This window comes from Vulpes lagopus, chromosome 1 (assembly GCF_018345385.1).
Source record: "Vulpes lagopus strain Blue_001 chromosome 1, ASM1834538v1, whole genome shotgun sequence".
Classification (NCBI taxonomy): domain Eukaryota; kingdom Metazoa; phylum Chordata; class Mammalia; order Carnivora; family Canidae; genus Vulpes; species Vulpes lagopus.
Window position 1 is genome coordinate 160,962,090 of NC_054824.1, and position 1,037,533 is coordinate 161,999,622.

Below are 1,037,533 nucleotides of genomic sequence, written 5' to 3' on the forward strand. Positions count from 1 at the left end.
TTTGTCTTTGATTTACTATTACTTTGTCCAAATTCTTCTGGGTTACTTCTCAGACATACTCATAATTCTCAGTTTGGTTTTATCTCATCTTCTCTTCTTTTGTTCCTTCTGTTTTTCTTTTGTACAGGCCATAACTTCATGCTTTCTTACTGAGGGTGTCAAACAGATTTCTAAACAAAAGTCACTTTCAGAGATAAGTAAATCTTCTGAATCTTCTGGATTATGTTCTTTTCCCCCTTTTCTACATTATTTTGTATATCTTTCTTGGGCAAGAAGACGGCTTGGGTATCTGATGTGGATTAGAGTCCCAAGGATTTTGGGCAGGTGGAATGCTAGGAGGCAGAGCTGGCCAACTGTTGTGGGTAGGAAGCAAAGGGGACCTCACATCTAAGAGCCTTGCCAAGGAGCCTTGAAAAGAAAATAATAATCTGAAACATGAAATCTTTGGGGGAAGATGAACTCAAGAACTGGATCTTTTTCAAGGATTTTCAAGCAAGATTGACCTTAGCTAGTAGGTTCTAGAGACAGAGCCAGGGATGTTAACTTGAGGAAATAAGACCATTAACATGTGAGAGCTTTTCATAGTGGTAGATTTGGAGGGAATTAAGACCTTAGGTCAGTTTGGATAGTTTTCCCCTTCTTTATTTTCCCATTTAAATCCAGTAGAGCCATCATATATCCAGGCAGGAAATATTAATTTCCTTTGGTTCCATTCTCAGACCTCTAACTAGAAGCCAAATTGATATGTCCATGTTCATAGTAATTCCCAGTGTTTTTTTTTTTTTAATATGACTCTGCTATACTGTACAGGACATTGCAGTACAAATGTCACTGCCTGAGATATAGGAACTAGCTGGTTCTCTGACAAACCAAACCAATGGAATTTGTGATCTATCATCAGCTCTGCAAGCATTGTGACAGCACTCTACCTATAGACCTTGTTTGTAAGGACAAATCTGCCATGACACAATAAACTATTATCTACTTTCCATCCCAACCTCATTCTCCCCCACCAAATTTTGGAAGCTGGAGATCCATATAGAAACATGATAGATTCCAACAAGATCATAACTAGAAAGCAAGATATGACCCCACAAAAAAGGCAGCTGCTCAGTCTGCAGCTTTCTGACCCTGAACCCTGGCTTTCTGAGTCAGCAAGCTGACAGTGGGGGAAGGATAGGCAGACTCGCTATCTTCTTTCAGATGGGTGGATCTGCTCTGTATAATGATGCAGAGCATAAATGGGCCATCAATTGTTATTCTGAATCCAGTTTCATCAGCCTCATAAGTTGGGGTAATTCCTCCTGGCAATAAAAGGAGGGTGGGCCCCACACAAACTGGTGATGGTAGGACCACATGTGTGTTCTTGTTACATCCCCAGCCCTCCCAAAGAGCAGGATTTTAGTAACTTCTACCTACTGAATGACTGAACCTAGAAAATATGTGGTCATTTAGAAAGGTAGACCCTGTGCAGCTTTGAGACCCAGAAGACAAGACCTACCAGCACATCAGAACCTTGGTGGAACATTTCTCCTCTGCAATAATGAAATTTCACAGAAGAGTACCTGTTCCAGAGGAACATTTTATGCTTCCAGACCACAGCTTAAACTTTATCTCAAAAGAACTTGGTTGTAACATATATTCACTTAAAACTTAAGCAGAAGAAAGAAAAACTAGTTTAAGGACAGCATCTTGAGGTTTCACAGGGCTTGCTACCCTTTTTTAAAAATATTTATTTATTTATTTATTTATTTTGCTTTCTACCTTTAGAAAAGAAATCCTCACACAGCTGTGATAAGAGTAGATGAAGATTATTTTATTACAAAATAATTACAAAGACTGTTGAGTGCCTTCATTTAACTAAGTTGAATGTAAAAGTCAATTTGTACTTTTTTTTATAAATAATACTTATTTAGAATTAGCCTTCATGATTGTAGCTTATATTTCAGGTACCTTAAAGAGGTCACTGGACTCTATAAAGTTGCCTTTAAACATGAATCTTTATAATACTAAATGATCTTTTTTCTTCCCCTTTTATTATAATATTCCTATTTGGAATAAACATTACTGGAAAAATTTCAGAATAAATTGTGCATTCATTTATGTCATAAATTACAATGACAAATTACTATTAAAACAGTTTAATACTTTAAAAAAACAAAAAAAAACTTGTCTTTCTTTATGATCTGCATTGGTATGAATTTTACCATTTTTCTTCATCTTTTTATGTTTCAGGCAGCAGTTGGGAGAGGCTGAGTCAGGGACCGCTAGCCAAATACCATTTAAAACTGGAAATGCCTCATTGATTTTTATTGTGATTGCATCAGCCTGTTCTCATTCCTCTAGCCTTTGAACACAGGATTTTCCAGGGCACAATTTTTGGTTGGTTGCTCAGTCTGCAATCTCTTTCAGGGGATTAATCTACTCTTACACCTTCATATCTGGTACCTGATGAATCTCAAACCACTCTTTGTAGTCCTGTTTTCTCATCTAAATTGTGGTCCTTTATTTGCTGATTAAAAGGCATTTCTACTTATCTACCCCACAAAATTCTCGTGTCCTTGATAGATGTTCTTCTACCTTAATTATTAAAATTGTTAAACTAGTAGAGCCCAAAGTTAATTGGGACAGGAAATAAACACTTTGTGCAATGGTCATTTGGTTAAACTGGAGGAGGCATAACCCCATTTTCACTCTTTTGCTTCTTGGAGAGGAGAAAGTGTACCATATATTCATCAAAGGTTTAGAGCATTTACTCCATCCTGTAGGGCCACACCCCACCTTCACACCTCAGTATAGCATGGCCCCCTAGCTGGCAGTGTAACTGGGTTTTTAACAGTCATATGACTATTCTATAAGATTTGTACCAACTGCTTCTGGGTGACTGAATGCAAGACAAGACCTGTAAATTGAATGGGTGTCAAACTATTGATTCACAGAGTTCATTTGTCTGAAATAATGTTGTCTGGAAAATTCATATCATGTAGGGTTTTTTAAGTTTCAAGAAACAGAATACACACTGAATCATAGTTCTTGAAGTTTTTCCCCCAAGAAAGATCTCTCTTTTGCATTACCTTCAGGGTTCACCTAAATGGAGCTGAATGCCACAGAAGTCCATTTAGAGTGAGAGCTACCATACCGGACAGACCTTTCTGTAAACATAGTTGGATTTTTTTTTTTTCCTTCTCTTCAGGCAAGTGATCATAAGGAAGTACCCATGAGGCCACAGAAGAGGAATGCAGGAAATGTGACAGGAAAATCAGAAAAGGCACGCTGGGAGTGTGAGCCCACTGCATGTATAACTTCCTTAGTCTTGTTTACATTGTTTCCATTTGATGATGATGTGCTGATGCTTGACTTTACTACTAGTTAGATAATTGTTAAGTTCATAATGAATACCAGGTATCTCAGGGGCATGCACTCATTGTCCACTAGGGATCAGTAGCAAGCCACAGGCTGTTACAGAAAATACATACATATGTATTATGTGTGTGTGTATGTATAGTACATTTTATATAGTATACTACATAATTTTATTCTATTTATTTAAAAGATTTTAGAGATTTGGGCAGCCCCAGTGGCGCAGCGGTTTAGCGCCGCCTGCAGCCCAGGGCCTGATCCTGGGGACCCGGGATCAAGTCCCACGTCGGGCTCCCTGCATGGAGCCTGCTTCTCTCTCTGCCTCTCTCTCGCTCGCTCTGTGTCTCTCATGAGTAAATGAAATAAAATCTTAAAAAATAAAATAAAAAATAAAAAATTTTAGAGATTTTATTTATTTGAGAGAGAGAGAGAGAGAGAAAGAGGAGGGGGGTGGAAGGGGCAGAGAGAGAGGGAGAAGCAGATTTCCTGCTGAAAAGGGACCCTGACATGGGGCTCGATCCCAGGACTCTGGGATCATGATCTGAGCTTAAGGCAGATGCTTAACTGATGGAGCCATCCAGATACCCCTAATTTTAAATAAGAGATCATAGCTTTGTTTTGTGTCAAAGTCCTGCTGTGATTCTTCTAACAGACCTTGGCATGTTATCTATATAACATTATAATCAATCACACTTTGGGCATCAGTGGCTCAGAACTACTTGCACTTTGGCCTGGATAAGTTGGGATATCCTCTCTAAAATGAAGATCAGAAAAAAATAAAATAAAATAAAATAAAATAAAATAAAATAAAATAAAATAAAATGAAGATCAGTTTGCTACTCTCTCTATTACTAAGAAAGAGACACAATAAAGTTTATCCTTGAACAATTTGAACTATACTGGTCTACTTATACATGGATTTTTTTCCAGTAAATACAGTACAATACTGTAAACATATTTTCTCTTCCTTATAATTTTTTTAATATTTTCTTTTCTCTAGCTTACTTTATGGTAAGAATACCACATATAATAGATATAACATACAAGATATATGTCAATAGACTGTTTATGCTATTGGTAAGGCTTCCAGTAAACAATAGGCTAGTTTGAGTTTTAAGGGAGTCGAAAATTATACAGACTTGAGACCGTGTGTAAGGGTTGGTGCCCCTAATCCTCCTGTTGTTCAAGAATCAATTTTCCTTTGTGAGCCTTCTTGCATTGTGGAGTTAACATCTATCACATGAGTATGCTACTCTAACCCATTTTCAGATGAAAACAAAAGGTTATCAGCTTTGAGAGGGACTCAGAGAAGGAAGTGTCTCTAGCTGATCATTTAAGATTCCTGAGCAGTATTAAAATTGTTAAAAGTCAGCACAGAAGGCTCTATACTGTATAATATGAACAACATAACATTGTAGAAAAGGCAAAACTATTGAGACATTAAAATTTTCAGTGCTTGCTTGGGCAGCACATATACTAAAATTGGAACGATACAGAGAAGATTAGCATGGCCCCTGCGCAAGGATGACACGCAAATTCGTGAAGCGTTCCATATTTTTGTTTATTTGTGAAACAAGGAAATAAAGGCTTACTTCTCTTAAAAAAATTTTTTTTCAGTGGCTGTCAGTAATTTAGGGAGGAGGAAAGATGGAAGATTGAATAGTGGAGCAAAGGGGATTTTTATGGTGGTGAAAACTATTCTGTATGATACTGTAATATTGGATACATGACATCGTGCATTTTTCAAAATGTAAAACACAAAGGATAAACCCTAAAGGAAACCATGGACTTTAATAGTATATCAATATTGGTTCATAAATTGTAACAATGCATCCCCATAATGCAAGACATTAGTAATAGAAGAAACTATGTGGGGTGGGGAGAGGGAGTATTTGGAACCCTTTTATTTTCCATACAATTTTTCTGTAAACTTAAAACTGCTCTAAAAATAAGTATATTAGTAAAAAAACAGGTACTAACTTTTACTAAGAGTACAATCTAAATCAATATTGCAGGGACGCCTGGGTGGCTCAGCGGTTGAGCATCTGCCTTCAGCTCAGGGCCTAATCCCAGGTCCGGGGATCGAGTCCTGCATGGGGCTCCCTGTGGGGAGCCTGCTTCCCCCCTCTGCCTATGTCTCTGCTTCTCTCTCTGTGTCTCTCATGAATAAATAAATAAAACCTTTTAAAAAAATAAATCAATATTGCAGAAGAAAATATTTCATTAATTAAGAGTATGTTTCACTCTACCCATATTTTAATAGGCCTCCACTTTTGTGTAGAATAACATGACATTTTTTCCTCTTCATTGGGGCCGACCAGAACAAGATGAGAGCTATGTTAGCTTTCGAGGGCTTCTTTACAATGGTTCTGTTTTTTATTAAATTCCTTTGTTTCACTAGTCTTCCAGTAAAAAAATAAGTTAAGAATTCTCAGTAAAAGGAAACACATGCATCTAATTTTGTTCCCTGCAGAAATTCCACTAAAACTTAGTAAAAGAAAGAAAGAAAGGAAGGAAGGGAAGAAAAAGCAAGCAAGCAAGCAAGCAAGCAAGAAAGAAATGAAAGCCAGAAACTGACAAGCTATAAAACAGGAAAATATACAACATCAATGACATTTCATAGGCTATGAAGCAGATAGGTTGCTGGTTAGCAAGGGGAGTCCAGAAAAAGTAGGCTCTTAACCTAATAGGGGAAAACCCAAGAAGTAAACTGATTTGCATCACAGAAATGCTTAAAGTACCAGGGATTGTCAGGATCAGGTACCTCTGAAAATGGAAATAAAAGTTGGGACAATGTTTAAAAAAAAAAAAAATTCATTGAAAGTTAATGAAGGATTGGATAGCTAAATCTTGTTTCTTACTCCAAGCTGCTGATTGATTATCTACTCCCTGCACCTACCATAGACTAGAGACTTCTTTGGGGAGGGTAAAGCCAAGAGTGTCTGGTCTGAGGGTCATCAGTCACAGTGGAATGTGGAGTACCATATCAGACATGCGGGAATGTGAGTGTAACTGAATGCTGAGTCCCCACATTGGGTGGAGAGATTACTTAAAAATAGAATCTTTTTTTAAAAAAAAGAATTTGGAGAAACCTGGGTGGCTCAGATGGTTAAGCATCTACCTTTGCCTCAGGTCATGATCCCAGGTCGAGCTCTGAATTGGGCTCCCTGCTCAACAGGGAGTCTGCTTCTCCCTCTCCCTCTGCTGTTCCTCCTGCTTGTGCTCTTCCTCTCTCTGTCAAATAAATAAATAAAATCTAAAAAAATAAAATAAAATAAATTTAAAAGGAGTCTGTTTATTGGTGTGCCTCTTTCTCTTTTTCCATCTTTACTCATTTGTTTCTTAAATTCACAGATGAGGGACACCTGGGTAGCTCAGTGGTTGAGCATCTACCTTTGGTTCAGGGTGTGATCCTGGGGTCCCTGGATCGAGTCCCACATTGGGCTTCCCACAGGAAGCCTGCTTATCCTTTTGCCTATGTGTCTTGCCTCTCTCTCTATGTCTCTCATGAATAAATAAATAAGAATATTTGAAAAAAAATCCACAGATGAGTGAAATCATATAGTATTTGTCTTTCTCTGACTGACTTATTTTACTTAGCATAATACACTTTTTCCATCCATAAACTTAGAGCTTTTAATTAGTTCTTATTGGGATCCCTGGGTGGCACAGCGGTTTGGCGCCTGCCTTTGGCCCAGGGCGCGATCCTGGAGACCCAGGATCGAATCCCGCATCGGGCTCCCGGTGCATGGAGCCTGCTTCTCCCTCTGCCTGTGTCTCTGCCTCTCTCTCTCTCTCTCTCTGTGACTATCATAAATAAATAATAATAAAAAAATTTTTAAAAAAAATTAGTTCTTATTGTCCTATTCTTAAGTATGAGCAAATAATTGAGTAACAGAAAGCTGAAGAAAACCTATAGAACAGGATAAAACCCCAAAGGAATAAATACAAGGAAGAACATTTGAGGAAATAGTAATGAGGCAGGGAGAAAACAATCTTAAATACAAGATATTACATTCATGAAACAAGATGTTACATAAAAACAATATTCAGATTATAAAAATTATTCTTTGGAATTTATTTATTTATTTTTTTTTAAATTTAGAAATTTATTCTGTTTAATCCACAAGCTTTATATAGCTTTAGTTTAAAAAAACAAAAACAAAAAAACAAAAACAGTGAAAACAAGACACTATTTCAAAGTCTGGGCCCTTCCAGCCTTGCAAATACGAGAGCTCTGAAAGTTGTATATACCAATCGGAAGAACAAGACAAAATTATGAATGGAGCCATGACATTTCATAAAACAAACTTTTATATAACTGAAGGATCCTTCCTGGGACTAGTTAATTGCCTTTACAAAAAAACACAACAGAATCGAATGAATTCCAGTGTTCCAAATCAACTTGTTACACATCAATATAAACCCACAGTGTCCTGGCAAACAACATGCTTTCATTTTCCATCTCGTCCTAGAGCTCGAATCCTGATTCATTTCAGCAGAGACTCCACAGGCAACAGGAAAGATTGTGGCATTAAAATATTCATTTATACTTTGTGGTAGTTCAACAGTGGTCTTATTTCTGGGCAAGCTTGCAAACCATACAAGGTTGGAAGCATCATAACTTAAATGGGTGCTAAGACTCAAATGAGAAAAAAATAAAGAAAAAAAAATGACAAGAAAGGAAAACCTCTGGGAATAGCCAAGGCCTTTAAAGAAACCATAAAAATGCCAACAATATTGAAACCCCCTTTTTTAAAAAGAGGATTTTTTTTTGGCTTAAAATATTTCACTCTAAATGAATTTATGTCAGCTGTCAATGAAAGAATGTCACTAACACACTGTGGACACCTTTTGCAATGTAAATCCATGCCCCCCCCCCTTTTTTTTACATGGTGAACTTCAACCTAGCAATTATTACAACAAATGTTATAGTCTAAAGCTCAAACACATTTTAGCAATTTTGAAATTGAATTGCGTACAAATCAAATAAAATGTACATCGTGACACACATTCCCGCCTAAGACTGTGGGGACACTTGAGCCTTCCGCATCGACCTCAGTGCCTTTTCACGCAGGTGCTTCTCTAAGTCGTCGAGGTTGTCTTCAGGCTCACTCTCCGTCTCTTTCTTAGGCTCGGGCTCTGCCTCCGGTTCCTCCTGTGCTGATGTGGTCGTGGGGGCCGCAGGGGCCGTGGGAGTGACAGCTGCTGCAGCGGCTGCTGCCATGGCCTTTTCCTTCTTGTGTTTTTTGTGCTTCTTGTGCTTCTTATCCTTTTTGTGTTTCTTGTCCTTCTTTTTCTTCTTTTTCTTTCCACCTCCTTCTGGGTCTGAGTTCCTTGCCAGAGATGGTCTCGGTGTTGGGCTTTTAGCCTTTTTGACCGGTACCGCTGGTGACCAGTTGGTAGAGGGGGACTGAGACTGGACAGGGGATTGAGGTGCTGGGGTTTTTTTAGCTGCTGGCTCAGGAGATCCTGAGACAGATAGAGAGGATGAAACCCTCCTTACAGACTGAGGGCTTGGTGAGGCAGCCTTTTTTGTCTTTTTGGGTTCCGGAGTCCTGGAGACTCTCCTAATGGGCCTAGTACTTGGAGAAGGGGACTGCCTTCTTTGGGGTGATGATGATGCTCCTCTTCGAACAGGTGGAGGACTTGAGGAGGTCTGAGGAGCTCGAGGCCGTGGTGAGGGCGAATGCCTTTTGTTTGGTTGTGGTGACCGGGGCTCCCGGGTAGACCGGCTCGGGGAAGACCCTTTCCTATGCTTTGATGATAATGAAGGTGAACGTCTCTTGGTGACTGGGGAGCTTCTTTGTTTGGGAGGTGGAGAATGGGAGACCCGACGCTTTGGTGGTGGAGATGGTGATGCCCTTCATTTAGGAGGAGGAGGGGGAGAAGCCGTTCTTCTCTTTGGAGGTGGAGAAGGAGAGTATCTCCTCTGTATCGGAGGAGAGTATCTTCTTGGGGACGGTGAGCGCCGGCGGGGGGAGGAGAAGGAGTTCTTGGTCGTGGTGGTGGCGTGGGGACCTGCGCCTACGAGGAGGGGGGCAGGAGAAGGGGAACGTCGCCTTCTGGTGGGTGGTGGGGAAGGACTCCTCCTCCGTCTACCACGAGGTGAAGTCTCTTTCTGGCGCTTTCCAGGTGATGGAGAGGCACTCCGGGGAGGGGGATGTCTCCGCCGCCTGCCTACCTCACCATTCTTCACATGGGACCTCTTGGGTCGCTCATCTTCTGAGGAAGAAGAGGAGCCAGAATCAGATGAAGACTGCCGGGTCTGTCGTCTGTATTGACGTCTCTGCTGCACATTTACCACCTTTATCTTCTTCCGATTCAGATAACTCTACTTTTCTAGGCTTAGGTGCTGGTGAAGGGGACTCTCTTTTCTCAGTACCTTTATGTTTTGTCACTTTACCTGAAGTTCTCCCTGGAGAGACAGAAACACGACTTTTTCTTGTACGATTTGCCTGCTGGGGTGTTGGGGAATGACGAGTTTTTGGCGGTGGAGTTGCTGGAGGTGATGGCCTATGCCTTCGCCTCGGAGGACTTGCTGAAGGAGATAACCTACGAGTTTTTCGAGGGGGACTGGATGTCCTCTTAGGAGGCTTCTTTGGCGGTGACCAGGAACGAGATGAAGAGGATGATGAGCTACTTCCAGACAAGGATGCTGATGGACGTCGTCTTCGTCTCACTGGAGATCTACTCCTTCTATGCCTGGGTGGAGGGGGCATTCGTCTTGGTGGGGCTCTTCTGCGAGGAGATGGCCTCCTTCTCGGGCTTGGCCTCCTTCTAGGGGAGTATGATCTTGATCGGGATCTATGACGCGGTCTAGGTCGAGTATGAGAAGGAGAGCGAGACCGTGTCCGGGATCTTGATTTGGAACGTGACCGAGATCTTGGTCGGGTCTTCTCCTTCTCCTTTTCCTTTTTGGAATTTTTCTCCGGAGAAGGTTCTTTAGGCTCTGGTACAGGTTCGGGTTTGGGAACTTTCAGGATGTCACTAGTAGAAGTGGCCTCTTGTACTGAAGGTTCTTTTACTTTCACTGATGGTTCTGGGAGCTCTGGAGTTTTTTCCTTCTTTTCTGGAGCAGGGGAAGGACTCCGGCTCTTGGTTCTGTGACGGGGAGATCGAGAATGACTGCGCTTTCTCTCTCTCCTGACAGGGGAAGATCGTCTTCTAGGGGAAGGAGATCTGGATTTGCGTCTTCTTGGGCTTGGAGACCTCTCCCTTTTTTCTCTGCTGCTTTCTTTTTCTTCCTTATCCCTCTTATCCTTGTCTTCATCTTGCTTTTTCATAGATGCCAACTTTTCTTGTTCAATCTGTCTTTGTTTTATTTCTTCTTTCTTCAGTTCTAGAAAAGCAGAAGGGATTCCAGCGATGTTTTCTTGTGCACTTAAGAGCAGGGGCCACAGTTCTCCCATAAATTCTCTAGCATTTTTTCCATTCAAAAACCCAGTCAGGTTGATTTGCATCATTTTGGAGTCTGTATTCTTCACTTCCAGCTGGTTGAATATAAACTCAATCACAACATCATCTTCAAACCCAAGGATTTCCGTTACTCGTTTTGTTATCCAAGGCTTTATAACCTCCAAATTTACTTTGCTCATGTCCACCTTTTTTTTCTAGGCATTCTGCAAATTTCAGCTGCTTGAGTAGCTTCTTCTGTTTGTTGCTGAACCGATTATCCTGTTCTGCACTTGTTCCGTGGAAGAATCCCGCATCCATCTTGCTGCCTCGCTCGGAGATCACTTCCTATCCCCTATTCTTTGGAATTTAAATTATGGTAGCATAAATGAAAAACTCAACAGAAGAGTTGGAATTTCCAGTTGAGGAATCTTCCAGAGATAGAATCAAAAACTAAGAGCTAGGAAATCAGAGAAAAGAAAGAAAAGACATCCAGACAAGTTCAAGAGGTCCAACATCTGAATAATAGGAGATCCAGACAGAGAGAAGTAAGAAAATGACTGGGAAGTCATTAACAAGTTAAGTTACAAAAATTTCCCAGGACTGAAGCTCATGAGTTTTTAGATTGAAAGATCTCACTGTGTATACCACCAGGGATGAAAAAAGATCCACAACCAGACAGATTACTATGAAATTGCAGAACACTAGAGATGAAGAGAAGATCCTACAAACTTCTGAAAAGGAAAAAAGAGGCCTCATACAAAGAATCAAGAATCAGATGTCTCTTGACTCCTTGGTAGCAATACTAGAAAGCAGAAAGCAATAGTGAAATTGGCCTCAAAATTCTGAAGGAAAATTAATTCCAAGCTAGAGTTCCATATTCAGTCTGCATGTAGAGGGAAAGAAGACATTTTCAGAACTGCAATATCTCAAAAAACTTTCTTTCCAAATATCCTTTCTCATGAAGTTACTGAACATTGTGTTGTATCAAAACATGAGATCTGTCCTAGAAGAAAAGAGAAAGGAACCTCCAGCATGTTTGCTGAGGAAGATTCTAGAATGATAGCTATGTCACAAGTCAAAGTTGGAGTAGGTCAGAGGTCCTGGGACAGAAATATTTAGGAAGATAAAATTGATAGACTATATTAAAAAATTTATGCAACCGGCAGAGAGTTTGATTGAATTAGGAATTAGAAAATTGAGCAAACACGCACATGAAAAAATTATTAACTCCAGGGAAAACAAAATATTTGAGGGGGAAAAAATGACCATAGTATATTATATTCTTCTGTTCTGAAAGCATCATTGAAATGGCTTGAAAGCATAAAGTTGAAATCAAAATGGCTGCACTAATGCTTTAGAAAAGCTCTATTTTAAATTAAGTAACCTTTTCTCTCTCTTCTGCAAACCTCCTTTCCTCCTTTCTTAGCCTTTTGTTTTAGGAACCTGGTCCTACCCTAAAGATATGACTTACAAGGCTGGCAGCACATACACAATGCCTGACAAAATTGGCTAGATCTTGTATTTCCCTGTGAAATCCTCAGCCCCCTTCCTCCCAGTGAGCTTGCAGTTTTGAAGGCCTTACCCTGCTGCAGCCTCCTTTGCCTGGCAAAGCAATAAAAAGATTATTCCTCTTTATCCCAATCTGGTTTTTTAAATTTTTTATTTAGATTTTAGTTAGTTAACACATAGTGCAATATTGGTTTCAGGATTAGAATTCAATGATTCATCACTTACATACAATACCCAGTTCTTTTTTTTTTTTTTAAGGTCTTATTTATTTATTCAAGAAAGATAGAGAGAGAGAGAGAGAGAGGGGCAGAGACATAGGCAGAGGGAGAAGCAGGCTACCTGTGGGGAGCCCAATGCAGGACTCGATCCCAGGACCCCAGGATCACGACCTGAGCCAAAGGTAGATGCTCAACCACTGAGGCACCCAGGTGCTCCCCCAACACCATTTGTTGAAGAGACTTTTTCTCAGTGGGTGTCCTTTCCTGCTTTGTTGAAGATTAGTTGACCATATAATTATGGGTCCAGGGCAGCCGCGGTGGCCCAGTGGTTTGGCGCCGCCTGCAGCCTGGGGAATGATCCTGGAGACCTGGGATTGAGTCCCGGTCGGGCTCCCTGCATGGAGCCTGTTTCTCCCTCTGTCTGTGTCTCTGCCTCTCTCTGTCTGTGTGCCTATGAGTAAATAAATAAAATCTTTAAAAAAAAATTATGGGTACAATTCTGGGTTCTCTATTCTGTCCTATTGATCTATGTGTCTGTTTTTGTGCCAGTGCCATACTGTCTTGATGACTACAGCTTTGTAATATAGCTTGAAATCTGGAATTGTAATGCCTTCAGTTTTATTTTTCTTTGGAAAAGAAAAATAGGACTTCTTTGGCTATTTGGGGTCTTTTGTGGTTCCACACACATTTTCGATGTTTATTCTAGCTCTGTGAAAAATGCTGGTGGTATTGTGTTAGGGATTGCATTAAATGTGTAGGTTGCTTTGGGTAGTATAGATATTTTAACAACTTTTTTCTTTCAATCTATGAGCATGGAATGTTTTTCCATTTCTTTGAGTTCTCTTCATTTTCTCTAAGTGTTCTATAATTTTCAAAGTATGGATCTTTTACCTCTTTGGTTAGGTTTACTCCTAGGTGTCTTACTGTTTTTGCTGCAAACGCAAATGGGATTGATTCATTGAATTCTTTTTCTGCCACTTCGTTTTGGTGTATAGAAATGCAACAGATTTCTGTACATTGATTTCTATATCCTGTGACTTTGCTGAATTCACATATTAGTTCTAGCAATTTCTTGTAGAGTTTTTTGGGTTTTCTACATAGAGTATCATGTTGTCTGCAAATAATGAAAGTTTGACTTATTCCTTGCTGATTTGGATGCCTTTTATTTCTTCTTACTGTCTAATTGCTGAAGCTAAGACTTCCAGTACTATGTTAAATAATACCAAGAGTGGACATTCTTGTCTTGTTTTTGACTATAAAGGAAAAACCCTCAGTTTTTCTACCAGGATATTGAGGATGGCATTAGCTATGGGTCTTTCATATATGGCCTTTATGATTTTGAGGTAGTTCCATCTATCCCTACTTTGTTGAGAGTTTTTTTTTTTTTTATCAAGAATGGATAGTCTATTTTGTCAAATGCTTCTATTGAGAGGATCATATGGTTCTTATGCTTTCTTGTATTAATATGGTGTATTATATTGACTGATTTGTGAATATTGAACCACCCCTGCAGCCCAGGAATAAATCCCACTTGATTGTGCTGAATAATTCTTTTAATGTACTGTTGGATTTAATTTGCTAGTATTTTTTTTTAGAATTTTTGCATTAATGTTAATCAGGGATTACTGACCTGTAAGTCTCCTTTTTTAAGGGTCTTTGTCTGGTTTTGGAATCAAGGTATTGCTGGCCTTGTGGAATGAGTTTGGAAGTTTTCCTTCCATTTCTATTTTATTGCAAACTCTGCCTTTGTGATATATTTTTGTTCTGAATCACAGAGGTTGGTTTTCAACAACAGATAAACTATATATACAAACTATAATACAAACACCAAATATTTATATAATTACTATATTGTAATGATGAGGAATGGAAACTGATTGTATATGTGTGTGTGTTTAATTGTGGTGGGGTGAGGAAAGCCAGTAGAGAATACTACCACTAAATAGAGTGTGGTGTAGCAATATAAGCATGTTAGAGTACAGAGGTACATGGGATCCTGGAGACCTGGGATCGAATCCCACATCAGGCTCCCGGTGCATGGAGCCTGCTTCTCCCTCTGCCTGTGTCTCTGCCTCTCTCTCTCTCTCTCTCTCTCTCTGTGTGTGACTATCATAAATAAATAAAAAATTTAAAAAAACACAAAAAACAGAGGTACATGGGAAGAAAGTCATCTAGAGTTGAAAGTAATTGTCTTTGATACCAGGGGAATAATGGGTAAAAGAACCAGGACTGCTTTTTGTTTTAATTTATCTTATTAAAGTTGTTCACTTTTTAAAAAATGAAGACAAAAGTTAATTAATAATCATAGTATTTCAGGGATGCCTGGGTGCTTCGGCGGTTTGGCGCCTGCCTTCAGCCTAGGGCATGATCCTGGATAACCGGAATTGAGTCCCACATCAGACTCCCTGCATGGAGCCTGCTTCTCTCTCTCTCTGCCTCTCTCTCTGCCTGTGTCTCTGCCTCTCTCTCTGTATCTCTCATGAATAAATAAATAAAATCTTTTAAAAAATCATAGTATTTCAGAGACATTATTTAGGACACTGCAATAGTTATTATTTTTTACCATGTCTCATACGTGGTGAGTACTCTCCATTGTTTTTTGAATTGAATCTTTAGAAATGTGTCAGCAATTGTAACAAGTCATTACTGACCTGTAAGATTCTAGAGATCATGGATTATTTCTCTCTCTCTCTCTTTTTTAAGACTTTATTTATTTATTCATGAGAGACACGCAGAGAGAGATGCAGAGACATATGCAGAGGGAGAAGTAGGCTCCATGCAGGAACCCCAATTTGGGGACTCTGAGCCAAAGGCAGATGCTCAACCCTAGCCACCTAGCATCCCCCCCTGGATTGTTTCTCATTTATCTTTATAGTTTCTTCAGAGCATAGTGTAGCATCATTTGCATTTTACTTGTATTAATGTGTAGATTTTGCATATTTAAGTCTCACAAAGAACTAAGTCAAATTCCTTTATATTCTTGGTTAACTATAAATGATATTGAATATTTAACTTCACAAATAAGCTCTGCCTCTCAGTCAAGAAATCAGTGAACAAAAATTTTTTGAGTGCTTATTATAGGCAAGACAGATCACACAGTTCTTTATTAATTAAATTATATTCTCTATGAAAAGAATCTGAGAGATTTGCCAAGGTCACCCAGAGAAACAGGCAGTACCACCTAGTCTAAATCAGATCATTTGCCAAATTTTTGTGATAAATACTCTCAGAGAAGGTGTGAAGAAAAAGTCAGAAGGGTTTATCCCACTTGAGACTAACAGGCAGTGTAATTGGTTCTTGACTAAAGTGTTGATGGATAAAAGACAAAAACTGGTATGTAAATTCAGCTTTCACTTTGTTGAAAGGAGATTAAAAATAGAAAGGAATTCTATTTAGGTTTAAACAGTGAAGGTTGAGATATAATAAGAACTTTTGTAAAGGAATGCACTTGAATTCTTTTTTCCTACTAAAGTGCCCAAATTATGAAGCTGCCAGAATAAGCATCTTGTCTGCTTGTATTTCTGGTGTCCTGATTAATCACATGGTCATCCTAAATCAGCAGTTTTTAATCTATAAATTCACTGCCCCAGAGAGTTCATATGAGCTTATCTAGACACTATTTAAAGGACCAGAGATCAAGGAACAAAGGAGGCTCTTTACAGGCGGTATGTGAGTACTTTCCTAATCCTTTGGTACTTGGTTATTTCTAACTAAGTAGATATGGTGTATTTGTCAAACAAACCTCTTCGAACAGTTTCTTCTATTTGTTCCCTCTCATAAATGAAATTTATGTTTTATACCTCCAGTAGGGGGCAGTTATTTTAAGTAGAACAATTCTACTATTTCTATTTGCTGCATTAATAGTTGCCTCTTGAATGAAATCTTATCTTGGACATCTTAGATTTAAAACAAAAAAAACCCCATAAAGTACACAAAAACCTCAGAAGAGCACTCCAGGATTTCAGGAACTATAAATACAATTCAGAAACTTTTATTTTTTTATTTTTATCAGAAAACTTTTAAAAAAAAGAATGGATTCTAGGAAACAGCAAGTGCAAGAAACCTGTATTAATAATTACTATTCAAAAATCTGCCATTCAGAAGATAACTTAAAAGGACTTTTCTATTAGCTTCCTTAATTTTAAATTGATTTCCAGAGACATATTTTCCAGGTAAAATCAAAGAAAGCAATCTGCATTTTTAGCATTAAGTGTTAGAAGATATAACTCAATATTAACTTCACTGTTCTATACTTCTAAAAATGCTGTTCTATCTATATTATGAAGTAGATAATGCAGACATTATTAACATTTATAGATTAAGGACACTGAGACCTGAGAATTTAAATGACAGGGCTAAGACCTCACAAGTACATCGTGAAAGGCAGGACCAGAATTCTTGTTCCATTCCTTTATTCTTTACTGTTTATCAGTAAACATTGTATCTTTGATTAATTATGAGCATTCCTACTTGATAGTTCTGTATATGAAGACAAAACAAAAAATCTTAATGGATTTGTTCAAGGTCATTCTGTAAGAAAAATGAACAGCTAAGAAAAATATATGAGCACTGACTTGAAATCCTTTGCTCAAATCACTTGACCACAATAAATGTGAGTGAAAGCTAAAGAGCTATACAGAACACATTGTTATTATTGTTCTTAAGGTTTGTCCCAGATAAAAGGTTTCCATTAACGTCCATCTCTTCTTGGCAAACACTGTAGCCTTTGGATAACTATTTGTCTCCTCTAGTAATATTAGAAACAAAAGAGAAAAAAATTTTCAGTAAATAGTGGAAATAAGACAAACCTTTATGATCAACAGAAGTCAGAAAGATTATTTTACAACTCAAATATAAGATTATGTCCATCATACGGTTAAGGTTTATAACAGGCATAAATTATTGTGTGGCCAAATAATTAAGATAATATTACATTCACATTTTGATAATCTGACTTTTACTTTTATTTATTTTAAAATATTTTATGTATTTGAAAGAGACAGCATAGAGGGAGAGTGAGAAGGAGAAGCAGACTCTCCATTGAGCAGGGAGCCCAAGGCAGGACTCGAGCCCAGGACCCAACATCATCACCTGAGCTGAAGGCAGATGCTTAACCAACTGAGCCACCCAGGTGCCCCTTAATCTGACTTTTACAACTTAATTTTAAGTCAAAGAAACCACTACACACCTGTTGAATGATTGCTTTTGTGTTCTTAGAGTTTTGTTTTTTTTTTTAATTGGATACTGTAGTGGAAATTGGTCATTATTTGGGCCACCTGAACTGCTTCTCTATATTTAGAGAATTCCTCACCTTGTAAATCTTGTTAACATGCAAAGATGTCCCCCAAAATGGAAGTGGAAGATGTCAGATACTCACTTTCTTTGCCTCCCTTGCAGATTAAGGTGCATGTGACATAGGATTTTTAATCAGACATCTGTGCTGGACCTTCGATTTAGCTGAAGATATATGCTGTTTCTATCTTTCTGTCACGTCTCTCTTCTAGTGTCAGGACAGTTACTGTTAAGCAACAGTTTCTTTTTTTTTCTTTTTTTTAATAAATTAATTTTTATTGGTGTTCAATTTACCAACATACAGAAAAACACCCAGTGCTCATCCCGTCAAGTGTCCCCCTCAGTGCCCGTCATCCATTCCCCCCCACCCCCCACCCTCCTCCCCTTCCACCACCCCTAGTTCGTTTCCCAGAGTTAGGAGTCTTTATGTTCTGTCTCCCTTCCTGATATTTCCCACACATTTCTTCTCCCTTCCCTTATATTCCCTTTCACTATTATTTATATTCCCCAAATGAACGAGAACATACACTGTTTGTCCTCCAATTGTAAGCAACAGTTTCTAATGCAGAATTGGCCAAGGGGCATCAAGTGCTTGCTATCTGTGGCACCAGCTCTAGGATGACCGACCAGCTTACCACAGTTTACCTAGCACTTTTTCAGTTTTAGCTTGGAAAACTCTGAATCCCTGCAAACCTTTCAGTCCCAGGAAAACCTGGATGGTTGGTTACTCTAGCCAGCTTCCTCATTAGATCAGTTCTATGGGAAGTTTATCTTTGTTATTTAGCTTCAAGCCCAGTTAGTTAGTGCTTCCAGCAATTCTGTGAGCCACCCAAAATCTTAAAAAAAAAAAAATCTGTGGAAGTATATAACCCAATATACTTTTAATCAACTATTGTTCTGCTTAAATCAGCAAGAGTTGGTCTCTGTTCCTGCTACAAAGAATCTTAACAAAAACAGACACTTTTGTGTGGAAGTAGTTTGGAGACCTGTGTTTCACAGGGACCCTATGTATCATATTGGTTGATTCAATTCCTAGGGTTACTACAAACTATCTGATGTTACCGAGGCCTTTAAATATTTTGAAAGGTGTAACAAAAGCATCAATAATAAGTATTCTCATGTTTTTGAAAACCTGAGGTATTTCTCATGGTTGAGACTGCTGTGAACCATTTTCTCCTGGTGATGAGATAAACATTGACAGAATGTAAAATCACTTAGAAGTACCGTTGCTGATAGAAAATCTTTGAATTTCCTCAGCTCATCCCCTCCTATATCCCCCAAATTTATGAATATTTATTTCTCCAGGTGAAAAAATTTTAAAGTAAAAAAAAGTAGAAGGAAGTGGTGATTTTAAAAGAGCCACTCAAGTAACTATTCACCTTTGGAGCATATGTAAAGCTGTCTGTTGTCTCTCCTGATCGTTAGGCCATCCCTCTTGAACATATACGCCTCTCATTCAGCTTTCCCTTTGTGACATCCTCACATGCCTGTGCTTGGATTTTTTTTTTTTTTTTTTTTTTTTTGTCCTTTGGAGAGAAAAACCTCAGTGAGGATACTTCTGTTTATCAAATGGCTATTAAAATGTTGTTCCATAAATCACACCTCTTTATTAAAAAAAATAGAAAATAGAAGACAAACAGAAAGAAGCCTCCATAATTTTGCTACTGCTAACATTTTGGTATTCTTTTTATGTAAGCATTCATGTCTATAGCTATAGAATTTTTTTATTTATTTATTTATTTATTTTTTAAATTTTTTTTTTTAATTTATTTTTGATAGTCACACACAGAGAGAGAGGCAGAGACACAGGCAGAGGGAGAAGCAGGCTCCATGCACCGGGAGCCCGATGTGGGATTCGATCCCGGGTCTCCAGGATCGCGCCCTGGGCCAAAGGCAGGCGCCAAACCGCTGCACCACCCAGGGATCCCTAGAATTTTTTTAAAAGATTGTATTTATTTACTTATTTACCTAGAGAGAGTGAGCAGGGGTGGGGGGGGAGTGGGGGGAGAGTGGCAGAGGAAGAAGGAGAGAATCTCAAGCTGATTCCCATGGGGCACACAGCCCAACATGGGGCTCCATCCCACAAGCCTACGATCCCACGATTCTGAGATCATGACCTGAGCCAAAATCAAGAGTCAAAAGCTTAACTGGCTAAGCCACTCAAGCACTCCTATAGCTATAGAATTTTTAAAATTTAGGGTCAGGTCAAACTGGGGCCCCTGGGTGGCTCAGTCAGTTAAGCATCTGCCTTTGGCTCAGGTCATTGTGTCGGGGTCCTGGCCTTGAGCCCCACATTGGGCTTCCTGTTCAGCAGGGTGTCTGCCTCTCTCTCTGCCTCTGCCCTTCCTCCCCCCACAGCTTGTGCTCTCACTCTCTTTCAAATAAATAAAATCTTTAAAAATAAATAAATAAATATGGGGTCAAACTATATACATTATTTCAAAAACTTTTTCATTTTTAGTATTGTGAATTTCCTTCCATGTATATGCATGTAGGTATTTTAAATGATTGCACACTTTACAATGCATAGAAGTAGCATAACATGTCATCAGTGAACTCTTGGACATTTTTAGCTTTTAGCAACAATACTATTTAAAATTATATATTGTATCCTTGAAGGTTTTCCTGATTATTTCCCCAAAATAAATATTAGAAGTAGAATTTTTGCATCAGAAGCTGTGCCTGTTTTGAGATTTTTTTTTCTTATATTTTGCCAAAGTACTTCCCAGAAAAGTTATGCCTTTTATGCTCCCATTAGTCATTGTGAGATTCCCCCCCTTAATAGCACCGAGTATTATCTTTCTTTTTAATCCTTATAAATGATAAACGAAGATATCTCTCATTGTTTTACTGGTTATTAGTGAGGCTAAATATTTTAATATATTTTTTGGCTTTGCATTCTCTCTTGAATTACTTGTTCCTATAAAAAAAGTGCCCATTTTCTTCAATATGGATTAACCACTTAGTTCTGAAGTACAAAAAGTAAGCTCAAATTCTGAAAATAATTATTAACCCCTCCAAAATGGTCATTTCTTACTTTGTCAACATCACCTAGCTATTTAGTTTAGCTTTGTTTTAGCTGTTTAGTTTTTACAAATTACTTCCTCCCTGAAATCGGTTTCTAATTGATTTTCACTCCTTAATTCCCTTCTCAAGAAGTCCTTAGATTTTCACAGTTTATTTCTCTTGTCCCATGAAGTACCATATTAATATTGTACAATATTTATATTTATTATAAATACAGATGCTTAAGAATTTATATCTTGTATAGAAAGAAATTGAGCAGGTAGTACCAAAATACACTTAATAACAATTGTTTTCTCTTTAGGTTAAAAATATTGACTCCCTTTTGAAAATAAAAAAGTACACTTGTATCTTCTTCCTTTTGAGGAATATATTAAATAAGTTTGAGGAACATATTAAACTATTAAATAAAATAGTTTCCGCGTTGGTATTTATCTCAGGGTGGGAGTTTAGAGGAAGTATAATCGTATCTCTGTAGCAGTATTTGCTGTGTATTTCCCAACTACTTTGCTGCTGTTTGCTGGCTCTCATGTATGTTATTACCTCAAAATCCATCATCACCCACTTCTAAAGTCTACCTGCTCGACTTTGGTGGAGGCTGTTAATATCAGTCACACCAGAAAGAGGAGAGTGGGTGGAAAACTCTCCAGGGGATCTTGGTTGGCTTCTATATCTTAGCTTTATTTTTAACTCTCTGCAATTAATGTTGATGACATTAGGCATTTGCTTAATCGCAGTGCATTCACTCACCCTTTCTTTGGCTCCTTCCTCTCACACCTTAGAGCCTTCTCCCAAGCTACACCCTATGCTTAGAGTGACCATATGCTCTCTTTTTCTAGAGTCCCAATTTCAAATATTTTGTCATATTGCCAAATCAGATGTCAGACCATATGCTTCATATTTTCTTTGGGGAAATATCTTCACTTACCTATGCTTCAGTTCCTTAAATTCTGCTCATCAAGATTTCTATTGGTTTTGCAAAAGCAGTTTATGAAAAATGTTATTAATCCAAAATGCAGCTCAGATGTCTTCTCTTATGGGAAGCATTCCTTCATAGCCATCTTTCCGCCGATGTTCATAAGTGCTCCCAGAGCTTTCTATGCTTCCCTCCACAGAGCATAACCCAAACCACAGATTCCCTCACCCTCTCATTAGAATCATCATCCTTCGCATATTCGGGAAAAGTGAAGGATGAGAAGGGTTGCTCTACTTCTAATATGGATTCACCCACCTGTAATCTGCTGCACAGGAAGGCATTCCCTGTCCAGTCAAAGAACACCCTTCATTTTTCTGCTGCTAAAGGTTTGGATCATAGACGCTAGTCCACAGTCTCTTTCTCCTTCCTGATAGCCTATAGATCTGAGTATTCTCCAGCAGCACATTTCCTCATCCTGGTTGTTTCAGTCTAGAATAATACCATGGGGAAGGGGAGTTTTCCACTCTAAGTCTAGTTGTGCAGCCTAGAGTCTAGAAAGAGATTTTGTGTTCTAAGGACCTAGGGGACAATCATCAGATCATACACATATATACACATTGATTTCACAAGGACAAGCATCAATTTTCAGAACAGTACCAATAAAGAAGAAAAGAACCATTGTCTTAATTTTTTTTAAGAGATTTTATTTATTTATTCATGAGAGACAGAGAGAGAGAGGCAGAGACATAGGCAGAGGGAGAAGCTGGCTCCTCGAGGGGAGCTTGATTCGTGAGACTTGATCCCAGGACTCTGGGACCATGCCCTGAGCAGAAGACAGACGCTCAACCACTGAGCCACCCAGGCATTCCCCCTTGTCCTAATTTTTCTATATAACACAACCCTTGTATATAATGGTGATAGAAATTTACATTATAATGCAGAAGAGCATTAGTTCTTATATTCATCTTTCTTTTCTCTCCTCCTTTTAAATAGGGAGCTCCTGGCCAAAGAGAAATGGACCCTCTGCTGAATCTAATTTCCTCCTAATGGACGAGAATCTGATATAAGCTGTGGCCCGTCTTTGCAGAAAAACATACAGCTGGCCAATGCGTGAATAATTTTACATAGTTTCAGGGCATCCGTGGGCCTGTCTAAAATATTTCCTCATCTCAGGGTAAGAATTCTTGTCATATTTACACGCGTACTAGGCACTGGAGAAGCAGACATTAATGAAAGAATCACACAGACAGATGTAAATTACCACTATAATTTTACATACATAACACGTTAGTTATCATAGGCAGAGAGGTCCCAGTGGGCTTCTCTGGTGAAGTGATGATGGAGGTAAAGTCAAACAGAAGGGTGGAGAGAGTCCATATAGAGGAAACAGTGTGGACAGAAGCCCTGAGCTTCTGGGAGGCATAGGCATATTTAGGTAATGGAAAGGCCAGTGTGGCTAAAGGACAGAGAATAAGGGAGAGAAATAATGAAAGGAAGACTGGAGAGAGAAGCCAGTTATGAAGGGCCTTGTCGATCAGTTAGGGAACTTGGAGCATTGGAAACTGTTCATGGCAGAAGGGTGATAACTGGTTCTAGTTTTGAATCAGAACTCTGGCTATCATGTGGAGAATGGATCAGAGTAAAGCAAGAATGGATAGGGAGAGATCAGTTCAGACTCTATGACTCTAGTCCAAGTACGAGAGGATGGTAACTTGAAGTAGAGAGATGACTGTGGAGGAAAAGAGAAGTGGCTGGGTTCAAGGACTAGCCTGAAGTGAAATGAATAAAACTGAGATATGAGTTGGAAATGGGAGAACAGTTGAGAGAGAGGAAACTGTTATGAAGAGCATCTGGGTTTAGGGCTTCTAGGATAAAATTAAATGGAGGTGCCATTCAGAGATCATACATGCTAATAGGGGATCAAATTTTGGTGGAGGAAGATACTGAATTCATTTTGCACCTATTGAAATTGAGAAACCATTATCTTTTCACTTGCAGTATGTATCTGTCTAGGCTGATATAGCAAAACACCACAGAGAGGGTGATCGAAGCAACAAATACTTTCTCACAATTCTGGAGGCTGGGAGTCCAACATCGAAGTGCTAGCGGGGCCAGTTTCTGGTGAGACCTCTTTTTCTGGCTTTCAGATGGTCACCTTCTCACTGTCTTTACTAGCCTTTTTCTGCTGTGCAGAGAGAGAGAGAGTGTGCATGCGCTGATGTCTCTTTCTCTTCTTAATAGGACGTCAAGTCTATTGGATTAAGGCCTCACACTCATGATCTCATTTAATCCTAGTTACCTTCTTAAAAGCCCTATCTTCAAATTTAGTCACTTTGAGAGTCAGCATTTCAACATAAGAATTTAGGGGGACAGGGACCCTTGGGTGGCTCAGTGGTTTAGCGCCTGCCTTCAGCCAGGGGTGTGATCCTGGAGACCGGGATTGAGTCCCACATCAGGCTCCCTGCGTGGAGCCTGCTTCTCCCTCTGCCGGCGTCTCTGCCTCTCTCTCTCTCTCTCTCTCTCTCTCTCTGTGTGTGTGTGTGTGTGTGTGTGTGTGTCTCTCATTAATAAATAAATAAATCTTTAAAAAAAATAAGAATTTGGGGGGACAATTCAGCCCATAACAAAGTGTATTTATTACATAGTAGATAAAATCAGTCTTTCTTTCTTTCTTTCTTTCTTTCTTTCTTTCTTTCTTTCTTTCTTTCTTTCTAAAAGATTTTATTTATTTATTTATGAGAGACACACAGAGAGAGGCAGAGACATAGGCAGAGGGAGAAACAGGTTCCCAGTAAGGACTCTGATGTGGGACTTAATCCCAGGACTCCAAGATCGTGAACTCAGTCAAAGGCAGACGTTCAATCACTGGAACCACCTAGGTGCCCCAAATCATGGACTTTCAAATAAAACAAAACTGAGTTTAAAAGTCTGACTCCCACACCCCAAAAAGTCCATCATTAGGTGTATGGATAAATAAATAGTGATATATCCATACAATGGATTATTACTGAGCAATGAAAAGAAATGAAGTATTGAGACACACAACATGGATGAATTGCAAAGTAATTATGTCAAATGAAAGAAGCCAGACTAAAAAGTGAATGTGTGATTTTATTTAAATAAAATTCTAGAAAATGGAAACTAGTTGATAGTGACAGAAAGCAAATCAATGGTTGCCTGAGGCAGGCATAGACAGGGAGAGACAGCAGGGAGGAATAACAAAGGGGCTTGAGAAAGCTTGGGTGATGGACCCGAGTTCATTATTTTGATTGTGGCAATAGTTTCACAGGTGTATACATCAAGAGGCCTAAAATTGTATGTTTTATTTTTATTATTTTTAAAGATTTTATTTATTTATTCATGAGAGACACACAAAGGGTGGCAGAGACATAGGCAGAGGGAAGAAGCTCTCTGTGGGGAGCCTGATGCAGGATTCAATCCCAGGACCCCCGGGGATCATGACCTGAGCCAAAGGCAGACACTCAACCACTAAGCCACCCAGGCATCCCAGCATGTGGCTTTCAATTCAGGTGAGTGGATATCTGGCCCAGGTCTCTGATGATGCTCTGGATGTCTTTAGAGGAGCTTTTTGGGGGACTAATTGAGCTTCTGTGACTCTCAGTGGGACTGCCTTTTGCCCCACCTTTCTGGTCCCTCATTTGCTATTCTGAAACCAAAGATGAAGATAGATGGTTTGAGGTTTCTTGGCCCTTAGCAAATGAGGAATAAGATTTACCACTTGATTGCACTGAATGGAGTCTGTGTAGTTTACAATTGAAAAGTCTCTTTTCATTTGTTTAATAAGCATTTACTGAGTACCAGCTAAATGCAAGATGTTGTAGACATATTTACTGAGCAACTTCCCTACACCTTGAGAATGAGCCTTGTGACTTACTTTGGCCAACACAATGTGGTAGAGGTGACCTTGTGCCCAGTTCTCAGCCTAGGCCTCGAGAGACCTTGCATGCTTCCACTTTCACTTTTATAACCTTGATGGTCCATGTAGCTAATCCCAGGCTAGTCTGCTGGAAGATGAGAAACATATGGCTTCATCACCCCCACTTCCCCAGTTGAGTATTTGATGTAAACACATGAATGAGTCCAATGGGACCAGAAGAACTTGCCATGTAGGACTAGCCCCAATTGCTGACCCTACCATGAGTTAAATAAATGGCTATTTTAAGTGTTAAAACCATACACACATTTGGTTCTTATTCTTATTAATGCCTAAGTGACTTGGGCAAAGTATTTAACCTGTCTGTGACTCAGTTTCCTCATTTTAAAAATGAGATGGGCACCTGGCTGGCTCAGTCAGAGGAACAGGCAGCTCTTGATCTTGGGGTTGTGAGTTTGAGTCCCACATTGGATATAGATTACTGAAAGATAAACATTTTTTTTTAATCTCAAAAATAAATAAGAGTATAAAAATATCTGGCACATAGGGTTGCTGTTAGTATTAAATGAGATAGTGTTTGTAAAGTGCCTTACACAGTGCTGGACACCCAGTTATGTGTTCAGAATATAGCAGCAGTGATTATTTTTCAAGTCAGGACCCATATCTTTCTTATTCATCTTTGTTGCCCCACAACGAGCCCAGGGTCTTCTTCATAAAAGGCACTCAGTAAATGTGACTATTTGGGAACTGTGGCAAACTCAGTGAATATTCTGACTAGAATCTTCTTGAAGATAATGCTATATATTTACCTAAAAGGCAGTAAGAAATCATCATCTCTATTGTTGTGAGTGCAAAGCCAACAACAAATCTTTGTTATCTTCTTTTCCTTGAAACCTGATCCTGGTATGGGAATTCTCTTATCTTCTTGACCCTATCAGCAGCATTTGATACCAGCTGATAATTCTTTTCTCCTTGAAACACTATCTTCCTTTGTCTCCCTGTACACCACACTTACTTGATTTCCCTTCTATTTCACAAGCCACTCCTCTGAGTTTCCTTGGAGAGTTCATCCTCTTAGCCTCCAATTGTTGAACTGCTCTAGGTCTCTAGGCTTGGTTCTTTTATTTTCTCTATCTTCATTCCCTCTGTCAGTGAACTCTTTTTCCTGGTTCTGTTCTTTTTACGTGTATTTATTTATTTATTTTTAGTCATCTCTATGCCCTATGTGGGGCTTGAATTCATGAACCCGAGATCAAGAGTTGTATGCTCTTCCAACTGAGCCAGCCAGGCACCCTTCATTCTCATAGTTTTAAGTATCATCTCTATATACTAGCAATCCCAAATTTCTGTGGTTATTGAACTCTAATTTCATAAATATAACTTTCTATATATAAATTGCCTTTATGGCACTGCATTTGGTTATTTAATACGCATCTGAAACTTGATGCAACCAAAACTTAATTTCTGGTTCTGTTCCCTTCTACCTCAAACTTATTCCTGAAATTTTCCCTATGTCAGAATATAAGAGTGCCATCTTTCTAGTTTCCTCTACTGTTAGAAGAACCTAAAATCCAGAGTACAATTCTCCTGGAATATTTCTCAATGTTCTGTTTCAGATGACATGGAGCAGCCAGGGGGGAGGGTGGGAGATTAGTCATGACAGTATAATTCTTAAAAGTTGTCAATCCCAACTTGAGGCCATCTGTGATCTCCTGCCTCCTGCAGCAAAATTCTCCTGTCCTTCATTGCTTTTCCTTCTCTTCCTTCTAGGTGATAGGAAAGATATTCTGATAAATTGATTAGTTTTAAGGTGATATTTTTTCAACAAGTTTTGTGTCCCTAAAAATCTCCTTCTCTATTAGTGGGTCTTGTGTCTGATAACAAGCTACTTTTCCTTGCTGAATTATTCCAACATAATGTATATATTTAATAGAAACCTTCAATGTGTTTAATTGAAACAGTAAACATTAGCTACCATAGCATGACCAGTGGAATATATTGTTGGGCAAGATTGTCTTTTGGTACCTGTCAAAAATATCATACTTGGCCATCTACTTACACTCAAATTCCCTCTGTTCCTGGAGTCAAAATTCCTTCTGTCCCCCAGTCAAAGAATATCATTTTAGCATTTTTTAAATCTTCTTTTCTTCATATGAGTTTCCTGTGCAGGGAGAAGAGTATTCCCCTCCCGCTTTTTAAAAAGATTTTGTTTATTTATTTGAGAGAAAGAGAGCACAAGCAGGGGAAACGGCAAAGGGGCAGGAGAGGGAGAGAAAGAATCTCTCAAGCAGACTCCATGCTGAGTGCATAGCCCAACATGGGACTTGATCTCACAACCTGAGTGGAAACCAAGAGTTGGTCGCTCAATTGACTGAGCCACCCAGGTGCCACCAGAAGAATATTCCTGAATGAAATGTAGTGTCTTTCCTTTTTCATAAGTTTATGCAGAGTCTGGAGGAGTACATTTCCATCGGATGGCTCATATGGCATAAAGTTTCTTTTTTTTTTTTTAATATTTTATTTATTTACTCATGAGAGAGAGAGAGAGAGAGGCAGAGACATCAGAAGAGGGAGAAGCAGGCTCCATGCAGGGAGCCCGATGCGGGACTTGATCCTGGGACTCCAGGATCACGCCCTGGGCCGAAGGCAGGTGCTAAACCACTAAGCCACCCAGGCTGCCCCTGGCATAAAGTTTCAAAATTATTTTCACATCCACATTCTTACTTAATTCCTTTACTGTCTTTATTCTACTACTATTCTATCCTAATTCTATTACTACTGTTACTATTGTACTCTTACCACCACTGCCTTTCATCTCTGAAATGAACTGGTACTACACCCTTACAAATTGGTTTATTGTATAACTTCCTAATAGATTCTCTGACTCCATATTCTTTGCTCAAATTCAGCATGCATTCCACTATTTAAATAAAACCCTGATTTATCAAACTTGGACTAATTGTTTTTTCTTTAATCCTTCTGCCCTTTGTTCTTGTCTGGGGCTTTACCATTTTTGAAGTGTTTTCATATTTATTATATCACTTAATTCTTATAATAGCCTTCTAAAGTATTATTAATCTTCCTTTAACAGATGAGGAAGCAACATATACCAAGAGGAACTATCAGCTAAGAAAATCACATGGGTAATATATTTCAGATTTGTGATTCACACCCAGATCTTTGGATTCTAACCCGAGTATTTTTGAAAATAGACATGCCTCTATTCCTCTGCCTGGCCTCCTTCTTAACTGCACGTGATCCTTAGCCCCATCTGTACAAAGGGCCTGTTTCTATGTTCGTACCACATAACTTCATACTCCCTAGCAATAGCGGTGTAGATATTTGACTCAAACAGTGTCGTTCTAATTCTCCATTCCAGGGCATTGGAAATGGATCACAGAAACTCTGATAAATTGTTGGGAACTAGTGCTAGGAGGTACAGTGTGGGTTTTTTTCCTTGTATGTGCATATCTTGGTGTTTATTTCTTGGGGGCCCCAAATTGAGAGAGAGAGAAAAGAAGTAGGCAGTGAAAAATAGAAATGAAGGCAAGATTAATCTTGGCTCTTAACTTTCCAGTTCCTGGTTCCACATGTTTGTGGGGGCCCAGATAAACTTCCTGCCCATTCTTGAATCTGTGAGAAATTCTTTTTAAATAGATCCTACTTCATCTAAACTTTATCAAGTGGATTTTTGGTCTTATTGTCAATGATATCTAAAGCATGTTATTCTTTCCATTCCTTTTTTCTTCCTTACCGCCCATGTTTTTGCTCATGCCACTCCTTCTGCCTGGAATGCTTTCTTATTCAATTCTCTCCCTTTCAAAATTCTGCCATCCTTCAAGTCCCAGTTCAAACACCATGTCTTCTCTAATGCCTTCTTTGTTCATTCTACTTGGAATGAACAATCACTCTGTATAACTATAGCATTCACTTGGTATCAACAATATAACACATCACAAACTGTTTTGTAGAATTCTTTGTGTGCATATCTTATCTGGCCTATTGTTGAAAAAACCTCTTGAGGATAGAAAACAGAATATTCATTTTAACTGCCCTCCCTTCCCCCCCCCACTGAGCCAACACAAGATAGTTGTTCAATTAATTGTGACGGAATGAATGAATATACATACAAAGATCTTGACCCATTCTGTTCTGAAAGGGACTGAGGCCTGAGGCACATCTGGATATCAGAACTGGAGCCATGTATGATATATATGCAACGATTCTCACATAGTCAGTACCAATGGGTTTCCCTGCTGGTTTAGCTACACTATCATTGGAATAAGAAAATAAAACTGAACTAACAGCTATTTGAACTGTTGGTACCCCAGGACAGAACAGAGGTGAGGTGGGCCAAAACATTGAAGTTAATTGCCTCCTAAATGCAAAGGGAAAAATTTAGCTCAGGATTTCCTAAACTGTATTCAGTTCTGAGATAAGGAATAATAACTATTTAGTATAGAACTCAGAGCTGTAGAGTGGAAATATTGATGATGACAATAACATCGAGTTCTGAATTTATTTAGTATTTGTAATTCTTGTGCACAGGAACAATAGTGTCACCAAATGTGATCGGCAATTATAGTTAAGAAGATAATATTTTACTTCTATATTTATATGTTTTATATGTGGACATACATATTATTATGGTGAAATTATTATATTATATTTATTATTATTATATTTTAACAATATTTTCATATTTTATTTATTTATCCATGAGAGACAGAGAAAGAGGCAGAGACATAGGCAGAGGGAGAAGCAGGCTCCTTGCAGGGAGCCTGACGTGGGACTGGATCCCTGAACCTGAGATCATGCCCTGAGCTGCGGCTGACACTCAACTGATGAGCCATCCAGGTGTCCCACTTTATAATTATTTTAATTTTTTATTAAAATACATTTTAAACATTGTGTGATTTGTATTGTGAGCTCTCTCTCATAGCTTATGCCCTCAACACCCTCATCCTTTTCTCTGTTGGTACTTGCTTGGCAAAACTCCTGGTATAATACAACTTCCCACCTACTCAGACTTACCAACTGGAGAAAAAAAAATTATCATGCTGACTGGACTCACTTTAAAATTGTGACTTCAAGTTTCAAGTGGGTTCTCGATGTTGTCCAGCCATTCTTTACATTTCCCTAGTCATTTGACTCACCAGCTTTTCCAGATGATGCCATTCATTCCTCTACAGCCTCTCCCTCTCTTTTCCATTTTAGTTGATGATTTCACTTTTCATTTCACTGAGTGAAAGAAGCCGTCAGAAGAGAAACTTTCACAACTTCTCATCACTAATCCTATCCTTCCCCCTCTATTATGAAGGCTGAATTGTTTCTATTGCTGTGTGAATCCAACCCCTACTTCTGTGCTCTGAGTCCTATCCCCTTTTGCCCATTCAAGAACTTCACTTCTAAAATTATCTTATCTCTTTTCTGTATCAGTTTTCCTCTTTTTGTGAGATCATCAACACTAACATAGAGGTATATTTAACAGCCCTCCTGGGTGGCTCGGTTGATTAAACATCAACTTTTGATCTCAGCTTAGGTCTTCATCTCAGGGTTGTGAGTTCATGCCCCACATTGGGCTCCAGGTGGGGGTGGAGCCTAAATAATAATAATAAAAAGAGAAATATACTTAATATCTCTAGTTTAATAAAAGAAACCTTCTCTTGACCTCTCATCCTTCTTTAGACACTGCCCCGTTTCTTTAATCCTCTTTATAGAATTAAACTGGAAAGAAAATTTTATAAATGTGCTGTTCTTATGTAGTCATCTTTCAGTTCTGAATTCACTGCAATAAGGCTTTATGTTCTCATGATTCCACTGTAAATACTCTCATCAAGTCTACCACTGCCCTCCATATCGCTAACTTCAATGCTGAGTTCTTAGTGTTCATGATGCTTCACCTCTTAGTAATATTCAACATAGTTGATCTTTTCAGAATACATGCTATGTTGGCCTCCAAGAAACTTCCTTCTCCTGGTCTTCCCCCTATCTCTTTGGCTCCTTCTTCATAGTCTACTTTGTTGGTTCCTCCTCATTGTTTTGACAAGTAAATGTCAAAGCTGGGGTTTCCTAGGGCTCAGTTTTCCTTTATTTGTCCTTACTCCCTGTGAGATCTCAGCCAGTTTTATGACTTTGCAAACCATATACATATACTCTTTCCCTTTCCTTTCCTTTCCTTTCCTTTCCTTTCCTTTCCTTTCCTTTCCTTTCCCTTCCCTTCCCTTCCCTTCCTTGAAATCTTGAAAAATAGTAAAATCATGAAAATCAAGGAAAGAGTAAGAAATTGTTCTGGAATGAAAAAGACTAAAGAAACATAATTCTGAACAGAATTTTTTTTTTTTAAGATTTGTTATTTATTTTAGAGAGAGAGAGAGCATGAGCAGGTGGGGCAAAGGGAGAGGGAGAGAGAATCTCAAGCAGACTCAGCACTGAGCCTGGAGCCCAATGAGAGGCTTGATCTCATGACCCTAAAATCACCACCTGAGTCAAAACCAAAAGTCAGCACTTAACCAACTGCATTAGCCAAGTACCCCTGAATCCTCTTGATATAAGAGGTCACTAGGATTAGATGGTGGTAATATGACAGCCTTAATTTCTGGATTTCAATAGTTTTATTGTGGTTAAGCAGGAAAATGTCCCTATTTGTGGGAAGAATACTCTAAAGTATTATGAAGTGATAGGATATGAGGCAGCATTCTCACTAGGTCATTATTGAGTCAACATTGACTCAAGTGACCAAGCAAAGAAGTTGTTTATGCTGTACTTGGAACTTTCCTGTAAGTTTGAGGTTATTCCCCGCCCCCCTTTTTTTAATGATAGTCACAGAGAGAGAGAGAGAGAGAGAGAGAGAAGCAGAGACACAGGCAGAGGGAGAAGCAAGCTCCATGCACAGGGAGCCCGACGTGGGATTCGATCCCGGGTCTCCAGGATCGCGCCCTGGGCCAAAGGCAGGCGCTAAACCACTGTGCCACCCAGGGATCCCCCCCCCCACTTTTTAAAATAAAACTATATGTTGATGAATCTTTGAGACTCATCTCTCTATCTAGCTAATACCCAAGATCATATACCTAATTTTAATGTTAAAATCTTCACTTGGATGGTGAATTGTTTTCAAACTTAAAATGTAAAGCTGAACTTTAGATTATATACAGTCCTCCAACTCCATTTGTTCCTTCCTCAGTGTTACCACCATTTACCTAATTGCTGGAGTCAAACTCTTCATATGATACCTGATTCCTCTTCAACTCTCAGGTCATCAGCAAATCATATTGGTTCTATCTCCAAAATACATCCAGCATCCAATCACCTCTTCCTACCTCTCCCTATATACCTCTATTTCAAACTACCATCACCTTTTATCTGGTCTTCTAAACCAGTTTCCTAAATGGTCTCTATGTTTCTACTCTTGTTCCTCTATAGCCAGTTCTCAACTCTAGAGCCAGGTTGATCTTTTTATTTTTTTATTTTAAAAATATTTTATTTATTTATTCATGGGAGACTCAAAGAGAGAGAGAGAGGCAGAGACATAGGCAGAGGGAGATGCAGCATCCCAGTAGACCCCTGATGTGGGTCTCAATCCCTGGACCCAAGTATCACACCCTGAGCCAAAGGCAGACACTCAACTGCTGAGCTACCCAGGCGTCCCCAGTTGATCTTTTAAAGTATAAAACCAATCATGTCACTCCTCTATTTAAAATGGTTTCTATCAACAAGGAATGAAATCTAAGTTGTACACACTGTGGGTCATGGTCTACAAAGGCATTCTATCATATTGGCCACTGGCTGGCTCTTCCCACTCCCCCAATCTCATCTCCTACCACTTTTCTTTCAATCACTAGCCCCAATCATATTGGCTTCTCTGCTGCTCTTAGAGCATACCAAGGACTCTCCCACCTCAAGCCATTTGTACTAACTGACCCTCACATCATAGATTTTCTAACAATTTCCCACAGAGGCCTCTCCTGCCTGCTTTATCTAAAATGGAACTTCCTATTGCTTATTTATTTATTTATTTATTTATTTATTTATTATGTTTTATTTATTTAAATTTTTATTTTGATTGCAGTTAGTTAACATACAGTGTTATACTAGTATCAGGGGTACAATATAGTGATTCAACATGCTTTTATTTTTCCTCATTGCATTTATCAGCACTGGACATTATATTATACTGCCTATTTATTTTTTAACTACTGGTGTTTTCTACAAGTATCTACAAGTTATTCTGAACTTTTTCTATCATGTTTATTGCTGTATCTCAGCACCAAGAGCAGTGTATTCTACCTAAGAAGTACTCAATAAATATTTGTTCAGAATGAATGGGAATATTTACTATTAAAATGACCAAATGAAGATGATGCAGAAAGCTTTAGTCAAGAAGGAAGGGGAAGGCTTTGAAGTAATATCCCTCAAAGGCAGAGTGTTGGGGGTAGGTAAAGGTCATATATTATTCTGATTAGAGAAAAAAGTAACAAGGGAATCATGCCAGGGACACAAATCTATTATGTGCCTATACTTTTCCTTTTCTTCCTTCTATTTATCCACTTAGAAGGAAAGTTTTTGGATAAGAGAAAGTTAAAATATGTAGAAATGTTATTCATTAGCAAGCTATGTAACATAGTCAGTCATTGAAATTATTCCACAAACTGAAAAACTATACATATATATAAATAAAAAAAATACTGAAAGTATTCATCGTGGAATGATGAAGGAGTTCAAATAAACTATTGATAAAGTTACTGCTTAGAGATAAAAATATTAACTTTTACTTTGCATGTAAGTGACTATGATTTTTAAAAATCATTTGATATTCCTATTATTTTAATGAAGGATGTCATTTCTGTTAAAGCATAATTTATTGGAGAGCTGCTAATTCTGTCTTAAAGATGTCTCTGAAAAGTCTGGCTATTTGCAATCTGAAGCTGTGACAAATGTAACAGGAAGTTGCATAAAAAATTTTGAAAAAAGCACTCTAATGCAATAGGTGTGATTTTTCGGAGTGAAGCACCAGATCACCCAGAAGAAATTTCAAAACAAATTTCCACTGGTTAGATGGTTCTTAAAAACCACAAGAGTCAGGCAGTGGAAAGTAAGACTGCATTTGTGCATTTGTGAAGTGGTATTCTTTAGATATAAGAATGTTTTACATCCTATGCCCCTCTCACCTAAGGTAGGGCAGGGGAGGATGCTGGCCCTTTTACCCCTGGCCTAGTGAGTACAGATTCTTAAAGGATTATTCAGAAAACTATGGTGGGAAATTTGGGGTATAAAAGACTGATATCTGATTCCTCCCACCACCCCTGGAAAATCTCGAGGGCCAGAAAGTGATGGCTTGGCAGGCTCTTTGTTATTGAAGAAGATATGCTCCGTTGCATTGGGCCCAGTAAACTCTCTTGGAATTTGTTAGGACAAATGATGCATAAAGCTTCCCATAGACCACATGTGGGCCACACAGGGGAGAACGAGCCAGTCTAAAGAGATCTTTTTGACTCCTACTCAAGAGGACTATCTGATATGTCAATTGGGGCTCTAACAGAAAGAACTGTATGGTGTGGATATCCAAAAAATCTGCAGCTAAGGGAGGAGTAGCCCCAAGAGGAATAGAATATATGTCCTGTGTCAGACATTGTTGGAGGAGTTGAGCTTGATTGACCAACCATGAGTCTCTGAGGAATGGTTCCCATAAGACAAAGAATCAATTTTAAACATTTGACAATCCCAGCAAGTATAAAGTCATCTCAATGTAGTATCAGCCAAGTAAGACCTTTCTGCTCCCTTTTCCCTAGCCCCTCTCTGAACTGCAGCCCAGGGATTCCATCACAGTAACCACTGAGTAGAGAAGAAAGTAAATAGGAAAGAGAAACAGCTGACCACATTCCTTTTCATCTAAGACTTTCCTTTCTAAATGTCAAATTGAGGCTGAATTTTGTGATTTAAAGTAATTGTAAGATAAGGGAACAGAAAAGTCATAGACTTGCTGGGATTTTTATGTTGGTCTCAGGGAAAAACTCACCCTCTGAATTCATGTCAAGAGAACAGTTATGTTTTGACTATATCTCACAAGTCACACTAGCTCAATGTAACAAATACATAGATTTTTCCACTGTACGGTTAGTGGAAACCTTTCAGAATTTGCAGGTACAGTCTTAGGAGGAAATACTCATTGCAAGCCCAAATCTATAAAATAAAAATTTTATAATTTCAGTATTAGTTTCATTCACCAATCACTATAGTGAATTCTGAAATAAATGAATGTGGAAAAAAGCTCTATGGAAGAAATAAATATAAAATTTGAATGAAAAAACTCAGTCTTCCTAAAGTAGGGGAAAATGCAGTATACTTTCAGTAAGATTAGCAAACTGAAATGTGTTTAAAATGCACCTTTTAGCAGTACATGGCTGGCTCAGTTGGTAGAGCATGAGACTGTTGGTCTTGGGGTCATAAGTTTGAGCCTCACATTGTGTGTAGAGACTACTCAAAGAAGTATTAAAATATACCTTTTAGCCATGGTTAAGAGGAAGAATTACCAAAAATATCATCCAAACTTTCTGTAACAGCTATCCTTCTAAATATGATAGATCCAAATAAATAGTATCAAGTTTAAAAGAATTACATTACTATGAAATGACTTTGTTTTAAAGGAATTACATTATTATGAATTGGTTTTATTTATTTATTTATTTATTTATTTATTTATTTATTTAAGAAAGAGAGAGAGCACACACATTTTGGGGAGAGGGGCAGAGGGAGAGAGAGAGAGAGAGAATCCCAAGCAGGCTCCATGCTCAATGTGGAGCCCTATGTGGGGCTGGATCTCATGACCCTGAGAGCATGACATAAGCTGAAATCAAGAGTTGGATGCTTAACCAACTGAGCCACCCAGGCACCCCATTATGAAACTATTTTAATTATTCTAAAATCATGAGAATCAATTAAGGAGTATGAATTTAAAATAAGGTTTAGGGGTAAGAGTGCTAGTTAGAATTAGGTCTAGCTATAGTGAGTAAAACCAAAAATAATAAATAACAATGCATTACACATACAAGGCTTAGTTTTCAATAAAAGAAGTTTTAGAAGTTAGCATTTCAGGTGGTTTGGAACTTCTACAAAGTCATAAGGGGCCTAAATCCTTCCAGCCTATCCTTCACCATTCCCATGGTGTGCTCTGCTAGATTCAACCATATCTATGTTCTAGGTAAACAGGAGGGAAGAAAGAAGAGCCCATTCCTTCTCTTTGAAGAAAATGTCTCAGTTACTTCTCTTTGTCAGACTATAGCTGTAAGGGAGATCAGGAATTGCAGTTTTTTTTTTTTTTTTTTTTAGCTATGCACATTCTAATTTTGAATAAGTTTGGGTTTTTGTTACTCAGGTGGAAAGAGAAAATAGACGTAGTAGCAAGCAGTTAGGAGCCACTGGCATAGAAACTTAAATATATTTCTTCTAATAACATAGCTAGGGAAAGCCTTCATTACTAACAAATTAGAATTACTGATAAAGATCCTTACTTGTACTGTAGATATGATTTTCTTTAAATGCTTGCTTTCTCTTGAAGAGAACATTTTTTGTCACTTGCAACCAAAGAAAGACTACAATCAATTAGTAGGAAACTCAGTAACTTATTATATTATTTAAGCTTTCTATTTCATTGAGAATAGATGCACCTCAGTAATTTCTTTTTTTTTTTTTTTAAAGATTTTATTTATTTTTTCATGAGAGACACAGAGACAGGTAGAGACATAGGCAGAGGGAGAGTCAGGCTCTTTTCTGGGAGCCCGATGCAGGACTCGATCCTAGGACCCCAGGATCATGCCCTGAGCCAAAGGCAGTTACTCAACCACCGAGCCACCGGAGCGTCTCCATCTCAGTAATTTCTGAAACGAATTTGTTGATGTGTTCATTCATCGTATTACTCATAGAATAAACATTTAGTGAATGTCTACACACTAGGGGAAAAAAAGACATGATTTTTGTCTTCAAAGATTTAAAATCTAGTGAAGGTAGTTATGAAAAATTTAAAATGTATGAAAGTGTTACAAGTGCTGTAAAGTGTAAAAGTAAGAAAGTATGTACCAGGTGTAGTGGGACCACAGAAGAGAAAGATATGAATTTCATAAAAGAGATTCAAAGTTATGTATCCAAAGTAAGGCAGAAAACGATGGTGGTATTAAATTAAAAATTGTTATGCAATTTAAGATATACCAAAAAGTGTAGAAAGTAAATAGTTGACATCCATTTATAAACTATCTTACTGGGGCAGCCCCGGTGGCTTAGTGGTTTAGCGCCGCCTTCAGCCCAGGGCATGATCCTGGAGACCCAGGATCAAGTCCCACATCAGGCTCCCTGCATGGAGCCTGCTTCTCCCTCTGCCTGAGTCTCTGCCTCTCTCTCTCTCTCTCTCTGTCTCTAATAAATAAATAAGATCTTTAAAAATAAGTAAATAAACTGTCTTACCTAATGAGCTAAGATATTAAGGGTATAATCACAGGACATAATTTTTGTTAAAAATAATCTGAAAGCCTAGGTTTTGGTATAAAATTTGAAATTATTAGAATTGTTGTATATAGGTATAAACATTATAAACTAATGATCTTCCACAAGAAGTTGTTATTAAATCAAAGAAGTAAAGAGTAGTAAGAGTCTTTCTGAAATGGGAGAAGTGTTAGGGATCTTTCAAAATATTCTAAAGCAGCAGTGTTTTTCATTTACTAATTCTCCTTTATTTTTAGGTTGGGTAGACTCCAAAAGAAGTTAGACATAAACCTTTTTTTTTCTTCTTCAAATTTTCAGCTTATTTTGTATGTGGCAAAGGGAAAAGGGACTCAAAATGTCTTGGGAGTAGGGGTGGGAGGTGGTGGAGAGGGCGTGGGTTTCCCTTGACTCAGAAGAGGAAAGTGGCAATTTTCCTTCCTTTACTGTGAAAGTATTTGTAATTTTTGAAGTTGTTTCTCTGCAAAACATATATATTTAAGGAATATTTCTGATACATCCGAAATCTAAATTCTAGGCCTATGGCAAGTACTTCAAGGGAACTTGGGGTCACTGTCAAGGCTATGTCTGTGTGGCTGGTGTAATATATGCATCAGGGAACAAGAACTCTGCTAAAATTGGTGACACAACATTAGCACAGAGGTAGGCTCCCTCTTTGACTAGATAGCTTCTTCCCATTGTTAAAACATGAGTTCCTGGGGCACCTGGGTGGCTCAGTGGTTGAGCATCTGCTTTCTGCTCAGGTTGTGATCCCGGGGTCCTGGGATCGAGTCCCACATTAGGCTCCCCATAGGGAGCCTGCTTCTCCCTCTGCCTATGTCTTTGCCTTTCTCTGTGTGTCTCTCATGAATAAATAAATAAAATTTTGTTTAAAAAAACAAAAAAACCCATGAGCTCTTTTTCAATAGTTTCTTTACATTGTTAAAAATGTGTAACTTTAAAACCATTTCTTACATTGTTAAGAAAAAATAATGAAATCTAGAATGTTGCATAATAATCTAAAATTTTGAAAAAGATATATGTTGCCAATGTCAATATTTTGAAAGCAAGGTAGGGGAAATTCCCATGTTTTATTTTTTATTTATTTATTTATTTTTAAAAAAGATTTTATTTATTTATCCATGAGAGACACAGGTGGAAGGAGAAGCAGGCTCCATGCAGGGAGCCCGATGTGGGACTTGATCCCAGGTCTCCAGGATCACACGTGGGCCAAAGGCAGCGCTAAACCGCTGAGCCACCCAGGCTGCCCCAATTCCCATTATTTAGAAAAGGAAAATAGAAAAACAGAGCATGAAGGGGAGCTGATGCCAGGTACATACTGATATCCAATAGGAGTGGAGAACGTGCTATGAGACTGGAAGACTAAAAAAACAGTGACTATTGATTTGTGCAACAACATGATGAATCTTGAAATAAGTGTACCAGGTGAAAGAAGCAACACAAAACAATACATAGTATGTGATTCCATTTATAGAAAACTCTAGAAAAATGTAAACTAATTTATAGTGACAACAGATCAGTGGTTATGTGAGGATGGGAGAGGGTGTAGGAGAGAGAAATTACAGGGAGGTACAAGAAAACTGTTTTGAGTAGTGGATATGTTCATTATTTTGACTGTTGTGATGATTTCATAGATGTATACATATCTCAAAACTTGTCAAATTGAATACATTAAATATGTGCAGAAATGGTCAGATACATTCAAAAGAATGTATCTTTTTCACTTTTCACACCATACACAAAAATAAACTCAATATGGATTAAAGACCTAAATGTGAGACCTGAAACCATAAAAATCCTAGAAGAGAACACAGGCAGTAATGTCTCTGACATCAGCCATAGCAATGTTTTTCTAGATATGTATCTTTAGGCAAGGGAAACAAAAGCAAAAATGGACTAGTGGGACTTCATCAAGCTTCTGCACATTGAAGGAAATGATCAACAAAATAAAAAAACAAAACTAAAAGGCAACCTACTGAATGGAGAACATATTTGCGAATGAGATATCCAATAAAGGGTTAGTATCCAAAACCTATAAAGAACTTACACCACTCGTGACCCCAAAATTAAATAATCCAATTTCAAAGTAGGTTGAAGACATGAAGAGATATTTCTCCAAAGATGACATCCATATGGCCAACAGATACATGAAAAGATGTTCAAAATCACTCATTATCAGGGAAATACAAATCGAAACTATGATGAGATATCACCTCACAGCTTCAGAATGGCTAAAATCGACAACAGTTGCTGGAGAGGGTGCAGAGAAAGAGGAACCCTCTTGCACTGGTGGGAATGCAAACTGATGCAGTCACTCTGTAGAAAACAGTGTGGAGTTTCTTCAAAAAGTTAAAATATAGAGCTACCTGCAATCCAGCAATTGCACTACTAGGTATTTACCCAAGGATACAAAAATACAGATTTAAAGGGTACATGCACCCTAATGTTTACAGCAGCATTATCAACAATAGTCAAACTGTGGAGAGAGTCCAAATGTACATTAACTGATGAATGGATAAAGAAGATGTGGCATATTTATATACAATGGAATATTACTAGGCCACAAAAGAAGAATAAAATCTTGCAATTTGCAATGACGTGGATGGAGCTAGAGAGTATTATGCTAACTGAAATAAGTCATTCAGAGAAAGACATATATCATATGATTTCACTTATATGTGGAATTTAAGAAATAAACAAATGAGCAAAGGAAAAAAAGAGAGAAAGGCAAACCATGATTCTTAACTATAGAGAGCACACTGATGGTCACCAGAGGGGAGATGGGTAGAGGGATCAGAGAAAGAGGTGATGGGGATTAAGGAGAACACTAGTAGTGATTAGCACTGGGTGATGTATGGAATTGTTAAATCATTATATTGTATACCTGAAACTGATATAACACTATATATTAACTATATTGGAAATAAATAAATAAATAAATAATAAATAAATAAATAAATAAATAAAATGTAGTCTATTATATGACGTTTATATACCTCATGAAGCTGTTAAAAAGAAACAAAACATCCAAGCAAGTTAAAGACATCTTTCTTCCCATATTTGTTATGTAATTTATTTGTTTGAAGGCATTTGGTGGTCTGCCGTGTAGAGTTTACCACATTGTGGATTTTATTGATTGCAAAAAAAAAAAAAAAGATTCCTATCTTTTAGAACTGTGTAATGAAGTATTTATGGGTGAAATCTACATAGGTGAAATCAAGCTGAGTGATTGGCATCTGAAGACTCATGCCATTCTCTCTAGTTTTATATGCTTTAACATTTTTGTAATAAAAAGTTAAAAGAAGCCCTGGGTCCCCTGAATCTCTTAGGGTTCGAACATAGAAGTCAGAATTTTTAAATAAAGTCTTCGGGTAATTTTGTTATATATTAAAGAGAATCACTGCCCTAGACCAAAGAAAAAGGTTCTGATGGTGAGATGGGTGTTGGATACTTGTCACAAGGTATGGGAAAAACAGTTTTTTGGCATATGTCCTTTCTATTTCTTATCAAATTACAAAAGTTGTATGTTAGCTATCCTTTTTCAGAGAGACAGTTATGGCTTTGCCTACCTCTTCCACTGCTGAGGAGATTTTCTGATCCCTATATATATACACTGATTTTGTTCTTATTCAATCTTAAAAGTGTGATTTTAATATAGGTTTGCTTTATCATATAGGCTTAGTATGATTTGCATGAATTACTCTGAATTTCAGCCCTACATAAAACTGAAATATAAAAGTTTGTCTTCTGTATATCTAATCTCCTCTATGATACCTTTGCTCTCTCAGGCTCCTGGTGTCTTTCTCACTAGTAGAAAATCACTAAAAAACTATAAATGATAAATTCATTTATATAGGATTGATGGTTAGAGTCATGGAGTCCTCTTCTCAGGTAAAGTAGATTTAATGAGGGCACAGGATTTAAGTTAAAGTTGAAAAAAAGAAAGTGTTATGGCACCTGGCTCAGGTGGTCTCGTGTCTGCCTTTGGTTTAGGTCATGATCCCAGGGTCCTGGGATCAAGCCCCACATTGGGCTCCTTCATCATTCAGCTGGGAGCCTGCCTCTCTTTCTCTTTGTCTGTTGTGTGCTCTCTCTCTCTTTCTTTGTCAAATAAATAAATAAAATCTTAAAAAAAATAGTGTAGTGATGGATTCTCAGGCATCAAGTAACCTAGTGAGGGATAGAATTTTGGGAGATGGTTCCTTTCAAGACCCTTTACAAATTGACCAAGTAGATTGTTACCTATTCATCTCATTGAGAATATTATCCTTAGAAGAATCAGATAATGTCTTTTCTTTTGTAATGTGCATGGAAAACTTAATTTTGGCTGCAAGCAATAAAAAGCCAAATTTGAACATTTTTATTTATTTTTTAAAGATTTTATTTATTTATTCATGAGAGACACACAGAGAGACAGAGAGAGAGAGAGAGATGCAGAGACACAGGCAGAGGGAGAAGCAGGGTCCATGCAGGGAGCCAGATGTGGGACTTGATCCCAGGACTCCAGGATCATGCCCTGGGCTGAAGGCAGGTGCTAAACCACTGAGCCACCCAGGGATCCCAAATCTGAACGTTTTTATTTTTTATTTTTTGAACGTTTTTAAATAGTCAATAAAATTTATTAGCTCAGGGAACTTACTAAATCAGGAGGAAGGGGTAGGCTTCAACCTGAGATTGAGCTTTTCAATTATGCGTCAGCTTTATCCTCAGGCTGGCTTCCGTCAACTGTAGCAAAGTGGCCATAGTAACTGTGGGACTTATGTCCAATCATCATACCAGCCAGAGTAAGAGACAGAGTACTTTCCTTCTGCTAATAAATATGAGATCTGGCCTTCCTTATGATTGAACCAATTTAGATCTGTCCTTGAACACTGACAGAGTTAGGTAGAGACCAGATTAGGCTGGTTATGGACATCAGTTAGGGCTTAGACCTGGGATTGGAACTGGGCCTTTTCCCATTCAAATCATTAGCTGCCTCACAATTGCAGAGAGGTAAAAATGCATGCGGGGGTGGAGGGGTCAACCAATAATGCCCATTAGAAAAGAAATACGTTTCACCCCCATTAAATATTGTGATTTAAACTCTTCCATTTTGTTCAGTGTGTAATTTGTTTCCTATTTTTGATATCATGAAATTTTAAATTGGGAGTTGCAGACTTACGTGAAGGAAACAGGGTAAGGTAAAACAGGGAATACAGAAACTTTGAGAAAGAAAAGAATTCATGTCCTGTAGCCAGCCTGTAGTCACCATGTGAAAGTGGAGGTCCACTGTTAAAAAATCTTCCACTTAAAAAAAAAAAAAGAAATCTTTCACTTTTTAAAGTTTTTTTAAATTTGTTCTTTTGAGAGAGAGCACACGCAAGCTAGAGCAGGAGACAGGGTCAGAGGGGAGGGAGAAGCAGACTCTGCTGGGCAGAGAGCCTGACATCTGGGGGCTTGATCTCAGGACACTGGGATTGACCTGAGTTGAAGGCAGACACTCAATTGATTGAGCCACCCAAGCACCCCCTTTCACTTTTTAGAGAAGCTGGAATGCATGTGAAATCTTCTGGCTTTTAATTTTTAACTTTGGCCAATTTGTTTAAGCACCATGCAGGCCAAGCAAAACATGTTTGTGGGTCAGATCTGGACCTAGGCCATCAGTTTTCTGTCGCATTATGAGCCATGCTAGCATAGTTTATACTCTTCTCCAAAGTGAGAGCTTTTAGTCTTTTCAAGGATTAGGGCTGCTAGCATATGCTTATTGCAAGGGGAGTCATTGTGGGTAGAGAATTGAGCAGCACACATTATGGGGACAATGTTTTGTTATTAACTCTTTGGTATGTATTTAGAATTGTTTTCCTAGGGATAAGGATAAGTTTGTACAGAATCACCTTCACTGTCTCTATCTAGGTTCTCTTGTGACTCATCTCTTATCTAGGTTCTCTTGTGACATCTCTTATCTAAGTTCTATTGTGAGGAGCAGTTCAGTTTTACTCAATGACCCCTGGTGATTAGAGGTGTAACATGGCCATGGGACGGGGTTTGCTTTTTTTGTCAAAAAAGCTTCTCTCCAGTTAGAAGACATCAGAAGATAGAAACTTAACGTCTTTTTCATCTGTTGATTTCCTCATGGTTCCCAGTGTAACTTTACTCACACTGCAGTAGAGGCTCAGTACTTACTTATCAACTTATTTATTATTAGGCACTTGTTGGCATAATTTTTAAATAGATACAGATGATTTGAGTTATTCCAACCCTAATTTTATTAAATATCAAAATTCAGGCCCAGAACTAGGCCGACTCTTGGAATACAAAGGTTAGAGGACCTTCTGGGAAGCAGCCCAGAAGATAAGGGAAACAACAAATAGTTGCAACACTCTTGGTATGTCCCAGCATCTCTAGACATTTAAATCGGGAAAAAGAGAGAGAGGGGGGAGCCCATTGGACAAATTTTGTATTTTTCAGGGTAGTTTTGGGATCTAGTTGGGGAAATCAGGGCTGAGGAATTGAAGTGGGGTAGAAGGGAGAATTCTAAACTAAAGAATTCATTCTAGAGCTTAAATCTTTGGCCATACACAACTCTTGCTGCACTATATTCACTTATTCCTACAATTACATTTTCGGAGTACTTGGGATGAGTCAGGCATTGTGGAAGACATAAAAAATGAATGAACCAGGTTCTCAAGTATTCCCCAGAGGAATAAAATATTGCACAGATTTATTTACCTAGATAAGGTTGAATATATTCGGTGCCACAAACCAACAGAAACCGAAAGCTATGGAAATTAGGACAGTTTACAGTTCATTTCTGGCTGCAGGATCTACAAAGGAGGATACGGACAGTTCAAGGATCAGTATACAATATTTGTAAAGGAGAAAGAGTTGGTTTGCCTTATCTCCACTAGTGTGTACCCCCAAATTTATTGCCCCAAGGGCAGAATGAGGACACGTCTTCCTCATACAAACACACAGCAGGTGTTTTCCCTCTTCAACCTCCCGAGTCCCACAGAACCAACTAGCAAGGGAGCGACGGACACGCAGACACCTTGAAAGAGGCAGAGAGGAGAGTAACTGGCGAGAAAAGTTAGTGTTCTTTAAGGTGACTTCCTTGAGGATTACTGGGCGTGAACAGTGAAGTTGACGAGCAGAAACACAATCGCCCCAAATTTAGGATTATCTAAGACCTCGCCGACCCCGCTGGGCGGGCCGCCGGCTCCCCCGCCCCGCGCCGGGCTCGGGGACGCCCCGCAAGCGCGCCCGAACCCGCCGGCTCCACAGGCGCAGGTCCCCCTCAGGGAGGTTCTGAGGGACCGCGACCGCCTCCCGCCCTTTCCCGGGTCCCGACTCTGAGAACCCGGCCCCCGTCCCCCGTCCCCTCCCCTCTCCCCTCCCCCAGCGCCCCTCCCGTCTCCCCTCTCCCCTCCCCCAGCGCCCCTCCCCCAGCGCCCAGCCCGGCCGCGGCCAGGCACGGACGTGTACGCGCGTGCGCGCCGCCCCGGGGGCAGAGAAGGCGCCTCCGCCCTCAGGAGCGCGCACGCCGCGCCGAGGGGCCCGGACGCGCGCGCTCCCGGCCCGCCTCCTCCTCGGCCCGCCCCCTCCCTCGCCTCTTCCTGCCGGGCGGGCCTCCCCTCCTCCCCCTTCTCCACTCCCTCCGCCTTGCTCCCTCCGCCCTCCTAGGGCTCCGGCGGCCGCGGAGTGAACGGGACGGGCCCGGCCGCAGAGCGCGGGGCGGCGGCTGGGACGCGGGCGCCCGGCGGAGTTGTTCCGGCCCTGTCGGCGGAGACGTGAGGAGGTGAGGCGAGGGCGGCCTCCGAGGGGCCGGCGGGCGGCCGGGCGGCGGGGCGCCGCGGGCCGGGCCGGGGGTGTTGGCGTCGGAGCTGAGCCGGGGGAGGGTCGCGTGGGGGCCGGGCCGAGGACACGCTGCGAGAGGACCACGGGGAGGAGGGCACGGGGCTGGCGGGACCGTCGGTCGCTTCCTGGCCCCCACGGCGCTGCCTGCCGGTCGCTCTTCCTGGCCCGGGCGGAGTCGGGACGCCCCTCACCTGGGGGCGGGGCGGGGACTTGGGCGCTCGCCCCCCGCCGAGCCCTCCTGACGTGCCGCCGCCTCGCCGCCCTGCCTCGCTGGCCGCCCGGCTCGCGGGCTCCGCAAGCCGCCCTGTGTCCGGGGGGGCGTGTGGTGAGGGTGGTGTTTTTTTTTTTTTTTTTTAAATCCACACTCAGGCTTCTGTTCGTGACCGCGTCTCGCCCTCGCGCTCCCCCTGCCTCCGCCCGGCACTTTGCTCCGCTCCTGCTGTGGATGCTTGTGGTTTTTGCAGTTTGGGATGGGCTGCGTCCTGGGCAGATCTCTACCTGCAAGGAACGCCCCGCTTCGGAGTTGACCGCCTGGCCCCGGGAATCCTCTGTCCAGGTGTGGGTGCTCGGTGTCCTCGTAACTGAGTCAAAGTTTCTGAGACTGGACTAGTACTTTGCACCGGTCGGCAACGGTGCAGGGCTGGGCAGTGCGTCAGCATGTGGAAAGGGGCCACTGGCCAGCAGAAGGTGGCTGGCTGCTAGGGCACTGGACTGACAGGGCTTGCTTCGGATCCCGGGGCGATGTGTCCACGTACTTGTGAATTCCCCTTGTACCTCTCAAGATTATCTTAGAAAACTTGCCAAATGCAGGTGGTCACTTGCAGAGTTGAAGGTTTCCTACGAGTGAGGAGAAAGAAACCCCAGCCTCGTTACACTAATTAATGGTAAGGAGAACTTTGGTGTCCTTGAGAGATTTCGGCGCTGACTGGAAAATGGATTTCAAGGCCTGCATCTTTGGTCCTGGAAGGTTTAGGGATTTTTTTTTTTTCAATATTTTCTTGTTCTTTTTTTTTTTTTTTTTTTTTAAGATTTTATTTATTCACGAGACACACACACACAGAGAGAGAGAGAGAGAGAGAGTCAGAGACACAACACAGGCAGAGGGAGAAGCAGGCTCCATGCAGGGAGCCTGACGTGGGACTCGATCTCCAGTCTCCAGGATCACGCCCTGAGCTGAAGGCAGCGCCAAACCACTGAGCCACCCCGGCTGCCCCAAATTTTCTTGTTCTTGATGTGGGGTAGGTAGTTGGGAGTTTTAAAAACACAATTTCATGAAAACGCTCTGACTTTTCTTACAGTAGTGTTTATATTTAGCTTCTGTACTTTTGTAGAATATCCAATGCTGTGATGTCAGAAAGTACAAAGATGAAGTTTGCTTGTGGTCAAATTGGAAGTGGATTTTTTTGTCCATGGAAAATATTGGTCCACAAGCTGCTAGAGCTGGAGAACTGGCCTATGATTCATTATCTTCATTAAAAAAAAAAAAAAAAAAAAGTCCCATAGGAAACTGACAGTGAACTTGCAAAGGAGAAAGACCAGATGGATTTCATCTATTTGTGTTTAAATGCTCACCTGCTAGATGAGTTAGTTGAGGCTATTGAGTTAGACTGTTGTCTATATTAAATCAGTTCAAAATGTGCTTTGATATTATGTATTAGTGAGTCGCCTGGGGAGAAGTGAATGTAGTTGGGCAGTGCTCATATGTGAACACATTATATAGCCTACATTGTATACTAGAAAGCTGGAAACAAAGGAGTAGATCCAGGTACTATTGGGACATGTGGTGAACACATCACCCAGCATGAAAAGGTGTGACAATACATGTATGAAGTTTTGTTTTTAGTTTTTGTTCTGTTTTGGCCTGTGTTTTTTGATAGGAACTTTTATACATTACAGTTTTGATATCCTGAGAATTTTTGTTCCTTTGCTAATGTTTCATGATTCAGATGATTTTCTTTTCATTCTAGTAGTTATGCTGTTTTTCTTTGAATGACAGAATTTTATAAGACATATGAAACAAAAGTTTTCATGTTTACTCACCAATGTAAAATTTGTGACTTCTAAAAAGTTGTAATTAAAATTTTTCTTTGCTTTAACCCAGATTTCAGCTTGTTCAATTACTGTATATTTACTTGAACTCAGATGATACAACATTAAAGCTGAAAGTCGTTTTATCCATTCTTAATGGAGTAGTTAAAAGAAGGAATTTTGTTGTGCTAAGAAAAAATATTGTGAGTGGGAGATAGCCAAGCTTCAAGAGATGAACTTTGAAGAGAGTAGTAGCTAAGTAGCAAAAATTTCTTGCATTGAAGGTGTAGAACTGGGTCTGCATTCCATCCTACCATTGTCTTGAAGAGGGATGTAGGGATGATTATGGTGGAAAGAGAATATTTAGAGAATAAAGTAGATACTGTAGTCTATAGGTATTTGTCTCAAGTTTTATTTTATTTTATTTTATTTTTTTTTTAATTTTTTTTTTATTTATTTATGATAGTCACAGAGAGAAAGAGAGGCAGAGACACAGGCAGAGGGAGAAGCAGGCTCCATGCACCGGGAGCCCGACGTGGGACTCGATCCCGGGTCTCCAGGATCGTGCCCTGGGCCAAAGACAGGCGCTAAACCGCTGCGCCACCCAGGGATCCCTTGTCTCAAGTTTTAATGAGTTGGTGCGTGTATGTAGCTCTTGCCTTGTATAAATGGCTCAGCCACTGGGTCTCAGGATGACCAGGAGCACAAGGCTATTCTAGCCTCTGGTACTGCAAAGATAGCTCAGGAGATAGACTTATGTGCGTTTGCCACCACTAACAGTAGAAGCAGAAAAAGTACAGACTTGAGCCTGAGTTATAGTATAAAACCTACTCACATTTTAGAGGAGAGGTTTAATATTGTAAATATAGAATAAGGCATTGCTTGACTTGACTTGTGTCTTTTCAGAGTGGTAAATAATTTTCACTTTATGGTTAGTATTTGAAATTGGGAAAAGTATGTGAACTTCAGTGGACCCCTAATAAGGAAGAGTTAATGGAATTTCGTAGAACTTGTATGTATCTTTACATTTATCTTTTCATATTTCATTTATTTTCCGTCTTGCACTCATTCAACAGGTAGGATGCCAAAATTGACTATAGTAAGTTTGTGCTCATGCTGACTCCTTTTTGTCTTTTTTTTTTTTTTTTTCGGTGCTTTTGGGTGTAATTTTGGGGGATTTTCCTTGGAAACTTATAGGCATATACTTAGTTGATTTGGAGTTAGACTTGGGCTACGATTATTAGTGTACTTGAAATTCTGAGCCTTCTTGTTTTCTAAATAGCTTTAAAAATAGAAAACTTAAGTCTTTATAAACACTCAAGAAAAATCTGGTTACAGACTGTGTTGTTGTGATAGACATAGAGCAGCCAAAAATATATTTAAGGAAACTTCCCCTCTCCTTACCCAGTTTAGTAAGCTTAAATAAGATGAAAAGGTCCCCCCCCCCCCCCAAAAGCCTGATTTTCCCAGAATATCAAATCTAACAACTCTTGGCTGTGCTGTTTTTTCCCTTGCTTATTCTAAATTCAACAAGTGCATGTCTCTATTATAGAAACTTAATTCTAATAGGGATGAAAGCTTGTGCTGGAGAAATTGGCTGGGAAACATCAAATATGGAAATTTACTTTTTTATAGCACTGGTTTTCTCTGTACCTGAATTCTTAGTGGAGTGGGGACATGGGCACAAATATCCCAATACTTGGGTTTTTTTTTCATATTATACATTTCCTCTTCCTCGCCCCTATCCCCATCCCTTTGCTAAATTAGCCACTGCTACTAGTAGGAGTGTGTTATGTCCTTCAGGTGTGTGGAGCTGAACTAAGTCTGAGAACCTTAGCCCTTTTCTGATACTCCCTAAGCCAAATTCCCACTCTGTAAATGGCCTTCTGGTGATATTATTAGGCATCTGTGTAGCTCTCATTTTTGAAGAGAAGTAGATTTTGGTGGCAAAGAAATTACATATGTAACCAAGAATAATTTATTTATTTTATTGCATTGTGTAGGACACATGGAAGAGACTAGGAGATTGTTGAGCTGAATATTTATTAAACTGTTTTGACAGTGACACATTGTATGTCTTGACTCAATCTCCCCCCTCCCCTCACACTCATGTGACTGCATACAAGGTTGAAAAAAAAGAAGTTTGGCAAAATGATACTTATCTTTTTAGGACCTTGCTAGAACTGGCTCATCATACTGGCTTGCAGAAGCAGTGTGCCTTTCTTTTCCCACATAGCTCCATGTTCAGTGACATCATGCTGGTAGCTTGAAGTTGGCCATGGCCTGAGAGTATTTATACCAGGAAAATCAGCAAATGGTGCAGGTTAGGACTTTTTTCTCCCCTTTATATAGCCAGTTGAACATTTTCAGCACACTGCTGCCTACAACACACATTGATATTATCTATTCCGCTTCATTAAAAAAAAAAATGCTGAGTTTTGACCCCTAAATTGATTTTATAACCAGCTAATGATAGATAGCAGCCTATAGTTAAAAACTGGTTTTGTCCACCCTCTTCACTCTGCAGATGAATGTTATACAGAGCAGAGTTGAGGTTCAAGCTGATATAGATAGTTATTAGCAAAGCCAGGTCTCCAGAATCCTAGTAATCTGGAGTTTTTTTCTAGTGTCTTCTCTCCTGACCCAAAGCCATTCATGTAGCTCAGTTGATGTACTTAATATGTGCCAGACATTGTATTAAGCAGTTTGAACAGAGGTGAATAAGGCATGGACTTTGCCCATAAGGTCTTTATATAGGGATTGAATATGGAAACCAAGACACTCTAAAGGCAGAAAGTAACTCGTGGTAAAGAAATAAAGATAAGGCACTCAGAGTTTAGAGGCAGGAGAGAGCAATTACTTTTAGTTGTAAGGATAAGGGAAGAGAGGACACTTAAACTATGCTTTGAAGAATAGATAGGGTTTGCACATATGGAAATAGGACAAATAGTATGTAAAAAAAAGGCCTTTGTGAGCCAAGAGCCAGGGTAATCAGAGAGAAAGGGCTAAGCGAGAGAGTCAGCACTGGATGGTGAAGAGCCTTGAATGCCACTTTTCCTTTCTGCTCAGTTTATCTTTCATTTTTTTGACTCTGGCGTCATCTCGTACTTCTTAACATTAAAGAAGCTTTGTATGCTGTGTTCTTGATTAGAATATGACCCAGAGGGCACATGAGTATCCTTAGAGTAAAAGCTGAAGGAAAAAATTATTACTGTTAGGGAAGTAACCTCGAGTTTACCAATCCTAAAACTGTAGGAAAGTAAGGGAAAATATATATATATTTTTTGTAAGGAGATACCATTATTTTTTGTTTTACTAAATAGTGTCACTTTGGCTGTAGTAGAGGAGGAAGCAGTTTTGAAAGTATTTTCAAAGTGCCTTCTAAAATGTGATTTCTGAATGACTGGATCTTAATTTTTAGAGGCAGATCTGGTTCAGGCAGAAAGGCAGTCTTTACAGATTGGCTAAGCCGACTATCTACCAGAATTTAGGGCAGCAAGGCAAGGGTATATTACTACCACAGCCAGATGTGAGGGATTGATGGATTTTTTTTTTTTTTTTTTTACTCCAAGTTCCTTGAATTTTGGCATTTATGTATTTGACAGTCTGTGTGACTGAGGATGTTTTGAAGTCCTGGACAGAGCTTGCCTTGTTCCATAGGTGAATTAGGTGGCTAGAAATGATGGTAAGTGACAGTAAGGTGTGTCTGTTAATCAAATTGGCTGGTGGTAGTTCTCAAGGTTTTCTGTTCTGATAATTTCACAACTACTGTTTCTGATTAAAATGGTGCACAGTTTGAAGAAGCTTTACTTCTTTTTGACCTCCTAGTTCTGTAAAGGTAAAAAGCCCTTTTAGAGTGTTGCCCAGGTAACAGCACATACAGAGACTGTTAGAAGCGTGTGGAAAATTTTGGTAATCTTGGTGATGAAGTCGCTACAGTAAATAACTGCTTGTTGGTAAAAGCTGGGCTACTTCTGGATGGTTGACAAAGAATTTTTGGGATGAGCTTTTGTTCCAAAATAAATATGAATTGTGTTGTTGCCATACTGTTTTTCTCTCTTCTTTAAGCTTCTGATACATAAAGTTTGTCATCCTATCATTTTAGGTTTTGGCAGTTTCATATGAACTGTTCCACAGGATAGCATGCCCCAAATAGTATGATAAGAGTTCAGATGCAGCATGCTTCAGATACCTCACACCAGTTGAATGGAGTAGCTAATCATGTCAGCACAGGGTGTTGGTTTTTTGTTTGTTTTTTTTTTTAAAGACGTGTTAGGTTTCCCAAATAGAGTTTATTAAAATCCTTCCAAATTTGCTATGATCTTTTTTTTTTTGTGGTACAGACTGTGGTATTGTATTGATGTCTTTAAGTTGTGTATTTTCTTCAGATATACCCGTACACAGAAATGTGTATTATGTATGTTTATGCATGCATACCACCCACTAGTTGCTGACATTTGTGGTGAAAATAGAGTCTGCTTGGTAAATGATTAAAAACAAGTAGACTCTTTGAATGCTATCATGTCAAATAGTGACAGATAATGAAAGTAATGTAAATCCCCAAAGGGAATTTTTTTTTTTTTTGGTACACCAAATTTCTAGGAAAGGAGCACATTTAAAAGGGCAACTCTAGGATACATTCACGTACCAGTGAAGGATTTTGAACTTCTCTCCGGTATATACACACACCCATATTCTGCATTCATTATCAGCAGTAAGCAAAATTATAGGACTTCAAAATTTGACTTCCACTACAGGAGGATGCAAATAACAAATACTATTTTTAGAAAAAATAGAAACCTGTGGTTTTCACTTTTGCAGGTTTAAGAGAACACTAGTTTTTTTTATTTTTTTAAGAGTTTTATTTATTTATTCATGAGAGACACACAGAGAGAGAGAGAGAGGGGCAGAGACCTAGGCAGAGGGAGAAGCAGGCTCCATGTAGGGAGCCCGATGTGGGACTTGATCCCAGGAATCCCTGAGCTGAAGGCAGATGCTCAACCACTAAGCCACCCAGGCGTCTCAGAACACTAGTTTTTGATAAATCATATAGAATATTTATCCCATGCTTCAAGATCTATACGTCATTTTGAGGCCCTTTGCTAAGAGCATTGTACAAATGCAAATGGTTCTTAAAGTGGTTATCAGGAATTTCCTTGAGTAGTCTATTTGCGGTAATTTATCCTGTATAAATTGAATAGATTGTATTTTAGTTTAGTAAAAAGTCAGCGACTGAAGGGAGCCTATATAATATACTGGCAGACAGTAAATTTTCTTAGGTTGTTTTATTGTAGTTTTGTTACTTTAGCATCTGAGGCCATCGGACCTCATTCATTTATTCCACAAAGCTCTTCCCTCATGAACTGTGTTCGTTCATTTTAAATCTTTGTCTCATATTTGCCCTACTGTTAAGGATCATGGTTGGACTAATGTTTTGATTTGCCTTTGTCCTAGTCTTTGTGGAAAAATGAGTTACTGCCTATCAAGTTGGTATCAAATTGTAATTCAGTTAATGTCTTCTTTCCTCCATCCATTTTTCCCTCAATATTCTAGAATACTATTATTATTCATATCCTAGGACCTATACTAATGAATCTATAAAATTTTTATGCATGAGCTAGGTAGCTTAATTTTTCACAAATGAGTCTAGGCCTTTAAGTTTTTTTTTTTTTTTAATTCTGAAACGCATTTTGTATTTCCTGTCAACATTGTCAATAGTTTCAATAGGTGAAACAGGTTTCTCCTGCTATAGTTGTTTTCACAGACAGTAAAATAGCAATCTCTACCATTTGTAGATATCAGATAACGTTTTTAAAAGGCAGTTTAATAATAGGTTAGAGAGGGATCCCTGGGTGGCGCAGAGGTTTAGCGCCTGCCTTTGGCCCAGGGCGCGATCCTGGAGACCCGGGATCGGATCCCACGTTGGGCTCCCGGTGCATGGAGCCTGCTTCTCCCTCTGCCTATGTCTCTGCCTCTCTCTCTCTCTCTGTGTGACTATCATAAAAAAATAAAAAAATAAAAAAAAATAGGTTAGAGAAACCAGTTTGTTTAGCTTTTAATATGATAGTTGCCATTTTGCATATAAATTTCATTGCTTGCATGCTAATCATAGTGGAACTTTATTATATTCAACTGAAGCGAATTTACTTTCTAAAATAGAGGGCTTTAATAATTTTTGTACTTTGGTGAATTTCATTTGGAAGAGGAAAATAGTAGATTTAAAAAATTTTGGTTGGGCTGGGGGATGGGGATGGACAAAAATAGTATGCTGCAAATAACCAAAAACATTTTTTGGTTTTGCAGAAGACAAGGTAGGTTGAACACAGGACCTTAATTCTTGATAGAGGGCTGCTGTGAAATTCAGAGAGAAAAAGTGATTTACTAAAGGAGTAATTTCTTTTTTGCATAATAATAATAATAATAATAATAATGAATCAACATTGAGTATTTAGTGCATTGTCTAGTTAATCTTGACAATAACTATATGGGGTAGGAATTATTATAGTATCGTTTTCAGTTTGTGAAGGAGGAAATGGCTTGGAGAAGGTCAGTGGCTTGCTGAAAATCATCCAACTCTTAAGAGGTCTCCTTTCCTCCTCAATCTGCTTCAGAGTGACTCTCAACTACTATTCTCTATTGATGATTCTTTAACTGGGGTGATGATACTTGTCTTCTATTTCATAGAGTGGTTATGGGAATTAAGAAAAGGTTTACAAAAGAACACCTGTAAATGTGCCTGGTGTTTTTGTTTTACTGGATAATTTTTGAGGAGCAAAGAAATATTAGAAATAGGTAAACACCTATATTACTTTGTAATTACTAAAATAAATTGAACCATAAAATAAGTTGAACAGATATTTGAAAGACTATTTGCATAGTAGAAAACTTATTTTGTGTGGGTCCAGAGGGTCAGCAAGTGAAAGAGGAAGGAAGAAATGTAGGGGTGCATTGACTAACAAGTGGATTGGATGATCTCTAGCAAACTGAAGTCTTTCTGAAATGAGGGGGAGTATATATTATAATATGAGATAATTTCTAAGACCCTTGCAACATCAGGAATCTATGAGTCCTGTAATGGGTGACTCTTCTTCTATCCTGATCAGCTGGATACAGCCAAGATAATTTTTAGTTTAGCTTGGATCATCAACAGTCACTATTCTTTAAATGTCAATTTTTTGCACTTAGGTTGAACAGAAAAGTATGTAGTTGCCTGGGAAAAATGTGGTGAGGCCACATCCCAGAAAGGGGAGAGCATGGAAGACAAGGAGCAGGAGGGAGGACAGAACTCCGAGGAGGGGCTGGGCTGTGGCTCCTCTGAAGAGCCATTACACAATGACAATGCGTGGGATGCACCCGGGAAGGAGCGGCAGGAGCGTGCAGGGGTGCGGATGGACTCGGAGTCCCTAGACGAGGAGGACAGCTGAGCCCTGGCGGCCAGGCCCACCTGTCATGCGTGGATGCCCCAGGCCTGCCCTGGCCTCCACCTGCCACCTGCGGAGCAGAGACCTGTTGGGGAAACGCCATGCTGTCCCTTTGTATCTGTCCCCTGGGTTGTTTTTCTGCCTAACTTCTGTGATTTCCAACCGACATGAAATGACTATACAGGGGTTTTTTTAATGAAAGTAAAAAAAAAAAAAAATAATTTTTTTTTTTTTTTTTTTTTTTTTTTTAGAAACAACTAGTGTATTGATCTGGGGGGAGAAAGGGGATGCAGATGGGAAATGGGGAGGCCAGGGACTTTAGTGTTTGCCAAAACCACGGACACACACCCTCTACCTCTTCTCACCTTCCTCTTCCACAGCCTGCTCCCACCCTGTCTACTACCCTCCCTCTCCATTCTGCCCTACACCCACTTGACCTTGACTTCCAGTGACCGAGCAGAGCCCAGGCTTCCAGCTTCCAGGTGAGGCAGCCTCAAAGAATCTCTCTTCCCCCCTCTCCCACCTCATTCCCATCTTTTGTCTAAATAAAATACAGAAAAAGCAAGCATAGCTGGTACCTGGAAGGACTAATCACCCCGTTGCTGAGGGCAGGGGTGGGGTGGGGGTGGGGCAGGCAGAGGAGCCTCAGCCAGGTGTAGTAGAACGGGGGCGGGAGGGGGGGTGAGGGTGGGGGCTGGCCCAACGCCCCCCTCAGAGGCTGGCTGGGAGGACTCCAGAGCTGCCTCTCAGGCACCATGTTCACTGGGTCCCCAGGGTGGGGGTGGCAGGCGGGAGCAGCAGAGAAGCAGAAACTAGGTTCTGTAGGAGCATCCCTTTCCCTTGGCTTCTGGAGGAAGCCTTCTTTGGTTTCAAGGCAGATGTGGAGTTTCCCAAAAGCAGGGGAGATTGACATAGATGCTTTTTTTTTTTTTTTTTTTTTTGCTTGTGTTTTTCCTTCAGTATAAAACCACTGTAGAAAATAACTTCTCTTAGAAAAAAAACAAAACATAGAAGAAAAGAACCAAAGGGGTATTTTCTTTGGCTTCAAGCCCCTCCCATGAGGTGCTGGGCCTGTGTGGGCAGGGTGGGCATGAGGCAGAGAGGAGGCAGGCAGGCTCTACCCTCACCCAGCCTGGCAGGTCCCAGATCCCATGATGCTGCAGTTCTGGGGGCTCTGGGTCCTGGGGCTGGAGCTGCCCAGGAGGTAGAAGCGGGTGACCAGGCTGTCCCCGAAGCTGCCCCCCCCCACTGCCCCCCACACTGCGGTAGCTGCGGGTGACTGTGACACTGGAGGCGCAAGAGCCAGAGGAGATGGATCTGTCCACCTGGGCTCCTGAGCTGCTGGCTGAAGCCTTGTCTGGAGCTTCCCCCTACCCTAAGATAAAAATATGTTTTTCAGGGTGCAGTGAGTAAAAGAGTTTAATAGTATGTTGTCACATGCTTGTACTTAATAGTTTTCATATGATTGTCCCTTAAATTTAGATGTCCTGAGTGTATATTTGCAGAAGAAAGTTGATATCATTATGGCTATGAAAGGTTGTTTTTATTTTTATTTATTTATTTTATTTATTTTTTATTTTTATTTATGATAGTCACACACACACACACACACAGAGAGGCAGAGACATAGGCAGAGAGAGAAGCAGGCTCCTTGCACCAGGAGCCTGACGTGGGATTCGATCCTGGGTCTCCAGGATCGTGCCCTGGGCCAAAGGCAGGCGCTAAACCACTGCGCCACCCAGGGATCCCGAAAGGTTGTTTTTAATTGGAAGGAGTGTTATGACTTTATTGCTATAAATTCAGTTTCATTCTCTGACATTGCTTTATTTAGCAAGCATTTATAAGGCAGAGTATGGGTTCTGTGCTCAAAAAGCACAAGTAAGGGACTCTTAAGGAGCTGACAGTCATATTGGAGAAACATAAATACAGTAGAGTTTAACAAGGATGGGGCAGGATAGAATGTGTTTTATAGGAAAGCGTTAGAGGGTTATGTGACCTGGTCTGGGGCTTCAGGTAAGGCTGCCTAAAATATCGGAGTTGAGTTGAAAGAAGGCAACAGAGACATTTTAACTAGAGGAATGATAATCTAAAATTGTAACTCTTATATGTAGACCCAGTGTAAGCAGCTCCTCATCTCTCAGAATCATGGTAAAATCCCCAAAGTAGATGTCATTTTTTATAAGTAATTCTTTATAAATAAAGCTTTTTAGCTCTCATTGATAACTTATTTTTATTTTAAATATGATGCTTGTGGTTTCTAAGATAGCGAATTAGGAATGATTTAGAAGAGGCAAGATGCTGTCATAAACATACATACTGGTAACAGGACAGTGAGATTGCTGAGATGATAGTAGTGAAGAATAGGAAAAACTATATATAAAAAAACCCCCAGATCTAAAAACTAGAGACAACATAAGGAAAACAGCCTTACATAACCTAATTAGCTTTAAGGTAGCAGTTATATTACTAATAATGAAAATTTGTCAGATTCTTTTTTACCAAGAAAAAGTTAAGTACATGGTCTATGTAGAACATTTATGAAGGCATTAAAGTATTTATATTAGAATTTTTTTTTTAATATGGAATACGGTAGAGTGTTGAACAATGTGGTTTTGAGCTGCACAGGTCCATTTATCTGTAAATTTTTTGGGGGGGTAAATACAGTATGGTACAGTAAGTGTATTTTCTCTTATGATTTTCTTAATCACATTTTGTTTTCTCTAGCTTGCTTTATTGTACGAATACAGTATATAATACATATTTCATGTATGTGTTAATTTGATTGATTATATCATCAATAAGGCTTCCAGTCAACAAAAGGCTTTTTTTCATTTTAACAGCTTTTATTTAAAATTGTCAGTTGTTTCTTCCTTATTATTATTATTATTATTTTAAACAATCAGCTATTAATAGGTAAGTTTTTGGGGACTCACAAATCATCATGATTTCGATATTTTCCTGTGATAGTATTTTATCTTGATATGTGTATCTCTTGGAAAAAATAAAGTTTGTGCCATATTTATTATTAAATTTTTTTGTAATGTCTTTTATACTTAAATGGTATGTTTTGATTTTAAAAAATAAAAGCATTGTTAATCCTCCTTCCCTTACCCTGTACCCTTGCTGCACCTTGACGAATACTTGGATATGAGTATCTCTAATCAGTCCTGTTCCTGTCTTCTTGTCATTCAGATTTCAGCTCTTTTTTCATTTTCTCTAAGCCTTTCCCAAACCACTCAATCTAAAGTGGTCCCCTAATCTAGTCTTGTTTTGCCACATTGCTCTATGTAATTGAATTCAAAATACTTATCTCTGTCATAGAAATTTCCTTCCTTCCTTCCTTCCTTCCTTCCTTCCTTCCTTCCGTCCGTCTTTCTTTCCTTATTTACTCCTTTCTAAGCATCCCATAGTAGCCTGTAAGCTTTTTGAGGGCAAGGACTTCACTGTTTTTTCAAAAAAAGATATATTTATTTTGGGCGATGGGGGGGGGGGGGTGGCGATAGGTGGTGGGGGGAGGCAGAGAGAGAATCCTGAAGTAGATTCCATACTGAGGGCAGAACTCAATGTAGACTTCAGTCTTAAAACCCTGAGATCAAAAAAAAAAAAAAACAAACCCTGAGATCAGGACCTGAGCCAAAATCAAGTCTTGGCTGCTCAGCTGTCTGAGCCACCCAGACGCCCCCCTCTTTTTTTCCCCCACTTTTGGTATCTCTAGAGCTTTGAATAAAGCACTCAATAAAATTTTGTTGATTGCAGAATGAAGCAGATATTCTTGGCCTAACTAGCTTTAAGACTTTATTGAAAGTTATTTCACTTCATTTTGCCTTGGTTTCTTCCTTTGCAAAATGGGTGGGGTAATGGAGAGGAAAGAGATTTAATTAGGTTATCTCAAAAATCCTTGCCATTTAAAGGCCTGCTGTTAGCTTGTTGTGAGCTTTGAGTTCTGTTCTAATGGCATTGATGAATTTATGCTGACTTCCTTAATTACTTTCTTCCTCTGTCTTCTGTTGAAGTCAGTGGTGCATATTTATATTTGCAAGATTACCGACAGCATTAGAGAATCAACTGATTGCAGAATCAGGTTTCTTGTTGTATCTGGATTATTAAAGACAGTAGATCAACAACATGATTTCTGTTTCCATAATCAAATTAATCAAAATAAATTTCTTTGACATATCCAAGTACTAGGTTGAACTGAAATGGTATTTAAATAACAGGAAATTTGAGTCAACTTCTTAGTTATTTTTAACAATGAGTTATTTAAATGAAACTCGAGATAATATATGTATATAAAATGAGAGTATATAAAAATATAATTTCTGGAAGATGATGAGGATTGAAGAAATAAACTATAGCTTTTCATTTGGTCCATGTGATTAGAATTTTAGACGGCACTTTCATTTTTCACTTGGAAAAGCTTTATTATTGTAAAGACCAACATTTTTAAAATAGGTAAAGGAAATGAGCAGATTGTTGATAGCAGAGGAAATATAAGTAGTAGAAGAATGTTAGATCTTACTAGTAACCAAAGAAAGGCATATTAGAGGAAAATGAAATACTATTTTATACCTATTTCAGTTTTTTTTTGAAAATATTAATAACATAAGGCTGGTTAGATTTTAGTAAAGCGGGCATATCAAATATTGCTAGTAGTTTGTAATTTGGCAGTATGTATTTAGAGTTGTTAAACTGCTCATAACCTTTTGTTTTGTTTTAACCTTTTACTAAACTTTCAATTTAGTAAGTTCATTTCTGAGAATATTCTAAAGAAATAACTACAGAGGGATGCCTGGGTGGCTCAGGGATTTAGCACCTGCCTTCAGCCCAGGGCATGATCCTGGAGTCCCAGGATGAGTCCCACATTGGGCTCCTTGCATGGAGCCTGCTTCTCCCTCTGCCTACGTCTCTGCCTCTCTCTCTCTCTCTGTGTCTCTCATGAATAAATAAATAAATAAATCTTAAAAAAAAAAAAAGGAAATGATACACAGGTGTATGTACTAGCAAAAGGAAATGCTTATACATTTAAGGAAGGGTGAATATAACATTTAAAGTATGTAAGAAAAAGAAGAATGCACTAAAATGCTAATTGTGCTAGCGTGATAGGATTGTGGATTTTTTTTTTCTAAATTTAAGTAACTTCTATAATGAAAAAGGTATAAATAAAGTCAGGTTTTGCTAGCTGTGATAATTTTGTTAGTATAACTAGGGTTGCCAGATTTAGTAAGTAAAAATACACATGATGTTTGGGACATATTTATACTAAAAACTATTGTTCATCTGAAATTTAAATTGTGTGTCCTGTATTTTATCTGACAACCCTAATTGTAACATATTTTGGTGATAGTTGAATGTTATGGAGAAATGTTGGGACGCTGTGCTTCCCAAATAATTCTAAGTATTATTTTTAATTCAGGTAACTTTTTTTTTTTTTTTTAACTAGGATTAGTTAGCTGGGAGAACTACTCTTACAAGTTAGTTTTATTTCAGGACTAGCTTTTGGGTGATACTTGAAGGAAATATACTTCAATATTTGGCAAGAATAATTTAAAAATCTTATTATTGAACAAAAATATGGTAATATTGGATGTTACCATTTTACCTTAGGTAGAATGAATTTGGAGACAAGTTAGGCTGGAGTCAGGAGGGCAAGTTACAAAACTATTACAATAAGCCAGGTAAGGGAACTAGGGTGGAAGTAATGAAATTGGAGAGGAATAAACAGATTTAAGAAGTTCTTATGAGGTAAAATCAATAGGACTTCGTGATATATTAGATTTAGGGGTGAGAGAAGGAATTCTTGGGTCTCTTTATCAAGAGGGATTAAAGGAAGAATATAGTTTGGGGGAAAGAAAATACTAGTTTAAGATTTGATGTCTAGAAAATGAATATTGTAAGTGTCTGTAGGCAATTTGACATATGGTTATAAACTTGAGAGATGTTTGGGTTTGAAGCGTGCTAATTGAGACTAAGTAGACTAGAAGAGGCCCAGATTAGAATTGTAAGGAACTCTCTTTTAGAGATGGAAGAGAAAATTATTAAAAAAGAAATTGTTTCTAAAAACTTAACATATTTATGTATTTTTTCTTCTGTTTGTATTTATTTCTTTTTAAAAATATATTTTTTAAATTTTTATTTATTTATGATAGTCACACACACACACACACACACACACAGAGGCAGAGAGACATAGGCAGAGAGAGAAGCCGACTCCATGCACTGGGAGCCCGACGTGGGATTCAATCCCGGGTCTCCAGGATCGTGCCCTGGGCCAAAGGCAGGCGCTAAACTGCTGCGCCACCCAGGGATCCCCTGTTTGTATTTATTTCTGTTTATTTTGCTTTACTACATCTTTCCTCTATTAGATTACAAACCTCATTAGTCAGAATCATGTCTCTTTTGTTCACCTCTGTATGTACTTGGTACATAGCATGCACTCAGTAAATATTTGTTGAAGGTATAATTATCATTTTGTGTATTTTTGTATTCCTTTTGTTCCTTATTACAATCTTTTAATTGTAGGCATTCATTTTGGGAATCTTTGTTCTATTGTACAATGATTCTCTTTACATTTTTTTAAAAAGATTTTATTTATTTGAGAGAGTGAGTGAGAGAGCACCAGTGGGGGATCAGAAGAGGGAGAGGGAGAAACAGACTCCCTGATGAGCAGGGAGCCTGACATGAGGCTGGATCCCAGGTCTCTGGAGCATGACCTGAACTGAAGGCAGACGCTTAACTGGTTGAGCCACCCAGGTGCGTCTCAATTCTCTTTAAATCAGTTTCATATAGATATGTTTTTAACTTTTCATTATGGAAAATTTCAAATTTATGAGGAAGAGTAAGTAGCTTACTTAATATCCACATAACCATCAACATTTAGCAGTTTTTATGTTTGTCATCTTCATCTCTTCTTCTGGTATAGCACTGCAAATTATAGAAATTGATTTATCTTACCCCTAAATATTTATTTATTTAATTATTTGGAGGTGGGTGGGGCAGAGGAGAGAAAGAATCTTAAGCAGGCTCCATGCCCAGCACAGAGCCTGACACAGGGCTTGATCTCACACCCCTGAGATCATGACCTGAGCTGAAATCAAGAGTTGGGTGCCTCGCTGACTTAGCCACCCATGCACTCCTATCTGTAAACATGTAAATGCATCTTTAAAAAATAAGAACATTTTCTTATATAACCATAATCACATTCTCATATTATCACATCTAACGGTTTCTTAGTATTGTGAAAAACCTAGCCCATATCAAAGTTTTGCTACTTGTACCTGAAATGTCTGTATTAGTTTACTAGGGCTGCTATAACTACATAACAGACTGCATGGCTTCAACAACCGAAATTTATTTTCTCACAGTTCTAGCAACTGGAAGTCCAAGGTCAGGGTGTTGACAGATTTATTTCTCCTGAGAACTCTTTCCTTGTCTTATCGATGGCCACCTTCTCTCTGTGTCCTCCCATGGTCTTTCATCTGTGTATACATCCCTGGGGTCTCTGTCTTCCTTTAAAGACTCCAGTCGGATTGGATTAGTGCCCACCCTGATGGCCTCAATTTAACTTAATCACCCCTTTGAAGGCCCTATCTCCAAATACAGTCACATTCTGAGGTATCAGAGGTTAGGGCTTGAAGATATGAATACAGGGGGAGGGGGCTGTTGCAGTTCATCCTGCAGTGTCTTTTATTGCTTGTTTGTTCAAATCAAGAATTATACAGTTGCAGTTAGTAACACATCTTCCCACTTTTTCCTTTTGCTTCTCATGACTGTTCAGACACCTAGCCAGTTGTCCTGTAAAATGTTCCACAGTTTGAATTTTTCTGGCTTATTTCACTGTTTTTCTTTTTCTTTTTCTTTTTCTTTTTCTTTTTCTTTTTCTTTTTCTTTTTCTTTTTCTTTCTTTTTCTTTTTCTTTTTCTTTTTCTTTTTCTTTTCTTTTTTGTATTTCCTAAAGCTAAAAGCTAGATTTGAAGGTTTGTTTAAATTAAAATCTTTTGGACACCAGTATTTATAGTTGCTGCTGTGTAGATCATAATGTATGATATCTAGAGGCACATGTCTGATTATTGTAGTTTTAGTGATGAGATTGATTACTGGATAAAGTAGTGACAGAATCTAGTTTTGTATAAAGTGCGTTTTTTTACCTTATTACCAATGAGTTATTTGTGGTATAATATTTTGACTCTAGATATCATATAATTTTTTTCTTTTTTAAAGTAGGCTCCATGCCCGATATGGAGCTTGAACTCATGACCCTGAGATCAGGAATTGCACCCTCCATCCACTGAGCCAGCGAGGCTCCCCTACTCTATAGTCTTGATAAATGTATTTAAGGTAATGTGGGTTGTCTGAATGGTACCAGTGGTGTTATGCATACTGAACATCTGTCATTTTTTTTTTCTTTTCAGCATTTGAACTCCTTTCTTGTATTTGACATATTCCCCCAATTTATGAGTCAGAGCCACCTTTTCACTAAAAGCTAAAAATGTTAGATGCTTTATTTCCAGCCCCTTTTTCATCTAGGACATGGATATATCCCTAGGTTCCATTAGTCAAGTACACCTATGTTCAAAATTAGAGGACCTCTTAGGGCTCATAGACTCCATTGAAATGTGATTTTAAAGAGGAGGAATCTGTTAGTCCTCTCTGCCTTCCTTCTGTGTTTGATGCTAGCGTCTGCAAAATGTGGAGAGATCTGGAGTTGCCTTGCGATCTTTTTAAATCTAACTTCAGAGTCTACTGGTTAAGGACTATTTAGTAAATATCCCACTTGAGATGGAGAAAATTGTATGCACCTTGCTTTGATAATGACAGAAGTAAAGTACTTTGGAGGGTAATTTTAAATTTTATTTCTTTTAGCTTTTACTTAAAATGATTTTTCTATTTCAAGAAATTTAAGATTATATCTTCCAATAATTATTTCTTGAAGTTTTCTGCTTTTATTTTAAAGTCTTGGGTGGTATATTGTAATACATTTTTTCCCATACTTTGATAAACATACACATAAAAAAAGATACGAGCTTATATTTTGAATATCTTTCTGTGACAATTTTGTGGTATCATACCACGAAACTGAACTGTTTCCTTATTGTTAGATGTTTATATTGCTTCCCCCCTTTCCTTCCTCCACTTGAATACAGTGTTAATATGTGTGCCTTTGTAATTATATTTTCACATACTATTGGATCTTTATATGGGGCAGTTTTCTCTGGATGAATCACTGGATTATTATGTACACTTTAAAATTTGGTTTAAAATAATTTAAAAAATGATAGTTAAATGTTGACTTCTAGCCATTTTTGAACACTAATGTTCGAACTCACTTGGTAGAGATGGAAGATGATTTAATGAACAGTGGAAGATGTTTATCAATTAGACTATTGTTAAGTTAGAAACTTCCACGGAAATTCTCAGCATACTTGAGTTTCAGGTAGAAGATGAAGATGCAGGGGTGAAGAATTGATTGAGAACAAGCAAGGGGAGGGACAAAGGAGAGGGAGAGGATGTCAAGCAGACTCTGCTTAGCTCAGGTCATGACTTGGGGCTTCATTCCACGATCCTGAGATCATGACCTGAGTTGAAATGAAAAGTTGGCTGCTCAACCGACTGAGCCACCCAGGTGCCCCACAAAGACTGCTAATCTCACAAAATAAAAGCTAATCCTTACTTTTTCATTTTGATGAAAAATGAAGTGGGATTAATTTCTGAGAGATTTGATAATATTTTGGTAAGCAGTTATATAGTTTTAAATTGCTTTCTAGTGAGAAATATAATTATAGTGAGTGTTTTGATTTAAAAATAATGCACATGATGAAAATTTAAATAGTTCAGAATGTCTGTATCTTCCGCACAGACCCCTGTTCCCATTTCATCCCAGCCTGTAAAAGAACTAGTCAGCTCAGTTATTCAGAGGCTGATTTTACAATTTGTTGTTATGATGTACTTTTATTCTCCATTTTATCTGACCATTTTACTGTTCTAGTATGTACATATAAAGGGAAAGGGAAGAGAGAATGATCATATCTGGCAGATGATAGGTTAATTAAAAATTGATTAAAGCAGGGAATCGTGAAAAACCTAACATGTATGTACCTTAAACCTGTTAACTTGAAATCTGTATGTACCTTTCCAAGCTTTTGATGTAGGACTGAGGCCTTCTGGCATTCTGTATCTTAGTTTTTCTTGCACACACCTCATCTATAATGGTTTGTTTTATTTTATTTATATTAATTTTATTGTGATGTCTTATTTTAGGTTTTTTTAATGCACTTAGAATAAAACCGTACATCATTAACATGTGCTACAAATCTACATCATCTATCCCTTTGGCAGTTTCTAAGAAATCTTTCTTTGGTTTTCTGTGATCAAATTATGCTGGCTTTTCAATTTCCTTTTTTTTTTTTTTTTTTTTTTTAAGATTTTACTTTTAATTAATCTCTATGCCCACCCAGTATGGGGCTTGAACTCACAACCTGAGATCGAGAGTCCCATGCTCTACCCACTCAGTCAGCCAGGCACCCCTGACTTCAATTACTGAAACTTAGGGTCTTTTCAGATGCTGTTCCCATAACCTGGAATGATCTTTTCTCCAAATCTGTGGATGGAGAATCTTATCTCAAATGCCTGGACTCAGAGAAGCATCCTTGATATCCCTTAACATTCCAGTCTAAAGTAGGATAACCACCCCCTATGAATATCACCTTGTTCTGTTTCATTCTACTTGCCACACTTAAGATGTATTTATGCTTTTTTAAAAAATTTTCTGCCATCTTTACAAAATTGAAGGCTGCATGGAGACAAGGTCCATATCTGTGAGGTTTACCATGCCTGTGCTTAGAGCAGTGTCTGGCATATAATAAGCTTAAATATTTGTAGACCTGATTAATGAAATGTTTATTAATTGCATGAAATGTGTCAGACATTGTAGGGGCATTAATTAATAAAATACCACTTAGTTATGTTATAGGTAGCCTGTAGTATATTTTTAAGTGGAAATGTGTACATCTAAGTATGCATCATTCAGTAAAATATAGGACATTTAAATTTTTGAGATGATAATATTAGAACATGCAAATTTTATACTAAAATACATAAAACCCTTTTTAGAATGTAGGAGAAAGTGTTGTTTATCCCTTTAAAAATAGTTATTCATCCATTTTTCATTGACACTATCTTGAGAACTCTGATCATCTTATGGAAAGCTTTGGAAAGCTAGGAAGGTCATAGGCACTATTACTAATAATTGTAGTGCTTTTTTTCCCCCCCAAAAGTAATTAAGGTTTTCATGAGTCTGCATAGAGTAGAAGAGATACTTGTCCTCTGGAGAAACAAATAGGTTTGAAGTATAGAACTAGAAGTAGAGCATAGGTAATTAAAACTAAACTAATATACTGTGATTCTGATTTGTTATGTCTTAAGATCTCTTGCCCTTAATAAGATGTGCTAAGATAAACAGAATGGCAGGCATCATATGTAAAAGTTTTCCATTTTAATCACAGTTTTGTTTTTGCATGACCAGAAATTCTCTGATTTGAAAGGGCATGCTATATATAAAGAACCGTGTGCAGTTAAGGTTTTGCTTTGCCTTATTGTTAAATCTATGGAATGTGGTTTCCTTACTATGGGTGAGTGAATTAGCTTTTCAAATCCCATTATAGTTGTAAAGTGGATATGGATTTGATACTTGTATGGGTTACTTAATGTAACTAAAACATTAAAAAATCCTTTTTGTTGAAATGACCTTGCTAGAGAGAAATTTTTGTTCTTTGAAATGAGTAAGTTTAACCCATCAATCCATCCATCCATTTATTTAATAAGTACGATATTGTCAGATGCAGTATTAATGTACCGGACACTTTCCTGGGAGCTGGAAATACAAAGATGAATAAAGGATATTTGCTGACTGACTGGAACTAGTTGTAATTGATGATACAGATATGTAAATAATTATGTGGTATGATAAATGCTAGAGTAAGAATATAAATTAATTTAAAATTTTGTAGAAGCACTGTAGAGCAGTGATTGACTCTTTTTGGAAGAGTTGGAGAAAGTTTCTAGGTTGTAAATCCAGACAAATCCAACTGTTGGAATTTTACACTCTGAAATTTGTTTAAAATAGGGCTTTTTAAACTACCTGTACAGAACCCCCAAGACAGAGGAGAGTAAGAGTACCCCTTGGAAGTTCAGGATACACTTCAGGGTAGCTTGAAAATTTCTTAAATTCTCTGTTTTATCTTAAGAATTCATAGGAGTGTTGCATTTCTTTGCATACTGATTATATAAATATAGAAATATTTTAATTACTACCAGAAAAGAAAAAAATATTCACTGCTGTTCTATTAATTTTGAAATACTGAAATGAATGAAGAGAGCTGACACTACATGCCAGATTTAGCTTTCACCTTCATTTTCCTAGTGGTATCCTCAGCATGTCTCAGTTTATGCCTGGGGATACATGTATACTGGTTTGAGAAAAAACAGATTAGTCAATCAGATCATGGAACATTGCATTCTTTTTCCTTTTTTCCCACATTCCTGTTGTTCTTTCTCCTTGATTTTTACACTTGGCTTTGTGACTGCTTGGTATGCCATGATCAGCTTGCTTACTGCCCTGCTAGTTTTTATCAGCCAGCGAACAGAGAGCAATACTAGAAGCTGTTTGGGGCATAACCAGGGAAGTTTCTGGAATAATGGTGAAAATCTGAGTCGGAAGCATTCAGTACACAGGAAATGATTGGATTTGGCTCATTAAAGTAAGTCAAGGTCTAGGAAGGCTCCTTTATGATTAAAGGGAAGATGGGCCAGACTAATAAGGCTTGGGATTAGAACATGGGAGTAGGTACATTGGTAGAGTCCAATTTCTGAGCAGCAACAAAAAGGCTGGTGGTGTTAACTTAGTTTTTTCCAAAGTGGTCAGATCAAATGGTCTGAAAATTTCATATATTGAAGTAAATCATGCTCAGAAATTGGTTATCTCTGAAGCCTTAGAGTTAAACATAAAGGTATGTTACTGGCTTATTTTGCAAGTAATAGCTATCTCTGGTTCACTTGATGTTTTAAGTATGTTTCACTAATGACAGCTGCTTGATCTCAAACCTGTACAGCACAGGTTTCTCTAACTGTATTGCGCATGCCAGTTGGAGGTTCAGGAGGGCCTAGTGGAATCACTTCTGCATCTCTTCAGGTTCTTAGAAAATTGAGAACAGAAACATGGTGCCAAATGTGGGACAAAATGAAGTATTGTGCTTTATTACTGGTAAAGGTAGATGGGAAAATGTAGTAAGGATTCCACTCTTCCTAGCAAGAAGTGAAACCCCCCCACATAGAAGTAGAAGAACAGAAGAATCTGTTTTCTTTTCAATGCAGTGAGTCTTGACACCTGCCATAGCCACAATCCCTTCAGATGATAACTTTGGGCGGGGAACTAGGCAGGCATGTTTTAAACCATTTACCTTGGTCTCCCCCCACCCCCCAACTCCGCTTGTCCTATGGGCAGTCATTGTAGGAGACAGACCATTGCAAAGTGATATTGATTTGGTTGCTTTACCCCTGGACTCCATATTTAACTGGATGTATCAGCTAGAACAAACTATCTAATCTTCTGAAAATTTTTTGAATGTATCCCTTCATTTGTAAGGTGGGAATGCAGTTCAGTCAGTGATTGTTGTGACTATAAACACAAAGATAACTAGAATGCCCAACACTGTTTGGTTCATAGTAAGTATTTAGTAAATAATAGCAATAAAATGATAAATGTTATTTGTGAGTTAATAGTATTCTCAACAAACTAGACCTTGTTTAAATCTTTAAAAATAATAGCTGCCCCTTTAAACACATAGTATGTAATACTTATTACATTCTTAAGTTGTACCGTTAATAGAAAACATGTATCCTTTCAAATTAATACTGCTTCTTTAATCATTTCCTGAAAACAGAAGGCTATCATTGTTTTTATGCTGATATGCTCTTATATTACAGACTTGACCATATGAATATTACTCATACTACCGGGTATAGGTTTTATTGTCAGAGTGAAATCTCAATAATATTCTCTATGTCTGGGGGAAGGGAGCATATGGTCAACTGTGTATTATTAAATACTTATTTCTCAAGTGCCTTAAGTGTCACTTGAAGTAGCTTTAATTTATTTGAGCCAACATGTTAATATTTTGAAAAAGATGTGTTATATTTATATTAGTGTATAGCAAAAAGCATTGACTTGCCTTAAAGTTTATATATGAATGCTTTGCATATAATTATTGTTTAGTATATATTTGTTGACTGGTCCCTTGGTATACATTCATTTACTCAGATACATTAAGGGGGATTCTAAAGTACTTTGTTAAGATTTGAATATGTGTAGCAGGATAAATAGTACCTTTTTATATAGAATGAAAAGGTTAAAGCATAGGTTTAATTGTATATAGTTTGTTTGATGCTAGAAATTATAACAAAGTCTGGGATTCCTGGTACTAATTTGTATTGTTCTTTGGGGAAATAATTCTGGAGCTTTGCTTGAACCAGTTACTATTTATTGATTTGATTTTAAAAATATACTTGTGGAAAGCCTTTTAAGACATGGTTTTTTTTTTTTTTTTTTAAATTTTTTTATTATTTATTTATGATAGTCATACAGAGAGAGAGAGAGGCAGAGACACAGGCAGAGGGAGAAGCAGGCTCCATGCACCGGGAGCCCGACGTGGGATTCGATCCCGGGTCTCCAGGATCGCGCCCTGGGCCAAAGGCAGGCGCCAAACCGCTGCGCCACCCAGGGATCCCTTAAGACATGGTTTTACTGAGTTTTCTAAGTTGTTTGCATGAGGCCTGCCCCTTCCTCCCTTCTTCCCTCCTTTCTTTCCTCTTTCTCTGTCACTAGTTAAGACGTTTTATTAAAAATTTTTTTTTGCAGAAGTTACTCTGCATTATGAAGTATACTCATACAAAATTTGCACTTTGAAAGGTAGAAAATACCTCATAGTCGAACAGAGCTGAAAGACAGTTAGTAGTTCCTGTGGGGGATTTTGATGTATTACTGGTTGGAAACCAGAAAGTGAGGAAATAGGAACTATAAGTTAGTAGGTAGGCCTTGTACTACAGTTAATTGAAGATATTTTCTTAGAACCCAGCGTTTGTCCATTGTGATGCTCTTGGATATCCCACTGCCTTGCCCTTTGTCCACTACTTTTCTTATTTTTAGGGCAATGTGTTTAAGTACATCTCCTTGTGACCTGGGATTTGGGATACTGTTGTACTTTTGTGAAGCAAGAAGGATAATGAGAATGTTTTTCTCCCAAAGTACAATGCATAGTTACTAGGTAGCTATATCTAAAACAGATTAGAATTTATTTCAGATTGCAATACCTGAGTTTTATTTCAGGGTATGTCAAGTATGAGTTTCATTTCCGTGTTTCTCCAACTGTTTATTTTCTTCATTCTCTCGATAGGACGCATTGAAATATGTTCTTGGCTTATAAAAATTTGACATATTTTTATAAAACTATGAAAAATTGGAAAAGGCTTCATCTTTTCATTTTAAACTTTTATATTCTAATGGTTTGTCATAATATCAGGTGTTATTAAAGTGTGCTGAGACTATTATGAAAGGCTGTTAATAATTTAGCATGTTAGGTACAAATTACTTAAATGACACACACAAAGTCACAGAATTTTAAGGGGCTGAGAAGGGCTGTGACTAGTGGGAAGAAAATTATTCGCTAATAATTGAAAAAAAGTGAAGTTCAGATGAAGAGTTAACTATTCTGGTTTCTGTGCTAATTTTCTTGGAAATAATTTTCCATTTGTAGAATTTGGTCTAAAAGTGGTAATTTTAATATAAAATATTTATGTTTTAAACTGAATTCCTTTGCTCAGAAGTAGGAGAGACTTTCTGCCTCATTTTTTGTCTTTAGGGAGAAAATACAACAAGTAACATTTAGCTGTGTGTTACAAAGATAAGCTGGAGAATTTAAGTGGCAAAAAGAAAACCCTTAACTTCTCAATTTGTGTTTGGATGTTAGTTTACAATTGTTAAATTTCCAAGTGTAAACTTTGGGAATGAAGAAGGGATTGCTTGTAGTGTTTACTATGTTTATGGCAATATATTTACTATTTGGGCTTATTTATACCAATTAGAAACAGTTTTTTATTTTGTATTTATAACCTATGTAATGTTACTTATGGTAGAAATACTTCATTATTTTACTATTATCTCAGCTGTAACCTGATTAAAAGAAAATACCTTTGGTTAAACTGAATTTCTTTCTTTCATTCTTTTTTTTTTTTTAAGATTTTATTTATTTATTCATGAGAGACACAGGGGGAGAGAGGCAGAGATCCAGGCAGAGGGAGAGCAGGCTCCTGGCACGGACCCAGATGCAGGACTCGATCCTAGGACCCCAGGGATCCTGAGCCAAAAGCAGATGCTCAACCACTGAGCTATCCAGGCATCCCCATATGAACCATATTTTAAACCATTATACACGTGGAAGAATTAGTTCTAGACAGGGCAGTTGAGCTTAGATCTGAAGAATGGTAGAAATTCAATAAACAAAGATGTGAGGGGTAAAGAGTACATTCTAAGCACTCTATTGGGTGTGAATACAAAACTATGGCATATACTAATGTTGGTAACAAAACAGAAGATTTTGAATTCCTGACACATCACCAAGAATATATATACTCTCAGTTCTTTTCCCCTGTTCAGCTCTAAGGAATTGAAAACTGGACTAACAACCTCTAGACAGGTGATATGAAAGACTTTGAGATGTCTTACCAGGGCTATCTGAGCTGACTTTCTAAGTTTGTCTTTTGGGTATAGGCTACCTTTTCTTTTAAACTCAGCATTTTAAAAAGTCCTTAGAATGCAAACTAAAAATCCAAGGAGTAATAGTTGCAGAACTTTTAAAAATCTTGGGTTTTATTTTTGTTATCTTTGAGGAATTGTATGAGAAAGGAAAGTATATAGCACAGTGCCTGCTACATGATAAGCTTAATAAGTGGTAGTAAGTGTGTGTGTGTGTGTGTGTGTGTGTGTGTGTGTGTGTGGTGGTGGTGGTGGTGGTGGTGGTGGTGATTACTGTCTGGGTGGACTGCCATACTAGTTTTGTGACCTTGGATAAGTCATTTAGTGTTCTGTTGTTTCTTCATTTGTAAAAAATGGATTATTATTAGTTCTGCCTTATATTGGGAGGGCTAATGAGATGGAATGTAAAGTGCATAGTACAAAATAAGCACTCAATGTTAGATAACACTTGATGTTAGATATTGTATGCATTTTCTCGTGAGAGGTGTTATTCCAGAGTGGGAAAAGCAGGATCTTTGGAGTCTTGACTTGGTTTTGAGTTTTGCCTCAGCTGTTTATTAACACTGACCTTGGGGAGATTACTTAACTTGTTTTCATATCTATAAAATGAGGATAATAGCTACCTTGTAGACTTTTCAGATGTATGATAAATACATAGATACTCAGTAAATGGTAATTATTATTGGCATGATCCCTGTAATTCAGGTCAATACTATTTTCTTGGCAATGTGATCCAGCTGACTAGATTTTTTCCTTGACACTGATGGCTGCCTGAATTGAGAACTTTGTCTATAATCAAGTCAATTATGCTTTTTCTATAAAATAAAACTTAATAGTAACAGTTTAGTATTTATTTATTTATAATATTTTCATATGAAATGCAAATTAATGTATATTAGAGTATACTTTTTTTTGTGTTTTCTTATTTATTTTTGTAGAACAAAGGCAAAAGCAACATACATTTGGGCTTGCAACAAAGAGATGCTATTCTCACTTCCCCTGGATGCTTTCTATCCTGTGTATCCTGGGAAAGAGAAATCCTGCTTATGTGGGGTTGTTTCTAGGATATAGAGGCTTTATAGAGAAGTGACAGTCATCTGCATTTGGGGTAGGCAATGTAGAATTTGTCTTGTCTAGAAAACAGAGAACTCCTAATAAAAAGTGTCAGGTGACTCTTGTCACGTTCTTTGTTGTGTGAACAAAGCTGTCAGTGGGATCAGGCAGCTTGGCTTCTGGGCTAGGTCTGCAAAGGCACGAGCAGTTTCCCATGAGAGGATCCAATAGTTAGAATTTACAGAGCACCAGTGACTAACATGAAAACACCAGATGATCACCCCCTCTGAACCAAAACTACAGCAGGCAGTCACAAGTTTGCAGAAGTACAGACTGTTTGTGGAGAATGTTATCAAAGGATCTGCATATCCATTCAGATGTCAATCTCATGGCTAATTAGGACAACAAAAAATGTATCTGTGTGTCCCTCCCCCCTTTATTTTTTTGAGAAAAGAAATCTTTTCATACAGAAACTGCAGCCTAATAATAGATTCTTGGTAGACAAAAAACTTCTGGTGAGTAACAGTGATTTTACATAGATTTTCCATATCTTTTTGGAAGGTTTTGCATATAAATGTCAGGCATACTATTTTTTTGAGATATAATCCACATACCATAAAATTCACCACTTTAGAGTTGGGTGGTTTTTAGTATGTTCACAAGCTGTATGCTACTAATTCTAGGTAGAGCATACATTTTAAAGATCTATCTTTTACCATATTTAGATGAACTTAACCTCTAATTTTCTTTTCTGCGTTAAGGGAGCCCTATTTTGTCTTTGGCTTATCTCTGACTTTAAGTTTGTGTGTGTGTGTGTTTATTTGAGAGAGAGAGTGAGTCTGAGAAAGAGCGCAGGCAGGGGTTTGGGGTAGAGGGAGAAGCAGACACCATGCTGATCAGGGATCTCAATGCAGGACTCAATCCCAGACCCTGGGATCATGACCTGAGCCAAAGGTAGGCACTTAACCCACTGAGCCACCCAGGCACCCCTTTGTTACATTGTTTGAAGTTCTGCTATAGTCTCACTTTAGAGTGGTTTGTTGAGTATCTGGGTTTTTCACATTAGTCATTGGTGCTCAGTAAATTTTAACAGCTGGATCTTCTCCTTTTTTTAATGAAGTTTATTTATTTATTTAAATAGTCTCCACACCCACTGTGGGGCTTCAGTTCACAACCCTGAGACCCAAGAGTGGCATGCTTTTCTAACTGAGCCAGTGAGGCGCCCCAGCTGGGTCTTCTCTTGAAGGAAAAACTATTTTACCAGTTTTAGGAAGTCCTCAAACACTTTTCTGCATTAATTTCATTTTTATTGTATTTCAGAATAAGAGAAGATAGAAAATAACATTTTGGATGACTTTACAATAAGGCTGAATGACAGTCATTTTTTGACAGTGGAACATTTGTTGGATAACTTATTCAGTCCTTCCTCTTGCATGATTAATTAAATTTTAATATAAAAGTTATTTTTTTGTAGATCAACTAAAGACGATTTTCCTTAGCAACTCATGATACTGTCATGCAAGCATTTTATAAACTGTTGTAGTTCTCTTAAATAATTACCTTCATTCTTAGGGAAGCTTTATATTTCCATCTGAAAGATATGTACAGGGCATTATAATTTTCCAATACATTTACTTTCCTTGTTATTGAAAATATGTTTGTTTTTATATACAAGTAGATAGAGATCAGTGGTAGTTATAGAATTTAGCTCTACTTTGTTATATGTCTTAATAGTAGGTTCTCTGAAAAACAATTTAAGTGTTATATTCTACTTTACTGCATTTGATTCAAACTAAAATGCAGTTCTCATTAACCGCAAAGCATGGCTCTTAAGGTTCTTTAGCTTCTAGTGAAGTCAAAACCTTTCTCCTTCCCTCCCACCCTCTCTATGTTCCTTTCCCCTTTATCTGACACCTGCAATCTTTTATAGGTCTCCTATCTATATGCCACACTGTTCAAAGGGAAGACAGCCTCTCTTTCCTCTCCACTGCATTCTCTTGTGGGTTTAATCTGATGAGATAGTTTAGTTCTTATATTCTTTCCTTTACTGTTCTTAGGAAAATGCCGTGTTAATTGGCTTAAGATTTAGTGCTCCTCTTTGAACAGTGTTATATTAAAAGGTATTAAGTTAATTGGCTTGGAGTTCACTTAGAGACACGCCCCCTCTACTCCTCCTGCATCCTTAACCCTGCCTCCAGAGGCTAGCATGTGGGGCTACCGTACAACTCGGGGGAGAGAGTAGAAGCTAGAAAACTAATATGGTTGTTGGTCATTTGTTTTTTTACGTCCTTTATTTCATTTTCAATTGGGGTATTCATCTTTTTGCCCCCTAACTGGTTGTTATATATTTAGGATAGTACCATTTTGTCATGTTTCAAACTTTTGCCTTCAAATGTTGTTCATATTGATATGCAGAAGTCATAAATTTTTATGAAGTTTATCAGACTTTTTCATTATGATTTCTTCTTTTGCAATATGCTTATTTCTTCCCTACCCTGATATCAGAAAGATTCATAGTTTTTTTCCTAGTCATTTAACACAGAATCAAGATATTTTTGACATTTGTTTGGAGTGTGATTTCTGGTAGGTATTACATTTAATTTTTCCCTAATAGTCGGTTGTCCCAACATATTTTATTGAATAATCCCTCCTTTTCCTAATATTTTGAATGGACTTGTCCTTTCACAAATGCTTTGTAACATGCCACTTTTATCATATACCAAAATCTTATGCTGGTAGACTCTTGAATTTTCTGTTCTGTTTCTTTAATTTGCCTGTGATTTTTTATGCCATTCTTACATAATTTTGATTCACCTATCTTCTCCCTGATAATATACCTTCTTTTCCTTCCTCCTACATTTTCTTGATAGTTTTCCCACATGTTTTCTTCCAGATGTTGATACTACTTTATACGTATTTACTGACTGTGTAAAGGTGAAGTTTTTTTTACGGTATTAGCATATTCAATCCTCATAACAAGCCAATGATGTTGGTGTTATATATCACAATTTTACAGATGAAAAAATTGAGATATAGATGGGTTTCATATTTAGGTTAAGTTCACATTAAGCTAAGAAACTAGTATTCAAACCCAGGCAGTCCTACTGTAGAGCTCATGCCTTTAACCACTATCCTAATGATTGGACAGTGTGTGAAGTTTCACAAGAACTTTTTTTTTCTTTTAAGCAATCTCTGTCCCTAGTGTGGGACTTGAACTCATGACACTGAGATCAAGAGTTGCATGCTCTACTGACTGAGCCAGCCAGGCACACCCACAAGAACTTTTTTAAAAAAATTTTGATAGAATTAGATTGAACCTATAAATCAACTGGCATCTTTATAATATGTAGTTACATAATGTTCTGTTTTCTGAATTCTTCTATCCTGGAAAATTATGTATATTTCTGTTTATTGGAGTTTTTAAGTACTTCAGTAGAATTTATTAGTATTTTAAATAAGTTCCTTCTATATAAGAAGTTTATTCTTATTTTATTGGCTATTTGGGTTCCTCTCACCCTCTTTTTGGTATAATGAGGTACTGCTGCCCTAAAATAAAGCTATTGAATCACTGTTTAAAATGTAAAAATGAGAATACTACATATCAAAATATTTCTGGTTTTGTTTCTGAATACCTTTATATCTGGAAGGCTTGCTTAAAATAGAAACAATACTGATTATTTCCTATTTCCATAGAGATTATATTTCAGAAAATGTTCAAAAAAATCTCTAATAGTAATCTGTGGGTCTCCCCCTCACCCACATAAATAGAAGTGTATCCTATTTATAGGTAACCAGGAAAATGTGGACACTCTAGGTAACAGTTAAATATTCCTTTTAGGATGAGAGAAATCCTGTAGCTGGTTGAAATTCTCTGCAGGGATTCAGGGTCTCTGGGTAGGGAGGCCAGTCACTTTCTTACTTTATTGTTGGCCTGGAAGCTTTTAGATGGGATCCCACACTTGTCCATGGTAGTGGTGAAGATAGGCATTTTACTTGATGTGCAGTACTACCAAGGAGATCTGACTTTTTCCCTCTGGGGCTGATGATGTTACCATAGTAGGGCAAGAAATAATCCTTGCCCTGTGGATATGATTTACTACATTTGACATAAGAAAGGCAGACAGTGTCCTTATGTAAAGCACGAAACTATCAAATGTGTGAAAGTTGAGAAACATTTTTAGTAATAATGACTAGCACTGTGTACTTAATGTGTCTTAAGAACTGTTATTTTTCTAATCTCTCTTACTAGTTTTAACAGTTTTTTAGTTGGTGCTTTCAGATTATGACAGCTTATACAATAATACTAATATAAAGGTATTCTGGAACAAACCAGAAATATTTTGATATGTAGCATTCTCATTTTTACATTTTAAACAGTGTGATTGTAGCTTTGATGTCTTTATTTTTCTGAGTAGTCTTTTTAATTCATTCAGTACATATTTATTTAGTATTTGCCATGTGTCAGACATTCTTTTAGGTGCTGGGGAAGCAGCAATGGATGGATCATATGTTCTAGTCAAGATTGGGGAATGTTTGTCAGTAAATGAGCAAATGGGATCCCCTCTATTTGATATAAACTGTGATTGATGTTTAGTTTTTTTTTTTAATTTTTATTTATTTATGATAGTCACACAGAGAGAGAGAGAGGAAGAGACACAGGCAGAGGGAGAAGCAAGCAGAGGGAGAGGCAGAGACACAGGCAGAGGGAGAAATCCCGACGTGGGATTTGATCCCGGGTCTCCAGGATCGTGCCCTGGGCCAAAGGCAGGCCCAAACTGCTGCGCCACCCAGGGATTCCGATGTTTAGTTTTATTGTATTTTTACCAGACAATCTCTAACTCTAAAAATTGTCTTTTTCTTTTTTTTTTTGTGGGGTCTAGATATACTCTGTTTTGGAAATGAACCTTTATGTTTGGCAAAAAAAGATAGTTCAGTATTTTTGTGTGTATCTGTTAATGAACCATATCAGTTAAACTCCACATCTGTATCCTTATTTCTTAGGCACTTGATCTGTTAACAGTTAAGTTGTCTTCTGCTTGAGTTGTGTATCTGTCAGTCTTTCATTATATTTTAAAGAGTTTATGCTTTATGATTTGATATTATACTATTTGGTATATAGAGGCTTTCAACTAAGATTTTCAGTGTGGCTTGTACTATTAATATAAAAAGAGCTTGTTTGTCCTATTTAATGCTTTTGGCCTAAATTATACTCTGATTTTGAATCTGTCTCAGTATTCTTTTATTTTAATTTGCTGATATGATTTATACTTTTCTTTAAATGTACTTTTGTTTTAGGTATGTCTTTTAGAAGAATATATTAGATTGAACCACATGAAATTATCATTTCTACAGGTCAGAAAAGGTCACGACTTGGCGATTTTATAGTCGAACCATGTCATTTTTTTTTGTGGTCATCATATTTTGAATCCATATTAGAATCTTAATAGGCAGATGATACAGACACCAATAACAATAGCATTCATTAAGTACTTCTATGTCTTGTTCTAAGCGCATTACTTATGATAACTCATATTTACAGTAATTCTGTGAGGTGGGTGCAGTTATCCTCCCTATTTTATATCTGAAAAAAAAATTAAGACTTTGAGAGATTAAGTTATTTGCCCAAGGTCGTAAAACTAGTTAGGGTTATAATTCAAAATTAGTCATTCTTAGTGGCTGGCTTGGGATCAACACTGACCAGGTTGGCTTTGGCACCTATTAAATAGAACTCTGAATGAGCATTGAATTGATAGTAACTGTTCTTTTCTCCCTGGTAGTAATGGTGATGGTGGTGAATAAATCTGTAAGAATAGGCTTCAGTTAATTTTAAAGCTTCAGCCTTTCAGTAGGATTATACATTTCAGGGACTGATTCTAGGAATTTGACTTGTTGGTTCTATACAGCTCCCTGGGAAAAGTGCTGAGATTATCACTTACCTGGCACCTGGAGGGCAGGCATGCACTAGACACAGCTTTCTTTCTTTCTTTTTTATTTTTTTTTTTATGTAGGCCCATTGCCCAGTGTGGAGCCCAGTGAAGGGCTTGAACTCACAACTGTGAGATAAAGACCTGAGACACCCAGATGCCCCTAGACACAGTTTCTTGAATAGTTAGGAATGGCTAGAAAGTTACAAAAACAGTAAGCAAAGTGAGGAGACAAAAAATTAGAGGTTGCTGGAGGGAGGGAGGATTAGGGAATGGCTGCAAGTGAGTACAGAGTTTCTTTTTGGGGTGATAAAAATGTTTTGAAATTAGACTGTGGTGATGGCTTTACAACCTTGTGAATATAGTAAAACCCACTGAATTGTTTTTAAAAAGAAAAAAAGGGCAATGTGAGTTTTTTGGCAATTGCTGCAATACTTTGGTGGGGATTGAGGGCCAGAGGTGCTTGCTCCTCTTATGGGGAGGATGTGTCCAACTTATAACTTTATTTTATTTTTTAAAATAGGCTTTATTTTTTAGACCAGTTTTAGATTCATAGGAAAATTGAGCAGAAGGCACAAATTTTTATGTATATCCTCTGCCTCCAAACATACATAGCCTCCTCCTTATCAACATTCCTCAAAGGGTAGTACAGTTGTTAAAATTGATGAATCTGCATTGCCATGTGATTACTATTCATAGTTTACATTAGGGTCCACTCTGGTATTATATATCTTATGAATTTGGACAGATATATATTGATATGTATCAACCATTTTAGTATCATAGAGTATTTTCACTGCCCGAAAAGTCCTCTTTGGTCTGCCTTTTCATTTTCCCCTCTGCAGCCCTTGGCACCTATTGATCTTTTTACTGTCTACATAATTTTTCCTTTTCTAGAATGTTACATAGTTGGAATCCTCCAATGTAGCTTTTTAAAACTGGCTTCTTTTACTTAGTGTGCATTTAAATTTCTTTCATGTCTTTTCATGACATGATAGCATATTTCTTTTTAGCTCTTAATAATATTCCATGAGGATGTACCACAGTTTATCCATTCACCTACTGGAGGACATCTTTGCTGCTTCCAGGGTTTGGTAATTATCAGTAAGGCTGGTCTAACATCCATGGGTGGGTTTCTGTGTGTACATGAGGCTTCAGCTCTTTTTGGTAAATACCAAGGAGCTCAGTTGCTGGATTGTATGGTGAGAGTATGTTTCATTATGTAAGAAACCACCAAAATCTTTTCCATAGTGACGGTCCCATTTTTCATTCCCTCCAGTAATGAATGAGAATTCCTGTTGCTTTACATTCTTGTCAGCATCTTGGTCTTGTCAGGGTTCTGAATTTTAGCCCCTCTGATAGGTGTGTGGAGGTATTTCATTGTTTTTAAATTTGCATTTCCCTGATGACATTTGTGGAACTTTGTTTTTCATATATTTATTTGCCGCATGTGTATCTTTTTTGATGAGGTGTCTGTTAAGTTCTTTGTACATTTTAAAAATCAGGTTATTTTCTTATTGTTGAGTTTTGAGAATAACTGTATATTTTGGAAAACTGTCTGTTGTCAGATACAGCTTCTTCAAATATTTTTTCCCGGTCTGTGGCTTGTCTTTTCATTCTCTTGGCAGTATCTTTTGTAGAGTGGAAATTTTTAATTTTAATGAAGTCCAGTTTATCAGTTTCTTGAATGGGTCATGCTTTGGTGTTGTATCTAAAAAGTTATCACCAATCTGTAGGCCATCTAGATTTGCTCCTATGTTATCTTCTATAAGTTACATAGCTTTGATTTTACATTGAAGTCTGTGATCTATTTTGAGTTAGTTTTTGTGAAGTTTTGTAAGGTCGATGTCTAGATACATTTTATTTGGACATGGATGTCCAGTGTTTCTGTACCATTTGTTAAAAAGACTGTCTTTTCTCCATTGTATTGCTTTTGCTCTTTTGTCAAAGATTGCTTGACTGTATATGTGTGAGTCTGTTTCTGGGCTATTTTGTTCCATTGATCTGTTTATCTGTTCTTTAGCCAATAGCATACTATTTTGAATATTGTATTTTTATAGTAAGCCAGATAGCGTCAGTGCTCAAATTTTGTTCTTCAGTATTAAAATGGTTATTCTGAGTCTTTTGCCCCTCTGTATAAACTTTAGAATTAGTTCGTTGATATTCACAGAGCAATTTCTGGGATTTGAATTGGGATTGCATTGGATCTGTAGATCAAGTTGGGAAGAACTGGCATCTTAGCAATATTGAATCTTCCTATAAATGAACATGAACATGGACTATCTTTCCATTTCTTTAGTTCTTCTTTGGTATTTTTCTTCAGAGTTTCCTCATTTTTCCTCATATACGTCTTGTACATAACTTTTTAGATTTATATTAAGTATATACTTCTTTGAGTGTTATTATAAATGTTATTTTGTTTTTAATTTCAAATTTCACTTGTTCATTGCTGGTAGATAGGAAAGCAGTTGATTTTTATATGTTAACACTGTAGCCTGCAACTTTGCTGTAATTGCTTACTACTTCTAGTAGTTTTTTTGTCATTTCTTTCATTTTCTACATAGACAATCATGTCATCTGTGAACATATTCTTTATTAAGTTTGAGGATGTTTCCTTCATTCTAGTATAATGAAAGTTTTTATCATGAATGGGTGTTGAATTTTATGAAATGCTTTTCTCCATCTATTTATATAATCATGTGATTTTTCTTTTGTACCTATTGATGTGATAGATTCCATTAATTGATTTTTGAATGTTAAACCGGTTTTACATACCTATTTTTAACTGTTGCCTAGAGGACACCTCCAGACTGCCTGGTCTGGTGGCCAGTGGGGCTTTGCTTGTAGTTTCACAAGACCAGCCTGAATCTAGGGGCTGATTAAGATCCCTCCTTCCCCAGTTTGAGATACAGGTCTTAGGCACAACAATTGGGACCTATTAGAAATAAAATAGGCTGCTTGGACAACCACAAAGTTTTAAGAGACGACCAAGAACTACAGTTTGGTTGAATGATAAGGTTCATTCCCTATATAGAACACTCCTTCAATAATGGAAGAGGTGGCAGTTTTATCTAATACATAGGAATAAACACAGAGAGCCAAACAAAATGAGGAAAAAGAAGACTATGAAAAAAAAAGATGACTATGTTCCAGATGAAAGAACAAAATAAAACCTCAGAAAAAAATGTTAATGAAAGAGATAAGTAATTTAAATGATAGTGTTCAAAGTAAGGATCATAAAGATGCTCACTAAACTTGGGAAAGATGTATAAAAACAGTAAGAACTTAAAAAAGGAGTAAGAAGATTTAAAGAAGTACCAAGAAGTCACAGAGATGAAGAATATAATAATTGCTCTGAAAAATATAATAGAGGGACTCAACAGCAGAGTAGATGAAGCAGGAGAAAGGACCAGTAAACTCAGATTTAGGGCAGTGCAACTCATTTAATCAGAGCAGCAAAATGAAAAAAGAATGAAAAAAAGTGAAGCTGACTTAAGGGACCTATGAGACAACATCCAGTGGACTAACATTCATATTGTAGTGGTCCCAGAAAGAGAAGAGAGAAAGGGCAGAAAACTTATTTGAAGAAATGGGGGCTGAAAACTTTACTAATCTTCTTTGGGGATTAAAAATGAATTTTAATAAATCTCTTAAAAATTTTTTTGTTTTTAAAAAGATTTTATCTATCTATCTATCTATCTATCTATCTATCTATCTATCTATCTATTTATTTATGAGAGAGAGAGAGAGAGAGAGAGACGCAGAGACACAGGCAGAGGGAGAAGCAGGCTCCATGCCAGGAGCCTGACGTGGGACTTGATCCCGGGACTCCAGGATCGCACCCTGGGCCAAAGGCAGGCACTAAACCACTGAGCCACCCAGGGATCCCCAAATTTTAATGAGTAGGTGAGTTTACAAATATCAAATCTGTGAATAGTAAGGATCAACCATATCTTTAACTCTGAAGGTTAGAAATTTAATATACATAAATATTCTATTTTTGTCTTTTTTCTTAGGGTTTTTGTTAATATTCTATTACTTTGACCCAAGTTATTATTTTTTTCAGTGTCTGCAGTCAGGTTTTTCTGGAACTTTTTACATTTGCTTTATATTTTATGACTATATCAACAGTAGTTATTTAGACTTAGTACTGTCTAATTGATTTTATTCACTTTATTCTCTGTAGACTAACTTCCCTCTTTAAGTTTTTCTTTGTCTTTAAATTTTGATTCTTTTATTAACCTGAAAATATATATTTGGGTAATTATTTTCATGAGGAGTATATATTAGTGATCTCTTTTCTGAGTTTTTGTCCAGTCGAGAAGGACAAGGTTGTGTGTGTGTGTGTGTGTGTGTGTGTGTGTATGTATGGGGTTCTTGGGTTTTGATCTTTCTGTTTTACTCTGTGAAAGTGTAGGGATTGCTTAATTATAATTTGTCTTTTAGTTTTCCAGAGGAAGAGTTAAGTCTGAGATTAACTGTCCTCCCTGGCCTTTCTTGAATCGAATCTTTTTGGATGTGAAGTTTTCTTCTTGTTCATTTTTATAGTTGAAGGTGTCTGCTAGCCCAGAATTGGTTATGGCAAAATATAGGGCTTGAGATATATTATTATTATTTAAAGATCTTATTTACTCATTTACTTGAGAGAGTGAGAGAGCGAGAGCAAGAATGAGCAGGGGAGGAGCAGAAGAGACAGATTCCATCCACACAGAGCACGGGGCCCTATGACCTAGAGATTGACTTGAGCCAAAATCAAGTCGGATGCTTAGCTGACTGAGCCACCCAGGTGTCTTGAATTTGAGATGTGTTATAAGAGATGGCTGTGGATCCAACTAAATCTTTAAATAAGTTGAAGGTAGGTAATACTGCTAAAGCCCCTGTAATAACTGAGCCAAGGTTCATAGTCTCATAGAAAAGAACAGTAAATGATAATCATTAATATGTATTCACCTTTTTTTTGAAGTGCCAGGCTGTATGATCAGTGCTTTTACATACATAATATTATTTTAATTTTTCCCAACAACTCTTAGGTAGATTATTATTTCTACTGTTTTAAAGTTGATGACATTGAAGTTTAGAAAGATTTACTTACCTACGGTCATAAAGTTTGTAAATGGTGGAGGCAGGATTAAACCCAATTGTGTGTGTGCCTGACTCTAGTGGTTGAGAGCTTAACAGTTAGGCTTTAATGGCCCCCACTGTCAATAGTTTTTAGAGCTTGAACTTTTGTAAGTGTAGTCCCAAACTCAGATACTATCACATCTCACCACGGTGGATAGTGGGAGATGTGTTTAGATCCCTCTTGGTGAAACAGTCCCTCAATACTCCACTTAATTTTTTTTCTTTTTCTTTTTCTTTTTTAGAGAAGGGGGAGGAGCAGAGGGTGAGGGAAAGAGAGAATCCTAAGCAGGCTTAGGATCCATGCCCGGCGTGGTTCTTACAGCCCTGAGATCATGACCGGAGCCAAAATCAAAAGTTGGATGCTCAACTAACTGAACCATCCAGGTGCCCCTCCACTTAATGCACTTTGAAAAACCACTGGGTTTGTTCACTTCTTAATTTGGGTTATTCACAAATAAACCCTCTGATGCACATCGATAACCCTTCTCATTGCCATACTGCTTTATTACCTGTTTCTTAAATGTAACATAATACTGCTGATATATTGCTTTTAAAATATCTGTTTTGGTCTATGTTGATATTCTTGGAGTTCTGGGAATGTGGTTGGCATCTTTTCCTGGAGAGCAGAGAATCTCATTTTATATGAATAAATTTTCATTGTTTGCCATAATCCCTGTCACTTAATAATTGTTAGTTAAAAGAATACTATATGTAAGTTAAATTAGATAAGGAGATTCCATAACATACGTCCTTCAGAATGGGCATATATAAAATGGTTCAACATTTTATATCACAATCAGGTAGGAACTTTTTTCACAACACAGATTCTTATTATGACTAGTCCTTTTTCCCTTTTCTATCCATGATATTTGGGATTCTTTTGCCTATCCTTGAGAACCACTGTTCTAAGGTGTTGAGTATAGTTGGAGACTATAAAATGAATAATTCTTGATAAATAAATGCTACTTTTCTTTGATATTTAGATGTTTGCACTGTAATGATTAAAATGTCTAAATCCATAGTATATATGGTTTAGATCTTGTTTATAATACTTTTGTTTGTAAGACCTTTTAAGAGTTTCATGAAGTAATAAACACATTATTGTCTAGTCCATTATGGAGTTTTTTTTTTTTTTTTCAAAGATTTTATTTATTTGACAGAAAGCACAAACAAGGGGAGTGGCAGGCAGAGGGAGAGGGAGAAGCTCAGCAGGGAGCATGATGCAGGAATCCATCCTAGGACCCTGGGATCATGAACTGAGCTTAAGGCAGATGCTTAACCAACTGAGCCACCCAGGTGCCCCTGGAGTTATTTTCTGTACTAAGCCAGTCCTGCAGTGACTTTGTAGATGTGATACTACTTTTGTCTTTTAGAGTAGAAGAGACGGAAAATAAATAATCCCTAGATTCAAGGACTTAATGAGAGCAAATTCAAAATAGGTGAATTTTAATTTTTTGAAATCTGATAGAGTATTTTGATTTTTTATTAAGATGATTTGTTTAGGTTACATGAAAATCTTTACAAAATGAAAATATTTGTAAAACTCAAAAAGGAAATAATGAGGTTTTTTTTGATTAGCCACAGGATGCATTGTTCTGTACTCGGAATTAATGGCATATGAACATCTCAGGTACCTATTTTAGTTTGTTTTTATTAAGAATTTGAGGTTTTTGGCAAGTAAGAGTAAGAAGAGAAAATCAAACTAAAATAGGTACTTGAGATGTTTTTATATAAGCTCTTATGTAGGTGGTAGCTAAAAATCTGGTATTCCTAGAATGTGAAACACATATATCACACCTTATTCTTTGGCACATTAGCAGAATAAGCTGGCATAAATAACAGTTTCTTTTCTTGATGAGAAAATTTTATGCCTTTTTGCACTTAGTCCATTAGGTTTTTATTTTTAGTTACTTGAATGTGAATTTAAAAAAACCCAAACATTTATCTGTACATGAGCTAAATGAGTGGCTCTGAAAAACTTGTTTTTGATCATACCCCTGTAGGCTAATATTTTACTAGAGCTGATTTAATCAGCTAGGGAAATTGTTGAAACTGCTTCCAGGGGTAATACAAATTATGTTTTGAAGGATTCAAATTGTGTATATTAAGTTTATACTGCCTTAGCATTTAGAGATTTAAATTTTCTATGCTCTTAAAAATTTTTTTTTGTTTACTTGACCTTTCTGGGGTTGAGATAGTGTTTGTTTCTTGCTGTGTTTGTTTTCTGATCATATTGATCCTTAATATTTCTATTACTATTCCTTCTAATTATGCCACAATGCTATTTGGTACATAAAATTTCAGCCACATTTTCTTGTCCCTGTTGATGATATTTTGCAATTGTATGAATGGCCTTTATAGAATAAAGCACAATGCCTTTTATCTTGTGAAAAGATAGAAAGTCTTTTTGGGTTGCCCCCATTCTGTTCTACTCATCCAAATCTGAGGTCATTGTGGCTGTTGCTTTGCATGCCATTTTTCCTTAACTCTGAAGGACGGCCTCACTTTGGTCATTCATTTTTACTTTAATCTGCTCTTGTCATTGTGGAAGTTTATAGGAACTGTTGTTCAGTTGTGGTGTGTACTTTATTTCATCATATATTTATTTGGATGCCATATAATTTGCTAGATGCTAAAGGAGAAATACAGGTTTTGTTTTAATTTTTTTTAAACTTTCTGTTTTTTATTTTTTTCTTCTATTTATTGCTATTACTTTATTTTTTCTTCTATTTTGGCAAATTTTGAGCATAAAAATAGATATTTCAAGCATACAAAATCAAAGTGAATGATATAAATATTCCTAGAGCTTTTTACCAACTTCAGTAGTTATCAAATGATGACTGGTTTCCTCTGTGCCCACCCATGTATAATGAAGCAAATCTCAGACATCATCATCATCATCATATTATTTTTGTTATTTTGACATCATATTATTTAACTTGTAAATATTTCACTATGTATTGCCAAAAGACAAGGACTCTCTCATAATAATACCACAGTTTTCACACTCTCAAAAATATCACAATAATTGCTTAATATGGTTGATTTGTCATTGTTCTTGTTTTCTTCGCATAAATGGGAAGTTTGGTGAGGAGGTCTCTAACATTTTAGTGTACTGTCTTTTAAAAGTTACCTCATTATTTCATAAACCTGTCGAAGTTCTATGTAATGTCAAGTGTATATGCTGGTTATTTACCCAATGAAAGGAACTGTTAATGCTATTATATTCTCATCTTTTAGAGTCAAAGTTCTGATCAGGCTCTGGGGTACTAGATGGCTTCTTGAGTTTTAGGAACTTTGTTTTAGGAATTCAGTCATGGATAGTCATTCATTCATTTATTCAGCAGATATTTATCTGTCTGCCATAAGCCAGGCATTCTTCTAGGTGCTTGGGTTATGTCAGTGATTAAAACAATTAGCTTTGCCTTGGAAGAAACTATATTCTAGTGGGAGAATCAGACAATAAATAGTAAATGTAATACAAAATAAATTAGATTGTATGTTAGAAAATTTTCTAAGTGTTCTGGGAAACAGTAAATCAGGATACAGGGGGATTGGAAATTGGTGATGTGGAAGCAGTATTAGATAAGCAATAAGGGTAGCTCTTTCAGGAGGATGAGATTTGAACAAAGATGTGAACAAAGAAGTAAACATGTTAGCAGACATCTGGGAGAAGAGTGTTCTGTTTTGCAACAGCCAGAGCAAGTGTGCCAGAGTTGTTTGAGAGAAAGCAGAAAGCAAGGAGGTTGTTTTAGGTGGAATTGAGTCTATCGGGGAGAAGACTTTAGAAGGTAAGTCACAAAGGTAAGGTAAAATCGGATAGGGGAAGTAGTGAGGAAGAGTGTTTGTAGTACAGGCATTAATGGCTTTGAAGGTCACTTGGCTTTTATTATGAGGAAGATGGGGGAGCTATTGGAGAGTTTTGATCAAAGGATTGGCAGGAACTAAATAAATTAAAAGGATCATTCTGGCTGCTGTTGAAAATAGACCATAGGGGAGCAAATAAGCAGAGAGAGTGGAGAAAGTAGAGAGAGTGGAGAGAGAGGAGAGAGTTAGTTTGAGGAAGGAGAAAAAGAGGACAAGAGGAGAAAGCATGACTGATATTTTTGGCCAGAGTAACTGGAAGGATTGAGTTGAGATGAGAAAATTTGCTGGAAGGTAGTGTGGAGTGAGGGGTAGGTTGGTAGGGAAGAGGTTGGAAGTATGATTTTTTAATATGTTGAGTTTGAAATGTCTCTTAGATATCCAGTTGAGGAAGAATACTTTGTAACTATGCTTGTCAAATAATAAATGTTCCATATGAGCAACAACAGTGAATGCTTGTTAAAAAATTAACTGGATTCTGTATGAGTGGTATTAGAGGAGAGGGCTCTAATAGTCCTATCTCTGCTCTCAGTATCCAGCAAGTCTGTTGTGGCTTATGACAAATACCAAGATGGATATCAACATGCAAATTCAGCAACATGAGTAACTGTCAAATACTGGATTTCTGATGGCTAGTATTTTATCACACTTTCTTATTTAAAACATCAGAAAGCGTTTAAAAATATCCTTTAGTAGGTGCGATATTCAGTAGAAATGATAATGGGATCATTGAGTAATTTGTTCTTCTAATTACATAAAGTAAGCTTTGGATTTTGTTGCCTTGTGAGAATAAAGTAGAAAAATCTAGTACTAGAACAATTTCTACTTTGAATTATTTTCCCAATGAACAGTGACACAGTTTATAGTTTCAACTTAGCAAGACCACTTTCCTTTTGCTTTTGTAGACACATGACATTATATAATATCATAGAAACTACTTATGAAATTTTAGGTACATGTCATAATATTTCCTAAACATTGATTTCCTCAGATTATTTTGTGCCTTTGTATTTGCTTTTGTTTAAAAGCACAATTTGGAAGTCTTGTTTTTAGGATTTCAAAACTTTTTTTAAATATTATTTAGCTTTCCTCATAAGTATCCTGCTGAATCATTTTACTGTAAAGATTAGAGAGTAGTCTGAAGTATAGTATCTTTTTGTTATAAATTCTACCAAATCAGTGGCGCCTGGGTAGCTCAGTTGGTTAAGTATCTGACTTTGGCTTAGATCATGATCTCAGGGTCCTGGGATCAAGCTCTGGTTGCTTTGGGCTCCCTTCAGCAGGGAATCTGCTTGTCTCTCTCCCTTTGCCCCTCCCCTGGCTTCTGTTCATATTCTCTCTCTCTCTCTCTCTCTCTCTCTCTCTTTCTCTCTCTCTTTCTCAAATAAATAAATACATACATACATACATAAATACACCAATCAGTCAATCTACCAAATCAAGGAAGAATGCCATATTTTGAAACCTAGTTAAGTTAAGGGATTTTCAAGAACTCTCATTCTTTTATATGGCTCACTAATTCTGCAGAACTAGGCAGAGAGAAATGCATAATACATACAAGCATGTATATCCTATGTCAAGAAGCTTTTGGATTTTATGTATTTAACTTTCTTCTGATGGGTTAAAAGTTATTAAGTCAGTCATATCTCACAATCAGTGTTATGCTAAACCCAGAGGGTTCTGTGCTTCAAAGATAGTAGTCCGATCTTTGCTTGTAGACGTAATAGGAAAAGAAAAACAATGAAAAGAAATCATTTGACTTCTTTTCTTGGATTGTGTTGGTGCAGTGATTGAGGTGCCACTCACTGCTGATCTTTTGCAGATTGAATAGTTGAAGAAGGTAATTGAAAAATCTTAGTCTCTTTAGGAACCATGTCTGGTTGTGAAGTTCATGAAGTTTTGGGTGCTACCTTGAGTCTCTCTATGCTAGACCCAACAAATTGGTAATTACCATTTCCTTTGTTAAATTAGTGCCAATTATGTGGAGATACATAGTAAACATGAATTTACTCCTTTTCCTTTTAAATTCTGCTTGGTGTTATATTTTGGTATACTTTCATAGAGTGTGTTATATGAGAGACAATTGGTTGGAATAAAAATGTTTGTAATAATGTAATAATTAGCAGTCCTTGGAAAGGTAATATGCTAGCAAATAGATTTCTCAACTGAGGATTTCTAGATTCTACTTCTGGCTATGTAACTTGTTAGAGAAATTATTTAATTTCTTTGTGCCATAGCTCTTAAGAAAAAAATCTATATTTCTTCTTTACATATTCAGAAGATAAGTGATGTGTAGAAGCTTTAGAGCTTAGAGATCTTGGAGATCAACTAGTCCAATATTTTTCAGATAAAGAAATCAGTGTGTTCATAGAAGTAGAGATGCCTTTCTTATGGACACACTGGGCCAGAAAGAAATGTGGTAGATGCTCTATGCGGCATCATGCAACATACTAAGTGTTAGATGGTGACCCAAAGATCACCAAACTTTGGTTTTATTATACCAACGGGGGCTGTAACTATAAAGTAGACACTTTAGTGATGGTCTTTTTCATTATGTGATGGATTTTTTTCCTCCTTGACCATATGCCTATCTGCTGGGCACAAAGCTCACTGTTGGTCTTAAGCCAAGTTCATGGAACTGTGAATTGTATAGCCATCAGACTTTGATTTTCCAGGCAGTAAGTGACTATAATATAATGTATATAGTTTTATCAACCTTATTCTTGAATATATTGCATATATAATTATGGCAGTAAAACTAAGAGAAAGATCTAGAGTTAAAGTAATCTTCATTGAAAAGTTTGAGAATATTTTCAGAATATTTTTCATTTATGTTATTGCTTAGATATTGCTGATTAGGGTTTTCTAAACTACAATGTAATTCATTGGTCAAAGTTTTAATAAATTGAGTATGTCTGGAATTGAATATTAGTATTAGAAGGTTGGCGTATTGGAGTATATTTTAATTCAGTGGAATATGAAAATTATAGAAATCACTAGAATTTTTAGGTAATAGTTGAAGAACCATATCAATATCTCCTTGAGAGATTTGTTAGTTGCAGTGTTAGCTACTTCTGATTTTTATTTAATCTAAAGATATCATAATAATACTGAAGACATTTGAAGTTTATTTATTTATTTTTAAGTAATCTCTACACCCAATGTGGGGCTTGAACTCACAACCCTGAGATTGAGTCCTTTGCTCTCTTCTAAGTTAGCCAGGTGCCCCTACTGAAGACATTTAAAAATACGTCACTGAATTAGTCAGCCATTGCTATGGTAATGCTATATAATAATGCTGAAATGTTCGACGGCTTACAACAACATTTAGGTTTTTAACTCATGGTTTTGTGGGTCTGTGAGAGAAACTCTACTTGCTTCTGTGGATTGGATTCAGGTTATTCTCATGAGTCGCATTTTGGGTCTCTTGGCTTCCTGGACCACCATCTTTTTATGGTAGATGGCAGAAGCTCAAGAGACCAAGCCAAGTTTTGTTTTGGGATTCCTTTTTTTTTTTTTTTAAATTTATTTATTTTATTTATTTATTTATGATAGTCACACACAGAGAGAGAGAGAGAGGCAGAGACATAGGCAGAGGAAGAAGCAGGCTCCATACACAGGGAGCCCGACGTGGGATTCGATCCCGGGTCTCCAGGATCGCGCCCTGGGCCAAAGGCAGGCGCTAAACCGCTGCACCACCCAGAGATCCCTGTTTTGGGATTCCATTGACCAAAGCAAAGTACATGGCTAAACCCCAAATTATTTGGGCAGGGAAATATTTTGTTCCACTTACTCTAATGGTGTTACAAAATCACATGATAAGGGGCCTAAATGTAACAATTCTGTAATAGAAAAGAAAATTGGTAACAATAATCTGATCCACAACAGTCACCTATAAATATTACCATCTTAATACAGGTTTTTGTTTATTCATAGCAAGTGTTAATTCAACATAAAAGTACTATTCAATAATTGTGAGACAAGCAATATTTACATATTCCTTTTCTATTCTGTCATTACAGTTTCAGAATTTTTATTTTTAATTGACGTATAGTTGACATATAATAGTTTTAGATATACAACATAGTGATTCAACAATTATATACATTCTGAAATGCTCACCACAAGAAGTGTAGTTACCATGTGTCACCATACAGACTTACAATATTATTGACTATATTCCCTCTGCTGTACTTTTCATCCCCATGACTTTTTATTTTAATTTATTTTTTAAGATTTATTTATTTGAGAAAGAGAGACACACACAGAGAGAGAGAAAGACTGCACACAAAGGAGACAGAGGCAGAGGGGAAGGGAGAGGAAGAGAGAATCTTGAGCAGACTCCATGCTAGCACAGAACCCATAATGGGTCTAGATCCCATGACCCTGAGGTTGTGACCTGAGCCAGAACCAAAGGTCAGATGCTTAACTGTCTGAGCCACCCAGGTGCCCCATGACTTCCTTATAACTGGAAATTTATACCTCTTAAACTCCCTTCACCTATTTTATCTATCTTCTCCACCTGCCTCCCTTCTGGCCACCGCTAGTGTTCTATATTTTGAGTCTCTCCTCGTTTGTTCATTTGCTTTGTTTTTTTTTTTTTTTTTTTAGATTCCACACATAAGTGAAATCACATGGTATTTGTCCTTCTCTGTCTGATTTACTTCACTTAGCATAATATCCTCAGAGTCTATCCATGTTGTTAACAAATGACAAGATCTCTTTCTTTTCAATAGCTAAATAACATTCCATTGTGTGTGTGTGTGTGTGTGTGTGTGTGTGTGTGTGTATATATATATATATCTCCCACATCTTCTTTATCTAGTCATCTACTGATGGACACTTAGGTTGCTTCCATATCTTGGCTATTGTAAATAATATTGTAAATAATGCTGCAGTAAATACAGGGGTGCATATATCTTTTTGAATAGTATTTTCGTTTTCCATGGGTAAATACCCAGAAGTAGAATTACTAGATCTTAATGGTACTTCTAATTTTAGTTTTTTGAGGAATCTCTGTGCTGTTTTCCACAGTGCCTTCACCAATTTCCAATCCCACCAGTAGTGCGTGAGAGTTTCCTTTTCTCTGCATTTTTGCTAACACTTGTTATGTTTTTTTTTTTTTGGATACTAGCCCTTCTGACTCGTGTGAGGTGGTATCTCATGGTGTTTTTCATTTACATTTCCCTGATGATGAGTGATTTTGAGCATCTTTTCATGTGTCTGTTGGCCATCTGTGTGTCTTATTTGGAAAAAATGTCTTTTCAGGTACTCTGCCCATTTTTTATTGGATTTGTTTTTGTTTGTTTTTGGTGTTGAATTAATATGAGTTTTATATATTTTGGATATTAACCCCATATCAGATATATCATCTGCAAATATCCTCTTTCATTCAGTAGGTTGCCTTTTTTCTTTTCTTTTCTGTCCCTCCTTCCCTTCCTTCCTTCTTGCCTTTTCATTTTGTTGATGGTTTCCTTTGCTGTGCAAAAGCTTTTTAGTTTGATGTAATCCCAATTGTTTATTTTTGTTCTTGTTCCCCTGGCCTGAGGAGTCCTATCCAGAAAAATATGTAAAGAGACTACTGCTTATGTTTTCTTTGAGGAGTTTATTGTTTCAGATTTCACATTTAGTCTTTAATCCATTTTGAGTTTATTTTTCTGTATGGTATAAGAAAGTGGTCTAGTTTCATCCTTTTGTAGGTGGCTGTCCAGTTTTCTCAACACCACTTATTGAAGAGATTGTCTTTTCACCGTTGTTTATTCTTGCCTCTTTTGTTGTAGATTGAGCATATAAACATGGATTTTTTTTTTAATCTGGGCTCTCAATTCTATTCTGTTGATCTATGTCTTTTTGTCTTATTACTCTACTGTTTTGATGACTGTAGCTGTGTAGTATAATTTAAAATCTGGCATTGTGATACTTCCAACTTTGTTGTTCTTTCTCAGATTGCTTTGGGTATTTGGGATCTTTTGAGGTTCCACACGAATTTTAGGATAACAGTAATCTCATTTACCACAGTCACTTATACATTTTACTATCCTAATAAATTAAAAAAAATAATTTTTCCATATTTTGCATTCTATTTTTATGACATAGGAATATTATATAGCAACAATCATAGTGTGCCTACCTTTAAAAATTCCTCTTTTTCCTGTGATGACTTCTTATTTTGGTTATAAAGCATTCTATTCCCTTTTAAGCCATCCTTTGTAGGTACCCCTTCTATTACCTTTTCTTCCCCCCCCTGTAATTATTTCAAGTAAGTCATTTGCTTTCTTTTTTTTCTTTCTTCACATTCAGTATTCTGTTTATGTGGGAAACTGTCAAATTTTTAGATACTGTCATCTTTCTTCATCTAGATTTTTGTTCTCATACCTAGTATATGAAAACCTAGTAAAATATATCTTATGAGGGGCCTGGTTGGCACTTTTGGAAGCATAGGTGACTCTTGATCTTAGGGTTGTGATTTTGAGCCACATGTTGGATGTAGAGATTACTTAAAAACAAAATTAAAAAAAAAGTATATATATTTATATATGTCTTGTATGTCTTTTTGCTAGCATGTAATTATAGTAGGACTTAGGAGGTTTCATGTGGCAGAAACTCAATTTAAACTAGCTTATGCAAAAAGCATTTATTGGAAGGGATATTTCATAGAATCAAAAGAACAGTGGATACCAAGACTGAGGATGGGAACAAATGGAGTTACATCTCAGGATTCTCTCAAACAGCATGATAGGGGCTCGACTAAGACTCTCTTGCTTGTCTGTATTTAGAATTTACTTTTCTCTTTCACTGTATATTGGCCTCCTTCATATGGGGAAAAATATGGCCACCAACAATTCCTAGTTTATATCTTAAAGTTTCTGCTGTAAGAGAGACAACTCTCATGATGAAGTCTCTGGTCATCTGGTCATCAAGAATCTTAGGAATTGCGTTAATTGGTCTAATTAGTTTGGATTCAGTGTCTATCTTTGGATCTGTTTGGCCATGGTATTGAGATTTCTATAAAGACTAAGAGGTATGAACAGAGGGAAGGCTTATTCTCAGAAAAAAAGTTTCGAGATTATTGCCAAAGTAGGTATCCACTAAAGTAATATAAATTAGGAAGGCCCTTTGTGCCCTTTTCAGGGATGGGGACATACTTGCATACGTATAATCATGTTGGTGTGGCTCTTGCCTGAGAACTGGAATAGTGAATGGAGTGTTCAGTAAGAAGAGACTATGGTAGTCCCCCCCAGTCCTGCCCAGACTGGCTCAGTTTTTCAAAGCACAGAGGCCTTATCGTTGGTAAATGTTGTTCCAAATTATTCAGGTCCATTTTCTTATTGTAAATTAAGAGTATTTTCTGTTTCTACTATTGTAATGAGTCTACTATAGTTGTTTGAATTCTTATGCCTAATAGTCGTTGCAGCCTGTCTTGTCCAATTTTGACTCACACTCATATTTTCAGTGTTCTATTTTAGTTCAAGAGACACTTGAAAATGAATAGGTACAAACACATAATCTAAAAGCAAGAAGCTGGCTAACCACATTTGGCACAAAAAGAAATTGGACCATGTGCACCACGATTTTATACTTTTGAATGTGTTCAGTTATTTTGGGAAGAATATAGCTTCCAGTTAGACTTTGCTTAATGTTGTTACACTGTTTCTAGTATATGTGAAAATTGTAGTTTTAGGCATCCAAGTGAGGTGTTAATTTAAGATATATTGCTCATTTGACAAAAATGATGTGACATTGAAGTAAGAATTAAAAGTCATTTCACTTGATAAAATTGGCAGAACTGCTATAGGTGTGGGGGATAAGTGTGTTTGAGTGGTTCAATTCAATTGAAAATATTTATAGAGCTCCTTTGGGTTCAGAGAAGGGGGAAAGGGGAAAAATAGAAAAAACATTCATCTAGATTTTCTGTAGTACTGATAAATTTTCTGCCGCTTCTCTTACACCTTTAAAATGCCTAAAGAATAAAAATGTGTATGCCTTGTTTTGTTTTGTTTTTGTACCTGAAGAGACAAACTTTTTATGTCAGATTTTACTTTCTAATTTTTGGATTATAATAGCATAGCCTTTTAACTAAATGCTTGTAAAAGTAGTTTTGCTTTCAATCACTGCTCTTCACATGTTGAGTTGAAATGGATGTGTTAGTCTTGAGGTCACAGAACAGTGAACTCTTTATTATTTAAAAGACCCCTGTAGGAGTGTTTGGGCTGCTCAGTTAAGTGTCTGACTTCAGCTGGGTCATGGTCACAGGGTCCTGGGATCAAGTCCCACATCAGGGTCCCTGCTCAATGGAGTGTCTGCTTCTCCTTCTCTCTCTGCCCCTCCCTCTGCTTGTGCTCCCTGTCTTATTCTTTCTGTCAAATAAATAAAATCTTAAAAAAAAAGACTCTGTAAATTTTCCAACTGTTGTTTCTGTTTCTTTTGATCAGAAATAATAGCAGATCTGCAGCAGAGAAAGTAACATTTTGTTTAGCATACTGTTGCATAGTAGTAGACTTAGCAAATTATATTTTGAATTGACTTGTTGAAATGGAATTCTTCAACACATCACATGGAATGAGAATCTTAAGTGACTTTAGAACTCATTCAGTCCAACTTCCTATCTGATGCAGGAGTCTGTTCTGCTACATCCAAGTTAATTGACTTGTTTATTAAACAGATATTTATTGAGCCCATGCAATCTGTGGGCACTATGCTGGGGATGTGTTGGTGAGTAAAATAAAAATAGACATATTCCCCTGACTTTGTGCATAGTTAAGCTTGTAGTTGAGTGCTCAGTCAGTTGGTCAGTCTCAGCAAGTTGGGGAGAATTAACATGTTAACAACATTGAGTATCTATTTATTTAGATCTTTTAAAACTTCTTTCATCAGTCTTTTATAGGTTTCTTACTTATAGATCCTATACATGTTTTATTAGATTTATACCTAAGTATTTCATCTTTTTGTGCAATGATAGATGGTACTTTTTTTTTTTTTAAACTTCAGGTTCCAATTGTTCATTATTTGTATGTAGGGAAGAAACTGATGTTTGTACATTGGCCTTGTATTCTGTGACCTTTGTATACTTGCTTATTCTAGGAGTCATGAGTCTTGTATACCTGGAGTGTAATTCTTTTTATGTATCGTTGAATATGATTTTATAATATTCTGTCTTTAATTTTATTGTAATCTGGTTTTGGTCTTAAGGTAATGCTGGCCTCATAAAATGAGTTACAAAATGTTTCCTTTTTCATTTTCTGGAAGAGATTGTAGAGAATTTATATTAGTCTTTAAATGTTTGGAGAATTCACTGGTGAATCTATCTGTGTCTGATGCTTTCTTTTTTAGAAGGTTATTAATTATTGTTAAGTTTCTTGAAAATTATAGGGCTATTCAGGATATCTAATTTTCCTGGTGTGAATTTTTTTTAAAAATTTGATACTTTGTTCATCCGAGTCACCAAATTTATGGGCCTTAAATTGTTTGTAGTATTCCTTTGTTACCCTTTCAATGTCCATAGGATTGGTAGTGATGTTTGCTCTTTTATTTTTATATTGGCAATTTGTGTCTTCTCTTTTTCTTGTTTAGCCTGGCCAGCAGTTTTTCAATTTTGTTGATCTTTCCTAAGACCATCTTTTGGTTTTGATTTTTAAAATTTTTCTGTATTTTCCTGTTTTAATTTCATTGATGCCTGTTATATTTTTTTTTAATTATTTTTCATCATTTGCTCTTTTTCTAGTTTCCTAAGGTTCCTAAAGAAGCTTATGTTATATATTTTAGATATCTTTTCTTTTCTAGTATAGCATTTGGTACAATTTTTTTTAAGATTTTATTTATTTATTCATTCGTGAGAGAGAAAGGCAGAGACATAAGCAGAGGGAGAAGCAGGCTCCCTGTGGAGAGCCCGATGTGAGACTTGATCTCAGGATCCTGGGATCACGACCTGAGCCAAAAGTGAGCCACTGAGCCACCCAGGTGCCTTGAAACAAATTTCTAAGTACTGTTTTCATTGTATCCCGCAACTTTTGACAAGTTGTATTTACATTTTCATTTAGTTCAAAATATTTTTAAATTTCTCTTGAGTCGTCGTCTTTGATTAGATGTATGTTGTTTAATTTCTAAAACCTGGGAATTCTCCAGCTATCTTCCTGTTACTGATTTCTGATTTAATTCCATTAGAGTTGAGAGCATATTAAATGATTTTTATTTTTTTAAACTTGTCAAGGTGTGTTTTATGGCCCAGAATATGGTCTCTCTTGGTGAATGTTCCCTGTGAGCCTGAAAGAAAATGTATTCTTCTGTTGTTAGATGGAATATTTTATAAGTGTCAGTTAGATCAAGTTGACTGGTAGTGCTCCGCAGGTTGTTTATATCCTTGCTAATATTCTGCCTGCTTGATATGTCAATCTCACATAATACTCTTCTTTATCTCCTAGTTTTGAAGTCTGCTTTTTGTAAAATCAGTATAGCTATCCAACATTTTCTCTTCTTTTTTTTTTGAATGTTAGACATTTATTATTATTAAGCACCAATTTAATATACACAAATTTCAAGTTACTGTTCTTCAACCCACTCTCCCACCCCACACCCAAATTCCACACTTAGCCTCCAGCAGTTTGTCAAAATGATCATTTAAGTGTTCCTACCAGTTCATGGCTCTAACAGCTTCCTCTTCAGGTAAGATCTGACTTGCTGCCTTTCTCTAGATTGCCTGTCTCTCCCGATTTTGGGATGGCAGTTTGTCTCCTGAACTCAGTTCTCTGATGGATCCAAGAGAAGCTACTGATACTTAGTTTGTCCAAACTTTTCTTGTAAGGAAAGAGTGATGACTTCCAAGCTTTTTAGCTGAAACCAGAAGTTGGGATTATTTGTCTTTTTTATTATTGAGTTGTAAGAGTTCCTCATGCAATCTGGACTCAAGATTCTTTTCAGATATATGATTTGAAAGTATTTCCTCCTCTTGTCGTTTTTAGTTTTACTTTCTTCATGTAATCATTTTCAACACGAACATTTTAAATTTCAGTACAGTCCAATTTATCTATTTTGTTCTTTTGCCAGTGTGCTTTTGGTGTTGTTTCAGAAATCATTGCTTAACCCAAGGACATAAAAATTTACTCTTGTTTTCTTCTAAGAGTTTTATAGTTTTAGCTTTTACATTTAGGTCTGTGGTCCATTTTGAATTAAGTTTTGTGTATGGTGTGAGGTAAAGGTTCAACTCCATTCTTTTGCATGTGAATATCTAATTGTCCTAGCACCATTTGTTGAAGGCTGTACTTTCCCTACTTAAATCTTATTTCCTGCCTGTTGAAATATTTTAAAGTGTCGGCTTTGCACAAAATTCTCAGATTTTTGTGTTTGTGTGCAGATTTAGTAAGCATCTGCATTGAAATTCAAAGAAATGTTCAATAAGATAGCATTAGACAAACTTCTGAAAGTATCCCTGAGGCCCTTAGAGGCAGGATTTGATGCTAGTAATGAGAGCTGTCTTAATTCTGGTAAACTGATAGTTTACTTGTTAGCCTAGCAGAATATCTAACATTCTCTTGGGCTAAAGAAAACCTCTTAAAAATGGACATCTTGGGATGCCTGGGTGGCTCAGCAGTTGAGCATCTGCCTTTGGCTCAGGGTGTGATCCCAGGATCGAGTCCTGCATTGGGCTCCCTGCAAGGAGCCTGCTTCTAACCCTCTGCCTATGTCTTTGCCTCTCTCTGTGTCTCTCATGAATAAATAAATAAATCTTAAAAAAAAAAGGACCTCTTATTTGAATGGAGGAATTATTAGTATTCATTAACATGCCGATTTAGAGTTAATGGCCAGGTTAACTATCACTTGCCTAAGAAGAATGTCTTGGGGAAGACATAACTTGATGGAGGGAGGAGAGGCATAGAGAAGGTTCTGTGTGCATTGTGACAGATACCAATCCTTGGAGTCTAGGAATAGGTGAGGAAACTAAATGAGATGGTATAATGTCGTGGCTCAGAGCATGTACTTTGAAATCAGAATACCTGTTTTGAATCCTGGTTCTGTGTTTGTTATTTGTGAGAAATTTAGCCTGATTAATGCTTTTAACAATAATTTGTTCAACACCTTTATTGAATATCTACTCTGTACTAGGTATTACACTGGGCACTTGATATTCCCATGTAAACAGAGAGTTGGAATTAGAGTGGGGGTTTATTTAGACAGGCTTAGCATCAGGGGTGGCCTTAGGCTTCCCTGTCTTCCTTGACATATCTCATCTTTTTGCTCTCACCCATGCTCATTGTGATCTATCGATCAAGGCCTCCTTTCTCATAAGCCTTTTCTCTTACCTGGGCTTTTTGTATTTGCTCTTTCTTCTAATTGAAGTTCTTTTCCCTGGTTCTTTCTATGGCTTACTCACTCTTAGTAAGCCCAAATGTCAACTGGGTCCATATTGCCTCCTACTTTCTCATTACCTTTTATAGTATATATTCCAGTGTGGGATCCTGATTTATTTTTTCTATGTTATTTCTCTCTTCCATAAGAATGTTAGTTCTAGGAAGACTGGGAGTATATTAGTCTCATTTATCATTTTAGTCTCCAGTCCCATTATAGTTTCTAAAACGTAGTAGATACTCATTAAATATTTGTTGGACGGATGAATGAAAGCTGATACTTGTAGGAATCAGCCATATGAAAGTAGGAAGCAAGTGCTAAGACCCTAAGATGAGAAAGAACTTCCTGTAATTAAAGAACTGTAATGGTAAAGTGACAGAGGCACTTTATTTGGCTTTGTAAATCCTGGCAAGTAGTTTGGATTTAGTTTGAATTTTAGTGACAAGATTTTAGAATGGAGCTTTAATGTAATCTAATTTATTTTCCGAAAGATTTCTTTGGCAGCTCTGTGAAAAGGGATTAGGGAAAGAGAAAACTGGAGTAGTAGGAGATGGATTAGGAGACTTTTTTAGTGGATGAGAACACTGCCTGGATTAGGTTGGTAAAAATGGCCATGAAGAAATGAGAATGATACAGGATTTATTTTGAAGGTGGGGCTAACATGACTTGCTGATATGAGGAATGAAGAAATAGAGTTAAATTAATAAGAATGATACTCAGATTTCTTGTTTGAGCAACTTGGTAGAAAGTGGTGTTATTTACTGAAATGGAAGATCTGAATAAGGAACAAGTTTGGAGGAGGCATTAGGAATTCCATTTGGGTCATGTTTAAGGTACTAATTAGAATTCCACATGGAAACATAAAGCAGAAAGTTGGATTCCAAATAAGAAATGTAGAGGACGTTTGGGTTGGGATAGAAAATCATCTATATTCTAACAGTCTCTAAAAGATTTCTTTGGAAATCTTTCTTTGGAAAACTTCTATTTAGGAGACTTTTAGAATATAGATGGTATTTAAATACATGGTGATGAGAGATATTACTTAGTGTGTGTGGCAAGGAGTCAGAAAAAGGCTCAGGACTTGAATTTGGGGGAATTTCTAACATTTAGATGTTAAGTCTAGGAGTGGCAGCTTGGGCTTGCAGAAGGATTGGCCACAGAAAGAACACTGGAATGTGTAGCATCTTGGCAATCTAAGATTCATGGGACAGCCTGGAAGGGTAAAGACATGGCCTCTAATACATAATACATTTTTGGAAACATTACCTGCAAAATAAAAAACCTTTGGAGGACTTGAAGGATTTAAAAGTTAAAAGGAAGGATATTCATATGTCAAACAGAATTAAATGATGGCTAACTAATTACACAATCCTAGAACAAATAATTATTCTTTGTTTTGATATTATTGAAAATTTTGAGTTTTGATAAAGATGGAAGTAATTAATTTTTTAAAGTGTAACCTGAAGCTTAGAGTAAAGCGTTCTTTTGGCCAAGAATAATGGTGTTAGTGTCACCTAAAGGCAAAATGAGATATTGCAGCTATATTTATATGAGGCAAAGAACAGGGTAACCTAACAAATGAAGAACAGAGTAACCTAACTGAAATGAGAAAAAACAATTCTGGGGGTAAAGTGTGGATCAGCAGACTTAGAGTCCTGTGTTATTTAGCTCCAGTTTACTTGTCTTACCCCTCTATCACGTTAACCTTTGGTCACTGAACAGATTGTTTAATACATGGTTCTTTGGTTCTTTTTTGTCTTTTACATTTCAGCTCAAATATTTCCGAGTCCTTTCCTATCACCTTGAGTTAAAAGTTGTCCCTATACTTTTTACAGCGATTCTTTGTCATAGTAACTTATCTTCTTCATAGCCTTTAGAGTGATTCAGAATCGCCTTATTTGCTTACTTGCTTGTTTTCTTACTAGTATAAGCTCTGGCAGAGCAGACACTTTGTCTGCCTTATTCACTCATATGACCCCAGTGCTGGGTACTATGTTATATAGTATACAAGTTCAGTTAAAATTAGTTCTGTGAATATTTAAACTTCTGGAAGTGATAGACAATGTTGAGTTTCTGTGCTGTACAGATCTATCCAGAAAACAGAATTACACTATATTTGATGGCAAAAACATTGTTTGCCTCATGAATGCAATGTGAAAGCCTTGGCCTTTTCCCCCTTCCTTGTACTGATAAGTGATAATGTGTCTGGAAAAGAAAAGATACATGGCTTAGGGTGTTGAATTCTTTATTAATCGGTCAACCTCAGTGGCACAGATGAGATATTTTAAGGTACAATACCTGGTCTTGAGATAAGTGTTTGGAAACATTTTGATTTAATTATAAAGTAATTTCAGTGAATATTTGTGTGAGTGAATTTGGTTTCTAGTATCATCCTTAATTCTATATATAAAACAAAAATATTATTTCTAGGAGAAATACAGAGTCAAACTGTAGTAAATCTGTTTCGTTGTGACATGGGAGGGTCTGTATTGTTTTTCAGCAAATAATATAGTTCTCTTAGTCTGGAAACACAGGGTGAAGAGAGTACATTTCCATTATGTGGCCCAGTCCAAGAAGGTAGCCTCTCTAGTTTTGAGATAATTACCTAGCCAGCAGAATTCTTCACATGAACCATTTTTAAAGGCTAAGTATTGATCAGGTACTTAATAGTTCATGTTTTTGTTCATAACATATGTATATTTTAAATCCCTGTGGTTTTTGACTAGGTGGATGTGGAAAGAGAAGTCTGTAGAATTGAAATGGAGGTCAGAGCTTCATTACAGAAGGTTAGTGGGTCATCGGATTCTGTGGCTACACTGAACAGTGAAGAATTTGTTTTGGTTTCTCAGCATGCAGATGATACTTCTGCAAAAGATGATGAAAAACCTGAACTGAAGGTATTTCTTTCCACTTTTTTTTCCCTTTTCCCTCCTTCCCTTCCTTCCTTCCTTCCTTCCTTCCTTCCTTCCTTTCTACAAATGGTACTATTTTAAATTATTGTTTTTTAGTCATGAGGTAAGACTGATCTCAAGAGATGTGTAAAATACAAAGGTTTTTCTCAATACCTACCTTGAATAGCATCAGTGTTTGATTTTTTGTATAGGCTAATTATTTGGTTTCTGTATTTTTAAAGTTTGCTTTTGGTTATTTATATTTTATTTCAGAATTTTAGAAAGAAGGAATAGAAGGGAAAATAGGAAAGGGTAATTGGGGAATTAGACTTAAATTTACATAAGACTTAACCATTACCTGGATATTTTTGTCTCTCTTACTGTTGAGTTTTTAAAGTTAATTATATAAAAGTTATGTTTGTTTTTACTTCAGAAATAACTTTATGGTTTTTATGTTTTAAGTCAACTAGCAACACTCTAGCATGTGATTTAACAGTTGACTTGTCTGAATATTTTTTAGGCATATGTCTTATATTTTTAGCAGTTATATTTTTACTCAAACAAAAATGATCCTTTTTCATTTTTGTTGTCTTTCCTAACTCAAAGGTAAAGAATTAAACAAGCCCAGGTATACATGCTTGAGAATTGCATAACCACCTTCTGAAAGCAGGAATAGAGAAACTAGTTGAAAGTACTATATATTGTTTATAACTTCTATTTTGTATTAACTATGGCATCAAAAGTATATATCAATCTAATAAAATTTTATAGGGATCCCTGGGTGGCGCAGCGGTTTGGCGCCTGCCTTTGGCCCAGGGCGCGATCCTGGAGACCCGGGATCGAATCCCACGTCGGGCTCCCGGTGCATGGAGCCTGCTTCTCCCTCTGCCTGTGTCTCTGCCTCTCTCTCTCTCTCTCTGTGACTATCATAAATAAATAAAAATTAAAAAAAAATTTTTATAAAAATTACGTTATTAAATACGCATTTACATTATGTTGAGGATATATAGTTTTATAAGTATATTAAATCAATCAATGGTTTTATTTAAATTTAAGTATATCTGTATTTAAATGACTATTTAAATTTATTTAAATACCTGGATTTTAGTATTAATGTGTTTAAAACATTTATTAGGCTTTGTGTTTCACCTGCTTTTGAGAGAAGGATGAGTCAACTTAAATGTTAGGAAATTTCCAATACTCCTCTTGGCAGCAAGCAAGCAGGATTTATAAAGAAATCACAAATATATTATGCTATGATAACAAGAAATATGACTTTTTAAATAGTAGAGTAAGCACTCTATTTAAACTTAACTGTTCTTCCCTGTAAAACACATAAATTTAAGGTTACTTGGTTTTTAGAATGTGTTCTTAAGGAAAAAAAGAAAAGGAAAGGAAGGAAAAATCTCTGTAAATTAGATCTTGGATCAGATATAGTTAGGTGCAACTGTATAAGTTCTTGGTATTTAGTAATTTATGTTTAAATTTAAAATTTAGCTTGTTTTAATATCTTCTAGAAATAAAATATTTTCATTAAGCCCCAGAACCATAGTATGATTGAAACAGAATTGTCTTGCTTTCCCTATAGGTAGTTTCTAATGGTGATGAACAATTGGAGAAAGCCATGGAAGAGATTCTGAGAGATTCTGAGAAAGGGCAAAGCAGTCGTCTTGTTGATTGTCGAAGTTCCAGTGAGATTTCAGACCATTCATTTGGAGATGTTTCAGCCAGTCAAACAAATAAGCCATCCCTTCAATTAATTTTGGATCCCTCAAATACAGGTACTATATCAAGCTCTTAAACACTGTAAGAGAAATGGGATAAAGTGATCATGAAAATTTTAAGATGAAAATTTAGAAGACCTTTTCATTTTGTTTTCTAAGATCAGGGCTACCAGCCACCAGGTTTTTGGTTCTAGTCAACAGTTTCCATTTTGGTTTTTACATTTTTCTACATGTGAAATCAATGTCAGTGTTATTTGAGAACAGGGACTATATCTGGGTCTTTATTTTACTCTTAGCACTTGGCACATAGTAGGCACTTAGGAAATACTTACTGAATAATTGAATAAATTCTTGTGTATCCGGAAATAGTGTAATGGACGCTATGTTTGATGTGATATACCTTTTTACTTAGTTTGGCTACAGTTATTTTAGATTATCGTTTGTGAAAATTCTAAGTAAAAAAGCATATCAATTCCATCAGTGTATTAAGTAATAAATACATTTGTGATTGAATGGGATTTATAGTAGAAATACCAGCTTATAATGCAAAATCGTTTTGAGTATAAAAAAAAGCCAAACCAAACCAAAGCCAACTCCTACTTAAGCTGAGTTAAACACTAGGGATGTTGTTTGATCTGGGCTCTGATAGTGTTTTTTGTAAACTACTCAGCTTTGATCTTCTCCATGTCACCTTTCAAAGTGGCTTCCTTTATGGTCATAAAGTAGCAGCAAAAATTGGTAACTAGAGCCTGGTGATTTGTTCATGGCTGGTGGCAGAGTGGAAAGGCTCTCTTTTTTTACCTATTGAACAAAAGTTGCAAGTTTCCCTACATTGAACCATTTTCTAGTAGCCAAGGTAATCACCTGAATTGATAGTAACTGATGGTTACATTCAAACCCTGAAATCACACTGACAGACAATATGGAATTATCCTGATTGACTCAGAGCCAATGATCCGTTTCTGAATGTTGCTATACGGTAAATATAGATTAGGCCAAAGTGCTACACAATACTATAATACTTACTCCAAATAAGCCTATAAGAAGGAAATATTGGAGAATATCTTTATGATTGGGTAGGAACAGCCACATCATTTTAAAAAAGATAGTTATATCTGTTTTAAAAATATATTTATTTATTTATTTTAGAAAGAGTGCATGCATGGTGTGGGGAGGGGCAGAGTGGGAGAGAGAATCTCAGGCAGTCTCCCTGCTAAATGAGCAGTCTGACTTGGGGCTCTATCACATGACCCTGAGATCATGACCTGAGCTGAAACCAAGAGTCAGATGTTCAATTGACTAAGCTACCTGGATACCCTGCTAGTTATATTTTAATACATAAAAACTTAAATCTTCTTAATGAGAATGGTACCATAATAAATGGATTTCTTGGCTTTGATTTGCATTTTAATTAAATTTTTAGACAACCACATTTTAACATTAAAAAACCCATTCATATATCATACTCATGGGATTTCCTCCAAATGGACCATTAGTGATAGGCACCAAAAATTTCAATTTTTTGTTTTTATTTTTATTTTTTTTTACTCTGTCCCACTGACACATTCTCAGCTACTCTATGTAATAAATATGGCTTACTGATAGACTAGGAGAAGATATTTGTAATGTGTTCGGTCCTCAGTAAAATGCCCTGGTTTGGTAACTCACTATAAATACTTATAGTCTCAATATATAGTCGTGCAGCTAGAATTAAGTTCAGGGGAACTTAAGCTAAACAGTTATGTATATATATTTTAAGTAAAAATACAAGATTAGCAACAACCTTAATAAGTATTAATTTTTGTTCTTGATTAAGAGACTGTGAGAGATTGTATTACTCATTGTGCTTTATCTTTTGAATTTCTTAAATCTCTTCTCCTTCCAAGAAGCCCAAAGCACACTGATAGCACACTTATATAATTATTTTAATAATTATATAATTAATGTATTATTTGAAAGAAGGAAATACCTTTTATATTCTAATGTAGCTCTGATGGGTTGTTGGAATAAATTATTCTTTTAAAATGGCTTGTAGTTTTTATTTTCAATAGTAAAACATCTGAATATTCTTGTCCTTCTCAAAATTCATTTTGAAATCCTAACCCAGAAGGTGGTAGGGCATTTGGGAAGTAGTTAGGTCATGAAGGTGCAACCCTCATGATTGGGAGTAGTGCCATTATAGAAGAGACCTCAGAAAGCTACCTTGTGCCTTCCACCTCTGAGGATATAGTGAAAAAGTGCTGTTTATGATCTAGAGAGTGGGCTCCTACCAGATGCCAAATCTGCCAGTCCCTCGATCTTGGCCTTTCAAGCATCCAGAACTGTGAGAAGTAAATGTCTGCTGTTTATAAACTGCCCAGTCTGTGGTATTTTGTTACAGTAGCCTTAACAGACTAAGACAAGATGTTTCAGCTGCCATTTCCTAGTTGCAGTCAACACAGTTTTGCTTAACAGAATTATTGTGGCTGGTTTAAAATGACACATTTAATGACAAGGGACTGTCTGGAAATTATCTAGATTTAAATGGCCTAGAATAAACATCTAAGGTATGTTGTTTTTCATTATAAAACTAGACAGATGAAAGCTTTTGTTTAAACATCATGATAACTTGTTCAATTTGTCATTTAATGATCTTATATCTTGGCTACTTGGAGCAACTCTAACAGGGAATCTTTGCTAGTTTATTGTAGTATACTAAAATATTGGATACAAAGGTGAGTCTTCTTTTTTATACTCTTTGTTACTCTTTCTGCTGAGGAAAGGGTGATGGAGTTAAAGAAGTATGAGTTGAAGAGGACTGAATTTATATTTAGGTGGAAATGAATTATTTACATTGGTGTGTAATTTTACCAGGTCTCAAACTGTTGCCTGGGTAAAAATATTTTGCTATTTGCCTACTTACCTCAAGATCTCCATTAGTCATAATTGGATAGTTACCAGTGAGTTTTGTCTACAAGAAGAATGCAGTTATAATACGTTTAGTTGTGGTTGGGATAGGTTCTGGGTGATGCCCAGGATGATGTGCGTTTCCCATGATAGGTTGCTGAAAGGATATCTAGTCCTAAAAATATTTCATTTATTTAGTGATTAATTAATTTGATATAAGCAGTCTGTCCTTTTAGACACTATTAGTAAATGCTGTAAACAAAAAGAGGATAGAACAGTTCCTTCGCTTGAAGAGCTGATACTCTGTATAATTAAATGCAGAATGAGAACTACATTGTTCTTTTAATTCATCCTATTGTAGACCATTCATAGAGGTTAAGACATAATATTTGACGTTCAGACCTGGGTTTGAACCCAAGCACTATCTATGGCTCTGTGACTTTGGCCAGGTTATTTAACTTCTCTAATGCTTAGTTTCCTCATCTGTAAAATAGGGATAAAATAGAATCTGTTGTATAGGGATGATGGAGGATTAAATAAGATCATTCATTTTAAGTATTTTTGTAAAATGCCTCACAAAGTACCAAATAAAATACCATGATTATCCTCCTCTTCCTCATTATCATCATCCTCATCCTTGATAGTATTGGAATGTTGAACCTGAAGATAAAATCACATAAACTTTTGTGTCCAAGCCCAATAATTATATATACATCTTAAAATGGGTGTTGGGCAGGGTGTAGGCTCTTCATCTCCATTGAAGCACTTAGGTGTAGATCCTCCAAGGTTTCTGTGGAGCAATGTCCTTCTGAAAAGCATTTAGATAGTTTTTTTTTCTTTTAGCACTTTAAATATGTTATTCTACAGTCATCTTGTTTTCATAGTTTCTGTGGAGAAATATCCATTTCTTTGAACATTCATTGTTTCCCTGTTTGTAACATGCTGGTTTTTTCTGTATACTTTAATTATCTTTTCAGATTATATCTTTCTGATTCTTTCTTTTTTGATACCTTTCAGATTATCTTTCTGATTATATGGGTTTGGTTTTACTTGAGTTTATTTTTATTGGAGTTGACTGAGATTCTTGAATCTGTAAATTTATATCTTTCACCAAATTTGGGAAGTTTTCAGCCATTGTGTCTTAGAAATATATGTATATTTTTCTGTATCAGTCACTTTCTCTTCTCTTCCTAGGGCTCAGACAACAAAAATGTTAGATATTTTCATTCTTCCACAATTCTTGAGACTCTCTCCATTGTTTTGAAAGTTTTACCTCTTTGTTCTTCAGGTTTAGTAATTTCTGTTGACCTGTGTTCAAGTTCACTGACTCTTTACTCTCCATTCTTTTGAGGTACTCTGCTGAATTTTTATTTTTTTAAATTTTTATTCTATTATTTATTTATTTATTTATTTTCTCTGCTGAATTTTTAATATTAGATATTTTATTTTTCTGTTTTCTTACCTTGGTTCTTTTTACATTTTCTGTTTCTCTGCCAAGGATTTCAATATTTTTATTCATTTCAGGTGAATTCACCTTTATATTATGGAGCATGGTTATAATACATTATACAATTTTACAATTTTTAAAAAAATTGTAAATATATTTACAATTTTAAAGTTCTGGAAAATTTTTGCACTGCATATTCTTGGGATTGGTATCTGTTGATTCTTCTTTCACTTGAGAGTTGGTTCCCTTTTTCTATTTTTTGTTTGTTGAGTAAGTGGATTATCTTCCAGACTTTCTAAATCTTATGTTTTGGAGTTCTTTTTCCAGTTAAAATCCTTTGAAGAACATTGATTTTATTTTATTTTAGCAGGCAGTCTACCTGGTGATGTCCAGACTGCAAGTTTTATTTTCCTTCTGGTTCCAAAGTCACTTCAGTTCCCAAAACTTTTGCTGTGGGAAAAGTTTGTTACACACATAATACAGCATTGGTGGTGAGCCTGAAACTTGTATTAGTTCATACACAAAATTAGGGATTACTTTCTTCTCCTCAACTTTCCGTGGGATTTCTCTCATGCTCTCTGGGTTCCTGGGGCTCATTTTCCTCCTTCTTCTAAGTAGAAAGATAGATTTCTCTTTTAGAGTTTTTGTTTTGTTGTGCTGTCTAGCAGTCCTGCATGCCTGGAGTCTACTTTAAGGCAAAGTAATAAGAGAAAAGAGAAAAAAAATAGTGATTTTTTCCGTTTTTAGAAATTTTTCCAAAGTTTCCATTTTTGAATCATAGTAGTGAACCTGTTTGCTTGGTAGTTCTAGACATTTGGATAGATTTTTTCCTTTAAGTTTTAGATGTCTATGCTCCCCCATCCCTTTTCCTCATTGATTGCAATGCAGCTCCATAACTGCAGCTGGCCTTATGGTAGAACTGGGAGAGAAAAGAGAGAGAGGAAACAAAACCAAAAACAAGTTATAATCCCCCAAACACTCTGTGGTTTGCAGACACTCCTTTTTCTGGTTTTTTTTTTTTTCTTTCACAGTTTTGTTGTTCTTTGCACAGTTCTGCAACTGGGACTGGCTTTAGGTCAAATCTGAGGATAAAAGATTGTGGGGGGGGGGAGGGAAACAACACTGTATAGGTAGTTCTTCAAGTTTTGACTCGTCTCTTTAATGTTAATTGTTGTTTACTTTTTAAAAATTTTTGTGTACTTTTTATATTCTGTTCAGTGTTTTTAGTTAAGAGAGATAAGCTATAGCAGACTTAGTACTTCAGCTTGACTGATTCTGCCAGTTTTTGCTGTATTTTGAAGCTCCGGTATTAGGGGGCATAACTAAGTTTTCTATGGTGATTTGACCCTTTTATTATTGTGAAATGTCTCTTTCTCCTTTTTTAGTATTTCTTATTTTGAAGTCTAATATTTCTGGTATTCATGTAACTGCTCTAGTTTTCTTTAGTGTTTGCATGATATGTCTACTATTTTAAAAAAATTATTTGTAGTCTATTTAGGTCTTCAAAGTGTGTTTCTGTAGATAGCATACAGTTGAGCTTTTCTTTTTTTATTCAATCTGATGAACTTTTAATTGGTGTGTTTAGACCAGGGGTCATCAAATTACTTCTCATGGGCCAAACCCTACCCATTACTTGTTTTCAGTATGGTTTGGAGGGTAAGAATTAGTTTTACATCTTTAAAGGGTTGAAAACAAGTCAAAGGAGAATAATATTTTGTGCACATGAAATTTATATGAAATTCAAATTCAAAGTGTCCATAAATTAAATTTTGAGTTTTGTTAAAAAAAGTTGTGGGAGGCCATTTCTCTTTTTATATAAATACCTGCATAATATCCAATCTTTTTTTCTTGGTTCACAAAGCCTAAAATATTTATTAATATGATCCTTTATAGAAAAAGCTGGTGACCAGTGTCTTTGACCATTTACATTTAGTATAATTTTTTACAAGTTTGGATATAAGTGTACCTGCTTTCTTACTGTTCATTTACTCTTTGTCTCTTTTGTTTTTTGTGTCTTTCCCCACTTTTCCTGCCTTACTTTGGATTGAATATTTTTTAATATTACAGTTTATACCCATTACTGGTATATTACTGTATTATAATTGTATACAGTCATATCTAAAATGTATAATGTTTTAGTTCTTGCTCTGAGTCTTTTTTTTTTAAGATTTTATTTATTTATTCATGAGAGACACACAGAGAGAGGCAGAGATATAAACAGAGGGAGAAGCGGGTTCCCTGCTGGGTGTCTGATGTAGGACTCCATCCCAGGACCCCAGGATCATGCCCTGAGCCGAAGGTAGATGCTCAACCACTGAGCCACCCAGGCGACCCTGTGACCCAAGTCTTTAACAAGTCTGTGTTTTAATAATAATATACCACTTCATGTATACTTTGAGGATCTTTCTTTTATTTTATTGCAGACTTTATGCTTCTGTTGTCATTTATTTTGCTTTTACATGTTACAAATTCTACACAATACTAGTTTTTCACTATAAAAAATCTGTTGTATTTTAAAGAAATGAAAAGCGAGGAGAAAGTCTTACCCTTGTAATTAGAACTTCTGGTACTCTTCAGTTTTCCTCTAGTATCGTTTTCCTTCATCCCAAGGAACTTTTTTTACGTTCTTCTTTTCTTCTGCAATTTAGAATCTGCTGTTATAGCCACCTAAGGAGTATTTGATTTCACATCTTGCATTTTTTAACTCTAGAATTTCTTTGGGTCCTCTTTCATTTTTTTCTTTGTTTTATTAGATACTTTTCTTTAAATTCTCAATATTTATGATAGTTATTTTGAAAGTTTTGTCTGCTTCTTTTGTCATTTGTCTTTTGGGATCAATTTCTGTACTGTTTTTCTATTTGGGATGTACAGAGTTGCACAAATCTGTGAGTTGCATAGAGTAGTGAAATATTTTTTCAAAAGCCTTTTTGTCTCTTTTATCTGTTATTTTTTTGGTAAGACTCCAACTACATATAAGTAAGACCACTTGAACTACTTAATCTGTCATGCTCATAAGCTACTGAAACATGGTTTAATCATAGGATCTTGCAGATAACTGTTGTGTAAGTGCTTGCTAAGTTAACAAAAAATGCATATAATAATAAGTCTAAGCATGTTAGCTTTCAGCCTTAACATGGATTTTATTTATCCCTTTTGAAATATAGCATGCTGAACTAATTCAAAGGGGGAAAAACATGTTCCAGTGTTTGAAGAACATGGTAGATGAAGTAATTCATTTTGAATGGCTTTAGTTTTTTTGTTTTTGTTTTTTAAAGATTTCTATTTATTTATTTGAGAGAGAGAGAGAGGGAGAGAGGGAGAAGCAGACTCCCCACTGAGCAGAGAGCTGGATGTGGGACTCCATCCCAGGACCCTGAGATCATGACCTGAATGGAAGGCCGATGCTTAACTGACTGAGCCACCCAGGTGCCCTGGGCTTTAGTTTCTTAGTAGAAGAAAGTAGGTGGTGAGGTTGCATGTTATAGTATAGTGTTTGGGAGCTAGGAATGACTTGTGAATTATTTACTGATATTCTGTAAGTGGAATCCTGGTAATGAGGATTTGAGCCTGGTCCAAGGATCTAGTTTGGGTGAGACAGGCGTGTTTTATTTTGTGCAGTATGGATATGGGTAGTGGGAAGAGGCTAGCTCAATGTGGATTTCAGGTGGGGATGGAGAGAGTTGGCAAAAGGAGAGTTTAATAGTATCTGATATATGCAGAAAGATACTCTAACCACAGTTGGACCTTTGCTGTTTTAGAATTAAAGTGAACAAGTTTGTTTGTTTGTTTGTTTATTTATTTATTTATTTATTTATGTATTTAATATTTTTAAAGAAACTCAGTAACAAGGAGAGGAGAATTGGAGGAACCAATCAAAGGACCATAGGAAGCAATCATAGGATCTCTGAAATACTTACATAGTTCATAGAAGTCAGCAAGCCAGAAAGGAGCCAAAAAAGGGTTTGCTTTTGTTGTTATTGGTTTGAGATGTTATATCTTAACATTGTTTACTTTCTCTTGAGAAATTAGGCTCCTTAATAAATTTGGTGCTATGCAGGTTCTTTATAGCCAAGGCAAACTTTAACTTATTTTGGTTTGTTTGTTTATTTATTTATTTATTTATTTATTTATTTATTCGATATCAATTTTTATTTTTTATTTTTTATAATAAATTTTTTTATTAGTGTGCAATTTGCTAACATACAGAATAACACACAGTGCTCATCCAGTCAAGTGGCCCCCTCAGTGCCCGCCACCCAGTCACCCCCACCCCCCGCCCTCCTCCCTTTCCACCACTCCTAGTTCGTTTCCCAGAGTTAGGAATCTTCCATGTTCTGTCTCCCTTTCTGATATTTCCTACCCATTTCTTCTCCCTTCCCCTCTATTCCCTTCCACTATTATTTATATTCCCCAAATGAGACCGTATAATGTTTGTCCTCTGATTGACTTATTTCACTCAGCATAATACCCTCCAGTTCCATCCACGTTGAAGCAAATGGTGGGTATTTGTCATTTCTAATGGCTGAGTAATACTCCATTGTATACATAAACCACATCTTCTTTACCATTCATCTTTCGATGGACACCGAGGCTCCTTCCACAGTAGTTTTATTTAATCTTCATTATTTTTAGGCTGCTTCACCCTGCCTTTAGTGTAGTTTTTTTCTTTCTATTCTACATTGTTTGTACTCTGTATCTTTGATTCTTTAAAATAAAAACTTAAAATTTTTTCTTTTCCTTTAAAGAAGTCATAGCTAAGTAGGATAATACTTTGAGAGGCTTTGAGAGTACAGAATTCCAGAACTCTGAATTAAGATGTAGCATAACATCAAAAGAATTGAAAACACAGACCTAAATTTTGTTTGCAGTTTTTCATTTGTTTTTGGGCAGTAGGTGAAATAATACTGTGACATTTTCCATTAGCTTTTGAGTGGGTGTGTGTGTTTTTCTTCAGAAATTTCTACACCCAGACCATCTTCTCCAAGTGGATTACCTGAGGAAGATAGTGTTTTATTTAACAAACTGACCTACTTAGGATGTATGAAGGTTTCTTCCCCACGTAATGAAGTGGAGGCTTTACGGGCAATGGCAACTATGAAATCTTCCAGTCATCACCCCTTTCCTGTTACGCTGTATGTACCTAATGTTCCAGAAGGTTCTGTGAGGTAAGCTCTAATCTTTTTTTTATTTCCCCTAGACATTTATGAAAATTTTTTGCATGTTGGTGATGATGTTATATCATAAATCAGGCACAGGACTTACTGTGAATTCACTTTTACTCTCTAGACATGAAAAGTAAACATGTTTAGGTTTAGACCGTGTTGTTTATCTATTAGAGGCTTTTACAGAATTATGCTTAGAATATTATAAATGGAAATAGAACTTTAAGCGTACCTATAATTTGTGTTTCTTTGTTCAGAAGGAACATAAAAACCTGCCTCCCCCTTGTTATATAACTGTGGTTCAAAAAAAACTAGAGCGAGTCAAAGATATACGTTTTAACATCAGACAGGGAAGAAGCAAAATGGCTTTTTCTCTTATGCTTAATTAGGAATAATATTGACTGTCATCTGGACCTTGAGTTTCTTTGAATCAGATCATGTTCTCCTACTCTCAGTGGCCTCTAGTCACACTTGTGATTATATTAAAAAATTCTTACTATGTCTGGCCAGTGATAAACTACTGCCTTGACCTGATTTTTTACCCTTCTCTTTTCTCTTGATCTCCTCTCTCACTATGACATTTCAGTCTTAGTAGCTTCTTTGTACTTTCTCAAACACCATCATTATTCCTACCTCAGGACCTTTGCATATTCTTTCTTTTGCCTGAACAAATTTTCCTTGGTTTCGCAGTGGCTTTGTTATTTCTTTACAGTTTCACCTCAAACATTTTATCAAAAGAAACCTTTTTTGATCGGATCATATAACTGTTTTTCTTTTCCCTGTTATTGGGCCTTTTTTTTCTTCACAGCACTTTCTTTGACTTGGTGTTATATATTTATTTGCTTATTGGTTTATTGTCTGCCTTCTTCACTAGAATATAAGCTCCATGGGAGCAGAGTATTTGTATTTTTCTGTGCTGTAGCTTCAGTGTTGAGAGTAGTATCTGGTCCATAGCAGGTTTTCAGTAAGTGCTTGCTGAATGAACAAATAAAATGAACCAAGTCTTAGAAATTAGGTTAAATGTATCCTGAACCTATAAAATTCCCTGAAGCCCAATTTAGTCTTTTTTCAAACTCTGAAATGCCTATTCTCTAAGGTTAGAATGTGAAAAAAATGTTAGTTTAGTTCTGAGTACTAAAATAATAGCTATATAAACCTATAAGTTTTGGTAAAAATGCTTTGAATTTTTCAGTAAAGGGTTTTATAGATATAGTATTTGTGTGATATTTCTTACAAAATGTCAAGACGCCTTTTAAAGTTACCTTTTTAGTGTCAAAGTGCCAAACACACCTTGACAAAGACTTAGTGTTTTTATTTGCTTCTCTATTTCTACTGGGTACCTCTTAGTTTCATAGAGAGATCCTGATGTGGTCTTGAGATTTTAGGTCAATCTAGGGTTTAGGATTTACATAGGGAAAGTCAGAGAAATATATGCTCTGAAATTCCACAGACTCCTTTTACTTCTTAAAACTCTGTTATTAAGTTCAACTTTGGAACCACTCTGACCGTTTTTGCTTTTGGGTAAGAGAGGTCTTGGTCGAACAGTGGCCTAGGTCTTAGGTAAACTTACAGGTGCTGTTGTAAATAGAAATGAACTCTCCAGGGATAGTATTTGCTATTCTGTACTAGCATTCCTTTTGCCGTAGTAGAAAAAGGGTAGCAATTTGGGATGGGTGACAAAGCTTTTACCAGGCGATCTATATACTTTGCTTTGGGACTAAATTAATTGCATCATAGGAGATACAAAAATTAAGTAATTGTTAAAAGAAGAACTTGTGTGTGTGTATAAATATGTATATATGTATATGCATTATACATATTCATATGTACACAAATTTAGCACAGTATGATTATTTTTTTATGTTCTCCAGTTAAGATTGAATTCTGTTTTTTTTTCGACTGCCGTATCAGTATGATTATTTTAATACATTCTTATAACTAGTTTATTTTTGTGATTTTTAAGATAATTATGTTTATATGTCATTAGTATAGTAAAACTGTTTTTGTTCTTTGATAGTTAATATTTTATCTTATTTTTCATCACTGTTCTGTAGAATTATAGACCAATCCAACAATGTGGAGTTAGCTTCTTTTCCGATCTATAAGGTGTTATTCTGTGCACGTGGACATGATGGGACAACAGAGAGCAATTGCTTTGCATTTACAGAGAGTTCCCATGGTTCAGAAGAATTTCAGATACATGTTTTCTCCTGTGAAATTAAAGAGGCTGTAAGTATAATATACTATAGCAATTTGCTATCAAGATGAACTAGGGTAATATTTTTGAACCCTAGTCTCACTGTCCTGTAAATTAGTATGTATCATCATATCTTCTATTACATAAATTTGGAAATTTCTAAAGAGAAAGTTAATATTTTGTAATGGCATAGAACTAAATGTGGAAAGCTAAGTCTGGTAACTGTGTATTAAAGTGGTATCATAGGTAGGACAGTCTCAGCTTAACAGATGTAACAGAAAAATCCTCCTGGATGAGCTCTCCTCCTCACCTACCATGGTGGTACTTGCTCAGGCTTAGAAGGGCTGCTTTTGTTATTTTAACCAAGTTGATTGGTCCATGTGACTTTTAAAAAAGCATCTATAACAAAACATGTTTTTCTGCTGGACTGATCGCTACGTATTGCTTTCATTTAGATGTTGAACTAAGATTGTTTCATACATCTCTGTGGTTTTCACTGATTATTTGTTATGTTCATTCACTTGGAGGATGACTTTTGCTTTATGGAACTGGCCTAATTAAAAATACAGATCTCACCTATAACAGAGGTATCAACTTGTAATTCTTTGAAAATGCTCGTTAAGTTCCTCTTAGTAATTATTAACTGGTGGTTTATTCTGAGACTGGAGAAGTAGTTCAGAATACATGGAGAAATTGTCAGTTACATGGAGAAATTGCCTTCTTCTCTGTAGTTGTTGGATTCTCTCCAAATTAAAAATAGGTTGCACTTAAAAAAAAAAAATCCCAGTATAATTAGGGCACCTGGCTAGCTCAGTCCATAGAGTGTACAGCTCTTGATCTCTGGGTTGTAGGTTTAAGCCCATGGTGGGTGTAGAAACTAAATAAATACAAAAACTTAAAAAAATCCAATATAGTTAACATGCAGCATCATATTAGTTTCAAGTGTAATTAGGTTGTACTTTTAGAACGTTAGTGCTTACAAACATTTTAAAGGCATTAATAAATATCTGGGGTGGGCAAATCTCAGGGCTTTTTGCTTTTGGAAATATAAATTTGTCATTAGGAAATGCTAAAAGCAGCTATCTTATTTTCTGTTTACCATGAAACATAAATAAACCGTTGTATTATTAGGACTTCTAAGAGTTTATTTCTGGCCACAACATGGGAACTCACAGAAATATGTATTTCTGTGTGTTTGATACTAAGCATGAGGGATATGTCAGTTCTTATGCCCTGGTGACTTACTTTATTTATACTAAAATGAACATGGATGGACACATAATTTAGATTGTAGCCATAGGAGCGAGGACCAGTGCCTGTATAAGAAGTTCAGGTTTGTTTTTGTTTTTTAAAAATACTTGTGAATCTATTTCATACCAACATTTCCATATTTATGTATATACTGTCTGCCTGGTCAAAGGTGTGATGGGAGAGTGAATGAGTATAAGTGCCTGGCACTAGGAGACAGTGAATATAAATATGTTGAAAGAATATGTGTGTGTTTGTGAATGAAGGGGTCCATTTCTGATCCTTACAACTTCACTACAGAAGTGAGAAAGCAGAGGGTAGAGTCCTGGCATTTCATGTTGGCAGTATTTAACACACTTGTGGTTTGTGGGTAATTGGTGCTTAACAACAAGGAAATGAAGTTTGAAGACTTGAAGAACCTGCTGCTTGGAGAGGTAGAAACGCTGCTGCAGAAGGAAATTGAAAGGGACCTGGCTTGCAAGCATTTTTCATAATTGCGATGGTATGAAACTCTCTTTTTGAATTATAGCATTCTCTTATTTACGGGTGGGGTAACTGCATATCATTTTTGAGAGCTGTAACAGTGGGTAAGCAGTGAACAAAGCTGCGGGAGAATTCTTAGCCTGACCATTTCGGATATGGTATTAAATAGTATTAATTGTATTTCTAGAGATATGGTATTAAATAGTATTAATTGTATTTCTAGAGAGGATATTTGGTACATTGCAGGTTATGAGAAAGTGATGTCCATGTATTATTTAATTTTCTTTTTCTTAGAGTACATTTTAAAAAATGTTCCAGGGATCCCTGGGTGGCGCAGCGGTTTGGCGCCTGCCTTTGGCTCAGGGCGCGATCCTGGAGACTCGGGATCGAATCCCACATCGGGCTCCCGGTGCGTGGAGCCTGCTTCTCCCTCTGCCTGTGTCTCTGCCTCTCTCTCTCTCTCTCTCTCTCTCTCTCTGTGACTATCATAAATAAATAAAAATTAAAAAAAAAATGTTCCATTATGGGGTATTGGTGGCAAAATTCATTATTTGAAGGAGAAATACATGACATTTGTCATTAAACTTTATTATGAGAGACATTTCTAAATGAAAATATAATACAGTATAAATGCCAGGCACATTTATAATGCTAAACATTTCCTTGACATTCATAAAATCTCCATGATATAGATAATATTTATTTTGATTAGTGATCTCCTCTGCCTGGGGCAGTTCTAGTTTATGTATATTGTCCAGGTATATTATTAGTAGCACTCCTTCTTATTCTCAGAAGGGTTCTGGTTTGGCTGATAAATTGTATGGTTACCCTTTGTTTATCCCAAAGCTAAGAGAATAGACAATAGAGCGTTTCAAAAGGAAGTCTCTGAATACCCATATAATTTTCAGTAATAATTTTCCTGTTGCTTAAATATTATAAAAAGCAAATGTGGATTTTGTTTTCATTATGTTTTATAAAGGTATTTATCGTTCATATAGTTTACATTCCAGCCACCTTTGGTTTTTACCCATGACTTATACAGAAGATATCCAACACCTTCCTCTTTCCCCTCAAAAAATAATTACTCCTTTTAATTACTCTGAAGTCTTTATTTTTTTTTAATTAATTTATTTATTTATGATAGTCACAGAGAGAGAGAGAGAGGCAGAGACACAGGCAGAGGGATAAGCAGGCTCCATGCACCGGGAGCCCGATGTGGGATTCGATCCCGGGTCTCCAGGATCGCACCCTGGGCCAAAGGCAGGCGCCAAACCGCTGCGCCACCCAGGGATCCCTGAAGTCTTTAATAGCATTTACTGGTTGTCTTGTTATCTGGTTCCTAGGTTTCTTGTTTTGTGGTGAAGGTACAACTTTAGTCCTTAGTTTTTGGGTCCCTCTTGATGGACACAAACAATTGGCAAAGATAGTTCAGGAAAGTGACAGACATTCTTAATTGCCTAAATACTTATTATGCAGCAATGTCACTAACTTATTTTTTTCCCATTTTTTGCAGAGTCCCTGGATGAGATCTGAAGAAGTTTGTCAGTTAAAAGCAAGAAGATATCTTGTCTTCTCAAGCAGGAGTAGCGGCATGGCTGCCATAACCAACTATCACTGTGATTCTCTTATTTTACCATAAAATCCCAAAAGCAGCATGCACCAGTAGTGTTAGGGGGAAGCCAGTGAAGATCATAGCTCTGTGGAACCTGTGGCATAAGGCTTTAGGTATTTCCACAATACATTTGACTTGGTAGATCCTGGAGATTCATCTGTAGGACTCTGTTGGGTGTGGATCTTGATTACCTATGGCAAGAGTTAGGGAATCCAACCTGAGGTATCTTGATGCCAATTATTTTGTTCAGGGAAAGTGATGTACTGTGTTTCTGCTGAAGAATTGCAGACAAAACAAAATATCAGAAAGCATAGTGAAAAAAGCCAGTGAGAATCATACCATTGTTGCATCTTTATGGATACATTGTACAAAACTGTAAAGATATTTTTAAAAGGCTTAGTTGACTCTGTTTTAGAATTTATTAATTCACTGTAACCAGTTTCCTCAAAACAGAGTTGATGTTTGTTGTTTGTATGTTTTAACATGATCTCAGGGTCTTAGCCTTGAGCCTTGTGTGGAGCTCTGCACTCAACAGGGAGTCTGCTTGAGTTTTTCTTGCTCTACACCCCCCTTCCCCCATGGTCTCTCTCAAATAAATAAATCTTAAAAAAAAAGTTTCTTGTATGATATGCCTCTTTTTTTTTTTTTTAAGCTCCTTTCATTGAGTAATATTTGAATAATTTGCTAAAAAATTAACACCTCTTTTCAGGGTGCCTTTTATAGAATTTTTCTATATTTCTTGGGCGAACGTTTTCTTAACATATGGTATTTTTAAAAGAGTCAGTTATCTTTCACCAATATTAATGAAAAGGCCTTATCTTGGAAAAATCGGCTATGTCATTTAAATAAATACCTTTTTGCTTAATGGCATTGTTTTGGAGTATTTACATGTAATATGTATTTGAGAATGTGGGAAATACTGAAAGAAGAAAGAGAAGTTACCCAAAATTCCACTAGAGTTAAGATTTTGGTATATGTCCTTTCCATATGTCTCCATGTGCTCTCCCACACCCTGCCTTCAGAATCAACAACCCTAACAGTTACTTCTGTGTTTAACTAGTACTTTCTATAGATATAGCTTTCTGGGGAAAAATTATACCATGTTATTGGCCAGTGAAGCTTCTCCTTTTGCAAAAACTTATGCCTATTCTAGATTATTTGTGTGTGTGTATGTGTATGTTTAATAGTGTGGCATGTATAGAAATGTTTACTATGGTGTATATTTTGAATATTCTTTTCATTGTGTAATTGGTTACCCAATTTGTTTCAATAACTATAGACATTGCTGATCATTGTTCCTGAAGATACTGTACCTTACCAATCCTTGGATCACCATTCCAGCTATTCTTAAACTCTAGAATTCACAAATGATTTTAACCTTGTTGGAAGTAGCAACTTGTAGGACATGGTCAGGATTAAATGCAGTTTGATTGCTATTAATAAACTGTTGTGTCCTACCTCCAAAAAGAGAAAAGTGTAATCTGATTTTCCCCCTAACATTCTCTACTACTCTGGCTCAGCCCCATATACTTAAAAACCTTTTTAAAGAGAAATTCTTGAGCCTCGCCATCTACTTTAGAATTTATCAAGTTCTTTGACTTTTTTGGTGTGGTCTGGTGTGACAGACTTGCTGATAACTCTGACAAAAAAAATGAAATAGTTAGAAGAAGATATGGGAGAGGAGAAAAAAATAAATATGGTTGAGGTTTATTTCCCTATATTTACATATAATATTTTCTTAAATGAGCTGAAGGCCAATGTCTAAAATGTAAACAATAGACTTCACATTTTATTTGAGGTTAGGAAGTGGGGAGTACTCAACTAAAAGTAGTTTAAAGTTCCTATTTAAATAAACTTAACCTTGAGTCATACTCTTCAGTGACTTGTTTTTAGTTTGTTCTTTGCTTCTGTTTTCTTCTCTGACACTTAAATTACTGAGCTAAATCATATAAATATCCATCCGAGGCTATATTTCTGCTTTTGGCCTACATAATGATTCCTTCTTTACCCACCTGAAGCACATTCAACTCACATGTGCTAGAATATAAGCAGTGTATCCCTAGCACCTAGAATGATTTTAAATATACTGAGGGCACTCAGAAAATATTTATTGAATGAATGTGTGAATTCATCATCTTAATTGTGTAAGATTTGAGGCTTGCAGTTCTTTTTTTTTTGAAGTTTATTTTTTATTTTATTTATTTTATTTTTATTTTTTTAAAGATTTATTTACTTATTCAGAGAGAGCGAGAGAGAGGCAGAGACACAGGCAGAGGGAGAAGCAGGCTCCATGCAGGGAGCCCTATGTGGGACTTGATCCCGGGTCTCCAGGATCACACCCCGGGCTGCAGGCGGCGCTAAACTGCTTTGCCACCAGGGCTACCCGAGGCTTGCAGTTCTTATTTATATCAGTCCTTTGTTGCTTTTGTCATTTTTACTCATTTATGTAAAATTATAATTAGGTAACACATTAGAATATTTAAAAAATTTTACAAGCACTGTGGTACAAATGATACTACTACTGGACGTGAATTTCAGGCTGGCAGGCAGCAGTCTTACACAGTTAAAAGTATAAGTCAGCTAAAGATAAATTGGCAATGGAAAGGTGGTTTAGAGTAATCATTGATTAATAGATGTAATTGTGGCTGTTGGAAGTTTGAGGACCACTTATTTTTGAATGCAATGGACTGTATAGGAGAAAAAGAATATTTGGAAATGAGAAAAGACCCTATGCTCTAAGAAATTCTCTTGATGAAACTGGTCATTTCAGTCAGATAATAAAATATTTGTCTTCAACTAAAATAATTTGATGAGTAATTTGAATTCACATTATCTAAAGGGAAGGATTTGTTCATATTTAGAGAAGTCTTTTGTAATCTCCCAATGTGAGGTTATGACATTTGTTAAACTCTTATTTCATCTTGGTTTCATTGTTTAACCCATGGGTGGCATGAGAAATTTGGAAGTTCTTTTATGCTTCGAGCTTAGAATTTTGAGATGGTGTGATACTGCTTTTAGTACTTCTTTAGAGTACTTCTCCTCTTTAGGGAAAGAGTATACCATTGATATATATATACATATATATTTTAAATATTTTTATATATTTAAGTCACCAGGGTGGCTTAACACTAATAAATCGGTCATTTCTATTTTATTGAAGCTGGGAATCCTGCAGGGAATCCTGCAACCATTTACCACAGCAACATTAAATAACAACACTCCAATCTCTTTAAACCATGTTACCATATTAGCTTATTGCTAAAACTATTTTTTTTTTTATTATTCTGTGCCTCTCTAGCCTTCTGAAGCTGAGGAAAGTGAAAAGAGAAACTGAGGACTTAGGCTAACACCTTGTTTGTTTGTGTCTTTTGGGAAGTTTTAGATGCCAGCACCATTCTGATAGTAATCTTAGGATTCATTCATTGCAATATGGTATATTTGAAGGCCTAGACATCTATAAATAAATATAGCTTTTTTGTGAACTTCAATTAGTTAAACATCTTTATTGACATGTTTAAATGCTAGAGTTGAAAGAAGGAAACTGTATATAAAATGTTACATATTGTGTATAATAAATAAACAAATACATAAATATAAGCTTATATAAAGGCCAACAATATATATGAAATGCCATTATATGTGTAAACATAAATATATAAATGTATGCTTAGTCTATATTTGCCAAAGTAAATTGTGACCATAGAAGGTTAGGGTCAATAATTAGGAGAGAGAGAATCAAAATGCAGTTAAAACCTTTGCCTAATGGTATTTCCATTTTTATTCTTTTAGGTAAGCAGAATTTTATATAGTTTCTGTACAGCATTCAAACGTTCTTCCAGGCAAGTGTCTGATGTTAAAGACTCAGTTATTCCTACCCCTGACAGTGACGTGTTTACCTTCAGTGTCTCCTTGGAGGTAAAAGAAGATGATGGAAAAGGAAACTTTAGGTGAGGTTATTTGTGAATAATAAAAATTGGTATTATGCTGAACTATAATATTGGTTAATATAACACTTCCAGAAGCTATACAATGTTGGTATACAGCTTTAAAATGGTAAAGAAATAGTTGGCAGATGAATGAATATATTTCATTATTCTCATGCTTTCAGATATTTTGTGTAAATGATTTTCTTAGTATTACTAGAATAATATAGGAAAATGTAAAATAATAAAAACAGAAAAGGTAGAGTTTTGTCATTCACAATCATTTTTAATATTTGATTTTTTCCTTTGTTTATTTCTTTTCTTTTTTTGACGATTTTTACGCATTTATTCATGAGAGATACAGAAAGAGGCAGAGACACAGGCAGAGGGAGGAGCAGGCTCCATGCAGGGAGCCTGAGTGGGACCCCATTCTGGAACTCCATGGTCATGCCCTGAGCCGAGGGCAGATTATCAACTGCTGAGCCACCCAGGCGTCCCAAGTTTATTTATCATTTTTTAAGATTTTATTTATTCATGAGAGAAGGAGAGAGAGACAGGCTGCCTCTGGGGAGCCTGATGTGGGACTTGATCCCAGGACTCTGGGATCATGCCCTGAGCCAAAGGCAGATGCTTAACCACTTAGCCACCCAGGCATCCCCCTTTGTTTATTTCTAAGGGGTATTTTTATATACTTGTATATACATAATTTTTTCTTTTAACTTTAATATATAAGAACTTTTCCATTAAAATGTTCTTAATCAAAATCATTTTTTAAAAGATTTTATTTATTTATAGAGATGCAGAGAGAGAGAGAGAGAGGCAGAGACACAGGCAGAGGGAGAAGCAGGCTCCACGCAGAGAGCCTGACATGAGACTCAATCCAGGGTCTCCAGGATCACGCCCTTGGCTGCAGGTGGCGCTAAACCGCTGCACCACCAGGGCTGCCCTCAAAATCATTTTTAATTACAAATAGCATGTTGGGTGGTTTGATCATCATTTAATCATTTTCCTCTTATATATTTAGAATGTTTTTCTTTGTTCACAAATAGATTATAGGGCACAGTTATGCTCTTTAATGATCACTTATGGCCTTTAATTCTAGCAGTAACTGTTAGATATATATTTTGTCCAGGTTTTTTTTTGTGTGTGTGGATATAGACGTTGGGTCTTAGATAAGTTCTTCAAGGTATTTTTTCTTTTCAGATAAGACAACCTATATTTTAGACATTTATTGTCTTAACGAATTCTTAAGAATAGTCAATCTGGCCTAGGCTAGAATTGAAATTGTCCCTGATCCATATCTCTTTGTCCATCTTTTATTTATGCTTACTTGAGTATGTTACAGTTATCTTAAACAGTAGATGTTTAAAAGTCAGCTCTGAAAACTTTGTTTTGCCTTGAGTTTCAACATGTTAACATCTCTTAAGACCATACAACCTGCTAAATCAGAAGTGAGTCTTACAAAGTAACTAAATAAGTGACATTCTTAAATTTGTTAAATTTAAAATCTAAAATTGAAATTATATCATTTAAAGATTCTTGGTTTTAACCTTTGTTAGAGATAAAGTATAAGGCTCCTATAAATCCAATTTAAAAATTAATGACTGATTTGCTGACTATAAAATTTGTAGTAAGCTGCTCTGGCAAGATGACAGTTTAGAGCATCTTAAGAATAAGGATGTTGTCTCCTTTGAACTTCAGAGTAGATTCTAACCTTGGAGTAGATTATTTCATTGTGTTATTGTACTAATAATTTCTGTTGTTTTTGCATATTTCAGTCCTGTGCCTAAGGATAGAGATAAATTTTATTTCAAATTAAAACAAGGAATAGAGAAGAAGGTTGTGATTACAGTGCAGCAACTTTCTAACAAAGAATTAGCTATTGAAAGGTAAGCAGCTTGCTCCTACATGCTACCAAAAACTCATATTGACATTGCTATTGTGTTTCAAGAGCTATGCTATTGAATCTCTGTGTATTAATCACTGTGGCTTTTCACCATACTTGTTTCTCCATTTAAAAATGAAAATGAGAATCATAATGCTCTATCCACTTTAAATAAGTTAGATATAACTGGTTCATGAAAAAATCTCAATTGATAGGGAAATAAATATGAATCCCCCCCGCAGTAATAACTGCTTCACCCCTGTTTAGTTATGTCCCTTATTCTTTTGCTGTCCCTTATTCATGTGTAGGACAAATACCTTAAATTCTCAATCATCTTTGATCATTAAAAAGTACATTTAGTTACTGGGATCTCAGGGGCTTAAAATAGATACATATCTTTTAAATATATAAGCACACATACACATATATGCACATACATGTGTGTGCATTTATGTATTTATGGTAATATTTGGTCATATAAAACCAAAAATCTTGTAGGACAAAAGATACTGAAAACAAAGAATAACAAATGATAATTCTAGAAAAAGTATTTGTGCTGTAAATGATAGATGAAAGGTTAATAACTATAATATACATAAATTTCTTAACAATTTGCAGAAAAAAAGAGGAAAACAACCAAGAGTATGAATCGACAAATACAGGAAATCTCTTTACATGGCTAACAAACATATATGTGTAAAGATGTCCTGATTCACGAATAGACAGGGAAATATAATTAAGGTAGCAGTAAAATATCAGAGTAGCAAAAATAACACGTAGATGTTATTTTTAGGGATTTGGGGAAATGGTTAAAGTGTGTGTACATCCTTTTTGAAAAATAATCTGGCAACATCTATAAAATTTAAAAATCCACCTGTAATTGGTTGTATCAGTCCCATTCAGGGCAGTCTGTCCTGTTGAAAATAAAAGTACCACTGTGTAGGAACATGTTTTTAAGGTTATTTATTACAGCCCTTTTTATGGTGGCAAAAAGCCAGAAATAAAAACAAATGACTATTCACTTGGCTTTAAGAAGTGGGAGCAATTGGTGATAATCATAAGAGAAAGAAAAGCCTCTTCATGAAGACTGCTGTAGACTATGACCACTACATCCCCCCTCGGCCCCACCAATTCTGTAGACTAGGATTAAGGTGGGGGCCAGTTGAGGTGCTGGCTGATGGCATCATGGCTACCTCTGTCCCTTATAAGTCTAGGAGAAGGTTTCTGGCCTCCAATTATCTCTTTAGAATGTTCCTTAGAATGTCAGAAATTTAGCTTTGCTTTGTTTCTGTCCTTGGGTTATTCAGATAACAGGAAAAATTCTGCTATATAATTCTGTCCTATAGTTGTCATCTTTTTTTCTTTCCTAGTGGTATAAAAATAATTGAATCATAAAATTCATGAAAAACAACTGAAAATTAAAAGTGTTTTTGATTTTTGAATATATTATTATAAAATAATGATGAGAATTTTTGTTTTTGTTAGCAGTAGGTATAGCAATGTTTGAATCTTTTTATTTGGAAGTTTACAGTTTCATACTTAAGAATTCGTACAGAGAACACCTGTGTACTCTATTTAGAATCCCCTTTTGGGAACATTTTACCCCACTTGCTTTGCACCCACTTCCTCAGTCTCTCAATCTTTCTCTACCTACCTACTTAATTACCTGCATACACTCACATAATTGTTTTTCTGAGCAATTCGATTAAGTTACATACACCATGGCCTTTTATTCCTATATATTTTCTTAAGAAATGTGTATTTCTGGATGAGTCTGGATGGCTTAGTTAAGTTCTGCCTTTGGCTCAGGTCATGAATCTGGGGTCTTGGGATCCAGCCCTGTGTTGTCCTCCCTGCTCAGTGGGGAGTCTGCTTTCCCTCTCCCTCTGCCGCTCCCCCTGCTCATGCATGCATTTGCACATGCACATTTTCTCTCTCTCTCAGATAAATAAAATCTAAAATAAAAATGGGTATTTTCAAAAAATGAGAGTAGGGATATATCTTATATAACCACATTATATGTAGCAACTTCTGTAAATTTAGCATTCATGTGATACTTTTTGTCTAACCTACCATTTGTCTCTAATTTTGTCTGTTAACTCAGTAGCATCTTTTTCCTCTCCATGTCAGGATTCCGACCAGGGTCAGATATTGCATTTAGTTGACATATGTCTTTGGCTTTCTTTAATCTGGGAACATTTCCACAGCCTTTCTATGTCTCTTATGACATGAACATTTTTGAAGAATACACCTATTTTTTCTCTTTTTAATATAGCATTGCTAATTTCGGGTTTATCTAATACTATTTGATTAGATCAGGTTATTTATTGCTGCATAGGTGATGTTTCCTTTACAGTGCATCACATTTGGAGGTACCTGATATCCATCTGTCCCTCACTGGTGATGTTAATTTTGATTGCCTAAATTTGATTGTCAAAATGTCTGATTTTTTCACTGTAATTCCTTTTTTTTCCCCCTCCTTTGCAACTGGTAAGCAGTTTATGGGGGAGATACATGCAAATATCTTGTTTCTCATCAAAATTTTCTTCTTGAGTTAACATTCATTCATAATTCTTATTCTTGTCTGATCCAATCTTTACTATGAGGAATACAAAATTACAGTTTTCTATCTCCTCTGTTTTCTCTAGACTTGGCAGTTAGCCTTTGGCATTCTGAGGTAAATCAAAGATTTCCCTTCTCTTTTGCTTATTGATCTACTTATTATTGGTATAGACTCCTGAATTTTTCTTCTTCCCACTACAATAATTTATAGTTCACTACAGAAATTAATTATTTCAGTGTCCAAACTGTCCAGAATTTGCCTTGGGAGTCCCTTCACACCCTATGTCCTTAAGAACTCTCTTTCTGACACAACAAAAGGCAGCTTATCATTAAATAAGTCTGTAAGGTAACACAGGCAAAGAAGTATTAGGTGTTGAGTAATTTAACTCTTAATCATCATCATTGAAAAATTTTGGGAGTTTTATGATTAAATGGTATATTACGTCTCTATTGCAGAGGCTTGTGCTATGCTTGTATATGGGGTAATCCTTCCTTTTCCCAATGAGAAGTTCCAAGTTTGGTCAACTTGAAACCTTGATGAATGTGGGTAAAATAGTTGAATGCACTTAAAATATTTTCTTCATTAGTTTAAAGATTTACACTAAATCTAAATATATCATTCTAAATATATCACACAAAATAACTTAGAAATGGGGCTTTTGCCCCCTCTTATATTCAGAAGCCAACTTCATTCAGACTCAGTAGTCTTCAACATCAGTATCTTCATCATTATTCTTCTTTCTGAGTAACTTTAAGGCATTTTTCCAAGGCACATTATCTCAACTTCTGCTTAAGCTATCTGAGATAAAGTACTTTTTTGACCCAGTATATGTTGCTGTCATTAGAAATTTTACCTAATGCCAGAGTATGACAAAAGTAGTTAGTAAAGAAATACGTTGTGTACACTTTGTGTTTAGATTCGTAGAAAGTCTATTCTGAAAACTAGAGGAAGTGAGATTGTTAAAATCCATCTAAGCATTACAGATGCTTGTAATTTCCAGTAGGTTGATGGAGATGAGAAGAGGAAGGGTTCTAGGGCAGAGTGTATGTAGTGGTCAAATTTTAACTAAATCCTTACTTGAAACATTGAGTCTTCTGGATGTTTGAGAGTGAATAACATGTTAGAAGTAGAGAGTTAAACAACTTTTAAGTATTGTTAGTGTACAGGAATGATTGTGTTTTGGGAATGGAATTAAACCTGATGTCAAACCTGATGGATGTCTTGTGAGTATGCTAACTATTCACTGGGTTCACTGGGAGACAGAGACGGGAGTAGGGAAGGAGATGAGGAGAGACGGGTTCTGTGCCCGCGAGTCTGTAGACTAAAGTTCTGTCTGTGAATTTTAGTTCATATTGCTGTGTGTCACAGGATAGACAAGTCCTAATGCCCAAAGTGTATTAAAAGTAGAGGAGGTAAAATAATCCCTTTACAAATGCCCTTTTGTTAGTTTTTAGGAAGGACTGTTCTGGGAGTGTCTGTTAATTCACCACTTAGAGCTAGCTGTAGTCCTTTACTTAGTCATTAAAATGGTAGAGGGAGCGAGCAGAGGAGTGAAGGGAAGGGCTTTTTGCTAGTATCTCTACAACTAGAAGACAGTTTTAAGTTAAAACCATAGGTCTATGTGTGCGTTTTTATGAAGTACCTGTGTTTATTGTGGATGAAGTTCATTATTTTGTAACACCTAAGCTTTTTGGTTGTCCTGAGGTGACAACAGCTAGCGAATTAACCAATTTAGAAGTTTCTTTTTGTTACCATCAATAGGAAAGAAGCATCGTGGACATGGAATTGTTAAGCTGTCTCTGAGAAATGTCAGGACTTACTGGGTTGGCAGCAAAGGTGCAGAAGGAAGTATAGAGGGAGAGATGTATGCTGATGTGTTTATATTTACATTTTAATGATAAGTGTTAATGTGTGTGTGTGTCTCTGGCTGAACTATAGTAGTACATTAAGTGATTCAGTAGGAACATACCTCCTTGCTAATATTTGAATAGTACAGATTGGATAATGAATTCTTTTAGAAGCGTTTTACGTTGCATACTCTGTTACTTTATATTTCAATTTTAATTGAACATTAAGGGATTGCAGTATTTTAATTGCAACTCAGCCAGTATCTTTATCTAGAGACCTGTTGCCATTTTTTTCTTTTATGATATTTTTGTTGCCAAGAAAGGCAGGATTACATTTTTTTTTTCTTTCAGATGGAGATGTTGTAGTATTATTGGTTATCAAAATACTCATAGTTTGGGGACTTTGAAATGGTAAATATTCATGGTGTGTAAAAAAAGCATGGTACATAACTGTACAATCTTAAGTCCATTAAAATGCTCACTTGTATAGATACACACATGGGACCTAGAAGTTAAACTGTAAATTGCTTGTGATTATAGATGACTTGGTTCTTTGCTTTTTGTGTTTTTCAGTTTCCTTTTTTGCACATGTTAACTTTAAAAAAAATTTGGAAACCTAAAAAAAACAAAATGTGCTTAAGCCACAGGTGTCTATTTGTATGACAGTAGGATTATTTTTTAAAAAATTCATTCCATACATAACCACTTACTATATTGCTTTTATTTTAATATAATTAATCGTGATAACTGCTTAACAAATCTGGGTTCATATATCCAGCAGTAATTATTAAACCCGTGCTAAGTTTCTTTGCTTTTTTTTTTTTTTGTAAAACATATTTTGTCTGATGACCTCTATTAGTATCCAAACTAAAATTGACTGAGATTGTTTCAGGCTAATGATTCTTCCCAAACATACTTCCTTCGACATAACAGACAGAATTCCCTGCGATAATGGGAAATTTTGTAAATACTTGGATTTGTCTTCTTTGGGAAAAAAGAAGCTTGCCTTTTATTAGATTATGTGTGATATTTAAGGTGTTTAAATCACAAAATGTAAATGGTAGAATTTAAGGTAATCCACCAGGTGGCAGACTTGTCAAGAGAATTCTATTTTTTTTTTTTTTTTTTAAAGATTTTATTTATTTATTCATGAGAGACACACAGAAAGAGAGGCAGAGACATAGGCAAAGGGAGAAGCAGGCTCCATGCAGGGAGCCCAATGTGCGACTTGATCCCGGGACTATAGGATCACATCCTGAGCCAACAGCAGACACTCAACTGCTGAGCCACCCAGGTGTCCCAAGAGAATTCTTAACGCCTGACTCACATTGCTACTGACAGTTCATAATAGACATTGGTGTGAAAAAACTAAATTACATAATTTTGGCTTATCTTTAGAAAGAGAAAATGACTTACCATTTTCAAAAGTAGCTTTTAATTATGTAAAATTTCCAACATTTACAAAAATAGCAAATAATATATTGAACCTCAGTGTACCCACCACCCACCCCAAATGCTAATTTTCAGTGTTTGGGCTTTTTTCAAAAAATATTTTTATTCTGAAAGAATCCATTTCTCTGTGTATTCATAGTTTCAAGCCTTCTTCCTATGTAGTTACTTAACAACTTATACTGAGATTTTGTCTCGACTTCTGTGAAGGCAAATACTATGTCATCTCAGAACCTCTAATATCTACCACATTACTAGCAACACAGAATTTTGTGGTTATCTACTTAATCCTTACTTAGCACTTCCTCTGCGCTGGACATGGTTCTAGAAGTGTAGTTTCTATTATCTTCATTGTACACTTGAAGAAACCGAAGCACAGAGAGATTCAATAACTTGCCCAGGTCATACAATTAATATTTCAACTGAGTCCATCTGGTATTAGAATACATATTCTTTCTCTCTACTGCCTCTTTAAAAATTTGTTGAAAAATGAATAAAAGATATATAAAAATTTTATAGAGTATTGACCAGACTCATTATAATAGGACACTGCACCTGGTAGTATCCTACCTTGTTTAGAGAATATGTGAAGACTACTTTCATATCTTGAAAATTTCTAATAGTCCTTTACTTTTATGCTAGACTTCACATATTGAGTTTTATTTAGGAACTGGACAGAAAAAATAGTAATAGTCATTTATTGAGCACTTACTGTGTGATGTCCATAGTACAGTTGTCATAGCAACACGTGAGGAAGGCTTTATAATTATTTCCCCATTTTTGCAGATCATGAAGCAAGGCTAATAAGGAGGTTAAGTAACCTGGGTCACTTGGCTGGATTTTGGTAGAGCCAGGCTTTAAACCAATGCCATCTGGTTCCTGAGTGTGTGTATTCTTTAAGACTGTACCCAACTAAATCCTGATTGTACACTGTTTAAAATTAATCATGCCAGTTAGGAGATAAATGAGTCAGTATTCTTTGTCATATTTCAAGCAGAATGTGAAGGTGAGAACATAGATGTTGGGGTGTCCATATGATTACTCAGTGACTTCAGACTCAGGCGTAACCATGTCCTGGGAGAAAAGTTGAATGATTTATAGAAGAGAAGACCAACAATAACAGCTGAAGGGAGGGAGCAAGATTGTTGTCATCTGAGATGTGCGAGAAGAGCAAGACCTAAATCTAATTTATGGCAAACCCCCAGTTAAAATGTTAAAGTGTCCAAATTCGATCAGGTCATGCTCTTCTGGTGTTTTCCAGAGCAGAAGTGGCAATCATTTCTGTGCCTGACCAGCTGACATTTCTGTGGTGTTTGGTATCATCACACATAGAAATATTGCAAAAAAATTTCTTGTAAACTACTGAATTGATACGGATTTTTAAAGGTTTGTATACTGTTTAAAATATACTGTTACCAGTACTATTAAATCACATCCACTTCAGTGCTTTGGAAAGATTGTTGGTTGTCCTTCATACTGGAGAAGTAAGGGAAAAGTTTTACAGTTTTCATTGTATAAATTTTCTGAGTAGTTGATTTTTGCCAAGTAATACTCTTATTTTGTAATAAAATGATTCAGGACAATAATACAATATGTACTTTAAAAAACAAGATTTTATTTATTCACGAGAGACAGAGAGAGAGAGAGAGGCAGAGACACAGACAGAGGGAGAAGCAGGCACCACATAGGGAGCCTGATGTGGGACTCCATCCCTTGACTGGGGCTCATGCCCTGAGCCAAAGGCAGATGCTCAACTGCTGAGCCACCCACGCATCCCTAATACAATATATACTTAGAAAATGGGTGTTTGTAAAATTCCCTATCAAGAAGTGGTGTTTAGTGGTAATTTCAGGCCTTGTGGAAGGTTAGTTGAGAAGAGATTTTTGGCTTCAGGGTTTATATCTGTCAAACCTGTCAAATTACTGTTTTCCCAGGGATCTGCCCTGATGCTTGCTGTGTGAGTCAGAATGAAATATTGATATAGCAAGCAGAGTACAATGATTACATTTGTTATAAACATATAACTCTGTTGTATTGAGTAACATGGGCCACATTGTGAGAAAGGATTTCTATGAGTCACTTTGATCCTAATTTTGGGGAATAGAACTATTATACTTTAAAAAAAATACATAACGCATCATTAACAGAAGGTAGTTTGATCATTTGTGGAGTGATTCAGAGACGTGCTTGTTTTGATAGTATATTTTGCTCCACTTCTTAATTTGTGCTTGCTGGCTTGCAGCAAAAACCATTTAATGAGAAATTGAAGTGTTAAGTGCCATACTTCATAGCATGAGTGATTGATAGGTACCTTTCCTTGTGTTATTTTCTTGAGGAAAAGATTTCCAAGCTGAGTACTGAAAAAAAAAATCAGCTGGGGCTCTTTTCTTCTCTCAGAACAATTTTCTAATATGATTTGATATTACTAGAGTAGGGGAATTGTAGAACTTCAGCTGTTTATTATTTTGGGGCTAATTTGGTGTTTGACCATTCTGAAGGTCCTTTGCTGGATTTACCTAGCATTTATTTTTACCTTCACTCTAGCAAGCTATTGTTTTATTTAGAAAGAAGCTCAAGTCACTGACTTCAGGTTGCCTAGATGGTAGTTTGGTTTTTATCTTTCATTCTTTTATGGAAATTAGTATATCTTTGAAATCAGCTTTAGATAGTCTAATAATTTTTCTTAAAGGACATCATTCTTCTCCATCCTGAAATGAGAATAAATTAGGGTGGTGACCCAGAGTCTCCATAATATTTTGTTTTGCTTTATTTTATATTATTTGTGTATAAATGTGTGTGTGTGTGTGTATATATACACACACACACACACATATATATATATATATATAATATATATGTTTTTGACCGAGCGCAAGTGAGCTTAAATGGGGTGGGGAAGGGGAAGAGAGAGAGTGAGAATCCCAAGCAGGCCCCCATGCCCAGTGTGGAGCTCAGTGTGGGGCTGGATCTCACTACCCCAAGATCATCATCTGAGCCAAAATGAAGAGCCAGATGCCCAACCAACTGAGCCACCTAGGTGCCCCTCCATAATGTTTTTTTTTTTTAAAGTTTATTCAATACTTCTGATATCGTGTTTATTTTCATATTCCTCTTATTTTCTGTGGGAAGGTCGAGGCTTTTTTTTTAAAATTTTTATTTATTTATGATAGTCACACAGAAAGAGAGAGAGAGGCAGAGACACAGGCAGAGGGAGAAGCAGGCTCCATGCAGGGAGCCCTACGTGGGACTCGATCCCGGGTCTCCAGTACCACACCCTGGGCCGAAGGCAGCGCTAAACCACTGAGCCACCTGGGCTGCCCTCACAGAACAGTTTTTAAAACATTATGGAGGGGGGATCCCTGGGTGGCGCAGCAGTTTGGCGCCTGCCTTTGGCCCAGGGCGCGATCCTGGAGACCTGGGATCGAATCCCACGTCGGGCTCCCGGTGCATGGAGCCTGCTTCTCCCTCTGCCTGTGTCTCTGCCTCTCTCTCTCTCTCTTATGAATAAATAAATAAAAAAAAAAACTGTTCTGTGAACTTAGTCTGTCCTCTTTGAGTTTGTTTTCTTTTTCCTTTCAGATCTTTGAGTTTTCTTTTAAGGCAGTAGAAAGATAACTTTCTTATTCCTTAGGAAAGCAGAGTATACAAAAAACCTTTCATTGTTCTCTGATAGTTATTTCAAGTGACAGTTGGTAAAGAATTATTGGCATTATCAGGTGAATAATTGGAAGCTTCTATCTCTTAGCCTTTTGTGGACAGAATTTTCATTATTTTCCATTGTTGGCACCTGGTCGAGCGGAGTTGCAATATAGAAGTATGAATATAATGCTATTTTTCAGGATCATATTTTAAGAAATACTTTTAAAAATATTGGTAATGAAAAAAAAATATTGGTAATGAAAGCATTGTTTTCTGTAACATGTTTTTATGAGTTGACATATTCTAGATATTTTAGAGCTCATCTTTAAATGAACTTTTAAATTTGAGACAATTATGGATTCACAGGAAGTTTAGTTATAGTACAGAGAGGCTCTATATATGCTTCCTCCAGTGGTAACATCATATGTGATTATAGTACAATATGCAAACTAGAAAATTTACATTGGTACTATCTGTAGACCTCAATTGGAGGGAGCTCGTTTTGAAATCCTTTGGTAAATCATACTATACTTACATAATAATTTCTAAATTATTTTTCTAGTGGTGAGAGATTTTTACTTAGCTTTATTTAACTTAAGGTGGCCAACCGAGGTAGTAATGAACAGAAGGACTACCAGGTCCTAGCTGAGGAGAGTTTCAGGTTGTTCAAATATGGAGGGTATTTTTTTAGTTGAAATATATATGACATACAACATTGTGTAAATTTAGGGTGTACAATATATTGATTAGACATATATATTGTAATATGATTATCCTTGTAGCAATAGGTGTAAGCACCTCTATCATATCACATGATTATTTTCCATAAGATTTCATCTCTTAGCAAGTTTGATTATAATACAATAATACAGTATTGTTTTCTATACTCACTGTATTGCATATCAAATCTCTAGGATTTATTTACTACCAGTTGCAAGTTTGTGTCCTTAAACAGCATCTTTCCTATTCTTCCCCTTCTCAACCCCTGGTAACCATCATTTTACTCCCTGCTTTCATGAATTTAGCTCTTTTAGATTCTACAGTATTGGTCTTTCTTTGCCTCATTTATATCACTTAACAGTGTCCTCAGGTCCATCCCTGTTGTCACAAATGGCAGGATTTCTTTTTTCTCATGGCTGTATAATATTCCATTGTATCCATATACCACATCATCTTTTTCCAGCCATCCATTGACCAGCATTTAGATTGTTTCCGTATCTTGGCTATTGTGATAATGTTGCAGTAAACATGGGAGTGCATATATCTCTTTGATATCCTATTTTCATTTCCTTAGGTGTTTCCCCAGAAATGGGATTTTTTAGATAATATGGTAGATCTATTTTTAAGTTTTTGAGGGGCATCTGTATTTTTCCATAGTGCGTAAACCAATTTACATTTTCAACTTAAAATGGAAAGTAACTTATTGGTTTAAGAAATTTTGGGTTCTAACATGGCTATTAAGTAATTAGGAGAAGTGATATTTTGACTATATCCTATGCCAGTTATCAACTTATTGCCTCTTGGTTCCAGTCAGCTCTCTTACCTGATTTACACTAGTGGAGCTTTTCTTTTTCTTTTTCTTTTTCTTTTTTTTAATTTTTAATTTTACCATTTCATTTATTGGTGTTCAATTTGCCAACATACAGAATAACACCCAGTGCTCATCCCGTCAAGCGCCCCCCTCAGTGCCCGTCACCCATTCATCCCCACCCCCCGCCCTCCTCCCCTTCCACCACCCCTAGTTCGTTTCCCAGAGTTAGGAGTCTTTATGTTCTGTCTCCCTTTCTGATATTTCCCACACATTTATTCTCCCTTCCCCTATATTCCCTTTCACTATTATTTATATTCCCCAAATGAATGAGAACATATAATGTTTGTCCTCCAATTGACTTATTTCACTCAGCATAATACCCTCCAGTTCCATCCACGTTGATAGAAATGACAAATACCCACCGTTTGCTTCAACGTGGATAGTGGAGCTTTTCTTTTTTGTATTTTTTCTTTGCAGCAAGTGCAATATTAAATCTAGCCAGTAGAGGATGGTAGAGAGACACTGCAGGAGGAAGGGTCTTTGTGCTTGTGGTCTCCTGTGCTTGTTTCTTGCTCTAAGATTCTGGGACAACTGGCAGTACTGTGCTCTAGCTATGAAGCCAGTGTACACACTCTCTCCTCGAGCTCAAAATCCTGTTTCTGGCTCAGCAAGATGTTCATGTGGACCTCCAGGCACAAGAGACTGTGGGCCTCAGGCCTCACACCCTTCTGCCGGTGAGCTGGCTTCAGGGGCTGTGATTTCCTCTGTTCACTTGCCTGTCAGGCATGGCTACCCGCACCTTGGTTGTTTCCTGCTTGCTTCTGGTCCAGCTTTGCCTGGGCAGTCCAGCAAACTTTGCCCTCCACTGTACTATATTCATACCCTCTCTGGTAAAGTTAGAATACCAGCTTTAGGGAGAGGATCTTCTTTCCAGGGTTGGTCTGGTTTCTTGGCGTACTCTCCCTCGGTTTTAGGGTATTCTTCAAAATTCTCTTTATAGTTATTCTCCTATTATAGTTAGTAATTCCTAATGGTAAACTTTCCCTGTTCAGATTTTGTGTTTTCTCTCCTAATTGGATCTCGACTAATTGAAGTACTTGATGAAATAAGCCCATAGATGGAGATTCAAAAGCATTTCTGGGGGGTGGGGACTGGGGGAAAAAAAAGGTTATTTAAAATTTTTTTTTTTAAGGAGAGGGAGTGGCAGAGATAGAGAATCTCAAGCAGTTTCCACACTTAGTGATGTAGGCTTGATCTCACAACAGTGAGATCATGACCTGAAATCAAGAGTTGGGAACTTAAATGACTGAGCCACCCAGATGCCCCTGGCTACTTTAGATAGCTTTTTTTTTTTTTAAAGCTGTTGTAATAGTGATAATGGTAAAGAAAAAACTATTTAATGATTTTTGCCATATGTCCATTTCCATCCCAGAAGTCCTGTAAAATACCTTTTTAGTTAAAGTTTTTGGTGGTAGTGTTGGGGAGGAAGCTAAAGTATGTTATTTTACCTTGCTAAGAAATACAACTAGTTAAGAGGCAATGTGAGGATTTGAATCCAGGGTGTCTTGCTATCCCTAAAGCCTTTTTCATTTGACTCTTTTGTATGACTTATTTTGGTGGGAAGGTGCAAGGAGAGGTATTAATTATCTGTTGATGTAATTATTTTATGTCACTAGTAAGCATTGCTAAAATTCTAATGTTTTATTCTTTTTTATAATGGCAGTTTAGTTTTATTTTTAACCTCTTTGGTTCATTTGAAGAGAAGAGGAGGAAGAACTACATAAAATGTTTTTATTTAGTAAGATATTAGGAAATTAACAAAAGTGCTCGCTTCGGCAGCACATATACTAAAAATTGGAACGATACAGAGAAGATTAGCATGGCCCCTGCGCAAGGATGACACGCAAATTCGTGAAGCGTTCCATATTTAAAAAAAAAAAAAAAAAAAAAAAAGAAATTAACAAAAGTTAAATTATATGTGAAATTTTTTATTTGTGCTTTAATATTAATTGGATTTTTTCTATTTTAACTATGTTTTAATAAATTTACTTGTCCTTTTAATTCTCATGATTTTTCTTCTTTCTTCTTTTTAAAGAGGGAGAGAATGAGAGAGATGAAGGGAGAGGGGCAAAGGGAAAGGGAGAGAGAATCTTAAGCAGGCTCCATGCCCAGCACAGAACCCAACATGGATCTTTATTTCACAACCCTGAGATCATGACCTGATCTGAAATCAAGAGTCAGATGCTTAACTACTGAACCACCCAGATGCCCCTCTCCTGTGATTTAAAAAAATTTTTTTTCTTTTTAATTACTTTATTTTCACATTTGTTTTTATTTAAATTCGATTTGCCAACATATAACACCCAGTGCTCATCCTATCAAGTGCCCTCCTCAGTGCCCATCATCCAGTTACCCCATCCCTCCACCCACCTCCGCTTCTGCAACCCTTTGTTTCCCAGAGTTAGGAGTCTCTTAGGATTTATCTCCCTCTCTAATTTTTCCCACTCAGTTCCTTTCCTTTCCCTTATAATCCCTTTCACTCTTTCTTATATATCATGCATGAGTGAAACCATATGATGATTGTCCTTTTCCGATTGACTTATTTCACTCAGTTCCATCCATGTCGAAGCAAGTGGTGGGTATTCCATCTCTTCTGATGGCTGAGTAATATTCCATTGTGTATTTATACCACATCTTCTTTATGCATTCATCTATTGAAGGACATCATGGCTCCTTCGACAGTTTGGCTATTGTGGGCATTGCTGCTATGAACACTGGAGTGTAGATGTCCCGGCGTTTCACTACATCAGTATCCTTGGGGTAAATACCCAGTACTGCAATTGCTGGGTTGTAGGGTAGCTCTATTTTTAACTTCTTGAGGAACCTCCACACTGTTTTCCAGAGTGGCTGTACCAGTTTGCATTGCCACCAACAGTACAAGAGGGTACTCCCTTTCCCACATCCTCTCCAACATTTGTTGTTCCCTGTCTTGTTAATTTTCGCCATTCTCACTGGTGTGAGGTGGTATCTTTGTGGTTTTGATTTGTAGTTCCCTGATGGCAAGTGATGCGGAGCATTTTCTCATGTGCTTGTTGGCCATGTGTATGTCTTTGCTGAAATTTTTGTTTATGTCTTCATTTCATGATTGGATTTTTTTTTGTTTCTTGTGTGTTGAATTTGATATGGTTTTTATAGATCTTGGATATTAGCCCTTTATCTGGTAGGTCATTTGCAAATATCTTCTCTCATTCTGTAAGATGTCTTTTAGTTTTGTTGACTGTGCTGTGCAGAAGCTTTTTATCTGAAGTCCCAATAGTCATTTTTGCTTTTGTTTCCCTTGCCTTCATAGATGTATCTTGCAAGAAGTTACTGTGGCCAAGTTAAAAAAGGTTGTCGCCTGTGTTCTTTTCTAGGATTTTGATGAATTCTTGTCTCACATTTAGATCTTTCATTCATTTTGAGTTTATCTTTGTGTCTGGTGTAAGACAGTGGTCTAGTTTCATTCTTCTGTACGTGGCTGTCCAATTTTCCCAGCACCATTTATTGAAGAGACTGTCCTTTTTCCAGTGGATAGATAGTCTTTCCTGCTTTGTTGTTTCCAATATTAGTTGACCATGGAGTTGAGTGTCCATTTCTGGGTTCTCTGTTCTGTTCCATTTATCTGTCAGGTCTCTTTTTGTGCCAGTACCATACTGTCTTGACAATCACAGCTTTGTAATACAGATTGAAATCTGGCATTGTGAGGTCCCCAGCATTGGTTTTCTTTTTCAACATTCCTCTGGTTATTCAGGGTCTTTTCTGATTCCATACAAATCTTAAGATTACTTGTTCCAACTCTAAGAAGAAAGTCCATGGTATTTTGATAGGGATTGCACTGAACATGTAAATTGCCCTGGGTAGCATAGACATTTTCACAATATTTATTCTTCCAATGTTTTTCCACTTCTTTGTGTCTTCCTCAATTTCTTTCAGAAGTGTTCTGTAGTTTTTAAGGTTAGATGCTCTGCCTCTTTGGTTAGGTTTATTCCTAGGTATCTTATGCTTTTGGGTGCAATTGTAAATGGAATTGACTCCTTCATTTCTCTTTCTTCAGTCTCATTGTTAGTGTATAGAAATGCCACTGATTTCTGGGCATTGATTTTGTATCCTGCCACATTGCCGGATTGCTGTATGAGTTCTGGCAATCTTGGGGTGGAGTCTTTTGGGTTTTCTAAGTTTTCCTATGACATGGTATCATCTGTGAAGAGGGAGAGTTTGACTTCTTTGCCAGTTTGAATGCCTTTTATTTCTTTTTGTTGTTTGATTGATGAGGCTAGGGCTTTGCCTGTGTTGAATAACAGTGGTGAGAATGGACATCCCTGTCGTGTTCCTGATCTTAGGGGAAAGGCTCTCAGTTATCCCTATTGAGAGTGGTATCTGCTGTGGGCTTTTCATAGATGATTTTTAAGATACTGAGGAATGTTCCCTCTATTTCTACACTGAACAGTTTTGATCAGGAATGGATGCTGTATTTTGCAACTGCTTTCTTTGCATCAATTGGGAGGATCATATGGTTCTTTTTAATAAAGCTTTTTTCTTTTTAATAAGGCTGGCTAATGGTTTATCTTATTAATTCTTTCAAAGAACCAACTCCTGGTTTTGTTGATCTGTTCTAAATTTCTTCTGGTCTCTATTTCATTGAGTTCTGCTTGAATCTTTATTATCTCTCTTCTTCTGCTTGGTGTAGGTTTTACTTGCTGTACTTTCTCCAGTTCCTTTAGTTGTGAGGTTAGCTTGTGTATTTTGAGTTTTTTCCAGTTTTTTGAGGGAGGCTTTTATTGCGATGTTTCCCTCTTAGGACTGCTTTTGTTGTATCCTAAAGATACAACAATGGTTGCATCTTTATTTTCAGTAGTTTCCATGAATCTTTTTAATTCTTCTGTAATTTCCTGGTTGACCCATTCATCTTTTAGTAGGATGCTCTTTAACCTCCACGTGTTTGAGTTTCTTCCAAATTTCTTCTTGTGATTGAGTTCTAATTTCAAAGCCTTGTGGTCTGAAAATATGCAGGGAACAATCCCAATCTTTTGTATAGGTTGAAACCTGATTTATGACCCAGTATGTGGTCTGTTCTGGAGAAAGTTCCATGTGCATTTGAGAAGAATGTGTATTTAGTTGTATTCGGATGGAAAGTTCTGTACATATCTGTGAAATCTGTTTGGTCCAGTGTATCATTTAAGTACCTTGTTTCTTTGGCGATATTCTGCTTAGAAGATCTGTCATTTGCTGAAAGTGCTGTGTTGAAGTCTTCTACTATTAGTGTATTATTATCTAATTATCTCTTCACTTTGGTTATTAACTGATTGATATACTTGGCGGCTCTCACATTAGGAGCATAAATATTCATGATTATTAGGTCTTCTTTTTGGATAGGCCCTTTAAGTATGATATAGTGTCCCTCTTCATCTCTTACTACAGTCTTTGGTATAAACTCTAATTTATCTGATATGAGGATTGCTACCCCAGCTTTCTTTTGAGAACCATTTGAATGATAAATGGTTCTCCACCCCTTCATTTTCAGGCTGGAGGTGTCCTTAGGTCTAAAATGAGTCTTTTGTAGACAGCATATAGATGGGTCTTGCTTGAGGGGGTGAGTCTTCTCTATCTCATGGATCTGAATGCCTGTTTCCTTCCCCAGATTTGGGAAGTTCTCAGCTATGAATTGTTCAAATATACTTTGTGATCCTTTCTCTCAGCCTCTTCTGGAATCCCAATTAGATGTATATTCTTCCTTCTCAAGCTATCATTTATTTCCCTAAGCCTTTCCTCATGGGCTCTTACTTGTTTTTCTCTTTTTTCCTCAGACTGCTTCCTTTCAATCAACTTGTCTTCTGTGTCACTCACTCTGTCTTCCACCTCATTTAACCCTAGCAATTAGAGCACCCAATTTGGATTGGTGCTCATTTAATCTAGTTTTAATTTCAGCCTGATTAGATTTCAGTACTGCAGTAACAGTCTCTAGAGTCCTTTATGCTTTTTTCCAGAGCCACCAGTAAGTAGCTTTATAATTGTACTTTTGAATTGAATTTCTGACATTGTATTTCAATCCAAATTCTGTAACTCTGTGGCAGAGTATTGTTTCCAGTTCTTTTTTTTTTTGTGGTGAATTCTTCCTTCTAGTCATTTTGTCCAGTGCAGAGTGGCTGTATGAGTGGGCTGAGTCAAAAATATCAACCACGAACTGAATAAAATACACCCTAGATGATTCTGAAGAGATCAGAGACCAGAAAATAACAGAAAAAGAAAAACAGAACAAAATAAAACAAAGGACCACTAAAGTGAAAAATAAATTTTAAAACAAAGTAGTAAAAATTAAAAGCCAAAAACCAAGAAGACCTATACTCCTATAAAGACCTAACATTGACCACAAAAACATAAACAAGATAAAAGGCGGACAGAATGGAAAGGAAGAGAGAATATAATCTCACAGAATGAACCAACACAGTGTTCCACTTGGTTCTGGGTGTTTATTGCTCGTGTGTTAGAAGGTACTAACTTCCACCATTGTAAAACAAAGTGAGGCAGGAAAAACAAAAAAACAAATACCCATATCTCATGTATCTACCAAAATTAAATTGAATATGTTGAAGGGAATCCAGAAGTGAAAAATATATCCAAGATATGTAATTGTAGAAATATGAAACTCAAAAAGGAAAAACTTGTTAGAAGTAAAAACTTTTTCTCTCTGTAACATTCCAGCTGTTCTCTTTTTAAATCTCAGGGTGAATTTGTAGGCGTTCAGGATGTTTTGAAAGTTATTTGGTAAGTTTGTGGGACCAGATGAGTTTAGGACCCCTACTTTTCTGCCATCCTGCCACCTCCCTCTCCTGTGATTTTTTTCTAATTGTTATTCACATGTTTTCTTTAAGGTTCATGTATTTTGGTGAGTTACTTTATTATTCCACTATACTACAGAAGGTTGTTACTCTTTTGTTAACTGATCAAAGCTTTATATAGATTAAGTCTTTTAAAAGGAATTGAACTCCTGAGGAATCTATAGTATTTTACACACGGATGACATTGTTTAATATTAAAGTTCTCTTTACTTAGAATGTAAATATCAAGATAGGGCTCTGCAGAAGAGAGTTAACACAGTAGAGCTAAAACTGCTATTCTAAAGGTCTGCTGGTAAGGTTGGTTCTTGAATGGCATCTGGAAACTTGGATTTTGGGAGTGCTTCTCACCATTCCTAGAAATGTAAGTGGCTCACAATGCCTAAACTCTTTGAAGAAACAGCATGATTTATGCTGAACACTTTTCTTCTGGAATCTGGGCTCTCTTATGTCCTAGGCAAAGGATGCCTGTGTGACCAGTCCCCAGTCAAAACCTTGGACACTGAATCTCTGACTTTTCCTGGCAAACAACTTTTCACACATGTCACAATTCATTGCTGGAGAAATTAAATGTGTCATCAGTTACTCCACAGGGGGCGGACTCTGCACTTTACCTGTTCGTCTTTTCCTTTTGCTGGTTTTGCTTTGTATCTGTTCACTGTAATAAATCATAGACAGAAGTACAACTATATGCTGAGTCCTGCGAGTCCTCCTAGCAAATCTTTGAACCTGAAGTGGTCTTAGAGACTCCAACACAAGAGCATTTTGTTGTGACTCATTTTTCATGTAGGAATCACATTTAAAATCACCATTTTCTTCCTTGGGGGTGTATTTGTAGTTTTTGTTGATTATAGAAAATGAGCATTCGCCTAATTGAAGGTTTATTAATGAGGATATAGGTCAACTATTTTGGACCTTTACGGAGCAGTAACATTTGTGAGATGAGGTTATGAGCTGATGCATAGTAAATATATTTTTGGGTTTACAATTCTGCAAACTCATTAACCAAGAGTGTCTTTGGATACTCAGAAGTAGTTATATTTCCTTCACGCCCTTCAAATAAAAACTCTACACTCATATTCTCTTCCCATTCCAACCCCCCCTCCCCCATCAATAACAGGAAAAGGATGCCAATATTCCTCTGGTAGTACTGCCCTTTCCTTGACTTGTACACCTTTGTTGTTCTAAACTGTAGTAAAGCAGAGTATTCCAGAGCTCTGCATGCTCTTGCCAAGATCCTTCTTCCTACCCTCAATCTTCAGCCTCACTGAAATCTATTTGTTTTGCCTGTTTCTTTTGGGCCTTCTAAGAAGTCCAAGGCTCCTGGGTTTTCCATCAATACTCAAATGCTGATCCCCTGTATATCCTGTCTTCTGACTCTCATCTTCCACCTTTACCCAGCTTTTGGAACATTCCATTCTATACTCTGGAACTCATAGTCTGTCACAGCACAGTTTCTTTCATCCCCAAACTGATTTCTGAATGTTCCCTTCACTTTACACAAACTGGGCTTTCACCCAAGTCTACTCCTTTCTTTAAAGCCTTTTCATGTGATGACTGTTTTTTCTCCTCCAGCCCCTTGTACCTTTGGCCTGGAGATGTATGAGTTTCCTTCTTGCATGTCTTTGCTCCTTCCAGACTGTTTCCTCTTCCCTCCTTGAAAACTCACAGCTTCGAATTTAATGCTCTCAGAGTTTCCCATCTGCTAGCCTCTCTTATTGCAATTATCTGCACATCCTTGGGATTCCCATCATTCTTTGAAGATTTTAGCCTCTGGCTCACTGTCATTCTCTGATTTTTAGGCTTATCCTAATTTATGGCAGTGTCAGTATCTATGTAGATGATTTTTCTAATAACCTAGCTTCTTAGTTTATTGACCTCTTCTTGTCCACAGATCTTTTCCTCTTCCCCAACCACCTATTTCCACAACCATACTTGAATTTGACTGTGAGTTCATGACTGAACTCCCTTCATAATCTCAGTGTCATGTATCCCACTGTCTGATCATTACCTCTTATCTCTCTAATTCATTCTCATTTTCTCAATTCCACTAATTCTTTGATCTGAGACTAATTCTGTGGTCCTATCCTGTTTTACTGTCCCTCATCACCACTCACTTCATGTTTTTACTCTATTAGTTGTCTCTGTCCCAATTAGATTCCATTATCTATCTTTATAAATTATTCCTTTATATACTCCACAATCCCCTTGTTCTCTTTTCCATTTTCCTACTCGCTTGGCATATTCCCATCTCTAGTTAGTTCCAGCTTTCTGCTCCTTTGCACCAACACCTATTATAACTAAATGTAGCTGGGGAAATAACAGGCATATAGTCATGCTAATTGACTTCACTTGAGGTTTGTGACCATAACTTCAGTTGTACCTTTATGTTGCTAGCATCCCTATTATTTTACTAGACAAGCTATTTCATCTTTTACCTAGGCTATTTCATACCTTCTCTTCAAATATCCATCATGTCTTCTACCATGTTTGCTCTCAACCAGTGATCTCTTATTTAAGATGATAGAAAAAATAATAGAACCTAAATATGACCATCAACTTGTCTACCAATTTATCTCATCTATACAGTCTTTTCTCTTATTACTCTGGATGAAGTGCCCATGCTTTTGGCCAACTTTCTACTTGCATAGTATATTTTATTCGATTTTTCCTTCCTGACATTAGTTTAACAGTCTTTCCTCTACCACACTTACTCCTTAGTTACCTCACCCAGTCTTTTTAAATATATGACTTTAAATATATCTATAAATGAATGACTTCCACATTTTTAATCTCAAATCTGAGGTCTCTTCTGAGTCCCAATTTTATACACACACCGCCTCCAAATCTACATTTGGCATTTGTTTCCTTGCTTGTTTATAGCAGCTTTATTCATAATTACCCAAAGTTGGAAGCAGCCAAGATGACTTTTAATATGTGAGTGAATAAACAAACTAAGGTACATGCAGTCAATGGAATAATCACTAAAAAGAAATGGGCTTTCAAGCCAGGGAAAGGAGGAACTTAAATGTATATTGCTGTGAAAGAAGTCCATCTGAAAAGGCTACTATGATTCCAAATGTATGACATTCTAGAAAAGGCAAAGCTATGGAGACTGTAAAAAGATTAGTGGTCAAGGGTTGGAGGGGAGAGAGTGTTAAATAGATGCAACATGAAGATTTTAGAAGAGTGAAACTATTTTGATGACCCTGTAATGGTGGATTTAGGCAGTCACTATATATTTGTCAAAACCTGTACACTGTACAACACTAAAAGTGAATCCTGTTGTAAAGTAAGGGTTTTGGGTGATAACAATTAAGTTAGTGAAGGTTAAACAAGTATATCACTGTAGTGCAGGATGTTGACGGTAGAGGAAGGGTTTGGGGCAGTATTTCAGAACCCTGTACTTTATGCTCAATTTTTCTGAAAGCCTAAAACCACTTCAAAAAAATCTATTAATTAAAATAAAACTATGTGCTATATAACTAAATATTTAAAGCAGCAGAAGTAACTTCTTGGCAAACCTGAAGTACAGAATCTAGACATTCCCATCTGTACTCAAGGCATCAGGCAACACTGAGAATGGGTAGGGCGGAACACAACAATCACTGGGAGGCAAATCAACATAGCTGTGGGGTCTCTACCATTTATTCTCTATTAAGATATGACCTATCGAAAGGGAATGATGTTTGTGTGATCAAATCAGGTTGCTTCTCCTTCCCCATTGCAATTAATCTTTTCATCATCATCTTAATTCTCTTAGCACACTCAGGGCATAACATATTATTTTCTAGGTCTGGGGATGAAAAAGTACAGGTGAGTAACAGGAAGAGAAGGATCATCCTTTTGGGAGTGTCAGGTACTCAGGTCTGACCTGTATGGAACTGCAGGCGAACTTAACCTTTTGTGTCTGCCAAGACAGGTCTGTCATGGACCATACACCACCTGACACCAAAAGCTTGCAGCAGCAAGGTCTCAACAGAAGCAGGAATAGAACATGAACTCACAGACCTGAACTGACTGGCTCTTGCAGCATTTCTTGACCATCCTGCCAACATGCCTTCCTTTGCTGAAGTAATCACTTCAACTCTATTAATCTCTTCCTGTCTTTCACTCTTACAGCTTTCCTAAATCCTTGCTCTCTTAGCCACCATCTTGCATTTCCTCTAATATGACTGCAATTTAGCCTCTGGTGATGTTTTAGGAATATTGTTTATTTCAGAGTAAGCATATTTCTGGAGCCTCAGGTAAACCTTTATTTTCTGGCCACCAGTACTCAAATTGTTGACACCAGTTCCACAGAGTGTCCCAAGCCACTTTATTAACTGGAGGCAAACTGGTTGGGAAAGGAAGGATTGTGGTATTACAACTATGTTTTGGACAAGACTTGAATTATTCATTTATTTAAGGATAATGAACTTTATCATTTGTCCCAGGCATCTTCTGACTGACTTCTGAAGTTGAAGAAATATTTGGTTCCATTTGATGTTCTTCATTAGGTTCCTCATTAACTGGAACCAAGTGGAAACTACATTTTCTTCCTCTAATGCTTCCTCAGAGAAATTCTTACTGTTTTCATAATTTGAGTACGATATTTCTAGGAACCCTCTGAGGAGGACAAAGCCAGCAGTGTAATGTATTAGGATGTCTGTTGCTTACTCCTTTTCACATCTTCATTTGGCATTTCAAAGTTATGGTGTCCACCCTTTATTCCCCTTTTTTTGTAAAAAAAACAAAACAAAACAAAGTTATGGTGTCCAAAACTCAAATTTGATTCCCAACCCTGTTCCAAACCTGTTCCTTCTATAGCCTCCCTCAGTCTTAGCAGTTTGTAACTTGACCCTTCCATTTACTCAGGGCGAGTAACTTAGAGTCAGATCTTTCATTCTGTACACTTTATTCTTAGTAAATCTTATCAGTTCTACTTTTAACTATATAAGGAAAGATAAAACTCTAGACAAAAGGGTTAAAAAAATGTATCAATACACATGGAAGAAAATTTAGATGAAATAAAGAGTAATTAGAAGGAAAAAAAGTAAATGAAATTATAGCTGAGAAAAAGAATCAGGAACTCCAGATGGAATCACTATTATTCTTATATTGTTAAAAAGTGCTCAAGTTGTTTATGCTTTACATTTCCTCATATAGTTGATTTTAGGATTTTTTGCTGATGTTTTATCTTTACCTACATTCGATTAACCTTTGTGTGGGAGAAAATGAGCCCTTGTGAATCAGCAGTGGCTGTGGGGGAAAATATTATTTTTCTTTATGCTTTTTGATGTTTTTAAATTGTGTTTACAAGTATATTCAATTATAAAAATTCTTGGCTTTTAATTATTTTGATATATATTTGGTATATGCAAAAGCCCAAATAATGTATCATTATCCCCAAATTTCCTATATTATTCCTATTGAGTGGTAAAACAAAATGATTACTAAATGTTTTTAGCAGTGATTAAACGCAGTGTTAGATTTTGAAATTTCTTGGTTTGATTATCCTAATCCTTTTTAATATTCTATTTTTATCTGACTATAAGTTCTTCTTTTGTATTTGAACAGAGTTAGTGGAAGTATTCATATTTGAATATGGTTCTGCATTTCAAATTTTGATCCATTATAATGTGGGAGTTAATGGGAACATTATTTCCCCAGGATGGTATGCTTGGATGTTGTGTGTTCTTGAAGTTTACTGGTTGATAATTTTAAAAAGGAAGAAAAAAAAAGGTCTTAAAAATACTGCCTTTTCTTTTATAGCCTCTTTGCAGATTAAATTCTCTGTACTGGTAGCAGATCTAAGCATCTATTTAAAATATTTTTTTTTTAAAAAGATTTTATTTATTTATTTATTTATTTATTTATTTATTTATTTATTTGAGAGAGAGCCTGCGCATGTGTGAAAGTGTGAGTGGGGACAGGGGAGGGCAGAGGGAGAGGAAAGAGAATCTCAAGCAGATTCTGTACTGAGCATGGAGCCAGTATCCCAGGGCTTGATCCCACAATCCTGAGATCACAACCTGAGCCGAAATCGAGTCAGGCACTAACCGCCTGAGCCAACCAGCTGCCTCCTAAGCATCTATTTTATTTTTTTCCCTAGTAATTACTCCTAATACCCCAGATAATCTTAGAGAAAAAAGTAAAAATTTCCTACTTGAAGAACAGAAAGAAAAGAACAACCAGTTTTTTAAACCTTATTTGCTGGTAAGTATAAAACCTAACGGAGAGACTTCTTCCTGTGATTAATGTCACTGAAGCTAGCAAGGCTTTTAAGTTCACCAACTATGGAGTCCTTCATCTGGATTTAAATCCTGGCTCTGCGGTGATTTGGCCAAGTTATTTAATTTCTCTGTGCTTCGGTTTCTAATTTGTAAATTGTTAATAATACCTTTTAAGAATTTTTGGAGGGGGCAGCCCGGGTGGGTCAGTGGTTTAGCCCAGGTGTGATCCTGGCGACTCAGGATTGAGTCCTATGTCAGGCTCCCTGCATGGAGTCTACTTCTGCCTGTGTCTGTGCCTCTCTCTCCCTCTCTGTCTCTCATGAATAAATAAATAAAATGTTTAAAAAATTTTTTTTCAGAGGAAAAAAATTTAGACAATACCTGTAAAGTACTTGGATTAGTCCCTGACTCAGAATAAATGCTTAATAAATGCTTGCTGTTATTACTATTGGTAGTATTATCACTAGTACCTCAATCACCAGTACAACAATTACTGAGTTGGTTTTGAATGATAAGTGGAAATCAGAGTAGCCTGCACAATCAGAGTAGACCGCTACTGTGAGAAGGCAAACACCTTGGCCAGATTTTTTAGCACTTATGTACATGCAAGTGGTCTTTGCTTTGCAGTTATGATAATGCACAAATTTATATTACTTTGGTTTAGTTAAATAACACCAGTCCTGCAGGCCACATGGTTCAAATTTTTGTTATCATGGTATATTAGTTTTGAGTAATTGCAGAAAGTAAAGACTCTGCTATTAACTCTTCAGTCCATAGTCTTTATATATAAGTACAAGATCAGGGACTAGTCACGTCACTACTTTGAAATTGTTTTGATAATGGTAATAGTGTATCTCTTACTTTGTTTACTACCAGACAACAAAGTGTGTTGTTGTATTACATCCTTATCTCTCAGTGATAATAAACCTGTGTAACATTTCACAAAAATGGGTAATCTAAAGAGTTGGCCAAGAAAGATAAAAGTGAAACAAAGAAATGAAAAGTGATAATGCTAAAAGTGAAATTGCATGTGATCTTAGATTTGGAAATGATGACAGCAGAATGAAGATAGGAAGAGACCTAAGCCCTGCATGAAACTATGGTGTGAACCATTCTGAAAAAGTCTGGTGAATATAAAGAGCACAGTAAAGTCACTCTATCATCTTTAAGTTTCAGTAGGAATAGAGAGCTGCTTAGGGTTGAAATGGAGCATTTACTTCTACTTTGGATTAAAGACTGTGATAAGAAAGAAAATTCTAGTGAGTTTTGCAAGCAATTAAGCCAAAATTTTGAAGTTAGTTCCCACATTGAAAGGCAGTGGTAATTGCAAGACTGGAGATCATGAGGTTTCTTTAGCTGAGTTTTGGAAGAAATATACAAGCATGCAATTGAAAACATTCATGTGGGAAGCCTGGGTGGCTCAGTCAGCATCTGACTTTTGATTTTGGCTTAGGTCATGATCTCAGGATTCTGGGATTGAGACCTGTGTTGGGCTCTGCATTCATTAGAGAGTCTGCTTGAGGATTCTCTCTCTCCCTCTTCCCTTGTCCCTCCACACTGCTCACACATGTGCATGCTCACTCTCTTTCTCAAATCTTAAAAAAATGCAGCATGACAGGAAGCAACAATAAACAGTATGCATGTGGCATGCATGGCAGAACTTTTACTGTACCATACAAATAACTTTTCAGGATTTGAATAGGACATAAGTGGAATTATAAAGATGTAGGACCATGGGAATGTTGACATTGCCACTGTACAGTGGAATCTAGATAGGCACTAGAGGAACATAGTGAGGATTAATTTAGCAGCATAAGTAAGGAAAGTGGTTGTGATGAAAAGGATGATGTCCTGGAGGAAGTTATGCCGGCAAAAACTTCACATTAAAGGAACCCTCAGAAATATTTCATAATGTTTCATGATGGACGGAAAGCATTTTATCCTTAGCACAAAGGATAAAATATTGGAAGCAGATTCAAACTGAGAAAGGAATATGAGTGTTTACCAAGGCACAGAAAAAAATGCTTACTCTGCATTGTAAATTATATGAAAAGAAAGCAAGCTCTATTCAATCTTGTTTCTGAAGAAATAAAGCACTTTTATGTTTCTGAGTGATTTATTTATTTATTAGATTTTATTTATTTATTCATGAGAGAGAATGAGAGAGGCAGAGACACAGGCAAAGGGAGAAGCAGGCTCCCTGCAGGGAGCCTGGTGCCAGGACTCAGGATCATGCCCTGAGGCAAAGGCAGCCGCTCAACCACTGAGTCACCCAGACATCCCCTGAATGCTTTAAATTACAAAGTACTAAATAAATAATAGTGTACTTTGTCCCCCTCCATTTCCTTGTATACTTACAACTGACAGCAAAGAGTTTTTAAAGTTTTGACAAAAATAAAGGTTGCAGAACAATTAAAAATTTCCCCATTGATCCTAACATCACTTTGCCCAGTTTCTCTTGTGTGGTTAATTGTAATGGTTCTCCATACTGCGCATAGTGAGGAATGCCTGTGTATCTGTCTTGATCCCTTTAGCGAGTGAAAAACCCAACATTTCTCATCTGGGGAACTTTTCCAACTATCTTTTAACTTCTTCAGTATGAGATTGAGTGGGATTCCAATTTTTATAAAATTCATCTTTTAGTCTGAAAAAATATGATTGACATAGCTTTTTTTGGTATTTCCGTTTACCTCCTCTGACATACTGTCACTTTTGCATTTTTAACAACAAAAATTCAGTTAGGAGACAGTGTTCCTTAACTGACATTGGTAGGTGCTTGCCCCCTTTCGTTTTCCTTTCTTCCTTTTTATCCATAGTCTTCATGGAGGTAGATAGGATTCTGACCATTTGATGGACGGAAAGCAAAAGCAAAACATTTAAGTTGACTGTTACAGAACATTAATGTGGTTTTCTCACTCTTCCATCACTTAAGTGTAAAGCAATGCTAGATTTGCTAAGTTCTGGTGTTTGTGTGGATGCTAACTTGGTGTTAAAAACTGTTTCAAGTTCTATTTTGGGTAAAAACTCAGAGGTATTATGGAAGGTTAAACTTTCTCTTCTTAATAATAGTGGCAATTGTCAGAGCTCCTGGGCAGCTTAGTTGGTTAAACATCTGCCTTTGCCTTAGGTCATGATCCCAGGAGCCCTGTGTGGAGCTTCCTGCTCAGCCGGGAGACTGCTGCTTCTTCTCCCTCTGTGCTCTTTCTCTCTCTAAAATAAATAAAATCTTAAAAAAATAATAGTGGCAATTGTAATAATTTATAATTGGGAACTACTTTCTAGTTTACAGTGTACTTTCACCCTGTGGGTTTTCATTTCAGCTTACATGAACATAGCGAACTTGTAAGCAGATAGCATTTGTATTTCAGAAATGTAGAAAGTGAGATATTGCAGTATAACTTGCCCTGGATCACATGGAGAATTCGTAATCTTTCCTGATAGGCTACGGAGGTGACAGAGTATAATGTGTAAAAGACCTGCAGTTTTGGATCATGGACATGGGCTTGAATCCCAGTCTTTTAACTTAATAGCTGTGTTGTTTGGGACAAATCACTTCTACCAAAATGAAAACTAGTTGCATTTTGCATACACAGGTTGTTTTGAAGTGTAAATGCAGCAAAGTACTAATGTCTGACTTAAGGTATTTAATAAACAGTATATACCATAATTAATGTAATAATGTTAATATATCTCATTCTCGGGAGATTTGATTTCAAATTTTAGGTCAGCTATGTACTATATTATAAATAATATCGGTTATGTCTCTTTTATGCTTTATTAACATTCTGTTTGTATAGTGATCGTAGAACTTACCGTATCAGGTTGTAATTCCCTGTTTACTTGTATTTTTCTCCCTCTATAGACTGTGAGCTGCTTGAGAAAACAGGTGTGATGACAGTTTTCTACATTATTTATAGAGTTAACAAGAAAAGGTTGAATGCTTTGACCTCCCCAATGAAATACTTAATATTCGCGCTAGGTGGTTGTGGTACTAATAATATCTAATTACTGACACATTATTCCGAATAAACCTTGCTTGTCTGTGTAGGAAACCTGATGTGCTTTAATGAAATATAATTTTGAAAATGACTAATACAGCTTGATAGAAAAAACTGCAATTTTCGTGTTGGAAGAACTCCTTAGAGTTTGGGTATTACACCTTTCCTGTTTTCTAGAAGAGGAAGCAGAAGCTCAAGGGGTTGGGTGCTTCCTCTAAGGTCATACTACCGGTTGGTGTCAGGATTTAAAAAAAAGTTTTTATTTTATTTATTTTAGAAGGAGAAAAAGGGCCGGGGAGGGGGGGGGGGCGGGTGGAAGAAGATGGGGAGGGAGAGGGACAAGCAGATGCTGCACTGAGCATGTAGCCTGACTTGGCTTACAATCTTGAGATCATGACCTGAGCTGAAATCAAGAGCTGGACACTTAACTGACTGAGCCACCCAGGTGCCCCAGTGGCAGGATATTTTATTTATAATCCAGGAAAAGAGCAGCATATCAAAGATCATCAAAATAAGTGAGAGCGTTGCCATTTAAGGAAAACCTAAACCTCTAAAGGTTCTTTATTGCAGTAGAGTTTAACATGGGAATATTAGGAAAATATAAAATTGTATCAATTTTATCATTTACCTGCAAATGATTGGCAAACAAAATGATAAAAAACTTTGTTTTCAAAAAGAGCAAAAAGAAATGTAGGGAGGTTGCATACTAAATTGTTAACATTGGTTAACATTGATTCCTAAGGGGGCTGATGTTAGAAGAAGGGTAAATTATGTTTTCTTTATACATTTTGGTATCCGTTAACTTTTTTTTTTTTTTTGGTATCCGTTAACTTTTAAAGTGAATACATAATAGTTTTGTAACTTAAAAGCTCTCTATATAATATAGAAAATTGTTTAAAAAAAAACATGAGAGATACAAACCAAAACAAAGCATATAGGGAATGTGAGAGATGTCTTCTGTCCCTATTACCTTTTTAGTTGGGGGCAGGGGGGACCAAATTTCATATCTAAAAAAAGAATTCACTTCTTTATCCTTGCCTAGCAAGTATTTAAGGCAGTGGTAAAAGAAATAGTACAGTAAGTTGCTTAATTAACATTTAATTTGTAGTGTTTATTACAGGAGTTCATAGTGAGATTATAGCAGTGTAATTATACTAAAATTGTGGATATTAGGGTATTATTTCCTTCATAGTACATTATTACATTTTGTTAGGTAGTACAGTGATGGGTTTGGAAAGTTATCTTCAGAGCTCAGTGACTTTTTATCTTTGTCATGTACTTGATTGTTTTTGGATGCCAAAAAAGAGCCTTGAGCAAGGTATCCTCAAGTACTAACAGGAAGCATGTATTGTTTTATCACTTACTAGACTCATATTGGGATAGACTTAATTTGTTCACAGAAAAACAAGATGTGCTACTAGAAAAGTGAACTTTTGGAAAATAACAAGGATCAGATTGAGTAATGACATGTTAGGTGCCGGTATTTTGAAATTTAGAAAATCTTAACATATTTAATTTATTTACATTCTCTACTCCTGAGTGAAATGTTCTATAGCATATTTTATATGTTGGAAAACTACAATAAAAACACTAGTAAGTGTGAATGTGCGTTGTTGGCAGAGGGATACTGAAGGCAGATCACATTGCTTCTAGAGTTATAAGATCTATTTAATAGACAAAAGGATTAGAATAAATTGTTGAATTTCTCTGGACTCTACTTTCTTACTAAAAAGCAGAATTAATGATAACCTAACAAATATAAAAATGTTGGAATTAGCTGACTTTTATAGCTTGTAAAAATCCTTGACAAATAAAGTAGTAGCAGTATTGATGGGATTCCTAAAGCTTCTCTAGAATCAGGAAACACAGAAAAAGAAAATAGTTAATTGTATATTGTATGTTGGATAATATCTTCACTAGTATAACGGCATATTTAGTAACGAGTTTCATAAAACGTTTTTTCAAACTTAAGGTATAATAAATATTAGCAGGCTATTCAGTGAAAATGACTATTGAAGACCAGGGTAATTCTTTCTGTTAATTTGACTTGATACAGATTGAGCACAGTCTTTTAAAAATCTTTTTTTATTTAATTGGGGTAGTTGATTTTGACTTCTATGTTTGAAATAACTCCAAGGCAAATAAAGTCTCATTTCTACTAGAAACCAGTTCATGTCTCACTACTGTATTTTGTTTCAGTCAATAACTTGTGGCCATTTTTATTATAGTTTCTGATCACTGGTAATTTCTTACATGCAGAAATAAAGATCTGGGAATTTAGATAACTTTATCTATGTGATTTTATTATGTATCTTAATGAATTTTTTTTAATGGTGTTTCTTTTAAAAAACTAAAGCTATTTGTAAGTACAGAGCTCAGACTGTATAGTTATTATAAAAAGGCTTTTTGCTCACTGGGCTTCTATATATTCTTGATACCTTATTTGTCCTTTTTTTCCCCCCCAATATTTTCAGATGTTTTGGAATGTTATTAAGCCCAGGTCGAAACGTGAAGAACAGTGACATGCATTTACTGGATATGGTAATGATAATCTTAAACACATTAACCAAGTATAGATGATAGTTAATTTATATTTTAGAAGTATTTTCTATTTTAAAGTTTTGTAATATTGTCAGAGTTTCTAACTTTCAACTGTATGGTAGTAATAATTTTGGAAACTCAAAATTACTTATAAGAGAGATTTAGGAAACTTTCCACCAAAATGTCATAAACAAACTGTAAGCAAATAAAAGGATACTGTTACGACAATGTCCATCCATTCATCTGTTTGGGTTCTTAGAAAGATACCTTTTCTTTGAGCTAAAATAACAAGTACATGATTATAACAGGCATATCCAGAGTGACTATGGTGCCTTTCATTTATTTTAATGCACTGTTATTAATTTGAGTACTGTGATGAATGCTTTTGTTTTTTTGAAAGCATTTCCCTTTGTGAATTTATCCTCGTTTATTACCTGTCCTTCAAAGTATATTTACTGTAGGAGTGGTAATTATTTAAGGAATTTTCTTGAAGGTTGATATATATTTGAGAGTTGATATTTGATGTAAAAATAGCTGACTATCCTAACTTTTAAACAGAACTACCTTCTGTATTGCACTTAATGAATATATTACTTGGTGATTTAGAAATATATTCTGGTTATTACAAGGTTATTTTTTTGTAATCATCAAAAATCATATTTGTTATTACTGCCTAATTAACCTTAGTTCTGCCCTCTAGAGCAAGATGTTATGTTCTTCTGACTCATTTGAATACATGAACACTTTTAAAACAAATTTCACTTTCTTAGACTTTATTCTGACAAACTGAAAACACTACAATTATACTTAATTTCAGAATTGTGAGACTTCTATTTATCTTGGATAACTTTAAAGTGATGCTGACTTTTTTTCCCTTTGAATATTTTCTAATATGCTACATGAATTGAGACTTTTTATAAATTTATAAACTTAATATAAGATCTACGTGAGAGAGAAAGTCATATTTATAAGTGAAAATATTTTTTTAGGCAGATAGATTACTTATATATTATATAGTATTTAAACAAATTATAAATAAAATTGTTTTTTAGGGGGATACAAATAACAGAGACTCAGTTTTCTTCCAGTAGCGAGAATATTTTTGGTGAAGATACTTGTACTGTATGAGTAAGGAAATGAGAATTTTTGATCCACAGCTATTGATGCTTTTGGTGAGGAAAAATTTTCCTCTGCCTTTCAAGGTTCTTTTGTCTGGTCTAAGAATTAAATTGACAAGAGACTGATTAGTAGGAGAAAACAATTTAATTACATATGTATGGGGGCTCCATAAGAATATGAGGCTTACAGACAGTCAGACAATGAGGCTTATTTGCCATTTTGAGCTACCCACCCCAGAAGGGGTAGAAGTTGGAGACTTCAAGGGGAAGGAAGACAATTCATAGGAAGATGAAAAACAATGTTTGCTAGACCACTCAGAAACAATGGGATATAGGAATTTAAAGAAACAGACTCTGCTAATTTCCTCCCTGACTATGTCACCTACTTTATTTTATACTGTAGTTATCTATGGCGACTATAAGGGGGAGGTCAAAGGTTTTTTCTGACCTTTTGTTTTTTTTAAAAGTAATCAGCCTGAAAATAACCCGCATGCCTAACAGATATATTTTTGGTGGCAAATTTTGCTCCCCTATAGTACCTAGGAAGAGTCTAATAGCAAGGTACCAAGAAGAGCTGAAAACTAAGTAGAACCAGGTTTCTTGGAACTGGAATACATTTTAAAAGTCCTAGAAGTGCCTCAGAAAGTTTGTAGATCTTTACAATTAACCATTTATTGACACTAGACTGGTAGCTGGACTCACAATTACCAGTACATTTACATTATAATCCAGTAAGCTTGTAATCTGGATGTGTAAAAAGGCAGAAATAAAATTTTCATGAAACAGTTCTTATCCCTTACATGAGTGAGGAACTCTGCTATTTTTTCTTCTACTTGATTAACAAGTCTGACCATAATCCACTAAATTGATTTTATGATCCACAAATGGGTCACAGACTGCTGATTGGAAAGCATTAGCCTGTCACCTCTCGAGGGTCAGGATCATTTTGTTTTGTTTTCCTTGCTGGATACTTATAGGCATACACCATGGCTTATAATAGGTTCCTATTTGCTTAATGAATGGGTGGGTTAGCATGAACTTATATTTTTTACTTTTTTGTGTATGTTATGTCTTTTCAGTACCATGTGTTTGCTTCACCCTACCATCTGCCTACTTGACTTTATAGCTTATGCTTGCTCATGACTTGACAGTAGTTCATCTGTGGCTTACTATGTGATTCTCTGGCCTTTGTCTTATGGCTTTTTTGCCTATTTTCCCATTGCAAACTGCCATATTCTGTCTGTATTTCCTAGTTTATTTTCCTAAGAGGAGGGCATTTAGCGGTTCCACCCTGGCATAGTTTGGGTAGAGATTTTTGTTGTCCAGATGTCCCTTCACTGCCATTCCTGATTTTGTTAGCCCTACTTGTGGTGCGGGAGATGGGTCAGGAAGGACTTTTTAGCAGATAATTGAAGAAGTATCTTTTTTTCTTTTAAAGATTTATTTACTTATTGAGAGAGCAAAACTAGAGTGAGCAGAGGGAGGAGCAGAGGGAGAGAAATCCTCAGGCAAGCTCCCCTCTGGGTGTGGAGCCTGACTCGGGGCTTGATTTCACAACCCCAAGATCATGACCTGAGCTGAAACCGAGTGTCAGACACTCAACTGACTGAGCCACCCAGGCACCCCAAGAAGTATCTTTATTAGAGGCTGGGAGTAAGTCAGAGTGTGTGATGGAAATGTCTAGTTCAATAACAAAAATGCCATATTTAATGAGGAGAAACTTTTATTGGGGGCTTTTGATGTATAAGATAGATCACTGTGGTAGTGTATTGTGAGAACTACAAAGACAAAACTATGTTGAGTTAGGCTATTTTGGTTAATAAGGAACAAAGTTCTGTTTAGAACACCTTAGACACAGAAGAGTTTGTTGATCTTCATGAAATTGTATCTAAACCTGCAAAGTGGTCTCTGCTATCTAGACTTTTCAGTCTGTCTCACCTCCCTCCATGGGCTTACCTTTTCTTTGAGCCTCTTTTTAGGGTGGGCTCTTGCTTTTTCTACTGCTGCCCCAGCTCCCAGGCAGGCTCTGATGCTCTGCCTCCCTCTCTTTCTGTACCTTCTTCCCCTTCTCTGCTTCTTAACTTTCTCTTTCTCTCACCTTTTCCTACCTTGGCCTCCTCTTACCCCCCCCCCCCCTTCCATTCCCTTCGCTCTCTCTCTCTCCTCCTTTATCTTCTCTCCTTCCCTGCCTCCCAGTATCTGCTTTTGTGTTTGGACTGCATGATAATTTTTTTTTAAAGATTTTATTTATTCATGAGAGACCCAGGGACAGAGAGAGAGAGAGAGAGAGAGAGGCAGGCAGACACAGGCAGAGGGAGAAGCAGGCTCCATGCACCGGGAGCCTGACGTGAGACTCGAACCCGGGTCTCCAGGATCAGGCCCTGGGCTGAAGGAGGTGCTAAACCGCTGACCCACCCGGGCTGCCCCTGCACGATCATTATTAATGAATTTGTTGTTGTTGTTGTTTTCTCCATTTCTCTCACCACTTAGCAGTTTCTTAATACTCTGCTCTTCTTTATGTATTCTTTCCTACTTTATAATTTCTGTTATCTTATCACTTCATTTGATATGTGGCTTGTCAGGGCCTGATCTCTGAATAAAACTTTCAGCTCTACTGCTAACTGCCCAATTCCCTTGGCATTTGTCAATGGAAAGAAATTTTTTGATTGGACTAGTTCATCTTTTTAGACTCAAGCACAGCTCAAGCTCTTTCCAGAAATTGATTGGTTTTTCTGGGGTCAGATGCCCATACTTGTTCTGAATGGGAATTAAATGAGAAAATAGAGAGGAAAGGCATAGGGAGAGAGAGAGAGAGAAAGGGGTGGGGAGAGAGAGATGGAGACAGAGAGTGAAAATGAATGAATATATGTATGTGTTCAAGTTGCTGAGTGAGTTTTCTTTACATGGCCTTGAGTATACTTCATCTCTAGAACGCAGGGTTCCTAAACTCAAGCCGACAGTTCATTTGGCTAAATACCACCAATATACTAGGAAAATTTGCATTGTAATTACCAAATGACTGAAATAATTTTATAAGGTTTCAGAGAAGCATGTCTGTGGGGGTAAAACTGTAAAAAAGTTTTTGTTTCATCTGTTCCTTTCAGCACTCTCTCTTCATAATATGAGGAAATGGGTACAGAAAATGTAAAGTACCATAGTAAATACTCCTGCACATGCATATACTTGTATGCTGTGTGCTGTTTTCCTGTGGGAACACCTCTAACACCCCCCCTTCCCTCGCCCCATGCTCATACATACACACAGCTGTATGTGATCCTGCGTTCAGTATAAGAACTGCTGGCTGCTTCAGTGAGAGTCAGGAGTGTGCTGATGGATGTCTTAAAGAGTGGAGGAGATGAAGAAGGGCAGAAGGATGGAAGGGAAAGAGGGAGCTAGTGAAAGGGAGATAAGTTAATCAACTTGGGTGTTGATTACAAACCTTAGTCTCCTTACTGATCGTAAGAAAGTGTACATTATCTGATATAGATAATAGAAAAGTATGAACTTTGAGAGGCATTGTGATAAAGTAAATTAATACTTTAAAAATATATTATAAATTAGAACATTGGAAGAAAAATACTGCTTTTCCTTTGAGTAGCTATTAATTAAAATCTCTTCAATGAGATATATACATAGCTTTAATAGAAATTGGATATCCTTGTAGGTGTAGGTATATGAAATTTTGACAAGCAACCTAAGATAAAGCTAAATGTAACTTCAGACCAATATTATGTTTTAGTGAGCCAGCATATAAAGGTATACCCCCTTTTTTCCAAGAGGTATGTGCCTCTAAATAGAAACTCTGAGGAAAGCTCAAGGAGAATTTAACATTGAAAGAAATGCTTTTGTAGGGTGACAGAAATTTTACCAAAAAATGAATCCCATTTGATTGTAAATCCAAATTTTAATAAATTAGATTACTTATAATAAGATATAATTTAAAATGGTGATTTTCTTGGTGTGTATATTCTCAGTGATTTCTGTTTGAACTTTTACAGGAATCCATGGGAAAGAGCTATGATGGGAGAGCTTATGTTATTACTGGCATGTGGAACCCCAATGCACCAATATTTCTGGCACTTAATGAAGAAACCCCAAAAGGTAAATTTTCTCACAGTGTTCATTATTATTTGCTTTAAATTTTATATTATGGTCAGTGTTGTTTGGTTGTGTTTTTAAAAATTCTGGTGCTTATTTAAAATGAAGTTGTTCTTATTTATATTTTGAAGTTTTTTTTTTTTTAATACTTTATGCATCAATGGGGAAAACCTGCACCATTCAAAAGAATCCTCCCCAAAGACATGTGAATTAGTTTTATTAGACTATATAGAAAGTATTTGGGGAAAAAAAAAAAAAAAAAAAAAAAAAAAGAAAGTATTTGGGGTTTGTGTTTCATATGTTATTAAAGAGTTACTTTATTTTAGGACAATAATGGAAGACAGTATGAAAGAAATGGTGAAATCAAGTTCTGGAATTTTGCATATCTTTGATAACTATGCTAACTCTTTTTTCCTTATTATAGATTACTTATATTTTTCACTTTTAAATTTTTTATTCCAGTCTTTTGATCTTTGGGTTCTTAGTATGTATATTTAGGATTTCATTTGTGGCAAACACTTTTTTCCTAGTTGTTTACCTTTTCATTTTGTTTGACGTATCTAGTGCTGAACTTAAACTAAACTCATAGCTTAGGAGTTTAGTGCATTTGTCATTCTCCCATTTTGTTTATTTTTGTTCCTACTTTATCCAGATATCTGCCAATTGTGTGTGTTTTTTACCCCTTTGCCATCTGTCCTTAAACTAAAATTTAAATTTTTACCTCATGAGTTATAGCTAAAGTTATGTTATACTAAATATTTGCTGTGATTCCACCAATAATTTATATTGAGAAAATAATGGATCAATTGGCTTAATCTTTCATCTTATATTAGTTACTTTATACCCACAGTGGATTTTTGGAAATCATTAAGGAAAGGAGCATTAGTGAATATTGATATGGAAATATATTAATGAAGAGCATTAAATGATAATTATTCTCAACTTTCCTCAACAAGAGTATTTTACCAGCTCCATAAATTGCACGTGTTTGATCACACGTTAAGCTGTTTCACAATGAGGGCTAAAAAGAGAGAAAAATAATGATGATTACATAACCTTTCATATTTTAGGAATAAATAATTTTTATACCCACAGTTTGTAAATTCTGGAGACAGGCTTATAAAGACCAGCCTATAACTTCTGTCTTACAATCATTCGGAAAGTAAACATGAAAATGAGAAAAATGAGCCAGTTGATAATTTTGAAAGATTAAAATATAGGAACTTCAAATAGTAAGTTATAAAAGCAGTTTTTATCTGTTTTTAATGTAACACATAGTTCAGTTTAATTTTGTTTTTTAAATACATATTTGGTCTTCTATTTTTTAAGATTTTATTTATTTATTTGAGAGAAGAAAGAGAGGGCAACTCCGCATCTTGTGTGCACATGCATGTGCATGCTTTCTCAAATAAGTCTCAAATAAGTCTTAAAATTTCGTATCCAAAAGATAAGTTATTTTAAATTAAAATTATTTCATATGCCTTGGGATGTCTGGGTAGCTCAGCAGTTGAGCGTCTCCCTTTGGCCCAGGGTGTGATCCTGGAATCCTGGGATCAAGTCCCACATCAGGCTCCCTACATGGAGCCTGCTTCTCTCTCTGCCTATGTCTCTGCCTCTCTCTCTCTCTCTCTCTTTCTGTGTCTCTCATGAATAAATAAATAAAATCTTAAAAAAAATTATTTCATATGCCACAAAAAACACCTGATTTCTAAAATTTCCAAATGGTAGCTTTAAGATTATAAATTACTCAGAGGATTCATGAATCAGTTTGATTTTTTATAGAAGTTGAAGCTCTGGAGATGAAATGTCTTGGATCTTTTCACTATACCACCAAGTAGTGTATTCTATTTATGTGTTGTATTATTGTTTCTTACACTTTTAAGTATTCCCCTTGGTCTTATGGGGTAAGTACAGTGTCTATAGAATCCTTATTTCTCTTAAATTGGCAGATGGTATTTATTTAATAAGAGTGTGATAATTTGGGCAGCCCAGGTGGCTCAGCAGTTTAGTGCCATCTTCAGCCCAGGGCGTGATCCTGGAGACCCGGGATCGAGTCCCATCGAGCAGGCTCCCTGCATGGAGCCTGCTTTTCCCTCTTCCTATGTCTTTGCCTCTCTCTCTATCTCTATGTGTCTCCCATGAATAAATAAATAAAATCTAAAAAAAAAAAAAAAAGAATGTGATAATTTTTTTGTTGAAATTGATATTAATAGAATGTTATATAATGTTTTTTAAAAACCCTGTTGAAGGTTTCTTCTAGTGATCAGCTTGATTATTTGAACTTTAAGAACTAAAAATGCTAGACAAAATACATTTAAAAAGTACTTCAAAAAAAAAAAAAAAAGAGTACTTCAAAAATAACAAAGAAATGACAATATGGATTAACCAAACCACAGATTGAAACGTCCAGTGAGGGGTGCTCAGCTGGCTCAGTTGGTAGAGCATGAGACTCTTATTCTCAGGGTTGAATGTTTAAGGCCAATGTTGGGCATGGAGCTACCAAAAAAAAAAATGAATGAATGAATGGATTCCTGATGAATCCTAAGAAGGATAAATAAAATAAAACCCAAATTTCAACCTATCATAGTGAAAAGACACTAGCCTAAAAGATTCTAGAAGGAAGGCTGTGGCCAACTAAACATTTTAAATAATAACTGAAATTTTGCCTCATAAAACTATACTATTGTCTAAAACTACTTGCCAGGACTCTGATAAAGATATGTAACTGTACTGAACTATTTTATCAGAGCCTTAGTGATTTTCCTCAACATACAATGAGAGGACAATGAGGATACTGACAGATCTCCAGGGTCTTCTTTTAAATCAAACAACATTGAAATATTCATTTAAATAACATTTTCCTGTACAAACTTAACATAGTAAAGGTTGAACATCTTTTCTAATTTGACAGTCCTTTTCCATGCAACTCATCAAAGTGAATAATTTCTTATATCTTTTTTTATAAGATGAAAGGGCAAATGTTTGTGAATTTCTAGAGGTTTTCTGGGAAATTTGAAAGGGTAGTATAAAAGACATTCTGGACATTTTGCCTTACTTTTTATATTAAGGACCTGATTTGGGGAAGGAAAAAGTAAGGTAGTCAGAGGAGTTTTTTTTTTTTTTTTTAGATTTTATTTATTCATTCATGAGAGATAGAGAGGAAGAGACATAGGCAAAGGGAGAGGGAGAAGCAGGCTTCCCTCAGGCAGCCTTATGTGGGACCAGATCCCTGAACTCCAGGATCATGACCTGAGCTGAAAGCAGAGCCCAACCATTGAGCCATCCAGGTGTCCCTGTCAGGAGATTTTGACAATTGATTTAGATAGAGTCATGAGTATTGAGAAACAACTTGAAAAATGTGGTTACCTATTTAATCAAAGTGACCATACAACATTTAAAATTATACATAGAAGGTAAGTTGATTGAAAAGAACCTTAATTTTTTCATAAGTGGGAAATCTTTGCTTTCCTGAATAATCAGATATTAATAAAGCCAGCATAACATATGGAAAATTTCTACTGCAGATAAACGAGTATACATGACTGTGGCAGTGGATATGGTAGTCACAGAGGTGGTGGAGCCTGTGCGCTTTCTCCTGGAAACAGTAGTACGTGTGTATCCTGCAAATGAGCGATTTTGGTATTTCAGTAGAAAGACTTTCACAGAGACTTTCTTCATGAGATTGAAACAGGTAGGACCTTTTGTTCTTTGCATATAATAACCCATATATATATATTTTTTCCTATTCCTTTTTTAATACCAAGATAATTTCTTAAGTAGTGATAAAGAGTGATAAAATTCCTCAAATAATCAAGTGATAGAGTCAACCAATAGAAAATTTGAAAAATCTACACTAGGTTATGGAAATAAAAAAATCCCAGCTAGTGTAATAATTATGTACTTTTCTCAGTAAAAATTTGTACTGTGTGCCTGTGAACTATCCATATACTTAATACAAATATTGATTTTATATATAAAACAACATCCTCTTACATACAGTTATTTAAAACCAAAAAGACAGGGTACAGAAATAGCATATCTTTATAAAGTTATAATAAAACAATTTCCAAGTAATACCTGGGATTGTCATAGTTATTTCTACCAAAATATGTGAGTGTATTGTGTGACTCAGTAAGATTATAAAATTATTTTAGTACTAAATTAACAAAAGTAGGGTTTCTGTGACATCCCTATATTAGACAATTATAGTAGGTAAAATACATAATTTTTGTTTTGTAGTGAGGGAAGAATATAACAGTGAAAAATAATTAGAATCCTAATAGTATCAGTTTTGTGAAAAGAAGATAGAATTTCTAGTTGAATAATGGATATCCTTTATATACTATTTAGTCCTGCCATTTCCCAAATTTAATAATGCTTGCTGGTTCATAGATTATAATATTTGAAATGTGATATGGTGAAAGCAAGTATCAGGACAGTGAAAAAAATAAAGAAGCCACTTACCCACTTTCATATTAAAAAAAAAAACTTATGGTTCAGTTAGGCTTCATGTACTACATACTTTGCAGTTTTTGTGTTTTTTGTCTTCAGAAAATTGTCAGAGTGGTGGTTTGACACTTTTATTACTATTTTTTTGTAGCATATTCTACTGAAGATTATATGAACAGTATTCAAAATATTTGCCTCCAGAGTATCTTTTCATATTTTATTATGGAATATTTTCCTCCCTCCCTCCCTTCTTTTCTTTGCTTTTTTGGTAGCTTAATTGTTCTATCAAAGAATTCCCTTGTCATTTTGAGCCAAAGGATTATTCAGCTATGTAAGAGTAAATAAAGGATCTATATAGAAAGTGGTCATCATTCTTCCCAGTGACTATTAATAAATCGTGATATGAATTCTTCCTCCTTGAGGCCTGATAAAAAATAAGCTTTTTCTTGTGTGTGTGTGTATGTGTGTGTATGTATATATATACATGTACATGTAAATATGTATGTACACACACATATATGACTAGATAAATAAGAGTGCTAAGATTTATATATTCATATACATTTCAAGAATATATAAGATTTTTTAGAAAAGATTTATTTCTTAGAGACGCACAGAGAGAGGTATTGAGAGAGAGAGAGAGGGGCAGAGACACAAGCAGAGGGAGAAGCAGGCTCCATTCAGGGAGCCTGACATGAGACTCGATCCCAGGTCTCCAGGATCAAGCCCTGGGCTGAAGGCGGTGCTAAACGCTGAGCCACCCGGGCTGCCCTATATATTAGATTTCCTCCCCAGGCTCTGCCTCAGATAAGCAGTCATCTGTCCTTATAGATTAGGATAGTCTTTTCTAGAGTTTCATCTAACTGAAATTGTACAGTATGTGCTCTTGTGTAAGACTTTTCATATAACAGTGTTTTTGAGATTCATCCATGTTGTGTGTGTCAGTAATTTATTCCTTTTTATTGTGATACAGTAAACCTTTATAAGGATATACCACAAGTTGGTTACCCGTTTATCCCTTGGGGATTTGAATCGTTTGCAGTTTTTGGCTAGTATAGTTAAAGCTGCTATGTATGTATCTCCGTGTGGACATAGATTTTTATTTATCATGGGTAGATAACTAGAAGTGTAATTGTTGTGTCATATGGTAAGTGTATGCTTCATAAGAAACAACCAAACTGTTTTCTAAAGTGCTTGATCATTTTAATTTCCCTCTGGCAATGTATGTGTGTTCCAGTTTCTCCTCAACCTTGCCAACACTTAGTATTATCATTCTTTTAAATTTTAGGTATTTTTGTGGATATGTAGATGTAACTCATTGCAGTATTAATTTGCATTTCATATAATGGTTTTGAGCTTCTTTAGCTTATTGTTCATTTATATATCTTCATTATAAAATCATTTTTTTGCTCATATTTTATTGAGTTACAAGAATTCTTTATATATTCTGAATATGTCTTTTGTCAGATACACTTGTTCCAAATATTCCATCCTCCAACAATGGCTTGTCTCTTTTTTTCTTAACAATGCCTTTTGAAGAGCTGAAGCTTTTAGTTTTGATGGCTATATGTATTTGTGCTTTTTGTGTCACGTTGAGGAAATCTTGCCTTAAGGTTGTGAGGATGCTCTCTCTTATGGTTTCTCCTAGAGTTTTAGAGTTTAAGCCTATGACTCATTTTAGTTCATTTTTATGTATGGCATGAAATAAAGCTTGAGATCCTCTTCTGACATCTTTTTCACATAGATATCCAAGTTGTTCTGTCATCTTTTGGTGAAAAGACTGCCATTTATCTACTGAATTAGCTGTTAACCTTTGTCCAAAATAATTTGACCATTGATTTGTAAGTCTGTTTCCTGGACTCTATATCCTATTCCGTTGATCGTTAGGTTTGTTTTTATACCAATGCCAAACAGTCTTGACCATTATAGCTTTTTAGATAATTTTAAAGTCTGATGTAAGATTTCTAATATTTTTCAAAGTTGTTTTGTCTGTTTCACTTTTTTTGTATTTGTATCTCAATCTTAGCAGTAGTTTGTCAATTTGTAGAAAAATACTCTGATTTTGATTGGGATTGCCTTATATCTGTATATCACTTTGGAAACTTGCTATCTTAACATTATCGAGCCTTTCCCATATGTACAAAACCCACAGCTGATGTCATCCTTTAATGGGGAAAAACTGAGAGCCTTTCCCCTAAGGTCAGGAACAAGACAAGGATGTCCACTCTCACTGCTTTTATTCAACATAGTATTGGAGGTCCTAGACACAGAAATCAGACAACAAAAAGAAATCAAAGGCATCTAAATCGGTAAGGAAGAAGTAAAATTTTCACTATTTGCAGATGACGTGATACTCTGTATAGAAAACATGAGAGACTCCACCAAAACACCGGTAAAACTGATAAATAGATTTGGTAAAGTCACAGGTACAAAATCAATGTACAGAAATCCCTTGCATTTCTATACACCATAATGAAGCAGCAGAAAGAAAAATTAAGAGAACAGTCCCATTGCACCAAAAAATAATAATTTGTCTTGTAGTAAATCTAACCAAAGAGGTGAAAGACGTGTACCTACAAACTGTAAACCACTGATGAAAGAAGTTAAAGATGACACAAAGAAAAGGAAAGATATTCCATGCTCATGGATTGGAAGAACAAATATTAAAATGTCTGTACTACCCAAAGCAATCTACATATTTAAAGCAATCCTTATCAAAATACCACCAGCATTTTTTCACAGAACTAGAACAAACAATCCTAAAATTTGTATAGAATCACAAAAGACCCCAAAGAGCTAAAGCAAAAAAAGAGGCAAGGGAAGCAAAAGCAAAAATAAACTATTGGGACTGCATCAAAATAAAAGCTTCTGCACAGCAAAGAAACAGTCAATGAAACTAAAAGGCAACCTATGAAATGAAAGAAAATATTTGCAAAGACATATCTGGTAAAAGGTTAGTATTCAAAATACATGAAGAACTGATATAACTCACCCAAAAAAACAATCCAATTAAAAAATGTACAGGAGATACGAACATTTTTCCAAAGAAGACATGCAGATGGTTAACATAACACATAAATGATGCTCATCATTACTTATAATCAGTGAAATGCAAATCCATACTTCAATGAGGTATCAACTCACACCCGTCAGAATGGCTAAAATTAACAACACAAGAAATAGCAGGTGTTGACAAGGATGTGGAGAAGGAACTCTGTTACACTGTTAGTGGGAATTCAAACTGGTGCAGCCACTGTGGAAAACAGTATTGAGGTTCTTCAGAAGGTTAAAAATCGATCCCTATGATCCAGGAATCACACTACTGTGTATTTATCCAAAGCATACGAAAACACTAATTCAAGAGGATACATGCACCCCTATGTTTTTAGCAGCATGATTTCCAGTAGTCAAGATATGGAAGCAGCCCAAGTGTCCATCAATTAAGGAATGGATGAAGAAGAGGTGGTATATATACAGTGGAATATTATTAAGCCATAAAATAGAATGAAAGCTTGCCTTTTGCAACAACATGGATGAAGCCAGAGAGTGTAATGCTACGTGAAATAAGTCAAAGACAAATACCATATGATTTCACTCATATGTGGAATTTAAGAAACAAATGAACAAAGAGGAAAAGAGACAAGCCAAGAAACAGACTCTTAACTTTAGAGGGAAAACTGATGGTTTCCAGAAGGGAGATAGGTGAGGGGATGGGGTAGGTGTTGGGGATTAAGGAGTATAGTTGTCATAATGAGCACCGGGTGATTAAAAATAAAAACTTAAAAAAAAAAACCAATATCAAGTCTTACAATCAGTGGACATGGCATATCACAAGGTATATAGCTTTTCTTTAATCCTCTCAAAAGCCCCTTTTAGTATATGGGCTTTATTTATATTTTGTTACGTTCATCTCCAAGTATTTAATATTTTTATGTGACTGAAAGATATGTTTTGTAAAATTTAAATTTTTGATTGTTCATTGCTAGAAAAGAACATTGTGCTTTTTGTATATTGACCTTGTTTCCTTCAACCTTGCTAAAAGTTCACTTATTAGTTTTTATAAGTCCCTGTTTTTCATGTACAGTAATGTAATTAATGTATAAAAACAGTTTATATCTTTCCCCATGAACTTTGCCTTCTTTAGGACAAGCCCCATTTATCCTAATACCATGATGGTATTCTTTTTATATATGTTATGATAATATTCTTTTTATATATAAACTAGATTTGAATTAGTGATATTTTGTTAATGATTTTTATGTCTATTTTCATGAGGAATATTGGTCTATAGTTCTCTTATAATGTCTTTGTCAGATTTTAGTATTAGTGTAATGTTCTCACAAAATGAGTTGGAATTTGTATCTTCTATTTGCTTGAAGAATTTAAGATCATTACTATTTTTTCCTTAATTGTTGGGTGGAATTCGCCAGTGGAACCATATAGGCCTATAGTTTAGTTTGTGGGAAGGCTTTTAGTTATCAACTTAATTTCTTTAGTAGATACTGTGTTATCCTGCTTATTATTTTTATTTCTTCTTGAGTCATTGTTGGTGATTTGTATCTTTCAAGAAGTTTTCAGTTTAATCAAGGATATTTATTGCTTAAAACATTGTCTTTTTCTTTTTAATGTCTTTAGGATTTATTTGCTTTTGTTTCTGATATAGGCAATTTATCTGCTTTTATTTTTGATATTGGTAATTTATATATTCTCTTTCCTTTTTAAATTAGCCTAGCTGAAGGTTTGTTAATTTTATTGATATTCTTTTAAAAAATCAAATTTCAGTTGTTTTCCCTATTGTTTTTCTGTTTTCTGCTTACTCCTTTTGTTTTCTTTATTCCCCCCCCCCCCCCCCCCCCCTGCTTTGGATTTAACTTGTTTTTCTTTTTCTGGTTTCTTCATGTGAAGATTAGATCACTGATTAAAAAAGTTTTTTTCTGATGCCTTTTCATTTTTAAGGTTATAACTTTTCCTGTAACAACTGCTTTAGCTGTACCTGTAAGACTTGATGTTTTGTGTGTTCATTTGATTTGAAATATTTTCTACATCCTGTATTTTTCTTTAATGATGTATGAGTTGTTTAGAAGTATATTGTTTAAATTTCCAAATATTTGTAATTTTTCCAGCTACTGATTTCTAATTTTGTTTTATTTTGATCGGAGAATATAGTCTGTGTCATTTCAGCCCTTTTAAGTTGTTTAAATTACTTTGTGTCTTAATAAATGGTCCATCTTGGTAAATGTTCCAAGAGTGCTTGTAAGGAATGTATATTCTGCAGTTGTTGAGTGGAATATTCTGTAAATGTCAGTTATGTTAAGTACTGTGAAAGGGTTTTTCTGTCATGTCTACTCAGTTCTCCATTTATTCAAGGAGATCTCTCCATTCCTGTTGGAAATAACAACTTCTGTGACTATTATAAGTGATAGTGATGATAGCAACTATATTATTACATGCTGTACACTGTTCTAAGCATTTTCAAAGGATTAGTATATGTAATTTCAGTACAGCCATTGATGTGTAGATGCCATTATTATCCTCAATTTTCAGATAAGCATAGGCACAGGAAGGTTATTAGTGGGTAGATCAGGAATTAAACCTAAGAAGTTGGCCCTAAAACTTATCCTTGTGAAATATGCTAGGGCATAACACTAAAATTGGGATTTTTTTTTTCTGTGAAAATTTTTCTGTATGAATCCTGGTCATTTTTGTTATATTTCACTTCAACTTGTCTTCTTTATTTGCATCATCTATGACTGTTGACATCATTAGATACATTAGCGTTATATGTGAAGAACTTAGAAATAAGATCTAGGGACTCATAATATTTGAAACATTGGCAGTGCATTTTACTGCCTCCAAGAAAACAGGCTCTTAGCAGCTGAAATGCATGATGTGTAATGCTGATCTGGGAAGAGCACACTACTTATATGGAATCATTTGAAACTGCTTGCCCAAAAGATGTATGCTGAAAAACCTTTCTAGTAGTAATGAACATCTAGTATTTTATTATTTGATACTGATTCCACTGGTTTAAAGCTTTGTTAGTTGTTAAAATGCCAGTATCCCCAGAAAATAGACCTTAATAACTTTTACCAGTCTTATTGTCCTTATTATTGATGAGTTTAATAAGACTCTTTCCTTTGGCTAGATTTTATTAGAGGAAGATTAAGAAATCTAGAGGGCATTCCTGCTTGATGTGAAGTGTTAGTAAATTGAGGAGAGAGGATCAAAGGCCAGTATAGTTTATTTTATAGTTTTTCTGAGATGCCATTACCCATTTTAGAAATGATTTTCAGTGCTTAGTTTAGTTTATTAAACATTTACTTAGTGCTACAATGTGATATGCATTATGCTAGGAGTTGGGGCTACATGAATGAGTAATATATGTTCTGTCTTTAAGGAGTTAGAATGTAGTGGTAAAAATATTATGCCATTGGGAAATACATGCAACTGTAGAAGTATATGCAAAGTGCAGAAGGCATGTTCGCTAATCACACATTGGATTGAATTTAGTCTTCCTGGGGCTGTATCTCAATTTACCATTTCCTAGATGTTTAACCTTAGGCAAGATACTCTATATCTCTGAAGTGTGAAGTTTTATTATACTACCTCATAGAACTGTTAAAAGAAAACTTTGTTTCCTTTACTATGATTCACACCACTTCGCTTCTAACAGCAGATGGGTGGGTGTTTTCCCATATCAATCAATTGTTCAACTTGGTGGATACTAACTAGATGTCCTAAAATTTAGTTATGGCACTACCTGGAGTTAGCACAGACCCCACAGGGTAAGGGTTCAGTCCTGTAAGACTGAGCCCCCCTACCTACAACTTTATTTTTTATTTTTTTAAATAATAAATTTATTTTTTATTGGTGCTGAATTTGCCAACATACAGATTAACACCCAGTGCTCATCCCGTCAAATGCCCCCTTCAGTGCCCGTCACCCATTCACCCCCACCCCCCACCCTCCTCCCCTTCCACCACCCCTAGTTCGTTTCCCAGAGTTAGGAGTCTCCCATGTTCTGTCTCCCTTTCTGATATTTCCTACCCATTTTTTCTCCCTTCCCTTCTATTCCCTTTCACTATTATTTATATTCCCCAAATGAATGAGAACATGTAATGTTTGTCCTTTTCCGATTGACTTATTTCACTCAGCATAATACCCTCCAGTTCCATCCACGTTGAAGCAAATGGTGGCTATTTGCCATTTCTAATGGCTGAGTAATATTCCATTGTATACATAAACCACATCTTCTTTACCATTCATCTTTCGATGGACACCAAGGCTCCTTCCACAGTTTGGCTATTGTGGACATTGCTGTTAGAAACATTGGGGTGCAGGTGTCCCAGCGTTTCATTGCATCTGTCTCTTTGGGGTAAATCCCCAACAGTGCAATTGCTGGGTAGTAGGGCAGGTCTATTTTTAACTCTTTGAGGAACCTCCACACCGTTTTCCAGAGTGGCTGCACATTCCCACCAACAGTGCAGGAGGGTTCCCTTTTCTCTGCATCCTCTCCAACATTTGTGGTTTCCTGCCTTGTTAATTTTCCCCGTTCTCACTGGTGTGAGGTGGTATCTCATTGTGGTTTTGATTTGTATTTCCCTGATGGCAAGTGATGCAGAGCATTTTCTCATGTGCATGTTGGCCATGTCTATGTCTTCCTCTGTGAGACTTCTGTTCATGTCTTTTGCCCATTTCATGATTGGATTGTTTGTTTCTTTGGTGTTGAGTTTAATAAGTTCTTTATAGATCTTGGAAACTAGCCCTTTATCTGATACGTCATTTGCAAATATCTTCTCCCATTCTGTAGGTTGTCTTTTAGTTTTGTTGACTGTATCCTTTGCTATGCAAAAGCTTCTTATCTTGATGAAGTCCCAACAGTTCATTTTTGCTTTTGTTTCTTTTGCCTTTGTGGATGTATCTTGCAAGAAGTTACTGTGGCTGAGTTCAAAAAGGGTGTTGCTTGTGTTCTCCTCTCGGATTTTGATGGAATCTTGTCTCACATTTAGATCTTTCATCCATTTTGAGTTTATCTTTGTGTATGGTGAAAGAGACTGGTCTAGTTTCATTCTTCTGCATGTGGATGTCCAATTTTCCCAGCACCATTTATTGAAGAGACTGTCTTTCTTCCAATGGGTAGTCTTTCCTCCTTTATTGAATATTAGTTGACCATAAAGTTGAGGGTCCACTTCTGGGTTCTCTATTCTGTTCCACTGATCTATGTGTCTGTTTTTGTGCCAGTACCACACTGTCTTGATGACCACAGCTTTGTAGTACAACCTGAAATCTGGCATTGTGATGCCCCCAGCTATGGTTTTCTTTTTTAAAATTCCCCTGGCTATTCAGGATCTTTTCTGATTCCACACAAATCTTAAAATAATTTGTTCTAACTCTCTGAAGAAAGTCCATGGTATTTTGATAGGGATTGCATTAAACGCGTAAATTGCCCTGAGTAACATTGACATTTTCACAATATTAATTCTGCCAATCCATGAGCATGGAATATTTTTCCATCTCTTTGTGTCTTCCTTAATTTCTTTCAGAAGTGTTCTATAATTTTTAGGGTATAGATCCTTGACCTCTTTGGTTAGGTTTATTCCTAGGTATCTTATGCTTTTGGGTGCAATTGTAAATGGGATTGACTCCTTAATTTCTCTTTCTTCAGTCTCATTGTTAGTGTATAGAAATGCCACTGACTTCTGGGCATTGATTTTGTATCCTGCCACACTGACAAATTGCTGTATGAGTTCTAGCAATCTTGGGGTGAAGGCTTTTGGGTTTTCTATGTAGAGTATCATGTCATCGGCAAAGAGGGAGAGTTTGACTTCTTCTTTGCCAATTTGAATGCCTTTCATGTCTTTTTGTTGTCTGATTGCTGAGGCGAGGACTTCCAGTACTATGTTGAATAGCAGTGGTGAGAGTGGACATCCCTGTCTTGTTCCTGATCTTAGGGGAAAGGCTCCCAGGGCTTCCCCATTGAGAATGATATTTGCTGTGGGCTTTTCGTAGATGGCTTTTAAGATGTTGAGGAATGTTCCCTCTATCCCAGCACTCTGAAGAGTTTTGATCAGGAATGGATGCTGTATTTTGTCAAATGCTTTCTCTGCATCTAATGAGGATCATATGGTTCTTGGTTTTTGTCTTGCTGATATGATGAATCACATTGATTGTTTTACGAGTGTTGAACCAGCCTTGTGTCTTGGGGATAAATCCTACTTGGTCATGGTGAATAATTTTCTTAATGTGTTGTTGGATCCTATCGGCTAGTATCTTGTTGAGAATTTTTGCATCCATGTTCATCAGGGATATTGGTCTATAATTCTCCTTTTTGATGGGGTCTTTGTCTGGTTTTGGAATTAAGGTGATGCTGGCCTCATAGAACGAATTTGGAAGTACTCCATCTCTTTCTATCTTTCCAAACAGCTTTAATAGAATAGGTATGGTTTCTTCTTTAAGCGTTTGATAGAATTCCCCTGGGAAGCCATCTGGCCCTGGGCTTTTGTGTCTTGGGAGGTTTTTTGATGACTGCTTCAGTTTCCTCCCTGGTTATTGGCCTGTTCAGGTTTTCTATTTCTTCCTGTTCCAGTTTTGGTAGTTTGTGACTTTCCAGAAATGCGTCCATTTCTTCTAGATTGCCTATTTATTGGCGTATAGCTGTTCATAATATGTTTTTAAAATCGTTTGTATTTCCTTGGTGTTGGTAGTCATCTCTCCTTTCTCATTCATGATTTTATTAATTTGAGTCTTCTCTCACTTCTTTTTAATAAGGCTGGCTAATGGTTTGTCTATCTTATTAATTCTTTCAAAGATCCAACTCCTGGTTTTGTTGATCTGTTCCACAGTTTATCTGGTCTCAATTTCATTGAGTTCTGCTCGAATCTTTATTAACTCTTCTTCTGCTGGGTGTAGGATCTATTTGCTGTTTTTTCTCTAGCTCCTTTAGGTGTAAGGTTAGCTTTTGTATTTGAGTTCTTTCCAGTTTTTGGATGGATGCTTGTATTGCGATCTATTTCCCCCTCAGGACTGCTTTTGCTGCGTCCCAAAGGTTTTGAACAGTTGTTTCTTCATTCTCATTAGTTTCCATGAATATTTTTAATTCTTCCTTAATTTCCTGGTTGACCCTTTCATGTTTTAGCAGGATGGTCCTAAACCCCTACATGTTTGAAGTCCTTCCAAACTTCTTGTTGTGATTTAGTTCTAATTTCAAGGCATTGTGGTCTGAGAATATGCAGGGGACGATCCCAATCTTTTGCTATCGGTTCAGACCCGATTTGTGACCCAGTATGTGGTCTATTCTGGAGAAAGTTCAATGTGCACTTGAGAAGAATGTGTATTCAGTTGAGTTTGGATGTAAAGTTCTATAGATATCTGTGAAATCCATCTGGTCCAGTGTATCATTTAAAGCTCTCGTTTCTTTGGAGATGTTGTGTTTAGAAGACCTATCGAGTGTAGAAAGCACTAGATTGAAGTCACCAAGTATAAGTGTATTATTATCTAAGTATGTCTTAACTTTGGTTATTAATTGATATATTTGGCAGCTCTCACATTCGGGGCATATATATTGAGGATTGTTAAGTCCTCTTGTTGGATAGATCCTTTAAGTATGATATAGTGCCCCTCTTCATCTCTCACTACAGTCTTCAGGGTAAATTTTAGTTTATCTGATATTATGATGGTACCCCTGCTTTTTTTTGAGGACCATTTGAATGGTAAATGGTTCTCCAACCTTTTATTTTCAGGCTGTAGGTGTCCTTCTGTCTAAAATGAGTCTCTTGTAGACAGCAAATAGATGGGTCCTGCTTTTTTATCCAGTCTGACACCCTGCGCCTTTTGATGGGGTCATTAAGCCCGTTCACGTTCAGAGTTACTATTGAAAGATATGAGTTTAGGGTCATCATGATATCTATTCAGTCCTTGTTTTTGTGGATTGTTCCACTGGACTTCTTCTGAAAGGGGAATTATAAGAGTCCCCCTTAAAATTTCTTGCAGAGCTGGTTTGGAGGTCACATATTCTTTCAGCTCCTGCCTGTCTTGGAAGCTCTTCATCTCTCCTTCCATTCTGAATGAGAGCCTTGCTGGATAAAGTATTCTTGGTTGCATGTTTTTCTCATTTAGGACCCTGAATATATCCTGCCAGCCGTTTCTGGCCTGCCAGGTCTCTGTGGAGAGGTCTGCTGTTACCCTAATACTCCTCCCCATAAAAGTCAGGGATTTCTTGTCTCTTGCTGCTTTAAGGATCTTCTCTTTATCTTTGGAATTTGCAAGCTTAACTATTAAATGTCGAGGTGCTGAACGGTTTTTATTGATTTTATTGATTGACTCTATTTCCTGGATCTGAATGCCTGTTTCCCTTCCCAGATTAGGAAAGTTTTCAGCTATGATTTGTTCAAATACGTATTCTGGACCTCTGTCCCTTTCGGCGCCCTCGGGAACCCCAATTAAACGTAGGTTTTTCTTCTTCAGGCTGTCATTTATTTCCCTTAATCTATTCTCATGGTCTTTTAATTGTTTGTCTCTTTTTTCCTCAGTTTCCCTCTTTCCCATCAACCTGTCTTCTATGTCACTCACTCGTTCTTCTACCTTGTTAACCCTCATCATTAGGACTTCTAGTTGGATTGTATTTCATTCAATTGATTTTTAATTTCTGCCTGATTAGATCTAAATTCTGCAGTCATGAAGTCTCTTGAGTCCTTTTTGCTTTTTTCTAGAGCCACCAGTAGCTTTATAATAGTGCTTCTGAATTGGCTTTCTGACATTGAATTGTAATCCAGATTTTGTAACTGTGGGAGAGGGGACTGTTTATGATTCTTTCTTTTGAGGTGAGGTTTTCCTTCTAGTAATTTTGCTCAGTGCAGAGTGGCCAAAAACAAGTTGTATTGGGAAAAGGAGAAAAAGAGAGGAGAGAAGGAAGGAAAGAAAAGAGAAAAAGAAGAAAAAAAGGAAGAAAAAAGAAAAAAAAAGAGAAGAAAAAGAGAAATAAAAAGAAAGAAAGGAAAGAGAAGGGTGGGGGAAGAAAACAGAAATCAAAAAGCAAAAAAACCATGGGGGAGTATCTTTCGATTCTGTATAGTTTAAGTCCCTTGACTTCCCCTGGAACTTGTCCTTCTAGCTGGTCTTTTGGGGGAGGGGCCTGTTGTGCTGATTTTCAGGTGTTAGCACTTGGGGGAGCTGCTCTGCCCCCTGCCTGGTGCAGGGCTCAGTGGGGGTGGTTTACCCCGTGAGGCCCCAGGAGGAACAACCACAGTGGCAGAGGCCAGCTCTGGAGCCCTGGATTCAGCTCCCGCAGTAACTATGGTCTGCAGGGGCCTGGATGCTCCGGGGGCGGGGCCACTGATCTGCTCAGCTTGCGGCAGGACCGTCCTTGCTGTCCTGGGCCCTCCTGGTCCTTGCCTGTCCTGGGGGGAGGTTGGATGCTGGGCTGTGTCCCCAGCGCCCTGTGCTCCCGGGCCTGCACTGTTGGATTCACGTTCCCGGCCGGGCAGCACCCCCTCCGCGGAGCCTCCTCCGGAGCCCCTCCGGAGCCCCTCCCGGCCACGCAGCCCCCTCCGCAGAGCCCCCGCCCGAGCCCCTCCGAGCTGCTCCCGGGTCCCGCCATGCGCGCTGCAGCCCTTTAGGGAGCTCGGCGCACTCTCCCCCAGGGCGCAGGTGTCTGTTAGTGTCCCAGGGAGTCTGAGGGCATCCCTGTCCCTCCTGGGGTCCTGCTCTAACTCCCTGCATGCCCCTTTCCGCCCGGGAAGATTGGTGAAGCTCCTGCTTCTCCGTGAGGGTGCTTTCCTGTCCTGGGGGCACTCGCCCCCGCCTTAGCCCGGCTCCTCGCGGGGCCCCTCCCCCTTGGATGCCTTTTGTTTCTTTAACCCCCCCCCCCCCCCCCCCGCCATCTTCCTACCTTGATAGAAGCGTGAACTCTTCTCACTGTAGCATTCCAGCTGTTCTCTCTTTAAATCTCAGGCTGAATTTGTAGATTTTCAGGATGATTTGAAGGTTATCTGCGTCATTTGGTGGGGACAGGTGACTTGGGGACCCTACTCTTCTGCCATCTTGCCCCTCCTCCCCTACTTCCAACTTTAGACACCAGTTGTAAGTCCAGTTTGACCCATTTGATGTTGACTAAGTGGCTATAAATTGGAGGTTCCCACAGTTGTCCTCAAATTTGATAATTTGCCAGAATAGGTCACAGAACTCAAGGAAAAAGTTTACTTGCATTATTATTTTATTATAAAAGAATATAACTCAGGAACAGCCAGATGGAAGAGATGCATAGGACAAAATATGGGGGAAAGATGTCAATTGTGGAGTTTGCACGCCCTCTCCAGGCATACCACCCTCCTAGCACCTTGAAGTGTTCACCAATCAAGAAGCTTTCTGAATCTCTTTATTAATGGATTTTAATGGAGTCTCCATTACTCAGGCACAATTGATGAAATCAGTGACCATTAGTGATTAAGTCACTGATCAGCTGCTTTCTCCTCCTTGGAGGTTGAGGAGTGGGTCTGAAAGTTGCGACCCTCTAATCATACTGTTGATCACATTCAGTCCTTTCCTCCCTCTAATCTATAGGGGCTTTCCAAAAGTCATCTCAGTAACATAAACGGCAGTGTAGCTGAAAGAGGCATGTTAGGAATGACAAAAGATGCTCCTTTTATCTTAATTGCTCTGGAGGTATTACAGAAACTGGGGACAAAAACCAAATATTAAAAAAAAAATGCTTATTAGTTTCAAAGGTAGAATTTAGTGATTCATCAGTATCATATAACACCCAGTGCTCATTATATCAAGTGCTCTCCTTAATGTCATCCCCCAATTATCCCTTCCTCCTAACCCCACCTCCCCGTCAGCAGCTCTGTTTTTTAGAGTTCAGTGTCTCTTATGGTTTACCTCCCTCTCAATTTTCATCTTATTTTATTTTTCCTTTTCTTCCCCTATTTTCATCTGTTTTGTTTCTTAAATTCCACATATTAGTAAAATCATATATTTGCCTTTCTCTGACTTATTTTGCTTAGCATAATGCCCTCTAGTTCCATCCATGTCATTGCGAATTACAAGATTGTGTTCTTTTTGATGGCTAAGTAATATTCCATTGTGTGCATTTTCTTTATCCATTCATCTGTTGATGGACATCTGGGCTCTTTACATATAACCAAACCAAAATATAACAAAAGATATTTCTTTCACTTTTATACCCGTGGAGCATTTTCAGGAACTAAGATGAAGACCAAAAATATATGTATTATTATATCACAGTATCATAATTGTTATGATGAATAGATAAGAATTCATGTAAATTCTTTTAGGACAGTGCTTGTTATCTGGCAAATACTCAGTAAATATTACCTATTGTTATTATTATTAATGCTAATTGACTACTTGTTTTCTTCCATCTAGTCTGTATTCTCTTTAGAAAGAGTCCTTTCAGCCTAAAGTAAGTGAATCAACCAGTAAATGAATAACTGTGGTAAGACAGGTCAGGCTTTTGAAGTATGACAGAGCAGAAAATGCCATTTCATTTGGAGAAAATAGTTGAGTAAATTAATAGAACTGATGCAAGGTGGTATGCTTAAGATATTTACAAAAATTAAATATTGCTGAAGCGTCAGTAGACATGGTAGATAATTATTCTGGATAGTTAGTCATTACCATACTTAGAAATTTAGAGACTTTCCTCAGTTTGGGAGGATTTTAAAAGCTCTGAATGACTAGATTTGTAATAGAGAAAGCTCTCTCTGACAGCAGTGAAAAGGATGTTGATACTGGAGGCAGTAGATACGAAGTAAGTAGGCTATGATGGCCTAAAGGTAGGCAGTGGCAGTGGGGATTGTAGGACAGAGGAATTAGAGAGGCATTAACAGAGTAAAGACATTAAGATTTGGTGTTTGATTTGATGTGAAGTTGAGGGAAAACAAGGAGGCTAAGATGACTATTTTTTTTTTTAAAGATTTTGTTTGTTTATTTATTAAAAGAAAGGGACTGTGTAAGCATGTATGTGAGTTGGGGAAGGGAGAGAGAATCTCAAGCAGATTCTTTTTTTTTTTTTTTTAAGATTTTATTTATTTATTTATGAGAGACAGAGAGAGAGAGAGAGAGAGAGAGAGAAAAACAGAGGCATAGGCAGAGGGAGAAGCAGGCTCCATGCAGGGAGCCCGATGTGGGACTCGATCCCCAGGACTCCAGCATCACGCCCTGAGCTGGAAGGCAGTAACCGCTGATCCACCCAGTCATCCCTCTCAAGCAGATTCTGTGCTGAGATTGTGACCTGAGCCAAAATTGGGTTGGATGCTTAAGGGACTGAGTCACCTAGGTTGCCCCAGGCTAGGATTACTTCTAAGTGACTGGGTGGTTGTTGATCCTCTTGATTGACATAGAATTCCAGGGAGAAAAGTTATGAGACTCTTGAGAAAAGCCAATGGAATTTCATATATGCTGCCTGAATTTAATGTTCTTGTGGGCTCTCAGGTTAGTAGGCAGGTGGATATTTGTATTCTAACCTTTGGAAGTAAAGATTTTAAAGTGGTTAATACTTGCGAATTGTGAATAGGAGTAGATGAAATCACCCAGATACCAAGTGTTGAATGAAGAGTAGAGTGCTTGAGAGATAGACATTTCATAGACTGGGAGGTGATTGAGCCGAGTAAATCTAGAAGGATTAGCCCAGAAACAGGGATGAAATCACAAGAGCATGAGGCCAAGAAAGGCAAGGAATAAAATTGTTTCTAGAAGGAGAGAATGACTATAGCATCAGTTACTACAGGGAGGTTAACTAGGGAGTTGATGGGTAATAAAAGACAATGGTCTTAGACTATAGACTTGGACAGTTCCAGAGGAATAGTGGGACAGAAGTCTGACTGCTGTTGACTGAGGGTTGAATAGGAGACAAAAATGTCGTCATAACCCTCGTGTAACTTGGGACAAAAGATATGCTAGGTACAGATCCTTTGAACAATATGGAGGTTCAGGATGCTTACCCCTCATGCAGTGAAATTCCATGGTTAACTTTAGGCTTCCTCAGAACTTAACAGCCTATTGCTGCTGACTGGAAGCTTTACTGATGGCAAAATTTCATTCTTTTTGATGGCTGAGTAGTATTTCATTGTATGTGTGTATGTGTATATATATATATATTAAATTGTATATATGTAAAATTATTATAATATATACCACATTTTCTTTATTCCAGGACCCCAAGATCATGTCCTAAGCTGAAGTCAGACACTTAACTGATTGAGCCACCTAGGTGCCCCTAAAATTAGAGTTTTGAGAAAATTCATTCTATTTTTCCTGGATTTGGAAGGTATATCTAGTGATACCGCTGAATGAGTACTTCATCAAAATATGGAGTGCTGAACATCTATTATTGCCAACATTTAGAAGAATGACAGTAGATAAGTTTTAAGACAAACTAGTATCTTTTGCCAGAAATGGTATAGTTAAGCAATTATGTACAGACTTGCAACTAGTAGGTAAAAAAGTCCTAGAGATTTAATGCACAGCATACTGATTATAATCAACAATATTATATTATAAACTTTAAAGTTGCTAAGAGACTAGATCTTTTGTTCTTGCCACAAAAAAAGAAATGATAATTATAGTGTCAGGATAGAGATGTTAGCTAATGCTAGAATGGTAATTATATATTAATATAAAATGTATCATATCACATTATATATGCATATTACACAATAGTGCATGTCAATTATATCTCAATTAAAAAAGAAATTATGTTTATCACCTGATATTTCTCTTCTTTTTCTTTTCTTTCTTTACTTTTCTTTTCTTTTTCTTTTTTTTTTCTTTCTTTCTTTCTTTTTTTTTTTTTTTTAAACATATGGGAGGACTTCCAAAACAGCAGAAAGCAAAATTAGAATTTTGGAACATTCTGTTGCTACAGATTCTATGTGCTTATCATGTTAATTCAAAATGATTTTTTAAAGTACCCCAAAATAGAAGTTATATTGGAGATACTCATAACTTGTTAAAAAACAAAGTTCAGCAGCATAAATTTGAAGATCAAATTTAATGCAGTCCCTATTAAAATCAAAATACCACCAGCATTTTTCACAGAACTAGAATAAACCTAAGACTTCTGTAGAACCACAAAAGACCCCAAATAGCCAAAGCAATCTTGAAAAAGAAAAGCAAAGGTCGAGGCATCACAATTGCAGATTTCAAGTTATATTACAAAGCTGTAGTCATCAAGACAGTATGGTACTGGCACAAAAACAGACACATAGATCACTGGAACAGAATAGAGAGCTCAGAAATGGACCCACAAATATATAATCAACTAATCTTTGACAAAGCAGGAAGAATATCCAATGGGAAAAGGCTGTCTCTTCAACAAATGGTACTAGGAAAACTGGACAGCAACATGCACAAGAATGAAACTGAACCGCTTTCTTACACTGTACACACAAATTAATTCAAAATGGATTAAAGACCTAAATGTGAGACTGGAAACCATCAAAATCCTAGAAGAGAAAATAGGCAGTAATGTCTTTGACATTAGCTTTAGCATCTTACTAGAATAGTCTCCTGAGGCAAGGGAAACAAAAGTGATCATGAACTATTGGGACTACATCAAATAAAAAGCTTCTGTACAGCAAAGAAAACAACAAAAAGGCAACCTATGGAATGGGAGAAGATATTTGCAAATGACATATCTGATAAAGGGTTAGTATCCAAAATATGTAAAATTTACTAAACACCTGAAAAACAAATAATCTAGTTAGGAGATGGGCAGAAAACATAAATAGACATTATTCCAAAGAAGACATCCATATGGTCAACAGGCACATGAAAAGATGGTCAACATCACCCATCATCAGGGAAATAGAAATCAAAACCACAACGACATATCACCTCACATGTCAGAATGGCTAAAAAATACACAGGAAACAACAGGTGTTGGTAAGGATGCAGAGAAAGGGAAACCCTCTTACACTGTGGGAATGCAAACTGGTACAGCCACTGTGGGAAACAGTATACAGGTTCCTCAGAAAGTTAAAATAAAAACACCCTATGATCCAGCAGTTGCACTACTAGGTATTTATCCAAGGGATACAAAAATATGATTTGAAGAGACACATGCACTCTTATCTTTATAATGGCATTATGAACAATAGCCAAATTACAGAAAGAATGTAAAGGTTCATTGACCTATGAATGGATAAAGAAGGTGTAGAGAGAGAGAAGGAGTGTGTGTGTATGTGTATCTGTTGGTCTATCTAATTGGGTTGAATGGGGGATGGTTATTAAGGAGGGCACTTGTGATGAGCACTGGGTGTTATATGTAAGTGATGACTCACTAAATTCTACACCTGGAACTAATATTATACTCTATGTTCACTAATGGGAATTTAAATAGAAACTCGAAAAAAATTTGCTTTATTAAATGATTCATGAATTGGGCAACAATCCATCTAGCAAGTAGAGGGGATCTCCAAGGACTTGTACAACATGGAAGGTTTTTATAGGAAGGAGGTGGAGCAAGAAAGTTTTTCGCAAAAGAAAAGGATTGTTCCAGGCAAGGTCACTTTCCCTTAGGAGGATAAGCAGGGGGTCTTGTCATACAGATTAGCATAACTGTATAGTGACATCATCTCTTGCCACTCTAATTAATTACTTAAGAAATAATTTAATGAACTATTATTTGTTCCTTTTTCTTTTAGTGAAAATTATGTTACACATCTAATAATCCATATACTTAATGGCAGGATTCTTAGGATAAGAAACTGACTGGAGTACAACCTTTATAGTAGTGTTTTTGTTTTGTTTTGTTTTGTTTTATAGTTTTATAAAGTCATAGAATAATTTTATATTCTGCTGTTAGTATTTAGCCTCAAGAACTGTAAGACACTGGAAACATGTAGGTGCTACCACTTATTTTCAGACCTGCTCTGGATTGTCCTGTAAAGTGTATTTTATCATGAGAATACATCAAAAGAAATAAAGCTCTTTAATAAAGCTGTTTTGTCTTCTGGTTACTGGAATGAGAATAGTTGGTTTATTATAGGTCTTCATGGAAAACTTGAATTATTAGTTGAGTAGAAAGAATTGATTTTGAAAAACTAGCATTTGAAAATCATAAACCAGAAAGCAGAGCACCCTTAATTACATATATTCTTTTGCAATGTATTTAAAAATATGTCATTTGTTAAGCAAAGCAAGATGGCAAGCACAGTAACTTGAGATTTTCCTTAAGTATTAGCCTTCTCCTTTTTTTTATTTTGTGATGTTGAAAGCACTACCAAGTAGCTAATGAGTGAAGAATAACTCTTATTTAAAGATTTGTGTTCTTTTAGTGCATTGAAAATTTAAGATAAAAACAAAAGACTTATCACCATCTAAAGGGCAATGTGACAGAGCTACTTGGATGTGATGGAAGTAGTAGCATAATTGATATTTATTAATAAAATTTTGCTTATTTCATAAATACACTGTCTTTAGGTACAGGTATTGTTTTTGTATTTAAGACTGTGGTATTCCTTGTAAAATACTACTTGTTCATCATTTTGAAATGAAATTATTTCCTGTGAACAGACATAACTGCTTTTGTTTCCAATAATGCCATATAACTTTCTTAGCTACGTTGCTCTTGATAAAAATGTTTTCTACTTTGTGCTGGTGCCAAAATGTAGTAAAAATTGGTAACAGCAAAGTTATTCTAGGATAAAAAAGGGAAAGCATATGGAGACAAGAGCTTGGAAAATGCAACATTTACTTCAGTGAACTCAGTGATCTTTTATTTCATAATTAGGCATCTATGAGGAAGAGAGAGTTTTAGGAAGAAAATAGGAGCAGATTTGATTAGATGAAGTTATTGTAGAATAGAGTTCCATTTGCCAGAGGTCAATTGAGTCAGCACAGTGAAAACATGCAGGGGGTGGTTCTTGAATTCTTGCTTATTTTGGGGAAGTGAGTGATAAACTAGAAAGAACAATTTGAGGCAATAATGGATAAAAAACAATGTTACGAAGAAAGAAATGCTTATATAATACTCATTTTAAAGATAATTTTAAGAAATGTTACTTACATTAGATTAGTTTAGGAAATCCGAAACATTTTGAGGCCAGCACAGCATATTTTAATGCAAATTGACATTTCTGGAGATAGGAAGCATATGTTGTAGAATTAGTAAGGTTTGAATAATTTAAATAAGTTATATTAACATATCTGATTGCCATGTTGAACAGATTTTCTGAAGAAATGTTGCTGCTTATTATGGAGATTTAAAAACTCTAATAATAATAAAAATTAAGTTGTATTTAGTTATTAGAGTATCTGGCCTAAAAGGACATACTGAATTTTACATTTGATTGAAAAGAAATCACTTACTACTATATAGATATGCAGTGTATATCATATATTTTGAATAATGCATGACAAAAGTGTTTTGAATTTGTATAAGAAATAAGTATGTCAGATGATGTTTGCTTTCAATAGATAATTTTAAAAATCCTGATGTCCCTTTATAAGCCTTGGTTTCCTTATTATAAAATAAGAATGTAGGTTAATACTATTACTGAAGTTTTTTTTCCTTCTCTAAAGTTCTGTCACATTTGAATTAGCTACATAGAAGATTTTTACCACAAATAATTCTATGACTATTATAGTTAATTCAGGGTTAATTTATGGTATCTGTGGTAGTGGTTATAGTGAGGATAAAATATTTAAAATATAATCCGTATTTCCAAAGGATCTCTGTGTCACCTTCTGTTAATAAGGAAATTTATAAAAATCATTTTACAAAGAAGGATATGATAAATATTGAATGAAAATAATATATAGAATACTGTGGGGTTTAACAAAGGGACCATGGCATATAATGACACAAAGAGGTACTTAAAAGAAGTCCCTTTGAGGAAATAGGTGAGTCGTTTTTAATAAGCATAGCAGAATTTGAAAACTAAATGTATTTTAGCCTATAAGATAATGTCTGTTATTAAAAAACAAAATTCAGGCCAGTAGATTTGAAGACCTAATTGGCTTTATTAAATGATTCATGAGTTGGGCAGCATTCCATCTAGGAAGTAGAGGAGAGCTTCACTAAGTTAAGAGGAGAATTTTAATTTATTTTTTAAGATTGATTTATTTTTAGAGAGAGAGTGCATGCATGTGAGGGGAGGAGGGGCAGAAGGAGAGGGAGAGAAAGAATCTCAAGCCGACTCCATGCTGAGCATGGAGCCTGATCTTGATCCCACAACCCATGAGATCATGGCTTGAGCTGAAATCATGAGTTGGATACTCAACTGAATAAGCGATTCAGGTGCCTTGAGAAAGATTTTAATTTTTCAAAAAATGTATTTTATTAATTTTTTTTTTTTTTTGAGAAAGGTCTTTAAAAGCAGAGGGCATAAAGAATAAGAAAGGCATAGCATTCTTTAGTCAAGATTGCCCTTGTAAGGGAAGGAGAAGATGCTTATCAGTAAATTTCCTAGTGTTAACCAGGAAACTCCATGTTCATTGGTTAACCTTTACATTCCTAGGGGATTGAAATTGCACTTAGATGATAAGTCTTGGTTGGCCTGAGTGGTGCCATTTTGGGCCTGTGGGTTTTCTTTTCTTTTTTTTTTTTTTTTTATTTTTATTTTTATTTTTTTTTGGGTTTTCTTTTTAACAATTATCCCCTTTTGATCAGACTCTCAGCTTAACAGAAATGTGATAAAAATTAAAGCCTTAGTGCCACTCTTAGTGACCAACCTCGAGCTCTAGCAGTTTTTGTTATTCTTTTGTGTGGTATCTGTAGGTCCTGACTTTTTTGTTTTATCTCTGGGATATTCCCAGGTCATGGCTTCAGGTTCATGTTCTTTAAGTTGGTCATTTTCTTTGTTCTTTAGATGTTCCAGTTTTAGGGAGATCATTTCCCTGGTGGTTAGCAGCTGTGAGTTTGCATTTAAAGCTTTTGAGAGAAATGCAACCAGGGAGATTATTTTCACTACTGTAAGTAGAATAAATCCCATTATATGAAGTGCACTGTAGAGATATGATCACCCAGACCCAAACCAATCAAAATCAAATAAGTCAGGGACCCTGTGGAAGGAGTCACCTTTTTAAGCCAATTGGCTTATTTTTATGTGATTGCATTTCAGCTTCTCAGAAAGTGTTAATCCAAGCATAGCAGGAGTTGTTGGACACTGCACAGACACCTCCTTGTTTAGCTGCAAGACAATCAAGAGCTATTCTGTCGGGCAGCCTGGGTGGCTTATTGGTTTAGTGCCGCCTTCGGCCCAGGGTGTGATCCTGGAGGCCTGGGATCGAGTCCCACATTGGGCTCCCTGCATGGAGCCTGCTTCTCCCTCTGCCTGTCACTCTGCCTCTCTCTCTCTCTCTCTGTCTCTCATGGATAAATAAGTAAAATCTTAAAAAAAAAAAAAAAAAAGCTGTCAAGGACAATTTTGTCTAGAGTCTAAGGATCTTTTTTTTGTGGGGGGCTGTTATTTGCTCTAGCAATAGATTTTGTAATAATTTGAAGAATTAAGGAGAAGTTCTTGATCAAAGCCTCATTTACATTTATCTCTAACCAGGAAAATAGGGACTGCCAAAAAGAGTGAATCCTGAATTGAGAAAGCCTCTTGGTAGGTTTTTTTTTTTAACTCAATAATGTGAATTTCGACCAATGAGATGTCTTATTTTGCTTGTGAAAAGTTAGGGACACAATTAGATTTCCCTTAGTCTGAAATAAAAGAGACCCCCCCCCCCCTCCTCACCCTTAGCAGTGGCCTGGGAGATACAGATGAGGGTGCCATCCTTCTAGGTCAATGCCAGAGGAAAGGAAAGGAAAAGGGAAAAAGGATTTTATGTTAAAAGTATAAATTCTTGATCTGCCATTTTGGGTGGAGACAGTCTATCCTGTTTTTCTGCTGCTTTTCTTGCTCATCAGTTTGTTTTTGAAGTCTCTACATATCTTAGTTTGGTAACAGTGTCAGTGATTAGTAGCACTTAATAAGGTTCCTTTTATTGATATGAGGGTTCTCTTCCTATGATGATGTTTCAGAATACCCAGTCACCTAGATCCTGGACTGTGACTGACAAGTTCCTTTGAGTTAGGATCCAGGAAAGCTTCTTTAACCTATAGATGACAAGCTTGAGCATAAAACATTAGAAACTTAACAGTAGTTGTCATACTAGGATGAGATAAGGGATGAGCAGAGGGTTATATATTGATAGAATTTTGAGAAGTTTGCACGATTTTTGTTAAGGCTTCTATGATTTGTCCAGTAAAATGGGTACTTTGATCACTTTAGAGAGTGGAAAGTACACCCCAAATGGGAAACACATTTTTTAACAGATTTTTTTTTCTCCTGCCAGAGCATCAGCCTTGTGGCAAAGAAAGGCTTAAACCCATCCACAAAATACTTATATAATGACAAAAATCTATTGATAACTCATACTGAATGGCAATGTAATGGAGTCCAGTTCAGGTGTTAGAATTTTATACAAGTCTCTGTACCAATATCTATTTATGATTTGAGTCATCTTTTTTTTTTTTTAATTGGAGTTCAATTTGCCAACATATAGCATATCACCCAGGGCTCATCCTGTCAAGTGCCCCCCTCAGTAAATATACTATGGTGAGTGAAAAATGCCAAAATTGCAAATAGTGTTTGTTAGGGAGCCAGACAGAACTAGTGTCCTTCATGGGCTTCCCAAAGCCCTGCTTATTGAATTTATTGAAATCATGACTATTGGCTGTCCATATTAGTTTTTTTTTTTTTTTTAATTTAGAAACAGTCTGTTACCATATCATAAGGATATTAGAATGGGAAAAGTCTGGCAATGAGGCACCATTCTTGCAGGAGCAGAGTAGACTATCTACGTATGCCACAATCTTACAGATAAATCTGCAGAAGGCTTACCATTATTTAACAGTATTTCCCATGTAATTTGTATGTTAAATATGCCTAAATAGTTTAATAAATCTTTAGGAATATTCCAGTTCAAAAAGACTTTTTTAAAAAAAATTTCATTTTGGAAATTTTGTCAAAAATATCAAGAAAGGATTTAAAATGCTTATCTAAATAGGATCACAGATCATTATAAGACTTAATATTTAAAAGGTAAAGAAACTTATGCAACTATCAAAAGAGACCAAAGTCCAAGAAAATGTTTTATTTTTTTAAAAAGATTATTTACTTGAGAGAGCACACATGTATGAGTGGGGGAAGGAGTAGAGGGGGAGGGAGAGGAGAGAAGTAGACTTCTCACTGAGCATGGAGCCCGTGGCAGGGGTCAATCTCACCACCCATGAGACCATGACCTGAGTTGAGACCAAGAGTGAGACACCAACAACTGAGCCACCCACATGCCCTGAAAACTTTGTATTTTTAATAAAACTGAATTTTAATTTTATACCAGCTCAATTTTGGTAATAAAGCTTATTTTTATTTATTTTCAAAATAAAGCTTATTTTTAAAAATAAATGTATTTGAATGTTAGCCAGTTAGACCACATATTAAAATAATTAAAAAAAAATACTTTGTTTTAGTGTGAGAGAGAGTGTGTGTGAGTTGGGGAAGGGGCAGAGAGGGAGAGAGAGGAAGAGAAGGAGACTTCATGCTGAGGCTGGAGCTCCACCTCAGAACCCTGAGCTCATGACCTGAGCCAAAATTAAGAGTCAGATGCTTAACCAATTGAGCCACCCAGGTGCCCCTGCCCAAATTTTTAAACTTTTTTTATCCACAAAACTGTAATTTTTTCCAAATTTGGATTTTGTCTTTTTTTTTTTTTATGATTTTGAATCAGCTTCATTTTAGGAAAACAAATAACTGTTTTTCTTCTTAACAAAAAAATGCATCTCTTATGCGCCTCCCCCCTTTTTTTTTACTGAATACATCTCACTTTCTGGGTATATGATGATGTTTTTCTTACTATTTTTAGTAGTTTAATTAGATATATTAGAATTTTTAACCATTGGAAACTTTGATTTCTAGTGAAAACTAATAAACAACTATGAATGTTTGTCATATCAGCATTTAAAAAATTTGCAAATTTATGAATACATGTTATTTTTTAATTATTTATTTATCTAAAAAAGATTTTATTTATTTATTCACAAGAGACAGAGACAGAGACATGGGCAGAAGGAGAAGCAGGCTCCTGAGCCCGATGAGGGACTGGATACCAGGACCCCGGGATCATGCCCTGAGCCGAAGGCAGACATTCAACCACTGAGCCACCCAGGCATCCCTATGAATATATCTTAAAATTTTGAGAAGCACGTGCCTTTTTAAAAATGAAGCATTAATATATCCAAATTACTTTAGTTTCTCTGTAAGAAGAAGCCAAAAGTAAATAAACTTATATTTAGTGATTTATGTTTTAGTATTTTGTCTTACTTGGGAATGATCTAGATATTTAATGAATTTAACTTAACTCATTATTTAACTTAGCAAAACGTTTTTTAAAGATTTTAAATTCCCAAAAAGATTTGGGGAAACTATTGTTGAGGTGGAAGAACTTCTAATTGGACTAAGAATCAAGTTGTCAGGAGAAAATCAAATTCCTTCCCTCCCTCCCTCCCTCCCTCCCTTCCCCCTTCCCTCCTTACTTTCATTTCATTTTTTTTTTTAAGTTCCAGACAATTTAATATGCAATATTATATTAGTTTCAGGTGTATAGTATATTCAACAATTCTGTGTATTACTCAGTGCTCATCATGATAAGTGTACTCTTAATTCCCTTCACCTCTTTCACCCATCCTCTACCCATCTCCCCTCTGGTAACCATCTGTCTATTCTCTGTAGTTTGCAATCTGTTTTTTGGCTTGTTTCTTAATTTCCACATATGAGTGAAATCATATGGTTTTTGTGTTTTAAAATTCCATGAGTGAAATCATATGGTATTTTTCTGATGGACCTATTTCCCACTTAGTATTATATTCTGCCTTCTACATCCATCCATGTTGTTGCCAATAGCAAGATTTCATTCATTTTTATGGCTAAGCAGTATTGCATTGTATACCACCTCTTCTTTGTCCATTCTTCTATCCATGGATACTCGGGCTGCTTCTATTTGTTAGCTATTGTAAGTAATGCTGTAATAAATATAGGGGTGGGGCAGCCCCGGTGGCTCAGCGGTTTAGCGCCGCCTGCAGCCCAGGGCGTGATCCTGGAGACCCCGGATCGAGTCCCACGTTGGGCTCTCTGTATGATGCCTGCTTCTCCCTCTGCCTGTGTCTCTGCCTCTCTTTCTCTGTCTCTATGAATAAATTAAAAAAAATAAAAAAAATAAATATAGGGGTGCTTATATCTTTCCAAATAGTGTTTTGATATTCTATGGGAAATACCAGGTAGCAGAATTACTGAATCATACGGTAATCCTATTTTTAATTTTTTTGAGGAACTTCCATACTTTTTTTTTCCACAGTGACTATACCAGTTCGCATTCCTGCCAAAGTATACAAGGGCTCCTTTTTCTCCTCATCCTCACCAACACTTGTTATTTCTTGTGCATATGATTCTAGCCATTCTGACAAGTATGAAGTGATATGTCATTGTGGATTTTTTTTTTTTTTTTTTTTTTGTCATTGTGGATTTGATTTGCATTTCCCGGGATATAAGTGATGATGAGCATCTTTTCACATGTCTGTTGGCCATCTGTATGTCTTCTTTGGAGAAATATCTGTTCTTGTCTTCTGCCCACTTTTAATTGGATTATTTATTTTTTGGGTGTTGACTTGTTTTAGTTCTTTATATATTTTGGACACTAGCCCTTTGTCAGATAATGTCATTTGCAGATATATTTTTCCATTTTGTAGATTGCCTTTTAGTTTTGTTCATCATTTCCTTTGCTCTATAGAAGCTTTCTTTTTGATACAGTGCTAATAGTTTATTTTTGCTTTTGTTTCCCTTGCCTTGGGGGGCCTATTTAGAAAATAGCTGCTACTATTGATGTCAGAAAAATTACTGCCTATATTTCCTTTTAGGATTTTTATGGTTTCAGGTCTCACATTTACCTCTTTAATCCATGTTAAATGTATTTTTGTGTATAGTGTAAGAAAGTGGTCCGATTTCCTTCTTTTGCGTGTAACTGGCCAATTTTATTTCTGAGCTGTCTATTCTGTTCCATTGATCTTGTGTCTGTTTTTGTGCCAATGGTATCCTATTTTGATTTCTACAGCTTTGTAGTATATCTTGACATCTGGGATTGTGATACTTTCAGTTTTGTTCTTTTTCAAGATTGCTTTGGCTATTCAGGGTCTTCTGTGGTTCCATACAAATTTTAAGATTATTTGTAAGAAGTGCTATCAGTCTTTTGATAAGGATTGCATTAAATGTGTGGCTTGCTTTGGGTAATATGGACCATTTTAGCAATAATTGTTCTTCTAGCATGGAATATCTGTTTGTGTTGCCTTCAGTTTCTTTCATCTCTCATCAGTGTTTCAGTGTTTTCAGAATACAGACCTTTCACTCTCTTGGTTAAGTTTACTCTTAGGTATTTTATTATTTTTGGTGTCATTGTAAATGGGATTATTTTCTTAGTTTCTCTTTATGCTACTTCATTATTATTGTAAAGAAATGTAGTAGGTTTCTGAATATTTTGTATCCTGTGAGCTTACTGAATTCAATTATAAGTTCTAGTAGCTTTTTGGAGGAGTCTTGAGGATTTTCTACATAGAGTATTATGTCATCTGCAAATAGTGAAAATTTTACTACTTCTTTACCGATTTGGATGCTTTTTATTTCTTTTTGTTGTCTGGTTGCTGTGGCTAGGACTTCCAGTAGTAGGTTGAATAAAAGCAGTGAGAGTGGACATCCTTGTCTTGTTCCTGACCTTAGGGGAAAAGCTCTAATCTTTTTCTCATTGAGATTGATGTTTGCTGTAGGCTTTTTATATATGAGCTTTACTGTATTGAGGTATGTTCCCTCTTAACCTGCTTCATTGAGGGTTTTTATTATGAATTGATGTACTTTTTCACATGCTTTATCTGTATTTGTTGAAATGATAGTTTGGTCTTCATCCTTTCTCTTGTTGATGTGATGTAACATTGATTGATTTGCAAATATTGAACCACCCTTGTATCCTAGGAATAAATTCCACTTGACTGTGGTGAATGATTTTTTTTTTGTATGTATATTGTTGGATTCTATTCACTAATATTTAGGATTTTTGCATGTGTGTTCACCAGAGATACTGTCCTATAGTTTTTTGTTTGTTTGTTTTTTGTATTTTTAGTGTCTTTATCTAGTTTTCGTATCAGGGTAATGCTGGCTTCATATAATGAATTTGAAAGCTTTTCTTTCTTTTCTATTTTTTTGAATAGTTTGAGAAGAATGGGTATTAACTTAAATATGTGGTAGAATTCACCTGTGAAGCCATCTGGTACTGGGCTTTGTTGGGAGTTTTTTGATTACTGATTCAATTTCATTGCTGGTTATTGGTGTGTTCAAATTTTTGATTTCTTCCTGATTCAATTTTGGGAGGTTATATTTTTCTAGGAATTTATACATTTCTTATAGGTTACCCCATTTGTTGGCATGTAATTTTTTATAATATTCTCTTACAATTCTTTGTATTTCTGTAGTGTTGGTTGTTATTTCTCCTTTCATTTCTAATTTTGATCCTGTCTCTCTCTCAATCTCGATCTCTCTCTCTCTCTCTCTTTTTGATGGGTCTGGCTAGAAGTTTATCAATTTTGTTGATCTTTTCAAAGAACCACCTCCTGTTTTCACTGATACGCTTGATTTTTTAAAAATTTAGTTTCTATATTGTTTATTACTGCTTTAATCTTTATACTTTCTTATACTAGGTTTTGGTTTTGTTTGGTCTTCTTTTTCTAGACCCTTTAGGTGTAAGGTTAGGTTGTTTATTTGAAATTTTTCTTGCTTCTTGAATATTGGTATAATCTTCTGTCTTAGAACAGCTTTTGCTACATTCCAAAGATTTTGGACTATTATGTTTTCATTTTCATTTGTCTTTATGTAGTTTTTTCATTTCCTCATTGATTTCTTGTTGAGCCATTTATTGTTTAATAGTATGCTATTTAACCTTTGTGTATTTGTGTTCTTTCCATACCTTTTCATGCAGTTGATTTCCAGTTCTATAGTATTGTGAGTGGAAAAGATGCATGGTAGGACTTCGTTCTTTTTTGGGTTTTTTGGGAAGATTTTATTTATTTATTTGAGAGAGAGTGTGTGTGTGAGCGGGGGGAGGGGCAGAAGGAGAGAGAGAATCTCATGTATACCCCGTGCTGAGCACAGAGTCTCCCTGGGGGCTCAGTCTCACAAACCTAAGATTATGGCCTGAGCCAAAATCAAGAGTGGACACGTAACTGACTGAGCCACACAGGCACTCTTGACTTCCATTTTTAAAAATCTGTTGAGGCTTATTTTGTGGCCTAATATGTGATCTATTCCGGAGAAAGTTCCATGGGCTGTTAAAAAGAATGTGTTTTAAGATGGAATGTTCTGGAATGTTCTGAATATATCTTTTAGATCTATCAGGTCCAGTGTGTCATTCAAGGCCACTGTTGCCTTGTTGATTTTTTGTTTGCATGATCTGTGCACTGATATCAGTGGGCTGTTAAAGTTCCGTACTATTATTGTATTACTGGAGATTACTTCCTTTATGTTTGTTAGCTCCTTTATGTATTTGGGTGCTCCTATGCTCCTATGCATAAATATTTACAGTTGTTTTATCTTCTTATTGGATTGTCCTCTATTACTATGTAGTGTAGTACATAGTCTCTTTGTTTTAAAATCTATGTGTCTAATATAAGTGTTGCTAACCTGACTTTCTTTTGACAGCCATTTGCATAACTGTTTTTCCATCCCTTTACTTTCACTCTACATGGGTCTTTAGGTCTAAAATGAGTCTCTTGTAAGCAGCATATAGATAGGTCATGCTTTTTTATCCATTTTGTCACTTTGTGTCTTTTGATTGGAATATGTAATCTGTTTACATTCAAAGTAATTATTAATAACTATGTACTTATTGCCATATTGATACTTGTTTTATGGTTATTTTTGTAGTTCTTCTCTCTTTTTTCTTGTTCTCTCCTCTCTTGGTTTGCTGCTTTTATTTAGTGATATACTCGGATTCCTTTCTCTTTATTTTTTGCATACTTGTTACCAGTTTTTGATTTATGGTTACCATTAGGGTTATTTATAACATCTGCCTATAGCAATCTGTATTAAGTTTATGGTTACTTAAATTTGAACATATTTTTTGCTCTTCCTCCATGTTTTTGGTATATGGTATCATACTTTACATCCTTTTATTTTGTGAGTCCCTATAGATATACTTAATTTTATTACTTTTGTGCTCCCTACTTTTCTTGTACTTATAGACACTCAAAGAGTTTCCTTTAGCATTTCTTGTAGTGATTGTTTAGTGGTGATGAATTGCTTCAACTTTTGTTTGGGAAGCTCTGTCCTTCTATTCTGAATGATAGTCTAGCTGGATAGAGTTCATGATTCATGATTGCAGGGTTTTTTTTCTTTCAGTATTTAAAATATATCAAATATATCATACCAGGCCCTTCTGGCCTGCAATTTCTGCTGAAAAATTTGTGAAAGCCTTATGAGATTTCCCTTAAGGATGTAAGGGAAACACACACTGCCTTGTTTGTATATATGTATGTATGTATGTAACTGTCTTCAGTTGCTGCTTTTAAAATTCTCTATTTTTTTAAAGACAGCCTCAGCCATCTGAACCAGGGAATTCCAAGGGGGCTGGACAAATCAATAGGATAGCACCTGGCTAGTATTGCTAACATTGTTGCCAAACAAACCTGAATAAACTTGTCACAAGAGAAGCCAGTAACTCAGGAGACAAGGGTTTGGAAAAGAAAAGAGAAAGGGAGAACTATATTTCAAGTTCTGGGAAGGTGGCAGACTCAAGCCTTAAATACCAACATCTACTGGCGAGATGGACACCTAGGGTTTCATTGGAGGAGGTTCAGGGGTGTACATTCAAAAGAGCAGGCAAAGAGTGTGTGATCATGGGTGGGGGCTCCTTATGTGTTCAGCTCAAGATCCTGGGAGGGAAAGGGGACATTTGGGATGTGGTCTTTGAAAGTATTTGATTGCTATCAGGGTGTAGTTGGAATGTTCTGTTCATTACAAAGTATTTTTGTCAGTGCCACCTGAAAGTGTAATAAGAAATAAATATAGTAGTTTATGGTTACAGCATGACTTGTTGAGTAGTCTTGTCTATTTCTGGTTTTAACTGTTTGGGTCTGTGGTTGAACAAGAGGGCTTGCATGTTGACATGAAGTGTAACTTTTATTTTTTTTTATTTTTATTTTTTTAAGTGTAAATTTTAGTTATAAAATTTGTATCTTAGTTTTTCTGGTAGATGGAATAAGTTAAGGTTATTGGTATAGATGACTAATGCTTTCTTTTAATAATTGTGGAGAAGCTACTAAAGATTTGTATTTGTCCTTGGCAAGTCAAGTTTTAAATGGCCTTTCCTTCTTGTCTTTACTTGTTAAGAAAAACCTGCCTGCAATTTGCATTTTAAAGAGATAGGCTAGATAAGAAAGTCTCAGAGATGACTTGGTAGAACACTGAACATTTTCATTTTAAATGCACAGGGAAGGGGATCCCCTGGGTGGCTCAGCGGTTTAGCGCCTGCCTTTGGCCCAGGGTGCGATCCTGGAGTCCCGGGATTGAGTCCCGCATCGGGGTTACGGCATGGAGCCTGTTTCTCCCTCTGCCTGTGTCTCTGCCTCTCTCTCTCTCTGTCTCTGTCTATCATGAATAAATAAATAAAAAAATCTTAAAAAAAAAAAATAAATGCACAGGGGAAAAAAAATAACCATTTTCTAGAAGACTTTCATTTCCTTAAGGTAAGAATTTTTACAATATTTATAAACCTTCTGAGATAAATAGGGGATGTTTTGGGATTGATGAAGGGGATTGGTGGTCTTTGAATTATTTTTAGAATCACAGCTTTGGACCTGTAAAGACTAGTTTTGTAAAGAAAGGACAGCAGTTTCTAATTTCTCACAGAATTTTGTTGCTGCCTAAATGATATCATAGTACTAACAAACCCATATATCTGTGAGAATGTCTTTTTTTCCTTTGGCTACATTTAGCTTAGGAGAAAAGGTCTAAAAAAATCTACCAGGCCCTGGATATCAGCTTTCCAGTTTGACCAAATTTCTGATTATAGTTATTAAATCTTTTAAAAATATCTTGTCAGGTTTTGACTGAGACAAACAGTAAAGATTTTTGGAAGTAATAACCAACCTCATGGACCTCAAGGACCTCAAAGAGGGTGTAAAGGATACAATTTTACAAGAGCTAGGACCATTCCCCAAGATAGCCAAAGAAACAACCACCTGCATGTCCCAAGGCAGGCATAAAGTCCAAGCTGTGTTATTGGGATGTAAAGTGAGATGGGCCAGAAATACATAGTTATTCCTAAGAGTGAAATTAATAACCAGTGGTTCTGGCTTTGAAAAGGATGAGATCATGTGATTTTTTTATTTTCCCTTCTTGACTAGGCCTGGGGGTGATCTGTTAAAAACAATAACAACAAAAATCTTTTGAAGATCCTCCTTTGTGTTAATAAATTTTGTCATAAAGCTCCCTCTTTGACCAAGATGTGGAAGATATCTGAGGAGGGTAGTTTTATTTTAACCTCAGGTAGTTTTATTTTTTATTATTTATTTTTTTAATTAAAAAAAATTTTTTTTATGAGAGAGAGAATGGCAGAGACACAGGCAGAGGCAGAAGGAGGCTCCATGCAGGGAGCCGGATGTGGGACTTGATCCCGGGACTGCAGGATCACGCCCTGGGCCGAAGGCAGGTGCTAAACCGCTGAGCCACCCAGGGATCCCCTAGTTTTATTTTAAAAGGTAATTTTCTTTTTAGAGTGTAAAGGCAGTTCAGACAGAAATTAGTAGACAGTGAGTACTCAGGTAAAAAAAGCAGTAGGAATTATGTCAGTCTTACAGTTTTTTGTCTTAGGTATTGCTTGTATTTTCAATTTTTTATTAGCCTTTTGTAATGAATCTGTGAAGCTAATTTAGAATCTTGAAGCCTTTTAGGAAGCTTCTTCAAACCAATTAAAATAGGCTTCCTGATCTATTTAACCTGAGAACCCTTACTTTTAACTACACCTTTTATTTTTTAAAGATTTTATTTATTTGCGAGAGAGACAGAGATAGTGACAGCACAAGCAAGGAGGAGAGGGAGAAGCAGGCTCCCTGCTCAGGATCCCAGGACCGTGGGATCATGACCTGAGCTGAAGGCAGATGCTTAACTGACTGAGCCACCCAAGCACCTCTCAACTATACTTTTTAAATGAACAGTCTTGTCTAACTGAACATTCCCCATGATGGCCACTGTAAATTCTAGGTTATTTTTAATAAAAATTTTTTTCATCTTGCTAGATACCTACAACCTCTAGGATTATAATTCTTAGACATAAAATAAGCAGATGTGCTTGACTCTTTAGAATGTAAGTATCCCATTAGCTATGTCTTTGGATTTCTCAGAACCAACTAATACCTAAAAGTTGTGTGCTATGGGGCTGGGGATTGTGCATGTTTTACTATTTACCTTGCAGCACAAAAGTTTTCTTGATGTTGTCAGATGACCTAGTGTTAATCTAATCCACCTGTGACCTGATCCTACCACAAGGGTCTTCAAGTGGTAAGTGCTCTAACAGTTGTCAGATACTTGACCTGTACCCACCAATTTTTATGGCTTTTTTGCGTCCAAGATTCCTACTAGCATTAGTGTTTATTTACATAAAACAAGATGGACAAACGTGCTTTAATATATTAGCAGTATCATGTCTTGGCCTCAAGAAGGTCCTGTGCACACCACTGACAATTCTTGTAGAACCTTGCTGAGGATTTCTACCCAGGGGATTGTGGTCTGAAGGATTGGGGGCTTGGTTCTAGGCAGACCTTTCTGCCAGCTCAGTTGTGCTCTGGGCAAAATTGCCATCCGCACTGGGCTCTAGGCAGAACTACTAGCTCTTTTGGGTTCTGTGCATAACCATCCGCCAGCTCAAGCTGACCTGACTGTAAAGGACAGCCAATCAGATCAGGAGCTTGAGTGCAAACAAAAAGGCAACTCTCAGGCCCTCAAAATGACAAGAAACTCAATGAACTCAAAGGGTTTGCCTTGTTTCTCATTGTCTCTGAGTGCTGTCAGAAGTTTACTTGAGATCCCGCCACTGCCACCAAATCTGTTAAATAACAAAATTCAACTAAACATGTTTGAAGATCTAATTTTCTTTATTCAGCAATTCATGAATTGGGCAGTACCCCATCTAACAAGTAGAATGCTCCAAAGAGTTACATAAAATGGAAAATTTTTATAGAATGATGAGGGTAAGAAAGTTATTGTAGAAGAATAACAGGTTGTTACAGGTAGGGCACTGTCTAGGGAGAAATCAGATGTCTTATCATATAGATTACCTTATCTTTCATTTAGGGTAGAGAGGACCCAGGTGGCAGAACACTGGAATGGATTGAAAAATTTCTGACTAACTGGTTAAGGCTACATTTATGGGGATTGTTGGAACCAGAGTTGGATTATGTGTTAAGTACTGGTTTGGAAACTTGGTCTAAGTGACGCTGTTTTGGGCCTGTGATTTTTTTTTTTTTAACACAGTTTAAAAGCACAAAAGGAAAATTCCATTTTGAAGATGCATGTTGATTTAAGTATATTTAAATAAAAAATTAATTAGTTAGTATAGCCAAAAGTAACTATGTGAGGTGGTGGATAGTAACTAAACTTATTGTAGAGTTTATTTCCCAATGTATATGATGTATCAAATCGTTATGTTGTACACCTTAAATTTATATAATGTATGTCAATTATAGCTCAATAAAACTAGAAAAAAACTAAGAGTAAGTAACTGAATAGGAATAACTGTTCTAATTGCAGAAAGATGAAAATTAACAAGGTTGAAGGGATTACTTATGTGTGTGTGGGAAAATAAAAAGCCATGGAAGGCAAATGTTTTACTAACTCAACAGTTTTGTTTAGGATTGGCTTTGTTTTACAAACCTCAGTTGTTGTTTTTTTTTTTTAAGTGATTTTTTTTAAAGATTTATTTTTATTTATTTATGATAGACATAGAGAGCGAGAGCGAGAGAGAGAGAGAGAGGTAGAGGAAGAAGCAGGCTCCATACCAGGAGCCCGACGTGGGACTCGATCCTGGGACTCCAGGATCGCGCCCTGGGCCAAAGGCAGGTGCAAAACCGCTGAGCCACCCAGGGATTCCCCCAAACCTCAGTTGTGTAGAGTCAAATAGAAGCTGCTTGCAGGTGTATTTTTTCCATGTTATTATATATACTGCAGCTTAGTGAGACTATATGATTGTTATATGAGTTGTGATTTTTTTTAAACATAGACATTTTTGTTAAGAACAAGAGTTCTTATAGGCAAATGTTCACAATTTAGCCTTTCATCAGAATCACTTGTGGCTCTTTAAAAAACTCAGGTTCTTGGACCGTATCCTAAAGATTCTGAATAGAGATAAAAGCATTATTGTTCTTTGTATTTGATGATAGTAACCATTGGAAAAAATTAGAGTTTATTTGTGTAAGTATGATGAATCTTTGTAATGTGGTTGAATCAACTACACTCTCATTGAGCACCTGCCATGTATTTATGTGTTTCAAAATACTCTAATTAGTTCTAACATGAACTAGATAATTTATTTTACAAATACAGACAGGTAGATTTTTAGTTATCCAAAAATAAGTGAATATTGGAAACAAAAAGTATATTTTATTTAAAAATTCATTTTGGAACTCAACTGGTGGATATAATGTTTAGGTCTACATGAGATTAATGAGATTATAGTAATAGAGTCAATTATGCTTACATAGTAAACTAAGTCCAGATGAAATATTTTACCACTGTTGTAACACACTTATCCACAATAACAAAGTTCAGTAGTTGTGACTGAGACCACATGGTTTGCGAAGCATAAAATGTTCCTATTTAGCTTTTTATAGAAAAAGTTTGTTGACTTCTGACAAGGAATAACATTGTTTATAAGTAAAAACTATTTTACTTCTTCCTTTCCAATCTGTGTGCCTTTTCTTTCTTTTTCTTGCTTTATTGCACTAGCTAGGACTTCTGTATGATAATGAGTGGGAGTGGTGACAATCTATGCCCTTACTGTGTTCTTAGTGTTAGGAGGAAAGCATTCAGTCTTTTACCATTAAGAGTGACGTTAGTTGTAGGCTTATCATAGATACTGTTATCAGGTTGAGAAAACTCCCTTATATTCCCAGTTTACTGAATGTAAATAAATGAATGCTGAATTTTCTCAAATGCCTTTTTGTATTTATTGATCATATGTCATTCTTCTTTAGTTTGTGAATATGTTGGATTATATTGATTTTCCTTTAAAAGATTTAAAAAATTTATTAATGAGAAACACACACACAGAGAGGCAAAGACATAGGCAGAGGGAGAAGCAGGCTCTCCATGGGGAGCTGGATGTGGGACTCGATCCCAGGACCTGGGGATCATTCCCTGAGCTAGAGGCAGATGCTCAATCACTGAGCCACCCAGGTGTCCCTATATTGATATATTCAATGTTGAAGTATTGTTGTGTTTCCCAGATAAACCTCACTGGTTTTGATATATATTTGTAACTATAAGCTATGTTGCTGGATTTTGTTAATATTTGATTGAGGATTTTCATCTATTTTTTTTATGAGGGATAGTGGTCTGTGATTTTTTTTTTTTTTCTTGTAATACCTTCTTTAGTTTTGGTCTCAGAGAAATGGCCTTGTATAATGAATTGGGAATCCCTTTTTTATATTTCCTTGGAGATTAAAAAAAAAAGATTGATTTATTTGAGAGGGGAAGGGGTAGATAGAAAGGGAAAAAATCTCAAGCAGACTCCCACTGAGTCAGTGGAGTGGGAGCCCGGCATTGGCCGGGCTCGATCTCACGACCTTGACGTCATGACCTGAGCCAAAATCAAGAGTCACTGACTCTCACCCAGGTGCCCCTGAAGATTTTTAAAAAAAATAGCATTGGTGTTGTTATTTCTTTAAATATTTAGTAGTATTTGTCATTGAAATTATATGAACCTGAAGTTTTCATTTCAGAGAGGATTTAACTTACAGATTCAGTTTCTTTAAACAGGTTATGTATTTCTTCCTAGGTAAGTGTGGATATATTTTTTAGCTTTCAGAGTATTGGTCCATTATATTTAAGCTGTCCAATTAATATGCATAGGGATGTTTGCATTATTTTGATATTGTGGGGTCTGTACAAGTGATATACACTATTTTCCTAGTTATCAGTAATTTGTACTTTCTTTCTTGCTTGGTCAGTTTAGCTAGAGGTTTATCATTTTATTGATCTTGGCTAAGAACTACATTTTGGTTTTTATTGATTTGTGCTGTTTATTTCCTTCTTTCTCTTGCTTTGGGTTATTTTGCATTTCCTTTTCTTTAAGGTAGAAAGTTAAATTATGATTTTGGGGTGTTTGGTAATATAAGCACTTATATCTCGAAATCTCTACTCACTGTTTAGATGTTCCACTAATTTTGATTTGTTTTATTTTCATTTTTGTTGAGTTCAGAATATTTTGTAATTTAACATTTCTCTTTGACTTTGATCTATGGATTATTTAGAAATGTTACTTTATTTTTAAGTATTTGGAGATTTTTCAGATATATTTCTCTTACTGATTCCAGTTTAATTGTATAATACAATTAATGGTTTAATTTGTAATACCAAATAGGTATTTTACAATTCAATTTTTAAAACTTTTTTAAAGATTGTGTTATAACCCAGGAAGTAGTTTCTCTTGGAGAAAAGTTCCATGTGCATTTGAAAAGGATGTGTACTCTGCCTTTGTGTTGTGCAGTGGTCGATATATATTAGATTTTATTGTTGATGTTCAATTCTTCTATAACCTTGCTATATTTTTATATACGTTTTTTGTGATTATTGTGAGAAACTGTGAAATCTCCAATTATAAATATGGGTTTGTCCATCTCCTTCCAGTTTTATCAGGTATTTATATTGTCTAGTTGTTAGGTGAATTTACTTATAAGATGCTTTTGTGTTTTCATTGAATTGATTCTTTTAACATTGTTATGACCTTCTTTACTCCTAGTGATGTTTTTTCTTGTCTGGTAGTCTACTTTATCTTATATTGATATAGTCTCTTCAGTTTTCTTTTGATGAGTGTTTTCATGGCATAGCTTCTTCTCCATTTTACTTTAACTTACCTATATTATTATATTTAAAGTTTTTTTTTTAGATAGAATGCAATTCTGTCTTGTTTTTAATATAATTGGACAGTTTTTGTCTTTTAATTGACATGGTTAGGCCATTTATGTTTTTTTTTTTTATTTTTTTTTATTTTTTTTTTATTTTTTTTTTTTCATTTATGTTTAATATAATTATTGATATGTCTGAATTTAGGTCTGTCATTATATTAGTTTTCTGTTTTCATTTCTTTCTTTTTCCTTTCCTTCCAGTTATTTGAACATGCAGTTCGTATTTCACTTTTACTCTATTGCCTTATATAACTTTAGTTGTTGCTTTAGGGATTGAGGTCTCTGTTTCTCGAGTATAGTAGAAACGCAATAAAAATTTGGTTGGCTTACACCATAACTTTTCATGGCTGTTTTCTCTTTTTTAATGCAGTAGACAATTTTTAACTTTTATTATTTGCTAATTGATTTTAAGATGCACCTGAAATTTGATTTGTGGTTCAGAATTAATTCTTGAAAACAGTGAATAATTAGTAGTTATATTTTTATAATTTAAATGGATTATAATATAGGTAGATATTAGAGATAATTTTATCTCCCTTTATGCCTATATTATTCTTGTTTTTTTTTTTAGAGTCTAATGTGCTATAAATGTTGAAATAGTAACAAGTGTTATTAAATATTTGTTTCAGTTACTTTGGTAAATGTCTACAGTATTTAATATACTTTGAATGAATCAACCATGAATTAGTTGATACAGATACTGTGACTCAGCAAAATTAAGTAATTTGTTCAAGGCTAACCGTCTTGTTAGTAGTGAAATTTGAATTCACATCCAGGTCAAGTTGATTCCGAAATTCATATGTTTTAGTATTAGTCATTCATGCTACTGATACTTGTTGAGTACCTACTGTGTGTCAGGTACTATATTATTTCTGATTGAAAATCAGTTAAGTCCTTGCCCTTATGATGCTTACTGTCTTATGACAAGACTGCCATTAAACAAATAAATATAATAATAAATGTGTCATTACATCATGATAATACTGTGAAGGGGAAGGGCAAGGAACGAAAAGTATTAAAACATGAGGAACTTAGCTCAGATATTTTTTAGGAGTGATATTAGAGGTAAAGATATAAGATTGATGGGAGTTAGAAAGGCTATTTTTGGCAGTGAGAAAAGGATGTCCCAGGATCTTGAATTGGAAAAGACCTAAAGATTCCTGGAGCTGAAACAAGGCCAGAGTGATTGGAATGTAGTAACCAAACTATGGGTATGAACTGAAGAGAGACGGGGCTAGGTTATCTAGGGCTTTGTAGGCTATGCTAGTTTAATTGGCAATTGCCTTAATTTTTCCTCTTTAGAAAAGGGCTGTTTAAAATGTAAACAATTTGGGGATCCCTGGGTGGTTCAGCGGCTTGGCGCCTACCTTTGGCCCAGGGCGCAATCCTGGAGTCCTGGGATCGATTCCTGCGTTCGGCTCCCGGCGTGGAGCCTGCTTCTTCTCCCTCCTCCTGTGTCTCTGCCTCTCTCTCTCTCTCTTTCTTTCTATGTCTATCATGAATGAATGAATGAATGAATGAGTAAATAAATAATCTTTAAAAAATGTAAACAATTTATAAAATCTACCTACTTCCATGAATTACTTGATGGATGTAGCTGATATCTCTTTATCCCAATGCAAGGTGTAGTCATTCCTAGAAATCTAGCATTACCTATCTGTCTGCTCTAGAATCTGTGGCGTTTCAGGTTTTTTTGATAAAAAGAAAATGTGTACCAAATGGTTAGTAGGTTTCATTAGTTAAAATAATAATAGAAGAATAATGCATTTTTTTTAAATAATGCATTTTTTTAAAAAAGATTTTTAGTTATTCATGAGACACACACACTCAGAGGCAGAGACATAGGCAGAGGGAGAAGCAGGCCTCCTGTGGGGAACCTGATGTGGGACTCGATCCCAGGACCCCAGGATCACGACCTGAACCAAAGGCAGACTTTCTACCACTGAGCCACCCAGGTGCCCCAAAGAATAATGCATTTAGAATATCATGTAGAAAACAACACACTTAAAAAAGTTTCTTAACTTAGGACATGCAGTAGATCAAACATGACATGCTCTTCTTAATTTCAGCTATTTCTGATGAACCTTGAAAATACTATCTTATAGCATTTCCTTCAAATTTCTAATACTAAATAATATGTTTATATCTTTCTCAGTCTGAGGGAAAAGGTCACGCCAATGCTGGAGATGCAATATATGAGGTAGTAAGTCTTCAGCGACAATCTGAGAAGGAGGAACCAGTCACTCCCACTAGTGGAGGGGGTCCAATGTCACCACAGGAGGATGAAGCAGAAGAGGGTAAGAAGTGGTACTTACTCAGTTCTCTCTCTCTATAGAGCTGCTTTACTTAGAACCCTCAAAGGGGGTGTGTGTATTTTTGTCTGTGTGCATGTATGTCTGTGAGGGGTGTGAGAGAAGAATGATAATTATTCCTAATCTCTCTTACTCTTAGGCTAAATTTTGCTAGATGCAGAAGAGATTTTGGTCCATTGGTTCCTTGGTTATATAGGCTCCAGTGCCACTTATACATTTGTTTAAATTTAACAGCCTCACTTTGCTATTTTACTTCCTGTTTTATTTCAAATATCTTTGAGGTGTTTAATGAAAAGTTTCACCTTCTCTCAAGTGGTTTTAGAATTTTAGTGATAGATCATGCCCCACGTGTCTGCCTTCAGCTCAGGGTGTGATCCCGGAGTCCCAGGATGAAGTCCCACATTGGGCTACCTGCATGGAGCCTGCTTTTCCCTCTCTCTGTGTCTCTGCCTCTCTCTCTCTGTGTCTTGCATGAATAGATAAACAAAATCTTAAAAAAAAAAAAAAGATCATGCCCCACTACTCATTTGATACTATTTAGTTCTGACTTGTTTTTTCTTGTTGTTTTATCATTTTACTACTCAGTTTTTTGAAATAGCGTGATATGTACTCTGTTTACTACATGGATGCCACTGAGAGCTGCTAACCAGCCTCACAAGAGTCACACTTCATTTGGCTCTGTGCTTGGTACTCTTCTTATAGAAGCTAGAACTAAATGGCAGATCTTTGCTTGAAGCCCTTAAATTATCTGCTTATAGGGTATGGCTAATTAAAAATAAATTTCTGAATATATGTCATCTTTGAAAAAAGCATCTTTCTATGAAACCATTCCTTTATTTGGTTGCCATGCAGATAATGGTTATTTTTGGCTAATATTTATTGAGTGTTTATTACATGCTAGGTATGTAAGTGTTTAATACAAAGTTGTGAAGGTATAGTTTTTGTACAATAGAATGCTTTATTTATTTATTTATTTATTTATTTATTTATTTATTTATTTATGAAGATTTTATTTTTAAGTAACTTCTGTACCCAACATGAGGCTTGAACTGGCTACTTCCAAGTTGAGTCCCATGTTCTATTGACTGAAGCAGCCAGGTGCCCAATGTACCCATTTTAATTGTATAGTTCATTTAATTTTGGCAAATGGATACATCTGTATAACCACCACCAGTGCCATAATATAAAATCTATCCCTTACCCGCCACCCCCACCCCAAATTTCCCTTATGCCCCTTCGCAAGAGTCATCCTTTCTTCTTACCTGTGATCTTTGGTAACCACTGATCTGTTTTCTGTCACCATATTTTGCCTTTTCTACAACTTCATATAAAAGGAATCATATAGTACAAGTCTTTTGTATATAGCATCTTTCATGTAGCAAATCTTTTGAGATTTATCTATGTTGTATCAGTAGCTGGTTCCTTTTGTTGCTGGGTATTAATTTACTGTAACGATATGCCACAATTCGTTTATCTCATCACCAGTTAATGGATGTTTGAGCTGTTTGTAGCTATTGGCTATTAGGAATAAAGCTGCTAAAAAAAAAAAAAAAAGGAATAAAGCTGCTGTGGATATTTGAGTACAAGTCTTTGTTGAATATCCGCTTTCATTTTTCTTGGGTAAATCACCTAGGAATGGACTGGCTCGATCTTCTGGTAAGGGCATATTTAACTTTATAAGAAACCATTAAGCTAGTTTTTCAAAGTAGTTGCATTGTTTTTCCATCCTTATCAGTAGCATATGAGTTAGTTGCTCCATATCCTTAACCACATTTGGTATTGTCAGTTCTTAAAATTTTAGCTAGTCTAGTGGGTGTATAGTGTATCTTGTGATATTAATTTGAATTTCCTTAATGACTCATCATGTTCAACTTTTCATATGGTATTTGCCATTTGTATATCTTCTTGGTCAACAGTCTATTCAGTTCTGTTGCCCATTTTTATTTTTATTTTTATTTTTTTGTTTTTTTTTTGTTTTTTTTTTTTGTTGCCCATTTTTAAATTGGGTTGTTTTCTGATTGATTTTTTCAGATTTCATCTCCCTGTATATATAGATAGATAAAAACCCATTATTAGATATGTTTTGCAAATATTTTGTTCCATTCTGTAGTTTGCCTTTTTATTTTTTGAACAATGTCTTTTGGAGAGCAAAAGTTTAAGTCTTCCAAAGTCTTATTTGTCAGGTTTTTTCCTTAATGATTTGTCTGTGATCCATTAAAAAAATTTTTTGGGGGGCCTTAAAAACAAAACAAAACAAAACAAAAAACCCTGTATTATCTCTTATGGTTTCTGAAGGTTAGGAATTAGGGAGTAGTTTGTGTGGGCAGTTCTGGCTAAGAATGTCTTATGAAGAATCAGGTGTTGTCTGGGTATGTACTCATCTTCACTTCACAGAGTGGACCTGAAAGGGGCCCATTCACATAATTACCAAAATGATGCTGTTGGTTGGCAAACAACTTTGTTTCCTCTCCACGTAGGCCATAGGGGCTGCTTGGGTGTCATTGGGGAGAATGGCTAACTGCCTCCAGACAGCAATCCAGGAGACCAAGGTAGAAACTGTAGTGCCTTTTATGTCCTAGCTTTGGAGTCATGCAACATCACTTCCTAGTATTCTCTTGATTACAGAGTTCAGCCCTTACTTTTATTGTGTGATTCTACTATATTCTCTATAACACTCCCAGAAACACTGTTGTAGTCATCTCCTTCCCAGCCAACACAAAGAGGAAAAGACCAGAGATCACATGCAGGATGATTTTGGGCCATACTTAGAGGCACATTCTTTTCTGGTAAACAAAAACCACAACACTGGTTTGGGAATGTAATTGAGCTATGTGCTCAGGAAGAAAAACCAGGTGTGACAAGTATCTACCAGAAAGTAATTTGAACATGAGATTTCAGGTAATGTCTTACAAAAATGCCATTCTCTTTAGAAATGAAAAATATGTGGAACTAGGATTGGGAGAAAACAAAAATAATAGAATGACAGGTGCTACTGAACAGGAATACCTTATATAATTTAGTAAATAAAAATTCCTTCTATCCACTAACTTAAAAGAAGGTTAACTCACATGGATTAAGTATCTGCTTTGTGGCACGTAATGAATTAGATATTTAATAGATCTATTTTATTTAAATAAATATCTATTAGATATAGATCTAATTTATATTTTACATTAGTCCTGAGAAATAAGTAGTATCATCTTTTTAGAATATATGAGGAAATAGACTAAAAAATTTTAGGTAAATCATTTGCGGTCAGAGGGCTAATAATAATATAGAGAATCCAAACCTATGTTAGTCTCACCCTAAAGCCAGTGAATTTTCATGACCTATAAAATCAAGATATTCTTCTTTAAACCACTGAATTGATGTAACTCTACTCTCAATTGCTTAAAAGGTAGTATTTTTAATATTACAGACAGGATATTTTAGATCTTTACATATTTCAGGTCATATTCTAGATCTAACATCAAATACCTTGGGTAGAAGACTATAATGCAACATAATATTAAAATATAACATGAGACTCTTATCTTCCAAACAGCACTGTTTTATGTGAAAGCATTTTTGAAGAGTGATTTCAGCATATAATTCAACTAGTGCATTAAAAAAGACCTTTAGATATAAAATATTTCAATTATATCAGCCTGAAGCCAAACATCCTTCTTTAAAGGACATATTGTAGAAAAACCTGTTGGAAGCCAAAATATTCTCTTCAACAGAAGTCTTTCAGATACACAAGCACACCTTTAATTTATTTTCCACGTATTTTGTCTGACATATTATTCGATGTTATTCAGAGCTTGGAAAGGTATTTTTTGGTTTAGTGGTAATTATTTCAGGGGTGAGGAGATTTGATTTTTTTTTTTTTTACGTTTATTGAAGTATAACATACAGTGTTTTATTAGTTTCAGGTGTACAATATAATGATTCAACATTTCTATACATTTTCATTGTACACCATGATTAGGGTAGTCAGCATCTATCACCAAATAATGCTATTACCATCTTACCGATATTCCCTAACTGACTGAACCACCCAGGTGCCCCTGTTTGCTCTATTTAAGAGTCTTTTTTCCTTTGTCTCTTTTTTTGTTTGCTCATTTGTTTTGTATTTTAGGTTCCACATGTAAGTGAAATCATATGGTATTTGTTTTTCTTGGTCTGACTTTTTTCACTTACCATTATACCTTCTAGGTCCATCCATGTTGTTGCAAATCATCAGGGAAATGCAAATCAAAACCACAATGAGGTACCGTTGTCAGAATGGCTAGAATCAAACCATAAGAAATAACAAGTGTTGGTTAGGATGTGGAGAAAAGGGAACCTTTGTGCAGTGCTGGTGGGAATGCAAACTGGTGCAGCCATTGTGGAAAATAGTATGGCAGTTCCTCAAAAAATTAAAAATAGAATTACCATACGATCCAGGAACTCCGTTATTGTGTATTTGCCTAAAGGAAATAAAAGCACTAATTTGAATAGACATAATGCACCCCTATGTTTATTGCAGCATTACTTTATAAAAGCCAAGCGATGGAACAGCCCAAGTGTCCATGGATAGATGAATGGATGATGAAGAGCTAGTATGTATGTATAGTGGAATATTATCCATAAAAATATGACATCAGACTTCATTTTTCATGTCATTTTCACAGAGTTCTTTTGACACAATTGTGTCCAAATGGCTACTTCAAAATATAAGAAATAGAGGTAGAAGAGATAGATTTGAGAATATTCTGGAGGTAAAATCAAGAGGTTTATAAATTAATTGTATGTCATGAGCAGCGTAAGAGAAGAATAAGAATCATATTTCAGGTTTCTAGGTTAGGTAGCTGGATGATCTTGGTACCAACAAATGAGAAAAGACGAGAAAGAGTGGGTTTTGGAGTAAGGGTAAGATTTATTCTGTTTCATTGATGAGTTTGAATTTGCTGAACATTTAAGTGGGACTATTTTTCAGTTATTAGAAGTAATCTTTAATTGTGAGAGAAGTTTAAAGCTGGACATAAAGGTTTGAGAGACATTGGCATGAGGTAATGAGAATGGCTGAAATTTCCTTGGGGGAAAATGTGGGAGATGCAGGTTAAAAGTAGAAATTAATTGATCACTGACATTTGGAGGGTAGATGAAGGAAGAGAAAGCCCAGCTAGAGGATTGCAGAAAAATGATTAGAACAGTGTGAGGAGAACTAAGTGTAGTAACAGACTCAGGAGTGGAGATGTACAAGGTAGGGGTGATGTGCAGCATGGCTCAGGATGAAAGGACCAAAAACTGTTAATTGGTTTTGGTGAATTTTAGAAGTCACTGAGGGTGATTTTACTGAAGTTGGGAAAGAAAGCCTGTTATAGTGGATTGAGGAGGAGAGAAGAGTGTTCTTAACCTTTCAAAAAAGGTACTGAGAAGAAGAAAGATTAGATTAAAAACATTGGGTTATATTAGGCCAAGAAAGGGGTAAGAAATTTGAGTTCATCTGTAGTTGGAAAGGGAGAGCTAAAATAGTATTTAGCCACTGAATGTGTAACATGCTTCTGTGTCTTTGCAAATGCTATAGTAAACTGAGTAACTGTTTGGAGGCTTTTTCTACTTAAGTCCACCTGAGTAAGCCTTCAACAAAGGCATATTAACCATCAAAAGAAAATAGTAATTTTAGCATACTGGCAGTTTCTATACTTAGAGATGTTTTAAAATATTTCCTATTTTAAACATTTTTTTAGTAGGTTGCTCAGGCAAGTTACATTTAAAAAGTATTCAATGTGGGATGGCTGAGTGAGGAGCTTGGCAAATCCACTTACCGAAAAGCAATGATAAAAGTCAATAAAATTGTCAAAAATCAGTTCAGGATTTGGGAAAGTGACACAAAATATTGAGAAGCATTTATTCAAGAAAAACCACTGAGCTCAGGTAAGAACAGTCTGTATTTTAGTCCTTGAGGATGCTTCCATTCTGCTCATTCCCACCAGTGGCTTATTGTCATGGTGGGTTTATGAAGGTGGAAAGCTGTGAAAACTAGGAACTTTGCAAAAACAGATCCATAAATACTATGAACGAATTGGTGGTTGCCAGAGGGGCGAGAGGTAGGGAATAGGCAACATGGGTGAAAGGGAGTGGAAGAGACAGGCTTCCAGCTGTGGAATAAATAAGTTATGGGAGTGAAAGTTACAGCATGAGGGGGGCACCTGGGTTGCTCAGTGGTTGAACATCTGCCTTGGCTCAGGTTGTGATCCTGGGTTCCTGGGATTGAGTCCTGCATCATATTCCCCATAGGGAGCCAGCTTTCCCTCTGCCTATCTCTGTGTCTCTCATGAATGAATATATATATATTCATTCATGAGAGACACACACACACATATATATATACACACATACAAAATATATATTTTTTTCTTTTTTTTTTATTAAAGAAAGTTATAGCATGAGGAGTGGAGTCAGTGGTACTGTGGTAGCATTGTCTGGTGATAGACCATAGTTGGACTTGTGGCGAGTGCTCCATAGCATATAAAGTTGTCCAATCACTGTCTTGTACACCTGAAACTAATGTAATATTGTGTGTCAGCTATACTTCAGTCAGTGACAGAATAATAGCTTTGTTTTAGCTGCTGGAAGGGGTTTACTTGATTTGGAGCAAATGTAGAAATCCCATATTTCTGGAATGTTGTTGGAAATAGTGATTTTTGTGGCAAAAGGATGGGGAGGCCTTTTTTGTAAATAGCATGTGGTTGTAGTTCTGGTTGGGGAAAGCCACAGATTGGCCAGAATTTAAACAAAATTTAAGGAATAGGTGGGTCTTCATAAGACTGTACATATCACTGGTGGTCTGGAAGACTGTGTATGTGTGCAAAGCTGTGCACATACTCAGGAGAGACTAGAGAGAGCCCTACCTAGTCACATGTCTATGCTGGACCTGAGGCCTTGCATGTGTGTGACTGAGTCATGTTTTTTTTTTTTTTTTTTTTTTTTTTCTGAGTCATGTTTCCAAAGATCTGTCTCCAAAATGGTTTTGCTTTTTTTTTTTCCAATGGTTTTGCTTTTTTTTTTTCTATTCAATGGAGAGCAGCTGTATTCCAAGTGGAGTGAATAGCTAACGACTGATTCTCCAACCAAGCCTTTAGTCTTCTGCTCTCAGCAAGTGTCCACTCCTGGGCTCCAAATCTCAGAAGCCAGAATCTGACCTCTCTCTGACTTTATCATTTCTTGTACTGGATTATTGTCATTGCTCCTCCCTCCTACACTGTTGTCCCTACCTACCCTGGACCGTGTCCCACATACCAGCCATACACATCCTTTTAAAATTTGTCAGATGATTTACTTCTTTCCTTAAAATCTTCTATTGGCTTTTCATTTCACTCAGCCGAAAGTTCTGTTTAGCAAGAATTACAAAGTTGAATGTACTCTGGCTCCCTGATTTTTATCTTTCTGGCCTTATTTCTTACCACTCCCTCCCTCACAGATGCCACACTTATCCTTTTGCTATTCTTCGGACACACCAGGTGAATGCTTGCCTTGGGCTGTAGCGCTTGTAGTTGCCGCTGGCTGGGACTCTTTTTCTTAGATGCCACATGGTTCCCTCCTTTCCCTCATCCTAATTTTTCTTCAGATGCCACCTTCTCATTGAAATCTTGCCTGCTCAGTAAATAGGGTGAATAATAATAAATGAATGAACTAATAATTTAAAAATAAATGTATTAATTATAATACATAAAATAAATGTTTTTCCTTTTTTAATGCTTCAGAATGATTCAGTACTGAGAAGAATAGAAAAACAGAGGCAACACTTTTGGGTTGCATTTGAAAATATGAAAAACATACATAAAATTTTCAATTTCTCATCCTTATGTATATGGTCTAAAGAAGAACAAGTCATCAGATTTCTTTTTCTCTAAAAATTTTTTCACTTCTGTCCTTAATTTTTCACTATTTGAGATGTCACCTCGTCTTTTGAAATTCTATTAGCCGTAACTTATATTTAAAAAGCTACAAAAGTCACAGAGTAGGAAGTAATACTTTTTTTTAAGTAGATCAAGCATTTCATACATTTTCAGTATGCTTTATTATTAGTTCTGTAATTGACATTTCTGTCAACGCAAATATCAAAAGTTAGAGCTGGAGGTGGCATAGAAATGTTTTCCTGCTGGGGGGGAATTGGAGTATTCTTTTATTTAATTATTTTCAATAATTTGCCTGTCAAAGCAAAAGTGGAAGTTCAAGTCACTCTAAATTGTCTTACCTTAACCTGTAATTTAACTAAAAAGAGATTCAGACTTCAAAGGACTAAAATTGCTCTTAATTTCCTGAGAAAGATCTAAAGTAAAATGATTTAGGATATCTTTGCATATTTTTCAACTGCTGTTCAGAAAATGAAGTGTGTTAAAGGGTATTAATTTGAATGCAGAGAAATCTTAGCAGAAAGTTAAATCCATCAATGCAACGTTGAAGGGATTATTTATTTTTTATTTTTTGAAGGGATTATTTAAAAATTACCTTATCACCTTTACATACTCCTATATATTCTGAATTTCTCCTGCCTTTGAAACTTGAGGTGCCCTTGGTATTGCTTCATCTGTATTTGAAATTGGCATTCTGTTTGTTAACCTGAATGAAATTTGTATTTAGTTATTTAAAACATGGATAGTAAGTTACACGAAGGCAAGAGATGGCAAATACAATATGATTTCCTTTAAGACACATGCCCAAGTAATTGTAAAAGACCAGAGTTACAGGAATATTAGGTAAGCTTTATTCCTGGTTGTACTTTTTATGTTCAGTTTAATTGGTGGTATTTGTATTTGTATTGGTTAAAGTGCTATCTAAAAAATAATTTCCCCATGATTTAAGTGATTGTCAGCTTGTTTAACACTACTCCTAACTTATTATAACTAAAGAGCAAAATAGTCTCAAACTCAGTCTGAGGCTTATTTTCTCCTAATTTCTTAATTCATAGTCTAATTAGATAAAAGGCATTACAATGACCTTTTAATATAAAAACTGGTTTGCAGATGAAAATTCTTTATATTCAAATGAAAAGAATATGGGGATTAGAAAAGAAATTAGGGATGGAGATCTTTTTTTTTGTTTTTGTTTTTTTTTTATTTTTTTAAATTTTTTTGAAGATCTTGTTAAAGTCTTGTTTCTTAAGTCTGGGAGGGGGCCTGATCTGCATTTCTAAAAAAAAAATGTCTCCTGCCAGATACCACACTACACTTTCAGTAGCAAGGATTTAATTTGCCTGCTTATATTAATTCATTTAATCCTCATATCATCCCAGAAAGGTCCACATTATTACTATATCCGTCTTGCAGATGAGCATAATATGTTCCAATAAAACCATCTTAGTACATTAGATACTATTTCTTTAGCAATCAGATACTTTATTTATAAAATTTGTGTGTGTGTGTGTGTGTGTGTGTGTGAGAGAGAGAGAGAGAAGAGAGGGAAGAGGGGGAGAGAGGGAGGACAGGACTTTATAATTTTTTATTCTTGGATTTTAAATTATCTTTTTCAACAAAATGATTAAAAACATATTTAATAAGGGAAGGTATTTAAGAGAAAGTGAAGGAAGAGTGTATTAGTTTTCTATTGCTCCATAACAAGTTACCAAACAAGTAGCATCTTAAGACAACACACGTTTGTTGTCTCACATTTTCCCTGGATCAAGAGTCTGGGCATGGCTTAGCTGGGTTCTCCACTCAGGGCCTCAAGAGGCTGCAGTCCAGAATTTCTGTTAGGGCTTCAGTCTCATCTGAGGCTTGGGGTTCTCTTCAAAACTCATGTGATTGTCAGCTGAATTAATTTTCTTGCAGCTGTAGAACTCATGGGGGATGCTTCTTCAAGGCTGACAGGAGAATCAACTCTAAGGGAAGTCCAAGCCCTTGTTTAAGCATTTACCTAATTAGGTCAGGCCCACCTTGATAGTCTTACTTTGATTAATTCCAAGTCAAATTGGTTGGGAACCTTGTATTTGCCGAATCCCTTCACCTTCACCTATAGAACAACCTAGTCATAGCCATCATATGTACACACATACACACACACACACACACACACACACACACACATATTCTGCCTACACTCAAGGGTGGGGGTTTTGCAGGGTGCATACCTCGGGAGGCAAGAATCTTGGTGCCTGTCTTAGAACTGCCTATCATAGAGAACTGTTTACTGAAAATAAAGGAAACCTGTCATTTTTTAAGCATATGTTAAGTAACAGCCACTTTTGCATATACGTTATCTCACTTGTTACCATAATGACTCAAGATAGGTACTATTACTTCTCTCATTTTATAAGTTTACATCTCATTTGTCCTATTGGATTAGGCCATAGGATATAAATATATACAGTTTTAGCTAAGCAGAATATGATCTAAAGCTCTTCCAAAGAGTACATGATGAGTTGCCAAATGAGTAATAAGCACATTGATTGGTGTAGGTTTCGGTGTCTTTTCTCAAGCCATTTCCATTACTTGTGAAACCCTCATCATCTCTGACCATTGAAGGCAGGGTTCAGCTATCAGTTTAAATACCATTTTTTTTTTTTTGGCATTTAGCTCCAATCAGAAATGATCTGTTATTCCTTGAATATAGAATTCCACTACAATTTTGCATATCTATTTTCAATAACATTTGTAATATTCTTTTTTTTCATTTATGATATTCTATGTTAAACTACAGTTATATGTGTCTTCTCTTCCTTACTTGACTGTAAATGCCTTCTGTGACAAGCTTGGATATTTATTCGTACTTGTATCTGTCCTCTGCTGGGCCTATCAAAGATTTCAATACAGTGGGTTACCAGTAAATGGTAGCTTTACTTCACTTTCAAATGATTCAGTCAAAGAAAATTTGAGTGAGTAATGGGATTTGGAAGAGTAGAAAGAAGGAAGCATAGCAATTTAACAGGAAGTATAGTTGCAAGCAGAATCTGCAATGTGCCTGTGAGACTGTGAGAATGAGGTTGGAGAGACAGGTGAATAGGCTTTGGAGGGTCTCACTGAAAACATTGTACAGCATGGACTTTAACTGTATGAAGCCATGCGAACCATTGAGGGATTTTGAGCCAGAGCATGGCATGAGCAGAGATTTGAGTTAGGAAGATTAAATAGGTAGTAAACTGTGTGAAATGCAGGTAGCAGCAGTGAAGAACCTGTGATAATATGTCTAATTTGAGGAGATAAAGCCTGAACAAGGGTGCCGATCCTGGAAATAGAAAATGACTGTGATAATTGAAAGGAAGGGAGATGAATCAGGCCTGTTTTTAATTGCCATATTCACAAGCTCATTGCTGGGTTAGATTGCACTGGAAGAACGCATATTTGTATATTAATTTCATTCATTTCAGAAATATTTGTGTACATACATATTTTTAGCAATATGATTGGTTCCTTGAGGGACTTAAAGTTCCTTTAAGGTTACTTATGTTTTAAGTGGGAATAAGCATTTTAAATCATTGCAGGGATTAAGTAATACTGTGAAACCTCACAGTGTGCGTTGCATTTGACCCAAATGTAATCAAGTGCCAAATGTGTGGCTTAGGTTCTAAGTGTTGTGAGATTAATTAAGATTGTCATTTGGGCTCTTGGTGTTTTCCCCTACAAATAACTATTGGTGTTTCAAAAAACAATTGCAATCTAACCTTTGGTAGTTTGGGTATGATTTGGTCCCATATCAACTGAACTTAAGCATTTAGTATTGATTTCCTCCTCTGTGATTTGTATTTCATTTAAAAACCTAAAATAAAAACAACAACAACAAAAAAACCCCTAAAATATAGGAGCGCCTGGGTGGCTCAGAGGCTGAGTGTCTCCTTTGGCTTGGGTCGTAATCCTGGGATCCTGGGATCAAGTCCCACATCGGGCTCTCCACAGGGAGTCTGCTTCTCTGTCTGCTTTTGTCTCTGCTTCTTTCTGTGTATCTCTCATGAATAAATAAATAAATCTTAAAATACTCAATGTTAAAAAAAGCCAAGTGGTGTTTAATTCATGATTGCAGTCTTTTGAGTCTAATCTTACTTATTCCACCTCAACCATACAGTAATTTTTATGTTTTAAAGTACAGCACCTGGGCAGCCCCGGTGGCACAGCGGTTTAGCGCCGCCTGCAGCCCAGGGTGTGATCCTGGAGACCTTGGATCGAGTCCCACATCAGGCTCTCTGTATGATGCCTGCTTCTCCCTCTGCCTGTGTCTCTGCCTCTCTCTCTCTCTGTCTCTATGAATAAATACAAAATCTAAAAAAAAAAAAAAGTACAGCACCTCTAAAGAATAAAAATCTAGCATTCATTTTTAAAAATTAATTCAGTTTATTTATTTTTTAATAATAAATAGCATTCAATAGAAAGTGAACTATACTCTCACATTTCTAGGTTGGTTGTCTTATACTAAGGAAAAAAATTCTCATGCCATATCAAAGAGTAATTAATCTTTCAGTTTGACAAAAATACATTTTATTTTATTTTATTTTATTTTATTTTATTTTATTTTATTTTATTTTATTTTATTTTATTTTATTTTATTTTATTTTATTTTATTTTATTTTATTTTATTTTATTTTATTTTATTTTATTTTATTTTATTTTATTTTATTTTATTTTATTTTATTTTATTTTATTTTATTTTATTTTATTTTATTTTATTTTATTTTATTTTATTTTATTTTAAATGTTTTATTTTTTTATTTTTTTATTTATGATAGTCACACAGAGAGACAGGCAGAGACACAGGCAGAGGGAGAAGCAGGCTCCATGCACCGGGAGCCCGACGTGGGATTCGATCCCGGGTCTCCAGGATCGCGCCCTGGGCCAAAGGCAGGCGCCAAACCGCTGCGCCACCCAGGGATCCCAAAAATACATTTTAATCATTACCTGCAGCAGTGTTTTTGTGCCTGGAAAGTTTATTGTCTTGTCCTTAACTGGAATCTAGTATTTTTTTTTTAAGTGGTATGATTCTTGCATTTGGCAAATTGAAATATGATTCTAACATATTTAATGTGTATGGGACTATTTCTATTTAAATTGTATAGTACATACTCTAGTCTTGTATATTTATAGTAAATATATCTTCACTTTTCATAAAGTGGATTGTTTTCTTAAAAATGTATTGGGGAAAAAAACAAAAAAAATAAAAATGTATTGGGCATTTGAAAAAAAATCATCTTTAATGTTTTGAAGCAAATAGAAATAAGTGGTTGCTCTTCAAGGGTCCTGGGTTTGATGAACTATGTCCTAATAGCCAAATCCGGCCCACAGTCTGTTTTTGTAATGGCTTCTGAGCTAAGAATGGTTTTCATATTTTTAAAGTGTTGTAATAACAACAAGCCCTCCCCAACCCTAGCCCCCCAACAAAAATAAAGGAAGAAGAGGAAAGAGAAAAACATGAGATAGAGTTGAAAATATTTACTCTTTGGACCTTACAGAAAAGATCAGAGTTGGCCAACTCTGACATTCACAGCACACTAATATGTATGTTTTATGTAATTCTTAAAATTCTATAAAGTGTAGTTATTATTATGATTTCTTTGTGTACATAACTGGGCCATAGTTTAGTTAAAGTTACTTTTTGTTAGTTGCATTCGTTACATAATAAATGCCCTTCCTATTAATGCTCTAAAGTAAACTGTTCTTCTAAAACTTTTTACCATGAGTAGTATGTTATAATAAAGTTTTCATATATTTCTAATGAGAAGTATGTAAGAAATGAAATTAAAGTTTTTTTTGCATTTTGAAATGATCTTAAGTGGAGCAACTCAAAATTCATAATTTGAATTTGTTAGTAATAGAAAATATATTCGAAAAGAAATATGTGAAGTGCCAAAAAAAAAGAAAGAAAACTTTTAGAGTTACTGTTTAATCATATAGGTGTGATGGAAAGCACCTATCTTTTTCATTTGATTATTTAAATGTGCCTTAACAATTTGTTAGTATTTAAGCTACAACTTAATATAACTCTTGGTTGTTTTGGCAGGTCCCACATATGTATTTACTTCAAACTATCATAAATGGATAATCTAATAGAAAAAGTACATCTTAATATCATAAAAATATTTTCTATATTATATAAGCTCTTTTTCAAGGAAGATTTATCTTAAGCATTAATATAGTACAGACTCTTTGGTTAGAAAAATCAGTCTTAAAGACAATATTATGCAGGAGATTTTTAAAATATAAATATATTACATGAAGTTTGAGTTTTAACTTATAGTAAGGATAAGATTATGAATATAGTAAGTGTGAGTTGTGAATTTTTGTATAGCATGCTTTTATTTTTTTTTTAATTTTTTTATTTTTTTGTATAGCATGCTTTTAGAAAAGAGTTTTAAGTGTGTATTTTTAAATGCCCCTATTTGGTTATTAAACTTTTATGGGTTTGGGTTTTCTTGGGGTTTTGGGGGGGGAGAGGAGGGTTTTTTTTTTTTTTTTTCCTTTCATGCTGGAGTCAATTTTGGTTCATTTAGTAGTACTTTGTAGGTATACTATTTACATTAACTGGAACATTACTAATGTAAGAATATAGTATCAAGAATTAAGTGATCATGTCTCTTTTTCTATATATTTTCTTTTTAAAAATAATCATTTCAAAAGTTAGAAAATCAGTTTGAAAAATAGCACTCCTATAATAAGTTATCCGTAGTTCTTCCTTAATTTACTATTTTTATGTTATGCCAAAATGCATGTGGCATAACATGCATTCTGTCTTTCATCATTTTTCTAATATTGGTGTGATAAAAGTTTCACATTTCCCAATCCCCCAATTCTCCTGAATGCCGGTTAATGTGATACTTCTTTGCCTGGGTTCATGTCTCAAACTTGAAAGATGAAGATTCAGATTATTATATAATTTATCATAGAGACATTGTCAAAATACTGCCTTTGTAATTTTCCTGTGAACACTTTCTGTAAACATAGAATAGGATGAAGATTGGATAGGAAAGGCTATTAGAAGATAAGAGGGAGATTGAATTCAATACAATTTTATTATGCAAAATTGTTGGATATAGCACCAAGGCTAGTGCTACACCAAGTTTGGATGAAAATTTGAGCACTTCCATTTATTACTCAGAGTTTCCATTACATACAAAGGTAAGTTTTCATTTGAAATCCCTAAAGTTTAACTGAGATAGGATTTTGCCCTTCTTTGCCCTTGAAACCCCTTTCTCATACTTAATGTAATTCATAGAATAATGGGGAATTCAGGGAAAATCTTTGGTAGCTAAAGTTCTAAGTTAATATAGGATTTCGTTCTTGATACTTCTTTAAGCAAAGTAATTACGTCATGACCTGAGGATTTTAGATTTTGTTTTGTTTTAAAGATTTTATTTATTTGAGAGAAAGAGAGATAGCGAGGAGAGAGCACGAGCAGAGGGGAGAGGGAGAAGCAGACCTGAGCCGAAGGTAGACGCTTAACCAACTGAGCCACTCAAGTGCCCCAGTTTCGTTTTAATGAAATATGTTTCAGATGTCCAAAGATCTCACATATTTACATGCAAAGCAATTATATTCTAAATAAAGTTATACACTGGTACTTTTCTGGAAATTGAAAGGACTAATTTAATCCTATAAATGTCTTTACTGATAGTAGGGCTGATCTTTAAATGATAGATAAGTGAACTTTGTACTTGAAGGGTCACTGCAACTAGCTAAATGCCACACAGTTTTTATAGAAATTTAATTTGATTTTTATTTATCTTTCTACAAGATTTTTGTGTATAATTATATTTTCCTAAGTGACTTAGTAAAGCTTGTGTTTGAAAAGTTTGTCTAGATCCAGTATGCTAAGGGAAAGATAAGAATATTTATTCACAATAGCTGCAGCTTAATATGATAATAGTATTTTAAATGGTAGCCTAATAAAGAAAGGAGAGTAGTTAGAAACTGTCTAGAGCTCTTAAAATATTGTTGACAAATGATGATTTAATGATGATTTAAATGTAAAAAGAAAACCCTAATTGGATTTTCTGAGATAAACTCTCTAGCAAATGTTGATATTTGTCTTTTCAATTTTACTGATTATATGAATCAACTAAAATGGTTTTTGACTGGTTTTTGAAAATGATTTATTTAGTCAAGTTTTTAAAATATTTAAATTTAACAGAAGTACTGGAAAATTGTGTAAAGCCAGTTACCAATTTATGATTTGGGAAGATAAGCAACTTTGTATTAGAGAACAGACACAAAAATACATGGAGTTTCTTTTTCTTTATTATTAAAAAATTGAAATAAATATAAAAATGTACCTTGACTGTCTGCCAATTCTAATTCTCAGGAGAAGTCATTTAATGGTTTAGATATCATTTTCCAAAAGGAATATTTTGTATATCCTGTTTGGCAATTTGCTTTTCTCATTAAACTATCTATTTGAACACTACGTTAAACTAGTTCTTGCACTTCTTAATTGCAGAGTATTCTGTGGCATGGATACAGCATTATTTACTTTTACAGTTCTCTTTTGAATGTTCTGAAAGCAATTTCTATTTTTCGTTTTTGCTATTACAGATATTGTAATACTTGTATATACTTCTTGTATATACTTGTATATACTTGATATACTTCTAAAGCACAAATGCAGATTTCTAGGTATTACTGTGGTATGCACAAACTGGTTTTTGATAGGTGGTGCTAAATTATTCTCTAGAAAGACTGCAAATTTATATGCCTTACAGCAGTGTATCTGAGCACCCTTTCCTTTATACCTTCTCTCAAAGGAGATATTATCAGTGTTTTATTTATTTATTTATTTATTTATTTATTTATTTATTTATTTATTATATATTTATTCATGAGAGACACAGAGAGATTGGCAGAGACATAGGCAGGGGGAGAAGCAGGCTTCCTGTAGGGAGCCCGATGTGGGACTAGATCCTGGATCCCGTGAGCTGAAGGCAGACGCTTAACCTCTAAGCCACCAGGCATCCCTTATCAGTCTTTTAATGTTTGCTGTTTCCATGATATGATAATAGTAATAATAAGAGTTAAGTTTTTTAAACATTTATATATGCCTGAGACTATATAGTATATATATAGTCTATATAGTCTATATATGAGATAATAGTATCAGCATTTTTGGGATGTTCTCTATATTATGAATTGAGCCTTCTCTAGTCTCTGCACTTTTATTCCCGTAAGTAAATAATAGATGATCTGTAGTTATGCAAAGCCTACTTCAGAGTCTTTGTGTCTAGACCTGTGTGTCTACTGAATTCACTTTTGCTGCCAATTTAATGATTAGGATTTAGACTAAAATACTGTAATGACCACCTATCTGAGTGTGATCATCTACATACCCTGGTGATGTTGATACAGCTGCATGTTTTCAATGAATCTTTGAATTAGAAGTGATCCTAGGGTCATCTGCCTGCCCTCTCCTGAAGTAGAATTCCCTTAATACTTGGCAAGTAAACTGGTTTCTGTGAGAACAGATTGGGTCACTGATTCACAGGCAGTTAATTCCATTTTCCATTGAATAATAATGGATGATATGTATGAAAAACTATGTAAATTATATATTTAATTTGCACACCAGCTCCAGAGGGTAGTATTTTATCCATTCTTTTGGTATAGAAAAATTGAAGATAGAGAGGTTAAGCAGTTTGCCCAAGGTCACACAGTTTGTGAATATTTTTCGTGCTAAAATCTTTTCTTTTTCAGGCTAAGGCCTTGCTTCCGTCTCCCTTGTCCTCTCAGGCACTGCCCTGCCCCCCATTATAGGTTGGGGTAGAATATGACAGACTCCTATTGCTTATCAGCCTTGTACTGGGGTTTGGGTTGAAGCCAGAAAGCTGATAGCAGCTGTGACTCCCAAGTGCATGTGTGTAAGCAGGGCGTGAGGAGATAGGTGTCTGCGGAACAGACCTGAGGAGGAAGGTGCTAATTGTTAGGTTCTCTTTATTCAATCCATTACAATCAGGACAATTTTAACAACCTCAGTTCATTAAATATTTAAATTTTGGAGACTTGCAACAAGTTAGGCATTATATATTTGGCCAGAGAATGTACTCAATAAATGTTATTTGAATTTAATTATACTGAACAATCTCATTTGTAGTTCTGGAAACTGAGATCCTGAGACAATGTGTCAGTGTCAGGACCAGAATCTAGGCTCCTGATTACTTTATAATTGCAGCCTGTGAGTAATTAACTCCTTTAGCTGAAGCAAGACTGAGAGCTTATTAACTATTTGTGGAAAAATTATGGAACTAATTCATATGCCATTCCTGTAGCAGTAGTTAGTAAGGAGAGGGCTTAATTTTTCAGTTGGAGAAATTATGGCTCTTGTCACACCAGGGGGATGTGGTGTTCTAATGATTTGAATATGGCATTGGGAGCTGAATGACTCAGATCTTTTATAACTGCAGGAAGAAGGCTGAGCTTTCTGAAAACTTAGTACTGAAAATATCACACTGACTTTAATTTTGGGGCTGGAGTAAATATTTATATGATATGTGTCAGCAGAAGGGCTATACAATATTGTATATTTCCATGATACTATAAATGGAGACCGGCAAATTAGTTAATAAAAATTCTAAGTGGTACCCATTTGAGCATATTAAAATATTTTGAGGGGGTATTTTATTTTTATTTTCATTTTATTTTTCTGAAACAGAGTACATGTGGTGATGGGAGGGGTAAAAGAGAGAGAGAGAGAGAGAATCTTAAGGGGATTCCATGTCCAGCATGGGGCCAGATTTCGGCTCCATCTCATGACTCTGAGATCATAACCTGAGCCAAAATCAGGATCAGGAGTTGAATGCTTAGCTGACTGAGCCACCCAGCTGCCCCTTGAGGAGTATTTTAAAAATACAGAAAGTTTGTTTTTAAAAAAAATCCAGAAATTTGGCTTTAGAAAATTAGAGCTTTAATTTGTCCTTTGTCTTTGTACCTAAACCGCAAATAAATTTTATGTCGGAGAAATACAGGTTTTAGATTTACCACTCTCTTCAGAATTACCTGGCTTTTGTAATCACCTCCATCCCCATAACCATTATTACTGTAGTGCTGATTTTCTTAGACTTGCCTCTACCATTCCCCAGCTTTGCCTGTCCTACTTACCCTCCCTTTCCAGATTCCTTTCTTCTATCCTTCCTACAATTATTTATTTATTTAGGTTTTATTTATTTATTCATGAGAGACACAGAGAGGTAGGGACATAGGCAGAGGGAGAAGCAGGCTCCCTTTGGGGAGCCCAATGTGGGATTTGATCCCATGACCCTGGGATTATGACCTGAGCCAAAGGCAGATCAAGGCAGATCAGCCACCCAGTGCCCCCTTACAATTATATTTAAAGCCTGTTATGTACAAGGCACTATTCTAAATGCTTAGGACAAGTAAATATCTTCAAGGAGTTTGCAGTGTAGAGGTAGAAGGAGGTATGTGTAAAATAAATGCAAGATAGAGGAACAAAGATGTGGAATAGTAGGAGGACCCTAGGCTTGCCTTGTCCCTCAAACAGAGCTATATAAATATCAAATCATTGTAAATACCCAAGAAATCATTCTGAGGACTCACAGGACAAACTACACAACTAGAGAGAGAAGAGGCCACATGATGGAAGGTAGGAGGTGTGGAGATGTGATTTGGGGAAGAAAAGGATCATGGGTGCTGTGGAGGGGAGGAAGCCCTAGTAACAGAGAGAGGCAAGAGAGAGAGAAGAGAGAAAGAGAGAGAGGAGCACACGGGATACCACAAGGAAAACACTTCCCAAAGCCATTGACTGGGAGAAGGAGAGGGCTGACTTTTCTGAGATTTTACAACTAGTGGGGCTCAAAAGCTGAAGTTTTAGAGGTCAGTGGCATGCCTGGTATGGAGCCCTCAGAGTGTTTCAGTGCTCCTGTGGAGGAGGGCAGAGAGCCTGGAAGGAGATGGTGCAATCCTGGGACACATTGGGAGAGATGGTTCCCCCTTCTTGGAGTGCAGCTGCGATAGGTGGCATTGCCTCTCCAGAAATAAAAGAGCTGGGTGCCATTACCCTCCTTGTCCCTTAGCATAGGTGCAGAGATAGCTGCCTAGATCAGATAACCTCAACACTGTCTTTTTGCTGCCCTTTAATGCAAACCACGATACTGTGCTTTGGTGCAACTGCCCTTTTGGGACAAATCTGTACTAGTCCCAGCATGGCAAGCCCCTCCCCAGAAGACCAGCATGGGTCTGCTCCATGGGTCCCTAAAGTTTGGAGTTTTAAAACTCAGCTGGCTTGCCTGGGATAGAACACAGGTACTCTGTGCTGCTGGGGGTGGGAGGCAGATGGCCCTGGATACAAGGTGAAGGCAGGGACGTGAGGGACACCAGGGACACATGAGTGGAGATTGTTCACTCTTCTGGGAAGGTTTCCTGGACAGCAGTGAGGGTATTCTTCCCTCTCTGGAGATAAGGGATGGGGCTATTTCTCTCCCCCACCTCTCAGCATATAATAACTTAAGTGAGCAGCACAGTGTCAACACTGGCAGCCTCAACTGCTCGCACCAACCCCACTCCACTGCACTCTGCACACTTGCCTGAGAACTAGGGCAGTGGATCCCTCTCCTAGAAGATCTGCACAAACCCCTCGTACATCTGCTGACCATAGACTTCTGAAAAGCATCAGCTCCAGTGGAAATAGCATCAGGTCCCTTTTAACAAGCAGAATAGAGCACACTTAGTTGAAACTTGCCATATTCTGACCAAAATCCAGACACTCCCCACTTTAGGCAAGGAGAAAGTCTGCAGAAGAGTGACCTGAGGGAAAGAGCAGCCAACACATAGCAGCAGAGTGCACATAGCGTACACCAGAGACACTTTGTGAACTGCCAGGCCCCTGGATTCCACTCTTCTTTATAAAGCCATTACTCTCAGGAGCAGGAAACATAAGCAGCTTTCCTAACACATAGAAGAAGACAGAGCTCTAAACAAAATGCTAAGATGGAGGAATTCATCCCAAAATAAAGAACAGGGAAATGTTACACCCGTGGATCTAATCAAAACAAATATAAGTAATATGCCTGATCTAGAATTTAGAGCAGCAATTCTAAGAATACCAGCTGGGCTTGAGAAGAGCATAGATGACACCAGAGAGTTCCTTATCACAGAGATGAAAGACCTAAAAACTAGTCAGACCAAAATGAGGATTGTGATAATTGAGATTTGAAACTGACAGGATGTTAATGACCACAAGGATGGAAGAAGTAGAGGAATAAATAAGTGATAGAGAAAATAAAATTATGGAAAATAAGCTGAAAAGAAGAGGGAAAGAAAAATAGATTATTAATATAGACTTAGGGAACTCAGTAACTCCATAAAGCATAATAACATTTGTTTCATAGCAGTGCCAGAAGAAGAAGAGCGGGAAAAGGGGGCAGAAGGTTCATTTGAGGAAATTATAGCTGAAAATTTCCCTAGCCTATGGAAGGAAACAGACATCCAAATCCAGGAGGCACAGAGAACTTCCATTAAAATAAAAAACAGCAAGCCATCATCAAGACATATTGTAGTTAAACTAGCAAAATATAGAGAAAAAGAAAAAAAAAATCCTAAAAGTAGCAAGACAAAAGAAGTCCCTAACTTACAAGGGAAAACAAATAAGCAGCAGAGCTTTCCACAGAAACTTGGCAGGCCAGAAGAATGTGGCATGATATACTCCACATGTTGAATGGGAAGAATATGCAGCCAAGAATACTGTATCCAGCAGAGTTGTCATTCAGAATAGGAGAAAGTGTTTCCCAGACAAAACTAAAGAGGTTCATGACCACTAAGTCAGCCCTGCAATAAATATTAAAGGGAACTCTGAATGGAGAGAAAGACCAAAAGTGACAAAGATTAAAAAGGAATAGAGAAAATCTCCAGAAACAATGCCAAAAAAAAGAAATAAAACGGCACTAAATTCTTATGTATCAATAATGACTCTGAATGTAAATGGACTAAATCCTCTAATCAAAAGACACAGGGTATTGGAATGGATAAAAAAATAAGACCCATCTATATGCTGCCTATGAGAGACTCTTTTTAGACCTAAAGACACCTGCAGATTAAAAGTGAGGGGATGGAGAACCATTTATTGTGTTAGTGGATGTCAGTAGAAAGCCGGAGTAACAATACTTATGTTAGACAAACTAAATTTTTATTTATTATTTATTTTTATTTTAAAAAAGATTTTATTTATTCATGAGAGATAGAGGCAGAGACAGAGAGGGAGAAGCAGGCTGCTCACAGGCAGCCCGATATGGGACTCAATCCCTAGATCTGTGATCATGCCTTGAGCTGAAGGCTGACACTCAACAGTTGAGCCACCCATGTGTCCTGACAAACTTGATTTTTTTTTTTAAATTTTTTTATTTATTTATGATAGTCACACACACACAGAGAGAGAGAGAGAGGCAGAGACACAGGCAGAGGGAGAAGCAGGCTCCATGCGCCGGGAGCCCGATGTGGGATTCGATCCGGGGTCTCCAGGATCGCGTCCTGGGCCAAGGGCAGGCGCCAAACCGCTGCGCCACCCAGGGATCCCACAAACTTGATTTTTAAACCAAAGACTATAATCAGATGAAGAAGGATACTATAACACAATAAAGGGGTCTATTCAACAAGAAGATCTAATAATTATAAATATTTATCCCCTAATTTGGGAGCACTCAAATACATAAAACAATAACAAAGGAACTCATTGATAATAATACAATAATAGTAGGGGACTTTAACACCCTATTTACATCAATGGACAGATAATCCAAGCAGAAAATCAACAAGGAAACAATGGCTTTGAACAACATACTGGACCAGATGGACTTAACAGATGTCTTCAGAACATTTCATCCTATAATACCAGAATACACATTCTTTTTGAGTGCACATGGGGCATTTTCTAGAATAGATCATATACTAGGTTACAGATCAGGCCTCAACAAGTACAAAAAGATTAAGATAATACCATGCATATTTTCTGACAACAGTGCTATGAAACTTGAAGTTAACCAGAAAAAAAAATTTAGGAAGACTACAAGTATATGGATATTAAAGACATCCTACTAAATAATGAATGGGTCAACCTGGGAAATGAAAGAAGAAATTAAACACATGGAAACAAATGAAAATGAAAACACAACAGTCCAAAACCATTGCGATGCAGCAAAAGTAGTCCTAACAGGGAAATAAAGCCCAACAGGCCTGGCCTATTTCAAGAAGCAAGAAAAATCTCAAATATGCAACTTAACCTTACACCTAAAGGAGCTAGAAAAAGAGCAACAAATGAAGCCTAAACCCAGCAGAAGGAAGGAAATAATAAAGATTAGAGTGGAAATAAATGATATAGAAGCTTAAAAAACAAACAAACAAACAAAAACCAAAACCCAGAACAGATCAAAGAATACCTAGAGTTGATTCTTTGAAAGAATTGACACAATTGATAAATCTCTAGCCAGACTTATCAAGAAGAAAAGAGAAAGGGCCCAAATAAATAAAATCATGAATGAGAGAGGAGAGATCACAACCAACACCACATACAAACAATAAGAATATTCTGAAAAATTATATTCCAACAAATTCGGCAATCTGAAAGAAATAAATTCCTAGCAACATATAAACTACCAAAACTGAAATAGAAAGTAATGCAAAATTTGAACAGACTGATAACCAGCAAAGAAGTTGAATCAGGAATCAAAAATCTCCCAACAAAAGTCCAGGACTAGATGGCTTACCAGGGGAATACAACCAAACATTTAAATAAGAGTTAATACTACTATTCTCCCTGAAGTGTTCCAAAGAATAGAAAAGGAAGAAAATCTTCCAAATCTATCCTACAAGGCTAGCATTACCCTGATTCCCAAAACAGACAAAGACCCCTCTAAAAAAGAGAATTACAAGGCCAATATCTGTAAGGAACATGGATGCAAAAATTCTCAACAAAATACTAGCAATTTGAATTCAACAGTACCTTAAAAGAATTGTTCACTATGATCGAGTTGAATTTATTCTTAGGCTACAATGGTGGTTCCATATACACAAATCAGTCAGTGTGACATTAATTAAAGAAAGGATAAGAACCACATGATCCTCTCAATAGTTGCAGAAAAAGCATTTGGCAGAATATAGTATTCATTCTTGGTAAAAACCCTCAACAAAGTAGAGATAGAGGAAACATACTTCAACATCATGAGGACCATATCCTAAAGACCCACAGCTAACATCACCCTCAATGGAGAAGAACTGAGAGCTTTTCCTCTATGGTCAGGAACAGGACAGGGATGTCCACTCTCACCCTTTTTATTTACATAGTACTGAAAATCTTAATCTCAGCAATCAGACAACAGGAAGAAAATAAATAAAATCCAAATCAGCAAGAACAAAATAAAACTTTCACTCTTTGCAGATGACATTATACTATATATAATATTACCCAAAGCAATCTACACATTTAATGCAGTCTTGATCAAAATAGCCCCAGGATTTTTCACAGAGCTAGAACAATCTAAAATTTGTATGGAACCACAAAATACCACGAATACCAAAAGCAATTCTGAAAAAGAAACAACTGGAGGCATCACAGTTGCAGATTTCAAGTTATATTATAAAGCTGTAGTCATCAAGACAATATGATACTGCACAAAAACAGACACATAGATCAGTGGGACAGGAGAGAACCCAGAATTGGATCCACAACTATCTGGTCAAGTAATCTTCAACAAGTAGGAAAGAACATGCAATGGGAAAAAATTTCAACAAATGGTGTTGGGAAAACTAGACAGCGACATGCACAAGAATGAACCTGGACTGCTTTCTTACACCATACACAAAAATAAATTCAAAATGGGTGAAAGACTTAAATGTGAGACCAGAAACCATCAAAATCCTAGAGGAGAAAACAGTAACTTCTTTGACATTGGCCATAGCAGCTTTTTACTAGATATGTCTCTGGAGACAAGGGAAACAAAAGCAGTAATGAACTATTGGGACTACATCAGGATAAAAAGCTTCCATGCAGTGAAAGAAACCATCAAAACTAAAAAGCAACCTACTGAATGGTAGAAGATACTTGCAAATGACATATCTGATAAAGAATCTGTAAAGAACTTATGAAACTCAATATCCATAAAACAAATAATACAGTTAAGAAATGGGCAGAAGACAGTTTTCCAAAGACATACAGGTGGCTTACAGACACTTGAAAAGATGCTCCATATCACTTATTATCAGGAAAATACGAATCAAAACTACATCTGGCTGATTGGCTAAAATAAACAGCAAAAAAACAAGTGTCATTGAGGATGTAGAGAAAAAGGAGCTCTCTTGCACTTCTGGTGAGAATGCAAACTGGTGCAGCCATTGTGGAAAATAGTATATTATGCTAAGTGAAATAAACCACTCAAAGACAAATATAAGATTTCATTCATATGAGGAACTTAAGAAACAAAACAGGTGAACATGGGGAAAAATAGTGAGAGGCAGATCATAAAATGGACTCTTAACTATAGAGAACAAACTCAGGGTTGCTGGAGAGGATTTGGGCGGGGAATGGGTTAAATGGGGAATGGGTATTAAGAAGGGCACTTGTGCTGAGCACTGGTTGTTGTCTGTAAATGATGAATCACAAAATTCTCCTGAAACTAATATTACACTATATGTTAACTAATTGCCATTTAAATAAAAACCTGAAACAATGAATGAATAAATGAATGGGTGAGTGAGTGAATGCAAGATATTAAAGGTACAGACCCTCAGAGAAAGACAAGTTGCATTCCAATAGTTAGAATTTGAATATCTCCTAAAGGCTGTGCACCTACAATCATTCCCAAAGTAAGATTTTTGTTGAGTATTTGTAATGATTATGTTACCCAGTTAAGGGATTAAAACTCTCTAATTTAAGGAATCTTGAGTTTTTCTCTCACTTCTTAAAAAGAGGACGATGTTTTGCATAAGTAGAACAATACATCTTAATCATAGAATGATGCAACAGATTCCTATTCCTTTCACTAGATTTTAGGGCAGAGGAGCAGAAGTATGGATTGTAGTTTGACTTAATGGAGTATCAAACCTTCACATAAGTCACATTTTGTATGCTGACCTTTATCACATTTTTTAAAGGAAAGAAATATATTGTAAGTTATAAGTATATGCATAAAAAGAATAATATATCAGATCCTATGTGGTGTTTTCAACTGAAATAATATAAGCAGAATAGTAATTCTTAACAAATGAGACTACCTTGTTACTCCAGTGGTGTGTGTCCTCAGTTGAGCATTTACTGTGTGCATTGAAAAGTGTCCTTTATGAGAATGGAGTACATATACCAATGATATGTAGGTGGTAGAAAGTTGAGAGCTGTTGATTATAGAAGATACCTATGCTGAGATTTAGGGACCCTCAGTTCAAGCATGCATTCATGGAAGGCTCTTTGACTTTTGCAATACAATTTCATTTTGCCACCCATTCACCATAAGAAGTGTGCCAAGCACAGTACAGACTATGGGTACATTTGGCACTATATAGACTGAAAAATGTAGACAGTTGGTGTTCAGGATATCTCCTCTAAAGAAAAGATTAGTGATTTATTCTTTTAGATTTTTCAAGTGTGATTGCTAGATCAGTTCAGATTATTAGAAGGCTAGCTGTAAATTAAGTTTGTTATTTGGTAGGTTTTATTAAAATTGTAAAAGTTTAATAAACTTTTAGTGGGCACGCACTACTTTGCTAAGTCCTGTGAATACAAAAATAAGACATGACTCATCCTTGAGGAGCTTTTAGTCTAGTTGAAGAAAAAGACCTATGAATAGAAAATCTTAGTAATATGCAATAAATGTGGTAATAAGATGTGAATGGGATATAGGTAAGCTGCCTAAAAGAAACTTTAGTTTGGCCTGAAAATTCAGGGAAGACCTCTTGGAAATTGTGCCTATGAGCTCTGTCTTGATTAAAACACATTATTTAGATAGAAATATTTGGATGCCTGGTAAGAGAGACTTCCCAGACAGAGAAAAATTTTGGGTGATAGAAAACAGCATTGTGTGCAGTAAAATATATTTATTTGTAAGGATGGGAAATGATAGGATATGAAATGAGAATATAGAGGCTGGGTGATGGAGGGCCTTTTAGATCATTCTATTTTTGTATTTTCTGCTTTAGTCAAGGTTTGGTATAAGAGATATTTCTACAGGTATGGTAAAAAAATGTCTTCTTGGACATGATTTATTATGTTATTCAGGGTATTTTGTATAAAGATTTAGGAGATTGCTCACACAAGTTGGGAAAAGATTTCTAAGTGAAATTATTTTTTTGAGCTTTTATCAGTAAGAGTTGTGCATGTGACCCTTCTTTTTTTTTTTTAATATTTATTTGGGAGAGAAGGGGGGAGAGAGAGAGAGAGAGAGAGAGAGAGAGAGAGAGAGAGAGAGAGAGAGAGAAGGAGAACACGCAAGCAGGGGGAGGGGTTGGAAGTCTTTCCTTATGCACTAAGGCAGAGAGGGAGAGGCAGAGAAATCCTCAATTATGCTCCCTGCTGAACGCGGAGCCCATAGCCGGGCTTGGTCCTAGGACACTCTGATCAGGACTTGAGCCAAAATCAAGAGTCAGACACTGAACCAACTGAGCCACCCAGGTGCCCAACCCTTCAGTTTTTTCATTCATGTCTTTGGAGAAGGTTAAAGCTTGGTTTTTCATTAACCTGTTGTATGTTGTTTTTGCTTTAGTGTTCTAATCTAAGGTATCTTCTCTACCCCACTCCAACTTTTGACTTTTCTGTTCCTACTACTGTTGTAGCATGTATTCTGCTCTGTTGTCATGTGTCTATATCCATTTCCTTATGTTCTGCTAGAACATAAATTCCTCAAAGTCAAGGAGCATGTCTATTTCATATTTTTAAGATTGGCCATGTGTTGAGTGCTTAATATTTGAAAGACTCAATAATTGATTAATTCATGTTTGCTTCATTTTACTTGTGCTTCTTTTTAACCTCTGTCTCAAGTATTTTGGGGGGATAAATTGGTAGGGTAGATATAAATAAGATATAATTATACTAGTATGGGCTGTGCATATCTTTTAAATAATCTGTTTCTCAATACATGAAGAGGACATGATATAATAATAGCTACTGTTTATTGAATGTATACTATATGCTAGGTACTTGAGCTTCCCTTCAAATTGACCTTTCTCTGTGCCATTGCACATGTTGTTCCTTGTTTGGAAGATACACTCGTCAGAACTTCTGCGTGTTGCCTTTTTATCATCATTTATTTTTGTTTAAATGTCTCATTTATTTGAGAGTGAGCAAGAAAGAGAGCACAAGCAGGGGGAGTGGGAGAGGGAGAAGGAGAAGGAGGCCCCTCGCTGAGCAGAGAGCCAGCTGTGAGGCTCACTCCCAGGACTCCAGTAATGACCTGAGCCAGAGGCAGACACTTAACCAGCTGAGCCACCCAGGAGCCCCTTCCTCATCATTTAGATCTCAGCTCAAGGCTTAGGTGTTACCTCTTCAGATAGTCTTCCTTGACTGCTTCCAGCTAAAATAGGCCCTTTCTTCTCCCTTAATTTTTTCTGGAAATCTTTCCTTACGCACTAAGGCAGTGTTATTCTTTCTTCCATCTTGTTCCAGTGGTACTTTGAACATACCATTCTAATAATTCTTAAAATACTATATTATAAATATGGTCATTTAAATTCATTTCTCTCACCTTCCAGAGTGTGAGTTCCTAAGGGGCAGATGGTTTTTTTTTTTTTTTTTTTGAGTTCCCATTGCCTAGTATGTGGCAAGTGTTAAGTAAATATTTGTGTAATGAGTGGAAATCTTTTTGAAATGTTAGATTCAGTGAAGAACAACATATTTTTGTTTTTAAAATCTGTTAATGGGAATTAGGATAGGTGATACAAGGGTGAATGAGTGTGTAGAACAGACAACATAGCAAGCTACAGACTGCTATTCGAAGAAAGGGCTATTTGCAAGGTCAGCCCTTGGCTGGTCCTGAAAAAAAGATCTTGAGAGGGTTCCTACCATTCCCTAACTCAGAAGAGTGGTCGTGCCTACACTAATTTGTACTGACAATATGATTTGTGCTGAACACCTACTTTCCTTCTGGATTCTGGAATTTTGGTACATGCTAGGCAGAGGGTACATACATGATTAGCCCCCCAAAATCTCTCTAATGAGATTTCCTAGTAGATAATATTTCACACATTTTGTGACAACTTGTTGTTGGAAGATTTAAGTGTGTTCTCTGTAACTCCACTGGGAGAGGACCCTAGGGAGTTTGCATCTGGTTTCCTCCAGACTTCACCAAATGTGTGTTTTCCCTTTGCCAATTTTGCTTTGTTTCTACTGTAATAAACCATAAGTGTAAATATAGCTATATGCTGAGTTGTTGGAGTCCTCCTATAGAATCATTGAACCTGGGGGTGATCTTGAAGACCTCTGACATAAGATAGATAAATCTTTTGTACTTCTAATTATGGGAGAGATGGCAGGTAAGAAATAGACTAGAAAAATATCAAGAACTAATAATGCCATTTAGATATTTAAAATTGGTTGATTGGGGATCCCTGGGTGGCCCAGCGGTTTGGCGCCTGCCTTTGGCCCAGGGCGCGATCCTGGAGACTCGGGATTGAATCCCACGTCGGGCTCCCGGTGCATGGAGCCTGCTTCTCCCTCTGCCTGTGTATCTGCCTCTCTCTCTCTCTCTCACTGTGTGCCTATCATAAATAAATAAAATAAAAAAATTTAAAAAAAAATAAAATTGGTTGATTGGCCTGGATAGCTACTTTAGATTGAGTGTTCAGCTAAAAATTTCTCTGAGGAGATCACATTTAAACTGAGATATAAGTGACAAAAAGAAGCCAGCCATTGAAAGATGAGAAAAGAGCATTTCAGGAGAGGAAATAGTGCAGAGGCTGGAAGGTAAAAATGTACTTGGTGTGTTTGAAGAATAGAAAAGAGGACAGATGACTGAAGGATAGGGGACAACCAAAAAAGTGGTACAATACAGACATGGACAGGCAGCCAGGGAACATCATGTAAGTTCTTGTAAGCCACAGTGAGGAGTTGTTTTGAAGGCTTTGAAGGGTTTTAAGCTAAGAAGAAGAGACAGATTCAATTCATGGTTTCAAGACACCTCTGCAACTGTGTATGTGGAGAATACACATGTATGTAGAGTAGGGATAGAAGCAGGGAGACCATTGGGAGATTCTTAAGATAGTCTTGACCAAAATGTTGGGGCTTGAGTGAAGGTTGTAATGTGAATGGGGAGAAAAGTAGATAAATTTGAGATACATTTTGGTGGCAAAGTCTGTAGGGTTGAATAATCAAATGTAGTTGGTGAGGGTAAAAGAATAATTTGTAGATTTCAGTTTGAACAACTGCATAGCTAGTGCATTTATGGAGAATCAGGCAAATTCAGGTATGTGAAGAAAATTAAGGGTTATTTTTGAAAGCTTATTAGATATCCAAATGGAAATGTCACATAGGCAGTTGATATATAGATTCTGAAAATAGTGCACCTCTTATTTTATTCATCAAACATCTATTGAGTGCTTACCAGTTGCCAAGTACTTTGATAGGGTGTGGAATACCAAGATGATTAGAACATAGTCTCTTACTTAAGTAAGTTAGTTTAGAAGGGAAAGCAGGCAAGTATTCAGGACATTACAGAGAGACAAGTTAGCACCGTGCAGAGAATGGTTATTAGCAGGTCCACTAAAATGGCATTTATGCTCTAAAATTTTGAGTTTTTCTCAAAAATCCATTATTTTTTGCTACTCTGTTACTTTCACAATTATATGTTTACTGCCTTTGTTGAATTTTAAGTCCTTATGGCAGCCTATATCAAATATTAATCTAAGTCTCTTTTGGCAGTTTCTGCTTTTTCTCCAATTGTGTTTTATATTAGGCAATCTCTTCATCAGTTAAAATGCTTTCTTTAGGAAGGGAATATTTAAAAATCCAAATGCAGAGATGAATCTGATTTCACTGTTACTTCCTTGATTGCTTGGTTTCATGTGACTGCTTTGGCTAGTCTTATGAACGTTTTCCCTTCCTTTCTCCATTTTACTTGTGAATATTTCCCCTTGCAGAGTCATACTCTTGGTTGAAGAGGGTCATCTGCCCAGTTAGAGGACTTTTGAGTGTGTTATGTACCACCCGGTGGGTGTTAGGGAGCTCCCTTTCCATCCACTAGTTAAATTAGAGCTATCCTGATAGGTTTTCTTCTCTTGCTTCTCTTTGTTTCTATCTCCAATGCTTGCTTAGTTTTTTTCCCTCTAATTTCCTCTAATTGTGATTACACAATTACCTATTAATCTTATAAAGCTTGAATTGAATGAACAATTTCCAAATACCCAAAACTGATTTTTAGTCAAACAAAAAACTGAAAAATATTTTTGGAAAATTTTTTCCTTGTTTTTAACAGAAAGCAACTGTTGGAAGGAAAAAGACTGGCTGCCTTTTAAAAAGTCATTCTTTGAATGATAAGTTTTAAAATAATCACTTAGTATAACTATTTACATATCTTTTTTCTTATAATCTGCAGGCACTAAATTCCATCTTTACCACCCATCAATTTATTTTGGAAAAAGTCATTGATAATATATTCAAATAGACACTGCCCAAATTTTTTATTATAAGACTATACTAGCCTCTTCAAACACATCAAATTATATACCTTAAATATCTATAGCTTTTTGTATGTTAGTCATACTTCAATTAGAAACAAAAGAAATGAGCAGAGAATTAAATGCATTTCTAAAACCCAGAAAATACAAAATGTAAGTGAATATCTAAATAAATTCTAAGTCATTAATATCCCAGAAAAATGTAAAATGAAACATGCAAAAAGATATACTGGCCTCATGGTTAAGAAATCAGTTTGTTTAGGGGCACCTGGGTGGCCCAGTGGGTTAAGCATCTGACTCTTGATCTCCACTCAAGTCTTGATCTCAGGGTTATGAGATCTGTGGGCTGTGTTGGGCTCCTTTAAAAAAAAAAAAAAAAAAAGGAAGCAGTTTGTCTAATGTTAGGAGCCTTAGCCTCTGTTTTTCCTCGATGTAACCTAATTTCTTTCCATTCTGATTATCTGTACAACTTTGTGAGGCTTAAAAAACAATGTTACAAAGTGGGGTGAAAAGTAAGGTGTATTGGCTGCCCTGCTTTTCTTGACTATGGTTGACAGATTTCAATGATCAGTGATACATTTTTATTAATCACTTATGCTTAGCAACTATAAGGATTACTAATTAGAAACTTGTAATTAGATTCAGAGGGTCAGTGATTATGATTTAATTGGAAAGAAATCATGCAATTTGTGGTTCCTTCTACCTTGAACCTTCTCTCTTTGAATAAATCACTTTGCTTTTTACAGTGGGAAATGTTATCATATTTCAGAAATTAAGGATAATCTTTTACCTTAATGGTTTACCTTTGTGTATCAGCTTATATACAGAACAAATACATTTTGTCATGTGAGAAATGAGAGATTATATTATATTCAAGGTCACACCAATGTGGCTATAGATTTTGGCTGTCCAAAATGACATTATTTACTACTAAGTAATCAAAATAAATCACGTTTACACTATTCAAGGTTGACATGTGTCATTATATAGACCTGTATCTCTACAGGTTTTGCCAGATGGGTGAGGTTTTGTTTTTTTTCTCCCCCAATAGTTTAGAACAGAGTTTTTAGTAACCTGTGTCACATGTATTATTTTCAGCAAATAGTACTTATTAAAAAGGAAAATTAAAGGGAAAAATCTTTGAAAATCTGCAATAGTCACATTTTATCTGTGATTATTTATCAGCTTTTTATTTTATGAGTACTCCTTCAGTTGAAAAGAAAAATAAGATTTTGTGCTAATTTGTTCCTAGTTTTGTAGTTTATTTTTAACATGTATTTGTAAAAAGAAAAAACATTGTGTGTATGTATGTATAGGTATATATAAAAATGTATATTTTTTCCTTTTATGACGTCTATTGATACTAGTTCTGAAATTTTCCTTTATGACTAGGATGAAAAACATTGCTAATAGAAATGCAGCATTTTTTTCAAAGCAGGGATTGGTCAAAGTTAAGAGAGAGAGCCCTTAAATTATTTTGATTGAAGTGTCATTTGTATTTATTTTGTTTGATCTAAAAATTTACATTTATTGTCTTATTTTGGTATTGCACAGTTGGTCTCTGCTTTCTGCATGTTAGAAATCAGTGAATAATAAAAAATAAACCTAGAATGCCTTTTTAGGTACTTTGAAGTGTTGGGCAGGAAACTGAGGATTCAATAACAATAAAAATAATAAAAAATGATACTTAACATTTGAGTACTACCTGGTAACCAGCACTATGTTAGTTTCACACATGCATTTTCATCTAATTTTTACAATACATGATTAATATTGTTGTTTTCATTTCACCAGTGTTTAAAGAAAGTAGTAGTCCTATAGTATGAGTCTGGTGACATTTGGAATCCTCTGTATGGTCCTGTTCTCTCAAGGAGAGCAATAACTGCGGGAAAATTGAAATTGATAAGGAGAGTGTTCATGGAAAGGAATGAAGTTAGGCATTTTGGAGGGGTCTCTAACAAGACTCCCTAAATTAGAGTCTCTCAGAGACCTCTTGTAAAGTGAACTTTCTAGAGAAAGTTGAAGCTATTAACTATGGATTCACTCAACTCTCTCCCTTAACAAACTTATCCAAAGCCCCATATTCAGTCAAAATATGAGATGTCCTTTTGGCCAGTCACTACCTCCAAACCTGGGCAGTTTCATGTCTTTTTAGGGAATTGACTGATTCCTCATCTTTTTCTTTCCAATGTTTTCTTTTCCAGTTACCTTAAGGGTATGAACATATTCTAAAAATAAAACAGTAACAAATAAATACTTCCATTTATTCACTGTTGAGTGTTACTATGTGCTAAAGGCTACTATATAAAGACACGATATACTCCTAGCCCTCACAGAGCAAGGATCTAAGAAGGGGAAAAAGATATGTAAAACATGAAAGTTATAGATATTAAATGCCTGAATAAATAATGAAAACAGGCATGTGTTTATGGAAGTCTTATAGATATTACTGTTGGTGTCTGTATAGGAGCCAGAATGGAAGAACTGGACAATTTCCTGGGGAGTAGGGCTTGATAAAGAAAGTATAATGCTTGAATTTACCATGCAGTTCTTTTTAGCTATACTACTCTCTTACCTTCCCATATTTCATGAGCTTGGATAAAGAAAAATCTACATTTACTGTCACCACCTCCCACTCAAAACTTGCACTCCACGTTCTACTCCAGTACTATATACATCATAGGAATTCAAATTTGTTGAATGAAAACAACTTTTAATAGTTAATATGCCTGCCTTTTGCCAGGCATAATATATGTTTTTCATATAATAACCTGCTTAATTGCTACAAATACAGTATAAGATACTGATATTATTCCCATTTTACAAATAGCTGAGTCACAGAGAGGTTAAGTAACTTAACCAGGATGACAGCTAGTCAGTGGTGGAACTGGGTTTCAAAAGCAGTCATTTTAGCTCCAGAATCCATTATGAATGACTAAATGGACCTGGCTCCCTTTACCCATGTCTGCACATAGATGCTTAAATACTAAAGGTCACTAATTTTCAAGGCATACATTTTTTTGTAGTTATAATGGATTTTCCTTTTTTCTATATTCTCCTCTCCAGTTATCACTTCAGAAACTTTTAACATTCTATGGCCAAGTAGTAATCTAGGCACCAGGAATATAAAAATAATAGTCCCCACTGCCAAGAAACTCAGAGTCTGATAAGAGAAGATGTAGAGGAAAATAAATGATTGTAATATGGTTGTGATAATTGCAATGATAGAATATGCCCAGAGGGGTAGTACTTAGCCCATTCAGAAAAGGGTAACTCTAACCTGAATTTCAATGGAAAAAATAAGATTTACCCAGGAGAATAGGAATACCAGCCTTCTATCATTTTTTGTCTTTTTTTCCTAATGTAGAATGGGATACAGTTGTTTTCTTAAAACCTTCAGAGTTACCCGTTTACATATTCACATTTTTCAACATGTTGTTCCTTCTCTTCTTTGCTACATTCTATTTCGCTAACTTCCCCACTCTGTTTCTTACTGCACTTTGGACTCCAATGTCTTTTTCTTCTTATTTTTTTCTTAAGTTTATTTCTTCCATGCTACCTAGAAACTCTGTCATATCTAACATAGCAAGAATTTTAATTTATGTTTCTTTAGCCTCCTTTCTTCCTGTTTAGAAGGATGACCAATAAGTATTTAAAACACCCATGGTGAATTGTTTCTGCAGCAAGGAAGATAGATCCTGCTCACTTTTGAGGTCACTGAGATATCAGTTTATTTTTATTCTTCCTGAGTGTCAAGGGGATTATACCCCTGAAACCTCTCCATTAAATCTCTTGAGCCCAATTCAGTGTTTCTCCAGCATGTTGTTTTAAGTGTGCCTGCCTTTTCTATCCTTGGCTCTGGCTTCCAGCATTTACTAGATGTTGGCACTTGGCACAGACTGGTATCTGCTAAATGCCAAGAACAGTCTTCCATGAAAACGTGGAAAAAAAAAAACAAAACAAAACAAAAAAAAAACGTCTACAAGGAAAGGTAGTATATTTGACTCTGGAATCAAACTGAGGTTGAATTTTATCTCTCCATCACCTATTAGCTGGGTAACCTTGAGCAAATTACTTAACCTCTCTGTACCTCAATTTTCTTATTTTGAAAGTGGGCAAATTAGTAGTGACTACCTTAATAGGTTGTTTAGGGGATACAATGAGTTAGTGTCTGTAAAATTGAAGAACATGGGATGCCTAGGTGGCTCAGTGCTTGAGCGTCTGCCTTCAGCTCAGGGCGTGATCCCTGGGTCTGGGATCGAGTCCTGCATTGGGCTCCCTGTGAGGAACCTGTTTCTCCCTCTGCCTATGTCTGCCTCTCTCTGTCTCTCATGAATAAATAAATAAAATATTAAAAAGTAGATAACAAATAAAATTTAAGAATAGTGCTTGGAATAGAGACGAAAAAAGGCAGACATTCAATAAAAGCCTGGGATTCCTGTGTTCTTTGGCCAAGTTTTATTCTTTGACCACATATTTGGCTCCTGAGTTGCTGTGGTTTCTGCCTTAATTGTTCATCAGGGATCTAGTTTTATTCAGTGTGCTTGTTTCCCCCTCTTTATTTTGTGGTTCTCCTCTACTAATCTAGGTGTTTACAATTCTGATTCCTTTTTGTGGTGGAAAATAACTTGGGAGATTGTAAGGGAGACAGTACCTTGTTGTCAGTGATGATTTTATGGCATAATTAGTAGGGGTTTATAATAATAAAATCAGTTCTTGTTTTCTATTAGTGATAGGGATTATTTAAAAGATAAAAAAGTCCTTTCCCCATGCTTATTCTAGTTATGTGTGCTTATTTTAAAAGATAAGAATATTTATAGGAAAGAAACTTAAAAAGTGAAAGTTGTGTTTCCTAAATATTTATTGAATGTCTAATATGTGATGAGATACTGTTAGATGCTAAAATGTAACTGCTCTTAATAGTTTGGTGTATAATGTTACAGCCTGTTTTTAAAGGTCTTTGTAATCATATAAGTAATACTACTTACAGAAATAAAGCTATACTTAAAAATTACTCCTTCGTTTCTTGCTTTTCATCACAAAATAATGTATTTTAGACGGTTTTCATATAGCATATAAAGATCTAGTCAGTTCTTAAGTTACTAGATGATATTCTTTGGAATAGATGTAACTTAGTTAATGCAGCTTTTTTTGTGTGTGTAAGATTTTACTTATTTGAGAGAGAGCGAGCGAGCATTGAGTGGGGTGTGGGACAGAGAGAGAAGCAGATTCCCTACTGAGCAGGGAGCCCAGTGAAGAACTCAATCCCAGGACTCTGGGTCAGGACTTGATCTGAAGGCAGAAGCTTAACTAACTGAGCCACTCACACACCCTTAGGTAATGCAAGTTGTATTGAAGAATTCCTGATAGTTTTCAGTTATTATTACAAGCAGTAATACAATGAAGTCCTTTTACATATATCTTTTTGGCATATGTTTTCCTGGAGAATAAATTTTTAGAAGTGGAGTTGCTGAATCAAATGATGTATTAATTTGGACTCAACATATTTAGAAAGATTACTCTTCTATAAACATCAACTTTCCTACCTGTTTCCCCATATTATTATCAACACTAGGTATAATTATTCTTTATGCTCTCTGCTGTTTTCTGTTGCATTGTTTTAATTTGACAAAAATTATTGAGATAAGACTTTAACATCTTTATTGGCCAGTTATTTTTTATACAACTGTACTATGTTTAGGTCCTTGGGCTATTTTCTGTTGGGTATTTTAGTTTATTGAATATTAAGATCATTTGTCAAATGTTGGAAAAATTTTTTTGTTTTTTTAGTGTATTTTATACCTTCATATAAGCTTTTAATTTTTAGGTAGTCAGATTTCTTAATCTTTCTTATGGCATTTTGGTTTTGTTTCATTCCTTTCCCAGAGAGAATGAGAAGAATCTGAGATTCTCTGTGTCAGCAGTACTTTCTGATTTTTATTATAATCAAGATTAATGATTTGTTTCCTTCTTTTTCCCTTTTCATTGTGTTCTTAGATTTTGGTCTCCATTTTAGCGTATACAATTTCATCAAATACTTTGGAACCTTGGTGTATTATTATTTACTGTGGAGCAAAATAGAATATAAGATGCGACCATCTTGGACCATGCCTAATTGAATCTAATTTATATTATAAGTACTCATACTTGGTACCAGTTTATAAGAAGAGTGATCAGCAGTCCTTTTTGCCTGAAAGATTCTTAAGTTTAACCTTTTTTCGAGTGTTAACTTTTAATAGTGTCCCTTTTCACGCTCAAAAAGTACCTCAGTTTGGATAAAAATTTATAAGGATTATAAGGGATAGTTGTTCACATGGATAGCTTTTAAGAATATTTTGACATTTAAGGCTTAAATTATTTCTGTTTACATTATTCCTCCAATGCTTAGCCATACTTCATTTGCTTTAGCTTTTTAAAAATCTCTCATTTCTATTACTTTCATGTTGAACTTGTTGCAAAATTCACAGAATTGTTAATGTGAGGTATTTCTAGAGCAGTAATGTTAGTGTCTGTCTTCTTGAACTTCATTTTTTTTTTTTTTAATTTTTTTTTTTGAACTTCATTTTTATATCCAGAATAATGTTTACTTTTTTGAACAAAGCATCTGAAATATGTGAAAGCATTTGTCTATGTGTGTGTATATGTTTTGGTTGTACTTTACTAAATGTGTGATAAAATCTTTTTGTGTGAATATGACCAAATCTTTTAACCTGGCCAAATAAACTTTCCTTTATTGTATTGTTTTTTGGTGTTGATGCTATCCAGCAATATGAATTAGTTTATACTTGGATCATTGGCTTTGTAGTATGCTAACTAATACTGTTCTTAATACAGATCCCTGTGGGATTCACTTAATGCCAGTCAGTTCCTATTGTGTTCTAACAACGTTGATAAAACATTGGTCCTTGCTATGAGCCAGACAGATTGTTATCTAGCTTATTTTATCATTCAGATCATACTTCTCCAGACTTTTCTTATATAGTACTGTGTCAAAGTCCTTGTTATGATGTAGATAAATTGTGCCCATTTCCTTTCTCTTCCAGCTCTGTTACCACTTGATTTGTACAGTTTACAGTTACTCATTTTCATCACTGGTTGTAAGCTGTAACTCAACCAATCCTATTCTTTCTAAAACTATTACTTTATATATATTATGGGATATATTATGAAGTTGCCATTTTAAAAGGCCAAATAGTTTAATCTTTCCTTTAGTCAAAAGTATTTGTACTTATGAATATATCTTTAAAACCTTAAAATTAAAAAAAAAAAACCTTAAATTTTTTTCAATATTTTTAGTTTGGTGTTTATATCATTTTATATATATATATATATATACATATATATATTAGCATTATATATTGATATATATCTCACTTGACTTCAGTGCTTATAGGGATCATTAATAAAATACTAATATTTGAGAATATTAATCTGGTGAGTAGAATATCACATAGGAATTTCTAATTGTGTTATCATTGGCTTTAAAATTTTACCCTCTTGGGATAAAGTTATTTATGTATAGGTATTTTCAATTTCATAGTATAGAAATTGTGAATAAGAATTTTCATAAAATGTTTATGCTTTGAGAATATATTTATCTAGGCACTAAAGATAAATTATATTAATGATTTTACTTTTTTTGCAATGGGCATAATATAAACAGAAGTATTGTTTGTTTTATTAGATACATAGTCATGTTTCTTGCTTTATAAGATATAAATGTCAAATATATAATACAGTGTTTGCCATTTTTGTTTTTGTGTTTCTTCTGCAGAGAGTGATAATGAACTCTCAAGTGGAACAGGCGATGTGTCTAAGGATTGTCCTGAGAAGATCCTGTATTCTTGGGGAGAATTGCTAGGAAGATGGTAAACATTTATTTTTCTCATTGAAAATTTTATATTTACATAGTTATTGTTAATTTGTCTTATTAATTAAAATCTATATGTTTATCTTAATATTAGTATTTTAATGTACTTTAAAAACAAAAAAGTTAAAACATAGTTCACAGATATTCTTTATGTTTGGCTGGGTCTTCCATCTAATATGGTTTTACTTAACTTACTTTTGGAAGACACATTTGCTTTATTATTTCATTCAGACATAACATTGCTCAGAGTAGTTAACTCTATGCTTTATTGCCCAAACATGTAAATATCTGTTGTTAAAGGGTTACATTTCTTTTCTCTACTAAGCCTATTACCACAATAAAGGGCTGTAGTGCTTAGAATTATTCATTTCACCACTGACTGATAATAAACTGTAACTCAGTCTGTTTTTTTCTTGTGACTAAAACACTTTACATTTTGGAGTATTTTATCTAGAACTATAAAAAAGGGTACTTTGTTCATATTTACTATATATACTCTGTATTTATTATAGGTAAGTCTTTTAGAGAGGTAATCATGGCTACCATTTGTTAGTAAAATTAAAAAATCTTGTCAAAAAAAAAAGACTGCCATACCAGGATATAGAAACCATACTGTATTATTGACTGTACATATCAAATTACATGCATGCTAGTGGTCTGGGAGAAACTACCAAGTCTGGGCAGAATTTCACACATTTTATACAGTAAGTAAAGTGGAAGAAAGAATAATTAAAACTTTATCTTTTAAAAATAATAAATAAAACTTTATCTTTTTAAGAGACAAATGAATGCTCCTTATTATAATCTCTGGTACACACTCTGAGAGACTCCTGAGTGAATTTAGGAAATATATACTTATAGTTCTGAGAATTGGAAAGCTCATGACTTCTTACTTAGAATCTGGAGAATAGTTTTGTCAGCTTCATGACCAAAGTGTTGAATCTATTATGTTTTCAAGGAGATGCCCTAAGAGTAAGGGAGGGCTAGCTGCTTCCCCTAATTAAACAATGAAACTTTAATCTTATTTATCTCACATATACCACTGTAAAATGAACACATCTCAGAGAGTTTACTTAACTCATTAATTAATGGAAACCAGTAAGATTTTAGAACCAATCAAAATGAGAATTCATTTTAGAGATTTATATTCTTGATAATTCACTTGCATTGTCATGAACAGGATTTTTTTCATTGCTGTGGACAAGAACTTATGCATTGTTATCAATTTTCTACACATCGTCTGTTGAGAGTTGTAAATTTGCCTAGTCAAAGACAAATAAAGGCATACATTTCTGTCATATCATATAATATCTAGAAGCTGATTGACTCATGTACGTGCTGTTCACCTTTCTAAACTTATATGTTTTATGGATTTCATTTAGTGTTATTGCCTCTTTTAAGTGAATAATTTTCATTTTCTATGCCCTGAGTTAAAGTGATTCAACACACTTGTTAAAGGTGATAAGGAAGACTTTATTTAAGGCATAGGTATAGGTATAGGTATCACTGAAATGAGGTCTTTCAGTAGGGGAGAGGGACTGGGCTCAACTCCAAATACAGCAAGGAAAATTACAAATTTATAGCCAAGGAGAGGATGGAGGTCCACAGATGGAAAATTAGAGGAGACATCAGGAGTAAAGGGGTCCTGGCTAAACTGACCTAACAGGATTCTTGCTAAAGGTAGATTAGGTTGATCAGGCATCACCTGAGGATGGTGGAAGATGAGGAACTCAAATATCAAGGATGATCAGATACGGAGGGTGAGGGATCCTGGCTAAACTGACTTTAGTAGGATTCTTGCTAAAATAGAACAATGCAGAGATGAACATGGAAGCTTAAAAATCAGGGCCTATTTGAGAAGAGAGTTCAGGTGAGGCTGAGTAGAGTTTGGTCAAAAAGAATGTTTTTCATTAGTTAATAGAATTTTGGGGCAGCCCCGGTGGCCCAGTGGTTTAGCACTGCCTTCAGCCCAGGGCGTGATCCTGGAGACCTGGGATCGAGTCCCATGTCAGGCTCCTTGCATGGCGCCTGCTTCTCCCGCTGCCTGTGTCTCTGCCTCTCTCTCTCTCTCTCTCTCTCTCTCTCTCTCTCTCTGTCTCTCATGAATAAATAAATTAAAAAAAAAAAAGAATTTTGTAGGACAGTTAGGTGTTGGGAATGGGGAAGGGGTGCTGATCAGAGCAAGAAGATTGTTAAGTCAGAGTCCAGTTGGGAGAACAGAAGCCCTGCCAGCCTTTTCAAATAGAAGGGTATTATTGCAAGAAATTGGTTTCTAGTGTGTTAGCATGCTGAAAGACAGAAAGAGGACATTAAAATAACCCAAGTAGTAGGAAGCAGCAGTATCCTCAGAGGTGGAGAAATAAAATGGAAGAAATATTGTCAGTGAAATATAGGAACTCAGTGGAGATCTCCTGAGGAGCTGATGCAGGGACTTCTGAAGAAGGCTGCCCAGCTGGTTGTTTAGGCTTCTGAGGATACTCAGAGCAGCTAGGGTTTAGAAGGGCCTGGGGAAAAATATCAGAAAAAAAAAAAAGAAAAAAAAAAAAAGAAGAAGAAGAAGGGCCTGTGAAAGGAAGGGTCATTTGGTTAGTTCTTGGATTCTGAAGAGTTACCCAGACCTCTGAGCTGGTGGGGAGACACAATGTGTTTGGTGCTGGTATTTCCTAGAGTACCTGGTGGGTATCAGTAATTATCAGTTGTGGTATAGCTACTACTGGCAAGCAGTCCTTGCTGTTCTACCTTTCGATCGCATGCCATTGTTAACCTAACTTGGAAACTGAGTTTTACAAGGTTATAGGATACAAGGTAGATATGCAAAAATCAATCCTATTTCTATATACCGGCAACGAAAAATTGGAAATAGAAATTTAAAATCATGTAAAAGCACTAGAAAGAGGCATGAAACATTTTGGTAGAAACTGAACAAACTGTTACTAGATCTATACACTCTATACACTGTATCATTTGATATAATGAAAGAAATCAAAGAAGATCTCAGTAAATGGAAAAATAATACCATATTTATAGAATGAAAGTCTCAATATTGTTAAGATTTCCATTCTGCCTGTGGTAGTCTTTGGAATCAATGTAATTTCAATAAACATACTAGTGGAATTGATTGGTAGCAACTGCAAAGCTGATTCTAAAATTCATATAGAAAAGCAAAGTAACTAGAATAGCCAAAACAATTTTAAAAATGAAGAACGAACTTGGGAGACTCATACTACCTGATTTCAGGTACCATAAAGTACCTGATTTCAGCTTACCATCAAGCTACATTATTCAAGACATTATTGATTAAAGGATAGATACATAGATCAAAGGGGCAGAATAGAGAGCCACACAATGTAAATCAACATTTCTCCAGGAAAAACATACAAATGACTAGCCAGCATATGAAAAGATGCTTAACATCATTAGTCATTAGGGGAAGGCAAATCAAACCACAATGAGATACCACTCATTCTTGCAGTTCCTTAAAAGTTTAAATAGAGAGATAAGATATGGCCTAACAATCTCACTCCTGCTAATATGCCCAAGAGAAATGAAAGCATCTGTTTACATAAACGTTTGTACTCAAATGTTCATGATATCATTATTCATAATAACCAAAAAGTGAAACCAATCCAAATGTCCACCAAGTGATGGATAAATAGATATGGTATATACATATGATGAGATATTCAGCAATAAAAATCAAGTACTGGTACATCTATGACATGCATGATCCTTCAGAACATTATGCTATGTGAAAAAAAGCAAATCAGAAAAGAGTAATTGTATGAATTCATTTATGTGAGATATCAAGGATAGGCAAATCTATAGAGACAAAAAGTAGATTAGTGATTGTCCAGAGCTGGAGTGAGGATTTAGGTAAGTGGGGAGTGAATGCTAAGAAGTACAGGGTTTCTTTTTGGGGTAATGCAAATGTTCTAAAATTGGTTGTGCTAGCGGCTATACAAACTGTGTGAATATATTAAAACCATTGAATTAATTAAATGGATGAATCGTATAATGCATTATATCTTGATACAGTTGTATGCAAAAGGAAATACACACATATATGGTCTGTTGATTGTAAATAAAAATTTAATTGAAATTCAATGGAGAAAGGATAATCTTTTTAGCAAATCGTGCTTTAAATTGGATATCTATATGCAAAAATTAAAACAATAAAAACCTTGAGGCACACTTTGCCCTGTAATGAAAATTAGCTCAAAATGAGCCATAGACCTAAGTATAAGAGCTAAAACTATAAGAGCTATAGAAGAAAACATAGGAAATCTTTGTGACCTTTGGTTAGGCAGAGATTTCTTAGATATGATACCAAAGGAATGATGTCTGAAAGAAAAAATTTATAAATTTGACTTCATCAAAACAAAACTTTTGTTCTTCAAAGGACATTCAGAAGAATTGAAAAGCTACACACTGGGAGGAAATATTTGCGAAACATATCTGATAAAAGACTGGTATCCAGACTATAAAAAATTCTCAAAATTCAGTCTTAAAAAGGAAACAAAAAACAACCTCATTTAAAAATAAGCAAAAGTTCTGAACAGCTATTTTACCAAAGAAGATATTTTGGATTACAAATAAACCCATGAAGAAATGCTAAACATTAGTCATTAGGGAAATACCAATTAAATCCACAGTGGGCAGTACTATGCTAGTATACACATATTCAAATGACTGAAATAAAAAAGCAAAAACAACAGCAAAACATCAATAATACCAAGAGCCAGCAAAGATGGCAAAGATACATAGCAACTGCAGCTCTCATGTTTTGCTGGTGGAAATGCAAAATGGTGCAAGTGTTTTGGAAAGTTTGGCATTTTCTTAGAAAGTTGAACACATACTTCTTTTACTACCCAGCAATTCCAATTCCACTCCTATGTATTTATCCAACTGAAATGAAAACCTGTGTACAAAAGTCTACAACATCTTTATTCATAATTACCCCAAACTGGAAACAATCCAGATGCTCTCCAACATGGATCAACTAACTGGTACATACATCCCGTCAATGGAATATCCTGAGCAATTAAAAGAATGAACTACTGATTCATGCAACCACATGATGGATCTCAAATGCATTATGTTAAGTAAAATATATCAGATATGAATCACTTAATACTATACTTACACTTTTTTAAGATTCTAGAAAAGCCAAAACTATCATGATAGAAAATTTATCCGTAGTTTCCAAGAATTGATTGTGGTGGGTGATGTTGACTACAAGAGAGCAGAGGAGAATTTTTGAACTGTCCTATGTTTTGGTTACAGTGATGACCACACACCTGTATGAATTTGTCAAAGCTCACAGAACAAGGTTGAATTTTAAAATCCTAAAAACCCAGAGTATTAATCCTGAGCATTTTAGTTGTTGAAGCACAATGTGCTACTACTACATCAGAAAACAAAAGAAGAAAAAGAGACCAAATGCTTATTTCATATTGTGTAGCACACAGAACACATTAGAACAAGTAATAAATATGAATGAAGGAAGGAAATGGGAAACAAAAAGAAAAACAGGAATGAAATTTATGGCCTATATGTAGAGTAGCTCTTTGAAGTGCATGCTTTTCTTAGGGCAGTGCCTTCATTATCCCTTGTATTCACATTCCGTTCTCTTTACTTTGATTTGTAGTATTTATTGTAGGAATCACTATCTATTCTAACTCTTCAAAGTTATGTCACAAATGCACATGACCTTCTCAAAGTTACTATTGTCTTATAAGCCCTTATCACAGTGCCTGGAATGTAGTGATGCACAACAAATATTTATTGAATGTATTTTTTTTTCAAGATTTTATTTATTCATGAGAGACACAGAGAGTGAGGCAGAGACATAGACAGAGGGAGAAGCAGGCTCCCCATGGGGAGCCTGGTGTGGGACTCGATCCTCGGACTCCAGGATCATGCCCTGAGCCGAAGGCAGACACTGAACCACTGAGCCACCTAGACATCCCTATTGAATATATTTGTGAATGAAAATTCCTGAAGGGACAGATCTCTGTCCCTTCAAGTCTATGAAAATTTTACATAGTTACATTTTGTACTTAATTATTTTTTCTTGTGTAATTTTTTAAATTAAATTGATATACTTGTTAATTATAAGTAGATTCTCTTTTAAAAATATTTTTATTTATTCATGAGAGATGCAGAGAGAGAGAGGCAGAGACATGGGCAGAGGGGGAGCCTGATGCAGGGCTCAATCCTAGGACTCTGTGATCTTGATCTGAGCCAAAGGCAGACACTCAGCCAATGAGCCACCCAGGTGCCCCAGTAGATTCATTTTCATACGACAGTTATGACCGCTTTGTGTCTTGTTCATGTCATGTTATGGTGAGGTTTTTTGACTTAAGCATTTTAAAGGCATCATTCTGGCTCTGAAGTGAAAAACATCATAAGAAAGCAAAGACAGAAGCAGGCAGAATAGTTAGAGGCTATTGTAAATAAACCAAGAGAGAGACGATAATGTCTTATGCCAAGTTAATAGGAAAAAGTGACGTGATCAGATTTCCAATTTAAGACAGAGCTTATAGAATTTGCTTGTGTTTCTTGTGTGGCCTGAGAAAAATAACTGACCAATGTTGCCAAAGTTTTTGGCTTAAACGACTAGGTCTTCCATTTACTTAAATATGAAAGATAAGAGGAAGAAGAACACCTTTGGAGGATTAAATTAAGATTTTGGAGATGTTGAGATGCCTTGTATACATCAAAATAAATGTGTCCTTTAGTCAGTTACATGTAAGATTGAGTTCAAGGTAAAGGTAAGGATGAAAGTAGGAGTTTGGGAGCCATTGGTGTATAGATGATTTTTTTTTTTTTTATAGATGATTTTTAAGGCTGTTAGAATGGGTAAGATTACTTAGGAAGTGAATAGAGAAGTCTTCCAGGGACCAGGCTCTTGTCCGCTCTAGTGTTTGGAGGTTGAAGAGATGAGGATCATGCAAAGAAGTCCAAGAAAATGCAGCCTATGAAGCTAGGAGAAGAAACAAGATAGAAATCAAAGGAATTAAATCTGTCAAGAAGGGAATGATCAGTTGCTGATAGGTCAAGTCAGAGTAAGCCTAAGAATTTTACTTGATCCAGCTTTTCAGATGTCACTGATGACCCTGATGGGAATCTCTCAAGGTAAGAATGAAAGCTTGATTAGACTGTATATAAGATAATCAGCAGGTGTAGAGAACTCTTCAGAGTAGTTTTGCTATAGAAGGATGATAAATAGGGACAAGTTAGGAAATACACGTGGACTGAGCGGTTATTCCAAAAATGAAGATGGTCAACTTAACATGTCATATGTTTTTGGAAATAATCAGGAGAGAAAATTTGATAATGCCAGAGGGAGAGGACTAGTTGCAGGAGAAGTCATTGAATAGGCAATAAGATTTCTTGACTAATGGAGGAGTTGTATTTAGGAGCAGAGATAGTTCATTGTAACAAGAGGAATGGTGGGGCATGGCTACAAATAGCTGACTTAGTCTACTTACTGTGTGCCAGGTAAAGTGCCTGAGCACTTTAGTTGCCTTATTCTAGTTACCACAGCAACCCTCTAAGGTAGGGATTATTATTATCTTTATTGCAGAGATGAGAAACTGAGGTGTAGCTATGTTAGGGAGCTAGTATAAAAATACAAGCAGATAATGGCAGTGAATAACTTGCTCAAGATCCCCAATAGGTAATTTGCTCTAGAGCCAGTGAGTAATTTGCCCACAATCACGCAGTGAGTAAAAGACCATGTCAGGATTTGAATCTAGGTAGTATGGCTCCAGAGCCAGAACTTTTTAAACCAGTGGACAGGTGCCATTTCTGTAATGTGGGCAGGTTAGGTTACTGGATTAGTATTTATTTATTTATCTAAAGATTTTATTTATTTATTTGAGAGAGAGAGATCACAGAGGGAATGGAAGAGGGAGGAACAGACTTGCTGCTGAGCGGGGAGCCCACTGTGGGCCTTGATTCTGGGACCTTGAGATCACAACCTGAGCTGAAGGCAGATGCTTAATAGACTGAACTCCCCCCGGTGCCTTGGATTAGTTTTTATAGAAGTTTTAATGAGAGAGAGAGAGAGAATAAATTAGGAAAATTGATTCCCTTGCCAGCCTTCTAGTATGAATTTAAAGAAAAACCATGAGAATGGCAGGAACATAAATTACTTTGATGACTAAATAAATAGCAAATTGAGAGCTTTGCTGTGTTTATAAAATTCAGGATTTTATAACTTGATATATAACTTATATATATATAACTTGATTGGAACATACGTTTATGAAGCATCATCCTAGGCTCTAGGAGATAAATAAAGACATAGTCCTACCTTTGAGGTTTATAATAAAAAAAGATAGCAATGCATAATCGTAACAGACCACTTTTACAAACTGATATTGTTTCATGTTTCTTTACCATTTTGCTTTTTTTCCCTATAAAATGACAAGTTACTTGATGATTTCATCTAACTGAAAAAAATTCATCTACTCTTTTAGGAACTGTACTAGACTTTGCAGGTTTAAAGATGAATAGGAGGGATGCTTAGGTGGCTCAGCAGTTGAGTGTCTGTCTTCCGCTCAGGGCATGATCCCAGTCCGGGATCGAGTCCCGCATTGGGCTCCGTACAAGGAGCCTGCTTCTCCCTCTGCCTGTGTCTCTGCTTTTCTCTCTGTTTCTCTCATGAATAAATAAATAATATCTTTTAAAAAATAAAGATGAATAGGAGATGATTCCTGCCTCTATGGAATTAGCCATCTTACAGAGGTATATAAATATTTCATCATAATTGTGATGTTATAAATACGCAAAAGTGAGAAAATAATACAGAGTAAAACCTCATTTGCCCACCATCTAACTTCAGTAGTTATCAACACAGTAAAGATGATCCTCAACAAATATTTTAAAGCTAAAAGTGCTATGGTACTTTTTATTATTTAGGAAGAAACTGTAAATAGAGAAACCAGTTGGAGGCATGAGTTGATGAGATCTTACAAACTCATGGGCCTTATAGGCAGAGAAGGTTCCAAATGGGGAAAGGCTTTTGAGGTAGAATTGACAGAGCTTCTGAGCTATAATTCAATGTACATTTTTTTTTAAGAAAAAGAAAACTTGGGATCCCTGGGTGGCGCAGTGGTTTAGCTCCTGCCTTTGGCCCAGGGCGCGATCCTGGAGACCCGGGATCGAATCCCACGTTGGGCTCCCGGTGCATGGAGCCTGCTTCTCCCTCTGCCTGTGTCTCTGCCCCCCCCCCCCCTCTCTCTCTCTGTGTGTGTGTGTGTGTGTGACTATCATAAATAAATAAAAATTTAAAAAAAAGAAAACTTTCTAAATTATATTTTTAGTAGTGGACTTCAAGAAATTTTTTTAAATTTATTTATTTATTTATTTATTTATTTATTTATTTATTTATTTATTTATTTATTTATTTATGATAGTCACACAGAGGCACAGAGGCAGAGATGCTCCATGCACCGGGAGCCCGATGTGGGATTCGATCCCGGGTCTCCAGGATCGCGCCCTGGGCCAAAGGCAGGAGCTAAACCGCTGCGCCACCCAGGGATCCCGACTTCAAGAAATTTATTGAAAGAATCTGAGGAAGCTTTTATTTTTTAAAATTTTATTTGAATTCAATTAATGTATAATGTATTATTAGTTTGAGAGGAGAGTTCAGTGATTCATCAATTGCATGAAACACTCAGTGCTCATTACATCATGTGCCCTCTTTAATGCCCATTGCCCAGTTACTTCATCCCCTCTCATCTTCCCCTCCAGCGACCCTCAATTTATTTCCTATAGTTAAGAGTCTCTTATGGTTTGTCTTCCTCTCTGATTTCATCTTTATTTTTCCCTCCCTTCCCCTATGATCCTCTGTTTTGTTTCTGAAATTTCACATTTGAATGAAATCATGTGATAATTTGTCTTTCTCTGATTGACTTATTTTGCATATCATATTACCCTCTAGTTCCATCCACATTGTTGTAAAATGGTAAGATTTTTTTTTTATAGCTGAGTAATATTTCATTGTATTTGTATACCACATCTTTATCCATTCGTCTGTCGATGGACATCTGGGCTCTTTCCATAGTTTGGCTATTGTGAACATTGCTATAAACATTAGGGTACAGGAGCCCCTTTGGATCACTACGCAAGGAAACTATTTTAAACAACTAATATAACTGATTTTTTGACTTTTACAGAACTTGCTGCATCTTCTACAAATCAAATGTTTTTATTTGGCTCATTATTGCAGTTGTGTCATTGTAATTCATATGTATAAAAAGGGTAAACTTTGTCTAATTGAGAGAAGTTTATATCTGTTATACAAAGATTGTTAAGTTTTAATTGCTCTTGGAATATCTTTTTTATTTTTATTTTTTAAATATTTTATTTATTTATTCATGAGAGACACAGAGACAGAGACATAGGCAGAGGGAGAAGCAGGCTCCCTGCAGGGAGTCCGATGTAGGACTTGATGTGGGCCTTGATCCCGGGACTCCAGGATCACGCCCTGAGCCAAAGGCAGGTGCTTAACCACTGAGCAACCCAGGCATCCCTGGAATATCTTTTAAAACATTAGTGTTCTTTACGTTTAGAAGCTTTCAGTGAGTCTTAGCAATACTAGTTAGGTACTTACATGAAGTTATTTTTGTGATTTATTTAGGTAAAGCACCTGTTGTGTAAAGTACTACAGTTTTGCTTGGGGGACATTTTTCTTTAAAGTGAGGAGACTGTATTCTTAATAAACTTTTAACTAAAATATAGTTGAAAGTATTTTGAACTTACTTTACAACAGGTAGGTCACTATATTGAAATAAAGTGAAACCTTTATAGATAAAATCAGAATTCAGTTAATTAAATATACCATGAGAAAGATGTAAAGGGAAAAAATTTAACACTAATTTGAAATTATCAGAAAGAAATAAAGATAGTAATGGAAAGAAAGCTAAAAACAGTAGTGTAAAAAGAACAGTAGTGGATGTCTGTTATATGAGACTGTACTTAAAGTGTCTTGAAGAAATAATTGCAAGAAAAAAGTGAATGAGCTAGAATTAGGGAAGAGAGCCAGGGGCGGGGAGAGAGGAAGAGAGGAGACATCTGTGATGGGAAGACTTGGAAAATCCTAGCTGGCAAATGGTAGCAAGATTTCTGTCACATGTTAAATATATTTATAATAGTAGTACAGATGACTTGAATATTAAATTATTTAGGGAATTTTAAGGAATTGGGCGGAACTACTTCTGGATACCTGCTTCTGGTTCTGAAATTGTCTGGAAGCTGTTGAGATTTTTGAAAACTGGAAAAACAGAGTGCCGACTCTGAAAACTTAGGTATAAAGGTCAGATTTTGTAAAAGGAAGATTTCCTAACCAGAAAAATTAAGGAACATCTGAGGTAAAAATTAGGTATTGGTTTATTGAATCAAACCATCTTCAAACTTTTCATTCTCTTTTATTAGTATATCAGAAAATTGATACATATTTAGTAGGCACTTTGATGTGTTCTTCATGGCTATACTTTCTAAAGTGGGCAAGTGTGGTCTCTCAGCCTAACCAAGCATCAACAAACTGCTTGGAGAACAAAATGAAATATAAGCTCAGAATCAACCTGAAAGGTTAGAATCACTAAGGAGGAATATTTATAGCTTTCTTCCTTTTCACATTAACATATAATGTTTCATTTTTTTCAACTGAAAAAAAATCTTGCTTTCCCTCCATGCCAGTATGTGCTCTTAATCTTCAGAATGACCTTTAATCTGTCTTTTTTCTTGAAGTTTTTTTTCTTTTTCTTTTTTTTAAAGACTTTATGTGAGAGAGGGGGAGTGAGGGTGCGGGGTGGGTCAGGGAGGGGCAGAGAGAGAGGGAGAAGCGCATTCCCTGCTGAGCAGGGGACCCTGGGATCATGACCTGAGCCGAAGGCAGATGCTTAACCAACTGAGCTACTAGGCATCCCTTTTGAAATTTTTCTTAGTGTAGCTTGTTTAAGTAAGAACTAGGTTTACATATTTAGATATTCTCACTGTTGGGGGAAGGAGAAATCTCTTGTCTTTTAGTTTCAGTTCTAGCTGTTCCTCTTCCTGAGAGAATGTTTTAAAATGGGTCAAGCTGCTTCCCTCACGTTCTCCTGTCTCCCAGCCACCTACTTCTACCTCCCTTCTGTCAAAATTGCCCTAATTCCATCAGTGACCACTCAATGTCATTCAGTGGCTTTTCTTCTCATCTCTTGATTTCTCTGCTGTTTCTGTTAGAAGTGATACTTTCCCTTTGAAATTCTCTCTCAACAGGTTTGGAAATAGAAAAAGTCCTCATATGCTTAGGTAGTTTCAAGAAAGATGCCTCTTTTGAAGGTAACTAGATGAATACATGGCAGCTCTATGATCTTATTAAAATCGGTGAGAATGTTTGCCTTTAAAAAAACGGTTTTTTTTTTTTTTTTTGCTTAGCCTTAGTAGTTGATCATACTAATTTAATTTTATAAATCTGTTCACTCATTTGTCTAAAATATATTGAATGCCTTCTATGTGCTAGGCACTGTTCTAAATACTTGGGGTGCAAGAGTAAAGAAGACAGAGATTCTTGCACTTGTGGAGTTTATATTTATGTATTAGAAAATACCTCCTTACTATATATCTTCTACATGTGTGAATCTTTTTTTTATTTTTTTTTATTTTTTTTTATTTATTTTTTTTTTTTATGATAGAGAGGGAGAGAGAGAGAAAGAGAGGCAGAGACACAGGCAGAGAGATTAGCAGGCTCCATGCACCGGGAGCCCGACGTGGGATTCGATCCCGGGTCTCCAGGATCGCGCCCTGGGCCAAAGGCAGGCGCTAAACCGATGCGCCACCCAGGGATCCCCTACATGTGTGAATCTTTAAATAATTATATATCTCTTGTTTCCAGTGCATGGTTCAGCACATGTAATAACTAGTTGCTTATTTCTAGATCTCTTGATAGCTGCAGTTAATGTTTTATTAAAACAGTGGTCATATGTAGTTATTAATAGGCAGTTTTATCAGAAATATTGAAAGCAATGACTGTATCCATAAATTGCTGTTTCCTTTGGGTCCTCACTGGTCATAGATGTATACTAGTAGTATTTAGCTTACTATCCCTTTGTGCTCCTTATTAAGTACTAGGGTGCTGTATGCAATATAATTACTGTATCATTACCAGGGTAATCAGTAAATTAAAGCTATTAATCATGTAGTATTATGAATGACCTAGTTCTTTTTAAATGTCAGTCTATGAAGATAAATAGAGCCTAGGTTTTTAAATAGGAGAAAATATTTTTTTTTCATAATGCTTGGATAGATAGATAGCTGAGGGTAAGCTAGAAACTGAACGTTGTTTGAGTTGAATCATACTGTGGTAAAATATTCATTAGGGGTGTGTGTATGCATGTGTAGGAAAATATATTCCAAATATAAAATCATATAAATCATTATACAAAATGATCTGAGCCAACATAATATTCAATGAAGCTATTTGCCAGCAGTATTGGAAATATATCATAGAAGGACAAGTGAATGTTAGCAAATTGTTGCGAGGTCCAGGTTGAATAAAATTGGTGGCAGTGGAGATAGAAGCACATGGAATTTGGAAAAGTTGGGAAAAAATACATTAGGTTTGTTGATGGTTTACTATAGGGCAGAGAGTAATGTCAACTCCCAGGTTTCCAATTTGAATAGATTGTGGTGACAATCATTGAGGTGAGGTACCCTGGAGAACAAGGTTTAGGAAAAAAATATGGATTGAGATTTGGACATGTTGATTTTGAAGTGCCTTTGAGCCTCTGGAGCTCCAAAGACATGTGTATGCGTGAGAACGCTCAGAGACAAGAATGCCATAAGAAGTTGATCACTGAGAAAAGTGTAGAGAGAACACTCAGAGCACTTGGGAGGTTCACAGAGGAGAAACAACAGCAGTGGGGTCTGGGAAGGGGAAGGGAGAGGGCTTTGTCAGTGAAGCCAAAGGAAACAAAGTGGTCCATAGTGTGAAAGGATTGAAAAATGACCCTTGAACTTAGTGGCATGGAGAGAGGTCATGTATTACTTCAGTGAAAACTAAGGAGAGATGAAGAAGCCATGTTGAGCTGAGTTGAGGAATGAGTGGGAGAGGAGGAAAGAGAGATAATGACTCTCTAACAACTCTTGAGAAATTTCTTGCAAGGTAGGAGACAGTATGATAGCCAGAGGGTTATGTGAGGTTGAGGAAAGGTTTTTCTTACATGAGAGGTATGTATTGGAGTTTTATTTTTTAAAAGATTATATTTATTTATTCATGAGAGAGACAGAGAGAGAGAGAGAGGCAGGGGGAGAAGCAGGCTCCATGCAGGGAGTACGACTCGATCCCGGATCTGCAGGATCAGGCCCTGGGCTGAAGGCGGCGCTAAACCGCTGAGCCACCCGGGCTACCCTGTATTGGAGTTTTAATAGCTGTGGTAGTAAAAAGCGATAACGTAGTGATCTCTATATAATGTGTAGCATGTGATATATTTAATTACTTTGCTATTCCCTTATATGAGACTTAAAATTCAGAATATTTTGCATTTAATTTCAGAGAAAATGACCTTTATACACTCGTGTTTTTAGTTAACTCAGTTTTTTACCCTAAGAGGATAGAAACTCAGCTACCCTCAAGCCACATGTATTTTTTTCTATTCAAAAGTATAATCAGAACCAAATAAATTGTGAGAAAGATCATTTTATATGACTTATCCTGGCTCTTTTGTGACATAATATTCTTTTACTAATCTTAAACTCAGTTGGCTGGTGAAGAAGAGGCAGTTGGAAAGAGGTTACACGTGTCACATAGCTTGCTCAGGTGTAAGTCTTCTTGAGAATATCTTACCACATTTTGTGAAGCATATTTAGCTTTATTTTTACAAATTAAATTTATACTTTAAAAACATGAAAGAAATTTAAAGAATTGAAATGACTTTTTTGGTGTGTGATTATAAAAGAATTTAAGTTGTAAATTAATTGTAAATTTAAGTTGTATATCATTGTAAATATTTCAAACAGTATAGGAAAATAAAAGAAATTATTTTCCTCTTAATTCTATTGCACACATTTATTGGAGTATATTCTTCTGTATTCTTTTCCTATGCAGGTTGAAATCAGGTTTCAAAATAGTATGTGTTAGAGAAAAAGAGGAGCAAGAGAGGGAAGGAGAAAGAATGAATATGTATTTAAAATAATACTATATATAAAATTTTGAGAGAGGGAGAGAGAATGTATATTTAAAATTATACCATATATGCTGTTTTGAAACTTCCTTTTTTTTACTTACCAGCATAACTTTGTTCCCTAATGTGCAACAGCATCTTAAATCACATAAGATCTCCCTCCTTTTATTTAATTTTACTCCAAGCTAATCAGTATGGGCAGTTCAGATTCTCTAACTCAACAATATAAAAGTTGAGGCTGAAAGAAAGCAGAATAGATAAAAACTTGATGGTTTTTAAAAAATATTAATGGGATGAGTTTACTTGAGCTTTTGAGTTATGGAAAGTACAACAGTTCTTCCAAAATGGCCAGATGATGACTGAATGGGAAAGGAATGGAACATATTTTCAGAAGAACGGTCTGCCAAAACTGAGATCTGGGCTGGAGATGGAAGAGTGTATATAAGCTAGAGAAAGTTGATGAAGTAGATGAGAGGGCAATTTTAGAAAATAGACATATTGATTCTCTGACTTTTAGGGCTAAATCTGGAAACCAAAGCGTGAATGTTGGGTCAAACCAGAGTACATCATCAATGTTTGGAGTCCAGGTGGTAATACCAAGGTCAGCTCTAAGCATATAAAACTGGCTAACAAATACAAGTAGACATAAAATCTGAGCAAAGAGACATAAAAGACAGCTCCCAGGTTCAAGTTAGGCACCAGGAAAATGTTGAGGAATGGAATTTATACTCACAAGACTGGGAACTTGTTAAGTTGTGCAGATTATTGTAGTCGTATACTTACCATGTCATCATTGACTTAATGGCAAAAAATACTTGCCTGTGTTTTATTTCTAAACACCCTTGGAAATGGGTATGGTTAATAAGTCTATGCTATTCTCCTAGAAAAGTGGAGTTGTATATGTTGTATAAGTTTTGAGGGAAAGGTCTAGGTCCTTCTTTTAGGGAGTACTTTGGGTCAGGATGTAGGGGTATAGTCAAGACATGATAAGTCTGTGATCCACTTTCAGCTTCCCATTCCCCTATTCCTTGTCATTCTCATGCCATTAACCAACTTGTCCTATGTTCATGTCAGGGGATTCAGATGGTTCTTTTTATGCCTTGAAATGCTTCCAAGAAATATATAATTAACGCACTCATTATGATGAATAAGTTCATAAGTTCCAGGATATCACCGAGCTACTGATGTATCTCATGCTCTCCTCCCCAGTTTTTCCCTCAACCCAGGCTTACATTTTTATGTAAATTTATTAATGTTCTTTCCATAACAGCAGCAGTTCAGCAGTGGTGAAGGGAGTATGAATGGTTTGTTTTCTTGTTTTCTTAGGCACAGTAACCTTGGTGCACGACCAAAGGGGCTCTCCACTCTAGTGAAGAGTGGAGTCCCTGAAGCACTGAGGGCAGAGGTATGGCAGTTATTAGCAGGTTGCCATGACAACCAGGCAATGCTGGATAGATATCGCCTTCTTATCACAAAGGTAGGAAGCTTTTTTCATATTCTTCTCATTGGACAGCATATTAAATACTGTTTTCATAGCTGCAATAAGTCATAAATGTTTTAAACTTCTTTAAAAACTGTATTGTTGTGCAGTGAATGGTTCTGCCTTTTGTTCTGAGCACTTGTTGGATAGTGTAGAACAGTGACTTCACTTTCATTTTTTTTGTTGTTGAAGTGAAAGATATTTATATTTCAGGTGTTTTCAATTAACCTTATTGTATAAGATTTATATACAGTTATATTTGTATACCATATAATTGTACTCTAGTATAATTTTAAAATCAGATTAACTTAAAATGAAATTAAAAGGCCTTCTGTGCTTATGTAACCATACATGTAAATGATGTAGATAGTTGTTCAGACTCTTATCCTGTCAGGAGCCCCTGGTTCCAATGTAAATACCTGTGCTTATGTCCAAAGAAAGGATTGCAGAGCATATATAAGGGTAATCCTCAGGCCTAGAGTCTCCTCCTAGGTCTTGCCTCTTAATTTTGTAACATACTCTAAATCATGGATTTAAAAATCTCTATTCATAAATGAGATTTTTTGATAACCAAGACTTTGGTCCTCAGGATTTATCAACTTTTCAGAGTCTTTAGCCCCTCTAATTCTTTCTCCTCTTCTTTCTCTCTGTGCCTACTTCCCTTCCACAAATATTTTCTGATTACCTAAATTTACCCACTGCTAAATTCAGATTTTCTTTAAAAAAAGTTTATAATTTTTTATGATTAGTGTTTTCTGCAGTGATCCACTTGTGTGTATCCACATATGTGTGTGTATATATCTAAAGTTCCACTTGTATTTTTAAAATTGCAACACAAAGGATATTGAGTTATACTAGTATTTGCTGTGCCATGGTACTGAGGTCTCAGTATGTTGTTGGGTCCAATGACCACTTGTTCCATGTGATTCAAGAGTGATCTGAGGCAAGAAGGGGCTTGCCACACCTTGGGAAAGAATAACCATGGTGTTCCTACTCATGTATGTACTTTCATAATATTAGAATTTTCTTGCAATTTGCATACTCAATTACATGAGTTTAAAAATTGTGTAGTTTTACCTTTAATACCACAGGGTATATAAGTGATTTAAAGAGATTGTTATCACAGGATGTTATATATCAAGATACTAAACAAACAAACCACAAAACACACTAGTCTGTCCCTTCAAGTAAGAATTAATGTAGTGATAAGGGATGGCAAAGCAACTACTTCTGGACGTAAACTCATGTTATAGAGAAGGACACCTGAAATGTTTGGTAATTTAAACATCACTACGTGATTTTGTCACACCGAAAGCTACATGTGTTATTATAAAACACTTGCATCTTCTTAACTTAAAAACCTGGAATCCAAAATTTCAAATATGTTTAAAACTTGTACAAGTAATTACAGAAAATTTGGGACTGATTGTTAAAAATATAAAAATAAAACACTTTCTGGTTTACTGATAAGAATTCATTTGAATGGGTGCTTGGCTGACTCAGTAGAACATGTGACTCTTGATCTTGGGGTTATGAGCTTGAGCCCCTTATTGGGTGCAGAGATTACTTAAAAAAATAAAATCTTTTTTTTTTTTAAGAAAAAAAATTTCATTTGAGAAAATGATTTCTTAACCAGATTTCAATAAAGTGATTGATGGATGGGACTGAAAAAAAAAAAAAAAGATGCTCCCCTATTTGGGTCTCTGGATTTCTGTAAGTCTTTTTCAGATATTGATAATGATTAAAACCGTGAATCAAGAAAACTGATTTTGAAATAAGTTTCAAATTGTTTCATAATCTGCTAAATGAACATTTAAAATAACTCATATTATATGATCCTGTTTACATGAAATGTTTAGAATAGGCAAATGCATAGAGGCAGAAAGTAAATTAATGGCTGCTGATGGCTGGAGGATAGAATTGGGAGTGACTGCTAACAGATACAGGGTTGCTTTTTGGGGTGATGGAAATGTTCTGGAATTTCATAGTGGTGATGATTATATAATATTGTGGATATACTAAAAAACACTGAATTGTATACTCTAGAATAGTGAATTTTATGTTATGTGAAGTTTATTTCAATAGAAAAATTGCACAAAATAAAATATTTTTAAATGATTCATTCAATATTGAATATTTTTGTGCAGCATAAGTTTTTCATTGTTTTTATCTTATTTATATCCTATGTCTATGCTTTATAGGATCTATTAGTACAGTAGCACTTTTACATAAGAAAAATTAATAAAATAAATATACATGTATTGGAAGTTTATGCCCAGAAAAGTTTTTATTAATGGGAGTATCTGAGAAAAAGTGTCCAGAGACCATAACTCTGGGTGTCAGATCATTTTTTTATGTAAATAACAAACTGTATACTTTTGATGGCTGTTTATAGAATAGCAGCTACTGCTATATCCCTTTCTCTACTAAGAGGCTTCTAAAATTCATACCTTTTAGGATTTCAGACTTTGGGAGAAAAATAAAGAATAGTCTTCACAATGTTATTTATGAACTCCCAACAGTACAGTGTATGTCATATATATGATAAAAGCCTCCCCATATGTACCAAGCACCATGGTAATTTAGAGTATACAATTGCAGGAAGGAATTTAAGATCAAGAGACAGAATGACAAAAAATGTTTTCATTGAATAGAATATTTTCAGACTCTCTTTTACTTTGGGATTTGGCTGTGGTTTACTTTCTGCATGTGAAGACTGGAGGGAGACAAGACCCGTATTATTTTTTTATAGCAGTAGTAAACAGATGCCTGGGCTTTTCCAGTTGTGAGGCTTTGCATCTGCCTTTAGGCATTCCATTCTGGATCACCTACCTTTGTTCTGTAGTTTCTGTTTCCTGCAGTTTCCTAACTTGAGGAGCAAGAGTAATCCCCTCATTTTCTGTACTATAGTTACGGCAAACTTAAAAGCTTGCAGTCGTGTCTCCATCCTCTGCTCTTCTAGCTTTTCCAGCGCTTAAGAACCTAAATTCTTAAGTTAAATCTCTTTTGAAATACTTAGAGCAGGTTCTCTTTCCCTGACTGAACTCTTGTCTGATGTACTTGGCACATGCTTGTCAGCTTGTTGGCACAAGATGGCTGCTCTGCATCTGGTGTTGCATTCAGAAAAGAAGGAAGACAGAGACAGTCAAATTGAACTTTAAGGCATCAGTCCTCCAGATTGTAAGTCTGCACAGAACTTCTGACACCACCTGCAAGTTTAGGGGTCCCCAGAGCCACTCCTATGTCATACTAGCTTATCTACAAACTTGAAGGTCCCTGCAGATACCTTCTAGGAGTATAGCAAAATGTCATATATTTGGTGTGTAGAACCAATGGAAATGTTATATATTTGGTGTGTAGAACCAAAGGAAAGGATATATAGGGCAGAATCTGAGACTGAGAGGGTTTTAGATATGAATCTTGCCATCTTCAGGGACACATTATCCTTCCTGGATCAATGTATAGTAGTACACACTTAGAAAATCGCCAACGCAGGAAGCTCACCAAGCTGTGGATTCCAGAATTTGTATTGGGGTTTCATTACATTGGCATGATTGATTGAATCATCACCCATCTGGTTGAACTCAATGTGTAGCTCTCTTCTCCCCTCCCCTGAAGTTGGGCTGATATCATCTGGATCAACATCTCTAATCACATGGTTTTTTTTTTTGGCTTGGCTAGCCTTCATGCTGAGTCTTCTTTTTAACATAAACTTGTCAAGGCCCACCAGGAGTTGCCTCCTCAGCATAACCTATCGGATATGGTTGAGGTGCCCACCATGAATGAAAAAAAGACATTCCGGTCGTTTGGAACATTCCAGGAGTTCAGAGGTTGTCTCCCATAAGCCTGTACTGAGGCTAGGCCTCTCTTTGGCATATCTGTACCAATTCTGTTGCTTTTTTTTTTTTTTTTAAAGATCCATTTATTTATTTTAGAGAGAGACCACATGCACATGAGCAGGCGTAGGGGCAGAAGGGAATGGAGAAGAAGAATGCACTGAGTGTAGAGCCTGACCTGGAACTAGCTGTCATGACCCATGAGATCAAGACCCATGAGATCACAACCTGAGCCGAAACCAAGAGTCAGATGCTCAACAGATGGAGACACCCAGGTGCCCTGTCTGTTGCCCTTTTAAAGGGCTTTCACTTAAATCTTTAACAACAACTTTTACTAAATCTTTTTGGCCAGAATTCTGTTATGTGGCTAGTATGTTCCTGGAAAGTTGGGAATTTTTTATATTTTTATTTTTAAGATGGGCACATTGCTTCTCTTCTCTACCCACTGAAATATGGGCTTATTAACAAGGATGAAAAGAGAAAGTAAATATTGGGTAGACACCTACCTTTCTCTGCTACAGTTGCCTGTTAATAGAGGCAAAAGTTGAGATCTGTTATGGAATAATTTATTATAAAAATTAAGTTTCATAGTTTATTTTAGAATGGCAAATGTTTAAAAATTGCTGCTAGAGATTGACTAACAATGTAGAATTTAAGAAAATATCATAAATATTTTCACATTCAGTTTATACATTGATGATTACATGATATTTCAATTTCTATTGTTAAAAATTGTGTAGTTTATCAAAAACAACATTTTCATACAAACAGTATAGAAATGTGTGGCTCTGATAATGTTCCTTTATTCAAGCTCTCAAGTTATAACATTTCTGTGAGAGGAAGTACAATAGTATAGTTTCCTTGTCTTCCTTCTAATAAAAGATAATAAAACATGAATGTCAGTATCTTAAAAAACAATTTTGTCCGCTTTCTATGTTTAAGGGCAGAAATTAGATAGCAAGTGCCTGTAGCCAAGAGTGTGTGTATGTACTTTGGTGGTGAATACATATAAGTTTACAAGCTGCTTGGTAGAAAGAACATGAACACCCAGTAAGAAGTGCTTCTAGTATTTGGTACTTGTTGGTCATGGGTCAGCAGTTGGTAGTGTCTTCTTTTGGTCTAGTTAATTTTTCATGTCTTATCAAGGAAATGGCAATATTCCATATCAGTTAACAAAATGGTTCATCTTGAACAAATAGTTACTTTATAAAAACCCTACCGAAGACCTATGATTATGTAGGGAAGGAATGTGAAGTATTTACAGAAAACTTACCTAAGATTTGGCTTTTATGAAAAAGTAGTCTGTTGGGGCGCCTCACTGGCTTAGTTGGTGGAGCATGCAACTCTTGATCTTGGGGTTGTGACTTTGAGCCCCATGATGGGTATACAGGTTGCTTAAAAATAAAATCTTTAAGAAGAAAGAAAGTGAAAGAAAAGAAAGAAAAAGTAGTCTGTTTATCATTTATTCTTTAGTAGTGGTGTAATAGTCCAGAATTAGAAGCAACAAATCACATTCTGAAGCATTCTTTTCAGGTATGGTGGCTTATAGCCAGCAGACTGAATCTAGCTATAACATGCTTTGTGTAACCATTAGTACATCAAAGAATAGTATACGTATGTGATTCAAGCTTGTACTTTCTGTTTGACCATAGACTTCCTATTCATTATTTATTTTCTGTTCTTCACATATTATAATCCCTGAATGGCCCTCAAATGTATTTGATTTTGTGACTCCATTATACTACCACATCAAACATTGCCTCAGATGAGGAGGCTATCCTAGTGTGGTTTTATTGGATAGTATCTGTTTCAGCACTTAGCATTATACTAACACTATCCATGTCGTTGAAAATGCAAGATTTCATTCTTTTTTATGGCTAAATATATATCCCCCCCCATATCTTCTTTCTTTATCTGTTGATGGACACTTCGCCTGCTTCTGTTGTTCAGCTATTGTAAATGATGCTGCAGTAAACATGGGGGTACATGTAACCCTTTGAATTAGTGTTTTTCTATTTTTTGAGTAAATACCCAGTAGTGTGATTCCTGGATCATATAGTAGTTCTATTTTTAACTTTCTGAGGAACCTCCATACTGTTTTACACAGTGGCCACACCAGTATGCATTCCCACCAACAGTGCAAGAGAGTTTCTTTTTCTCCACATCCTCAACAACATCTTTTGTTTCTTGTGTTATTGATTTTAGCTTTTCTGACAGGTGTGAGGTGCTACCTCATTGTAGTTTTGTTTTGCATTTCCCTGATGATAAGTGATGTTGATCATCTTTTCATGTGTCTACCGGCTGTCTGTATGTATTCCTTTGGAGAAATGTCTATTCATGTCTTCTCATTTTTAATTGGATTATTTATTTTTTAGGTGTTGACTTATATCATTTCTTTATACATTTTGGATAGTAACCCTTTATTGGATATGTCATTTGCAAATCTCTTCTCTCATTCTGTAGATTGCCTTTCAGTTTCGTTGATTGTTCCTTGACCTTGCAGAAGCTTTTTATTTTGATATAGTCTCAATATGGTATTTTTGTTTTTATTTTCCTTGCTTCAGGAAACATATCTAGAAAAATGTTGCTATGTTCAATGTCAGAGAAATTACTGCCTGTGTTCTCTTCAAAGATTTTTATGGTTTCAGGTGTCACATTTAGGTCTTTAGTCCATTTCGAGTTTACTTTTGTATATTGTGCTTATTTTGTGAAAGAAAATGGTTCAGTTTCATTCTTTTTCATGTTGCTGTCCAGTTTTCCCTATACCATTTGTTGAAGAGACCATCTTTTTTCCCATTGTGTATTTATTCCTCCTTATTTACCATATACTTGTGCATTTACTTCTGGGTTTTCTTTCTTTTTCGTTAATTTTTTTTTTAAGATTTTATTTATTTATTCATGAGAGACACAGAGAGAAGGCAGAGACATAAGCAGAGGGAGAAGCAGGCTCCTCGCAGGGAGCCCGATGCAGACTCAATCCCAGAACTCTGGGATCATGCTCTGAGCCAAAGGTAGACGCTAAACTGCTAAACCACCCAGGCATCCCACCTCTGGGTTTTCTTTTCTATCCCACTGATCTGTGTCTATTTTTATGTCATACCATACTGTTTTAATTACTACTCCTTTGTAATATTACTTGAAATCTGGAACTGTGATACCTCCAGTTTTGTTTTCTTTTTTAAGATTCCTTTGGCAATTTGAGGTGTACTATGGTTCCATACAAATTTTAGGATTGTTTGTTTCAGTTCTGTGAAAAATGCTATTGGTATTTTGATAGGGATTGCATTAAATGTGTAGCTGACTTTGGGTAGAGTAGACGTTTTAACGGTATTTGTTCTTCTAACCCGGAAATATGGAATGTCTTTTTCTTTTTTTTGCCTCATCTTGAATTTCTTTCATTGGTGTTTTATAATTTTCAGAATTCAGGTTTCTCACCTGCCTGCCATAGTTATATATATATATTTTTTCTTCCCCTAAACTATAAGCCTTACATTGTGTTAAGGCGTGTGTAAAGTTAAGTATGCAGCAGCATCTTTTTCCTAGGAGTCTTATCTAGTTGGAGACAGCTGTAAGCATTGGGTTAATTTGAGCATCAGGTCTTGGTATACTAGCTTCCATTGTTTTCTCCAGAGAGTAGGGTAGGAATCACTAGGAATTACTGGCATAGTTTTGCAATGGCAGTGGGGTGTGTAGATTGAATCACCCTGAATCTTGTAGCTCAAGGCTAGAGAGTAATATTGAATAGAGAAGAGGTTGGGAGTACAGTGTGGAATAATCATACTCTCTGCTCTTGTTTTTATAATGTAATTTACAGAAAATAAAGCTTTATAAATCTTTTTGACTGGTAGGAAATGTAATGGGACCAAAAATTCTAAAAGGATGAAAAGCTTTAGACTAGATTCAACAGAAGATGAACCAGGACAAAGGTTGCAGACTAACTGATAACCATAATCTGATGCCAGAGACAAGCAGGACCAGTCAATAGAGGTGTTAGATCTAAATTATGGAGAGTTATGTTGACTCCACTGCTAGCATCAAAAGGAGTTTTCAGATACAACTTGTCTTTGTAAAAGTGGTAGCTCCTCCTTTGGAGGAAATGTTGGTTCTCACTGTGGAGGGAGACCTTGGGTTCAGATTTCAAGTTCTGCTGCCTACTAGTTTGTAACCTTGGACAAGTTCCTCAACTATCTTCACTCTCGATTCCCTCATTTGTATAATGGTCTTAATCTGTATCTTATGGAATTGTTGGGAGGATTCAGTTAGATAATTCACATAAAGCACTCAGAGCATACCTAATACATACATGGTAAACATTAGGGAATGAGGAAAATTATAAAGCAGTGTATGCTTAAATCAGTGGCACAGAAAAGTACTATGGGAAAAATGGAGATTACTATGGGTTCTTGAGGTCTGTGTAGGTTTCAGGACATCCAACTGAGAAAAGAAGAGAAAAAAGGAAAACAACATGTGTAATACTCTGTTATCTATTTGTGTAACTAATTCATTCTTTAATGATCAAACATTAAGATGTCTTTTATGTGTGACACTATGTTAGGTATTTAGAGGTGTAAAGAGAGTAACACTTATACCTAGCCTTGTAGGAGTTAACAGTCCAATGGGGGGAGGCAGTCAAGAAAGTAGAGATACGATGATAACATGGTAAGTGCCGTGATAAATTATGAGCGAAGAATTAAGGGAGCAGAGTGGAGCAGCCAACTTTGTCTAGGAGCAACAAATAGGAGGATATATTTAGGCTAAGGCAGTGCCAAGGATAAAGACACAGAGTTGTCAAAGGTCCTGCCATGGTTAGGTTGTGGAAAGTGCAGTGTGACTCAAGGGAGATCTAAACTATAAATTCTCAGCAAGGATTGTGTCTGGATATTGCTTACTGCTGTAATCTTAGCATTCAACACTAGGACTTCTCTCTAGCTAATGGTAGAAAACACTTGCTGAGGGAATTACTGGAGTGCATGGGTATTATGGAGTTATGGGCATTATGTCTAGTGCTGTCTTATGTTCTTCCATGTCAGCCTGACCACTTAAGTGTTGTAATTCTCATTTTTACCTTGAGGAAAAAGAGATGTAATCACTAAATAGCAGAATCAATTTTTGATCCCATAAAGTAGAAAACTCTTTAAAAGAGAAATGAAAGGGATAGGGCATTCCTACATTTTGTCTTTTAAAGATCCTTTGGAAGGAAAAACCTCTGTATTTTTCTCATTGTTAATAAAGATAATAAAGGCTAAAGAAACAAAGATAATAAGACAGTAAAAGGCTAAAGAAATAAAAGCAGTACTATCCCTTTTCTTTGCTTTATACTGTTCATTGTGTGGAAATGAAATTTATAATTTGGTTTATTTATTACTCAGTTTATATCGGGAAACATGTATAAACCCTACAAGTGGTAGAAAACATCTAAGCAGTACTTTATAGAATCAGTGCTAGAACAGTTCTAAAACATCTAACTTCTAAGATGTTACATAGTCTATCCTTTTTTAAAAAAATTATTTACTTATTTAAGAGAGAGAGAACACTAGTGGAGTGAGAGAGATGAAGGAGAGGGAGACAGAGAAGCAGACTCCCTGCTCAACTTGTAGCCCAGTGCAGACGATCCCAGAACTCTGAGGTTATGATCTGAGCCGAACAAAGTCAGTTGCTCAACTGACTCAGCCACCCAGGCGCCGCTACACAGACTGACCTAAGGTGGCCTAAGGTTTCAGCCATTGTCTGCTGCTGCATGACTTCTACTAAAGGCTGAGGGCAACAGCACTGTTTTGGGATCGGTGGCAGACTTGTACCACATATTCCTGAAATCTTAAATTCTTTATTGCTTGCAGTTGTTATTTCTTGTTATTCCTATGAAATTAGCATTCTTCATAATTTTGAGGTGATCTGAAAAGACAGTAGAGGATTGTGACCCTATTTCCCCTATGGGATGTCAGACAGAATTTAGAGTACCTGAACTGAGGATTCAATCTTAGTATCTGGCTCTAGGAGCCATTCAGTAATGATTACACTTTCACATATTAGCAACCATTTGACATGGGGGAAGTTTGGTGTGTTTGGGGGCAACTTGAATTTTATGTTGTTTTACAGAACTGTATGGTTACTTTCTTAATTAATTAATTTGTTTGTTTTAGATCATCTGGGGGAGGGGCAGAGAGGGAAAGAGAGGAAGAAAGAATCTTAAGCATACTTCATGCTGAGCGTGGAACCCAATGCAGGGCTCTGTCTCACAACCCTGAGATCATGACCTGAGCTGAAACCAAGAGTCAGATGCCTAACCAGGCACCCCTGTATGTGTAATTTCAGTAATTACATGACATGTCTGGTATAATTGATCCATAAAATCTGCTGATTATTATGGTAAATATTGGATCATGGTTCTGTGCTCTTTTGTAGAAGTGATCTAATTTATAACATTCATATTTTACACTGTTAAAATCAAAACAAGTTTTTTAATTGATTAGCTTTCAGAAATAACATCATCACAAGCCATTTCTACCCACCACTTGAATTCTTGGTTTTTCCAAATGAATCTTTTCTTATATCAATAAACATATATGCTGTATATACTAGATTGATCTAGATTTGAGTCTCACCCCTTCCACATATTAATATATGATCTTGAAAAGTTATTCCAACTTTCTAAGCCTCAGTTTCATCATTTATAAAGCAAGGATAATGGTAATACCTACTGGAATTGTTATAGGAATTAAATATGATGATAATGTGCTTGGCATATAGTAAATATTCAAGATAAGCACTATTTTTACCAATATGATATTACATCATGAACATGATAGCAGTAGTAAGGATATTGGTGTCAGTTTATATTTCTACTTTATCTTTTTCATTATTTTTTAAAAATATTTTATTTATTTATTAATGAGACACAGAGAGAGAGAGAGAGAGAGAGAGAAGCAGAGACACAGGCAGAGAGAAAAGCAGTCTCCATGCAGGGAGCCCGACATGGGACTCCATCCCAGGACTCCAGGATCATGCTCTGAGCTGAAGGCAGATGCCTAACCGCTGAGCCACCCAGGTGTCCCTATATTTATACTTTTTAAAAAAAGTTTTCATTATTTATTCATGAGAGAGAGACACACAGAGGCAGAGACATAGGCAGAGGGAGAAGCAGGCTCCCTGTGGGGAGCCCGATGTGGAACTCGATCCCAGAACACCGAAATCACAACCTGAGCCAAAGGTAGACGCTCAACTGCTGAGCCATTCAGACATCCCATATTTCTTTGTTAATACGTGTGTTAGAGTACTTCCAGCCACATAATTTTCACAAGAGCATGTGATGTGAATAACAGCTGACGAAACTGAGAAGGAACCTTTTTAGAAATATGAAGTGGACTTGTCTTTCATGTTTTTTTCTGGTTGGTGAATGTCATGGAATATTTGAATCCTAAAACTTGACTTTCTAGGGATTATGATTTTATTCATCCAGTAACTCTTTATTGGGCAGCTTTTACAGGCCAGGCTTTCTGTGGTTTCTAGGGCTATGTAGATGAAATGCGTTCATACCCTTGATGAGTGTAGCCTAGGTTAAGATAGGTCTGTGCACAGATAGATTGAGTATATTATGATACAGATTATAATAGGTATCTTAATCAGGTATATGGAATACAAAAGAGATGGTCGCAGCTCAGGTAGGCGAGGGAAAAGTTCACAAGGAAGAAGATGTCTGAAGATAGCCTGAGCAGGATAGAAGAGAGTGCAGTAGAGTTGGCTAATGTAGTGATTCAGCTGCCAGTTAGTGACTTAGCTTAGATTGTGCAAGGAGACTTCACAAGTGAAATCAGTGTGCTGCTGCTTTTCATCACTCCCCACCCCATTGGCTGATTGCATCCACTGTTCATGGGTCAATGCTTGTCCCCTTGTTAAATTGGAAGAATGTAATACAAGTTTATTCTTGTTAGAATAAATATGTGAAGTGAAAACTTAAGAAAATATGTCATATCAAAATGATATATCACAAGAATATTTAATTGGTTACCTAGGGTTGATGTAATAGAATTTTAACAAGTAACATTATAGATATTTGAGTTCTTATTCTATGCTGGTACTGTGCTAAGATGGTAATGCATATTAATTTTTAGAGTCCATGCAATGAAAAAATGCTCTGTATCAGATAGATATAAAACAGTGTAAGCTTGAAAAGTAGAAGTTCAATTTTATAAACTACAGACAGCGTGTGCTCAAACTTCTATCAGAGAGCCAAAAGGGCAGTAGTTGCAAATATTACTTTGGTAGTTGCTGTCAAAATCTCTTTTGGAATATAAATAAAAAACAGCCATGAGACTGGCCTGTTTTAAGATTCTGCAAATTCTCTGCTTTCTTGAGCATTATATGGGCACGTAAGGTTTCACTGTCTTTATTCTTGTCAGGTTATTGGTACTGCTTGGAATAAAGCCTGTCTTCTCTTTATTCTCCAGTGTATTATTGTAACTGATTATTTTAAATAAAACATGTAGGTAAAGAAAATGTTTTATTGTATTTTGGTGGAACGTACTATAATTACTGGACATTCTCAATAGGAAATGTTTAAATTGGTATTTTTATTATGATTGAACAACATTTAAAGAATAATTAAGTCAAGTTATGGTATCAGTTACAGATTTCTTTCATTTGATAAGGTCTCACAACTAAATGAAACTCTGTACATTATTTAGCCAGGTAGTTGTTTGCTTTTTCTTTACTTCGTTTATTTTTTAAAAATTCAGTGCTGTAGGTTAGTCAGATAACACTTAACACTAGATTTCATCAAGAGGCAGGGCACTGCTTAATTACACGGCTGCTCTGTTCTCTGTCATCACCTTGTCTAGTTGTAGGAAATGAGCTTTTTTGATAGAATGGGGTTATTCTAGCGGGGTCTGTATCATTGGTATGTATAAAAGCCACAGACTTTTGTACTGAATGGTACATTACTGATATAGCCATGACATTCACAAAAATTTTTCCAGAAAATGTGTAATTCTTTAACATATACTAACCCCCCAAAATAAGGTGGGCAAGCAGAATAAAGGGTATTCACTGTATTGTAATGTCTTGAGCATGTAGTTACCAGTAGGTCTTTATGAAAGGAAATCAAGAATTATTGAAAAAGAAAAAAAAAAGAATTATTGAGAAAGATTCTTGGGATGCCTGAGTGGCTCAGTGGTTGAGTGTCTGTCTGCCTGCCTTTGGCTCTGGTGGTCATCCTGGGGTCCTGGGATCTAGCCCTGTGTTGGGCTCCCCACGGGGAACCTGCTTCTCCCTCTGCCTATGTCTCTGCCTTTCTGTGTGTCTCTCATGAATAAAATCTTAAAAAAAAAAAAAACTTTAAAAAATGCTTTAAGAAAATGTACATTTTCTCTTTTCTTACATAAAAAGGCAGTGATTTCTTAGTACATAATTATACCTTGCTTATTATTACTTTTTCACAGCATCACTTTTATCATTTTTTTCATCCTCTGAGGTCTTTCATTTTCTGATATCTATATTCACTTCTGCATGTATCAAAACTACAATTAAATGTGAATCTGAGATGCACTGAGAGTCTTTCCCCCCAGCATTGACATTTTTCTGTAAAAGTTTTTAAATTTTCATGTACTTCTTTTCATGTACTTAAGTGATAGTGTTCTGTTTCTAGTAACAGATATTGTTTTTCTTATCCTTTAAACATAGTAAATAGTTTCCAGGTAAATTAAGGAACAGGTAATTTTCTTTTCTTTTTTATTATTTTTTAAAGATTTTATTTATTTATTCATGAGAAACACAGAGAGGAGAGAGAGAGAGAGAGAGAAAGAGAGGCAGAGACACAGGCAGAGAGAAGCAGGCTCCACGCAGGGACCTGGGACTATATCCCAGGTCTCCAGGATCATGCCCTGGGCTGAAGGTGGCGCTAAACCACTGAGCCACCCGGGCTGCCCAAGAATAGGTAATTTTCTAATGTTACCTTTATTTTCATGTCATGGAGTTAGCGAAGGAGTACACTGTTTGAAGGGAAGTGTTTGGATTATTGAGCATAGATCATTTAGTGACATAAAATATGTATTAATAGCTTTAGAATGAAGGATAAGAGGAAAACAGTGATATTTCTCCTAAATCATGCAAATTTTCAAGAGTCTTAGATTATACCATGACTCCTGGATCCCAATTTCATAACTTTTTTTTCCCATAATAACCTTGTTAATCTAATCTGTACATGTTTCTACAGTATAGTTATATTGGGTAATGTGGTATGATGAGTTTTCCCCAGGGTTTTTGTATTGATTTACTTTTTCATTCAGATTTGTTTTCATCTATTTACCATTAATTGGTGCCAAGGTTAAAAAAAAAGTATGAGACAACAGATATGAGTCAGGTACCAAAAACCCACCCTCAGTCCCCCACATTACACATTTCTTGTATTTTGGTAACAACAGTACCATTTTATAGGTTACTGTTTGATTACGTAATGAATCTTTCTCAATATCTTTATCTTTTTCTATCTCATTACAGTTTATATTTGTTTGTCTTTCCATCATTTCTTCCATTCTCTATTATCAGCCTCCTTTTCTTAACTGTCTGTAATGTAGTTCTAAAAAGTGATTTTCATTATTTGGTATTTTATATTTGCTGGATTTCATTTTCCTGTGAATTTCTCAGATTAGGCTGCTTGTTAGTTGCATGGCTTTTAGTTGATTTTTAAACTGACAAGACAGTAGACTGTCTCATCATAGAGAAACTGTCATTTTGTTTCTCCAAACAAAATGTACTTTGTAGGGACACTTGGGTGGCTCAGCGGTTAGGCGTCTGCCTTTGGCTCAGGGCGTGATCCTGGAGTCCTGGAATGGAGTCCTGCATCTGGCTCCCTGCATGGATCCTGCTTCTCCCTCTGCCTATGTTTCTGCCTCTCTATCTCTCTGTGTCTCTCATGGATAAATAAATAAAATCTTTTTAAAAAAATATACTTTGTATTCTCAGAGCCTGGCATCAGCCTTGAATATAAATATTTGTTGAATGACTACATGAATTAAAATCTATAGGTCAGTGCTCCATGATTTAAAAAAGTAGGAGGGGTTAGGTTGGTTATAGTATAATAATTGGAGAATTATATTAGAAGTTAAGCATGTTGGTTTTTGTTTTTTGTTGTTTTGTTTTGTTTATTAGAACACTTCAAATTATAGACCAGAGCTGATTAACTGAAGTCTCATTTTTTCATCACATTTGATGAGTAGCTCTTAGGGACCAGATGCAAGGCTAGTCATTGAAAAGTTGTATTCTTGATTTATTTAGTATTTTCATTATAAGATAAATAATTACCTCTTTTAAGCTTATAGAGTAGATATGTAATTTTAATATGCACACAAAAAGGCCCCCAATTATGACACACTGTGCATCTCCTATTGCAAACTCATATCCTGGTTTCTACTTCCTTTTCCTGTCAGTAGAAAAAAAATAAACAAATAGAAAAGCCAAAGGACCAGTGAGTAAATTAAAGATTATTGTAGGCCTTGGAAAAATTCAGCTTCTTTGAGAAATTTCTTGAGCTTCTTCAAGAAGATACTAGATAAATTCCATGTTGAGGATATTATTGATACTGCAGAGTATTTTCAGATTTTAAAGATTTATTCCATGAACTGGCTTTTGATTTAATTAATATATTCATTCCATAGACTTTTTCAAAATAAGTATTGTAATTAATTCAATACATTGTATTTAAGAATAATTACACCATAACAATTTATTATGATTCTCGTTGTTTTTGTCTCTCTCTTAAATCTTTACTTTTTCTAGATTGACAATTTTACCAGTAATGCTTCTATTAAGAATACAATAAGCTCTACTTTTTCTTTTTTTTATTACAAACACTTCTGTTCCTAATGAATGATGAATAGAGTATATAAAAGTTGCTGAAAACTTTTTTATTGCTGGGTTGGAATATTATGGGTATGCATATTTGAGAGCTTTTCTTCTTACTACTGTCAGAATAATTCAATCACTTCTATCCCTTAAGAGCTGATCTCTGACATGTTTATGAAAGCTACATAATCTTTTAATAGATGACTAATTTTCTGAAGACAGGATTATGAAGCTTTTACCTTGATACTTGCAAAAGTGATATGAAAAGAAGTAATTCCATTTAACTCTTTAAAACTTCAGTTCTTGTTTGAAAAAGTATAATGGCAACTTTTAGTTGAAAACTTAAAATAAAAAAGGAAAGCTTATCGTAATTTTTCTACCCATCTTGTTTATTTGGTACATAGATACTCTGGATAGGTACTCTGGATTGGTACTTCATGCAGATTATTTAACTGAAATCTCTGTAGCTTTCCTATTTTACTTTCTAGGGACTTCAGATCTTTTAAGAGTTTCAAAGCTCACATCTGTGCAGGGATAATTTAGGAATGTTTACAAAATTTCGTTCTCATTTAGTCCTATAGAGCTGATCATGCAGTCCAAAGGAAAATTGATCTTTATTACATTTGATTTAAAATCAAGATTTTCTGAGTAAGAAAACTGTAAGAGAACTAAAATGAAGAACTGAAGGAATTCCCCTAGATAATCTACATACTCCTTTTCCCTGCTGGGGTTGGTGATACATCTCTTGGTATTGACCTACAGTTTTTCCAACTTATTTTTACTTTCCGATTTGAATCGACCCTTTCCGATTTGAACAGAAAATAGATTGAGCTTGATCCTTGGGAAACGATGGTACTTAGTACTATGAGGAGAATCACTATTTGTCCCTGTGGCACAGTGTAGTCTTGCATTAAGTGCTCTGGGACTAATTAATCAGGAAACGACTCTAATTAAAAGGAAACTGCTCATCAGCTGCCTCAGACTATTTTACAGAAGAAACTGTAGACTTGGCTACTTGGTATCCAGCTTCTAGCAACATTCTTTAACTGCTTATGTCCCACTTGAAAGGAGTGAGTTGAAAAATTTCTTGCCAACTTTATTTTGTAGTAGGAAGCTTTGATATTTACTTATTTTAAAGATTTTATTTATTTATACTTGAGAGACACAAGAGAGAGGCAGCGACATAAGCAGAGAGAAAAGCAGACTCCCTGGGGGGAGCCTGATGTGGCACTCCATTCCAGGACCCTGGGATCATGCCCTGAGCTGAAAGCAGACACTTAACCACTGTGCCACTCAGGTATCCCTAAACTTTGATATTTAACTGACTTCTTTTTAGATGTAAATTTACATAATAGCAATAACTTTGGAGTCAGCAAGGTTTTTTAACTTGTATTCTTACTATGTTCTTAAAATCATGGAACAAATGTGCTATTTAGAAATAATCTTAGTTGACGACATTTGGGTATGTATGTAGATAGATACATAAACATGTATGTCATATGAGATCAAAATCAACATAAATAACAACTATTAGTGGATTTATCTAACGTTGGCATTTGTGTAAGCTTAACAGTTTATTTGGTTTAACTGTAGTCTTCTTAAAGAATTAATATATAAAAGAAACTTAATTTCATAAGGGTATATGCATTATGTATATATTCTGTCTTGTTTTCCAGGCTTCTTTGTGTTTGTATGATGATTATTATATGCAGCATATCAGATATCTCTTAATTTATCAAATAGTAATTGATTATGAATACTTTATCATTGTTCTTAATGTTGCTTTTGTTAATTTACTTCCTATCTTTTGATAGTGTTTTAATACATATACAGAAGTTTATTAGTTTCTAAAATAGGCAATTGGTTGGACAAATTAGGAAGATAAGAACTGAAAAGCTTCCCTCAGTAGGAATTGGAATTGTAACTTACTCTTTTTCGTATCCTTCCAAGTCTTGCATCCCGACCTGTTGGTGCATAGTAGATTGTGATTTTTGTATTTTGACTCTTTATTTTTATGAGCATGATTTGAATTCCGGCTCTTTGGGGATCATTTTATTCTTTGCTGTTATTTCAAATCAGTTATAGTTCAGGATACTAAATCTTGTACAAATGATCGCTAACACAACACAATCTAATGTTTACAAACTTGATGGCTATCAAGTTAGCAAACATAAGCCTTATGAACGATGGAGTTATTGCCTTTTAAATATAGATACATTTCTATTGAATTGTCCTTTGTTTAAACATAGGAAGAAAAAAATGTTAACCCAGAAATGCCACTAACCTATGTTATGTGCTGTATCTGGTGAGAGCAAGACAGTATCTTGAACAAAAACAGTATTAAAGCAGATGGCATTGTTTTTACTCAGGTTTTAGATTTCTGGGCTTCTTTTTGGTTTTTGTTGTTTCTTTTTTTTTTTTTTTAAGATTTTATTTATTTATTTGGTAGATATAGAGGTGCACACACACAATCAGGGAGAGAGGCAGAGGGAAAAGCAAACTCCCTGAAAAGCAGAGAGCCCAACTCGGGGCTCAGTCCCAGGACTATGCCTGAGCTGAAGGTAGCCGCTTAACCCACTGAGCCCCCAGGAGCCCCCAGCCTCGGCTTCTTTTTGATTAGGGTTTCCTTTGAACTTGGATATGGGGCAGTCCTGGTGGCGCAGCAGTTTGGCCCCGCCTGCAGCCTGGGGTGTCATCCTGGGGACCGGGGATTGAGTCCCGCATCGGGCTCCCTACGTGGAGCCTGCTTCTCCCTTTGACTGTGTTTCTGCCTCTCTCTCTCTGTGTCTATGAATAAATAAATAAAAATCTTAAAAAAAATGAACTTGGATATGTTGATTTGCATTAGTTTGCATAACTCAGTTACTCAGATGTTTACGTTATTTAATGTATTGTCATATGTTTATTTAATACATTAATTTTGAGAATTGACTTAGAAACATTTATTTTTTTGACTTATCTGTGGATTAGTTTGATTATAAATAAGTATTATAATTAATGTAGAAATCTAAAAGTTTTACTCAGGCCAAGGTCAAATGGAAGACTTATGTCAAAACTAGAAATAGAAACTAGAGTTACGGATAATTTACTTATAATTTTTAACTCTCTTTTTAATGTTTTCCATTGAACTTGTTTGGAGCATAAAAATCATAGAGACTATTTTTTCTTTACATTGTGATAAAATTGCAGGCTTATCAAAGTTTTCATGAATAAACAGTACTTTCAGAGACTAAACTGAGAGACAACTTGCTGGCTTTCCAGAGGTGGCCTTTATTCAGTGCTAAGGTATGATAGCACATGCATAGAATTTGTGCTTGTTGTCTGGGTTGCTCACCAGTGTTGGTACCTACCCTCCTTGGTGTGCACAAGTGGCAGTGAATAAAAATTGTGAATCACCCCAAAATGATGTTGAATTGATCCAAATTAGGCACTTGAATCATGTACTTTTCATAGGTAGCATAATGTTTAGGTTAAGTAGTGTAAGATATTATTTCCACTGATACTAATATTTTGGGTGGGAGGGGGGAGGTAAACATTTTTTTTTGAGGTAAACGTTTAATAACTGCTTTTATCACCAGATTAAGTCATGCAGTTATAGAGTTAGAAATTTCTGAAAGACCATTGTTTTTTTTTTTGAAGCTCATTCTTACCTAAATAATATCTAGTACTTCATTGGGACACTACTGTTCAAAATGTCCTGGCCAAGTAAGTCCCAAACAAAACACTCAACGCAAGGTTGTTTTCAGCTCACTGTTAATGAAGCTGTGTGTGGAATATGAGGCGTCTAAAAGAGAACAGTCGGGGCTGTTGGCAAAGCTCAGAGCTGCCAACTAGACTCCAAAATGGGAGACCAAGTGGTTTTTTTGGGGGCATTTTACTTGAATTATTGCTCAGTTAGAAAACACAATAGATCTTTAAAAGACAAGAAGAATTAATTAACATGATGAGGCTGTTACACTCTTTAGACCGTATGTCATAATCGTGGTTAGTAAATTCTGACAGTCTAACAAAAATAGTCTCCACCATTTGCAAACATGAAGATCACTTAATTTTCCATCAGGCTTTTAATTTTTGCTGGACAGTAATACATAATTAGTGAGCTATAAATGATATAGTTTTATGTTATAAAAATACAAGCTTTGTTCATTTATTATGTTTATAGGCATTCACTCTTTGCAATGATATTGTTAATGGAACTCTTAAGTAGAATGATTTTATTACCATGTAGGAGGAAAGATTTTCTTGGTGCTAAATTCTATCCAGTTTGTACCAAAGTCAGTAGTGTCTTAAGTCATTGGCAATTCTTTAATATAGGAGTCTTCTGATGGCATATTAATACTTTGAGAGAATGCTTACAAAATTAAATAATGACTTTGTTTTTATTCTGGAGTTCAAGATGTTCTCTAAGAAAGCCTATAGCAGTGAAAGCTCCTTTGAAAACAAGAGAGTACTTGCTTCGGCAGCACATATACTAAAATTGGAACGATACAGAGAAGATTAGCATGGCCCCTGAGCAAGGATGACCTGCAGATTCCTGAAGCATTCCATATTTTTGTGGAACATAAGAAACAGTGAAAGGGACTATAAGGGAATGGATGTAAACTGAGGAAAAAATTAGAAAGACAAACCATGAGAGACCTCTAACTGTGGGAAACAAAGGGTTGCAGAAGGGGAGAAGATTGGGGGGATAGGGTAACTGTGTGACCGGCACTAAGGAGGGCACTTGATAGGATGAGCACTGGGTTATACTATATGTTGGCAAATTGAATTTAAATAAAATATTTTAAAAAAGGAAAACAAGAGAAATCCATGTTTATCTTGGTAATTTTAAGAGTTCTCTAAGGATTCCAGTATTGCTTCAGGGGCATCCCAAAGAGTCTTTAAGGGAGGCTTAGTCCAGTAAAAATATGGTAGCAGATCTAAATGTCAACATTATGTCATTTAGATTTTATTAGAGGGTAAACTTAGAATACAGTCTCAAGTGCCAATTCCATACCTCTCTGCAAGTCTTGATTTAACCATCAAAGCAGGGTCAATACTTGATAATTTGTTCTTGGTTTGTTTAAATTCAGGTTTAATTTCACTGTTGACTTTTTTTTTTTGGTCAGAAACATTATCTAGGACAGACCTTAGAATTTAATGTGTATTCAGAACACCTGTGAATCTTGTTAAACTGTAGTTTCTGATTCAGTAGGTCTAAGATAGGGCTTGCAATTCTCATTTCTAACAACTCATCTGTTAATGCCAATACCACTAATAGTCTGTGAAGCACAATTTGGATAGTAGGGGTCTAGGTCCTAAGCCTTAAGCTCTAAAATGTTTCTGAAATATTTTAATGATCATTAGCTCAGTAAATACATGTAATTATTTCTTTTTTTTTAAATTAATTTTTATTGGTGTTCAATTTACCAACATACAGAAAAACACCCAGTGCTCATCCCGTCAAGTGTCCCCCTCAGTGCCCGTCACCCATTCCCCTCCAACACCCGCCCTCCTCCCCTTCCACCACCCCTAGTTCGTTTCCCAGAGTTAGGAGTCTTTTTATGTTCTGTCTCCCTTCCTGATATTTCCCAACATTTCTTTTCCCTTCCTTTATATTCTCTTTCGCTATTATTTATATTCCCCAAATGAATGAGAACATACACTGTTTGTCCTTCTCCGATTGACTTATTTCACTCAGCATAATACCCTCCAGTTCCATCCACGTTGAAGCAAATGGTGGGTATTTGTTGTTTCTAATTGCTGAGTAATATTCCATTGTATACATAAACCACATCTTCTTTATCCATTCATCTTTCGATGGACACCGAGGCTCCTTCCACAGTTTGGCTATTGTGGCCATTGCTGCTAGAAACATCGGGGTGCAGGTGTCCCGACGTTTCATTGCATCTGAATCTTTGGGGTAAATCCCCAACAGTGCAATTGCTGGGTCGTAGGGCAGGTCTATTTTTAACTCTTTGAGGAACCTCCACACAGTTTTCCAGAGTGGCTGCACCAGCTCACATTCCCACCAACAGTGTAAGAGGGTTCCCTTTTCTCCGCATCCTCTCCAACATTTGTGGTTTCCTGCCTTGTTAATTTTCCCCATTCTCACTGGTGTGAGGTGGTATCTCATTGTGGTTTTGATTTGTATTTCCCTGATGGCAAGTGATGCAGAGCATTTTCTCATGTGCATGTTGGCCATCCTGCTAAAAGATGAAAAGGTCAACCAGGAAATTAAGGAAGAATTAAAAAGATTCATGGAAACTAATGAGAATGAAGATACAACCGTTCAAAATCTTTGGGATGCAGCAAAAGCAGTCCTGAGGGGGAAATACACCGCAATACAAGCATCCATTCAAAAACTGGAAAGAACTCAAATTCAAAAGCTCACCTTACACATAAAGGAACTAGAGAAAAAGCAACAAATGGACCCCACCCCCAGCAGAAGAAGACAGTTAATTAAAATTCGAGCAGAACTAAATGAAATCGAGACCAAAAGAACTGTGGAACAGATCAACAGAACCAGGAGTTGGTTCTTTGAAAGAATTAATAAGATAGATAAACCATTAGCCAACCTTATTAAAAAGAAGAGAGAGAAGACTCAAATTAATAAAATCATGAATGAGAAAGGAGAGATCACTACCAACACCAAGGAAATACAAACGATTTTAAAAACATATTATGAACAGCTGTACGCCAATAAATTAGGAAATCTAGAAGAAATGGACGCATTCCTGGAAAGCCACAAACTACCAAAACTGGAGCAGGAAGAAATAGAAAACCTGAACAGGCCAATAACCAGGGAGGAAATTGAAGCAGTCATCAAAAACCTCCCAAGACACAAGAGTCCAGGGCCAGATGGCTTCCCAGGGGAATTCTATCAAACATTTAAAGAAGAAATCATACCTATTCTACTAAAGCTGTTTGGAAAGATAGAAAGAGATGGAATACTTCCAAATTCATTCTATGAGGCCAGCATCACCTTAATTCCGAAACCAGACAAAGATCCCACCAAAAAGGAGAATTACAGACCAATATCCCTGATGAACATGGATGCAAAAATTCTCAACAACATACTAGCCAATAGGATCCAACAACACATTAAGAAAATTATTCACCATGACCAAGTAGGATTTATCCCCAGGAGACAAGGCTGGTTCAACACTCGTAAAACCATCAGTGTGATTCATCATATCAGCAAGAGAAAAACCAAGAACCATATGATACTCTCATTAGATGCAGAGAAAGCATTTGACAAAATACAGCATCCATTCCTGTTCAAAACCCTTCAGAGTGTTGGGATAGAGGGAACTTTCCTCGACATCTTAAAAGCCATTTACGAAAAGCCCACAGCAAATATCATTCTCAATGGGGAAGCACTGGGAGCCTTTCCCCTAAGATCAGGAACAAGACAGGGATGTCCACTCTCACCACTGCTGTTCAACATAGTACTGGAAGTCCTCGCCTCAGCAATCAGACAACAAAAAGACATTAAAGGCATTCAAATTGGCAAAGAAGAAGTCAAACTCTCCCTCTTCGCCGATGACATGTAATTATTTCTGGCTTGTTTTATTTAAGAAAGAAATAGCTAAAAAGTCACAATGTAATTTAATTTAATATTTATATAAAATAGTTTTTAAATTTTTCTACAATCATGGATTAACCTTTACTATAATAGAGAGATCATAACTGAATACTATTATTGTTACGAACAGATACAACAATGTAGTTTTTTGTTTTTTTTAAGAGAGAGAGTAGAGGGGTGTAGGGGTGGGCACAGAGTGAGAGGGAGATAGAATGTTAAGCAGGCACCATGCCTAATGCAAGGCTCAATCTCAAAATCCTGAGATCATGACCTGAACCAAAATTAAGAGTTCAGTGCTTAACTGACTGAGCCACCTACTTGCCCTAAGACATTATAGTTTAATTTTTGTGTGTGGTGTGAGAAAGTGGTCCAGTGTCATTCTTTTGCATGTGGCTGTCCAGTTCTCCCAATACCATTTGTTGAAGAGACTGTCTTTTCTCCATTGGATGTTCTTTCCTGATTTTTCAAATTTAGTTGACCATAGGGTTGAGGGTCCATTTCTGGGTTCTGTATTCTGTCCCGTTGGTCTATGTGTCTGTTTTTGTGCCAGTACCATATTGTCTTGATGGTTACAGCTTTGTAACACAGCTTGAAGTCTGGAATTGTGATGCTTCCAGCTTCGGTTTTCTTTTTCAACACTGCTTTGGCTATTCGGGATCTTTTCTGGTTCCATACAAATTTTAGTATTGTTTGTTCCAGCTCTGTGAAAAATTCTGATGGTATTTTTGAAAGAGATTGTGACAATATAGTTTAAAAACTGAATATCCCTGGGTGGCTCAGTTGGTTAAGTGCCCACTCTTCATTTTGGTTTAGGTCATGATCTCAGGCATGTGAGATCCTGACCCATCCTTTGAGCTCCATGCTGGCCTTGGTGTCTGCTTAACATTCTTTCTCCCTTCCCCCCATCCCCTCTCACCTAGTATACAGATCTATGTACATATTCTCTCTCTCTCTTTCAAAAAAAAGTATATATTTAAAGTAAAATTAGAATATAGTTTCTTACCAAAAGAATACTCTCTAAATAAATATAAAATGAGAATCATGACAGTTGATTAAACATAGTTGCCTTATAAGGTTTAAGTTCTTTCTTCTTAATTTATGCTTTATGTAACATCTAAATGATCTTATGCTTTTACTTGATGGAAAAGAAGGAAGGAAAGTCAGAGATCAAAGAAGTAGATATTTCTTCTGAACAATTTTTCTCTCCAGGGTTTTGGCTGTCTACTTTCAGCCAAAGTTGATTCAGGTTGCTTCTTTAATTCTCAAAATGTATAGAGCCTTTTAGATTTTCCATTTGAGCCTGAAGAATAAGAATTAAATTTTACTTCCATTAATCTTCATTCCCATACTATTTGTCCCATCACATTTAAAACCTTAATATATTTTACTTCCCAGGAAGACAAGTCCTATGCCCCATTCCTTCTGTCAAGTTATATTGAGAGAATTCTTTTGTGAAAGCCAACCACATTAATTTAAAATATTCTATCATGGAGAGAGAGTACCTTAACACCGGGTTTGAGGTTGCTGAAGGGCTAGCTTTTTTATTTTTGAAAATAGGTAAGGATATAGCCAGAAATATATTGTGACAAATAGTCCTCCAAAAAACCTGTCCAGTGCCTTTGCTATGGAAATGAAATGACATATACTAAATACATCAACGGAAAGAGCCACTTTATTTGTATTACTTTTTAGAAGTCACTCCCAGGAAGAAAATGAGTTTAGATATTATTCATGGCATATTTGATCACTAACATAGACATAATTATATGAATCGTGAACATATTACATATTATATTATCTGGATTGTTGATTTAGAAAGCATTGGGTTAAATGTTACTAATTTGTGAGAGCTTTTTATTTTATTTATTTAATTTTATTTATTTTTTGTGATAGTGCTTTTTAAATGGCACTCATTCAGGACATGTTTATTAGTATTATTCTAAATGCTCAAGAGGATTTATAAACTAGCTTATTTTTTATTTCTAATATGCCTTTCATCTCTCACTTTTATTCTCCTTAGTTGTATCTTCAAAATCCAATGTGGATTCAAGTTTTGTTGGGCCTGAAAGCATAATTTTGGGGTAGGAAAGCTCTTTAAGGAAAAAACCTTTTTTTCCCCTGCCAAATTTTGCAAAAGCATATAATGATGTGAACATAATCTAGGGACTTTTCCAGGACAGAATGAAGTTTAAGCTTGACTTTATTTTCCCCCAGTATCACAAACTAAGAAAATACTTTGTATTTTTTTTCCTGCTCAAGTGTAGTCTAGTAACTGGAAAGAGCTGACAGTTTCAACATTTGGATCATTTTAAGGTTGGCTTCTGTTGATTGTCTTTTCCTTTAAATGGGTTACAGTTTCCTGGTACTTGTCACATAATTTTGGAGCTCTATCCTGGAAATTTTGAATATTATGAGAATATTGACTTCTTGTTTAGCAAGTGCTTAACTTGATTTTATTCAGATTATAACTCTGTCTTGCCTGTGGTGGCTAGCAGCCCTGTTCTCAGTTGAGTCCATTCAGCTTGAGCCTGCCAGCCTAGTTTGTCACATGTATGCTTGTGTTAGGGGTTACCCAGAAACTTGGGATATGTTATACACAGAATTTAGGATTTTTACTCTCTGGCTCTTCTTTTCCATTTTTCCTTCCTCACTCTCTGGCAACTGTGATTATACTGGACTGTTAGCCTGGCTTCTCAGTCAAGAAAGACAGCACACGTTCTATAGGAACATCAGCATCACACTGTGACTGTGGCCTGCCCTCAGGTCAAAGATGCAAAAAATGCATACTTATCTCAGGTATTCCCATTCTCCAAGTTTGGATTACATCTCCAAAATATTCCTGCTTTCTTCCTCTCTCCAGAGCCCTTAGTGAGTTGTTTCTTTGTATTTAGTCTGGGTCTGTTAGGGTTTATGCTGTCCTACTAGAAGCACAACTTTCTGTGTCTGTCAACTTTTAGTACTTTTGAAGGGAAGCAAGAGTTATTTGTCTAAAGGCTTATTATCATACTGCTCTGAGAAGGTAGAAATTTAATAATGCCTTTAATGATATATAATGAAATAGCTAATTCTATTCTAATTCTAATAATACTATAATAATAGTATTTATTATTGAATGTGCGAACTCAATTATTGCTATTTATCGATATTACTTACAATTATTTAGGTGCTATTATTGAGGCATAAAGATTTTAAATAACTTGCCCAAAGTTATAGTAAACAAGAGAGTTATCTGGTTTAAGAGCACATACTTTGGATTACTTCTCATAAGAAAAAGAGAGCTTTCTGTGGTTTCTTCCAGTTTGGAGACTTATTGTAAATATGTTTTCTGCTCATTGGGTGACAATTATCTTGTGTCTAGGTTTCCTGTGCCTGATTAATAAGGATCATCAAGGGCAGCCCGGTGGCTTAGCGGTTTAGTGCTGTCTTCAGCCCAGGGTGTGATCTTGGAGACCTGGGATCGAGTCCCACGTCAGGCTCCCCACATGGAGCCTGCTTCTCCCTCTGCCTGTGTCTCTCCCCTGCCCCCCCCCCCGTGTCTCTAATAAATACGTAAAATCTTAAAAAAAAGGGGGGGGGTCATCAAGATTTAAGTAATTTTTAATATTTGAACAACTTCCCAAAAATGTTTTAAAAATAGAAAATAAAATTAGTAATAATAAAAAGTCATTTATATTTCATAGCTGACTTAGTCCATTTGGGCTATTATAACAAAATACCAAAAGTGGGTGGCTTATAAACAACAAAAAATTATTTCTTAACAGTTCTGAGGCTGGGAAGTCTGGGATCATGGCATAAACAGATGCAGTGTCTGGTGAATGCCTACTTCCTGGTTTATAGAGGATGCCTTCTTGCTTTGTCCTCACATAGTGGCAAGGCAGCTTTCTTGGGCTACATTTATAAAGGGCACTATTCACTTCCTAGGAGCTCTATTTCTTAATGCCATCACCTTGCAGGCAAGAATTTCAACATATAAATTTTGGTAAGATGCAAGCATTCAGTTTATAGAAATAGCCCTTCTTAGTTATAAAATTTTTTATATACTTTCTAATTTTATCTTTATGAAAGCCTTTTATAATACCAAGGCCAGTGATAATCCCTTCTCTCCTTTATGTGGAAATAGAAGCCCAAGAGTAGTTACATGAAATAGTCTTACATAGTTCATATATCCATTCTTCTTTGAAGTTTTATTGTAAAAAATAGTGACATTTTTAGCATACTTTATATTTTTTCCCCAAAATGTTTCACAAATATTTTCTTATTTAATGTTCCAACTAATCATCTGGGATAAGCAAGACAATTGGTGTATGACTCTTTTTGTAGATGAGAAATCCAAACATACAAGAATTTATTTGTACAGGATACATAAATGGTAATTATAACATATGAAACTGTACCTAGATCTGTAAAACTAAGTTCTGTGTCCATTCTTCTGTACCAAACTATCTTATTTTGCTTATGGGTAACTATGATAATATAGAATATAAATATATCTCACTAACATTTTTCTATAGTATCTTTAGACTATATCTGAGATCGTAGGATGCACTTAATACTTTATTGAATCAGCAGATAATGAACAAAAAATAAACTTTTTGGTAATATCTTCAAATGTGTTTTGGACTTTTTCTTCTTTATTATCTTCTAGAAAATGTTCTGTGAGTAAAACTGCTTTTTCTCTGTCTCAAATGAACCTGAATAATATTTCCAAAGTGTCTTGCACCTGAACTTTGATTTATGAATCTACTAATGCAAAAATCTAAAAGACCTCTGGGTCAAAGGGGCTACTTGAATGCTAAGTAATATACTTTGGGATGAAAATTCATTAGAAATATTAATATTTGATAATTTTTCTATGTAATCCTCATGGAGGTCTTTTGAAGGTTTCCTTTCTTCCTTCTTTCCCTCCACACTTTTTCCTTTCATCCCTCCTGCTCTCCTTTCTCTTCTTTCTTCCCTTCCTGTAGTATAAAGTATTTTTCTGTAAAAGTCTTATCCTATCTTGTGCCAAGTTTTTTAATCCAGTTTTGGAACAACTTCTCTAGGTAATTTAAGTACATAAGGTAGACTGAGTGTTCACTTTACTTTTGATTTATATGTGACATCTGTTTGAAACTAAACTTTCTCCAGAACCAGAAAAAAATATATTTATTTTGAGATATGTAGGCCAAAGGCAAATGATCTGAGAAGTAAGCACACTTGTTCCTAAAGGAAAAGTCACTTCAGTTTATAAGAAAAGATGTATTTGACCAAAACCAAAGGACTTCAAAAAGAAAGCATAGTATACAGTAGGATATCAAGAAAAAATTTGCTGAATGATGAATGAAGGAAATGTGTGTCTGTTTTTATGGCCTACCTAGAATATAGGATATATCTTTTTTTCCTGACCCACTGTCAAAGGGGGATGTAAAATTGCTTTTGTTCAGTAGTGTTCGCCTCGAACAAGCGTACTTGGTATGAAAAGAATAGCCTTTATGTTGCTTACCTTCATTCCCTTAGGATTACTAGGACAGTGGCAAATAGGTTAGCTTCTGCTGCTTTTCCATTTTCAGCCTGGCATTTAAAATTAGTTAAAATGCAGATTTAACCTTCATTTTTTGCCTCAGGTTCCTGACATTTCTGTATTTCTTTAGTTATTAAATGCTTTTTTGATAATGATAAAAATACACATTATATTAATTTTTAGAAATGTTCTGTCATGTACTTCTCAGACTCTATGGCATCTCAGCCATATTTTAAATAAACAATAACCATATGTCAAAATTGGGCAGTGGTGGTTTTGCTTCCTATGAACGGAACAAAAAGGTACCAGGGAAAGGTGCCAAGTAACTTTAAACTACATTCAGTGTAGTAATCTCCTTTAGATCACACTTTCTGAAGTGTCTTATTGCTACTATGGAATGCAAACATGAATAAATTCCAGTCTGTAATGCATCTTATTGAGTTGTATATAGCATCATTTATAGTATACCTTTATGTTCCAGTTGTGGCCATGATGAACGCCTTATTACCATTATTATTGTTACAGAATTGTAGTATATCATTGTAATAAAAGTTTTGTGGAATTAATATAAGCCAACAGTTGGATTATCATTTAACATTTAGAAAAAAAGAAGATTAAATTGTCCTTCTTGGTCAGTGTAAGCAAATAATAGAGGACTTTCTACTTTCTTTTGTTGTTGTTGCTGCCATTTTAGTTGATAAGGAGCATTGTTAGCACACTGAATATTATTTGAGATGTGTAGGTCATCAGTCACAGCCTTGGGAATCTTTTTGTCATGCTGAGCTTTTTCATTACAATTTGTTATGGCATTTGCCATAAATAGGGTTTGACTGGTATAACCAACAGATACTGTAGTGTGTTATTTTTTATCAGTAGTTTTCTGTTATGTCCACAGTCTTTGTGTTCCAACACACATTAATAATAATATTTTTAATAGGCACCCTTGTGAATGTAAAAAATATCAGGACTCTCAAGAACTTTTAAAAAGCAAGTGTTGTTATCACATGCCTTATTTGGTAAGCATCATATTTTATAAATGAGACAGGTTAAGCCTTTGGGACTGGAGGGATTCAAGTGACTTTCTGTCATCCAGTAAATAGTAGACTAGAACCTTCATCTCTCATTTCCAGTGGCATTTGGCTGAGACATGAAGAATATTTCCAATAATTTTATTCAGAATTCCCCACCAATTTGGATTCTTAGGAATATCTCCCAAAATATAAGGAGCAAGTTAGACATAATAGTTTTTATTCTGATAGATTAAAAACTGAATAATAAAAACAGAACAAAAACAAACACCTCAGTCTGATTATTCTGTTTGTCTTGTATTAATGGTGGGGTTTAGACTAGTGTTTTCCACAGTACAGTGCATCTTCATGTTACTCAATAATTGACGTTGTCTCTTGATTCTTTTCATATTGGTTAAACCTGTTTATGCAGTTAAAATTTACAAATATAGTGACATTTCAGCAATACTGGATAAATGGTTTATTTGAACATTTCCAAAACTTTTCTAATACCCATTTTGTGCACAGACAAAAACCTTAATTGTGATGGTGCTAGGCATTTAGTTTATTAGGAAGCTCAAAGGATTAGACTTATAGTTATAATTAAGTTTCATCTACTTAGAGGGAAGAAACTTTATTGGTAAAATAACATTTATCATCGGAATGATTATTGGTTGACTGGCAGGATTTTACTGTAGGTTACAGTCTATTAGCCATCATCATTCTCATGAAGTTCTGTTAGAAATATTTCCTATTTAATACCTTTGCTCTTGAGCAACACCAATAGTTTATTTTCCCTTGGGGCATACAGCTGTTTCCAGCCTACTCAGAGCCATGTCAGGGCATAAAATCATCTTGACAGAAAGCTTTAAATTATAAATAGTCCCATAATGACATTCAGCTTGGGCGGTACATTTATAAAAGGAGTTATTAGGAAAATGTCATTCCAACCCATTACTGTAACTGGAATCCTTCACATTTCTATAGTTATCTTTTGATTTCCAGATGATATTTGTATATGAAAGCATTTAAGCAATTAGGGCTCTCTAGTTTTGCAAGTATAAAGACATACTAGGGATATTGGATAAATGGTTTCCTAAAATTTCTAAAACTTTACTATCACAAATATTTCTTCATGTGTGCCTTCTCTCTGAGAAGACTGTAGTGGGACTGGAGTATTAAGACAACGCCTTGATGATATTCAAAAGGCATAGCACTGGAATTATTTCCTATATGATAAGAAAAAAGAAAAGAATCTGAGATTGATTTATCTCATTGTTACCTTATAAGCAACTTCAGAATATTGGATATTGAATAGAATTCTGTGAACACTTTTTTTCGTAGAGTAAATGTTGATTTTAAATTATTTGGCCTTAGTGTTCTGAGTTTCAAATACCCAATTCTAGCTTCTCACTATCACATTTAAATCTTATGAGAATCTTTTAACCCAAGGTGTATTTTTTCTTTGAACAAAATTACAGTTTCTCAGAAAAGCTTAACTTTTAAATAACTGTATCTCTCTAAATCATCTTTCTGTTTTATACTGTTGTGTACCAGTTTATTTCAGCTCCTGAGAGCAAGGGTAGGTAAGAGAGTGAATGGGAAAAGCGGAGGATGGTAATATTTGTAATATGAGCCCATGTTGCAGAGCTATGCTTACCAAGCTTTAGCCTGTGTTATGGTCACACCAAAAGCATCTAGATTATTGCTAGTTGAAGCTGGCATTGTTGAGGTGTCAATGTTAAATTGACAGAACACTGAATCTCTGTGAATGTGTGTATATGTGGATGTATGTGTGTGTGTGTGTGTGTGTGTATTCATTTTTCTTTTTTTTTTTTTATGTTCATTTTTCAAGTCCTATCCCCCAACTCTGGAGTTCATAAACATTGTTGCATGGTGTTGCTTAGTGGGCTTCCCAAAACCACCAAACTGATTGCTGATTCCCACTTCAGTCTTCTAATTTAAGTTTTTAATCACATTTTCTTCTTTGATCCCAAATCCTTTTCAGCAGAGGTATTTTCTTACCAGGCTTCTGCCAGTTTAGCAACATTTATTCCTCTTTTAGACATGTCTTGAAAACAGCATAATAAGTTTATTCTTTCTTTTCTCAATTTCTGTCTCTTAAAAGTGGTTTCTGTCAAAGGCTCAGTGTTCTGAGTTGTTCCAATGCTACCTAATCACTTTAGCCACTTAGCTTTGAAACTGCCTGGTGAAAAACAAAGTTGTACTGGCAGATGTAGGTCAACTTGTTTGATTTCCCATTTTCCTCATTCCCCCATAACATGACCCAAGGATTATGAGAGAGTATAATATTTTTAGCTTTCCTTTGAAAAGCTTTATATTCTCGGTGAATTTAAGCTACACTAATTTCTGTTATTTTAAGAGTATCCTGCTGTTTATTTTAAATAAGGCTCTAGTTTTATGAAGTAACCTTTTGTTTTGATATTTAGCAGGAGAGGAAAACAAATCAGTCAATTTGCTTTACTTAGCATATATCATACCTTGTATCATGTGTCAGGCACTATGCTTACCACATAGGATAACAGTGATGATAGATATTTTCAGAGAAGCTTATAACCTAGTAAAGAAGATACTTAAATATACTCAACCGTTTGTTGGTTGGTGAATTAAATTGCTAAGTAAATTATTTTTAGGCCCCTGCAACAGACTCTTAATGATCTTGTGCTTAATACATTTTTGGTCTCAGGGCTAGAAGGTTTTCATTCATTCATTTCTGTTGATTTTTCCTCTTCCATCATATTTTTAATGTGATTTGGAGTAAGTCATATAATATGTTTGTAATATCAGTAATATCTGCTTATAAAGCATTAAGAGATCTTTGGGGAGAAAGTGCTGGCTCGACAGAAATATCATCCTTTCAACAAACACGAACTGAATATCTATGATTGAAGCATTGTGTGTTAGGCTCCATGAGCGATACAAAGATAAATGGAACAATTATCTCCGTCTAGGAGCTGACAATGCAATGTACGGAGTGGTGATAGGGTGTGGGGGAAGTTTGTGGAGTAAAGGAAAGGGTAATAATCAAGACATTCCATTAGTGCTTTCACGTAAAACCAAAGGTATGTTTAAATGAGCATCTTATGGTAATTATATTCTTCTTACAGCTCTTTTCCATCTGTTCATATGATTTGTAATTGGGTATTTTCCATAAGCTTAGTGGGCACTCTAGACCAAAAAACTGTTCATTTCTTATCAACCTAGTTATATAGTTTTCTTTAGCTTTGTCTCTCTTTCACTTGCATTGCCAGGGTACTTAATCATTATTATTAAAAGACATCTTTTGAATATCAGCTATATGTGTCAGAGTTTTCAACTTTGAATAATATATCACACAATTTCATGGTGAAGAAAAGTCCTTAACAATCTCCTTCACTGGTATGTACTGTAAATATAATTTTAGTGTTACCTAAATGTGTGGTGATGTAAAATTAGATATAAACTCTGTATGCTTTTAGTTCTTGAGATCATAATCTAATAAAAGCAATAAAAATATACATTTATGATATTAATAACAATACAGTATGGTATTAATTGAATGTTATGAATTAGGTTATTTTCCTGAAACTAAATTGCTGCTCACAGTGTGACTGTGATCCTGAGAGCTACGATTTTTTTTTTTTTTTTTTAGTTTGGCATGCTTATGGGGCCATGTGCTTTCAGATGACTCAGTTTTCCCAGCACACTTTTCCAACCCACTCGGAAAACATTTGTATGGTATGGTGTTAGGTGATGTCACCTTTCCTTGATGCATTATTTACATATTAGATCTCTTTATGTATTATTTTCCTAGCCTGCAATAAATTAAGAACTAATTGGCTCCAAGACAGTGGTAAATGCTTCAGCAAATGTTGGCACCAATATTGCATAACAGTACTTTGTTTTGAGATAGCAGTCAGATTATCAGAATCTGCTTCTAGTAAAACTTTTAGATTATGGTGGAAATAAAATTGAAAATTAAAAAAATTACAGAATATTCATGGACCACCTAGGATATACTCTTGAAGATTCCTTGGACCCCAGTTTGAGAAATATTATAAAATGTATATACTATATACAGACACATGGACCCTGTATATATATGTAGCATAAACAAGTAGAATTTCAACAACTGTTATAAAATTAATCATGTAGGCATTATGTAGATATAAATTACTACAGTGTTAAATATAATGATCAAATTAACTTGAATAATTTTCTTTTGAAGGTACAATCTAAGCACTTAATACAACTATGTGAAGTTAAGTTTCTGTTTTTGAGTGCCTTTATTCCTTTTTTGATAAAAAAAAATTCAGAAAAATAAGATTTTGTTGGATGATACTAATAAGCACAGATTAAGAATAAAGCAAGGCATTGTAGATCATTTATCTAAAGGACAAAACTATTTATTTTAGTAAGAGACAACAGAATTATAATGGGCTCAGGATCAAAATAGTAGTGGTTATCTCTAGTCATCTTCTTTATTGAGTAAGGCAGGTGGGGGAAGAGTTTGTGGTTTTCTAAATACCCTCTTTCTGCAGAAGTTTCAGATTTTGCAGTCTAGATAACAGGAGGCTTTTTATACCAACGAACACTACAGCTCTCCCTTTCTGTATCTTAGGGGAATAAGGGCTCACTTTCTCACTGAGTCCAAACTGAACTTCTCAAGATGTCACTACCAACTCACAAGATAAACCACAGCCACTTTTAAAATAAGCCAATTATTTTTTCGGGGACAAATATACTAAAAAAAAGAGTACAAATAAAGCAGAGGAGTATGGGGAAACATACACAGGGGTCTGTTCCCTGTCAGTTCTGTTCAGTGCATAAATACTGGAGTGCTTTGTTAGCACCATTTGTTACTGCATTTGTCTCACCTGAATCTTGATTATTAGTTATTAGAAAGGAACACATGAAACTATGAAAATAAAGACTTAGCCTTCATCATCTAATGCAAAACATATAAATCTAAAATTTTAATTTCTTCATCTGGCTGACTCTGGGAAACAATTTATCTTACTTCCTGGTTTAAATCCTTTTAAGGCCTTACCACTGCTCATAGAACCTTCATGAACTTTCTCCTGATAGTCTTATTATATCCCTTCATTGTACTTTATAGTCCAGTGATGTTGACCTATTTTAGTTCATTCTCTACCAGACTGTGACTTCTACAAGAAAAGGTCCCAGAACTTCAATAATAGGTAGCATGCAATAGATCTTCAGAAAAATTGGAATTTAGGTGAACTCTAATTGGATGAGTCTGGGCAAAGTACTTTGGCAGTTAGGGTTAGGAGGAAATCTTTTCAACCTTTAGTGTATTCTGGGGCATAACAGTGAAGATTAGAGAGAAGAAGCACATTAGAAGACCAGAAAATACAGATTTTGCCCGAACTCTGAATAGTTTAGTTCAATGTGCATTTATTGAGTAACCAACATTTCCTGCTACTCATGAAGTTTGGTAACTTGTATGGTTATCAGAGACACATTGTTGATTATGGATAGAATGGTGAAGGATATGAGGAATATAAAAATATTTCCACTGTTAGGCTGAAATTTTGTTTTTTTGTTTTTTAATTTCGACATTAGATATAATTTGTAAAGACAAGAGTATGAGTATTTCAAGTTTTCTTTTGAGAACTGAGTCATAGATGTTGCGTTTCAAGCCAAGTAAAGGTTTGATTATTTTACACTTCATGGCTTTTTAAAATTCTAGTTGCTATAACAACTTTGATATTTCTTTATTATTTTTAGCACTTCAGTTGCCATAACAATAAGATATCTTAAAAAAATAGCAATTTTCTTTTATAAGGGAAAAATCTCTTTCAATTAAAAATGAATTTGAATCAACATTTCTTTCCTATAATGTGAACCTATTATTTCAACAGTAATTGTCTATTCTGTTTTTGTATAATTTTGGCAGACCTCTTCAGGAGATGTTTTAAGGTTCAATTTTTCCCTCTCTGTTTTTACTATACAAAAATTAAAAGAGGTGGCTATACTGAAAACCCTTTCTGTGATATAGTGTTAATATTTGATGGGATATCATTCATGTAAAAATCTTACTAAACAATTTAGTTTCCAGATTTGTTTCATAAAATAAGAAAGGAACATGATTGATGAGTAGCTCTTACATGGAAGATATAAGAAAGCCTGGAATTTCCTTTTCTCTTGTGTTATTTTTAAGTGTATTTATCATGTCTATTACCATACTCAGTTACCCCTTCACTTATCCAGAAATAACTGACAACGCAGGCCTGAGCAATGGCATTTTATTTGTAGAATAGTATTTCTTTTACTCTTCGAGAAAAAAATTCTTGTAAGCTTAATTTCTGATACTTAAGCCTTTAGAAAATTAAGGATAACAAATTAGAAGAGGAAGGAGGAGTACTGCTCTATTTGCTATGCAGATAGGGTCAGAAAATATGGGAGTTCCATTCTTTTCTAGGTGCCTGATCACTTGTGGAAATTAAATCTGTCTCTCTCTATATAAAACCTATATATCTATACCTATATATACATGTATATGCAATCTAGTAGCTACAAAGTTGTGATTGCATCATAAGATTGTTTTCTCATTGATGTTAACTGTGATGATCCCAGCCTACCAGGCAAAATTTAATTATGTTCAGAGTTCTCAGTTTAGGAAGGCAGAGGAGTGGATGATACATCCTATACAGATTTTTTTAAAAGATTTTATTTATTCATAAGAGATAGAGAGAGAGGCAGAGACATAGGTAGAGGGAGAAACAGGCTCCATGCAGGGAGCCCGATGGGGGACTCAATCCTGGGATTCCAGGATCATGCCTTGAGCCTAAGGCAGATGCTTAACCACTGAGCCACACAGGCATCCCTCCTATAAAGATTTAAATGTAAAATTTCATAAAGCAAAACAAAATTTTAAAAATTTAAAAAGAGAAACCCTCATTATCTGGGAATTTCAGCATCCATGAAACTGAAGGTTTTACAGACTAAACTTTGGTAATTTTTACATTACTGTGTTGCTAATCATATAAATTTCCTAAGATGCATGGTTAGGTGCAGATAATGTTTTTTTTCTTTTATTTTTTTTCAGATACTGTATTTATTTTGAGTGTACTTTTTAAAGGAAATTTTGAGGGAGATGGCAATTCAGTAGAAAAGTGGAAGAGTTGTTATTAATTTCTTAATCTCATCAGATTATTTGTGAGTGTAGTTTCTTGAGAAATAGTTAAAAAGTCTGTTGATAGTAAAGAATATGCTTACTGTCTGAGCTTTGAATGAATGTGGTGTGCTTTTTATGGTTCATCTGTAATTTCTAGTTAAATAACCAACTTTCTAAGCTAGGAGTTATGTCCATTTTACATATGGAAACTGAGACACATGGGAAGAATGACATACCCACAGTGTCACAGTTAACGAGGGCTGCAGCCAGCATGCCCCCCCAAATCTGGCTCATGCTAGAGCCCATGTTTGCATCTTCAAGTCATAGTTTTATCCAGTCTTCACATTTAGTAAATATTTATTAAATATAATAGCCTACCTTGGGGAAAATGTAAAGAAAGATCATATTATGCATGGTTTTATTTTATTCTACATACTATTTTTGACCTATTAATTTGATTTTAATTATATATTTTGAGGGTTTCCTCCACTAAGAGTTAAACATACATGTAAATTAGTATTATTCTTTCTGTTTTTTCCTTTGTGACTGACTAAAGATAATGAAATTTCTCAAAGGGTTTCCTTTCTTGGCCAGTTGTCTTAGATTCCAGCTAGCTAGGGCAGTCTCAGAGTGTTGTATAACTGGCATTTAAGAAGTCTTTTCTCACCCAGTGTCTCACTTGCATCTGGGCTGTTGTGTCTGTGAGTACAAACACTGAACCATGAGTCAGGTATACTGGTTGAGAGAGTGTGAAAGTAGGCATAGGATAGATGGACTTATTCTGTCCAATATGATCTATTCCTTTAGACATTATAATAACTCTCCTTCTTGATGGGACATTGCTTTGGAGGATTCTTGTATTTTTCTTTTTAAACATCAATATATAGGATTTCCTGGCAACACCTTAAAATTCACTCAAGTCATTTAGGGCTCTAATTTGGTGCTTTTACAAAGAAATGGAGCACTTAAAACATGCAAGTACAGTCATAGCTTTATTATTCTTTGTGGCTGTAATTTACATGTAAGTGAAATGCACAGATCTTAAATGTCACATTTTGATGAGTTCTGATATATATGCATGCATGTTACAGATATCAAGATACACAATGTTTCCATCATCCTAAACATTTCCTAATACCTCTTGCTGGTCAGGACGCACACACAAACACATCCACACCCTGCACGAGGCAGTTTCTTTCATCAGAAATTAGTTTCACCTATTCCAGAATCCTATGGACATAACCACAGTTTGTTTATCTGTTTCCCCGATGATGGAAAAATGGGTTGTTTTTAGTTTTGGGGCATTAAAAGTAAAGCTGGTGTGTACATTTTTATAAGTTTTTTGTGGATATATGTTTTCATTTTGATTGGTTGGAACTGGTGAGTCATAGCGTAGGTTTGTTTAATATTTTATAAGAAACTCCCAAAATTTAAAAGTTTTAAAAGGAGCCCTTTTGCACTGTTGATGGGAATGCAAACTGGTGCAGCCACTGTGGAAAGTAGTATGGAGGTTCCTCAAGAAATTAAAAATAGAACTACCCTGTCATCCTGAAGTTGCATTACTGGGTATTTATGCAAAGAATAAAAAAACACGAATTCGAAAGGATACATGCCACCCTATGTATATAGCAGCATTGTTTAACCAAATTATGGAAGCAGCTCAATTGTCAAGAATGAAATCTTCCCATTTGCAACAACATGGATGAAGCTAGAGAGTATAATGCTTAGTGAAACAAGTCAGAGAAAGACAAATACCATATGATTTCACTTGTGTGGAATTTAAGGGAAAAAAAAGGAAAAAAAAAGAGGGAGAGAGACAAATCAAGAAACAGACTCTAAATTATAGAAAACAAACTGATAGTTACCATAGGGGAAGGAAGTGGGGAGTGGGTTAAATAGGTGATAGGGATTAAGGAATGCAGTTGCCATGAGGAGTGTCAAGTGATGATGTATGGAATTGTTGAATCACTATATTGTATGCTTGAAACTAATAGAACTGTGGGAAAAAAATAATTTAAAAGAAGTTGAGCTATTTACATCACCACTAGCAATTGATAAGAGTTTGAATTGTTGTGCATTCTTACCAATATTTAGTAATCACTGTGTTTTAATTTTAGCCATTCTGGTAGTATATAGTGATACCTCATTGTGATTTTACTTTGTCTTTTCTTGATGACCATTGATCTGAACACTTTTTCATTTTCCTGATGGCCATTTGTGTATCTTCTTTTGTGAAGTATCTGTGATAGCATTTCCCCATTTTTAACTGGGTTCTTTGTATTTTTACTAACAAATTGTAGAAGTCAGTTATACATTTTAGATACAGATTTTTTGTTAGGTGTATGTTTTGCTAATATTGTCTCCTAGCCTTTTGATTTACTGATTTTCTTAATATCTTTTGAAAAGCAGATTTTTGATTTTAGGTATAATTTATTACATTTTACTTCTATAATTACTGCTTTCTGTATCTTAAGAAATCTTTATCTACTTACATGTCATGAAGATATTCTCCTTCTAGGATGTTTTCTTCTAGAAGCTATGTATTTGTAATTTTAATTTTTATGTTTAGATCTATGATTTATCTCAAATGTATTTTTGTGTATAGAATGAGGAGGAGGTCTAAGTTCATTTTTCCCCAGATTTTTCTAGTAACATTTACTGAAAAAATTCTCTTTTCCTCTTGACTTGCTCTAGAGTTTTTTAAAATTCAATTGGTAAGTGTGGGTTTATTTTTGGACTCTGTTCTTTTTAGTGACTTATTTGTTTATCCTTCTGCCAGTCTTGATTACTGTGGTTTTATAGTAAATCTTGAAATCAGGTTGTACAGTTCTCCAACTTTTAAAAAATCGTTTTCCCACATTATTTTAGCTACTATATAGGTCCTTTTTTGTTTATGTACAAATTTTAGAATTAACTATTTAGTTCTACAAGTAGCAATAAATCCATAGATGAATTTGAGAAAAATTAACATTCTTAATAGTATTGAGTCTTCTAATCCATAAAGGTGGTATATCTCTCCCATATACTTAGGACCTTTTAATTTTGTAGTTTTCAGGGTAGAGGGCTTACACATCTTCTGTTAAATTTATTGTTATTTTCTGCTTTTTAAGGCTACTGTAAATGGCTTATTGTTTTATTTTTTTTTTAATTTTTCTTTTTTATTTATTTATTTATTTATGATAGTCACAGAGAGAGAGAGAGGCAGAGACACAGGCGGAGGGAGAAGCAGGCTCCATGCACCGGGAGCCTGATATGGGATTCGATCCCGGGTCTCCAGGATCGCGCCCTGGGCCAAAGGCAGGCGCCAAACCGCTGCGCCACCCAGGGATCCCGGCTTATTGTTTTAAAATATCATTTACTATAGTTTGTTGCAAGTATATAGAAATTCAGTGATTTTTGTGTATTGACCTTGTATTTGGACAAGATTTACTCATTAGTTCTAATGGCCTTTGGGGTAGATTTTTGAAGTATTTCTTTCTTTTCTTTTCTTCTTTTTTTTTTTTTTTTAAAGATTTTATTTATTTATTCATGAGGGACACAAAGAGTGAAAGGCAGAGACATAGGCAGAGGGAGAAGCAGGCTCCATGCAGGGAGCCCGATGTGGGACTGGATCCCGGGACCTCAGGATCACATCCTGAGCTGAAGACAGATGCTCAACCGCCGAGCCACCCAGGCGTCCCTAAAGTATTTCTTATGTATGCAATCATCTTCCTATTCTTGTCTGACTTAGCTATTTCTTTTTCTTGCCTATTGCACTGTCTGGGACCTCAGTACAAATTGCATGGGAGTGGTAAGAGCAGACATCTTTGTCTTGTTTTCGGTCTTAAAAAGAAAGCGTTTACTCTTTCACCATTAGATATTGTACTAGCTATATATTTTTCCGTGGAGCTTTTTTAATCAGGTTGAGGAATTTTTCTTCTGTAGTGCCACTCACTTAACACTTGTTAAATATTTGTACGTGTTAATAACTTGTCATAATGAAATAAAGTTAATAATATAAACTTGTTATCTGTTCTTGAGAGATCACTAAAGTTAATATAAACTTGTTATCTGTTCTTGAGAGATCACTAAGTCAGTGGATTGTAATATGTGCTACCTCAGATGGTTTATTCTTTTTAGCATTTAGACCAAGTTGCTTTGATGTAACATTTAAAATATATTGATATTGCATTTTGTAGCATTTGTCATTCTTAAAATAAGTAAATAATCATTATCTACTGCTAGATAGGATTTTTCAAAGCACTAGTCAAATACTCATATTGAATTGGGTTTAGGTAAAAGTATAGATGAATAATTTTGCCCTTAATTTGAATTTAGTAGAAGGATAATTATTCTTCCTCTGCAATATGGTCATATACTTTATAAGTTTTTTGTGAAGCTTGTATGTCATTTAAGGGGCTTTCAGGGAACTTTGGGTATTCTGAGTTTCACAGAAACTGGTTATTAGTGTTTTCCGGTCTTCTTATAGACTCAAGTTATTTTTATGTGCTTTATATTAAACACTTGTTTAGCTCCAATTTTATGCCCAACAGTGTAGAGTAGGCACTTAAGATATAATGAGAAGCAAAACAGTTATTGTTCCCCTCATGGGGCTTACAGTCTAGTTAAGAAGACAAAATTGAATGAAATAGATTATTATAAACTATGATAAGTATGGAATATGGTCTAATCTAGGAATTCAAGGAAGGTGTCTGTGAGGAAGTGATATTTGAACTAACTCTGAAGGTTCCATCTGAATTAACTAAAAAAGTGTGATGTCCTGAGGCAGTAGATAACATAGCAACTATGTGTGGGACAGGGGATGGGTAGAATAGGGGGACGTAGAGCCGGTTTAGCTAATCCTAAACAATATAGGAAAGAAGTAAGATTGGATAAATATGTGGAGAACAAATTTTATAGGACCTGTTAAGACTTTATCCTAAGGGCAGTGTGAAACCACTGAAATATTTTAAAGGGGGAGTGATACCATCTGGCTTGCATTTTGGAAAGAATATTCCGTCTTTGTGCATAATGCATTGTGAAGCGAGGCCACAGGCAACTCAGGAAGACCACACTGGAAGCCACTGCATCAACCCACACACAAGATAATGCTAGCTCATGGAGAGTAGTGACAATGGAGATGGAGAAAAGTTAATAGATGGGAGGAGTACTTGAAGAAATAGATACATTCGGAATGCATACACCTTATTTATACTTTTTAAAATGTTTAAAAAAAACCCTTTTCTTTATTCTGTATTTGTTTATTTTTTGCTATATTACATTGGTTGTGTGGTTCTCCTTGATAATCATTACCTACTGTTTCTCTTATTTACCACTGACTCATGTCCTTCTCTTACTTTGTTTGCTGTTTAGGCCCTGAAATGCTTAGATGTTTAATAATGAAATACTAATACATATAAAAGAATACATGAAACACACTTAAGGTATAAATAAATCAAATACCTATGATGTGTCATCTCATAAAGCTATAGTTTTAGCTGTTAGAAGTAATTCTGAAGTATCTCAAATAATAATTCCTCTTCGATATTTCCGGACCAGCGTTCATCAGTTGAAAGGAAAGGGAGGTTGTTGATAATGATTCTAATAAGAATGTCAGTAATAAAATACCTAATGACCCCTAACATGAAGAGAATTATGTCTAATTTAAAAACAAATAATGCTTTATGTTATGTGCTTTGTAAATATATGATATTAATGCTTTTTTTGTTATTTGCACTTTACATTATAAATTAGTTCCTATTATAATCAGATTAGAAAAAAGAATGGAAAGGGAGAAAAGTTAGGGGCCAATAGAACTAGTCAATCTCTAAAAAAAAAAAGAAAAAGAAAAGAAAGAATTGTCTTGTTAGAACCATTGAAGTTTTTTTGCAATTTGGTAGAAGGAAAGTAGGAAGCTTAGTGCATCAGAGGCTCTACTTGAACTCTCTCTTATCATGTATCTTTGGAAGCATGTACAGTTATGGATTAGAGTATTCATGGACTCAAATCCCTGTCAGTTATAGTTTTTGGAAATAAATGTGTCAAACTAAAGCAATCTAGTACTTGAATTTCCCTATGAGGTTTTGTTTTGTTTTGTTTTGTTTTGCCATTTCCCTGATTTTGGAAATACTACATTCAAAGCTATTTTAAAAATATGTGAAGTCTTGGGGCATCTTGGTGGTTTAGTCAGTTAAGCATCTGCCTTTGTCTCAGGTCATGATCCTGGGGGCCCTGAGATGTAGCCCAGCTCAGCAGGGAGTCTGCATCTCCTTCTCCTTCTCCCCACCCCACCTTCTGCTCATGCTCTTTCTCAAATAAATAAATAAAAATCTTTAAAAAAAGAAAAGAGTAGATCTTTAAAAAATACGTAAAGTCTATCTTTGTAAATGGTTTATTTGTATTTTGGTGACACGGATAACTTTAATAATTGATAATGTTTTATTTTTCGATGCTTTTATAGCAAAGTTTAGTATTTAACTTTAATATGGAATATGGGATCTATCTACATTCATGAATATTTATCAAGTGTAATTTTTATTTTCGATATTTATTATAAAGGAGAATGTTAGTTAAATCCAATCTTGTTTGATTTTAATGCTTTTAGGTATCCCTAAAAGTCAAAATACTTCCCTGTAAAATAGGATCCTCTGGCCTTTTGTATTACATTCAAATATTTACTTTTAAACCTCAACATAGTACTCATTCTACGATTGTTATTCTAACTTGTTTCATAAATTATTCTGGGAGTGAGAAATGCACTATATGTCACCTAAACCTCTGAAGATTTTTAACAACAATGTGGCTTTCCTGTAAGGCAGTTCAACATGGAGGAAAGAATAGGGTTTTCTATTCTTTAAAAATTATTTTAAACAAAACTGATGAACATAGGGGAAGGGAAAGAAAGATAAAATAAGATGAAATCAGAGAGGGAGACAAACCATAAGAGACTCTTAACAGAGGAAAAAAAAATCTCATAGGGAAATTCAAATACTAGATTGCTTTAGTTTGACACATTTATTTCCAATAACAAGGGTGCTGGAGGGAAAGTGGGTGGGGGGATGGGGTAACTGGGTGATGGGCATAAGGAGGGCATGTGATGTAATGAATACTGGGTGTTTTATGCAAGTGATGAATCACTAAATACTATCCCTGAAAATAATAATACACTGTATGTTAACTAACTTGAATTTAAATAAAACCAAAAAAAAAAAAATCCAAGGTAATTCTTCTTAGACATTTTCTTAGTGGCAGCCACCAGTGGAAAGGAGAGGGAAGGAGGGGTTCATCAGTATGGTGTTAGGAGTGACAGTTTTGAACCTGTTTCAATGCTAGTTTCAGGACTCTAGTAGGCAAGTTATACTTACCTTTTCTAGTACCCACCTTCTTCCTTTGGAAAATGATAATGATGGGTACCTATTCCATAAAAATCTAGGATTTTTATAGAAAGAAAGTATATAAAGCACATAGCATAATGTTTGGCACACAAAATGTGCTCAACAGATGTTATCTTCCATTTTCATCTTAATTTTCCTTATTTAATTCTGAAATAATTTGTAAATTAGTTCTAAGTCACTTTAAGGGAAAGTGCTGACCCCTTAAGAAATAGGCTTAAAATAGAAAATGTTTGTCTGTAGTTAAGTCAACATAAATGGAAATGTTTTTAACCTCCATCAGGTAAAAGAGCTTAATTTGCTTTCTTCTAACTTGGGTATGGGTGGCTCAATCACCAAATGACAGAATTCTTAGATTCTGAGTGTTTTTCATATGAGGATAAAAAAAATTGTTAAAATTCATATGGGATAAATGGTCCTTCTACTTATTTCTAAAGCCTACTTTTCAGAGTTCACATTTGACGGTAAATATTTCCCCAAATAGATTTTGGCATAGAGGTGTTAGTTCCAGTGCTTTTTTATACAGTTAAATACATCAAATTCAGCAGTTTGGTGTGGGTGTGGCAGGGATTGGAGAAATTATTAAATGACAACTTCTATTAACCAAAATATAACTATATTTTAGAGAGTAAAAATAGTAGCTATATTACTTAAGTTCATGAAGACTTAGCTGAATTTTTAATAATTAATAAGTTTTTTTCTGCCAGTGAGCATTAGATTTCTGCTGACTTTTTAGTGTCATAGTACCTCATGGTAGTTTCTCTACAGGGTTTAAAGGTATATCCCAGTGCTTTTTTTTTTTTTTTTTTCTGTCCTGTCCATAGGAAATAATCTTTACAAATGCTGTAAGGAGGCTGCCTCTAGAGATTCACACGTACCATTAATATGTTATAAGGATCGGTCAGTTGCATTGTCTTCTCTTGTCAATCTTGATCGGAGCTTGCCGAGTAAGTCTGTAAGCCTGCATGTGCCTGGCAACTGTTACCTAGTGACAGTTTCAGCTGCAGTAGCCATTGGCTGTGCTGTTGATTGGGGCAGGAGGACCGAGTCACCTTTCTGATGGTGAGTTCTTCTGCATCAGCTCAGGATGAGGAGGAGGAGCAGGGCTCCGGCTCAGGTGGAGGCAGTGATACTGAGAGATTGTGAAGAATATACCGACAGCATCCTGGTAACTGCATCACAGTAAATCAGACTTCTGAATCAAGCAGCCCAGCCTAGCAGCTGATAAGAGTGAATGTAGGTGAGAAGATTGCCTTATTCCTGTTAAGAAGAGAACTATTTTGTGATAAGTGAAACTAGGAATGTACAAGGAGGAATATCCTGTGGCTATTATAAAAGAAGAAAGACTTCCCTGAATGACTTGGTGGTGCACGAGAAAATAACTTTCAGAAGAATGCTTTCTGTTAAGCTACTGCTTTTTTCCTGAAGGAAATGTTTTTATTTCTAATGCATGTTATTTTTTCAAGAGGTATGACAACAAAGACAGACAAGAAACTCTGAAATACCTGTACTTTCAAAAAGATTTTTGACAAATGTTAACCTGATACCAGAATGACCTTGGAAGCCTTTTGGATGGATTCTATCCTGCAAGCCTTTCAGTATTTCAAAGTCTAGGATTTAAACTCATCTTGATGCTTTAGAGGTATAAAATAAGACCATCTTAAAACCTACCTAATGGCCCCTGTATTAATTGAGCTCTTGCTCAAAATAGAATACAGAAATACAAGAGGCATTTTCTTAACATATGGCTGCTATGTAACTGCAGATATAACAAACAAGGTAATTTTCCACTTTCAGAAGATTTAGTCAAAGTAATCATCGAATGTGTTAATCCTCTGATGAAAATAGAAGAGATATAGAAACATAGACGAAGCCTAGTGGAAATACCTAAGTAATGAATAATGGCAGTATTTCTAGTCAAAAAGCTCAGAGTTTATAAGAAAGTTTCTGTTGTCTAAATTTCATATTTACGTATATATGTGGGTTATAGATATGGTTGCGAAGGTGAGCAATAACTTTGAGCTATGTATTTTATGATCGTGTTCCATTATAAGGAAGGTGGCATATCAGATAATGGAAGTTATTTTCAGTTTTTGATGTTGAGATTAGTTACTTATTTTCCCTTTGAAAAGGAAAAAGTATAAATTACATTATTGGTGGTAGCACTAGTAATTGTAATGGACTAAAACTGTTTTCATATGAATGCTTAAAAATTGCATGCATAATCAAAACTTTAAAGTTTATCATATTTTGTCAGGTGTTAACCCATTGTATATTACCTTCCCTATTGGAAATACTTTTGTTTCCTCATGAGAGTTATACGGCAATCTGGAGTCTGTTACCTCTGTTCTGCTCCTTTGTGCCCAAGTACAGCTGAGTCTTTTAGAATTAACCTTTGTGTGTATGTGTGTCGGTGGTGGGAAGGAGTTAGCTTTTTTGAGAAATGAGAGAGAATTAGATCATGAAGTTGATCTACCAGCATCAAACCCTGAATGGAGCCCAAAGACACTCTTTGCTGCAATGAACTTTTTCTTAGATTTGCAACTAGATCTTAGATCTTAATTATTTAAATTGTAAAATATGAATCCACTTCTCATGATAGATGAAGCAGGAAACCTGAGACAATTTAAGACTTTTCCTTTTCTCATTCTTTTTAGTTGATCCCTAACAAACAACCTTTCTGAAGAGACCAAACAGCCCACAAAGGGTTTTCTTCCCTTGGCAATTGATTTTCTTTTCTTTTTCCAGATTTAATTTTTTATAGTACAAGGTGATCCATTTTCTCTAGAAGTGCCTGTGTCTTCAGAAAGTTTGAGAGCACTGGAGGAAGCTAATCAGTGACCTTTCTTCACCTCCTTTCTAGCTTACTTCCCTTTCTTCCCCCCTAAAGTTGAGATGTGTCACTGCTGCACTGAGCTGATGAAGAGGCTTGAGTACTCTCTTGGAGGCTTGGCTGTGACAGAAGCACTGCCACTGTCTACTGAAGCTGATCCCAAGACACTCTTGTGCAGAGTTTAACACATGCTGGACAGGGCACCTGCTTGCTGGAGCCAAGGCTACACGTTCCCTTAATTCCAAGCCATGAATGAATCCAGGTGGACTGAATGGAGCATCCTGAACGTGAGCAGCGGCATTGAGAATGTGTCTGAACGTCACTCCTGCCCACTTGGATTTGGCTACTACGGTGCAGTGGATGTGTGCATCTTTGAGACCGTTGTTATTGTCTTGTTGACATTTCTAATCATTGCTGGGAATTTAACAGTCATCTTTGTCTTTCACTGTGCTCCACTCTTGCACCATTATACTACCAGCTATTTTATTCAGACAATGGCATATGCTGATCTTTTCGTTGGAGTTAGCTGCTTGGTTCCTACTCTCTCACTTCTTCACTACTCCACAGGTATCCATGAGTCATTGACTTGCCAGGTTTTTGGATATATCATCTCAGTTCTAAAAAGTGTTTCTATGGCATGTCTTGCTTGTATAAGTGTGGATCGCTATCTTGCAATAACCAAGCCTCTTTCCTACAATCAACTGGTCACCCCTTGTCGCCTGAGAATTTGCATTATTTTAATCTGGATCTACTCTTGCCTCATTTTCTTGCCATCCTTTTTCGGCTGGGGGAAACCAGGGTACCATGGTGACATTTTTGAATGGTGTGCCATGTCTTGGCTCACCAGTGCCTATTTTACTGGTTTTATTGTTTGTTTACTTTATGCTCCTGCTGCCTTTGTTGTCTGCTTCACTTACTTCCACATTTTCAAAATTTGCCGGCAGCACACCAAAGAGATAAATGACCGGAGGGCCCGATTTCCTAGCCACGAGGTGGATGCCTCTGGAGAGACTGGACACAGCCCTGACCGTCGCTACGCCATGGTTTTGTTTCGGATAACCAGTGTGTTTTACATGCTGTGGCTCCCTTATATAATTTACTTTCTTCTAGAAAGCTCCCGGGTCTTGGACAATCCAACACTGTCTTTCTTAACAACCTGGCTTGCTATCAGTAATAGTTTTTGTAACTGTGTAATCTATAGCCTTTCCAACAGCGTTTTTCGGCTAGGCCTCCGAAGACTATCTGAGACAATGTGTACATCTTGTATGTGTGTGAAGGATCAGGAAGCACGAGACCCCAAACCTAGGAAACGGGCTAATTCCTGCTCCATTTGAAGAGAACTGTATAGTAAATGAAATGTAATCTGATAGGGGTTTTGGATTGTATTCTTGATTTATCTGGAGATTTGCCACTAGAGAAATATTTACTTAAATAGTTGACTGTGAGATAAAGGGACTAAAGGTTTCTTTTTTTTTTTTTTTTTCCCCTCTTTTTTCCACAGTGGTGGTGGCGGGGAAACTAGAGAAAAGAATGTGTAGAGGGTGATCTCATGAGATAATTATAGTGTATGAGTATAAATGTACAGTAATAGCAAAGTAAGCACTGAGGATGAAAAAAAGTATTGGAAAAAGTATCTCCGATCTTCCACAGGACATGAGCAAAGCCCCTTGGCATCTCTGTCTTCTTTGGCTGAGCTCTCTCCTCTGTCTTTGCCTCTCATTCTGTCTGTCTCTGTCTCTCTCACTCTTTGTGAAAATTACTTAAATAAATTGCCCTTTATGGGAAAATGCTGCATATTATATATGTGGCAAATACAATTTTTTGCATCAAAGTATACTTTTAGACATAATAATTTGCAATCCATAAGTGGTTTCTCCATGAAGGATGCATAGTAAGCATTGTATTTTATTACCTGCCACATAACCCTTTTGTTTTTATAAAATCCACAGTGCAAAATTTCTGCTATAAACAAAAAGAAATAGTATTTTTTTTCCTTCTGGGTAAAATTGTGCTTAACCTCCTTCCCCCTTTCTGACAGCCTATTTTTTTTTTCTCTCTTTTTTTGGATCTGCATCCAAAAGTACCTTAATCCAAAAGTGTCTTAGCTAATGAAAGAATCTACTATATAAAGCAATCATAATGTTATCTGTTCCTTCCAACAAAGCAATCTATAGCTTGTTTGAGATATTGTGTTAAATATTTTTAATAGCTTTTGTAAACATTTTTATCTGGTTCTTTTTTAATTAGTTATGTGCCCAAAGTCGTATCTTTTTTTTTTTTTCTGTAATAAGGTTTTGTTTTTCTTTAAGAAAACCCACAAATAATTCTAGTGCAGCATAGAATATTCACCCAGAAGTGAGATATTGATTGCTCTTCGGGTCATGCCTTTTTTTCTCCCTTAGGAGTAAATACTAACCTTTTTGTGTTACGTCTGTGAAGCTTAGTGTTGTGTCCACCAATCATTTGTATGATATGCATTTGCATAGACTATATTTTTTACAACAAAGAAAATGTAAATTATATTATGTGATCTGTGCCTAATGTTTTCTTAGCACAATATATAGATCAATGTTGCTTAAGTCATCAACATTGGAAAAAATATACAGGAACTTCTTTGAAGAGAAAAATACTTTTGTGTAGTTGTTATTTAGATATTTATATTAGACCAAGCTGCATTCTTAGTACTGCTGAGAATACAATATACTTAATTATCAAGTACAGGTAAGAGCTGTCAGTATTTTCTTTTGTAATCTGTTTTCATACGCAAAGATTAAATTAACTTATTTTTTAGTGTGCTACTTGGAATTGTATAATAAATTGTCAGGGGTTTAGATATAGCAAAGTGGCATTTGGGGAATTAGTAGTAAAGCAGGTGTGAGTGATAAAACATACAAATCTTACTTTTTTACTATAAGTTTCCTGCCTGACAGATATTTTAAAGTTTATATCGAACTACTGAGTATTTTTCTTCTCAGCATTTTGATTTCTTTGTTTTAAGAAATGCATTTAATGAAATGTGCCTATGACTTCAAATTGGAAGCCAGCTGTGTTTGCACACTAGTAGTTTGACTTCAGAGGTCCTTTAAGAGAAATGTCATCACTTTATTGAGGTTGTTCTGAACCCATGTATATTTTTAAACATGTAAGAAAGGTTTAAAATAAAGAATAAAATAGTATTCTATATATCAAAATCAGACTTTGTTTCAGTTTAATTAAACACTCACTTAGAACAAGAGTTTGCTTGTTTGGAAATAAAAATTTAATTGTTTGACATTCCTGTGGTTTAGGTAATATATATTAATTCTTGCTCTGTGTTTGCCAGTAACATTTGGATAAGTTGAAATGAGCCTTTAAATTTAGACCAGTTCAAGGAAAACAAAATTCAAGAAAGCATAATACTACTAACTTTTCAGCTGTCACAAATAGAATCTTCAACATTGTGTGCATTATTTGGGAATCACATTTTTATTTCTTTAGTTTAATGTGTAAATATAATTAGAAGGGACTCAGTAGATATTCTGTAGAGGAAACCTGATGCTGTGTTTATTGCATTTTTCTCTTCTGGCTTTTCCTCATGATAATTAATAATAATTATGTGTCAAGTTTTAATACTGTGTTGTTTTATATATATTATAACATTTAATCCTCACTACAGCCCTTTCAGATAGGTACTGTTGTTATTCTTGTCCTAAAGATGAGGAAACTAAAGAAGGGTGATTAATGCAAGGTCACTCAGTCAGTAGCAGAGGTTCATTCACACTCAGGTGGGTTGGAGCCACTCTGCTCTACTGCTTTTTTTTTTCCTCAAAAGCTTTCAGATCTTTGTACCTCTGTCTGTACCTTATCCTTACAAAATTTCTCTGAGTTTTTTTTTTTCCTTGCCTAAATCTTTTGCTTTAGTCCTTTCCATATCTTGTGATATCTTTTTCCTTGATCTTACAAATTGCTTTTATTAAAACATCATTCTAGTAAGCCCAAACTTGCCACTTTAGTCTATAATCAAAATGAAACCTTAGGGTATAGCATTTCCTTGACATTGTCTTTATTCACTTTTTAAAAATTTTTGTTGAAGTTTCATCAGATCTCTGTATATTTCCTATTGAAAAACAATTTTTGATGAAGGAGAACAAAGAAGGGAGCCTTAATGTAGCCTACAAGTTTTAGGTTTAGATTTTTCATTTATTATGTTTTACATGCAACTTGAAGGCAAGCCACTTCACTTCCTTTTGACATATTTTGATATATGTTTATGTAGTATGATAATACTTATTTTGAAACTACTCTTCTTTTAGATTAATGTATTTTAAGAATAGAAAGCATAAGCATTATTCTCATCATTATATTGCATTCAATGGTAATTATCCAATTTGATTATAAGTGACAGCCAAACAATAATGCTGTAGTCTATTACTGAAGGTTCTCTTACCTGTGGAGACGTTTCTAAAGTTATGTTGGAAGGAAGTCTTTATTTTTTTTGTTTTTTGTTTTTTGTTTTTTGTTTTTTCTTTTTTTAATTTTTTTTTTATTTTATTTTTTTTAGATTAATTTTTATTGGTGTTCAATTTACCAACATACAGAAAAACACCCAGTGCTCATCCCGTCAAGTGTCCACCTCAGTGCCCGTCACCCATTCCCCTCCAACACCCGCCCTCCTCCCCTTCCACCACCCCTAGTTCATTTCCCCAAGTTAGGAGTCTTTATGTTCTGTCTCCCTTCCTGATATTTCCCAACATTTCTTTTCCCTTCCTTTATATTCCCTTTCACTATTATTCATATTCCCCAAATGAATGAGAACATACACTGTTTTTCCTTCTCCGATTGACTTATTTCACTCAGCATAATACCCTCCAGTTCCATCCACGTTGAAGCAAATGGTGGGTATTTGTCATTTCTAATTGCTGAGTAATATTCCATTGTATACATAAACCACATCTTCTTTATCCATTCATCTTTCGATGGACACCGAGGCGGAAGGAAGTCTTTATAACCCACAAGTGTATGATATCTGGACTGAAATCCTGTCTTCCTGTTTGGCCCTAGTTAATATACCAAGTCCTCAGTTTTCTCATCAAAAAAACCCAGACACTTGTACCTTCCTGTTAGGCTGGATTTGAGGACTAAACAGGATAATGTAGGCTATGTGCTCAGCATGGCTCCTGGCACATGGAAAACATTCAGAATATGGTAGGTCCTGTTTCACTATGGCTGCCATATTTATTGCCATCATAATTTAAAGATCACTAATTCCAATTTAAGAAAATTACATTTTATAATGCGCTTAATCCATGGGGTTTAAGAGTTTCCTAAAATAGCATTTTTTCAGATCTGTTTAAACTCAGATTTGGCTTAAACTCAGATATTTTTAAATATAGAAGACGTCAATAATTTCTGAAAGCACATTTTCCAGGAATAATTATTCATGAAGACATTTGAGATTAAGGATAAACTAGCAAGCAGTTAGGATAATTCTGAGATGAATTTACCTCCTTACCTGATTGTATTAAAATATGCTTAAACATTTTTCTTTTGTCAGGTTGGCAGTAGTAGGAAGGATTGTTGAGGAATGTTTTGCCATTTTTCTTTACATTTTAGTTTTATTCATTTACTGAATGGAATTTAAGGTATTTTGTTATATCCATGTTACCTGGAAGAAACAAATATTTACCAGCAGGTTCATTGTACATATAGCACTGATTTATGAGTTTAGAAATAAATGAAGTTGTTGCCTTAAAGGACTTTCCTCTGTCTTTCTCCCAGGAAGTTAATCATTAGATAGGAAAAAGATATAATTGTGTGATAAAGGAGGTTAAGATGTGGGGAATTTGCTAGTATAATGTGTTCATGTAAGGCATCACAATGCATAGGAGCTTATGTTACTGAGTTGATGTGATATTCTGGTGTGTAGATTCCAACAGTTGCTTTTCTCCATGAACAAAACTTTATTTTTGGATTAAGAAGAATATGTAGAAAGTGGCATACTCTACAACAAAATATATAGACATTGAGGAAAGTGAAATGACTAGAAAAGAAAAAAATGAAACAGATTCTCTTTTCAGTTTTTCTTGTGAGTTTCATTCAGTGCTAGTTTTGGTCTGTAAAATAGTCATAACTTTAATAGTATAAATATTTGTCTTTTAAAATATTAAAAGTGATGTAATCAAGTCTTTTCTAAATATTCTGTTTAATTTTTTTTGGTGAACATTTACTTCTTTTATAATCAGAAAAATAAATTTGGTTTATTAAAAAGAACACTGAAGGTACCTGGGTGGCTTAGTTGGTTAAGCATCTGCCTTGTACCCAGGTCATGACTCCGGGGTCCTGGAATTGAGCCCCAGGTCCGACTCCCTGATCAGTGGGGAGTCTGCTTCTCTCTCTCCATCTGACCCTCCCACTACTCATGCTCTCTTTTTTGCTCTCTCTCAAATAAATAAATAAAAATCTTTAAAAAGACTGCTGGGAAAAAATGCTATTTAAAAAAATATTTTGAGGGGTATCTATGGTTAAGTGTTGGAGTCTTGATACTGGCTCAGGTCTTAAGATTGAGCCCCACATCAAGCTCTGCACTCAGCATGGAGTCTGCTTGAGATTCTTCCTCTCCCTTTCCTTCTGTCCATTCTCCTTCTTGCATGTGTACGCTCTCTCTCTCAAATAAATAAATCTTTAAAAAAATATTTTGACATTTCACAAAACAGTTTTTGTTGATTCTGCAAGTAACATTATCCAGTTAGGTTTCAATACTATTTTTTTTGAAGAGAGTCTATATTGTTTTCTCAACAGTTTCATACATCATCCAGTGCTCACCACAAGTACATTCTTTAATCTCCATTATGTATTTAACCCAGTCCCCTTGCCCTCTTCTCTGTAACCATCAATTCTCTGTAATTAAGAGTCTGTTTCTTTTTTTTTTTTTTTTAAGAGTCTGTTTCTTGATTTGTCTCTCTCATTTTCCCCCTTTGCACATTTGTTTTGTTTCTTAAATTCTACATATGAGTGAGATCATGTGGTATTTGTCTTTCTCTCATTTTGCTTAGCATCATACTCTTTAGCTTCATTCATGTCATTGCAAATGGGAAGATTTCATTCTTTTTATGGCTGTATAATATTCCATTGTTTATGTATATATCACATCTTCTTTATCCATTCATCAGTCAATGGACACTTGGGCTGCTTCTATATCTTAGCTATTGTAAATAATGCTGCTATAAACATAGGAAGTGCATATATCACTTTGAATTCATGTTTTTGCATTCTTTGGGTAAATACTCAGTCATGCTATTGCTGAATCATAAGATAGTTCTATTTTTAACTTTTTGAGGAGCCTTCATATTATTTTCCACAGTGGCTATACCAGTTCTCATTCTCACCAATCGTTCAAGGTTTCTTTTTCTCCACGTCCTTGACAACACCTGTTGTTTCTTGTGTTGTTGATTTTAGCCATTCTGACAGGTGTGAGCTGATATCTCATTGTAGTTTTGATTTGCATTTCCTCAGTGGTAAGTGATGGTGAGCATCTCCTTATGTGTCTGTTGGCCATCTGGATTTCTTCTTTGGAGAATATCTGTTCATGTCATCTGCCCATTTTTATTATTTGTTTTTTGGGTGTTGTATCAGTTCTTTACATATTTTGGATACTAACTCTTTATCATATTATCATTTGCAAATATCTTCTATTCCAGGTTGTCTTTTAGTTTTGTTGATTGTTTTGTTTGCCGTGTAGAAGCTGTGTAGAAGCTTTTTATTTTGATGTAGTTCCAGTTGCTTGTTTTTGCTTTCATTTCCCTTGTCTTGGGGACCCGCCTAGAAAACATTTGCTATGGCCAGTGTCAGAGACTCATTACTGCCTGTGTTCTCTTCTAGGATTTTTATGGTTTCAGGTCTCATGGTTAGGTTTTTAATCCATTTTGAATTTATTTTTGTGTATGGTGTAAGAAAGTGGCCCAGTTTCCTTCTTTTGCATGTTGCTGTCCAGTTTTCCCAGTACCATTTGTTGAAAAGACTTTCCCATTGGTATTTTTTCCTGCTTTGCAAAAGATTAATTGACCATATAATTGTGGGCTCATTTCTGAGTTTTCTTTTTCTGTTCTATTGATTCATGTGTCTGTTTTTGTGCCCATACTGTAATGTTTTGATTACCACAGTTTTGTAATATAACTTAAAGTCTGGAATTGTGATGCCTCCAGCTTTGCTTTTCTTTCTCATGATTGCTTTGGCTATACAGAGTCTTTTGTGTTTCCATAAAGATTTTAGAATTGTTTGTTCTAGTTCTGTGAAAAATGCATTTGGTATTTTGATAGGGATTGAATCTTTGCATTAAATATAAAGATTGCTTTGGCTAGTGTAGACATTTTAACAATATTTATTCTTCCAGTCCATGAGCATGGAATGTCTTTTCCATTTCTTTGTAGCTAGACCATAGAGTTTTCTGATTTCTGTAGTATTTATTTCAAAGAAAATTTGCTGAGACATCTGATACAATATTAGATACTCTTGACTTATTTTCACTTTAACACGTGATTTTGAAGTGGTTTTTTTTTTTTTTCAGAATCTGAAATGAATCTCTGTGGCTGTGGGGTTTTTTAGCCCACCATTGATGACACCTTGTAGCATGTTGCTTATCTTTAAATAACAGAAGATTGACCCTGCATTGCGGAAATAGGATCCAGCTGATGTGTTAACTGCATTTTATAGATAGGCAAAATATTCTGCTTCTTCAGTTCAACATCTTCAAAGACTATATCTATAATTTAAAAAAAATTTAATTCTAGTATATTTAGCATGCAGTGTTGTATTAGTTTTAGGTGTATGATATTGTGATTCAATAATTCTATATCAGTGTTTAGAATAACTTTTTATGGTAACTTTTATTCTCTTTTTGTTTATGGTTCTCCAGTAAGGTGAAAAAAATCAGAATAATAAATTCAGGAGGAGTCTGTTATGTCTGATGAATATTTAGCACGAAAGGCATATGTGATATCAGTACCTTCACTGTGGTGAATGGGACCAGATGAATTTTTCAGATTCTACATTTCTAAAATTTGCTGCAAAAAGCATATAGCATAGTGGTAGAATTTATGGAATGGAAATATTTTCTAAAATTCCAGAACTTAACGATATGCTACTTTATGCAAGAGAAATCACATTTATCTTTGACTTTAGAAATTTGACTGCAATTTTATTTTGTTTTCTATTTAAACAAGTGTGAATAAAGTTGATGCTAATTAAGTATCCAAATATGCTTTTTAAATTTAAAGTGGTGGCATTATTTGAGTTGGGAGGCCCAGGGAAAAAAATCTATACAAAGTTATATAGCCTGTTCTTTAAAATTCAAAATGTATATTTGAATGCAATGCATGCTAATGCAATGAACGCATTGCTGCAAGAGATGACCAGTGCACTTGTCTGAAGTTACACTAGACATAAATAGTTGCTCATGTATAAACTGTAAAATAGAACTTTAAAACATTTACTGATGTTTCTAAGAGAGTTTCAAGTTTAAAATAGATATATTAAATTGTACATTTTATACTAATAGCCTCTTCACAGTTTTTTTTTTCTTTTTACTCTTTCAGGAATTTTAAAGATTTTATTTATTTGAGAAAGAGTACACACAATAGAGACAGAGAGAGAGAGAGATCACCAGTGGTGGGAAGGGACAAGAAGAGGGAAGAGGCAGGCTTCCCATTGATTAGGGAGCCAAATACAAGGCTCAATCCTAGGACCCTAAGATCATGACCTGAGCCAAAGGCAGCCACTTAACTGACTGAGCTGCCCAGGTGCCCTTCTTGCAGGAATTTTATAATAAAAGATCTTAAATTGGTAAAATTGATATTATAAATGAAAAATTTGGAGAAGATTAAAAGAGTTTCTGGAAAAGCAGATAAAAAAATCCTGAAAATCCTTGTTTAATGTTTTAATATGTTTAAATCTAATTTAAGTTCTATTTAGATTTTTCTTATATTTATTATTTTGGCAAGGAAAGGATTCAAATTTTGGTTTTTAGAATTGCTTGAAGTTATCAATTTTAAAATAGATCACAGTTCCCTGTTTGTAAGAAAATAACTTCTATATAATGTATACCTAGGTTTAATATAATTTGTATTGAAATAAAAAATTACAGTGAGATAGACATTCATTTTTTTCTCTTTTCAAATAGATTTTGAGGAAAATGAACATCCCAAGTATTAGTTTTCTGTCTTCTTATTTCTGTTGTCCCAAGGCAATGTTTTTTCCCAAGGCAATTTAAAAAATGTATTACATCTCCAAGATCTTAAAACTTTACTGTATTTCTAGGTATATTTATTTGAAAAGAAATCTGGAAACCTGTATTGTGAAGATTTATATTTATAATGTCATGTTGCTAAAAGGGTCTTGTGATGGTTTCTGTTAATTAATTAATTAATTTAAAAAATTTTATTTATTTATTCATGAGAGACACTCAGAGAGAGGCAGACATAGGCAGAGGGAGAATCAGGCTCCTTGTGGGGAACCCAACGTGGGACTTGATCCCAGGACTTGATCTCAACCTGAGCCGAAGGCAGACACTCAACCACTGAGCCACTCAGATGCCCTGGCTTCTGTTATTTTAGTCATCAATTTCATGTATCAGCCCTTTTTCTAAATGTGATTTAACACTTACAATTAACTAGACTTAAAATTTATTAGAGGACTATATTTGGATTTACTTTTTAGATTTTTGAAGTCCAGGACATTCTTTGGTAGCATAGGGACAAATAAAAGTGGGATGGGGGGACAGAGAGAGTGTTTTAATGCTTTTACCATATTACAAACTTAGGGGGAAAAGTCCTGGCATTCTTTTTTTTTTAATTTTATTTTTATTTTTTTATTTTTTTTTAGTTTTTATTTTTTTTAATTAATTTTTATTGGTGTTCAATTTACCAACATACAGAAAAACACCCAGTGCTCATCCCGTCAAGTGTCCACCTCAGTGCCCGTCACCCATTCCCGACAGAACATAAAGTCCTGGCATTCTTAATTGGCAGTCATTGTAGTGTGTTTAATTACTTTACAATAATTGAAGGTACACATCTTTTATGGAAAACATATTAGGATTTGAAGCAGTGTTCTTGTGCAAGATCACCATGGTGTCTCAGTTTGGAATATTACTGTGGGATGTATTCAAATGATTCAGTGTTACATGAGGAAGATGGAGATAAGTATGTGCCTCTCCTATCACGTCTGAGGGCTAAGAAATTATTAGAAAAGACTGCAAGTTAAAATTTGAAAAAACTTAAAATACTTTTTGAAGATGTGTAATGCCATTGACATTATGAATTAGATGTATTTTAAAAGCTTCTGTGAGTAAGCACTATCTCATTTCACATATAGAAATCTGAGATAAGATTTTTCAGTGACCTGACAAGATCATATAGCTAGACAGAGATTCTACTGAGCATATGTCTTGTGTAGCAATAGTTTTGTTTGTGATTAGGCTCTTGAATAATGTGTTTAGGGGTGGCTGGTGGTAGAATGACCTGACCCTTCTTCCCTGAGTAGAAAATGAAGACTTAGTTGATACAGGATAAATTCTATGTGAAATTTTAACTTCTAAAGTAGGAACGATTACCTTAAAATTAACTGTATGTTGCAGATGAGATTTTGAGATCATGAAAAATGTTAATGAGATGTATTATCCTCAAAAAAAAAGATGTATTATCAACACCTCATTGTTTTGATATTTCTTAAAACAATTTCTAGTCCTTAGAGGGTAACAAAAATGTACCTCTCCTTTTCAAAACATAACAGGCATCTGCTAAATATATTGAGGTATATAGACTGAATTGAATGGTATTAGCTCTGTATTTAAAACACTGTAATGATGATGAACTGTCAAAATCACATTATCTTTATGTAAAACTACTTTTGAAAAGTAAACATGTCATAGTCATGCACTTTATATCCTGAATGTTCTTTGTGATGGAATTGCAATATTGTTGAAGTCATCATAGGATGGGTTTTCCTGAAGCATTATGATGGAAAAGTTTTGACATTTCTGGCTATAGTGCTTTATATATGCATTGTGTTTAGTCTATAAAATAATACTCAGGAATCGGGATCAATCTGAATCAGTGACATTTTATTTTTAGAGATTTATTTACTTAGAGAGAGAGCATGTACAAGTGGGAGAGGTAGAGGGAGAGAGAATCTCAAGCGGACTTTGTGCTGAGCTCCATCCCATGACCCTGAAATTACAACCTGAGCTGAAAACAAGAGTCAGACACTCAACTGACTGCACCACCCAGGCATACCATGAATCAGTGACATTTTATTTTTTTATTTTTTTATTTTTTTTTTTAATTTTTTTTTTTAATTTTATTTATTTATGATAGGCACACAGTGAGAGAGAGAGAGAGGCAGAGACATAGGCAGAGGGAGAAGCAGGCTCCATGCACCGGGAGCCCGACGTGGGATTCGATCCCGGGTCTCCAGGATCGCGCCCTGGGCCAAAGGCAGGCGCCAAACCGCTGCGCCACCCAGGGATCCCTTATTTTTTTATTTTTTTTATCAATGACATTTTATTTTTTTTTTTTAATTTTTATTATTATTTATTTATTTATGATAGTCACACAGAGAGAGAGAGAGGCAGAGACACAGGCAGAGGGAGAAGCAGGCTCCATGCACCGGGAGCCTGATGTGGGATTCGATCCCGGGTCTCCAGGATCGCGCCCTGGGCCAAAGGCAGGCGCCGAACCGCTGCGCCACCCAGGGATCCCTCAATGACATTTTAAATAAAACCTTTCTAATACATAATTCAGTTTTACTTCAGTAAAATAATATGGTTACAGAAAAATTAAAGGAACTCAATTTAGGCTAACACAGAAGTGTCTTATAAATGTCCTTAGATAAAACATTTCTTTAGTTTCTAGCATATGCAACAATAGAAATAAATTCAACTGAGTTATTTGAAAAATTTATTTTCTTACAAATTTAAAATTTCTGTGATTGTGACTAATTTATGGTATGAATTAAAATGACTTATAAGATGGGTCATTGAATAATACAAATTATTGAAATTTTAACTTGCATTCCATATTGACTAATTAGGACAATAAATATTTATTGATTGTGTTTTATGTGCAGAGTATAAATTATGGTTTGTAATGCTCCTGGATAATTTTAGGTCCAAAGAATTACTTAGCAAGCAAGGAAGGCAAGCAAGGGGGCAGATCACCTAATTTCCAGGATTTGAAGGTAGAGATTTCAGAAAAGTCCTAGAAACAATGCAATAGATTGAGGAATTAGAGGGACCAGTGCATTTAAAAAGATGAACTGACCTGACTGCTAAGTAAAATAAGTCAGTCAGAGGAGGACAGATACCATACATATGATTTCACTCATTATGTGGAACTTAAGAAAGAAAAAAATAAGCAAAAAAAAAAAAAGAGACAAACCAGGAGACAGACTCTTAACTATAGAGGGCAAACTGATGGTTATAAGGGAAGTTGGCAGGGGGATTGAAGAGTATGCTTAATCATGATGAACACTGATTGATGTATAGAATTGTTGCATCACTATATTGTACACCTGAAACTAATATAAGACTATGTTGGGACACCTGGGTGGCACAGTCAGTTGAGCATCTGACTCTTAGTTTTGCCTCAACTCGTGATATCAGGGTTGTGGGATTGTGCTCAGTGTGGAGTTCGCTTGGGTTTTTCTCTCTCTCTCCTGCCCTCCCACCCCTGCTTTAACATGCTTTTCTCTCTAAACCTCTCTCTCTCTTTCTCAATCTTCCCCTTTCCAAAATAAATAAATCTTTTAAGAAAGACTGTTAACTGTCCAGGAATTAAAATTAAAAACTTAATTAAAATACTTAAAAAACTAGTGAATAAAGAAAAAAGAGACCAAAAACCATACTCTGAAATATACCAAACTGGTGGTTATCAGAAGGGAGGTGGGTGGGGAGATGGGTGAAAGACGAAGAGGATAAAAGAGCACACAGCATGTGATGAGCACTGCGTAATGTTTAGAATTGTTGAATCACTATATGGTATACCAGAAACTAACAACACTGTTTATTAATTATAGTGTAATTAAAAATAAATATATATTTTTAAATGAATAGGATAGTTTCACATAAAGCTGAATAATAGCAGCAAATTGTTAGGTTTCCATTAGTTTGACTTTAAGTGAAAGCTCTCCAGGGGTCATTGGGTCTTTCTGCCTTTTTCAGAACAGTCAATGGACTGCAGGGTCTTAAGAGAAGACCTCAGGGATTTCTTATTGAGCTAATTTGAGCTTTAGGATATTGTCTGTGCTTCATCATATATTCAGCAGCTTGCCTTTTGGTAATCACCTTCTAATATCAGACAAATCAGGATGCCTGGGTGGCTCAGCAGTTGGGCACCTGCCTTTGGCTCAGGTCATGATCCCGGGATCCGGAATCGAGTCCCACATCAGGCTCCCTGTGGGGAGCCTGCTTCTCATTCTGCCTATGTCTGCCTCTCTCTTCTCTTAGTATGTGTTTCTCATGAATAAATAAATCTTTAAAGAAAATAATATCAGACAAATCTATATAAAAAGATGAGCTATATCAAATCACTATAAACTTTAAGTTCTGCCTCTCTTAATTCTCATGCCTTCTACATAACTAATTTTCCCTTTGCATCCCCAATCAAGATTTATTTTAGTTTTTAATTTTTAAAGAAGTCATCTTCTTAAGGTAATATAGGGAATACATAAAGGACAAAAAAGAGAATAAATCACCCATGTATTTTATCCATTCCATTTTTCCACTCTGGATTAGGACCTTTTTCTATGTAAAGGATATTTTTAAAGTCAATTGTGGGTTTTTTTAAGATTTTATTCCTTTATTTTAGAGAGAAAGAGAGTGAGCAGGGGGAGGAGCAAAGGGAGAAGGACAAGTAGACTTCCTCATTCAGCATGGAGCCCAACCTGGGGCTTGATCTGATGGCCCTGAGATCATTACCTGAGCCAAAATCAAGAGTTGGCCACTTAACTGAGCACTCAGGTACAGCTCTATGTAAAGGATTTTTAAATGTATTTATTTATTTTAAATACTTCCCATGTTATTGCATACTCTTTACAAGCATCTTTATAAATGAGCCTTTTCTGTTTTTAGTATTATTTTCCTACAGTTTTTAAGAAGGAGAAATACTGAGTCAAACTGTGTGAAGATATTTTAAGATTATTTGCATATATTGCCAGTTGCTTTTCAAAGGGAGTAAGCCAGTTTTTCTTTACACCAATAACTATCAAACTAGGTTTCACTACAAACTTGCCAGCAGCAATTCTACATTAACAAGTAAATTAAGATAATTAATTTTTCACTTTAATTGCCTCCTAGCCCCTATTAGGGGTTGCTTTGTTAATGTGATTTTTTATGGTACTTTTCTTCTCCATTTAAAAAAAATAACTAGGATGGATCTGTGCAGCCCATTTAAACCAAAGTGTCCAAATTCTTTATTTCTACATCTTTGAGCTCAGATCATTTTCTCACTTTTATTAGTTTACCATTTACTTTGTGCTTCTGCTTTGTTAAGACCATGTATCATTTTAAAAACACTGAATTCTTTCAATGCTGTTCTCCCATTCTTGGTGCTATTTTCAGCATTGCCTGTTTCTTTGTATGCTGTGTGTGCTACATGATAACTTATATACTGGAGTTTGAGAAAGATTTAGAACATTTTTCCATTATACTTTTCATTCTCTGTTATAGCAGTAATATCCCTACTGGCCTGTCATTGTAGGGGAAGATCTTTTTATAAGTGGAGATTTTCAAACCCAGCATCCTTTGGAATGTATGTGGACATTAAGACTTCAGCTGTTAAGGGCTGAGAACCCCAGGCCTAGTTTTGATACCGAGGATTCCCCTAACCTACAAAAGCATGGGTATAGTTCCCACAGTGACAACATGAGCTGTGGTAAGCAGTTGAGTGGCTTTACCACTTTGGAGAAGTCATACCTGGTGTGGATGGGGGCAGGGAGATGCTTAGAAGTCTGCACCTTTTCTGCTTATTATGTCTTTTACATGTTTCTTCAGAGTGTTTTATAGATAATGACTATTTGTTAAACTGAGTGTAAAGTATTCTATATAGTAGTAAGTCATGTATTTTTGAGTGGAATTAAATGGAATTCTCCAGATAGACTATATTTTTGAGTCTTTCCCCTTTTCCTGCCCAACTCAGTTGAGGGTGTGTTTGGACTGAAGATTACTTCAAAATCTTTTTCCTCTCTGCCTTTCTAGTAGAGTGTAAATGGAAAGCTATGGAAAAGGGTATATCAGAAGAGTTAAAAGATTCTTTAATACAGGTTAATACAGGTATCCCCTCTAATTTAATTCTTCCTTTCATAGTCTGCATTTAATAGACTTATAGGCTTTGAATATGTGTTTTAAAAGATGATGAATGCACTTTGGGGTAGCTTTGGATTTAGGATGACTTTTATTTATATTCAGTTGAAATGAGTATCTTTCTGATACCTTCATATCATGAGTCTATAGAAAGAATTAGGCTCAGTTGCTTAAGTATTTGCCTTTGGCTCAGATCATAGTCCTGGGGTCCTGGGCTGGATCCCTGGGTTGGTCTCCCTGCTCAACGGGTGTCTGCTTCTCCTTTTCCCTCTGCCTTCCCCACCCCCCGCACTTGTGCTTGCTTGTGCATGCTCGCTCTCAAATAAAATCTTTAAAAAAAAGAATTAAAACTTGTAGTTTGCCCAAGAACCTTCTGTATCTATTAGTAGAATGGTTGTTTCTTAGAAAAGTCTCTTACTCTTGAACCATTCATTACTTGTAAACTACTGTTTTGAAGCTCATTACTATCTTTTTCCTGAATGTGCTCTGATATATCCTTCTTTAAATGGTGCTCAGAGCTGAATATAATGTTCTGTATGTGATATGACCATTAACAAAAGAGAATGGGATTATCTTCCTTGGTTTATATATCATACTGCTATTTATTCAGAACAGAAGTAAATTAGATACCTTTGATAGTTGTATTTTATCACTTAACATACTGAGTTTATTTTCAATAAACTCTTAAGTCTTTTTCATACATACTTAATTATATGTTTCTTCTTCCTACATGTACAATAGTTTGTGGGAGGTTTTTTAAGCACAATTTTATCTTTATCTCCTTAAATTTCATCTTGTTAGAATTGGATCAGTTGTTTTAGCCTTTTTAAAACTTCATTGCATCTTCCAATGTATTTGTTAAACTTTTGCAGTCTGCAAACGTGATGAACATTTTTAATGTGTAAATCCAGATAACTAATGTTTAAAAATCAATCTCAAACTATATTGGTCATGGGTCCTCAAAACCACTCCCAGGTTCAGTGATTTGTTGAGGTTACTCCTAAGATTTAGCATATAGTTGAACTTGTGGCTAAGATTTATTACAGCAAAAGGATACAAAGTAAAACTAGCAGAGGGAACTAGACAAAAGTGTTTAGGAGTCTTCTCCCAGTGGAGTCCCACAGCACACACTTTATTCCTCCAGTGATTTGTGACAACATGCACAAATTATCACTAAGCTCATTAGAGATTCAGCCCTCTAGGATTTTACTGGAGGCTGAGCACATAGGTACCCTCTGCCTTGCACCAACCAGAATTTCAGACTTCTAGAAGGAAGGCAGATATTTAGCATAAACTATATTGTTTGCATAAACAGTCCAGGCATTGTCATGTAGGGAAAGTTTTATATCATGGTGGGAAACTATTTATCATCCGTGTTCCCAGAAGCCAACCAAGGGCCAGGTTTGCAAAGAAGCAGTTCCATGGATAGGCAGTCTCAAGCCTGCTATATTAACTCTTTTTTTATACATTATGTTATGTTGACATTTGCTAGAATAAATGTATAGTGTAAGTTTTTTAGAATATTGGTAGGATATAATTTCTTATAGTATATACCGGAGAGTCATTCAGTTCTTTTCGTGCTCATAGAAATAACTTTGAATATAGGCCTTTTTGACGAAATTGGACTTGTTATTTTTATACCAGTAACCCTTTCAGCTGAAATACTTTACCACTTAGGTTGATTTTTTTCTAAACAACAGTTTCAGTTATATAATTTGATAAGAATATTTAAGATTTATCTCTCCTTTTTCCTCTTGATTACTAATTGTGAAATATTTATTAATTTTGTAGATTCCAGAACTTCCAAATGGCTAAACTATAGAGATGCTCTACAACTTATAAACTTAATTTTCCTTTAATTTTTATATTTATTTTAATGTTGTTTATGATTGTATAAGATTGAGAAGAGAATTACTATATGTGCTGCCAAAGCGAGCACAGAGAATTAGTGATACAAAAACAACAAATCACAATTTGGAAAAAAAACCCTTAATCTTCATAATTTAAATCTCATGAATTATGAAATCCTATTTATGTTGATGCAGAAAGATACTGTTTATTTTAGAACATCAAGGCAGAAACCTTTTTTCACTGTGTGAGAAATACTTGATTTAGTGTAATGCAAATAGATATTTTGAATTCGTGTGAAGAAAATATCTCTTTGTATGCTTATATATTGAATTACACATTTTTAAAAGACCAGGAAAAAAGTCCTTCCACTTATCCATTTAGCAAATCAAATATAACTTAATATTTGATTATTTGATACCATTTCCTATAAGAAATTTTATCACTTATATTCCAAAACTACATTTAAAATATAGGAACATTTTAATACATATATCTTTAACATTTGGAATATATTTTGCAAGGGATTTTTAAGAATGCCTTTCAGTGGAGATTTTTAAGAAGATGAAAGATAATGACCTTTGGAGTTATTATTTAAGTGCAGTTCTGCCCAAGGACAAATGAATGATTGGATGACATTTAAAAATGATCCTTACAGAGATATAATTTTGTGATGCTCTCCCCATCCCTAATTTATTGTTCTCTTTGAATATTTCCACGGAAGGCTCATCCATTCTCAGGGATTGAACTACCATTCTTTTATTAATGATCTGAAGTTGAACTCTCTCTAAATCTGACCTTGTACCTATTCTTCAGTTAAATGTATCTAGCCTTCTTATTCTAGATTTATCATAAAAATTGAAACCCAAAGAGTTACATAGAGAATTCATTATTGCCAATTTAAACTGACCATTTCTGTTTTGCTTTCCTATTAATTTCACTAGTACTAGTGTCTTCCTTGATTTCCAGCTTGCTGCTCTGTGTATTTAATAAATGCTTATTTTTAAAAAATAATTAAAAAATTTTTTAAAGGTCTATATTTTTAAAATTTAAATTTAATAAATGCTCATTGAAAAAAAGACTACCAGGACCTTTTCTTCTCTTTCTCTTCCTATTTCATTCAAAATCCAGCTTGTACTCATTTTTTTTTGGGGGGGGGTACCAATTCTTTCTTTACTGCTTTTTAAGATACTTTTTCTGAGTAACCACTTTGATCACTTGTTTCAGTCTTCATGTATAGTTTTATCATATTCTTTAAAAAATATTTAGTTATTTTAGTCTTCATGTGTAGTTTTATCATATTCTTTTAAAAAAATATTTAGTTAAAAAAAATATTTAGTTATTTTAGTAATCTCTACACCCAGCATGGGGCTCAAACTCATGACCCTGAGATCAAGAGTTGCTTGCTCTCCAACTGAGCCAGCCAGGAGAATTTTATTATATTCTTAATGTACTTTGAGTCATAGGAGTTTTAGGCTAATTGATAATTTATGGTCACAGTCTTTACTCCTAAGAATCCTTTTGTAACTAGTAAGATGACTTCTTCAATTGTTACACAACCTTATGGCTTAGAAATGTGAATCCAGTTCTTCTCTGTTGATATGTCCACCATTTTGATCCTATATCATCTCTCAGGAGAAAAACAGAAATAAGTCACCTCTCTTTTTGACATGACTCTTCTGATATTTAAAAATTGCTTTTATTTTCCTTCTCTTCCAAAATTAAGCATCTCTATTTCCCCACGTTTTGCTCATTTGGTTCATTCAGTAAATATTTAGTGAGCATCTTTTAGATGCAAATCACTATTTGAAGTACATGGAATATGGTGGTAAACACAAATGATTAACTCTCCTTTCTCATAAGGCTTATGTCAAAATAAAGGTAAGTTAAAAATATTTCAAATTAAGACACTGACCAGTAAAAAATAGATAATTTTGGATTTTTATAAAGACCATGAAGACAACTAAACAGGATTATAGGATAGACAGGGCATGAGGATGGGTGGCTACTTCCCATTTATTTTGATTTCCAAATGTCTCATCATCTTGGTTGCTCCACTACAACATGCTTGGGCTATGGCACTTTTCAAATTCCTGTTAACAATGAACTTCTGACCAGGTAATGTCCTCTTTGTACTTAGGAATGTAGAGGTTTCTTAATTATCGGTGAAATGGAACTATTTGTTCTTTATGATATCAGTAAGGTCACTATTAAAAAGGAAGACACACACACAAAAAAAAAAAAAAAAAAGGAAGGCACAAAAATTTACACCCTTAGGGTAATTGTTGGACTTAGACATAGCATTCTCTGGCTTAGTATGTTCTTTCATAGTACAGTGAGACTAATAGTTGCCCTGTCTAGACAGTGTGCTTCCATTAGTGCAATCTCAGATAGGCTTATCTGATTGAATAGCAGTGTTACCCTAGTTTTATAGTGAACTTTTTTTCAGGCTTGTTGTTTTTGAACTATTTTTCAACCAGATCAATTCTATTCTGAACTTGGAAATCAATTTCTTGAACCTTATTGCAGGGTTTTACAGTCATCCGTATAAAATTTAATCTCACCTGGTAGCCCTTCCTTCTAGTTTTATGTGATCTTTCTGAATCATGTTATAGATCTGAAAAGCTTACCCTCTCTGTTGTCTTTCAAGTAAACAATAATGATATAAACAGAAGAGTACCAAGGACAGAACTTAGCAAAAGTATGCTTCAAATAGATTTTGCTTTATTTAATTAGCACATTTTAAAAAAACATTTTATTTATTTATTCATGAGAGACACAGAGAGAGAGAGAGAGAGAGAGAGGCAGAGACACAGGCAGAGGGAGAAGCAAGCTCCATGCAGGGATCCCAACGTGGGACTCGATTCCAGGTCTCCAGGATCACACCCTGGGCTGAAGGCAACGCTAAACCGCTGGGCCACCAGGGCTGCCCTAATTAGCACATTTTGAATGTGGCTGTATATCTACCTCTAGCTCTACCTAATATCTGGTCCCATTTTATTTAATGTTAATATCTAGTTTTGTTTTTCCTCCTATTTTTTTTTTAAGATTTTATTTATTCATGAGAGACCCACAGAGAGAGAGGCAGAGACACAGGCAGAGGGAGAAGCAGGCTCCATGCGGGGAGCCCAATGTGGAACTCGATCCCGGGTCTCTAGGATCACACCCGAGCTGACGGCGGTGCTAAACTGCTAAGCCACCGGGGCTGCCCTGTTTTTTCTCCTCTTATTTTTAATAATTTCAAATCATTTCATGGGATGTTTCCTAAAGAAAATGCAGCATAGTTGTTCAGCCTGTGTTCCAGAGAAAGTGTTTTACATAAAAGCTGAGAGCAGAGCATCCTTACTTGGGGTAACTGTACCAAGCACATGTGTTTATGCTCATGTCTTTTTATCTGAAATGAGAAAAATATAGCTGTGACTGTTTAACAGCTTCTCATAAATGGCTGAATGTCAGGTAAGTGCTGCTTTGATTTATTGTCCTAGATAATAAGCTGAAATCTATGTGTGCGTATATAATTGTATAGGAAAACATTGGTGATCAGGAATATTATTTTGGTTACCAAATATGAGAACGTTTCATGTTGCTGCCTTTGTCTTTCTAGCAAAGATATCTTTACTACTTTCTAGTAAATCAGATCTTCTCTCTGATGTGAATCAAGTTTTCTAAGTCACTAATCCAGCATTTCTTAGTCTAGACAGTTTACATGATATTCACTGACAGTGCTTATTAGATTTGAGGAGTTCCAGAAACCACCTTAGACCCACTAAATCAGATGGGATCACCTGGGACGTGGGTTTCTGGAACTCGAGGTTTTTTGTTTTAATTAATTAATTAATTAATTAATTATTTTTTTGAGAGAGAGAAAGAGCACATTAGTGGGGAGAGGGGCAGAGGTCAAGAGGGAGAGACTCGACTCCCAAGGCTCCAATTTCACAATTCTAAGATCATGACTGGAGCTGAAATCAAGAGTCAGGATCTCAACCAACTGAGATACCAAACTGCCCCTGGAACTTGAGTTTTTGACAAGCTCTGCAGGTAATTTTTCTCTGCACTCAAGATTGAGAATCATTGTATTAAATTTTGCTGGAAGTGTCTCTGACCTGGGAAGAGGCTGGATCTTGGAGGCTCTGCTGAAGGAATCCCTCCCTGGAAGTTCTCTGGCCCCACTTTTAAGTCCCAAGTGAATCAGTTTTAAGACACTGATTGTGGGAAAAAAAAAAAAAAAAGACACTGATTGTGTCAGTGTGAGTCAGAACCAGACTTTTCTTTTTTCTTTTTTTTTTTTTTTTAAGATATATTTATTTGTTTATGATAGACACAGAGAGAGAGAGAGAGAGAGAGAGAGAGAGAGAGAGAGAGAGGCAGAGACACACAGGAGGAGGGAGAAGCAGGCTCCATGTCGGGAGCCTGATGTGGGACTCGATCCCGGGACTCCAGGATCACACCCTGTGCCAAAGGCAGGCGCTAAACCACTGAGCCACCCAGGGATCCCCCCCCAAACTGTTTTCTAACTGTACTGTTAGATTATAACTCTTTTATACGATCATGTCCTCTCTACAGACATGGCCCACCTTCATTTTCTTACCAGTTGCACAGGACCACTGCTAAATTTGGCAGGTACCTACCTAAATGTCCTGACTCAGCATCACCCCATTTCACAGAGTACTTACCACACCTTATATTGATCCACCTTATTCTCACTTCTCTAGTATCAACCAGAAAATGATTTTAAATTTCGGAGCTTAAAAAAAGGCACTTTTTCTTTCTAATACAACAAAGCTCACTTTAAATAAAGTAAATTTACATATGTACAATCTGTTTAAACTTATTTGTATCGGGAAAGTAAATAGTAATGCTACCTTTTATAAACAAAAATAATGGTATTGAACTAATTTTCTAGAAGTGATGATGAATTTTTAGTTTTATATCCAGGTTGTAACGCCTGGCCCTCCTTGAATTCAGGGGCTTTCTAAAATGTACCATTTAGAGGACAGAGCACACCAATTAACATAAATAGATTAAATCCATGACTTCATTGGCATTGTGCCCTTGCCAAGTTAATTAGTCTCAAAAGTTGGATTTTGCCTGTACGTTTGTTTCCTTTTCCTAGACAAGAGTTAAGAGGGTTGACACTGTGTATTAAGTTTTTTTATCCCCTGAACTAATTAGTACAGTGGCTTATATATAGCAGATATTTAGGAAAAAATATCCTGATATATCAGTACAAGTGCATTTTGGCCACTTTGCATGGATTTCTTTGGGAAGGATCTTCTGCTAGGATTTTACATTTCTATTCTGGTTGTATATAGTTTCTTTGTGTTTCAATTCAGTCATATTTAGCCCTTACCTGTATTCTTGCTGAAACTCCTTTTTAATTGAATGTGATTATTACATTAATGATAAATTGTCTTGGAGAATTAATATTCTTTCTAGTTCAATTAAAAAATGTAAGCCTATGATGTGACTCAAACTGGAGATAAAAGGTGATACTAAGACAACATTCACCTTCTATATCTAGTAGGAAAGAAAGATAAAAATAGTCAACTTGCTTTCAAATACCCAGTATACCTGTTAGGTAGTAATTTATTTAAGTAATTTAAGTAATCTTTATAGATTAGAAATTTTGCCAAATTAGACAAAATCTTAGAAAAGTGTGTATTAGAATTTGAGACTAGGTAATTGTATTTTTTTAGAGGACTTGAACATATCCATATCAGAACTAGGTGCTGACATAAATTGCTCTGATTTCTTGATCTCTCAAGCAAATCCCACTCAGGTGTTAGATATTGGCTCTGTGGTAACCAGGTTAAAGCACTTGTTCTGTACACCATGGATGTTGGAGACTTCTCCTTGGAGGAGTTCGAGCCATAGAGACTCATAATGATTACAGTCTCCTAGGAAACTTAATCTGCCTGCAGATTGCAGAATTTATTTCAGGATGTAGAGACCAGATAGGAGACTATTATGGACTAGTGTTTATGGTCTGCCTCCTGAGCCCCCCCACCCCCACCCCCGATTCATATGTTGAATTTATAACACTCAATGTGACTATATTTGGAGATAGGCTTGTGAGGCAGTGCTGAAGGTTAAATGAGGTCATAAGGGTGGGACCCTAATATGATAGGGCTGATACCCTTATAAAAATAAAAAAGGAAGAGATACCACAGTGCTCTTTTTCTCATGTGAGGACACAGCAAGATGTCAGCCATCTGCAAGTCAGGAAGAATTTTCACCAGAAACTGAATTGGCCAGCAGCTTGGTCTTGAACATTCCAGCCCCCAGAAATGTGAGAAATAAATTTTTCTTGCTTAAGCCACCAGTTTGTACTAATTTGTTATGGCAGCCAGAGCAGACTGGGAGAGAGAGACCATTGTCATAATCTGAGTTTGAAATGAGAAGGGGAGTGGTGACCAGGAAGAAATCAAAGAGATGAGTGATGCCTAAAAACATACAGGAGGCAAAGTTGATGAGTTTTGAAATGGAATATTTATCCACTTTTCTCAAAGTGGGGAAAAGTGTTTTAGGAGTTATTGTGTTGAGTGTTCCCAAGACCATTGCAGTTTTGGTAATTTATAAAAAGGACTCACAGGACTCAGAATATAGTCATATTCATTGCTATGATTATTATTACAATAAAAGGTATACAAAGCAAAATTAGCAAAGGGAGAAAAGCACATGGGGCAAAGTCTGGAGGAAACCAGGCACAAGCTTCCAAGAGTCCTCTCCCAGTTGAGTTGCACAGACTTATTCCTCCAGCATCAAGTTGTGAAAACATATGCAAAATATCTACCAGAGAAGCTCAATGAGCCTTGAAGTCCAGGATTTTAATCAAGTGTTAGTGACATAAGCACCATTTGTTTAGAATGTGCCAAAATTGTAGACTTTCAGAAGGAAAGTAGGTGTTCAACATAAACTGCATTGTTTGTGCACAGAATTGAGGTCTAATAAGCCACACTTACCAGTTAGAGAATTATGAGAACCATCCCAAAATTCAGGTTCCCAGATGCCAGCAAATGGCCAACCTCATAAGCAGGCCTTTATAAGGATAGCAGGCTATGGCTTGCTATAATAACTCTTTTCTGCATTGGAATATTTTAAACTAGAAAGAGAAAATGACATATATGTCGCTCTTTGTTATACATAAGCATAAAGCTTATGTATAACAAATTTAATTTCTAATCATTATCTTCCGTTGGCAACACATAAGGATACTTTTGGCAAGTGTTAGGAAGAGAAAACTATTCTGAATGCTGCTATACCCTTAAGGTCAAACCATGGAGCATCATTTTAGGTTACCTTCTCTTATATAGTAAGAATACTTTTAGAATACCTTTAAGTAATAAATACCTGGACAAGTCAGAGAGATGTGGCCACTTTATAATAAATTTTGAGTTAAAGAACTATTCTATATTATGTTACTAAATGTGTACTTTCTTTTCTATTGCATTGTTATCAACTTGCAAAGAGTTCATTACGTAGTAGGAATGTTTGCCCTTTTCATATATGGTATATTATTACCTTCTCTCCTCACCCCTGGCCAGAATGTTATTAAGACAAAGCATTTAAAATTTTTATTCAGTCTCTAGAAGGATTCTATAACTTTCCGTGAGATTGAGTTTTTGTTTGGTTGCTAAAAAATAGACATGACTAAAATATGAACATGTTGAAAATCAAATGGGCTGTGTTAATTTAATTTCCAAGAGAGCTATTTGAGCAGTTCAGCGTTTGTGGAAATCTACAGTCTATTTAAATGGACTTTTAAATTTCTTCATATGAAATGAGCCATGAGCTAGCCCATTAGATGATGTTGAAAAACTCAGCATCAAGAACACTGTTATCCAGGAACATTTCCAGAATAATATTTAGTTGAATTGAAAATAGAGATTGATATTTCTTGACTTCTTCACATTAATTTGTCTTAAATGTTTGTCCAAGGTCTTGAATTTAGTTACTGATATTAAACAAAAAACTCACAAGGATCCTTTTCAGAAGAGTGATAAAAATATTGTAAGTCTAATTAGGAGTCATGTTGGGAAAAGAAAAAATACAAGAGCTACATTAAAGAGGATTTGGCCTGATCTCTGACTTTCATCATAAAGTCAGGAGAGTGCCGTTCATGTTGTTTGTTCCACTCTATGGAATATTTTCAAAGAATTGCAGACAAGTGATTTTTCATGATTTTCAAAATAGTTCTGAGAACTGAACTCCCTGCAATAGAAATGATAATACTAGAAAATTTTCTCCTCTAAAAAATCAAGTATGAACAAAGCAATTGTGTCTCCTTGTTGTATTTTTCAACAGTGCTATTCCCTCTATTGCCTGCTAATCCCCAAATTGTGTTTCCCACCAATAATGAGGGCAAAATCATAGTACAGGGATATTCAAATGGTTTTTGGTATTTTTCTGATTCTTCCCTATCAACATTCACCCCATTGCTTGTATAGTCAGGAACTAATTGGTCCGATGTATCTATCTTTCTTTCTCTTCTGCCCTGGTTCTCGTGCTTTTGCAGCCATAGCAGTTTGATAATGTTCACCTCTCCCTCCTGGGAGGTCCCTGCCATTTGATGTTTGTGCTGAGAGCATTGTCTCTTGACAACACAGGACCTCTGTGAACCCTCCTAGTGTGCAGAATTCCTTCTATGGCAGATGTGTGTTCCTTTCTCTGGAGTTCTTTAGAAGTACATTGCATTCTGTAGTATCTTAGCAAAAATCAGCTCTTCCTACCCCCAAAAAAAGTAGATTTGTTAGAATGTACTTTGTAGATCCTAAATATTTCCTGTCTTGTACTCCAAATATCTCGGAGAGATTTTTCAAGCAGCACCTTTTTCTGTTGTTCTGGTATAGCATCTACTGTCCAGAGCTCTGGGGCAAGTCCCAGTTAGAACTGGGAAGTAGAAACTGTAGCTTCAAGGGCATCCAGAGGACAAGATGCTCTGACAGTGTTTTCCCTTTCTATAGCATTTTTGGCCCTTTATTTCCTTGGAATGATCTCTTACTTTAGAGATGCCTTAGCAGTTGATACAGTTTTCTAGAAGACTAGACATGTTTTGAGGTAAGCATAATTTGTTGTACATAATTACATGATGATAGAATTTTTAAAGTTTTCAGACTTTCTCATAAAGCCAACAAAATCTCCTTTACACACACACACACACACACACACACACACACACACACTCACACACCATGTACTGGATGCTTTAATTGAAGTAGGTTGCAGTCTTGCAGCCATTCATCCTCCTGAGGCTCATGCATAGAATGTGACAGGTTTTCAGAGATTTTTTTTAAAAAAAGATTTTATTTATTTATTCATGAGAGACAGAAAGTGAGAAAGGCAGAGACATAGGCAGAGGGAGAAGCAGGCTCCATGCAGGGAGCCTGATGTGGGACTTGATCCCGGGAGTACAGGATCACACCCTGAGCTGAGGGCAGATTGGTCAACCACTGAGCCACCCAGACGTCTCAGGTTTTCAGAGATTACTGATCTCTTAACTCCGTTGTTTTATAGATAGGAAAAAGAATGTCCATGGAATCCAAATCTGTCATTTCTCAAAGACATTACTAAACTTTTTCTAGATTTCTTCTTTGTGAGACATGATGGAATTAACTGTTTATGCGGCATTTTGTGTACACATGTTTATCTTTTTGTTTTATACTTAAACATTTGTATTCTGTCTTTTAGTCTCTAACCTCAGAGTCTATTTTTTAAACATTAATTTTAGATACTCAATGCCTAAGTTAATCTTATCATATATTAGGTAGGTAATACATGTTATATTAAAATGAAATTTAATAATTTTCTTGGAAATTATTAATTTGGTTTATGAAGGATCATTTTGCATTTGTTGATATTTTAATTTTTTCTATTTTAATTTTAATTGATTGTCCTGTTAGTTTATGTGAGCAAGTTGTGTTTCTTCAACTAGATTCTCACTCTTTTAAAACCTTCTGTATCTACCTCTCATCATTAAACCCAGCATAATAGTACAGTGATTAACCAAAGAGAATCCCATAGAAAATGTCAAGATACTGTTGCTTTACTTCCTTTTTAGTACCTCTTAAAACCTTCCTGACACTGACAAGTAATAGTTAAGAGTGCTTCTTATTTCATGAGGCTGTTGGATAGAGAGGGAATGTGTAAAATGAAATAACATGAATTTGTATTTGGGATCTACTGCTTATTAGCTTTTGAAAACCATGACCATGTTACTTAACCTCTCTGACCCCTAATTCCATCATCTACAAGACAGGGAATATAATAGCTGTCATACTGTGATAAGTAAATGAAATTACACCTAGTGTCTAGCAGTACAACATGTGTAATAATTGATAACTATAAATGACAGTTCTTGTCATGTATAAGCAGGTGTGTGATGAACCTGCTAGTCCATTGATGTTTAAACTTTAATATAGGTACAAATCATGTGGAGATCTTGTTGAATTGTAGGTTCAAATTTATTGGGTCTGAAGTGATGCCAGGGATTCTTCATTTCTAATAAACTTCTAGATGCTTCAGAGACTATGTTTAACATAGCAGTTCTGCATTATTCAGGATTCCTACCATGCATTTTCTTCCCCCATATGTTGAATGATTGGATTGTCTTTCATTATTATTATATATCTTGTCAGACGTTGTGACTGTATTTTTAAGGTAACTAACAGTAATGTCTTGGACTTATACTTGCTTTGAACACTTCTTTTTGTTAAAATGCCAAAAGGCATGATGTATTTTTTTTGAAAGTTTGCAGTGCTGGGTATCAAACAGTTAAGGGCAAACAATTATGGTACAAAGCATGATCCTGTCTACTTTTGGAGATTTTGAATTTGAATGATACCAAGCAGGGATTTTAAGCAGATCAAGTCTTTAGCCATTTTCTTCCTGCTATTTATGAATTATCTACAGGTAAAAAATTGCAAGTATAAACCTAAATATCACATGGAAGATGAATTTTATAAATAAAAGATTTTATAAATCTTCCTAAATTGAAATTGAAATATCACTAGATTGGGAGTCAGGAGATGGGAATTCTGGTTTTGGCTCCAGCAGAGATTAGCAGGGTGACCTTGGAAGGCTGAGCGTTTATTCTAACTTTTTCATGCATTTATGATACTTTATAAAAACAAACATTTAAGCAAAGCTCTCAGTTTCCTCTGTAAGAATAGATCTCACCTATATTCTAATCTTCAGTATTCTGAGTTTAAATTTAAAACTTTTAAGTACTCTAACAAGTAGTTGATTATGCCTAGTTTTATTTTAATTATATTCATTTTGTTAATAAGCTTTTAATAATACATTTGGGAGCAATTTACTGACTGATATTTCAGATATTTTTTCAAAATTTGAATATAATTTTATAAAAATACAAATTAAAGCAAATACAAAAAATTCTTTGAACTATACTTATTTTCAGGTTATTTTTCCTTCTCATGTATGCAGAATTATCCACTAATATAGACAAAACACAGAGGTTTATGAATTCCTGAGTATTGTTAAATACTCTTTAGCCCCTGTGTGCAACTCTTGCAAATACCATGTTAATTTGTGAGTACCTGCAGAAGTACAAATTAAAACATGAAGCAAGAAAATGGACCTTGGCACTCTTGGGAATTGATACTTAGTTAAGTGGGGATTTATTGTGTTCATGATATCTGAGAGGAAAGATTTGACAAGTTAATGAATTTGACTTTTCTCTTACCTAAGTGCTTTCATTGCTCAAATCCTCCTGAAGTTCCAAAGCGGTATCTCTGTCTTCAGCAGCAACCCACAATTCTTCAGGGCATTCTGACATCTATTTTGAGGAGGAAGGGCAAGAGATGTGGAGAAGCATTTCCTTGGTCTTGAAAAGTGTTGCTTGTGAGAGATGTTTAGGATCATAGGTCACACTGCATCAGTCTTAGCACCACTAAGCGGCAAAAGGCATCCACTTGCTCTTCAATAGATTTAACTTGGGGTATTTGTGATAGCTAGGGTTCTCTGAAACACAGAGTCTATCTCAGTGTCCCTTCTTTCCTGGATCTGAGGTTGGTACTGCTTTAAGTACCATAGTTGTAGGAGCAGAACTGGGTGTGCTGAGATACCAATACTATGCATATGACCTCTGCCACAATATTGTAAGTTAAGTATTATTTTGGGTACCAGATAACGTACAAAAGTTATTACTGGGTAGACTTTTCCCACAAATCTCTGCAGCTAATCTGTTTGTTTGAATGGCTGTCAGACTATTGAAATATATGAACATATAGCATTGCAAGCTAAAATTATCCTGTTCATAAGCAGACAACTTCCACTGTTCTTAAAAGCATCTTGGGGTTATTTTCTTGTTTGTAGCTATTGTTTTGGTGCTTACATATAATAATCATCATTATCTAACACTTAGGACTTCTGAGCAGTTGTATTTCTTATCTCATTTCTAGTTTAGAAAGTAGAAAAGGAAGTAGGCTAAATTTTGAGGTTAGTGTTGATTCAAAGTCAACAAATAAGTGATAGCTATTTCACATAATTTTCTAATATTTGCTTTCTGTAGCATTATTTTTAAACTCAGTTCCTAAGTACTGAATTGGGGAGAGGTACTGGACATGTGGGAACATCTTTTTCCTTTGCCAATATTGTCATAAGCTGTGATGTATATTTCATATTTAAAGCTGATGTAATAATCAGTTAATATTGTATACAACAGGAACCCCGACATAATGCATGGTAATGGCAAAATTATATTATTAAAGAGGATAGTGACATTTCCTTAATTGTACATAAAACTTCTTATATTCTCATTAATAATATTTCAAGTAAGTGCTCTGAAATCAGTTAGTGCTTAAAGGAGTGCTTAGAGATCAGTTCTCCAAAGAGATTTTTAAAAAGTATTTATATCAAACCTGCATAATATGTTTTATGAATAAGTTGAATATGTAGGTAGTATTCCCATAGTTGAATGGTAATACTGTCATTAACTAGCAATATATTTTATGACTAATACTCTTCTGTGACTAAGAAAATAAGTTGTCATTTCTGTGCAGAGTATTATTTATAAGACCACATGATATTATCCCAGGAAGCATAATATTTATATATGCTTATGAACTCCCATTCTGCCTATCTAGTGTTCAGGTGTATCCTTGTGGACTGTAGCCCAGTCTCTGATTTGTTCCCCACCTTGTTAAAAAAAAACAACAGAAAGATTTAAGGAAGACTGTCTCTTGTTTTGTATTTTTTCCACAAGTCTTTTTATTATATAAGAAACTATATCCCAACCTCAAGTGCACTCGCATATTGGAAAACAACTTTTAGAATGTGCTAAATTAAATGAATAAGGTCTTGGTTATTCTTTATACCTTCAGTGAGTCTTAAATTGGGGCCCCAGCAAATCACAGACCATTACTGTTTATTTAATTTCTCTTTCCTAGCTTTTGTCTGTTCTCAGTTGTATTTTGAATGACTTTTGTCTTTTGTAATTAATGTGCTTAATGGAATAGGATGGGAAATGGTATTATCATGCAAGTTTTAAAATTCACCAAGAAGATATTCAGATATTCAGATATTCAGAATTTCAGATATTCTGAAAGATATTCAGATATTCAGAATTTTTCCTCTGTATTTCAACAGTGGCTTTGCCTGTTTTATTATAAAGTGTATTTCAGTTGTTCACCACAATTTCCTTAATATACTTTGCTGTTTACTGATATAAGGTGCCCTAGGACACCTGCATCCAAGAATAATGGCTCTAGACCAGTACAACTCAAGCTTTAATGTAAATATGAATCACCTGGGGGTCTTGTTAAAATGCACATTCTAATTCAGCAGGGCTGGGTTTGGCCTGACCTTCGCATTTCTAACAAGCTCTGAGTTGATGCCAGTGCTCAGACCTAGGGACTGTATCTTGGAAGTATGGGTTATATCCATATATCTAGTGCTTTTTTAAAAGATTTTATTTATTCATGAGAGAGAGAGAGAGAGAGAGAGAGAGAGAGGCAGAGACACAGAGAGAGGGAGAAGCAGGCTTCATGCAGGGAGCGCAATGTGGGACTTGATCCAAGGACCCCGGGATCACAAACTGAACCCAAGGCAGACACTCAACCGCTGAGCCACGAAGGCGTCCCTCTAGTGCTTCTTAATGCATATAGCATGTGTTCTAGGAATAGCTTGTTCTTAGGCAGTGATTCTCAAACTTTAGCATGCCCCCAAATCATGTGGGAGAATATTTGTTAAAAATACACGTCTGGGCTCCCCCCGCTCCTCAAATTGTTTTGGGGATTGGGGATCATCTTGGGAGCCTAGAAATTTGCATTTTTCAGAACTCCTCAGATTTTGATGCAGGTAGATTCAGACCACACTTTCAGAAATAGTACTTTAAAGTTTGGAATTGCTGTGGAAATTCACAGTCCTTTTTGGAGTGGCAGCTTTTCATATATCTTTTGAAAGCCAGAGTTATAATGTAAAACCCACGTAAAAAGTGGTTACTTTGGATACCAATATAGTATTTGGTTAAGAGAAGTCAGTTGTATAACTTTGTATGTTTCTCTGTTCTGTCCCATTGCCTCAGATAAAAGGCATATGATATTTTGTAGTTTATCAATGGAGAAGGCTACAGTTCCAGTTAGTCCCTAATTAACCCTTAGGTCTTAATTGGATTATTGGGTGGAAGTAATAGGTGAATAGGTATATTAAATGATGGTGAATGGGTGCTGGTCTTGATTCTTCGCTTGGGTACCAGGATTTTGACTCTCTTCAGGTTCCACTTACATTTCTGGTGTCACCTGCTATTATATTTACCTACTGTTGCAAGACTAGCTCATGCCTTACATAAAATATAGTGTTGAGGGATCCCTGGGTGGCGCAGCGGTTTGGCGCCTGCCTTTGGCCCAGGGCGCGATCCTGGAGACCCGGGATCGAATCCCACATCGGGCTCCCGGTGCATGGAGCCTGCTTCTCCCTCCGCCTGTGTCTCTGCCTCTCTCTCTCTCTCTGTGACTATCATAAATAAATTTAAAAAAAAAAAAAAATATAGTGTTGGTCCTCAAGTTGAAACAAAAATTAGGAATTCAGATAACTAATGAGTTGTCATTTTAGTTTGACAGCAGTTAAATTCTAAAAGTAAGTCATTCAGAATGAGTTTTTAAAAATGACATCTTTTCACAACTTTAAAAGTGATTCTTCACCTGCTCACGTCTCTTTTTCTTTTAAGGTTGTGGGTGGTATTTATATAATACCTAATTGACTATACAAATTATTTAAAACAACAGGGTTGTACAGAGGTTGCAGTTATTAGATAATCTTACCAGAAACAGTAGAATACTGTGCTCAACAGCTTGTGTAATGTTAACCAAAGTGATTTAAAAGCTTTATTTAGGATTAATCTATCATATAGTTAAATTTATTATCTGATTTATTCCCTAATTTGCATATGATCTTACAACTCAAATTTAAACAAATAGGAATGTACCCCAAAATGAATTATAGGATGAATTGAATTAAAGCAGATGGTAACCAAGGCCAGCTCTGGACAGAAATGTGGGATTAGTGGGCTGTGATTACATTACTCCTTTTCTGCTTCTCTGCTCTCAAGAGCAAATTCCTTTGTGCTGCCTCTGGATTGTTCTGTTTCAGTGCCATAGTACCCCTCTGAGGTCTCCCTTGCCCTTGAGAATTTCAAGGTCTTGAGTAGAGACAGTTTTGAAACCATGATGACCTACTATTAGTGCTGTATGAGAAGGATATTTAACACATAAAATACTTTTAAGATCACACAGATTAATTCTGTGTGAAGGGAAAGGAGAGAAGAAAATAGACAAATACTTCCAGGGGCAATTAACATCCTCTCTGGGATGAGGATACAAATTTAATGACCTTTTTTGAGATGCCTTTCTGTTATGAATTTTCTAGTTTATTAATAGGCTAAGAGCTGTGCTTTACAATCTATAATACTCATACTTCTTAACACAAAGGTGGTTAGCAGTGGGGAAGAAAAGTGTCTACTGGTTTTTAAAACAAATTAAAAATTTTTCATTGCATGCTAGGAAGTAATATTATTGAAATTTGGGTAAGAATTTTGCTTTGAGTTAAGAGAACATATGAATGAAAAAGAAATGTAAAAGATATTTAAATTTTCTCACATTTAAAGAGCTTTGGATATCTAATTAATAAAATAAAGATAGGGATCCCTGGGTGGCTCAATGGCTTAGCGTCTGCCTTTAGCCCAGGGCATGATCCTGGGGACCTGGGATCCAGCCCCACATCAGGCTCCCTGCATGGAGCCTGGTTCTCCCTCTGCCTGTGTTTCTGCCTCTCTGTTTCTCTCTGTGTCTCTCATGAATAAATAAATAAATCTTTAAAAAAAAATAAAATAAAGATAGTTATTTGTACTAAAGTGAAAAGTCTGTTATAGACTCACTGTCAAGTTGTTTTTATTTTAACACCTAACATTTTCTAGGTTTTACATGTATGATTCAAGATAGATATAAAATTACTTTAACAAAATGTAATTAAAGGCATATACCTTATGAAATGAAAATAATGTTCAGCAGTTTACTATACTGTTATATATAAATTAGGAATTCTATATCATCTTAAATTAACTCAATTTTGATGCTCCTTGATGGCTAGAGCTATAGTAATACAAGGACTAGTCAGTCACATGTGGCTCTTTAAGTTTAAATTAATTGAAATTAGGGGCGCCTGGGTGGCTCAGCGGTTGAGTGTCTGCCTTTGGCTCAGGGTGTGGTTCCAGAGTTCCAGGATCCAGTCCTGCATTGGGCTCCCTGCGGGGAGTCTGCTTCTCCCTCTGCCTGCGTCTCTGCCTCTCTTTGTGTCTTTCATGAATAAATAAATAAAATCTTTTAAAAAAATAGATTAATTGAAATTAAATAAAATATGAAATTCTGTTTTAAATGTTAAGCATTTCAAGTGGCTGGTGGCCACTGGGTTGGGCAGCAAAGGTACAGAATATTCCCATCATCACAGAAAACTCTGTTGGACAGCACTGGTCTAGATTTTAGAGTATATGCCAGGTGTGGCATTGCTAGGATTATGCAGGCACCTTGTATCAGTTAGGATTAGGTTCACTTACATAAGGCTAAATATCAAAAATCACAGTTGGTTAAGGAAAGTAGAATGTTCCATGGGTGTTTGTTAATAGGTAGTGTAGTTTATAGTTGATTTTACTAAGTAAAATTACTAGAAAATGAAAAACATTAATTTTTCTATATTTTAATATTTTTCATCCTTTATGTATTCTGTTGGAAATCATTTAAAAATCTTATTTTGGCCTATCTTCAAAGAGAAACAGTTAAAATAATGTAAGCTTCTACGGCCTGTGATTCCTGTTTAACAATTTGTGTCTTTAAATCACTAGATTGTTCCAGTGCTCTGCAAACACATGTTTTTATTGTCATAGATTTAGAACAAACTCTGGAAGCCTATATTCTACAAATTCAAGCAGTTAACATATATTTCTTCTTCTAAAAGGAACCACCAGTAAAACTTCAAGGAAAAAACCTTAGGTTTTATTTTCTTATGTTGTGGGTGGTGACCATTACTACCGTGGAACTTCTTTTGGAGTTCTGATTTTGCCTCAAAATCTGTGTGATTTTGCTTGTGGAATTTCTTAGGAAATTTCATGTTTGAATCTGGTAAGAACGGAGACAGTATTTTCAATGGATATAACCCAATCTATGCATAAAATGAGGTTGGGTGAATCTTGCCTCATAATTTCCACCCAAATTAAAACTTTAGAATAGATTGTTAATTGGTATTGTCAGCAACTTTGTTTTTATTTTTTTTTAAGATTTTATTTATTTATTCATGAGAGACACAGAAAGAGAGAGAGAGAGAGAGAGAGAGAGAGAGAAAGAGAAAGAGGCAGAGACACACAGGCAGAGGGAGAAGCAGGCTCCATGCAGGAGCCTGATGTGGGACTTGATCCCGGGACTTCAGGATCAGGCCCTGGGCTGAAGGCGGTGCTAAACCACTGAGCCACCTGGTCTGCCCTGTCAGCAACCTTATTATAAAGTTCTGTGCTCTCAGATATTGCCTTGAGAGTTGCAGCCTGTGTGTTTTATCTGATTGTCTTATTCTTATTCATCTTTATCTGTCTGGTTTCATTGACTTCTTCCCTTTGGCATACAGATTACTACCAAACCTTTTATTTTACTGCCTTCCCAGTTTTTTTTTTAAGATTTATTTTATTTATTTGAGATTTATATTATATTATATTATATTATATTATATTATATTATATTATATTATATTAATATATAGAGAGAGCACCCATGAGCAACCGGGAGGGAGAAGCAGGCTCCCTGCTGAGCATGGGAGCCCTACATGGGCTCAGTCCCAGGACCCTGAGATCATGACGTGAGCCAAAGACAGATGCTTAACTGACTGAGCCACCCAGGTACTCCCCCAAAATTCTTTTTAAAAAGTATTTTGCTTTTTAAAACTAAGATTTATCAAAAAAAAAAATCACTTACATTTGCTGCCAGCCCACTCTGTAAGAGCTGCAATCTGGCTTCTGCCACCAGCACTTGACTAGGTGCTTATTGAAGATCTCCAGTGATACATTAATTAAAACCCCAGTGGCCCTTTTCTCTTTGTGTTTCTTCATCTCTGTCACAGTTGAATTTTTGACCACTTTCTCCGTGAAATTCTCAGTTCCTACTGTTTCCTATTGAGTGTTCTTTAGTCCCTCCCTGCCCCCCTGGGACTTGTGAAATGTGTTGTCTTTCTTCTTTTTTTTAATCTTCCTTCCATTTGGTTACACAAAGCTCCCACCTGAAATATCACCCCATACTTATCTCCTCCTGTTACAGATCCTACCAGGGCTTTAAGATCTTCATATGCCATCTTCCCTTTGAGTTAAAAATATTTTTTCTCGTTTCTATATCATTTTCTCACTTCTCATCCAATTACTACTTTGAAGTACTTTTAGGATCGGTTTTTCCCTTGACAGTATGATTTTGTACACATTTCTTATCTATTCTAGCAGATATTAATCACAGAGGGAGAGGGGCCACCATTGCAGCGTCCTCAGTGTTGTGTACATTCCATAACCTTAAATATTTGTGTAATGTACTGTGGCAGGCAGAATCACGTCTCCCCAAAGATATATATATCCTATCACCAGAACTTCCAGTATATAATGTTACATGACAGAGGAGAATTAAGGTAGCAGATGGAATTACGGTTGCTAATCAGTTAACCTTAAAATACGGAAATTAGCCTGGATTATGCTGCTAGACTTAATGTAATTACATAAATCCTTAAAAATGGAAAAGGGGAGGCAAAAGCAGGGAATGTGGCCAGAGCTTGAAAGCTGGAAAAAGTCAACATTCTCCAGAAAACATTCTCCCCTTGTAGCCTCCAGGAATGCAGCCCTGCTGACAACCTTGATTTTAGCTCAGTGAGCCCATGTTAGATTTCTGACCTACTGGACTGTACGGTGTACATACTGTGAAATTTTAGAGGCATTGGGATAAGAAAAATAGGAAAATAGATCCTAGTTATTTGAAAACTTAATTCCTTCATAGGGACTTCATTCAGTTTTACAGTATTTTTTAAAATTATTTTTCAAAGGAATTGAGCATAATGGAATTATCCCAGTGAGAAAGACCCCATATATTGCTTTCCTTTTATTTGGGTTTTATAATTTGAAAAAGATAATGATAATCTCCCTTGTTTGAACAGGACTGCTTAAGGGGAGGTGTCAAATGATGAAACTAAAACAATTCAGCTATAAGTTTGATGTTCTTTATTCAAAGGAAAATAGTCCATGGATTGGAGGAATACCATGCCTCACAAGCAGTGGAATACTATTCTGGAGGGATTTGAGTTAAGAGTGAGTTTTATGGGCTGTTAGAAGAGATAGTTCAGAAACGGCATGATTAGCTCGGAGATCCGGAATTTTCTTATGAGGCAAGCAGGCCCTATTTTCTAGGGCTTGGTAAACTGGCTGAAGCTGAGCTGGAGGACCGTGTATGGTATATGTTAGGTTTTCTTGACAGTGAAATGTCTCCTAGAAGTGCAGGCTGACTTACATTTTGATTTATGATATGGACTAGGCTACTGTGGTGGTCTCTATTTTGTGAATTCATATATATATAACTTTATCAGAGCTCAGTAAATGCTAATTGAATGAATGAACAAATAGAGTTAATGAGTAAGGGGGTATGTTATTCATTCTCCTAAAAAAATGAATTACTCTTAATTTCATAATTGCACTATATTCTCCCCTCTTCTCTTAGAAATAATGCTTCCTCTACTTGTAGCCTTCCTTCTCTTTCCCTTTGAAAAAGTCCTAGTGATCCTTAAAGTCTTGGTTTAAATGTTAAATCACTTGGGAAGGATTTCTTAAATTCCTTCACCACTCATTACCCATTCTCCCCTCTTTCCAAACTAGTCTGGTATACGTGCTTTCTGTTCCCATAGTACTTTGTATTTCCGTCTTAGCCTTAAGACACTTCAGCATTATTACCCACTTAATTGCCTTTCTCTCTAGACTGTACAGTCCATAAGGTCAGGGTCTTTGTCTTTTTTGCTCACCACTGTGTTCCCAGAGCTTGGTGTAATGCGTACTTGATAAATATTTATTGAATGATATTTATGAAGTGTAATAACAATCTCAAATGTGTCAAAAATAACATGTTTGATCTAAGTAGGTATAAAGTATTGTTTTCAGATTCTTAATTGCTTATCTGTTGCTGTTCATCACTCTACCCAGAATTAAATTTAATAATAACTTTATAGGCAGAATGCAATCTCTAATAGTAAAATCTTTTGTTTTTAAATAAACTATTGAAGCTTATCAAAATTTCAAGCCTGACATTTAATCTCAAGATTTGAATTATTTCACTTTTTATATTTGAAGTTAAATACTTCTTGGAATTTGCCATTTTACACTTGTTTTTCAAGAAATAATTTTACTCTTCTGTGACTTTTCTACAATGGAGTCTAATATTTTTGAGAGCATATATTTAGAACATTGATTGTGTATAATTTTTTTAGAGAGAAAATGGCACTCATCTGTTTCTTGCTTTTTGAAAATAATACTCTGTTGGAGGCTTGGAAGGGTTTATGTAGAATTAAGTGGGCTTATGGCAGTTGATGGGCTCCTGCAGATACAGCCACAACTACCTTCAGCCAGGCTGCTTTTGTGTTGATGTACTGTTTTTCCCTTGGGCCAATAGATGCTGCTTCTTGTAAGATAAGAACATGGTTGGGAAGGAAATTTGTTCTGTTTTGTTGCTATTTAAAGCACTGCAGAACTGGTTGGTAGACCTTGACTTTGTTCATTTCATCTGCAGTTGAATTATTATTGTTATTTTTTTATTACAGAAAAAAGTTCCTCAGATAATTTCTATACAGTAGTTATAATTTCATGGTTTTCCATCTGAAATGAAATGATTCTCTGGAGATTTGGGTCTATTTAATTTGGTTTCAGAATCTTAATCACTAGACTGTTTTGCCTTCAGTTTGGATGATTAAACTTATTAAAAGCTAATTTATTTCTTTGATTTTTATTGTTATTGTGAAATTATAAGTTGACTAGTAGAAAGAATTCTGAGCAGCCAAAATCTTTGGTCTTTTAAAATTGCATTTTAAGCTACTTTTCCCCTCTCTCCCCCTTTTACATATTTGTCTCACTCTGCCTTCCCTGTGGCTTTCATTTACCCTGAGACTTATTGATACTAAGATCTGCAGGAGATAACTTTCATAGCCAAGAAAAAGGGGAGAGGGTTTTGGTGTACACACAAATCTGGGTGAGGTTTTTGGTGAATCATGTGTGATAGATATATCTTTGCTAAGTCCTGCCTACTGAGGGATGCTCCATTTCTGCAAGGAAAACACCTTTGGTGAGGAAGAGTTTAGCTTTTAGCATTTATCACCCTATTATACCCCTCATCCTCTTACTAGAAGAGATGAATTACTCCAGGAAACTGCTAACTTCTTTGAAGTATATGGGAACTTCCACCATGGATTATAAGGCTTGTAGTGAGTGTTTCCTTCAGTCCATGGATTCTTTCTACCCTGAGTGTTTGATGGGAACCAATCTCCTTCTGAAACACGCAGCATGAAAAAAAAAAAAAAAAAAAAAGAAACACGCAGCATGAAATTGCATTGTTCCGGTTTACCTTCTTCCAGTCTCATAAATTCATGGAGTGGAAGTGTATCAGAGTGAAACTTTGCCTAGTTTCTATGGTGATGTGAGGAATCTTTGGGGGATATTAAAACAGTATATTTTTGTTTCAAGCATTCCCTTATTCCTGTTGTTCCAGGACTTCCCCATCCACCCTTGGAATCATTGGCATGCATTATTTCAGGATGAGAATTGATACAGCCTCAAATCAAGGGTTTGGTTCAGCTCTGGGTTTTTTTAAAAATAGTTTTCTTGATGTAAACATGTACAGTAATAAAATTTAAAAGATACAAAAGGATATAATTTAATATAAATCTTCTCTCTCTCTCTCCTTTCCCCCAACACATCACCACTCCTTTTCTCTATCATTCAGTTCTGTGTACACAAATGATTCATTGTACATTCTTGTAACACCTTTTCTCACATAATATTTTTCCTCTAGTTCCATATTGGAACATATAAAAGTACTTCATTTTTGTTATCAGCCTTAGTAGCCATATCTGATTGGTAGACAGTTCAATTCCGGATCTTAAGTTTTAACAAATAATGCTGCGCTGAATAACCCTGTCCATACATCATTTTGTACTCATATGAATTTATCAACATGATAAATCCTTAAAAGTAGAATTACTGAGTCAAAGTCTAATGTTTTTTAACTCTCAGTTTTAAATGTGTTGGGCTTTGTTTTCTGTTTGGTCTCCCCACAATAATACTGATGACAGTCTAGATTTGCTGAAAGAAATAGGGATGCTCTAAATTTTAGAAACTCCTCAGGATGTATTGAAAGCAAAATTTGAAAATCTGTACATAATTTCACTATAAGCAATGGCATAAAAAAGATCAGGATTACATGTATGTTATATACATACACATACAAGTCGGCAGTTTCTGCTACTAGAGGATATAATCCTGTCCAGTGCTGAGAAGAACCATAACCTTGTGTCTTCACCCTCCCCCCCCCACATACCTTTTCAGAGGCTGAAAATTAAGAGAAGAAGAGTGGGGGGTGTTGATGATAGTGATGGTAATTAAACAACAACAACAACAACAACCAGTTAGCTTCAGGAGAGAACCTTAGAACATCAGGACTGCCTGAGAAAGCTGTCTCTCAAGGGACAGAGAAATTCTAAGAGCACTGGTAGACTAGCCAAAACCTGTAAATAGAGGATGGATGCTGCAGAGTACCTGGAACCTCAAAACCAGAAGTTCTTGAAACCAGAGGCTATAGCAAGTTTCAGGGTCAGCCAGAAAGACTGGCAAAATCTTGGTAGACATAGGCATAAGACAAATGGTAACTAGATGGAATGGCAAATGTCTCAGGTAAAACCAATCAGTTGCTTGGCCTATGACAAATGAATCAGCAGTCATTTCCCCTCCACCATGACTATGAGACACTCAACCTCCTCCTTATAACTAGTTGCCATCCTAAGAAAGAAGATGGAGTAGAGAGTTTCCTTTAAAAATGTTGAATTTTTTTTTATTGATTATTTATCTGAAAGAGATTGCTTTAAGTAGAAGAACTTGAGTTACTTTTAGTTGATAAATTTGTAATAATTTTCAACCCTGTTCCACCCATCACTATTAGAAGAAATGGATGGGTAATAGCAAAATTACTTAAATTGTAGAAAAGAAATGATTTTTTATACTTTTGTACATATGAGTCATAGCATATACATCTTGTCACCTCTCTCCATTGTGTACACACCTGTACATTCATGCATACTCTCTCTGGTTACTTCTACCATGTAAAGGGCATATCCAAAGGTGGACCATAGATTGCAACATACATAAATTTCTTTTTTTTTTTAATTTTTTATTTATTTATGATAGTCACAGAGAGAGAGAGAGATAGAGGCAGAGACATAGGCAGAGGGAGAAGCAGGCTCCATGCACCGGGAGCCCAATGTGGGATTCGATCCCGGGTCTCCAGGATCGCGCCCTGGGCCAAAGGCAGGCGCCAAACTGCTGCGCCACCCAGGGATCCCCATACATAAATTTCTATATGGATTCTAATATGTTTAATGGGATTCTGTTTGAGTATAAATATAGTAACTTCTAGTTACATGTAGGTATCTTTTCCAACCTGTTCCATCATATATTCACCATATCTCAGTTACCTACATACAATCTCTTTTCCTTTTATCAGAAACCATAATAATAAATATTAACGAGTGCTATTTATGTTCTCAGCACTGTGCCCCTGCCTAATGTTTTGTGGTATCACCTCATTTATGTGAGTGAAGTGGCACAAAGAAGTTAAGGAACTCCAGTGTGGAATTTAAAGTTGGAGTTCATACTCTTAACAAGGAAGCTATATTGTATATAACCACCTTGCATTTTTGCTTTCAGCCCTTCTTTTCTAACTCCAAAGTTGTGTAAATTCTTTGTTTTCTCACTCTCCCTTTCCCTCACCCCCTCGTCCCTTTGGTTTTCTGGTCTTTCTGTATCATATGAGTTCTATTTCTCTCCTTTTATCACCTGGTCTTTCTGGTACACTGATTTCTGATTCTCTGAGTCTGTTCCTCATGCTTCTCTCCCCCTCCCACTCTTTGCCCTTTTGTCATTGGCAGCTTCTTGCAGATTCCTTTGCTCTTTTTCTCTCTCAGTTCAACAAAGACTTGCTTAGAAAGAGCAGCAGCCTTGTCATTTGAACAAAAGATTCCAAAGCACCCTGTGTAGGTTGGCTATTGATTTGCTTAACTGAAAAACTGATTAGCCACTTCATCTGTGGCTGAGCATCTCTATTAATGTCAGTGAGTTACATGCTACAGTATTAGTAGATCTGACAGTGATCACTATTACATTAATTTTATTTACTGATTACTCTATCTCAAGAGTCTTAACTATACAGTGATTATTGCAGTATCTCCCAGAACGGAAAATAAAATCCCTAAAAGCACCTTTCCTTGCAGGCTTGATTTATTTTAAGGTCCTGTGAGTTTCACAGGTATTATTTTCATGACATTTGGAAAACCAGTTTTATATTTTTATTCCATCTTTTTAAACTTCTAAATCATGCTTAGAAAAAATGTTAAAATTTAGCCCTTTCATTTTTCTTAGTGTTAATTGATTTCTATTTTTTCTTTAGTATTAAAATGTAGTGGGCAGCCCGGGTGGCTCAGTGGTTTAGCACCGCCTTCAGCCGGGGTTGTGATCCCAGGGACCCTGGATCGAGTCCCATGTCAGGCTCCCTGCATGAAGCCTGCTTCTCCCTCTGCCTGTGTCTCTGCCTCTCTCTCTCTCTCTCTCTCTCTCACTCTGTGTGTCTCCTGAATAAATAAAATATAAATAAATAAATAAATAAATAAATAAATAAATAAATAAGGTAATTGAGCTAAGGAAGAGTAAAGTTACATATGAGTTTACATGTAAATCTATTCGTAGAAATATGGGTATGCTTCCATTAATATTAATTATATGTGTCTATGTATGTAATATGTATACATTGGTTAGGTATGTTAACTGATAAAGAGCTTATTGAAATCAAGTATGTTTTATAATCTTCCTTTTAATGATTTCCCATTATTACTATGTAGACTCCAATAAATCTAATCAAGATTTATTGAGTCTTATGGATATGAAGAATAAGCACATTTTTAACTGGAACAGAATTTTAATCATGACTATTTAGCATTTCTTTCTCCTCATTAAAGACGAGAACTAGCTCTTTGATATTTGTTATCAAGTGGCAGACCCTGAAATAAATTTGACATTTTTATTAATTTCTATGTATTTTATCAAGTTGAGAAGTCTTTCTTTCCAGAGGAGCAGTCTCTTAGTTGATATTAGTTGATATGCTGTGGATTATATTGGAACAAAGAGGTTTTCCTTATATTCTAAATTCCTTTTGGATAATATTAGGAATTAGTTCTTATACATGGAATAGGCTTTTTATTCATTAATAATTATTCATTCCAAATTATTTTACTTTCAATCTTATGAAAGGCCAAAATATCACAATGCAGTATGCACCACTGAACTGGGAAAAAATAAAAAATGAATTCCTTTAAGCAAGATCGGTTACCATATATGATGTATTCTGATCTAGGAAGTGACTTAGTAGTATAAATACTTTTATATATATATATATATATATATATATATACTACTTTTAATGTAGTTCAGATATGTCTGATGAAATCTTACAGAACCTAGAAATTGAAGTTTAAAACATCTGATCATTTTTATATGAATTTAATAACTTTAAAAGTAGTAGCACACTAGAAAGATAATTGTAATCATCAAAGGTTTTCAAATTAGCTCATACAGTTAAGACTTAGAACACTTAGGAATACTAGGAGTATTTTGGTTTAGAAAAGAGTACCATGTGAGTCATTGCTCCTTACTGGTTTGAAGTCAATACTTAGATGTTTGTAGTGGTGATTTTATTTATATAGTATTTGAAAGCTTATAGATATCTAGAAACATGGATTCTTAATGATGGGTTTTGGCATCCAGCTCCAATCAGTTTGACTTTGTGCTACCACTCTGAGCCTCAGTTTCCTTCGGCATAATGATAGTAATTATTCTGAAGAATTCTCCTGAAGATGAAGTGATAAGATATACATAAAGAATTTAACACAGTGCCTGGCACACATTGAAAGTAAGTAAATGGCAGCTGCTGCTAACAGTGGAGGTGGTAGCAGCTGCAGTGTTGTTTAATGTGAGGAAATAAAATCAAGCCTGAAATGTTATCATTTACTACTTTCTTGGCTTTGACCTTCTGCCTTTAATCTCTCTTCCTAGGACACTTCTTTAAGTTCATATATTATAAAACTATGAATTGTAGACCCTCATAACTTTTGGGCTGTTTAGAGCCACAGTCATAGAATTATAAAATTTTGGCTTCGGAAGGGAGTTTTGGGATCATTTTACCCAAACCTCTCATTTCACAAGGGAGATAATGATGTTCAGAGAGGTTAAGTGATTTACCCAAAGTAAATTGGTTATGGCAGATTTCCTGGTGAGTGGAACAATGTCCATTTTACTGTTATATTCTGCTGCTTCTGTACCATTTAATTCAGATATGAATGACTCTGTCAATTGGTTGATTCACTTGAGTCCTTATTTCTGTACCAGTTACTATGCTAAATGCCCAGATACAAAGATAAAGAATGTAGAGTTCTTACAACACAAACATTCATAGTGAAAGGAACTAAGTGACAATAACAGGAAAGTGCTATTATGAAAGTGGGGTGCAATAAGTCTGGTTAAAAAGGAGGGATAGGAACTAAGGTTTCTGAAGTGCTTATGTGACTGATAACTCACATTCACTGTCATTTAATGATTGACATAACCCTCTGATGTTAGTGTTACTATGCGTAGTTTTGTTTCTTGGCAAAGCTTAGTTCCTGGTTGAGGAGTGGAGGCACAATAGCCCTGAGTTCCAGTGGAAAAAAAAAACTCAATGCTTGCCAGGACTTTGAGCTTCCAGAAAAGACTTGGTAGATATTGTTGATGAATGGGAATGATGAATCATTGAGATTTCACTTTCTTTCTTTTTTTTTTTTTTTTACCTGCAGCTGAAATTAAAGACCAAGTTGCTTTTTTTGTAATTTGTTTTCTATGAATCTATTGCCTTAATTGAGTGGAAGACACTAAAAACTGATTTCTTAGAAGAGCAACTTTAGTAATCTGAACTGAGGAACAAGCATTTCTTGTTGTAAATGTACTTCTCTTAGTTTTCTTAATATTTCTGAGTCAATATATAGGGCAGAGGCCAAAGCCTGGGTAAGGCATAAAAGCTTCCATGTCCTTTGAGACTGCATTTTCTAAACTACTTGATTTTCTTACCTCATTTACTTTTATTGCTTGTTTTTTCTTTCTTTCTTTCTTTCTTTCTTTCTTTCTTTCTTTCTTTCTTTCTTTCTTCTTTCTTTCTTTCTCTCTTTCTCTTTCTATTTTTTCTTTTTCTTTTTCTTTTTCTTTTTCTTTTTCTTTTTCTTTTTCTTTTTCTTTCTTCTTTCGAGAGAAAAATAGCAACAGATAGCAAGAGAGAGCTCAGCAGGGAGCCCAATGTGGGTCCCATCCCAGGACTATGGGATCATGACCTGAGCCAAAGGCAGACACTTAACCAGCTGAACCACCCAGGCACTCCTATTGTTTATGTTTGGGGAAGGCATCCTAACAATTAGGATACTTTAAAAAAATGTTTTTATTGCAGAAGAATTTCCTTTTGTAAGTGTTTCTAAAACACTTAGTTGCTCTGGCTTCCAAAAAGGTTTTCATTGGGACAAAAATATACCCACTTAAAAAACATTTAGTATAGTATGTGTGCCCTCTTTTTGAGGGAAAATACCATTCTGGGATTCTTAGGATATCTATGAATTTATTCCTAAGTTTCAATTTTGAACATAATGGAGCTGGTCCAGAAGATATTCAAGGTTTCTTTTATATCTAAAAATCTTTTATTTTATTGGAACTATTGATTATCTTTCTAAACTATTAATTGAAATAAAGATATACAAACATACTGTGCAGAAGCTATGAGAATTATAAATACAAAATACATTAATAAAAATGTGCATCACAGCTTGCTGTTCTTTGTAATTATCAAAATGTATGGAAAAATAAATTTCCTGACATAATGAACTTTTTATAAGCAACAGGCACACAAAAGATTTCGTGTAATTAGTATAAGCAGCTAGAACACCAGGCAGAAAATTAGCCACCAGACTTACCATCTAATCAAGAAATTGAAGGATTCCTCTCTGGGAAAACTGACCATTCCAAAACAAAAGATTCCTGAAGAACTGGCCAGGTCACTGCTGCATGTAAACAACATGTATATACTGCATACTCTGCCAAGACCTATAATAAACGGTAGGGATTATTGAAGGGTATGCATGTTATTTAGAAATATGTATGTAGGGATCCCTGGGTGGCGCAGCAGTTTAGCGCCTGCCTTTGGCCCAGGGCGCGATCCTGGAGACCCAGGATCGAATCCCATGTCAGGCTCCCGGTGCATGGAGCCTGCTTCTCCCTCTGCCTGTGTCTCTGCCTCTCTCTCTTTCTCTCTCTCTCTCTTTCTGTGACTATCATAAATAAATAAAAATTAAAAAAATACGTATGTAAATACAGGATGAAATAGCTTAGAGAATTAAAAATAATTTCCTCAGGACAGTAAGAATCAGAAGGGGAGGGATGCAATAGAATCCTCCAGCTTCTCATTTTATTACTTTTATTTTATCACTTTTAATTTTTAAAAAGTCTTTAAACCAACAAGCATAGGGGCACACAGAGAGAGAGAGAGAGAGAGAGAGAGAGAGACCAAGAAACAGACTCTTAACTTAGAGAACAAATTGATGGTCACCAGAGGGAAGGGTGGGTGGAAGGGATGGGTGAACTAGGTGATGGGGATATGATGAGCACCATGGAAGTGTTTGGATCACTAAATTGTACCCCAGAAACTAATTTTTTAAAAAAAGATAGCTGTCAGAATTATGTTTTTTGATGTAGTGTTGTCACATTAATGCTGCTGCTTCCATGTATCACTGATAATGCAGAATTCGGTGAATATATAAACAAGAGGCATCAGAGATACCATAGAAAGTATATAGATGTTGAAATGAACAAACACCTTCTTCCACTCCATTCTATTAATTTTTGTTACCTGTTTTTAGGGGACAGCTATGGTAGATAATTGATATTTACAGATGATATTTACCTTTTTAATGTTATTGGTAGTTGCAAAACTTTTATGTAGCAACTTCTTTTTACTGTAACTGTAATCAAGAAATCAAAAGAAAAAAAGTGAAAGAGAGAAAAAGAAAATAAAAACCAAAACCCAAACAAAACTGATTGTCATGGCACACTCTGGTGAAGGTGATGATAGTAAAATGACCAGAAGGGGGAAATAAACGAGAGTTCTAGTGGCCTTGATAATCCATAGGATAGTGAACAGGTTCTAAGTGAATCAGATGAGTGTCCCTTGGGGTCAATAAATCCTATACCTTGATGGTACATAATAAAATGTCACTGAATTTTGATTTACTATTAATTATCTTGAATATACTATATTTAATATTTACCAGATAGAGCCATCTCTCTCACACAGTTATATGGTTTTTAAGGCAGACTAAATGAAGGCACACTTCATTTAGTTTTTTTATTGTCTACAACATAGTCATGGTTATAAAGACATGCTTTTCTTGTGAATGTATTTTCACTACCTATGAATTCGAGTGTTGTAGCCATGTTTCAAAAGCGTCTTAAATTTGTGCACAAACACTTGTATGAGTATTATGATATCTCGAATAAATAAAAGCATTTCTTTTTCATGATTTTGCATATGTATGGTTTGTGTTAATAATAATAAAGACTTTGCCATTTTTCACTTTGGCATAAGGGGAGCCCATATCTTCCCTACATAATTCCAGCAGCATGTTGCTGTAGAACAAGGCTCAAGATCCCTTATCTATTATTTTTTTCCTCCTAAATTCCACGATCATGACAGAGAACATTTTTTCTTGTGTGGTTTTTTACAGTGGGCTTTCAATATGCCTTAACATGTATTTAGTAAATCTGTTATGTACTTTTTGTGCTGCAGCCCTTTGCTTTTTCTCTGAACCAATACATTATGCTATTTACTTTGCTATTGAATCTTGGGGTTATTTTCTTATATCTTAATATAATTTTTCATCATTTCTGCAATATTCTCTTTGGAAAAATCTAGATTGCTTTGTAATTAAATGGTACCATAGCCAAAGAAAAAGTGGTTAAGATCTAATGACATATGATGAATTGGCATGTCATTTGCAATTGTGTAGTCTACCCAGTTCTCTATTTGAGGGAGATGTTTTCTCCTGGAAGTGCTAGAGAAATTGTTACAGCATCATTCCTCAGAAAGGTTATTCATAGTAATGTAGCTGAGAGACACATCTAGTCTGAGGCTATCTCAAGGAAATGATTGTCCTTTTTGAACAAATGTGACATATCTTTATTGCAAAACATATTTTCTTTCTGTCATGGAAATAATGATATTAAACACATTTTGTGACTCTAAAAAACTGTGACTCTGATACACAAACAATGCCTGTTTTATTACTTCTGTAGAACTCGCAAGTCCTATTTAGTTGTGTTCATTTTGTTAGGAATGAAAAAAAGCACATTTGCGTTTAATTAAATTGGAGTGATATAGTATTATGCCATCTTTTAAAAACTACTGGCAAATTTTAAATGTTCAAAGCACTATATAAATAGGGATGAGCAGAGTCTATTCAGGGCAAGGTAATTAGAGCATATTTGGCTAGAAGATCTCTGAGTAAAAATAGCTAGTCTTCTCAGACAGTGTTAAAGGAGGGTAATTAAGGCTTAAGGAATAATGATAAAAACCTTTTGCTTAGATACCTTTCCTTTATTTTAGGTTTAATGCCTTACATTAAAAGTAATGAACTCTAGCCTAGAAATCTTTGTGCAATCAAAACTAGCCCCTTGAGTACTAGACTTATGAATAAGATAAATTATATTACCCTATTCTATATCTCTGATGAAGAAGGGAAATGCATGTGGCCTGGTAATGTTACAGCTTTTAAGTTAAAAATATTTATCTTGCCTCTCTTTTGTCATATTTCAATTTTATGTATATTTGTATATATAATCCCTTAACCTCACCTCCTCCTTCTTCCCCACATAATATATACAAGAATGTGTGATGGGACTCTTAAGTTGAGATTGTTGGATTTTTATGCTCTTCTAAACTCTCTGACAAACCATTTATCATCCCTTTTTCTCAAATCTCAAGTATAGGCATCCTTCAGTGAGCTATCTTCAGTCCTTTTCCTCCCTCTAATCTATTCCTTAGAATATAAACCAAAAAGTCTTAACCATAGAGAACAAACAAGTTACCAGAGGAGAGGTGGTTGGGAGGATGAGTGAAATAGGTGAAGGGGATTCAGAGTACACTTATCTTGATAAGCACTGAGTAATATAATGGAATTAATGAATCACTGTATTTTACACCTGAAACTAATACAACATTGTATGTTAGCTACACCAGAACTTAAAAAAAAAATTGAATTTTAACTAGTAGATATGGGTTAGAAGATTTCATATTTCCAATGTGATAAAGTATCTTTCGTTTAAATAAATGCTTAGAATACCACCAAAAGCCAGCCAAATGGCTTCAGTAATATGGAAGAAAGTGATAAACAGAGAACAGCTTAGATTTTAAAGAATTCATAGATTTCATAGCCATGAAATACATGTATTTATAATGAACAGAAAGCTACAGATTAAGGAGGATGAGAACTCTTTCTTTACTAACAACACACTTAGGCAGAGATGAATGTTTTCAGTGAAGGATAGGTGCTAACAAGTAGGCAATTTTCATTGGTTATTAAAAAATCTAGGAGGTTCACATGTCATGCTAATGTTTAGAATTATTATTATATTATTATTTTTATTTAAATGTTTATAATTAAGCCTGCCCTTAAAAGCACAAATTTAGAATACTGGAACTAAAACTAAGCCATAATTTCCACTAAAGAGAAATTAAAATTTCATGCTTATTTTTTTTCCTCCCATGGCTACCAGAGTAATTTTAGGTATAGGAATTATGCTTCTTCATTAGATAAATTTTCTGACTCTCTATCAAGTCCTTTGGTTAATTTATCTCCTAGTGGACTTTTCAGTAGCTTGCAGTTTCTTTACACAACCAATAATTTTGTAAAATATTTTAGGTAATTTTAAATGAATACTAAGCCAATCTTAATTCTAATTAGTAAGAACAAAGGATTTCTGCATGTATTATTCATAGCCTAAACCATTTAGAACACAACGTGTCTGGCCTAGTATTCTGTCTGTGGTGGTAGCTGATGGCTAGCATTATTCCTAGGAACAGTGGTAATGGTATTATTATCACTTTTACTGCTTCCCCTCTAGTTATTAGCTTCCAGCAATTGTTCTTGTTGCGTATTTTCTAACGCTTTGCATGATTTCTGAAAGGTATGGTAATAGGTATGTTAGCCTATTTTACTCTAAAATAAGGAGATACAGAGATTAATATACACATAAAAAGTCCATGTTTAAGGCTGTACTAGAATTTACATGTTATGGGCCTAACACATCTCCTCCTTGAAAGCACAGGGAACAACTAAAATTCATCATCTTATATAAAGCCATGTTTTACAGCTAAGCATTAAAGCCATGTTTTCAGAGTACAGTGATCACATTGTAAGCCCTCAGTCTTTCTCTGTTCTTCTTTAAATCTTCATGTGGATAGCAGGCCAAGATTTCAAGATGAGGTAGTAAGATAAATTCAAATTTTGGTTATATGGATCTGTATAGCTCACCTTTTGAACTGAGAGGACCTCTGGGATGGTGGTGCTACATGTACTTTTCTGGAGCCCAAAATGCCGAAGACATTGCTTTAGGCTACATTGTTCTACTCAGAAGAATTAATATTTAAACATGTAGATACTGGAACACCTGAGTGGCTCAGTGGTTGAGTGTCTGTCTTTGGCTTAGGGTGTGATCCCTGGTACCTGGGATCAGTGGCTCAGTGGTTGAATGTCTGTCTTTGGCTCAGGGCATGATCCCGGGTACCTGGGATCAGGTCCTGCATCAGGCTCCCCGCGGAGAGCCTGCTTCTCCCTCTGCCTATTCTCTGCCTCTCTGTGTCTCTCATGAATAAATAAATAAAATCTTTTTAAGTAAACCTATATATACACAGAAATATATATTATTCAGGATAGTTATGTTTTAGATACAAAAATACATGTGTGTTTTCTAGCTCTTGCTAACATTCTTCATCTATAGTACTATAATGTGGCGGAATTAAGCCTGTCTGATAGCTACCATTGTTGAGAATGAACCATTTCATAACACTATCATGTTAAAGGTTCATGTAGATGCATTAAAGTAAGACTTCATAACATGCTAATATAACCAAACTATGCCTTTATTCTATTTTTAATCATTCATGTAAGGCCTAAATAGCACCCATTAAGTACTTTTAAAATAATGATTCTATAGCATCCCTCAATAGTATTTTTAAATATATTAAGTATTATTTACTTTTACCTAGTTTGAAATCTAATGTCTGACATGAATGGATTATTTGCTAACTAAAGCATTAACTGTGAACCTAGTAGCTATTGTCAGTTGCTAGTTTTCTAGGAAATCATTATAGAATAGAAGAAAGCAGTATTGGCATCATGTTTTGACTAATGTTAAAATTGTTTTCTTAAATTTTAACTTCCTCATAGTTTGTTTTGTTTTGTTTTTTTTTTTCATAGTTTGTTTTGATGTAGAATTTCTAGTGGTGTCCTGAGGTTATCTAAAATTATTAATTTTATTTATTTAGAAAAAGTTATCTGAAATGAAAGCTCAGCTATCAGAGCAGGAACCTATGGGCAAAATGCAAAATTAATAAATCAAGAAATAGCTATGTCTTCAAATGAAGAACAGCATAAACCACCAACTCATACAAATGTGTGCAATTCATTTTGTTAGTTTTACAAATGTTCATATGAAGAGTACTTAAAATATAGTCTATGTAAGTTATTTGTGCTATGCTTTCTTTTCAGACTCCCTGCTATATGCAGAGCCTGATGTAGTCTTGATGGGGAAGCTCAGTCTCATGACCCATGAGATTGTGACCTGACCCAAAACCAAGAGTTAGACACTTAACTGACCGAGCCACCCAGGCACCCCTTTTGTGCTATTTGATTTTTAAATCATGAAGCATTGCTATATTTTAAGCCAAAAAGGGAGAAGAGGTAATCTTTTGTTGGTTGAATTCATTTGCCAACTTTAAAAGCTTAAGGTTTTAGGTTGGAGTAGAAGCCAGACTGTGAAGGGACAAGAAATGGGAAGAAAGTGGAACAACAACCACATCTCATTCTTTCAAGAAGCTAGATCTCAAAAGAGTTATGTAGATGTTAAAGACAAAAACAAAATAAAATGTTTTGTTTTTTTAAGTAGGCTCCTTACTCAGTATGGAGCCCAGTGTGGAGCTTGAATTCATGACCCTGAGATCAAGATCTGAGCTGAGATCAAGAGTCAGATGTTCAACTGACTGAGCCACCCAGGTGCCCCAGGGACTGCTTTATAGTCTTAAAAATAACTGAAGACATGAAAAAGTTTAGTTTATATGAGTTTTATCTATTTATATTTAACATATTAGAAATCAAAAATTGAAATTTTAAAAATGCTTTATCAATTACTTTATTTTTTTTTAATTTTTTTAAAATTTATTTTATGATAGTCACACAGAAAGAGAGAGAGAGAGAGAGAGAGGCAGAGACATAGGCAGAGGGAGAAGCAGGCTCCATGCACCGGGAGCCCAATGTGGGATTCGATCCGGGGTCTCCAGGATCGCGCCCTGGGCCAAAGGCAGGCGTTAACCGCTGCGCCATCCAGGGATCCCTCAATTACTTTAAAGTAACATCAATAACCCCATTATATGTTACCATAGTATTTTAAAAAAGATTTTATTTATCCATGTATTTTAGAGAGAGAGAGCAAGAGCCTGAGCAGCAGGAAGAGCAGAGGGGGAAAGAATCTGAAGCAGATTTGATGCTGAGTTGTAGAGCCCTACATGGCGCTTGATCCCACAACCCTGAGATCATGACCTGAGCTGTAACCAAGAGTCAGACATTTAAGTGACTGAGCCACCCAGGCACCCCCCGCCCCATAGCGTTTTAAATGAAAAATAACTATTTTTCAGTATAAAAAGAATTTAGTTGAGAAGAGTGAAGCTGTTTACATTTTTGGAAATCTCTTTAATATTTGGCTCAGTGTAAAACAGAACTTCAAATCTGCTTTGCATTCACTTTGTTATAATGTGGCATCTGGAAAATTCCACAGTATATTTGAAAGAGAGTTCAAAAAAGGTAAATAATATCTTAGTATTAACAAGAAAATAGTTTTACCTTGAGGATCCTCTGAAAGGTTCTTGAGGTGCTCCCCCCACCAGATTGAGTTTTGATGTTATTAGTCTTTTGCTTTCTTCAAGCACCATCTAGTTAGCACATGTGTGTGCACCAACCTGTGGTACTAAAATGGCAAAAAGCCCTGATTGATTTAGTTATTTACACCAGTGGGATATTTTTCAACCTGTGTCCTTTCTTCTTCCTCCTTGTAAAAGGAAGTTCAAATTCAGCAATATTCTCTCTCTAGTCTTAAACCCATGCCCAGACAAGAAATTGGAGGCATTGAATCACTGGCTAGGTGACAAGAGAGGCCTCAGGCATTCCCCTCCGGCTCAGAGCTACCTTTGGCTGTTTTTCAAGCTTTTTCAAATGCATACCCTGCCAGTAATATATATTCAAGTACATAGCTCCAGTTTTTGTACTTTTACTCATTTAGGAGTTATGTACATATTCTGCATTCATATAATATTTATGTATTTATGAGTTACATACATATGCTCTTACACTCATGTTATAGAATGTACAAAAATATAAATAGAATTGATTAAAGTAAATGTGAAAAGTTTGTTTTCCTTTACATCCAATTAGATTATGGCACATATCTCCTAGTTGTCTTTCTGTCACATTGCAGACCAGATTAGTTGTGACTTAAACACAAAAGAAAAGGGTGAGGAGGTGGTATCTGGAGAAGGGCTCTTAAGATTAAGGGAGGTTATTATTTTGTTTGGGGGTTTTTTTTTGCTTGACTGGAAAAGAATCTATGTTGGGAATCAAAGATGTAAAAGATTGTTCACATATTAGAGTAGAAGGGAGAAGGGATGAATGAGTCCACGTCCAAGGTTTACACTGAAAAGCAGTAGAAACCATTTCTTTAAAAAAAAATTTTTTTTTTAAAGAATTTATCTATTTGGAGTGAGGGAGCAAGCAGAGTGGGGGTGGGGTGGGGTTAGGGGTTGGGTGGGGTAGAGCATAGGGAGAGGGAGAAGCAGGTTCCCCTCTGAACAGGGAGCCAGATGCGGGGCTCAATCCCAGGACGCTGTGATCAGGACCTGAGCTGAAGGCAGAAGCTTAATTGACTGAGCCATCCAGGTGCCCCAAGGAACAGTTTCTAAATATCCAGCAAATAGAGCAAATAATGATGAAGTATGAAGTGAAGAAGAAGAAAATTAAGAGAATTTCAGGTTTGCAGTAAAGGTGAGGTCATCTGCTAAGACTGAGGATAGGTGAGATAGAGTTAAAGAGAAGAAAAGATTTTAAATATCTGTTGTGGGAAATAACTTGTTTCAGGACACAAGATAAGATAACATGGATTGCTCAACCATGGTAAAGGCTCTACTGAATTTAGACACACATTGTTTTGGACCAAGAAGCATGGTTTGGTGACTTCTTTAGCAGTGCTTAGCATCTTGGAAATGGGAGTAAAGAAACTAAAACAAGAAAGAAAGAAAAATAGACTAGGAAATATCCAAAATTGGAAATGAGTAAGTTCTATATAGCAGAAATTCAAGAGAAGAAGACATAGAGGGTACTAGTGATGATATATTTGGAATGGTTGCAAATGGAGCTGGGCAAATGAAATGGAGAGGGTTTTGATGAATTGATGAGAGACTATGGTGAGTATTTACTAGAATGAAAAATCACATAGAGGAAAGAGTTGAGAGTTACAGTGTTCAGAATCTGAGACATGAGCACCATCTAGTTTGTAGTTATTAGGATGGTAGTAATAGTGGATGGTTCGAAATGAAGATCACTGAAGTTAAGTGCTAATGGTCAATGTGACTATTAAAGTCACCTTTGAGGAAGGGACTAGGGCAGAGACTCAGCTTTAAACTGTTAAAGTTCATAGAGGAGGGTTATTAGGCTGGGAACAGCTTGGTAGAAGCTTATGGCTAGGACTTGAAGAATGAGAAGTTAGTAGAACATTGGCCTGCAGTTAGCAACGAGGAACTGAGGAGTGGAGGTGGCACAAGAAATCATTCACATTGAGGAAATTGAGAAAGAAAGCCAGATTTTTTAATTAAGGTGGGGAGATAGAGGAATAATCAATGAAAACTTGAAGAATGTAGGAGAGTAACTCATTCTTGAATGTCCAATGAAAGGAACCATCAGAATCATCTAGTGGACTGGGGAGGAGTAGAGTAGGTGCAGATAATGATATGCATTTGGCTGGAATGTGCCAAGGATAAAAATACAGATAACAGAGAGGAAGGAAATGAGCAAAAACTTTGCTAGTGATCCTTAGTATATTTTACTATCTCTTTAGCTTTTTTTGTTAGAGACACTAGTGAAACTAAACAATTCCAGGTTTCTAGAAGTAGAGTGAGTAGAAGTAGAGTTAGTTAATTAGAGTTCAGGTTTCTAGAAGTAGAGTTAGTTTCTCTCTTCTCTCTGGTAGAGAGCTTCTGGTAGTCTGCCTTCATAAGTTCTGAGATTCTCACTGTGGAGATCGGCTGATGGTAGTACTCCAGAGGGTGTTTGTGGATATTGCCTTCCTGAGAATCAGCCCATCAGTGTAGATTACATTTTGTAGTATAATAGAAAGGCTAGTTGTATGAAGACTTAGAGGAGCTGGATCTGGTTCATCCCTTCACACAAATTTATGCTCTACGCCGGCATCTGAATTTCTTATTACATCTTTATCTTTATGGTTCTAGGTGTACCATGTTCCTTCAGGATTTTGCCCAATTGGCCCTCTCTTCCCCATCCAGATGACTTCCTTATATTCCTGTTAGGTCTGAGTTTATATCTACTGTAATAAAATAATCTTGGTTATGAAATGCATTATTCATTAACATTCACAGTCATTCATCCTCTGACTTTGAATAAATTTCCTTGATATATTTCCTAATATTCCCATTTGTTTTTGAATATTCCCTTCCTCATTTCAACCATTGCTTAAAACTCCTTGTTCAAGGATTGTTCTTTGCCTACCTGCCTGCAAGTATTCTATTCAGGGCTGATACCCTGCTAAAGGGAACCTAGCTGGGAGTCAGCTCACTACTCAACTCCCCAGGTGTGTCCCTCCTCTTGGGTTGTACCACCCGGCAGCCTGGGGGAAAAGTGCATTTTTCCTAATGTGCACAAAGAAGTCTTATGAACTAACAGGGCCATGACTAGTTATTCCAATAAAAACTGCCAGCCCTCTTACATATTATTACTGAATAATAATGAGAAGGAAAGTCAGTAATCAATAATGAGTACTTGCTAGTTAGTTGAGTATTGTGTTAAAAGATTATTTCATTTATATCTCAGAATAATCCTATGAAGTAGGTCCCGTAATTACAGAAAATTTAGGGGAATGGAAAAATACTAAGACCAAGTCAGCTGCATCTGAAATATACTACCTTTGCAATGTAAAATTATCTGCTCCTTTAATAAGATTAGACAAACTCTTGAAATCAGAAGGTGCTTGAGCTATCCCAGCTTTGAAAAGCGTGCATGTGTGTGTATGTGTATGATTTATTCAGCAGAAAGCTCTCCCACAGAACTTGTTCCCAGTTGACAGAGGAACTCTTTCCTGCTCATCTTTAGTTTGAAGTAATATATCTAATAGTTCTGAGAGATCTTAAGTGTTATAGTCTAGTTGAAAGATTGATTTGTTTCATTTGCACATTGGCCAGTTTCTAGACATGGTCTTTAATAAATACACATGTATTTACTCTTTATGTTTTTGGTATTGTTGCAACCATAGTTATATATTTTTCATTGAGTTGCAAGTTCCTTAAGGACAGTGATGTTATTTTTTAACTCTGCAGTAACCTACCATGACTAGATGTATTGTATTGAAGTGCTTGCATAATGAATAAAGAATACTGGCTGACACATACTCAGATAAATTTTACCATAAATGGAGGTAATCCTTATTACTCATAATAATGTGAGAGAAATAATTCTGGAAGTGATTTATTTTAAAAAATGTAGGTAGTATTCCATCTTGAGTTTGGGTTCTAATATGATTGTTGTCACTTAGATCAGTTGGAGGCATTTCTTGGGCACCTGCTAAATCTTTGTTAATCAAAATAGGAATAATGGTTCTTATAATATGGCTTCCAAATATTTACATGCAAAACATTCAACTTCTATCAATAATATAGATAATTATGAAAGTCAAGAGACTAAAACTGAAGCATTAAACATTTTCATATTAGTAGGAAAAACATTCTAAAAACAGTGATTATTGTTTTAATGTAAAAACCAAATTCCAACCAATTTATCATGGTTAAATTATCAGATAATTATAGTGGGTAATATATATTGAGTGAATGCTTTGTGCCATGTACTATGTGAAATGTTATGCCTTGTCTCATGTAATCTTCAGAACAGCCCTGTAGAGTAGAATTACAATTACCCTTATTTTGTAGATGGGTAAACTGAGGCTTCACAGGGATAAATATCTACTAGTAGGCAACAGAGCTGGGATTTGAGCCCAGGGATTTGAACAGTTATTTTTTAAAATTACAGATGCTGTAAAATGCGTATTAATAAATAAATTCTGTATTTAAGCGTTAGCTTACACTTCCTTTAATATGTGGAGCTAATGAATTATCCCAAAAAGAAAGCTATTGTAAGGTCTCTGCAATTTCACTAAGGGGAAGGATTCAGATACAAAAATGAATACTATGTTGCAAAGATACAACTGCATTAGAGGAATATTATGAGGATGCAATGTAACATTAACATAATATTAAAGTAAGTTTTATTACATTATTGAATTAAACTTGGGAAATACTTATCTCAAATTTTTTTTTTTTAAGATTTTGTTTATTTATTCATGAGAGACACACAAAGAGAGAGAGAGAGAGGCAGAGACACAGGCAGAGAGAGAAGCAGGCTCCATGTGGGGAGCCCGATGTGTGACTCGATCCCAGATCTCCAGGATTATGCCCTGGGCCGATGGTGGTGCTAAACTGCTGAGCCACCCAGGCTGCCCTCAAATATGTTTTATAGGGGGAAATGTATAAGCAGGACTTAGTTTTAAGGACACATGAAAATTAATTTAAGAAAAGTACTAGCATCTTTTGTGATATTTTTGTGTCCTTGAAAATCTTTGTAAGATCTTCCATCTTTATTTATAAGAGAGCCAGAAATTCTCTTCTGGCAAGTGACTAGGCAGGTGATAAAGCAGGTCTGGACGAGTAATATTTCTCCAGTTCTAGGGTACTATTGATACAGCTGGTAGGAAGACAAGTTTTTAAAAGGTCTATTTCCAGAGAAATAGACTCCATAGAAATATATGATAACAAAACTGTAGTTGTTAAAACTCCCCCTTCCAATACATGTACCCTGATGTATATAGCAGCATTATCAACAATAGACAAATTATGGAAAGAGCCCAAATGGCCATCTACGGGTGAATGGATAAAAAGAATATGGTGTATATATGTAGTGAAATATTGTTCAGCCATAAAAAAGAATGAAATCTTGCCATTTGCAATGATGTGGATGGAGCTAAAAAGTATTGTGCTAAGCTTAATAAGTCAGAGAAAGACAAATACCATATGATTTCACTCATATGTGGAATTTTAGAAACAAAACAGATGAAGAGTACAGGGAAAAAAGAGAGACAAACCAAGAAATAGATTCTTAACTATAGAAAATAAACTGAAGGTTATTGAAAGGGAGGTGAGTGGGGAATGGGCTAAACGGGTGATGGGGATTAAGGAGGACATGTGATGAGCACTGGGTATTGTATGTGAGAGATGAATCACTAAATTCTACACCTGAAACTAATATTACAGTGTATGTTCATGAGTTGGAATTTAAATAACAACTTGAAAGAAAAATAAATAAAATTCCTTCCTTCCTTATTAGGAGGTAAAAAATCAGCTAAGTCACTATAAATAAATGCTCCTTGGTTATAGTGGAGTCTTCCATATGGTACTCCACTCATCTCAGTAAATTTATTTCTCTCATGAAGCAGTGTTCCACTCCCAAAGAATATTTTATGGTCTTTGATGTATTTCATTGTAATTTCCTAATTTGTTTTATACCTTTACAAAAATAACATAGTTTTTTTTTATTATTTTGCAATGATATAATGCTCTATATTTGATATTGTTAGCATTTCTTAGTTAAGAATATTTCTGATATTTAAAAAATATATTTATTTATTTATTTATTTATTTATTTATTTATTTATTTATTTATTTGAGAGAGAAAGCATGAGCAGTGAGGGGAGGGGTGGGCAGAGGGAAAGGGAGAAGCCGACTTACTGCTGAGCAGAGAGCCTTAGTTGGGGCTTGATCTCAGGACTCTGAGACTGACCTGAGCTGAGGGCAGACGTTTAACCAACTGAGCCACCAAGGAGCCCCAGAATATTTCTGATTTTTTTTTTAATGTTAAAGCTGGGTAAAAGGTTTTTTGTTGTTGTTGTTGTGTTGGAAAGATTTATTTATTTATTTATTTGAGAGGGAGAGAAAGAGCATGCAAACGGGGGAGGGGCAGAGGGACAAGGAGAGAATCCCAAGCTGACTCCCCCACTGAACATGGAGCCAGATGTGGGGATCAATCCCATTACCCTGAGATCACAACCCAAGCCAAATTAAGAGTCAGTTGCTTAACCAATTGAGCCACCCAGGTGCCCGTTTTAGGTAAATTTTTATAGAGGTATAATGGACATATATCAGTTTCAGGTATACAACATAATGATTTGGTATTTGTGTACACTGTAATATAGTCATCATAATAAGTATATTTACTGTTTGTCCCCAAAGATACAAAAATTTTTGCTTCTTATGATGAGAAGTCTTAAAATTTACTCTCTTGGGCATGTCTTGGTGGCTCAGTTGATTAAGCATCTGCCTTTGGCTCAGGTCATGATCCAGGACCCTAGAATTGAGCTCCCTGTCAGGCTCCTTGCTTAGTGGGGAGCCTGCTTCTCCTTCTCCCTCTGCTGCTCCCCTTTCTTGTTTTCTGTCTCTCTCTGTAAAATAAATAAAATCTTAAAAAAGATTTACTCTCTTGGCTAAATGCTGTACAAAATTAACTTTAGTCACCATACTATATATTACATCCCCATGACTAATATATTTTATAACTGGAAGTTTATACCTTTTGACCCTTTTTGATCCATGTTGCCTACCTTCAAACATCCCTCCTTTCTGGCAACTATCATTCTCTTCTCTGTATCTGTAAGTTTTGTTTTGTTTGTTCATTTGGGTTTTTAATTCCACATATAAGTTAAAATTTCCTGTTTGGCTAACTTAGCATAATACCCTCAAAGTCCATCCATGTTATCACAGATGGTCTTTTTTATGGCTGATTCCTTTGTATGTGTACATCTTCTTTATGCATTCATTCACTCTTGGACACTTAGGCTACTTTCATATCTTGACTATTGTAAATAATGCTACAAATGAACAAAGACGTGTATATATTTTTTTGAATTCATGTATTTATTTTGGGGGGAGTAGATACCCAGAAGTAGAATTGCTGGTTCATATTGTAGTTCTATTTTTTTATTTTTTGAGGAACCTCCATAGTATTTAAGGTGACTAATCAACTGCCTTTACTGTATATTTACCTTTGCCAGTATACTTTCATATTTTTTTAAAGTTTTTATTTTAAATCCAGTTAGTTAGAATACAGTGTTATAGTAGTTTCAGGTGTACAATATAGTGATTGAGCAGTTCCATATATTATTCAGAACTCATCAAGATAAGTGAACTCTTAATCTCCATCCCCCATTTCACCCCCCCACCTCCCTCCCTCCTGATAACCATCAGTTTGCTCTCTATAGGAAAGAGACAAACCAAGAAACAGACTCTTAACTATTTTCCTTTGTTCATTTGTGTTCTTTTTAAAATTTCACATATAACTGAAAGGATATGGTGTTTGTCTTTCTTTGACTTATTTGGCTCAGCATTATACTCTCTTGCTCAATGCATGTCGTTGCAAATGGCAAAACTTCATTCTCTTTTATGATTCAATAATATTCTATTGTATAAATACACCACATCTTCTTTATCCATTCATCAATTGATGGATACTTGAGCTGCTTCCATATCTTGGATATTGGCAGAAGGGTGCAGGTATCCCTTCAAATTAGTGTTTTTGTATTTTTTAGTAAGTGCTCAGTGTGCTATTACTAGGATCGGACAGTTCTATTTTTAATTTTTTGAGGAACCTTCTTCATACAGTCTTCCAGGGGATATACCAGCTTGCATTCCCACCAGCAGTGCCCAAGAGTTCCTTTTCCTCCACATCCTTGCTAACGCTTATTGTTTCTTTTGTTGATTTTAGTCATTCTGACAGATGTGAAGTGATATCTTATTGTATATTTGATTTGTATTTTCCTGATGATAAGTGATCATAAGTATCTTCTCATGTATTTTTTGGCCAACTGAATGTCTCCTTTGGAAAAATGTCTGTTCATATGTTCTGCCCATTTTTTAATTGGATTTTTTTGGGGGGTGTTGAGTTGTATAAGCGCCTTATATATTTTGAACACTAACCCTTTATTGGATATGTCATTTACAAATATCTTTTCCTATGCAGTAGATTGCCTTTTAGTTTTGGTGTTTTCTTCACTGCATAGAAGCTTCTTATTTTGATGTAGTCCCAATAGTTTATTTTTGCTTTTGCTTCCATTGTCTCAGGAGACCTATCTATGAAAAAGTTGCTATGGCCAATGTCAGAGAAGTTACTGCCCATGTGTTCTCTTCTAGGATTTTTATAATTTCAGCTCTCACATTTAGGTCTTTAATCCATTTTGAATTTATTTTTGTGGGCAATGTTAGAAAGTGGTCCAGCTTCATTCTTTTGCATGTTGCTGTCCAGTTTTCCCAAAACAATTTATTGAAGATTATCTTTTTCTCATTGGATGTTTTTCCTGCTGTTGAAAATTGATTGACCATATAATTGTAGGTTCATTTATTGGTTTTGTATTCTGTTTTGTTGATCTGTGTGTCTATTTTTGTGACAGTACCATACTGTTTTGATTACTACAGCTTTGTCATACTACTTGAAGTCCAGAATTGTGATGGCTCCAGCTTTGCTTTTCTTTTTCAAGATTGCTATGGTTATTTGGGGTCTTCTGTGATTCTATGCAAATTTTAGAATGCTTTATTCTAGTTCTTTGAAAAAAATGACTTTGGTATTTTGATAGGGATTGCATTAAATATATAGATTGCTTTGGGTAATATAGACTTTTTCTTAATATAGACATTTTAACAATATTTGTTTTTCCAATCTATGGGCATAGAATGTCTACTTCTTTTTGTCATCTTCAGTTTCTTTCATCAGTATTTTATAGTTTTCAGAGGTCTTTCTTTTCTTTGATTAGGTTTATTCCTAGATATCTTACTATATTTGGTGCAGTTGTAAATGAAATTGTTTTCTTAATTTCTTTTTCGGCTTCATCATTGGTATAGAGAAATGCAACAGATTTCTGTACATTGACTGTATCTTGCAAAATTACTGAATTACTTTATAAATTCTAGCAGTTTTTGGTGAGTCTTTGGGTTTTCTGTATATAGTATCATGTCATCTGCAAATAGTGAAAGTTTTACTTCTTCCTTACTGGTTTGGATATCTTTTATTTCTTTCTATTGTCTGATTGCTATGGCTAAGACTTCCAGTACCATGTTGAATAAAAGCAATGAGAATGTACATCCTCGTCCTACTCCTGACCTTTGGAGAAAAGCTCTCACTTTTCCCCCATTAAGTATGATGTTACCTGTAGGTTCTTCATATATGGTCTTTATTACATTGAGGTATGTTCCCTCTAAACCTGCTATCATGAATGAATGTTGTACTTTGCAATGTGCTTTTTCTGTGTCTGTTGAAATGATCATATGGTTCTTATCCTTTCTCACATTGATTTGAGAGTATTTAACCACCCTTGCAACCCATGAACGAATCCCACTTGATTGTGGTAAATGATTTTTTTAAATGTATTCAGTTTCTCAGTATTTTGTTGATGATTTTTGCATCTATACTCATCAGGGATATTGGCCTGTAGTTCTCCTTTTTTATGGCGTCTTTATCTAGTTTTGATATCAGCATAATGCTGGCCTCATAAAATGAATTTAGAAGTTTTTCTTCCTTTTTTGTTTTTTGGAAGTGTTTGAGATGAATGGGCATTAACTCTTCTTTAAGTATTTGTTAGAATTCACCTGTGAATTAGTCTGGTCCTGGACTTGTTTCTTGGGAGTTTTTTGATTACTGATTTAGTTAATATATTTTCTTGTTTTTACTTAGTGCCCTTTCTTTTCAGTGTAAAAAGTCCCATTAATATTTCTTGCAAGGCTGGTTTAGTAGTGATGAACTCTTTTAGCTTTTGCTTGTCTAGAAAGCACTTTATCTCTCCTTTAGTCTGAATGATAACCTTGTAAAGCATAGTTGGTTGAAAGTCTTTTCAGCATTTTGAATATATTATGCTACTCTGTTCTACCCTGATGAAAAAGCTGCTGATAGTCAAATAGGGATTTCCTTGTACATAACAAGTTGTTTTTCTCTTGCTGCTTTTAAGATTATTTCTTTACTTCCATTTATTTATTTATTTTGCATTTTAACTATAGTTTGTTTTGGTGTGGATCTGTTTGAGTTCATCTCTTTGGGATTCTATGAGCTTCCTGGATATGGATAACCTCAGGTTAGGAAAGTTTTCAACCATTGTTTCTTCTAGTAAGTTTTGTCCTTGTTTCTCTTTTTCTTCTCCTTCTGGGATCCCTATAGTGTGAATGCTATTCCACTTGATGTTGTCTCATAGATCCCTTAAACTAGCTTTACTTTTTAAAAATTCTTTTGTTGTTGCTTCTCTGTTTGGGTAAGTTTCATTACCCTGTCTTGAAAATCAGTGATCCTTTCTTCCCCTTTATCTTGTCTGGTGTTAAACCCCTCTAGTGTATTTTTTCAGTTATTGTATTCTACAGCTCTTTGACTTCCGTGTGGTACTTTGTTATATTTTCTTTGTGTTTGCTGAAGTTCTCACTGTGTTCCTCCATTCTTCTGAATTCAGTGAGCATCTTTATGATCATTACTTTGAATTCTTTATCAGGTAGATTACTTATCTATCATTAAGGTTTTTTTTCTGAGGTTTTATCTTATTCTTTCATTTGGAATATATTCTTTGTTTCTTGCTTTATCTTTATTACTTTTGATGTATTATGTGAAACAGCTGCCCCTCCCAGTCATGAAACATAGGACTTGTGTGGGAGATAAACCTTATGATTCAACCTTGCTTTACCTCTTGTCTCTCAAACTTTTATGATTATTTAAGCAGCCTGATTTGTTACAGACAGGCTGTATTGTTGAGGGTTTTCCAAGACCTGTCAGTGTTTTAAAGGGACAGATCTTAGTATTTATTTAGATTGAGGCTGACTGGAGACTAGACCCTCAGGCAGCAGCTTTTAAAATATGAAAATATATACAGTCCAGTGGGACCACAAATGTAAATCTTACTGGCTTCCAGGCCAGGCAATCTGGAGGTATCTTATGATGACAGTTAACAAAAATTGGGGCTTCAGACAAGTGAATAAACTCCTTTTTGGAAGGTACCTGAAAGTTGAATCAAGTTTGGGAGGGAGTGCAAAGATGGCACCCCTACCCTATGTTCCCTGAGAACACCTCCACAGCCTCTAGATGTGTGGCAGACCTGTAGCCTGCCCCTATAGCTAATGCTCTGAGATAAGTAAATAGGCCTTTTTCAAAGAAAGACTGGTGATAGGTTTTAGTCTGCTGCCTAAGTAGTGCTTTGGGTGTGGTATCTTGTCAAAAACTGTCTTTCTGGTTACAGTTCCATTACAGAACATGGAAGGCCCCTGGCCACCAGAACCAGGCGATCAAGGAGTGTCCCCTGTGTGAACTATGTGCCAACTTTAACAAGACAGAGAGAGAAAACAGGGCTGGTGCAAGCCTGCCAGCTTTAGTGAGGCACCCAGAGCGCAGGAGCCGGGGCACACTTGCCAGCTTTTTTAAGACAGTGGAAGGCGTGGGTGTGGGGTCTATGTGCTAGCTTTGACAGGTTAGCAGGAGAGAGCAGGGACTGCCTCTGCCTGCCAGCACCAGCAGTGAGGTAGCTACGGAGCATAAAAGCAGCACCTTTAGCTCTGGAGATAATTCCAGCAGGCCCCTGCTCCTCTGGCCGAACCTTTAAGATTAGCAAATGAATCTTCTTCCCTTATAATCCAGGTGCTTTTCAAACTTCTGCTTTTTTGTTGGGCTTTTGCAAATGTGGGAGCCCTCTAAGCGAGGTATCTCAGGTCCCTGCAGCCCTTTGTATGTTCTGGACATGAGCCCCGATTGTTTTCAAAGCCAAATGTTTTGGGTCTCATCTTTTCCAGTGCAGTTCCCAGGGGTCAGGGTGCCTGATAAGGAGTGTAAACCCTCACTCCTCAGGAAGAAGCTCTGGATTTGTGAGATCTTTACCAATTGTGCTTTACTGCACCAGGGATGGGTTTTTGGTAAGACTGCCTCTCTGCCTCTCTTACCTTCATGTGGCCCTTTTATTCTTTGGATAAAGGATAAAAGGAGCTATTCAGCTAGTTTTCAGATCTTTTTCAGAGGGAATTATTTTGTGTGTAGCTGTAGATTTGTTGTGTCAGTGGGAGGAGGTAAGTTTAAAATCTTCCTATGCTCCCATCTTGGACTGCCCTTCCATGTAAATATTTTTAGGGTGTCAGGGATTCAGTTATTTGTTTTTGTCTTGAAAGACTTTGGATCAGATACTGATATCTCTAGGCCAGTGGTTTTCATTTTAATTGTGCATTACAACCACTTGGGGAAATTAAAAACAAAGAAACAAAACATATATTAAAAAAAAAAAAAACCCAACTCCAGAAACAGAACCAAGAAACAATGCCAAGAGCCTATCACCTGAGGTTCTTATTTAACTGGTCTGGGACAAGGCCCAGGCAAAAGTATTTTTAAATACGTCTCCAGGTGCTTCTGATGGGTAACTAGAGTTCAGAGCCACAGCACTGTACTGTCTATACACTCTGCCCTCATCTTCTGTTAGGCATTAAATAGACATTTAGTACTGCTATGTTGCACAATTCCAGGGGACCCCATTGATGCTGATTTCTCTATGAATGGCACTCCAAGAGTGAGTGGTGCCTCCTGAAGTTAGTGATTGGTTATGTCAACAAAGGAATAGCTTCAGTAATTACTGATGCAGAAATAACAGGGTTACTAGTACAAGGAATATATAATACAGCAGTTATCCTGTACACACTTCTCTTCAATTCTGATGTAAAATTGACTGCCTTGACAATTATTCTCATTTAAAATAGGTCAGATTTGTGTAATAGCAAGGGTGAGAAAAAGTCTTTATCTTATAGTAGCCAAGCATTCAAAATATACTGACAGAAATAGTGGGAGCTGTGTATGAATTGAAAATCTGCCCAGGGTTTTCAGAACTGTGAGACTAGGGAAGGGTTAGGTATAGCAAAAGGGCTTTTTCATCATTAAAGAGCTTATCTTTTTAAAACAGAACAAGAGAATACCTCTGATTATAGAAAGAAATGTCTCATTAAATATCATTAAAATAAAAAATACATGGTACAACTATGGAGCCTCTTGCTAACATGCCAAACATTTATTGCTAACTGTACTTAGGTTCTTTAACATTTTAATTAATCTTCAATGATGTAAAATCAATGGGCTCTAGCAGTTTGATTTCAAACCTGTTTATGAGGCCGCAGTGAAATGTGGCTTTAGGTTCTCTCAACACTATTGTGTATGCTTTATTGTGGTGAATATCAAAACAGCAGTTAATTATAGTAGTACCATTTCTGTTCTTCACCTCATTATCTCTGTCTTGCACTATTATTTTCTGTTGCTGCTGGCTATACAGCATCAGGCCTGGCACCAGTGAAGTGTGAACACAATGCCAGCACTGCATTCAGCACAAGAATAGAAAGGCAGATGGCAGATTTTACTATTTTTAGTTGGAGCCAATTTGCCTGAGGTGAGCCCTGCTGAAATGGTTCTTATCAAGAATGTTTTCATTTATTAAAGGGGTAAGGAAACAAAAGCCAAATAAAATACCTCAGTTCCTAGGACTCTGAGAGCAAAACTCTTCCTATAGATTGTAAAGCAATTCCGAGTATTGATTATACATTTTCTGAGCTGGAGAATTACACATTTTTCTCCCTATTCTCAAAATAAAGTCTTAAGTTCGGCAGCATTCTTTGTGGCAGAACTTAAGGAATTTATTGTTCAGTGAAGTTGTGCTGCCATAGCAACTTGATGCAGAGTGAATTTTAATTAATAGGAATAAAATAGGTCTATGATAAGAACTAATGATTTAACACCATGAAATATATTATCTAAACTATGAATAGTTTTTACTTTTCACTAATCATTTTTTGACTGCCATAGGAAAAGAAACAGAAACTTTCACATTTGATTTGTTATATTGCTTTTTAAAAACCTTGATTGTTCAAAACTTTGATAAATATTTTATATTATCAGTTAGCATGTTGAAAGAAATTTTATATTCAAAATTAAATTAACATGTGAATTATCTAGGTTTTCTTATTCTTTAGGCATCTGATTTAAAAAGTGTTTTATTGTCAAGAACATAATGAGTTGATAACTAAAACAGCCTACTGAAACACTTAGATCCAGATAATCTGAAATATAACATTGAAGTAATGAGAGTGGCAAATAAAATTCATATTACAGAAAATAAAGCATTTGTATTGTAGACTGAAAAGATTCATTCGATTCAATCATGGTCAAAAAAGAAAAGTATTTTGATTGGATGTATGAAAATTTAGCAGATTAGTTATATTCTAAATTATGCCAAAACATCTGTCCAATTTATTTTATTTTGCTGTCAGTAAGAAATTTACTTTTTTAAAAAATCCAGCATTGTCCAGAAAAATTTAGCAGGTTTATTTATAATTGTTATAAAGTTGAACTGCTGAAACATTTTGACTTACATTAATGCTTTATGGGCCACATTTATATTAAATATTTACACATAAATGAAAATGGTAAAAGTGCCAATAACTGATTTCTGTTCCCTGTTTTTCTGCTTGCAGTAATATACTTAAGCACCTTTTGACCCCATGGGGAAAAATATATAATGTTCACAACTACCGATAACAGGAAGGAGAGAAAAAAGTTTGTTTTTTTTTTTTTTTTTAAATAAAATGTCTCCAGACATAGTGAATTCTTAAGAACATTCTCCATGTGTACAGCATGCCAGCTGGATGTCTTCTGGCATAATTGTTACACGTTTGGCATGGATAGCACACAGGCTGGTGTCTTCAAAAAGGCCCACCAGATAAGCCTCATATGCCTCCTGAAAAGCTCCAATAGCTGTGCTCTGGAAGTCTATTTTGAAGTCCTGAGCAATTTTTTTGCACCAGACACTAGAAAGGAAGTTTGTGAATCAGATGTTCAGTGGACTTCTGGTAACATTTAATTTCACTGAGTGCTGTAGTACCAATCCTATAATGATGAGTTTCTTTGCCTCTCCAGTTGAGGCTCTTGTGAGTGGCTTTTCTAGCGGGTTGCTTCCCCTGTGCATTACTACCAGTCATTTTGCAGGCAATCATCTTTGTATCAGGGGTAATATAGAGACATCCTTACTTACCCTCCTATTCCTTGGGCTGGAGCTTGGTGAGCTAGAGGCAACGTTGGCATTAGAGAACAACAGTGGCTGCCAGCATGTACATTTTTAATCATGGTAAAATATCTGTCATGAGTTTATTGATTTTATTTAGGTGAAATTACCATTTGATTTAAATTTTTCACTTTTTTATGGCTTGTACTCTGAAAGATTGAAGAAGCTTACAGGAAGCTAGATTTGGAAAAGGACAGTTACTGTCTAAATTTAAGTTTTTTGCTTTGTGAATTTTTTGTTGAGTTTTGAAATACAGCAAAAAAGTAAAAAGGACTTTTAGTTAGACATGGCAGATTAAAAACATGTTGATAGCTCATGTCTTTACCAAACCCCCTCTAAAAGGAAAATAAAGAGGTTTTAAAATAAATAAACTCACAAGGGCAAAGAAAATGGGAGAAGAGATAAGTTATAAAATTTGGAAGATGGGAAGCAGATGTATGCATTAAGACTAACTTAGCAGACCTGAGAAAACTCAATTATAAGTTGGCAGTGGGGAAAACTGAGACAACTCCAATTTACATACCAGGATATTATAATACCCAGGAATTGGAAATACTGGGTACCTTTGGAGTTGTAGTTAAACTTCCAAAGCTGTGGGGTTAAAAACAGGAGAACTAATTTAAACTCTAAGAAACAATTGGTTTCCAAGTTCCCATCCTCTGTACCATATAGCTAGGCTATAGTGCCTCTCTTATGTGGCGAAGACTTAAAGGCATATTTTCTATAGAGGGTATCAGAACTAAGAACACCATAAACATAAGGCAGGTGGGTGCTGTGTTGAAATCAGGTATATAGTAAATGAAGCTTTTGCATGTTGAATGTTGAGATTTCCAATCTTCTCCATCAGCCCACAGGATGTTAGTAATCAGGCATTTTTGTTGAAGCAAGAGATTAGAAGAATTTTCTTTTGGGAATGTAAGAAGTCCAAGAAAGAATGACAGATTTCTTGGGGTTCCCAACAGAAATGGCTTAGTTGGATTATCCTTTAGTGAGCACTGCTATGAACAAACCCAATCCATTCTTCTGACCTGCCACTTAGGTTTTAGTGCCCTACTCTCTTTTCTTTTCAGCTTTAGTGGTAGATAAGTGGTTAAGGTGTACAGTGCATTTGATACACATATAAATTGTGATATAATTACCACTGTAAGGTTAGTTAATACCTCCATCATGTTACGTGTGTGTATGTGTGTGTGTGTGTGTGTGTGTGTGTGTGGTGGGGAGAGATGTGAGAACATTTAAGATTTACTTTCTTAGCAGCTTTCAAGTATATAATACAATATTGTTAAAGTCACCATGTTGTACTTTGGGTTCCATACAAATTTTAGGATAGTTTTCCTATTATGGGAAATGCCATTGGAATTTTGATAAGGATGACATTGAATCTATAGAAGGCTTTGAGTTTTAAAATTTTTTAAGGTTTTAAATTTTTAAAAAAGATTTATTTATTTATTTGAGAGAGAGAGAGAGAGAACACAAGCAGGGGGAAGGACAGAGGGAGAGGAAGAAAGAGGATCCTTGAGTGGACTCCATGCAAAGCCTGATGCGGGGCTTGATCCCACAACTCTGAGATCAGGACCTGAGCCAAAACCAAGAGTCAGACACTTAGCTGACTGTACCACCCAGGTGCCCCTGGGTGGTACAGACATTTTAACAAGAATATTTCTTCTAATCCATGAACACGGGGTATTTTTCCACTTATTTGTGTTGCCTTTGATTTTTTTCATTGGTGTCTTGTAGTTTTCAGTGTACTTTCACCTCCTTGGCTAAATTTATTTCTACTTATTTTATTATTCTTAATGCAGTTGTAAATAGGTTTATTTCTTTTTTATATAGTTTATTGTTAGAGTTATTGTTTTGTCGATTAAAACAACTTATTTTTTTATGTTGATTTTGTCATCCTGCAACTTTACTGAGCTTATTTATTAATTCTTACAGGTTTTGGTGAACTCTTTAGGATTTTATATATACAGATCATGTTGTCTGAGAGATGGACAATTTTACTTATTTCCCTCCAATTTGGAGGCCTTTTATATCTTTTTCTTGCCTAATTGCTCTGATGAAGACTTGCAGTACTATATTGAATAGGAGTGGTGATACTGGACACCACTGTCTTGTTTCTGATCTTAGAGGAAAAGATTTCAGCCTTTCATTATTGATAAGATTTGAGCTGTGGGCTTGTCATATATGGCTTTTATTATGTTGAGGTTACTTCCTACCGTGTACAATTTGTTGAGAGCTTTTAATCATGAAAAGATGTTGAGTTTTGTCAAATGCTTTTTCTGCATCTATTGAGAAAGTGTATGATTTTTATCTTTCATTCCATTAACATGGCCTATCATATTCAGTGATTTGTGAATGTTGAACAGTCTTTGCATCTTAGGAATAAATTTCTCATGGTCTTCATATATGAGCCTTTTAATATGTCATTGAATCTGTTTTCAAGTATCTTGTTGAAAATTTTTGGCATCTATATTGAGCCAATATATTGGCCTGTAGTTTTCTTGTAGTATTTTTGTCTGTCTTTGATATCAGGATAATGCTGGACCCTTAAGATGAGTTTAGGAGTGTCTTCTCTTCAATTTCTTTTGGAAGTAGTTGAGAAAGATTGATATTAATTCTTCTTTAAATGTTCTCATAGAATTCTTGAGTCAGGCCATCTAGTTGTGGACTTTTCTTTGTTGCAAAATTTTTGATTACTGATTCAGTCTCCTTCTTACCCCTTATTGGTCTGTTCAAATAGTTTGTTTCCTCATGATTCAATCTTGGTAGGTTGTACTTTCTAGTAATTTATCCATTTCTTCTTCTAGATTATCCATTCTGTTGGCGTTTAATTGTTCTAGTAGTCTCTAATGATCCTTTATATTTCTGTGGTGCCAGTTATAATGTCTCCTTCATTTCTGATTTTGCTTGAGAAATCTTGTTTGTAAGTCTAGCTAAAATTTTGTCAATTTTATCTTTTCAAAGAACCAACTTTTAGTTTTCTTTCTTTTTTTTTTTTTAGTTTTCTTAACTTTTAAATTGTTTTTGCTAATCCCTACTTCATTTATTTCTATCTGATCTTTGCTATTTCCTTCTTTCTGTTGACTTTGGTTTGTTTTGCTCTTCTTTTTCTAGCTCAACATAAAGTTAGGTTGTTTGAAATATTTTTCTTAACATAGGCATTTATCACTATTATTTTCCCTTTTAGATCTTTTGTTGCCTCTCATAAGTTTTGCTATATTGTGTTCCCTTTTCATTTGTTTCAAGACATCATTTGATTACCCTTTTGATTTTTCTTTGACCCATTGTTATTCAAGAGTCTGTTAATTTCTACATATTTGTAAATTTTCCAGCTTTTCTTCTGTTACTGAATTCTACTTTCACATCACAGTGGTCGGGAAAGATAGATACTTGGTATGATTTCAGTTTTCTTAAATTTGTTAAGACTTGTTTTGTGACCTAACATATGATGTATCTTGGAGAGTGTTTCATGTGCATTTGAAAAGAATGTGTATACAGCGCAACTGGGTGGCACAGTTGGTTAAGTATCTAACTCTTGGTTTTGGCTCAGGTAATGAATGATCTCAGGGTAGTGAGATCGAGCCCTCTGTCAGGCTTCACACTCAATGCAGAGTCTGCTTAACATTCTCTCTTCCTCTCAGTCTGCCCCTTCCCACCACGCTCTCTCAAATAAATAAATAAATCTTAAAGAAGAAATAAAATAATGTATTCTGCTGCCATTGAGGTTCTGTAAATGTCTGTTAGGTACATTTGGTCCAATGTATAGTTCAAGTCCAAGGTTTCCTTACTGATTTTGTCTTCAATGATCTATTGTAATTGGGTATACAAGTCACCTGTCGTGTATTGCTATTTCTCCTTTCAGATCTGTTAGTGTTTGCTTAATATATTTAGGTGCTCTAATGTTGGGTGCATATATGTGTTGGGAATTGTTATAGCCTAATGATAAATTAACCCCTCTATCATTACATAAGTAACTTCTTTGTCTCTTTTCATAGTTTTTTATTTAAAGTTTTTTTTTTTTTTTTTCTGGTATGTGTAGCTACCTCTGCTCTCTTTGGGTTTCTGTTTGCATGGAATATCTTTTTCCATCCTTTCACTTTGAGCCTATGTGTGTCCTTAAAGCTGAAGTGAGTCTTTCGTAGGCAGAATTTAGGTGAGTCTTGCCTTTTAACCATTGAGCCTCCCTGTGCCTTTTGATTGGAGAATTTAATCCATTTAATACTATTACCATTGTGTTAATTGTTTTCTGGTTGATTTGTAGTTTACTTATTCTTTTCTTCCTTTCTTGCTGTCTTCCTTTGTGAACTGATGTTTTTTTTTACTGGTATGTTTTGATTCCCTTCTCTTTTATCTTTTGGGTATCTCCTATAGATTTTTGCTTCTCTGTGTTACCTTGAGGCTATGTAAAACACTTGATAGATATCAGTTTTAGGCTGATTGCCACTTAACCTCAGTCCCATACAAAAGTTCTTAACCCTTAATACCTCCACCCCGCCACATACATTTTCTGTTTTCTTTTTAAAGATTTTTATTTATTCATGAGAGAGAGAGAGAGAGAGAAAGAGAAAGAGGCAGAGACACAGGCAGAAGGAGAAGCAGGCTCCAATACAGGGAGCCCGATGTGGGACTTGATCCCAGGACTCCAGGATCACACCCTGGGCCAAAGGCAGGCTGTAAACTGCTGAGCCTCCCAGGTGTCCCCATTTTCTGTTTTGTTTCGGGTTTTTTTCCATTTTCTGTTTTTGGTGTCACAATTTACATCTTTTTATACTATGTATCCATTAATAACTTATTATACTTATTACTTTTGTCCATTAACCTTTTTACTACAGTTAAGTTGTTACCATAGCACCATATTGTAGTGCTAGAGTATTTTTAATTTGATTATATACTTACCTTTACCCTGTATATTCTTATGTTACTAATTAGCAATCTTTCATTTCAGCTTGGGAAACTTCTTTTAGCATTCCTTATAAGGCAGGACAAGTGATGATGAACTCCCTCAGCTTTTATTTATTTTTATTTGGGAAAATCTTTATTTTGCCTTCATTTCTGGAGGATGACTTTAGTTAGTATTTTTGGTTGATAATTTTTTTTTTCTCTTGCCACTTTGAATTTTTTTTTTTTTTTTTTTTTTTAATTTATGATAGTCACACAGGGAGAGAGAGAGAGAGAGGCAGAGATACAGGCAGAGGGAGAAGCAGGCTCCATGCACCAGGAGCCCGACGTGGGATTCAATCCCGGGTCTCCAGGATCGCGCCCTGGGCCAAAGGCAGGCGCCAAACCGCTGCGCCACCCAGGGATCCCTCTCTTGCCACTTTGAATATATCATGTCAGTCTCTCCTGGGCTACAGTGTCTAGAAAGCTCCTGATAGCCTTATAAGTTCATTTGTACGTGAGGAAATGTTTTTCTTCCTGCTGATTTAAAAAATTCTTTGTTGCTGATTTTAAACAGTGTTATTATGATGTGTCTTGGAGAAGATTGAGGTTGAAATTTTGCAGGGAGTTATGAGTTTAAGAAATTTGGATGTCCATATGTCTCCCCATATTTGGGAAGTTCTCAGTCATTGTTTCTTTAAATAATCTTCCTGTCCATTTCTCCTTCTCTTCTTCTTCTAGGCCTCCAATAATACATAGAATGTTTCTTTTAGTGGTATCCTATAGTTCATGTAAGATTTCTTAACGTGTTTTTATTCTTTTTTAAATTGGTTTTCCTTTGACTATCTAGATTGTTTCAAGTGCCTTCTATTTCACATTTTTGTTCTTCTGCTTGCTCCAATCTGGTGCTGCTATACTATCTTGCATTTTTCATTTCATTCATTATATTCCTTAGCTCCAGAATTTGTGTATTTGTATGATTTTTAGCTCTCTGTTATAGCTTTTTGCATTATTGTTCATGTAGTTTTCCAGATTTTACTGAATTATTTTTTTGTGTTTTCTTATAGCTCATGGAGCTTCCTTAAAATGACTATGTTCAATAAAGACTCCTAACTCGGGGAAACGAACTAGGGGTGGTGGAAGGGGAGGAGGGCGGGTGTTGGAGGGGAATGGGTGACGGGCACTGAGGTGGATACTTGACGGGATGAGCACTGGGTGTTTTTCTGTATGTTGGTAAATTGAACACCAATAAAAATTAATTTAAAAAAATGACTATGTTCAATTCTTTATTGGGCTAGTTGCAGATCACCAGATCTCTGGGGTTGATTACTGGAAAATTATTGTATTCTTTTGGTGGTGTCATATTTCCTTATGTGTTGTTGTTGTTGTTATTGTTTTTTCATCTTCCTTGAAGTCTTGCATTGCTGTCTTCACATTTGAGGATATGATTGCCTTCTTCAGTTTTTACTGACTGGCTTAGAGAGAGAAATATCTTCCATCAGCCATGGTGGGAATTCTGAGGCCTTTTAAGATTTTTTTTTTCTATGGATATGCCTGTTCCACACTTCTTGTTTCTTCTTATGGGGGAATTCATAAGCTTGTCTGATTTCTCTTGATCCTGTAAAGCCAGGACAGGTGGTGACAGCCTCCCATTTGCTTGCTTCCTCTAGAGTGGTGCAGAATGCTCAACGTTGTGTGGTTTCTCTCAGTCGCGTAGAGTCGGACCAGTTTTCTTTGCATGCTTACTAGTAGCCTGCAAAGGCCTACTCTTACTGTATTAGGAATCGGGAATGTGCACAGAGAGCTGGCCATGAGGTGGAGGGGTGTGTGTGTGTGTGTGTGTGTGTGTGTGTGTATAGCACAGAGCATTGGGGATGCCCATTGTGAGGCCTGTGGGAGGGTTTGCTGGTGAGGCATTCCCAGAAGCTCATGGACAGGCTTCCTGAAAGAGTCTGTGATGCCATTAGTAAAATTCACATCCCTTAATGCCCTCTATGAACCTCACCTGCTGTTTTCCCACCTATTTCCTTACTCCCCTGTCATGCAACACACCTTACTACTCTAGCTGGGGCAAGACATAAGTGGGTCTTTCTGGCAGTATCCTGTACAGCTGGGGATTTCAGTGCCCGACTCTTAAAAATGAATGGATAGCCAAATAACCATTAGGCATTGGAAGGAAATAATTGACATAAAACAAAACAAAACAACCAATTGGAAAGATAAAGCCACTTACCACAGAGATGAGCAGAGAGAAGAAGAAAACATAAACAATAAAATTAATATCTTAAAAAGAGAGGATAAAACAAAAAGTATATACATACCTATGTGTTCCTATAAGTAGGAACATTCAGGGAATAAAATTAGCTAGTGGGAATTAAAAAACAAAACAAATTATTTGGTTAGAAAATGAAGTTGAGGAAGTTTTCCAGCAAATAGGCACAAATACAGAGGTAGAAGGTAGGGTAGATAATTTAATAAAGTTAGATCACAGAATTAAAAAGAACGAAATTGGCGCATACAACAACATGCATGAGTCTGAAGACAATCATTTAGTGAAAGAAAGCAGTCACAAAGAAGTATATAGTTCATGCTCCCATTTATAGGATTTGAAGAACAATCAAAACTATGGCTAGGGATTGTGACTACCTATCAGGAATGGGTATAACACATGATGGCATATTGATAGAAGTGTGGTTCCTTAGGTATATATACATGTAAACATACTTTGATCTATATACTTTTATGTACTTTACTGTGGAAATTGTTAACTCTGTAAAAATACAGAAAAATATTAGAAAATTAATCCTAGAGGCCCAACACTTGAACAGTAGTAGCTCTATGAGACAAAAATAGAGAGTAGGAAGTAAAAGAAATATTTCAAGGACATTGTCTGGTATTGAGGACATGAGTTTCTAAAATAAAAGGACACACCAGGTATCCAGCATATTGAGTAAAAATAGACAGGTGCCAACACATATTATTGGGTATTTATGCAGTCCTAAAAACAAAAGTTCCTCAAAGCTTCCAGAGAGAAAAAGTAGATTTTGTTCTTAATAGCAGAACTGGAAGCTAGAAGACAATGGAATAACACCTTCAAATATGTAAGGGATAATTAATTCCAACCTAGAATTCTATACCCAGGAAAATTACCAAAATATGAATAAAGACATTTTTAGATGTGCTAGGTCTTAATCTGTCCTTTTACAAAAAGCTACTGTGAAATATTCACCATGAAAATAAGAGAAAAAAAAACAAAACAAAAAAGAGAGACACGTAGCAAGTAAAAGATCTACAGTGAGAAAGAGATGCAGAGAACCTTCATGATGAGGGAAAGGACAATCTGAACTTGACAGGCAATAGGAGGCTTGTTGAGTAACCAGTTCAGATCTGAATCCAGAAGGGTCTGGGGAGAGTTTTTTTGTCAAGAAGATGGAGTTGGTAAAATACTGAGGGTACTTGAATTTATTGAGAGGAGATTTTCAAAGTTAGGGGAAAGTAATGGGTATATGGAAAACTAAGCAAACAAAACCAACTATGAACTTGGGGGTTAGGAGAAACAATATGGAAAAGGAAAAAGAAAAACGATAATCATATATTACATGGTTCAGATACAAATAGCCTGTGTAACTACATAACTCTAATACTAAATATGTTCCATCCCAGGGAGCCTGGATGGCTTAGTTGAGTAAGTGTCTGCCTTGGGCTCAGGTCATGATCCCAGGGTCTTTGGGATTGAGCCCCACATTGGGCTCCCTATTCAGCAGGGAATCTGCTTTTCCCTCTTCCTGTGCTGCTCCCCCTGCTTGTGCTCTCTCTCTGTCAAATAAATACATACATGCATACATATAATCTTTAAAAATAAATAAAAATAAAAATGTTCCATCCAGATAGTGTACTTCTGACTACAATGGAATACTGTGAAGCAGCAAAAAGGAGTGAATCACAAATCTATTTCTCAACATAGATACCAAAAAACATAATATGAAGAAAAGCAAGTTAAGGAATACATGCCACTTGATACCATTTATATCAAGTGTTGTTATGTTTCTGAAAACTCATAAAACACTATAGAGAATAATGTGATACTTCTATTTCCACAACAGAGCTTAAGAAGTAAATGGCATGTGATATAATGAGCTTGGGTTATTATATTACATACCCCAATGTAAATATAACGTTATGTACATTAAATGTTAATTAATTAAATTTAAATTAAAAAATAAAAGTAGGAAAAAAAAGAAGTAACTGTCACAAATATCATGGAAAGTCCCTGTGTACTTTTCTCTCTGTTATCTGTCTTTGCTTGAAAATAGCCATTATTTAGAAGTTCACATGATCATTCCTATATATGTCTTTATACTGTATATATCCCCATATATACATACACATATGTACCCCCTTATTATATATATGTATGTATACACATATGTCTGTGTGTGTATATATCCCAGACAATTATTTAGCAAATTGAATGTTTTTCAGCTTTGTGTAAAGGGTAATATACTGTATGTATTCTTTTGCAGTTTGCATTTTTGTTGGCTCAACACTAATAAACTATTGTGTTATATCTATATAATGGCAACATCAGTTATAATAAACTAGAAGTAATAAATAGACAAATGTCAAAGAAAGTATGAGGAGCCTCCTTTTTTAATGAGTTTTCCTTGTTCTAACTTGTTGCGTTACATTTCATACAAATGTTTGATTTCTAAAACTTTATTTTTTATACTGAGTTAATAAACTGTGTTAATTCCTAGTCATAATAGTTCACAAATGCCCTGCAATTTTTAGAGATACTATGTTTCATACTCAGTGGCTTATTAGGGAGTTTCCACCAAACTAGTATAATTTGATTCACTTGGGCCATGTTCACATCATGGTAAAAAGCTGATTGTTACAGTAGCTGAAGCTAAAATAATAAGGGTAAGCATTGTTCAGTATTTTCTGTCTGTTGCACTTAAGACAATTTGCATTCATCTTTTAGGTACAGGTATAAACAGTTTTCTCTTTTAAAATCTTGTCAGTCAAAATACAACCAAGTTATATTTAAGTTAATAAAGAATTTATCTTATTTTATTAAAGGAATAAAAATAAGTATCTTGAAGATTAAAGCAGACCTTTTGGAAGGATTAAGGATAAATTAGGGAGCAGAAATAAACCTTAAATTACTTCTTTCAGAAGTATCTGAGCTGTGAATTTGGTTGGTCATTTCTCTCATAAGTGCTCTTAGAAGGTGCCCCAAGAAATCACCTGGAATCATTTATTTATGGAGAAATGGGGAGAGGGTTTCTCCAAAGCAGTGTTCTCTAAGTTTGGTGTTGATTAGAATCACCTGGAGAGCTTATTCAAGCACAGGTTGCTGGGCTACACTTCCAAAATTTCTTATTCAATCTAGCTGGGTTAAGGCTTGAGATTTTCTATTTTGTACTAAGTTCGCAGGTGATGCTTCATAGAATCTCAGCTAAACTGCTAAGAGAGCGCCTGGAGCTACCAAATGGTGAAGTAGCAATTAAGCCTTATCAGTGTGGTGTACACGAGTCTAAAAATGGTGGGAATGCTGACTTCTCCTTTTCCATTTCCCCCATTGAAGGGCACTGGTGAGGGTCAGGTAGGTAAGCATAGATGTATGGGTTGTCTCAAATTTGAGGGAACTCTGAACAAAAAGCTCAGATGGGATCTGGAGAGGGTAAGGTAGCTGAGTTGGAATGGAAAATAGTACTGAGTAGTGGGGAAAATTGTATTCAAAGTGTCTTGTCCCCTCCCCCCTCCGACCCTAACTCCCACCACTGCCAGTGATCTAGGAATGAAGGTGCCTGGGCTAGCAGTATAAATAAGGGTAAGAGCATGATTACCAGGGGGTCTAGGTTAGTCCTTGCCTAAAACTTCTTTTAGAGACTGGATTGCATTGGCTACACACCAACTTTGGTGTTGGGAATACAGCTTTCCCTGTGAGGTTTGCCTGGTAAAGGCTTTATAATTGCCTTTGATCAGACCTGAAAAATCGCACATAGATTTTTAACCAGGAGCTGGACTCCTCAATGCTGATTTAGCTAGAGAACCAGTTTGAGAACCACTGATCTAAATTCTAAAGATAGCAATGTTCTTTCATCTACCACTTACCAGCTCATGCCTGTTTAGTTATTTATCACACTGAATTGTCACGTTTTCAAAATAATTCTCATGCATCATTTTAAGACAGCTTTCAACCATCTGTTAACTAGTAAATATTAGCCTTGTCACTAAGTAATAATATAAAATGTTTGTAGTATGATTAGATACTAAGCCGTACTGTATTTTAAATTATATATAAACTCTCACAGTTGAAAAGTAATATGGTTTGGATTCCAATTTGTAAAGCCATAGTCCTCTGCCTTAAATATAGTTTCTTGTATTAAAGCAAATAGAATAGTGGTTAAGAGTTAAGGCTCTTAAGCCAGACTTCCCCAGTTTCTGGCACAGTTTTGCCTTATTGTAGCTCTGTGAGTTGGAATGTTACTTAATCTCACTGAATTTTAGTTTCGTCATCTATAAAATGGGAATAATGATAACACCTATCTCATAGGGCTGTCATGAGAATTAAATTTTGTGAGGATTATTACATGTAAAGTATAAAGAACAGTGTCTGGCTTGAGGTGAACATACAGTCAACATTAACACCTGTTATTAGAATTACAGTAATCTTATTCTCCCTAGGAGGACTTTTATGTCATATTATTTCCTTAAACAATGAGTCATTTGCCATAAACAGATACTTCTTTCTTTTTTGATACGTATTTTTTCAAACAGCTACTAGCTATTTGTCCTGTGCTTTACTGTGAACTGTGAATAATGTTTAGCCTTTTGCAGTATTATTAATTACTGGGACACAAAATTGGATTTTGTAATTATAAGGTAAGAATAAAATATATTAGCTCTATGTATTTGAAGGTGAGTGGTAGTTTTTCAATTAGTTTGTTTCAAGGTATGTATATCTTTTATTCTCTTTTCTCAGTCCACTAGAACAAAATAATTTTTAAAATGATTTTCATAATGATTTTCCTCTTCTAATTTTGGTATATTGCATTATAAGGCACATGTGTAAAGGATTTGTGTCTACTAAGCAGTTATTTTTATTTTTAATAGAAATGTGATTATCTTTGATTGCTTTAATTGCAGAAGTTCTGTTTTGGGATGTCCTCACCTAAGTAACTCTTTGCATATCTTTTTTGAATATGGTTAAGTTTTTTGCTTTGACATCATGGGGCACAAATAGATGAACCTTTCTGCCATGGCCAGAGATCTTAATATTCTGGGGGAGATGGGGATAGACAAAGTCAGGGTAAGGAATTTCTGTTGCAAAAGATAAAACTTTGGAGACTCTTTATAAGATTCTGTAAGTATTTAGACCCAAAAGGTGAAGGCAGTGACTAGAATATCTTGAAATCAAAAGTACACTGAAATGGAGTGCAATTATTGTTGTCGAGAACACTTCAAGAGACAAAAAGAAGATATAAATATGTGTATCAAGAAGAAAGTAAATAGTGATAACTATGATGAAGCTATACAAAGAAAAGCAGGAAAAAGTAATAAAACACTTAATAAGTTCTTGTAGAGGAATTAAGAGAAGCAATTTAATGTCATAACATTAAATAAAATAAAACATCAAGGGAACATAAGCCTATTGATACACAAGAAGTGAGATTAAGGATGGTTGAAAGTAAAGCCCTGAGGTTCTTTTTTCTGACTTAAAAAAATAATAAACTTGGCTGTAGAGAAAGGATAATAAAATATTATTAGATATCATTTTCAAAAATCTTGAGAAAATAAAAACTTTTATTATTAGATATAGATTATTGGGAACTTTAAACAGGTTGACAGTTTACAACCTGCAGGCCAAATCTGGTTTGCTGCCTGCTTTTGTGTGGAATGAGAGCTAAGAATGTTTTTTCACATTTTAAGTGATGGAGAAAGGTTGAAGAATAATATTTCATGACATTGGAAAATTACATGAACTTTAGATTTCAGTGCCCACAAATGAGTTTTTCATGTTGCACAACCATGCTCATTCATTTACTATCATTTATGGCTGTTTGTCCTGCAAGGACAGAGTATGGAGTTGCAGCAGACACAATATGGCCCACAAAGATTAAAATACTTATTATCTGGTCCATTTGAGAGAAACTTTGCAGACACCTGCTTTCACCCATCTGCATTCTTTTCAGCTGCTGAATACCCCTGCACTTTCCTGCTCTTGTGCCACTATTCATTGTTCTCTTAACTATCTCAGTATATAAAAATACTGTCTATGTTTTAAGACCCATTTCAGATGTCTGACTTCTTTGTGGATATAATTTCTTCCACCTTTTGAGTCCCAAAGAACTTGGTTTGTGATTTTCTTTGAATACTTTTAATATTCAACTTCCATTGTGGATATTTGTGAACCTCTGTCATATTTGCATTTTAATTCCTCATAGTACACAAGTGGAGTCAGAAGACAGGTGGGAAATGGAACTGATATTTACCAAGTGCTTCCTTTCAGATAGTTTAGTAGGATCTTTACATGTGTTTTCTTTCATCTTATTGTATCTAATTGGGGACCTAAATATTTTTTTTTTGGGCAGTCCCAGTCACCCAGTGGTTTAGCGCCACCTTCAGCCCAGGGCGTGATCCTGGGGACCCGGGATCCAGTCCCACGTCGGGCTCCCTGCATGAAACCTGCTTCTCCCTCTGCCTGTGACTCTGCCTCTCTCTCTCTCTCTGTATCTCTCATGAATAAGTGGAATCTTTAAAATATATGTATGTATTTTTTAACAAATTAATAAGATATATCTGATTTAGCCTGTCAGTCACTAACAATATCTTTTCTTTTTTGTTTTTTTGAAGTGTGATTGCCATAAAATATTGTTTAGAATATTTTGAAAATTTCAGGTGTTGAGTATAGTGATTTGAGAATTCTATATGTTATCATTGTTCACCATCACCAGTGTAATCCCCATCTGTCACCATACATTATTACAATTTTATTGACCATATTCCCTGTGCTGCCTATGCTCTATTTTTCATCCTCATAACCTATTTATTTAAAACTGGAAGTTTTAAAACTCTGACTCCTCTTTACCTGTTAAGCCCATTTTCCACCTCATTCCACACTGGCAATCTACAGCTGTTCTCTATGTTTCTGTTTTGTTTTTTAGATTTTTTTTATATAAGTGAGGTCATATGGTATTTGTGTTCCTCCATCTGATGTATTTCACTAGCATAATACTCTCTAGGTCCATTCGTGTTACTGCAAATGGCAAGATCGGCTTCTTTTTTAAGGTTGAGTAGTATTCCATTTGTGTGTGTGTGTGTGTGTGTGTGTGTACACCACAACTTTACCCATTTATCTGTCATTGAACTTAGGTTTCTTGCATATCTTGGCTATTGTAAAATAATGCTGCAAATTCACATAGTGGTGTGTATATCTTTTCAAATTGGTGTTTTGTTTTCTCTAGGTAAATGCCCAGTAGTGGAATTACTGGATCATGTGGTATTTTTTTTTTTTAATTTTTTGAGGAGCTTCCCTACTCTTTTCCACAGGTGTGGCATCAATTTACGTTCCAATGGACAGTAATAAGGGTTCCCTTTTCTTCACATCCTTGCCAACACCTATTATTATCTTTTTGTTAGTAACTGTTCTGACTGGTGCAAGGTGGTATCTCATTGCGGTTTTGATTTGCATTTCCCTAAAAATTAGTGATTCTGAGAATCTTTTCATATGTCTGTTGGCCATGTATGTATCTTCTTTGGAAAAATGTCCATTCCTGTTCTCTGCCCATTTGTAAATTGGATTATTGGTTCTGTTTTGTTTTGTTTTTGCTATTTAGTTGTATGAGTTCTTTATATATTTTGGATATTAACCTCTTATTGGATATATCATTTGCAGATATCTTTTCCCATTCAGTAGGTTTCTTTTTTGTTTTGTTAGTGATTACTGACATCTTCTAAAAATCTAGTCCATGCCAGATTGTCATTAATTTATTAATGATCAAGATAAAAATACTATACAGATAATTTATTTTTAGCTCTGGAATTTATTTTTGGTATTTCCTTGTCAACATAAATTTTCTCTTCTTTAGGAAATTTATTTCCAAAAAGCAGAATAATTCAATTTTAATTTTTTAAGATACTTAACTTTTGGGGCACCTGGGTGGCTCAGGTGGTTAAGCATCTGATTTCAGCTCAGTTCATGATACCAGGGTCCTGGGGTGGAGCCCCACATCAGGTTCCCTGCTCAGTGGGGAGCCTGCTCCTCCCTCCCACTTGTGCACCCCTAAATAAATAAATAAATACTTAAAAAAAATTTTTCCTGCAACCTTTTTCCCCCCTGAAATGAAGGAGTCCCTTGTTGCTTTCAGACTCATACAAAGCAGCAAGTTAAGCAGAATAGTTCTAATTTTAATTGTTACCCAGAGCAGATCTAACAGTAAATTGGATTTTATACTCAGGTGCATTTTGGGCTTTGTGCAATTTTAAGTGAGTGCAATGAAGGTATTAAAGGATTGGTTATAATCCAATCATGAAATGGGCAAAAGACATGAACAGCAATCTCACAGAGGAAGACATAGACATGGCCAACACGCACATGAGAAAAGGCTCTGCATCACTTGCCATCAGGGAAATACAAATCAAAACCACAATGAGATACCACCTCACACCAGTGAGAATGGGGAAAATTAACAAGGCAGGAAACCACAAATGTTGGAGAGGATGTGGAGAAAAGGGAACCCTCTTACACTGTTGGTGGGAATGTGAACTGGTGCAGCCCCTCTGGAAAACTGTGTGGAGGTTCCTCAAAGAGTTAAAAATAGACCTGCCCTACGACCCAGCAATTGCACTGTTGGGGATTTACCCCAAAGATACAGATGCAGTGAAACGCTGGGACACCTGCACCCCAATATTTATAGCAGCAATGTCCACAATAGCCAAACTGTGGAAGGAGCCTCGGTGTCCATCGAAAGATGAATGGATAAAGAAGATGTGGTTTATGTATACAATGGAATATTCCTCAGCCATTAGAAATGACAAATACCCACCATTTGCTTCAACGTGGATGGAACTGGAGGGTATTATGCTGAGTGAAATAAGTCAATCGGAAAAGGACAAACATTATATGTTCTCATTCATTTGGGGAATATAAATAATAGTGAAAGGGAATAGAAGGGAAGGGAGAAGAAATGGGTAGGAAATATCAGAAAGGGAGACAGAACATGGGAGACTCCTAACTCTGGGAAACGAACTAGGGGTGCTGGAAGGGGAGTAGGGCAGGGGTGGGGGTGAATGGGTGACAGGCACTGAGGGGGGCACTTGATGGGATGAGCACTGGGTGTTATTCTGTATGTTGGCAAATTGAACACCAATACAAAATAAATTTATTATTTAAAAAAAAAGAATTGGTTATAATATTTTGTTACTAACCATTAGCTGACGGACTAACTTGTCAACAAAATATCTGAATAGTACCGTATTATAATTGCTTAAAAGCATCATTTGCCTGACCCTTTTGTAATTGTTGTAGTAGATTGTTACAATAAATTATTCAGTAAATTTTAAGTAAATTGATAGTAAAAAAAAAAACTAGAAATAAACCCTAGTTCAACAATTATAATACTTATTAGCTCCTGGTGATTTAGAAAGAAAAGGTAACCTAACTTAATTTTTAGTAATGGAATTATTAAATTAGTAAGCTAAAAGAAATTTTGCCAAGAAAAGGATAATTTTGGTTACTGCCTTTCGCATGATTCTAAATTTGTAATTGTGGTAATTTAATGATGTGATTTCTCTTGTTTAGTGTTTTATGAATATTTTTATTTTCTATATGTAAATCTCAGATCTATGCATAAGTAAAATAAGTATGAATAAAAATACATATATAAGATCTGTGTATATATGAATAAAAATTGGAGACTCTCTATTTTTTAAGCTAGTCTCCCCAAATTATGATTCTGTTCTTTTCTAGCTTCATACTTGTTGTAGGCCATTTTGGTGTACCATCGTTCTACACCCCACTCTCCACCAGGCACATGCCTTATTAGAAACCAGTTATTTCCCTAATGTTGGTATGTGGAGGACATGCAGCATTGTTAGGAAAAGATATATCCATAAAGATAATCTGGAGAGTAAAACTCAAAATGTTTACCTTTGTGATTAATGTGGAAACACAAAAAAGCATTGGTCGTAGATGCTGGTGTTCTAATTAGATATTTGGTCCTAAATTTACACCCCACAATTCTAAGGAGGATTTACTAGCATTTCCTTTCCTTTTCTTTTTTGTACTTTTCTTTTAGGATTTACTTATTTCATATATATAGAGAGAGATCAAGCACAGGAGCACAAGTGTGAGGTGTGGAGGGGGGGCAGAGGCAGAGGAGGAGAAGAGTCCCAAGCCGACTGCATAGAGCAGAGCCCCCCACACAGGGCTTAAGACCATGACCTTAGCTACAACCAAGAGTCTTACAGTAAACTGACTGTGCCACCCAGGCACTCCTTGTTTTGCACTTATATTGAAATAGAGCTTTTATTTGTAATGAAGCTTAAAATGTGTATTTCTTTCTAGAACTTTTATTTTCACTTGAATTTAAACATTGCTTCATTCTGGTGTGCAGAATTCAATTATATTAGTGATTTAATTATTTAAAAGTTAATAAATAGGCAGAAATGCACACAAAGAATAGGTATTCATTCTGTCTTCAGAATTCAATTGTATTCAATTTTGTTAGTCTTTCTGGATGTGTGTGTGTGTGTGTGCGCGCACGTGCGTGTGAAAGAAAATGAAATTTAGATGTTTCAAAATGTCTTAGTTATGTCCCTGCTTCTAGGATATTATAACCTTTATGTGTTCCAGTAGATTGAGTTTTTGTGTTAAAATGGGATCATGATTCTAGGTGTTGAAGTTATGTGAAATCATGCTGAGATGTTGCTTTTTCTCCTTTGGGACTTCTGAACTTTAAAGTGCCACTTTCCTGATGTGAATGAATGATGTTCACTCTAAAAACCCCTACTGTTAGAGTTAGCACTATTCTAGTTTACTAGTTCTTGAACTTTCTTTTTTTTTTTTTTAAGATTTTATTTACTTATTCATGACAGACAGAGAGAGAGAGAGAGAGAGAGAGAGAGAGACAGGGACAGGCAGAAGGAGAAGCAGGCTCCGTGCAGGGAGCCTGACTTGGAACTTGATCCCGGGTCTCCAATATCACACCCCAGGCTGAAGGCGGCGCTAAACCACTGGGCCACCGGGGCTGCCCAGTTCTTGAACTTTCTAAATTAATATTTGTGTTTCTTCTCATGGCATGTGATGTTTACTACCTCTTTTCTCCATTGCACATATGTCAAAACTAAAATAAAATCAGGCAGATTCTTATGATAGCCCCACTTACATATAAATATCTAGGTTCTTCAGGACTGTACCATTGTTTTTTATTTTATGTTTTAAAAGATTTTATTTATTTATTTGAGAGAAAGAGCAAACATGAGCTGAGGGGAGAAGTAGAGAGAGAGAGAGAGAGAGAGAGAGAGAGAAGCAGACTCCCCACTGAGCAGCGAGGCCAATGCTGGGCTGTATCCCAGGACCTAGAGATTATAACCTGAGCCAAAAGCAGATGCTTAACTGACTGAGCCACCTAGATGCCCCGTACCATTATTTTTTAAAGGAAATCTCTTCTCCATATATCAGGATTTTAGTAGAGTCCAAGAACCCAGAATTTTGCATGTCTGAACTATTAAGATATTAGAGAACTACATGCTCTGCACATTATAGGTACTCAGTCAGCAATGATTGCTTATGGCATAAACAGGAGCTACATAATAATTGCCAACATGGAAAGACTCTCAGTTGATCAGTGACTGATTTGCCAAAGGAAGTTTGTCTTTTGTGTGAATATTCCTATCATGAGAGGATCCTAGAGGATGCAGTTGGCCCCTGGTAGTCATATTTTCATAGTTGAGGGGAAATAATTAGTTTCATAAAATATGCAGTTCCTAAATGATTAAGGAATAATTCCAAATTTTAAAGTATTCATTGCAGTTTTTAAAAATGCTCTGACAATACACTTCCATCTTTCAGGATAGTCACATTTCCACTGAATTAGAAATCTTGAATTTTCCATTTGCTTTAGAGAAATGTTGAACATTCTTAAAAATTAGATTGTGTATAATTTTATAAGAATCAAAAAAATTTTGTTCTTGAAAGATTAATATTTTCTTCAACTTAATTTTATTATAGAATGGTATCTGCAAATAGCAGACACTTTGTCAATATTTGTTAAATAAGTATGATAGCCTTATGTTAACAGCATTCATAAATGCTAGCATAGTATGGATGGATGTTTTTGTAGAAAGTCCTGTCCTTATTTCACCTCAGATTTTTATCATAATATTTTTTTTCCTCTTTGGCCATATCCTTTCATCAGTATTTTAATTATTGATGAGGTGTGCACTTGGAGAATTTATTCAAATGAATTTCTCCAGCATCAAGGGAGAAAGCACTTTGGAAATTTAAGGTAGGGCTCTTTTCTTGGTGTTTATATCACTTTCCTTGAAGGGGCAGTGTGAGAATGATAAGCTCTAAAGCAAAAAACCTTCCTGCAGCTGTGTGTATGTGTGTGTATGTGCGTTTGTGTGTAAGATTAAGGAGGAGAGAGATTGAGGGAAAGTGGGAGACAGAATGAATGTGTACCTTCTATGAAGTTTCACATTTCCAGATAATTAAGAACAGTACAGTAAGTAAAAAGGAAAATAAGTGGGATCCCTGGGTGGCGCAGCGGTTTGGCGCCGGCCTTTGGCCCAGGGCGCGATCCTGGAGACCCCGGATCGAATCCCACATCAGGCTCCCAGTGCATGGAGCCTGCCTTCTCCCTCTGCCTGTGTCTCTGCCCCTCTCTCTCTCTCTCTGTGACTATCATAAATAAATAAAAAATTTAAAAAAAAAAGGGAAAATAAGCTGTATAATTTTTAGTTTTATAGTTTTTTCTTTTAAAAACTGATTTTCTTTTGCCTATTATGAATAAAGTTCCTATGAACATCCTCAAAAAATTGATTTTCATCAAAATAATAATAAGATTAACAAATGGTAACTCTTAGATCAAACTGATAGTTTTTCCCTTCTAGTCAATGGCTTATGCAATTAGCTTTTGGAAATGGGTATGTATTATGTGAAATAAAAATACTGTATAGTCACCTGAAGGAAATTTTGAGAACATTTAGCAAGAAATATTAATTCTTTTAAGCAGAGGGTAGAGTTTTGGAATTATTGTCTGATAGGTTTTACTCTGGACTCTTCAGGTCATTTTTTGTTTTTATAGGGAAAAGTACAGATATAGATATTGTATGTTTATTTTATACTTTAATATTTTTTGGTAATACAGTGTAAAATAGACCTAAAAGATTTTAAGTTACAGGATATCAGTAGATATTGAAATTTTATCTTGCTACTTCTGAAGTTGGTTCTTTGACTTAAAAGGCCAACCATCTCATTTATTGATTTCTTTGAATAGTGAGTTGCCTTTCCTGTCTCCCTCACCAAATAATGAAGATAATTTGAGAAATGTCTTTTCAGCTGAGCTTTTGTATTTTGCCACTTTTTCTATGACTTAGATGAGGTTTCAATTAAAAATAGATTATAAACTTAAATGTGGGAAGCAGTTGAATGAGTTGCTATGACAGTTCATATTATGAGGTTGAGCCAAGTACAAAGTAGTTTAATAAGACTTGAGAAACATGGAGCTGTATCAGTCCTAATTATTACCCTTTTTAAACTTGGTGTGGGTGTAAAGGCACACGTCTTCCTCTCAGGGGACAAAAGGCTAACTGGGGGAATCGTGGAACCTGTGATGCTGAACTCACTGCCACTAAGAACCAAGTTCCTGAGGAACACTCCTTTTTCCCACTTGTGAATATGGGTAAGATTTTGGGGAAACAGAGTCATGTCTGTATGGCTGTTTCCCCATTTCTCTATAGCCAGTCCTCAGCAGAGGTGCAATTCTTGCACTTTTTGATTCTGAAAGGAAATTTAGACTTTTTAAGTGGAATATTCTAAATCAGATTCTGCACTTTGTATTTCCTGGTAGAATTTTGGAGTATTGCAAAGTTTATCTGTGTGTATACCAGGAATTTCTTTTTTTTTTTTTTGTATTTTTTTTATTGAAGTTCGATTTGCCAACATAGGAATTTCAATATGCTAGTATGAATGTGCCATTGGACATTAAGTTTAGACATTAGGGAGGAAAGCAAACAGCATTTTCACTGACCTCTATTTGAAGAAAAGATTTTGATTTACAGAACACTAGTCCCCAAAAATAAGAAGAATAAAAGAGAAGAGAGATGATGACCCCATTTTTATGATAAGATAGCTAATAAAATTAATTTGGATAATGAAAATTCAGCTATTGGAAAAAACATATGTAACAAATTTGTTTTTACATTTCCAGAAGGAGCTGTGGGTAGATGAAATGGAAAGGTTTCATTCTTCTGTTGATAAAGTGTTGATTGTTCAGAATGAAAATATATAAAACCAGAATTGGAGAGCCACAGATTTTACATAGAAAACAAAATCTCTGTTTATTTTTCCTAAATTCTAAGAAAAGCTCCTGATTCTTCATGGTGAACTAGGGCATCCATTTGAACTAATCATGTGTATTTTACATATGGTATGCCCATTTTATAACCTGTTTTAAAATTTCAACTTAAAGCATTGTGAACATTTTCCCATGTCACTAAATATTTTTGCATAAAATAATATTTAATGACTGGATAATATTTAATTATAAGGCTTTTATTATATATATTTAAACATTTTCCTACTGTTGAGTATTTTCTGATAGAAGTTTTAGTGTTTTACCATGAAGTATAAAGAATCCATTTTATTTTTAAAAATACCATATGCTGATTTTCCATAATGACGTGCAGAGAAAAAGTACTACATGCCAGTGAGAAATAGTTTTAACAGGTCACATTAAGCAGCCCAGTTAATAAACTTTAAAAAACAGCTTTCTGATAAGGCTAGTAATACTGGATATGACACTCAAATTTGATTTTTATTAATTTTTACTAGGTTACTTGTAACTTTGGTTATTTTTCTCTGCCATCAGAATTAATTATATCACCAAGAGCATGTTTCTTTCTTTGCTTACTTGCTTTTTCATACTCTGAGCTCTGTGAGGCAGGATCTGGGCTCTCTTCTATGCCTCACATTAAAACATTACTATGTTTTAAATATTTGTGCTCTTATTGGGACATATTTTGAAGCTATATTTTTATTTTTTCTGGTAAAGATTTCATTGAAAATAAAACTCTTTTAATTATTATGACCTTAAGGAGGAATTTTGAATATTATGATCTTTTCTGGAGATACTGATACACTAGGTTTATAGGTGATATACCATTACTCCATTAAGAAATGTTACTTTAGGGCAGCCCGAGTGGCTCAGCAGTTTAGCGCCACCTTCTGCCTAGGGTGTGATCCTGGAGACCTGGGATGGAGTCCCACGTCAGGCTCCCTGCACGGAGCCTGCTTCTCCCTCTGCCTGTGTCTTTGCCTCTCTATCTCTGTCTCTCTGTCTCTCTGATAAAAATAAATAAAATCTTAAAAAAAAAAAAAAGAAATGTTACTTTATTTTTTTTTTGAAATGTTACTTTAAAATGAATACCACCAGACTAAATATTTGAAATGCAAGCATATATATTTATATTCACATTCAAATAGAACGATGTTAACTTCTTAGTTCACTAAGTTTAGAGCAAGCCTCATTAACATAGCAGAGGATGCCTTTAGTGTTACACAGGATGACTATATAGCCTCCAAGAATGTGTTACTGCTTTGTACACAGCATTGGTGCATACACGTTACCTAACTCAGCAGTCGTCATAAAGGTGGTTAGAGATACCAGAAGGACAACCCAGTGACTGGGCACTCTTCTGAGATGTGTGGGGGCAGATAGGGGAGAGGTGGAGGTGCCTCCTAGTCTGACCACAGCATGCTTCCACTGGGCGGAGTGTACATTCTCACTTTAGCCTGATTAAATCCTTGATAAAGGAGCAAAATCCTTAAGTTGAATGGATATGATGCCATTTCGTTGTTCGTTTCTGTAATTATTTAATCATCGATGTTCACTGAATGCTTACTAGGTGCAGAAGTTGTGCCAAGTACTAAGAGACAGTCTCTGAGATGGTATGAGTTGAAGTGAGGAGTACACAAATAGGAAAAACAGGCAGTTAGGATACAATATGCTAAGTGCTGAACCAGGAGTGTGTAGTGTTCTGGGGCAGTTTATTAGGGTGAGCACCTGAGTCTAGGGAAGGGGATAAGGAAGGGATGACCACCATTACCTTACCTTAACACCTCTCCCTCCCATCCACCCTTTTCCATGGTACTTGTAATTGCCGTAGTCGAGACTTTCCCACTTACATAATTAAAATCTTATGCAGTGTTTCTCAGACATTTTTCACCTTAGAACTCTTAACTGCCAGCAAAAGATAATTATTGAGTGGAGAGGTGGAGAATAGTGCCTCCTTAGAGCATAAACCTAATGATCTGCCAGCATGTGAGTTTTACATATTATTTGATACTATTTTTAGTCAGTGTGGGAAAGGTGATTCTGATGCATGTGTGAATACCTTGTATGTTAGGATTGTTTCAGCTCTACAAATCTTCCAATAAAATTGAATTCTAAGGAAGATTTTGCATGAGTATACGATGGTTTCACATACCCTAAGCACACTATTATTCAACAAGTATGCACCCAATTAGTTACCTTCTTTTCTACTCAGTATCTGAAAATGTGGCCACAGCAGTTGCCTCGATGGTCACATTCTGTTATGTAATTTCCTTGTTCTCCTTAGTTGAGAAGAAAGCCCCAAACTACCCATCCTGCTTGAGCATACCCTCTACCATCTGCCTCTAGTCTACCTTCCCACACTTAGCTCTGAGAGCCCTCTTCACATACGCTGTGGCACAGCAATCTCTCAGCTATTCTTCGGGAAAACCATTTCCCTGCTGATGATGGCACTGCTATCTGAAATGCACGTTTCTGCACATTCATACGGGTCCTGAACTCCCCGTTAAATGCCAGGTCCTTCTGAGGCTTTCCCTAGTTTTTCATCCTGAGTGTACTCTTTCCTCCTTTGGTTACTTTATAAATCTCTTACAGTTTTTGTTAGTATGTACCTCACCCTCCCCTTGTGATTCCTTATACACCTTTTCCTTTTCTGCCATATTATAAGCTACTAAGGAGTGATTTTTAAAAACATTTTCCTGAGCCCAGTTTTGTCTACCATGCGTCCTATATGGTATATGCCCCATAAATGTCTACTGAATTGAACTAAAGTTTGAAGGATAACCTTAGACATACCACTAATCTAAGGACTTGTGTATTCTATTCCCAGTGCTGCCATTTACTTTTTGAATTGCTGCCTGACATTTAATTTTTCTATGACTTCGTTTTTTTTTTTTTACCCACAAAGTGGGTGTAATGATATTTCACTTTGCGTTATAAAATTATGTTATTTATCGAAGAACTACTTTAAACTCCCTGAGAGGAAAGTGGTCAAATTTATAGAAAAAAATAATATTTTGCCTCTGTAATGTGAACATTTGAACACAGTTTAGAGATAATTTTGTTTAAACAAATAATCTGGACCTAGAGGGCCAATAATAGCACATATATCTGTGTGTATAATCTTTTCATGTCTACAAGCTCATTTTGTTATATGGTACCAATACTAGACCGTGGCAAATTTGTCTGCTCAATTGTTAGGAGGTTGAAATTGTTACAGAAAAACATTGCTTTATATAGTGAGTTAGACTGCCAGGGTTCAAATCAATTCTTAGCCTTATATGATCTAGGGCAAGTTATTTAACCTTTTAATGCATTAGTTTCCCCATTTATAAATCAGAATAATAACTATTCCCACTTAGAGTATTACTTTTAAGGTGAGTTAATGCTGATACAGTAAACACATTAGTTATTATAATGTTTCCATGGAGGAATCATACATAATAAGGATTTGTTGAAGGTTAAACATAGTGGTTAAGAGCTTAGTGTCAGAGAACCCTGGATTAATTCTATGCTGCATATATAATTTTGTAGGGGTTACCTATTGTTTCTAGGTTTCTGTTAGGTTTTTGAAAATTGAATGATGTAATACATGTAAAATGTTTAGCTTGATACATAGTAATTTTTAATAAATATTAGCGGTTATACATACTATGACCTGCCTTTGTCTTCTTTACACAGGCTGCTTCAGTTCTTTGTAGTATTTAGCATAAAAGTAGAAATTTTTAAGGAGAAAGGAGTTCTATCCTAAAGATAAAAAAAATCCCCTAAAGAAGAATAGATCAAAGTATAAATTTAAGTAAAATAAGGCTTTTGCAGACCTGTCCTGAAAACTCTTTTGAACTACTAGATTGGTTATTCCACTGGCTCTCCTGTTAGAAAAAGGTCCTTGAGCTGCTCTACAGTTGGGTCCAGAGACAATCTGAGAGAAATGAGAAGCTGGAAAAATTCTGCATCTTCTGTTCCATGGTCTTCAGAGTGAGGAGGATACTGTAACCCATAGAGTAAGGGAACATATTAGAACATCTCTGTACATTTATTTTACCTAAAAATATTTAACATATAGGTTGACGGTGGTACATATAGATAACCTACTAGATATATATATTGAGATACAGACTTAATATATTCACATATGTATGTATATCTACTGTACACCACTGCTCCAGAGAATATCTGTATGAAGCAGAAGCTGTAGTTATACACAAAATTTAGATACTTGCTGTGATGTAATTGGGATATTACTCAGATCTTTCCTTTCCTGCAATGTGCCATATATAATTAAAGGAAACGTTGCTCTGAGTCGTTTGCCATGGGAGCCTCTCTTAAAGCCTTTTGGTCATGGTGAGGTAGGGGAGTTAGAACCATCAGAAGTGTTTTACACAAATTGAGGAAGAGGATTATATGACTGAGTTGTTCGGTTGTTTTTCTTAAATTGTATCATTTGAATTAAGATAAAGCATTTAAAACATAGCCAGTAGATTCTCATTAAATTCACTTTTTAAAATTGAGTTTTAATATAGTGATTTAAAATTAGATTTGGATTCAAATCCTCCTCCTAGATCATGCTAGCAGTGATATTTCTTTGTAAAGAGTGACAGTTGCTTCTTCCTAGATTTATTGTGGTAAGTCTCTGTTGCAGGGTCTGGCGCATAGCAAGCAAGCTGTCAGTGAATGTCAGCATTTATTATTGTTACAGTGGTAGAGGTGACGAAAAGAGAAAGCATTTCTCATACTGTAGAACTGGCTGTACTTTAAAAGAATGCAAATTGAGAGTCAGCCTAGGCTCTATTTGGGATGGGGAATGTTTTTTCCAAACTTTGGATATACAGTCATAGTATTGATATTTAAACTGAACTCACATGCATTGGTTTTATTACCTACTATATTATATTTGAAAAAGATCGTATTTATTTTGTCTTTCAGCAAAATTAAATTTAGTTTCACATTGAGACAATTTACCCCCATCAAAGGTGATCTTAAAATGAAATTTAGGTTCTGTGAAGGTCTCTGTGGCATTCTGTCACTAGCTATAATTTGACATTAGATGAGATGTTTTAATTTCTCACGTTTTTTGTTCTAGTTCCTTTTATGAACCTAAATTTTACAAGTATGTCATAAAACACCAACTTGTTAGGAGATTTAATACCTGTTAAATTTGTGAATGCTGCTTGGCCCCTTGACATGAGTGCCACTCTGTACATAGGAGACTAGTTTAGAAGCAACTTTTCATGGGTCATTTCCCAGATGGATGTCACACATGTCCTGTTGGAGCCTGTATGGATAATTTCTCAGGGCAAAGGTAATTAATGGAAATAGGATCAACAGAGTGAAGCAAAATAAGCCAAGATTTCTTAACTCTGCTATATGTATAATACTAATTAAATTGTTTGCCTGTTTAACTTGCTTGTAAAGTGATAGCTCCTCTTGTTAAAGTGCTGTATTATCCTTAAAAGTCCTATTTACCAGAATTTTTAAGACTATGAATAGAAATAATAAAGAAACTTTGAACTTCTTTATTTATGAATGTATCATACTATATATAAATATAATAATGATCACCTGATTTTCTCATTCCAATATACAAATAGAACTATTCTCTAAGTTTTTCAGAGAGGTAAAACCTCTGCTCTTTATCTATTTCTGAAATGTGCTGTGTTCATCCCCCCATAAATTTGCAGAAGGCTTCTGTATGCCACCCATCTTCTAATATCTCAGTACTTATCTGGACTCACCTCATTTTACTTAACTAATTCATCTTGGCAAGAAAATTTAACTACTACTGAAGCCTCAGATTCTTTTTATCATTTTTCTGATTTTTAAGTTCAACACTCAGTAACTACTTGCTGTTATTTTAGCTGCATATGTTGAAGTAACACTAAAAGTATACCTGAGTCTCCAGTTGGTATTTTATAAGCTTAGTTAGAAGTGCCAAAAAGGTTTAAAAAATAATTTAAAACTACAACATTGACCTAGATTGAAAAAAGAAATTCTCACAAGTATAAAAATTTACACCATGAATATTTAAAAATTCAATGACTGATTCCTCAAATAGTATGGGCAGATGTTATATAGCATATGTTAAGTCATTTTGTCAATATACCTGAACCCCTGTCCTTGACTCCCCTGTGAACAGTGAAGTGGAGCAAGGAAAACTAGATTGCTCTCAAATCCATCTGCTAGGTTATCACCAACTCTACAATGATGGTGAAGCCAAAGGCTATTCTCTTGACAGTTTTTGCTAACATCTCTTGTTATCCTGCACCTTATTCTTCTAAACATATAGTTCCCCCCCGCCCCCCCATATACCAGCAGTTCTCAAAAAAAGATAGAAGTGGCAGCCTTATTTCCACAGGTTGATACATTATTTCGGCTATTTTCTTTGTAATGAAATTATGGAAAATAAAATTCAGAATTTTCTTGGCGTTTGGAGGATAAGGTAAGTGATTGCTTTAGATACTTGAAAGAGAATAAGAATGCACTAAAAGAGGAGACTGGATTTTAAATATTGCAGTGCAATCCTATGTAGGTATTCAAACCCAGAATGCTAGTGAAGAGAAAAATTACTTTGAATTCATACAAACTTGGTCACCACTCTAGGCTAGAGTTTAGATCATGTAGGATGAATGGAGAGCCTTAGGCTTTTAGTAATAGCCCTTGAGATCTTAAGAAATGGGAAAAGCTAAAGAAGTAAAACTATGGAAAAGCTGGGCCAACTTGTTCCTGAATCCCTAAAACTAACTCCAGAATCTTAGGCAATTTGCTATAAATAGTGTAGAGGAGTTAGCTTTGCCATTAAATAGGAATTGAGCACTATACCAGTCTGAAACCCTGGAGACTAAAATTAACCAGAGGACAAACTCTGTTTTAGTTTATAACACCTTTCTCTATCCTCCCTACCCTCAGTTTAAGGAAGTGCCTTTATAATAATTGAGGGATCTCATTTTTAATATTTTTACTAAGTTCTTACTCTTTTATTTTATTTTTTTTATTTATGATAGTCACAGGGAGAGAGAGGCAGAGACACAGGCAGAGGGAGAAGCAGGCTCCATGCACCGGGAGCCTGATGTGGGACTCGATCCCAGGTCTCCAGGATCACGCCCTGGGGCCAAAGGCAGGCACTAAACCGCTGCGCCACCTGGGGATCCCATCTTACTCTTTTTTTTTTTTTTTAAATTAATTTTTATTGGTGTTCAATTTACCAACATACAGAAAAACACCCAGTGCTCATCCCATTAAGTGTCCACCTCAGTGCCCGTCACCCATTCCCCTCCAACACCCGCCCTCCTCCCCTTCCACCACCCCTAGTTCGTTTCCCCGAGTTAGGAGTCTTTATGTTCTGTCTCCCTTCCTGATATTTCCCAACATTTCTTTTCCCTTCCTTTATATTCCCTTTCACTATTATTCATATTCCCATCTTACTCTTTTAAACTAATCCCCCTTCTATGGTCATTATCCCACTGAGCCGCTCCCCCCCCCCACACCTGTCTATCATTAGTCAACTCACATTTTCTTCTGTTTCTCAACTGTCCATTGTTCTTACTGCCTGAAGTCCAAAGTCTTCATCAAGAATGTATCAAGTCTTTATACATTCCCTCATAGTTAGAGTGGCCTGGCCTTTTTTTTTTTTTGAAGTGGTTTTACGTCTTTATTGACACTCCCTGTCTTTGCACTTAGGTACACTTCATTCAAGGAGGGCCCCCCCCCGCCCCCCCTCCCCGGTTGCACAGCCTCCTGCACATGCCTCACAGCTGGGCAAAGGCCTGGAGTGCACATGGCCCCCAGGTCTCTCTCAGTGGTGGCACGCGCCACTTCAGTGTTTAAACTTCTGTCCTGCAGGTGGATTTTGTTGTTGTCCTATACACACAATGATTTTGTTGTGTGTCCTATCCTAATATGCATTAAACATTTTTCAACAAAATATATAGCTATATACATGTATAGAGCTATTTTCCACCACAGTAATTGGCACTTAAGTCATTTGAATGAAAACACTGCTGAAAATCAGGCATCCAGAGATAAAGATCTGTATAGTCCTTTATGATCTCTTCTGAAGGTTATTCTGAAGGGAACTGAGAATTAAAAGTATTTAATTTTTATATTTAAGAAAGAAAAAAGCTGTTCTTTGCCCAAGTCCCAAGTTATGAATAAGTAACTATTATTAATTAGAAATAACTCTGGATCAGTACACATGCTGTGAAAATCAACAAGTCAATGACAGCCTTACTCCAGTGACTTTACTTTTGAAATTTAGCAAAATAATGACAGCTTTAGGCTCGTGAAAGCCAGTCAGTGACTGCTACTATATATATGTTCAGTATACCTGCTTAACATTCATTAATTTATAACCAGTGGACAAAAGAACAAAGTAAGTTGGATGTAGCCACTAGAATTTATGTTAAATATGAAAGATCTGAACAATATAATCTGCCAGTAGAATCCAACTGACACATACATATAGAACATGTAACCCCAAAATACCAGAATACAAGTGGAATATTCACCAGGATAAACCATATCCTGGGCTATAAGACAAACCTCAACAAATTTAAAAGAACAAATCATACAGAGCATATTATATATATTATATATTATATATATATATTATCTGACAATAATGGATTCAGTAACAAAATTACAACAGGGAGAAAAATGATCTATGGGTCAAAGAGGAAGTCTCAAAGGAAATTTTTTAAAATACATATAGTTGAATGATAATGAAAATGAAACATATCAAAATATGTCAGAAGTAGCTAAACCATTCCTGACAGGAAAATTTGTAGCACCAAATGCTCATTTATTAGAAATGAGTGAAGGTCTCAAATTGGTAATGTTAACTTACTCCCTCAAGAAACCTAAGTTTTTGGGGTGCCTGGGTGGCTCAATTGGTTAAGCGTCCAACTCTTTGTCTCAGGTCAGATCATAATCTCATGGGTCTTGGACTCCAGCCCCATGTTGGGCTCCACACTCAGTGTGGAATCTGCTTGGGATTCTCGCTCTCCTCTCCCTTTGCACCCCCTTTCAAATAAGTAAATAAATCTTTAAAAAGAAAAAAGAAAAGAAACCTAAGTTCTTACCTCATGAAACAAAAAGATAAAGCCAAAGCAAATAGAAAGATGGAAATAATAATGATAAAAACAGAAATCAGGACATAAAAAAAAAATAAGAAAACAATAGAGGAAAATGAGGCTACGAAATAGCAGATCCCAATGCTCACTCCCCTGACAGAAACAGCAAAAACAATGAATAAACAACTACATACCAAAAGCTATACATGAGAAACCAACAGCTAAAATAGCATACTTAATGGTGAAAAGCAGGCAACTTTTTCTGTAAGATCAGGAACAAGAAACAAGAGAAGGATATCACCAGTTTTTTTCAACATAATACTGGAAGGCCTCTTCATGGCATTCAGACAACAAAAAGAAAAAACGGGTAAGCACGAAGTAAAACTTTCACTATTTGTGGATGACTTTCACTATTCGTGGATTTATAGAGAATATCTTAAAGACTCCACACAAAAAACTAATAAATGAATTTGATAAAGTTGAAGGATACAAAATCTATTGTTTCTATACACTTATAATGAAGGAATAGAAAGAGAAATTTGGAGAATAATCCCATTTATAATGGCATCAAAAAAGAATAAAAATACCTGGGAATGAATTTAACCAACAAGGTGAAAGACCTATACTTTGAAAATCATAATACATTGATGAAGGAAATGAAGGTAGCATTAACAAATGGAAAGATATACAGTTTCATGGATTGGAAGAATTAATATTGTTAAAGTGTTAGTATTACCCAAAACAATCTACAGATTCAATGCAATCCCTATCAAAATTCCAATGACATTTTTCATAAAACTAGACCAAATAATCCTAAAATTTGTATGGAATCACAAAAGACCTTGAATAGCCAAAATAGTCTTGAGAAAGAACAAAGCTGGAGGTATTACAATTCCAGATTTCAAGATATACTCTAAAGTTATAGTAATTAAAACTGTATGGTACTGATATGAAAGTAGACATAGAGATCAATAGAACAGAGGGTTCAAAAACAAACCCATGCGTATATTATGATCAGCCAATCTATGAGAAAGGAGGCAAAATTATAGAGAGGGGAGAAGATAGTCTCTCCGATAAATAATGTTGGGAAAACTGGATAGGTACATGCAAAAAAAATGAAATTGGAATACTTTCTTACACCATACCAAAAATAAACTCAAAATGGATGAAAGACTTAAGCATGAGACCTGAAACCATTAAACTGTTAAAAGAAAACATAGGCACTAATCTCTTGGATATTGGCTTTAGCCACATTTCTCTGGATATGTCTTCTCAGGCGAGAGAAACAAAAATTAAATATTGGAAATGTAACAAACTAAAAAACTTTTTGCACAGTGAAGGAAACCATCAACAAAACAAAAAAAGCAATCCATTGAATGGGAGATGATATTTGCAAATGATGTGTCTGATAAGGGGCAAATAGCCAAAATATATAAAGAACTCATACAACTCAAGACACACACACATATAATAAGCCAACTAAAAAATGGACAGAGGCCTGCAATAGACATTTTCCTAAAGAAGACATAACATCTGGCCAATAGGCACATGAAAAGATTTCACCATCAGTAATCATCAGAGAAATGCAAATCAAAACCACAGTGAAATATATAGCCTTATACCTATCAGAATGGGTATTATTGGGACACCTGGGTGGCTCAGTTGTTGAACGTCTGCCTTCAGCTCAGGTCACGATCACCGGGTCCTGGGATTAAGTCCGGCAACAAGCTTCCCGTGGGGAGCCTGCTTCTCCCTTTGCCTATGTTTCTGCCTCTCTGTGTCTCTCATGAATAAATAAAATAATAAATAAAATATTAAAGAAAAAAAAGAATGGCTCTTATTAAAAAGCAAAACAGGAAATAACAAATGTTGGTGAAGATATGGGGAAAAGGGAACCCTTGTGACTGTTGGTGGGGTGCATCCACTATGGAAAATAATATGGAGGTTCCTCAAAAAATTAAAAATAGAAATATCATACAATCCAGTAATTCCACTGCTGGGTATCTAACCAAAGGAAATGAAAATACTAATTCAAAAAGATACATAAACCCCTGTGTTTATTGCAGCACTATTTACAATATAACAACTATACTTACTGTGAACATTGTATTATGTATAGAATTGTCAATCACTATGTTGAATGCTTGGAACTAATATCACACAGTGTATCAATTATACTTCAATTTAAAAACCCCAAGTATATACCAATGAAAATAGCTGTGGGAGAGATCTGGAGTACTATCGGGGAGCTGCAGAAGCCCCCCTATTGAACACAGAAACTGGGAATACTGCATAGAAAGGCCTAGGAAATATTTTGCCTGCATCACCTCATTCCCTTAGTGTGACCTTACCCTATGGGGAAAAGGATAACAGGAGGACCCCAGCAGTTCTCATGTCTACCTCTGTAGACACTGGCAGCTTTCTCTACTGAAGACCCCTGTAGTCTTTATTGACCATGAACCCAGCTGACAGAGCTACCCAGAATCCATACTGCTGAACTCCTCTGCCTCTCCCTATCTTCCCAGGAGTGATGAATGGCCCCAGCATCTCTGGAGCCAGAGTCAATACTCTGGAGTCAACACTCCAGCCACATGCATGTCCTGGACCCTCGCTCCACAACTTCTCAGCATATGCCTGTACATTGGGCATCAGTACCACCACTGCAATAAATGTACCTGCACCCCAGTCCTAGGGACTATGGTCATTCTGTTCCCACCTGCCTTGGACCTTGACTCCACACATGTATATACGTTGAATGCTGGTGCCACTGCCACAGCAAATGCATCCACACCTTTGTCCCAGAATCTGCAGTGGTACTACTTGCCCCTGAGCTTCATGGCTGATCCCTGTGCACCTCTACCCCAGACATATGTGTACCCACTGGCACAAGTGCCCCAGATCCTGCTGCTTCCATATGTACACTTGCATACCAGATTCAAGGCCAAGGAAGATCTTTAGGCCAATATTTCCCCTTATGGGGAAAAGGAAAACAAGAAGACTCCAGAAACCTTTACCACCGAGGGCCTCAGTAGTTTTTGCTGCCACTGGAGACACCCACAACATTGACTGTTGAAGACTCCAATGGTCTTTTCCAATGGTGACTGCATTTGACAGAGCTTCATGGATACTACACTGCTGCTGTCTCCCAGAAACCAGATCTACTGCTATATCCTCAGGGAGCCAGAATCACCATACCCCCACCCAGCCAATGTCCTTATACTCATCTATGGGGGAAAGTCTTTCCTCACCAAAGTCTATAAAGTCTGGAGATAACTGGCCCTCAAATGTGCAGACATCAGTGTAGGGCTACAGGAAACATGAAGAATCCAAGAAAAATGATACTACCAAGGGAATACAATAATTTTCTAGTAAGTAATGCCAGCAAAATAGAGATCTCTGAATTGCCTGGCTGTGAATTCAAAATAATCGTTTTAAGGAAGTTAAGTAAGCTACAAGAGAACACAGATAGACAACTCAATGAAATTAGGAAGACAGAGTGTGACCAAAATGAGAGACTCTACAAAGGAAAATTGTATAAAAGAACCAAACAGAAATTTTGGAACTAGAGAATACAGTGAATGAAATAGTAAAATGCAGTAAAGAGGTTCAGTGTAGACTCCCAAAGTTGAAATCAGGTCATTTGAAATTATCTAGGCAGAAGAGAAAAAGAAAAAAATAATGAAAAGGAGTGAAAAAAGTCAATGGGATTTATGAGAGACCATTAAAAGAACTAATATATGTATTATGGGGGTCCCAGAAGGCAAATAGGTTGTGAAAGCAGCAGAAATAAGTCCTGAAAGAAATAATACCTGAAAACTTACCAAATCTGGAGAGAGAAACAGAAGTCCAGATTCATGAAACTCAAAGGTCCCCAAATAATATCATCCCAAAGACTTCACAGAGACACATAATCAAATTGTCAAAAGTCAGGGACAAAGGGAGACTTTTGAAATCTGCAAGAGAAAAGCAACTCATTATATACAAGGGAGTTTCTATAAAACCATGAGTGGATTTCTCAGCATGAAGCTTACTGGCCAGGAGAGAGTGGGATGATATATTCAAAGTACTGAAAGGAAAAAACTACTAACCAAGAATATTATCCCTGGCAAAATTATTCTTTAAAAATGAAGAGATTAAGTCTTTCCTTGACAAAAACTGACAAGAATTTGTCAACCACTAGACCTGCCCTACAAGAGATGCGTAATACTTAACTCTCAATGAAATAGGTATAGAAGAATGTAACTGCAACACAATAAAATCCATATATGAAAAGCCCACATCTAAGATCTGGTATAAGGCAACGATGCCCACTCTTGCCACTTTTCAACATAGTACTGGAAGTCCCAGCATGAGCAATAAGACAAGAAAAGGAAATAGAAGGCATCCAAGTTGAAAAGGAAGAAATAGAATTATTTATGTTTACAGATGACATCATCTTATTTGGAGAAAACACTAAGACTCAAGGTGGGCGGGGGGTGGGGGTGACTGGGTGACGGGCACTGAGGTGGGCACTTGACAAGCACTGGGTGTTATTCTATATGTTGGCAAATTGAACATCAATAAAAATAAATTTATAAAAAAACTATTAGAACAGACAAATTCAGTAAGATTGCAGAATATAAAATCAATATATAAAAATCTTTCATGTTTCTATACACAAACAATAAACTATCTGAAAAGAAAATTAAGTAATCAATCCCATTCACAATAGTAACAAAAAAGAAAATGCAGAAATAAACTTAACCAAAGAGATAAAAGACTTGTACACTGAAAATTTAAATATTGATGAATGAAATTAAAGCAGATACAGATAATGGGAAGACATCCCAATTCATGGATTGGAAGAATTAATATTGGTAAAATGTCCATATTACCTAAAGCTAACTATAGATTCTTTGTGATTCTTGTCATAGTTCAAATGATATTCTTTGTAGTAATGGGAAAAAAAACCTAAAAATCATACAAATCCATCAAGATTCTGAATAGTCAAAGCAGTCTTGAGAAAGAAGAACAAAGCTGGAGGCACCACACATCGTCATTTCAAAATATATGACAAATATACAGTAATAAAAACAGTGTGGTACTAGCATAAAAATAGATACATAGGCCAATGGAACATCCAGAAATAAATCAACACATCCAGTTTTTGAAAGTGATGCCAAGAACACTTAATGGGAAAAAGTCTCTTCAGTAAATGGTGTTGGAAAAACTAGATATTCATATGCAGAAGAATGAAATTGGATCCTTATGTTAAACCATACACAAAAACCAACTCACAATGTATTAAAGACTTTAAAATATAAGACCTGATACCATTAGCTCCTAGAAGAAAACATAGGGGGAAGAAAAACTCCTTAACACTGGTCTGGGCAATGAGTTTTTGGATATGACATCAAAAGCACAGGCAACAAAAACAGAATTGAGGGCAGCCCCAGTGCCTCAGCAGTTTAGCACTGCCTTCAGCCCAGGACGTGATCCTGGAGACCTGGGATCAAGTCCCACGTCGGGCTCCCTGCATGGAGGCTGCTTCTGCCTCTGCCTGTGTCTCTGCCTCTCTCTCTCTCTCTCTCTTTCTCTGTCTTTCATGATTAAATAAATAAAATCTTTAAAAAAATAGACAAATGAGATTGAATCACACTAAGAAGCTTCTATCTAGCAAAGGAAACAGTCAATGAAATGAAAAGGCAAGCAGTAGCAAGGGAGAAAATATTTGTAAACCATATGTTTTTATAAAGGGTTACTATCCAAAATACATAAGGAACTCATACAACTGAATAGCAAACAATCAAAGAGAAAACAAATAACCTGATAAAAATGAGTGAAGGACCTCAATAGACATTTTTTCCAAAGAAGACATCAAATGGCCAACAGGGTTGTGGAAAATGTGCAACTTCACTTATCATCAGGGGAATGCAAATCAAAATGCGTATCTCACAGTGAGATAGCACTTCACATCTATTAGAATGGCTGTTATCAGAGAGACAAGATAACAAGTGATGTGGCAAAAGGAATATTGTGCACTTTTGGTGATAATATAAATTGTTATTATGGAACAGTGTGGAGATTGCTCAGTAAAGTAAAAATAAAACTACCATATTATCCAACAATTTCTTTTTTTGGGTATATAACCAAAGGAAATGAAATCAGCATCTTGAGAGATGCTGTAGCTGCACTATAATGTTTATTTCATCATTATTTACAATAGTGAAGATATGGAAACAAATCTGAGTATCCATTAACAATGGATGAGGAAAATGTGATTTTCTTTATATGGAATATAATTTAGATTTTAAAAAGAACAAAGTCCTACCATTTGTAACAAGATAGATAAACCTGGAGGATATCATGCTAAGTGAAATAAGCCAGATGCATAAAGACAAACATGGCATGTTTTCACTTAGGTTTGAAATCTAAAATAGCCTACATCATAGAAGCAGAGAGTAAAATGGTGGTTACCAGGAGTTGGAGAAAGGGAAATGGATGGGATAATGTTTATTTAGAGGACAAAGTTTCAGTTTTGCAAGATGAATAAATACTATCAATCTGATATACTCCAATGTGACTGTAATTAACAATTTTTTATACTTGAAACTTGCTAGGTTATGGTGTAGATAAAAGAAAATGTACTAACTGAAGAGATGGATATGTTAACTTGCTTGAATATGGTGATTATCTCACAGTGTATATGTATATCAAATAATCAAATTGTACACCTTAAATATAATTCTTAATTGTCCAAATATACTTCAGCAATAAAGAAAATAGGGAAAATTAATGAAATGAAAAGCTAATTTCTTGAAAAAAAAACAACAATATTGGTAAACCTCTGACAGTACTGAAAAAAAAAGAGAAGGTACAAATCATCAGCATCAGGAATGAAATAGGGGATATCAGTACAGATCCTGCAGACATTAAAAAGATAACAAGGGAATACTATGAACAACTTTATACCCATTTGTAGATAATTTAGAAGAAATGAATCAATTTTTTAAAAAATGCAAACTGCCAGAACTCACCAAGATGAAATAATCTAAATAGCCCATTAATCATTGATTAAATTGAAGTTGTAGTTTTAAAACTCTTGAAAAAGAAATCTCTGGTTCAAGATATTTCACTGGAGAATTCTACCAAGCATGTAAAGAAGAATTAACACCATTTTTTGGTACACATTCTCTTCCAGAAGATTGGTGGAACACTTCGTGACTCATTTAATGAAGCAAGTATTAACTACTCTGATAGCAAAAACAGACGAAGACAATACAGAGAAAGAAAACTATAGACTATTATTTTGCACTTACTTAGATGTAGAAATCCTCAGTCAGAATCACAGAACCAGAAGTAATTACAATTAGTGTTCCTTCCCGTAGAGATTAATAATCAAAATCTATCACTTTATTGAAAATGTTAATTTAGTGCTCTTTTAGTTACTTCTGGCATATAGACTCAAGAATGAATTGATTTGTAGTCAAATTCAGTAGGTTTTTGTAATTTGATTTTGTTCTTTTCATTTGGATCACTGTTATTTTTCAAATATAAGCTAATTACTTTTTGCAAATTAGATCAAATCTTTGGTCTTACTATTTTTAAAAATTGAGCCATCTCTCATTTCCCTTTTCTGAAAAAAAAAAAAGTTTTTTTTGAGCCATCTCTCATTTCCCTTTTCTGAAAAAAAAAAGTTTTTTTATTTCAGGGTATTGAACCTGCTTAATCTAAAGGTCTCTCCCCTCCCCCCCCTTTAAAGACTTATTTATTTGAGAGAGAGCGAAAGAGAGTGCATACGCAAGCACTCGGGGGAGGAGGCCAGAGAGAGAGAAAATCCCAAGCAGACTCCTTGCTGACTGCAGAGCCAGACACAGGTCCAATCCCATGTCCCAGAGATCATTAACCTGACCCAAAATCAGGAAAGAATCAGATTCCTGACCAACTGAGCCACCCAGGCACCCCAAGTTTTCCTTTGCCTTTAAAAATAGGTATCAAAGTGTTTCTGCATTGTATTCACGATTAGGTTAAATTTTACTGTTTCTGATCAAGTGACTGTAAAACTGGTATCAATTAAAGTTATAGTAATCTGTATCTCCTTGGCATTTGCAAGTGAGCTTCTTAAATTTTGTGATGGCAGATTTTCAAAAAGCAGTACTTCTACTTCCATTGTAAAATATGGCATAATATGTATCGTAGGATGAAATGTTTGGTTTGATTTATACACTGTAATTCCCTTCTTCAAAAAGACAACTTGTTTGAAATAACTTCTTTCAATTTCAGGCAAAGTACATTCCTAGAAGTTTGAAATGAACGTTTTTTTCTCTAAAGTGAGGATTCTCTGAAAATATGTTCATGGTGGGGGGCTGGCGGGGTACATACTCACATATTTTACTTACCACAGATCTTTTTTAAAGGAAGAAAATTAAAGTCCCCTTTAAATTTAGTTGGTGACAACTCTTTGCCTTTTGGTGCTTAATAACTCAAGATAATAATAAATAGTGATAGTTGCACATTGTTGTATTTTTGCTTACACTTAGAGTTTCTAAGGCCAGCATGCAGGAAATTGCTTATTGCTTCTTAATTAGGTTTCCAGCAGTTAGAATAAGCAAGAGGGTGCTTGGCTTATGGTATTGCAGTATGTCCTGATAGGCTTCCCTTGGTCATGGTTAAAGAAAATAGAGAAAACAGCAAGCATTCTTTCATAATTATACTTTATAAATGAGAGCTCTGTTTAGAGTTAAGCATTATAAAGTAATAATATACACATTAAATATATATATATATATATATATATATATATATATATATAGAGAGAGAGAGAGAGAGAGAGAGAGAGAGAGAGCGCCTTTTAAAAAGGATTACAAGTATGCCAAGGTCTAATTGTTTCATACTCAGTTTTAACTGTTTATCATCACTGCTTAACTTACCCTAGAGTAATGTCAACATTGTTTAAACTTTTAAACTTTAAAACACTCTATGTTTATACGATAGACATCTTTCAGTTGCTTTATGGCAAAAGCCCTTGCAGTAATTTCCCTTACTCATGTAAATACCAAGTATTTATTGAATGCCTATAATATATGTAAAACATTGTAAGCATGTTAAGGGATTCATATAACAAACATTTGTTGAGTATCTATTGTGTGCCAAAAAAGAAAAATATAAGATAGGTTCCTTTTCCTTAATATTTAGTGTGATTAGTGGTAAATGTGACTAGGTAGATATAGTATTTATATAGGAAAACAACAATTAGTCCATTACAATAATTATCAGTGGACTCTCAGGGGGAAATGTTAAGGAGGGGGAAATTTTTACTTTTGGTCTGCAGTAGATAAACAGCATTAAAGGTGATGGACTTTAAGTGGGTGAAGAAGATTTTGATAAGGAAAGGTCTTAGAGGCTACATTGTGGTAGAGTTAGCAAGAGCAAAATTACAGGAATGATTAAGAATACAATAGGTACTGTAGGAATGTGTTTTCTTAGGCTGAGACAAAACATCATAGTTACAGAAAGGACCAAAGTGGCCGACATTGCAGCTCCATGGTAGACTTTTTTTTTTTTTTTTTAAGATTATCTGTATTTATTTGAGAGAGAGAACAAGTAAACACAAGTGGGGCAGGGGGAGGAGAGGGAGAGGCTGACTCCCCATTGAGCAGGGAGCCTGACTGATGTGGGACTTGATCCCAGGACCTTGAGATCATGACCTGAACTGAAGGCAGACACTTAACCAAGCCACCCAGGCTCCCCCATGGTAAATTTTTTATACAACGGAGGTCACAACAACTAACTGGAAGATTAAATAGAATTTTAGATATGTCAGGGCCCCATAGAGTGACACAAATGAACTGTCCTTGCCTTTATATGATTTAAAATTTCTTATTTCAAGTTTTGATGAAAACTCTGAGGGGAGAGAAGGCTGTTTTCTTTATACCTTTTCCCATTAGGTGATGATGGGAAAGTGGCTCCAAAAAACTGCACTAAACTCTTTGAATTGGGAAGGGTTAAAATGCAGGGACCAAGCTAGACTGCTTTCTTGTTCTAAAGAAGAGGGCTGAAGTCATAGTATGGGACTGCTTACTCTCTGATCCTAAGTTGTTGTAGCGGTCTCTTTGCTTTCCATGGTCTCATCATTTTTTTTTAAAGGTATTTATTTATTTGAGAGAGTGTGTGTGTGCATGTGCACATATGAGTGTGTATGCACAAACAGCAGGGAGGGGCAGAGGGAGAGGAGATAATCCCAAGCAGATTCTGTACTGGTTTTGGGACTGGATCTCACAACCCTGAGATCATGACCTGAGCCAAAACCAAGAGCTGGATGCTTAACTGACTGAGCCACCCAGGTGCCCCTCCATGGTCTCATGTATCCTGAAGGTTATGGTACCCTAGCCCTTAAGAATGATGCCATATTTCCGTAAGGATTTAGAGAGTTGTCTCAGCCTAAGGGAACCCCTTATGCTGTTTTACAGCTTAATTGCCAGGGTAAGTTAAAATTTCCATCAAATCAAAATTCATCATAAATTTGCCTCTTTACCACATTTAACTTTGTCTCACTTTCAAGGTTTGCTAAGTTTCCCCAGAGATATAAAGATTCTGTCTATGACATTTGTCCTTCTATTGACCTCTGCAATTGATTTGGCTGATCTTTCTAAACAAAGGAGGAGTAATTATTGGTAAAAGGTAAAAAAAAAAAAAAGTATCTGGACTCTGCTGCAAGTAAGTTCTCAAGTTATATTTGGACTCAAGTTATATTTGGAGATGTACTCTTAAGTTTTGTTTTCTTTTTTAACCATACTGTCTCTTAAACCAATGTGCAGCTGCTTGCCCTTGGTTTCCTAAGTGTTACTTTATAATATTTGTTTTTCCCGGTATCAAAAAGTTACTGGCACCATGGTGTTGAAGGTGAACTTCTATAGATAGTGTATGAAGTTATAATGAAGCTGGGTGAGAAAACAAGGGAAGGTGAATCTGTGGTCTTATAACTTAGGTGTTTTCTTTAGTTTTATTTCTCAGTCATTATGAGTCTCAAACTCTAGACATATGTAGGTGTTTTTCCCTTAGAGAATATGATAGAATGAGTCTGAAGGCAGCAACCTACCTCTCTGTTGACAGAAAAAGAAGGAATAAGCTCCATAAATGGATCATGTCACCGCTTTCATGCTCTGCTTCTGTTATTTAATTATTTACTAAAATTTTAAAAATATGTGTTTTATGTTTTATATTCTAAAAGTTTTATTTTGTTGTTATTTTTATTTCTGAAATTATTTAAATGTTTTTGAAAGAAATACTGTACTTTCTGTTATTATTATCAACACATTAGTAATAGAACTTTAATCTGTTTCAAAGTAATTTAAAAATTCAACTTCAGTATATTTCAACTAGACCCTAAAAAAAGATACTGACCACAAATACACATACACACAACATATTCTTCATCAAAAAAAAACAAAGATTGCCAGAAATTACAAATTCGCATTGTTTGATACTGAGTGCAAGAGATAAAGACTTGAAATAACTACATTGTCAAGGGGCTTATCCACACCTTTGATGATTCAAGATAGAGGATCTACGTAATCTACTTCTTTGCTGGAGACCAAACTGTCCTGGACAGATAACACATTGAGAATATACTTAAAACATTTTCTGAATTGAAATATTACTTACTAGTTTAGATGTTTCTAATTTAAAGATGGTAGAAGCCAGTTTTCATTGTACTCTTGAGTGAAATTGAAGATATAATTGGATGGAAGAAATTATTTCATTTGAGCCACTCTCTATTTTTTTTTAAGATTTTATTTATTTATTCATGAGAGACAGAGAGAGAGAGAGAGAGACAGAGAGAGAGGCAGAGACATGGGCAGAGGGAGAAGCAGGCTCCATGCAGGGAGCCTGACGTGGGACTCTATCCCGGGTCTCCAGGATCACACCCTGGGCTGAAGGCACTAAACCGCTGACCACCCGGGCTGCCCTGAGCCACTCTATATCTTTCCTAACTGGTCAGTTTTTCAAATCTGGTTCTGGTGAAGTCATTTGATGAGAATTAGAGTTGCTAGAGCCAAAAGCATGACCTGGCAACTCTCATGGGCTCTTGATTCTGCCAAGTGGCACCGGCCCTGTGAGAATGGAGCTTCCCTGTGTTTCTAAAAGGATTTCCTATTTTAGGATCGGCAGTCATAGTCTCTATTTGGGTTTCATTGGAAGGATACTCCAGGCTTTGGGGGACTTTTGTCTTCTGTGTTCCCTGATTCTGCAGACTGGAGCTAAAGTACAGACCACCTCCATCAGAAATGCCCTAGTATAATGTTCACAGTAGTTCCATGTGTTCACTTCCAGTTTCAGTAGTTTCAGAGCCCTGCCCAAGTTAGGAAAGGAATTTAAGAACTGTGAGTAGAAAAGAATATAGAGACTGATAGGCAGCTCTATAAATGAGTAAGAGAGAATATTGGGGGGAAATCTACTTTCTTAGTTATGTGTTAACTGTGATGATTCTCTCCTAGGATATTTTAAAATTTATTCAGTTGAGAGAGCGCGCATACAAGCGAGAGCACCAACAGGGGAGAGGATTAGGAGAGGGAGAAGCAGACTCACTGGCAGGGAGCCACACATGGGTTTCGATCCTAGGACCCTGAGATCATGACCTGAGCTGAAGGCTTAACTGACTGAGCCACCCAGGTGCCCCTCTCTTAGGATATTTTTGAAAACTGATTTAATATTTTCGAATTTCCTTTCTAACTCCCACGATTGAATCTTAAAGCAACTCAGCAAGACCTAGTTTCATCTGACAATACAATTCTAAAAGTATCTTTTCAGTGAGTTTAGCTATTATAAACTTGTCTAAAAAGCCTTTTAAATATGAGGGTGGAGGGGTGAACACAGGTTTCAAAACATTAAGACCTGAGTGTGAGTTTTAGCTCTGATGTAGATGAACAGATAGACATTTAACTTCTCTGAATATTAATTTTCTTCTGTAGAAAATGAGATAAATGTGCCTACCATTCATTCTTTATAGGATTATTTCAGGACCAAATGGGAAAGCTCTTTAAGGAAAGATAGGTAGAAAAGACATCTACATCAGTTGGCATCCCTAAATTCAGGGTTCTTCAGCCTCCGCACTATTGATACGGCTAGGTTCATTCTTTGTTGTAGGGATTGTCCTGTGCATTGCAAGATGTTTATTTAGCATCATCCCAGACCTCTACCTACCAGAAGCCAGTAACATTTCCCTAGTTGTGACAATCCAAAATGTCTCCAGACATTCCCCTCAAGGAAGCAGAATTACTGCTGGTTGAGAACTACTTTAAACTAAATAAATTATAAAGCAACTTATTCCTAGCAGTTTCACCATATTAGAGCTCTTGTTTACATGTATATTGTTTTTGTTTAGAGCAGGGATGAGCAAACTAAGGCCCGTGAGCCAAAATTCAGCCTGTTACTTGTTTTGTAATAAAGTTCGAAATTTATCTTTTTTTTTTTTTTTAAACAAAGGCAGAGATGAGTAGTTCTTACCAAGATATTTGGGTCACAAGCCTAAAATGTTTACTATCTGGCCTTCACCAAAGAGTTTGTCCATCCATAATTTTAGAGTATTTTTTCATGTATTGAACCATGAATGCTGAGACTTAAAATTGCTTGGTTTTTGTTTTTGTTTTGTTTTTTTAATTTTTATTTATTTATGATAGTCACAGAGAGAGAGAGAGACACACAGAGACACAGGCAGAGGGAGAAGCAGGCTCCATGCACCGGGAGCCTGATGTGGGATTCGATCCCGGGTCTCCAGGATCGCGCCCTGGGCCAAAGGCAGGTGCCAAACCGCTGCGCCACCCAGGGATCCCAAATTGCTTGGTTTTATGTGAAGGTTTTGGTGAAAAAAAAATTTCAGTTTGGATAAGTATGTAAAATAGGTATCAGATTAAATTTAACTATTACTCATATATTTGTACTGGCTACTTTATGGACATACAATATAGCACATTAATGAAGATCAAAACTTTAAACCATATTGCTGTGGTTGAAATCCTGGCTGTACTCTTCTGGGATCTAGGACAAGTCATTTGACCTCTCTCTGCCTCACTTACCTCATCCATAAAAGGACAATAATATTAAAACCTATGAGGACTAAAGTATATTCAAAGCACGTAGTACAGTGTTTGGCATCTAATAATACTACTGTGATAAACAGAGGGTTCTAGAAATCAACTCAATTTTTATTTGGCCTTTACAGTTCTTTACTAGCAATACAGTTTAAAGATATGAATGTGTAATAGTTGTTTTCACAATAAAATGCGAACATATAATTGCACTTAATTTATTTCTTCTTCTAATGCCATTATCTTCGGTGGCACAGAATATACCTGTTCTGGTCTGATCTGTGCAGTTGTGTAGAAATGGATAAATAGGTATAAAGTTGTCAAATTAGTGTCTAGCATGACAACTCAATTCCAGCCAGAGATTAATTTTAAGAAAAAAAAATGCCACCACAGATCTTTCCACTAGTAGAAAATAAAATACCTCTTTCTCACACTTTTTCTTTTCATGGTTCTATTTTTCTGGTTGCACTGGTGGGCCTCTCTATTTTCCCAGCAGGAAATTCTACCAGTTAAAGACCTCTAGTTGGATTTCAGGTAACTTAAATGCCTTGGAAACTTTTTGCTGAGTTAGAAGTATCAACTTAAGAGGAGTAAAATATAGAAAATTATGGAGGTGGGATATACCTCTTATTTAATATGTTTAGAACTTTCTAGGTCTTAAAGGAGGTAAAATTGTTTTAAAAGTGGCAAACCTGAACTAAAGTAGAGCCACCTTGAACACATGCCAGGGATTAAGTGCCTTCTACTTCCCACAAAACAATACATCCTTTTCCAGAAGTGATTTTATAAGGTCACATTATTCATCCTCTTGAGCCCTGCAGTCATCTTCCCACAGAATATCAAACATCTGCCATGACTTTAGTTCAATGATTCTCTTTGAAAGGACAGAAAGCACATGTTAACAGGGTGCACAGGCAGTGTGCATTGAAGAGAGAAGGTAGATTAGTGGTTTCATAGGTTAGTGGGGGAATTATTAGAGAGAGAAGGATTCAGTGAGTAGCATGAGGTATCTGACACCATACTAAGGCAACTGGAACATGAGAGAGCTGTGGCTGGAATCAGTTATTTTCCTACCTAGCAAATATCTTCCACTGTTGAGACATAGGTAATGAAATACGATTTTCCCCAATCTCTTCCTACTTTCACTCTCCTTAATGATTGTTTCCAGCTGTGTGTGAACATATTCCATCACCTACTCCCAAAAGAAGGATTTTGCTTCCTTAGATTTTAATTATCACTAACTAGGTTGCAGGATTCTCTGTCTACTGGGTTTCCAGCTAATCTTTATCTTTTCTTTTTTTCTTTTTCTTTTTTTTTTGACTGGTTACTTTCTATCTTTCCTCTTTTGACCCCTGTAGCTTCTCTTGGTTTTCATTTTCCTTCTGTTATCCTTTGAATTCCTTTGTATATGTTAATATTAAGCTGATTGTCACAAGATTTATAAGGTATTCATTGTCTGGACTTGATGCAGTGAATTCTGAAGTTTGATTTCTAATACCAAACAAAGCCATGTTGCAGTACAGCTTAAGCACCAGTCCCAAGCCAAAGAAATTCTACCTAAGCCTCATTTTCCCCATGTCCTGGTTACGTTACATTGGGAACACAGGCACAGATTGCTTAGCAAGGCAAGAAAAGTGCTACAGTTAGGGGAGAATAACTTGGGGTGATGTTTCAGGAAACTGATCATATTCATTCACTTCATAAAAAATGAGATAAAGTCTTGGCTGCTTTTGAGTGTGGTTCTCTTCCTTACATATCATAGATGGAACTTCTTTTGGTTGTTTAATAAAGATGTAAAATCGTATGTTGTTATTCAGATAGGTAAGTATCGATCTTATCATATAGCATCATATTAACAATTCCTCATTCCTGATTAGGACTCTTAAGTCACTTTACAATTAATTCCAAGAAATATAAAGATATCTTAGTGATATATCAGTTGTTAAATATTCAGTTAGTGAATATGTTAGCTTTTATTGCATCTTTTCTCTCTAGTGTCAACCTTTGAATGATTCCATTATTGTTTATGGTTTGTACCTCTAATAGAAGCCAAGCAGAGAGCAAGAACCACAGGAGAGGTTGTACATGAGTGATGAGAGATGGGGAGCATCTGACTGGTTGAGCAGGTGGATTCTCACCTAAAAAAGATTTTGGAACCTTGTCATCAAAAGGGGTTAGGGGGGCAGCCCGGGTGGCTCAGCGGTTTAGCGCCGCCTTCGGCCCAGGGCGTGATCCTGGAGACCCAGGATTGAGTCCCACGTCAGGCTCCCTGCATGGAGCCTGCTTCTACCTCTTCCTGTCTCTCTCTCTCTCTCTCTCTCTCTCTCTCTCTCATGAATAAATAAATAAATAAAATATTTTTTTAAAGGGGGGGTTAGGGTTGCTTCCTTAAAGAACAGGGGCCACTTTTGTTCTTTCTCAAGCATGTCACTGCTGGTGGGTAATAATTGGTTACTGCTTCTGAATTAGGGTCTTTAAACTTTCTCTGTTTAATACAGAGGACCTCTTGAATGTTCTGGAGAGAGGGTGGAAGGTATGTGGAGGACGAGAGCTGCAGGTGGTCATCAGTATTCACCTTACCCTGCTTTATTTTTTTTATTTTTATTTATTTTTTATTGGTGTTCAATTTGCCAACATATAGAATAACACCCAGTGCTCATCCAATCAAGTGCCCCCCTCAGTGCCTGTCACCCAGTCACCCCCACGCCTTGCCCATCTCCCTTTCTACCACCCCTAGTTCGTTTCCCAGAGTTAGGAGTCTCTCATATTCTGTCTCCCTTTCAAGTATTTCCCACTCATTTTTTCTCCTTTCCCCTTTATTCCCTTTCACTATTTTTTATATTCCCCAAATGAATGAGAACATATAATGTTTGTCCTTCTCCGATTGACTTACTTCACTCAGCATAATACCCTCCAGTTCCATCCACATTGAAGCAAATGGTGGGTATTTGTCATTTCTAATGGCTGAGTAATATTCCATTATATACACATACCACATCTTCTTTATCCAATCATCTTTAGATGGACACCAAGGCTCCTTCCACAGTTTGACTATTGTGGACATTGCTGCTATAAACATCGGGGTGCAGGTGTCCTAGCGTTTCACTGCATCTGTATCTTTGGGGTAAATCCCCAGCAGTGCAATTGCTGGGTCGTAGGGCAGATCTATTTTTAACTCTTTGAGGAACCTCCACACAGTTTTCCAGAGGGGCTGCACCAGTTCACATTCCCACCAACAGTGCAAGAGGGTTCCCCTTTCTCCACATCCTCTCCAACATTTGTTGATTTGTTAATTTTCCCCATTCTCACTGGTGTGAGAGTATGAGTATCCCATTGTGGTTTTGATTTGTATTTCCCTGATGGCAAGTGATGTGGACGTGGAGCATTTTCTCATGTGCTTGTTGGCCATGACTATGTCTTCCTCTGTGAGATTTCTGTTCATGTCTTTTGCCCATTTCATGATTGGATTGTTTGTTTCTTTGGTGTTGAGTTTAATAAGTTCTTTATAGATCTTGGAAACTAGCCCTTTATCTGATACGTCATTTGCAAATATCTTCTCCCATTCTGTAGGTTGTCTTTTAGTTTTGTTGACTGTTTCTTTTGCTGTGCAAAAGCTTCTTATCTTGATGAAGTCCCAATAGTTCATTTTTGCTTTTGTTTCTTTTGCCTTCATGGATGTATCTTGCAAGAAGTTACTGTGGCCAAGTTCAAAAAAGGTGTTGCCTGTGTTCTCTTCTAGGATTTTGATGGAATCTTGTCTCACATTAAGATCTTTCATCCATTTTGAGTTTATCTTTGTGTATGGTGTAAGATAATGGTCTAGTTTCATTCTTCTGCATGTAGCTTTCCAATTTTCCCAGCACCATTTATTGAAGAGACTGTCTTTTTTTTTTTTTTTTCCCCAGTGGATAGTCTTTCCTCCTTTGCCAAATATTAGTTGACCATAGAGTTGAGGGCCCATTTCTGGATTCTCTATTATGCTCCATTGATCTGTGTGTCTGTTTTTGTGCCAGTACCACACTGTCTTGATGACCACAGCTTTGTAATACAACCTGAAATCTGGCATTGTGATGCCCCCAGCTACGGTTTTCTTTTTTAATATTCTTTTTTAATATTTAATTTTTTTTGTTTTCTCTTTGAAAGTTTATTGTTATTAAAAAGAAACAACCCTATACTTTTTACATTCACCTCTCAGAACATTTAATGATACCAGTTAATGATGATATATAAAAAGCCCACCAGCTGCTTGAAATGGCTGCAAATTTTTACCATGTACTGGTATTAAAGTGGTTTGAACTCTTTGGAAAAATTGGTGTAACATTAAGTACCGAGATTTGAAATTCCCAGATTAGAAGATTTTTAAGTCAGGAGGAAATTTAGTAAAAATTCAAGGCCTTAAAAGGAAATGTTAATAGAAAAACAAAAACAAAAATACTGTAAAAAATAGGATTTCCCCCCAACCCCCAAGTTAGGTTAAGGAAAAAAATGCAAAAAAAAAAAAAAAAAAGGAAAAAAATGCAACCAACCCCAACCCATCCCCAATATTTCTCTTAGAAAAGTCACCCATTTCTTTTTTAATATTCACCCACCTATTCGAGGTCTTTTCTGATTCCACACAAACTTAAGCTGATTTGTTCCAGCTCTCTGAAGAAAGTCCATGGTATTTTGATAGGGATTGCATTAAACATGTAATTTGCCCTGGGTAACATTGACATTTTCACAGTATTAATTCTGTCAATCCATGAGCATGGAATATTTTCCATCTCTTTGTGTCTTCCTCAATTTCTTTCAGAAGCATTCTGTAGTTTTTAGGGTATAGATTCTTTACCTCTTTGGTTAGGTTTATTCCTAGGTATCTTATGTTTTTGGGTGCAATTGTAAATGGGATGGACTCCTTAATTTCTCTTTCTTCAGTCTCATTGTTAGTGTATAGAAATGCCATTGACTTCTGGGCATTGATTTTGTATCCTGCCACACTGCCAAATTGCTGTATGAGTTCTAGCAATCTTGGGGTGGAGTCTTTTGGGTTTTCTTTGTATAGTATCATGTCATCTGCGAAGAGGGAGCTTACCCTGCTTTAATCTCTTATAAGTATCAGGTTGATGTTTTGTGGTGTTTTTCAAGATTGCATGATCCAATAACTTACCAAATAATAAGTAGAGAACCTACTACCCGATTTACAGACTGTCAGATTTACAGAGTAGTCCAAAGAGTATCACTTCTCCTCTTTGTACCTATTATTCTCCATTTACAAAATGAAAATTTGAAAATTACAACATTGTCCTTGAATCCTCATGAAATAATTGCAAAGGTTACTTATGTATTTGTGTCTTTTTGAGACTTTGTATATAAATTTTATTGAGCATCTTATGTGTGCAGAACTTTTTTCCTAAAGGCACTGCTGATCATGTTGGGAAAATAAAACATTGCTATGGTTTGATTGCTTTGGTGTTTCATAGAAATGATAGTTTTCATTTGTTGTCTGCCAGCCATGTAGAAAATTTCCTACTATCTCCTGGTCCCAGAAAGGATTCATCAACCTTCCATAGAGTCTATGAAGTATAACTGTAATATAATGTACCTGATTTTTTTACTGTGGTAAAATACATTTATAATTTTAACCATTCATAAGCATACAATGGAGTGTCATTAAATCATTCACAGTGTTGTGTAGCCCTCAACACCATATCTGTACTCAAAACTTTTTCTTCATCCCCCAACAGAAACTCTGGACTTGTGAAACCATAATTCTCTCTTTCCCCTTAACTTCTAGTGATCTCCATTCTATTTTCTCTTTCATGAATTTATTCTAGATACCTCACATAAGTGGAATTGTGCAATATTTGTCATTCTATGTGTGGTTTATTTAACTAAGGATAATATTTTCAAGGTCCATCATGTTGTAGCATATATCAAAATTTCATTACTTTTTATGGCCAAATATTATCCCATTGTATGAATAGATCATGTTTTGTTTATCCATTTACCTTGTGCCTCATAGTTTAGTATATCAAAGAGCTAAATTATAATATAAGGTATATGTGATATAATATCTAAGTAAGGGATACAGGAAGAATATATTTTGTCAGGAGATAAAGAGTGCCTGGGTTGGAACCCTGGCCTCAACATTTACTACATATGCGAGTTCAGGCAAGTTGCTTAATCTCTCAGGCTTCATTTACCTCATTATAAAATGGCAAAGGGCAGCCCCGGTGGTACAGCGGTTTAGCACCGCCTGCAGCCCAGGGCGTGATCCTGGAGACCCGGGATCGAGTCCCACATCAGGCTCCCTGCATGGTGCCTGCTTCTCCCTCTGCCTGTGTCTCTGCCTCTCTCTCTCTCTCTAGCCGTGTCTCTATGAATAAATAAATAAAATCTTTTAAAAAAATGGCAAAAATTACAGTCTAATTCACAGTTGGATCACAGTGGAAGATGTTGTTGGAAAGGTATTGAAGAGATGAAGAGATGAAGAGATGTTTTTGTGAGGATTAAATGAGTTAGTATATATTCTATATTCTTAGAACCATGTAGTATTAAAATGGTATAATACAAATGTTATTTTGCTGTTTATCACTATTATTATTAATATAATATAATTACTGTACTATAATTATTATTCCATTATTGTTGATGAACATCCCACAGAAGAGATCAGAAATGTGGTAGACCAAGGTGCCTGGGAGGCTCAGTTGGCTGAGCATCTGTCTTCAGCTCAGGTCATGATTTCAGGTTCCTGGAATTGAGCCCCATGTTTGTTGGGCTCCCTGGTCAGTGGGGTTTCTGCTTCTCCCTCTGCTCCTCCCCCTGCTCCTGCTCTCTCTCGTTCACAGTCTTTCTCAAATAAATAAATAACCCCCCCCCCCAAAAAAAAAGAAATGTGCTAGACTGAATGAAACTCTGCAGGATGTGATTAGAAAAAGAATTCTAAGGTGACTCAGGTATGTACAGAGAACACAGATGGCCTGTTTGCATAGAAGACAGGTGCCACACAGTGGTAAAATGAACAGCTTTGGAACCCAGCAGACCTCTGCTCAAATCATAGCCCTGCCATATACTTACCATGACTTTGGATATAACCTTTCTAAGCTTTAGTCATAATTTATAATATGGGGATAATAGTAGTAATAACCCCACAGGATTAGGAGGATTAAAAGAGTTTATTTTAATCACTGAGCATGTTACCTGACAAAGGAAAAATCTTTTAAAAAGGGATAGTCTCTTAATAATTTACTATTTTTGATCTCTATCATTTTTTGTTATTGTTATTAGTGTGATCTAATTGGATCACAGTGGAAGATGTTGTTGGAAAGGTATTGAAGAGATGAAGAAAGGGGAGTTTCAGAGGTTATGGAATAGCTTTTGGAAGAGTTTGCACTTGAATTTAGATGTTGGTGTGTCATTAAAGTTTTCTGTGAGAGAAAGAGAATGAGTGTGTGAGTTTGTGTGTGTGTGTGTTGGCAAGAGCACATGGGGGAGGGGGTACCTGCTGAAAGCAGTGACTTGAGAAAATCAGTCTGTTTAAACTGTGTTCATAGCTTGGGGATTGGATAGAAAAATAGATAAACTAGAGGGAACAAAACAGTTTATATAATTTTTAACAATTGAAAGGAAATCAGTAAGCAAAAGAAAATATTTGAAGAAAAATAATTATTTCCCTTGTTGGGTATTCATATGTGTCAGACACTATGCCAACCCTTCTGTATTGATTACTATCATTTCATGTTCCAGGTAACTTTATGATGGGAGACTCTATCATTATTTCCATTTCACAGATGAGAAGTCAGCTGCATAAAGTGGTTAAGATTGCACAGGGTGTGTAGAGACCACTAGTACACCAACATCTGTTTTCACCTCTTTCTCATAATAAGAACAGTTCCATCTGGGCACGTGGCCCACACTTCTAACTTCCTTCCTAACTTCCTTCCTTAATCACTTAAGTGTGATTAGTGACCAAAAAAATAGTGTTGTGGGTAATTTGGGGGAACTACCAGGGAGAGTTGGCTTGTTCCAACTGCCCCTTCTTTCCTTCTCTATTCCTCCTCCCTCGTGTTGTAGGTGAAGCTCATTTTAGATCATGACAGCAGGGCTGCAGTCTAGGAAGAATGGAGCAGAAAGCTGGAAGGAACCGGGTGCCTGTGAACTCTGGGTAGCAGAGCCTGTACACCAGCCCGGCACTGCCAGCCTATGGACATTTACCTAAGAGAGAAAAATAAATTTCGCTCTGGGGTTTCCTGTTATTTTCACTGGGATTTGGATCCGGGCACTCTGGCTCTAGAGCCTATTGTAACCACTGTGGGGCTGCCTCACTGTACTCTCCCTTGGCAGCCCTCAGATGTTTGCTGGTTTTAGTAAGGAACTGTTAAAAATGAACTGTGGTGTTATAGCTCAGAAAGCCAAATTTATCGAGGTTAGGCATGTGTCCAGAAATGGCTTCAAGAATCCAGTGGTGTTTTCTTTTAGCCAAGTAGAGAGAAACTTGAAAGCTTTGCTACTTTTTACCTCCACCTAGACACAATTTCTTGTATTTCTTTTTCTTTTGCATAAATGTTCCTAATCCTGAGAAAGTCATCCTGCCACAAAAGGAAAGAAGTTGAGGAGTGGTTTGTTTGTTTTAGTTATCAAGAGCAGTGATTAATTAATGGCTTTTGGGAAAATGACACCTATCTTTAAGCTAAGGACCTATAGCTGTTACTAAGAAAAAAGCAAATTCTGGAAAACCTTTGATAAAAGGTAAATGTGCTCTTAGGTGCTGCAGAATTGTAATTCTGTGGTTTTTGTTTTGAGCACTATCTAAACGGTGTTGGATATATCAGTTGATCAGTTGCTGACAGCCTGAAGCATTGGCTAGAATTTATAAGAGGTTGCCAATGCTATATGTTCATAGAAATCCTCAACCTGAAATACTTTCTGCAGCAAACAATTCAGTCATCATCATTACTTATAGTGACATCATAGTGATGAAGATTGAATAGGTTTGGGCTGGCTTTCAAGTAAGCTGGGTTTTATTTTTCCTGCATTCTGAAAAGATGGAATGATCTGTATCTCAGCAAGTAGTGGATAAAGATGTTGTATTTAATAATCAGTGGCAATATGATGCTGGCTCCTAGAGGATCTCAACATCATATCGTCTTTCTAAGTCATATTCTATACCAGAGCTCTTCACACAAGAGCTCCTTATACAGTCTAAACTGAATTGTGCAGTCTCAAAAGGACATTAACATTCTGAAAAGATGTGAAATATCACAATTAATAATTATATAATTTCAGTATTAGGAACAATGAATTATAAATTGTATTTACATTGCTTCAACATAGCTCCATTGTAGCTGTAAACAAAAATACTTGCCTTCATTTCATGATTAGTCTTAATTATTTAATATTCTAAAGTTATTTGAACAGCTTAAACAAATAAAAATTAGGAATTTTTTACTTACTGTGGGCAAGGTTTTAGCTCTGCTTTCCTATCTAATGGGACTGTGTGACAACTTATAATTCAGAACTTTAAGAAACATTTCTGCTAACTCGAGTGAGATTTAGGGTATTTATATGCACATTTAAGGTACTGTGGTGTAATGGACAGAACATAGACTATAGAGTAAGAAATCTCCCAATTCTAATGCCATGTTGGAACTTGACTTTTGCAAAAATAGAACATAACAGCTCTACATCTTGTTGAGATTAAATGAGATAACATGTGAAAGTTCCTTATAAATCTTAAGGAACTGTACAAATGTTAGATATTATTACACTTGGTCTGTTTTTATGTAACATCTTAAATTTTTTTCTTTAAAACTTCTACTATATTTTAAATGCATCAAAGCCAAAAGTTTTAAAAGGCCTTATTTCTCAACCAACATTAGAGACTCACGAGAGTGGACGTACTTGGTTGAAACTTGCTACACCACTTTGGCAGTGAAGTTTAAAGCAGAAAATGAAGCTGAAGATTTCATACTTTGAGTTGAAAAACAGTCATTTTTTTACCTTCAGTAATCTTTATATAGAATGAAAGCAGGTTGGAACTAGGAGAGATTTTGGTGGTTAGTTAAAGCCAGTTCCTTCATTTTGTGAAGTTCATTAAGTGACCTGAGATCCAGAAATTAAGTGACTCTCTTAAAGCCCCGTAACAAGCAGTGACGCCCCCCCCCAAAAAAAGGCAGAACCTCTTGACTCCCAAGCCAGCGTCCATTTCATTTTGCCATTATTTTTTTTTTTTTAAATGTGATTGTAGTATTTGCAAAACTTTTAAGGTCATTTTCCAGTGTCAAGGGAAATTAAATCTGACTTCAAAAGATGTCACTATTAAAAGATATTACTAGCTTTTTGTTTTTGATCATTGTAATGTGATTATATAAGAGGAGGTCCTTACTCTTAAGATTGAAAAAATAATAATTACTGCATACCAGTGTTTATGCTAAGGACTTTTTAAGGCCTTGAGATTTTTTTTTTTTTAGAAAACATATCCTTTAGAGATTAGGTATATTAGCCCACTATGTTATGGTACACTTTTGGCCTCACAATGATTTCCTTTTCCTGCTTATGAAATATAGTTAGAAATTATAAGAAATGGCCACTATTGGTCTCAAACTTCTCTTATCTTATTTTACCATAATAAGCTATTGAATGCAAGAAATAAATAAATTAAAAGCTGAGAGTTTAGAAAAAGGTAAAACCAAACTTAGTAAAGACCTCATTAATTTAAACTCCTATAAGGATTGTGAAAAAGGCCTGAAATGAAATTTACTTTTGCTACCAGAATTCTTTTTTCATTGCTTATGCACACTAATAATGTGAGCAAGGTTAGAAAGAAAATGCTTTAAATGGTTAAAAGAACAAAATATCTTCAGTGGCTGGAATACCTAAATAAATATAAATATAAGGGGCATGCTAATTGCAGACAGCCTTATCTAGTCATTACAGCTGGTCCCCCAGGACCTTTTTGTTACTTGGTGGAACTTGAAAGTAATAAATTTGCTTTCTTTATAATTATTCTTCAATTAAGAATTGCATAAATTAATTTAAATCATTTTCTCATGGTATTGCCCTGATTAACTCACTGTAAGCAAACAACTATACGTTCCCTGTCATGTAGTACAAAATAGATACTGATGTGTAAAAAATAAAGACGGTGACTCAGTTTGTTAGAAAACATCATTCTCTCCTTTTCTGTGTTACTGTTTTGACAAATAAAGTTTAAAATCTCTTTTCCATTTTTACTTATTGATCCATGTCTGAAGGTTCATATTGATCTTATTCTTAACTTAATGGAAGTAACAACCTTCTTGAATCTCAGGACTAATCTTTTTATTCTTTGGTGAAGCAAAGAATAAAGAAATTTGTTTTCCCTGTTGATGTGAAGATTGAACCCTTAAACAGGAGATATGAACAGTTTCATTTTTCAAAAAATATAGCTCCTCTTTAAATTGTGTCAGTGTTGCTTTTCTACATATAGAATAATCACTTATTAAAATAGTATGTTATTTTTCTTACTAAAAGGATATTATGTAGTTAACATTATTATAGATACTGATGTGGCATCTTTTGTTAGCTATTGAAATACTCTTCTTGGGGATCATTACCGAACATCTGATTGGTTGTTGTGCTGTTTAATTTTGGTCGTAGTAGTAGCTAGTATTAAAATAGCACAAAGAGAAATGAAAATAGCCTAAGTTCCAGACTTCACTGTTTATACATAAGAAACTAAACTTTTTCCATTAGGTGGAAGGAAGGGTGGGATGAATTCTCTCTTATGTCTTTTATACCTCTTTCTTTTTCTTTTCTTTTTTTTTTAATAAATTTATTTTTATTGGTGTTCAATTTACCAACATACAGAATAACACCCAGTGCTCATCCCGTCAAGTGCCCCCCTCAGTGCCCGTCACCCATTCACCCCCACCCGCTGCCCTCCTCCCCTTCCACCACCCCTAGTTCGTTTCCCAGAGTTAGGAGTCTTTATGTTCTGTCTCCCTTTCTGATATTTCCCACACATTTCTTCTCCCTTCCCTTATATTCCCTTTCACTATTATTTATATTCCCCAAATGAATGAGAACATATAATGTTTGTCCTTCTCCGATTGACTTACTTCACTCAGCATAATACCCTCCAGTTCCATCCACATCGAAGCAAATGGTGGGTATTTGTCGTTTCTAATGGCTGAGTAATATTCCATTGTATACATAAACCACATTTTCTTTATCCATTCATCTTTCGATGGACACCAAGGCTCCTTCCACAGTTTGGCTATTGTGGACATTGCTGCTATAAACATTGGGGTGCAGGTGTCCCGGCGTTTCATTGCATCTGTATCTTTGGGGTAAATCCCCAACAGTGCAATTGCGGGGTCGTAGGGCAGGTCTATTTTTAACTCTTTGAGGAACCTCCACACAGTTTTCCAGAGGGGCTGCACCAGTTCACATTCCCACCAACAGGTAAGAGGGTTCCCTTTCTCCGCATCCTCTCCAACATTTGTGGTTTCCTGCCTTGTTAATTTTCCCCATTCTCACTGGTGTGAGGTGGTATCCCATTGTGGTTTTGATTTGTATTTCCCTGATGGCAAGTGATGCAGAGCCTTTTCTCATGTGCGTGTTGGCCATGTCTATGTCTTCCTCTGTGAGATTTCTGTTCATGTCTTTTGCCCATTTCATGATTGGATTGTTTGTTTCTTTGGTGTTGAGTTTAATAAGTTCTTTATAGATCTTGGAAACTAGCCCTTTATCTGATAGGTCATTTGCAAATATCTTCTCCCATTCTGTAGGTTGTCTTTTAGTTTTGTTGACTGTATCCTTTGCTATGCAAAAGCTTCTTATCTTGATGAAGTCCCAATAGTTCGTTTTGTTTTGTTTTCTTTTTTTTTTTTAGAGTTTTTATCTAGATGAGATAACTCTTTGCCTGGATATAATATTTGGCCCTTGGCTTATTTTTTTTCTTCACTCCCTGTGCTTCTCTAGAACTTGGAAGAAATACCACTTTGATCCTTGTTGTGTCCAGAAAATAATTTCCAACTATTTAACCATCTCTCATTAACACACTAGAGAAGAGACAAAGAGTTAAGTTGCAGAGCATTGATTGTCTTCCCTCCATCATTCCAGTAGAAATTTTCCACCCACCCCAGCCCTTCAGAATCAGCTTCAATCTCCTTGTTTTATCAGAGGGAGGTATTTTGGTTCTCATTTAGATATGTGTGACATTTGATATTAGGTACACTTTCTTGACACTTTCTCCTCCTTTGATGTCCCTATCATCATTCTCTTTTAGTTTCTGTTTTCTTCCTCTCAGTCATTTGTGTAGCCAGTATTTATGATGCTCTTTGCTAGGTTTCAGGGATTTAAGTGGTAAACACAGACATGTTTCCTACCCTCAAAGAGATTCCAGTCTAAGGAAGGAAATAGTCCAAAGAACAGTTTTCATGGCCTTTATGACTTTATTCATGTAAGTCCTTCTATCTAGACTATCTCCCCCCCCCACACACACATACACATCCGTGCCCTTTATATCTTAAGGTCTTGAAGATTTAAGACATAGCTCAGATATTGGATGAATCAATGCACAAATTCTTCCTTTTATCACACGGCCTGGGATTCTAATCTTGTTTTCCCATTTTCTTACCATGTGGTCAAGTTATAATTTAACTCTTCTGGAGTTTTTGTTTCCTCATCTTTAATGTGGTATAGTAATTATCTGTGTAGCTCATCAGATTGCTGTGAGCATTAGATGAAGTAGTAATATATAGCAAGTACTAGATAAAACTGGAAAATTCTGAACAAGGTGAAGTTTGCTCCCTTCTTCCTAGCTCTCCTCTTGGCTGTTTTTCCTATTCTCTTTTCTTTCCAGAGGACCCTGGAAAAGTTGTTTTTGTCCTAAAAATAGTATGTCCTCCTGCAGTTACTCGAGGGAATATAGCCAATAATCTAATCAGAAAATACATAGTTTCCTAGTGGCTATAAACTGAAGTATTTTGAAGTCATTCTAAAACCAACCATTACAACCTGAGTTTAATCTGTTTAACACATAAAGAAAGCTGTTTCATAAGACCCTGAAACAGATTTATGCTAAATAGTCTTATAAAATGAAAATGCTGTAGCATCAAATATTAATATTTTGCTAGCAGCAGGCAGCCCAAATGTTAATGGCTGGTATGTATTTGAAGGCCTACTTAACTGTGAATTTTATTAGGACCATTTCTCAGAGCTGCAGTTATAAATGGGCTTATAAATGAGAAATTAGCCTAGCCTCTAGGGAGAAGCAGGTTCTTTGAAATCTTAATTAACCAATCACATTGAGCTTCCCTTCTTTCAATTCTCAATACTCGGTTAAATGTTGAAGAAAACATTATCTAGTTGGAAACAACTTAAATAATGGGAACACTATTCTTTTATATGTTGAAATAAATATAATTGTAAAATGGAAAATAAGATACAGCTTATACTTGCCTTTTTGAATATTTTCTTTTGTGCATTGTACTTTTAAAAATTGCACTGTAAATCTAGGATTAAAACAATCATAAAGAAGTATAAGAAACAAAGGATTTTCATCTCTATCATTACTTGCAGTTATGACTGTTGAAGTACTACTTTATTTTTTCTACACAGAAGGTCAAAATTGAGGCAATTTGTGTAAAGAAGTTAATTTTCTTTTTTGCAGTGAATAAGCAATGAGTTTTTATTATACTTATTGTCGGAGTGCTTTAATAATAAGTTTATGAAATAATTTGCATTTTATTTATAAAGTCTCTTTGTAATTTTTTCTGAACCTTGATGAAGAGTTGGACTTTGCATGTAATTACCAACACTTCATTTTTCTGTACCTTTCCCTAATTAATACATATTCTCATACCCCAAGTGATGAACCTCTGAAAGTCATCAAGCATTATGTATTTAATTCATTCACTCAATCAAAAACACCTTTCAGGCAAAAAGAAAAGATATATGTGAATAAGAAACTCAGTGAAATTTAATATCACAGTCTGTCAATTTGTTTCTTATGTTTCCTTATTAAAAATGCCAATACCTGCATTTTATAACATTTTTCATTTTCATTTCATTAGGAATTTTGACTCAGCATAAGACTATAAATATAGGAAATTACAGATTTTTAAGAAAAAACAAGGCCTTCTTGATGTCCTACTAATATATTTCTTTGTTCTTATGCCTTCCATATGAAGTCTAAGAAATTTCTGTAAGAGGAACTAAGAAACTCTTAGTTTCCATCTTGTCCTGGACTTTGTTAGGATGATTTTGATTACTGACTTAATCTCCTTATTAGTAATTGGTCTATTCAGATTTTCTGTATCTCTATGATTCAGTCTTGGAGGATTATAAGTTTCTAGGATTTTATCCATTTCTTCTAGATTGTGCAATTTTTTGGTATATAATTATTCATAGTGGTCTCTTTGATCTTTTGTATTTATGTGGTAGCAGTTGTAACCTTTATTTCCAATTTTATTTATTTGAGCCCTCTTTTGTTTTTCTTGGTGAATCTAGCTAAAGGCTTGTCAATTTTGCTTACCTTTTCAAAGAACCAGCTCTTAGGAGCACCTGGGTGGTTTAGTTGATTAAACATCTGATTCTTGATTTCAGCTCAGGTCATGGTCTCCGGGTCATGAGACAGCCCTGTATTGGGCTTGGCACTCACAGGGAGTCTGCTTGAGTTTCTCCTTCCTCTTCCTCCCCCTCTACCCCTCCCTGCACTTGCATGTCTCTCTCTAAAATAAACCAATCCATCTTAAAAAAAAAAAAAAAAAAACAGCTCTTAGTTTCAATGATTTTTTTTTCTATTATCTTTTTAGCCTCTATTTCATTTATTTCCACTCTAATCTTTATTATTCATTTCCTTCTACTAACTTTGAGCTGCTTTTGTTCTTTTTCTAGTTCCTTTAGGTGAAAAGTTGAATTGTTTGAGGTTCCTATTCTCTCTTGTGGTAGGCCCACAAGAGTTGAGTTGGTACAAACTTGCCTCCTAGAACCACTTTTGCTACATCTCACAAATTTTGGTATGTTGCTTTTCTGTTTATATTTGTCTGTATGTATTTTTTTCATTTCTCCTTTGACTTATTTTATTTTCCTCTTGTAATTGATTTCTAATTTCATACTCTTGTGGATAGAAAAGATGCTTGATATGATTTCAAAATCTGGAATTTCTTGAGACTTGTTCTTTGTTCTAATGTGTGATCTATTCTGGAGATATTTCATGTGCACTTGAGAAGAATGTGTATTCTTCTACTTTTAGATGGAATATTGTGTATATAGCTATGAAGTCTATCTCGTGCAGTGTGGTGTTTTAGGCCAGTGTTTCCTTATTGATTTCTGTCTGAATGATCTATCCATTGATATAGGTAGGGCATTAAAATCTCCTATTATTGTCTTACTGCCAGTTTCTCCACTTAGGTCTCTTAGTACTTGCTTTATATATTTTGGTGCTTCTGTGTTGGTACATATGTACTTATATATGTTACATCTTTTGCAGGATTAACTCCTTTATCATTATGTAATGTACATCTTTGTCTTTAATTACATTCTTTGTTTTGAAATCTCTTTTCTCCAATATAAGTATCACTACCCCAGGTTTCTTTTCACTTCCATTTTCATGAAATATCTTTTTATATCCTTTGACTGTCAATCTTAGTCTCTCCTTACTTCTGAAGTGAGCCTCTTATAGGCAACAAATAGATGTATCCTGTTTCTTATCCATTTAGTGTCTTTTGATTGGAGAACTTAGTCCATTTTGGTTTAAAGTAATTATTGTTAGATATGTACTTATTGCCATCTTCTAAATTGTTTTCTGACTGTTTCTATAGTTCCCCTCTGTTTTTTCTTCTCTTGCTCTCTTCCCCATGGTTTGATGACTTTCTTTAGTGTTATGTTTAGATTCCTTTCTCATTTTTTTTATATTTGCCCAAAGTTTCTACTTTGTGGTTACTTTGAGGTTTACATATATCATCCTTTGTATGTAACAGCCTATTTTAAGTTGATGGCAACTTAAATTTGAACACATTCTAAAACTACACTTTTACTCCGCCTCCACATTTAATATTTTTGATGTCACTTTGCATCTTTTATGTATCCCTTAACTAATTGTTGTAGTTTTAGTTAATTTTACTACTTTTGTTTTTTCACCTTCTAAGTAGCTTTATAAGTGATTAATGACCTTTTCTACTTCCATATGTTTTCTTGCTATTAACTAGTATAATTAGTTTTCAGCTTAAAGAAGTTTCACTAATATTTCTTGTAAGGCTGTCTTAGTAGTGACTAACTCCTTTTGCTTTTGCTTGTCTGGAATACTCATTATCTGTCCTTTGTATCTGAATGGTAATCTTTCTGGGTAGAGTGTTCTTAGTTAGAAGTTTATTTCTTTTAGTACTTTGAATATGTCAGTGCTACTCTCTTCTGACCTGGAAACTTTCTGCTGAGAAATCTGCTGAGAGCCTTATGGGGGTTCCCTTGTATGTAACAATTTGTTTTTCTGTTGCTGCTTTTATGATTTCTCTCTTTATCTTTAAATTTTGGCATTTTAATTATAATGTGTTTTGGTGTGGGTCTCCTTAGGTTCATCTTACTGGAACCCTCTGGGCTTCCTAGGCTTGGATGTCTGTTTCCTTCCCTAGGTTAGGGAATTTTCAGCTATTATTTTCTCAAATAAGTGTTCTGTCTCTTTCTCTCTCATCTTTATGCAGCCCCTTTAATGCAAATGTTATTTGATGTTGCCCCAGTGGTCTCTTAAGCTATCTTTACTCTTTAGACGGGATGAGCACTGGGTGTTTTTCTGTATGTTGGTAAATTGAACACCAATAAAAATTAATTAAAAAAAAAAAGAAAAAAAAAAGAAAAGAAAATTCTTTTTGTATTTACTGCTTTATCTGGGTGAGTTCCAGTGCTTTCTCCTTCAGCTTGCAGATTTTTTCTTATGCTTCATCTAGTCTCCTATTGAACCCCTAGAGTATATTTTTCAGTACAGTTACTGTATTTTTCAGCGCTGTGACTGTTTGGTACTTTCTTAATGTTTTCTCTTTCTTGAATTCTCACTGAATTCATCTATTCTCCTCCTGAGTTTGGACTATTCCAATATTCATCTTTATGACTATTAATTTGAATTCTTTATCAAGTAGATTTATCTTTTTCTGTGGTTTTGTCTTGGTCTTCCATATGAAACATATTTCTGTTTCCTCACTTTGCTTGCATTTCTGTGGTTTCTATGTATTAGGCAAAACAGGAACCTCTCTCAATCTTGAAGGAGTGGCCTTGGGTAGGCCTTTTGTAGGCCTTCATTTTGCCATGCCCTACTTTTATCTGTCCCTTGAATTTTTGTGATTTTCTAAACCACCTGGTTTACTCTTGATGTGCACCCATTGTTTAGGGTGTGCCAAGACCTGTCCGTGATCCAAGGTGGGGGCATCTCATTTAGCACATGGTTTCAGGCCAGTCACTCAGGCTACAGCTTTTAAAATATGCATGTATGGGCAGGCCTGGCTGCTTCAATTGGTGAAGAACCTTCTTAAGCTCTGGGTTATAAATTTGAGCCCCATGCTGGGTGTAGAGATTACTTAAAAATAAAATCCTTTGGGGATCCCTGGGTGGCTCAGCAGTTTGGTGCCTGCCTTTGGCCCAGGGCGTGATCCTGGGGACCCGGGATCGAGTCCCACGTCAGGTTCCCTGCGTGGAGCCTGCTTCTCCCTCTGCCTGTGTCTCTGCCTCTCTCTCTCTCTCTCTCTCTCTCTCTCTCTCTGTATGTGTGTGTGTGTCTCTCATGGATAAATAAATAAAATCTTACAAAAGATTAAATTAAGTACAAAAATTTTTTAAAATAATAAAATCTTTTTAAAAAATGCAAGTATATTCAGTCCTGTTGGGTCACAATCGTAATTCTGTTGAACTCCAGACCAAGAGATCTGGAGGTGTCCCCTGGGCAACAATTGCAAAAATAGGAGCTCTGTGTGATTACAGAGGCTTATTTTTGTGAAGACTCATCAAGCTGTAATGAGATCAGGGGGTACACAAGGATGGTGTCTCATTGCTTATGTTTCGTGGTGGCATCTCTTTTCTAGATGTGTGGGAAACCTGAAGCCTGTCCCTCAGGCTTCAGCTCCAGGCTAAGTAAGTAGGTCTTTTTTTTTTTAGGAAGCCTGGAGTCATGTTTCTTTCTGTTATTTGTGTAGTGTCCTGGGGGTGGTGGCCTACCAATAATTGTCTTTCTGATTGTTACAGTCCTAGTGAGCTCTGGAATGCCAGTCCTCTTGACCACCAGGGCCTGGTGATCAAGGGATGTCCTAGTGTACCTGCTAGCTTTAGAAGGCAGCAAGGTAAGGTAGAGGGCAGGGCATGCCATGGCCTGCCTCAGAAAGACAGCAGGAAAATGTCTTGACTGCTCATACCTACAGACTAAGCAGTGCAGTGAGAGTGCCTTATCTGTCTGCATCTGCTGGCTTTTGGCTGGGAGAATGCCATGATCACTTGCACTGGTCCGCCCTAGCCTGGGTTGGGGGACTGCAGAACTGCCCATTTTAGTGGACGTTAGCTTGAGAGGGGAGAGAAGTCAGACTGATCACACTTTCCTACTCCAGCCAGGGAGCAGGGGGGGCGCTACAACTGCCCATGCTCTCTGGCTTCAGGAAATGTGGAGACCATGTACTTCATCCTTTGTGGGAGGTGGGGTATTGTGTCCAAGCTCGCCCACTTATGCCAGAAGACTGTGTGTAGAATGCAATAATGGTAGCTACCAGCATCTCTGTCATTGGGAAGCATCTTACCTGTCCCCCACCCCTCCTTTCAGTGCCCTCAGATCAGGAAATGAGTTTCCCTCACATGTAGTCTAGGCATTTTCAAACTTCTTTTTTGTTGTAATTGTTGGGTCTTGGGGTAAGTAAGACCATGAGCCAGCCCTTCAAGAGAGGAATCTCAGTTGTTTTTTGTTTTTTTTTTTTTTCTTTTATAGCACTTTGGAACCCCCTCCTCCTTAAGACATCAGCCCTGTTGGCTTTGCAAGTCAGACATTCTGGAAGCTCATCTCTAGTGCAGATCTCAGGGTCAGGAGTGCTGATGTAGGACATCAACCCCTCACTCCTCTGGGAGAAGTGCCTGTGCAGTGAGATCTCAATCTCTCTTGTGGGTTACCATACCAGGAGTGTGGGACATTTTGTGAGAATCTGTCTCTGCGTCTCCTACCCATCTTAGTGTGGTCCTTTTATCCTTTGTTGTGGAGATCAGTTCATCTAGTTTTTAGATTCTTTTCAGAGGGAAATGATCCATATGTAGCTATGGATTTGGTGTGTCCGTGGGAGGAGGTGAGTTCAGGATCTTCCTACACCGCCATCTTGGACCTCCTCCTGGTTTTTCTTTTCATGACCAAAAATAGCAATGCAAACTATAGCATCTGTTTTATACACATTAGGATTCAAATTATGTAAATCTCTAATTCTACACATAAAAAGGATTTTTATCAGATTCTATTTATAAAGTCAGGAAAATTCCTTTCACCAGAGCCTTAATTCTTATATTTTTCAAGTGCTTTTAAAAAGAAAGAATCATTAAAAAAAAAAATGCCTGCAACTTTAACTTAAAGTTACTGCAACTTACGAAGATTTCATATCATCTAGTGAGTGCATTATACTTTTTTCTATAGTCATTTGAGGGTAATTGGGCTTCACACAGCCATATTGATTAAAATTAGGATCATTATATCTTCATCCCATATACATATTTTAGAGCCTATCTTTGACAACTCTGTCTCACTGTGGCCCTAAAAATTCCTTTCCAAACGAGTCAGATGCTCTCTTCTTTCCTGCTCATCTGCATCTCCTAGGAAGTGAGAAGTTTTAAAGTTTCTTAAAATTCTAGTGTGTTCTAATGTAGTGGTGTTCAAACTTTTTTGATCCTCCCCATACATACATGTATGTTTGTGTGTCAGAAGCAGTAATTTTCAGAAATGATTTAGTGAGATGCACTATAGTATTTACCATTCCTTTTTTTCCTTTTAATTCTGATTATGACTCACTACACTGAGTATTAGATCATAATCATGATTCAGTAATAGAGGCTTAAAGTTTCCATGGCTTGTGGAGAAGCTCTAAGGCTGGCTGTAGATTTTCTAAGCCCCAGATCTGTTCACCATGACTTTGTCTTATAAGTGTTATCTATGATCTAGCTGCTTGATAACATCAGAAGGCTGCAGGATTTGCCCTACTTCTAGGTGCCAGAATTATTGCCCTCATGCTATAGAGAAAAAGCAAAACAATCCCAGGTTTAATAATATCCACCATGAATTGAATGCTTACTATCTGTCAGGCACTATGATTGATATACATAATATCTAATCTTAAAACAAGTTTGAAAATTAGGACCAACAAGTTTTTTCACTACCATACACTTTATGTAAAGGACATTCCATTGTGAAGGGTCTTCTTTAATGCTCCTCTTTATTGCGCCTAAGGAAAGTTGAGACCTGGAAAAAACTAAAGCCCTAAATTGGACTTTGATAATCTAGCCTGTAAACATTCCTGCTGTCAACATTGTCAGGTCAGTGCTCTCTCGATACGGGATGAATTAATTTTTGGCAATCCCAGCAGCAAAAGTTATCTCTGTGATGTGCACAGTCTGCTGTGAGTTCTTTGAAGCCAAAGTTTATGGAAAATGTTTAAGACCACTCTCCTGTTTCTGGTTTTTACTGGTGTTTCTCTATTTGCCCACAGTAGTAAGATAAGTTCTTAATAGTTGTATCCCATATGGAAGCATGGCTAACAAATATCATTATTGGTAATGGGCTTAGCAGCTTCATAAGAAATCTTGGCATCCCAGAGGACTGATGGAAGTAGCAAAAGCATAAGCGGTTCTTCTCTGTAATGATTAGTCATGGGGCTAGCATCTTATATACTTGGAAACAAGTTTTGAGAACTTCATTCCCTCCTTCTCCCTTCTCTGTTTTTACTCCTCCACCCAAGACACATTTTTCCTATCCCTCTACAGGAGAAAAGTTTGTGACAAAGGGATTGAAAGTGTGGAGTTTGGTTTCTGAGTTAAAATCTAGACTTGCATTGTCTAGTATGGTAGATACTAGCAACAGTGCTGTCAAACACCTGAAATGTGGCAAATCAGAATTGAAAAATTTCATATCAGATTTTAAAGACTTAAAGTATGGAATTTCGTTGTTAATTTTTAACACTGATTACATGTTGAGGTAATATTTCAGGTTCATTGATTTTAATAAGATGTTATTAAAATTTTCACTTTTTTTGACTTAATGTGGCTACATGAAAATTTTAAATTACATTATGTGGCTTACATTATATTTCTTTTGGAAAGCGATTCTAGACCAGTGCTCCAGCCACCTGGCTCAACCTAGCTTTGAAATATGGCTCATTAACTAACTTCAGGACACCACCCCTCCCCTTCTCATTCGAGGAAAGCTAAATTTTGCTCAGTCTTTTCTTCTGATCCTTTCTCCCTATACCTGGTTGAAGGAGTATTTGGTGATTTACTGGACAGGTGAGGCCCATAAAAGAAAATCAAGTTTGTCCATTTGGAGATGAGGACAGATAGTCTTGTTTGATTGGATATGAACACCAAGCACATAGAAAGTGGATTTGTTGTCAACGTTCTGTGAAGTGAATTTAAGGAAGTACAGCAAAGTTCAGATATTTCCCATTTTGACTGCCTCAGTGATTTTTTTTTTCTTTTGAGAGAGAGAGAGAGAGAGAGGATGTGAATAGAGGGAGGAGGTGAGAGAGGGAAAGAGAGAGAATCCCAAGCAGGCTTTACCCTCAGTGCAGAGCCCGACATGGGGCTCCATCTAAGGACCCTGAGATAATGACCTGAGCCAAAGTGATTTTGTTTTTGATTGGAATATCAAATTCTTCCAAGATAATGTGCTCCTTAATTTTACGTGTTCATTTTGCCTAGTCAGTCTGTTTGGTTTACTCTTAGAGGTCACCAAAACCTTATGAGTGCAGCCATATGGAGTGGGAAGGTAGGTTGTCAATTCCTGAGCCATGGGAGCTAAGGTCCTGCTGCAGTTGGTTGGATGCAGCCAAAAAGACCAAAATAACTGATGAAAATTATTTTGAAGGAAGTGAACTATCATGTGCATTTGTGTGTTTCTGTAGTGAAGTCTGTTTAAAAAATTTTTTTTCTATTCAAGTAGTTTTCAATTAAAAATTCTCTATTTTAAAGAAGATAATATGAAAAGAAAAACACATTTTTCAATTAATTTACAATGCATTCAAAGAAAGACTAACAGTTTCTTCAAAACTATACCATTTAATCAGATACTGTAGTGTCTGCTAATTTATAAAATTTCAATAAAAATTTTAAAATTAGTCAGAACAATAAGAATATTTAAATAGATGCTAATGTTCATTTACTTAAAATATTAAAAGGATTTGTTTAAAATACACAACGCATTACATTTTTGTTATTCCTGAATTTGTGTTTTATGAGGGTTGCTTGACCCTAGACCACCACAGCCAAGTCTTTCAAGTTGTGTCCAGATGCTGTTTCCTATAAATAATTGCATTGTAAATACTAGAACAATAAATCCTTCTTTGATAAAGCTTAGCAGAGCACCAAAATCTCAGGTGTAGGTATATGCCATTATACTAATTTTGAAACCCATTTTTTTCTTTGACCAGAGAAGTTTTTCGGATGTCCATTGATTGATCTTTATTTGGCATTTGAGCAGAGGAGAGTTGTTGACTAAGTAAATATTCTCTGTTCACTGGGAGGAATCTTTATCTGTTTCCTGCCTTCATGTCTTCAGGGACTTCAGACCAGTCTTCTGTATCTTAATTTGATCTTATTTTCCAGGTCATCAATTCAGTTTTTCTGAGCCTCACAGGCTTGGTAGTCTCACTAACAATGGTGTCTGTCCATTGTTATCTAGATGTCCTCATTTTCCTCTCAGTCTTTTATAGTTTAGAATAGATCTTTCTGAAACTATTCATAGCAGTATTTGTGGCATTTAACTAATATTTGTTTATTTTTATAAAGTAAATTTAACACAGCTTGCTTGAGAAGTCAGATGTGACTAGTTTATATCAAATATGGTATCTTTCAGACCAAGTATTTAAAAGCAACTTAAATAAGAAAGAAGTGGTATATAAAATGTACTCAGGAATTGATTTTCCCAGTTCCATGATATTAGTAAACTGGGTAAGGCTACCAGATTTAGCACACAATAATACAAGATACTCACGTAAATTTGAATTTCAGATAAACAAAAACTATTTTTTTAATATAAATAAGTGTGTTTCATGCAATATTAAATCCCATGCAGTTTAGCTAGGCATTCTACATTTTATCTGGGAATCCTAATAAACACAGCAAACACAGTAGCTTTAAACTCTTGGAATTATAAAATTGTAAGATAACTAAAGCTCACATTATAGCTGAGCACATTGAATTGAGTGCATTTTCTTTATAGGGTACTGATTCTTGTAAGTACCTGCCCTGCCCTAAAAGTTAAGAATTCTTTTACTCATGAAATATTGTTGAGGTCCCCTTCCCCTTCTTCTTACCTTTCTCACTTTGCTGATATTTCCTTGATTCTCCCCAGATGGCAGTGGTGCAGGGATGTTGCAATACCTACTCTTAGGGTTAGAGCCGGACCACTTGCTTTGCCTCACTTACACCATCCCATCTCCATTTCTCCCTGACTTGCAGGAATTGGAGATATTCCTTTAGTGGCAAGGGCAGAGTTGTCCTCTTGGCTGATATTCAGGCTCAGAATGCTGCATCTTTGTTGTTTAAAGAGTCAAAATCAGCCACTACTGCCTTCCTCTCCTTGTGGCTCTCACATTTGTGAAGGGTTCTCTGGTTCACACTGTCCTCTTCGTGTTTCAGGACTCTATATTTTACTACTCTGCTCTTGAACATACTACAGCCATGGTCAGCAAGAAATACTAACTTGGAGGAGTGCTGTTTTCAATGGCTATTTAGATCTGCACTGCCCTTCATAAAGCATTTTAGCCTTTGCCAGATGGAGGGTACATTTAAGTGAAATGTGTACTTTCTGTTGATCATAATAAACCTGTGTGGAGGCTTCTTTGATTTTTCTTTCCTGTAAATTGGGAAGTTAGGGGCACCTGGATGGCTCAGTTGGTTAAGTGTCCGACTCTGTTTTGGCTCAGATCATAATCTCAGGATCCTGGGATCAAGCCCTGTGTCAGGTTCCCTGCTTGGCATAGAGAATGCTTGAGATTCTCTGCCTCTCCTTCTCCATATGCACCCCCCCCCCACACTCACATGGGCCCTTTCTCTCTCTCTCTAATAAATAAATACATAATAAAGTCAAATAAATAAACAAACAAACAACAAGCTAGGAAGTTAGTATTATGAACAAAATGTGCTAACATGCTCAGTTACCTTTAACCCTTGGAAGAGCAATTTTGAACAGTGAGATCATCTGTTTTTTGTGGGTAAAAATGTTAACTGTGGCAGTGGCTGTGGTGGTATCCCTGTCAGATAACAGAGCATTTCATAGGCAGATGTGAGTGCCCAAGGAAGGAAAATTTGCCCCAACCTAGTTTCCATTTGTGGCTCAGCGTTGGACTTGACCCATGTTCCTCTTAATTAGCAACATGAGTTCATTCTTTATTCTCTTGTCTCTCTGTCTTGGCTTACCATGTTTTCCTTTCATAAAATCATTTATTCAACAATTACCTGTTCAGCCTCTACATTTAGTAAATGTGTTGCTATAACTATACTATGGACTATACTATATATACTGTACTATGTTACTATAGACTATACTATAAATGTGTTACTAGACTATACTGTGTCTAGTGGCCCAGATCTCAGAGGAGGTAAATATATATCTTACTCCCCAGGCAACATGTAACAGGTTTTATATAAGTTTATACAACTTGGTGTTATTATACCCTTAGGAAAGAGGGCATTGTTTTTACTTGGGATCATCAAGAAAGCACCATGGGAGAAAGCTATATGAGCCCTTATAAATGGACAGGATTTCAACAGGAGAAAATGTGGGAAATAGGGCCATCCAAAGCAGAGGAAATTGCACAAAAGCATTGAAGCTTGAAAGAACAGTGCAATTTTATGGAATGGGATGTGAATCAGATGGAATGGAATAAGGGGTTTTTTTGGGGTGTGGGGAGGTGGTGTTTTGAGGATAATGGGTAGGACCACACTGTAGATAGATCTGATTGCTACACAGGAGCAAATCAGTGCTTTATATAGGTTAACCTAAAAGTATTGTACAGGTTGAAGTAAAGGAAATCTTCTCTGTGATGATTTAGAAGCCTTTGAAATAAAGTGATAATATTCTGAAATTTGATGGTGGTGCCAGAAAAGGACACATGTCCTAACTGACCTTAACAATGCTTGGTTTGCCTAAAAAATAATATTAGTTATTTTCATATTGTGAATAGTTGTGGATTATACCTAATTACTTTGCAACATAGGAACTGTTATGTGTATGTAACTTGGTATCAACCACTTAGAGCTTAGGAAATATGAGAGAGCTTTTCTTTGTAGAAACAGGTCTAAATAAAGAAGTGCCAGGAAAACACCTGGGAAGAATCCTCCTTTCAGTCCCCGTAGCTAGTGAATCAAGTCAAAGCTCAGTACACAAATGGCAACTTAATAAATGAGAAATAAGTGGGTTGGGTTTTTGTTTTTGTTTTTGTTTTGCAATTTCTTAATGTTAAACCAGTTACATTTTCTTTTTCTTTTTTAGAAATTTAGACTTTAAAAATCCTCTCTTAGTGACTTGGGTCTATTAGCAAGAAAATTACATAAAAATCCATGGCCCTTGTAGCATTTAAATTAAGAAGCAAATATGTATATTGATTAAGGGGGGGGGGGTTAATGCTTCCAAAGTGAGAAAGACCACAACCATAAACTGTTTATGTATCTGTATTTTTCTCATGTCAGTGTTACAGAGCCTAAATAGCTAGCAGCCTACAAGATAGAAAAAAAATCTTTCATTTCATGTGTATCTTATAATCTTATGAAGTAGAATAGAAGATTTTACTCTCTTAATTTATAACTTCTAAAAGGCCCTAAGATAAAAGAGGAGTGTCTGTATCTTCCTCTGATTTAATATGGTATTAAGAACCTAGTAGAGAACTTGAGTCTATTAATCACTATAATCCTGAGGTGCAATGAATAGGAAAGAATTTCCTGATTCTTGCCTGTGATCTCAGTCTATCATTTCAAGCTATTTTACTGAGAAAGAGTTAACATGTAAACTCTGATGGTTACTGTAGATTTCTAAAACACCATATTTTTTAATAAATTTATTTTTTATTGGTGTTACCAACATACAGAATAACACCCAGTGCTCATCCCATCAAGTGCCCCCTCAGTGCCCGTCACCCATTCACCCCCACCCGCCGCCCTCCTCCTCTTCCACCACCCCTAGTTCGTTTCCCAGAGTTAGGAATCTTTATGTTCTGTCTCCCTTTCTGATATTTCCCACACATTTCTTCTCCCTTCCCTTATATTCCCTTTCACTATTATTTATATTCCCCAAATGAATGAGAACATATAATGTTTGTCCTTCTCCGATTGACTTACTTCACTCAGCATAATACCCTCCAGTTCCATCCACGTGGAAGCAAATGGTGGGTATTTGTTGTTTCTAATGGCTGAGTAATATTCCATTGTATATATAGACCACATCTTCTTTATCCATTCATCTTTCGATGGACACCGAGGCTTCTTCCACAGTTTGGCTATTGTGGACATTGCTGCTATAAACATCAGGGTGCAGGTGTCCCGGCGTAAAACACCATATTGAATGTACTTTGCCTCTGGTTGGGTTTTGAACACATTATGTGATTCATCTCTTGTCATTTTTGAAGTAAAAAGACTGATTTTGAAATAATGTAGCATTTGAATGTATCTTTATCTTTTTTGATTTTCATATAAAATGAGGCAAAACGCAGTGAGAAAACCCCAAACACCTTTTTGTTACGATGATTTTTGAAACTCCAGTAGTGGTAGGATTTCTAATTTCTTTTTTAAGATAGAGATCCATTTGTGGGGTTTTTTTTTCTGTAGTAATATCTGTAGTTATTTCCACGTATCATCTTTGGCATTGGGAGTAAGGACATTTTGGTATACATTCTGCTGTGAAGTTTTGGCTTGTAAATCTATGAGTACTTTTTATCATCTTTGATTTGGGGCAAATTATTTCCTTTTGCTACTGCATCTGACTAAATAAGGTTACAAGAGAATTTAGAAATCAAAGCAAAAATTATAAAATTCGAGTCTGTCCATTATGGAAAGTATACACTTACCATGCCTGCTTCCCTTATTCTGAACTATTTAGCACCCATTTACTAAGCACCTACTAGAGTCTCCATTACCAGGGAAACAAAGATAAATAACAACTAACTGATCATGGTCTACCTAGAGGTGATAGTCAAGTGGGGATATTCAAACATGGGGACTAGTTAATTAATACAGCTGAGTGGAAGACCAAAGGACCAATTGATTAAGGGAGGAAAAGGGAAAAGACAACTTTCAGAATAATTCTTTGGATGTCAGCTCAGACATAGAATTTACTCCATGTAAATAGAGATTGAGAATATAAAAGGACATCTGATTTTTGGGATATTCTGACTTGAGATTTTGACTTGTTAAGTTTTAGGTGTAAAATGATAGATCTGTTAGACCAGTAGTTCCTAAATAATAATTTGTAGACTTTTGCTTATGGCTGTGCAAGGATTTGTTAAAAATATAGCTTGCCTGGAAATACTATAGAGATTTTAGTAACTTAAATCTAGGTGAGATCTGGAAATATGGGTTCCAAAATAGCTTCTCAGATGGTTCTGATAATCGGTAAGATTTGGCATCTACTTTAGTCAAGAGCAAGGAGAGAAGACAGATGGTAATTAAAGTTGCAAGAATGGATATGATTTCCTAGGAAGAACATGGAGGGTGAGCAGAGAACAAGGCCAAGGATGTAACACCATCAGCTAAGGAGTACACAGATGAGGAATCAGAAAAGAAACTAAAAAGGAATATACTGTGTTGAGTTGGAATATATATTTACCTAGATCCCATAAGTCTTAGAATAGTAATGCTCATTTCTTAATCAATACAAAGAAAAAAAAAGTATAGAATAAAAATCTCTAGGTTTCTACTTAGATTTATTCCAAAAAGGATTAATCTAGCTTCAAATGTGCTTTATTGCAAAAAATGCTTTTTTCTACTTCTAGAACAATCTGTTGAAGAAACAGAAATTGATCCTCTTGAATAGGGAAACTTGAATAAAGTAGATTATCAGAAAAGGAAGTTACAATATTAATCAGAATTCATAAAACAAGCAGGCTTCACGCTCAGTGCAGGTCCTGACTCAGGGCTCAATCTCACGACCCTGAGATCACAATGTAAGCCAAAATCAAGAGTTGGATGCTTAACCAACTGAGCCACCCACCCAGGTACCCCTACATTAAAGATGATTTTTTAAAAGTCATCTGAATTAACACAGTATTAGAGGACTGTTTTATTGTGAATAATATTTTGTCAGAGAGGAAAAGGTAGGCAGTTAATCTTTTAATAAAAACAAAATTTACTGGTGAGAATACTACAGTGAGTTCTTCAAATTATGAATGGTCAACTTGTTATAATATAACCAACCAGTTAAGAAGTTAAAAAAGGAGCATAGTCCACAGAAGACTACTATCACTTCTGACATTGGTTGTCAGGTTATGGTGTTACCAGAACCACCTTGAGGTTCAGTAATTCACTAGAAACATTCAAGGAACTTCATGAAAGCTGTTAAATGCATGGTACCTGTATTATCGCTAAAGGATAGAGATTAAAGCCAGCCAAAGGAAGAAGTGCATGGGGCAGAGTCCAGGAGAAATGCCAAACATGGAACTTGTTTTGGTCTATTCCCCGTGAAGTTATCAACAACGAACTTTCCTGACACCAGTATGTAACAATATACAAGGAGTATTGCCAACTTCATTTAGGGAAGTTCACTGAGTCTTGCGGTGCAGTTTTTATAGGACTATTCATGTACTGCCCACGTGACTGACCTTTATTTTTCAGTCTCTTAATAGATAGAACTAATGCTGTATGACCCAAAGCCCCATGATAAATCATGTTTGTTGGGTGACCAAAGCTCACACGCTAACAAAGACCTCCTATCAGACATGACATTCCAAGGCCTAGAGATTACTTTCTAGTAATTAATGATAAGGGCCAGCACTCTTTTTGTGTAAGGTTAATTCATCAGTACACGCTAATTCTTTCAGATAGTAACATCAGATGAAATAAACTGAAACAAGAGTTCACAAAACTGACTACAAAGACCATGAAATGAAATGGCCAGATAAAATGGTTCCTTGTGGTCCACAGGAGTAGGTTAAAATGTCTTCATTGAACATTACCTTTCCATATTCTAGATCCCACTCAGCTTGTACTCTGTGAATTATTTTCTATAGACAATTAGAGTCATATCTCCTGGGCATGCCTTGGAACCCCTGCTTATGCCACCTTGTACTGTACAGTTGACTCTTGAACAAAATGAGTTTGAACTGTGTGGGTCCATTTATACACCAATTTTATCTGATAAATACAGCATAGTACTGTAAGTATATTTTTTCGTCCTTATGATTTTCTTAATATTTTCTGTCCTCTAGCTTGCTTTACTGTAAGAATGTGGTATATATGGGCAGCCCTGGTGGCTCAGTGGTTTAGTGCCGCCTTCAGCCCAGAGCCTGATCCTGGAGACCCAGGATAGAGTTCCATATCAGGCTCCCTGCATAGAGCCTGTTTCTCCCTCTGCCTGTGTCTCTGCCTCTGTGTGTGTGTGTGTGTGTGTGTGTGTGTGTGTGTGTCTCATGAATAAATAAATAAAATCTTTAAAAAAAATAAAAGAATGTGGTATATAATACGTATAACACAAGATATGTGTTGGTCGACTGTTTATGTTTTGGTAAGGCTTCCAGTCAATAGTAGACCATTACTAGTTAAGTTTGAGGGGGTCAAAAGTCATTTTTGTGTGGGGAGTTTGCACCCTTAATCCCGAGAATGTTTAAGGGTCAACTATATTCTCTTGAGATCTTTCAATTTTGTTGAACCCATCCTGTCTCTAGTGTCCAGCCCAGTCCTCATCTTCTGGGAAAGTCCTTTTTTACCAGTGAACATTTTCTTTGCCCAATTTCTGTAGCTAACTTTGCCTGGATCATTTAGTTGGCTGTTAGCATATGTTTCCTTCCAGTGATATTTGCACCTATATCTTGTCTTTACAAGATCTTAACCTCATGCAATATAGGGATATTATAGACTATATCCTATTTTTTTTGATCCCCTAAATCCTAGTACAATGTCTTGCACCTGACAAGTGTTAGATAGATGTTTGAATGTTTATATGGACATGTGCAACCAGAAACATAATATTCAAATATATGAAGTAAAACATTTTGTAAAAATGATCTAAATTATACTTATAAATTATACATTTATAAATATAAAATATAAGGGCATCTGGGTGGCTCAGTCAGTTAAGCATCTGCCTTTAGCTCAGGTCATGATCTTGGGGTCCTGAGATTGAGCCTCATGTCAGACTCCCTGCTAAGCAGGGACTCCCTCTTCCTCCCATTCATGCTCTCTCTCAAATAAATAAATAAATAAATAAATAAAATATTTTAAAAATGTATAAATCTAATTTATAATTATAAATTTCTGAGATAGCCATGTTAATCCAGAAAAATATTGGAGTAATTTTTGGCAATTCATTGAAGTGAAATGAATGTACACAAATGTCAGCACAATGATGGATTCCAGCATAATGCTGGAAAATGTCTAGAGAATTATTGCCATTCTGCTTCCACCTCAGAGCTTATGCACATGCTTTTTCTTTTGCCTATAATGCCCTTTTCTCTAAATAGTTGAACACTCAGAGAGGCAAAACCACCCTGCCTAAAATATCAGCTTTCTCTTCACTCAGTACCTATTTACCTTGTTTTATTTTTTTCATAGTACTTCTCTCTAACCAATATGATATACTTGTTTTCTGTTTCTTTTCCCTGCTACTAGAATGTAAGACCCAAAGGGAAGGACACTACCTTGCTAACCATTGTATCTTCTGTACTTAAAATAGTGCCTGATTCTTAGTAGGTACTCAGAACTAAGTATTTGTTGGATACATAAACAAATTTGTGCTATGCAGCAGGTTAGAAAGCTTAATTTTTTAATGTCCATTCAACTTTTATATCACTTGATTTAAGAAGATGTAATTGAGTTTGCTCAAAGAGTTTCAAAGAGAAGCATTTAAAGTAATTGAAGGATCCCTGGGTGGCGCAGCGGTTTGGCGCCTGCCTTTGGCCCAGGGCGCGATCCTGGAGACCCGGGATCAAATCCCACATCAGGCTCCCGGTGCATGGAGCCTGCTTCTCCCTCCGCCTGTGTCTCTGCCTCTCTCTCTCTCTGTGACTATCATAAATAAATAAAAATTAAAAAATTTATTAAAAAAAAAAAGTAATTGAAGGAGTGGTAGAATGTTTTCTAAAATTACTAAAAGTTATTCACCCTGTAAAAACAATAACTAGGTATATACATAGTCAAATTAATAAAATTATAAAATGTAAAGATTAAGTGAAAATAAGCATGTTTAGCAAATGCTAGTTATTAGAAGTGTCCTTTAGTTTTGTGGAAAAATAAAAAGATGTTATTTTTATACAATTAGAGTAAATATGGAGCTCTTAAAATTTTTATTTGTTTCAAAGGGTTTACGGGGCTATTTTGATGAAAATCATAATTTAAAAAAATAATACAAAGTTAGAAATGCATCTCATTTTGGAAAATAACATCATGGATTTCAGTTATTGTGCTTCATTCCAACAGAAGTTGCAGAGCTTATCATTGCTCATTGAATAAGCTTCCAAGACTGTCAAGTGCCTCAGTTGAACCTTTATTTTGGGACAATGAGTGGTTAGCAACCCTGGAATGGGGACATATCCATATATGGCCATAGATGCATTTGGTGGGTGTATTTGGAGTCTAAAAGTAACCCCAGGTATTTGTCATAGAGAATCATCTCTTCTCTGACCTAAATTTCATAGGATCCCTGGGAAATCCAGGCTGTGCCCATAGGCTGCAATGCTTCTTAATCTTCCAGTCCCAAAAGAATGCTTTAGTCTATTTAAATATTTCTCACTCCAGTCCTTGCACTTTCTTCAGGATCAAGGTATCTGGTCTTAGAAATAGCACATTTTTCTGTCCCCTTCCTTCGCCTTCTTTTAGTTCGCACTGTTGCTTCTCTCCCTGAAGAGATTTATTTCTAGTTGAAGCTAGAATGTGACTTATGCCTTGACCTTTGTGTCAGGCTTTGATTCTGAGACATTTGGCAGCATGTGTGTTCAGTGCCTGGAAAACAGGTTGCTTACAATATGATTTAGTTAACGTGTATTTCTTTGCTTCCATATTAGCCCACTTATACTAAGACTTGCCCCCCTCCCCCGTATATTCAAGGAATGAAGACTGGCAATGATCCATTCTTTTTGTGTTACTGTTTCAGGCTCACGATTTCAGTAGCATGTTTGAAACTAGAATTCACTTTCATATTTTCTCCTTTTATCTCTGCCTCTTATAATTTTTGGCAAACATCAAGGCAAATAAATCAGACCCACCACTGCAAACCCATCTGTTTTCAGGGACATGTAAGCCGATCAGTTTGTGATGTTTTACCATAGATCTAGCTCCAACATAGAACTAAAGGAGGATCCCTGTGAAGTAAGAATAGAAGGCACGTTCTAAGGTCAAGTATTTTTTAAGCTCTGAATCATTTATCTGCTGACTGTGTGTAGGTTTGGTCTACACTGGCATTTTTAATAACACTAACAAATCAGCATGGTATTTATAAATGAAATAATTTTGAAATAATTTTGTGGTATATGAAAAGTGAAAATGCAGTTATACTTTGGATTTGACAGTAGGGATTAATAAGAAAGATACTGTCATAGTTGTAAAAATGTAGCAAATTAAGGTATAGTCAAGGTGTTCATTTATCAGACATCACTTTTACACTTCATCTGGTGCTAAGGTCACATGTGAAAACAATCATCTGTAGTAGAATGCCTTTCCAGTTGTTGACAGCCTAGAAATTGTTTTATAAAAAAATAATAGGCTATGATCATCCAAACCTGCCTTCCTAATACTTGTTGACACTTGAATGCTGTATTCATTTTTTTTTCTCACAACAAACAAGTAAGCAATGATTCTCTTGAAATAGGAATTAAGAGGATTGCAGGGTGTGTGTGTGTGTGTGTGTGTGTGTGTGTGTGTGTATGTATATATATATAATACTAGAAGAACAATTCACATAATACTCTTGATAGCAGGCTGTAAGTTGAATCCACATAAAATGATCAAAAGTTAATTGAACTACTTATCGTATCTCTTAGAGCTGGTTTTAAATTGACTTTCAACAAGCAAAATTATATCCTCTGTTGGAAACAGGATGGATTTTATCACACTAGGGATGATGTTTTTTGAAAATTAAAAGATAATTTAGTCTTGTGACTTAGCAGTTTGGGATTTAAAGAAAATTCTTCAAAGGTAAACAAAATTGAAATTTAGTTTCAATGTGGTGGTGGTGTCAGGGGTGTGGGGTGGGAAGGAGACAGATAAAACTCAACTTCTGAGACTTTCTTCCAGACCTCTCACTTTCTTCCAGACCGCTCGCTCTACTCTTTACTGATTAGAATCAGCTTTTGTGTGTGGCCCAGCCTGACTCCTCCTTAGACAGGATAGATGACCTCAAGGACTTTGCCTACCAGTTGCATCCTTGATGTTGATGGTCCAGAAGGAAGGCATGCAAAAGAGACCATGGCATTTGTCTTCTCCATAACCGTGACTTCAACCCTTCTCTGATTCTCAGAATCTAAATTCTGAAATAGTGATGGACATGGTAACTACTTTGGCAAATGTAGTTTCTGCCATACCCTGTCCTTTTCGTCCTCCTTCTGGGCTGTGTATATCTTTATTTCATGGATACATGCAAAGCTGGAGCCAGAATGTGTATCAGTTGATAAAAATATTAGTTTACAAATGATTATTCATTTTTGCTTCTATTCATGGATTAATAGAAATAAGGATGATTTAGGACACCTAAGATACATGATGGGAAATTCAGAATGGGATATGTATTTATTAAAAATGTCATCATGCTGAAAGCTCTATTCAGAATGTTCATGATATCCAAAGAAAAACAGTGGTTTGTTTCAGTATTTAAAGTGTACACATACAGAAAGATGTCTAAAATGCATTTTTACCAAAACATTTAAACAGTTAAATGTGAATCTTAAGGGATGCTTGGGTGGCTCAGTGGTTGAGTGTCTGCCTTTGACTCAGGGCCTGATCCTGGAGTCCCAGGATCGAGTCCCACATTGGGCTCCCTGCATGGAGCCTGCTTCTCCCTCTGCCTGTGTCTCTGCCTCTCTCTCTCTCTCTCTCTCTCTCTCTCTCTCTGTGTGTGTGTGTGTGTCTGTGTCTCTCATGAATAAATCAATAAAATCTTTTAAAAATGTGAATCTTAAGGAAAAGGGGGAATAATAATTGACAATTACTATTTTTATTTGTTTCTTTAATGAATACTCATTTATACTAGGCAGTGTGCCAAGTAAGCACTTTGCATGCATTGTTTTATTCTAAATGACACAAATTTTATATTACCATCCCATTTTACGGATGAGAAAACTAAACTTTAGTGACATTAAATAACATGTTTGGGATACTATACATATTAAGTGGAGTAGCCAGAAACAGAACCAATAAGTCTATCTGGCTCCAAAGCCACTTATCTCCCATATTGGACTGAAGATCAGAATGAGAGATGCAATTAATGGGGAAGTAAATTGCAGGTCAATTTGTGAACCTCTGGATATTGGTGAAGTACTGCCCATGAAGGAATGGCTTCTTTCTTCTCCCCATTCTGATGATAACTGTCAGGATTTAAGGAGACTCTGCTCATGGGAACCTTCCAAGAAAATGACCTCATATCAGTGTTGGTTGTGCTATAAAATGTTTTTAGTCATATATAATAAAAAAAGAAAAAGGATTTGCTCATGAAACTTTTTAACTCCAAATATTTAGATGGTGAAATATTTGGCCTCTTTTTTGTTTTTCTTTGTTCATTTTATTTCTTTTTTTTTTTTTTTTTGTTCATTTTATTTCTTATAAAAATTGACAACTGGGCAGCCCTGGTGGCGCAGCGGTTTAGCACCACCTGCAGCCTGGGGTGTGATCCTGGGGACCCTGGATCGAGTTCCACATCAGGCTCCCTGCATGGAGCCTGCTTCTCCCTCTGCCTGTTCCTCTGCCCCTCTCTCTGTGTCTCTATGAATAAATAAATAAAATCTTTAAAAAAAATTGACAACTATAATTGGAATAAGTCTAAACAGAAAATTAATATTGAAGAGAAAATGATTTTATCATTCTTTTACAGAGTGTTAGCTTTGTTTCAAATATTTGTTAAAAGAGTGAGTGAATTTGGGACTGATCTCTCAAATCTCAAGTGTGGATTCCTGAAATTTATACTGTTCTTACTCTCAACGATATGGGTAGTTGGGAGATGATTAGCTTTAGCTTTGAAAACATAATTATTTTTTCTAGTCTAATACAAAATTTTGTTCATATTAGTCTATTGTAAAGACTCTAGTGTACCTCCTGACCTTCAGTTATATGAAAGGGATCAGTGAACAGTATAGCAAAATATTTTATTTAGTTTATAAAGTTCGAGAAATTGTTCCCTTCTTCAACTGAGAGCAATATAGCAATATGTTGGAAGAAAACTCCAGAGAGCATTTAAAAGAAATCCTAGGAAGAGAAGTTTCATTAAGGAAAAGTTGATTTTTATTTTCATTTGATTTTTGCCCATTTATTTTTAGAAACAAGGAAGATTCAAGTATGCATAGAAAAATTACTGAGTATTATGCAAAGTTACTTTCTAGAAATTTTTGATCAATTTCCCTTTCTGTGAATCAGACTGTTTGTACCATTTAAACACAGTGTGATGCCAAATGAGTAGGCAGTTTCTAGGGAATATAGTCCAATGATTTCTCTCCCTTAACATCTTGAAAAGTGTAAAAAGAGTTATCCTGTGAACCACTCAGCACATGTTTGCCCCTGAAATAGTTCAGCAATGGCAGTAGTAACATTTTCATTGGTCATCTTTTCAAATGGCTTGTGAGTGGGAGCTATTACTGCATGGAAAGAGAACCTTTCTATTGGGGAAAACCTAGACAGTGAAAACTAACTTCTACCTGGTACCAGCTCTCCACCTCCCCTCAAAATTTTCTTTATTCTTAGAACCTGCATTTGTCTTACTAAATATAAACTTTCTATGTATTCTCTTACTTAAGGTATGATACTTTTTTTTTTAAGTTTCATTTTTATTCAGCTGTAGCATTACATACCTCTAAGCCATCAGAATTTCTTCTGGATTGATTTGCAGTGTATTTGGTGTTTGCTAGCAAATTTGGAACATTTCAGTTTGTGTCCTTTCTCCACATGGTACAAGATCTAATTACCACTCAGCATGAAATAGCAGCTGAAATGAAAAAGGCAGCAAGAGAAGGCACTTGGCTTAACTTAGAGCTAATCAAGGACTTTCTTCTTACATACTTCTCAGCTGCAGAGAAAAGGGAGCTAGCACTCATTAAAGTAACTCATGTATTAAACATTATTTTCCTTTCTTGATTTTAACTGAAATAGGGAATTTGTTCAAATCTTTATGGAAGCAAGACATTAAACAACACTTTTAATTTGCACTGGAAGTCACTGATACTTCCTTAAATTGTGCAAAATATTTTCATCATCAGTGTTGCTAGAAGGAGTCCCATCCTATTTACTTGACATTTAAACAACTAAACAACATTTATGGGAATCAAATGAATGATTAAAATCACCTTTTATAAAGCTTAGAATTTTACTCAGTTTTGGGCTTTGGGATCCTGAATTCATCTAAAAGGAACCTTCAGATTTCTCTTTAAAGCATATGTCATCTTAATATAGTAGTTTTGGGGCTTTTTATTTTCTGGAGTGAATGAGTTAAGTAATTAACCTATTGGGGGAAATGATTGATATATTTACTTCTTAAATCATTGCAGCCTGAGTTTTCACTTACCAGATTGTCAAAAATTTGAAAAGTGAGATAGTATGTGGTGTTGGGCAGATATAAAAAAAACATGTACCCCACCAATGTTTGGAGTATGTATTGTTACTCCACCTCTGGAGGGAAAGCACTTTGTCAGAAATGAAATGTATATACGTTTTGACCTAGCAGTTCCACCTCTAGGAACCTGTCTTGAAAACGTATGTATAAAAATGTTCCTAGTGATATTATCTGTAATGTAAATAGAAAAATGCAAAAACATCATTAACAGGAGAGTATTAAATAAATTGTGATATATTCATGTCCAGTTACCTCATTCTTTTTAATAGCTGCTCTTACAGAGAATGATATACTCTTGCATATATTAATTAGGAATATTCTGTAAGTTATCCTATTACATGAAAGGAGCCAATAGTTTTCTTCTATTTGTGCTTCAAAAAGTAAAGAATAGAGATATGTTTATACAACTTCTCTTCCTCACCTCCCCCTTCCATAAGCATATATTCACACATCTATAGATAGGTAGATGAAAAGATACAAAAGAAACTGTTGGTAGCCTTTATAGCAGTGAATGGGACGATGGGTCTGGATGGAAGGCAGATATTTTTGGTGGGGGGGAGCATACTTTTTTGTGCTCTTTGAGTATTTTTTTTAGCATATGTACATATTATTTTTCAATTAAGACATTTTAAATTAATACTAGGTCTATCTTTTTTTTTTTTTTCTTTTTTTTTTTTTAGGACTCAGCCCAGGAAAGTGTCATCACTCGAGATATTCATCGTACATTTCCTGCACATGATTACTTTAAAGATACTGGAGGAGATGGCCAGGAATCACTCTACAAGATCTGCAAGGTAGGGTTCTCCACCTCATTTTTTCTAACTTATTTTATAGGGCTATATTTTAGGAACCCATCTTAAAGATTTTGAGATTTTTTTTCTGTCTTCATTTCTTATTTGCACTGTGCCCTATTGATGCTAGTGGCCAAAGTCCCTCACCAGAGTTCTTTGCTTTGCATGAGAAAGAATTCAAGAGCAAGCAGGGTGCTTGGAGAAAGGGACAAAGATTTATTAAGTCTAGAAGTAAGAAAGGAGCCACTTCATAAAGTAGCAATCTCTCATCCCAGATGAAGAAGAGGACCCTCTTTGTCTCTAATGAAGGATTTTAAGTTTTTAAAATTAGTTAATGGTATGGGGGAGGGGGCTTACTGTTAAATTTTGGGTTATCATTTACATTGGGTGATTAGTTTTTACATTGTTTTAAGGTTGCAAAATTATACACAGGGAGCAATTTGATAAATGTCAAACTTTCACTGCTGGAGGAAGTGAGGTTTTGTGGTTTTCTAGGAGTCAGATTTTCTAACTCTTTTTATGACTGGCTGGCTGCTAGGTTAAGGGTCAGCCTAAAACCAAAATAACTATACTTAGGTCACTTTGTCTCCTGAGTCTCTGTTCCCTCCTGCCTCACTGTCTTTGCTCAGTACTGACTCCTAAAGGTAACTCTTTGGCTGTATGTTCCAAGCATCCTCATCAGGGAGAGGACACAGTATGGCCTCACTTTGGCTCTGCTGCTAAAAGAAAAGGAACAAAATGTCTTAGGCTACTATAGTAAAGACTCAGAGGAGTGCTGATAACTGCCCTTTTGACAAGATTATGTGGCAATTGTCTTAAATTTTGGACAACACATAAGGGTAAGAAACAATGTGGTTTTTAAATACTAGCAAGTTCTCTGATATTATTGGTATACTCTAACTTTTGTCACATTATACATCTTCATGAAGTTTTTAAGTCTCATTTTAAAATCTTTCCCCCCATTATTAGTGAGCCTGGAAGAGAACTTTTTTCTGATTTTTGGTAAATATCCTCTACTTGGGTATAAAAGATTCTCTATTTGTTAGTGGACAATAGTCCTCAGATAATTAATTTTTCAAGGTTATATCAGAAATGCAAAATGACTTTTTAAATCATTACCTGTAGCTAACTTGTGTTTGTCAATGCTAATTAAGGCTGAAAGCTAAAAATTACAAAGTCTATTAAACAAAGTTTTGTCTTTTATCCTCAAATTTAAGTTGCCTTACAAAATGTGGTAGGTAAACTCAACATTGTCCTCACCTACCATTCCAGTAGAGATTATTACTGAAAAGTGAACTACACAAAAATCTTGTAATAATATGGAAAAAAGGCAAATACCATGGCTAATTTATAAGTTAGGTAATCAGTTCCTTGAATAATCAAATTTATCTTTTTCTTGATTAATAAAATTTGGCCAGTAGGTATTCAGAAATACATATCAGTGTCATTTTATATTTACTGATTTTTTTATTATTACTTACAAAAGCACCTGCCTGCTTATGCTAACCAAGTAGGATTGATGCTTCATTCTGCAGATGGCATAACTTTCATTAAAATCCTTCTTGCATGTTTGTGGTTTAGCCCTCTGCCCAATCTTGTCTTGTCTTTTTTCCCTTCTCTCTTGCTATAGCCATTTGGAGGATTATAAACACTGATCAGAAATCTCTTTTTCTATGAATGTATCATTTAGAGCTAGAAATGCATAAGTAACTTAAAATCTGAGAGTGTACTGACTTCTGGAAAGTAATATATCATCCAGTTTTAAAAACTGCCACAAACCATTGAACACTATTACAAATGTATAACATATTCACTATATAAGTGTAAAAGGCAAAAGTAATCATTAAAAATTTTTCTGCCAATTTTGAAACTTTGTAAGCTAATTAGCTCTGGCCTATATAAGGAAAGCATCAAAATTTGTGTAGTTTCTAAGTTTATGTAGAAGGGTCTGACTTATGATATATGGGAGAACATTTTTCCCCTAGCATTCAGCATATTTTTAGACAATCAGTAACTTTTCCTTCAATTTTTCTCTGGTTGATACTAGATAGTTTTTTCACATAACTAAAGCAGATGGCTTTATGTGCTTGCAGCCTCCTGACTTACAATTTTGCTCCATTGTAGTAAAAACAGTATTGCTCTCATTGTGTAATATTTACAGAAGAAATATCTGAACCATTAACAAATATAAAGATAAAAGTTAAATAGTTGGTGTATTTAGAAGTTGATATCCTTTGCTTTGATATTTTAGATAATAATCCAACCTTGAATTCATTAGAGTATTGATTAATACATTCACACAGCTCATGAGGCTATGTTAGATTATCAGTGTATATCTGCAACATGATGAGACCGTTTTAAAGCCCTTTCTGTGTAAAGAATATTACAACAATGGAGCTTTAAAATACCTTGTACTGCACAATATTTTAAATTACACTACATTTTGTAAAAATATGGAAAAGAAAAGAATCATACTAAAAGCATTTAAAAATTCAAGATACTAAATGAAAGTTGCTAAGGCTTGTAATGTTGTACTAAAATATAATATATAAAATATATTACCTAAACATGATTTTGCAGCACCCTTTGTTAGTGGGGGAGAGCAGAAATGAATATATATATATATATATATATATATATATATATATATATATATTCTGATGAATATGTTATAAAAACCAAAGTTTGCTGGGTTCCAAAATAGACACAGTTCCTTTTCTTCTTGATCTCTTATTTAACAGCTTAATGCTCATGCAGGGCAATCTCAGGTGGTGGTGATAACTCACAAATAGGAAAGCATACTTATAAGTACTTTAAAATTGAATGTTCTTCTCAAGTTTATGCATACACTTTCCTTTCCAATTTGAGCCATAGTCTTTCATTTTAGGACTCTTCTTCCCGTATCCCCCAAAATTGCTATATGTAAAAAGGCCACTGAATGTGGTCTACCTATTCTATCCTTTTTATCCCTAGAATCATATCCAACATCATACCTCACATTCTCAGCAACAGACCTTTGAGTTTCCATCTTGGATATCTTGCACAGGCCTGAAATAATACCTTGACTTAAAAAGGCTTCTTCTTTATCAGTTCCTTTTTTTTCCCTTAATCTTTTTCTTGTCTTGATGCACTGGCCAGAACCTCCATTATAAGTGTTAAAATGAAGCAATCATAGTGGATGGACATCCTTGTCTTGCTCCTGATCATAAAAGAAATGCATCTAATGATTTACTACTAAAATGGTATATCTTATTCACATCAGCAACACACTTAATAGAGCTTTTTTAAATACAGTGCCGTCCATGTGTTACAATAATTTCAAACGTACAAAGTACTTTTACATATATTACCTCATTTATTTCTGACAACTTCTTATCAATGGAGCCCTTACTAGAAATATAACATGTTCTGCTCTTAAATTGAGACAGAAATTATTAAGACAATTTCAGTTACAATAAATGTGGAAATCAGTTCTGGTTTCAAGGATACAGAAATCTGACTTTGTAGTTGAAAAGTTTTCTGTGGCTCTGGTGAAATGAGAAATGATCTGAACTGTCAGATTAGAGGGAAGACTGTTTAAAACTTTCTGTCATGTTTTAATGGCCCTGTCAATTTCAGTTTTTTCCCCTTAATATCTTTTTCAGAGTAGGAGGAAATTGAAATGGTTCAAAGATTCTTCTGTTGTCATAAATTTATGTGTGGAAGTTAAACTGAAGGTATAATAGAATTCATAGGATTCTGAAAATGAAAAGTTTAGAATTTTCTAATCTCCTTCAATACCCCCTTCCTCCTTCCTCCCTTCCTGTATCTCCTATTAGTCAAGTTAATAACATTTTAAAATAGTGTCCTTGAAAGGAGGAAAAAAATACTAGTTCCCCAAGTATCTTTAGCATTTTTCTAGTTTAAGTATGATATAAAATCTGTTTTGAGTTGGGAGACAGGTTGGCACAGTTTAAAGGACTGAACATCAGGAAATCTGGTTCTTGATCCTTTCTGTAAGCAGACCTTAAACTCTGGGGAAATCACTTTTTGGATTTCCTCCTCATTAAGGCTATGGGGTCTGATATGATTATTCTGATTTCCAATTCCAATTTGCAGTGTTTCTAAGCGTTTTAATTTTTTTCTTAAAATATAACAGATAAGTGCAGATTTTAATAATTCCTAAGTCAGGAATAATATATATATATATGTAATAAAATATAGCTCTGTTGCTCAATACCACAGCTATAAGTAAGTGTAATTTAACATTTAAGACTTCACCTGACTTTCTATTATTGTGTTTGGGTGTGTGTTTCATGCACACATGAAATGGAATACATTTAGTGGTTTACTTTGAAACACACATCTGTTTAAAGACCTAAGACCAGTCAGTCACAGTAATCAGGTAAAATATTGTTCACAACAGTATAGATTGAAGAAACTCTTGGTGTGCAATTTAATTTAAGGCATATTGCCTTTTCTAATTTTCTGATTAAAGTAACAGTTTTCTAAAAAAGAGGCTACCGTTGTGAATGGAAAGGGAGGGATCAAATATATTACAAAGAGATCAATACCTTTGTTCATCTGGGTTAATAATTTGATCATATAATAGTTTGTGGAAGGATAAAAATAACCTTTGTTGTTTTCAAATATTGTTCTCAAAACAAGATTGGATTTAATATAAGAATTAAAACATTTCAGGTATTATTTTGATACCAATAATGAGTGACCTGCTGCATGATTTTGAAGAGTGCAAATGGTCACTGACTTTTGTAAAGTTAGATATAATTATACATTTTTTATATTGTTTTCTAGAATCACAGGGTATTAGTGGTTATAGGGATGAATTATTTTTCACTGAGTCGATTGTATTTTCAATATAAATTTCTATTTGAATACCCGTAATTCAACTCTCTTCTTTGGGATGCCTGAATGGTTTTTTGTTTGAATGGCAGCATTTACTGAGCACATTATATGCCACTTTTCTTTACAAAGCCCAAGAGCATGAGCAAGCTGTGAGACTCCTTCTGCTCACATCCTTGGAATCTGATTAGCCCCAGAATAAGGGCTCATTGGTGTGGAATGCTAGGTATTCCAGGATCAAAATGCACCCAAAAGGATTTCCTGTAGGGCTGTACCTTGGGGAATCCATGGAGAATCAAGCAGGCCTTTTCTATTCTCTGTGTATCGCCTCTCTCTTGAGTTTCTGGCATCTTCTTTCAATCATAGCAACATTCTAAGGTAGATCCAAATGGGGTGCTGCTAAGAAACCCTTCAAATCCCTAGGGTCACTGTGCTTTGCCAGCACGTCATAATGAGCAGTGAATTAAGTGGTTTCTGAAGACCTGAGGTTGGAAGAGTATTCTCATACAAATTAGTTTCCTTAAGGAAAAATTAATTATTTTAGGTCATAAAAGGCTCAGAGAACCTTCCAAAAATTTAGATGATAATCAACATAAGCACAACAATGTTAGTGGAAACTTGTGAAGCACTCTGGTATAGAAAGCACTTCTCTACCTGTTATATGATCTCCATATGTACTCCCATTGGGCAGGTGGAATTTCTTGTTTTATAGATGAAGTCCAGAGAAATTAAATTATTGGCTTAAAATTATATAGCCATTAAATGGAAGACACTAACTTGAATCCAGGTCTGTTAGCTTAAAAATCTGTGGTATTTAAATGAACTATTATGATTGCGCATTTGTAATGAAGAAGAAAAATTAGGATTATTAAATACCTTCTGTGTACCAGAAACAGTGCTAGATGGGTTTTTTTTTTTTAAGATTTATTTATTCATTCATGAGAGACACAGAGAGAGAGAGAGGCAGAGACATAGGCAGAGGGAGAAGCAGGCTCCCCGCAGGGAGCCCAGTGCGAGACTCGATTCTAGATCCTGGGATCACGCCCTGAGTGGAAGGCAGATGCTCAACCGCTGAGCCACCCAGGCATCCCAGTGCTAGATATTTTAATATGTATCATGTTACATAGTTTTGACAGTTATCCTGGAAATAAAAACTATATCTGTATTCTTATAATTAGGCTAACAGAGTCTCAGGAAGACTAAGCATTTATTCATATCACACAGAATAAGAAATTATGAAACTAGTATGCTTCCTAGGTAGGTCTGTCCCGTGGCAGAGTCCAGATTCTTTGTACTATGGTGGCTTTTCTTCATTTTAGAGGGACAGTTTTTATTTTTTTTTTATTTTTATTTTTTTTTTAGAGGGACAGTTTTTAAATAGCAAATGATCTTAGCATCATTATTTTAAGTTAAATCCAGAAAACAAGAACATATTTTTCTCTTAAGCTAAAAACTTAAATGCAAAGAAAAAATGACTTTATATGCATATACTATAAGTGTCTTATTAAAAATAATAATAGGGCAGCCCTGGTGGCTCAGTGGTTTAGCGCCGCCTTCAGCCCAGGGCGTGATCCTGGAGACCTGGGATTGAGTCCCACATCCGGCTCCCTGCATGGGGCCTGCTTCTCCCTCTGCCCCCTCTCTCCCCCCACCCCGTCTCTCATGACTAAATAAATAAATAATCTTTTAAAAATAAATAAATAATAATAATAAAGAGAAGATCGGAGCACTAGTGGGGACTTCACCAATGTACTTAGAGTCACTCAAACTCTTAGTCCAGGTAAATGTTCTAATTAATTTTTTAAAATTTTATATATTTTTAATTCCAGCATAATTAACATACAGTGTTAGTTTCAGGTGTACAGTTTAGTGATTCAGCAATTCTGTACATTACTCAGTGCTCATCATGATGATAACCAGCAGTTTGTTCTCTATATTTAGGAGTCTTTTCTTTTGTTTGTCTCTTTTTTTGTTGTTGTTCATTTGTTTTGTTTCTTAAAATCACATATTATATCCTCGAAATCCATCCATCTTGTTGCAAGTGGAAGATTTCATTCTTTTTTATGTGTTTCAATTATGTTTTTGTTAGGATAGCCAGTGCAAGAGTGCTTAAAGACAGACCAAGGACATGCTTTGGGGTACCATAAAAGAAAAATGAGTTCATCTTTAATGATTACATCTAGAATTTTATAATTTTAAATTCTAGAAAGAAGTTATGTTAATTTTAGCATGCATATAAATTTTTATTTCTTTTTATGAAAGATTATTTGAAGTACATATGGAGAATGAGGACCTTTAGTGATTAGGGCTTTTAATGATTTAAATAAAACTCTGAGGACTTCTTGGGGGTGCCTGGGTGGCTTAGTCAGTTGAGTGCCTGACTCGGTTTCAGCCCCAGTCATGGTCTCAGGGTCATGATGTCAGGGTCGTGGGATTGAACCCTGCATCAGGCTCTGTATTCAGTGGGGAATCAGCTTCAGGATTCTGTCTCTCTCTGCTCCTCCTCCTGCCCACACTTGCACGCTCTCTCTCTCTCTCTCTCTCAAATGATTAAGTAAATTTTAAAAAAAGAAAAAGACCTCAGGGACTTTTTTTTTTTTTAAAGTGTATTTGTTTATTTTAGAGAAAGAATGGGAGAGAGAGAGGCAGAGGGAAAGAATCTCAAGCAGACTCCTAGCTGAGCATTGAGGCTGATAAACTACTGTTGTGGTTTCATAGACATTTCCCTTATGACTTCAGAAGATGAGCACTTTTCACCGTCTATATCCATTAGGATAGACTCTACCATGATAAATTTGTTTGTCTTTTACTTGTTCTTACAATTGGGTTTTCTCTTATTCTTGCTTTGTAGGAGGTATCATTATGAGTATAAAGTCCTTTTTTTAGATATATGTATTGTTAATATTTCCTCTATGGTTTTATTACTCTATTAGTAGTATCTCTTGATAGACAGATACTATTAATTTGTATAAGGTCCAGCTTACTAATTTTTTCTTTTTTAAAACATATTTCATTTATTTCAGAGAGAGAGAGAGAGAGAGAGAGAAAGCATGAGTAGGGGGTGGGGGAATGGAGAAGCAGACTCCTTGATGAGCACAAAGCCTGATATGGGGCTTGATCCCAGGACCTAGGATCATGACCTGAGCTGAAGGCAGATGCTTAACTCACTGAGCCACCCAGGTGCCCCAATTTTTTCTTTTGTGGTTAGTATATTTGTGTCTTGTTTAAGAAATCTTTGCCTAAAAAAAAAAAAAAAAAGAAAGAAATCTTTGCCTAACCAAAGTCATGAAAACATCTTGTGATGTAATCAAGAAATCTTATTCTTTTGCTTTTTACACTAGGAATTCTATATCTGTCTCTAATTGATTTTTGTATGAGGTGGAAGTCAAGGTTCATTTTCCTTTCATATGTATGTCTAATTGATCCAGCATTATTTTTAAAGAACCATTCTTTCCCCACTGTATTGCTGAACAGCATCTTTGTCATAAATCTGATCCATGTATATGCGGTTGTATATCAGGACCATTTTTTAAATTCTTGCTTTTATAATTTCTTTTTTTTTTTTTGGATATATTTGATATATAACATTGTGTAAATTTAAAGTGTACAGTGTATTAATTTGATAATTTATATGTCGTAATGTGATTGCTGCTGTAGTTATATTTAGAACTTCTGTCATATTACATAATTATCCTATCCTTTTAGTGGTTGGAATAATTAAGTTTTAGTTTCTGAGCAAGTTTGATTATTACAGTACAGTATTATTGACTATATCTATTATACTGTGCATTCAGTCTCTTATTTACTACTTGTAAGTCTGTACCCTTAAAGAATATCAGTCTTATCTAACCCTGCCCCTCCCCCTGGTAATTACCATTTTACTCTGTTTTTTTTTTTTTTACAAGTTTGACTCTTTTAGGTTACACAGGTAAGTGTTATCATACAGTACTTGTCTTTCTTTGGTTGACTTAACTCACTTAGCATAATGCCATCCATGTTGTCATAAATGACAGGATAGCCCTCTTTCTGATGGCTGAATAATATCCCATCGTATATATACCACATTTTCCATTCATCTGTTGATGGGTATTTAGGTTCCTTCCATATCTCAGCTTTTGTGAATAATGCTGCAATAAACATTAGTGTGCCTGTATCTCTTTGAAATCCTATTTTCGTTACTGGACCATTCCATTCCATTGATCTGCTTATCTATCTGTGTACCAGTATCACACTATTATAATTACAGTAGCTTAACAATAGGTCTTTTTAAAAATATCAGCATGTTATTCTGTTTGAAGGCTTTTTATAAAGAACCTCTGCTTTGATTCTAAAAAAAAACTTATAAGGCAGCATGATAGGGGCTACTGTTATCATTTTAAAGATAAGGAAAAATTATGTCCATGGCTACTTATCTGGATTTAGATAAAGTTCAAATCTAGTTTTCTTTCTTTCTTTTTCTTTCTTTCTTTCTTTCTTTCTTTCTTTCTTTCTTTCTTTCTTTCTTTCTTTCTTTCTTTCTTTCTTTTTTGTAGTTTCAAGCAATTCCAGTTGGTTCACATTTAGTGTAATATTAGTTTCAGGTATAGAATTTAGTGTTTCATCACTTATAACCATGCCAAATGCTAATCACAAAAAGTACCCTCCTCAAACCCTATAACTTATTTAATGCAACTCCTCACCCACCTCCCCTCTGGCAACCATCAGTTTTTTCTCTATAGGTAAGTCTTTTTTATGGTTTGCCTCTTTCTCTTTTTTTCCCCCTATGTTCATCTGTTTTGTTTCTTAAACACATATGAGTGAAATCTTATGATATTTATCTCTCTGACTTATTTTGCTCAGCATAATACTCTCTAGCTCTATCCACATTATTGCAGATGGCAAGGTTTCATTCTCTTTATGGTTGAGTAATAATCCATTGCATATATATATATACCACATCTTCTTTAGCCATTCATCAGTTGATGTCCATTTGGGCTCTTTTCATAATTTGGCTATTGTTGATAATGCTAATGATAATCAAAGGGTGCATGTGCCCTTTGATTCTGTATTTTTGTATCCTTTGGATAAATACTTAGTAGGGCAATTGCTAGATCATAGGATAGTTCTATTTTTAACTTTTGGGGAACCTCCATACTGTTTTCCAGAGTAACTGCACCAGTTTGTATTCCCACTAAGAGTATAAAAGATTCTCCTTTCTTTGCATCCTTGCCAGCATCTGTTGTTTTGTGTGTTGTTAATTTTAGCCATTGTGACAGGTGTGAGGTGATTAACACAGGTATTACTATCCGGTAGTGTTTGTCCTGCAACTTCGCACTACTTCAAAATTATTTTTACTGTGTTGGCCTTTTATAGTTCCATTTGTTAGAATCAGCTTGGCAGTTTTTGCAGGGAAAAAAAACGGCACCTTTAAGAATGAAATCTTGCCATTTGCAACAATGTGGACCTTGAGAGCATCATCTATGTGAAATAAATTAGAGAAAGACAAATACCATATAATCTCACTTATATGTGGAATCTAAAAATAGGTAAATAAAGATGGAACAAGCTAATAGAGAACAGATTGATGATTGTCAGAGGTCGGAAGTGGGCAAAGTGTGTGAAAGATGTAAAAAAGTACAAACTTTCAGTTAGAAATAAATCATGGGGATATAGTATACAGTATAGTGACTATAATTAATACTGTATTGCATATTTGAAAGTTGTTAAGAAAGAAACTCTCCTCACAAGAAAAAAAATTGTTGCTATATAGTGACAGATGTAAACTAGGCTTATTGTGGTGCAACTTTGTAATGTATACAAATACCAAATCATTAAATTGTATACCCTATAGTAATATGTTATATATCAATTATACTTCAATAAAATTAATCAAAGAAAATAGTTCCACTTCCAAAAAAAGAAATGACAGTTGTTCTAAAGGGGAAATATTGACAGGTAAAAAAGATCAGAAAATGCTTTTCATGTACTTTGAGTACAAAAGAACCAAAGGAACCTGGTATTCTTTATTGTTTTATCATTTCATAAATCAAATAGATTTTCTTTCCTGTTAAGTTCTAAATGTTAAAAAAGGATATCAAACATTCATATCATCCCAAAAAGTTCCTTAATGCCCCTTCACAGTAAATCCCATCTATGCCTGATCTCAGGCAACCATTTATCTTCTTTCTGCCATTACAGTTTCCATTTTTCTGTAATTTAATATAAATAGAACATACAGTGTATACTTCTGGTCTCTCTTACGCAGTATAATGCTTCTGAGATACATCCAATTGGTTGAGTGTTTTGATAGTACATTCTTTTGTATTTCTGGGTACTATTCCATTGTAATCTCACCAATTTTGATGCCATATTTTATTACTATTCAGTTGTAAATATTTTTCAATATCTATGATTGTGTCTTTGACCCTTTTACATTTGATGATTTTTAGTAATTTTTTGGTAATGATTTCTATCTTACTTTTACTTTGGTCAAAGAACATGTTCTGTATAATTTCAAATTTTCTAAAATTTTCTGAGACTTGCCTTTTGATCTAAATATGTTTTATTTTGGTATCATTAGATAAACTTTTTAATCATACTTTTCTAGTCATTTTTATAGCTTTTTTCCCCTCTCTCTGTCAGTTACTGCTGAAATTATGTTAACATTCCTAACTGTGAATTTGGACTTGTCTGTTATTCCTTTAGTGCTGTCAAGTTTTGCTTTATGTATTTTGGGGCTATGTTATTAAATGCTTACAAATTTAGTGTTATTATGTCTTCATATTGGATAACCTTATTATCATTATAAAATGTCTTTCTTATTGCTAATATGTACCTTGATGTATACATTTTTAGCTTTATTTTGCATTATATAACTTCTAATATCCTTTTACTTTCAATTAAGTTCTTATATTTAAGGAGTCTCTCCTTTAAGCATCTTATAATTGAACTTTGTTATTTTAAGCAGCTCTATAATTTTTTAATTGGGTTGTTGGGGATATTTTTTTTTTAATTTTTATTTATTTATGTATTATAGTCACAGAGAGAGAGAGAGAGAGAGAGGCAGAGACACAGGCAGAGGGAGAAGCAGGCTCCATGCTCCGGGAGCCCGATGTGGGATTCGATTCCGGGTCTCCAGGATCACGCCCTGGGCCAAAGGCAGGCGCTAAACTGCTGCGCCACCCAGGGATCCCTGTTGGGGATATTTTTAATATACTTATTGACATACTTAATTTAATTTTTTTAAGGATTTTTATTTATTTCTGAGAGACACAGAGAGAGAGAGGCAGAGACATAGGCAGACGAAGAAATAGGCTCCATTGCAGGGAGCCCCATTTGGGCCTCAATCCCCGGACCCTGGGATCACACCCTGAGCCAAAGGCAGACACTCAACTGCGGAGCCACCCAGGTGTCCTGACATATTTAATTTTAAACTTAATATCTCCCTATTTGTTTTCTATATGTCTAATCTGTGTTTTTTCCCTAATTTTCCACATTATACTCCATAACTACTGTATAGTTTGTATACTTTTAGTGATTACCATAGGGATCACAACACGTATTCTCTGCTTCTTATAATCCACTTTAGGTGAGTACTTTGATCACTTCTATGTAATTCAAGAACCTATAACTCTTTAACTCCGTATATTTTTTGTTCATTGTCCTATTGTCATGTATTAATTCTGTGCATATATCAATACCACCTCACACACACAGGGTATTATTTTTGATGTTTTTAACCATCCATATTCATTTAGACTTACCTGTTTCTTCCTGCATTGTCTGCTTCCATCTGGGATTGTTTTCCTTCTTCTTAAAGAAATCTTTGATATTTCTTGAGTAAAAGTCTGCTAGTGAAAATCATCTCATTTTTTTATTTGTCAGAGAGTCTTACTATTTTGTCTTTATTTTGGAAAGATTTTCATTTGTTATGGAGTTCTAGGTTGGCAGGGGTTTTGCTAGCATTTTAAAGATGTTATTCTATTGTCTTTGTGCTCTCATCATTTCTGTTGAAAGATGGCTGTCAATCTTATCATTTCTTTAAATGTCATGAGATCTTCTTTGGTAGGCCCTATACCCTACTTTCTGTATACCACTAAAATCTCTGCTTAATTGTTTTTAATATTTTTGCAGACCACTGTTTCTAAAATTTTACCTTCAATGAAATACTATTTTGCCCTTGTGAGCAAATATAGGAGATGAAATTTTCACAATGTTCCCCCCAAACTTTTTGTTAGATAAGTTGTTGGTTAATAGATTCAGATTTTCTGGGGGAGAGGGGAAATTTTCCCTGATCCTCTTGTTTTTTTGTGGGATAAAGAGAGTATTAGATTAGCATACTGATAAATCTTAATATCTCAGAATGAGTTTCATTTAATATCCCTGCCCTTAAATCATTCATTTTCCTTTTTTTATTTTAGGCAAATTATCTAATTTTGCTTCATTGCAAAGGACAGTTATGTTTATAGTCATTCAGAACAGCAAGTGCATTCTCATACATATACATACACATATAAAAGAAGTCTTAGCAACTTAAAGTTGAAAAGCTTCACTGTGTGTGTATTCAAAGGTTAACTTCATACTTGGCTTTCCTTATAATATTTCATTTTTTATTTGTTAGTATCAATCATACATGAAGGACTATTTGAAGTTTATTTTTAATTTTTTGGTTCTTTTTAATATATATGTTAAAAGATAGACTTTCTAGGAGTCAGAGCTCAACTGAGAAAATATGTTATTTTAAATATGAATTTTTCTTCTGAAACTATAATAATGAAAAGGTTGGATTTGTGAAAAAGAACGGGTGATTTGTAATGCTCTTGAAAGTGTCTGAAGAAATTTTTAAAATTTCTTTATGTGCCTGGTCCCATAGGAGCTTTTCTGAAATAGCTTTGTAGTTTCTGTGGAACTGGTAGTCTTTTAACTGAAAGGCTAATTGAAGCCATCACACCATTACTAGAATAAAGAAGAGAAGGGTGGGATTATGAAGATGATAAAAATGGAATAGGTGTATATTCTAAAGGTTTGATTATAGCCACTCTTTTTCAAAAGAAACATTACTCTTAGAGGAAAAAAAGATAAGTAAGATTACTTTTTAAAATAGAAAAGGAAAAAAAAATAAAAATAAAATAGAAAAGGAAAAGGAAAAACAAAACTAACCAAAAACATAACACAGGGAACCTTCAAATAAAATTCTACTCCTGGTGTCCTGAATTTATGATTTTTCTCAAAATAGAGATCTATTTCTGTAGTCGATTCGAGTGCCTTAAATATTCCAAACAATAGACTCACAGTTATTCCTGACTGAATTAGTTATAGGATTATGAGGACTTATTTCCTGTTTACTAATTGTTATCCAGTTGGCAATATTTTTACAACTTTGAAGCCTCCTCCTTAACCAGACCTTTTCCTGCATCTTTTAAAGACCAAGGAAGGGTGTGAATCTGAATTGCTTTCCTCCTCCTTCCCATCTGTCCAAATCTTACTAGCCCACTTCCCTTGTGAAGCTTGTTCTGCCCACTTCTACCCACAGTGATTTATAGATTAAAAATACTCTATAAAGTTTAGATGATACGGATTATGTTTGAACAGTATCTGATTAATTTCACTTGTCTTTTCTTCAGTTCAGTCTTTGAGAGAAGAGGAACTCTGACATTTTCTTTTTCTTTGTTTTAGAAAGTAGAGTGCAGTACTGGCTACGTGATGCAATATAAGTAACTCTGTGGTCTTGACTGATGAAACTGTGTTATTCCAGGTCTTCTAAGAAGCCTGTCATCAAGACAGGATTAAATGTGTAGGCAGTGTATTAGAAGAGATGCCTATAAGAGAAAATGGAGAAGCTGGGAAAGCCATTAGACTACAATGTTAGTCTGACACCAAGGGAAGAAGAGAGGAAGGAAGATTAGGTAGAAGTGTCATAGGCTATATAGTGAACTTCTAAGGAAAGCTTGGCATGACTAATGGGAGTCATTAGCTCAAGTTATATGTTGAGGTCCCACTTCTCCCAGCAGCTGGCCTATTTTAATATTTTGTTGTGCTCATTCATTGGCCTCTGGGAAGTGTGACCTTGGTGCAAACATAGAGATGGATTTTAGAGTATAATAGTTGGAACCTTTGGTCAATTATGTTTTCTGCTGTTGGAGATCTGAGAGGTGCATTTTCATGGTACCATACTGATAGTTTAGATGAAAACGTGTGGTATATAAACTCTAAAGGAACTCTCTATTTCTATAAATTTTTCTTCTAGAAAATAATTTTATTTATAGAAATTATTCAACTTAAGCTCTTTAAAGAGCAGGGATGTTGTTTTTCTTTATTTTGTAGAGTTCCTTCTTGAAGTCCTTTATGTTACCATTTAAAAAATAAATAAAAAGTCCAAAGATGTAAACTGAACACTCCAGATAATTTCCCATAATCAAACAGTAGTTTACTTATATTAGGGACGTTAAATTTTTTTTAAGGATATGATAGTCTAGTTATTTTACATTTCCTTTTTTTCAAAACGAGTGTATCAGTTCACTTTTAAATTGTTGCCAAGGGCCTTTTTTTTGTTGTTGTTATATAAAAGGAAACTTTCATCTAGGAATTTTGCCAGCTATGTTAGATAAGAAAATTGCTTTGTGAGTGAATATTTGTGAGTACATCTAGCTTTCTACATTATAGTCGCCAGAGTATAGATTATTTCATATCAGAGAATCTATTTTTAGAGCTTATGTTAATACTTTTTTTTTGCCAGCATATAGGACAAACTTAATAACCTTTTTTAAGTCCTAGTTTATTATTATTAGACAAAAGTATTCTATCAAGTTCATTTATATATGTATGTATATTTCCATATATTTTTTAAAGAATGTCAAACTTACAGGGAAGCTGCAAGTACATAATTTTGTTTTCCTACATCATTTGAGAGTGATTTGCCAACATGATGCTGTATCACCCCCAAATACTTTAGCATGTTTTCTAATAAGCAAGAATATTCCCTTGTGTAATCAATAAAACATCCAAATCAAAAAGTAACATTGATATATTGCTACTACCCAAGCCTTAGACTTCATTCAGGTTTTACTAGTTTTCTACATAATGTCCTTTATAGAAAAAGGACCTAGCACAAAATCACACATTTCATTTAGTTGACATGTCTTCCTAATGTCCTTTTATCTGGAGTAGTTTCTTGCTCATTGATTCACTTTCTTGACCTTGGTACTTTTGAAGGTGATAGCCCAATCAGTTTTTGGAATGTCCCTCAATTTGAGTTTGTCTGATGTTTCCTCATGGTTGGATTTAGGTTATACATTTTTGGCAGGAGTATTACAAAAGGAATGATCTCTTCTTATCTCTTCCTCTCAAGTAGCACACAGCTGCAATTTTTTCCATTATTGATGATCACTTTGATCACATAAATAAGCTATTATTTACCAGACTTTTCCACTGTGAAATTTCTTTTCTTCTTTGTAATTAAGAAGTATTTTTGTGTGAGATAATTTATAACTAAAAAAATATATCTTGGGGCAGCCTGGGCGGCTCAGCAGTTTAGTGCCACCTTCAGCCCAGGGCGTGATCCTGGAGACCCGGGATCGAGTCCCACGTCGGGCACCCTGCATGGAGCCTGCTTCTTCCTCTGCCTGTGTCTCTGCCTCTCTCTGTCTCTGTGTCTCTCATGAATAAATAAATAAAATCTTTAAAAAATAAATAAATAAATAAATAAATAAATAAATAAATAAATAAATAAATAAAATATATCTTTTTGGGGGCACCTGGGTGGCTCAGTTGGTTAAGTGCCTGCCTTGGGCTTCAGGTCATGATCCAGGGCCCCAGGTAAGGCTACCTGCTCAGTGAGGAATCTGCTTCTCCCTCTTTCGCTGCCCCTTCCCCCTCATGCTTTCTCTCTTTAATAAATAAATAAATCTTTAAAAAACATACCTTCTTTATCAGACTTTCCATTTATGTATGTATTTATGTATATATATGTATTATCATATTCAGATGAACTCATGAATTCTCATTTTATTCATTGTATTTACTCTCTTATAATTGTTTTGGTGCTCCCATTGTTCCCAATTGGACAGTGGGAGATCTTCAAGCTGACGTTTGAGCATACTCTGTCATTTTCTGAGCACTGCCTTTCTTTCTGTCTCAAAAGATATTCCAGACTTACTTCTTTGCCCCAGAACTAGAATTAGCTATTTCACTAAAGAACCCTGCTTTCCTTAGTTAAAAATGGTAAAAACGCAAAATCTGTATGCTAGATGTATTCATTGCTATTAGGATGTCATTACTCCAAGTCATCTCAATAGACAGAGCTTATATATATATATAAAAACTTATATATATATATATATATATATATATTCCTTATATATGTGCATATATTCATACAAACATAAATTTTCTTCTGTATTTTTAAATTTTTTTTAAAGATTTATTTATTTATTTTAGAGAGAGAGCATGTGAGTGGGGAGAGGGGTGCAAGGAGAAAGAATCTTCAGCAGACTCCCCACAGAGCCCAAGGTAGGTCTTGATCTAACAACCCTGAAATCAGGACCTGATCTAAAATCAAAAGTGGGACGCTTAACTGACTGAACCACCCAGGCATCCCTTCTGTATTTTTTAATGAGATATATAATTCATATACCATAAAATACATCCTTTTGAATAAGTGTACATTTTAGTGGTTTTAGTATATTCATGAAGTTATGCAACCATCATCGTTTAATTCTAGAACATTTGACCATTCTTAGAAAGAAACCTTGTATCCATTATAAGTCACTCTCCAGCATCCCAATTCTCAGCCTTTAGCGATCATTAATCCACTTTTTGTTTCTGTGGATTTACCAGGTTTTGTTACTGTTTTTATTATAGTAGTTTGGTTGGTCTTTTGTGAACTAATTGTATAAAGTTTGTATTCTTTGTTATATGTGGCCACTAAAGTGTCTGCTTGGTGGTTAGCTAATGATTGGTCAGAGATTTGCTTAAATTTCTTAGAACCAGTAACTTTCCCACTGTTTTTTTGTTTTGTTTTGTTTTAAGATTTTATTTATTCATTCATGAAAGACACAGAGAGGCAGAGACACAGGCAGAGGGAGAAGCAGGCTCCATGCAGGGAGCCCGACGTGGGACTCAATCCCAGGTCTCCAGGATCACGCCCTGGGCCAAAGGCAGCGCTAAACCGCTGAGCCACCCAGGGATTCCCAACTTTCCCACTGTTTACCAAGGGGCTCTGTGTATGTGTTTGGGCATACTTTCATTACTCAGCTAACCAGGTGACAACTCTATCTTACCTTCATTTCCTGCTTATGCAGAGCCTCAGTGTCAGCCAGAAATGAGAGTTTAGACCTTCTCATCCCTTTTCTGAGCTTACTTAAAGCTTTGGGCATCTGTACAGCCTTGCACATGGGCATGGACCTCTAGATTCTCAGAAATATGTCTGAGTTTTTCAAAGCCCTTATGGATATCTCATTCTTTAGCTTTTCTTTTTAAGCATTTTGGTAAGTCTGTTGTCTGCTCCAACTTTTATCTACCATCGCAAAGCAGTCATAAAATTGAACAATTGCTTGTAATTGTTTTTGACAAATGCTCTGGGGAAAAGGCTTTTCACACTGAGTTAGCTTGCAGGTGGTCTGGGCATCCATCATATATAATGGTAATTCTCTGCAAGTGATGTTTTGCTGGAGCTCTAGCCTATTTTGCTCCTCCTAATAGTTGCCCAGGCTGCTTGTTTTCACTGCAAATGCAAAGTGTTAGTTTTCAAGGTTATCATGGAGATGTAGAGAAATGTATAGAACTATGAGAAGTTAAAAAAAAAAAAAGGAACTATGAGAAGTTAAAAATGCCACAAAATTCCCAATTCTTACAGAGATTCAGTTGTTTTTCTGTAATAAATGTTCCTCGGACTGCTGCAAACCTTAGGCCAGTTTCCAGAACACTGGAAAAGCTGATTGTAATAATTTTTTGCTATTTTTCCTGCTGTTAGAGAGGATGCATATTGTGTTATAGATGAAGATAATCTGTTCTTCTTTATCATAGAGGTCCGCAAAACATTTGTCTATACTTGCTGTAACCAGTTCCTGTTCTTCTTTATCATAGAGGTCCGCAAAACATTTGTCTATACTTGCTGTAACCAGTTCCTCTCCTCCATTTCCTAAACTCATTTCAGTCAAGATTTCATTTGCATTACTATGTTGTAAATGATCTTATCAGAAAACAAACATATTCCAAATCATTAAATACTGTCATCTTATTTAATAGTAACTCCGTTCTTCCTATTGCTCAGGCTAGATACCTGGAACCATTTTTGACTCTCTTCTTTCTCTTACACTACAAGTTTATTTATTTTGAAAGGTTTTATTTATTCATTCATGAGAGACACACACACAGAGAGAGAGAGAGAGAGAGAGGCACAGGCAGAGAGAGAAGGAGGTTCCATGCAAGGAGCCTGATTCAGGACTCGATCCCAGAACTCCAGGATCATACCCTGGGCTGAAAACAGGCACTAAACCCCTGAGCCACACAGGCGTCCCAGACTACAAGTTTAAAAAGTGTTAGCTACCGCTAAGAACAGTGGTCCTGGGATGTCAACCCAATGCATAGTTTGCAAGTGTTGGGATTCCTAAGAGAGACACAACTCACATAGGCACTGGTTGGAACAATGCTTTACTCTCATAGGAAAAAAGACAGAGCAAGGTCAGCTTCAGTAGTGAGTGTCAGTCCCACAAGATGACTGTCACAGGGAGATGGTCTGCATGCACCTCTCTCATACTGTAAAAGAAGGACCAAGGACCCCTGTTCTCTGCTACAAAGAATATGAAAAACGGTGGGGTTGACCAGGTGCCATATGACACATATACCTACGAAGAAGTACATGTGAAGCCTGGAACCAGGGAATGTCTTCCCAAACAAGGTGATATGCCCAGTACAGGCTATCCTAACCATATTGTTTTTATGAGAAAAACACATGCCCAGTTTCAAAGAAAATACTGGTAAATGAACTGTTGATCACTGTGGACTATCTGTGCTGAATTCTAAAGGAATAGGAATATATGTCATTCATAATGATTCTAAAGGCTTGGAGGAAGAGGAATATTTGGTGCTAAAATTTTTTTTAGAAAACTATTGATTTATTACCAAATCTTAAAACTTATTTGGGGGGAGGGGGGCTTAAAACTTTAAATCATAGTATGGGACTACATCTACATTACTTTTTCATTTACTTGATATTTCTAATGTTTATGGCCTTCCTTAAAACTAATAATTTGGGCACCTGGGTGGCTCAGTCAGTAAGCATCTATGTTCAACTCAGGTCATGATCTTGAGGTCCCGGGATTAAGCCCTGCATCAAGACTCCCTGCTCAGCAGGGAGTCTGCTTCTCCCTCTCCCTCTGCTTCTCTCTCTGCTTCTCTCTCTGCTTGTGTTCTCTTGATTTAAAAAACAAAACGAAACAGAACAGAACTGAGACACTTGGGTGGCTCAGTGGTTGAGCATCTGCCTTTGGCTCAGGTCATGATCCCAGGGTCCTGGGATCAAGTCTCACATCGGGTTCCCTGCAAAGAGTCTGCTTCTTCCTCTACCAGTGCCTCTGCCTTTCTCTCTGTGTGTGTCTCTCTCTCTCTTTTTTTAAAGATTTATCTATCTATCTATCTATCTATCTATCTATCTATCTATCTACTTATTTATTTATGAGAGAGAGAGAGAGAGAGAGAGAGAGAGAGAGAGAGAGAGAGGCAGAGACACAGGAGGAGGGAGAAGCAGGCTTCATGCCAGGAGCCTGATGTGGGACTCGATCCCGGGACTCCAGGATCATGCCCCGGGCCAAAGGCAGGCGCTAAACCACTGAGCCACCCAGGGATCCCCTCTCTGTGTGTCTCTTATGAATAAATTTTTTAAAAAATTTAAAGCCCTAGGGGATCCCCAGATGGCTCAGCGGTTTAGTGCCTGCCTTTGGCCCAGGGTGTCATCCTGGGGTCCCGGGATCGTGTCCCACATCGGGCTCCCTGCATGGAGCCTGCTTCTGTCTGTGTCTCTCATGAATAAATAAAATCTTAAGAAAAAAAAAAATTTAAAGCCCTAATAATTGATTATTAATCAGTAACAATTTTGATTTTATTAATTAAAAATGCTTTGTATTGATTTGCTTTTGTAGGCTAATTCAGAAGTATAAATGCTTTCAGCTTAATTCTGGATATGGGTATATGTGTGTTTCCAAAAATACATTTATATATTCCTTAGAAGATATTTAGATAGGGGTGCCTGGGTGGCTCAGTCTGTTAAGTGTCTGCATCTTGATTTCAGTATAGTCATGATCTCAGGGTTCTGAGATTTCACCGTGTTGGGCTCTGTACTCCAGTGAGGAGTCTGCTTGAAATTCTTTCCTTCTCCCTTTGCCCCAACCTCCACCTCTCTCTAGAAAATAATAAAAAAAGAAGATGATGGATATAGTTAGATATAGATGTTTATCCAAGAGGATACACGTACACAGAGTAGATCTCCATTATTCATAGATTCCATATTTGCAAATTTGCCTACTCACTAAAATTTATTCATAACCTCCAAATCATTACTCTTGTTTTTGATCACAAAAACATTGGCTGATATGCCTGTCCACTATATGGAAAAACTTGAGTCATTTGATATATACATTCCAAGTTCAGGTGAAACCAGGTAATGCTCTGCCTTCTTGATGCAACTCTCATTCTATAAACAAGTGTTCTTTTTTGCCGTTATTTAGTGCTACATTTTTGTGTTTTTTTGTGATTTTCATGTTGGTGATTTTGCTGTTTAAAGTGGCCATCAAGCATAATGCTGAACACTGTCTAGTATTGCTAAGCATAAGATGGCTGTGCTACATACCTTACATAATGTGCCTTACAGAAAAAAAATGTGTGTTAGATAAGCTTTGTTTTGTTATAGTGATGTCCCTGATTCCAATATTAATTAATGAACAATAAATATTAAATAAGGTGCCTTTAATAGAAACACATATAAAACAAAGTTATCATTGATCAATTGCCCAAAACATTGTGACCAGGGACTCCCAGAAGCCTAACCCTTTCTATCACCTAGTGGCAGCAATTCAGTATTTGCTAATTCAGCAATGATAGTAATCTTATAGAGCATAACTCCTGTAAGGAATGAGAATCTACTGTACATATGTAGAATTATCTCCAAGAACAGTAGTTTTCATTGGTTATCTACTTCACTATTTTAATTACCTATGCTAAATTTCAGTGAAGCCTTGATCTGTGTCTTTCATATTCATATTCTAGAAATGTCACCTAAATTGAAATCTTATCACTAATCATTGAATGGGAAATTAGTAGCAATTTTTTTAATTTAGAATTTTTTAGATTATGAAATATTCATTCAAATGAGAAAACATAATTTATGATTTTTTTAAATAACAAAAGTAACATCCTTGCATCAACAACTTAGGAAATACACTACTACTGGTATCTTTGATAAATTCAAGGTGCTCTTCTCAAATTCATTCTGCCTCCACTAGAGTCAGGGACTCTCCAAAACTTTATGATTAATGTTTCTCTACATTCTTTCAGTAAAGCCATCTCTATTAGTTTATGATTATGTATTTAATACATCACAAAAAGAAGAATTTATGTTTTATCATTAAGTTTTTGTGGTTGCTCACCTGAACTCTGCCACATATGTCAACAATCATTAATATCTTGAGTCTATATAGTAATAGTAGCCAAGACCTTGAGCTCTGGAGCTGGGCTGCCTGAGTTTGAATTCTGGCCTGCTCCTTGCTAACTAGGTGACCTTGAACCTTATTATTTAGCTTCTTTGTGCCTCAGTTTCTTCTTGTATAAAATGGGTGTTTTTTTAAAGTTCTTATTTCCTTATTCATGAGGGACACAGAGAGAGGCAGAAACATATGCAGAGGGAAAAGCAGGCTCCCTGAGGGGGTGGGGGGGAGCCTGATGCATGACTCAATCCCATGACCCCAGGATCACAACCTGAGCCAAAGGCAGATGCTCAACCACTGAGCCACCCAGGTGTCCCTATCAAATGGGTATATTAATGGTACTTAACTCAAAGTTGTTGTAAAGATTAAATAAATTCATACATATAAATACCTTGAACAATGGGTAGCAAATATTAACAAATAAATGTTAGTAGCTTTTTAACAGAGAAATTAATGCTAAATGATTCTTTGAAAAACTACTTGCATTCTTAAGTATTATATTAAATAATCTTTGCTTTAAATGTTACCCTAATTTCTTTTAGATAGTCAGGTATCTTATGATTCTTGTCACTCTGTGATCTCTTTTTATTTAGCTTACTGTGACATTACTTAAAAATAGTCTTTCCTTGATGTCTCTTTTTGTCTCTTAGATTGTGTGAAAACAGATCTCTTTTTAGTTGGTAAATAAATTTATTTCCATATATTTTATACTTGGTTGTTTCCCTAACATACTTATTTTTTTTTTATTTTTAAAGATTTTATTTATTTATTCATGATAGTCACACAGAGAGAGACAGAGAGGCAGAGACACAGGCAGAGGGAGAAGCAGGCTCCACGCAGGGAGCCCGACGTGGGATTTGATCCCAGGTCTCCAGGATCACGCCCCGGGCCAAAGGCAGGCGCCAAACCGCTGCGCCACCCAGGGATCCCCCTAACATACTTATTTAAGAGCTGGTACCAAGAACAATCTAAGAGCTGATTCGTTTGTTTGTTTTGATCTCATGTTGGCAGAAGCTCATTGTAGGTAATAGATGAAACAGCTTGTCTATCAGTAGCCAATAATTCAGCAAATGTATCAGTTGCTTTAGCAGTGCCAAGAGCTAAATAGGGATCTGTTTTAGATGTTTGATCCTTTCTTGTATGCCCACAGAGCAAATTCTCTGTCTTCTTAGAGAACATCTTCTGCTTTCCTTTTCATTTTTCCTGTAAATCTGAGCTTCCTTCTTCTTTATCTGTAAGTGTGCTTGTCTGATGAAATAGTAGTATATGTTGTCTATTCCTGAGTCAAAAGAGAAATATTCCGTGTTTTCTGCATCAAACTAGTAAAGGTTTGTGTGTTTGGGGAGAAAGAGAATTGTAGATCAGTTGTTAGATATAATTTAGCTGTAAGAGTAAAAATTTTCCCTAATGATTTTAAGGTAATTCAAGAGCAGTAGTGGTTACTGTCTGTTTTGGGTTGGTAAAGAAAGTCTTATTACCCTGTGGAAAATTATTTTCAAAGTTAGCGTCCATATCAATGGATAACAATAACTTGCTTAAAGAAAATCACGTGTTTTCCATATTTATGTGATAAAGAAGAACTTATATTTATAGGTAAATGTTACCACCAACTAGATTAAGCCTTACAAATGTCTTTTTTAATATCTAAGTTTTAGCCTATAGTTAGCATGTTAATAAATATATCACATAAAGAAATGAAAAGTTCTTCCCTAAACCCAGAAATCATGGATTGAAAAAGATTACACATTGTCATTAAGAATTGTCATTTCTCTTGAGACTATGGAGTCTTACCCCCATCTCTATTGAGCCCCATGGCAAATCAGGAGATAGGCCCTCCTATCCTTTGTGGACCCAAATACATAAATGTCTAAGAAGAATAATTCTAATTCTGCCCAGAGTGAGTCTAAGTGATTTTCTTAGTCTCGTCAGGCTGCTATCACAAAAAATAGCATTCACTGGGTAGCTTAAACAATTTGTTTCTCATAGTTCTTGAGGCTGAGAAGTTCAAGGTCAGGGTGCTGGCAGATTCAGTGTGTTGTGGGCTTGCTTCCTGGTTGATAGAAGGCCATCTTCTCACTGTGTCCTCATATGGCAGAAGAGGCAAGGAACACTCTGGGATCTCTCTCTTTGGTTTAATTTAAGTTTTATGTAGTTAACCTAGAGGCAGTATTGGTTTCTGGAGTAGAATTCGGTGATTACCACTTGCATAACAACACCCAGTGCCCATCATAACAAGTGCTCTCCTTACTACACATCACCCACCTGGCCCATCTCCCACTCCCTCCCTCCATCAACCTTCAATTTGTTCCCTATCATTAAGAGTCTTTTATGGCTTGTTTCTCTCACTCCCTTTTTTTCTTTTCTCCTTCCCATATGTTCATCTGTTTTCTTACATAAATTCCATATATGAATGAAATCTTATGGTATTTGTCTTTCTCTGACTGATTTATTTTGCTTAGCATAATACACTCTAGCTCTATCCATGTCATTGCAAATAACAAAATTTCATTTTTTTGATTACTAATATTACATTGTGTGTGTGTGTGTGTATATATATATATATATATATATATATACACATACATATATATATACGACATCTTTAGCCATTCATCAATCAATGGACATGGACATTTGGGCTTTTTCTCTGTAGTTTGGCTATTGTTGATAATGCTGCTATAAAAATTGGGGTGCATGTATCCTTTTGAATCTGTACTTTTGTATCCTTTGGGTAAATATGTAGTAGTGCAATTGCTGGATTATACGGTAGTTCCATTTTTAGCTTTTTGAGGAACCTCCATACTGTTCTCCAGATTGGCTGCACTGATTTGCATTCCCACCAACAGTGCAAGAAATACTGCATCCTGGTCAATATCCATGGTTTCTTATGTTGTTGATTTTAGCCATTCTGACAGATGTAGGGTGATATCTCATCATGGTTTTGATTTGTATTTCCCTGATGATTTGTGATGCTGAGCATCTTTCATGTGTCTGTTAGCCATCTGGATGTCTTCTTTTAAAAAGTGTCTATCATGTCTTCTGCCCATTTCTTAACTGAGTTATTTGTGTTTTGGGGTGTTGAGTTTGATAAGTTCTTTGTAGAATGTAGAATTTGGATACTAACCCTTTATCAAACATGTCATTTGCAAATATCTGCTTCCATTCTGTAGCAGATGAATGCTTTTGTTTCCCTTGCCTGTGGTTATTTATGTGTCTGGCAAGAACTTGCTGTGGCCAAGGCCAAAGAGGTTTCTTTCTTTCTTTCTTTCTTTTTTTTTAAGATTTTATTTATTTATTAATGAGAGATAGAGAGAGGCAGAGACACAGGCAGAGAAAGAGACAGAGAGAGAGAAGCAGGCTCCATGCAGGGAGCCTGACATGGGATTCGATCCCGGGTCTCCAGGATCACGCCGTGGGCCAAAGGCAGGCGCCAAACCGCTGAGCCACCCAGGCATCCCGCCAAAGAGGTTTCTGCCTGTGTTCTTTAGGATCATGATGGTTTCCTGTTTCACATTAAGGTCTTTCATCTGGAATCTCTTTCATAAGGACACTAATTCCATTCATGAGAGCTCTATCCTCCTGACCTGATCACCTCCTAATGGCCCCATGTCCCAATACCATCACATTTTAGATTGGGTTTCAGCATAAGGATTTGGGGAAGAACACAGTCTATAACAGTGATATAATACAGATATTAAGGGTACATCTATATTTAAGGGTTAAGTCTGCATTTCAACAGATTTGGTTCAAATCCTGGCTCTAGCTTTTGTCTTGTCCAAGTTAATTATCTTCTCTAAACCTCACTTTTCTCATCTCATAAGCTTTGTGAGGAGTGAGAATATACAAAAGCTTTTAGCACAGTGTCCCTCACATAATAAAGAGGTCCAGCTCTCTTATGCCTTTGTACATGCCTTTCCCCTGCAGTATGCCTCAAGAATCTCCATATTCTTCCTTCAAGAATATGAGGCCAGGTTTGTAGCAATTTTGGTCCTGCCTTTTTTCTTTCTTTCTTTCTTTCTTTCTTTCTTTCTTTCTTTCTTTCTTTCTTTCTTTCTTTCTTTCTTAAGATTAAGACATCAACTTGTCTGTGATGTCTTCCTTGCCTTTAACTCTACCTCTGACACTATGACACTTACACTTACCCTTTCCCTCTGAGCTTTCATCTGTCTATCAGCACTCCTCTTATGGTGCCTTTTTTCACTGCACATGCCGAATTCTTCTACAAGACTGAGCTGAGGTGCACGGACCATGTCTTTTCGTCACCACATCCAACTCACTAAGCACAGTGTTTGATTATATAATAGATGCTCAGTAAATACTGACTTGCTGAATGAAAATATGGAGTACTCTTGGGAACCCAACCAGAAAAGTAGCCTATAGTTCAGAGCAGAAGAAAAGACAGAGTGCAACCTCAGATTTTTCCCCCAAACTGTTATGAAAAATTTCAAATATATAGAAAAGTACAAAGAACTATATAGGAAACATCCATCAACCTATCACCTAGGTTTTACAATTAAAATTTTGTTACATTTTCTTTGTCACTTACATATTAATCCATCTACCTTCTATTCAATTAATCCATTTTAATATTTTAAGACACATCAAAATAAATTGCCTTTGTGTGTCTTTATACCTTATGCCTAATAGTGCAACATGCATATTATTAGCTAGAGCTCAGTATTTGCTAACAGGTTTCTTTTGTAGTTACAATTTACTTTCAGTGAAGTGCACAAATATCAGGAGTGCCATTTCATTAATTTTGGTAAATGCATACACTTGTGCAATCCAAGACATAGAATTTCCCACATGTCTTCACGGTTAATCCCTGACCCTTCCCCTTGAAGCAATCTTTGATTTTTTTTTAGCCCTATATTGCTTGGACTTGTAGAGCTTTATGTTTGCTGACTTGTAGAGGAAAATTATTTTTCTGTAAGATGTAGTTCACACAGCATAATAGTTCTCAGATTCTTCCATGTTACATGTGTTCATAACTCATTACTTTTTGTTGCTGAGGAGCGCTTCATTGTATGAATAGAGCACAGTTTTTTATACACTTTCCTGATAAGGGATATCTGAGGCTGCTTACAGTTTGGGGCTATTATAAATAAAGCTGCTAGAAATGTCTTAGCCCTATATCAATCTTTCTTGTATACATTTGCATTCATTTCTCTTGGGTGAGTATACAGATATGGAATTGCTGAGTTATAGGGTAAGTGTATGTTTAGTTTTCTAGATAACTGTCAAATTCTTTGTAAAACAAAGTAGTTTTACTGTTTTACCCTCCTACTAACAATGTTTGAGAATCCAGGGATACTAGCATTTGGTATATCAGTCTTTCATATTAGTTTCTGGTGGCTATGTAGTAATATCTCACTGTGGCTCTAATTTCATTTTAACTTGTTGACTAATGATGTTGAACACTTGGCCATGTTCTTATAGACCATTCATAGATAACCCTTTGTGAAGTGTCTCTTCAAATCTTTTGTTTTTAAAATTGAGTTGTTTGACATTGAGTTGTAGGAGTCCTTTATGTATATGATGCAGAACTTTTTCCAGATATGTTTGCAAATATTTTCCCAGTCTGTGGTTTATCTATTTATTTCCTTGAATGATATCTTTTCATCATTGAAGGCTTTTTAAATTTGATAATGTATACTGTATCAGTTTATTTTTTATAGTTAGTGCTTCTGTGTCCTAGCTAAGAAACCTTTGCCTTCACCAAGTTACAAAGATACTGTTTTCATTGAGTAGCCTTATAGTTTTAGTTTTATGTTTAGAGTAATAGGCCTGAAATTAATTTCTGTGTTTGAAGTGAGGTAGGGATCAAGGTTCATTTATTTTCCCCATATGGATTTCTAACTTTTTGAGCAATTCATTGAAACTATTTTCATATACTTACATGTTTACATATATAAACTATTTTCTTCATTGTATTATCTTGGTAACTTTGTTGAAATCAAATGACTTTATAAATGTGCTTATACTTCTAGACTTTTTATTGTTTACTGATCATTTGTCCTTGTATCAGTTTTATCCTATCTTGAATATTGTAATTTTACAGTAAGTGTAGTATAGTAAAGGCTTCTCTCGTTAGTCTCTTTTTCCCAGAATTTCCACTTTCACTTTCTGTTACCCAATCTGTGTCATTCTCCCCTCCAGTTTCTGACTGCTTTTGTTTAGCTCATCATTGTCTTCAGGTAGCTCTTTTATGTATTTGCCCAGATACAGTTTAAATTTGTTGACAGAGAGAAGGTTGGTCCAGTAGGAGCCACTCCTCCATTACAGAAGTGGTACCCAGATGGTTTTTAAAAGTCATACTGAGCAGGCATCTGGCCAGAGATGCAATTAAAGCAAGGAATGGGGAGAAGTTGAGTGCAAAGAGGGGCAAGTTTTGAATAGAGGGACAGGATTCAGTTCACCTCAGTTAGGGAAGGCTTAGTTAGACTAATGCTAAACAGTGCTTGGGAGAACTCCAAGAGAAAGAACTTGCTAGAACACTGTTTTTGATTTTTTTAATTTTATTTTTAATTAAAGATTTTATTAGAGAGAGCAAGCACAAGTGGGGGGAGGGCAGAGGGAAAGGGAGAGGGAGAAGCAGATACCCCACTCAGCCAGGAGCCCAGTGTGGGGCTCGATCCTAGGATCCCGAGATCATGACCGAATTGAGCCCCCCAGGTACCCCTAGAACATTGTTTTTTAAATTGTGAATTATAAAAGCAATTTAGGAGGTGGCCTCTGAAAAGTCATTTTTGCTTCTAACCTAACTCAAAACCATACAACAAAAGAAAGTAAGATCATTGCATTACTGATTTTCCCTTTTATCCTTAGCTCTCTAATTAGAGAATAGTCTCTGGAGTCACTGAATTCCTACCTTCTCTATGATAGATCACGGACTTTAATTTTCTGTTGGACTTCTCTCGTAACACATATGATCATATAAACAGCATACTTCTCAATAAATGTTAAACATGCTTCTGTAAATAGATCAAACATTTGTTAAAATGATGTCAGGGTTAATGAAGCATGACGACTTTTAGAGATGCACAATTTTAAAGACTCCTTAACTGATATCTTTTATGGGGAAGAGGAAGTCTTGAAAATATATTCATCATTCATGTAACATGCTCTCTCATCAGCAAATCCCAAGAACAAGTTCCTTGTTCTTGAAAAGGGAAATGACAGAGCACTATTGGGAATGCTTTAAATTGGGATAGTATTAGAACCTTTTGCTTCTTTCTTCCTTTTTTATTCCTCTTCTATTCTCTCTGCCTATAACCCTTCTTCTAGCCCCTAATACACACACTCATGTGAGGTCTGGGTAAAAGTACAAATTAAGCAATCAGAACTATAAACTGTATAAATCTAAGAAAATGAAATAAGTAAAAGGATGCTAATGCATCTTTCAATTTTTAAAATTAGGCAGAGCTCTGGAAATTGGTGATAATGAAGAAAAAGCTCCTCTCAGATTCATTAGATAATTTTTCCATGATCAGATTTTTCTCTCATTAAGAGAGAGTGTGATAATTTCATCATTAGCAGAAGAAGGTTAAAAGAGAACAATAGTACTTCAAAAGACACCATTAAGAAGGGCAGGGCACAGACAGGGAGAAACTATTGACAACACATAAGTCTCACAGTGAACTTGTAAACAGAATGTATCAAGAACTCCCAAGAACCAACAGTAATAAGACAAACCACCTAATTAAACAAATGGGCAAGAGCTTGAAGAGACAGTCACAGAAGAGTGTATCAATTGCCTAAAAGCACATGATAATACACTCTACGTTGTTAGCATTCATGGAAATGCAAATCAAAACTACAGGCATTTTTTTTAAGATTTTATTTATTTATTCATGAGATTATATATATAGAGAGAATATATATTTATTCTCATGAATAAATAAATAAAAAAATATATATTTTATTATATATATAATATATATAATATATATTATATAATATAATTATATTATATTATAATTATATTATAATATAATATATATTCTCTCTCTCTCTATATATATATATATATATAGAGAGAGAGAGAGAGAGAGAGAAGCAGAGACCCAGACAGAGGGAGAAGTAGGCTCCATGCAGGGGGCCTGATGTGGGACTCGATCCCTGGACTCCAAGATCACGCCCTGGGCTGAAGGCAGGCGCTAAACCACTGAGCCACCCAGGGATCCCAAAACTACAGGAATTAATAAAAGGAAAAAGACTGTCAGTATCAGGTGTTGACAAGGATGTGAAGCAGTGAATACTCATAGTTTGCTGGTGTGCATGTAATGTTTGTGTTACAACCACTTTGGAAGACATTTTGGCAATTTGTTATAAAGCTAACCATGCACTTTCATTTAAACCTTCAATTTCCACTCCTAGGTATATACTTAAAGAGAATGAAAATCTATATTCATAAAAATCCCTTGTGCATACATAGCAGCTTTATTTATACTAACTAAACATGAAAAACCCAAATGTTCAACGTGAGAAAGGATAAACAAATTGTGGTATGTTTACACAGTGGAATACTATTCATCACTGAAAAGGAATGACCTACTGATGCATGTAGCAATGTGGAGGAATCTCCAAAACATACTGTGCAAAAGTAGTAGCCAGGCACAAAAGTGTTTATATTATGTGTTTGTATTTGTATAAAATTTATTTAAAAATGTAAAATTCATTTAAAAATGCAAAGTTAATAATATATTTTGATAAAAATCAGACCACAGGTTGCCTGGAGTGGAGATGGTTTTGACTGCAAAGAGGCATAGGGATGTTGTGGAATGATGGAAATATTCAGTAATGATGGGGTTACATAAATGTAATTATAAATCTCAGCTCAAGGATTAATATATGCATTTCACTGAATCCCAAACCATTTCAAGAAAGTTGTTTGTTTTTAAGTAAAAAAATAGTTCCAGACCCATACTGTGACTACCTTGGCATATGGGAGCTACCACACTTAACGCTCCTCTCTTTGGTAACTCTTCCTAGTCATCTTTGATAACCACTGCCCTGGACAGAGACAATTTTTATAATCACAGTACATTTTATTAAGCACACTAAATGGAAAGCCCTTGGGACGCCTGAGTGGCTCAGTGGTTGAGCATCTGTCTTCAGCTGAGGGTATGATCCTGGGGTCCTGGGATCGGGTCCCACATTGGGCTCCCTGCAGGGAGCCTGCTACTCCTCTACCTATGTTTTTGCTTCTCTGTGTGTGTGTGTGTGTGTGTGTGTGTGTGTCTCATGAATAAATAAATCTTTTTTTAAAGTGGAAAGCCCCTCACTGAAATGAATGGATGGGATACGTGGGATGGAATACATGTCCAGGATTCAAACTGCACGATTAAGTGTTTGTCTTTGCACTAACTCCCATATCAACTCTAGAACCTTCTCACCCTCTTCTACCCTTTGTTTCATCCTCATATGATCCCATTTGCCTGACTACAAACCATAATGGAGCTTTTAAAATTATATGCTCTGAGCATTTCTTTATTCCAGATTCTAAAGATAAACCTGAGGATAATGGGACATGTATACAATTACTTTAGGAATTGTACAGCATCTTTGGGGGATCTCACTGTGCTAACGACTCACATATTTACTTTGAAATATCAGTGAAATTGTGGTAGACAGCCCAGGGTCAAGATCAAGCAGCAGCCTGATGTTTACTTATGCTAAAATCTGTGACTGTTTATAGTACCTTTTTCTCTTCACCTTTTCTCTAGGCCTACTCTGTCTACGACGAAGACATTGGGTACTGTCAAGGACAGTCCTTTCTTGCTGCTGTATTGCTGCTGCATGTGAGTAATTTTCCATGTGATAAATGGCACAGTGCTGCCAAGTTTATTTTATTTTCTACTTGGTTTTGTTCTTCTTTCCTATTTTCCATTTAGCTGATGGAGATTACACATGGCACATCTTTTTTAAAGTGTACCTTTGGTGATAAAGTAAGAGGTCTGATGTCAAGTACAGGACAGTTTCTCAATTGAATTAATATTCCTGACGGGGAATAAATTGCTTATTTGGAGTTTTTTTTAAATGAGAATCCTCTAGAATTAAGTCGATGTAACTGCTCAGATAGGAGCAGGAGTAGAACCATTTTGAAGGACTATGGCAAGGAAGTCTTACCTTTTCTACAATTTATTTTTGTATACTCTTTTTACTCTCAGTCACCTTCATTTAATGGGGCATTTATTGATCATCAGTCTGTCAGTGCTAGGTTAGGAAGTGGGATTACAAATATGAATAATTTATCACATGTGTTCTCAAAGGCCTCGTGGTTTAAGATAGGGCACAAGAACTGTAGGCACACACTGATTATTTTTATTCTTTTTACGTGTCTTTATTGATTTTTCTGATGTTCACTAAAGAAGAACTGACAGTGTGCTAAGTAAAAGCAATACACAGAGTAAGAGTACAAAAAGGAGAATTACCCAGCCCAGCTCTGTCAGAACTTTCAGGAAAGACTTTCTGGAGGGGATGGTAGCCTTGCCTTGACAGAAATAATTGAGATTGGGGAAAGGTGGCAGTAGAGATAGCTGAAGAAGAGGAACAACATGAGCAAATGTATGAAAATACAGAAGGTCACAGCATATAAAGGGGACAATATGAAATTACAATTTCTGTAGGAAATGTATGTAAAGACAGATATGAAATAAAACTGGTCAGATGGGCAGGGACCAAATCATAAAGACTCTTGACTCATGTCAAGAAAGGTGGTCATTATTATTGAGTTAATGAGGAGCCATTGATTAGTTTGGAGAACGGAAAGGACAGTTAGATGTTCATTTCAGGGAAATTATTCTTATACCCTTGTAGAGGGTGAAATTAAAGGGGATAGGCAGCAGCAGGGAGACCAGTTAGGCACTATCAATCTAAATGAGAGATGTTGAGACTGAGAGAAAAATAAGCTGAATTAAGAAACACACAGGAGGCAAAATTGGCAAGTTTTATGGAAGGGTTGACAAAAGAAGAGTCAAAAGTAATGTCTAATTTTTTAGCTTTGGTGACTGGATAACTTATGGTATTTTTTTTCTTTGACTTGTGGTATTTTTAGCTGAGATAGAAAATATATCCATTGAGATTGAATGGAGAAAAATGATTAGGAGTTGATGATGAATTTTGTTTTGAATTCTTTGAGTTTGGGATATTTTGGGGACATCTGAGTGAAGCTGATGCTGAGGGAGAAATCACAGCTGAAATCATGAGAGTGGATTAGATCATCTAAAAAAAAATGAATAGAATTCCAGAGCCCAGGAGTTCCAGATATTTAAAGAGCTTATGAGGAACAGGAATTCCTTGCGAGTTCCTGATTTTCAGTAGGAAGGAAGCAGTGAATGCTGTCAAATGCAGCAAAGAGGTCCAGAGACTTTAAAGCATTTCTTTTAGGTTTGTATTCTGGAAATGAAGAATGATTATAGTAGATTTATGGTCCTAATTCTGATCATTTGATTCCAATGATAATAATGATATATAGTGGTTTTGCTGTGATAAATCACTTTATTTAACTTTGATTTCTTCCTCTGTTGCATTATCCTCTTTATTATTATTATTAAATATTTTATTTATTCATTCTTGAGAGACGCAAGGAGAGAGAGAGAGGCAGAGGGAGAAGCAGGCTCCGTGCAGGGAGCCTGACATAGGACTCTATCCCGGGTCTCCAGGATCACGCCCTGGGCTGAAGGTGGCGCTAAACTGCTGAGCCACCCAGGGATCCCCTGCATTATCCTCTGTTTATGGTCTTCTTGATCTTTTCCTTGTTATCCTTCTTTCTTTGATATCTCCATGGCCCATCTTCTTGGTATTCCCTAGATTATCAAGCCACTGGCCACAATTTCCCAGAGCTCTTGTTCTGCTACTGAACCTACCTACTGTCTCACATAGTCAGCTCTCTGACAAAGGCGGGTGGAGACAGCACACAGGGACATGGGTAACATGTTAACCGAGGTTCAGAATCATCTTTCTTCTACAAAGAGCCTTTATAATGATTCTGATGAGAAGCCGAAGTTGAAGCCATGGGTGGTGAAATTTCATCTTCCATAAAGTAATCTTTGCATATATCAGTTTACCACTTTAGACCTGTAGCCCTCCTAATAAACACATTACAACATATTGATTAAACTTCAGTGAGAAGAACATCTGTCTCAGAAATCTGTTTTTAGATTTCACAGAGGGTTAAATATGAGTTCATATTTATTTGGAAATAGCTTCCCACAACAAAAAAAAGCCAGTGATCCAAATAACTAGAAAACTCAAGTACCTAGAATTTTTTTTGTACATTATCTCCTCTTATAAGAGTCACATGGCAAGTCAGCATTCTAAACTTGCTCTTCAAACTACGTCACAAGATGGACAGAAAGAAATTCAGTCCAGTGTTCTCAAACTTTCTACAATAATAGAATTATGCAGTTGTTGCCGTGGCTTATAAAAATAACTAGAAATATATAAATAGATTCAGAATCCTTGAGGAAAGTTTCACTAATATTCTGCATAGTGTTAATGAGAAACATATTATTGTAATTTTTAATTGAGAGTATATGCAATAATTCTTTTAATTAGCATATTCCAATAACTGACCAACCCATCCATTAACTAATTTGAATAAGAGAAAATAACTGTAAATTCTTGTTCTTTTTCATACTTTTGCCTCTGTAGGGTAAAAGAATACAGCCTAGCCTAAACAATTCATCATATATATTATCTCAGGTTCTAGGGAGATACGTTATTAGGGTGTTACTGACTAATTTTTTTTATCAGTTACATAAGCAATTGCTTCTTTCTGCTGCCAGACATTCTTTGGCAGCTCCATATTAATCATTGTCAGAACCTGATTCTTTTGGGGATGCTGTCTTTTCCTTCACCATGGCCATTTATATTTCACATTCACTGCCTCAGAAGAAGGGAAGATCAAAAATGAAAGTATGTTCAAAAACTAAAGTTTAGAATTTTTAAGGTTTTCCGTTGTCTAAGCAGTTTTAAGTAATAATTAGGTTCTCTTTGTGCTTGGAAATTTCCCAGTGCTTTGATAATAGCTTTGCAATTTGTAGTATTTTAAGCAGTACAAGAATTGTTTATCACAGTAGATGCTATTATATCTATTGATAGAATTGCAAGAAATTTATCCTTTACAGTTGATCAAGAAAGCCATAGCACAGATAAGTAATATGATCATTATAGTATTAATCATTGCTTATTTGGAAATATATTTATAAATATACATATAGGAGGAAATAATTATATTTCCTTTTATATATTTCATTTATTCTAAAAATCATAAAATATTTTAAATAATTTTTAACCTGATATATTTTTCTAGCATATTTGCTGCAAGTATTTTAAAATTTTTTCTTGACCTTTGGAAAATCATGTTCCTTTTTAAGGTTAAATTACTGTATGTATATTACTATTGGCATGTATGGAAACTTTCCTACTTCAGAAAGGATTATTTTTGGATAGTCCAGAATGTTTAAAATTATTGAATTTTTTAAAAACACTATGACTTGGCAAATTGAACTTAAATAAAATATTTTTTTAAAAAAACCACTATGACTAGTCACAATTCCTTTGGAAACCAAAGACTTTATCTGACAAAGATATGCATACCCATCAATTCCACTCCTAGGTATGAATCTTAGTCAAATTTACACATATGTATACCAGAGTCATGTATTAGAATTTCCCCAGGATCAGTGTTTATAACAAACAACTCAAATGTCCACTTTAGAATGCCTAATACTAGAATTGTAATTAGACATTAAAATGGAAAAATTGTGATATATTTAATAGTAGAAAACTATATAACAATGAAATGAATGTTTTACACTATATAAGTTAATGTGAATGAACCATACAAATATAAGGTTTAGTAAGAAAGCAAAGAATAACTTGGCATCATTTGGTATGATTACATTTAGCATAAAGTTCAATAGCAGACAAAACTAAATTCTATTTTTAGGATGTTACCTAGATAGAAAATACAAATAACACCAATGAAGTGAATACTGATAAAGTCAGAATAGTAATTTCTTGACAAATTGGGAGTCATGATTGGGATAGGACATAAAGGGATCTTCAAGAGTATTGAGAGTACTCTGTTTCTTAACTTGGGTGGTGGTTCCACTTGTCTATAATTTTTTGGGTTTATTTTATGATCAAGTTATTTATTAAAGTGTACATTTAGCTTTTATGCACTTTTTGTGGGTTGTATTTTAAATGAAATAAAGTTTAAAAATTGTAAATCCTTTACTGCAATCACCTCAAAAAATTAGGTTTAGGGTAAGATTTCACCAATGGAGTTAAGAAAGGAGAGAGAGCTACTTCTTCGTTTTCATAAAGGAATTCCACAGAATCCAGGGTATAAGATACTGACTTCCTGGTGTCTTTATATGTTTATGTAAGAAAAAGTATTTGTGCAATCATATTATTCAGGATTCTGCTACATATGACATAACCTTAACTCCAAGTATCTGAAATTAAAAAGGAAATTTATAGGTTCATATAATGAGGAAGTCCAGGGCAGAGATGATTTTGACATGGTTGGATTCAAGAGTTCATATTTTGTCATCAGGAATCTATGTCTCTGTATCTCTGTTCTGCTTAAATTTTTTTAAATTTATATGGGCAGGTCACAAAATAGGCAATATGGCTGACCTATCTTCCATATGTCTTTAACTTTACAACTTCATTTAAAAGGGACCATCTTTTGCTCTAACTACTGCATGAAAAAAAAAAAAATCCCGGGAGGACTCTGATTGGCCCATCTTGGGAACCTGCTGCTATCCCTGAATCAATTACTGAGGCCAGGATGCTATGATATTCTGATTGGCCAGGCCCAGGTCTTGAGTCCATCTTATCGCTGATAGTTAACTAGATCAACTTCTCCCTACAGGGAAAGGGTTTTTGATTCTGAGAAGAAAATAGGATGCTAGATAGATATATATCACATTATCTAATAGTGATACCTTTACTACAGGACTTTTAGTGTATTTTAAAGAAGTCCTCCTATACTACCAAATCACTTTTTCCTTAAGACTGCAAGAAATTTTCCTGTTCTAAGTTAATTCTTGCATCAATGCTTTTTTTTTTAATTTATTTATTTATGATAGTCATCACAGAGAGAGAGAGGCAGAGACACAGGCAGAGGGAGAAGCAGGCTCCATGCCGGGAGCCCGACGTGGGATTCGATCCCGGGTCTCCAGGATCACGCCCTGGGCCAAAGACAGGCGCTAAACCGCCGCGCCACCCAGGGATCCCCACATCAATGCTTTTGAGCCATTTCTCAACATCCCCCTGTGAGTAAATACAGTCAAGACAATTTACCTTTAAAAAATACTCTCTTAGGGGGCACCTGGGTGGCTCAGTCAGTTAAGTGTCTCCAACTCTTGATTTCAGCTCAGGTCATGATCTCAGGGTTGTGAGGTTGAGCCCCTCATCAGGCTCCATGCTGGGCATGGAGCCTGCTTAAGACTCTCTTTCTCCTCCAAGAGCTATTTCAGAGCCCAACCCATAATCCTCCCTGATTGTGGAGTCAAACCAGTACAACTACCCTCCCTGGGGAATGTAGACCCTGACTTTGTTCACCTGAAAGTGATTGCAGAACCCAGAGAGTGGCCCCACCTGACAGTGGAACATGGGCCCTATCTAATCAGAGAGTCCACCCACTGGCCCTGCTTGATTATTGAGCACAGCCAGTAGCCTCGCCCAACTGTGTAGCCCAGCTAATACCATCTCCCCTGACCTTAGAGCATAAGCAGTGGCCTCATTCAACTAGACTCTGATAGCAAGCCCTGCTTGCCAGTGAATAATATTAATTGGCCCATCCAGTACCCTAAGCTGAGCTAACTGGTGAAGATCTTTTCATGCCAAACCAAACTTATAATGTTTGGAAGAGGAGACTACTTACTCAAGTATGCAAATAACAATCCAAGGAGTCAAGAATCATGAACAATCAGGTAAACATGACACCACCAAAGGAAACTAATAAAGCTCAACTAACTAACTCTAAAGAAACAGAGAAATATTAACTGTGTGACAAAGAATTCAGAATAATCCTTTTAAAGAAGTTCAGTGAAGTGTAAGAACACAGGGATCACTAAATAAAATTAGGAAAACAAAATGAAGTTGACAAAGAAATAGAAACCATCAAAAAGATTCTAAAGCTGAAGAATACAATGACTGAACTGAAGGCTTTAATAGAAAGCTACAACACACTTAACCAAATATAAAAAGAAATCAGTGAACTAGAAGATAGGTCATTTGAAACTATTAAGTCAGGGGAGCAAAAAGAAGAAGAATGAAAGGGTGCCTGGGTGCCTCATTTGGTTAAGAGTTTGCCTTTGCCCCAGGTCATGATCTCAGGGTCCTGGGATTGAGTCCCACATTGGGCTCCCTGCTCAGGAGGGAGTCTGCTTCTCCTTCTACCCGCTCCCCCAGTCATGCTCTGACTCAGTCTCTCTTTCCCGCTAATAAATAAATTTTTAAAAATCTTTAAAAGGAAAGAAAAGAAAAAGAATGAAAAAAGTGAAGAAAGCCTACAGTAAAAAAAATAAATAAAAATAAATTAAAAAAGAAAGCCTACAGTACTTATGGGACACAATCACATGAAACAGTATATACATTATGAGAATCCCAGAAGGAAATGAAAAAGGGACAAAAAGTCTTTTAAAAGCAATAATGACTATAAGCCTCTCAAACTTGGGAATACCAAAGGAATTCCAGATTTATGAGGCCCAGAAGACTCCAGATGGTTAGAATCTGAACAGGGTTCAAAAATCAAAGGGAATTTTGAGAGCAACAAGAAGAAAGCTACTCATTACATACAAGGGAATTCCCCATATGACTATTCAGTTTCTTAACAGAAACATTATAGACCAGGAAAGAGTAGGATGATATATTCAAAGAATGTATTGAAAGAAAAAGAATATAATACCTAGTAAAGCTAACCTTCAAAAATGAAGGAAAAAGAAAGACTTTCCTAAACAAACAAAAGCTGAGGGAGTTAATCATCACTAGATCTCCTTACAATAAATGCTAAAGGGTGTTCGTTCATCAAGCTGAAATAAGTGTATGCTCATTAATATTGTAAAAACATATGGATGTATAAAATTCACTGGTAATGGTAATTATGTAGTCAGTCTCGGATTTTGTAATATATAATGGTGGTACATAATTCACTTACAACTCTTGTGTAAAGTCATAAAATATTAAGAATAACCATAACTATAATAATTATTTCTACACAATATAAAAAAAGATGTATACTGTAACATCAGTAACCTATAAAGTGTGAAGTAGGGGAGAAGTAAAAGTTAATACCTTTACTTAGTAGTTTCTGTATACTACCAAAGTTAAGTTTTCATAAACCTAAAATAAGATATTTTAAGTAAGTTTCATGGTAACCACAAAGCAAAAACTGAAGTAGATTCACCAAAGATAAAGAGAAGAGAAAGCATAACAACACAGAAAGTCATTAAATCACAAAGGAAGACAGCAAGAGAGAAAGCAAGAAACAACCTACAAAAAAGTCAGAACACAGCAAAATGTCAATAATGAATTGTTACCTATTAATAATTACTTTGTACATAAATTGATAAATTCTCCAAAAGATATAGAAAAGCTGATTGGGGGGGGGGGGGACAAACAAACAAGGCCCAGCTATGTGTTGCCTATTAAGAGACTCACTTTAGTCTTAAGGACACACATAGACTGAGAGTGCAAGGATTAAAAAAGATATTTCAAGCAAATGGCAGCCCAAAGGGGATAGAGGTGGCTATACTTAGACAAAATAGACTTTAAGCTAAAAGAGGTCAAAAGAGACAAAATCATCATACAATGATAAAAATGTCATCGGAGATATAACAATTAGAAATATGTATTTGCTCAAATTGGAGCACCTAAATATATAAAGCAAATACAAATAGAACTAAAAGGAGAAATGAACAGCAACAATATTTGGGGACTTTGATACCTCACTGTCAGCAGTGGGTCATCTAGGCAGAAAACCAACAAGGAAACAGCAGATTTGTTTTTTTTTGGTTTTTTTTTGTTTGTTTGTTTGTTTTTTAATTAATTTTTATTGGTGTTCATTTACCAACATACAGAAAAACACCCAGTGCTCATCCCGTCAAGTGTCCACCTCAGTGCCCGTCACCCATTCCCCTCCAACACCCGCCCTCCTCCCCTTCCACCACCCCTAGTTCGTTTCCCCGAGTTAGGAGTCTTTATGTTCTGTCTCCCTTCCTGATATTTCCCAACATTTCTTTTCCCTTCCTTTATATTCCCTTTCACTATTATTCATATTCCCCAAATGAATGAGAACATACACTGTTTGTCCTTCTCCGATTGACTTATTTCACTCAGCATAATACCCTCCAGTTCCATCCACGTTGAAGCAAATGGTGGGTATTTGTCGTTTCTAATTGCTGAGTAATATTCCATTGTATACATAAACCACATCTTCTTTATCCATTCATCTTTCGATGGACACCGAGGCTCCTTCCACAGTTTGGCTATTGTGGCCATTGGAAACAGCAGATTTGAATAGCACCTATAAACCAAATGTAATGAACAGGCATATACAAAACATTCCATCCAACACCAGAATACACATTCTTCTCAAGTGCACATGGGACATTTTCTAGAATAGACCATACGTTAGACCACCGAAACATTGCAAGAAATTCATTAATATAGAAATTATATGAAGTAGCCTTTGTAAGCACAGTAGTATGAAACTGAAAGTAAAAGGAGAAAAGGTTGAAATTTCATGAATATGCAGAAATTAAACAACAGACCCTTGAACACACAGTGATTTAAAAAAGAAATCATAGGGATCCCTGGGTGGCGCAGCGGTTTGGCGCCTGCCTTTGGCCCAGGGCGCGATCCTGGAGACCTGGGATCGAATCCCATGTCAGGCTCCCGGTGCATGGAGCCTGCTTCTCCCTCTGCCTGTGTCTCTGCCTCTCTCTCTCTCTCTCTCTCTGTGTGACTATCAAAAATAAATAAAAATTTAAAAAAAAAAGAAATCATAAGAGAAGTTAAAAAATATCTTGAGAAAAGTGAAAATGGAAAAACACTCTTATCAAATGCAGCAAAAGCAGTTCTAGAAGAAAGTTTATTGTGATAAATGCATGAGTCAAGAAAATAATCATATCTCAAATAACCTAATTTTATATCTCAAGGAAGTAGAATAAGAAGAACAAACTAAGCCCAAAGTTAGTAAAAGGAAGAAAATAATAAAGGTTGGAACAGAGTAGCAAACAGAATTGAACACCACATTAAAAGGATCATACACACACACACACACACACAAAAAATAAAATAAATAAAATAAAATAAAATAAAAGGATCATACACCATAAGCAAGTGGGATTCATCCATGGAAGGCAAAGATGGTTCATACAAAAGTCATAAATGTGATACATCACATTAGTAGAATAAAAGATAAAAATCATCTCAGTAGATGCATAAACAGCATTTACAGAATTCAACATTCATTCATGATAAGAATTCCCAATAGATTGGGTAGAGAATGTACCTCAACATAATTAAGGCAGTATATGACAAGCCAATTGTTAACATCATACTCAATGGTGAAAGGTTAAAAGTTTTCCCTCTAGCCATACAAATGACCAAGAGGTATCCATGAAAGATGGATAACATCACTAATCATCAGGGAAATGCAAATCAAAAACACAAATATTAACTTACATATATTACAGTGCTATTATCAAAAAGACAAGAAATAACAAGTGTTGGCAAAGATGTAGAGAAAAGGAAAGTTTTGTGCACTATTAGTGGGAGTGTAAATTGGTGAAGCCACTGTGGAAGATAGTATGGAGGATCTTAAAAAAATTAAAAGTAGAACTACCATATGGTAGTTCCATATGGTCGAACAGTTCAACTTCTGGGTATTTATCCAAAGGAAATAAAAACACTAAAGCAAAAAGATATATGTACCCCTGTGGTCATTGTAGTATCATTGACAATGGCCAAGATATGGAAACAACCTAACTGGCCATTGATGGATGAATGGATAAAGAAAATGTGTCTCATATATGAAAGAATGAAATCTTGCCATTTGCAACAACATGAATGGACCTTGAGGGCATTATGCTAAGTAAAATAAGTTAAACAGAGAAAGACAAATACTATTGATCTCACTTATATGTGGAATTTAAAAAAAAAAAGTTCATAGACATAGACAAATTGATAGTTGCCAAAGATGGAGGTAGTGCTTAGGGGTGCATGAAATGGGTGAAGGGAGAGTTAAAAGGTGTAAACTTCTAATTATTAAATAAATAAGTTATAAGAATGTAATGTACCGCATAGTTAAAAATACTATATTGGTATTTGAAAGATGCTAATAGAGTAAATCTTAAAATTTCTCATTGCAAAAAAAATGAGCTGTGTATGGTGACAAATGTTAACTAGACTTGTGATTATTTCACATTATATACAAATATTGAACTATTATGTTGTATACCTGAAACCAATATAATATTATGTGTCAATTACATCTCCACTAAGAAAAAGAAAAAGAGGGATCCCTGGGTGGCTCAGCGGTTTGGTGCCTGCCTTTGGCCCAGGGCACAATCCTGGAATCCTGGGATCAAGTCCCACGTCGGGCTCCTGGCATGGAGCCTGCTTCTCCCTCCTGCTGTGTCTCTGCCTCTCTCTCTCTATGTCTAAAATAAATAAATAAATAAATAAAGAAAGAAAGAAAGAAAGAAAGAAAGAAAGAAAGAAAGAAAGAGAAAGCTTTTTCTCTAAGAACCAGGAACAATACAAGGTTGCCTACTCTCACTACTCCCATTCAAAATAGTACTAGAAATCCTAGCCAGAGTAGACAGCCAAGAAAAAGAAATCATAAATATCTAAATCAGAAAGGAAAAAAAATGAAAGTGTCTCTTTTGCAAATGACGTGATCTTCTATATAGAAAACCCTAAAGACTACCAAAAAACTATTAGAACTAATGAACAAATTTAGTAAGATTGCAGGATATGGAATCAACACACAAACTTCACTTCTGTTTCTATATGCTTAACAATGAACTATCTGAAAAAGAAATAAAACTATCCCATTTACAATAATATTAAAGAATTAAATATTTAGCAATAAATTTAATTAAGGAGGTGAATTATTTATACACTGAGAACTACAAAACACTGATGAAAGAAATTGAAGACGACTCAAATAGAAAGTTATCTCATGCTCATGGATCAGATGAATTGGTAATGTCAAAATGTTTATACCAAAATGTTTATAACCAAAGTCCATCTACAGATTCAGTGTAATCCCAATGGCAGTTTTTCAGAATTAGAAAAAATAATCTAAAATTTGCATGGAATCACAGAAGACCCTGAATAGACAAAACAATCCTGAGAAAGAAGAGCAAAGCTGGTGGTATCACACTTTCTGATTTCAAACTCTATTACAAAACTATAGTAATTGAAACCGTATGTTACTGTCATAAAAATTGATATGCAGACCAGTGGAACAGAACTGAGAGCCTAGAAATAAATCTACGCATATATATTCAACTAATATTTGACAAGGAAGCTAATAGTATTTAATAGAGAAAGATAGTTTAATAAATGGTGTTAGGAAAACTGAACAGCCATATGCAAAAGAATAAAAGTGTACCTCTATCTTACATCTCTCATAAAAATTAAAATGAATTAAATATTTGAACGTAAGACCTGAAACCATAAACCTCCTAGAAGTAAACATAGATTAAAAAAAAAAACTTATTGACATTGGTCTTGGCAATGATTTTTTGATTATGACATCAAAAGCAAAGATAAACAAGTGGGACTACATCAACTGAAAAACTTCTGCATAGCAGAAGAAACATCAACAAAATGAAAGGGCAGTCTACACAATGGCAAAAAATATTTCCAAACCACGTATCTGAGAAGGGCTAATATTCAAAACATATGAAGAGCTCCTATAACTCAAGAGGAAAAAGAAAAAAACCCAAATTACCCAGTAAGAAGATGGGCAGATGACTTGAGTAGACATTTCTCCAAAGAAGATATTCAAAAGCTAACAGGTATATGAGAAGTTGCTCAGAATCACCAATCATCATGCAAAACAAAAACACAATGAGATATTGCCTCAAACCAGTTAGAGTAGCTATTATGAAAAAGTTAAGAGGTAACAAGTATTGGCAGGATGTGGAGAAAAGGGAACCTTTGTGCACTGTTGGTGGGAATGTAAATTGGTGCAGTTACTGTGCAAAACAGTATGGAGGTTCTTTGAAAAATTAAAAATAGACTACCATGTGATCCAGCAGTTCCACTTCTGAGTATATATCCAAAGAGAATGAAATTACCATCTCAAAATGGTATTAGCACCCCCATATTCATAGCAGCATTATTTACAGTAGACAAGACATAGAAACAACCTATGTTTCCATCAGCAAGTGAATAGGTACATATAATGTATATACATATAATGGAATATTATTTAGTCATAAAAAAGGAAATCTTGCCATTTGTGACAGCGTGATTGGACCTCAAAGGCCTTATGCTAAGTAAAATAAATCAGAAAAAGACAAATACTGTATATTAGTTATAGGTGGAATATAAACAAACTGAAGTCATAAAAGAGAATAGTCTATAAGTTGCCACAGGGCATGGGGGAAATGGGTGAGTGGGGTGAGTGAGGTGAAATAGTTCAAACTTTAAGATATAAAATCAGTAAGTTTTGGATATGTAACAGTTTCGTGACTATAGTTGACAATACTGTATTGTATATTTGAAAGTTGCCAAGAGAGATCTAAAAAGTGTTTACTACACACACAAAAAAATTGTAACTGTGTGAGGTGATGGATCTGCTAACTAATCTATTGTGGTCATCATTTTGAGATTACATTGCCCAAAGCTAGACATGAAGGATAATAGCTCTAAGACTCCTAACTCTCTTAAATATAAATTTTTTAAAAATGAAGGTTATAGACTGGGATTGTCCATTTTATTTGGGGTGATCAAGTTCAAACTTACAAAGGCTTTTGTTTTTGGAGAACATGTATTAGATATATTGTTTGTGAGAGAGAAACGGATGGAGAGAGAGGAGAAGGGAGCGGAGAAAGATGGAGATAGAGGGAGGGAGGGAGAATTTAAGCTCCGTACCCAAAAGCAAAGCAGAGATTTATGTTCATTTATCATTTTCCTGACTAATTTGTCCTGGTCATATCCAGCCATTCTTCTACTTATGCTCTAACTGTGGTGATATCTAACTCCTCATCTACACATCCTACCTCTCATATCCCAGGATTTCTGTGTCAATGTCAAAGTCAAGGAGAGTTGCCTATTTACTAGTCCTTTGGGAAGATGCGATAGCATTACTTTTATATCCACAGGGCCTAGCACAGTGCATGCATCTCTCATGTTCATGTATGAATACTAAAAGGCATTTAAACCTTTTATTTGCTTTAATGGTTTTACCCATGCAAGGCAATAAAGGTTTATCCCCTTTATAGGTTACCAAATGATAAAATATTCAACTAAACATCATTCACTTAGAAAAAAATAAGCGAATTGGTTCTCTAGTCCTGGCTATGGTTATTTTACAAGAGCGCTTTTGTATGACCATTTTAATAGAGATCTGAGAGGAAGTAGGAGAGGCTTAGACCATGGTGGTGAGAGTAGTATACCATGCATATGCAAATTAGTGTCACTTGAAGCTTCAATGACAGAACTGTTGGGGGAGGAAGAATACAGAGCACTTGTATTCTAAGTATAAGCTGAAAAATACTTGTTGAATTGAACACCTGGGGTCAAAGCCCCAAATACCTCATAGGTAAAAAAGAAATAAACAAATGTTTAGAGAATTAAAATGACAACAACTGGGCAGCCCTGGTGGCTCAGCGGATTAGCACCACCTTCAGCCCAGGGCCTGATCCTGGAGAACCAGGATGGAGTCCCACGTCAGGCTCCCTGCATGGAGCCTGCTTCTCCCTCTGCCTGTGTCTGCCTCTCTCTCTGTATGTCTCTCATGAATAAATAAATAAAATCTTTTTTAAAAAAACAACAACTAAGTGTACTTACTTTAGGAGGTTTTATTTAATTAATCTGTATTTCATGGTTTATTAGAAGAATTAGAAGTGGCCAATTTGTGTAGGAAATTTAAAAAACAGTTATATTTCTAAGTGAGTAAATAGAACTCTACTTGATTCAATTATTTGGGTGGGAATTTAGTCTAAGAAAGGAGTCTAATACCATAATCATCCAAGGTCAGACTTTCAAAGAAGTGATATTGAAAGTAAATGTTTACTGGGGTCCCTGGTTGGTGCAGTCAGTTAAGCATCTGCCTTCAGCTCAGGTCCTGATCTCGAGGTCCTGATCTCAGGGGCCTAATCCCAGGGTCCTGGGATCAAGCCCTGAGGCTCCCTGCTAAACGGGGAGGGAGCCTGCTTCTCCCTGCTGCTTGTGCTCATTCTCTCTCTTGCTCTCTATCTCAAATAAATAAATAAATAAATAAAATCTTTATTAAAAAAAAGTGAATGTTTACATAATAGTTACATCTTAGGACACTGAGTTAAAGATAAAATCTTTTTCTATTTGCTTGATGTAATTTCTAGAATATTGGATATGTATCTTTCTAAATCCCTTCAGTTTATTGATACCACAATTTAGAGATTTGTTCCTTGGATTTTAGATTTCATTCTGTGTTCAGATAAAAATGCCTCTGGGAGGGGTATATTAGATTTTGTCATTTAACTCTTAATGATAAAAGTTCATAAAATTCTTTCCTAAAAACTTTGTGTAGAAAGAAAACAACAACATCAAGAAGACCATGGGAAGACAGTACCTTATTATCAAAATGAAAAATACATTTATCCTTTGACCCAGAAATCCCTCTTTGGGTAATATTATTGAGGGGGGGGGGAAAGCAAGATGCATCATAATATATATAGAATATTATGTGGGAAAGGGAAAAAAATAAAAAGAAAGTGATTCTTTTATTTGCATAAAAAAACACTAGCAGGATACTGAGAAATTATTGAGCGTAATTACAGGATTATGCCAAAGAGGTGGGGATCAGGTCCGGGAATTATTATACAGAGGTAAGACTTTTACCTTTACATACTTTTGCATTGTATTGATTTTTTAAATCATGTGACTGTATTACCTGTTTTTAAGATGGCTTAATGAGGGCAGCCCCTGTGGCGCAGCAGTTTAGCGCCGCCTGCAGCCCAGGGCATGATCCTGGAGACCCTGGATCAAGTCCCAGGTCAGGCTCTCTGCATGGAGCCTGCTTTTCCCTCTGCCTGTGTCTCTGCCTCTCTCTCTCTCTCTCTCTCTCTCTGCATCTCTATGAATAAATAAAGAAAATCTTAAAAAAAAAAAAAAGATGGCTTAATGAATGAATTAACAGGATGATTAAAATTCACAAAAGGGTGAAGTTCATGTCCAGTAAGGAAGCTGGAAGGTTTCAACACAAATTTTACCAATATTGCTGCAGAGGGCTGGCTCTGAGGAAATTAGCTATTAATGCAGAGGACTAATAACAGGAAGGAACTTTTCTGACATTCTGGCCAAATGCCATTCAGTCATGTTTTATATAAATCTATTTTCCTATAGATGCCAGAGGAACAAGCATTCTGTGTTTTGGTGAAAATCATGTATGACTATGGTTTACGAGATCTCTACAAAAACAACTTTGAAGATCTTCATTGCAAGTTCTATCAGTTGGAAAAACTAATACAGGTAAATAAAATTTAGGCTTTTGCCACTCAAGGATTGAATTACAGAAAAAGTAATAAAATTGATGAACAATAATAATTCATGAAAGTTTAATGGAATTCTACAGAAAATGTAAAAACATTTGGTTTCTGACCAGTATCTGCATTGGTGTTAATATTTATTTAACCATTTGATCATTTTTAAAATAGCTTCCATTGTAAATATTCAATTTTAATATACTTTGAAGTGTGAATATAGTGAATTAAGTCTATGAAGAGATTTCTGGGTATTGTTTGTAAAGAAATGAAGATATTTACAGAATAAAAGTTGAAATACTTAAGAACTTTCCCTTCCGTAATTATCACTAGTGCCAAAATTAGGGCCACATGTAGAGAACTCTTGAAAGAAATAGAAAAAGAATTGAAAAAGAATAACACTTAAACACTTTAATGTGAGGACATATTTAAATTTTTTTCTCATGTAATTTCTTGATTTCAAACAATGTTATTGTTTTATAATATGTAAATTTATATGTATGAGGAACATATCATTTTATATATGTCAAATATTACATAATAAGAAAGATTGTGAGCAAGGGCAAAATTTTTGACTAGTGCTGATAAAAGGAATTACTGAGTAGCTTTGAAATGCAACCTGAAGTTGGAAATCTTAAATTTACAATGGGTCTATATAACATGTTTATATGGCTTTCTCTGTAGGAGGTTTGAGAACCCAAGAGAAGTGTGAAGTAAATACATGAGTGGCTAGATTGCACATTGGGGAAAGGTAAAGTGGTTAAGGAGGAAGGTTAGTCGGTCATGGCAGTAGAGACAATGGTAAGAGCTTGTTGGCCTGATCTGTCAGCGCTCTGTAGGTGTCTGAAGAGGAAGTGGAGTCAATGGGAGACTAAAAGACTAGAACAGAGAAGACAGATTAGCAGTGAGTTTAAACTCTACTGGGAGAAGAGAATGTTGGAGGGTAGAAAACCTAAAAGAAGAAATAGGGGAAAGATGTTAAATGAACTATAAACCCAATGACATATGGGCATCAAGGAGAAAAAAGACTATGTAGAAGAATCTGGTAACTATGGATATTGAAAGCAGTGGGCTCTTTTTTAGAGGTCTAAGTAAATATTTGAGATTATTCACTTTTTTACCTTTTATTTACAAAAGTTTACATTTTTTTGAAGGTCAGTATTCTTAAGAGCTTTGAGAGTCAAATAAATGTACCTGATAAATGAATAGCAAGTTCATGGTATTATGAAAAAATCCAAACACATTCTTCTATTAGCAATCTTTGACTGGATGACCTTTGGACACCCCATTTAAAGTACCTGATGGGTAACTTTGGGTGCTTTTCAAAAAGCATTTTGTACAAGAAGTAGGGTTTTTCTTTTTGTTTTTATGATGTTTATGAAAACAAAACTAATGTGGGCTTTTAGATGTCTTTGCTTTTCAGTTATTGGAATAGCTTTGCTAATACCCTACCCTTTACCTTTCATGCTTTTGAAAAGCATTTACCTGTGTAAATTGGGAAACAAAGGATAAGCATAATAGGAGACATCCAATTTCCTGCATTATATACTTGCATGATTTCTATAGTTTGTCATTTTTAATGTCAAAAATAGATTGTTTTAAAGTCTGGTGATGTTTTGGGCTTTTCTCAATACCCCCAAAATATACTGAAGTGATATCATAGATCCCAGATGGTATTGGTATTAAGTGGTCTCCAAAGAGAGGATATATTTCTTTCCTAGGTAGTAAGGTAACCCATTTGATCAGGTGCTAGATTTGACTCTGGAGGGATGACATTCATTAGACTACAGAGTGTTCTGTCAGAGTATTTCCCAAGAAACAAGAACAATCAAGTGAGCAAGAGGTGATCTTTGTTATTTGTTTATAACAAGTCTTCTTTATTTTCCTTGATTATCCTACTCCCAGTGCTCATCTCCTATTACCACTTCTGTGTAGTTACATAAAATTCAATGAATGGTGCAAAAAATCAAGAGTGCTCATAGAAAGCTTGTCATAAGTTGCAGTTGTAAGAGGAAATAAAGCTTCCCAATTTTCCACTTTAACTTTTTAGGAGCAGTTACCGGACCTGCACCACCATTTTTGTGTTCTGAACCTGGAAGTTCATATGTATGCCTCCCAGTGGTTCCTCACTCTTTTTACAGCCAAATTCCCACTCTGCATGGTCTTCCACATCATCGACTTACTGCTTTGTGAGGTAGAGTGACTGCATCTCTCATACCTAAGCCAAAATAGAGAGTAGTTTCTATTTAAAATGGTTATAATTTTCTTTCTTTATTTTATTTTTCCCTATACGTAACAGCCATAAATACTGACCAGAAAGTTCTATTTGAATTTTTAGTAAATTATTTTAACTATAATTTTATTATTTGTGAGAAATGAAAATGTTAAAGCATATATAATTCCTACACAGTAAGATGTGGTAGTTAAATTTGTGTAATTAAAATTCATAATAAGCCTTTTCTGTGTAATAATGTATTACTAATATAAAGGATAAAGGACCTTTAAAGTTATATAAATGAATTCAAAATCAGATGTTTTTAATAGTAATGCAATTACACCCTAAGAGTGAATAGAAATGAAAATTGCATAGTAATTTATATTTTATTTTATTTTAAACTCCAGTTTAGTTAACATACAGTGTTATATTAGTTTCAGGTGTGCAATATAGTTATTCAGTAACTCCATACATCACCTACCACTTCTCACAACAAGTGCACTCCTTAATCTTATCCCTATTTTACCCATCCCTCCACCCATCCCCTCTGGTAACCACTAAGTTTGTTTTCTAATTATATAGTAATTTAATCCTTAATTCATATTTCCATTGCACATGATGTTTGGGACTCCTACCAGATAATAGTAAAGTTATGCGCTAAAGCTTCTATACCATTTATTTCCATAGAATATTTCAAAAATTAGTATGCAAATTTCTTAGATATCTGATTTGTTTCATTTATTACTTTTAGTTCCTTATATGGCTACATTTATTCATTTTACTCTTTTAAAGAAATAAGCAACATTATGCATGCATATATTATATGCTGCCAATCAAAATGTTCAACAGTCTTAGCAGTGATACAAAAGTTTTTAGATGAGAATTTTTTTATTTGAAATATAAATGTATGTAAATTATAGCTGTCTTACATTAGAAAGCTGGAGTAGTGAAAAATATAAGCCTAATATAATCTAAACAGTTTTGTATTACTACATTTCTTTTCATACAGTTTCCTTTATTAAAAGTCTAACCATTTCAATTATATTAATCAAATTTAATCAAATATTTATAAAAAAGATTTTAAAAGATAAAATGCATAAGCTGTACAAAGCATAATTGTTATTTTTCATTCTACCACAGCAGTAACCATTTCATATGCAACCATAGTTGGATTTTGCTCTTCAGAGGTTCTAGTTGGAAGTTGCACAGTACTTGAAAGTTGCAGAGCATTTTGTAAAGGTGTAAGATTTTAAAACATTTGTAACATGTTTTTTAAAAAGATTTATTTATTTTATTTGAGAGAGAGCATGGGTAGAGGTAGGGCCAGAGGGAGAGAATCTCAAGCAGACTGCCTGCTGAGGGAGAGCCGGAGGCAGGGCTTGATCTCACCACCCTGAGATCATGACTGAGTCAAAATCAAGAGTTGGATGCTTAACCTATGAGCCGCCCATGTGCCCTCATTTGTGACATACTTTGATAAAGAAAAGTTGAGCGATTTGCTGAGGGTCACAGAATGAGTTTCCCAATTCTGAATATAGAACAGCTGGCAAACCTGATTGATAACACAGTGACTCACCTATTTGTCTTACTTACAAATTAGTTTCTAAAATGGATATCTAAATTTAACCTAAATGAAGAATACAGATTTAGGAGCTAAAACTTTATTCATTTCAAAATGGTGTTACCACATTATACACAAATTTAGACATTTGTACTAAAAATTCTACTTTGCCTGGTTATCCAAACTGATATGATGAACAGTTCTGACTCCTCAAATTTAGTGCAGTACTCTCTGAAAGTAAAAACCAGATTTATATCTTTGACTTCTGTGATCTTAAAGTAATACTAAAATTTCTTTTTGATAAATAAATATTCATAGGTCCTATTCACTGAATACTGTGCTGAGTTTGGTATTTCATGGTATTTATTTAAAAAATAGGAAAGTAAGGGTATGACATTTTAACAATTTTGTATATAGTAGGAGCTTGCAGAAGTTAATACCATTGCTTCATATTTTTTGCTGAAAGGGATTATCTACTTTCATACTAGATTAGTTTTATGTTTATTATAGAAAAGAGAATGAAATTAATATGCTCACACCAGTTGAATTGAATTTCTCAGTGTCTTTTGGCAGAATAGTAACACTATCCTCTAGTTCACTGGAGTAATGACTTTCTAAAATCATCTTTATCTGAATGATTCCATACCTGACACTGGAGCATTGTCAGTGGGTCTTCTGGAACCCAGATTCATAATTTCTCAGGAAATTTATTTTAAAGATACTTGAATTTCTAATACATGCTAATAAAATTAGCAACATTTATGGTAGGGAGAAGAAAATTTATAAGTGTTATCACTTACCAGCTGTGATTTATAATTACAATGTTCGAAAGATCTTAATGTTTATTAAAATTAATAAGAGCATCATAGATACTACTTTCCCTTCCCTTAAATCTGTACTCTGTAGCTGTTTAAGGAAGTTGCATAGCTTCCCAAAACATGGAGTAAGTTGTAATCACAAGATCATGGTAACCCGGGAAATAAATAATAACATCCCTTAACAGTTAAAAATAAACTTTATTGGGAACAGTATCAGGATATTCATTCTTTCCACTAACTCATCTTTGTCAGAGGATTATTTTGCAAAGGAAATTTTTAGATAAACTTTTATTTCCTGCCTGTCTGTGTTCTTTCTTTGCCCCTTTCCTTCTTGTAGTTAATAAAATATTTATATCAAAGCTCTTCTTTCATATGTGGTAAAATATTCTAAAAGAAGAAATGATAACATAGTCTTAAATAGAAACATCTATAGGTATCTGTTTTTGTCATATTCTCTTTTTTAGAAAATGATTCAAATATTCATGGTTATGAATTAATATTTAGTTACAAATGGAATGCTAAGAAATTCTCAGATGGAAAAGTTGATTTTTCAAAATTGATCATTTTGACCAAAAAACCTCCAAAAACTAAACAACAAAAAAATCAGTCTTTTGCTCAGAGATCAGTCCTATTGCAAAGTGAGAAAGACGTTGAGCTGGAGACTTGTAGAAAGCATATCATCCTCTCATGCTTTTCTAAGCTTATGTGCTTTTAAGGATTTTTTCATTCATTCTAAGGTAAAAAATGTGAAGTTAATTTATTAGCAGAAAATTTGGGAAGAACTTCAGTACACTTTGGCAATATAGTCTGAATCAAAAACTCCTGGTTAACAATTTTATTTAGAATGTTTGTATAAGCCTTAATATATGGTAACTCAGATTAATTCCCTTATTTAGTGAGGACAATGACAATAGGATTCTTTTTATAGAAAGAGAGAGAAAGTGACATCTGAGTGCATGGTGGGAGAGGGGCAGAGGAAGAGAGAGAGAGAGAATCTTAAGCAGACTCTCTGCAGCTTGAGGTGGAGTTCTGTCTCATCACCGTGAGATCATGACCTGAGCCAAAACCAAGAGTCAGACACTTAACCAACTGAGCCACCCAGGCACCCCAACAACAGGATTTCAAACTAGAGTTTGGAAAAAAAAAACCATTTTATTATACTGAGATAGATGGAACTTTTGAAAAATGATCATCTAGCCAATAATTGAAATTAAATTTATATAAAAAAACCAAAATCTTCTGTGTTTTATTATCTGTCTGTATGTGGAGAGAAGAGAAAAAGGATAGAAGTATTAACAATTATAGTATAAATATTGTGCTCTTAACCCACTAAGAATAGAACATTGCCTTTTTAAAAGAACTTTTTGTTAAAGTATAACAGATTAAAAGAAAATTGCAAAAATTAGTGCAAAACATTGATGAATTTTCATAAAGTGAACATAATTTATGTAACAAGCAGCCAGATTAAGAAAAAAAAAAAAGGAAAACACTGCCTGCATTTCAGAAGCCCTCCTCCCCTTCACTGCCCCTGCGTTCCCTACCTCTCTGAGGAGTAATCACTGTCCTGTCTTCTAGCACTGTAGCTTAGTTTTTATTGCTTTCAAACTTTATTTAAAGAGTAATATAATATGAACTCTTTTCATCCAGGTTTTTCATTTATCATTATGTTTGTGAGACTCATCCATGTAATAGTTGCATCTAGACATGGTTCATTTGTTCCATTGTATGGATTATATTACCATGTATCCATTCTTCTATTGTATTGTTGATGGGCATTTGGGTTGTTTCCAGATTAGAATTATTATAAATAATGTTGCTATGAACATCTTGAACTTGCCTTTTGGTAAGCATTCAAATGTACTTCTGTGGGTACCCATCTGGGAGTGGAATTGCTGGATTAGGGCATGTATATACTAGGGTGTAGCAGATGCCACCAAACAGCGTTTCAAAGTATTTTGAGCATTACCTTTTGAGTTATTTTCATTCAGTGAAAGTCTTCTTTGTGATTAAAGGCGAGTTTTTGTTTTGTTTTGTTTTTCAGGTGGCAGGTCCTAGATCAGATTAGAGTTGATGAATATGGAACAAAATAAAATTTATCTGGTTAAAAATTCATCCACTTGATTTCTGAAGTTGCATACAGATGAGAATTAAGAGCTGGATCTAAGAGCTGAATCACTCTTGTACTTCTACAGTTAACCTGATAGGAAAAATCCAGCAGTGTATTCAGTTATAGAAGCAACATAGAGATAGTTTAACATTGGAGTTAAGGTTTTTTTTTTTTTAATTTAACCCTTCCTGCATCACATTATGTTACTTTACCTGTATATATCTCAGTTTATTTCTCCGTAAAATGATGCTAACAAAACCAGTGTCCCAGATTTATTTTAAGGATTGAATGAGAATATGAAGTGCCAAGCACTGTGCCTGCTACATAGTAAATATATAATTAAGAATGTAACCCTCCATTCTGTTCTATCCACCTATATAGCTCTTTCATTGCTTCTCAATTTCTTCAGTTAACTAGATGACACTAGAAATTCTTAAGAGAGTAGGTCAACTTAGCTGTTGGTTCTTTCTTACCTTTCTAACCACCTTTGTTTCCCTCTAGTTGAGATGCTTTTTTTGCTAAAACCAACAGTATAGCCGTTGACCTTAATGGAAGTTTAATTGATTTCATTTTGACTAGTGATTCAAGTAGTCCTCCTAAAGTATTTCTATTCTTCCACTTTCTTTCAGAAGACATAAGAAAAACAGTATTTCTTTTATTCTTGACAAGATAACTGACAGATAATGTTTGAAGTTGGCTCTTCCCAGATAGTTCAATTTTTAGAATATCAAATTGTATTCAGCTTTATATAGTAACTTGGTATTTTATGGAATGTAAGGAAATCATTGACCCTTCAAATTAGAGTATATTTCCTGTCTCCTTTCTTCTTAGGGTGATGAAAAAAATGACAGTATAGTACTGCATTATCTAATTAAATATCACCATGCATATGCCCTCTTTCAAAACAGTTTTCTGAGGCTGTTATCTGAAGAGTAGATTCATTATATAATATTCTTATTCTTTGCCCCCATTTTCTCCCTCAAACGGTAATACCTGAAATTTTTTAGAGATCTAACTGACACGTAACATTGTATAAGTTTGAGATATACAGTGTGTTGATTCAGTACATTTATATATTGCAATGTGATTACTATATAGGCATTAGCTAACATCTTTATCAAGTAATCTATTGAATGTAAAATAAATTAGAATAATTCTTTTTTTTTTTTTAAATTTTTTTTTTATTTATTTATGATAGTCACAGAGAGAGAGAGAGAGAGAGAGGCAGAGACACAGGCAGAGGGAGAAGCAGGCTCCATGCACCGGGAGCCTGACGTGGGATTCGATCCCGGGTCTCCAGGATCGCGCCCTGGGCCAAAGGCAGGCGCCAAACCGCTGCGCCACCCAGGGATCCCAAATTAGAATAATTCTAATAAATTAGAATGGTAATATAATCCATACAGTGGAACAAATGAACCATGTCTAGATGCAACTATTACATGGATGAGTCTCACAAACATAAATAAATTAGAATAGGTGACATAAACATAAATATTGTAAAAATGTTGAGTAGCAGTTGGTTACAAGACTAGGAAAAAAAGGCTTTGATCAACCAGTAAATACTGTAAAGGTTATTTTAAAGTTTTTTTTTTTTAAGATTTTATTTATTTATTCATGATAGTCACAGAGAGAGAGAGAGAGAGAGGCAGAGACACAAGCAGAGGGAGAAGCAGGCTCCATGCAGGGAGCCCGACATGGGATTCAATCCCGGGTCTCCAGGATCGCGCCCTGGGCCAAAGGCAGGCACTAAACCGCTGTGCCACCCAGGGATCCCTTATTTTAAAGTTTAATTTGTCAATAGAAATTTTCAGGACTAGAAAAAAAAAAACTCTCTAAAATCTTTTTTCTGGATTCTAACTTCTTTCTCACCCACAGGGTTTTTATGGTTCTCACATCAGTTGTCTTACAGCCCTTTCTTGTGTTTGCATTAATTTTGACACTACAGGAAGAAGTAGAAACCTCAAGTTTAAATGGCAGAACCATTGTCTGTGCTTACTATGACTTTAAAGGAATATTTCACTCATTTCATTCATTTATTCAACAACCATTTATTGAATGCTTCTCCTAAACCACTCAGGTTTGGGAATACAACAGTAAAGAAAAGCAGACAAAACTCTTACCTTCATTAAATTTTTATCCTTGTGGAAGATATAGACAATAAACAAATAATTAAATAGAGTATATAACCATCAGAGGTGTTAAGTGCCATGGAAAAAGATGAAGAAAGAGAAATGTAACAGGTCTTAGTAGGGACTTTTAACCATTGTAGAGAATTTAGATTTTACTGGGCTGAGATGGGAAACAGCTGGACAGTTTTAAGTATAGGAGAGGCATACTCTGTTATATATTGTAATAACCTGGGTTGCTTGGACCAAGTTCATGATAGTGGACATGGTAAGAAGTGGTTGATTTCTAGACAGATTTTAAAAGTAGAGAGGACAGGATGTGCTGATGGATCACTGGGGGTTTTATTGATTATATAGTTTCACTATATAAGTGGTGAGAGGGAAGGATGGCTGATTGTGCAGCTTCTCTGCTTTAGGGAACATCTTGGGGACCAATGATGTTGAGGAGTGACTGGGACATGTTATTGTTGCATGCTTTATTCTGGAAATGCTTGAATTACAATTTCTCTACAGTGTTTGTTCTAGAAGCAGATTCTGGTACCTTTGGGAACATTTAAGGTCAATCTTTAAGAAATATACAGGGTGGCATAATTATGAAAAATGATCAGTGGAAGAATAAGCATGTCAAACCTCATCTTTTAAAATAAAGGTACATGTGTACTGTTAAAAGTAGGAATGGTATTTGTTTTAGCAAAATCAAACCCACATTACTTTGAAGACTCACAATGACTTCATAAATCTCAAACCTATTTAATAACTCACAGCATCTAATTATGTGTAAACAGTTCCTATAATGAGAACATATATCACTGACTTAAAAGTTATAGGGTAACAGGTTTTTTTTCCAAATAAAAACCTTTCCATTTATCATGAATTGGAATAACTAAAGTTACTTTATAGTATTTTTTGTTGCAGAAAGCTCATAGTGGATTAAATTAAATAACTAAATATATTGTTATTTTTATGATTCAATATTTAAAACATTTTTAAAAGCATTAACACATACAATAAACTCTTCTATATCTATCTCCCTGGTAAAAAATAATAAAAATATGAACGAGATTAGTTTGTATACTGTTACTTCCCTCACCCCGGAAATACCTCCCTCCCTACCTTCCTCAAAGGAACCATTATACAGAATTCAGTGTTTTATCATTGCCATGACATCTGTATTTTTTACTGCATATGTATGTATCTCTGAGTAATTTATAACTGAACATATTGGGAAAATATTATACTCACTGGCTTATGAAGTACACTTCTTGAAATAGGCCTAGAAAGTTGTTTTCTTTTTCCAAACCAGTATCACATACTATTTAGTTACTTCCTCACTGTTCTTTCCACTTGACCCTCTTCTATTCCATTATTCTCCATAGCATCCAGAGAGATTCTCATAAAACACCTATCAAGTCAAGTCATTTCTCTGCTGAAAATCCTTGAGTGTTTCCCAATAAATAAAACTCATGTTGTTTCATTTGGCCTATAATCTTACCTTTCTTTCCTCTTCAGTGGTAACCTTGGATCAGTCTTTCTCTTACTATACTTCAACACTGGCCTCTTTTAGTTTCTGGAACATATTTCCATGGTCCAGGTCAAAACGTGTGCATATTCTTTCCCTTCTGCCTACAATGTACCCTTCACTCTTTACCTGGCTGACTCCTTTAGGCCTAAGGTTAAATGTTACTTCTTCTAAGAAGCTTTTCCTGATCAGTAATTCTTAAGTAGTCTAAACTTTTGGCCTTCTGTAATAGCACCCTGTAGTTAGTGGTTATTTATTTCTTTACTGTGTATTACTTTTCAAAGGCCTATTTCTCCCACTAGATTATATATTTTTGAAAAGAGAAACCATATCTCTTTTGTGGACTACTGTATATACATTATAGTCAACTTGTAGACATACAAGGAGTATCTGTTGAAGGAAAATAGAAATGCAGAATTAATGGACAAATTTATTTTTATCATCTTTACCTGAATGTTTCTGTGAAATCCTGTAGTCTGAAAAATGGCTTTTGCTCTTGAGTTTTAATAATATATTTGGGAATTCCTTCTGTTTGAGTTAAGATATTTTAAGAAATAGAAACCTAGACATAATAGCTCAAGAACAGTGGGAGATTATTATAAATATACAGGGAATCCAGGAGAAGATGAATAAGTAGACCTCAGGAAGGACAGGTGCCACGGGAACTCCAGGCACTCATCTCTCTTACTCTTTATTACTCTCTATGAATTGAATGTTCTTCCTTCTTTCTCTACCAACTTCTTTGTGGCTTTGTTTTGCATTGGATCTTTGGTATCTTAGAAAGTTTTGCCATGATTGTTCAAGTCTAGTATCAACAGTTCTTGGCAAATGTCTTTATATGTTTTAGGTAAAATTCTTGAGGGATAACCTAACTGGTCCTGCTCATATTTTGAAATAAGGCTGCATAGTCCTAGATCTTAGGTATGTACTACCTTAGGCTAGTTGTCCAAGTCTTATCTAATATGTGCTGGAAAGAGGTAGCCTTGAGTGAGTCATATGACTTATAGCACACTCAACAGGAGCTGTACATGGAGGCAGATTTTCTGAGAACAGTCATTGGTATATCTGGCACAACAAAACATTTCTAATGTGCATATACCTCATGGACTAAAATTCTTAGTATCAACTGCTTTAAAATATGGAATTTGATAAACATAAAATTTATTAAATAAAATTCTCAAAATATCTAAAAAATATCCAGTCATAGATATTTATTTTTTCATAGATATTTATTTAATTAGAATCAGAAAAAAGGTAAAAATAATTAGAATCAGGAGTTGCACAATTTTAATATAGGGTAAAATCTTAAAAATTATGATCTTAAGGGTTGAATGAATGGCAGTGTTCCAAATCATTTTTATGGTATAGTTTTTTCAGGTAGAGTTTTGAGTAAAGGCAGCGTGTAATTTTGATCTGTATTATATTTTAATGATTATTTGCAAAGCTATATAAAGTATTTGAATGCTTCCCATTGCCTGGAAATTGGATTGGGAAAGCATCTTCTTTTTTTTTTTTAAAGATTTTATTTATTCATGAGACACAGAGAAAGAGAGAGAGAGAGAGAGAGAGAGGCAGAGACACAGGCAGAGGGAGAAGCAGGTTCCATGCAGGGAGCCCGACGTGGGACTTGATCCCGGGACTCCAGGATCATGCCCTGGGCTGAAGGCAGGCACTAAACTGCTGAGCCACCCAGGGATCCCCTGTGAAACCATCTTCTAACATAATTGTTTAAATAACTGCATTGCGATCATTAGTAATAGTCGTCCAGTTTAGAAGTTATTTAGATTGTACAATACAGAACAAAGTCTGTCACATGGAATTAGCAGGAATTGAGGCCTTGTTTTGGAGAGTAGTTGCCTCTCTTCACCATCCAATTCTATTTTATTTATTTATTTGTTTTTTTAAAGATTTATTTATTTATTCATGAGAGAGAGAGAGAGAGAGAGGCAGAGACACAGGCAGAGGGAGAAGCAGGCTCCATGCCGGGAGCCCGACATGGGACTTGATCCTGGGACTCCAGGATCATGCCCTGGGCCGAAGGCAGGCGCTAAACTGCTGAGCCACCCAGGGATCCCTTCACCATTCCAATTTTAATTAATACCTAATTTTTGCTGACAAACTCTCAGGCTTCACTTTTTTTTTAAAGATTGATTTTATTTATTTGTTTCTTTGTTTGTTTAAAGGGGAGGGTGGTGGAAGAGGAGCAGAAGAGAGGGATAAGCAGACTCTGCTGAGTATAGAGCCCAGTGTGGAGCTTGATCCCACAGCCCTGAGATCATGACCTGAGCTATAATTAAGAGTCAGATGCTTAACTGACTGAGCCACCCAGGTGCCTCACAGACTTCATTTTTTTAAATCTCAAAGATTTGAGGACAAGATACTAGTCAGCTTTCCTGGAGAGTATTTCTGGGCCATTCACCATGCTAAAACTTTACATAACCTGGTCCTGTTTTTTTTTTTTTTTTTTACCTTCTTGAAACAGACTGCCATGCTTCACCTTCTTCATATAGTTGGTCAAATTAGAAATAATTTTTTTTTTGCTTTTGTTTAATTCACATGGGCAGAAAGTTTTTTTTTTTAATTTATTTATTTATTTATTTATTTATTTATTTATTTATTTATTTAAGAGAGAGAGAGTGAGCATGAATGGAGATGAGGGGGCAGTGGGACAATCACACTGCTTGCTGAACACAGAGCCCAACACAGGGCTTGGTCTCAGGACCCTAATATCATGACCTGAGCCGAAATCAAGAGTTAGATGCCTAACCGACCGAGCCACCCAGACACCCAAAATATTGTTATTTTTGTCTGCCTCTCTAGCAAACAGACCAATGGCCTTTGCCTCTCTTAAGAATCCCTCATTATCTACTCTCATTTAAAGGTTAGAGTCAGCATCACTTGGAGTCTCTGAGTCTAAGATTCTGTTTGACCTCATATCTCAGGTATTCTATCTATAGTCTAGCAGAATTTCAACGTGAAAAGCTTTTTTTGATGTTCATGGTATTTTTCTGTCTTCCCTTTTCAAGTACACTTTACCATCAGTGTCTTTGGCATTTTTAACTAAATAGTGATTTGACCTTTACCTTATTTACCCAGAACTTCTTAATTGTATCTAGACAGTATCCAACCATCAGTACTAGAATTGCTAACTGCATTGGTTTAAAAGAAGCATAATAGGACTCTCTGGTCTTTTGCTTTTTGGATTGTCTTCCCAGGGTTTTCAGAAGCTCTTATTTTTTAGAGGTCCACTTGACATTTTGATTCTTGTCCATGTCCTAGTAATATAGCCCATTTTGCGGGCATTTTTTGCTGAGAAGTAATGCCAGAAAATTTCCATACTTGAACAATTTCCTGCATGTTCCACTGGCTCATTGACCTACTGGATTATAGTGTAGACTGTGTCACAGTCTGGTGGTTGTTTCTTACTTAAGGCATTTAGTGATCATGGTCTAGTTGTTCTCCAACATCCCAAATGAAGTAGATATATCTATTTCTGACCTGTTCTCTTGTTTATATGAATTGACAGAGAAGGGTCTATTTTGTCCACAAGAGTCCTTAATACACAGAAAAACTAGTGCATTCTTAGTATTCAGAATCTCTGTCTCCTTATAAATCCATTTAAAGATCACTTATTAATATAGTATAGGACTCTTGTAAAAAGATGATAGATCCCCAATAGTACTGATAAAACCTCCTATTTAAATGCTCTTTTTTATTAAATAGGGTCAAAACACATTTTATCTAAATTAATAAGCTTTTAGCTTGAGAATTAAACAGCTTAAAATAAGTGAATATGGGTTGAAACTAATGTGCTGAACATATTCAGATACTATGAGTCAATCCTAAAATACACAACATTATCAGGCTCTGAAAAAACAGGTCACGTTTGGAAGACAGACATTACTTTGCATATTTCACCTATCTAGAAATATCCAGTTTTTGTCCCAGATCTTTTTTTTTTTTTTTTTTTAAGATTCCATCTATTTATTCATGAGAGAGACACAGAGAGACAGAGGCAGAGACACAGGCAGAGGGAGAAACAGGCTCCACCCAGGGAGCCCAATGCGGGACTCGATCCCGGGGCCTCCAGGGTCACTCCCCAGGCTGAAGGTGGCACTAAACCACTGAGCCGCCCAGGCTGCCCCCAGATCTTATTTTTTTCAAAAATCAGTATAATTGCTTTCTGTTTATGTCTGATAGTACAGCACATAGAAATTTTACAAATATTACTTGTTTTATGAGAATCTCCTTAATTTCAGAAGAGCATGATGATACAGTGCAATACTGAAAGAAAAAAGAAGTCTTGCTGTTAGCTGATCAGTTATACCAGTGTATGTTGAAGGATCTAGAGAGTAGTTCTTTTCTGCAGGCTCAAGGCACCTGTTACAGAATTCATCTTGGGTAGGGATTCACGTGAGGTGGGGTTCCTCTGTGTACTTCTGTCTATCCTACCCGATCCTCAAGGGTAACACTTGACTCTTTTTCAGCCACCCGCTTCCTGATGCCTCAGGGAACCTCCCTGTGAAGCTTCTCTTTAGTTATCTCTCTAAGACTTTCCATCTTTTACCTCTGCTTTTACTCTTTTGCCCTCTCAACTTTTCTCCTTTTTTTTAGGTTTTTAGCCTGGGTTTCAGTTACTGAGTTTTACTTGATTTTACCCTGGAGAATGTTTCTGATCCAACCAGGCTGGGAAAGACTGAAAGAAAACAGCTGGTATTGGCCCTTGGGATCTACCATCTACAAGTTAATCAGACATTTCTCTCTACCAAGATGGTGACCTGTTGGCATAACTTTGTTCCTTTTTTTTTTAAAGATTTTATTTATTTATTCATGATAGACATAGAAAGAGAGAGAAGGGTGGTGCAGAGACACAGGCAGAGGGAGAAGCAGGTTCCATGCCGGGAGCCTGACACAGGACTTGATCCAGGGACTCCAGGATCATGCCGTGGGCCAAAGGCAGGCACTAAACCGCTGAGCCACCCAGGGATTCCCCATAACTTTGTTCTTAAAAATCTCTACCTCATTTTTCTTTTTAAGCTTGTATTATAAAAGGCTCTCTTCTATTATCCTAGGCTAGTATGTTTTCAGCCCCAAAGGAAAAGGAAGAATGTGCTGTGCCCCAGGAAGAGGATGAGCGAGGGGAAAAAAATGTCCTGGCTCATCTTATGGCCCAATTGGATTCTACCCAGCTTTTAACTGTTAATAATCCCATACATTTTTAAGATCTTTGTCATCATATACTATTCTAGTGACAGCAAAACATTCTCTAGATGTATTAGGCTGAGTATGAGGATGGAGGCCCAGGCAGAATCTCTGCTTCCTTCCTAGGGAAGAAAAGGAGATGTGGTTATGCTGAAACTATAGCTCCAGCTTATATGGTAATTTTCAGTACCAGTGTTGCCTCAGGTAGAGGGCCAACTTTCCTTATAGTTCAGTAGGTTTTCTGAGGCTGTCTTTGTTTCAGCCTTTAAAATGACATTTTAAAATTGTGCCAGCCAACATTTTCTTAAAAATCTGTGTATTTTCCTTCAAGGAGTATGAGCCAATTTTTCATTCTCTTTAGTAAAGATAAATTTGGATTTTAACTGAAATTTATTTTTTTTTAATTTTTATTTATTTATGATAGTCACACAGAAGAGAGAGAGAGGCAGAGACACAGGCAGAGGGAGAAGCAGGCTCCATGCACTGGGAGCCCGATGTGGGATTCGATCCCGGGTCTCCAGGATCGCGCCCTGGGCCAAAGGCAGGCGCTAAACCGCTGCGCCACCCAGGGATCCCTAACTGAAATTTATTAATAAGCCTGAATTACATTTAACCCACTGTATTAAGAGTCTTCAACTTTGAAATTTTTACTACTCTTGATAACAGTACTTTGAACCAAGTGGAGTTTCACCCTCCTTTACCTAATTTTTCAAGTTATAGAACTACTGTTAGCAAACATCTGTTAAATCTTCCTAAATTCAAGAAATGATCCTTGAATTTAATCTAGCATTTGGATAAGATCCTTGAAAGAATTGGGCATTGGTTACAACAAAATAAAATAAAGTAGAACTTTTGCTGCTTTCCCTAATGGAACAATTTTAAGGATTTGTTTAGATCAGATATGGCCAATTCCATTGCACAAAAATGAGGGAAATCAGCTGGATATAACATAATCTAGAGTAGTGGGAACTCTATGAATTAGAGAGTATGTGATTCATGTAAAGGAACTCAAATCAACATTTGTAAAAATAGAATGTGGCCAAACATACTAAATTCAGCTGAAGGATATAGTTTGTGATCTCTGATTTAGATAACAGGATGAAATTTTATTCTTTTCTGGGGGGAAATGTAGAAGTGGTGGGTGAGTTTCTAAACTGTGATAAATAAATTAGTATATTTTTATTTTAGAAGCCTATATTGGAAAAAACATATTTATAGTGATTATAGAAATAAGACATTTGATGGAAGTGTAGTTGTGCTTGATGGCAAAAGCCAATATTTCTCAAAATATAGTTCATACACAGCTTTAATCAGAATAATTTGAGGAAGGGGATACAATTTCAAAACTTATTATAGGCATATCTCAGAGATATTATGGGTTCAGTTCCAGACCATTGCAATAAAGCAAATATTGCAACAAAGTGAATTAAATGAATTTTTTGGTCTCCCAGTGCATAGAAAAGTTATGTTTATACAATACTGTGGTCTCTTAAGTGTGCAGTAGCATAATATCTTTTTAAAAATTCATACCTTAATTAAAAATGCTTTTTTTTTGCTAAAAATGCTAACCATTATATAAACTTTCAGCAAGTTCTAATCATTGATCACCAATCATCATAACAGAATATAATAATATATTAAAAGTTTGAAATACTGTGAGAATTACCAAAATGTGACATAGAGACAAAGTGAACAAATGCTATTGGAAAAATGATAACAATAGACTTACTCCACACAGGTTTACCACAGGCCTTCAAATTGTTTTAAAAGACACAATATCAGGACGCCTGGATGGCTCAGCAGTTGAGTGTCTGCCTTTGGCCCAGGGCATGATCCTGCACCTGGGATCGAGTCCTTCATCAGGCTCCCCACATGGAGCCTGCTTCTCCCTCTGTCTATGTTTCTCCCTCTCTGTGTGTGTGTCTCGTGAATAAATAAATAAAATCTTTTTAAAAACCCACAATATCTGCAAAATGCAATAAAGCAAAGCATAGTACAATGAGGTATGCCTGTATAAAGCTATAGTAATTGAAATTCTGTGGCAGTGGCATAGGTATAGATGTATAGATTAATGGATTAGAATTGAAAGTTCAGAAATAGTATACTATTTGTGAGCAATTGACTTTTGACAAGGGTATCAAGACAATTCAGTAAGGGAAGAATATTCTTTCCAACAAAGTTGCTAGGATAACTGGATATTGACATATAAAAGAATGAAGCTGTATCCTACCTCATGCTATAAATAAGAACTCAAAATGGATTATAGGCTTAACTCTAAGAGCTAAAGCCATAAAATCCTTAGTAGAAGACCTAAATGTAAATTTTCATGACCTTAGATTAGGCAGTGATTTCTTACATATGACAATTAAAGCATAAGCAACAAAAGAATAAATAGATTAAGTTGGATTTCATAAAAATGAGAAACCTGTAATTCAAAGGACACTATCAAGAAAATGAAAAAAAGCTACAGAATGAGAGAAAGTATTTGCATATCACATATCTGTTTAAAGGCTTTGTATCTAGAACATATATAAGGAATACTTACAACTCAGCAATTAAAAAACCAGATAACCCAATTTGTAAGTGAGCAAAGGATCTGAATAGACATTTCTCCAAAGAAGATATACAAATAGCCAATAAGCACATGAAAAGATGTTTAACGTCATAAGTCATTAGGGATATGTGAATTAAAACAACGATGAGAAACCACTTCACACTTAACTAGGATAGATATAATTCAAAAGATGGACAAAAACTACTGTTGTTGAGAATGTGAAGAGAATGCAACCTTCAAATTGCTGGTAAACCCTCAAATTGCTAGTGTAAAATGGTACAGTCACTTTGAAAAATAGTTTGGAAATTCCTCAAAAATTAAAAATAGAGTTGTCATATGACCCAGCAATTCAATTCCTATGTATATACCCAAGAGAACCAAAATCATAGGTTTGCCAAAAAAAAAAAAAATCATTGTATGTGAATGGTCATACAAACATTTTACATAATAACTAAAAAGTGGAAACAATTGGAATGTCTAACAACTGATGAATGAATAAACAAAATATGATATACCCATATAATGGAATATTATTTAGCCATAAAAAGGAATGGTGTTCTAATACCTGGTACAAGATGGATGAACTGTGAAAACATTATGCCAAGTGAAAGAAGCCAGGCAAAAAGGCCACATATTATATTATTCCATTGATATGAAATTTATAGACAAATCTATGGAGACAGAAAGTAAATTAGTAGTTGCCTGGAGTTGGGGGGTGTACGAGGTTTATTTTGGGGGTGATTAAATGTTCTGAAATTAGATAGTAAGGATGGTTGTACAATTTTATGAATATACTAAAAATCACTGAATTGTACACTTTCAAAGGGTAAATTTTATGGTATTTGAATTCTATCTCAATTTTTAAAATAACTTGGTGGAGAGAGGGGAAGAGGGCAGCAGAGTAAGAAGACCCTAGGCTCACCTCATCCCACGAATATAACTAGATAACTATTACATCATCCTAAATATCCCCAGAAACACAAGCACAGCTTGGGAGAAAAATGGATCTTAGGTGCTGTGGTGGGGAGGTAGCTGCAGTCACTGAGAAGGATGAGAGAAAGATTAGCATATAAGGGAATGCACAGGGAAAACAATTCCCCACAGCAGTTGGCTGGGAAAGCAAGAGGGCCCAATTCTCATAAGTTCTTGGAACAAGTGGGACTTCAAGCCTGCAGTTTTAGAGATCATTGTGCTTGGATCTGGGAAACCTTGGAGGACATTGGGGCTGCTCTTGGAGAGAATGCAGGCAAAGAGCCCATTAACATATAGCATTGAAACAGTGATCTGAGGAGCTCCTGAGTAACACAATGGGGAAGTTAGTTCACCTTGGAGTGTGTCCCAGAGAGGCAGTATTCACAGAGAGACCCCTCTGGGAACAAAGGAACTGGCTAGTGGGATTTCCCTCCCCTGCTTATCAACATAAACAAAGGGCCACATATAGGAACCAGCACAGACATTTGTTACCTAACTTGCTTACACTAAGCCCTGACAAGCCCCCCTCCCCCCAACTAAGCCCCCTCAACTCAAGAACTACCCTTTCCAGTCACACTTGCCTCAGTCCCTGTGTGGCACAAAGACACAAAGAAATGGAAAGACGTTCCATGTTCATGGATTGGAAGAACAAATACTACTAAAATTTCTGTACTAACAAAGGAATCTACACATTAAATGCAATCCCTGTCAAAATACCAACAACAACAACAAAAAAAATACCAACAACATTGTTCCCTGACCTAAAACAATCCTAAACTTTGTATGGAGTCACAAAAGACTCCAAAAAGCCAATACAATCTTGAAAAAGAAAAACAAAATGAGGGGTATTATAATTCCAGACTTTATATTAAAAAGTAGTAGTAATTAAAACAGTATGGTACTGGCACAAAAATAGACACATCAATCAGTGGAATGAATAGGAAACCCAGTAATTAGCCCACAATTATATGTTAAGTTAATCTTTGACAAAGCAGGAAAGATTATCCGATGGGAAAATACAGTCTCTTCAATAAATATTGCTGGGGGCAGCCCCGGTGGCGCAGTGGTTTAGCACCGCCTGCAGCCTGGGGTGTGATCCTGGAGACCCGGGATCGAGTCCCATGTCGGGCTCCCTGCATGGAGCCTGCTTCTCCCTCTGTCTGTGTCTCTGCCTCTGTCTCTCTCTGAATGAATGAATGAATACATACATACATACATACATATTGCTGGGAAAACTGGTGGACAGCAGCATGCAAAAGAAATGAAACTGGACCACATTCTTCTACCGTACACAAAAATCAAAATAGATTAGGGGTGCCTGGGTGGCTCAGTTGGTTAAGCATTTGGCTTAGTTTCTGCCCAGGTCATGATTCAGGGTAGTGAGATTGAGCCCTGAGTTGGGCTCTGCACCTCAGAATAGAGTCTGCCCTGAGATTCTCTCCCCTCTCCTTCATCTTTCCCCTACTACTCCCCCACAACACTCTTTCTCTCAAATAAAATAAATGAATAAAATCTTTTAAAAAAATAGATTAAAGACGTAAACTTGAGACCCAAAACCATAAAAATCCTGTAAGAAACACAGGTAGTAACTTCTTTGACATCGGCTGTATCAACTTCTTCCTATATATATTTCCTGAGGCAAGGGAGAAAAAGCAAAAATAAACAATTGGGGCTGCATCAAAATAAAAATCTTCTGCACAACAAAGGAAACAATCAACAAATCTAAAAGGCAACCTATGAAATGAGAGAAATTATATACAAATGACGTTATCCAGTATAATGGTTAGTATGCAAAATATATAAAGAACTGATGCAACTCAAGACCCAAAACAAAATAATCCAATTAAAAAATGGACAGAAGACATGAATAGACATTTTTCCCATGAAGACATCCAGATGGTCTAACAGACACATGAGAAACTCTCATCATCACCTATCATCAGGGAAATACAAATCAAAACTACAATGAGATATCAGCTCACAACTGTCAGATTGGCTAAAATCAAAAAGATAAATAACAACTGTTGGTGAGGTTGTGGAGAAAAAGGAACCCTCTTGTACTGTTGGTGGGAATGCAAACTGGTCAGTCACTCTAGAAAACAGTATGGAGGTTCCTCAAAAAGTTAAAAATAGAATTACCTTTATCATCCAGCAATCGCATTACTGGGTATTTACCCAAAGAATATAAAAACACTAATTCAAAAGGATACATACACCCTTATGTTTATAGCAGCATTATTTACAATAGCCAAGATTTGGAAGCAGCCCAAATGTCCATTGATTAATAAATGGATAAAGAAGATGTGAAATTATCTATCTATCTATCTATCTATCTATCTATCTATCTATCTATCTATCTCTCTATCTATATATTTGTATATCTATCTATCTATCAGTATCATGTGGAATTGAAGAAACAAAACAAATGATCATGGGGAAAAAAAGAGAAAGAAACCAAGAGACTCAACTCTAGAGAACAAACTGATGGTTAGAGAAGAGGTTGGTGGAGGGATGGGTGAAATAGGCGATAGGGATTATGCAGTGCACTTGTGATGAACACTGGGTATTAAAAACTTAAAAAAATAAAAATAAATTTTGGCCATTCTACTTGAAAAAAAAATTTGGAGGATTGAGAAGTGCTTGTTAAATGTGCAAATTGTATAGGCCCATCTTAGCCTCCAGATTCTTTGAAGCTTTGACCCTAGGAATCTGCATGTTTAAACAAATGTTCCCAAGTTTTTAAATTTTAAAAACTGCCAGTGTAACCGTTTCATGTACTTATACATTGAAATGTGTTTGGGTTAAAGGCTGTATGCTTTTTGGCAGTTTTAATCATCAACAGCAGCAGGAGCTAAGTTATTGGGGGAAGTACTTTCCGTTCCATATGGGAGTTAGTGAATGATACAGACCTAGTCCTTTCTCTGGAGGATTGAGAAGAGTGAGATGGAGAGGCATGAGATAGTACACTTTTTCATTTCTTAGAATTCATTACTTTGGCAAATTCTAGGAAGTAAAATAATAGTCTAAGGTAATGAATTCAGAGAAACACAAATCTTAAGGGAAATATCCCGCAATATTTCTGTGGTTGCTGCACTTTTAGTGTTGATTCTGGGGGTAAAAACCTTGGTCTGTTGATTTCTTCAAGGCTATTTTGAACAGATGTTACTGTTGGCCCATCAACAAAGCCAAGATGACAGAGAACAGATGAGTGTTTTAACAGCTAAACTTCCTTGGCACTAGTATCTGGATCAGATTTGTTTCACAGCAGTACTGCAGCAGGACGAGTTATGATTAAAAATGGGCAGATACTTTATTTCATAAAGATCTAGGCAGAGAACAAGATGGACCCTTTTTAGAGTTAGCAGTTACCCAGTAGGGGAAACGAAGATGAATCTACATTGTTCCAATAGAGGCTATTTGGGGGCTTATCAGATTTTTACTTTTCTGAAGCAGAAAATAATATATGATTAATAGTATTCCATACTAAAAATCTCCTTTTTGCCTTTTTAAATACAGTTATTTTTAGGAAGACAGAGTCAAAAATAGTGCAGATGGTACTAGAATATAGCAAAAATCATGCTGCTGATACCTCATGGACAGGAGTTTGGGAAACAGGTACCTCAGGTACATAGCCCCCAATGACCTCTACTCCCCTTTACTTCCTCCATTACCTAGGTGCCTCCACTGCTTGCTCCCCAGGGCCTCCAGTTCCTCCTGGACCCCAATTCTAGCTCTCTCTCTGTACCTCTAATAATATCAATACTGACAGCATCCTGGAGCTATCTTTTCTAAAGGAATCTTTGTTGGGGTGTTACTGGGTGTCACCTGTTCAATTAAAAAATTTTTTTTGAGTATAGTTGATACACAATTATTTTCAGGTATACAACATACTGATTTCAGCATTCTTTATAGATTATGCCATGCTCACTGCAAGCATCTGTACATATCATTGACCACATCTCCAGGGCTGTGCCTTTTATACCCACAACTTAGTCATTTTGTAACTGGTAGGCTGTATCTCCCACTCCCCTTCATCCATTTTTCTCGTTCCCCCCACACCTCCCCCCTCTGGCAACCATCAGTTCATTCTTTGTATTTTTAGGTCTGATTCTGCTTTTTGTTCATTTGTTTTTTTTAGATTCCACATATGATTGAAATCAGATGGCATTTGTTTTTTTCTCTGTCTTAATTCAGTTAACACCCTCTAGATCCATCCATGTTGTCATAGAGGCATGATCTCATCCTTTTTATGACTGTATAATATCCCTCTGTGTGTGTGTGTCTATTTCCTTACCCTTTTGCTGTCAGTGGATGTTTAGGTTGCTTCTATATCTTCACTATTGTAAACAATGCTGCAGTAAAACATAGGAGTACATATATCTTTTTTAATTAGTGTCTAAACATCTCTTAAAAATCTAAAACTTCAGGACACCTGGCTGGTTCAATCGGTAGAGTGTGTGACTTGATCTCAGGGTTGTAAGTTCGAGCCCCATGTTGGGTAGAGGTTACTTAAAAATAAAATCTTTTTTAAAAAATCTAAAACTTCTTTTCTCAAAGCATCACAGCTTTTTTAAAACTCAGATTCACAAATACCCTTTTATAAAAAGAGAAGTGTGGCTTGATACTCAATAAATTCTTTATGGTTGATGTCAGGCACTCTTACTGCCTATTTCTATGACAATAAAAGTAGATGATCAAGCTTAAAAAAATTCTACACTTACATAAATGGTTTATTACAATTTTTTTGTTCTGTGTAAGCCCCAAAGTATGCTATAGGACAAATACATTGTTTATTTGGGGTGTGGGAACGTGACTGTTTTTCCCACGTCTTCTATGTCATGTTTTTCCCACATCTTTTTATGTCATGCCATTTAGCAAATAGTTAACAGGAGTCTTTTGTGCCTCAACCTGAAGAAGAATGGGGTTCTATTGCCAGTGTTTCTTCCAAAATATGGAATTTCAGATACTTGCATATGCTCACAGTGTACAAATTGATCCACTGTACAAATTGAGCCCAAGTCAACATTTATCATGTTTTATTTTAGGCAAGTCATAGTACTTGTTGATAGGAAAGAGTCAAAGCATAGGTTTTATTTCAAAAGACCCAGGTTGTGGTGATCAGATACAAATTGACATGAACACTCTTATATTGATCCATAGGAAGTTGCCATTTTTGTCAAAAATTACTGAATATTGGCAGTTTCCTATGGTTCAATCTAATATAGTACTCAGAAAGTAATATATAGGCGAGATTGGTTCATAAGACAAGGAACATCTGATCCAAACTGGGGGAAGGCCCACTGTCCAATCCCAGCATTACTGGGCTGTAGTAATCACTATATGGTAAATGAATGAAGTCCTCTGTGATGTCTTTTTTAATTTTTTTAAGATTTATTTATTTTAGAGAGAGAGAAAATGCATGCACAAGCAGGGGGATGGGCAGAGGGAGAAAGAATTCTCAAATAGACTCCCCACTTGGGGCTCTACTGGAAAAGTAGGCTGCTTAACTGAGCCACCCAGGCACCCCTATCTGTGATATCTTTTTGATACATATTGGGTGTCTGTTACATGTTTAACAGTCTCTCAAACTCAAAGTTTCTATAAAATTGCATATCATATATTAAAATTTCATTTTTGAGGGCACCTGGGTGGCACAGTTAAATATCTGATGCTTGGTTTCTGCTCAGGTTGTGATCTCAGGGTTGTGAGATCAATCCCCTTGTGGGGCTCCACACTCAGTGAAGAGTCTGCTTAAGATTCTCTCTCTCCCTCTCCTTCTGCCCCTCTCCTCTGTTCTCTCTCTGTCTCACTCTCTGAAATGAATGAATCTTTTAAAAAAATAAATAAAATTTCATTGTTGAATTTTACATTTTGTTCCACAAATAGAGCCAGAACTGTTTTAATATAAATATTTTTTCAAATGTTCGAGTATAAATTGTTTACCTAAAAAAAAAAAAAATTTGTCCTAGGAAATGTACCATATTTGCTTTGGCGGCTCCTCTTCTAACACATAGCTCTCTGTACCTTCGCTTTGGCATACCATAGTTTGGAAAGCACAGTTACATAAATGGAAAGCTGCAGAAAGTTTAAATCAGGCATGATAAAGTAGATGCTTTACAAAGGTAATTCTGGAAGGAGCCATACTAGTTGTGTAATATCAATTGACATATATTTAATGAGAAACATTAAGAATAACTGCTAATGTTCTGGATTGTGGTTTCCGCGTCTGTCCTCTAGCACATGTGCCTTTATCTTTTGCAGTAAGTATACATTTAAAGTATGTGGTATAATGCCAAATTGTCTAACAGTTCTACATTTTTGTGGAATTATGGAGGAGGGAACACATTATACAGTGTATATACAATTTTTAGAGTAGATTTTCTTTTATAGCCTTTTCTTTGAAGTGGTTTCTTATACTTGGGGAAAAAAGAATTTATAGAACACATTAGTTAATGTGTTGCATTGTAGGCAGGATAACTAGATTTTTAAAGGTCAAGTAATTAAATGTTTATATGGCAATTGAAAGGACACCTAAGTAATTTATTTTCAAAGTCATCGAAAAGGAGTGAGAAGTGGATGATTATCTAATTCCAGATACGAATATGAGACAAACTAGTACATATAGCTGTTAGGATTCCAGGAAAGCCAAAAAAGGAGCAGAATATGTTTCCAAGTTGTTCCAAAATGAGGCTTTCTCTTTTGTCTCTAGGAAAATAATAACTAATAGCTCATCAATTCAACACCTAGGGAACCAGAGATACTCACTGAAGGGAATGTCTTATTTTTCCAGTCACTCGTTTATTTAATAAATATCGAACATGAAGATGTCCTGACATGAAGCCAGACCTAACAGATACCATGATTAATTGAAAAGGCATTGTCTTTGTACCCATGGAGCTGAGAGGCTGATAGGAAGACAGGTAATAAATAAATACAAAAACATGATTTTACATTATAATGCTATGAAGGGAAGGTTCAAGCTACCTCAAGATTTTGTAATAAGTAAACCTATTTTAGAATAAGGTTTCAAGAATGGTCTCTCTGAGTAAGTGACATTTAGAGCTGAGATCTGAGAGATGAGTAGGAAAATTCCCATTTAAGAGGGGGGAAGTAGTGCATGTGTAAGGCTTTTAGGTGGGAGGAACTAAAAGAAAGCCAGAACTTCCAGAACACAGAGAACAGTTGGCCAAGAGGTAGGTGGACCCAAATAATAGCAGGGCTTTGCAGCCATATTGAGGAGGACATGGAATTTCATCCCAAGTGATGCAAAAAGCCACTGATGACCTTTAAGCATGGATGGATGGTCTGCTTTAAATGTTTGAGAGATGATTACAGCTGTTGTAGATGCATTGAAGGGGGATAAGGAAATCAGACCAATTAAGGGCTCCTACCCACAGAAGAGCTGATGGTGGCTAGTCAAAACTGTCTGCAGAGGATGAAGGGTGGTAGATGAATTCCTATTTCAGAATACAGGCCATGGTTGTTATGCACTGAGGTGGCTCTTTGAAGGATTCTGACAGCTCAGTGAGAAATGATGAGAGTAGAATAGGATTGAATCGAAAAAGAGTGTCTGCCTAGGGCAAAAAAGCATTTTGCTAAGTGGATTTTCTTTTTTCCTTTATTTATGGTTTGGACCTAAAATGAATTTACGTAATTGAAGGTCAAAGCTAACTGTAAGTTAAACTCTAAAGGGGTAGTATTGCTGTATTTCACCCAGAAAAAGTATCTGAGTGGGACAATGGAAAACATTGCCATCTTCTGAAAGTACTACATAATAGTTTAAAGCATGAGAAGGAGAAATACATTGCAGGAAATTTTTTTAAAGATATTATTTATTTAAAAAAAGATATTTATTTATTCATGAGAGACACGGGGTGGGGGGGCGGGGTGGACAGAGACACAGGCAGAGGGAGAAGCAGGCTCCATACAGGTAGCCTCATGTGGGACTGGATCCTGGAACTCCAGGATCACGCCCTGGGCCGAAAGCAGGCGCTAAACTGCTGAGCCACCCAGGAATCCCCTGCAGGAAATTTTTTTGAAGAGTTTTTGTTGTTTTTTCTTCTTTTTCTTCTGAAAACATGGTCTCTTCTTTTCTCCCCCACAAGCTGTTTGGAAAAAGAGATTTAGAAGAACTTAGACTTCTACATTGGAAGCACCAATAACATACAACCTTTTATATCACTTTTTATTTCTGTCTTTTAACCTTTCATTTTCCTCCTGTAACTTTTATGGAAACTGTGTCTATGGAATCTCTTTTCTCTCTGTAGAAAGCTTTAGTCCAGGTGCTTTATGTTTCCAAGAATGAAATAGCTTCTGAAGTCCTGTCTGCTTGCCGGCTATGTCAGAGACTGGAAGGGCTCACTTATGCTAACGGTGTTTTGATATAGCTTGCCTGCTCTATGTTCTGGGACAGTGCCTGGAAGTGTTTGGAGTCAAAAAACAGAATTGTGATGTAGTTTCGTGGAAGAACATTTAATTCTGCTTGAGCTGCAGTTGACAGTACCACACATTATCATTATTGATTGAAGATATAATTATTTTATGTCCTTAATTTGTAAAGTGACTTGTTTATTTAAGTTTGGCATTTTGAATTTCCCCTTTGAATTTTCTTCTTCGAAAAATCCTCGGTTGGAGTTTTCACGTTAGGAGTTATGTTAAGATTAATAAGGGTTAGTACCCCAATTAATAAGCTTTGTCTATAAATTTATTTGCAACAGACTTACAAATTAAGATGGCTTTTTCTTCTTTTATTTCCTTTGGTCAGCAAAGCTGGATGAAAAGTAGCTTCTGCTCCTAAAGTGAATTTTCAAAATGAAGTCTTTTAAATTATCTGCCACTATTATAAAGATAATTAGAAACTTTGAATTATTTTTAAAAGATAGCAATTTTGACAGCTTCATCTTTGATTTTTGTCACTTTCATTGATGCATGGCGCCATCTGCTGTTTGTCGGAAGTAGATTATATTTTGAACCACTACGCAAGAGATCTGTAATGTCTTTTAAAAATTCAAAAACAGATAAAATGGGAAAATGCAGAAGTATAGCCTGTTTGAGACTTTGTGTTCTTTGTTTATTTGCTTATTTTTTATGTAAGATCGTTTTTTAAATCTGGGTTGTCTTTAGTATTTGCATGAATCACAAGATTTTTACTCATTTTATTCTAAATTTTGGCTTTTTGCTCATATATTTTACCTTTTTTCTTAGAGTAGCTCAGGTCTCAGCCCAGAGTTAGTAATCAGTAAACATTTTCTGGTTGGTTCTTACTTGGTTTTTCTTTTTTTTTTTTTGAAGATTTTATTTATTTATTCGTGAGAGACAGAGAGAGAGAGAGAGGCAGACACACAGGCAGAGGGAGAAGCAGGCTCCATGCAGGGAGCCTGAGGTGGGACTCGATCTTGGGTCTCCAGGATCACGCCCTGGGCTGAAGGTGGCACTAAACCGCTGAGCCACCCAGGCTGCCTTCTTACTTGTTTTTTTATGACTACACTGGGCATCTCCTCTGTAATCCCCCTCCTGGATTAGTATAGAAGCAGCATTGGATTTGGAGTGAGAAAGGCCTGGTTTCCTAGCCAGGTGCTGTGGCTTACAGGCTGCACAGCCTCTACAAATCATTTCACTTCTTAGCACCTTTATTTCCTCTTCTGTAAAAATAGGATAATAATATCCATCTCTTAGGATTGTTGTGGGATTGAATGAGATTATATTTGTCATATGCCTGGTACAGTCCTCTCCTTTCATTAAAATGATATGTCAGGTTCAAGTGAGTTTTTTTTTTTTTTTTTACCTTATTTCAAAGAGTCCTTTGTCAAGAGTCAATTTTTTTTCTAAAGATTTTTTATTTATTTATTAGAGACAGAGACAGACAGAGGGAGAAGCAGGCTCCATGCAGGGAGCCTGACATGGGACTTGATCCTGCGTCTCCAGGATCATGCCCTGGGCCGAAGACTGGCGCTAAACCGCTAAGGCACGGGGGGGGGGGGGGGGGGGGGGGGCTGCCCAAGAGTCAAATTTTATTGTTATACAATTGTAAACTCTTCGAACTAGAAGGAACTTTAGCAAGTAGGTCTCAAATTTTAATATGCATTTGAATCCCTTGATGATCCTACTTAAATTGCCAGTTCAGATTCCTATTTGTGGTTCTGGAATACAGAACCTAAGAGTCTGCACATCTAACTCAGTTTTAGGTGATGCTGATACAGCCTCCACAGAGCACACATTCTGTAGCAAGGCCCTAGAGAAGAACAATTAAACCACAACAAACACCTAGTGAAGATTCTTGTTTTGCTTTTCACACACTTACTCTCATGTGCTAGTCATCAGAACTGCATTCTGTTTTAGAGGAGAAAAGGAATCCAGAGTCTCTCACCAGAAGAAATTGCAGATTAATTTCTTATTCTTTACTGTTAGCAGTTAAGACTTGAATTACATTCAAGTGCCAATCATGTATTGCTCAAGCCCTATAACCTCCACACACTGCAACCTTCAAATATATAGCTAGAACCAGTTCCAAATTCAACTACAGTTTTTATTTCTATCTGTGATTTGTTACCCATCGATTTCCCTTTGTATAGTCTTTAAATTTTTACAGCATTAAAAAATGAAAAGCTAAATAAATTAGTTTCAATAACTCAATGTAAATTTTAGAGCAATTACTTGACTCAACTAAGCCTTTTTGGGTGCATTCCATTTGCAGTGCTTTTCTCTTCATGTTTGGATTTTTGCCTATACTGGTTGATTGTGTTTAAACCTCAATACTCACATTTCTAGTGTACCAGTAGGGGTACACCAAGATAAAGTGTCCACCCACATATTCTCTGAGAAGGAATGCCTTTGATTTCACCTGAGGGATCATCTGGCCCAGTCACACAATTTCAGAGTCCTAAAGGGAATTAAAACACAAATAAAATAAATTTGGCATGGGGACATACGAATTTGATTACAAAAGTCAGAATTACGGCCTCTGAGAGAAATGTAATGGACTGAACCCCTTCAATTTTAAGTGGAAGAGCAACACTACCCATCCTGCTTACTTTCCCTTAGGTAGCCCTAAAGACATCCTACCATTACCTAGTGTAGCTCACTGTCCCCAGATGTATTGCCTCGAGACTATTAAAAGGTCATGAGGGCCACTAGGAATTATATAGACAGATTTCTCTGTCTTTCTGTTTGCAGATACTTAGATATCCCTCTAAAATAAATGTTTGTCCTGTTGTTTAAGTTGTCTTGAGAAGAAATTTCTACTTTGGTAACTTTTTCAGAATTTTAGTACTGTGAATTTCTCAACATTTTTTTTTTTAAAGATTTTATTTATCTATTCATGAGAGAGACACAGAGAGAGAGGCAGAGACACAGGCAGAAGGAGAAGCAGGCTCCATGCAGGGAGCCCAACATGGGACTCGATCCTGGGTCTCCAAGGATCAGGCCCTGGGCTCAGGGCTAAACCACTGAGCCACCTGGGCTGTCCTGAATTTCTCAACATTTGTGGTAAATAGATTACAGTGCTTTTTGGCAAATATTTTTTCTAGTCCAGAAAACAAAGTAAAACAAAACAAAAACCTCCTGACCCTAAATCTTCAATTTGAGAGTTTTTTTTCCATACCATTCCTGACCATCTTTACTTTTATCATAAGCTCACCATCATTTAAGTTTGCAAGATACCTGGAAATTCCTCCAGTCTTCAAAAGGCTAGGTTCTATATGATATTCTGGAAAGGAGCCTTGGTTTCCAGATTCTGCATGGTAATGTTGGTGTCTTCCTTGTTACACCTTGTGGTAAACTAGAACCTAAAGGTAGCCATGTCTTTGTGAATCTACCCAGTCCATTCTTAATTTGAAACCAGAAAATCAAGTGTTTCTATTATATTTAAATCATAAAAAATAATGGATTGTTACACTTGGGAAGTGCCCTACAGGTAGTTCAAGCCAATAGCCCTTTTTTAAAAGAGAGGGCTGGGGTGCCTGGCTGGCTCAGTTGGAAGAGTGCGCAACTCTTGGAGTCATGAATTGGAGCCCCAAACTGGATGATAAGAGATTACTTAAATAGATAAAAACTGAATGAAAGAATGAAGAGGACTTGTATAAGTGAGGCAGGAAAGGTTGTTAGACCTTTATCTAAAGGGTTATCTAAAGCCCAAAGCAGGAGTATGCAGTTTAAGATGAGGGCTTAAATTTAATATTCTGAGTATAAGGTAATTCTTTAGCATACTATCTAGTTTTATCTTACATTAGGAAATTTAGGAAGGCCTCAGAAAGAATTCATAGTTGAAAAACAAAAGAATTTACAATTTGTAAAGATGAGGATAGATTAAAGGAATTAAGACTATTTAACCTTGGACAGGGTACCTTCAAAAGTATCTTCAATGACATGGAAAAATTGTGACCAGGTGTTCCCCATTTCCTTTGAGGACGAACAAAAGGAAGTAAATTTACATTATAGCAAAAGAACAGCAGTTAGATATAAGGCAGATCCACACAATGAAGCCAGTAAACATTGAAACGGGAGGGATATTTGGCTTCCTGGTTATCTTCCTCAGATTCTCTGGTTATTATCAGTGTCTGTTTCCTGTGGCTGGGATTTGACATCTCCAGGCCCAAGTGGATGCACCTGCAGAGATCCTGTGATCTGCACCATCTGTCTGAGGTGCCTGGTAGAGGCAAGGTGGCCTGTCCATAGCAAACCTCCAGTGTTGTCAAGCACAACTAACCTGTTTTATTGAAGTGCCTTTTTAAAACTCCAACTAACAGGGATCCCTGGGTGGCTCAGTGGTTTAGTGCCTGCCTTTGGCCCAGGGCGCGATCCTGGAGTCCCGGGATCGAGTCCCACGTTGGGGCTCCTGGCATGGAGCCTGCTTCTCTCTTTCTCTCTCTATGTCTATCATGAATAAATAAATAAATCTTAAAAAAAAATAAAACTCCAACTAAGGATTAAGGAACAAATGCCAAAGACTAAATTAGCCAGCTTCCATCATTTTCTAGTAGTAGAAACTATAAGCATCTCTTCTAAAAAAAAAAAAAATGCACCTCTTCTTTCTATCAGTTTGCAAAGGTTATTAATCCTTTGGTCTTTTTCTCTTAAAGTATTAGCTGCTTCCCTTTTCTAGTGACCTAAGTTTTTCCTTTTAAGACTTGAGTCTTTGATATGATCAGATTGATTAAAAGAATTTTCTTCAAGAAGTTTTAGAAGAAATATGTAGGTCAACTTTTATCAAAATATGTAGTAACTTTCTTGAGATTTGGAATTACTGAAATTCCTTATAAAAATTCTAGGAAGTTCAGTTTTGAGGACTTTAATACCACAATACTGTGTTCAGGCATATAGTGCTTATCTGTGTGTCAGGCATTGTTTCTAAGTGCTCAGTCCTCACAACAGCCTGGTGAGGTAAGTGCTGTTTATGAAGAAACTGAGGCAGAGAGAGTATAAGTAATTGCTCTGAGTCATACAGTTAATAGGAAGTGAAAGGTTAGTTCAGGAAAGCTGGCTCAGATCTGTCTCCTAACCCACACCCACATACTCACTCCCACTCCACTGCCTTCTGTGTATTTTTGCTGCCCATATATCTCTGCCACTGATAATAATTTGGATCAAGATGTGGATAGTTACAAGGGTCAAAGCAAGCCTCTGGCTTCAGTCCTCATCCCTGCTCACATACACTTTGTCTCAGCCCTCCCAGATCACCACATGCTATTCCTGAGTGCACTGGGCTCCTTCACTGCTCTCTGCCTTTACATATGCTAGGCTGTTGGTTTGCAATGGGTTCCTCTCAACATTTTAACATGTTTTTTCTTTAAAATCTTGTTCAAGCATCCACTGCTTTGTGAAGCCTTTCCCTATTTACCCAAGAGGATCTAATCTTTCTATTTTGGGGCTTCCCCCTTGCCATGTACATACCTCTTTTGTTGCATTTTCATTCATTCAACAACTATTTAGCACTACAGTTTCCCAAACACTGTTCTAGACAGTGGGGAAATTAGCCCAGGTTTCTGACCTCATGAAGCTATTTAGTTAGAGGGAAAAAAACAAACAAGAATGAGCAGAGAAATTTTTTGATCTAATGACTCTTGTAAAGAAGTCTGGATGCTGTGTGGAGAATAGACTATGGAGGACCAAGAGGTAGAGGTAGGAAGACCAGGAGGCTATTGTATTAATCCAGGTCAACAGATGATGGTGGCTTAGGCTAGGGTAGGAGATGATGAGAAATTGTTGAGTTTTGGATATATTTTGCAAGTATATCCTACAAGATTTCTGCTGGTGGGTTGGTCATGGTTTGTGAGAGAAATGATACCTTGAAGGCTTTTTGCTTGAGCAACTGGAAGAATGAAGTTGCCATGTTAACATTGGTGGCAAAGATTGGAGGAAGAGCAGGCTTGTGGGAAAAATATAGAGTTCAGATTTAGACATGACTGAGATCCTTATATGGACATCTGATCTTGAAGTAGTAGGATATATGTATGAATTCAAATGAGACAGTTGGGCTAAAGATGTTGATTTAGAAGTGATCAACATAGAGCATGTATTTAAAGCCACAGGACTTGATGGGGTCACCTAGAAAGTGAGATTCAATAGAGGAGGATCAAAAGTTGAATGCTGGGGCACCCATCAGTAGACAAAATGTGGAAAATCCTGCAAAGGAGGACTTTGAAGTAGTGGCCAGTCAGGTAGGAGAATCTTTTCAGGTGCTTAGAGCATGTAATATTCAAGGGTAGGACTGTGGTTTATCTTTGCATCACCTAGCACAGTTGTTGACCTTCAGCAGAAAATGTTAGTATATTGAAAGAAGGAGTGGCTCCTAGCTGGAACACCAAGCATGACTGTCGGGATCTCAGAAGATGGTGATATTCAGAATGCAAGGTAGGTCCAGTAAAGTTTTCAAGTTCCAACCAAAGGGAAGCAGGATCTCATTTCTAAACAGGGTCTGGCAACAGTAAAATAAGGTCCCCGTCTTTTAAAAAGCCTAGAGAATTGAACAGGTTCTCAAGACAGCAACTTAGCAAACATAAGAATTCAGAGCCAGAACTCAATTAGGAGACAAAAACTTGGTCTTAGGAGAAAGGCAAATGTTATTTATTATAAATGAGGCACAAGATGAGATGAACTAATATCAAAGCTATCTTTATGCTCAGCCTCTTGACTATTGAATTGTAGAACTCCTTCTTTGCAACTGAGGACACATGCCAGGACCTCTCTTTACACCATAGGTCAACCTATTACTAGAAGCCAGTCATGGTTGATATCTGTTCATGCTGTTCAATTAAGTAGAATTATTTATAGTACAAAGCACCTTTGCTTATTTTGTATGCTTTTATATTCTTGTATCTTTCCTACTAATTGTTCAGATGGCTTTGGATCATATATGTTTCTTTAGTCTTTTCTAAAAGTAGGAAGAAAGAAAAGTGCATTTAATTTGGAAAAGTAGCACCTTGTTCTCGTATAATTCTTCTCATTTCATTTATAAACATAAAGCATGGATTGTCCTCCCTTGGATAGAAAGCTTCCTGATTTCCAATAACCTAGATAATTGGATCAACTCAACTAAATTAATAAAAAAAAAATATTAAGTGTTTATAATATGCTCAGCTCTAGATTGGCTGTGAAATTATCAAGGTAAAACATGGTCCCTGGCCTGGAAGGATTTCCCATCTCATTGGGAAAATGAATATGCATAAACAACTAAGTATCATGAAGTGAATGTAGCAATAATCTTAATAGAAGACATGTAGGTAGAAAATGGTCAGAATATAAATGGACATTAGTAAATCTCCTTTGAGGGGCATGAGAATTTTAAGTTGTAAGTTGAAAGACCTGTAATCACAGAGAGTTTCAGGAGGTGATTACCTCAAGCTAAACTTCTCTCCTGGTCATTTAGCCATCTGAAGGAAGGAAATGGGGTCCCTGATGCAAGGAGCATGGGAAATTAAGTCCCAATTAGAAAGAGAGGAAGCCTTCAGGAAATAATCACAAGCAATTGCAATGGAATGAGTTGCAGCGACAGAAGCAGAATGGCAACAGGAAGAATGGTGACTCTGAAATAAGGAAATGAAATACAAACTTATTTGTTGTATAAGGATCTTCTTCGTTTGATCTATATCAGTATTTCTAACTTTTTCTTCTTTGGCTTCTCTTAATCCTTAAAAACAAAACATGAAAGCCAATGGTTCCTAAAGCCAGCATATTATTAGAGTTTGTGGAGTAGGGTGGAGGGTGCTACAATATATGATAGATATTCATGCCCATCCTGTACTTGCTGAATTGGAATCTTTCAGAATAGGACCTGGGAAGTGAGCCCTTAACAGACCTCTCTGCATTATTCTGCATTATTCTTCATTATTCTTCATTATTCTTAACTGGTCCTCTCTGTTTCATTATTTAGGAATCTTACTCCCAGAGGTTGAGACATTTACCTAAGCCAGTCAGTAGCAGAAATAGAACTATGGTACAGATATTTTAGCCCTGCTCTGAAACTTTTTGGCTCATATTATTAATGAGTCCCTACAGTGAATTTCTAGATTATTTAATAGTAGGCTTGATTTACTATGTTTAAATGGGAATGAATTTCACAGGGCTTCTAGAGTTTTTCCTTACAATTAAAGAACGTTTGCAGCAACCACTGTATTCCTCTTGCTACAGTGTCCTATGCTAATTAAATCTCTTTGCTTTGTTAGAGCTCTTACTTTTAACTTGGGTTTTTTGTTTTGTCATTTACTAGATCTCAAACCAAATTAGCTGAACTAATTCTTCCATCTTTTCTTAAGTGAGGACATCTCTTCCTCACTATGGGAGGTAGAATTGTGGAAATCACAATTTCTTGTAGTGAAGCCAGGATTTCTTGGAAAAGAACTTTCAGTAAAGTGATTTAATTATCTGCCTGCTTTAGGTGGATACCTTTTTCTGGGTCAGCTCCTAATAAAAGAACAGGCTCTCCCATCCGTTTTACAGTTTAACATAATTTTGAGTGAGCTAAATTATATTCTAAAGCCATCAAATGACTAGACTACTTCATGTACCTGAAGTACTGGGCATTTTGTTCCATGATAGCTCATTGCTAACACAAGATGGTTAGCTACATAAATAATAGTACTTTATTGAAAAGACTGGAGGGGCACCAGGGTGGCTCAGTTGGTTGACCCTCTAACTCTTGATTTCCACTCAGGTCGTGATCTCAGGGTCATGAGATCTCACTCCATGCTCAGCAGGGAGTTGACTTGAGATTCACTCTCCCTCTGCCCCTCCCCCTACTTGTGCATTCTTCTCTCCCTGTCTCTCTCTCACTCTCTCTCTCTCTCTCTCTCTCTCTCTCTCTCGGTTGCTAAAATCAATCCTTAAAAAAAAAAAAAAAAGATTGGAAACTCATTTACTTTTTGTTTTCTAAAAACTGGATAATTATTATGACTCCTTGGTAGAGTTATAGATTTTACATATTCCTGGTATATGAATGGGGAATTGAAAGTAGGAAAAGTATATTCTAAATTATTGTGATTGCTATGCAAAAATGCCTGTGTTAGACACATCATAAACCTATGGAAAATAGGACTTTTTCAACTTACAACTGTTTTTAGTGTTGAAGGAAAGTGAATTGCTCATCAGAAGATTTTGTTACACTTAAAAAAATTATCATTTCTGCTTTATAAACATTTTTTGTTTAAGGATTAAACTTTCAGATTGCAGTTAGAAATTATTACTATTTTTGAAAGCACGTATATTGTCTCTTCTAGTAAGGAATGTGATTTCTGGTCAAGCAACTAATATGTACTTATGTTAAAATTTGAGGACACATTTGTAATTGATGAGTAAATATTGATTTTCAGTAGAAATAAAACTGATAGCTTGTTTTCTTTAAAATCTCTTCTGTGACCAGTTTCTTTTTTTTTTTTAATAAATTTATTTTTTATTGGTGTTCAGTTTACCAACTTACAGAATAACACCCAGTGCTCATCCCATCAAGTGCCCCCCTCAATGCCCGTCACCCATTCACCCCCACCCCCCGCCCTCCTCCCCTTCCACCACCCCTAGTTCGTTGCTCAGAGTTAGGAGTCTTTATGTTCTGTCTCCCTTTCTGATATTTCCCACACATTTCTTCTCCCTTCCCTTATATTCATTTCCTTTCACTATTATTTATATTCCCCAAATGAATGAGAACATACACTGTTTGTCCTTCTCTGATTGACTTACTTCACTCAGCCTGTGACCAGTTTCATAAAATTTATCTGCTAACTTGAAATTCTGTTGCTTAGCTTTTATTATACGCTGTTCTTTTGTCACCATTAACCTGCCAAATTTTAGCACTTTGAAATCTTTTCATCTTTATTAAGCTTAACTCATTCAATTGTATTTCCTGTAGATTTTTATAGTCAATTTTATAGTTTCCTTTTAAAATAGAATACCAACTATATAAAATATATACATGTATACATACAGACATAAATCCCTGAAGACACTGGAGAAATTTGGTACAAGTTACATATTTTCAACAACTTTCCAAGTGACCACTCTTTTTTTCTGCTCACAAATTATCTGATGAGGGTATATAGACTAGCTTGCAATGTATCCCAACTTCCATGTTTTTATTTATCATTTTATCTGATTGCATCATTATGCACTCATTTTTAAATTCATAAAATACAAAGTTTTAAGTACTTAAAATTTCATGCATAATTCACATAAAGTATTATATATGGATTTACTACTGTAGAGAAGCATCAATTATCTTTTCTTGGTGGATTATTACCTATATGAATACACTTGAAGAGTTATTCATTAGAGAATTGAATGTGGTCTGCTTTTTAAAAATAATGTATGATCAGTATTAGTAGGTTCCAGAGAGATTATTCAACATCTTCTTTTTGTCTGACCACAATTTCTAAAAAGATGAGACTGAGCACAAGATGAGTCTTATTTCTTAAAAATATATTAGTCACTATTGTCATCATTATTTTCAGCTAGATTCTATAACTTTTAATTAATTGAACACACAACTGCAATAGAATTCACATTATATTTAGTGACATTTCGTTTTGATGTTTGACTTTAAAAATTTTGCATAGGTGAACTTTAGAAACATTTTAAATATTATGAAATAGCTATAAGTGGACTTTAAAGAATTTTAAGATGGGCTTGTTAGAAGGAAGCTTGTCATTCTAGTCCTAATGCTGTGAATTTAGATAAATCACCTAGCATATTTGAGGGTTTTTTTGTAAAATGAAGATACTAATATCAACTTCTATACCTGACAGATATTGTTATGGTTGAATTACACAGTGTGCTCAGAAGTTCTTTGCAATAAAGTACTATAAAGATGGTTGCATTTAATATTTACCATGTAATGGCTACTGTGAAATGGTGTATTTATTTTGGTGCTAAGTTCTGTGTAGTTCTGTAGACAGAACCTATCTCTGAGACAGGAAGAAACTTGGGCTCCTTGGCTGTTTTCAGCATATATCATCCTAATTCTTGAAGTTTCCACTGCCCTTTTTATTCAGACCAGGCTGCTAGTGGTTCTAAGTGGCAGGGAACAGAGACGGAGAAAAAGAAAAAATCCCATCTGGTGATTAACAAAAAAATTGTGAGTTTCTAAAATTAGTAACATCCTTGTCATACCTTCAAAGAGACATGGCTGTCAACTGTGGAGCTGTTTACCTGATTTAACATTTTAAACTCTCTTTCAGGGGCGCCTGCTGGCTCAGTGGGTTTAAGTGTCTGACTCTTGATTTCAGCTTAGGTCATAAGCTCAGGGTTGTGAGATCAAGCCCCATTGCAGGCTCTGCACTGATTGGGGGGCCTGCTTGAGAGTCTATCCCTCTCCCTTTACATTTGTCCCACACCTCCCTCCCTCTCAGAAAAAAACCCAAAACAACAATAACTTTCTTTCATGTTTTTGGAGCTCCTGTGTTACTTCTGCCCTGTTGTCCCTAGTGTTTAAGCTTCACTAACACTTACCCACATACCCAGTGAGGACAGAAGAAAGAGAGGGCACAAAAGATGAATACACTCATTAATGGTTTCCCCTCATAACACAAACCTCAGGTCTTTATCCTTGGATGGGTAAGAATTGATGATCCAGAGCATTTCCTGGTGTGTTAGTCTAGTTGCCACCTTTCATGGGCCCATCACCAAGCAAATTATATACAATATATTGAGGCTGTTAAATCCCCTCAACTGTGTACTTGACTGCATGTTCTTGAGTTGTTTTTCGGTTTTCTCCCCTATGATTGGTCTTTGGAAGTACTTAAAAGATAGCTTTTGCTTATGTCTGAAGATAGTAGTAAATGTGTGATTGATTTTCTTTTCCTAAAGCACATCACCCTAATGCATTATACCCCCATTTTCAGATTTGGAAAGAGGTAGTGAAGCTCCTGGGATAGAAGAAGATAAAAGATAATATGTCTGAATTTTAATGTTACTGTTCAGGAGCTCACTTTTCATATTTAAGAAAGAATGGAACATAATTTGTTTACCTCTCCAAATAACCTGAAAATGAGGCTCAACAACCAAAAAAAGTATGTAGTTAATATCAAGAAATTATAGAAAGAAACCAGTTTGAGGAACATTTAATGATTTTTTAAAAAGATTTATTTATTTGAGAGTGAGAGGAGAAGGGACAGAGGGAGAGGGAGAAAGAATCTCAAGCAGACTCCCCATTGGGCACATAGCCCTGTGCCCAGCTCAGTCTCACAACCCTGAGCTGAAACCAAGAGTTGGATGCTTAACTGACTGCCACACAGGCACCCTATCATTTCATGATTTTTAATTCTCATTAAAGCCCTGTTTCCTTGATCACATCAATCCTATTCATTTCATCTGTTCTTTTTTTAATAATAAATTTATTTTTTATTGGTGTTCAATTTGCCGACATACAGAATAACACACAGTGCTCATCCCGTCAAGTGCCCCCCCTCAGTGCCTGTCACCCATTCACCCCCACCCCCCACCCTCCTCCCCTTCCACCATGCCTAGTTTGTTTCCCAGAGTTAGGAGTCTTTATGTTCTGTCTCCCTGTTCATTCAACTAATACTGAGCACCTGTTCTATTGCAGGTAGTGTCCTGAGTGATGGAAATGCACCAGTAAAGACATAGGCAGGATCCTGCCCTCATGTAACTTACAGGGAAATGTAGACAGGTAAATGAGTAGTTACACAGCAGTGGATGAGTGCTGTGAGATGGAGAGTCTAGGATGCTTTTAAAGAGCCCTAATAAGGGGTACCTAACCCAGTCATGAACACCAAGAAAACCTCCCCAGAGGAATTAGCATCTCATCTCAGACCTAGAAAAAGAGAATATCTAAAGAGAGAAGAATTTCCAAGTAGAGAAAATATCATATAGTAAGGTGCAGAGGTTCGGGGCATGGTCTAATATTGGGGGAGCTCCTTGAGAAGAACCTAGTTTACATTTCCCCACAGCTCTGAGATCACTAAGAAGGATAGGGTTTGTAGGGAGTGGATACCACCAATGAAATCCCTACATACACCATGAAGAAAAGTGACATGGAAAGGTGTCAGATCATTTAGAAGATAGTACATGATGTGGTAGCAGCCAGCTAAGAGAGTTATCAAAGAGGGCTTTACAAAATTTACCTGTAGGTCTAAATCTTCTGGTTGGGATTCCCTGGATTAGCATTCCAAAGGGAAAACCTTAGTTGTCATTGTTGCCTTGTTTTAGTTCATCAATTGTAATTAGGTCAAGTTCTAGAGAAGATTTCACACTACTCTTACTCAAGCTATTCCTGCTCATTTGGATTGCCTGTTTCATTTTTCTACAGGTGTGTAATTATGAGGAGTCCCAAAAACGTGACTTGACATATTGTACTGAGTATTGCTCTGTTCTCTAACCTTTTCATATGACTTCCTCCCCAATTGTATTAATTTTTAAAAAACATATTTCTTTAAAATTTTCAAAACACCTCCATGCCATGCTGAATACATAGCTAGTGTTCTATAAATATTTGTTGAATTTAGATTAATGTGTTCCGGGATTTTTAAAGAGCATTTTCATTGGGGAAAAAAAAAAAACGGTATTGGTACAAAACTCTAATAACAAGGCTCCGGTACCTTTTGGCTTCCGAGTGATTTGGGTCAATGGAAACTCTAGCAGGAGATTGGAGTAAAGGGAGGATCAAGATCAGTTGATAGGAATTGGTGGAAGTCTGTTTTTATGAAGGGCATCAAAAACATGCCCACAGCTGTGGTGGTTGACTGATAACTATAGCCAGAAGACCGTATAATCTGAGACTCATCATGACGTAAAGGGATCGAGAACAGAAGGGTGATTGCCAATGTTCATTACCAATAAGGCATCTTCTGTAGGAACTATAAAGTACTCTCCTATTCACACCTCTCCCCTGTTAGCCTGGGGTAATGTGTTACCTACTTATATTTTTATTTCCAGTCCTAGTTTGGGAGTCCCTTGTTGGGGAAATGATTTATCCATCATTGTAAACATACAAATAAGTGTATATACTAAGTAATCTTCAGAATGCCTAGCACATAGATTTGATAAATATTTGTCAAAACCTGTAACTTGACTTGTTTCTCTTATTTTAACTCCTTTGTTGTTGTTGTTGTTTTTTAAAGATTTTATTTATTGATTCATGAGAGACACAGAGAGAAAGAGAGAGGCAGAGACACAGGTAGAGGGAGAAGCAGGCTCCATGCAGGAAGCCCTGATGATGCATGGGTCTCCAGGATCATGCCCTGGGCTGAAGGCAGCGCTAAACCGCTGAGCCCCCCAGGCTGCCCAACTCTCCTTTATTTCAAAAGGTTTATTTAATTCAGATTTCATAAATCACTAAGTATTTTTCCCAGGGTCACTCATAATTAAGGAATCAGACTTTGTAGGTATACTTTTATGTAGTATTTCACTTATAAAAACAAATGCAAGTCAAGCAAAGATAAAAAAAAAAAACCACCTACATGGGGCACCTGGGTAGCTCAGTGGTTATGCATCTGGCTTTGTCTCAGGTCATGATCCCGGACTCCAGGATTGAGTCCCACATCAGGTTCCCCATGGGGAGCCTGCTTCTCCCTCTCCCTCTCTCTCTCTCTCATGAATAAGTAGATAAAATCTTAAAAAAACAAAAAACAAAAACGCCTATAACTATAACGCCTATAACACAGATGCATTCATATGTTTATCCCCTCATATTCTTGGATTCCTTCTCCTACTCATGAAAAAGCAAATGAATCTATAATAAAAATGCAAAACATAATAAAACTGGAGGAAATGGAAAATTGCAATCATGAAAGTTTTGTTATATTTTATATATTAGTAAATGGGTAGTAGATATAAGGGAGGACTTAGCTTTAAGGGTTTTAAAACATTATGACTTAATTGAATTTATATGCTAGGCTGTTATGAAGGCCCCTGAAATCTTAAGTTTCAGCTTGGTTTCCAGTGTTGCAATCCTGACCTCTAGCGGACATCCGTAAACAAATACCCAAACCTAAAATACCACATTATTTACTGGGTACTCCATCAAACTCCATTATTTTGTCAACCTAAAAGATAGAATTTTTAAAGAGTTTACAATATAAGAATGAGAATAAAGTAAAATACCTTTTGGCTAATGTGTTACAGTATTCTTGCTATTAGGCCTCTGTGTTTAAGAACAGCCAGTACTTCTTTATATTTGCATGGTAATTACTGTCCCTTTCTTCTTTCCATGGTAAAATGTGTTATTTTTCAGACTACAGAAGTAAGAGATTTATCTTACCCAAAGAGAAGCCCAAAAAGATTCTGTTCTGGTTACCTGATGTGCATTAGAAGCCGTACCAAACCTGAGTGACTTTAAAACAATGACTTTGGGATGAGACATATTATATAGTCTCCTGATGTGATATATTGACACAACATTGATTCTGTTATCTGTGCCAAGAATACATAATCTAAATTTAATCATAAGGAAACAGCAGACAAATCAAATTGAGGGACATTGTACAAAATAACTGTCCTGTACTTCTCAAAAATATCAAGTTCATCAAAGACAAAGAGTTTCATCTGCTATCTATTGTAGATGAAAGAAGACTAAGGAGACATGACAGCGTAATGTAATATATGATCCAAGATTGGATTCTAGACCAGGAAAGGACAGTAGCGGGACATTTGACAAAATTTGAGTACTATTATCTTGGTTTTGATAGTTGTGCTGTGGTATGTAAGATGTTAACATTTGATGAAGTTGAGTTAAAGGTACACAGAAATTCTTAGCACTACTTTTGCAAATTTTTTCTAAATTTGAAGTTATTTCAAAATGAAAGGTTTTTAAAAACTAAAACAGCCATTTATTTTATTCACAATTCCGTAAGTCAGGAATTTCAGAAGGATTCAGCTGTGTGGTTTATCTTTGACCCACAACTGAGGCACCTGAAGGTGGAGGATTCACTTTCAAGATTACTTCTTCATTCACATATCTGGTACCTGGGTGATCGTTGGCCTCTGTTTCTTATGGATGTCATCTGGCCTTGAAGGCCCTTTCCTTTTTGTTTGGCTTCTTAGAGCACGGGGTCTGAGTATAACTGTACTTACATGTGGCTAGCCTTCTGGAGGGAGCACTCCAGGAGATGGGGCACAGAAGCTTGTACTGTTAAGGGTTGGGCCCAGAATATGAGCATAACTTCACTTCCACCATATTCTGTTGGTCAAAGCGGTAGCATAGCCTGCCCCGATTCAAAGGGAGAGGACAAAGACCCTACCTCTCAATGGGAGAAATGTCAAAGAATTATGACCATTCTTAATTCATCATAGATAGCTAACCAGAATCTTACTGAATTTTTTTTTTTTAGACTCTTACTGAATTTACAGTAGAGATGAAATTACTGAAAAAGCTATGGAGTTGGGGCTTTTTTGGTTTTGTTTGGTTTTTGTCTGACAGACATAAGTTCTAGTCCTGGCTTTACCATTTACTAACAGAGTGATGTCTCTGGGCCTCTGTTTCCTCATCTCTAAAATTGTGGCAGTGACATAAGCCATGGAATTATTGAGAGAATTAAGTGAAAAATCCATCTAAAAGGGCATCTGGGTGGCTCAATTGGTTATGCATCTGATTCTTTTTTTCCCATTTTTTAACTTTATTTTTTTGAAGATTTGAGAGAAAGAGCGTGAGTGAGGGAAGGGGCAGAGGGAGAAGAAAAGAGAAAATCCTCAAGCATATTCCACACTTGAGTGCAGAGCCTGATGAGGAGCTCGATTCTAGGACCCTAAGATCATGATCCAAACTGAAATCAAGAGCTGGCCGTTCAACCCACTTAGCCACCCAGAAGTCCCAAACATCACACTCTTGATTTTGGCTCAGGATTGTGAGATCAAGCCCTGCCTCAGGGTCTGTGCTGGGCAGGGAGCCTTCTCTCTTTCCCTCTGCTCCTCCCCACTCCTCTCCTCTTCTCTAGAAAAAAAAATTATCTATTTCGATTGATGGATCAATCAATCGATTTGTCTATATTGCCAGACATGACAAGCAATAAATATGCAAACCTAATAATATATGCCAGCATTTATTGAATATTTAGTTCAGTTCCTTTGATATGCTCATTATATACTATTTCATGTAGTCATCACCCCTTCCCAGGAAGACAAGTCCTATGTTGGTCGGTTCAGAAAAGGCAGCACACATTCCCTCTAGATTTAACTACTTTTGTCTGTGAGCCAGCTCTGTTTACCTTGGCCACTTCTGATTTGATCACTTTTCACTCCCTTGTTAGGATTTCCATTTCCACATACTATGTGTTTCCCTTTTATTTGGATCCCTCAGGACCCCGGCCCTGATGCACACTTGGCACTGTTGGGCACTACCTCTTGAGCATTTGCTCTGGGTGCTGTCAGCATAGTTTATGACAGCTTCTCACTCAATCTGGCAGCCCCCTCTGAGCCACAGTTGTCTGCTCATCAGAGCCAAATGTTCAGTGTCTTTGTTCCAATGAGTGCTCTGCTGTCAGCCTTTCTTCATGCAGGATTGTGGGCGCTCACTTGTTGGCCTACCCAGGAACACGATGATCTGCACTTTTGGAGCAATTATTTAATTTGGGACAATTACTTTTAGGTGTTTTTCAAAGTGAAGATTTTGCCAGGCTGTGACAGTTTTGAAACAGCAGCTTCCCCATCGGTTAAGGAGTCATGTCATGAGCTCCATCTGTTGTCCCTGGAGGATGGTGGTGACCCTTTCTTACCACAGCATGCTAGGTTTGTACGGCCTCACATCCTGCAGCAGTCAGCTGCTCTTTGTCAGTGTTTTTTGATATGAGGTAGAAGTCACATATTATCTTTCTACTCTCTGCTTTCAAAATTCACTTCAAATGGAAGAAATCACTTTAACCCCTTAGGAATTAGAGGGCATGTTAAATAACCCCAAATAAAGGATTTATTCATTTCTTTAATGGGCCATTTTCTCTAACTTGGTGGTTAAGAGAATGACTTCTAGAATTGTCTGCCTTAGTTTAAAATCCACTTAATAGCTGTGTGACCTTGGGGAATTTACGTTGACTATGTCTCAATTTGGATGGAATGAAAGTGGAATTTAGGATTGTGGGATTTAATAAGGACATGTTTTCATTGTGATTAGCTCAGCTCTTGGTACATGGAAATATTCAGTGGATGTTGGCTCTTATTTATTATCTTCTGCTTGGACTTAGACCTTGTACCATAAATAATAAGTACCCATAACAATATATTTACGTGTTATTTTTAGTCTTAATAGTTCTCCAAATGTTTTACTCTTTGAGTCCAATTAGGAACATTTGTTTACCCCTCTGTACTCAACAAAACTGCTACAGATTACATATTCCTAAAAAGGGGAGGCATCTTGAAAATGTATGACATCTTATTCTTTTTAAAATGTATTTCAGAGGCACCTGGGTGGCACAGTTGGTTAAGTGTCTGACTCTTGGTTTGGCTCAAGTCATGGTCTTAGGGTCATGGGAAAGAGCCCCAAGTCAAGCTCCACCTTCAGTGTAGAGTCTGATTAAGATTCTCTCCCTCCCCATCTGCCATTCTCTCTCTCTCAAATAAGTAAATCTTTAAAAAAAAAATATTTCAACAAATATATTTCAGTTCAATTAGTCAAAGGTTGGATTGTGTAGGAGTGGATGGATAATAAAGTAACAACAGATTTAGTTCATAAAAGCTTGGAAGAGTGAAGAGTTGTTCCCTAATAATTCACTTCATGTTGGCTAAGAGGTTTTAAGATTGACATTGCCATCTTAAAACCAATCTGTGTGTGGTACTGCACTTTTAAACTGGCCAAGTGTTGGCCTGTGGAAGGTTTCCATAATTTAAGGATACCTCTAATTATATTTCCAAATGAGAATAAGTCTCATTTAAAAGAAAATATCCAACTAAAGTTGCCTTCTTTATTCTCCTCTTAAGAAATCAAGATATATTTACTAGTGAAATAAGGAACTTGATAGAATACCAAGTTTTTCCTGATTTCCAACAACTTAAGAGGTTTGAAAGTATCTTGTCTGCATAGTCAGGCCACACTATTCTATTTTAGTTTAAGGTTTGTGAAGTCTTCTTTATTTTTATAGGGAATGTCCAGAGCTTCAATTAGCAGATGTACTAATATCTTGTTGCCATGTACCAGTCAAAAGAGGTTACATATATAAATTGTTTCTGGTAACTGAAAGGTCTTGCTTTAGCTTTCCAAACTAAAAATTATCTCCTTTTTATTTAAAACACATGCTATGCTTCCTTTTTTAAGCAGAATATTTTTGAACACGATGTAAACACTCATTAACATTGCTGGATTATCATTATGAAGTAACAAACTATAGAAGGATTATTGGCTCCACTAAATGGGCCCAGACAACTATATGTTTTATAGTTTTTAGGAAAGTACAGTTTCTATTTCTGTCAGATTTAATATTTTAATTCTGACAACTGTCTCTGTAGGCTATTTGTCTCTAATCCTATCTACCACACACTTTTTCTTTCAGTTTACTACTTCTGATACCTATAAACTATAAAAATCATATCCCCAAACTAATTCAAAGTGCACATAAAATAAAAATTTGAATACATTTTTGTGGTGTTGGTGCTATTTTGGCGATTTAATTTTTTTAATTTTAATTTAAAATTTAAAATTTTAATTTCTTTTTAATTTCTAAGTTCTTCATGTTTCTCGTAGCTCACTTGACTTTGAGATCATTGAAGAAGAGCTTTTTACTATAATTTGATGATTTTATAACTGGCCTCATTGGGTCCGTAAGAAAAAGAATAAATGTCATAAATTTTTGTCCTCAAATAAACTCTTAGCTATGTATGTTATACCAGCACTGAGTGGTATAAATGGTATAATTTTTAAGGAAAATGACCTTAAACCAGACATTAGGAGTCTTGGGGGATCCTAGCCTTCAACTAAATACATATATAACCTTAGGCTAGTCAAGTTCACATTCCAAAAAATGGGAATCACAATAGAGGTTGTTATGAGAATCAGTGAAATTTCACTCTCCCTGTGAAAGCAAGAAGATTGAGAATATAGCAGAGTTGGTTGAACATGGAGTGGAATTTCCAAAGCATCCTGAAGGGACTTAGGAGGGAAGGAGTGGGAATCTTACTTAGAAGAAAGGACCAAGAGCATTATAAGGATTAGAGAACTGGAGACAAGAGGGGTTCACATTTTGAGCAGTGACTAGAAAAACAAGATCCAGAGACATTGTGGACTTGGGCCTAATGCCAGGTTGATAAGCACTCTGGTTGTAACAGTTCACCACTACCAAGCAGCTGTGATGTGGGGAGGGGAGTGGAATAGGGCAACAGGTTTGGACTGCAGGTTTTGGCAGCAGTGGGCAGCAACTAGTAAATGAGGGCCCAAATTTAGATTAGGAAAGTGAATTTGGGGGACACCTGGCTGACTCAGTCAGTGAAATGTGCCACTCTTGATCTCAGGGTTTAGATTTGAGCCCCACATTCACTGTAGAGATTACTTAAAAATGACATCTAAAAAAAAAAAAAAAGGAAAGAAAATTTTGCTTAATTATAACCCAAGCTTCTTCATCTACAATAGTCTTCTTTTCTCTAAGTGGTAAATTATGATCAAAACAAGTCCAGACTCATTGCTTGGTGTGCTAATGAACTGTGCTGATTCGGTTTTGTCTCCTGGCCTGGTTATACGTCATGCTGCTTTGGTTTCTTAAAGAATTATCTGAGTAAACCGCAGACCTCCAACCAAATATTTTATGTTTATTCATCCCTTCTACAATTAAATCATACTTTAGGTAGTTGACTATGAAAATATCAGCAAGTTTTTTTTTTTTAAGATTGTATTTATCTATTAGAGAGAACAGGCTAGAGAAGCAGCAGGGGGAGAGGGAGAACCAGATTCCCCAATGAGCAGGGAAGCCCCAATGCAGAGCTCAATCTCAGGATCCTGGGATCATAACCTGAGCCAAAGGCAAATGATTAACCAACTAAGCCACCCAGGCACCATGAAAGATTGGCAGATTATAACAGGAATTTACTCTGAGTACCTAGTCTTATTATTTTTTTTTAATTTATTTATTTATGATAGTCACACAGAGAGAGAGAGAGAGGCAGAGACACAGGCAGAGGGAGAAGCAGGCTCCATGCACCGGGAGCCCGATGTGGGATTCGATCCCGGGCCTCCAGGATCGCTCCCTGGGCCAAAGGCAGGCGCCAAACCGCTGCACCACCCAGGGATCCCTGAGTACCTAGTCTTAATCCTCATTTCTGATTTTAGAGACAGGAAAGGGATGGTATATTAGAAGTGCTTTGCATAATACATCTGGTACAACTCTGTATCCAAAAGGCAGATAGACTTTGTGACCAAGATGAACAGGGCACATAGACAGACCCTGGACGTATGGGAGATGTCAACACATGCTTGAAAGATCTTTCTTCTCCTGCACGATGACTTACATGGCAAGGAAGCAGCATATTTCATGGCAGCTTTGTTTCTGATTCTGTCATCTTGAGCATTTAAGATTTCCTATATTTTGAACTTAACATCTCAACTGCTCTTTGGAGTCACTGGGCTGAACTCAGAGCTCAAAATTCAACTCCAATATGACTTTTTAACAAGCTGTTTATTCCTAAAGAGATATTACTTTGGTTTTCAAAGAAAAAAAAAAAAAAAGAAAAGGCAGTCTAGCAGATAGCCCCTTATAACACACCTCTAGTTGTACAAATACTACTTGAAAGCACAATAAGAACAAATAGTAGAAACTCTCTCTGTGTGTCTCTTATGAATAAATATATAAAATCTTAAAAAAAAAAAAAGGAGTATTTTGGGCACCTGGTTGGCTTGGTCTGTGTGATGTTTATAACTGCCCTCATATAATCTGTCCCAATTATCAGCAACACTGTATTGTTTTGTCTATTGCTGGCCACTTAACCAAAATATACATACTGGGATTAGGAATTTCAGTTAATAATTTTAGACTTCTGCATCACTAGTATGTTGATCAAAGAACTTCACTTTCACAAGCCTTAGACCCATGAAGATAATCCAGAAATTGAAGGAAAAAAAGTTTATTGAATAATTTATTGGAGAATTAAGGGAAAATAATTTATTGTAAGACCAGCAATTTTATGTGAACATTAGTTAGGTAACACCAGAAATTTGCAGGAAGCCTCGTAGAGAAGGAAGATGCCTTTCAAAAAAAATCTCATGGTTTAATTATTACTCTATGTGAAGATGGAAGCAACCATGGATTTTATTAGAGATGTATGGGAAAATACTTAGTAAAATAGTGATTATATATGGCTGTATTGATTTGGAGTCTTTTTCTATTTCAGGGTTTGAATATAATCTTTCATGTAGCCTTGGCTCTCCTAAAGGTAAGTCTGTTTTTATCTTTAAATTGAGCATAATTCAAATTTATAGGCTTTGACACATTATAGATTATTGAACACAAAAAAAGACTTCCGTAAGGAACTCTGATTCTCTCCTCCCATCCTTTGTTGTTGTTAATTTGATTTTGTTTCTTTACTTTTCTTATAATCTACTTAATTTTGCTGTCATAGCACTCTTTCCAGTAACATATAAAGTTGTTTTCATTCATACAAGTTGGATGATATGAAAGTTAAAACCTGTTTTCTGTCAAAATGATGCCAGCCTTTTTCTTAAAATACTTCTTACCAGAATAACATCCGTGGAGATACCTAAACATAGAATTGAATTATTAGAAAGTTTTTATAGTATACTGACTAAGAAAAGAAACTGCTGCATTTCAATTTGCACTTCTTTCTCTGAGAGCTAGAAATTTATAAGACACTTTAGAATTCAATTATAATTACCTTGTTGAATTTTATGTCAGCATATCAAAGGAGCTTTAATAGTGTGGTAATAGCAAGACATTTGCAGCAGAGTTGGTGAAAGGAATTCAGTCAATCAGTTTTTGTCCTCCAGTCAAAGATGACATTCTGTTGCAGAAGGCGATAATTGCCTTATTTATTCAAAAACCATACCAGCCCACCCTTTCCCAGTAAAACATAATTGTTAAAATTGCAGACTCTGGACTCAGATTTGGTTCTACTTTCAGCTCTAGTATATGACCTTGGGCAAATTACTCTTAAGTGCTCAGACCCTGAGTTTTAAGATAATAATAGAAACTAATTTATGGGGGGTGCCTGGGTGGTTCAGTGGTTGAGCATCTGTCTTCAGCTCAGAGCATGATCCTGGGGTCCTGGGATGGAGTCCTGTATCAAGCACCCAGCAGGGAGCCTGCTTCTCCCTCTGCCTAGGTCTCTGCCTCTCTTTCTGTGTCTCTCATGAATAGATAAATAAAACCTTAAAAAAAAAAAGTAACTAATTTATGGGATTGTTGTAATAATTCAATATGATACATAAAAATACTCAATATGTCTAGAAAAATTTTATTGCCTAATTAATGTTAGCTGTCATTATTGTGATTACTGTTATATTCCAAAGGAAACTTAGAATTTGTTTCTAGATTCCCCATCATTTTCCCAAATTTCACAAAAGATAACGACTTGGTGTCTTCAGAGAGCCACTTGGTATTTTAGGAGAGTTTCCATAACTTAAAGACCTTGACAAAGATATGACATAATATGGGCCCTGTGTATTATTTTTTGTGAAGTTTTTAAATTGTACTTTAAATTGTTCATTAAATCATTTTGAGTTTAGATATAAACAATTCTTTTTTTTAATAAATTTATTTTTTATTGGTGTTCAATATGTCAACATACAGAATAACACCCAGTACAACAAACAATCCAATCATGAAATAGATATAAACAATTCTTATACCAAAGTTATTTTGGAAGTTGGGAAGATACTTAAAGTATTTTCAGTAAAAAAGATTCTATCTGTATAGGGCTGGGATAAGACTTTTAGAATGCCTAAGCAGTCAAAGTATTATATAATTCAGACTAAAAAAAATACTTAAGCATAAAGAGAGTGTAAGAAGGAAGTCCAACAAAGATGATTTTTCCTGTCATGTCTAATTTATTTTTGAGATCCAGATATTACATCTTTCCCAAAACTTTTTTTTTTTTTTTGGTGATTTTTTTCTTTACTGGTGCTGTCAGCACACACTTACTCTGTCTTTGGGGGGTAACCCAGGATTTCCTGTCTGGGTATTCCCTGTCAGCCTGCCTAATACTGTATCTGTCTGGTAAATTATCTTCCTGATGGACAGATATTTTTTTGTTTGATTGCATTATTTTCATTTATTTTTGTTCATGTTAATTCAGATATGGCCTGTGCAGAGGACATTCTCTGGCCCCTGGACAGAAAGACTTTTGAATTCTTCAGAAATACATGGATGCTCATCTAGTACCTTGTAGAATTTGCCTAGTTAGAGAAGATTAAAAAGGAGAGGTTTCTCACTACTATTGGCTTATATTTATACCCCTTCCTCGTATGAATCCCAGAGCTTACCCCACTAGAGACAGTATATATAAGCTGAACTGAAGTGTACCAAATTGATCTGATTGCCCCCACCCAGGGAAAGAATATCCCAAACGTACATGATAGTGACTAGCATTTAGCTTCTAATCTAATAAGCCATATAAAAGAATGTATATTTGTTTACATAAAAATAACAAACTTAGCGATAGTTCAAAGTGCTTATGAACCCAGCATGAGTTAACCAGTAACACACATTAAATGTCCAGGTGTTATTTGTAAGAGAATTGTGAATTTTGTTAATCAGAGAAAACTATTCATTTTTCTCCTGTAGTTGATAATTGAGGGAGCCAAGTCCCCAGATCGCCTAGTCTTTTGGCTTAATGATTGCAAAGCTGGATTTATATTTTTTAAGCAGTATAAATATAGGTTAAGGTCTCTGTTGCTCAGTATGATTTAAAGACACCTACTTTCTGAATGGGAGCTACTTTCTTTTGAGTTAGAAATAGTCTACCAAGTAACTAGAAAGCTATTGAGCTAAAGGAATGATTCATTATCATAGGTAGCATCATCAAATCATTTAGGATATTGGCAGTGTCCATTCATTTCCCCCAAATCTGATTCATTTATTATATGAAACAGCATATAATACATTATAGTCACAGCATACAATACATTATAGATTAGAAATGATCAGTCAGGGACACATGGGTGGCTCAGTGATTGAGCATCTGCCTTTGGCTCAGGGCATGATCCCACATCAGGCTCCCTCTGGAGAGCCTGTTTCTCCTTCTGCCATGTTTCTGCCTCTCTCTGTGTGTCTCTCATGAATAAATAAATCTTAAAAAAAGAAAGAAATGATCAGTCAAAATAAATCTTAGCCATTATTTTGCCAGAGAATTTTTTATCGGAATGAGTTCTTTGCATTCAGACAGTGGTTAAAAGTAAATGATGGGTGGGGGCACCTGGGTGGCTCAGTCAGTTAAGTGTCTGTTTTTGGCTCAGGTCATGATCTCAGGGTCCTGGGATCAAGCGATCAAGCACACTTTGGGCTCCCCACTCAGCAGGAAGTCTGCTTGTCCCTCTCTCTCTGCCTCTGCTTGTGCTCTCTCTGTCACTCTCTCAAAGTCTAAATAAATAAATAAATAAATAACGGGGTACTGGCTGGCTCAGTTGGAGGACGCAACTCTTGATCTCAGAGTTGTAAGTTCAAGCCCCATGTTGGGAGTAGAGATTACATAATAAAAAAAAAAAAAAAACCTTAAAAAAAAAAGACAATGTTTTTCTCCCCCCTCCTTCAAGCTCATCTAGTGTCTTATATATGCATATAAATATTACAGAGATAAAGAAAATCCACTCACAATTCCATCCCTAGAGATAACCATAATAAAAATTTGGCATAAAAATCTTTCTCCCATGCTTCAATGTATGAATATGTAAGTGAGCATTGACTATTTCCATTCATATACATGTATATGTATATATAGTTTTTAATATGGGTTTGTGGATTATAGTTAAGAAGATGGGAGGTAGGAGATAAATCCAGAAGAACAGTGTACAAGGATGAACATCTATGTGTTTTCTTTCGAAAATTCCTGGTGACTCTTTTTCATTTAATAATATACTAAATATATTATTTAAAATAAATATTTCATTAATAATATATTATGACATGCCTGTGTCACTACAGACATGTAGTGGTTAAAAGCATGGATGCTAGAGCCAGACTACTTGAGTTCAAATCCCATCTCCCACAATTTATCCAGCAATCTTAAATAAATTACATTTTCTCTATCTTTAAAAGAGTGATATTAGTAACACTTATCTCATTGGATTGTTAGGATTTAATGAGTTAATATATGATTGGTGCCTGGAAATTTGTATATATGAAAACATACTCAGGAACTATTATTACACATAGAGCTGCCTTAGTTTTTTTAATGACTGATTGGTATCTTATTATGTATACCATAATTTTACTTAGCCAGGGCAGCCCGGGTGGCTCAGCGGTTTGGCACTGCCTTTGGCCCAGGGCATGATCCTGGAGACCCAGATGGAGTCCCAGGTCGGGCTCCCTGCATGGAGCCTGCTTCTCCCTCTGCCTGTGTCTCTGCCTCTCTCTCTCTCTCTCTCTGTCTCTCTCTCTCTGTCTCTCTCTCATAAATAAATAAAATCTTAAAAAAACATTTTTTTTACTTAACCAGTTTTATACTTAGTTTTAATGGACACTTATTTCCAGATTTTTCCTGTTAAACATCCTTAAATTTCCATCTTTGCATACTTATTTAATGATGTCTTTTGGATTAACCCTGAGGAATGTAATTGCTGGGTCAGATTATAATCATATTTAAGTTTTTTATGCATATTGCAAAATTGCTTTCTACTAGCAATATGAGAGTACATTTCTCCATACTCTTGAAAAAGCAGAATTTCTAAATATGTGCTTTTATGAACAATGAAAGCAAGTTGTAAAACAAAGCAGCTTAAAAAAGTAAATTAATATACTAATTTGTTTCATTATAAACAAACATAGATCTTCAGACACTTTTGAAAAATTCAGTGTTCTTTCATTTGGGAACATTTAGGTTTTTGGTTGTTGTTGTTGTTGTTGTTTTTTCCCTAGGGAAGCCAGCTGATCATGGCTAAATTTTAGAAAAATGAGCCCTAGCTTGGATGGGCTTTTTATATTATGTAAAAGTTCTAAAGCATATCTTTGATGTTTTTGGCTTTTCAGCCTCTCTACTGTGGTCTTTTTCCTTATCATTCTATTGAAGCTTGCTTGCTTGCTTGCTTGCTCTTTCTTTCTTTCTTTCTTCCTTTCTTTCTTCCTTTCTTTCTTTCTTTCTTCTTTCCTTTTCTTCCTTTCCTTTCCTTTCCTTTCCTTTCCTTTCCTTTCCTTTTCTTTTCTTTTCTTTCTTTCTTTCTTTCTTTCTTTCTTTCTTTCTTTCTTTCTTTCTTTCTTTCCTTCCTTCCTTCCTTCCTTCCTTCCTTCCTTCCTTTCTTTTTCTTTCTCTCTGTCTCTTTCTTCTCTTCTCTTCTCTTCTCTTCTCTTCTCTTCTCTTCTCTTCTTTCTCTTTCTTTCTTTTCTTTTCTTTTTTCTTTTCTTTCTTCTTTTCTTTCTTCTTTTCTCCATGCCCAGCAGAAAGACACCAGGCTCAACCACATGATCCTAGATCATGACCTGAGCCAAAATCAAGAGTCAGACACCTAATAGACTGAACCACTCAGGTGCCCCATATTGAAACTTTTTCGATGAAATCACTAACAAAATCAGTGAACATGTTTCCATTTTTATCTTAGTTGATTTCTCAACAGTTATCCAAATAGTATAAAGATGTAAAACTTCCCTTTTTTGAAACATTCTCCCTTGGCTTCTGTCTTATTTTTTTTATCTCCTTCTCATCTTCTCATTTTACTTTTGCTTACTTTTTTTTCCTCTAGATATTAACTTGAAGTTCCACAGAGCTCCAGCCTTCAGGAGCTCATTTGACACTTCTTTGTGTCTTGTTTATTCCTCTACTTTCCTCTATAAACGTTCACTCTCATCTTTATATTTAGCCCAGATCCAGATATTTGGCTATGGACTTACATGTCTGCTTGGATGTTTCAGAAGCACAACAAATCCAAAAGCCAAAGCTGAACTGATAAGCTATCCTAGACCTTTGCCTCCTCCAGTAACCTTCATCTCGATGAAGAAATGATCCAGTGGCTCAAAGCAGAAACCTGGAAGTGGTCCTTAATGCTTTTCTTTTCTTAATCCCCAACATCTACTGAGTCATCAACTCCTGTTGAATCTACTTCTTAAGAATCTTTAGAATCTTTTCACTTTGGTAGTTAGTCTACCATACCCTCTAACCTGATCTGATGCAGTGACCTCTTTCAGTAGTAAGTATTGAACATCTACTAAGTGCTAGGCCCTTTTCTAGGCACTGGAGATAAAGTATTGATAAGGAAGAACCCTGCTTTTCTGGAGCTTGCATTCCAATGAAAGAAAGATAGTACTGAAACAGTTATGTCAGCACAATCTGAGGTTTATGGAGGAGAATGATGTTGGTGCAGAGTGAAGAGAGCTCCCTTCTTTTGATTGTCAATGAAAGTGCTCTGAGGAATGGTATATTTGAATGAAAAAAGTAGCTAGCATGCCAAAATCTGGTGAACGAGCCATGTAGGCAGAAGCAGCAAGTACGAAGGCCTTAAAGATTTTTATATGCTTAAGAAAGTGAAAAGAAGGGATCCCTGGGTGGCGCAGTGGTTTAGCACCTGCCTTTGGCCCAGGGCGCGATCCTGGAGACCCGGGATCGAATCCCACGTCGGGCTCCCGGTGCATGGAGCCTGCTTCTCCCTCTGCCTATGTCTCTGCCTCTCTCTCTCTCTCTCTCTCTCTCTCTCTCTCTCTCTGTGTGTGTGTGTGTGACTATCATAAATAAATAAAAATTAAAAAAAAAAGAAAGTGAAAAGAAGTCTGTGTCTGGAGTGTGATAGGTAAGAGAAGATGGTAGCTTGAATTTGGGTGTTAGCAGTGGTGCTGAGAGAAATGGATGTTAGCTCTTCCTCCAGCTGCTCATGACCACTGTCCTATCCAGTCCCACAGTGTCACCAGAGTACTCTTTAAAAAATAAAAAAGATTGATTGATTGATCTGGAGGAGGGGTGGGGAAGAGGGAGAGGGATAGAGAAGCTTTAAGCAGACTCTATGCTGAACATGGAGCCCAAGGCAGGGCTTGATCCCATGACCCTGAACCGAAACCAAGAATTGGATGCTTAACCAGTTGTACCACCCAGGCAACCCCCACCAGAGAACTCTTTAAAACAGATTTTATGGGATGCCTGGGTGGCTCAGCAGTTCAGTGCCTCCCTTCAGCCCAGGGCGTGATCCTGGAGTCGCGGGATCGAGTCCTACATCGGGCTCCCTGCAAGGAGCCTGCTTCTTCCTCTGCCTGTGTCTTTGCCCCCACCCACCCCCGTGTCTCTCATGAATAGGTAAATAAAATCTTTAAATAAACTAAACCGATTTTATTATTCCCTTGACCAAACACCTATTCAGAGATAGATGCTATTCTGTGTGCTTGATTCGATCAATGAACCTAAAATAAAAAAATACTTGCCTCTGTGAGCCTATATTCTAACATAGAGTTAATAAACAGTATACAGTTAATAAACAATAAACACAACAAACATTAAATAATAGTGCATGGGAAGAAGGAAAAGTACAGCAAAGGAAAGGGATCTTTGGGTAGGTTATGCAGTGTTAAATCGGGTAGTTGGGGCTAACTGGAAGTCTGTTTCTTGATTTGTTTCTCTCATGTTTTTCCTCTATTCATTTGTTTTGTTTCCTAAATTGCACATGAGGGAAATCATATGGTATTTGTCTTTCTCTCATTTCACTAAGCGTTATACTCCATCCATGTTGCTTTAAATGATTTAAAGAGAGTCAAGTGTTGTTACTCAATGTTGCTGTGGTATAAATGCATTGCAGGATTCCCAGCTGAAATGATTTATTTATTTTATTAGTGTTAAGCCACCCTGGTGACTATTGTAAAAAATATCTATCAAAGGCTTATATTCTTTCTCTAAGTGGAGAAATACTGGGGTGCCTGGGTGGCTCAGTGGTTGAGTATCTGCCTTTGTGATTCCTGGGTCCTGGGATCGAGTTCCACATCAGGCTCCCCAGAGGGAGCCTGCTTCTTCCTCTGCCTATGTCTCTGCCCCTCTCCCTGTGTCTTTCATGAATAAATAAATAAAATATTTTTTAAAAGTGGAGAAATAATCTAAATCCCACGCTCTTTTAGAAGTTATTCTTTTCCTTGGCTCCAAAAGAAGCATCAAATGATGATTTGTTCTCTTCTAGGATTTTTATGGTTTCAGTCTCACATTTAGGTGTTTAATCCATTTTGAATTTATTTTTGTGTATGGTATAAAGAAAGTATCTCAGTATTCCCAACACCACTTGTTAAAGAGACATTCTTTTTTCCTTTGGACAGCCTTTCCTACTTTGTCAAAGATTAATTGACCATATAATTGTGGGTTTATTTCTGAGTTTTCTATTCTGTTCCATTGATCTGAGTGTCTTATTTTTGTGCCAGTACCATAGTGTTTTAATTACTACAGCTTTGTTTTTTTTTTTTTTTTTTTTTTTTTTTTCAAATTTTTATTTATTTATGATAGTCACAGAGAGAGAGAGAGAGAGAGAGAGGCAGAGACACAGGCAGAGGGAGAAGCAGGCTCCATGCACCGGGAGCCCGATGTGGGATTCGATCCTGGGTCTCCAGGATCGCGCCCTGGGCCAAAGGCAGGCGCCAAACCGCTGCGCCACCCAGGGATCCCTACAGCTTTGTAATATAACCTGAAGTTGAGAATTGTGATGCCTCCAGCTTTGCTTTGCTTTTCAAAATTGCATTGGCTATTTGGGGTCTTTTGTGGTTCCATACACTTTTTAGAATTGTTTGTTCTAGCTCTGTGAAAAATGCTATTCATATTTTGATAGGGATTTCATTAAATATGTAGATTGCTTTTGGGTAGTATAGACATTTTAACAGTATTTGTTCTTCCAACCCATGAGTATAGAACATCTATCTTTCCATTTCTTTGTGTCATCTTGAATTTCTTTCATAGGTGTTTTATAGTTTTCAGAATATAGGTCTTTCCCCTTTTTGGTTAGGTTTATTTCTAGGTATCTTATGGTTTTTGGTGCAATTGTAAATGGGATTAATTCCTTAACTTCTCTTTCTGTGAGTTCATTATTGGATTATAGAAATGCAACAGATTTCTTCACATTGATTTTGTATCCTGTAACTTAACTGAGTTTGTTTATTGGTTCTAGCAGTATTTTGGTGGTCTTTTGGGTTTCCTATATATAGTATCGTGTCATCTGCAAATAATGGAAGTTTTACTTCTTACTGGTTTGGATGCCTTTTAATTTTTGTTGTCTGATTGCTATGGCTGTGATTTCCAATACCACATTGAAAAAAAGTGGTGAGAGTGGACATTCTTGACCATAAAGGAAAAGCTCTCGGTTTTTCCCCATTTAAGGATGTTAGTGGTGTGTTTTTTCATAGATGGCCTTTATTATTGAAATTTCCTCTAAACCTACATTGGTGAGGGTTTTTATCATTAATGGCTATTGTGCTTTGTCAAATGCTTTTCTATATGTATTGAAACGATCATGTAACTCTTATCTTTTCTCTTCTTGGTGTGATGTATCATGTTGATTGATTTGTGAATTTTGAGCCACCCTTGCCACCTGTTCATGGTGAATGGTTTTTTTTTAATTTATTGTTGATTTTGGTTTGCTAGTATTTTGTTGAAAATTTTGGCACCTGTTCATCAAGGATATTGGCCTATAGTTCTCTTTTCCAGTGTGTTTTTCTGGTTTTGGTATCAGAGTAATGCTGGCCTCATAGAATGAATTTGAAAGTTTTCCTTCCTTTCTATTTTTTGGAATACTTTGAGAAGAATAGGTATTAATTATTCATTAAATATTTGGTAAAATTTGCCTGTAAAGTCATCTGGTCCTAAACTTTTGCTTGTTGGAAGTTTTTTGGTTACTGACTCGATTTCTTTGCTGGTTATCAGCATGTTCAAATTTTCTCTTTCTTCCTGTTTCATTGTTTGTAGGTTATATGTTTCTAGGAATTTATCCATTTCTTCTGGGTTTCTCAATTTGTTGGCATATAGGTTTTCATAAGATTCTCTTTTAATTATTTGTATTTCTGTGGAATTGGTTGTTATTTCTCCTCTCTCATTTGTAATTTTATTTATTTGGGTCCTTTCTCTTTTCTGTTTGAGGAATCTGGCTAGAGGTTTATTAATTTTATTAATTTTTTCAATGAACCAACTCCTGATTTCATTTGATCTGTTCTATTGTTGTTTTCTTTCTTTTTTTTTTCCAGTTTCTATATCATTTATTTCTGCTATGTGATTATTTCCTACCTTCTACTAACTTTAGACCTTGTTCCTTCTCTAGCGCCTTAGGTATAAGGTTAGGGTATTTATTTGAGATTTTTCTTGCTTCTTGAGGTACACATGTACTGTATACTTCCCTTTTAGAACCACTTTTGCTGCATCCCAGAGATTTCAGACCATTGTGTTTTCGTTTTCATTTGTTTCCATGTAATTTTTATTTCTTCTTTGATTTCCTGGCTAACCCATTCATTGTTTAATAGCATGTTGTTTAACATCCATGTGTTTGTGGTCTTTTTTTTTTTTCCTTTAAAAAGGTTTTATTGTGATCTCTTATTTTCATACCTCAGTAACAACTTTCCCCAAAGGGACGATAATACATAATCTTTATTCTAAAAAGGACATACAGAGAACGTATTGACAGCATCCGGCCAGTGGCATCATTGATTGCTTTTCACAAAAATTAGTTAAGAAGCTCCCTTTTCCCTTTTGATCCTTGGTGCTGATACCAGACCAGCTCTTCACTCTCGTCTTACATGATCTGGCCCCACACTGCTGTCTCTCAAGATAGGGATTGTTCTGGGTTCCCTTGGACGAGTGCAGCTGGAATATCCAATGGGCTGGGCCTCAATGTTTAGAGATTTTTTCATCATTCTCCCCCTCACATTAAGACCATTAGAGCTGGATTATTAATCTAGGATTGTATTTGCCTTCGGGGCTGACACGCCCCCCAGCCCGAGGATCACCCCCGCTAAACCGAAGCTTCATCAGAACAGGGCTACTGAGCAGAGGTCTGACGTTCCTTCCACGGAGGAAAGGATCAGTCATCCAGGAAGTAAAAGTCATCTCAAAAACCAACAACGTAAACGTGCCCGGCTGGCTTGTGAAGCCACACACAGACCCACAAGGCCGCGCAGAATTCATATAGGACTTGTCTGCCAGCTGACGGGGCTCCCGGGAGGCCACACAGGCCTCAGCCTCCTCGTGGTCACCGGAACACATCTGGGTTCCCTGGTGCCGGGGGCACCTGGCCTCCGTGAGCCTGTGTCCCGCACCCTTCGCTAACCTGCCACGTTCCCACCAGAGGAGCCCTGCCCTGGGGCCATCCTACTCCTGTGTTTCTCTGATCTGGGCTGGTGCTTCAGTTAGCTGTGCTCCTGCGGCAGGCTCTGGCTCCAGGGGCAGAGACGGCGGCTTGGTGGGCTGGGCTGTTCCTCCGGCACCTGACGGGAGTTTCCTGTACGCAGCTGCCGACGACATGGCCTGTCCCAGAGCCTGGTTAGAGCCCAGGGGCTGCTGCAAACTGGCAGCTTTGCTGGCTGAAGCGCTCCGGTGCTTTGACTTGGTGTCTTTAACTGGTTTCGTCCAGGCCAGCGCCTCCCCGACCTGCAGGGCAGCTCCCAGCTTCTGGGCCATCTCTACCATCTCCGCGTCAAATTCCAGAGAGGGGCTGTCCTTGAGCAGACGGACTTTCTTCTCCATCTCCTGGAACTGGGCCAGGGCACCCTTCCTCTCGCCCTGGTTGTACAGCAGCACCGCATAGTTCAGGTTCACCAAAGGGTGATGTCTGCAAAATTGGGGACTTCGGTTGCTCGGAGAAGCTGGAAGACGTGCTGTGCTTCCACCTGTCCAGGCGAGCCGCTTCTGCGTAGGCTCTCCTGGCGTTCTCTGGGTCTTCCAGGTTGGTCAGAGCCACAGCCAAGAGCATGAAGAGCTCCCCCATCTTTGGCTGGAGGTTGATGGCTGCACTGACAAAATGGAAGGCCGACGCATACTGCTGCATGGTCAGGTGGACAAGGCCCAAATTATACAGAATCTTCCAATCGAAGGGAGCCAAGTAGTTGGCTCGTTTCAGGCAGCTGATAGCTGCCACGTATTTCTTCTTGCCGAAGAAACACATTCCAATGTTATTCCACAGTGGAGGACTTTCTGGAACGGCACAAGCTACGACTCTGTATTTGGTGAGGGCGACATCAAAGTCCCCATGGGTCTGCATCATGCTGCCTGCTGCCAAGATGGCCTTGTAGTTGGTAGGGTCGTAAGTCAGCGCATTTCCAAGGTGTTCAAATGCCTTCTGGTAAATGCCGAGCTGTAAGTACAGATGTCCCAAAGTCGTAAGAAGTTCCGTGTTTTCTGGTGAGAACTCCACTGCTTTCTTATAGATTTCGATGGCTTTGTCCAAGTCTCCCTGCAGCAAGTGGATCTTCCCCAGCATGATGTAAGTCAAATCATGCCTGTTAAGATGTAGGGCATTGTGCAGCTGGTCATGTGCCTTGTCGAACTGTTTCAGATAAATGTAGCAGACTCCTAGGTTGTGACAGATCTCCCAATCTTTCTGGTTAAGTTTAGCTGCTTCATTATATACTTCAATGGCAGCTTTATGTTTTCCCAAAAGAAATAAAGATCTGGCCACCTGTTTGAGGTTATCAGCACACTGAGGGCTGAGAACAGCACACGTCTGAAAGAGTTCTAGGGACTCTTGGATATTTCCTTCCAGGCGAAATATTAATGCTTGGACATAGATAGCATATTCACATAAGCCCTGAGTCTCCTGAAGTTGCTCTTTGATAACAGCCTTGCATGCTTCGTAATCCTTCCGGATATAGTGGAGATGTATCAACCAGTTCTGTTTCTCCAAAATTGGAAACTCTTGAGCTTGTTCTGAGTAATGATTACATGAGTATCTATGTTTGTCAAAATTCAAGAGTTGGGCACTTATGGGGCACCTAGGTGGCTTAGCTGGTTAAGTATCCAACTCTTGGTTTCCGCTCAAGGCATGATCTCAGAGTCGTGTAATCTAGCCCTGAGTCAGGCTCTGTACTGGATATGGAGTCTACTTGAAATTCTCTCTCTTTCTCTCCCCTCATGCACACATTTTCTTTCAGTGATGGATAGGGTCCTCAACTGAAAGCCAGAAGAAAGGCCACTTTTTTCAGCCAGGGTTTTTGAGATTCAGCAGTTGCAGGAAACTGAGTTCTCGTCGCCAGCCTCTCCTCAGCCCTGTTTGTGGTCTTTAATCCAGTTTTTGTTTTTGTTTTTTCTGGTTGACTCCTAGTTTCACAGCATTGTGGTCAGAAAAAGTTCATGGTATGACTTCGGTTTTTTGTATTTGTTGAGGCCTGTTTTGTGGCCTAATATGTGATCTCTTCTGGAGAATGTTCCATGTGCACTTGAAAAGAATGTGTAGTCTGCTCTTTAAGGATGAAATGTACTGAATATGTCTGTTAAATCCATATAGTCCAGTGTATCATTCCAAGTCATTGTTTCCTTGTTTATTTTCTGTTTAGATGATTTGTCCATTGATATAAATGAGGTATTAAAGTCCCCCACTATTATTGTATTATTATCTATTCCTTTATATTTATTATTAATTGTTTTATGTATTTGGATGCTCCCATGTTTGGTACATAAATATTTACGATTGCTAAGTCTTATTTTGGATTGTCACCTTTATTATTATACAGTGTCCTTCTTTGTCTCTTGTTACAGTCTTTGTCTTAAAGTCTAGTTTGTCTGATATGTGTTGCTACTCTGGCATTCATTCATTCATTCATTCATTCATTCATTTATTAATTACACAGAAAGAGAGAGAGAGGCAGAGACACAGGCAAAGGGAAAAGCAGGCTCCACACAGGGAGCCTGATGTGGGACTTGATCCCAGGTCTCCAGGATCACGCTCTGAACCATAGGCAGACACTAAACCGCTAAGCCACCCAGGCGTCCCATCTGGCTTTCTTTTGACATCCTTTTTTTTTGTGTGTGTGTGTGTGAGTATGTTGACTGACTTTTTTAAGAAAAGTTCATTTTTACTGCTTTAATGTTTCCTGGCATTGTACTGTCACTTTTGGTCTCTTGTTTCCCCTCAAAGAGTCCCTTGTAATATTTCTTTTTTTTAAAAATTCATTTATTTATGATAGTCACACAAAGAGAGAGAGAGAGAGAGGCAGAGACACAGGCAGAGGGAGAAGCAGACTCCATGCACCGGGGAGCCCGATGTGGGATTCGATCCCGGGTCTCCAGGATCGCGCCCTGGGCCAAAGGCAGGCGCCAAACCGCTGCGCCACCCAGGGATCCCCCCTTTTAATATTTCTTATAGAGTTGCTTTAGTGGTCATGAATTCCTTCAGTTTTTGTTTGCCTAGAAATTCTATTTCTCCTTCTATTCTGAATGACAGCCTTGCTGGATAGTGTCCTCTTGGCTGCAGATTTTTCCCATTCAGCTCTTTGCATTATCATGCCACTCCTTTCTGGCTTGCAAAATTCCTGTTGAAAAAACCGCAGCTAGCCTTCTGGGTTTTCCCTTGTAAGTTAATGACTTCTTTTGTCTTACTGCTTTTAAAAGCTTTTCTTTATCACTATATTTTGCAAATTTAATATACAATATGTTTGATATGGGTCTGCTTTTGTAGATTTTGTTGGGAGTTCTCTGCGCCTCCTGGATCTGGATGTCTGTTTCCTACCCAGATTAGGGAATTTTTTTAGCAATTACTTCTTCAAATGAATTTTCTGCCCCCCTTTTCTCTCTATTCTTCTTCTGGAACTCCTATAATATGAATGTTACTATGTTTGATGTTGTCACTGAGTTCCTGAAGTCTATTCTCCTTTTATATAATTCTCTTCTCTCTCTTTTGTTTAGCTTGATTACTTTCCATTACTCTGTCTTCTGGGTCATTAATTCATTCCTCTGCTTCTTCCAGCCCACTGATCATTCCATCAGGTGTGTTTCCCATTTCATTTATTATGCCTTTCATCTCTGCTATGTTATTCCTTATCTCTGCTAAGGGTCTCATTCATGTCTTCCACTTTTCTCAAGGGTCTCATTCATGTCTTCCACTCTTTTCTCAACTCCACTGAGGATCTTTATGACCATATGACCATAAAGACCATTGTCATATGACCATTGTTCTTTCTCAGGCATGTTACTTATGTCTATTTCTCTAGTTTCTCTGACTGTGGACTTGTCCTCTTCTTTCATTTATGGTAAATTTCTGTCTCTTCCTTTTGTGTGCCTCTGTGTCTGTTTCTCTATGTAAGAAAGTCAGCTATGTCTTCTGCTGAAAGCAGTGACTTTATGAAGTTGAGGTCCTAGAGTGCTCTGCAGTGCCGTGTCCTCTATCACCACAACCTGGCACTTCAGAAGAGAATCCTGTAGTGTTGCTTACACCCTGCTGTTGCAGCTGAGTCACTTTTCCTTTCAGTACACACAGCTTCCTGTTGTGAGCTGTGCTTACTCTCCATAGTGTTACTGGGACCCAGGAGGGCCAGTTCTGAGGGGGTTGCCCTGTGGGAAACTTGGGAGCAGGCCAGTATTAGCAAAATTTACGCTGGGCCACTAGTTTTATGCTGAATCCCTGAAAGTGTTGTGACCACTAGGGGCTGCATACAGGGGTGGCCAGAGACACAAAGCTGGGCTTGGCGCACAATGATGGCACAGCTGGTTCAGTGCATGAAAGGGCTTGGGGTTGCAGTGCTGAGTGTGGTGCAGGGCAATAGCTGGGAATACTCAGCTAGGTATATCACACAACAGTGGCTAGGGACACAAGGCTGGGCACCACAGTGGATGTGTGCCCAGCAACCAGGCAGGGCACATACATGGCTTTTACAAAATTTTCCCTGAGCCTAGAGCTCAGGTTACCAGGCTTAGAGTGGGTGAGTCCTTAGGAGAACTTGTGGGCATGGCACTCTGCTAGGGGGTTTGGTAGCAAGTATATGTGCAGTTCTGCTTCCTACAGGTGGCTCTATATTTATAGTGGGGTGAGGGGTGGAGAATGGCATCTGCCAGCTCCCTCATTTTCAGAGAACCTTCCAACATGCTCTGAAGTCAGCATGAACAGATCTTTCCCCATTTGCACCCAGCATTGTGTAAACTGCCACTTTTATGTTGCCTTTCTGTGCAAGCTGCTCTTTAAGGGTGGCAACCCAGTTGTCACTCCCCTCCCAGCTTGTCCAGTGCTGAATCAGCTGACTTTTATAGACCCAGACTCCAAGTCCCACAGGTTTTAAAAACTCAAAGAATTCAGACCCTCAGGTTTCTAAAGTCAAACATTATGGGGATTAGTCTTCCTGAGGTGAGCTCCCTGGTGTGAAGGCCCATTTGTTTCTTTGCTCTCTCTGCAGGCACAGCTCCCTCATCTTGCAAACAGCCTAGTCCTGCCTTTCTGACCTTCCTAACTTTTCAGATGCAGATTCTTCTTTATATTTAGTTGTGGAGTTTGTTCAGCCTATCTTTGGTTGGGAGGATGGGATCACTCTCCAGTTTATTGACTGGGATATGAGTGATACCTAGTTGAAAATGCGTGATGGAGTGAGCTCAGGGTCCTCCTATTCCACTGTCTTCCCAACTTTGAGAGATTTCTTCATCTAAGGATTTTTTTTTTTTTGCTTTAGCTCTTACATTCAGCTCTTTCGTCTATTTTGAATTTAACTTTGTATATGGAGTAAGACAGAGTGTTATGGATTGGATAGTCATCCTCCCTCCCCACACAAAATTCATGTATTGAAATCTTAACCTCTAGTGCCTCAGACTGACTGTATTTGGAGATAGAGCCCTTAAAGAGGTAATAAGGTTAGAATGAGGTCTTTAGAATGGACCCGAATCCAGGAGGACTGGTGTCCTCATAGGAAGAGGATATTAGGACATAGACATGCACAGAGGAATGACCATGAGAACACACAGGAGGAAGACAGCCATCTACAAGTCAAGGAGAGAGGCCTCAGAAGAAACCAACTGTGCTAACACATTGGACTTTTAGCCTCCAGAATTGTGAGAAAAAATAAATTTCTGCTATTTAAGCACTCAGTCTGTGGTTCTTTGTCATGGTACCTCTAACATACTAATAGAGTAGAAGTACAACCTCATTGGTTAGCATGTGGACATCTAGTTGTCCTGTAACATTTGTTGAGAAGACTATTCTTTTCCCATTGAATTATCTTGGTGTCCTTATCAAAAATCAGTTGACCGTCAGCACCTGGTTTTATTTCTAGACTATTTTATTGATTTCTGTCTATCCTTATGCCAGTACCACACTGCCTTGATTACTATAATTTGATAATAGGCTTTGAGATCAGGAAGTGAGTCCTTCAACTTTGTTCTCCTTTCTTGAGATTGTGTGGTTGTTGCGGTCCCTTGCATTTCCACATGAATTTTAGAATCAATTTGTTAATTTCTGAAGAAAAAAAAAAAGAAAAAAGACTGTGGGAGTTTGATAGGAATTGCATGGAATCTTTAGATTAATTTAAGAGTTAATGTCATCTTAACAATATTAAATCTTCCAATCCATGAACACAGGATGTCTTCCCATTTATTCGGATTTTCTTTAATTTCTTGAAACAATATTTTATAGTTTTCAGTGCACAAAAGTTTTGCACTTCTTTAGTTAAATATATTTCTAAGTATTCTGTTTGATGCTACTGTAAATGGAATTGTTTTCTTAATTTCATTTTAGATTCTTCATTTCTGTTATCTAAAATTATGATGGTTTTTCTGTAGTGGTTTTTTCTCCTCAAACCTTGCTGATGTCATTTTTAGCTCGTGTGTGTGTGTTTCTTAGGTGTTTCTATATATAAGATATTGTCATCTCTAAAGTAGAGTTGGTTTTACTTCTTTCCCAATCCGGATGCCTTTTATTTCTTTTTCTTGCCTTACTGCCCTACCTGCAGTATTCTTTTGACTTTTCAAAGAATGATTTCCCCTTCCCTTTCTGCTGGGAAGAAGGGTCAGTTTATGGTCCAGCGGCTCTCTCCCTGAAGGACCATATTTGAAGCAGAAGAAGTGAAGAGCAGAACACCTTGAAAATGGAAAATGGATTTCAGTTCTCCCTAGGCTTTGAATCACCAACTTAGATTAAAGGTTCTTGTTTCTGTGCTTGAAAATGGTGACATAAGGAAGGGATGAAATTAGGAGTGCCATTTACCTTACAAAATCAGAAGTCTAAAACCCTGGGAAAAATGAAGCAACTGTAAAGCTTTGAGATTGCAGTGATTTTTGCACATTCAATTAGTTTTCTAATCTTCATGAAGGAATGCCTATTGTCCTGTTGGCGGCAGTAAAACATTACTCCTGTGGAAATGAAAGCAAGGAGTCTGGCACTTCCAAGTATTCCTGGTTCCCATTAACATTCATTGCTTTATATTGGTTTCCTCTTCCAACATAATTTGTTTAAATGTTTGGTTTCCTTTTTAGCTTTTCTCTAGTTTATCCTCAGCTAGATGATACTCTAGTGTTAGGGCACTATCTAATAAATGCTACAACCTACATAATCAGGGGCGCAAGATACTCAAATTTTAAAGTTCCAGAAATAATGCATTTTATGGACTAGGGATCTATATCAGAAAAAAAAGTATATCATCACAGTAACATGCATGTATTACATAAAACTTTAAATTTGTTGAAGTGATTTCTCATTATTTCTCATGAGATAATCCAAAACGCTAGGGAAAAAAAAAAATGCTAGGGAAGAAGGATAGTTGACTATCATGCCATGCCCACATGGTCAGTAATTCATTTACACTTAACATACCCTAAAAAAATACAAGGTCACTTGACAGAGATAAGGACAATAGAATCTAGTGTCCCACTTGTTCTAGTTCTTTGAGAAAACTAAGTAATTTTAGCTCAAACTCATTCAAGCTTTTCTCTCTTTTACTTAAAATTTCTCTTCAGAACACCTGGGTGGCTCAGTGGTTGAGCATCTGCCTTTGGCTCAGGTCATGATCCTGGGGTTCTGGGATTGAATCCTACATCAAGCACCCTGTAGGGAGCCTGCCTCTCCCTCTGCCTATGTTTCTACCTCTCTCTGTGTGTCTCTCATGAATAAATAAATAAAATCTTTAAAAACAAAAAAAATTATCTTCATTTGCATCCTCCTCTGCTGTGCTCCCATCTTTAATGAAGGTTTGCTCTGCCTTCATTTCAAGGCTAATTTCCCATCTTGGTCCTTGATCCCAACTTTCTTGACTCCTTTTGGAGAAGCCCGTGATGTTTGGTTAGTTCTTTTATCCCACAGACATTCAGCAGTCCCTGAAGGCCTATTATTGGTGAGTCATAGGTCAGGTGTGGCAGCTTGCAGAGTTGACAGTCTGGATCCTCCAGTTGTGAGTCTAATGGAGGAAGCAAACAAGTAGACAGTTACAATTTGGTGTGACTGCTCTGGGGTCTTTATTTATTTATTTTTAAATAAATTAATTTTTTATTGGTGTTCAATTTACCAACATACAGAATAACACCCAGTGCTCATCCCGTCAAGTGTCCCCCTCAGTGCCCATCACCCATTCACCCCCACCCACCCACCCTCCTCCCCTTCCACCACCCCTAGTTCATTTCCCAGAGTTAGAAGTCTTTATGTTCTGTCTCCCTTTCTGATATTTCCCACACATTTCTTCTCCCTTCCCTTATATTCCCTTTCGCTATTATTTATATTCCCCAAATGAATGAGAACATACACTGTTTGTCCTTCTCCGATTGACTTACTTCACTCAGCATAATACCCTCCAGTTCCATCCACGTTGAAGCAAATGGTGGGTATTTGTCATTTCTAATGGCTGAGTAGTTGCTCTGGGGTCTTTAAAGGGGGCTCCAGGCACCCAAAGGCTGGATGTCAAATCCATTCTAGGAAAACCAGGAAAGATTTTCCAAAGGTGGCAACTAAACTTAGAGGAGGGCATTACAGGTAGAGTGAATAGCATGTGGAAGAGGCAGGAGGAGGAATGATCAAGTCCTTTGCTATCTTCCATTTGAGGGCAGTGTATGGAAAGAGATTCTCAAGGGGTTTTAATTACATTTTTGCCACCAACTTACTATGGGATTTGCATCAAATCATCTAACTCTCTAATCCTTAATTTCTCCATTTATGAAATAGAGGGACAGGAAAATATGATTTCTAAGCCTCTAAGTGTCTTGTTGACTACCAGTCTATGCCACATGTATGTATGCATTTATATGTGTATATGTATGTATTATGTACATACACTGTATATGCTACCTACGACCATCTTGGTCCTTTATGAATAGATAAGAATCATCTAATATTAGCACAATTATTATTTAAATGTTTGAAGTTTATCTTTGTTTCTTTTACCAAAAATATAATTAAATTTGGAGGAAAAGAATATTCAATCTGTTATAGTTCTAAATGAATGCCAGCAAATTGTCTTCAGCCCCACTTTAAAGCCCCTTTAGCACAATCCTTGACAACTTTTTGGTTCTAAATTAGTGAAATATTAGTGTGCATGTGTGTATTTGTGTGTGTGTGTGTGAGGATGTGTGTATAGTGTATATACCCTCTGTACTACCATTATTCTCACCAGCTCTTTCCGGATATCCAAGTAATATGTTGGATTCATATAAAAAAAAAACCCTGGCAACTAAAACCAATAACTATTTAACTATATAACATTTACCATTTGTGATAAACTCTCAAATGCATTTCAAAAATAATTAATAAATAATAGAAATACACCTGTCGCTTCTTGAGCACTTAAAGTGTACCTGGTGCTATGCTAATAAACACTTTTAAACTAATCTTCATGACCTTTAAATTTTTTTCTTTTAAATTACAGTAAAATATGCATAACATAAATATTACCATTTTAGCTGTTTCTAAGCATAGTTCAGTGACATTAAGTGCCTCCACATTGTTGTACAATCTTCACTAACATCCATCTCCAGAGTTTTTTCACACTGTAACTCTGAGCCCATTAAACAATTATGCCCCATTTGCCCTCGCCCCCAGCCCTTAGCAACCACCATTCTACTTTCTTTCTATGAATTCAACTATTTTAGGAACCTCATATAAGTAAAATCATATAGTATTTGCCCTTTTGTAACGGCTCATGTTACTTAGCATAATTTATGACCTTTAACTTTAAAGATCATAAAGAAACTAGGATACTTGGTGGGAGCAGGGTATAAACTAAACAAAACAAAGATGCCGTGACAACCAAAAATCTTTACATAACACAGGCAAAGTTTGGTGATTATAACACAAAGTCCTTTTTTTTTTTTTAAGTGAGCATGTGCTAGTGGAGTCCAGGAGGGGAGAAGGAGAAAGAATCCTAAGCAGGCTCTACACCCAGTGTGGAGCACAATTCAGGGCTTGATCTGTTGACCCCGAGATTATGACCTGAGCTGAAATCAAGAGTAGAATGATTAACCCACTGAGCCACCCAGGTGCCCCTGTAGTACAAAGTCTTCAATTTCCTCAAAAATTCTTAAATCAAATACTCCTAACTTGGATTAGCCTTTTTTTCCCCAGTGCCTTTCAAAAAGGATAGTGCATGGCTTGCATGCTTTACAAGTTAATAGAATCGAGTCACTAGTGACTTTTTCCAAACATCTGAAAAGAAAATTTTCTCATCAAGAGGAGAAAGGGGTCTTGAATCTTTAAACATTGCAGTCAGTAAACATAATATTTTGTACCTATTCTGCTCAAGGTATTACCCAAGACTCAGTGATTTTCTTTTTAAAGATTTTATCTGTTATTTCATGAGACACATAGAGAGGCAGAGAGATAGGCAGAGGGAGAAGCAGGCTCCATGCAGGGAGCCCGATGTGGTACTTGATCCCAGGACCCCGGGATCATGCCCTGCGCGCCAAAGGCAGGTGCTCAAACACTAAGCCACCCAGGTGTCCCAAGACTCAGTGATTTGTATCCTCAAGCATTCATAACTTGACAGTTTAAAGACAGTTCCCTAATTTATGAACTGGTTGGTGTCAGTTAATGTCTCCATTTTACAGATGAGGAAACAAAGGCTTTCAGAAAGTAAATAACTTGGCTAAAGTCATTCAGTTAGGTGAATGATGCATCAGACCTAGAACTGGGCCTGTCTTACCAAGGGACCAGTGTTCTTGACTACTAAACTTTGGCAGATGTGTATGTTTTAAACCCTCCGGTTACCCTGTGAATAAGAGATTATTATTCCTACTTGACACTCAGTCCCAGAGCTCTTACTCAAAATTCCAGCATTTACATTTTATATAGTCAGACACCCTCAAATTCCATTTTAAAAATACATGTTAACATCGTAAATGAATGAAAAGGAAGTCTTTTTATCTAAACTATTTGAAGATTGTATAGGAGAGGAAGAAAATTTCCTCAACCTTCTTAGTGTCTCTGGCTAGATCTGAAAATTAAACTGACAAAAACAAAATTAACAGGAGAGAAGCATACAAATTCATTTAACAAGTTTCACATGACATGGAAGCCTTTATAAGGAAATAAAGACCCTAAGAACTGGTTAAACTTGAGTATTTTTATGCGTGGTTTGAGAAGAGTGAACAGTTGTAGAGAAATATGTAGGACAAAGGGAGTAGGAGCTAAATGTAATAGATGGAGAAATTTCACTCTGCCTTCTTGTTTGGATTCTTCTCTTATCCTTCTGTCTTGGAGGTAAGGATGTTCCTTTCCTCCAGGTTTGTGGAGGGCTCTTCTCACATGAGGATATTATGACCTTCAGGGGAGAAGAGCTGGGGAAGATCAGAGAAACCTTCCTGCTTCTGTTGTTTTCTCGAGCTTTTTCAGCTTAAAATATTCAATATACTGAGGTCCCATATTTGGGGATAGTGTGTTCCATACTTCATCAACTGTATGCTCAAAGATAGTTGTCCCAGTTTTTAAATGTCACTGGTTGAACAGGGCAGAAGCAGAGCCAGAGCAATTAGGAGCCATTGTTATATTAAGAAATAACTGAATTTAGGCTAATGAAAACAAACTCACTATCAAGAATGATCATGAAATTAAAATATTCTCTTCTCTTGACTGACTAGAATAATATTTGGTTTCTGAGTTCTGCCTATCCATTTCTTCTTTCATAGCTTTTAAGATGTATGAAGTTATCCCAAATCCTGTTTAACGCCCTATTCAAACTCTTTTCACTCTGACCAATCACTGTGTATGAGCTGATCTTAGGGAGATATTATCAGGAGACTTTTGTCAGAGGATGTCCCTGCCCAATAAGTTTTTATGACCTTTTTTATCTGCAAGAGTTGCTAGTATTGCTTTTCAGCATGAAATAGACTAATTTTGTTCATTAAAGTGCTGACAGAGTTGATGACTCACTGTAGGAATCGATTGATATCACAATAATATAACCAGTTAGAGGAAATTCAACTGAAGCATATAAAAATTTATTTGATAGTTGGTTTATGCAGGTTGAGAAAAAGTTGAAATATGCTTTTACTGGAAATATAATAACCAAAACCCTCATAGGCTTGGTCTTCTTCCCCCTCCTTTGTTGTTTTCCTTTGACTAAGGAAATTTGATTTTGGCAAAGCCAAGTGAATATAGAGCAAAATCTTTTATTTGTGACAAATGTAACCTTAATTAGTTAGAGTATAAGCTAAGCTGCTGTTTAAAAAGAGAAAGAGTACATGAAAGAGGAACCATAAAACATACAGTGGTTTAAATGAGATGGTTTATTTCTTTCACACATACCATTCCAGAAAGAGGAGTACTGGTCCAAAAAGGCAGACAGGTCAGCTCCATGAGATCACTCAAGGACTTAAGTTCCCTATGTTTTTACTCCACCAGTTCCTAAGATGTTGTCCTCATATAGGTAGTTAAAATTAAATCAATGTCTCATCCAAGTTCCAATTCAGAGAAAGAGGGAAATTTTAAGCAAAAGTAGAAGACAAGCAATTTTCTTTTAAGCAATAGTAAGGAAGTTCAATATGTTACTTTTGCTAACATTCCATTGACATACGTTTTATTCATGGCCACACTTAGGGCAGGGGAACTAGGAAATACAGTCTAGCTCAGCAGCCATGTGACCTGTTAAATTCTTTTGTCTATGGAAGACGGGGGAAATTTTTTTTAGAGAACAATTAGAAGTCTGTCACAGTTTGCTCCTCTGGCCATTCACCATATCTATGATTACCTTTATTCTTACATATAAACACTATCTTCCTCCCAAGGGAGACATTCAAAAAGCTCATTCAGTTATTTCATCTGCTTAAAGTCAAGGGATTCTGGATGAGGCATAGTCCTTTCTCTCAGATCTGGAATGTTTCCTTGAAGTCCAGTGACAAAATATCTGCTCATCTCTCATACAGTGCACAGAAGTTGTAGGGAAAAGTGTAACTATAACAGAAGTTCTCATTTGGAAAGGGAAGAATAGGAAACATACCATAATCACCAGTCGTCGGAATTTACTGCTCTAGTGGTAGAGGAATGTTCTTGTTTAGCCCATTTGGCAGCCCCCTTGTTCTTATCTCTAGGAGTATTTCATTATCCATTATCCATACTAACTTCAGATGTAGTATAAGAGAGTAAGTATGCCCTTCTTGGAAACTCTACAGTTTTCAAAGTGTGCTTCCTATTTGTGGAGATTTGGAAGCCTTAGAGTTTTTTTAGTGATCAAACAAATAGAAGCTTTTTTTTTTTTTTTTTTTTTTTTTAATGTCAGCCTTTTGCTCTGTTTAGGGAAGTAATTAATTAATATTTTTGTGAGCTTTTGGTCTTTTGCTTCTAGTTAGCTTGTTGTGAATAAACAGATCCAAAAAATTTTTCCTAGACATAGTTCTTAAGTCTTCTTGTTGTCTGTTTGCTTTTAGTGGCCCATTCTCTTCTTCTTCCATTTTAGTAGATGTTACCCTGAGGCCAGCTAAAACCACAAGCTTGGGTAGGAAAGCAGCACCCTTAAATTGGTCTTTGACTTTTGGCTCGATCTATATTTTGGCTGAGAAGTGTTAATGAGAGATTCTTAAAAAATAAAGAGCCTATTTATCCTACCATTTGGAGGACAATTTAGATTTTCTAACTCTGGGACACCTGGGTGGCTCAGTGGTTTGGCGCCCCCTTCTGCCCAGGGTGTGATCCAGGAGATCTGGGATCAAGTCCCACGTTGGGCTCCCTGAATGGAGCCTGCTTCTCTCTCTCTGCCTGTGTCTCTGCCTCTCTCAGTGTGTCTCATTAATAAATAAATAAATAATCTTAAAAATAAAAGATTTTCTAACTCTGAGGCCTCAAAATCAAGGTACTTGATCAGTTTAAATTATAGAACCAATGGCTGAGTAGTTGCTCTGGGGTCTTTAAAGGGGGCTCCAGGCACCCAAAGGCTGGATGTCAAATCCATTCTAGGAAAACCAGGAAAGATTTTCCAAAGGTGGCAACTAAACTTAGAGGAGGGCATTACAGGTAGAGTGAATAGCATGTGGAAGAGGCAGGAGGAGGAATGATCAAGTCCTTTGCTATCTTCCATTTGAGGGCAGTGTATGGAAAGAGATTCTCAAGGGGTTTTAATTACATTTTTGCCACCAACTTACTATGGGATTTGCATCAAATCATCTAACTCTCTAATCCTTAATTTCTCCATTTATGAAATAGAGGGACAGGAAAATATGATTTCTAAGCCTCTAAGTGTCTTGTTGACTACCAGTCTATGCCACATGTATGTATGCATTTATATGTGTATATGTATGTATTATGTACATACACTGTATATGCTACCTACGACCATCTTGGTCCTTTATGAATAGATAAGAATCATCTAATATTAGCACAATTATTATTTAAATGTTTGAAGTTTATCTTTGTTTCTTTTACCAAAAATATAATTAAATTTGGAGGAAAAGAATATTCAATCTGTTATAGTTCTAAATGAATGCCAGCAAATTGTCTTCAGCCCCACTTTAAAGCCCCTTTAGCACAATCCTTGACAACTTTTTGGTTCTAAATTAGTGAAATATTAGTGTGCATGTGTGTATTTGTGTGTGTGTGTGTGAGGATGTGTGTATAGTGTATATACCCTCTGTACTACCATTATTCTCACCAGCTCTTTCCGGATATCCAAGTAATATGTTGGATTCATATAAAAAAAAACCCTGGCAACTAAAACCAATAACTATTTAACTATATAACATTTACCATTTGTGATAAACTCTCAAATGCATTTCAAAAATAATTAATAAATAATAGAAATACACCTGTCGCTTCTTGAGCACTTAAAGTGTACCTGGTGCTATGCTAATAAACACTTTTAAACTAATCTTCATGACCTTTAAATTTTTTTCTTTTAAATTACAGTAAAATATGCATAACATAAATATTACCATTTTAGCTGTTTCTAAGCATAGTTCAGTGACATTAAGTGCCTCCACATTGTTGTACAATCTTCACTAACATCCATCTCCAGAGTTTTTTCACACTGTAACTCTGAGCCCATTAAACAATTATGCCCCATTTGCCCTCGCCCCCAGCCCTTAGCAACCACCATTCTACTTTCTTTCTATGAATTCAACTATTTTAGGAACCTCATATAAGTAAAATCATATAGTATTTGCCCTTTTGTAACGGCTCATGTTACTTAGCATAATTTATGACCTTTAACTTTAAAGATCATAAAGAAACTAGGATACTTGGTGGGAGCAGGGTATAAACTAAACAAAACAAAGATGCCGTGACAACCAAAAATCTTTACATAACACAGGCAAAGTTTGGTGATTATAACACAAAGTCCTTTTTTTTTTTTTAAGTGAGCATGTGCTAGTGGAGTCCAGGAGGGGAGAAGGAGAAAGAATCCTAAGCAGGCTCTACACCCAGTGTGGAGCACAATTCAGGGCTTGATCTGTTGACCCCGAGATTATGACCTGAGCTGAAATCAAGAGTAGAATGATTAACCCACTGAGCCACCCAGGTGCCCCTGTAGTACAAAGTCTTCAATTTCCTCAAAAATTCTTAAATCAAATACTCCTAACTTGGATTAGCCTTTTTTTCCCCAGTGCCTTTCAAAAAGGATAGTGCATGGCTTGCATGCTTTACAAGTTAATAGAATCGAGTCACTAGTGACTTTTTCCAAACATCTGAAAAGAAAATTTTCTCATCAAGAGGAGAAAGGGGTCTTGAATCTTTAAACATTGCAGTCAGTAAACATAATATTTTGTACCTATTCTGCTCAAGGTATTACCCAAGACTCAGTGATTTTCTTTTTAAAGATTTTATCTGTTATTTCATGAGACACATAGAGAGGCAGAGAGATAGGCAGAGGGAGAAGCAGGCTCCATGCAGGGAGCCCGATGTGGTACTTGATCCCAGGACCCCGGGATCATGCCCTGCGCGCCAAAGGCAGGTGCTCAAACACTAAGCCACCCAGGTGTCCCAAGACTCAGTGATTTGTATCCTCAAGCATTCATAACTTGACAGTTTAAAGACAGTTCCCTAATTTATGAACTGGTTGGTGTCAGTTAATGTCTCCATTTTACAGATGAGGAAACAAAGGCTTTCAGAAAGTAAATAACTTGGCTAAAGTCATTCAGTTAGGTGAATGATGCATCAGACCTAGAACTGGGCCTGTCTTACCAAGGGACCAGTGTTCTTGACTACTAAACTTTGGCAGATGTGTATGTTTTAAACCCTCCGGTTACCCTGTGAATAAGAGATTATTATTCCTACTTGACACTCAGTCCCAGAGCTCTTACTCAAAATTCCAGCATTTACATTTTATATAGTCAGACACCCTCAAATTCCATTTTAAAAATACATGTTAACATCGTAAATGAATGAAAAGGAAGTCTTTTTATCTAAACTATTTGAAGATTGTATAGGAGAGGAAGAAAATTTCCTCAACCTTCTTAGTGTCTCTGGCTAGATCTGAAAATTAAACTGACAAAAACAAAATTAACAGGAGAGAAGCATACAAATTCATTTAACAAGTTTCACATGACATGGAAGCCTTTATAAGGAAATAAAGACCCTAAGAACTGGTTAAACTTGAGTATTTTTATGCGTGGTTTGAGAAGAGTGAACAGTTGTAGAGAAATATGTAGGACAAAGGGAGTAGGAGCTAAATGTAATAGATGGAGAAATTTCACTCTGCCTTCTTGTTTGGATTCTTCTCTTATCCTTCTGTCTTGGAGGTAAGGATGTTCCTTTCCTCCAGGTTTGTGGAGGGCTCTTCTCACATGAGGATATTATGACCTTCAGGGGAGAAGAGCTGGGGAAGATCAGAGAAACCTTCCTGCTTCTGTTGTTTTCTCGAGCTTTTTCAGCTTAAAATATTCAATATACTGAGGTCCCATATTTGGGGATAGTGTGTTCCATACTTCATCAACTGTATGCTCAAAGATAGTTGTCCCAGTTTTTAAATGTCACTGGTTGAACAGGGCAGAAGCAGAGCCAGAGCAATTAGGAGCCATTGTTATATTAAGAAATAACTGAATTTAGGCTAATGAAAACAAACTCACTATCAAGAATGATCATGAAATTAAAATATTCTCTTCTCTTGACTGACTAGAATAATATTTGGTTTCTGAGTTCTGCCTATCCATTTCTTCTTTCATAGCTTTTAAGATGTATGAAGTTATCCCAAATCCTGTTTAACGCCCTATTCAAACTCTTTTCACTCTGACCAATCACTGTGTATGAGCTGATCTTAGGGAGATATTATCAGGAGACTTTTGTCAGAGGATGTCCCTGCCCAATAAGTTTTTATGACCTTTTTTATCTGCAAGAGTTGCTAGTATTGCTTTTCAGCATGAAATAGACTAATTTTGTTCATTAAAGTGCTGACAGAGTTGATGACTCACTGTAGGAATCGATTGATATCACAATAATATAACCAGTTAGAGGAAATTCAACTGAAGCATATAAAAATTTATTTGATAGTTGGTTTATGCAGGTTGAGAAAAAGTTGAAATATGCTTTTACTGGAAATATAATAACCAAAACCCTCATAGGCTTGGTCTTCTTCCCCCTCCTTTGTTGTTTTCCTTTGACTAAGGAAATTTGATTTTGGCAAAGCCAAGTGAATATAGAGCAAAATCTTTTATTTGTGACAAATGTAACCTTAATTAGTTAGAGTATAAGCTAAGCTGCTGTTTAAAAAGAGAAAGAGTACATGAAAGAGGAACCATAAAACATACAGTGGTTTAAATGAGATGGTTTATTTCTTTCACACATACCATTCCAGAAAGAGGAGTACTGGTCCAAAAAGGCAGACAGGTCAGCTCCATGAGATCACTCAAGGACTTAAGTTCCCTATGTTTTTACTCCACCAGTTCCTAAGATGTTGTCCTCATATAGGTAGTTAAAATTAAATCAATGTCTCATCCAAGTTCCAATTCAGAGAAAGAGGGAAATTTTAAGCAAAAGTAGAAGACAAGCAATTTTCTTTTAAGCAATAGTAAGGAAGTTCAATATGTTACTTTTGCTAACATTCCATTGACATACGTTTTATTCATGGCCACACTTAGGGCAGGGGAACTAGGAAATACAGTCTAGCTCAGCAGCCATGTGACCTGTTAAATTCTTTTGTCTATGGAAGACGGGGGAAATTTTTTTTAGAGAACAATTAGAAGTCTGTCACAGTTTGCTCCTCTGGCCATTCACCATATCTATGATTACCTTTATTCTTACATATAAACACTATCTTCCTCCCAAGGGAGACATTCAAAAAGCTCATTCAGTTATTTCATCTGCTTAAAGTCAAGGGATTCTGGATGAGGCATAGTCCTTTCTCTCAGATCTGGAATGTTTCCTTGAAGTCCAGTGACAAAATATCTGCTCATCTCTCATACAGTGCACAGAAGTTGTAGGGAAAAGTGTAACTATAACAGAAGTTCTCATTTGGAAAGGGAAGAATAGGAAACATACCATAATCACCAGTCGTCGGAATTTACTGCTCTAGTGGTAGAGGAATGTTCTTGTTTAGCCCATTTGGCAGCCCCCTTGTTCTTATCTCTAGGAGTATTTCATTATCCATTATCCATACTAACTTCAGATGTAGTATAAGAGAGTAAGTATGCCCTTCTTGGAAACTCTACAGTTTTCAAAGTGTGCTTCCTATTTGTGGAGATTTGGAAGCCTTAGAGTTGTTTTAGTGATCAAACAAATAGAAGCTTTTTTTTTTTTTTTTTTTTTTTTTTAATGTCAGCCTTTTGCTCTGTTTAGGGAAGTAATTAATTAATATTTTTGTGAGCTTTTGGTCTTTTGCTTCTAGTTAGCTTGTTGTGAATAAACAGATCCAAAAAATTTTTCCTAGACATAGTTCTTAAGTCTTCTTGTTGTCTGTTTGCTTTTAGTGGCCCATTCTCTTCTTCTTCCATTTTAGTAGATGTTACCCTGAGGCCAGCTAAAACCACAAGCTTGGGTAGGAAAGCAGCACCCTTAAATTGGTCTTTGACTTTTGGCTCGATCTATATTTTGGCTGAGAAGTGTTAATGAGAGATTCTTAAAAAATAAAGAGCCTATTTATCCTACCATTTGGAGGACAATTTAGATTTTCTAACTCTGGGACACCTGGGTGGCTCAGTGGTTTGGCGCCCCCTTCTGCCCAGGGTGTGATCCAGGAGATCTGGGATCAAGTCCCACGTTGGGCTCCCTGAATGGAGCCTGCTTCTCTCTCTCTGCCTGTGTCTCTGCCTCTCTCAGTGTGTCTCATTAATAAATAAATAAATAATCTTAAAAATAAAAGATTTTCTAACTCTGAGGCCTCAAAATCAAGGTACTTGATCAGTTTAAATTATAGACCACTTAACAGCCACTTCCTCTAGAGTGACAGGTATCATAGACACATACACTCTACCTTTTAGTTATTACACTTTCACCTATATTGTGACATTAAAAGGTTCACCAATTTTCCAGTCTGTAGTACCTGTTTTCTTGCCATATCTTTCACTCAACCACAAAGCTAAGAAATTTATTTTAAGTTTTAATTTTGAATTTTGCTAGCACCTTACTTCTAAGTACCAGTTTCTGTATTATAGGCTAAATTGCCATACCAATGACAAATACAGTGCCTTAAACAAGAAAGACTTTTTTTTTCTTTTTTATGTGACAGACTGAGGATAGGCCTGTGGTCGAGTTCAGTATGCAGCTCAGTACCATGAGATCATCCAGGGAACCAAGTTCCTTTCATTCTGTTATTCTACTTGAGGGTTTCTCAAACTCAGTATTATTTTTAAAAATATTTTATTTATTTATTTGAGAGAAAGAGAGAATGAGAAAGAGAGGGAGAGAGCACAAGTGGGGTGAGGGGCAGAGGAGAGAGATAAGCAGACATCCCATGAAGCAGGGAGCCCAACTCAGGGCTTGATCCCAGGACCCCTGGACCATGACCTGAGCTGAAGGCAGTTGCTCAACTGAGTGAACCACCCAGGTGCCCCTCAGACTCAGTACTATTGATGTATTGGGGCCAGCTAATGGTTTGTTGTGGATGGCTACCCTGTGCTAGTATAGGATGTTTAGCAGTATTTCTGGCCTCTATATATTGGATGTCAATAGCACTTAACTAGTTAAGACCAACAAAAATGTCTCCAGACTTAACAGATGTCCCCTGGGAGGCAATATCACTCCTGGTTGTGAAACATTGCCTTATAATCTCTTGGAATCATCTTCATGTATGTGGTCAAAGCAGATTTTGATCCATACTGGAGAGAAAAACCAACCAATCCAAATAGTCTCAGATGCTATAATTAGCAATGACATTAATATAGTAATTATAACTTTATTCCATATGTTCAAAAAGTTAAGATATGGAAGATGTAAAAAAGACCCAAACTGAAGCTAAAGAGATAAAATTACAATGTTTGATAGAACTAAGAAATATGTTACATGGAGGTTGGCTGGGAAGACAGCAGAATAGGAGGACCCTAAGCTTGCGTCATCCCACCAATATAACTAGATAACACTCATATCAGCGTAAATAATGTGGAAGATGATCTGAAGACTAGTAGAACAAACCCCACAACTAAAGGTAGAGAAGAGGCCATATCAAAGAAGGTAAGCAGTGTGAAGACACAGTTTGGGAGCGAAATGGACTGTGGCCATTCATGGTAGGGAGGGAGCTAGTTGTGTAAAAAACAGAATTTCACAACAGGGAACCTATGAATAAGGAGGATGAATCACCATAACATTTGTCTTTGAAAGCAAAAGGGGCCAAATTTCATGAGTTCTTATAACCAGTGAAGCTTAAAACCTGGAATTTTAAAAACCAGCAGGTTCAGCTCTGGGGGAGTCCTGAAGGCATCAGGAAGGGAGTCTCTGCCCTTAAAAAGACAGCAAGACAAAAAGCCCATGCACGTACAGCATAGCACCAGCAGCAGACTGGAGGGAGAGTGATTTGTTCATCTCAGAGCATGGCGTAGAGAGATAGGGATCATTGGGAGACCCCTCCAGGAACAAAGGAGCTGGTAGGTGCCATTTCCCTCTGCTGCTCCCCAGCATAAACAATGGCTACCTGTGGGAGCCAGTAGCACTCATTACCTAACTTGCTTGCACCAAGCCTCTCCCTCTATACCCCCCACCACACACCTCCACACTTCAGCAATCTGCCCTTCCAAGTCATGCTCTTGGCACTGCAGGCCCCCTCCTGCAGACTGCTACAAATACTGCCAACACCATTTCTCCTGATCTCATTTCCAACAGTGGAGGAAACAGGTCTCATTTCACAAGCAAACTACCGTGTGCCTTGTTAAAAAGTACCCTACTCCTCCTGGGGACCAAATACTGCCCATAATAGTCAAAGAGAGGCTCTGCAGACAACTGGACTGAAAGAAAAATAGACCAAGACCCAACAGGCCCAGAACATGCAACACACAAAGGAGATACTCCCTGAAGTGCCAGGCCCTGGGGACACTACACTACCAGGCACTATAGGACCTCTTCATCATAAAGCTATTTATTGTCCTTAAGAGCAGGGGAAGTAGCTGACTTTGCTAATACATAGAAACAGACACAGATAGTTAGGCAAAATAGGAAGACAGAGAAATATATCTCAAATGAAAGAACAGGACCAAACCACAGCAAGAGACCTAGGCAAAAAAGACATAAGTAATATGTCTGATAAAAAATTTAAAATAATGATCCTAGGGGTACTTGGCTGGCTCAGTAGAAGAGCATGTGACTCTTGATCTTGGGGTTTTGAGTTTGAGTCCCACATTGGGTGTAGACATTAAAAAATAAAAATAAATAAATAAGCAATGATCATAAAGATACTGGACCTGAGAAAAGAGTAGAAAGACATCAGTAAGATCCTTAACACAGAGATAAAAGCAAACGAATCAGAGATCCAGAACACAATAAATGAAGTTTAAAATACACTTGATGGAGTAAATAGCAAGTTAAATGGATCAGGGGAACAAATTAACAACCAGGAAGACAAAGTAGTGGAAAGTAACCAGCCTAAGCAAGGTTCAGAAAAGAAAATTATACAAATAGAGATTAGTCTCACAGAACTCATCAAGTATAATAACACTGGAATTATAGGAATCTCAGAAGAAGAAGAGGGAGAAAAGGAGACAGAAAATTTATTTGAGGATATAATAACTGAAAACTTCCCTAATCTGGGAAAGGAAACAGATATCCAGGAAGTACAGAGATTCCCCCCAAAAATTCAACCCATGGAGATCCACTTCAAGACATATAGTCATTAAAATGGCAAAAATTAGTGATAAAAATTTTTTTAAACAGTGCAAGAAAAGACAGTTATATACAAGGGAAACCCCATAAGGTTCTCAGTGGATTTTCAGCAGAAACTATGTAGGCCAGAAGAGAATGGCATGATATATTCAAAGTGCTGAATGGGAAAAAGCTGTATCATCAAGGAAATCATTCATAACAGAAAGAGAGATAAAGTATTTCCCAGACCAACAAAAACTAAACAAGTTCATGACCACTAAACCAGCCCTACAAGTAATATTAGAGACCCTTTGAATAGAAAGGAAAAACCAGGGACACCTGGGTGGCTCAGCAGTTGAGCGTCTGCCTTTGGCTCAGCGCATGATTCTGGAGTCCTGGGATCGAGTTCCATGTCGGGCTTCCTGCATGGAGCCTGCTTCTCCCTCTGCCTATGTCTCTGTCTCTCTCATGAATAAGTAAATAAAATCTTAAAAAAAAAAAAAAAAGTTTAGGGTGGCCTGGGTGGCTCAGCGGTTTAGCGCCGTCTTCAGGCCAGGGCGTAATCCTGGAGACCAGGCATTGAGTCCCACATCGGGCTCCCTGCATGGAGCCTGCTTCTCCCTCTGCCTGTCTCTCTCTCTCTCTCTCTCTCTCTCTGTCTCTCAGGATTAAATAAATAAAATCTTAAAAAAAAGTTTAAAAAAAATAAAAAGAAAGGAAAAACCATAAGTGAAACTATGAAAAGTAAAAAACACACAAAAAAAGTAGAAATTTAATACATCTATAAAAATTAGTCAAGGAGGGGTGCCTGGGTGGCTTAGTCAGTTAAGCATCTACCTTTGGCTTGGGTCATTATGCCAGGGTCCTGGGATCCAGCTCCATGTGGGGCTCCCTGCTCAGCACAGAGCCTGCTTATCCCTCTCTCTTTCCCCTCCGCACTGCTTGTGCTCTCTCTTGCTATCTTTCTCTCAAATAAATAAAATATTTTAATAAAACCAGTCAAGAGATTCATAAAGTAAAAAGATTCATAAAATATGACACCATATACCTACAATGTAGTGGGGAAGAGGAGTAAAAAATGGGTTTAAACTTAAGTGACCATCAACTTAATATAGACTGTTATATGCAGATGTTACTTACATACCTAATGGTAACCACAAATCAAAAACCAATAATAGATATGCAAAGAATAAAGAGAAAGGAATCCAAGTATATCACTAAAGAAAGCCAACAAACCATGAAAGTGAGCAAAAGAGAGAAAAATCTACAGAAACAACCACAAAACAAGTAACAAAATGTCAATAAATACATATCTATCAGTAGTTACTTTGAATGTAAATGAACTAAATGCTCTAATCAAAAGACATAGAATGACAGAACACATTAAAAAAAAAAAAAACAAGACCCATCTATATGCTCCCTATAAGAGACTCATTTTGGACCAAAAGACACCTGCAGATTGAAAGTGAGGGGATAGAGAAACATTTATCATGCAAATGGATGTCAAAAGAAAGCTGAGGCAGCAATACTTATATCAGACAAACTAGATTTTAAAACAAAGACTGTAACAAGAGATAAAGAAGGACACTGTATAATAATACAGGTGACAATCCAGTAAGAAGTTATAACAATTATAAATATTTATGCACCCAACATGGGAGCTCCCAAAAATAAAGCAATTAATAATAAACATAAAGGAAATAATAGAGGACTTTAATACCCCACTTATATCATTGGACAGATCATTCAAAGAGAAAATCAACAAGAAACAGTGGCTTTGAATGACACACTGGACCAATAGATTTAACAGACATACTCATAACAGTCCATCCTAAAAGAGCACAATACACATTCTTTTCAGGTTCAGATAGAACATCCTCCAAAGAAATCATATTAGGCCACAAAACAAGTCTTAACAAATTAAAAAAAAAAATGGAAGTTATACCATGCAGCTTTTCTGACCACAACAACTCTGACACTAGGAATCACATGCAAGAAAAAAATCTAGAAAGAGCAGATATACATGGAGGTTAAATAACATGCTACTACAGAATGAATGAGTCAAATAAGAAATCAAAGAAGAAATCAAAAGTACATGGAAACAAATGAAAATGAAAACACAGTGGTCCAGGGCCAGCCCAGGTGGCTCAGCGGTTTAGCGCCGCCTTCAGCCCAGGGCCTGATCCTGGAGACCTGGGATCGAGTCCCGCGTTGGGCTCCCCCCATGGATCCTGCTTCTCCCTCTGCCTGTGTCTCTGCCTCTCTCTCTCTCTGTGTCTCTCATGAATAAATAAATAAAATCTTAAAAAAAAAAAAAGAAAACTTGGTGCAAACCTTTGGGATGCAACGAAAGTGGTTATAAAAGAGAAGTTTATAGCCTAACTGAAATTTATAGCCAGACTCAAAAAAAAAAAAAAAAAAAAAAGCAGAGAGGACACAGATAAATAAAGTCACTAATGAAAGCGGAGAAATAACAACTAACACTGCAGAAATAAAAACATTTATAACAGAATGCTATGAAAACCTGTTTACCAACAAATTGGGCAACTTAGAAGAAATGGATAAATTCCTAGAAACATAACCTACCAAAACTAGAGGAGAAAGAAATAGAAAATTTGAACAAACCAAACACCAGCAATGAAATTGAATTAGTAATAAAAAAAACTCAAAAAGACAAAATCCAGGACCAGATGGCTTCACAGGTAAATTCTACCAAACATTTAAAGAATTATTACCTATTCTTCTTCAACTATTCCAGAAAATACAGGAAGAAGAAAAACTCCCAAATTAATTCTGGGAGGTCAGTATCATCCTGTTAATAAAACCAAATAAAGACACCACAGGAGTGCCTGGCTGGCTCAGTCAGAAGAGCATGTGTGACTCTTCATCTAGGGTTGTGAGTTTATGCTCCTTGTTGGTTATAGAGGTTATTAAAAAAAATAAATAACCTTTAAAAAAAGACACCACAAAAAGAGAACTACAGGCCAATATCTCTCATGAATATAAATGAAAAAAATATTATCAAACTGAATCTAGAATACATTAAAAAAAAACACATACCATGATCACGTGGAATTTATTCCAGGATGCAAGAGTGGTTCAGTATTCACAAGACAATCAACATGATATGTCACATCAATAAGAGAAAGGATAAAAACCATATAATCATTTCAATACACGCATAAAAAGCATTTGACAAAGTAAAACATCCATTCATGATAAAAATCCTATGCAAAATAGGTATAGAGGAAACATACCTTAACATAATAAAGGCCTTATATGAAAAACCCACAGCCAGCATCATACTCAGTGATGAATCTGAAAGCTTTTCCCCTAAGGTCAGGAAAAAGACAAAAATGTCCACTCTTACTACTTTTATCAACATAGTGCTGGAGTTCTCACCATAGCATAAAGAAATTAGACATCATAAAGAAATAAAAGGCATTTAAATTGGTAAGGAAGAAGTAAAACTCTCACTATTTGCAGATAACATGGTACTCTATATAAAAAACCCTAAAGACTCCACCCAAAAAACTACTAGAACTAAGAAATGAATACAGTAAAGTCACAGGATACAAAATCAATGTACAGAAATCTGTTGCATTCCTATACACTAGTAATGAAGCAGCAGAAAGTGAAATTAAGGAATCAATCCCATTTACAATTGCACCAAGAACAGTAAAATATATAGAAATAAACATAAAGAAGTAAAAGACTTGCACTCTGAAAATTATAGAACACTTATGAAAGAAATTCAAGATGACACAAAGAAATGGGTTAGAAGAACAAATATTGTTAAAATATCTATATTACCAAAAGCATTCTACAGATTTAATGCAATTCCTATAAAATACCAATAGCATTTTTCACAGAACTAGAACAAACAATCCTAAAATTTATATGGAAACACAAAAGATCTCAAATATCCAAAGCAATCTTGAAAAAGAAAAACAAAACTAGTGGTATCATAATTCCAGATTTCAAGTTATATTACAAAGCTGTAGTGAGTCAAACAGTATGGTACTGGAACAAAAATAGACATAGGTCAATGGAACAGAATAGGAAACCCCAAAATAAGCCCACAATTACATGGTGAATTAATCTTTGACAAAGTAAGAAAGAATATCCAATTGAAAAATAGTTTCTTCAACAAATGGTATTGGGGAAATACATATATGCAAAAGAATGAAACTCAACCACTTTCTTCCATAAAATGGATCAAAGATCTAAATGTGACACCTGAAACCACAAAAATCCTCAAAGAGAACACAGACGATAATGTCTCTGACATGGTCTGTAGCAGCATTTTTCTAGATATGTCTCCTGAGGCAAGAGAAATAAAAGCAAAAGTAAACTATTAGGGAGTACCTAGATGGCTCAGTCACGTAAGCATCTGCCTTCAGCTTGGGTCATGATCTTGGGATTGAGCCTTGTGTCAGTCTTTCTGCTCAGCAAGGAGTCTGCTTCTCCCTCTGCTCCTCCCCCTGCTCATGCTCTCTTTTATTCTCACTGTCTCTCTCAAATAAATAAATAGGATCTTAAAAAATTTTTTTTAATCCTAAACTATTGGGATTACATCAAAATAAAAAGTTTCTGCACAGCAAAGGATACAGTCAACAAAACTAAAAAGCAACCTGCTGAATGGGAGAAGATATTTGCAGATGACATATCCAATAAAGGGTTAGTATCCAAAATAACTAAAGAACTTACAAAAGTCAATACCCAGAAAACAATCTAATTTAAAACGGGCAGAAGACATGAACAGACATTTCTCCAAAGAAGATACATAGATGGGGATGCCTGGGTGACTCTTCGATTGAGTGTCTGATTCTTGATTTCAGCTCAAGTCGTGATCTCAGGGTTGTGAGATCTCAGGGTTATGAGACCCCATGTATCAGCATTGGGCTCCATGCTCAGCAACAGTCTACTTGAGATTTTTTCCCTCTGCCCCTCACCCACTGTGGAGTGCACATGTTCTCTCTCTCTCTAAAATAAAGGATATCTTAAAAAAAAAAACAAAAACATACAGGTGGCCAAGAGACACATGAGAAGATCCTCATCATCACTTATCATAAGGGAAATGCAAGTGAAAAAAAAAATTTAAAATAAATAAATAATTAATTTAAAAAGGGAAATGCAAGTGAAAACTATAATGAGATATCACCTTATACCTATCAGAATGGCTAAATTAACAACAAAAACAACTATCAGCAAGGATGTGAAGAAAAAGGAACTCTCTTACACTATCAGTGGGAAAGCAAACTACTGCAGCCACTGTGGAAAACAATATGGAGATCGCTGAAAACATTAAAAATAGAACTACTTTATGACCCAGCAATCATACTACTGGGTATTTATCCAAAGAATACAAAAACACTAATTCAAAGAGATACATGCACCCTAACATTTATTGCAGCATTATTTACAGTAACTCAGATATGGAAGCAAGCCAAGTGTTCCATCAATTGATGAATGGATGAAGATGTGGAATATATATATATGAATATATATATTCATAAAATGGAATATTATTCAGCCATAAAAAGAATGAAATCTTGCCATTTGCAACAACACAGATGGTATTAGAGTATAATACTAAGTGAAATAAGTCACTCATAGAAAGACAAATACCATGTGATTTTACTCATATGTGGAATTTAAGAAACAAAACAAAGGAGCAAGGGGAAAGAAAAAGAAAGAGACAGACAAACCAAGAAACAGACTGTTAACTATATAGAGAACAGCCTGATGGTTACCAGAGGAGAGGTGAGTGGGGGAATGAATGAAATAGGGAATGGGGTTTCAAGAGTACACTTACCATGATGAAAAATAATAAGAAAAGAAATACCATTGATCAAAAAAATGAAATATAATGAATGGGATTAATGGCAGATAAGACATTGCAGAAGATTAGCAAACTTGCAGACACACCAACTGAAACCATTCAAATTTAAATGCAAAGAGAAAAAAAATTTTTTTAAAGATTTTATTTATATATTCATGAGAGACACAGAGAGAGGGGGGCATAGACACACAGACAGAGAGAAAAGTAGGCTCCATGCAGGGAGCCCTATGTGGGACTCGATCCCAGGACTCCAGGATGACGCCCTGGGCCGAAGGCAGGCACCCAACCGCTGAGCCACCCAGGTGTCCTGAGAAAAAAGAATTTTAAAAAAGAAAGGACAAACTAGTTTTATGATATTTCAGAAGGCCTCCTGCATATGTAATTGGGGTCCTTGAAGAAGAGGCAAGGGCAAAAGGGCAGAAAAACCATTTGGAGAAATAGTAGCTGATGTTTTCCCAAATTTGATGAAAACTATAAATGCACAGATCCCAAAAGTTCAATAAATTCCAAGCAAAAGACATATAAAGAAAACTACACTGAGGCATATTATAATCAAACTGTTCAAAACCTGTTATGAAAAGAAAATCTTAAAAGTGGTCAAAGCAAAAAAGACACAGTATCTATAGCATAACAGAGTATTATAGCAGATTTCTCCTTAAAACAATACAAGCAATAAGGTATTAGGACAGCAGGGCACCAGGGTGGCTCAGGTGATTAAATGTTTTCCTTCGGATCAGGTCATGATTCCGGGGTCCTGAGATGGAGCCCCAGGTCAGGCTCCTGCTCAGCAGGGAGTCTGCTTCTCCCTTTTCCTCTGTCCCTTGCCTCTGTGCGTGCTCTCCCCCCTGCCCCCCCACCCCCGCTCTTTCTCAAATAAATAAATAAATCTTTTTTTAAAAAAGGCAATAGAACAGCAAAAAAAAAAAAAATTAAAAAACACAAAAATGTCTTTACAAAAGTAAGACAAAATAGTTTTACAGACATGTAAAACCTGAAGGAATTCATCTCTAGCAGATAAGAATTACTGAAAATGTTAAAGGAAAGCCTATGGCTGAAGGAAAATGATACTTGATAGAAACAGGAATGTGTTCTACACAAATACAGAACACTGCAAATGGTAACTATATGGGTAAATGGATAAGACTTTTTTCTTTTTGTTTAAATATCTCTAAAATATATAATTCATTATTTAAAAATAATAACAATGTGTTATGGAGTGTATAGCATATGTAAACTAGAAATGTGTGACAACAATAAAATATAAGGCAAGAGGGAAGATACGGTAGTATGCCATTCATTGTAAGGCACTTAAGCTAAATGTGAAATGTGTAATACCACTTGAAGGCAAACTGTGATAAGTTAAAGCAACACTAATGCAACCACTAAAATAGCAAAACAGGGTTATAGCTGATAAGCCAACAAAGGAAGTAAAATAGAACCATAAAAAAATTCAACCTGAAAGGAGAAAAAAAAGGAAAAAAGAGAAAAGAGTAGGTCAAACAAATAAACAGTACAAGATGATAAACATCTACGTACACAATAAGACTCCTAAGTAGACCAGGAAAGCAAAAGCGAAGATGCATATTACTAACAACAGTTTCTACAAACATTACAAAGGATAGTAAGAGAACATTCTGAACAGCTTTATGGCAATAAATTTGATGACTTGGATGAAATGGACAAATCTGAAAACCACAAACTGTCAAAGCTCACTCAAGAAGACCGAGATCATCTGATTAGCACTTTATCTGTTAAAGAGTACTCTTTTCACGATACATTTTATTTTGCAACTTGAAACTCATTAACTAGAGGAACTAGAATCATGGTCACAGGGGTACTAAGTTCTAACATTGAACAAAGTGGTATGTCTTGTATCTTAAGACATAGAAGCTGCTGAGAAAAACAGCATAAGATTAATAGAAGAAAAGATGTTTTCACAATTCACCCCCATCTAGTCAAAATTCTCTAGTTAGTATTCTGTAATATGTACCCCTCTGTTCTTCCACAGTTATGGACTCTTGAGGTTTCTTGCTTTTCTGCCCATCCTTTTGATGGGTTCCTCTTCCTTCTCAGGTTTTAGCAGTAGATGGTCTTTGGGCCTTTTGCATTTTTGCATTGTGTGAATTCACTTTCCAAAGAAAATAATTCCTAAATTTTGTTCTAGCTCAAGTTCTAATTTTATTTTATCAGCCACCCTATATAAAATCTTCAGTAGCCTTTGATATTTCTTTTTTTTATTGTTATTATTGATGTGTGGATAAGGCAGCTTATGTATCGTACAGCACAGCTTCATAGGGGTGTCATTTACAGAGACAGTGATCTGCATATCTGTACGTCATGTTCTTGATGATTACACTATCTTAATTTTTTTCATTCTCCCATTAAAGTCTTTGAGCTAAACCCTAGCACTATATTCTGAAAGCAACTTAATTCTATATATCATACCTCCTTTTCTTTGTTTATACAGTCTTCCTAGCCCCCATGTACTTATGGCTCAAACCCTACCCCCTCTAAAGGATGGTTCCTGACTCCTTCTGCCTGAACATGAATGAACATCTGCTGCAATTACAAAGTGTATCATTCACTTTGTCACTAACATACTGTGTTTCATTTTATTAAGAGCTTTCATATAGGTATGTCCTGCATTCTCCCATGAGATTATTTCTTAAAGACAGTATGAAGCTTTCTTTTTATCTGCCCGAGTGGCAAGTGCATTTCTGCATGTTCAGCAATCGTCCCTAATTCCAGGATTGATGCACAGAGTAGCAAAAGGCCAAAGGATTAACCTCATCCTTTTTCTAGTTGTTGTATATAAGTAGATTGCACTTCATCTTAAGCAATACTTGAAGTAGTTTTGATTTTTCCCTAATGATCTATCCTTTGTTTTAATGTTTTATATTGGAGAGAAAGAAACCACACTAATCCTTGCTTCTTTAGATTAATATTTGTTAAATCGTTTATATAGTAAATGCAGGTCTTTTCACATTGATTATGTATACATGCCAAAAACTCCTTTGAGTACAAAAGTCCCATTTTCCTAAATTTTTTTTTTCAATTTAAATAATCATGAATGGAAAGACGGCACCTGCGTGGCTCAGTGGTTGAGTGTCTGCCTTTGGCTCAGATCATGATCCTGGAGTTCTGGGATCAAGTCTTGATCAGGCTTTCTGTAGGGAGCTGCTAATCCCTCTGCCTGTGTCTCTGCCTCTGTGTATCTATCATGAATAAATAAATAAAATCTTTTTAAAAAAATTGTGCATGGAAAAAAATTTCCCTCAGTTAAAATTACCAGTGTTTAGTACAGTTTTAGACACTGTTTCCATCCCTTTTCTCCTGTATTTAATAGAACTTTACTAACTCCTAAAGATTGGAATAAAATTCACATGCCTTAGTCTTTTCCTGGAAATTATACTATATTCTAACTTCATCATGAATCTCTACTCCAGCTAAACTGGAAGTGAACTCAAGATTAGCCATGCACACCTTGGGCTTGTCTGCTTTCTTTCTTTTTTTTTTTTTAATTTTTATTTATTTATGATAGTCACAGAGAGAGAGAGAGAGGCAGAGACACAGGCAGAGGGAGAAGCAGGCTCCATGCACCGGGAGCCCGATGTGGGATTCGATCCCGGGTCTCCAGGATCGCGCCCTGGGCCAAAGGCAGGCGCCAAACCGCTGCGCCACCCAGGGATCCCCCTTGTCTGCTTTCTGTATGGAAATAGCCTTACAGCCTTTCTAAGTCTACATATGTTTTCAAGTCCAGCTCACATCTAACCTCTGGTCATCATTTTACCTTCCTGTGTTACAGTCTTGAATAGGGATATCTCTCAGGAAAATACTGATGTGTTACAGCTTACATGCTAAAGTAAGTGCTTTTAAATATCTGCTTTATTTTACTTAAGTGCTATGTAAAGAATTTAAGGAAGGTTCTTTGAAACTAAATTGTTCATTTGTTACTGTGCCCTGGGTCTGCTCTGCAACTCTGTGTGGGTGGCACTTTGCATCATAGAAGAGATTAGACTTTGTGCAGGTATAGTATATTGGAGTGGAGGTGTGAGGGAATACCAGACAAGGAATCTAAACACATTGCTAGCTCTTCCTGAGTCAGTTATTCACTGAATAACTTTAGTGACATCATTAAATTCGTTTATTCCTGATACACGAGACATTTAAATAGAATTACAATAGACATTCAAATCTGTTAATTCTCAGTTTGAAATTTAGAGCCACCATTTTCTGTTGATAAATTGAGTGTGAGATGCACGTCTTTGCATCTTTGGTATTTTTTCTCATTTATTTGAATAATTACAGACTTGACTACTTTTGCTATCTTATCCTTTCTCTTTAGCTTTCTTCATCAATTTGTTATATGTACCTTATCTCAGATTTCTTTCTTTGACATCACTAGTCTGAGATCTCTCCCTCTTGAGGCAGGAAGTGGCAGAGGCTGATTCCAGCAGGTGTAGGACTGGTAGTGAGTTATCTATCTGAGATGGTAATACACTCATAAAGTTTGAGAGTTGAGCAGATGAACTGAAGGGCATCACCAAGATGGGATGGGCCATCCAGTAAGGCTGGCCTAGGATGAGTTTGAAGAACCTGAGTACAAAGCCAAGAATAGACAGAACTGTCAAGAAAGCAAATGAAAATAAGTGTAAAGAGGGCAGTCTGGAGATGGAAGAAGGTAGGGAGCAGGTGGGGGGCAGTGAGGTAGTGGGGAGTAGAGTAGACGCTTATATGCAACTGGGCTTTTACGTGTTCTGCAAGCTCTTAGGTGCTTGAGCCAGCTCCGTTTTAAATGATCAGCCTTGGAAAGGAGGTTACCAGTCAATCTATTCTTTTTTTAAAAAAATCTATTCTTAATTATTAAGTTATAAATGCCTCCTCCTTAATTATAAAATAATGGAAGATGGTGTATTTCAAATAGGACCCATTTTGTTCTTGGTGATATTTAAGAGGCTCTTAGAAAGTTTTTCTTCTTCTTCCTTTTTGTAGAGAACATACTGCAGTATTTCAAAAAATATACTGTTAACAGATAAGTGATTTTAAAACAGAGAATTAAGTCTTTTAGATTAAAGTTAGTTTTTAACTCAGCTACCATTTTAATAAAATAGGCGATTTCAGTAAATATAAAAATATACATATATATATGTAAATTGTAGTTATCATGACTTGGCATTTTATGCTAGGTTTAGGCAATTTTAGGTAAATAGAAGAAATCAAAGAAATTCCTGCTGAGCACAGTTGTAGTTGGCATATTCCTATTGGAAAATAATGTGTTCTCATTTCAGAGCAAAGACAACAAAGCTGACATTGGTATTTAATGAGCTAAAGGAATAATGCCTCCTTTAAGCACAAGACCATTCAGGGCCAGGGGGAAGCTCTTGAACACGTTTATTCAAGTGCTGACCATACAGACTATACTGCTTCTCCACTATTACGTGCAGACTGTAAGCCTTGTAGTGGTGACACCTGCTCTCAGGCCCCATTGTCTTATATACAGTGAAATACTTACATATTAGACTTTAAGTTCTTGATGTTTGGCTAGATGTATCAACTTTCATTCATAGGAAAGGAAGAAAGAAAAACCATATGTAAATATAAAACAAATGGGAATGCAATTCTTTGCTTAATTTATCTAGCCTGGCTAATTTCATTTCAAACATCTTACCCATTTACTTGCAGTTTTTATCTTATCTAAATGTAATAGTTATAGGGGGACATGTGGAAGTGTCTTCCATCTGCCATGGTGATTTCCTTGTCATTTTCTTGATTGTGCTTTTAATCCTGTTATTAGTAAATTTTGAGTATTGCCCTCTTGGACAAATCAACTTGCCATTCAGATGTTTTCTTAAAGGTGTATTTTATGTTAATGTAACTTTGGGCACATGTCAGCATTGTTTAGAAACCTTTGTTTGAGAACTTTAATGATTGGATTTTGCAATACTGATTACTTATAGCCAAGTAAGTTACTACTTCCATCAACACTTACACTTTGTTTCCATGTGAAATGGAAGATATTTTTTAATTTAACACTCCCCTCCTCAATGTATTTTAAGTACTAAAGTCCAGACTAAAACAATGACTTCTGGGCTTCGGTTTGTGTCCTTCCAAATGGACTTCCAAAGTGTCTATCCATTTGTCCATTGATCTACCTCCAGAGAACTAACCTGTCTAATGATGAGAGCTGCCACACTCCCCAAGTCAAATTTATTTGTTTCTGAAGGAACTACTGAGTCATAGCATATTGCTAAATAATTTGAATTTTATTTATTTTTCTTATGGCTTTTACACTGTTTTACTATGTGGTAGCATTTTCCCTCTCTTCTTTTAGAAATCCATAGATACTGCACTTGCTTTCTTTTTTACCTTTCTTTTTAGTAATTCAGATATTAAATAAAAGAGATAGGGGATCCCTGGGTGGCGCAGCGGTTTGGCGCCTGCCTTTGGCCCAGGGCGCGATCCTGGAGACCCAGGATCGAATCCCACGTCGGGCTCCCGGTGCATGGAGCCTGCTTCTCCCTCTGCCTGTGTCTCTGCCTCTCTCTCTCTCTCTCTCTGTGACTATCATAAATAAATAAAAATTAAAAAAAAAAAAGAGATACATACTTACAATCCCCTAGTGTAATAAAGGTCTTTTTAAAAATTAAGCTCCTATTTTTTTTAAAGATTTTATTTATTTATTCATAGAGACACAGAGAGAGGCAGAGACACAGGCAGAGGGAGAAGCAAGCACCATGCAGAGAGCCTGATGTGGGACTCGATCCAGGGTCTCCAGGATCACGCCCTGGGCTGCAGGCGGCGCTGAACTGCTGTGCCACGGGGGCTGCCCTTAAGCTCCTATTTTAATTCCATTTATAACTAACTTCTTCATTTGAGCATCAGTTATTCATTTATTTACTCAATATTTATTTAAATAATCTGCAACCACCGTGACCAAGAGCTGTTGGGTAGTGGAAATGCCAAGATGAATATGTTGTAGTTGAGTCAAGGGCTTCACAAATAAATTAGGAAAGACAGGTATGCAAATAATTGCCACAGATTGGTTGTTACTGTGTGGTCAATGAAGAAACAGGACAGGGTGCAAAGACAGAGGAGGCAGGTAATGATAGGGATAACTTGGAAGAGAAATTGACATTCGAGTCTTGATTAGCAAGGGGGTCACCTGGCTGGCTCAGTCAGAAGAGCATCTGACTTGTTCTAGGGGTCATGAATTCAAGCTCTACATTGGGTGTAGAGATTACTTAAATTAAACTTAAAAAGATTAGCAAGGGAAGACAAGGAATATTTTAGGCAATGAGAACAGCATATGTGAGAACCAGAAAATACAAAATACAGCATGTTGGGGGAGAAGCTTCATGAGAACAGTGAGCTTAAGGTGTCAAGGTGGCAGATGTAATTGGAAAGGCAGGAGAGGTCTCGATTGTCTGAAGGGTGTCTTATGGTTAAGGTTGTGTGCTAACCTTTGAATCTGTGGGCCAGAGGCTACCTTCAAACAGTTATGTAGTTAAATGTGGTGTTTTAGGAAGAAAATTTTGAAGACCATGAGAGATCAAGGGAAAAGTGAAGAGACAAGTAATAAATATAGAGAGTAGTTAGACTATGAGGATGGTCCAGAAGAGAAATCATGAAGGCTTTTTGAACCAAGTCTGTGACAGCTGAGATGGAAAGGGCAGGGCATGGGGGATGCTGAACAGCATTTCTCAGGTGCCATCAGGGAGACATGGGAACAATTAGATGTGCTCAGTGATAAATGCTAAGTCATTGCTATTCTCATTGCTATTCTCTCCTTTATTTCTCTCTCTCTCTCTCGTCTTCTTAACAACTTTCCAGTCCTGTCCTCTCTTTAGTTTTAAAGAAAGGAGCTGCATATAAAATGTTTTTTGTAGAGAAGGCAACTTATTAGACCATACATATATTCTCACTTACTGCTCATTCAGTGATAACCACTGTGTCCCTACAGTTGAGTAGTGCTAACAGATCAACTTGCACTTGGTTCAGTCTAAAGCACTAGGGTTCGTACTCCATTAATAATTAGATTCGCAGAGAAAGGGTCCAAACCAATTGATCTTTTAGCCCAATTTAGTGCCTCAAAATTAGCAACTTTGAGGGAGGATTCATATGTCAGGGGGCATTTCACTTCCTCTGTGGTGTGTCTTTCCCTGATTTGGTAAAGAATATTATCTCTGGCAGTTTTGTATCAATGAGTTCTATAAAAGAGGCCGTAATAAGCCACATGTACTTGGAAAGTTATACAAATAAAACGAAGAGCTATTTTTCCTTTATGATGTGTCTCAAATTTAAGCATTGTTCTGTGTCCATGGCAACCACAACGGTCCAGGCTTTCCTTTTCTCACATTTGGCTCACTGCAAGCACTTTATGACTCGTCTACCTTCAGTCTCTTCTCTTAAACTCTCTTTCGTTCTGCTTCCAGAATTCATCTTTCTAAAGATTGTCTTCATTGTATTAATCACCTGTCTGTCCACTCTGGCATTCTGCTTTCATCATAATCTGACCTCAGATGTACCTAGTGGGCACATTTTTATATACTGTCATGTGGATCCCCTAATGTCCCAGTCATGGGTCTTGTTTCTGCTATAAGTCCATAATGCCATGTAGGATAGAGACCATATTCACTAGTTTTATATTCCACTAGCACCAAGCACACTCTGAACTCATGATGTATATATAGAGAATTAAATATTTTGTCTTTCACCTTTTGCCCCGGGGCTTGTTTAGTCCTTTTTCTTCCCACTTGGTTTAAGGGGTATTTCTGCTTTTCTGTGTTAATTTCTTTCTCCTTCCTAAAGTAGTTGACAGTTTTATAGCATATATTATACAAAGTCTTCAGGATACTTTAAAACCAATATTATGATATCTTTGTTTTTAAATATAGAAACCTCTCTCTACCAAAAACCACAATGACTCAGCTATTTGCATGTCTAAAATGGTTTCTGCAATTTTAGGTGGCTAGTCTTTATGATAGTTATAGATTCATAGTAGCCCTTTTGGAAGCATAACATTTAGTATTAATCATAGCATTCATTATTACAGTTAACCAGGTATACCTTTTTTTTTTTGTTTTTTTTTTTTAGGTATACCTTTTTGTACAAAAATGTGTATAAGACATAAGTTCAGGGGGGAGAAAAGTTGACACTCATGAATGGTATATTCTACAATGCTTTTAAATGTTTTAATACCACTATGATATTTTTATTCAGTGTCTTTTTTTTTTATAAAATTGAGATAAAATAACTGCCTTGTCATAAGAACATAGAATAACCAGAGACTATAAGGTAAGCTCACTTACCATCTGCTACATGGAAGTAACTAAATTCATTCCTCAGCAAACCCACAAGTTGCTGTGTTATGTTATGGCCTTGTAGGGTCTCTCAGGGAGAGCTAAAATGATAAATATTGAATCTATAAATGTCAAAGGATCACTTTCATTGCCTTCTGGTTGCTATAGAAAAGAGAGATTCAGAAGGCTCTGTAGAATAATAACCTTTTAAAGTAAAAATGAATGAATGAATGAATGAATGAATGAATGAATGAAAGAAAGAAGCTGAATCCGGAATCTTATTTTACACTTATGTTTTTCTCTAATAACTTGTCAGGAAAGATTATTTAAAACTCTCCCTCCTCAGGGTGCCTGGATGGCTCAGTCAGTTAAACGTCTGCCTTCAGCTTAGGTCATGATCCCAGGGTCCTGGAATTGAGTCCTGCATTGGGCTCCCTGCTCCCTCTGCCGCTCCCCTTGCTCATGCTCACTCACTCTCTCTAATAAATAAAAACTTTAAAAAATAAAAAAACTCTCCCTCCTCTCCCCCATGAGCCTTGCCCTGATACTTTCTAGTAGGAGAAAGAGGTAACAAATGAGAAAGAAGTAAACAGTTTCAAGTAGTAATGAATGTCATGAAAGAAAGAATACAAGAAAGTCTGATGTGTTAGTGCTCTCCTTTAGATAAAATGATAAGAGAAGTCCTCTGTGAGCAAAATAACATTTGAGTTGAATGATGTAGTGGACTTAGCCCTATGAAGCTCAGAGGCAACAGCAAGTACAAAGGCCCTCAAGCAGGAGAAGTTTTGTATGTTCAGAACAGAGGAGGGGCCAGTATGAGCGGAGCACCATGAGTGGGTGAGCAAGTAGTGAAGAAGGAGATGCAGTCAGGGAGCTGGGCAGGGCCCAGGTCAGTAGAGACATGGAAAAGGTAGTGAAATGTTAGCATTTGGGCTTAAGGGGAAGCCAATATAAGTTTTAGCAGGGAGAAATTGTATCTGATTTGTGGTTTTGAGACATTTGGATTGATGAATCCTGGCGTATGGAATGTAAATTGAAAAGAAGCAAGAATGGGAACGAGTCAGATGCTATTTTAGAAGGCCAAGCAGGACATGATGATAGCTTGGATTAAGGTGGTGACAGTGAAGATGGAAAAAGAAGACAGATTCAGATAATTTTGTATATAGAGCTGACAGGACTTGTAGATAAATTAGACTTGGAAAGCTGAGGGGCACCTGGGTGGCTCAGCGATTGAGTATCTGCCTTTGGCTCAGGGCCTGATCCCGGATTCCCAGATCGAGTCCTGCATCGGGCTCCTTGCATGGAGCCTGCTTCTCCCTCTGCCTGTGTCTCTGCCTTTCCTTCTGTGTCTCTCATGAATAAATAAGTAAAATCTTTAAAAAAAAAAAAAAAAAAAGACTTGGAAGGCTGAGAGAAAGTGGGAAATCAAGGATGTTGTGGAAATCAAGCAGACTGATTTTGCAAAAGGGCACTGGCTGGCTCTGTCAGAAGACCATGCAACTCTTGGTCTCACGATTGTGAGTTTGAGCCTGATGTTGGGTGTAGAGATTACTTAAAATAAAAACTTAAAAAAAAACTGACTTGCAAAACATGAACAAATCATTTCTTTTAGCACTGACCTCATTACAACATATTATAGGAATGGAATAAGACTGTGCATGGAAGTACATGGCACAATGCCTGGCCTTCACAACAGGCACTTGTGAAATTTTTATTCTTGCCTCCACTTTAGCACATTTTTATTAGAAATTTATATTGTCATGTTACTAATTATTTAGGTCACCAAATTTCAAGCAAATGACTAGAAAGTCCATCAGTGAATATTATATGAGATTCAATCATTTATCAACTCAGTAATTATTTCCTGAACTCTTTGTATATGTAGTCACTCTGTTGGGTGCTGGAAACATGTTGGTGAATGAAGCAAATGCAAAATGTTTTCTTAAGGAGCATTCTGTCTGGTGGGGTCAGTTATTTCCCTGGTAATATATATAACTCATTATTAAATCACACTTGGCATAATTGAGAAGAATATCATGACATAATATGAGAACATCTCTTCATGGCTTTCAATATTTTCCCTAGTTTACCTCACTCATTCCCATATTTCACCAATGATTTCTAAAACCATCTGTTGGCTCCATATCCATCTTTCCCATGGCCTATGGAACATCTCCAACAGGTTGCCACATATTTCTTGCTAATTCCATTCATCCTCCACCCAATCTGACCCGGTGCTTTTTCTCTCAGTTATTCTCTGTACTATCATCCCAGTTTACCAACCTAGAAATGTCATAGTCAATAATAACGTTAGCAACTTCTTAAGATTACTGTTTTAAACACCTCATTTCCTTAATGAAAAATGATACTCAAAGAGGTTAACTTTCCTGAAGTCACACAGTTACTAGACATCAAACGTTGGCTTTAAATCCAGGTCTCGGGCAGCGGTTTAGCGCTATCTGCAGCCCGGGGTGTGATCCTAGAGACCGGTGATCGAGTCCCATGTCAGGCTCCCTGCATGGAGCCTGCTTCTCCCTCTGCCTGTGTCTCTGCCTCTCTCTCTCTCTCTCTCTCTCTCTCTCTGTGTGTGTGTCTCATGAATAAATAAAATAAAATCTTTAAAATAAATAAATAAATCCAGGTCTGTTTAACATCTCAGTTTTTGTTCTTTCTCTAACATTTTGAAGGTTTGTTAACATTTTCAAGGGAAAAAACGATGGACAAAAAACATTCCAGAAAGAGGAAAGAGCATCTTAAAAGGCTCAGAAATAATAAAGCACCAATATCTCTGATCAGAGAAATGCTTATCTGTCATTCTCCTACACATATTTTGTCCATTTTGAATGCTGAATCAATTTGACAAATAATTATGGGGTACCCCTTATGTGTTAAGTAACTGCCTCTGCTGGATTTTTAGGACACAAAGAAGGACAGTGCATGATACCTATCTCTAACTGCCTTAGCAGGGGAGAGGGACCCTAACCACTGATTTTCATGCAACTCATTCAAGTATAAGCCTGCAAAGTGCTGTGAGAGAGACAGCAGAGGTGGAAAAATGGGGGAGCAAATAGTGGGCCAGGTGTTCCAACTGCGGATTGAAGGGTGGTTCCTGCAGGAAGTGATATCAGTTGAATTTTGACAGATTAATGAAGGGCAAGTGAATTAGATGGGGAAACACTAAGAAAAGGAAAAAGCATGTCGTACTAAGGGCTGATCTCAAATCAAAAGAGATGGGAGTTGAGGAGAGGAGATAGTTTTGAGAGACAGTGAGAAGGTTGAATCCACTAGACTTGAATGATGGGTTAGAGGTAGAGGGGGGTAAAAAGGAGGACTTTGGGATGACACCCAGGTGCCAAACTGGTCAGGAGGGGAACCCATTAGCCAGGATAGGAAATGTAAGAGGAGGATCTGTGCTGGGGAAGAAATGGTGACTTTACTGAGATCAAGTTACAGGTTAGGCTACACTTAACCTATTTCCTGAACCCTTTGTATATGTAGTCATACATATGTTTGGAGGTAGATATACATGTTGGGAACTCTGGAGAGAGGGCTGATCCCGTGGCTGTGTTGTTCAGTAGTGTTTAACAAGAGGGTGTGGATAGGGTCACCAGGTCCACCCTGTAACACCTGTTACTCCTTGGGCATAAGTTTTTACTCTGTTTTTGTTTCTGTCATTTCTTTTAGCACCCACAACACACTAGTCCCTCAGTATATTCATAGTGACATGACTGTGCAAATCCTGTTGTTTGCACTGGACTAATTTGGTTAGTCTCTAGGATATAACCTATTTAAGTCTACTTCCTTTACTATTTAATAACTCAAATTAGATTTTAAACATTTGGTAGTTATCAAAAAACTATAGTTGCACTTACCACTTACTAGCAATATGATATTGGGCAAGTCACTTAACTCTTCTAAGCTCAGGTGCCTCCAATGTGAAAAAGTCATAATTGGTTAAGATTAAATGCAGTAATGCATACTCTTAGGACTTACATGGTTCATAGCCCTTATAGATACTAAATGAATAATAACCACTATTATTCATACTTAGAGCGACTCACATATCTACCAGAGTTTGTGATGTATAAGTTGCTTTGTTAGGCCCTGCTTAGAACAAATATGAGTATGAGATAGGTAAAGGAGCCTACCAAGCAGGAAAGCCCCCTGTATATGTGTTCTTCTGCCATCATGTAGGACATCCTGTAGCAATACTGAGTATATAGGAATTGAACTCCCAGGGGAGTTCACCCCCAGTGAAAATAGAGGAAAAATCACCTCCATTCTCACCATTTTGCAACCTCTGAAATTCTACTGAATCCATTTGAAGTTGTGAAGGAAGGGGAAGGGGCAAGGAACTAGTATGGCTATATGGCTATTACCATTATTATTGCAGAACATGGACTTGTCTAAGCAAAACAAAACAAAACAAAACAAAACAAACAAACAAACCTGAATGTCCCCATCTTGATATATTCATTTTATGGAAATAAATTCACTTGCTAATACATGGGCTGACTCATATAACTACTCTGCTGAAAATATTATTTTTCAAAGTGACAGCTATTAAACTACACTTAGCATTCTATGTAACGTGAAGATGCCAGAGATAGCAAATTTAATAGAGCACTGGAGGTGGACCATGGGAAGAAGGTAGAGGCAATTCGCAACTTATCAAGATGAATAAAGCACCTCATTATTTTTAACAACCATGACAAACAATACACACATACACTCATACACACACATAAAAACAAAAAGTAAAATGCTGATCCAGCATGAGAGAATTGAGGAACAGTCTTGATTTTATAGATCATTATTCTAATCTGATCAGTTTAACATAAACAGGCCCTGCTAATATTTATTTACACTTCTGCTTACCTTGAAAATAAATGTGAGCCTTATATCAACTGCCCAGGGAAAGGAATGAATGAACTGTGACAGCATTCCATTTTCAAGCCTACATCACTAACATGGCTTCGAGAAAGCTACTCTTAAGTAGACAGTGGCTGAGCTGCCAAGGATATAGCTTCTCTAACTGTTTGATTGAAGAAGAGAGTGCTCCTTGGTTAAAAATTGAGAAGGCAGATGTGCTTTATTATCATAAATGTGTGTTCAGAAGTTGTTATTCTCAAGGCAGGCTTTTGGATGCCCCTCTCAACTCAAATCTTTTAATCTTAGATTCTTTCATACCACATAGCAGGCACAGGCTCCAGATCAATTCCATATGAAGTAAAATGGTAAAGTACAGTTTTCCTAATAAGACAGTTTTTTGTTTTTAAATGGGCTACATTAATTGAGAGACAACAAGTTACAGTGCCAGAAATGCAAGGTTCCCTGCTGTGCAACTGGGCCCTGGGATCTTGGCTTCCAGGCTCTGCCTAAAGCAAGTTTTATGATCCTAAACAGGCACTTATCTGCTGCCTCAATCTTACCATCAATAGGATAAACATGTTAGACTTTGATGCTTTCTAGGGTCTAACAAAGCCACATTATTTTATGATTTTGCTGTCATACCTAGAGTATCCAGAAACCAGCTTATAGGAGGTCCAGTTAGCAGCAGGGATGGTTAGCTTGGAGAAAAGGTAATTAAGACTGCCTTCATATTTTAATTAATGTCACATAAAAAAATAGGCTTATTCTATGTTGTTATAAACTGTATAACCCAATCCAATGACTGGAAGTTTTGCATTTCTGGCTTACTGCAAGTAGTATTCTCTAAAAAATAAATGTCCAATAATAAAATAGGCAGCCTTTATAATTGTCAAGAAAGATAAGGAAGTAGAGGTAAAATGACCATTTCTTGCAGACTGTAGAAGTTCCTGCATTAATAAAGGTTTATGCTAGAATCTGACTATACAAGAATGTGTGATAAGGTTGTAGTGATGCTACCATGACTGTGCAGCATGTTATTAAATTATTGTTGGTGTGACAAAGTTATCTCTTCTATTAAAAAAAAAAACAACCCTCCTTTAAGATGGTTATGCCTTAAGTCTTAATGAGAGGTCAGACCATTCTTAAACAGTAGATTAGTCTATAACATTTTACAGGAATCTTTTTTTTCCCTTTGAATTCCTATAAATTTGTTACCTGACCATCCACCACGATGTTAGTTAATTAAGTATTTTATTTTATACTCCAATTCTTCAGTGTATGATTCAGCTATAAAATAATGAGACTCATTTCCCTGTGATATAACTTGTATGCTCAGTCTTACTATATTTCATTTTAGCCTCTTCTTCAAATAATGTGAATAATATATAAAGTTAAAAGCAGCATCTGGTGTATCTTTCTACCTCCAGAAGCATGTAGCAGAATGCAAGCAGAATAAAGACATGAATGGTAGTGTGTGTGTTGTATAGGTTACATGTATGCCAAGATACAGTACTACTTACTGTGTCATCTTTATTTGACCTATTTGTTGGATCTTAGGAACTTGTCAAATTATTGAGGATTCATCTTTTAAAAAGTTATCTATCCAGGGGCACCTGAATGGCCCCATTGGTTAAGCATCTGCCTTGGGTTCAGGTCATGATCCCAGAGTCTTTGGATCCAGCCCACATCCAGTTCCACATTGGGCTCCCTGCTCAGTGGGAAGCCTGCTTCTCCCTCTCCCTCTGCCCTGCTCTCTTGCTTGTCCTCTCTCTCATGCACTCTCTCTCTCAAATAAAATCTTTTAAAAAATCAAAATAAAAAAATAAAAAGTTGTCTATTCAACAAAAAAGAAATAACTAGAGAATTCAGTTTTTGCCCTTTTACCTTTCCAAGTTTAGAAGAGTATAGGTCCTTTCCTACTTATTACTACGTGTTTAAATCTTCAAGATTAGGGGCAGTTGAACTCACTGAAATTTCTTGTATTGGTATTTGGCCAATCCTCTTTCTAATGTGAATGCATTCAGAGTCATTTTTGTCTTTCTAAAGCCTAAGCCAGGTGAACACAATGCATTTTACAATTGCTTTCCTCTTCTATATGACTTACTGAAAAGACTAGCATCCACCCTATGCACTAAATTACTAAGTTTTTAGAGCAACTTGGCTAAGTACATGACATTAGCATTTGATAGAGATTCAAAGAATATTAATTTACCCATGTCCTACAAGTAAAAGTGACTAAAAGATAATGTAAAAAGCAGTGTCCTATTTTGCTCCTAAAAGTATGTTTAATTCTCATTATTCTTGGATTTAGGTCCAGGCCAGTCCCACTAGCATAAGCCTACTTTTGTCTGCATCCATTGTGAATAACAAAGATGTAACTAGATCATAATACGGTGTTGTTCCTCCTTTTATGATGTCTGCATCCTGCTTTGTCTTTGTTTGAATGTTTCTCCAGTTTTAAATTCTTGCAGATTGGAAAATGTTTCCTTCTTCACCTTTGTAATCCCTGGAATAACTACTTGTTTCTTTGCACTCAGTGTTCTTAATTACAGTGCAATAAATTAAGTCAAATAAGCTTTTCAGTTTACAATGGGAGTCTATTTATGTCTTGTGCATGTCCAGCCATCATGACACAGTGGAGTGGCTCAGGGAGAGCACTCAAGCACCAGGTTCTAATTAGGACTATGCCACCGTCCACCTGATTCCAGCACTCCAGAGAGCAAGTCTTCTATTTTTTAGACCATGGCTTAAGGACCATTTGCCTAGTCCTCTTTACTTTTTTCTCACTCTGCTTCATTGCATGATTCATCCAAATTTCCCATCTTATCTTCAACCTGCTGTTGAACTTCCTTTACAGATTAAAAAAAAATCTTCAGGAATTTGAGAAATCATGTGTCTTTAACTGGTTAATTTAGAAGAGTTTTTTTTTTTCTATCCTTAGTTTCATCTTTGGACTACTTTATAACTCAAAATTTTATTCATCAGAAGTGTACTGTACTGAATCTCATCAATAGTAAATAAATTACTTTATCTATGGGGAGTTGGGGATGGAGAAGAAAAAATGCTCACCAAGATGAGTCACTCTTCTAGGGCTTCAAAAATGCCTGGCATCCATTGTTCTATTTCACCAAGTTGTTCTATACAAGAGTTATTTTACCTGATATTGATCAATGGCTTATTCTCCAAGACAACCTGAAAAATTATGGAAATTTTGAAAGCAAGGATGATACTTGAGGGGACAGGGGCTGGGGCTGTTTATAAAGGGTACTTTATTCTCCATAGTATGATATACCGAGACAGGTTGGGCTTGGGCTAATGTCCCCATATAGACAGAACTGAATAGGTAGGTTTCTGAGAAATCTGGTTCACCTTGATGTGGGAAGGAAGAGGAGAGGTTGGGGGGATGGGCATTACAACCTGGGGTATGTTCCTTCCTATGTGTATACTGGCCTGAAGTGCAAGGAGATGAGACAGCTCTCAGTGTGGCCATTTCTAGGCAGGAGATACTTTCTGGGCCTGGAGGGCTTTCTATACCATACTTCCCACTGGGAATTATTTACCTTCAGCCTTTGCCCTTTTCACCAGCTCAACATGTTCTCGGTCCATGGGGACAGAGCTATAGTTGCTCCGTGCTTTTGCTCCCATTTCATCTTCATCCTCGCTCTTAATTGCGGGTCTGGCCTCTGAAGCCCTAGGACCTGGATCCAATTCTGCATGTCAGCAGCTACATCTTCTCCATCCCCCACTTGGCCAGCTCTGCCTCTTCTGGTTTGGCATCTTGGTTCGGGGGCTGGTAGAAGTAGACAGCTGGGCCTGCTCCCACTTCTTCCTTCCTCCTGTTCCTCCTCAGGCTCTAATCCCCATGCCTTCTGCAGGGCTCTGGTGTGGCTCCAGTTCCTCAGACTGGCTGGAAGGTGCGTGCGCTCCGGACCCATGCTATCTCCCCATAAAACCACAGCTGCCCTCCCAGAAGGGGCCATTCAGAGCCTGGGCTGAACCCATACCTTGACTTCCTCAAGGATAATGCATTTTTGAGGGGGAGGATGATGGAGGGATTAGGAAAACTGAAATACAGAACCACTTACTAATTTATAATGGCTTTTACATAGCATTTCTTAAAGGTACCTATGTTTTAAGTATAAGTTGGTTTATTCATTAAAATATCACACTTTGGTTATTATATTTGATAGAGCTTCTTTTGTGAGCCAAACTATAGCTCTGAAGTCTTTTGATTAATTTTTACTTCTTACCTGGATGCATTTGGGCAAGAAATTCTTTGTTTCTGGTTTATGTAATAAAAAATAGATACTTTTACCAGTGTTCTTTGATACCAAATCAGTTGCATGGAAACATTTCCCCTATCTTTAAATATATACATATATATATATATATATATATATATATATATATATATATATATATATGCAAAAAAAAGTCCTATAAGCAAAGGACTCACTGAATTCTCCCTTCCTTTGCAAGTAAAAATGTCCCCTTGTTCTTAAACAGGAAGCTTCCGTGGCAGTGCTTTTCACACTTACATAGCAGTAGCACAGTCTTTTCAAACAGAATTTCATGCAGAACTCCAGTATGTAAACAAGATAAAAATGGAGCTGTTCCCTGCGAGTCTTTGTGTGTGTGTGTGTGTGTGTGTGTGTGTGTGTGTGTGTGTGTGTGTGTAGGGGTAGGCTATGAAAGGCCCAGAACCTCTGCCCTCAACCTTATAGTCTCCCCCTTCTAGCTGAACCAGCCCTTCCCTGGGTAGCCCATCAGATATTTCCTCATTTCTTCCAAAACCTTAGGGATCTGAAATATATACATATTCTCATATTCTTATGGTTTTGATCGTCTTACATTAAAATTTCTATTTTTTTTTTTAAGAAATTATATTTGGAGGAGCACCTGGGTGGCTCAGTTGGTTAAGTGTCTGACTCTTGATTTTGACTCAAGTCATAATCTCAGAGTTGTGAGATAGGCCCCAGGACGGGACAGTGGTAAGCATGGGGCCTGCTTTAGATTCTCTCTCTCCTTCTCCCCCTTCCCCCCAGCATACACAGGCTCTTTCTCTTTCTAAAAAAATGGAAAAGAAAGAATGAAAGAAAGAAAGAAAGAAAGAAAGAAAGAAAGAAAGAAAGAAAGAAAAAAATTATTTTTGGAAAAAATCATGTTTGGAAGAAATAAGCTTTACAACAATATATAAATATCTTATTTAAGATTTTGTTAATACTCGAAATGTTTAACAAAAAAATGTTTTATTGAATTTTGGAAAGAGGAACTCCATATTCTGTTAAAGCAGGAAGTATTTATTTCCCTTTAACCCCAATTCTGTATCAATCTATTTCTTTAACAAAGATCACAGAGATATGCTGATAAATATGTTTCTATTTCTATTCTTGCAGAGATCTATAACTCTTAATTGTCAGAGCAACAGACTAAGCCTCAGAAGGAGCTAGGTCTGGCTCTCTTAGTCCTGTTACTCCATATCATGCTGCAACTCACATGGAGAAACTGATCTGGTACTTACTAAAGAATTGCAGCACCAAGATTTTGAATATAATTAGTTATTTGTTAGCTAAAGTTTAGAAACTGTTCCTAAAGGTGATCTTGTCTTTTTGCCCTCATTTGGCTGTAAATGATTATTCACACCAAGGAAGTTAATGTAGCATGGACTAAGACTGTAAAATTTTAAACCATGGATATCCCTCAGTTACATTATTAGTAGGGAAGGATTAATTTGACCAGAGAGTATTAAAATAATGTTTTGAACTATTAACTGAGTGTAGCTTAAGAAAGTTATTACTGCTTTGAGAATCTCAACTTTAGTGATTCCTTAAATGTACACTGTCATTATATTGTAGGTTTTTGTTTTATCATACTGTATGTTTATAAAAATCCTACTTTTAATTATGGCTTCCCAGAATGCTGAAATACTTCAGATTCTAGCATTGCAAAAAGTCATTATTATTGCATAAACACTGCAACTTGAGGGTGTGTCGTTTCTTGGAAGCTCTGTCTTTGCTCTCTGTTCATCCTGTATCATGTCACCCTAAACCTCTCTTCTGTAAAGATTTCAGTAATGTAACAAGGATTGGAGCATCCCACTTTAAATATGCAGGATAAAATCAGACTTTTATCTGTTATGGTTATTAGAAAGCAAGAGTGAAGAAAGGTCAGCCTTTTAGCTGGCAGGCTGTCGGGTTTTTCTGTGAGCATTACATGTTAAGAGAAGCTAGTTCATCTGTCTTTGGCTTTAGGATTCAACAGCATAAGCTGTCAGACTAACGCTGAAGGTGGGCCAGGAGGGGAAGCACATCTGTCCAACGACTCGCCATTGGTTTCCTATTACAGCATTCTCCCCCGAGACACACTCTGCATGCTCATTCACCTACCTCCTCCTCTTGCCCTCCCCTGCTTCCTTCCCTACCCCTTCATTACTGATTCACAGCAAGAGGCGGCAGCGGCAGCAGCAGTGGCGGCGGCAGCAGCGCTGCTTGTCACGAATCAAGGATTGCAATGAGCTCATCCTTTTCTCCTTGCAGCTTCACAACTGCCCTGGCTTCCTGGCTACTGCTGCTGCTGTCTGCTTACACGCAGACACACACTCACGCACACACACACACGCGCGCACGCACACACACACACTCTCTTACACGCTAGACCCTTCTAAGCTGCTTGTACATTTTAACACATGTATCTGAACTCTCCTGCATCACTCTTGGCCATTTTCTTGCATTCGATTGCTTTTGCCGTTTTTTTATTTAGATCAGGATTTGATTTCATTTTCCAGTCTACTTTGGGGCTCTTGCACAGTGGATAATTTAGCCAAAATGTTCTTCCTGTGGAGACGTTAGCTGACAATTCCCACCACAGACTGGCTTGTGCGTGCTCCTGGGGAAACCTAAGCCTGGCTCCCCTCCCACTGCAGTTCTCAAAATTGTGGATAAGAGATCCAGCTTTCTCATTCTGGATACCTACTTACTGCTCATGGAAGAAGGGGTGCCCTGCCCAGCCCCAGCTGCTAAGCTCACACCTCCTGTCAAAAAGTCCCAGGACATGCACGACGAGAGAAGCAAGCTGGTGAATGAGTATGCATGTCGAGTGCTGGAACTTCTGGGGATGGGGCATCGTCTGTTTGTGCCTCGGCTTCTGGCGGTGAGACTGTTTTTCATTGAACTTCATTTGTAGGGAATCTGCCACCCTCTGTGAGAATTCCTGTATCCCTAAAAGAGGCTTGTAGTCTCCTGTTTTCTTCTCCTCTTCCCCACACTACCAGGAAGGAAGTGCTGAGTGGCCACTGCCCTGGGGCTCTAGCTGAGCCAGGTCCATGCCACTCCTTAATTGGCCAGAGGAGATATGGCTCTTCTTTAAGAGCCCAGGGCCACATTAGGGGCATTATCTCTGTGGCAGGGAAAAAAAAATATATTTTCTGGCTGCCTAGACTCAGCAATAAAGCAGAATGCCCAAGTGCTTGATTTAGACATTCTGTTATTTACGTCTCCAAAGGGTTAAATTTCACAACAGGCATCATTGCTACTATCTAGACTACTGTGGTTTGCGTTCTAACCTCACCATTTGATTGCCAACTTGATTTTTTTTTTTTTTGGATGGGGAATTTTACCCCCTAAAAATCCTTGGGTAGGAAATTGAAAATCTCTCCCCTGGAATGTTTAAACTATGTATCTATGAAGCAGCTTAAAACTGTTGGGCTTGTGCCCTGAATCTGGGAAGTCTGCCTTGCTTGTTTTTTTGATTTCCTGAACAAGAGGAAAATCACTCTTCCTCACTTCCTACCAAGGGTTAAAATTAAATACCCACAATCACTGGTGCAGGGTTTCTTTTTAGTGGTTTGAGAACTATACCTAGCAACTGTTCTATAACGTAATTGGCCTACAGTAGTCCTATACTATTATTTGGTAATTGAACAAGAATAATAAGCTTTGTCTATTTTATACAATGGAGTTTAATACCATTCCAGACTGGTTTTCATTATGGTTATGTCATATTTGAGTCTTTTCAGAAGTACAATGTTGACTGGATTTAACACTTTTGTCTTACATATCTCTCTCTTCAGTCTAGCCCATCTCTGTTTATATTATCTTTGCAGTTACCAATTCAGTACTCATGTATTCGCATGCAAATATCATCCCCCTTGTATAGTCATAACAACATTTTTAGGTAGCTGTATGCATGAGGGATTTTTCGCCATGAAGAAAAGTCTGTTTATTGTTACAAGATGAAGTTAGAAGCAATGACCAGTGTACAATTATTGGGGAGTGTTTTTGAGAAATACAGTTTCTTTGTCATTTAAGAAAGAAAAAGAGTTCAATACATATGTTTTAATGTCCACAGTGCTCACTTGAATTTTGTTTCCCTGAGTCACATTTTTCTTAATAAAAGAGAAAACTGAAGGTTTATGTTTCTAGTAGAAATCTAGTAGGGTTTTTTTTTTTCTTTTAAGTGAAATAAAAAGCATTTTATTCAGGAGCTTTGACACTATTAAGTGCTAAAATATATTTCAACAAATTATCTACATCTCTTTGAAGAGTCATTTTTAGGCCTAATATATTTTCCTGTTCTTAGAGACTACTTAACTTTTGTGACTCCAGGGCTTCCACTATAACTTTCCAGGACTCTGATACTATGTTTCTTTGGCACTTTATATTTTCAGTGCTTTGAAGGAAAACATGAACTGATAACTGTCTCTCATACTTAAATATGCATTAGGGTTGAATTTAAACTGCCTATAGTTTAAAACAAATTATCAGGAATAAAATTCACAAGGAGTTGGGCTCATAAGCTTCAGATCTTTTGGAGGTCATGTGTATCTGTATGTTGCAACCATATAAAGTTGACTTGGTTGCCCAATTAGGTATCCAAGGTATCCCTCAGGTTGTTTTGGGCTCTCACATTCAGAGTTTAGGTAATGGTGCCATTTGTATTACGTGTAAAGGTATATACTTTGGTGTCTAGAGGGTCATTTGGCAATCTCTGACTCTGTCATACAGTATCGTATTTATAAGATTATTGATAGAACTCTCAAACCACTTTCCCAACAATTTGGGAAATCACATACCCTTTAATTAGCAATATGGCTGTGAAGTGAGATCACCTATCCAGTGAGTTACTGCTTAAAGTTTAGCATGTGTACCAGGAAGAAGTACAGTTGTTCAACCTTGTGTTATTGGACTGGCTAATGATGTGAGATCGATGGCTGATCTGCACTGGTGGTCCTAGGAGGAATCCTGCCACATATGATATTGCAACCTTTCCATTACCATTCAAAAGGGCAGGCACTGAAGTTTTGGGTTTTAGATATGTTTTAAACACGAATACATGTACGTTATTAAACCCATGTAAATATGTTATTTTGCATTAAAGATCTTGGTAGTTTTTTTTTTTCATGTAAGTTAACTTTCTTAATGAAATGATCAAATAAATGAAGATTTACCAAGACAGATTGGACTTTGAGACTTCTTCATTGTCCCCTGATTCACAGAGGGACCATGAAACTACTAGAACACCAAGCACATTTTAAAAACATTTTTTAAGTTTCTATTTAAATTAGACATTGGAAATTTTTGCTTCTTGTCCTTCAAAGGTACACCTAGTAAAGAATAGTTTTCCTTTAACAAATCAAGTACAAGTACTTTGTTTTAGGTATTACCATAAGGCATAAATTCTATGTGCAGACTCACCAAACATACGTTTCTTTGGTGAAATTAAAATACCAAAGCAAGAGATACAGGTATCCTAGATACCAGCTCAGTAATGTTTCCCTCTTCTAAAGTCTGTGCTTCCAAATGATTCTCAGACTTCCAAAAATATGTCTCTACTAAGAGAAATCCTGTTAGACACTATAAAGAAAGAAAAAGCCATTTGTGGTAAAAATAGTGAAGGTGAGAAAGAGAACCATTCCTAGATTTAAAAATAATAATAATAATTCCTTAAGATAATCAAACCTAGAATTTGCTGCTTATCAGAGGCCCTTGAAGAAAGATTGATCATTCAGGAGTCGTGAGAGGTTCAGAATAGAAGCATCTAGAGCTAACACCCAAATGTTAGAGCTGTTCCTTTCCACCCACCCTGCCTCTTAAAAAAAAAAAAAAAATCACTTTAAAATGTGATACTCTTGCACTGAATTTTTCAGTGGGAAAAACACACTCAAAATGGTATCCGCAATGACACATAGCCAGAGTCCATACTCTGTAAGTGTGTGAGATTTTAGGAAAAAGGGAAAACTTTTATTCTACTTATGTTCAAAATCTCCCTTTTCTCCATTTAGATTTTATTTGCTCTTATAGGGTGTGGAAAGTTATTATCAGATCATTATATATTAATGTCAGTGTTGGCTATAGTTTCAGTACCGATACTGTGGGCACTGTGCACAGTAAATCCAAAGGAGGATTGATATTAAAATGAAAAATAAGTATACCTCCCATTCTTACTACTGTCTTAACTGCTATAAGGATTGCTCATTGAAGAGAGGTTGCAACTCTTAAAATTTAAAGACCTCAAAATAGGAAGTTCCCATGCATACCTCTGATGCCCTTCAAAATATAAAAATCTATTTTTATATCAAAATAAGTTCTAAATCTACTTTCTAATTTGCAACTTATTAATTGTGACTTTTTAATACTGGATGTGCTTGAAGTGGAGCTTTTATGAATTTACAGAACAAATTTATGTTGGTGTCTATTATGTGCCTGGCAATTGGCTTAATTCATTTTACTGGGGAAGTGAGAAGGATACCTAAATTAACATCCTACTTTAGAAAAATTCTACTTACCTTTTCCTTCTGGATATTTCTCTTTACCTACTTGAAAGGAAGCAGAAGGAGGACTGGTTGAAATGTTTTTAATTGTCCAAGTAATCTTTATATACAATTTTATTCAAATGAAGTAAAAAGTAATGTTCCCTTTGGAGGTGTAATTTTTTTTTTTTTTAAAGATTCATTTATTTATGATAGACATAGAGAGAGAGAGAGAGGCAGAGACACAGGAAGAGGGAGAGGCAGGCTCCATGCCAGGAGCCCGACGTGGGACTCGATCCCGGGACTCCAGGATCGCGCCCTGGGCCAAAGGCAGGCGCCAAACCACTGCGCCACCCAGGGATCCCTGGAGGTGTAATTGATAACACGTTCCATGTTGTCACTTAAAATGATTTGACAGCAAGTTTGGGGAGCAAAAAATGAGTGTTAATGGAACCACTAATTTTTAAAAGTTATCATTTATTCTTATTTAAAAGCTGATAGAAAAAAAATAAAAGCTGATAAGAGTTCTCTATTTTGCAAGGGAAGAAAACATGTCTTTGCTTATTCAAATTTCCCTACTCTTGTCTGTGTTACCTTCTGGCTAATATTACTTAGCAAATAATGTCAGGAAAGTAATTGCATTTTCATTATGATACTCTTTCCTCATGATCATTCTGGAGGCAATATAGAAAAACTCTGAAGAACTTCCCAGTTGAAGAATTGCCTTTCCAGCTTAAGTGAGGTCTTTTAGCCTGACCGAGCTGTGTTGTAGTGAGAAGAATGGATAAGGATAGCCGGAAGCTGGTCTCTCCTCCTTTGGGTACTTGGTGTGGTTCTTGAAATGTTAGTCTGCCTATTGGGGTGCATTTTTAAAGCTTGGGTCTTACTTATCACAAGAGATCATGTGTTCAGTGTAGACAGGTAGCACTTATACATACAATTGTAAACTTAATTACAACCATTAAATAAGTTTACATCTCCATAGTCAGTTTATTAATAAACTGTGTGAAGTCATGTTTTAGTTTCATAGAAAGCACTGCTACTTATATTTTGGAGTAATACTATTATATTAATGCTTCATAGTTGTGAAGCATATATACTTAACAAGCTGATATGTACAATATGATCCAAATTTTCTTAAATATGTGTGTGTGGGGATAGGGAAAAAATGATAAGCAATGTAACAAAATGTTAATTATGTTTATCTCTGGGTAGTGAAATCTTTTAGGCTTTTAAAAAATATTTTCAATTTTGGAGAAAGTGAATATGTAATCAAAAAATGTATGACTCTCATTATGTAGATATGCAGACACACATATATATACAAATTATGATTTTTACAACATATTTAAAAAACCCAACAACTTTCTGATAAATTCTTAGTGAAGCATCCAGATTTTTGCAGACCAAGAGGCATCTATCGCTCAATTGTAGAAGATAAACCTCTCAGATACAGTTATGAGAAATGGAGAGTTATCCCTATAAATTTGTGATCTACTATGGCATAAGAAGGTATATGGAAATGATACTTAATGACTATGGAAGTCTTTTAAAGATAGAAAATTGGAGGAAAAAACCCATCAGAATTAAGGTAGGACTGTAGATTATCTTCTGGACCAATGGCAAAGTTTTTGTTAATGTACTTTTTGCTTATTGGCATGTTTTTTTGGCCCATGGCATTGTCTTCTGGTGTATTTTTTTCTAATTCACAATGAAATTAGCTTTATTTCAATCCATTGAGAGGAATATAAATTCTTAAGATTGCTTGTTTTATGTAATTAAAAATGTCAGTGAGAGCAGGTATTATTTGTAACTACTAAAATATCAGTACTTGAGGATACTCGAACAGCACAGAGACAACTTTCCAAATTGTCATCCCTTATGTTTGTTTTGGGGTTCACAAGGTGTACATATGACTTATTTCCTTCTCTAATACTTGAGGTTGAAGATACTCCCTTTTTGAGGTAGAACAGTAGAGATATAGGCAACACCTCAAGTTAGCTAAAGTTGGGATCAGAATGAATTCATCCTTTGCAGCCTTATTTGAGTATCTTTAATTGCCAGCTACATTTTTTTTTTAAAGATTTTATTTATTTATTCATGAGAGAGAGAGAGAGAGGCAGAGGCACAGGCAGAGGGAGAAGCAGGCTCCATGCAGGGCACCTGACGTGGGACTCAATCCCAGGTCTCCAGGATCAGGCCCTGGGCTGAAGGCGGCGCTAAACCACTGAGCCACCCGGGCTGCCCGCCAACTACTTTCTAAAGTCTGAAATTAGGGGATCAAATAACATGCAGTTTCCACATGTGTGTCTACCTGCGTCCTTCTGCTCTGTGATTGTTAAGAGCTCCTGTCGTATAGGGCATAACTGAGTTGGCCATGGGATCTGAAGCATCATTAACACAAGCAGTGTCTTGGAAAGGACAGTCACAGGGCACTCTGAATTCTGGTTTCCAGAGACCAACCCAGGTTGAACTTCAGCCCCACCCAGGTGGGGAGCTTCTTGCTACACCTCTCCTGAGCATATAGCCTCCTTCAAACCGCATCTTTTTTAAGTGGCTGTTCCTGAACTGACCACAGGTCACATGTCACAGGTTATATGATTCCTCATCTTTAATCTTTACCTTTCTACTTTTGCATGAACTCAGAATCTAGACTTGAAATCAGGCTTTGGGCAGTATTAGAAAATTAGCTAATTAGCATGACTACCAGTCATGCTACTGCCTTCAGGCAAGGAACTAACTATACCACCATTTTGAGACATCTGTTACCAAGTCACTAGAGCTTAGTTGAAAATAGAAGTGGTGCCCTCAGAGGCTTTGGAGTAGGGAGGATAGCTGCTCATCCTGCTTCCCCACAAATTCCATAAGCAGGGTGTCTTGAGTTTTTCCCTCAGTTAGTAGGGAGCTGATAATCAAACCCAGTATCACAGGTGAGAAAAGAAGATAGGGGATATAGCTGTCTGGTATATCTGGTAGCTGGATGCTTTCCCAGTAATTCAGCAGTTACTATTTTGGGCAGAAAAGCCCTCTTTTAGGCTGAAGTTTTTCATAACTGTCTTTTCCAGCTAAGTTAAGGTGAGTTGATAGAACTCTGTCCATGCCATACATTCTCTCTACCTCTTATCACCATCGTGTCTAAGTATCCATGAGGAGGAAATCAGTGTGAGATATACTGAGGCTTGTTTTTCCACTGCTGCTATTAGCCTAGCTCTACTTTCTTATTACTAATTTACGGATCTAAAGCTGAGGCAACCTGGTGCCCCTGTGGAAATGCTGGCATATAAATTAATACATTATTTTTATTTTACATATTTCTGTTTAAAAGGGAGGGGAGATGAAAGTAAAATTCATTCAGTAAATTTTAATTGAGTACCTCCTATATTCTGGTTATTAGCCTTGTCACTGTGGATACAGCAACAGACAAGATAGACAAGGCCCCTTTCCTTAGGAGGAAACAGATGTAAAACGGGAAAATGAGTTGGTGGAAAATGACTTGATGGGCTGGGGGTGGGGGAGAATTTAAGTGCTCAGAAAAGCCCTCACTCAGATCTTACATTTGAGCTAAAATCTTAATGACAACAAGTGGCTATGCTCATGAAGATTTGGGAGAAGACTGTCTCAGCAGAAGCAGCAGCAGGGGCAGCTGCCTTCAGCCAGGAATGAACTCGATGTGTGCAAAAAACAGAAACAAGGCCAGTGTGCCTAGAGCTGGAACAGCAGGAGATGTGGTTCAAGACGAGGTTGGAGGGGCAGGCAGGGGCTCCAGATTGTGAGGGTCTTGTGGGCAATGGTAACAGTTTCGGATTTTACTCTGAGCACGGTAGGATCCACTGGAGGGCTTTACCCAGAAGAACCACATGATGTGAAAGGGTATCACCTGACTGCAATAAGGAGAGCGTACTGTGGGGAGCAAAGGTGGAAATGGGGAGACCAGTTAGTCGGTTACTGCAGGCGCTCACCTAAGATGACATGTCCTGTAGTTTGGGGACCAGGGTCGTGAAGACAACTCAGGCCATTTAAGATCAGGAATTTCTCTGACTTCCTTATACTCTTTCAGTACAGCCTTTTAAGGTTAATCAGCTCTACATTTGAGTTTAAATAAAGTATTTTTGAATTAGCACATAGTTCTATGATTTCTAGCCATCCTGGCTTGTTTTGTTTTTTCATTTTATTCCTGAAGTTTTTGATAATTTCTGACTCTTAAAAAACATATCTCATTTTTCTTTGGCTTACTTCTGTGTACTCAGTCTGCTTAACCTGTAATTTATATCACGGTGTTTGCCAAAAACTGCTTGTATTTGTTGATTAAAATACTTACTTTTTGTTTCTTTTCTTTCTTTCTTTCTTTCTTTTTTTTTTAAAGTAGGCTCCACACTCAACCTGGGGCTTGAACTCACAACCCCAAGATCAAGACACACAGGCTTTCCCCACTGAGCCAGCCAGGCTTTCTTATTACAAAATCTTTACTGCAGACAATGCAGCAAAATATAAGAGAACCCCCCACCACGATCCCACTATCCAGAGAAACTTTTTATTTCCTTTCAGTCTTTTTTCTATGCATGCATATATTTATTTCTAAGTGTTTATTTCTTGAAGAAGTAAATTTTGCAAACAGTAGTTTTCATCAGCTGTTCACTAGTTAAGTGATTTGCTTCATTTATTTTTTCATAGCATTCTTTAAGGTGGGGGGATCCATTTCTTACTTTTTTGAACCACTGTTATCATTAGTTGAAAAGCCCTATTCCTATTTGGTGTTCATTATGTAACTCTAATATGCTTTGAATACATTGTGGCTTCAACTGGGGTTCTAATAATACCCTTAAAATACCCACCCAGCAAGCTAAAGTCATAGATTAAACCCAGAGTTAAAATTTTTTGCTTTTCTGGCATTTTTCTTTCCTCAGAGCTGTAACTTGGTTAACTTTGCTGGGATCTGCCATTCTAATCTTCAGGTTATGTAAATTAAATATGTTAGCCTCTTAATTGATTCTTATACTGTATCTAGGATTTATGGTGATTTATTTCAGCTTATGGTAAAGAGGTTAGAAAAATCTCTTCCTAAAAACTTGTGGAACTAAGCTAGATCTTAGCTACAAACATGCATTCAGGAAAATAGAAATTCTTTTTTTCAAATTATTTGTCCTGAATGCAGGCCAAAATGTAATGATGATTCTTGGAATTATTTTGCAGACCTCAAAGGAAGATCTTCTGCAGGCTGATTTTGAAGGTGCTTTAAAGTTTTTCAGAGTTCAGCTTCCAAAGAGATACAGGGCGGAGGAAAATGCCAGAAGATTGATGGAGCAGGCTTGCAATATTAAGGTAAGGTACATGGATTTATATATATAATACAGACAGAACTTGAATGCAGAGAGAACATGGCCAATTATGTAAAACCCTTTCTCTATATGTTGCTGGATTTTGACTGTATTTAAGGTGATATTGTGTATCAGCTAATCTCTCCCAGAAATTTTTGTGAGGCTGGTATGTGTATCATACCTTCTAGTAGGACTTTGAGTGAAAGTTTTAGTAGGTTCAGATTGTAACTAACAATAGGGAGACAAACATTTATCTTATAGGTAGGGCTCTAGAATGGACTGCTGTGATAGTGGTTTCCATGGCAGCAGACTTAGTATTTAGCTTTTGGCCATCTGTTTTAGGATTATTTATGACAAAGCAAGAAAAGCCTGCTTAGGCAGTGCTTTCTTTTCTCTAAGGGACTTGGAAAGCTTTGAGTCTTGGTCTGCCCATTCCTACCCCACATCTGCAAAATGGCCATGGATGTATTATTTTGTTCCTTATCATATGCCTAATAAAACTAAACAAGTTTTATAAAGTAATTTGATATGGAAATTTCTGTCCAGAAACTGATGGTATCAAGATGAGAAAGCACATTTTTTAAAGATTTGGAACCAATATACTGATGTTAATTCCCATACCTCTAGAATATATAGGGAATCTTCTTACCTAACTATGACATAAGTATAAATTTCCCTTCTGAACAAAGAGACAAAGATCCCATGTCTTACAGATCTTATGTTCTTGCAGAAGGGAACAGACAATAAATGTCTAACATAATAAATATTTAATATGCTAGAAGGTGACAAATAGGTATGAAAAAAGGAGAAGCAAGACCCAATTGGGGAGGAGAGGGAAGGTTACAGTAGTTTCTAGGTAGTCAGAGTAGGTAGACCTCATTAAGGAGGTGAAGAAGATGGGTTAGTTGTGGAGATATCTAGAGGAAGAGCATTCCAGCAGAGGCAACAGCTAGTTCAAAGGCCCTGAGGCTGGCTCATGCCTGGTGGGTTTGAAGAACAGCAAAAAGGCAAGTGTACTCAGAGTGAAGTGAATGAAAATGAGAGCAATGGAAGAGGAAGTTAGAGAACTTACAAGGAGCCAGAAAATGTAGGTCATTGTAAGGATCCAGGCTTTGCTCTGAGTGAAGTGGGTAGTTCTTGCAGGGTTTTGAGTGGAAGAGTGATATGATCTGTTTGAGGTTTTAGAGGATCACAATGCTTACTGTGTTAAGAACAGACTCCAGGAAGCTAAGGGTGGAAGTAGAGAGAAGAGATGGGGTTTTTGCAGTAATCCTGTTGAGAAATAATGATAGAGTTTACCACAGTGATAATAATGAGATAAGATGGAGATGGAGGTGGTTGGAACCTGAGTATATTTTGAAAGAGAACCAAAAGGATTTCACGATATATTACACGAGTATGAGCGGAAATAAGGAGTCAAGATGACTCCATAGATTTTGGATTAGGCAATTAGAAGATAGAGTTGCCATTGAATTATTAAGTTCATTATTTAAAATATACTTTGACACAGACTTCATTAAGCATCATACCCACTCTAACCATTTTTTGTGTAACACTGTTGTTTTTAATTTTAACTTATGTTAAAGTAAATCCTAAATGTCAAAATTACAATTCAGTGCTTAAAGTAAATAACTGGGCAGAAAAAATAAATTGTCTTTCAAATGAATTCTATATTCAAAAAATCATTTTCCAAAGATATTAAGCAAAACAGACTTCTGAATCTTCATCCTGAAATGCAAACTTGTAAAGCCTTCCAGACTGATTATTTTAATTTAAGTGGGCCAAATGAATAAACTTGAGCCACATTTGTCTGTAAACTTTGAAAATACATTTCAGTGGTCATGGTAGCTTTGACTGAATTTTGTAGGTGGTGTGTTTGAAAGATAGGCTTCAGTCTCTCCAGAGCTGTCAGAGAAAAGTACTGTAACTCGAACAGTGCTATAGGAATCTGTTAAAAATAAAACATTTATTTCTAAGAATGAGATGAGAGTTAGGAGGTACAGGTAAGATAGAAAGTTAAATGTCTTCAAGGGAAATTTGGTAGCAGTGGACAATCACAGAGAATGGAAAACCCAGGCAAACAATCCAAAATTGTGAGATGTGCAGGGAAAGACTTTTTCCCAGTATAATTTATAATGCTCCTCAGAGGATGGAGGCAATTAACAATCAATTGTCAAACCAGAAACATGGGACCTGAAAGATGCAGAAACTTAAAATGTTGGAAAGTAAGTTCAAAATGTGGTATGAGTGGACTGTTTATGGAATGAACATGTGCAACCAGAATGATTTATGTGAACATGGGTAGATAGACATGAGTTGTTATTTTATTTTTTTTGAGTTTTTATTTTAAGTAATAATGGATTATTAGATTTTGTTTTTAGTTTTTAGGTCTTGTTTTCAGCTTTGTTCTTTGCTTTTGCATTATATAAGGAAAGTAACATTTTCTTAGATACATGAAGTAGTTCTCACAGGACATCATCTTTATTAAGGTATAAATGACATAACATTATATCAATTTCAGTTGCAAAATTGTGAAATGATCACTGCAATAAGTTCAGTTAACTTCTGTCACCATACATACTTAACAAAATATTTTCTTTCAAGACATAAGAACTTTCAAGATCATTCTCCTAGCTACTTTCAAACAGACAGTGTAGTATTAACTACAGTCACCATGCTGTATAGTATATCCCCATGACTTATTTTTATAATGAATAATGTCATTATTTTATAATGAAATTTGTACCTTTTGACCTCCTTCACCCATTTTGCCCACTCCTACCCTCTGTCTCAGGCAATCAGTCTGTTCTCTGTATCCTTGAACTTGGTATTTTTGTTTAGTTCTTTTAGATTCTGCATATAAGTGAGATCACATGGTATTTCTCTTTTTCTATCTGGCTTCTCTGTTGTGTTCCATTGATCTGTGTGTCTTTTTTTATGCTCCTACCATATTGTTTTGATTGCTTTGCGTTTGTAATACAGTTGAAGTCAGAGAGGATGATGCTTCCAGCTTTGGTCTTCTTTCTAAAGATTGCTTTGGGTACTTGGTATCTTTTATGGTTCTATATAAATTTTAAATTTGTTTGTTCCATTTCTGTGAAAGATGCCATTGGAATCATGATAGGGATTGCATCAAATCTGTAGATTGCTTTGGGTGTATGGACATTTTAACAATTATTAATGCTAATCCATGAACATAGAATAATTTCTCTTTCTGATAGAAAGAGATACTTCTATGCATGTATAGAAGTACAACAGAGTTTCATATATTGATTTTATATCACAGGATAGTACTTTAATTTATAATGTGATTGTGAGGCAGATATGAGGTAAAACTCAGAGAAGGAAGACAGAAGTTGTATAACATCCAAGGATCATGCTGGAACTGCAGCATAGGTTTCCAACTTAAAGGTTTAAAGTGGTTTTTAAACAGAGACTTACATCTTAAAATAGATTTTACATCAAAACCCTGACCATAGACAGACAGACATACGCACACACACGTACATATATATCTGAAGAAATACCCTTAACAATGTATGATGCATTCTGATGTTTCTTCTTCTACTACTGTATTGTATTCTGTGTCATTTAAACTTCTTCAAGAAAAATTTGCAAACCAGAAAGATAGTCATAACTCAGTAAATCAATTTCACAAAAGCTTGCTGTTCAGAGGCCTATCATACCATTCACATCACCTCCCCCTTCCCCATTCTGATATGCTGCAACTTGTGAGAAGTTGTGGAGTTTGAGGTGTAGCAATGAATAAAGGAAGTAGGGGTGGGTAAAGATGTGAGTTGGCATGCCGTCATTATAGCATAATATGTGGGCAACTGCAAATTTTAGGAAACGATGGATTTACAGACCAAGGCTATGTGTTAGGCAAAGCATTCACAGACAAAGGTGACTCCAGGTATGGCCTAGGCAAAAAAGTTGCATTCACAATTTCTTATCTACAGCCTTGAGATTAAAGATAGAATTCTAAAAAAAAAAAAAAAAAAAAAAAAAAGAATTCTATTAAAAATAATAAAAATTTTTATTTTAGTTTTCAAAGTTAGTATTTGTGTATAATTGTATTTTTTTAATGGACATTGTTCTCATTTAATTACCCAACAAAATTAATCACTTTCCTCTAAGTTTAAGGGACTGGGTGATACATGATTTCAGTGAACTGATTTAAAATAGATGCAACAGTTAGTTGCAGATGAAAAGTAACTAAATAGCTCCATATGTGGTTTATTTCTGTGAGTGTACTAATAAGATGTATTAGCAAACCACACTGGATTAGATAAATAACTTTATTCTTCTAAAACCGGTATAATATTAAATTTCAAAAATGTCTTTGTGTTTATTTTTTCTGATTTAACTAACATAATTTAACATTTTTCTGATATCTCCCTGTATTTATGACTTCAGCCAGGGTAAAATCAGAAATAGGCTGACCCATTAGATTTGATTTGAAAAGTCATTTGCTTGCTTTAATACGTGAATATCATATACTTCCTCAGGTTTTCTTGAATATCATTATTCAATTGTTACTTATAGTTAAAAATTCCACTGCTGTAGACCTTCTTAAACTTGAATCTTGGCATCATGGACTCTAAATCAGTAGAAATTTGAATTTCATAACACAAGCATATGAGCATTTTGATTTTCCTGGTAAAAGAATCTATAGCTTTCATTAGATTCAGTAGCTCAAAAAATTTTTTTCTGATTGATATTTCTATAAAGCATAAGCATTTATGGGTGGGATATCTATAGATATTCAAGTGCTTATACATATAACCTTTATAATTATTCTTGATCTGTCTGTTTTTCTACATAATTTTGTTCAACATCATTTGTATTGTATTAGGTTGAATTGATGAAATTACCATTCTTGTTGGTCAAAAATGTAAGATATTAGACATCATATATGATTTAATTCAGTATTTCATGTCTCTCCATGATTCAATGCTATGTATATAGATGATGAAATATTAAAAATTTGAGTCTTTTAATTATAATGGAATTCATTTAGGTGGCATTGCTCTGATAAGAACAAAAGGATAAACTAGATGGGTAAAACACCTGCAGTTGGACTTAGAGTACTGTGTATACCTTAGTTCTATGGACATGTAAAGTTTTCCTGAAAATCATTTTCCAAACCCTGGGAAGCAGGTCTTGTCCATCTGTCCGTCAGTCCGTCCTTCCTTCCTTCTCTTTCTCTCTTTCCCTCCCTCCCTTTCCTCCCTTCCTGCCTGCCTTCATTCCATCTTGCCCTTCCTCCCTCCTTCCCTTCCTCCCTCTTTCTTTTTTTCTGGTTCATTTTTATTTAGAATACTGTTCCAAATTCCACATTTGTGATGCATCTCATTAGTAGCAAAGTTCATCACATCGCTCAAAATACTCTGTTGGTAGATCTTCATAAAAGAATATTTAAAAATAGAAATCAACCTATTTCATTTGATTTTATTAGTGAAATAATTTGAACAAAATTAAAACTTCAAAATTTGATGTTAAACTAAAGGTAGTTAGGAAAGGAAGTTCATTTATTAAGTGCCTTTGGTGTGCCAGAAACTATGCAAGAGAACTTCTGAGAGGAAGTAAGAGTTAAGATGAGACCTGAAGGGTTAGCACGAGTTAAGGAGTATCTTAGGCAGGGGGATATGCCCAGAGGTAAGAAAATGTGGCCTTGTCCAAGTCCTAATCACAGTTGATGACTAGACAATAGGGAATTAGGAGAGTAAATAGAAACAAGACAAAGTAAGCAGGAGCCAGACACTGGTGCAGAGCCATGTAAGCCATGGTAAGCAATTTGGATTTTATCCTGGGAGCAATGGGAAGCACTGTGGGGTTTGTAACTAGGAGGCAGAAATAATCAGCTGTTTGTTTTTAGAAAGGTCTTTCTAGCTGCTGTGTGGAGAATGGGTTGAAAGGGGTAAGATTAGATATTGGTGACAGACCAATTCAGGGATGGTTACAGTAATCCAGGTGAGAAGTGACCAGAGTATCTATTATGGGCTAGAGAGATATCAACAGATTCCAAAGATATTCAAGAGATAGAATCAACAGGTCTTAGTAAATCTGAGCATTAGGACAGGGAAAGAGAGCCAGGGATGACATCCAGAATTCTTATTTAGGCAACATGATAGTAATCACACTGCAAAGGAACAAACAAAGGAGAACAAATTACAAGGATGGAAGATAATGAGTGATGTGTTGGACATGTTAAGTTTGCAATGTATATCCACAATCTCATATCCAAATACATAGAAATACCAAGGAAGTAGGTGGATATGGAAGTAAGATCTGAGCTGAAAGTAGGTATTTGGATGTCATCAATATCAAAACCATGAGAGTGGGTGAATTCTCCTAAGGGAGCAGAGAGAAGTGTTAAGGATAGGTACATTAACATGTAAAAAATGGGCTGAGAAGTAGAAGCTGATGAGACCGAGAAGGCAGGAAGAAACCCAGAAGAGAAGTGAAGTGTGACCATTAAGGGAAAGGATATTTGTTTTCAAGAAGGAAGAAGTTGAATAAATGTCAGGAATGCTTAAAGGTCATATAAGGTAATGAGGAGTGAAAAGCAGACATTGTGCAATAGTTAATGATAAAGATATCCTTAATGGCCTTAGTGAGAGCAGTTTCAGTGGAGTGATGAAGCATAAACTCCAATGATTCAAGGAATAAATAGGAGGGGAGGAAATGGAGAAAGAAAGATAAAACTACTCTTCTAAAAAGGTTAGAATGCAAAGAAGATGGGGGATGGAAGAGACAGCCAGCAAGCCAGAGAATAAGTACAAGAGAGATAAGAAGATGTGAGGTTGAGACGGATCTTTAAATGCTAAAAAACTTCAATGAATCAGTTTCTTCATTGAGTACCTACTATGTTCCTGGCACTGTGCTAGGCTCAGGGAAAATAAGGTAGATATGCTCCCTGAAATTATGAGATTTCCTTTCCTCCAAAAACTCTTCTATTTGAAAGACAGTTTAGTGACACTGGAGGATGATGCTGACTTGGACTTAAGGTTTTTAGTTGTTAGCTCAGGTTAATTAATGGCAGCAGAGCCATGCCAATCGCTATTTTGCCATCAATGGGCAGCTCCTCTGACCTGCCTCCCTTCTTAGCAACAGTGCTGCCATCTCTCCCATCTTCCTGTGATCAGAGACATTTGAAATGCATTGAGGCAGAATAAACAGAGATGGGAGAGGCAACAGGAGCAAGGGAAATGAGGAGGGCCCATGTTGGCTAAAAACAAAGTTCTGCCCTGGTGTATTCCTCACACATTAAAATTGCCTTCCTCCCCCATGCAGGAGAAGTAGCCACCCATGACAAAGGGATTACTGTGGTAACTGCTTGCCTCAGAAAATTCTAAGCTCTACTCCCCTCAGTTACCCTTTTACCGAGATGGACAATTATCTACTTTCCCAGAGTGGATTGATAGAATTTGATCTAGCCAACCACAAATCATGTTTGTAATGGGATATGGTAAATTTGTTTGTCTAGAAATATAACATTTTTCCCTTTAAGACCTCCACGTGTGTAACTATGGATTTGAATTTAACTGTTTGAAAAATAATTTTCATACTAGAGCAAAACTGTAAAGAACATTTATATTAAAAGCAATTTACGTCTAGTTTCTTCATGCTGTTTGCTATTTATTTCTGACTTTTGTTGGCTGTGTGTAAACAAGAACAAAATCTCCCAAACAAGGGCTTTCTTTGAATTAGCAATGAGGCCACATAGAAAATTCTGTCAACTCCATGGATCTAAAATGTGTGCCCTTACATGCACTATGGAAAGAGTTCATTTTTTTAAGATTTTATTTATTCATGAAAAACACAGAGAGAGGCAGAGACATAGGCAGAGGGAGAACCAGGCTCCCTTAGGGGAGCCTGATGTGGGACTTGATCCTGGGTCTCAGGGATCACGCCCTGAGCCAAAGGCAGATGCCCAACTGCTGAGCCACCCAGGCATCCCAAAAGGGTTCATTTTTAATGGAACCACACTTAGTGTTCCTTTCCTATTTTATAGGAAATATAAAATATATATATAATATATATAAATATATATAAATAGGGATCCCTGGGTGGCGCAGCAGTTTGGCGCCTGCCTTTGGCCCAGGGCGCGATCCTGGAGATCCGGGATCGAATCCCACATCGGGCTCCCGGTGCATGGAGCCTGCTTCTCCCTCTGCCTGTGTCTCTGCCTCTCTCTCTCTCTCTCTCTCTGTGACTATCATAAATAAAAAATAAAAAAAAAAAATATATATATATATAAATAATTAAAATAAATAAATAATAAAATAACTAAAAATAAATAATATATTTTTATATATAATATATAAATATATATATAAATAATATTATTTATATCTCCCTGTGCAGAGCCTGACCTCTATGTTGACAACCACCATTGGGAATATTTGGTTTAAAGGGTCATAATCTGCTGGGGAAGTGTTATGTTATAGGCTACAGAGATGTGATAAATAACAAATAACGAGGCAGTTTCTATATGAAAACATTTACCTCTTTTTTCCTTTGAGGCTTCTTTTTTAAAGATTTTATCTATTTATTTAATGTGAAAGAGAGAGTGTGGTGCATGTGGGAACATGCATGAGATAGGCAAAGGGAGAGAGAATCCCAAGCAGACTCTGCACTGAGCATGGAGCCCGACTTGGGGCTCAATCTCATGACCCTGAGATCATGACCTGAGCTGAAATCAAGAGGTTGATGCCTAACTAGAGTGAGTCACCCAGGTGCCCCTCCTTTGAGGCTTCTGTTAATATTTGTAATCCTCAGTGTGATGCAGATTTGGGGCATTGTTTTGTTTTTCCCCAAAATTAATGCAATTGGATCTTGCTTCTCACAATTGTATACTGTGGGAATGAGCAGGGAACATGTAAATGTTGGATGCACTCTGAAACAGTTGATAACAGGTGGAGAAAAGGGGCCATAGCTCCCAGAGCCCAGGCATCAGGCACCCTCCATGTTTAGAAAATTCAGCTTTTCTGGCTGTTACTAATCAGCTGGAATACATTTGTCCCCTTTATTTACTTCTGCCATTTTGTTCTACCATTATCCCTATGTCTGCCAATCATTTTCTTTCAGTTTATTAAGGAGAAAGCCATATAGATATTTAAAAATTAGCCTCATGGGTGAACATGGGTATTGTATCATGAGCTAATCTGTATAAATCATTAGGTCGTCCTTCACCAAAGAAAAATAAGATAAATGGATATAAAAATTGATTTTTATATGGGTTTCTTTCTTTTTAGTAAGGGAAACAATAAATCATAGGAATAAAGCATTAAACCCTTATATGCATTCCAGACTTCGTACAATGGCCTCATGCAGAGCTTTCCACATAGAATTAACAACAAAAAAAGAATACTTCAAAACTGCTATTTCAACTAGCAGTTTCTTTTCCTTCAGACCTTAAGTATCTTTTTCTCCCCTGCAACTAATTCACTCTCAGCAATCTTCCAAAGACTTAGTAAGATTAATGGTTATGCTTTTAAATGGGAGTTTTCATACTTTATATACCTTTCTGCAGTGCTTTGCCCTTTCTGACTGCTACAATTTGTATTTATCTGTGTTGGAAAATAAAGTTAAAATCCATCCTGACTTTTTGGAAACATTGGTAATAGATAATTTTCCCACAACTACTTACACTGAGATCTACCTTTCTTAGTTGTGTGTGTGTGTGTGTGTGTGTGTGTGTGTGTGTGTGTGTGTGTGTGTGTGTTTGAGAGAGAAAGAGCATGCACGCACAAGGCGAGGGGCAGAGAATTTTAAGCAGGGCTTCACTCCCTGTGCAGAGCCTGACACACAGGGCTCCATCTCATGACCCTGAGGTCGTGACCTGAGCAGAGATCAAGAGTTGGACACTTAAACAATGGAGCCACCCAGGCACCCCCTTCTTTTTTTTTTTTTTTTAACTTTTTGAATACATATTAAGATTATATTTAAAGTGTGCTTCACAGTTTGTGTGTGGGAATCTGATATAGACAAGAAAATGTATATGGTGTTTTGTGCCCTTGTTGCTGCTCACAACAAGAAATAATTCAATTTTTTAAGGTGACAATAAAAATAAATTTAAATGTTGGAGGTGTTTAAGATAGGTCAAGATAGCTGGGCCATTGGATCCTGGGGGCTTAGTGTTCAAAACCTTTCAACCACAGCTGTTTCCGATGCCAGCGCCTCCGTAAGAATGATGAATCACTGACCTCTACTTCTGAAATGAGTAGTACATTATATGTTAATTAATTGAATTTACATCTTAAAAAAAGAAAAAAAAAGATGCCAGTGCCTCTACTCTGGGAGGTATAAGGTAAAATTACATTGTATTTACTTAGTTATTATATTCTTCACTAACACATGGACCCATTTAGCATTTAGCTGGCAACTAACCTGACCGAATTAATGCTCTGGAAGACCTACTTCTTTTACTATTATGCCTTTTTCTCTCCTTTTCTTTAGCTCCTGGCAAAAAAATTCTTATAAGGTGGTGGAAGTAACACGTAAATGAGAATAGCAACCCAAAAAAGATAGTGAAAAATGTTAAGTGTTATTATTCACATGTCTCCAGCTGTTGTCACGCTTTCTGAAGCTCCACTTACAGGCAACCAGACTGCTGAGGGGAAAATTATATTCTTTGCTATAGCTGATAGTTGTGATTAAATGTGAAATACTTCCTCATTGTCAGTCCCTCTGGCCAGGGGATTTTTTATCACTCCCACCTATGAGAGAGGGAGTGCTTGCTTTAGTCCGGAGTATCGGAGGACGCTCCAGGCGTGCACCCTGTCCCACCCCAGTGACTACACTATGCAGCCCACATGGTCTCTTCGAGACACCATTATTTACTCGTTGACTACTTCTGTTGCTGCTGCTGCTATTGTTGTTCTCATTCTGTGAGGGGATCTTGGAGTACAAACCACATGAGGAGGTGGTAAATGGTAAAGCTCAATGATAGGTGGTTCCAGTGAGAAGCTACGGCACCCAGTGTGGCATGGGTTCAGCGCCTCTACTGGTGTGTTTGTTGTATGCAGTGTTGCATTCCTTCCCTTTCCATGCCTGGCCTATCCTCCCTTCTCCCTTGCCCTCAGGATTGCTGTACTTCCCCCTGGCTCTTGCTTCATGCTGGAGTTTCTTACTGGATTGGTTCTAAATAGACTACATATTTTCCGGCTTTCATGTCAGGCCACAGTGTCATGTCTGTGGTAATTGCTAGGGCTGCCATTGTAAAACACCACAGGCTGTGTGGCTTAAGCAGCAGAAGTTTATTTTCTCACTGTTTGGAGGCAAGAAATCCAAGATCGGGGGCGGCAGGTTTGGTTTCTCCTGAGGCCTCTCTCCTCATCTTGCAGGGGGTCATCCTCTCACGTGTCCTCGCATGGTCATCCCTCAGACTGTGTTGTTTGGGTCCTAATCTTCTCTTCTTGTAAGGATACCAGTACTGGGAGTTAGCACTTCAACATAGGAATTTGGGGGACACCACAATTCAGCCCATAATAATGCCTTTTTCACAGTCAACAAAATTCCAGTTTCTTCCCAGTTTCTCTGAAAATACTTCCTTCTCAACATGAATGACTCTAAAGGTCATTTTGGTGACCCTGAAGTGGCCTCCAACATCTGATAATACATGACACTTTCCCATGTTTGTCAGCACACCCACATTCTCCTGTTTTATCCTCACATCTCAGATTATTGAAAAGATTTTACAGTTCCACCCTCCACTTCCATCAGCCCACTTGGTTGGCCAGATATGTCTTCTGGCATGCATGTTAGCTTGTGGAAACTTCTAATTTATGTTGTATACACTTGTTCTGGTATGGTCTTACTGCATTAACTTCCTTATAGTCCCACCTTTACATTGTATCATATCCTATATAAACCACAACCTCCCTGTTTCTTTTCCTTTCCTAAAGAGAGACAGTCAGTTGGGCAAGTAAATAAGTTACATCTTAGCAGGGTGTCCAGTGATAGAAGGAAGTCTATATTCTATTCTAATAGAATGGATGTTTTAAGCAGCAACAGAATATGAATACTACAAAGTACATAGAAACTTAGTGTATTTTCTAAAATCATTCACATAAAATTTTTTATTCTAAGACACTTCATCAAGTCTTAAGATGGCCATTGTTTAAGAAGACAGATTGGAGACATTGCCTTATGGGGGAAGTATTGTGAAGAAAATTGTCTGGCACTGCAGTAGCTTCTTAGACCTTTGAGAATTCATAGTTTTAGGCCCTGACTTTGCCGGTCTGGACTGTTACAGTCATCACAAACTAACTGGTCTCTCTGGCTTTAGTTTTTGCCTTCTCCAGTTTTCTGTACTCACTACCACCAGAGTTGTCTGCCTGGAAAATCAGCTTCTTCTTGTTGTTCCTCACTTCAGAGAACATTGTTGGCTCCCTTTTACCTGCAGGATAAACCCACACACACCGCTCAGCTTGGCAGAGAGCCCCTTCTTTCACACCAATATTCCATGCCCCTTCCTGGCCTTGTCACATCTTGTCCCTTCCGCCCGGAATCGTTTCCCTCTGTGGAGTGTCTGGAAAAGGCAGGGGCTTTCGAAGCAGACAAGTCTAGTTTTGAATTCTGACTCCAGTTTTACTGAGTAATCCTGAGAAATTTACTTAATCTCCTTGAGTAGACTTCTTATCATGAATGAGGCTAATACATACTGCATGAGGATCTTATAAGAATTATTAAAGCCAAGTGTATGTGTGACTCACTGCTAAATTATTTATCAATTCCTCTTGCAGTTATGGGATTAAGCAAACCCTTTTTACCCTTTAAGACCCAGATGAGACATCACCTCCTCTGGGAGCCTAGGCTGTTATTTATTCTAACTCTGGTCATTTCTTCACTAGAGAAATGCTATGTAGTTTAGAGTGTGGTTTTTCTGAAGCCATGTTGTTGGAGTTCAAATCTTGACTTCTCTGTGTATTACCTCTGTGATCTCTGGAGGGTTACTTATACTCCCTATACCTCAGCTGTCTGTTCTGTAAAATAAGGATAATATTATCTATGTAATAGGATTACTGTGAGGATTAAGTGGGATAATATATACACTTGACCCTTGAACAACACAGATTTGAACTGCGTGGATCTACTTATACGTGGATTTTTTTTGCCGTACTGTGGATAATATTTTCTCTTCCTTATGATTTTCTTAATAACTCTTTTTTGCTCTAGCTTACTTTATTGTAAGAATACAGCATATGTTACATGTGACATTGCATGTCACATGTATCCTATACAACATTGAAGTGAACAGTATGAGTTGGTCCACCTCTGTGTTACTGATGAAATTTCCAAGTCAACAGTTGGCTATTAGTAGTTAAGTTTGGGAAAAGCCAAAAGTTACATGTGGATTTTTGACTCCGTGGTGGCAGTGGGGATCAGTGCCTCTAACCCCCTGCATTGCTTAAGGGTCAACTGTGTAAGAAATTTAGCACAATGCTGTGCATAGTTAGTATACAAAAAATGTTAGCCATTATCACTATATTCATTTTGAATCATTTTCTCTTATTGTGAGATCCTCAAGGCCTTGACTCTACCTTGCTCTTCTCTAGATGCCTTATGTCTGATCCAATGCCTAGCCTATGCTAGGATCAAAGAAGGCCTAGCTGAGTCAAAGAAGTCCCTTGTTAAATATTTATTTAGTTAGCAAATCCTGTTCATTTAGGATGAAGAATATTGGTCTTTAAATCTTCTTTGAAAATACTGGAAATAAACAGAAAAATTCTCATTTATTACACTGAATAGTATTCCAGGTTTCTTCCTACAGAAAAATGAAATAGCTGAGTTTATTGGTCTGAATTTTGCTTTTAAGAAAGGTGTCTGAGGGTTCCTGGATATAGCTTAGTTGGTTGAGCATCGGACTCTTGGTTCCAGCTCAGGTCATGATCTCAGAGTCATGGGATAGAGCCCTACATTGAGCCCCACTCTCAGTGCAGGAGTCTGCTTGTCCCACTCCCTCTGCCCTTCCTCTCTCCTCTCTCTCTCTCTCTCAAATAAATGAAATCTTAAAAAGGAAGGAAGGAAGGAAGGAAGGTAGGTAGGTAGGTGTGTGTCTGGGGCACCTGGGTGGCTCAGTAGGTTAAGCATCTGACTCTTGATTTCAGCTCAGGTCAGGATCTCGAGGTCATGAGATAGAGCTCCACATGGACTCCATGCTCTGCATGGAGTCTGCTTGAGATTTTCCTTCTCCCTCTGCCCCTACCCCTGCTTGTACTTTGTCTCTGTCTCTAAATAAAATCTTTTTTTTCAGAAGGTGTTTATCATACTGTATAAACCACAGGAATCATGAAATATGACTTTGTGAATCTTCTACCCTTGTAGACCTTTAAGAGTTGGATAGAAGGTCAGTTTTTTTCTTTGATGCTCTGGTAACCAGGTGCCCTCTCATATCTTCAACTATTAGATTTTCCAGATCATAATTAAATGATTTTTAGAATACTAAAGGTTTTGGAGCACCTGGGTGGTACAGTTGGTTGGGCATCTGACTCTTGGTTTTGACTCAGATCATAATCTTAGGGTCATGAGATTGAGCCCCATGTTGAGCTCTGCACTCAGCATGGAGTCTGCTTAACATTCTCTCTCCCTCTGCCTCTACCCCTCCTGCTCAATGCAGGAACAATCTCTTGCTCTCTCAAATAAGTAATCTTTTTTTTAAAGGAAAAAATAAATTTTTTTTGAGTTTCGTCTAGTCTCATTTGCATTAATTTATTAGTTGTCTATAATAAAAAGTAACTATTGAAAGAACTGAGGCTAATATGTGTATGCCACAGCCTTTTTAAACAGGGAAAAATGTCAAATTAATAGTTTATAATCAAGACTGCTAATATTGATCTCAAATGGCAAAGTCTGTTCCTTATTTATGTATGAAATTGTAATCATATTTTGTATTTTCTTCATGTGTTTCATAATTACCAATTTTATTTTATTCTTCATAAACTAAATCCAAGGAATGTCAATAGTTGATCTGCATATTTATACTTACACACTGTGTCATTTATCTATTGCTGTGTAACAGACAATCCCAAAACTTACTGTTTTATAACAAGACTTCTCATGATTCTGTGAGTTTGCTAGGTGTTTCTTCTACTGTTATCTCTGGATTCATTAATGTGAAAGCATTCAGCAGGTGGGACAGCTAACGGTAGGATCTCTCTTTCCATATGTTTTCTCATTGGCTTCTTCACGGTATTATGCACAAGCATAAATGAAACTTCTGTTTGTGTCATATTTGTCAGGTTATGTTGACTGAAACAAATCACATGGAGAGTCAATGTTAGAGGAGACTACCCAGGGAAAGTGGATACCAGAGAACATAATTGATTGGGAACCAGTCCTCTAACAATCTACTACACATGCACATATATATATAAATTAATTATAGGGATGCCTGGGTGGCTCAGCGGTTGAGCGTCTGACTTTGGCTCAGGGCATGATCCCGCCATTTGGGGATCGAGTACCACATCAGGCTCCCTGCATGGAGCCTGCTTCTCCCTCTGCCTGTGTCTCTGCCTCTCCTTCTCTCTCTGTGTCTATCATGAATAAATAAATAAATCTTAAAAAAAAAAAACCCTTCTGATACAGAACATCTAAAACTTCTGGATAAAATAATTCAAATATATATTTTTAATGTGTAGCTGAGTTAATGGAAAAATAAGAAAAAACTTTAGGAACCAGAAATTTATGTGAAAACTGGAATCTTCAGATAATAGCAAATTCTAAACTTATATTTTGTTCTTTAGGCATTTGCCAATCCCTGGCAGCCTAGATACTGGGCTTTAATAGGCCTCATGCAGAAGACAAAAGCTTCTCTGTTGATAGGGGGACTAGGGGGAAAACCCATCATCCTCTCCCTATACCTCTTCTTTCCAGAGTGAAAGAGTTGGGTTAATTGCCTGTCTTGGCCTTGGTGCTTGACTAAATGGGAGTCAGATGCATCAATGTATTCTTTTATATGAAAATCTATTTCATGATAAAAAGAAAATATACATTATGGTTTAAAAAAAGTTTTTTGGTTTTTGGTTTTTGTGTTATTTTTTTGTGTTTGTTTGTTTGTTTGTTTTTTCCTGGGCAGGGGAAATACTAGTGCTAAAGCTCTTAGGCAGAAAGGCATTTGCCCTTTTCAGGGAACTGAAAGGCTGGTATAGATTGAGCAAAGTACATGCTGGCATGTATTTGCTCCAAATGAGGTTGGAGATGAAGCCAGGGACCAGATTCTTGCAGGGCCTCAAAGCCTTTCTTTGGGGTTTTATTGTGAGTACCATAAAAATCTTTTGAAGGATTTTCAAAAGATTATTGGACTTATGTGAGAAAGAACAGATTAAGAAAATGTATAAGTAGGGAGCTGCTTTAAAGGTAGAGGTAGAGATTAAACTACGGCAGTAATCCAGGTGACAAGTGGATTGACTTGGATTAGGGGAAATTGAAAGAAAATAAGGAATCCAAGATCTACTTTGAAAGTAAAACCTGTTGATAAATTGGATGGAGATTTGGGAGGAAGCTCAAAAGGGTTATTTCCCAGGATCTGGCCTGAATAATTGGCTGTCCAGAGGTCTTTTTCTAAAATGACAAAGACATTTCCAGAGTAAAGATTGAGGGGGAAGATCACATATTTGGTTTCAGGAATATAGAGTTTTGGAAATATTCAGTTTGACAAATAAGAAATCCAAGTAGAGGCAGTACCACTATTTGATATAAATGAAGAGACTTTAAAATATCTTTGTATAGTTGAATTTATAATGAAAATTTACCTTTTACAAGCAATTCATTTTAATGGTAAGTTTCATCAGGAGGGAAACTTGTTAAGTAGTAGAATTTCATTGTAATAAATACACCATTTAAATTCACATCCCTAGGATGCAAAAGCTGGGTGTATTTGCAGATGAAATATAATAATCTGGAAAAGACACTAGCAGAGATTGGATTATTGTTCACCAAACCAGTTTTCCTTTCTTTCTGCTGATACAGCTTGGACTACATTTCCCAGCTTCCTCTGCAATTAGATGTAGCTACGTAGCTGTGTCTAGGCAAAGGAAGGAGAGTAAAAGTGATGTATGTTTCTTCCTTTGGTCTAGCTATTTAAAGAGAAATCTCCCCTATAGCCTCCCTGCTCTCTCTACCCCTTGTGCCAACTGAATACTGGCATCCAAAGGGACCATGGAAACCACATGTTGAAGATAATAAAATCTCCCTCAGAGTTCCTAAATGATTACATATTAAAGAAAGCCCCAACCCCACCCTCCTGCTACCTGAACTTTGCGTGATCAAAAAATGAACTTCTGTTATTTTAAATTACCAAGATACTGTGATTTAACTATTTCAGCAGCTCACATCACATTAAAAGAAGATGTTGATCTTCTTTCAAGGTAATACCAAGAACCTAATTTGATTCACATTCATTTCTCATTTTTCTTACATGTATGTTTGCTGCCATAAATGACCAGGCAATTTGAATAGATTAGGGTGTTTGTAGGTTTGTAAAGGAGTGAAGGGGGTTGAAGATGCTTGAAGTAGGAGAGAGGATTTCAAGGATATAATTGCTTTGTATTCTCTGTGTGAGATAACCATCACTCCCCTTCTCTCTGGCCCAGTCATTTCAAAGATTCACACTCCTCCTGCAAGCTGCTTCTTTCCATCTGCTAATGGCATCTTCATTGCAAAGCAAGTCGGTGAAGACTTTGATCACCATTCTCTTCCTTGCCTAATTTAATGTTTATATATAATCAAACTTACACCCTGGGATGAAACTAACCATAACATTAAAACTGAGAAATATTTCTTATTTTTTATGGATCTGATAATAGATGTCGGGGGATCTCTCATGATAAACAGTTTTGTGAGAGATGCAAAATGTGTCAGAAGTGCTTATCTCTGGGGCACCTGGGGTGGCTCAGTGATTGAGCATCTGCCTTTGGCTCAGGCCATGATCCCAGGTCCTGGGATCCAGTCCTACATCAGGCTTCCTGCAGGAAGTCTACTTCTCCCTCTGCCTATATCTCTGCCTCTCTCTGTGTCTCTCATGAATAAATAAATAAAATCTTTTTTTAAAAAAAATGCCCATCTCTGATAAGACATAAACAAAACATACCTGTTGGAATCTTTGACCAATAGATTAGTTAATCATAGATACTCTTTTGGGGCACCTGGGTGGCTCAGTCAGTTAAGCATCTGCCTTCAGCTCAGGTCATGATCCCAGAGACCTGAGATCGAGCTGCTGAGCAGGGAGCCTGCTTCTCCCTCTTCTTCTGCCTGCCATTCCCTCTGCTTATGCTCTCTCTCTGTCAAATAAAATCTTAGAGAGAAAGAGAGAGAGATTCTTATGCTGTTTTCTTATTACTTACTTCTCAGTCTGTTTGCCATGCTGGACCTTCATGATTCCTTACTTTGAGGGAAGGTAGAAGGTAAATTCACTTCCCTATAGTGAATATCTGGTACATTGGTGCTGTTAGTGCTTAGAACTTCTTGATTGAAAACCAAATGATTGCTTAAAGTAGTATGATATGTGTCTGACTGATGTGAAAAGTGTTCCTTGTAGTATGCATCTTCTGTATTCTTTCTTTTCATCACCATCAGTAATGTGCCTTTAAAAAAAAAAGATTTTAGGGGATCCCTGGGTGGCGCAGTGGTTTGGCGCCTGCCTTTGGCCCAGGGCGCGATCCTGGAGACCCGGGATCGAGTTCCACGTCGGGCTCCTGGTGCATGGAGACTGCTTCTCCCTCTGCCTGTGTCTCTGCCTCTCTCTCTATCTCTCTGTGACTATCATAAATGAATAAAAAAAAAAAAAAAAAAAGATTTTATTTATCCATTCATGAGAGACACAGAGAGAGGGAGAGAGAGAGGCAGAGACACAGGCTGAGGGAGAAGCAGGCTCCATACATCCATACAGGGAGCCTGATGCGGGACTCCATTGCGGGACTCCGGGACCATGCCCCAGGCCAAAGGCAGGTGCTAAATCGCTGAGGCACCCAGGGATCCCCAGTAATGTGCCTTTAAGATATAGATCATTATCTGCACTTGAAAGTATTTTTATGAAAAACATTATTATGATAATGTTTGTTGTTTAAAGAATTTATCTAAATTTATATCCTCTTGGTTTGATGAATATATCTTCAGTTGTATACCCTAAACAAAACTATTAGATTATTCTTGTGATTGGTAGAGTTTATAATTTTGCAGTAATTGAGCAAATTGCACACACACAGGAACAGTTTGGACAGACCACCCTCTCCCTGCACGAGCTTTAAAGGAATACATTCTGGCTCTGTGGATGACTGCCTCCTCTTAAATCCAGTGGCATATGGCTAGGCTAGGGCAAACAGATGTCTGGACCTAATCAGGCATTTATTGTCTCAGTTCAGGTGCTAGGCCACGCTGATGTTTACAACTGTGCTGTTGAAATTTTAAAGCCATAGCAGTTTATTCTCTGAATCTGGTGTACCTCTAATCTAAAATGTGATACTGTTGGCTTATAGAATTATTTTCTCTTCCAATTTATAAGATGATAGTAAAATTTATTCTCACAGGGATTGTGATAAGCAAAGTGAAATTCAGTTCTAAAGTGTCATAGGTTAAATTAAAAAAGCTTTTTGTCTATGTGGCCTTAGGTGGCAGAAGTGTAATTATAATTAAGACCCAATATCTTCTACGCACACCATTGCCCAACCATGGTGAATAGATGGTTCCTTTATAGAAGTAGTTATATCAGTCATTTGACCCCTTGGTAAACTAGCAGTAGGTGCTATTTGATATAACTTTTTGCAAGGAATTTGTAGCTGGCTAGACTAAAATTGCCTCTGGTGGCATAGCATATGGACTTTTATCTTGGTAGTGATTACATTTAAATATACAGGAAAAGCTTGTAATGCAATAAAATAAGCATATCTATCTTGGAAGTTACTGAGAACCTGGGATAGAATGCATAATGTTTGGCCATCAGAAATGAAGAAACCTGGGATGCCTGGATGGCTCCGCGATTAGGCTCTGCTTTCAGCTCAAGGCCTGATCCTGGAGTTCAGGGATCGAGTCCCACGTCAGACTCCCTAAGGGAGCCTGCTTCTCCCTCTGCCTGTGTCTCTGCCTCTCTCTGTGTGTCTCTAATGCATAAATAAATAAATAATCTAAAAAAATAAAGAAAGAAAGAAACTTAACCAGTGTACTAGTCTGGCCAAATCTAGGACTGTATATCCAGAGTCTTTTTTTCTAAGGGATCTACCTATAGCACCTTCCTGAGGATCACCTCAAGGCACAATTCTAGGTGGCCGTGTTCTGTATTGCTTGACCTTATCATCTGCATTTGACCTAAAGCAATCAGGCTTTTGGGAGTCTGACCCATTAAATGACCTGGTACAAGTACTTTATATATCCATTTCATCATGGTGACATAGTGGACTGATCGGATCCTCTCTTTTAGGAAATTTTAAATTTGAGCTAGAGAGAATTATTTGATAGGAACAGAAGTCAAATACTTGGCCAGAAGAAAAAGTAGACAAAGATGACATGAGTCACTAGAAGCCATGAGTAAGCAAGAGTGATAAATAAGGAAGAGCTAAGTCATGATATTTTCAAAAAGTGTGCGTGGGGCTGCAGAGATTTTACTTCATATCTGCAGAGGAAGAGGATGATCAACAAATTAGTGCTGCCAAAGGCATAATGAACTAACCAGATTTTTACACATCTGTCTAATCCTGGACAACTTGAAATCGCAACTTGAAATTCTCAGCCTATGTTCCTGTACTTCGCATGAGGCCTAGTTAAGCTGCTTTCCATGGATTACCCTCAGGCCTACCTACATGGCATACCTTGTAAAGCCTATAATAATGCCCCCTCTGATTCTCCTCTTTCCACACACACAACCACACACAGTTACTGGAAATAACCTGAGTGAATCTCTGTTCTTTGTAGAAAGGATCCTAATTTATGCAACTGACCTATGAGTTCAACTCTTACTGTTTGGGCTGTAGCCGAGGCAAGGACTGATGAACAGTAGCAGCTTTATGCCCATAGCAAGAGTGTACAGGCTTTGAACAGGAAAGGCAGTTTACCTTTAATTGTTTAAGAAAGCTGATGTGATACAGGGAGGACCCAGAGAAAGAGGGAGAATGCTGATGATATAACATGACATTTGAGGAAACTAGCATTTAGAAAATAAAGCACAAGAACACTATTTTTTCTTTTGTCTATGCTAAATTATGAATTCTGCACGCATTCATCTGGTATGCCTCACCATTGCCCAGGAAGGGGCTTTGCACTATAAGTAGGTAGAATGCTAAATTGATAATATTATGTGGCCCAGCCATTAGTTTGTTTTGTTTAGTATCAGCTTTGAATTGGCTGGTAAAAAAAAAAAATAAAGACTTTTAGGAAGACTAAACTGTAAACTGAAGAGAGAGACATGAGTCAGAGACAAAAGTAGGACTTCCAGAAGCTTCTGGGGGAGGTAGATATAGACAGTGCAAAAATAGCCTAGAAACTACATGAGCAAATTTCAGAGAGCCAGATAAGAAACTGCCTTCCTCCCTCAGGGTACTAAGGACCAAAACAAACGGTTATCGGGAACATCTACAGGGTATAGTACAGCATAGGCTTTGGCCAGAGAGCATGAGGGTAGGGAATGGGTATTGGAGGAGAACTGACAAAAACAAATTCTAGATTCTAGTTTTAAATTGGTGGAGCATATGGGACGCCTGGGTGGCTCAGCAGTTTAGCGCTGCCTTCAGCCCAGTGCGTGATCCTGGAGTCCCGGGATCGAATCCCACCTTGGGCTCCCTGCATGGAGCCTGCTTCTCCCTCTTCTTATGTTTCTGCCTCTCTCTCTCTCTTTCATGAATAAATAAAAATCTTAATAAAATACAATAAAAATAAAATGGCAGAGCATATATGGTGGCGTTCTCTCCCTTCTCTCTGACAAATCATCCAACTGCCCTAGGAGAACAAAAAGTAGAAACATGAACCCCATTTTTAAAGAAACTAGGGAGACAGGCAACCCCAAACCACAGTGTGCAATGAGAAAGAGACAAATGCAGTCGAAGAAAGATATCCACAGCTACAGGTCTCAGACAAACCAATAAGGTCCAGTTTCGACTAATGGAAATGGGTGTGTGGGCTGGCAGCAAGAGCTTCCTTGGCCCTGATTAGGCAGAAAGAGGAAACAGGGTAATGGGCTGAATGGAGAATCACACAGACAAGATTGAAAACATGGGCAAAAGCTTACTGGGAAAACACAATAAGATAGGATTGCATCTTTAATATAAGATATGATTGAATTGGAAGAAAAAGCTTTAAATAAGGCAAAGAAGGATGATTCATAATAGCAATATACCACTACCATCTATAAAGCAAAAACTGCAGGAAATATGAAGAGAAATAGTTACACGACATAGGGAACATTAATTCACATCTCTTAGTTCAGGAGATGAGGTAGACAAGAAATAAGAAAAAGAACACCCAAATAAATAATAACTGGAGCAATTGTTTGGTATTTGTCACTTTGTATTCTGAAAGCTAATAGACCTTTTTAAATGCTGAACAAAACATTCACAGAAATTGACTGTAAAGGAAATAAAATGAATTTCAAAAGTTGAAAGGAATACATATGTAGCATTCTCTCATCTTTTTGCAATTAGACTAAAAATGAAGGAAATTATTTTTTAACTTCTAATTTGCGCATTTAAAATTTCTTATTTAGGGATGCCAGTATGGCTCAGCAGGTTAGCACCTGCCTTTGGCCCAGGGCCTGATCCTGGAGGCCTGAGATCGAGTCCTGCGTCGGGCTCCCTGCATGGAGCCTGCTTCTCCCTCTGCCTGAGTCTCTCTGCCTCTCTCTGTCTGTCATGAATAAATAAACAAAATCTTTAAAAATAAAAAATAAAAATAAAATAAAATTTGTTATTTAAAGAGCTAGAGGAAACCAAAGAAGTTATGGAAAATCTAGGGGAAAAAGCACAATGAAAACACTTCCTATTGGATTCTATGGGACGGAGCTGAAGCAGAATTCAGAAGCACCTCTCTTACTGAAGAAAGAAACTGACTCAATTAAATATCTAACTCAAAAAGTTAGAAAAATGATCAACAAAACAAACCTCAAACACCAGAAGATAAAAATAAAGCTAAAAATTAATGAGCCTAGGAAAAGGAAAATCGATCAGATAAATAAAAGACCTGGTTCTTTAAAAAAAAAAAAAAAAAGATAAATCTTTAGCTAACCTAATAAAATTAAAGAGTAGGGAAGAGAGCGTAAATGAGAAATGATCATGGGGAGATGATAAAACAGAAAAGAATAAGAGAATCATAAACTCTTTTGCTCAATCCTGTGCAAATTAATTTGAAAGCCAGGAAGAAAGGATGATTTTCAAGGAAAATAGAAATGATCAATACTGATCTCAGATAATTAGAAAATCTAAACTATCACAGAATAGCACTGTCCACCCCAACCCCTCCTGGGCAAGGCCCAGGTGATTTAACAGGGGACTTCTATCAGTTTTTCAGGTCAAATAATATCAATCTCCCCAAATATATGTGCTTTAATAAATATGGATATCTCTGAAAAGAGACATAAACTAGTAAACAGTTGTTCCTAGGGAATGGAGCTGGGGCTAAGGGACAGTATTAGAAGCAAGTCTTACTTTTTACTATTTATCTTTCATGTCATTCTCTTTTATGCCATATGCATATATTGCTTATCTAAGTGTGAAAAATTTAGAATATCTTTGTTGCACATTTGGATAAGTTCATAAAGCCATCTAGCTTTTGTTGTCTTGTTTTGTTTACTTTCATTTTTTTGGTAGGCAAAAATGTTTAAATGGCCCCCTTACAGATGTCCCACCCTAATCCTAGAACCTGTGAATTTGATGAGATCTGACTTCTTTGAATAAGTTATGTTCTATATCATAGTTGACCTTAAAATAGGGAGATTATCTGGATTATCTGAGTGAGCCTGACCTAATCATATGGGCCTTAAAAGCAGAGAGCTTTTTATGGCTGCTGGCAGAAAGCAGTTGAGGAAATAGGAAGGATGAGAAGGTATTCATGTGCAGTTGTGATGAAGATGGAAGGGATCACAGGGGAAGGAATGCAGTTGGTTCTGAGGAGCTGAGGGCAGCCCCAGGTGGCAGCTGGAAAGGAAACAGGACTTCATTCCCACAACTGCAAGGAACTACCTCCTGCCAACAGCCAGAAAGCTGGTTTTTCCCCAGAGCCTTTGGATAAGAGCCCAGACCGCCTCCCAGGCATCTTGATTTCAGCCTGTGAGAGCCTGAGCAAACTAGCGAGGCCTACCTGGACTCCTGACTGCAGTTGTGTCCTGAGTGCAACGATGGGTGTTGCTTGCAGCCATTAAGTTTATGAAAATTTGTTATACAGCAACAGAAAACTAACAGTAAAATTACATTTTAAAGCCTCCATACAAAAAAAATAAATAAATAAATAAAAAATAAAGCCTCCATACAGGGCTGGGTGGCTCAGTTGGTAGAACATGCAACTCTTGACCACAATGTTGTGAGTTCAAGCCCTACTTTGAGCATGGAGCCTACTTACAAAAATCAATCAATCAATCAATCTTCCATACACATGGGGCTTTATGGAAGCCATCTTCTCTACAGTCTGGGTGTGCTGGGATGGTGCAAATCAGCCTTGGAGCCAGTGGCAAAGGGGCTCCATGTGTCTAATCAGGGGCTGCAGGTTTCTCATTAAGTACAAAAGTCTTCACTGTATTTTTACCAATTGTGTAAAAGTCCAATTTTATTACCTTAATGAGAGAATACATTTTTTATACCTGTCTTTTTTTTTCTTGTTCAAATTATAGTACTGAAATATTTTTTTTTTTTTTGGCATTTTGTTTTAAACAGTCTTTTCTGTTTTGAGTGAAGAAGTTGAATTACTTTTTCCTTTGGATGCCTTAGCAAATTAACTCCTACGTTTCTAAAACTTTGTGGGTTTATGTGATCTATTTTTAAATTTGTCATCTGAACAATTTTTTTTATCATGATAGCACACCAAAATGACACTATAATTCTTTGACTACTTTTGTTTTTCTTTTTTTTAAATGATTTTAGTTTTATTTATTCATGAGAGACACACAGAGAGACAGAGACATAGGCAGAGGGAGAAGCAGGCTCCCCTTGGGGAGCCCAGTGCGGGACTCAATCCCTAGGCCCTGGAATCATGCCCTGAGCCGAAGGCAGATGATCAACCACTGAGCCACCCAGGTGTCCCTACTTTAACTTGAGTTGTTCCAGTTTTGTTCCAATGCCAGTTTTATCCAAGACCAAATAAAGAAAGTTTGCCTTAAATTTGTCAGACACTAGAACTTATCTTTCAATTAAGTATTTGAGTTTAGTGATATGAGAATCAAATATTTAATTTTTATTTAATTGACTGCACCTTTGTAAACTCTTACCTGGAAATGTTAACTCTGAGAACTACGGAAAAGAAGTGTATTTATCTGTTAGATCTTTAGAGGGCATAGGAAGATTCCAGAATGTGGAGAATTGCTTCTGTGGTCCTCTATCACTTCAAATTCTGAATAGAAAAGCACAGGAGAGTTGCAAGCAAGTCAGTGTCACAAGCCCAACTATATAGCAGCACCAGCAGGTACAATATCACATATCAATCTCTGATACTGAGTTTTGATGCATTTTCTTTTGGTGAGTTAACATTGTCCAATTTTCTTTTCCTGGACAATTCTAGGGGCTCATTTTAAACCTGTTGAAGTCAGGAAATAAACAAAAACCCACTGAGCAATATGTTATAAAAAGATTTATCTAAGGTAGATGTGAAACCTACACGGAAAAATTTTAGCAACTGATGTTGATGATTCTAGAGTGTATGACTAGCAGACAGAACAAAGGGTTTCTATTTTGCCTTGATAATCATATTTCTTTAAAGAATACTAGTCCTCATTAGCAGTTACTTATCTATGGAATGAAGTTAATTTTTTTTTTTTTTTAAGGAAAGGTTTCCAAAAGGAACATAACTGTATTACTAATTCTGTAGTGGATTGAGACATTTACAGCAGCAATAATTATATTCTGTGCCAAAATATATAAAATATATAAAATGGTTTTATTACTGGTATCTGAATCATGGTAAGGTATGCTGTTTGAAAAAGAGAGCAGGCATTTTTATTAAAGTCCAGGAATATTTTTATCTAATCAAATACATATACTGAGCTTTATCTTCTCTATATAGAAGTTCAGACGCCTCTGTATCTTTATAGATACTGATTTAAAAGAAATCTCTGGTGGGCTCAGATTTCAGAATTGTGTGTAACTCATAAGTAGCACACTCCCAGGTCTCAACTCAAAGGCTAGCTTTGCTCCAGAGCCCAAACCTGGCTGTGGTAGATTATTTTCAAAGAGACTCTTAACTTTGCTGAAGGAAGGGAAGAATGATTAGAGATTGCCCTAAAGTCATACTTGGCTTTTTCCTACATTTGGGGTTTCCCTTTGGCCTGTTTACCCTATGGATAATGCTTCTCAGAGACTAAATATAAAAAGTTAGTTTTCCATCTGAACCCTCCACCTGATAAAGGATGTGTCAGAAATATGTTGATAATCAACAATGATGTGGTGGCCACAAAAGAGAAACAAACTTCTGAGCCTGAAACTCTAAGAATGTTAATGAATGTCATATTGTGGGCTGCCCATGGCAAATCCAGCAGCAGCATACCACAATTTGCTGTCAGTAATTTGGATCTCTGTGGCTTTGGGGTAGTAGTGCAAATAGGCAGTGTGTAGTGAGCTCATTAAACAGATGTACATCTTGTAGATTAAAAAATTGGTTTTATTATAATAACAATATTGACTTCATGGGGTTGGGTTTTTTTCCTATTTTTTGTTCACTGATTTCATGAATGAATTATGTGGTTGGAGAGCAAGTAATACACTTCCTGACTTAATGTTACATATGTGTTGAGGCTGAAGAATGTCATAGATGGGTGCCCTTATTCATAAAACAGGGGTAGAAGTGAGATTATTCTTTTAGAAACAATATAAATTACTGAAGGGAATTATGACCAAGGAATTATGAATAGATGCCAACTTCCCATCTCACTAGATGATTACTATTCTAAATATTTTTCCATTAGCTAGTTTCAGCTCAGGAAATGGATTAGACCCTTAATGGCCTAAGCAACCAGGAAATGAGCCGATATATTTATAGATTCCACCAGTGAATTTGAAATAAAACTTCTTGCCTATTAAAAATTCTGACTATAATACTCAATGTAAATGCAATTTTTAATGTCTTTTTAAAATGTTCCCTCCTCCTCTCCTATCCCAAACCTTTTAAAGGTCTGATATTCTCAATAAAGGGAATAAATCATCTAAAATCATACTTTGAGGAAAGCTTGATTTTATATTAAGTATGGAATATAAAATTACCATTGAGTCTAGGTCATATGTTTTAGTGGTAGAAACTAACCCATTTCTGGTGTTGTTTGGGGGGTCTGTAGCAAGTCAAAATCAGGGTGGCCACCATGGACCACTCTGATGACCTATTCAGGCCTAGAGCTTTTCTAGTCTAAATGGTGCTGGAGGAAGTGTATTCCCACCAAAACCCTGGTGGCTTAGCCATGCTCTGTGGGGATGGCTATGTCCTAGACATACACCAAAGGTAAGGTAAGCTTTGGCTTCCATTAGAGGCCTTACTTACAATGGCTGATTCCCATCTTAACTTTGCCTCTGAATAGCTCTAGTTGGGGCCGTTGACATAAACAATTGAGTTAGAGAACCCCCGAAGGCTTGAGCAACTCTTACATCATGAGTCTAAATTCCACCTATGGTTTCATAGAATCCTGAAACAAGTATTACATTCCCCTTCTATGGGCCTTGTTTTCTATACCTGTTGAGCAAAGGCTCCTGAGAAAGAGGGACTCCTATAAGCAGTGAAAAGAAAGGCTCAAATCAAAGACATTTTTAAATGGACTGAGGTTATTATTTGTGTTTTTATGGGGAGGGATTAATATATTTACTCTCATTATGTGTAGAAATTTCTTTCATTTTCTTCTACAGCCTACTGATAAAAATCGGGTTTCTTGGATTTTTCAGTCTGATACTCCAGATGTTTAGCACTCTGCTCTGTAAATAGGAGACACATAGTAACTATATATTCTCTTAAACTTCACTTGAAAAAGTGAAGTTATATCAACTACCTTTTTGTATCTGAACTATTTATAAGTTTATTTTTAATTTTTAATTTTTTTTAATTTTTTATTTATTTATGATAGTCACAGAGAGAGAGAGTGAGAGGCAGAGACACAGGCGGAGGGAGAAGCAGGCTCCATGCACCGGGAGCCCGACGTGGGATTCGATCCCGGGTCTCCAGGATCGTGCCCTGGGCCAAAGGCAGGCGCCAAACCGCTGCGCCACCCAGGGATCCCCTATAAGTTTATTTTTAATAATGGATGGATGTTTGTGCAACAGTCCTTTTTTATTTGTACTAAACATAATTTTCATTAATTGGCCAGTTTATTTATTTATTTTCAAAAGATTTTATTTATTCATGAGAGACACAGAGAGAGAGAGGCAGAGACATAGGCAAAGAGAGAAGCAGGCTCCATACAGGGAGCCCAATGTTGGAATCGATCCTGGGACTCCAGGATCATGCCCTGAGTCAAAGGCAGGAGCGTAACCGCTGAACCACCCAGGTGTCCCTAAACAGCCAGTTTAAAAGAGAAGATAATTTGTGCTCTTTATTTTAAAATATTACAAAGTCCTATTCCTATTCATATGATTTCAGCTAAAACTGACCAGTTACACACTGGAACATCTGGACAAATTTAAAATACAATTTAAAACTTGTATAGAAGCAGCCAGAGGTGAACTACCATGTTTAACTGGATCTGCCTTTTTATTTCTGTTTTATTATATTTGTAGTTAGACCTTTAGATTAAAAGTCCCAGGATAAGCCCAAGAAAAACGTTCCAAATATATAAAGGTTTAAAACATACTCAACACACCCACCCTTTGTGTGGGGACCATTTAACAGGAAATCAAGCTTTAATCAAGTGCTATAAAACATCAGTCTAGAAGCCAGTTGGTTCTGTCCACCACTGTCAGGGAGGTTATGTCTGCCTATGGTCACCTGCTCCTGCAGGTCTCCTCCAGTAGCACCTGCCCTTTGATAGGAAGCACTGACTGCATTCAAAGCTGTAAAACTGCATTCATTACATCTCTAGTTCTTGTTCTGTGTGAATCCCAGGGACCAAGATCTACAGCTGGTGCTGGTGAGGCTTTGGTTTGTTACACTAAGCCACACTCCTCTAAAGGCATTCTCTCCCTCTTGGTTTTGTTTCTTCTTCCTTCTTAAGCTTTTTCCCTTTCATCTTCCCCTCATTTTCTAGAAATGAAATTTATTTTTACTTTTTCAATTGCCTAAACCCTAGACTCTGGTTTCCTCATCTGTAAATCAGGGACTAGATAATGCTCTCTAAAGCCTGTGCCAGTACTCTATGAACCTGTGATAGTATAAATTTATGAACAAATATAATTGTCATCTTTTTTTAGTGATAATTTAATCAATTATGGATTGGACATATATGGGGGGGGGGAGGACTTACCTTCTACCCTCACAGGTTCTGTGTCTGGGGACCTATGAACTTAAGCTGACAAAAGGCAGATTAACAGGAAAGAAAGGCATATGTTTCTTTATTGATACTATATTTTATATGAATAGGAACTTCACAGGAAAGAAGTGAAAACCCAAAAGGGCAGCTAGACTTGGGACTTATATACCATTTTAACAAAGGGTGATAAATTGTGGAGAGGTGATTGGACAAAGGAGAAGGGGTTTGGGCTCGGAGTGGGGTAAATTGTGAGCAGGTAACTTGGAGATATAGGAGGGTAGACAGGGGTTGTGGAGAGGGTCTCTTTATAAATTTCCTGTAAAGGAAATTTTAGGCAGATAGGGAGAGGGCAGAGAGTTCTCCCTGTGTCTGCAATTCCTCAATTTCCTTCAGCTCAAAATAATCCTTAGGCATATTTTGTGGCATATTTTGGGGTAGCATATTCTAGTCCCCTTCAGAAATGTCAGTGTCTGAAATCTTTTTAAAACCCTCCTATGGTGCTTGCTTTAGCACCACATATACTAAAACCCTCCTATGTCTGAAATTCATGGATACTATTTTATAAAACTGATTGATGAAGTTGAATAATATATATTCTGACATATAAGTTATATATGAATAATGCCTGTAACAATGAGACACCACAGGTAATTTGTCAGTGTCAATTTTAAGAATTTTTAATATCAAATTTTTCCAATTTTAAGAATATTTAATATCAAAAAATCAATTTGTATACCTTAAATACATCTCTTTTGCCAAGTTATACTTCAATAAAACTAAAAAAGCTAGAATATATAAATGTTCTGGTTGTAATTCATGAGGCAAAAACCTAAAGTCAAAGTGAAAGAAAGTTCTTCACAGATATTAATGAATAACTCATTTATTGGTAATTTTCAGTAGGTTTGATACCAGCTCAGTAGGGCCTGAAATCTTAGAACTTATTTAAAAAAGTCTCATGGTTGGAGGTCAGTGTGGGATTTAAAAATAACCCCTTTCTGTAATTTTAGTTTGTAGATATAGATCTATATTCATAGTTCTCAACCCAGGGTAGTTTCTCCCCCCAGGGGACATTTGGCAAGATCTAAAAAATACAGAGCTGCCATCGCCTTGGGGGCTGGGTATACTTCTAATATCTCGGTGTAGAGGCCCACGATGGTGCAAAACATCTTAAAATTCATAGGACATCTTTCTAAAAGAAAAAATTATTCATCCTCAAATGCTTGCGGTGCCAGGTTTAAGAATTTTTTCTATATGACTCAATAGAGAGTTCTACAGTTTGGAGTGTGTGCTCATGTTTAATTCTGGTAGCCATTGAAAACAAAATAGAGGTCATTAAAACTCACGTCTTAGTCATGCATTTCATTACAAACTGCTTGCTGACTTTTGGCATTTTTCTTGGCCTTTTACTCTTATCTGGACCCTTAGATTCTTGCAATGGATTCTTGAGTTTGGTCTGAGGCAAACTATGGAAAACAAAAAGAGAAAGCACTCAAAAGATATTACTAACTGGTATTAAGTGTCCCCTCCCAGCAAGTTTAAAGATGAGGTAATTTTTTAATAGATTATAATTCTTTGTCATAGGATGCTTCAAGTTGGAGCTATGGATGTTAAACTGAAGTAGACTCTACCATTTAGTCCAGTGCTTTTCTTTTAAAATAAAATGAAAAGCTGCCTTTCAAAGCTCATGGGTGTTTGGGTGTAGAACCAATATAAGGCATGATTGCAACCCAGACACTATGCACTTCCATTACCTCTGTAAGTTCTTTTCCTTAGCTTCTTTATTAAAATGGACTCTCATTAGCCTCTGCATCAAGCTTTGCTCAGTGTAGACTAAGAAATTTCAGGGAGAAGTTGATTTTGTGGACAAGGGGATTGGCACGTATATAACTTGCAACATAATATTAAAAATGAGGAAGGGGGGTGGAATCCCTGGATGGCTCAGCGGTTTGGCACCTGCCTTCGGCCCACGGCGTGATCCTGGAGACCCGGGATCGAGTCCCACGTCGGGCTTCCTGCATGGAGCCTGCTTCTCCTCTGTCTGTGTCTCTGCTTCTCTCTATATTATCTGTGTCTCATGAATAAATAAATAAAATCTTAATAAAATAAAATAAAAATAAAAATAAAAATGAAGGGGGAAAGTACAGGAACAGGAAGAGAAATTTTCCCTTGAATCCTCAGAATGATAGAATTACATTCCATTTCCTGTCTTTTCTTTCCCTCACAACAGGTGAAATTCTATAGTTATTTGCCTTTTTCCTTTTTAAAAAAGTTTCCATTGTTATACACAATGGAATAAGGTTATTCCATCAGTTATTTGCCTTTTTCCTTTTTAAAAAAATTTCCATTGTTATACCCAGTGGAATAGTGAGTGAGTTAATATAGTAAGATCTATTTAAAAAAGTTTTTACAAAATGTGCACATTAGGGGTGCCTGGCTGGCTCAGTGGGTAGTAAAGCATGCAACTCTTTTTTTTTTTTTTCTTGAGAGAGAGAGAGATCACAGAGCATGAGCAAGAGGGGCAGAAGGAGAGAACCTAAAGCAGACTTTGAGCTGAGAGTGGAGCATCTTACAACCCTGAGATCAGGACCTGAGCTGAAACCAAGAGTCAGATGCTTAACCAACTGCGCCACCCAGGTGCCTCAAACATTCAATACTTCATCTTAGGATTGTTTGTTCGAGTCCCACATTGGGACTACTTAAAGTTAAGTCGAGCCTACTTCAAATTAAAACAAAATGTGCATATTAAAAAACAAGTTTTTTGGCGACCTAGTAGCTTAAGTAGCATCAAGAAGCTGTAGCTTTAATAATTTCATATCACTGTAAGATAAATTTTTTTAAAAATAAAAAACCAGCTGTGACTACCCTGAAAGTGGGAATTTGAGGAAAATTCCTCAAGGCAGAGGCGATCTATAGAGATCACTGTTAGTAGTAGTAATCGGAGCATACCGATCTGATTTAATTTGAGATATCCAAAATAATTAGGCTGTTGAGTGTAGACGTGAGTATAATGATCACCATTTAAATAAAGTTAAAATGTGGGATCCCTGGGTGGCGCAGCGGTTTGGCGCCTGCCTTTGGCCCAGGGCGTGATCCTGGAGACCCGGGATCGAATCCCACGTCGGGCTCCCGGTGCATGGAGCCTGCCTCTCCCTCTGCCTGTGTCTCTGCCTCTCTCTCTCTCTGTGACTATCGTAAATAAATAAAAATTTAAAAAAATAAAAATAAAAAAAATAAAGTTAAAATGTTAATGTATTAAATAAAGTAACATCTCATTTGATGCCAGGGGAAAACAAAATGTTTAGCCATTATTGCAGAAGTCACTAAACCTCTGTTACAATCTGATTAGCAAGTTCTTTTTCCTTTTTGCTTTTCAAGTACTATTCCCTAATTTTGCATTTAATTTATCTTTTTCTGAAAACCTGTTAATTGCATGTGCTTCAGCCCTAGAGAAGAAAATGTTGCTTAGCAACGACCAAAATAACTAATAAGCCTGTATCTAGTAAAGGCTTAAAAGACTTATTTTATATTTATATATTTCTTTATTGACCATTAAAACCAAGAGCAAGTTGTTTCACTTTGAGTTTCTTCGGATTTCTGCATCTTTTTTGTTAATTTATACATGGGCTTTTTGTAGCAAAAATAAAACAAAACAATAAATTTAATATAAATATTTTTCTCCCTCCAACCTTTTCATAATGTCGTATTTTCATCACGTGCTTTAGTTACTTTTCAACATAATACCCTATCAGTGATATATGCTAGATAAATGTTTTCTAATCACTGGATACAGAATTCTACAAGATTGTCTTTTAATGTTAAGAAGCTATTTTCTTGTTAGAGGAAATATATTAAGGCTTTAGGAAAGGGAAATAAAGATAAAATTGAAATGGTTGATATAATAAAACCTATAATGGTTTTATTTTTTGGTTATTTGACCCAGAAGTATCTCAGAAGAGTCATGTAAGCTGAGGGCTTCTGGGGTGAAAAGGGGTGCTGTCACATTGCAAGGTTCTGTCAGACTCCTGTCACTTAACCTTGCTTGCTATGTTCACTTTCCAGAGGTTTAGGTCTTCCCATTATGACATAGAGAGTTTTATTATTATCCCAATCTCAGACCTATTTTCTTCCCTTTGCTTCTGTTCAGCTGCCCTGGGGTAAAGACAAAATACCAGTAAATTTGTTTATTTCCTTTGTGTTCTGTGGTGTTGTCAATTAAAGACTACTCATATAAATATATCAATAATAAAAAGAACACAGGAGGGCCCCTGGGTGGCTCAGTGGTTGAGCGTCTGCCTTTCACACAGGGCCTGATCCCAGGATCGAGTCCCACATCGGGCTCCCTCTATGGAGCCTGCTTCTCCCTCTGCCTCTCTCTCTGTTTCTCATAAATAACTAAATAAAATCTTAAAAAAAAAAAAAACGAACACAGGAAATTTATATTAATAGCGTTAAGGCAGTCTTCATTAAAGAGAAACTGTATGTGATTTCAAAGAGAATTTTGTCTTGGAATGAAGCTCCTTTACAAAATGGCTATTTTACCATTGTTTCTTATGGAAGCTTTGGACAAATTTATAACTATTTTCTTTCAGAGGAAAAACTCATGGGATATCATCTTGCACAATGGTTAATTACCCTACACATATCACTGGGATTTTTTTAAATGGAATATCTTCATTAATATATTATCCTAACAGGGGATCCCTGGGTGGCTCAGTGGTTTGGCACCTGCCTTTGGACCAGGGCGTGATCCTGGAGTCCTGGGATCGAGTCCTGGGTCGGGCTCCCTGCATGGGGCCTGCTTCTCCCTCTGCCTGTGTCTCTGCCTCTCTCTCTCTCTCTCTCTCTCTATCATGAATAAATAAATAAAATCTTAAAAAAAAGATATTACCCTAATATAAAATAAAGGTGGTTTTTTAAAGCAATATTGAATTACTAATAGATGCAGTAACTGTAATAGAATAGCTATCTACAGTTGGCTAATATAGGACTCATCTTTGAAGTATCCGTAAGGTCATGTACTGTGTTCATCTCTGATTTATATTGTCAAACCTCATATAGAGAGAACAATGTAGAATAACTGGAGTTAAGTTTAAGAGTGTATATAAGGGCAGCCCAGGTGGCTCAGCGGTTTAGCGCCACCTTCAGCCCAGGGCGTGATCCTGGAAACCTGGGATCGAGTCCCACATCCGACTCCCTGCATGGAGCCTGCTTCTCCCTCTGCCTGTGTCTCTGCCTCTGTGTCTCTCATGAATAAATAAATAAAATCTTAAAATCTTAAAAAAAAAAAAAAAGAGAGTGTATATAAAAGTGTATAGTTAGTAAATTATCTGATATAATTACATGATGTGCTACACAATCAGATAGTTTAGGACAAAAATAATCTTTTAAAAAGAGATGTGTATAAGAGAGACAGATAATGGGAGGAAGAGTGGAGAGAAAAAAATATTACTGTTGAAATTTAAAGACTGGCTTAAAAGTAAAAAGAAACTCTCAAGTTTTGTTAATAGTGAATAAAATAGTTAATAAAAGCAGCCAGTTACGAATGCTTCCATTCTGTGTTCCAAGTGCAGATAATGGAAAAATTCATTTTATTCTTTATAAAATTTAATATCAGCTTAATACATAATGTTAACTTTTTATTTAGTTAACTTCATGAGGCAGTTTTCCTACGATAGTCCTTTATTTAAAAAGAAAATTTAGTTATTTATTCATGAGAAACACAGAGGGAGAGGCAGAGACATAGGCAGGGGGAGAAGTAGGCTCCCCGCAGGGAGCCTGGTGTAGGACTCGATCCTGGATCCCTGGATCATGCCCTGTGCTGAAGGCAGACACTTAACCACTGAGCTACTCAGGCGTCCCCCTACTATAGTCCTTTAGACAGCTCTCCTCTATACATGGGAATAGAAAATAGAAAGTATGGATAAAACATTTAACTTTCAAATAAAGAAATATTCAAATAATGAAACTTTTATTTATTTTAGCTCTTAATTTTTTTGGTGCTGTTGTTTGATAGGTTTCTTTATATATATATATGTATATATGTATATACATATGTATATATATTTTTTAATTTACTTATTTATTGAAGTTTGATTTGCCAGCATATAGTATAGCACCCAGTGCTCATCCCATCAACTGCCCTTCTCAGTGCCCAGTCACCCCATCCCCCCACCCGCCTCCCCTTCCACTACCCGTCTTCATTTCCCAGAGTTAAGAGTCTCTCATGTTTTGTCACCCTCTCTGATTTTTCCCACTCATTTTCCCTCCTTTTCCATATAATCCCTTTCACTATTTTTTATGTTCCCTGTATGAGTGAAATCATATAATGATTGTCCTCAAACTGACTTACTTCACTCAGCATAATACCCTCCAGTCCTATCCACATTGAAGTAAATGGTGGGTATTCGTCCTTTCTAATGGCTGAGTGATATTCCATTTTTTATATATATATAAAAGTTTTTTTTTTAAATTGGAGTTCAATTTGCCAACATATATATAACACCCAGTGCTCATCCCATCTATATCTCATCACATCTTTTTCCATTCATCTGTCAGTAGACATCACAGCTCCTTCCACAGTTTGGCTATTGTGGACATTGCTGCTATAAACGTTGGGGTGCAGGTATCCTGCTGTTCACTGCATCTGTATCTTTGGGGTAAATCCCAAATGGTGCAATTTCTGGGTCATAGGGAAGTTCTATTTTTAACTCTTTGAGGACATTCCACACAGTTTTCCAGAGTGGCTGTACCAGTTCACATTCCCACCAATAGTGCAAGAGGGTTATCTTTCTCCACATCCTCTCCAAAATTTGTTGTTTCTTGTCTTGTTAATTTTCACCATTCTCACTGGTGTGAGGTGGTATCTCATTGTGGTTTTGATTTGTATTTCCCTGATGGCAAGTGATGCGGAGCATTTCTCATGTGCTTGTTGGCCATGTCTATGTCTTCTTTGGTGAAATTTCTGTTCATGTCTTTTGCCCATTTCATGATTGGATTGTTTTTTTCTTGGGTATTATTTTTTTAATATATATATATATTTTTTAATTTTTATGATAGTCACACAGAGATAGAGAGAGAGAGAGAGAGAGAGAGAGAGGCAGAGACATAGGCAGAGGGAGAAGCAGGCTCCATGCACCAGGAGCCCAATGTGGGATTCGATCCCGGGTCTCCAGGATCGCGCCCTGGGCCAAAGGCAGGCGCTAAACCACTGCGCCACCCAGGGATCCCTTGGGTATTTTTTTTTTTAAGATTTTATTTATTTATTCATGAGAGACACACACAGAGAGAGAGGCAGAGACACAGGCAGAGGGAGAAGCAGGCTCCATGCAGGGAGCCTGACGCGGGACTCCATCCCGGGTCTCCAGGATCACACCCTGGGCTGCAAGCGGCGCTAAACTGCTGCGCCACCAGGGCTGCCCTGTTTCTTGGGTATTGAGTTTAATAAGTTCTTTATAGAACTTGGATACTGGCCCTTTATCTGATATGTCATTTGCAAATATCTTCTCCCATTCTGTAGGTTGTTACTTAGTTTTGTTGTCTGTTTCTTTTGCTGTGCAGAAACTTTTAATTTTAAGTCCCAGTAATTCATTTTTGCTTTTGTTTCCCTTGCCTTCATAGATGTGTCTTGCAAGAGGTTGCTGTGGCCAAGTTCAAAAAGGGTGTTGCCTGTGTTGTCCTCTAGGATTTTGATGGATTCTTGTCTCAGATTTAGAACTTTCATCCATTTTGAGTTTATCTTTGTGTATGGTGTAAGACAATGGTCTAGTTTCATTCTTCCACACGTGGCTGGCCATTTTCCCAGCACCATTTATTGAAGAGACCCTCCTTTTTCCAGTGGATAGTCTTTCCTGCTTTGTCGAATATTAGTTGACCATAGAGTTGAGGGCCCATTTCTGGGTTCTCTATTCTGTTCCATTGATCTATGTGTCTGTTTTTGTGCCAGTACCACACTGTCTTGATGATCACAGCTTTGTAGTACAACTTGAAATCTGGCATTGTGATACACCTGGCTCTGGTTTTCTTTTTCAATATTCCCCTGGCTCTTCGGAGTTTTTTCTGATTCCACACAAATCTTAATATTATTTGTTCCAACTCTCTGAAGAAAGTCCATGGTATTTTGATAGGGATTGCATTGAATGTGTAAATTTCCCTGGGCAGCATTGACATTTTCATAATATTAATTCTTCCAATCCATGAGTAAGGAATATTTTTCCCTCTCTTTGTGTCTTCCTCAATTTCTTTCAGAAGTGTTCTGTAGTTTTTAGGGTATAGATCCTTTACCTCTTTGGTTAGGTTTATTCCTAAGTATCTTATGCTTTTGGGTGCAATTGTAAATGGGATTAACTCCTTAATTTCTCTTTCTTCAGTCTCATTGTTAGTGTATAGAAATGCCACTGATTTCTGGGCATTGATTTTGTATCCTGCCACATTGCTGAATTGGTGTATGAGTTCTGGCAATCTTGGGGTGGAGTCTTTTGGGTTTTCTATGTACAGTATCATGTCATCTGTGAAGAGGGAGTTTGACTTCTTCTTTGCCAATTTGAATGTCTTTTATTCCTTTTTGTTGTCTGATTGCTGAGGCTAGGACTTCCAGTACTATGTTGAATAGCAGTGGTGAGAGTGGACATCCCTGTTGTTTCCTGATCTTAGAGGAAAGGCTCCCAGTGTATCCCCATTGAGAATGATATTTGCTGTGGGCTTCTCTTAGATGGCTTTTAAGATACTGAGGAATGTTCCCTCTGTTCCTACACTCTGAAGAGTTTTGATCAGGAATGGATGCTGTATTTTGCCAAAAGCTTTCTTTGCATCTATTGAGAAGATGATATGGTTCTTGTTTTTTCTCTTGTTGATGTGATCTATCACGTTGACTCTTTTACGAGTGTTGAACCAATCTTGCATTCCAGGGATAAATCCCACTTGGTCATGGTGAATAGTCTTCTTAATGTATTGTTGGATCCTATTGGCTAGTATCTTGTTGAGAATTTCATCAGGGATATTGGTCTATAATTCTCCTTTTTGGTGGGGTCTTTGTGGGGTCTTTGGTTTTGGAATCAAGGTGATGCCTCATAAAACAAGTTTGAAAGTATTCTGTCCCTTTCTATCTTTTGGAACAGCTTTAGTAGAATAGGTATTATTTCTTCTTTAAAAGTTTGATAGAATTCCCCTGGGAAGCCATCTGGCCCTGGACTTTTTTTTTTTTAATTAGAGTTCAATTTGCCAACAATATAGCATAACACCCAGTGCTCATCCCATCAAGTGCCCCCCTCAGTGCCCGTCACCAGTCACCTCCACCCCCCCTTCCCTTTCCACCACCCCTTGTTGGTTTCCCAGAGGTAGGAGTCTCTCATGTTCTGCCTCCCTTTCTGATATTTCCCACTCATTTTGGCCCTGGACTTTTGTGTCTTGGGAGGTTTTTGATGACTGCTTCAGTTTCCTCCCTAGTTATTGACCTGTTCAGGTTTTCTATTTCTTCCTGTTCCAGTTTTGGTAGTTTGTCGTTTTCCAGAAATGTGTCAATTCTTCTAGATTGCCCAATTTATTGGCATATAGCTGCTCATAATACGCTTTTAAAATCGTTTGTATTTCCTTGGTATTGGTTGTGATCTCTCCTTTTTCCTTCGTGATTTTATTAATTTTAGTCTTTGTCTTTAATAAGGCTGGCTAATGGTTTATCTAATTAATTCTTTTAAAGAACCAACTCCTGGTTTTGTTAATTTGTTCTACATTTCCTCTGGTCTCTATTTCATTGAGTTCTGCTTGAATCTTTATTATCTTTCCTCTTCTGCTTGGTGTAGGTTTTATTTGCTGTTCTTTCTCCAGTTCCTTTAGGTGCAAGGTTAGCTTGTGTATTTGAATTTTTTCCAATTTTTTGAGGGATGCTCGTATTGCAATGTATTTCCCTCTTAAGACTGCTTTTGCTGGGAATCCCTGGGTGGCTCAGTGGTTTAGTGCTTGCCTTCAGCCCAGGGCGTGATCCTGGAGTCCCGGGATGGAGTCCCACATCAGGCTCCCTGCACTGAGCCTGCTTCTCCCTCTGCCTGTGTCTCTGTCTCTCTCTCTATGTCTTTCATGAATAAATAAATAAAATCTTTAAAAGAAAGAAAAGGATTGCTTTCACTGTATCCTAAGGGTTTTGAATTTGAATGGTTGTATCTTCATTTTCATTAGTTTCCTTGAATGATTTTTTTTAAGATTTTATTTATTTATTCATAATAGACATAGAGAGAGAGAGAGAAAGGCAGAGACACAGGCAGAGAGAGAAGCAGGCTCCACGCCGGGAACCCGACATGGGACTCGATCCCGGGACTCCAGGATCGCGCCCTGGGCCAAAGGCAGGCACTAAACCGCTGAGCCACCCAGGGATCCCCTCCCTGAATGTTTTTAATTCTTCTCTAATTTCCTGATTGACCCATTCATCTTTTAGCAGGATGCTCTTTAACCTCCACATGTTTGAGTTTCTTTCTTTTCTTTTTTTTTTTTTTTTTTCTTTTCGTGTTTAAGTTTCTTCCAAATTACTTCTGTGATTGAGTTCTAGTTTCAAAGCATTCTGGTCTGAAAATATGCAGGGGACAATCCCAATCTTTTGGTATCGGTTAAGTTCTGATTTATGACCCAGTATGTGATCTATTCTGGAGAAAGTTCCATATGCACTTGAGAAGAATGTGTATTCAGTTGCATTCAGATGGAAAATTCTGTTTATATCTGTGAAATCCATCTGGTCCAGTGTATCATTTAAAGCTCTTGTTTTTTGGTGATGTTGTGCTTAGAATATCTGTCATTTGCAGAAAGTGCCATGTTGAAGTCTCCTACTTTTAATATATTATTATCTAAGGATGTCTTTACTTTGGTTATTAATTGATTGATATACTTGGCAGCTCCCACATTCGGGGCATAAATATTCATGATTGTTAGGTCTTCTTGTTGGATAGACCCTTTAAGTATGATATAGTGTCCCTCTTCATCTCTTACTACAGTCTTTGGGATAAACTTTATCTGATATGAGGATTGCTACCCCAGCTTTCTTTTGAGGACCATTTGAATGGTAAATGGTTCTCCACCCTTTCATTTTTTAGGCTGGAGGTGTCCTTACGTCTAAAATGAGTCTCTTGTAGACAGAAAATAGATGGGTCTTGCTTTTTTATCCAGTCTGAAACCCTACGTCTTTTGAGAGGATCATTTAGCCCATTCACATTCAGAGTAACTGTTGAAAGATATGAATTTAGTGTTATCGTATTACCTATTCAGTCCCTGGTTTTGTGGATTATTTCTTTGGGCTCCCTCTTTCTTTTACAGGTCCCTCTTAATATTTCTTGCAGAGCTGGTTTTGGTGGTCACATATTTTTTCGGTTTCTGCCTATCTTGGAAGCTCTTTATCTCTCCTTCTATTCTGAATGAGAGCCTTGGTGGATAAAGTATTCTTGGCTGCATGTTCTTCACCTTCAGTATCCTGGATATATCATGCCAGCCCTTTCTGGCCTGCCAGATCTCTGTGGAGAGGTCTGCTATTAGTCTAAGATTTCTCCTCGTATAAGTTAAGAATCTCTTGTCTCTTGTTGCTTTAAGGATTTTCTCTTTATCTTTGGAATTTGTGAGTTTCACTATTAAATGTTGAGGTTTTGAATGGTTTTTATTGATTTCGGAGGGGGAACCTTTCTATCTCCTGGATCTAAATGCCTGTTTCCCTCTCCAAATTAGGGAAGTTCTCAGCTATGATTTGTTCAGATATACTTTCTGGCCCTCTCCCTCTCAGCATCTTCTGGGAACCCCAATTATATGTAGGTTCTTCCTTCTCAGGTTATCATTTACTTCTCTTAGCCTTTCCTCCTGGTTTCTTAATTGTTTATCTCTTTTTTCCTCAGCTTTCTTCCTTACCATCAATTTGTCTTCTATGTCGCTCACTCTTTCTTCCACCCCATTAACCCTAGCTGTTAGGATATCCCGTTTGGATTGCATCTTATTTAATTTATTTTTAATTTTGGCCTGATCTAAATTCTGCAGTAATGAAGTCTCTAGAGTCCTTTATGCTTTTTTCCAGAGCCACCAGTAGCTTTATAATTGTGTTTCTGAATTGGCTTTCTGACATAAAATTGTAATCCATAATCTGTAACTCTGTAGCAGAGAGTACTGTTTCTGATTCTTTCTTTTGTGGTGAATTCTTCCTTGTAGTCATTTTGTTCAATGCAGAGTGGCTGTATGAATGGGCTGAGTCAAGAATATTAACCACAACCTAAGTAAATTTCACCCTAGATGATTCTGATGAGGTCAGAGACCAGAAGATAAAAGAAAAAGAACAGAACAAAATAAAAGGACCACTAAAGTGAAAATTTTTAAAACAAAGTAGTAAAAAATAAAATGCCCAAAATCTCAAAGAAGAAGAAGGGGAAAAAAAAGTAAAGAGGAAAAAGAGAAAAAGAAGAAACAAAAGGAGGGGACTGGGAGATGGTGGTGGTGAAGAAGTTGTAGTGGTGAGAGAATGTAGTCTACCTGAGGGGTCCTAGAGGGTGATCCTCTTGGTTCTTAGTGTATTAAGTTCTGTATGTTAGAACTGCTCAGTGGTAAAGTGCCTGCCTTCAGCCCAGGGCATGATCCTGGAGTTCCAGGATCAAGTCCCACATCAGGCTTCCTGCATGGGGTCTGCTTCTATCTCTGCTCTGTCTCTGCTTCTGTTTCTGTGTCTCTCATGAATAAATAAATAATATTTATTTATATTTTTTCCTAAAGATTTAACTTATTTATTTATTCATAACATATTTATTTATTCAGGATCACGCCCTGGGCCGAAGGCAGGCTCTAAACCATTGAGCCATCCAGGGATTCCCCCAGATCTTTTTTTTAGAAGATGGTCACACCTAAGTTTCTATAAACCAGCAATACTTGTAGAAAGCCCCACCAAAACATAAACATGATAAAAGAGGGGGGCAGAATGCAAATGAAGAGAGAATATAATCTCACAGAATGAATCAGCACAGTATTCCACTTGGTTCTGGGTGTATACTGGTAATGTTTTAGAAGGTATTAAGTTCCACCATTTGTAGAATGCAATGAGGCAGAGAAAACAAAAAACACAAAACACTTATATCTCGTACATCTCCCAAAATTAAATTGAGTATGTTGAGGGGAATTCAGAAGTGGAAAATATATCTAAGACATGTAATTTTAGAAATCTGAAAGTCAAAAAGGAAGAAACTTAAAAATGAAGAGCTTGCTAGAAGTGAAAACTTTTCTCTCTGTAGTGCTCCAGCTGTTCTCTCTTTAAATCTCAGGTCAAATTCATAGGTGTTCAGGATGTTTTGAAAGTTATCTAGGTAAGTTGGTAGGACCAAGCGAGTTGAGGACTTTCCCTCAACTACCCTTCCGCCATCTTGCCCCCTTCCTTAGCTCTTAGTTTTAACTTGTTTTTCTAGTGTAGTCATTTGACAGAGATGGTTAGAAATAACATCCACCAATTAGTCACTAATTAGAATGTTTCTTTCATTTCCTGTTTTTGTACTCTTTGGAGTACAGATACTAGTAAGTAGTAAAGTGTCAAACAACTAGGTGGCTATTAGAAGCAAAAGGCGTTATAATTTACATAAATTAAAATTCCTCACAAATCAATATTTAATACATATTTGTGTTCAGTTTTACAGTCTGATCATTTATACAGGTTTGCTAACATATATACATTCCTCTAGTCTCAGCTTGTTACACCATCATTTCAACAATAATTAAATGTTGATCATTTAGTATTATAAATCATAATCTCATATTATGTTGCATACTTAAAAATTCTCCATAAATGCATGCTAAGTTGTCCCAAATGGATATTTTTAATTTTTTAAAGATTTTAAAGTAGTATCAACACCCAATGGAAGGCTCAAACTCACAACCTCAAAATCAAGAGTCACACACGCCACCAACTGAGCCAGCCAGGAGCCGCTCAAAGAGATTTTTTTTTTCTTTTCTTTTCTTTTCTTTTCTTTTCTTTTCTTTTCTTTTCTTTTCTTTTCTTTTCTTTTCTTTTTTTTCTTTCTTTTCTTTCTTTCTTCTTTCTTTCTTTCTTTTCTTTCTTTCTTTTCTTTCTTTCTTTCTTTCTTTCTCTCTTTCTTTCTCTTTCTTTCTCCTTTCCTTTCCTTTCCTTTCCTTTCCTTTCCTTTCCTTTCCTTTCCTTTCTCTCTGTCTCTCTTTCTCTCTTTTTTCTTTTCTTTTCTTTTCTTTTCTTTTCTTTTCTTTTCTCTTGTCTTGTCTTGTCTTGTCTTGTCTTGTCTTGTCTTGTCTTGTCTTGTCTTGTCTGACAGAGCAGCAACTGAGCCTGCAGGCAAGCCTGCATAGGGGGAGGAGCAGAGAAGGAGGGAGAGGGACAGACTCTCCAGCAGACTCCACACGGCCTGGCCCAAGACTCAGTCTCATGACCCTGAGATTTGAGATCATGACCTGAGCCAAACTAAGAGTAGAATGCTCAATGGACTGAGCCACCAAGGAGCCACTTTTCACTAAGGATGCATCATAGACTATGGATGTCCTGTGGCCTAAAGGTGGTCCTTAGAATTTGTAAGTGAAAGTAAACCCTTTGGCAGCTATGAAGGCAATAATATTGTCTCTTAACTTCCTGCTGTCTTTGATGAGTAACACCTAAGGATGTTAGCTATTTTTAGCTGAAAAATAAAAATCATGATACTGGAAAGAGATTCTTTGCAGCGATACTTTCTGACAGTTCTTAGGCTTAAAATGACAACTTTTGGAGAATATATTTTACATTGAACATGAAAAATAAATTACTGAGTTGCCTGGCTGGCTTGGTAGGTAGAGCATATGACTCTTGATCTCAGTATTATAAATTCAACCCCCACAGTGGGTGTAGAGATTACTTAAAAATAAAATCTTTTAAAAAATTAAAAGTAAAATAAGTTCTTATTGAAATGAATGAACTTGCCACCATTCCTACTAAAATCACTGTTAAAAAAATATGAAGACCTTTTTATTACTATTCTGTTAGCACATTAAGCATTTTACTCTTGCAAACAAACAAAAAACCAATTTTTACAATGGAGAAGCTGTTGTTAACAGGTCATTCAAGGAATGCTGCTTCAGCACACGTGATATTTTCTATTCTAGCAGACCGATAATATGTGCATTATACTTGTCAGTATTTGGCCTCTGTTTTCTTTATATTTGAAAATGCCTTATATAAATAATACTGTTAGATGCAAATGAGTTTTTAGTTCATATTTTCAGTGTGCATTAATATCATGTTAAAAGCAAAGTACTAAGAGGGGAATGCCTGGCTGCCTCAGTCAGTGGAACATGCAACCATTGGTTGGGGTCCTGAGTTTGAGCCCCATGTTGGACATAGAGCTTGCTTAAAAAAAAAATTTAAAAGCAAAATACTAAGAGAAGAGAGATACAAAGTCCAGCTTTGGAAACTGTAAAGCTTCTATTTCAAGATCTCCAATTTGAGTTTACTTTCTTCTCTCTTGAATTCATCTAATGATGAACCTGTTGGGGGTTGGGGAGACACACAGCCTTTCTAATCACATATTTCAGTTTTAATCATGGCTCTGATTTACTAGTGGTGTATTCTTAAATTACTTAAGTTCATAGGGCAGTGATTTACTCTTCTGTAAAATGGGAATAATAAAACCAGCTTCAGAGTATTGTTGTAAAAACTAAAAGAGTGTAGTTAAAGCTCTATCCTGGCACAATGGATGTTAAATATGTGTTCTCTCCTCCCTCCCCCTTCACTCCTCATCAAACTCAGTTGATATCTTTGAAATGAAATGGAATAACAGTTTCATTGGTCAGTTATAAGCTTCCACATAAGCTGTTACTCTAAGCCATTGTATAGGATATTTCTTTTGACTCTGAGATACTGATGAACGATGGAAAATCTTGTTATAATACAGTTATAAAGAAGGATTATGTATTTCCACATATTAGCCCATAGTAACAGTGTTTTGTTGATCAGGTTACAACAGATGAATATCGGTATACAACAAGTGCTCTCTTTGTTCCCTGTTCTCGTCACAATTGCTTAATTTAATAAGAGGTAATTGATTAAACTCTGCATTGTTGTCAGGAAACTGAGGAGGGTGGCTAAAGTACAGGAGATACACCCCCCCCCCCGCCACCCTCACACACCATCAAGCTTTCATGTCCTCTAACGTGTCTGCATGATTTCTGACAGAAGGACACGTGTAAATTACCAGATTGCTCCCAAATAATGCAACATCTAAAAACATTTCATTGCTTAGGAAAAACTCGTGGAGGATTGGGGTTGTGTGACATCATCTCTTTCTCCTGGATTTTTATTAATCAGATAAGGAAATAGAAAACGGAGACATTGTGTTCTCAGATACTGAGCATACCACCCCACCCACCTCAGTTCTGAAAGTTACAATTCTATCTTCTCTTCAGTGTTTACCAAATGGTCTTGTCCCTGCAGATGTCATTTTTATTAAAATTTATAATAGCAGCAAATAGCAGCAACATTAACCAAACACTTTCTGGAGCCAGGCAGCTAACTAAGGGATTTTATGTGCATTATCTTATTATCCTGCATAGTAACAACATTGTTATTATTTTCTCATTACATGAATGTGAAAACCAAGGGTAAGACAGCCTATGTAATTTGCATATGGTCACAGAACTAGTTTGTTGCAGAATCAGATATTATTCTGAACTCCGAAGCCCATATGTTAACCATTCTACTATCGATCCTTCCTCTAATGACAAAAATGGAAGCCAGAAAGGCAGAAACTTCATGGTCTTCAGTGACTGCCATACACCGTGTTTTCCAAATTTGTTGACCTGATATTTGAAACCTACCACAGGCCAATTCAAATTTGCCTTTGAAACCTTATCCCCTGCTGTACCCCACCAGTATCAGTTTACCGCTCTGACCAGGCTTACTTTCCTTATCAAAAAATTATTTCACATTGCTTATTTAAATCCAATCTGTCTTTTCCATGAATGACAGTCCTGTATGCAGATAGAATTCATACTATTACTATCCTAAAGTCACTTACAATTGCATGACTTGATAAACATAGCATATTGTATTCTAGGATGGGGGGGTGCCGGGAGGAGATACCAGTGTTTGAAAAGCAGTAATTTCTGGCCCATGGCTGATTCTCAGTTTATGTTTCCTCATTTCCCTTATTGACCTTTAATGATGAAGGGCACATACTTTGAAGCCAGACACATTTGTTTATGAATAGTATCAGCTCCATTTCTGATTGTAATAATTGAGTCAAATCATTCAACTTCTCCACACTTTAGTGGAGAAGCAGGAATAATTATAGTTCCTACTTCATTGACTTACTGTGAAAATTAAATTAGATTTTATGTCTAAGACACAGTAAATGCTTACTATATGTTAATTGCTATTATTATTATAAAAGATTTTTTTAGGATATATTAGTTCTTTATTTTTGTGTGTCTTTGTGTTTTTTTTTTTTTTTAAGTAGGCTCCACACTGGGTATGGAGCAGGGCTTGAACTCATGACCCTGAGATCAAGCCCTGACCTGAGAGTCGGATGCTTAACCCACTGAGCTACCCAGGCGCCCCTATTAGTCATTATTATAAGTAAATTATATGTTACTATATTAAAATTTTTAATATAGTAAGCCCCCCAACTTCCATGCACATTACAAGCATTTAGCAAATGCTGTTGGGTTTTTTAAATTGAGATATAATTCACATAGCATCAAATTCATCAAGTTGGTGGGGTTTTTTATTTGTTTTGCAGTTTTAAAATTCTAGTTAACAGTGTAATATTAGTTTCAGGTATACAATATAGTGCTTCAACACTTCATCCATCACCTGTGCTCATCACAAGTGCCTCCTTAATCCCCATCACCTATGTCACCTTCTACCCACACCCACCTCACCCTGGTAACCCTCTGTGTGTTCTCTAGAGTTAAGCTTCTGTTTCTTGATTGGCATCTCTGTCTCTGTCTCTGTCTCTCTCTCTTTCTCTCTCTCTTTCTCTCTTTTTCTTCCCCTTTGTGTGGTTGCAAATGCATCAGGTTTTAACTGTAGGATTTAAGTCAAGTCCACCACTGCAAGGTGTCTGTATGTGACCTGCTGCAGGGACCTGAGGGCCTGTTGGAAGAGACATATCCAGGCTGGAGTCACCAGCCCTGCTGGAGGAACTTGAGACAAATGAAGACGTAAATAATTTTTTGCTGTTCCCTAAAACCATTTTCTGATCTTGGTTAAAAAGAGAGAGAGAGAGAGACTCTAAAACATCTGTGCAATGGTTTGATTTCGTTGTTAGTACAACTTTTTTAAAATTTAAAGAAATGTTTTAAAGCATTATTTGAATGCTTTAAAAACTAAGGTGAAGTTATTTGTAAATACAATTCAGTTGTGCGTGCTGCTTAAAATGAGACAAGATGAAGCATTGCTCCTATTTTTAGATATGTCTGAAATCATCCTCAGCAAATATCAGTGAACGCTTACAAGCACTAGAAGCACTTATTTTTGTTTAGGTAAAATTGAAGTGAATGTGTTGTGTTAAAAAACAATACTCAAAAAAAAAATACTCAACCGAGTAAATTTTAAAGATCTTACTGGCTTTATCTAATGATTTATGACTTGAGCAGCCTCCATTCTAGCAGATAGAAAGGAGCTCTGAGGAGTTGTACAAAAGAAAAGACTTTCATAGACAGAAGGGAGCAGGAACAAAGAAAGTTATAGTCGGCAAAAAAGCAGATTCATGATTTTAAAGGGATCTGTCGGGCAAGTTACCCAAGTAGTGCTAATTGGGCAATTTCTGAGTGCCTGGTTTAAGATTCCATTTCTAGGAGAGCCAAAACTGTAATGAAGTCTCTGTTTGGTGACATGGGGCTTCACATAAGTGACTCCATTTGGGGCTTGTTTTCTTGTTTTTAACAGTTGGCTGTGGATTTTACAGTTACAAATGAGGTAAAAAGCTGATGGTTAGAGAGTTGCAGACTCTCACAGTCTGGGCTCTACCTCACCCACATTCTTTGTAGTGAGATTCGAATGAGGAAGTAAGATACCCAGTATAGCTGGTAGGCAAGTATTTAGGCCCCACTGGTTTTTCTTTTCTTTAATGCTGGGCATTTTTCCCCCTTAAGAATCTGTGCTTTCTGAGGTTTTGAATTTGCCTAGCCATTGCTAGGAGAGATAGGAAAGATAATGAGCTGAATGGCTGGAATTTGACACAAGAATAATGGTTTTTCTTTATTTACCTTTGCATGATTTTTAAAGAAAGCTAGGATTTAGCTTATTTATCTTTTACTTTTTGTTCTTTTCCCTTTGTAAAAGCTCAGTGTGTGTTACTGGACCATTCTGAAATCCAAAATACTCTCAAAAGCTTTCTTCTATTGATACTTCTATGACTTCTCATTCTTCTTTACTCTTTTGTTCTCACTTGAGTTTTATAAGGTACACTCCTAAGTGTGAAACCTACTTGGAATATTGGGTTTTTGTGATTAAGAAAGTACTTGTAGGGGCAACCCCGGTGGTGCAGCGGTTTAGCGCCGCCTGCAGCCCAGGGTGTGATCCTGGAGACCCAGGATCGAGTCCCACATCGGGCTTCCTGCAGGGAGCCTGCTTCTCCCTCTGCCTGTGTCTCTGCCTCTCTCTTCGCTCTCTCTGAATGAATAAATAAATAAATCTTAAAAAAAAATAAAATGTTTAAAAAAAAAAGAAAGTACTTGTAGAACTTACAGTGGTTTATGCCAATACCATGAATATTTTGTGGAGATCTTTTAGAACTGTGTACATTCATGTACACTTCATGAATGTTTATGTTGAATGATTTAGCAACAATTAGACAAGCGCCGCTGGGGATGGAAGAAGAACATCTGTAGGGTTCCACCTGTGCATGTGGAGTGCATAGAAGACCCTCTGCCCTTGATAGCACATTTCTGCCATGGTGCTTTTCTCCTGCTTTCCATCTTATCCTGATTGTATGGCTGTTGTAATGAGAATGTTCAACGAGTAGAGCTGAAGGCCTGGGAAAAAGGTCTTTACAGCCACTCTGTGGCTCTTTTTAAAGACATGCAATCTATTTTTTAACCTATTTGCTCCTTTCATTTGAATTCTACTATCATAAAGCTACTTTGCTTTGCTGCATTTAGGGAGAACACAGAAATTAGAAAATGTTCACCTCTTATTCAGGCTTTTCTTGACTTGTTTTGGCTGTACCTAAATTTGGACACATGAGAATAGATGTTCTCCGACGGTCAGGAATGGTTCATTAGATTCGTACTCACTCAGGATGACCCAGGTATGGTTTTTGTTAAAAAGTAATAATCCTAGAAGAATGATTGTTGGAGCAAAATCAGCTACCAGAGTAAAATCTGTCAATGTAAGATGTTAAAACAGCACTTAAAAATCATTAAAGATATATATGTTTAAAGATTTTATTTATTCATTTGAGAGAGAAAGAGGAAGAGAACATAAGAATAAGAGGAAGAGAGAGAAGTAGACTCCCCGCTGAGCAGGGAGCCCGATGTGGGGCTCCACCCCAGGACTGGGAGATCATGACCTGAACCAAAGGCAGATGCTCAACTGACTGAGCCACTCAGATGCCCCTCACTAAAGATAGTTTGGTCTCTAAAATTTTTCTTATTTTATTGAGATCTGGAGAGGCTTTTTTTTTTTTTTTAAGATTTTTTATTTATTTACTCATGAGACAGAGAGAGAGAGAGGCAGGGGGAGAAGCAGGCTCTACACAGGGAGCCTGATGTGGGACCGGATCCCGGGTCTCCGGGATCAGGCCCTGGGCTGCAGTCGGTGCTAAACTGCTGAGCCACCCGGGCTGCCCCGGAGAGGCTTTTAAAAATTATTTTGTAGCCAGTATGACCTCTAAGTTGAAAGACTGTGAAGAATAACTAATAAAAAGTATCACAGCTGTCATGGAATCCTCTTCATAGGCAAAAGAGTTGACCTGAGAGAATCCAAAGTAGGGTACAAGGTAGACTGCATTGGTGGGGACACATTACAGCAAGCCGGGGAAGAGGGTCTTTCTTAACCTCTGGGATTAATGTTACCCTTTGTTTTTTATCCTGATAGAGATTAAAAAGGTTTCCACCTTCACATCCCCCAATAAGCCTATTTAATGAAGGGAAATTGGATACTTAGCTTTGGACTATTTCTGAGCGCACGTGAAAACCTCTAATCTAGTCCATCCCTCTCAATTTACATGACCATGAGGAAATTGAAACCTAAGGAGGTTGAATGACTTGCCCTGGGACAGACAGCCAGCTAGTTCCTGCTTGAACTGGCGACTGCCTATTGGTTACCACTGACGCCTTGTTTGCTGCTGCCGGTTGGATATACAGTCCTCTCCTGGTAAATTTTAGCAGCAAATGCTGCTGCTGCACCCCTTGGTCTCAGGTAATTCCCCACCCCCACGCCTTTTTATGGTGTTGCTGCATGGTGGGAAGAGGAGGACTGCAGATGCAGGTGGAAACAATCCTGGGAGATCCGTGGGATCAGTTCATGGGGGAAAAGGCAAAAAGGATCTTGTAAGGGAGTAGAGGGTTGTTGGTAAATAGGACTATAACGTGCCTGACTCCTGAAGTTTGGGGAGGGCATGGTAGCTGCTGCTTCTGAGACTGGAGACAATATCTTAAGAAAAGGCCAGTTCAAAGACAGGTTTTTAAATAGATCATGGGTTTTCAAAAAGCATGTTATTTTGTTGGGACCACAAGTATACATTTAATTGCAAGAGAAAGTAAACCTTGGAATTTTTCCTGCCTGGGCTCAAAGTCATATATGGAGGACCATTTTAACGGTGACAAAAATGAAAGGTGCAAGTCTAACTTAGGGAACCCTTGCTCTAGAATATGCATGCATTGTGGCTTTGGTAGAGGACCTCTTCGATTTAGGAAAGAAATGTTATTCATAATTCTAGTGGCTGTGGCTAATTAGAACAGTCTTTTGAAGGTAATAAATCAGAAGCTTTAAAAATTACCTATTTACCTGAGAACCTGTGTGGAATTCTAAAAGGATTGAATCATGTAAAGTCGTTAGCTTCTGTTTATGTAATTTTAAAAGTATCTTCACAGCCTTTGTTTCTAACAACGTTTTGTACTCTTAGAGCCCTGATGCCTAAATATTTTATGAGTTTAATACACCGCAGTTTAGCTATTTGGTAATGTTTTTCTGGTCCTTTTTTTCCCTTGCGTTGTGAGTATTCTTAACCAAGAAGATTATCCCTTGTTACACTGAATTGCTCTCCGGGGTGCATAGGCAACTGCTCAAATGTGGTTTGTACTTCTTGTTTGCCCCTGGGCAGTTGCCAGCAGGGAGTAAGGCATTATGGGAAGTAGTTTCTTTACCTTCCACAACAGGTGTCTTTGTCAGTACACCTTATTCAGGTATCATTGTGGAAGCACTGAGTCACAGTAGCAAAGAAAAATATGAAAGTAAGAGGAATTGCTTTCACATCTAGAGAATGGTGCCGCAAGATAAACCTGAAACCTTCTGGTGCTAGTGAATGCATGAAGAGGTTCACAGTATCTTTTACAGTACTTCTGAAAAGATAAAAAGGAATTTAAAAGGTATGAACTGCCTGGATGCTTTATGAAACCTTTTCTTTTGATGATCGTTTAATTTTTACCGGGTTAGTCAGCGTTACGATAAATACACTGGGAACTTTTTAACCAAAATAAAGCTTAAAGACAAAACCGCATTGTAGAAAAAAAAATTAAGTAGAAATACTTTCCTGGCCCCGACAAGGGTTAAGCACAGTTTGAAGCTGTTTTAATCTTAAAGATTTATTGAAAGTATTGCATTTTCTGTCAAAATAAGCCTATTAGACATTGCTTGTTTCCTAGCAATAAGGTGTTTTTTTTCCTTCCGTGTTGTGTTTAATCTAGAATGCTATAGCAATTGCAAAACTCTCCTAATCATATTTAAATGGAAGAAGGTGCTATTTAAGTAATCATGTTAATTTAAGTGAAGATACTTAAGGAAAATAAGGGAAAATAGACACCATGAATCTCATTCTAAGTTTTGTCTTCTGAAAAGCAAACAATTAAACAACCTAACAATACTATTGATAATTAGAGCTAAAAATTCTGACCAGTATCTCTATTTGATTATAAACAAACATTGCCAAATTGATTTCTAATTCTAACAAATCATATTTCTCGTGGTACTGCAATGTCATAATCTATAAAAAGCAGAGAAGATAATAGCTTAATTAGAAATTTTGGAAAAACAACTTTCAGAGGAGCTTCATTTGTTCTCCCCTTTTTTATTTGCTTAATACTTTTTCCATGGAATTAGCATACATTATATTTCCTGGCAATTAGGACCACCTTGTAATGATAATTATGGGGCAGCTTTCAAATTTTTCACCAGGGCATATTGAGATTCATTTATGGTTTCCAACTACAAAACACTTCTGGTGGCTAAGATACCAGTTCATGGCTATCTGCTAATATGGGTAATTAAACCTCTAAGCTTTAAAAAAAAAAAAAAAAAAAAAAAAAAGGAGAACTTTTATCTATGGGAGAAAAACCAGAAGTTTAGAAATGAGACCTTTGTGTTGCTTTCTGAGTAACTACAAAAAACAAAGTCCCCCAAATCAAGAATTTTATTTAAAAAAATTTTTGTGTGTTTTTAGTGGGAGAAGGGGAAATGATAAATAATTGATATTGCAGATATTGCACTGTTTCATTTTTTATATTTTGGTACTTTTTTTTAACAGAAATAATCAGAGGTGAAAAAGAATCTCTTTTTTTTTTTTCATACCTCAGGAGATAATTTTTAACTTCACCAAGAATTCTCTAAGTTCTGAAAAACTAAAGGTTGCCATCTATCTCTTTTCCATGAATGTGAAAAAAATAAGCCGTAAGAAAATCCACTTCTCCAAGAAGAAGAATCTTGATATATATAATACTGAAGTAAGAAGATAAAACTATAAAAGTTTCTAATTACCAAGAACATAACCTAAATCAGCTTGGGGACTTTTGTTCTGTTTTTGCTATAGGATATTTCCAGTTAGAAAACTTTCATTTATTTCTCTTTTGTGAAGCTTAAAGAAGATTTCCCCAAACTGAACTTTCCAGCTGCTGTGTTAAGAATGCAGAAGGTGTTTATAGTATATACTTCCTCCACAGATAAGAGACCTCCCTTAGTTTTCTACTGGGGGGTGAATTGCCAGACAAGCCTATGATAGCAGCTGCTTTTTTTTTCCTTCTGGATTTTTGATACTCCGCCCCCTCAAACTCAGGTGGGTGTGGGCATTGGCACTGAGCTGCAGTAGGATTTTTCCTTGGATAGTCTGGTCTGGAGCCGGGGTAGCAGCTGAGCTGTGGAAAGGCCAGCTGGCAAGATGATGGAAGAAATCTCCATTATGGTGGCCTACGACGCCCATGTTTTCAGCCAGCTGCACGATGAAGACTTCCTCACTAGTCTGGTGGCCATCAGCAAGCCTAGGTCTATGGTAGGTGGTGCCTTGCACACTACTCTGGGGCTGTTTTTTCTTTTCGGATATGACAGCTGGACTCCTCTAGCAACTGAGAAAAACTTCCTGGTAGTTAAAATAGAAGTATTGCTTTTGGCTTTGTGTTCAGGCTACAACAATGTCTATAGATTTTTAATGATTTGTTTACATCACTAAACACTATTATATGTGAGTAGTGCATTTTGGAGGGTTTTAGGAGCAAAATGTAGGTTAATACTTTGAATATGTAGTGAGGGTAAGAGGAGTGTTATAGTGGCAGATAGCAGTTTGTCCCATGTGTTTGTCTTACTGTATGTATATGATTATTAGGTGAAGGTTACCTACATTTAAACACATACGATTCCATCTTTTTGAAGCAGAACTTTTTTTTTTTAACCAGTGGGCAGTAGCCTTAGCACTGAGAATCGAACTATCTAAAAGTCAGATAACTCAATGTTTACAGTATTACTAGGAACTATTATGAAAATAACTTCTAGTATAATTCCCATATGGATTTAATGTTTTTTAACCATTCTCCATGTGCATGTCCTTACATAATAGAAAAATGAAGTTCTTGCAAAATGTTTGTTGTTTCTTTTCTGTAGATGTCATTCTTATAATGGCTATCGAGTTTAAGATAGCAGTGAGCCATACTTTTTAAACTAACTCTCCTAACTATTGCCATAGTAACCTCTTACTCATTATATTTCATAGTACTCATGGCAACCAGTAGAATGAAAGACTATATCATAAAAGTTACCTTGCTAATATGAAACGCTGATTCTCTATTTTAAGGCATAAAAACCTTAAAAACATACTATGGCAATTTCATCAATAAATTACAATGAACAACATAAAGGGGATTTCATGATTGATTTCAAAAGACTTAAGGACTATATTAACTAAATGTAGTCTATTGCCATTGTTTAGATGCTGATTTGAACAAACTATAAAAAACATTTATAAGATAATGACCACTAATTAGATATTTAATGCTGCTAAGAGGATTATTCATTTTTATGCAATAGTGATATTATAATTATGTTAAAAATGATAATTTATAGATATATATTAATATAATTAATGAAATGTCTGCAAAGATTCAAAAATATTTGTGATTCACTAGAGGGGTTGGTGGTGTGGATGAAGCTAGATGACTATATGTTGATAATTGTTGAAATTGAGATATGAGTACATAGGGATTCAGTATACCTGACTTTTGTAGGTTTTTGGGTTTTTTTTTTTTAGGTAAACTCCATGTCCAACATATGTTCTTGAACTCATGACCCTGAGAAGTCATATACTCTACTGACTGAGCCAGCCAGGTGCCTCTGTAGGTGTTTTATAGATGCAGTTTAAAAGAGTCAACTGGTCCAAAAAAATAATAAAAACCAAATAAATATAATATACTTCTATAAGTGTTCATTAATGCAGAAACATCTAGCCTTTTGCCTTCTTATCCTATTTAATATGTATATATGTCATATTTTTTCTATTTTTATAATTATATGTATTACATGGATATTATTACCAACCCTTAGTTAACTACAATATTTTACCAAGTCAGGATAGTCCATCAGTTGTTGTGGATAATCCTTTAATTCATTTTAGCCATTAGTTTCACAATATTCTGACATGAAAACTTATCCAAGGAATTCATAATTTTATTTCTTTTTGATAGTCCTGTCAAGATCCTCTTAAGGGATCTGAGCTGAGTTTTCAAACACTTGGAGGAATTTTCCAGGCTGAAGGGGAGAAGAAACAATAGATATAAAGGGGCATGATATAGAGGACATAGGAAACTGAGGAGGTAGGCAGTGACCGAGTCATAGGGAACATCTTACACTCATCAAGTGTAGGACATTGAGTGGTGTGCATGTGTGGTCACATGTACTTGTACAGGAGACATGAAGACAGAGGAAATGAATCCATGAATTAATATTAATGTGCTTACCAGGAAATACTTCCATTTGTATATTATATGAACATTGAATATGTTGATATATGTTGTGTCTTGATACAACTTCAGCTCCCCCAAAGCACACTTCTGCTCCTAACCCTGGAGCAAGTTTGATATGAAATTTGGTCACCAATATGGAAAGTCTCAGAGGTATGATAAAGATACAAAATATTGTTCTGTATACGAAACGTTTAAATAATATAGATGTTGGGGTGTTGAATTTGATTATACAACTTTCTGGAGATAGTTTTCTTTATATGAAATTTTAAAAGAATTGACTGGTACAGTCTTTTGAAGATGATACTTGGTTTGGTTCATGTGGAAAAGTTATCCTAAATTTGTGCTAAGATGGAATATTTATCATTTGCTTTTTATTCCATGTTAAATTTTTTGCTCTGTCTGAGATGAACCCTTTAAATTGTATGAAAGAGATAAATACTCATATTTTCTACAATATAAAATAAATTACTTCTCAGTCTGATTTATTACTGCACTGTGAAGCAAATTACATTCTTGCTAACATATAAAATCCTTTGGGTTTAGGTCAATTATTACAAAAGGTATTTAGAAGCTTTCTTGGTGCAGGATTAATTAAATATCTTTCAGTAACTGGGCTTTGTTTCATAATGGAAGGTATCTTGATTCCTCAAATGGTAAAAACCCCATTAGGAACAGTAGTTTTGTTGTGGACACTGAATCTTTTCTTGTTCCCGTGGCTTTCTGACATTTCTGGTGGAGACACATGGTAAAAAAATACAAGCCCCGTTTATGCACCTAGGACTAAAAGAAAATTTAACTAAACAATACTTTGGTTGCTACATGTTATGTATTCAATTTTTTTTGTTTTGTTTATAGGCTGGTTATGTTCCACTAAATTGATTTCAGAAATGTCTCATGCCACACTTTGAAAAATACGGCTATATCCTATTGATCCTTTGAATAATAATGCAATAAAATCACAAATCCCTTTATACAGGTCCCTTTAGGCAATCATGGCAAGAAAAAAGGGTAGGGAAGCCAAACATAACTCCTCTTATGTTCCAGATCTCTTTCTTCTTCATTCTCTCTCTCTCTCTCTTTTCCCCCTCCCCCTACACCCAAGAAATTAATTACCTAGAGCATTTGACTCTTGATATCAGGCTCTTGAGTTCAAATCCCATATTGGATGTAGAGATTACTTAAAAGAAATCACTTAGGCCAGTATTGTATTTACTAAGGCAAACTAAACAAAAGCTTAGAGTCACCACTAGCAAAACTTAAGAACTTTTTAATTACAGCATAAATAAGTTGGTGTGAAAGGTGAAAATCCAGCAGAGTCAGAATGGCTCCAGAAACATGTAGGAAGGTGCCTCACTGAACACAGTATTCTAGCTTTCCTTTAAATCTAACAGATTACCTTTTCTTTGGTTGTTCACTAGCTGAAATTAACTGGTTTGCATTTTGAGACAAAGTTCTATTCCCCCCCCCCCAACAAAATATGTATCTTTAAATCTGGCCTGAGGTGCTCACACAAGGAGTAATAAATAAATGAAGGAAGCAGTCTCTGAAGTTGTCCTGAGTCATGGCCTTCTGTGTCAGAGAGGAATGGCCAGCATACCTCTCTACCTCCTCCACCATTTCCAGTTATTTCTATAGCTGACTAGTATAAATAAAGGGAAAAGATCACATCTGTTACATTTATTATGCATTCCAAAGGAAGCCTTGAATATGTATTTAAATTTAAAATGTATGATTTAAACAGCTAACAAGCCTAATAACCAATGCATAATCACTGTCAAGCTTGAATATTTCAGGTTAAATGTTAATTTATATTCTGCTGAATTATTTCAATTCTATAATCTATAAAGTGGTTGCAGAGGGAACATTGTGTTCTGACGTATGTTAGGGCAGTATGTAACATTATGAACATTTTTGGGTTAAATATAAATAAATAAATATAGAATATAAATAAATATTATTAATAGAATATCCCTTCCTTCAGTGACCTCACAGACAAGTAAAAGAGAGAAACAAATGTTTATGGCAGTGATACTTGGCTGTGATAGGGTAGAACAAGGTGGAGATAATTACCACTGATTGAGCAGTGTAGAAGAAGTCTTCCAAAGGGGGTGATTTTGAAGGCTGACCAGGTGCTTGCCAACTAGTACAGGAGGGTAGGACCTTTCTGAGCAGGGGGAGCAGCTTGTGCAAAGGCCAAGACATTAACTGCTTTGAGGGCTTTTTAAGTTATAGGTTCCGGTTCAGCCTTAGATCTGCTACTTATTGGTGTAAGTTACCTACATTCTCTAAATTTCAGTTTCCTCATCTGAAAAATGAGGGACATAGTAGTACTATCTCATTAGATTGCTATAAGGATTAAATGAGAGCATTTGTACAGTACTTAGCACAGTGAATGCCCTTACTAATTGTCTCTCTTCTAACAAGGAAAGGGCTATTCAAACTGGAGAAGACATAAAGGAAGGAGTGGGTCGAGTAGATAAGGCACCATAGTGATGTGGAAGAAGGAGGGAGGTTGACAAAAGGAGAACATGGGCTCATTGAGTTACCCTGGTGAATTACTTTCTTGATCAGGGAATCACTATCAGGATATCTGTCCTATAGGAAACTTGAAGCTTTTTGCCCTGAAGATGGTATGGAGGGTCTTAGGTTTGAGCCTCAGGAAGGTGGGAAGGTAATGGAGAATCAATAGGAAGGATTTATATGGGCCAAAATATCTGCTGAGTAAATATATCAATTATTGTAGCAATAATCTGGAAGTAATAAACTGACAGGGGCTACATTGCCCATGGAAAAATTTTTAAAGGACATTGTAACAGTGCAGGTGAAAAATTGACAAGTGTCTGGTCTTAGACACTTGACAATGGCAGTGTGATAAATTAGTCCACTCATGTTGGTTAATTCTTGCAATAGATAGATACAATAATACTGCATAGGAAGAAGCAGCAGCTGATTTATATGAGAAAAGTAAATTATCGAGATAAATTGAAAATTACTGTAAGCCTCCCGCCTTATATAATTTGAACGATTATTGTGTCAACTTGAATGGGAAAGTTAAATATCAAGAAGTAATGGAGGGGCACCTGGGTGGCTCAGTGGGTTGGGCATCTGACTCTTAATTTCAGCTTGGGTGGTAATCTCAGTGTTGTGGGATCAACCCCTGCATGGGGCTCCTTGCTCAGCAGAGACTCTGCTTGAGATTCTCTCCCTCTGCCCCTCCCACGGCATGCAAGTTCTGTGTCTCAAAATAAAAATATATCTTTTTTTTTTTTTTAAGAATGTAATGAAGAAAAAGTAGCCTGGCTTTACCATGTTGCACATCTAGAAATTCTAGGTCCCATATCATAAGGGACTTGATGTTCAATGGCTAGAACACTGTTCATTAACAAAAGCTGTTTACCCAGGCTAACACATGTATAGGCTTTATTGCCACTAGATATTTGTTCTTTACTTACAGAAACCAAAATAGCAGCACTGTGCCAGCAAAGGAAGGGAGCTCTTTCAGGGAGCTACAGTTTATCAGTTCTATCAATGGGAGATGAGCATTCTGAAATTACTTCCTCCTTATTGGGTTGGCACACTGATGTAATCTAGCATGCCAAATTAGAAAAAAAAAATTCAGAGCAATTCCATGTGCTAGAGATGGGGGAAACAATGAAATCAATAGTTATTTCTAAATCTTCACTGGATACACATTTCATATATTGATTAGAATAAAACATAAGACTAATTGATATGTCCATATTTTTTAAAAAAACTTTATTATCTGAACATTTTTTATCATTAATTTTTATTTAGCATGTACACATTCTGGCAGTATTCCATCAATTTCGGTTTAGTATCAGAAGCCAAATCTTACCTCATTTGGTTGATCAGTTCTGATAATGAGTTAAGGTTCTTACAGTTGCAAGTAATACAATCTTGAGCTATCTTAAACAAGAAAGAGAACTTACAAAAAAAAAAAAAAAGAAAGGGAACTTAACCGTAGAGACACCAGGGTGTGTCCCTTTAAACACTAGGGCAGAAGTTCAGCCAGGCAGCAGGGCTGGTACTGCACTGATGCTGGCAAGCGTTCTTCCTGTCTCTTGCCATCTAATTAACTTCTCTCTTGGCCTCTTCTTTATTTATCTCTCTTTACCCAAGTTTTCTGCTTCTTCATTCCTGAGGAATATGGCTGCCATATAGCATCCAGATTTACAGTTCTGTCATATGCAGAGGGTTAAGTTGCTTCCCCTAAACAACTCCAGATTCCTCAGGAAGAATCTGGCTGAGTAGTGTCAGGTGAGGTGACATAGTATAGAGTAGAGCCTATAGGCAGGGGCTCAGGAGACAAACTGGGTCAGATCCCACCTCACCTCCAGCTAGCTCAATGACTTTTGGCAGATTACTTGACCTCTTGGAGCTTCATTTTTCTCATCTGTAAAAATGCAGCCATATTAGAAGCACCTTACCGGATTTTGTAAGAATTAAATCAGTTAATGCAAGTAAGGCATTTAAACACATAGCAAGAAGCATAGGAGTATTAGTTGGTATTATTCCAAACTGATTTCTCTTTATAAAAATCTTGAAATAAAATGAGAATAACTTTAAGCTGACTTTATGAAGAAATTCATCATCCAAAAATTATTTAGATTGTTTTCCTAATAAGTATGACATCATTGAACCGGCTTCTGTAACAATAGTTAGAACTTTTCTTTATTTAATCCTGTTTTAGATTTTAGAAATCATCTTTCTGTACTTGATACTGGGAGTGATATTGATTTGTAAGTCATTTCAAAATATTTTGGGGGGTAAGATGTTATAGAAACAGTTGGTATAAAACGTATAGCACATCCAATTTTTTCTTTCTGCTTTAAATCCTAACTTACCCACAGTGGTTGAAAAAAATCTTATCCTAGGTTTTTGTTTTGTTTTAGCATCCATTTTTGTATTCAATTTACTAATGAAAAATATTCATTGATCTACTTTGTGCTATGCTATATTTAGCCCTGGGAGTGAGGTGTAAACATGAAAGACATGTCAATTTTTTTTTTAAAGATTTTATTTATTTATTCATGAGGGGCACAGACATAGGCAGAGGGAGAAGCAGGCTCCCTGCAGGGAGCCCCCAGGCATCCCGAAAGACATATCAATTGTGAATCTTACCCTCTTTTGGGACGAAGTCAGATAGAAATATTAGCTAGTGATACTGCTTATCACCTAGTGATAAGTATTATGCAGAGACTTAAAATGGAGTTACATCATCAAAAGGGATTAATTGGAAGCTTTATTTTGGGTAACCAGTGGGAGCCTCAGTGGTATCAGTTGAGAGCTGAATGACATCCATGGGAAAAATCAGAAAAAGAATAGCTCAGGCAGAGGAAAAAGCTCTGAAAGGTCCCAGAGTGGTAACAACAAATTTGATATATTAGCAAAACAGGAGGGTCAGTGTGGGGTCATAATGTGGAGTAAGCGCCAGGAGCAGACAGTGGTAAGAAATGTGTCTGGAAGAAGTTGGGAACCAGGTTATGATGTAGGGCTTTCTAAACCAGGAGGAGTTCAGACTTTATTCTTTATTTGATGTCCTTGTGTTTTAAAAACCTAATGGATCGGATTTTAGAATGGTTAACAGAAATTTAAACCAATGATTAGATTATTGGAGAAACCAGTATTCTATAAAAAACTCACCACAGTGCTCAAACTCAATATGAAATGAAATTGTAACATTCAGACTCAATGCCAGGACTACAAGCTGGCTTATAAAAAGGATTTGCAACCAAACAAAGCAAAAATAACACGGGAACCCAGATCATTGTAATGCCCACAGTAGGATTTCTGGCAGGCTGAAATACTGAAGAAGCCCTTTTACCTGATATAGTCAGGACTGTAGTTGGTTAATAGAAAAAGTTGGCTCAGAGCATGAAGCATTAAAATAAAAAGTACATACTAATTTTAAACATTTATTTAGACATTTATTTATGGATGGTTAGGGTTTGGCTGATCTTGGCTGGTACAGTTGACTATAGGTGAGTTTACTTAGCTTCAGGACCCTGATGTGGTTAGATCTGTTCCATACCTCCCATTCTTTTGTAATATTCATATATTACATATATTCATTATCAATTTTGTTTACAGGAACCTTAATGCCCTTTCTTAGAATAGGAATTCTGAAATACATAATACTTTCTAGTTTGTTTCCTTAAGAGGGCAGCAAATTAAATATAAACTTATGAAGCAATCTAATGCAAACTTTGCAGTGTTTTTTTTTAAGATTTTATTTATTCATGTAAAAAAATTCAGAGCAATTCCATGTGCTAGAGATGGGGAAAACAATGAAATCAATAGTTATTTCTAAGTCTTCACTGGATATACATTTCAAATATTTATTCATGAGAGACAGAGAGAGAGGCAGAGATGTAGGCAGAGGGGGAAGCAGGCTCCCTGCGGGGAGCCTGATGTGGGACATGATCCTAGGACCCCAGGATCATGCCCTGAGCCAAAGGTAGATACTCAGCCACTGAGCCGCCCAGGTACCCCCAAGTTTTTATTTTTGCTTTTGTTTTAAAAAAAACTTTTTACATATTTGATATTAGCATTATAATGATTTAATGTGACTGACTTTTCTATTTCACCATTCACCTTTTAGAAAGTCTTTCCAAATTGCTCAAATTAGTTTTTATAAGAACAGCAATTCAGTTTTTTTTTTTCCACATCCATCTTATTATGAACATAAACATTTTGGGAACAAATGCAATTAACTTGTTTTTAAGAATAAACTATGTTGTGGCCTAGTCACCACGAGAGGTAAACATGCCCAGGGTACCCGATTTCTTTATAGAGGGACTAGAGAATGGTATTAGTTAATCAGGCAAAGGTTTTATTTTTATTTTTTAAAGATTTTATTTATTTATTCATGAGAGACAGAGAGAGAGGCAGAGACACAGAGGAAGAAGCAGGCTCCATGCAGGAAGCCCGATGTGGGACTCAAGGATCACAGCTTGGGCTGAAGGCAGGCACTCAGCCACTGAGCCACTCAGGCATCCCAGGCAAAGTTTTTAAAGAGCATTCTTACCATACTTAGTCAGATATTGCTGCGCAACAACCAACCATAAATTTTGTGGCAAATAACAGTAAGCATTTATTTTTGTCTTATGAGTCTTTGGATGGCTAGGGTTTGGCTGATCTTGGCTGGTACAGTTGACTATAGCTGAGTTTACTTAGCTTCTAACCCTGATGTGGTTAGATCTGTTCCATACTTCTGTTCTTTTGTAATCGGTAGGATATCTGGAATGTGTCCTTCTCAGGACAAGAGTTTAGAAATTCCCAGAAGGATCAATGGAAACATTAGATGCCTCTTAAAGGCCTGGTCTCAGAGCTAGCATGTTCCATTGGCCAAAGAAAATCAGAAAGTCACTACCAACATGGTGAAACAGGAAAGTATACATCACCAAGGAGGTTCGAGGAGGGGGAAGTGACTATTTGCTGAACAGTCACCTACCGCATATGAAATAATTGACCTTTCATGTGATCATCATGGTTAGGTTAGCTGTCTAAAATATATAATAAATACTGCGTTCCTCAATAACCTACATTGTTTATATTTACACAAACTGTATACCCACAGATTTGTCATCAGAAAATGACATATACTCAAAAATATAATAAAACTTGACTATAAATTTGAATTCACCAAATACTCTATTATACTTTTTCATTTTAATTGGAACTTTAAAGTGAATTGGCATTCTTCTTTCCCATCTATCCCAAAGGTTATTAAAAACAGAAATCTCTTTTCCAGTAACATGCTATGGTATGTCAACCATCTTTGTTATTCCAACCTGAACCATGTTGATAGCCCAGGGATTTTTTTTTAAAGATTTGTATTTATTTATTCATGAGAGACACAGAAAGAGAGGCACAGACAGAGGCAGAGGGAGAAGCAGGCTCCATGCAGGGAGCCTAACGTGGGATTCGATCCTGGATCTCTAGGATCACACCCTGGGCCAAAGGCGGCACTAAACCGCTGAACCACCTGGGCTACCTGGCCCAGGGATTTTTAACAATTCGGGGGTTATGGACTCTCGGCAGTTTGATTGAATGCATGGGACCCTTATCAGATAACTATTTTTAAATGCATAAAATAAAATTACACAATTATAAATACCAATTATACACAATATAAAAACAAATTATATTGAAATATAGTTATCAAAACTGAAAAATCATATTTTAAAAATTGAGATATAATTGACTTGTAGACATTAGTTTCAGATGTACAACATGATTTCACATATGTATACATTGCAAAATGATCACAATAATTCTAGCTAACATTCAGCACCACACATTACGATTTTTTCTTTGATGAGAATTTTTTTTTTTGTCATTGCTTTTTTTAAAATTGAAGGATGAAAGTTGCTCACGTTTCAGAGATTAACAGCCCTCATACAGATGGTTAAAACCATACTTCTCTTTCTTGTTTAACCATCTCCTAGTTTCAAGTAATGTCTACAAGTTCTTCAGAACCATTTGAAATTGATCCTTTGAGGACATCCACTCCACAGCTACCTAACAAAGGCTTGACCACATGCACTGCTGGGCAGTATTTCCCTAGATGTCATCAGCAGCAAAGAGATCTATAAAATCATTTTTAAAAGTCTTCATGGCCTGCCTTTTCATTGGCTGCCAAGTTCATCAGGAGCCAGGTGCTGCCTCCTGTCTTATCTGGGTCCATGTAGGGCCCAGCACCCTTGAGAAATATGGTGTCCACCTCCACTTCATCTCCCCTACAGTGCTTCAGGCATTCTTGGTCCTGTGATAAGAATTTTTAAGATCTACTCTCAGCAACTTTCGAATATACGATAGAATATTATTTTTTATTGACCTGTAGTTGCCATACAACATTATGTTAATTTCAGGTGTATAGCCTAGTGATTTAAGGCTATATGCATTGTAAAGTGATTACCACGATAAATCTAGCTACCATCTGTCTTCATACAAATTTGTTACAATATTATTAGCCATATTCCCTATGTTGTACATTTGCATCCCCATGCCCTAGAAGTTTATATCTTTTAGTCCCCTTTGCCTATTTTACCCACCCACACCCACTACCACGGCAATGGAGTATTATTAATTATAGTCATCATATCATACATTTCATCCTCAGGACCTTTATAGCTGGAAGTTTGTACCTTTTGAGCACCTTCACCCATTTTGCCCATCCTCAACTCTCCAAAATCATATTTATGATAGAGTACTATGTGTTTCTTTATTAATACATTAAGTAACAAGATATGGTATCAAGTAGAATAACTACCATAATTAGTGATAAATATAAATAATATTTTGAGATATATGCAATAACTGTAATGTGAATGAAAATGTCTAATATCTATAGCTGATAATTTCAAAGGTTCAGGAAAATAAAGATATTTTCTCCATCAGTGCTCAAGAACATTGAACTCTCTCTACAGTCTCCTAACTTAACATTTATATTCTCTGAGACACAAAAGTCTTAGGTAACTTTCCTTTCATTATGGCTGGCTAGGAAAAATCTTGGCCATTCCTAGCATTCTGTCTTCTCCTTCTTGAAGATATAGGAAAATACTTGAAAAACTTGTATGATTATTTGATTAATCTTTCACTCATAACATCCACGAGAGCAGGGCTGTGTCTATTTCTGTTTACCGTTTTATCACCAGCCCAGCATTGTGCCTGGTGCATTGTTCTCTCTGTACATATTTAATTGATGGTATTGGGAGAAAATGAAGCACCACATAAGTATAATCATTGGTCTACAGTAGTGATGTTTGTGGCAGTTGAATATATTCATAAGTATCTGTACACATAAGACAGTAATTTAATTTTTTTAAATTTTTTATCCTGGGGTGCCAGGGTGGCTCATTTAAGCATAGGACTCTTGATTTTGGCTCAGGTCGTAATCTCAAGGATGTGAGATCAAGCCCCATGTCTGGCTCAAGCACTGGGCATGGAGCCTGCTTGAGATTCTCTCCCTCTCCCTCCACCCCTCCCCTCTCAGCCTTTTTTTTTTTTTTTTATCCTTAGACCTTTCTAGTAAATTCTTATAAAACTGATTGTAGAATCAATGTAGAGTCTAGCTAAGTACTTAATTATTAGTTCCTAATCGTTAAAAAGTGCAGTGCTTGTTCTGTTACATCTTATTCAGTGGTTCATTTAACATGCATATCTCATAGGTGCATAGCACTGTGTTAATCTCTGAGAGATCTTCAAAGAGATGGCAATCTAGTTGAAGAGACAGCCATGTAAATAGTTGCTATGGGCCAGAGATAAGAGTGCTATTAGAGAAGTAAGAGATGCTTGCCTCTGTGTATCTGTGACACTGCACTCTGGGCACCCTGAGATACTTTATCTGCTTTTTGAGTTGTACATTGAGGTTCATTTTCCCTGCAGGTTGTTTTTACTTTCCCTCTCTACGTACCACAGCACCTGGTATGTAGTATCTGTAGTCAGTAAAGTTTCTAATGAACCTAGAATAAAGGGATGATCAGAAGAGTGTGGGAAATAGAGATACTTTCATAAAGATGTGGACACTTTTTTTGGGTAGCATTTTGGTTTTTAAGCTTTTACAGTTTTACTTTTTGAGTAAGTACATTCACATGATTTCAAAATTTAAAAAAATATAAAATGGCATCTAATGAAGTTTCCTACACACTCCTGTTGCTCTGTGGTGTAAATAGTTTTTTAGACCTATCCTTCCTGAAATATTTTATGTAAATACATACAAGCAAATTTGTATGCATTCTTTCACTCTCTTTTTACAGAAATTTTGCAGAATGGTGTCCTATTCTATGCTTTTCTCATTTAACAGTATGTGTTGGGGATTTTTGTCAGTACATCAAGGACTCCTCGTTTATCTGGCAGCTGCATAGTGTTTTACTATATGGATTTCCATGTATTTAGTCAATGCCCAGTATATGCATATATAAGTTTGTTTCCAATATTTTGCTGCTGTAAACTATGGTGCAGTGAATAATCTTGTATACCATTGTTTCACAAATGTGTGAGGATGTCTATAGGTTAAATTCCTAGGAGTGAAATTGCTGGGTTGAAGAGTAAGTGCATTTGCAATTTTGATAGGATCAAATTGCTCTCTTTAAAGGATATATCATTTTCTCCAACAACAGTGTATAAAACTGTGCCCATTCAAAAGTGGAAACTTTGGGGCAGAATTCTAAAGAAAAAAATAGGAATATTTCAGGTGGCCAGGTAGAAGGAAAAGATGTTCCATAGAGAAGGAATAGCATTTTCAGAGGCACACAGGAGCAAGAGAAGTACTGTGTCTGGAAATTTCAGCTTGTTCCGTCTGGCTGGAATATGGGAGCAAGGCCAACAGGTGGTAGGATAGTAGGAGTTGGTCATGAATGGTTTTGAGTATAATTCTAAGAAACTGATATTTTTAATTCCATAGGTGGAGGTTTTGAGTAAGGATGTGATGTAATGAGGTTGATTAGCACATATTATAGAATAAATGTTTATATCTATTTATTTAAAGTGAAAGTTGCCAAATAGGTCTATTCCCTAAAAACTTTTTTGCAACTTAAAGTTTTTTTCCCTCATTAATGACTAAAATAGTATGTTGATATGCAAGGTTTGGGAAAATCCATACAAATAAAAACTAAAACACAAAGAAAACAATAATTATTCATAATTTTACCACTCTGAGATTTTTCCATATCCAAATAACTCCTGTTATTCTTAAAACAGTCAAAGAATATCAATATTATGTACCAGGTTAGAAAATACAGACCAAATGGTTTCCAAAGACAGCCACTTGTTAGGAGTCTTATAATTTCTTCCAGGAAGAAAATAATAAATAAATTAAATATATCACGAAAAAAATAAAATAAATCCCAGCATAATTGTCAATGTAGGGTTGTACAGTGCAACCTCACCTTAAACATATGGGTGTCTTTTAGGGACATAACCATTTTATTTATTTATTTTTCTTTAAGGACCTTACTACAAACCTTTTCTATAGATATCCATTACATGTGCTGCTTTTCCTCTTTGTGATATTTCCTTTTTTTTTTTTTAAGATATTATTTATTTATTCATGAAATACACAGAGAGAAAAAGGCAGAGGGAGAAGCAGGCTCCAGGCAGGGAGGCTGATGTGGGACTCCATCCTGAGACCACAGATCACGCCCTGAGCCAGGGGCAGGTGCTCAACCGCTGAGCCACCCAGGCGTCCCCTCTTTGTGATATTTCGCTGGCAGGTACTTCTCTAATCAGGATCTCAATTATCAGCCATAAAAAATGTGTAAAAGGATGGTATGTTTCAGAAAACTGGACTCCACTGTTCATACTCAGAAGTCTTTTTGTGGAGTAATCCTAATAGTGCAGTGTTCTACTTGTAGAGCCTGTTGGAAGAGTTTGTGGCAGATCCTTTTCAAGCTGTTCCTTGTGTATAGGATTTGAAAAATAATCCCTAAGGCACTAATGCTCTGTTTGAACACATCCATCCTATTGCTTCACAAGTGCATTAAGATATCTTGAAATAAATGTTTTCCTTCCCTAATTACATCCTAAGAGTTTTAAGGGGGAGGGGAGGAAGGTCCCAGGGGCATTTACTGGTCAGTTAAAGTAGTACAAGCTGATAGATTTTAACAATTTTGATGATTTGGGAGTCAGTATATCCAAAGTAGTATTAAAATCATACAGTATTTAATGCTAGAATCAGCGTAAATTCCCTTAATAGTTAAAATCTGACCTTTGGTTAGAAGCCCAAAAGCTCTGCAGTATCCTCCAACCCAACAATCACGCTTACATTAATTTGATTCCTTCATGTAAAACAATCATTTTTATTACTCCTGCTTGAAAGGTGCAAATTGCTTTCCCTCTTGGGTGTAAACTGCTCAGTCTTCTTATTAAAGAGACAGGACATGTATCTTCCCATTTAAAGTATTAATGTCATCTGTAAATGTGGAATCTAATTTCTCATTGACTTGAACTGTTTGAGGAAGATTTGAAAAACAAGGTGTAACTTAGCACCAAAGATTGTCACACCAGAAGTAAATGTTTTCAGTGACCAGCCTTCCCAGTGATGGAAAGGTACAGAGAGGAGGGTAAGAAAGAGGGCTGGAATAGGTGGGAATATATTTCATGTAACTAAGGGTATGACTGAGTTGACTGGACTCGCAAGTTCATTTTTCTCCTATGAAGAACTTTGACCTATTACGTCAGGAAGGCAACACTCTTTATAATCATTGATGGAAGTGGAGCTTAAAACACCACATTTGGGGCGAGAGGGTGTTGAAACTGGACCCAAGGGAGAAGAGAGGTCATTTGTTAACAGACACTAGCCGAGAGATGAAGGCTTTTTCTCAACCCTTCTCAGATTAAAACATGATAGATATTCTACCAAAATGGGTTAAATATGTAAATGGAGTAATTGAATGAAAGTTAATCGGAAATAATAGAAGCTATTCTGTGTAAATCTCAGCAGACTTGAGAATAAAGTATTGAAAAAACTTAAAGATTGTAGAAATAACCTTGAAGCGATATTAGTGTTCCAGAATAAAGAGCTACTTGTCTTCTCCCTTAAAAAATAATCTTTAAGGAAAAAACAGAAATTAAAATGCAGCGAAACAAAAGTACTCAATCCATTGAGGGTAAAATGAAAACTCAGTCTTTTAACCTGTGTAGTTAGCAGTTTGTATGTTCAATATATTTGAACATTATGTAAAATCATTACTAATTCATACTGAAAGATTTCACTACCTGGGACCTATTTTGTTTTGTTTTGTTTTTAAGATTTTATTTATTTATTTGAGAGAGAGAGCACAAGCAGGGGAAGAGGCAGAGAGTGAGGGAGAAGCCGACTCCACACTGAGCAGGGAGCCTGAAATGGGGCTCTGTCCCAGGACCCTGAGATCAAGTCCTTCAGGACCTGAGCTGAAGGCAGACACTTAACTGACTGAGCCACACCAGGTGTCCCTCACCTGTGAGCTGTGTAGACCAAACCCATAGGACTCAGCTGGCTTCTGGTTTCAGGGCCTGCCCCCCCCACCCCCCCGCCAGGATCATGTGATGAGGACTGTACTGCATGAGGACAGCATGGCTAGCAATGTGCTGGTCCACCTTGCTCACAGTGCTGTGTGGCCCATCTGCTCATGTAGATCATCAGTCTTCTTCTGCTTTTGGAGAATTTCCCATATTAAGAATATGACGTACTTGCCTTTAGTGAGTTTGGTACCCCTTTGTACAAAAAGAAAGAATTTCCTTTCTAAATTCTGCACTGACTTCAAATTAAGGAGACTTGGAGTAGGAATAGGAAATCAATCTACTCACAAATTGAGATGACAGAGAATTGACCTAATAAAGGGCAGGGGTCAACAAATCCGAAGGGTTAGAGCACGGGTTTCCTCTTAATGCTACTAAAATAAACACAGAAGAAAAAGAATGACACATCATTATTTTTACATTTGATTTCTTTAACACATTATTCTTTTTTAACTCACTTCATCATCACAATGACTCTAGGAGGTAAGTACAGATTTGAGGCTGATTTGCAGATGATCAAACTGAAGCACAGACTAAATGACCAGCTCAGGGACACACTGTGAAGTGCTGGCTTCTGGCTCTAGGGCAGTGCTCTTAATCACTATGCAAGACTCATGGCATTGGGCTTTGTACTTCATTATTATCCCCAATATTCCTTTGATTATAGATCTCTTTGATCATCAGTAGCCTGAAATCTTCTACACTTCAGCAATTTCTGAGGAAGGTGATTAGTTAGACATTAACACTATAATTAGAGCTTTCTTCATTTTTGAAGCATGAACCTGAAGGTGAATGACTGCTCTAACAGTGATCAGTACTGTCACCAGATTCTTTTCCCTTACTTTTAGGGATTTGAATAGTAAGGTAAATATGCTTGTCTAAATTCCAAAAGTTCCATGTTTGACTTTGTGCACTATCCATAGAAAGCAAGCCTTGGGGATCCCTGGGTGGCGCAGCGGTTTGGCGCCTGTCTTTGGCCCAGGGCGCGATCCTGGAGACCCGGGATCGAATCCCACATCGGGCTCCCGGTGCATGGAGCCTGCTTCTCCCTCTGCCTGTGTCTCTGCCTCTCTCTCTCTCTCTCTCTCTCTCTCTCTCTCTCTGTGACTATCATAAATAAAAAAAAAAAAAAATTAAAAAAAAAAAAAAAAGAAAGCAAGCCTTGTTCTATAACAAATGTACTGACAATGAATAAGTAAACCCATTAACAGTTCCTTCTATTTTGAATTCCCCTGACTGTGGAGAGGACATTCGGCAGTGGAAGTTATTGTTCAAATGTAGAATTGTTGCCATCTGACTTGAATCTCACTTTGCAGTCTTTTTTTTTTTTTTTTTTTGCAGTCTTTTAATTCAAATATGTCTGTGAGCAAAGCTAAGAGCACATATTGGTTTAATGGGGGAAAAAAAACTACTTTGATAGTTCAGAAAGTGGTAGTTTAGAAGAAGATCAGACACATAAAAAGGTGTCTTATATTAAAAATTATCTTTGGACAGTTTCTTAAAGGAAGAACAATTATATAAAGGCAATATATGTTTTTTGTAGCATTTTTATCAAATTTATAGATAACTAACATGGATAGCTAGAATATTGGTTGGCAGAATGAGGATCCTGAGATATCTGACTAGAATAGTGCGTCCATGAAACACAATAAGGGTAATATATGAGATTCAAGTCCAAAAGAATTCTGCATAATGTAGAAAGTTAATGGCATTTTATTTTTTAAATTATTTTTATTATTTTTAAAAGATTTTTATTTACTCATTAGAGACACAGAGAGAGAAGCAGAGACACAGGCAGAGGGAGAAGCAGGCTCCATGCAGGGAGCCCAATGGGGGACTCGATCCCGAGTCTCCAGGGTCACTCCCTGGGCTGAAGGCTGTGCTAATCCACCGAGCCCCCCGGGCTGAGTTAATAACATTTTATTTTTTTATTTCTTTTGTATTTTTTTATGGGATTTCAATTTGCCAACATATAGTATAACACCCAGTGCTGATCCTGTCAAGTGCCCCCATAGAAACTTTTAGCAATTACAAGCAATTTTAAGCCTTTGCAAAACTGAATATTTATTGTATAGTTTGTGCTCAGTAATGTGTTTGTGTTAAGGCTACAGAAGAGACCAAAATAAGTGTGGTCTCTGCCTTCACAGGGTTTATGGTCTAGCAGGCAAGATAAATATTAAACAAATAATCCCAAAAAAAGGTTAATGAATTTTTCGAGGAGAGGAAATCCTGAGTCCTCTGGGGACACGTAGGGAAACCTAATATAAATTAGGGGTCATAGGTTCTATGGGAACAAATTCAAGTTAGGATTCAGAAAAGAGCTAAAAGACAAATAGGATTCAGTTTGCTGAAGAGAGTGAGGGTAAGGAGGAAAGTGTAGTGGGAAGAAGAGAAAGAATATTCTAAGTCTTAGAGGTGGGCAAAAGAAGAACTTCAGTAAGTGGTGGAAAGAATGCAGGTGAGGGGAGCAGGGACAAGCCTGACATTAGCCTGGGGAAGATAGCAGGAACCAGACCATGAAGAGTATTACTAGTCATTTAAGGAAATTGGGCTTTATGCAAAGGGCAACACTAGGCTGTGATTTAAATTTGGCAATTCCTTTGACCTTTCTAGTTCTAAATCTGTCTTTAAGCAGGAGACTTGGATTAGCCTTTGCAGATCAAAGATCACTAATGTGAGTTTAAGAATCCTAGAAAAAAGTGGGACGCCTGGGTGGCTCAGGGGTTGAGCATCTGCCTTTGACTCAGGGTGTGATCCCAGGGTCCTGGGATTGAGTCCCACATCGGGCTCCCTGCAGGGAGCCTGCTTCTCCCTCTGCCTATGTCTCTGCCTCTCTCTTTCTCTGTGTCTCTCATGAATAAATAAATGAAATCTTAAAAAAAAAAAACTATATTGTAGGAGTCATTAGAGTACTTCCCCTATGACACTAAAATATGTTTCATGACAAAATCTGTATTCTTTTTTTTTTTAAAGTCATTTTGTTATCATAAAGAAACTGTAGATATGTACTATGGAAGAAAATTTAAATGTAGAATATGAACAAGAAGGAGATCATGATCATGGACCCCATGATCCTAAAACTCTCGGAATATAGCTGACTGGAGGGTTCCGGCTGACAAAACTAACCACAAGGGAAATAGTGCTTATTGGGGAAGTGGAATATTGGAGCTACAGAAACAGTCTTTCAGGTTCCTGAAGAGGACTATTTGTGAAGTTGGAAGCAGGAGGCAGAATTGTGTTAATGAATAAGAGGCTGCTAGAGATACGCATTTTACCTCAGTATTGGGGAAAACTAAACTAACAATTAGAGCTGTTCACCAGAAAATTAGTGAATTCTTCTGAATGCTTTAGGTGTTCCAGTAAATCACTACATATGTTTATGCCATATGTAGTCACTTAGGGTTTTTTATTTTTAAGTTTTTATTTATTTATTTTTGAGAGACGGGGCGGGGGGCGGGATGGGCAGAGACACAGGCAGAGGGAGGAGGAGGCTCCATGCAGGGAGCCTGATGTGGGATTTAAACCCGGGACTCCAGGATCACGCTCTGGGCGGAAGGCAGGCGCTAAACTGCTAAACCACCCAGGCTGCCCTCACTTAGGGATATTACTGGGGCAATCTGAGCATCAGACAGAAAGTTAAATTATATGAACTTTGACTCCATATAATTGAGAGTTTTATTTTGGAATCTTAATTCACTGCATGTTTTGATGTATACCATAATTGATCTGAATGATAATTTAATACCTGTATGAAAAAGAAAAGCCATTTAAGCTGCTTGATATCTTGACTTGACATATTCATCACCTCTCATAGTTACCTGTCGTTTTGTGGGGGTATAAGAACACTTTGAGATCTACTCTCTTAGCAAATTTCAAGTATATATTATTATAACTATAGTCACTGTGCTGTACGTTAATTAGGTCTCTAACTTAAGCATCATATAACTGGTATTTTGCATTCTTTGACCATTTCCATTTTCCCATTTCCTGCAGCCCCTGGTAATCATTCTACTCTCTGTAGAATTGACCATTTTAAAGTGAACAAATCAGTGATATTTAATACAGTCACAACGTTGTGCAACCATCACCTTGTCTAGTTCCAAAACATTTCCATCACTCCAAAGTAAAACCCCTTATTTATTAAGCAGTTTCTCCCCATTCTCCTTTTTTTCCCCTGTCTTCTGGCAACCACCAAATCTGCCTTCTGTCTCTGTGGATTTATCTATTCTGGATATTTCATATAAATAGAATCATATAACGTGTGACCTTTTGTATTTTGCTTCTTTCATTTACCATAGTATTTCAGAGGTTTGTCCACATTGTAATACAGATCAGTACTTGTTCCTTTTTATGGCCAAATAATATTCTACTGTGTGCATACACCATAGTTTGTTTATCTGTTTATTTCTTATTAGACATTTGGCTGTTTCTACCTTTCAGCCATTGTGAATAGTGCTGATGTGAACATGCTTGTACATGTATGAGTGCCTGTTTTTCTTTCTTTCTTTTTTGCTATATACATAGGAGTTGAATTTTGGGATCATACATTCATACCATCATAAACATAGATCATTCTATGCTTAACTTTTTGAGGAACTCCCAAACTTTTCTACAATTGAACATTTTATATCACCATCAGCAATGAATGAGCATTCCAATTTCTCCACATCCTTACCAACACTTGTTATTTTCTGGGGTTTTTTGTTTTGTTTTTTAATTCTGGCCATCCTTGTGGATGTGAAATGGTAGGTACCTCATGCTGTTTTTTTTTTTAAGGTATTTTTTATTGTGATAAAATATATAGGACATAAAATTTGCCTTTTGATTCTCGTAATCTTGTTATAGAGACACATACCTGAGCACTAAGAGATCCTTACTTTTTCCAGAGGTCAGGCTGTGCTTGCCTTGATGGTGTAGAATAAAGATACAGATGACCCTGGAGACAGTGGGTTTTAAGCTACTCGGAGGGTCAGGCCATATTTTATTCCAAATACCCTAGTTTTCTCCTTAGAGTTTCTGTGATTTGCTGACTAGGCTTGGAGTAATACAAAAAGCCCTGCTTAGTTGGAAAACTTCCTCTTATTGCTATGTTTCTGGCATTGCTATTCACAGTAGCTCCTACCCTTGGCAGTCTTGTTTTTACTTTATAGGTCAGATGAGTAAATAGGTAAGATTTAATTTTTACCCTTGGAAATTTAAAGTATAAATCAAGTTGAGTAAGTATTTATGCTTTTTAAACTCATTGTTTGATAAAATAAAAAACATAAAAAATTGGTCAATGGAATGTCCATGGCTGGCAGGTGTTAATGAAATACTAGCCATATGTTCAATTTCCACATGAGACAGATGATTATATTCTGTTCAGTAGATTTTACTCCTTTTCTCTGCCAATGGCCTCTCAAAGTTTATCTCCCAAAAGGGACCAGGCAAAAGAATATGGACAGATCAGCTTACATCCATTTTCCTGGAAAGGAACTCAAAGATACGCCCAAAAGATAAGATACTTGTTTCATCCCTGTTTAAGCTGAAACTATGCATTTATAAGTGGCAAGGGTGTACCATGGCTTACAATAAGAGATATCACAAAAGCCAATATGTGCTCCTTGATCACAAGAAGTTTCAATATTATCAGAAAAGAACACATCCACACCTAGAAATACCTTATGACTTAAAAGTGAGTTAAAAACAAGTGCAGATGAGAGGATGCAAACTGAATCTGTTTGGGACAGTGCCAACTGTGTCTAATCAGATAAGTTTATTTCTTATGGAAAATACTTATCAATTTGAGAGATGAGGCCTGCTAGCTAGTTGAAATTACCTGTGAATTCTGGCCTCTACTATATTTTCATAAAAAGATTCATTTAACAGTAAAACTTATTTCAGGTGTTTATAGACTGTTTATTTTCAGGTTTTTTAACCTAGAAAACAGTGAAAATAATTGACATAGGTGCCATTTTAATGGCATCAGCTTTTTACTGCTATCATTTCCATTGTCATCTGGTATATGCAGTAAGCAGTACAATCACTCAGTTTGATTATTGCCCAGCATTGTGTGAAAACTTACATCTCTATTATATAAGACACAGACTGTTGTCTCTAAGTAGAGGTCCCCATTCCTAGTCCACTCTACACGCTTATTTTATAAGATAAAACCATATAACTATGAGGATTTGTATTGTTTCCCCCCAGAAATTTTGACTTACGCATCATTGCCATATGAGTAAGTAACCACTAAGCCTTGTGTTTCTAGAGGTAGAAGGTTTGTCCTCGTGGACTATCAATTAGGACAGGGAGTTTCTCTTGTCTTTCCTGTAGAACAACATACTTGTTTTTGTGATACAATCTTCCTGATAAGGTAGATATGTTTACCCAAACCCTTACTTGGTGGAAATTTTACAAAGCTTAACTCTGGAACTTTTAAAATGGAGAAAAGTGCACTGTCTTGATTTTTCAGCACTGTCACAGTTATATTTTTAAGTCAGATGGCAGATAAGTAAATAACTACCTTCTTTATATAAATGAGCTCTCCAAAAAAGCGTTTTTATACTGTTTAACTATTAAAGTTTCAATTCAGAACTAGGAAAACAAAAAGAACAGATTTAACTTAGCACTATTTTAATGTCAGTGGTTGTATGAAATGAAAAATACTGGCAATTCATTGTTTCAGAAAATAAGTCTTGACACCTGAAGAAGCAACTTACAAAGCTTCAGTAACTTCTGGAATATTCTTTCAATACAAACACTTCAGATATACACTAGTGTCCAGGATAGATTTCCCAGTATATTGTCTACAACAGATCTTAAATATTGAAAACTAACAGAAGTTGTTGCATAATTTTTTCTGTAATTAGATAAGAACATTCTTACTGCTGGTCTGCAAATAGTTCATAAAGATAGCTGCTGCTTAGGATTCTTTACAGTTAACAAATGTTAAGTGGTGAACTCCATTCTTCATTTTCTATAATGTAATTGTATTATCCTAAAATCCAGTGGTTTTGTCACATATAGTCCAGGGTTGAAAGGTCTAAGGTCAGTAGGACAGCTCTGCCATGCTGTTTGGAAACATGCCAAGCTGTTTCCATCTATGGGTCCAAGGAGTTGTTAGAGCTTTTGCCTTCTCCCTGCAGTGGGAAAAAGAAAGGGGAGGACACACCCCTTCCCTTTTAAGGGCACTGGTACAAAGTAGTATACATCACCTTTGCTTGTATCCAGACTTAGTCATGTGTCTCCACCGAGCTGCAGGGAAGGCAGGGAAAGGTCCTTAGATGGGTATCCTGGAGCCCAGTTGAGATTCAGTAAGAATAAGTATTTATAGAGTTGTGCATCCATTACCATAGCCAGCTTTAGGGCGTTTCTGTTACATCCAAGAAATTCCCCCATCCTCATCTGTACTCAGTCCCCATCCTATCCCCAGACCCTGTCACCTGTAAGCCACTTTTTGTTTTTATACATTTGTATCCTCTGGAAGTTTCATATACGTGAAGTAATATAATGAATAGTCTTTTGTACCTGGCTTCTTTCACTGTGCATGAGGATTTTGAGGTCCCATCTCTGCCGTTACATGTCTTGGCTCTTTGTTCCTTTATTTTGCACAGTACTATCATGCCCTGTGTGGATGCCCCACACTCTGCATATCTGTTCACTAGTTGGTGGATTTTTTTTTTTTACTTGTTTCCAGTGTTTAGCTGCCATGAATAATATTTCTATGAACATTTCCATACAAGTTTTTGTGTGAACATACGTTTTCATTTTTCTTGGGTGGATGCCTAGGAGTAGAATTGCTGAGTTGTATAGTAAGCGTATGTTTAATTTTTTAAGAAACTGCCAAATTTTTCCGAGGTGGCTCTAACATTTTACATTCCCACCAGCAGTATATGAGGATTCTCATTTGTCCATCTTCTCAACAACCCTGGATGATACTAGTCTTTTTCATCATCCCCATTCTAGTGGGTATATAGTAATATCTCATTTGAACTTCTTTTTTTTTTTTTTTTTTTTTTTAATTTTTATTTATTTATGATAGTCACAGAGAGAGAGAGAGAGGCAGAGACACAGGCGGAGGGAGAAGCAGGCTCCATGTACCGGGAGCCCGATGTGGGATTCGATCCCGGGTCTCCAGGATCGCGCCCTGGGCCAAAGGCAGGAGCCAAACCGCTGCGCCACCCAGGGATCCCTCATTTGAACTTCTTATTTACATTTTCCTAATGATGTTAAACACCTTTTCAGGTACTTATTAGCCATTGGTATATCTTTGGTAAAATGTCTGTTCAAAGTTTTTGCCCATTTTTAAATTGTGTTATTTGTCTTCTTGTTGAGTCATGATAGTTCTTTATTATGTTCTGGGTACAAATCCTTTATCAGATAACTGATTCATCAATGCTTTCTCACAATCCATGGCTTTTCTTTCTTGCTTTCTTAATGATGTCCTTTCTTTTTTTCTGAATGTTTCTGTAATTGAATGCAGACCCATTCATAGAATTAATGATATCTTTTAAAGAGTAAAAGTTTTTAATTTACCAGTTTTTTTTTTCATCTAAATATTATGCTTTTGATGTCCTAGCTAAGAAATCCTTGCCTAATCCAAGTCACAGTGATTTTCTTCTAGGCTTTCTTCTAAACATTTTTTAGTTTTAGCTTTTACATTTAGGGTCTGTGATCCTTTTCCCCCCTATGATGTACATTCATTTTTGCATAGCAATATCCCAATTATCTTGGCACCCTTTATTGAAAGTATTGTTAAATATACTTGGCATCTTGTAAAAAATGACCATAAATATAAGGATTTATTTCTGGACTCTCAATCTTGTACATTGGTCTGTATAACTGTCCTCACCTGGCTAGATTTTTTTTAAGATTTTATTTATTTATTCATGAGAGACACACACACAGAGAGAGGCAGAGACACAGACAGAGGAGAAGCAGGCTCCATGCAGGAAGCCTGATGTGGGACTCGATCCCAGGACTCTAGGATCACACCCTGGGCTGAAGGCAGGCGCCAAACTGCTGAGCCACCCAGGGATCCCCCACCTGGCTAGATTTTTAAGACTTTCAGAGCAATATATCTTAACTTACCTTCTTGCTTTGTCATGCTGTCTAGTTAATTATGGGACCTGAAATGACCTCATAAAACTTAAGCATCACTGAAAATTGTGATACAGGAGCTAAACTTTTATATTCACAGGCCCAGATAGAAGTCCAGAAGGCAAAAAGACCAAAATTGAAAAACAAATACAGTCACAAAAACGTAGTATTTGTTATATTACAGTACAGGTTAACAAAGAGTCTAAACAGATAGTGGCTTGAACAAGGAAAATCTTCATTTTCCTCTTCAATATCAGTTTGCGTATATGCAGTCCAGATTGGCTGTAATGGCTATACTGAGGTCAGGAAACCAGACTCAGAATTCCTGTCTTGTTGCTCTACCATCTTTAGGGATGTTGCCCTCATGTTCATGATCAAATATACTCACTACCATATTTTCTAATTCTATATTCTAATTGGAGAGAAGAGTGAAAATTGGAAAAGGAAAGCATACCTCTTTCTTTGAAGGAAGTTTAACATACCAAATGCCAAAACTTGTCACTGGCCAATCTAAATGCAAAAGGAGGCTAGGAAACAGAATTTGCCTCTAGTTGGAGGCATGCACCTGGCTTAAAAATGTATTAGTAAAACACAAGAGGAAAATGCATAGTAAGCGGCAATTAGCAGGTGACACCTGCAATTATATTTCTAAAATGTATAGTTATATTTATGTACATCTCAGAAGATGAGCATTGATCAGCTACATTTGAGGCACTGTTTGGGGATTGTGAAGGTTGTCCTTTGTGAGATTACCAGAAATTTATTAGTGGTGGTTGTAAGCAATCATGTCTTATGTCTTAAAAAATTTTGCTCTGAAATGAAAAATGCTGTTTCTGTTTTTCAAACACAACCACTGAAGATCTAAGCTGCATCATTTTACAGTTTTTTTAGCTGTCTTATTTTGGTAACTCTTTACTTAAAAAACAAAACAATTATTGAGTATCTGTCATGTGCCAGAGGTAGTAGGGTAAATTGTCTGTATCCAGAAATATAATTATGTTTGGCCTTAGAGAACACGTAGGATACCTTGAAATGTAGAAGTTTGAATAATAGCAAGAGATGGTAAGAGGCTTTTATAATATAAGCTGTATTATGAGATAATTGTGCTTTTGAAAGAGCCCAATACTGAAAGTGAAGAGACTTAAGTGTTTGTCCCAGATTTGTCACTCATCAGGTAACTGGACTGGCCTCAGTTTCTTCACCTTTAAAATGAGGACGTAAAAAAATAAAATAAAATGAGGAGGTAGATTATATGCTTTCTACAGGCTTCTTTGCTTCTGTGCTTTTCTAGCTCTTGATATCTATGATGTATATATTATGTATGCAATATACTGTATATTATATATTCTCTATAGTCTTTGTGATTCTGTGGTTTTGATTTTCTATAATCCATAGCTGTAGTGTATCGATGCCAATCCCTCTAAAACATAGTATCTTAAAACAATGACCGTTATGTTCACAGATTCTGTATGTGAAGAATTCAGACAGGGCTTAGTGGGCATGGCTTATCTCTGCTCTTTCTGGAGCCTTATCAGAAAGACTCAAACAGCCCAGGTGCCTTGAAAGACCACAGGCCAGAATTATATGAAGGTTCTTCACTTTTGTGTCAGGTGCCTGTAATGGAATGTATTAAAAATAGGCCTTACCTGGGATTGCTGGATAAAATGCTTGCTTTGGAGTCTCAATATCATTTGGGTTTCCTCATAGCATGGTGACCTGGCTGTCTTACATGACAGCTCAGGGCACCAAGAGCTAACGTATTCCCACAGCAAGGTTTTATCTTATGACATGATGGAAGTATTTTAGTGGAATAAAAAATTTAAGAATTATTTTTAAAACCAAATACATGAAAAATGTTAAGTATCAAGTAAGTGGAGTTAGAAAAGTTTACCTGAGGCTACCAGGACACTAAAAATGTAATTCTTGAGTGTATACTACAGAGTAGGTGTTGTTTCACAAATACTTTTAAAGATTATCTCATTTATCCTTTACAGCAATCTTAAGCAGAAACCAAGGCTTAGTGAGGTTAAGCAACTTGTCCAGGTAATAATGCTGATAAGTGGTTGAGCCTGTGACTCAAAACAGATCTAACTCCAAAATTTGTGGCCTTAACTGTTATGGGCTGAATTGTGTTCTCCCTACCCAGTTCACATGTTGAAGTCCTAACCTCTGGTGCCTCAGAATATGGCAGTATTTGGAGACAGGGATAATTGGAAAATGGGCCCTAATCTGACAGGATAGGTGTTGTTTTGTTTTGTTTTGTTTTGTTTTAAGATTTGAGAGAGAGTTGTTGCAAGCACCACGAGATGGGGATGGGGAGGGGCAGAGGAAGAGAGAAACTCAAGCAGACTTCATGCTGAGCATAGGGCCATTTCTGGGCTCGATCTCAAGACCCTGAGATCACGACCTGAGCAGGAACTAAGTTGGAAGCTTAACCAATTGTGCCACCCAGGTGCCCTGATATGATAGATCTTCTTAAAAGAAGTGCAGATTAGGACACAGGCCTGGGGTGAAGACCACGAGAAGATGGCCATCTATAGGCCAAGGAGTGAGGCCTCAAAAGAAACTACCCTACTGACACCTTGATCTCAGACTTCTAGCCTTCAGAACTATGATAAATAAATATCTGTTGTTTAAGCCACCTAGTCTATGGTATTTTGTTATGGCAGCCCTTTGCAGACTAATATTACTACTAATGATACTATATTAATATGTGTTTTTGTCATTTTTTAATTTGTTACTCTGTCCTTTTTAAAATGGAGATATTTTTGGTATATAACACTGTCCATTTTAGGTGCAGTACCAAATAATGATTTAATCTATGTATGTATTGTGAAATGATCACCACAATGTGTTTAGTTAACATCCGTCACCACACATAGTTACAGATTTTCATCTTGTGGTAATGTGTTTTTATCAGCCTCCTATCAGACTATCTTTCAGATGTCCTGTCCCTTAGAGATACTGTCAACAAAATCCATAATAACGTATTTCTTCTATACTTATATTAGTTTCATCTGTTTTTATATGAATCTACAAATTCTATCTCCTCATTATCACTTGCTGAGGAATATAATAAAGATGTAGAATTCTTTTTTTTTAAGATTTTATTTATTTATTCATGAGAGACAGAGAGAGAGAAAGTGAAAGAAGCAGGCTCCACGCAGGAAGCCTGATGTGGGACTCGATCCCGGGACCCCAGGATCACCCCTGGGCCAAAGGCAGGTGCTAAACCACTGAGCCACCCAGGGATTCCCAAGATGTAGAATTCCTCAAGGTAAAAATACCTTCTCTCAGGCATGCCTTACCTATAAGACAAAATTGGAGTTTTCCCCTTTTTTGAGATATAAGCATTAGTAGCTCCTAAGGGCATTATTTTCTGCAAAGGACAAGGTTTAATTAAGATTATTTCAGAGTAATCCAGAAATCAACATGAAAATCTCTGGTCTTAACAGCTAGTTATCAGCTGCTAAGAACTGTTCAAATATGCTAGAAATTAGACTTCATCAAAAGAGCATTTATCCCATGATCCATAACCCATCATGTCTAAATTTTTTTGTTCTTGTTTTATATATATATAAATCTTGTCTCCATAGTGAGCTTCCATAGTGAGCTTCCTAAAGATGCATCCATTTGAATCCTCTGGTTAGTAAAATGGAAAGCAATGCTTGTTGCAGGTGGGCACTCAGTGCCTGTTGAACTGAGTTTCAGATCTAGATGTCGTGGGTCCAGTTTCCCTCTGACCCCACAGGTGAAACACCATTGAAATCAATCTGGGAAAGACATATATTTGCAACTTGGGTGTCGTTTTGTTGCATTTACTCTGTCCTTCAATTTTAAAAACTATTTCTATCCTGACATGCCCTTCAGTGACAGCAGTATTCTCTCCCAGCACTGCTTTTTCACCAGGGAGTTGAAGAGCATAACCTACACACATGTTGGGAGAAAATATTTCTAAGGACCAGGCAGTTGATCACTTTGTGAGATATTCTTGGGCTCCTCCAGCTAAAAAAGCCAATGACAACATTATCCCTAAAACCAGAACATATGCATATTATTCATGTCTCTGGTATACTAAAACTTTCCATTTTATTTTTTATTTTTTTTAACTTTTCATTTTAAAAGTTGGTAAAGAAATCCATTGTAGTGGAGAAGTGTGGGCTCTCTCTGGGCTCAGATCCTGTCTGTGCCCCTTACCAGCTGTGTGGCAAATCATCTTAACCTTGTGGTACTTCAGTTTCCTGTTCTGTAAAATGTGGGCAGTAACAGACAATATAGAGTTACAAGAACAAAATAAGGTAAAGCATGTTATTTGGGTCAACAGCACATGGCACACAGGAAAGATGACGCAGACGTTAGCCGTTATTTTTACTAAAACAGCCCAAGTCATCTTTAAGGCTGATGGATTGGAGTAAAGCACAGTATGTAGTCACTGAATGTTTATCAGGTAATGGTTAAAGATATGTGAAGTGCCTATGGAGCCTATATTAAATAGGTGACTATTTTCTCTGCATGATTCCAAGGTTCCAGACCCTTCCCAGTAAGCAAGAGCTGTGCCCTTTATGCCATGTCTGGATAAATGACATGTAGTCAACTTACATAATATGTTAGTCATTTGAGTATATTCTACATAAACAAAACTTTAGAAGTCTGCTGCATAGTTGTACACTTTGTCACCTTTAAGGTTTAATCAGAAAACTATTTAGTCAAAGGAGTGCCTGGCTGGCCCAGTTGGCTGGAGCATGTTACTCCTGATCTTGGGGTTATAGGTTCAAGCCCCACATTGAGTGTAGAGATTACTTTAAAAGAAAAATCTTTGTAAAAAAAAAGAAAAGAGTATTTAGTCAAAACTTAAATTGCCAAGTGGTTTCACTGGGAGTTGCAAATGTGGCTGAGCTATCACACCCAGGTCCGATGTACCTCAGGCTTATAAGAGGTTCACTTTGAAACTACAGGACTTTGCAGTTAGTTTCATAAGAAAGGTACAAAATACTATGGGACTCTGGAAAGGAAAGAAAGAGCATTTCTCATTGCAGAATCAGGAGGTAGGGCTTTATGAAAAAAAGGGGGTGGCATTTATGGGGAACTCTAAAGGACAACTTTGTTTCCTACTTCCCAGAAAATGTAGGGTAATCAGATGCTGCTTGTGTACATTTTTCTACTCCTAACATACTTTATTTTCTCCAGGCTTAGAAAAATACTTGTTCCCCTGTTGTTTAACATTAATTCTTTCAAGCTTGCTCCCAGTCTGATCCCTGTCCCACCCCCCCCCACCCCCCCAGCCCAGGGCCATGCACCAATGGGTAATCTCTGTTGGCACAACAGTTTCAGCTATTTTTCTGCTGACTCACATTGTCTTTCTCAAATTAAAAAAAAAAAAACTGGTCAGGAAGCTCTTGGGCCCTCTCAGACTGGTACCATCTCTCTCTTTCTCCCCTTCCCCTTAAAGACAAACTCTACAAATGAAGAGCTTATACTTGTCTCGACTTCTTCTGCAAACTTAAAAAAATTCTTATTTTTCCTTATGAACTATTTCAAAAGCAGAATTATAGAATAAACACCCATGTATTGTGCACAAATTCATAAATATTAATATTTTGAAAAGCTACCAGTTCTGTGGCACTTAACTATGTACTGGACACTGTTCTAAGCACTTGGCGTATATTGTATTAGTCAAGGTTCTCCAGAGAAATAAAACCAATTGGATATATAGAGAAAGCAAGAGAGAGATTTATTTTTGTTTGTGTGTTTTTGTTTTTGTCTTAAAGATTTTAAGCAATCTCTGCACCCAATGTGGGGCTCAAACTCACAACCCCAAGATCAGGAGTTGCATGCTCCACCAACTGAGCCAGCCAGGTGCCCCACGAGATTTCTTATTTTAAGGAATTTGCTCACACGATTGTTGAGGCTGGCAAGTCTGAAATCTGTAGGACAGACTGGCAGGTTGAAAATTGAGGCCAGAGTTAATGTTGCAGTCTTGAGTCAATCCTAAAGGGCGAGGGGCTAAAAACTTGAACCAGGATTTCTTACATTGCAGTTTTGAGGAGAATTATTTCTCTTTTGGGAAGCCTAAGTCCTTACCCTGAAGGCCCTCAACTAATTGGCTCATTTTCACTATGGATTGTCTTCTTTCTACTGTTTTATATAGGTCTTTATATATTAATCCTTTACTGGTTGTATCTGTTAGACATATCTTTCAGTTTTTCTTACTTATGAACTTTGTTTATGATGTGTTTCTGTATCCCAAAATTTCTAGTGTTAATGAGTTAGGTTTATCAATCTTCATTCACTCATTGGTTCAATAAATATGTATTGGTACTCTGCCAGGCACCGTTATACTTGGGAAAATGATAGTGAGTAAAAGAAGCCAAAGTCCCTGCTCTCAAAGAACTTACATTTACTTGAAGACAGGAAGTAAGTGCACTCAGTAATACTATTTAGTATATTAGAACATGGTAGGTAATGGAAAAAAATAGAACAGGGTCAGGACGATCAGTCATACTGGGAGGGGCACAATGTTAAGTGCGTTGGTCAGGGTGGATTTCACTAAAAAGGTGCATTTGAGCAAAGACTTGACTGGGGCAAGGGAATGATCCATGTGGCTCTATAGAAGAAAGTGTTGCAGGGGGAGGAGACAGCCTTTGGAAGGGCTGGGGCAGGAAAATGTCTGGTATGCTGGAGAATAGCCGAGACTCAGGTCTTGGAGGGGAGAGAATCATGGTAAGCTAGAGGAGACCACAGAGGAAACCACTGGAGGAGAGAGCCACATGGAGCAGGGCCTGGTAGGCCATGGCATTTGGTTTCTATTTTTATTTTATAATTAGTGCTTTTGGTCTCATTTTAGATTTCTTCCTTACTCAGAGAGATCTTAGATGATGATGAAGATGAAGATAAAGGTTAATATTAATGAATTATTTACTGAGTGCCAGGCACTTTTTAAAAACCAATTTTTGGGGCAGCCCTGGTGGCGCAGCGGTTTGGTGCTGCCTGTAGCCCGGGGTGTGATCCTGGAGACCCGGGATCAAGTCCCATATTGTGTTCCCTGCGTGGAGCCTGCTTCTCCCTTTGCCTGTGTCTCTGCCTCTCTCTATGCCTCTCTCTCTTTCTATCTCTCAATAAATAAATAAAATCTTAAAGAAAATAAATAAAAAACCAATTTTTGTAGATTTTCACAGAGATGATAGTGTTCTATATATAAAATTTTCAAAATACTTGTTTTTCTCATTTAGATATTTAGTTCATTTATGCGAACTATTTCTTTTATAGTGTGAGGGGACCTAATTCTTTTCCTCTTTTTGATAGCCAGTTGTCTCTTCTCCATTTATTAAATAAGCCATCCTTTCCATATTAATTTGTAATAACACTACCTTAGTTTTGTACCAAGTTCCATATATACATGGGCTGGTCTTTGGGCTCATTAATTCTATTCTGTTGGTCTGTATGTCTGTCCCTGAGCTGCTATGACAGTTTCAGTTAGCAAAACTTACTATAAATCTTTGATATTTAGGAGGACAAATGCCTCTTCTTTTATATTTGTTTAAAATTTGTTTGACTGTTCTTGGTCCTTTACTCTTCAGTATGAATGTAGATCAGATGTATGTAGATCAACTTATCGAGGCTTCTATGAACAAATCCTTTGGGATATTGAATGGAATTGTGTTGAATTTATAAATGAATCTTAGAAGAATTGATGTTATCAATGCTTTTGGGAGTCTTTCCATCTTTTTTATTTAGGTCTTCATTTACATTCTTGAACAAAACTAAAATATTTTTCTCACAGAGGCTTTTTGTCAGATTTTTTTCCAGAAACCTGATAGTTTTTGTGGCAAGAAGGAATGGGCTTCATTTTTATTTACATTTTTTAATTGGTTGTTGCTAGTGTATAGCCATCTATTGATTTTGTAAATTGACCTTGTATTTAACAAACTTGTAAAAGTCTCTAAATGGTTTTATTCCTTTACCCATAGATTAGGTGTCTCTAAATAAACTATTAATCATCTATAAATGACAAGGGTTTTTTGCCTTCCTCTCAAATTTTTAAACTATTTATTATTTTCTCTCATCTATTTCATCAATGAGAACTTCAACTATAACTATTGACCCATAATAACAATCATTTGTCACGTTCCTGGCTTTCAAGGGAATGTTGTTAAGGTTTCACCATTAAATATTTACTCCAGGTTTTATTTATTTTTTTATTTTTTTATTTTTTATTTTTATTCATTTATGATAGGAACACAGTGAGAGAGAGAGAGGCAGAGACACAGGCAGAGGGAGAAGCAGGCTCCATGCACCGGGAGCCTGATGTGGGATTCGATCCCGGATCTCTAGGATCGCGCCCTGGGCCAAAGGCAGGCGCCAAACCGCTGCGCCACCCAGGGATCCCTACTCCAGGTTTTAGATGGATAGCTTTTGTTGAGTTTAAAAGTCTTTTTTATTTACCAATATGCTGAGGTTTTTTAAATTTTTTTATGCTGAGTTTTTAAAATGAATTATTAATGGGTGTTAATTTTTTCAACTGCTTTTGTGCATCTGTTTAGATGATTTTATGATTTTTCTCCTTTAATATGTGAATTCCAGGAATATTTTTTCTTACATAATAATATTTTAAATAGTAGAATAACGTGGTTCAAAATCCAAACTGTAAAACTGACCAACTAACTGTATCCTCCAAACCTATTTCTCTTTGTCACTTCTCATTTTTAAAGAATGGTACCAGCCAGCTAGAAAACTTAGGAGCTCGTCTAGGCACTGCTCTCATCTACTCAATGACCAGGCCCTGTCCATTTTCTGCTTCTTAACATTTGTCCTCACCTCTTAATCCTTTCCTGGTTGCTTAATCATTCTCCACATTCCTGCCAGAGATGAAATTCCTTTATTTAAAATCCTTCAGTGACTCCCTAATTCATAGTATCTAGAAGTCTGAGCTCCTTGCCATGCCCTAAGTAGGCTGTGCAGGCACTGGCTCTTCTCCAGCCATCAGGCCCCTTACACCCGGCTTCCTACCCATTCCTCTGAGAATCAGTTACTGGGTGGGGGGTAGCAGAGCTTTCTCGGCCTCCCTTTGTCCATCCATCTACTCACTTACCTGCCTCTCTGATACATGTCCTGACTCCCAGATAGAGTAGACCATTTAATCTTTGTACTCCATTCTATCCCATACAGAACTTAATCTTTTGACCTTTTATGGTCTTTATTCACTTATATATTTATTTCCCCTGCTAGACTTAGTATCTTAAAGGTAATGACTAGTTATTTTATTCATCATTGTATCCCCAGCACAGTGGAGGTATTCAGTATATATATATTAAGGGATAGGTGGATGAACAAGGAACAAACAAACAGGCAATAATTGAGATAAAGGAGAAGGGTTATTCCAGAAGGAAAATAATATAACCAAAAAGCCTATAAAGATTCAGCTGGGGGGATCCCTAGGTGGCTCAGTGGTTTAGCGCCTGTCTTCGGCCCAGGGCATGATCCTGGAGTCCTGGGATCAAGCCCCACGTCAGGCTCCCTGCATGGAGCCTGCTTCTCCCTCTACCTGTGTCTCTGCCTCTCTCTCTCTCTCTCTCTCTCTCTCTCTCTGTCTCTCATGAATAAACAAATAAAATATTTAAAAAAAAAAAAAAAAGATTCAGCTGTAACAAGTGTTAATTTCATTATCTACCTTGAACCCTGAGTGGAGCCTCTGGGAACTCCAAAAATGTTTATGATTGAAACACACTTTTTTTTTTAAATCTGCAGTGTTTTATGACTTTGTTGCCATTTTCTGCCTTGTTTTGTTTTGTTTTGTTTTAAGATTTTATTTGAGAGAGAGAGAGAACACAAGTGGGGTGGAGAGGCAGAGGGAGGAGAAGGCTCTTGGCTGAGCAGGGAGCCTGATGTGAGGCTCCATCCCAGGACCCTGGGATCATGACCTGAGCAGAAGGTAGACCCTTAACTAACTGAGCCACCCAGGCTCCCCTGTCTTTCTGTCTTTCTATACAGAGTTTTTTTCTGTTTCCCTCTCCATTTTTTGGAGATTTTGTTTTCTTTTAAATTCATTCATGCATTTGGTCAATAAATACTGAGTACCCGCTGGTACAGGCCCAGTGCAAGTGTTAAAACTACAGTTGACCCTTAAACAACACAGGTTTGAACTGTGTGGGTCCATTTCTATGCGGATTTTTTTTTTATAGTACAGTGTCCTAAGTGTATTTCATCCTCCTTAAGGTTTTTATAATAAGCCTTGACAGTTCTGTTTGGTGAACAGGAGAGTAAGTGGGAGTGATTGAGGATGAGGTGCTGAAAGAGATTGTCTCCTATTTTATCTATCACCTTCTCTTCCTTATTCCCAGCTACTGTGTTGAAGAAGGATTCCCTTCCTCAAACTGGAAAAAAAAAAAAAAAACAAAAAACAGATGACTAGGCTTTTGTACCTTGGTTAGATTAGAAATTAGAAATTTAAGATGTGTTAATTCCTACTGATTTTTATTTATTTATTTTTTTAAAGTTTGAGCCTAAGGGCACTCTTTTTTTTTTTAAATATTTTATTTATTACTTATTCATGAGAGACACAGAGAGAGAGAGAGAGAGATGCATAGACACAGGCAGAGGAAGAAGCAGGCTCCATGCAGGGAGCCCAATGTGGGACTCGATCCCGGGTCTCCAGGATCACATTCTGGGCTAAACTGCTGCTCCACCGGGGCTGCCCAATTCCTACTGATTTTAAAGCAAAATTCAATGAGCTTGATTTTGTCTTTGCTGAGTGATCTACTTGGTACTTTAGTGTCTTCATTTTCTGTGTTGAGAAGGAGATAAGGAAAAATGTGTCTCAGAAAACTGTGATCTAGAAATTGAAATGTAATGTAATACATTTATAATGGATTGTTTATAGCATGGGCATTCGGAAATAGGACCAACTTACTATATAAGCCTATATCTAACTTCTATTAAATGTTTGCCTCATGGTATATCAGAACGTGAGTGAAAATTGATTATGTTATGTGTGAGGATGACAGTAACTATTAAATATGATTGTAGGGGATCCCTGGGTGGCTCAGTGGCTTAGCGTCTGCCTTTGGCCCAGGGCATGGTCCTGGAGTCCTGGGATCGAGTCCCACATCAGGCTCCCTGCATGCTTCTCCCTCTGCCTGTGTCTCTTCCCCGCACCCCCCCCCCCCGCCTGTGTGTGTGTCTCTCATGAATAAATAAACAAAATATTTTTAAAAATAATAAATAATAAATAAATTGTTGTCTTAGGTGATTAGAGCATAAAGGATAGAATTACGTTTCTAAACCAGTGATTTGATCATTTATTTATTTACTTACTTACTTACCTCCTTACTTATTTACTTATTTATTTACTTACTTACTTATTTGAGAGAGTGAGCAAGCCTGAGCAGGAAGGAAGAACAGAGAGAGAGGAAGACGCAGTCTCCCTTCTGAGCAAGGAGCCCCGAACCCCATGTGGACTCAATCCCTGGACCCTGGGATCATGACCTGATCCAAAGGCACTTAACTGACTGAGCCACCCAGGCACCCTAAACCAGTGTTTTAAATAAGACTTAAATCCAAATAAAAATTCATTGTGGTACTGCCATAATTATAACCAAAGGTTTTAATAATAGATGCATTAAAACCCCCTTTTTTTTTTCATGGAAATTATGAAACACATACAAAAGTAGAGCAGTGCCATGAATTTCCATGTTCTCATCACCTATCTTCAATAACCATCAGCTTCTTGCTTTCCTTGTGCTCTTTCTCCTCTAATTTTTTTTTTGCTAAAATATTAAATAAAATTTAAGACATACCATTTCACTCATAAGAACTTACGGAAAGTTATATATCTTAACAGATAAGGACTTTAAAAATATTACCATAATAATGATATCATACTTACTAAAGTGTTCTTTAGTAACAATAATCTAATGGTACATTTTTAAAAATTCAGATGAATATGTAACAACCAAAATCTAACTAAAGGAATTTATCGGGTTCCGATTTGCCAAGTGGGAAATAGTTTGGTTTTCTTTAAACTCTGAAGTTTCTTGGTGTTTTGTTTTTATTTTAACTGGAAACATTTAAAAATCATTGTACCCTATTTTAAAACAATGATAAGGGGATCCCTGAGTGGCTCAGCCTGCCTTTGGCCCAGGGTGTGATCCTGGAGTCCCAGGATCGAGTTCCGCATTGGGCTCCCTGTCTGGAGGCTGCTTCTTCCTCTGCCTGTGTCTCTGCCCCTCTCTCTCTCTGTGTCTCTCATGAATGAATAAATAAAATCTTTAAATAACTAACTAAATAAAAACAATGACTAATAATAATGTGGCTGCTTTTAATGCATACTTTTGTTTTTTCTCCTTGTTTGCTACTTCACAATATACTTGTGCCTCCTCTGGACTGGGTTCTGAATGGTTGGAATGAATATGCATGTCCCCTGAAACTTGGTCTTTTCTTACATAGGTGAATATTTCCCATTTCTTTTAAAAAAGAAAGTTGATAGAATGTCTTTTGTGTTATGTTTTACGAATAAAATTCAGAATCTCTAGTGCTAATAGTAAGATTGATAATCTAATACTCTAATTCTAAGCCTAGCTTGGAATTCTTAGAATATGGGAAGTCATTTCTTATGGCTTCTAATAGATAATACTTTATTCACTGATCCTCTTTCAGGGATTTTCTTTGGGAGGCTTTTCAAACTTACCAGGAGTCAGTGCTTTGAGCCAAATCAAAGCTTGCTTCGACCCTGGCAAGACTTAAATGCTTTTTAAAAAAGAGATTAGGGAAGACAGCTATCGTCATGCATTTCACTCAGCTATACTGAACCATTGGTTGTCTCAGCCAATTGGAGATTTATGAGGGGTGGAGGAAGACAGAAGAGTGTTTGTGTCTATAGAACATATATATCTCAGTTCTGTCCTTTACTTTAGATGTACATTTACTACTTATCATCACTCTACTAAGAAGCAAAGAAATGACTCCTATTTTACCCTGGAAGGCTTCGTTAATATTTAACTTAAAAAAAACCATTTAAACCTATTATTCCTTATTACTTCCTCTTTGAGGCTAAATCATGTGACAGAAAGACCATGTAGAAGACTGTCCATGCTAGCCCCTTTAGTTGAAGACATTGTGTGACCCCCATTTTGTGTACAGTGTAGATTTTTAAGACTTGCCTTCTTACTATTAAATAAGGTTTATAGTGTAAAACAGCTTTCTTTAGACTCATCATCACTTTTTTTTTTTTTTTTAAGCATATGGTTATTTTCCTGTCTGGTGAAGTTCTGAGCTATATATGCTCAAATTCTGTTAAGTGCACTCTGAATGAGAGAGAGGCAGGTAGATAGTAAATAGGTAGAATTTCTGAACTAGAAAGGACCCAGAGAAATCATCTGGTAGGATGATTTCTTTTCCATGTAGGATGATACCAAAACCACTCCAAAAAGTCAGTCCTTTTCAGCAAAATTTCAAAGAGGAATATTTGTTCATTTTACAATGAAACCTTGAGCCACATGCTGTATTCAATTCTCTCTTGAGCCACCACCTTCAGTCTGGAACAGTTTTTCAGTCTTTCTTGACATTTATAAGCTTGATACTTTTGAAAATTGCAAGCTAGTTATTTAATAGACTGTCTCTCAATTTGAGTTTATCTGATGGTTCCTCATGAGTAGATTTAGGGTATACATTTTTGACCAGAATTTATCATAGAGATGATGCTGTATTTTTCCCATTGTATCTATTCTATCAAATGGAGCATGATTTTGAGTTGTTTTAATACTGGTGATACTCACTTTGATATTTAGAATAGGGTGATTCCTTATAGGTTCTTCATGCAAAGTTGCTCTATTCCTCTTTGCAACTGGTAAGAATTTTGTGGGAACACTGGTGTTTGAGACCCATTGTCCTAGGGAAAGATAAAGGCTCTTTTTAACATCCCACTCTACATCCAGGCTATCTCTTGCATAATGAAGATTCCCTGATTGTCAAGTGTGCCTGAGGACCATTTTTAGGATTTTGGAGACCTCTCAGCATTTTGATCTTTGGTCTGGGTCAGACTGGAATATTCAGTTCAATTTGCCAGCTTTGGAAAGCCCAATTCTCCAGGGAAAATTATGAACTTGTAGGAGAATTCAATTTTGTCTTTTTGGCTTAGATACCTTTTTATTAAAGCCTAACAGAAACAGTTAAAGCAGAAATCAGAAATGGTAACAGCAATATCAGAGCAACAGAGGTTGTACAGTTTTTGTTTATCTTAAGCTCACATATGATGTAAGAATGTAAATTAATGAGCTGTTAGTCTCATATTGGGTATGTTTTCTTCACTTATCAAAAATATGGCGCACAACCCTTGTGCACTGTTGGTGGGATTGTAAATTGGTGCAGCCACTGCGGAAGAAAAGTATGGAAGTTCCTCAAAAACTTAAAAATAGAACTACCATATAATCTAGCACTCCCACTTGTGGATGTACATTCAAAAGGAATGAATACTTCTCAAGGAAGTATCTGTACTCCATGTTTATTGTAGCATTATTCACAATAGCTAAGATCTGAAAACAATTTAAGTGTCCATCAATGGACGAATAAAAAAGATGTGCTACATATAATGGAATATTATTTAGCCATGAGAAAGCAGGAAATCTTGCCATTTGCAGAAAAACTTGGATAACCTTGGGGGATGTTATGCTAAACAAAGTAAGTCAGAGAAAAACACATTCTGTATCTCACTTATATCTGAAATCTAAGAAAGCCAAATTCATAGAAGCAGAGAGTAGATTGGCAGTTACCAGGGACATGGGAGTGGGGAGGAATGGAGAGATGTTGTTCGAGGGCTTCAGACTTGTAATATGAATAAATCTGGGAATCTAATATACAACATGGTGACTACAGTTAATAGTATTGTATATGTGAAAACTAAGAGAGTAGATATTAAATGTTCTCACTACTGGGATCCCTGGGTGGCGCAGCGGTTTGGCGCCTGCCTTTGGCCCAGGGCGCGATCCTGGAGACCCGGGATCGAATCCCACATCGGGCTCCCGGTGCATGGAGCCTGCTTCTCCCTCTGCCTGTGTCTCTGCCTCTCTCTCTCTCTCTCTCTGTATGACTATCATAAAATAATAAAAAAAAATAAAAAATAAAATAAAAAAAATAAATGTTCTCACTACCAAAAAAAATGGTAATTCTGTGACATGATGGTGTTGTGAGCAAATAAAGTGGTGGTTTATCATATTACTGTATATTACAGTATATTCATACACCAAATCAACATGTTATACGGCTTAAACAGTGTTAGGGGCACTTGGGTGGCTTAGTTGATTAAGCATCTGCCTTCAGCTCAGGTCATGATCAGGGTTCTGGGATCAAGCCCTGTGTCAGGCTCCCTGCTCAGTGGGGAGCCTACATTTCCTGTGCCTGCCCCTGCCCATGTGTTCTCTCTCTCTCTCCCTCTCATAAATAAACTCTTAAAAAAAAAAAAAAACTTGAACATGTTATATGTCAATTATATCTCAATAAAGCTGGGGGAGAAATAAAGTCCTTAACATGATCTAGAATGTTAAATATATATGCCTCACAAATTTGACTTCTATAGACATGGAGGTTTACATTTCAAGTGAATAAGATAGCTTCTGTAGTAAAATAATTTGACAAGAAAATCTTTTTTTTTTCTAATGACATGGAAGCATAAGCAAAAAAAATTGTATTTATACTAGAGAATAAATATAGTCAGTTCAGTACTGCGGCCTTCACCTCAACAGACTAGCCAAGAAATCTGTTTTTTTTATTTAGATTCCGGACCAGATATATTCTTTATCATTTAGCTTTTTGATCAGCAGAAAAGGATAATTTTGACATGGTTCCTGGATTTAAAAATATTTTCAATTCAAATTAGAGTTCCCTTGAAGTAAAGCTCATTTCCCTTCTTAAAGAGTGAATGGTATTTCTGGTTTTTCATGTTCTCTGTTGTCAAAGAAGGGCTTTGTTACTGTTTTTCATGGAATTTTTGTAAATGTTTCTGGTTCTCTGTTCTGAGTGCCTATGAATAACAGTTTCGAAAGTATCTAGGTGTGATACCTTTGACTTTTTTTGGACTAGAAATAACAGATATATAATACATACCCACTCAAATTTACAAAGTCTAGGAGATAAAATAAATCACTTAACTTTGGCTTAATTTTGTCTGGTCCTTATATATTTGTATTTGTAAATAATCCCTTGAAAAAGTATCTCAGCAGGAAATTGTTAGCATTGAAAAAGGAAGTTTGAGAAACTTAGTACTCCAAAATTTATGATAATAGATTTTTAAATATATGAATTTATCATTTGTGATTTCAACACTTTGATGAGATTCTCCTAAGAGCCTTAACACTGTAACATTTTGTAATTTTGCAAAAGTACTAGTTGTCAGTATATGTCCTATAAGTCTGGGTAAGGAACAAGTCTTATGAGACCAGTGGTCTTTCTTAGCATTTAGATTTCAACTTAACTTTGCTTCTGGGTGGAAAATGCTCCAAAAAGAAAGCCAATCACTAGTGCTGATGGTAGAATTGATGAGAACACAAAGGCCAAGAAAATTACGGTTTTTCAGCAAGAAAAGAGCAATTTTAGATTAAGTTAAAAGCATGCTTTAACTTGTCAGATTTCATAATACTTTCTGTTACCTAAATCACCGTATACTTTATAGAGACAACAAAGTGCTTCATAAAACTATTTTAATTATTGTAGCCAGGGAAAATTTCTTTACAAAAAGAGAAAGAAGACACATTTATGGAGTATTGGAAAGTGCCAGAACTTATCAATTACTTGGTTTCATATTTGTGGACTCACCTTGGGCCCCAGAAGTCACTTTCATTTTTTTCTATTAATCTGCACCTTATAGCTTAATTTCTATGTTATTATAAGTGACACTTGGAAAGTCTCAAGACAGTCCTCATGTACATCAAGGTTTCTAGCAGTGAGGGATGGGGAAGGAAAGTTGCCATATTTTTTTATAAGATTAATTATAAAATAATAGTTCATTTTTATTTTTTTTATTTTTTTAAATTAATTTTTATTGGTGTTCAATTTACCAACATACAGAAAAACACCCAGTGCTCATCCCGTCAAGTGTCCACCTCAGTGCCCGTCACCCATTCCCCTCCAACACCCGCCCTCCTCCCCTTCCACCACCCCTAGTTCGTTTCCCCGAGTTAGGAGTCTTTATGTTCTGTCTCCCTTCCTGATATTTCCCAACATTTCTTCTCCCTTCCTTTATATTCCCTTTCACTATTATTCATATTCCCCAAATGAATGAGAACATACACTGTTTGTCCTTCTCCGATTGACTTATTTCACTCAGCATAATACCCTCCAGTTCCATCCACGTTGAAGCAAATGGTGGGTATTTGTCGTTTCTAATTGCTGAGTAATATTCCATTGTATACATAAACCACATCTTCTTTATCCATTCATCTAAAAATATGGAACGCTTCACGAATTTGCGTGTCATCCTTGCGCAGGGGCCATGCTAATCTTCTCTGTATCGTTCCAATTTTAGTATATGTGCTGCCGAAGCGAGCACAATAGTTCATTTTTAAAAAGTTATCTGGTAGTTAGAAACTTTTTTTCCTAAACATATTACCAGTGCCTGGTACAAGATGACAGATAGGTCCTCAATATTGACCTAAATATTCTCCTAATCTTTTTTTTTTTTTTAGATTTTTTTTAAAAATTTATTTATTCACAAAGACAGAGAGAGAGAGAGAGGCAGAAGAGACACAAGGAAGAGGGAGAAGCAGGCACCAGGAGCCCGATGTGGGACTGGATCCCAGGTCTCCAGGATCACACCCTGGGCTGCAGGCGGCGCTAAACTACTGCGCCACTGGGGCTGCCCTATTATCCTAATCTTGATTTGGAAGTATTACCTTGGAGACTGTGGTAAGAAGAAACTCATATAGGCCCCACAGGTTCATTCCTCCTTATCTTGTTGGCTAATGCTCTTGACACCATTCTGTTGAATTGTATTAGATTATGTTGAGGTTTTGTATTTGCCTGAGGCAATGTAAGTAGAAGCCAAGTTACAGTGAACAATTTGGAATAACAACCCCTCCAAAAAGAGTGAGAAAGTACCCCTGAGATAGAATTAAGTTATGGACATGTAAAACAAATATTCCTCTTTCTTTTTTAGCCTTCACATATGTTTAAAAGGATGGCATTCATTTCTGTTATTAATGAGGATATTTCTCTGTGAGTTTAAAGCTTATAACACATATTTCCATCTATAAAGCATCCTATAGGGACGCCTGGGTGGCTCAGTGGTTAAGCATCTGCCTTCAGCCCAGGGTGTGATCCTGGAGTTCTGGGATCAAGTCCCACATTGGGCTCCCTGCATGGAGCCTGCTTCTCCCTCTGCCTGTGTCTCTGCCTCTCTCTGTGTCTCTCATGGATAAGTAAATAAAATCTTTAAAAAAACAAAACAAAACAAAGCATCCTACATATGTGTTCTAAAGCCCTTCCTTGTATGTAGAATGGAAATGGGCAATCTTAGGCAAGTTCTGGCCTGTCCTTTTAATGACAGTAGCTAAAGAAACATGGGTTTCAACCTCTCTATTTGAACTCAGGAGCCAAGGAGATTTGAATACTTGAACATAATCTAATACAAATTTCATTTTTTTTTTTACTGTTTTTTTTTTTTAAATTTTTTATTTATTTATGATAGTCAGACAGAGAGAGAGAGAGGCAGAGACACAGGCAGAGGGAGAAGCAGGCTCCATGCACCGGGAGCCCGATGTGGGACTCGATCCCGGGTCTCCAGGATCGCTCCCTGGGCCAAAGGCAGGCGCCAAACCGCTGCGCCACCCCAGGGATCCCTTATACAAATTTCAAAACCTGAACATAATCTAATACAATTCAACAGAATGGTGTCAAGAGCATTAGCCAACAAGATAAGGAGGAATGGACCTGTGGGGTCTATATGGGTTTTTTCTTACCACAGTCTCCAAGGTAATACTTCCAAATCAAGATTAGGAGAATAAACTACAGAGGAGCTCCAAATTAGGATATTCATTTTTCAGTGTGGATTCGAGTAAAATCTGTTTACATCAAGAAGCAATATTGAGGACCTACCTGTCATCTTGTACCAGGCACTGGTAATGTTTATGAAAAAAACAGTTTCTAACTACCAGATAACTTTTTAAAAATGAACTATCATTATTTTATAATTAATCTTATAAAAAATATGACAACTCTCCTTCCCCATCCCTCACTGCTAGAAACCTTGATGTACATGAGGACTGTCTTGAGACTTTCCAAGTGTCACCTACAATGTAACATAGAAATTAAGCTATAAGGTGCAGATCAATAGTTAGAAAAAAATGAAAGTGACTTCTGGGGCCCAAGGTGAGTCTACAAATATGAAACCAAGTAATTGATAAGTTCTGGCACTTTCCAATACTCCATAAATGTGTTTTCTTTCTCTTTTTGTAGCAATTCTCCATGTTTATGAAATTTTTTGCAAATTGCTATAATGTAAAATTTGTAGAATTTTTTTTTTTTTTTACAAAAGTCTAGGTTCCTCAGCAGGTTCATCAGACTCAGTGCTCACACTCTAGATAGAGCTCACACTCTAGATAGAGCTGACAATAGTTTCTTGTAATAAAATATAATATAGTGTTTTTGATTTTTTTTTTCTAGAGAGAGCACATGAACATGAGGGTGGGGGAAGGGAGGGGCAGAGAGAGAGAGAGGGAGAAAATCTTAAGCAGGCACTGTGCCCAGTGCACGGTCCCACACAGGGATCGATCTTCGCACCCTGAGATCATGACCTGAGCTGAAATCACAAATCAGATGCTTAACTGACTGAGCCACCCAGGCACCACTGATTAAGTAGTTTTTTAAAGTTAAATTAGATCCCTCCTTCCCCTCTCTTTTCTCTTTCCTCCCTCAGTTTAATTAGTTCCTCCATACTTTTTCCACGTCCACCATTTGGAGGAGGTTTTTGACATCACAGTGACTTGATGAGGACTGCTCTTCATTTCACTGCATTTCTTGCCCATAGCCATTTGTTTTAAAATAATAAACAAGGGGCATCTGGGTGGCTTAGTCCATTAGACATCTGACTCTTGATTTCTGCCCAGGTTGTGATCTTAGGGTGGTGAGATCGAGCCCCACATGGGTCTCCCACGCTGGGCACAGTCTGCTTAGGATTCTCTTTCCCTCTCCCTCCCCACTGCCCTACAGAGGCATGCTCTCCCTTTCTCTCTCTCTCTCCCTTTGTGTGAAAATAAAATAAAATGATATATGTTATGGGGGCATCTGGCTGGGTCATTCTGTAGAGCATGTGGCTCTTGATGTTGGTATTGTGGGTTTGAGCCCTGTTTCGTGTAGAGATTACTTTTAAAAAATGATATATGATACTGCAATTGTAAAAGATACCAAAATACTAAATCCAAAGAGTGTTCTTCTTCCTCTAGTTTCTCCTTGTAAATTATTTTTTAAAAATATCTTATTTATTTATATTTTATATCTAAGACTGAGGGCAGAGGGGGAGGGAGAGGAAGAGAAAAGAATCCTGAGCCTAAGCCTACTCCTACTCTGGGGGAGAGGGGCTCAATTTCAGGACCCTGATATCATGATCCAAGCCAAAACCAAGAATCTCATCACTGAGCCACCTAAGCGCCCCTCCCCCTTGTAAATTATTACAGGGGGAATTTATTAGGAAAAATATCATTTAAAAATTTTAACAACTGCAATATATTGTCATTTGCAGCTCTCAGCTGACATTCAAACAGCTGCAATCTATGAGTGAGCTTTCACTTTCGGCTGCTGGAGGTCTTTTAATTCCTGTTCCCATGGAAATGAGGAGGGCTGGATGGGTGGAAGGGAAGTGAGGGTTGAAATGCACATTTCCCCATACCTTATTTTTCTGGCCTCCTCACAGTTGCCATGGAAATGGGAACATAAATGCCACTCCACCCCAAGCTTTGGAGAGCAATCATTCATGTGTAAACAGCAGTAGAGGGACCTGAAACAAGCATACCAAAAAAAGCTAATTTTATGGTCTTTCCTTTACCTGTGTGTGGCCAAGTCTAATTTCAAATGATTCTCATTTGATCTACTCCGAGCATTAAAGATGATTCAGTTAATTTTTAGAAAGTTAGTTTGATATTACCATTTTTCCAAAATGAGAATTCTTTTATGATTGTCAGATATATATCTATTTTTCAAGTGTTAAGCATTCACTGTGTGTGATGTTTTTACTTTTTTCTTATGTCTTCCCTCCACCCCCTGCCCAAAATTAAAGAAATGAATTTCAATTTACGGAAGAGCATCCAACTATATAGCATAAGAAGTCTCCCAAATAGTCTCATTCGTATGCACCATTTCAGAAATTGCCCCACAGAGCAGAGGTAATTATTGGCTCTGTCAAACATATCAAGGAAAACTGCCATTTTTAATTGGTTATCACAATCTTCTCATTTAGGTAACAAAAATATCCTATGTTAAGTGGATTTCTATGTCTTTCCACTTATCAGCTCTATGTCATCACATACCTCCTGTAATACCCATACTCAAAGAAAATATATGGGCATAGTCTTCATCTGTCTTTCTTATTCTAATACTTTAATTAACAAAATCCACTTGAACCTCAAGACATTATAAGAGTATGCTTAACTGCAAGAATCGACTTAGGCTTCTCCTAAATATTCAGCTTTGTGTTAAGTTGAAGCCAGTGATGATACCAAGTTTAAATAAGGGTTTGGGTTTTGGTTTTCTGGTTTTTTTGCCTTAACATATCCTAATCAGGAAAATTCATACCCCAGGAAAAGCTCTTTATACCCATATGTGATTATTAAATGAGTGGTAGAGGCAAATTCTAAAGGAGTTTAAGGAGGGAAGGGATCATTGGGCCTACCTGAAATGACAGGAGAGACTTCCTTTAGAGACTTCTCTTCTGCTTCTCACGGGCCTTCCTTTCCACTTCTCTTGTCACCTTCTTCACAAAGGCCTTTTCTCCTGACCTGTTTTTAAAACTTCCTAAATACCCTTTCAGTTGCCACCTTCCTCCTCATCTTGACCCTGTCCCCTAATTTAGCATAGATACACTATTTCCAGATGAACATTCTCACTGGCTTCTATCCCCTCAACACCTCAGTGACCTCTTACCATTACAGGAACAAGACTTATTTCAAAGATAGCTCTAACGTCAGAGATTCTGTTTCCTAAGCCCTATAAGCTACCAAAACAATCAAAACATTTTTAGCATTTTAGGTTCTCTTTCATCTTCCAAATTGCTTCTCACATCCAGAATGGACCCGAACATCTGTTAAGACCATGTGCCTGATTTTTCTTTCAGAAAATATGGTCACTGAACTAGCTACTACCAAAATAGGTTCATGCTTTCATCAACTGTTGATGACCTAGATCTGATGAACTGGCCTCAGTGCCACCTTTGCAGCGTGCTCTGCAGTTGCCAAGCACCAGGGGCTCTAGCTCCTCACTCAGACAAACAATTGCTTAGCAGGGTTAGCAGGCCCACACTTTTAAGGTCCATGCCTTTGCTTACAGCAGTTTCCTTCTCCTTTCCTGTATGGAATGAGGAAAGAAATAAGCAATAATGAGCTGGTTTTTTCTTTATCTTACTCCTCTCTGTACCTATTATAGTCCTACCTGTTTGTTATATACTCTCAGCAATTTACATTAAAATACTTCTATCGACACAATGTGATAAAACGTGTGTTAAAATACTCTAACCAACAGTGTGATAAACTGTGCATTAGTTTAGTCTGCACTTTGGACTTGATTAATATTTGAAGCACGTGATATGGGAATACAGTCTAGGGTTAGTTGGTTGCATTGGAAAAAACTATAATCAGGAGGGATCCCTGGGTGGCGCAGCGGTTTGGCGCCTGCCTTTGGCCCAGGGTGCAATCCTGGAGACCTGGGATCGAATCCCACGTCGGGCTCCTGGTGCATGGAGCCTGCTTCTCCCTCTGCCTGTGTCTCTGCCTGTGTCTCTGCCTCTCTCTCTTTCTCTCTCTCTGACTATCATAAATAAATAAAAATTTAAAAAAAAGGAAAAAACTATAATCAGGAAATAACTACTGTGAATTTATCCTACTTATATTTAAATCTACACCAGAGGGTTTTCTAATTAGCCTAAAGGGTGTCAAGTAATTTTAAATTGAATTGGCTAGAAATACTATTTAGGCCCCTCCAGCATTGCACGGATCGCCTGCAAGACTGGCAAATGAGGCATTGTAACACCTGCAGAATGGCACCTGAGGCAGAGCACTCTGGGCTTGTTTGCCACCTAACAAATGCTTCTGCCTACCTTATAGAAAGGCAGTGGCAGGGAAACTTGTGGCCTTGCTATTGCCCAATCTTTGGAGGCCACTGATACAAAAAAAAAAAAAAAGGAAGAAGGAGAGGGGGAAGGAAGGAAAAGAATGGTAAGAAAGATCCTGACACTTGTGAATAGTCAATAGCAAAAGCTCCCCCCAGGACAATGCTTATAGGCTAGCTCCTCCTTAAAGTCTGTCCTAAATTTCCTGGTGAGTTTATGAAAACATTCTCCTCTAAACCTTAAGAGCATAAGGCTTCTTTTTTTTTTTTTTTTAATTTTATTTATTTATGATAGGCACACAGTGAGAGAGAGAGAGAGGCAGAGACATAGGCAGAGGGAGAAGCAGGCTCCATGCACCGGGAGCCCGACGTGGGATTCGATCCCGGGTCTCCAGGATCGCGCCCTGGGCCAAAGGCAGGCGCCAAACCGCTGCGCCACCCAGGGATCCCGAGCATAAGGCTTCTATTACCAGAATGGCATTGATCAAATTTTAAAGTTTATTGTGAATTTCTTGGTTGAAGGGGTTGTATCCTAGCTATCTTTGTGTCCCAGAAGGCATTTGGCATGGTGTCTTGCACAAAGTAGGTATATGTGGAATTGATGAGCACATGTATGCACTTCTCACTTCTGTAAGGAACAGATCTGGCATTGGGTTATGGGGACACCGAGAACTCATATGGGTTCCAGAGCACTAGTAATGAGGTGTTCACTGTTCCTGGAGTCAGTAGTAGCTGTCCATAGCTGTACCAGCTCTAGTTAGTCATCCATCCAAAAAGATACATGGGACTGTCATCAACAGCAAAGGAAGGCAGCACCGTCTATGTCATTTCCTTTCAAAAATTCATACCTAAATATATTTCCTGCCAATTCTGACCCTAACAATGGAAAAATTTTAGGAAAATTATTTTTCTTGTGTATCTCTTAGCCACTTTGAGGCAGGATATATGGCAAACCAAGTAGGTAAGAAGGATATAGTGACAGCAGAAGACCAGGGAGAAAAAAAATGAAACGCGCATAAATATAGCATATAGACTTTTAAAACAAAGCAAAATGACACAATGTTAGTTAGATGGTAGTATAGCATAATAGTTTGTAGCAAGGGCTTTGGACCTTGGCTGCCTGGATTGGAATGAATCCCTACCTTGCTAGCTGTGTGACTTTGGGCAAGTAAGTTATTTCTCTCTGGGTATCTGTTTTCTTCTCCTTAAAGTGAAGATAGTAAGAGCACCTACCATGGGGCTCCTGGGTGGCTCAGTCCGTTGAGCATCCAATTCTTTCAGCTGGCTCGGATTGTGATCTCCAGGTCATGGGATCAGCCCCAGATCAGGCCCTCCTTGTTCAGCAAGGAGTCTGCTTCCCCCTCTCTTTCCTGCTGCCCCCCTCACCATGCTCATGTGCTTGTTTGCATGCGTGCTGTCTCTAAAATAAATAAATCTTTAAAAAATAATAGTAATAGCACCTACCTCATAAATATGAGGCTAAAATAGATTAATACATCTAAAGCATATAGCATTTGGTACCTGGCATGTAGGAAGTGCCAGGTATGTTTGCTATTTCTATAGTGAAATGGCCAAATCATGGCCCTAAAGTCAGAAGAAGGCTAATTTCACTCTGTTTATGTCAAGTGAATAATCTTCATGCCTTGAATCTCCCACAAATTGGTGCTTACACTTTCATGTGAAACCATATTCTGCCTTAAATTACAGAATTATTTGTAAGCTTCTTAAAAGCAAAGACTCTCTTCTTTGTCTTCCTCTTAGCATCCAGAAGAGTGCTTACATAACAGCTTGGCTTATACAATAGCTCTTTAATAACTATTTGGGGAACTGTAAAGGAGACAGAGCAGGTTGGTCCCTGAGGTTGGTCCCTGGAGGCCCTATTCCTGGGGTTTGGGCCTGTTTACCTCCCATATTTTTTCAGCCTCAACTAGCCTTTTCTCTCCCAATGATGCTTCTACTGGCTTTTGGCCCCTCACACTGGCTGTCTTTCCCAGAGCCAGCTTCATGGGCATGTGGCTTGTCCAATTACACAGGTCCCCACACTTGGTTGCATGTTCCGCCATCTTGAAATTACCGCTTTTTAAACAAGGGGTTTAAAATTTTTATTTTTACTTGTCCTGGCAAAGTACGTAGCCAGTCTCGCTCTTCCCCACCCTGTGCTCCTTATTCCCCGTGTGCTGGGAACGCTCTTTCTCCCAACTCTTCACTGGCTAACTGACTCCTCAGCTTAATTGTCATTCCTCAGAGATGTCATCACAATTAGAGCCACATTTTTGACAATCTCTCCACCTTTACTTTGCCCTCGCAGCATTCACCTTACTTTGTAAGGCCAGTATTGATTTAGACTGTGTGATTATTTCTTTTAAAGACTCTCTCCCCATCAGACTGTGAGCTCCTTTAGGAGACAGACCATGAATTTGTTCCTAGATGGCTATACCTGCTGCGTGTTGGTAGTCAGTAAATATTTGACTGAATAAATGGATGATTTTTTAAAATGCGAAGTAAGGATAAGTTTTCCTTCTCATGGGGTGCCTGGGTGGCTCAATGATTGAGCATCTGCCTTTGGCTCAGGTCATGGTCCCAGGGCCCTAGGATCAAGTTCCGCATTGTGTTCCCTGTAGGGAGCCTGCTTCTCTCCCTCTGCCTGTGTCTCTGCCTCTTTCTGTGTGTCTCTCATAAATAAATAAATAAAATCTTAAAAAAAAAACAAAACATTTTCCTTGTCATGTTAAAAGAGTGATGTAAAAATGGCAATGCAGCCATCATGCAACATGATCTTCTGCTGATGCGAAATAAACAGTTTTACTTCCTGTCTTTAAAGGTGGATGAATACAGGAAAAGCTCCCATTTCTCTTTCCCACTCTTTTGTCCTTCTCTATCTGGTATGATAAAATTGAATCTTTCTAAAGACAGAATTAACTCAGATTGTCTTAACATATTAGTCTTGAATTAAATGTCCTACAGCATAAATGTCTACAGCCTTCTGCCTGTTATGAGGACTTTTAGCAAGAGATATATCTTTACTTTCGCTTAAGTGCCAATGACAACTGACATAAAAGTACTCTTTTAGATTTCTTAGCATTCCATGCTGCAAAGGTCAACGTTATTATAAAGAACATAACATTTGATGATAATAAAAAACAGTGTCCTCCTTGGTTCCCCTGTCATTCTTTCTCTCCTGTATCATTGTCTAGTTTTAAATAAGCTTAATTAGCTCGCTTTTGAATGCATAGCTGTATCAGCTTTCTGCGGCCCAGTTTTGGGACTACATCTGGTTAATCTACTCCCTGGAATCAGACCAACACCATCCAACATGTAACTAGATTTAGTGTATTACATACCATCTTACAGCCTTAATTTTTAGCACTTGGTAGTCATTCTGTTATTTTCTAAACACTATAATAAAAATGTTAAGTGGTAAATTTCTAACCAAAAACTTATTCAGTTTTTTAAAAGATTGTATTTATTCACGAGAGACAGAGAGAGAGAGAGAGAGAGAGAGAGAGAGAGAGAGAGAGGCAAAGACACAGAGGAAGAGGGAGCCTGATGCGGGACTTGATCCCGGGACTCCAGGATGACACCCTGGGCCGAAGGCAGGTGCTAAGCCACTGAGCCACCCAGGGATCCCCCCAAAAACTTATTCAGAAATGGAATTTCACTTGCCATATTACAGTGGATGTTGAGCATCTTGCCCTAAAATAAAAGAAATAACAAACATCAGTTTATTATGCCAGCTTAAGATATTATTGCTTCTTAATTTTTACAAAGAGAAAAATAACAAAATTTTCATAATTCAATCTAAAATTGAGGATATAGTGAGATGAGATTATTCTTACTACTTAGAAGATAAACAAGCAAAATGTCTTTTTTCTCTCTCCTTCCATTGCAAAGAATCTGAGAAAAATAGATTTAAAAACCAGTAGAATGGGATCCCTGGGTGGCGCAGCGGTTTGGCGCCTGCCTTTGGCCCAGGGCGTGATCCTGGAGATCGGGGATCGAATCCCACGTCGGGCTCCCGGTGCATGGAGCCTGCTTCTCCCTCTGCCTGTGTCTCTGCCTCTCTCTCTCACTGTGTTCCTATCATAAATAAATAAAAAAAAAAATTAAAAAAAAAAAAAACAGTAGAATGAGTGCTAGTAAACCAGCTGCAGCGTTTACAGTTGCATATGGCTACAGAAAAGAACCGAACATTTTTTGTACAAATCAGGATGTGAAGCAATAGGAACAGAAGGAAATCTAGAAAATCATACACAGAAAAGAAAGGCATTTTCAGTGAAACTATAGGGCTCACAAAATGTTCCATCTAAGAGCTGCCTGATTCCAGTACCTTAAGGTAATTGGCTTTACACTGTAAATCTCCTGGTATCAATGGTATTAATGCCTCAATACTTGTCTTCAGAGGGCTAGGAAAGAAGGAAAATATATTATTTCAATCTGCCCCTTCTTGAGACTTTAGGAAATTCTATACAGGCTTCTCCCAGAGTTAAATTCCTGGTTCAACCACCCCAGAGTCTGTTTGACCTTCTCTTTTTTCTGGCTTGCCAGAAGTTTCAGGGTGATGGTGTTTATACTTTTTTGAGTTCCAACCTAATAGTTGGTGATACAGCAGATATCTTAGGTTCGTTATCTCCTAGTCAGGAGTTAAAATAGTATCTCCACCATCCTGCAGTTGATTAGCTTGGTGCATTGCAGCCAGCGGCTGATAAGAAGGACCCCGGGTTTGAGAGCTGTGTGTGCTGGACAGGTGACAGGCAGTGTTTGAGGACAGGCATGTAACCCATTGATTTTGATGTCAGAAAGCCTGTTGGGCCAGTCATTATTATGGTCCCTTTTCCTTTTTTTTTTTTTTTTTTAAGATTTTATTTATTTATTCATGAGAGACACAGAGAGAGAGAGAGAGGCAGAGGGAGAAGCAGGCTCCATTCAGGGAGCCCGATGTGGGACTTGATCCCAGGTCTCCCAAGACCACACCCCAGGCTTACAGCGGCGGTAAACCGCTAAGCCACTGGGGCTGCCCTATTATGGTCCCTTTTCATGTTACTTTGTCTTCCTCAGTATACTTAATTTTATAGAATGGGTAAAGTAAACCCAACTCAACTTTGTGAGGCTTGAGTAATAAAAAATATGTTAAGTGCTTAGCCTAGTACAATGGCATGCATTGTGTGCTCAATAAAAGGAGGTGGTCACAGTGGTTGTGATTTGTGTTAACCCCATTTTAAAAAATAAATAATTAAAGCTCTGAGTAAGAGGTTTAAGTGATTTGCTTCTAAAATTATGTAGCTAGTATTTGCCAGAGAAGAACCTCAAATGCAAGCTCATTTAACCCTAAGCTACCCTAAATATAATATTGAAGAGAAACTCGATTGCTTAAATATTCTTGAAGCAAATGATTTTTCCTTATCTATCTATCATCTATCTATCTATCTATCTATCTATCTATCTATTTAAAGTGGGCTCCATACTGGGTGTGGAGGCCAATGTGAAACTTGAACCCACGACCCTGAGATCAAGACCTGAACTGAGATCAAGAATCAGACTCTTAACCAACTGAGCCACCCAGGCACCCCAATTTTTCCTTTTACAACTTGATTGTGTCCTTACAGCCAAACTGTTTATATAATAGATTCTTGAGATATTCTAGAACATTAAAAATAGTCCTTCCTGATCTTACAAATTTATTCTCCCCTAAAGTTTATTTATAAGTTGGTTGTTTGAAACACAGAATGGATATTCCCTTAGAAACTGGTGATTATATTCTTAGGCCAGTCCATTAAAAGCCTCTTCAGCCTGTGCCCCACTCCCTTAGCACTTGATGTTTTAATTCAGTGGTTTTTAAACAGACAATACAGTATAGCAGAATTGCCTAAGCTTTGTAAAATTAGAGGTGCCTGATCATACCTTAGACCTTTCAGTTAGAATCCTGAGGTGAATATGCTGACTCCATCCCAGCAGAAGGAATAGCACGCCCATCCTGAAATAAGTCAGAATATGTGCAGAAGGAAGTAAAAGAAGTCCAGGATGGCTATGGCTATGGTAGAACGTAGTGAGCCTAGGATGCCCGGGTGGCTCAGCGGTTGAGCATCTGCCTTCAGCTCAGGGTGTGATCCTGGGATCCCAGATTGAGTCCTCCGTCAGGCTCCGTGGAGGAGCCTGCTTCTCTCTCTGCTTGTGTGTCTGCCTCTCTCTCTCTATGTCTCTCATGAATAAATAAATAAATCTTTAAAAAGAAAAAGAATGTAGTGAGCCCTAAACTCTTTTAATTATGCATTCCTATCAGTAAAAGCAATTTAAGCACATACTTCCAATATACGTACTTTCATTTTTAAATACATTAATGTATACTTTAATAAAATACACACAAAAATAGACATTTGAAAAAGATAAGGTTAAACAATAGAACTAGAGGGGTACCCAGGTGGCTCAGTGAGTTAAGCACCCAATTCTTGATTTTGGCTCAGGCCAGTGAGTCTGCTTTTCTCTCTGCCCTTCCCCTTCACCTTGTGCTTATACTCTTTGTCTCTCAAATAAATAAATAAAATATTTTTAAAAACTAGAAATTCTGATAATTGCCTTTTGCATCTATTTGGATCCTTTCGTGTACTTCTTGGGATGGGTGAACCCCATTTTTACAAAATGGAGGCATAGAGAATGAGGGAGGAATAGTAGATAGAGATCAGATCCTATAGGACAAGCAGAGTTATGTCAAGTATTTCTCTCTCTATCCTAAATGCAACAGGAAGCAATTGAAAAATTTAGGAAGAGGAATGATAAGAGATTTGCATTCTGAAAAAACATTGCCCTATGGAAAAAAAGTTTTGGAGTAGAGCAAGGACAGATACAGAGAGATCATTTTGGAGCTTATTGCAGTGATGGGAGGGGATTATGGCTTGAATTTGGTTGGGGTCAACAGGATTCAAAAGAAGACAAGCAAGGAGACATGAATGATTTCATGGTCCTCGGTGGGGGTAGGGGTCTCCTGTGGGTTTCTCATTTGAGCCTCTGGATGGAAAATGAACAGTGGGAGAACTGGCTGGAGTTAGGCAGTGGGTGATGAGTCCAAATTTAAAATGTCTCCTATGTGAAATATCTAAAAGATGATATCAGGTTAACAGGTGGATAGGTAGGTTGAGCTCAGTAGAAGTCCTGGGCTGGAAATTGTAAAATAGGAATTGTCAAGATATAGATAGTAAAGAAATTACTCCACCTCCAGATACTATTTATTGGTAGGAAAACTTAAGCACAATACCAAGGAGTTCTAAAAAAGAAAAGTATATAGATTCATAGGACTGGAAATGAGGAATTAGAAATGAACAGAGGGATCCCTGGGTGGCGCAGCGGTTTGGCGCCTGCCTTTGGCCCAGGGCGCGATCCTGGAGACCCGGGATCGAGTCCCACATCGGGCTCCCGGTGCATGGAGCCTGCTTCTCCCTCTGCCTATGTCTCTGCCTCTCTGTGTGTGTGTGTGTGTGACTATCATAAATAAAAAATTAAAAACAAACAAACAAACAAACAAACAAAAAAGAAATGAACAGATAAGCAGTTTCTATCAAATGCCACAGTTTCTTAAATTTGCTACAGCATTAGGAACAGACAGCATATATTAGAATGTGGTAAAGAAAGTTGAAATAGATATTTCATAAACTTTCATAGATATTTTGATAAGCATACCACATTCAGGAGTGAGCCATGAATATTGGAAAGTGACTCACATCATAAAACTATTCATTAATGAGTCCAGGAACCTGTCATGGGTATGTGCACCATTAGGCTTGAGTAATTGGAAAGCTGAACATGCCAGATGAGATGAATTCAGGAAGAGAACACCTAGTCATTTGATGTCTATAAGCCTACAAGAGAGAAGTACTTTCCTTGTCCCCATGCCCTTAAACCATTCCTTACTAGAATATAACTTGCCAGAGGTGGGGGGTAGAAGATGGGTGAAATGGGTAAAGAGGGTCACAGGGTACAAACTTAAAGTTATAAAATAAATAAGTCCTTAGGGAACTAATGTACAGCATGGTGGCTGTAGTTAATAATGCTGCATTGCACATTTGAAACTTGCTAAGAGAGTAGATCTTATGAGTTACAAAAATACTTTTTCTAACTTAACTAGACTTATTTGAGATGATCATTTTGCAATGTATACAAATACTGAATCATATCATACACGTGAAACTAATATAAGGTTATATGTCACCTATGCCTCAATAAGAAAGAATACAATTAATCATCATTTATAGGTTCTTATGGTCTCTGAAGTTTTTCCCCCCCTAATCTCATGGGGTAAAATATCATTGACTATGTTCCGCCTCCTCCTAGTGCTAAAAGCTTAGAAAGAGTCAGAGTAACTTCTTTTGATGAACACTGTGAAGAAGATTAAGTGAAGCCTACAACCTCAGATCACCAAGAAATGTCATACCGTAGTTGTCTGTTTCTTCTCTAATGATTAATATATTAAATGGGATCATCTATATTCATCCTAAGAAATTATTTGAAGCAAAAAAAAATTATTTGAAGTGAGCAAGAACAGTACATAATTTCTAGAACCTTTGGCTTATTAATTTTTTGGGCACTCAGACTCCTGGCCGTCAGGAAAATTTTAAATAGATCTTGGCAGCCTTTTTTTTTTTTTTAAAATAGTGATTTACTTTACCAGCATTTGCATCCATTAATAAATATTTTTGTATCTTTTATTTTTGAAATAGAGAAGCAGACTCATCACATTTTAAATAATAGCTCTGACAAGTGACTAGCCCATTGTTAAATTTTAGCACAGGAGAAATGTGATTTTTTAAATGGGCAAGAAAGCTTACATACACCAGTCTTAATGAAAATTCTCATGGAGGTGCTCCTCCCCATCCCCCAACAAATTTCTTCTTGCACCTTTTATGAAAATATATACTGATAGCCTTTTATTGCACATATGAAACTATATGGTAATTAGACACATATTTGGCACTACATCTAGTTTGTCGGCTTCCTCAGGAGCTTTGCCTTAATTGGTCCCAGGCAGTAGAGCAAAGTGGTCAAAGAGGACAGAAGCTAGAGGGAGATGGTGGCCTAGATCCCATTTCTGACTCTGTTTACCAGCTGTATGATCTTGGGAAAGTTGCCTCTCTTCAAGGAGGTTTTCTTATTTGTAAAATCCAAATAATACCTCGCAGAGTTGTTGAGAGGCTTAAATATATAATTTTCTAAATTATAGCCTTAGAAGTGTTAGGGAATTCTTTGACATGCAGGCACTTCGTGTTTCTCTTTGTGCCAATTACTGCTGATCCAAAACAGAACAGAAGGAAGAGGACATCATAATATATGAATGCAGTGCTGAAAACCTCCAGTGCCTGTACTGACAGCACAGCTCAGAGGTTTTCAGCACAAATCCCACTTTTTCTCAAGTGTCTACCCTTCATCCCTTAATGCCTTCCCCTCCCTATTTGTGTTGTGTGGGCATCCAAACCATAACGGTGACTGGAGGGCACAACCAACATTTAGTAGGTGACATCATAAATGGGCAAAGGATACTAGGGGCTCAGAAATGGGAAGTAGACCCTAATGCAACCCCAGATCATTCCACCCAGAATGCCAGTAATACCCCTACCTTGAGAAACACTAGTCGCTCCTAGATTCTTTTCTCTAGTTAATTTCGAATCCACTTTTCACAATGTTGATGCACTCTTCCATAAGACCAACATATGCCAAGAATCCTGCCGTATACGCTGCAGAGTACAGACCAGGTTAAAAATTCTGCACACATCTATTCAGCTCTCTGTGCCACTCCCCTCTTTCTGTGTATACGTTTCCCTTGTTAACAGAATGGGCATGCTTCCCATTTGTTAATTCAGAATTAGTTCTATTATTCCATTAGTTACAATCCAGAGCTTAGGATCTGTGCTGTTTGAAAAGGCACCTTAAACTCCTTCATGTATAAAGAATCACATATGATAACCAGGAATCATAACCACATCATGTATGTAAGAGAAGTATGTTTTATTAAAAATAACTAACACATGAAATTCAAGTATTAGCAAGGACTACTCAATGTAATAAAAGTGAGGCAGTAAAACTAGGTGTCGCTAGTGAGATAAAGATGGTTAAGTTAATCTAAAACTGATACACAACAAAAATTCTGTATATACACAAACGTATTTTCATTCAATCAGAGTCATATGTAAAAACAAGACATGTATGCTTTAGATGAAAAGAAGAGAGGGGTGCTTGGGTGGCTCAGTCGGTTAAGCATCTGCCTTCAGTTCAGGTCATGAGGTCCTGGGATTGAGCCCCACATTGGGCTCCCTGCTCAGGGGGAACCTGCCTTTCCCTTTACTTTTGCCCCTCCCCCTCCTTGCACTCTCTCTGTCAAATAAATAAATAAAATCTTTAAGAAAAAAACAAAAAAACAAAAAAAAAAAAAAAGAAAAAAACAGAAAAGAAAGAAGAGGGAGAGCATAGGAAAAGAAAGTTGAGCATATTCTTCAGTCTTCCTCTCCCACATCTCCAGCTGAGGCTGGTATGATGGCATGATGACAGGTGAGAGAAATAATAAAGCAAATTAGCAACTATTGCGCTTTCTCACTGTGGAGTACTCTCCCACTGCCCCCTTGCCCTTAAGTTCATAAAGCTCTTTTCTATGTATTTCCTGTTAATGGCTGAATAGGACCCACTTTCATCAGTAAATGGCAAGCAACTGCACTGGTGACCAGGACAGGAGTTAATAGAGCCTCCCCAGTGATTTAGTATTATAGCCCAGTGAGGATGAGTGTCAGGGTAATAGATGAAAAAGCCCCCTTGATTTAGTCATGTCCTTCAAACTGCTGCTCGTGGAGTCATTTTAGATCTGAACAGGCATTTTAAAAATGGAATATGATAAAATGCAAGAGAAAATATCAGGAGACATCGTACAGATCCTTAGCAAAAATAGTACAGTTTAAGAAATGCCACAACTGGTTGCCATTGGTGGTAAGGAGGAGAAGGCAGGAAGGGACTCAATGAATCTACACATTGGCTGGGGTGGAATTGTTTTTATCTACTGCTTACTGCTATTCTGATATTTGTAATGTAAGAACTGACAGTATACAGTTTATTTTATATTGACATAATTTGCGATTGGTTGTAAAATGAGGTTACTCTTTCAGCAAGAGCTTTAAGACTTTCAATGAGTTTTGTTTGTAAACATTTGGTAGTTCAGTTGATAGTTATGATTTATAATATGTTGTTGGACTAGTTTCTTATTGTTACCACAACACAAAACTATAAATTTAGAGGTTTTTAAAAAAATATATTTTATTTATTTATTCATGAGAGACACAGAGAGGCAGAGACATATAGGGAGAGAAGCAGGCTCCCCCCAGGAAGCCTGAGGTGAGACTCTACCCCAGGATCCAGGATCAGGACCCGAGCCAAAGGCAGACGCTCAACCACTCAGACACCCAGGTGCCCAAATTTAGAGGCTTTAAAGACTTTGATAAATTTATTATTTTACAGTTCTGTAGGTGAGAAGTCTAACATGGGTTTCATTAGGTTAAAATCAAGGTGTCAGCAGGGCTGCATTCCTTTCTGGAAGGCTCTCCTTGTCTTTTTTAGATTCTAGAGGCTGCCCACATTCCCTTCTTCCTCTGTCTTCAAAGTCAGCAACATAAAATTTATTTGGCTTTTCTGCAACAGTCACATCTCCTCTGACTAAAGTCTGGAAAAGGTCTCCTCTTTTTATGACTCATAGGATTTCATTGGGCCTACCTAGGAAGTCCAAGATCACTTCCCCAACTCAATGTCCTTAACCTCAATCACATCTACAGAATACAATTTTCCTTGGAAGTTAGCATGTTCATAAGTTCTGGGCATTAGGATGCAGACATCTTTGGTGGGGAGGGGGCATTTTTTTGTCTACCATAATTGTGTATATTGACTTGCTTCCAAAATATTTTTCTTGTAAAATAAATTTGTGTAAGAAAGTCAATTGATTTAAGGAAAAAATCATCGAAAAAAAGTATTTAGATATGGCAAAAATAATGAAAATAGCATTCACATGACTTAAAGAATATTGGGAAATACACAGGTCCTGACAGCCCAGAGTACAAGCCAGAGAAACAGTGGTCCCACCATATTCCAGATCATTCTGCCACAACCAGCTGGCTCAGTCCAATGTTCTTAGCATGTGGGTTCACTTTCCTCATCCTGAAGACAGGGATTGTACCAGACAGACGGTCTCCAAAGGTCCTACATAAATGGTTATATTATGAATTTAAATGTCAGGGTTAAGCATATTGTGAAATAACCAAAATACCATATAATATTTAAAACATTAAAACACTGCTTCTTTTATTTTCTTTTTTTAAAAAGATTTATTTATTTATTTATTTATTTATTTATTTATTTATTTATTTATGAGAGAGAGAGAGAGAGAGAAAGAGAGGCAGAGACACAGGAGGAAGGAGAAGCAGGCTCCATGCCAGGAGCCCGACGTGGAACTCGATCCCGGGACTCCAGGATCGCACCCTGGTCCAAAGGCAGGCGCCAAACCGCTGAGCCACCCAGGGATCCCCTAAAACGCTGCTTCTATTTGGAATGCTTACTTCCCCAAATGTAGTTGTCAAGTCCAAAATGTCAGGCTTTGGCTAATTATTTAAACGATTGCTATTATACTTATTGGGGATTGTCCTCCCAGAGTTTGTCTATTGGGGTCGTTTTTAATAAACACCATTTTGAACTGGTGAATGCTCATTATCAGTTGCACTTATCAAACAATTATGGATTCTTTGAGGACGTTTGCTGAATTTAGTCAAATAGGGGGTATTGGACAGGTAGAAGATGGATGGTGGGTGGAAGAAGTCTCCCAAATTAGGTCAACATTTGAAAGGATTGGTGATTTTCCAAGTGCACACTTCTATTAAAAATGTTTAACTTAAAAAAAAAAATAAAAAAAAAAATAAAAAAAAAATGTTTAACTTAAGGGGAGAGATGTCTGTAGTACTTTGAGATAATAAGTTGTTTCAATTCTAGTAATTCTTAATGACTTTCTGTTCTTTTAATTAAAACTACATATTAAAGAAGTATTTTATTCCTTTCTGTTCTAAGAAAAATTTTAAGCTCAATAATACATTCCCCAAAATAAAATCAATTTTGTCCTGAAATACAGTTTTAAAAACTGTGATAGTCTATGTTCTTTGATTATCTCATAAATAGCAGTTTCATATCAGCTCACCTTTCTCCTTCCCCCCTCCCCCCCTTTCACTTTGTGCCAATCACAGGTGGATGCTCAATATCACCCCACAGCACAAGATAAATAAGCTTGGAAGGTTTCCTAGCAACATATTGTTCTGGGAACCTGTTCTGTTTCCCTGAACAAGATGAAGCCAAACATCCTAGAATCTCAGCCAGATGGGAAAGGATTAGCTTATTGAGGGTGTTTAATGCATTCTTTTAAAATTTCACATTAAAATGAACCTCTTAACATAAAGATTGACTTTTAAAAGGACACTTTTTACACGAAAAAAAATTCTATAATACTTTGAATTTTAAAAATATGATTTTAGAACATATTCTCTAGAAGCAAGCCTACAATGTGTAATTCAGCCATTGGTGGGTGAATAGATCCATTTTAGAAACCATGTAGAAAATACTTCCACATGGGACTGATGTTCAGACTGGTCCCCACTAGTTCCCGTGTTCAGGTGCAGAAATATGGACGTACTTCCCATCTTGTGGGTAAATGGCTGCAGGAGGAGGCCCCCCCCCATCGCACCCCCCCCTTGATCCTGCTCCTAGGATGCCTTAGAAACACCTGTCTCTGCTGAAAACTGAGACTTCTTCCCCTTTTCCTCAGCTCCAGGGCTACTTTGGTGCCAAGGACTTGCTACTTCATCTTAAGAGTCTTTTGGGTTTTGGAGTATAGTAATACATACAGAAAAAAAAGCAGCTAGAGGAAATTGAGGCCCCCTATTAAAGCTCAGAAGAGGGGGCACCAGGGTGGCTCAGTCGGTTAAGCGTCTGCCTTCAGCTCAGGTTATGATCCCAGGTCTGGGGCTTGAGCCCTTGAGCCCCCTGCTCAGAGGGGAGCCTTCTTCTCCCTCTCCCTCTGCTGCTCCCCCTGCTTGTGCTGTGTCTCTCGCAAATAAATAAATAAAATATTTTTTAAGAATTAAAAAAAATAAAGTCTAGAAGAAATAATGTTGTTGCTGCTGTTTTGTTGGTACATGATCACGTATATTTTCCTGATTTATCTGATGATCTTGAGGCCAAAAGTCAGGAGTTGGTGCTTCTCTGCTGTTTGCATTCTGGCTCAGCACGGTGTACTCTCGAAGGTCTCTGGAGATGAAGTAAGAAAAAATGAGTTTCTCATGACAGTATTCAGCAGTGGTTTTGCAATTCAGTTCCACCCTGAAAAATGTCCTTAACTTCTTGTTTCACTGGGGAAACTCCCCCATCAGCCGGGAGGATATTGTCACTCTGTGGTTGTTGAATGATTTTTACTGTCTCAAGTTTGGACTGAGTTTGTGAAACCTCCCAGTTGTGGTGAGAAACAGGTAATTCCAGTACTTGGGAGTGCTCCTGGATGTAAGAGCAGAGGGATTAGAATACAGAGGGGCAGGACCCATGGCATTTTTGCTTTTTATTTAACAAGTTCTCTGGCCAGATTCTAACATATATTGCATGTTTTCTAAATACCGTATCTTGAACTCGACAAGAAACCATCTGCTGTGAGCCTCCTATGGGCCAACGACTTATCGTGACGACAGTTACTAAGGAGCATCATCAACACATCATCTTCGCCTTCCAGTCCCTGAGAATCCAGCAAAATAACACATCTGTTGTCTTTTTTAAAATTAGATAATTTTTTCCCTTGTTTCAAGTCACTTATTCTAGCACCTGAACATTAAATAAAGATTTTGATGTTGAAAGGAATTATATAATTTTGATTGGCCAAGGAAGGCCTAAAAGTAGGCTTAATCTGTTATATGGAACATAGATGAAAGCATATTAATTTTATTGAATACTTTAAAAAAAATTTCCAGGAACCAGGTAATATTTTAGATACTTGGCCTGCATTACAGCGTTTAATTTTCCTGACAGCTGTTACGAAGCAGAAATTTGTTTGCCTGCTGCTATATAGATGACAAAACTCAGGCTAAGAGAAGTTAAATACTGATTGCTAAGAGGTTTCATAATTAATAATAAAAGAAAAAATAGTAGGCATTCAGACCCTGGTCTATCTAGGGCCAAATAAAATGACCTGTATTCTGTGTTATGCTTATGTGTTTATTTTTAGTATTATAAGTCCTAGTCTTTTTTCAGAAAACAGTAGACTACTGTCTTTGAAAGATGACACAATTTAGTAAGAAATAGATGAGTTGTTTAGATGATTTTCTATTATCTCATACAGCACAACGATTCTGTTATTTATTGGGAGTTTTCAGTGACAGACCTTATTCTCCCTGATGCAATATATTAACTATTTAGAAATATTTCATGTTACTCACTTTTTTTATTTTTATAAAATAATTTTCCTTTTCAACATGGTAGAGGCTATGAATGAATTTTACCAAAAGTGGTTAGAATTAACCACTGGCAAATACATTTACAAGGAACAGTTATGACATAACAATGTTGCAGAACAGAAATGGACATTTGCAAATAAAGTTTTGTTTATTTACAACACAACCACTCTCGCTTGCTTATGAGTTACTTACAGCAGTGTTTCTGCAATGACAACAGACTGGAGTGGTTGTGACCTAGACCATGTGGCCCAGCCTAAAATGTACTATCGAGGCCTTGACAGAAAGTGTTTCCAGACCTATGCTCTTGGATCTATACTGCCCCCCGCCCCCCCCGCGCTGCCCCTACTTTGAGTTGGGTGTGTGCCATTAGAATACCAGAGACTTAAATTAGGAAACATACCAGGAAATGTTTTCCTGGGGTGCCCGGGTGGCTCAGTGGTTTAGCACTTGCCTTCAGCCCAGGGTGTGATCCTGGCGTCCCAGAATCGAGTCCCACATCGGGCTTCTTGCAAGGAGCTTCCTTCTCCCTCTGCCTGTGTCTCTGCCTCTGTGTGTGTGTGTGTCTCTCATGAATAAATAAATGATAAATGAAATCTTCTTTTTTTTTTTTTTTAAAGGAAATGTTTTCCTACATCATGTCCTTACCTAACATGCTTTTCTTCTAATCCCTATAGGTACCAACCAAGAAACTGAAGAAATATGAGAAAGAATACCAGACAATGCGAGAGAGTCAGCTGCAGCAGGAAGACCCAATGGATAGATACAAGGTATGAGAGGCCTGGGTCACCCATGAGAGCAGAGTGCCTTCTTCCCTAAAGTAGGAGTAGTGGCAAGTTCCCCTCCCTCTGTTCCTTCTTGATTTAGACGCACTCTGGCCATGATAAATGTCCAGGTATGTTTTCATTTCAGGAAACTCTTGAGTAGCCAACCATAATATTTCTTTTCTTTCAGTTTGTATATTTGTAGGTAACTCCACCTGTTGCATTTATACTTGGAATCTTCATAAGAAGCTGAGAGAAAGAGAGGGAAAAAGAAAGAGAGAAAGTGGCTATCGACTACTTTCAAAAATGAGAAAACAAGTGGCACAGTACTGTGTTAGCTGTGCATGGTCACATCCACAAAGACTTTTAGAAGGTGAATTGTTCCCAGCTTGGCACGAGAATGTTTCAGACTTTCCTCTGTCTGTAGCAACTGTCAAAAATACAAACTCATTTGGAAGGAAAAATAAAACCCACAGAGGTTAATGGAGCACAGTAAATGGTGTTTGTCGCAACATTTATTTCCACAAATCTGAGTAACAGTGACATCTCATTATAGTACAGTCCCAGAATCAAGGCTGATTTCAGTTGAATATCTTAGTTAGTTGTAGTATTTTTTAAAAATTGGGCCCCTCTCATCGATAGAGCTCTTCAATGCTAATTAGCAACACTATTCCCATGAAGCAATGTTGGGGAAACACTGATTTCAAACTTACTGTTTTCCAGCTGACATATTGTCTCTCTTGAACATGTTTTAATTCCTCAGATTCCTACAGATGGGTAATGGTTCCCTCCCTTTTCATGTCAGTAACACTGGGATTACAGAGTATTGTAATTTTCACACTGAGCACCACCAATGCCAAAATATGCTGCCAAAAAAAAGTACTGGGGCGCCATTATTAATTTAATCACCCACAGTGGGCAGACTTCCACTTTTGTAACTGTAGTTGCCTTTATGTGGTCAGAGAAATCAACAAGGGCCGCTGTAGCCACAGTACCTCTTGTCTCTGTTGCTGAGCTGAGTGACATGGGAGGCTCCCAGAGGGGCATGGCAGGAAGGAGTACATGGATTTTGTAGTCAGAACTGAGTTCAAATACTGGTTTTCCAAGAAAAAAAACACAGGATTTGTTATCCACATTGAGGGGTTTTAATGCCTATCCCATTGTTCAGCATCTTGGCTGGTTATTGAACCTCTTCGTCATCTGTGAAACACATAGTAGCATACACATTTCCTTGAAGGACTTTTGCAAAGATGAGGGATGTTGTGTGGTAGTACCTAGCACATAGTTGGTGTTCAGTAATTGGTTGTTATTAGCCTTATTAGACCTACTGCCTCCAAGTACCCCGATATTACTAAAGTAATATCCCCTCACATGAATCTGTACTCCCAGTCCCTCGCTTATCTTCTCCATATATCTCCCAAGCATTGTTCCCCGATAATCCGACATCAGTATGTTTCTCCCTGTGTTTATAGAACTGGCTAAAGGACTGACAGTAAGATCCCACATACTGCTGTGGCAGGTAACCATTAACCCATCAACTACTCACAGAATAAGGTTTGAAGCTGATTTCCACCACCAGCACCCCTCAATAAAATTAATTTTAATGTAGCTTACATAGCATGCTGCTTTAGAAAGGCTTGAAGCAGTCATTATAAAATATTTTTTTTTAATTTTTTTTAAAAATTTATTTATGATAGTCACAGAGAGAGAGAGAGAGAGAGGCAGAGACATAGGCAGAGAGAGAAGCAGGCTCCAAGCACCGGGAGCCCAACGTGGGATTCAATCCTGGGTCTCCAGGATCGCGCCCTGGGCCAAAGGCAGGCGCTAAACCGCTGCACCACCCAGGGATCCCATAAAATATTTTTAAGGATTTAAAATGAAGCCCTCCTACTGCTTATACTATCATTGTAATTTTCTTAGTTGCCATCATTACAAATAAAATCTGGGAAGAGTGCTTTAAAAACAGAAGAGAAGGAAACGAAAGACTAAAATTGCATATTTAAAATCAGTCTGGGACTGAACTTCATACTGTTTCTTAAATCCTTTTCGTATCAAAGTAGATATGTATAAACAGTGCAGTGCATATTATTTTTTAAAGAGTACTTATCACACGCAAGACTTTCAGTGTGTGCACATTTTACTGAGAGACCAAACTAGAATTAAACTTTTTTTTATTCTGAAAGCAGATACTACTTTTAACTTTGATATTCTCTATAACCCTTCTTTTGTATTATTATTATTATTATTAAAGTTTAATTTATTTATTTATTCACGAGACACACAGAGAGGCAGAGACAGAGGCAGAGGGAGAAGCAAGCCTCCCACTGGGAGCCCCTTGGTCCCGAATCCCAGGATCACGCCCCAAGTGGAAGGCAAACGCCCAACCGCTGAGCCACCCAGGTGGCTATTATATTTATATTTTGTGTTATCATAATAGCTTGTCAATACATCTAACTAATATTTCTATACCCTTTTAATAACATTTAGATATTTACATTGGCAATACACTTGGTGAAGTTATGGTCCTCAAATTATAATTACATTTTCAAGGTGACAGTTGACAACATGGTTTTCAGCCATCAATAGATTTGTTCTTTCAGATATTCAACATCCAGTTTAAGAAGCTAATTATAATTACCTTAAAGTAGGAGAGTGTTCTAAGAAATACCTTTTAGCCTCTTCTAAATTTAATCCTGTCAAGAATAAGATCTATGTTCCTGGAATGAGCACTTTATAATTCATAGATCTTGGACTGGGAAGCCAGTAGTGTAAATTCTTAAGAATTACTTGGGAAGGGGGATCCCTGGGTGGCTCAGTGGTTGTGCGTCTGCCTTGGGCTCAGGGTGTGATCCCAGGGTCCCAGGGTGGAGTCCTGAATCCGGCTTTCTGCGGGGAGCCTGCTTGGCCCTCTGCCTGTGTCTCTGCCTCTCTCTGTGTCTCTCATGAAGAAATAAATAAAATCTTAAAAAAAAAAAAAAAAAACCTATTTGCACAGATGTGGGGTAAGCCTTAAAAAGCACACCTAATTAAATTAATTTAGTGAGTCTTCCAAAGCATAATGAAGATTATGTTATTACCTGTTCTAGATGGGCAAATCCTAGAAAGAATCAGGAATGCTTAAACTCTCTTGAGTTTGTGACACAGACAGCATCATACATCATTTCTAATTGAAGTATCTTATCAATGTTTAGTATAATTAAATTTAGAATGTTTAATTTCTTCCATGAGGCTAGAAATAGGAATTCTCTTATCAAAGTGTAATTCAAACAGGAAGAAATAATTACTCTAAGTTTACAAAAAGTTTGTCTTCTACATCCTAATTTTTGTAGAGCAGTTAGTTGTTCCTGCACATAATTTAAAATTAAGCTATTTAATTAGACATACCAAAAACAATAAAAAATATTTGAAGTAAAGCTTAATTGGACTTGTATTATTTGCCATCCTTCCATAGCTAATTAAATAACTTAGACCAGTTATCACATTTTGTTTCTAACTTGTCAAGGGAAAGAAGTTTAAATTTTGCTAAACTTCTTACCTGGAAAAAAAAAAAAAAAAAGACTTCCGTTTTTTCTTACTGTGTGGTGCCTTTCCATACTCAGGAAGTCAAGATAAGTGAATCCATCTTTGAAAAGTGTTTTTCTACCAATGAAAAGAAACTTACATTTTATTAATTTTCCTCATCACGGAGACTGTCATTGGTTTTTGGAAGTATTTATGTTTATGAAATAATGTGATTTTAATGAATTGTAATAGTCAAGAACATGGTTTCTATCTGCCTGTGATAACTTTGTGATAGACTTCAGAAGGCTGCCACTCTTTTTGAGCATGAATAATCCAAAGCATTCACTGTTGTAGGATGGTGGAAATTGCAAGCCTCAGCAATATTGAGGAATCTTGAGCAAATTTGCTAAGGAGCAGGTGGTTTCTGAAGATGCCTGTTCACTGATTGAGTTATACTTAACGTTTGAGAGAGGTGTACATGTTACACATATTAAGAATTTCTAAGTTAGTTTATTGATGATCTTCAGAATTCTCCAAGAAGTTTATTCCATTTTTTGTAAGTTTTGCTTCCTGTTAAAGTAGTATTACTGGGAAAATTATGTCACACTAACATGTTTTGACATTATCTGTAACCTGTTTGCTTTCTTAAAAGTTGATTTGTATACTAGAGCAGGGACCTGCAAAACTACGGCATGTGGGACAAATCGTTGCACTGCCTGTTTTTGTAAATAAAGTTTTATTGGAACACAGCCACAACCATTGTTTACTTACCATCACCTAGGACTGCTTTTGCACAACAGTGGCAGAGTTTGAGTAGTCTCAACAAAGACCGTATGGTCTGCAAAACCTAAAATACTCAGTGTCTGGCCATTTACTTTTAAAGTTTGTTGACCTCTGTGCTAGAGAATAATCTAAGACTATTTTTTAAATGCTAGAAGAACTGCAGTCTGGTTTGCCAACTGCCAGTTAGTTATTACTGACAAGAGTTTGTTTTTAGTTTGACATTTAAATTTTTAAAAATTTCTACCAGAAAGATAAAATTGGATATGTTGGGTAAAGGAAGAGCTTAAAGTAATTTCAAATATCCAGATTTTTCTCTCTCAAATCTTCATTTGCAGACAATGTAGACATTTAAACATTTCATCTGTAAGCATTTGTCTTTGAATGTCAGAAAACTGCTGAAATTTGATGATAATTATCAACTCTCTTAAAAGAATTACCCAAACGAAAATATGCGACAGATGAGTGTGTTGTTGCTAATAAAACAGTACTGAGTCTTTTAGGAAAACATTTTCTCCTGACCCTTAAATATCTTTAAAAACCATGTGCCAAGAATTCATTATAGCTGTAGATGACACACCCCAAAGGCTGAGCTAGAGTTTCTGAAGCTGCCTCCTCCCCTCATCCTTTTTTCCTTTTTGGCATATATTCTTCCGAATGCCAGTTCACATTTCTCTGGTTTCTCATCATGGAGTAAACGACGTTTGTCATCCCTTGTACTGCTTCACCCACACTCCAGCCGTCAGACGCACAGGACAGCTGGAAGCATTCCCCTGCCCAGCAATTTTCATTCTGTTGCCTAAAAATGAACTGTTTTGCAAGATTTCCGACCTCGTCATATAAGGAAGTCCCTTCCCCCCCAGCTGACATAACAACAGTGTAAACAACTCACACCGTAGTTGCTAATAGTTCACATACAGCATTTCCATCAGCCACGCAGACTGCAAAGGGCAGTGTGGAGAGGGAGGAGTTTAAGTGTTAACTAGTCTTCCTGAGTTGAGACTTGCTCCCTGGCTGCCTCAAGTATACTTTCTTCCAGAGACTGCCGACATGGAGAGAACTTAAGAGTGAATGACACTCTGGGAAAAACCGAATAGCAAAACAGCAGTAACAAGCGTCTGCTTTGGTTATTGTTTCATAACTGTATTAGTAGGTGTGCGATTTCATTGGATATTCTGTTTTGTTTTGTTTTTTTTTTTCAATTGTCTTTGTACCTATGATTGAAAACGGTAGTTGGTCTATGACTTTTGAGGAGGTAAGTTATTCATCTGTGTCTGTCTGTGATACCGGCGTCTGTCTGTCTGAAAAAAATGCAGTATCCTCCTCCCAAAAGTTACTAACCCAGCTCTCGGGCGCGCAGCTCCTGTGCCAGCGGGAGGGACTCTGAGGAAAGGTGTGGTCTGCTCTTCGTCCCCGGCTGTCGGCTGTGTGAGATGAAGGGTGTTGGCCCTGCGCAGTGGGCGCCTTGGGGGCGATGGAAGCAGCGTCTCCTGCGGTCCTTTCGGAGGGGGGCGGGAGGCCGGCTGCCTGGTGTTGGCAGGCTCGGAGCAGCCGGGCACACCTGCGTGTGCAAACCGTGGCACGCGGCCGCCTCTGCACGCACAGGCTGGCGGGCTGACCTTTCAGAGTGAGGCTAAGCCCATCCAGATGGAACTTTCTTCTCTGTTCTAGTAGAAAGGTGAACTTTTTCTTGCATCAGTCAGTTCAGTGGGGGAAGTGCAGGGGTCAGTTTTGGCTCCTCCAGGAAAGGCTGCAAAAGCCAACCCAGTAAGAATCCTCACTCGAACCCTTAGCAAGTGGGGGCAGCTTCCCTTGCAGGACCCCCCACCCCGGGGTGGGCAGCGGCGCCTGGCTGCCGGCTCCGGGCCAGGGAGGACGGCTGAGCACGCCTTCCGCCCCAGGTTCGGACTTTGGAGGACGATACTGCATTTTCGGCCTCACAGCTTGCTTTCCCACGTGTCTGTGAGTGCAGAGCCGGAGTCACACTCCCACCGTGCTGCTTGCTGTGCACACACCCAACCGAAGCTTCTTGCTAAAGCCAAGGCAGTAGGGGCGCTCCCATAGGCGAGTCTGCTTTTGAAGGATGCTTAGACCCTCCCCCCCAGTATCTCCCAGATCTTCCCTGCCCACCCTGCACCCCCTCGGCCGCGTGCCCATAAGGAAGGGTTCCAGGTGCCACAGGCGTGGTAATGGCACGTTTCCAGTCAGCACGTCAGCTGAGCTCACGTCTCTTCCTTAGATGCTGTCACCCACCAGGCGTTTATCTCCCAGCAACAGTGAAGTAGCCACCTGGTGCATCTTTAAAGGACTCGGAACAAAGTACTTTTCATGTGTACTTCGCCTGTAGGTTATTTTAACTCCCTGGCAAGTGTGTGTCATGTCACCTGAAAACCCGGTAGCTGCGACATTGTCACTTGTGCTAAATGACTAAGTAATGGCTGAGGGGACTGTACCTTGGAGTCCCGCAAGGAGTTTCCGGAGGACTCGGACACGTGATTCAGGAGTAGGGGCTGGAGGAGCGTCCCCATGGGCCCCTGTGAAAGGATTCGGCGCGAGGGAGGCAAGTGGCTTCCCTGCCTAAGCAGCCTGCTTTGGGAACCGCGTGTGATGGAACGGAGCCGGGTGCTGCGGCTCGTTCCCGGCCAGGAGGAGGAGATTGGAAAAGTTTGTGAAACTTTCTTTTTATATATAATTCTAGTTTTCAACAAGTATGTAAGTTGTTTGCACGAGAGGAGTAATAAAAGACTGACTCTCTTGCCCCTGCTAGAGTTTGGGTTGCTCCAGCAAAGATGAAAGATTTAGCTGGGGGGGCCCTGGCTGTTTGTCCGTAGACACACACACACACACACACACACACACACACACACACATATATGAGTGCCTGCTGTTATGATACTTCTGTGGGAGGTCAGAACGTCCACAGATTGAGGGGACAGACAGACTGATGGAGAGCGGCTTGCCCCTACAAGTATGGACAGTGTCTTTTCAGGAATATCTGGGAAAGAGTTCCTGGCAAGACCACCCCTTGAGGGGTTACATAGTATCTTAGCCAAAAATGAAGGTCCAGCCTGGTTTCGGGTAGAATATGAGCTTCTTAAAGGAGTGATTTTAAGAAAAAGCTTCAACGTTGGTGTTTTATCCTTTTCAATGGAATTGAATGGCTTTTACTTTTTTTAAACATTTTAAACACGTATGCTGTATTTATTGTTGAAAACTTAGAAACACTTTGAAAGTACAAAGACAACAATAAAAATCACCCACTGCCTGATATTCATGTTATTTGTTATGAAAACGAGACTTTCTAGTTACTTGTCTTTTTTTTTTCCTCTATGAAGTGGCTGAAGCATTTCTTTGATCTTTAGATATTTTTCACTTATATTTTAACACTGCATGGAATTCTATCGTGAATTTATTTAAAAGCATTTAAGAGATTTTGAACCGTTTTTTTTTCTTTTTCAGTAGATTTCTTTTTTTTTTTTTTAATATTTATTTCTTCATGAGAGAGGCAGAGAGAGAGAGGCAGAGGGAGAAGCAGGCTCCATGCAGGGAACCTGACACAGGACTCGATCCCGGGACTTCAGGATCACGCCCCAGCCGAAGGCAGGCGCTAAACCGCTGAGCCACCCAGGGATCCCCAGTAGATTTCTTTTTCAAAAATGTTTTGGCATTCCCCAACTATCCCAGTCTTTCTTTTCCAGAAGAGAAGACAGAAATAGACTCTGTTGGCTGGTTCTGGTCAAAGCACAGGTTCAACCTTTGGCTTCTGTTAGGGGAGCCTCTGCCTCCATGAAAGTCTTAGGCTCTGTCCTTACCATTGGTTTCTTAGCCCTTCTTTAAAAAACAAAAAACAAAAACAAAAAAAGAACTTAGGCCTTTTTTTTTTTCCCACATAAGCAACCCCAGGTTGTTTTATGGAAGATAAAAAAGATAAAAGGCCTTTCACCCCACACGTTACACTGTGATATACTATCTTCCAGGGCATAGATTTGTCTTCTGGTTGTGCAGCACTGCTTCATCTTGAGTTTCTGCCAGCCTTGCAGAAAACACTGTTAGGAATGTAAATCTGAAAAACAGGAAGGTCTCATCACGTTGAAGTCTTTCCTGTCAGCTCTCTTTGAATCTATCACTGCTAACAGTAGCAAAAAAAAAAAAAAAAAAAAAAGTACTTTTGATAATTTGTAATGGAAGACAGTAAATTCCTATTCTGAAAATCAATGTGAATGTACATAGTTCATAATGTTTAGTTCAAAGGGGACCTTTCTTCCTAAGAATGTGACTTGGTTCTTTCACCATAAGACTTTGTTTCAGATTTTTTCAGATTTTTCCTGGATGTTCAGGAGGAAAAAACCAGCTCAGTAATTTCTTTTAATTTGTTTTTGTTAATAATAATAAAAAAAGGCAAAAGCAAACATGTCAGAAGGATTGTTGCTCTTACTAATACAAAAATTGGTGTTCAGAAAAGTATTTTTACCCCAAGAATGAAAATGTCCATTGATAGCAAAAGTCACGAACCCACATTATCCTGATTCTTGGCTTAGTGCTTTTAATTAAATAGATTCAATTAATTTGAACTCTGATACTGGAAAAACAATTTGAAGAGATGTCTAGTGGCTTCCCCCCATTTCATGCCATCTATGTCGTGCAGTTCCCCTGGAGGTTCAGAGTGGGATTTTTGTGCGTGTTTCAAACAAAGGGTGGCCCATGTCTGTGTTCTAGGTGAAAATGCCACAGGATGGGGAGATGTTGGAAATTTTTCCTTTTGTGGCACCTTTTTTTTTTTTAAAAAAAAATGAAGCCTTTTAAGTGCAGCCTGTGGGGGACAGTTGTAAGTTTCACTGGGTCTAGAGAACCGCACCCGCACCGCTGGCTTAACTCACTATTGTTTCCCAGACAGCAGTCCTGCCTTCCTGTGCCACTTGCGCCTTCTCCTTTTTACACCTTCAAAAGTTCACTTTGTTGTTGTTGCTTGTTCCCCTCACCGGTCCCCTTTGCTTCTGCTGGTTTGTCTCCGCACTAACGCCCCCCTCTGGCTGTTGCTCTCTTCCTGCAGAGGGAGAACCGGAGACTCCAGGAAGCCAGCATGAGGCTGGAACAAGAGAATGATGACCTCGCCCATGAACTAGTCACCAGCAAAATTGCTCTGCGAAATGACTTGGATCAGGTAAACTTGTCATTTCCTGGGTGGAAACCAAACCATGATGACCTCCTCAAGGGCAAGGGCCAAGTGGCTCTCACTGCAGTCCCACTGGGGCTCACACTGTATTGGACACTGACTTGGTTGGATGAATGGGCGGGCAGTGTGCAAGAGGGGACAGCTTTTGGACTGAATCGAGAGGGTGGAAGGCTCAAGCCTTTGCAAATGATTTGGGTTATTTCCAAACAGCATGTGTGACATATTTTTTTATACCTCTAAACTTCTCCGGTGTCTCTTCTCTTCATCTGTACTTTTCCTAAGCCAAGGGCTGCCAGCATAATTACCTGGGAAGATCAATCACCAAGACTCTACTCATGCCACTCTAACAGCGGGAGGCAGTTTACTTTCAGTTCCAGAGAGAATTTGCATCCACAGTAAATGTGAAGATTTTAGATGCAGTATGTACATTAAGATATATGTACTGTTGGATAGACAGGCATTCTAGTGGCTAAGAGCCAAGATTGCCAAGGTGTGAATCCTGGCATTACAGTCTGCTCAGCACGTGACCCTGGGCAGTTCTTAACCTGCCTATATGTGTTAAATTGGGTAAAGCCTTTCAACAGTGTGTGTTCAATAAATGTTAGCTGTTGCTAGGAAGACCTGAAATTGTTCAACTTCCCTGGTTCTTTCCAACAGTACAGACAGCTTTAGGACTTCCTATTTTCTGTGTTTTAAAAAATAGTTGGCAATATGGAAAGAGTCTTGGGTGGATTTAAAATTATCTCTCTTTTCTGACTTAACAAGTGAATATTCCCAACAAATGGTGCCAGGGTCAGAAAAAAATGAGACTTAAACTTTTGAATCTGTATTAATGAGACTATGGTGGGGAGTCAGTACTTTAAGGAAAATCTTTTTTTTTTTTTTTCCTGTAAGGAAAATCTTGTTTTCATGTTAGCTCTCCTAATGGTCTGACTTGCATTTGATTCTGTTATTTCAAATCTTTTATCCACTAATAGTTTTCTTAAGATGGATAACTAAATGAGAAAGAGTTTTAAACAGCTGGACCCTGCAGGGGGATTCGGTGAAGTTCCCTAGAGAGATTCATACATTGCAGTTGTTCAGGGAATGTACTTGGTGTTACTGATCAAAGCCTTTCAAAGGATTAAAAAAATAAAGAGATGGAATGTCTACTGAATACCTACTATGCACCAAAGACTATATTTAGCAATTTTATAAGCATCATCTCATTTAATTTTGCTCATGATTCCACCAAGCAAGTATTATTTTAATTTTACATTTAATAAATGAGGAATATGACATATATACTCTGACTTGGAAGCTATTCTAACAAAAGTAGAAATCTGGTCAAGAATATGTATGCAAGATTATTTACTACTTAGAAGTAGTAAATACGTGTACAAGATTGTTTACTACAAAAATATGTGCACAAGATTGTGTTACTTAGAAGAATAAAAAGTAGAAATAATGTATATGCCCAATAGAAGGGGAGAATAAAAGAATATCTGTAAAATGTCTTTTTGGAATCATTTTTAAAAACAATGGGAAGATGATGTTATAATAATATTTTTGTAAAACCTATAAATTTATCTGTATATAATTCTTACATATAAATTGCAAGGGATATGGCTGGCAAAGGGCCATTATGTAGGAAAGGACGCTGAAATGTACTTTAAAATAAAAAAAGCCTACAAGGAAATCCATCAAAATATTAATACTAGATATCTCTGGGCGATAAGAGTCAAATCTAATTTTTTGGTTCATTTTTATACATTTTTTTCAATTATTCTGTCTTTTATAAGGAGACCATAAATTCTTAACCACTCTTGGTTTAGTAATAATATGCATTATACCTTTTTAATAATCAGAAAAACTATTTTTAAAATGTTGTGCCACCAGGAAAATCCATTTTCTGGATCAATCTGGAAAGACTGCTGCATGAGTACTCCTGAAATAATTGATTATTGACTACCTGGGTAGACAGCTCATGGAGATTCTAGGTACTAGTCCCTGAAGAAAAGATTCCTTCATTCTTTCATTTTTGCCTCTTTCTCTTATTTCCTCCCTTTATACATCTCTTTTTTAAAAATTAAGTAAGACCTGGCCCCTGCCTTTTGAAGCTTATTATCTAGGTCAAAGAATAAAATTATCTATTTCTTGCATATCTCCTCTGAACATCTGATTTTGCAGTTTCTGCCTGAGTGAGGTTTGTTTGCCTATATAGAAGTGTCCCCGTGCTTTGGGCATCATGCCCCCCAGCCAGCCAGGAAGGGCACCAAGAAAGTTCCAGCTCTGCCTGCCTTCATCCAGTCCACCCTGTACTTTTCCACTGCCACTTCTATCAAAATCAGATCTCTTAATTAAAACAGCAAAACTTTGGCAAACATTAAGCAAACATGAAAGCAGATTGTATTCAAGACAATATTTAAAGCAAACAAGAACTAATTAGGTAATTAGGTACTCTTTAAAAATGAATTATTCCTTACCCTCATCATGTGACTGCTGGCTTTGGGCTTCCTGGGCACCAGAGGCTCTTAATTATTCTCTTTGACAGAGCCTTCTGCTTTGACAACTCGCCCTCCCTCAGACTCTTAAAATAAGGACTTTGCAGTGATTAACAATGTAAAAAGATACAACATCTCCGTTTCAGTTTCTGTAGCGAGCTACCTTCTAGCCTTTCTGGTCCTTTCTTGTTCCCAAGGAACAAACAGAAGAGACATAACCAGTACTTTCCCACTAATGATGCTGCCTGGTCCTAACCGTAGCAAGTTCTGTGTTAGAGCAGAAACTCCATGTAATGAGTGACAGAGTCTCCAGTTTTGTTTTATTTTATTTTTTTTTAATTTTTTTATTTATTTATGATAGGCACACAGTGAGAGAGAGAGAGAGGCAGAGACATAGGCAGAGGGAGAAGCAGGCTCCATGCACCGGGAGCCTGATGTGGGATTCGATCCCAAGTCTCCAGGATCGCGCCCTGGGCCAAAGGCAGGCGCCAAACCGCTGCGCCACCCAGGGATCCCTCCAGTTTTGTTTTAAATTGAACTGGCTTGGCTAGTTCTTCTAGTTCTTTGAGAAGTCATTTCTGAAAGATCCTCATCCCTGATGTGAGAGGTGAATCCTTTGATCAGGTTATCGGTTGATTCATGATGGAATCACAAAAGGCAGTGCTTTTTCCTCTTATGTGTTTGTCACAGGAGCTTTAGGTAGCAATTACAAGTCTCCGTATCAATAAGGTATATAAGATATTGGTAAGTGATGGGGTGCTGGGGTGGCTCATTCAGTTGGGTGGTGGACTCTTTTAGGCTAGGTCATGGTCTCAGGGTCCTGAGATTGAGCCCCACATCAGGCTTCTCGCTCAGCAGGGAGTCTGCTTGAGATTCTCTCTCTCCTCCTCCCTTTCCCTCTGCCCCTCTCCCTGTTCGCTCACTCGCTCTCTCTCTCAAATAGATAAAACTTTTTTAAAAAAAAGATATGATTAGAATTAATAATGACAATGATCTTAACAAATTATGGTGAAGATTTTATAGTTTGAGTTCAAAGATAGAATATGAGTATCTTTATGTGTAGTACTATGTTCCTAGGGATTCATTTAACATGAAAGATGACTTCTAATTAAGTAAAGTATAGAAATTGGGTGTACAAAGACCGAGAAGACTATTTTTAGAAGGAGAACCAAGTTTTTCAGATCTGGTCCTGTCTTGATCAACAGCAGAATCACTCCAACTTAACTGTTTAACATAAAGGAGAGACTCTGGATGAAGCCTCTAGAAAATTCTGATGCTCCTCCCACATGGGACCCACAGCAATTTTTGCAGATGTTGGAAATATTTCTTTAGTGTTCCATAACTATGAAATAAAACGTCTAGATGTGGTACACAACTTAAGAAGCTTAAATGTCCAGGTAGCAAAAATTTACAAAAGGCTAAAAATTGGGGGTCTCTTTAAGAAACCAAACTTAGGGGATCCCTGGGTGGCTCAGCGGTTTGGCGCCTGCCTTTGGCCCAGGGCGCAATCCTGGAGTCCCAGGATCAAGTCCCGCATCAGGCTTCCGGCATGGAGCCTGCTTCTCCCTCCTCCTGTGTCTCTGCCTCTCTCTCTCTCTCTCTCTCTCTCTCTCTCTCTCTCTCTCTGTGTCTATCATAAATAAATAAATAAATCTTAAGAAAAGAAAAAGAAACCAAACTTAGAGAACATTCATTCACTTCAGAGTGGCATGAAGAGAAAGGACTCTTCTCTTCACAAAATGGAAACTTCTGCAAGTACTAGAAGAGAATATTAAATTGTACTTTTCTTTATTAGGAGGGCTGTTGCTCAAATAATTCTGGGGTAGAACCAGTTATAGGGAGCTACATTTGGTTACATTTTCAAGAGCACTGAAATGATCCATATAGTTATTGGATTCTCTACCCTATGACCTTCCATCAGAGACTTTTGGGGAGCCCCTCCCTGCTTTGATTGCAGTCAGCTGACTAGCTCCAGAATTCACTGTTTTGAGTTTCTATAATCTGTATCAGATATCTTACAATTCATGAAAACTTCACTTGCAACATATATTTTACCTACCTCTAATTTTAGGATATTTTTTTGCTATGTAGATTTCCCCCTGCAAAATCTAACATACTAGAACAAATTTTTTAAAAGGGACTTTTTCATCTTAACTCCACAATAGTTCCAAATTATCTGAAAACAGAGCGATAGCCACTAGAATATGGGACATCAGGAACTCTAGGACAGAACAGAGAAGCCAGAGTGCAGTTTCCCTGTGGACTGTGCTGGCCTGGCCATCTGGACATGTGGGAGATATGGTGAAACACAGGCCACCTGGCCAGTTTTACGATTACTTGGATAATTTTTCGCTGTTGTCAGCCAAGGATAGCTTCTCCAAATAGCTGCCTCTCCTCTGTGTCTGTGTCTCTCTCTACTGAACTCATTCTGTGGCCCTCTGCCACCTGCACTCCACACAGTGCACTAGGAGAGCCACATCTATTCACTCCCCAAGTGCTCGTGGAGGACCTGCTGCTCCCATGCTGGCCTCGGTGCTGGGGAGAGAGGGATGAGCAAAAGAGCTATGGTTCCTTCCTCCCAAAGCAGGAAAGTCTAACAGGCGAGATAAGTAAGTAACACATGTAATCTGTTGTTACACATTGTGCTAAGTGCTATCAAAGGAAATAAGAGAGGTCAGCAGAGGAACTCATGTAGATGGGGGTGAGCAACTGATTTAGGTAAGGGTGGGTGGGACAGGGTTCAGGGTCACTTCACTGCACATGTGGACTTGAAACAGACCTCCAGGGTGAGGTCAGGGTCTAGAGTGTGTAATGAGCATGTGTTCACTAAGTTAAATGTAAATATACACACAGTGCTTTCCTGGCTAATTGGATTCTATATCCAAGACCTATTCTATATTCTCTCTGAGCTTTGTCTCGGCCTTTCTAGAAACATGGTCTTTTCTGTTTGGACTCCTGTTCCATACTTCAGTTTTCCCCAAGGCTATCTCTTCCATGGGTTTTTGGGCTTAATTTCTCTTTGCTGTACTCCCTGTCCTGTGTGAGGACCTTTGTGAGCTGTTTTACCTCTGCTGGTCTTTGAATTTTCTCACCTGTTGTCCATGGATCAGCCTGTCTCCTCTCTGAATCCATCCTCATCCCCCGCCCCGACCATGCACTAACAGCTAGAAGCTTCCATGTGAGGCTCCACCCTTTCATCCAGTCCATCTACACAGTCTCAGAGTGAGTGCTATTGTGATGTCTGACAACATGTAAGAAGCGTTTAGAAAGATCATGTCATTCACGTCTGAAGTCAGATCATGGCTCTGATCTTAGATGTGTGCCCTAGTCACATTAATTCATCTCTCCAAACTTCACTCTCATTATCTGTAAAATAATTACTGTTGTGAGGATGAGAGATAATGTGTGCCAAGTGCCGGCTGTATACTTGGCATTCGATAAAACAGCTGCCCTCTGGGTGAGCCAGGAGGGGGAAGTGGGTTTTGGTAGTGATGCAGCAATCATAACTAGAGAAAGCACGCACTTTCTTTCTTCACCTTGATGATTGTGATGTTCTCTGATATGCAGGCAGAAGACAAGGCAGATGTGCTGAATAAGGAGCTCCTCTTGACCAAACAAAGGCTGGTGGAAACTGAAGAGGAGAAGAGGAAACAGGAGGAAGAGACAGCCCAGGTAAGAGGCATAGGTGGGCTTTTCTTTGCACAGGTGTGTCGGCGCGCGGAGTTAATACTATAAGCATCAAGTAAAATTAAACTTATTCTAAATCAAGGGCAATGTTGAAGCAGGACATGCGAGTAGTGTGGGGTCTTGCCATTTCATTTGGAGGGGGTTAGAAGTAGAGGCAAGACCTGATTTCTACCCTTGAACAGCTTTTAGGAATACGCCTTTACTCAGATATCTAGCAAGAGGGTTAGGTTTTCTCTAAGTTTAGCAATTTGGAATTATGATCCAAGAGCTTTGGCAAATCTGCAGTTTGTGTCCCGTCTCCAAGGTAATTGACTTCAGCGGTAGTTTGAGAGGCCCAGGGAGCAGGAAGCCTGCAGAAATCTCAGCTGGGAGTTGCTCGGTTTTCCTCATTCATGAAGGAGTGTTGGCATTCCTGCCAGAGCTCTCAACCCTTAACTCCCTGGGAGAATGAGAAAGGCAGCCCTTTGGGAACTAGCCTTGAGGTTGGCACCCTCCGGTCTTCACGTGCGTTATGAGGATGATGGGCTGGATGACACCATCTGGATGAAAGACAGGAGGGGCCTCTCTACCCTAGGAGTTGAGACTTCTGGTCTTCCTGAGAAGAGCAGGCCGATGTTCTTCACCGATGTTCTCCATCTCTGCCAGTCCCAGCCAGGCATGAGTCACTCACTTATTTTAATGACATCAGGACACCAATAATACTAAATATAAAACAGAACACAAAGCATTTCAAGATCCAAGCAGAAAAAAGTCCACTGAAGTTACTCAGGAAGGCATGTATCATTTAGCACCCTCCGGGACTGACAAATCTGCCCCCGCCCCCTCCCCGCCCCCCGTTTTTAAAAAAGATTTTATTTATTCATGAGACACACAGAGAGACAGAGGCAGAGATAGAAGCAGACTCCATGCAGGAAGCCTGATGCAGGACTCGATCCCGGGACTCCAGGATCATGCCCTGGGCCGAAGACAGGCGTTCAAATCGCTGAGCCACCCAGGGATCCGCCCCCATTTTTAATTGGAAAATGATGATGACTCTTGGCATTTAGTGTGGACCAAGATTTTTTTTTTAAACATTGAATTTTTTAGGAGCTGTTTAACCAGTTTGATCTGGGCTTTTTGAGGGGTTTTGTTTTTCTTTACCTCCTGTCTTTCTTGGGCCCATTCTTTAGGTAAAGAATGAAGCAAATTATTAATTTATTATTATTATATTTTATATTATAAAATAATAAATTTTATTATTATTAATTTAACCCATGTTTCTTCCCTCCCTTTGTATGTGCGTGTGCACATGTGTATTTGCCTATGTGTGTATATCCTGTTTTAATTGTTATGGTACCTTTGTGAGGGGAGGGATCTTTCTTCATTTGCCAGATAAGGAAATCATGGTTTAGAGAAACTAAATGACACTTACTCAAAGCCTGTGAGCTTTCTAAGTCTGCCCTGAGGTCTGTGGGGCCTTCTCGAGGGAGGGTGGAGAGGTGTGATTGGCATCCTTAAGTTTCATGGCAGAGAATAGAGACTAATATAAATAAATAACTTTGAATCAATAGAACCTATAAATTGATTTTAGGATTTATCGGGCACCTGGGTGGCTCAATGGTTGAGGATCTGCCTTCAACCCAGGTCCTTATGCTGGGGTCCTGGGATCAAGTCTCACATCAGGCTCTCCCCGCAGGGAGCCTACTTCTCCCTCTGCCTATGTCTCTGCCTCTCTTTGTGTCTCTCATGAATAAATACATAAAAATTTTTAAAAAGAATATAAAAAACAGGGGCACCTGGGTGGCTCAGTGGTTGAGTGTCTGCATTTTGCCCAGGTCATGATCCCAGGGTCCTGGGATCAAGTTCTGCATCAGGCTCCCCACAGGGAGCCTGCTTCTCCCTCTGCCTATGTCTCTGCCTCTCTCTCTCTCTGTCCCTCATGAATAAATAAAATCTTTAAAGAAATAAATAAAAAGAATTCAAGGACACAACAAATACAAAGAAATTTGAAAGGATTCCTGCTTGATAAGGAGTCCAATCATAAATTGCAATAATTGTGAATTAGCGAATACAGAGTCTACCCATTTATAATGTGGGATGCTGCAAAGGAGAATTTATTCTGGTGATGTACTTAAAGATTAACCAGAGTTGTTTTGTGTTTGTTTGGTCAACAACTTGAAAGAATTGAATTCTTTCCTTCTCTGGTGGCACCTGAGCTTTGTGACTGCCCTACTTTGCTTGATACCTGGAATCCCCGAGTTGCTGGGCTACTGAAATAAGCGTTCATGGTTTAGCACTTCTGTGACTATAGCAAGTACCTGCACTGTGTGGCATGCTGGCTCCTTCGAAAGCCTCTGTTCAGTCCCCAAATCTCCTGACCTCAGAAGGTCTAGACCTGCCTCCTGCTCTTGCTGGCCCCAGGCTCAAAAGCTTCCTGTTCCCACCTTCAAAGGTACCAGCAGTGACAGTAGGAGCTCTGGATGGAAATGCCGAAAATGCTTCTCCAGTCATTGATTATACAGCATTAGGAGAAGACACAACATTGCCTTCATGTTTTGTTTTAGACCCTCATAAGAATAAAGATGGCTTCAGGGCACCCAGCGGGCTCAGTCGGTGGAGCATGAGACTCTCAATCTCTGGACTGTGAGCTCAAGTCCCACCCAATGTGTGGAGATCACTTAAAAATTAAATCTAAGAAAAAAAAAAAGATAACTTCTTAATGGACACTTATTTAACCTATATAAAATAAGTGGTAAGGATAAGCAGTTGTATAATGGGGTTGTTCATACATCTTATACATTACAGGAAAGAAAGAGAGATGTCCGCATCCCTGGAGAGGATCAGGCTTTTCGAACGCTCAAGATAGAGCTTCAGGGAGGAGAATTTATACAGTTGTAGTTGCTAATGTCAGCCTTGACCGGATCAGGCCGGCCTGACATATGTGTTTGTTGAAACTCATTAGGGTTTTGACTGAGGCTTGGTGTTTCTCATTCTCTGTCCTTCTAGCTAAAAGAAGTCTTCCGGAAACAGCTGGAGAAGGCAGAGTACGAGATCAAGAAGACCACAGCTATCATTGCTGAGTATAAGCAGGTATCGTGCCACTGCAGTCTGTGTTGCCATAAAAGTGACTATTGTTTCTCTTTGGGGGAGAAAAAACATTTTTTTCTTGGGAGTTTCCAGAACAGTGACTGCAGGCATTCATTAAATTTGGTGGCTTACTCTCTGCTCTGAAATAAGCAGTGATTGGATGTGCTTGCTGATAATGTGGGAGGTGTAACTGGGCAAAACAGTCTGCTGGCTATTTACAATGTTGGGTAGCTTCAAAGGAACAGGAAAGTTGATTGTGACCATTGGGATCCTGTCTCTGCCCTACTCGAAGTGGATTTCCAGTAGACCTCACTGCTAACATTTGCCTCTCTGCCAAAGACTAACGTTTGGTGATTGTATCCAATCAGTATGTCCTTTGCTGTCACATGGCTACGTGACCTTACCCAACAATGGCCAACACTAGCAGAAAACCTTCTGCTAGAACCTTTGATCCTTTGGTCTCTTAGTGGAGGGCTTCCTCTTCATGAGGACTCCTGGCCCCAACATCAGTGCTCCCAGAAAGCCCTCATTCCAGATAGAGTAGTACTGTCTTACCTCTGCTGCTCATGCTGGGCCACGGCAAGGACTCCACCTTCTGAGAAACCTTTCCATGGACTGCGAAGGTTCCATGTTTCCAGAGTTAATCAAGGCACCATGTATCACCTGCTTTTCCTAAGAACTTCCCTGGGGTCTCCTGCCTCATATAGGAGTTGGAAGTCTGATTCCTATTCTTTTTTAAAATGTGTTTTACGGCTTAAAAATAAAATGTATGTTCCTCATGGAAAATTGAGAAAGTGTAGAAAAACACAAAGAAAACACTAACCCCCCCCCCTGCTTAATCTTGCCAACTAGAAATAATCAGTGTAATACACTGAATTTGCTTGCATTGTTGCTTTATACATAAAAATGTCATTTATATTGTTTGTGTTAATTTTTTGCAACTGGTTCACTTCATATATAATGAACATTTTTTCAGAAGGATTTTTCTCTTTCACGGGAAATTGCTTAGAAATAAGGCTTCAGAGCTGTCTTACTTTATGATAATCAATATATGTTTATTTAATACCTGCTATCTGAAACCCTTGATTCCTTAAGGGGAGTTAAAAGATGAATTCAGTTTCTCTCCTTCAGAAGCAGATCTTGTAATGGGGAGGTAATATCTGTGCACAGATAAGAGGAAAGGGAACTTCTTGCCCATGGAAAATGAAACCCTTTCTGGAGGAGGGGTAATGTGAGCTGTGCTTCAAAGGCGAGACGAAGTGCGATTTAGGTACGTAGAGGCAGAGGAGGATGATAGAAACGAGGGACAGAGAACAGCATGCAAAGGCATGGAGGTAGATTAGTGAACACAAACAGTTTTGTTTGTCAAGAGTTTCGAGTACAGTAAAGAAGCAAAGGTGAGTTGGGTCCCAGTTCAAGAAGGGTCTTCAGGTTAGGCAGAGGAGTTTGGATTTTATTCTGTTTACAGTAGGAATATATGAGCAAGAAAGTGGAATGATCAGAGACATACTGTTGGCACTAATCTGTCCCAGTGAGAAATGTGGAACCAAATGGAGACCCACAGGCAAAGATACAGACCAGTAAGAGGCTAACGGCAGAGTCCAGGTGAGAAAATACAGGGCCCTGGACTAAAATTAGTAGTGAAAATGGAGAAGAGGAAGACATAAATACAGTCATTTTTTGCTAGACAAGGGAAAACACAAGGTGATCCAAGACTGTCACTTTGGGTAACTAGGAGAAGGGATGGTTAGACATTAACCAATCCAGGGAACATTAAAAACCACGTGCTGTGAAACTTGCCATCACTGCAAATGGGTTTTTTCATCACCACATTAGGCCATGGTTGGCCGCCATATGCAGCACTCTTCAAAATAGTAATCCTCAGGACTGTTCTTGAATATTATCTGGCAGGCACTACCAGTAATGTAAAAGGCAACAGACCCATCTGTTGGAAGATAATTAGGATGTAAAACATAATCCCAATGCATTCTATAGTTGGAATTGGCTATGATTGGCTTTATTTTGGAATCTTTGGGGTTATTTGAAAGGGTATTTGTTTTGCCAAAATTACTAGGGAGAGAGCTTCTTTCTCACCTTAGCCAGTACAGTCCTATTCATTGTTTCCAGGCTTGGATCTGGAGAGACTGGCAACAACTCTATAAGCAGGCCCTTGTCTCTAGAGCCATTTTTTAGTAGACTGGGATTTTTTTCTCTTTTAGTTGAGAGCTATGAGCGGTGGGAGAGGCAGAGGGAGAGGGAGAAACAGACTCCCTACTGAGAGGGAGCTCTAAGTGGGGCTTGATCCCAGGACCCTGGGATCATGATGTGAGCTGAAGGCAGATGCCTCTCAAAACAGACATTAAAAAAATCCCAGGGGGGACACCGGGGTGGCTCAGCAGTTGAGTGTTACCTTCAGCCCAGCGTGTGATCCTGGAGACCCAGGATCGAGTCCCACATCAGGCTTCCTGCATGGAGCCTGCCTCTCCCTCTGCCTATGTCTCTGCCTCTCTCTCTCTCTCTCTCTCTGTCTTTCATGAATGAATGAATGAATGAATGAATGAATGAATAAATAAATAAATAGATAGATAGATAGATAGATAGATAGATAGATAGATAGATAAATAAATAAAATGTTAAAAAAAATTTTTTTTTAAATCCAAAGGCACTTGGGTGGCTCAGTTGGTTAAGTGTCTACCTTTCAGTTCAGGTCATGATCCCAGGATCCTGGGATTGAGACCCCCATCCCTATAGAGACCCTCCCCTCTTCCCCAGAACTCCCTGCCCAGAGGGGAGTCTGCTTCTCCCTCTCCCTCTGCTCCTCCCTCCCCAGCCCCTGCCTCCCTCCCCCCAAAATAATAAAATCTTTTTATGTCTATTTTGATAATGGAGGTAGATCTTTGTTTTTACTTCAAATTGCATTTCATTTTTTTTTCAAATTGCATTTTAAAGTTGGATATCTCGTACCTTTTTTTATTCCATTTTTCAAAAATAAAAGATTTGTATGTCATTCAAAGAATTTGAACTTCCAGTACTTTTTTTAAGCAAATGCTTTTGTTGGTTGATTTTGACTTTGAAAGCACTTATTTCTACTTCCTTCTAGTACTTGTTGTTAGCACCTTATTTCAGAGTCAATAATAATGAGATTTTTCTTTAATAAGCATTTATTATAGGCCAGATACCATATTGAATCCTTCACATAGATTTCTTTTTCTTTTGCTTATCATAGCACAGAACTATATATTTATGAGGGAACCGAAGCTTAGAAAGATTAGTGAATTTGCCCAAGGACACAGTGCTGTAAAGTACTAGAGCTGGACCTCAGGCTTGTCATTTCATACCATGTTGCCAAACCACTTGATCAGAAGTTTAGTCTTTATTATTTTCTGATCATTTTAACTCTGTTTTATGCCTTCTGGCACTTCTTAAGGAAAGTTCAGGTAATTGAAAACAGATACTCTCTTTGTGGCTGTACACAGAAGTTTCTAGTCCAGAATTCTTTTTAACAGATTTCCACAATGGTACCTTGTACAAAGTGGATATTCAGCAAAGATTTTATTTATTCCAAAATAGGAGAGGAATTCACTGGAACTAGTCACAAAGGCTAGTGATAGGAAGAAATCAAATTATCCCATGTTTCTACTAATTAAGATCAAAATATGGTTTAGGCATGGAACTCTCTTGGGCTTCCTGCTGTGCATTGCATTTGCAGGGCTGTTCTTTTGCAAAATTTCTTCTAGCATCAGAGAAGCCAGAGTAATATACGAGTTGATAAAGATATCTGCACCTGCTACTAGCGTTGTTCTGTTTTCTAGTAAAGAAACTCTTTTCTTTCCTTCAGATCTGTTCCCAGTTAAGTACCAGACTGGAGACGCAGCAAGCAGCCAGCAAGGAGGAGCTGGAAGTGGTAAAGGTGAGGAAGAATGAGCTAGATCTGCTGTGATGGTTTCTTCCAGATTCACACGGTCTTAAGTCAGTACCTGGGGGGATATCCCAGTGCATGAGGACGAGCCACAGGCAGGACAGTGTACAGACATCACATCCACCCTGCCCCTCCTGTTGTTTGAAAGGCTTTAGGATCTGTGGAGAACAGTGTCTGTCTCTGACCTGGGTGTGATCCTCTTCCCTGCCAGCAGAAGGATGGTGTTCCCATAAATCTTAGGGATTGTCTGAGGCAGGTGGTAGGAGTGCACCCTGCATCCCGACTGTGCCTGCATAAATATGGCTTCAGTGTGCAATCCTCGGTGAACATTCTGGGAGCATCATCCCATTGCTCTCCACCATTTTTTAGAGGGTTAATTTTAAAGAAAACTGTAGCATTTATTTATATGCTGCCCCCTGGTGGTAAAACTTTTGTTGCTTAAGTAAGAAAAGCCATTGCTTTATTCCATAGAAAACAACAGGAAGCCAAATGAATTGGTGTTCTTGAGAAGCAGTGTTGGCACAGCCAACTCTTGTGACCTGAGGTTCAGAAACCTGACATATTTCTCTTTGAATATATCCAGGGTTAATGCTAGTGATGAAGTGCATTCTAGGCACGTTGGCATATAATATAACAATTTGTGGACAAGTTCTTTACCTCTAATCTGTATTTTGTATCCTGTACAATAGAGACAATATTGCCTGCTTCAATGAGTGATTTTTTTAAAAGATTTTATTTATTCATGAGAGACACCGGGAGAAACAGAGAGGCAGAGACACACAGGCAGAGGGAGAAGCAGGCTCCATGCAGGGAGTCGACGTGGGACTCGATCCCAGATCTCCAGGATCATGCCCTGGGCTGAAGGCAACGCTAAACCGCTGAGCCACCTGGGCTGCCCTCAATGAGTGATTTTGAAGATTAAATAAGATTATGTATATAAAGTGCTTAGCTTAGTAGTTGGCACACAATAATGTGTATTTTTATAAGTTTATGACCTGAAAATCTGAGACAGGAGAATTGAAAATATGAACCTTATTCTGACTTTATATTCCAAGTGTTTTTTTCTTATTTCATGTTCGAAAACAGTCTAAGATTATTAGTGACTATGATCTTGGTCATCTCCCTGCCCAAGCCTCCTAAAGTTTTGGGTTTGTATCTTCCCTCTCTGGTTTCCTTTTACTTTCTTCTGACTTATATGCCTTTATTATCCTTTTTTAAACACTGATCAACATTCAGTTAACTATCCTGAACTAAAATCTTTGTGGAAATAGAAATGAAATTGATTTATGTGGATAACTCAAGGTTTTGTTGAGCATCTAACTGTGGCCACAGCTATTAGACTTCTGTTGTTTTACAGAAATGATACATAACAAAAGTTTAGAATTTTCCTGCAGGAGTAAGATCTACATATGTATGTGAAATATGTAGGGTATAATAGTTCAAAAGCATTGTAAGTCAGTGCTGAGTTGGATGACACTGACAGGCTGGATTGTAGAGAAAGCAAAATCGTAAGAACTACAGATCAAAGATGACTTTGTGGAGGAGGCTGAACTGAGGAGTTTGGGTGAGAATTCTGTTAGGATTTAAAAAGGACATTCTGGAAGAAACTGTGAGTGAAGACCCAGAAATCAGAATGAGTCTCATTAAGGAGACTCATGTACTTAAGAGTGTATATTAAGGAATAGAGGAACTACTGGATAAGGAGGTAGGGGTGTCTAATGAAAGGCCATATATTCAGGAAGAGGAACTTGAACTTGTTTTATCTGAATAAATACTTACTGTGTATATTGTTATAAGGATTATCCCATTTAACCCTCACAACTTCCTGAGAAGGTAGACACTATTATATCTTTTTTTTAATGATTTATTAGATCTTGTTTTTATTGATGATGATTACCAAAACAGGTAATTCATGATCCCAAGGTCACATAGCTGGGAAGCAGTAAAGACAGGATTTGAACCCAGGGAGTTAGACTCTCCTCTCCATTCCCTTAGTGGCGATAACCATACTACATCCTCTTTCTCCAGTGCTATTTTCTTTTCATCTCTGGTTTGGTGCAGTGCTATAGCTTTTGATTTTTCCATCCTCCCACAACACCATTCCCCTTTCAGGTATTCCTCCTCTATACTAGAATTAGAATGAGCATTCCCTAGCGTAAATTTGACTCTGTCATTCTGTGTATCAGTTTAGAACTAGTTTGGCCACATATAGGAAACCCATAATAACAATGGCTTAAACACAGAAAATGTTTATCTCATGTAAAAAAAAAAAAAAATCCAGGGCTGGAAAGATCCTTGGTTTCTTTCTTTCTTTTTTTTTAGATCCTTGGTTTCATCAGCAATCCAAACTCACCAGTTATTGGTGACCCACATCCTCAGCAGGGGCTCCCATCCTCAAGGTGACCTAAAGGTCAAGCCTGTCAACTGGAGTTGCCTCCATCACAGCCACATTCCAGGATAGAATTTTAGGCCTTAGGAGATGCAAGGGTACAAGGGCCTACCTCCAACCAGGGGAGCTCTAAGTGGCCTCCTTAAAGCTCCACACCACACTTTGCTTACATATCAGAACTGAATTTCATGGCCACACTTAAGCTTCAGGGAAGTCTGGGAAATGGCAGACTGCCAGCCCAAATAACATCAGAGTTCCGTTAATAAGAGGGGAGATGAATCCTGGGTGGGAATCTGCAGCCTCTGCCACACCTCTGTTCTTCAGCACACCTGCCAGACTGCAGCTACATGAAGCTCATTGTTCCCTCTCCAACATGCAGTACACGATATGGTAAATGAATTTTCTATAGGACGAAATCAGGATTCAATAGCATTACATTTAAGAACCTTCAAAACGAGGGATCCCTGGGTGGCACAGCGGTTTGGCACCTGCCTTTGGCCCAGGGCGCGATCCTGGAGACCTGGGATCGAGTCCCATGTCGGGCTCTCGGTGCATGGAGCCTGCTTCTCCCTCTGCCTGTGTCTCTGTCTCTCTCTCTCTCTCTCTCTCTCTGCTTGACTATCATAAATAAATAAAAACAAACAAACAAAAATAACCTTCAAAACGAGGCACAGAGAACCCTTCCCACTTCCTGCCTCTCACTGTTGTGCCATGTACTCTCTGCTCAGGCTCCCTGCCGCTCTCTGAAGAGCCAGTGTCTTTGCACACAGTGTTCTCCCCGCTGAAATGTTCTCCTCCCTTAGTGAGTCTATTCCTGCTTATGGCTCAGCCTAATAAAACTGCTTACCCAGCTTGGTGAACTTTTAATCATTTAAGACCCAGAACAAAAGCTAGCACCTTAACGTTTTATTTAGTTAACAGTAAATGTATATAAACAAATACTTGCCGCGTGCCTATTTAGTGCTAGCAGTGGACTAATTACTCTTATAGGTTTTTAAAAGAATTGCAAGATATCCTTTAAGTGTCTGATGAATATTAATCAGGTAGGAATCTGAAGAGTGCATTAAGGATGGGATAAGAAAGCAATCAGTGGGGTCTGAGAAAGCGACTTCTAGGGATTCAGGCCTGGGATGAGGAGAGCTTAGACATGTTAGAGAAATAATTTGATGACCAGCAAAATATGGAATGAAGGAGAAGGTAAAGAAAAGATGACCCCAGTGTTCAGGCCTAAATGGTGGAGATAGGCATGATGACACAGAAATGTGGGGAGAGTTGCTCTATGTGTGTGTGTCTGTGTGTGTGAGTGGAGAGGGGAATATAGTTTTGGTTATGAACATATTATAATATGTAGTAGTGCATTAAAACAAATATTCTGTAATATGTTTTACCTCTAAGCTATTTTTGGAGATATTTTAAGAAAACAGTAGCACCGTTGACTTGAAGAGTTGCTGTTGTTCAGTGCTATGTGCCTGGTTGGCAGTCTGGGCATGAGGCAGAGTTACTTTCATCACCTAGAACAATAATGATTATCTTCGCTGAAAGCTGAACAAAAGGACATAAACTTTATTTGTTGCAAGCATAGGTTTAATGACTTTCTCAGTCTGCTGTGGGCTCTTGTTACTTAAACTCTGAGTTTCTTCACTAATAAAATGGGGATAATAATACCTGGTCATATAGTAACTCTAGGATTCACAAAACCCTGCATGGAGAGCAATGGCATGGGGCTCTAGAAAGGCCTCATGGCAACACAAAACTTCTAGAACAAGTTTCTTTTCACACAGAGAGAGAGAGAGAGAGGCAGAGACACAGGTAGAGGGAGAAGCAGTCTCCATGAACCGGGAGCCCGACGTGGGATTTGATCCCAGGACTCCAGGATCACGGCCTGGGCCAAAGGCAGGCGCTAAACCGCTGCGCCACCCAGGGATCCCTAGAACAAGTTTCAAAGAGGTGCTATAATATTTTCCATTTCCAGGGTCTCCCAAGAGATACTTTAAGAAAAAAGGAGCACCTAACTTGCATAGTTGGGTTTGGTGCTGACTGAGCACTTTGGTTGCAGCTCAAGAAAAATAATTACCTTCAGAAGTGGACCTGCATTTGATGACAACAAGCAGTGTCTAGATGAAAATCATACCCAGTTGTTTCAGGAAGTGATATATGCTATGAAATTGTTCGATGTTGGTTATCTCTTTTGGCTCTTTCAGGGTAAAATGATGGCTTGTAAACACTGCAGCGACATTTTCAGCAAAGAGGGCACTCTGAAGCTCCCAGCCGTAAGCAGGGAGGAGCAGGGGCTGGAACTGGATGATGAGAAGGATTCCCTGAAGAAGCAGCTGAGGGAGATGGAGCTGGAGTTGGCACAAACCAAACTGCAGCTGGTGGAGGCCAAGTGCAAAATCCAGGTTGGGGACTGATAAAAGATCAACAAGAAAAAAGAAGCAATCGGTGCTCTAGGACACATTCTCATACTTTGGAATACACCTAGCTCAGCATCCTAAGATGTTTCCACATATGATGAATACGTTTCTTGCCCAATGATATGTCCTCCATAGTCACATTTTTACATCATTATTTTTAAACAGTGACATACACACATAGCTTTAAATGAAAATGCAATAATTAAAATGATATCCTGTGAGAACTTAAGCATATACTTTTTAATTTTTACCCCCAAATTTTTGTAGACAAGGTCCTTTCTCATTGAACGTTAGCCACTGTGGGGCTGATCCTGAAAATGAAAGGCCAAACCTTCCCTATTGTCCTTCCCCGAATAGTTGAACATTGGCTGGCACCTATTCTTGGCTTTGGAGCATTTTCTCCTTCATCTTTACCTAACTTTACCAAATCCCTTTCTCTAAAATCTCTGTCCATATTGGAAGATAACCTAATTAGAAAAATAGTCCTCGCTTCCAATGGACCATTCCCCATTTTCTTTTTCCCAAAGTCCTTACGCACCACCATCACCTGCCCTGGCAATGATGTGGGCCGCACTAGCGGTCCTTAACTGTTTCTGGGCTGGCCCTGGTATGTTCTCAGGGGAAAAGGCCATGGGTTTGAAACTAGAACTCATTCATGCTTACGTCATCAGTAAAAGTTCCATCCATCCATATGTCTATTTGTGTTTTAAACATGTTGCAATCTGAATCTAAATTTGGACCAAAAATGCAGAGGGAAGAAAAGATACAATGAGGTTTCATTTCACTGTGAGAGAGAGCCAGATTCTGACTTTCAGTGGTAACTCTTTTAGCTCTATACCATTTTCTTGTATTAAGAAGCCAATTAAATCTCCCCACCCCCCTGGGTTTTGTGGGAGGAAAGCTAGGGCTATGCATACACACCTGGGGATTCCAAAAAGCTATACTCTGATTTTTTTTGGCAGAGAGAAAACATTTATATAACTCAGATGATTTTCTTTTTTTAATTAGGAACTTGAACACCAGAGAGGAGCCCTTATGAACGAAATCCAAGCTGCAAAAAACTCTTGGTTTAGCAAAACCCTGAACTCTATCAAAACCGCCACAGGCACCCAGCCACTGCAGCCACCGCCAGCCACCCAGCCACCCAAGGAGAGCACATAGTTCCAGCCTCACCCAAGCACAAGAGCACAACGATCAAAGTGACAGACACCCAGGAGGAGTCTCCCAGTATCCCTTTACTGGAAAGTAAAGGAGGCCAGAAAGCAAGCCAGGATCTCTCAGTAGCCCTCACTCTTTCTTGTTTGACACTTTGCAAAGGGATGTTATTTAAACTGACCTGAGTTATATTGAATACCTGCTTTCGAACCTCTTCATGGAAGGCCATGTTCAGTTCCATCATAGTATTACACACTATTTTATATGCCTGATGTTTAGTTGGAAATAAGTAATTCAGAACTAAATGATTTTTATTTAGAACTAATTATTCATAATTACTTTCATCTTACATAAAAATGGAGATGTCTTTTATTCCAAGGTTAAAGTGACAAAATGATATTTGTCACAGAAAAAGAAAAGAAAGAAAGAGATTGAAATCTAAACGTCTTAACGTTTCAGGATTTATTTAGATTAAAGCACACTGTAGGGCCGTTCATGACAACTGTGAGGTTTCTCTCTGAAAGTGATTCCATTGAAAACGATTATCCCGTCCAAAGAATAAACCGGGGATTGAACAGTCCCCAAAAAGAATTAATTTCTTTTCATTTTCTGTTGGGTATATCTGGAAATGAAGTGCCAAGAACCATGGAATAAGATAGACTATTGAGAAAACACACTAGATGAAAGGAACTGAGATTTTGATAAACGCAGGATAAGAGAAATCATTTGGCCCTAGCATCCTAACAGGTCTTTTTGAGAAACTCTACACAGGAATTGCAGATTCCTAAGTATGAACACAGTTATGACTTCCAGCAAGCGCTAAGTCAGAAGTGCTATTGCGAGCTGTAGCATTAGGGAACTTTTACCAGAGAAGCCTAGAAAGGCCCAGTTTGGCCACCGTGCTTCATATGAAATAGAGAACCAGGGACAGAGTATTTCATTTAATGTTGACATAGATTTGCTAAGGAAACACTAATATACTATACCTTTTCAAAGTTCTGGAATGGGGAATAAAGGTAGCTTCACATCATCTTAGTTTACTGTTAGATAACTTTTACTGATGTCTGTATCTCCCTAAAAAATGTGTCCTTGGCACCCCAGATAAAGAGATGCAAATGTATTGGTAACATTTTTGATTGAATATAAAATCTTTATTGAATATAAAATCTTTATAGAAATGCATATCTCATGGAAAGGTAAAGCTATTGTTTAAAAGTTGGTGGAAATAATTTTTTTCAATTATATTTAACAGGTCTATTTAAATAGTCCTTGCTGGAAATCCTTTGGTAACAGCAAAACTAATTTTCCCATTTTCTAAGCTCGTTCGGAGGCTTTGGCCCTTTTACGCCAACCAAACTACTGTCGGCTATGTACAATAACACTTATTGATACTCATCCTTGGCTTCATTGTTGAACATACTCTTGCAACGAATCTTAAACTCTGTAGCGCCAGAGTGATTTTCATCTGTGCCATATGTTGCAATTAAAAGCAATACGTTCTTGGAAGTAAAAATTAAATAAGAACTATCTCAACTCCAGGAGCATGTGTTAAGTTGCTCATGGTAGATCCTTTCCTCCAAAATGATCATTAAACTCTAAAAAGTTAAGTCCCTATCATTGAGTTATTATATCCTTTACAACCCATAAAACTAATATGGATGGTAGCCTTTGTTACACTCATCAAATAATACTTTTCTTACAGAATTCTTTGTGTTTTGTCCTCCCATTTCCCATTATAATATTCATTTCCTTGTACCAAAAAGGAAAAAAAATCCAGCATTCTGAGTGTCTATGTTGACTTTGATAGTCCCTATTTGGTGATTTAGAAAAGGTTTTGTTTTTTTTGTTTTTTGTTTTTTTTAATATAATGGCTGGAAAATTGCATCTTGGTACTTGTTTCTGTAAATCATTTAGTATAATTTTTTAGCTTTGCTGGTACTTTATGCTTTGATTCCAAGAAGCCTTGTACAAGTTGCCTTATCAAATGGCCAGCTAAATTAAAGATTTGTTTTCTGTTTTGTGAATCTTATAGTTTTACTGTACAGAGCTCTTTTTAACTTCCAAAAATCAGCACATTCCACAGAATGCCTAAAGTGCATAATTTTCCTTACATGGTAGTTGAGGGAGAAATAGTATGGCTGGAGGTTCAGTCCTCACCTATACACCTGGCTCAGTTCCAGAGCCCCTTATATTTTTTTTTCTTTAAATAAAATCACCAGGTACATACATTCCAAATGTGTAATCTGTCTTTTGCATTTTCTCTTAACTCTTTCAAACGATTTTAATGGCAACCTATAGATTTTTTCTTCTTCTTCAGTTCCATATCATACTTATTAGGTATGTGTATTGGTACCATAAGTCTAAACTGTTCCTCACTGCAGGGTCTTTGGGTCAGTTGCAATATTAGAAAGAAAATTCAAAATTTGGTATATGATATGATTATTCATTATGTTAGCACTGCCCCAAACCACATATCTTTCCCCATTTATTTTTTGAAAACTCATGCATCATAGTATTAAGTAATTGTTACCTTTAATTTCACTTATTTTGAAATATATTTGAAAATTGGTACTCTTCTCTTGAATTTCTTTTAGAAAAACATCAACCAGCCCAGATAGCTAGGAGATTTCCAAGTATTCTAGAGTGTTCTTCATCTTTTCCTAGGATATGCTGTATAAAACATTCCTCCAAAAATCCAAGACTTGTAGCATTCTAAAGAGTGATGATTTCTCTTCTCATTAAATTCTGCTGAATAAGTTAAGGGAATGCATTTCAATTTGGTAATTTAGTTCATTAGCTTTTATATCTTGAGATTCTTGTTTAACACTTTCTTTAAAGCTGAAAAAAACCCAGCTGAATTTTGCAGTGCATATGTTTGCTAGCTTCACATCCTGAGCCATGGTGCAATTTGATTATATTTAGTTACATATAATTTAATGCAAAGAAATTCTCAGTTCCCTAATGCTCTGTGTATGAGTGCCTAATAGAAACACTAATAGGAATGTCATATAGGCCTCTGGCCTCTCTTTCCATACAACCACTCTCTCTTTCTCTTTACCTTTCCAGCTATTAAATTCATAATTTCTTCATTGGCTTTTCTTAAATTTCCAAAGTACAAAAGCAATTTTTATAGTGATGTTGGGATAATGAAGACTTGTTTCTTTTTTTTCAAAATTTCAATCTTTTATACCGTGTTTTCTCCACCCCCTACTCCATTTTTTAAAAATATTTTCCAGTTAATAACTAGTGGCTTTATTTCCCAGTTAAAGTGAGAAAAACAAGAGAATGCACAGTTCAGGGCATGAGATGAGAGATCCTTAAAGGAGCTGATCAGTTACTGAGGAGGAAGCCCGCACGCGTAACTAACGTAAGGGATTGAGGTTTCTTTAGCTGCAATCAACCCGCTAACTAGTCTAAGGCGGTTGTCTGATTTCAGGATCCTTTGAAGGGAAAAGGAGCTTTTAAAAAATTAAATACCTTGTTTTCTCTCTCTGGGAAAGAACACTTTTAATTACTTAGCAAGAGGATTCAGTTGTATAACTTACTCTTTAAAAAAGAGCCACTCTTAAATAGCTCTGATTTTCTTGCTTCAATTACAAATAGATGAGAGAATGGACAAACGCTGTTGTTTGATGTGAACACTTCGATTTGTACGTGTGCGTGACTGATAGAATTTTACACAGAGGATCATTGCCTCTTTTGTACAGCCAGGTACCATGCGACTAAATACACACATGGCAATCACCTACAGAAGGCCAGACGAGTTCAGTGGCCTGTGTGTCCTACAACCAGATATAAAACTGTCTTTCCCTCTGGTTGCCATGCTGATGTCACACTGAACTCGAATTGCTCCAGAACATCCTTCCTCTCTTACAGTGGCTTCCATGTACACAGGTAAAGCCCTTTATCTTAGGAATTTCCTTCTCTCTCCAAAGTTTTCAAAATGAATCCTTCTCATTTGAGAGGATGTTCATGAGTTTGTAATGAGAAAAGTGGATGTTTACAAGTGGCTTAGTGACTACAGTCAGCTGTCAGATGTTACCTTCCTGGCTTCCATCTAAAAGGCTACATGTCAAGCATATCCCCAAATGAATTTGTTACCTGTTACAAAAACATCTTCATCAACATGTCTCATTCTTCCCACCTCAATCCTTGGTTTATCATTAGTAGTATTCTGAAAACTTTAAAAAAAAAATCATTGAGTAGAAAATAAACATTTTAAGTTACTTTCCTTTTTCACTGGCAATAAGTTAACACGTAAAATTTTTTCCATTAAAATGTAACTTTTAATAACTATATATTATATATGGAATAAAATATAGGAAACTTAATTATAAGTATATAAATGCATCAAGACTCTGGTGTCATGAAAGCACAAGAATAAAGCTGGAGATGGTCCCAGAATCCAAGATGACCCAATAGCATTTTGTATCAATTTCTCCCATTTTTGGTATTTTGCATAATGTATGGATCCTCAGTTCAAATGAAGGAAAATGTCTTAATCAGCATCACTTCCTACCTTTCCCTTGCTTGGGAGGTAGTAGGAAGTCTGTACTGTCTATTTTTATGAATTCTATGATTTTGTCCATGACCTCTCTAATGAAAACAGGTTCTAGAATAAAGGAGTTGATTGGCCCAAATAGTGCTAACTGAAGAGAGAAACATGAGGGAGCAGCCTCTGTAAACACTGACCAATTAGATGTTTCCATAATTCCATGTATTATGTATAGTACATGCTATTGGTGTAAATGTAATGCTTGTTAAGAAAAGTGCAATTTATTGTACATTGTCCCAACAAATGTTTACTTTTATAACAGTTATGAACTTGGATTAGTATCTTGTTTTCCTGTGTGAATGAAGCCTTGTGAAATAAACAAATTCAAGCAAGAAGGTAACAAGGTGACTGTTTTTGTGAGTCAGTGATGTTTTCAATGATTTCTGTTGCCCCTTTGGCCCCATTAAGCAGTAATACACATTCATTCTGAAGTCCCAATAGTCTTTTTGATGTGTTTCTAGTTGACTTTATTCTAAATCATCTGAGCCCAATGTTTATGTAATACTTCTTAACTGACACTAGACTACATTGACTGGAGAAACTGCTGGGAGTTGGCTCCAGGCTATCCCCTGCAGAATGATACTGTGCTGCAGCACCGCCAGTGCCTACAGCCCTGTTCTCTCTACGGAGACTACCCTGTTGCTAGTACCCAGACGCTCACAGCTAGTTTAATAAGAATAAGGCAATTAACTAAAAGGAACAGGTGTATTCATCTCCTAAAGGCCAAATATTTGGGCCTGAAGAGGTGTTGGACAAGGACAGGAATGCCATCAGGAACTTCAGCAGCTGTTTTCCTAATCAGGCCTCTGCCATCTTGCCAGGTCATGCTTGCCTGCTGCTGCTTCTCCCTCTGAAAATAAGTTTTCTTGCTTCCAAGTGCACAACCATCAAGTTCACGTTTTCTCTTCAAGTCACCAGCAGAGATGGACTAACGTACCCTTGTACCCTTGGTCCAGTTCCAAAGTCTTGCAAAAACCAAATTGGCTAATCCTGGATGAGGTCACTGCTGCAAGCCTTTCAACACACAGCACAGTGGGTAATACTATAATTCAAGCCGAACTCCAGAGCAGTTCTCTGAAGTGGAGGCAAAGTGCAGAGAATCCCAATTTGCATTTTGTTCTGGGAGTTCATGGAACCTAAGTGAAATCCAAGAGATTAGTCAGCTCTCTTAGAATTCCACATGTATTAAGAACATTAACCAGAGATTGTAGGACTACAATTTGTGGTCCAAACCCAGACCACAGACCTCCGTTGTTTGGCCCATGTGGTATTTTGTTTAATTTTTTTTTTTTAGTAATCTCTACACCAACATGGGGCTCAAACTCAATATCTCAAGATCAAGAGTCACATACTCCGGCCCATGTGGTATTTGAAAAAATGAGAAATTTTACATAAAAAGTAAAACAGCAAAAATATTCAAAAAATATCTACTGAATTTGGTAGTTAGAAGTCATGAGTGTTCTTGAGCACGTGGGTGGCTCAGTTGGCTAGGTGCCTGCCTTAGGCTCAGGTCCTGATCCCAGAGTCCTGGAATCCAGTCCCATGTAGTCATACTCTCTGCTGAGCAGGGAGTCTGTTTCTCCCTCTCTCTCTGTCCCACCCCCTGGCTCATGCTCATTCTCTCTCTCTGAAATAGTCTTTAAAAAAAAGTCATGGGTGTTCTCGACAAGAACAGTAAATGAAATTCACTGTTCACTACTGATTAAAGGTCCAATACAGTGAAGTTACATGTTAAATTGTAGATTTAACTTTTCAGTGGAATGGATAACTCCAAAGGTTATATACGGCTTATTACCTTGGCAAGACATTAGCCAGTTTGTATCTAACTCTGCAACCTTACACTAACATTCTATTATTAATTGAACTTGAGGTGCCTGGGTAGTTCAGTTGGTTGGGCATCTGACTCTTGGTTTTGGCTCAGGTCATGATCTCAGGTCATTGATCTCAGGAATCAAACCCCGTATCAGGCTCCGTGCTGAGTGTGGAGTCTGCTTCAGATTCTCTCCCTCTGTGCCTCGCCCCACCCACTACTCTCTCAAATAAATTATTTTTTATTTTTAATAAATTCTTTAAAAAATAAAAATAAATTGCCTCTAAGGATCCATTATGCAAAGGCGCTTTGATAACAGTTTTAACATATGACTGGTTCCCTCATTAACTGCACTGAATATTTGTCACATGTTCCTTTTATGTTTGCGTGGGATTCTAGATTTCACCTTTTTGAAATTCTATTGTAACAAAACTTTTGATTACTGACTACTGGAGACAGAACAAAATCTTTTAAAAGTTTACCTGCATGGTAAATTTGCAAGAATTTCAGGCTTTAGCACAGGCTCACCAAATAGGAATTATTTAAATAACAAAAATAAAATGCAGACCACCAGGTCTATTAAATTAATTCAAGCAAATTTACTGACTGCCTACTATAACCATCTTTGTTCAAAGTGCTAGAAATGAGGTGAACAAACAGATCCTGCCTCTGTGAAGCTTAAACTCTAGCACAGAATTTTTCTCGACCTCAGAGAAAACTACTGACATATTGGGCCAAAGGGTTCTTTCTTGCAGGGGCTGTCCTGCATATTATAGGATACTTAGTCACATCCCTGGTCTCTCTCCACTACATATTAGTAGTATTTCCCCAGTTGTGACAACCAAGAATTTCTCCAGACATTGCCAAATGTCTGAGGGGGAAGGAGTACACAAAATGTCCACAACTGCTCCCCAATGGAGAATGACTGTTGTAGTATGGAAGACTAATAAATTGTAGGTAGTAATAAGTACTGTGAAGATAAAAACAGGGTAAGAGGGTTGAGAGAAATGGTGAGTGATGGGGAGGAGATTGGTAAGGATGGTTTTTAATATGTGAACTTCGCTAGCCTACACTCTCCAGTGATTCAGCCAAATACTAAGTGTTGCTATGTAAATCTTCTGCACGTAGTAATTAAAGCTCTTAATCAGTTAGCTTTGAGTAAGGGAGATTATCTGGGATAATCTGGGTGGGCCTAATTGAATCTGGTGGAAGGCTTTAATGCAGGGCTGAGATTTCCTTGAGAGAAGACTGGAGTTCTTCCCTCCCTGACTTCTGTGGAAGAAAGTTTCAACCTGTTCTCATGGGGCCCAGCCTGCCTATAATCCATTCTTGCTTGTCTGGCCTACAGATTTTAGACTTGCTTAGCCAGTTCCCACAATTGTGTAAATTAGCTCCTTGGATTAAGTATCTGCTGCTGATTCTGCTTCTCTGATTGAAACCTAACTAATACAGCCAGGAAGAGCAGCCCTACGGGGTTTTTTTTTTTTTTTTTTTTAAGATTTATTTATTCATGAGAGACACAGAGAGAGAGAGGAGGCAGAGATACAGGCAGAGGGAGAAGCAGACTCCATGCACGGAGCCTGATACGGGATTCGATCAGAAGACTCCAGGATCACACCCTGGGCTGAATGCAGGCACTAAACCACTGAGCCACCCAGGAATCCCCTGGTGTCTGCTTCTAACCTAGTTCACCTCTCATAGGCCCAGGAGGGAATCCCTGGCTGGATCCAAGAGGTGATGGGCAAAGAGAAAGAAAAGTGGAGGCTGCAGGCAAGAGGAAGAAAAGCAAGGAGGTGCTAGGGTATGTTCCTGGTGTCACCCTAGCTGGGGATCAGGCTAACTCATCCTCACATCCCTGGCCCTTCCTATCCTCCATGGTGCCTCCATCCCAGGAAGTAACTTTGCTTTTTGGATAGATAGGGTTAAAAAAATAAAGTATAGAAGACAGTTACAATTGTTATTTTAATTTTTTTTCTCCATGGTCAAGTTAACTCAGTGGTAAAGTTATAGTGGCACTTTAAGGACATAAGCAGTATGTGTTCTGCAGCCGGTAAGGAGATAAGGCACCTGTGCCAGAGTATATATCAGTACATTTCTTCCTTTAAAGAAAGTCTTGTTATAAAAAAAAAAAAAAAAGTCAGCTAATTAATGATATAATTGATTTTCATTCTGGCACAAGATCTTTTTCGTTAGGGATGGGTTGCTAATAGCTCATGGACCATACTTTGAATAGCCTTGCTCTAAGCAACGTTTATAAATTGCTATTTTATAACTGTTTACATTTCTTCTATTTTTGAATTTTCATCTTTATATCTGTCTTGCAAACTTGTCTTTATTCATTGTTGCGTTAACAATTGTACTTAAATTTCAAATTGTTTTAAGATTAAGTTACCTGACTTCAATTTGGAGAAATATTATCAATTTATAATTTTATAAGAGTTTAAAGAATTTTTTTTTAATTTTTTTTTTAATTTTTATTTATTTATGATAGGCACACAGTGAGAGAGAGAGAGAGGCAGAGACACAGGCAGAGGGAGAAGCAGGCTCCATGCACCGGGAGCCCGACATGGGATTCGATCCCGGGTCTCCAGGATCGCGCCCTGGGCCAAAGGCAGGCGCTAAACCACTGCGCCACCCAGGGATCCCGAGTTTAAAGAATTTTAAATTCTAATTGTTAAATTCACACAAATTACAAGTGCCCTCAACCTTCATTAAATAATCATGTTGCTTAAGCACATTGACTGACATTATAATGAATATTTCGGTTAAAAAAAAAAACCTTAAAAAAAAACAAAAAAATAAAAAATAAAAAATAAAAATAAAAAAAAAAACCTTATATCAACTTAATGATCCTTTTGGTTAAAAATTAGAAAGCACTTTACAAAAAAAAAAAAAAAAGCAAAAGCAAAGTTATGATCTATGTGAGGGAATGGAGACAAAGCATCCTAGAGAGAAAAACAGAGTAGACTTTGAGGTGAGTGCAAACTCCGTGGATTCAAGAACATGCATGCTTGAACCAGGGAGACGGGGGAGCTGTGAGATGAGACATAATACGAAGGTGAGATAAGATCATGCAGTATATGCTAGGTCACGTTAAGAAGTTTGCACTTATTCTAAGCCTAACAGCAAACTATTGAGAGGTTGTTAACCAAAGCAATGTGATTTGAAAAGATTACTCTGGCTGCTTTTTGGAAAACTAACTGTAAAGGCACAGTCATCAGTTATGAGCCTAAAAATCCAGATAAAATAATTATGGCTTGGTGTTCAGTAGTAGAAATGGAGGTTGTGAAAAGTGATTATGATTATCCATGTATTCTGTGGATAAGGCCAGTAAGTCTTGCTGTAGGATAGGAAGCAGAACCTGAGATTGAAGACTTAAGCATGACTCACTGGCCTGAGCAAATAGGAGCAGGAGGTAACCATTCACAGAGCTGTAGAATAACTGTAGAAACTGATTTGGGGTGCGAAGATGATTGGGAGGAGATTGTTATTGTTGTTGTTAAGCTAAATTTGATGTACTTCTCAGACATCCAAGCAGAGACAGAATGTGGAGCCCGAGGAGAGGTGTTGCTGAAGACACCGATTTAGGACTCACTGGATAACAGATGGTATTTAAAATCTTCTAACTTAACTTAAAAATCAAACTACCCTATTACCCAGCAATTGCACTACTAGATATTTACCCAAAAGATACAAAAATGCTGATTTGAAGGGACACCTGCACCCCAATGTCTATAGCAACAATGTCCACAATAGCCAAATTGTGGAAAGAACCCAGATTTCTGTTGACAGATGAATGGATAAAGATGTGTGTGTGTGTGTGTGTGTGTGTGTGTGTGTGTGTGTGTACTTATTATTCAGCCATCAAAAGAATGAAATCTTGCCATTTGCAACAATGTGGATGGAATTAGAGTACATTACACTAAGCAACATAAGTCAGAGAAAGACAAACACCATAATGATTTCACTCATATGTGGAATTTAAGAAACAGCATGAACACCGGGGAAGGGAAAGAAAAATAAAATAAAATAACAGAGGGAGGGCAGCCCGGCTGGCTCAGCGGTTTAGCGCCACTCTCAGCCCAGGGTCTGATCCTGGAGACCCGAGATGGAGTCCCACGTTGCACTCCCTGCGTGGAGCCTGCTTCTCCCTCTGCCTGGGTCTCTGCCTCTTTCTCTTTGTGTGTCTCTCATGAATAAATAAAATCTTTAAAAAAATGAGAGGGGGAGAGAGAGAGAGAGAGAGAGAGAGGAAAGCAAACCATAAGAGACTCTTAACTATAGAGAATAAACCAAGGGTTACTGGAGGAGGTAAGATGGCTGACGGGCATTACGAGGGCACTTGTTGAGATGAGCCCTGGGTGTTATACGTAACTGATGAATCACTAAATTTTACTCCTGAAACTAGTACTATGCTACATGTTAATGAACTTGAATTAAAAAAAAAAAAAGACGAGTAATAAAATAAAATAAATCACCTAACTTTAGACTACCTGGTGGTAGGAGCTGCCCCACGTCCATCGTCAAGCAAATTAGAAAACCACTGCCTAAAAAAAAAAAGAAAGAAAGAAAAGAAAACCACTGCCTTACGTCAAGCTTTCACGCAGTGCAATGGCTTATTTGTTCCTATTTAAGTGCAAATAATCCCAGGCTTTTAGCTGGACACTTTTTTAAAAACAGGAAGTTATTATAAAGCAAAACGCACGTATCTTCGGAGTTCATTCCATCAATTGTGACAACGGTGATGTATCAGCCTAACATTTCACCTTCTCAGGAAAACGGCCTCCGGACGTACTTAAATATAACTTCTAGCTAAATATTCCATACAAAAAAATTGCACTCGTTTACAGTTGCATGAAATTTCTACAAAGCGAACACACCTGTAACCAACATCCAAATCAAGAAACAGGACCTTATCTGAACCTCAAAGGCTCCTGATGGCGGTCACTGTCCTCCCCATCCAAGGGAAGACCAGCCTGATTTTAAACACCCTAATGACTTTTGCAGGCTTTAGCCTTCATTTAAATAGAACCAAACGACAGGAGCGCTTCTGGCTCCTTCCCCCTAATTGGTCCACTTCCCTGGCGCACTCCAGTCCTCCACTGCGCAGCTTTCACCCTCCTCAGCCTCGCTGACTCTAGTCGCTACCCTGGGCCATATGTACAGCGGAGAGAGGGCGGACTGGTTTTCCGGAGGTCACTATGTGTTCACGATCGTGTTGCCGACGTTTTGCGGCGGCCAAAGGCTGGAATTATCTGAAAAGAGGAGGAAGATGATGTAATCCCAGGAAAACTCAGCCTACGTTTTCTCTGGTTAACAGGCTCAGTTAAATCCAATTCAAGCCTGAGTCACAGAATGTTCGCTGAAGGGGACGAAGGTACCAGAGCAGCAATCCACTCAACGGGGAGAGGCGGCGCCCCACTGCGGCCGGGCACCGCGAGAGCCGGGATCAGCCGCCGCAACCCCAGGCGGCTCCACTGGGCCCTGTCACGTGGCCAGCGCAACCCCCACCCCCTCCCATGGCGCTCCGTGATGACGCCAACACATCGTAGACGCTAAACCGTGGTGACCTCTCGAGGGCGTCGGAACCCACGGAATACCGAACTGTTCCCTTCAGGACACTAACCGTCAGTCTTTTCCGTTTTAACATAAAAAGCCTGTCCCTTCTCCCCCTTGGGGTCCTTTTCTCGCAAACGCTCATAAATTAGCTCTAGACAAGATGGCAGCCCTCCAGGGGACGAAACCAGCCGACTCTAATCAACTTCCGCTTTGGACCCCAAAGACCAGTACGTTATTTCCGGGGTTGGGTTAAGGCGCGTCATGACAGCGGTTCTGAGCTGCGACTGCGCAGCGGGGACACGCGAGGTCAAAGTAGAACACGTACAGTTTCCCGGGCGGGAAGGAAGAGGCGTTACTGTTCTGGAGCTGCTGGTTTGCTCGCGAGAGTTGAGCGTTGCTAGGAGGCTCGGCGGGAGGGGCGGGGCCAGGGCCAGCGGGGCGGGGCTAGGCGAGGCGGGCGGCGCGCGCGCGGAGTGAGGGGTTGGCGGGGGTGCGCCGGCGACGGACTCGCGAAGGTTCCAGAGGCGCCGCGTGCGGGAGGCGGGCCGGGTCTCGCGCCGGGTCGGGTGTGCGCGCAGGCTTGGGGCGCAGCGAGCCGTGCGGGTGGGGCCTGCGTCCGGGCGAGCGCGTTCCGTGCGGTGTTTCCTGCTCTCTCCCCTGCGCGGCTGCAGCTCGGGCCTTGCCTGATCAGCCCGACCATGGCTTCAGCTTTGGAGGAGGTAAGGGTCTGGCTTCATCTTCCTCACGCGGCCGTGCGGGGCTTCGAGCGCCGGCGCTCGCGCCCGCCCCCCGCCCCGCGTACCTAGCGGAGGAGCCGGCGGCCGCCTCCCTGGCTCCTTCCTGCGTCGTCGGCTCCCCGAGCTCTGCCTCGGCCGACCCGCCGCCCACCTGCAGCGGCCCCTGCCGGCTTCCGGCCTCCGCTGGCCGCGGGCTGGGTGCGCGGCTGCAAGTGGTGCCCCGGGGAGCGGGGCGGGCTGGTCACCTTCACGTTCCCTCAGGCCCCGCCGCTCCCGCCGGCCGAGCCCGAGGACGCGAGGCTGCTTTCCGTAAACGCTGGCTGCAGAAACCGCGGTGCACTCCGCCGTGAGGCCCCCGGCGCTTGGCTTCCAGTCCCGTTTCTCAACGCATTTTAGTGGCTGTGTGCGTCGGGGCGAGTTGTGCGCTTGTCGGCGCCGCAGAGTATCCATTTCAGAGTTGGGAAGGCCAGGTACTGCTGTTAGACGTCGGAAGCACTGCTGGCAGACTGTAGCGTGCTGTGTGGGCTTTAAAACTAAGTAAACTGGACGGTTAAGTGTTACTAGCGGTGGGAAATAGCCGTCTTCTCTGTAAGCTCTGAAGTCTGAACAGGAGCGGTTTAACTTTTTTCGAAGACTTAGTTCGCGCACTTTCAAAATGGGAATAAACCGTACTCGCATTGCCCTTTTCCTGGCCCAAGGTGGTTCTCCATACAGGATACTGCTGAGTGTTAACTAGATTTGTTCTCTGGAAATCTTTCCCTCAATATGAACAAGTTTGAGAAATCTCATACTTGACTTGGAAGTCCTTAGAATCTGCTGTAGATGAAGAAAATGCGTGTGTGCATGGGTATGTATTATACTGGATACCTTGCCCCGGCTCTGTGTTGTGTTACAGATAGGCCTTGGCTGCCCGAGTGCCCTGGGGAAACCGCCTCTGCAGTGGCTTTACGGGCACACTTTATGGGTAGCTCCGTATTTGCCCTCTTCAAAATCAGGGGTTTTTCCTCAGTTGAGGTAGTTAAAAATACACTCAGGCTTCGGGGGTGGTTTTTGTTTGATATAAAATTCACTGTTCAATCATTTTAAAGTGTGTTGTCCATTGCTGTTTAGTACATTCAGTGTTGCACAGCTGTCACTTCTTTATAATTCCACAACATTCACGTCATCACCAAGAGAAACCTATTAAGTGTATTAGGCCATCCCTTCCGATTGTCCCTCCACAACCACTAATTGCTTTGTCTCTGTGGATTTGCCTATTGTGGACATTTCATATAAATGGAATCTTACGGTATGTGGCCCTTTGCTTTTGGCTTCTTTCACTTAACATAATCTCTAGCTCCTCCGTGGTGTGGCGGGTGTGCCTTTTTCTGGCTGAATAATATTCCATTATATGGATATGCCACATTTTGTTTCTCCTTTATCGGTTGATGGACATTTGGATGATTTTTGGCCATTGTGAACTGTGCTGCTGTGAATATTGTGTACAACTTTTTATGTGGATGTGTTTCCAATTCTGTGAGGTGTGTATCTAAGAGTGGAATTGCAGGAGCTCGTGAATTCTTTTTTTCAAAGCGGCTGTACCACATTACCACAAACTGTATGAAGGCACCAGTTTCCACCTACCCTTGTAAGACTTGTTATTGGAGGGGGGGGGAGGATTTTTGTTGATATTGGCCACCCTGGGGGTGGGAAGTGGCAACCTATTGTGATTTTGATGCACATTTCCTAAATGATTAAAAGATGTTGAGCATCTTTTTTCATGTGCTTGATGTGATGGCTGTATTTAAAAGTCCTTTGCTTATTTTGAGACCCTTTGGTTTTAATGCTTGTTGAAGAATTCGGAAATAGATAAGATAAAGCTTGAATATGTTTATGGGTGGGGGTAAAAGGAATGTGTGATTTTGCATAAGGAAGACAAATGCTGAGGTAAATTAGATGAGAAACTGCTGTATCTATGTCATAAGTATGTGTGCAGAAAAAGTACCAAAGGGATCAATGTTACTGGTTTCAGGTCTACAAATAACAGAACTGAGGAATTAAAAATAGGCCTCTTGGAAAGTCACCTCAGAATTAGAGTGGCTCCCTTTTTTTTTATAGTATGTGAGTCAAAACTGGCTGTAAAGAGGGCCTGAGAATCCCTAATTCTCAGAGTTAAGTCTGCTAGAAAAAAGGATATCTATCCAGTCAAAAAAATAAAACATCTTGTTTAGACTTGATATATTTTCTATTTTGTTGTTGTTGTTATTACCTGAATCCTTACTTGGGAATAAATACACTGATTTTACATTTCAAAATTTTTATCATATTGGTATTAGAATCCATGTGAATTTTTTAGATCACCATAATGAAATACTGCTTCGAACAAAAGCATCTTGGATCTGTGCTTAAAAAGATGAAATTGCAGTATTGTTTTGTCTCCATAATATGAGTTTTTGGGGGGAGGTGAGTAGATAAATAAGGACAGGAGACTGCCACAGTTGGACTTTTTATTTACCATCCTAGTAGTTAACGATAAGTGAAGTGAGAGCATCAGAGTTAAATGAGATGATAAAAGACTAAGGGGTAGAAAGCATTTGTTTTTCTCTTCATTTTGTAAGACTTAGATAACAAAGACTTTAAAACTCTACTTGGACATTATACTGAGTTATCAAGCATTTAAAGGTTTTTTGTTTGTTTTTTGTTTTTTTTTTTAATTCATTAGAGGCAGAGACACAGGCAGAGGGAGAAGCAGGCTCCATGCAAGGAGCCTGATGCCGGATTCGATCCTGGGACTCCAGGATCACGCCCTGGGCCAAAGGCAGGCACTAAACTGCTGAGCCACCCAGGGATCCCTGCATTTAAAGACTTTTATATTGCATTTTTAAAATATGTTCTCAGGCTAAAGTGTATAATGTCAGATTGCTATTAAGCCAGAATGTAGTTATTTTAAGAAAAATGAAACCCTTGTTTGCAAGGATCTTTTGCATTTGTAGTATGTCAGAGGATAACTGGAGAAAAGGTTTTAAGCTGATTAATTATCAAATGGTGTCTTCAACTATAGAACTTCATAAAATATTGGCCCTCTCTCTAGAAAGTAGAAATAAACACTGGTAGGCTATGTATTGGCACGCAGAGAAAAGAACAGGTGGTTTTTCAGTGATCCAGGAGGAGTGTGTCGCAGTTTGGATTTTTTGCCTAGGTTCTTCTCCTCTATGGGGCAACTAAGACCCAGACTTTTGACTACAACGTTAACCAGGAGATTCAGAACAAGACCTTTTCTTTTCTTTTTTTAAGATTTTATGTATTCACGAGAGATGTAGAAGCAGGCTCCCTCTGGGGAGCCTGATGTGGGACTCAATCCCAGGACCCCAGGACCACGACCTGAGCTAAAGGCAGATGTTCACCCACTGAGCCACCCAGACATCCCAAGACTTTTTCTTAAAAGCATCATAATGTCTTTATTATTTTTTTTTATTTCTTAAAAATAGAAAATTTTTAATGTCTAGTAGTTGGGGTAAGAACCAGTCACAGAAAGTAGACTACCTCACTCAGTAAAGTTGCTGTAGCATTTCACCATGTTCATTGTGTATTCACTTATCTTTTTTAAGATTTTTAAAATTCCTAATACGATGACTAAACATGTTTTAAGGAAATCCATAAATATAAGATTGCTTCATTCAACTTTTATGAATCACAGTATCTTGTAAATAAAATGTTCCAAAACAAAGGCAGATAACAGCTACCAAACTGGAAAATATAGGCTTGATTCATTATTGTTACTTTAAGATTAAGTTTTCGGAAGCTTTAGTTATTTACAGCTCAGTAGGCTGGAGAAAAGAATCTCAGGTTGCAGCCCAACCCTAGAAAATTTCAATGAATCTCTCAATTCTTGGCTTTTCAGTAAGCTGAAATGACTAGTAGGCACAATATCCAGCTATTACTATATTTGTCATAGCTAACTTACCTTCTATTTTAACACAGCTACAGAAAGATCTAGAAGAGGTGAAGGTGCTTCTGGAAAAGGCCAATAGAAAAAGAGTACGTGATGCCCTTACAGTTGAAAAATCCAAGATCGAGACAGAAATCAAGAACAAGATGCAGCAGAAATCACAGAGAAAAGCAGGACTTCTTGACAATGAGAAGCCAGCTGCTGTGGTTGCTCCCATTACAACAGGATATACAGTAAAAATCAGTAATTACGGTATGACTCACTACCCTACATCCAGCTCTTTCTGCCTTCCAGCAACTTATTTCTCAGTAGTGACCCACTAGACTCAATTTTTAAAATAGTCTCAGTGTTTTTGGTGGTTTGAAAGACAAGACCCATTTTTATTAAGATCTTTGGAAGAGATGAAAAGGGAAAGAACAGATTTAAAAGCTGTCAGCGAGAGCAAGATGATATATATAGTGAGTGGCCTATTCTGAAATATGTTCAGCATTTAAGGAACACAGCTTGTTTTGTTTTAATCCTGTTTTGCATTTTATTTTGCTGAACAACAAGCAGTATTATCTAAAGAAAGGAATGTAGGTAAATTCAGGAAACAGTTTTGAGTGCCTGATCTATGTCACTCTTGTGCTTGGGCCTGTAGATGCACAATAGTGACCAAGACCCAATCCTTGCTTGTGGTGTGATTAGGACACAGACATACAACTAACACCATAACATGTAAATGATACCATTTTCCCTCAGATCATTTTGGGATAGTCATTTTTCTTTGTGCTCGCAATGTCTAGGACAAATATTACTTAATATTTGCTCAAATGAAACAAAGGTTGTGAAGTTTTGTGGGAATACAGCTGATGTAATCTGAAGGAGGTAGGGAATGGAGACTTAGAAGAGACATTTGAGGGTTGAAGGTTGAATTTGGCAAGTGTAAGAAAAGGAAGGGGATCGTGTGAGCAGAGAACACGCATAGAGCCATGAGAGGCAGCATGTATTTTCCATATTGTCATAATGGAAAACTGTGCTGTGCTTAAGAGCTGTAGTTTAGTGAGGTATGCTTTGTACTTGACTATAAGAAACTGGTTTAAGCTTATAGGATTACGGTATATACCCGGCAACCTTGATTTGTGTTAAGGGAGAAACTTCTCAGTGTGGAACTCAATGTGGAAGATGGATCAAATGAATGGGAAGAAACTAGATGTAGGTCTTCAGAAACCCTTTAGAATGTCTTTTGATTAACACTATGTTTCTATTCTATAGGACTAAGCAAGGGACAGTCAAGGATATATATATACACACAACCTATATATATACAATAAATTTGTAAATGTTTTTATGTGAAGTTTGTATTTTTTTGTTGACAGAATTCATCTAATACGCACAGCCTATATATACACAATAAATTTGTAAACATTTTTATGTGAAGTTTGTATTTTTTTGTTAACAGAATTCATGTAGGTTAGAGACTAATATGAATAGTTTGATAATATATACTGAAATGGCATTTAGTAGGTATATTGGTAGGTTAGTCAAATTAGATTTGGATGAATCGGACCTATATTTTACTGTGTCAGGGAAGGGAATTGAGAAAGCTATGATTGGCTTTGAACTGCTTAGAGAAACAAATGATTATGAAATTAGGTAATACTAATATTTAGCCATTAGTTTAATAGAGAATTATGGATCCTTAGGTACAGGACAGAATTTCCACAAAAAGAAACTGCTTTTTAAATTTGAGTATAGTTGACCCACAATGAGACATTAGTTTTGGGTATACGGCATAGTGATTCAGCACCTCTCTGTTAATGCTGTGCTCACAAGTGTAACTACCCATTTGTCACTGTACAATGCTATTACAGTGTCATCTATATTATGCTGTGCCTTATATTCTCCCCAATTTTTTCATTCCATAACTAGAAGCCTGTATCTCTTACACCCCTTTACCACTGTGCCTATTTCTTCCCCTTAACCCAGGCAACCATTGGTTTGTTCTCAGTACTTAATGGATTTATTTCTGATTTTGCTTGGTTTTTCAGATTCAACATATAAATGAAATCGTACAGTATTTGACTTAGCATAATACTCTCTAGAGCCATCCATGTTGTGAATGGCAAAATCTCCTTTTTTATGGCTGAGTAGTAATAATTCCATTGTCCTATGTACCACATCTTTATCCATTCATCTGTTTACAGACACTTAGGTCGCTTCCCTCTTTTGGCTATTGTAAATAATGTTGCAGTAAACATAGGGGTGCATGTATCTTTTCAAATTAGTGTTTTTGTTTTCCACAAGTAAATACCCCATAGTAAATTTACTGAATCATAATGGTATTCCTATTTTGAATTAACTGATTAAGCTCCATAACTGTTTTCTACTTTGGCTGTACCAATTTACATTCCCACCAACAGTGTACAAGGGTTCCTTTTTCTCCATATCCACACTCACATTTGTTATTTCATGTTTTTTTTTGTTGTTGTTGTTGTTTTTTCTTTTAAATTCTAGACATTCTGGCCAGATGTAAGGTAACATCTCATTGTAGTTTTGATTGGTATTTCCTTGATGATTAGTGATGTTGTACATCTTTTCATGTGTCTTGGCTAACTGTATGTCCTTTGGGAAAACATTTATTCAGGTCCTCTGCCCATATTTTAATTAGATTGTTTGAGGGGTTTTGGTGTTGAATTATATGCAAGTTCTTTATTTTATATATTAGCCCCTAATCAGATAGATTACTTGCAGATATCTTCTCCCATTCAGTAGGTGGCATTTTCATTTTATTGATCTTTTATATACAAAAGCTATTTATTTTAGTGTAGACATAACTTTTTGCTTTTGGTTTGTGCCTCAGGAGCCACATCTAGAAAAATGTTGCTCTGGCCAATGCCAAAGCCATTGTCCATGTTCTCTTCTAGAAGCTTAGGGTTTCATGTCTCACATTTTGGTCCTTGTCTATTTTAAGTTTATCTTTGTGTGTGGTGGTAGAAAAATGAGCTATTCTTAAAGAATGTGTTAAATGATCATATTCCTTATTCTAAGGAATTAAAAAAGGGGGAGCTCTGTGTTTAAAAAACCTGGATTTTAGAAGTTCTGCCACTAGCTAGATGCCTAATTTTGGGTAGATTACTTGACTGTTACAAGCTCAATTTCTCCATCTAGAAAATTTCTTACATTTTTAATATTTCCCATGTTTCTAATACCAGAATTTAGTTTCCAACAGTTTTAGGAGCCATATGCATTTGCTGTTCTAGAGATAGTATGTGACTTTATTCATGTTCCTTTTTTGTTATTACTAGGATGGGATCAGTCAGATAAATTTGTGAAAATCTACATTACTTTAACTGGAGTTCATCAGGTCCCCACCGAGAATGTGCAGGTGCATTTCACAGAGAGGTGAGTTCTCACAAATGGGAAGTATAGTGATCATTAAGTCAGAGATTGCTTTATTACTCCTTTTCTTGTCAGTTTCTAAAACTGTTTAAATTTAGAATTCTCCTTTCCACCTACTTTGAAGAGATTAATATCACCAAGGATGGACAAATGCACATCCTAAAATAAAACTTGTGGCTTTTTTCCACAAGAGCTATAGAGCACCTCTCATATAACCAGAAAGATCATGTATTCACTATTGTATTGTAGGTCATTTGATCTTTTGGTAAAGAATCTAAATGGGAAGAGTTACTCCATGATTGTGAACAATCTCTTAAAACCCATTTCTGTGGAAGGCAGTTCAAAAAAGGTAAGTTTGCTTTTATTTTATTGTGAAACCTCATTAAATTGAACCAGGTTAATTTAGAATTGAGAGAAACTAGAGTTTTTCTGTAATGGATCGGCAACTACAGCCTGATGGCTATGTTACTGGAACAGGCTCCCCTATTCTCTTGTTTGTGTGTTCTCTGGCGCTGATTATGTTATAATGGCATAATTAAGTAGCTGCGCCAGAAGCCTAAAATATTAACTATCTGGCCCTTTGTCAACTCTTGCCTCTAGAATAGATCATTATAAGAATATTGCATTTAAATCAGGAGGGGAAAAAAATAAATCAGGAGGGGAATAAGCTTCTAAATTGATTAAGAGTGAGCTTGAATTTTAATGTCAAAAAAAAAAAAGAATTTTAATGTCAGTTTTGCCACTTACTAGTTGTGACTTTCTGGCAGCTCAATCATTCTGTGCCTCAGTTTCCTCATTTGTACAATGGGAATAATTTATTTTACAAAGCTGAAATTGTATACTGAAATGAAATACATATAAAATGGTTAAATTAATGGTAGCTATTATTAGAAGCACCATACCTAAATTTCTGATATCTTTTCTTTTTAAGTTAAATAAGGTTTAATGCAGCTGGTACATAAATGTGCCATTCTGCCATCTGTGTTTACATAATTATGTAGCAGCTTAAAGGCAGTATTAGAATATAATTTATTAATTAGCTTGTGTCTCCGTGCTTCCTCCTTCATCCATTAATCTCATAGTTGAATAAATACTCAAAAGAATCTTGGGAATTACATGGATTGTTGTTGAAACAGTTGAAATTATATGATTTTGCTTTGTGCCTATCTCTGATCCCTCTTACTCTGTCACTCTCCTTCAATCACCAAAATCCCACCACTCTTTTTTTTTTTTTTTTTTTAAATCAGACACACCAAAATCATCCTGTTTTATAGCCTATCTTGCTGTGCCCTTCTGGATCTTGGGTCACAGCTCAGATTTCACCTCACAGAGGCCTTTCCTAATGATGTTCTTCCCTCAAACCCCATTAACACCTTCTTTGTCTTGGTTTTTGTCTTAATAGTAACTTGATTTAGTAAATGTTTTCCAAATAACCATATTTATCGGCACATGTTGTAAGTTGTACTTGTTTTCTTCCAGGTCAAGACAGATACAGTTCTTATCTTATGTAGAAAGAAAGCAGAAAACACACGGTGGGACTACCTGACTCAGGTTGAAAAAGAATGCAAAGAGAAAGAGTGAGTTTACTTTCCATTTCTTTAAGAATTTTAATGTATTCTTTGCTGGGATTGTAGATTTTTAACACTTTGCCATCGTGGGTAAGAGTTGTATGTGATTTGACCATTTACCTCTTAATGTCCTCTGAGTAACCCAAGCATCTTACATCTTTCTGTCCACTTATCTAAGGAGGGCACATGTCAGGAAGTTGCTTTTTACAGTGGATTTAGTTTTGATTGGGTCTTTTGTATTGGTTCTTAACCCTGGGCTTTTAAGAGAGGGATCATGTGTAAGCAGATTTGGGGGGGAGGGGCAGGGAATGTGGCGCAGCCAAGGGAGAGAGAATCTTAAAGGGGCTCCACACCCAGTACAGAGCTTGACACAGGGCTCTCCATCTCTTGACTCCGAGATGATGACCTGAGCTGAAACCAAGAGTCAGACACATAACCAAATAAGCCATCCAGGAGCCCGGCCAGTTGTGCTTCTATGTAGCTTGTGTGTCCATTCCCAGAGGTTCCATTTCATTAGTCCCAGATACCTAGATACGCTTTTTGAATTCCACAGAAGTTTCTCATATGTAATTAGTTTCACTCACTGGCATAGAGTAAAAAAGACTATTTTTATCCTACTTAATGGCTATTCTAAAAAGTGTTTATTTAAAGATACTTCCATTCTAGGTCAACCTGTTCCTCTGCTTGAATGTACTGCGGCGGTGATGTCCTACATTAACTTGTTTCTTTCACTTCTCCCCTGTAGCCTGGTGCGCTTGGTTGGCTAGGGTTAGGAACTATCTGTATCTGAATTGACTTAAATCTAGAACAAATTGCCTGTGTACAGGACCATGTTTTTCTCTTGTTCCATCCTCAGTACCTAGTTATGCGAGCTGGCCTTTAATGAGAGAAGTGAAAAATGTAAAGTTAATTAGTCCTTCCTGGACGTAGAGCCAGAGGCACTAATTATATTAAGGGCCATATCATATCAGTAAATGGGATCATTTAGATAGATATCTCCATTACTGATTGTTTTCTTTTTCTTACAGAAAGCCCTCCTATGACACTGAAACAGATCCCAGCGAGGGATTGATGAATGTGCTAAAGAAAATTTATGAAGATGGAGATGATGATATGAAGCGAACCATTAATAAAGCCTGGGTGGAATCAAGAGAGAAGCAAGCCAAAGGAGACACAGAATTTTAAGACTTTAAAAGTCATTTTGGGAACTGTGATGTGGAAATATTGATGTTTCCAATGAGGAAATGTTGGTGAGCTGCACAGATAAATTTGACAGATAACTACTTACATAGCCTTCTTCTAAGTAAAGGCAGTGAATTCTCCCATTTCCTCCTGGAGGATTTATTTAAATAAAATATGCTTATTAAACACTTCCTCCAAAGATGGTTTCCTTAGTAATCTGGACATTTGTTCAAAAAAGGATAATATTGTATTCTTGTGTGAAATGTAAAAAAAGCAAGTCTTGCCTAATGATAATGCCACATTGTGTGTATTTTTGTTCTGCTAAGAGGTAGAGTTATTGTTTGCCTAGAAGTTCTTGATAATCAGCTCCCACCAATGTAAGAATAAGTAAAAATAAAACCTGAATTTTTGCATAAAATGAGAATTTGTACCTGTGTTTCAAGATTGCAATAGTTTTTTCTCTGAGCAGCTTTATATACCACACACTACCATGCCCTACTAAACCAATCAGACGTTTTCCTCCAGATTTAAATGTTCAGAAATAAAACTAAATCTAAACTTGACAAGAATAAGAAAACATCTTTATATAGTAGCCATGGATCAGAGTAGTTAAACAATAAGGCAAAAATAAAAATCCATCTATTCCTATGTTCAGTAGTTGATTAGGTTTTGTTCAAAGGAATAGTTCTGTCCAGGAGTATGTTAAGAAGGGCTTTTAAAGGCAGCCCGGGTAGCTCAGCGGTTTAGCGCCACCTTCAGCCCAGGGCCTGATGCTGGAGACCCAGGATTGAATCCCTCGTCGGGCTCCCTACATGGAGCCTGCTTCTCCCTTTGCCTGTGTCTCTGCCTCTCTGTGTCTCTTATGAATAAATGAATAAAGTCTTTAAAAAAAAAAAAAGGCTTTTAAAAGGGAGGATTTTAGAGTTTACTCCAAAAAATCAAAAGATGCCTTGTGATCTTCATTACTACGTTGTATTTGTCAATACAATTAGATAAAAAGAAAGCAATTAAACACCTCTAACTACAATTAAGAGAATCTGGTAAAAGCAGTAAGGTCTTAAATTAACACAGGTAACTTTTAGAATATAGTAACAGTAACAGCATTTCAAAACTGGAAGAAAGCTGAGCATTTGACATAACAGCCAAACAGATCAAAGTTCTCAATGTCAAAATGAAGCCTTATGAATACTTAAGATACACGGACAGAGCTCCAAGACTATACTATGTGATTTCAAATCTAGAAGTCAAAGCTAAATCTGGACGATTTTAAAACTACATAATGTTCACATGGCAAAAAGACTCCACAGTAGTACCCAAAACAGGACATACTGAGAGGATTCCCAAACCAGCTTCATAGAAAAAGCAATATAAATAACTTCAATATATGTAAAAGATCCTCACCTTGTTCAGAAGACAAAAACACTTTTACTGGAAAAATACCCAATATGGGAATGGAATAAAGGTGAAGGTTAAAACTGTTGTTAATACCCACTAGAATTATATTTGCATTTATCCTTTGACAATTCTACTTCTAGCCTCTTGCCTCACAGCTAGCACTGGGAAAAATTTGGAATGATAAATGAAAAAAAATCGGAATACCCAAATGTTAACAGGACTAGCTGAATAAACCTATCTACATAGGAGGTCCTTACAGTCACAAGAAGAAATAACTTTCTAGATACTGATAAAAGATTGATCACCAGGATATAGGAAAAGCAAGTATAGAAAATTGTTTATGGTAAACTTACCCTAGTGTCTAAAAGGGTAAGATGTGTGAATACACAGACATACAAGTACTTCAAAAACTAGAATAACCCAAAAACAAAAAAAAAAGGGGGTAACATAGGGGAAGAATGAGGTGAGATGAGAATGGTACTTGTGAGTGCACTTTTGTCTAGTTTCAACTTTAGAACCATTTTAAATTTAACATTTAAAAGCTAAATAAAAAGTAATCCTCACATTTGGAAACCTAACATAGCAAGTGAGATGGGACACCCACAGAAGTCTTAACACTACGATCAATTAGTGAAATCAGTAGTTTATGTTGAAGCAATTTATATGTATTACATGATAAAGGTAATGAACAAGTCATTAGGAGCTTATACTTGGACAAGTACAGAATCAATACAAATTTACCATTATTTTTTAAAATGCACATTTCTTAGCAACACCCACCAGAAGGGCAAGAACAATTCAGAATTCAGTAGCAAACAGCAGGACCCTTAGTGCTCATATGTGGTCTCTAAACGTCCCTACTAAAAGGACGAGGGATTCTTGAAAAAATGTCTGAAAATAACACAAGGTAAGCCTGCATTACATTATGACAAAAAATGAGGAAATACCAAATATCACTCATCAAGTCAACAAGATAGAGGACCCAACAATGGGAGGACAACCAGAAAGGTGCCTTCTGATGTGACTGGAAGTAGTACACAGCTCACTTGTGAAAATGCATTCCTAAAAATTGAGCCTGAATCTAGCTGTCTCTGTAACTAGGTTTTAGGGATGGAGCAATAAAGGACACATGAATAGCCAAATGGGGACCCTTCTACAGGACAAATGACCTGGCTCCTCCAACAAATGAGTGACCTGAAAACGTTAGAATGAGCCACCAAATAAGATCGATGGATCATACTGGGATCCCCGATTCAAACAATGGAATGAAAACAAATGAAAAGCATGTGTCCCACCAATGATACGCCAGAAATCAACACATGTGGTCTTCTAGTTATGATCTGATGAGTTACTAGTTGGGATATTAGCTAGAGCATTCCAGCTCGTAAGCTATAACATAAACTTGGGAAACATGAATCCAAAGTTTGTGATCATTCTCTCACAGCTTCACCTCCACCAAAATTCCAGACTCTGCTCTGCAGCGGCACACCAGACTTCTCCACTGGGAAGACAGGCATCTCAAACAGCACGAATGAAACCTCAGCCCAACCCACCTGCCCCTTTTCCTCCAAACCAATTCTTTTCTTCCTGTGTTTCCTATCTTGGGGTTGCCTTCTACCATCTATTTAATCACCCTTACCAGGAATCCACAGGCCCCTTTACCTCTTCAATATAATGAGTCTCTAAGTCTTGCCTGATTTTCTAAGTAAGACTTCTTAAACTCTATCCTCTTGCTTGCCTCCACTCCCTTAGTTCAGGCCCTGGTCTTCCAGAACGATCGTGACACCCTACTAACTGGTGTAGATCTACCACACCATTGTCTGTTGTCTGTAGGGCAACTGGTGATCATCAGTCCTCTGCTCAAAACTTTCAATAGCTGGTATTTCACTGAAGGCTTACCTTCCCAGAATGTGGTGTCTTCCGTGAGATGGCCTTTGTCCCGTGTTTCATGTTTCTCATCCAGTGAAGGGACTGCTGTCCCACTCTGATGCCTTTGCGCCTCTGCTTCCACGGTTCCCCTTGCCAAATTTTCATCCCTTGCCTCTTAAGTTCAGACGTCAGCTCTGGGAATATTTTGCTGACGTTACATAGGTGCTTGCCTACTACACCCTGGATGGACATTTCTATCCTGAAGCAGATCACTGCTGAGTTACTGAACAATCTTTTTTTTTTTTTGAAAGAATTTTTTTTAAAGATTTTATTTATTCATGAGAGACAGAGAGAGAGAAAGAGGCAGAGACACAGGCAGAGGGAGAAACAGGCTCCATGCAGGGAGCCCGACGTGAGACTTGATCCCGGGTCTCCAGGATCATGCCCTGGGCTGAAGGCGGTGCTAAACCGCTGAGCCACCCGGGGTGCCCTGAACAAGACAATCCTTTGCTACCTTTACTCATTTCTGTACAGACAAAATAAACAACAATACAGAAAATGTAAACTATTCCAACAATTTTTTCCTGTTTGGATAGATTTTCAGGGGCTTAAAGAGACATTTATTCTAAAGGCTGCTGAAGATGGAACAAGAAAACATGCAGTGCTTCTGCCTCGGGTCCAACTACCACACAAAGAAGTTGAGCATGAATTAGATAACCGAGAGCATAAGCTCTACCTTGTTGCCCTTATAGTAGAGTGTGCTGTGCAGGGTAGGGAAGCCAGGCCATGAGGACAAATTGCCACAAATGAGCTACTTGTCCATAAGTTGCATTTACTATTAGATGACACTGCTTTATCAAACAATGCCCTGAAAAATACAGGAACCCTCATACGTTGCTAAAAGTTTTAAGTGTGAAGGAAAAGGCAGGCATACAGAGAATATTTTCACAGAATATTTTTTTTTTCACAGAATATTTTTTATTACTCTACTCCTTGTACCATGCATGGAAACAGTGTGTTTCATTTTTAAGTCCAAGAGAAAAGATAATTCCCAGATAGCTGGAATTCACGGACAGAATGAAACATCCAAATTTCTTCATTTGAAGTTAAAAAGTACTTTAACCGTAGGCAGCATCAGGCAGAGCAGACTCCCATGCTGCACCCCTGTGAAACTAGGTTTTCCCCGAGCAGAGAGGTCTCTTCTTGCCAGAAGAAGAAGGTTCTGGTTTCCCTGCTCAGAAGGTTCAGAAGCCGGTTACCATACTGCTCGCTGGACCCCGGACAGCTGCCCGTGGTCTGCTAAGTGACGGAAGACAATACGACTAAGCCTCCAGCGCCGCTTTACACCACGTGGACGGGATGTCATAACACACCGATTTCGGATTCTGACAGGACAGCTATCCCGGGGAAGGGCGGCAATTTCTCCATCAGCCACTTCCTAAGGGAGTCACAACATTACTACCCAGATCACATGCATAGTTATTCTAGATGCTTAAGTTGGAACAGAGGGCTAGATTCACTGACGTAGCCAGTCTGCCACAGAACCTCAGACACAGCAGTGAACCTTAACCTTTGGGTAGGTAGAAACAAATAGACCAGGAAAATGACAGAAATGTTTGGCATGCTCCCAAAACAATTTTTAAGAATTTTATAGAAATTTAACATACTCAAGAATCCACAAACCATTAAGTGTAAAGCTCAGTAACTTAACATCTCTGTAACAAGCAACCAGAGATGTAACCAAACGGCAGTAGCAGCCCGGGCCCCACCTGTGCCTCCTTTCAGACACTGAACACAGGCACTGTAGCCAGCAGCTCACCTGATTACTAACACCAACGATGAGTCCTTATTTAGATTTTATATAAACCTAGCCATACAGTAGGCATTCTTTTTTTATTCATTTCTCTTTGGCTTTTTCATTCAATAATATGCTTGTGAGATTCATCCCTGCTGTTTGTTGCATGTGTTGGGATTGGTTCATCCTCACTGGTGGTGATTTTCTTTGTGTGAACATATCATAATTCCTTTATCCATTCTATAACTGATGGACATCTGGGTAGTTTCTAGTTTTGAGCTATTACGAATAGGGCAGCTACCTAAATTTCTCTTGGATCTTATTTTATTTCTATTGAAGTATACTTGACACACAGTTTCAGGTGTACGACAGTGATTCGACAAATCTATACTTATGCTGTGCTTACCACACGTGTAGCTACCTTCGGTCACCACACCACACCATCACACCAGTGACCATATTCCTATGCCGTACGTTTCATCCCATGACTCAGTATAAACAGGAAGCCTATACCTCCCACTTCCTTTCACTTCTTGTGCCCATCTCTCTCCTCCAACCCTGGCAACCATTAGTTTGTTCTCTGGATTTATGGGTCTGCTTCTGTATTTGTTTTCGATTCCAAATATAAGTGAATTCTTATGGCATTTGTTTTTCTTTCACTTAGCATAATACTTTCTAGGTCCATTCATGTTGTTACAAATGACAAAATCTCATTTTTTATGGTCAAATATTCCACTGTATATACATAAGTGTATACACACACACACACACACACTCCTTCTTTACCCATTTTCCTTTTGATGGACACTTGGGTTGCTTCCCTATCTCAGCTACTATAAACAATGCTTCAATAACACAGGGGTGTATGGATCTCTGAATTAGTGTTTTTGTTTTCCGTGGGCAAGTATCCAGGAGGGGAATTACTGAATTATACGGTAGTTCTGTTTAATTTTTTGAGCAGCTTCCATGCTGTTTTCCACAGTGTCTGTACCAATTTATATTCCCACCAACACACACACACAGTTTCTCTTGAATCTACATCCTTGCCTACACGTATTTCTTGTCTTTTTACTTCTAAATATTCTAACAGGTGTGAGGCGACATCTCATTGTAGTTTTGATTGGCATTTCCCTGGTGATGAGTGATGTGGAACATCTTTTCATGTGTCTGTTGGCCATCTGGATGTCTTCTTCGGGAAAGTATCTATTCAGGTCCTCTATTTTTAAATATTTGTTTTTTTGGGTGTTGAGTTGTAGAAGTGTTTTTGTTTTTAAGATTTTATTCATCCATCTGACAGAGAGTGAGCACAAGCAGAAGTGGCAGGCAAAGGGAGAGAGAAAACCAGGCTCGCAGCAGAGCAAGGAGCCCAATGCAGGGCTCAATCCCAAGACCCCAGGATCATGACCTGAGCCAAAGGCAGATGCTTAACTGACTGAGCCACCCAGGAGCCCCAAGTTGTAGAAGGTCTTTATATATTTTGGGTACTAACCTCTATAATCATTTGCAACATATCATTTGCAAATATCTTCTATGCAATAGGCTTTCTACTTTATTGATGGTTTCCTTTGATGTGTAAAAGCTTTTATTGTGGTGTTATTCCCAAAAGTTTATTTATACTTGGTTCCCTTGCCTGAGGAGACATATATCTAGAAATATGGTGCTACAGATGATGTCAAAGAAATTACTGCCTATATTTTCTTCTAGGAGTTTTATGGTTTCACACACAGCTCACATTTAGGTCTTTAATCCATTTTGAGTTTTCTTTTATGTAGGTATAAGTACATGGTCTAATTTCATTCTTTTGCATGTAGTTGTCCTTTGTCATAGCTTAAGCGAGTTTATTTCTGTCCTATTTTGTCCCAGTGATCTATATATCTATTTCTGTGCCAGTGCTACATTGTTTTGATTATTATTGCTTTGTAGTATATCTTTTTTTTTTAAAGATTTTATTTATTTATTCATGAGAGACACAGAGAGAGAGAGAGAGAGAGAGGCAGAGACACAGGCAGAGGGAGAAGCAGGCTCCATGCAGGGAGCCCGACGTGGGACTCGATCCCAGGTCCCCAGGATCATGCCCTGGGCTGAAGGCGGTGCTAAACCGCTGAGCCACCCGGGCTGCCCCGCTTTGTAGTATATCTTGAAATCTAGGATTGGGATACCACCAGCTTTGTTCTTTTTCAAGATTACTTTGGTATCTGAGCTCTTACATGGTTCCATAAAATTTTTAATATTATTTGTTCTAGGGACTCCTGGGTGGCTCAGCGGTTGAGCATCTGCCTTTGGCTCAGAGCGTCCCGGGATCGAGTCAAACATCGGGCTCTCTGCATGCAGCCTGCTTCTCTTCCCTCTTCCTATGTCTCTGCTTCCTTCTGTGTGTCTCTCATGAATAAATGAATAAAATCTTTAAAAAATACACTATTTGTTCTAGTTCTGTGAAAAGTACTGTCGGTATTTTGATAGGAATTGGACTGAATTTATAGAGTTTTTTGGGTAGTACGGACATTTTAACAACATTAATCCTTCCAACCCATGAGCATGGAAGAGCTCTCCATTTGTTTGAATTGTCTTCAATTTTTTAAAAAAATTTTATTTATTTATTCATGAGAGACACAGAGAGAGAGGCAGAGACACAGGCAGAAGCAAGCTCCATGCAGGGAGCCCGACGCAGGACTTGATCCTGGGTCTCCAGGATCACACCCTGGGCTGAAGGCAGTGCTAAACTGCTGAGCCACTAGGGCTGCCCTTGTCTTCAATTTCATCAGTGTTTTATAGTCTTTTATAAAAGACTATAAAAGGTTAACTTCTAGCTATTTTGTTTTTGGCACAGTTGTAAACAAGATTGTTTTCTTAATTTCTCTTTCTGCTACTTTATCATTAGTGTATAGAAATGTCATCAATTTCTGTATATTAATTTTGTATTCTTGTCTTCCTTAGTTTTTCACCTAATACTACACATTCTTATTTAAATCATTTGGAAAATACATGAACATATTTCTGTTGTCTCCTCATAGGTTTTTCCCCCCGTTTTGAGATTTAACTGTGTAACACACTATGATGATCTGATATATGTATACACTGCAAAATAATTACAATAAAGGCCTAGTGAACACCTCCATCATCCCAAATAATTACCCTCCCCCCCTTTTTTTGGTGATGAGAACATTTAACATTTCCTCTCTTAGTAACTTTCAAGCATATAATACTTTATTGTCTATAATTACCATTTGATATGTTAGACTCTCAGAACTTACCTTATAAATAGAAGTTTGTAGATTGCCCAAGATCTCCCCATTTCCCCCTACCTCCCAGCCACTGGTAACCACCATTCTAATCTGTTCCTAGGAGTTCAACTTACTCCATATTCCATATGTAAGTGAAACCAAAAAGTATTTGTCTTTCTCTGACTTACTTAACGTAATGCTCCCCAGGTACATTTATCTTACTGCAAAAGGTAAAATACTTTTGTATGTTGTATATGTGTGTATGTACACCACATTTTCTTTTAATAAATATCACATTCATTTGCTGGCACTTAGGTTGCCTCCCTATCTTGGCTATTGTGAATAATGCTGCTATGAACATGGGAGTGCAGGTATCTTCTCAAATTACTATTTTAATTTTCTTCAGATATGCAGAAGCAGAACTACTGGGTCATAGGGTAGTTCTATATTTAACTATTTGAGGAACCTCCACACAGTTTTCAATAATTAGTGCACCAATTTACATCCCCAATAGTGCACAAAGTATCCTTTTCTGCACATCTTTGCCAAAACTTACCCTTTGTTTTTGTTGGTTTTTTTTTTTTTAAGGATTTTATTTATTTATTCTTGAGAGACAGAGAGAGAGAGAGAGAGAGAGGCAGAGACACAAGCCGAGGGAGAAGCAGGCTCCATGCAGGGAGCCTGACATGGGACTCCATCCCGGGACTCCAGGATCATGCCCTGGGCCAAAGGCAGGCACTAAACCACTGAGCCACCCAGGCGTCCCCACTTTGTCTTTTTGATAATAGTTATTCTAACATCTCATTGTGGTTTTGGGTTTGCATTTCCCTGATCATAAGTAATGTTGAGAATCTTTTCATGTACCTATAGGGGACATCTGTACATCTTTGAAAAAAACATCTACTTAGGTTCTCTGTTCATTTTTCAACTAAAGTGTTTTTGGGGTTTCTTTTGCTATTGAACTAGAAGAGTTTCTTATATATTTTGGATATTAACCCTTTATCAGGCCTTTGGCTGTGCAGAAGTTATTTACTTTTTTTTTTTTTAATTTTTTTTTATTTGTTTATTAGAGAGAGAGAGAGAGAGAGAGAGAGAGAGGCAGAGACACAGGCAGAGGGAGAAGCAGGCTCCATGCACCGGGAGCCCGACGTGGGATTCGATCCCGGGTCTCCAGGATCGCGCCCTGGGCCAAAGGCAGGCGCGAAACCGCTGCGCCACCCAGGGATCCCCTATTTACTTTTATATAGTCCCACTTATTTGCTTTTGTTGCTTGTGCTTTTGGTGTCATATCTTAAAAAAATAAAATCACCACCAAGACCAAATGTCAAGGAGCTTTTCCTTCATGTTTTCTTCTAGTTTTACAGTTCAGATAGGTTTTCATTCATTTCGAGTTAACTATTGTAAGTGGTGTAATAAGACAGATGTCCAATTTCATTCTTTTGCACCTAAACATCTAGTTTTCTTGACACCACTTATTAAAGCAACTATTCTCTCTGTGTTGCATAGTTTTGGTTCCTTTGTTGAATATTTGTTGACCGTATAGGAATGGGTTTATTCCTGGGCTCTTGGTTCTCTTCCACTGTTCTTAGTGTCTGTTTTCATGCAGTATCATACTATTTTGAGTATTACAACTCTGTAATAAAATGGTTATTTTATTTTTAAGTAATTTTGATACCCAGTGTGGGGCTGGAACTCACAACCCTGAGATCAAAAGTCACACACTCCACTGACAGCCAGTCAGGAGCCCCTGTAATAAAGCTTTAAATTAGGAAGCGTGTTGCCTCCACTTTGTTCTTTTTCAGGATTGCTTTGGCTATTCAGGGCTCTTTTGATTCCATATGAATTTTAGGATTTTTTTTTTTTTTTTAACTTTCTGGGGAAAATGCCATTGGAATTTTGATAGGGATTGCAAAAAAGTCTATACGTGGATTCGTGTATAATAAGGACATTTTCTTTTCTTTTAAAGACTTATTTATTCATTTATTTATTTATTTAATTTGTTTATTCGTGAGAGACACACACACAGGGAGAGGCAGAGACAAAGGCAGAGGGAGAAGCAGACTCCATGCAGGGAGCCCGACGCAGGACTCAATCCTGGGTTCCCAGAATCACGCCCTGGGCTGAAGGCGGTGCTAAACCCCTGAGCCACCCGGGCTGCCCTAAAGACTTATTTATTTATTTTAGAGGGAGATAAGAGAGAGAGGGAGAAGGGACAGAGGGAGAGGGAAAGTAAGAATCCCCAGCAGACTCCCCACTGAGCACAGAGCCCAACACAGGGCTGGATCTCACAACCCTGAGGTCACGACCCAAGTTTAAATCAAGAGTGCCCCACATATGGACATTTTAACAATATTAATCCTTCTGATCCATAAACACAGGATCAACCACTGAGCCAACCTTTTTAAAAATTTTTCTTGCCTGAGTACTCTGGCTGGGACTTCCAGTACTGGGCTGAATAGAAGAGCCATGAGTGGACATCTTTTTCCTGTTCCTGATTTTAGGCAAAAAGCTTTCAACCTCTTACCACTGAGTGTAATGTTACCTATGGGCTTATTATTTTGTTACATGTTTCTTCTACACCCAATTTCTATAAAGCTTTTATAAAAAAATCTTATTTTGTCAAATGCTTTGTCTACATCTGTTGAGATTACTATATGATTTCTGTATTTCATTCTATTAATGTGGTGTATCATATTTATTGATTTGCGTATGTTGAACCATCTTTGCATCCCAGGGATAAATCTCATTTGATAATAATGGATGATAACTGTTAACATGGTATTGGATAGGATTTGCTAATATTTTAAGAATTTTTGCATCTACATTCTTCAGGGATATTGGTCTGTAGTTTCTTTTCTTTTTCTTTGAGTGGGAAGTTGCGGGGGGAGGCAGGGAAGGGGGAGAAGGTGAGGGGGAGAGAAAGAGAGAGAGAGAGAGAGAGAGAAGAGAGGGAGAATCTTAAGCAGGCTCATCACCCAGGAGAGCGCCATGCAGGGGGCTTGATCTCACAATCCTGAGGTCATGATCTGAGCTGAAATCAAGAGTTAGCCACCCAGGCACTCCTTTAGTTTCTTTTCTTATCATGTCTTTATTTGGCTTTGATAACAGGATTCTTTTGCTGTTGGTTTTTTTTTTTAATGATTTTTATTTATGCATGCATGAGGTAGAGAGAGAGAGAGGCAGAGACACAGGCAGAAGGAGAAGCAGGCTCCATGCAGGGAGCCCGACGTGGGACTTGATCCCGGGGCTCCAGGATCACGACCTGGGCTGAAGGCAGCGCTAAACCGCTGAGCCACCAAGGCTGCCCTGGTAACAGGGTTATACTGGCTTGATAAAATAAATTTAGAAATGTTCCCTTGCCTTCTAGTTTTTGGAAGAGTTTAAGAAGTATTGGTATTAATCTACCTTTTTATTTAATGATTTAAAAAAAAATTGGAGGGGGGGTAAAGGGGGAGAAGGGGAAAGAGACTCCCAAGCAGGCTCCATGTCCAGCAAGGAGCCTGGGATGGAGCTTGATCACATAACCTTGAGATCATGACCCAAGCTGTAAATCAAGAGACAGACACTTAACCAATTGAGACACTGAGGCACTCTAGTATTAATTCACCTTTAAATGTTTCATGGAACTCACTCATGAAGCCATATGGTCCTGGGCTTTTCTTCACTGAAAAGTTTCTGATTACTAATTCAATAGCATTATTCATTATTGGTCAGTTCAGATTTTCTATTTCTCCTCCATTTAGTCTTTTTAGGCTGTATATTTCTAGGAATTTATCCATTTCTTTTGGGTTATCCAATTTGTTGGCATATAACGGCTCATATCAGTTTCTTATGATACTCTGTATTTCTGTAATATCAGCTGTAATGTTTCCTTTTTCATTTCTGATTTTGAGTTGTTTAGCTAACGATTTGTCAATTTTGTCTATCTTTTCAAAACATCAGCTTAGTTTCACTGATCCTTAGTGTTTTTCTAGTCTCTATTTCATTTATTTCTGCTTTTATTCTTTGTTATTTCTTTTCTTTCCCTTTTTCTTTAAGTAAGCTCTATGCCCAATGTGGGCCTTGAATTCACGAGTTGCATGTTCTACCAACTGAGCCAGCCAGGTGCCCCTGTTATTTCCTTTCTTTTGCTAACTTGGGCTTACTTACTTTGCTCTTCTTTTTTCTAGTTCCTTAAGGTATAAAGTTAGGTTATTTCCCATTTGACTTATCAGTCATGAAAACGTGAAACCTCTGGGATACAGATCAAATAAGAGGGAATGTGATTTGAGAGGAGGCTGCAGAAGGGTAACAGAGCCCTGACACCTATGGTAAAGATTCTGACTGCTGGAGAAGTGAAGATGAGAGATCAGATGAGATTTACATTTTTAAAAGATCATTTGCAATATAGAGAATGAATCTAGTAAGGACAAAAGTGGTTGAGATGGAGGAAAAAGATTATTGCAGAAGCTTGCATTAAGGATTTCTCAGCAGAGATTTTTTCTTATATATGTGCATATTAATGTGTGTGATTATATTCACTTAAATATGACAAGTATGACTGACCCTCCGCCAGACTGTGAGAAAGCACATTAATTACTCTAACATAGTACATAAATTAAATAAGATAATGTATATGAAAGCCACTATATTAATTCAAACTATTAAGCATTAAAGAGTATTTCCTCAATCGGAAAAAGACAATATGGTTTCACTCATATGTAGAATGTAAGACATAGTGAAAGGGATTATAAGGGAAAGGAGGGGAACTGAATGGGAAAAATTAGAGAGGGAGACAAACCATGAGAGACTCCACAAAGGGTTGTGGAAGGGAGGTGGGCGGGGGACTGGGGTAAGTGGTGATGGGCACTTAGGAGGGCACTTGATGGGATGAGCACTGGGTGTTCGCAAATCAAACAAATAAAAACAAATGTAAAAAAAAAAAGTATGCCCTAGGTATTTTATTCTTTTTGGTAAAATTGTAAATGGGACTGTTTTCTTAATTTCTTCTTCTTCCTACTTCATTATTAATGTTTGGAATTAGAACAGATTCTGTATATTAATTTTATATCTTGCACCTTTATTAAAATCATTTATCAGTTCTAATAGTTCTTTGGTGGAGTCATTTGGGTTTTTAAAAATATTTTATTTATTTTAGAGAGAGAGAGAAAGCATGTGCACACAAATGAGCGGAGGGAGAAGAAGGGCAGGGAGAAGGAGAGAGAGAATCTCTCAAGTAGATCCCTTGCCAAGTGTGGAGCCCGACGCAGGGCTCAATCTCACTCCCTGAGATCATGACCTGAGCTGAAACCAAGAGGGGTTCTTAACCAACTGTGCCACCCAAGTGCCCCAGGGTTTTCTATGTATAGTATCAGGTCATCTGCAAACAATGACAATTTTACCTTACCAATTTTGATGACTTTTCTTTTCCTTGTGTGACTGCTACAGTTAAAGAGTTCCAGTACCATACTGAATAAAAGTAGTGAAAGTGGACATTTTTGTCTTATTTCCAAATTTACTGGAAAAGCTTTCAATTTTTCACCATTAGTATTACGTTAGCTGTAAATGACCTTCATTTACATTATATAAATGACCTTCTCATTAAGTTGAGGTATGTTCCCCTTAAATCCAGTTTGTTGAGTTTCATCATGAATGGCTGTTGTATTTTGTCAAATACATCTACTGAGATGATCATATGGGTTTTATTTGTGGGTAGTCTGATTTGCCAAAAGTGAACTACCCTTGCATCCCTGAAATAAATCTCTTTGATTGTGGAGAATGATCCTTTGAAATGGCTTTGCTTTTTTTAGGATTTTTTTTTACCTATGATCATCAGAGATTTTGGCCTGTGGTTTTCTTTTTTTGTAGTGTCCCTGTCTGCTTTTGGTATTGGGTAATGGGGGACATGTGAATGAATCTGAAAGTTTTCCTTCCTCTTTTATTTACTGAAGTAGTTTGAAAAGAACAGATATTAGCTCTTCTTTAAATGTGTGGGAGAATTCACCTGTGAATACATCCGATCCTGGATTTTGTTTGTTGGGAGCTTTATTACCAATTCAATTTCATTGCTAGTAATACATCTGTTCAGATTTTCTATTTCTTCCTGATTTGGTTTTGGGAAATTGCAGATTGCTCGGAATTCACCTATTTCTTCTAGGCTGTCCAATTTGCTGGTATATAATTTTCCAAATATTCTCTTATAATCAATTATATTTCTCTGGTATTGGTTATTTCCTCTCCTTTATTTATTTCATTCCTTACTTCTTGATAAGCCTGGCTGTTTACCAATTTTGTTTATCTTTCCAAAGAACCAGCTTTCTATCATTGTTCTTCTCTGTTCTTTTTTTCCATGTCTATTTTATTTCTGTTCTGATCATTATTATTTCCTTCCATCTACTAGCTTGGAGATTTGTTAGTTGTTTTCTGGCTCCTTTAAGTGTTAGGTTAGGTCGGTTATTTGAGATTTTTCTTAATTCTTAAGGTAGGCCTGTATGACTCTAAACTTCCCTCCCAGAAATACTTTTGCTGTTTCCTGAAGATTTTAGCCTACACTATTTTCATTTGGCTCCATGTCTTTATTTTCTCTGATTTCATCCTGATTCATTTGTTGCTTAGTGTCATGTTGTTTATCCTCCAAGAGCTTGTGGGTTTTTTCTTCTTACAATTATTTCTAGGTTCATACTGTTGTGATCAGAAATGATGTTTGATATGAGTTCAATCATCTTAAGCTTTTTGAGACTTTGTTTTATGACCTTACGTGTGATCTATCCTAGAGAATGTTCCCTATGTACTTGAAAAGAATGTGTATTCTGTTTTTGGATGGAATGTTCTGTACATATCTGTTAGATCTGGTCTAATGTATCATTCAAAGACGCAGTTTCCTTATTGATTTTCTGTCTGGATGATCTACATTTTACTGTCAATCTCTCTCTTTATATCTATTAATAGTTTTGTTTTACTGTCAATCTCTCTCTTTATATCTATTAATATTTGCTTTATGTATTTAGGTGGTCCTATGTTGGGTACAGAGATTTGCAATTGTTATATCCTCTTATTGGATTGATCCATTTATTATTACATAATGCCCTTCTTGGTCTCTTGCTACAGTCTTTGTTCTAAAGTCTTTTGTTTGTTTGTTTGCTTGGACATACGAACAAGTTTAATTACCTGTTACACCATCCAGATGGATATACCTGGGAAATGGATGAAAACAAGGTTCATAAACTTAGGAGACAGGCATGCATTTTTAGACCATTTTAGGTTTAGACATTTACCAGACTATTTTTGAATATTTAGAATATTTTTTTTTTAACCACAATAAGCAAAACCATATATTAAAATGGACTTCCAGAGGTGCCTGGCTGGCTCAGTCAATGCAGTATGTGTTTCTTGATCTCCAGGTCGTGTGTTCAAGTCCCACACTGGGTGTAAAGATTACTTAAATAAGTAAAACTGTAAAAACAAAACAAAAAAAAACCTGACTTCCAGAAATGGCCATCTTTTTTTTCTTTAACCTAAGTTTCTTTTCACATTTCTTTAAATGTCAAGTTTTCTTTGTGGCAAATTTATCCAAAATACTAAATTTTTTTTTTTTTTTTTTTTTACAATTCAATTAACTTTTATTGGTGTTCAATTTACCACAAAATACTAAATTTTCACTGTAAAACCTATTTTATAGTTATATAAGAGTGCCCTAAATTGATGTTCATCAAGATATCTAAGCCCTAATGGTTTCTACCTTCCTTTAAAAATGTATTATGTTTTAAGTTGTCATGCTCAGAAATAGCAGAGAAAAAAATTATGAATTAAACACCCATAAATTCATCTTCATTTCTGTTAGAGTGTAGCAATTTATCATTTAACCCATAGTGGTCTATCAACTGAGTAAGGCTGGATTTCTTCTCCTCAAACATAGCTGATACAACTCATAAAGCAATAGGTGGCTCCAGCTTCTCTACTTCTTTATTAACAACTATAACAGACAGGACAATCTTTGAGCTGTAAATTTTTACCAGTTTTAGCCTCTGAAGACGGTGTTCTTTCTCCTCAATCTGCCTGTCCAACTTTGCTTTTTCTTCACTTAATCCTCGTTTGGGAAAATCATTTACAATGTCACTTTGAAGATCACTGCAAGCCTCAGTATCAAGTGATTCAGTTTCACATGCCCTGATTTTCCTTTTTTTTTTTTTTTTTTTTGACTTTTTTTTTATTTCTAAGTAATCTCTATGCCCAATGTGGGACTCAAACTTTCAACCTTGACATCAAGAGTCGCATGGTCTATCAACTGAGCTACCTAGGCCCTGCACTGACATTCTTGAAGGTATTTTTCAAATAAATTTCTTCAAATTCACTATCTGTGTGTTTAAAATTTTCTCGAAATACCAAACAGTTTTCTTCTATCGAAGATGCTGGTTTCTCTGAAAACATCTCATCATTTTCTTCATTCTCTATGTTAAGCGTTTTACCACACTGTAACAGGAATTAAATGAAAATCTAGTTTTCCTTAAGCATTCTCTAAGGGCTGCACTCATAGCTTGTTTTCTTGAACTACTCCCCATATGGGAGACAGTGGATTGGCATAGTCCTGAGGAGTGCTAGCTAAAATCACAGCTGAGTCGGATGGGCTTTCCATCTTGAAAATGAAACCTTGGTGACCCTCTTCCACTGCCATTCCCAGAGTGCAGAAAACACACCTCAAGTATTAGCCTGGCTTTTTTGTTTTTCACTCCTATTTGCAGGGTTTACGTTTTTTCCATCTGATCACTTACAGTCTGTACATACCTTTACGTCTTGAAGTGAGTCTTGGGTAAACAGCATGTAGATGGGTCTTATTTTTTTATCCATTCAGTCACTCTATGTCTTTTGATTGGAGCATCAGTCCATTCACACTTAAGTAATTATTGATAGGTACAGACTTACTACCAGTTTGTTAATTGTGTCCTTATTGTGTTTGGTTTTTTTCTTCTTTTGCTCTCTTCCCTTGGGGTTTGATATTTAGTCTTATGCTTGAATTTCTTTCGCTTTATTTTTTATGTATCTACTTTAACTTCTTCATTTGTAGTTACTCTTGGGTTATATATAACATCTCATGTGTATAACAGTCTATGTTATATTGATTGTAGCTTAAGTTCGAACTGAAAGCAGTAAATTCCTACCCTCCATGTTTTATAGATATGATGTCATGTTTTATATCTTCTTATTTTGTGTATCCTTAGACTAACTTTCATTGGTAAAACTGATTTTACTACCTTAGTTTTTATGTTTTAACCTCCATATTGGCTTTATAAGTGATCAATTTACTACCTTTATTATGTCTGCCAATTTAACCAAGGAGGTGAAAAATTCTATATTCTGAAAACTCTAAGACACTGATGAAAGAAACTGAAGACAACACAAAAAATGGAAAGATATCCCATGGTCATGGATTGGAAGAATTAATATTATTAACATGTCCATATTACCCAAAACAATCTACAGATTCAGTGCCATCCCTATCAAAATACCAACAGCATTTTTCATAGAACTAGAACAAATAATACTAAAATTTGTTTGGAACCACAGAAGACCCTGAAGAGCCAAAGCAATCCTGAGAAACAGTGAAGTTGGAGGTATCCCAATCTCAGATTTCAAGATATACTACAAAGCTCTAATAATCAAAACAGGATGGTACTGGCACAAAAACAGACACAACTGGAAGCCCAAAAATGAATCCACGTTTAAATGGTCAATTAATCTATGAGACAGGATGCAAGAATGCACAGTGAGGAAAAGACAGTCTTTTCAGTAAATGGTGTTGGGTAAACTGGACAGCTACCTGCAAAGGAATGAAACTGAACCACTTACTTATACCATATACAAAAATAAACTTAATATGGATTAAAGACCTAAATGTAAGACTTGCAAACAGATTACTCCTAGAAAACAAAGGCAGTAATCTCTTGGATATCAAACACAAAAAGGCAACCTACTGAATGGGAGAAGACCTGTACAAACAATACATCTGATAAAGGGTTAACATTCAAAGTATATAAAGAACTTATACAACTCAATACCAAAAAGGCAAATAATCCAATTAAAAAATAGGCAGAGGACTTGAATAGACATTTTTTCAGAGAAGACATAAAGATTATAGATGGCCAACAGACACAGAAAAGATGCTTAACATCACTAATGATCAGGGAAATGAAAACCAAAACCACAATGAGGTATCACCTTACAACTTTCAGAATGGGTAAAATCAAATGCTGGCAAGGATGTAGAGATCTGAAATCATGACCTGAGCTGACGTCAGGAGTCCAACACTTAATCAGAGCCACCCAGGTGCCCCAATAAGACTCCTGAATGCAGGTATTTTATGTCACCAGTTAGGCTCAGGACCTTATGCTTCAGGAAGTCAAATAGGGTTGACATCCTCTTATTCAAGTTAAGAGTAGAAGAAAGTAAACCTAGATGGGAAGCCACTTCAGCACACAGAGGTGGGCAAAGGAGTTCAGAGAGATAGGCTAGGAGCTGCCCTAGGACAGGAACAGGTTAGGCCAGGCAGGAGGCAGATGGCCTCCCTCAAGCATCAGCAAAACCTCCCAATGCCTTGACAGTTCAAAGAGTTGGAAGTAGGGGAGAAAGAGAGATCTTAGGTCAAAATAACTGCCCAATCTGTGTGCTTACCAGTACATTCTAAGGGTCATCTAATGAAACAGTTAAAAGGTGAGTTAGGAATGAATATTCTCTTTAATCTGAAACTCACCAAAATCACTTCAAGGGTATTAATTTATGTTAACAAGAAGAATTTGATATTCTCCAGAAATTATATTGTCACTAAGTCACAACAGTTTCAACAGTACTCTGATTTGAGAATGATGTTGTGGCAGGAAGGGGCTCATCCTAATAGGCTCACCTGAAGATCTTTTGGCAAGATGGTATTCTTTCTGAGTGAATTGATCCGTAGCCTCTCATCTGCATATTCATAGGCCATTTTTCGTCTCTTCACATCACGCAACATTTTCCAGTCCACATAATAACCTCGAACTTGGCCTGAAGCTGATGAAGGAACCATCTAAATAACAAGGAACAAGGTGAAGGATAGTGAGATCCAGGCTCTGCCAGGGTCTCTCATCCTATGATCCCTTTTATTGACTATGACCTAATACTTATTTTCTAATCATTTTGGATCACTTTAAAGATTTTATTTTATTTTTTTAAGATTTTATTTATTTACGCATGAGACACACACAGAGAGAGAGAGAGGCAGAGAGAGAAGCAGGCTCCACGCAGGGAGCCCGACGTGGGCCTCAATCCCGGGTCTCCAGGACCCCACCCCGGGCTGAAGGTGGCGCTAAACCGCTGCGCCACCGGGGCTGCCCAAAATTTTATTTTTTATTTATGTATTTGCAGAGCACAAGCAGCGGGAACAGCAGAAGGAGAAGCAGCAGCAGACTCCTCACTGAGCAGGGAGCCTAAAGCAGGGCTTGATCCCAGGATCATGGCAGAAACTTAACTGAGATTCCCAGGTGCCCCGGATCACTTTAATAATGTAAACTAGTGGACAACTCAAAATAAATTACTTCCACAAAAGTATATTAATCCAAATGGTGGTAATTAATAACGCCAAACAGGTGTGTTGGAGAAATTTTTTTAAAAATTTATTTAAATTCAATTAATACAGTGTATCATTAGTTTCAGAGGTAGAGGTCAGTGATTCATTAGTTGCATATAACACCCAGTGCTCATTATTACAACACGTGCCCTCCTTAATGCCCATCACCCACTCACCTCACTTCCTCCCCCCTCCAGTGACCCTCAGTTTGTTTTCTATAGTCTCTTATGGTTCATCTTCCTCTGATTTCATCTTATTTTATTTTTCCCTCCCTTCCCCTATGATCCTCTGTGTTGTTTCTTAAATTCCACGAGTGAAATAACTGATTGACTTACTCCACTTAGCTGAATACCCTCTAGTTCCAACCACATTGTTGCAAATGTTAATAGTTCATTTTTTGATGGCTGAATAATACTCCATCACACACACACACACACAACTTCTTTATCCATTCGTCCATGGATATCTAGACTCCTTCCATAGTCTGGCTACTGTGGACATTGCTGCTATAGAGTGCAGGGGCCTCTTTGGATCACTAGGTTTGTATCCTTTTGGTAAATACCTAGTAATGAAATTGCTGGGTCATAGGGTAGGTCTATTTTTAACTTTTTTTAAAAAACATTTTAAAATTTATTTATTCATGAAAGACACAGAGAAAGAGGCAGAGACATAGGCAGAGGGAGAACCAAGCTCCCTGCAGGGAGCCTGAAGCAGGACTCAATCCCAGGACCCCAGGATCACGACCCAACCCAAAGGCAGACATTCAACCAATGAGCCACCCAGGTGATCCTATTTTTAAGTTTCTGAGGAATCTCCATACTGTTTGCCAGAGGGGCTGTACCAGCTCTCATTCCCACGAGGAGTATAAGAGGGTTCCCTTGTTAGATTTTTAATATAATTCTGTTGGATCTTTACTTAGGCTAATAGTTACATGGTTCAAAAATCAAAAAAAGTATATAAAAAAGAAAAACAGTGCAGACTCTCTCCCACCTTATCCCTCACCCAATGACCACTGCTCTACCTTCAATGGTATCCACTGTTACTAGATCTTGTGTATCCTTCCAGATACCTATATATATATATATATACACACACACACACACACACACACAATTTCTCAGGTTTCATGTCCTCCTCCCTTTTTCCTCATTTAACAATATATTTTGGAGAGCTTTCATATCCACGTTAAAAAATTTCTCCATTTTCTTTAGGCTGCATATTCCACTGTCCGTGCAGTGGACTTGACAAGGTTCAGGGCACACTACCTCAAAATATGGCACCTTGATATACTATTTCAGGTAAAAGGAATCTGAAACACAACAGGTAAAGACTTTCTGACCTCCCCCTGAAGCAGGTGGTAAGACCCTCAGGTGAGACGTGCCTCCGAACACTTAAAGGGGCTTATGGCAGGGGGTAGGGGGTGGGGGGTGGGGGGTGTTGGTCAGCCTTACCATTGAAGATGGAGGGATGCCAAGAGGAATGTGAAGGAACAGGCCTTGGCAATCCCTGAGTTTACCACACTCAGCTCATATTCCTTCTCTTATCACATTTCCCCAAAACTTAGCACTTCACCAGACCTAACGTAAATACTCAGGTTAAACCACTTCTTCCAGTCATCATTGCCTTATGAAGACTCACTGTCATGTAAAACTTACATATTTGTATGCTTTTCTCCTGTTCATGTCTTTTGTTACAGGAGCCCCAGCTGAGAACATAGAAGAACAGAAGGAAATTTTCTCCTCCTCACAGATGCATCATTTAATCAGTCTGTGACCTCCTCGTGGACATCTAGATCACATCTCATCATTTATCATTCAAAACAATGTTGCACTGAATAACCTCCTACATATATTATTTTACATTCATCCCTTTAGATCAGCAAGATAGATTCTTGGAAGCAGAATGCTAGGGTAAAGGATACTTTGAAATTATCACTGAGCTAATATTTTTAGCACAAGTTGTCCTGTAATAAGACAATACATTTCTCACGGTCACATGTTTACTTGCTAAAAAATAAAACCACAGGGCCAAAATGGTATCTCTTAGGTCGGGTCCTCAAACAAGAGTTTAATACCCAATCTACTCACAGTTTCAACCTCCCTCAGAAAAGTAGTCTTATCTGACTAGTCAAGAACTTTCTGATGGGTGCCAGTGAGTACCACATAGGCCAGTCCCCCAAAGGAAGATGAGGCCATCTGCTTAAGATCTCCTGTTCTTATGTATTTATTTTAGATTTAAAGATTTATTTATTTTTACAGAGGGGAGTGGAATGGGGGAAAGAGTTTTAAGCAGACTCCACACAGTGTGGAGCCCAGCATAGGGCTCAAATCCACAACCCTGAGATCACAACCTGAGCCAAAACCAAGGGTCGGATGCTCAACTGACTGCCACGTACCCCCAAAACTCATTTTTTAAAACAAATTCATTTTAGGGATGCTCAATGGTTGAGTGTCTGCCTTGGGCATGATCCTGGGGTCTGTGATGGAGTCCTGCACTGGGCTCCTTGTGGGGAGCCTGCTTCTCCCTTTGCCTGTGTCTCTGCTTCTCTGTGTGTCTTTCGTGAATAAATAAAATCTTTAAAAACCAAATACATTTTAATCTTAACCAGCTTGACCACATATTAAAAAAGATTCCTTTTCCACAAACCCTCTATTGCTCTTTTTTCCTCTGTATTCCAGTTTTGTCCTTTTTTTCTTTAAACAACCAGTATCATTGTAGGACAAAGTTAAATTTTTTCCCTTTAACAAAAAATTCATCTCTATTTCTCATACTTTCCTGAAAACATCCTATTTTCTTGACATATGGAAAATGTCATAAAAAAGGAAAAATTCCTCTTTTAGTAGTTTTAATTACATACATTCAAACATTTTACCTTAGAAACTTTAATTCATACTATAAACTAAGAAGCGGACAGCCCTGGTGGCTTAGCGGTTTAGCGCCGCCTTCAGCCCAGGGCATGATCCTGGAGACCAGGGATTGAGTCCCAGGTCGGGCTTCCTGCATGGAGCCTGCTTCTCCCTCTGCCTGTCTCTCTCTCTGTGTCTCTAATAAATAAATTAAAAACCTTTAAAAAATAGATTAAAAAAAGAAAACTAAGAAGCAATTGTGAATGGAGTGTTAACCACCATTCCTTAAATTTGCCAAGTTATGAATACATTTATTATGTAGAAGCATATGTGTCCCTTTTAAAATTTTTTCTTGTAGTATTAACACATCTAAATCTCCTTTAGTTTCTTTGTAGTAGGAATCCAAAATAGATAAACCTATGTTTAGTAATGTTTTAGTGTTTTGTCTTATTCTATGTATTTAATGAATTTAATTTAACTCATCATTTAACTTAGTAAAACTTTAAGAGCCTGATGCAGGACTTGATCTCAGGTCTCTGGGATCATGACCTGAGCTAAAGGCAGGCACTGAACTGACTGAACCACCCAGGTGCCCCCAGTAAAGAGTTTTAGTATCAAAAGCTGTTACAGGGTACTTGGGTGACTCAATTGCTTAAGCGTCAGGCTTGCTTTCAGCTCAGGTTATGATCTCAGGGTCCTGAGAGACTGAGTTCTGTGTGGGGCTTAATGCTCAGTGGAGAGTCTGCTTCAGATTCTCTCTCCCTCTCAAATGAACAAGTAAATCTTAAAAAAAAAAAAAAAAAAAAGGCTGGTACAAAATGAGGATCTGGTTTTCCCTCTGCTAAAAGGACAGTTTTCTTGGACTTTCAGCCTGCTTTTGATTAATACTGACAATTTTTTTTTACCTTTTAAGTTTCATAATGATCTGTGATCCTATTTAGGCAACTGCTTTTGGAGATTTTTAATAAACTTCCCAAAATCAAATTTAGATGAAGCCTTTGGCCTGGAATATCCTAAAAGATTGGTTAATTAAAATGTAAATTAGGAAAAAAAAAGAGACAAGAAAAAATATGTAAATTACATGAGAAGCACTGTCAAGGAAGTAATACTATAAGTCTTTATATTGTATTTGTAAGATTGTGGCACATGTGTCTGAAGTCCATTCGGCTTCTGCAAAAATGGACTCTCACTACCAAACCTTCCATTTGTGTGTCCTTGTCACATGACAATAGTTGGCTCCTACATTGGAGATATTAAGATGGCTCAAAAATCACTGTCAACAAATAGGACTACAGGAAACCCAAAACAGCCATGTGGCTCTTCTCTGCTCCCTGTCAAACCCTGATTTTCAGTTTTTGCATTCCTTCACCCTCCATGATACATTTAAGATGACTCGAACTATGGACAGACATTAGTGTGGAGACTTCTTTCAAATTACAAAAACCATCTACTAGTAATGTCCAATCTGTGTAGGCCACAATCCTGGAAAAATCCTGTTTGTGCTCCCAGAGGCTTCAAACCTCCTTCTGGACCCTTTGAACACTTGCAGCTGGATTTCATTTAACTGGCACTTAGCATGGGCAATCAATATGTTCCTGTAATTTTAAGTGTTTTCTGATTGGACTGAAGCTTTCCCTGGCTGCAAAGCTGATGCCCCCCACAACAGCAAAGAAATGGTTAGAAGTGTGTTTCCATGATCTCCAAGGACCAAAGTGCACCCCCTTCACTAGGTAAATCATAAAAACATTAACAAAAAACCTTGCAAACGTTTTGGAATTTTTTTTAAGATTTTATTCATTTATTCATGAGAGAGAGAGAGAGAGGGGCAGAGACACAGGCAGAGGGAGAAGCAGGCTCCATGGTGGGACTTGATCCTGGGACTCCATGATCATGCCCTGGGCCAAAGGCGGCGCCAAACCGCCCAGCCACCCAGGTTGCCCACATTTTGGAATTCTATCTACAATACATATGACATTCTGCTGATCTCTTGTTGTCTTATGCTAGTATGGCGAGCTACTATAAATCTTTAATACCTTAAGCTAAACTCTATAATCAATATGTACATAAAGCTTTCTCTGAACCCCAGTTCAAAGGATCCTATTGGTTAGTCTGGAAGCTGAGAATTGGGCATTTTGAAAACATCATCAGAGAAAAATAGTTCTCGAGCCCCAGTGGTAAAGACCTTACCCAAGTGCTCCTGACCATTAACACTGCTGCAAAACCAAAAGATATTAGGCCATGGATACACACAGCCAAAAAACCACTCCACCTGACACTTGGTCTATACAGATGCTTCAGACTTCTAAATCAAATTGACAAAGTAACTGACATTGCAACAGACTACTTCCACCCAAGACTTCATACAATAAACATAAAACCAGCTCTCCTTTTCCTTTCCTTTAATCTGGTACCCCCTGGAAAGATTAATGTCCTCATTAACGTCCCAGGCCCTTGTGAAGAGGGGGTAACCTCTTATTTCAGGCTAGGAGAAAATCTAACTGTGCTCTTGACTTTTCATAAACAAAATAAAACATCTTATTGACCAATTTCCCTGAATTCACATCATTGAGTTAAAAAGGACCTACCAGGAGGCTTTCATGACTCAGGATTTATTTGACAGGTCCATATTTCTCTGATTGGGATAAACATAAATGAGGCTATGATCAAGAACTGCTCCTTAATTCTTAAAATTATTGCAAAATCTGTTACTAAAGCAGTAACAGCCCAATAAAGATCCTGAGACTCCCTAGCCAAAGTTGTCCTTGATAATAAAATAGCTCTCGATTATCTTTATCTGAACAAGGTGTCAGTCCTTATGGTCACCACCACCTGCTGTGCCTGGATTAACACTTCTGAGGAAGATGAAACTCAATTACATAAAATCACAGAACAAGTCATTTGGCTTAAAAGGGCAGCTCCTTCCCAGGGTCTTTCTTTGACTTATTTAATTTTGATTCATTTGGCTCTTGGGGACCATAGCTCTTTAACATATTCCATATATCAGGAATTATCTTGCTTATAGTAATCATAACAGCTTCCCTCGTGCGTTGTATTCTCTCAAAAGTTATTAATGCATGTTCACGGCTGCTAACCACCAAGCAAATGATCTCCCTAAGACCTGAAACATCTGGGGGTGCCTGGCTGGCTCAGTCGGTAGAACATGCAACTCGATCTTAGGGTTGTAAGTTTGAGTCCCACGTCAGGCATAGAGATAACTTTAAAAATTTTTTAAATTAGGAAAAAAAATTGAAACATCTAAGGAACAAAGAAAATGACCAACTTAAAAAACTGAACCTAAAGCCATGATCTGTGAATATCCCAGAGGTTAAGCCAAACATCACGACCTATAGAAATCACACACAGAGGAATAACAAAAACTGCTAGAACTTGAAGTTGGTTACTGGGTGATGCTAATGCCTTCTTTTTTTTTTTTTTAAGATTTTATTTGTTATTCGTAAGAGACACACAGAGAGAGGCAGAGATATAAGCAGTGGGAGAAGCAGGCTCCCTACAGGAAAGCCTGATGCAGGTTGATATCCCAGGACCCCGGGACCATGCCCTGAGCCAAAGGCAGATGCTCAACCACTGAGCCACCCAGGTGCCCCTAGTGCCTTCGATTCTGATCACATTTCTGTCAAGCTGAAAGTTTGACCAGAAGATGGTAATTATAAGAGAAAAACCACAGGCCCAAAATGGCATCATTTAGGCCAAGCCCTCAGGCCAAAGCTTAATACCTAATCTACCCCTGGTTTCAACCTCCCCCAGAAAAAGCAGTCTTCAGTCTTCACTGGTCAGTCAGGAATTTTCTGATGGGCACCAATAAGTGCCCCACAGGTCTTCCATCCCCCAAAGGAAGATGTAGTCTGCATGAGACATCACTGTTCATTCCCTCTAAGGGGAAGTGATATTGCCTGGAACAATCCTTTTCTTTTGCTAATAACTTTCTTGCCCCACCCTCTTTCCTATAAAAACCTCCATTTTGTACAGTTCCTGAGAGCTCCCCTCTACTTGCTAGATGGGAGGGTTCCTGATTCCAACATCAATTAATAAAACCAATTAGATCTTCAAATTTATTCAGTCCGATTTTTTCTTAATTTAGTGCAGGCATAGATTATATAGGCCACCAAAATTCAAGTCTCTTCCAAATCAGAGCAAACATTACATGTTAATTAAATTTCAGCTATGAAGGGACACCTGGGTGACACAGCTGGTTAAGCATCCGACCCTTGGTTTGGACTCAGGTTGTAATCTCAGGGTGGTGAGATCGAGCCTGGAATCGGGCTCCTCACTCAGTGTAGAATCTGCTTGGGATTCTCTCCCTTTGCCCCTCCCCTTCGAACTCACACTTTCTCCTTTCTACAAGAAAGAAATCAATCTTTAAAAAAAATTTTAACTATGGAAATGATGATTTCCAATAAAAGCTCTTTATAGAATATACGTACAGCATTATACAGAATATAAATCGAAAATGAGATTACTAGAACGCCAACATTTTTTCAATCTACTAATAAAAGATAAACTGAATGCATTCAATGCTAACGGGTAAGACAACAATTCTACAATCACCCTTGGAAATTAAACAAGCACAGTGGAATTCCAATATTGATTTGACACATGACTAAGTTAAATGAATACCAAGGTTACTGGGGCTGGAAACAACTATCATGGAAAAAGGGGCTTTAGCAAAGCTTTGAAAGGACTGACAGGATTTTTGATATAGCTGCGGGGGCAGGCGGGCCGGTTGGGGTACGGGACAGTGGGAGAGAAGCTGAAGTTTGTTCAACCCAAAAAGGAAAATAAACAAGATAGACTCCTAAGACCAGGGGAGATCACTCTGGCTGAAAGAAACAATTTGTGTTGAAGGGCAACTCACGGTTCAAATCAAACTGAAAGTTAAGGAAACTTAGAAAACAAAATTAAACATTTTCTTTCTTTTCCAAACTATTCCTAATCAACCTCTCTACCATCTCTGAACAGGTTTCTATCTATTTTTAAACGTCTGTCTTTCTTTCTTTTATAACTTTTTTTTTTCTGGCTAGAAAAGAAATACACTCTTAAAACATTTATTGGTCTATTATATTATTTCTTCTGAGAATGTTTTACGTCCTTTGCCTACATTTATAGTATCAATATTTTATCGGTTTCAAACACTGCTATATACATTAAGATTGTATTCTATTCTGTACACATCCTCTTCTGCCCCCCAATCTGTCTTTACCTCCCAAAATGCTTTCACTGGGCCCTCAACTCCTGCTCCACAGTCATCAAAATCACCTAAATCCTCAACTTCCCTTAACATCTTCAGAGTTTTGCTCTAGCTGAATCCTGAATCCCTCCTGCTGGCTTTCCCTGTAGTTTTTTTCTCCCGTGAATGGCCATGGAGGTGGGAGAAATGTATTTCTTGCTCTTCAGGGAAGCTCCCAAACTTTTCTTCCTGAAAGCAAGCTTTGACTCTTGCTTTTGGTTTGTACCTTTCACCACCCCTCAACTCCTGCACTCATCTACCACAGCCCTTCCCTTTCATTTTCACTGAATCTAGATCCTGGCTCTCTGTCACTCTCCAATATTCTTGTCCTCATTCCTGGTGATCTCAGTATACACAAAATTATCTCCTGATAATTTCCTCGAACTCCTCTCCTCCAGTGATTTTTGATACTCCCTTCCATGCCCTGGGTTTTTTACTACCAGTAAGTGGAAACTTTCCATTACCTCAGTTTTGTGTGTCTCATTCTCTATCACTTCTGTCTGGCTTGCTCCTTCAAACACTCCAATACCAAGCCCTATGAGGTTTTTAATTCATTGATTGTACCACCTTTTCGCTCTCAGCTTTGATTTCCTGTTTCCCCCTTACCCAGCCTAAATTCCAGTGTAAATACAATGTTGTATCTCATACAATCTCAACTCCCTCCACTCTGATATAGCAGCCGCTAACCACATACTGCTTCCGAACACCTGAAATGTAACCAGTGCAAATGGGGAATGTAATTCATAATTTTATTTAACTTTAACTCATTAAAAATTTAAACTGAAGCAGTTGTAAACGTCAAGCAACTTTACTGCCTTGGTAGGACTACATTTTCCATCTTCATGGTGGAAAATGTGGCATTCAAACGGAGATGTGCTGTAAGGAAAACTCCAACTGGATTCTGAAAATGTCGTGTGACAAAACAATGTAAATATCTCATAAGTCATTTTCATAGGTTACATACTGAAGTAGTATTTTGGATATACTGGCTTCAAAATATTTTATTCAAATTAATTTCATGTTTCTTTTTACTTTAACATAGCTACTAGAGTATTTTAAGTTCCATATAGAGCTGGCATTATATTCCTGTTGGACAACACTACCACAGATGATGACCTGACCATGTTCCTAAGACCAAACAATGGAACTTGAGACTCACCACCTGTTACCTGCACAAGGGTACAGGTCCAGCAATCCCCCCCCCCCCTTACAGGATCTTTCCCGTTAACACAAAGACAGGCAGTTACTTCCGACACGTGGAAAAACATGCACACAAAACACCCACTCTTAACCCACCTCTCCTTCCCGTAGCTACTAACCCATTTTTCCGCTCCCCTGGCAGCAAAACATCTGCAAAGATTTGTCTATACTCGTAGCCTCTCCCATTTCTTTCCTCTCGTCCTCTCTCTCGAACACTTTGGCCCGCACCACGCCACCGAAACTGCTGTGATGAGGGCTCCAACGACTCTCACGCTGCTAAATCCGACAGCCAGGTCTCAGCCCCTTTAACCGGTCGGTCAACTTTGCGCACAGACCCTGCTCCCTGCCACGCTGTCCTCGCCTGTTTCTGGGCCACCGGTCTCCGGGCTTTCCCTCTCCCTCGCTCAACTCTCGTCAGGTCTCCTTTGCTCTCCCCGGAACGCTGGAGTCCCTGGGGGTCACAGTCCACCGACACCCCCCAACCCCCACCTTCTCTTCTCCGCCTTCTCTCACTTATAAATCGGCGGCAATCCGCAGCTTTCAACGCCGGTCCGTTACGGGCTTACGAACACCAAATTTGCATCTGCGCGGCTCGGAGACCTCCCCTGGGACGACTCCGCACAGGACCCTACGGGCGGCAGAGTAGTAGTAGGGGACCCGCGGGTTTGGGGATTCAGTAGGGAGGGCGGGGCACGGGGCTAAGGGCGCGCGTCTGACCTGCCGGACCGTCCGCAGCAGAGAGCCCAGCATGGAGGCCGCCATGTTGTCTGCCGCAAACGCCGAGGCGCCGTAATATTTATTGACTGCTCTTTACGACGAGGACGCGAGGGGCGGGGCCCGGGGCGCAGCGTGGGGGCGCAGGGCGGGGCGTTAGCCTATGACAGGAAGGCTCACTTATTGGCTTTGCGTTCTCGCGGTATTTCACGAAACGTGAGCAAATTACAAACCCGGGAGCGGGGCTTTGATGCTGATGGTGCCGTGGGCTGTCCTCGCGTGTTGCTGTTTTTTCTTCAGCTTTTCGATACTTTCCAAGTATCTTTGCCCCTACCTACCTCCTTTCCTCGGCTCCCCAGACCTACCTTCGTCACCAAGGTCTCTTCTGGTTCTCGGTCTCGCTGAGCCTGCTCCTCCTCCTATGTCCTCCCTCCAGTTTAGGATGCTATTTCCCAAGAACCTAGAATTCTTGCCAACTCCTCCTCCTCTGCAATTCCTCCTGTAGACTTTGCAGATCCTTTCTGTCCACTATAATGGCGATAATGATTGTATAGATAATGGCAATGATAAAGACAGTTCCAGTTTATATGTCTAGGATTTTTATATACATTAAAACACTTTTTTCCTTTTTGCGGGGGGGTGGGGGATTGTTGTCATTTATCTTATTTTTTTAAAGATTTTATTTATTTATGAGAGACACAGAAAGAGGCAGAGACACAGGCAGAGGGAGAAGCAGGCTCCCTGCGGAGAACCCGATGTGGGACTCGATCCCGGGACCCTGGCAGAAGGCAGATGCTCAACCACTGAGCCACCCAGGCACCCAGAGTGTTGTCATTTAAAAACTGCTTTTGCAGGGGCGCCTGGCTGACTCAGGAGACCACGCCATTTTTGATCTCAGGGTCATGAGTTTCAGCCCCATGTTTTACTTGAATAAAATTTTTTTTAAAGGCTGTTTTCAGACTGTAATACGGGGAACTTTTATGTCCTCTTCACAGCAGATGTCCTTGGTCTGGAATGAACACTTCGAAGGGGTCTTTACCTTTGGGTGTAAGGCTGGTACCCCCTACCCACAGTTCTGGCAGGAGAGTACCAAGGCCTGTTGTAGTACCTTGGCAAACACCTGTATCTTAGATGTGCTGATGGAGGAAGGAGATCCCCATGTGCCATTTACGTCTTCTGGGAAGGAAGCGGAATGTAGACTCCCTGCTTTAAAGGTTCAGGTTTTTTGGAACATAGTTAATGGACAGGGGAGGAACTGACTGAGGCCAACTGGCAGCAAAAAACATGAGTCCCTGTCATGGTAGAATCAGAAAATCCCTGACCATGTCATCAGAAAAATCCCTGACCATGTCAGGTAAGTGTGGATTCCTACTGTTAGCCCATGGGATGCCTTTCTCTCCCCACAACTGGGAGTCATCTGTAGTCAGCTCACAAAACGAGTGAGCCAGTTTTGTGTACAGTGGCCTTTTGCTTCCTTTCTGTAACAAGAGTTCTGAAAGCATCCTTAAGCCACATTGGTAACTTTAAAAGAAATTGTAGTAGAATATATACAATATAAAATTCCCCATTTAATCTTTAAGCAGTATTTAAGTTTATTTTTATTTATTTATTTATTTATTTAGCCCAGTTCAGTGGTATTAAGTGCATTCACATTGTTGTGCAACCACCACCACCATTCATCTCTAGAACTTTTTCACCCTCCCAACGGGAAACCCCGTACCCATTAAACAATAACTTTCTATCTTCCCCCACCGCCATCCCCTGGCAACCACTATTCTGCTTTCGTCTCTACAAATTTGACTACTCAACCTGCCTCATGTAAGTGGAAGCATACAGTTGTCCTTTCGTGACTGGCTTCTTTCACTTAAGAGAATGTCAAGTTTCATCGATGTTGTAGCATGTGCCTGTACTTCATTACCTTTTATAGCTGAGTAATCATTGTATGGATAGACCCCATTTTGTTTCTCTAGTCATCTGTTTGTTGATGGACATTTGCTTTGCTTCCACACATTGGATATTGTGAATAATGCTACTATGAACATGTACGTACAAATATCTTATATAGCATTTGTATCTTATCAGATTGTTCTTTTTTCTTTTAAACTTTTTTTTAAAATATTTTTTTTCTAAAGATTTTATTTCTTTATCCATGAGAGACACACAGAGAGAGGCAGAGACACAGGCAGAGGGAGAAGCAGGCTCCATGCAGGGAGCCTGACGTGGGACTTGATCCCAAGACTCCAGGATCATTCCTGGGGCTGAAGGGAGGCGCTCAACCACTGAGCCACTCAGGCGTCCCCATTCTTTACTTTAAGAAGAGATTAAATCCATTTAATGGCTCGTAAGATAGGCAGCTTTCAGTAAAAGGAGACTCCAGGGTTTTCTCTAATTGATAGTCTTGGTTTTGTAAAACAGCCTAAGATTTTTCCTCCAATGCCCCTTCCTCCATTAGTGTGTCTGGCAACTCTGCAAGGCTAAAGAAAGCTCACTTAACCTTTTAGTTTTCCTAAGAAGTCCATGATTCTCTGTGGCCATTTGACAGAATATGGGGGAGGCTGTTGGCCTTACTGCTCTGGAATTCTAGGATCAGAAGAACCATCATCATTCACTCATTTGTTCATTCAGTAAGTATATATGAAGTGCCTATTATGTACCCTTATTGTGTATTGTGTATGTGTATGTGTATGTGAGGTGGGGTAACAGAAGAAAATCCTGACCTGATGGAAGGAATTTCCTTCAACTGGAAATTACAGATTTAGATATTGGTGGAGATAATCACAATTGTTAGTTATATTGCTTTTGCTTTTTCTGTATAGTCTTTCTTTTAGAGGCTAGAAGGTACTTTTTATTTAATTTTTTAAAAGATTCTATTTTTTTATTCATGAGAAACACAGAGAGGCAGAGACATAGGCAGAGGGAGAAGCAGGCTCCCTTCAGGGAGCACATGCTCAACCACGGAGCCACCCAGGCATTCCCTAGGAGGTACTTTTTAGATGGATAGATAAAAATTTAATTGTTAAGTATTTTGAGATTTGACTGTGAGAAAGTATTCTAGTCATGATGTTGATTCTAGGCCTAATAACAAGAACCGTTGTATGGATGATGAAATTGAGGCACAGAGAGGTTAGGTGACATGCTAAGCTCACAGAGCTAGGCGCCAGACCCAGGGGTCTTAATCCTCACTCCACACTGTCCTCTGGAGGAGCACCAGCTTAAGGACAAAGGCCTGACTGCTGTTATGGAATCCTTACTTGTAAAACATATCAATTGGTTAATGTACAGATTTCATGCTATTTCAATCAAAACTTCCAATGAGGTGGGGGTGAGGGACTTCCAATGCATTTTTTTTCTTAACAAAATAATTCTTAAATATGTGTAAAAGGATAACTCAGATGGGAATGAGGTAGAAGGCTATGCAATTTTTGAAAAGGAAAATAACAAAGAGCCTTCCTTGCTCTAGTAGATATTACAATGCTATATACTATAAAGCCATAGTGATTAAACTAGTGTGGGACTAGGGCCAAAGTCAACAGACAAGTAAAGGAACTAAAACCAGGTAGGCCAAAAAGAAATCCCAGTGTAATTACAATTTGGTTATATATTAAAGGAAGTGTAACAGTCATTGAGCAAATGGTAGTAGAACAACTAGTTAAAGATTCAGGAAAAATTTGTTTCTTTTCTTTTCTTTTTTTTTTTTTTAAATTTGTTTCTTTAAAGATTTTACTTTTGTTTAAGTCATCTCTACACCCAGCATGGGGCTCAAACTCATGAACCCAAGATCAAAAGTCACATGCTCTATCGACTGAGCCAGCCAGGTACCCCAGGAAAGCAAGCTTTAATTATATCTTTGCTTGCTTTATGTAGATTAAGGAGTTAAATGCTAACAAAGCTTTTAAAAAAGAAGAAGAAAACATAGATGAATATCTTTTTAGACTTAAAACCCAGTAGACAATCCTCAATGTCTAATAAGATGACAAATATTCAGCCTCACTAGTTTCCAAGAGAATGCAAATTAAAACAGTGACAATTTCATCTAGCAAATTAACAAAGGTTAAAAGAAAGTTCAGTGTTATTTTGAGTGTGGGGGAAACAGGTAATTTCCTATCCTAGCAGTAGCAATATAAATTGGCATCACTTGTCCTCGAAATACTTTGACAAGACTCTAAGATTTTTATCTATTGACCCTGTTACACCACTTTTAGGAATCTATTCCAAGGGAATACTGAGAAACTAAAATTTATTTATAAGGACATGTGCCAAGGGATTATTTAGAATAAGAATGAATAAATAACAGTCTAACAGTAGACAGAGAGTTAAGTGAATTAAGAAACAACATGTTGGGCAGCCCAGGTGGCTCAGCGGTTTAGTGCTGCCTTCAGCTCAGGGCGTGATCCTGGGAACCCGGGATCGAGTCCCACGTCAGGCTCCTGCATGGAGCTGCTTCTCCCTCTGCCTGTGTCTCCGTCTCGCTCTGTCTCTAATGAATAAATAATTTTTTTAAAAACATGTTGTAACATATTGTAATTCTAGTTTACATATGATGGGTTCAAAATTTCAAAAAATATATGTTTAAAGATACAGATATAGTTATGGGAAGGTAGATAGGTAGGTAGAAAAAGATTAGAAAGGGGGCACCTGGGTGGCTCAGGTCATGATCAAGGGGTCCTGAGGTCAAGCCCCTTGGGGGGGGGGCCTGCTTCTCCCTCTCCCTTAGACCCTCCTCCATGCTTGTGTTCTCTCTCTCTCTCAAATAAATAAATAAGTAAAATCTTTTTTTTTTTAAAGATGAGGAAGGAAGTAACTCAAATACAGAGTAATAGGTGAGTGACCAGATTACTGATTATATTTTTAGAATTTTTTCAATTTCCCTATAATTTATATTTTACTTTTAAAATCACAAAAATGTTGACCTTGACTTAAATATATTAATCTGTCCTTTTAAAAAGAAAAAGATTTTATTTATTTACTTGACAGAGCACACACAAGCAGGGGGAGTGGCAGGTAGAGGGAGAGGAAGAAGCAGACTCCCTGAGGAGCAAGGGAGTTCCATGATGCAGGGGCTCTATCCCAGGACCCTGAGATCATGACCTGGCTGAAGGCAGGTGCTTAACCCACTGAGCCACCCAGGTGCCCCTGCCCTTTTCTCTTTATGTCTTTATTATTTTACCCAAAATATCCAAAACGTGTGTTTCTCCAAAGACACGAAGGCAGGGGTCATGCTCTGGTTCCAGTCAATATCCTCTGCTAATTTGTGGGGACACTTGCAGTCAGGACCCTGGACAAAGCTGGAGGAAATGAAATCAGGGATGCTCGCTTCATTCATAAATAGTGCTAAATCATTCACTCTCTCTTTGGGCTTCATTTCTCTGGCTCCTCTGTGTCTACCATCAAAGAAGTAGTTCCTTAAGTGTCTAGTCTATAGCTAATACAGGATTGATCATTTCCTTAACCTTTCTATTTTGGGGGGAGGATTAATTATTCTTTTTCATCATTTTGTAAATGGTAAATACCAAGACTCATTGGCTGCAGCCCTTGGAATCACAGAGCAAGAATATTTCCTTGGTGTGTGCCCTAGGGACTCTGTCTGGCCCAGAAGTCTAGGCTGACTCACGAATATGACTGAGCAGCTTCCCAGAACCGAAACACCCTCCCTGCCTCACCCCTGCAGTGCTTCAAGACCCAGGTGTTCTCCAGGAAGGACTTGAGGGCCAAGCTGTCCACATATGGGAAGTTGGACTTGGTTTAACTCAAAAGAAACAGACTTCTTGGGCTTTTGGTGATCTTTGTGTGGGGACAGGTATGAGAGGGGAGAAAAGAAGAGGGAAGCAGGAGTGAAGGAAAAGATGATGTAGAAAGAGTAAGGCACAGGGATGCACACACATGTGCACACCCAAGCATCTTCAGCCCTGGCTCTGAAATGGTGTGTATAGGTCATCTACCTTCATTAAGCACCATCAGTAGTAACCCTCTTGATTACTGAATAGTAACCCTATCAGTGTACCAGCTTGGCTGTAGACAGTGGGCTGCCTTAGCACTTAGCTGTGAGAGCAGTGACAATGGTCCCTACCTGGGAGTCTCCTCCTGGAGCCACATGCTGTGCATTGATTGAACACAAGGTGGCAGTAATACCACATCTGAGCTCGCATGCCCTCCAGGCCATCCTCTCCCTGTTCCTACACCCAGGGTCTGATGCAAACTGGAAAGGAGTAACCCCCTTGCCCCCATGCGCACCCACCTCTATCCTTCAAATAAAATGATGACAGCATATGTTCAGATAGGATTGTGTTTTCTTTTCTAAAAAAATTTTATTTAAAATAAATTAATATATAGTGTGTTATTAATTCCAGGAATAGAATTCAGTGACTCATTAGTTGCATATAACACCCAGTGCTCATTACATCAAGTGCCCTCCTTAATGCCTGTCACCCAGTTACCCCATCTTCCCACTCACCTCCCAGGACCCGTGTGTTCAATGATGTTTGTCTGTTTTGTAGGCATCACAGGCAAGACAGACTACATGATTGGTAGGGCCCAGTGCAAAATGAAAACTTGGGGCTCCTTGTTCAAAAAGCAGGAAAAGGGTGCTGTTAAAGGTAGTAAAATATAAGGCTGAGCTCAGGATCAATGGGACAACACCTCAAGCGTACCTCAGGCACCTCCTACTGATTGTCCTGCGGCTTCTCTGGGGTCAACACACAACACCTAAGGAACCAGGGGCCTGCTTTGCACTCTCATAGACAGGGCTACCAAGTGCAGGGCTGTGGACACCCGTAGAGACATCTGAACCAATGCGTAATGGAAGCCTATGGAGGAAACCTATCCTGTGACTCCTTGTCCTGTGACTTCACAGGCTCAGAGAGGTGGAACTCCAGTCATGAACATAAGGACACATCCTGGGATTCACTTTCCCTCCTGCTCATTTCCCTGCTCTGATTCCTCTCTCCTGCTCCCCAGGCTGGCTATCCACATCTACTACTTGCAGGGAAACCTCTGTTTTGGATTCTGCTTTGGGGGTGTTGGGGGAGTAGCAGGTGAGTTCAGGCTAAGACAACAATATCCCATCTAAACAGGTCATCCAACTCTTGTTGCTTCTATATCTGTATTTTTAATCTTTTCCATCCCTATTCTGGCTCCTTTAGGTCAGACCTTCTTCATCTCTTGCCCGAATTAGTATCAAATGGTTTCCTAATTGCTCTTTTTCCCTACTCTCCTTTTATCTATCTATCTATCTATCTATCTATCTATCTATCTAGTAAGTAAGTAGGCAAATAATCTTATTTATTTATTTATTTATTTATTTATTTATTTATTTATTTATTTATTTATGATAGTCACAGAGAGAGAGAGAGAGAGAGAGGCAGAGACACAGGCAGAGGGAGAAGCAGGCTCCATGCACCGGGAGCCCAATGTGGGATTTGATCCCGGGTCTCCAGGATCGCGCCCTGGGCCAAAGGCAGGCACCAAACCGCTGCGCCACCCAGGGATCCAATAATCTCTCTTTTTTATTTTTATTTTATTATTATTATTTTTAATCTCTCTTTTTTAAAAAAGATTTTATTTATTCATGAGAGGCAGAGACACAGGCAGAGGAAGAAGCAGGCTCCCCTCAGGGAGCCTGATGCAGGACTTGATCCTAGGACCCCAAGATCACGACCTGAGCCAAAGGCAGACGCTCAACTACTGAGTCACCCAGGTGTCCCAGGCAAGTAATCTCTATACCCAACATGGGGCTCAAATTCACAGACCTAAGATCAAGAATCACACACTCTTCCAACTGAGCCAGCCAGGCACTCCTTCCTACTCCCCTCCTTTTTACTTAACCTATCACTTTCCTCACATAAACATCCCCTCTTTTCTGCTGCCAGAGTGAACTTTCTAAACCACTGCAACTACTCATTTTTGGTAGCTCCCCATTGCCTGCAGAATAAAGCCCAAACACCTTATCTTGATACCCATGAGTGTACCAGACTTCTGTAGCACCATTTCCCATCCCTGCCAAGCACTTCTAGCCACGTTGGATTCCCATCTTACAAGGGGACCTCCCCCGTGGTAGTTTTTCCTTGTGAAGCCTTTATTTCAGACCACCTCTCCATTCAGTTCAGTTTAGTTTATCAAATGCATAACTGAACACCAGGCACATAGTCATTTCTGCCATCCAGGGGGGGCAAGGAGCCAGTGATGAGGTGGGTGGACCCACTCTTTCTGCCAGGCCCGCTCCCTGGCTCACAGCTGAATTACTATTCTATGATTCAGAGACGTCAAGTAAATTGGTGCTTAAGATAGAAATGGTTTTAGGATCATCTATTTATCAATGAGGCACAGCTCTGTAGATAATTCTCAACCCTTCTATCCAGCTCCCAAGGTTCATAGTCTCAGACATGGTCTTGGTATTTTCATCTGCCAGACCCCCTAAACCTAGGATACTTCTAGAAGCCTCTGCCTACCTATCAATGTTATCTTTTAGAAACTAGCTAATGAATTGCTGGGGCAGAAAAAGAAACATTTTGAGTATGACCCCTAGGACGATGCCTGCCTAGATGAATTGTAACATGCCTGATAGTTCCCTCAGCTTCATGAAAATGTTAAAATCTCTGCTCTGGGAGGGGCATAAGCTTCATCCACATAACATACAACATATGAATAGGTGTGCTTCTGAGGGTGCAGGTGGAACTTCATTCCTGCACTTCACATGCCATGATCAAGGGTTCATCTTCTGAATATCCATCTGAAATGCTAACAAAAGGAGCCTACTCACCTGTTTGTGGGGAATGGGTCCCGGCTTTCAAGGCTGCTCCCCTACTCCCCATGTTCTCATTTGCTGCAAATAAGGATAACTTTGTGAGGCAGGCTCCACCTGGGGTAGTCTGTTTGTAACTCACCAAGGAAAGGGACCCACAATCGTTTGTAACAATATCTGTGCTCAGAGGCCAGTGCCACCAACTCCTCTTTCCACCTTGGCTACCCTACACCCTTCCTCCAAGGTTGATTCCAAGTTCAAGGGCCTTGTTTGCTCTTCCTCATTATCTTCATTACCTGTGAGTGATAGAAAACAACAGAAATGTGTTGTCTCACAGCTCTGGAGGCCAGCAGTCCAGAATGGAGGTGTTGGCAGCGTCACTTTCCCCCCAGAGGCTCTAGGGACAGATCCTTCCTTGCCTCTTCCAGCTTCTGGTGGCTCCTGGCATTCTTGGCTTGTAGTGGCAGCACATTCCAATCTCTGCCTTGGTCTTTCCCTGCCTTTCGTTCCTGTGTCTTTGTGTTTGGACTCTTAGAAGAGCACTCTCATTTGCATTTAGGCCATCCTAAACCAGAGTGACTTCATTTCAGTCCTAAACAATGACATCTGCAAATACTACCCTTTCAAGTGCAGTCACAGTCTGAGGCTGTGGAAGGACATGAATTGGCGGGAAACTTTCTGCAACCCACCACCCTCATCTGCTTTCATGTTATTGAGACTCCCATGCCAGCATCCCTACTTCTTCACCTCCTTTTCCTCTTCTTGCCTCCAACTTCTTCATTTCCTACTTGACTCCATCAGGAGTGACTCATAATTTGTGTCTCAGGACGTGGCCATCTCCTTTCTAAAGAGATATATAAAGGCAAGTACATATTTATCAGAATTCTCATAGGGAAAGTAAGTCAAAGTTGGGGGGTGGTGCTGATGTATTCACCTCTACCTTCTTGATATTGTGCTTGTCTGATACGTTCCCCATGCTGCTAAAAAATATATAGAGTTATATGCATATTTTATTATTCTATATTGTATATATTATATTTATTATAAGTATGTAATCATATATAGATTATTTGTATTAATTTCCTCAACTCATTTGCAAATTCCTTAAGGCAATGTGTTGTTTTCAACTTAGTACCCAAGTTCTCAGCAGTTTCAGGTATATGTAGTAGCATAAATATTTATTGGATTTCAATCATTCAGACTTTTACCTTTGACCACGTCCTAACCAGACACTGCTAGTCTGAACAGTAAAGGACTTAGGCACAAAATTCTCTCTTCATTGCTCATGGGCTTTTCAAAGACCAGCCTCCATGGATGCAACCTACTGGTCAAGTATTTTAGGGAAAAAAAAAAAAGTGCCCTTCTGTCACTCTATTCCCCGGCATGGCAAAGACCATACTCACAGCACTGGTGGGAATAGTCTAAGCAATTTTGTCTTTTCCAGAGGAGAGGTCCCAGAGTGGCCCCAAGAAGATGCTGAGGGAGTGCAGGGCTTCATGGGCCTCTTTGAAACACAGTCATAAGGCATGGAAAGAAAGTAAAGTCCATGAGGACAGAGATGAGGCTCGGCCTCTGTATTCCTAGGATCAAGTATGCTGCCCTGCACACAGCCAGACCCAACAAACCCTGGATGATGATGACCATACTTCTTTATCTGGATGAAACCCAAGCAGATGTGGTCACTCTGCTCTCCCTGGGAATGCCCAAGAGAGCCTTGCCTGTTCCCCAGAGAGACACAGACCCCCAGGGCTACCTGGCCTTCCTGGTTTCCAGATCTCCGCCCCAGCAGTTCCAGGGAGCCACAGCACTGTGTGCCCATGGGCTCTGTGCCCAAGGCCATGGTCCTCTTGGTTGTCAAGCTGATTCTGTTGCTTACTCCTGCCCCTGCAGCTGTGTGGGTGCCCCCCTCCCCTCATACCAGAGGGAAGCCTACACTTATTCTGAGGGTTTGGATCCAACTCAGTCCTGTCCCAGGCCCTCTCCTCCAGCTGCTTGTGGCCCAGCCAGAAACAAAATGTTTCGTGTGGTTTCAGGGATGAGATCACACCCGTTTTCTGTTGCAATATCCTTCCTAGATTTTCATTTGGGGGAATAAACAGTTGATAGGAAAGCAGCTTCTTCTTTCCTTGACATCTTTTCTCCTTTTTATTTTTTCTTCCTCCTCTCCCCAGTTTTTGTCAATTCCCAACCCTGGTGAAAAGGAAAAATGTTAGCATTTAACGGGAGTACATGGCTTTTAGTAGCTATGGGGACGAAAATATCAAAGAGCCAGAAGTTAATGGGATTCAAAGGTAGAAAATGTCTGCAGAGCCACAGGGTGAGTCCTCACGGTGCCAACACAAGGCAGCAGTGGGCTTTTCTGGAGAAGACACACAGTCAGGTGACCCTGCAGGCCACCCAGCAGCCTGGGCACAGCAGGAATGTATATCCTGTCTTTTTGTCCATAGTCCCTTCTGAAGGAGCAAGAGGAAAGCACACTCATTCCATGTCTATCCAAGACTCTTCTCAATGGCTTTCTCCCAGAGTCACAAGGATCCCTGAGTTCTACCCTATTGGCTCCCTCCCACCCCAAGCCCGATCCCTACCAGTTCCCAGCTGCCAGCCACCAGGCTTAACTTATGTCAAAGAAAAATGCTCCTGGATATGCCTTGTCTCCTGCCGAGTTTATTAGTTGTCAGTCAAACCAGGTGGATTCAAATTTTGTCCCAATTTATTGTAGAAAAGGAAATTAAATTTGTGCTCTTAGATTTTTTTTCATCCTCTACTCTTTGTTATCATACATAGATAATACGCTCTTTTGTGTTATTCACTAATTGCTTTGTGTCCTGTATCTGAGCGTAGGACTCAGGTCACAGCACTTCCCTGGATTTCTCACAACATACAACACACAGCGGACATTCAGTCCTCAGTAAACATCGTTTCATCAGGTAATTAAGTTACTGGATTGAGCTTGGTTTGCTGGACATCTGCTTTCAGGGATCCATTTGGGATTTTGTTTTCTTTCCTTCCTTGGATCTAATTCACGTGTACAAGCACCCTCAACTTCTCTGCTCAAGGAAGAGAAAAGGAGAAAAAGTGCAATGGTAGCTACCTAAGTCACTACATCCCCACAGAATGCAAGCCGTAGGGTTGTTAGTATCCTGTACAGCACGGGGAGATCTCATGTGTAGCCCTTGAAAGATACATGAAGAATACAAACTACCATTATTCATTTACTTCTTTCATAGAACTACAGAGCAATACTTCATTAATATTAGTTCCCTTCTACTACAGGGAATGCTAGTCTGTCTTTCCCTCTAGACATGTAAACTCCAGGAGGCACTGGTGATGATGCCAATGATAATTAGCCTGTTTTGTCCAACTCTATCCCTATCTCACAGAGCAGTGTCTGGCACATAGTATACATTCAATAAGTATTTGAATGAATGGAATTCAGGTTATATTCTGTATAACCTTGCAGATTGTGGTAATCAGCAAAGTAGAGATTAAACTTGCCCTCACATTTCAAGTCTGTCCTTGCAATTTGATGTCAGATCAAATGTTTCTCACTCTGATTTGATCTGGGATTCTGTAAAAAACTTTAACCTAGAGCTTTTGACAAGCATCAATGGTCTGCTTCTGGGAGATGTGAAGTATTTGCAGTTATGAGGGGGAATGGCAACCCAGTTGAAAAAGCTGATGTAACAATGACAAGAGAAGAGGCCCACATGTGTGAGTACTTCACTGCAGAATACATTCATCTGTGTGGGATGTCCATTGTGACCACAGAGATCTTTGACAGGGTTCTTTCGCCCTTTTGCTTCATTTAGTTATCCTTCACCCTTCTATGGTAATAGGTTGGTTTCTGACTAGTGTTGATTTTAATACTGCGGAAAGATTGGAGGGTTGGCAAAAAAAAAAAAGGTCATTTATGATGCTTTTATTTGGAATAATAAATCTTGGTGATCATTGTTTCTTCCAAGAACACCCAGACTTCTCAAATACAGACAAGGGTTTGTTAATTTTGCAGGGCTCTTGCAAGGCTAAAAGATCATTTGCTCCACTTTTCAGATTGTGAGACCAAAGCATGGACATTGACCTGATGCCAAGCAGGCCAGTCCTGCCATGACCATCTTTTACCCTGGCTTCATATTGTCAGAAAGCAGTAGGATCTTGACCGGTTACTACCATCCGATGGAGAAAATGATGTGCTCTGTGATTACAATATTATCATGTTTTTTATGGCTTATGTTTCTTACCATTGGAATAAAAGCCCAGACAAAAGTGATCATCTATAGTCCTTTGAATTTAGGTCCTGCCAATCCCTACAGGGAAACAGAGGGCATTAGGGGAAAATGAACTGGTGGATATTATGTAACTAAAAAATTTTGAAACAATTAGTGGTTTCTGGCCTGTACACTGGGGTGTAAACCCAAGAAGCTTTTGCCCTCAGTGTTCCATCCCAAGGGTGGGATGCAGTGGGAGTTGCAGGCTATGGAGCCAGACAGTGTTGGCTCCATCATGTCTTAGTTCTGGGAAGTTGAGCAAGTTATATGATGTCTCTGTGCATTGTGAACTTCTCACCTGTAATAATACCCACCTCATTGGGGTATTGTGAGGATAAAATGATTTAGCATGCTCCATACTTTAAAGCTCTTTAAACAGCAACTGACACACAGTATGTGTTCAATAAATCCTCTCTGATGGATTAAGATGATGATGATTTTCCTTCTCACTCTAGGCCATAGGTATTCTTTCCTCCAATATTACTCATGTCATGAAATGGCAATTTCTATATCTGATTGGCATCCAGTGTGCTGGACCTTACCCCAAAATGAAAATCATCTGGGCATTTTCCACAAAGGAAAAGAAAAGGAGTAATATTTAGGAAGAAAGCAGAGGAATGGTTAGAGAGATACAAATAGAAAAGGTGATTAATTCTTGTATTTACTCAACAATCTTTAATATGTATCTGCCATATTCAAAATACCATACAGGACTGTGGGGGGGGTCATATAGTACATGCACACATGTGCACACACACAATATTGTTTCTGCCCTCAGAGCACCTATACCCCTCTTCTTCAGGGAGCTTTCCCTGGGACCCCAGGCAGAGGTAGGGCTACTCCTCTGCACCCCATACCCCCAGCATTCATCATGTTAACAGACTTTTAATGGCCTGGTTGCCTAGAAAACTGTGCGCTTCATGAATGCAGGAACCTTGTCTTTTTTGGCATTTGTAGCACTGAGCAGGTATGCTTGTTGGGCAGGACAGGACTGGATGGAATGAGCAGAGGTTGCCTCTTTGGTGTGTATCTTCCTCTCCACTCCCTTGCTTTGATGTCATACTTTAGCCTCAGACCTCCCTTTTAAGTCCAATTGTAATCTTTGACCTCTACTTGGTCCCTCTTCACCTGTGACTGTATCTCTGGCTTTTAAAAAATTGTTTTGCCTCCTTGATTCCACTGGATGCATTGGAATCTCTTACCACTGAGCCAAGAAAAAGAAGGGGTCTGTATTCTCTAACAAAGTGCATCTTGAGGAAAGTTAGAGGGATCAACCATAGGATTCTTGTGCTTCAGGTCATTAGCTACTTAAATTCTGGCTTTTGCATCCTCCAGAGGTGGCCTCTCTCTGCCTATTCACTCACCTTTCACCAAAAGAGAAGCTTGATATGGAGTGAAACTGGGGGCTGAGGGTAGGATTGGCCAAAGCTTAGATCAAAGAACGTCATGTGCAATTGGGTTTACCTTGTTCTTTCTTTCCCTATTCTCCCCAGCCAGACTCCTGAGCAGAGTTCTCAGGGCCAGCCCATTTCCCCTGAGGGCAGCAAACTTGTCCAACTCATCTCCCAGTTGAGTCTCTGCAGCTTCTGGCTTCTATCATTGGCTGGAAGCTTAGGGCTTTCTGAAAGTAACTACACAATGAGTATCTGCAGAGTGTTTATGCCAAGTGCAATCTCATGCAGACATCCGTAAACACACTGCCAGTTATCAACCATACCTAGTACGGTCTTTTTAAAAGATTTTTAAAGATTTTTTAAAGAATTTTAAAAGATTTTTAAAGATTAAAAAAATTTTTTTTAATTTTTTAAAAGATTTTTTAAAGATTTTTCAAAATAATCTCTACACCCAACATGGGGCTTGAACCCACAACTCCAGGATCAAGAGTTGCATGCTCCACTGACTAAGCCAATCAGATGCCCCATCCCTGGCACCCTTTTCAACAGTCTAAATGGCTTTTCATCTTTCCAGTCCACCCAGAAAGGCTCCTCCTTCTGTGACATGTGTGCTTCCTAATACATGCCAGCCACCAAGGCATCCGATGAGGTGCCTTACTGGGCATTCAGGTTTACAAACTCACTGTGCACCCTGATGCCTTCTTCAAAGACCCAGCTCATCTCCATCTCTCTCTGTGCTCATGTTTAGCCAGATTCTTCATTTTTAATTGTTTTTGAAGCTTAGCTTTAAACCTCTCTTCAAACCACAGTGGTATGGTGGTAGGTAAGTCTGCCAGAGTTTAAGAGTCATAAAGTCTGTCTTCCCCTTGCCTCAGGCCATTTTCTTCTTCTGGAACTCTGTAATGGAAAGGAGGACAGACATTTTTCTGCACTTGTCTGATGGCTCCTTTTGGAGTATAAACTAACACATGGCCCATGTGGCGCCGAAGCTCTGTAGCTGAGACTCATCAGAGAGGTTGTTGGATGAGCTGTAGTTGGTTTTAGAGTTGGTTAAACCAGAAGGAATCCCAGGGGATGTTTTCTGGTCCTTTGTTGTTGCTGAGGGGCTGGCTATGAGAACCAAGCAAAAATAATGATGGCTTTTGAAATTCTGGGTTTTACTCTCCAGCTTCCTTAAGTCAGTAGTGACTTGGGTTAGACAACGTATTTTTTGATGAGAAATATATTTTTACCAGGCCACTCTATACTTTCTATTTCCAATTCTTGACCATAGAAATCATCGTTTGGCTCTTGACCCATAGTGTTTTTCAGTTCACCTACAGGGGTGGGAGGCCTAGCCAGGTACAGTCAATACATACATATTTGTCATCATCACTAATCACGAAGGCCAAGGATCAAGTGTCAGTTTCTTTGCCTTGCATTCAAGGACCCCCAAAATATGGCTCTTACTACCTCAATGTACTATGCCCTTCTTTGAGCTCTTGCTTTGATCACAATGGCACTCCTTATTTCATATAATTTGATATTCTTACTCCTTTGACAATTCTCTCCCAGTCTCCTTTTAGGGCACCTCTTCCACCATAAATATCAACTTTCCAAGGGTTTGGATGTTGGTGTCTTTCTGCCCTTCTTACTGATACATGTTCTTATTCACCTGAGGTTTCAACTACCACCACTAAGTTCATATCTCTGTCTCTGTTTAGGAATTTCTCTCTAGACCCATATAATCTCATTGGATAACTTGGATATGTCAGTGGACACCTCAAACTTAACATGTCTGAATTCGTAGTTCTTCTCAAGTTTGGTTGACTTAACAAACTGAATTAACTGAATTTGTAGTTCTTCTCAAGTTTGGTTCACCTTCTGTATTTTCTGCCTAAGAGAATGACCCCAAAGCCAAAATCTGAGATTCACCCTGCATTTCACCCTCATCCTTATTTCTCACCCCAAATTAGAACTCTTTTTTCCCCCAAATTAGAACTCTTGATCCCACCCCCAACAAATGCCTTCTCCATCTCAGGAAATTGTGTCATCATATGTCTACCTGCCCAAGAGAAAAACTTTCAAGGCCTTCTTGGCAGCTCCCTTTCCATCATTCCCACATTTCGTCCATCAGCAAGTCCCACTAGCTTTACCTCCAAAATATCCCCCCAACCCTTACTTCTTGTTAAATGTATCCAAGAAGTCATTAGGTTCTACAGATTTGATACCATAACATCTCCCCTTTATCACTTTACCCTTTTCCTAGGTACTCTCCCTCCTTTGTCCAGACTATCCTAATTCCCTCCTTATTAGTCTGCCTGTCTTCAGTCTTAACATCCTTTAAAGCCTTGGTTGATTCATTTCACCAGGATTGATGAAGTGGCAAAAGTGCTTGGGAGACAGGAGTGAACAAGGCAGACATGATACCTATGGGATTTGCATTCTGGTGAGGAAGACAGACATCAAATCCATACTTGTAGCTATGACCAGTGGTGGGAGAACCCCAAGGGGCTGAGATTGTCAAGCGTGGAGACATAACCTAACCCTGGGGCTCAGGCAAATTTTTTCAGTGAAGGAAAATCTCAACTGAAAACATGAATGGGGGCACCTGGATGGCTTAGTGGTTGAGCACCTGCCTTTGGCTCAGGGCATGATCACAGGTCCTGGGATGGAGTCCTGCATCAGGGCTCCCCATAGGGAGCCTGCTTCTCCCTCTATCTGTGTCTCTATCTCTCTCTGTATTTATCATGAATAAATAAATAAAATCTTAAAAAAAAAAAAAGAAAACTGATGAATGAACAGGAGGCAACTAAGTGAAGGGGAAGAAGGTGAGGGGAAAGGAAGGGTATCCTACTCAGAAAAAGATCACCTGACAAATGTGTCATGAATTTCCTCCACAGTTAGCTGTTTAATCTATTATTTCTGAAAATCCCTTTTTTTGTCTGATAAAAAGTAACAAACATTCATTGCGGGATATTTGGAAAACACTGAAAGATTTAGAAAGGAAAATAACCTTTATTCACAGCCTCACCAGCCAGAGACAAGCACTGTTTACACTGAGGCACATGTCCTTTCAGTTTGTCTATGCACACCTGCATTTCCAAAGTGATCTCCCCTTGCTAAAAATCTCATTGTATTATTTCCCTTATGAAAAGCAATGGTAGGTTCTCACAGTCTAGGAGCCCAAGTGCCTGTCTTACTGCTTAGCAATAAATGTTTGCTGAATAGATGACTAAACGCATGAGTGAGTGAATAAATGTATGTGCACTCACCTCCAGGTGCTCTTCCTCTTTTCCATGATCTGTTTGGCAAAGTCTTGTCTTAGGGTATGACTCTATCCAAAGCCTTCTTCAAAGGCTCCAACTCTCATGGCAATGCTTGTCTTCAAGCACAGATTGTGTTGCTTCTCAGATCCGTAGCAGAGGTTAACTGCCTTTGAATGTTGTTTTTCTAAATTTACACTTAGAAGCTTTTCATGCTGAACTATCTGTTGATAACTGAACATCATTCTATCCCTTCTATATTCCACCCGTATTTAGGGGTTGAAACCTGAGAACAACACTTCCCAGCATTCTTTGCTGGCAGCATTCCCAGTTAGAGTCCACCAAAGAAAGGCATTTGCCTGAAATATGGAATGAGAAAGAGAGGCAGAAGTGTTTTTATTGCTTCTCTGGCTGTGGAGGCACATGTGTGGCTGGAAATTTCTTACCTTGGTGCTTGAGGCAGCTGGGATCATCAGTAGTGGTTTATGTCAGCTCTGGAAGCACCTGCTTTTCTGAAAGGTAGAGGCAAACCTGAGAGCCAGCCTTTGCTCTTCTGTCCCACCTATCCTGTCACCTTCTATGTCAGTGCTTCTATTTTCCTGGCCAAAGCCTGGCCTGTGAGTCTTTTTGCCTTCTCATCTGCACAGTGCCTAGCCTGGCTTGATTCCTTGGCACATGTTTGCTGTTGCTGAGAACAGTGGTATCCCCCAATACTTCATCACTGTAGGCAAAACATCTTATTTAATAGACAGAGCTGTAGTTTGTTGAGTGATTTCTCCTCTGCAGCATTTATTGAGGGTGTGTGCACTTACACAAATACAACAGAAGAGTATCACAAGGCAGGTAAAGAGAGGGACTCAGTTCCCTGAGGCCAACACCGATTTTGCAGCACGATGACCACAACGACCATAGTGAATATTGATGGGCACCCATCTATATTCATTAACAGCTATCTATTGTGTGTCCAGAGCCCACATTAGGCCTTACTAGGGTTGGATACCAGGGAAAGTTATGATAAACTTATGTCTGTTTGTTGACTGCCTAGTATGACGACCCCGCATAGTGCTGGGTATTGGGATTACATGTTGAACAGGAGCAACAGCTCTCTGTCCTTCCATAAATCACAGCCTAGAAATCTCATCGCTTGATGGACATTACTGAGAAGAAATGAGGCCAGTCATTCACTCTTCCCACCCTACTTCCTATGACCCTGGCATGAATGTCTTCAAGCTCACCAGGCCTGCTGAGCCTCCAGAATAGCACTGGATTTTTTAGGAGATGGGACTGTGAACCAGGGATTCCCTCCAGCATTCCGGCATACCTATGGCCAGGCTCAGCTGATCCTTTCAGGATCACTTGCTTATTGCTCAGCATTCCATTCATTGTGGAACGCTGGCTGGCCTGGAAGCCAGTGGCATCCAACCCTCAATAGGAGAAAAAAAAGCAAGATGAGTAGTAATGTGATTGTCAACAGGCAGGGTTGGATAAACTTGCACAAATGAACTAGAGCAGTATTCTGTGCCAGGCCACCGGGTAGAACATATGGAGGATAGAGTAACATTTAAATAGCGTATTCTGAGATTTAAAGAAAAATAAATGTAAAAACCCACTAAGTAACTGAAGGACAGTGCAAAGGTGGCCATTCCATTGGCTTAACTAATGTTTATCAGGTGTTTATTGTGTGCCAGGCACTGTTCCCAATGAGTTATATGAATGATTCACTTAATCCTACTCATGAGTAGGTGCTCCTATAGTCCTTATTTGACAGGTCCTTATTTGAAACAGGAGAGTAGAAGCACCTTGCCCAAGGCCATATAAGTATGTGGTGCAAACCTAGGTGGTTTGATGAAAATAAGGAGACATATCAAGTCCCCATCCTTTGGAATTTCTCCTGGTTCCTTCTGAGCTAGTCTGATCTGAACACTCAGATATCAAATGCCAGCAGTGCTATTTTTAAGAGGGAGCTGTAAAAAGCCTTGCGGATGTTTTCCATTACTGTTGGGATCTGAGGAAATGATCACGCTTGAGCCACAACAGTCACATTTATTCCTTTGGGCTAGACTTTTGTCCTAACATGTGAATGTGCCATCTGATCACCAATCAGCCCTCATGGGTAAATCACCACATTAATTCACTTTATTTTCAAGACACAGGGTTCAGAGCAGACAGCAAGGTGGCAAAACCTTTAAGAAACATGTACATCCTTGAAACAGTAGAAGCATCCTCTTGGTAATTCTGAGGTACTGGGTATAAGGATTTCAACACCTAAGTTTGGAGGATATACTATTCAGCTCATAACATTCCCTAAATTAATCTATAAATTAAGGACTACCCCCATCAAATCCTAGGAAAGTTGTTCATAGAATTTAATAAACTGAATCTGAGTTTATGTGAAAGAGCAAAGGTCAAATATAAACTAAACACTTTTGAGAAAAGAATGAGATGGTAGGGTATGCCTGTTTGCATATTGAATCTTACTGTAAAGTTGTAATAATTAAGGCAGAGTGTTATTGGTATAGGAATAAGCAAATAGATCAAGAGAACACAGTAGAGACCCTGGAAGCAAAACCATACATATATGAAAACTTGATAAATGACAGATGACATGACATATTAGAGGGATAAATATGGCTCATTCAATAAACAGTGCAAATAAACTTGATACCCATATAGAAATATAAAATAAAATTGGATGCTTTCTTTATACTGTGGACAAAAATAAATGCCAGGTATATTATAAACCTAAATGTGTTAAAGCAACACTTTAAAACCTCTACAGGAAAATATAAGTGACCATCTTTTGGGCCTCAGGATAGAAAAATATTTCTTAAGTCATGAAATAAATCATAAGAGAAAGACTGATAAATTTGACCAAATTAAAATTTAAAATTTCTGCATATAAAAATGTCAGAAAAAAAGGTTAATAGATAAACACAAGAAGAAAATATCTGTAATGCAATAATACAAAGAATTAGGAACCAGGACACATAAGAAAAATACAGACAAACAAACAGAGAGCTACAAACAGTCCAGGACAATTCCCAGAAAGAGAAACAAAAATAACATATGAAAAGATACTCATTACCTTTTACCAACCTCATTGGTAACTCCAGAAATAAAAATAAGAACCAGGAGATACCATTTCATAGTTCTCCGATTGCCCATAATATAAAAATATTAAAATAATTCTGTCAATTTCAAGAGTAGGAAACTATGTGGAATCGTAAGGAAGTCACACACTTGCTAGTGGAATGAGAATAAGCCATAACTGCTCTGGAGAGTAATTTAACCACATCTAGGAGAGCTGATGACTTTTGGTGTGCTGAAGGCCTAGAAGTTTCCTTGCAGGTAACAGAAAAGATTTGTAAAGATCATTAAGCATGAGATTGTTTATAATAGGAGATATCGGAATCAAACTAATACAATCATTAACAGCAAAATGGGTAGACTTTGTGGTATATTGCACAATATAATAATACATAACAACAAAAATAAATGGACTAAAGTAACATGTATCAACATTGTGGCAGATAGATCCCAGGCAGACCTACGGATCCCAATAATTCCCATCTACTGGTATCATTACCTTTGTGAAATTGTCTCCCTTGAGTGCAGGGACACTCAAAATCGATGAGATAAATCTTATATATCATATAACCTCATTTTAGTGGACTAGAATGAGAGATTCTGCTGGCCTTACAGAAGCAAGCTGCTGTGATGTGAACCACTTAGGGAGAGGGCTACGGGGCAGGGGAATGGGTGTCCTCTAGGAGCTCGGGCTTTCAGGCTTACAGATTCAAGGAAATGAATTATCCCAATAGCCTGAATGAGCTTGGAAGCAGATTCTTCCCTGGACAGGCCTCCAGATGAGAATGGGGTCTGATCAGCGCTTTGATTGCAGCCTGTGAGACCATGAACAAAGGACCCAATTAAGTCACGCCTGGATTCCTGATCCACAGAAATTTTGGGATAATAAATGTGTGTCATTTTAAACCACTACATCGGTGGTTGTTACGAGGTGATAGAAAACTAATACAAACATTAATGAAAACATATTGATAGAAATAAAGCAAGATGGAATAAGAGACATACAATATATATACCATTTACATAAAACTTAAAAGCCTTCAAAAACAACTCTATATACTGCTTAGGCTTATATACAGACATACATAGTAAAGGTGTAAAGACATGCACTGGAATAATAGCCCTAATTTCAGGAAAGTGTTTCTCCCTTGAAGAAAAGGGAACAGGATCAGAGAGGCATCTGCAGGGACATTAATAGTGTTAATTACATTTTACCTCCTAACCTGGGTAGAGATTCAAGAGTGTTTATAATAGTCTTCGCTATGCCTTTTTATATATCTGAAATATTCCATAATTTTTCCCAGGCCTGCAATTGGCAAGAGGGAGTGGTAGAAAGAACTGATAAAGCCAGGCTGGCTATGGGATATGGGATAATAAAGGTGGAAGGAGATGAGAGGACAGATGGCCAGAGGGACATCAGTCTGCAGAGGTACGTGATGGAAGCCCTGCCCCTCAGCCACTCAGGGAGCCACCCATAGACTCATCTCCCAGATACCATAGATGGTCTCAAATGGGTAACCTCAGCAGTTCCACAGTAAGACCTTGTCATTACCGTGGCTTTGCCCTTGCATGCAATGGAAGAGTTACCACACAGCAGCCTTGCCGTAACCCTACACTCTGAGAAAACAACAATTTAAAAAAAAAACCACCAAAACCCCAAATGTTGGCAGTTAAAGTATTAAGGAGAATCAAAGTTGTCTTTCTTTCTTACTTTTTTTTTTTTTTTTTTAACAAGAAATAAAAGTCTGGACAGCCTGGCTTTAGGAGGAACATTTGAGATGGGAGGCTGTGACTCAGTTTGCAAAGAAAAGTATTGTATTTTCCTATCAGTTTTTAGCAGTTAGTCATCTTCAGGGAAGGACAGTGGGGTCTTTCTTCTCTTTGATTTATAGCCATGAAATTTGGAGGATGTCATGATACCTTGATTGTATAAGAATAACCAAAACAGGAATCTCCGGTAACATTTAATAGCTGGCTCTTCAGAGAGAAAAAGCACTTTCTTGATTTCCTGACTTCTACTCTCACAATGACTGATTTTTAAGCTACCCATGTAGAAAAAAAAAAAGCTACCCATGTGACATCACTGAGTGTGGGGCTGGGAAGAGGGAGAGATGCAGATAATTGCCCCCCTGAAATCCATACATGTTGGCTTAAACATACAACTGAAACTTACTTCCTACCAGAGTGATGGGCATCTCTGGCTGGAGGTCTCAACCATAGGGAAGGTGACTAGTATCATGGAGGAGACTCCTACATCTGTGGCCTCTTCCAGCCCCCTCTTAATCCAAAGATGTTGAGATTATATCATTCCACTTTAAATGTGAAAGCAGTTTCTTCATAGCCAAATATTTCTAGAGGATAAGAATATATGAAACACATTAGTACCAAAATTCAATTCCTTTTTTAAGAAAAGTAATACAGATGAGTTGTCCTCTCTGAAGACGCCAGGGAATTAGTGTTGGTGATGGAAGTCAATTTATGTACCATACCTTTTCCATCATTATCAGCCTTGAGAGCAGGTCTCCTTAGAGATCTCAGGGAAGCTTCCTCTCACGATAAATTTGGAAAATCTCTGTGTAGGATTTCAAATCTCTGGGTTACTGTGCTCAGTCTTAGAGTCACCTCAATGTTTCTCAGTCTGAAGGGCATTGTCAGGAGGCCTGTATTGTTTAGGATAATATGAGTATAAGTAACAAAGCACTCTAACCCAATTGGCTTAAATAATGAAGAAATATGTTATCTCAGATAATGAGAAGTCCTAAGGTAGGAAGGCAACAAGGTTAGTTAATTCAGGGATTCAAGAATCTCATTAAGGACCCAGAATCCTCCTGTATTTCTGCTCTATCATTATTTGTCCTGTTTAGCTCCCGTCATGGTTTGTAATATGGCTGTCATATTCCAGGCAGGCATAGAAACAGCCATTGGATAAAGAAGGACCAACTCTTCTGAAATAAGACATTTTTTCCAGGAGACACATTTGACAACAGTGTGTCAAATATTCTTTCCTAAATCAAACCACGTTGAAGAGACTGGAATTACTATGATTAGTTTAGAATAAATCAGGATTTAACTATAAGTCAAATAGGAGAGAGGTAAACACCCAGACAGAATTGTGGTCTTGGTTAGCAGACAACTGTCACTCCAGGATTCTTCTACAATTCTGACCACATACAGGTCAGTTTGGTCCTTTTGGCTGGTCAGCGAGATCTACTTGAATCAGACCAATCAATTTTATCAGAAATCATTTACGCAATGTTAAGTTGATTGACCTTGAGATTAACTTACCAAAAAGTATTTGTTAAGGACCCAGTATTAGGAACTGACACTTAACAGTGATAACTATTAGACACTGGACCTACTGATGTGTAGATATAGCAAATTGGACTTAAGCTCCTAATCAGCTGAGTAAAAGTTTCTTCCAACTGAGCTGGACTATCATAGGTATTTAAAGAATACCTATGATATTCAACAACGGTGCCAGGACTACTCAACGAGGAAAAGAAGAGTCTTTCTAATAGATGGTGCTAGGACAACGGGATATCCACATGCAAAAGAATGGAGTTGAACCCTTACCTCACACCATTTACCAAGATAAACTCAAAATAAATCATCGATCTAAATGTAACTCCTAAAACCATTAAAAACTTAGAAAGAAACTTTTAAGTCTTGTGACCTTGGGGTAGTAAACAGTTTCTTATATAGGACACCTCAAGCACAAGCAGCAAAAGAAAAAAAATAAATTTGATTTCATCGTAATTAAAAAAATTTATGGGATGCCTGGTTGGCTCAGTAGTTGAGCATCTGCCTTCAGCATGATCCTGGAGTGCCAGGGTCGAGTCCCACATCAGGCTTCCTGCATGGCCTGCTTCTCCCCCTGCCTGTTTCTCTGCCTCTCTGTGTGTCTCTCATGAATAAATAAATAAAATCTTAAAAAAAAAGAAATTAAAAATTTTTATGCTTCAAAGGATGCTTTCAAGAAAGTGAAAATAAAATCCAAAGAATGAGAAAAATATTTGCAAATCATGCTAATTAAAGAGTTTAATTTACAGAATGTGTAAAGAACACTTACAGCTCAACAGTAAGAATATAAGTAACCCAATTATAAAGAACAAAGGATTTGAATAGACATTTCTCCAAAGAAGATATACCAATGGCCAATAAGCACATGAAAAGATGTTCAACATCATTAATCATTAATGAAGTACAAATCAAAATCTCAAGATTACTATTTCATACCCACTAGGATGACTGTGATAAAAAAAAAAAGTCAGACAACAACTAGTGTTGGAGAAGACATGGAGAAATTGGATCACTTATACATTGCTGATGGGAATATAGCTAAACATAAAGTTACCACACAGCCCAGCAACGAATTCCACTCTTAGGTGAATACCAAGAGAAATGAAAATGTATATCCACGGAAAAACTTGTACACCAATGCTCATAGCAGCAACACTTATAATAGACAAAAGGTAGAAACAACCAAGTTTCCAACTATGGATGAATGGATAAGAAAAATCCATTTGATAAAATATTATTTGGTCATGGGAAGGAATGAAGTACATGTTACAACACAGAGGAACCTTAAAAACACTGTGTTGGGATCCCTGGGTGACGCAGTGGTTTGGCGCCTGCCTTTGGCCCAGGGCGCGATCCTGGAGACCCGGGATCGAGTCCCACGTCGGGCTCCCGGTGCATGGAGCCTGCTTCTCCCTCTGCCTGTGTCTCTGCCTCTCTCTCTCTCTCTCTGACTATCATAAATAAATAAAGAAAAAAATATTTTAAAAAAACCACTGTGTTATGTGAAAGAAGCCAGTTGCAAAAGGTCACATGTTGTATGATTCCATACAACAAATCCGATTATATGAAATGTCCAGAAAAAGCAAATTCATACAGACAGCAAGTAGATCAGTGGTTTTCACAGACTGGGGGAGGTGGAAATCAGAAGGTACTATTAATGGGTGTGGGGTTTGTCCTTAGATTGAAAAACATGTTCTCAAAGTAAGTAATAGTGATGGCTGTTCAAGCTTGTGAATACATGAAGAACCACTAAATTGTAGAGTCCCATTAAAAGGATGAATTCTATGTTATGTGAATTATGTTGCAATAAAAATATTTATATGGCTATCTCATACAAATATCTCAAGGGGGAAACAGGACAAAAAAATCAGTGGACTAATAAATGTTTAGTTTGCAAAATTTATAAAACTCTTTTATGATTCTGAAATGTACACATCCCATTTTATCACTTCCTATCTCCTTGGTCCAAATGACTTACAGCACAAATCAGTGGTTCTCAACCCTGGCTGCACATTTTAGAATCACCGTGGGAGCTTTTAGAAAATATGACGTCTTGGCCCGACCCCATGGCCAATTAAATCAGAGTCTCTGTGTCCCCTCCCCCTCAACCCTGGCATCTTATTTTATTAAACATGCCCAGGTGATTTCCATGTGCTGTCAAGCTTGAGAAATTAAATAGTGGATCAAGATCTGGGCAGCACTGGGTTGTATTATGAAGTGATTCTTTAGCTAAGTATTTTCCCCCCTTGAGTCGGGTTTATTGAGATATAATTTGTATACATTAAAATTTACCCCCTTGGAAGTACACAGTTCAATGAATTTTGACTAATGTATAAGGTTCTGTGACAAGCATCACAATCCAGAAAAAGAACATTTCCATTACTCTCGCAATGCCTGCCTTCGTGTCCCCTTGTAATGAATCTCTTCTCCCATGTATTAGATGCACATACTAGGATATTATACAACTTTAAGGACCATGTCCTTGAAAGAATTTATAAGAAAATGGAGAAAGCAATTTCTATGTAAAGTTAAGAGCAAAGAGCAGAAGAAAAATCCCTAGGTAATTTGATCCTAATTGTTTAATTTTTTAAATACATATGCACAGATACACACATCTCTTTCTCTCTCTCTATATATATATATGTGTGTGTGTGTGTGTGTATGTATATGTATATATATATATGTACATATATATATATACATTTATAGAAAAATCAGTGGTTATCTCTGGTTGTGGGAATTATAGGAAATGTTTATTTTCTTCTTTATATTTTTCTGCATGTTGCAGTTAGTCTATAATAATAAGCGGCTTTTAAAATGGAAATATTAACGATTATCTATAAAACAGTGATCTATGGGCAAGTGATGCATGAAGAGCCTCCTTAAAACTAAACTGCTGCCTTCTACAAGGTTCCAGGTCCCTAGCAGCAAATCCAGCCTTCTGATCCAACACACACTTCAGGTCACTGGCTCCTAGCAACTGTTATCACCCAAAGAGATTAATAAGAAGATATTGACTTTTACTGAGATGGATATCAAAAAATATTGACCCAAGAGAAGAAAATATTGATAGAAGAAGAATCAAGGTCTTTAAATGCCTCGAAGGAAGTAATAATTTTTGCTTTGCTGAAAGCCTTTTGCTGAATGTCATATTCTGTGGTCTATTTTTGTAGGCACTTGCACATTTAAAGTCTAATATGGTACATCCTTGTAAACACTAACAGAGAACCTACCACAGAATCTACCATAGGGGGAAGATGACCCTATGGGTACAGAATATACAAAATTTATAACAGAGTGAGTAAACTGAAACAAGATGGTGGCAGTGGCAATCTGCTCAGGTTTGGTTTCAGTTCCTTCAGATTCAGCAGAACTGTAATTAAAAATACTAATGCATATCTTCCAACCAGCTCAAACAGACCCAAACCAGCCAAGGTCAGCTCCAGATCTCCTGACTAGACATAACTGATTGAGGCTCCCTCAGGGTTAATGCACTGGGTTTGGGGTGATTTCTTAGGACAGATAAAATTGGAGATGACGGGAGTTGGAATGCTTTTTCCTACATTTTTCTCAAATAAAAGAAGATGATATAATAACATGTTGGTTGAACCATCATTTGAAACAGCAACTTTGTTTTTTTCCAGGTTGTTCTGGAATGGGTTATAGTATTTGGACAAAATAATGAGTTAAACTTTGTTTCAAGTTAAATTATGCCCCTAGTTTGGGAATAGGTTCTGCATCATTTTTCCATTGTTGCATAGCAAACCTCTCCAAAATACAGTGACTTAAAACAATTAGTTATTTGCTCCTAATTTTGTGGGTTGGTAGTTTGGACTAGACTGTGCTCGGATGTCTCACATAGTATTGGCTTCACTCATTCATATGTCTGGGGCCTCAGCTAGGATGGCCAGTTTTCTTTCTCCTTCTGCTTTTTTATCCTTCAGAAGCCACTTATATTCCAAGAAGGTGATAGCAGAAACTCTAAGGCCACTTGAGGCCCAATAATAATAGAATAATAATGTCACTTCGCCACATTGTATGGGGCGAAGGAAGTCACAAAGGAAGGCCAGTTTCAAGTAGTGGGGAAGTAGACTCAGCCTGTCATGGGGAAAAGCTGCAAAGAGTTTATGGCTATTTTAAGCTTACCACAGACTCCTAACCTAAGGGCAACATGGTGGAGCTAATAGAACTGAAAACTTTGGAAACTGATTTCCCAGTCTCCAAGTCATGGCCTGTGCTAGCTGTGACTATTTCCCCATAGGTGTTCCTTACATATCTCATTCTATGATCTCAATAGAAGTCAATAAATTACTTTGCTATTAAGACATTAACTGAGCAATATTGAATTCCTTAGATGCTTTTAGCTCTAAGAAATAAAATGCAGACTCAAGAAAGTTCTGAAGTAGTAAAACTCTACTTGGTTAGTATCCCTTATGTTTGAGAGACATTTTCATATGTTTGCCAGGTGTCTGACACAGTCCTTATATAAAGATGTGACAATGTCTATCTCTTCTTTGGGTCATTTATTTATCTTTTGAGTGAAAGAAACCTTCGAAGCCCTGCCAGCAGCCTCTTCCTACATCTTACTGACCTCAAACGTATTGCAAGATAATGTCTGGATTAGTCAGTGGCAGTGGAATTAGATCTGTCAGAACCCACCTCATGGGGCAGGGAATGGGTCCAGACTCCCCTGAAGCCCATGATCAGGAAGAAGTGATTGGATATCTAAAAAATTGGAGTTGTTATGTGAAAGAGGAAGGATAAGACTGTTGGGAGGCAGACAGAACAGTACCTGCCAGAATGGTTTAGCCCTGCTATATTTGGGGAATTTGCTTTGCTCTTGGGCATTTTGAGGAATAAATCTGTCGTGATGGAATTTCAGGTAATGTATTATGTACTTTGCAATACCATAGGTGATGTGAGGGGAAAAAAAGAAAAGAAATTCCTTGTTCTCCAGGAGTTCCTACTGAACTTAAGGAGGCTCTGTGTGGGGATGCCTAGATGGTGTAGTGGGTTGAGCGACTGACTTGGTTTTAGCTTGGGTCATGATCTCAGGGTTATGAGATCGAGCCCAGCTTTAGGCTTTGCACTCAGTGGGGAGTCTGCTTGAGATTCTCTCTCCTTTCCCTCTGCCCCTCTCGCTTGCACTCTGTCTCATAAACAAACAAACAAACAAATCTTTTTTAATAAAAAAAAAGGAGACTCTCTGCATGGACACATGGCAAAGCCAACCAGCACTATTGGTCTTGAAATGAGGGATACAGGGAAGATATTCTGTAACTGAGGTGCCAAGTGAGGTCACCTTTCTTAGAGAGTTAAATTTAGTCAGGTCTAACCTCCAACGTCCAACTTGTAGAAAATCCAAAGCACCCCCTGTTTCCATCACCAATTTCTGTGAATTCTATCCTGGACAAGGTGTAGGGGTTTATGGCCTACAGACATGTCTGGCTCTGGATTTTTGCTTCCTGTGAACTCCGTTGCATGGTGTCTTAATCCTCTGGCTGTTTCCTTTTGTGCAACACTGACCCAGATGTGTGATCCAGTCCTTTCCTTTGGTTTTTCTTCTCCCTTTTAAACTAGTAAAAAAAAAAAAAAAAAAAAGCCTGTGTATGTGTATGTAAGACTCAACCTTAGGTTGAGTCTTACGGGATCAGGAAGGAGGGTTTATATAAGGCAAAGCAAATACTTTAATATTGAATAGACATTCTTGTTCTTAAAATTAATTTATCTGTTAAGGATTGTCTCACTGGCCTAGGAGTCCTCTGTCTTCATGCCTCACCACCTCCATAATCTTTCATGTTTCCCCTTGCGAGTTCCTGTTCATCCCATGCAGAGCAGTGGCCTTTATTGGTTTGTTTCTTAGTTTCATTGCAAGCCTGCCCTTAGGATCCCAAGTATTTTCCTCCATGAATAGTGTTACCTCCCTAAGAGAAACTTTGGAGCCAGCTGTTAGAAAAGCAAAGATTTCACTTTGGTTTAGGCCATGATAGTAGGGAAATCAGAGATGATTCATGGAGTGGAGATGCGCTTGGCCTCAAGAAGAGGGGGCACAGGTAAGATGAGCATTGTGTGTACCAGGACCCTGGAAAGCTAGCTGAGTGGTTGAAGCCTGACCACTTGCATTTGCAAACAGTGGGAGATGAGTTTGGACATGAGGATGTGATGTGGCCATTACAGAGAGCTTCAGAAACTTGAGTCTGTAGGTAATGAGAGCTTCTGAAAGATTTGGACAGATGAGTGACATGAGAGCTTACAGTTTAGAGAGAGCATTTTGCCAATGGTACTTGGGTGGGCTCTGTGGCAGAAGTCAAGCTGTCCATCAATGTTCATTCTCCTTTTTTGAACTAATACTGCTTCTGTACTTTCATTGGACACATGGCCACTTAGCTGATGATATGCCAGGGTCTCTGGCAGCTGTGTGTGATCATGTGATTAAATTATGCCCAAAGAGATGCTACAGAAATGTGTGCCCCTTCTAGGCTGTGCCCTTATCCAAAAATATCTATCATTCTCTAGTTAGAAGGAAACAAGGCTCCTTGGAAAAACAACAGATTTTAGGATTAGGGCAGGAGAAGTGCAAGATGAGCCTGACTATTTTGCTTTCCAGAAAGGAACTGCTCAAAAAGTGGCAGGGGCATATTACAAGGACACAGGAGCCAGCTGAAAGGGCTCTCCCTGGTCAAATCTGGGATTATTTGAGCAATGAAATAAATAATGAGAGTAAAGGAAATATGACATATAGAATAAAAAGTAAGGATACATGAGTCAGTTTTTGAATATAGATAAATAAAATAATAAAGTGGGGGGAGAGGAAGGAAAATCCCTACTGCATAATAGAATTTCATCTATGAACATGGGAGGAGTGATGGAATTAGAAAAACTACCATTTGATGGCCACCAGCATAGTAAATATTTCAGGCAAGATTCAATAATGGGTGCTCAACTAGCAGGTAAAAGTAGAAAACCAAGCCAGACATTTACATGGTCTCAAAACTTCTTCCCACAAGACACCTACCAATTACCAAGGGAACACCTATTTCAGTGGAGAAACCTAGCAGACCCCATCTAAATCAAATGATCCAAGGTCACCTCACCGACACTGGGACAATTGGATATTAAATGCCTCCTGGTAAGATGCACCAAGGATACACCACTTCTGTTGTATTCCTGCCCAAAATGCATAACCTAAATCTAGTTGTGTAGAAGTATCAGACCAACCCAAACTGAGTCTGTTCTACAAAATGATTGACCTTCACTCTTCAAAAATGCCACAGTCATGAAAGACAAAGACTGAAGAAGTGTCGTAGGTTTAAAGAAACTCAAAAGATAGGAGAATTAGATACAATGAGTTATACTGGATTGCATCCTGGATCAAGAAAACAATTTTTATTTTGCTATAAATGACATTAGAGAGACAAATGATGAACTTTGAATACAATCCGATAATTAGACAATAGTATTATGTCAATGTTAATTCCCTTATTTTGATCATTGTATTGAGGTTATGTAAGAATATGTCCCAGTTTGGGGGAAATATTATACATGGAAGTTAGGTGAGGCAAAGGAGTAAAGGAATAAAGAGATATATCATGTCTTTGACTCTCAAATGTTTTAGGAAAAAAATATATAGGAAGAATGAATGATAAAGCCAATTTGGAAAATGTGGGTGGAACTTTATTGCAAATGCTTTGCAATATTTTTGGAATTTTTCAGCAAGTCTGAAACAATTGTAGAATAAAAAGATCTTGTTTTTGTTTTTAAGGAATGCACATGTACTTTCTCTGCCCTCATTTCTTTAGTCTTACCTCTGGCTGGGAGATAGTCCTGGAGAGAGGTGGCTGTGCACTCTGGGCAGTGGTGCTGCCCTACCAGCCCCAGGTGGTCTTTGTTATGTGAGAGGGAAATAATCTTCCACCTTGTTGGGCTATTTGCATTGGGTGGGAGAGCTCTTTGTTACAGCTACATGTCCTGCATCTAACTCAAACAGGCTAAAGGAGGGAAAGACTGGAGGAAAGTAGCCTCTTAGGAGCTTGTTGCATTGCTTTAGTTATTCCTATTTAAGGCATGGAAGATGGGGTAACAGAGAGAGTTGGTGAAGATCACTCATTGGAGGACAATTAACAAAAGTAAATTAAGACTAGGAGAGCAATGTGAGGAGACAGCAGGGTCCTAGGAGACTCCAGGAGACATTTTGCTATTTAAGAAGCAGAGAAAAAATATCCAGGGGAGAAAAGAAATGTTTTAACTCACACCACAATGAAAATACCATCACTGTGTATCGCTGGTCTCGATTCAAGGGCAGAGAGTAGGGCTACTTGTGGTTTTGAATAAAGAGGGGCAGGTAACTCTGAATCCTTCTAGGCTGAGGCAGGAATTATCGAAGACTACTTAGTGAGGTATGCAAGAAGAATCTTTATTTTTTTTAAAGATTTTATTTATTTATTCATGAGAAACACAGAGAGAGGCAGAGACATAGGCAGAGGGAGAAGCAGGCTCTATGCAGGGAGCCCGATGTGGGATTTGGTTCCCAAACTGGGATCACGGCTTGAGCCAAAGGCAGACGCTCAACTGCTGAGGCGCCCAAGCATTCCAAGAAGAATTTTTAAAATGATAATAATGACAACAATGACAGCTAACATTTATTGAATCCTCGTGTGTCCCTGGGACTCGGTCAAAATTCTTTAGATGTATATGCTCCTTTAATCCTCACCATGACTGTATTATTCTTCTTTGAGAGATGAGTTAACCAAGATAGGAAGAAGTTAAGTCACAGGTCACTTGCAAGTAGCAGATGCAAACTTCAGATATAGGGAACCTGACTCTGGATGCACCCTCACACTTCTGGGGCAACTGCCCCCCCCCCCCCCCGCCCCGTCTCTCCTGTCCTTCTTTCCTTCCAACAACATTCAGTGCCTACACAGGTAGGCTGAAACATATTGGCTCCTTCCACTGTGTCATAGATCTGCATTCTAGAACCTACTTCAGGCAGGGTAGAGGTGGGGTGGAGGGTAGAAAGGACAGTGAGTGTCAGCCATGGCTCATTGGAATAGATCTGGTTCATAGAAAGAATTAAGTTCTGTCCATCTGATGGCAGAAGAGGAAGGGGCAACACTCTGTTTTCCTGGTGATGGAGCTCTTCTGTGGCTGGTGTGCGGGAGGCCTCCGGGAAGGGGTAGGCCAGGGTGGGCAGTGGAATCGAATGCCTAGGACCTACTGTTCTTGCTCCTAGAGTCCTCAGAGCCCCGTTCACTCAGAGCTGTGAATTGATGGAAGGAGGAGATGGGAAGTTGCAGGAAGCTCTGTCCCTGAGGGTCTCTGCTCATTTCTTTCTGTGCCAAAAGTCATTTCATATTTAAAAAATCGTAGGCAATTAAGTCCCATGGTGCCTAAGACAGAAAAAAAAAAAAAGAAAGAGACTGTATAAAATCTCTTTCAAACTCAAAGACCCAGCTCCTGGCCAGGAGACATGCAAACTCTTTTAATAACCTTATTCTGGATCCACTTAAATGGAAACAGTCTCCAGTATTTTTAGCTGCTGCGTAATGGATGTAAAAAAGAAGGGGGAAATGTGTACGGTTTTTCTTCCCTAGTTAGAATACGAAGGAATTGCTCATTATCTCTTAACTGAGTCTCTTATGAGAAGAGGGAAACACCCCAGAGTCCTCATTGGCTCCTCCTCTGGCCCCAACGGGATTTAAACCCAAGGAGGGAAGCTCAGAGGGGAGAGAAGGCGGGAAGGAGCAGCACCGAGTTCTGCAGCACAAGGGGCCCAGGTCCTGAATGACAGAAGCATTGGAGGTGGTGCCCAGCAGCCTTTGAGGTAAGAGCACCAGTGTCTGAAGGCTTTACCTATAATAAGGAGGAAGGTGGCTAGGTGGGAATGAGCTCCTGAGCTTGAAAATCCAGACAGCGTAACCAGTGTCCTATTACTTCTGGTGGGAAGGAAAACCCAATTAGGAAATATTTTCCAGGACCCAAGCTACATGTCCTTAACCAGCAATATACTCGATACCCCAACAAGACTGAGTGCAGTCATCATCTTACCTGATCATGCTAGTCTGTGTGTTGTAGGAAATTTCTGCCTGGGATAATAATAGATTTTTACATACAATGTTTTCTTTAAGTTTGGTGTGTCCTTCTCAGCACTATTTCTTTGTTGGCTTTTTAAAACTATTGCTACAATGTCAAAGTAATTTTTTGGTAATTTTTCTTACACCTCACTATTTAAGAGAATTCTAAAATGAAACTTTGATTTTAGATGTGATCAGAAAACTATTCTAACTTTCCCCTTTTCTGGATTTTGCATATGCCAAGTAAGATGATATTTGCAAATGCACTTGAAGAGCTTTGAAGTTTTTTCGAACAGTTAATTTTTTTAGGTTTTCTTTCTTATTTGTAAGAGGACAATTTCCTCCTCCAAAATTCCCATGCCATAACCCTTGCAATGCCTCAAGAACACCCATTGGAAACATTTCAAGAAACTATGTGGTGAACCAGTTCTTGGGGGTCTTTTTACTCACTTATCTATTTATTTTTTGTGGTTGGGAGAGAGTTGAGGGACTGGAGAGAGAGAGAATGAATGAGAATAGTCACCTAAAAGCACAAAACTGGAGTTGCTGATATAAGCATTAAAGAAAGAACAAATCCTAATGTGAAAATAACAAACTAGGTTAGCTGCAGTGCCTAATGTCCATGGGCTCTTTGAGGAGCCAGCCAGGAGCCAGGTGACACCTGCTTAGCCTGGATTATAGACTGGTGGCCGGCTAAGCACAGAATCTGCATGAGAAGAATTTGGTGTTTGTTGGATACTCAAAGTCCAGGTGATGAGGCTGGGAGACAGACTCTTAACATCAGTTATCATTTTTTCCAAGGGGAGGAGGGAATTCTCCCCACAGCCCCTAACCAGACATTCTTTCATGCAGCTTTGAGTCTTGCTATGTCCCCAAGTTTATGGCTATAGCTGAGTCCTGAAGAAGGGAAAATGGGGCAGGATGACTTCAGATCATCTTGTGGCTTCTGGTTTCTATTCCAGCATCGTTCTGTGGTTTGAAATGTAGGGTAGGCTGAGGTCTGCTCTGGAGAAGACGCCTTTAGGAATCATGTCAGTGGAAACTCTTATCCATCCACTGCTCATTCCAGAGCCTTGGCTCCTATAGGGTCTGGGTACAGATGTGAGATCATGGTTTAGGTTCTGGAGCAATATCTGGAGCCACCAGTCTGTGAACTGATGATGCTAAGATCTCAAGCCTGGTCCCTGAATGGCCAGGAGCTTTGCAGGGTCTCACCACAGTAGACTCACTGCTAATGTCAACCAGCCACTGTCTGAATATGTGCTGTTGATCTCAAGGGGAGACCAGAGAGTATGGATGGAACCTAGCGTCTTTGGGAGAAGGCTGGCACTTTAAAAGTATTACAATAAGTGAAAAAGCACACGTTAAACTAAGGAAAGGAAATGCAACATTGTCATAATATGCCTCTCTTCATTATCACTCAGCTGAAACAGAGTTTGTCATCAGAAGCCCCCTACACCTGTGTGTCTAGCAAAGTGATGCTTTAAAGCCATTCTGGAGATTGGCTGTGTGGCTGGATGTAGGGGAGGCAGGTCTTGAATTTATACTCCTGTGCCCATTTCATCTTCTCACTGTGCATGAGCCTGTGTGTGCCAATGAAAGTGAATGGAAGGGCTTTCTGCGAGAAGGGGATTCATTCCCATGGTGCAAATGGACATTTTTGCTTGATGCTCAGGAAAAGCATTAAGAAAGCTTAGCACAGAGCCTGGCACATCAAAAGAGCTGAGAAAATGGAAACTACTATTGTCACCCATTTGTGCCCCCGTAAGGTAGATTAATATTTGGTTGATGGAACAAAACAACCACACCAGCTCGTGACCACCCCTGAAAAGGTGATTGAGTGCTGAGGCTGGAGCAGAGACACCATGTGTTAGCTTTTCTAGCTTACGGTATGTGGGCAGATTGGTGGAAAGAGCTCTTCAGGAAAAGGGGTCTTGCATGGCAGTGTGAATCATCTACAAGGACTTCTTGGACACTCATGGGTGTGGTCTACTAGATCCAGAAGAGCGGGGGACCAAATAAGCCTTATCCCATGAAGCCAATTGTTCGTTCTCACCCACACTTGGTGTTTCATATCCTATATGGTATACCTGTGCGGAGAGTTCAGTGTTACAGGGACCAGAAATAAAAGTGATTGTAAGTATTTGGTTTGTCTGGAGTGTGACCTAGCTGAAAGAGCACTGTCTTGTGAACCTCACATGCTTGCATTGCTACAAGAGAAAGAGATCAGAGGTGAAATCAGCAGGCTGAGGTGTCTGGCCCAGGACTAGTGAGCCAGGCACCCAAGAATTTACTCTTCTGGACCAAGTACTTGGGCCAGAAGACCTGGGGGTTACCTAGGGCCCAGGTTGTAGATTAGGGCAGAAAATGTCCGAGAGAGTTTGGGGAAGGAGTGACAAGTTTGCCAGGTGGCATTTGTGACATCAGTGCATCCCTACCACCATGTCCCCCACTTTCCTTCATGGCTCGATGATATCCACCCTGTGATTTGGGGGCAGAATATTAAAAAGTATCTTTTTAACTCTACTGGAAATGGATGATACAGTTTTTCTAAAACCCAAAGCAGTGCTCTCATTTGCTTGTGGTTAATTGTAAAGGCAGGATGAGGTAATACGGGAACCAAAGAAAGCCCTGAATTTAAGTAGAAAGGTCTGTAATGGTGGCTAGAAATTGGCTGCCACTCTTTTTGTTGCAAGTAGTGTATTTTATTTCTGACCAGGATGTGTGTCCTTCTTGGGGAAAACGAGGTGATGTGTAGATCCCATCTGCCCTAGGATAGGAGAGGACCATCTAGGACACAGGCTCTATCCTCTTCTTCTGGCCAAGCCTCAGTTGACATCTGCCCCTATAGACAGAAGTCTTGGTCTGCTTTGTGTTTCTTGGGAAGGCACTTCTCCACGTCTCATGAGAAGCAAGCAGGATTTAACCTCACTGGGGGAAAAACAGTTATCTTTCTAGGAGATCATCCTCGGCACTGCTCAGAGGAAGTGCAGGCATAGGATTTAGCTACTGAGCAATTCATATTGACTTGAGCACCCAGTAAGCTGTGAGTTTCTCTTATTTTCAGAAGAATCTCTCTTAAATATGATAGACAAGAGGACGATGGTTTCTTTCTCACATGTAGTAATCTTCTCACTGGCTTTTTTTTTTTTTTTAATTTGGGAGCAGTACAGATAGCTGAGAGATGAAAAACACAGATAAGGAGAGTGGACAGACCTGGTGTTTGATCTCAGCTCTGTTGCTTATTAGCTGTGTGCCCTTGGGCAAGCTACTAAACCTCTCTGAACACCTGTAACAAAGAATGACATCAATGGACTCTCAGGATTCTGAGGACTAAGTGAGAATAACATTTATAAATTGCCCAGCCCAGTCCCCCTCATCTAATAAACACATACACGATAAACCTACGTGCTATTGTTACTTAATACACAAACCATTACCTTGGCCAAGATTGTGCTATGAGACTAGAGATACAGAAGGGATCAACATATTCATAGCCACTGCCATGAGTGAGATTATAGGGATGTCTAGGAGAAGAACACACATAGATTTTGGAGCTATCAGTGTTTGGCTGGAGATTGAAGCCACAGGGGTAGGTGTAGCCATCAAGAGAGAATGAACAGAACACAAAGGTAAAGCCCTGTGATATCAGTGTGGTTCTCAGGGCAGAACCAGGGGAACCATCCATCCAGCTGATGATCAGCATCACACACCTCAAAGGGCCTTTCTCGAAAAAGCAATACCAGGCAGTATTTGTCTTGAGTCTTAATATGCCTCTGCCCACCCCCCATCTCCACCTCCCCAGATCCCCTACCATCCTTCCTGCAGTCAGAATTAAAGACAAGAGGAGAGTCAATGAGACTGATTCTCAGAGACACCTGGTTTCCTGTAGGCACATTCCATACACGTAAACCCCCTCTGTCTCATACATTCCTACAGCATTTACGAAATGATTTCTCAGCAGAAAAATCATCCCATTCGGAAACTTATCCTGCATTTTCCTGGGTGACATTTGCTGCCCTGTCCGCCCCCTCCCCACCCTGCCGGAGCTCTCTGTCTGTGGTCTGCTGGCGGTGCATACTAAAGGCATCGGTGAGGTCATCCCTTCCCTGTGCCGTCTCTCCTGCCACGTGTTGGAAGGAAAGCCAGCAGGCTTCTCCTCTCGCTCATTACACTTGACAGAAGTGCTAGATTGAGGATCCCTCCCTCCCATCTTCTTTCGAACAATCACCCTGCCCGGGGAAATCTGAGCTCAACTCGGGGAATCCAAGAGGCTGCAATTAGCGAGGACATCTTGTTACAAGCGACAGGCGGCAGAAGGACAGGCGACACCGAGGGCTCCTATGAGGGCTTCTGGGGTTTCTCATATTCCAGGCTTCCAAAAACAAACAGTGAGACTGGGCTTCGCGCAGCCTTGCTGCGGTTTATGGCAAGAGTCTGTGGCTGTTTTGCATTCGTGCAGAACTTCTTCAAAAACCCATCTGTACTCCATTTGCGTCTCAGAAAAGAGTGAGCCATGGGGTGGGAGCGGGGTTTGGATGGCAGGAGCGGGCAGGGAAGTCTGAGTCCGCTTCCCTGTCTCCACCCTTGCCTGGGAAGGGGATTCATGACACTGAAAACTCCATACAAAGAAGTTGCTTTAGAGATCAGTGTGTGTGGTTATTGGGGGGTGACAGAAATACGGGGGTGGAGGACGTCAAGGGCTCAGTTAGTGGACACTGTGTAGATGGCTTTAAGTTTGCAGCCCTGCACTTTTGCTGCATAGTCAAAGGCACATTGCCTCATGCCCCCAAGTCTGATTTTCCCACCTTGGGGAGGGAACAGATCGATGTGGGTGGTGGTGTTTTCATGGGGTTGAACTTTTGAGGACAGCAATCGTGAAATATCATTATTTTTACCCAAAACCTGCCTTCCAACGTGCTCTACTGGCCCTCCTCACCCCCACCCTCCTCCTCTGACAAAAATCCCAAGCAGATTCCAGAGATTTGTTGGTCATTTTTGGGACTGGAAGAAAACTCTTTTGTGAAGGGGAGGTAGATCCCAGTAGGAGAGCCTCAGTCTCCCATCCAGGCCACATGTTTTCTTTCCACCCAGCTCAGGCCTGATGCTGGAATCTGTAGATGGGCAGGAGGGGAGGGGTCCTGCTGGGTCTGGTACCTTTCTTCCTCCACTGCCTCCCCCACCTGGCCTGGCTGCTTCTGGCTTCCCCAGCTTGCTGACTGAGGCAGGGAGGCAAGTCAGAAGGGAAAAGGTATTTTTATCTAGTTAGAGCTATGATGGTTTCCTTCTAGTTATTGATGCCTTTGTTGTGGCAGCTGCTCCCAGTGCTGGCTCCACCTGCCCCCACTTGTGGGAATCTGTTGTGAGTTTTCCAGACCCTCTGCATTCTACCCTCTGGGTACGTCCTCTCATGGTTTGCCCACTGGGGAGACACACTCCTGCTGAGCAATAGCCCCTCAGCTCTGGCCCCCAGCTGCCTTTTATATGTGGCATAGACTTGACCTATGGCAGGATTTCCATATTCTTGTCTCCCCAAACTCTTGGGGGCACAGTCTCTCCCACCATTGCCTCCTCTGATCTCTGCTGTGCAGGCTGTGCCAGGCAAACACTCACCTCTGAATTTCTCTGGGCAAGAGGCAGGTACTGGTCTCTCTGCCCTCCACCTTCTATGTAAACCAACCTACCCCAGAAAATCTCCAGTAAAGCATTTCCCTTTAGAATGTGTGGGCGCTTATTACCCACTGTGCAAATCCCATGACAAGGAATGTCTCACTGACCATTGTATTACCTCAGCAAGGTGTTGAGTCCAGTTCCTGGGACATAGTAAGTGCTCAGAAAAGGTGCATTATTATAATTTTTAAAAAGGTTTATTTGTTTATTTCTTGTGCATGAGCGGGGGGAGGGGCAGAGGGCGAGGGAGGAGAGAATCTCAAGCAGACTCCACACTGAGCACGGGGGCTCTGAGACTGGGCTCAGTCTCATGACCCTGAAATCATGACCTGAGCTGAAATTAAGAGTCAAGTGGTTAACAGACTGAGCCACCCAGGGGCCCCAGTTATTATTATCCATAATGCATGCTTTGGATTATAGGAAGAGCTAAGTAGGAGTGAGTGGGGCAACGGGATCATATGAAGAAGAACTCTCCTTTGATGCTGCTCTGTTTAGATCAGAGTGGTAGTACAGCCCTTGGGTAAAACCTTAGCACAGGGCATCTGCCCAAAGGAGGGAATCACATAGGGAGGGTATACGCTGAACTCTTGTGTTATTTGTGTCAGACTTTCATATCGATGCAGAGCAAACACAGGCTTACAATCTGATGGACCTAGTTTTGAATCCTGACTGTGCCATTTACTAGTTGGATCACTCCTGGTTTCACACCTCATTGCTCACCCAGGATAAGCAGAGTAGCACTAATCTTATTTAGCAGCTCTGAAGATTAACTATGAGGATTAATGTACCTGGCCAATGCATGGCACAAAGCAGCAGCTTGACAAATAACATGTAGTATTATTGTAATATTATTATTGTTATCTCTAATAATAATTCAGCCAGGGATCTTCACCCCCCCCCCCACTTCTTCATACTAAATAAACGATGACTCTTAGAAATCAAATATTTTATATAGTATTAGAATTGGGTTCAATGATGCTTTCTTCCCTTTCTGACCAATGGAGTTATCTGCCCAGGTCAACTCTCTTGAGGGTATTTTGCTGACTGTGACTACTGAGTAGGAAAAGGGGCAGCATCTGATGATGGCCTGAGGAGGGCTTCTAGGATGTTGGCAACATTAGAGTTCTTAGCTGGGTGGTGGTTCCATGGCGTTGCCTTTATAACAATTCATTAAAAATGATGCCGTTTTTGTTGCATGCTCTTTTCAGGATAGATATCACCCTTCATAATAAAAAGGATGAGAAAGAGAAGGAAATCACATTCAGTCCTTGATTAAAACCAAAACCTCAAATATTTATTGAGCACTTACTGTGTTCTTGGTATGGTACAAAGTGCTCTCCACATATAATGCGGTGAAGCAGGTGTTAACATTCCCACTCTATCAGATGAGGCTAATGCTGGGACAAGGCAGTCTTCACAAGGCTAGACACCTAGCACCTGACTTGTCTTTTCCAGAACATTGTCGCTGCTTCTCACAGTGGAGACAGAGAGCTTGGGCTTGAGTGGGACTTCGCCACAGGAAAGGACTAGGCTACCTGACTTCAGTCTCTGTACAAATGCTTGAGCATCTTGAGTTGGTCAAGAAGCAGCCCTATAGCTCAGTTTCTAGCTAAGGGGTTCCATGACAGCCCAGCTGAGAGGTGTTCTGGTGAACACATGCCCCTAAACAAATGTGCGGCACCATCTGGGTCTCCTGTGGTCTGCCCAGCCTTGGTCTGAGAGTGGTCAAGAATGTGCCATCTTGGGGGCACCTGGGTGGCCCAGTGGTTGATGCCTGCCTTTGGCTCAGGTCGTGATCCTGGGGTTCTGGGATTGAGTCTCACATTGGGTTCCCCACAGGGAGCCTGCTTCTCCCTCTGCCTGTGTCTCTGCTTCTCTCTGTATGTCTCTCATGAACAAATAAATAAATCTTAAAAGAAAAAAAAGTGCCATCTTGGGATAGGAGCTGGGGAGAAGCATCCTGTTGCACATTGATGGAGCCGGGGGCCAGGCTGGAGGTGAAACCTAACAGCCTGCTCCTGCCCCAGTGGCCTGACTGACAAACCAGGCCTGCTGAGCACTGACTGATTTGAGGGTGACTGACCCCTCAGATTGTGTGACTTTGTGCTCCTGCCTTGGGAGGGCTCCATGAGGAATCGGCCTTTGGTCCTGTGCTTAAGAGGCCGACAGCTTCATGGGGAGAAAAACTGTGTATAAGAGAAGCTATAACACAAGATAAACCATCAAGAGGCCCACAGAGGAACCAATCCATTTCTCTGAATTCTCAGCAGAAGGAGAGCCAGTAGTGTGTACAGCTGGAGTGACACAGGGGACACGAGAGAGGGCTTCATGGAAAAGGTATTTGTGTTAGAAATTCTGGTCCTTTGTTGGCTTACAGGAGCCAACAGGCAGAGGTGGTGAGCCAGAACCCTGGCCCAGGATCTGAGTACAGGCTCTGCCCTTCCTGCTCGTGGCACCCGGGACAATGTGTTCAATCCCGTGAGCCTTGGTTTCCTCATGTGTGCAAAGCAGCATAACATAGTGGACATGGATTAGCATGGACTCTGGAGCTGGACTGCCTGGATTCACATTCTGTGACTCTTGGCCACTTGCTGGTGGGCAAGTTATTTTAGGTGGCCAAGCCTCAGTTTCTGCATCTGTAAAATGGGGTAATAAGAGGAGATTTCACTAAAGATTGTTGTAAGGATTGCATAAGATAAAACATGTAGAACACTTAGAACAGGGCCTGCCTGGTACATAGCCTGCTCTCTCTGTAGGTGGTGTTAATGGGCCAGGTAATATTAGGAGTGTGGTATAGATTAGGGATGGGGGGAATCGAAGCCCGGTCACAGTAGGACAGGAGGCAGGAATGGGTAGTGTGTGAGAAGAAACAAAAAATTTAGTTTAGATCCTCAGGAGCCACAGGGTGAAATATTTCTGCTGGTTTCTCAGCCTCCTGTGGGCTCCTAGAATCTACTCAAAAGGCCAATTTCCATCAGCAAATATCCATGGTTTGTCTTTTGCATCTTTTCTGGATACAGGTCTCCTAGAGGGTCTGCTCCTGAGGATGGGTCTCCAGGGGACATTCTGCTTCCCCCTGGGGCTCCTACTTGGCTCTATGCTTTTGGTGGCATCAGCCCCAGCCACTCTCGAGCCTCAGGGCTGCAGTGACAAGGAGCAACAGGTCACGGTCAGTCACACCTACAAGATCGACGTGCCCAAGTCTGCTCTGGTCCAGGTGGAAACTGACCCTCAGCCCCTTAGTGATGATGGGGCCTCACTCCTGGTTCCCGGGGAGGCTGAGGAACAGAACATCATCTTTAGGCACAACATCCGCCTGCAGACACCACAGAAGGACTGTGAGCTGGCAGGCAGCGTCCAAGACCTCCTGGCCCGGGTGAAGAAGCTGGAGGAAGAGATGGCGGAGGTGAAGGAGCAGTGTAACGTCCAGCGCTGCTGCCAAGGAGCTGCTGGTGAGCTTGCCACCTGGTATTCATTCAACAATTATTAATATCTTTTAAGATTTTACTTATTTAGTCATGAGAGACACAGAGAGAGAGGCAGAGACATAGGCAGAGGGAGAAGAGGCCTCCTGTGGGGAGCCTGATGAGGGACTCAATCCTGGGACCCTGGGATCACCACCTGAGCCAAAGGCAGAAGCTCAACCGCTGAGCCACCCAGGTGCCCTCAACAGACAAGTGATGGGCCCCTTCTATGGGTCAGATGTTTCCCATGAGCCTGGGGTGCTCCCACCTCACTCTGGGTTTTCTCGGGGTGGGGGGGGGGTCTTGTCCTTGGCAGTAGCTGCAGGAAGTACCCGCAGGCCTCAGGAGACAGGGGCCGGGGACTCCCAAAGTGAGTCTGGACTCCTGGGTTTCCGCCTGTGGGTGCTGAGGGACCAGGGGATCCAGTCTCTCCTGGGAGGGAAGCAGCAGTGGGGAAGGGGGGGCGGGAGCTCGGTCCGAGTCTGGCTCAGGTGGGAAGGGGCAGCGCCCTGTCTTCGTCCGGTCCCGGGCCCTGCCCTCCTTCAGAGAACGCGTCCTGCCAGGACCCAGCGGGGGCGCGGGGGGCGCGGGGGGCGCGGGGGGCGGGGAGGCCCGCGCGGCGCCCGCACCCCAGCCCGCTCTCCGCTCTCCCCTGGCGGCAGGTGCGAGCCCCCCCTGCAGCGGCCACGGGAGCCTGTCGCCCGACACCTGCGGCTGCCGCTGCGACGAGGGCTGGGAGGGCGCGGCGTGCGAGCGGCCCGCCTGCCCCGGGGCCTGCAGCGGCCACGGCGTGTGCGTGCGCGGCGTGTGCAGGTGCCACGAGGACTTCACGTCCGAGGACTGCAGCGAGCGGCGCTGCCCCGGCGACTGCAGCGGCCACGGCTTCTGCGACACGGGCGAGTGCTACTGCGAGGAGGGCTTCGGCGGCCTGGACTGCGCGCAGGGTGCGAGCCCCGCCCCCCCAGCTCCTTTCCCGGCCCCCGCGCCCGCACCTTTAGCGGTGGACACGCGGGCTCCTGCGCGAGGACCCGGCCTCCACCCCCCACCCCCCCCAACCCCCGGCGTCGTGGGAAGCCCTGCAGGGCTCGGGAAGCACAGATGGCTGGGTCCGTGTGGGAGGCAGGGCGTCGGGGTGGGGCCCGAGGAGTTGCAGTAGCAACGAGTCCCAGATGATACTGACGCTGCAGGCTTGAGGACCAGTGGCCGTCTGCGATCTGATCCAGCTGTGCGTGCATCTGTGCGTGTGTCTGGGGATGTCTGAGTCGGTGCTAACAGCCAGCCCTGTAACTGCCCGCGGAGGGTTGGGGGGGGGGGGCCTGTCCAGAGCTGGGCCCTACACAGGCGCTGTGTGCCCTACACCTGCCACCGCAGGTGGGTGGATGAATGAAGGGGCAGGATTTGGCTGGCACAATACTATATAGTCGGTGACTCCACGTTGGTGATGCATCTTTGTCCCTGTTTCCCCACCCTCTTCACACCTCTTCCTGTTCCGCATCCAGTGGTGGCTCCCCAGGGCTTGCAGCTACTCAAGAGCACCGAGAATTCCCTGCTGGTGAGCTGGGAGCCCTCCAGTGAGGTGGACCACTACCTCCTCAGCTACTACCCTCTGGGGCAGGAGCTCTCTGGGAAGCAGATCCAGGTGCCCAAGGAGCAGCACAGCTATGAGATCCTTGGTTTGCAGCCTGGAACCAAGTACATAGTTACCCTGCGCAACGTTAAGAAAGAAGTTTCCAGCAGCCCACAGCATCTGCTTGCCACCACAGGTGAGGGAGTGAGGAAGTGGCAGGATGCCTGGGGTTTCCCAGGAAAGGCCCCATTTTAAATGTTTTCTTACATTGTCCCCACAAATACCCTTCTGCTCCTCCGGAGCATTGTCCTAATTTGGGGTTGAAAAACACAGCCACTGCAATCCTAGTTTCTGGAGAAAAAACTCAGTCCTTGCTCCCTTCTGTCAGCTCCTCCAAGTCAGTGATAGAGCCTACTGGATTGGGGCTCAAGGGGTATTTTCTACCCCCGAGATCAATAAGGCCTGATTGCCCTGCAGCCACACACACACAGGCCCTCTGAGCCTTTGAGGCCACTCAGCAGGTTTGAGTTGGGGTGGGTGAAGATTTGCCACCTGTATCTGACACATCTCTGCAGGAAAGAGAGTGAACAGCGTAATTGAAGATGGTTTAGTGAAGAGGCATGAATGGGTAGGATTTGGTGGGTACAATGCTCTAGGACTAGCATCAGTGGGGACCCGCCCCATTCTGAAGGGGCAGGGATGGAAATTGGGTCTCAGACCCAAAAACAGCTTTAGGAGAGGGCTGCCTGAGGAGGTACTTTTGGTACAGATGTAGGCATTCCACCATGACCTCACTGGGAGGGAGGGAAGGAGGTCAGTTGCCTGACTTTCTATCCTGCCCTCTGAGCTTCTGGTAACTCACTGGCTGTAACAAGAAGCCAGAGGGCAAGGGGATCTGACTAACACAATTCATAGAGGTCGTAATCTGGGACACACAGCAGGACAGGGGATGGATCTGGAGGGACAGAGTCCCTGGTGTACCACCAAATGTTACCAAAAGGTTTTGGAAAGACAAGCCTCACTGCTTACTGTTTAGAAATTCTTATTTTCTCATGAAAGTTCTTTTTTTTTTTTTTTTTAAGATTTTATTTATTTATTCACGAAAGACACAAAGAGAGAGGCAGAGACACAGGCAGAGGGAGAAGCAGGCTCCATGCAGGGACCCTGACATGAACTCGATTCAGGGACTCCAGGATCATGCCCTGAGCCAAGGGCAGGTGCCCAGCTGCTGAGCCACCCAGGCATCCCTCTCATGAGAAAGTTCTTAAAGCAGCTTAGATCTTCAAGAGCTTGGAGAAACCTAGTTATTTGATTGCTTTGGATCCATGCATTCACTCATTTTACTGCACATCTACTGTGTACCAGGCACTGTTCTAGATGCTAATAAAAATCAGTTGCCTCCACCCTTCACTAAACTCTTGGGGAGAGATCCAGGGAGACCCAGATGGATGGGCTTTTGGGCACATAGCTGTCTCTGCAGAAACATCAGGCTGCCTATCCTGTGTGGTGGTGGGGATGGGGATTACTCCATGTTGGAAAGGACCATGAGGGCCCCCTCATCCTGGCAGTACAATTTGTGATTGCCTCTCCCAATCCCCTCCAGCCATAGACTGCCCAGGATACCCCTCGAGTTAGGTGGGTTAGGTTTATTGACTGTTGGAGTGTAGGACAACACATCATGGGTGTCTCAGTAAGAGCGTTGTTAGAAAGGACTGGGGTAGAACTGGGGCTTGGGTTAGGTGATTTAGGGGAAGGTAGGCCGTAGGCTTTGCTTTGGCATGCACGTTATCAGGAAGGAGAGTCAACTCTATGACTGTAACTTAGTGAACCTTATCTAGAAAGAGCAGACTAGAGGGAGGCTAAAACCAGCATCAGTAAAGAAGGAGTAGTTACTCCTATTGGTCAAGAGAGAGGATATTTAGTTGTTTTTGTGGTTTGGACAGTGTTCATGTTTTTACCTGTATTCAGACACGATTACAGAATGGCCCTGTTTTGTCTTGAGCTATCGTGGCTACACAGGGGCTTGTCAGATGTTGATGTTCTGTGAAATCGTTTATGTTCAATGGGAGCACACCCAAACTGACCCAGGCCAGCTCTCCACCATGGGGGTGCTTTTCTCTTTCTCCCCTCTTTGTCTGTGACTGCCTCTCTCTTCAGACAGGCCAGTGCCCAACGCCTCCCAATGAAGAGCAGAGACATCTGTTCTGAAAGTCTTAGTAACCCCTCTGGGCTTCTGCTCTAGGGACTTGTAAAAGCTTGCAACTGAGAGCTTGTCTTTCTGTCTCATCTGATTCATGTTAAACCCATTCTACTTGTTCCTCGGGGGATCCTCAGTCCGAGAGATCCTTATCCCCATAATAATCTTGAATATTTTCATTAAGTCTCTGCTTTTTCATTTGTGAGCTGTCTAGGACAGGTCACCTCTTGACCTGTTCCCTCAAGGAATTCCCATCTTTGAAGGGAGGACCTGGAGGCTTGCAGATGGAAGCCAGTAGGTGTAGGGGCAGGGGGGGCGGATTCTTCAGAGAAAAGGCTCTGTTCTTTGTTCATAACAGAGTGAGTCAGAAACATTCTGAACTGAGGGGCCTTGGAACACAGAGTTTACCCCCTGCCTGAGGCATGGATTCTCTGTCCCATGTCCTTGACAAGTGGTCAGTCAGCCTAGGAAATACCTAGGGAACATCATCAAGGTGGTGAAGGTGGGCAGGTAACCAAGGAAGGGGCAAGGCTGGGAACCTAGGGTCTCATCTTCTCTGTTCCAAAATTCAGGTCAGATGACATCCACACGGGGATATGGCCATTGAATGCAGCGTGCTCTCAAAGATTCAGTCCCTCTTCTCCAGCTGCTACCGAAAACTGCTTCCCTTGGAGCCACATCATTTAGCCATTAATTGTGGGGGGCAAACATTTAGCCATTAATAATACTTGACTATGAATAAATGAGTAAAGTAACTCTCCTCTGCAGGCTGGACAGGCTGGGCAGCTGAGATCACCAGGTCTAAACTGTGGTCGGAGGTGCAGGAAAGATACTCAGAAGGACCAAGTTAAAATTCACCTATTTTATAGTTTTGCCTATGGTCAGTCCTCACAGGAGAGTTTGAGCAGCGAGGAAGGAGCTGTAATTTGGGAGACGAAGGAAGAGACTGGTTGTATTATTGGTATTATCTATTTATTCATGAGAGACACACAGAGAGAGACAGAGACCTAGGTAGAGGGAGAAGCAGACTCCCTGCTGTGAACTCGATGCTGGACTCGATCCTGGAACCCTGGGATCATACCCTAAAGCAAAGGCAGACGCTCAACCACTGAGCCACCCAGGCGTCCCTGTTACCAGTATCATACTCCAGAAAATTTCAGATGTGTTTCCCATACTTTACGTGGGAGAAGCTGCGCTTCTCATACTGGGGTTGAGTCTTTGAGGGCAGCATTCTGCAGCTAAAGGGTGTGTTTCATTCGGAGCAGCCTGACCCCTAAGCCTGGCAGTTTGGATGATTGGCTGGAGAGGTATGGTCCAGGGCGTGGCCCATGGCAGCTTGGACAGGGAGGGCAGTGTGGCATCCAATGGGATGGGATGGGATGGGAGAGAGGAGGCTTTCGCAGAAGATAGTCTGTCCTCTGTGGGTAATATGAGAGCCAACAGTTTTTTTTTTTGCTACTATGGTAGTTTTAAGACACCTGTCAAGGATGGTGTCCTGGGCTGAAGCATGTTCTCAGTGTGTCATGAGAGGGCGCTGACCGGTAGCCAGTGGCCTGTTACAGACCTGCTGGACCTCTGCCCTTCACTGCTTTCTTTTGTTCTCCCTGGCCCCTGCCCTAGATCTTGCTGTGCTTGGCACCGCATGGGTGACAGATGAGACTGAGAACTCTCTGGATGTGGAATGGGAAAACCCCCCGACTGAGGTAGACTACTACAAGCTGCAGTATGGCCCCCTGACAGGACAGGAGGTGGCCGAGGTCACTGTGCCCAAGAGCAGTGACCCCAAGAGCCGATATGACATCACTGGTAAGAGCCAACACTGGGGATGTGAGATGTTTGCTGTGGATGCTGAGGTGGGGACAGTGTACACAGGAAGTCCTGGGACCCTAAGGAATCACTTGAACTCTGACCCTGAAAGTCCTGGATAAGAGCCCATTCTGTAGGCCTTCACACTGTGCTCTAGCATCCCAGAGCTGACTCTGGAATCTCAGAGCACCCGGGCAATCGATTATAAGCCCAGTGTGCTCTTGGAAAACCCTGTCTGTGTCTCAGGGTGGATATGCTGGCACAGACATTCCTTTTGGAAGAAGTGTGTGTGTGTGTGTGTGTGTGTGTGTGTGTGTGTGTGTGTGTGAATGAGAGAGAGAGAGAGAGGCCGATTTATTTAGCATGCTGCATGGAAGGAGTCATGCTGGGAGGCCTGGGTGGGGAGGTTCTAGTTATCTGCTGAGAGCCAGAAATTGAATGGCTGTTTAGGAAGCAGGGCCGTTCAGGTTGGGATCACATTTTGTGACTCCTGAAGCTATAGAATTTAGCTTCCTTTAAGGGAAATGATACACAATCTTGAATACCCAAGTGAATACCCTTGGAAGTGGCCCATGCAGGGGAGGGGACCCTGAGGCTTATTGGTTCTATGGTGATGTCCTTCTCTGGGGCCTCATTCTGCGGTCCACTCTGTGAGTTCCATCTTGAAAGGGCATCTTGGATTCCCAGTGTTTGCAGAGTGGGGAGCAGTGTGTGTGCCTGCCACATGCTGCTCTTGGCTTGTCCTTTGCCGCAGGCTGGATATCTGCATCACAAAGGACAGTCCTTCAAACCACTGCCACAGAGAAATAACAAACAAAAACAAAAAAGGCAAAGCAAAGAAGAAAATAATGGAATACAGTTAGGCTAATTATTACAATGAGACAGAAGGAAACTTTTGGTGGGGGGAAAGGAAGGATCGTTGGCATAAAACCATTTGGGCTGTAAGTTAAATTGGGAAATCAGTGTTTGGTGGCCCAAGAAAGGAGCTCCCTTAACTTGACCTCATCCACTCTGGCCCCCCACTCCCGCCCCCATAAGCCCCTCCACGATGCCTGGTGTCCCACTGGTCCTGCCACTCTTTCTCCGCCTTAGATTAATCTTCAGGTGAGAGGCATAGCCCCTCCCCTCCCCTCACAAGGGAAATCCTGGGGGAGAGCAGGGTTGGGGGAGAGGGTCTGGAGCCTGCACTCACTGACCTTGGCTGTTTGTTTGCAGGTCTGCAGCCTGGGACAGAGTATAGGATCACCGTGGTGCCCATGAAAGGAGAACTGGAGGGCAAGCCGATTCTCCTGAATGGCAGGACAGGTAGGAGCTATTTTAGAGGCACCATGAACATTTCTCAAGTTTGCTTTCAGTTATTTTTCTTGGCTGACTCCTCTCTGGATAAAATCTCTGGGATTTGTGTGCAGCGAGATTCTCTCTGTGTGTCCTGACATCTATTTTGTGGGGCAGAGGAGGGGAAGTAAACTTTTCCTATTGAAAGTGTTTCTCACCATTGAAAATCTCCCCCAGGATCTTAGAGTCAAGAGGAAAGGCCATTTCTGATACTTTTCTGCTTATCTTATTAGCCTTTATCACTGGTTTATTTTTTTAAATAATAATTTAATAATCACTGGATTATTTTGATTCATTATCTTGGACCTAGGCACATAACTCCGTATTACCTGCGATGGGTGATTTATAATTTTTTTCTCATCATTCTTGTGTTTTTTCCTGATGATTGCACTCAGGCACTCTGCTGGAAAATGTCAAAAGATTTTTAAAGGCTCTCACATGGGAGCAGTGGTATATTTAACATCTGTGGATTGCAAAAACACATAATGACAAATGTTGTAAATCAGTAACATTTGACGATAGATTTGCAAGTTATGAATCAGAAAAGAATCCAAAATCCCTATAGTCATATATACAAGAGAGTCCATGTATAACTTTGAGTTTTGAGCCAGTGTTCAAGTCCGTATGGAATGGTGTATCTCCTGCAGTGACTGGGCTCCTGCCAGCCCCAGTTGGGAACTGGTGAGCTAGATGATAATGCCACTGGGGGAAGGCTAATCCTTGATGCTAGCCAAGAAGGGATCTTTGGATTTGGAGACTTCCTTAAAAAGCATTTTAGTTCTTTTCAATTTGGTCCTGGCAGGAGCTGGCCAGGGTGGTGAGATGGGTGCAAGAATTGAATTTGCTATTTCGGTTGCCTGACAGATCGCATATCTGTAGTGTGAAAGTTAGAGTCAGACAGTTGGGAAGGATAAGATACAACTTCATTTAGGAACGAGACGATACAGACTGTGCAGCCTGCCCAAGTGGTGGACTGGTGAAAACTTTCAGCGGGGTGGAAGATGGCGAGGCTTTCGGTGGCTTTCTTGTTAGCTGTGAATTAATTGAGAGCCTCCTAGGCGTCAGGCATTATACTAAGTACTTCACGTAAATTATCTCATTTAGCTCTCACTGTAACTATGTGGTAGGTCCTACTATTATTTCTAAGTCACATTAAAAAAAAAAAAAAACAACAACCAACAAACAAACCAGTGAGAAGTTAAACTCTGGATTGCCCAGGCAAGAAATGACAGAGCTGGGATATGCACCTAGGATATCCGCTTCAGTGGACCCAAAACTAAAGTGTCTCCCACTTTTACCTTTTTACCCATTGTTTCTGGTTAATTCTCATACTGTTTACCTCCTAAATAAAAATTTTCTGGGACTCCTCATTGCTTTAGGATAATGCAGAACTCCTGTTACCTTGGCCTCAGTGGAGCAGGCCATCCTGGGCTGTGGTTCACTTCACTACTACTTCCCAAAGGGAAGCCTTCCTGCTGCTGTCCTGTTCTTGGGGTTTCTTCTTTTTCCTTTCCTTTTTTTTTTTTATTTTTTTAAGTAGGCTCCATCCCCAAAATGGAGCCAAACATGGTACTTGAACTCATGACCCTGAGATCAAGACCTGAGCTGGGATCAAGAGTTGGATGCTCAACTGACTGGGCCACCCAGGCACCCCTGTTCTTCGGGTTTCTCAACACTGAAGATTTATCTCTCCATTATGGGTTTGTTCATGTTGTGACTCCAGCCTAGGAAAGCCTCCATGGTTATCTCTAGCTATCCATTAATTCAATCAGGAATTCAATTAATTCGAGCTATCAATTAATTCAACAAAAAGTAATTGCAGAGTACTGTCTGAGCACTAGAGACATGGTCCCTTTAGATTCTTCCAAAGATGAAAAGTCCTGGTCCTTGCCCTTTGGGGGCTCATAGCAGTAAGATCACTCATCCTTCCAGGCTCAGCTCCAACCTTAGCCTCTCTGCCGAGGCCTTGTGGGACCACATTAAATAGCAACCATTTTTGTCTTGGAATTTTTAGAGCATTTAATCACACATGGCCTTGAATTGCTAGTTAACCTTTCAAGTATGTTATCCCGACTAGAATGTGAGCACTCAAGAAGCGTTTTTATTGTCAATTATCATCTAAAAGCAGGATGGGATATTTTATTGGAAAGCAAATAAATTTGTGTCATGTGTCCTACAAACATAAAAAAAAGACACAATCACTTCTGAGGTCAGGAAACACTCTTAAACCTGGCTAGACTGTTCATTAATTTAAGGGGAGGGGGGGCTGGGGGAAAGAATCTCGCTTTTCTCCAAATATTTTGCATTGCCTGAGATGGAAAAAGACACTGAAACGTATTAGAATAGCATAACCACGTGCAGGGAGGAAATGACACAGTTCAGGTATTTTCCATTTAACAAGTCACTCAGTGGAACTAATCCATGAAAGGGAAGGGGTCAATTGAAAATCCTCACCCTGTTAAGACACTCAAAGTGCATTGAAGCATCTTCCAGAAAGGCAAAGCTTTAGAAGCAGGTCAACTTCAGAGGGGCCAGCACCAGCCAGACCAGTGTCTTCAGGGGGAATGTCCCTGGACTTGGCCGCTGAGCCCTCACAGCCACCTCACCTCCAATGACAAGAAGGGCAGACCACTAAATAAGAGGTGATGCTACCGCTTTGTCCTCAGTTTCTCCATCCGTCAAAGGAAAGGTTGGACTAAATGAGTTAAAAGTCCCCCCCCCTTTTTTTTACATTATTATAAGTCTTTTAATAACTCCTGTGATTCATGTTTTCTGTGGTGAGTCCAGAACAAAGGACTGCTTGTTTTGTTGTAATTTCACAAGCTCCTCTGAACAGCAGAACATACAGCCTAGCATATTCACGTATTAACAATTTTCTTAGAATTTTTCCTTTTGACAATGCTGTGAAATAGCAATTCGGCCTCTCTTAGGATCTTTTTCACCTTTTACTGCTTTCCACACACACTGCTGCATTTGTAATGGCCCAGCCCCTAAAACTTTCCTTCTTACACTCCTTCATGTTTCAAGATGAACTCCTGCCAACATTCAGTGCTCCTGCCTCACACACAGCCACCCACATACACCCAGTGGCTGAAAAATAATTATGATCTTCATCATTTGAATATCCCCTATATTCTAGGTACTGTGGGACTTCATAAATATTATCTTTGGTCCTTATAACAGCATTATAAGCATTATTATTCCCATCTTACAGGTGAGAAAATGGAAGCCCACAAAGTTTAGGAGAGTCAGGGTGAACTAGTGGATGGCTTTTGAATGTGGGTTTGCTTGAGGTCAAATCACAACCTTTCCAGAAGCAAAGCTGGAGGAGAACAGGTAGAGAGAGGTTGATCTCTAAGTGCATTATCTATAAATAATGCCTTTGGAATAGTTTTATTACCACACTGAAAGCAGTAGGGGAGGCCTAAAGCAGTGAGATGATGGGACACATGGCTACCGGAGTCCGAAGAAGGCCTTATCTACCAGGAACTCACTTTCAAACTAGGGGCATAAGGCCCTATCCCCCCATCTTTGCCCCCAAGCCCATATCCTGGTAGATTTTAGATCCTGGCTGTGCCATTTTCCATTAAACCAACTGGGTGGTTCAGAAGTAGCCACTATGAATGGAGAAAGCTATTCCCAATGCCTGTTGCCATGGGCTGTAGCAGGGACATGTGAGGCTGGTGTTCTAGCTCAGACTTTGGACCTCGGACAGCCATGCCCTACCCAGCCTAGTGGTGAATCTCATCATAAAGAATACTTTCCTGATGTGCCCAGAGCTCTTAATTAGCTTCTTCCGCACACTCATTTTGGCAAATCAGATCTTTGGAGGTAGGGATGCCCTTTGGTCTTACACATGCAACTCAAAAGTCTACCTCCCAAGTCTTGTCTTAAATCTCTCTTACCTTGAATGGCCCAAAGAAAGGTCCTACCAGGGCTTTTGGTGTCTGGCAGGTGGGAAAGAAGTTGGGGCCTCGGAAGGAGAGCCTGTCTCCTCTCTGTGGCTCCCATTGTGACTCATCTATGATTCAGTCAGCGTCTGCAGCTCCTGGAAGGCTTTGTTCCATGGAAAAACTGTTTATGATCTCCACATCCCTTCTTGGCAGACAGGGAGGCTTTGGTCTTGCTAAGCTGGCTTCTTCCAGCCATGTGGCCCATCACTGGAGTCCCATCACTGAGGCTGTCCTCCTGCTTCTGTGACTTGGCATCTGGTTCCCATCCTTAGATTTATCATAGAAAGGAGCAGCTCCCTGAAGACCCTCCTTCTGGCTCAGGGTGTTGCTGTTAGGGATTGAGAGAAAGGGCAGAGTCCTGAGTATCAAGCTGGCCAGGCCTCTGACTGGCTTTATGACCTTGGAAAAGTCACATCTCCTCTCTGGGCTAGGTCTCCAGAACCCTGGCATGGGAGGATCCTATTTTTCCTTCCTACCTTCTTATTCTTCATAGCCGAGATGCCTTCCCTAGCTTTTCTCCATTCCTCGAGTGCTCTGAGGCTGTTGAGGGAACAAGATGCATCAAGGCTGGTTACACTCATATGGGCATGGTGGATCTTGAGAGGGCTCCACACACAGACGTTCCTGACCCCACAAGGCATAGGCCTGTACTGTGGGTCCTGCAGCTATGGTGCCAAGCACTGATCTGGGCCAGGCAGGGGTGGTGGGGGGCACTGCTGGGACCATGGGTTGTATAGATTTGGGTCACTTTGGAGATGATGAGGACCAAGGACTTTGGGAGGCAGGACTGTAGGGTGTTCCTGACCTCTTTTCCCCCCATTGTCACTTCCCATTCTAAATGTCCCCATTCCCAAGACCACCCTGGTTTCCCAGATTGACATGTTACCTTTGGACCTTCGGAGGCTCTCTTCATTCCCTCCTGTCATGTGCAAAACCATGCTTTGCGCAGAAAGGGGAATTGGGTGGGGAGTGAGTTCTCTCTCTTGTGTACACTGTCCCCTGAGCCTGCTGGAGCCTCCAGAGGCCCGGGACATGGTCACTGCCTGCTCTACTATGAGGTATGCCTGCCCCATCTCCCAAAAGCAATGATGTAAGACTGTTTCCTTGTTCCAGTTGTCACTTCGAGCTCCAATCCCCTGCTGCTGCTAGACTCAGATTGCAGGTACCTTTCAGGTCACTCTTGATTTTTATTTATTTATTGTTCTTATTTCCATAAGAAAAGGCTGGTGATAGTGCTGCTCAGGACAAACAAAGTGGAGATGCAGTCTTTGACGGATAGGAATGGTTCACATCTTGGCTCTAGCACTTAGAGTGCCCATGTGCAAATTCTTGGCCCTACCTCACCCCCCCTTCTACTGCAAACTCTGCCCTCCCTCAGATCTCTCCATCTCTGTAAATGGTCACCCCATTCTGCAGATTGCTCAGGACCTCAACCAACATGGATAGATGGAAGGATGGATTTGTATCCCACATCAATTCTATCAGCAGATTCTGATAAGTTTACATTTGGAATTTCCCCAATTTCAGTCTTTCTCATGACTTCCATCTCTGCCACACTGGTTCACATCCCTGTCTTCTCATGCCATTGAGGTGGCTTCCCAGGGGACTTCTTCTCTCGACTTACTACCTTGCCTGTATTCTCTCTGGCAGCCAGAGGGATCCTTTGATAAAGCAGATCAGATCATGCCATTCTTCTGTGCCAACTGCCCAGAAGCTTCTTACTTCATTCAGTGTAAAAGCCACAGTTGGAGGCTGTCCACAGTCCACTGTTCTGTTAACCTCCCTGGCCTCACCCCTAGCCGCTCAAGCCCCCTCGCTGACTGTCCAGACACTTTGGCCTCTTGCTGCTCCCTGAATATGTGGAGCAGAGCCTTTGCACTTGCTGCTCCTTCTGCCTAGAATGAGATTTCTGGACTGTATATGGCCCACTACCTCATTTCATTTCAGTCTCTGTCTGAATGTTGCCTTCTCAGAAAGACAGCTCTTAGACATCACCTCCCTGTCTAAGCTCATAGATATCTTTTGTTCAGCATTTTCTAATCCTCTCTCTTGCCTGATTGGGCTTGCTAGTGCCATCACCACTTGTTTATCATCTTCTCCTTCAGGAAAATATAAGTTCCATAGTAGTGTCTTTATTCTGTTCATTGCTTCTGCAGTTGACCCTTAAGCAACATGGATTAGAACTGCACTGGTCCACTCATATGCAGATTGTTTTCTTTCCTTTATTTAAAAAATTTATTTATTTATTTATTCATGAGAGACACAGAGATGGAGAGACATAGCAGAGAAAGAAGCAGGCTCCCTGCAGGGAGCCTGATGTAGAACTCAATCCCAGGACTCCGGGATCATGACCTGAGCCAAATGTAGACATTCAGCCACTGAGCCATCCAGGTGCCCTATAGATTGTTTCCAATAAATATATTGGAAAAATATTTTGAGATTCGTGATGATTGGGAAAAACTCACAAACCACATAGCCTATAAATCCTGGACAAAAACTAAGAAAAAAGAGGCATTATTGTGAGAATACAGTATATGATGCATATAACATGCATGATATCTGTCACTCAAATGTGTGAGACTACTGGTGAGGCTTCTGGTCAACAGTAGTTTATGAGTCCAAGTTTTTAGCAAGCCAGAAGTTACACGTGGCTTTTCAACTGAGCAGAAGAGTCAAGGAGCCTAATTTCTGCAGTGTTCAGGGGTCAACTATATTAGTATCTTAGGGCTGCTGTAGCAAAGAACCAAAAACTGGGTGGTTTAAAAGAGTAAAATGTATTGTCTCCCAGTTGTGGAGGCTGGAAGTCTGAAATCAAGGTGTCTGCAGGGCTGTGCTCTCTTTGACAATTTTAGGGAGAAATCATTCTTCACCTCCTCTAGCTTCTATTGTTTGTTGGCCATCCTTGATGATCTTTGTTCTATAGATGTAGCATTCCAGCCACATGGCTCGCTACTCCTTATGTGTCTTCCTATCATCGTCTGTGCGTGTGTGTGTGTGTGTGTGTGTGTGTCTGGCTCTGTGTCCAGATTCCCCCTTCCATCAGCACACCAAGCATATTGAATTAGGCTCACTCTAATCACCTCATTTTAACCTGATCATCTCTAGAAAGACCTTATTTCCAAATAAGGTCACGATCTGAGATACTGAGGGTTAGCATTTTGACGTATCTTTTTTGGGGGGTGGGTAAGCACACTTTAATTGATAACTGAGTTAAACTGAGTTCCTATCTCCAACTAGGCACTCAGGGAATGTTTGTAGGATGTGTAAATGACTATCATTTACTAGCTGAGTGACTTTGGCTGAGTTATCTAACCTCTCTGAACCAGATATATAATTAGTGCTCTAAAAATGATAACTATTATTAATTTTCTAAAATTGTTCACAGGGAATCTGATAAATGCCTTGAATTATTACTATGAGGTTTGATAAAATAATGTGTAAAAAGCACCTTCCAGTTAGTATACGCTCAGCCAACGACAGTTGATTTATTAAATAAAATATGCACCATCTCTGGTGATGGAACATATTTCATTTCCTTGCATACAAGTAAGACACTGCCATTGTGCTCAAGAAAGGTAATTCTAGTTGATGTGAAAAAATGCAGCTATGTAAAGTTCTAACTTCTCTGCTGGAGAATTGATGGCCAGGAGAACTAGAGCAGGATGGGAAGGAAGCAAAACTGCTTGAATTTCTGAGAGTAAGAAGCTGTTTTGTATGTCTTTACACCAAAAGATATAGATCTGCATGTAGGGAGGGTTCTCGGGGCATGTGTCAGCTTTGTTCTGTGAGGCACCTTTGTAAGTGTCCTTGATGGCTGCTGCACTCAGATGGCTTACTTATTAGGTTTGTAAATGATAAACTAGAAAGGAAAATCAGCATGTTAAGTGAATGACTAAATTATGAATGAAGTCCATAAGATAAAATATAACAAGAGTAAACACTGGATTCAGGAAATATATTTTATATGCAGAAGTGGGAAAGATGTGGTTTAGTGTGGGGTTTCTCAACCTTTTGATGTACAGGAGAATCATCTATGGAGTTTTACGTATTTGTTTTTTCAGCAGAGATACTAGCACATATCTGAGACCTTCTGAATTGGACTCTCTGGGGGTGGTACTTAGTAGGTGCCCAGTGTTGACAAATGTTGAGAACCCCTGGGTTAGTAGGGACATGTGTGAAAAAGCATAGGGATTTTCTGAGGCTGTGGGCTGAGGATATGTTACTGAGGAGCATTGTGTCTAGGACATGGAGGGCATGTTGTTCTGGGTTGGTCCTTCTAGAACATCAGCCTTGCATAGGCAGAGATTTCTGAATGTTTTGTTCATTGGTGACTCCTGAGTGCCATTATATTCCCTGGCATGCAATGGATGCTCAGTAAATTGTTGAATGAATAGACTGAGATTTTTCTCTGATCAGGGAAAAAAGGAGCAAGTTTAGATGTGCCATGTCTAGAAACTATAATTTGGAAGTATAATATGATATGATGTGGTGTGGCATAGTACGGTATAACAATATAAAAGCTCCTAACTTAAAAAAAAAAAAAAGCTCATAACTTACAAGTGTACACACTGGGAGGTGAAGGTGTTTTGATTGGAGGAGAATTGGGAAGGAGAGTGGTAACTATTCTTGAGCACCTGATGGAGGGTCTCCCAGAAGAGCATTAGGTGTATTCCATCTGCCTCTCGAAAGAGTTCCACTTCAAGTGGTTACATTTGAGGGGGTCTTGTCTATTGTGCCCAGTGGTCTCAAAGTGGAAGGGACTGTTTTATCCCTCAGAGAGCCCTTTCTCAGCCAAGGGTTCAACCAGAGGCCAATTGTCTACCTGTCACTGAGGGCAGAGAGACCCTATTGCGTTGTGTGGATCTTGGAGCTAGGTCACTCAAGTGAATTAGATCTTGAAGATGCTGTGATCTTGACCAAACAACTGTCTTTCTCTAATTTTTCTTTCTCACATTTTTATGAAGAAATTGATAGTCCAACCAATGTGGTCACTGATCGTGTGACAGAAGACACAGCGGTGGTCTCCTGGGCCCCAGTCCAGGCCACCATAGATAAGTACGTGGTGCGCTATACCTCCGCTGATGGGGATACCAGGGACATGGCGGTACCCAAGGAGCAGAGCAGCACTGTCCTGACGGACTTGAAGCCGGGAGAGGCATACAGGGTCTACGTGTGGGCTGAGAGGGGCAACCAGGAGAGCAAGAAGGCCAACACTGACGCCCTCACAGGTAAGAGGAATGGGAGCCTCAATGGGTTTTCTCATGGCAGGGAGACAGTTGGTTTGTGAGTCAGAGCCTGATGCCCACCTAGCATCAGCTCTTTTGCTTGCAGGCATGGGGAAGGGGGTTGCAAAAGCAATTTAAAATTTCACAGTTACGATTTTTCCCTTTTTAACTTCAAACAAAAGAAACCAGCCTTTTTATTTTACACAGAAGGTCATACTTATTTGGGTTAGAATTCCATTCCATTCCATTCTCCTCTTCTCTTAGAGAAGAGTAACACTTCCTAATTTTCATTTTTTGGACGTTAAAACTCAAAGCATTTGGCTGACAGTGAATTTAAATGCTTATCTCCCTTTGCAGAGGCTGTACAGGCTCTTTGCTTACAATCTGGAGCTCTCTTTCAGACCATGGAAATGGTTTGCATCCTGAGTCAACAGTCACCAAATGTCCCGATTCTGCCTTGAAGCTTTCAGAAACCATAAGGGTCCGTCCCCATACTTCACCAGCTGTTCCACTCAGCATGTGTTTGCCACCGTCCTGAGATGGCAGGGGGCATGTCCCAAGCATCCTTTCTGCTTACACTCTCCTTTGCTCCTGTCCCTGAATTCAGAGCCATCTAATCTCAGAGCCCACTTGAGGTTCCAGACACTCAACAGGAAATCATAGAAAAGGATTCACTTATTGACTGGGGTCTGTCTGGACAGTCAGTTAGCATGTAGACACTCACAGAAGCCAATAATTAGTTAGGAATGTGGTTTCAGAAGCTTGAACATCCATGTTTTAAGCCCAGTTCTACCGTTTACTAGCTGAGTGGCTTTGGGCATGTCACTTCACCTCTGTTCCTCAGATTTTTTTTTTTTAAGATTTTATCTATTTATTCATGAGAGACAGAGAGAGAGAGAGAGAGAGGCAGAGACACAGGCAGAGGGAGAAGCAGGCTCCATGCAGGGAGCCTGATGTGGGACTTGATCCTGGGGTTCCAGGATCATGCTCTGGGCTGAAGGCAGGCGCTAAACCGCTGAGCCACCTGGGCTGCCCATGTTCTTCAGATTTTTATCTGTAACTTAGGGCATGTGAGTATTTACCTCATTGGGTTATTGTAAGGGTTGCCTGAGTTAATTCATGGAAGTGCCCAACATGTAGCAAAGTGCTATGTGAGTGATAGTAGTGATTATTTCTTATGGTGTGTCTCAGTCTGCTCAGGCTTCTTTTTTTTTTTTTAATTTTTATTTATTTATGATAGTCACAGAGAGAGAGAGAGAGAGGCAGAGACACAGGCAGAGGGAGAAGCAGGCTCCATGCACTGGGAGCCTGATGTGGGATTCGATCCCGGGTCTCCAGGATCGCGCCCTGGGCCAAAGGCAGGCGCTAAACCGCTGCACCACCCAGGGATCCCTGCTCAGGCTTCTATAATAGAATACCATAGACTGAGGGACTTAAACAAAAGAAACTTATTTCTCACAATTCTAGAGGCTGGAAAGCCCTATGACCTGGGTGCTGGCTGTTTGGGTTCCTGGTGAGAGCCTGCTTCAGGCTTATAGGTGGCTACCTTCTTCCTACACCCTTACATGGTAGAGAGAGGACACTTGGGTCTCTTCTTACTAGGCACTGATGCCATCATGGTGGACCTACCCTCATGCCCTCTTCTAAGTCAACTTATCTCCCAAAGGTATCACCTCCAGAGACCATCAAATTGGGAGTTAGGGCTTCAACATAGGAGTTTGAGGAAGATACAAACACTCAGTCCATAGTGAATGTTAATCAGCATTCAGCCCTTGACATATTTCACGGCATGGAACCTCCTGGGTCCAAGTGGGGCTTATCTCCTGCAGAGGAATGAGAAGCTGCCATTAAGGATAGCGAGATCTAGATTTGTTTAAAGGCGGGGTCAGCACTTTCTGTGAGGGGCCAGATAGTGCATATTTTCAGCTTTAGGGACCCTACAGTCTCTGTTCCAGCTATTTAGCTCTGCCATTGAAATGTGAAAACAGCCACAGAAAGTGTGTAGATTAACTGGTATGACTGTATTCACTAAAACTTTATATAAGAAAGCAGTGGGTCAGATTTGGCCCAGGGACTGTAGATTGCCGCCTCCTGGTTTATATTAAACAAGGCTTTCCCTTTACTAGGATTTGGAGTATTGTGAAAAGAAAGCATGTAAGTCAGTCTTTTTAAGATGGTAGAAATTGGAACAGAGAAGAATCTTCCCCACTCTCGGATGGGGGTGGTATGAATTAGCACCCCAGATTATTGGGAGCCACTGGGATGTGTGCCTGATACCGCGTTGCTGACAGTATCAGGCGCAGAGCTAGGCTCTTTGGGGTTACAAAGATGAAAGACATAGTTCATGTTCATGGCATTCACAACCACCTGGGTAGAGAAGACAAGTAAAAAAGATAAAGTGCAGTGAATTATGTTGTTTCTAGAGCTAACAAATGTCTGTGGAACTATAGGAATCAGAAGAAAAGAGTACATACCAGAGACTGGAATGAGAGAGTGGGATCATGGCAGGCAGTAGGAAGAGGTGACACCTGAGCAGGGTCTAGACACATGGGTGGGTGCTCACTAGCAGTGGGAGAAGCGTGTGCAAAGTGTTAAGGTATAAGAATGGGACAGGTTGGTTTTCTGTCTTATCTCAATATGCAGTTGTCTTATAACCTTGAGTGGTGTTGATGGTGGACAGGTTTATGAGAATGGAGTAGTGAAGGATGAGAATGCTAGAGTGCAAGTCCTCCATATATGTCCTCTGTCTCTAGTGATTTCTGAACTCTGTGCTCTCCAAGGCAACTTGTCTCCCTTGGCTGTGCGCTCCACCCACCTGGCCTGGCCGTGCATGTCCAGCTATGGAGCACAGGTTGGAAATGCAGTTGCTGTCACAGAAAGCTCAGCCATTTGAGGAGGTGGTTTTCGAAACAGGAATATGAAGGCATGCTAATTGTGCACCACCACTACTTGGATTTCCAACTCGAGGGGTTCACATTTTAAGGAAAAAATGGTATTTCATGCCTCAAATGACACTCATAATAACAAAGAGCTTATATTTAAGCATTTACCAAGTAAAAATCTCATTTGCGATTTGCCATAACCTGTGAGATGGGTACTGCTCTTTCCTTCTTTGTGGAGGTGAAGGGACAGAGACTTAAGTTATATAGTCTGCCCAAGTTAGCAACTAGGAAATGGTGGAGCCCAGATTCCAACCCAATTTCAACTGCATAGAAACCCAGACAGATTCTGCAAGCAGGATTATTTTTATCCGCCCAGACCTCACATACCATCAATTTAAGTCTTCCGGTTCTCTGGCCACAGACATAATGTTTTATATGGAAAGAACTGACAGCTCCTACTTCCAGGATATTTTTCTTCCCAAAGAAAATATTAGAGCCTATGCAGAGATTTGTTGATGTATAATTGCTTTCAGGTATGAGGAGTCAGGAACTGAAAGAGTGTATTATATAAATCCAGGGCAAAGGAGAAATTTGTATATGAAGACCATTTTTAAAAAAAACCCAAAGCCTACTTGTGGGTAAAGTTTATAGAGCTGAGACTATTTTGGCTTTGTCTAAAAACTCTACATATCATTAAGTGATATAAGCTCATTCTTGGAATTTCAGACCACTTGCTTAATTAAACCCTTATGTTATCCCAATCACTGGCATAAAAGACTCTGAAATTTGTTGAGATCATCATTTTGTCTGTGTATATGCTGGCCTTTTAGGAACTAGAGAGTTGGTAAATGCTGCATTCTTTCATCTCTCTTAAAGAAATTGATAGCCCAACAAACCTGGCCACTGACCGGGTGACAGAGGACACGGCCACCGTCTCCTGGGACCCAGTGCAGGCCATCATCGACAAGTACATGGTGCGCTACACGTCTGCTGATGGGGACACCAGGGAGGTTCCAGTGGGGAAGGAGCAGAGCAGCACTGTCCTGACGGGCCTGAGGCCAGGTGTGGAGTACACGGTCCAGGTGTGGGCCCAGAAGGGGGCCCGGGAGAGCAAGAAGGCTGACACCAAGGCCCCAACAGGTAACAAGAAAAAGATGGTCAATCAGAGTTGAATTTTGAGTGTGTGGATTCTGAGTGTGCCTAGAGCCAAAGATGTGGCCTGACATGAGAGACCTTGCAAAGAAGGTCCTAAAGAGCAAAAAAGACAGTGAGTTCCAGTAGTGATCTCCGTGAGCTGATAGCTGGTAGGTGTCACTGCCTGATGCTGGTGAGCGGCTCACCATGCCACTCAGTCCACTGGAAGGGAGAAGTAAAGTTGTGCAGTGGCCGTGTGTTCAGCGGACTCAGCACAGATATTTATAGGCTCTGACCATTCCAGTGCTTGTGATAATCCTCTTAGAATGATTGCTCATGAAGTAGCCCTTGATAAAAGGATAAATTGGGTACCCTGGACGTTGTGGCAGATGTTCAGTGATTGATTTGATGTGCCTAATGTTGCTAAACAAAGATGTCATTCCTCTCACATTTTAGGGAGCTGAAAGCCAAGAAAGTATGTTAAGTTTACAATGAGTGGTCTTTTGAAATTGGGAACCAGGGGTTACCCTGTCCCTTGGCCACCAGCAGATTCTGGATGGGAATACCATTGCCTTGTGCTAAGAGAGTTCTAGAAGATAAAAATGACAGTGATGGGGTGGTGGGCATCCCTCCCATGGCTTCAAAGCTTAGGCTTTTCCAAATATTTTTTAAAAGAAATTGACAGCCCCAAAAACCTGGTGACTGACCGGGTGACAGAGGACACAGCCACCATCTCCTGGGACCCGGTGCGAGCGGTCATCGACAAGTACATGGTGCGCTACACGTCTGCTGATGGGGACACCAGGGAGGTTCCAGTGGGGAAGGAGCAGAGCAGCACTGTCCTGACGGGCCTGAGGCCAGGTGTGGAGTACACGGTCCAGGTGTGGGCCCAGAAGGGGGCCCGGGAGAGCAAGAAGGCTGACACCAAGGCCCCAACAGGTAAGAGGACATGCGTCACCACTGTGTTGCTGCTGAACTCATGGTCCATTTCAGTTGGTTTTCCTTCTGTGACCTTGGCAGAATGAGAGGTTTCAGGGAAATGCAGGTTGGTGTCCTTGCAGAGTCCACTGTGTCCCCCTTACTTCTATTTCATGGCTTCTCTTAGAATGCATAGCTCGTCTTGTCTCCAGGGTAGGTCTTTAAAAACTGATATTATTCCTCACATTCCTTTGTTCTCTGCATGTGCATCTTCTGTGTTGTTAACATGCTGAATGCTTTACCTGGTGAGGAGTAAATGTGATTGAAAGCAGGAGGGCTTGCCCTGGGGGAGGGAGCCTAACTGTAAATCCAAACCTACTTTGCTTTCCCTCCTCCCCTGTTTAAACCCTTTCTGTGGAGCTTGTTTTTTGTTTCTGCCCTTTTAGATGAATGGTTTAGGCAGAAATAATGAGAGTGTTTTGTTAGCTAAAAATAAGCAATATCTGATCACTTTAGTCCCCAATATGTATCATTTTAGTAATTAAAATATCTCTATCAATACTTCATTTAAAGTTCAAGTTTCTCCATTCCACTAGCTCAGGCCCTTGGCAGGCTAAGTGCCCGCCATTTGAAAGGGGTGTGTTCGGCTCCTCTTTGCTTTCCCTTCTGGTGCTTAGACCCCTTCCTTCCAGCATACTAACTGAGATTTTTTGACCCATTTATGTTTGGCACAACTTGGAGAGAGGAGAGGAGGAGAGCTAAGGGGTCTTACTTGACCATAACTGTCACAGCTGCCCTGGGCCTGCTGTGGGGCCTGATGTGTGTTAAAGCTAACGTGTCCCCTCATGGAGCACTTCTGCATGTTCTTCAGAGACCTTCTTACACTCCAGTCCTTCATTGTAATGATCCTGTTGCAGATGCATCTCTCCTGCTAGTCACTTGCTCACTTTCGTCCTGTCTGCACATGTGGGGTGCACTCCAGTGCCTTTCTGGTTGGGCCCACCTCATCCCTCTGGGTGAGCCTCTTGGACAGCTTCTAAAACAATCCGAAGTGGGCTCTTCTTTCCCTGGCCCACATCGGGCCCACAGGGAGCATGCATGCACCCTTTGTTCTTTCAACCAGATGTTCAGTTCTTTTGCAGTGCTGCAGCGTCTCACCGATCTGCATCAGAGCAAATGGCCATTTTCTCACCTCTTAGATATTTTAGGCACATGTCAGACACCAGCCCACAGTGGTCCCCAAGCTGTGGGCAGTGTTTCTCAATCTTGGCACTATTGGAATTTTTAGCTGGACAATTCTCTGTTGCCAGGGTCCATCTTGTGCACTGTAGGCTGTTTAACAGCATTCCTGGCCTCTACCCATTAAGCACCAGGAGCCTCCCTATCCCACACTGAATTGTGACAACAAAGTTGGTCTTGAGACGTTGCCAATCATTCCTGGTCAAGAACATTTGCTCCAGGGTATGCATAACCAGGTCTGTGAGGGATGCCATTGCAATTGCTTACTCGAGGTTTGGGTTTCCACCCATGAAGTTCACAGTATAACTCTGCCTAAAGAAATCCATTCTTGAAGTCCCGTCTCTTTGGCCTCTCCAACCTATTAAAGGGATGGTTGGTCAGCTAAGGGCCACAAGACTGTTGACCCTGCCTTGGCTGTGGGCTCTCAGGTTGGAATGTAGATACCAGTTTTCTTGGGGGTCATAACTCAAACCAAGATAAAAGAATCCTGCTTGAACATACTGTTGCACATCTGTGCCAGGACTTAGAAGCAAGGATTTTAGGGAAATGACTTTTGCAATGAACTATTTGGAACAAAGACATGCTATTATTTTCTTGGTGACTACATTTTTGAACACCTTCTCTGTGCATAGTATGGAGGAGCATAATTCTCATTCATAAAATATCAACAAAGTTATATCATTAATAATAACATGGTCATTGGGCATCTACTCTGTGCCAAAAATTGTCATAAAGGGCATATTATTAACTCATTTGATGTATAACATGTCTCTGGGGTATACACTAACATCTTCCTCTGCCTCTTCTTTCTACAGACACTAATATTCAATATTTTCAACGTCTCTTTTTACATTTTTTTGTCTGGGTTTTCAGACGACAGTGAGATATGTACAATAACTATTGGTCCTGTTTTATAAATGTAGAGAACTGAGGTGACTTACCCAAGGTCATGAGACCAATTAGTAATTTATGAAATTAGATGTATGTATGGAACATTAGCACTCAAAGGAACTTTAAAGGCTGTCCAACCAAAAAAAAAAAAAAAAAAAAAAAAAAGGAGGATTGCACTCAAACTCTTTCCAAAACCAAAAAATAAATAAAAAAATAAATAAATAAATAAATAAAGGCTGTCCAACTTAAACCCCAGATTCATAGATGATGAGACTGAGGCCCAACCAGAAGCAGCTGAGATGTGCAGGGCCATAGATTTTCTGACTCTGGACTTAGTTCTCTACCTTCCTGTGCTGGCTCCTTGAGGATCGAAGAGTCCAACCATGGAGGGAGGGTGTATGTCCATGAAACAACTGAAAACTGACATAGGAGATGGGAAAAACAGAAGAACAGGAAATTGCCTCCCTCTAAGCAACATAGTCTAATCTTTGGTGCTTGTTTGGTGCCCTTTAACTTTGCTTTCAGACATTGACAGCCCAACAAACCTGGTGACTGACCGGGTGACAGAGAACACGGCCACCATCTCCTGGGACCCAGTGCAAGCAATCATTGACAAGTACATGGTGCGCTATACATCTGCTGATGGGGACACGAAGGAGGTTCCAGTGGGGAAGGAGGAGAGCAGTACTGTCTTGACGGGCCTAAGGCCAGGTGTGGAGTACACAGTCCATGTGTGGGCCAAGAAAGGGGCCCAGGAGAGTAAAAAGGCCGACACCAAGGCCCCAACAGGTAATGGAGCATTGTTTTTTGAGAATGTAAAACCTAAACCTATGGCTGGTCAAGTTTTATTTTCTTGATTTGATACTGGCAGATTAGATGATTTATGGAAGGACAAGATGGTGTCCCTTCTTAAGAGACTGCACAGACCACCCTTCACCTCCCTTTTACATGTTATCTGAAACTAAGGAGCCCACCTTCACCTCATGAGAGAGAGTAAGGGGAAGGGCAGAGGGAGAGGAAGAGAATTTCAAGTAGACCAAGCGTTCAGCATGGAGCCTGACGTGGGGCTCCATCTCACCACCCTGAGTTCAGGACCTGAGCTGAAATCAAGAGTCAGACACTTAACCAACTGAGCCACCTAGGGGCCCCTTCTCATTTTTTAAAGAACAGATTTATTGAAATAAAATTTACTTTCTATAAAATGTATTCTCTTAGAGCATATACTTCAATGGTTTTTAGTAAATTTAACAACTATTACTAGTATCTAGTATCTATTACTAGTTCAGAAGATTTTCATTACTGAAGATTTCTGAAAAGAAACCCCTGGCCCATTAGCAGTCCCTCCCCATCCCTACTTCCCCCAGCCCTAGGAAACTACTACTTTTTATCTCTATAAGAGTTCCTGGTTCTGACATTTCATATAAAAGGATCTATACAACATGTGGCCTTTTGAGACTGGCTTTATTAACTACATGGAATATTTTCAAGGTTTATCCATGTTGTAGCATGTGTCAGCACTTTATTTTCTTGCCAAATAATATTCCATTGTATGGATGTAATACATTGTGTTTATCTATTTGTAACTTGAGCATTTGGGTTGTTTCTGTTTTTTGACTATAGTGACTAGGGATACTATGAGCATTTGTGCTCAGATTTTTGTGTGGACATTCTTTGGAATTTATGCCTATGAGTGGAATTGCTAGGTCATATGGTAACTCTATGTTTAACTTTTTGAGGAATGACCAAATTGTTTCCAGAGTTGTGGCACCATTTATCATACCCACCAGCAATGAATAAGGGTTGTATTCCTCATTTACTTGGTCCTCAGAGGCATTTGGTGAGATGGGTTGAACAGGGATAAATATCCCCATTTTATAGTTGAGAAACCTCAAATGCAGAAAGGTGAATAAATTTTTATAAGATATGAAATTAGTTGATGATTCATGAAGTCAGATTTGTAGAATATTCATGGAATATTATGGTACCTTAGTATCTACATAGTAAGGCCCACATTTTATAAAGAAGGAACCCAGGCTCAGCTAGAGGCAGTAGAGCCACCTGTCCAGGGCCACAGCTGGCTGAAGACAGAGCTGGGCCTAGACCCCTGGACTGTTGGCTCTGCTCAAGGCTTTTCCTGCACCTCTGTTCTACATATCTGGGCTGGAACTTGAACTTTGCTCTCTGACTCTGGATACTAGTGCTCATTCTACTGTCTTGTGCTGCCTCCTTGAGGATCCAAAAGTCTAGCCATGGAGAGAGGGTCTACATCCATGAAATAACTGAAAACGGACATAGGAGATAGGAAAAACAGAAGAACAGGAAACTGCCTCCCTCCAAGCAACATGATCTAATTCTTTGGTGCTTGTTAATGGTGCACTTTAACCTTGCTTTCAGACATTGACAGCCCAACAAACCTGGTGACCGACCGGGTAACAGAGGACACGGCCACCATCTCCTGGACTCCCGTGCAGGCCATCATCGACAAGTACATGGTGCGCTATACGTCTGCTGATGGGGACACCAGGGAGGTTCCAGTGGGGAAGGAGCAGAGCAGCACTGTCCTGACGGGCCTGAGGCCAGGTGTGGAGTACATGGTCCAGGTGTGGGCCCAGAAGGGGGCCCGGGAGAGCAAGAAGGCTGACACCAAGGCCCCAACAGGTAACAAGAAAAAGATGGTCAATCAGAGTTGAATTTTGAGTGTGTGGATTCTGAGTGTGCCTAGAGCCAAAGATGTGGCCTGACATGAGAGACCTTGCAAAGAAGGTCCTAAAGAGCAAAAAAGACAGTGAGTTCCAGTAGTGATCTCCGTGAGCTGATAGCTGGTAGCTGTCACTGCCTGATGCTGGTGAGCGGCTCACCATACCACTCAGTCCACTGGAAGGGAGAAGTAAAGTTGTGCAGTGGCCGTGTGTTCAGCGGACTCAGCAAAGATGTTTATAGGCTCTGACCATTCCAGTGCTTGTGATAATCCTCTTAGAATGATTGCTCATGAAGTAGCCCTTGATAAAAGGATAAATTGGGTACCCTGGATGTTGTGGCAGATGTTCAGTGATTGATTTGATGTGCCTAATGTTGCTAAACAAAGATGTCATTCCTCTCACATTTTAGGGAGCTGAAAGCCAAGAAAGTATGTTAAGTTTACAATGAGTGGTCTTTTGAAATTGGGAACCAGGGGTTACCCTGTCCCTTGGCCACCAGCAGATTCTGGATGGGAATACCATTGCCTTGTGCTAAGAGAGTTCTAGAAGATAAAAATGACAGTGATGGGGTGGTGGGCATCCCTCCCATGGCTTCAAAGCTTAGGCTTTTCCAAATATTTTTTAAAAGAAATTGACAGCCCCAAAAACCTGGTGACTGACCGGGTGACAGAGGACACAGCCACCATCTCCTGGGACCCGGTGCGAGCGGTCATCGACAAGTACATGGTGCGCTACACGTCTGCTGATGGGGACACCAGGGAGGTTCCAGTGGGGAAGGAGCAGAGCAGCACTGTCCTGACGGGCCTGAGGCCAGGTGTGGAGTACACAGTCCAGGTGTGGGCTCAGAAGGGGGCCAGGGAGAGTAAGAAGGCTGACACCAAGGCCCCAACAGGTAATGGAACATTGTTCTTTGAGAATGTAAAACCTAAACCTATGGCTGATCAAATTTGATTTCTTGCTTTGACACTAGCAGACTAGATGATTTATGGAGGAGCAGGATAGTGTCCCCTCATAAGTGACTACACACACTGTCCCCTACCTCCCTTTAACTGGTTTTCTCACAAGTCAGGTCTTGTGGCAGTTTCAAGCTACAATTTTGCCATAATTGGATGGTAATGCCCGGGGACTCCTTATCTGAGTGCATGAATATTTCATTGTGGACAGTGTTAAGGGTCTCTCTCACCATGTTTTCAGTAGGAACAGAAAATGAAAGTTAAATGTTAGTATTAATAATAATATGTTGAAAATTCAACTTTGAAAAATAGACTTTATGTCTACCAGAGCAAGTAGACATATGTGTGTGCTTTAGCATGAATGAATTTAGCATGAATGAATCATGATAATTCTGGTTTTAAGGGTAAGGATAACTTCTATGTTTTATTCTAATTTTATTGTGAAAGAGCTGTAAGGCTATATTTCTGTAGTGATTTAACCAGCAAACCAGCACTACAAGCGAATCTACTATATATAAAGCATATTAAAGCTGATTTTTAATTTGGCTGATTCATTTAACAAGGTTTGCTGAGCATTTACCATGTGCTCTGTTCTCTATGAGGCTGTGGGAACTCCAGAGGAATGGGAGATGGCCCTCTTCCTCTGTGAGCTGACATTTGCATCTGGCTATTAGAATCATCTTCTATGAAATCAGAAGTCTTCATTGACATGATGCGAGAAACAAAATTATTGCTGCTTGTGAGCATGGATGTGTCTTCTTTAACCCTACACACTACCTAACACCATGCCTTGTACATGGAAGGAGTTTGACATATGCTTACTAAATAAATGATGGAATTTGTTTTATTAAACCCTTGGTGGAGGTAATAGTTAGATTTGCAGATTTTGGTTTACTGTGCTTTCTTCCTGAGGAGCCAAAGTCTGTCTGGGGAGAGAAGATGTACCTCATGAAGTAGTTAGAGGATAGGTGATGGAGAAACCATAAAACATGAAAGGGTCCCACCCCAAGCAAAATGACCATGAGGTCCTGTACTCTGGGACCTATTAATAGTGCATGTTGATCAGTACTTTTCTTTTTAGACATTGACAGCCCCAAAAACCTGGTGACCAACCAGGTGACAGAGAACACGGCCACCATCTCCTGGGACCCGGTGCAGGCCATCATCGACAAGTACATGGTGCGCTACACGTCTGCTGATGGGGACACCAGGGAGGTTCCAGTGGGGAAGGAGCAGAGAAGCACCGTCCTGACGGGCCTGAGGCCAGGTGTGGAGTACACAGTCCAGGTGTGGGCTCAGAAGGGGGCCCGAGAGAGTAAGAAGGCTGACACCAAGGCACCAACAGGTAACAGGACGGAGGAGAAAAGAAACTAGGGTCATCACTTTGGGCTGATCTGTCTCTGCTAGTTATGCCCCTGCTGCTTTTGGGGTTGGTGACTAAGGGACTACTTTAGGAAAGTTGCTGTAAAAAAACTTTATTCCTAAAGAAAAATCCAAGTGTGGTTACGGACTCCATACTGAGCCGTCCTGTGAAGGTCTTAAAACTCTCTTCCCAAGCCTGTTTTAATTGCTGTGCCTTTCAGTGATAACAGATTATAGGGAATAGGGTAAAGCCAATATAAAATTCCTAAAAACACTGGATTAGGAGCCGTTTTGTGACAAGCTGTTTTATGTAGGTTGGTCTTAATAGATGCTATGTAGTTTTGAGGAGCAAGTGTTGCCTTGACAGGTTGGAGCTCTGTGTCTATTTCAGTAGACAGCTAAGTTTTGATGAGCATCTTCCAAAAGCCAGACCTGGGAAGCAGTGACAAACAAGACAAATATGATTCCTACTCTCTTAAAGTCCAGTGGGAAAGCTAGACAATCAACAAGCAAACAAACTTATAACTGTAAACTGTAGTAAGTTTTGTGACAGACATGAACATGGTGCAGGTAGAAAGAATAACAGGGTAGGGATGTTTCTTGGAAGCAAAGCAATATACATTGCTAAGAACGTCCAAATAACATTTGCTTAAATAAGAAAGAAATTTATTCTCATCTGTGGACTGGCCAGAGGGTAAGTAGGCCAAGGCTGACTGGGGAGCTCCATGGCACAGGAAAGCCAGGCTCCTTCCTTCTTGCTGTTCAGTTATCCCTAGGGAGTGGCCTCCATCTACATGGTCATCTTCCACCCACATTCTGGTAGAGGAAAGGGAAAGGTGTGACTGGAACATTTCACACGTTCTTCACTTCTTCTCACATTCCACTGGCCAGATCCAAGATGCAATGCCAGACTTTACTACAAGAAAGGCTGGTGAATGAGGTCTTCAGCTGGGTGATCATGTGCCTAGCCTACACTTCTGTTATACTGCCCTGTTCAACACAGTAGCCATTAGCCTCATGTGGCTATTTAGACATTAATTAATTAAAAGTAATTAAATGACTTTCAGAGCTGTACTAGACACATTTCAAGAGGTCAGTAGGCACACTGGTTAATGGCCATTGTGTTGGACAGTGCAGGGTATTTCCATCATTACAGAGAGATCCATTGGATAGTATGCTTATGGAATAAGGGGAGAATGAGTATTAGGGAAGACTCACCATTTCTGGCAGAGGGAAGGGGGTGCTTGATAGCTCTAAGCAGAAACAGCTGAGATGCCTGGAGAGCTGTGAGGGGGCTGGTGTTGCTGGGGCAGAGAGGGTGAGAGAGGAAGTGGCTTGGAGTGAGGTGGGAAGGAAGCCAGTCACTCACACAGGACTGCATGGTATCTGCAATGGAGAGTGTGTTGTATTTATTAGAAGAAGAGCAACATGATGTGGTATGTTTAAAAAAGATTATTTAGGCCACAGTGAGGAGAATTAGTGGAGGACATAACAGGAGTAGCACTAGGAAGGTTACTGAAGGAAGAGTCCAGTGTAAAATTCCAGCAAGAGGTGGTGACGGCCATTGGGAAAGAGGAGGGGGGGATACCTGGGTACAGGTTTTGGATATATGAATGCCAGTATTTGCTGATGGATGAGATGTGAGGCAGGAAGAAAGGGAATCAGGTATGACCTGTGTTTCTGGCTTGAGCAACATGGAAAGTTGGGGCAACATTTTCTGAGAGGGGAGACTAAGAGATAAATAGGCTCAGGGAGGAATGTTAAGGCTTTTAGACATTTGAACTGGAGAAACTTGTGAAATTCCTTGGTCTTTTGAGTGATTTATTTATTGATTCTATAAATATTGGTCAAGTGTCCAGTACCTATGAGATGCTGTGGTGGATATTCAGTTGCAGATGCAAGCCAGGGGCTCAGGTCTCAGGGAGAAGAGAGCATCAGTTGGTATTCAAAGCCATGGACATGGATGAGGTCACTTAGGGAGAGTGTAGAGAGAGGAAGAGGGGGCACCGGAGGCTCATTTCCAGGTTGCTGACCAAGGAGACAGAGGAAGAGTCAGGCAGTTAGGAGAAAACCAGGGGAGGGTGTAGTCATGGAAGCCAAGAGTGTTTTAAGACAAAGGGAGTGGATCAACTCTACCAAATGCTGCTAAAAGTCCAGTGAGGTGAGGATGACGAGCGTGCATTGGATTTGGCGATGTGAAGTTGGGGGTGACATATATGGGAGGCTTTAGTGGTGTGCTTTTAGTGAAAAGTGCCAAACTTCATTGAATGGAAGAGTTGAATGGGAGGGGAGGAGTGAAGGGAAGGTATGAGAAGTCTGTCAGTTAAGGGGTGCAGAGGGGCAGGAGGTCCTACAGCTTGCAGTCTGGGAACGACAGTAGAGGAGGAGCCCAGTGGTGCCAGAGAGCACACAGATGAAAAGGAGCAAAGTCCCTCAGAAGATGCAATTCAGAGCAAAGTAGGGCCTGTCTGGGTTTTAACACAAGGGAACAGCAGGATCTCGGGTAAGTCTTTTTCGCTTCTCTGGGCCTCCCTTCTCTTCCCCTTTTATAAAAGGCAAGAGAGTCAGAAGATCTGACTTCTCACCTCTGAGATTCTTTTTTTTTTTTTTTCTTTTCACCTCTGAGATTCTGTGAAGCAAAATAACCAGATACCACAGAGATAATAAGAGGAGATTCTTCAACAGCAATTTGGGCAGCTTATCTTGTTGCTCAGGAGACTTTTATTGTTACTTCTGTGGAAACTAGAGAGTCAGAAAATTTCCATCTTGATGAACTTGACAAAGACCTAATTCCTCCCAGTTGTGATACCCAGTGGTTTATTTCCCTGGAAAATGGAAACCAGGAGCCTTCCACTCTTGTTTGCAATGGAATTATACTGTTATTAAAGATAATTTGGATGGAGAGCTCCTGGTGATGGGGTGGTGGGATGGCCTCTCTCAGTTCTAAAATTTGGCCTTTCCTTTTTAAAAAGAAATTGACAGCCCCCAAAACCTGGTGACCAACCGGGTGACAGAGGACACGGCCACCATCTCCTGGGACCCGGTGCGAGCGGTCATCGACAAGTACATGGTGCGCTACACGTCTGCTGATGGGGACACCAGGGAGGTTCCAGTAGGGAAGGAGCAGAGCAGCACTGTCCTGACGGGCCTGAGGCCAGGTGTGGAGTACACGGTCCAGGTGTGGGCCCAGAAGGGGGCCCGGGAGAGCAAGAAGGCTGACACCAAGGCCCTGACAGGTACTGGGACTAGAAACCCTGTGCATCCATCAGAACAGTCTTCCTCCATCCCTGGGATGCCGAGGGGACCAGGGAGGGCAGCTGTTTCACCCAAGGCCATTCCCCAGAGTGGTTTCCTCTTTACCTTTCTGAGGTAATAGGTAGGTGTGACAGTTTTGATGAAGAACTGTGTAGAGGAGACCATGTGAAAGTAAAGCCATGTGGCTCTTCCAGGTGGTTATGCACAAGTAGCCTCTCTCACCATCCCCTCCACCCTGCCCAGCTCGCAGGCTCTCCACCTAGATGTCAGAACCTGGTTGGCCCCAGCTCCAGTTTGGAGAAGAGAGAGGCAAGGAAGCTCTTCTGCCTCCATCTCCCTCACTGGGACCCGGGAAGCTCACTGTGCCCACCCTGACATCCTCATCCTGTCTCTTGGAACAGTCTGGGCAAGGCCTGGCCATCTTCTTTGTGGCCGGCTACACCACGTGTGGCCACCAGAGTTAGATGGCCCTTGGATTTCTTTATCAGTTACAATCAGCAGGGGTTTTTTAATTTAAAAAAGTAAAGTATACCTGTAGTAAGAATTTTCAAACTAAACAAAGGTATGTAGAAAGAAAAACTCTTCTATGCCCCAGACTCCCTAATAGCCAGTGCAGTTCTCTAGAGGCAACCAGTCCCTCCCTCCCTCTCTCCTACTCCCCTGTTCTTTCTTTGTCTGCTCCCTCATTATCTTCTCTTTGCTTCACTCTTGCCATTTTTAAAGACAACAGTGTTAGCATCTTTCTGCTGCACAGAAATTGGAAGTAACCAAGACAGAGCTCTCAAGCCCATAACCAGGGACTTGGTCGGCAAAGAGCTAGTGGAGGCCAGCTTAAGATATTTAAATAGTTAAGGGTTTGCTTAATTTTTGAAATCAGGAAATTCAGTTTTGTGGTGTGATGGAAAGAAGATCCATACCAGATGTTACGCTTTAGAAAGTCAGACCAAGCTGATATTACCGAAACTCAGAATTTGTCAAAACATCTTAATTCAAAACAACAGCTGCCTGATTTCTATTAAAATATTGCAATTCTGTTCTCAGCTGAAATGCTACTGGGTAGAAAATAGCTTGGAGACATCTTTTTTGGGAACTTCTAAATTAAAATCATCTTCTGTGATGATTTTTCAAAATGGAAATTTTCATTCAATATCTTATTTGGTTAAAAAAATGAGACATCTGACCAATTAATATGGTGTTGACTAGAATTTTTGCTGAGCTTTAGTTTCCTTGGTCTACAGTATGCACGCACACACCCGTGTATTCAGGGTCAGAGGAAAAAGATCTGCTTTTCCTCCTCTCCTCTCCTCTCCTCTCCTCTCCTCTCCTCTCCTCTCCTCTCCTCTCCTCTCCTCTCCTCTCCTCCCCTCTTTTCTTTTCTTTTCTTTTCTTTTCTTTTCTTTTCTTTTCTTTTCTTTCTTTCTTTTCTTTTCTCTTTTCTTTTCTTTTCTTTCTCCTTCCTTCCTTCCTTCCTTCCTTCCTTCCTTCCTTCCTTCCTTCCTTCCTTCCTTCCTTCCTTCCTTCCTTCCTTCCCTCCCTCCCTCCTCTCTTTCTCTCTCTTTCTCTCCTTTTCACAAGCACCCCACTGCTTCCCTAGGCTTTCTGTACAGCATATACATCTAAGGCCATATATTTAGTTATGTAACAGATAGAACTTTATATTCCCATGCCAACTTAATGTTTATCACATTCTTCGTGTTGGTCAGAATCTCAGCAAATTGAGGGTCATGCTCCCTCACCAGGGCTGTGTGTACAGTCCTGGGAAGTTTCCCAGTGCTAAGCATGGAGAGGCAGGCTGAATGCCTGGAGTTGGATCATCTTTCCAGATAGGTGTTTGCTGAGATCCCTGGTTTCTGGGCTCAGGGCCTTTTCAGACCTGAATTCTCTCAGTATCCCATGCCCCTTTGGGAACCCTGCCATCTCTGAGAACCCCTCTGCTACTCTAGATTGCTCATACCCATCATTCTTGGAGAATCTGCACCCACTCAACCCCTTCCTCTTTAATCCCCTTGTTCTCAGTCAGTGTGTGCTTTTGGAAACAAGGGTCATAAGGGGCTGGTGGCAAGGAAGAGCAGACAGGAGGAAACTGTTACTTGCTGGACAGGAGGAAAAGAAATGGGAGGAGAAGTAGGGAGAAAATATGTTGGGGCATCTGGGTGGCTCAGTGGTTGAGCATTTTCCTTTGGCTCAGGTCATGATTCTGGGGTCCTGGGCTTGATCAGTCCTACATCAGGCTCCCCAAAGGGAGCCTGCTTTACCTCTGCCTATGTCTCTGCCTCTGCCCCTCTCTGTGTCTCTCATGAATAGATAAGTAAATTCCTAAAAAAAAAAAAAAAATTAACACATCAAAAATGATCGTGCCCTCGTTGGAATAATACTTAGTAATCATAATTATCTGGCCTTTTATATACAGACATCGACCCTCCCAAAAACCTTCGTCCATCTGCTGTAACACAGTCCGGAGGGGTGTTGACCTGGACATCCCCCTCTGCTCAGATTGATGGCTACATTCTCACCTACCAATTCCCAGATGGCACCATTAAGGTACTGGAAACTTCTTGGTTTTTCCTCTTGGTACCCATGTCCCACCTCTGTATGAAGCAGGTGACTTGGGCCCCCCAGTTTGAATGCCAGTGTGATGGTGACCTCCTGAGAAATGAGCTGATCCTTAGTGATCATCTGCTGTGGTAAGGGAAGGTGCTACACAGTTACTTGTTGACATCATACATGTGGCCTCATTTCATAAGACTAACCTTTGTGCCCACTCCTAGCTGACCATTGCATATTTGCTGGGCACACATCTGTCCCGTGTTATTTTTTTTATTGTTTGTCTTTCCCAATTAATATTAGCTCCACGAGGACAAGGACTTTTTGTCTTTTTTATCTATCACTGTATATTGAAAGTGCTTAGAACCTGGCACACAAGAGGTGCTCAGTAAATATTTATTGAATGAATTGATTAACCCTCATTTCAAGAGTTATACCTCCCACCTGGAATCCAAGGGCCAGCATATTTTTGTAACTTGTTCTGATAGAAAATTCTTCTTTCTTCTCAGCAAGAAAGAAGGGAGGAAAGGGAAAAGGAAGGGCGCTTTGATTTATTCATGATCTCAGTGATTGCTTATGCCAGCTCACCAAGGAAAGTTAGCCCTGTGTTTGTAGAGGAAATAAGATAGGTTCTGAAGGAAGTATTGAGAGGCCACTTCTGGCCTGCTTTGCATATCAGTGGTCACTTTTATTTCCCTTGTTGGCTTGTCAGCCCAGCATTGCCAGCCTTGATGGCTTTAGCTGGTGTCCCAGCATGCATCTGGAGGCTGAGGTTCCCAGGAGACCTGGTGGGGGCTCCCCCAGGGGCAGGACCTGTTGCTGGCTCTCTGCTGGTGCTTCCAGCAGGTTGAATCTCCGTGTCACCAGCCTCCAGGGAAGCTCCTGGGACCCACTTGGGTGCTACCAAGCCCTCAAAGAAACAAAACATCATCATCTCAGAGAACGCCTGTCCTTAGTACCAGGGAATGTTGTTGACTCACCCCTAGGGCACTAGGGTGACACACTGACTGTCTACTATCTCCTTTGTTTGGTAGGAGATACAGCTTGGAAGAGGGGATGAGAGGCTCGAGCTGCAAGGCCTTGAGCAGGGCATCACCTACCCTGTCTCCTTGATCGCCTTTAAGGGTGATCGCCGGAGCAGGAGTGTCTCCACTACCCTTTCCACAGGTAAGGTGTCTATTAGAACATGGTAGAGGACAAGCATTAGAGGGCCCGGCGAAGTGTCCACGGAGAAGTAGGTGGACAGAGTGATGGATTCCTTTAGAAATGGGGCCCCAGGGATAGAGTTAGGGGTTCAAATGAAGTCCATCTCATGGTAGAAAAAGGGGAGCAGAACAGGATGTTCTTCTGTGGGAGTTGCAGCAGGAAGTGATGTGAGCTTGAGCTTATTTCTAGTATATCGGAAGGGTTTGGTGACAGCAGGGTGAATGAGAAACATAAGATCTCACTGAGGAGTTGGAGGAAGCAATGTAGTAGGAGGTTATGAAATAATTTCTAAACAAAATAAAGGATCTCAAAAATAGAAGACAAGTCCCCCTCCTTCTTCCTTGCCCTTCTCCTAACGACACCACCTCTCTGCTGGATTCCTAGTTGGTGCCCGCTTTCCACATCCTTCAGACTGCAGTCAAGTTCAACAGAACAGCAATGTTGTCAGTGGTCTATACACCATCTACCTGCATGGTGACGCCAGCCGGCCCCTGCAGGTGTACTGCGACATGGACACGGATGGAGGCGGCTGGATTGTGAGTCTTTATCCAGGGGAGAAAGGAGCTGTGGTGGCTCACCCTTGCTTTCAGAGAGATCCCGGCCTGCCCCCAGCCCACCCTGCTGTAAGAACAGAGCCTGAAGGTGCTTCACACCTGCAAAGGTTAATGGTTGTGGAGCCCACAGGCTTATCAGCATCTAATAATGCCCACTGTGTATGCATCACCTATATTTTCTGCTCTTCCACGCTCTGTCATAAACACGACTCTCACACAGAATTTTTCGAGTAAGTGACAGAGGTCATTATTTCTATTTTATAAATAGGTAAATTGAGGCTCACAGGGAGAAGTGCCTTGGCAGTTTGAAAGAATTAATGACAAAAGTTGGAAGCAGCTTTCAGGACTCCAGTCTTCCAGGTCATTGGTTTTCTCTGAGGGTCCTCTCAACCCATCCAAGATGGAAACACATGACCTCTTTGGGCCTCAGGCCTCCAAACTGAAGCCCTTTGTCTCAGTTCTGCATCCTGCTCCGCATTTCAGAAGCAAAACTTTAGTTTGAAAGACTAAAGCCTGAAAGAGGGAACCTTGGCAGTGCGCTGGTGGTCTCTCTGCTGTGTGGACACCGCTTTATTCCCTTGGGCCATTGTCTGCTTACACCACATGGCACCTACTTTGATTGCATCACCCTGATCCAATTAATTATATGATGAGCTGCCTTTGAGGGTTGCAATCTGATCCCCTCTCCCCCCACTGCCTTCTCCTGTGCCTGAATGGATAGAGGCTTTCACCATCTCCGAACCAGCATGAGGCCTTACCTGCTGCGCATCCACAGCTCATTGTGGGGAGGAGAAAGCATGAGCTCCCCGTACTCAAACTACATTCATTTACACGTTCACTCAGGGGCCTGAGAAACCAAAGACACTGGAGCAGCCGCGGATAAAATGGTCCCATCTGAGAAGCAGCGGTGAAGGAAACTTATTATTCGCACAGCTGCATCTGGTGGCTGAAAGGCAGGAACTGGATTGGGTGGGGGAAATTCCTGATTGATTTATAAAAATAACTAAACAGAATATAACATGGGAGGGGCTCCCACCTGAGCAGACCCATAGGGCTGTACCCACTGCTTTTCATCAGAACTCTCCTAAGCATTCAATCTCTTCAGGCTTGAAGCCACTTTCCTGCCTTGTGCCCATACTTGACCATTGGCAGAAGGTTAGTCTCGTCCGGTGTGGCCTTTTTTGAAAGCCAGCCTCCCCTAGGGAAGGAGACGCTTGACTAGGGCAACCTCTAGAAAGATACCTGCCAGTCTGCCTGCCTGGGAATATCCCAGCTTTTTTCACAAATATTTAATGAGTGCCTACAGTGTCAAGTGTCAAGAGTGTCAAGCAGTGTTTTATATACTCAAGAGCCAGCAGTGAACCAAACAGACCCAAATCCCTGCTCTCAAGGAACTTGCCTTCTCCAACCTGCTCACAGACACCAAGGTCAGTTCCAAAAATATTCAAATCATTCTGAGTTCTAACCAACACCAGTCCCTCACCCCCATCCCAAGTCTTGTTTTCTGACCTAGACTCCTTAAGGTGGTACATGAACTGAGATTCTGTAGGGTTCTCCTTAATGCCGTCACAGTCCAGAAAACAAGTGGAATCCTAAAAACTTCTACACCAAATCTTTTACTGATGGTTTCAATGTTTTGGGGCTCCAGAGTCTTTTGCCACTGAGAAATGACCTTAGTACATTGCTCTTTTTTTTTTTAAAAAAGATTTTATTTATTTATTTATTTATTTATTTATTTATTTATTTATTTATTTATTTATAGAGAGAGCATGAGTCGAAGGAGGGGCAAAGGTAGAGAGAGAATCTTAGGCAGATTCCCTGCTGAGCATTGGGCCCCATGCAGAGCTCGATCTCATGACTCTGAGATCATGACCTGAGCTGAAACCAAGAGTCAGACACTTAACCGGCTGAGCCACCCAGACACCCCAGTACATTGCTCTTTTAAATGGTGCTTCTAAAATCCTTTTAAGGAAATTTTTCTCTATGGAGTGGCACGAAGCCAATGTGATGAAGAGGCCAGAAGAACCCAGCTCTGAGGTAATTGGTGCCGCAGGGGGCAGACCAGACTGAGGACCATATGGGAATGTTTAAGGGCCTCAAGCCTTTCCATCTTTGTTTTCCATCTTGCAAATCTTAAGGACTACATTAGAAGTTCTTTCCACAGGCATTTAAATGACAATTTCATTTTTTCCTCCCCATGGAATCAGGACATTGAGTAAGTTCTAGAGTGCAGTGACAGCTCTAGAGTGTAGAACTCTGCTGCCTTGAGGCGTACCTGCAAAGGAGCTTCTGTTACTCCACACAATTCATATAAGGTGTTTTCACTGCATTGAATGGGAATGGGCTAGATTCTGAGGGAGTCAAATCAGTCTGCTTGATCAAGATGTACAAATGATCACGGTGGGTCACTTCATTTGGAATCTGAAATAATAACATACAAGCTAACATTTATTGAGATATAATAATAACTTATTATATCTGCATGTGCCAGTCTCTGGCCTTCCCACTTTTATGATTTATCAGGATTAGTGATCTTGCTAAAGCCTTGATTTAAGAGCCTGACAAATGGGCTATTAACATCTTGATCTAATAGTCCAGAAAAACAAAACAAGGCTTGTCAAGGTTAACTAACTTGCCCAAGGACATTCCTAGTAAGTGCAGAGCTGGGTCTCAATAGTGATGCAGAGAGCAACAAACCATTGTTCACAGTTTTCCTAACTGAGTTGAAAATTATTTTAAAAAAAAAATCAGGGAGGGATGCTTGGTTGGCTCAGTCAGTTAATCGCCCAACCCTGTTTCGGCTCAGGTCATGATCTTGGGACCCTGGGACCGAACCCTGCATCATGTGCTGTGCTCAGCTTCTCTGCCTCTCTCTCTTTCTCTCTCCTTCTGCCCCTCCCACTGCCCATGCTCCCTCTCTAAAATAAACCCATCTTTAAAAAAAAATCAGGGGGACAAACCCCTATCATTGATTGGAGATTGCCTTTGTAAAGTGCTTGTCCCAGGAGGGCAGGATCAGATCTGAGGCTGACCTTGCACCATAACTAATTATGTTAGTGGGAATGTAATAGGACTCGATGTACAAGGAACCAAACATCTGTACGGCAGCGTGTACTCTGGGATTCCACCGTCGACGGCAAAGGAAGAGTCCTGGGGAAGGGACTGGAGTGGGCAGATGCTAGGAAATGAACAGTTAGCCCCAGAATCTTAAATGATTTTTGGAATATAGACTCAGTAAAGCTGGCATTTTCAAACTTTCTGATGAAAAGATGAGGAGATCCGTGTTTTAGCCTTGCATCGGCCACTAAAGAATCAGCTGATTATTATTGAATCTGGCTAATCGCTTTTCTGCACTTTCACATCTGTAAAATGGCATCATAGGGACTTGGCCTGGAGCCAGCACACCATTCAGTACACGGTGGTTACATGAGCAGATAAGCAGATGAAGAGAAGCCAAAGAGGCGTGTGAGTCTCTGACATAAGGACAAAAGGGGAAAGAAACCATGATGTTCAGGCAGTAGGTAATTACTTGGCCAATCATCCCCTCAATTCTGCTCAGCACCTCGGTAGCCTTGTAGAACATTTTTACACTTACCCTCTCCCTGATTCTCCAGCACCTCTGAGATGGACTTTTCCTTCCCGCTTCTAACCCTGTTTGTCACACGGCTGGCCGAGGCTTGGTGATAGAGGGGACTGGCTCCCCGCCGCTGGCCAGCCGGTGGCCGTGGCCACCCTCTAAGCCCCGGGTTTGCCCTGGATGCCCCCAGTTCCATGCTTCCTGGGCCAGTGAAGGTGGCTTGTGCCTCGGAAGGGGGTCAAATGTGAGCTCCCCTGTGGAGCTGTCAGCACTGTTGCACGCAGCCTGTCCTCTCCGCCCTCCCCTTCTCTTCCCAGAAAAAAATAGAAATGCACAAATATTGGGAGGTTTACCTTATCAAATTTGAGATACTGTGTTTTACTTCAAGGCACCTGCTGTGAAGCAGGATGGAAAGCAGGGAGGTGGAGTTGTGTGTCGGGGCTCCTGCATTTGAAGGAGTACAGTATAGGTGGAGACAGAGATGCCGGTCCAGGCTTCCAGAGTTCCAGAGTCATTTCTGCCTGGAGCTAGGATGGTGTCGTGTGTGGCTTTCAAGGTCACAAGGAATGACATCGGTTACTATCAGTTCCAGTCGTATACACAGGAGTGTTTAGCTTGTAGGTACTTTTCAGGTCTACCTCATGTGAAAGCATCCGATTTGCTCTGACTGGCACTGCCTCCCCCGCACCCCCCAGCAGAGGAGCTTCGGGAAAGGAGGCAGCGTGCGGTTTCATGAAATAGCGGGACCCCAGGCTGCGTCTGCTCCCCCTTCTCACTCACGCTGCAGGCTGTTCCCGCCGGCTGCTGCCCTCATCTCTCTCCAACACAGCCTCTGCGGGAGTCCCTCGTGATTCCTGTGTCACTACATTCTATGGACACGTGTTCCTAGGCCTCGTGTTACCTGCCTTTGACACCAGCGGCCACACCTTTCTCTGTGTTATCTGTGCGGTCCCATGTTTTCCTGGGTGTCCTTCTACACACCTGGGTCCTCCTCCTCCTCCTCCTCCTCCATGAGTGCATCCTCTGCACCTGGCTGTGCTGTAGTGGAGGTCCGGAGACTTGATGTTAGCCCGTGTTCTGTTTTGAGTTCTCACTTTCTTCTTGGGGTCTCAGCCTCTCCAGCGGGTTTGCTTTACTATGTCCCCGTGGGTTTCTGGATTCATTAAGATAGAGTGGGGCTATGCTGTGGCAGTGTGCTGACGCCGAAGTCCGATGATCTAAGACACAAAGAGTTTCTTCTCATGCATGCAAAGTCTTGGTGGTGTGGCAGTCACTTCTAAGTGGTGACTCCGGGATTTAGGGTGATTCCAAGTCATGGCTCTGCCCTGTTGACACTCGGCCTACTCGGCAGTGGGGGGGTGGTGGTGGTGCAAGGCATAGGGCAGTGGAAGAGAAAGCATGGAGGGCCCCCCTGCCTCCCTGTGCTCCTGCTGACAGCCCTTTGGCTAGGATGAATCACATGGCTCCGGCTTCATTGCAAGAGAGCCTAAAAAAGAAGAGTTCCTCCTATCAGTGTTCCTGGGGACAGGAAAGTGAAATGGGACTTGGTGTGAATGGTTAGCATCATCTCTGACACACGCTTACCTGTGCGAGTCTGGCCCAGCTCTCTTTTCAGAGCCCTGGCCCTCACGCCCAGCTACTACTATGGCATCTTCATTCACCAGGTTATGTCAGGAGTGGCTCGTCCTTACCTAGTCCCAGGTGAGCTCACACCCACAGCACCTGTCTCCACTTGGAGCCCCCGTCTCAGTGAGAGCTGAATGGACAGCCGTCCAGTGCCACAAGCCCAAACCCCAAGGATCACTCCCGGCTTTGCCCTCTCTTTCAATTCTGCTTTAAATCTGTAACCACGTCCGTCAGTTTGACCTTCTCTCTGCCCCTGTCCTGCCTCAGGGCAGCTCCCCACCCAAGCTCCTGTCTACTTAGGCTCAGCCATGTCTGTTCAGGTGTGCCAGAATGAAAGGTCTGTCTCCCTCTGCAGGTCTTCCAGAGGCGCAACACTGGGCAGCTGGATTTCTTCAAACGCTGGCGCACCTACGTGGAAGGTTTCGGGGACCCCATGAAGGAGTTCTGGCTTGGTATGATCTCTGAGATTTTAGGAGGGCTGTATTGTGGAGGGGGTATTGCAACCCCCAGAGCTGCTTGGGCCACTTGAGAAGGCTCACCATGTTCAGGAGGATGTCCCCACTGACAGGGACCAGACCCCTAGAGGCACCTGCCCAACAAGGTGTCAGGGGCCAGGTCTCTGGGAAGGTTCTCATGTGCTGGGCCTGTGACAGGGTGGGGCCATTACAGGTGGTCTTTATGCTGCATGTAAACCCCACAGGATCGGCCTGGAGCCTGCATGTCTTAGAAAAATAGTTGACCAATGGGGATTCTGGGCTATTATTAGGAGGGCATGCCTGTAATCCCTGCAGTTCCACTAGTAATGCCAGTCATTATGGGGACCATTTTTCCTTTTCCTTCTGCTCCACTCTGGAGCAGATATTCACAGAGAGTGAAATAACCAAGAACTTCAGTAGGGAAATAAAGTATTAAAAAATCATAACCTGGAGACCCAGTGTCTGATAGAGTATTTGATTTTTTAAAAAAGAAAAGATTTTATTTATTTATTCATGAAAGACACAGAGAGAGAGGCAGAGAGATAGGTAGAGGGAGAAGCAGACTCCCTGCCGGGAGCCTGATGCGGAACTCGATTCTGGGACTCTGGGATCATGACCTGAGCCCAAGGCAGTCACTCAATCACTGATCCACCAAGGCACCCCTAGAGTACATGTTGTTTGTGGTTTGCTTGGCACAGAATTCCTTCAGTGACCCCACAGTGGTAGTCGACGTCCTCTTCCACTTGGCAGGATGCAGGGATGATCTGGGAAGTGCTTCTGCTTTAGAGAGGACTCAAGGGGCAGGTTTACCACATGATTGCCCTCCACTGCTCCTCCCCAGAGGACGTGGTCTCCACATTCATTAACATGGCTGTGCCAAATAAAAAATAGGATGAGAAAATGGGCCTCCCAAAAGAGCTAGTGTGAGGACAGCCCACATTAGCAGAGGAGGCAAAGGCTAAGGTGACTTGGGTGTTGAAAATCTCAGATGCTAGTAGGTGAGTGCTTGCATGTGTAGGTCGATTGGTTATCGGAATTCCCTTCCTTATTTTTAGGACTTGACAAGCTACACAATCTCACCACTGGCACCCCGACCCGGTATGAAGTAAGAGTGGACCTACAGACTGCCAACGAATCTGCCTATGCCATATATGATTTATTCCAAGTGGCTTCCAGCAAGGAGAGGTACAGGCTCACAGTCGGGAAATACAGAGGCACAGCAGGTAGGAAAACACATTTCCCCCCTGCTAAGGTCTCTTGCTTTCTGGGTATATCAGGATTGGACCACCGCATGTCGTGGATCTGGGGCATGAAATATTGCTCTGTGGAGGTGAATTGTCCTCACTGATGGTTGAGGCCCTGCTCCCTGCAGGGAGTTGGGGGGAAACAGAGACATGAAAGCAATCCTTGACCATCTTAAAGTTGGAACTTTTGTACATTATACATTGATCCCCTCACCAGCGAAAGCCCTCCTCTTACACTTCCCATCATCAGCCAATGAGCCCATATCCTGAGTGATTTTTGGTGCCTTTCCCTGGGCTCCAGCAATGTGGCTGCTGTCCTTCCACAGAAGTGTGTGTGTGTGTGTGTGTGTGTGTGTGTGTGATTATTTAAATATTTTGCAGCATTTTGCTGTAAGTAAAGGGATAAATGAAAGTGCTGATTCAAACAAGAAGTGTAGGTCTCATTAATTTCGTACTACTGTAACAACACAAGTTAGCAGTTCAGCTGAAAGCAGGGAACGTCTAACCTTGATGAGCGTCTCATTGGACATAAGCCGGTTGACAGTGTGTTCAGTTGTGAAAGAAGAAAACAAAGTCAAGCCACGCGACTGAAATACTGAGATTATATCACAGAATATCCTGTTTAAGAGGGACGGGATAGTTACCGTTTTAATGTCATATTTTAAGCCTGTATATATAGTTTTGAACCTCCAACAAGTGAGTCTGTTGTTTGATTCTATGTGCTTCTGACTTTGGGGTGACCAGCTATGTAGGAATGTGTAACGCACTGACTATGTGGGCCATGATCTGTCCCCTCAGACTGCCATGTAAACACATAAGTAATCACCAAAAGTAACTTTTGCAAAGAGCCACAAAAGTGGTGAAGCAGATGAAGAGTTCTAGCATGTGAGAAAGTGGGTACATTGAGGCCCCAGGCAGTTGAAGGAAGCTTCCTGGAGGGCAGTAGGTTGAAGCTGGGTCTGCAAAGGTAGGACTCAGTTGGGAAAAAAGGAAGGGGCCCCCAGGCCTGGGAGAGTCCATGGTGAGCAGAGATTGAGCAGAGAGTGTGCTCGTGAAGCCTGAGGCCACTCTAGAACCCCCCTAATGGCAGAGGACCATGAACAGACACCTCTTAGTGTCTGGGGCCATGATCCAAAGTGGCGAACAGCTAAGACAAAGTTTCTTGTAGGTCTTATAATCTAATTGTTTAAAAAAAATCACATGAACTTTGATTTGCTCTTATTTCCCAGTGCTTAGCCTGGAGCCTGGTGCAGAGTAGGTGAGTTTCAAACATGATTTGGCTAACAAGAACTTTCTGTGCAATCTTATAGATGTTTTATACTGTAAAGGGGACTCCCTGAGACCCAGATAGCTTGCCCCAGGGTCAGTGAAGGTGTGAGCTGGGTGACAAGGGAACCGGGGAGGTGACAAAGTGGGCAGGGTGGGCACCTGCTGGAGAATTGTTCAGGGGCTCAGAGGGGCAGGGGAGTGTGCAAAGGGAAGTGTAAAGTATGTCAGGGAACAATCCTTGGGAGGAAAAATGCACTGCTGTACAAGAACTGTCACTTCTCTCCTCAGGGGTCCTGGGTCTCCATGCCCTGGAAACGGGCCGGGCAGCCCTTTTCTACTTTATATACAGTTTCTAAAAGTTCGCTATGTAGCACTACATCCACTCACAGTACAACGTAACACATGAAAGTTGGGCACAGGAATAAGGCAGTTAAAATACAGTTGAGAAAACAGGTGGACATTCATGGGATTACAAGGATAAAACTGAATGAGGGGGGACTTGGAAATGCTATTTTGTACCACTGTGCACTCTGCCTACCTTTCCCCCAGCTCTGGGTAAAATCAGACGATGTTTCTGAAGGCTGATTCCGGGAGCTCCAACCATTAGGAGTAGGGGGTGCACACATCGCAGTCTCCCTGAGACCCCACAGGCCCCCTCCTTCTCTGCTCAGTCCAAGTGGAGGATATCTGGTCATCCCTTTCATTCCCCTTTACTACTGACCCCAGTGATCAGTTGGTCTGCCTTTCTCAGGCTAAAGAGTCCCGGCCTTGGGAGGCTCCTTGTGGGACCTTCCTCAGTGAGATACAGCATCCTCTGTCTCTCCCTGAAGCACAGTGACGTCCCTCCCACCTGCTGGCTGGGGACCCACCTCCTCGGGCCTGCCTACGCTGCCCATTCTCTCTCTGCCAAGCACACTTAGCTTTTCCAAGGCCTGTTTTAAAATAACCAGGAAATGAACACTGATGCTAATGGGAAAGTGAGTGAGAAGGAGTCAATAGAGTCACGAATTAATGTGATTCTCCTCCCAGGTCTCTATTTGCATTTTAACTGTGATTAGGGGGTAATTCCCATTCTGAGGTTGTGGAGGATGTGTTTTTTTTTACTAGGAAGCCTTGGGAGACCTTTTAGATCACAGCTCATTCAGCCCACGATCTGGTCTCCCCATAGGAGCAGTCATTCCTGCTTGGAAACGCTGAAGTTGCATGGTGGGCTTAGTGGGGTTTTAGCCTTCCTTGTGTATGCTGATTGGTCCCCAGGAGGGTTTTGAAATTTAGGAAGCTTCTGGCTTCTCATGTCCTAAATGATGAGGTACTGTTTAGAGGATGTGGCATTCAAAGAGAAGGTGAACAGTCTGATACCTCTGGGCATGTGCCAGCTACCCCCACTAGGGCTCTGATTAGAATCGGAGATGTGTGGCCTGGGGGGAAATGTGCCAGTAAGGATCTCTGCTACTCGCCCTGTCCAGGGGGGTCCTCACCTTCTGCCTCCACTGAATGCCTAGCAGAGAGCCCATCATTCCTCCGTGAAGGAAACCCCAGCAGGGCAATGCTGGATAAATTTAGTTTCTGATTCTGAATCTGGGAGTGGGGCAGGGAGGACGGCTAATGGGCTCTACTTTCAAGGTGCTGTTCGTCTCTTGGAGAAGTTATCATGATAGACATCATAAATAGACATTTAGGGTGGAGCAGAGTGACTTCTATGAGCTTGCCAGTCGTTTCCAGCTGGTTTTAAGTCCCACCTATGGGAGACTCAGTGATGCCCAACCAGGGATGGGTCCACCCCCTGGGCTCACTTGGAAGCGTGACTGAGGAGCTCCACCCGAGCTGGGTGACAAGGAGAACCAGGGAGGTGACAAAGGGGGCAGGGTGGGCACCTGCTGGGTGGGGGGGGGGCCCGGGGATGCCAAATTTCCACAGTAAGGAACTGCTCTATGCAAAACTGCCTTCCTCGCTTTGACATGGATTTTTCAATACTGGTACTTAAGGAGGAAAAATGTTGCGTCCAGGAATAAGAGGGAAAGCCAAAAATGGCACACATCACTCTTTCTTTGGCCCGTTCCTAGTCCCATGGTCCAAGGTCCAGACGCATGGTCCTGTGTGACTTATGAGGGGTATGTATGATGTGGATAGCTTCCTCAGGTCTGTGGGGGCTCAGTTGTCTGGGCCTTCCTGCCTGCCTCAGGAGGTGATGTTGGAGTCAAGTGAGATGAGATGGGAGATGACCAGCTCAGTGGCCCCACCCTGGGCTTTTCTGGGCCTGCCACTGACCCCTCCAACTCACTCCCTGAGGAGAGCCAGCTGCCCACCTAAAGCCATTATACTAGAAGTTAAGGGTGCTTATTTCTCATCCAATGTTTTCTCCTAAAACCCTAATAGAAGAGAGAGGGTCTGACCACCACTGGCTTCTCTACTTTATCTGACTTAGGGAGATAAGCTTAATAAATCAGAATACTGTGTTGGCTGGGGGCCTGACAACCGGAGAAAAGTGATTTTTTGATTCATGGGTATACTCACTGTCTGTGCTCTGAACGTCAGCATGGCTTCAGTTTCTGGAAGCGAGAAAATCCATCTGTGCAATAGACTGCCACACTTAGCCCGAAACCTGCTTCACTTTTCTTGATCCCAGCTCCTAAAGTTAGAGAACCACAAACAAATCCTTAAGAAATAGCCTTTGCACAGACTCTTGGAAAACAGCTCTGGGAACTTTAGATGCAAGGTAGGTAAGCTGTGCTCATTAAATGTGTCACCAAGGGAGCCATCATGTGTTATTTTAAGCTGTACTTAACTATCTGCCAGAAAGCCGAAGGGGAGAGGAAATGTGGACGATACAGCGACACAGCAAGACGACTTGCCTTTCCTCAATTGGAGGAAACAAATGGGGACAGAGCCCTTCAGCTGTCTTAGCAGGAGTGGCTGGGGCTGCCCTGCTAGATGTGGTGCAGCAGGCCCCATTGTTTAAGCTGTCAAGTCAGAGAGACAATCTGGGACCTTCTCATTTTGCAACCTGTTGTTAACTCTTTCCATAGATCTACCCCCTAGCACCCCCTAGCACCCCCTAGTACCTACCCCTTAGCACCCCAGCACCCCCAGAGCAGGGACGCCCTCTGTCTGTATTTGCAGGGACTCCCTCTGTCTGTATTCTCAGAGCCTAGAGTGATGCGGGGGCCCAGCTAGGGTTCTGAGGTTTCCCGAATAAATGAAGTTGCAGACTAAAGTTCTCCGACTTTCGCTTGCACCCCAAGGGCTTGTCATCGGAAGGGCTTGTTAAAACTCGGATTGCTTTGCAGGTGGGTACTACCTCGGGAGTTTCTGCTTCTGCAGACTGGGAGACTGGGCCTGAGAAGGTGCATTTCTAACAAGTTCTCAGGTGGTGCTGATGCTGCTGGTCCCTGGACTGGACTGCACTTGCAGAACCAGAGCAGTGGGCTTGCTCTTTGTTAGCATAACTAAAGGCAGAAATGAGGAAGCCTCAGGCAAGTTGGTGTTTGGGGAAGAACTCTGGACTTGGAATCTGAGGACCCAAGTTTGAGTCCCAGCCTTGCTGTCTGTGGACAGTGGGGCCTTGACAAGTCCACGGAATCTAACCTCTGTAAGTCCATTTCCTCCTGGGACCACCTCATAGGCTAGAGTGGGGGTCAGAGGTGGGTATGTATGGGAGAGGGTCTGTAACTCTGTTACAGGGCTCTGTAACTCAGAGCTCCGACGAAAACATAAGTGTTCTTATTGTAGGAACATGATTTGCTTTAGTTTAGGATTGATACAAGCCCTTATCACCTCTTAGGAGCTGAATTGAGAAATAAAACTGATAAAAAGATGACAGATATGATGGGGAAATAGTAGAGATACAAGCAAAATGATGCAAGCAGATTTCCAGACAGGATGTCACAAAGCCCTAAACTATACAGATGTGCCAGGAGGGCTTGGGAAACAGGCATGCGTGCTAGGAGAGTGTGTGGATGGATTATTAAAGAGACTGGCCCCTCCTCAGGAGTGGGGGCTGGCTGGGCTTTGAGGAATGCTCAGGATTTGGACTGAGGAGGGCAGAGAGAAATGGAGGACAGACCCCTCCACTGCATAACTGCTGTGTGCCTGTGGGGACAGTGGGCTCAGAGATTGTGCGAAGGCTATGGCCCAGGGACAGGCCTGCAAAGCCAAGCAAGGAGGAGCAGCTTCTCTTCCTGTGGCAGGAAGGAAGACATTAAGTCTGAGATCATGCATGTGGATGCGTGTGCTTTAACCCCAGGAGAGCCATTGTGTAGAGATAGACCTGAAGAGAGGAGGACAGGCCGGGGTGGCAGCTGTGGGAGCGAGAGCATCTGTGAGTGATCTGCAGGAGAAAGGGCTCCGTAAAGGATACAAGTTTGTTAGTGTGGTTTGGAGTTTGAAGTTGGGTGGCTGGGAGGATGGTTGAGCAGACAAGGAGGACGGGAGAGGGGTTACTGCGGGTGGGGGGTGGTCAGGTACTGTGGGGAGAGCTGATGGATTTGGTTTGGGATATTTGAATACGTCACAGGATGGCAGGGCATCAGAGTGAGAATGCTGTTAAGGCTTTCAAAGCTATTGGAGTGACAGGCCGAAGTTTGGGTGACAGGCCAGGAAGGGGAATCTGATCGTCTGTATCATGTTCTCATCTTGGCTCTTTTGAGAGATGAGTGATTACCTGTGACATCACTGGCTGGATCCTCGGTGTTTTCATGCCCTAAGATTGTCCTGCTGAGTCCAGAGCACGCTCACCAGCTCAGTGGCAAAACTTAGACGTTCACTTCTCTCATCTCTCCGCTCCTGCAGGGGATGCTCTTACTTACCACAATGGATGGAAGTTTACAACTTTTGACAGAGACAATGATATTGCCCTCAGCAACTGTGCCCTGACACATCATGGTGGCTGGTGGTACAAGAACTGCCACTTGGCCAACCCCAATGGCAGATATGGGGAGACCAAACACAGTGAGGTAAGTGACAGGTGGATTTTTTTTTTTTTTTTCCCAAGCTCTGCTCAAAACTTTCAATTCCCAAAGCAACCATCTCCAGGCTGGTTTGGCTCTGCATCTCCTTCTGACACTTCCAGTTAGGGCAGTAGGGCTCTTCTCTAGGCTCCAGGGCCTTGAGGGCAAGGCCTCCCCTGCCTGTCTGCTGCAGCCCTTCCCCCTCTGCATTCCCACAGTGCTATACACTTACTTAGCATAGGTGGGTGGGAGCCCAGGCTGTCCACTGCTGGATAGACAAATAATATGGATTATGCACCATTTGTTTACTGGTTCACACATGGACACTGTCTTAGTAACAAACACCATAGGTTGGGTGACTTGAACAACACACATTGATTTCTCATAATTCTGGAGGCTAGGAAGTCCAAGATCAAGTTACCAGCAGATTCAGTTCCTGGTGAAAACTCTCTTTCCATCTTGTGTATGGTGGCCTTTCCACTGTGTCCTCATATAGGAGAGAGAGAGAGCGAGCTCTGGTCTCTCCTTTTCTTACAAGGGCACTAATCCTGGGGTGCGGGTGCCTGGGTGACTCAGTGGGTTATGTGTCTGACTCTTGGTTTCAGCTCAGGTCATGATCTCAGGGTTGTGAGATCAAACCCTGTGTGGGGCCCTGTGCTCTCAGTGTAGAGTCTGTTTGAGATTCTCTCTCCCTCCCTCTCCCTCTGCCCCTTCCTCCTGCTTGTTCTCTCTTTCTCTCTCAATAAGTAAAATCTTTGAAAAAAATAAGGGCACTAATCCCACTCTCATGATCTCCCCTAACTCTAATTACCTCCCCAAGGTCTTCCCCCACCCCCCTATACTATCACACTAAGGGTTAGGGCTTTAACATATGCATTGGGGGGCTGGGCACAAACATTCCATTCATAATTCTTTCTAGATTTTCTCCCAGTGAAACCAGGGCTATTTTTCTCAAATCCTCTGATCACCAGGAAAACAAAGTCTTTTCTGCCTTTGATCAGACCTACCTTTGGATCCACTTCATCCAAAGCCACTCAGGGTCTACCCAGAGTAGACCATTAGTCTCTCCACTTCAGGAGGTGCACACAGGACTGAGCATTCGTGATGGCTCCTCTACCCTTCCTTGCTCTGAAACTTGGCTACTGATGATTTCTCAAACCTCTATGACCTGTGCACATCATCTTGACTCCTTGGCCAGATGTGGAGCCTCTCCTGGCTGCTCCCATACAGCCACTTGAAAATGGCATCTTTGTTCCTGCTCATCATTAATCCATCCCCTCCAAGAGCTCCTCCCCATCTTGGGTTTCTATTTCCGGGGTCTATTCTAGCCTTCAGGAAGCCACCTCTCCCCAGAACTCACCTAGTTACCAATATTACTGTAAATATTAACACATCTCAAGTCCAGGTACAGTTTGATTACTATCAGGCAGCAGGGACTCCCAATCCTTCAGTGATTTTTCAAAGGGAAGAAGAAACATTCCCCCCTGGGGAGGCCAAGGAGGGTGGGTCCATGAATCATGGTGGCAGCAAGTGGGTTGACTCAGGGAAGCTTGCGATCAGAGATCAAATATTTGAAATGAACAGCCAGCATGCCCTAAAGCATCCCCACATTTGCTAATAAAAGACATTCATCTGGTTAATGTGCTTTTCACAGTCTGCAAGGCATTTAGCTTCTTGTTTATTATTTACCTCACAAATTAAAATACATAAAATTGGTCACTTGGGCTCTTTATTGGCCAGGTTGCAAGGTTATTAAGTGAATTAAATATTATTGCGCTCACCAGTCAAAAGACATAAAATGAAATTTAGTTTTCAGCAGGCTATTCGTTACCCCAGAGCTGGTATCTAAACAGCCTAAATTGAAAATGATTTTACACGATTGACCAATTAATATGTTTATTTTTTGCCTTTAATTTTTTGGAAAGGAAAAGAGCGAGGCAAAGATAACGTGCGCATTGCTGGCCAGGTTGACACCCTGTTAGCTTTGAGGCTGCTGTGGTCTCCTTCATCCCCTGGGCTCACACCACATCCTCCCAACCACTGGGGTGGGGGTTGGGGTTGGGGTGAGGGTGGGGGTGGGGATGGGGTGGGGTTGGGGTCTTCCAAGTCATCAGCCTGCCAAACCTCGGCTGCCCAGCAGAGGCTGTATGTATCTAGCTTGGGCTCTCTACTTCCCTTATGATAGATGAGTACCCCAGTCAAGGCTCCTCTAATTTTTCTCTCCCCTAAGCAGAGAGGGAGTGGTTTCCTTGACAAAGAAGCATTCCTTTGTATCCTAAGCCACCCCTCCTTCCTCCCAAGTACCTCTTCTTGATGCTGGCTTTCTTATGTAGGGGGTGAACTGGGAGCCATGGAAAGGACATGAATTCTCCATTCCTTACGTGGAGCTGAAAATCCGCCCTCATGGCTACAGCGGGGAGCATGTCCTGGACAGAAAGAAGCGGACACTGGGAGAAAATTCGAGAACGTTCTGATGGCCTATTGGAGCAGTTGTCACATGAGACAAGACCAGCCCAGGGTTGGGGCTGTGAGGGCTTGGGGCAGGGCGGGTAGTGGTGACTGGTTAATGGAAGTTTGAGGGATGCTCCTGGCCCCTGGTTTCTGAGATGGCTGGATAACCTGCAGGACAAAGCATGTTATCAAGCTTCAGACAAATCAGGTTACTTCCCTATCACCTGTGTTTTTGCCCATCTGTATTGGGGGTCTGAAAATCAGCCAGTAGTAGCATATGAGGAAGACAGCACTGGACTACAAGGTTTTTCAGTCTATCTTTAGTAACAAATATATGAGATTGGAGGGGGGAAGAGGAAAAAAAGAATCATCTAGCACTTCACCAATTGGAAATCTCTGGAAATTGGTATATATATTATATATATAAGTATATATAAAGCTCCTCTACTAGAAATCTTTTCCTTAGAAAAAAAGCACCAATGAGGGGTTCTCTTTGATGGCCAAGGGGCTAAAGTAGTCTGATGCTGGTCACCTGCCATTACCACTGGGCTTTGAGGGAAAAGCTGTAAATCTCCCCCTGTTTAAAAAATGCTAGCATTAGGAGGAAGACTACAGGGAACCACGAGGGACCAAGATGGATTCCCATCTAGCTAAGCTCTGACCAGCATGCTGGAGACCAAGCTTCTGTGTTACTCTTCTTTTCAAGAGCCACCTTCCCACCTATTTGCATAATCACTTTCATAGATCTACATATGTTGTGAATAAATTCTCACTCATTCAACTTTAAATAATTTGACTCTTGATGATTGATTCCTCCTGAAGAGTCTTCTATGACTCCCTTTCACTCCCTCAATCCTCAGCCCTGCTCCTGTCCCTTGCCCCCCACACCTTAGGTTTTCTGAAGGTGCTCCACAACAGAGGCATATTGTTTGAATGGGCACTTGGTCAGTCAGATCCTTTGGGCTTATTTTCCTGTCACTTTGGAAGGTTTTTCTATAGCGAAGTCAGTGATTATTGAAGTAACTTAAATTCCCACTAAAAAAAATAAAATGATAAACCACCTGATTTAAAAAAAATGCATTGTGTTATTTAACTCACATGAGTGCACTTGAATTCTAAATTTAACCTAAGTGCATGAGAAGGTACAATATGTGCATTATAATGGGATTTGGTTGGCCTGTGGTCTCACACTTGCAAGCTGGCGAACAATGGTATTTGGAATCAGGAGAGGTGAGGGAGTGGGAAGGTACCCTACAAGCTGCAGTGCTGCTCCAGGACCAGGGAGTCCTTTAGTGCCTGTGGTTCTCCAGGCTCTAACCTCTGGCTGAAGGCGAAGCCATACCCTCAAAAGGATTCATGTCACCCGTGTAAGTTTTCAGCACCGCCCCCCAGCCCCACAAACACACACAATGCCACAGTGACTGCTAGATCTGGTGAGGGTGGTCCAAACAAGAATTCAGTGAGGACTTGCATCTGCCTGCTTCTTCCCAGCAGTGTGCTCTATGCCCTGGGTGGGGACAGAGGTGCGATCGCAGAGGTGAGCAAGCCAGACATTCATTCCTCCACTCATTCATTCCAACAAATGCAGATGAAGCCCTGTTATGTGTCAGGTCCTGCCCTGAGTACTGGTGCTAAAGAAGTGAAGAAAACACAACAATCCTGTCCTCATGCTTAAATTCTCTTGGTGGAGAGACAGACAATAAACAATAAATGTACGAAACCAGAAGTGTTAAGCCCTGGAAGAAAAATAAAGTCAGATTAGGAGGCAGAGGTAGAGGCAGGAGACAGCGCAGGTTTTCTCTGAGGAGGAGACGCTTGCAGAGACCTTTGCCCTGTTTCTGTGGTCCTGATCCAGCTTATCAGGGCTGCAGCCTGAGCGGATTTCCTCATCCTCTTGAACGTCCCTCTGCACAGCTTCCCAGTCCTGAGTCTTCTTGTCTTCTGCTGACACCAGGGGATGGGGGGTGGGGGTGGGTGGAATTCTCTCCTTGGTGATTCAGGAGGCTGGTGCTAAATCCAGCAAATGCAGGCTTTTTAGAAAAGAAGCACCTCCCTTGCACAGTGGATCAAACCCCAGAATGATTCAGGGCCAGGGGTGGTGCATGGTGGGCAATGCTTTTCCACTTTTGCCATGCTTGATAAACATGCTGGGAAAGCACAGATTGCTGGGCCCCATCTTTAGGCCCTGTGACTCAGTAGGTCTGGGCCAGGGCTGCTGCCCTGCTGGTGATCACTCCTGGGGAGCTGGTCTCTCTGCTCTGGAGCTGTCTGTGATGCCAGCAGCACACCCCTGTCTTCACCCACCAGAAATGGTGTCATTTCTCCACCACCCGCCAAGATCAGGAGTTGCAGGAAACTGGAGTAGGGGTCATGCTGCATGAAGGGATAGGCAGAGAAAACCTCAGCTGATCATTTAGGTTCTCCGTGGGGCAGAGAAGGAAGTGGGGAGAAACTCATCTTTAAAGGATATTTATCTGACCAAGGAGAACATCCCAGCCCCAATGTCTGTGCCTAACCTCATTGTAACGGGACCAACTCTGGCAGCCTCCACTCCGGTACCTGAGTGTAGGCCCTGGGGATGGGTTTCTGGACAAATCTGCTTTTCAGAGGGCTACTTTTCTCAGAGTCAGGTTATGAGCCATTAGGGCTTTGAAGCTTATGGGGCAGTCTCTACAGACCAAAGGAGACAAAAGCTGTCAGGGAAGGGATGGGCCAAAAGCCAGGCAGGAGGGCCGAAGTGTCACAAGCAACTGCTAAAGTTTCTGAGCCATTTTCTGTTCCGTGCAAGATGCTGGCAGAGTCATCACGGACAGAGCACTGGCTCTGCCCTCGAGCAGCCTGCGGTGTGGTGTGGGTGGACAGCTGTGTGGACAAACCATGACAGTGGGTAGCATGTCGGGGAGCGTAAACGACAGGGGTATGGACTGACACCGCAGCCAAGTGTCACAGACGTGATGGTCAGCATTAGGTCTGGAAGGAAGAGTCTGACTTTGTCAGGGAGGCAGGGTACCTCAGGAAGAAGGAACCTGATGACAAAGATGGGAAAGGGTTAGGTGGCGTGAAGCATGGGCGAGGGAGGAATGTGGTTTCTTGGTGGCATGCGGGGTGCTTGGTGGGGAGCCACGCTAGGGAGATGGGCAGGGACTTGGCCATGTGCGTGCTGTGGTTCTCAGCTTGCACCATGCATCCGAATCAGCTCAGCTGTGGGTATATGGAACCTGCTTCCCCTCCAGGGACTCTGCCTCAATGGGTCTCAGCTGAGTCCTGTGCCTTGGAGCTTTTCAAAGCCAAGATGCAACCAGCCCTGAGGATCTCTGCTGGGATGAATGAGTTGGGCAAAGGAGGACACTCACAGGTGCTTGAATCTTGCAGTCGACTGGCAGGCAGGCTTGCATTGTAGAAACCTCCATCTGGTGGCAGGGTAGAGAATGGTGGGGAGCTGTTGGGAGTTTTGGGGAGGTGGTGGAGATTCAGACAGGTTAAGGGCTATTGTAGTAGACAGCAGCACCTAGGTCTGTGGCAGAGATGGTGGGAAAGGGGAGAGGACACAGATTAAAGAGATATTTAGGAAGAAGGATCAGCAGGAACCGAGGGGGCTGGGTGGTAAAGAGAAGGATCCTTTCATGGCACAGCTTAGAGCTGGTTGTTCCTGACAGCAGCTTCCTCTGGGAATAGGGCCCCAGAGTTTATGTTTGTCACATGACATCACGAGCTCTGCTTTTTAACTTTGAATTCTCAGGGATTCAAGGATCATTAAAGCCAGAAAATGCTGAATGAGCCAGGGAGAAAGACTAAGAATGACTCGAGGGATTGTGAGCAAGGGGATGTCGGGAAAGACAAGGACCAGGTGTGATGTGGGCAAAGAGAATACTTGGTGGGTGGGGGAGAGAAATGCAAACGGACTTGCAGCAGGGCAGGAGGAAAATGAGTATAAGTAATGGCAAGCTGTGGGCAAAACGTAGTCGTTTGCTGGAGGAAGTCCTCTGCTAAGAAAATGTCCAAATCCTTCCCTTAAGCCATCCACCAGGGCGGTGAAGAGGATCAGGAAGGAGTTTCTGTCAATAAAGAGCACGGATCAATATGGCCAGGGCCCCGGACCCGCGCCTCAGACATGCTGTACCCAGACCGGCCAGGAGATGGCAGTGCTGTCCCACTGGGAGCACCTCCCTTCAAGGCCACTTCCCAATCCTCTATAAAGGGGGTCCTCACTTTTCTACCTTCCTAACAGGACCTGGAGAATAGGTTTGGGGGTACCGCTCAGCACCCAGCCTATGCTTGGTGGTGGTGTGGGTAGTGCACACAGCAGGAAACTGGGAAATGCCCTGAAGAGATTGTCCAGTGAAACCTGGACTCTCATCCCCCCAACCTGGTCTACTTACTAGGCTGGTGCTGCTGATACAGGAGATGGGTCCCCTAGCGTGATGAAAGGTGAAGAGGGTACCCCCTCTTAGGCCGTTCCTAATGTGTAAATGAATCCACTTCCTGAAGTCCTTCTGTTCATTTGTTGTTTCTATGGGGGAAATGGGGGAATGGATTGAATTTCACCTCCTGTGTTACAAAGAAGTTAGGTTCCCAAGGTTAGCCCATAAAACTTGTTTATTCTCTAAGGCCGATAAATTGCAGTGCACATATAATGACAGAAATAGAAAACAATGGTATTGTAGTGTTGTCATTTAACTAAAGGAAGGAAATAAAATGGAGTGGAAATGGTTCTTTATTTGGGTGAGTGGAGAAAATTATGTTTAATTGGGCAGGGATAAGGAGGCAGGTGAGGCTTGCTATGGAACCTGAAGGAGACATCTGAGTACTCTGAAGCCTTTTGGGCAGAGCTCTTCATATATTCAAAAGGTTTCTGACTCAAAGGAAGTCCTGCAAGCCAACAATTTCTGAGGAGGCCAAATCACTAGCTTGGGTCATGATGGCTGGTGTGTGGAAGGGGCACTAGGATAGGATCCTGAAGACTTAGGTTTCCATTCCAGGTCTGGGGGAGTTGCTTACCTTCTCTGGACCTCATATTCCTTATTTATAAAATGGGAATGACCTCAGTCCCTGATGTACTCTCTGCAAGAAGCCAATGAGATCCTAAAAGCACTCTTAGGTAATATGTAGCACTCTGGAATGGTAAGAGGGCTTGGATCTTTATAACATAACACATAACTTCAATCAAAACATTTGGATTTTCTTTCTTCTTTTTCTTCTTTTTTTCCTTGATAGAGGTGTATCTCTAGCCAACCTTAAGGTGTATGTGCTATGGATAGCCACCAATGGGATTATTACAACTCACAAATGGAAGAGAAAAAGCAGAGTGAGAAAGAATCAGAAAGTGTTTCCTTGGGGATGATATGAACTGAGCTATACATGAACCCTCTATGGCAGCATTTCCCAAATGGTGTTCCTCAGGACCCTTGCCCCTCCAGAGCTGCTAAAGAAAAAAAAAAAGAGGTTTCATGGCCAAATAACCTTGGGAAAACTGAGTAAAAGGGAATTATATGAGTTTCTTTACCCATTAGAACCTTTAATATGATTCACAATTGCAGATCTCAAGGGGGTAGAGAGGGGAAGTCATGGTATTTGGCAAACTTATTTGACCATAGAATTTTTTTGTTTTGTTTTCTGAGTAGATAATATTTGTCAAGGTGTGGTTCAGGGACTGCTGGTAATTACCTAGAGTGATTGTTAGAAGGCAGGTTGTTCAGACACACCCTATGCTTAGGAAATCTATGAGAAGGGCAGGGAAGGACTGGGAATCCGCACTTGTAAGAAACACCCCAGTGGTCCCTTTTCCTTTCTTTGTTTCCCTAATCAATGCATTATTTAGCATATAGTATGCACTAGGCTCCATGCGAGTTATTGGAGATAGGGTGTGAGTGAGATAGTTATTCTCCAGGCCTCACAAAGGCTAATTCTAAAGAGGATGGGCGGGGAGGGGAGTGTGGGAAGACAGGAACACACACAAGTGCAGCATAGTCGGATCTTGCGGTGATGGGGAAGACTTGTGTGGTCAGGGAAGCTTTCTTGGAGGCAGTGATGTAAAATGTGAAATATTTCACCAACAATTTGTAATGACGATTAAGATTTTGGGTTATGAAAATCCCTCATTTGTCAGATGAGCATGGCAATATTGACCCTGACAGATTCGTGAACATCACATAAAACCCAGTGAGTCTTTAGCACATTTAGTTTAAAGCCCAGCTATCTAGCTGGATTAATGTTCTAAGGGAAACACCATAGTTAAGTGGAAAGATGTTGACTCAAAGTCTTTCTTGATCTGGCCACCAGGGGGCACTGTCACACAGGGTGGCTTGGTTGGGTGCCCACTGGGCTGAGGCAAGGGTGAGTTCTTACCCTAGTACCCTACCCATTACATATTGCAAATTGGGAGTATGGGTAGTATTGTGTGGTGAAATTATGCAACACATCACACCAAGAGGAATAGAAAATGCACATTCTTTTCAATCCCTATCTCATCTGATCTGTCTGCATCATTTGACTCCATGAACTCTTGCTTTCTTCCTGAAAGTTTCTTCTCTTTTGGCTGCAAGGACACAACTTTCTCGTTATCTTCCTTCTACCCTTAGTTACAATAACTAATGTTTACTGAGCATGTACTATAAGCCAGTCTCTATACTGAATGCTTTATCTTATTTACTGCTCTATCCCTGGGAGATAGGGACTATCATTAACTCTCTTATACAGGTAAGTCTTCACAGAGATTAAGTCTTGGCCTAAGTTCCATAACCAGTGGTACTGGAGTTAGCATCAGAATCGGGGCACCCTTAGGACTCAGGACACTCATGGTGGCTCTTGTCTGGCTGTCCCCTGCATCGCTACTGCATTTTCAGGTGTAGACAATCCAAATGGTGCCCTCTTTTCCCAATTTCCTCCTTTGCAATTCTAGACAGCTCCTGAGTGGTCCCCAAGGGCTGTCCTGATGCCAGCTTTGCAGCTTCCTTCTATAGAAGCAGTGACCACAGTGGACTATAATAATCTATGAGCTGTCCGTCCTACCAGCCAGGCTGTGAGCCCCTCCAGGACCACTCTGTGTCGCTGGCACCTAGTGTGCTTGGCACATAGTAAAGAGTAAAAAATGTTAATTAAATAAGTAATCTCAATCAGGGAGTTAGATACATTCATGCTTGGCCATTCCCGCATGAAAGATCACAGGTATTTGAAAACATCCCTTTGAACGCATGACAGGGACAGACAGCTCTGTTGAAGGGACTCTTTTTTTTCTTTCTAGTCCTATAATCCTGTGATTTTGAATTTGGGAAAATACTAAATTCAAAGGGCAAGGGGCCAGCACGGACTGTTCTGGTGAGTTGAGAATGCTCAAAGCATTGTCCAGATCTCCATGCACACTGCCACAGGCAGGGCTGAGCCTGGGCAGGTGGAGCTTGTGATATTTAGCTCTGGCATCCTCTCAGGTGTGCAGCAGCTGCTCCCTGCCTCTGGTTTCTGGACAACAGTCCCTGCTCTCTACTGGAAAGTTTTGGAAGTCCTGGAGGAATGAACGGAGAGCCGAACAAAGACTCTCTCCTTGTGCTGTCATGGAGTGAGTGGCAATGGCTAAGGGAGCCCAGGAATCAACTAAAACTAAAGAAATGTCAGCCTGCATTGGGGGAAAAAAGGCAAAGGAGGAGCCGGTGCTGTAGGCCTGTTTTCCTAAGCCCTAGTCGATATGCAGTAAGCACAGTATTTTACCAGCCTGTTCAACCACTCCCCGCACAAGTCGCTAGTTCCGTGCTCTCCAGGACAGTAGCTGCTAGCCACATGCAGCTGTGGAGCACTTGAACTATGGCTGGTGTAACTTAGCTACTGAACCTTTAATTTTATTTAATTTTAATTAATTTAAATAGCTACTGTGGCTAATGGTACCATATTGGACAGTGTAGAGACAGAGAACAATTCCATCTTATCTCCTTCTATTGGACGGCACTGCTCTACAGGGCTTCTGCTTAATGGCCAGCTTAGCGTCATCCAGGGAGGGCTCTGGAGCATCTAAATCATTCCATTTCACAACCACTGCGAAGCTGTGGTCCACCTGAAAAAATATGCGTTTATGCATACATACCTGTGTCTTCCTGTCTGGCTGCCTATCAATCTAAGTATGTGTGCATCTAAGTACCTATGTATCTAACTGTGAATGTATCTATCTATCATCTATCTATCTATCTATCTATCCATCCTATCATCTATCTATCTATCTATCTATCTATCTATCTATCTATCTATCCTATCATCTATCTATCTATCTATCTATCTATCTATCTATCCATCCTATCATCTATCTATCTATCTATCTATCTATCTATCTATCTATCCATCCTATCATCTATCTATCTATCTATCTATCTATCTATCTATCTATCTATCTATGTATCTAACTATGTATGTATCTATCTCCCCAGCAGCCTCTATAGAGACTTGGTTTCTCCCCTTCCCAACATTGGATTTAACTTAGAGGTCTATTTTCGCTTATTTTTTTGCTATTTTCCCCTTTCTCCTTTAAGAAGACATTGATTGACCTCATTAAAGGGAATGCTGAGAGTTGCCAGAGAGCATCAGTGTTTCTCCTGCAGCTGGCACCTCTGAGCAGGTCTGGTCTCTAAGGTGTCTGCTCTGCAGGCAGTGAGAGCCTGGTCCTGGTTCTGGTCCTTTGGCCTAGAGCAGTGTCAGGGGGAAGGCAGTGCCCAGGGACAGTTGCGTCTTTTGTGACCTAACAGGAGTTGCTGCCTCTGTCATTTCTGACTGATGTCTGAGAGAGGGCAATATTTGATGTCAAGAAAGTAACTGATGACAGCAGGTAAAGATGCCAGGCATGACTTTTTATTTTCAAAGTATTTTATATAAATAGATTTTTCTTTTGCATGTGTTTGAATCTTCCAGAAAAAAAAAATACTGACAAATACTATACAGCTTGGACCATTTATACTCTTCTCGAAAAGATGACTGCCTCTTTTCTACGTACCCCACCCCACCCCCACCTCCTTTCCCCAAGAACTAAAAAAGCAAATACAATGAGCAGTGGGGAGAAGTCCTCCTCTAATGGTGGCTGAGTTTGACTGGATCTGTTCAGATCTTGGCCTGGGGGTTCCTCCCCAAGCCTAGGCTGGTTTAGAAAGCCTCTTCTTTATCATTCTTTTTGTCCTCCATTAGCTTAAACTCTGCAAGATGGGCCAAGCAGACTCCGGTCCTGAGGCACCCCTGGCTGCCAGTGGCAGTTCTGGGGCAGAGGCTGGGGAGAAGGAGTAATAGTGAAGAGGAATAAAGAAAGGGCTGGACCTGGGATGGGGCTGTGGGAACAAGCAGGAATAAAAAGAAAACATGGGGGAGAAAGACAAGGATGAGTGGGAAGAACAGGGAATGGGTCCAAATGATGGCCTTGGGCTCCTTTCACGGACTCATTTATTCAACAGAAGTTTGGGGGCCAACGGCACACTGGGCAGTGTTGGGGAAACCCTGGTGGAGGAGGTTGGGGCAGAGAAAACATAAGCTTCACTCAGCATCTGGGTCTCCTGAGTCCTAGACCGTGGAAGCAATGGAGAAGTGAGTTTCTGGGTGTTTCACGCCTGGAGGTAGTTCAAATCCATTTGATTAGGAGACAGCAGGGCAAGGCACTTGGAGACGGAGGTCTTGTCATGGCAATGACAACTGACTGCCGTCTTAATTCAAACTAGCAGCCAGTTGCCATGGCAACCATGTTACTTGTGTGGTCCCCAATCGGAGTGATCCTCTCTCCTAGATCACATCTGACACCCAGTCTCAGCCATCAGCTCTGCGTCTCCCTCAACTCATCCATTTGAGGGGGCTTGAGAGTTGGAGACTGGAAGGGCAGCTCATCTCAGCAGGCAGAGGCAGGTGTGGGGAGGCACGTGCATGTGGTGTGGGTGATGAGCAGTCATCCTGTGATGGGAAGGGGATGGCTAGATGCTCCATGACAGGCTGTCCACGTACAAGGGGACAGAGAATCAGAAAGTGCTTCTTTCTCTGGTTAAAGGGGTTTACAAGTAGGGAGTCTGAGTGCCTAGGGCACTTGGGGCCACTTGATGTGAGAAGGTAGATGTGACTCGTTCTAAAATATGTGAAGGCCTGAATTATGACTCACAGGGTCACCTGTTAGAAAACCTTGGTGCCGCAGTCATTACCAGACAGCTGCCCTCCTCAGGCTTAGAGCATACCTGGAGGGCAGGTGAGCACCAGGCAGCCCAGCGAGCACAGAACATTTTTCCATGGACACAATCTTGCAGAATTTCATTTTTTGCTACTATAGCTATCAAAGTTTAGCTACATTGTTAATTAAATTGCAATTTTACTGCCACCTAGAACAGCTTTCGTGGGGAAATATTTCCAGAGAGCTACCCAGCAGATTTGCAAATGACCTTTCAGGGCACAACCTGCTCCCAATTTAGGAATTCTCCATCTTTGTAATATGGTCACAATACAATCAAAATACCAACCAATTCATCATATAAGTGGATTAACTTGGCCTCCCCACCTCGGCCTACTGGGGAGACACTCTCCTCAACTCCCTGCAGACCTAGTGTACCTGTCATCATGGATCTCAGGGCCCCCACGCCAACCTGACTGTTGCTTCTGCACGCAGCCTCTGGGTAGCATTCAATACCCACCTTCCATCCACTGCAGCAATTAGTGGGCTCAGAAAAGAAGGTCACTTGGGGGGATTGGCGAGGTATTACACATTTACCGTTGACATCATTGCCTATCCAACAGCATCCACAGACAGTTCTGAGTACCTACTGTGTGCAAGGCACTTGCCTGAGCTTCAAGATAAATATGAATTAACTTCTATATAGCTTCACTCTACTTTCATTTAAATTCCATAGCTTCTGCAACCCATCTGCAACATACCATGCATCCATTGCAACCTTACAAAAGTGTTTCCAGTGTACTTTCTGTGAGACTGTTCGAGAAATTGCCTTAATTCCTTCCACAGTGAAAAGCTTTTTTGGTTACATAGGCGATCCCGAGCTCAGGTGTAGCATCCTTTTCCCATCTGTAAAACATACATTGCACAGGTCCAACTGTTTTGCCAAAGTGAATAGAGTATGCCTGGTTTCCAGAACATTCTAGAAGTCACAACCAACAGCTGTTTGTGCTTGGAGAAGGGCACCTTGTTGAGTGGTTCTGGGGTAGGGGTAGCATCTCAAAGAGAGGTCTTAGACAACATTAGATACTTATCAGTGGAAATGGGGATCTTGTCATGAGCTGCAAGATAATAGCTTTTGATGAATTTTGATGGCTCTCACTTAAAACTTTTCCTCCCAGATGAGAAACACAGGAATTCCCAGATGAGAAATACAGGTGTGGCTGTATCAATATGCCAGGATGGGAACTGTACCAGGTTGCTGGAATGTCCAAATATGAGGATTTCCAGTAAAAGGTTATGTAGGAATAGGAACAGGAAAGCACGTATCTCTAACCTGAGTGGTATATGGTAGACAGTGCATAGGTACCTTGCCTGATTATATAATTGTGCATATGTGCCTGAATCTGGCCAGGCCTTCCTGGAGACATGGAGACGTTTTTGGGGAGTGCATATAATGTACTGGCACAAAGTAGATATTCAATGATCATTTAATGAACAAAATATATTTGCTTAGGTACCTGTTGCCTGATTTTGCATGCGTGTGTGTATGTGGGTGCTTATGCGTGCATGGTGTGCATGTGTGTGTATTTGGAAGACATGTCAAGATATATGGACAACTGTTCCTTGTGCTTTTGCATAGGGAGCTTGCTAGAGATAGGTAGAAAACATGCCTGAGTCTGTGGCAAAGAGCATTGCTATTGGACACATAGCTGCCATGACAGTACCCAAGAATTGTCCATGTTCTTCCTGGGCTGTCCTCCATGGGGGCATTCAGCCTGAGATTTGTTCCTTGGTTAGTTCCTCTGTGTATAGTTGGAAGGTGGCTTAGCCCCTGAGGGAGGACGCCTCTGCTTCCTGCCTAACTAGACAGGTAGTGATGGCCTCTTTTCCATCTGGAGAAGCTTGGGCTGTGCAGAGATCCAGAGATCTTCTTCAGCCTTCTTCTTCTTCTTCCTTCTCTTCTTCCCCTTATTTTGCTGCGGCTGTTGGCCACTCTTGCCTGGCCGGCTCCAGCAGCAATGGCAACAGATGAAGAGGAACGTGATGACCACTAGTAGTGGCAGCCCCAAGAGGATGCCCAGGCAGATGGTGTTGAAAAGGCCCTCTTGGTGTTTGGTCAAGATGGTGTCCCAAATGATATTGAAGAAGGAGCTAATTTTCTCCATGATGCTTGGCTAGACTGGGGAAACTCTCAGCTCACTAGCGAGTCCTGGGTTCAAGAGGATGCAGGCTTGTCCACTTGTAACTTATTCCTCTTCCAGCTTTGGGTGTGGGCATGCCACTAGCAGCTGAAGAGAGCAAAACAGACAATTCAGGAGAAATGCAGCGGGGATGTTCTATGATTATTAACGACATCACATTTTTTAGGTTTAGGAAAAGGAAGGGAATGGAAGATTTCTGGAGTTCACGGAAATGGTATTGAAACCCAATAAACAAAATAGATGCATGCATTTAAGTAAGTACTAAACCTTGTACTACTACATAGGGCTTAGGGTATAAGAATTAATAGTGTATCAGACCTGGCATGTAGTGGGTGCTCAGAAATTGTTGGATAAATGAATCAAATGTGGATTCAGGGTTCTGGGTAGGTGTTGGTGATGCTACCAAAGCAATTCTCAATCTTTTCTCCCTGCAGTTCACCTGATAAGTGTTGAACACATACTCCTCAAAGGACAGCTGATCTGACTTTCTATGAACACAACTTGACATTTTCAATACTTACTAAAGCTCAAGCACAAGATGAAATGTCTAAGCCTTGCTGTCTCTCATAGGGAGCTTGGACCTCCCCTAGACTAAGAGGTCAGCAGTCCTCCTCCCCTCTCACCCCTGCCTTCACATTCTCTTCCCTGCTCCATCTCCTCCCTCTTCATATCCCATCCTGTGCTCAATGAAGACTCACCGAGCTTTGCAGTGGGGCACCATTTGCTGGTTCCCTCTGTTTCTACCTTCCTTTCCCTCATCAGCCTCATCTCTGCTTTTTGTCCCTCAATCAAATATTCCCAAGTCTCCTTTCCTGCATGTTCCAGGTCTTTGCAGTAGCAAAGGAGTCTTGCACGGTCCTCAGCAATGGTGTTTGGAAAATTGGATGGGGTCCCTACTGCCATCTTGAGCTCAATTTACAGCCAGGGCTGTTGGTTGCTTATACAGAGTGGCCCTTCTTCCACTGGTATCCCCTCTACCTCTCCGCATGTATCTTGGGCCTCAGCTATCGAGTGTGAGGTCTTTTTTTTTTTTTTTCAAGTGTGAGGTCTTATAGGCTCCTTTGGTTCTGGAATCCCCAGGTTCCTCAGTCTAAACAAGACTAGGAGGGCAGCATGTCAAGGAAATTCAAGAGACCTTCTGATACAGACATTGCCTGGGACCCAGAGATCAAAGACTCATTGATTTTCAGGCCGGAGACCTTACCCTTAAAGATTAAGAATCTGAGGCCCAGAGTGAGGAGGTGACATGTCTAAGGCTACACAGAGAGGTGATGAAATTGTCCCGGAGTTTGGGAGAATGGATCATTTGCTCTTCCAAGGCTGCTGGGCAATCAGAAGAACAAGGATGGCAACATTACTTTATATTCGTATTTTACTTGATACTTTTCTAATCACTTTCACATGAATTATATTTTTAAAGCAAGCAACATGTTGCATTGTCTATGGAGAAGAATGGCTGGGAGGCCTGGGTTCACAATCATTGTGACATCCAGGCTTCATTCTGTTGTCCTGCACTGGAACATTAAATGTGTGTCCCCTCCTGGGTCGTGTGTTAAACTCAGGAGTTATCCTCAGAAGTCTAATTCCTTGAGTAGCATGTACTTGTGTGTTCGTCCAAGGTCCATCTGAACTCAGCCCTAGTCTGCTGGCATGTGGACTCACACACTTACAACATTATCTATACAATTTATGCAACTGTATAAATGGGTACATACTACTGTGCCATCGGGTCCGTGAAAATGAAGTAATGCTATACTATGGCACTGATATGCCAGTCACCATTCTAGGCACTTCACACCAATTGACTCATCTCATTTCATTACAACCTAATGAAGCAGGTACGGTTATTTCCCTCATCTTACAGGTGAACACAGAGGTGCAGGTCACACAGCAAATGAGTGAAAGAGCTGGCCTTACTGATTCTGGGAAGTGCGGCTTCAGATTCCCAAGGGGTGAGCCCCTCATCGGTGTTGCTCTGGGCCTCCTATTCCTTTGTGTAGAATTAACCATTTTGGCAAGTAGCCCAGGATTTATAGACTCTTACAATATGTGGCTATCCCCCAGATTGACTTAAATGTTTATCCTAATCTGTTGTGGAAAGAGACGGCAAAGTGATTTATTTTCCATTGTTAGATACTTCACAAATGCATGAAGATACACATACAATAAAAATTTAGTCCAGCTCAAGTGGAGGTTTATAGAAAGCATATGACTGCCTGAACTTAACACGCATCAAAGAAAATGTTCTGAGAAGTCACATCCCCCTGCCAGAGGCTTTGCCTGAGCCCCTCTGAGGCCTTGGGAACATCACATGCCATGGATGTGCTCATACACTATCAAGCCCACAACTACTTTGTTGAGAAAAAAATACCCTTGGGTATTCTGTGACACCCCCCCCCCGCCCCCACTCCATCAAGGCCACTGCACTGTCTTGCTCTTTTTCACACACTTGTCTCTATGGATTTTCCTCCTTACTTTGCCATCGCCTTTTCTTTTACTTCAGCCCTTGTTTGGCCCCGTATTTTTTTTTTTTTTTTTGGCCCATCTGAAGGGATTTTCCCATTCTGTTGAGGGAAGATTTGGGTGGTTTTCACTAATTTGATCATCCACACATATACTCTCCTGGGACCAAATGCTCATTGTACTGCATTTCTATGACTCAAATTAGATACCACCACCACATTTGTTGACAAATTATTCTTGCCAGATGTCACACTGGTCCCTGCAGGCAGCATAAATGCATCAGGGCCCACTTTTGGGTTCAGCCACGGAGAGAGAGAAAGGGCTTTGAGACCTTGTAGAATATTAAGGCAGTTTTCATGAAGGTAGAGCTATCTACAGAGGACCTTGAAAGATGAGCAGGATCTTGACAGAGAAACATGGGTTAAAGGATGTGCAAAGGTTCTAAGCAGAGAAACTTCAAGAACATGGCAGGAAAACAGGGTGCCTTCTGGTGAGCCTGGGGCTCAGGGTGGGAGAGTGGACTGTAGGTTGTAGTCAGGATAGAGAGGGCCTCCATAGGGTTTGTGTTTATTTTGGGACTTTGTAATAGGAGGATGCCCTTCAAGAAAAGATAAAAGGGTGAGAACAGCTCTGGAAATGTTTTATGAGATCTCTTTATCCATTTAACAAACATTTATTGAGCACCTAACATGTGGCACACGCTGTGTTAGGTGTTCGGGTTCAGTGATTAAGGACAAAGATATGGAGCATTGTATATTTCAGAAGTTATTATTATTGAGGGATCATGTTGTAAAAGACAAAAATAATAAGCAAATTTCAACGTAGGTTGCTTAGTAGCTGAAATAGAAGCATGCATTTGAATTATGTGTTTATCTCAGTGTCTCAGGCCTTTTTACCCTTCCCAACCTTTGTCTCAAACTCTTCTATCTCATGACACCTAAAATAGCCTTTGAATAAATAGATTTCTTTTTAAGCTAAAGCTAAGTCAATAATTCACTTTTGGATTCCTGAAGGTACTTATTTGAATCTACTCTTCATATAGCCAAGGAGAGTATTCATTAACGTTTGGAAACCCAGTCGGGGGAAAATTCAATTAAAAAGGTATTCTTTATATTTTTTAATCTAAGAATTCTCTTCTAGGCCCCCCAGGTTACTTGCTGAGCTCTGCTAATCTATACTGTTTCATTAGTATTTATGAGCCTCGCATTGTTAGCATTTCCAGGAAACAATCAAATACCTCCTTGGTGGTATGAATTAAAAGTTAGAGCTTCCACAGAATGTTTTGTAAAAGGAGCCACACTTTGGGCCTTAGGGGATACTCTCTGGGAGACCCCATCATTTTGCTGGATCTCAAGTATTGCTGACACCATTTGAAAGATAATTAGTCTATTCCTATAAAACCAATAATAGGTGCCAACCAAGCTTGATTGTTTGATCGTTGTTATGGGGGTGGATGTGAGGAAAGAGAGGAGGGGAAAAGTTATTTTCAGTCACCTTAAAACCAGAAGTTACTCATCTTTATATCTTCCTGTGGTATCTGGCTGGGGAGAGAATCATTCATTCATTCTTTCTTCCAGGAGGCTTCAATCTGTCCCTGTAGAAAGTGTTGATCGATAACAATGATCCCAGAGCCAGAAGACCTGGGTTTGAGCCCTGGACCAACCTTTGTAACCTTGGTGAGTTACCAAACCTCAGCTACAAAATGAAGCTAATGAGCTTCCCTTGTAATGATGTTGTGAGGATTAAAAGAGCTCAATACATTTAATGTATTTTATAAGGTGTAAAATACTATAAAACAATCTATGAAATAGTGGGTTACCTCCAGATAGTAATGGACTAATTCAAGCTTTGAGCTTTCCTTCCCCCTCCCTTACCTCTAAACCTAATCTCACCACCAAAGAACCCTGGGCCCCCACTCCATTCAAATGAAGAGAACTTCACAGGTAACCTTGCTGCTTATGGCTGGTCCGCAGGTCTGTGGCTGTAATTCTAGACTCTGGCATCCAGCAACAGGGATGGATTAGAGTCACTTGGGGGACATATGTTGGTGTCTGGAGGATTGTTGAACTCATAAAGTAAGGCCTAGGGAGAACACCTAGACCTCTGTGGGCCTACCTAGCCTTCCTCCCAGCCTTTGGGTCCCTGAAAGTGTACAGGGATGGGTCCTTCCACAGAGAGGTCTATCCATCCCTGAAAGCTAAGAGCTGCTCCAGAGTTGGTAGGAGTTGGCCAGGCTGGCCCTTGGACTGATTTTCCTCCTGGAGCTCCTCAGCAGGGGGTGGGACACGCTACTTGTCTCTCTTTGTTCGTATTAGATGAAATAATACATGTAAAGCTGTAGAATACCATCTGTGGGATAGTAAATGCTTTCTAGAAATGTTCATGATAAAGATCATGATGGTTCCCAGTTAAAAATCCCTAAGAGCAACTCCACAGTGACCTCCAAATGGTCCAAATCTTTTGCCTTATAGGGGGTGGGCTGAGGTGGGAGGTTCAGCTCTCTCAGAACCTTCAAAGACTCCTCTGCTGCAGCTGCAGACTCCAGGCAATGCATGGGGGGGCCATCTTACAATTGAAAGTTGGCAGTAAAGGCCTCCCCTTGGCCTTTCCTCCAATGATTTCATTGAATGTTTTTACCTTATGCTGTGGTTATCACTGTGCTGCTTTCTCCCTTCACCCAACGATAGACTTCTGGCCAGGCTGGCTGCTTAAGAGTCACCCGGAGAGTTAGTTACATTCAGATTCCTGAGCCCGGCTCCTGAAGACCCTGATTCAGTAGGTCTAGGGTGGGCTCTGGAATTCATGCTTGTAACAAACAGCCCAAGTGTTTCTGAATAATTGTCCGGTTTAAAAACTGTTGTATAAGTACGTTGTGGAATAAGCACAGAAGCTTTGTGTTGAATAAAGGAATGGATCGTGGGTGAAAGGAGGTGGGGAAGAGGTCTGTCTTTGTATACAGAGGATAGTGCCCTCCTTCAGCATTACTTCTTGCTCTTGTGTAGTCAGGGCATCTGGGCCTAGACTATGGTCCTGGAGGTCACAGTTCAATGCAGCAAACATTCATTGAATATCTACTATGTAACTAGCCCTAAGCACTTTTCAGTTGAGTGAAGAGGAGAAAAAATAAAAAAAAGGAGAAGTATAGTGTGATGAGTCCTGTGGTCAAGTTCTATGTAAAGGGACATTAGAACAGCATAGGGGAAAGAATAAGCAGTTCGGCCAGGACAGGGTCACAGGAAAAAAATGAAAGGGAAATTATAATCAGGACAGGTGTCTGTTCAATCATTTCTTCAATGGCTACTTATGGAGCATCTCTTTTTTAGTTTTAAGATTTTATTTATTTATTCATGACAGACACACACACACACACACACACACACAGAGAGAGAGAGAGAGAGAGAGAGAGAGAGAGGCAGAGACACAGGCAGAGGGAGAAGCGGGAGAAGCAGGCTCCGTGCAGGGAGCCCGACATGGGACTCGATCCCAGGTCTCCAGGATCACACCCCAAGCTGAAGGCGGCACTAAACCACTGGGCCACCGGGGCTGCCCTGGAGCATCTCTTATATTCTGGGAATAGCATTGGGTCCTGGGTAGCCAGGAACCAGCAGACCGGGTTCCTGTCCTTTTGGTACTCAAAGTCTAGGGTGGGAAGCAGACTCATCAGAGAATCTCACAGACAGGTGTGAAAGTATAATATGGAAAATGTGACAGAAAAGAAGCCCATGAGGCTAGCGAGTGAGTAATGCCCACCAACGAGGTGGGGGCAGGCTCCAAGTGGGATGTGAATTATAAAAACATTGTCAATTACAAAAACAAAGACACAGTCAGGGTGTCTGAAAAGCCTTGAAATGTAGAATAAACTTATTTAAAGCATTTTCAACTAATATGCATGTTAGGTTTTTCTTCAATGCTCTGATACCTTTTCAGATAAAGTGCCTCTAAATTGGAAGCAATGAGTTCAGTTGTTAATAATACATTATAAAGTGTCCCCCAAAAGTCTAGAAACACAGGGAAAGGTGTGTTCTGTGCCTATTCTCAGACGAACAATTGGACCCACTGCTTCTTCTAAAGAGGATGTGAAGCTGACAGTGTGGCTAAATGCAGTGGCAGTGAGTGGGGGAGGCAGCGGGGTGACGTGAGGCCCACGAGGCAGGCAGCCCCACTCCCACAGGGCTTGGAAGCCGTGTTAGTGGCTGGTGTGTGCTACAGGAGCCATGGGGGTGAAGCAATGAGGACACATAACCAATCTGTGTTCTGTAAAGGACAGGGTCACTGAGGTGAGAGGACAGGTTGGTGGGGGGCAGGAGTGGAAAACATGATTACAGTGTTTCAAGGAGAATACAAGAGAAGGTGAGGGTGGTTGGCACAGGGTGGGACAAGTGGCCTGACTTGGGTGTTCTCCAGTGAATGTGGTGGGAGTGCTCTCAGGCAGGGGGCATGAGGAGGTGTCCCTGGGCTGTGCTCTGCTCTTTCTCTTCCAGCCCTGGTCCCTGGTCAGGTCTCCAAGTCTGGCTTATTTTATTTTATTTTATTATTTTATTTTATTTTATTTTATTTTATTTTATTTTATTTTATTTTATTTTTAGTAATAGGAATCTCATCAGTCTTTACCAGACTCCCTGCCATTTCTCCTGGTGGTTCAGAACATCTTATTCAGCCTCAGGCCTCTCCAACCCTGCCTGCCCAAACCTTGCCCCTGCGGTCCTTGCAAAATCCCTATGGTTACAATAATGTCACACACTTCAGAAACCAAGATGCTCCGGCAGTGGGGGCACGGAGTGAAATCTCAGTCGGTAGTTATTAACTCTGCCATTCTGGATATATATTTTCTTGATGCTTCTCACCTTGCAAACCTGGCATGCTCAGATGCCCTCTAATAGATGTAAGTACTGTTTGGTACAAAAATGGTCGGATCACAGCAATAATCTGCTTGTGGAGTACTGTGTTTATAACTTTAAATGCGGTTCCAAGCACGATGAAATAGGTATTTGCATTTTCCCCGGTGTAATTAATTGCTTCAAGTAACTAGTTCTGATGCAAAGTTGGAGGCCTTTGTCCTCCCCCACTGTATACATTTATCGTGTATAACTAAATATTGAGTATTAGAAGAAAATAGATAGTATTTTCCCTCAGAATCAATGCTATAATTATGGCTGCAACTTTGAACAAAGGCACACAGAAGTCATCAATATAAAAATGATTAAGGCACTGTGATTATTAAAAATAAGAAAACGATGCTTTATCATATAGACATTCTGAATTGGAAAAATCCAGATATGGGTCATTTGGTTGAGTACGCTTACTTTATTGATAAGGAAAATCTGGGACCAAAGAGGTGGTAATTTGCTAGAGGTCACAGAGCTGACAATTGGTAGAGTCAGGGGCAGAACCAATATCTTCTAACTCCCAGCACCCCCTCCTGCCAAGGTTCCCCTTACAAAAGTCTTTTAAATTAAAGCACTGAGGCAGCTCTTGGTAAGATGCCCACCATAGCCTCATCCTGGACACAGAGTAGGCTATCCTCCTCAGTCCCCTTAAATCTCTGTGGGGCCATGTGACTGGGTTCTGGCCACGGGAACATGGGCCTGGCTCTTGAAATCTGTTCCAAGACCTGCCATGTTCACTCTGCTTGCTCACTGGCTGGCTGGACCCAGTGGAGGACTCCAAGGCTCCCTAAATGGCACAGAAGAAAGCGTTCCTGAATGACTACTAGCAGGGCACCCCTACTGACCATGGTGAATAGTGGAGTAGGTGAGAAATAAGCCTTTGGTGGGTAAAATCACTGATTTTGAGGATTCTCTGCTAAAGCAGTTAGCCGATTCTGATTAACACAGGTGACAAAAAGGTAGTGTTGGTAATGATTATAAAACGTATGCAATGAGGTCAACAACTCTCCAAGAGAGTTTGCAGCTCTGACCAGAAAGAGGTTTAGCCAAGTGCTTAAGGGTGCTGGTACTATGATCAAACACCCTGTGTTGGAATCCTGGCTCTGCCACTCACTGACTACATCACTTCACCTCTCCCCCTGGAACTCAGTTTTCTTATCTGTTAAATGGACTTGATAACAGTAGGCTGTTGTGAAAACTAAGTGAGTCAGTAGATGCAGAGCCTCTCAGACCCCAGCCTGGACATACAAGTGAGCCTTTATTATCTGACCCCAAAACAAATAAGCTAGCCTGAAGAAACATCCCTCAGCTCCTGAACTAATAATGATTTTGTATGCCTTTTTAGAATTGGGATGGTTCTGAAGTCATGACTTTGAGTATATAGGTCTCCTTTACTTTTTTTTTTGGTAAGGTTTTATTAATTTATCTGACAGAGCACAAGCAGAGACAGGTATGCAGAAGGAGAGGGAGAAGCAGGCTCTCTGCTAGGCAGGGAGCCTGACACGGGACTGATCCCAGGACTCTATGATCACGACCTGAGCTGAAGGCAGATACTTAACTGACTGAGCCATCCATGTACCCTTATAGGTCTCCTTTAAAAGGCATTTCCCCCATCCTTTCTCTGGTTTTCCTGTAGTAAGGAGAAATTATTCCACTCATCATTCTTTTCCAAAGCAACCATTTCAGAATTAAAATATGTACAGGTGTTAGTTGGAAGCAGCATCATGAGGATTTGGATACAAGTCTATTCACCCTCTACCCACGGATTCCTACCTCACTGGGCAGAGTGGGACATGAGCCTCCTTCCTCACCCCCAACACCAAACCATCCTTCCTCTCCTCACTCCCTTGTTCTTTCCTTCTGGCAGCTTGTTAATGAGCTCTTAGCCCGTGTCGGTTCTGTCCCATGCACTGCAGGTACAGTCATGCATAACACAGATGTGGTTGAGCTATGTACTTTCCAGAAGGAGAAGGTAGGTAACAAGTAAGGGTACAAACAAATAAACCAAGGTATGTTGTTAGTGCTAGAAGGAAATAACTGGCCTGGCCTGCGTGGAGGTGACTGAATGGAGGTCCGAGAAATGGCAAGGATGCAGTCATGTGCAGAACTTAGGCCTTCCAGGGGGCAAGATGGGGGGTGAAGGCTCTGAAGGGGGAAAGGGCTCTGCTAACCCTAGGAGAGGAGGCAGCCAGGGTCCAGGAGCCTGTGAGCACCCAGTGTGAAGTGTAGTTTAAGCTGGGCAGCTCTGGCCATGAGTACAGATGGCAGAGGGTGGAGAGGCAAAAAAGGGGCCCTTCTCTTTGTTGCCATTGTGATCCCATTTGTCCAAGCCCTCAAACTGGTTTCTAGTTCCTCCTTCCTCCATATCTTTCTAAAGTATAGAAGTAGTCACGTCCCCTGATCAGCCCCCCTTCAGCTCCTTATCACTTACATGATAATCATCAGTTCCTTCGTAAGGAGGACAAATCACTCATGAGCTGGTCTCTTCTATTATCCCAGCCTCATCTCCCACCACCAGCCTTATGACCAAATTTTCCAGAATTCTCTGGAACGTTCCTGCTCTGTCCCATTGCCATGCTGCGGCACATGGTGTTCCAGTTACCTGGGATGTCTTCTCACCTTCCTCCCTCAGCCTAATCATGAGAGAATTCCTTGTCCCCCATCCTCCTCTGGGAGGACTTCTAGGACTCTTGGTCCCCCACACCCAAGCTCCCCCACATCGATTTCTCTCTCTTCTGAGTTCTCACAGAGCCAATAACCTCCCATAGTCCTTATCTTACTCTATTACAATGGTTTGCTTTCTTTGAAAAATGGTAATACAGAAAAGTATTAAAAGTCATATACATTAATACTTTATATACATATATTACTATATATCATACTTGTTGACTTGTTTCTCTCACACTCACTGCAGGATTCTGCATGGCAGTGATTCTTATTCAACTGTATAACCTGACACCCTCGTTCAACACCTATCACACGATAGGTGCTAATAAATAGTTGATGAATGGATGATTTCTTTCAATGCTCAGACTAAGCAGAAGACTGAGTGTATCCTTGGTTCCCCCAGTTAAGGGTGGAATTGGGTCACCTCCCCCACATTTTCATGTGGCAGTCCTAACCCCCAGTACCTCCACATGCAACCTTATTTGGACACAACATTGATGCAGATATCATTGGTTAAGATGAAGTCATGCTGGAGCCAAGTGGGCCCAGAATCTAATATGACTGATGTCCTTCATAAAGAGGGGAAGTTTGGACATTGAGATAGACATGCCCAGAGGGAAGAGAAGGGGAAGAGACAGAAGGAGAAGATGGCCATTTATGAGCCAAGGAGAGAGGCCTGGGATCCTTCCTTCATGGCCTTCAGAAGGAACTGACCTTGCCAACCTCTTGATTTCAAATTTCTAGCCTCCAGAACAATATGAGACAGATCCATTTCTGCTGTTTAGGCCACCCAGCCTGTGCTTTGCTATGGCAGTGCCAGGAAATTAAGAGGTCCCTTTTACTTCACCCCTACCCTCACCTCATCAGCTGGTCCTATTAGCTCCGTCTCCAAAATAGATTCCCAATCCATTCATGTCTCTCCATTCCAAGGCTAGGTCACCTGGCTTACAACAACAGCTTCCCAGCCAGTATCTGCTTCCCTGCTTCCTTTTCCATAGGCTGTTCTCCTCACATGAGCCAGGCAACGTCAGCCCTGCCCCCACACCTCCACTCACCACCACGCTTTCCATGACTTCCCAAGGCCTGTAGAGTGAAGTCCAAACCCTTAACAGATCCCACAAGCAACTCCTTTGTCTGGCCTTGAGTTCTCTAACCTCATCTTGTGTCCTCTTCTCACTCACTGTGTCCAGGTCATTCCTGACTTCAGGACTATCAACCCCCTCAGGACCTTGCTGGTCCCTTTGATACGTCTGTTCTCAGATCTTGTTGTGATGGACTACTTCATAACAGTCAGGACTCAGCTCAAATGCTTTTCCACTCAAACATAACCTCACCAAGAGGCATTTTTAACTAAGAAGCCCAGCCCCCAGTCAACCTCTCCCAGAGCACCCTGTCTCACTGTCTTTGCAGTGTTTTCCACCCTTATATTTTCCATTTGAATATAATGCTTTGGTCACTTTAGTTTACACGTGTATTGACCACCTTCCTGCACTGGAGATGAGATCAAGGAGAACACAGCCCTTGCCTTTCTCATTGTTTGGATGTCCAGGATCTGGCAGGTGGCTGGCTGGATGACTGAAGTCATGCCAACTCACCCAAGAGTCCCGAAGGAAAAGATATCTCCAAAAAATGTTAATCAGTCAGCCCAGGTCTTCAGGGAGAGAGAGCTGGGGCAACGAAGAGCGCACAGAAACGTGACTATCAGTCACATCCGTGGCCAGACTGTGACGACAATTACCCACCATTTAGCCCATAGTCTGGCCACATCTCCCAGGCAACTAAGTCATTTCAGGAGGAAATAATGATCAAGAAAATTCCATATCACTGAAAACAGTAGGGAGTGGGGGTTGTGCTTTATCAGCTCCTATATTATCACCTACCTTCCTTTTGCTCAGTTACAAAGAGCTCATTGTAGCTGGGACTTTCTGATAACAAGGGATCTTTTCCTAATTACTATATGCTTCATTTCAGGTTCAGCAGAAAAGAAAATTAAAAAGCTCCATTTCACTCCAGGTTCAAGTGAGTCAATCTTTCAATCAATCAAGTATTAATTAAGCTATGCCAGGAAATACAGGGGAGGTAGAAGACATCCTCGCTCCACTCAAAGATGATCCCAGGAAAATAATTAGAAAATAATTTAAGAACAATGACAAGAGTTTAAAAAGGTTTTCGTTTGGGCTTCCTCTGGTTTTCTGTGATGGAATTGTTAATCCCTTTATTCCCCTTTGCTCTGTCTCATCCCTCTTTGCTTCTTTCTCTCTCTTCTTGTTCCTAATTACCCGTCTCCAAAGGGTCAATGCTGTACACTCATAATTAGTCTTTTTCAGTCACTCCTTAGAATTAGACATTCTGTCTCTCTGATTCTCTGAAAATTCCAACTATTTTGGGGTGAATATCCTAGCTGCAGCCTGTTAGCTGGTGAACAAATTCCTCATATTGACATTTTTGAGATCATTAGGAAATTTCCTGATTTTTCTTCCCCCTAACAATGAAGGACCTTCTCCTCTGCTCATACTGGTGTGGAGTCTGGACAACTTAAGCAATTTGAATTTGGATTTTTCTTCTGTAAACAGAAATATTAGCACATTTCTCAGAGGGGTAGGTGTTTTAATCCACTGTGCTACATAATTTTCTACTCAATACCTAGCATAGTGCCTGGTCGAAAGTGGGCCAGCAATGAGTACGTGTGGGGTGGATGAATGAGTGAATGAGTGAATGAATGCATTGCTGGGAGCAATAATAAGCAATAATGGGTGTCAAGCATACAGCCTAAGTGCATTTCACACAGTTGGTACCTTAAAGATTTTATTTATTTGAGAAAGAGTGCGAGAGAAAGCATAAGTGAGGGGCAGAGGGAGAGAAAGAAGCAGACTCCCAGCTGAGCAGGGAGTCCGATGTGACTCGGGGCTCTATCCCAGGACCCTGAGATCGTGACCTGATCAGCAGAAGGCAGACACTTAACCTACTGAGCCACTCAGGCGCCCCTGTTATAATCAGAGTTTGATCAATTTGTCCCTGAACTGGTTTACGAGAAGAGTTAGCCAACTCCTAAGGAATCAGGGCAGACACGTCTGCCTTCGTCCTGCTGACTTACTTTCTGTTCCCTTCCAGCTGTGCCTCCCTCTTTCAGCCCTCCTGACCTCTGGGATCTAGTTTCTCAGGGGCGCCTTGTTTTGTCCACTACGATCAACTTTCCCCTCTTCATTTAGCTAGAATGCTCACTTGTGTTCTTTGGCTTCTTTTGACATAGATACGTCAGGAGGCCAAAGCCTCAAAACAGAGGGCTGGCAAAATGTCTTACCACCTTTCACAGAAACAGGGAGTAATCTGTTGCATCAAAAAGTCACCCTTTGTAGCATTCTAAGTGCTGCAACTCTGTGTGTGTAGCCAAAGCTTTAATGGGCATGGCCTCATTCAACAGTTTGAGAGGTGGGTCTCTTTTGTCCCTGTTGCACAGATGAGGAAACTGAGTCTCTTGGAGATTAAGTAATTTGCCTGAGGCTGGAGGGCTACCATAGTCAGAAGAGGTTTGACTCTGGTCGGATCTGAGCCCAAGGATCCTGCTGTGACCACTACACTCGCCATACAGCTGCCATTCTCAGGAAGCTGACCACTTCCATCTCTGGACCCTCTCTTCTCAGGTGACTAGATTAGGTGTTCACCACATCAGTCACCCATCAAACATCTGAAAGCCTGCCATGTGTGCCATACCCTATGGATACACTCTTGACTGATTAAGGTGTCTTCTGTGACCTCAAGGAGCTCACATTTTAATAAGACCAAAAATATAAGAAGAGAAATACAATATCACATATGACAGCAGGTATCAGGGACCCAAAGGCAAAAAATCCCTTTAAACACCGGCACTTTTATTTTATTTTATTTTATTTTATTATTTTATTTTTTACTACTTTATTTTTTTCCCTCCTCTAACTTCATGTAAAATTATCAATTTTTAGCTAGCCCCCAAATTGGCCACCAACACAACCTCCTACCTAGCCACATGATCTATTGGGGCTTTAGAAGGGCCTGTGCTCCCTCCTTAACCCTCATCCACACCCTGTACTCACCCTGCCAACCTCATCCAGTCCTGCCCCCTGCCTTGTACCTGGAGGCATTTAAAGCCTGCAGCCCCTGGATTGCAAACGCCCTCTGGGGTAGGGGCCACATTCCCTGTTTTTTTGTGCTCTAATGTGCATGGGGGAGAGTAAGACAGGGGGCTTGAAAAGGAGAAATGAGGACAAAAGGCAAAGGCAAGCCACTCTCTCCAGCTGTAACCTCCAGTTTGATTGATCTTGGTCTTGGGCTAATCAGACATAATACAGACAAGGGATGTCTGCAAGAGGAATGAATGCCTATCAAAATGTCCCGAGCACAACACAAAAGGCTGGCAGAGGGGTGCAGTGGAGACAATATGAAGCTAGGAGTCAGAGGATCCAGTTCCAGGCCTGATTCAGTTGTTCTCCAGCCCTGTGGCCTTGAGCAAACCAGGCAAGCTTTCTGAGCCTTCTCCTCATCTGAGAAACGAGGCCATTAGCTGTCCCAGATATCTCTCAAGATTGTTGTGAAGAACAGCAAGATGGGAAAGAATACTGAAAGGGGGAAATTGCGCTCAAATGCAAGGTAGTGGTACGTTAGAGGATTACACTGGAAAGCTGAATTAAAGCTAAAATTAGAACCCTGAGCTTCCTTTACCAATGCAGCCCTCTGTGCTCCTTGCCTCCGCCCCCGCCCCATCCTTTATGAATCACATCAATTAGGAGCTCTGTTTCCAGTTTGGAAATTTCTGGGCACACACAGTGACACCACTCACATTCGTGTTTGCTGCCAGCATATATCTGATCAGACCACATCCTGGTATTGGTGCTAATAAAACCTGTAGCCATGGTTACCGTGAAATACCTGGCTTACAACAGTTCTCATTTTCACTTTTCAAAACTCTTTGGTAAAAGATTCTGGAGCCAATTTTTGTGGGTGTGGTGAAGCGCCTAGGTAGAGTTTTATTTTGGGAAAGTGTGAGCTTGGGTCTGAGGTCATCTTTAAGTTAGGAGCCGTCAGGGAGGGGCGGTGGCTTCTCTGTTCCCCAAATAAAGGGAGCACTCTGTGGCTGACCCACCCACACAAGGGATCCTTAAGTCCTCAAACGTCATATCCCCTCAGAAGGAGAGAATGTTTTTTAAAAAAGCAAGAAGACAATCAAGCACTTGTGTGAATTGGGGTCTCCCACACAGGTGGTAATTAAAAAATAGCCCTTAAACCGAAAGTTGTGTAATTCTCTTTAATATTAGAGAACTTAGCATTCTCCCACTTTGCAGCCAGGCCTGGATGACTGACTGATTTATTTTTCTCAGTGGTGGTGGAAGAGAAGTTTATAGGCTGGAAGAGTTGAAAACTAATGGGGTGGCAAAAAAATACAGTTTGCAACTCAAAAGCAATTCAGATATGATTTTCTTTTCTTTTCCATTTCCTCCTTTCATTTGATGGTCACAAAAGTTCAGGACAATTAAAAGCCAAAAGCTACCTTAACATAATATTAAGGCTGAAAACATAAAGGCCGAATCATAGAGGGAGCAAGCAGAAATACTCTCATTCCAATCATAACTCACTCCTGTGGAATGCACAGTGTGGAATATCTCAGGCTTGCCAGGCATTGGCCCACAGGCTCTGGCCTGGAGGGCGGGGTGTGCAGAGCAGCTCATGCTCCTGGATGATGGACCTTTACTTCCTGTTGCGTGGATTTTAATCTGCATCCCTAATGTCATATGGAAAGGTTTAAAAAATTTTTTATTTATCTATTTAAGAGAGAGAAAGAGAGAGAGAGAGAGAGAGAGAGAGCACCGAGCATGAGTGGGGTGGGAGGAGGGGAGAGGGAGAGGGAGAAGCAGACTCCCCACTGAGCAGAGAGCCTGATATGGGGCTTGATCCCAGGACCCTGAGACCATGACCTGAACCAAAGGCAGATGCTTAACCTACTGAGCCACACAGGTGCCCTGAGAGTCTTTCTCTTTCTTTCTTTCTTTCTTTCTTTCTTTCTTTCTTTCTTTCTTTCTTTCTTTCCTTCTTCTTTCTTTCTTTCTTTCTTTCTTTTCTTTCTTTCTTTTTCTTTCCTTTTCCTTCCTTCCTTTCTTCCTTCCTTCCTTCCTTCCTTCCTTCCTTCCTTCCTTCCTTCCTTCCTTTTTCCTTGTTCCTTCCTTCCTTCCTTCCTTCTTTATCATTCTCTTCTTAAATAGTTTTGATAAATAATTTTTGGTGAATGTGGAGGACATATGAGTCTTTAAATAGCACCCTCTTCCTTTGATACAGATGACATTTTCTCAGTGTCATCAAATGCAGCTTAAGTGCCTTCATGCAAATAGATTGCTATTCCTAAGCCCCGTTAGAAAAAATTGTAAGAAAATACTGAAGCTGGGGATTGATACTACTGTACACACACACACACACACACACACACACACACACCCTTCCCTGAGCTCTCCTCCTTACTCCCCCCCACCCCCACCACCTCTGCTCCATCCTTGACTGGAGACCTCAGAGCTTTATGGAAGACCCCTCTGGAAAACACATGGGACATGTGGGAGTGGAGGGATGGTGGGCAAGGCCGTGGAGCTCAGTCCTTGTCTCTGAGCTCTCCACGGGTGGCCCTGGGGCTGGGCTGCTGGCAGGCTCTGCACCAGCTTTTAGGCTTTATCTTGCATAAGCAGCCCAGAACACATTTTTTTTTTTTTTTAACTCAGACCAACCCTCAGAGGGCTGAAAAAGCAAGAAGGGTCTTGAAGAAGTAGGACATCATGTGGAAACACTTTGATAGAGCCAAGAGTCTGAAAGGGTGGCCCTGCCTCTGCTGTTAAGAAGGGAGGAGGGCGTCTGAGGGATGGGAGTTGGCTTAGAGCCGCCAGAGAGGAGGGAGACATCCTCATGGGGTCCTCATAGGGGAGGCAATTCTGCTCCTCAGTGGAGAGCCGGCGGGGCTCCAGTTCTTGACTTTTGTCTGGTTTTATTTGTTTATGCTCCTGTAGCTTTCATAGGAGCTGAATTCTCGGCTGAAAGTCAGACTGAGAGCCGTGAGTGTTAGGGGAAGCTCATGGGCTGTGGTATGGGAAGTCAGCTCAAATTCTCACTGGTGACTTAGTCTGCATCTTTGGGATGGTCATTCAATTGCTTTGGCCTCAGTTTCTTCATCTCTAAAATGGTGGAAAAAACTGGACAAATATTCAAGAAAGTGATGGTACGTGTTGCCTCCATGAAAGGACACTGAGGTCAGAGCTGGGGGAGGGCCTTTTCTCTTGTTCCTATGGTACTATTCTGAAGGTTTGAGCACATGAACATACCTTCTGAGGGAAACGAATAACTAGTAGTGAATACCTGCCTGCTAGGGTCCTTAGGTCAAAACAGACAATGTGGGCAGCCTGGGTGGCTCAGTGGTTTAAGCGCCTGTCTTCAGCCCAGGGCATGGACCTGGGGTCCCAGGATCGAGTCCCATGTCAGGCTCCTGCATGGAGCCTGCTTCTCCCTCTGCCTGTGTCTCTGCCTCTCTCCCTCTCTCTCTCTGTGTATGTCTATCATGAATAAATAAATAAAATCTTAAAACAAAACAAAACAAAAACAGACAGTGTATGTGAACGTGCTCCTAAGGTGTTAGGAACTGTACAAACATTTAGAGTCATGACCAATATCATTCCAGGCAGATGTAGGGACATAGCAAGAAATGCCATGCTTCAATTTTGCCAGGTAGTCAAAGTGGCCTGAAATTCCTGGTAAATTTGCTCCCATGCTGGGGGGGGGGGTTGTCTTCCTGCCTCCACCCCACAAGGGATGGGTGGACTCCACCCCACTCCCACCAGGGTGGCTCTCTCACCTGGCTGTGCATGGGCACTGAGCAGCCTGGATCCCCCTTTTGCCCAAATGACCCCCAGTTTTCAAGGGCTAGCCAAGCATGTCCACCCTGCTGAGCAAGTTCTCACAAGCACATTCCATCCTTTGCTGGGAGGCCTTGGGGCCCCAGCGGCTTGGTGGGAGCAGAGGGAGTGTACCTGCACTTGTGACTGTCCTGGGATTGACCGCAGGTGGGGGTGGGGGAGGTTTATCTGGAATGTGTGTGAGTCTCCCTTCCGTTGTTTACTGGGTCACCATAATAAAAGCAATACCACCGGCTTTGTTGTTCTTTGTATCTGAAGATGCCGACAGAACGGCAAATATTTCCATCAATAAAATATGTCATTCGAGTGACTTTTCCTGAAGTTACGCACGGATTTCATTCAAAGAAATGTTAGTTAAGTAACTACTACGTGATCGACTTGGTGCTGGGGGGGAGCAGAGAAGTGTACGGAGGTTCCTACCCTGGCAGAGGTCATGGAACACAGACCACTGGTATGTCCAGGTGACATTTACCAGGTGACAGGTAAGTCCCTGCCCCCCCCAGCCGCTGGCCCCTCCCTTGCCAGTTGGGAAGGTAATAATCACACCGACTATATCACCCTGAAGCCTCGCTGTGAAAGTCAAGCCATAATATGCATAGGAGTTCCTTATAAACGGAACATGCTCTTCCAAGTATCATTTTCAAAAATAATAAAGGCAGTTAGAGGCTCAAGTAAATATCAGAGAAAGCCAAAGTGCACACACTATTAGGAGAGAGATCAATGCTGGCTTGGGTCTGAAGGGAGGTGGGAGGCTGTGCTGACTCCTGCACATGGACTTCGTCACGTGGCCGGGTGGGGTGGTGAAGTCGAGGTGAGCTGGCAGGTGGGGGAAGCAAGAGTGCAGGTGAGAGAACAGCACATACAGAGTTTGGGGCTGGGGTGGCAGTGAAGAAGGGCCCCCTCACCCCGAAGGAAGAGCAGGGAACGAGGTGGCACAGGCAGGGTTGGTGAGCCTGCACCCATTACACTGAACACAGGTTTGGTGTAATGGGTGCCAGGGAGGCCCTGAAAATTGGCGAATGGAGGAGACATAGCAGTGTCAGGGGTTTCAGAGGCCACAGGCTCTTAACCTGATCCCTCATTCAAAGTATGCCTTTGGGGGGTGAGTCAGCCCGCCACCCCTGGGCCCACGGGCAGTCTGCCCTAACCAGCCAGGCTCAGTAATCACAAACGCTACAATTAAAAAAAAAAAAATTACTAACAGCCTACTTTCCTTCTTCTACAAAATCTGATTATGAACTGAAATGAAATATCACCAAACCCATCAGAAAGAAACTACTATTTATCTTGTGATGCCTTGGGGATGTGGGCGGGCAGTGGGGAGAGGGGTGGATAAAATCCTAATGTGATCACTTTTCGAGTCTCAGAACTGATGCCCAAATGGGCTTGCTTGTATTTATGATAAGGGGAAGTCCAATCAAAGACCCTGCACTTATAACTCATTGTAATTTGTTAAGGGCTTCTGCAAACATTTCTTTACTCAATCTACAGTAATGTGAGGAGAGGAGGGATTTCTTGCTCTATTTCACAGATGAATGAACTAAAGAGCAGAAATTTGTTCAAAATTTGTTGAAAATTGCCAAAATGGTTAGCAGTCAAGGGTACACAGGGTTTTAGTCTTCTGGTTTCCTAGTGTGGTATTGTCTTCACTATACAAACTCCTACAAAGTCACAGATGACAGCAACTTGTCGCTTCTGACATTTATTCCCTCAGACTCCCTGAGAGCTATGGTCCCTCTCTTGCTTTGGTGCCTCAAAAGCTTCTCTTTCTGGAATCCTCAGCTCTCCCCCATCCCACTCCAGCCACTACTACTGAATCTCCTGGCTTTTATTCCTTTAAGTCTTGGTGAAATATGATTCCCCCTGGGAAACCTTCCATGACTTCATTTAGGTGACAGCCCCTGCCCTGCACCTCACTGTCCTCCTACTGCTACCATAGCCCATACCTGCTTTAGGCTAATTGTTTACTTTATCATTCTTCCTTTCTAGACAGAATCTATTTCCATCGCGGCATCTGGGACATGTTTGCTCTTGGAAAATATTTGCTGAATTAATGAATGGATATTTTTACAGATGAGAAAACAGTCTTGCTGAAGTTAAACACCCAAGGTCTCAAAGGTGATCGGGGATGATGTGGTAATTCTTCTTCCCCCAAATACCAGTATGTGCACCTCTCTGCCATGCTGGTTTCTGGGTCCTCACATGGCATTGTGGTCAGATGGAAGAAGATACTCTGAAGAAAATCCACCAATTGGATTTTCAATATTCTAGGTCTAGAGAACTCTTTCAGCCTGATCTCCGAATGTGCTTCCATGACAGATGCTCCTGGGCATTCTGGAGTGTCAGCAGACTCTGCAGGCCTCTTTTGGTGACTGGCTATTTCTCCATCTCCAAGAAACAGATGACAGCAGGGAGAGCTTTCTTCCAAAGATCGTTGGGCCCAAATGGGGATTGCACTTGACCTCTCAGGGTGCCATATTGGATGTTACGACCCACCACCATGTTCTTGAGAAGCCCTGGTTAGATGTCTTCCTGGCACATTTTTGGTGTTTATGAATTGGTATCATTTCATTTGGCAATTTCTGGTTGCCGAGCCGATTGGGTAGAGCGTGTGTGTGTAACACTCACTCTGTACATCACTGTTATTACTGCAAAGAATTCTTCCTGTTTCTTCCTTGAGGGAGCCACTTCCTTTGCTAGCTCCTTTCTCCCTTCCCCAAGCCTGTGGGGTTGACAGGATTGAGGCTGCAGGGGCCAAGAACTGCTGTCTCCACTCTTCAGTACAGCAGCACACAATTCAATTCAATGCACTATGCACGTATGTTGAAGAGCTCTGTGCATGAGGACCTTCTCTGTTCTCCAAGGCTTTCCCAGATCATGCTGCCTCCTAAGAAGCAGAAACCTGCTAACTACCTGGCTAAGGAATCTCAAGCTGCACTAAAGATGTAGACCATGAATTCAAGGAATCTATTGTTGGGGAAATGGAGAAGCATAAGAGAAGAACCACGAAGCAGGACTAGTTAAGTGTCCAAAGCAGAAAAGCAAACAAGTGGTGTTGAAAGCAGCAAGGAGGAAGCTGTTCATTCCATGAGAGATGAAGGCAAGCCTTAAGGGAAGGTGTGATTGGGGTTGGCATCTGCAGGGAGAGCAGGGTGATTCAAAACAGTGAGGATGGGAATAAAGGGATTCCAGGTGCTCAGAGAAAGAATCCAATCAAGGTGGCCCAGATCTGGAGCCTCCCAGCCTCCCACTGTTACCACAGTGACACTCAAATAGCCCACCCTCCCCAGCAATTCTCCCTGCCTGGGGCTCTAACCCTGCCATTCCAGTGAGCTGCTGGACCCAAGGCAAGGGTTCCTCAGGGCTGGGGCCTTTCTCTCCAGTCCCACGCCTCCTGGCCTATTATGACTTAAATGCGCAAGGGCAGGGCTGGGGGTGGTTGATGATGTGCTGGGCCCAGGGACGTTCACAGGATGTTTTCCATGTTTGACCTTGAGGGCAGGTTATCGTGTTAAGAAAACCTGAGGAGGCTGGTGAGTTTCTGCCTCCTCTTCCTACTCTAGACACACTTTATTCCTTTCTATATTCTTAAATTTGGCACTAATCCTGGTTTCAAATCTGGGGTCACAAGGGTAACCAAGGCTAGTTCCAGTTGGCACAAATTCAAAGGGATCTCTCTCTCTCTTTGTCCTTCTTTCTCTCTCTCTCTCCAGACACACACACACACACACACACACACACACACACACTCAGTAGTTAGTCTACCCACTACTGCTAAATGTTTAGCACAAGGTCTCTGGAAACCAAATGAGATTTTTGCCCAACAGGGGCAAACCTATGTCAGAGCCTGCAAACTAGAAGCCCATGAGGTCAATGTGACCAGTGACCAGTGACCAGAGACCAGATTTTGTTTGATCTGTGGCTTCCTAGTTTCACAGCACATCTTCCCTATACCCCCACGCCACCTGTGTTGTGTTACTTTTTTAGGGAGGCCCGCCAGGATTGAAGCCTGCCCTTCCTCCATTCACTCACTAGCTGCCTGACCTCAGAAAGTTCTGTTTCCTCAACAGTAAAATGAAGGTAAGAATAGACCTGGCATCATAGGACCGCTGTGGACATCAGAGGAGTTAAATAACCTGGATAATGTGGCAAAATGGTGCGTGGCACAAAGTAGATGTTCAATAAATGTTAGCTTTGTCCATCAGGCCCCCGGGCTTTTGAGCTTATGATCCCTGGATTGATTCAATGGTGAGGAGCTCAAGGGTGCGTAGGAACACAGAGGTGACACGCTTAGCGTGAAAAGGCACCTCTTGTTATTTCTGGCAGAGCCAATGAGGAATGTTCTGGCCTGTGAAACCATAGCAAAGGCTGACGTGTGTGCAGCCCCTAGTGGATAGGGGTGAGAGAAAGGAGGATTTGGTGGCGTGGGGGCTTTCTTGGGAATCATGGCTTATAGAGATCATCATAGTTGAAAATTTCTTCCCCGCCCCCCCGCCTCACCTCCCTGACAAGTGAAAGATTATCGAGTACTTCAGGCACACATACTGTGCCATGTCTACTTTCTCACTTGACTGCAAGCTATTTGAGAGCTTTCCCTCTAGGAATCCTCCCTGCTTAGTGTTGGCACATAGTAGATGCTCAATTTTTGTTGAATCATTAGCAAACTGACTGGTTATGATTTTGGAGGATGGAAGAGAACAGGAATTAAGAGGGTCTATGCAAAGGCTGTGCATTATCTCCTCTGCGCCAGGGCACCCATGCTCATCACTGGCACCCCGAGCTCTCCCGTCTATATGAGCTTTGCATAGGCCTCTGCAGGGCCAGGTCACAGGGTGGTATAACAGTGAGTAAGGGACAGGCAGGGCTAGGTAGGGAGAGATAGCTAGGGAGCCACGGGATCAGGCTCAGACATTCCAAACCTGCAGAGGTGAAAGGAAACCAGAGATAAGGAAACAAATCAGATCAGCCTGTCCTAGGTGTCAAGGTGGGGTCTTGTTATAACAGCTACTTGTGACCAACGAAAAAAATTCCTGGACCCTAGGAATTCCCTAGAAAGGGAATGAGCCTTAAAGGTGTTACCACTAATTCTTACTCAATGGTGCTATCAGTAGAGATATTAAAAGGGTTTATTGTTTCCTGGTTAGCTTTCAATAAAAGACCAACTCTAAAAGCTCCCAGTGGCAATCGAGTCTGGACCCCTCTCACTCCTGAGAGCTTTCTCTGTATCCTCACGTAATAAAACTCAATCACTTTATTCGCCCTCCTATGTCTGCAAGATCCTTTCTTGGACTCTATGAGACAAGAACCTTGCTCTCCCACTTCAACAGGTTGGGCTGCAGGGGGTTGAGGGGTCCAGGGCTGGGGCCAGTGCAAACAAGAACATTTTGCAATGGGTGTGCTTTCACAGTTGGGGCAGCACCCAAAGTGGCAGTTTAGGGCTTAGACAAGTGAGTCAGAGCCTGGAGAGCCAGCTGACCAGGGATGAAGTGGGTATCGGGGATGCTGAGAGTGGCACAGTCCTGGAGCCTGGGTGATGGGTGAAGAGATGGTGGCCCCTGCAAGCAGAGATCCCAGGACAGAGCCTAATCCCAAGGAAGAGGCTGTTTCTCATAGCTGTGTATGAGAGGGGCAAAATCTGCTCCCAGATCCTCACAGGCTCCCAGATGGAAGGTAGGATATGTACCTGCTATTTGTGTTTGTTTTTTAAATTCACCATGGCTTCTAGTATAGTGTTAAACACACAGGAAGTTTTTAAGAAATATGTGTGGAAATGCAGCCGAAGTCACATTGGGGCAGTTTCTGCCTTCTAAAGGCCTCTGGGCCTCCTAAGAATTTTTACAATTCACCTTTTGCAAAGAGGAGCTGAAGGCCACTGGCTGAAGCTAAGTGATGGCAGCCACATCTTACTGGTAACTCCTGGTACCAAGGAGCAAGAATTACCAATTGGAGAGTATAGACCTTCTCATGAAGCTACTGCTTCTTGTACCTGCTGGCTGGGGTGAAATGCCTCAGACACAGCGCAGCTAGTAGCTAGGAGTCGTTGAAGCAACAATGCAATCTCGAGATAATGGAGAAATTTGGTTTCAGAAAGTGGCTTATCAGTTCATTTCATTTCTTCTTTAGCATCTCATGCAACCCTAGAGCCTCTTCACCTGGCATGCCAAGATCTCCCCATAATGCCCTCTGTATGACTTGCTGCCTCTCTCCCCAGGCTTCTCCCTCCTTTTCTCCTGTTTTCTCATGTACACGGAGCCTGTATGAATACAGAGAGAACCACAAAAACCCTTCTAGGCCTTTTCTCATCTTTTCCCCCTGATGCCTGGGCAATAGTTGAATTGAGAAAGCCTATGAGTTGAAGTGTAGGCATGAGGTCTGGGAGTCATGTCACAGAGGGACAGGGGCTTGCAAGATCCCCCTGCAGAAGCACACATATCTATTGCCCTGTGTTTAATGAGCAGCTACCATGTACCAGGCACTGCACATTGGAGATCCAATCACAGAGTGGTGGGGGCGAGTCAAATCTTACCAAGGGTCACAAAAGTTTATACATAAAATAATAGTTTGATTTTATCTCCCCAGGGAAGTCTTTTGCCTAGAACTGAGCTACGTAGTCTTCCTCTAGTCCTGGGATCCCTTTTGTGACACCTCTCATCTATTCTGCTATATTATAACAGCCTCTTTATCCATCTGCCAAAATAGACTGTGAGCTCCTGACTCATTATTGGCAGTGGCTGCAGACTTTCTTTGGAGGAGAGGCTAATGGATAATACTCTGGAGCCAGGGGAAGAGAACTTAGCTCTTGGGAGAGACCTCAGTTTTTTCATCTGTAAAACAGGCTTTACAGTTACGCTGGCCTGACCACTAAATGAGAGGAGGTAGGTGAAGTGCTTGATGCAATGCCCGGCACCATACAGACCACGCTCCAGAAATGGTGCTGTCATCTGTTGCTTCCTCCTCAGTTACACCAGGAAGAGTTTATAGTTTATCCAAATGTTTTCTTTCTCAAGCATCCAAATAACTGCATCTCTAGGATAATGGGGATCGGGATTTGATATTCCTCGTTGAAGCAAAAGATCAAAGGCAACAAATAAGAGACTAGTGATGGGAAAGAATGCTTACTTAATACGCATATCAGCATCAAGAAAGGATGTTGATAAAAATGTGGGAGAAAGGAAAAGCAGTTTGAGGTTCCTCAAAATGTTGAACATAAAATAACCATATAATTCAGCAATTCGCTCCTAGGTAGGTACCCCAAATAACTGAAAACAGGTATTCAAACAAGTCCTTGTACATGCTTATTCACGATAGCCAAAAGACAGAAACAACCCGAATGTTTCTCAACAGATGAACAGATAAACAAACTATGATGTATACACACAACGGAATAGTATTCAGCCATGAAAAGCACCAACACACACTACAATGTGGATGGACCTGGAAAACATTATGTTAAGTGAAAGAAGCTGGATACAAAAGGCCACATACTGTAGGATTTCATTTCTAAAATACCTAGAATGGATAAACATATAGAGACAGGATGCAGATTTGTGGTTGCCAGGGGCTGGGAAGAGGGAGAAATAGGGAGTAACCGTTTAATGGGCATGAGGGTTTATTTCAGAATGATGAAAATGTTTTGAAACTAAATAGAGGTAATGGTTGCACAATATTACAAGTGTACTAAGTGCCACTGGATTATTCACTTTAACATGGCTAAATTTGGGGTGTCTAGGTGGCTCAATAGATTAGGTGTCTGGCTCTTCATTTCAGCTCAGGTAATGATCTCAGGGTCTTGAGATCAGTGCTCAGCGTAGAGCCTGCTTAAGACTCTCTCTCCTTCTCCCTCTGCTCATCCATCCTTTGCATGCTCTCTCTCTCTCTCTCAAAAAAAAAAAATTAAGTTTATGTAATCTGAATTTCACCTTCAAAAAAATGTGGGAAGAGATAATGCAAAATTTCTTGAAAACTAATAGTGTAAATGAGAAAAATGGTATGGTTCCTATTAGCAATTATTTAAAAAGTATAAAATGGAATTGATTATTCTTTTACCATGTATTTATTAATTCATTATAACACCAAATGTTGAATGACCACACATTTCAATGGTTTTAAGTGTTTGTTATTGAAGGAATAATATTTTTAAAACCACCGAAAACTTATACCTGGAAAATGACGGTCAGGAACATCAGATCTCCTTCCCCATGTGGCACATGCTCTGTGACTGTGTCCCTTTCCCTTATCCCAGACAGGGTGGGGGAGATGTGGTGTCTCTGTCTGGAAGTGAGATATTCTTTCCACAGCCTGCTGTGAAAGTCTGTACCATCCATCCTTTGAAAACACAGTATAAAATCAGCTTTTTGGGGCATCTGGGTGGCTCAGTCGTTGAGTGTCTGCCTTTGGCTCAGGTTGTGATCCCAGGGTCATGGGATTGAGTCCCATATCAGGTTCCCCGAGGGGAGCCTGTTTCTCCCTCTGCCTATGTCTCTGCCTCTCTCTGTGTCTCTCATGAATAAATAAAGAAACTCTTTTTTAAAAATCAGCTTTTCCTCAGAGGGGCCGATAATATCCTCGTGCAAATCTGCCAAGAGCATGGTAGTTGGACATCACCAAGTATCCGAAGGCACTCGGCACATCATTGTCTTTTTTCTGAACCGGAGAAGGTGTGGTGCCCAATATCCTGCAGGGCAGGAACTGAGTTTCTAATTTGGAAAGCAGGAGAGCTCTGAGCAGGTCATGTCTGGATGGTATGGTGTGCAAATGTGCTCCCCTCTCCCAGAGGAAGCTTCATTATGGCATCGTGTGGGTCACCCATGTAATGAGCCTGGAGGTTTTAATCTAGACCACTGCCCTGCTGTGCTAGCAATTGCTTCTCAGCAGATTGTGAGCCTGGGGTGGGAGGGAAAGTTTCAGGTCAGGAGTGGAAGGCAGAGAAAAAGGGGAGAGTGCAAACCTCAGTCATTTACAAGAAACGGGCTTGACAGATGGGATAAGTGTGCAGGGCTGGCCGTGAAAGTGGTGCATTCCCTTCCAGCGTTGCTACTTTTCAGTCACATGACATTGAACAAACAACTGTGATGTGCTCAGAAAGCAACCTGGAGGGTGGTGGTGGTGGTGGTGGGGTGGCAATGGGCAGCATGGCCGTCAAACTGCATGCCTCAAATTCTTAGCACCGCTCTTCAATAAATGGCTACTGAGGGCCTAGCACGCACACTAAAGATTTGAGGGAACCAACAAAGGTTGGATAAACATTTGTTCTCTCCCAGTCCCAAATCATCAGGAAGGTCACTTTGCCCTATGCTAGTTCCTGGCTGATTGTAGGCCACTGTGCACGGGTGGCCTGATGGAGCCCTGGGGCTAGGGCCAGGGCTTTTACAGCAGAGGGGCTTCTGAAAGCCCATAATCTGTCCCACCCATAGAGCTGCAGAAGATTCTGGGATTAGAAACCATGACCAGAAGGACAGAGACTCAGGATCTCACTTGGATTGGGGAGAGAAAAGCAAGCTCCTGACTTGCATTGAAGCATTCCCTCCCTCTGCTTATGGGGCCACGGTCCCATGTCATGTGGGTTAAGACACAGTAGGTCCACTGGGTGCTATTCTGTGCCCATAACACTATAGCTAATGGAACTTCACAATTTCCACTGCTTCTTTCACTGAACTTCACCCTCAGCCCCTGCACCCATCTCTAAATGTCTGTACCTTCTCAGGACAATTTTTTCCCTCTCTTCTGCCAATTTTCTTTTATGACTTCCTTGGAAAACTAAAGAAGTTGCTGATGGGCTTTCCTTAAGCCTATCCAGCTTGAAAGCTGGAGTGTATTTGAGGAGAATAAAAGCCAACTGAAAAACATCCTAAGGGGAAGAAATTGTTGACAGTTAAAGAGCAAAGGCAAGTCTGCAATGGCTTACAAACACAATCTTCAATTTTGACCAAAAAATACAGCAAATGATTAGGTTTTCTTTCATTTCTTAGCAGTAAACTTCATAGAGCCGCTCACTTACGACCGTGGGAGCAAGTCTCTTGCCAGGGGCTGGGATTTGGTTTGGACACAGCGATGGCCTCTTGGGAGTTGCCCTGAGAAAGAAATCTGGTGTTTGTGTGAGGTTCGTTTTGGAACCCAGCTCCTTGGAGGCCTGCTCACGTCCCCAGGTGGTGCTCTGCTCAGATGGCTCGGGCCAATGTGGGCAGAAAAGTCAGAAACCTGAGCCAGTCTGTGGCCCTGGGGATTGCCCTTCAAAGAATTGGCTGTTGATTTTCCTCTTGCTGCACAGAGAGGGGAAAAGTCTACCTGTCACTGTTTTTTCTCTCTGATAATGCCTGTGATGAGTCTCATGAGCACCCCCTATTCACCTGCAGCCTTTCTCATGGAATGGCATAGTGTGAATCAGGATTTGATGCTTAATGCTGACCTGTCCCCTGGTCTTGAAACCATCTTCATGACAAGTTCCATAAAACACTAAAGGGTTTGGTTAATTACAGCATACAGTGCTGTCATCTCCCTTTTTGAGGAGTTATTTAGGAATTTTTATTTTTTGAAGAGTTTATTTGAGAGAGAGAGACAGAGAGAGAGAGAGACAGAGAGAGACAGAGAGAGACAGAGAAGAGCCAGTGGAAGAGGGAAGAAGAGGAAGGGAGACGGAGGAGGAGGGAGGGTGAGGGAGAGGGAAAGGGAGAGAATCTCAAGCAGACGCTGTACTGAGCACAGAACCTGACCTGGGGCTCAATCTCACAACCCTGAGATCATGACCTGAGCTGAAACCAAGAGTCAGATGCTAAACCGAATGAATCACCCAGATGCCCCGGTATTTGGGAACTTTTGGGAAGTTTAAGGACAGAAGGAGGAAACAGAAGAGATGAGTATGGTATGGAGGTTGCCTTGAAGAGGACACCTGTCTTCTCCTTCTCTGGGATATGTGCTCCTGGTTTTCTCTGGAAGCCACTCAGGGATGCACTCATTTTGCACCTTTGCCAGCATCTGAGTGCCTGTGTGTGTCCTCCTATAAGCAGCACAGAAGGTCCGGGTGATAGAAACTCTAAAGAATGTTCACTATTCCTGAATGGAGAGAGACAGAGCTTGAGTTCTGGTCCCTCCCTTACTCAGCTGTTGAGCCAGGGACACACTTTACCTCCCTGAACATTAGTTTGCTCATCTGTGAAGTGAGGGGTGGAGCTGGCTCATTTCTAAGTGTTTTTCCATTTGAAATCTTTAAGCCTGTGGTTATTTCCTTTCGCACATCAACAGCCAGCCCTTATCGGATGTCTGTTTAATGAAAAGTTTGGGTATCAGCATAAAATTTGAGCTCCACAGGGGTTAGACTATGTCAGGCTTCCTTGGTTGGGACAGAAGAAGACTACAGATATACCCAAGCCATCAACTGATGCTCAGATTCAGGGCCAGTGCTGTTTTAACCAGCACCTTGGTGAAGACTAGGTAAAAAAGCATCCTCTCTGAGTGGACTCCAGGCAACTGGAGTGGATCCATGGCCTGAAAAGTGGAATACTGGCCGCTTTCAGCCACAAACTCCCAGAAGTCCTTGTGTTGTGCAAGACCTGCATACATATTAGGAGAGCATTCACTTCTTTGGGCTCTGACTACTGTAGGTAGAGAGTAAAAGGGGAAGTGGCCAGAATAGGTGCGTACCATTGATATGACGGAAGGAGACTTTTATAATTGCCGCCTTAAAATATTTCATACAGTTAAAAAGCTACAAATCCATACCTAAGATACTTCCCAGATCATACATGTACACAGTCTGATTTGGTAGCTTCAAGAGGGAAGATTAATAGTAAGAATAAAACAGCTTATGTTTTTATAGAAACTTACAATTTATATAGCACATCAAATGTATTTTTTTTTTCAATTTGGTTCTAACTATTGCCCTGGTGAGTAATGATTATCTCCATTTGACATGTAAGGGAGATGAAGCTAAGAGATTCAAAGACTTGTCCAAGGGCAGCTAATAAGTGGTCAAGGCAAGAATTAAACCCATGTGTGTCTAGTTCCAGGTTCAAAGTTCTTTCCTTTCCACACTGGGCCACATAATTTCCTGATCTGGTCCATGGCAGCTAGACCTAAGGTACTCTTTTCTAAGGGTTTAGGATTAGTCTGAGAAAGGCATCCTTCTTGTTTAACAGGTACAATGACTAGACTTGGGGTATGAGTTCTCAAAAGGTTTTGTCAGATCTAACCGTTGAACTAAAGTATTCATTTCTCATATGGTGAAATAATTCCTGGGGATTCACTTGTTTGGTTAAAGGCATCTGTACTACCTGTGTGCCATTAGCACAGGATTCTGTCCAATATTTTAAGTATCACCCTCAAGGCATCCTAGGAAGGCCTTGGAAGTCTAGAGAGAGTCACCAGGGAGTCCCCATATGGTATGAAAATAATATCTCTAGGCCAATCAGTATTGGCCAAATCCAAGATTCTTTGGTGTTATCACAGTCTCACTAATAGTCTTATTAACAGGTTCCCTTAGCCACCTTCAACACTGCCTTCATGTACACCATTTGGGATAGTTAAATTGGAGCTGCCTCCATCTCTCTTTGAACTCCAGACCTGAACACACACTACCTACCATGTCTGTCCACCTGGGCATCTCCTGGCACATCTAATCTAAATATGTGCAAAGTGTTAATTGATGTCTTTGCCCACAATTCACTCCAAAGCCCACTGCTCCCTTAGTTCATATGATTTCCATTCTGGACATCACAGTGTATGCCCCCATCCCCAGCTCCACACCTTATAATCATCCGCTGTTCCACTCGCTCACTCCTCCCTTACTGCATTCCCTTGGTCAGGAGATATACTTTGACTCTACTTCCTAAACACCACTAACATCCATTCCCTTTCCTTTATTCCCACTGTCATGATCTTGGTTGAGGCCCTTCTTATCTCTGCTTTCCATCTCTCCAAGCCAGCTTCCAACTGGCCATTAGTTCTCTCTCCAAACACAAATCTGACTACACTCTTTCTCTGCTTAAACACCAAGGATGACCTCCTTAGTCTAGGACTGCTCCCCCCCATTACTTGCAGTTCTCCCGCTGTGTCCTTGATTTTGCATATACTCTTTCCTCTGCCTGAAATACCCTTTCCCTGATCGTTTCCTAATCATTTCCAACACCTTGCTCATCCATCACTTCTGCAGTGTTGACTTCCAAATAATTCCTGGGAGAGTTGTTTATCACTTTCTCCTTTGGATCATTTCAGTGTCCCATAGTTACTGCAACTATAATGTGTATTATTTTTTAAAAAGATTTATTTCTTTATTTTAAAGGGAGGCAGGCGGAGAGGGTCCTAGAGCAGACTCTCCGCTGAGCATGGAGCCCAAAGTGGGACTCTATCCCAGGACCCTGAGATCATGACCTGAGCTGAAATCAGGAGCCTGCCCCTAAACCGACTTAAGTACCCAGGTGCCCCAACTATAATGTGTATTATTCTGAACTATAGTTTGTTTCTGCATCTTGTGTTGTTCACCAGATTGTGGGTACACAAAAGCAGAAACTATCTCATTATCTTTGGATTACAAGGACCTGGCATGCTGCCTGGCACACAGTAGGTACAGTAACTACTGTATAAATTGATGAAGTCAGTAACTTAGCGGGTTGTTTATTATTCTCTTGAGTTTAGTATTCAGAGAAAAGGGCAGCAGTCATTCTCTCTTTATTCTACAGACTAAATATTGACAAAGTATGGAGATTGGAGAAACATTTGTTTTGTCCTGCATTTCTTTCCTAGATTGTATCTTGGGTGGGAATGGGGAGCCAGAATTTCAGAGGAAATGAAGGACTCAATCAGATTTCCCTGCACAGCTGCCTTGCTAGCCCAGCACTGGACAAAGCAAAGGGACATCAGAGGAGGAGGTTGATGGAAGACCCTTACTAAATTCTTTGGGTAGAACTTGATGGACGACACATCAATGGCACTTTTCAGACCTGTTCCTTATAACTCAAGGCTCTCCCATTATTCATCCGGACTTCAAAATGAGAGAGCTCCCTAAAGTTACAAGCTTTAGCTGAGTGAATGAAATGCAACAGCTTTGAAGGAAGGCACTTCTCAAGTGTACTATCCTTCCCTTTCCTCATTCAACAGAATCCGTGGAGCAGTCCTGCAAGGTATCGAGCATGCTGGCTGCCAGCATTCTCTGTGAAATTAGGGCAGTGCTCCTCTGGGTTGGTTTCCCTTTCGGTTAGGCAGGACAAGTGTTCCTACTAGCTAACGTATATGGTTTAACTCAATTATTACACAATGTTTTCTGGGAAGCTCTTAAAAATACTAAGGCCACAGGTCTTTCTGTGTCCTCAACCTTCATGGTTGAGCTGGGGGGCTGGGGGTGGGGCCATTTAGAGGCTCAAAGAAATTAGGAAGCAATCTGTGTCACAGCGAATCCCTCGGAGGCTCAGAGACTAGCAGACAGGTTCCCATTCCACCTCTGGCTCCGGGCCATATTTTCGTTTTGGCTGGCTTCTTAGCTCTGTTGAAAATTTGGCTTCACTTAGAGTAATTAAGAAACATCTAGGGCTGAGATGCCTTTTTTCACAGCGGGTCTCGGGCCTTGACTTTTTCAGTAGAACGTCCCACTGTCCCAAAGCTCCTACCGGCAGCTTTGTCAACTGGACTGGAGAGCACCCCACCCAGCCCCCCACCCCCAACGCCGGTGGGCTCAGCCCAGAGGCAGATGTCAGCCTGCTGAGAATCCTTGCAAAGCAGGGAAACCCACTAGAACCAAAGTTGTGAAGGGCCAAGAGGCTACTTAGAAACGATCCTTAAATCTCACTTCTCTCTGGGGCTGGTCAATCCTTCTAGAACGAAAGTGAGCTGCAAGCTCCCTTCTGAACTAGAGGGCAACTTACACACGCACAGGCGCGCGCGGCTTAAGCGTGCAGGGGAACACGCACACAGCTTACAGGTATCAACACACCCTAAGACCTTGCTCACACGCGCACACGTCGCCTTGAGACTCACCTTTCCAGGCCAGCGGGAGGCTTCCTGCGGGCGCGGTGGCGCAGGGGGCTCCCGCGCGAGGCCAGGCGGACGGAGGCGGGTCCCGGGGGCGGGGGTGAGGTCAAGGTCCCCGCGCCGAGGCCCGCCCCCCCCCCCCCCCCCCCGCGGCGCGGAGCCAGGTGCCGGGTGGAGGGCACGGCGGGGGCTCGGCGGGGGCTCGGCGGGGGCTCGGCGGGGGCTCGGCGGGGGCTCACCGGGGGCACAGCGGGGGCTCGGCGGGGGCTCGGCGGGGGCTCGGCGGGGGCTCACCGGGGGCACAGCGGGGGCTCAGCGGGGGCTCGGCGGGGGCACAGCGGGGGCTCACCGGGGGCACAGCGGGGGCTCAGCGGGGGCTCACCGGGGGCTCACCGGGGGCTCACCGGGGGCTCACCGGGGGCTCGGCGGGGGCTCGGCGGGGGCTCAGCGGGGGCTCAGCGGGCGCCGCGTACCTGCCGCTCGCCTGGAGGAGGGCACCCTCTGCGCTCTCGGCCCTCCCGCCGGCCGACGCCTCGCATTTTTGAGGTTTCACTCCAACTCCGTCCTGCCCCTGATGTCAGAGACACAACTTCCTGAATCGGACTCGCCCTCTCCGCCGCCGCCCGGCTCGGCCCCAGCTCCCCTCCCGGGCGCGCAGCCCGCGGGCGCCCTTGGACTCGGCCACCCGGCCCGACGCGCCCCGCGCCCCCCCCCGCCCCCGCGGATGCCCCGTCGGGGACAGAACACGCCCCCCGCGGGACCCGGCGCCCCCCCCCGCGCGGGCTGTCCCCCCCCGCCCCCCGCAATTCCACAGCCGCCCGAAGTTCCCGGGGACCTGGCACAACTCGGAGGGAAACTGGCTTAGGGGAAGACCGCCCAGGGTTGCCTAAGAGGGCAGCTCCTTGGAAGGCGGGTGGGAGGCAGCCGGGAGCGAGGCCTGGGGCACACGGTGGGGGGGGAAGGCTCCCGAGCCTTATCTGGACAACAAAACAGCCAGCCGCCCTGGTCCACCTCGGGGGTGCTGGGTGCCTAGGGGGGTGCACGCAGCCTTTGTGCGGTTCCCGGAGGCTTGAAGGAAAACCCCTCCTCGGTGGGGAGCTGTCCGAGCAGAGGTGGAGGGGGAAACTGCCTGCAGAAAGTTCTCCGAGGTTCTTCTCTGTCATCCCCACTTGCCCTCCACTCACTTTCTTATTCTGATTTCTGTGGGTCCAGTTTCGGGCACCTGGAACTCTAGAAAAATGAAAGGGCCCTGTGCCAGTGTTGGGTGCAGGACTCCAGAGAGGAAGCTTCTGATGACCCACGGCAGGGAGCTTGTTCAGTGTCTCCAAGGTGACTGGGGGCAGATGAGGGGACAGGAGTGTGATGCCAGGACCTAGCCCGGGAGGGGCCTCCTCAGAGTCATCTGGGCAATCCTTTCCTGAGGCCGGCCTGGGATGCTGCCTTATTGACCTCACTTGCCAGGTGCCCAGGGACCAGGTGCCAGGTGTCAGGTGCCCAGCCGGGGCTCACCCTCCTCTGCGTGTGGGGATTAAAATGACTGTTGCAGTCAACTATTTCCACTGAGAAACAAGAGATCCCTTTCTGTTAGTGCCGGAGAAACCAAATGGCCCGGAGTTGAAAGGCCAAAGAGAAAAACCCAGCTCTTCAGTCAGAAATGCCAAGAATGTAAGGAAAGAAAAAAACTTTTTTTTCTTCCAATGGAGGGAGATTGGATGAGACTCTTTTCCTAGAAATTGAGGTGGGATAAACTCAGTGTAGTTCTGAACAAGGGAGAAAGCAGGTTCTAGAAGCAAGTAGGCTAACGAGTAGTCCCAGCAGAAATGGGAAGATTGGGCTTGCAAGGTTGCTTGGATGTGTCCAAACTGGGGGGCTTCCCTCAGTGGATATGTTTACCACGCTGGTCAAAAGCTCCATCTGTAATCATACTTTGAGCCTGCAACTGTCTACCTATGTATAGTTGGTTCCTCTAACCCTCCTGGAACATAAAGCCAGAATAGACTCAGAGGGCATTGAGGAAACCAGGCAGGGATGGCAGGGTGGCTGGCAGCGAGGCCTTGAATGCCAGCCAAAGGATTGGGAATGGATATTTCCTTCTATCTTAAGGAAGGACCCAAGATACCACACCATGTGCTTTATACAGATCATTGAATCACAACACATTTATGAGATGTAGTATTCTTCCCGTTTTATGAGGAAACTGGTTCAGAGAAGTGGAACAACTTCCTCAGAGTCATAGAACTAATAATCCAGATTTGAGTTCCAGTGTTTCCGAATCCCCGGTTCCTCCTTTTACTACTATACCATTAAGTGGAGGAGGAAATCACCTTCTGGAAAGGAATTCCATGCTTGAACAAGGGTAATGTGCAGATCTGCCATGAGTCCTAGTGAGGGGAGCCTGCAGAAAATACTTTTCTTGAAATCTAGAGCAACACTGTGGATTGGCTATGGCCTAAGAGGCATTTATTTAGGGTTGCCTTTAAGAGGAAACAGGAAGAAACCAAACCAGAGGAATGGAGACCACTGACTTGAGCTGAGGGCTTCATGGACATGGTTTTACATGGTAGAAGGAAAATCAGAGTCCTGCCCATGAGGTGGTATCACTGTGATGTCTCAGTTAAGCAAGGAAAACCAATAGCTAAAAAAAAAAAAAAGAAAGAAAGAAAGAAAGAAAGAAAGAAAGAAAACCAATGGCTTTTGTGGCACAGAAATCAGTGACTCATGGGTGAGCAAGATGGTGGATTGGCTCATCCTTGGTAGCCAAGGTTGCAAGGTCTGTTGAGGGGCTAACACTACTAGGAAGATGCAATTACAGCACAAGAAAATGAGTGGGCATTTGGCCAGATGTTCTCATCTTGGCTGGATGATGCATCCCTTACTAAAAAGCAGGTTAGAACACCCACCTACTATTTTATTCTCATTGCAGTTAAATCCTAACTTTGATGACCTCATAAGTGGCTCCGGGCAACCACAGTGCTATTACATTTTGCTTAATCCTCATTATTTCTCATGTACTCAGTAAAGGTATTTGAAGGTGGTCAAGGGGTTCGTGGGCTCTAAATGGAGTTAAACAGAGCATTAACATCTAATTAAAAAAAAAAAAAGAAGCCAAAATAAGCAGATATGTGAACTGAGACTGGAAATTTGAGTGATCACCCCCTACTAATTTTAGCGCCTGGTTTCACATCAGTATGTTGGGGACAAAAGGCTCCCCTCTCAGTGTCATGAAAATCAATGGGGTATTTAGTCCACAAGCAGAGCCCTTTATGAAGGTGGGGATTTACTACACTTGCTTTTCTTTCTTGGCAATGCCCTGTTTGAGCCAGGTTGCCCTTCACTACTGGCCAGCATTGAATCACCTGGGGCTGCCTGAGGACACTTTCCCATCAGTTTGCAAATGTCCTGAGTCTAGAAGCCAGGTGGAAGATAATGTATTTGCGCCCAGGAAAGTGCTGCTGCCAAATGGGCATATTCTTCAGGTATGCAAAATATTAACTTGAGAATCTTACCTTACTGTCACCTAAAGCTGTCATGTATTCTTACCTGTGGCACTTGGGTGAGGATCTAGAGGCATAAATAGGGCTCCAGAGAGTCACTGAACCACAGCCCGGGTGCTCTGAGGAATAGACCATCGAAAGTCAGAAGGGCTTTTGGCAAGGCACAGGCTGTTAGGAGGGAATGATCCGCCTCTAAATGCTGTGGATAAGATGAGCACAGACTTGTTCACCAGATCCTGAAATATAGCAGCATCTTGGAACAGTGGGAGAGGCAAGTTCAAGACAAGTCAGCGGAAATACTACACCACACAGCAGGTAATGAATCTGCGGAATGGATTATCTCCCAAAGGGGGCACAAGATGGCAACATAAATGGATTCCAGAAGTGTTTGGACATCCGAGTGCATGGCAGAGCCATAAAGGAGAGCTTCAGGAAGCTAAGATCTACTCCACGTGGCTGGGAGTTCAGGGCTCCCAGCAAAGCCTTACACTGCGTATATGGGGTCTTTGTGGACAGCAGTCTTGGCCCCATAGAGCTTGGATTTGAGCCAATTGGCAGTGCCAGTGCTTCCTGTCCACTTCTCTAGTCTCCGGGGCCTTTGCCTCATGAAGGCAGCAAAGCCTTGTGCTTTTCACCTTAGCCAAGTATTTTCTGCAGATACTGTCTTTTATTTTTAGTCTCGTGCACATTCAGTTTTAGCAGGTTATCTAAAAACCAGCAAGTTCTCCAGCTTAATTATAGCAATTCTAAGAAAGCATTTCCTCTGCTCCCCACCAGCTTCCCTTACAGCCCTTTTCAAAGGCATTGCTTTTTCATTTTGGCTTTGGACTTCTAAACAGATTTGGAGAGCCCGTTTTCATACCAGTTATTATATTTACCTCTTGTGATTAGATTTCTGTTCAGACCTTCCCTTCTACACTGTTGAAATCTGACATAAATTACTCTAATTATGAAAGCTCCTCTAAAAAGAGCAGTGACAATATACTCTTCTTGGGAACTCTTTTTAATGCAACATCCAAAACGCCTTCAATTGCTGCATCTGGGATGCCAGGAAAAACGTTACTTTTATGGCTGTAGCTCCAAATCTTGGCATGGGGGCAAGCTTAGGAAATCATTGGATGTCTCCTTTGATAGTCCACATGTCTCCCCATGCATACATGTCCCAGGGCTGCATGTGCCTTGTGCTTTCTTTAGCATTCCTGCAGATTCTAGAGCTAGAGCACCTTGCCCTACTCCTTCCATTAGTGGGGCTGATGAGGTGGGGGGCAAGCACTGGCTTGGAAAGCCCTTTGTTTATACCTCTGGGGGATGAAGGGGATCCGTTTCCATTTTCTGTTTCTGGTGCACAGCACCCCCTCCTCCCAGAGTTGTGTCTTGGAAGCTATTTTTACAGTGACTGGCTGTTGTGAACTGGCCTGCACTACCGTTCAGCACTCTTTGCTGGGATTCAGCATTGGCTTTGTTTGAATGTAAGCAACAGGCCTCTGGATTCCATTTTTCTGGCAGGGGTCTCAGGGCCAGAGGAGAGCCTCATAGAGTTCTCATTTTGCCTGTCTTTGTAGTTCCCCTTGTCTTCTTCTGCTCTTCTCTTGGGGACAGGTTTATGTATCGATTTATTGAGTGGGCCCATTGTGCAGGTTTCATATAGCGTTTACATGGACGAGATAAAACATTTCTTGCCACTTTGTCAGTGAGACGTCTGGGAAACCCCAGCCTGCCCTGCCCAGCACATTCATCCTGGCAGAAGTTTTTGTGAAGGCTGAGATTGTTTATTCCTCTTGCCTAGAGGGCCCATAAAGCAACTGTGCCTTTGAAGTTTGCTTCCTTAACTCCTTCAGTGACTCAGAACCTCAACGTTGCTAAACTTCCTCTCCCTAGGCTGGCTCTTTCATAATAGGTGAAAGGAAGGGTTGGCAAAAACACAAAATAATGGGATAGCCTTCATTTACTAAGTTGCAGAAATATACTCATCTTCTCTCCCTATTTTAGCTACCATCGACTTAACTGTTTTCTGTGTGCCAAGCAGTGCATGCACATTGCCTTTAAATTTCTCACAACACTATGAGATACTGTAATACAAGCCTAATAGATGAGGATACTGGGATTTAGACATTTTTTTTTTTAATGTCCAAAGATCAGGTAAATGGTAAGCAGAGATTCCAACAAATAGAAACACATTTTATGGGCAGCCCGGGTGGCTCAGCAGTTTAGCGCCACCTTCAGCCCAGGGCCTGATCCTGGGGACCGAGAATCAAGTCCCACATCAGGCTCCCTGCATGGAGCCTGCTTCTCCCTCTCCCTGTGTCTCTGCCTCTCTCTCTCTCCTGTGTCTCTCATAAATAAAAAAAAAAAAAAAGAAACACGTTTTATTCAGCACCTATGGATTGCCCACTATAGTTGCATAATTGGACAAGAACCAAGGTATTCTGGCTCTGGGCCAGTGGTGTCTATGTTGTTATATGCAGGATGAATGATACATTCCAGAAACATCTCTTGGTGGAATGTAGACTTACTGGTCATCTGAAAGTATCTAGAAGCAAAGCCTAAACTGATAAACTCAAGTAGAATCAAAATATCTGCCTTAGAAAAGGTTACAAAGTGCTTCTCAAACTTTTACACCAAAGTATCCCTAAAGGGTAGGACGTTGTTGCTTTAGGGAGACATTAGTTAATATCTTGTGGCCTCATATATGCTTGACACACTTTTCCTATACCTCTAGGGATGTGCCCCCCCCACTCCAAGCCTAGTTTGAGAAGTGCAGGAAGAGATGACATATAATACTTATTAGTTGTGCTCTACCCAACTGAGCTAATAAATGCAACTTAATGGAATTTCAGCCAGCCAGCCAGCCATAGGCAATTGTTTATGGAGAAACTGCAGTAACCTCTGCATTATGCTACATAGGCACTATGATATGGCCTTTAAGGAATTTATAATCGACTATGAAACTGACCCATGAAATGATTAGCAGATATCAAAACTGCTTATAACGAAGTGCTAAGTTTTAAAACTTGGATTTAAGGGAAGTAAGGGCTAGAGCATTTATGGAAACCTTCCTGGTAGAGCTGGGAGGGCCAGAATTTGGGAGATGCAGAAGAATCTGAAGATGGGGAAAGAGAGCAAGAGGTTTCTAGGTTGAACCTGACATAGACAAAGGGGTAGAAAAGGAATAAATGGTAGGACTTTTCTGTAAATAACATTAATTATTTGATGATCCTTTCTCAATCACTCTCACTTTAATGCAGAAAACTAGAGAGATTCAGAAGTATGAAGGAGAAAAACAAAATATCATCTATAAATCTGGTGACCTGTGATAATCAATGTTACATTTTGATATGGGCTGTTCTAGACTGACTAACTAACTAATTAAATAACTAGTTGCCTTGATCAGTGCAGAGCCCTTTATCACTGGAGCAATTCAAGCAGAGGTTTAGTCCTGGAGAGTCCTGGAGTCCTGGAGATTTAGTCCATATGATCTCTTTCAACCCAAGTCTAGGGCTTACATTGTTAGCTGTGGAAATCCATGCTCAAAAAGATAATGATACTCTTTCTTATGATGGGACAACAATTGATTTCCTCAGTACTGTTATTGAGTAGCAAGATAAATATTACTGGGAAGTAGAAATCAATGATCTTTGCGGTGCTGGAGTTAGTTCTTATATATTTTAGCCTTGCTCTATCTCTTGCCATATTATGTGAGAGCTTCCCTTAGATGAGGAACCTTTGAAAATACATTCTTACCTCTACCCAGTCTCTACCTGCCTGAGTCCCAGCTCATCCATTGTCTTCTCTGAAAACATCCTGACTCTCTAAGGCGGAGGAAGAAGACAGGCCTTTGTATTCCCAAGGGACTCTGTGCTGACCCACCACAGAGCCTGCCCACAGTAATGAAATTACCTGTTTATTTGTCCCCCATCCTGGGCTGCAAGCTCAGTAGGAGCAGGACTCTATAATCTTCTCAAGAAGACATTAGCCAGTGAATAAACCCCCCTGGCTGTAAGGCCATATCAGAGAGGCTGTGGAGGCATTCCTCTAGCATGGAAGAGCATGGCGCCCTTCCTTGTGAACTTACCTCCTCATAAGAACCTGAAGAAGCATTGGGTGCTTTCCTTCCTCAGGACTGCGTTGGGGTCTGCAATTCTATCTCCTCACCAAGGGCAGAAAATATAGCTGGGACCATGCACGAAAAGGGACACAAGAGGGTGAAAGGACATGATTAAAGGTGACATGGGGTCAAGGGACATGGCTATGACATGGCTAAAGGGATTCCATGCGCAAAGGAGACTTTCTTCTGAAGTCAGATCAGGTGTACACTTTTCCTAAAGCTGCTATGACATTCATCGTCAGAAAAGGACCTTTATAGCTCTCCTCTGTGGTGGCCTGAGAGTACTGCCTTCTTACAACACTCAGTTCTGCTCCAGGGAAACAGAACAGAAGAACCATAGCTTCTCCCTTTCCCAACCTCCAGCATTCGGCTTGTCCCTTGTCAGGTTCCTGATGCTGCCAGCTGTCAGTGAGGCCTGGGCCAGAGAAAACACTACAACAGGCTCATCAAGAATTCCGGACACAGTGTTTAAGCCTGGAACATGCTGGAGCTGAATTCCTGTGAGATTCACTCAAGTTCCAAGAGCCTGAGTTGAGATGTAAAAGGTCTCTACTTCCGAGTGAGCTTCTACTCCTCTGATGGAGTCACTAGGCAACAGTTTTCTGTGGCTCTAAAAACCATGTGGGTAAAAGATTATTTATTTCTATATATGGCCAGAAAAGAGCCCAATCAAGGGTTGGCTTCCTGGTTGACCCTCTCTAGTTTTTCCAGATCTGCAGCCTCCAGAGACTTCCAGGCTGGACATTGGTTTCTATGGCCTGTGTGTGATTGGGCTCAGCAGCAGAAAAGTTGGCTCCCAGCGTGACTGATCCCAGTTGTCCTCATCCCCTACCCTTCTCCCCTTGCCTCTCTTCTCTCAGAATGCTGCAGCTAAAATGCAAATAATGAAGCTCTCACAGCTGCAGCCCTGCTAAAAATAGCAAGTTTGTTTATTTTTATGTTCAAGAAGCCCTTTTCCTGCTGTTGCTGTTGTTATGAGCATAACTCCCAGGCAGGAATGGGGAGGACTCTGTGTGCTGGTCACCAGCCAAATGAATTCTGTCCTGTGCTAGGGGCTCACATCGCAAAACTTATTCAGGGGCCAGAGGATCTGGTGATCTGTTTTCTTTTTTGAGCCTTTCCTGCCTTAGCTGACACCTGCTCTACAGAATGGGTTTCTCAGTTTTTAGATGATCTGCATGAATGTACTTCCCTCTCAGAGACAGCCTCCCCTTTACTTATGATCTGCTCATAGGAGAGGTGTGGGCAGAGGAAAGGACCCTGGGCTAAGAGGCCAGAAGCCTGGGTGACCTTGGGCAAGTCACTACCTCTCCGCTTGGTTTTCCCATCTATAAAATGAGTGTAACTGTGTTTGCCTACAACTGAAGTGCAGTAATGGATATAAAACAACTTTGAAAAGTTCAAGACATCTGCAGATGAGCTGTTTTCTACTTTTGCTTAATGAACCCAGGCTTCCCACGTGTGTCCCAAGGGTAGCTATTCCTGTTGCCTCAAAGGGCTTTTGAATGGCCCCTCCCAAAAGGAGTATTAGAAAGGGGACAAGGAAACAGTACATGAGGAGGTATGTTTGGATCATATTTCTTTTGAGATCTGAACAAAACAAACTCCTGAGAGGTGATCTAGTCTAGAACAGAGACTCTTAGTGAAGATCTGGGATATTGATGAAAGGTACTGGCACATTCTGTTAGCTTGCTGGAGGTTTTGGAGCGACAACTGTCCTGCTACACATCTTATCTCCCTTCTTATAATGTAAAACTGTTATTAATAGTTATCTTCCAGCTAGAAGACATCTTCATTTGCTCAACCACTTAGATCATGTGGGTTTTTTTTTTTTAAAGTTTTTATTTATTTATTTATGAGACACACACACACACACACACACACAGAGAGAGACAGAGGTAGAGAGAGAGAGAGAGAGAGAGGTAGAGACACAGGCAGAGGGAGAAGCAGGCTCCATGCAGGGAGCCCGATGCGGGACTCGATCCCAGATCTCCAGGATCACGCCCTGGGATGAAGGTGGTGCTTAACTGCTGAGCCATGTGTTTTATACCACACATGTGGAGCTTATCACCTGGTTTCTAGACAGTGTCCCAGGGAGACATTTTCTCTTCAAAGATCCTAATGGCTGAGGGCAGGGCTGTGTTGGATGCCTCTGACTCATCTGGAGCCGCTGTGACTATTTGCTTGTTTTTTGTTTGCTTTTTGGGGAGAACCCTGGCATACTCGGGGCTGGTCCTAGAGCCTCAGTCTCACTGGCATTTATATCTTACAGGCTTCTCTGTTGTAAACAACACAAGAATGACTTTGACTGATTAAAACAGCAAAATAATTTTTTTTATAATAAATTTATTTTTTATTGGTGTTCAATTTACCAACATACAGAATAACACCCAGTGAGCAAAAGAATTTTTAAATTAAATTTTAATTTAGTTTTATAATTAAATTAAAATTAAATTAGATTATAATTAAAATTTGCAGGCTCTGTGACTTGGATGAATTATTTCTTTTGGTTAGTCTTTTTTTTTTAATTTTGTTTTTATTTATTCATGAGAGATACACAGAGACAGGCAGAGACATAAGCAGAGGGAGAAGCAGGCTGTCTGCGGGGAGCCTGATGCCCAACTCCATCCAAGGATCCCAGGATCATGACCTGAGCCACCCAGGTGCCCTTCTTTTGGGTATTCTTAAACTGGGTTTAGCATTTCCATAAGTTTTGAATGTAGATAACAAAGCAGGTCTCTGCTCTGTGAATTTATTACTGTTAGAAATCATAGATATTTTTAAGTCAATTTCAGTTGTTGCAGACATTTCAAAATATGGTTTATACTCATTACTACTTCTGGGTAAGAGTGATTTAGAAGACTTACCACTAGATTTATTTAATGTACTAATTTTAAAAAAAGCACAGATATTATGCTATCATATATTTGTTTTTTAAAAATTTCTAACTGTATTTCAGAATTGTTGGCTATTATATTTTGTGCATTTACAAACACTCTCAGGGCATCTGTATGGCTCAGCTGGTTAAACTTCTGGCTTCAGCTCAGGTCCTGATCTCAGAGTCATCTAGCCACAAGGGTCCAAGAGGCTCTGGCTCTGTGCTCAGCGAGGAGTCTGTTTCTCCCTCTCCCTCTACCCCTCCCCTTGTTTGTGTGTGCTCTCTCTCTCTCTCAAATAAATAAATGAAATCTTTAAAAAACCAAAACATTCTCCATATACTTCATAGGCTTTACCAGGCTACCAAAGGTAGGCGTGGCACATGAAAGTTTAAGAACTCCCTGACCTAAAGGATGTTAGCTCACAGCACGATTGGCTACATAACTTGCAGGGCCCTGTGCCAAATGAAAATATGAGGCCTTTTGGTCAAAATTTTAAGAACTGGAAGATGTACAGCTGAGCATTAAACCAAGAATGAGACCATGCTGAGCCTGGGGCCCTGTGTGACTACACAGGTTGCTGACCTGTGAATTGGGAACTGGCTCGTAGAATTTCCAGGAAGGTCAAAGGGCCAGACTCAGGGCCTATGCGGTCAGGGGAAGTACCCAAATTGTGCTGGAGAACTGGTCTGGTGATGACCTTGTGTTGCTCCTGCAGAGCACAGATACCTTGGCTTGTCCCTGTGCCACACTAAGAGTAAAAAGCTGGAAACCGCCCCTGGGATCTGGTGTCACTGATATGTCAGTAAACTGGATGGAGCTGTCTGCATTGCCAGGATGGATTCTGTGCAACTCCTGAGCTTCTGTATGATTAGTTTCCAATTTAAAGTCTGCACTAGATGGATATTATTGGAGGAGTCTTGTTCACGGTCATTCCTTCAGCCACGGGGAAGTTAGTTAGCAAATATCTATCATTGTTCACCTCCATGGACCAGCTCTGCCTCACAGGGAGAGGGACTCCCCAAACATAAAAGGGGTTCAGTTGCTAAGTGGCTAAAAAGCATGAGAAATGTCCTTGATAATACCCATATACCCAATGGATACCCTGATCACTGGATATACTCCTGAAGGAAGTCCTGGGCTTGCAAGAACAGGTGGCTATTTCTAGGTAGATGAGGCTATTCTCCAGAGAATACATACTCAAACATTTTAAATCTCTGGGACATTTGAATGGTTGCTAGGATAATAAGGCAGAGTATTTGGAAGAGAGATTATTTAAGAAAGTCACAACCTAGGGAGATAGAACACAGAAGCTTGGGACTTCCACCAAATCTTTTCTATCTGCAAGACCAGACAATACCAGAAAGAATGGAGGGGCTCTTCACTGTCACACATGCAGGTTCTAGTTAGTTTAAGAGTTTCCTGGAAGCAAGAGACAGTGATTCAACATGGATATACTTAAAGTTGAGTCAAGACAAAGGGAATGAAGATTGCTGTAGAAATGAGCCTCCGTGTGATGCAGTGTGGTGCCACTCTGTGGAGTAGGGCCTGGATCCCCAAGCTTCAGCTCATGGATCATTGTTTGCCTTCTCACCCTTACCAAAAAATTAATCAGTAAGTAAGGGATAGGCTGTCCTGTTTCTTTATCCCCAAAGAGTGGTGGGTGGGCTGTTCTTTGGAAAGTGGTGCAAGGACAGAGCTACTCCCACAGGGCTCAATGGGAGTCCAGGAGAGTGAAAGTTGCTCTCTAGAAGGGCAGCTGAGGGAGAGATTACAGCTCTCTGTCTGGGTGCTCAGCCAAATGGCAGGTTCTGAGAGGCCAGCTACGTAGGGAGCCCTGCTGGCCAAGACAGAGGAGCCCTCCTTCCACCCGAAGGGGCCACCCATAAGAGTTTACCTGAGAGGCCAACAGGCACTACCTGTGGGGATGTCCTGAGAAGGAGCAAAAGGAAATAAATACTCCTTACCCAGCTCCTGACACCTATCAAGTGCTCTGCATCCATTGTGTCCTTTATTCCCAAGGGTCACTTGAGAGAGAGAACATTTTCTCCATTTTACAGACTGGAGAGCCAAATCCTAGAGCCACCAGCTCTCTTTACCTTCCCAACGTGTTACCTCGAGGGGAAAAGAAATTGGCCACCATCTTTTGATCTATAGTAAAAGGCTGGAGGTTTTGTCTTTTTAATATACTTTTCACCAGAGAAAGAGAAGAATAATCACTACCCTTCCCATCCATCAAACAAATACTCTTTAGCAAAGAACTCTTGACTTACTATTATTATTATTATTATCACCACTTATTTTTCTATTTTAAAAATAAAGATTTGAGTAAACTCTGAAATAATTTTAGATTTACAGAAGCATTGCATAGATAAGTCCCTTTCACTCAGTTTCCCCTAACATTAACATCTGATATAATTGTGGTGCATTTGTCAAAACTAAGAAATTAGCATTGATAGTATACAATTAATTGATCTGTGGAGTCTTTGGATTTGACTACCAGTTTACCCACTAATGTCCTTTTTTGTTTGTTTTAGAATCCAATTTAGGATACCACACTGCTGTAGGGAAACCTTGAATATTAAGAGAACTTTCAGGGTGCCCATGGAGGGTTTGACCCAGGATAGAAATGGTTTCTTTGTATTTTTCCTCATTTTTCCTTACTGAAGTAGCATGAATATTAAGTGTTCTTTAAAGTTTTGTAGCTTTGATGGACCCTTAGTGGCTTCCTTGGGATGTTAATGCCAGACAAGTTGAAGCGGTATAAGGATTTTGAAATAAAGATGCTTCCAAGATGCAAAATATTGTGGTTTTTGTTTGGAAATATGGGATACACGAGTCTCTTTCTTCCCTCAAATTCTAAGTACTAAAACACAGTTGCTTTGCACACGGACTTCTACCTCACATCTTCCTGTGAATTCATATAGGTTTGGGCTCAGAGTCTTGCTCTGTGCTGAGGGGAAAAGACACTAAATGTAGGTGAGATATTGTGTGAACTGAACCTTACCATTGGTTTCCCCGGGTTATTCTATCCACTGTTCATAGCACTGGGTGCGCACTGGCAGCGTTTCAAGTCGTGGAGTGTCTTACTATATTTGGGCTTCTGCTTATCGATTGGGCATCCTTGCTAATATAGTTTGTTTTCTTCTGAAATGGAACTAAAACTGGCATTATAGGGAGGTGTTCTTGGGTCTATGACAGGTCCCTTTTTATAGTCTACTGGTCTGGGGTCCTGGTGCTTTTGGAAATCTGCAAAATTTCAGGAGGTAGGCAGCTGGTGAGGGTGGGGGGAGGGGTGGGGTCCCTGTCATGATTATATGGAGCCAAGATCCCACAGAATACAGTGGGTATTAGAGTTATTTGTGAGGATTTGTGGGATAGATATAGCATAATCTTAAGTGCTCAACTGATAATTTAGCCCCCTATTCCTAATCTTTAATCCTCCATAATATAAAAATGTGGATATATTAAACAACTGTATGTATAACTTTATCCATCTGCCCATAGCCCACCTAACTCTTAGGGCTTATTTTCAGAACAGTGATCATTGCTAATAGTTGAGCATTTACTATGTCAGGCAACCTGCCATATCCTTTACATGGTTTGTATAATTTTCCACAACTCTATGAGGTGAGTAGCATTATTTTGTTTACATTTTGGATGAAGAAAATTAGTTAAGAAACTTAATTTCATCCAAAGTCACATAGCTAGGAAGTAGTGAAGCCAGAACTCAACTTGGAGCCGTCTAATTCTGAATCCAGTATTCTCTTAGCCACCTTGCTGCACTGAGCCAAGAGATATAGATAGTTGGTAAATACACTTACACTTTCCCAGTCAATGACTCCATACCTCCCCCCCTTTAAGCAAAGGTTACTCAAGTTCCAGAAATCAATAATCTACATCATTTATTGAGTTTTTTTCTACATTCAGAGCTCTGTGCTTGATGCTGAAAGGTATAGAGACATAAAAGAAAATTAACCAAGTTCTGGAGTGGAAAAAGCCCAGGAGAATGGAATTCTCATCCCAATGCCATCATGATTGGTTTGGCCACATCGTTCAACTTCTTTGGGCATCAAATAATTTATTGGTAAAGTGAGCAGGATTAGATAAACCCAAAGGTCCCTTGGCCTGTTCTTTGATTTTGTCCCTCCATCTTTGTGCCAGACATGGCACAGGATAATACCAGATGTTATCCCTGCCCACAAGGATCATAGAACAAAACCTTCAAACACGTGACACAATTGGAGAATAGCAGAGTGGTGAATTGTCTACGTAGGCTATAAACAATCACTGGACATGTACTTACATGAATTTCTTATGTACTCAGCACTGTTAGGTATAAGAGACATATATCATAATTTCTGTCCTTAATAAAGGTACAAATTAGCTGGAAAAACAGGACATAAGTACTTGGAACGATGACTAATACATTAGATAATTAAGTGCTAAGTTATGCTGTGCAGTCATTGTATGATGATGGTAAAATGGTAACAAGCAACATATGTTGGATTTGTAGGTATGTGCAAGATTTAAGGGATGGCAAAAATCCCTCAACAATCAAGATAAATAATACTTTAATGCAATATTCTTTAAAAATTGAAAAATGCAAAAACTTCACAATGAGCAAACTATCAAGATTTTAAATAAAGACAAGTTCAGTAGTATTGATTTTTTCCTTCTGTCTCGGGCTCAAGTATGACTCAGCAGAGCACTGTGTGCTAGCTACTACATCTTATTGCTTTACATTCATTGTCTTATTCAGTCCTCACAATGACCTGATTATTAGATCCCACTATTAGCTTCATTTTATGGATGAGGAAACTAAGGCTTGAATCACTCAAGTCACAGAGGTGATAAGAGGCAGAGACAGAACTTGAACTCGGGTGTCTGGTTTCATAATTCATGCTTTTAAACACTGCCTCATATGCCCTTACAAATATACAGACAGAGCCCCCTGCCCCAGTAGAAGGCTATACCCCAGTGCTGCCGAGCTAGATGTGGGCTCTGCCGGGAGCAACACTGTGGTCCTCCTGGAGGGGTGCTCAGCGCACCTGTGCTCTTCAGCCCATTGCCTCCTGGCCAGAACTTTTGGGGCAGGGGGTGGGAGTGGGCTGCTCTTCTCATCTTACCCTGTAAATTCCATGAGGCTGGGAACCACAGCCAAGGGGGGCTCCACCTAACACCAAAACTCCAGGGTACATTTCACGCTCATTTCATCCATAAGTAGGAAATCCAAGGTGGAGTTCATCCGAATTGTGCTTTTTGCCTGACCCCACAAAAAGAAGACTCTGTGGTGTTTACCAATATGTCACAGCAAAGGAAACCATGCTGAACGCAGAACCTGTCTTAGAAACATTTGTCATCTTAGGCCCCATCTGCAGCACCAAGCTCTATTTCCGGGCAGGAAATGAAACCACAGTGAGCAAGGTAAATCTTGAGCTTCAAGTTAGCAGTTTGGGAGCAGTCATCATCGTCTTTCAGCTTAACTTCTAGCACACATTTGCCTGAGGTCGGCGGGGGGGGGGGGGGGGGGGGGGGGGCGGGGAGGGTTGGGGAGCAGAGACAGTGACCAGATGGGCCTGGGGGCATTTCAACTGAACTGTGCGGCTTGGGTCAAGAATCCACCCATGTGCCTTGGGGTGCTGGGGGTTACATTTCTGCTCCCCAGGACAATTGGTTGTTAGTACAGATAGAGGCTTGGGATAGATAACTAGATGTGGGGTAAAAAGAAAAGTCAGAATTACCAACTGTCAGTACTGAGAACTGATTTGGAGGTTATCTGGTCCAAGTCTTCATTTTATAGACGTGGAATTAGAAGCCCAGAGAAATTATGTGACCTTAGGAAAGGTCGCATAAGCATTTTTCTGGCAGGCACGAGACATGAAATTGGGTAGATGACATTTTGAAGTGGCAATTTTAATGTAACCATAGGGCCATTTCGATGATGCCTAAAAAGTACTGCTTTCAGCAGCACAACACACACGTTCACTTTATTCTTTGACCTCACCTTATCTATCCCCTTATCTCAGGTCTTGTGGGAAAACATACAGAGATCATTTAGTGATTCCTGCAGTGGAGGCCTTTGGGCAACATTATTGACTATTTCTGTAGCATAAATAAGATGATCTGTAGTAGCACAAAAGCCTAGGGTGTCATGGGTCTTGCCATAAATTAGCATGTCTTGTCTTTGTTTTCAGTTATTTTACTTTTTTGTTTTATTGTGTGTGTGTGTGTGTGTTTTTTTAAAGATTTTATTTATTTACTCATGAGAGACACACACAGAGAGAAAGAGGCAAAGACACAGGCAGAGGGAGAAGCAGGCTCCATGCAGGGAGCCTGACATGGGACTTGATCCTGGGTCTCCAGGATCATACCCTGGGCTGAAGGCGGGGCGAAACCGCTGAGCCACCCAGGCTGCCCATGTTTTATTGTTTACTGTGATAAAAAATTTTCTCTTTTGATACTATGGAAGAAAGAATCTATGGCTAAGGTTTCATAATGTGCGTACTTGAGGTATGTCCAACCTTCCCCTCTGCCCCTTCCCCACCCTCTTAATATATATATTAGGTGGACCTGATGAGTTCGTGGAATAGAGAGTATAAGTTCATGGTATCCACATGAACAAAATGGGAATAATTATTTGTTGCCAGTTTCCTGAAGATAGTAAAATATCTTATACATGTAAGATATTATATACACGTACATTATCTATGACTTATAAATGACACAGTTCTTATGGAACTACCCTGAGTTTTCTATTTTTCCCGTTTATTTGGACTTTGAGCCTTTTTCCAAGGGATCCCCCTGGCTGGACTGCCCTTACCTTCTGCTGGCATGGGAAACATTTTATCCTTTAAGGTCCAACTCAGTTGTTATTACCTCTGAGAAATGTTTCCTTAATCTTTTAGCATAAATGGACCACTCCCTTTTTTGTGCTATCATATGTCTTTGGACATCCCTCAAGTATAGCCATTCACTCTTTACTTGGAATTATTTATTTAGGGATTGTGATCCATCCACTTCCTGAGCCCAGCATGGTACCTGGCACGTAATAAAGCTCTATAACCCACCGGAGCTACCTCTGCCAGCAACATGTCAAGGTAATTTGGAGGTCTGTGGGGCCAGCCAGCCTGAGTCTGCTCACCTTTAAAGTCTATGCGTCACTTCAAAGGGACTTACCTCACAAAACTTCTGTGAAGGTTAATGAGCTTTCACTCTACTGGGTTCCTGAGGGTCAATCTAAATATGTGGAGGAGCCAAGGACCCAGCTTGAAGAAAGCATTTCACATCTCCGACATTATTGCGAGCCATATACAAGTTGGTGTCAGGAAATGTACTCAGAAACAAAGCCCAAGATGCAGAGCTTGGTTCAATGGGGGTTAGACAGCTATGAATATCTCCAAAATGCACCTCCTGGATTTTTTCCAAGACTTGGTGTTATTGGTTTTGCTGGCATTGTTGGACTTCTTTTGGCTAGAGGGTCAAAAATAAAGAAGCTGGTGTATCTACCTGGGTTCATGGGACTAGCTGCCTCTCTTTATTATCCACAACAAGCCATCATATTTGTCCAGGTCAGTGGGGAGAAATTATATGACTGGGGTTTACGAGGATACATAGTCGTAGAAGATTTGTGGAAGGAGAACTTTCAAAAGCCAGGAAATGTGAAGAATTCACCTAGAAATAAGTAGAATGCTCCATGCTCTGCCCATTTTAATCAGTTATAGGTAAACATTGGAAACTCCATGCATTTTCTACAGAAAAAATGGCAGAGAAGTCAGTACTGAATGTAGTAAATTGGCTTTCTTCTTCAGGAAAAACTATGCCAGGCTTCTTTGTTATCTTGGTTGATACCATACTACCAGTGGACTAATCGGAAATCCTTTCACCTAGAGATAATGTCCAGCATTAGAACTCCTGGTTCTCATGTTGCTATTTATGTACATAATTAAAATTCTGAATTAAAAAAAAAAGCTCAATAAATACTGGTTAGGTAACCATGTCTTCCGGGGCGATGATGCTCTAGAAAGTGTTCTAGCAGCTGCTTCAGTCATAGGAACCTAGGACAACTGGGTCTCCTGCTCCCCAGATCCTGTGGAAAGACATGGCAACAGATGTAATGAATCCATATGCCCTTTGATACCGGGAGCACTTTTGCTTCCGATTTTGCCAGTAAGAGACCAAGATTTTGGGCACTGTGCCCCTAGGAAATCATATAAACTTGAGGCTATAAAAGAAAACCTGATTTTTTAAAAATGATTTCTAGTTTCCCTCACTATTGCTTTTTAAAAATAAAATACTTATTGAAGTATAATCATTATCCCGTGCTGATTCCAAATTACCTTTTTATGCTGTTACCTCTTCCCATCTCTGTGATTTTATGCTCTGACAAAACATTTGTCAGTCAATAAGTATTTATTGAGAGCCCTGCAGGGTATCTAACATTTTTTAACACACATCATACTTTGCTTAAATATTCTCCTGGTGTTATAACTTTGGCTTCTAATACAGTCTAAATGAGAAAAATATTTCATTTGAAGGTGTTTGGAAGTTCCTAATCTTGAGATTGGTGCTTCTGATGGGGAAAGAGACAGTCACAATTTATTGGCCTACTATGTGGCAGGAATTATGCTCCAGAGTTTACATATATTATCTTATTTGATCCTTACACCTATTCCATGTGTAGGTGGTCTGATACTGCATTTTACGGCTAAAAAAAAACAGATTCAGAGAGGGCAAGCAGCTGTAACTGACAGAGGGTCAGTCCAGGGCTTGAATTCAGGCCTGTCTAGGCTAACATCCACACTGTTTCCTATGCATTATTTTCTTATTTCATTAAAGTACCCTAACGGCAAACATTTGGAATGATTACAACTGAAGATAGATTGTAAATTCCTCAAGGCTGAGACTGTGCATAAAACTGAAATTTGCTTTTTGATGATTTTGACATGTCTTTGTGTCTCTTTTTTTCCCTATACATGAAAGATAGGACTCAAATTGAGATTCCTCCCTATGCATCTGGAAATGATGTGATGGTTTCTCACCCTCCCTCTTTTTGTCAGTTCCAAAGAACAATTCACAAAACTTAGCCCCAAACTCAAAAGCTACCCAGTGATGTTCATGATTCCAACCACATAGTCATTCTTTTTTGTTTGTGCTTTCTATATGATTTTCATGTATCTTTCTGTTGGTTCTCTCTTTCCCTCTTTAAAACAACCCGGAGCAAAGTAAAACAAAACCCAAAAATCTACACTCTGTAATTTACAAGGTATTTCAAGGTCATTCACTCATTTGTCCATTCAATCAATTGAACAATTTGTTTGCCAATCGATTTTGAGCTCTTTGATATGTCTAAAGTGTGTCTGAGAAATCCCCATCCTTGAGGAACTCTTAGGTGACCATCCGCCAGCTGACTGCAAGACCGTGTATTTATTTCATATTAGTCCTGTGAACAAAGTCTAAAAGACTTCAGAAGAATAAGAAATGAATGTTATTGAAAGAGGAGAAAAGGGAGAACAAGGAAACCAACAGAATAGGGGAGTCATGTGAGCTGGGTATTTAGCCATTCAATCCATGAACATGTACTTGACCATCTCCTATGTGTTAGGCATTATTTGAGGCACCAAAAATGGAAACGTGATTATCTTCAAAGAGCTCACAGAGCAGAAGAGGGAAAAAGACATGTAAGCAACTGAGAGATAGATACTAAGACAGATGTACAAATTACAGTGTGACTGCAGAGGGAGGAACAAGCAGGAATTCCTAGAGGAGGTGGATTTAGCTGAATCTTGAAGGATATAAAATATTGATGTTTTGAAAGCTATGAAGGTGTTTTTTGGGGGTAGAGTGAGCAAAAACCTCCATGAAACAGCAGGACATGCTAAGGAATTTCAAGCAGGCAAGAGTTCGAGAGGGGAATGGGAGCAGATGGGCAGCAGTAGAGGATGAGTCCAGGTTGATAGGCAAAGGTTGATGGAACAAAAATGGCCTTGAATGCCAAGCTAAGGAGTTCTTATTCTACAGACCTTGGAAAGCCATGGGAAGATTTTGAAATGAGGGATGATATTTGAGTATGTTTTCATCTACGTTATCAATGAAAATAAATGTTTGAAAGAGAAAATTTAATATTTTTCATATATGTTACTGGAAAAGTTTTTTTTAAAAAACATTTACAATTACATAATAAATTTAAAGGAGAAATCTTGCAAATAATGAATGTAGTTTTTAACATTTTTAAAAAATATTTTATTTATTCAGTTATTTTAGAGAGAAAAATAAAGTATGCATGAGTGGGGGGAGAAGCAGAGGGAGAGAGAGAGAATCTCAAGCAGACTCAGCCCTGAGTGTGGGGCCCGACATGGAGCTTGATCTCACAAGGCTAAGATCATGACCTGAGCCAAAATCAAGAGTTGGATGCTTAATTGACTGAGCCACCCAGGTGCCCCTGAATGTAATTTTTTAATTACATTTTTTATTTGCAGATAGTTGTAGGTTCACAAGCAATTATAAAAACTAATTTAGAGACATCGTAATGTACCCTTTACCCAGTTTCCTCCAATGGTACTATCTTATAACACAATGGTACAATTTTACACAACTAGGATATTAACATTGATACAGTTAAAATAAAGAACATGTCCATAACCACAAGAATCCCTCATGTTGACCTTTAATAACCATACACTTCTCCCCCACTCACTCCTGAAAACCTGGAAATTTATTATTTTTTTCCTTTTTTGGATAGTGCTTTGGATGTCAAGTCTAGGAATTCTTTGCCTAGCACTAGATCCAATTAAAAAATGGGCAGAGAGGGATCCCTGGGTGGCGCAGCGGTTTGGCGCCTGCCTTTGGCCCAGGGCGCGATCCTGGAGACCCGGGATCGAATCCCACATCGGGCTCCCGGTGCATGGAGCCTGTTTCTCCCTCTGCCTATGTCTCTACCTCTCTCTCTTTCTCTCTCTGTGACTATCAAAAATTAAAAAAAAAAAAAATTAAAAAAAAAATGGGCAGAGGGGACACTTGGGTGGATCAGTGGTTGAGCATTTGCCTTTGGCCAGGGTAGGATCCAGGATCGAGTCTCACATCAGGCTCCTTGCAGGAAGCCTACTTCTCCCTTGGCCTGTGTCTCTGCCTCTCTCTCTCTGTCTATCATGAATAAGTGAATAAAATCTTAAAAAAAAATGGGCAGAGGACCTAAATAGACATTTTTCCAAAGGAGATATTCAGATGGCCAACAGACACATGAAAAGATGCCCCACATCACTAGTCCTCAGGGAAATGCAAATAAAAACTACTGCGAAATTATCACCTCACTCCAGTCACCATGGCTAATGTCAACAAGATAAGAAATAACACGTATTGGCCAGGAGAAAAAGGTACCCTCATGCACCGTTGGTGGGAATGCAAATTGGTGCAACCATTGTGGAAAGCAGTACGGAAATTCCTCAAAACATTAAAAATAGAAATGCTGTATGATACAGTAATTCCACTACTGGGTATTTCCCGAAAGAAAACAAAAACACTAATTTAAAGAGTTACATGCACCCCATGTTTATTTTAGCATTATTTACAACAGCCAAACTATGGAAGCAACCCAAATGTCCATTGGTAGATGAATGGATAAAGAAGGTGTGGTATGTATATGCAATGAAGTATTAGTCATAAAAAGAACGAGATCTCACCATTTGCAACAACATGGATGGACGCCAAGCAAAGTAAGTAAGATGGAGAAAGATATATTGATCATCTACATTTAATATGGTTATTTATAGGGTTGAAGTCTTGTTTTCTTACTCTTCTGTTTTCTTTTTGTTTTGTTTTTCTGTTTTTTTTTTCCTGCTTTCCTGCAGGTTATGTGAATGTATTTTAGAATTCCATTTTGATTTTCTTCCAGTTTTATATATTTTCATATTGTGATTTATTTTATGCGTGTTCATAATTACTCACTGCAGCACTTTATCATGGCTGTGCCTTGAAATCTTTGCCAGGTACCTATACCAGATCTTTCATCTGAATGTGGCTCTATTATTTGTCTTTTTACATTCAGTTTGAGATCTTCCTGGTTGTTGATATGATAAATGATTTTTCAATGGAAACTTGAACATTTTCCTGTTATGTTCTGAGATTCTAGATTTTTTTAAACCTGTTTCTGTTGGCTCTTTTGGGTAGGCATCGCATCATTATTATAAGGTGGAGGTAGAAGTCTAGGTCCCCACCTATCCTTTGTTAACAGTTGATCTCTGAGGGGCCTACTCTTTGTTACTACCAGGTAGAGGTAGGAGTTCCAGCCCCTATAGACTCTACAGTTAGGGTGACTTTGTTACTACCAGGTGTTGGTGAAAGTCCTGACTCTCCACTAGGCCTCCTTCCACAGGGGAAGGAGAGGCAATTCTTGTTTTTGTTGGATGGGGGTGGAAGTCCAGGCTCTCAGCATGGACTCTACAGATACAATGAGGATAAGAGTCCAGGTGCCATACTCAACTTTCCCTGACACCACCCAATGTGTTGGGGGCACCCCCTTATGGCCTTGTGAGGGGAAAGTCTAGGCTCTCACATGGACTTTTCTGGCATGGATGAGGCTACAGATAATTTTTGTGGAGTTTGGCTGGGGTAAAGTGGTGATAATCCAACAAGTTTCTAGTCTGCTAGGCTGCCCCTGTCCTATTCCTTTGGTGAGAGAGAGGTGGCTTTTGTTGGGGCTTGTTTTGCCTACCTGTTGGTGCTTCTGGTTGCTGGGTTGTTTAGCTCAAAGTCTGGAATATATGAGGCAGAAAGAAAATCCAAGCACTGACCACTGTCATTCATTTGGGTTCTGACACCTCTAGCTAGTCAGCCTTCTCTCTACTTTTCAGAGTCTTCTTATCTTTATCTTACATATAATATTCAGGGTTTTAACTGTACATAATGGAAGGAATAGATATGTCAAAGTATGTCTATTCTAGGTTCCCTGAAGAAATATCAAATGTAAATATTTTAAATAAAGTTGAATTTTAATTGGAATTTTTTGAAATGTAATTAAATATTTAAAAGTATTTTACAAAATTAAAACAATGTATAGTCTTAACTTCAACATTCATTTAGTTACCAGTAAAAAATATTGGTTTTATGCTTCACTCACATACACAAATTTAAGGGTAATATGATTTGTTTAGTATTGCAAAATGTTCCTCAGCTGCTACCTGCATCTGTTGCCACTGTGATCATTTGTGACTACTTCTGGAACTTTAAATTAGAATACAAAGAAAAGAAAGATAAGAGACACCTGGCACTTACTAGGAAATAATCATTCAGTATGCAAGAAGTATTGCATTTACACCAAGAGGAAGGATCTGACAGGTTAATTTGTCTCTTCTCTTATACCTAAATGCCTCTGTTCCTCAGATTCTCCCCATGGCTCAGTGTCTGCAGGATGAAACCCACAAACCTTCATGGCATTCAGATGCAGCTGCCTTTTGTTTGCAGGATTGGGGCAAGAGATGTGAAATCTTTCCCTGGGCCTGAAGGGAGCTAGAAATAAGAGTAGATGTTTGGGAGTGTGGGTTGCTTTATGTCTGTCCTGAGCACTAGGTCCCAAGTGCCAAAGGCGTTTACATGATCTTCCTAAGCATGTGTATGTGTTTGTGTGTGTGCATGCGCTGTGAAGTGTGGGAGCCCCCTTAGGATGTAGGTCCAGGCGGGGGCCTCCTTGCTTGGAACCTAAGGGTGATATTATCTTCCACTGGGCAAGTTTGGGGAAGCCTTTTCAGTTCTATGCCACTTTCAGGGCCTTCTGTCTCATCTGTTTCCTTATAATCTAGTGTAAGACTATTAACAATGTAAATGAGGCAAAACTAAACATTTCCACATTCAATTGAGAATTAATCCGAGGTAAACACAGATCAGGAGATGGCGAGCATTCTCTCTGTAATTTATGGTACCATTTTAATGGCACTGCACCACTGTGCCTCTATATAGACACACTATGTGGGCAGAAAGGGATATTTCTCCGTCTGAATTATGGGGAGAAAAGAGCCGATTTTTTTTATGGTCAATTTCATTTTTTCTAACAAGAGTCAAATGCTCGATATGATAATTAAAAATACATCAAGTCATCCAGAACAGTAGCAGTTGTGTGTTTGCTTAGATGGCAGGATAATTGCCAACCCTTATCTTCAATTTTCAGACTTAAATCTCTTTCCCATTTAGTTTTAATTGGCTCTAGGCTTCCATCCATCCTTAACTTTGGGTTCATTTGTTGCAATTGTTTTATCTGAGCGAAGTTGCTCTGCAATGAATACAATAAATCTATGTATCTGATTCATCTTTGTTTTTATGGTTAATATTTAAGATGATAAAACCAGACTCTTCAAAATGTGAAATATAGAAGTAAACATATCCATTTCAGAATTACTTTGTAGATGTCTGTGAAAAGGCATTACTGTTAGGCATCAGCTTATTGAATCACATCTTTAAAAACTCTCCATAAAAAAACCAAGAATTCGTATTTTTATTTCCCCTGCTTCTTAACTCCTGTTGATTTTTTTAAACAACTCTCATAGCAACAATTTTTGAAAATGTGCGTCTTTTTGTAATGATTTCTCTTCTTTCCCAAACTGCCAATTAAATAGTGACCTGGTTTGAGGCAACTTCAGCACGTCAGCCTGCATTGATGGTACAGATCTTGGTCCTGTTGAAAGGCTACCTGAGATGGGGAGGGGTGCTATCTCATTAAAGTTATAAACCCTATCTGCAGAAGAATGCACAAGGCTGCTACAGTTTTAGGGGCTTCATGGACATTCTGCAGTTGCACCTAGCTTCCTAAGGGTCTCCTGGCACCCAGGTTAAGCTCCCTGGCGACCTAGGCATCTGCATCAGTAATAATGTGGTAATGTCAAAACATGACTTATATTGTTTATAAGAGCCAGGTGTACTGGTGCTGTTGTGGGGAGTGGGTGGGCAGTAGGGTTCCAAAGCGGCAGAGTCTATTTATTTAGCCATGAATGGAACTAAAGGCTCAGGCCTCAAGGACAATAGGCAGAGAATGCTACAAATTAGGAAGTGAGCTTATAAAGGAAAATAAAAGACATCTCTGCTTGTTAATGAATTTGAATTAACGTTATGACTTTAGTGGTGAGACAAAGAAAAAGGATCACCATTTAAAAGCAAGTGTCTGCAAAAACTGGTACTTGTAAAGGAGCCAGCAGGTTTCAGGTCCACAGCCCACCCAGATGGGCTCTGGATGTGTGAAGCCTGGGAGGAAGCCACCCTGCTCTGAGTGAGAAGTGGGAAGAATTCCTGGAGGGGAGAAAGAGAGAGAGAGACCTTGGTGCTGCACATGAAGGCATGGCCAGTGAGAAACCCCTAGAGAATGTTCGAAAAACAGGACATCTAGTATCAGATGGGAGGTTGCTTGCTGAGCGGTGAGAAAATGTAACCCATCCCTTGTGACCTACAAACCATCAGTAAAAATTCTGCTAATGTGCAATGCTTGTAAAAATAATTGCTTTTAGGCAAGAGGATAGGGTTGGGCAAAGAAGGTGCAGAATTGTGGAGAACAGAGAACGAGAATTCAGTGGCGGCCGGAAATTGGAGCCAGAGGTGAGAGAGGAGAATAGAGATTCCCTTGCAATTTGCAGAATTTTCAAGGCAGGCATTAGATTTTCCCCTAGGGTATAAAAAGGGGGTTTGAACCAGACAGATGTATATTTTAAGAAGCATGGCGACCCTGTGACCTCTGAGCAAAGGTCATTCGTCTAAAGTGTTTCCCTTTCTAGAGCACCTTTATATTCATTGGCTTTGTTTGTTCTCTTTGGTTCTGGGGAGGGTGGGGGTGAGGGACACAGGCATGGCAGGGCTGGCAGGTGCCTGCTTCTCTCTGCTCTGTGAGACTGGCAAGTGCCCAAGGACAGACAGAGTCAAGGAGAAGGTGCAAGAACTCTTCGTAAACGTGGTGGCTGGGGTGCTTACTGTAACCCTGAGTCAAAGAAGAATTCTGGTGGGGCCTGAAAATTTGCGAAACATTCGCAAAGCTTCGTAACAGTGTTCCCAGGGCATTCCTGTCTAGTTCCCAATGGCCAGCCCCGAGGCCCAGAGGTGTGGCTCTACTTTTTCCTGGGAGACAGGTCCCCTCAGAACGCCTGACCCGAGCTGCCCCCGCCTCTGTGGTAGGATAGGTGGAGGCAGGTAGGCTGTGGTCCCCCCTTTCTTTTTTCCACTCTTGGCTGACAGCTAGGCTCTGGGAAACACTTGGTATGCTGGCTGGGCTTTCCTGCATAAAAGAGCCCCTATACCCACCTCCTTTGCTTATTAGTGTGCCCTGTACATACGTGTCTTGCCTCTGGCCAGAAGTTCCTTCCTAAGGAAATTTTTAGTGCTCACTGAATGGACTCTGTGGGAGGGTGGGTGGGTGGGGGTTGGATGGAGGGAGTGGGGAGGAGGAGGACAAGGGGCAGAAGGGAAGGGGAAGGGGAGGTTCAGGGAGGGGGGGGGCAGGCTCAGGGAGGTGGGGCAGGCTGCAGTGAGCAGAGCCAAAGAAGGTGGAGTCAGAGATGGAAGGGCCTGGAGGTAAGGTTGACTGGGAGATTTGTTTCATTAGGTCACCCTGACCTGCATTCCCAGGCCCTTTCTTCAAGACTTTTATGTAATATGGCCTCTGGAAACTAATGATGTGTCCCTTTAGGGCAGATAAGGACACAGTTTTGGGCGGTGACTGATACTGTATCAGGGATGCTTGCAGGGCCGCAGGGGGCATGGAAGTGTGGGACAGGGTGACTCAGCACTGACCCACACACTGGGGCAGCATAAAGAGTGCGTTCCACATGCAGTGATTCACCCACCGAGTATCTGCTGGGTGCAGGTAATATGCCAGGTGTTCAGAGATGAGAATGCACAGCCCCCACTGTAATGGAGCTTACGGCGATTTCTGTTCAGCTGGGGTTTCCAAGTTCTAATAGTGGCACCTGTGTCACCGTGTCACCTCTTCACTGCATCCCCTCCTACTTTACCCTGTGCTCCCTCCAACAGCCCAGCCACACTGGCCTCCTTGCTGTTCTTGAAAGACACCAGGCACACTCCCATCTTAGGACCTGGCACTGGCTGTTCCCTCTGCCATAAATGTTCTTCTCCCTCACCCCCTTTAGTTTGTATTCAAATGTCACCTAGTTCTGAGCACCATATTAAAAGTGCAATGATTCCTCTTCGTGATTCTCCTGATCTTCTTGTCTTGTTCCACCTTTTCTTTCTAAAGCACTCTTCTCTTCCCTCCATACCATAATTCACTTGCTTGCTGTGCTTTTACTATTTAGTACCATTTTCACCTGCTGGAATTTTAGTTCCATGAGGGCAAGAATCACTGATGCATCCAAGCACCTGGACCACAGCCCATAGAATACGTCACTAGACTACACTGGGACATCATACTGCACTCCCCCTTTCCCATGCTGGGCGTTCCCTTGTGGGCCACATGGGTTGTGCTTTCCTCCACCTCTTTGCCCTCGGCATTGTCAGGCCCTCCAAGCATGCTCGGCCACAGGAGGACCCTTCTTCCAGTGGTAACTACAGGAAGAGCCATGTAGCCAAGTAAGAGAGGAGACAGTGCTAATCTGCCCATTGTTTTCAGGAGCCTAATTGTTGCAGCTTTGAGATAACTTAGCCAAAGGAGTTCTTGAAAGAAGGGTTTACATTTGGGGTCCTGGATTCAATTCTAGTCTTCCAAATATGATCTAAATTGCATCCATCTATGTAGCACTCCTTCTCTTTCAAGATGCTTTCGAGCTATCAGTGGTCACTACTGTTAACTATCCAGCTGTCATGGTCGAAGCCCCCAACTTGTGTGTGTCAAGACTCCAGTTCCCCCAAGTGTTTCTGAAAATCACCAAAGAGCGCTCTCATGTTCCTGAAGTCATTTCGGTTTCTTGCAGCTCCGCCTGACCCAGCCACTGATCACCTTGGGCTTGTCGTAACTACTTCTCTAGAGCTCCCTGTGGTATAGGCCTCAAAACGAGAACACAGCCTGGACTGTATCTCCCAAAACAGCTAATTCAGGGCTGCAGGAATTAGGTAAAATTTCCCAGGGACCTGATGCTACCACAAGAAAATTATAACCCATAAAAGGGAAGCTTAAAACTCCATATCAAACACCAGTGCTTCTAGAGTTCACTGGCCATGCTTCTTCATGGCGGGAGTGTCCATAGTTGTCTACCTCTCTCCTTAGACCCAACCTGCTGCATTGTTCCAGGATTCCCTTCTCTGCTCTGCAAAGGCTTTCCCTCTTCAGTGTCCTTTCCCTGAATTCAAGCCCTTAATCACAACTCTGATGTCAGCCAAACAGCCCCACTGACCTTTTGTTTGTCACTCCTACAGGTCAAGTTTATACCCAACATGGGGGTTTGGTACTTGGTGACTGCTCTGCCTGGCATGCTCTTCCTATAGATCTCCATGTGCTAAGCTCCTTCTTGTCATTTAGATCTTGACTTAAATGACACCTCCATGGAGAAGCAGTCCTGGGATCTCAGTTGAAATGAGCTCTTAGTCTAACACCTTGGTAGATTTTCTTCTTGGTCTTCATCATCATTGGAAAGGATCTTGTTTAACACTGGTTTGCAGCTAGTTTCTTATCCCCTTGTGCTTGTGTCTATGTCCCCAACATGAAATAGAATGTAAGCTCCCTGAAAATTGGAACCTCATATGTTCTGCTCACCCTTTTAACTCCAAGCCCTAGATTATCACCTGGAACCTAACAGATATTCAGGAGATGTTTGTTGAATGAATGGATGGCCAGACCCTGTCAAATGGGCCTCATTTGCCATATTTTCTGATTTTTCAGGAAACCCACATTTTAAGTGTCATCCTTCAATGTGGCAACAATTTAAAAAATTAAAAGTATTGTGATAGTCAAATAAATCCTATCAGAAGGGTTATTTGTCCTGCCAGCTTCCAGTCTGGGGCTCTGCCTCAACTGGTGCAGACACCATGTGGGGTTGCTCAAGGGTGAGGACCTTTAAGGGAAAGAGGAGAGAGGAGAGAGGGAGAAGCTCCTCTTCTCTGGGAAGGCTGTGATTGTCAGGAAGCTCTTCAAAGAGTGGGAACCCCTGCTCCAGGCCCTGGCAGTGTCTCTGGGAGCTGGCAAGGTTTTGGAGGGGGTGGCACTCGTAACAAGGGCAAGACCCTATGCCCCCAGAGGAATTGGGCTCTCAGTCTCCCTCTTTCATTCACAGCAAGGTTAGATCTCAAGGTGTCTTGTAGAGGATGCAGTGTGGTAACCAGTGTGGGTTGCAGGGGCCTCTCGAATATTTGGGGGCCCAGAAGCATCCCGAGGCCCTTTGTACAATTCTGGGGGGTGGATGGGCTGCAGTGATGATAGTGGGATTTCCCACCAGCCTGGAGTCAGATTCAATGAAAGCAAATAAAGCTATGTGACATTTCTCGAAAAACCATGTTTGTAGACTAATAGTCTCCTCATTACTTGAAATTTTGTTTTTGTCAAAGTGGGGAAGACAGCTGGGAAGGGTGTTGGGGAAAGGATAACAAACAGACTTCACACCAGGACGGGGCCCTCATCCTAGGGTCCCCTTAGATTCTCTGGGATCCCTCTGGGCAGCATCCTCCTAGATGCATCTCCTGGCTTCAGCCCCTGCATGCCCAGCCAGAGGGAGGGTCCAGCTGGCTCCCAGGCTGTGTTCCCTAGGAATCTGCAGCCACAGCATTTGCCACATATGTCCTAGCAGCAGGGACGAGGTTGAGGCATCAGGGGCCTCTTAAGGTCTGGATGAGGGACAATCAGTGCCACATTTACAGCATCCACGACTGTTGTCCTCAGCACCACCGGCTTGTGAAGGGAAGTTCCCAGGCTCTGCAGGCTCTGTCCTTTTCTGGAAGAGAACAAAACTCTTCCTGACTCTTCGTGCCCCAAACACCCTCCTCCTCCGCAGCCTTCCTCCTCCGTGCCCTCCCTAGAGAATGAAGCGCAGAGAAGGAAGCTGGCTGGCTGGAGCTGGCAGATAGGACAAGACTTCAGTGCAGGGAACTTCCCGCCAAGTGGAGCCTGCTGCTCGAGGTGGTGCCACCACTGCCAGGTAGGTCGAAGGACTTCCCTCTGGCTGAGTCTCAAGAGGCAGGTGCACCATGCACCTCACACACTCCGTGTCCCCCCGCCCATGGACATGGCAGCCACCTGGATGGCGTGAAGCCTGCAGGATTTCCTGTGGCGGCGGCATTGCTCTGTGCTGGGGAGTTTCCTTCACAAGGGAGGTAAGTGCACACAGTGCAGGATAAAGCTCTCCAATCTGCTTAGGCCTGGCAAAATATAAAATACATCATCTGCTTGGACGACGGAGGGAAAACATCCGCAGGCCGACTCATGCTGGCACCTTCCTTTACAACTCAGTCCTAGCACACCACCCCCTTGTCTTGGACAAGTAAAGCAGAGAGAGACAGAGACAGAGATGGAGAGACAGGAGAGGAGCCCAGAGGTCAGGTTTGGAAGGGGGTTGGCCAGGAGATGAGACTTGGAGGGCCTCTTTATTGAGGGCACTGGTATAACTGCCTTAGGGGGACTGGAGGCCTAGTCGTGTCAATCACTACTTATAACACAGGGTGCACTGTACCCGCCACTGGAATTCAGACATGTCTAGGCATCTCTGGAAAACTGGTTCAGTGATTCGGCCAGGGATTCAGGCAGCTCCTAGAATACTCCTTGTCCTGTAGAAGTGGGAACCAAGCCCCACACTTTTGACCTGGTCACAAGCTTTATGCTTCTGAAGGGTTTGGTATGGGCCCAGCATCTCTCATGCAAAACTGCCTGGCCCACCTGCCTTAGGGAGTCAGGGAATTAGCTAAAAGAACAAATGGAAAGAGTTCACACAAACTGCATAAGACATTGGGCAGGAACATTTATTTCTGCTTCAGGAGTCCCAAAAAACTTGGTAACAGCATGCGGGCAGGGGAAGCATTCTCTTCCATATCTGGCCATAGGTCACTGAGTGTGGGGTGGGATGTGGAGGATGTCATTGGAAGTGCTTTCTGGGAGCCATGTGGTCACTGATCCCAATGCTGGTAAAAGCTCAGGCAAGATAGCTCCTGAGAAATAGTTGCCTAGGAATAGTTAGTGGAACTTACCTGAGGGGAGCATCTGGGATCCTACATCAGCAGGATTACAACAGCCACAAAAGTAATTTCACCTTGCCCTCACATACCAGGATAGACTGCAGAAATTTTTGGATACATGTTATTTGCTCCTTAGCAAGTAGAGCTCCCACGAGCAGCAGCAAATATAGTAATGTCCCCTCCTCCAACCCCCTTAGTACCAGGAGAGGTTAGACCGGCAACCTCAAGGCTGCTGCAGCTTTTCCACTCCAGGCTCCTTAGATGTCCAAGGACCCGTCACAGCCTTATTCTCTAGCTAGATATACTTTAGAAGCTCTGAAGTCAAGATATGAGCATTGGCTGGGGGCTTCTTCTCTGCTCAGGGTTCTGAAGAGGAAACAGAACAGTAAGAATGGAGAGAAAATATCCTCTTTATTACTGATAGAGGCTAAGCTGCACGATGCAGCTAATAGCAAGAAACAAATTGAGCAGAGAATTGCACAGACTTGCCTGTCCTGTTACGGACACAGCTGGACATTTTCCCAGGTCAGACTAACAGTGAGGAAAGGCAAGAGGCACTAGAAGATGAGGAAGGGGCTGGGTGGCTCTGTTGGGTTCCTCCATTTAACTGACCAACCAGGTGAGTGGGGGTGGCCAGGGCCAGGAGTGTCACTCCACGTGGAAGAAACATCAAGGGTTTGGGAAGAAGTGTTCCTGTATGAATATGAATGACTCTACTGGATTGACATACACGATCCACTGGGGCCTAGTCCTCTGTATGGCAGGAGTTGGCTAGTTTTCTTGTCCATTGAAGGTGGATTGGTGGTACTAGTCAGGATTCTTTCGAGAAACAACAGAATCAGTGTGTGTGTGTGTGTGTGTGTGTGTGTTTAGAGGAAGAAGGAGATATCAATGTAAATAAATTCAGTGAACATAATTAAATTGTAAAGATTTATATCAGGATATTAATTCTTGGACCAATGAGTATTTTATAATCATGTAGGATCTGGGGACCATGGCCTCAGCCATGATGTTTCATATATATATATATATATGTATTGCAAACAGAAAAGAATGACTTGCTTCTTCATTCAGTAAATAGCAAACAAGTATCTGCTGTGTGCTGGGTCCTGTATTGTGAGGGATACAAAGGAGAGTGACATGTGATATTTGTTTTCTGGGAGCTCAAGGTTAAGTGGAGGATGGCAAAGCATAATAGGATGAGTACGATTAAGAAGGTATAAGCAAAATGCTATTGTGGTCCAAGGTAGGATTAATTCTGACTTGAGGTCTGAAGAAGGCTCTATGGAAAAGGAGACAATTAAATTACACCTTGAAGAATGAATAGAATACTGACGAGGGGAGATGAAGGAAAGGGATCTTCCTGTTTTGTATTTGAGGACTGTTGGTAAGTCTGGTGTTGTTAGTGTTCTTGATGCGCATGTTGGGGCGGGGTAGATGGGGCAGGTGGGAGATGGCTGTAGGGGTTTACTGGGGACTGGAGGCAGGAAGACAAAGCAAAAGAGAGAGGTCAGCCTGGGAAGATCAGTTATGTTAGGCAAGGCACTGAGTGCCAGGGAGTTAAGACTCCCTAGTAGGCGGGGGAAGGGGGCTATTGCCTGTTTTTAATGAAGAGAAGGGGGAAAGCATGGATTTTTGAAAGATCCCTCTGGAAACACATGGAGAATTGATTGAAAAGCTATTAGGCTGGTGAGTGAGTCTAGGTGAAAGTGAAACTGTCGCAGAAGTAGTGGGAGCGGATGTAGGGGGCTCATTTGAGAGAATCTTGAAGGCAGGACCTGGTACCAGATGGAAGAGGTAGTTGTGGTTGGTGTGGGAGGAAGTGGGTCACGAGTTTATCTGTTCACCTTTATTTTAACAGTGCGTTCTATCTGTGTCAGAGGCTTTCCTAGGTTTCCTATCTCCATCTGGTCAGGAGGATCATTGAAGGCAGAGTCGGGATTATCTACTTGGTGTTCCCCTCAGCCTTCAGCTCAGAGCTCTGACCATGTATGTGGAGGCAGCGTATCAATGTCTGTGGCAGGGAAGTAGCCCCAGGAGGACAGGCTGTGGCATGCAAAGCACATGAGAGAAGGTCTGTTGTTGCTCTGTGGGTGTGATATCTTGTACCTGAAGTGAAACCCTATGTAAAGTATACATGTGGGACCAGAGACTCTGTGTAGGAAGATCTCTGCCTGACATCCCTGAGTGGCCACCTCATGAGGCCGCCTGAACTGTTGAGGGAGCCCTGACTGGTGACAGGAGGTAGGGGAGGAGCCTGCCACATTTCCTGTCCTGTTCTGCTCTGGGGAAGCTCCCTTCAGCTCAGAAGACAGTCTGGCCAGTTTTTCTGATGAGGGGTGGTGGGCTCTGGCTCCTCATTGGCCTAGGAATCTCTACCTTTGGCCATCCATAGGGACCACAGAAACATCCATAGGTCATCACTGGTTATAGGTTCCTGGGGTCACATCCAGGGTCACTTGTCGGGCAGGATGAGAGGGATAGACTCCATATTCTCTTCTTTATATTTGATTTACTTTAAAAAAAAAAAAAGGATTTTATTTATTTATTCGTGAGAGACACAGAGAGAGGCAGAGACATAGGCAGAGGGAGAAGCAGGCTCCCTGTGGGGAGCCTGATGCAGAACTTGATCCCAGGACCCTGGGATCATGAGCTGGGCAAAATGCAGACACTCAACCACTGAATCACCCAGGTGCCCCATTTATTTATTTATTTATTTATTTATTTATTTATTTATTTATTTAGAGAAACTAGTGTATACTCATTGTAGAAAATTAGAAAATAAATACAAGTAAAAAAGGTAAATAAAAGCAGCCATTTTCCTGCAAGTAAAGTTAGTGGGTAGCAAATTTTTATGATTGTTAGTCTGTATGTTCTAACCGCACGTGTGAGGTATGCATGCCTTACCATATACATGGTACGCCATGCACCACATTACATTATGAGCATTACATGAGTATACTCGTGAGTATACATGACTTATACTACATATATGAGTATTAGATTACATATTCATGATAGACCATGTGCCACACCACATGAATGAGTCCATTACCAAATATATGGTGCTTTTTATTTCCTCAGTTAATCACTAGGGTCCTCATCTGCTCTTATTTTCAGGAAGTACAGGATCTCATCTTGAGGCCTTTCCCTCTTTCTTGTCCATGAAGACCAGGGGCTCATTTAGTCCAAACGGATCCAGAGACACTTTCAAGACAGGAAAGGATAAGGCAGGATCTGATGTGTTCTATGCTGCCTGTTTGTCTCACTGCCACATGGCACCACTGTTGAAAATGATTTGCCAATGCTCTGATGTCTTGGCAGGTCTAGAGTGTTGTCACTACTGTCCAGGAACCCCTTGCTTGAGCTCCAGAATCACAGCTCTTGAAGGTCACATTCCAGTCTCAGGAATCATTCCCGAGTGATACCATGGCTCTAGAGACTGTGCTATGAAGTTCTTTCTGCCTCATCCACATGCTATCCCAGAACTGGTCTAGACACATGAACCACGGGCTCCCGCGTGAGCCTGGCTCCCCAGCATGGTGTCCCTTTGCCCTGTTGTCTTTGGGAGACTTGGAATCTTCTTCTGCCAAAGAAATATGATCAGGGTTACTGTTGTTTCCCTCATTTTATTTTATGTAAAGATTTATTTGTTTATTTGAGAGAGAGAGAGAGAGAGAGAGAGAGATCAGGGGTGAGGGGCAGAGGCAGAAGGAGTCTTTTTTTATATATATATAAATTTATTTTTTATTGGTGTTCAATTTGCCAACATATAGAATAACACCCAGTGCTCATCCCATCAAGTGCCCCCCCTTAGTGCCCGTCACCCAGTCACCCCCACCCCCCCGCCCACCTCCCCTTCCACCCCCCCTAGTTCATTTCCCAGAGTTAGGAATCTCTCATGTAGAGGCAGAAGGAGTCTTAAGCAGACTCCAGGAGCCAGACTCAGGGCTCCATCTCAACATCCTGAGATCATGACCTGAATAGAAACCAAGAGTTAGATGCTTAATCAACTGCATCACCCAGGAGCCCCTCCCTCATTTTAAATCTTGGGGGGAAAAGTGTCAGACTAGGTTACTTCCCAGAAGACAGTGAGCTCCTTATGCAAATTGGTCCTTCTCTTTCCCAGAAACTAGTTCTGCCTATGAAGGAGTATTGGTCAGGTTACAAAGCTTAATTACCTTGTTCTCCAAGGACATGGTCTTGTTCAAGATGGCAGATAGGACAAATTCATTGGGTAGCTGTATGACTGATTGGAAGGTTGCCCAATCTGTCTGCCTTGGCAGAGAAGTAAGAGTCACCTCCGGCACATGGTTTTTTGGAGCTTTCCTTTAGGATCAAATAAAATCCACTTGTCTCCTTGCCCTAAAGCTGTCCCAGTGATTTGGGTGTCTCTGCACTCAGGGGGCAGGCTTGGAATGCCAAACATTGCCTCCCAGGGCATTGATGAAGCACCCGGCCAGCTCTTATAGTCATTAGTTTAAAAAATGGAAATGCTTCCAAATCTCAGAGCTGAGAACTTGATCTGAATAATAATTGTGTATGTGTAATTGAGGTACTCTACCTTCAAAACACAGTCTTATCACTTCTTACTCCTGAGGTGCAGGCCACTATCATTGCTTTTCCAGACAATCATGATAACCTTCCAACAGTTCTTCTGTTTCCACACTTTTCTCTCCAGAGTCTATTTGTCATACAGCAAGCCAGCATGAACTGCTCAGAGTCCTCCAAGTCTTCCCACACATGCTAGGATAAAATCCACACTCACCTCTGTAGTGTGAAGGTCTCCACCATGTGTCCCATGCACCTCTCCTATCTCCTCCTTCCCCTGGTCACTCCAGGCACACTACCCATTTGCTCTGTCCTGAGTAGCCCAAGCCTGTTTCTTCCTTAGGGCCTTTATACATACTTTCCCCACCTCCTGGAACATTCTTGCTCTATTTCTCCACACAGTTCCCTGTTTTGATTTGTTCAAGTCTTTGCTCAAAAGTCATTTCTTCAGAGAGGACCTTATCAGAGTAAACACTGCTCCCTGCCACACCCTACCTCCCCCTTGTCATGCTCTACCTCTTATACTTCGTTTTTTTCATAATTCTTACTGTTACCTTGCCTCACCCCCCCCTTTATGTTTTATTGAATTGTTTCCTTATTTGTTGCCTGTCTTCCTGACATTAGAGTTGAACTTCCCTGAGAGCAGGGCCATGTCTGACCTTTTACTGTGGTGGGATCCACTGGTCCTAGAATAGTGGCTTACACAAAGTAGATGCTTCATGAAAATGTCTTACATGAATGAATGCATAAAGCCATTTCTTAAATTTATGGAAATGGAACATAAGTAGTGGAATTGTTTTCTTTGCTGTGGAATCAGTAGCCTCTCCATTATAGAGCATTTCTTGACTATCTTCTAAAGTTCTTAGCAGTGTCCACGTAGAGGACATTAAGCAGAGGTACACTGACACACACACACACACACATACACACATACACACACACACATACACACACACACACAGTAGCTAGGGAATGGATAGACAGAGACATAACTAGGGTTTTTTTCCCTGAAATTCAAAACCATGGTTTGTGGCAGTTTTCAGCCAGAAACTGCTCTACTTTGGGTATTCCTACATGGGGTATGTATTTTTGACCATTGCTCAGGTAGATTCTTCAAGAGGAATTTGCCTGTGAGAAGGCAATTTGGTTTCGGAGTGGCCCACCTTTCTTAGAGGTGCCTCCCAAAGACCTCTAACCTTTGAGGTTTAAAAATGGGAATGATAAAGAACTCAGGGTTTGGCCAAATAGTTCTGTTCCATGTGATGTTGGTTGGGGTCATTTACTCATCTGCATTCAGCTGGTGCCTAAAATGGACTGGGAGGTCCAAGAGGCTTTGGTCACAGGCCTGGTTCCTTGATGCTTCTCCATGAGGCTTCTCTCTCTCTCCACATTTCAATCAGGGCTATCTCACAGCATGGTGGTCCCAAGCGAATCGTACTTTTGCATGACAGCTGGTTTCCAAGAGGGGGCAGCTGTCCAAATATTGAGTTGTTATCTTGACTCAATTATTTTAGCTTATAAAACTGGGAAAATAGTTTTAATTCTCTAAGATTAAACTTTCTCATCTGTGAAATGGTGATAATAGTACATGTCTTAGAATGTGGTTGTGAGGGTTTTAAGTGATGTCTGTGTAATTGGAAGATAGAATCTCAGAATCTCAGGGCCCAGAAGTTTGCAAGAATGGAGGAGAACCATTTTTCCCTTCCTTTCTACTTACAGGAGCTACTTATGGTACTTACGGCAGTGGGATCTCTGACCAGATGTGTGATCTGGGACATGTGCAAGACAAATGGCTGCTTCAAAGCTTCTGATGGCTCTTTGTGTTATGTGGGGGAAAGCCCAGAGTAGAAACTCACATTAAGGTGTCCTTTGTGGTTGCTAACGGTGAAGTGCAGGGGCATGAGGTGAGTGCAGCAGGACCTGGAAGTGCCCTGCATCATAAAGTAACAGAAAATGTCTGGTTTTTGGCCCTGGAACCCAGAGGACAGAGAAGATGAAGGAAAGATCACAATGGAAGGTTGAGATCCCAGGTCCACAGCAGCCGTAGGACAGGCTCAAGATAGGGTTGGCAGGGATGCCATCTAGTCTGATGTGTAAGGTTCCACTTCAGTCTATTTCCTTTTCTTTAATTGCCTCCATTGGCACTGGACCTCCAGGAAAAGCTTTGTGTGGATGCTGTGGAGCCTAAGGGAGGGGGCCCTGTCTACCTCTCATTGGAAAGGAAGTGGGGGCAGCCTCTCAGGAGGGAGGTGATGAGACAAGGTAGGGAAATGAACTGCCTGCAGGAGTTTGAAAACATTCCCAGCCACCTTGGAAATCCTGGAAAGGATACTAGGCTTGTCTAATTTAGTATGCGAGGTATTACTTCACTGGGGGAGGCTGACTCTGGGAGGTGGGTAGAGTTGGTAATATTCTGGTTGATGTACATAAAGAAACCAACTCACAGCTGGCTTACCCTAAGTGGAGACTTCTCCTATTCAGAGTTCAAAGAACTAGCTAAGGGAAATCAAGCTTGATATGCAAGTGGAATTCAGGTCTAGATTTGTCTGAATTTAAAGTCCTGACTTTTTACACTGTTCCACATTTCCTTCAAGTACTACATATTTGCTACTAAATCTTTTTAGAATAATAGAGTTAAAGAAAAGACCTGGTGGCAGCTTGCAGCCCGGTTAAACGATGACTCACCCTAGGTCACCCAAGGCAAAGCAGAGACATTCTTAAAGCTGGCTGAGAATTGCCCAAGTACACTTTCTCCTGATTATTTTGAGGTCAAGACTCCCGAGGATTAGCAGGCTCTAAAGTCCTGCTCTGTTCCAGCTATTTTAAAATCTTGTTTATATGCTAATGGTACTCCACCCTCAGCTGGCCTTCTATCATCTGTCAAGTAAATAGTGGCCATAATGAGAAAAGAAACCAGAAATGCAAATGAAGAAAGACAAAGAGGGTGAGTGAGCAGGAGGCAGCTTAGCAGAAACATATAAATTCCTGCTCAGAGCCACATTGTCTCATATCTAAACTCACACCTTTATTTTTTATTTGCTCTGGCATAAGATGGTTTCCTTGCATTAGTAATGATATTGTTAATGTTTTATAGAGTATAGAAGTCTTCGCCACATTGAAATCCTTCCGTAAAGGGAGGAATCTTAGACTTCATGAAATGTATACTGAGTTTAAGTCAGGCTGTCATCTCTTCCTATTAAGGACCTGAGAATTCCTTGGGGGTGTTGGTGACTTCTGCCCCCCTTCTGTTGTTAATGTATACTCCTCTACATCCCCAGAGAGGTTTCAGAAGACCTCCCCACCTCCTTTTTTAAACTGAGATCTGGATCTCCTCAAAGTCTCAATTTTGTCTGCAGTTTCCACCAATAAAGACTACTCATACTTCTGAATTCCATGCAGCATCCTTCCTGGAAAAATGTTGCTGTTCCCCTGACTCTCTCATCCACCTCCAGACAACCCTCATCAATCTTCAGGTAGAAGCTCTTTTCCCTTCCAGGTCATATCACCCACTTATACCATGTTCTTTGCCTCCAGGTCATTGACATCTGCCTATTTCCTGGTTACTTTCCTTTCTTCACTGATGATTTCGGGATGGTTACTATTATTCCTATTTATTTCAGGCACGATCTTAGGATATTGTAGCACTTATTAGACATCCAGTCCAGCCACCCCATCTCCAAAGTCTTGGATATTATTAAGTACAATGCCTTTCATTTCTCTCTTCTTAAACCATCTTTGCTTACACAACACTGTCATATCCTATTCTTTGGTCACAATGTCCTATTCTCACTATTTTTCCCATTAAACTTTGACCTCCTATGCACACCCTATTTCTTGATCACATCATTTTCTCACTGTTTATCTGAACCTTTAGGACTCCTTTTCTTCAATACAACCAAGATCCTATGTGTTATACAGAGATGTGAACCACTTTTTTCATCCTTTATTTTTCTATCTTATCATCCATAAAATTCCACCCTATAACCCAATGGTACCATTACTCTCTAACTTTTCTGGCTTGTATCTGAGTAAGGCGATACACTGGAAAAATAGTTATATGTTGGTTAGCATGTCGAAAAGTTCATGGGCTCTCATCTCAGCTTGTCCCTCAGCACTATTTCTTAATCTTTTGTCTTTAGTCAACTCTTTTTCTCATTTCCCTTAATGACTTTCAAACCCTATTTCTTCAAACTCCATACTTAGCTTCTGTTCTCTCATTGTCAGCAGTCAAGAAAATCAAAGAAATTAAGCATAACTTTTATCCCCAGATACAAATTTTTCTATGTTTATCCCTACTGTGGCAGACCACTTTTGGTTACCTGCCCAACAGCCATGCTCACCCAGTCTTTCTTGATAACAGAACCCTGATTTGTATAGGTATTTGATGGCCATGTTCTTCAGGGAAGCTGGGCTCCTTGTCTAGCCCAAGTGGATGAATCATAATTAGTCTAAGCCAATTTTGACTATTTCACTTCCTTTTTCAGTCTTGGCTTAGCCATGTAAAAAATAATCTGGCCATTGAATGGAAGTCTGTGGACAGGCTTCTGGGAAAGTTTTCCTCCCTCTCAAAATGGAGCCCAAGGAATAGTTCTTTTCTCCTGGCCTTTGGATATTTTTCTATGGAACAATGTAGTCTGGAGATACTGTGGTGATCTGACTGTGATGGAAGTTAGCTGGTGTGCTGACGGTGCCAATGCAGAAAACTGGAAAGGACTTGGGTCCTTGATGATATTGTTAAGCCACTGAATCAGCCACCTTTCATGTAACCATCTTGCTCCTTGACATCTTGATATGTAAAATAATAATGTTTCCTTACTGTTAAGCCTCTTTTGGTTGTATTTTCTGATGCTTGCAGCAAAAAGCATTCCAGATATTATACCATCCCTTCCAGTCCTGAGAGTTTCTCTTCTCATTTCAAGGTCAATCTGTCCACCTGTGCTCTAGATCCTGTGATCTACTGCCTTTTCTGGAATTCATCACATGATTTATCACTCTCCATTCTGTATCTTCTACTTCTCCCTCTCTATTAGCTTGCTCAAGTTGCCTGCAATGTTAAAATCTTTCTTTAAATTCACATCTTTTAACTCTCAACAAATCTCCTTTCTCTTCTTTTCATGCAAACTCTTTAGTTTGGTATACCGGTGGGTACTTTCTGTCTCTACTTCATCACTTCTCATTTCTTTTTGTGTCACTCAGGTTGCTTTTAGCTCCATCATTTCCATTCAGATGGTCTAGTTAAATTTAATAATTTCTTAACCACCATATCCAATGGGATGTTTAAGATCTCACATTTTGCTGTATTTCTGTGCATTTGATTCAGGTTATTGAATCTCTTTAGTATTTGGCTCTCATATAGCCTCAGTTTCCTGGTTCTTTTTTATGATTCTTCCTCTAGGTCTTTTGTAGTTGGATGGTCTTTTCTCATCATGCCCCTGACATTTTGGTATTCCTTCAGGCCACACCATTAGTTCAGCTCACTTTTCATTCTACATGTTCTCTCTGGATCCAATTTTACAGTTTAAATCATCACTCTGCTGCTATTAACTCCCAAATCTCAACCCCCTGCCTGACCCTCAATCCTTTTGTTGAATGACTTGCTAGAAATATACACCCGGATGCCACTCAGGAACCCCTTCCCCCACAAACCTAATATAGCTATGCTGAGTCCAAATGTCCTCCATTCTATATTTTCTGTCTAGATTGGTGGCCCCACCATTTACTAATCGATTAAGAAAGACACCTGAGGGCCATCCTGAACATCCCCCTTTGTTTCTCCATCTCCCCACTCAATCTACTACCAAATGTGGTTGGTTTTGCCTCCTGCATAACTTTCAGTCTTACTCTTCATCCCTACAGCAACTCCCTATTCAGGTCCCTATCATCTCTCTTGTAACCACAATGGCGTCCTGATTGCTCTCCCTACCTTCTCCAAATCATCCCCTATATAGCTGGCAGAGAATTGTATCTTCATAAATAAGTTTGGCTATGATACAGTCTTGGTTAAATTCTGTTCATGGCTCTTCAGTTTTTATTTACAGAGTGAAGCGCACATTCCTTAACGTAGCATACAGGGTTCTTCATGAGTGACTCCTGCTGCTCTGCTGGCTTCTACAGATTATTTCCTGGCATCCACCTCACAATTTATTCTCCAGCAACAGAATGTTTCTTTTGTTCCATATGCATGCCTTGTTATTTCTCAACACACACACACAGCCCTTTGCCTAATTCTGTAAGTTGGATGCCAGTTCTTAATTCTACTACAAGACTCTGCCATTTCTACCACTATAGTTTGCCACACTGCATTATAATTTTCTGTCTTATGGCTGTCAAGAGCAGTCTTATTAATATCTGGGCTTCCAGTGACCAGACTATAGTAGGGACTTCTGGCACATAGTACAAGTTCCTTAATATTTGTCGAGTGAATAAATGGATGAATAAACATATCCTCTAGGGAGTTCAGTCTCCTGAATCTGTCTGTGTAGATTCCCTCTGTAGCTTCAACTCAGAATTTGAGGAGTGAACTAACAACTGTGCCTACAGACACCTCTGAGACCACCTTGTCACTGTTCCCATATTTCACATCCTATTGTAACTCTCAAATTATTATGTCACTCCTCTGGAGCTGGAATAATAGGAGATTTCTCCACAGATATAGATGTGGGAAATAGTAAAAGCAGCATATGATTCTGGGATTACTTGTATAAAATTAACATGTATGTAAATAAACTGCTGTGTTTCCTTTTGAGCTATCACAGAGGATGCTGTTTGCTGATTTTCTTTTTTTTTTCTCCTATACCTCCTTATTCTTCTACTCAGTTGCTGAAGGGAGAGAGATCCCTCGTTAAGAGCAGGAAATTCTTGGAGCTGGAGGAGGCTGAGAGACACTGCATACTGCCTCTTCCTGGATTTTACAGAGCACTGAATTATGATGAGTCTTTCCCAGTTTAAAAATGTTTTGGTCTCTCTGACACTTACTCTCCATCTCCCACCCCACCCTCCCTAGATCCCCCAGTACCAACGTGGTACTCCCTCTACCGTCCTGAACATATGTGAAAAATCCAGAGCAAGTTTAGTCCTGGGAAAACTGTGGAATACATGAATTTAGATGTATTGTCTCGTGTACCCTCCATCCCTGAACATAGAAAGAGAAGGAAGACCTTCTGTCAGCAAATTAATGGCAGCATTTCAGGTCAGCGAGAAGAAAATGTATGAGGTAGGCCGACCTTTTGTTGATTAATGTCTTCAGACCACACTACAGAAGCAATTGCCTACTTGACCTGTTAATCAGGGTAGAGAAACATTTGTCTTTGCGCAATACACTTGAAGATTCTTCAGACTTCCTTCATATTCCTTAGTTTCTACCAATCACAAAGATTTTCAAAGCAAACTGAAGGGGCAGGAGTGGTATAGTGATTAAATTAAAGGTTTTTCTTTGCTACCCAGAAACTTCTAAATGCAGACTCTTCCTGAGGTTAAGAGATAATACCAAACTGGAAAATACAGTGTGTGTGGACAAGGACAGCAGGGACACTTGCTAATAAGTGGCAGATTCTATTCTTCCTCTTGTCGTTTGCTGCAGAAACATGAATCATGACCACATCTTTCCAGATCAGAGAGAGCCTTGGAGTCACCCATAGATGCTCCCGTGCATGCTGACATGTGCCTCGTCAGATGGCCTGAGTGTGACCATGAGCTGTCCAAATGATCTTTCCCTACTTTTAGGGCACTGAAATGGAAAAATCTCAAGAAAATACTGCAGTGGAGTCTAAGACTTATAGGACCCAGTTTCCTTAGCTGCTTGGTACGAGATAAAAGGAGTTGGAGAATGTTAATGGAAGTGTCGTAAATGGAAGCAATAGATAGATAAACAGCTTTACAAAAACATGAGATTATATATTTCAAGATGGGAGCCATGGGGGATGGGGTGGGAGGACTTAGGGATATATTTCCCCATCTCCATCTTTCCATCCTTGCCCCAAGTTGCTCAAGGGCTAACAGAAATCTCAAAGGTGCAAATATGGCAGTATATTTTGTCTAAGAAAACATTACTTGACTTTTGACTCTAGGTAGTTGTGATCCTTCAAATAGGATCATCTAGCAAAAATATTCAAAATATAGGTGAGTACAAAGTATGACCCACCAAATCCTTCATTAGGAGATCTCCATTTTTAAATCAACTATTCCATTTTTAGATCAACTATCAGTTAATGAATCCCCCAATATATTTTACAAAACAATCATAATTTTAATCTCATGATCTTCACCAAAAACTAAAATAGAAAACAAGCTTTAGATTATTTTCATTTTAGAAGTAGGTAAGACATCTTTAAATAAAATATTAGTAGATACACTAGTTGCCTATCCCATTGATGGAGTCCTAAAAGGGGATAGGAAAGAAAGAGGTGAGTAGAAAAGAGAGAGAAACTCTTCCCATGTCATTATCTTAGACCAAAGCATGCCCTGGTGAATTAATTAAGTGGAGAAATGAGAGCTAAGAAGGCTGCAGAAAACTCTGAAGCTATGTTATAAAAAAAATGATAGTACCAGGTAAGAGAAGGAAATTAGAATGCCAAATACTAACATACTTTTATGTCAGTGCTTACTATTGTATATGGAAATGAGAGCTGGATAAAGTAGCTAAGTATAAATGAATCAATGGTATTTAAAAGGTAGTGCAGTGCAGTTAAATAATCAGGATACTTGAGATCCATTCCAGTTCAGCTACTAATTTGCTATGAGACCTTAGGGAAGTCATTTGACTTCTCCATGAAATAAGGTAGTTGATTTAGATCAGCACTTCTCAAACTTCAATCTGCATGTGAACCACCTGGAGATTTTGTTAAAATGTGGAATTTGGTTCAGTAGGTCTGGGGCAGGCTTCAGATTCTACATTTCCAATAAGCTTTTAGGTTAAGCCATGTTACTGATCTGCAGATCACACTTTGAGTAGTAAGAGTTTTAGATGATCTCTATGTCTCTTCCAGATCAATCAAACATGGTTTTATTATATGCTCTTACACAGGCAATCAGCTAAAAATTTTCTAAATTGTAGGAACGAAGGTAAAGCAATGGTCAGAACTACTGTAGTAAATAAGGAAGAGGTGTTCTTATTTTCTACACATCAGTAGAATGGATCTAGCAATGAAGGTTGACTCAGTGAGTAAGAGGAGCAGAACCTAGTTAAAATCAGGGAACAAATCTCAGTCCAAATGATGTGATCAGAGGGAGAGAAGAGCAATGGAGAGATACCCAAGGAATCTTGTAAGAGGTAAAAGTGCTTGATGAATCATCCTTTATAATGCAAAAAAACAAAAAGAGCCAGAGGACTATTAGTCCTCTCTTAGTTCTCTCTGGGTCTCCCTGGTTTCATTTGGAGAACCGTATTGTCACTATGATCACTGACCTTCCTTCTGGCTCACCCAGCTTCTTTAAAATGCAAAGAAAAGCAGTGGGTTTAAATGTGTACATTGCAATGAATTCAGAAAAGTGGCTCAGGTACTGACTGACAGACATCTTGGTCCTTGATTTAGGCCCAGGCACCAGGGTTGCAGGATCTAACAACACAGTTTCAAGATTTGTCTGATAATTGGGGAGGAGATAGAGAGGGTGAGGAAGATCCAGCACGATGAGTACTCAGTGTATCTTCAAAACCAGAAATCTTCCTTAATGCAGTTATTCATTGGAAAATGACCTTAGTTTGATGGCAATAATGATTTAGTAAACCATGTATATTAAGAAAAAAATCTGTGAGGTAGATAGAGGCAGGCATTATTATCCAATGTAAAATAAGAAGTTAAGATTAGGCAGGTTAAGACCACCCAGCTAGTTAGTGTCAGATTAGAACTCAAGTGTCTTCACCTTTAGTCAGTGGAGTTCCCTTTACAGTGTGTGTATCTAGCACTCTATGTATTTATCTGTACCGGACTTTGACTTTTATTTCATGTTCCATTAACCTTACATATTAATTATGGTTATAGAATTACCAGATGCTTTATTTTGTTAGTTGATAGAAAGATGTTTTAGGAAGTAAATAATCTGCCATATTTGTGGGAGTGAAGCCATTGCTCATTGCCAATCCCAGAACATTTCCCTTTTCTTCTTTGCTGACAAATTTTATTTATCTTCCTCTAGGAGTCCATGTTCTTCAGCAAGGAGTATGCTTTTTCCCAGACTTAAGGCATTGCATCTTGATTGATCTAAGCTAATCAAAATGGTGTGTATCACTTGCCAAATGATTGGCAAGCTGAGATAAGTGCATGTGATGAAATTGTGGCCAATGAGATGTGAAGGGAAGTTGCTTCTGCATTTAAAAAGGGATGTGTTACAAACATAGTCACTTTTCTGTCTCTAGATTTTGTCTACACAGATGACGCCTAGAACCATGGCAGTATCTTGAAACTGTGAGAGGTTGACACTTGACACAATGAGGGTAGTAGAGAAGGGAAATGAAAAGAGCCTGGGTGATGTCACTCAGCCACTGAATCAACCAAACCCAAGACTGCTCTTCCTTTGAATTTTTAGCTCAACTTTCTTTTATTTGCCCTCAAAAGCACCCCAATGGATAGAGAGAGACTAAGAGTAGCTCAATCCGAACTGACATCAGATGACCAAAATGGAAATCTCGACCATATGATTAACTACCTTTGATTAACCTTATTCTTTGTAAAAATGGAAGTAATAAAAGGATGACTTTATAAGGCATTAACAAGCTCTAATATAAACTGTGAAAATGCCTGAAAGTCACTGTTAACTATCATTGCTGTTATCTTTATTAATATTATGTGATATATAATAACAATAGCATTATACCTGGGTCCATCATAAACAATCTGCAATGACAATGTTGGTGTTTCTAGGAAGTCTCTGCATCCTGAGACATTTGTATCTTTCCTTTTTTCTAAGGGAACATGAGAAAAACCAGGCTGGTTACAGTTTGGGGTGGGGGAGTTTGTTAATAAAATATGAGAGCAACATCTCACGACAAGCAGAGGGGGCTCATCAGACTGTTTGGGGGGAAGTGTTCCATGACAGTGTTTCCAGTGATTTCTTTATTTTATTTTATTTATTTTTAATTTTTAATTTTTTGTTTCCAGTGATTTCAATGCATATGTGGGGCACGGCACATACCAGATCATTTTCCCCTCCACTTTCTTTTGCATTGAGAAGTGGAGAGCTCCACAAATTTCAAGTAAAAGGTCATGACCTTGATATATGGAAAAGAAATAAATCTGGGAGCCTGACTATACAGTATATGAGAATACTAGTTCCTTAAGTAGAAGTTTGTAAAGGAAAAAAAAAAGAAAGAAAGAAAGAAAGAAAGAAAGAAAGAAAGAAAGAAAGAAAGAAAGAAAGAAATTTATGAAGGGCTTTCTTCCATTCCATTGTTTTCATCTTCTCCCCAGCCCCGACAAGACCACTTTTTAAGCAGCCTTTAAACACTGCAAAACTTGCATGGTTTATAGCTCTTGCCATTTTATTCCTTCTTTTGTTGCAAGAAAGAGAGCCAGAGAAGTTCTGCAGTTTGTGTGTGTGTTAGAGACAGCCTCTTGTTACTGACTGAGAATAAGAATGTTGTGTTTCTGATGAGTTTGTCACCTGGGAGGATACTCTCAGGGTTTTGTTGTCTAAGAGGAGAAGCACTGGGCTTGGACTGCATAATGAGAAGAAGGAACCTATGAAATGGTTGCTGGGCCTAGTTCCAGTCCAGAGGCCACTATTTTTTATGGAAGGTCAGAAAACGAGAATCTGGGCCTATGGACATCTGCCTGGAGTGTTATTTCTAAATTGGTCTTTCTCCTCTGTAGCTTCAGTTTCAAATTTAATTAGCTGGCTAATGATGGTAAATTATCATAATTAATTGATGAGTGCTAAAGTGCTTTGATTACAAAGCACTAAACATAATTTCTAGGGCAGTTAATTTTTGGTCTAACTTTGAGAACTATTCTAAGAGAGTAGGAGAGAGGCTATTATAATAACAATAACAATAATAATAATAGTTTTTAATGGTTTGGACCGAATGAAGCATTCTCTTGGTTTGGAACACTGCCTTTAGGGGAGCATCTCATATAGTCTCTCCTTCTGCCAGAGGCATCCCTGGAGGAAGAAGGTCTTGCAAGAGATATGTGAATGTGTCTTTGCAGTCCAGTGGATAAGACAGAAAAGTGAGCAGTTATTAGAGAAGATAAGTAGCTGTGATGGAGGAGGGTGATGTCCAGGGAGCTATAGGAGGGGATCTGGAACATGTCTGGAGGTGAAAGCTGCTGGTGAAGGATGGATGAACAGGGGTTCTTCAGATAGATGTACAGGATGGAGAGTGAGAAAGCCATTCTAGGGGAGAGAGTTACATAAAGATGTATGTGTGAGAGAGAGACAGAGAGAGGGAGAGAGAGAGAGAGAGACTGAAAGAATAAGTACATTTGAAGAACCATAAGCAAGTGTGTTTGTAAGTGTAACAAGTGGCATAATTAAAGGGCCAAGGGGCTTTTATTTAAAGAAGATAATGCATTATATATCTCCCTGCCAAATCTCTGTAAAAGGGATGATAGTGGGATTTTTATAAATACATAAACTATGAGAACAAACAGCTGTAGAAACACAACAGTTACAGAGTATTAGAAGCTAGGCAATATATGGAAGATTGACAATATATGGAATTGACAATATATGGAAGATTGATTTAGCAGATTGGAGAAAGTGGAGTTTTAATCTTAAGTAAGCAGTGAGAACCAAATAGGAAGATGATTAAACCAAGATTCCAAATCTTAGGGATCAGAGTTAATGGACACTCTGGAAGTAGAGGTAAAGGAAGATCTAAAACCAGAAGAATCATTTCAAATTATTTTAAAGAAAGAGTTGGACCGTCAAATCATTTCTTCATCTGTGGAAGAAGATGATTTCCCACCTCCACTCTTACGAAAACAAGAGGGTTATTCTCTTGAGGGGTAAAAATGATACCATATAGAGTTGAGTATGGGGATATCATACAGTGAGTTAATGAAAGTTTACATATTGAGGTATGTGAACTCCAGTCTTTGATCTCCTATCAGGCTCCCAAATTTTGACAACTGTATCTTTTCTTTTTGACAACTACATCTTTATCTTCCAGGAAAGAGATGGAAAGAACTTTCTCGAAAATGTGACCAAGTGAAGAAAAATGATTTAAAGGTACTGCCATAGGGGCTTCTGGGTGACTCAGTTGGTTAAGTGTCCAACTCTTGATCTTATCTCAGATCTTGATCTCAGGGTTGTGAGTTCAAGCCTGCACTGGGCTCCACACTTTAAGTAGGCATAGAGCCTACTTAAAAATAAATACATAAATAAATGTACTGACATTAGGGCTTCCATGGGGAGCCCCATGAGCTATCAATAATGAAGACCACAAGTCCATTTATAGATACTTCCTTCAAGGAAGTAAAATTTGTAAGAAGTCTAATTTATTAAATATGTTTACACATTTGAAGGAGACTCTGAAACTGAATTACAGATAAGTACACAGAAAAGATTAAGGGTATGTTCATAGAAATCCAAGCAAATAAACAAATGAAAAAAAAAAACTATTAACTCCTAGGAAAACAGAAAGTTGTGCCATAAAGGAAAATTCATTGTATCACATGGCTCAGGTATGAAATATGTTTATGTAGTTATAATAATATAGACACAGAATATTTATGCCACTAAAATTCTAAATTATAAATAAGATGGAGGGATGGAAAATGTATGTTGGGAACAGGCATGTAAGAGAACATTCTCCTCATTTCCCAAAGTAGAAAATCAATAGAAAAATCAGGAATTAGTAATATAATGATGGTCTTTATCAAAATAGGAAAAACAAAAGAAGAAGAATTATGAGGGAACAATCGGTTTAATGTTGAAGTGTGGCTTTTGAAATAGCTATGAAACAGCCAAGTGGAGATATCTCCTAGGCAATTGGCTGTATGGGACCAGTGCCAGCCAGCCTCAGCAAGGGTTCTTGGAGAACCTTAAGCTCATTAAGAAAATGATCCAAGTGATTATTTTCTCAATTCTCACCCAAGATGGTTGATAGCTATCCTCATTCTAGATACATAGGAGAGAAGTTAATTAATTATATACGATGGATGCCTAAGGGTGCTAGGGCTTAATAGCCTTGTAGAAGCTGAGAACATCTAGATCAGTAGGGTGGGAAATGAAGATTTAGAGTCATTGTCAGAGGATTAAATGAAACTAGATGAGGGCCACTAGAGGACACTAACAGATTAGTGATGGGCAGGGCAAGAGGCTAAGAAGGAGCAACTAGAATAGTAATGAAAATCCCTGGAGAATCCAGAAACTACAAAGAAGAGATTTGAAAGAGCAAGTAAGTGCAGAGTAGGTGCCAAAAGCTGTAGAAAGATTATGTGAAATAAAAACAATAAGAAGGCTATTGGTTTTACCTACAAGTAAGTTGTCAGCAATCTTAGAGCAGTTTTATTGGAGTAGTGGTATTAAGAAGCCAGACTGCAGTGTGTACTTGGGGCCCAGGAATTGGTCAGCTGAAACTAGTTGTTTCTTAATGTCCACCTCTCTAACCCAAGCTAAAACTTTATTTATGCTCCAAGTCACATCTCCTGAGAGGGAATTGTGTTTCACCCAGGAGATCACTTAGACACACAACATTGGGTTTTTACAATGACTTCGTGAGAGCATTTCTAGGGATTCATGGGCCCTGGCCAATCCTATTATTGCATTCTTTAGATTAGTTATTTTTATGTTTTTTTTTTTTTAATGTGAAACCTTAAACAGGTTGAACTGCTGAAACTGATGAGGGAAAAGTGTGTGGAATTATCTTGTCCTTCAAGTGATTCCTTAGCAGGGGCCAAGAACTTTTCACCCAGAAAAGTAAAAGCCTCCTGGAATATGAATGGATGGAGTTGATTTGTCACTGGAACCTTTGGTGGTACAGTAAATACTTATCATTCATTCATTCAAATACCACTATCCTAAGAGTTGTGGAGATTAAAAAAAGGGCAAGTAAGGATTGACTCTCAAGAAGCTTGTGGTAGAGTCAAAGGAATGGTTCATGTGTCCAAATAGCATGAGTTCAAGGTAAAAAGGCTAAGGAAACTTATTTTTAAGGAGTCTTCTATCCAAACCAGTCATACATGGGTGGACAAAAAGGAAATGCGGTCTAGAAAGTGTGTGATTGTTCTGCTTTAATATTGCCCTTCACCTGACCTGAGTGTGACCTCAGTCTTTCCAGAGCTCTGTGTGTTGTGAACTCTTGATCTATAGGACTTCTTCCAGATAGAAGAGTTGGGCCATAGGTATAAGGAGAGGTTGAAGACGAGGTTCCACCTAAAGCTTATATTTGGGATTTGTGACAATACTTCTCCCCATAAAGGGATTGTGAATTGGGGTGCATGAGGAAAATGATACTTGTGAACTGCTGAGTACTCAGAGTGTATTAAAATATAAGGGAAGAGCCTTAGCCCTTCTGTCTGGAAGGTCAAGTTGTTATTGTGGTATAGCTAGATCTGTGGCTATGAAATCAGATCAGATTTACAGTAATACCCAAATATCATTACTCAGAGGCCATCCATCCTTGACAGGCAGGAAGTCCTCTTGCTTCCAGGAGTTTCTTTCCTTAGATATTTTTGAGTCCACCCTCACAGGTTTTGTTTGTTCCCTTGGTCTCCTCGGGTTACCCTAGGTAGAGTGTATGTAAGGGTCAGTAATTTCTCAGTTGTAATCAGAGACTTTGCTAGCAGCTCTGGTATCCCTGTGCTTGGTTGGTCACACATATCTGCCAACCAGGAAGCCTGCATATATATCCAGATGGCCTGTTTGCCTCTGGAACTCTACTCCCTCTGGGTCAGTTGGGAAATATCTTTCTCTTCTGACCAGCTCTTTCAGAGGTGTTTTGCACAGCAGAGCTATTGGACTTCAGCAACACAGTCTCTCTTTCTCTACAGCTCCCTTTCCCAGAATGGATGGTTCATCTAGGAGGGTTTTTATTTAGTGATGTCAGGCTCCACATCACATCTCTCTGTAACCTTTGCTTCTCCAAATTCTGGGCTCATTGTACCACTAGGTTCAGTCATGGTTTGGTTGTTGTTTTGGGCTCCAGGCATACTAAGGATATCACTGGGGCAGTTGTTTTAGGGTCCATGAATATTTCCTTGTGATTAGGAAGTCCCCTGAACATTCTCACAGAATACCAAAAACTTCTTGGGAGAGGGTGTTCTCCACCTTTACAACACAGATCCAACCAGCTGTGTGTGCAGGTAAGGGAGAAGATAGGATGAAGGCACATTTTTATTCTAGTGTCATGGGAAATCAATAGAATTTCTCTTAAAAATGCAAATGTGTATAGTGAAGCCCTGAAGGGCTCCCTGGAGTAGGGGGTGGTGAAGTTGACATACAAAAAAACAAAAACAAAAAACAAAAAAACACAGGAAACTTTGGCCAAAACTTTCAAACCCAAGTTATTGCAAACAGTAGCAGCTCCATAGGTTTGAGAGAGCTTGGCTTATTAAATAACATGCGATTATAGCTTGCAGGAAAATCTCAGATATTTGTGGATTAGTTTCTGAAACTTTTCATATTTGTATTAAAAAATGTACCAGCTAGTGGAGATGGAATGTGTGCAGGAGAACAAAGTATAATTTAATATGAAGTAAGAAAGTTGAGGGGAACAAAAAAATACTAGGGGGAAGAGGGTATTTGTCATTGTCTTGGCTGCCTACCCAACTCCCTCCATCCATATTGATCTCTGAGGCATTCTCTACCTGGGAAAAGAGCAGAGTCCTCTTCTTTCCATTAAAACTAGATAGTATCTAGTTTCAGCTTTTAAGCATTTCAGCTTTCCTTACAGCAAACCCTAGTCATATGACTAATGATTCATGCATCAAGTTTACCAGGAGAGGACTTTGACTTGAAAGCTAGGAATCTGTAAAAGCTGGGTCTATATAGACACCATCTTGGGGGGCTAATGGCCCTGGTGGAAGCTAAATCCAATTTCCAGAGTCCATGGTGGTAACGGTTCTAGAAAAGGGTCCAGCCTCCAGCGTCAGTCTTGTTGTTGGGATGAACAGTTGCAACTCTGTCCAGTAGAAGCAACAACTACATGTTCACAGAATCAGTTCAGAGAGAATTTTGGATTGTTTTCTTGGATAGATGCATTTAAGCCTGATTCAGATTCTCCTGAAGCCTCCATGAACAAACCCAATAGCCTTTAATCATTCCCTTTCTGTCTCACTCATCCAGCATACAACTGAGAATCTTGACATCAAAATAAATAAACAAACAAAATGATCAAACATTGTAAAATGTTTGAAAAGGAGGGAAAAGGTATCCATCAATCATCACTTTAACACAAAAATAGTGACTTTATGATTCCCTCATGATACTTTCCCAGAGTGTTTCCATGGACAGAAGTCATGGAAAAAGTGCCCATCACCAAATGATTTTTGCAAATTTGTAAGGTGTTCTGATAATACTACATAGTTTTCTTTATTTCTTTTTTTTTTTACCGTAGCAGCGCCCCCCCCCCCCCCAGTTTTCTTTATTTCAATACTTAACATCTCAAATTCTTTAGTATATTAGTTCTCTTTGAGAAGATTCAAGAAAGGGATAAACAATTACATTTTCCCCTCCTGGGAACATTTTGAAAGATTTTGAGGTGCACATGCTATAAAATGCTGCCTTTTGCTCTTTGTGCATATGCAAGTGTTTTGTGTAATGGTATTGATAGGACACTAGTTTTGTGCTCTGTTTTATTCTTTTCTGTTGTATTATAGGGACTTTGAGGGCACATCTTGCATAGAAGAAGCGTCTCTCCTTTTGTCTCTGTGGTCTCTAAGTGTGAACCATAAATCATCTAGCAGGTGAGTTGGTGGAAACCCCTGTCCTGAGCTAGAGTCTTGGAACTTGGTCTCGGCTATGTATATTCGGTAGAAAAAGGTTGTTAGGACTTGAAATTAGGGCCAAGATCTTCTAATCCTGAAATAAATTACATTTATTGGGGGGGATTTCAAACTCTCTAATGAGTATATCCAATTTCCCATCCACTCTACAAGCTTAGGGCTGAGACCTCCACAGTGATTTGACATAAAGAAAGAGAAAACTTGATTTTCCTCAAAGGAAGAAACTCAAGTGCAATAGACCTACTGCAGGAGGATTTGTCATGCAAATAGACACACAGTATACTTTTCGCTTCCATTTATGCCCAGTATGAAAAGGGCAGAGATTTTAAGAGACTTAAAACAGAGAAAAGAAAAATAATGGATCATCTGTGGGGCACTGGCTATTAAAGGAAAAAAACCCACTTTTCACTTTATTATTTTTTTCACCTGCTGAGTTAGCCCCAGGAAATATGACACTCACTGATAACTATATTCCAATTGTGCTACAGAACTCTGCTGGTTAGAACATGGTATTGAAAAAGGCACAGGCATGAATCTCCATTCGAATTTATATTCAATGAGGAAAGGGACTTGTTAATTTTTTCACTGCTGTATCCCCAGGATGTAGAATAGTTGTGCTATAAATATTTGTAGAATTAATAAAATCTGTCTCCTTAGAGAAGAACTAGTTTTGCTGGGCCTCACTAACAGAGGTTGAGCCTCTAATCCCTACCAGCCTGAAACTTCTGGTTTGATATAAATGTGTTATATATATAAAGGCAAATATCATCACATATTTCTCTAAGTTCCCTTTGAAATATTGTCAAGCCACAGATCTCTGCATTGTTCTGGTTAGTAGGAATTCAATCTGAATTATCTCCTTGCTGCAAACTTGCATGTTCAGAAAATGCATAGTTCTGTTTCTGGTAATATAATGGCAAGGCACCTGGAACAGTCTTCCTGCTAATAAAAATGAAAAAAAACTAGTTAATGTATATTTTTAAAATCTTCTTAAAAACATTGGAGAACAGGTAAAATATAGCAGTAAGGATTTATCAGCCCAACATCTAAGGGAAAGGAGGACCCATGAGATGTAAGTAAAAATTTTATCCCGAGGGCTAAACCTGAACCTGATGAACCTGAGCTTCAATTTTTATAGTTTTTTAGGACAAATCCCTCTGTGTGTGTGTGTGTGTGTGTGTGTTAGAGAGACAGAGTGAGAGGAGAGAAAGAGAGAAAGAAAGAAAGAAAGAAAGAAAGAAAGAAAGAAAGAAAAGAAAGAAAGAAAGAAAGAAAGAAAGAAAGAAAGAAAGAAAGGAAAATTCAGTGACGTGTTAAATGTCCATGTGAGCCAGAACTAAACCCACCTGCACCTCTTCCACATGCAGGAAATTCAAGGCAATTTCCTTAAGCACCAGACAAAATAGGATTTTTTTAGAAAGCCCAAATCACTCTGATAATTAAAATCTTAATTTAATTAAGACTGACAGATGTGTGGACATGTAAGTCAAATTTGTGTGACCTGGGTGGTCCAAAAAACTTCGAGTCAGATTTTAAAGTAATCCCAGAATGGCAAAGCCCCAACCATCTGGAAAAAGCAAGTACAAAGCATCTCTGAAGGAATCTACTTCCAGCCAAGGTTTCAAAGAATTCTCATTAGGAAAAGGAAAAGGATAAGGAAAAGGAAAAGGAGCAGTGAACAATGAACATTTACTAAATATATAGAAGAAATTGATCTGCACAGGTTTCTGGTATTGCAATTATCAAGCTCATTCTCCAAAGTAAGTATGATTACTATGTTTAAAGAAATAAAAGACAAGCAAAATGTCTGTAGGTGACATTTAGTTTCGCATCAACAATGAGGGTCTAAATAGGTGTTAAAGATAAGCTGGGGTATGTTAAAAAGAATATATGGGGTTTTTTTTTTGGTAAAAATCAATTCAAATCTGGCAACATCAAAACAAAAGTGTTTAGAAGTGCTCTGCTGAGAGAAGCCAAGGCAGGACTTACATAGAAAAAGTGCAGAAGCAAAGTAAGGAAATTGCTGATTGGCTACAGTTTAAAGCCTACTTGGCTGTTTGTCACTGGCTGCCCTTGGCATTCTGATTTTGTAACCTTGAGGCTTTGACAGCCTTAGATTTTAGTTTGCCAGCATAGGCAACCATGGCATTAGAGACACCTCAATATAATGGTCTCCTTTTAAAATTAATTTAACATAGATTTGAGGGAAACCAGATATAATTTATTAGAATGAGAATTATAATAATAAAATTTAAAAACCCAGTAGATGAGTTTAACATCAAATTAGACAGAGGTGAAGAGAAAATGAGTGCTCTTGAAGATAGGTCAAATAAATTATCACAATATAGCATAGAGACACACACATGAAATGAAAATATGAAAGAGATACCAAGAGCCATGGAGAACAGAATGTGAAGATCTAACAAAAATTTCACTGGAATTTAGAAGGAGATGTGAGAATAGGATAGGGAAAATGTTCAGAGAGATAATAGATGAGAAATCTTTATATTCATTAGAGACTAAAGCCCACAGATTCAAAAATCTCTGCAAATCACAAGGAGAATAAATAAAAAATGCACATCTGGTACATTGTAATGAAATGGTAGGCCATCAATAACAAAGAAAAATCTTAAAGGGAACCAGCATGGGGAAAAAGACAGATTACCTGTAAAAGAGCAACAGTCAGACAGCTGATTAAATAATAATAGAAATCTGAAATCAAATCTTCAATGTGCTAAGAAAAAATAACTATTAACCTAGAATTATGTCCCCAAGGAAAGGATATTTCAAGAATAAGAACAAAATAAACACATTTTCAAAAAACCAAAAACCAAGAGAATTTGCTGCAAAAGGATACTCTGTAAAGGAAAATTTAAAGGACGAACTGCAAGCAAATGGAAAGCAATCCCAGATGGAAGGTTTATAATTTAGGAAGAATGAAGAGTGAAAAAGTGGTAAATACAGAAGTAAATCCAAATACTCACTACAAAAATAAGCTCACTAACATCTTGTGTCTGTGTGTTTCCTAAAACAACATAAAAATAAACTACTTAATTAAAATAGTAAGTCTAGAGGATGGTAAATGTCATTAAAGTGTTATAAAGTCCTAATACTGTCTAGACAGAGTAAAGGTGTTGTTTAAACTTAGACTTTGAGAAGTTAGTATGCATGTTGCAATTTCTATGCAAGTTACTGGAAGAATAGAATATAATGTACAATTTCCAAACTAGTGGAAGAAAAAAAATGGGAGGATGAAGAAACCTAAGCCAAAAAAAAAAAAAGGAAAAAAAAAACCTAAAAAATGAGAAATGAGAGAAAGAGAACAAAAATAGAAAGCACTAAAGAAAGTGAAGGAATGTATACAGAAGTATATCAGTAATTTCATTAAATGTGAAAAGAATAGGTAAAAATATACAAAGAACATGTAAAACTCAACAATAAGAAAACACACAAATCAATTAAAAAATTGGCAAAAGATCTAAACAGACATCTCACCAAAGAAGGTAGAGAGATGGCAAATAAGCATATAAAAAGATACTCAACATTATATATCTTGAGGAAATTGCAAATTAAAAAACAATGAGATACCACTACACATGGCATGGGAATGACCAAAATCCAAAAAAACTGGCATTATCAAATACTGTCTAAGATTCAGAAGAACAGGAACTCATTCATTGCTGGTGGGAATGCAAAATGCAACAGCCACTTTGGAAGACAGTTTGGTAATTTCTTACAAAGTTAAACATAGTCTTACCATACACAGCAATCACATTTCTATGTATTCACCTAGTTGAGCTGAAAATTTATATGTACACAAAAACTTGCATACAAATGTTTATAAGAGCTTTATTCATAATTATCCCAAACTGGAAGTAATCAAGAAGTCCTTCAATAAGTGAATGGATAAACAAACTGGTACATCCATGTAATAGAAAAACATAAACTTCAAAACATAAACACTGAACCTCAATGCAGGCAAATTAGAAAACACCATTTGGGAGTCTTGGGGATCCCAGGGAAGAATCTAAATTATGGAAATAGAATCTTACTATATCACAAATGTATTTTAAAAGACTTCCCTAAAGAGGAAGGGGGTTGGGAAGTGTTGTCCTAAGTACTTTTGGAAATGAATAGCATCTGTGAGACCAAATGCAGAAGCAACTGAGCATCATATTGTACTGTAGTTGATAAAGTTGCTTCCCATGGAGGTACAGGCTAGCAATTTTGATACTGTTATGCATGTATATTGGATCTGAACAATTAAGTAAATGATGGCCCATGGTGGCAGCTTGGTTTCTCACTGTTAGAATGGGAATTTCAAATAAGCGTGGGGAGGATGCTAGAGTCATGCATATGGTAATAGATTAGAATTGGAGACATCAGTAAGAATTCATGTCTAACTTAATATAGATGCAAATGGTCATACAATTAACACTAGTTAATACTCACACACGAATTCCTTTGCTTTGGGAGCTGAGAGAGCCTAAAAACAATGACACATGGTATTAATGAGCACACGTAGTGCCCAGATCTTGGATTGTAATTCCATTAGCCCATAAAAAGAATTGGAGAAATGGCTGATTCTAGGATTGGTGCAGGAAACATGTAAGATGAGTCTAGAGCACTTTATAGTGTCGGAAAGTAAGGAAGTGCTCAAAAAACAAGTTCCAAATAAATAAACACCTCATAATGATGTAGGTAAATTGAAGGAGTACAAGAGCCTCCTAAAAGGCAAAGCTAGAGCAGGTTGAGCAACAAAATAAAGTAGTGTTGGTTTATAACCCAAACTATAAAACAAATACCCATGAGTCTATATTGATATAAATAAATTATGGAATAAATAAATAAATGGGAGAGAAGAGACAATTCTCTCATGCAGAAAAAATTTCAATTGATTTATGTAGATACTCTCAAGGAGGTGACACATAACTCTATTCTGTAAGTGTGGACAGCACATAGTGACTTCCTTCCAAAAGATATGGTACAGATGGGGCCAAAGGAGTAATGTCAGACCAGTACTTCTCAAGACTGTCAAGGTCATCAAAAACAAGGAAAGTCTGAGAAATCATCACAACCAAGAGAATCCAAAGAAGAAATGAGAACCCTTTGTAATGTGGTATCGTGGATAGGATCCTGGAACAGAAAAAAGATGTTATCTAAAAAAAGAAGGAAATCTGGCTTTAGTTAATAATATATCAATATTTGTTTATTAATTATAATATGTACCATATCAATGTAAGATGTTAATAATAGAGGCAATTGAATGTGGGATATATGGAACTCTTTGAATTATCTTTGTAACTTTTCTATAAATCTAAAACTGTTTTAAAAAATAAAGTCTATTAATAATAATTTTAAAAAAGGAAATGTACTGTAGAGTTAAGAGAAAAAAAGACATTTGGTTAGATAAAATAGAAAATCCAACTACCTGGGTGGCACAGTTGGTTAAGCATCTGACTCTTGGTTTTGGCTCAGGTCATGATCTCGGGGTCATGAGATGAAGCCCTGTGATGGGCTCCTCAGTCAGCAAGGAGTCTGCTTGAGACTTCCTCTCCCTCTCCCTCTGTGCCCCCACTCTCTGAAATAAATCTTTTTTAAAAAGTCCAACTGTGTGTGATTTATAAAAGAAACATGTAAAATATAAGGATATAGAAAAGATAAAAGGAAAAGAGTGAAAAAGGATATATTAAACAAATTCTAACCAAATGGAAGCTAATGTGGTTAAAGAACAGAAAATATATAGATTTTTCAACCAAAATACTTCCTAGTGAAAAAGAGATTCACTTCATGAAAAAAATTCTGTTCCCAAAAATGATACAAAAATTTACAATTATATGTACCTTAATAAGAGGACTTCTAAATATTCAAGCCAAAATCGATAACTCCAAGGAGAAATAGGCAAATCCATAATTATAGTGGATTATTTAAATATCCCTCTCTCAGTAATTGGTTGAACAAGCAGATAAAGATATCAGTAGGAATACAGAATATTTGAACATGATGAAAAAACCTAATTTAATGGGCACGTATCATTGACTTGAGTAGCAAGTGTGTTTTTTTCAAAATACACAGAATATTTGCCAAAAAATAGCTATATGCTAAGCCATAAAGCACACCCAAACAAATTTTGAGACGCTGAATAATGTAGACTGGGCGTTTCCAGAAAAATACAATTAAGCTTCACATCAATGATAAATCATAATTAAAAGTGTATGTTAAGTATTAAAAACACACTGCTAAATAATCCTTGGTTTGAAGAAGAAATGCTTATGGAGATTAGAGAATATTTTTAACTGAATGATAATAAAAAAAACTGCAAATCAAAATGTGTGAGATGAAGGTAAAGTAGTACTTTATATGCATGTATATTGCATGGATATAAAGAGAAGTTTATAACCAAAATGACAACATAAGTAAAAAGAAAAGGTAAACAAATTTAAGAGTATAAAGTTGATAACACATCATGACAAAGCTGAGTCTGTCTTAACAATGCAAGGTTTTAACATCAGAAAATCAAATTTGTTCTAGCATAACTAGATCAATGAAGGGAAATTATGCAATAATCATAGGATAAAGTTATCTAATTATTATAAACATTTAGCAACCTGGAAGCAGAAAGGAAATATTTAATCTAATAAAGGATATTTCAAAAAAAGAGGAAGTGGACTAAAGTCAGCATCATTTATAATAGTGAAACATTAAAAGTTTTCTTTTTGAGATAAAGCATGAGATAAGAGTGCCATTATTTCTTTCACCTATGTTCTAGTTAAACCAGTGAAACACTTTAGCCAGTGAAATAAAGTAGGAAAAGGAAAAGGAATAAAAGAGACAGGTTTTGAATTAAAAGAAACACACACCATTTTTCAAAAATGGCATGATTTTGTACATGGGAAATTCTATGGAATCCATGAATAAATTATTGAAATTAATGAGTTTAGTAAAATTGCTAGGTAGAGCATTGATGAACAAAATTCTATTTTTTTAAATAGCAGCAAACAATTAGAAAATGTAATTTTTTGCAAAGTTATGTGAAATGCTATTGGGAGATACTCCTCCATGAGTCTTAACTTCTGCTATGTATCTTGCTGGGTATGCCAAGAATGCAATGTCCTGACAACTGTTTACATGGATCTTATCTTAAGGTTGTTTTTGCCCCACGAAATCTTGAGGCAGGAAGCAATGTCTTCCTTTGAGACAAAGAGGAAGCTTGTTTATTGCCTGCAATAGAATAATGGGTTTCTCAAGCTCGGGGATCCTTAGTGGTAAAGTAAACCCACTATGTGTGTGGATAGAATTCATCTGGGCTCCTCTATGGGACTTGGACCAAGGAACATAAATCCACCTACTTCCTGCTGTGGAAAATAAGAGTTTCGGTCTCTGCAGGAGTCTCTCGTGCCTTCTAGCATTCACGAAACAAGAACAAGCTGGCTTATTAGCTTGGAGGTAGGATAAAATAAAACCACACACCCAAAAACTTGGCAGTAAATCTAATAAAATATGTGTGAAACCTTTTAAGAGAAAATCATTATCCTTTATTGAGAGACATTAAAGAAGTTATAATAAGTTGAGAGATATTCTGTGTTCGACTGGAGTGCTCAGCATTATAAAGAGGCCCATTCTTCCAAATTAATGTATAGAATCAATGTAATTAAAAAAAAAAGAATCAATGTAATTCAATAAAACTCCCCCCCCCCCATTTTTTTGGGATGATATTTAACAAACTGCTTCTAAAATTTATTTGGAAGTTCAAGGAGTCAAGAATAGCCAAACTCTCTTGAAGAAAAAGAACAAGGTGAGAGGTCTTGCCCTACAGATATCAAGAGTTATTTTAACTGAGGTGATGTGGTATTGGGGCTGGAATTAACAAAATGACTTACATTGGAAAGGGATCAGTGGGCAAGGACAAACTTTTAAATAAATAGTACCAGGAAAATTTATTATTCATATGAAAAAAATAAAAATATATTCCTGCCTCACATCATAAAGAACTTTCATTCTGTAGGTCAAAAACAGCCAAACATAAGCTATTTCATATAATTCTAATAAAAAATTCCAGGTAGACTAAAAATCTAAATGCAAAAGATAAATCACAGATGACACAGGAGAATACATTCATGTTTCCACATCTGAAAACAAGACCAACAGGGACGCCTAGGTGGCTCAGTGGTTGAGTGCCTGCCTTCAGCATGGGCATGATCCTGGAGTCCCGGCATCGAGTTGCGGTATCTAGTCCCGCATCAGGCTCCCTGCATGGAGCCTCCTTCTCTCTCTGCCTCTTTCTCTGTGTTTCTCATGAATAAATAAATAAAATCTTTAAAAATAATTAAAAAAAAAAAACCAACAGACACTAGCCATCAAGGGAAAGACTGATAAATTTGATTATATTGAAACCAGAAACTCTCTTTATCAAAGACACCATTGAAGGAGTGGAAAAACAACAGATATTTAAAATGCACATATGAACAAATGTTTCCTTCTAAAATATATAAAAATGACAGGCAAATGAATAGAGAAAAATGTGCAGTGAGTTATGTAGATCTTCCCAATTTGATATATTTTATTATAAAATAAAAAAAATCACATTTTTAACATCACCACTGATCTCATCAGGAGAGTTCTTAAGTATTGGGAAGCTGTCAAGCTTAACATGATAGATACGAGTTTTTTAAAATTCTAATTTTCTTTTGAGAGCTCAAATTTTATCACTACCGACAAATAAGTCAGTTGTTTTTCTCAAAATGACAGGCTCACTTGGCTTACTTTTGAGAAAATTTCTGCCAAATACCCATGGCAAAAAACCCATACTTTGTCTGTTGTTCTTTCAAGTAAAAATGATGTTCTATGAAAAAAGCAACTAGTTCAGCTGGTGTCTCAAACAATGGTCCAAGTTCTTTTTTCTGAAGATAATGACTGTACTTGCAAGTAAGTTAAGTTAAACGGTTTTCCCATTTGGTCACGCACAATTAAAAAGATGCACTCAGGGTCACGATGTAATAGAATTAATAATTTTCACTTTTTCATCAAGGATCTTCGTTTTTTTAGATTTTATTTATTTATTCATGAGAGACACAGAGAAAGGCAGAGACATAGGCAGAGGGAGAAGGAGGCTCCCACCAGGGAGTCTGATGCAAGACTCAATCCCAAGACCCCAAGATCACAACCTAAGTCAAAGGCAGGTGCTCAACCACTGAGCCAGCCAGGCGCCCCTCATTAAAGTTATCTTCTTAAGTGAAACTGGCTTTTTTTTTTTTTTTTTTACTATGAGAAAAAATATGGTTATGGGTGAAGTTTATTGCCATTTATCTTGATTTGTGATAAGGCGCCTGTGGTTTTCATTGCATTGACAGTTGCACCACCCATGCAAATGTCAATGCAATGAAAAAGGTAAACATTATCTTAGTAATCTTAGAAAACTAGTTTGGATTTTGTGGATCCCCTGAAAAGATATGTAAGTGTAAAATACATACCAGAATTTGGAGATGAATATAAAAGAAGACTCTAATATCTTTGAAATTTCTTTTATACTGATTACCTGTTGCAAAGTAGTGTTTTGGATATACGAGGTTAAAATATTATTATTAAATCCATTTTACATATTTTAATGGGACTGCAAGAACGTTTAAAATTATACATGTGGCTCTCACTCTCTTTCCATTGGCCTCCCCATTAGAGAGCAGATCTCATTTCCCGCTACTCTCCCGGGGTCTGTCCACACCAGCCTCACTGGTGAGGCCTTCTTACTAGCTCTTCTTTCTGCTTGGAGCACTGTAGCATCAGATATTCCCACTGCTGGCTCCCTACCTTCTTCATGGGATATTATTCAAATGTGACTTTCTCACTGAGGCTTTCCCCGGGCCGGATTTATTTATTTTTAATTGAAAATCTCTATGTTAATGTGGATTGTGTCAAAAGCAGCAAAAGCAAACTAGGAGACCGTGAATACAAGGCTTTTTCTTTTTCTTTTTTTTTTTTTGAGATGCTCACAGGAAGCATAGTGATGTAGTAGGGAGCCGAGAAAGGGGAGGGCTGGAATGTTAGTAAGCGGCCAACTCTCATGGCACCAGGAGGCCCCCTGAGAAATCATGTGGAGCACACACCTGGGAGCTATGCTGCTCAGGAGCAAGGAAGCTAGGGAATGTCCAATACCTCCTTTCCTTAATTATTTAAGGATTGCTTCTGGGGGACTCACCTGAGTCCAAGTTACTCTATTTCTCATCTGAGCCACTCCTGAATTTCCCCCCACCACCAGATATTTTGCATTCCCTCACCATTTACACAACACAGCTTTGTGTGTGATTCCTGAGGACGTCCACCTTGGGCTCTCCTTTGGACTCTAGTCTTGCCCATGCAACTGCCCTCTTGCTTGGATATTTCAGAGTCTCCAGCTGATGTTCAAAATAGAGTTCCTGCCTTTGGCACTTGGTGACTTTTCCCTTCTTGGGTGGCCACCGCCCACCCAGAATCCTATACATCATCCTGTGTATTGTTCCTCATGTTCAATTTCTGTTAACTCCTAAACATCTTGTGAATACATCTATTTTTCCGATATTACTAAAATCACCTGAGTCCAAGTTACTCTTTTTCTCATCTGAGCCACTCCTCAACTCCCCCCCCCCCAGATATTTTGCATTCCCTCACCATTTACACAACAACCACAGGCAACTCTTTTATATGTGTATATGGTCATGTCACTCTCCTGTTTAGAGTCCTCCCATGGCTTCCTGACAGTCTTACAATAGATCAAAGTTTGCACATGGCTTGCAGAGCTCTGAGTAGGTCCTGCCCTCTTTCCCAGCTGCATCTGTGTTACTCACCAGCCACCCATCTGTGCTCCAGCTGCCCTGGCTTTCCACCAGTTCCCTGCACAGCGCAGACTGCTAGGGGGTGTTCAGTGACTCTTCGTTAAGTGACTGAATGACTTTATGGACAAGAGAATGAGTGAGCAAATGAATGCTCTAGGGCAAGAACTCTGAGGTGACTCAGGTGAGAAGCTTCATTGAAAGATATGGTTTCCTCTCCACCTTTGCAGGGCTCTTTGGCACTTGGGTGCTCTGGGAGAGGAGGTGCTCTCCTGCTTTCAGGGTGAATGTCATGCCTTGATGGGGAAAATTGCAGCAGAGAGGCTCCAGTGCCCCAGCACATCTGTCACCATTCATGTGACAACATTGGCACGAAAACTACTGGCCCAATGAATTGCCAATCTGTCTGTGTCCCCAGGAGCCAAGTACTAAGTGTGAATGTGGTGATTTCTATTCTACTTCTTTTTATAGGTCAGGACCTGGGGTAGGTGAGTGGCTCAGAAGGTGACTATGAGCCCTTTGCCCCCTAAAGCACCAGACCAAATCAGGGCTGAGTGAGACAAACTGTTCCTCCAATCCCAGGCCATTAGAAGGGGTTTGAAGGAGAGGCAAATGCCCAGATCCTAGCTTGGGTGGGGTGGGGATGAGGGCCTTCTTTGGGAGACCAACCTTCTTTGTTGGTGGGAGGTTTCGGGTCCATTCTGAGGGGCAGAAACAGATGCTCTTTCCTACTCGGGGCTTCTGTGCAAATTTGGGGGCAGGCTGAGATGAGACATGTGGATATCCAGAGTAATTGTCTTTTCAAATGAACATTCTTTAAACATGTTTCACATTTATGTAGCAGTGGGATTAAGTGTGGGGGCCCTTGTAGGGGAATTGTAGGGTGTGCTGATGGCTGTGCTCAGCCTCTGTACCTTGAGCAGTTCAGCTCCTGCCCCAGACACCCTACCCTTCAATAAACCGAAGTCCACAGCTCCTTAGAAACCAGATACATGCCCCCTCCTTGAAATCATCATTCATGCTATTAAAAGCATGACCTTTGGTGGCTCATGTCTGAAGCTAGCAGGTGTGGTGTGGTGTCCTGGTGGGAGTTTTGATAAATACCGGGTCTCAGGGAGGAGCTTCACCCTAACCATCTGAAAGAGTGCCAGTAAGCATCTCTGCAGTGGCTGCTGAGTACTCTGGGGTCCCTCTGGTCCTCAGTCTATGTCCCAGGAAAGGGTGGGAGAATGACCTGTAACCATACTGTCCTTAGCCTGCAGGTCTGGAGCGTACTGGGCCATCTTTCAACGCAGCCTGGTCCTCTTCATCTCTCTCCTCTAGAAGAGTCACCCATGAGGCTGGCCTCAGCATGGCTGCTTTGTTCCACTCCTGTGTCCTCTGTTCCTCATTCTCTGGCTTCTCACCTGCTCCCTCCTCCACCCTGGCCCCTTCCTGCTCTCTGGTAGCCATCAGCTAATCCCTGATAGTGAGCCCATGCTCTTACTTTGCCCGGGGCATTTTTTAAAGGCAATAAGTTGCTTTAGTGAACCAGGTTAGTGACATTGGAGGTCATAACACTGCTGGGAAGGTGTTTGAGATTGGAGGACGATTGTCAACATCCTTTAACTTTCACCAAATTAGCACCTTCCCCATAGTGACGATACCCGTTTCAAAGCATTTTCTGCACGTTGAAGTTTGCCTCTCACAGTAGTCTGTGAAGTAGAAGGACAGTTATTCTTATTCCCATTTTAAAGACAAGGACACTAAGCTTCAGAGAGGCAGGACGACTTCCCCTCAGGCACATTACCAGTAAGTGGCAGAAATGCCACATTTAGGCCTTTGACCTAAAGTCCAGCATTCGCTCCTCTGTTCTTCAGATAGTCTCAAAGTATGTTATTTTAGGGATCTATCCTAAATTTCAACATAATTAAAGCAGTTAACTGAGTCTCTTTCACAGACATAAGATGGGACTTATTCAGTTTAGTTTATAATAGTTCTACGTTGGGTCTGTTGAGAATGGGTTGGCAAACTCAGGCTCTGCCTCAAGGTGCTCACAGGTGAGAGGAAGACTCGCGTCACTGGGGCTTTCCAATGCCTTCCCAATCCCCTCCTACCTGAAGAAAAGAAAATAAGCTCTTTACTCTGTCCAACCGAAGGTCTTGACTTCTCAAAGTGGTCTGGTCTTAGAAGAAAAATAAGTGATTCTGGAAATCTGATAATGGGGTGCAGCTGGACCCTAGTTGGAGAGGCACTTTTTGATCTGCTTCAGTGGCTCTTGATCTGGAAGAAAAAGATCATGAACCAGAGCAGGACATCTCCTCTGGCACCAAAATGTGAGCCCTCAATTTTCTCCCCTTGTTCTGAGTTCTGTGGCTATACACATGCGTCCAAGAAAGGACCTCATCGGACTCTCAGATGTGAACGAGAGATGTCCCATCTGATCAGGAGAAGCAAATGTGAGGGCACCCATGGCCAGCCACATCTGCGTGTTGACCATCTCCTGATCGCTGACGACCTTCACAGCTAACAGAACATTGCAGAAACCTACTAGGGTGACTGCATTTTCTGAGCATAAAACTAGGCCAAGTGGCCCCACAGGCGTGGCTGGGAAATAGGAAAGAAAAATTGACTTTGTGATTTCTTTGAAATGCTAGAAGTAAAAATGGC

General features: G+C 38.3%; 9 protein-coding genes, 2 long non-coding RNA genes, 4 other non-coding genes and 2 pseudogenes across 30 annotated transcripts; 8 read left to right on the top strand and 9 right to left on the bottom strand.

Moving 5' to 3' along the window:
• Positions 1–4,812: 4,812 nt before the first annotated feature.
• LOC121474697 lies at positions 4,813–4,919 on the top strand. Its single transcript, XR_005983471.1, has one exon. It is a non-coding gene; the product is annotated as a U6 spliceosomal RNA (small nuclear RNA).
• A 3,331-nt stretch (positions 4,920–8,250) lies between these two features.
• Positions 8,251–11,091, bottom strand: LOC121489390 (serine/arginine repetitive matrix protein 1-like). The gene is given in 6 exon segments (XM_041752457.1): positions 8,251–9,336; positions 9,339–9,380; positions 9,383–9,403; positions 9,406–9,659; positions 9,661–10,970; positions 10,972–11,091. Coding segments are annotated over 6 exon segments (2,688 nt in total). The 5' UTR covers positions 11,077–11,091; the 3' UTR covers positions 8,251–8,380.
• Positions 11,092–45,677: 34,586 nt separating this feature from the next.
• RABGAP1L (RAB GTPase activating protein 1 like) lies at positions 45,678–782,677 on the top strand. 12 transcript variants are annotated; one of them, XM_041753512.1, is made up of 28 exons: positions 45,678–45,875; positions 46,304–46,490; positions 103,212–103,250; positions 103,335–103,382; positions 104,965–105,157; positions 114,388–114,598; positions 116,650–116,824; positions 123,925–124,082; positions 125,837–125,947; positions 156,532–156,598; positions 161,715–161,817; positions 165,339–165,505; positions 206,637–206,778; positions 246,100–246,193; positions 262,695–262,845; positions 463,084–463,197; positions 495,440–495,514; positions 511,302–511,427; positions 513,489–513,632; positions 561,248–561,289; positions 630,499–630,627; positions 749,129–749,221; positions 758,547–758,657; positions 764,720–764,824; positions 767,825–767,908; positions 771,744–771,815; positions 776,415–776,612; positions 777,636–782,677. In XM_041753512.1, exons 2-28 carry the CDS (start codon positions 46,380–46,382, stop codon positions 777,786–777,788), a joined length of 3,216 nt encoding a protein of 1,071 aa, XP_041609446.1. In that variant the 5' UTR covers positions 45,678–45,875; positions 46,304–46,379; the 3' UTR covers positions 777,789–782,677. The 12 variants fall into 12 exon arrangements, with proteins under 12 accessions (XP_041609446.1, XP_041609462.1, XP_041609440.1 ...); XM_041753528.1 differs by lacking the exon at positions 46,304–46,490; XM_041753506.1 differs by having other exon boundaries at positions 45,679–45,875; positions 103,212–103,382.
• Positions 138,796–138,903, top strand: LOC121474718. The gene has a single exon (XR_005983493.1). It is a non-coding gene; the product is annotated as a U6 spliceosomal RNA (small nuclear RNA).
• Positions 282,967–283,073, top strand: LOC121474731. Its single transcript, XR_005983499.1, has one exon. It is a non-coding gene; the product is annotated as a U6 spliceosomal RNA (small nuclear RNA).
• Positions 306,731–314,491, top strand: GPR52 (G protein-coupled receptor 52). Its single transcript, XM_041753610.1, has 2 exons — positions 306,731–308,883; positions 309,968–314,491. Exon 2 carries the CDS (start codon positions 310,186–310,188, stop codon positions 311,269–311,271), a length of 1,086 nt encoding a protein of 361 aa, XP_041609544.1. The 5' UTR covers positions 306,731–308,883; positions 309,968–310,185; the 3' UTR covers positions 311,272–314,491.
• On the bottom strand, positions 571,514–576,456 carry LOC121472879 (Bardet-Biedl syndrome 4 protein-like). The gene is made up of 4 exons (XM_041724450.1): positions 576,383–576,456; positions 574,125–574,270; positions 572,845–573,880; positions 571,514–572,786 (listed from the first exon to the last, which is right to left on the bottom strand). Exons 1-4 carry the CDS (start codon positions 576,454–576,456, stop codon positions 572,327–572,329), a joined length of 1,716 nt encoding a protein of 571 aa, XP_041580384.1. The 3' UTR covers positions 571,514–572,326.
• Positions 617,345–618,821, bottom strand: LOC121472904 (annotated as a pseudogene).
• Positions 727,095–727,201, bottom strand: LOC121474680. The gene has a single exon (XR_005983465.1). It is a non-coding gene; the product is annotated as a U6 spliceosomal RNA (small nuclear RNA).
• LOC121490051 lies at positions 776,490–790,012 on the bottom strand. Its single transcript, XR_005987489.1, has 5 exons — positions 789,774–790,012; positions 788,641–789,402; positions 783,275–783,473; positions 781,884–781,963; positions 776,490–776,620 (listed from the first exon to the last, which is right to left on the bottom strand). It is a non-coding gene; the product is annotated as an uncharacterized LOC121490051 (long non-coding RNA).
• Positions 790,013–790,199: 187 nt separating this feature from the next.
• LOC121490043 (calcyclin binding protein) lies at positions 790,200–800,920 on the top strand. Its single transcript, XM_041753622.1, has 6 exons — positions 790,200–790,425; positions 794,404–794,623; positions 797,659–797,755; positions 798,002–798,101; positions 799,232–799,329; positions 800,349–800,920. The coding sequence occupies exons 1-6, from the start codon at positions 790,405–790,407 to the stop codon at positions 800,503–800,505; spliced, it is 693 nt and encodes a 230-aa protein (XP_041609556.1). The 5' UTR covers positions 790,200–790,404; the 3' UTR covers positions 800,506–800,920.
• Positions 800,921–804,721: 3,801 nt separating this feature from the next.
• MRPS14 (mitochondrial ribosomal protein S14) lies at positions 804,722–830,500 on the bottom strand. Of its 2 annotated transcripts, none has more exons than XM_041772685.1 (3): positions 830,363–830,500; positions 819,656–819,814; positions 804,722–805,204 (listed from the first exon to the last, which is right to left on the bottom strand). In XM_041772685.1, exons 1-3 carry the CDS (start codon positions 830,405–830,407, stop codon positions 805,022–805,024), a joined length of 387 nt encoding a protein of 128 aa, XP_041628619.1. In that variant the 5' UTR covers positions 830,408–830,500; the 3' UTR covers positions 804,722–805,021. The 2 variants fall into 2 exon arrangements, with proteins under 2 accessions (XP_041628619.1, XP_041628625.1); XM_041772691.1 differs by lacking the exon at positions 830,363–830,500 and adding an exon at positions 830,135–830,275.
• On the bottom strand, positions 816,284–818,115 carry LOC121500725 (annotated as a pseudogene).
• A 42,673-nt stretch (positions 830,501–873,173) lies between the features above and the next one.
• TNN (tenascin N) lies at positions 873,174–928,228 on the top strand. Its single transcript, XM_041761393.1, has 18 exons — positions 873,174–873,579; positions 874,254–874,535; positions 875,091–875,354; positions 878,976–879,161; positions 880,377–880,466; positions 889,414–889,677; positions 894,366–894,629; positions 897,264–897,527; positions 900,066–900,329; positions 901,472–901,735; positions 904,725–904,988; positions 907,418–907,548; positions 908,586–908,718; positions 909,142–909,293; positions 914,870–914,966; positions 916,046–916,213; positions 922,292–922,455; positions 924,783–928,228. Exons 1-18 carry the CDS (start codon positions 873,174–873,176, stop codon positions 924,921–924,923), a joined length of 3,798 nt encoding a protein of 1,265 aa, XP_041617327.1. The 3' UTR covers positions 924,924–928,228.
• LOC121494708 lies at positions 915,545–929,411 on the bottom strand. The gene is made up of 5 exons (XR_005988848.1): positions 929,280–929,411; positions 924,754–924,875; positions 922,164–922,285; positions 920,018–920,132; positions 915,545–915,861 (listed from the first exon to the last, which is right to left on the bottom strand). It is a non-coding gene; the product is annotated as an uncharacterized LOC121494708 (long non-coding RNA).
• A 4,293-nt stretch (positions 929,412–933,704) lies between these two features.
• On the bottom strand, positions 933,705–970,921 carry KIAA0040 (KIAA0040 ortholog). 4 transcript variants are annotated; one of them, XM_041761425.1, is made up of 3 exons: positions 970,103–970,374; positions 941,167–941,266; positions 933,705–937,296 (listed from the first exon to the last, which is right to left on the bottom strand). In XM_041761425.1, the coding sequence occupies exon 3, from the start codon at positions 937,171–937,173 to the stop codon at positions 936,871–936,873; it is 303 nt and encodes a 100-aa protein (XP_041617359.1). In that variant the 5' UTR covers positions 937,174–937,296; positions 941,167–941,266; positions 970,103–970,374; the 3' UTR covers positions 933,705–936,870. The 4 variants fall into 4 exon arrangements, with proteins under 4 accessions (XP_041617359.1, XP_041617341.1, XP_041617350.1 ...); XM_041761407.1 differs by lacking the exons at positions 941,167–941,266; positions 970,103–970,374 and adding an exon at positions 970,570–970,921; XM_041761416.1 differs by lacking the exon at positions 941,167–941,266.
• Positions 970,922–985,896: 14,975 nt separating this feature from the next.
• LOC121487743 (MICOS complex subunit MIC26-like) lies at positions 985,897–988,541 on the top strand. Its single transcript, XM_041749722.1, has 2 exons — positions 985,897–985,998; positions 987,660–988,541. The coding sequence occupies exons 1-2, from the start codon at positions 985,897–985,899 to the stop codon at positions 988,257–988,259; spliced, it is 702 nt and encodes a 233-aa protein (XP_041605656.1). The 3' UTR covers positions 988,260–988,541.
• Positions 988,542–1,037,533: the final 48,992 nt, after the last annotated feature.

Bases quoted from the DNA above. Each gene is read 5' to 3' on its own strand.
- LOC121487743 (XM_041749722.1), top strand. From the start codon at position 985,897: ATGCTGAACGCAGAACCTGTCTTAGAAACATTTGTCATCTTAGGCCCC. The intron at 985,999-987,659 runs GTAAATCTTGAG...TACCTCTGCCAG, and splicing joins ATGAAACCACAGTGAGCAAG to CAACATGTCAAGGTAATTTG.
- TNN (XM_041761393.1), top strand. From the start codon at position 873,174: ATGGGTCTCCAGGGGACATTCTGCTTCCCCCTGGGGCTCCTACTTGGC. The intron at 914,967-916,045 runs GTATGATCTCTG...CCTTATTTTTAG, and splicing joins CATGAAGGAGTTCTGGCTTG to GACTTGACAAGCTACACAAT. The intron at 922,456-924,782 runs GTAAGTGACAGG...TTTCTTATGTAG, and splicing joins GGGAGACCAAACACAGTGAG to GGGGTGAACTGGGAGCCATG.
- LOC121472879 (XM_041724450.1), bottom strand. From the start codon at position 576,456: ATGGAGAGTAAGCACAGCTCACAACAGGAAGCTGTGTGTACTGAAAGG. The intron at 573,881-574,124 runs GTTGAGGACCCT...ATCATTACTCAG, and splicing joins GGCCTTTCTTCTGGCTTTCA to AACAAGCTCAAGAGTTTCCA. The intron at 572,787-572,844 runs GTGGAAGCACAG...CCAATTTTGCAG, and splicing joins GAAGCGGCTCGCCTGGACAG to ACATCACCCTTTGGTGAACC.
- RABGAP1L (XM_041753506.1), top strand. From the start codon at position 46,380: ATGCTTGTGGTTTTTGCAGTTTGGGATGGGCTGCGTCCTGGGCAGATC. The intron at 114,599-116,649 runs GTAAGCTCTAAT...ACTGTTCTGTAG, and splicing joins GTTCCAGAAGGTTCTGTGAG to AATTATAGACCAATCCAACA. The intron at 156,599-161,714 runs GTAATGATAATC...GAACTTTTACAG, and splicing joins ACATGCATTTACTGGATATG to GAATCCATGGGAAAGAGCTA.
- GPR52 (XM_041753610.1), top strand. From the start codon at position 310,186: ATGAATGAATCCAGGTGGACTGAATGGAGCATCCTGAACGTGAGCAGC.
- LOC121490043 (XM_041753622.1), top strand. From the start codon at position 790,405: ATGGCTTCAGCTTTGGAGGAG. The intron at 790,426-794,403 runs GTAAGGGTCTGG...ATTTTAACACAG, and splicing joins TGGCTTCAGCTTTGGAGGAG to CTACAGAAAGATCTAGAAGA. The intron at 798,102-799,231 runs GTAAGTTTGCTT...GTTTTCTTCCAG, and splicing joins TGGAAGGCAGTTCAAAAAAG to GTCAAGACAGATACAGTTCT.
- MRPS14 (XM_041772685.1), bottom strand. From the start codon at position 830,407: ATGGCGGCCTCCATGCTGGGCTCTCTGCTGCGGACGGTCCGGCAG. The intron at 819,815-830,362 runs GTCAGACGCGCG...CTTGTTATTTAG, and splicing joins TGCTGCGGACGGTCCGGCAG to ATGGTTCCTTCATCAGCTTC. The intron at 805,205-819,655 runs GTGAGCCTATTA...TGACTCCCTTAG, and splicing joins TCTTGCCAAAAGATCTTCAG to GAAGTGGCTGATGGAGAAAT.
- KIAA0040 (XM_041761407.1), bottom strand. From the start codon at position 937,173: ATGGAGAAAATTAGCTCCTTCTTCAATATCATTTGGGACACCATCTTG.